Raw genomic sequence first — 1,153,433 nt, forward strand, 5'->3', positions numbered from 1 at the left:
CAAAGTAGATAGAGTTGGGGGTTTCGTTCTCAATCGCGGTACCCCGTCTTGCCCGTCCACCCCGTTGTGCCCGCCCTTCCCCTACTTATTATTTTTTAGTATGTGACTTAGATATGATGTTTTTCTAATTTTCACTGTGTTGAAAAGTTCTATTTGCTTGCCTATTCTATGCAACACTTCTTCGTTGGAGGTATGCGATGTCCATGAAATTTTGAGGATTCTCCTGAAATTTTGAGGATTCTCCGGTAGATCTACATTTCAAAGTCTTCCAATTTGTTTAAAGTTGATGTTTTACGGGTCCATGTGTCAACTGCACAGAGAAGAGTCGACTAGACGTAGCATTTTGATAAACTTAGTCGAAGTTCGAGTTTTATTCGAGAATCAAAAAGTAGTTTTTTGATTTTTTCGAAAGATTTTCTGACCTGTTCTATTCTCGACCTCATGTTTAGAACAGGATTTAGGCTGTTATCGATCCAGCCTCCCAGGTATTTAAATCTATTGACCTGTTATAAAATGTGATATTTTATTGTGTAAGGTTCAGATACGTTTTGGTTTTTTTGGGGTTAATATCACTTTGGTTTTATTAATGTTTATTTTCATACCAAATTGCTCAAAGGTTAAGTTGGCCTTGTCGATGAGTCGTTCTAGATCCAAGTCTGAATCCGCAACCAACACCGTATCATCGGCGTATTTGATGCTGTTGATATCTACGCCATTCACCTTAACTTCATCTTTGGAATCCTCCAGTGCCTTTTTAACTAGAAACTCGTAGTAAAAATTAAACTGCAGGGACGACAGAACACATCCGTGTCTAACTCACTCATCTCTTAATTTCAACTTCTGCGGAAGTAGAACCTTCGACCCTAACTCCGGAGTTTTGGTTTAAGTAAAAATATTTTAGTAAGTATTGTAATTTGATGTCTTTTCTATGTAAACCGACTTTTTGTAAACGTTCTAATAGTAGGTCATGTCTTTCTCTATCAAATGATTTTTTGAAGTCTATAAAGCAAATAAATATATCATACTTTTCAGTGGCGACGCATGACTTTTTCTGAAGTGTTACCAAAACCAGATGCAAAAAATCTTATTTAAAAAAATGAAGATATGGCTAAATGTACATATACACTCACCGGCACAAAATTCCGCAACCCAAAATTTTTGATTAAGTTTGACAATATATAACTTTATTATTTTTAATTCGATTTTAAAGATTCTTGCACGAGTTTGTAGGTACATGTATTGATGTCAATTGCTATTATTCCGGTAAAAAAAATTTTGCTTAGATGGCATTATACGGGGGGTGAATGTAAGCTTTTTTTTTCCTCCTAACTATAAATAAAATTCTGTGGAAAAATTGGAGGGCTGATTTTGTTTCATACTCCTTTTGTATTTTTCTGGAGGTATCACTAAGATCTTGTTTTTGAATTATCTGAATATCTCTTTTCTTGCAAGAGCTGTAATTAAAAACACTGCTTTGAAGGTTTATTTAATTAAAAATATCAAACGCACTAAAATTAACAAAACAAAACAAATTTAATAACAAAACAAAACAATTCAATAGCGGTTATATCCACCTCTTGCAGCAACGACTACTCGCAATCTGTTTAGCATCTAATAAAGATGTGTTTTCCTTGCCTGGGGAATAGCCCGATATTCTTCTACCAGGGCCATAACTGTACCAAATTTTCTGGAGGCCTAGGACGACGTCAAATAGCTTTTTTCATTCATCCCATAAATGCTCAATATGATCAAGAATGGCATGCGGGCCATTCTAATCTTATCAATCCAACCTCAATTGTATGAGTCAATTAGTGTTTTTATTTACAAAAAATGGTACAGCTCTTACAAAAAAAAAAGATATTCGGATAATTCAAAAAACAAAATGTTGGTGATGCCTCCGGGAAAATATGACAGGACTATGAAACAAAATCAGCTATTCCATTTTTCCACAGAATTTTTTAAAATTAGGAGAAAATACAACGCTTCCTTTCACCCCTGTACAATGACATGCAAGCAAAATTTTTTGTTACCGGAATAATACCAAACAATATGAATACATGTACCTACAAACTGGTGTAAGAATCTTGAAAATCGGAGCACAAATAATAAAGTTATAAATTGTCAAACTTAACCCTCCGTTAGTCGCTATCGGTGTCACACACCGATGACAGAATTATTCATTCTGGATTTACAAAATAACTGGTTTTTTCTATCGCCACTTTCTGTACCTCTTCCTATCAACTAACCTCGTGTTAGTATACATTCTTACCTACTTGGGTACAGTTGTGTAAGTTTTATAGTTATTTTCGGTGCAAGACTCCGTAGCGACTAACAGTGTGGTTATTACTTTATTGGCATAATTTGCAGTTCAGGTAAAGATTTAGCATCTTATTATTGCATTTTATCGGTAAGTTTTGGTCAAATCTTATTTATAGATGTCCTTTGAAGCAAAAACGTTTGTTGGGATTATGGGAAATGGTTCCTAGCGAATATTGTTATATTACAAATATCAATAATATTGTTATACTAGGGTTTTTCATTTTATATCTGTTGTTTTTCAATAAAACATTTTCAAAAATATTTTTCAGTCATTCCTATACACAATATAAAATATTTGTATGAATTTTATAGAAATAACTATTTTTTTTTTAAATTGTCGGTCTCTGACACCGTAGCGACTCTTGATGCTCCGTTTATCCTAGCGACTAACAGAGGGTTAATCAAAAATTTTGGGTGGCGGAATTTTGTGCCGGTGAGTGTAGCTTCAATAATATCATTTTGTATACTTGAAACTCTCGAAAAAACAGATGTTTCTAGATGTTGACAAAATTTTTGATCTTTTTTGGCAAATAATGTTAACAATTCCTGTAATTTCCTGGATTGTCAGAGTCATCGCACTGAAAATGACCACGAAACGCTAGTTCTTGTTTGGCCTAAAAACATACAGTATCTATTATAAGTGTGCTAAGGATATACCTATCTATTTTTTAACAAACTCATTATATTTAGCAATATTTGCTTTAAAAGCTTGGTTAAGAGAAATTTTGATTTTTGTTTTGCCAAACTGAACCAAATTAGGTATACATCTTTACATGTAGATAACGGAGAAATGTCATGTCTCTTTTTTAAAAATCTAACACTATTTAAATCGTGAACCTGGTCTACCCATTTTTCTGTAGAAACCAGAAGACATGGAGAACAATACAGTATATTTTTCTTGCAACCATAATATACCCAAGGATTTTCACTGTACCAACTAAATTTAAAATATCGAACTACTTTTTTTGATTCCTTTTTTAAATTGTTTAAAATAGGGCTTTCATTTTTAATCTCATTTTTTAATCTCATTTTTTTTTCAAAATTGTACAAGGAGAATTACTTTTCAAGTAGTTGATCGATTAAGAAGCGACACTCATCCATGGTTAACTGCACGCACACTTTTTATAGGTACTGTCACCAATTTTAAATCTGGTAACAGCGCTACTGATACACAGCGGGCTTATGCCGTCGCTTCTTCAAAATTTTCATTCACTAGCCGGTCCCGAGCGCCAGCGTGGGTATATAACCATTGTAACCAGAAATGAGTCTGGTAACAGAGTATAATAAAGTGCAACTGAGTCACATAAACTGGCCAATATTTTCGTGTCTACGAGTAGTTGGCTATTTACTGAGTTAGGTACTATTATCACATAATATAATAATATATTTCTATTGGTAAAAATATTGGTAAATAGAATTATTCATCGTCATAAAATATTTATTTGCAAGATTTTTAACTGTTACCAATGGTAACAGTGGTTACATGGACGCTTTGCCAGTGATAAATTTCTGTTGGTGGTATCATTTTTTGGCAAGCCCTTGTAAACTAAAGAAGGCTTCTCTCGTTCCCAGCCGGCTCTGAATCCAAACTGATCGTCTCCGATGATTGTTTCGTACTTTCCTTAGATTCGTTTGTAGGTATTTTCAAAAACACTTTAATTTCCTCTAAAATCGAGTATTGTGTGTCGTACTAACATCTGTTGATGATTATTTTGTCGTTGGGTATATTCGTATTTTGTTTATTTTGAGTATTTAAAATACTCTTAAAATAAAATCAAATGTCATACAGAACAAATAAAAACTTCGTTTGTACAATGGTATAAAAAGTTTATTGAAAAACTATTAAAAAGTCATCCAAAAGGATTCGCAAAACATTTTCGATCTAGAGATCAGATTATCTTCAGTGCGTTCTGCTTAGTAGATGAAACTAGCAACCTTATAAAATAGGTGATATCATAGATAAAGAATATATATACGGGAATAGATAGGAAACTGTGTAGGTTATTTCTGGACAATGCTCCACAGCGCCACCTAGCGGCCTTAGTCCAGCAACACCTTTTTAAAAAAGAAGGTTTCTTCAAATATAAAGATTAATTAAGGCAATGAGAGCCAGAGGGCCTAACTGATTTTAACATTACTTTACATATTCAAAGAAAATAATCAGAAGCTAACAATGTCCGATTGTTTTAGTAGTTTTATGTTGACCAAGAATCATTATTGGTATTGGTCAACATACAATTACTAAAACAATCGGACATTGATAGCTTCTGATCATTTTCTTTATGTAAACTAATGTTAAAATCAGTTAGGCCACTTGTCAATTTTACTACACAAATAAAACAAACGTTGGTTTTTTTCTACTTTATTTTTTTATAAACATTGATCACATGTACAAATTTTAAATGTAGTTGGTTAAACAAGTGGCTATTCTGTAGTGTCTATAAATTATTATAATATAAAAAATATCTATGTAATATGTATGTACCTTATCCTTTTGCAATAATTATTACAACCATGATACTATAAATAACGTGTTATTTAAGTTCTTTATAGTATCATGATTACAACCATTAACGCAACAGTTAACAACCATAATTATTTATGTAAAACCAACAATAAAACACACAATTATTATCACAAATAATAATTATACCACCACCACTCATCACTCGAAAAATTTCCAATGAAAATGGCGTAGGCCGTACACAGACACAGTGTTGCCAGTGCCAGGTTAGTCGAAGCTCGAAGCGATAAAGCACTGAACCTCCGAAAAAAAAAAACGACAAGACGGATCTTAATAATGGACCGTGATAGTCAAAACGTCAAAATTTTTCCAAACACGTTGTGTCTAGGTATATGCTAACGTGTACGCAAATAAAAAGGTTAGGTAGAATTAAACGTCATAACAAATATTTTTCTATCAAACAAACACTAAACATATCAAAATAGCGTGTATCAAAATATACAGTCACTGCCCACGCTAAATAGTCACTAGCTTGATAAAGTTTAACTTTTTTATTTGCGTACATTTTAGCGTGTACCTAGACACAACGTGTTTGGAAAACATTTTTTGACGTTTTGACGTCACGACTATCACGGTCCATTCTTTTTGCATTCGATTTCTGAATGCGCCAGGAAACTTTGTGACTCCGAGCCATAATATAATATTGAAAAACTGCATACAAAAAATGCATTCTTAAAGTGCATCTCAAACAGACAATAAAAAAAATTTAGAACTCATCAATTATCGGCGCCAATGAGTTCAATTTTGTTACTCGGGGGGTTTTTGGGGTCGCTGAAAACGAATATGACGTCGAAAGTGATCTCCAGAGTACCTGGTGCCCAGGGTACCTACTATTTACTTCGTATTGTGGAGATTTCAGAAAAATTTATTAAAAAATTAGTCCAAAATAATTACTCGAGCGTTTTTGGGGTCGCTAACGATGAATATGACATCGGATTTTTTTAATGAACATGACATCGAATATGACATTTTTTTGGGTAGATTTTTTGAGTTTCTATATCATTAAATTAAATATCCGTGGATTTTTGTTTCATTTCGGTATATCGGTAAACAGGAGTCAACTTCGGAAGACTTACCGAAAGTTCGGTAGCCCTGGCAACCCGGCCGAACTTGTACTTGTTGCTTGTTGGTATTGCGCAGACAAGAACCTTTGCTGCGCCATCTCTTGTCTTTAGTCAGTACAAATTTCAGATTTCAGGGGCCTGTCAGTCCCATAAGAGTTACCAGCCCATGGGTGATATCGAGAAATATGGTTTACATGTTCAGAGCCGTACGGTACATCTTTTCAATATGATGCAAGTCTTCGGAATGCCGCCACCTAAATATTATTGAAACTTAATACTAGTATTTATTTTTAGTAAATGAAATTACACAAAATGAACGAAAACTTTTATTTTAAAAGCAAAACATACTTTAAATAAAATGAAATATGTATTAACATTAAATAACATTTACGAAAATTACAATGTTATCCTTCTGAATTTAATTTTGGCAAACTCGTCAATCAGATTGATGCAGTCTAAAGTAGCAGCTAGTGAGGACTCTATTGAAATAAGTGCTATTTTTTTTAGTTTTGTTTGTCTTATGGAGCTTCGTAAATAGTTTTTAATCATTGTTAATTTTGAAAAACTTTTTTCCTCAAGCTACCGAGACAGAGAGTGTTAATAAAATTCTTAGAGCCGGAACTTTCTGCACCTCGCATGACAAAATTGCTCTAACCGGGATTTAATCGGGACAAATAATACCGTCCCTTAATGATACAACTATATTTGGGTATAAAGAAATTAGGTTATTTTGGCACAAATAGTTCAAAACCTCTAAAGGTTTCATGGAGTATGGTACCATTTGAGATAAATCATGCAATAATTCTTCTAGAAATTCATCTGCCTCTATATCTGATTCTTTTTCTATGAAAAGCATTGAATGAATATTTTCCCAGTATTTTTCTAGTATTTTACCATCTTTCCCTTTTCTTATATTTCGCTCAATTTAAAAATATCATAAAATAAATTTAAAATTTTTATTATGAGTTTGAATGATCAATTAAAGAATTACAGGCAATGTCTAAAATATAGATAAAAGAAAATTACTATAAATTCATCTTCCTCTGTTGAGAGCTGATCCACAGATCAAATTGACGAATTTTTCTCTTGCCGCAATATTAATTTTCAGCAGGAAATTCTGAACTTATTTACAAGATTTTCTGCAATTTTATTATCAGTAATTTTCATTTGGTCATAGCCAAATTGTCAGTTAATTTTCATTTTTTTATTAGTTTCTGACAACATTTTTACACAATCTGACAAATTTATAGTTACATGTTGCAACATCTTCGAGACTGAATTTATATGAAATAAAATAGCGTGCCATGAACTACACCGCATATAAATTTATAATTTTTATTATTTTTTGCTAATCCTCGTGCTTTGACTTTAGTTTCTGAATCATTGTTGACGTCTTCTATTATTTCGATAAAGGCATTATACAGGATGTAACAAAAATAAAGGTCATAAATTTAATCGCATATTCTGGGACCAAAAATAGTTCCATTGAACCTAACTTACCTTAGTACAAATGTGCACATAAAAAAAGTTACAGCCCTTTGAAGTTACAAAATGAAAATCGATTTTTTCCAATATATCGAAAACTATTAGAGATATTGAAAATGTACATGTGCCATTCTTATGGCAGTAGTATCTTAAGAAAAAATTATAGTGAAATTTAGGCACCCAATACAAATTTTATGGGGGTTTTGTTCCTTTAAACCCCCCAAACTTTTGTGTACGTTCCAATTTAATTATTATCGTAGTACCCTTAGCTAAAAACAATCTTTTAAAAACTTTTTGCTTCTTAGTACTTTTTCGAAAAGTTTTTATCGAGATATTTTGGAATATTTGTCAAATCCACCACATATTTGTATATGGTTAAGTACGATTATGGCGACTTGGTAATAATATAAAAATTTATTTATGATTTACATTTTTAGGTATATTTTGAACCATATTAAAAAAGAAGCCACAACTCGATAAAAGGTGCCTTTTCGAAAAAAATGCAGAGGCAAAAAAGTTTTAAAAACACTGTGTTTAACTAATGGTATCGCAGTAATAGTTTAATTGGAACGTACACAAATATTTGGGGGCTTTAAAAGAACAAAACCCCCATAAAATTTTTATGTAAACACATTAAAAAAGAAGCCGCAACTCGATAAAAACTGCACTATCGAAAAAGTACTAAGAGCCAAAAAAGTTTTACAAATATTTAATTTAATAGTCTAAGAGCTAGTGAACCTTTTGACTAACGGTCGTCCTGTAAGGCTAGAAATTTGTAGAGTGATAATTCATAGCACACCAAAGCTAAAAACCATGACCTGACAGGCCTCAGCGGTGCACGTGTATCTACCAGGTGAATCGAAAAGTGCAAATTTAGGGGGTAAAATAAACTTTCTCCTGTAAGGTTTAAATTTAAGTATGTGTTTGAGTAAGTCATTTAAAAGAAATGTGTAAAATGACAGGCGATTCTGAAGAGCATAAGACCTTGCCAGGCGAGGGGAAAGATTAGGGGTTTTTCCTAAATTTATTTTTTTTGCATCGAACAAATTTTTTTTAAGTTTTTTGAATCATTCCAAACAGAAAAGGTCTTTGGTGATTTTTCTCTTAAGTTAATAGTTTTTGTTATATAAGCGATTGAAAATTTTGAAAATTGCGAAATCGACCATTTTTAACCCCAAATCGGATATTTATCTAAAAATCTCAAAGTTGCCAAGGTAGGTAGATATTCTTTAAACATTGATTGATGAAATCCCAAAGAGTTTTTTGCAATAAAATATCGGAAACCCCTTTGTTTTTTAATTGCTAATCAAGCGGACGCTTCACTGTAGTATAAGTGAGGACGTTTGAGTTGGCATAAATTCATTATCTCGAGAATTGGCAAATTTCAAGAGCAATCTTCAGACAGGTCGATTTTTATTTTTAAATTAGGACTTTTTGGCATATATATAATACTAGTGACGTCATCCATCTGAGCGTGATGACGTAATCGATGATTTTTTTAAATGAGAGTAGGGGTTGTGTGATAGCTCATTTGAAAGGTTATTTAATTCTCTATTCACTAATATAAACAATAACATAATTATTTATACAGGGTGTACAAAAAATTTTTTTTTAATAAATTAACTTTGATTAAATTTGACAAATAGAAGAAAAATTTTTTTTGTACACCCTGTATAAATAATTATGTTAATGTTTATATTACTGAATAGAGAATTAAATAACCTTTCGAATGAGCTATCACACAACCCCTACTCTTATTTAAAAAAAAATCGATTACGTCATCACGCCCAGATGGATGACGTCACTAGTATTATATATATACCAAAAAGTCCTAATTCAAAAATAAAAATCGACCTGTCTGAGGATTTCTCTTCAAATTTGCCCATTCTCGAGATAATGAATTTATGCAAGCTCAAACGTCCTCAATTATACTACAGTGTAGCGCCCGCTTGATTAGCAATTAAAAAAACAAAGCGGTTTTCGATATTTTATTGAAAAAACTCTTCGGGATTTCATCAATCAATGTTTAAGGAATATCTGCGTACCTTGCCAATATTGAAATTTTTAGATAAATGTCCGATTTGGGTTAAAAATGGCCGATTTCGCAATTTTCAAAATTTTCAATCGCTTATATTAACAAAAACTATTAACTTAAGAGAAAAATAACTAAGGACCTTTTCTGTTTGGAATGATTCAAAAAGCCTAAAAAAAATTTGTTCGATGCAAAAAGAATAATTTTAGGAAAAACCCCTAATCTTTCCCCTCGCCTGGCAAGGTCTTATGCTCTTCAGAATCGCCTGTCATTGTACACATTTCTTCTAAATGACTTACTCAAACACATACTTAAATTTAAACCTTACAGGAGAAAGTTTATTTTACCCCCTAAATTTGCACTTTTCGATTCACCTGGTAGATACACGTGCACCACTGAGGCCTGCCAGGTCATGGTTTTTAGCTTTGGTGTGCTATGAATTATCACTCTACAAATTTTTAGCCTTACAGGACGACCGTTAGTCAAAAGGTTCACTAGCTCTTAGACTATAACTAATGGCATCACAATAATGATTTAATTGGAACGTACACAAACGTTTGGGGGTTTAAGGGAACAAAACCCTCATAAAATTTTAATGGGGTGCACAAATTTCACTATAATTTTTCTTTGAGATGTTTTTGTCATGAGAATGCCACATGTCCATTTTCAATAAACAATCTCTAATAGTTTTCGATATATTCGAAAAAATCGATTTCCATTTTGTAACTTCAAAGGGCTGTAACTTCTTTTATGTGCATATTTGTACTAAGGTATGTTAGGTTCATTCGAACTATTTTTAGTCCCAGAATATGCGATTTAATTTATGACCTGTATTTTTGTTACACCCTGTATATTTCACAAAATTAAAATCTTAGAGGTTTCAATGCATCTATTCGACTTAACCATCTAGTAGTATTTAACGGTTTTACTATTAGTTGTGAACCATGTTTTTTTCAGAACTTCCCAACTCTTTGTAAAACCAGAAAAAAAGTGTACAGTAATACAAAAAAAAGGTTGTTGTTTGTTGTTTCTGTAGAAGAAGACTCTGCGTCATTTATGACTAAGGTGGCATGCGCAGGGCACGTAAAACGCCCTAGGATATTTTTCAAATATTCTGTTTTGCACACCCTTTCTTATTCCTTTCATATTAACCCCGTTATCATAGCCTTGTCCTCTGAGCCGTTTTAAATCAAGTAGGTACTAATTTTTCCAAATTTGACAAAATAAGTTCTGTTAACTCTTTGTTTCCTGAAAACTTTTACAGTCAAAAATTGAGGTAAAAATTAAATAATCTTATTCAATTGGGTTCCTAAAAGACAAAAAAGTGAAAATATTAATTTTTTTACGTATTTTTTTTTATTGATTATGGTTTTGGCATGATACCACTAGGAAACTAGAGATTTTTTTCAAGCAAAAAACTGATAACTAAATAATATAAAACGTAGGTTACTTTTTATGATACAATAAAGCTATCTAAAGAAATGCTCTCTAATAATGTGAATAGACCACCTGACGACATATTGTTTAGCTCTCTGAAGGAATACACTTTTTTTCCTGAAATAAAAAAATAAGTAGGTACATATCCAGTTTCCTAGTGGTTTCAGGTTGAAACTGGCATTTTTTATGTCAATAAATATACTTATTATAAATTGAAAACTTTTAGTAATAAGAAGTATTAATCATAGATACAAATGTTTCTAACATTGTAAATAAAAAATAAAGTTATCTGCCATAGCGAAATAATCTAAAAACCACCAAAATTGCTATAACACTATCTGGCTTCAAAACACGTGTTATTACCAACTAATAACTGAATAACGAAAACGTAAATGGTGATACGCGATATGTTTTATAGTAGGAGGAGCCTTAATACGTCCTATAACGTGAGTGGTTTCAGGCAAATACCACTGAGAACATAGAAAAAAATTTATTTGTGTGGTTTCACAGTGAAACCAGTAGAAAACAAAGGGTTAAACCTTCACCAGTTAAATATTTTCGGCTGACACTTGGTCCTATATATATTTTTAATTATTTAATGCCTCAATTTGTATTTTGATTTTATCGATTATGCCGCCCCCCTTGTGATGCCGCCTGATGCGGCTGCCTCACCGCATCATAGCACCGCACGGCCCTGTACATGTTGAAAATCTGATGTTAGTAGCGACTCTAAGTCGATGTTAAAAGATAAATTTAGGCTCAAAGGAAAAAATTACGGAACAAATGACCATCTACAAAGTATAAAAACCTTGATAGAGAAAGTAGTGGAATACAATAAACCCCTAGTTCTACTTTTTATCGATTTTCATAAAGCCTTTGACACAGTTGAACTTAGCAAAATATTACAGGCGCTTAAAGAATGCAGGCTAGATTATAGGTATACAAAATTATTACACAAAATATACTTACAGGCAACAACCACTGTCAAATTACATACTAACAGAAATCGCATAAAAATAGAACGGGGGGTTAGACAAGGAGACCCAGTGTCACCTAAACTTTTTAATACGGTCTTAGAACATGCTTTCAAAAGTTTGGATTGGATGACAAAGGGAATAAAAATAGATGGAGAATACCTAAACAACTTACGTTTCGCCGATGATATAGTCATAGTAGCTGAGGATCTAGGTATGGCAAGAGAGATGGTACAAGAACTCGTTGTAGCTACAGAAAATGTAGGTTTAAATATAAACATCTCGAAAACAAAAATAATGACAAATTTGGTACCCAACCAGAACATCAGTATTGGTGGGAAGGAAATAGAACTCGTAGATAGATATAAATACCTGGGACATGAAATTACGATTGGCAGGGATAACCAGACTCATGAGCTGAAGAGAAGAATCGGTCTTGGGTGGGCAGCATTTGGAAAACTGAGAGAAACTTTTAAAAGTGAGTTACCCACATGTCTAAAGAGAAAGGTATTCGATCAGTGCGTCCTCCCAGTCTTGACGTACGGATCAGAAACACTTACCTTAACTAAAGCCTCGGCTACCAAACTAAGAGTCACGCAGAGAAGAATGGAGCGGTCAATGTTAGGAATAACTCTGCGAGACAAAATCAGAAACGAAGAAATCAGGAGAAGAACAAAGGTGACTGACGTCATCGAGAGGATAGCCAGCTTGAAGTGGAGATGGGCAGGACACGTAGCCAGAATGACAGATGGGCGATGGACGAAGAGGTTATTGGAATGGAGGCCAAGAGAAGACAAGAGAAGCGTCGGTCGACCGCCTACAAGATGGACTGACGACTTAAGAAAGGTAAATAAAAACTGGATGAGGGCGGCGCAGGATAGATGGGGTTGGAAACGAGGGGAGGAGGCCTATGTTCAGCAGTGGACTTTTGAGGCTGGATGATGATGAGTGCTCAAAGGGCAACATGATTTACTGCTCGATAAGAACGTGTGGTTCTTGCCAGTTCAATGGATTCCGTCCATTTTGGGCGGAAGAGATTCCAACGACGTCCAAAGATTTGATTTTTGAAACAGACTCACAACCGCTTGTTCAAATTTTACAGACGAAAAATGTGGATGAATTAACTCCTAGGTTGCAGCGGTTTCGGATCCGATTAATGCGTTACAATTATAAAGTAGTTTATATCCCAGGAAACAGTTGGTTGTGTCAGACGCACTAAGTCGAAGTCCCATAAAAAATTCTGTACCTAGTAATGATGAGTTGAACGGTATTGAAGTCGAGGGGTATGTTAAATCTGTAATTCGCAATTTACCCATAAAATATCGGTTTATAAAGCAAATAAATGAGGAACAAAACAATGACCCTCTTTTACAAATAATAAAACAATATACGTTGACATCATGGCCAGAAAAGTCTAAAATTCCCGTGCATGTGCTGCCATAGTTTCAATTCATATACGATATTTCATTTTGTGAAAATTTGTTGTTAAAAAGTTCTCGAATTATTATACCAGCAGCTTTACAACATCAATCAATGTGTGGATTTGCGTGACAGATTTGGCATGCTTTGTTGAAATGCTTACATTGAGTGTCCCTGTTTAGGATTTTGTCCTCTTCAGGGTTTGTAGTGAATGTGATATGTAGTCAAACATCAGACAATGGCCGCAAAAGCAAACAGTCCGAAAACACACTGGGGCAAGTGTGGTGGTCCTGGTGTTCCTGGGCTATGCCGGACGGTGGTGGTCCAGAAGACTATCAGACAACAGAGAAGAAAGAATGATGGAGTTGGTGTTGGTTCCATTGACATATGCGTGTACTGTCCGTGCTTTGCCCTCGACCAATCTCCCTAGAAACCATTGTACGCCAACTGGCAAAGCCAGCGGCCCTCGTCGGCGGTCAGGAGGTGGCTTTTGAGCGCGGCGTGCACAGGGTGAGTTCGAATGTTGAGAATAGTTGCGGCTATTTTCTTGGGACGAACAGGTATAATTGTGCAATGAAGTTGGGAAACCGCAAAAAACCAACTTCTCCCTGTTCGGAGCTTTACAACTTAAATGTCTAGAATTTATCCACACAGCGGTCATCTGGAGGTAGTCAAATGCAGGGACAGGGCCAAATCTACAGTGTGGTGGATCGGGCTGTCTTCTCAAATAGAAAATATGATTAGAAATTGTCCCAATTGTGTGGAAACTCGTGAAAATATAAAAGAAACTTTTTACAAAGAAGAATCATGCACACGACCTTGGGAAAAGATAGCGCTAGATATTTTTAAACTGGATAAATGATTCTTGATCGTCGTGGTCTACTACTCCAGATATTTTGAAATATTTGAGCTCAGCTCCATGACTGAAGTTGTTAGGTATTATAAATCACTTGAAAGGTGATTTATTCTCTAGTTATGATATACCCAATATTGTGCGTAATGACAATGGACCACAGTTTTCAACATTATTTAAAAAATTTGCTTCAAATTATAATTTTCTTCAGGTAACTAGTAGCCCATACTTTGCACAGAGCAATGGATTAGTTGAACGGGCAGTTAAGACTGCTAAAGAACTAATCAAAAAGAATAGTGAAAATATACTTTTAGCGCTCTTAGCCTATAGGGCTAAACCTTTAAGGTGTGGATTTTCACCAGCAGTGCTGTTTTTCTCTAGAAAATTGAGAACTAATCTACCACAGTTTTCATTAAATTTGGAACAATCGGTTGTTAGGGGGGGGGCAGTGTCATTAACAGAAAGGGAAAATAAGGAAAAACAAGCAGATAATTATAATAGTAGACACCGAGCCAAGGATATGCAACCTTTAGAAGTGAGCGATTCTGTATGGGTTATTGATATTAGACAATATGGAAAGGTAATTAAAATTTTTGACGAACCACGCTCTTATGTTGTTGAAACTAATAGTGGTTAATTCAGACGTAACAGATGACATTTGGTCCAGGCACCTTACTATACTCCTGATACCAGTAACCAGTTAGTCCCTAAGAAATTTGTTGACGGCAGCGACTTAGCAACTCCAGGCTTCTCGACCCACAAAGAAAAGGAGAATGAGAATATAAATATTTCCTTTGATACTTTAGAGACTATACATGGGAGCCAGTCATCAAATAAAAGTGATGTCCAAAGTGGACACTTACCTGTACAGGAACCTGATCTGTTATTGAGGCCCAAAAGGAACATTAAAAAGTCGATTTACTTGTCCGACTATAGTTGTTAAGTTATGTATGTTATGTTATGTTATGTATTCATTCTATAGTTGCTGGGGTCCTAGAATTTTCATAGGGAGCTCTGTAGCTTACATCACTTAAAAATAGGAGAATATAGAGTCAGCTCAGTATGCAACCACTTATACGTTTCCTTTAGAACCGTAGTCGGTACTTTAGACAGAACCTCTTTAGAGAGAAGGACAGAATGTCAGGATTGAGGTAGAAGATAGGTGAATGATAGAGGATATTGCTTTTAGATGGAATTTTAATAAAGATCTAAATAAAGATTATCAGTAGTAATTGCACAAGAGCTCTGAAATTATTGAATTTTTCCCGAGTGACACTTTGGCAGTTTTAATTTCACGAGCCGAAGGCGAGTGAAATTATGTCAAAATGTCACGAGAGCAAAAATTCTATATTAATTTCAGAGGTCGAGTGTATGCTTGAAAAAAAATTATATATTGAAAAAAAAATAATAATAAAAAAAATATATTATAAAAAAAAATTAAAACGAAAAATTAAAAAAAATTAATAAATAAAAAAATAAAAAAAAATAAATAAATCACTAAGAGGTTCTAAATCTCCGCGAGGATGAATCGGATTTAGTTCTTACCGTAGTGAAAAAAAAACAAAAGGAAAAAACAAAAAAATAACAAAAAAAAAACAAAAAAAAAAACAAAAAAAAAACAAAAAAAAGACAAAAATTAATATAGTTGTATTTATTAACATAGTAAGTAGGCATTGTTATTTGTAAGCTTTATTTTTTAGTATTGTTTATTTTTAAGTGTATACTGGGCAATTGTATACTTATGAACGAATAATAATTTTATATGTAGTTACGTGGCTAAAAGGTTCTGAACCAAAGCCAGAATAAAAAAAAAAGGTCGCGTGCAATTTGTTGCGATTATTTCATGAATAAAACTGTTCAAAACCAAAATTTTATTGTAATTTATTTATGTAAGTACCATTAAACACACAGTTTTTATAAATATTTGACGATTGAAAGTCATCACTTTTATAATTTTTAAAAATTGTCATTAATGTCACTGAATGTATTTTTTCGTAGCAACGAAGGGCATCTGACGTAATATACTTAAAGACGGGAGATTATCAAAAATTATCGATTTAATTCAGATTTCTGTAGCTTTCTATTGGTCAGAATCTCCTATGAATGAAATAATCAGTAGCAATTGCACAAGAGCTCTGAAATTATTGAATTTTTCCCGAGTGACACTTTGACAGTTTTAATTTCACGAGCCGAAGGCGAGTGAAATTACGTCAAAGTGTGACGAGAGCAAAAATTCTATATTAATTTTAGAGGTCGAGTGCAATTTGTTGCGATTATTTCATGAATAAAACTGTTCAATACCAAAATTTTATTGTAATTTATTTATGTAAGTACCATTAAACACACAGTTTTTATAAATATTTGACGATTGAAAGTCATCACTTTTATAATTTTTAAAACATTAATTGTCATTAATGTCACTGAATGTATTTTTTTGTAGCAACGAAGGGCATCTGACGTAATATACTTAACGACGGGAGATTATCAAAAATTATCGATTTAATTCAGATTTCTGTAGCTTTCTATTGGTCAGAATCTCCTATGAATGAAATAATCTAAATAATTCTACATATATCAAAACGGGTCGTATGATTGTTTTATACACTTGTATCTTCGTACGTCTTGTTAGTTGTTTCGATTTTATAAGGTTTTGGAGGGCAAAATAACATCTGTCGCCGGCCTGTATCCTATTGTTTATTTCTTGTCTTCAGTTATTGTTGTTCCAAGATACTTAAATTCTGGATAGATGCTCTGTCTACAGTGTAGACAGAAACGCATTATACAAAGCCATGATATAATGCGTTTCTGTGTACATTGATAGGCACATCTTAAATCCACAAAAAATGGTGAGTATCAATTCCATACTCATATGTTTTTTCCAAAGCTTGCCTTAGAAGGAATATTTGATGGAGAGTAGACTTTTATTTGCGAAACCCACACTATTTGCTTATGGTAAATAATCATCATCATCATCAGGGCCCCCGTAAGGGTTACTGGCGCCTGTGTGCACAAAAGGATTTTGGCGCCCCTTAAGGCATTTTGGATCATGTTTTTTTTAAATTTTTTTAAGGTAGGTAGGTGCTTGAAACAAACCAAAAAACTGAACTTTAGAAGTCATATTTATAGTCCATTCCTCAAGGTAAATATTGTAAAACCTTCGAATTTTAAAGAACCGGTTGGATTGACATAACGTTTGGCATACACATTACACATAGCTAACATGTCAAAGAATAAAGTGATATTGTGCCGATGTGTGCTTTTGCCTTGAATGTGAGTTTCACCCCTTCTCGGGGGTGAAAAAACGTACGTTCAAAAAAGTCCGGAATTGGATAAAATGACTAATCAGCTTTTGTTCTATAAAGTTTTTCACTAAGTCAATACTTTTCAAGTTATTTGCGAGTAAATATGTTCATTTTTCAACAAAAAAAAAACACGTTTTTAGACGGATTTTCGCAAATAAATCAAAAAGTAAATATTTTATCGAAAAAAATATAGCTTATAAAGAAGTGAAAAAATGGTGTAAGTACCTACATATGAACACTGCAGACCCAGTAGAAGCAGAGTTGTTGCTAATGAAAAGGATGTTCTTATTATTCAAATTCCAAATCGAATATTTAAACGTGAAATAACCAAAAAATCAAACACTTCTGAGGGAATACTCATTATAACTTTTTTAAAGTGTTTCACGTTCCGTGTGGATGGCATACCTGTGAGCCACATGATCCCTTTACCACTAGGCAGACGGCGCGTATGTATGCCATTGATTATACACATTTTTAATATGCGTTTTTTTTTCGTTCAGAGTGTCAGGATCAGACATCCGCAAGCAATGTGTTTAAAGAACATATATTTTTGTTTTCTTTTAGTTTTTTTAAGATCAAAAACAAATGATTAACGTTTACCCAAATACCTCTAATTCTTTATTAGATTTGATACTGGTCCAAAATAAAGATATCGCCGTTGTTGAACCTACAGACATTTTAATCCCTCCTGACCAATATCATCCCCCACTGGTGTTTGAACTACCCATAACTACCAGATATAATGAGGGACTTTTACCGGAGGGTTACTATCATGACTTTAAATCAGCAAACTTTTCTCTAATTAAAGGCTATCTCGATTGTGTCAACTGGGATACTTTAATGATTGGATGTTCAGTCGATGAAATGGTTAACATTTTATATGATATTCTGTACTCAGCTATTGACATCTATGTTCCTGTTAAAAAATTCTCTTCTAGAAAATTTCCTATCTGGTACTCTTCGGAACTAAAATCGTGTATTATTAGAAAGAAGACAGCACACAGGAGACTTAAAGAGTCCAAGCTGCCAAAAACCAGTTACCTTTACAAACAGTTCTCAGAGCTCCGATCTCAGTCCCAGATACTTGCCAAGCGTGACTATTTAAACTTTACATTGTCTACTGAAAACTCTCTTCCCGGCGGTCTGAATAAGTTTTGGTCTTTTATCAATAACAAAAGAAAATCAAATGGAATTCCTTCTGAGTTATCTCACAACGCTAAAACTAGTTCATCTGGCAAAGATATTGCGAATTTATTTGCTGATTTCTTTTCATCAGTTTATTCCTCTGTTGTTGTTGATTTCCCCGAAGACATCACTTCTTCACCCTTAAACCTATCATCATGTAAACTATCCATCTCTGACATTTACTCTAAATTGTGTAACCTCAATCCTTCTAAAGGCCCGGGACCTGATGGCATCCCATAAAGCTTGCTCAAGTACAGTGCATTTAATTTAGCTCGGCCATTATTTCTCATCTTTAACAAGTCTTTAGCTAGTGGAAGCTTTCCAAATGTTTGGAAGAGCAGTTTCCTATTGCCCTTACACAAAACAGGTGACAAAAGTCTTGTGTCCAACTATAGACCTATTAGTATCCTAAACTCTATTCCTAAACTATTCGAATCACTTGTCTGCGATTTCCTTACACCCTCCTTGAACGGTGTTCTATTGGAACAGCAGTTTGGTTTCAGGCGCCATAAGTCAACTGAACTCAATTTGCTGACATATACTAACTTCTTACTGAACGCCTTGGACGAAGGACTACAGGTGGACGCCCTGTACACCGACTTCTCTCAGGCTTTCGACAGAGTTAATCACAATATTCTATTAGAAAAATTGCAGCGATTAGGGATACATGGTTCACTTCTGCTGTGGCTTAGGGAATATCTTCTGGACAGAAAACAAATCGTCAAGCTCTACAGCTATTTTTCCTACGAAATAGTTGTCCCTTCGGGCGTACCGCAGGGATCTCATCTTGGACCTTTGTTGTTTAATGTTTTTATTAACGATATAAAAGAATGTTTCCAATATGCGAAATTTCTTTTATTTGCTGACGATGTTAAGTTTTACTGCCACATTAGGAATCCACTCGACTGTTTAAGGCTTCAGTCCGATTTGAATCGGTTGAATGAATGGTGCAGCAACAATGACATGGTTCTCAACTCCTGCAAATGTTTTCACATTTCATTCACGCGTTCGAAAAGTCCTATCTCTTTCACTTACAAAATAGGTGATATAAATATCACAACAGTCACATCCATAAAAGATCTTGGAGTTACACTTGACTCTGGACTATCTTTCAATATTCATATAAGCAATATCATCTCAAAATCGCTTCAACTGTTAGGTTTTATTAAAAGATGCTCCCAAGACTTTAAGCAGTTGAGATCGTTTAAACTGTTGTACTGTGCAATGGTGAGGCCAATCGTGGAATATGCATCTTGCGTCTGGTCACCCGCCTATGAGACATACAACTGTAAGATTGAAAGGATCCAGCACCTATTCCTTAGGTTCGTCGCATTCAAAACAAACCGTAGAGACTGGAATTATATGGATCTTGAACTAGAACTTAACATTGACACCTTATCAAGCAGACGGAAAAAGAAGGACATGTACATGTTGTATAATATTATAAATTCAATTCACGACTACCCTGAGCTCCTTGAGGAAGTAGGTTTACATATTCCCTCCAGAATCACACGTTCAAGATCTACGTTTCATACTCCCATCAGCAGAACTAACTTCACTGCAAATTCTTTCATCTCGAGGGTTTCTAGACAGGCAAATGCTTGCTCCAATTGTGTGGATTTCTTTGCGGATAGTTCGCGATTTTTAAAAACGCTAAAGGATTGCACCCTCTAGTTTTATGTTCTTGAATATTTTAAACTTGTGATTATATATCTTTACCTGTTATTTTTACTTTTTGACTTGCTTTATTGTCGTAGTGTTTATTGTATCTTATTGTATTTTACGTATATTTGTAATATTTTGTTAGTTCTTCATATCTTCTGTAATGTTTTATTGTAATGAGCTTTGCTCGTAAATATATATAAATAAAATAAATAAATAAATAAATAAGTTACGCTTAGAATAACGTTGGTACTCTTTTTGGTAAAAAAATCGTGAAAATCACCCCCTAATTAGCATCCCAAATGAAATTAGTCGTTAGAGCTCCACCACAAGATACTTTACTTGCAATAAGTATGTATTGTTTATATGATCTGAAGTTTCATCAATTCAAAGTGCTTATTTTTGAAAATACTGTAGTTAAAAGGGCTTGAACGAGTCACTAATCACGAGTGTACGCAAATTCACATATCTTCACCAATTTTTGTCTTACACGAAAACAAAAAAATCCAAAATATTGAGACAAACAAAACCTAAATTTTTTTACGGCTTGAGATTTTTGGTATTAATTTTTAAGTTATTTAGAAAAATGGAATTTTTCCAAGATTAAAAAAAATTCACTTTAAAACCAAATTTTTTCAAAAATGAGCACTTTAAACCGATGAAACTTACAGATCATATAAAAAATACATAGAAAGTAAATGAAATGGTAAAGCGGTAACGATTAATTTCATTTAGAATTGTAATAATTGGAGTGTGATTTTTATGATTTTTTTCCAAAAAAAGAATGCTTGCTGCTTGTTCTTGTTGCTTGAAACTTTTTTAAACACTTAGAAGTTGTAATGAGTTTTCCCCGAAAATTGCTTAATTCTTTGGTTATTTCACGTTGAAATAAACCATTTTGAATTTGACGAATAAGAACCTAATTTTCATTAGCTACAACTCTGCTTCCTCTGGGTTTGCAGACTTCATATATAAATTATTTTTTCACTTTTTTTTAAGCTATATTTTTGCTAAGAGTATTTTTTTCGATAAAATAATTAATTTTTGAGTTATTTGCAAAAAACCTTCTAAAACGGGTTTTTTTGTTGAAAAATTAACATTTTATTTACTAGAAAATATATCGAAAAGAATTACTAAATCTCTATAGAACAAAAGTTGCTTAGAATTAGCCAGTTTATCCAATTCCGGACTTATTTTGAACGTATGTTTTTTCACCGCCAAGAATACCCCCAGGTATTCTCGGGCGTATTCCCCTGCGAATACCCCTTTTACCACCAGGACAGAAGCATACATCGGCGCAATATCACTTATTTTCTTGTTAGCTATGTGTATGACAAATTTCATGTCAATATAAGCGGTTCTTTAAATTTAACAGCAAAAACCATAAGCAAATGGACTATTATTTGTAGACTAAAATATCAATATGAAACAAGCAGAATAAAATCATACCAAAATAAATTAAAATGCCTGATTTCTAACAAGTTCTCGCAAATGGGAATCGCCAGTAACTGGATAATTTTGTTTTTTTTTGTTTGTTTGTATTTTTTTGCAATTTTTGACCCCGGGTTTTGGCGCCCCTAAAGGATGGGGCCCGTGTGCATTGCACGCTTTGCACATATGGTAGCGGGGGCCCTGATCTTCATCCTCATCAGTGACGTCACAGCTTTATGCGCCAAACCTTCTTCAGAACAATCCTCCTTTCGCCCCTGTCTCTGGGAACTCTTCTCCATGCTCTAATTCTATGGTAAATAATGTAGGCCAATATTTTGTAGGTCACGTTTAGCAGGGTAATGCCTCTGTAGTTATCACAATCTGTTTGGTCTCCTTTCTTGTGAATAGGAAAATAGGAAACTACGGTAAAACCTGTCAGCAACGGACACTAAAAATAAAAGAACTATTGGCCGATATAGAAAGGTGGCCGGTATTGCCAGTTTTTGTAGTCTAGATATACATAATTGGTTTGGGTAATTTTCAAACTGGCCGTTAGTACAGGTGGCCGATGTTGGCAGGTGGCCGGTAACACAGGTTTTACTGTAAAAGTAAATGTGTCTACACTTTTTACAATTTTCTCCGTGCAAAACTGTTGTAACTTTGAAATTATAATACTAAATGTGTAGTGATTAACAATTTTTTCCCTGCAAAAGTGTTGTAACTTTGAAATTCCTAATTTTTTTGCATTAATATTATTTTATTTAAATTTCTATTTTTGGTTAATGTAATATAGGCTGAAAAGCATGCAAAATCATAATCAAATGTTAATTTTGCTTAAAACTTTGTCTTATTTCACCGATAATAGCACGAAAATAAACAAAATCGTCTTTATCTCGAAACTTACTTATTTTGACTTACTGCAGAGCTTGCACTGAGGGTGCGATATCTTCTGCTCTATGACAGTAATTTGACAAAAATATGAGAATCCTTTCAACAGGAGTGAAACTTTCCATGTAACGAAATATCACTGTTAATTGGTTGACAAAAATTATTCGGACAGCTCGTATATTAGTGCACCCTATGTAACCCACAGCTGAATCTTATGTTTGTGCGTCACAGTGTTGCCATATTGTTTTCTTTATTTCTTTAAAAATTTCAATCAATGTTAAATGTACCTACTAGAATAATATAATAATTTTATAAGAACGTTTACTTTTCCGAGAAATTAGACTTGTTTGTCTGTCTGTCTGTCCGTCCGACGGCTAATTTAACTCTTCATGTAACTTTGGGTCGATTGATATACGATTTTACTAATTTTGAGTTATATTTACTAAACTGTGGGTCATAATAATTATACAGAAATGACTTCAAAATCGAAATTACAGATTCAAGCGCGACTTTTCAATACGCTTCGATTGATGTGTTACATGTATTTCTGCGACTATAATATTTCACTTCCGGTTAGAACCTTTTGACCGGAAATGATATAAAAACCAAAATTCTACATTTGTTCTCATCTTGGTAAGGCACGTCGAATGATATATCGCTTATACTATTTCGGTGACTTTAAAACAGTAGGGGAACATGGGTAACAATGAGACACTTTTTTTTTGGAGCTTAGTATTTTAAAAACTAAGCTAAATAATATTTATTTTTTGAGTGTTACACGATGGTATAAGTATTTCCAAATAATTTTTAATAGAATATAATGCAAAAAATGATAAATAATGTAAATACAGAAAATATGCTATCAAAATGTCATTTGTCTCATTGTTACCCATAGGGGAGGTACAATGAGACACTATTTGAAAAGTGCAATTTTTTATGCAAAACATTAGAAAAATAATGAAACAATATATCAAATGTTTAATTATTTATTATAAAGCACCAGCATGAGCTAAAACTAATAATAATATAAGAAAAACGTAGGTAAACATTCATTTTACTGAATATTAGAACTGAAGAAAACATGATGCAATAATAATAAAATAAGAAAAACAAAAACATTAATTTTTCTGCCTTTCAGAAATAAACAAACTAAACCTTATTGTAATATAAGAAAAACATAAACATTAATTTTACTGAATATTTAAATTGAACTTAATTTTAAATGAATAAAAAGCGTTTTGTTATGCCATAGTTAACAGTGGCAAAATCATTTTTATGTCTTTTTGGCAGCGTTGTAAGCCAAACTAAATGGCTTAAAGACTCCTAAATCCAGAGGTTGCAACTTGTTCGTTGAATGCGGAGGAAAAGTTATAATAGCAACTCAATTCTCTTGCCAATAAAACTTCCAAGTTATTTTCCTTAGCTACTCTTCTGATGCTGGATCCGGCATCTACAGCTGTACGCAATTGTTTCCCTGAAAAGCTCCCTTTGTTCAATTTCCTAGGAGGATTTCGCGGCATTTTTTTCAAAAAAAAGACTAAAAAAATTAATTTAAAATTAAGATATAAAACAATCTACATTATGGAGTACAATGAGACATGTCTCATTGTTACTTAACAAGCAATGTCTCATTGTTACCCAAACGACCTTTACAACAACAAAAATTAATTTCAACCTAACCTTTAATCGATTCAATGAAAAAATATCTCTAATCATCAAATAATAAGGCCCTGCATATTATCCATTGGCCAAAAAATGAAAGGAAACAGGTTTTTCGTTAAAAATTCAAAAATACGTACCTTTGACAAAAAAAGAATTGGTCAAATATTAACACTCACTGCCGGTCGGAACGAAACTAAACACGTGGGATGCCTACAAACAGAAACCTCGTGGTCCTTACATAAAAGCTAAAGCGCGCATGTCAAAATTTTGACGAAAAAGTCGCATACGTAGCCAGAAATACAGGTGTCTCATTGTTCCCCGTGTCTCATTGTTACCCATGTTCCCCTACTTACGGTTGCAAATCTAAAACCGGAAGTCCGATGTCAAATTTCTCATCTTTTGTCATTCTACCTGGTATAGTGACGGAGGAGTTATATTTGCGGTCGGACGGAGAGACAGCCTAGGTCAAATTTCTCACCTTTAGTACCAAGCTCGGTTTATAAGCTTTCATGTGACACCTCATTTGTCATTCTACCTGGTATAAAGACGGAGGAGTTGAGTTTACAAACAGACAGACAAGACAGACGGATGGACAGATGAACGTGGATAATTCAACGTTTTCACATTTTTTCAAAATTGGTGAAAACAACAACATAATAAACTTTACTTAATTGGTGTTTCAATACTACCTATTTTTTAAACATTAGGTACACAATATTACAAGGTTTCTAGCAAGTTAAACTTCATAATGATTTAAAATAATCAAGTAAAAACCTATCTATACATAATATTATACTATATTAGAACATACCTAAAATACACAAATGATATACACTGCGGTGCAAAAAAATCGATCCACTAAGAACTTGGTGATTTTTGATGTTTAGAATTTCCTAAACCTGTTGTCCGATTTAAGTGATTTTTTACCACGTTCTTGCCTTATTCATTGACGATATCGCTGTGATAATATTGTTGCTAGACAGTCAAACTATCATTGTATACCGGGTGTACAAAGCGAACTGTGTTTTTTTCTCAAAGTTCGCATCACCCTGTGGACTATTCTGGCATTTATAAAATACTGAAATTAAAACCCAACTATAGCCTCAGATTTTCTTAATATTTTATCTTTCGATTCATTTGCCCATGTTGGATAATAAAAAAGTTCGGTACTTTAACAACTGGCCATGTTTGTCATCAGTACAGGGTGAATTAGAATAGGTATTTATATGATCTGTGAAATGACTTTATATTTTTATTCATTGAAAAAAAAATGTAATGCAATATTCTAATACACTTTAATAATACTAGGCCTGGATGCCGCGTACCAAAAAGTTTATTAATAGCAAGCTGAAAATTTGTTAATAGCTTAATGGTGTCTAGTCGGACAAACTTGGATGCACAGCAACACTGGAACAGGGGAAAATTTAATTGTGGAACAGGTTACGGGTTTCGAATGTCAGACAACGAAAACGTCCCATGTATTTTGTCGGACAGAACTTCCAAGTAATTTGTTACCCTTTCATTAAACTTTCATGCAAAAATCAGACTGCTATTTTCCACCTACATAACTCCGGTCATTTGACATGTTCTACGTGTCTGACTTGTTAAAATGTTCAACATATTTGTCGGACAAACATTTTTTCATATAATATGATACAAAGTTTGCTATTGAATAAATTTAAAAACAACTTCCTAGTTTTCACAATCATAAACTTGTCAGGATGACAAGTCAACAATTAAAATGACGTTCCACAATTAAAACTTTTCCTGTTCCAGTGTTCCCGTACATCAAAGTTTGTCCGACTAGACACGGTTAAGCTATTAACAAATTTTCAGCCTGCTATTAATCGACTTTTTTTGGTATTCTTGTTCCCATGATCATTTTTCAGTGCGTCACAGTTTTTCGATTTCTCTCTAATGCATTAAGTTAGATGAGACGGAAAAAGCGGTAGCTCCGTGATTAAACACAAAAATAATGCAGCATTACAATGGTTATATACATAAGATGTCTATTCCTAACCTACGTTTGATTCGTTGATATTTAGAATGCGCGTTTTTTCTAGCCAATCAAATACACGTATTACGAACATTTGACGAAAACTTCGTTCATTTTGGCCATTTTTTAGAAGTGTCAAAGGGTCAAGTGACGGTTATTATTCAGGTCAGTATTTTACAATGAACTGTCAATACGGATGGAATAGGCACGAAGACAATTAATGCAGCCACGATACAAGAGAGAGGTCCTAGAGAGAGACAGACAAGGTGCTGGAAACTTTGACAGGCCGTGTAATTTGAGTTGCCTATATCAACTTAAATCGGGGAAATATAAAAGTAAAATTCTAAATATAAAAAAAAGTAACATAAAAACATAATCAAGGACTTCTTCACTTTATATAAAACAGTCACTAATTAAGTATTTAAATAGTTTTAAAATTATTTAACTCCCAAATACTTTAGGAAAGTAGGTATTTGTTTTGATAAATACAAATAACAATTCTGAAAAGTATTTAAACTGATTTAAACACCAAGTATGGTACTCTGTACTCTATTTACTCTGTAAATCCAAAAAAGTATTTAAATTTTGAAATATGTACTGCCAATCAGCCCTGAAAGTTAAAATATGAGGTACATTCAACGAACTGTCAATACTGATTCAATCAGGTCCATTTATATAGGCAATTCAAATTACACGGCCTGTCAAATTCTCCAGCACCTTGTCTGTCTCTCTCTAGAACCTCTTTCTTGTATGTTGGTGGCAATCTCGCTTCACTATTTGAATGGGACAGGGCCATTCCATCCGTATTGACAGTTCATTGGTATTTTATGTACCTGTCATTTTGAAATTTCGAATTCGACTTCCCTTGTGTTTCACAACGTCTTTGTGCATTTTTTTGTGTTTTGGTTTAGAATTTAGTTCGTTAAAAGTTAGTCATTGGCGTGAGGAGACTAGAGACATTTGAGATGTACCGAAGAGTGCTAAATATCTCATGAGTAGATAGAATAGCCAACGTGGAGGTAATGAGACTTACGCATAAGGAACGAGAAGAACTAACAAATAAGAAGAAAACTGAGATATATGGGACATGTGATGAGAGATGTATATCTAATACTCCAGGTCATTATGCAAGAAAAAGATCTATAGTAAGGAGACGTAACTCATGGCTGAAGAACCTTAGGAACTGGTTTGGATGTAATAACAATGAATTATTTAGAGCCGCGGTTTCAGAAATAAAGATCGCTCTGATGACTGCCAACTTTTGAAGCGGAGACAGCACCTAGAGAAGGAGATAAAAACACAATTAATGGATAGTTTTGTGTCATTTTTTAATGATTCCATATTTATAAATTTAATTAACAATATTGTTTACTTTTTAATTTTATTCCCCTTTATAAAAAATAGCTACATGTTAACATATTGTGTAAAAATCAAATATACTAAATTACTAATTAGTTTAATTCCACCAGCTTTTCACCTATGGCTAAGTACGATTCTAGCATCTGTCAGATTCGTCAATAATTACATGAAATAAGTCTCGACACACCCAATACAGTATATGACGTCATAATTAATGACGCACTGAAAAATGATCATGAGAACAAGAATACGCGGGATCCAGGCCTGTACGTGAAGTATACCTATAACAACATAACTTATTTTTATACTATGTATTATCTAAAAAGCACTATAAATAACAAGTCCAAACTATTTCGGATTTATCAAAGTCCAACAAGAATCGCCATCTTTATCGTATATCTGTCATTTTTAATGATTTCTTCCCATTGTCCTCAAAAACATGTAGTACGAAATTATGCTTCGATACATCTAAAAATAAAAAAAATATATAAATACTTGCAATTACTATGTAGGCTTTTGGGGTTCTAAGCCAATAAAACGCTACGCTTGGCCAGTGCGTGTTGGCGAGTTGGTTCGGGTGTGAAGGGAGGAAAGGGTGGAGATGGGAATGCATTGGGTTTGGACATGGTTTCCCGGTCAAGGGATGCTGGGGAAATCCATGAGCTTGCGTGGGCAGGTGTGCTATTCCTGAAGTAGATCTATCCCCTGCCGGGATCGCAGCAGTAGAAGTATTTATCAAAAGGCAAAGGCTAGCATAAGACTATCTGCAATACAAACAAATAAATTCTATATACAGCGAGGAGTACGACAAGGAGACAGATGACATCGTTCTTATAGCCGATCGTATGGATGATACAATAAAAATTTTGAACAAATTATATCACGCTTCTTTAGACGTCGGACTAAAGATTAATATTTACAAGATATAACAATGACTAATCTGGTGCTAAATCGTAACATTGTTTTTGATGGAATGGATATTGAGCAGACTGCATCTTATCAGTACCTGGGACATGAAATTCGGTTGGGAAGAGAAAACTAGACGGGTGAGCTCCCACGTCGCATAGTATTAGCCTGGAAAGCGTTTGGTAAACTGATCTATGTATTTAAATTGGACTTAACATATGCATGAAAAGAAAAATCATTGACCGGTGTGTGTTACCTGTACTTACCTATGGAGCAGAAACATTAACACTCACAAAAAAGATAGTGAACAAAATTCAGGTAACTCAGAGGGCTATGGAGCGCCAGATGTTGGGTGTATCGCTGAGAGACCGAATCCCAAACGAAGAAATACGTCTTAGAACGAAAAGAACGCTGTTGAAAAAATCGACGCTGGAAGACGCTGTCGAAAAAATTGCGTTGTTAAAGCGGAATTGGGCAGGACACGTCGCAAGATTGTCAAAATCGTCACAGACATCGTCGCCGATGGACAAAACGTATTGTCGAGTGGAAGCCACAAGAAGAAGCACTACGTAGCAGAGGACGCCCACCAACCTGGTGGACCGATAATCTGAAGCATGTTATCGGTAACTGGATGCGAGCTGCACAAAACAGAGACAGCTGGAACGAGCTGAGGGAGACCTATGTCCAAAAGTAGACGCGTACGGGTTGACGATTATGATAGTGACTATATAGACAACTAGAGACACTAAATCCGGATGAAGAAATGAAAACTCGTATAGAAATTGCAAGAGGAGCATTTTTTAAACTTAGATCTATTCTGAGCAACTCTCAGCTGAATTTACAACTAAGAATCAAGTTCCTAAAACGTTGTATGTATCCTGTATTATTATATGGATGTGAAACCTGGATCATGAAAGTTAACATGAACAAATTAGAAGCCTTCGAGATGTGGTCATATCGTAGAATGCTCAGAACATCTTGAGTTCCACGTATTTCAAACAGAGAAGTCTTAAACAGAGTAAGTCAAGGCGAAGGTGACTTAATCAAGATGATAAAAAAGAGAAAACTTGAATATCTCGGGCATATAATGAGACGTAGCAGATATAGGATGCTGTAGTTAATACTCAACGGAAAGATCGACGAAAAAAGAGGAATTGGTAGGAAGAAATATTCATGGCTCCGAGACCTTCGTCAATGGACTGGCTTATCAGCAGATCAACTCGCCGGTCCGGAATAAGAATGGAGCAACTGTAAATTTTGCCAATTTCTGTTTATTGCGTAATTAACTTCTAACATACTGTGTAAAGATGTAGTCCTGTCGCCAGGGGGGGTACAACGGCCTCCTTAATTCAGATGGACTTACCCAAGTTTTTTTTATATATTTTGACCCGTAGAATACGAATTTTTTGGGTAACAGTTGATCCGGATGTCGATAAGATTGTTATAGACAAAGAACTTGAGGAATTACATAACAGCGATTTCTCGCAAAACAAAACATCTTTTTGTATTTTTTGGGTCATTTTAAGCAAAAAATATTCCTACAAGTTTTTTCGTAGAATGTATAGTTTTCGAGATAACCGCGGTTGAACTTTCAAAAAATCGAAAAATTGCAATTTATGAACCCGAATAACTTTTGATTAAAAAATAAAGTAGCAATTCTGCTTACCCCATTTGAAATTTTAAGTCAAATTATATCGGTTTTGATTATTTGCATTGCTAAAAATTAATTTTTTTATTGTTAAACTAATCTATAAACACATAGTGTTTCCCGTGCCTAATACATACGTTTTAACGCATGCTACGTAGAAATTGCCTCGCTTGCACTTGTAGCTACTCTACCTACTCGTTCGATTTTAAATGAGAAATCATAGAAAACATCACTCACATACTAGGTGTTTATAGCTTTGTTTAACAATAAAATAATAAATTTTTAGCAATGCAAATAATCAAAACCGATATAATTTGACTTAAACTTTCAAATGCGGTAAGCAGAATTGCTACTTTATTTTTTAATCAAAAGTTATTAGGGTTCAAAAATTACAATTTTTCGATTTTTTGAAAGTTCAACCGCGGTTATCTCGAAAACTATGCATTCTACGAAAAAACTTGTAGGAATATTTTTTGCTTAAAATGACCCAAAAAATATAAAAAGATGTTTTGTTTTGCGAGAAATCGCTGTTATGTAATTCCTCAAGTTCTTTGTCTATAACAATCTTATCGACATCCGGATCAACTGTTACCCAAAAAATTCGTATTCTGCGGGTCAAAATATATAAAAAAAACTTGGGTAAGTCCATCTGAATTAAGGAGGCCGTTGTACCCCCCCTGGCGACAGGACTAATGATATAAAAGCGAGATAAATGTAACTATGTGCTGAGCCACTACAGGGTAGTTGCGTCGTTATTGAAATATACACTATTGTTGGAGAAATAAATTCCCAACACTAATATTTAATAAAACTACACTTTATGCTAAATTTTTGTAATACTTTTATTATAAGTATAACCAATAGTTTTAAAAAAAAAATCAATTTAATGTTGGGTTTTTCCAACATTTAGGAAGACTTTTCGCTGGTTTTGAATCTCGTTGGAAGCTAGGAATCACTAAGACACTTTTCACAAATAAACTTTATTCTTCTTCTTCTTGTGCCACTCATATCGTAGATTGGAAATCATCAAGGCTACCCTGACTTTGTTTACAGCTGACCTAAAAAGTTCATTAGTGGTGCAGCCAAACCACTCTCTCAAATTCCGCATCCACGACATTCTTCTACGGCCTGGATTCCGTTTTCCTTCTATTTTTCCTTGCATTATATTTTGAAGTAATGCGTATTTATGATCTGTCATCAGGTGACCCAAATACTCGAGTTTTCTTCGTTTTATCGTTAATAAAATTTCTGGGTCTCTTCCTATCCTTCGTATTACTTCAAGATTTGTGATTCTTTCAACCCAACTTATCTTCAGCATTCGACGGTAGCACCACATCTCGAAACTTTCAATATTTTTTATGTTGTTCTGTTTGAGAGTCCAGGCCTCTACACCGTATAATAGCGTGTTAAATACGTAGCCACTTAGCATTATTAATCGTAGAGGGATGCTTATATCTCTGTTGCAGAAGAATTTTGTCATCTTTATGAAGGTGGCCCTGGCAATTTCGATACGTCTTTTTATTTCATTGTTTTGGTCTCCAGTTTCGTTTATTAAAGTTCCCAAGTATTTATAACTTGATACTTTTTCAATTTGAGTGCCGTTTATACTAATATGTGCTGGTTGTGTCATGATTTTACTGAAGACCATATACTTGGTTTTTTTGATATTAATGTTTATGCCATAATAGTTGCAAGCAATATTTATGTTTGTAAGTAATCGTTGTAATTCTTCTACTGTTCTTGCAGCTAGTACAGTGTCGTCGGCGTATCGAATATTATTTACAACCTCTCCATTGATTACGATTCCTTCATTTGCTTGCAAAAGGGCTTCCTGACAGATGCTAGAGGAACTGTTGGAACAATTGACTATAGATCCTGAAGTGCTTGGAAGCATAGCATATGCAGATGATTTGTTGTTGATCATAGATGCAAACTCAAGAAGAGAATTAGAAAATAAATCAAATGAAGTATTAATAAGAGTAAATGATTGGATGAATAAAGTAAAATTAACAATATCAGATTTAAAAACAACATATAGTTTAATAAAAGAAAATTTAGAAAGAGATCCAATTATAAAAATTAAAGGGAAAACAATAAAAAGAAAAATGGAAACAAGATATTTAGGTATTATAATAGACGAACAAAAATTATTTACAAAACACATGAATTGTGTCTGTGAAAAGGCAACAAAGATCATGCATAGCATTGCTAGTCTAGCACAGAAGGAATATAGAATTTCGTTCCGACAGATGAGAATATACCTAAGTACAATACTTGCATCAATTGTAGGGTACGGTTCAAGTGTATGGGCACATAGATTAATAAATAAAAAAAATGCAGAAAAATTAAATAGAGCTCAGAGAGGATTTCTTGTAAGAATGACGGGAGCATTTGGAACAACTGCAACACAGGCACTCACAGTTTTAACTGGAGTAATGCCAATGCATTTAGAAACACAAAAAAGAGCATGTAATTATTGACTAAAAAAAGAAAAATATGAAAAAATAATACAAATAATAGGATTAGATATAAGAAATAAAAGAGAATTAAAAGAAATAATAAATAGAAAAAGACAAAATGAATGGGAAAATTCAACAAAATCTAGACGTTTATACAATTTTATACCAATATTAGAAAACATTCCAAATTATTTTAATCCAAAACAAGGTTTAATACACTTTTTAACAGGACATGGACCGTACCCAACATATTTGGAAATATTTAACTTAAAAGATGATGCATATTGTGAATGTGGAGAACTAGGTACACCAGAACATATAGTGTTACATTGTGAAAATACTATAGAAAATGAAGAACATAGAGAAATGAGAAGAAGATTAGAAAGAATTGAAATAAGAGATATATTACAAAATGAAGAATATTTTGAAATATTAAACAATCTCACACAAATAATATCTAAAAAACAACAAGAAATCTATAATAATAGGAGAAGACAACCAATAATCCAACCCTGATGAAGTTGAGTAAGATAAAGTTAAAATAAATAAAATAAAATATAAATTCAGAAATAGATATTTACAATTATAATAATAATAATTCAATATACAATAAATAAATAAAAATAATAATTCAATACATAATTCATGAAATTAAAAAAAAAAAACTACCAACTCTCTTCTGAAAATAGAGGGACTGTCTTTATAACTTAGAAGGGAGTTGATAGTACCAAAAATATTTTAAATTGTTTATTTAAATTTGTTTGTTAAACGTAATTAATAGATTATGGCAAATTGTTAATTGTAAAAATATATTTAAGAGTTGAGTAAAAAATGTAAAAGTATAAAAAAAAAATATCTGTAATCCCATCAGGAAAAAACGACCTGGATTAGTCACTAGAGGCCAGGTCATATGTACAAATAATAAATAAATAAAAAAAAAGTCGTAGCTAATATCGAAATGAATAAGAATCGCTATAAATTGCTACCATCATGGCGGCGTCGAAATTAAATAGCGACCTCGAAATGAATTAGAATCAGGGCCCAGCTGCTGACCGTTTCTCACTAGGCTCAAGCGCGCTTTCGCAAAGCGAGTCGAAAGTAGGGAGGTAGGGAGATAGCGTTGAATATCCCTACCTTGGACTGGCTTTGCAGGAGGTTCGCGCCAGCACGCTTGAACGTAGTGAACAACGGCCAACAGCTTTTCTCATTTTCTTTTGTAAATTACTCCGGAATTCAAAAAGATATTCCGATATGCATTATTTTACTATTTGACAGACAAAAATGAAATTGAAAATAAAAGGTGACAATACTTTAAACGCTTTTTCCTCAAATCTGCTTTTTTTTCAAAGGCTGTAGACATTGTACCTCAAAAACTACTTGACCGACCCACCTGGAATTTTGTATATATTTTCTTTAGACATTCCTTGAGTTAACGCTTTGAGATATTTTTTATGCTTATTCAAGTTATACTTCTTTACCGGCGATAGAGGGTGAATTTTTATATGGTAAAACCTAGCGACCGTGCGCATGCGCATTATACCTTTGTTCTGATTGGTTGGATGTTCAAATGACATGTCAAAAATTATCCAATATGGCAGCTGTAGCATAGCTGTGGTTTGGACGGTTTTTGGTTATGTCGTTGATTGATAAATATAGAGTGGTTGTTATACTGACTTTTTAAATAGTGTTCATATTATATTTTTGGACTTATTAACATGCATGTTGCATGTCATTGTGGAAGCCCAAACTGTGTGAGTGCGATTTTTAATCGCAAAATTACTGATAAAAACCTATTCGCTCGAAGAGGTAGAGTGTGGAGAACTGTTGTGGATAACATCAATCAACCCGGAACGATTTACGATCTCACTTATTCAAAACTAAAGAATCGGAGAATCCAGTTATTACTGTCAATGATTACTGGTAAGTGTTTTAAAAATAAGTTGATAAAATTTGGTTCCTACATTTGAACATAGCCACTTTACACATTGCAAGTAATTGCGAAATTTATAGCACAAGTTCTTGCAGCAAGAACTTCTGCAATCAGTTGCAACTTGCAACTAGATTTCTGCAATAAAATGATTACGGGGTACAAGTAATTGCATAAGCTGACATGAAATAGACAGAAACTTTGACCTAACCATAAATTTTAGGTTATGTTGTTTTTATAAATTAAATGTGATTTTTTAAGTAGAGTTATCAGATATTAGATTAAAAAGGTTAGATTATTGAGAAAATTATAATATGTGTTATATATAACAATTGCAGAAAAAATTGCATGAACATGTTCTATTTAGCTGCAACTTCTTGCAGCAGAACTGCAGACTGTCTCCCTATATGCAATAAACCATTAGCTCAAGTGATGCTCCAGCTACAATTTGCTTAATCCATATTTTATAACTTTTCCTCAGCTTTTCGCTTTCATGTATCACATTGTTGTTAGCATTAATGGTTCTGATTTAAGTCGAGCTGCAATGCCACTTTTTTTGAATGGCGTAGTTAACCATATATTATCTGGTAAAGTATCCAAAAATGTTTCTTACGAACTTGGTGTCAGTGTTCTGCTAACTGCAAATTATATTCATATTTACCAGTTTTACGTGGACTCATTTAACTTTTCTCTATTGTTTGAGAATAGTCCGTCCGCTACAACTTTTCCCATGCGGTACGATTCATTTTCAATCAAATTAAGTCAAAACAGGAAGTGGAACGTATGCCGATGTGTGTAGTATATAGTATACAGTATACAAAATGTATATACACATCAACGTTCGTTTCAATTTATGTTTTGATTTAGTTTGATTGAAAATGATTCATACCGTATGGGAAAAGTTATAGCGGACGGACTATATCTGCATAAGTATGCTCTACAAACTCTACATACTGTAAATCACTCTGTTTATAATGATCAGCTATTCCCCAAAAATTATTAAATGAATTGAGTCATTCTTTTTTTATATAATTTCGATTTACATTTAATGTTACATTTATCGTTACATCGAGGTCCCAATTCTCTCATTTACGTTAATTTTACAGTTTTTCTAGTGTATTCTTGGTCAGGGTTCCTCAGTTTCTTCAAAATATTAATTTTGGAAACACCTCTTTGTCTCTCCTTTCCAAGATTTTTCTTCTTTGGAAATTTTTCCTTAGCAGACGTATCTAATAATAACACTAATGCCTTTGATGCAGGAAGGGGTTTCCGCTGTTGTAATTGAACATGTAATCCACTGTGAACATCAGATATAACAGTGGAAGTTAGTTCACTCGTAAATTATATAGATGTTACAATGTGTTTATAAAAATATTCATCAATAATAGAAATTTATAGTATTGTAACATTGGTTACAAAGTTTTTCCCACCGAGTGATTCAAAATTTGCACTTACAATGAGGTTATTTTATTAAAAAACTTTATATTTAGGTACATGATAGGATAAAAGTTTTTAGATCAAAATGAAAGTTGTCCTTTATAGAAATCATTTAAGCAATAGTTGAAAAACATTATAAGTGGAGTTACAATGTTATTCATATCAGGTGTAGTTGTGATCTAAAATTTAAATTGGATTAATTTTTTTTTGTAGGCTATACAGATAAATCAAAAAGTAAACATAGAGGACAATGATGCATTAGAGACTGGCATATCATCTCATACGGACAACACCGCAGGAGAGTTTTTTTATATTTGAACAATTCAGCTTCACTTCAAAGAAAGTTGGACTCCTTGAAAAAAAATTTAAACTCACCGTTTGGACTTACGGAAGATATTGAAAATGCTATAAAGTAGGGATATTATACGGGATTTGTATATACTTTTGTAAATAATATATTGTATGATATTTTAAAAGAAAATAATGAGTACCACCAGTGTTACTACAAATGGCTAGTGAATTTAGTAAGTAATTTTGCCAATTTTGTAAAGTTGGCAAGAAAATAATTACTAAATAGTTGGCAATTTTGCCAATTTTCGCAAAATTGACCAAAAACAAAAAAATATCTACTAAAAACACTAGCCAGTTGTGTCTGAGTTTAGCGAACCGACTATAACTCTTGTTAAATTAAGGTTGAGTTTACACTTTTGACTTGCCTACAGATTTAAAAATATTTTTGTCATAATATACAGTATGTCCCTGTAAGTTGGAACCATAATATGGAAAACTTTTTTATTATTCATTTTACGAAAAATAGTTGTTCCACATAAAAGGCTCTGCAATATTTAGAATCTCTGATTCAACCATCAGATAGTAAATTTTTATGGGTATTACACAGGGTATGTCAAAAAATATGAATTTCACTCAAGAGAAAAGTAGCTTTATTTTTACAATATTGAACATTGTTATTATGAACAGTTAATTGGAATTAGAACTATATTCTAATATGCAATTACATCCTTATAATTGAAAAAGAAATTAAAAATTTTTCTCGGCATATATCATCAACATTATTTTCTGTTATTTCAATTATGATAACTTTTGTTATTAATTTTACGAAAGAAAAGTTATAGAATGTTCTGCATGATCTAAAACCTAAAATATAACCATCTTATATCAAATATTATCGATTTTGTATGAGGTATATAAAAAAACTCTTTTTTATGACGACAAAGAGTATAACTTCTTACGTGCGTACACAAGTACACACACTCTTTTTTTTTGTTTAACAACAATAATTATGTTGATTTTCACCGTTTTTGCAAAAAAAATCGTTGTTTTGATTTCCGAGTGATATCAAAAAGTCAAAATTCGATCAAACTAAAAAAACTCAACAGCGTTACCTCGAGAAACTCATAAGATAATAAAATATTTTTGAATTTTTTGTTTACCATGAGCTAATGGTGAGTTTTGTTGTCCACCGCAAAATTTATTATATTTTGAGGTGTCTTCAAAAATTTGCCACCGTTGGTTTATTTTTCAATATTTTTCTTTTAATTTTTTCTTGAATAGTCTATGAATTGTAATAAATATGCCTATTTAATTTAAAAATAAAATAGTTCTACCACACTTAATAAATATAAATAGTTATACCATACTAATATTGATTTCAACCCCTAAAGCCTCCCCGTTAAACATAGCTATGACACGATTTTGATAGGCAACCCAAGCTAGAAATATTTGTTTATGTATGAAATTTAATAAAAAAATGTTTTATCCGGCAAGCAGATGGGTACAGATCGACCTATATTCGGATCTTAAACTAACATTAATTGTATCATTGAATCTATTAAAGGCTAACATAAATACTAGAAATCATGCAGCGATTATCAGTAAACTTCGAAATGTAATTCTTACCTTTAAAGTAAATTCGTAATTTATGGTCACAATTTTTCCAGCATTTAAGGCTACTTCTTTTTTAGCTACTGAACTGAGCATCAAAATAAAATTCTTTTTGTCTTTACCAGCAGTGTTGTACCATTTCGTGTCAAAAGCAATATCTTGTGTTATTTGTGTCTAAAATATTTATTAAGCATCATTGTGTGGTCCCAGTTATATGTTGTACTCGATGCAACGAGTGCAACATACCACTGGTTCTTGCATTTGTGGGTTACAAGAAGGCTTTTGATTCGGTAGAGTTTGAAACAGTACTGGAAGCTCTGAAGGAAAGCCGAATAGACTACAGGTACACGTCATTAATCAAAAACAGCTATGAGAACGCTACATCAAGTACTTATACGACTATACGAAGACACAGAAAAATTCAGCTTAGGTCGAGGAGTAAGACAAGGAGACAATAGTTCACCTAAATTGTTCATGGCAGCTCTAGAGTCAATATTTAGAAACACTCAACTGCAAGATATGGGCATTAGGGTGCATCGAAAAAGGCGAAAAAAAATTTTTTTTGCGATGGAAAAGTAATACCTCACAAAAGTTGCCCAATCAACTGTAAAGTATTTTGGTAAAATTTTTTTGAAATTGGAAAATATCTTCTGCCTCCCCCCTCAAGACAATTAAAAATTTTGAAAAATTTTAACAGAGGATAAAAATTTTTATTTCGAAACGAAAATGTAATAGCTCACAAAAGTTGCCCAACACACTATTTAGCATTTTAGTAAAATTTCGTTGAAATAAAAAAATATTTTCTGCTCCCCACGGCAACTAAAAATTAGAAAAAATACATTAATATGCAAATTTCTTTGGTAAGGGAAATGTAATACCTTATAGAACTTGAATAAATAAATTCGGTTTAAATTGGACAATATTTTCTTGTTTCACAAGGCAATTAAAAATTTTACTTATAGCCCAGTCGGGATAGCATTTGACCTTGCATTTGGAGCTGCCCCAAATTTTATTTTTCTAATCTTTAGGGAGGGTCAATATTAGTATAAATTTAAAATTTCGACTGAATTCCACCGTTCCGTTAGCCGCCATCTTGATTTTAAACGAGAACTGTTTTTGCTCAATATCTCCGCCATTTTAAATTTTTTGGCAAAAAGTGTTGAAACTGAAATTGTTGAAAATGCGATTTTCTATAATTTCATTAATTATGATTTTTTCGTGCGGTCGATATTTTCCGAGTTATGAGGGGAAAATAGTGACAGTTGTAGCATAATTATTGAATTATTAAATTATCTCGTTTATTATTAGTTTTACAACAAATATATGTCTATACAAAAATGAAGAGAATTTAATTTTGTGCAATTTTGATGCCGTTCATTTTTTTGATAAAATCAATATTTAAGGTAGTACGTATGTGGTAAATGTGCGAGCGTAAGACCTGATTGATTTTGTAGCAATTGTTTTTGTTCAATATCTCCGCCATTTTCAAATTTTCGACAAAAAGTGTAAGAACTGAAATTGTTGCAATTACCATTTACTACAATTTTTCGAGAGAACCAGTGGCGGGTCTACAAGGGGGGAAATGGGGAAAATTTCCCCGCCCCCAACAGGGTCCAAAATTAAAAAAAAAATGTTGAAACATCACGATATTTTAGCTGACATAAAACTTAAAATATCGACAGACAAATTCAACCAATAAAACCCGCTAGTTAATAAAATTAAGTGATCTTAATGCATATAATGTCTTTTTATGTCTTTTATATTATACTTAGTTTGGTTGATGTTTCATTGGAAGTTTCAAAAATTGTATAAAATATACTTCTCTTTATTTTTGTTTGTGTACAATTATTCGTAAAGTTAATAATAAATGAGACAATTCAATAATTATGCTTCCCTTCCGCTTCCATTATTGTCCCCCCTTAACTCGGAGAATATTGATCGTATAAAAAAATTGTGCCAAAGAAATTGTTGGAAATTGCATTTCCAACAATTTTCTTTCCCACTATTTATGTCGAAAAGTTGAAAATGGCGGAGATATTAAGCAACAACAGTTCTCAATTTAAAATCAATATGGCGGCTAATGCAACCGCGGAATTCAGTCGAGATTTTAAATTTACACTACTATTGATCTCTCCTAAAAGGGAGAATTATAAAATTTGGGGCAGCTCGCAAACAAAATTCAATTCAATAATTATGCTCCCCCACCACTTTTTACTATTTTCCCATGTAACTCGGAAAATATCAACGACTGGACTATTAAGAAAAGTATACTAAAACATTCTTTTTATAACAAAATAGCCTAATTTATCCGTCTCCCTGACGTCACCCAAGTTTTTTAATACTGAAATAAATATAAAGCAAAGTACAAAATAAGGTATATAAATATTACAAAAAAATATGGTAAAAGCATTCTATTCGAAGATGTCTTCCGATTTAGCATTAAAGTGAGGCATAGTTTTTCTGGAATCAATTCGAGTTTTTATAAATCCATCCCTCGAATACGCTCCACAAACTGTTAGAGAAGCTTGTTTCACAAGCTTGACACATCGTTCTACACGTTGTTTGTGGCAGCGATATTTCTCAATCTCAATGTTAAACGGGTCTAAGTTAGGATTCTTAATAAAATCTCGCAGATTGTCACTTGAAAATCTAGAGAATATAGGTGGTTCTGTAAGGTGACATTCTTGTTAGTTAATTAACTCAAAGTAGTCGTTTGAATCAAAATTTTTATAGGAGAAAGCTTGAAGACCCAAACGTTTTTTGATTTGGTCACTGGCAAACTTCTTTTGATGTCCAAGGAGTAAATCATTTGAATGTCGCAGATATACAAACCACTGAAGCGGTTTTTTAAGATGTTCTTCTAACAGCCGTGTTACATCACCATTAACGCCAGTGTTTACGACTGTTTCATCACGTGCAACAGCTGGATTTGATACTTTCTGATATACCAGACAGCGGATACCCATATCCGAAATATTTGCACCCTGGCTCATGCACAAGTATTATGTGTTCTTCCACGATAGATTGACCATAAAACTTGGTACTGTTTTTTGCTTGAGCTAAAATTTTGTCTTTGCGTCGGTAACTTTCTTCTTTTACCGTTGTTCTCTGATTATATTTGTTTTTGTTTTCCCTATCAATCGAGCTTATCACCATTTTTCTGGGACCTCTTTGATTTAATAGAAATTCGCGGTCATCCAGAAGCACTTTTTGAAATTTGCTACAAAGACAATTAATCAGAGTGTCACATTTGCGTGCTGCAAGCTTTACTTTTGTTCTTAAAGCATTGAATTTTATTTTTGTAAAATTTACTCTTTTGCATGTTCTTTAATGGTTTCATAAGTTTCATATATTTGTCATGGTAGGCTTTTAAAAGCTGAATAATTCTTGTATGTTAAATTATTGGAATTAAAGCCTTTTCCATATTTCCTCCAATTTAATTGCAACCTGTTCGGCAATACCAGAAAATTCTGGCTCTTTCTTGATGAGTTTTTTTCCTCAATCAACCAGAAAACTTCATCACTTGTTTGTATTTCGGTAAAACATTTTCAGGTATATTTGGTGGTACCAAATAAATTTTGTGGACCGCCCCAAAAATAAGGCGGTCCACAGCACATCTTGATTTTATACCCCAAGGTCCTGGTTTATCTATTTTAAAAATCTTTAATATACAAACAATAATAATAACAAAGTAACGCACCGCAGCAAACATAAGCGAAAATTACACGCACGGACTCACAAAGCGGGAAATTTCAAAGGGGTTGGGGAGATTGAAAAAACAAATAAAACTTTAAATATCGTTTAAATTTGCAATTGACAACATTTTATGTTTTCTTTAATTGATCTTAGATCTAGTTAGCACATATTTTATTTCAAATAAAATAAATTGAAATTACCGTAAAAATCAGATATTTATTAAAATTCAAGGTCGTTGGGGGCATAAGATTCGTTTAGAAAAAAAATTTAAAAATACTAGTATGCTAAAAAATAACACTAGCAACTTTTTCACGCTATTACATATAACATTTCCAACTTTTATTTTTTCGATGCACCCTAATGGGCATCAATATATATGAAGGGAGATTAAATCATCTGTGGTTTGCGGATGATGTAGATATTCATCGTAGATAACATACAAGATATATTTCTATGATACATTCGCTTAAAACTCTATCTGAGAGAGCAGGATTAAAAATAAACTTTGAGAAAACTAAACTTATGAAAATATAACTAAGTATTGACAATAGTACCATACAACAAACAGACAGTTACAAATATCTAGAACATGAGATCAAAATAAGCAGAGACAATCAAGCACATTAAATACTGAGACAAATAGGCCTTGCATGGGCAGCATTTGGCAAACTAAGCCATATTCTGAAAAATTCAATTCCCATGTATCTCAAGCAAAAGGTTTATAACCAATATGTTTGCCTGTATAAACTTATAGAGCAGAGACTTTAACACTGACGCAAAAATCCGCAATTAAACTCAGAGTTACACAAAGAGCCATGGAACGTGCAATGCTGAACGTGAGCCTTCGAGATTACATAACACACCAACAAATCAGGCAAGGATCAGGAGTTCCAGACGTCATCGAAAGAGCTAAGGTAGGTGCACCAAAGGTGGCCATAGTTAAGTGAAAAGTAACTATTAAAATATGTAAACAATTTTTTTTATTTTGCTGCTTTGGTAATAAGTTGGCAGTACTGTTAGCCAAAATAATATCCGTACTTAAGTTTGTTTTTAAATATTTATGATAATAAATTAATTAAAAAACTAAGTAGTTACATGTGGGCCATCTTAGGAACAGGGTATTCCAAAACTGGCCCATGAGTAGAGCCTAAGATGGCCCACGCATAAGTTTTGTCTTTTTAGAGGGCCTAGTGAGGTACTGATAGATAAATACATTAAAAGGAAAAACAGAATTAATATTTTACAAAATTCAGAAATTTAATACAGTCACCAACATTGTAAACATTGTAAACTTACATTATAAAAGGTAGAAAATAATTTTATGAAGTTGTATTTAACTTTTGGAAACCCACTAATAGTCCATGTGGTGAGACCGCTCCCGTCTGGAAAAATTTCTGATTCGGTTTCTTTGTGGATTCCTATTCAAAAATGTCCCCTTTAATGTGGAAAAATGTCTAAAGGGTGCCGGGCGAAATTTTTGGGCAGAAATTTTTTAAACAATTTTTTCAAACAAATACAAAAGATTACGTTTTTTGCTTCGGAACATATATTTTTAGGTTTTTTGGGTCATCCTAAACAAGAAAGGTATCTTGTAATTTTTCTGAAAAATTGATAGTTTTCGAGTTATAGGCGATTTAAAATCTGAAAAATGCGAAAATACGCATTTTCGAGGCTTAAAAACTTATATTTAAATTAGTATTTTTGAGGTTGCCAGATACTTAAATTGAAGATTCAACATTCAGCTTCAAGACTCTGAAGATTGATCGCGTCTAACCTTAATTTATACCGTTGTTCTTTAATTGTTAAATATGCGTGTTTATTCGATTTTTTTGCCGGTGCGGCGCGCTCTATTTAAAAAATCTCCCATTTTCCTCCGAAAAATATTTTTTCTAGATTCTGTGGGATATTCTTAATAAAATAAGTTTCTTGACATTTTTCTCAAAAGTTAACAGTTTTATAGTTATAAGCGATTTAAAATCCGAAAATGCGTCCTTTTGGCATTTTTCGGATTTTAAATCGCTTATAACTTTAAAACTATTAACTTTTGAGAAAAATGTCAAGAAACTTATTTTATTTAGAATATCCCAAGGAATCTAGAAAAAATATTTTTTGGAGGAGAAAAGGAGATTTTTTAAATAGAGCGCGCCGCACCGGCAAAAAAATCGGATAAACCCGCATATTTAACAATTAAAAAACAACGGTATAAATTAAGGTTAGACGCGATTACTCTTCAGAATCTTGAAGCTGAACGTTGAATCTTCAATTTAAGTGTCTGGCAACCTCAAAAATACTAATTTAAATATGAGTTTTTAAGCCTCGAAAATGCGTATTTTCGCATTTTTCAGATTTTAAATCGCCTATAACTCGAAAACTATCAATTTTTAAGAAAAATTACAAGATACCTTTCTTGTTTAGAATGACCCAAAAAATCTAAAAATATATGTTCCAGGGCAAAAAAACGTGATCCTCTGTATTTGTTTAAAAACATTGTTTAAACAATTTCTGCCCAAAAATTCCGCCCGGCACCCTTCAGATTTGTTTAAAGGGGACATTTTTGAATAGGACAAAGAAACCGAATCAGAAATTGTTTTCAGACGGGAGCGGTCTCACCACATGGACTATAACAACGTCTTTACAAGTCCAAACAAGACGAACACTGGAAAAAGGGAATTTTGTCCTGCTTTGTGAGCCCTTCACATTCCTCGTGTACATAACGGTAACACTGATTACAAAGCCTCATGTCCGTTACACGATCAGTATTGCAAAGGTGACAATACCAGCTTTCTACTCTGTTGCTGTTAATGAATTTGTTTGTTCCGCTAGTTCCAGGTTGAGCATCTTCTTCACTTTTAAATTTACTCTTGTCATTTTTATCTCCAGTGCATTTTGTTTTATTAAAATGTTTTGTTTTTGATGGGTATTTTTTTGCTTGATCTTCTTCTTTTGCTTCAAATAAATTAACCACAATCTTTTGAGCACGATAGTTGAGTGCTTTCTTCCTGGGCTTTAAACATTTCTTGGCTAGAGCTTCCGGGATTTTCAAAATTTCATTGAAAGATCTTTCTTTTAGTTCGTTCTCAAGCATTTCCGAGTCAGATTCAAAATTTATATCACTTGCAGATGAATTGTGCACTGAGTAGTCCCTGTCAGATAACGAAGAGTCACTTCCTTCCACTGGTCTTTTCTTTGCACCCCTACTGGTCTACTGGTTTTTAAAGGAGTTTTTTCTTCTTTGATTTAGAGTCAGAACAGGCTGGCTTTTCAGGGGAAAGTACGTCATTCTCTTTAGTTGGAATTACTCTGTTTGTAAGGTCACTAGGAGCAAAAGCTTCATCTTTGATTGCAGTAGGGTCGAAAGTAAAAATCCCAGTCGCCCTAAAACCGGAAATAACATTGGAAGGAGATGTAGCTTTGACCCAAGCCCGAGAAAAAACTTTCCCAAACTTGCTCTTTGTAATAACACGATCAGCGCTTACTTCTACGACAGAATCACCCTTTTGAGCATGCTGAGTCCAAAGTAGCATCACTTCATTATCACAATAAGCTTCATAAGTTCATAAGCACGAAACACGCTTTTGTCTATTGGCTGCAGCTCATGAGTGGTATTGCTTGGTAAACAAAACAACGTTATTTCATGAGCATCTGCAGCCTCCACAATGTTAGCATCCAAATGGGAAGAAACGCCGTCAAAGATCAGCAGAACCGGTCCTGGTGTTTTGTATTTTGCAAAGTGATCAATCCACTTGATAAATGTCTGGGTATTCATGGAACCCTTGGGTGTCATAAAAACACTGCTGCCAGGTGGTAAATCTTCGGCCCATTCTGGACGCAACCTTTCTCCTTTAAAAAGAATGACTGGAGGAATAACTTGGCCAAGAGCATTGCCACAAGAAACAATTGTAACATTCTCGCCGTGTTCAGAAGCAATGTTATACACACGTTTGGACCCTTTGCGAGCTAAAACTGTCGGAGCCTTATGCAAACACAAACGGTTACCTTTCTCATCAACGTTATAAATTGATTGAGGTTTTTGCATGACGTTCATTTCGATCATGACATCTCTTAGCTTATCAAAATAGTCACCCACAATGAATCTGTTAAGTTTTTGAGCTCTGGCTAGGTTGAGATTTTGAGATTTTCTTTTGCTGATGTCAGGGTGTCTCTGCATAAACAATTTAAACCACTTTCTCCCTGCAGAACCTAACTCATCATTGAATGGATTTTTTATTTTGTTGATTTGACAAAAAGTGTAAAAAGTCCGTTTCACCAATTTTGGTGTGATGGGCCTTCCAACATCAGCTAAACGATTAATTCTCCCGCACAATTCCAGCTCTTGTTCAAAGGTCAAAATAGACTGCCGACCTGTTATTTTCTTAAAACTACCTGAAGTTGGATGGTTACGAAGAGTTCTTCTTGGAATACCAAACGTCTCGGCAGCTTTTCTAACAGCCATGTTGTCATTGAGAGCAGAATTCATCGCGTTTGCTAGGTCTTCTTCCGTCCATGGCCGCCCAAGTTGTCGAGCCATCTTTATCTGAAACCAACAAACAAACAAAATTATAGAAAGCATTATAAATTATAATACATTTTAAAAGTAAAACAAACAATAATGGGCGTTATAACATCGTTATAAGCGAATAAAAGAGTTTAAACATATATAGTGTTCCTTAGGTGGCCCACCATGGCCGCGTTGGGAACCACTACCAAAACCGTGTTTTGTTTTGTTTTCTTCATAACTACTCTTGAACCGTAAAGTCAGATGAAAAACTATATGCATATTATGAAAGGTGATGAAATGTATGTAACATCCATATATATTACTTGTAGATTACGCCTAATTAATTGTAATAACGAAGAAAGGTTTACTTACCGGAATATAATAGCGTCCCGCTAACCGCAAACGTAACGACATACTATAAGGCACGAAATGACCGCCGTTCGTCACTGCGTCATCATTTACTAACAACAGCGCTAGATGGCATATATATCTTCAAGTATGTGCTGGTACCTGGCTGTTATTATGTCAACTACTAGGACAAAATAAAAAGTGCCCACCTTAGGAGCATGGGCCACCTTTGGCTCACCCACTTTACGACGCTTAAGTGGAACTGGACAGGGCACAGCTAGAACACAAGATGGACGGTGAACACGACGAATCATGGAATGGAGGCCCAGAAATTATAAAAGAAGCCGAGAATGACCACTGATTAAATGGACCGACGACATAAAAAGAGTAGCGGGAAACTGGCTACAAACGACCCAATGCAGAGATCACTTAAACAAAATTAAGAGAGGCCTATGTACAGCAGTGGACGCGATTGTTGATTGATGATGATGATTATGTAGTCCCACAAATTATTATCATATTATAATTTACTGTTTTATTTGGAAAATACAGCCACAATTTTAGTTTGAAATTAATTTATTGACTTTTCGACTTCCTCTTCGGAAACGTTTATCGAAATACAAAATATTAATATGTACGTAAATTAAACAAATTTTGTTTATGCTGCTTGGTAAAAAAATTCTTCTAATAATTTAATTAAATCTGACTCATTCGTATTGACAATTCAGTCATATATTTTATTTTAAAATGGACGACTTTAAAATGACATTGACAATATTTATGAGACGCGTTCCTGGGACGACTTTATTGGAAGATAGTTCATTCGATTACATGAAATCAACTTTAACTTCTAAGTAACCGTCAGAAAAATCGGCTCGCGGACGTTTTCCCAACTGTTATCAATACGACTAACTTCACGCGTAACTGTGATACGAGAATTATAAAAAAAATATGCATTGAAATCCAGATCCCGTAATTCGCTAAGCGTGATAAAGTGAGTACAAAGACATACTGATGTGATCTTGATTATTGATATGAGATAATATTCTTATATGTCACTTAATTTAATCAATGTATTAATACTAATCTAATTAATTAACCAGATCACATATCAATATGTTTTCAATCTCAGGGCGAATTATAAATTAATTACTTACTTTCGTGGATTCTAAATATTTCTTAACGGTTCCTTATCGGGATAGAAACGAAAAGAGTAAAAAAAATACACATATGGGTAACAATTATAATCAAAATATTTTTTATTTTATTTAAAAAGCAATCACTGCTTAATATTTGCTATTTCTTATTATTCTTAAACATAACATTTACAAATGGGAATCTTATTTCCTTTTGGTTTTCAATTGAAAGTTTTTTATTAACATTTAACTATTAGGAGTTATTAGCAACAACTCTATTTAAGTTTGATGAAGCTTTTCTGATATTATTGATTATGTTATTCAATTTTTATGTGGAATTTAATACGAAAAACCCATACATTCATGTCCAAACAAATGAGACTGACCTTTTCCTGGTGAACTGAAAATGTCCTCACACAAAGCCCGTTCCTGCTATCCTTGGCTGCGATCAAACCTCGTCCTGGCTTCCAGTAATGTACTCCTTTGAAAAACTAGCTCGAATAGCTCTCGTTCCTGCTTCGGTCGTGATGCTGTGTTCTACCTTTTTCGAAACTGCTATCAGCTACCGGGACACTCTTGGCTCAAGGAGGTTCTTTTACTCTCGACCTGGCCTACTTCTCGTTCCACGATAGATACTCCACACTCACGGAACTACCGGCTTTCTCACTCTCCGTACACTACCCTCTACTACTCGACTTCACTTCTCGACAGCTCAAAACATTCTGATCTCACTTTGTCATTCATTCCCCTACTTTCTAAATATCCCTTCCAGATTCACAAATCAATCTTTCACCACCAACTCTCATTCGTAATATTCCTCAAAACCAATTTTTAATCTTTCTAAATATGCTTAATGGATTTCAAAAGAAAATATTTAATTCCCATTCTAAAATACTTTCTAACTATTTACAAATTTTAATGACCTATTCTCTCTTTCAAATGAGTCTTATTTAGCATAGGCTAATGATCGAAACCTTCCGCGAAAAACGATAATGAACTATCATCTATTTCACTGAGTTTTATTTAGCATAGGCTAATGATCGACCTTCCGAGAAGAACGATAATGGTACGCGTCATTCACTTTGTTTATCTAAGCACATTGTTCCGAGTTTCGTACGCTTATTCTAATCACTTCTTAAAATTACATATAACAATTTGTTGTATACAGGTTGTTTTAAATTTATATGCCCGTGGTTGAGAAAATTGAAAATATTTTATATTAAATTGAATTTTGTTTATCATTATTAAATTTTAATTTTTATATCAAATAGAAATATAACAAATCCCCGCCTTGTATTCGATAAAATTTATCTGCATTTTTAAATAAATTTTCTCGAGGCAAAACCAACTCCCTGTATATTTCCTTACTTTAATCTACGTCTTATATCCTAACTTACTATCTACTTTAATTAGTCCCACCTGTAGAGTAATTGTTTCCTTATTTTCAGTGTCCTCATCCTGTGTTAGAGTGTCGGATATTATGTTGTCTTTCCCTTTTTCCCATATCAATTTTCTGTCTTTTTCCTCAGATTTTTCACATACTTTTATCGTGTATTCTGCATCCTCGTTTTCATTTGCCTCCTCTTCAAATGCCGCTGTTTCGATCATATCTTTTTTGCTTTCATTTTTTTGCTTTATTTCTTCTTCTCCTGAGCTCGTCTCTTCTTTTGAGGAATCCCAGGTTTCCTTTGTTTCTGATACTCTCAAATTTTCTTCTTCTGGGCTCAACTCTTCTTTTGAGGAGCCACAGGTTTCATTTTCTTTTGTCTTTTTCTGACTTTTTCTCCCTTTTCTTCTTTGTCCTTGCTTCGTTGCCAAATTCATTTCCACTGTTTGTTCTTTACCTGATTCGTCCGTATTTTGTTTCTCCTGTTCCTTGTCCTGTTCTTCTTTTTTTTCTTCTGTTAGGTTCATCGTATTATTTTTAAAATCTATCACTACATGTTTTTCTGCCAATTCGTCAACTCCTACTATCATGTCATGTGACATGTTTGGCATTATTACACATTGTAGTGCATACATCTTCTTACCCAGTCGTACCATTACTCGTATGCCTTCATTTATAGTTGCCAATGTCCGTTTGTTTGCGCCCACTAAATTTACCCTAGGTATTTTGTAAATTAAATTTGTTAAGTTAACTTCTTCTATTAGTTTTCTGTTGACCAATGTTATTTCAGATCCAGTGTCTATCATAATTTTAATTGGTTTCTCGTTGATAAATCCATCCACAAATTTTAAATTAACTCCATTTTTCTTTTCGTTGTTTTCTGCCAATTTAATAAACTCCTTGGGGTTACAAAAGATTCCTGTTTGATTTTTTGTTTTTAGTGAGCGCCGTCGTGAAAAGACGCCGGTTGCTCATCGTTGTTTATATTTTCGTCATAATGTCTCTCTCCGGCATATTCTTCTGTCTGGGTATTATTTACCTCTCTTCTATTTTCTCTTGGTCTGTCGAATCTGTTTCGGTTTTCTCGATATCCCTGTTCATTTTGTCTACCATTATTTCTGTTTTCTTGATTTGAGCGTGTGGTGTTTCTATTCTGGTATTCTCGATTTCTGTCCTCATTCCATTGCCTATTTCTTTGTTCATAATTTCCTCTTCCGTTGTCTCTATTTTCGTTTTCCCTTCTGGGATTAAAATCTCGTCTTGTATAGTCCCTCCTATTTTGATTTCTATCTCTGTAATCCTGTGTTTCTCGGGGCCTGTAATCTTCTCGCGACCTTCTTGATTTTGTTTCTCTTACACGTAATTCTCTTATTTGTAGGAATTGGCATAAACTATCTATGTCTTTGTAGTTTTGCAATGTGATATGGTCTTCCAGCGTTTCTTCGAAATGTCTTGCAATCAGTTCGACTAATTGTTCCGATGAGTAATTATATTGTAAATGTTTTGCGTTATAGTAAATTTGTAATGCATATGTCCTTTCTGATATACCCATCCTATCATTGTATTTCCCATTTTGCAATTCCTTGTTAATTTCCAATTGTTGGACTTTTCCCCAGAAATAATTCAAAAATTTTTGTTCAAATTGTTGCCAACTGTCAAATTCTTCTTCTTTGCAATCGAACCATAGGCTTGCTTCATTTTTGAGATGGTTTCTGATAGTTTCTTTTGCTGTTTCGAAATTTCCGATGTGCTGTATTTTCTTTTTCAGGCTATTTATGAACGGCACTGGGTGTAATCTTCTTACATCCCCGCCAAACCTTATCTTCACGTCATCTATGCTATGTATAACCATTTCTCTTCTTTCTCCGACATTTTGTTGAATATTGATTTCCGCAATCTTTCTTTCCACTTCTTCTCTGTCTGCTTTAATAGCGTTTTCAAACTTGTTTTTCAAATTTTCTATTTCTTTTTTCTGGCAATTCATTAACTCCTTTATTTTATTTTGAATTTTCATTTCTTGTTCTTTCATGTGATCCTTAATTTTCATTTCATACTTTTCTATGCGTTCCTCCATTTTCTTGTTGTTCTCTTCTATGGCTTGTTTTGTTTCCTTCTGATTTTCTTGCATTATTCTTTTTGTTTCATCCATTTTCTGTTGTGTTTCATCCATTTTTTTTTGTGTTTCATCCATTTTTTGATTCACTTTATCCATTTTCTTTGATGTTTCTTCCTGATTTTTATCCATTGTCTTTTTTGCTTCATCCATTGCTTGTTTTGTTTCACGTTGATTGTCATCCAGTTTTTGTGACTGGAGTTGCATCAGTTGTAATAGTTTATCTATTCCTGATAATTCTTGCTGTTCTGATGCCATGATTGTCGTGTCTAAAATATCTTCTTGGTCTGAATGTTCTTTTTGTTTTTTGTTGTCCTTGCTTCGGCTTCTTGTCACAGACACTTGTTTTCAAGAAGTATTATCCCCGCCAAATATGAAATTTTACTAGTATGTTACCAAGACGACTTTTTTTTACCCAAATATTATAAATTGTCAATAAATATATCAAATGTAAATATCGTAAAAATAAAATATTAAATCAGTTATGTAAAATTTGTACCTAAAGAGATCTAAAATTTTATGTTATCAAATGTAAGTATCTCACTTTTTACCACAGGCATATAAATTTTCAAATACCGGCTTTACTCTTTCTATCCTTCAAATTTGCCACTAGAAATACTTTACAATGCTTTCCACGTTGGACGACAGTTGATGTGATCTTGATTATTGATATGAGATAATATTCTTATATGTCACTTAATTTAATCAATGTATTAATACTAATCTAATTAATTAACCAGATCACATATCAATATGTTTTCAATCTCAGGGCGAATTATAAATTAATTACTTACTTTCGTGGATTCTAAATATTTCTTAATGGTTCCTAATCGGGATAGAAACGAAAAGAGTAAAAAAAATACACATATGGGTTACAATTATAATCAAAATATTTTTTATTTTATTTAAAAAGCAATCACTGCTTAATATTTGCTATTTCTTATTATTCTTAAACATAACATTTACAAATGGGAATCTTATTTCCTTTTGGTTTTCAATTGAAAGTTTTTTATTAACATTTAACTATTAGGAGTTATTAGCAACAACTCTATTTAAGTTTGATGAAGCTTTTCTGATATTATTGATTATGTTATTCAATTTTTATGTGGAATTTAATACGAAAAACCCATACATTCATGTCCAAACAAATGAGACTGACCTTTTCCTGGTGAACTGAAAATGTCCTCACACAAAGCCCGTTCCTGCTATCCTTGGCTGCGATCAAACCTCGTCCTGGCTTCCAGTAATGTACTCCTTTGAAAAACTAGCTCGAATAGCTCTCGTTCCTGCTTCGGTCGTGATGCTGTGTTCTACCTTTTTCGAAACTGCTATCAGCTACCGGGACACTCTGGGCTCAAGGAGGTTCTTTTACTCTCCACCTGGCCTACTTCTCGTTCCACGATAGATACTCCACACTCACGGAACTACACCGGCTTTCTCACTCCTCGAACACTACCGTCTACTACTCGACTTCACTTCTCGACAGCTCAAAACATTCTGATCTCACTTTGTCATTCATTCCCCTACTTTCTAAATATCCCTTCCAAATTCACAAATCAATCTTCCACCACCAACTCTCATTCGTAATATTCCTCAAAACCAATTTTTAATCTTTCTAAATATGCTTAATGGATTTCAAAAGAAAATATTTAATTCCCATTCTAAAATACTTTCTAACTATTTACAAATTTTAATGACCTATTCTCTCTTTCAAATGAGTCTTATTTAGCATAGGCTAATGATCGAAACCTTCCGCGAAAAACGATAATGAACTATCATCTATTTCACTGAGTTTTATTTAGCATAGGCTAATGATCGACCTTCCGAGAAGAACGATAATGGTACGCGTCATTCACTTTGTTTATCTAAGCACATTGTTCCGAGTTTCGTACGCTTATTCTAATCACTTCTTAAAATTACATATAACAATTTGTTGTATACAGGTTGTTTTAAATTTATATGCCCGTGGTTGAGAAAATTGAAAATATTTTATATTAAATTGAATTTTGTTTATCATTATTAAATTTTAATTTTTATATCAAATAGAAATATAACAATACATATTTGTTTCTTTATAATTACAGCTTCAATTTACCGTACACTTCTCGTAGACTCTGCCGATAAGGTAGAGTCGAGTTGGGGAAAAATCCGCACCCAGAAAAATCATAGCATGTGATTTGTCTTAAGACAGCCACATTCAATGATGCCAGTACAATTCTCGTATTAGTGATTCCATAGTAAATCACGAGAAAAAACCAGGAAAAAACCTTATGGTACTATCCAGAAATTGTAAGTCAATAACATATTGATAATGCATTATTTATATTTTACAATAACATACATATAAAATCAGAGTTTGGTGATAATTTTGAATGTATGTATACTGAATATGAGACCAAATACTTACATTACCATTACTTCTGAAACCAATCCAACTCTTTTCCTCCACTTTTCCTTGTATTATAAGGCGAAGTAGATAGTTTTTAAGTCCTCCAATTTTGTAGGTGAAGTATTCTGGTTTGTCCCCTTTATTATTTTTATGAGCAGACGTTCTGAATTCATCATTTGAAGAATATCTTCATTGGAAAAGGATTTGTCGAAACTTTAAGATTCGTCGATAGCACCACAATTCGAATGCTTCCAATTTGTTTAGCATTGTGATTTTTAGCGTCCATGTCTCATCTTCACCATCTATGTACCTATATAAGATTTATTTCCATACGGTAGTTTTTTTTGTACGTTTTCTGCTGAATTTCTCACACTCAATGCATTTTCCAGCAAAGAAAAATGATATTTATTATGGAACAGTTTCACAAAATTTAGTTTCGCAATCTAATTCTTTAGAAATTGAAACTGAGTCAAGTATTATCTGCTCAAATGCAGTGTCAGTGCGAATAATGGATAAATCTTCACTGACTTGATCAAGCATCTTGACACCTTGCATAATTTGCTGACAATATTACCCGTTGCTAAACTGAGTCAAGTATTATCTGCTCAAATGCAGTGTCAGTGCGAATAATGGATAAATCTTCACTGACTTGATCAAGCATCTTGACACCTTGCATAATTTGCTGACAATATTACCCGTTGCTAAAATACTGTACTTTGTCATGCCAGCGCAGATAAACATAAAGTTCTTTAATTTTGTCATCATCGAGCTTTAAAAACTGAATGTCAATACTAGTGCGCATTCAATTCTCAAATACAAAGTGAATTTGGTCAGACTGTAAAGAAGAAAATTAGGTTTTTGAAAATCAGTATTTATGATTCTACCGCCACCTTTAAAATATACCGACTACTAATGCGGTGCTTTTACATGCACAGTTCAGCAAACGGCAATAATTATAATTTTGTCAGCAGAATCGGAACTTTGCTCCTAATCTAAATCGGTTTCATATTTCATTTGTATATCGTAAGTGCAGTAAGCATTAATGCCTTTGTAAAAAATACCGAAACTGCACTTGTATGTTCTTGTTGTTTGTAGGTTTTTTAAGGACAAGAAGCGCAATTGACTACATATTCTGATTGAGAAATAAGCCACAATTTAACTTGAAAAATCAAATAAACCTAACAATGAATAAGAAAGAACAAATAATTGTATTTATAAAATACCTTGTCAATGCGAACAATTTTATTTAGGTGAAACATTAGACCATTATAGGTCTAATGTTTCACAGGTAGTCTTAGGTATATTAAAAATAGAAAATTTGATAGATCTCACATGTGTCAACACGAATGGGTCAATGAATATATAATTAAGTGGAAAGATTCAAATATAGTCCTGAAAGAAACATAGTAAAAAGAGAAAAATTAAAGAAGCGGCTCTAATTATGCTAAATGAAACCAATTGTGTCGCAATTTCCTCGGTAGAATTCAGTAGGATGTGGTTACCCATACTAAAAGAGGAAGTAAATAGAAAGAAAATACCATGCTTAGTAAATCAAACATATCGAGGGTAGTACATAATTTATATTTTGGTATTTGTGTTTATCTATGTATTATTAATATTATTTACTTATAATTTTAAATAGCATACAAATACTCAGAATTTGATATTAGTTTTGAGAGTAAACTGAATGTAAAACCAAATACTTACGATGTCGGGATAGTATCATGAGGTTTTTTACTGTTTTTCCTAGTGATTTGCTACAGAATCACTAACACGAGAATTTTACTGTCACCATTGCATGTGGTTGTCTTTTTAAAGACATATTGTAACGTATTATTTTTCTGTTTGAATGGGGTAGCTTAATAAATGACCAAAGTTTTACAGAAATAGGCTAGCTGGATATTTAAGAGACTAAACAGTAGGGCTCAGAGGAGGATCAGGCCCTATTTGCACGCCCGAAATAAGACGGTACCTAATGAAGTAGTGGGGTGTTAGAAACTAAATTAAAATAGGGAAAGAAATGATAAGGAACTGCTGATCGAGAAGATATTACTGAGAATGTATAAGGGCGCCAGGGAAGAATTAAATAAATTCTTCTCCACGTGACCTATATTGCTGTACCTAACTAATACTATTAATAGATACTATTAAACTGATAGGTTAATAAAACATATAAGTATGTACAACCACATTTAATAAAAAAAAAATACCTATAAACCCTATATACAATTTTATACACTAGCTAAATATCCGACGTACTATGGTAGTACACTCCTGTCGATAATGCAGGTTTTACAGTATGAAAAAACTAATATATGTAATGAATTTATTCTACTAAGGAAGTGATTTGATCCAAATATGTATGTACAAACTAATTATTACTGTAGAATACAAGATTGGCTGACAATCCCGTATCTGATCGGAAGTGACAACCTGACAATATCTGGTGAATGGGATAAATGTTATTAAGTAGGAAATAAACCCTTCGATAGTGTGCACAGTATCGTCCCAGATAGTTTATAATCCTGAGATTATTTTAAATACCTGATACAATCATGAAAATGAAATATAAAATTGGTTGACAAAAAATTATTGAATATTATAAAGCTAATAGGTTTTAAGAAGGTGAATTTATATTATTATTAAGGTTATGTATTTGAGTTATTGAAAAAAAATTGAAAATTGAAAACTGTTATTTAAAAGGATTAAAAATTTAAATTTTATTATAAAAACCTGGCGTTTCTACAAAAGTAGGCCTGTGGCTTCTCCAAAATCCTGGTGAGGTTGATGATGGGAGAGCCAGGTAGGTATCCTCCGATCTTCCCAATCCTCGGGAGGTAAGGAACAACAACACAGAGGATTGACGAGGAGGTACTTGCTAGTGTCGGTAAAACTCAGTGTCTATTCCAGAAAGGAAAAAAAAACATCCAAAACTCTTCCAATCCAAACCCAAAATAACCCCAAAATTATTGCTTATTCCATAAATAACTGAAGTATCCAAATGTGACTTAAATTTTGTTATAGTCTCCCTCCAGTGGCTAAAAGAACAGAAAACCTTCTATTAGCTGGTTTTCCTTAAGTATCTAAGAAACAGGGCCTCTATAAAAAGGTGTTTCACCTTATCAGAACTTGACAGAGAAAAAACTACGGAAAAAGTGAGGTTTGATGTACATGCTTTCATTGACCTTGATTATTCTTGACTGGAAAAAGCCTTTTTAAACGAATATAAGGAAGTATTTGGACAAAAAAATGTGGATCTTGTAATCAAAGATTACTATATGGAGTTATATACATGATAGAATGAAAATTATCATTGATTTTCAATTTATTTGAGAGTGAAAATGTAGTTCTAAGAATATTTTTTTCCTGTAGAGTGTATATTAGAAGTATTGAAAAAGTGATAATTAAAGAATAGCAATGCTTTTCATATGATCTAAATATGGTATTAAAAATGATTTAGATGGTTATTTTTTCTTAGCATGAAAAAGAAATGGCAAACCATAGTTAAGTGATATTTTTTTCATACATACCCATTGTTTTTTTCAAAAAATATTGGAACCAAAAACTCTTCACAACCCCAAACAAAAAAATAAAAACTTCCTCCAACGTAAATTAATCTTCTTATAACTTATTTCAACCAAAAGGTAAATTCTTACAATGGCCACCGGAGGACTTCTTGATCGGACAAGAACGAAAATTCAAGTGAAGGGCCAGCCGCTATGGCCGATATGACATACACCCCTGCCGGATATCGTCATTGCCAACTGCTAGACAATAATCTACCAGATATTACCAATTTTATCGTCTATCAACTGCAACTTCTAATACGAGTGCTTGTAAAGTTGGTTGCATACCTAGTTCCCATCGGAATAACATTTTAGTAACGATAGTAGTAACTCATCGTTACAATATCACATGCTATGACTTTTTTGTGACGGGTATTCTTGACTTAAAGTTGATTTCATCTAATATAATGAACTAACTATCTTTCGATAAAGTCGTCCCAGGAACGTAACTCATAAATATTGGGAATATCATTTTAAAGAATTTTACTTTAAAATGTATGTCTGAATTGCCGACATAAATTAGTCAGATTAAATTAAACTATTAGAAGAAATCTGCCAACATATTTTTATCAAATATTTGGTATTTCAAGTTTGGTAAGCGAGCTGTGCGTCATAGTAGCTTTCTATAATATTATATAGTATATATGTGTTAGTGTTTAAAGTGGTTATTTAGTGTCATTCTGAACTTATAGCTCTAAAGTCGAATTGGGGTGTCATCATCTGGCACTTTATGTTTTAAATTTTTTTTGTATTTTTGATATAAACAGGTCAAATTTACATTTTGTATTGAAATAACTGATTTAAATTATTAATATAGACTCTATACTCACTATATCTTAATTTTTTTAGATGTTTTACTTGACTTCATTTATTATGGTTTGGTAGGTACTTGCTAATTTGCTTATAACATCTTTTTCATTTTATTTTTCAACTTTTATAACATATTAGTGGCTAATAAGTTAATAAAACATGTTTATTTATATTCTTTTGTTACTCAACACATTATTTTGTATTTTAAACAAGTGGATCACAGAAAATTGTTAAGGGGTGCTGTGAGATCCCCACGTGGCAGTTGGCGCCTTGCAAAGCCACGTGGCAGGTGCCGGGTTAAATCAACGAATTGTAGTGTTGACAATTCGTTGATATAAATCAATTTGTGCTGAATGTGATAAAAAGTATGCTTACCTCTGTAGCTAAAAATTGGGAAGGTATGGCAAAATTGAATATAAACTCATTTGACAAATCAAATTGATACAAACAACATCTTATTAGGTCCCGTGTTTCTAGTCTAAAATTATTGTATACAAATTACTATACATTGATATAGTCTGTTCGCTAAACTCAGACGCAACTTTCTAGATATTTTAGTCGGTAATTTTGCCAATTTTAGCAAAATTGGCAAAAAATAATTTTTAAATAGTTAATAATCACTAAATATTTAGTAATTTTGCCAATTTTTGCAAAATTGGCAAAAAACAAAAAAAATATCGACTAAAATATCTAGCCAGTTGCGTCTGAGTTTAGCGAACCGACTATATTTCAATTCATGTTACTTAGTTGTTCGGCGTAAATGATAATGGTAGGGGAGGTAAGTATGCTACATTTCCAGTTACTCGAGCGTTACGGGGACTAATTGGGTTGTGAAGATTAGGTCCTAAAACCCAAAAATTAAGTTTTCCATTTTCGTGGGGATCTTCCAATTTTTAACTTATTTTTCCATTTCCTACAATCGTTCTTTCCGATTATAGCGCCATCTATCTATAGCCTCGAATAAAAGTTACTTATTCTTACGTTCAAATCTACAACAAAAAATGGGGGATCGTATTTAAGATTTTAAAGTAACTCCCCGCACCACCTCCGTTAGGGGTCATGTTTGATGTCATTCGATAGATTTAAAAAAATATTATTTAACACGCTTTTTTCAGATTTTTGATCTGAAGTTCATTTTGCGAAATATCGCCAAATTAATATTTAAAATTTTAAAGTTACCCTCACCCCTCTCCGTGGGGGTCGTCTTTGGTATTACTCGATAAATTCTTGAAAACTATTAAACACGTATTTTTCAGTTTTTCGATCTACGTTAAATTCGCGAAATATTGGCTTTTTTTGTGAAATTTTGTGACTCACCCAATTCCTTACGCGTCCCGCTCAAATTGTCAGATTTTTGAAATATGCACTTTTCTGCATGTACTTAACTTACCTTATCTTCAATAAGAATCTTAATCTTAACTTACCTCATCGATTCTAAGGATAGATTTTTTTTCGGACCCCCTTAACTAGTGTTGCCCAAGTGCAAGACCAAGACGAGACTTAGAGAGTCTTGGTCTTGGTCTTGCGACAGTACACCTGGTCTTGGTCTTGGTCTTGGTATTGCGCTCCAGGTCTTGGTCTTGGTCTTGGTCTTGCAGCAAGAGTCTTGCAAGTCTCGCAGTTGCCCATTAGCCTATTACATATCTTAGAACTAGAACAACGTAACAGAGTAGGTCAATTTTAAGCTTTAATATCACAGCCGTAGTGAAGACCAACCAAATTAATAAATATCTAAACAACTGACACCGGGTGGGGTTTGAACCTACGATCTAAGCGATCCGTGTCTATATTCCAACTAACCAAAGTTTATTAGGAACTTACGTATTTTTTCGAGTATTTGCCATTGACAATGTGTGATTTGAAAAGAATTCAATTCAGTGACAGATGTGCACAATATGAAGAGTCAGAGGGAAAAAGGATGAATGTAAATTTTTGGTCATTTTGAGATTGTTGTGCAATCTGTTAGCTTAGAAAGGGTACTATCAACCTGTGAATGGACAAGGGGACATAAATATGATAATCGTCTTAAAATCACGTCACAAGATTGGACGCAAGGGGTAAAAACAATGAATATGTAACTTTATTTCTCATTTTACCGAAAATGCTTGCAGATAGACATTCATCGTTCTTTCCCCTGGCCCTTCATATGTTAACGCCAGTTCTCATTTTGGTACCGAATACCAAACCGAGAATAATACACTTCTCCAAGAAATTAAGGCACCTCCTTAAAAATGGAATGGGTCATTTTTGATGTCTCGAATTTCCTAAACCTGTTGTCTAATTTAAGTGATTTTTTAATATTATATAGCCTTATTCGTTAACAATATCGCTGTAATAATATTGTTGCTAGAAGTTAAATTGTCGTTGTATAGGTACCCGATATAATCGGTTCGCTAAACTCAGACACAACTAGCTAGTGATTTTAGTAAGTAATTTTGCCAGTTTGGTAATATTGGCAAAAAAATAATTACTAAATAGTTCCTAATTACTCAATAGTTAGTAATTTTGCCAATTTTGGCGAAATTGGCCAAAAACAAAAAAATTGCCTACTAAAATCACTAGCCAGTTGTGTCTGAGTTTAGCGAACCGACTTTAACTTATCGGTACTAATGAGCGTACCAATCAAACTGGGTTTTTTTCTCAAAGTAAGCATCATCCTGTGGAATATTCTAGCATTTATAACATACTGAAATTAAGACCCAATTACAGTCTGATACTTTTTTAACATTCTGTTTTTTCATTCGCTTATGTTGGATACCAGTAAAGTTAGGTATTTTAACAACTAGCCATGTTTTTTATCAACACAGGGTGTTTTTAAATAAGTATGGTAAATTTTAAGGGGTAATTCTAAACAAACGCGTCATGTTACCTGTATGCGCGCCAATGGTGAATATTAAATTCTTAATTGTATGTCAAAAATGCGTAATAACTACCTCTTAAAACCCACCAAATTTCATTTGCATATCTCAACCGGTTTTAGAGCAATAAATCGTCAGTTTGTAAGAAAAATTTTAACACCCCCTATTTCGGAAACGAAGCATTTGCGAACATACACTTATAAAGCAAACTGTCAAATTATTTTTCGGGCAGAATTACCCCTTAAAGTTTGCCATACTTATTTAAAAACACCCTGTATTGATGAAAAACATCGCTAGTTAAAATAGTACCTAACTTTTTATTATCCAACATAAGCGAATGAATAAAAAAAAACAAAATGTTAAGAAAATATGAGGCTATAGTTGGGTTTTAATTTCAATATTTTATAAATGCTAGAATATTTCACAGGGTGATGCGAACTTTGAGAAAAAAAATACACTTTGATTGGTAGTGTCCAATGACAAATTTACCTGTATAGAAACAATATTATTACAGCGATATTTATACAGAACAAGGCTATATTATTATCAAACATTAAAATCAAATAAATAAAAAATCAAATTATCAACCACTTAAATCGAACAAGTTTAGAAAATTCGAGAGACCAAAAATGACCCGTTTCTTGGAATAGTGTATAGCAACCAAAGAGCATAACAAAAGAACAGTGAGTCGATTGATAAAACAAATGACTAGTTTAATTTAACTACCTACAGAAAAAACTGCTATGAATGTCCTTTTGTTTTCCATGTATTTCACTGTAAATATTTCTTTGTTGAATGCCTCGTAGACTAAATATTTGGGTATGTATTTGAGTATTTGGTTACACGGTATAGACGGCACGGCATTATCTGTTATAGTCTGTCTCCTATCGTAATCACACTCAGCAGAAAAAATATACATACATAATAGTCTTATTCAGTGGTGTCATGGCAAAATTAGCATTGCCGGAACGCACTGCTAATTTTTGTTTACAAAACCTAAATTCTCTATTTTTTTTTTCTTTTCTTAACCAGTGTGAGAACGGCGTTCCCACGCGTTCCCACACCATGACACCACTGGTCTTATTATTCTATATATCGATATGATTTTTATGTGTTTAAATTCCTACAAAACTAATTAAGGAAAAAAATTAACTACTTATTGTAGGTATATTTTTTATCAGCATATGACATATTTTTAAAAAGTTTCGATACATTATAGGTCTGGATCCCGCGTATGAAAAAAAATTGATTAATAGCAAGCTGAAAATTTGTTAATAGCTTAACGGAGTCTAGTCGGATAAACTTTGATATATGGGAACACTGGAATAGGGGCAGTTTTAATTGTGGAACAGGTTAAAAATTTGGAACGGTCAGACCACGAAAACGGCACATTTATTTTGTCCGACAGAATAGACTTAAACTCTCCGAACAGAGATTAAACTCTCGTGCAAAAATCAGACTGCTATTTATCACCTATCATAATTCCTGTCATTTGACATATTCTACATGTTCCACTCACTAAAACGCTCATTTGGTGATAAATAGCAGTCTGATTTTTGCATGAGAGTTTAATATCTGTTCGGAGAATTTAAGTCTGTTCTGTCGGACAAAATACATGTGCCGTTTTCGTGTTCTGACCGTTAAAAATCTTTAACCTGTTCCACAATTAAAACTTCCCCTGTTCCAGTGTTCCCATATATCAAAGTTTGTCCGACTAGACACCCTTAAGCTCTTAACAAATTTTCAGCTTGCTATTAATCAACTTTTTTTCATACACGAGATCCAGACCTATTAATTTATGAATGGAGGGCGGCTATTCTCAAAACCTGGACAATTAATTTCAGAGCGAAGAATGTATGTTTGTTTATGGTATTATCCGTAAGGCGCATAAGTCCAATTTTACAAATTTTTTTGCTTCTCATAGAGTGCCTACCTAAGAATATACCCGAACTAATATACTTCATAAAAGACCCTAAGTTCTAATTGCAAGACGCAAGAGTCTTGCAGGCTTAGTCTTGTTCTTGCTCAAATCTTGCACGGTAAGTCTTGGTCTTGGTCTTGCTCAAATTAGGCGGTCTTGGTCTTGGTCTTGGTCTTGCGAAAACGCAAGAACAAGACCAAGACCAAGACTGATTTTGGGCAACACTACCCTTAACCATCTCCCCTGTATTAAGAGTCGATATATATGGTAGGGTACATTTACAGGGTAAAAGGTTCTCCCCATATGATTTTCTGACGCGCTTGAGTAACTGCAAAAATCCCAGCTTGGGCTCCCCTACCACTATAATTGATCTTATTTTTTAAAAACCATGAATTTTAAACCCGTCCAATTTTTTGAACATAGAAATGACACTACATATAATAAAATCTGTCGTAGAAGGAAGACGATTCAGTTAAATTCTAGTGGATGAGAGCTTAAATAATATTTCTTAAAATAAATGAGTCATCAACTTTTTTCCAGCATATCTCGCTTAGTTTGAATGTAATCGAAATTATTTAACAGTGCTCATTTTAAAGGTCTTTTTAAGCACTACAGAAAACATTTGTAGCATATCGACCAAATCGACACAGATTTGAGCATGCACCAAAAAAATTTCTTTTCATCTACCATATTTCTTTTTGCATTATAAGCAGTGATGTAACGAATATTCGTATTCGCATTCGCTTTCGCGAATATTCGCATGTTTTTGCATATTCTCATTCGCATCTGCATTCGCGAAATTTATGCGAATGTTTTGCGAATATGAAAACCAGAAGAAAAAAATAATTTTAAGATATTAGGTTAATAAAATGAAAATCTGTTCACTTCTCATCTTTTTTTTTTATTAAGAAAAGGTAACTTAACCTCAAACATGCAGCTACTCTCAAATGGAAATATGCAGGACACAACAGCAGACAAAGAGACGGAAGATGGAATGAAGTGATAACTCACTGGAGACCCTGGGACTACAAAAAAGGAAGGGGCAGACCACAGACGAGATGGTCGAATGACCTAAAAAGATAAGCAGGAACCAGGGACCAGATCGACAGCATTAGCACTGAACCGAGAAGAGTGGAAAAATAAGGGAGGCCTACGTTCAACTTTGGACAAATGAAGGGCAATAGATAGATAGAACTTAACCTTGTTTAATCACATTATCAGCCTTCACTTTTTTTATTATTTGGTATTATGTAATAAAGCTTCAGATTCAGATTGATTTACACTAAATATCAATTAACTTTTCATTACATATTTAGGAAACATTACAAAAATAAAAACAAATTTAAAAAAAACTGAATATTCGCATTCGCATCCGCATTCGCGAATGTCGGTAGCAGATATTCGCATTCCCATTCGTATTCGCGAATGTTCAAAAAATGACATTCGTTACATCACTAATTATAAGTAGATCTATGAAGAAACGAATCTCTTTGATTTTTCAACAGCTACAAACATGTTTTATATTGTTTTATTTCGTTAGATGCATAATTTGTACTCGCAAAGAACCGTCCGAAAAGGTAGGTATGTACCTATTATTTTTCAATTAAAATAGCAAAATTTTTAACTATGAATAACTCAAACAGTATTGAGATTTCAAAAACATAACTATAGGACAGTTTTTGCTTAGAATTATTTTCTCTAGCCACATCCGTAGTTATTTTGACCAAACAATTTTCCACCCATGAGAGGGGGTGCGAACCGCCCCCAAGATAAAAGCCCCAATGTATATAGGGTAGACCTTGAATTAGGAGATAAGTAGATGCCATTCCCAAAATGTCATTAAAATCCTGTATAGTCCTGTCGCCAGGGGGGTACAACGGCCTCCTTAATTCAGATGGACTTACCCAAGTTTTTTTTTATATATTTTGACCCGCAGAATACGAATTTTTTGGGTAACAGTTTATCCGGATGTCGATAAGATTGTTATAGACAAAGAACTTGAGGAATTACATAACAGCGATTTCTCGCAAAACAAAACATCTTTTTGTATTTTTTGGGTCATTTTAAGCAAAAAATATTCTTACAAGTTTTTTCGTAGAATGCATAGTTTTCGAGATAACCGCGGTTGAACTTTCAAAAAAATCGAAAAATTGTAATTTTTTAACCCTAATAACTTTTGATTAAAAAATAAAGTAGCAATTCTGCTTACCGCATTTGAAAGTTTAAGTCAAATTATATCGGTTTTGATTATTTGCATTGCTAAAAATTTATTATTTTATTGTTAAACAAAGCTATAAACACCTAGTATGTGAGTGATGTTTTCTATGATTTCTCATTTAAAATCGAACGAGTAGGTAGAGTAGCTACAAGTGCAAGCGAGGCAATTTCTACGTAGCATGCGTTAAAACGTATGTATTAGGCACGGGAAACACTATGTGTTTATAGATTAGTTTAACAATAAAAAAATTAATTTTTAGCAATGCAAATAATCAAAACCGATATAATTTGACTTAAACTTTCAAATGCGGTAAGCAGAATTGCTACATTATTTTTTAATCAAAAGTTATTCGGGTTCATAAATTGCAATTTTTCGATTTTTTGAAAGTTTAATCGCGGTTATCTCGAAAACTATGCATTCTACGAAAAAACTTGTAGGAATATTTTTTGCTTAAAATGACCCAAAAAATACAAAAAGATGTTTTGTTTTGCGAGAAATCGCTGTTATGTAATTCCTCAAGCTCTTTGTCTATAACAATCTTATCGACATCCGGATCAACTGTTACCCAAAAAATTCGTATTCTACGGGTCAAAATATATAAAAAAAAACTTGGGTAAGTCCATCTGAAATAAGGAGGCCGTTGTACCCCCCCTGGCGACAGGATTAGTAGGTAATATCCTGTTTTTACTCTCATTGACTGGCGTATTTCACATTTAGCCTGATCTGTTTAACTGATCACTAGTCCCTAATATTAAACGCATGCACATAGATCGGGAGGTAGCGGAGCATTTTAGCATGGCTGATTTTTTTATATAGCTTCTAGCTAGATCTAAAGCTTATTAACAAATAATGTGTCAGCTGGCCCAAAATCGGGGCTTTTAGGCAAGAAAAGCTAAAATATGAAAGGAGAAGGAAAACCCTACAACTTATATGTCAAATATTTATCCTCGTGCCTTACATCTATAATGGCCTAGTGGTTAGAATACCTGGCTCCTGGCTTTCACCCAGGGTTCGATTCCCAGCGTCGGAAATCTTTTTTTTTTTTAATTGACATTTTGATTAAAAGAATAATTGTTTTTATAATACCACGTTGTTATTATTTATAGGACACAATATAAAGAAATATTATAAAAACAATTACTTTTTAAATCAAATGCCAATTTAAAAAAAAAATAAGGATTTTCGACACCGGGAAACGAACCCGACTCGCCTGGGTGAAAAATACTGAAAAAGCCAGGAGCCAAAGTATTCTAACCACTAGGCTATTACGGATGTTGTAACAAAAAGAAGAACTTCTGTTGGAGTGAAAGTAAAGAGCATGCTAAACTCCAACAGAAGTAAGGAAAAGAAAAAAAAAAACTAATGTGCAACTAAATTTGAACAAACATGAAAAGAAAATAGTATCATTGGAGAGTCTGAAGTAAGAAAAACACTACTTTGCAGTAGTATTATGTAAGGGGAAAATGATAAGATGAAAGAAGTGATAAACAAATAACACATAGATGAATAGAAAGAGGCAAACTGAGTGGAGTGGGCTAGCAAGAGACGCAAGAGAACGACGACTTGGCACTCAAGGATGGATACGGCCAATTTGCATGCCTGTCAAAGACGGTAGCTCAAAGTAGATAGTGATGATAACTAAGAAGAGAACTATTAAGATAAAAATAATGTACTGAAAGGAATAAAGGTGAACAATTGCTAAAGAAGAACAAATTAAATAAAATTAACAAATCATGGGCGCCAAGAAAATGATCTTTGATCACTCTCCCAGGTATCTTACACTGCTGTCAAATAATAAATATATTAAATCAGTAAATGTGATCAAAAAGGAATAATAAAAATAAATGGTATACAAAATAAGTAAATATTTATTAAAAATAACTACCTAGATTTGCACAATCTCTGAGTTAAACCAAATTGAATATTGTGTGACTCTAAAATGACAAAAGTTATGGTTAAACATGATATATAATATAACAACAGTCCTGTTATATGTAGGTTACAAAATTATATACTTAGCTCTTACTTATATATAGGGCACAACTCACATGAGACTTTTATCTTTACCAAATGGTTATAGAACGCTTGCTACGTACAACTAAATTAAAACCCGAAAAATATGACCAATAATATAAAACAGCAGGCACAAACCTGACTATGACCAAGTAGAAATATAATAAAATGAATTAAATTAATGAATGAAATTGAAGCGAAAAAATATAATATACAACAGATTTGAATTGACCGAATAAATGGAGATAAGTAGATGAACACCAAAATATCTGGGAAACAAGCAACTAATACAAACTAAATTTACATAATGACATGAAATCGACCTAAATTAACAATAAAATATAAAAAGTAATACCTTTTTGGCAGATACGCCGAGCTCAACGTCCAGTACCGCAAAATTTTACATGTTTGGGAAGTTACTAAACTTATATGTACCTATATTAAAAACCAAATAAATGCAAGGTAAATCTTAAACAAAGTAATTAGTAAATATAATGCATCAAATAAATGTCTGAGATATAAAACAAAATAGTTACTCAACTTCACAAGACTGATTGTTCCTAACCTAACCCAAACGACTCCTATTAGGTTGCTGCTGCATCCCCGGAAATGAGCACCAGGATGGTGCAAAACCATGCCTCCTGTAGGCCCACGTGCAAAGAGGAAAAGGAGCTGGAACGTCCCAAAAACTTGTTCCCCCAAGTGACTAATGGTTGGATCTCGGTGTTGTGAGATGTTTTAAGTTTTCACGTGAGTGACTAAAAAACAATTCCCGTTTACTTCAATTTCTTAAGTGTAATCAAAGGAAAGAACGAAGAAAAACGAGGAAAGAGTTTTTAGGATAAATCATAATGTAAAAAAGAGCCATTAACTATACAAAAAAATTACTGAATTATTGAAGTCTGAACCTGACGTTGACGTCACGTAAATAGATAATTACCAGAAAATTAGAGAATTTGAAAGAAATCAACAGAAAATAAATTATACAATAATTAAAGAGTTTAAAAGTCTACGAAATGACTGAATGTGTGAACCGTTACAATGTAACGCACGGAAATAAATCGACGCTGTCAAGCCAAAACGGCATACACGATATTAACTTGATTTTTCAGGAAACACAAAAAACTGATTATTTTTATTTTTACCAGTACTGCTTATCTGCACAGTGATTAAAAAAAATTGGTGATTTTTTTTTCAAATTTTAATATATTGTGAACATTAATGTGGCTGAAAATACTGTCTGAAATAAATTAAAAACTATAAAATGGCGCTTATGTCCAATCAAGATATAACATTGGTGAATATGCCAAACTTACCTCTGGCGTTTGTGTCGATCGCATCTTTGTAAGGTTAGTCAATATGGCGCTTATAAGGGATCTATGCCATTAATGAAAAAAGAAACGAAAATCAAAAATTGTCGTTTATGGCAACAAGAAAAATGATGAAATTACGAAGATTTGTGATAGGGTTTTTTTTTTATTAATCAAAAATACATTCCAAGTTAAAAACAAAACCTTAAATTCTTTAAACATGTTTTGGTGCTAGGATGAAATACTTAAAAGTAAATATGAAATACTTAAAAGTGGATATCTAATAATAAGTAGTGAATTCTAATTCATAATCACTCTCAATATTTGGTTCAACATCCGTATTGATTTGATTGCTTGTATTTTCCTTATTTTGATCACTACTTATACCGGCATCCAAACCATTATCTGCTGCTAAGTTGAAACATGATGTGAGATCGTGACTAAATATTTCTTCTTCTACTGCAACGTCTGGTGGTTCCTTAAAGATGATAATGTCATTGCTAAAAGCTTCTGCAATGTTGGCATTATAAATGTCATAAACGTCTAAGGGAAATATAGGGGGATTATTGTCAGTCAGTATATCATTTTGTATTGATTCGGTATACGTTTTATTTTCATTTAGTAAGGCCATTATTTTTTTACTTCTGCTATTCATGTACAACAAAAAAATGGCATAAACGCCAAAAATCGATCGCCATTTTTAGCTATATAAAATTGATTTGAACTCTATGCTGTAATACAAAATGAATTGTTCATCACACTAGTACAAATTTACAATAGAATATTTTAAAATAAACTTTTTATTTGCGCAATTTTTAAATAAGAAACCTGCATAAGAATACCATTGAGGAATGGCACTTGTGTCAACCACGATGTAAATATGTGGTTTTGGCATAAACGCCTCATAGTTTTTAAAGAAATTCAGTGTGTTTACGCTTCAAAAATCAATACAAATTGAAAATATTGCAAAGGTAGATAATACCATGTTACTTATCCATAAAAATTGTAAAAATACATACCTTTACTATTATTACTGGACCGAAATGTACACAATGATAATCTTACGGTCACTGGCGATTATGTCAATCGGTGTTCACGTCGGTGTTCACGTGCGTGACTAGACTGGCGTTTATTAAAATTTTAAACCTATATTACACCTATTTCACTTTTTCTGCTGTTATTCCGCGTTGACTGTCTGGTGCGGAAATTAAAATCCTATTTTTTAGTGCAGCTAACTAAAAAGTGGTCATTTTGGCGTTTATGCCGTTTTGGCTTGGCAGCGTCGAAATATTTGACATATAAGTTGTAAAGTTTTTTCATCTACTTTCATATTTTTTATCTTTTTTTGCCTAAAAGCCCCGAAGCCGCGTCAGCTGACAGACATTTTTGTTATCAATAAGTATTATCTACCAAAATAAATTCACAGAATCCGTGCTAAAATCACCGTAAAAATTTGACACTTCCTCCCAGTCTTAACATTTTTATAAGATGTTAGTGAATATTTACGGTCTTTAGTCATAGTAGGGGAGGAAATATGCAAACCTATTGGGTTGAGAAGATTAGGTCCTAAAACCAAAAAATGTTAAGTTAAGTTTTCCATTTTAGTGGGGACTTTCCATTTTTTAATTAATTTTCCATTTCCAACAATCGTTTTTTCCGATTATTGCGCCATTTATCCATAATTCGAAAAAATGTTTCGAATAAAAGTTAGTTATTTTTACGTAAGGAATTCAAATCTGCAATAAAAAATGGGGGTTTCTATTTAAAATTTTAAAGTAACCCCCCCTCACCTCCGTGTGGGTCGTTTTTTTAGCATCCACCCCTCAACGTGGAAGGTCGTGTTGGTATCATTCGATAAATTGTTCAAAAATATTAAGAACGTATTTTTTAGTTTTTCGATCTGTCGTGCATTTCGCAAGATATTTGCTTTTTTCTTGTTAAACTTTGTGACTCCCCCATTTCCTTACGCCCCACTCAAATCGTCAGATTTTTGAAATATATACCGTTTTGCATGTATTTAACTTACTTTATGGTAGGGGAGCCCAAGCGGGGATTTTTGCAGTTACTCTAGTGCGTCAGATTAACATATGGGGAGAAACCTGGTACCCTGCAGGTGTACAGCTGGTTCCTAAAAAACTGATACGACTCTTAAAGCGTATTTTGTAGAAAATTGAGCAGTGTATTTTGAAGGATAAATACTTATTATTTACATACTCTCACTGTCACTGCTAAATCTTAAAATGTGTCAGATAACTTATTCTGTTCAACTTCAAAAAATGGCTCCACATGCTAGCAAAGAACTAAAAGCACGAATTGTAACGAAATTAGAAGATGGTTGGCCACTATCTGCCGTAGCGAACCATTTTAACGTAAGCAAAACAATAGTTTTTAATATTAATACAATATGGAAAGAACAAGAAACTCTCTAAAGAAAGCAAGGATCTGGAAGAACAAAAATATCTACCGCTCATAAAGATCGCACGCTTTTGGAGAGATTAAAAGAGAATCCTTTTGAAGATGCGAAAACTGCAAGAATCATGTCACAGTTTCCGGGAAGAAAGGCAACAACTTGGGGCAGAATTAAAGCATCGCATCTTAGGTACCGAACTGCAGCAAAAATTACTTGTTTAGGAATAATTATTACAATTTGTTACTTTTTTTTTACTTAATAATTATTATAATTTATGAAATAACATATTATGTAATCAGTTGTTTGTTGTTTGTTTGTTTATTTTATTATTTGTCTGTCATAATAAATATAATATAATGTCAGAAAAATCAAATACACTGCTCAAAATGATCAAATCTTACTAAGAGTCGTATCAGTTTTTTTAGGAACCAGCTGTACCTCTACCATATTATATTGGCTCTAGACACAGAGAAGTTCGTTAAGGGGGGCTCAAAAAAAATTTATCCTTAAAAATACTCGAAATGGTCAGATTAAGATAATTTAAGTTAAGTACATGCAAAAGAGTGTATATTTGAAAAATCTGACGATTTGGGCGGGTCGTAAGTAGTGTTGCCCAAAACCGGTCTTGGTCTTGCAGTCTTGGTCTTGTTCTTGCGTTTTCGCAAGACCAAGACCAAGACCGCCTAATTTTAGCAAGACCAAGACCAAGACTTACCGTGCAAGACTTGAGCAAGAACAAGACTGAGCCTGCGAGACTCTTGCGTCTTGCAGTTAGAACTGAGGGTCGTTTTAGGCAGTCTGTATATTAGTTCGGCTATATTCTTACATACTTTATGAGAAACAAAAAAAATTTGTAACAAAAATTTTGAAAATTGGACTTATGTTCACTACGAAAAATACCATAAACATACATAGCGAGTCAAAATATCCATTTAAAGAACACTTGACACATTTGACACGTACTCAGGTTTACAATGTAAAAATAAAATATTTTGTACTTTCCTTCCCATCAGATGACTTCTCTGAAATTAGTTGTCCGGGTTATAGGTCTGGATCCCGCGTATGAAAAAAAAGTTGATTAATAGCAAGCTGAAAATTTGTTAAGAGCTTAAGGGTGTTTAGTCAGACAAACTTTGATATATGGGAACACTGGAACAGAGGAAGTTTTAATTGTGGAACAGTTTAAAAATTTGGAACGGTCAGACCACGAAAACGTCACATAGGTATATTTTTTTCCGACAGAACTGCCAATTGATTTGTTACCCTTTCATTAAACTCTCATGCAAAAATCAGGCTGCTATTTATCACCAAACGCGCATGATAATGAGTGGAACACGTAGAACATGTCAAATGACAGGAATTATGGCAGGTGATAAATAGCAGTCTCATTATTGCATGAGAGTTTAATGAAAGGGTAACAAATTAATTGGAAGTTCCGTCGGACAAAATACATGTGACGTTTGCGTGGTCTGACCGTTCCAAATTTTTAACCTGTTCCACAATTAAAACTTCCCCTGTTCCAGTGTTCCCATATATCAAAGTTTGTCCGACTAGACACCCTTAAGCTCTTAACAAATTTTCAGCTTGCTATTAATCAACTTTTTTTTCATACGCGGGATCCAGACCTATTATGAAAATAGTCGCCTTCTAATCATAACATAACATTCTTGCTTTGCGACGCCGATAGTAATATCAAATATCGTATCCAAACTTTTTAAAAATATGTCACCTTGCTGATAAAAAATATACCTAATAAATTTAATCTTATCGGTAAATAGAATAGTAAGACTATTATGTATTGTTTTTGCTGAATGTGCTATGACCTATGCTATGAGATCACTTGGTTACAGAAAATTTGCCGAAACAGCGCGGCTATTATTTAAAATATGATAACGAGACAAAGGAACAGTGTAAATAAAATACCGAAATTAACGATATACACTTCTCCAAAAAATTTAAACAACACACACACAAAACAGGTCATTGTTAATGTCTTGAATTTTCTAAGCCTGTTGTTCGATTTAAGTGATTTTTTAATATGTTGTCTTATTTTTATAAATACCGCTGTGTAATATTGTTGCTAGACAGGTCAATTATTATTGTCACTGTAGACCGGGTGTACCAATAAAAGTGTGTTTTTTCACAGAGCTAGAGCATCACTCTGCGGAATATTCGAGCATTTATAAAATACTGAAATTACAACGATAACCTCATATTTTCGCTTATATTGGACATTATATTCGCTTATATTGGATAATAAAATACACTACTACTACTATTACTATCGGTTTACAGCGTTCTTCGACGCCTTCCGACTCCTAACCGCCATTCTTCTCTGTTTAACCATAGACCTGGAGGGATTTCTCTTTCCTGTAGTTCTTTTTCAATTACCTCCCTCCAGCTTCTTCTCGGCCTTCCTCTTTTTCTTCTCCCTTGTGGTGTCCATGCAAAAATCTGCTTAGGGATCCTGTCATCTGTCATACTAGTTGTTTTGTTTTTATGTCATCAATTATTGTAGGTGTGACTCCCATCATTTCTCGTATTCTCTCATTTGGTATCCGATCTCTTCTTGATTTGCCTGCTGCTCTTCTCCAGAAGTCCATTTCTGTTACTAGTAGCATTTTCTCCGTTCTTTGTTTCAGTGGCCAAACTTCACTGCCATATGTGATTATACTTTTAAGTATGCTATTGTATATGAGCTGTTTGTTCGCTTTAGATATTGTCTGGTCCCACAGAATTCCGTTCATCATGGATATGGCTTTTCTACCCTGTATTAATATAATAAAATATATAAGTTTCTAATAAACTTTAGTTAGTTAGAACATAGGCACGGATTACTTAGATCATGAGTTCAAACTCCACCCGGTATCAGTAGTTGTCTAGATCAGTAATTCTCAATCTTTTTGAGTCATGAACCACAAAATACTTTTTATTATTTTGGTTACCAACTAACTGAAATAGGTATCTAGCTAGGTAATCTAATTAAGTATAATAATAATTGTGGTGCTGATTTTAGCTGTGTTTGCGTTTTGTGTACCACCAGTGGTACATGCACCCAAATTGAGAACCGCTGGTCTAGATATTTATTAATTTGGCTGATCTTTACTATGGCTATGAAATTCTAGCTTAAAATGTACATCTCTGTCACGTTGTTCAAAGATATCTAATAGGCTAATAGGCAACTGCGAGACTTGCAAGACTCTTGCTGCAAGACCAAGACCAAGACCAAGACCGGGAGCGCAATACCAAGACCAAGACCAAGACCAGGTGTACTGGCGCAAGACCAAGACCAAGACTGTCTAAGTCTCGTCTTGGTCTTGCATTTGGGCAACACTAGTCGTAAGGAAATAGGTGAGTCAAAAAGTTTCACAAAAAAAGCGAATATTTCACGAATCTTCAGATCGAAAAACTAAAAAATACCTCTTTTCAAAATATTCTATATTTTCCAAAAATCTATAGAATGGTACTAAACATGACCCCCACGGAGAGGGGTGGGGGGTAAATTTAAAATTTTAAATACAACCCTGCGATATTTCTTAAAATGAACATCACATCGAAAGCTGCAAAATACACTTCCAAAATATTTTTGAAAAAGCTATCGAATTGTACCAAACACGACCCCCCATGGAGGTGGGGTGGGGGGCTACTTTAAAATATTAAATTAAAATTTTTATTGCAGATCTGGATTCTTTACGTAAAAATAAGCAACTTTTATTCGAGACATTTTTTCGACTTACGGAGAGATGGCGCTATAATAGGAAAAATCGATTGTTGGAAATGGAAAATTAAATTAAAAAATGGAAAGTCCCCACTCAAATGGAAAATTTTACTTAACTTTTTTTGGTTTTAGGATCTAAGAATCACAACCCAATAGGTCTCCATAACGCTCGAGTGACTGCAAATTTAGCATACTTTGCTCCCATTATCTTAATTTGAAGATTTCGAGTTTTTCTAAGGATAGATTTTTTTTCGGCCTCCCTTAACGAACTACCCTGTATTAAGAGTCAATATTTGGTAGAGGTACATTTACAGAGTACATGGTTTGTCCCCGTATAATAACCTGACGCGCTCGAGTAACTGCAAAAATCCCAGCTTGGGCTCCCCTACTGTCATAACCAATTAATTTTATACATACCCTGTTGTTACATTATACAAATTGAGACAATTTGACAATACAAATACTATTATGAATGCTAGAAATCCCAGCGATAACGACTTATTATAATCTTCAACATATCTGAAAAAGAATATTAAATACATAAGTTGGTATATGTTTGTACAAGACCAAAAGAATTTATATTTATACAGGGTGTTCAGAAACTCTATTGACAATCAAAAACCGGAGATTCCTCATATAATTGTAAGACAATTTCACCCAATTCATCTAGTTCGAAAATGCTTCCTAAGGGAGCTAGGCATTTTACAGTTGGCGTCTTGCAATTACAGTAGAACCTCGATAACTCGGATTAATCGGGACCGCGGAGGATCCGGGTTATCGAAAATCCGGGTTAGCCGGAGAATATGGTAAAAATTAATAAAATACGGTATACTTTCAGATGAACTCCGTTAGAATTGAAATAACATGAAATATATATAAATATGCACCGTACCTACACATCTAAATTACTATAAACACGCAAACACAAACGTAAGCAAACGGAAGCGAACAATATACAAGACTGTACTACAAACAATACAGTCACAATCGATGTGATGTTATTTAAGAACAGTGAAAACTAAAGACCATTGTTTGAAAAAGAATTTTTTAAATAGTCTTTCTAAACAATGTTGTTTGAAATATATAAAGGAAAACTACAGACAGGTGTCTGTTGTTTCTGCTGGCGCGGCGTGTGCCATGAGTCATTTTTACTATCGTATAGTTAAAATTACACAAATACACATTATCTCCCAAATATTATATTACATACATTTTTATTGCTGAAATGTTTATCTGATAATTAACTATGTATTTTGATAGGAAATAAGCCACAATTAAATTGAAAAATAATTTTATTAATATTTCGACTCCCAATTCGGGTGGCGTTGTCAAAAAACAAAATACTGAAAATCAAAATGTTTATCTGATGAAAATCGGTCCGGGTTAGCCGGACTTCCGGGTTATCGGGGGCCGACTTATCGGGGTTCCACTGTAGTTTTTTTTAATACCTCCAGAATGCTTCTATTTAGATTAACGAAAACTAGTACGCCTATTTATCTTCCATTCTATCGATTCTTCTTCGATTCTATCAATAGGGAACTTGCACACTCTTTTTATTACAGAATAATGTTCAGTTTTGTTTACTAAATAAGGTTTGCAAAATTTCACGCCTCAAAAAATCATAACAACTTAGAAGTAAAAATTTAAAATCTTCTGAGCGCGCACGAACACTTGTAATGTCACATCATTATATTTTATAATGACATTTATCTTATTGGCCCAATAAATGGCCGTTTTGCAGTGTAATTTCCAGGCAACTCCGAATTGCATGAAAATTTGGATTTAGGTTCTACTTACCCTCCACTTCAAAGTTGAATTTGTGTCGTTGGTTGCTTTTACTTGGGGGTGATATTTACCCCTTCTCCGGGGGGTGAAAAACGCGTGTTTAAAAGAAAGTCGAAAATGGATAAAATGACTTATTTTAAGCACCTTTTGTTCCATAAAGTTTTTTACGTAAGTCAATACTTTTCGAGTTATTCGCGATTTAAAATGTTGGTTTTTCGACAAAAAAACTACGTTTTCAGACCGTTTTTCCCTAATAACTCAAAAAGTAAATATTTTATCGAAAAAAATATTTTTTAGCAAAAGTGTAGCCTATAAAAAACGAAAAAAATGGTGTACCAGTAAAGTCTACAAAATTGAGTAGAAGCAAAGTTGTAGGTCATGAAAAATACGTTCTTATTCGTCTAATTCCAAATCGAATAATTCAACGCGAAATCACCAAAGAAAGAAGCGTTTTTCAGGAAAGCCTTATTAATATTTTTAAAGTATCGGAAAAAAGCTTATTATTTGTTTTTTACAAAAGTTTACAGCATAAAAGATAAACGAGTTACACTGAAAAAAAAGTTGGCCCCTTTTTGGTAAAAAAAAATCGTGAAAACCTCCCTCTATTTAGCACCCTAAATGAAATTAATCGTTTGGCTTTACCATCTATTTTAACTGTATGTGTATTGTTCATATGATCTGTAAGTTTGATTGGTTTGCATTGCTTATTTTTGTAAACATTTGGTTTTATAGTAAAAAAAATTTTTCTAAAATTTTTTGAAAAATTTCATTTTTTCAAAATAACTTAAAAAGTATTACCGAAAAGAAAAATTTTAGAGAGTAAAAAAATATAGGTTTGCTATTATAAATATGCTAGTTTCATTTTGTTTTTCCCTAAGACAAAAATTGGTTAAGATATGGCTGTTCAAAATTTGCATACACTCGTGATTAGTGACCCATTCAAGCTTTCTCAATTATAACCCTTTCAAAAATAAACACTTTTAACCGGGGAGACTGACAGATCGTATAAAAAATAGATAGGTAAGTAAATTGTTTGTAAAGCGGTAGCGATTAATTTTATTTGGGGAGCTGAACACTGCGAGATTTTCATGATTTTTTACAAAAAAAAAGAGGGCCAACTTTATTTTGAGCGCAACTCGCTTATTTTTAATCCTAAAACTTTTGTTAATAATTAAAACAAAGCTTTTTATAAACACTTTAATAAAGGTTAAATGGGTTTTTCCCGAATAGTGCCTAATTTTTCGGTGATTTCACCTTGAAATATTCGATTTGGAATTAGACGAATAAGAACGTATTTTTCATGAGCTACAACTTTATTTTTATTTGATTGATAGACTTTATTGATACACCATTTTTTTGGGTTTTTTATAAGCTACACTTTTGCTAAGGATATTTTTTTCGATAAAATGTTTACTTTTTGAGTTGTTTGCGAAAATCCGTCTGAAAACGTAGTTTTTTTTGTCGAAAAATCAACATTTTCAATGGCAAATAACTCGAAAAGTATTGACTAACGTAAAAAACTCTATAGAACAACAGTTGCTTAAAATCAGTCAATTTATCCATTTCCGGTCTTACCTTGAACGTATGTTTTCTTACCCCCGAGAAGGGGTGACTGTCACCCCCCAAGTAAAAGCAACCAACGGCACAAATTCAACTTTGAAGTGGAGGGTAAGTAGAACCTAAATCCAAATTTTGATGCAATTCGGAGTTGCCCCTAAAAATTACACGGTATCGCCGAATCTCCCTTTCATTTACTGGGCTATATGTCATTGTAATAATATATACCAGTTTATATAAAACACTCAAATATTAGTCAGAAATAGCAACTACCAAAATAGTCGAGGAAATGAAGCTGAAAAAATGGCAAAACCTCGCAATTTTTTCGTCCAGCATCGATTTGTACAAAAATTTGGGATTAGGCTCATTTCACCCTCTAGTTCATTTCCTATATTGAGCCGTTGTACGCTTTTGGTTTTTTATTGGTAAAAACCACCCCTAATTGTAAAAAATTATAAAATAACGTTTTAAACTTTAATATTGTCAACATTTGCTTCTTATTGGTTACATAACGATTGTTTTGTGCTTTAAGATATAATATCACAATATTTCAACACTTAAAACCACCCTTGTTGGAGCTATATATGAAAAGTTTACTTAACCTAAAAGAATAATTTCGGCTTGCATCAATTTACATAAAAATTTGGGGTTAGGATCATCTTACCATGTACTTCATATTCTATATCATGCTCAAATGCGTTGATTATTTTTAGGGGTGTAAACTACACTTATTGTCAAAAATTATATTAAAAGATTGTAAACTTTAATATAGGTAAAATTTGGTTTTGACTGGTTAAATAATAATTGTTTTATGTTTTAGGATATAATGTCATAATATTTCAACCCTTAAAAACCACCCTTAATAACATTGCAATTTTTATAAGTAGATAATTTAATAGATCTATACAGAAAAAAAAGTAGAATTAATGAATTACAAAAACATTTATTTACACAAAAGTACGAATTTACAAATATACAAAAATACACATACTAATAGTTCTTTAGTCATCCAGTATACGAACCGGCTCTGTGGTATTATATAGGTACATTGAAAATGCTCTATAAGGGGATTATTCGAATTTTTTGAAAAAAAATTAGTTTTATAAACATAGCTCCTTCATTTTTGGAGATAAAAAGATTTTTCAATAACAGTTTTGTAGGATTTTTGAAGAGTAATAAGGCTGTGTAAATTAAATTCCGTAAGATCCCTTAATTTTTAATTGAGGTGGGTTTAAAGGGCTCGAATAAGGGGATGTTTGCTCGTAAATACGTGTTTTAAACAGCTATATCTCGCTAACTGTTCACTGTAATGAAAATCTATGAATCAATGTAGTGAAAAAAGCTACAATTTAGCAGTCCATCATTTTTTTCCTATCTCCACCATTTTCGGAGATATTTTGAAGAAAATGACAAAAAATGCAAAATTGCAAAAAATCAATTTTTCTTTAAACTCCGATTTTTCTAAAATTATTCCTTTTAAATAGGTCAAACTTCTTGGGTGTATTGATAATATAAATATAAAAGGAATTACAGAAAGACGAAGACCAATTTTTAGTTACAAGGGTAGTTAGGGGGTTGTTTTCACTGTTTTTTTCGTAGAAAAAAATAGGTACCGACTTTTTTTTTTGATCAAAAGTTGCTTAATTTTTTTGCTAGAAACTTTTTACTATTTTTTTTGAAAGATCTTATTGTATGTTTGAAAAAATATCATTTAAGTTTTTCTGGAAAAACGCAAAGTTTTCCCGTTATTTGGCTTTGATTATTTCAAATTATGCATTTGACGAAAAAAGCTAACCTTTAACATGCCGTATCTCGGTTTGTATTAGTCGTAAAAATATTATAGAAAAACAGTTTCATTTGTGTTACTAAAATATACAATTTTAATATTTACAGTTTTTTTGATTAAATGCACATTTTTCGAGTTATTCTCAAAAAACCCTCTAAAAAGTCGATTTTTCCGTCGAAAAGCTGTTACTTTCAACCACGAATAACTCGAAAAATATTAGTTTTACGATGAAAATCTAAAAAACATTTTTTTCCTAAAATTATTTTTTACATCGATTTACATGGTTAAAATGTAATAAAAAATTCCCACCCACGAGATGGGGTGGCAACTACCCCCAAGGTTTTAGCGTAGAGCAGCATGATATAGAAAATGATCCTTAGACTATTGCCTACCTTCTGTGAAAATTTCAAGTAAATATGGACGAAAAAATTGCGAGCCAAAATGCTTCACTTCCTCGACTAAAATATTTATAAAACTGATTATCGAATGAATGCCAAACCTAATAGTCCGGGAGGTAGTGTCAAATTTGACAGGAGCATTTTAGCATGGCTGATTTCTTTATAGTCTAAGAGCTAGTGAACCTTTTGACTAACGGTCGTCCTGTAAGGCTAAAAATTTGTAGAGTGATAATTCATAGCACACCAAAGCTAAAAACCATGACCTGGCAGGCCTCAGCGGTGCACGTGTATCTACCAGGTGAATCGAAAAGTGCAAATTTAGGGGGTAAAATAAACTTTCTCCTGTAAGGTTTAAATTTAAGTATGTGTTTGAGTAAGTCATTTAGAAGAAATGTGTACAATGACAGGCGATTCTGAAGAGCATAAGACCTTGCCAGGCGAGGGGAAAGATTAGGGGTTTTTATTAAAATTATTCTTTTTGCATCGAACAATTTTTTTTAGGCTTTTTGAATCATTCCAAACAGAAAAGGTCCTTAGTTATTTTTCTCTTAAGTTAATAGTTTTTGTTATATAAGCGATGGAAAATTTTGAAAATTGCGAAATCGGCCATTTTTAACCCAAATCGGACATTTATCTAAAAATTTCAATATTGGCAAGGTACGCAGATATTCCTTAAACATTGATTGATGAAATCCCGAAGAGTTTTTTGCAATAAAATAACGAAAACCGCTTTGTTTTTTTAATTGCTAATCAAGCGGGCGCTACACTGTAGTATAATTGAGGACGTTTGAGCTTGCATAAATTCATTATCTCGAGAATGGGCAAATTTGAAGAGAAATCCTCAGACAGGTCGATTTTTATTTTTGAATTAGGACTTTTTGGTATATATATAATACTAGTGACGTCATCCATCTGGGCGTGATGACGTAATCGATTATTTTTTTAAATAAGAGTAGGTGTTGTGTGATAGCTCATTTGAAAGGTTATTTAATTCTCTATTCAGTAATATAAACATTAACATAATTATTTATACAGGGTGTACAAAAAAAAATTTTTCTTCTATTTGTCAAATTTAATCAAAGTTAATTTAATAAAAAAAATTTTTTTGTACACCCTGTATAAATAATTATGTTATTGTTTATATTAGTGAATAGAGAATTAAATAACCTTTCAAATGAGCTATCACACAACCCCTACTCTCATTTAAAAAAATCATCGATTACGTCATCACGCTCAGATGGATGACGTCACTAGTATTATATATATGCCAAAAAGTCCTAATTTAAAAATAAAAATCGACCTGTCTGAAGATTGCTCTTGAAATTTGCCAATTCTCGAGATAATGAATTTATGCCAACTCAAACGTCCTCACTTATACTACAGTGAAGCGTCCGCTTGATTAGCAATTAAAAAACAAAGGGGTTTCCGATATTGTATTGCAAAAAACTCTTTGGGATTTCATCAATCAATGTTTAAAGAATATCTACCTACCTTGGCAACTTTGAGATTTTTAGATAAATATCCGATTTGGGGTTAAAAATGGTCGATTTCGCAATTTTCAAAATTTTCAATCGCTTATATAACAAAAACTATTAACTTAAGAGAAAAATCACCAAAGACATTTTCTGTTTGGAATGATTCAAAAAACTTAAAAAAAATTTGTTCGATGCAAAAAAAATAAATTTAGGAAAAACCCCTAATCTTTCCCCTCGCCTGGCAAGGTCTTATGCTCTTCAGAATCGCCTGTCATTTTACACATTTCTTTTAAATGACTTACTCAAACACATACTTAAATTTAAACCTTACAGGAGAAAGTTTATTTTACCCCCTAAATTTGCACTTTTCGATTCACCTGGTAGATACACGTGCACCGCTGAGGCCTGCCAGGTCATGGTTTTTAGCTTTGGTGTGCTATGAATTATCACTCTACAAATTTCTAGCCTTACAGGACGACCGTTAGTCAAAAGGTTCACTAGCTCTTAGACTATTATATTTAGTTAGGTGTTCCAAAGCTTATTAACAAATGATGTGTCAGCTGGCCCAAAACCGGGGATTTTAGCCAAGAAAAGGTAAAATGTGAAACTTGATGGAAAACCGCTAAAACTTATATGTCAAATATGTATCTCCGTGACTTACGTATATAACAGCCAAGATTAGCTAGCTACTGGCTTTAACCCAGACAACTCGGGTTCAAATCCTGGCCCTGAAAATCTTTTTTTGTTTTTAAAATTGACATTTTGATTTGAAAAATAATTATTTTTTGATAATACCACTTTTTTATTATTTATACGACACAACATAAAAAAGTCTGTATGTCTTTTATAGAATCGTAAACTAGGTATACATTTGATCATATTATTATGATTGACCTCCTTAATAAACCAAGTTGTTGTACATAATCCCCTAAAGTTTCCTTAGTTAATACGACCAATCAAAGTGAAAAAGGGGGATGCTTCCCCCCCATTTTTTATTTTTTTTGGACCGTAATTTTTCACTTTTTTATCACCAACCCCTTATTAATCTAAATATTCCATTGTTCTCTATAATATATAAAGATGAATGTTTGTCTGTATGCCCCTTATCGAATCGTAAACTATGCATGATCATAATATGATGACCTCAAGCAAAGTTGTTGTACCTACATGAACCCGGGAAGGTTTCTGAGTTAATACGACCAATCTAAGTAATCATTATTTACGCAGACACCACAAAAACAATATTGTTTATTAGAAAAAAAGTATATGCAATATTTTTGAGTATTTTTTGGCTTTATAGTAATTTTTAGGTATTTAACTTTTAAACATTATTTTTTAGTTCTAAGGCGGTACGAAGTTTGCCGGGTCGCGTATTTACGTTTCCGTGTTCATTTCAAGACCGGGTAGTTTTGAAATCGGCACGTAAACGGCGGAGCATATCTGCTTTCAAACACGTGTGCATTTCAAGACGTTTAATTTTGAAATGCGCAATGGTTTGTAAAAGAACTTCGCGCGTAAAATTATCACAAATGCGTGTTAAGTTGTAACATTATTTTATTTTATTTGAACTGGGTAACAGAAAACAACGACCAAGGTAGAGAAATCAGGACATGAATCGAAATTGCAAGAAAAGCATTTATAAAAATGAAAAAAAAAGGTTTGTTAATCGAGACCTTCCTCTGGAGCTGAGGATAAGAGCCTTAAGATGCTACGTGTTCTCGACTTTTTTGTATGGAATGGAAAGATGGATACTGAAAGTAGACAACATAAAGAAGTTGGAAGCATTTGAGATATGGTGCAATCGAAGGATTTTGAAAATACCATGGATCCAACGAGTTACGAATGCAGAAGTATTGAGAAAGCTACAAAAGGATTGCGAGGTGATAAATAACATCAAAATAAGAAAGCTGGAATATTTGGGCCACATTACTAAAGGCGCGAAATATGAGATGTTAAGGCTCATAATGCAGGGCAAAATTAAGTGGAAAAGATCCATAGGTAGAAGAAGAATTTCCTGGCTGAGAAACTTAAGAGAGTGGTATAGTTGCAGCTCAGTAGATCTTTTCAGAGCCGCTGCTGATAAGGTACGGATAGCTGTGATGATAGCCAATCTCCGATATGAGAAGGAACTACAAGAAGAAAAAGAAACATTTTAGTTTCAGCTGAAAAATTATTGTTCAGCTGAAACTAAAATATGGACACTAGAGTATGATTGTGCATTACGAAAAAATGTAGTAAGTATACATATCATAGTTTATTTTAAAACAGAATATTTTGGTACTTCTGTGAGTTTTTTGAAAATTTGTAAAGAAAAAGGAAGAAAACAGATCCAATAAATCATAATTTTTTTATGTAAATATATCATTTTGCATAAAATTGGTATATAGGAGGTAAGTTGATAAACAACACGTGCAACGAATAATAGACCTATTAGTTCTATGCACTTGTTTGTAGAATTCCAACGCCACATGTTTCGGTACAAACCCGTGCACATTTCGGGGGTTGGCGCTTTCAAATCAACACCTTTTTGGAACTAGATATGTATCACCGTTTCGGTGTCCGTTTCAAAACCGCAATGTCTTGAAATGAACACGCAAACGGAAATAAGCTGCCGGGTCAGCTAGTTGATAATAAAAGAATATTCTTGAACTATGCAGTTTGGCAAAGATTAAAAAGTATAAATCATTAATTTATGAATTTTAGATTGTACGAAAGAAGCGTCAGCTGAATATACAACGTATCGGACGAATTTGAGAAATGCCACTGTCACAGTGACAATTTTAGTTGACATACCCTTCTGATATGTCTAAAGGTGGGAAACAATCATTATAATGTCAATTTATATGTTACTATCGCTAAATTTAACAACTCTACTACTTTTATTTCTTTTTATCACACAATTTAATATGTTTTCCATCTTTTGCGCTATTTTGCCGGTTATTAGCACGCTCATCACTGTATATATAATCAAATGCAAAGTTTACGATTCTATAAAAAACATACAGATTTTTTTATACTGTGTCTTATAAATAATAAAAACGTGGTATTATCAAAAAATAATTATTTTTCAAATCAAAATGTAAATTTTAAAAACAAAAAAGATTTTCAGGGCCAGGATTTGAACCCGAGTCGTCTGGGTGAAAGCCAGTAGCTAGATATTCTTGGCTATTATACACGTAAGTCACGGACATAAATTATTGACATATAAGTTGTAGCGTTTTTCTATCAAATTTCACATTTTACTTTTTCTTGGCTAAAATCCCCGGTTTTGGGCCAGCTAACACATCATTTGTTAATAAACTTTGGAACACCTAACTAAATAAAAAGAAAACATCCATGCTAAAATGCATGGGTTAAATTTGACACTACCTCCCGGGCTATAATAAATATGGCGAGAACTTCAAATACTATAATGATATGACACCACGACCCATGAGGGCGCGTTTTGGACTGCCTGCTACAATTTGAATTTTCTCTCGATTTTAATCGTCTTTAAGGGCCAAACGAAAGAGAAAAAAACTTTTTTTCTTTGATATATGTTTTAAATTATGTTCTGTTGTGATTTATAGCATTCTCTTCGAGTTTAAAATTTTATGCAAGTTCCCTATTGCGAATTTCTAGTACCGGTCTTAAGCGTCCGTTTTGTGTAGGGCAACGGTCATTTTATCGCATAACTTTTAAGCATTATTGACACCGGATTATTAAATTATAAGGTATTATAGTAATAAAAGGTAATGCAAAATAATCAAAATTAAGTAATTAAACATATAAGACAATAATGAAAATGTAAATAATGATGTATTCTTTTTCTCATAGGCATCTTTCAGTGGGTCACAGTTTTTCGATTTCTTTCTAACGCATTAAATTGTATGTGACGAAAGAAAAGACACATCTGTGATTACAGACATTTATAACATTTATTCTAGTTGTCGATAGATGGCGCTATAATCGAGAAAAAAATATTTACGAATTATATAATATATCTCTAAATATAATCCGTACAATTTATAAGACTATACAAATAAAAGAAATTTTTTTTTCTGATTCTGGCTTTGGTTTAGAACTAGAACCTTTAGCCACGTAATTGTATAACTTATCACTAAGTCAAGGGAGTAATGTGTAGTGTGTGTGTTGAGTAAGTGTCTTGTTACTTTGCAAAGTCGACGGCATTGTCTTTGCAAAGAGACGCTAATTGTTTCCGAACGTCTGCGGTCCCTTCGGTGAGTACCGATCCCACAAGGACAGAAACTATCTTTCATTTATTAATTTATAATAAATGAAAAATTTCTGCCCCTGGTAGGATTCGAACTCCCGACCTTTATAAAAGAAAATACCATTTTATAAATGCAATAAACAAAATTGATTTGTTTTTATGTCAAACTGCAAATAAAATGTGACAACTGTCAGACTTAACTAAAATGTCATGTTATAATAAATGTCATAAATGTATATTATCATGGACTTACCTTTTTTTCTATCATTTGTGACGCACTGAAAAGGACCATACCTGCCATGTACCTACCGTAACATTGGACCCTAAATAATACTATCTCTAAATACCAACGATTTATCATCTTCTTCTTAAAGTCCGTCTCCTATCGGAGGTTGGAAATCATCATAGCTATTCTTATTTTACTGGCGGCCTCCCTAAATAGGTCGATGGAACTGCAGCCGAACCATTCCCTCAGATTTCTTAACCAAGATATTCTGCGCCTACCGATACTTCTCTTACCCCTGATTTTACCCTGGATGATCAGTCTCAGCAGCGAGTATTTGTCACCTCTCATAACATGGCCAAAGTATTCAAGCTTTCTTCTTTTAACAGTAAGTACAACTTCACATCCTTTTCCGATCCGACGTAAAATTTCGGCATTCGTCACGTGTTCCACCCAAGATACACGTAGCATTCTACGGTAACACCACATCTCAAAAGCTTCAATGTTTTTAATGCTGCCCATCTTCATGGTCCATGACTCAACTCCATATAATAAAGTGGAGAAGATATAACACCGCAGCATACGCACTCTCAGATCAAGATTTGTGTCACGACTACAGAGAAATATTTTCATCTTGTTAAATGCTGATCTAGCTATTTCTATTTTTGCTCTTATTTCTTTTGTTTGATCGCCTGTATGATCCAGGCAAGCTCCAAGGTATTTATAGAAGGATACCCTCTCTATAACGGTGTTATTGACAACCAAATCATTCCTGGCGTGTGGATCTTTTGTTATTACCATCCATTTAGTTTTTCTGAGGTTTAATGTAAGTCCGTAGCTGTTACAGTAGTGGTTAATGCGTTCCATCAGTCGCTGCAGATCTGCAAGATTGTCTGCTAATATCATTGTGTCGTCAGCGTATCTCACATTATTGATTGTATTTCCGTTGATCATTACACCACAACTAACCTCCGACAGAGCTTCTTTAAATATGAATTCGCTATAAAAATTAAACAAAAAAGGAGACAGAATACACCCCTGTCTTACTCCTCTACATATTTTGATCTCCTCAATCATTTCATCATCGACCTTGACTTGTACTGTTTGATTCCAATACAAATTAGTTATTATTCTAATATCTTTTTCATCAATGTTCTTTTCGATTAGAAGTTGTCTCAGTCGGTCGTGTCGGACTCTATCGAAGGCCTTCTCAAAGTCTATAAAGCAGGCGTATACATCCTGCTTGATATATAAACATCGCTGAAATAGTACGCCCACACCAAAGAGCGCTTCTTTCATACCAAGGCCGTTCCTGAAGCCCATTTGTGTTTCACTTATATATTCTTCAAGTTTGCGGAAAATTCGGTTATGAATGATTTTTAGAAAAACTTTAAGCATATGACTCATCAAGGCAATCGTGCTGTAATCCGAGCATTCTTTTACATTTGATTTTTTAGGTATTAAAATGAATGTGGACCTTAACCAGTCTTGTGGTATTATTCCAGTATCATATATGTTGTTAAATAACTCGAGTATCATGTTCATCACTCTTTCATCAATAAGTTTTAATACTTCAACCGGTATTTCATCAGGCCCTGGTGTCTTACCATCCTTGGTATTTTTTAAAGCATATTCCAGTTCTTGTTTAAGTATCCTTAAACCCTTCATTTCTTCTCGTTTCACTGTTATTAATTCTCTTTCGTCGTCAAAAAGTTCTTTTACGTATTCTTTACATCTTGTGAGTTTTCGTTTGAAATCTATTATAATCTTGCCTCCTGAATCATTCACCATTCGACTATGAGGCTTCTTCTTTGTTCAGTCATTTCTCTGATCTTCTTATGCATGCCGAAACTATCGTACCTTCTCTCACATTCCTCAATATCCTTGCATTGTTCTGACAGCCATTTTTCTTTTTCCTCTTTAATCATTCTCTTTATGGTTCGATTTATTGCATAATATTGTTGTTGGTTTTTGTTCTTATAGGCACGTCTCTCATCCATTAAATTAAGAATTTCTTCTGTCATCCATGCCTTTCTTTTAGTTCTCTCAGTTCGTTTAGGAGTCAACGTCTCTTTAACAGCTATTGTTAGTGCTGCCTTTATCTGTTTCCAATTATTTTCAACTTCTTCGGAGTTCACGCTATTAATTTCTTTCAAGTTTTTATTAATTTTTTCTTTTATGTCTTCTCTTGTTCTTGTATCTTTTAGTCTATTGAAATCTATCCGTGTCGTTTTTTTCTTTTTTAGTTTCTTCAATTTTATGTTTAACACAGATACAAGCGGATTGTGGTCAGAGTAGATGTCCGGACCTGGATAGGTATTTGTTGATAGTATAGAATTTCTAAATCTGTGGTCAACCAGAATGTAATCTATTTGATTTCTAATCATCCTCCCGTTACCATCAGCAGGGGATTTCCATGTGTAAAGTCTACGCTTCGGGAGTATAAACATTGTGTTTTTAATTACAAATTTTTCATTTTGACAAAATTGAACCATTCTGTCACCACATTCATTACGATTACGGTCTCCTAACCCATAGATTCCAACACAATCTTCCACTCTACCCTGACCCACCTTGGCGTTGAAATCACCCATTATTATTATGGGTTCCTTTGTCTATATAATTTTGACGACCGCTTGTAATTGTGTATAAAAGTCCTCAATTACATTCTCATCCTTATCTGCTGTAGGGGCATATACCTGAATAATATTAATGTTCTTCGGTTGTGCTTTTAGTTGTATCAGCATTACTCTATCTGAATAAGGAACAAAATTTTTTATCGAATCATTTATGCGACTGTCTAGAACAATACCGACTCCATAAAGATGAGCTGGATTGTTGTTTCCTACATAGTACATCGTGCCATTTGTTGTTGTACATTTACCTTCTCCTGGCCACCTAACATCGCTTATGCCGATAATATCTATTTTCAGTCGTTTCATTTCGGATACAACATTATCGATTTTACCTGAAGAATATAGACTTCTCGCATTCCATGTAGCAATTTTTATGCAGGGATTTCGCAGGCTGACGACCGGACGGACCCTGCAGTATGTTGTCATGCCGCTCTTGCCGGATCTTGGTTTCCGTGTTCCATGATCAGTAATCTTTAATCTTTTATTACTTGTAATCATAATGATTTTACTAGGGATTTTAATGAGGTGGTTTCCCGTTGCCTTCCTCATCGCAGTGTAGGAGCCATTAAAACTGTTTCAGTCATGCCTCCTAGTATCCAATGATGAGCCGGTCCAGGATCTATTCCTGTACGCCACAACTTGGTACTGAAAACGCTGCTTCCGTCTCCAGGAATTTGATTATATATTAACCCTAAAATCGAGGGTTGCCACTTCCGCCGTCTGCCCCGTACCGAAGCTCTGCTTCTCCGCCGTGTCTGCCGTTGTGGACTTCATCCGTAACCCTGGACAAGGGACCCTAAACAGGTGCTAGTTTCCCGGGTCAGGAAACCCCCGGAATCTGCGGTGGGCAGGGATTGATTCATTTTCCCTGATAGGACTGTCTTCAAGAATTTAAAGGGTTCCTACCCGCTACCCGATTTATCATGAATGTGATTTAATACTTGAGAAATGTCATCATATCCAGTCCAACAAAAAGGATTCCCCAAACATACGGTATGCGGCAAAATAAAGAGTACTGAAATTCGTATGCTTCAAATTTGTATGTGTTAGGCGAAGAAACGTACTGAGTGGTTTCCGAATGTCGCGTCGTTACAACGTATGTGAATGCCGTGATAATGTTAGGTGCTTCAGAATAGTTCTCGGTTTTGCAGAAAAAATTTTTGTGGCGGAGTGCTATTTTCGGTCATACGAAAAAAGTCACGAAAACGGTTCAAGCTTAAAATCAACAGTGAACGGGAAAACTTGTCACACTGCCAGGGAGTCTCTTCGAATACTGCTCGATCATTTTGGGAGTTGCCACTCACCAGAACTAACGCCACCAGATACGTAGCAGGTGTCCCAATAAGAATGGCTCTCGGCCATATCTCAGGAACCGTTTATAGTACAGCTTTGAGAAAAAAATATTTATATCAAAAGTTGTCTCGGGAAAAGCCTGGAAATGATTTTCATAATTGTAACTCCACCGCTAGAGGGCGTAATTGAATATCAAAAATAAAAAAATCAAAATTCTACAAAATTTACCTAATTAAAGGGCACTGGACATCCAGTCATCGTATTTTTCATAAAATTCTGCGCATATTTGATTTCGCAAGTTTAAGTCTACCTTTGCAAATAAGAGGTGGGGGTGAGTGGGAAACTTCTTATGAAAAAATGGCTGTAAGTCCGGTTCTGCTAAATCGAATTTGGCATACTTGGTCTTGTTGAAAACAGCTCTTGGTCGTCAATGTATGGGTCTTATTTTAGAAATAGCCTAATAAGTATTATGCCAGCAAGGAGGCGTTATTTAATTATATTCAGAAATCTAGTTTTCTTTGAGAAATATTAAATACAAGTATGCATTTTAATCTCGTATTACAAAATCAGACCAAATTAGCAACATACTACCGAAAACCTCATGTTGATACCTTTTTTCTATCTCTAGATATCTTAAGAAATTTGTAAATTTTAAACATAACTGTTACTGTCACAGGTAAATGAGGTTAAAGAAAAGTAGTGTGCTATGGAAAAAACAAATAAACATTTTCCAGATGTAAACGTATAGAATTAATTAGAACAACAATAAGACAAACACACTATAAAATATAACAAAGAAATAAAAGCAAAAGCAACTACTTACTTAGTCTTAGTGACTGCCTAAATGTTCAAAGTGTTACCCATCATTTTCGATGCAAGCATTTACTCTTTCAAGAGCAGACTGAAGAGCAGTCTCAATTTCTGCTTTCGCTATGCTTTGAATGGCATTTCGTATTCTCTAGATTCTAGACAAGGTTTTTTCAAGTAAAGTAAAAGTAAAGTAAAGTAAAAATCTAATCCTGAAAGAGTAAATGCTTGCATCGAAAATGATGGGCAAAAATTTGAACATTTAGGCAGTCACTAAGACTAAGTAAGTAGTTGCTTTTATTTCTTTGTTATATTTTATAGTGATGTTTGCCTTATTGTTGTTCTAATTAATTATATACTTTTACATCTGGAAAAGGCTTACTTGTTTTTTCCATAGCACACTACTTTTCCTTAACCTCGTTTACCTGTGACAGTAACAGTTAGGTTTAAAATTTACTCATTTCTTAAGATATCTCGAGATAGCAAAAGGTATCGACATGCGGTTTTCGGTATTATGTTGCTGATTTGGTCTAATTTTGTAATACGAGATTTAAAATGCATACTTGTATTTAATATTTTCCAAAAAAAAACTAGATTTCTGAAAATAATTAAATAACGCCTCCTTGCTTGAATAATACTTATTAGGCTATTTCGAAAATAAGACCTTTACATTAACGAAAAAGAGCTGTTTGCAACAAGACCAAGTTTGCAAAATTCGATTTAGCAGCACCGGACTTACAGCCATTTTTTCATAAGAAGGTTCCCACTCACCCCATCTCTTATTTGCACAGGTATTTGTGAAATCAAATATGCGCAGAATTTTATGAAGAATACGATGATTGGATTTCCAGTGCCCTTTCATTAGGCAAATTTTGTAAAATTTTGGTATTTTAATTTTTGATATTCAATTACGCCCTCTAGCGGTGGACCTACAAGTATGAAAATAATTTTCAGGCTTTTCCCGAGAAAACTTTTGTTATAAATATTTTTTTCTCAAAGCTGTACTATAAACGGTTGCTGAGATATGGCCGAGAGCCATTCTTATTGGGACACCCGGTACATACGGGGAATGCTGAAGAAGCCAGACAGATCCGCCGTCTGCCATTTCGAAATTGCGGACTAGAATTAGAAATTTTTTCACGACAGAGGCAGTGGCGGATCTAGAAATTTGCATTCGGAGGGAAAATTTGCCTTAAGTGGGAACTTTCAATGAAAAGCCAAGCAAAAGACATAATAAAGATAAACTCCAAGTATAAAAAAGACATAAATAATAACTCTATGCATTAATTTCCCTTAATTTTCCTAACCAGCGTGTTTATTGTGTTGAATTTGTCTTTCTGTGGTTTCGGTTTCATGTCAGCTAATATATTTTTATGTTTGAACAATTTTTTTCTTTAATTCTGGACCTTGTTAGCGGTGGAATTTCCTCATCTTTCCTCCGCTTGTATATCCGCCACTGGCCAGAGGGAAACATTAACATCTGTTTTATTGGGAACGTGCGTCGTTGTGAATAATGTTTGCAAGACTCTATCATGTATACTAGATATAAAAATAATCATAAACATTTCAACAGTTATTTCAGTACATGACATTCTACGCCACTGTAAGTGAATAACGGGTAAATGTTTTGCTCCGATATTCAACTCAAAATAACGAGAAGTATCGAGTGAAAAATTACACGGTAGTCAAAAGTTAAGTGCGAAGTCAGTGTAGTGAAACAGAAAACAAGATAACCCGAAAAATAAGGTAAAACTTTCCATATCAGTAATTGACCATTCCAGGTCACGTGACTTTCGACACCGTTGCTGAGGGGCAAAAATTGTGTTTTTGGTGTTATTTTTGCTATTTTCTCGTTTTATTATAAAAAATCTGTGGTTTTAACTACAAAAATTTCAAATATTGGATATAGGACACCCTCGTAGGGGATGCAAAAACCCAGTATAATCAGAAAATCAGTTTTCTTGGCCCATATCGTCGTTCTCTTTACAGTGTATTGTGATTATAGTGATTTAAAACATTTCGGTTTTTAAATGCGGCTGGTATTATGAAAAAACTTACTTTATCTCTTTTACCTTTACTGGAACACTTTCAAACTGAACAAAACGCTGGTATTTTAATCATATTCTTAAATTCAACAATGGTTTTCTACACTTAACCTAGTTTGTTTACAATATTTTGCCCATCAGTCGCTGTCAAATGACGTCACCCTGGAATGGTCTATACATTTTTGAAGTTAGGAAATAAACGTGTTATAGATATCCAGTTTTACCGCATTTAAATTTGTGTTGGGTGACACTTTTTATTTTATTGCATTTATTTAGCTGAATTTAAACATAGGCGGCGTATGATTTTGAAATGGATGGAAAAAAGAAAATGTTGGAATTTATGAAGCAGCTTATGGTGGAGGTGAAAGAAATAAAGATATGACAAAGAGAGTACTTAGAACAAATTAATAAAAGAAATCATGAAAAAAACCAAGGTATGAGGAATGAAATAAAAGGACTTACGAACAGAATAGAAGAGCTAGAGAGGGACAAAAGGAAGCAGAATATCACAATCTCAGGGTTGATCAAGGAAGAGGGAAAAAAAGGAAAATTTAAAAGAAAAAATATAGTCATTTTTTAGAAAAGGAGCTACAAGTAACAACTACGACAATAAATGTAAAAAAGTCTAAGGATATTTGTATAGTGGAAATGGAAAACTGTGAAGACAAAATGAAAATGCTTAAGAATAAATACAAGTTAAGGAACTTAAAATCAAGAATCGTATATATTAATCCAGACCTGACAAAAAAGAAAAGGAAATTCAGAACAAGATTGCTCAGAAAGCCAAAGAAGAGAAAAAAAAAGCAGACTAAGATGGGTATATGAAACTAATCGTAAACGGAAAAAATGGTTTTGGGACGACCAAAGAACGAATTGGTGGAGGCAGCAAATAAGAGCCATTACACAACAAACAATTTACAAATAAAGGATGCACTAATTGACAATACCGAGACAAAACCGGATATCGAAAAGGACAAAGAGTATTTACATAAGGAAAAAATAAGCGGAATAAAAGAAAACCATTTGATGTTTGGAACATGGAACGTACGAGGAATGAATGAAGAAGGTGCAATAAATACACTGGAAATAGAGGCAAAGAAATACGAACTGGACGTGTTAGCACTTCAAGAAACCCATATAAAAGAAACAATAAATACGGAGCTGACAGATTTTATTTTGTTTACAAGTATAGGAGAAACAAGGACATAATATGGAGTTGGCTTTCTCGTAAAGAAAGAATTGAAGGGAAATATCTTGAAGTTTGTTCCTGTTTCTGATAAAATGTGCTGCCTAGAAATAAAGGATAAAAGTAATATCTCACTAATAAACGTACATGCACCAACAGAGGAGAAGACGGAAGACACAAAAGACGAATTTTATGAAAGATTAGAAAGAGATTACAATAAATTGAACAAGCAAAACACTAGGATGATCATGGGCGATATTATTGCTAAAATAGGAAGAGAAATAAGGTACAGAAAAATAGTAGGAGGAGAAAGCAAACATGAAACAACAAGTAATAATGGAAGGAGAATAATTGAGTTTTCGAAAGAACGGAACATGAAAGTGATGAGCACATATTTCAAGAGCAACGATATTTATAAAGGAACCTGGATGGCACCAAATGGGGAATACACAAATCAAATCGACCATGTAGTAATAGATAAAGCACATCCTACAGCAATAAAGAATGTAAGATCATGTAGAGGGGCCGACATGGACTCTGATCACTTTCTAGTCAGAATAGAAGTCAAGATAAAAGAAAGAGAAAAGAGAAAAAATAAAAAGAAAGAAACTAGAATTAAAAGATTTGATGTAGGAAAGCTGATAGAATCAAAAGTGAAACAAAGTTATAAGAAAGAATTGCAACCAATATGCCAATAAAAAGAACATGATAAGGTGGAGCGTATAAACGACCAATGGAAACAATTAGAGGACATCATAAAGGAAGCCACCGAGCAAATATTACCATATAAAAAACCCCCAGAAAAACAAAACATATTGGGATGAAGAATGCCGGGCAGAAACAGAAAAAAGAAATAAACTAAGAATGTTAGCATTGCAAACAAAGCAACCTGATGCAAAAGTAGCATATAAGGAGCAGCGAGCAAAAGTGAAAAAGACAGATAAACAGACAAAAGAAAAGAGCAAGTAATGAACAAAGAGTAAAAAAGTAGAAGTCTACTATAAAAGAAAAGAAATTAGAAACTTTTACAGAGAAACTAAGAAAGAAAAAAATATATATAATAAAAATGTGTATATAAAGGACAAGGAAGGAAACTTATTAGGCGACGAAGAAACAATGAAAAAAAGATGGAGAGAATATTAAATTTCTATGAACTGCTAAACGAAAAATCAGGGGACGAAGAATGGCAGACAATAGGAGAAGATGATATTGAAGTACAAGAACCGACAGAAGAAGAAGTAGAAACAATCTTAACCTTGAACTACCCGCGCATCAAGTTGTAACATAACTACACGCGTGGCGTACTTTGTACGCCACAAGAAAATATAATTAAAAACAGCGGATTTGTTTATTTTTTTTTAAATATACTTAGTTGTTTGTTATAAACCTTATTCGGCATCAGTGAATACTTGGAGTTCCTTCTCAGTAAGCCAATTGGGATTTAGAACTCGAATCTGATTCCATGATAAATAAAAATACTAAAAAAAATTTTTTTGAAATATGATTTTTTTGCATGAAAAAAAGTATTGTTTATAAAGATATTTGTGCCAAAATAACTAAAAAACAATTAAAAGATGTACTTATATTACTATAATGGTGGCGTATATTGTCCACCACCGGAAACAATAAATAATAAACTGTAAATTACGATCTTCCCAGAACGCCAATTATAACGAAACTAAAACCAATTGTAAAGCACATTCCAGTGATAGGTTAGAGAGATAAACCAGGTCAAAAATTAAATTTTTAAATATATTTGCAGTAGAATTCTTACATCTGGCGTACAAAATACGCCAGCGCGTGTAGTTAAAGGTTAAGCAACATGAAAAATAATAAGAGCGCCGGACAGAATGGAATAACAATTGAAAATATTAAATATGCCGGCAGAAAGATCAAACGTAAACTGTACGAACTAAGTGTGGACATATGGAGAGAGGAGCAGATGCCGAATGATTGCGAAAAGGCAACAATAATACCGATTTTAAAGGATGGCGATGAGGCAGAGTGTAAAAACTATCGGGGAATATCACTGCTAGATGTGGCCTATAAAATAATAGCGACAATCATTACAATCAGGCTGGAGGTATCTAGTAGTTGAACCACAGATAGGGGAATATCAAGCAGGGTTTAGGAAAGGCAGAGGAACAACCGATCAGATATTCATAATAAAAGAGGTACTGACTAGCTGCTATGAATACAAAATCCCTGCAATTGTATTATTCATAGATTTTAAAAAGGCGTACGACTCTGTCAAGAGAGAAAAAATTGTGGAAGTTATGGAAAAATTTGAAATACCTACGAAGCTAAAGAAACTAGTGACGATAACATTGAAGCATACGACCTGCAACGTAAGAGGTAAATGAGGGAACCTTAGAAGATTTTGCAGTCAGAGCAGGACTTAGGCAAGGAGACCCGCTATCAACGCTAATATTTAACATGATACTAGAAAAAATCATTAGGAATAACAACAACCAATAGAAAAGGGCACATATTGTACAAGAGTCATCAATTAGTGGGATATGCAGATGATGTGGCAATTGTAGAGACAAGTGAAAAGATTTTAAAAGAGCTAACAGAACGATTAATAAATGAATCGTATAAACTGGGTCTGCAAATAAACCAAAAAGGAAAGCAAGGTTATGAAGGTATGAAGAGAAAGGGGGGATGGGACAAAGTTCAAGGTAAGCACACAATTAGGGGAGTTTGAGTTTGAGAAAATAGACGAATTTGTGTATATCTAGGATCAAGGATAACAAACAAGTGTGAAGAAATGATAGAAATTGATGCCAAATTGAGTAAAAACAATAATTGATCTGAGGGAGCCACGAATTATTTACTAAGATCAAAGCAGCTTTCATGGAATACGAAATTCAGGATTTATAAGACTATAATAAGACCAACAGCACTATATGGATGTGAGACATGGATACTCAACCAAACAACAAAAGAAACAGTAAGAAGATGGGAAAGGAAGATACACAGAAGAATATTAGGAGGGAAGAGAACAGAGAAAGGATATATAAGAAGGACAAATGAGGAAATTTATAATATTTACAAAGAACCACAAACAGATAGCGTAATAAAATCAAGAAGGTTGCCGTGGCTGGGCCATATAGAAAGAATGAATGATGGCAGAGTGGTCAAGAAAATAGCATGGAGAGTACCAGATCATAAAAGAAAGAGAGGTAGACCACGAAAGCGATGGATAGAGGCGGTAGTGAAAGACCTAAAAGAAAAGGGAATAACAGACTGGAAGAAGTTGACAAGGAACAGAAATCTATGGAAAAGAACAACAAAGCTCTGGGCCTAAAAGGCCTGTAAAAAATCTACATATATAGGTATACATAAAAGACATAAATAATAACCTTAGGCATTAACTTCCCTTAATTTTAATAACTAGCATGTTTATTGGGTTGGATTTGTCTTTCCGTGGTTTCGGTTTCATGCCAGCTAATATATATTTATATTTGAACAATTTTTGTTCTTTAATTTTGGACCTTGTTAGGGGTGGAATTTCCTCATCTTTCCTCCGCTTGTATATCCGCCACTCTCCAGAAGGCAACTTTAACGTCTTCCGTTTTATTGGGAACATGCGTCGTCGTGAATAATGTTTGCAAACAAGGCTATATCATGTATACTAGATATAAAAATAATCATATACATTTCAATAATTAGTTCAGTACTGTTTATTTTGCCGCATATTGTATATCTGCAGAAACAATCAGGCAAACTGATTTACGATAACTAATGAAAGGTCGTACGAAGCTGGTCGTACGAAGCTTTAATTGAATATAGCATGATAGCACGACGATAAATCGGAGGGACCAGAAAAAAATAGAGGAAATCAGAAACAATTGGAGGGATATACGATAAAATAGTAGTATGTAAAAAAATTGAGTTTAGTGAAGGTAGGGGGTAATTGATTTTATTCCCTGTTGCATGGCAACGGGCAACATCACTAGTTTAATACTAGAAAGTCTGCCTTAGCAAACGTACCTAGAAATCCGGAGAGGATCATTTTGCCCCCAGTTCTTAAATCAATAGAAACTCAGTTTAAAGAAATTAAATCAATTCTAGACGATAGAATCTGATTTTGTTTTTTAGTTTCATTGTTTAACGCATTCGCTGCCTATCAAAAACATTCGGAATACCATACAGTTTGCAGTTTTTGACATTTGCCACACATTGCCTTGTTACAGCCGTGACACTGATTGGAAGTAAAATTTCCTTTACAAAATATTTTCTGATATTTTTTTCGTTTTTGGATAGTAACAGTGCTTGTTGTTGGTAGAACTGGTGTTTGCTAGGCGTAGTACCAGATTTCGGGAGGCAAGATATGGATAAACTTACGAAGACCGAGACTACTTCCAGTTACTTCTTTATAAATAATCCATGCATTTATTGCTCCCAAGGCAAGTGTATTATAAAACACGTACATAGGCCATGGTATTGAAGTAACTTTTGTAGTATAAAGACGCGTCATTTGGTCCTCTACACTCTATCCCAACAATTATTGTATCTTTTTGTTCACTTGTGTTCACCAACAATAATTATTGTATCTTAATTGCGTAGGGTTCGAGTTTGGCAAGCAAAGCGAGAGGTCGTGTGGCCGGTGTATTGGCGGTAAGGTAATTTCGGATTCGAAACCTCTCACAATAAAAACACCTGTTTTTAAAAGACCTATCGTTATCGATAATCGTTGAAAAACGAGTGTTCGAAACGAGAGTGCAGGGGAAAAACAAAAGAGGGAGACCAAGAGTTATGTGGGTAGATGAAATCAGGAAAGAAGTCGAGAAGAAGGGATTGACATTGGAAAGTGCAAGAAACCTAACACAAGATCGGAAAGCATGGAGACTACAATGCCAAACTCAACTCCAACAGCCTTACACCTAAAGGTAGAAAGGCTTAGGACTAAGTAAGTAAGTAATTGCATAGATGATTAGTACCAGTATAAGGGTAACTATTTACAATAAACATACATAAATATAAATTTACTCATCTGACAGGAATTTGAAAGAAAGACTCGTCGAATTTTCCACACAAAAGTTATAACTTACACAGGGCCAATTTGGCCCCTTTAGACTTCTATGGTAGATTTGTTAGAAAAACCTTTTAGTAAATTTAGTAAACAATATTTTTTTTGTATTAAGCAAAGCTTTGTATCTAAATATTAATAGCCATAAAATATGAAATTATTATTGCCTCAAATGAAAAAAACTACAATAATTTCCAATCACAACAATGGCCAAATTGGCACCTCCGACTTTCTAGTGTTAAAAATAAAAATCGACCTGTTTCGAGATTTGTCTCCAAATTCGCCCAAAAATCTGTGGAAAAAAGTTTATCTAATGCCATCCCCTCTTTGTGAACAGACACACACATAAACATACAGGGTGGGGCATTAGTGTGACAAAGTCCAATTACTCGTTTGTCGTAAGAGATATGAAAACAAGTTATTCACATAAAAGTTGGGGAACGGATAGGACCATAATTTAAAAATATTTTCAGATATACAGGGTCACCCGTATTGACAGGGTGACACAAAGTTTTGTTTTTTTAAATGGAATGCCCTGTATATTTTTACATTTTTGGATTTTACCCGACGTCTTCTTTCTCAAAATATAGGGTTTTGTAATATTATACGAGGTAGTTTAAAAGATAATTACGTTTTATTGTTAATTTCGTAGCAAAATTCACACCCTGTAGAATTGTGCTGATTTGACATCAAAGTCTCTGTTTATGGTCAAACAATTTTTAATATGTTCTACTATTGTTAAACACTTGTAATATAGCGGAGTGATTAATATTAATATACAGGGTTGGTCAAAACCCGGAATGAGTATTTTCTGAGTTTTCTTAAATAGAATACCCTGTATTTTAGTATTCTATTGAAATGATATTTCATGGTACTTTTTTATTTCTTAAGCATTCCCTATACCTAAGTGCTTTAATTTTTGAGTTATTCGTGATTCTTTAATCCAAACATTAATTGCAACAAAAAGTACGTGGGATTTTATTTGGTGGCTGTGCAAATATCCAATCGAAAATAATTTTTTTCAAAAAAAAGTAGATATTAACCTAGACTGATCCTCAATTTTTTAATTTTGGATGAGATATCCAAATACCTACGTAGTTAAGATTGTTGGTGCGTAAAATATAAATAAAAACATACAAGATTCTACCTAGTTGGCTATGACAATAAATTTGTTAAAATATTTGACATTATACTATCTTTATAGTTCCAGTTGCTTTATTACCATTACTAATATGAATTTTTCTAATAAGTAACTGATGAGTAACTGATCAAAATAATTTTTGTGCTAGGAGAGTATAACAAAAATGTGTTACTAGCAATAAGAATTTTTCATCAGCAATTCCCTGATAGACGAAAACCAATAAGAGAAACTTTTGAAAGTACACTAAAACGATTTTAACAGTCTAGGTATAGATAGTTAATTAGATTATAAGAACGTTCTTCCTAATATGCAGATCCTCAGTTACACTATGAATTGCATTTAATTCATTTTATTCATTTACAATTGTTTTTATTCGATCAGGTTTCTGGTAATTTAAATATCCAGTCCGTTGAAACCGTTTTAGTATTATTTCAAAAGATTCTCTGCTTGGTTTTCCTTTGTCAGGGAATTGTTGATGAAAAATTCTTATTGCTGGTAGCACATTTTTGGTATACTCTCCTACCACAAAAACCATTTTAATCAATTACTCATCAGTTAATTATTAAAAAAATTAATATTAGTAATGGCAACGAAGCAACTGAAACTATAGAAATAGTATAATGTCTAATGTTTTAGCAAATTTATTGTCATAGCCAACTAGGTAGAATTTTGTATCTTTTTATTCATATTTTACGCACCAACAATTTTAACTACGTAGGTATTTGGATATCTCATCCAATGTTAATAAATTAAGGATCAGTAATAACTACTTTTTTTTTGAAAATTTATTTTTGATTGAATATTTGTACAGCCACCTAATAAAATTTTACGTATTTTTTTTGCAATTAATGTTTGGCTTAAAAAATCACGAATAACTCAAAAATTAAAGCACTTAGGTATAGGGAATGCTTAAGAAATAAGAAAGCACCATGAAATGTCATTTCATTAGAATACTAAAATACAGGGTGTTCCATTTAAGAAAACTCAGAAAATACTCATTTCGAGTTTTGACCAACCCTGTATATTAATATTAAACTTTTCGCTCTATTATTAATGTTTAACAATAGTAGACTATGTTGAAAATCGTTTGACCATAAATAGAAACTTTGATGTGAAATCACCACAACTCTACAGGGTGTGAATATTGCTACGAAATTAACAATTAAACGTAATTATCTTTTAAACCACATAGTATAATTTTACAAAACTCTATATTTTGAGAAAGAAGACATCGAGGAGAATCCAAAAATGTAAAAATATACAGAGTGTTCCATTTAAAAAAAACATAAGTTTGTGTCACCCTGTTAATATGGGTGACCCTGTATATCTGAAAATATTTTTAAATTATGGTCCTATCTGTGTCCCAACTTTTGTGTAAATAACTTTTTTTGTACCTCTTACGACAAGCGAGTAATTGGACTTTGTCCCACTAATGCCCCACCCTGTATTTGTGAGATATTAGTAAACCAAAATTTACAAACCTTTTTAAAAAATTGTGGTGGTCTACACATCTTATAACTCTTGTCTTAAATAATTGGTGATCTTCTGGTGTATCAACGTCAGTATTTAAAATATTTTTTATTTCGGTATTTAGACTTTTCCATTGGATTGAAATGAGACATATCATGTAAGTCACGTAAAGATCAAAAGGTACAGCTGTTGCAAATAGGACAAACATAGCATAGCACTCATATATTGCCATTACATAATATGAAATATTTTTTGGTACATATGTCTTGAATCCCAGTACTTTTTTTTTAAATATTAACGATGGAAGTACAAAGTAGGAAGCTGTAATACATGAGGCGCCCAAAAAATATAAAATCACGAGTTGGCCGTATCTTAATACTTTTTTACGATATTTTTTGTCCTCTTCAACATCGGAGTTTTCAATGTCCCAAAAATGAAGCCTTCTTCTCTCTAGTAGTTCAAACGTTATAGGCTGTTGTAAAAATGAACTAATAATCTTTAATGTAGCCTAAAAAAATGTATAATATTAACAGAATTCTTCTAAATATTAAAAAACAAATCATTTTAAATTATTTTCAAAACGCTTATTAATAAACGGGCGTAAGTTAACCAAAAATTGGGAGAATCTGGATATTTTAAAAAGGTTACTAGTATGTACTACTTGCTTAACAAACGAGATACTAAAGTGTAATACTATCGATTTGATCTATTCATCTATTCAGATTATCTATTTATTGGCGCACACACTTTCATCATAAAGATGTACAAAAAATAACCTGGATCTCTCCTGATAACCTGGATTTTCTGAAGAAATTCCCGAACTACCAAGAAAAGGAGCACAACGGAAAAAATATCAATTAGAGAGGCTTCAAGATAAAGAGGTAGCAAAGAGACCAGATGAAGAGATAAAGAAAATATTGGAAATAATGACGACGGGGACATAGAAGAGGAATGAAAACTAATACTAACAGCTGTGAGAGAAGCGGTAGACCTTAGCATTGGGAAAGCACGAAATCAGAAAAAGAAAAGAAAAAACAATGATTTTATGAGCACTGCAAAAGAATTCTAGAGCAGAAAAACAACGCTATTATAAAAACAATACAAGATAAGCTAAACGATTATGAAGGCAAAAGAAGAGAACATTATTGGAAAAGCAACTACAAATAATAGAAGAAAACTATGTTAAAAAAGAGGTTAAAACTTTTTGTCAAGGAGTAAAAAAACAAACACCACGAGTGTCACAAAATAAATGCACAAAGTTTTGCAGAAATAAAGACGGTATCTTGATGAAAGACAAGACAGAAAATTTGAATAGATAGGCAGAGTATTTCGAAGAATTATTAAACGATAAAAGCCAAACAGAAACAGAAATGCAACAGTGAGGACAAGAAATTAAACAACAAAAAATACAAGAAGGAGAACCCAAAAAACACAATGACCGACAGAAATGGAGATAATAACAGTAATAAAAGACCTAAAAAATCATAAAAGTGCCCGAGAAAGCGGAGTGCCAGCAGAGATATTAAAGATAGGAGGAAATATACTGCAGCGAAAATAGCTCTACTTATAAAGAAAATATGAGAAAACAAAAAAATGCAAGAGCAGTGGAACACAGTACTCATCTGCCCAATTCACAAGAAAGGTGATTAGACTATCAATTAAGAGAACAATTTTTGAAAAAATCTGAATGAAAATATATCCTACCTTATTATTCAACCCACAAATATAAACAACAAAAAATAAAGACTGGTACGATCAAGACTGTGAAACAGACAGAAAAGTAAAAAACTCAGCCAGAATGACATGGATCAACAATCCGTTACAAAAAATAGAAAAGAATACAAACAGATGGAGAAAATTCAACGCAACAAATAAAAAGAAGAAAAATGATTGGTTAAATGAAAAGCTGGAGGATATTGAAAAAGACAGAAAAAATCACTTAATAACATAATTTCACAAAAAGTCAGAGGAACAAAAAATACGCCCAGCATTAAAACAATAGGACTAAAAAACCAAAAAGTAGAAACCATATTTGAAGACAAACAAATCAGCAGAATATGGAAAGAATATTATGAAAAAATAAAATTCACTACCGAGGAAACACACTGAGATAGAGAAGTAAGACCAAATATTGACACAAAACAGGTGTGATAATTATATCATTATTTATTTAAGATGTCACTAACATGCTTGTTCTTTTTTCATAATTATTTTTGGTTCTAATATTTTTATCATTTTTAATGCTGACAAATTTTATATGTAGGCCAGGAACCGAAGCTTTGCACTTCGCAATTTTTACAGAATGGATAGATTTGCTTGAAAATTTGAAAATAAGTAGTAGATAGACCAAGGATTAAAATCTATATGATGACGACAGGCGCTTTTACCATGGGGGTGGTTGTCACCCCATCACGTGGGTGGAAATTTTTTATTATATTGTGACCGCAAAAGTTGATAAAAACATTCATTCTAAGCAAAAAATGTTCTATACATTCTTTTGATAAAACTAACAGTTTTCGATTTATTTGCCATCGAAAATATTAGTTTTATATCGAAAAAATCAATGTTTTGATAGGTATATCATTTACGATTCATTCAATCTTTGCCGTAGAAAAATTTTTTTCAAACCAGGTTCTTGAGAACTGAATGACTGAAAATACCGCTAACTTACATTATTATGCTTTCAATTGGATTTCTCCTTTTTTTTTTTCAAAAAAATATATTGATTTTTTAACCCTACCATTTTTAATTTTGATCCTAAAAGTTTGGTAAAAAAGAATTTTGTAGGTTTTAATAAGGTCTATAAGGTTATTAATATTAATTCTTGTTAAAATCCTCAGTAGCAAAAAGAGGTGACTTTGAAAGGGTTGGTAAAGGTGGTTTTTATAGGTTATTACAAGTTATAATTGTCGATAGCTCACTCAATTTTTGCCGTAGAAAAAATTTTTGCAAACCAAGTTTTTGGAAATTAAATCGGCTACAATTTCATATTTGAACATTTTTTTGTATCTCTGATGCTAATCTTGCTATTCTGAAGAAAAGGCAATTTTTTCCAAACTACAAAAATTCGTTATTTGTTTTAACTCCATTATTTTAAAAATTATTCATTCTAAGCCGGTTAAACTTCTAGAACCTATTAATAATAAATAATTAAAAAAAAGACCAAATAAGGTCAATGAATAATTTTAATTGGGGTGGTGATTAGGGTGTTGCTTCCAATCACTTTCTCGCTGAAAAAGAAAAGGGACTGACATTCTTTTCATTATAAGTTACTTAATTTTTGAGCTGGAGACTTTTTTTATTTCTGGAGATAAATATTTTTATTACTTTAAATTAGTTTGAACAAGTTGTCCTCGAAAAATGCATAGTTTTCTCGCCTTTTGACTTTGAAACTACAGTATTTAGCATTTGACGAAGAAGAGCCAACATATAATAAAGTAAAGCTCGATTACTATTGGTCTCAAAAAAAATCTAAAAACACGTTTTTGTTTATTTTTTCAAAAGGTACATTTTTGTTAAGCAAAGTTGTTTTGATAAAACCAAAACTTTTGGAGTTATTAGCAGAAAACCTATTAGAAACATTGATTTTTTCGATATAAAACCAACACTTTCGATAGCGAATAAATCGAAAACTATCAATTTTATTAAGAAAATGTATAGAACGTTTTTTGCTAAGAATGAACGTTTTTACCAACTTTTGTTATTAAAACATAATAAAAAATTTCCACCCCTGAGATGGGGTGGCAACCACCCCCATTGTAAAAGCGCCTTTCGGCATAATATAGATTTTGATCCTTGGACTATCCACTACTTATTCTCAAATTTTCAAGCAAATCGATCCATTCTGTAAAAATTGCGAGGTTTTGTCCTATGTTAAGCTTCATTACTTGGACTAATCTAACATATATTTTGTATAAGCAAAATGTGTTTAATTATTAATCTTCCCTAATTTTAACAATAAAAAAACATTAATAATAAGCCAAAAACATGTTGGGGTACATTTGGATTCCAATCGGTATCTAATGTAAGTTTTTGACCCCGGATTTTTAAAGGTTAAGAATATTACCAATAAAAACTTACGTGGCTGAAAAAAACCATAATGTCTATAGAACCTGTTATCTTCGAAAATGTTAAATCCTCCTCTAAGATAAATGTCAAAGCTCCAAGATATATGATTCCAAGAGTACATAGAACATTGAACCAACACCGCATAATTCCGAACCATGAACGTTTAGCTCTTGGTTCGATTCCTGAAAATTTCATAAGCAGGTAGGCTAATCGTATAAAAGAAATCTCCATTTTGTGTAACTGTGTCTCAACTAATACTCCAAACTCTTATTAAAACTCATATTTATAGTAAATAACTTATTTATTTTTAAAAGCGATTTATTAATTAGAATGAAAGTTTCTAAGATATAACCAATAATTTATTTTGTTTTAGTTACTGACTAGTAATAGGCGAAGAAATAAAACATTATATTACCTCTAACTTTTAGATCAGGGCATTTAGCACAAAATAAATCGACTTTTAAATATGGCACCTAGAAACTTGCAACTATTTGCATTATTTTCAGGATGATATCAGGAAAAAATCTACTAAAGAAAAATGGATGGATATTAGGGTGGGCCGAAAAAAATTTTTATTTTTTTTTTCTTAATGCTATACCGAAAAAAACTTGTCTCTATTATGGGTTATCAAAATGCAAAAAAGAAAAAAAATATATATCTAACCCCCAGCTAGCGCAACGCATCTGAACTTTCGAAATTTCACTAAAATCATGAGTTTTTGTAATTTTTTTTTTGAACATCCTAATAACTGCATATTGGGCTGCTATAGTGATATCCCTTTACATTAGAGTTTTAAAAATACAATAAATAATTGGATAAGTATAATTTTATTAATCTGAGGTAGCGCAACGGACACGAAAATGACGCATCTTACAGTCGAGTGCAGATGAGCTGTGCGTTCGGGGAATGGGTTGGCACTGAGCCGAGCTTCCCCCACTTATACTCTCTACACCCACAATGCACTGGAAGCAGCCTCAACGATCATGTTTTTTCATGTTCTCTGTTACTCGGCAGTTTACGTCAGCAGATTCGTTTAAACTTACGTGTATTAGCTGTGAGTTGATAGTGCAAACTGTTTTTATAATTTTTTGAGCGAAGTTTGAGTTTAAATTCACGTGCGTGATGGCTGCCTAGAAAATAACTCGCAGTGATTTTGATTGCCCATTGTTTGGCTACCCGAGGGAATTGCCTGTGAGTAAGCTTCCAACTTTCCAAGATGTTCTTCGGAGCTGTTTCCACGAACAGTACCTTCTAGCATTAGAAAGTAACAAGCCTGTAAGTTTCTCTCAGATATCTAATATTGTCGCTCCAAAAGTAAAAGCCGTCTTTGACAAAGCATCAATACCAACAGTGACGCCCTACAGAATTGTTCAATTAATAAATTCATATCACGTTAGCTACCGTAATCTAATGAAGTCCTTTAAGCGTGACAAGGAAAAAGACAAGTACAAAGAGAAAATTGAGGAATTCAAACAAAAGGCTTTATCACTCTTTGATGTATCTGCATGTAAATGTAAAATAGCATACTCCTGCAACTGCAAAAAGGCCCCGGAGATCTGTGAGTGCCCTATATCAATTTCATGTAAATGTGAAAAAGATAAAAAAATTCCGGTGCTTGAACGTAAGTTTATGTATTTCCAAAGAAATCTTGGACAAGGAAAAATTGGAAATTTAGACAAGAAGGAGTCGAAAAAAATTACCAAAAGACTGCAACGTAAAGAAAAAAAATCAGGTTATGTCGTCTAACATCCCACTAGTTTCACATTCGCAGCCTTCATGCTCTAAGGATGCAACAAAACCAAGAATAGCTTCAGCTGGAAGCTCAATGGAAGAGGAAGAGTCTGATAGTTCCGGTGACAACTATATTCCTATTCCGAGCAAACAACCGTGGCAAATGCGGATACAATTAAAAAATACCGCGTTGGCCAGTGACCGATTTGGTGTTTCGGACAGGGCAACAGCTGCTATTGCCTCCAGTGTAATGCATGACGTTGGTCTTGCAACGAAAGAGGATGATTCCCTCATAATTGATAAGAATAAGGTTAGGAGGGAAAAAAATTTATGCAGATCAAATCTCCAAGGTACGATAAAAAAAGAACCAACTTGATACAAGGGCTATACTTTGATGGTCGAAAGGATAAAACTTTAAAAATTGATGAAGTTAATAACAAGTGTTTCAGAAGAAGTGCAAAAGAGGAACACTTTTCAATTATTAAAGAACCTGGCTCGATTTATGTTGGCCATGTGACGCCATCTACTGGAACTTCGAAGGACATTGCTAGTGCTATATTGGACTACTTGAATGAGTCAAATTTTTCGCTCGATGAGCTTGATGTAATTGGATGCGATGATACCGTCACAAATACAGGCTGGAAAACCGGTGTAATTCGCACAATCGAGGAAAAAATAAAAAGACCGCTGCAGTGGGGAGTTTGCCTTTTGCATTTGAACGAATTGCCGTTCAGGCACTTGTTTCAAACTTTGGGCGGTGAAACGACTGGCCCAAAATCTTTTAGTGGTCCTATTGGCTCACAACTCAGAAATTGTGAAAAACTTCCAGTAGTAAAATTTCAAATCATTGATTGCGAGATTCCAGACATCGATAGCAAAATCTTAAGTAAAGACCAACAATATCTCCTGGATGTAAGTTTGGCTATCAAGTCAGGTACCTGCACAATAGACTTCGCAATTCGTGAACCAGGTCCTATCCCCCATTCCCGATGGCTGACAACAGCGAACAGAGTTCTTCGTCTTTATATGAGCGTTGAAAGTCCCTCTGAAGAACATCTTATTTTGGTACAATTTATACTTAAATCTTACATGCCTGTATGGTTTAAGATAAAAAAAACTAAGTACCTTACAGATGGACCAAAACATGTTTTTAATTTAATAAAATCTTCACGATTCCTTCCAGAAAACTTGATAAAGGTGGTTGATCCAGTAATTGAAAGGAATGCGTTTTTCGCGCATCCAGAAAACTTGCTCCTCAGTATGATTGTTGATGAAAGGGCCCATATCAGAGAGTTGGGGCTTAGAAGAATCATAAAATCAAGGACCGTAGCTTCCAATAAAAAGCTAGTCCGAACTTTTAAACCCCCAAACCTCAACTTCCAGGCAAACGAATATTATGAAATTATTGATTGGACTACTACTGCTATTTCTCCACCACCGTTGTTGCGAAGAGTATCTGACGAAGAAATGTGGGCCAAAATTTCAACTGCCAACACACCAGAAGAATGGAATTTCCATAAATTTCCGTGTCACACGCAAGCGGTGGAGCGCTGTGTGAAATTGGTAACTGAAGCCTCCTCAAAACTCGTTGGTGCCAAGAACAGAGATGGATTCATAAGAACAACGCTGCTATCAAGAGCTTCAATGCCAAGTTTTTCAAGCAAGCAAGATTTTAAAGTTCCAAACATTTAACGGACTATTCTGTGAGTCTGGGAATTGACAATTCGTAAATTTTGTAATTTTGTAATTAATAAACTCATTTGGATAAATGTAAATTGCCTATTTACCAACATTATATTTCTAAAAATAACACATGAGTAGTGGGTTTAAAAAAATTAGTTGCTGCACTACACTATAAAAGTGGTTAGCACTCGAAAAGTGATCAATTAACTATATTGAAGGCCTTGCGCTACCTAAAATTAAAAAAAAAGTAATATTTCAATAACTCATTGTGTTTTTATAACTATAATATAAATGATTTTCACTATAGCAGTTCAATATCTAGCTGTTTGGATATTTAAAAAAAAATGGTGAAATCCTTGATTTTAGTGAAATTTCGAAAGTTCAGATGCGTTGCGCTAGCTGGGGGTTAGGTATATATTTTTTTTCTTTTTTGCATTTTGATAACCCATAATAGAGACAAGTTTTTTTCGGTATAGCATTAAGAAAAAAAAATAAAATTTTTTTTCGGCCCATCCTAATGGATATGTATAGTTGCATTTTAAAGTGCATAAAATGCATCCAAAAGTGCGTATACATATCAAACGAGATGTATGAAGGGCCAGATTTTGTTACTTGTGGTTTTTTTGGGGTTGCTGAAGACGAATATACCATCAGACAGCGACCACCGTAGCACCTGATGTCCAGGTACACTTCTAAGGCACGTCATCTGGAGTTTCGAGGATGTTTGGTACTAAATGGATGCAAACAGATTATTCGGGAGTTTTTCGAGTTACCGAATAAGAATTTGCCACAGAACCGACCACCCGGTGTAGCTGGTGCCCAAAATCCCCCCAAACTCCTAAATAAAACATGTTTTAGCAGTGATCTTGGGCACTAGTGTCGGATTGCGTGTTCGCATGTTCAGCAACCCCAAACACCCCGTAATCTATTTTCATCAATTTAGTGCTAAAATTGCTCGAAACTCCAGATGATGACGTGCCTTAGAAGTTACACTGGGCACCAGGTGCTCAAGGGGTAGATTCTGATGGCGTAGTCGTGTTCAGCGGCTCCAAAAAACCTCCAAGTAACCTGTTTACATCAATGTAGTGCCGATAACCCCTTGAACCTCCAGATAACTTACCCTGGTGGTGACACTGGGCACTAGGTGCTCCGGTGGTTAATTCTGATGGCGTAGTTTTGTTTAGCGATCCCAAAAACTCCAAAATAACAAATTCTGTTCCTTAATATGCTTATTTTGACATGTTTATGCACTTTTGGAGGCATTTTATTTATTTTAAAATGCACTTATACATGTCCACTTGTTTCATTCCATTCCACTTGTGTGTTGTCAAAATTTGTTGTATGCCTTGGCTTTCGTTACAATTTTCTTCCACTCATTTCGATATGTGCATAGTTCCCTACAGTTTCTCACTTCGAGAACTTTGATATCTCTCATGACCTGGTCCTCCCATCTCTCTCTGGGTCTTCCCCTTGGTCTTTCAGTTGCTGGTTTTCATCTGGTGATCTTCTTAATCATTCGATCGTTTTTCCTTCTCCCTATGTGTCCCAGTCATCTCAGTCTCTGCGCTTTAATAAATCTAACTCTATCTTGTCCCTTCATTATATCTCTTAGTTCATGGTTCACTCTTCTTATCATTTCTCTGTTGTCCATTCTTATCGGGCTTATTATCCGTCTGAGGACTTTCCTTTCGAATATTCTCAATTTTTCTTCATCTTTTTCTGTGAGGCACATTGTCTCAGCTACGTACATAACTACTGGTCTGATTGCAACTCTGTATATTCTCAGTTTTGTATTTCTGGAGTTCTTGTCCTTCATTAGCCTATGATATCTCCAGTATGTTTTGTTGCCTTCTTGTATTCGCTCCGTTACTTCTTCACTTTTCTTATTTTGGCCATTCACTATTACTCCCAAGTATTTAAATTGTTGAACTCTTTGAAAAGTGTAGTTTTCTATTTTCATTTCTCTCGTCCTGATATCTTCTCTTCTAGAGTAGAGTAGATATTTTGTTTTTCCTTCGTTAATTTTTAGTCCTCTTTCCGTGCTTGCTTTGCCAGGAATTTTAGTGCTCCTTTTATTCTTTCCTTGTCTCTTCCCAGAACTATATCATCGGCATATGCAACTATTTGTGTTGAGGATTGGGCTATATAGTTCCTTTAATTTTGCTGGCCTTTACTGTTGCTTCTACTGCTATGTTGAATAATGTGGTTAACAGGGAATCGCCTTGACGCACTCTTCTTTCTATTGAAATTGATTTTGTGTTTCCTTCCTCTGTTACTACTTTGAGCTCGAGATCCATCCATCCATTTTTGTTAACCTTATTAACTTCGCTGGTATATCTTGATTTTTGCATTTTAATAAAAATAATTTATTTCTTCCAATACAGTCAAAGGTTTGTCTGAAGTCTACGAAGAGGATGTGGAGTTCCATGTTGTGTTCATGGCATTTTTCATTTGTTTGTGTAATTATGTAGATCGCATCTGTAGTGGATCTGTCTTCTCTGAATTCTTGCTGGTAGTCCCGAATTTTCTTCTCTGTGAATTGAGTGACTTTTTGTGTGATGAGGGATGTTAGAATTTTATATGTTGTACTCAGTAGCGAAATTCCTCCATAGCTGTAACAGTTTGTTACTTCTCCTTTCTTAAATGTTGATATAATTCTTCCTTCTTTCCAATCCTTCTTCTTCTCCCATATTCTAACTATTGGGTTACAGATGCTTGTTATTAGTTCTTTTTTGTTTCATTCTTTTATTGCTGTCTAAATATTTATCATATGCTGGTATCCCTATCTCATTGTCTCTCATGTCTTCTATTGTGCCTATTTCCGCTTCCGGGCTTCCTATGCATCTATACAGTGATGAGTGAGTTAATAACCGGCAAAATAACGCAAAAGATGGAAAACATAATATATTGCAAAACAAAAATGGATGAAACTAGTGGAGGTGGAAATGATCGTTAAAAATGTATAAAGTAACATTACATTACACAGTTTTACGCCTTTATATGTATCAGAGGAGTATGACAACTGTCACTGTAACAGTAGAATTTTATAAAATACTCCTGTCACAGACTTCTTAAGGTGGGGAACTATGTACCTAATGTAATGTTAATTTATACGTATACAGGGTGTTAAGAAACTCTACCGACAAACGAAGACAGGAGATTCCTCAGATAATTCTAAGACAATTTAACCCAATTCACCTAGGCCGAAAATGCTTCCTAAAGGAGCTAGAGCTATTTGAAGATGGCGTCTGTAATTAGTTTTTCTTGGATATCTCCAGAACGCTTTCATTTAGAAAAACGAAAATTGGTACCCTATTTATCTTCCAACGATAAATCGATTACATCTATTGCAAATTTCTATTACCGGTCATAGGCGCCCGTTTTGGGTGAGGCAAATGTTACATTATCGCTTAACTTTTTTCTTTTTAGTTTTTAAGCATTTGTGAGTCTGAATTATTAAAATCTAAAGTATAGTACTAAAAGGTACTCTTACTTTAAGTCGATAGGATACACCGTGGTCTAAAAAAATCGATATGAAAAATTTTCGTTTTTTGAATACCTATCAAAAAAAATTTCAAAAAAAAAACTATTTAAAAAAACAAAAACTGGTACGTTTTGAATGAATAGATTTCATTAATGACGAATTTCTAGTACCGGTCATTTGCGTCCGTTTTGGGTAGATCAACGGTTATATTATATCTCATAACTTTTGTCTTTAACTTTTAAGACTTTTTGACACTAGATTATTAAATTATGAGGTATTATAGTATAAAAAGTTACTCTTGCTTTAAATTGGTAAAATACACAGTCCTTTTTGAAAATTTTTTTCATTTTTTTTTAAATTCAGGAAACGACAAATTTTCAAATCCATTTTTCTAGATAACGGTGTGTCCTACCGACGTAAAGTAAAAGTACCCTTCAGTACTAGAATACCTCACAATTTGATAATCCAGTATCAAAAACGCTTAAAAGATAAAAACGTCCCACCCAAAAACGGACGCCTATGACTGGTACTAGAAATTCATAATGGATGAAATCGATTTATCTATGAAATCGTTCTTCTAGAAGCATTCTGGAGGTATTTAAGAAAAACTAATTACATGATGCCATCTTCAAAGAGCTCTAGCTCCCTTAGGAAGCACTTTCGGACTAGATGTATTTGGTTAAATTGTCTTAAAATTATCTGAGGGATCTCCAGTCTTCGTTTGTCGGTAGAGTTTGTGGTCACCCTGTATAACAAGCCTTTCCACCTCCACTAGTTTCGTCTCTTTTTGTTTCGCAATGTATCATATTTTCCATATTTTGCGCTATTTTGCCGGTTATTAGCGCGCTCATCACTCTATAGTTCTGTGAAGTGTCTTTCCCATGATCGCCCATTCTCAAGATTAATGAACTCATTCCAACCTATACCTCCTCAATAAATACTTGTTCCATTACACAGGGTATTTGGTAAAGAATAGGCCCTAGGTTAACCTTAGATTCCTGAGGTTAAAATAGGTCGATTTAAGCTAACTTACCTTAGTACAAAAGTTGATAATAACCTAAATACAGGGTGTCAAAGTTAAACTTTTATTTTGAAATGGTATGAAATAAGGGGTCTAATGCTCATAATCTTTTTGAGGGTTTTATTAACTACAGTTTGTGGACGACCGGTTTCGGCGTTTACAATTATTTGTACGCCATCATCAGGCCCTTAGAAACTGAACAAAGCTAAAAAATAAATGAAGCTGTGTCAAAATATAGTTGCCCTAGGTTTAGTTCAAAGTGTTAAGTTTAACAAAAAGTAATAAATAATAAAACACAGAAGGTGTCACAAAGGTGTTCTAACAGACCAGTACTAATCTGATGTTAACTGTTGTAGTCAGTATATGTTATATATAATATTTTAAAAATAATAATTTTTGGTACTTACATATCAGTACAAGAAGTATACAGTGTACAATCTGATGTTAGGATTGTAACAAAAAAGCCCTTGTGTCTTATTAGATTTCAAACTCATATGTTCTTCTGAATATGTTCTTTGGTTGCCTAGGTGTTCTAACTTTTATCTCACTTAATTGTGATGTATGTATGTGACATTTTATTTAGCTAATTTTGTGCAATGCTCGAAAAAAACTTACAAAAAATATTTTACAAAAACAAAGATGTTACTTAACTGCACAAGCGAAAAAGGACAAACAACACATATATCAAATTTGTAAAGGACTACATCCAAATTGCCAACTGTGAGTTTTCAAGGAGAAAATTCCTTTTTATTAAATTTTAAAAAGTATAGTAAAAATTTTCCAGTCAGAAATAATTAGCAATATCTGTCAAATGTCAACTGTCATTGCTAATTATTTCTGACTGGAAAATGTTTACTATACTTTTTAAAATTTAATAAAAAGGAATTTTCTCCTTGAAAACTCACAGTGGGCAAACTTTACAAATTTGATATATGTGTTGTTTGTCCTTTTTCCTTTGTGCAGTTAAGTAACATCTTTGTTTTTGTAAAATATTTTTTGTAAGTTTTTTTCGAGCATTGCACAAAATTAGCTACATAAAATCTCACATACATACATCACAATTAAGTGAGATAAAAGTTAGAACACCTAGGCAACCAAAGAACATATTCAGAAGAACATATGAGTTTGAAATCTAATAAGACACAAGGGCTTTTTTGTTACAATCCTAACATCAGATCGTACACTGTATACTTCTTGTACTGATATGTAAGTACCAATAATTATTATTAGTAATACTTTATATATCATATACTGACTACAACAGTTAACATCAGATTAGTACTGGTCTGTTAGAACACCTTTGTGACACCTTCTGTGTTTTATTATTTATTACTTTTTGTTAAACTTAACACCTTGAAATAAACCTAGGGCAACTGTATTTTACACAGCTTCATTTATTTTTTAGCTTTGTTCAGTTTCTAAGGGCCTGATGATGGCGTACAAATTGTAAACGCCGAAACCGGCCAGTGCTCTCAATTGCTGTCAAATAACCAATGGGCAACATTATGAGCATTTGCTTAATTGAAATAATTAAATTCAATTATTATTTGATTACTTGTTTTTCATAATTTTGTTATTTTTTATTATCATACCTATAAATGGTAGGGAATAAAAATTTGAAATTTTGCAGTTATGTATAACTTCACACACTCTGTCAAAATAGCTATCAAAATGATAGTGTTGCCATTTAAAAAAATCAAAGATGCCGTCATATATCTAAGTTGGGACACCCTGTATACATTATTGTTATACGTCAAATTGATTATACGTCAAATTGTTATACGTCAAAAATGATTAGACCCCGACGGGTCTGATCATTTTTCAAAAAATCAATTAGCATTTGAATTATTATTGAATTTATTCCAAATTACAGGCATAACTTTGTTATTTTTTAATATCTTGTAAATGGTAGACAATAAAAATTTGATGTTTTGCAGTTATGTAAACCATTACACACCCTACCAAAATAGCTATCAAAATGACAGTGTTGACATTTAAGAAAATCAACGATGACGTCATATCTCTTAATTGGGTCACCCTGTATACATTATTATTGTATGTCAAAAAGGACAATTTGAAATACCAATCGACGGGTCTGAGCAATTTAAAAAAAAACAATTAGTATTTGAGATATTGAATTTATTCCAAATTACAGACTCACTCTGTATAATTACTTTTAGTCCAGTCGAATTAGACGAATAATAGGCCTAACCTTACATTAGTAAGGTTAGGCCTGTAAATTTAAAATCTCGACTGAATTCCGCCGTTGCGTTAGCCGCCATCTTGATTATAAACGAGAACCGTTTTTCTCAATATCTCCTTCATTTTCAACTTTTCGACAAAAAGATAAGAGCTATAAGAACCCATAAGAACTAAAATTGTTGATAATGTGATTTTCTAAAATTTATTTTACTGCAATTTTTTTCATGCGGTTGATATTATCCGATCTCGGAGAAATGGCGGAAAATAGTGACAGTTTGGGCATAATTATTGATAGTCCAGGGCCCATCTGTTTTGAGATGGACGTTGAGAGGTGACTCAAATTTTTTTGCAGAAATGGCTTGAAAATAACTCAAATAATAATATTTGAGTTATCCTCCCTCTGAAAAAGGTCCGGAACATTGTTTAAATAATTAAAATGTCAAAAAAATGGAGGAATAATTCGATTTTTTTCTTCGTTTTTTGATTATAACTTTAAAAGTATTCATTTCCGAGAAAAGATGTACTGACCTAAAAGTTCTGTAATTATATTTGCTACAATATAGAATTAGCTAAAAATTTAAAAAATAGTCGCCCTTGTTGCAAAATAGCAATAATTGCGAAAAAACCATACAAAAACAAGTACTCGCATTTTACGTTTTTCAACCATTTATGCTATACGTAGTAAATTCATATTTCACCCAGAAAAACTTTATGATACAGTAAAATAATACTGTAAATTTCATTAAGATCGGTTCAACAGATTTTGCAAAATAAATTTTGCAATCCAGCTTTCGCAAAAAAAATTCATTTTTTCAAACTGTTACAGGAATGAAAATAAAGTAGACAGCAAGTTGAAATTTTTTTTACATATAGAAGTGTACTGTACCTTTCATTTGCAATTTGGAAAATTAAAATTTATTAACTACCACGGCGTCAGGAATTTTTTTAAATAAACATTAATTATTGGTGCTATGCGCAGGACAGCGGTGTTCGATTCACATAAGTTGATTTCCACCAAAATTTCTTCCAATCTTTATCTAATATATTATTTTCTTACTCTATATTTTGTTGTATTTTAATATTTTAATTCCACAAAAATCAAACTAATTTTATTATTGTTTGTGAAATATTGTTTAAACAATTGCATATGTATAAAAATAATAAACTTTTTCGTACTTCCGGGCCTAAAGTGACAACTTCACTCCCTTGTGACAGGTACTAAAGTGTCACATTTAATCCCTCCGGGATTAAATATTGACGAAACTCCCGGAACGATTAAATCACAAACAAACGAATTTAAGGGATATTTTATTGAAAAATATAATTAATTAGAATGGTAATTAACGTTGATATTCAAATTAATATTGTGACAGTTCGTCATATTGACCAGTCTTTCCTGGGTTAATGCAGCAGGTAACTGACGAGTAACAGATAGGTCCTTTTCATATTGAACTGGTGTTTGTTTCGAAGATCCTGCGGAAACAGGAAGCGAGAATGAGGACTGTGGCATAACTATAGTGGACGAATCGGCGACTTGACCAAATATTTTATCTGAAATTTTTTGTTTATTTTTAATAGACGATTCAATATATCCCTCGGCCACGTTGGAGGATTTCCATCCTCCATGTCTCTTCAGCACGTCTATTGTTGCTCCCGAATCAGCTAACAAAGACGCAGATGTGCGTCTAAAACAATGTCCCGTATAAGACGTCGCATTTTCTAATTTCAAGAAAGCTGCTATTTGCCGTGGAATTGTACCAAACATGTTTTTTCCTACTACTCGCGTAGTACATTCTTTGTTGATGTATTGAACAAAAAATTTTGAATGAGTTGTCCCTGTCTTTCGCAATGCCACATATTTCCGAAATATCGCCACAAAACTGATGGCACTGTTTTCTGAATTTTTGATCACAAAATTTCGGTCAATTTTATTTTTGGTGTTTCTAATCGCAATTAGGAAGGAATCGCCCAAATCTCTCACATCGTCGATTTCTAAATCAACCAACTCTTTTCCACGACAAGCTCCCACAACGCCCAAAATAAGTGCAACCTACAAAAAAATTGATTTCTTAAAATTTCTGAATATAAACAAATTTCCAAATTTACCTTAAGCATTAAATATTTATCATCCGGAGCCTCCCGTAAGAACTGATCTACCTGCTCAGACGTGAGAATTCTTGACTTCTTTGGCTTAAATCCCTCATTTCTTCTCTTCAAAAAAGCTAATAATTTTGGAAATTTACTTATATCAATATCTTCTCTAATGTTAATAACCGATTTCAGCATTGAGTAATGTGCCCAGAGAGTTGAGGCACAAACCGCTTTTGATTTATCATCGAAGTAGACTAACAGCGCATTTTCAGTAGGTTGTCTCACATTTTTTAAGCGGCACCACTTTTTAAAAGCATCGTACTGCTGCTCGTATAGTTTTCTAGATTTCGGTGGTAACAATTCTTCACCTACTTCGGCTGCTCTTTTATCAATATTAGATACACCTTCTTCACTCATGATACCAATAATTATCAATAACAATGTTTCTTTACAATGACACTAGTAATGACAATGTTTCTAAATTATAACTGTCACAACGCAATGTTACTATGGTAACTTATTTTAAAGACAGTTTATTAAATGAGTTGAAGAGAGAAAAAACTGATTGAAATTATTGAAATAATTAATAAAATCATACCGGAAGTACGAAAAGTATCGTATATACCTTGCGACTGAAGTACATTTAATCCTTCAGGTAAATTATGGCCCTCCCTGCGGTCGGGCCATAAACTTTACCTTCAGGATTAAATGTACTACTTCAGTCCCGCGGTATATAATGTACTATTATTCTCTAAGTTAAAATATGTGAACAAAGAAAATTTTTGCTAAAAAAAGTGTTATTTCAAAGCATAGAGTATGGGTTTTTATTTTGCAATAAACACATTTATTTATTTATATCGAAATGTAATAAAAATTAAAATGTATCAATCATTATCAAAGGTCATTGGAATGCCCAATCAGAGCAAACTATCCGCTGTCCTGCGCACAGCACCAATAATTAATGTTTATTTAAAAAAAATCCTGACGCCGTGGTAGTTAATTGATTTTAATTTTGCAAATTTCAAATGAAAGGTACAGTACAGTTCAATACGCAAAAAAAATTTCAACTTGCTATCTGCTTTATTTTTAGTCCTGTAATATTTTGAAAAAATGAATTTTTTTTGCGAAAGCTGGATTGCAAAATTTATTTTGCAAAATCTATTGAACCGATCTTAATGAAATTTGCCGTATTATGTTACTGTATTATAAAGTTTTCCTGGGTGAAATATGAGGGTCCTAAGTGTAGCATAAAGGGTTGAAAAACGTAAAATGCAAATACTTGTTTTTGTATGTTTTTTTTTGGCAATTATTGCTATTTTACAACAAGGGTGACTATTTTTTAAATATTTCACCAATTTTATATTATAGGAAATTTAATTACGCAACTTTTATGTAAATACAACTTTTCTCGGAAATGAATACTTTTAAAGTTATAATCAAAAAACGAAGAAAAAAATCGAATTTTTCCTTTATTTTTTGACATTTTGATTATTTAAACAATGTTCCGGACCTTTTTGAGAGGGAGGATAACTCAAATATTATTATTTGAGTTATTTTCAAGCAATTTCTGCAAAAAAATTTGAGTCAACTCTCAACGTCCAAATGTACTAATATTTTTACAGATGCGCCCTGGTCTATGAACTATCTCGCTTATTATTAGTTTTACGACCAAAATGTTTCTATACAAAAATGAAGAGAATTAAATTCTACATAATTTTGATGTGTTTAATTTTTTTGCTAAAATTCGCATTTAAGGTAGTATGTCTGCGGTAATGGCGTGAGCGTAAGACCTGAATGATTTTATAGAAATTGTTTTTGTTTAATAAATATCTACGCCATTTCCAACTAAAATTGTTCTAAATATGATTGAATTGAGCAACCGTTGTTGTTTAATATCTCCGCCATTTTCAACATTTCGATAAAAACGGTAAGAACTAAAATTGTTGGAAATGCAATTTTCTACAGTTTCTTTAACACAACTTTTTTATGCGATCAATATTCTCCGAGTTAAGGGGGAAAATAGTGGAAGCGGAGGTAAAGCATAATTATTGAATTGAACAGAATTTATTGAACAAAAATAAAGAGAATTATATTCTATACAATTTTTGAAACTTCCAATGAAACACCAACCAAACTAAGTGCATAAAAGACATAAATAATAACTTATATGTGATATAGTCAAAGCCCGAATATCAGGCACTCCTGGGTTTGACTAGGCAATCCTCAGGTCTGACTGACGGTCTTAGTCAAAGCTCGAAATAAATTACAGTTTGGGCCTTTGACTAGTCAAACCGAGGAGAGACTACATTGGTCAGGCAAAGGTCGAAATTTAATTTTATGAAATCGGGGTTTGACTAGTCAAACCCCGATCAGCTATTAACCGTTAAACGCCCAATGGTGGGTAAAAAATGTCCACCTAATGCGCATTCCCTTGTCGCATATTTATTACGTGTTTAAAAATTTTTCAAAAATTATTTATTGTTAAAAAGGCAGCCTTTTATCGAATGTTAATTTGGTTCTACCTATATTTTTGAAAATAAAAGAAATATATTGAGTTAAATATGGGTGGGCACACAAAGTAAACCCTTGGTAAAACTTGTTATTAAGGTTTCTATCTAATTTCTTGTTGGTAGGAACATAATACATATTATATAATTATCGACGTATAATTACATAATCGACATATTTATTTAGAGCCGTGCGGTACATCTTTTCAATATGACGCAAGTCTTCGAAATGCCGCCCTTAAATATTATTGAAACTTAACTTACTTTTATTTTTATTTAAGGGGTAGGCGCAAAATCTTGTTTGCGCCTAAGGGGGTCTAAGGGAATCCACTGCTATTTAAATGCATTCATTTTTTCGAATCTTGAGAAAACTAATTAATATTTTTGAAAAATTTAAATGCAGAATGAAAGAATACATTATTATCGAGGAACGAAAGGAACTTAGAATGAACAAAAAGTTTTTTTGAATAAAATATTTGAAATTAAAAATCACACTAAATTTTCTATTTTTCTCACCTGTAACCTTCAGCCCTCGGTAATAATGTAATCTTTCATTCTGCGTTTAAATTTTTCAAAAATACTTATTAGTTTTCTCAGAATTCGAAAAAATGAATCTATTTAAATTAGCATTAGACCAAGATATTGCGCCTACCCCCTTAATAAAAGTACACAAAATGAACGAAAACTTTTATTTTAAAAACAAAACATACTGTAAATTAAATGAAGTATGTACCCTTCTGACTTTAATTTTGGCAAACTCGTCAATCAGAGTGGGGATAGGTAGGTCTAGCAGCTAGTGAGGACTCTATTGAAATAAGTGCTAAATTTTATATTTTTGTTTGTCTTATTCATAAATAGTTTTTAATAATTTTTAATTTTGAAACACTTCAAACTTTCTCCACTAACTACCGAGATAGGGAGTGTTAATAAAATTCTTAGTGATACTACTACATTCGGGTATGAAGAAATTAGGTCATTTTGGCAGAAATAGTTCAAAACCTTAAGTATCATTTGGGATATATCACGCAATTCCTCTAGAAGATCATTTGCCTCTATATCAGATTCCTTTTCTTTTTCTATTGAAAGTATTGAATGAAGATGCATACGATGTTGTTCTAGTGTTTTATTATCCATTTCCCTCAATTTGAAAATATCATATAAAAGTTTAAAATTTTTATTATGAGTTTCTCGAAGCGAAAATCGATCAATCAAAGAATTAATAGCAATGTCTAAAGTCTAAAGTATAGATGAACAAATTTATTTTAAATTAGCTTCATCTGTTAACCCGTCCACAGATTTTTAGTAATCATAAACGCTTTTTTCTCCTGGCTGGAATTTCATTTTCACCTGGAAATTCGGAACTTATATTAAGATTTTCTCCAATTTCATTAAATTTTTATTTGGTCATTAGCCATATTGTCTGTAATTTTCATTTTTTTCTATAGTTTCTGACAATATTTTACACAATCTGACAATTTTTTTCGATTTTACTGATTATGCCGCCCCCCTTGTGATGCCGCCTGATGCGACTGCCTCACCGCATCATAGCACGGCACGGCCCTGTATTTATTCGCCAATGAGAAGGCTGCAAGGAAGATTGTGGAGAAAATCGACATATCTGAATTACTGGCTTTTACTGGTATGTTAATTTTGATGTACATTGTAATTTTGTTGTAAGGTTTGTAAATTGTTTATATTAATATTTTAGAAGATGCCGTGTTTGCTAAGGCATAATATTCTTAAGTTCAATCCATTTGCAACAACTTTCAATAAATATATTAGCTATTTTCGAGGTGGACATTTTTTACCCACCCTTGGGCATACATGGAACCTAAAAAAGGTTGGGCGTTTAAGGGTTAAATTGTCGTAATTAGGTTAGGTTTAATAGAGCGTCATTTTTTCATTGTAATATTAATTATTTTTATATTGTCGTAATTAAAATAAAAAAATTAGTGTTTATTCTCGCATGTTGAGGCATTATCATTATGGCATTTAGAGTTGCACAATAGGTTAGAACTTTTACACTTACGAAATTGGGGAGAGCATTTCTTATTGCAATGGTATTTTATAAATTCTTGTCCTCCAAATTTAGAATATTTTGTACTAATTTCTCTTAGAGACAGCTTAACGTCTGGAACATCTTCGAAATTAGGAAAATTCTCTTTGCATTCTCTTATTTAATTTCTTGAAAAAGTGTGTTTATTGTTCCGTATTTTGTATCAACTCTATATAAACCGACAATTATTGTTTTATCTTGTATGATACTGATACCCAAAATATTTCGAGCATCTCCTTGGCACTCGTTCGAGCATGCGTTTTGCACAGACAGAAAAGATTAAAATAAATAAATGAAATGCGTTTGAAGGTTTTCATGCCCAGCCTAATGCTATGAAACAATTAAGTGAAAAAAAATGTCCTCCAATTTCGATCGGAAAACTGTAACCATATCTATACCCAGCTTTGTAGAGCCAAAGGAGATGCTTGAAATATTTTGGATATCATACAAGATAAAACAATTGACGGTATAGATAAAGTTGGTACGAAATACTGAACAATAAACACACTTTTTTTCAAGAAATCAAATAAGAGAATGCAAAGAAAAAATTCCTATTTTCGAAGATGTTCCAGAAGTTAAGCTGTCTTTGTTTCTAAGAGAAATTAGCGCAAAAGATTTTAAATTTGAAGAACAAGGATTTATAAAATGCTAGTGCAATAAGAAATGCTCTTCCAAGTTACGTAAGTGTAAAAGGTCTAACGTATTGTGTAACTCTAAATCCCATAATGCCTCAACATGTGAGAATAAACACTATTTTTTATTTTAATTACGACAATATAAACATAATAAACATTAAAATTAAAAAATGACGTTTTCTTAAACCTAATCTAACAAATTACGACATTTTAATAGCTGATCGCGGTTTGACTAATCAAACCCCGATTTCATAAAATTAAATTTCGGCCTTTGCCTAACCAACTTAGTCTCTCCTAGGTTTGACTAGTCAAAGACCGAAACTGTAATTTTTTTCGGGATTTGACTAAGACCGTCAGTCAGACCTGAGGATTGCCTAGTCAAACCTAGGAGTGCCTATAGTTCGGGCTTTGACTATAACATATGCATTAAGTTCACTTAATTTTATTAACTGGCGGGTTACATTGGTTGAATTTGTCTGTCGATAATTTAAGTTTCATGTCAGCTAATACACGATGGTGAAAGTTCCCAACCTCCTATGTCAATTTTTGGCTATTTTGTTTTGTTACCCTAAATTAAAGAGATTATGTATTTTAACTGTTTACAAGCTCCTATGTCGTTATTTTATTAATTGGCTTATAGGTGTCCCTATATGAAATAACGACATAGAAGCTTGTAAACAGTAAAAATACATATTTCTCTTTAATTTAAGGGTAACAGAACAAAATATCCAAAAATTGGCATAGGGGGTTGGGAACTTTCACCATCGATATTTTAATATCTCAACAATTTTGTTTTAAATTCTAGACCCTGTTGGAGGGAAATTTTCCCATTCCCCCTCGTAGTCCTGCCACTGGCTCTCTTGAAAAATTATAGTAAATCGTAATTGCAACAATTTCAGTCCTAACACTTTTTGTCGAAAAGTTGAAAATGGCGGATATATTGAACAAAAACAATTGCTACAGAATCAATGAGGTCTTACGCTCCCACCTTTACCGCATACGTACTACCATTAATATTGATTTTATCAAAAAAAGGAAAAAATTAAAATTGTACATAATTTAATTCTTTTCATTTTTGAATAGGTACATATTTGTTGCGAAACTAATAATAAACAAGATAATTCAATAATTCAATGATTATGCTCTAACTGTCACTATTTCCCCCCCATAACTCGGAAAATATCGACCGCACGAAAAAATCATACAAAACAAAATTATAGAAAATCATATTTTCAACAATTTCAGTTTCTACACATTTTGTCGAAAAGTAAAAAATGACGGAGATATTGAGTAAAAACAGTTCTCGTTTAAAATCAAGATAGCTGCTAACGCAACGGTGAAATTCAGTCTAGATTTTAAATTTATACTTGACCCTCCCTAAAGATTAGAAAAATATAATTTGGGGCAGCTCGTAATGAAAGGTCAAATGCGTGACGTATTTTGGGTATCTGCTTTTTCAAGTAAGTGTTTATTTTCATAGAAATGTATGATTACATGTTGATAAATTTAAAAGTATGTCATAATAATGTATTATGTATAATACCAAGTAACAAGATAATAGAAAAGTAGGTAAAAGAAGTATATACAAGCATAACCAATTATTAAATATTAATAAAGTATTTAATACATAGTATGCATTATGTATAGTCAATAAATACTTACAGAAACAAAAGTTTTTATATTATTTACAAATTTTAGAAACCGTTTTTTTATAAATAAATTGTTGAAAAATAAAAACTGTATTTATTTATTAATGTTTATAACCGATACGCCATACCTACACAACAACAAAAACAAACTCAGTAAATGATTATAATGATTTGTTTTCGGTTTCTCTCAAGAGCGTTTCTTATACTTGCGAGCAAAAGATCGTTTCAAAAGAAAATTAAGTTATATTTTTCAACTACGCTGTTTGGCAAGTGTCTATCCACATAGTATATCTAACATTAGAAGTACTATATTGTGAACAGAAGTAATTTTTATTGCAATGACACCCCACATTTAAAAAGTTATTAATTAGATAACATAACAAAGATAACTTAATATTATATGTGAGAAAACATGTTATGAATTAAAGTCATTATACAGGGTGTTTCATTGGGAAACAGAAATACTTGAATGGTGAGTAGAGGTCACTGAGGCGGTACTAGATATTTACATTTATTGCCTCACCGATTTTTATAACCGAGTTACAGGGTGTTTTATCGATTTTGCCCATTTCGTTGTGAACCCATTACTTTAGAACCACCCTGTATATTTTTTTGATATTTGTTACACATATTATGTCCCATTTATAACCCAAACTATTCAACTACTAATCACAAGAATCATCCAGGTCCGGACTAAAAAAAATTATAAATTCATTGTGACCTTAAAACTACACCCTGTATATTGAAATTTTCAAAATCTGTTTGCATATTTGAAAAGAGCACAAAAAACTAAGTTTAATGATCCGCTTAAATTTTTCGGCCAGACAATTTAATGACTGTAATTTTAAAATTATATTGCAGTTTTTAAGAACTCTTAGAATAAAAAGCAGGTATTATTAACATTTAATAATAAATGCTGAGGGAATTAACATTGATGCTGAGGAAAATATTTTTGTGCGATTAATTTGTGCAAAATCTCACTAGCACCTCTCAGCCATGATATAATGAAACCGAAGATATGACACCACGCAGCTCCTAATGTCAAGTGACGTCAACACGTGACGATTCCGACATTTTATCATTTGTTGTTGTTGGTTTCCATGGTTTGTTTCTGCTATTTATATACAGGTTGTAAGCTTTCAACGATTGTTATTAGTATTTAATATGCCATCTGGTTTGCAAATACAACATAATTAACACATTTTTGTTTATTAAAGTTAATAAAAAGTGTTTTGTTAAATGTATTCTATTTTTTATTTAACCCAAAAACCCATTAAAGCTTAGAAAGGAAGTATTAAGTTTATGTTGAAATTTAGTATTAATAAGAGCTCTGGATAATAGATAAGAGACATAGAATAAATCATCTAAGGATCATAGCTACACTTTGTTACGCACAACTTCCAGTTCAAATAAGAAAGAAACTTGACAAAAAAGAAATCAAACGTTATTTGATTGGTTTAGACAAAGAAGATACAGAATTTTTGTTGAGGAAGAGAATAAGGTCACATTGGCAAGAAATGTTTAGAAAAACTGGTTGTCAGAAACGAGTTCAATTGTCTCTACAATACCTCCTTATACAAAATAATTCTAAAAATTATCATGATTATATAGTTACTTCTTAATTAGAACAAAATGAGACCGATAATGAAATAATCTCACAGAATGGTGAAGATGACCATAAAAGAATCGGTAGATATGGAAACAGGAAGATATAACCTAATAAATTGTGATCAAACTAAAAAGTCTTCACAAATTTCCACTGCAGAACAAGTTACAGATGTGATGACCAAACCTCTAACGAAAATAAGATTCCACATCCTCTCAAAGACGGGACTGATGTAGATGCGAAAAACCTTTTTAATAACGGAAAGTGTTGAAATTTATTAGGTATTAATAAGGTTTTTCTCATTGTATTCAGTGAATGTCATAATTATGTTAGTGTGATAATAATTTTTATGAAAGCATCACTATTTTAAGTGCACATTTGTCTATTTTATCTTCAATAAATCCATAATTCACAAAAGTTTATATCCATCACTTTATCACTACGTTTCGTAAAAAGAAATTTAACATAAATAATCCGTAATTTTGTTACCAGAATGCTTCCACTCTTCATGTTATCCATAGGTTATTTCAAATTGGCGCCGCTAACTAGTCACGTATTGACGTCATGCGCAGAACCGAACGAATTTGAAACACTTTGGTGTCATATCTCATGCTCTCAGCTCAATATCAGTACCGGGATTGGAGTTTTACGGCGCTTTATTTCTTTTTGGTCGGACTCGACAATCACTCTTCACTGGATAAATACACAGCCATATCTTCTTCACACATTTGTCGCCAACCGGGTTGCGGAAATACAAAGACTGACTAGTCGGTGTCATTGGCAGCACGTTTCCTCGTTGGACAACCCGGCAGATTGTTTATCGCGCGGTCAGCTTCCCTCAGAATTTTTAGAAAATAATATTTGGCAAATCCGGTCCGTCTTGGTTATTGCTAACCCAGTCCTCATGGCCGAAAGGAAACTTGGATTCGATCAAAATTCCAGAACTAAAATTGGTAAGGCCTCAATCAATAAATTGTATGCAAGTTTTGTTGAATAATAATACTATTTTAGAAAAACACAGCTCCATGCATAAATTAATTCGCGTGATTGCCTATTTTCGTCGATTTATTTTTGACGCAAAGTTGACGAGAAAAGGTAAGCGCAATTTAAGAGAGCTAAATGCTCAAAAGTTGTTTGATTGGCAATCTTTAATAATTAAGATGACGCAATTCGCGGAATTTTCAAAATTCTTTAAAAAACAAGGATTTCGTTATTAGTACCGGTAAATTGGTGCCTTTGAATCTATTCCTAGATAATAACGGAATCTTAAGAGTTGGTGTTAGGCTTGATCAATCCTCGTTATCTGAGTCTCAAAAACATCCAATTTTGATGCCAGCTCATTATTACATTACTCGATTAATTATACCTGAAGAGCACGTAAAATTAAAACATGCTGGTCACCAAGTCACCTTGTACTCCGTGAGCCAAATTTATTGGCCGTTAGACGGACGTAATGTAACTCGAAAAATTTTACATTGATGCATCCCTTGTTTTCGCGTAAAACTTCGTCCGGCTAATCATAAAATGGGTATCCTTCCCAAATACCGGGTAACTCCTTCTCGACCTTTTTCTTAAAACTGGAGTTGACTATTGCGGTCCTTTGTTTATCAAGTGGAAAAGATTCCGCAATCGTAAACGATTAAAGGTATACGTCGCCGTGTATGTTATTGTGTTTTCAATTTTATCAATCAAAGGCAAAATAAAAATTAAATTAATTTTTTTTAAATAACGCGGGCACATAAATTTGATACACCCTGTATATTTATCTGTAAATATTTATTAGAACTTAGTTTGGATGTAAGTGGATTTCTTTTTTATGAGCTTTCCGATGAACCATTAAAGACTTTTGTGAATAATTAAAGTGAAAAGAACGATGTATTTAGGTTTAAAATGGAAAAAGATTGTTTATTACGGGAACTATAGAATCCACAGGTAGAGGTAATTATCATTTTCAAGAAAAATGGTTTAAAAGAAAGTTTGGAATTTTAATATCTTTGTTTCACCCCGAGTAAATGTTGTAGAGTTCCCCGAAAGTAATTAGGATGATCGGAATAATTTTGAAAGAATGACTGTTTGTTTGTCGAATGGAAAAGAGAAATGTTTCTGATTATTGGCAATTTGGAAGGGGAAAAGTGGTTGGAATGATTGAGTGAGTTTGAAAAAGAAGGCATTATGTTATTGGCATCGCTGAGGAGCAGTTCGACGTTTTCGTGGATAGATAGTTAACAAGTACCAGTGGCTTTTTGATAGTGGAGGATAGTGCTGAAAAGTGGAACGAGAGACAGATCAAATTGAGACGAAATACCTCTTTGATTATGTATTATTGTGAGAAGGAGAGCAGAGAAATTTTGGAGTTTGTGTGAATCGAGTACTGGTCAAAAGAGGCTTTGGCTCGTTGGAGAATTGGTACTAGTATGCTGATAGTTTTGAAGCTGGAGAACGGAGAGGGCTTTGATGAGTAGCCTTTAACATAGTCAACGAGGGAGAGCTGTTTTGGGTCACGAGAAGACATCAGAGTGAGTGAAGCAAAGGGTCAGTCAACTTATGTGAAAGATATTTTTATGTTCGGAAACTAAAATTTTGAGTAAAAAGCGTAGGAATTAAAATTCCAATATTTCAGAAAGTAAATAGGGAGTATAGCTAATCTTGCGAATACATAATTTGGTTTTGTTTATTTTGTTGTACCAAAGTCATCGGGAACAAACCGATAAAATGTTTTTTTTTAACTAGAATAAATTTAAATGGTAGAAATTTCATTCGGACATCTGTGTCCACAGGTTTTGGATTTGATAGATTTTTAGAGTATCGATTTTGATAAATAAAAGACAATTCTGTATGTTTATTTTATATTTTGCTTTATTTCTTTTCCCTATTTTATCCCGATTAGGATCAACTAAGAGATACTGAAACCACGAGAGAAGATAAGTATAACGTAAGATAATTTAGACATTTTTTAATATTATAAAAAGGCACCCTGAGATTTTTTATTCATTTTTATGTATGATTTGGGACAATTAAATAATTAATCAAATAAATAATAATTAATATAAAATTAATAAGAAGCAGATCATAACAATGTATGCATGTCTACACGGGCCGTTCATTTAGAACTAGTAAGCGACTTGACTACCGAAGCCTTTTTAGCTAGCTTTCGCCGTTTTTGTTCTAGACGAGGAAAATGTGCAGAAATATATTCCGATTCTTCTTCTTCTTCACGTGCCATATCAGAATTATCCGACGTTGGCGATCACCATTGCGAAGGCTTCTCGATCTTCTGCAACATTGAATAGTTGTCCTGCATTTGATATCTGAGTCCATTCACGAATGTTTTTTAACCAAGAAACTTGTTTTCTTCCTACACTTCTACGGCCCCCTATTTTGCCTTTAAGGATCAATTTTGTAATATTTTATATCGACTTCCCCTCACTATATGTCCCAGATAAGACATTTTTCGATGTTTAACAGTCATTAGCAGTTCTCTACCTTTGTTGACCTTCCTTAGTACTTCTTCATTAGTTTTTCTTGCTGTCCAGGGTATCTTCAGCATCCGTCTATGAATCCACATTTCCAATGCTTCAATTTTGTTCATGATCGATACTTTAAGCGTCCACACTTCTGCACTATACAAAAGTACGGACCAAACATAGCACTTGACCTTGACCAGAGCACTTGACCATATATTCCGATAATGCTACCAATTTCGTGGGGGCAAGTCGCGAGCTGCACGAATTATTTAACTCGTCAGATTATCAAAATGCCATCAAAAGATATTCGGATGTTGAAAGGTTCGCTTGGCATTTTATACCGCCCAAATCTCCCCTGTTTGGAGGCATTTTATAACCAGAAGGATATAAAATGCCTCCAATAACAAGAGATGAGATGAAAAATACTAAAAAGTGTATTTTGAAGTGTTAATTTACAAATGCTTCGTACTGTAAGTACATAACTCATTCAATGGCCGTTTTTAGGCATGCATAATGGTGTTAGGAGATCATTTTGAACAACTTTTGTAATTAAATATTTAAAACATTTTATTAAAAGTATCTTTTAATTTTTTCAAAAATGTTGTATTTCGTGTTCATCTTGTGTTATTTTGTGTTATTGTGTGTTTCTGTTTAAAAAAAAATTTTTTTTCTAAAACCACTATTCAAAGTGCACTTTTCTGCACGGTTTTATGTTAGCAAACTTGATATTTTGTCACAGTATAAAGACAGTTTTACATTATGCTATTTTCATGCTAGGCAAGAGCCATGCAAGACAGATCACGCTACTGCGCATGCCCACGCGCTATTTCCATGCAATTCCTGTGCTAGACGAAAAATTAAAACATGTTCTATTTTTCGTGATATTTTGATGCAAGTCCTGTCTAAATTCATGTTGCCAATATGACAAAATTTATAGTTTAGAAAAAAACTTAACCTTATTGTGAAAGTTTAAATGGTATTTATTGGATGTAATAATTTGTGATTTATATTTGAATATATTTAATTATGGACTGAAGTTTCCAAGTGAAATATCTAAAGTTAATATTTTGATATATTTCTTCTATTGGCAACAATGAAAGTGGTATCTAAAATTGCACAGAAATAGCCGATGTAAAAAGGTCTGGCTAGGCAAGAGATATGCCATGCAAGACGGACTTGCATAGCATGAGACTTGCATAGCCTTGATGTAAAGCTGCTTTAAGGTATTTGACATTAGTGTGCAGAAAAGTGACGTTTCTGTGCCGCAAAGTGACGTTTCTGTGCCGCAAAGTTCTTTTCTGCACAGTTGACTACCTCATTCTGAGTAACGTTATATTCTGTTTACATCCGTGGACTACCGCATTCTGAGTAACGTTATATTCTGTTTACATCCGTGGTTAAACTTTAGATAAATATATAACCTATAAGACAATTATTATATTTAACTATAGCATAGAAACTAAATTTTGGATGTTACAACTGTTTTATTTTACAATTTTATTCTTATTAAACATTTTATAATTATCAAATAACCAATAAGGATTTAGCAACCTGTGCAAGAGACTTCGAATGAAGTAGGTTTTGTGTAAATCCGTGACTGCATAAATATAATGTCAATAATGTGTAATAATTGTTTAAATTTAAACAAATTAAGGCAGTGCATTAATTTCTTAACTGGTTTCTGTGCAATTTATTTAGGTATAAGGAATTTAAATTGATTAGTAGGTATTAATTAAATACAGTTTAAAATTTATCACATAGGTACCTATTATAATTAATCGTAGTTTGGAAATTGTGATTTTTATTTTTAGGAAAAACTGTGCTTGTAGAAAAAGTATAGTGTGAAACACGTGCAGAAAGGTAATTTCTCACTCGTTTGAATTGCGGCACTCGCTTGCGCTCGTACCGCAACTTTTCAAACTCGTGAGAAATTAGTACCTTTCTGCACTTGTTGCACAATATACTATTAAAGCACTAGCGCCTTAAAGTAGCATTTTTAAAGCTCGTATGGAGTGCTAAAAATTGCATTTTTAACACGGTTGTAGAAAAAAATATTGTCTGTAGAAAAAGTCATGTTACATATTAGAAAAGCTGGTATTTTACAGGAATTTTAAAAAATGTAGTTTAATTGGTGACTAGTCGTGGTAAGTGAAGCGGGAGCTGGGAGTCGACAAATGCACGAGTTCAAAAACTAAAAAAGGCAACTTAAAACTACTATCATTTTCTATATCTTGGGATCTACTGAATATATTTTGATCGTTCTTTTTTTATTTTATATGTAATTTTTCTGTACATTACAAATATGCAATTTGTCCAGACATTTAGTAATTAATAACCTGTCTAATTTGTTCAAACAATTTTTGAGAAAATAATTTTTTCCCAAAAATCTATGATTTTAATAATATTATCTCTATTAATCATAGAAAAAGTTAAGGTATACTTTAATAAATAAATTATCTTCAATAAATAATTATCTAATTAAAATCATTTATTTATTAAAGTGTACTTTAGCTTTTTCTGTGATCATTAATAATACTATGATTAAAAAAAAAGATTTAGATTTTTGTAAAAAAAATATTTTTTCAAGAATTGTTTAAACACATTAGACTGTTTATAAATTAATAAATTTATAAACAAATTGCATATTTGTACTGTACGTAAAAATTACATACCAATTAAACAAAGAAAGATCAAAATACATTGAGTTGATCCGGAGATACAGCAAATTATATTCGTTTGAAATTCCTTTTTCGGTATTTTAACTCGCGGGATATGTAGTTTCCCCCTAGTAATCGTTTGCACTACATTTTTGAAAAATCGTAGAGGGTGCTGTGAAGGTATAATGTTTGTTCAAATTTTTAAGAAAAAATACAAATCCCTTTCTTTAAAATGGCATTAATGAGATTCCTTAATTATTATAAACAAATTAGCTGTGAATTAAAAAAACATATGTCTAACTTTGTCCCAAATGAGCCCAGGCTAATTTTTTTTATTTGAAAGTTCGTGTTAAAATACTATCTTTCCGAATATATAAAAATATTGTTTCTACGGACAACATTTTTAAAGTTATTCCAAATGTTTATAAACTACAAAATTTTAAAAATTTGGCATTAGGATTTTTGACTATGTTAATTATTTTTTATCTTTTTTTAATACATTTTGATACTATCACTCCTTTACGTTCATTTGACATACTCAGAATTGCACAATCTTCATTATTTTCTGTCTTATCTTATTGCAAAATAAAGGTCTTTGGGATAAACAAATAGAATAACTCTTAAACTAATTACTGGATCGGTCTCAAATTTTGAGAACTTGTTAAGTACCCCAATATCCAACTTCGAGTGAAACACTGAAGTTCTAAGCTAGTTTTAGTAAAAGTTATTAACAAATATCGATTTTCATTTATTTTGCAGTTTGCGTAGCAACAAATTAACTTTTTAACTTTCAAAAATCGGCATTTTGAAGGTTTTTCAATGTTCTAAAAAACTGGATTTTGTAATTTTATGTCAACTATTTAGTTTTTGGATGGAGTGCAAAAAATCGAAAAAATCGCGATTTTTGCACTAAATTGTTAATAATTAAAAAACGGACGCGAACTCTAGGCAGGAAACCGGTAGGTTTTCTTCCTATAGGTCTACAATAACTAAAAAAGTAATCAGCTACCTGGATCTTTGAGTGTCCCGAGAAAATCCTTATTACCCTGGACTAATTAATATACGTATATACAAATATTTTGTGCTTTGATTTTCCAAGCTATTAATATTGTAGTGTGACATATTTATATTTGTTAGCTCTTCGTGATTTGTTGCCCCATTTTGTTGATAAATATCATTTCTAAATGAATGTAGGTATATAACTTTTCACTTTGACTATTCTCTTTGAAATTTTAATTTATTTAATTCAAAATACATTTTATTGGTGTCAGAAAACAGAAAAAAATGTTTATTTCTCAAATAAACATTACCTTTCAGTTAAATTCAATGTTCAAACTTCCAAGAGGTAGGCGCCTAAAATGTCGCCTGTCAAAATTTTCAATGTATTTTAAATTAATGTAATCATGTTTTTTGAATAATGAGAAAACTAATAAGTTATTTTGAAAAATTTAAACGCAGAATGAAAGACTAGGCTATAACCGAGGGTGAAAAGTCCCTTAGGATAAATAAAAAGTCTCTTTTGAATGAAATATTTGCAATTAAAAATCACACTAAATTTTATCTTTTATTTTCACCACTGTAGCTTATTAAAATCAACATTACAGAACTTTTCAGGGACTTTCGGCCCTCAGTAATAACGTAATGGTAGTTGAGCCCAAGCGGGGGTTTTTGCAGTTACTCGAGCGCGTCAGAATATCATATGGGGAGAAACCTGGTACCCTGCAGATGTACCTCTATCATATATTGGCTATTAATACAGGGGAGTTCGTTAAAGGGGGGCGGAAAAAAAATCTATCCTTAAAAAAACTCGAAATTGTCAGATTAAGATAAGGTAAGTTAAGTACATGCAAACGAGTGTACATTTCAAAAATCTGACGATTTGAGCCGGGCGTAAGGAAATGGGTGAGTCCCAAAATTTCACAAGAAAAAAGCGAATATTTCGCAAATGAACGACAGATTCAAAAACTAAAAAATAGGTACTCAATATTTTTTAAAAATCTATCGAATGATACCAAACACGACTTCCCACGGAGAGGGAAAGGGAATTTAATATTTTAAATACGAATCCCGCGATATTTCGCGAAATGAACACCAGCTAAAAAACTGTAAAATACAACTTATTCAATATTTTTGAAACATCTATTGAATGGTACCAAATTAAAAAAATGGTACCAAAGTCAAAAAGTGACCAAATCAATTAAAGCCCCCCCTACAAGAGGCTGAAGAAATTTTTGTCATTATTTTATTACTAACTATTAATTTTAATAATTAAAAATGAGCGCTAAGCACGTATTGAGGCGGTCGTCTGCGAGAGATGTACAATTCATTGGACGTTTTAAAAAAATATCGATAAAACAAGTATCGATCGAAGTCAAAAATACGTTTTAAAAAAATAAAAAAGGAATTTTGAGGGTATGTGTACACTTGACCTACGGGTCTAAAAAAATAGATATGTTTTTTAGAAGCCTCATATAATTTTTAAATTAATTGCAACTTAACTAAATAAAAAAAAAATTGAAGAATTGTCGTTTTTATGGGGGCAGGGGGAGAGGGTGGTGAGCTAAAAATGCGATGAGTCTTATTTTTTATTCACATATAAAGTAAAAAAATGAAAAAAATTCAAAATATTTAGGCTGTATCGATCTCAAAAAATATCATTAACCCGGCAAAAACCCTTATATAACTTTAGAAAACATGTTTTTTTGGGGGATTTGGGGTGTTTTGCCCGATTTTTGATAGTCCTAAAATACTCAGTTCTTTTAAATTCTACATGATCTATTAACAAAACCTTGAGTTGATCTATGTTGCAGTCTATAAAATGGAGAAAATCCCCAAAACCCCCTATTTCCGGAAATCTGAAAAAAATCAAAGAGACAGCTTTTGATAAAATACATAAAATGCAAAAAAAATTGGACCTGCAGCCCCCTCCAAGAAAAAGTTATAAGCTTTAAAAAAGTTAAAAAAATTTTTTGAGGTTATGTACACTCGACCTACGGGTCCATAAAAAATGGACATGTTTTGTAAAAGTCTCAGATATATATGTGTGAATTTTTTGAAATTTTTAAATCAATTGCAACCCAACTAAAAAAAAAAATAAATCTAAAGATCTACCTTTTTGGCTGTGGGGGAGGGGAAAGGGGGGTGGCGAGCTAAAAATCCGCATTATCTCATTGTTTAGTTGCATAGAACGTAAAAAAATTAAAAACATTGAATTCTGGGAGTGAGGGCATTTTGCCTATCTTAAAGGGGTGTACCCTTTGTTCTGTAAGATAATATAAAAATAGGTAAAAGGACTATAATACACGTGTAACGAATTATGAAATAGTAATAAATTAATAGTATGTATTCTATATAGTCAATAAATAGGGGTGCGGCTTGTAACTTGTACTGGATTTTTTCAAAGCTCAATTATATTAAGTTATTAAATTTCAAGGAAAAATTTTTGGACGAATTTGTTAGTTCGTTATACTTGTTAATACACCATAATTACTCCTGTCGCTAGGGGGGTACAACGGCATTCTTTATTCAGATCGACTTATCTAAATTTTTTTATGTATTTCGACCCGTAGAACACGAATTTTTTGGGTAACAGTTGATCCGGAAGTCGATAAGATTATTATCAACAAAGAACTTGAGGAATTACATAATAGTGATTTCTCGCAAAACAAAACATTTTTTTATATTTTTTGGGTCATTCTAAGCAAAATGTTTTTTACAAGTTTTTTCGTAGGATGCATAGTTTTCGAGATAAACGCGGTTGAATATTCAAAAAATCGAAAAATTGCAATTTTTTAACCCGAATAACTTTTGATTAAAAAATAATATCATAGCAATATACAGGTATATAGTAAATATACCATATTAGTCCAGGAACTGAAGCTTTTCACCTCGCAATTTTTACAGAATGGATCAATTTGCTTGAAAATTTAAGAACCAGTAGTGGATAGTCCAAGGATTAAAATCTATATGATGCCGAAAGGCGCTTTTACCCTGGGGGTGGTTGCCACCCCATCCCGAGGGTGGAAATTTTTTATTATATTTTGACCATAAAAGTTGATAAAAACATTTATTCTAAGCAAAAAATGTTCTATACATTTTTTTAATCAAATGAGTAGTTTTCGATTTATTCGCTATTGAAATTGTTAGTTTAATATCCAAAAAATAAGTGTTTTTCAATAATATACTAATTTACGATTCACTCAATTTTTGCCGTAGAAAAAATTTCCTCAAACCAATTTATTGGGAAGTAAATAACCTACAATTTCATATTTAAACATTTTTTCGTATCTCTGATGGTAATCTTTCACTGATGGTAAACTACAAAAATTCGTTATTCGCTTTTAACTCCATTTTTTTACAAACTAATCCTTCTAAGCCAGTCAAACTTCTAGAATCTATTAATAATACATAAATAAAGAAGAATGAATAAGGTCAATGACTAAAAACATAGCTAACTTACATTATTATGTTTCCAAATTGATTTCTCCTTTTTTTTTTTTCAAAAAAATATATTGATTTTTTAACCTCAACTTTTCTATTTTTTATCTTAGAAAGTTTCACAAAAAAGCATTTTGTAGGTTATTATAAGGTCTATAAGCCTATTAATATTAATTCTTTTTAAAATCCTCAGTCGCAAAAACAGGTGACTTTGAAAGGGTTGGTAAAGGTGGTTTTTGCATGTATTACAAGTTTTAATTATCAATAGCTCACTCAATTTTTGTTGTAATAAAAATTTTTGCAAACTAGTTTCTTGAGAATTAAATTAGCTACAATTTAATATTTAAACATTTTTTCGTATCTCTGATGCTAATCTTTCTATTCTGAATAAAATTCCATTTTTTCCAAACTACAAAAATTCGTTATTCGCTTCTAATGCCATTTTTTAAAAACTAATTATTCTAAGCCGGTCAAACTTCTAGAACCTATTAATAATATAAAAATGAAGAAGACCAAATAAGGTTAATGACTAATTTTAATTAGGGTGGTGATTAGGAGGTTGCTTCGGATCACTTTTTCGCTGAAAAAAGTAGGGACTAACATTATTTTCAATATACGTCACTTAATTTTTGAGCTAAAGACTTTATTTTTATTTCTGGAGATAGATATTTTAAAATGATTTAAATTAGTTTGGACAAGTTATCCTCGAAAAATGCATAGTTTTCCCGTTTTTTGACTTTGAAACTACAGTATTTAGCATTTGACAAAGAAGAGCTAACATTTAATAATGTATAGCTCGATTGCTATTGATCTTAAAAAACTAAATGAAGCGGTTTTGTTTATTGTTTCAAATGGCACATTTTTGTTAAGTAAAGTTGTTTTGATAAAGCGAAAACTTTTGGAGTTATTAGCCGAAAACTTATTAACAACATTTATTTTTTCGATATAAAACTAACACTTTCGATAGCGAATAAATCGAAAACTATTAATTTTATCAAAAAATTGTATAGAACGTTTTTTACTTAGAATGAATGTTTTTACTAACTTTTGGGGTCAAAATATAATAAAAAATTTCCACCCCCGAGATGGGGTGACAACCACCCCCATGGTAAAAGCGCCTTTCGGCATCATATAGATTTTGATCCTTGGACTATCCACTACTTATTCTCAAATTTTCAAGCAAATCGATCCGTTCTGTAAAAATTGCGAGGTTTTGTCCTATTGTAAGTTTCGTTACTTGGACTATATGTATATAATATAACTTAAAATATGATAATGTAAACATGCAAAAATCTGTGGCAAATGGACTAGTTTCCATGCCAAACATCACCATCATCATCATCATCACCAGTATTTGAAAGTTCAAGTCAAATTCTATTGGTTTTAATTATTTGCATAGCTAAAAATTAATTTTTTATTGTTAAACCATGCTATAAACACATAGTGCTTGAGTGATGTTTTCAGTGCATCTCTCATTTAAAAGTAATAGCGGTCCAAGGTACAAGACAATATAACAGAACCATTTTATTAGGTTAAATTCACATTTGTTTTCTTTTCGGCCGGCCGAGTCTTGTAGCCAGACTCGGCCGGCCGAAAAGAAAACAAATGTGAATTTAACCTAATAAAATGGTTTTGTTATATTTCTCTCTACGTTATTTTGCTACCTATAAATATAGGCATTTTATACCTTGTGATTTAATTTACAATATCTGTTAACACAAAAGTAAGTAAAAAAATATCTATCCACTGTTTTTCTCTATCCTTCCATCTTTTTGACGGTGTACCTCGGTATCTATTATCTTATCTAGGTTTTTTATCATTATTTATTTTATTATATTATCATCTTTATTTGGCTTGTGCAATTTTTTCTATGACATCTGTCACTTTAGTCCTCTCTCTCACCATCGTATTTGGTACCATATCTTTTCTTGTTATTCCCACATTCCCAGCATTGCTCTTTCCAATAATTTTTTTATTCTCAATTTATTTGCTGAATTTTTAGTCAACGTTATGGTTTCGGAACCATATGTTATTACCGGCAATATGCATTGTGACATTTAATAAACTTTTTTCTTCAAAGAAATTGGTAGCGTTCCTTTTAGAATAGGTCGCATCTTGCCAAATGCTGCCCATCCCCAAGGGGGAGAAAAATTGAAGGAAGATAAAATGGATCGAGTGTTAGAAATGTTAGCAAAACTAACCACTGACATTCAGGAAATGAAAGAGGAACAGGAGCAGTATAGACAGGAGATTAAGGAACTAAGGGAAGAAAATGATCATATAAAAAGGGAAAATAATGATATGAAGCAAAAAATGGACAAAATGGAGGAGAGGATGGATAGAATGGAAAAAGAAAAGAGAAGAAAAAATGTAATCATACAAGGAATGGATATAAATACATACGATCAGAATATATTAAAGAAAATGATAGAGGATTTCTGCGCTAAAACACTGCAGGTGGAAATAAATATTAAGGGGGCAACAAAGTTAGGAAATAAAACCTGTCTGGTGGAACTGAAGAACGCAACTGATAAAGAAAAGATAATGGTAAATAAAAACAAATTACAAAAGGTTGGCCAGGAAAAGATGTACATTAATGAGGATATGAATAAAATAGAAAGGGAAATACAAGGAAGAATAAGAAAACGAGCAAAGAAAGAGAAAGAAGAAGGAAATAATGTAAAAATTGGTTTCCAGAAACTGACAGTAAACGACGAAGTCTGGAAGTGGAACGCTAAGGTGAACCGCTTTGAGGTGCAGCAAAGTTCAAAAAACTAAAAACGGTATGTAACAGTAAAACGACCGAGGCAACGATTAAGGCAAATGAGAAAGATATACGAAAAATAAACTTTGGAACTTGGAATGTGAGAGGGACGTATGGTGCAGGCAATCTGAAAGAACTAGTAAGAGAAGTTAAGAAATATAAATTGGACTTGCTTGCAGTACAAGAAACCAAACAATTAGGAACTCAAATAGTGGATGTAGAGGGCACAACCTTTTTTAAAAATGGTGGAAAAGACAGAACCAGAGGAACAGGTTTCATACTACAGGAAAACTTGAAATCAAGGGTAATAGCTTTTAAGCCTATATCTGACAGACTGTGTTCTTTAAGAATGAAAGGGGAAAGAAGAAATATAAGTATTATAAATGTGCATGCTCCCATAGAGGATGCGGATGAAGATGAGAAAGACATGTTCTATGAACAACTAGAGGAGGAATACGAAAAAACACCGAAATACGATATGAAAATAATAATGGGTGATTTCAACTCAAAGATTGGAAAAGAAAATATATATGAGAACATAGTAGGAAAACATAGCAAACACAATATAACAAATAATAACGGGCACCGAGCAGTATGTTTTGCAATGAAGAGAAATATGGTAATAAGAAGTACACAACTCCGCCGGAAGGAAATTCACAAAGGGACATGAAGTCGCCCGACGGAAAAACAATTAACCAAATAGATCATGTAGTAATAGAAAAAATGGACATGAATTTTATATCAAAAATAAAAAGCATGAGAGGAGCAGAATGCAATTCAGACCATTACCTAGTAAGAGTGACATGCATGAGAAACTGGGGTGCGACCGGGAAGGGAAAAAGGAAAAGAACGGAAGGTAAGAGAAAATACAATTCGACTCTATTGAAAAGTGAAGAAGTAAAAGATGAATATAAAGAGAAAATAGAAATAGAACTGGCAACATGCGCACAAGAAATGGAAATCAAAGAAAGATGGGAGAAAGTAAAAGCATCAGTAATGAAGGCAAATGAGGCAGTTCTAAACAGTACAGTGAGAAAAGTAAAAGTAAATAACTGGTATGATGAAGAATGTGAAAAAGCAGCTGAAGCAGTTAGGAGAGCTAGACAAATAATGCTATTAAAAGAAAATGAGAATAACAGAAATGTGTATAGGGACGCAAGAAGGGAAATGAAAAGACAATGAAGAAGAAAGAAGAGAATATCCAAAGAAGATAAGCTAAAGGAAATTGAGAAAAATTTCAAACTAAGCAAATAAGGTCATTTTACCAAGAGGTTAAAAGAATGGACAAAGGATATCAGAGCCGAAGCATCTATATTAAGAATGAAGAAGGATTACTAAGTGAAACAGCGCAGGTGCTAGAAAGATGGAAAAATTATTTCGAAGAGCTATTAAATAATGTTGAAGAGGACGAGATGGACATAACACAAAACATGGAAGAAAACGATACGATAGTGGGGACGCCAACAAAACAAGAGGTAATAAATATTATCAGCCAACTTAAAAACAACAAAAGTCCAGGAGCGACAGAATTAACAGCTGAAATGTTAAAGGCAGGAGGAGAACAATTGTACGAACAACTATATTGGCTGGTGAAAAAGATATGGGAAGAGGAAAAAATGCCAAATGACTGGATGCTGGCTAGAATCTGCCCCATACATAAAAAAGGAGATAAACAAACATGTGAAAATTATAGGGGGAATAGCACTCCTAGAGACAGGGTATAAGATAATAGCACAATGCATACGTGGAAAACTGAACGAATACATGGAGGATACTGTGGGAGAGTACCAGGCAGGCTTTCAATCCAACCGTTCGGTAACAGACCAGATTTTCACGCTAAAAGAATTACAAGCAAATTGCTATGAGTACAAAACGACCCTGTACGCGCTGTTCGTAGATTTCAAACAGGCATATGATCGTATAAATAGAAAAGAAATGTACTGTGCTCTGAAACAACTACAAATCCACAAAAAATTTATTAGCTTGATTGAAGTAGCGAAGTAGTGTGGAAAGACATCTCAGAGGACTTCGAAATCAAACAAGGATTCAGGCAGGGTGACCCGATGTCAACCACGTTGTTCAATCTTGTTCTTGAAGTAATAATGAGGAATTGCAGCATAAAAATGTAAGAAACCATATTTAAAAACGAACATCAATACATTGCTTTTGCGGATGATCTAACAATATTAGCAAAATCAAAGAAAGAATTGAAAAGAATTGTGAAAAAGATAGAAAAAGAAGCAAATAGGTTTGGTCTAAAGATAAATGAAAAGAAAACTAAAGACATGATAATGGGTGATACACAGCAAGACAATGAAGAGTTTATAAAAATACAAGGGGAGAAAGATTACATATACAGTTTTGACAGAGTGGAAGAGTTTACTTACCTTGGTGTGAAAGTAAAGGAAAATGGACATGAAGATAAAGAAATAGAATCCAGAATTACAAAAGGCAACCAGAAATACGGAATGCTGAGATCCTTAATGAAGTCGAAGTTTGTTTCAAGAAAAACAAAAGAAAGAATTTACAAGACAGTGATTAGAGCTACGGTTGTATATGGAGCTGAATTATGGGTTTTAAGAAAGGCAGATGAAGAAAGATTAGAAAGATGGGAGCGGAAAATTCTCCGATCAATTTACGGCGGCATAAATACACAAATGGGATGGAGAAAAGGACAAATAAAGAGTTGGAAGAGCTGTATACGGAACCAAAAATCACCGCAATAATAAAGGCGCATAGAATAAGATGGCTGGGACATGTGCAAAGATTGGAAAACCATAGAATGACCAGGATGATATTGAACAGGAAACCAGTAGGTAAAAAAAGGAAAGGAAGACCCCGTAAAAGATGGTTTGACAGCGTCCAAGCAGATTTACGAGAATTAAAAATAGATAACTGGAGAAACAAGGTATTAGACCGAAAAGAATGGAGAGGAGTGGTAAGAAGAGCGCAAGAGAAATTGTAACAGAAGAATGTGCCATGAATTGTAAAATGAGAGCTATATGTATATATGTATATATTTATATGATGTATTTTTTAAATAGACAAATTAATATTGTATATTTTAGATATGTATAGTAAAAAAAAATGTATTTGTGTTTTTCACGCCCAGGGCCTACATGGTCTGTTGAGCAAAATAAATAATAAAATATAGGCATTTTATACCTTGTGATTTAATTTACGATATTTGTTAACACAAGAGTAAGTAAAAAATATCTATCCACTGTTTTTCTCTATCCTTCCATCTTTTTGACGGTGTACCTCGGTATCTATTACCTTATCTAGGTCTCTCTTCATCTTTATTTGGCTTGTGCAATTTTTTCTATGACATCTGTCACTTTAGTCCTCTCTCTCACCATCGTATTTGGTACCATATCTGTTCTTGTTATTCCCACATTCCCAGCATTGCTCTTTCCAATAATTTTTTTATTCTCAATTTATTTGCTGAATTTTTAGTTAAAGTTATGGTTTCAGAACCATATGTTATTACCGGCAATATGCATTGTGACATTTAATAAACTTTTTTCTTCAAAGAAATTGGTAGCGTTCCTTTTAGAATATGTCGCATCTTGCCAAATGCTGCCCATCCCAAGCCTATAATACGACCCTGGATTTCACAAGTTTGACTTTTTTCCTATTCTAATTTCATGGCCTAAATAGATATAGCTAATACTTGATGTACTTCGTGCGCACCTACTCTCATAACATCACTTGGAACTAAATTAGCCATGTATTTTGTTTTTTGAGTTTATGTTCAGGTCTACCTGTTCTATTGCCTGTTTTAATCCTTCCATCATTTTGTGAGTTTCATTTAAACTCTCGGCTGTAATGACAATGTCATCTGCAAAGCGCAAGTGGTTCAGATATTCACCATCAATATTTATTCCTCTTTTAGGGGTTAATGTGATTTATTATTTTTGGCTTGCTGTATTGATTTTCTGAATTCTGATTTCAGTATACCTCTGTCGAACTGGTTGTGACATGTAGTATGTGTAGCATTTTCTCGAGAAGCATCATCAAAAAGATCACCTCTCAAATTTTTTGCACTATTGTTCATGATCACAAATTTTTACATCTTCCTTTTTAAGTACGTGAGGATTTTTTAGTTTTCTAATTCCGAAGGTATATTTGAGTTTCTTGTGGAGGTTGAAACTATCGTGATTTTTATATCTTCTATTTCTTTACATCAGTTTTAGGGCCAAGATGTTTTGGCATGCTTAATTTTTTTACGAGTCGTTGATTTCACGTTCATTATCTAGCCTCAAAAGTCCACTGCTGAATATAGGCCTCCTCCCCTGTTTCAGCACGCTCTCATTCAGTTTTTGTTTAGCCTTCTTCTCTTGGTCTCCATTACAATAATACCTTTGTCCATCGCCCATCTGTCTTTCTGGCTATGTGTCCTGCCCATCTCCACTTTAGTCTCGCTATTCTTTCAGTGATGTCAGTCACCTTTGTCCTTCACCCGATCTCTTCGTTTTTAATTCTGTCTCGCAGAGTTATTCCCAACATAGGCAGCTCCATTCTTCTATGTAGGACTCTTAGTTTGGTAGCCGAGGCTTTAGTTATGTTTTGTATGTCAAGACTGAGAGGACGCACTGGTCAAATAGGTATCTTTCTCCTTAGTCCTATGGGCAACTCACTTTTAAAAGTTTCTCTTAATTTTCCAGATGTTGCCCACCCAAGACCGATTCTTCTCTTCAGTTGGTGAGTCTGGTTATCCCTACCAATCGTAATTTTATAACCCAGGTATTTATATCTATCTCAGAGTTCTATTTCTTTCTAAAAAATATTGATGTTCTGGTTGGTTAAGTACCAAATTTGTCATTATTTTTGCTTCGAGATATTTATATTTAAACATATATTTTTTGTAGCCACAACGAGTTTCTTTGCCTTCTCTTTTCTACCATCCCTGTTGGGACGTGATTTAAGAATTCCCCGCATGTAAAAGTCTTTACATGTTCGTTAAATTGGTTTAGACTATGCCGTACTAGTTTATCCGGAAGTGTGAGTCTTTATTATATCAGGATAAACTAGTTTGGCCTGAGGTTTTTCTTATTTATATCAGGATAAACTAGTTTGGCCTAGGCAAATCTAGTAACATATATATCACATCTCTATACCTAGTAGAAGCAGAGTTATAGCTAATAAAAAATAGGTTCATATTCGTCAAATTCCAAATGGAATATTTTAACGTGAAATAACCAAAAACGAAGCACGTTTCGAGGAAAACTTATTACAGCTTATTTGAAGTGTTTAAAAAAGCTTCATATTTGTTTTATAAAAAAATTTCTAGCATCAAAAGTAAACAAGTTACGCTCAAAATAAAGTTAGTCCCTTTTTTTTTGGTAAGAAAAATCAGGAAAGTCACCCCCTAATTAGTATCTCAAATGAACTTAATCTTTACGATTTCACAAGTTTTTTGACTCGTGTATGTATTGTTTATATGATCTGTAAGTTTCATGGTTTCAAAGTCCTTATTTTTAAAAGGGCTGTAGTTAAAAGGGGTTTAACGAGTCACTGATCACGAATGTACGCAAATTTAGAAACACCAAATCTTAATCAATGTTTGTCTAACAGAAAAACAAAAAAATACATGATATTCAAAAAAGCAATGCTGACTTTTTTTGTTTTTCGAGATGTTTGGTATCTCTAACAATTTTTAAATTATTTTGAAAAAAAGCATATTTTACAAAAATAAAATTTTTAAAAATTTTATTTTAAAACCAAATTTTTTCAAAAATAAGCACTTTGAATCGATGAGACCTATAGATCATATAAATACAACACAAGTAAAATAATTTGTGGAGCGGTAATGATTAATTTCATTTAAGTTGCTAACTAGGGGGTGGTCTTCCGATTTTTTTTTGCCAAAACAAAAGGGACCAACTTTATTTTGAGCGTAACTTGCTAAAATTTATTTCTAGAAACTTTTTATAAAAACAGAAATAAAGCTTTTTTAAAACACTTTAAAAAAGTTATAAGGGTTTCCCCAAAGAGTGCTTAACTTTTTGGATATTTCACTTCGAAATATTCTATTTGAAATTTGGTGAATATGAATCTATATTTCGGTGGCTATAACTCTGGTTCTAAGAGGTTCAGATGCCTAACGCGTTCACCATTTTTTTTACTTTTTTACAGGCTATATTTTTGCTAAGAACGTTCTTTTCGACAAAATACTTACTTTTAAAGTTATTTGCGAAAACCGTCTAAAAATGTAGTTATTATACCGGGTGTCCACTTATATTTCCCCCCATTTTAACTGCCTATAACTTCTAAACGGCTCAAGATAGAAATATGCGGTTTTCACTGAAATGTTTTATTTTAGTAAATGTTTTGTCTGAATGGATGAAATTTTTTATATCGCTTTCGAATACGAAATAAAAAATGACGGATTTTTGAAAAGAACTTTGTTGACTTTTTTTAATCGAACACCCAGTATATTCTTTTGTAAGTTGAAAGAAAGGTCATTCACCTATCTAGCGATATAAAGTTTTTCAAAATCGGTTGTCAAATCACTGAGTAATTAATTTTTAAAATGAGAGGTGCAACGTGGATATCACATACCTAAATAACATAACTACATAAGCAAGTTATGTGATTTCCACATTGCATCTCTCATTTTAAAAATTAATTTCTCAATCATTTGACAACCAATTTAAAAAATTTTTATATCGCTGGATAGATAAATGACCGTTTTTTCAAGTTTTCAGGTAAATGACCATTTTTTGTGTCGCTTTTAAATAAAAAATGGCGGATTTTGAAAAAAAAAAACGTTGTTGACTTTTTTTATTAAAACACCCAGTATATTTTTTGTGTCTTGAAAAAACAGTCATTTACCTATCCAGCGATATAAAATTTTTTAAAATCGGTTGCCAAATGACTGGACAATTAATTTTTAAAATGAGAGATGCAATGTGGAAATCACATAACATAATATCATTTTACTCAGCTATGTTACAACAAAGTTTTTTTCAAAAATCCGCCATTTTTTATTTCGTATTTGAAAGCGATATAAAAAATTCAATCCATTCAGACAAAACTTTTACTAAAATAAAACATTTCAGCGAAAACCGCATATTTCTATCTTGAACCGTTTAGAAGTTATAGGCAATTAAAATGGGGGAAAATATAAGTGGACACCCGGTATTGAAAAATGAACATATTCACTCGCAAATAACTCGAAAAGTGTAGACTTGGCGAAAAAGCTCTATAGAACAAAAGTTACTTAAAATTAGTCGGTTTATCCATTTCCGGACTTATTTTGAACATATAATTTTTCACCCCCAAGAAGGGGTGAAAGTCACCCCCAGGGCAAAAGCACACATCGGCATAATATCACTTTTTTTTCTTGAATATAAGCTATGCTTGTGCCAAATTTCATGTCAATCCAAGCGGTTCTTTAAAATTTAGAGCAAAAACCGTGAAAGAATGTACTATTGTAGAATTTTCGCGTTTCAATTCGTGTGCTATACATCTCTAGTTCTTTTAGTTTGTGTTCTATATGCTCCTGCTTCATTCTTTTCAGTATTAGTTTTTCGTCTCGTCTCAGCTGACTATACTCTTCTTCTACTTGTCTCGCTCTTCGTGCTTTGATTCTTGTACATATGTACTTGATTTTTTCTTTCTGTTGCTTGTGCACATTCCTCATCGTACCAGTTCTATCGTACCATCGTATATCCAATTTTTTCACGCTTTTGCCTTCCAATCACCTCAGTTGCTACCTCTTCCAATATCGTTCTACACCGCCTCCAATATCAACATGTTCAACTTATCACCTGTACATTCGTCTAGCTTACGTTCCAGACTTTCCTTGAATTTATTGGCTATCGTAGGTTTTTTAACGTTTCCACGTTTAACCTTTCCTTTTTACGAGTACTAGTAATCCGGTCAACTTAGACATCAAAATAGTTGGCAAATAACAAAAATTGCCGGAGAGATTACGGGCTTACAGTGACAGTGGTATTTGACGGCTACAATGATTCGACAAAGAATATTAAAGCTGCAGAAAAACGTCGTCGAACTACAAAAACATCATCGGGTTCCGAGATTATCTTTGATGAAAATATAACAGTTCCAGCGAATCAACAACAATTTTTCGCAACATTAATAATAAATCTCGTTTCATTTCCATGTTAACTGACAAATTAACAGCTGCGAATATTGAAGTGAAACAAGTTAAAAATGACACAGATGTCCTTATAATTGAGACAGCAATTGAAACATATAAGGCAACAAACACAACAATTTTAGTTGGTGAAGATGTTGATTTGTTAGTACTGCTTACTGCAAGGACTCCAGTAGATAAAGTTATTTATTTCCTGAAACCTGGAAAGGCTCAACAGTGAACATTCTTCGAAAAGTTTATCGGCTTATTCCAAATGCCAAAAGTACATTTTATTTTTACACGCGATAACCGGCTGCGACACTACGTCAGCAATGTACAGAAGGGGCAAAACATCAGTACTTACATTATTCAAAAGAAAAAAGGTTTGACTGACTGCTGTAAAGTTTTTACAGAACTTGATTCCACACCGAAACAATAATTTCGAAAGGAATTCGCTTTCTTCTTGCGGTTTATGGAGCTCCAAAAAAATTAGTTGTCTTGATAAATACCGATACTTAACTTTCGTAAAAAATACGCGAAACAAGAAACAAGTACAACTATCATGTCTTCCTCCAACATCAGCATCTGCTTTTCAACATTTCAACATCGAGTATATTATCAAGTTCAAACATGGCTAGGCAATGAACTGAATCCAGAAAACTGGGGTTAGAAATTAATAGATAATACTCTGGAACCGATTAAACCTTACTCCCACCTGCTCCATAAAAACTCCTTAACACTATTTTTGGCAATTGCAAAAAAGGTTGTAGTGCCAAATGTGGATATAAAAAAGTCGGGTTGCTGTGTTCTCTAGCGTGTACCAACTGCCAAAGTCAGTCTTGCTCAAATGTCCACTTTAGTACAATACAGCAAGACTCCTGTGATTTGAATGAAGAGACCAATGACTCAGTCACATTTGAACAATTTTTGAACATCCAGCAAGAGGAAGAGGAAGAAGATGAAATCGAAGTAGACTTTCAAGAATATGAATCTGATTAAAATATCTAAAGAAATCAAAACAATAGTTAACCTAATAATCAATAGCAATATCAATAATCAATATCAATAATAAGGTAATATCTAGGACTTGACCGGTATTGTTTCCTTAAATTATCCTAAAATTGTCAAAACAGTTAGTGGAGTAGGCCTACAGGGGAAACCAAGGTAAAAAATATAATATCATGTATAATGTGACTATAAGGTGCATATCATGTATAATGTGACTCTTAAAATCGCGATATCTCAGGAATGGCAACTCTTAGGAAAAAATAGTAAAGACTATTTTTGTAGAGAAGTTTAAGCTCTACAACTTTGGTTTAAGGTTCTTTTTTGATAAAACTTACCGTTTTCGAAAAAAATCCAAAAAATTTCAAATTTTGACCTTTGACCCCGAATAATTTTTGTTGCACACATGGGATCGATGGGGACTTTTAATACTTTATTTGTTATGGTATACCCTAGTTCTCCACCAAAATTTGGCTCTTCGGCAATTTTTATTATTTCAAATGTCTATACATATAGACCGGGTTATAGTACGAGTATTTAGAATACGTTAAAATAAAATCACATGTAAATATTTAATTTTATTGATACAAATCATACATTCTCCTTTAACCTTCCATTCTCTCAGTAAATACATTTAACAGATTTCTTATAAACATACTAGACATTAAATTTGGATCAATTTTAACATGAAAATTAAATTCAGAATATTATATACAACGGTTTAACATATTAATAGGTTCACAATTATATTATACTCTATACTCACTGACCGAAGAGTCTTAATATGGGTTCAAGTTAGCAGAGTTACCAAAGAATGGAAAAATTTTCTTGCACACGTCGATTTTTATTTTTAATTATGATTTGGACATTCAGGGGGTAGGCCCAAAATCTTGGTCCAATGCTATTTAAATGTATTTATTTTTTTCGAATCCTGAAAAGACTAATATGTATTTTTAAAAAATTTAAACGTAGAATGAAAGATTACATTATTACCGAGGGCCGAAATTCCTTGAATACTTATATAATAAATTTATTTGATAAGTTACAGGAGTGAAAAAAATATAAAGTCTTTGTTTATTTCAAGGGACTTTCTATTCTTTCATTCTGCTTTTAGATTTTTCAAAAATATTTATTAGTTTTCTCAGGATTCGAAAAAAAAATAAACGCATTTAACCAAGATTATGCATCTACCTTCTTAAACAGTTCACTTTAAATTCTAAGGGGTAACAAGAACCAAATTTGCCTAGCAACCATAACTACAGTATGTAGACATGGTACACAATGAATGCCATTCTTGATAAAAAGTTTTGTTTGTTCTAAAACCCAACAAAATAAAATAAAATTAACATTTTAAAAACTTGGTTCAATTTATAGTCAGCTTTATGTAGATAAATCCTTCTTCTTCTTTTTCACGTGCCGTATCCGACGTTGGCGATCACCATTGTGAAGGCTTCTCGATCTTCTGAAATATGGAATAATTGTTCTGCACTTATCTGACTCCATTCACGAATGTTTTTTAACCAAGGAACTTGCTTTCTTCTTACATTTTTAAGCCTGGTTCTCATTAGACGTTCAAGGAACCGGACCGCCAACGGCAAGGCACGGGCAAGGTTTTCGGAGCCAATTCACACTGCGAAAAGCTCGCCGCGGGTTAGTTGCTTTGTGTAGTGAACAATGTTGAAATTGAACGGTAATAAAAATTGCTCTAATATTAGACGAAGAAACAGAAAATGGAAACAAATATTGCAGAAATAGAAAAATACGTTGTTGGGTTCTTAAAATGCTAAAGAAACGCACAAAAGAAGGAGAATTTGCAACCTTACACTTCGAACTTTTAGACGATCAGACAAATTTTTCTAAATATAACCGAATGACAGTAGATAAATTTAACAACTTATGGCTGCATATTGAACCATAATATTCAACCTAGTCCAGACGGCAAAGTAAAAAATGAAATTGACTTTATACTCTCTAACTTCAAAAATATTGCTAAATATGTTACTGTACTAAATTCTGTCGACACTGGTAGTGACCATCGATTAGTTAGGGTGCGAATAGAAGTAAATACGAAATTCGATAGAAGAAAATTATTAACACAGGATAAATTACCAAACATAGAAGCACTCGAAATGAATCAAGAGGAATATCAAAGTGAACTAAAAAAGAAACTAGGACCTTTACCAGTATTCAACACGAAAGATATAAATGAAATAACAGAAAAATTAACGAATGACATAACATCAACTACAAAAAAGATCTGTGGTAAAAATAAAAATCCGAGAAAAAGGAAACTTAAACAAACAACACTGGATTTAATGGAAGAAAGAAGAAGAACATCTAAAGAATTACCAGAATATAAGGCTACCAACAATAAAGTTAAAAAGAGCTTAAGGTCAGACTTGCGGGCTTATAAAACAAAATAAATATTGCAAACCGTCGAAGACAATAGAAACATGAGAGTATTGAAATCAAATTTAACTAAAGGAAAATCGAAGATAACTAAAATCAAAAACCAACAGGGGAATACGGTGACGGAAAAAACTCAAATAATCAAGGAAATACAAACGTTCTACAAGAATCTTTATACATCCACTATACAGAACCCCGGAACAGACCATAGAACAATTCTAAACGTCGGCTCGGAAACTCTCCCTAAAATAACTTCTTCGGAAATTAGATATGCCTTACAGCAAATGAAGAATAAAAAAGCTCCTGGCGAGGATCATATAACGTCTGAAATGTTAAAAATGGGTGGCAACACCGTTGTAGAGGTTGTGGAAGTCTTGCTGAATAGGTGTCTAATAGAGAAGAGAATATCTAATCTGTGGGAAAACGCCGAAATAATACTTTTACACAAGAAAGGAGACACTACTAATATTGAAAACTACAGGCCTATAAGTTTGTTGTCACATTTATACAAATTGCTAACAAGAATAATAACCAACCGCACAACACAAAAACTTGATTTATATCAACCGGTTGAACAGGCGGGATTTCGAAAAGGGTTTGGTACTAACGATCACTTAAAAACCATCAGAACACTGATAGAAAAAACCACAGAATATAATGTACCCTTACATATGGCATTGATTGACTTTCACAAGGCTTTCGATAGTATTGAAACCTGGTCCTTTTTGTCAGCCCTCAGGGATGCTCGAATAGACTCACGGTATACTACACTCATTAAAAACATTTATGAACAGGCCACATTCCACATCAAAATCAATGAAGACCAAAAAACCAAAAAAATACGCCTTGGTAAAGGTATTAGACAAGGTGATACTATTTCACCAAAACTTTTTACCTTAGCATTGGAAAATGTATTCAAACAGCTCGACTGGGAGGAAAAAGGTATAAACATTGATGGTGTACGTTTGAGTCATTTGAGGTTTGCGGACGACATAGTATTATTCAGTACAGGTATCAAGGAACTGGAGCAAATGATGAAGGAACGAAACCAGCAGTCAAATAAAATAGGTCTTAAAATGAATCTTCAGAAAACAAAAATAATGAGTAATGTACAAACTAATCTTGTTATTGACAACGTCAGTCTTGAAAATGTAGACCACTATATATATCTTGGACATACCATCAAAATCGGCAAAGAAAACCACCAAATAGCCGAAATAAAAAGACGCATACAATTGTCTTGGGTAGCTTTCGGCAAGTTAAGCTTTATCTTGAAGAAAAGAGATATACCAATGTGTCTAAAACGTAGAGTTTATGACAAATGTATCTTGCCTGTAACTACATATGGACTGGAGACCATGGCCTTTACAAAGAAAACCTTAGAGTAGCTCAGTACAACTCAAAGAGCGATGGAGAGGGCCATGCTAGGGATTAGTTTGAGAGACAAAATTCGAAATATCGACATTCGTGAAATAACAAAGATTACTGATGTCGCAGAACGTATAGCAAGGCTCAAGTGGCAATGGGTCGGATATGTTGCCCGAGATAATCCCGTAAAATGGACACAGAGACTAACAAACTGGAGACCAAGAGAGAACAGGCGAGGAGTAGGCAGACCGCAGAAGAGGTGGGCAAATGATATCAACCAAGTCGCGGGCAAGCAGTGGATGAGAATTGCCAAGAGTAGAAATCGATGGAAGCAAATGGAAGAGGCCTATGTCCAGCAGTGGACGAACACAGGCTGAAGAAGAAGAAGAAGAAAATTCAACCTAGTTCTTGAGTCACTTATCAGAAAAACCAATGAAACACCAAGACAGTACAAATTACTGCATATGCAGACGATGTAGTTCTACACTTTAACGCGACTAACTGAAGCGTTCAAAAACATTGATCCTGAAGCACGAAAAAGGGAGCTTTAAATAAACGAAGCAAAAACTAATTACATGACCGTCAAAAGAACACCTGACAATGAAAATTATCACAATAGACAACTATAATCTTGAAGACACTCTTGAACGTGTGGATACCTTCACAATCTGGGCACAGAAATCAGAAGAATTCCGTAAGGATCGAAATTAATGCACGTATTTACAGAGGGGAATCGTACATACTATGCCAGGGCTGGCCAAATTGTGGCTCGCGAGCCACATGTGGCTCTTTGAAGGATTCTTTGTGGCTCGCAATAAATGTACCTGATTTACTTTTAATTTTTTTGTTGCAAAATGTCTTAAATTACTGACAACAAATATAAAACAATAAGTGTAAGATCAAGACTTGGACAAGGAGAACCCTTATGATTGTTGCTATTCAATTTGGCCTTAGAATATGCAATAAGTAAAATATCATCTGAGCTGATAGGAGGATTTGCGAATCCAGAATAATAACAATTGTTGGCCTTTGCTGAAGATATAGGTGCAGTCGCTCATTCTACAAGAGACGTGAGAGAGGTATTTTCACAACTCGAGGAAGAAACAGGTAGTCTGAGCCTTCGAATAAATGAAGAGAAGAAAGACGAAATACATGAAGAGACGAAATACATGCTAGTAACCAAAAATCCAAGACCAAGAGTTAGGCAGAACATACCTATTAATGACCACATTTTCGAAGTAGTAAAAGAGTTTAAATATCTAGGGGACATTATCATCTGTAATAACATATAAAAAAGTCTCATCAAGAATAGCTGCGTGGAATAGAGCATTACATTCCCTATCGTCATTATTAAGACCTAAGCTGTTAAAAGATAATCTAAATAACGACTGTAGAGCCAATTATTCGCCCTACATGGACTCTACATCAGCGGGAAATAAATAAGCTGCTGGTATTTGAAAGCTAAGTTCTCAGAATGATATTTGGCCCTCGAAGAGATGAATTGACAGAAGAGTGGACGAGGCGCCGCAAAGCTGAACTGTATGACTGACTGTGTATGATACTAAAAACATAGTCAGACATTTATAAACGCTAAGATAAGATGGGCACGTGATGTGGTAGATCAAGGAAAACAGAGTGTGAAAGACAGTGTTTTTGAGAGACGATAGAGGATCAGTAGGCCGTCCTGGAAAAAAATGGAAGGATGATGAAGAATCGAACTATCCTTACCCTGAATTAGTAAAGGCTGCATTTAGAATTATTTGCATATTTGAAACAACGATGTGAACCATTTTATTTCACTTTAAATTTCGTGAACTCCAAACGGTAAGAGAAAAATTTAATACCTTTTTTACACTTTTAGATAATTGTTTAATTGCGGCTTGCGAAAAATTTCAAATTTTAAAAATGGCTCGCACTATCAACGAGCTTGGCCACCCCTGTACTATGCTATTAAAATATTGATGACATCGAAATTATTAGACAAAAGAACCAAAATGACTATCTACAGAACACTGATTAAACCCTGAGCATGGTTGTGAAACATGAGCAGTGACGAAAAGGGATGAAGCCCAACTCAGTACATTCGAGAGAAAAATACTGAGAAAAGTATAAGGTCCGGTGCAAGAGGAAGACGGTACATGGAAAATCAGTATAAACAACGAGGTTAATGAATTGAATGAAGGTTACGATATTGTACAATTTGTGAAAAGTCAAAGACTGTCATGGCTAGGACATGTGCAGAGAAAAGACAATCAATATACAACAAAGAAAATATTACAATGGAAGCCGATAGGAAGGCGAAAAAAAAAGAAAGGGCCAGAACGAGAGGGATGGATGACGTGGAAGAGGACACGAAAACCATGAACATAAGACAATGGAGAAAAAGTACACAAGAGAAATCCGAATGGAAGGAAATATCCAGACAGGCAAAGACCCATCCAGAGTTATGATGCCAAAAGAAGAAGAAAAATTGGCGCATATTGAGGGCCCTCTTCAAAAACAAAGTACTTCTTTTCTCTATCGTCTTTCTAAAACTGATTTTAAACAACCAAGATTGCAGATTGCTTGCTGGTAAGGTATTCACACTTTCGTGACGTTTACGGCACATGCTAGGCAAAGATTGTTTCGAAAAGAACGTCGCATGCAAAGCCCGTCGCTTGCCGGTGCCTGGCACGCATAGTGTGAATTTAATCCCGTGAAGTTCATAAGTAGTCCAGAGAAACAAGATTTTTCTCGTGACACATCCCCCTCCAGGCCGAAACCAAATTTTTTGAGTAGTATAGACATCTATATTAATAACCTATATGTTTCCTGCAGCCGATTTTGATGATATACATAGTTATAAACAAATGAAGATCAAAAAACGGTAAATTTTCGCTTTTTTCGTCTATTGCTAAAAAGTGAAACATTTTAAACGAATTTGAGAGTAACAAGCTAATAAATCATATAAAAAACTTCAATATGGCGTTCACTGCATATCTATTTCTTTATTTGTTGCTTAGAAAATTGCAAAATAAGTCATAAATTTTGAGATTTTATAAATGTTGATAACTTATATAAAAATTAAGTTAGGACTTTTTTATTTCACAAAATGCTGAGACTTCTGGTGCTTAAATTATATTCTAAATTTCAAAGCAATTGGTCAAATAGGTTAAACGTTATTTAATTTGTTTATCCCAAATTAATGTTTTTGCGACACTATAAGTCAGAAAACGATGAGGTTATAGTAATACTTCTGACAGTTTATGAAAAAAGAAGATTTATGCTATTAACTTGATTTAAAAAAAATGACAAAAAATAATTTTAAATAGTGTAAAATTATTTTGCAAGAACATGTCGATTTTTTGCTTATAAACAATTAGATTAACTTTTTAACCATTACCTGCAGAAAAATTATTTTTCCATAATTAGAAAGACTGAATTTTTATACACATTTATAGAGAAAAACAATTGTCCTAGCAGAATTAGGGACGAAGTTAGCACCCTTATTTTTTTTAATTCACAGCAGATTTGTTTATAACAACTAAGAAATAAAATTAGCCGCATTTGAAAGATCATACTTCAAAGTTTTAACTTACCAAGTATACAAAAGATTTCCTTTCAAGGAAATCGTCCACAAAGTTTAAAAATATGGCCCTTAAAATCGGCCGGCGTTAAAACTTGGGATAGCGATGAGAGGGGGGAAGGAGCTGTTAACTGTATCTCTGGTTCTCGATTATTTATTTCGTTGTTTCTTTTTTTAATTTGTATGTACTTTTTACGTACATTACGAACAGGCGTTATTTAAATAAACTAATTGTTATATACACCATCAAATTTGTTTAAACAATTTTTTTTCAATTTTTTAAATAATATTTGATGTAACTTTTATTGTAAAATGTACATATTAGTTATACAGGGCGTAACAAAAATACAGGTCATAAATTAAATCACATATTCTGGGACCAAAAATAGATCGATTGGACCTAACTTACCTTAATACAAATGTGCACATAAAAAAAGTTATAGCCCTTTGAAGTTACAAAATGAAAATCGATTTTTTCCAATATATCGAAAACTATTAGAGATTTTTTATTGAAAATGGACATGTATTATTATTATGACAGGAAGATCTTAAAGAAAAACTATAGTGAAATTTGTGCATCCCATAAAAATTTTATGGGGGTTTGTTCCCTTAAACCCCCCAAACTTTATTCCTTTACACCCCCCAAATGTTTGTGTACGTTCCAATTAAACTATTATTGCGGTGCCATTAGTTAAACACAATGTTTATAAAACTTTTTTGTCTCTTAGTATTTTTTCGATACGGCACATTTTATCAAGATGTGGCTTCTTTTTTAATATGGTTCAAAATATGCCTAAAAATGTAAATTATAAATAAATTTTCATACAATTACCAAGTCTCCATAATCGTACTTAACCATATTTACAAATATGTGGTGGATTTGAATAATATTCAAAATATCTCAATAAAAACTGACTTTTCGAAAAAGAACTGAGAGGCAAGAAAGTTTTAAAAACATTGTGTTTAACTAATGGTACCACAAAAATAATTTAATTGGAACGTACACAAAAGTTTGAACGTACACAAAAAGACACCCCATAAAATTTTTATGGGGTGTCAAAATTTTACTATAATTTTTTTGTGATGCTCCTGCCATAAAAATACCACATGTCTATTTTCAATAAAAAATCTCGCGGAATTTTCGATATATTGGACAAAATCGATCTTCATTTTGTAACTTCAAAGGGCTGTAACTTTTTTTATGTGCATATTTATGCTAGGGTAAGTTAGGTTCAATCGAAATATTTTTGGTCCCAGAATATGCGATTAAATTTATGACTTGTATTTTTGTTACGCCCCGTAATTATTATATACTAATCCTATTCAATTATTCCTAAATCTAACATTGGCTCATAATATTGAATTGAAAATAAAAAATCTCAAATAAACTAAGTTTTATTTCTTGATAAACATGCTACTAGAAAACGGAAAATGAAATGTAACAAAATTAGAGAGAGGATAAAAAGAACAAAATTATTTTCAGAAATTTTCTACAACATTGTAATAATTGTATCTTACAAGATTGAAAGTTATAATTTTAAGATTGCAAAAAAGCAAAAATTAAGATATTTCATACATTTTGGTATTATAACAAGACTATTAAAATAAAATTAAAGGAGATTTATTTAGGAATACTTGTATTTTTATGAAAAACAATTATTAGTTACCTATTTATTATAAGTTATTGTAAAGTCAAGTGCATATGATCCAATCCTATGATTGCCAACAAAGTCATCCTAAAAATATCGTAAAAGAATTTCCAAAAATTGTTTACACAATTTACATAGTTATTTAAATAACCACTTTATTAACAAAAAACCTATCCGTAACGTACGCAAAGAGTACATACAGATTAAAAAAAGAAACTCCAACATAGATAATAGAGAAAGATAGAGGTTTTGGTTATCGAAGTCCATAAACTATTTATATCTCTGTACTAACAAGTACTTGGTGCAACCAGTTTTGCAAGAGCAGATAGTTTATTTTAATAAAATATCTGGTATAAAGATATGCCATGGGCAGGGGGGGGCGTAGCCCCCTAGCTTTTCGGGTGCTATTAACTATATATGGTTATCCAAAGTATACAAAATATAATGTGCAACATCTTCACGTCTGCCCCCCCTGAAAATTTTTATATGGGCGCCCGTGTATAAAGAAGATCTGTTGATCGGATTGATACTAACGGTTTTTAGCTTAATTTCCAACCCCAATCAATTACGTTTATCTCTTGTTTGGTGGTTCTGTAACTTCAGTTTTTCATTCATCTAATAGCATGTTTACCAAAAAATAGTGTACCAAAATCTCATTTGAGATTTTTTGATTTCCATAGACCAATACTATTTTTAGAAACAATTGAATGTGATAATTTGTTTTTTCATACTTTAAATTATTACTAAGTTTAATAAAAAACTATGTATTATTATATTATTCATAAATATTCATGTTTTGTGATTAAAATTACTTAAAATATTATAAAAAAAATTGAAAAAAAAATTGTTTAAACAAATTTGATGGTGTATATAACAATTAATTTATTTAAATAATGCATACTCGTACTGAACGCAAAAAGTACATACAAACTAAAAAAAGAAACGTCGAAATCCATAGGCGAGAACAAGAGATACAGCTAATAGTTCCGTCCCCCTTCTCATCGATCTCCCAAGTCTCAAAACCGGCCGATTTTAAGGCTCACATTTTGAAGCTTTGTGTAAGATTTGTTTGTAAGTATATATTTTTTATATTTGGTACACTAAAGCTCTGAAGTATGTTCTTTTAAATGTGACTGATCTGATTTCGTAATTGTTATAAAGAAAGCTGCTGTGACTTAAAAAAAGGGGAGGGGGCAACTTCATCCCTAATTGTCCTAGGACAATTTTTTCTTTTTTTAAATTTGTATAAAAATTCAGTCATTCTAAATATGATCAAACAATATTTCTACGGGTAATGGTTAAAAAGTTATTCTAATTGTTTATAAGCAAAAAATCGATATGTTTTGCAAAATAATTTTGCGATACTTATAATTATTTTTTGTCATTTTTTTTAAATTAAATTATTAGCATAAATCATCTTATTTTATAAACTATCCAAACTATTACTGTAATTTCATCATTTTCTGACTTACAGTGTTGCAAAAAAAATTAATTTGGGAAAAACAAATTAAATAACTTTTTCGTACTTCCGGGCCTAAAGTGACAACTTCACTCCCTTGTGACAGGTACTAAAGTGTCACATTTAATCCCTCCGGGATTAAATATTGACGAAACTCCCGGAACGATTAAATCACAAACAAACGAATTTAAGGGATATTTTATTGAAAAATATAATTAATTAGAATGGTAATTAACGTTAATATTCAAATTAATATTGTGACAGTTCGTCATATTGACCAGTCTTTCCTGGGTTAATGCAGCAGGTAACTGACGAGTAACAGATAGGTCCTTTTCATATTGAACTGGTGTTTGTTTCGAAGATCCTGCGGAAACAGGAAGCGAGAATGAGGACTGTGGCATAACTATAGTGGACGAATCGGCGACTTGACCAAATATTTTATCTGAAATTTTTTGTTTATTTTTAATAGACGATTCAATATATCCCTCGGCCACGTTGGAGGATTTCCATCCTCCATGTCTCTTCAGCACGTCTATTGTTGCTCCCGAATCAGCTAACAAAGACGCAGATGTGCGTCTAAAACAATGTCCCGTATAAGACGTCGCATTTTCTAATTTCAAGAAAGCTGCTATTTGCCGTGGAATTGTACCAAACATGTTTTTTCCTACTACTCGCGTAGTACATTCTTTGTTGATGTATTGAACAAAAAATTTTGAATGAGTTGTCCCTGTCTTTCGCAATGCCACATATTTCCGAAATATCGCCACAAAACTGATGGCACTGTTTTCTGAATTTTTGATCACAAAATTTCGGTCAATTTTATTTTTGGTGTTTCTAATCGCAATTAGGAAGGAATCGCCCAAATCTCTCACATCGTCGATTTCTAAATCAACCAACTCTTTTCCACGACAAGCTCCCGCAACGCCCAAAATAAGTGCAACCTACAAAAAAATTGATTTCTTAAAATTTCTGAATATAAACAAATTTCCAAATTTACCTTAAGCATTAAATATTTATCATCCGGAGCCTCCCGTAAGAACTGATCTACCTGCTCAGACGTGAGAATTCTTGACTTCTTTGGCTTAAATCCCTCATTTCTTCTCTTCAAAAAAGCTAATAATTTTGGAAATTTACTTATATCAATATCTTCTCTAATGTTAATAACCGATTTCAGCATTGAGTAATGTGCCCAGAGAGTTGAGGCACAAACCGCTTTTGATTTATCATCGAAGTAGACTAACAGCGCATTTTCAGTAGGTTGTCTCACATTTTTTAAGCGGCACCACTTTTTAAAAGCATCGTACTGCTGCTCGTATAGTTTTCTAGATTTCGGGGGTAACAATTCTTCACCTACTTCGGCTGCTCTTTTATCAATATCAGATACACCTTCTTCACTCATGATACCAATAATTATCAATAACAATGTTTCTTTACAATGACACTAGTAATGACAATGTTTCTAAATTATAACTGTCACAACGCAATGTTACTATGGTAACTTATTTTAAAGACAGTTTATTAAATGAGTTGAAGAGAGAAAAAACTGATTGAAATTATTGAAATAATTAATAAAATCATACCGGAAGTACGAAAAGTATCGTATATACCTTGCGACTGAAGTACATTTAATCCTTCAGGTAAATTATGGCCCTCCCTGCGGTCGGGCCATAAACTTTACCTTCAGGATTAAATGTACTACTTCAGTCCCGCGGTATATAATGTACTATTAAACTATTTGACCAATTGTTATGAAATATAGTGTATAATTTAAGCACCAGAAGTCCCAGCATTTCATGTAATAAGAAGGTTCTAAGTTAATTTTTACATAACTTATAAATATTTATAAAAACTCAAAATTTATGAATTATTTTGCAATTTTCTAAGCAACCAATAAGGATAGACATATTCAGCGGACGCCATATTGAAGTTTTTTATACGATTTATGAGTTTTTCACTCTCAAATTTGTTTAAAGTACTTAACTTTTTGGTTATAGACGAAAAAAGCTAAAATTTAGCGTTTTTTGATCTTCATTTGTTTATAACTATGTATATCATCAAAATCGGCTGCAGGAAACATATAGGTTATTAATATAGATGTCCATACTACTCAAAAAATTTGGTTTCGGCCTAGAGGGGGTTGTGTCACCAACATGATATTTTTTTCCTTATTTCTCTGAACTAAAGATTTTATGTAAAATGTATCTTGCCGAGCCGATGCCTTGCCCATGCCGAGCACTTGCATGATAGTGAGAATCACCTTTACGGCCATCTATTTTGCCTAAAAGAGTTATTTGTAATATTTTATATCGATTTCCCCTTACTTATTATGTCCCAGATAAGACATTTTCCGTTGTCTAACAGTTTTTAGCAGTTCTCTATATTTGTTGACCCTTTCTTAGTTTTTCTTGCTGTCTTCATTAGTTTTTCTTACTGTCCAAGGTGTCTTCAGCATCCGTCTATAAATCCACATTTTCAATGCTTCAATTCTGGACATGTTCAAAAATATTTCTCTTCTTTTGCTAACCCAGAAAAATGATACCATATTAACACTTTGCGGATACCTTGTATATAATTGCTAATGTACAGGTTATTTAGAGTTCAGTCATTTTAAATGTATTTATATTATTCAAAATTAAGTTAAATAATAAATTTTGGTTTATTGGTAATGTTTTGCTAAGTTGGTTTTGATTGCCAAATCGGGCTGACATGATGGTGATCATAGAAATTACTCGTAAAATCAGCTATGAAGCGCCAGGTATTTTTAAGGCTACAAGACAAGGCTAACGAAGCCTCTGAAATCTATAATATTACCATGAAAATTATTTTTCATCAAAAACTGTTGTGGAGGTTAAAATAATTTCTGTTTTAATTTTCAGTTGAGGGGTTTTTCGGTGAGTACCATTACAGATTAAATCTTAAGATCTTGGAATAACATGTAATATTATTGAGTTAGTCTTCTTCTTTAAGTGCTATCTCCGCGACGGAGGTCGGTAATCATCATAGCTATTCGGATTTTAGAGACGGCTGCTCAGAAAATTCATTTGATATACCTCCGTACCATTCTCTTAGGTTACGCAGCCACGATATTCTGCGTCGCCCTATGTTCTTTTTCCTTGAATCTTTTCCTGCATAATCAATTGGAGCAGGTTATATCTCTCTCCACGTGTAATATGTCCGAGATATTCCAATTTGCTTGTTTTGATGGTATTTAAGATTTCCATTTCTTTATTCATCTTTCTCAGAACCTCTTTGTGACGTGATCTGTCCACGATATTTTCAGGATTCTTCTGTACGCCCACAGCTCTAATGATTTTAGTTTTTTTCATTGATGCAGCATTCAAGGTTCAAGCTTCCATTCCATACAACAAAGTCGAGAAAACGTAGCATCTAAACAACCTAACTCTTAGCTTCAACTTCAAATTTCTTGTGCAGAGCACTTTTCTCATTTTGTTAAAATTTGCTCTAGCCTTTTCTATTCTAATGTTGATTTCTTGTAAGTAATCTAATGTGGAGTTGATCATGGTTCCAAGGTATGCATATTGGTCGACTATGGAGTTAGTAGATGCACTTAAAAAGAAAAATATTAAAAAATAATTGCTTTTATTCAAGAGACTAAAGAAAGAGAAAAAATATATAACTGCTTAATGGGTCAGCAAAGAAGTTGCGCCATGAAAGGAACTTAACACTAAGATAGTTGGTTATACTGATGATAGAGGAATAAAAGTGACATTTTTAGCAAAGAAGTTGTAAAAAAGAGTAATATGCTAAATTATTTGAAACAGAAACACTTTTCTTACATAGACGACATCAGCCAAACTAAGAATAGTTCAAAGAAGAATGGAACGGTTGTTACTTGGAGTAACTCTCAGATAGAGGCTTAGAAATGAGCAAATAAGAAGAAGGACAGTCCTTACAGATGATATAGAGCTCACAGTGTGGCTGATTTGGAATTGAGCGGATCATATGGTCAAAGTTAATGACCTGCGATGGATGAAAAAAATTACAGTTTACAGACCACTAGAAGACAGGAGAAGTAGAGGTAGATCATCTTCTCTAACACGGTGGAGAGACGAAATAATAAAATCGCTGAGAAGCCGGATAATACAATAAGCTCTAAATGTAGTTACAGAATAGTCTTCAAATATAGGTGTTAACATAAGCACCCAGAGGTCAAAAATCATGAAATATACCAGAAGGGTGAATTTAGAGGTATTAAGTTCTCTAAGCCTTATTGGTACGAATATAAATCTAGTGAGTGATTTAGCAGATAGAACGAATAACCAAGAGAGCTGTGATTGCGTTAATGGTAGCTAGAAACACTCATGCAAAAATGTGGGCTTAAACTGTTATAATATTGGATTTATAGCATGATGCAAAAACCAATTGATCTGGATAATCTCTAACTGAATCTTCAACTGATTCTCCAAGGGGAGGTAAATGGTAAAAGAGGAATGGGAAGAAGACGCATTTCCTGGCTTAAAAATTTACGAAAGTGGTATAACACGACTACCACTGAACTGTTCAGCGCTGCGGTAAGCAAAGTCAAGATAGCCATGATGATCGCCAACATCCGGAACGGATAGGCACTTTCAGAAGAAGAAAAACTAATTAACTAAGCAAGGTGCAAAGCCTTGTGGTAAAACAGCAGATAAAGAGGCCATACTAGAAATCCCTCTTTTTCACATTATTATAAGTGTTGTTACAGCTGATTATCTTCTTCTTCTTCTTCCTCTTTATAATCAATTCTGCTTGTTCATTGGCGGATTGATACCTCTATGGAAGGTTGTTACTCCATCTTTTGCGCGGTCGGTCGATACTTCTTCTACTGATTGGTGATTTATCTCGTGCTATTTTGACCACACTTGTCTCCCCCATTCTGGTTAAGTGGTTGTTCCATTCTTTTTTTCTATTTAGTGTCCATTCGTTTATACAATGTACGTTACATTGTCTTCTAATATCTTCGCTCCTCTTTCGATCTCTCAGTGTATTTCCTGTAATTCTTCTCAGTACTCTCATCTCTGCCGTTTCCAGTAGTCTTTGTGTTGTGGCTTTATCGGGTCTTGTTTCTGATGCATATGTCATTATTGGTCTTACACTGGCTTTATAAATTCTTGACTTCATCTCAGTGTTAATATGTCGGTTTCGCCATATAGTGTTATTAACTAATCCTGCCAATCGATTTGCTTTTTGTACTTGATTTCTAACTTCTTTGTCTAGGTCTCCGTAACTTGACAATGTAATTCCAAGGTATTTTACTTCCATTACTTGTTCAATACTGATACCATCAATATCTATTTTGCATCTGATTGGTTCTTTACTGATTACTATTGTTTTGGGTTTCTGAGATAAAATTGTCATATTTAATTCTTTTGCTCTTAGTTAAATCTGTGGACTAATCTTTGCAGACTATCTTCATTTTGGGCTATCAATATTGCGTCGTCTGCGTAGCAGAGTATTTTTACTTCTTTGTTTCCCATTCTATATCCTCTTCCTTTGTTGACGTTTTTGATGATTTCATCCATGATTAAATTGAAAAGCATAGGACTCAATGAGTCTCCCTGTCTTATTCCGCTGCCTATGTCTATAGGTTCTGTAAGTTGTCCATCTACTCTGACTTCCATTTTGTTGTTTTGGTAGATGTTCTCAATAGTTTTTATGATATCCAGAGGGATTTCTCTATTATGCAGAAGATGGGTTACATCTTTGAGTCTTACTCTGCCAAATGCTTTCTTTAAATCAGTCAGACATAGAAATGCTGGTCTATTATACTCTAGTGATTTCTCAGTAATTTGCTTTATGACGAATATTGCATCTGTACACGATCTTCCAGTATGAAAACCCTGTTGTTCATCTGCTAAACTTATCCTTTGATTCATTACGTCTTGTAAGATTTTAGTTGTAAGTTTTAGGGTAGTATTTAACAAGTTGATACCTCTGTAGTTTTCTGGCTGCTTTTTATCTCCTTTTTTAAATAGTAGAATTAGTTCGCTCGTTCTCCATTCTTCCGGTATTTTATTGTGTTTTATGATTTTGTTAATTAATGTTGTTAATTGTTCTGTCATTGCTGCTCAACAATATTTCAGTAAATCGTTTAGTATTCCATCCTTACCTGCAGCTTTTCTGTTCTTCAGCTTTTCGGGTGTTTTTCATACTTCCTGTGCACTTATATTAACATCTTCATTTGTGGTCATTTCTGGTGTTTACGGTTCTAGCATCATTTGTTCTTCCTCTGCATAGAGCTTTTTTAGATAGTCAATCCATGTATAATTTTCTATGTGTTTTGGTTCTATTACTTCCTTTACCTCCGTTCTTTGACCTCTTATAAAGCGCCATATTTCCTTTTGGAGACCATAAAAATCATGTTCCATTTCTTTTCGAAAAACTCCGCCTGCAGTTTTATTTGGTGTTATCGAGTAGCTCGACAGAACTGTTGCCGGTCCCAAGCCCAAATAAAGAAGGAGGGGGTCTACAGCCAGGTTAGCACCCTACTGATAGACGTTAAAACCATAGCTCATAGAAACATGATTTTGCCTCGGAACAGCCGATTATAAAGGGTAAAATCGACGGAAAATGGCGTCCTGGTAGACGACAAAACTCATGGCTGAAAAACATTCGCGACTGGACTGGTTTAAATAATACACAGATGTTTTTCAGAAAAGTAGAAGATAGACACGAATTTGCAATGGTTATAGCCAAATTTACGGTCATATGAAAATGGTTACGTACTGTGAAATAAAATGAGGACATATTAACATCGTAAATAAAATCAGGTACATACACAATGATTGCTGATTTCTGACTATATGGTTAAAAAGATGACGCAAAGGAAACCCACGATCTAGGCTGCAGGATTATACATGGTAGGTACTTTGGTGCATGAATATTTAGTAGTGGTGGAATATTCCAGGCCAATAGCAAGCGGCCGTGAGGGCTTAGATGCCCTAAGGTGGATTTTAAGATAGTAAGGTACCTTATAGCCAGAACTTCTAGTGAAAAAGAATACCAGGATGATATATGGAATATGGAGATGTGGGAGTAATTTACATAAAACAAACAAATCAAATATTCTTAATCTTTAAAAACAGAAGTCTACTTATAGTAAAAATATTCAATAAATAAATATTTTTAAAATGACAAATTATTAGATTTGGTTTGATTTACCTCAAATTAGTATCAATTATTACAATTGAAGTTTAAAAAATCAATTTAATAAAGTTAAAAAAAAATTGTTCTCTACGATTGATTATCTAAGACAAAATAATAATAATAAATATATGAGCATTACGGATCAAGTAATCCCATGGCTGGACGACGTATTCTCCTATTTGCTTTTCTTTTCCATATATTTTTGTCGATCCTGATTATGTCTTCTATAACTTGGTTGCTCCATCTTACGTTCGGTCTTCCTAAAGCACCGCTTGTTTGCTAATGTACTAGGTAGTATTATTTCTAGAAATTTTTGAACATGGCTCAGTCGTATCTATGTTGCTGCGCTCTCATCACTCCTACGATGTTAGGTTCTCGATAGAGTACAACCATCTTTTAATTCGTTGTTTTTGTCTATTTTCCATATGTTTTTTTCTCATCAACGATTACGAAGCCTCACATAACATCTACTGTTGCTTTATTATGTGGTTCATGTTTCAGACGCACATATCACGGTCGGTCTCATTACAGTCGTGTAGGTTCTTAGTTTCAACCCTATGGATATATTTTTGTTTCTTTGTATGGATTTTATATTGTTAAACGCTTTTCTTTAGTTTAATAGTTTGGGTCAAATCTTCAGACGTTAATTTGACTGCCTTTCGACTGCGGTCTGCATAACATAATATTTGGATTTCTTTGTTCCCCATTCTGTAACCATGACCTTTACGGACTGCTCCTATTATTTCGTCCATTATTATATTAAAGAGAAGTGGGCTCAACGAGTCACCTTGTCTGACTCCGCTTTGTAATGGTATAAACTGTGTTAGTTTTCCATTTATCTTTGCGTGTATTCGATTATGGAAGTAGATGTTTTCGATGGTTTGTACCGTATTGATTGGTATGTTTCTTCTATAGAGTAAGTGTAAGACATCTTCGACTTGGATGCAATCGAAAGCCTTTTTCAGGTCCATAAAACATAGATATGCTGGTTTATTGTACTTGATGGCCTTTTCTGTGATTTGTCTCAGTACACATACGGTGTCTACGCAGGATCTTCCGGATCTGAATCCTTGTTTTTCATCTGATAAAATTGTTAGTTTATTGATTTTGTTGGTTAAGACTTTTGTGGTTAGCTTAAGTGCGGTGTTCAGTAGATTTATACCTCTATAATTGTTGGGTCTTCTTTGTCTCCTTTCTTGAACATTGATATCATTATGCTGTTTCTTCCTGTGCAATATTAATTTTTTGTATAAGTTTTGTCATCTCTAGGGTTATACTTTCTCCTTTGTATTTTAGAAACTCGTTGGTTATTCCGTCTGTTCCTGGTGACTTTTTATTTTTAAGTGAATTTATGGCTATCTCTACTTCCTGAAAACTGATTTCTATTTCGTGTCTTAATAGGGAACAGTAGCAATCAACAGGTAGCAAAAACGCGTTCCAAGATTGAGGTTGTAATTTTGAATATTTTTCGAGGTATTTGGCACACGTATTCGTAATATAATAAAGAATGGCGGTACAGAACTAAATTTGAAAAATATATTATTATGTGGAAATTACTCTGCAATTAAATACAATATTAAAAAAAGGGCATGTACCGCCATTAAGAAGAACAAAAAAATACGCTTTCTTCAAATAAAATTTTTTATTCGATGCCTAGATTTTGTGTCATTTTGGAACTACTAAAATTTTTTATTTCATTAGTAGTTCCTATACCTAGGATGTTGGATAAACGAGACACTAAATCCGGATGAAGAAATTAAAACTCGTATAGAAATTGCAAGAGGAGCATTTATGAAACTTAGATCTATTCTGAGCAACTCTCAGCTGAATTTACAACTAAGAATCAAGTTCCTAAAATGTTATGTGTATCCTGTATTACTATATGGATGTGAAACCTGGATCATGAAGGTTAACATGATGAACAAATTAGAAGCCTTTCAGATGTGGTCGTATCGTAGAATGCTCAGAATATCTTGGGTTCAACGCATTTCCAACAGAGAAGTCTTAAACAGAGTAGGTCAAGGCGAAGGTGACTTAATAAAGATGATAAAGAGAAAACTTGAATATCTGGGGCATATAATGAGAGGTAGCAGATACAGGATGCTGCAGTTAATACTCAATGGAAAGATCGACGGAAAAAGAGGAATTGGTCGAAAGAAATATTCATGGCTCCAAAACCTTCGTCAATGGACTGGCTTATCAGCAGATCAATTGTTACATGCCGCATAAGATCGAGAACGATATCTGCAAATTGTTATGGAAGCTACCCACGCCTAAAAATTTGGGCACGGTACTTAAAGAAGAAGAAGTAGTTCCAAATGACACAAAATATAGGCATCGGGTAAAAAAGTTTATTTGAAGAAATTGTATTTTTTTGTTCTTCTTAATGGCGGTACAGGCTCGTTTTTTTAATATTGTATTTAATTACAGAGTATTTTCCACATACTAATATATTTTTCAAATCGGGCTCTGTACCGCCATTCTTTATTATATTACGAATATGTGCCAAATATCTCGAAAAAATATTCAAAATTACAGCCGCAATCTTGGACCGCGTTTTTGCTACCTGTTGATCGCTACTGTTTGCTCTTAATTCAGGTACGTTATTGTGTTGATTGAGATTATTATAACTCTTCCTTTGGGTTATGAGCGCGAAGACTGGGTGGATTGAGTAGCTCAGAAGCCGCGTTTACGCTCACAGCCGGTCCCAAGCCCGGATAAAAGAGGAGGGTTGATGCGCCAGGTTAGCATACTACCCATTGTAAAAGAAAACAAGGCTCAAAGAACCGATATAAAGCCTCAGAACCCGACGGAACCTAAGAGATTTTTATTGGTAACCAGCAATTAGCAAATCTTCGAACAGCCAAATGAAGCTACAAAAAAGGTGTAAAATTAGTGGAAGCTTGTTTAAATAAATGTAGGCTGAATAAATACTGTGTTTTATTGTTCTGTATTATATTTACATCAACACGTGCTAGGGTGAAATGTTGAAAGTTTGACGGTCTTTATGGAAATACTGACTTTTGAATTCACTTAATTGTCCTTTTTGTTTACGTACCATCTCCTCTTAGAAGGTTGGCAATCATCATGACACGCTTCGAATTTTAGATGCTCTTCTTCTTCTTCATGTACCATGTCTTTTCAGAACGTTGGTTACCATCATAGCTATCTTAATTTTATTCACTGCCACTTTAAATAGCATGATTGTATCAACACCATACCAATCTCGCAAGTTCTTCAACCATGAGGTTCTTCTTCGTCCTGGCCTGCGTTTGCCTGCTATTTTTCCTTGCATAATATTTTGTAGCATCCTATATTTGGGACCTCTCATTACATGTCCAAAGTACTCCAGCTTTCTCTGCTTGATGCTTTTTATGATCTCAGTAGTCTTGCTGAGACGTTCCAGTATTGTGGAGTTTCGAATCTTCTCCACACAGGAAACTTTTAAATTTCTTCTATAGCACCACATTTCGAAAGCCTCAAGGCGATTTAGATCGATTTTATTCACAGTTCAGGACTCGACACCATAAAGTAAGACCGAGAACACGTAGCAGCGAAGTAGGCGGATCCTCAATGCCAATTTTAGGTCTCTGTTACATAACACCTTGGACATCCTTCTAAAAGAGGCTCTAGCCTGCTCTATCCTAGATCTAATTTCGCCGTGACTTTCTGCGTTACAATTTAGTTGCTGTCCAAGGTAAACGATTTTATCAACTTGTTCAAGTTTGGTATTATTTACATATATAGACGGTTTTATATGCTGCTGTTTAATTATTACGAGTATTTTGGTTTTCCGTATGTTCAGATCCAGACCTGCCTCCCTACAACTCTCAACGACAATACCAAGTAGTGTTTGCAGATCTTCTTGACTAGAAGCTAGGAGTACTGTATCGTCCGCATATCGCAAATTATTGATGACTTCACCGTTAACAAGTATTCCTTCTTGTTTTTCAGAAAGAGCTTTTCTGAAAATTCTTTCGGAGTAAACGTTGGTGCAAGATGCTCTTGGTTTGAACAATTCTGCAGAACTCCTTTGTACTTGTATTTTCACCTGCATGATCACCTGCAACCATTTGTGGGTTTTAGCGGACTCAACAACATGCGTCCCTTCATTTCTGTTTTATGCAATTTCTATCTAATTCTCCACGTCAACAGTTTTTGGTCTCTTGCTATATTATCTCGCCACCGGAGTTGAGGGTGTCCATGTAGTCTTTTTCCAGTTGGGACTTCTTCCCCTATCAGTGTTACTCTTCTTTCATCAGAATGTCTTTTGAGATGTCCTGCCTATTGGAGTCTTCTGGACTTTATTTCTTTTATTAGGTTAGCGTCTGGATACACTTCTTGGTGCTGGTGCTCTATCACGCACAGGCTCAAATATATCATCATCATCAATGGTGCTATAGCCCCATGAAAGAGCCTCGACCTTCCCAAGTATATTAAGCCAGTCAGTCCTATCCATTGCCAACCGTTGCCAGTTTTCTGCGCCTATTTTTCTCCCATCCTCATCTACACCATCCTTCCATCTAAGTTTTGGCCTACCCCTATTTCTACTTCCCACAGGTTGTGACATAAGGATTCTTCTAGGAGGGTTGTTATGCTGTGATCTTGCTAGATGTCCTGCCCATCTTAGTCTTTCTATTCTTATAACAGATACTACGTCTTTACCACCAAATATATGTTTATATCTGTGGTATACCTCGTAGTTGTACCTCCTCCTCCAAATACCATTTTCACAGATGCCATCAAATATGCCTCTCCGGATCCTTCGTTCAAATATAAGCAGAAGGTTTTCATCTGCCTTGGAGATGGTCCATGTCTCCGATCCATATGTCAACACTGGTTATATAAGGGTTTTGTAAATGGTTATTTTTGTTTTTTGGCTTAAGTTTCTGCTTATCATAAGTCTACTGAGTCCAAACTAGCATTTGTTCTCTAGGATTATCCTTCGCTTGATTTCTTCCGTCGTGACGTTCTCCTTGGTGATCAGAGAGCCTAAGTATGTGAATTTGTCCACCACTTCAAAGGTAGAGTTATCAACAGAGAATTGGTGACCGATGTTTCTGGCTCTATTGTTGGGTGTTGATGCCATCATCTTAGTTTTCTCCTCGTTTACTTTCAGGCCCATATTTTTCGAGGCGTTTGAGAAGGTGGTATACATTTCTTCTAGTTTGCGTGTTGTGCGGGCAACTAGGTCCACATCATCGGCATATGCCAAAATTTGGGATGATTTATTAAAAATATTTCCTCTGTTGTCTATTCGGACATCTCTGACCGCCTTTTTCAGAGCTATGTTGAAGAGGAGACACGCCAACGCATCTGACTGTCACAACCCAACCTTCGTTTCAAACTCCTGTGATTGTTATCCCTGTATTTCGACTTTGCAAACGACTTTACGCATTGTAGCCTTAACCAATCTTATCAGTTTATCAGGGATGTGGAATTCATCCATGGCTTCACACAATTTATTTCTTAGGACACTATCATAGGCCGATTTAAAATCTACGAAAAGATGGTATGTGTTGATATTGAATTCATTGCTTTTTTCCAATATTTGCCTTAGCACAAAGATCTGGTCTGTTGTTGATCGACCAGGCCTTAAACCACTTTTATATTCTCCAAGAAGCTCCTCTGAATGTGCACTTAGGCGACCATATAAGATATTCGAAAATATTTTGTAAGCTGTGTTATGGAGGGTTATTCCCCTATAGTTTCTACATTCCAATTCATCACCCTTTTTGTGTAGCGGGCAAACGATTCCAATACACCACTCTTCCGAGATTTGTTCCTCATTCCAGGCTCTCAGTATTATTTTATATATTGGATTAGTCAGGGTAGCACCTCCATATTTATTAAGTTCCGCGGATATATCATCACTTCCTGGAGATTTATTATTTTTTAGGTGTTTTATTGCATCCCAAAGATATTCCTTGGGATTTTTCTTTCCCAAACATGTAGTCGCTCTTCGTTTGTCTTTATTACGGGTCACATAATTGTTTTATACAGTTATATCTTTGTATATCTTGTTTGTTGTTTCGATTTTATAAGATTGTAAATGGCATGAAGACATCTGTTGCCGGCTTGCATCCTATTGTATATTTCTTTTGATCATTATTATCCTGATTTATTTTTTTTTACAAGATACTTAAATTCTCTGATGCGCTCAAAGTTAAAGTAATAAATGTTGATTTTATGTCCAATTCTATCTCTGTTTTGGTTATTGTAACTTCTGTGCTTCCTTCTCAAACTTGACGAAAATCTCCTTCATCCTTAATCTGGTGTTTTCTCTTAGATCGATATCGTCTACAGATGCCAACAATAAGTTTGGTCCTTCTCGATAAATACTGCCAATTTTCGATTCTTGCACTTCTGATTATGCGTTCTAGAGATACATAGAAGAGTTTTGGTCAAAGTGCATATTTTTTTAGTCCATTGTTTATTTCAAATCTCTTCAATTATTGTTGTCAAACTCTCAACTGAAATTAAAGCTGTTCCATATATGTAGATCCGTATCAAATACATGAGTTTTTTTTTGAAAAACCATGTTCGTGCATCGGTGTCCACAGTCTCATCCCGCATACTGTATCAAATGTCTGTTTAAAATTTATGAAAATCTGACGAAGCTCATGTTCAATCTTCCAGCATTTTTCTATTACATACCTTCTTTATTGTGAATATATCTGGTAAATAGTAGAGTGGCCCGGTCTAAAGCCGCATTAATAATCCCTAATAATTTCCTCTGTGTATGTGATTTCTAGCAGTATGTTTGCAAGGATTTTGTAGGTGCTGTTTAGGAGCATTATTACCCGGTAATTAATACATTGTTTTTTGTTTCCTTCTTTTAGATTGGTACAATAACCTCTTCTTTCCATTCATCTGGCATTGTTTCTTCTCGCCAAATGCCGTGAATTATCTTGTACTTTATATTTATAGATCTACAGTGATGATCGCGGTAATGACCGGCAAAATAACGCAAAAGATAAAAAGCATAGTAAGTTGTGAGATAAATAGAAATGAGGTGGGAGATTTTGTGATAAAAACCTATAAATTTACAATCCACTTATTGTTTTGACCACCTTTAGACCTATCGGATGAGTTTGACAACTGCCACTGTGACAGTGGCAGTTTTAGTTGACATACTCCTCTGATACGTCTAAAGATGGGAAACAATAAGCAAGTAAGTTTATAAGTTTTTATCTCTAAATCTCGCATCTCCACTAGTTTCATGTCTTTTTATCTCACAACTTGTTCACAACAGTACGAGAATATGTTTTCCCTCTTTTGCATTATTTTACCGGCTATTAGCGCGCTCATCACTGTATACAACGCTTCTCTTCCATGCATTAAGCACACTGCGGGTATACCGTCGCTGCCTGGTGTTTTTTAAGTTTGCATTGGTTACTTCTTCGTATATGGGGAATTGGTCTTCTATTTCAGTTGTATGCACTTCTATGTTTGATATATTTCTGATATATTGGTTGCTAGACGTATTTCTTCCAGTCTTTTAGGATTTCCTTGTCATCAGTAATAAGCTACCCGCTGTTGTTTTGAAGGAAGTTTCCTGTTTCTACTTGGTCTCCTTGAAAACTCCTTTAAGTAATTGTCTTAACGTTTTTCAACGTTTTCACATTAATATAATATGCTACTTTAATTTTACAGTCGGAAAATTTAAAGATTACCCATGAATGATCACATCAATCACTTATTTTGTATTTGCTGTCTTTTTTATAACAAACGTTTGTTATTTATAGAAAAAGACAGCAAATACAAAATAAGTGATTGATGTGATCGTTTATGGGTAATCTTTTATTTTTCCGACTGTACCTCTAATTTTTCTTTATACAGCATTCTGATGTAACTTTTTGAAGGCTGATAAGTTGTCTTTCGCTGTTTACACGGTGTCCATAGTTTCTTATTCATTTCTTTCTGTTTGTTGAGCTAATTCATAATATTTTATGATAATAATCAGACAGAGTTAAAAAATTATATAAGTAACTCAGGTTAAGTAGAAAAGAGGTAGGTACATACAATTATTTTCCACATAAAAATTCTTTGTTAAATTGATTTTTTTTTTGTTTGATTGATTTAACATCTCCCGTTTGAACTGTTGTTGTGGTGTCATAGAGTCTAAATTTTATGAACTAGATTTTAAATTTTATTAGAAAATGTATGGTCCAAAAAAGCAGTTAATCTTTCATTATTTTCTTTAAATTTATGGTACGAGAATTTCTGATCTCATTGTTTAATTCTACCTAAGACTATTTACAGTTTTTACTATTTTTCTAGGTTGTTTTTGAAATAATAGTGTCTATATTAACATAGGTGTTAAATTAATGGTTATATTGCTAACAAAGAGAGTACTATAAGACTGATATGTATTAAATTATATATAAAATTCCTTATGTTATTATGACAAACATATAGAAATGAGGAAGTTAAATTAAATATGAGAGTATGTAATATTTTGTATTCATTAAAAAATCAAATACTTTAGTAAATTTGGTCACAAAAAGGAAATTTTGTAAAATTTATTCGTCGTAAGATCATCTTTCAGGCCATTTCGATTGTTTTCTGGTTATTTAATTTATTACGGATTCTTTTTTTATTTATAATTGGCTTTGGCATTATTATGGATTCTTGGTCTAGCAGTTTTCTTATTTGAATTTCTGACAGACTTATTTCTGGTCGTATTTTTCCTGGTGTTTTGGGTTATTTTTCTCAATAATAGATTTTGTTGTCTTCATTTTGTTTATCAGTTATCTCCAAATCGAATTGTCCATCATTTAAAAAGAAGCTTTCTAGGTATTCAAATATTGAGAGCTCCTCCAGTTTTTGTCATTTGTACGTCACTGTTTTTGTTTTTTGCTATTAAAACTCATCAATTTATGTAGGGATAAGTTGATTTTACCAACTGTTATTTGGAGGGTCCTCGTTCTTGATTCCGTATTTTTATTAATTTATTCCTGATTATTATAAATAGTAGATGGTCCAGGATCTATCCTTGTTTCACTCCCCTTTCTAGGAAAAATTTTCTTATCTTTCTTCCTTGATTTGCATTATCACTCTGGTCCAAAACAAAAACAAGTCACAAAGCACAAAAAGCAACATGTTCGTCTTTCAGAAAAGATTTCAGAACCTTTAAAAGGATCTCTAATAGGAAGATGTTTCAAAACAGTGTACCTTCAAAACACGCACGAAAAAAAATGAGTCATAAAACCATTACCTATTTTAATTTAAAAGAGTTTAAATATCTGGAAGCGGTAATCACAGATGGAAACCCCATACAAAAAGAGGTCTCAGTAAGAATAACTGCGGGGAATACAGCATTGTACTCCCTATCATCATTATTAAGATCTAAGCTGATAATCACTCTAAATTAAGACTATACAGTGTACGTGTCAATTATTCGCCCAGTTATGACATGTGGAAGTGAATTATGGACTCCATCAGCGGGAAATAAATTTAATAAGCTGCTGGTATTTGAAAGGAAGGTTCTCAAAATGATATTTGTCCCTCAAAGAGGTAAGTAAACTGTAACCTTGCAAACGTCACATCTTTTATATTTTATTTTTAAATAAATATTCTACTTTATTTTCTTTAATATTACGTCAACAATAATTTTCTTCCATTTGTTTTACCAGTTTTCTTCGTTAAAAACTCGTTGGCGCCCTCTTTTCTTATCCTCTTTTATTACCCCCTTTCATTATCTTCTCTTTAATATATCTCTTTTCATATAAAATCTAAATCATCATACTGAACGCACCCCGTATATTCTTACTCTGTAAGTATCTGTCTCAATACGGAACATGCCTGCCACCTCCTATGTCCCACTGTCATGACCGTCACACTTCATCGCTCGCTCACACTAAGTGAAAGAGGAAGAATTAATCCCTTAACAGGCATGTAATTTGAAAATTAGAATTATTTTCCATCAACAATTAATATTCTCTTGGTGTGAGTTTTTCATACAGCTTTTTTATAATAATTTCTTACAGTCATTACATTATATTCCTCATTATATTCCATGCATACCTACCTAGTTTCTTATAAAAGTCTTTCTAATATTTTTATATCGAACCTCCAATGTCAAACCATATGTGTTCTGATATTTTAGTTTTAAATATATCTTTCTAATTTTCATATATGCACGTGTAAATAAAATTTTAACTACAGTCGAACCCGCTTATTGGAATATCCTTCGTGCCAAGCAAAAATATTCCTATAACCGGGATATTTTAATAATCGATCATTGACGGCTGGTCGAAATAGGTGTACCTACTGAATAGACCTACATAATAATAGTACATACGCCAAAATTACTTCTCATTTTTTTGAAAAATCTTTAAGTTTTTAAAATTAGAAAAAAATACATTGAATTGACCCTCCAGAAAAATTCTTATAATACATATTACAAACGGTTAGGACTAGCCGACTTGGATGGAATATCCACAAAATCGAAAAAATCTTCATATTTTGCCTCATATTACGCTTTAATATTGAGTTGGGTGGTTTCATTGTTTTGCTCTAAATATTCAGTATCTTAGAAAACCGATAAATTATCGTCAAAAAAAAACTAAAAATATTCGTCCTTTATTTTGTCGAATTCTGTGTTTTGATGAATTGGCAGGCAAAAAACGGATTGTTAAAATATTCAAATTCATGTCAGGTTTATGGACAGGGCGGTTAGCAATAACTAAGAGAACGTTTCTATTCTTGTCTGCCATTGTATTGTCGAAGTCAATAAATCATTAACCAATAAAATTTATATCTGAAACGAGATGGGTCGCAATATAAATTTTTAGACAAGTAAAAAGTAGGTATTTTATGGCCTGTTGTATTTCGTAAAAGGGTCCAACTGGTGGGTAATAAAGTATTTGTTATCTGAAGAACATACGAAACCAGACATAATTTTAATTTTTTTGGAAAATATGAATAAAAAGTTGTTCGTCCACTTGAATAATATTCGATTAAGCGGTATTAATTCATTAAAACGTATTCCTATAAGCGGATAAATTTATTAAGGAGTAAATGGAAATGTTTGGGAGCTCAAATTTATATTCCTTAAACCGGGATATTCCTATAACCGGTACTGTAATAAGCGGGTTCGACTGTAGTAGTATCAATCTTAATTCCATTTAATTATTCCTTTGCCAATAACTACTTTTTACGATTATTTGGCAAAGGTACAATTTGGTTTTCTTCTTGATGTTTGATATGTGTTTTTCTTATAGTTTTTGGAAATAAACCACTTTCCTCCCTCTGAGAGCTCCAGCATAAGCCTATCGCCGGCGATGACATTAAGGCTGACAACAATGGGACCATAAAATCTAGACTGCAACGACCACCATCTCTAGCTGCAGGGGCCTAGGGCCGAACATCTGCTCAGGTCTACAAGAAGTCAACAGTAGTACCATTCGACATCAAGAAGTTACCATCAGATACCAAAAGCCATAAGTATAATCAACAAATTGTTAGTTTTTGGCAAGAATTTGAATATATTTGTTAATGCACATAATAAGTAATATTTTTATTATATCTTTATTGAACAATAAACATGATTAGTTAAAAATACTATTTTGTTTGCTTTCATTCCAAACTTTCATAATTCATTTCTAAGATTAGGACAAGACTAACACACACCTGAGTGACTGAGCTAAGTTGTTTCACTGGCACCCAACGTGGGGCGCCAGTGAAATGATTAAGGCGATGGACAACCCCAGCTAATTGAAATAATATTCGAAAATATTACTTCAATCATCCAAGATAGCCATCGCTACACCCTTAGCTTAGCTCAGTCTCTCAGGTGTGTGTTCGTCTTGTCCTAATCTTAGAAATTAACCATGAAAGTTTGGAATAAAAGCAAAAAAAACAGTATTTTTAACTTCTTCTTCTTTAGGTGCCGTGTCTGTATTCAGACGTTGGCCGTCATCATGTTTACAATTTCCTGAAATCTCTTTCTATCGGCTGCTGCGCGAAATAATTCTTCTACTTACTGTGCAGCCACACCATTGTCTAATATTACGCAGCCATGAAAGTTTCTTTCGACCAATCCATCTCTTTCCCTCCACTTTTTCTTGTATTATAAGGCTAAGCAGATGGTATTTAGGTCCTCTAATTATATGGCCGAAGTATTCTGTTTTTCTCCTCTTTATGATGCTTATGAGCAGACGTTCCGAATTCATCATTTGAAGAACATCTTCATTGGAAGTGTGCGAAACCCACGATATCTTTAGGATTCGTCGATAGCACCACAATTCGAATGCTTCTATTTTGTTTAGCATTGTGGTTTTTAACGTCCATGTCTCACAACCATACAATAGGATAGAGCACACTTAACATTTCAGCACCTTCTTTCGAATATTCATCGACAGGTTTCTATTACATAAAACTGGTTTCCAGGTCATAAAAGCCTTCCGTGCTATTTCGATCCTAGTTATTATCTCTTCATCAGAGTCACAATTTACATTTAACCAGCTGCCAAGGTACTTGAAATGATTTACCCATTCTAAATCCTCTCCATCAAGAGAAATCTGACCTTGATCTATATTAATCTTTCCAACTGCCATCCACTTTGTTTTTAAAATGTTGATTTTAAGGCCTCTCCGATAGCTTGCTTCACTGAATAGATTTAGTAGTGTCTGAAGATCTTGTAAATTTTCAGCAAGAATGGCTGTATCGTCAGCGTATCTAATATTGTTGATTACTTCTCCGCCTAGCCTTACTCCCTCTTGTCTGTCATCCAAAGCCTCCCTAAAGATTTCTTCAGAGTACAGATTAAAAAGGGTGGGTGATAAAACACATCCTTGTCGTACTCCACGTTTTATCGGAAGTTTTTCAGTACGACTGTCTGCAATTTGGATAGAGGCTACTTGATTGTAGTATAAGTATTTCAGCAGTCTTATATCGTAGTGGTCAAGTCTTGTTACCTGCAGGTAATCGAAAAGTGTATCATGTTGTACTCGGTCGAATGCCTTCTCGAAGTCCATGAAACAAACAAAAACGTTCTTTCGGAATTCACAACTTTTTTGTAATAGAACGCGCATACAAAATAGTGCTTCTCTAGTTCCTAGACCATTTCTAAATCCAAATTGCTTATTACCCATTCTAGTTTCGCACAGAAGGAATACTCGGTTTTGTATAATACGTAAAAGTATCTTAAGTGTGTGACTCATCAAACTGATTAGTCTAAAATCGCTGCATTTGGTGGGCCTGCCTTTCTTTGGTAATGTTATAAACAGTGACTCCAACCAATCATCTGGTATTTTTCCTTCGTTGTAAATTTTGTTAAAGAAAGTAGTTAAGTAGGTAATGTTTTCCTCATCCAAAAGTTTAAGTAGCTCAACTGGGATTTGATCTGGTCCAGGTGCTTTATTGTTTTTGGCTTGTTGTATTGCTTTTATGACTTCTGACTTCAGTATACTGGGACCTCTGTCCAATTGGTTGTCACAGGTAGTATTTGGAGCATTTTCTCGAGAAGCATCGTCAAAAAGGTCACTGATGTGTCTCTCCCATTCTTTGCACTGTTGTTCGTGATCACAAATTTTTCCGTCTGCGGTTTTAAGTACGTGAGCATTTTTCTGTTTTCTAATTCCGGAGGTATATTTAAGTTTCTTGTGGAGGTTGAAACTGTCATGCTTTTTTTGGAGGTCTTCTATTTCTTTACATGAATTCTCGAGAGCCAGGATTCTTTGGCCTGTTTAATTTTTCTTTTTATGAGTTTGTTAATTTCACGGTATTTGATAATATTTCTATTTCTGTATTTTCGTCGAACTTCCATCAAGTCTAGAGTTTCTTGGTTCATCCATTCATCTTTTGCCAACATTGTAGGTGTTTTTAAAGATTCCCTTACGTCCTCTAAAATCGAGTTTTGAATATCGTACCAACATTCGTTAATAGTTCTGTTTTCGTTTGGTATATTTGATATTCTGCGCATTTTACTATTTATCTGCTGTGCTATGTGTTCGCGCGTTTGGGTGTTTTTAAGGGGGTCGAGATATATCTTACTAGGCTTAGTTGGCTTTGTTAGTTTCTTTAATTTAATTTGTATTTTGGAGCAGAGTAAATTATGATTTGAGTTTATGTCGGCGCCGGGGTAAGTTCTTACATCTTTAATATTGTTCCGAAATCGATGGTTTATTAGGATGTAGTCTATTTGATTCCGTACTATTTTACCTATTTTTAACTAACCATGTTTATTGTTCATAAAAATATAATAAAAATGTGATTTATTATGTGCGTTAACAGATATATCCAAATTCTTGCCAAAAACATTTGTAGGTTATACTTATGGTTTTTGGTAGCTGGTATTTGATGGTAACTTCTTGATGTCAAATGGTACTGCTGTTGACTTCTTGTAGACCTGGGCAGATGTTCGGCTCTAGGACCCTGCAGCTAGAGATGGGGATCGTTGCAGTCTAGATTTTATGGTCCCATTGTTGTCAGCCTTAATGTCATCGCCGGCGATAGGCTTATTGTGGAGTTCCCAGAGGCAGGAAAGTGGTTTATTTCCAAAAACCCAAGATAATGATTGTTGATGGAAAATAGATAGGGCCTTATGGGCCCATCTCTTTAAATATATTTATTTTTCCCTTCCATTTTGATTTTGTGTCAGCGAGTAGGGATGAAGTATCACTTTCATGACAGTGTAACGTAGGCAGTGGCGGGCATGTTCCGTATTGAAAAACAGATACTTACAGAGCAAGAATATATAGGGTACGTTCAGTATGATGATTTAGATTTTAGATGAAAAGAGATATATTAAATAGAAGATAATAAAAGAGGATTATAAAAGAGGGCACCAAACAAGTTTTTAACGAAAAAGCAAGTTAAAACTAACATGAGAGTGGAGAAGGCGCTGCAATGCCGAATTGGTGACTCACTCACTCACTCACTTACTCACAATATGAAAACATATTAAGGCTAACCAGGTAAGATGGGCAAGTTGTGTGGTAAGATCAGAGGAAGACATAGTGTTAAAGTGTTTTTTGATAGACCAGACGGTAGATCAGTAGGCAGTCAAGACGAATACTTTGAATCTCATACTGAATTCAATAGGAAGTCTGCACTACACACAACTAAATCTTTTCAGTAACGTCGGATTTCACAGCTTCGTTCGTATATTGACGTCAACAAATGAGTGAGTCAGGTTCATGAAATTTTGTTTAACCAATTTTATTGAACATACTTTAAGTTTAAATTATTTAAATTACAAGATGGTACGAATACAAAATATTTCATCTTTCTTTCGGTCATAACAAGAAACAACTAAAGAAGACAACTATTTTGATCATTATCTACATTTTAGGTTATATAATTTAGGTACAACTGTACAAAACTATTCCCAGTGAAAAAACAAAAATAAAAATATATGTATTAATTTTTGCAATATAAAAATAAATCCAAAAATCATGTGTTGTAGCTGCTAAATTATAAAAGGTTTAGTTTGACTCAATATTGCGAATTATTATTGTGTAAAATATTGAATAAATTATGTGGTAATAAGTAATGTGGAAGGTGTTAAATAGATATTATATCATTTTCTGTATAAACGTTTCTATATAAACGTAATACATTGGTTTGCTGTTTGTTTTGTAGAGAGGGTAAGAACTTTTTTGCATTTCAATCGAGCAATTTCAATTACGAGCAATTTCAATTACTAAGTCAATTATTACATATTAGCAACAATATTGGTGGGGATAATATACAGTCTTATTAGTCCTCCAAACGGAGCCTATTAAAATAAACCGAGGAGTAAGACAAGGAGATACCATCTCGCTCAAGCTATTCAACCAAGCGCTAGAAGATGTGTTCAAACAACTACACTGGGATGGCTTGGGTATAAACATAAACAGACAATATCTAAATCACTTACGATATGCTGATGATATTGTATTAATAACAGAAAGAAGTGAAGAACTACAAAGAATGAGGGAAGAACTAGATAGAGAATCGACAAAGATAGGACTGAAGATGAATTACAGTAAAACAAAAACCATGACCAATCAACAAGAAGAACTAATAATTACAGTGGCACAAACAAGAATAGGACAAGTAAAAGAGTGTATATATTAGGTCAAATCACTAGATAAAAATTCACTCGGGTCAAAACACCTCGCCCCAATGAATTGTTACACCCGAATGTACTTTTTTCGATAGGGTGAACATCTCCCACAGGTCGGGTTGAATCAAATTGCTTGCTTGCTGCTAAATAACATAAAAAAAATCAGACCGAAGAAATAAAGAGAAGAATAAGATTGGCCTGGGCATCATTCGGAAAACTGTAGTGTATTCTAAAGAACAGAAAATACCCGCAATATCTAAAAACAAGAGTCTTCAATCAATGTATACTCCCTCTCAAATGTATACTGTTCTAATATATGGCTCTCAGACATAGACGTTTACAAAAGAAAACATGGAAAAAATAGCAAAGACAGAAAGATCCATGGAAAGACAAATGCTGAACATTAAACTATCAGACAGGAAAAGAAACGAATGGATCCGTAACAAAACAAAAGTGAAAGATGTCTTAACCCAAGTAGCAAAGCTTAAATGGAAGTTCGCCGGACACACCCTACGGCAGAAGGATGAAAGATGGACTAAGACGATTATACATTGGAGACCGTGGAACCACAAACGAAAAAGGGGAAGGCCACAAATGCGATGGTAAGATGACCAGAAGAAGCACTCTGGGTCAAAATGGATACAAATTGCCCAAGATAGAGAGGCATGGAAGAAGGAAGAGAAGGCCTATATCCAAGGATGGATGTTTAGGGCTGATTAGATAGATAGAATATACAGTCCTCTCATATCCCGGATTCTAGAAGGTCTGTTGTTGTTCCAATTCCTAAATACTTGAAATGTAGCTATTGTTAAACAAGCTTTTGTTAAGTTTACTTATATCTTTTGTAGTCTGCAGCTAGTCAAAACTCATTCATTTTTTCAACAAAGACTACTAATTATGTGATGCTACAACGGGCAATAATAACTTTCTGATTTCAAATACATCACCCTGTATATTAGTAAAGTTTTGGATTCCTCAGAGTATTCTAGATATTATACAATGTCCTGTACCTATCTTTATCTGTTTCGGCAATATTAAATGTTTTTCGATCGATTGCAAGAAGTAATATTAAAAAAATTATCTCAGTAATAAGTTTGTTATAACAAACTGAAAATCTAATAATTCATACTGGTTATTCCTTGGTAATGTAAAAAACAAAAAATATATTAATACAAATGTATGAGATGTTGAAAATGCTCACCGTAACGTTACTCCATTAGAAGTCTTGATAGTAAGACTTTTTAATTGGATATATAACACCGAAGTGATTCCCACAGATTGGCTCAAATTCATCTTTGTCGCAATACAAAAACACAAAATACTCAGAACATCGATTAATTAGCCTAATGAGCCACACTCTTAAGATTTTCCTAAGAATGCTTCACAACAGAATTAGACGCAAATGCGAAGAAGATCTCGAAGATACCCAATTTGGTTTTAGAAATGCTATGGGTACCAGGGAGGCACTTTTTGCGCTTAACATCCTATTACAAAAATGTCGTGATCAAAGAAAAGATGTATTTGTATGTTTCGTGGACTTCGAAAAGGCATTCGATATAGTACAGCATGTAAAATTAATGCAAATACTGAAAAATATCGGAAAAGATGACAAAGATATTCGTGTCATTAAAAATTTGCACTGGAATCAAACTGCTACGGTCAAAATTGGAGATAACTACACCGATGAAATCTCCATACAACGAGGAGTCAGACAAGGTTGCATTTTGTCACCAACATTGTTTAATGTTTACTCGGACCATTTATTTAAAAAGGCACTTGAGAGACAGCCAAATGGAATAAAAATCAACGGAGAACTACTTAATGTGATTAGAAATGCAGACGATACAGTAATTCTGTCAGATAATATTGAAGGTCTCCAAATTCTGCTTGATCGTATTCACGAGGTAGGAGAGGAAATGGGCATTAAAATAAACTCAAACAAAACCAAATTTTTAGTGTTTAGTCGTGACCCACATCCCGATGCAAAGCTTCAATTAAACGGAGACCAAGTTGAGAAAGTTCACAAAATGACATATTTGGGAACTGTGATAACGTACCAACTAGATCCAGACATAGAAATAAAACGTAGAATGGCAATGACTAAAACTACTTTTACGAAAATGAAGTCATTTCTTTGCAATAATCATCTCAGTTTAGAACTAAGACAAAGAATGGTCAAGTGCTATGTTTGGTCTATAATTTTGTATAGCGCAGAAGTGTGGACGCTAAAAGTATCGATTATGAACAGAATTGAAGCATTGGAAATGTGGATTCATAGACGGATGCTGAAGATACCCTGGAGAGCAAGAAAAACTAATGAAGAAGTACTAGGAAGGTCAACAAAGATAGAGAACTACTAAAGACTGTTAAACATCGAAAAATGTCTTATCTGGGACATATAGTGAGGGGAAGTCGATATAAAGTATTACAATTGATCCTTAAAGGCAAAATAGAGGGCCGTAGAGGTGTAGGAAGAAAACAAGTTTCTTGGTTAAAAAACATTCGTGAATGGACTCAGATATCAAATGCAGGACAACTATTCCATATTGCATAAGATCGGGAAGCCTTCGCAATGGTGGTCGCCAACGTCGGATAATTCTGTTATGGCACGTGAAGAAGAAGAAGAAGAGCGATCTAATCGCAATTCTTAATTCAGCTAAGTGAAGTGGTCTAGGTCTGTATAAAACATTTTTAACATATCCCTATAAGGAGAAGTCTGATGGTGTCAGATCAGGAGATCGTGCTGGCCTTTTTATAGATACTAGTCTCCCTATTCACCGATATGGAAATATTCGGTTGAGGCACTGCCGAACATTGATTTAGTAATGATGTTGTGCTCCATCTTGCTGAAAACATGATATTCGTAAGAACCCCTGAATTTGCTGGATTAAAATATAAATTTCTCAAAGTTGGTGTGGCATTATTTTAGACAAGTGCTAAATCATTATCGGCATTTGAATTACCATATACCGGGTGTCCCGAAAAGATTGGTCATAAATTATACCACACATTCTGGGGTCAAAAATAGTTCGATTGAACCTAACTTACCTTAGTACAAATGTGCTCATAAAAAAAGTTACAGCCCTTTGAAGTTACAAAATGAAAATAAATTTTTTTCAATATATCGAAAACTATTAGAGATTTTTTATTGAAAATGGACATGTGTCATTCGTATGGCAGGAACATCTTAAAACAAAATTATAGTGAAGTTTGTTCACCCCATAAAAATTTTATGGGGGTTTTGTTCCCTTAAACCCCCCCTCCCCAAACTTTTGTGTACGTTCCAATCAATTCATTATTGTGGTACCATTAGTTAAACACAACGTTTTTAAAACTTTTTGCTTCCCAGTATTTTTTCGATAAGCCAGTTTTTATCGAGATGCGGCTTCTTTTTTAATACATTTACATAAAAATTTTATGGGGGTTTTGTTCCTTTAAACCCCCTAAATGTTTGTGTACGTTCCAATTAAACTATTATTGTGGTACCATTAGTTAAACACAGTGTTTAAAAATTTTTGCCTCTTAGTCTTTTTTTGACAAGTCACCTTTTATCGAGATGCGGCTTCTTTTTCAAAATATGTATACCTAAAAATGTAAATTATAAATCAATTTTCAGATTATATTATTAACAGGTCTCTATATTCGTACTTAACCGTATACAAATATGTGGTGGATTCGACAAATATTCAAAATATGTCGATAAACACTGGCTTATCGAAAAAGTACTGGGAGGCAAAAAAGTTTTTAAAATATTGTGTTTAACTAATGGTGCCACAATAATAATTTAATTGTAACGTACACAAAAGTTTGGGGGGTTTAAAGAACAAAACCCCCATAAAATTTTTATGAGGTGCACAAATTTCACTTTAATTTTTTGTAAGATGTTGCTGCCATAAGAATGCCACATGTTCATTTTTAATAAAAAATCTATAAGAGTTTTCGATATATGAAAAAAAAATCGATTGTCATTTTGTAACTTCAAAGGGCTGTAAATTTTTTTGTGTGCACTATTGTATATAGGTAAGTGAGGTCCAATCAACCTATTTTTGACCCCATAATCTGTGGTATAATTTATGACCAATCTTTTCGGGACACCCTGTATAATAAAAAAGGAACCTACGATATGATCTCCAACAATTTATGCACATACATTAACTTTTTCAGGATATTTTGTATATTCTTATCTCAACCGATGACGATTTTTCCTAGACTAGACCAATAGCACCAATTCTGACGATTAGAATGCCCGAGAAGTGTAACGGTACACTAATCAGAAAACAAAACATGTTCTAACTGGACAACATTGTTGTCTAACATTGCCATTATTTGTTCACAAAAATTCATTCTCCTACCAAATTCGTGTTCCATGAGTTCCTTAGTTGGTATCATTTTAGACGAATGCATTTTATTTCGTTCTAATGGTTGAGTAATCGGGGAAGGGTATTATACAGTGAGCACGTAAAGGTTGGAATAAATTCATTTTCTCGAGAATGGACGATTTTGGAAAAAAATCCCAAAACAGGTCAATTTTTATTTTTAAATTACGACTTTTTGGCATATATATCATACTAGTGACGTCACCCATCTGGGCGTGATGACGTCATCGATGATTTTTTTAAACGGTAATAGGGGTCGTGTGATAGCTCATTTGAAAGGTAATTCAATTCTCTATTCAGTAATATAAAGATTAACATAATTATTTATACAGGGTGTCCAAAAACATTTTTTTTGAATTACATTTATTGACATAAAAAGAAGAATGCATGTAATTTATTTAATTCAAAATACATTTTACTGCTCTCAGAAAACAGAAAACAATGTTTATTTGAAAAATATTCATTGCTTTTCGCTTAAATTCAATGTTCAAACTGTCAAGAGGAAGCTGAGTGAGTGGCTGCTTTAATATTGAATTTAAGCAAAAAACAATATTTATTTGTCAAATAAACAATATTTCCTGTTTTCTGATAGCAGTAAAATGTATTTTTGAGTTAAATAAATTACACAGATTCTTCTTTTGATGCCAATTAATTTAATTTAAAAAAAAATTTTTTGAACGCCCTGTATAAATAATTATGTTAATGTCTATATTACTGAATAGAGAATTGAATTACCTTTCAAATGAGCAATTACACAACCCATATTCTCATTAAAAAAAATCATAGATGACGTCATCACGGTCAAATGGGTGACGTCACTAGTATAATATATATGCCAAAAAGTCGCAATTTAAAAATAAAAATTGACCTGTTTCGGGATTTTTTTTCAAAATCGTCCATTCTCGAGAAAATGAATTTATTCCAACCTTTACGTGCTCACTGTATGTACCTATTAAACAATATGCATATAATAGCATGACATCATTAATTCCATTTCTAAAAATATTCTTTCATATATTTATTTTTATTAATATGTATGCGTGTTGGCCTGTTATGAATAGGATCTTATCCAAATTGGTGTCTATGCATTTTGGATTTATCGTAGTTACGCGTGACGTTGCAACCCTGACAGAAATGGTGGTGACATCAATCTGGTGACTGCCTCAATTAGAATCAATTAGAAATTGGGCTGACTAACTATTTAGTCGGAGAGATAGAGGCGGATTTTGTGCGTGATAAGTAATATGGAAAAACTATATGGTGAAATGTTGAACCAGTTGTGTACATTACTTTCCTCAACGGTCGGAAGCCAGAGTGGGGGCCGAGGGTAGATATAAGGGGTCAAAGTCGCGGATTTTATAATTTTTTTTTGACGCTCTTAATAGACATAGTGCACCAAGATTTGGGAATAAGTAGTTCATGACGAACCTAATTCAAATCTCCAGGGGCGAAACGCTGCGTAGACGACAAAGGGGTGGGAGAAGGGGTGAATATAAAAATTATAATTGGGTTTTTTGTGACGTTCCTGATCGAGATAGTGCACCAAAATTTGGGAATAAGTAGACCATGACATAACTAAGTAAAATCCCCAGAGCCGGAAACCAGGTTGGGGGACGAGGGTAGTTATAAGGGGTTAAAAACGCGGTTTTTATTATTTTTTTGTGACGCTCATGATCGAGATAGTGCACTAAAATTTGGGAATGAGTAGGCCATGATGTATCGAATTTAAATCTCCAGGGGCGGAACGCTGCGTGGTCGACAAAGGGGTGGGGACAGGAGTAAATATAAAAATTAAAAGGGGTTTTTTTGTGACGTTCCTGAGAGAGATAGTGCACCATAATCTGGGAATAAGTAGACCATGATCTAACTAAGTAAAATCCCCAAAGCCAGAAACCAGAGTGGGGACGAGGGTAGTTATACGGGGTCAAAGTCGCGGTTTTTATTATTTTTTTTTTCTGACGCTCATGATCGAGATAATACACCAAAATTTGAGAAAAAGTAGGCCATGACGTAACTAATTAAAATCTTCAGGGGCGGAACGCTCCTGACAAAGGAGCGTGGCCGACAAAGGGGTGGAGATAGGGGTGAATATAAAAATTATAAGGGGTTTTTTGTGATGTTCCTGATCGAGATAGTGCACCAAAATTTGGGAATAAGTAGACCATGACATAACTAAGTAAAATCCCCAGAGCCGGAAACCAGGTTGGGGGACGAGAGTAGTTATAAGGGGTTAAAAACGCGGTTTTTATTATTTTTTTTCTGACGCTCGTAGTCGAGATAGTGCACCAAGATTTGGGAATAAGTAGTTCATGACGAACCTAATTCAAATCTCCAGGGGCGAAACGCTGCGTAGCCGACAAATGGGTGGGAGAAGGGGTGAATATAAAAATTATAATTGGGTTTTTTGTGACGTTCCTGATCATAGTGCACCAAAATTTGGGAATAAGTAGACCATGGCATAACTAAGTAAAATCCCCAGAGCCGGAAACCAGGTTGGGGGACGAGAGTAGTTATAAGGGGTTAAAAACGCGGTTTTTATTATTTTTTTTCTGACGCTCATAGTCGAGATAGTGCACCAAGATTTGGGAATAAGTAGTTCATGACGAACCTAATTCAAATCTCCAGGGGCGAAACGCTGCGTAGCCGACAAATGGGTGGGAGAAGGGGTGAATATAAAAATTATAATTGGGTTTTTTGTGACGTTCCTGATCATAGTGCACCAAAATTTGGGAATAAGTAGACCATGGCATAACTAAGTAAAATCCCCAGAGCCGGAAACCAGGTTGGGGGACGAGGGTAGTTATAAGGTTTTTATTATTTTTTTGTGACGCTCATGATCGAGATAGTGCACTAAAATTTGGGAATAAGTAGGCCATCATGTATCGAATTTAAATCTCCAGGGGCGGAACGCTGCGTGGCCGACAAAGGGGTGGGGACAGGAGTTAATATAAAAATTAAAAGGTGTTTTTTGTGACGTTCCTGATAGAGATAGTGCACCAGAATCTGGGAATAAGTAGACCATGTTCTAACTAAGTAAAATCCCCAAAGCCAGAAACCAGAGTGGGGACGAGGGTAGTTATACGGGGTCAAAGTCGCGGTTTTTATTATTTTTTTTTTCTGACGCTCATGATCGAGATAATGCACCAAAATTTGAGAAAAAGTAGGCCATGACGTAACTAATTAAAATCTTCAGGGGCGGAACGCTCCTGACAAAGGAGCGTGACCGACAAAGGGGTGGAGATAGGGGTGAATATAAAAATTATAAGGGGTTTTTTGTGATGTTCCTGATCGAGATAGTGCACCAAAATTTGGGAATAAGTAGACATGACATAACTAAGTAAAATCCCCAGAGCCGGAAAACAGAGTGGGGGACGAGGGTAGTTATAAGGGGTCAAATTAGCGGTTTTTATTATTTTTTTTCTGACGCTCATAGTCGAGATAGTGCACCATAATTTGGGAATAAGTAGATCATGACGTAACTAATTAAAATCTCGAGGGGCGGAACGCTGCGTGGCCGACAAAGGGGTGGGGGCAGGGGTGAATATAAAAATTATAAGGGTTTTTTGTGACGTTCCTGATCGAGATAGTGCACCCAAATTTGGGAATAAGTAGACTAAGCATAATTAAATAAAAAAAGAACAAAAAATTACAATTTTTTCGAATAAACTTTTTATCCTATGCCTAGATTTTGTGTCACATTGGAACTACTAAAATCGTTTATCTATAACAAGAAATCGAACTTAACTGACCACATTTAACAACATAGAGAAATAGTCACCGTTATCACAATGCCTATTATTACAATATTGTGCTTTCGTCTTTGATAGTGTCACCTACTTCCGACGCACTGTTGCCAAAGGGTCGCAAAATTTTCGAAAAACGGTGCGGCATAACTTTCGCTCGAATTAATATTAATGACACACTGATGTAGCCTTTTAATACTTGTAGATGTAAATAAATTATATTTTCCAATGAATAACCATGAATTTTTTTCTAATTTCATCATTGTTTCTATCAATTATTAATAAAAATTTCGAGAACAATAATTATAATTATTTACATAATTCGATGTTATAAAATTTTTTTGAAAAATAAAAGAAATTTTAATTTTTTCTCTACATTTTTTATGAAAATATTGTGACACCGTTTTTAACAAAGCTAACTGACCCCACCTAGGTCTCCGCCCTTTTGGATTTTGATTCTACAATGAATCAATTGTGCAAGTTACGGACATATTCTCGATGACGAGCATAACCCAAAAATTTTGCGTATTCACCCTTGTACGCCCCTGGAGATTTTATTTAGTTTTTTCATGATCTACTTATTCCCAAATTTTGGTACACTATCTCGTTAACGAAAGTCACAAAAATCCCTATATTTGTATATTCAACCCTACCCACCACCCCTTTATACCCAAGCAACGTTCCGCTCCTGGAGATTTTAGTTAGTTATGTCATGAACTAGTTATTCCCAAATTTTGGTGCACTATCTCGATCATGAGCGTCAGAAAAAAAATAGTAAAAACCGAGATTTTGACCCCTTATAACTACCCTCGTCCCCCATTCTGGTTTCCAGCTCTGGGGATTTAACTTAGTTATGTCATGGTCTACTTATTCCCAAATTTTTTGTGCACTATCTCGATCAGAAACGTCACAAAAAACTCAATTATAATTTTTATATTCACCCCTTCCCCCCACCCCTTTGTCGGCCACGCAGGTTTCCGGCCCTGGAGATTTTAATTAGTTACGTTAGCAACTAGTCATTCCCAAATTTTGGTGCACTATCTACATCATTCGGTCGCTGACATTCGAATAGAACACACGTGTTTAGCTCGTATCTTAACTCGATTCTCGGGCAGATATAGCAATAAAACAATTGTGTTATACAAAAGTGCAGTGTAACTATAAACCAATATATGTAGGTACATAAATAAACAACCTAATTAGTTAACTAATTATACAGTGAAAAAATCGGAAAAAAGTAATTCCAACGATAAGGAATTAAATTCTTGTGTAAAGTGATAAAAACTTGTGTGATATCGAATATAAACAAAGCAGGTTTTGCAGTAGGTGGAAACAAAACAATATTGTGAATGGTGTATTTCTACAGGAAAATAAAGCATATTAATAAACAGAATCAGCTGTAAGTAGAAAACTTTATTATAATATAATTAATTTTATTATAAACAGATAACCAGGGCCGGATTTTGATTTTGATTTTACCTAGGAATAAAAGTGCTGGAAAATTAGTAACGGCTAGCGCGGGTGCGGGTGGGAATTTGAACTGTGAGTAGAGTTCTCCACGAAACTTCACCCGTGACGCATTGACTAATAACTCTAGCACGAAAAATAACTAGGAATTAAGAACAATGAGTTCAGATAGCGAATTAGATGATGAAATGAAAAGGAGAAGGGAAGAGGAGGAACATCCCAGCAAAAAATCAAAAATAACAGCTAGAACATCACAAAAAACAGATGAAGATAACATAAGTGGAATGGAACAAATGATGAAAATGATGAGGGAATTAGCAATGGATATAAAAGACATAAAAAAAGAACAATATAGATCTGGAGACGAAATCACACAACTAAAGAATGAAATTAAAGAACTGAAAGATCAACAAAGCGGCTACAAAGATGAAATAAAAAAGCTGCGAGAAACAAACGAAAAAGCTATAAATCAAATAGGTCAATTAGAAAAAGAAATTAGTATAGCAAATGAAAAAATAGAGAAATTGGAAAGAGAAAGAAAGAGAAAAAATGTAATAATACAAGGAATAAAAATTGATACAAATGATCAGAAAGTTTTACGAGGGGCTATGGAGAATTTTATGGAAAAAGAGCTACAAGTTTCAGTAGATGTAAATGGAGCAAGGAAAATAGGAGAAAATACTGTCATAGTGGAACTCAACAGCGTGAAAAACAAAATAGAAGTAATGAAAAATAAAAGTAAATTAAAAACCAAAAAGGACGAAAGAATCTATATTAATGATGATATGTCAAAAGAAGAAAGAATTATTCAGAAAGAAATTAGAAGCAAGGCTATGGTAGAGAGGCATAATGGAAAAAATGTAAAAATAGGATACCAGAAGCTAATCATTAATGGTGAAATATGGACATGGAATAACAGCCAACAACAACTCATAAAAGAGAAAAATATACAACCAAAAAACTAGCAATACAACGAAAGCAGACTGAAATAACGGAGACGACATGGCAAAGTACAGGTACACGAAATAGACAAAATGTACAGATTATTAATGAAAAGCAGCCCATAAAAGAACATATATTAGTAGGAACATGGAATGTAAGAGGAACATACGAAGAAGGAAAACTGAAACACCTAGTAGATGAATGTAAAAAATATAAATTCGAAATAGTAGCACTACAAGAAACGAAACAACTAGGCCAAAACTCAATGGAAATAAATGACTATTTATTTTTCAATAGCGGAGGCGAAAATAGAATGTTAGGCACAGGATTTGTAGTAAACAAAAAGCTGAAAGATCTAATCGTTGACTTTAAACCAATTTCAGAGAGAATATGCATACTAAGAATAAGAGGAAAATACCAAAAAATAACATTTATAAACATACATGCACCGACTGAAGAGAAAAACATAGAGATAAAGGAAGACTTCTACAGTCAAATAGATACAGTATTCGAAAATATTCCCAAATACGATATAAAAATAGTACTAGGTGATGCTAATGCCAAAATAGGAAAAGAAGAAATATACACACCCACCATAGGAAAATATAGTCTGCATGAAACAACGAATGAAAATGGTCACCTCTTAATAGATTTTGCAAAAGAAAAAAACATGATCGTTATGAGCACGTACTTTCAACACAAAAGAATATATCAAGGAACATGGAGATCACCAGATGGAAAAACCATAAATCAAATAGATCATGTGCTCATCGAAAAAGACATGGAAAAATGTATAAAGAACATAAGAACATATAGAGGACCGGATGCAGACACAGATCACTTTATAGTCGGAATACAACTTAAACAGGTTATACCAGTTCTTAGAAATCAACAGAAAAAAAGGTACAAAGTAACTAAACCTATTAGACTACTGTCAGAAGAAGAACAAAGTAAATATGAAAGACTAGTCACTAGAGAACTGGAAAATATTGCAAAAAATGAAAACATCGAACAAAAATGGACGCAAATAAAAGTATGTATGACCAAAGCAGCGCAAGTCAGTAATAGAAATATAAAAGATGGATTCAAAGAATGGTTTGATGAAGAATGTAAAATAGAACTGGATGAAAGAAATAAGTTAAGACTCAAAATGATGCAAGTGAAAACACCAGAGATGGAGATACAATACAACGAACAAAGAAAACGAACTAAAAGAATCATAAGAGCAAAGAAAAGAAAGTACAACGAAGATAAATTGAAATGCATAGAAGAAAACTATAAAAATGGAGAAGTCAGGAACTTATATCAAGGAGTAAAAAATGAGAAAAAGGGGTTCCAAAGAAAACCTGTACACTACAAAAGCAAAAATGGAAGGAATTTAGTAAGCGACGAAGAAATACTGAGCAGATGGAGAGAATACTTCGAAGAGCTTCTAAATGAAATTCCCACAACAGAATATGCAGAAGAAGAAGAAGAAGGACCGAATGAAAATATTGATCAAGAAGAAATACAGGAAAGACCGCCTAATGAAAAAGAAATAAAAGAAATAATAGAAAAACTAAAGAAAAACAAGAGCCCAGGTAAGGATGAAATAACAGCTGAAATGTTTAAATATGGAGGACCAGTACTAATTAAGCATTTGGAAAAGCTGATAAAAGAAATTTGGGAACAAGAACACATACCAAAAGAATGGACTGAAGCCACACTGTGTCCAATTCACAAAAAAGGCGACAAAAGTTTATGCCATAATTACAGGGGAGTAGCCCTACTAAACGTTGCATATAAAATACTTGCAGTACATATAAAAGACAAGATAACACAAAAGATAGATAATGACATAGGAGAATATCAATGTGGATTCAGAAGAGGACGCAGCACGGTGGATCAAATTTTCCTGCTGCGTGAGATACAAGCGGAAAGCTACGAATACGGAAAATCTACAATGGCCCTATTCATTGACTTTAAACAAGCTTTTGACAGAGTTAAACGAAAAGAAATATACAAAGCACTATGTGAAATTGGAATTAGTAAAAAATTAATAAAGATGGTAAAAGTTACACTCAGAGAAACAGAGAACAGGGTTAAAATAAATGGAAAGGAAACAGATAAGTTTAGGGTCGGTGAAGGGGTACGACAAGGAGACCCACTGTCATCACTGTTGTTTAGTATCCTTCTTGAAATAGTCATCAGAGAAGCCGAAATTAACAGGACAGGACTTGTATACCAACGAAAACACCAATGCTTGGCATTCGCTGATGACATAGTAATGATAGCCAGAAGCAAACAAGAATTAAAAGAAATACTAAAAAGACTAGAGGCGATAGGAAGAAAGAAAGGGATATACATAAACGAAGAAAAGACTAAATATATGGAATGGACAGAACGAGAATACACACAAGGACAATACCTGACAATAAACACAGAGGCAAAAATATATAAATTCGAGGAAGTAGAGAGATTCCAATATCTAGGAGCGACATTCACTAGGAGACCAAATATAAAAGAAGAAATCCAAGCGAGAATTATGGCTGGCAATCGTTGTATCTTTGCTCTAAACAACTTATTGAGAAATAAGAACATATCTAGAGGGGCTAAGATAAGAATATACAAGACAGTGATAAGACCTATAGTCTTGTATGCCAGTGAAACATGGACGATGAACAAATCCGAGCAAGTCATGCTTAAAGTATGGGAAAGAAAAGTCCTAAGAAAAATATTTGGCGGAAAGATATGGAATGGAATGTGGATAAGAAGACCAAATGTGGAATTGGAGAGGATGTATGGTGAACCAAACATAGTAGGGATCGTAAAATCACAAAGACTGAGATGGTTGGGACATATCCAAAGGATGCCAAACACGAGACTTCCCAAAAAAATACTAACGGGAGGAATAGGAGGAAAGAAGAAGAAAGGTAGACCGAAAACCAGATGGAAGAAAGATGTTGAAAAAGACATAGAAGAACTGAAAATCACAAATTGGAAAAATAAAGCAGCAAATAGGAGAGATTGGAAAGGAATAGTAAACCAAGCCATGGGCCTTCTAGGCCTGGAGAGCTAAACTATATATATATATCTACATCATGGGCGTCACAAAAAAAAATAATAAAAACCGCGATTTTAACCCCTTATAACTACACTCGTCCCCCAATCTGGTTTCCGGCTCTGGGGATTTTACTTAGTTATGTCATGGTCTACTTATTCCCAAATTTTGGTGCACTATCTCGATCATGACCGTCACAAAAAACCCAATTATAATTTTTATATTCACCCCTTCCCCCACCCCTTTTTCGGCTACGCAGGTTACGACCCCTGGAGATTTTAATTAGCTACGTCATGACCTGCTTATTCCCAAATTTTGGTGCACTACATCTATCAAGAGCGTCACAAAAAAAAATAATAAAAACCGCGACTTTGGCCCCTTATATCTACCCTCGGCCCCCACTCTGGTTTCAGGCCGTTGGGGAAAGTAATGTACACAACTAGTTGAACATATCCGCATATAGTTTTTCCATATTACTTATCACGCACAAAATCCGCTCCCAGCTCTTAGACTAATTACTAGGTTTGTTCTAGCATCAGTTTCAAACGGTTTGAAACGATCAGCGAATAGTCAACCAGCGCGAGTAGAGAGGATAGCACTTGTGACTGTATTATGTTCTCTCACTGACCAACTGTTTGTTGACGGTTTCTGACTAGTTTGACTGTTTGCTAGAACAAACCTATTATTTTAACAATGATATGCTCGTATTTAATCCGTTACATGTCCGATACATTTAATTCGTTTATTCATTGCGTTGACCAATTATTTTTTTAATCAATGCCTATACTCATGATGACCACGTCGCAATTTTATCAGTCATAACTATTAAATCTTAACTTAAAACCTTGTATAATTTACCAACAATGATTTTAGAATATTGCATAATAAGATTGCCTATTGTATATTACAGTGTATATAAAAAAAACAAACAGTCCTTATTACAATATATCAACTTTACATTTCCGTATTCTCCTCAGCAGCCTCTTCGTTCTCGGGCTCTTCCGGTAGCGTATACACGCCCGTTTTGACGGGTCCTTCGAGCACCTCCGGCATTTTAGTTACAATTGGCAACATCTCAACCCCCGTTCCCATGCTGACGTCGACGACGGAGGTGGGCGTACCGCCACCACCAGTACTAAGCAAGGTTTCTTCTGTTACGTTTCGACGATAGATGTTGCTGGGCTTCTGTGGAAATTGTCATGACGTCATGTTGAAGGGGTCGTTGGTGATGTTGAGGTCGTCGGGGAAACTTGTTGAGTTTATTTTTGGAAGTGCTTTCTCTTGATGCTTTAGCCTACAAATTAAAACTCAGTGAAACAAACATCAATGAATTAATATATTTAATAAGAGTGAATGTAAATGCTGAATTAATATGATAAATTAAATTTTTTATTACGCATTTTTAGGGCACCTAGCAATCAAATTCGTTGAGTTTTAGCTACCCTGGATATACTACCTTAGGGGCCGGTTACTCGAACGCTACTCAATAAGTTGATTATAATCAAGTCCCCTTAACAACGATCAAATAACAAATTACGTTGTTCGTTCGCCAATCAGTTGATTGTAATCAATTTTCTTGATGGGAATCAAATCAAGATATCAAATACACGCAAAAAACTAATCATTTATTGTGATGCGTTCCATAAACGTCAATCAAATTGACGTTTATGCAACAAATAATCAATCATAATCAATAATCAATACATTGCCATGCATTTAGTTTTTCCAGCATTTATATTCAAGCCATATGTTTTTCCTACGATATTTATTTTGTTTAGCATCAACTACATATCATGTTCATTATCTGTGATTATCGCGGTGTCGTCGGCGTGACGAACGTTATTTATCGGGTTACCTTTTGACCTTGCCAGAGATCCGTGAGCTCATGCCAGAGAACACACTAAGCGAAATCCAGGACGCTATGAAAAAGATGAAAAACAACAAAGCGCCAGGAGAATATGGAGTCGTAATAGAAGCTATAAAGATGGGTGGACGTGCCCTTCTCAACCAAATAAAAATTTTGTTTAACCTTTGTCTAACAGATTGTTGCATACCGGAAACATGGAACAATGCAGTAACAATTTTACTACACAAAAAAGAAGACAAGGCGCACCTAGAAAACTATCGACCAATCAGCTTATTGAACCACATCTATAAAATGTTTACCCGAATAATTACGACAAGACTAGAAAAAAAGTTAGATTTCTACCAACCCCGAGAACAAGCTGGATTCCGCTCAAAATTCGGAAAAAACGATCACCTACAAACAGTCAAAACCTTAATAGGAAAGTCGATAGAATATAACAGACCACTGGTTCTTCTCTTCGTAGACTTTCACAAAGCCTTCGACACTGTGGGATTTGACAGCATTATAAATGCTCCGAACAATAGTAGAATAGATTACCGGTTTACAAAGTTAGTGCAAACATTATACCAAAACGCCACAATGCGTGTAAAACTACATGATACTACCAGAGAAATTCATATCAAGCGAGGTGTGACAGGGCGACACTCTCTCACCTAAATTATTTATAGTGGTCCTCGAATACGCCTTTAAAATGCTAAAGTGGGAAAATAGAGGAATAAAAATAGATGGATAAATGCTCAATCATCTGCGTTTTGCCGACGATATAGTACTTATTACCGAAGATCTGGGTGAAGTACAACAAATGCTACTAGAATTAGAAAACGTATCTTCAACAATAGGTCTAAAAATGAACATCAGTAAGACCAAATTTATGACAAATTTATTTCCCAACGAACACCTAACCATCCAAAATCAAGTGGTAGAATTGACAGAAAAGTACATATATCTCGGTCATGAAATCAGAATAGGCAAGGACAATCATACTTGCGAATTTCAACGACGAATAACACTTGCTTGGGCGGCGTATGGTTCACTAAGAGACATCTTTAAGAACAACATCCCGACAGCTATGAAACGGACGACATTTGACCAATGCGTTCTTCCTGTTATGATATACGGAGCAGAAACTCTCACGCTCACAAAAACAATAGCACTAAAAATGCGAGTGGCACAAAGGCGCAGGAAAAGATCGATTCTCGGCGTGACAAAAAAAAAACAAAATAAGGAACCAAGACTTAAGGAAAAGAACAGGTATCACTGATGTCGTTGAACGCATAGCCAAGCTGAAATGGAATTGGGAAGGTCACATAGCGCGACTGAAAGACTCAAGATGGACCAGAAAACTAATTGACTGGCGCCCAAGAGAAGACAAACGCAGCAGAAGACGACCACCAACACGCTGGATGGACGACATTAACCGAATATCCAAGAAATGGCAACAAGAAGCACATAACCGTGAAGAGTGGCGAAGAATGGGAGAGACCTATGTCCAGCAGTTGACAGAAGAGGTTGCATAATGATGACCCGTTGACCTTTATACCACAGTCAGTGCCTTCAAGTGAGTCTGCAAAAACATTCCCCACATAGAGGTTGAACAGCACAGGAGACAAAATACACCCCTGTAGCACCCCTCTTAAAATTTCAAATTCCTTCTTTGTTAGCTGATTTGTTCAGCCTCACTCGGGCTTTTTGATTCCAATAGAGATTCTGGATATATCTTTCTCATCAATATTGGCATTTTCACATACTATATACCTAGATGGTTTTATTTTACGGAAGTGTGTAGTATTATCTTAGATCAGAAACTTTTTTCTCTCGTAGACCCTATGTCATGTTTTTCAAGACCCCCGCTATTCACTTTAAAAAATAATTTTTGTTTAAGATGACTGACAGAAAAAAGAGGTGTAGTTATAATTTACCATAGTAAATAATGGTAATGCTAAGTATGATATATGTAAAAACTATACATAAAAACTGTATAGTACTTCTTGTTAGAGTTTTTTAACTATATGGTATACAGCCAACCTAGGGAACTTCCCTTCTAGTTTATATGTAAAAATGTTTTATCTTACAAAGGCGGCGATACGAGTAATTGATAAAAACAGTCTTTTAATGTACAAACCCTCGACAAGTGTGGAGGTTGTTGAGCAGCCTTAGTAATCTTTTCAATTTGAAGCCATGGCGTGTTCAGGTCCTTCAAATATTTTAAAAGTCAGTGCCGAAACTGGTGGACTAGTAGTCCAGATGGTATCTAATAGTGGATTACCTACTAAAGCTGACAAAACAACTGTTCGAAAAGGTCGGATGCAAATTAAAATATCAAATTTTTCTGCACGCCAAGAAAATGATTCGCCGATAAAAATGATAAATGAAAAAGTGTTGAGTATGATAATAAAATATTTACAACCCTTTTCAATTTGGAAAATGGATGATTCAGAATTTTAGTAGTGACTCTTGATCCTACAGCTACTGCCTTAATGCCTATTGTTCTCAATACTAATGGTTCAGATAGTGACGAAGATTCCATATGTAAGAGGTTTGTTGCTAAAATCTCTCAAAGAGTCAGTCAACTTTAGCTACTTCAATTATTGAAGCAAAACAATTCGCAGAGGAGCAAAACATTAAAAAGAAAAGAAGATCCTATGATATTGTGGAAAACGAGGGAAATAGTGTAGGTACCCTAATTTGGTGGAACTGGCCAAAACATATTTGCGCGTAACTGCTACGTCTGTACCCTGCGAGTGATAAGCATATAAAATGCTCTTAGATCAAATGAAAGCAGTTTTACACCAACCTGATTAATTAGTCTAAAATAGTGTATTTTTGTAATTTTTTTTTCATGTCAAAGTTATATCAATTATACTGTTTTTTGCAATTTTCTAAATTTCTTGCCATTGACCCCCATTTTCATTTCATAGACCCCCAATTTTTATTTTTGCCCACGTGGACCCCTTGCAGGTTCTCATCGACTCCTGAGGGTCGATGTAGACCACTTTGGGAATCACTGTCTTTGATAATTATCAGGAAATTCCATAATTCAGATTACTTTATGTTAATTATTGAAGATTTTAAGTATAAGAGATGCGCTAATTTTGCTGAAATTTTTATCCATAAGTATACCTACGATGAGTTAAAACCCGTAATGTTTTTCAACTAACTTTTTTGTCTGGAACAACAGTTGCTCCATTAGTTTACTTAGAAATTCTTAGGGTGTGTTGGTTAAAGAATTTCAATATAAATTTGTTCGAACGTCAGAAATGAATGCGCCCAGTTAATAGATCAATTTAAATTCCGTCAAGAAGCTTTCGCGTGTTTTTCTTTCTCTCCGACTTTCCAAATTATATTAGAACTCTGTTGACCAGAGTTTAATTAATTGCCCTGATCTCGGTCGACTCCATTCAGAACGAATTTGATGCTGAGACACAACAATTATGGATAAATTTTGTTTTTGTAGTTTTTAACAAGTGTTTGTATGAAAAAAGTTGTAATAATGGAGAAATTAAAAAGTCTAACATGAAGTTAATACCACTTTTATGTAATAGGTATATTTACTAAAATTTTAAAAAATCCAAATGGATTGAATAAAATATGTCCAATTCAAAACGTTTCCGGACCTATCAGTCCATCATCAGTGAATTCAAATACTTGCTAAATAGCCCCAGAACCAAAAAATGGTTGTAATTATAATTCAATCTACATTATGTTGTTGTAATATTGAAAAGACTAAACGCCGATGTTAATAGATAACCTCTGGGAGCATGGTGAAACTCTAATCGAGAAACTTAATCAACCATCTTAGGACAACGGTGACTACCAACGGTAATGCAAATTAGTAAAACAGGGACTACTTATTCTTTAATGTTTAACGGGATCTTACGTATAATTGTACTCTTCTTCTTCTTCCTTTTTATAAACAATTTTGATAATTTATTGGAAGATGTATAGCTCTAAGGAAGGTTGTCACTCCATCGTTTGAGCGGTCGATCAAACTTTGATGATTTATTCTGCAGTTTGGTGATTTATCTCTTATTATTTTGACTAAACCGTTCCACTTCTATTAGTATTAATTTTACATACTATCCGTTGCAAGATAATTCGGATGGAATTCCCAAATTAAGAGACTGGGCCGATATCAAGCACAAAATGACTGTACTCCCTTAATGCTGTAACGAATAGCCACCCTTAGTCTTTCGTTACATTAGTAATTTAATTGTATTAAATTAAATTAAATCAAAATTAAAATTAAGTTCAAATTAAGGCCATGGGTACATAATTCGCCAATTATTTTACGGATATCCCCACTTTTTCTGTCTTTACACGGCAAATTACATGTAGTAAAATTCACACTGGTATGGATATCTAAACATTATTAGAATGTCATTCTACTTGAAAATGTCATCATTAACTTAAGGAGATGGCTTTTGAATGTTCTTGGATAACTGTTATTTGTATAATTGCAAATTATTAATTCAGTTAATAAATGTGATTATTTCATTCATAGGAGATTCTGACCAATAGAAAGCTACAGAAATCTAAATTAAATTGATAATTTTTGATAATTGCCCGTCGTCAAGTATATTACGTCAGATGTCCTTCGTTGCTATGAAAAAATACATTCAGTGACATTAATGACAATTAATGTTTTAAAAATTAAAAAAGTGATGACTTTCAAGCGTCAAATATTTATAATAACTGTGTGTTTAATTGTACTAATTTGTACTTACATAAGTAAATTACAATAACATTTTGGTTTTGAACGGTTTTATTCATGAAATAATCGCAACAAATTGCACTCGATCTCTAAAATTAATATAGAATTTTTACCCTCGTGACACTTTGACATAATTTCACTCGCCTTCGGCTCGTGAAATTAAAACTGTCAAAGTGTCACTCGGGAAAAACTCAATAATTTTAGAGCTCTTGTGCAATTACTATTGAAAATTTTTTCACTAACTATGTATTCAGTGACTGTAATAATTTATATGTACAACAAAAACTAATACTCAATCGAGAAAAGAGAAAAAGTGTTAAAGTGATTTATTAATAATATATTGTTACTATGGAACGCTTACAATTTTGAACATTTTTAACAACAAAATACATGGATCACAGAATATATTTTTTTTTCTGATGTATTCTCTGCTTGGATCTTTCACAAATAATACACAATAAATAACTTTTTATTAAGTTCACGTCTTAAGTCAATTATTTATCAAATACACTATAATATATCAATAGTATTTAATCAACAACTTAAAATATTCCCGACGCCATGTCAAATATTTAAAATTGTCACTGATTGTCAGTGTCACAATATGCTGACAATATTCTATTCGACTGAGTGCTTTGTAAGACAAAGATAAATTTGGAAAATTTTACCACGGACATTGTGTTCATTTTTTTCGAATCCTGAAAAAAACCAATTAATATTTTTGAAAAATTTAAACGCAGAATGAAATACAAAATTAATATCGAGGGCCAAAAGTCCCTTAGAATAAATAAAAAGTTTATTTTGAATCAGATATTTGAAATTAAAAATCACACTAAATTTTCTCTTAGTTTTTCACCCCTGTAACTTATTAAAATAAACATTATAGAAGTTCTCAGGGACTTTCGGCCCTCGCTAATAACGTAATCTTTCATTCTGCATTTAAATTTTTCAAAAACACTTATTAGTTTTCTCAGGATTTGAAAAAAAAATGAATCCCTATTTGAATAGAATTACAGCCGAAAATACGTACCCATCCTGTTGAGATTAGATCCGAAATACAGTCAAACCCGCTTATTAGAATACCTCTTAAAGGAATATCCCGGTTTAAGGAATAAAAATTTAAGGTCCCGAAACGTTTCTAATAACAATCAGTGATCGGTTATTAGAATATCCCGGTTATAAGAATACTTTTGGTTGACAAGAAAGCTATTCCAATAAGCGGGTTTGACTATCTTGCAACGAATAGTAGGTACTAGATTCTATCTTAATTTGATTTTTTTATATGTTCACACCTTTTATCAGTATCTCAGTGTATTTGATGTAATTCCTTATTATTATTGGTGTTTCACTTGATTTCTTCGCACTTTTAAAATGTCGGTTTCGCGATTTAATATTATTAAGTCATTCTCTAAGTCATTTGCTGTTTGTAGGTACTTCATCTATTACTTCTCTCTCCAAGTCTAGCTGGATAAGATACTCATAATTTATTTTATTTCGATTATTTGTTCTGTACAATATTTGTGCCATTAACTTGTGCCATCATTTACGACTAGTTGGTCCTTTACTGATTACTATCGTTTAGGTTTTCGAAGTTGAGATCATACAATTAAATTATTTCCCTCTTATGTTAAACCTGTCGGCGTCTGTTGAATTCTCTTTCTTTTAGTCCATCAATAATGTATCGTCTGAGTAACATAAACTATGTCTTGTTTGTTCCTCAATAGGTACTTTCTTCTTTTGTTAATGCGTTGATGACTTTACCATTTCTTTGCAATAATCGTCTCAATTTAGAACTAGATATGGAATAATTAAATAATTAACTATTTTGAATGGGAAATAAGCCACAATTTTACTAAAAAAATGATTTTATTAACGTTTCGACGTCCAAATCGGATGCCGTTGTCAAACATAGATTTAAGAAGGTGTTTTCATTAATCTAAATTGTCAAAATACAAACATATTTTTTGGAAAAGTATTTTGAAAACGGCATCCGATTTGGACGTTGAAATGTTAATAAAATCCATTTTTTAGTAAAACTGTGGCTTATTTTCCATTCAAAATAGTTAATTACAAAAGTGCCACAAGAAAATAGCTTCATAACAACATTAGATATCGAATGATTTAAGTGCTATGTTTGAAGTGTGGACCCTAAAAAAACCAAGCATAGGCTGAATTAAAGCACTAGAGATGTATATTTAAAGATACTCATTTGTATAAAACTCAAAAATTTGATAATGTAAACTAAATATAGGTAAATGGTACACAGCGCTGGTTAAAATATCACCCCGAATATTTTTGATTAACTGGTTTATTCCAGAAGTTAATGAACCATCCTCGTATTTTTAATAAAAGTTTATTAATTGTTATTCCATAAAAATCCTATAGTTCCCCGATCACAGCTTTAATGTTGATTGGTCGAATAAATTATCTCATAAAAGGAATGAAACCCACGTCTGGCCAATTTCATTCTTTCGCCTTTGGAGAGAACACAACGGTTATGGTGTTATTGGTCTTTTATAACTCCATGCTCCTGCATCGGCGGTTGCCACTGCACTTTTCTTTTTGTGGAAAATGTCGTTCCCTTAATGGATAATTTTTGTCCGATGTGTGAACCTAATAAGTCCACGGGGTGGCGTTTGAAAAATTATTCGATCGATTTTCTATTTCAGATAAAGATATTATTAAGCGTTACGTTTTATTTGAACAAAGGCGAGATTAGTTTTGGAATTATAGTGCGGAAGAAAAAGAAAATTATAAAAATGTTGTACAGTGTGTACATTTCCGAAATTTTATAAGTATGATTTTCAAACTATTTATCTAAAGCAATTTAGGTGTTTAATCGTCTGCAAAAAAACTATCGTATGTAACGAGAATATACTTTTATCGTCTCTAGAGTCTAAAACACTGAACGGAATTCACTAATCCATTCTCTGTATGTTGAACGGAGGATAACTACCCAGGCAACCAAACGACGTTTTTATAACGTAGATAACACGTCATAAAAATGACCAATTGACGTGTTTCTATGACGTAGTACTGACGTTGAAAATCACGTGTATTTGTCTCATCGATTTGACGTCATAATTGTGACGATTTTAAAACGTAATCGTATCTACGTTTTATTCACGTCGAGATTGTGACGATTTTCATACGTCAAAAAGATGACGACCTTTATACGTCGGTAAAATCACGTCTTTAATATGTACTTTCAAAAAGTGACCTCTTTCAGATGTTTCAAAATAGTATAAAAAATAGGTAACATGAAATCTATAGGCCTACGCCCCATGTGTCGAAGATATACTACCACTTGTTTAAGATCGCTTGTGCGCTAGAAGCAACATCGATTCTGCATGATTGTACCAGCTCTCACATTATAGAATTTTCACTAGTTATATATACCTACTTAGGTACTGTGTCAAAACTGAAACAACATATATTATATGAAACTAATAAATAATTTATTAACAAATTATCCGGCATACTTAATATCTTAATTTAAAAATCTCTTAATTAACACGTTTCTTCAACTAAATATCTAAATGAAAAGTCTTATTTTATCACACAAGACACAAACCGCGTAAAAAATAAATGAGAAATTTCTTATGAACATTTAGCGTTATACCTAAACGAAATTGTTTGGAGTCAATACAAACCAGCAAGCTCCTCCCAATTTTGTGACGTCAGACTTAGGCTGCCTGAAATTAAAACGTTTTTTAAACGTAATTTTAACGTCATTAATCTTACGTATTTAAAATTACCTACAAAAGACGTCTATATGACGTAATGTTCAAACACCTGTTATATTCAACCAAAAACTGACATTTCCTCAACGTTACATGACGTCACTTGGTTGCCTGGGAACCATCGGAATAGGTGCGCTGAACGTGAGCGCGTCCGAAGCCTTCCGAACCCCGTCACTTTGTTGAGTTGAGCGAAATCGACAAATCCCTATACTATCCAATGGCTATGTGTGTTGAAAGTAGTTATAATTATCTTTCCATCTGATGCTTTGACCAAGATATCTCCTTCATTATACATTTATTTCGTTGAGAAATAGATGCCACTCCTAATTAAATCTCTCAATGGTCAGTTTATTATCCACATATCAAGAATATTCACACAAACCCAGTGATTCTCAACCTGTGGGGCGCGCCCCCTAGGGGGGCGCGCTTTTAGCAATGAAGGGGCGTGAAAATATAAAAAAAACACCTAAAACATTGACTAATTTACTAAAATCAAAGCAAAACAAAATTCTGACAAACAAAAAAATAAAATACCCGTGAACAAGGAGCTATACATAGTTATGAGCACTGAATACTAAATCAACTAATTTAATGTAAATTAGTGACTTCCTTGGGCCTGTTTTGCAGAGCAAAGCTTATCAAAAGAGGGTGTAATATTAGAAATAGACGCTCTCAGTTCCTTCTCTATATTTAGCTGCGATCTATATTTGGTCTTTAAAGCAGCAATCGCGGAAAATCCTGTTTCGCAAAGGTAGGATGGTGAAAACGGTAATAGTATACGAAACGCTCTGGTTTTCAGTGCAGAAAACTCATCATTTACCCCTGCCAAAAATTCAAATAGGGATCTAATATTAAACTGTTTCTTGATTTCGGCATTTGCTGTGAAGTCTATGAAGGTTTCTTCTTCTGCAGTAGAGAGCTCTTCGGGTGTAATTTGAAACGGATTCCCGACCCACTCATAACTATTGGGTAAGTATTAATTGGTCGTCGCCAAAAAAGTATCTTTTAAAATTTTTTGTCATCATTGCTAAATGATTTTCAATGGTTACAAAAACAACTTTCACGTGTTGTTCTTCAATCTGGTAAGTTTTAAAACATTCATCCACATTTTCAAATATTTCTAGGTTTTTTGCTTTAAATATCTGCTCCACAATTTCAATTTTCTACAGAAAGCGTTAATTTTATCATTGGTATCAAATATATGTGTATTGGCCCTTGAAGTTGTAAGTTCTAAATATTTAGTTTCTCGAATATATCAACCAAGTAACTCAATTTCATCAAAAATAAACCATCGTGAAACATCTTGGCTTGCGCCCTCTTTTCTTCTTCTAGAAAAATGGTGATTACATGTCTTAATTCAAAACACGTTGTAAAAATTTCCCACGTAATAACCAGCTTGCCTCACAATAAAATAATAATGCTGAATGTACCGCATCCATGTCTTTGCAAAGTACAGAAAAGATTCTAGTTTTCAAAGGTCTCATTTTTATGTAGATAATTAACTATTGTTACAACCGCAATTAGCACAATATTCAAGCCAGAGCTTCTCTGTTGATCATACAGTGTCTCTATTTTTGCTTCATTTATATAATCATTTAACATAGCAAATAATGCAAGCGACTTTGCTATCAATTCTATTGGTTTGCAGAAAAGTAGTTCTGCTACTGATCTGCCATCACAAAATCGAACGTAGGCAATAAAATGAGCATATTTATTGCTACTGTTGCCTCATCAAGCTGAATCGAAAACGGCTTTTCAAGCAACTTCCTGATTAGCTGATCCTGTACATATTCAGCTATATCACCAATTCGGCCGGCAACAGTATCACTTGATAGAGGTATAAACTCCAATTTTTTAGCAAAATTATCTCCAAACACAGTTTCTACAATTTTGATTGCAGTTGGTAATATAAGATCTTCACCAATAGTGTTAGGCTTTTTAGATCTGGCTATTTAATATCAGACTCTATAAGAGGCTAGTAAAGCTATTTCATTCACAGTCAAAGTTTTTATTAAAACTAATTTTTGCTTTTCACGCCGTTTTAATTTTAACTCGAAGAATTCTCGGGGTTTGTTAATGTACTCACTACGAAGCGTTTCCCAATGTCTTTTTAGTTTATTAGGTTTCATGCTGCTCAAGGTATATTATTATTGCATAGATATATTGTTATTGAACGAGGGGGGCGCGGTGAAAATAATTATGGAAAATTGGGGCGCAAATGGTAAAACGTTGAGAAACGCTGCACTAACCTTCTAAGGTTCATGAAAGCCCTATTAGCCCAGTAAGTGAACGGGAAATACGGCGATACCGTGTAATTTTCAGGGGCAACCCCGAATTGCATGAAAATTTGGATTTAGGTTCTACTTACACTTCACTTCAAAGTTGAATTTTTGCCGTTATTTTATGGTCACTTGCTACCAAAAAGTCATGATGTGAACAAGTCAGATTCGAGCTCAATGGTAACTAGAGCATGAAACATAGGATATTTTAAACATCCATGTTTAAATTCATATATTATTTCTATGTTCCTATGACGGATTAATTGTAAAGGGTTTTTACCCAAATATTTTTTAATTTGGTGGTTAGCATGTTAGATTCACGCAAACACTGATGATGATCGGTCAACCGATTGAAAACTAGTTCTGTTCTGTGATGTAGCCCTGTTTAGAGATTTTAACAAATATACCTTTTATAAAGGATTTTATTTATTTTCAGTCTCATTACTTCACTGGTATTCTTAAATCTGTCCAGTATATTTCATAAGTCTTCTATTCTTTCTTTTATCAAAATGTTATTGTCTGCATACGTGATATTGTTAATATATTTACCGTTTATTTTTATACCAATGTTGTCGTTGCGTAGTGATTATAGTTTGTTTTTTTTTATAGTCTATGTATATTTTTAAAATGTAGTTGTTGTTTCAAAGAGGCTACATCAAACTTAACTGAATGATTCGGCAACATAGTGAAATGGTCACAATCATCACAATGTGTATTATCACAATATTATGCCTTCGTATTTGATAGTGTCGCGTACCGCCAAAGGTTCGCAGAAATTTCGAAAAACGGTGCGGCTACTATCTCTCGAATTAATTTTGATAACGCGGTTAGTCTCTTAAATCGTTCAAGTCCTCAATTTTTAAAATACATATACAAAGCTGTTAATACACAAATAGTATGGTATAGTTAGACCCAAACCCAGACATCCAAAGTGAAAGTTACCCTTTAACACCAAATTGTTCTATATGGTCCACATAATGTTCAGAAAAAAGTCACACCATTTTGAGCGTCGGGTTTGGGGGGGAGAGGGGGGAGAAATCTGCAAATTCGTAGTTTTTTACGTTTTTCGTCAATATTTCTAAAACTAAGCGGTTTAGCATCAACAACCCTCTACACAAAATTGTTCTACTTAAATTTGAAATAAAAAAGGCCCATGCATAACCCTTCTAAAATGAACGGTTCCAAAGTTACGGAGGTAGTATAGTATAATTGGTCCAAAAAAGGCCTAACCTAGACATCCAAAGTAAAAGTTTTCCTTCAACACCAAATTGTTCTATATGGTCCACATATTGGTCAGTAAAAAGTTACACCATTTTGAGCGTCCGGTTTGGGGGGGAGATGGGGGAAGAAGTCGGTAAATTAGTAGTTTTTTTTACGTTTTTCGTCAATATTTCTAAAACTATGCCTTAGCGTAAGGAATGTTCTGTATAAAAATGGTCTAAATAAAATTTAAAACAAAAAAGGTTCTATACATAATTGTTATAAAATCAACGGTTCCAGAGTTACGGAGGGTGAAAATTGGAGGTTTTCGATACTTTTTATATTTACCGATTTCTCCCTCCTCTCCCCCCCAAACCCGACGCTCAAAATGGTGTGACTTTTTTCTGAACATTATGTGGACCATATCGAACAATTTGGTGTTGAAGGATAACTTTCACTTTGGATGTCTGGGTTTTTGGTATAGTTATATCATAAATATTGCCCAAAAAATATAAAAATTATCGGAAACCTCGACTGTTCACCCTCCGTAACTCTGGAACCGTTGATTTTATAACAATTATGTATAGAACATTTTTTGTTTTAAATTTCATGTAGAATAATTTTGAATATAACATTATTTACGCTAAAGTATAGTTTTAGAAATATTGACGAAAAACTTTAAAAAACTACTAATTTACCGGCTTCTCTCCCATATCCCTCCCAAACCGGACGCTCAAAATGGTGTAACTTTTTACTGAACAATATGTGGACCATATAGAACATTTTGGTGTTGGAGGAAAACTTTTACTTTGGATGTTTGGGTTAGGCCTTTTTTTGGACCAGTTATACTATACTACCTCCGTAACTTTGGAACCATTCATTTTAGAAAGATTATGCATAGGGCCTTTTTTATTTAGAATTTAATGTAGAACAATTTTATATAGAAGGTTGTTCATGCTAAACCGCATAGTTTTAGAAATATTGGCAAAAAACTTAAAAAACTACGAATTTACCGATTTCTCCCCCCTCTCCCCCCCAAACCCTACGCTCAAAATGGTGTGACTTTTTTCTGGACATTGTGTGGACCATATAGAACAATTTGGTGTTGAAGGATAACTTTCACTTTGGATGTCTGGGTTATGCCATCTTTTGGATCAACTATACTATACTAAAAACCAACAAACTACATATAAGTATAATAAATTTTAGGCTTGATGTTGTTCCTTACTAATAATTATTATTCTTGTTACATATATGTATATCGCGCCAGAAACTGCATGCAAATCTTTGTAAGTATCTGTATTTGAATTATAATTTTCTGGCCCTTGCAGCTGTTCATTAAGTTTTTTTAGAGATTATGTAATGTTTTGGTTGTCGTTTAGGATTGTCGTGTTGAGTGTTTAAGACTTTCCTGTTAATTTTTTTAGACGAACTTCTATTTGTATTTCCATGAAAATCGACTTTTGGGAAAATACATCACTAATTTAATAATAACCCCATTTTTAGTGTATAACTTACCTATGAATAATTTCGTCATGGACGACGTTAAAACACATGGCAGTGAGCGCCATACCGGACATAATGTAGATAGAACAAAACCAAATTGTGGTATTTGATTCGTATTCTAAGACATTGGATCCTGGCACCATGTCCCCGAAACCAATCGTCGTTAGGCTCATAAAACAAAAGTAGAACCCATCTAGGAGAGGCCAGTCTTCTAATTTGTACAGGGCGAATGTACCTACAATAGAGCATGAAATAATTTATAAACTATATACAGGTAAATAGAATATGAGATTAAAAAAAAATATTTTTTGGAACTATTTGGAAATAATTCCTTAAAAACACCTGCAGTTATATCATGATGATAATCGACGCAGAAGTATTTATTATTCAATGTAGAAGAGAAGAGTGCAAGTGAAATCCAACCATTTTCTGATCCAACATGTGGTTTAATTATGATATGATTGCTAATTATCTTGATATGATTACTGCCTGATTCCAATAAATCATCATCACACAGCCAAATTTGTCCACTATTGGACATAGGCCTCCTCAAGATATCTCAACCCTTCTCTGTCCTGGGCATCTGCAATCCAGTTTGTCGCTATTCTTTTATCATCGTCGGTCCATCTGGTAGGTGGTCTTCCACGACTTCGTTTGTCTGCCCTTGGCCGCCACTCTAGAATCTTCTTTGTCCATCTGTTGTCTCTCTGTCTTGAGACGTGTCCTGACCATTTCCACTTCAACTTCGTAATGCGTTTTATGATGTCTTCCACTCCAGATCTTCGCCGTAACTCATCATTTTGTATTCTGTCTCTCAAAGTTAGGTCAAGCATGGATCTTTCCATTTTTCGTTGTGCTACATGTAATTTTCTTATTGATGTTTTAGTCAATGTCAGCTCTATAAGTAAGCACCGGAAGTACGCACTGGTTAAATGCTTTTTTTAGCTTTATTGGGATGTTTTCTTTGAACACGTCTTTTAGTTTGCCATACGCTGCCTATCCTAAATCTATTCTTCTACATAATTCGCATGTTTGGTTGTCTCTACTTATTTGTATTTCGTGGCTCAGATAGATTTATTTGTCAACTATTTCGATATGGCAATTTTCTAGTTTCAATGGTCCGCTAGGTACTAAATTGGTCATCATTTTAGTTTTCCCAAAGATTATTTCCAACCCTACTTTTTGAGAAACTCGTTGTAGTTCTTGCAGCATTTCGTAAGCTTCCTTTAAGTCGTCGGTTATTAGAACTATATCATCTGCAAATCGTAGGAGGTTCAGCCTTTCGCCATCGACATTCAAACCTCTGTTTTCTAATTCTAACATCTGGAATGCATGATGCATTACGGGATTGAATAGTTTTGGTGACATGTTGTCTCCTTGTCTAACTCCCCTTTTTAGTTTTATTTTTTGAGTTTAGGTATGGAGGTTTATTGCTGTTGTGGCATTTGCATATATATGTTGAATAATGTTGAAATATTGGTAGTCGATTCTACAATCTCTCAAAGCTCTTAAGATGGCTACCATTTCGATAGTGCCAAAGGCTTTTTTGTAGTCAAAAAATACCAGAACTAACGGCCGGTTGTACTCCACAGTTTTTTCTATCAGGACCTTTAGACAAGTCAGATGGTCATTTGTACCATAGTATACCCAGGGCGAAAACCTACCTGCTCTCTAACTTGGCATGCCTCCAGTTTGTTCTCAATTCTGGCAGTGATTATTCGAGCAAACAATTTATACAGGTGGTTTAGAAGACTAATTTGGCTATAGTTTTGGAGGTCTGTTTGATCTCCTTTTTTATGTATGAGGAGTGTTATAGAATTATTCCATTCAGCTGGTATGGCTTGGTTTTCTAAGCATATATTGAAAAGACGTTTGATTGCCCTGATGAAAGCAGAGCCTCCGATTTTTAGCGCGTCTTCCACTACTCCGTCCTCTCCTGGTGCTTTGTTATTTTTCATTTTCTTTAAAGCATGATAGATTTCAGCCGTTGTTATCTCGGAAATATCCTCTGAATCTTGATTCATAATTTTTTGTTCTGTATGTTCTGTCGGGTTGAAGTCAAGTTTATTGGTATGTATTTTATAGAAGTCTTCCAATATCTCTAGCATTTTCTCTCTATTGGATGTTAGTTTGCCATTTTTTCCCTTGAGTCTGATAATTTATTTTCTGCTGTTCGTTAATTTCCTTCTTAATATCTTCATGCTCTTGTTATGCTCGATTGTTTGCGAGATTTTCTCATTTTTATATGCACCCATGTCCTTTCTAATTGCTTTAGAGACCTCTTTGTTTATTTTATTTAAGCTTTGTTGTTCTATAGTCATGTATTTTAGCATTTCTCTTCTTTCTTCCATTTTACTCTCCTGTTGACTGTACAATATTTCCTTTGAGCTTCTGCTATGGTATTAGTAATTATTTTATTTAACTGATTTGTATCATTTGTAGGGGGTCTGTTTTGTAGATGTACAGTTATTTGATCTGCAAACTCTGTTTCATTTTTTGGTTGTGACCAGTTTCATTTATTTCTTTCTTATTAGTTTATTTCTCTCTTTGTCGATGTTAATTTCTATTTTAGCACGAACCATTCTGTGATCACTTCCTGTTATGAAGCTGTTTAGGACAGTGACATCTTTAACTATAAATCTTTTGTTTGCAATTATATATGTAGTCAATTTCATTTTGCGTTTTCCCATCCAGGCTTCTCCATGTCCACCTTCTATAATGTTTTTTGTAAAAGAAGCTATTCATTTCATATAATTTGGTCTGAAGGAGATAGTTTAATAAAGTTTGTCCGCGTTCATTTCTTTCATCGCTGCCGAAGTTAACAAGTGCAAATTCTGATGGATGGGATTTCATGCCAATTTTTGCATTCATATCATCACATAGGATTGTAAAATGGGTGTGATTTTCTTTCATTGCTTTCGTTACTTCGTCATAGAAAATGGCTATGTCTATTTCCTCTTCGCTGTGGTCTGTGGTTGGTGCATAAGCCTGTATTATTTTGATGTTTTATCTGTCGTTTAGCTTTAGAATGGTGTATTTTACTCTAGTGGATATGCCCTGTATTGTAACGATTCTACTATAAAGCCGTTTATTTACAAAGAAACCTACATCCCCAACTGATTTGTTCTCTTCACCAACGTGATAGAATATATGGCCAGATTTTAGTGTCTGAAGGTGTTCACCATGTCTTCTTAAATAACCAATAAATATCTATAATTTGAGAATCTCTTTTGTCGACTCCAATATTGTTCAATCTAGCTATCAAGGTCATGTACTGCACTCGGTCGAACGTCAATTAAAAATCTATAAATCAGACCAAAAGATCTGCTTGTTGATCATGCACCTATGTGTCAGAGTGTGCAGACAGAATATTGCTTCTTGTCTTCATATGCCTTTCCTGACATCAAATTGTCCTTGACCAGTGATCTCGTTACACCTTCTATATATTCTGTTCTGTATGATTCGCAGGAGAAGCTTCAGAATATTATTTGGTAGACACATAAGGCGGAAGTCCTGGAATGATCTTCTTCTTCTTCGTATGAAGACGTATTGCAGCCATCTTCTAGGGGTCGCTCTGTACTGTAAATATTATTAAATAGACCAAGGAAGAGGTCTAAGTTTTCCTCGTTAATAAGCTTCATTAGCTCAGCTAATGTTTCGTCTTTTCCTACAGTTTGTTGTTTTTTAATTGACTGTGTTTTCTTTATTTAATGTGAGAAGTTTTCTGATAAATAAGAATTCCTTTATATAGTCAAAACAATAGCTTATATAAAATATAAAATTGTTCTTAGCGAGGCAAACGCTTAAAATCGCAGAAACTTTATGACGTGAGAACGTATTAAAAGTTATGTGATGAGGGTTTGGTATGAAAACCTCGTATCTTCTTTTAAACAAATTATAAGAGAGCCTTTAAAGTGAATTTTTGCATACTCTAACCTAAAACCAAAAAACTATCTTTACGTATTTTTAATTCTAAGCACATTTAGATCGTTACACATTAATTTTTCGCATATATTTTAGGTTAAAGGAAGCAGAAATTTAATTTAAAGTCTTTTCTGTAAACCTGTCTATAAAATGAGCTATGAGGTTTTCATACTCTCATCGATGAACTCCTTCTTCTGGACTTCTTTGTAATCTACTGATCATTTTTAAGGTCAACATGCTCGATCATTCATTTTGATCTTAACATCGATATTTGACAAATTGATGAAAAACATCATTCCTCAACCTCTTGAATTTACTGTTGGATAAAGGTCTTCTCCATATTCTTCCATTATTCTCTATCTTGTGTCTCCTGTATCCAATTTCCCACTGTTTTCCTAAAGTCATTCGTCCATCTTTTTGGTGGTCTACCTCGGTGTCTTTTATCTTCTCTAGTGATTTTTTTGATGAAACACAATATAGTACAATTTCAATGTTTAACTTTAACTGGTTGTTGAGCACGCTGTTTTCTATACAGTGATTTAGACAAAACCTATTTAATAAATCACTACCGAACAACGTAAAAGTGTACTTACCTAAACATATGTATACAAACATCATGCAGAGGCACAAAAGTATAGGTGCTAAAATCGACCATCCATGCATGGATGATTTCGACTCATTGTCGGTTCCGCTCAGACTGTCCAGTTCTTTGGCTGGACCATCTCGACAAGGAGAGTGGAGATTGTTACTATAGTTGGAGTTTGATCGAACATAAAACGGTTCTTGAAGACCTGAAAATGATTTAAAACATTATAATTTGAATATCTGATATCTTTATTTAAAAAAATATTAATACCTAATTTGTATAGTGTACAAAACACATATCTTCTTCCAATAGCGTCACAGCTCAAATTAGTCTTCGGATTGTTGTATTTATGCCCCCCCCCCCCAAATTGGCGGCCACGGAGCACTAACAGGTCCTCTGCCATTTTACAGTCCCTTTCTTTTTTATAGCCTTGCTTTTGGTATCGCGCTTTCCAGTTTATATGGTCTATAGTTGCAAATTGCAAAATAATTAATAAATTTTGAGTTTTTATAAATATTCATAACTTATGTAAAAATTAACTTAGAACCTTCTTATTACACGGAATGACTTTTGGTGCTTAAATCATACCCTCAATTTCAAAGCAATTGGTCAAATAGTTTAAAAGTTATTTAATTTGTTTATCCCAAATTCATTTTTTTTGCAACACTATAAGTCACAAAATTATGCGGTTACAGTAATACTTCGGACAAAGTATGAAAGAAGAACATTTTTATGCTATTAACTTAATTAAAAAAAATAACAAAATTAATTTTGAAGAGTGTAAAATTATTTTTCAAAAACTCGATTTGTTGCTTAATTCTGTACCATCTGTGAATAAGTCGATAAATCAAAAATACAAACTTTTCAGTATGTCCATTTTAAACATTTTATTAGTTTTGAAGAATAAAAAATTTAAGTTCAGTTTCGTTTTCGTAGAAATTGGTGGGTAATCATGCAACGAATGACGTACATAATTACGAGCTTTGAGCATGTCACTTACTTTAAAAAAAATCTAACTTACCCACTTATTCACGCCAAATTTCTGTGATCTTATTGAGTGACCGACTTATTGTACTTAGTGTAAATTTCCAGGACAAAAAATTCAACATTTTTTTATACTGTATTTCTTTATAAAATGTAACATCACCGTTAATTGGAACAAGAAACTAAAAAACTACTGATTATCTGCATCAAACTCTTCCAAATCAGGGTCCAAGTCTTGCATATCTGTAGTGGGCAAATTTCGGTAAAAGTTATGAAAAACTTCATCGATGAGCGTCAAAAGATCAAGTAGGTCTTTTTTTTCTCCTTACCAATTGGCAGAAGCTTATCTGTGATTTGAGGCAATGTGTTTGGTACAAACTGTAGAAGCAGTTCTTGTACAACGTTAATGAAACGGGTTTGTCTACTGTTTTTTTGTACATGTCATACATTTTAGCAATAGATAAGTCACTAGACAAGTACTTTTTAGATGTCCTATAGTGGCTCTCGTATTTAGAAAATGACAAAAAGTGATCTTTGGCATTTTGAATTTCTTCCGCAGAGCGTTTATTACCTGATGGCGCAATTCCACGTCTATCAGGAGAAATAATTCCAGAAAATGCATTTTTTTCTTTTCATCCACTATCTCAATAAATCCTTTAGTTTCGCCAAGGGTTGCAATGAGGCAAGTTTTACAAATGGGCTTTTGTATGCCAGCAATAATGACGCTATATTTATATGAACATTCTCTATATTTTTTTCTTGGTCCTAGCTTTTCTGTTTTTTTGGATTAATGTTAATTAGAGAAGCAATATAGTTAGTCCTTCTATCCCAACTTCCCAAGTTCCAATAATTTTGAAATCATTTACCCCGGTCTTCATCTGAAAATCTTTCATTACATTTCATACGACATGCTTTTAATGGTCTCATATTTCTAGGTTTTACGACCTTTCCTTTTTCAGTAGTGTAACTTTTACCAGCATTTCTGAGTTCTTTACTTTCTTGTCTTTGCTTTCGTGTCCTTCCCTGTTTCTGTACTATTTGGCTCGTTTTCCACTGAAACATGGTATTGATCTTTTTCCTTTGTCTTGTAGGAATCTTTTCTTGTCCTGACGGACTAGACTTGACTTGAATAACTAGTTACTCCCGATTCAAATGTAAAACCCGCTACTATTTTTTTACGTTGATAAACAGGTAATTGAATATACCGAGGAAAATAAAGCAGAATGCAACGTGCCCAAGTGGGTATTTCTGCATACCTAGTTATTTACGGACTGAATATTATGTACCCGGATTGTCAAGTTAACATACATTATTTGAAACAAATATTTAAAACTTCAATATTAGATAAGTCGATATACCGGTTCTGATACCTAATAAATCGTCAGATTCAAATATTCACGGGCTTCTACCAAGTAAGCTATTGCATATTTGAATTACTCATTTATTCACCTGACGGAATTGAAAGAGAACTATTTCAAGATTGAGATATCTTGTTTTTACGAAAATTTGACTTATCCACTTATTCACGGATGGTACAGAATTATAGACAATTAGAATAACTTTTTAACCGTTACCGCAGAAAAATTATTTTTTCATATTTAGAAAGACTAAATTTTTATACACATTTACAAAGAAACAAAATTGTTCTAGGACATGGACAAAGTTAGCCAGCCCCCTTTTTTTAATTCACATGTTCTTGCAAAATAATTTTACAATATTTAGAAATTTTTTTGTCATTTTTATAATTAAATTAATAGTGTACATTTTCTTCTTTCATAAACTATCCAAAGTATTACTGTAACTTCATCATCTCCTGACTTTGGTGTTGCAAAAAAATGAATTTGGGGTAATCACATTAAATAACTTTTAAACTATTTTACCAATTGCTTTGAAATTTAGGGTATGATTTAAGCATCAGAAGTCTCAACATTCCGTGTAATAAGAAGGTTCTAAGTTAATTTTTACGTAAGTTATGAATATTTATATAAACTCAAAATTTATGATTTATTTTGCAATTTTTGTAAGCAACCAATAAGGATAGACATATTCACCGAACGCCATATTGAAGTTTTTTATACGATTTATGAGTTTCTTACCCTCAAATTTGTTTAACATGCTTAACTTTATTACCGATTTTAGATATTCATTTGTTTATAACTATGTATAATCATCAAAATCGTCCGCAGGAAATATATAGGTTATTATTGTAGATGTCCATACTACTCAAAAAATTTGGTTTCGGCCTGGAAGGGGATGTGTCACGAGAAAAATCATATTTCTGTGGACTACTCGGGCGTTTTTGATAATCAATTTTCACTGTATAAACAGCCGATCGAACCCAATCCGACAAGTTAGCTGGGGCCTAGCGAATTCTAAAATATTTCAATTGAGGTTGTAACCAGCAGGTTGGTTCTCATTGTGTTAATAGATATCGCTGTAGAGTCTAAATCCAGATATACCCTCTTAAAAGCCATCCTGTAAGGAAACATATTTGGAAAGCGCGTTCCAGAAAGAAGGACATCCTGGTTAAAGAATCTCAGAACCTGGTTCAACATAACATCTGTGCAGCTTTTCCGCATTACTATAAAATAAGGTTTGTCATAATGAAGATAGGCACATCAAGAAGAAGAATATAGTGTTAAAGTGAATTATTTGTATAATTCTGCTTAGGGAGGCAGTCTGTCTTCTTTTCGACTCAAAGTAGACTATAGAGCTGGGATGGGCAAAAGCTGGCGTGCCGGATCCGGCTCTTTTTCTTGCTTTATACGGCCCGTTGAAAAATCCCGCAAGCAATTTTTTTAATATCTGATGCGATTTTGCTGAAATCAACAGCATTAGTGTGCGAAGTGTTCATATAAATAATGAATCTTTATCTTCTTCTTTTCTTAAAAGCGTCTGTTTGTCTTAAAAGGACTCCTTTTCCTTCGATTTTACCCATCATAGTCAACTGCAACAACTCGTACTTATATTTCTAAGTATTTATGTGCGTCAAATATGCCGTCTTTCTCCTTAATGGTAGTCAAACATTCTCTGTCTCTTCCCATTCTGTGCAACACCATTTCGTTCGTAATATGATCGGTCCATGGTATTTTCAAAATGCTCCTAAAAAGCCACATCTCAAAAGCTTACAGCTTTCTCATTAAACAGCATTAACAATCCAATAAAGAAGATTAGATTATTATTACTATTATCTATTATTAACAGTCAAATTTTTTTGTCAAAATACTTTAAAATGATACTTATTAGTATCTTTGTCAAAAAAATTGGTTAAGTAGGGAAAAACTCCGCTAAAAACATTCGCAAATGCACAGCGTACCTACGCGGCATTTACAGTCCTCCGGCTCGGGACACATTTTGAAAATTGCATTTTGGCCCGCGTTTAAAAGTATTTGCCCACCCCTGCTATAGAGCCTCTCTGAAATTTATTTCCATTATGAAAACGAAACGAGAATTTCTCCTTTTTCGTTAATACAATTAATTTTTAAACTTTTTCGCCATACAATTAAAACAATTTTAAATAATGAATTCGGTAGTACAATAGTAGCTATGTACATACATAAATTTTATTAATTATTCTTAACGAAGTTGATAATCTATAGGCCAACATTAGTCTTCCTATACAGACATATTATATTCTTGTTAAGATGTTTTAAAAGTGTCTACTTTTTTTATTTTGTGGCTTTAGCATATAGCTTTTTAGCCAGATATTTAAAAGTACTTATAAGTATGTGTTAAGCATATTATACTTTTAGCGAATAACCGATAAAGGTATATTCTAAGAATAAATGTTTATGAATATTCCGAGATACTACGTACACGAATGTGCTCAGTATATTCGATAGGAGAATATTTTTTTAAGTATATGCAAAGAATTTAGAATGTTTGTTATGGTGAATGCTATGCTTGTACTACGCATATATACGAAGGGTTTTCATCTCCGCTGTTTCGAGCAATCTTTTGTCCTCTCTGTGTCGGGTCGTGTTTCTGCCGCGTATGTTATTATTGGTCTGATGAGTGTTTTGTAAATTCTGCCTTTCATTTCTATTCCGATATTTTATTTCTCCATATTGTGTCATTTAGGCAACCTGCGGCTCTGTTTGCTCTATTCGCTTGATCTTCCACTTCCGTTTCGAGCCTTCCGTTGCTAGATAGTGTGATGGCTAGGTATTTAAACTCCATCACTTGTTCTATTATCTGACCTTCCAGTTCCAATTTACATCTTATTGGATCTGCTGTTATAACCATGCATTTTGTCTTTTGTGAGGAAATTAACATGTGACATTTTCTGGCGATTTTGTTGAATTGGTGCAGCATACGTTGTAAACCATCTTCACTTTGAGAGATTAGTATTGCATCGTCCGCACAGTAGATTATTTTAAGTTGTTTTTCTCCCATTTGGTATCCTTTTTTAGTTCTTACCTTTTTTATTATTTCGTCCATGATCAGGTTGAACAATAAAGGACTCAAGGAATCCCCTTGTCTTATCCCATTGCCGGCTTCAATTGGGTCAGTTAGTTCATCTTCCACTTTTACTTTTATTGTGTTTTTCTGGTAGATGTTTTCGATTGTTTTAATTATTCCTAGAGGTACCTCTCTCGAGTATAACAAATGGATAACATCCTTTAATGTGACCCTGTGAAATGATTTATTAAGGTCCACGAAACATAAATATGCCGGTTTGTTGTATTGCATGGGTTATGGTATAAAATAAGAAATTTATGACTATGAATCTGCAATCAATCACAAACAAGTCTGGCTAATTAGCTGTGCCAAAGCCATTTTTCAGGAAAAAAACATGACCCTTTATTTAAATTTAAATTATAGTTCTTCTTTGTTCTTATTTGTATTAGTGTTTTATCTTCTGGTTGTTTATTAATATCTCACTTTCATTGGCCCTTTCAGATATGTAAACAATTCAAACGTAGTCAGCATTTTTATTTGCCAGTTTAAACAATTTTCCGTTAAATTTTCTTTAGAATTACATTTCTGATTAACGAGAACTGTGTAAAGCAGCGAAATACATGACTTTTCGACATATTACAATAAGCACTAGATAACGAAGGGATAATGATATAATTAAAAAATATTTAGGGCTACAGTGGATAGAAACAAAAAAAACAAAAGTGGAATATAGCAAATGATTTGGTACGAATTCTAAAAAATCTATGAATTAAAAGAATTGACAGAAATGAAAATACATTTCCAAAAATTAAAAGAATAATTTGAAATACTTTAAAACTAAGTTCTCAAAATAGAAAATTAAAAAATAATATTGCAAAAGCAAAGGAAGTTTCTGGAAAGTCAAAAATTAAAAAACAAATATATACAACGAAAATCAAATAGTGGACACCAGAAATAAAATATTTTTCTTCTTCTTTCTCATAATTAGAGAGCGGAATATATGCAAAGTACATATAGATGCATATATTGCATATTTTCAGAGAACAAACACAATGTTGCATATTTAAGCTAAACACGATTTATTTTGCATATTTTAAAAATAAATTATGTAAAAGTTTAAAATTTTCCTCTCTTAGTTGGAATTTTATAACTTCGATATGAAAGAGCTCGTTATTTATCTATCTATCGCTCATTATTATCTATCTGGACTTTCCCATTACTACCTGAATTTAACAATTATGGGTGTTCCCAGAAAAATATTATTTTATTAGCGTAGCAAGTCGTAGGTACCTACCTGCTTTTAAGGGTCTAATAATTATTTTGTCAGTTTCCGGCCAACATTTGTTTAAAGTAAACGTTGTATCGTATTTAGTGTTTTTGAAGTGATTGGTATACAGGGTGGTTCATCTTATTCGCCTCGGTCTCTGTACGGAAAACCACTTGATATTTTAAAAAAATTTCTTCACAGAAATATACAGGGCCTTTAATACTACAACTTAAAAATAATGTGAATTATACAGGGTGTTCCAAAAAAGAGTGGTATATCAAAGTTATATTTTTTCTTATGGAATGCCCTATATCTGATGACATTATTGAATTGACCTTAAAAAATAAGCTATACTTTCATAAGGGTTCCCTATACCTAAATACAGGGTGTTTTGATTTATTTCGATTTTTATAAAAATGTAAGGTTTTAGAAAAAAATAAATATCTACGAATCTAAGAAGCAGTAACAAATTCTTTCTTGGATCTTAATAATAGACTATTTAGCATACTTAAACAGATGCTTATTGCAACAAAATTTCTTACAGGGTGGTCAAAATATGAGATTGTTCTATTAACAAATTCAAGCTGTAATAACTTACTTATTTTAAATGGAACACCCTGTATTTTACTAGTCTATCGCGTAGAAAATTTGCTTAGCTTTCAATTTGTATTAGGATTTCCTATACCTATCTTTTTACAGGGTGGTCAAAATATTAGATTTTTCTATTAACAAATTCAAGCTGTAATAACTTACTTATTTTAAATGGAACACCCTGTAGCTTACTAGTCTATCGAGTAGAAAGTTTACTTAGCTTTCAATTCTTATTAGGTTTTCCTATAGCTATCTCCCTTAATTTTTTAAATATTTAAAGATTTCCTAATTTGTAAGCTTTAAAGATTAGAATTACATAAGTACCTGCCGTGTTTATGTACAACACATCACCAACACCGGCAATATACTTAGACAAGATACTGTCAGTAATAATAAAATTTTCATTGTTATCATGTAATCACACAGAGTGTTGTATTATTTTAGTTGATTTTGGCCTACATGTGAAATTGAATAATATGTTTATTTTAAACTGCATACCCTATATTAGATGCCGTATTCTGGAAGATATTTAAATTATATTTCATTCCGTATAAGTATTTTCCATATCTTAACCCAACGGTTATTAAGTAAATTTAAGAACACCACTTTTTGTTGGAATCTTTAAATCGCAATTACAAACAATTAAATGCAATGGCTTCTTTGACGAAAACGAGCCTATTGTACAAAAATATGTAAAAATGGGTATTTACAGAATAACATGGGAATTTATATTTACAGAATAACATGTGTATTGAGAATGTTAACATGGAATTGAAGAGATTTTAAATATCTTCCATTATAAAGAATAGAATATCGAGTATGTCATTTAAAATAAGAACACTCTGTGTGATTAAATGATAAAAATGTGAATTTTATTAATGAAACTATCTTGACGAAGGTATTTAAGTATATTGCCGGTGTTCGTGATGTGTTGTACATAACCACGACATAGGTACTTAATTCTAATTTTTAAAGCTTACAAATTAGGAAATCTTTAAATATTTAAAAAATGAAGCTAGATAGGTATAGGAAACCCTAATAAGAATTGAAAGCTAAGTAAATTTTCTACTCGATAGACTAGTAAGATACAGGGAGTTCCATTAAAAATAAGTAAGTTATTACAGCTTGAATTTGTTAATAGAACAATCTAATATTTTGACCACCCTGTAAAAAGATAGGTATAGGAAACCCTAATACAAATTGAAAGCTAAGTAAATTTTCTACGCGATAGACTAGTAAGATACAGGGTGTTCCATTTAAAATAAGTAAGTTATTACAGCTTGAATTTGTTAATAGAACAATCTCATATTTTGACCACCCTGTAAGAAATTTTGTTGCAGTGAGCATCTTTTTAAGTATGCTAAATAGTCTATTATTAAGATCCAAGAAATAATTTGTTACTGCTTCTTAGATTCGTAGATATTTATTTTTTTCTAAAACCTTACATTTTTATAAAAATCGAAATAAATCAAAACCCCCTGTATTTAGTATAGGGAACCCTTATGAAAGTATAGCTTATTTTTTAAGGTCAATTCAATAATGTCATCAGATATAGGGCATTCCATAAGAAAAAATAAAACTTTGATATACCACTCTTTTTTGGAACACCCTGTATAATTCACATTATTTTTAGGTTGTAGTATTAAAGGCCCTGTATATTTCTGTGAAGAAAATTTTTTAAAATATCAAGTGGTTTTCCGTACAGAGACCGAGGCGAATAAGGTGAACCACCCTGTATATTAAATTTAAATAGGTCTACCATTCAAAAAAGTGCTTGGATAAAGTGTTTTCCCGAGTTAAAGCTAAGTGGAGACAAAGTATTTTGAAAGGCCTGTTCCAAAATCGTAAGTTAAATTCATTTTCACATTTCATTTTTTAAATGAGGAACTGACAAACAAAAGCATCATGTCCCACAAAAGAAATTTTTCTGGAAAGAGTGTTTTTATTCGACAAATTCGCTTTTGTAGACAATTCCGCTTTTGTTCTTCAGCTTAAGTAACGTACTTTGTTCTTTAAGTAACGTACAAATTGCTAAAGAACTTATGTTCATAAAAGTTAATTTTAGTTTTTTACCAGATCTAATAAAGTCATTAGAACAAAGGAATTTACAATTAAGTGATTCGGTTAATCTTGTTAACACTTTTTCTGCTCATTGTCAGAAAATTCCCGGAAATACAGGGATTACAATTAGAAATAAATTAAAAAATGTTTTAGAGAAAAATGAGGGCTTCGATTGTTTGAGGAAAGTTGTACGTATTTTTGAAGGCAACTTTTTTGAAGATCTTACGACTTAATATATTATTTTATTTTTGAGTATTTTTAATATGCATTTGCATATTTAGACAAATTTAGAAAAAATACCTGCATATTTGTAGTAAAAGTATTGCATATATTATATGCGCATATTTTGGTAATGTTGTGTTGCATATATTCCGCTCTCTACTCATAATCCTTAGTGCCCCTCAGGGCGTGGGATAAAAATAAAATCAAAGGTCACATAATATAAGAAAGAAAAGTCAAATTAGATGTACACACTATTCCTCTTATTAATACGAAATAAGCGTACTTACCTAATTGTTGCTGTAACTCCATCTGCTGTCTCTTCTTTTTCATTCTCCTTTCCTTTTCGGCCATTCGCTTCTCGTCGTAACAACAATAGCCACAATTAGAACAAAGGCAACAGCATAATGCTCTGGAAAATACCCCTCGAGCTACCCTGCTTAAAATAGAACCAACACTGGAAAGGTAGAGCAGCGTTAGAGGAATGCCCAGCATCGCGTATCCCATAGTGACTGCTTTTCCTAAGGACGTTCTTGGAGCTATGCTTCCATAACCTGGAATAAAGAAAATAAGTTAGAATATTTGTTTCATTTCACAAAGAAATCATAGAGAATGGACCTATAGATATGGAATTGAGATATACATACACATATGTCCAAAAGTTTGGAATATTGGAATATTTCGTCTTTTTATTGATTTTTATATATAAACTTTTCTGAATAGTTAAACATCATTTTGTTTCAATTCTTAACAATACTAAATAAATCTCAAAACCAGATAAACGATATGCCAAAAGAAATTTATAAGTAGAACTTACATTTAAAAATAAATTAGTAAAGAAAAAAATAATTTTTAATAAAACTAATAATTAGTATTTCCTCCATTGGCCTGTATGCATGCCTGTAGGCGATTTGGCATGCTGCCGATTAACTGGTCGAGCTGGGCTTGCGGAATTCTCTCCCATTCTTTACGAGCAGCATCTTTTAGTTCGTGAAGTGTAATAAGGGGATTCTTTCGCTTTTTGATGCGTGTTCATATCGGGGGAATTCGAGGGCCACTGTAATAGATATTCCTTCCTCTTCCAAAAAATTTTGTATTCCTGCTGTTCGATGAGGAGGTCCGTTGTCATGCATAAACACAAATTCATCACCTACTGCCCCTCGGAATAGACGTATGACATAATTTAAAACTTCCTCTATGTACACAGCACCAGTGACACTTCTCTCCAGAACCAGCAGTGACGTCCGTGTACCACTCATAATAGGGTAACGGGTACAGTGATTGGCCACTTAAGGGATTTCAAATTGAATTAAAATTGTAAATTGGTATATTTTAATGTGAAATATTTTGTAAGGGTTTTTTAATAACGATGAAATATCAAATTTTATAAAAACTCAGCGTATTTTAGTAAAAATAATAATGTACATCAAAAATTAACACAAATTTAAAAACATACAAAATTACACAGTTATTGGCCATGCAAACATAGTTATTGGCATATAGAATTACGGTTATTGGCCACTCATAAAATTCCTAATTTTCTTTTTTTATTTGTGCAGTTAGGGCACACAAAACTATTTAGATATTCAATTTCTTGTTGTTTTTTAACACAACTACCAATATGGGAGCCTCTGACACAAAATAAACATTTTATTCCAACTTTTGATTTAGGAATATTTTAGGAACAAGAATAGCACAATCCTGTATACAAAAGATTATTATTTACAGACATGTTGGTGTTGTCTGATTGTTTCACCAATATATCTGAGAGAATTTGTATTTTTTCATGTTCTGGATATCCCTCTGTTTCGAAAAACAACTTTCTTTTAGCCGACTCAACAGCACGTTTTTCTTTGCTGGTTTCCAAATTTGTACATTTGCTTTGGGAAGTAGTCCTCAAATTTGATGAATTCTTATTGTTGGAGACATCAAAATATACGTTATCAATTGAGGGCAGAATAGCGTTTTCCTCTACAGAATCAGGAAATTGGTTCCGTGGCAGTTCGTGGTTTTCTTTAGCGTTAATCACTTCTGGTATATGTACTCTAACTCCACTTCTCAAAGTAGTGCTTTTAATTGTATGATCAAGAAGTGTGTCTGATTTAAAAGTATTTGTATCTACAATATCACCTGTATTTAGTGTAACATTTTCTTTATTCTTCACAACATTTTGACATTTTTTGCTCTCGGAATTGGCTCTTGTGGCAATTTTTTTTATTACTTTCTTCTTGGTTTCTTTATTTTTTTTACCTTTATTGTTTGCTTTTGCGTCAGTGCGCTTTTGTTTTCGTTCTAATTTTATTTTTTCTTGTTCGTGTTTCTCTTCAATTTTACGCCTCTCTGCATTTTGAAGATCTGAAGAAGTGAGCACGAAAGGCAACCGTTCTGTTTGCTTTTTACCCTTTCTTTCTGGGGTTTTTGGCCAAAAAAGAATTTGTCAATTGAGGTGTCAATTTCTTTATATAATGAGTTGTCTTGATTTACTAAAGGCAGATTATCGGGTGTCGATTGAATATCTAAAGTCATTGTATCTTCTGTGACAATAGTATCTTTTTGTTTGGGTTTTCTCGTCTAAACTTTAAACTGCCCGGTTCCAATTTGCCTTTAATGGTTTAAATGCAGCAACGTCTGCAGGCTGTATAATTCTGGTCGCATTGGGATATAATGCCACTAAAATAATTTGTAACTTTGAGCATAATTCACTGGTTTGAATGGTTAAGTGAGTTTTATGTCCATCAACGAACAAAATGACTGTAAATTTAGTGTTTTTTGCAACTAGCTACTTATATAAGACGTTTCCTATGTATTCATAGAAGTTTTCATTCTTGATCCATCCCGTATCGCTACAGGCTATGCCCCATTCTCGAGGAACTGATTTTATAACATTGCTAGGAAGTCGTTTGTATGGGTAAATAATCATCGGTGCTGTTATTTCTTCAGATGCTGCAAACCTAAACATAACCGCCAAATTAACTTTGGAGTGATGTTCTATTTGATATACATTTTTGCTTCCCTTTACAGCCAACACTCGTTTATTTTTGTGACACAAGAGGAAGCAGGTTTCATCCCCATTAAAAACACGTGAAGGATCTTGAAGAATATCAATGTAACGTTTACGGTGTAAATATTCTTGAACACCGGTGAACCATTTTCTTATATCTTTTTCAGACACAACTGAACTTGCTGCTGTTACCGCTTCTGGAGTTCGCTCGCTTAAATCTGGATGTCTCTTTAAAAAGGATCTATACCAACCTCTTCCGGGCCGATTGTCAGTAAAAGGATTAGCACGTGGATTTGCATCAAGAAAACCTCTAACCGAGTCTTGTATATTTTCCACTCTACTGGAAAACCTTTGTCTTGGCATGTTACGATCCAATTCTATAAACGATTCTCTTGGGACCAAGGTTAGTTTTTTCATTAAATTTTTCGCTTTCTCTAAACTGCAGTGTTGCTCTTGGCACATTAAATTGTTCAGCGGCTTTCCGTTGGCTCATGCCAGTTTCTATGGCCTGAAAAGCAGACTGAAAGTCTTGTTCTCTATATATTTTCTGATATGTTTTATCTTTCCGGATATTTGGCATTTTTTATTCTAAAAATAAAAATCATTTAATAGTATCTAATAATGTTATCTACAATACGGACGTTTCAAATTTGATTCAGATTGCCCGCATTGGCATTAATTTTATAACAACTAAAATAATTGTAATTTCATAAAAACGAATCAGGACAAAAAAGATATTCTTATTACACATTACAGTTATTGGCCACCCTGTGGTTTAGTGATTGGCAGTCGGCCAACCACTAGTTATTGCCATAAAAAATAAGAAAAAATGCTTGAAATATGTTGTGTTGGGCCAAACTAATCTAAAAGAGCCTAAATTATAATAAATATCTTAATTTAAAGTAGGTACAGTAATTGGCCGGTAGGCCAATCATTATAATGCGGACATATTTAAGATACGGTGCTTGGCCACTAAAATTTACCGCCAAAAAATTATAACCTTACTATTAAAACCACTGATAACGTAAGATGTACCCCACTAAATCATCACAAAACATTAATATAAGCAGATACACAATATTATTAGCCAAGATAACTCACCTCATGAATGGCCTTCCTTAACAAATTCTTTAAAAAACTCTTAAAACTGGATGCACCTGTTAAGCTTCGAACAACACACGCTGTCACAACTAGACCATATTAACTGAGAGAGATAATGGCTACACCAAATATATAGCAATGTTGCCGAATTGCAATGCAAATACATTTATTTCCTTATACTTTCTAAAAATCTTAATATTTCGAATTTTTGTGAAAGTGGCCAATCACTAGTGACCGGCCAACAACTGTACCCGTTACCCTACCACCCCAAACCATAATACTGCCACCTTCAAACGGGACACGCGGTTGGGCTGTTTCTAGTCGGGCTTGTCGTCCTGGGGACCTCCGAACCAGTGTTCTTCGCGAATCAGATACCAAGCCAATTTTTGACTCATCAGAGAACATCACGTTATTCCAGTTACCACCATGTTGCACCATTTCTGTAGCCCATTGCAACCTTACTATTTTGTGTTGGTACAAAACCGCATTTAGTCGGCGTGTTATTGTTTGCCGTGAAATATTCAGTCCTTGCAGCCTAGACATTTCTATGGACATACCACTTGTGGATTCCAGATGATTTCTTCGAGCTATCAATGTTATCTGCCGATCTTGTTCTGCTGTTGTACATCGACTTCTACCACTTCTGAGACGATCCTTGACGTCATTTGTCTCTTGGATTTTTTTTTATTTTAGATACAGCACTCTGAGTAACATCAACAATATTCGCGATATCACTTTGGCTAAAGCCCTGTTGTAACAAAGCAATTACTCTAGCAGTTTCTAGTCATTTTTAAAAGGCTAAATTCAAATTTAAACAAAGGCTGAAATAATGTGTACATACGCTGAATGTGACCAAAATGGGCAAAATGATACAAAAACGATTCAGTTTTTATCATTTTCATGTAAAAATGCTCTAAAATGAATATCAACAACAGTTTTGAAACCACCATAGGTGTAGATATATATTATTTGTACGTATCCCAAACTTTTGTACATGTGTGTAGGTAGATAACTCTAACTCAGTGTTTTTTAATCTGTGGGTCGCGACCCCTCAGGGGGGTCGTGAAGCCTTACTCGGGGGGTCGTCGACTGAAAGAAAAAGTTGAGTTTCTTAAAACACAATTTTAGTGGGAAGGATGTGCTTGTTTCTTTTTCAAAAGTTTATCAAATTGTGGTACTATTTTAATGTCTACCACTAAAGAAAATGCTAGTTCACACAAGTACGAAGTGGCGAATTGCACTAATAATTTAAGAGCTTCCATTGCCAGCTCTGGGTATTGGTGTTTTATTTTTTTATTATATTTTAAGCGTGCCATCAGCAGCTATTCTCGAAGATATTCTTTCATTTTTTTGTTGACATGAGTCAGATCTATTGATGTGTCCAACAAAGGGTTTAGAATCCATCTATGCCTATTGTCAGCTTCAGAGTGGAACTCTGGAGAGTATGTCAAAAGTTGTTCTTGTAAATTATGTAAGCTCTGTATAATGCAAAGAATGTGAGCCGATACTGCAAAACTTTGGTCTGTTGCATTATCTTCATTAATCTTCTGAACACATGGAAAAGATTCAAACATTTTGTTTTGCAGAGAGGTTGACCACAAACGAAGTTTTGTGTGAAATGCCTTTAGTTTATCTTTAGCTGTTAAAATATTATTTTCTCTTCCTTGAAGGTTCTTGTTCAGATTATTAAGGTGGCTAAAAAGATCTACCAAAATGTTAATTTCAAGAGCCAATAGGGTCAGAAAAACCGTAAGCATATTTAGATTTTGCATCTTGTAAGAGCCATTAACAATTTAGCTCTCAGTTCCAGAACTCTTGTAAGCACCTTTCTTTTGAATAGCTAACTGACCTCTGTGTGATAAAGGAGATTTTTATGAAGCGAGTCCATAGCTTCACAAACGATTCTGAATAGCAAGGTTTGCAAAGCTTTACCTTTGATAGAATTTACAATTTTTAATACCTCATTGAGCACGTTATTTATATCAGAAGGTACATACTACATTAGAGCCTGTCGATGAAGAAAAATGTGTGTCCAGGATATTATGCTTGGCATTATCGATTTTATTTGGCAACGAGTCCGCTATTTTTGCCATTCATAGTTTTAACGCCATCGGGATCGCTACAAATAGCGATATATTTTTCCCAATCAATATTGTAGTTGCAAGTGCTTTCTAAAAACATATCCTACAAACAATGGCCGGTAGTGTTTGCAGGAAGTGCTTTGCCAAATAAGATTTCTTCCATGATATTGTCATCTGCTTCAAAGCGCACAAATACTGCAAAATGTGCACAGTCGGAAACACCTGTAGATTCATCAAACTGCAAAGCAAAATGTTGGCGGTTCTTTAATTTTTGGCCCGCGTGAATAAAAGATAAATGTACCAAAATAGGAAAAAAATTATTACCTAACGTATGTAGGTTTTAATTAAATTATTTCTTTGGTTTTCTATAGTCTAGTATGGTCACATTTGTTTAGCATTTCAAAAAATTTATTTAAGGGTACCATATCGTAGGCCTTTTCTAAGTCGACGAATGTGAGTTGGGTATTGAGATTTATAGCTATTCTTCTTTTAATTGCTTGACTTTTTCTTCTTGTAGTTCCATGACCGTTATCAATCGTTGGATATGATGTTGTCTACCATATTCGATATGGTATTTTTATTGACAACAGCTCTGAATAACGATGTAGCCGATTTTCCATACCATTGCCTTATATTTTTCAGCCATGATGTTTTTCTTCTACCAGGGCAACGTTTACCTTGGATCTTTCCCTGCATGATCAAATGTAATGGATCATATTTTTCAGGGTATCTTATAATGTGACTGAAATATTTTAGCTGCGTTTCTAATATTGACCAGTTGTATTGTTTGGTTTAGCCGTCTAAGCCTGTCGACTCGAGCTTATTTTTAGTAGTCGTCTGTATCCCCACATTTCACAGCCTGTCAAGCGTTTAAGCATAGCCTCAGTTAGAGTCCACGCTTCTACTCCATACAGTAGGACAGGAAAGATATAGCAATATATCATTCGGACTCGAAGGTTGTTCTATTCGGCATTTAATTTCTTTGGTTGGATCCCAACTCTCATTTATATTACTACCGAGATACACGAGTGATTAATTAAATACACGATACACGATACACGAGTTGATAATTACTTGACTAAGACTGAAAAAACATTGTCCGTAAAAGATCTGCTAATATAAAACCACTTTGTTTTGCTATTTCTACTGTCAACTACTTCTTCTTCTTCTTCTTAACTCAGGCGAGACTCGTTAGTCTCTGGCACTTGGTCATAAGACCTTTGTACCAAACCCTGTTTTTCTCCTTAAACTTTAATAAGTCCTGTGGCCTCAACGAAGGCCAAAAGTTTTCTTATTTGTAGTTTTAAGATCTTTTCTGGTTCAAACCTCATTTGACCAGTGAAGTTCTGCCTTACATCACCTAGCACACTGCAATAGCATAGTATGTGTATGGCAGTTTCTTCTTCCATTTCGCACTTTCTGCACCATGGTTCATTCACCTTACCTAGTTTGTATAGGTGATTTCTTAAACGACAATGTCCAGTCACCATTTCAGTGACCGTTTTGATCTCTCTTTTATTGAGGTTCATCAAACTGTTCGAGAGTTTTTTATTAATATTCTTGATTATTTTTTTAGTCTGGATTTGCCCTTGAGTGGTTCTCCATTTATTTTGATGATTCTTTATCAGCCATTTCTGAACCTCGTTTTTCATAGCATCTTTAGTGATGCCACAGAAAGGTTCTGGGCCTTCAAAAGTTTTTCTCGAGCCTTGTTTCGCTAACATATCTGCTCGTTCGTTCCCATGCACCCCTTCATGACCCGGCACCCATATTAAAGACACTTTGTTGTCTTTTGCCAGGTTATTGAGGAGATCTTTGCAGTTTCTCACCAGTTTTGATTTGGTGAGAGGGTTATTTACAGCCAGAATAGCCGATTGGCTATCTGTGTAAATGTTGATTCTCTTAGCTTTAGGGTCCTCATCAATTATTTCATCAATGCAGGCCACCAAAGCAAAAACTTCAGCCTGGAACACCGTTGTATGTTGACCTAGGCTGTAAGATTTATTATAGTTACATGTTTGCCCAAAGACTCCTGATCCAGTACCATGGGCAGTTTTAGATCCATCAGTGAACCATATTAAGTCTCCATTAATGTTTGGGACTTTTTGTTCTCTAGATGGTATAATTGTGTTAATCTTCTCAGTGAAGATTAGTTCTGGTGTCATCATATCTAAGTTCATCATAAAGATGTATTCCTCAAGTATAGTCCCAGTAATGTTTGTGTTGCTATTCAATACATACTTTGGCCTCCAAGTATTGTTTGCTTTGAGCCTCAGGATGGTCATAAAGGCTACCGTCGAAATATACAATTCCAGCGGAGGGAGACCTGTGATAGCCTCTAATGAAGCCGTTCCTGTACTATTCAAGGCTCCTGTTATATTTAGAAGCGCTTGTCTTTGTAGGGTGGTGAGAGTGGTCACACAAGATTGCAAAGCCGTCTTTCTCCACCAGAGTACTGACCCATAAGTAACTGTCGGTCGTATCACTGATGTGTACAACCAACATATCACCTTTGGTTTCAATCCCCAGGTTTTACCTACAACTCGTCTGCAGTTCCAGAAGAGTCGCTTAGCCCTATTGGTTATATTGGTAATATGAGTATTCCAATTGAGTTTCGAATCCAGGGTTACCCCTAGATACTTAACCTCATTGGTTCTTCCCAGTACCTCTCCAAATAATTTCAGCTCACTCAGTCCAGTAAGCTTCCTCTTATTTGTAAAGGCTTCCAGTTTAGTTTTAGAAGGGTTCACGGAGAGGTTCTCTTTCAGACACCAGTTCTGTATGTAGTGAAGGGCATATCGCATCTGATACACAACAGTGCTGGGAAATTTTCCCCTAGTTACTATCACGATATCATCTGCGAAACCCTGGACCCAGATTCCTTGGGCGCTTAGCCCATGAATCAGATCATCGACAACTATGTTCCATAATGACGGTGACAATACACCGCCTTGAGGGCATCCCTTAGTTGCCCTCAGATTTATGGTATCTTCATGCGTATCTGTGGATATTATTCTGCTCTGAAGCATCTGAATAATTCACTTGCATGTTGTGTTGTTGATTTTCTTCCTCACCAGTGCGCTTTGTTTAGACTCGATTGAGGTATTATCAAATGCACCTTCTATATCTAAAAATGCAGCAAGGGCGACTTCTTTCTGATGCAGAGTCCTTTCGAGTCAACTACTTTTCTATTAATTACTTTAATGGGAAATAAGCCACAATTTTACCAAAAAAATTATTTTATTTTACAAGACATTTACAATCCTTTCCAAATTATCAGGGACAATTTCCTTTGTCACAAGGTGATGACGGAGAGTATGGCACACAACATTGGGGCGTCACAATATGTTGTGTGCCATACTCTCCGTCATCACCTTGTGACAAAGGAAATTGTCCCTGATAATATAGAAAGGATTGTAAATGTCTTTTAAAATAAAATCATTTTGTGGTAAAATTGTGGCTTATTTGCCATTAAAAGTAATTGATTATAAAAATGCCACAAGAAAATACTTTTCTATTATTTCCTTTAGAATTTTGCCTATGACCTTCCTAAAGAATGGGGGAGACACGTGTGGTCAAAATAGCAAGAGACAAATCACCAATCGGTAGAAGAAAAATGGAAAAAGATGGGGTGACAATCTTCCATAGAGATATCAATCCGCCAATAAACAAGCAGAATTGCTTATAAAGAGGCCGAAGAAGAAGGAGAACCTCTTTAAAGAGCTGGTGATACTAATATGTCTATAGTTTTTATATTTTTCTTTTTCACAATTCTTATCCTTCTTCTTCCTGTGCAATGCTAGATTATCGTGCGCTGCCTGTCAAATTGTCTATACTCATTTTGTTGACGCCAGCTCGGAAAAGGGATACAGAGGATTTGTCAAACCATTCACTCAGGTTTCTAAGACATTGCGTTCTTTTTCGATCTGGCTTTCTTCTTTCGTCTATCTTGTCTTGTATTATTAAACGAAGTACATTATGTCTCTCTAGGTGACGCATAATATGGCTAAAATATTCAATTTGAGATTTGTAACTGCTCTGGCCAATTCTATAACTTTCCCCATCAGCTAAAAAACAATTTCATTCTAACTCTATATTTAACTTATTCGTAATTTTCTCCGATATACCTATATTTCAAAGTATTCCAGTTTTCTAAAAAGTAAATTCAATAAAGTCTAATCTTCGATACCATATCAAAGAATAGAGAACACATAATATCGTACTACTCTAATTTTCAGTCTCAAAGTAATATTGATTTAATTGATGGATTCGACCGTTACTTGATGGAAGTTCATTTTATCTCACAATAAAATACTGAAAACTTTTGTTTTCTATACTTCCACAAAATTTACTATTTACAACTATGTGACTACAGCTGTTTCGGCAGAGTGCCTTTCTCAAGTGATAAAATTTACAATGTGTTTGCCTTTTTAAGTCTCTAACTGAAGAGGTTGAGGATTGGGGAGCTGTTTGTCTCGAGTTGGTCATTCAGAATTATATCTGTATTTTTCAGTTTATTAATTTCCATAGATTCTAAAAAAGATAGCTTAAGGCCTTTATTTTGGATATGCAGAATTTGAAACTATTCATTGAAAGAATGATTATGATCTAGAAGGTGAAGTGCGTATGTAGAAGTGTCTGTTTTTCTATTGTTGAAAGCCCTTTTGTGTTCTGCTACCCGTTTGTCAAAAGTTCTGCCAGTTTGACCGATGTACGTTTTCGGACAGTCACCACAAGTTAGTTTGTACATACCACTCTGTAGTTGCTTTCTCTTTCGACTTTTATTGTTCTTAATATATTTGCTTAAGTTGTTGTTAGTTCTGAAAGCTGGTATTATTCCTTTCTTTTTTATGTATCTGGCTATTTTTGTTGTTATCTTGCCAGTATATGTGAGAGAGCAGAAGGTACTGGGTTCTTTCTGTGGTGGTGGATACACTAATTTCAGAGCTTTCTTATGGAGTTTTTGATTTAAAATTTTGTTAACTGTTTGTTCGTTGTAGCCGTTGTTTACTGCTATTTGTTTAATGATGCTTAGTTCCATCTCGAAGTTATTTTTTGTCATGGGAATTTCAGTCAGTCTATGTATCATGCTAATTTGTGTTGTGTAGGATGGGATGATGAATTGTGTATGGTTGTGTCAGTATGGGTAGGTTTATGATATACGGAGAACTCATGTTTGTTGTGTAGTCTGATAATCGTTACATCTAGAAAGTTTATGGAATTATTCTGTTCTGTTTCTATTGTGATACTATCAGATATATTTATGAACCAACTTGAAACAACAATTTCTAGACATCCCGTATTTAAACAGTTCTTATATTGGTGGAGATACGTGGATGATATACTAGTATGCTTTACAGGAACTAAGAGACAACTTGACCAATTTCTATCATACATTAATTCACTTCATAGTAATATTGAGTTTAAAATAGAAACAGAACAAAATAATTCCATAAACTTTCTAGATGTAACGATTACCAGACTACACAACAAACATGAGTTCTCCGTATATCATAAACCTACCCATACTGACACAACTATACACAATTCTACATCCCATCCTACACAACACAAATTAGCAGCCTACCATAGCATGATACATAGACTGACAGAAATTCCCACGACAAAAAATAACTTCGAGATAGAATTAAACATCATTAAACAAATAGCAGTAAACAACGGCTATAACGAACAAACAGTTAACAAAATTTTAAATAAAAAACTCCATAAGAAAGCCCTCAAATTAGTGTATCCACCACCACAGAAAGAACCTAGTACCTTCTGCTCTTTCATATATACTGGCAAGATAACAACAAAAATAGCCAGATATATAAAAAAAGGAATAATACCAGCTTTCAGAACTAACAACAACTTAAGCAAATATATTAAGAACAATAAAAGCCGAAAGAGAAAGCAACTACAGAGTGGTGTGTACAAACTAACTTGTGGTGACTGTCCGAAAACCTACATCGGTCAAACTGGCAGAACTTTTGACAAACGGATAGCAGAACACAAAAGGGCTTTCAACAATAGAAAAACAGACACTTCTACATACGCACTTCACCTTCTAGATCATAATCATTCTTTCAATGAAGAGTTTCAAATTCTGCATATCCAAAATAAAGGCCTAAGCTATCTTTTTTAGAATCTATGAAAATTAGTAAACTGAAAAATACATATATAATTCTGAATGACCAACTCGAGACAAACAGCTCCCCACTCCTCAACCTCTTCAGTTAGAGACTTAAAAAGGCAAACACATTGTAAATTATATCACTTGAAAAAGGCACTCTGCCGAAACAGCTGTAGTCGCATAGTTGTAAATAATAAATTTTGTGGAAGTATAGAAAACAAAAGTTTTCAGTGTTTATTGTGAGATAATATTGATTTTACGTAATATTTTCTCCATCTTCAATGCAGCCCCTGCCTTCTCTATACCTATTCCAAATCCATTGCTCCTGTCCTAGTTCTCATTGAGATTACAACCAAGGTAAGTGATAGTGTTGGTTCTCTTCAGTTATTTCCCATAAGCTGTAGCCACTTCTGGTTTTATTGGTGTTTAACCGACAACCATCACCTCTGTCTTTGTGGTGAAGTGGTATTTAGCTTTAGTTCATATTCATCACACGTTGTGGCAATACCTTCCCTAACCATTGATCTAATATATGCCAAATTCCAGTATTCTGTCATATTTCCTCATCACATTCGACATTTATTAAAAAGATTCCCGAACAATTCCAATTATATGTATACCTGGGGCATATTTCACCAATTCAATATGACTGTTCCAGGTACAATTATTGCTGTTCTATTTTCCATCTTTCTTAATGCAGATTTAATCACAGTCAAAGTGAGGTAATTTCTATTTTGTCTGCTATTAGTGTCTATTACTATATACTAGATGCTATCTAGCAAACGTCGCCGTACGAAAGATGACCAAAATCTAAAAGGACTCAAATTTCACGAACTCTAAAGACGACGTTGATTAACTGGTTAATATTCCCAATACATATGGATATGAATCTTTGAACCTAATACAAGAGGAAAGAAGAAAGATAGGTGCAAAAGAAATGGTTTGTTGAAATGTTACGAAATCATTCGATTTTAAATGAGCTAAATGTCAGCAAATGGCTCTGCAGTAGAGTAGTTTACTAACAAAAAAAATACTTTTGATACCTTGTTATGAGAGCAGATACCGAAAATATGGAAAGGTTTACTATCAAAGGAAAGGTAAAAGGCCGAAGATCATGAGCTAGATCCACAACAATATAGATAGACCAAATTACAGACCTATGCATGAGTAAAAAAAATGACCAAAGACATAGATCTCTGGAGACGAAAATACCCGACATCACGACGACCCTCCGGAGTGTCAGGACTGAAGAGAGAGACTAGTATCTCTCTGGCTTTTGGTTTGTATCCATTTCTGGTCTCTTTTGAAATATTTCCGTAGTAGTCTTTCCACCAGTAGTAAAACAGTAAAACAGTATACCTATCTTGGAACAATCCATTGTCAAATAACTGTCAAAGTGTGGACACGAATTTTTATTCTCCGCAGTTTAATAGTTTGATTTTAACGATACAAACGAGCAGTTCTCGGTGTATTGTGTGTTATTGTGTTAATTAGTGTTCCTTTTGTTAATTTTCTTTATTGTTTATAATAGGTAGGTTAGGTAAGTGATCAAAAAAATATATAATGGATGAGACCTCGGGTGGCACTTCGCCACCCGAAAATAAGGACGCAGAGGAGGATAGGTATGTAAATAATTTTATAGATTTAAATAATAGATATAGAACTGAGGATAAAGGTCCATATTTTGTATATATTGAGAGTACTGATAAGCATTTGGGAAGAATTTTCCCAATCCGGATTGGTCACGTTTTGTTGACTGACAATTATATAAAATCCGATGTTCTTGATATCAAATCGATTGGTCTTAATCGCGTTAAAGTTATTTTTAAGTCTTATGAAAAAGCTAATTATCTAGTTAATAATAAAATTATGTCTAATAATAACTTAGTAGCGTATATACCCAAATTTTTTACACACAAGAAGGGTGTGTTGAGGAATATTGACACATACTTTTCTGAGGAATATTTAAAAAATGCCATAATATCTAATAAAGAGGTGGTTCAAGTTCAACGCATGAAACGAAAGGTAACAGATAAAGACGGTAATATTTCATATGTAAACAGACAAATGGTTATTGTTCAATTTGTAGGAAATGAACTTCCTCAAAATATAACAATTAATTTATGCAATTTCTCTGTAGAACCATATATATTCCCCGTTGTTCAATGTTTTAATTGCCTGCGATATGGGCATTCTGCCAAGCAATGTAAAACCAAATCTTCTCACTGTCGAAACTGTTCTAGCCTAAATCATACGTCAGACTCTTCTTGCGAAAAATTCTGCATTTATTGCCAAAATAATGAACACTGCTCTACATCCAGAGATTGTCCAGTATATAAGAAACAAAAAAATATCAAACAACTCATGGCCAGGGAAAATATTACATTTAAAGAAGCTGAAAGATTGCATGATAATCCATCTTATGCCAAGATTTCTACAAATAATAGATTTTCAGTTCTTAATAATTCCACTAATTTTCCCTCTCTGCCACTCCCCAGTACGTCCCAAACTCCAAATTCTAGCTTTTTGCTACGTAAACCCATTGTTCGAAATACTTCACCCAAAAGACAAGTGCAAAAACGTAAGCCATCTGCTCCGGAGTCTCCACCTATTTCTCCGTCTCTGCCTACTTCTTCCCATTTTCAATCAAAAAAAACCAAATCTTCACATAATCCCATCATACCAAATCCTCACAGAGATGACTTTATCCAATATAAGGAAAAACTAACAAGTCAGATAATAACCGTAGTTAAACAAGTAGTTAATTCAGATTCATCCGAAACAAATTACAATTTAGAAGAAAATATTAGAAAAATGATCTCCTCTATATTAAGTCCTTCAAATCTAATTCCAGAAATCGATATAGAATCTTGTTCTGATGATTCAATCCACTAATAAGATAAGTACACCCAATAGTAAAAACATTAAAGTTATCCAATGGAATATTCGTTCTTTCTCTAAAAACCATCCAAGTTTATTAAATTTTTTACACAATAATCCTGTAGATATTATAGCTTTATCAGAAACCTTCAAAAAACCAAACCATTCTTTTAAACTAAAAGGGTATAAGATTATCCGACAGGATCGTGCAAATGGCTTTGGCGGTGTTGCCATTGCAGTTCGCCAAGACATTAAATTTATAAATTTTCCTATTACTTTTGCATATAAAAAAGATTTAGAACTTTGCGCAGTTAAATTTCCGTCCTTAAATATCATACTAGTATCGGTGTATAAACCACCTAAATTAAATGTTTCTAAATCAGATTGGTCAAATATCTTTCGGCAATTTAATTCTCCTGTTATCTTCTGTGGCGATTTTAACAGCCATCATACACTTTGGGGATCTCATATTAATAAAGCTTGTGGTAATCAATTAGTAGAAGCCTTAGATGACAATAACTATGTTGTTCTCAATAATGGTAAACCAACTAGAATTTCTCGTCCAGAAGAGCTACCTTCGGCGGTAGACATTACATTTTGCTCTGCTAGTTTGGCTAGTGATTGTTGTGTATGGGATGTCGTACCAGATGCGTTAGGTTCAGATCATTGCTTAATCAAATTTGAAATTATTAGGGATAGAGTTATAATAAATAAAAATCCAGCATCTAAATGGAATGATAAATTAGCTGATTGGTCTGCATACTCCACTATACTGGAAAATTCGTTAATTAGTACAAACCAAAATCTAAACTCCAATCTACTAAGCTTCTCTATTTTTATGGAAAAGGTCTCAGAGGCAGCATCCGCAACTATTCCCCTAAAAAGAGCAAGACAACAAGTAACTCAACGTCCAATATGGTGGGATACCGAATGCTATGATATGTTTCGTCGCAGAAAAGAAGCCCTGAACCAGTATAAACGTGTCTCAAACTATACAAACTATTGTCAATATCAAAATGTAGCTAGTCAAACTAAATTACTATTTTCTAAAAAAGCTCGAGATAGCTGGATATCTTTCATAAGCAATATTAATAAAAACACGCACCCTACTAAAATTTGGCAATTTATAAAAAAAATATCAAACAAAGACTCAACGGGATCGGGCAGTATATCAGCTGATATGGTGGACGATTTTTTTGAGTTTTTTATTCCCAAATTTGCATCAAATAAAATCGACTTCAGTAAATTTAATAGTAATGTAGCATGCAATGAATCATTTTATATGCCTATCAGTTTGGAGGAATTACGATTAGCAATCAAACAATCTAAAAGTACAGCACCGGGTTTTGATAGCATTACATATAAAATGATTGAATACTTGCCTGAAATTGCTAAAGGAATTCTTTTAAATATTTTTAATAGTTGGTGGTTGCAAGGATTATATGACCAAAGTTTAAAAAAAACTGTAATTTGCTTACTTGCTAAACCCAACAAAAATTTAAGTCTACCTAACTCTTACAGACCAATTTCATTAATATCATGCATTACAAAAACATTTGAGAGAATTATCAAATTAAGAATGGAATTGCATTTTGAAAGTAATTGTTTATTACCTATTAATCAGTTTGGATATCGCAGAGGCAAAGGCACCTCTGAAGCATTAGCTCAATTAGTTTCCGACATTCAGAATGCACTTTCCGTTAATCTTATAACGGCATGCTTGTTTTTAGATATTAAAGGGGCTTATGATACTCTGGATATTGATATTTTAACTGTTCAGCTCATAAAATACGGTCTAAATTATAAATTCGCACAAAGAATCACAGATTTGTATAGGGACAGAGAAGTTTTCATTCGAGATTCAGAAAATCACATTTACGGCCCTCGATTATTATCAGTCGGAATTCCGCAAGGTTCAGTCCTAAGTCCAGTACTTTTTAATATCTATACTGCAGAATTGCATGACATGTTAAATGAAACAAATAATACAATTAAAATTATTCAGTATGCAGACGATTTCTGTATATACAGCAGCCGTAAATCATATAATGAGTGTTTATGCGATTTGGATCTGATAATGCAATGTGTAAAAAGATGGTCTATGGCTTTTAATTTCACGTTATCCCCTGAAAAATCTAGCATCACCTTTTTCACTAGACATAGGTTAAGTTCCCCTACCAGTATAAATTTAAGTAATGTTGATATTAATGTATCCTCTCACCATAAGTATCTGGGCGTGGTTTTGGACAAAAAACTAACCTGGACACTCCATGTGAATCACATTATCAACAAATGCGAAAAAGGTTTAAACATGCTTCGTTGCATATGTAAAGCTAGATGGGGTGCCGACCCAAAGATAGCATTAATGTTCTATAAATCGTATATTCGGTCAATCATTGATTATGGATGCTTTTTATATGGTTCATCGTCAAAATCTAATTTATCAAAAATCGATCATATTCAGTATAAGGCAATACGTATATGTATTAGTGCGTTTAAGTCAACGCCATGTGCTGCAATTCTAGCAGAAGCGCAGGAACCTCCTCTAAACCTTAGAAGAGAATTCTTGTCTAATAAGTTTCTATTAAAGACCAGGACTTTAGACTCACATAAATTATTAAGTAAAATTAACAGTCTCACTGAATATAACTTAACAAATTCTTATTGGAGAATTAAAACTTCTCCCCCTCTTACAGATGCTTATCTAGAAACTAACAACTTTAGCATTAACACTAAACAAATATTACCCATATATAACCTTTCTATTGAGGAAATCGCAATCTTTCCAAAGATCATAAAACCTACATATAGAAACCTACCATGCCAAAACAATAAAATTATAAAATTAATCTTATCTGAATTTTCTAATTTTAAATACATCTATACAGATGGTTCGAAAACATGTAATAGTGTAGGTAGTGCTTATTATGTTTCTAATATAAAAAGTGGTAATTCTTTTAGACTACCTAAATGTACATCTATCTTCACTGCCGAACTTTATGCTATTGAAAGAGCCCTAACTTACGCGGTTGAACAGAACTTTGGAGACACGGTTATACTATCAGATTCTTTATCTGCTCTTGAGGCAATATCACAACCAATAACCAAAAAACACAACAATGAGTTGTTATGCCATATTAGAAAGACAATCGCTCGATTTAAAAATAAGAGTAGTGACTTGGTCTTTATCTGGGTAAAAGGACATGCTGGAATCAAAGAAAATGAGATAGTGGATGAAATGGCAAAGAATTCGGCAACTTTAAATGAAATAGTAGATTTAACAATCTCCAGCGATTACATTCCAGAATTGCATAAAAAATTAAGAAAGAAATGGGAAACTATTTGGCTTAAGTTTGTACAAACTTCGAGGAATCCATACACTTACATATACCCACAACTTCCGCAAAATATCCCACACATATTTGATTATCACGTTACTCGGTTTTATTCCACATCCCTAAGTCGCTTAAGATTAAACCATGGCAATTTTCCTGCACATTTAGCTAAAATAGGAATGCGTATCAACTCTCTCTGTTCATGTGATAACTACTCTACTGCAGATTTAAATCATATAATCTTTAATTGTGAACTTAATAAAAACCATACGAAAGCACTAATTGCTAGACTTCAGGAGCGGAATGTAAGTTTACCGCTGAATATTTCACATCTACTAAGCTTCAATACCAAAACTATTAATGATATTATCATACAATTTCTTAAAGATTCTAAAATAAAAATTTAATATGACATCTTCAATCTTCAACTTTCAAATATCTGTGGCAAAAAGTTTATCTAATGCCATCCCCTCTTTGTGAACACACACACACACATATCTTGGAACAATAGTAAATGAACAATGGGATCACTCACAAGAAATAAAATGTAGAATAGAGAAGGCTAGGAGTGCATTCAATAACATGGTCAAACTCTTTAAAAGCCACAACCTTAATCTGGAGATAACGGTAAGGCTCCTACGATGTTATATCTTCTCAATATTGTACTACGGAGTTGAATCCTGGACACTCACTGAAGCGATGGATAAAAAACTTGAAGCCTTCGAGATGTGGCTATACAGGCGAATCCTAAGGATATCATGAACGGACAAGATAACCAACGAGACCGTAATACGAAGAATGGGAAGAGAGGTGATGTATATCATTAAAAGGAGAAAGTTAGACACATAATATCGGACACATAATGAGAAACGGCACTAAATACAGATTACTGAATGTAATCCTTCAAGGCAAAGTATTCGGAGGAAATGGTTTTCCACAACAACTAATCTGTTTAGAGCATCAGTTAATAAAATAGTTATAGCCAGAATGATCGCCAATATTCGAAACTAATAGGCACAAAAGAAAAAGGAGTCTGTCCATCATCGTAAGGATGTTATGAGTATCTTTCTAGTCTCTTTTGTATTCTTACCTAGATTCTTGATTACTTTTCAGGCTTCTGAAAAACGTATTCTACCTATGGTTCTTTTGATTTTAGGACGTTTGTTATATGCTTCTTTTTCTCGTTTTTTAATGCTATTAAATAATTTAATAGTATTCTATGCAACGAGCATTTAATGATGGTCATTATGAAGCGAGTATGGGGGATACGAAACGAGCCGTATGCGGCGAGTTTCGTATAGAGTACGAGCTTCATAATGATAATTAAATGCAAGTTGTATACATAATTTTTTATATGATCATTCACATCAAAAAATATATTCAAATTTATTAATTTTGTAACACAAACAAATTAAGTAGATTGTCAATTTGACAGTTTGTTTACATATTGAGAACTCTCAAGGCGTATGTATTTGACTCGCCATTGGTCACTGCGCGTGTACCACCTGTATCGCGAAAGCCATATCGCGATTCTATTGGTAAAAATCTGTACCTATCTTAATGAAAATCTGTGTCATAATAAAGTTCATTATGATACAGGTAGTGATATCATAATTGATATATTTATTATAGTATGAGAATAGAAAGTTCAATTATTTTATTTAGGTATGTAACATAAGCAAACATACAAAATAAAGGAAATTAAAAAAGAATGGCGATATTTCAATAATAAAAAAAATTAATAAATCCTATGTCGCTACTTCATGGCCAATATTTTTTTAAAATTACTCAAAAAACTTTAAATATTTTTGTGGAAAATGCATTTTGTAAATACAAATAAAAATCCAATAAAAATATTGGCCTATGTATATCAATATTTGTTGAGCCTTTCACAAAAATAATTAAACAAACACCAAACAAAAATTTGAATTCTCACAAAAAATCTGCCGAAAGTAAACATTATAGAACTTTGAATGAAATGTTTAGTCCATTCACTCACGGTAAAATATTGCTAAACCTCCAAATTTTAAAGAACCGCTTAGATTGACATGAAAATTTGGCATACACATAGCTAACTTGTCAAAAAAAAAAAAGTGATATTGTGCCGAGGTGTGATTTTGTCATGGGGGTGACTTTCACCCCTTCTTGGGGTTGAAAAAACCTAGGTATAAAATAATTCATTTTTCAGCAAAGAAAAACACGTTTTTAGAAGGTTTTTGCAAATGGCTCGAAAAGTAGGTATTTATTTTATGGAAAAAAACATTATTAACAAAAATATAGCCTATAAAAAGTGAAAAAATTGTGTATGTACTAGGTCTCCGGACCCAGTAAAAGCAAAGTTGTAGCTAATGAAAAGTAGGTTCATGTTCGTAAAATTACAAATCGAATATTTCAACGTAAAATAACCAAAAAAAAAATGAAGCAGTGTTTGGGGAAAACTCATTACAACTAAACTAAGAGTTTAGGGAAAGCTTTATATTTGTTTTTTAAAAAAGTTTCTGGCATCAAAACTAAGCAAGTTGCGCTCAAAATAAAATTGGTGCTTTTTTTACTAAAAAAATCAAGAAAATCACCTCCTAATTAGCATCTCAAATGAAACTAATAGTTACTGCTTCACAAGTTACTTTACTTATACAGTGAGGAGATTTGAGTTGGAATAAATTCATTATCTCGAGAATGGACGAACTTTTAGGGAAATCCTAAGACAGGTCGATTTTGATTTTTAAATTATGACATTTTGGCATATATATCATACTAGTGACGTCATCCATATGGGCGTGATGACGTAATCGATGATTTTTGTAAATAAGAGTAGGGGTTGTGTCATAGCTTATTTGAAAGGTAATTTAATTCTCTATTCAGCAATATAAACAAGAACCTAATTATTTATACAGGGTGGGGGGCAAAAAAAGTTTTTTTGAATTAAAATAATTGAAACAAAAAGAAGAATGTATGTAATTTATTTAATGCAAAATACATTTTACTGCTGTCAAAAAACAGAAAAAAAATGTTAATTTGGAAAATAAACATTGCTTTTCGCTTAAATTAATTGTTCAAACTGCAGAGGCATGTATGTGGCAGTTTTTATGTTGAATTCAAGCGAAAAACAACATTTTTTCTGTTTTCGGACAACAGCAAAATATATTTCCAATTAAATAAATTACATACATTCTTCTTTTTGTCCAAATTAATTTAATTAAAAATTTTTTTTTGCCACCCTGTATAGATAATTAGGAAATTGTTTATACTACTAAATAGAGAATTGAATTACCTTTCAAACGAGCTATCACTCAACCCCTACTCTTATTTAAAAAAATCATCGATTACGTCATCACGCCCAGATGGCTGATGTCACTATTATAATAAATATGCCAAAAAGTCATAATTTAAAAATAAAAATCGACCTGTCTCAAGATTTTTCTACAAATTCGCACCTTCTCGAGATAATGAATTTATTCCAACTCAAACGTCCTCCCTGTATACATATTGTTTATGTGAATTGTAAATTTAATCGCCTCAAAGTGCTTGTTGTTGAAAAACATTGATTTTAAAGTAAAATTTTTTTAATTTTTAATTTTGAAGAATATATATTTTTTTCAAAATAACTTTTAAAAAATTATTAGGTAGTGAGGCCAAAAATCTCAAAGGGTAAAAATGTAGGTTTTGCATTTCTGGATATTTTGGAACTTTTGTTTATTTGTAAGACAAAAATTGGTTCAGATTGGTTAAAATTGTTTAAAATTTGCATACACTCGTAATTAGTGACTCATTCTAGCCCTTTTAACTACGGCCCTAAAAAATAAGCACTTTGAACCGACGAAACTTACAGATCATATAAACAATACGTACACGAGTAAAGCAACTTGTGAAGCGGTAACGATTAATTTCATTTACGCTATTAATAAGGAGTTGATTTACAGGTTCTTTTTACCAAAAAAAAGGGACCAACTTTATTTTAGGCCTAACTTGCTTACCTTTGATGCTAGAGACTTTTCTCAAAAACAAAAATAAAGCTTTTCTTAAGCACTTTAAAAAAAGTTTTAATGAGATTTCCTCAAAAAATGCTTCATTTTTTGGTCATTTCAAGTTGAAATACTCGATTTAGAATTTGACGAGTAAGAACCTACTTTTCATTAGCTACAACTCTGCTTCTGCTGGAACTACAGACTTCATTCATACACAACGTTTTCACTTTTTGATAAGCTGTATTTTTGCTAAGAATTTCTTCTCAATAATATACTTACTTTTTGATTTATTGGCGAAAAACCGTCTAAAAGCGTAGTTTTTTGTTTAAAAATGAACATATTCACTCGCAAATAACTCGAAAAAGTATTACCTTAGTGAAAAAAATGCTATAAAACAAAAGTTGCTTAGAATTTATCTTAGAGTTTGTCCATTTCCGGACTTAATTTGAACGTATATTTTTTCACCCCCGAGAATGGGTGAAACTCACCTCCAGGGCAAACACACATCGGCACAATATCACTTTTTCCTTTGACATGTTAACTGTATATGCTAAAGGGCCTAGCCGGGTAAGATGATGAAAAGTGCCCCCAACTCGATTCGAATTCCTTATAGGTCATCGTTTAGCATATATAGTGACACTAACTTTCTGAAATTTTTAGCCCCCTATGTGGTCATGTGGCCCACCTAGAGCCTAATTAGGGTTTTTAGGTTTTATTTTTTATCTCACCCGCATCGAGAACCAGTGAAAAACTTTAAATAAAAAAGTTGTAAGTGTTAAAAAGTTCTGTCCGAAAAATTTTTTTTGTTTATTTTTTGGCGGGAAATTTAAATTTTAGAACGATTTTAAAATTTTAAATGAGTATAAAAAAATAACTAAGAAATTTGTTTTCACGACAAAAATGTATAACGTGTATTTTTGGATAATGTTTCACCTTGAATTTTTTTAAATTTTTAAAATTGGTGAAACGCACCTTTAAAAATAATAAACCGCATTTGTTCGGGTTTTTTTTTCGATTTTTGATACAATTTTATACATATTTTTCATAAAAGATAACACCGTCACTATAATAGATAAAAAACTAAAAATTAATTGGGGTTGGTTTAATAAACATTTTTGTAACGCCATCCATTTTCAAGATACAGGTCGTTGAAGAAAACAAAATTTTACACATTTTTTACGATTTTGCCGAAACTACTGGCAACATTGTAATAAAATTTGCGGGTTTTAAGAGGTAGTTATTGTGCATGTTTTGACATAAAACTATGGATTTGATATTCATCATTGGCGCGCATAGGGGTAATGGTATGAAATTTTCAAAGAAAAAAAGATAGTACGCCACTAACATATTTCAAATTAACAATCATTTTTGAATTTCTCGTTCAATTTGCGATAAAAAAACTTTCTTCTCATTTTTTCATACGACGCGCCGTTTTGCTGCAAAAAATAAAATATCTTAACGCTTCCAAAGCATTCGAATTAGTTTTTATAATGTATGAACGAGTTTATGAAGTTGTACATAGAAACTACTAGAAGTTCGAATACTTTGTAAGGGTTAAGATTTTTTATTTTTTGAATAAAAATGACGCGTCGCATGAAAAAATAGCAAGATAGATTTTTTGTCACAAATTGAACGAGGAATTAAAAAACGATTGTTAATTTGAAATATGTCAGTGGCGTACTATCTTTTTTCTTTAAAAAGTTTAGACTATTACCCCTATGCGCGCCAATGATAAATATAAAATTCTTAATTGTATGTCCAAAAATGCACAACAACTACCTCTTAAAATTCGCCAAATTTTATTACAATGTTGCCAGTAGTTTCAGCAAAATTAAAATGGATGGCAATACAAAATTTTTTTATTAAGCAAACCCCAATTGTTTTTCAGTTTTTTACCTATTCTAGTGACGGTGTTACCTTTTTTGAAAAATATGTATAAAATTGTATCAAAAACGAAAAAAAACCGAAAAATTGCGGTTTTATATTTTTAAAGGAGCGTTTCACCAATTTTAAAAATTTGAAAAAATTCAGGGTGAAATATTATGCAAAAATACACGTTATATAATTTTTTCGTGAAAACGAATGTCTTAGTTATTTTTTTATACTCATTTAAAATTTTAAAATCGATCTAAAATTTAAATTTCCCGTCAAAAATTAAAAAAAAAATGTTTTTCGGACAGAACTTTTTAAAGCTTACAACTATTTTATGTAAAGTTTCTCGCTAGTTCTCGATGCGGCTGAGATAAAAAATAAAAACATAAAAACCCTAATTAGGCTCTAGGTGGTCACGTGACTACCTAGGAGGCTAAAAATTTCAGAAAGTTAGTTTCACTATATATGCTAAACGGTGACCTATATGGAATTCGAATCGAGTTGGGGGCACTTTTCATCATCTTACCCGGCTAGGCCCTTTCGTGTCTAAAGATACGAAATAGAAAACTTCCCAGTTAGAATAAATGATACCCAAGTTCCTTATGCAATATCAGCAACATATTTGGGCGTCAACCTAGACGAAAAGTCCATGTCAAAAAGAAAAGAGGGGAGCTTGATATCAGATATAAGAAATTATATTGGCTTATTGGAACAAATTCAACATTATCCCTTCCTTTCCATCCATTTATGGATAATAAATTATCCATTTACGAGCAAGTACTGAGGGGAGTATGGGTATAAGGGTGCTAACTCTGGGGCTGTATCAAAGCTAGTAATCTATATTTTATCCGGATATTTCAAAACAAAGTACTGAGAAACATTGTTGATGCTCCTTGGTATATCCGTAACAGCAACCTCCACCAGAACCTGGGTATGGAAACGGTGACCGAAACAATCAAGAGAACAGCAGCAAGTCACGAGCAAAGGCTGCATAGTCATGTGAATGTCGAGGCAATCAAGCTTCTTGACAACACTGAACTAAAGAGAGGACTAATAAGGACATAACCATTTGAGTTAGTGTAAATGTATAACAGTTTAGTGTAAAAAGCAGAGCATAGTGCTGTGATGTTATTGCATGTTAGATGTTAGTTGTAGTGTATAAGATGATAGATACAATAAGATTAAGTCATAGGGTAAGACCTTAAATTTAAGTGTTTGTTGTTTATTAAGTTAGGCCAGAAAATAACTGATAATTGGTCATTTGTAACCTTCTTCTTAACGTGCCCTATTAAGTCCCCTTGACGTTGGCGATTAACATGGCGAAACTGTCTCTGTCTCGATCTATTCTAAATAGTTGTTCTGCTTTCTTTATTCCTATCGACTCCCTGATATTCTTCAACCAAGGGGCCTGCTTTTTACCAATTCCTCTGCGTCCTTCGATTTTACCCATCATAATAAGTTAAAGAATATTATACCGGTCTCCCCTTACTACGTGTCCAAAATAGGCCATCTTTCTATATTTGATGTTCTCAGGCAGCTCGCGGGCAGCATTTGCCCTTTTAAGGACTGACACATTTGTCAGCACAGCCGTCCATGGTATTTTCAGTGTACGTCTGTGCAGCCACATTTCAAGGGCCTCCAAACGATTAATGTCGGATATTTTTAATGTCCATGCTTCGACACCATACAAGAGGACTGACCAAATGTAACATTTAATCATGCACTTTCGAAGTTGAAGTTGCAAGTTATCATTACAGAAGAATGACCTCATTTTTAAAAATGTCGTGCGGGCTATCTCGATTCTACATTTTATCTCTTTATCTGGATCTAGTTGTTCAGTAATATGGCAACCAAGATATTTAAAACTGGGTACTCTTCGAATTATATGATCATCAACATATTACCGTGAATCTTGATGGACAAACGGCTAAGTACCATGTAACTATTTTGTTTTTGAACAGTTTAGGCCAAAGTTTAGGAACAGTGTTTAGGCCAAACTCCCTTCCCACTGTGCCAATGGCATTTAAAAGGTGATGTAATCCATTCATATCATCACTTAAAATAACTGTATTGTCTGCATATCTGATTGAATTTATCAGAATTCCATAAACTTTTACACCCCATTCCAAATTATGCAGCGCTTTCTTAAATATTCTATCTGAATATAAATTGAATAACAGTGGGGACAGTATACAACCCTGTCTGACACTTCTTTGTATTTTGCATATTTCTGTTGATTTTCCATTTATCCAAGCTGTAGCTGTTTGACGCCAGTATAATTTTTGTATGATTCGTACATCTTGACTATCAACTCCTTCCTCCTTTAATATTTTAATTAATTTGTGATGTTGTACTCGATCAAAGGCCTTCTCATAGTCAACAAATACAGCAAAGACGTATTTCCTTTGATATCGGCATTTCTGCAATAATAAAGAATCTTCAGGGATATCATCAGTCGAGTATATATCATTGAAAAGTTTGACCAGAATTCCAATGTTTTCTTTGTTTATGAGCTTTAAGATTTCTGTAGGTATGTTGTCAGGACCAACGGCGTTCTTGTTTTTTGCCAATTTTATAGCATGTAGTATTTCTGATTTTAGTATTTCTGCTCCTTCACCTTCATCTAAAGTCTCCAGTTCTTCGTGTCTATCATCATTATACAGTTCATTTATATATATGCTAGTTCGAATTTCGTGTTCGTCTATTATCATTTTTCCCGACGAATCGTTTATAGTATGTGGAGTTTTCTTATGTGAAAGACCAGCAACTTCTCTAACTTTTTTAAACATATTAAACGTATCATGTTTTTCATTCAACTTTTCTAATTCCTTGCATTTATCCTCCATCCATTTTTCTTTAGCTACCTTTATTTTTTGCTTAATTATTAGTTTTTGTTTTTCTTTGTATTCTGTCTTGTTATCTTTCAGTTTTCTTTCTTCTCTGATCCATTAATTCCAGGATTTCGTCTGTCATCCAGAGGCGAGGAGTCATCCATTGTTGTTTTTTGTGCCTTTGCATCGTTGTTGTATATTTTTCCATTCAGGTAAGATCTTTAAACGTGTTCCATATTTCTGTATTGTTTTCATTTGTTGAATTCTTTAGGTGATTATTTAGGTTATTTTCTATTAGCGTTTTTTTGTATGCTGAGATATGTAATTTTGGTTTTTTGGGGCTTTCTTGGACTTTTTTGAGCTTCACTTCGATGTCAACTATTAGAGGGTTATGGTCTGAACCGATATCTGCACCAGGATATGTCGTTGGTCTCTTAACACGATTCTTAAATCTCTTGTTTACTAGAATATAATCTATTTGATTTCTAATTATATGAAGTGAGTTATCTCCTGGTCCCTTTCATGTGTATAATCTTCTTTTGTATAATTTGAACCATCATTTGTGACCAGATGCGGTTTTTTAAAATTTGGAGCAAAAACCGTGAGTAAATGGACTAATAACTTCGAATGAACCCTTGTCGATAAAATCGCTTTACGTTTAATAATCAATGTAAAATGTTTGCAAACTTGTAATCAATCACCTTTGTTGTGATTGTATTTCATTTTATGTATCACGCTTCGTCGTTTCTCTACTTCGACTTAATGATCTGGTTCTGGCAAATTTCATTCATCATTTTCATTCGCTGATTCAAAAGGAATCATGACGTATTCATCTGTAGTTAATTGCCAATTAGAAATTCCCAAGGACTTATTTCTGGGCTTGAATCGATAATTCTGAGAATATACATTGTTCTCTAAGTAGTGGGATACGGTGACGATTATACAGGGTGTAACAAAAATACAGGTCATAAATGAAATCACACATTTTGGGACCAAAAATAGTTCGATTGAACCTAACTTACCTTAGTACAAATGTGCACATAAAAAAGTTACAGCCCTTTAAATTTACAAAATGAAAATCGATTTTTTCCAATATATAGAAAACTATTAGAGATTTTTTATTGAAAATGGGCATGTGGCATTCTCATGGTAGTAGTATCTTAAGTAAAAATTATAGTGAAATTTGGACACACCATAAAAATTTTATAGGGGTTTTGTTTGTTTAAACCCCCCCAAACTTTTGTGTACGTTCCAATTTAATTATTATTGTAGTACCATTAGTTAAACACCATATTTTAAAAACTTTTTTGCCTCTTAGTACTTTTACGAAAAGTCAGTTTTTATCGAGATATTTAGAATATTTGTCAAACCCACCACATATTTGTATATAGTTAAGTACGATTATGGAGACTTGGTAATAATATGAAAATTTATTTATGATTTACACTTTTAGGTAGATTTTGAACCATATTGAAAAAGAAGCCACATCTCGATAAAAGATGCCTTATCGAAAAAATACAAAGAGGCAAAAAAGTTTTAAAAACACTGTGTTTAACCAATGGTACTGCAGTAATAGTTTAATTGGAACATACACAAACATTTGGGGGGGTTTAAAGGAACAAAACTCCCATAAATTTTTTATGTAAACATATTAAAAAAGAAGCCGCAACTCGATAAAAACTGCCTTATTGAAAAAATAACAGGAGGCAAAAAAGTTTTAGTAATATTGAATGTAACTAATGGTACCACAATAATAATTTAATTGGAACGTCTACAAAAGTTTGGGGGGGGGGGCTTAAGGGAACAAAACCCCATAAAATTTTTATGGGGTGCACAAATTTCACTATAATTTTTCTTTAAGATGCTCCTGCCATAAGAATGCCACGTGTCCATTTTCAATAAAAAATCTCTACTAGTTTCCGATATATTCGAAAAAATCGATTTTCATTTTGTAATTTCAAAGGGCTGTAACTTTTTTATGTGCATATTTGTACTAAGGTAAGTTAGGTTCAATCGAACTGTTTTTGTTCCCAGAATATGTGATTTCATTTATGACCTGTATTTTTGTTACACCCTGTATATACAGGGTGTCCAGAAACTCTACCGACAAACGAAGACAGGAGATTCCTCAGATAATTTTAAGACAATTTAACCCAATTCACCTAGTCCGAAAATGCTTCCTAAGAGAGCTAGAGCTCTTTGAAGGTGGCGCCAAGTAATTAGTTTTTCTTAAATACCTGCAGAACGCTTCTATTAAGAAAAACGAAAATTTGTATGCTTATTTACTTTTCAGAAATGAATCGATTCCATCCATTGCGAATTTCTAGTACCGGTCATAGGCGTCCCTTTTGGGTAGGGCAAAGGTTATTTTATCGCGTAACTTTTTTGTCTTCAACTTTTAAGCATTTTTGATACTGGATTATTAAATTGTGAGGTATTCTGGTACTTAAAGAGACTCTTACTTTAAGTCGGTAGGACACACCGTTTTCTAGAAAAATCGATTTGAAAGTTTTTAGTTTTGGGAATTTGAAAAAAAATGAAAAAAATTAAAAAAAACGATATATTCTACCAACTTAAAGCAAGAGTAACTTTTAGCACTCGAATATCTCATAATTGAATAATCTAGTGTCAAAAATACTTAAAAATTAAATACAATAAAGCTATGCTATAAAATAATTGTTGACCTACCCAAAAGGGACACCTATGATCAGTACTAGAAATTCGCCATTAATGAAATCGATTAATCTCTGGAATATAAATAAATATGTACCAGTTTTCATCTTTCTAAATAGTTTTTTTTAATCTTTTTTTTTTTTAATTCAAAGAACGAAAAATTTTCAAATCGATTTTTCTAGAAAACGGTGTATCCTATCGACTTAAAGTAAGAGTAACTTTTAGTACTAGAACACCTCACAATTTAATAATTCAGAGTCAAAATGCTTAAAAATTAAAGACAAAAATGTTAGGCGATAAAATATCCGTTGCCCTACCCAAAAAGGACGCCTAAGACCGGTACTAGAAAGTGACAATGGATGAAATCGATTCATTTCTGGAAAGTAAATACGCATACCAATTTTCCTTTTTCTAAATAGAAGCCTTCTGGAGGTATTTAAGAAAAACTAATTACATAACGCCATCTTCAAAGAGCCTCTAGCTTCCTTAGGAAGCATTTTCGGACTAGGTGAATTGGGTTAAATTGTCTTAAAATTATCTGAGGAATCTCCTGTCTTCGTTTGTCGGTAGAGTTTCTGGACACCCTGTATACTACTGTCGGACAAAAGAGAGATAAACAATTATTTTTAAGACAAACAAGATGTAACATTATTGAAACACCATAAATATTATCAATTAATTCAACTTTACAAAAACGTGAACATTTCTTAGAAAATTTCTTAGGTATATATTTTTTTACCGACAATTTTTATTCAATTCCAGATTTTTTTGACCTTTTGGCTTTATTCAATTTAATATACTAATGGTATAAATGACTTAATTTTTTTTGGCTTTATCTCGTTTGTATACTGTCTTATGACATATTTATGAGCAGATTTGGATACCAATTAATCCAATTTGCGCGGTCGGCCGATACTTCTTCTACCGATTGGTGATTTATCTCGTGCTATTTTGACCACACGTGCCTCCCCCATTCTGGTTATGTGGTTGTTCCATTCTTTTTGAAGTTATACTTCTTTACCGGCGATAGAGGGTGAATTTTTATATGTTAAAACCTATGATCCGGCGAATGCGCATTAAAACTTTGTTCTGATTGGATGTTCAAATGACATGTCAAAAATTATCCGATATGGCAGCTGTAGGACAGCTGTTGTTTGGAGGTAAAGGTAAAGGTAAACAAATGTATAATATATTAGTTTTATTGTTGTGAGGACAGAAACAAAAAAGTTTATAATATTGTAGTGACTTTTAAATAGTTTTTAAAAGCAACAGGTACGTAATAATTGTTAATGTATCATGGGTATAAACCTACCTATTTGATCTGCCAAAATACATAGTATGCAATACTTTTATTTATATAATTTGATTACCATCAAAATTTCTATCCATATCCACCTAATATATTGTTTTCTTACTCTAGGTTTTGTTGTATTTTTTCAATTCTAAATCATTTCAATTCAAAATTAAAATAATTTGATCAATTTTCAAAATATCAAAATATCACAAGTTTAATCCGTTTAGTTAGTCGATCTTCGTAAATAATGACACATAGTGTCCGTGGCTAAGCGTTGAAGGCGAATGAATTCCAATATAAACCGCGCTTATCAGCGCTGGTTCGAGTCCCAATAGAAACTTTATTTTTTGTTTTTTTTTTAATAAATTTTATGATTGTAAGTATATTTATTATATAATTGTATTTTCAGAAAATACGTACTTAGTTAAAAAAAATTTCGACAATTAATGTTCAGACATCATTTGTGGCTTGTTTAATGTGTTTGTGTGTGTTTTATTCTTTTATTATTTTAATTTTTGGCACTGTTCTAATAAAAATGTTTGAGAAGTAGTAAGTATAAATTAGTTTAATATTTAAACAAAATATGAATAAAAAATATATTAATTTCGTTTAAATCATATAATAGAAGTATAAATTCTTACGTGCGTACAAAGTACACACACATTCTTTTTTTTTCTATTTAGTGTCCATTTGTTTATACACTGTGCGTTACATTGTCTTCTAATATCGTCGCTCCTCTTTCGATCTCTCAGTGTATTGCCTGTAAGTCTTCTCAGTACTTTCATCTCTGCCGTTTCTAGTAGTCTTTGTGTTGTGGCTGTATCGGGTCTTGTTTCTGATGCATATGTCATTATTGGTCTTACACTGGCTTTATAAATTCTTGACTTCATATCAGGGTTAATATGCCGGTTTCGCCATATAGTGTTATTAAGGCATCCTGCCAATCTATTTGCTTTTTGTACTTGATTTCTCCCTTCTTAGTCTAGGCCTCCGTAACTTGACAATGTAATTCCAAGGTATTTTACTTCCATTACTTGTTCAATACGGATACCATCAATTTCTATTTTGCATCTTATTGGTTCTTTACTGATTACTATTGTTTTGGTTTTCTGAGATAAAATTATCATATTGAATTCTGTTGCTCTTATGTTAAATTTGTGGACTAATCTTTACAGACTATCTTCATCTTGGTCTATCAATATTGCGTCGTCTGTGTAGCAGAGTATTGTTACTTCTTTGTTTCCCATTCTATATCCTCTTCCTTTGTTGACGTTTTTGATGATTTCATCCATGATTAAATTGAAAAGCATAGGACACAATGAGTCTCCCTGTCTTGTTCCGCTGCCTATATCTATAGGTTCTGTAAGTTGTCCATCTATTCTGACTTCCATTGTGTTGTTTTGGTAGATGTTCTTAATAGTTTTTATGATATCTAGAGGGACTTCTCCATTATACAGAAGATGGATTACATCTTTGAGTCTACTCTGTCAAATGCTTTCTTTAAGTCAATCAGACATATAAATGCTGGTCTATTATACTCTAGTGATTTCTCAGTAATTTGCTATAATATGACGAATATTTCATCTGTACACGATATTCCAGCACGAAAACCCTGTTGTTTATCTGCTAAACTTATCCTCTGATTCATTACGTCTTGTAAGATTTTAGTTGTAAGTTTTAGGGTAGTATTTAACAAGTTGATACCTCTGTAGTTTTCTGGCTGCTTTGTATCTCCTTTTTTGAATATTAATGTTTCTTTCACCAAGAACTTCCTTGGCTAAGTCTAATATATTAGACGTAATTTTTGCCCAGCTTTCTTCGACTCCATCACTTTCTGTGATATAGATGTTGCTGCTTTTTTCCGTTAGTGTTTTTTGTAATAGGTATCTTGTGGAGTCGTCCTGAAAGCTTTCGACTTTAATTTTGGTGGTGTATTCTGCTGTTTTGTTATCACATATATGTGTTTTCACTCTGATTTTGCACAATACCAATTTATGATCACTTCCTATTTTTGCTGATATTAGTGCTCTTACATCCAATATTAGTGACGGGTGTAACTCTCTATTCGACAAGATGTTAAAACCTTGAATTATCCATGTCCGTCTCTCCGTCTGTAAATACAACTACTCCTTCATTATACCAGATAGAATTAAAAATAAGGTGTCGAGTGAATGCTTATAACCCAAATATTCTATTAGATATGGGAAATTTGACCTTGGACTTCGACTCCAAACGATTAATGGTGGAGACTTTTAATGTCCGTGCTTCGACACCATACAAGAGGACTGACCAAATATAACAGTTAATTATGCGCTTTCGAAGTTGAAGTTGCAAGTTATCCTTACAGAAGAACGACCTCATTTTTAAAAATGTCGTGCGGGCTATCTCGATTCTACATTTTATCTCTTTATCTGGATCTAGTTTTTCAGTAAAATGGCAATAAAGTTATTTAAAATTGGGTACTCTTTGACGGTCGTCAGGGTTGCGTGCTGTCTCCACTACTTTTCATTGTCTACAGTGAATCGATATTTTAAGAAGCGCTCTCAGATTAAATAGAAGGTATATCTATTAATGGAGAAGTTTTGAACAACTTACGTTTTGTAGACGATACAGTAATAACAGAGGATAACAACAAGGATTTACAGAACGTAATGCAACGCCTTAATGAACGCTGTCATGAGTACGAACTGACGATGAATTTGAAGAAAACTACATGCATGATCATGACTAAATCAGCACACGGAAACATCCAATTAACTATTGAGGATACTGTAATTGAGAGTGTGGATAACTACAAATACTTACGAACATCAAATGTAGACAAAACCAAAGAAATTAAGACACGTATTGAAATAGCACGTGCATCATTCATGAGACTTAAAAAGTTTCTTTGCTGTCGGGATATAAGGTTAGAACTACGCCTAAGGATGCTTCGATGTTACGTGTTCTCTACTCTTCTTTACGGCTTCGAAGCGTGGACATTGAAACAAGTTCATTTGAATAAGTTGGCCGCCTTTGAATTTTAGTGTTACAGAAGAATCTTAAATATTAAAAACTAATTTAATCACCCCATTTTCAACCCTATCTACAGTTGCGTTTTTATGCATCTGAAACAAGGTTTAACATAGCGCGTATTTCAGTAACGACGCAACTACACTATAGTTGCTCAGCACATTTTTACAGTTCGGTCTTTTTGTATCATTTTTACATAGTATTTTAGAACTTAATTGCGCAATAAACAGGAATTGACATTTGCAGTTAGGTACGTAATTTTTCTTTCATATCGGACAAAATATCTGCCTGCTATTACTTTTATTACTATAAGTTATCCTAGGTGGCACAGCAGTCGGTCCCCCTCTACTTAACTTATTCTTACAGTTGTTGTGTTACCTATTTGGCCACGTGCAGGCGCATTAAAAATCGTGAAAAGTATTTTGAGCTTTATAGATAATACAATTGAGAGTCTTTTGGGTAAAATTTAAATTTTTGTAATGAGATAAGCATTTTGTGTGTTTTGTAAGAGCGCATCATGAGTGATGGTTATTTTATTTGTAAGAAACCTCTAGGAAAAATTATTTGTCAGAGGGAAAGTCGAGCTATGTTTACTCACTGTTGTCGGGGAACGTTTTTCGTCTCATTATGTAGCGGAAATAAAGACGATTCTCTAGAAACTCTGAGATACAAACGATTCGCTAAAACAGTGACAAAAAATGCATTTAATCTCTTCTCACTTCCTCCAACACAAGATGCAGACTCCCACAGACTCCGAGTGTATCACCAGATTCAGTATTGGCTCGGTAAACATTGTGATCCAAAAAATTGAGACTGGAAAAATCATGGAAAATTTTGGATACCAATCCATCCTTCCAAGCCTACAGTACCCCCGAGCTTATAAAATTCATCTTTAGATGATGCAATGGAAACTGAAAGTGCATGTGGTTACCGAAAAGCAGACCTCAAATGTTCAGCAGTGCGCCTATATTGTGATGGTGAAAGTTGCAGCAACACCGTGGACATATATATAACAGCGCTAACAGGCCTTATAGGCCTACGGCTTCTAAATTCTGGATAATATTTCTCCATTCTTTTCGGTCCTCTGCACTGTTTCTCCAGTCCTTCACCCCGATTTCTTCCAAATCCCTCTCTGCAGCCTCTAACCATCTCTTCCTTGGGCGACCTCGTCTCCTTTTCCCCAATGCTCTGTCATTCAATATTCGTTTGACGTTTCTAGTTTCTGGCATTCGAGTAATATGTCCCAGCCATCTAACTCTTTGGGCTCGTATTTTTGTCGTTATTTTTGGTCTCCCATACATCCTCATTACTTCTTCATTTGTTCGTCTCCTCCAGGTTTTCTCCGCTATCTGTATACCTCCAAAAATTTTTCTCAGGACCTTCCTTTCCCATATCTGTATCTTCTTCTCCTCTTGTTGATTCATTACCCACGTTTCGCTCGCATACAACACTGTGGGCCGTATTATCGTTTCATACATTCTGATTTTCGCGTTTATTGATACATTTTTTGCTTTTAATATCGTGTTTAAGGCACCCACAACTCGACTTCCCTTCAATAATCTTTTATCTATTTCTTTTTCTTCCCTTCCAGTACTGGTTACAATCACTCCCAGGTATTCGAATTCTGCTACTTCCTTAAATTTATATTCATCTCCTTCTCCTTTCATTTTTATATAGTTATCCTCTTTATTTATATCTCCTTTCATTACCATGTATTGTGTTTTTCCTTGGTTGATTCTTAATCCATACATTTTTGCTTCCGCTTCGAACTTTTGGAATATTTTTTGGAGATGTTCCTTTGTTCTTGTTAGGATGACTAGATCATCAGCGTAAGCTATAAACTGCTGTCTGTTGTTAAATATGGTCCCGCTTGTACTAATTTTTATCCTTCTTACTATGTGCTCTAGTACCAAGTTAAATAAGTCTGTAGATAGAGGGTCACCCTGTTTCACTCCTTTATTCAGTGTGAATTGTTTTGAAAAATTTCCTTCCAGTGTTATCCTGTTTTTTGTATTGTTGAGCGTCACTCTCACTAATTTAACCAGCTTTCCTGAAATACCCAAGGATCTCATTGCTTCATATAGCATATCTCGGTCTACAGAGTCGTAAGCCTGTTTAAAGTCAATGAACAACATGTGTAGTCCCAAATTTTGTTCGTAGCTGTTGTTCTGTATTAGTTTTAATAAACATATTTGATCTGTTGTTGATATTCCTGGTCTAAAACCTCCTTGGTATTCTCCAATGATCTTATTTACCTACTTTTGCAATCTATTTCGGATGATTTTTGCTGCAAGTATTTTATAGTCCACTTCTAATAGCGATATTCCTCTATAATTTTCGCAACTTGTTTCATCACCTTTTTTGTATATTGGACGGATGAGTGCATTGTTCCATTGTTGCGGCATTTCCTCTTTTTGCAAGACTGTTCATATTAGTCGGAAAATTTTTTCTTGCAGCTTTTCCCCTCCTGCTTTAAAAATCTCTGCCGGAATTCCGCTTTCTCCTGCGCTTTTGTTATTTTTTTGCTTCAATATTGCTTCTTTTACTTCTTGTAGTGTAGGTTCTTCTTCACGTTGTTGTTCTGTGTTATCCTGTTCACGTTGTTTTATTTCCTGGGGTTCTGCTTGTTTATTTGCATTTAATAGTTCTTCAAAATATTCCGCCCATCTGTTCAATTTTTCTGTTGTTTCTCCTAAAAGCACACCGTCTTTACCTCTACAATAACTTGTTTTACTCTTTGCAGTTCCTCGGGATTTTTTACTTCTTGGTAGAAATTTCTTATTTCCTTGTTTATGTACGATTCTTCTATTGTTTTCAACTGTTTGTCAAGATGTTCTCTTTTCTTTTTTCTGCAGATTTGTTTTACTTCTCTTCTTGCCACTTTATATTTTTCTGTAGTATCCTGTGTATTATTTTTGTCTTTTTCTATTTTTGCTTTATTTCTACGTATCAATGCCATTTTACAATCCTCGTCAAACCAGTCTCTTCGTTTCTCTGCTTGTACTTTTCCTAGACAGAGTTCCGTTGCTTCTGTCATCGCTATCTGTATATTCCTTCATTCTTCATCAATATCTTCTGCGGTGGGGTAACGAAGTCTTTTATTTATCTCTGCCACAAATCTGTTGGCCGTTTTTCTTCTTTAAGTAATTCTATCTTGTATGTTAATCTTTCTTTTGCTGTTCTTGGGTTTCTTGGCAGCTCTTGTTTAAGTTTGGCTATCGTTAGAATATGATCGCTATTGGTATCTGCCCCTCTGTAACTTCTGGAATCGGTAATTGCTCTGATATGTTTACTTTCTATTAATACGTGGTCTATCTGGTTTTTTTGTCCTTCCACCTGGAGATATCCAAGTTATCTTATGGATATCCTTATGGTCAAATCTTGTGCTTACAATTTTCATTTTATTTTCTGTTGCAAATTCAATCAATTTTTTCCCATTTTCATTTGATTTCTTATGCAAACTTTTTCCACCCGTTATACTTCTGTAAATCTCTTCTCTTCATATTTTGGCATTCATATCTCCTACGATTATCTTTATGTCATATTTCTGAATTTTATCCATCAAATTACTTAGCTTCTCATAGAACTCTGTCTTGGTTTCTAGGTCTTTTTCTTCAGTGGGGACATGTTCATTAATGATGCTAATTTTTCTGTACTTTCCTCTTATTCTTAAATAACATATTCTATCTGATATCGCTTGGAAGTCTATAACTAATTTACTTATTTTTTATGTCACGATAAATCCAACTCCAAATATCTGTTTGTCCCGCCACTCTTAAAAAAGGTTCTTTTTCCTATTTTGACTATTTCAGTTCCCAACTGTTTTGTTTCTTGTAAGGCCAGGATGTCTACTTTGTAATTCTCCATAATATTACCTAAATTTTTTAAGGCACCCTCTTCGTACGTACTTCGTACATTCCAGGTTCCAAATTTTGTGGACATATCAACATTAATTATTGAAGAAAATGAATTGGTAGGTGAATTACCGACAATGACGCCAACTCTAACTCTCATTATACCACAAAATTTCACCTCGGATACTGATTCAGATGGTGGGATAACCAGGATAATCCTAAGGGGGGGGTTATATCTTCTTGAAGGTCTCTGGGGGGTATGGAATAATAATGGTGTTAAGCGTATAGAGCTCAAAGTACATCCAAAAGGGGGGGCGTTATAACCCCCAAAACCACCCCCTGGTTACGCCTATGGATTCAGATCTTGACCTCGTAGCCTGGTCCTTCAAAAAAAATGAAAAAATAATAACTATGATCAACATATAATGATAAATAATATTATTTTGTCTATAAATTGTCCGTGGATTAGGTCTATTGGTGATACCACACAAAAAAGAGCCTCCAGACTCTACCTCATAGGTGGCCGGGAAAATGGTCAAAAATAGCTTAAGAATAGAATAGGAATGTTAAAATCATAATAAATAAATATATAGATAGAAAAGTAAGCCCAATGTTTTGTTTTTATTAAATTCCTATGAGAATTCGAGAATCTGGTCAAGTTTGGAGCGCTGTAAAACCTAGATAAATAAATAAAATTAAACAACGTTATAGTAGAAATTGTTCGCTGAAAATTTATAACTTTTTTGTTGGTCACTTGATGATAAAAAGTGATAGATAAAAAATTGTACAAAATTTAATTTGCTACATTTTATATGTAATTAAATTTTCTGTATGGTTGCTAGTTTAGGAGATACAGCGCGAAAGCCCTTTGCACCCCTTTTTCCAAGACGGCGACCGGGAGACAAGGGCGGCGACCCCAAAAACCTGAACTGAAGCTTCAACTTAACCCCCTACACATTAAAAAAATAAAATTGACTCCTCTAAGAAATGCAACCCTAAATGTAACATTTCAATGGACTAAGAGGTCATAAGTTAAAATGATTTGGGCATGTTAAACCTAGAGACAAGTCAATGTCAAGAATCGCTAATCTACCAGTTACTGAAGGGAGTAGGAGGGGAATAACACAGAAGACCTGGGGAGACGTTTAAGCAGGACGTATCCGTAACGGCAATTGATATTAGTACTCTAATAAAAAAGAATGTGTGTGTACTTTGTACGCACGTGAGAAGTTATACTTCTATTTGTATAATTTCAAAGAAATAAATATACTTAACAGGTTATTTGCATTTTATTTAAATATTAAACTAACTTTCTTACCTACCACTTTTAAAATTTTTTTATTAAAACGATACCAAAAATTAAAAAAAAAGAATATGAATCGTCCGGGATTTGAACTCGGGACCTCTCGATCTCCGGTCGAACGTGCTACCACCGAGCTAAACCCCCTTTGCTTTGACAGGTTACAAGATTTCTCATATATACTGACAAATTTAATACACAAAAATACTTTAAATATACTTACTATTATTATAAAGTATCTTATTCCCGAGAAAGACAAATCCAAAGACACAAAAATTATAATAAATAATACATTTACTAAAAAAACTAATATATCCTTTTAATGACTTGTTTGCGCTGACAGCGCTGATACATACATATCTTGAAAGATTAGCAACGAACTACATACTGTCTGTGTGCGCATGCGCCCGGAATTAAAAAATTTCACTCTCGATCGTAAAGGAGTATAGCTTCAAGACCTCACATGAGATAAAGATTATCTACCTGGGTGTTTTGTTTTACTTAACCAGATACATTAATAAAAAGAGTAACACTTTTTGCAGGATACTGTTCTTTTGTTCTTTGAAATGACTTCGCTCAATTCTTGATTTTATATCGGCAATACGACGAACAAGGGTGCTTTAAAATTTATACAGATCTATAAAATGGAAAATAAATTTATAAACGCTTAAATATTTATCACGAAGGCTATAAAAGTTTAATAAAAGCGAATAGCTAAAGTAGTTTATTGTATATTGATTTAAGAGGAGTTGAACTTTATTATTTGAATAAGATATGTCTTTACATTATTTTACGTTATATTTATTTTTCTCTATGGTGTTGTTATTGCTTGTATGAAATGAAGAATTTTCTTACTAGAATTGATAAAGTTTTTTATTTATGAAAAACATTGTTCAAATCCAGCTTAGATAAAGTCGTCTCAAAGATAATGAAAAAAGCATGTGTCATTAAATGTTTTTTAAATTTAATCTAACTGAATAACAAGGTAAAATAATGGGATCATTGGTCATGCAATGTAGACTAATGGGAAAAATAAGTGCAACTTTTTGGCTCGGAGGCCGATCGTTCAACTTGCCTCCATTGCAATGTTTTCCTGACTGTGAAACACATCTTCACCGACTGCAATTCATTCACCATCCACCATCCTGTATACATCACTTAATGTAACCTACTATTAAAGAAATACCAACCCTACAGATATCATGAAAACTATATCGTTTTTAAAAACCGCTCAGCTGTAAAAGAAGATTTAATATCATAGACATTCGTTAAATTTATATAATTTATCTACGACTGATACATAATATATGTATTATACTTGTGGTGTTTGCAATATAATGCCATATAATAATCCCTTAGGGATTAATAATGCGGGATTAATAGCTATTAATCCCTCTGGCACAACAATCACAAAATTCACCACGGAAACAAAATAATCAACCTCAAAAAGTGTCACTGTCAAACGAATAGTATATTTGACAGTTTGTGTTGAGATGGACGAAAATGAAGAATCTTTTAATTGTACACCACCAGAAATTGTAGAACTAGCTACAGCAACAGCATCTACCTTAATACCTGAAACATCGAAATCCATTTATAATAAAACGTACGCAACCTTCAACGAATGGCGTGTTCGAAGTCAACACAGGTAGCTGAAGGATACATTGATCAGTCTATGAGAAACAAGGCAACTACAGCAGATACTATCGCTAAAGAGATAAACAGTAATGTACCATCTTGTTCTACAGCAATCGAGATCCCAAATATTTGTATTAAAAACTCTACTAAAGTTAATGATGATTCTCAACCAATTCAGTTTATTAACTGTACTATTACTAATTTTAATGTTTTTAACAAATAAAGTTGTTCATTAAAAATCTTAAATTAATTAATTTGTCGTAGATAAAGTAGAGTATACTACTCGCAATAATGGCTCTCATTCCCTCGGAATGTTACTCCCTCGCCGCTAACGCGGCTCGGTTCGTAAAGATTCCTCGGGAATAATAGCCATCATTATTGACTCGTGGTATAATCTACTATATAATATGTTTTCGTTATTTAATAATGTATCTAATGTTTGTGTTCTTGTACCAATGGCCATAGTTGTCAAGGAATTTTCATCAATTCACAACCAATTTCACACATAATATACATATTAAATAGAAAACTTCTCGCACCTCGTAAATAATTTGCGAATTTCAAATTTTATAGCTTTTCTGGACCATTCTGGACAAAAACAGTTTTCTTGTTAATTATTCTCTAAGTTGATCGTTTTCGAGTTATAAGCAATTTAAAATTTGAAAAACGCGAAAATGACCATTATTAAGACTTAATAACTCGGTTAAAAATTATTATTATGAAAGTCATAAAGTGAATAAAAATCAAAATTCCCCCTTCCCCCCCCTCCATGATCCTGAAGAAATTTGTGTCATTAATTACAATTAGAGAATTCCCGGGAGATGTTCCCGGAAATTCTTACAGATTTCCCGGGATTTTTTTATTATTAGCGGAGATAATACTTACTCACAATAATTAATAAATGATTCTGATACAATTATCTCTGTGCTTAATAATCATTTTCAACTGTTCCACTTGAAATATTTCTTTTTCACTTATACATATTTTTTTTTCTCTGATTCTGGCTTTGGTTTAGAACTAGAACCTTTAGCCACGTAATTGTATAACTTATCAGTAAGTCAGGGGAGTAATGTGTAGTGTGTGTGTTGAGTAAGTGTCTTGTTACTTTGCAAAGTCGACGTCATTGTCTTTGCAAAGAGACGCTAATTGTTTCCGAACGTCTGCGGTCCCTCCGGTGAGTACCGATCCCACAAGGACAGAAACTATTTTTCATTTATTAATTTATAGTAAATGAAAAATTTCTGCCCCTGGTAGGATTCGAACTCCCGACCTTTCGTTTCAAAGGTAGGCGCTCTTACCACTGCGCCACAGAGGGGGTTTATACATATTTTAAACCTTCCAATTTTGGCGTTAAATCAGAATGTACCATATCGGTTAGCATAAACACTCTATTGTTTATGCGACGGATCTGATTAATTTTGCATCTACAATTATAACATAAATATTTATTTTGAATTGAACCTATGTCTATGAAAAATTATAAAAGGTAATTATGCAAGAGCTAGACTGTACGACAATTTAAATAAGCTTACCAGACATTTAAAAAAATTATTCACAGCACTTAAAACCATTAGACCTACATCAAGAGAAAGCGAATGTGCGTTTTCAACTTCAGCAAATTTCTTTACAAAAAAAAAGAACTAGCCTTAAAATCAAACACTGAACAATTTATGTTCTCTTAAAACATAATATTTCAATAATAAAAACACTTACTTACTTACTAGCCAACGCCCACCCTTGGCATGTTAGCCATTTGGCGGCGCGCTGACCAGTATAGACGAGCCGTTTCTCGTAGGCGATCTTCATCCTCCTCGGGTGGGTCTGTTATCAGGGCTGGGCACTCTGGGAGGTGAGCAGCATCCATCTGGGGCTGATTACATAGTGGACAGTTGTCATTTTCACGGACGCCGATCCGATGTAGATGGGAGGCCAGGTAGTCATGCCCCGTAGTTGTTCTGAACGCGGCTACACTGATGGGTCTCGGCAAGTTGTGAGGGATTGGTGACTCTATTAGGTGGGCCCAAGATTTTCCAGCACCGGCTTGTATTTGCTGGTCTTTTATCTTCGCTTTGATTCCTCTTTTAATGGTGGACTTCGCTGATGTGTACGATTGGAAGCTAGGGGGCTGGAAGAGTAGTGCCTTCTTTTGCAAGTTCATCCGCCGCTTCATTCCCTTCAACACCGACATGACTAGGGATCCATTGTAAAGTAATCAGCCACCCTTTTTCCAGCAAGTTCGATAGTTGGACGCGGCAAGATATTGTTTGGGCACAGTCGGTATATCGATTTGTCGACAGGGCGAGGATTGCGGCTTGGCAGTCGATGAAGAAGGCAAATTTTTGGGGGTGTTGAAGATTTTCGAGACTTTTAGCGGCTTCGTGTATAGCAGCAATTTCGCCATCATAGTTGGTGAGAGGGGCACCCACAGCTATGGAGCCTTTGGAGAACGTTGAGACATGTCCTGCTCCTGTTCTTCCCGAGTCCTGCAACGAGGAGCCATCGCAGTAGATGTGGAGCCACTCATGCGCTGGGTAATTGGTGTGTATCGTCTCTAGGGTGGCTTTCCTTAGGACAATGTCTGACGATAAGTGCTTCGGGTCGTTATGGTTTTCAAGACGCAATTCTGTGTTTGGTAGACAGCGGGCGAGTGTAGTTTGCGCTGGGAAGGGGGCGGCTTTCGACAGGTCAATGTGGTATTTTTCCATGATTTGATTTACTACTGTAAGCGGAGTGGTTTTTGTTTTAAGACGCGAGGCTGTTTGTCTATATTCGTCCCATTTTTGTGGAAGTATTCGTCTTTGCCTTTCCCAGAAGGTTAACGCGTGTTGCTCTCTGCGGCATTGTATTGGTTCAATACCGGTCTGGGCTTCCATTGATGTAATCGGTGTTGATTTTGGAGTACCGGTGATGACGCGAAGGGCAGTGTTCTGGGCGACTTCAAGCTTGGAGGTGGTGTTTGTACTCGCAGTTATTGTAGCTTCACTCCCATATTCTAGTATCGGCCGGACATAGGTTTTGTATGTTGCTACCAAGACATCTTACGTGGCGCCCCATTTTGTTGCTGTGAGACGTTTGAGCAGTCGACATCTCTTTGTGGCCTTCTCTGCAATGTCGTCGATTTGAGGTTTCCACGTCATTTTCTTATCTATGTACACCCCCAGGTATTTTGTTACATCCTCTCTTTCCAGGTCGACTCCTTTGTATGTCAGCTTGACAGCAGTCTGCTTTGTTGAAAGGGTAAGTACTTGATATACGGTTTTGGTTGTACTGACAGTTAGACAACAGATTTTTGAGAGCCTGGTTCATTACTCCCTCGAGCGCTTTCAGACTGCTACTTGATGCCCATATTAGCAGGTCATCGGCATACAGGAGGGCATCAACACCAGGTGTCTTTCTAATCATTGCGAGCACATCGTTTATAAAGCGAGCACAATAAAAACGATAAACAATAAAAATAATAATTGCGAGCACAATAAAAACAACGAAAATTCAAATTAAACAAATAGTACCCCGCACAAACCTTATGGAAATTAGGTCCCAGTGGATTTAGTTCATACTTTGGTAAATTACCCTTTGAAGCATTGTGATGAAAAGTTCTCATGGGCACAACTCGATCGTATGAAGGATTTTCAAGATATAGAGGCACAAACTCGGAAAATTATAAGATTTACTGGGTATTCCAATTTCCTCAGTTACTGGTTTTCTGGAAACATGTAGAAGTTTGGATAAAAGGAAAGTACTAGTAGTCTAGGATTTTTTCCTGGCCATCCAATGGCAACCTTTACTTTGATCTTCGCAGATAGCACATGACATCCCGAGGACGTCCGTTTCAGGTCCCAATTAAGTCCGAATGTACGGGGACCTCAATCGGACGTTCCCAGGAATTACAAATCCAGACTTCCCCAGGAAGTGCGATTACGGACGTCCCCAGGACGTCTGTTTCAGGTCCCGCTAAGTCAGAATGTAATGGGACCTTAATCGGACGTCCCTAGGAAGTACGATTACGGACGTCCCTAGGAATTACGAATCCAGACCAGTTCAGGAATGGATCCAATAACCTTCAGTTATTTGGCATTTGCAGTGTTGCCATACTTTAATTGTTTGATTCTTGTATAATTCCAATCAATGGTATAATATACAAGAATAGTAAGATTAATATATAAAGATAGATTTATAATCTAAACAAAATTTATACAGCTTATATTCAGTTATCAGTTGATCTTCCTTTTTATAACAGTGTTGGTTAACTTTGAATATAATCTACTGAATAATTTAAATTTCAATTAATGTCTTAATAGTAATCAATAATAAAAAGAATTTAAATTATCTTTTGATTTAAAAACATTTATACAGTTGATCTTTATTTATCTTTTTTTTGTAACAATTTTAATGAACTTTGATTTAAAATGCCTCTTTTGAGTTTTTTCTATCCAGTATTTATACTGATATTGTACTATTTACTTTTCCAAACTTTATTTTTTTGGTGCATTGAAGCAGCTATTTTTAAATGTAATTTTATGTGACGTGGTTATGTTTGTGAAAAAATTGAGGATACGGCAACGGTGTCATATTATGTCAAGCTAGAACCCTGCCTGGCCAACCATAGGATAGGGATTAGATTAACCGTTATAGAAGGAAGTTAGGTTCTATATTCATTCTACAAAAGATTAACTTTCTAATGCAAACAGAGGAACAATTTGTACAGCTAGATACAATTACTTCAGCAAAAACCCGATTTTAATCATGGCATATGGCATAAGTGTTTTTATATAAGGTAGGAACTAGGTATATTCTTTTATCGACGATTGTAGGTAAAAGAATTATCAAAATTTGGAGGAGAAGGAACATAAAAAGACGTCTTATTGTTTGTAAAATTTTGATAAAAAATTGTTTTATATATAGGTAATAGGTATGTGTTTTTTCATTTTAAATGCAGATTTCATCTTTAAAAATTATGAGTAAATTTATATAAAATAATTTTTGACTTTTTCAACATTGTTTAATAGTAATTAAACGCCATATTTAAAATTTCTGAAAACATTTTACATAATGCCTTAAAAAGGTTTGGTCGGAGGTTCCAAGGAGGTTTTGGACGACCGTCCCAAGGAAGTTTTAGTCGGACGTCCCCAGGAGAGTTCGGTCGGACGTCCTGGGTACAGATGATTTTGTAACATCGGACGTTCTCGGTATGTACCGAGGATTTCCCAGGACCTGAAACGTACGTCCTCAGGAGGTACGAATGTCCTAGTGGTACATCCCGGGTACGTCCCAGGGATGTACTTGTGCTGTTTGGGATTGACCTTCAACGGACGTCATTTTCTAGAGTTTCGAGGGTTTTTGGCATTAAATTGATATAAACAAATTACTCGTGGGATTGCTAAACACGAATATGCCATCAGAATTGACCTCCGGATGACGTGGTGGCCAGGGCCACTGCAAGGGACGTCATCTTCTAGAGTTTCGATGGTTTTCGGCATTTAATTCATACAAATGAATGAAAGGGGCTCCTGGAGTTTCGAGGATCTTCGGTACTACATTAATACAAACGGATTACTTATAGGCTTTTGGGGTTGCTGAACACGAATACGTGATCAGCACAGACACAGGAGCACCTGGTAACTAAGACAGGTTATCTTCTGAATTTCGGTGGAATCAAATGGAGGAATAAAATGGATTACTCTTAGGTTTTTGGGGTTGCTAAACATGCATTCACTATCAGATCCGACCCACGAATCACATTGTGCCTACGGCACGCCATCCTCTAGACTTTCGAGGGATTTCGGCATTAAATTGATAAAAACGGATTATTCATGGCTTTTGGGGTCGCTGAACGCTAATACGCCATCAGATCCCACCCACGGAGCACCTGGTGTCTAAGGTTATTCATCTTCTCGAGTTTCGAGAGTTTTTGGCATTAAATTGATACGAATGGATTACTTATGGCTTTTTGGAGTTGCTGAACACGAATACGCTATCAGAACAGACACTAGAGCACCTATCGCTTAAGGCACGTCATCTTCTGAAGATTCGAGAGTTTTATGTACTAAATTGATGCAAACGGATTGATACACACCGAGTTCTTAAAGGTTTTCTGAGTTGCTGTTCAAAGAAAGCGAACAAATTAGTGAGATTTTTTTTTTGCTATTTGTAGATTTTTATTAAAATAACTATGTTTTGCTTTTCAATTGTTTCAATTATTTATAAATATAAACTTAATTTATATCTGACCATGTTTTTCCTTCATTTATTTTAAGATATAATATCAATATATATTCAGATATATCAGATATATATTCAATTTTGATAGTGTTATTTATCGTGGTCACTATATATTTCAAAGTCTTTTATCTAAGTTATATTCGTGTTCAGCAACCCCAAAAACACAAGAGTAATCCGCTTGCATAAATTTAGTACCGAGAACTCTCGAAACCCCTTAGGCACCAGGTACCCCGGTGTCTGTTCTGATGGCGTATTTATGTTCAGCAGCCCCAAAAACCCATGAGTAATACCCATCTGCATCAATTTAATGCCGAAACCTGTCGAAACTCCAGAAGAAGACATGCCTTAGGCACCAGGTGCTCCGTGGGTTGGATGTGATGGCATATTCACGTTCAGCAGCCCCAAAAACCTGTGAGTAACCAGTTTACATTAATTTAGTACGAAAAGCTCTCGAATTTCCAAAGCATGACGTGCCTTAGGCACCAGGTACTCGGATGTCTGCTCTGATGGGGTATTCGTATTCAGCAACTTCAAAAACCTATGCGTAATCCGTTTGCATCAATGTAGTACCGAAGACCCTCGAAACTCCAGGAGCCCCTTTCATTGACCGTGGAAACCAGGTGCTCCGGGAGTCGGTTCTTTTCAGCGTGTTTAGCGACCTCAAAATGCCCTCCAGTAATTCATTTGCATGCATCAATTAAATGCCGAAAACCATCGAAACTCTAGAAGATGACGTCCCTTGCAGTGGGACTGGCCAGCACGTCCTCCAGAGGTCAATTCTGATGGCATATTCGTGTTTAGCAATCCCAAAAACCCATGAAAAATCTGTTTATATTATTTTATGAAAACCCTCGAAACTCTAGAAGATGACGTCCGTTGAAGGTCAAGATCAAAGTAAAGGTCGCCATTGGATAGCCAGGAAGAAATACTAGACTACTAGTACTTTTATTTAATCCAAACTTCTACATGTTGCCAGATAACCAGTAACTCAGTGAATTGGAATACCCGGTAAATCTTATAATTTTCCGAGTTTGTGCCTCTATATCTTGAAAATCCTCCATACGATCGAGACGTCACCACACAAACTTTTTATCAGGATGCTTCAAAGAGTGTTTTCCCAAAGTATGAACTAAATCCACTGAGACCTAATTTCCATAAGGTTTGTGCGGAGCACTTTACCTATAATTTTCCTATTTTTAAAATTTCCTTTAAAATTTTGAGTTTTAAATTTTTGAATTTTTATAAAATTTTTTAATATTTCGTCAAAATACGTTGTTAAACTAAGTAATTGCACTGAAAAAAAGAAATAAAGAATTAAAAAAACATTTTTTTTAATTTCCCGATTCCCGGGAAGTCCCGGAAAATCCAAATTACATACTCCCGATTCTCGGGAAATCAAAAGGGGCCGGGAAAATGAAGCTCTAATTACAATGAGCTGTAAGATCGTATTGACGCGGCTGTAAATGTGAGTGCGAGTCAGATGCACCATTGACTGCCGGAATGGCATCTCTTTCGCACTCACCATTGACGGCGGCCTAATACGTGCATGGCGCTCATTATTATTACTTAAGAATAACAGCTAAATAATAAAATAATGACAAAAATTTCTCCAGGATCTTGTAGGGGGGCTTTAAACTTTGATTTAGTCACTTTTTGACTTTCATAATAATAAGTTTTGACCGAGTTATTAAGCCTTGAAAATCGCCATTTTTCGCTTTTTTTTTAATTTTAAATTGCTTATAACTCGAAAACGTCCAACTTTAGAAAAAAATTATAAGAGGCCTTGTTTGTACAGATTGTTCCAATAAATCTAAAAAAATTTGTGCGGGCCAAGAAAATTGACTTTTGTAATTTGATTTAAAAAAATTGTTTTAACAAATTTGGACCACTTTTCGTGTGGGCGACTTCTTGAACCTTATTCTGGGATGTCTCACAAATGTGATTATGCAAAAAAATCTCATGGGAATATGTATTTTTTCCAACGAACCCGCCGTTTTCTGCTTGTCTAATATCATCTAAGTTGATAACTGATACCGTTAATAAAAAATGTAATCTTAGATTTAGTTTACATTTTTAATGAAATGAATCTTTTGTGGATAAGCCAAAATGACAATTCAATTAAATACAAATTAAAATAAAGTGTAAGTGTTCCGTTTGCATATTTAATTAGCATAAATTTTCATCAATTCACAACCAATTTCACAGATAATTTCGAAATTAAACTGAAAATGGCATAGATAATATACATATTAAATAGAAAACTTCTCACACCTCGTAAATAATTTGGGAATTTCAAAGTTCCCAAAGGAAACTCATCTCCTAATTGTGATCAATTGGCTTTTATCATCATTCAATGCGCGTACGCCTCAATCTCGGTTTGATTGGAAATTGATAATTGATTAGGCAAATATTATGACAGATAATCATCCATGAAAATTTATTGAGCTTTCAAGTTGCGCCTCTAAATGATTGAAACGCCTTTTGACGAGGTGTAATTAATTAAACAGCGAGTTCAGAAGAAGATAACAAGTACAAATATGAAATGTCTCAAGATTTTTGATCAATGATTGGAAGAGACGCGGTATAAGTTAAGGATATTGTCAATAAAGCATAAACGACGTATAAATTTAATTATTGTTATTTTTCAAATGAATGGTTATTTAAGTATTAACAGCGAAAAGTGACACATTATTGCTTGAGAGTAAAAGTTATCGCTCGACGCGTAGCGGAGAGCGGTAATTACTCGAAAGCAATAATGTCACTTTGCGCTTGTAATACATACAACATTTTTTCTACAATCAAATGAAATTATTTTTAAATAATTAACTTTATTGTAACTATTTTATATCTGTCATTATAATGTCATAACATTAACTCTTATATCTATCAGTTTGAATGTTCAATGTGTTTGTATTGTATGGTTGTACGGTTGCTACGGACAACGCGCGTAAAATCAAACTTTACGCGCTAGAGCGATAAAATTACGGTACTCGGTAAACGTCAACTTTTCGTTGCCATTGACATATTGACAAGCGAAAAAGTCTTTATCAAGTGATTGTAGAAAAACATATTTTATAGTTATTTACAAGAATGTTATTCCCTCACGCGATTCATGCTTTTTCGGAAAGTCATACTTTTCCGCACGCGATTGCAGTTTACCGAACGACGCGAGGCGGAGTTCGGCAAGCAGTCGAGTGCGGAAAAGAGACTTTCCGCAAGAGTTAGGAAAAATATTTTTTCTACGGACGTTTAAAAAATAATCAAATCTTAATCAATTAATTGAATTAAAAAATAACGTTAATAAGTTATAATAATCCCGAATTAAAGTCAATGCGGTGCCTAAATACCTGTTATGCAGTAATGAATAGTGTTTATCAATACAGGTTTTAATATATTTTACAGTCATAGCAACGATGTTAAACAAAGCAATTATTGTCAAAAAGCACGTCACACAATTTAAAAGTTCCAGGCATCTTTACTTACGAATTTTAAAATAATTCAGTAATTTAGATGGCATCAAGTGACAAAGAACTACCCCCATCTAGTCTCGACGTTGTCAAAAATCTTGATCTGTTACCGCTGTTATCCTGTCAAAAATCAGCTGCCGCTTCAACAAGCAAACATTTACCGATGCCGACCACCGTTACTACGGATGATGAAGAAGCAGAACTACCGGCTGCTTTCAAAACCTCAAAAAATAAGTTATCATCCGCCATTAATATGCACAATGCAACCAGTTGTACGTTCAATATTAACATTGTGAATAATAAATAGATATACCTAATTAATATTACATATTTTATATTTGTTGACTACCTATATCAAACTTACCTAATATTTAGTAATTTTGAGTTATACGTTATCTTCGAACTAAGACATGCGAAGCAATTGTGCATTAAAAGCTCAATATGTACGTAAATTCAGTGCGGAAAAGTAAAACTTTCCAAACTAAAACGCGTGCGGAAAAGTAGACTTTTTGAACGCTAGTAGAAAAAATATATAAAAAGGATAATTATTCATAAAAGATAAAAATTAAATTTTGCATTATTAACCCTGCTGTCCCGTTCGAGTCAACTACACAAATGTACTTACTGTTCAGGTCAATATGACCCAACTACGTTTTACGCTCCTTAATCGAAATAAAATAAGCTAATGGTGATAAATAAAACTTTATTAATAAGAAATTGTGGTTAATTAAACCGAAATTATATTGTTGATATAAATAAACCTTATTAACAAAAATAAAAGGTATTTTTTTTCTTCAAAAAAGCCTAGTGACAAATATCTACAAAAATGTAATTTACAACTAGGAGAGTAATAAAAAGAATGGATTTTACAAATATATTTGTGATATATACAACATAATAATTAGTCTTATTATCGTTTTTAGGGCAAGTTTACAGCATACTCGTTTAGCAGGCGGAATTAGATTGTCCATAGATGGTTCACTAGCATTTCCATCTTGTCTACTTGTTTCTGCTTGTGTCTTTTTTACCAGTTCGTGAGAGCCTTTAGTTATTGGTATATTTTTTCTGGAAATGATGATTGGTTTTATTAGTTTTTTCCCAATTCCTCAAGAAAAATTCGCCGTTTTGCCAGTTTATTGGTATTCCATTGGATATTTATTGACGCCCATAACACGAAAGCGTTGTAGGCAGAAATGTCCAGCAGATTATAAAAAACAATCATTAGCCAGCGATTTATCTCTTCTCAAATGTATACGTGCCAACAAGCTAATCTAGAGTATCCACTGCTCCCTTATTGGAATTGTAATATAAAATAATTTGGGCTTTTTCATTTGATGAAAGTGATGCATGATGCATCGATTCATGATGCAAAGTACTCATAAAAACAACATTTTTATTAATTTTAGGAATATTGTTATCAACAGTGGTATCTTGCGTGAATAAAAAAAGACCAGCTATGGACTTCTTTATTCGCGATTTTTGCTGAAAGCTCCAATTTATTTTACTTATAGTTCCCGGCATTGTATCTACTTTGTTTTAGAAGAAATTGTCCTAAATTTTACGATGTAAAAAAGTTATTACACGTAATATTGTGGCCTTCCAAATCACTACTCAAGTCATACATTACACGCATTCCTGTATAGATCTGCAATTTTAGAGCATAAGAAGTTTTGCTGTTCATAATTACATAAAACCCAAACTTTTGTGCCATATTTCGCTGGCTTGTACGGAATGTACCATTTGAAGGGAGAGCGGCATCTAAAGGCAACTAGTTGCTTATCGACGGTGACATTTTCATCAGAGTTAAAAAAATTTTGGTATTATTTCTACCTACGTTTCCTAAATTTAACGTATTGCAGCAAGTTTATCAAAACGTCTCCTATCCTGTCTAGTAGTTTTGTTATCTAAACGTATTACGTGCAAACTTTTTGTAAATAATATATCAAGCGACATTGTTGATTGAAATATACTACGACTCGTTTCTTCATTCCATAAACTTTAAGTTGATTCACCATGGGTATAAACTCGAGCTAAACATAAAAGACTAATGTATGCTTGGAAACCAACTTTATTCATGTCGTTCCAGTGGGTTCCAAAGAAATGCTGTCCGTCCATGTTGGCCATATTTATAATTTGGTTTGCAACATCGTCCAGCTATACTACAGTTTGTTTTACAAGTTCTAGCTTGCAGAAACCTGTTTTTATTTACAGACGTATCCGGCTGCCAAACACACAGGTACTGCCAATAGAGAATACTGCCAACTAAACACACATACACAGGTAAAGTTTAACGGTTTAAATACTCGGGTCATATTGACCCGAACGTACCCTAGGTAACAATTTCATTTTTATTAAAAAAATCAGGAAGTTGATTGTTTATCTCATATGCAATTGAAATACCTCATATTAGGTAATAAAGTCACGAAACACTAAATGGTTACGCCGCGTAATAATTTGTAAAATAAAAAATAAATTATTTTTTGGGTCAACTAGACCCGAATACGACAGCAGGGTTAATAGACATTGTGCCCTAAGTCATATAATCACCATTGAAATAAAATGTTGCTTGATTTCTATGTGGCATAGGTACTATCTATTAAATTATCAAGAGATTCTTACAATAATTATTAATATATTTTTAAGGTTCTTAAACTCATAAGTGGAGCATAGAGCTTCAGTGAAGAGGCGCTATCGAGTTCTATTTTGCGTTAAGGCTTTCACCTCATTCCAAGACTTTCCTTAACCTCTTATCTCATTTATGATGGATCTTCTGCAAGTTTGTACTGGGCGACCTCTATTTCTTTTTCTTTGGGGATTCCACTCTAGGGAAACTCTAATGGCGATTCCCTCTAACTGGGAAAACACTGAGAGACAGAATACCGAACGACAGAATGAGACATCTCTGTAACATACAAGATATAGTACGGTGGGGAAGACAGAGACGACGAGAATGGAATCAGCATGTGACGAGAATGGACAGCGAGAGAATAGCCCGTATAGCCAGGGATTCGAAGCCAACAGGCAAGAGACCAATAGGAAGGCCCTTTAAAAGGTGGCGAGATAGCTGGCAGTCAACATCACAGCTACAAATACAAGCTCAAAATCGGTTTAGAACAGGCCAAGAGGCCTAATATAAGAAGAAGAAGAAGAAGATTTCACTGCAAGGCAGTCTTTGCAATACTGGAGTTGTTTTGTCGGAGCGTGTGTCGGATCTAACTCCACTTTCTAGAGGTTATTTCATTTTCTACCTGCTTTTGTTCGGTCAGGTGTATCAGATCTTTCTTTCTGATCATCTTAGGCCAGAAAATACGAACACTATAGTAGGCGTTTATTAACAAAGACCTGCGGTTTATCTTTAAGGGTTTTGTCACTTTATAGTTTTCATATCAAAAGAGTAAAACAGATATGATGTAATGATATGACGCCACAGCGGGCGACGGACCGGTCGACCAGAGACGACCGTAGGAGTATCCTAGTTGACGTATCCCCTCTTCATACTACCGCTGCGCTGGGGGAAACCAAAGGAGAGGGCATCGAGAGCATATTTAAGACGTGCCAGGAGAATGAGAAAATCAGTGGTTGCTAACGTGTTGAATCAGCAATAATAGCTGAATGGCAAAAATGTGGCGTTATTTGAGCCGGTACTTTGCCTAGGTGGGCGCCTCAGTAGTGACGTGGCGTCTTACCGAGACCGTTACCGCAGTGGGCGGTAGTAACCATGAACGAGTGACTGCGTGTCGCTGTTCAACCTTGCCGCATTGAATTGAAATCCGGTGTCTCCGGGTCCGAATGCATGGCTATGTTGATTTAACGTAGCGAGATTGTTATTGTATATATTGTGTTGTTTATCGTATCATTTTAATACTACTATTATGTTCGGATGACAGTAACAACTATATTATTGTTTTTCCTTTGCAGAGGATAGAATTATGATTTATTTTATTTATTTTATACTGTATATATATACAGTTATGAGCGCGCTAATAACAGGCAAAATAGCTCAAAAGATGGAAAACATAATACATTGCCAAACAAAAAGAGATGAAATTAGTGGAGGTGGAAATTATCGTTATAAACGTCTAAAATAACATTAAATTACATAGTTTCGCACCTTAAGACGTATTAGAGGAGTATGACAACTGTCACTGTGACAGTAGAATTTTATAAAATACTCCTATCACAGACGTCTAAAGGTGGAAAACTATGTAATGTAATGTTAATTAATACGTTTGTAACGATAATTTCGACCTCCACTAATTTCATATCTTTTTGTTTGGCAATGTATTATATTTTCCATCTTTTAAGCTATTTTGTGGGTTATTAGCGAGCTCATCACTATATAATTATCTTAAATACATTTACTTTATTTTTAACCTGTGTTTTACTGAGTCTGTTGTCTTGGAAGAGCTACCCGTTACAATGACATTTGACAGGAACATTCGGATATCTGTCTTTGTAATATATAGGTCAGACCCACGGTTATTAGACTTTATTACGGTTGTCTTGTCCGACGGTGGTGGGGAGACTTATATTTTTGACTTTACGTCACAAGAGTTTACATTCCCATATTTTTAAATTATTTTCGATCATTGAATGTGTGTTATTGTGTATATATGGGTATTATTTGTGTTATTATGAAATAATAAGACAATAACTTATACCGGGTGGTGAATCGTAAAAAGGGCCATAGGAAACTCAATGTAAAATTCTGAATTTTTGAATTCCTGCTTCCCTAGTTAGTCTACATCAAAAGTCATGAGAGAATACTTGTAGATAATTAAAATCTGTATTAAAATCAAAAGTTAAAATTGTTCTACGATTTAAATGCATTCCAAAACTTTGAAAAATATGATACATTTGCCACAATAGGTATGCGTGTAAAAGTAAGGCCACACGTTACTATTTAACTGACAGTGCTCACACCATTGACTGAATAAAAAATCTTTATTATTAATCCTTTCTCCGCAACTGAGGGTAAATATCTTATCAACTGTATTGTTTTTAAACAATAGATGATAAAATAAAAATATTGACAGTTCAAAAATGTGAACATTATTGCATTGTGTGTGGCCTAAGTTTGGGCTGAAAACTAAAATGTATTACATTTTTACAAAATTTTGGAATATGTTTAATTACGTAGACCAATTTTAACAGTTATTTCCAATACAGATTTCAATCCTCTTCAAATAGTTTCTAATGTCTTTTGATGTAAAATAATTATTAGGGAAGCTGGAATTCAACAGTTCAGAATTTTACATTGAGTTAATGCAAAACTTTGACGCATGTCAAAATTCTCAATGTGTTTTAATTGTATTAATTTTTTTCGAATCCTGAGAAAACTAATAAATATTTTTGAAAAATTTAAACTCAGAATGAAAGACTACATTATTACCGAGGGCTGAAAGTCCCTAAAAATTTCTATAATGTTTATTTTAATAAGTTACAGGGCTGAAAATAAAACAGAAATGTGATATTTAATTTCAAATATTTCATTCAATAGAATCTGCTTGTTTATTCTAGGGGCTTTCCGCCCTCGGTAATAATGTAATCTTGCATCCTGCGTTTAAATTTTTCTAAAATACTTGGTTTTCTCAGGATTCGAAAAAAATCATATTACGATTCAAATGACAGTAAACTCTCGTGACGTAATCTCACCCTTAATGTTCATTGGTTAGTCGATTTAGGCAACCGTAGTAATGTCTAAGAACCGTGGGTCAGACCCACGGTTATTAGACTTTATTACGGTTGTCTTGTCCGACGGTGGTGGGGAGACTTATATTTTTGACTTTACGTCACAAGAGTTTACATTCCCATATTTTTAAATGATTTTCGATCATTGAATGTAGTAGAATGAATTAGACAAATAGTACCTACACATTTTATCTTATACTGGGTGGTGAATCGTAAAAAGGGCCATAGCATAGGAAACTCAATGTAAAATTCTGAATTGTTGAATTCCTGCTTCCCTAATTATTTTACATCAAAAGTCACGAGAGAATACTTGTAGAGAATTAAAATCTGTATTAAAATTAAAAGTTAAAATTGTTCTACGATTTAAATGCATTCCAAAATTTTGAAAAATATGATATATTTGCCACAATAGGTATGCGTGTAAAAGTAAGGCCACACGTTACTATTTAACTGACAGTGCTCACACCATTGACTGAATAAAAAAATCTTTATTATTAATCCTTTCTCCGCAACTGAGGGTATCTTATCAACTGTATTGTTTTTAGACAATGATGATAAAATAAAAATATTGACAGTTCAAAAATGTGAACATTATTGCATTGTGTGTGGCCTAAGTTTGGGCTGAAAACTAAAATGTATTACATTTTTACAAAATTTTGGAATATGTTTAATTAGGTAGACCAATTTTAACAGTTATTTCCAATACAGATTTCCATCCTCTACAAATAGTTTCTAATTATAACAGAATTTTACATTGAGTTAATGCAAAATTTTGATGCATGTCAAAATTCTCAATGTGTTTTAATTGTATTAATTTTTTTCGAATCCTGAGAAAACTAATAAATATTTTTGAAAAATTTAAACTCAGAATGAAAGACTACATTATTACCGAGCATGATACTATAAATAAAGTTATTAGTATCATGTTACCGAGGGCTGAAATTCTCTGAAAACTTCTATAATGTTTATTTTAATAAGTTACAGGGCTGAAAATAAAAGAGAAGTGTGATATTTAATTTCAAATATTTCATTCAATAGAATCTGCTTGTTTATTCTAAGGGGCTTTCCGCCCTCGGTAATAATGTAATCTTGCATCCTGCGTTTAAATTTTTCTAAAATACTTGGTTTTCTCAGGATTCGAAAAAAATCATATTACGATTCAAATGACAGTAAACTCTCGTGACGTAATCTCACCCTTAATGTTCATTGGTTAGTCGATTTAGGCAACCGTAGTAATGTCTAAGAACCGTGGGTCAGACCGCCAAACAAGGCCGAGCATGCTGAATTCTTGTTGAGCTTTTCGTATCCGCATACGAATATCGTCTTCTGTATCTCTCCTTTCTGTCATGACACTTTCAAAATACGTAAAATTTTCCACATTTTTAATCTGCATGTTGTTAATAGTAAATATTAGGTATGTTGTTTATTGTATTTATTCAAGTAGTAAAGTCACCTTCATTATCTTTACAAAACGACGCTAATTTTATTCGAATGTCTGCTGTGAATACTGATCCCACAAGGATAGAAATATAAAACATATTAATTTGTGAATCAATAAAAGAGGGTATTAGGTGAGTGCAATTTGACCGAAAACATGCATTGTTTCGGAAAAATTCAAACAAGCTTATATTTTTCTAAAACTGTTTTTGTTAGTTTATATACATATGAAAGTAAAAAGTTCTACTCGCAGATTTGGCCGCTAATTGTTTATTAATTATTTTACCAATAACAATTGTTTTGTATAAATATTTAAAAATATTGCTAAATTCATCATTTTACTTTGATCAAATATGTTTCTATTTTGTTTTTGATTATGCTAAATCCGAATATGGCATTGCAATTTGAAAATTCTTATACAGAAGCTCTTATACAGTATGTCTACGTAGCTAGGAACCACATGGAAAACTTTTTTATTATAAATTTTACGAAAAAATTTATTCTTATTAAAATGCTCAGGAAAGTCAAAAATCTAAAACTCAACCATCAGATATCAAATTTTATCAATTGTATAATACGAGTTATGTCAAAAATATGAATTTCGTTTAAAAGTAAAGTACTTTTATATTCCATCAAAAAATTTATACATATTTTTTATATTCCATCATCTATATCAAAAAATGCTATTACGAAAAGTGGTTTGAAGTTAAAAACTATTTTTAAATATACAATTATGCTAATCGAAAAATTTTTTTTCAATTTTTTCTCAAAACTACGGATACATCATCATGTTATTGCAATTATGATAACTATTTTATTACCACTATTACGAAAAAAAGTTATTCTTTATAAAATGCTCTCCCTTGTCTAAAATCTAAGATATAATCATCAGATATCAAAATTTTTTAATTTTATTCCAGGTATGTAAAAACTATGAATTTTTCTTAAGAGTTAAGTGCCTTTATTATTCACAATATTTTAATTAGAAGGATGTAATTGAACACTAAAACAATTTTTTTAATTCCAAATAACTTTTTTATAAACAATTTTCAATATTGTTAAATGTAACGGTACTTTACTCTTGAGTGAAATTCATATTTTTTTACATGCCTCGTATAAAATTAATTAAATTTGATATTTGATGATTGCATCTTAGATTATATACGATGCAGAGTATTTTATAAAAAATACCTTTTTTTCGTAAAACTGATAAAAAAGTTATCAATGGGTTCAAAGTTACGCAGACATACTGTATAAGATCTAAAAATTTTTTTTTGCTAAACATTTATTATTGTTGAAGATTATTATTAAATTTATTTTAGGTAAGTTTTACAGAAAAAAGTTTTGATCACTTTTTATGAACATTTTTTTAGCTGGTAATTTTCGGATTTTTTATTACATTTTTGTTATCTTTCTTAATTTTCTCAAAAAGAAATAGTTTATTTCATTTATATAAGTAAAATAATTTAGTGTATTTTAAAGATTACATCCTAAGCTTTAAAAAAGCACTTATAAAACTGTAATAGATATATTCAAACTTGAGTAATACCGTCTTAAATTGGTGGTAATTCTATAAAACTACGAAGATTTCAAAAATTGCATTTTTTGAGACGTCATTTCATTTGAATTAAATTTTTGAGATTTTTTTTGAACAAAACATCATTTAGTAAGATCTTTGAAAGGTAAGTTGAGCAAAATTGAGGGTTTTATAAGAAAAATTGTATTAGTTAGACATTTTTAAATCATTTTTTAAACAAAATTCATGTAACGCTCAGTTTACGTCCACACCGTACTTATGCTGATACAGTTTATTTCTTTTTATTATAACCATAAGATAGCTTATTTATTCGTCTTTCATGTTCAGTTTGTAAAATTTCATCTGATCCATTAGTTAAAGAATTACATTAAAATAACTCAACCGTGCACTTCGCCGTACGCTAATTTACAGTGCGCCAATGTTTGTGAGAACGGTGACTTTAGCGTTATAAATAAAACATTATAGAAGATACAGATTTAATTTTAGAAAATTCTTTATATAAGGTTTTTTTTGTAAAATTTTCTATATTTTTCATTTGTCTTTTCTTTCGAGCAGGGAAGCATGTTGCTCTTTAGGCACATACATATTTTAATCTTGTAACATCGGCTTGTAGTCACAATATTTTATCATAAGGTATAATGTAAGCCATATATTATGAAGTTACCACCTTCATTGATGTGCTAGTTACAACTACTTTGCGGAATGCACTGAAGATGTTCTGTTCAGAACGAAAACGTTTTGCAATCCATGTGGATGACTTTTAGAAGTTTTAAATAAACTATTTTATACCAAAATACAATTTGAAGTTTTTACTTCTGTATAGGTTTTTTTTCTTTTTTTTTTTTTAATTTATATTTTCGGAGTTATTTAAACAAAATCTAATTTCGTAGTTCATTTGTTTAATAAAAAAGAAGCACCCACTTCTCGAGTAAAACTTTTTGATATGTTGTTTATTAAACATTTCTTAATGAAATTACAAAAAGTTATATTTTGTTTGATTTTTTCCGGACTGAAAGTCTATATGCACTTCCCCTATATGTTAAAATTTGTTTATTATTTACCTACCATATTTAAGCGGGTAAGATGGTTTCAGCGTGAATAATATTATCCAATTTATTATTGGAAAGGTACACAATTTTGCTAGCTTTTGCCCCTTGCGTAGAGTCTACATTTTACACGATTAACAAAACTGACAAAGCAAATTAGCGCGACATTTGGTCAAATATTTATCAAGTTGCCAAGCTATTACACCCAAAACCGAATAATCAATTAGATATTTATTATGAAGCTTTGCACAGGACATGTAAACGCGAATATGTCTAGTCAACTAGTTCTAAACGCGATTACCACTAGTTTTAGATGGAGTGTTATCCATAGCACCATTGTACTGTTACAATAATTATTAACGTTCGTTAATTTAGTGAATTTCGCCGTTACTGATCGTCTACATTAGCTTGATTAGTGGTTAGATTATGTTACACTACCAGCGATGTTTATGTCAAATTCATACGATATTGTAGTCGTTCATTGGACTATTTTGGTATTTTGATAGATTTTAATGGGATGTTTAACGAAGCTAATGTTTAAGACCTTAATTGATTAAGTTGTGGTAATGATCTTCCATAATGAACGCAGAAGGTGTATGTGGGTTGAAATTATTAATACAAATATAACAAGCTGAAAATGCGAGCATTATCATAACGAAAACTTTATTTCTATACCTATTTAAATTCATAATATAGAAAATTGCTATTACGAAAAACTGTTTAGAATTAAAAATTATGTTTTAATGTGCAAGTACATCATTCTAATTTAAATGTTGTGAACTATAAAGTTACTTTACTCGAAATTCATATTTTTTTACATACCTCGTATAAAATTAATAAAATTTGATTCATGACGGTTGCATCATAAATCTTAGACCAAGAAGAGATTTTTATGAAGAATAACTTTTCTTTGTCAAATTAGAAATACAAGAGTTATAAATGAAAATGATGTTGGTATCCATAATTTGAGAAAATTCGTCAAATATTTTTTCCATTAGAAGGATGTACATAATTTCATATATCAGAACATACTTTTTTATTCCGAACCACATTTTAAATAACAATTTTCCAATATTGTAAAATAAATAATACATACATGATAAAGATACTTTTTACTGATGAACTTTACTTGGATCTACAGACCTAGCGGGTCTCGTAAATTCCACGGCTTTGCGCCACGCTTCACGCAACCGTATTTGCGTACTTGTGTTTTGAGTTGTGTGCGCTGGTCGCTGGTCGAGTGGAGTTATAGATAATTTACCAAATTTAAATATAATAGACGGAGAGCTAAAGGCGAGAAATCATCGTCATAAGTAATATGGAGTTTGGCATGTGAAATGTGTCTATTGTATATTGATAACTATGACCCCTTTCAGGCTGACACCTCAGTGGATACATGAAGTAGCAATAAGGGATGAAAGGGGAAAGTTGGTGCAGTCATTAAATGTTTTCACCTTCTATATTGTTAAACCTCCATCGATTTGCATGAAAATTGGTGAGTAGTTAGAGCATAACGGTCTTGACGGTCCAGTTAGCTGGGGCTCAGTCGATCGACAAGTTTAGTGGATTTGCGATTTGCGATCGCTGGTTCGAGCCTCAGCTAGGTCATGAAATTTATAAAAGGCCAACGCCGTAGTATAAAACTCAATAGAGTCTACGGCTTGGTCTGGAATAAACTGGCGTCTGATCAGCCTATGGAGGAGCGGTACGGGAAGGGATAAGGGCTTCCGGCTTGGTGATACTCCTCCATAGATCCCTACCGAAGGGCGTTGACGCCTAAGAACGGTGTATACATACAGTTAGAGCATAACTCAAGAAACAAAACTGATATGGTGCCAACGTGCGCTTTTACCCTGGGGGTGGATGCCACCCCTTCTCGAGGGTGAAAACTATTTTATTAAAAATAACCCCACTAATCGATAGAGGGACAAATTTTAAGCAAAATTTGTTACTTCTAAAAATAAATCAATACTTTTTGAGTTATTAAAGATCAAAGATTTGAATTTTTCGTGAAATAAATGCATGATGTAAAGCGGTTTTTCGTGAATAATTCAAAAACTGTAAGCTTTATCAAAATAGTTATGATTACCAAAATTGAAGATAATAAAAAATAAAAGAGATTTATTATTCGAAAAACCTTTGAGAATTAATAAAAAGTGAGTTAGAGGTGATGGAATGTATATTTTTTTCGGCTAGTACCCAAATCTAAGTATTCAAGCTCAAATAACGGTAAAACGGTGCATTTTATAAAATATATTTACTGAACACTTGTCAAAGTACTCAAGAATACCTATCAAGTGAGCTCCAGATGAAGTTTATAACATCAAAGCTAAGCAAGTGATGATGAAAATAAAAGAACCCTTTCGAGTTTTTAGGAAAAAGTGAAAATTAAAACATACGCTATTTATATATTTATTTTGAAATTAGTTAACAGAATAATTTTTAAAGGAGTTTCGGGAATGAAGTTAGGATTATAATGTATTATCAAGTTCGTTTTATTAAAATTTAAATATACCAAGTTAAAAATGCGAGCACTATTATAACGAAAAATTGGTTTTTTATGGATTTAAATTCCTAATATGGAAAATTGCTATTATGAAAAGTTGTTTAGAATTAAAAATTATGTTTAATGTGCAATTATATCCTACTATTTAAATATTGTGAGCTATAAAGGCACTTTACTGAGCGAATTTCTTGATCGAAATTCATATTTTTTACACATCGACTAAAATCGATACAATTTTATATAATCTTATGTTTATGATTGCATCTCGGATTTTAGACCGTGCAGATCTTTTTATGAAGAATAGTTTTGGCTCGTAAAATTAATAATAAAAGAGTTATAAATGAAAATGATGATTGGTAGGTGTCTCTAATTTGAGAAAAAAAATTAAATATTTTCTTTTTATTAGAAGAATGTAGATAATATTTACATTATTATAATAATTATTAATTATTTAACTATAATAATAACAACTATTGCATATATTAGAACACAGTTTTTAATTCCAAACAATTTTTCGTAGTAACAATAATTTACAACAGTGTGAAAAAAAAGGTACTTTAATCTTGAGCGAAATTCATATTTTTTAAAATACCTCCTATAATATAGATAAAATTTGCTATCTGATGATTGAATCGTAGGTTTTAGACGATGCAGAACTTTTTATGAATTATAACTTTATTTCGTAAAATTAAAAATAAAAAAGTGTCCCGTAATATATGTGTCCAAATTAAGTAGACACACTGTATATTATACAATATAATATACATAATACATAAATCATTGGGTAGACAGCACCAAAAATTTGTAACCTGCCATTTAACATTACCATTGATTATAAACACACACATGGTGTTTTTAATCAATGACATTACTTACATTAAAATTAATAAGTAATATTTATTTATTTGATATTTCAATTCTTTTACAGTTTATATGAAGTAATATATTTTTGAAATACAGTAGAGTCTCGGTTATTCGCCGTTCCGTTTTATCCGCCGCACCATTTTATCCGCCGCACCATTTAAGCAAAATTTTTTTTTCAAATTTATATAACTTTGAAAATATTAAAGAATGAGTAAAAATTTTTTAAGATGAGATAAAATACGCCGAGCAACAAGAAGCCAGAGCTGTCGATATTATGATGCTACAATATGGCGAGTATTGGCAGCAACAAAACGAGATACATCGGCAAGGCAGATGAAAATCGCTAGTTTTTTTCGTTCATCCTAAATCACTCTATCCAAATCATTCTATCCAATGTCCGTCAAAATTAAACTGATTATCTTCTTCTTCTTCTTGTGCCACTCCTATCGGTGACTGGAAATCATCAAGGCCTAAACTTGTGTTTCATTTAACGCTCCCTATTATCCGTCATTCTTGCTTATCCGCCCTTCCGTCGGCCCGTTTATGGCGGATAACCGAGACTCTACTGTAATATGAAATTTTCACTAAATAATTTCAAAGCAGTATCTGTATCAATTGTACAATTTATTTTAAGCACGCAAGTGTATTCTTTTGCCATGTTAAAAACAGTTATATTTTTTTAGTATAGGTATAATATATATTCAATACAAACACCGACTCCGAAATGACAGTAGCAAGTACCTATACAATAGCGTCAATTTAAGAACACATGCGTGAAGTTACAAATGATAAAAAGAACATATTATTATTAATTGAATGTATGTTACTAAAATATTATTTTTATATTATTTCGATATTTAATTGAATTTTTTCTATTGATATAAACTTAGTGGCGGTTCTAGCCAGGGGCAGGGGGGCAGCTGCCCCCCTTCAGTTTTTACAGTACTTTTGTACTATAATTTTCGTTAAAAAGGCACGTTATCTTGTTTATTCACCGGTTGTGTTCCCTTGCCCCCCAATTTTTTTGGTCTAGAACCGCCCCTGTATAAACTGAATATGTACAGAAACTGAGGGTGTAAAAAAAAGGGCACATTTGACATAATATTCAAATACATTTTTGCTATATTTTATATAAATGTCTTAAAACAATTTTAAAAACTTATATAAATAATATAATAATTAAGCTCCAAATTTTTGGAGCCTAAACTTTGAAAAATGTTTGTAGCATAATGTTTAATGGTATCAACTTTTCCGGGAGCTCATTTGATACATATTTCTAAGTACTTTGACAAGTGTTCAGTAAATATATTTTATAAAATGCACCGTTTTCCCGTTATTTGAGCTTGAATACATAGATTTGGGTACAAGCCGAAAAAAAATATACATTCCATCACCTACAACTCACTTTTTATTAATTCTCAAAGGTTTTTCGAATAAGAAATCTCTTTTATTTTTTATTTTCTTTAATTTTGGTAATCGTAACTATTTTGATAAAACTTACAGTTTTTGAATTATTTACGAAAAACCGCTTTACATCAAGCATATATTTCACGAAAAATTCAAATCTTTGATCTTTAATAACTCAAAAAGTATTGATTTATTTTAATAATTAGAGGTAATAAATTTTGCTTAAAATTTGTCCCTCTATCGATTAGTGGGGTTATTTTTAATAAAATAGTTTTCACCTCTGAGAAGGGGTGGCATCTACCCCCAGGGTAAAAGCGCACGTTGGCACCATATCAGTTTTATTTCTTGAGGTATGCTCTAACTACTCACCAATTTTCATGTAAATCGATGGAGGTTTAACAAAATAGGAGGTGAAAACCTTTAATGACTGCGTTAACTTTCCCCTTTCATCCCTTATTGCTACTTCCTGTATCCACTGAGGTGTCAGCCTGAAAGGGGTCATAATTATCAACATACAATAGACACATTTCACATGCCAAACTCCATATTACTTATGACGATGATTTCTCGCCTCTAGCTCTTAGACTATAATCGTTTCTACTGAATCATTATTAATATAGTATAATATGTATTATTGCTTTCAAAACAGTGGTGTCATCGTGTGGGAACGCGTGGGAACGCCGTTCCCGCACTGCTTAAGAAAAGAAAAAAAAAATAATAGAGAATTTAGGTCACTGCTAATTTTGCCATGACACCACTGTTTCAAAATATACTCAAATTGTATTTTTATACATTTATTACACATATTATTTTATATAATAATTAAATTCACTATAAAATGTCATTTATATTTTATTAATAGCTAAATAATTATGATTTGCTTAACAAATTCAGATTAAAAAAGTAGCCTACTTCATAATCAAAGATTTCAGCTGACGTTTAGTCCTGGTAGGAGATAACCGGATTGTGACGTCACATTTTAGATTTTGAGGTCGATTATCTCGAAGACGGTTAGAGATATCGAAATTCCGTTTTCAGATTTGGATTCAGAAGACAAAACTACATAAGAATCCATCGATACATCTGCTCTAAGTATTGCAGAAGCGGCAACGCAATAACACAGACTTTTGCAAATTTATAAACGAAAAGTTTTCGTTGAAACTCGTCGGTCAGATTAGCCAAGCGGACTGAGGCGTCCGAGCGACAAATCTAGAGGATATGCAATCGAGGTTCGAGCCCAAGCCCGGTGAATAGAAAAATAGTCGTAGTCTAAAATTTTGAAAGAATCTACGACTTGGTCTGGAATAAGCTGGTGTCTGATCGGCCTATGTAGGAAAGGTACGGCAAGGGATAAGGGCTTGCGGCTCGGTGAAAATCCTTCATAGATGCGCCTACAACGCTCTTCCTACCGGAAGAGCGTTGACGCCTAAAAACGGTGTGTATATATAGGGTGAGGCAGATAAAGTGGGTATTGGAAATATCTCGAGAACTAAAGGCAACTGAATCATGAAAGTTAAAATAAAGGGGTTTTAGAGACTGATCTATTTAATGAAAATATTTGCGACATGGAACATCCGATCCCTATACAGACCGGGATCCCTCCAAAATCTGCTCGGTGAACTGAATAATTAGATATAACATAGATATAACAGCTCTGCAGGAAATGAGTTGGACCGGGGTTGGCACCATCGACAAAAGACACCACATTATATTCTATAGCTGCGACTCTAAAGACCACGCACTAGGTACTGGCTTTATTGTAAATAAAAAGGTTAAACACCTCGTAAGAGACTTTCGTGATATGAACCCTAGAATGTGTATCCTGAGACTAAGGGGAACTTTTTTTAACTATAGCATTTTAAATGTGCATGCCCCCTACAGAGGAAAAAGAAGACGATGTCAAAGAAAAATTCTATGAAGACCTAGAAGCTGCATACCATTCATGCCCAAAGAATGACATCAAATTTTTTTATGGTGATCTCAACGCAAAAATAGGAAAAGAGCCACAATACCTACCAACGATAGGTAAGCACAGCCTCCATGAAGTATCCAATGACAATGGCATCATACTAATAAATCTAGCAACTTCCCTTAACATGGTCATTGCCAGCACATGCTTCCAGTGAAAAAATATTCATAAGGGAACGTGGAGATCTCCAGATGGGGTTACAGTAATCATGAGCGATCATGTTATTATTGACTATAGACATCACTCAGACGTATGTAATAAACGTATGCAGCAAACGAGCGGCAAATGCAGACTCAGATCACTACCTAGTGGAAAGTAGAATGAGAGCCAGAATCTCAAACATTAAAAAAGAAAATGGGTCCAAAATTAAAAAATATGAAATAAAAAACTTGGCAGACAACAGCAAAAGGACCAAATACAAAGAATATATAAAAGGAAGGCTAGAAAACAGACAAAAGCACGAGGATATAAACAGAGAATGGGAAGCGTATAAAAACATCATACAAGACGCTACCAAAGAGACCTTGGGTCTACAAAAAAAGGTCAAACCAACTGAAGGGAAGTGGTTCGATGAAGAGTGTGGTAACATAACAGAAAAAAAATGCATGTCACCGACTACAACAACGACATAAAACAAGACAGGCAGAGGAGGAATATAGAATGCTAAGGAGGGAAGAGAAGAAAATACACTGCAGAAAGGAAAGAGAACATATAGAAAAAGAACTCCAAGAAATTGAAGAATTAAATAAACCAACAGAAACCAGAAAATTCTACCAAAAACTTAACAAAAGCAGAAAAGAATTTAAACCAAGAACAATGATGTGCAGAGACAAAGAAGGAGATATAGTAACTCAACAGAATGAAATACATACTGCAAAGATGGACTGAATTCTGCAAAGAGAAGTTTGAACAAAACGGAGATCCACCATACGATGAAATTATACTGGATCGAACGGATACCAGAGAAACAATCCCCCCTTCAGAAGCTGAAATGCAAGAAGCAGTTACCAGACTGAAAAACAACAAGTCACCTGAATGGGACAATATTAGCGCAGAATTAATAAAAGAAGGCGGAGACTCCCTATTGAATGCGATACACGAACTTATAGTGAACATATGGAATAATAAACAACTGCCACAAAACTGGAATACCGGAGTAATCATTCCAATACATAAAAAGGGAGATCAGCTTCAATGTAACAACTACCCGGCAATAACGCTACTGACTGTGGCATATAAAATACTGTCAAATATTGTGTCTGAGCGATTGAGACCATATGCGGAACAAATAAGGTAGTGTCGCCAAATAAGGCCAGTGTCTTAATTAGGCCAATGGCAAATATTTCCTTAAATATAGATATTATATATTAGAGGCCACCGTAAATGTCTTTCTCAGTCAAAATCGTCTACGCCATTCAGTCGGTAGTATCACATAGCAACGCCAAGTAGACTAGACACGTGTTTGTTACGGTGCGGAAGTTCGTTTATAAATTAGTCAATTAATAAGTAATATAAGCCAATTATTTTTTCTTTGTAAAGCGATAGTAAATTAATACTTTTTAAGGAACTGGAACTGTTTTTCCTCTACATTGCTTTTTATTATTTTTTTATGTTAAATATTAAAAAAGTAAACAGTGTCCTAATAAAGCCAATTGTCCTAGATGTGTGTAAATGTGCGATATGTGTGCTTAATGTATTGACAAATTTTTGTTTTTAATGAAAGTTTATAAATGAATGAATGAATAAAAGTTTCGTCCACTAAATTTTGTATTTGTTCTTTAATTCTTAGGTTTAAAATTTATTATCCACCTTAATTTGCGTAAAAAATGATACTGGCCTTATTAAGCTACCAGTTCCTAATAAGGCCAAATATTCCAGATTTATTCAATGTTACAATTTTATATCTCTTTATATACAAGAGTATACAAGAGTATAGAGTTATTGTATACAAGAGTTTTCCCCCATAGTGTTCCTGAATAAAATATTACAGATATTTAAACCTTAAGGTGGCCTTAATTGGCGACCTTACCTTAGTTGGGGGATATCAATGTGGTTTTTGCAGGCAGAAGTCCACAATAGATCAGATCTTCGTTTTGAGACAAATCTTGGAAAAGACTAGTGAATTTAATATAGAAACACACCATCTCTTCATTGACTTTGAGAGTGCCTATGATAGTATCCATCGAGAATTTCTGATCAACGCCCTGAAAGAGTTTAATAGTCCAACTGATCTCATTGAAATAGTAAAAGAAACACTTAAAGTACAAAGCAGGGTTCGAATTCAAACGCACTAACAGATACAATCCATGTTAGAAGGGGCCTACGATAGGGAGATGCCCTATCCTGTATTCTATTCAACATTACATTAGAGAAAACAATTAGAGAGTCAAAAATCAACACCAGAGGAACAATAATAACAAAAAGTGTACAAATATTGGCATTTGCAGATGATGTTGATATCATAGCTAGCAGCAAAAGAGAAATGATAGAAGCATTTAATGCTATAGAAAGAGCGGCACAAAACAGTGGCCTAAATATTAATGAAATAAAAACCAAATACATGAAGGCCAGCAAATCGACAGGCCAAAGAAACCTACAGAATCTGACAATAGGAGACTATAACATCGAAAGCGTAAAAAATTTTACATATCTAGGTTCACTAGTTACCGCATATAACAATGTCAGCGAAGAAGTTAAGAGAAGAATACATATTGCTAATAAAACATATAATGGACTCATTAAACATCTAAGATCTAACAACATCACGAGAAAAACCAAATGCAAAATATACAAAACCCTGATAAAACCGGTCCTTATATATGGATCAGAGACATGGACACTGACGAAAAGTGATGAGAACTTATTAGGTACGTTTGAACGAAAAATCCTTAGACACATATATAAGGGGGTGAAAGAAAATGACGTATGGCGCAGAAGATATAATTTTGAACTATACGCAGCATACAACGAACCCGACGTCATAACATCCATAAAGATCGGACGTCTGCGCTGGATGGGCCATGTTGAACGAATGTTGGAGACCGAAACACCAAAATACATAAGGAAGCAAACACCAGTAGGGAGAAGGTCAAAGGGAAGACCCAAACTTAGATACAGTGGAACCCGCTTATTAGAATACCGGTTATAGGAATATCCCGCTTTAAGGAATAGAAATTTGAGGTCCCAAAATGTTTCTACTAGCCACAAATGATCAGTTATTAGAATAACCTGGTTATAGGAATACTTTTGCTTAGCACGAAGGCTATTCCAATAAGCGGGTTTGACTGTACATGGAACAAGTGGAACAAGATCTGAAAACACTTGAGATTACCCACTGGAAGAACAAAGCAAGAAACAGAACAGAATGGCGAAAAATCCTAGAACAAGCCAGGACCCAAAAAGGGTTGTCGAGCTACTGATGATGATGATGAGGCAGATAAAGTGCCTATTGGAAATATCTCGAGAACTAAAGGCAACTGAATCATGAAAATAAATTGGAATAAAGGGGTTTTGGAGACTGATCTATTTAATGAAAATATTTTCATCTATTTGGTACTTCCGGTTATACCGGAAGTTGCTTATAACTTCGTTTTTTTTAAATGGGACACCCTGTATATTTTTACATTTTTGGATTCTCCTTGATTACTTCTTTCTTAAAATATAAGGTGTTGTAATATTATACAGGGTAGTTTAAAGGATAATTACGTTTTTTTATTAATTTCGTATTAACTTTTACACCCTGTAGAATTGCAGTAGTTTGGCATCAAAAATTCTATTTTTATTTAAATGATTTTTAATATAGTCTACTATTGTTAAGAATTATTAGTATAGCTAAAATTTTTATTTTAGTATACAGAGTTGGTCGAAACTTGGAATGAGTATTTTCTGAGTTTTCTTAAATAGAACACTCTATATTTTAGTATTGTAATGAAATGCTATTTTATGGTACTTTTTATTTTCTTAAGCATTCCCTATACCTAACTCCTTTAATTTGTTTTTAATTGTTAATCTCAGCAACAATCTTAACTACGTAGGTACTTTGTTAGCTCAACCATTATTGGCAATTTTAAGTATCAGTCTAGATTAATATGTATTTATTTCCGAAAAATTATTTGTGATAGAACATTTTCACGGCCAACTAAACAATATTTACCTATTTTTTTTTTTTTTAAATAATGTTTGGTTTGAATCACCAATAACTTACAAATTAAAACAGTTAGGTATAGGGTATGCTTAAGAAATTAAAAAGTACCGTAAAATAACATTTCATTGCAATACTAACATACAGGGTGTTCCATTTAAGAAAACTCAGAAAATACTCATTCCGAGTTTCGACCAACCCTGTATACTAAAATTAAAAATTTAGCTATACTAATAATTCGTGACAATATTGGACTATATTAAAAATCGTTTAACTATAAATGGAGTTTATTATGACCAACTACTACAATTCTACAGGGTGCTAATATTGCTGCGAAATTACTAAGAAAACGTAATTATCTTTTAAACTACCCTGTATAATATTAACAAAATCTCATATTTTAAGAAAGAAGAAATCGAGGAGAATCAATATACAAGGTGTCCCATTTCAAAAAACGAAGTTACAAGCAACTTCGAGTATAACCGGAAGTAGAAAATAGATCAAAATATTTTCATTAATTAGATCAGTCTTCAAAACCCCTTTATTCCAATTTTCATGATTCAGTTGCTTTTAGTTCCCGAGATATTTCTAATAGGCCCTTTATCTGCCTCAACCTGTAGGTATATAAAAATTATTAGCGATAATTCTGGCAAAGGTAAGGAAAGCACGTCACCATCTTATCTACCGTTTCTAAGTTGGTACACGAGAATAATGAATCATTGTGTTTCTTCAGTCTTCGTATTTGCTTGACTGAGAGCTATTCCTACTGACAGCTTAGACAGTGTCCTCAGGAATACTAGAGATACTGACTGACTCTCTGTGCCGCAAGTGGGCTTAGATAATCTAGTCAATCTAAACTATCTCTTTCTCTCGCAGGAGAAAGCGAGCGAGCGAACAAGAGAGAGAGAGAGAGAGGGCTCCTTGTCACCCAACCCACTTTGTGTTTTCCTCTAGAGCAACAAAGGCTGGACAGGATCAGCAAGGTAGAATCAAGTAAGAATTCTTCTGAATTATTGAAAGTTTTCCATTTCACAGGGTATCTGGTGCCATTATCTTCCCGCCTTTTCTTTCACATCGGCCAACCAATTTTGGACGTCGACTCACACGTTTCGTATGTAACCTAGATCTCCACTGTACGATGCGTTTAATCTACCCGATATCATCTTGTCTAGCAGCATGTCATATCCAGGGCCACTTCAGTGAAGCAGCGCATTGTATTATGTCCTCTACTTTTTTCTTTTACAGTTTTTTTATTGCAAACACAAACTTTTCAAGTTATTCCTAGCATAAGTCGATCCACTGCACGTTGTGTTACTTTTAGTTTGTTGGCGGCTTTTATGATCAATGTGATTGTCACTAGATTGTATGTCATCACTGGGACTATGCAATCATTGAAAACTTCTGAAGATCAGAAAAAAATAGACAAAGGATAGGAAACAAGTACAATATCAGAAAGATCAGAAAAAATAGATAAAGGATGGGAAACAAGTACAATATCACAACATTTATAACAACCAACACACTCAGATCGATTTCATCTGTCCAAAACCAAATACACTGCACTCACACAAGAAAGCATATCAAACTCAAATAACTACATCTACAAAATACACTGTGAATTGTACAATTTCTATGTGGAGAGACTGACATTCACTGCCAGGATACACTTACTAGCAAGAAATATATATGAAACACAGGGATTTTGACAAATCACGGATATGCACACATGACAAGGAGAATAAACACTGAGTACAATGGAAATATGCACAAATAATCACAAAGTGAAACCAGAATACCATGTAGCAAATACTAAATGAAGAAAACTATGTAGCAAATCATGAGCAGAATGCGGCAGGCTTTGGTTGACAATACTTATACGACAAGAATTAATATACCAACAATAGCGGTAAGACGCACGTCTTTAATCATACAAAATACATATAGTCTAAGAGCTGGGAGCGGATTTTGTGCTGATAAGTAATATGGAAAAACTATACGGGGATATGTTGAATTAGTTGTGTACATGACTTTCACCAACGACCGGAAACCAGAGTTGGGGCCGAGGGTATTTATAAGGGGTCAAAGTCGCGGATTTTATTATTTTTTTTATGACGCTCATGATCGAGATAGTGCACCAAAATTTGGGAATAAGTAGGTCATGACGTACCTAAGTAAAACCTCTAGGGGCTCAACGCTGCGTGGCCGACAAAGGGGTGGGGGTAGGGGTGAATATAAAAAATATAACGGGTTTTTTGCGGCGTTCGTGATTGAGGTGCACTAAAATTTGGGTATAAGTAGACCATGACATAAATAATGAAAATCCCCAGAGCCGGAAACCAGAGTGAGTAAGGAAGGTAGTTATAAGGGGTCAAAGTTCCGTTTTTTATTATTTTTTTTGTGACGCTCATGTTCGAGATAGCGCGCCAAAATTTGGGAATAAGTAGGTCATAACGTAACTAATTAAAATCTCCAGGAGTGGAACGCTGCGTGGTCGACAAAGGGGTGGGGCAGGGGTCAATATAAAAAAAATGTAAGGGGTTTTTTGCGACGTTCGTGATTGAGATAGTGCACCAAAATTTGGAAATAAGTAGACCATGACATAGCTAAGTAATATCCCCAGAGGCGGAAACCAGAGTGGTGGACGAGGGTAGTTATAAGGGATTAAAGTCGCAGATTTTAATATTTCTTTTGTGGCGCTCATGACGGCGATTGTGCACCAAAATTTGGGAATAAGTAGGTTATGACGTAACTAAGTAAAATCTTCAGGAGCGAAACGCTGCTTGGGGTACAAAGGGGTGGTACGCAGGGGTGAGTATAAAAATATATGGGGGTTTTTTTGCCGTTCGTAATCGAGATAGTGCACCAAAATTTGGGAATAAGTAGATCATGACATTACTAAGTAAAATCTCCAGGGCGGAACGCTGCGTGGGGGACAAATGTTGTGCCGGGTCACAAAAAAAAATAATACACACTGCGACTTTGACCTCTTGAAACTACCCTCATCCCCAACTCTGGTTTCCGGCTCTGGGGATTTTAATTAGCTAAGTCATGGTCTACTTATTCCCAAATTTTGGTGCACTATCTCAATCTAGCACGTCGCAAAAAACCCCTTATATTTTTTATATTCAAACCTACCCCCACCCCTTTATCGGCCAAGCAGCGTTCCACCCCTGGAGATTGTACTTAGTTACCTCATGATCTACTTATTCCCAAATTTTGGTGCACTATCTCGATCATGAGCGTCACAAAAAAAATAATAAAAACGGCGATTTTGACCCCTTATAACTACCCTCATGCCCAACTCTGGTTTCCGGCTCTGAGGATTTTACTTAGTTATGTCATGGTCTACTTATTCCCAAATTTTGGTGCACTCTGTCAATCACAAACGTCGCAAAAAACCCTTTATATTTTTTATATTCACCCCTACCCCCACCCCTTTGTCGGCCACGCAGCGTTCCGCCCCTAGAGATTTTACTTAGTTACGTCATGACCTACTTATTCCCAAATTTTGGTGCACTATCTCGATCATAAGCGTCATAAAAAAAATAATAAAAACGGCGACTTTGACCCCTTATAACTACCCTCGGCCCCAACTCTGGTTTCCGGCCGCTGGTGAAAGTCATGTACACAACTAATTCAACATATTCCCGTATAGTTTTTCCATATTACTTATCACGCACAAAATCCGCTTCTATATCTCCGACTAATATGCAACACAGAACACACAAACACATAACAAACACTTCCATAGACAGAACCGCATAAAGCACATACAAATAATGCAAAAACTCAGAGATTAATCGGAATTTTATGTACCATAAAACACAAAAGAGATCCCTCATCCTCACTCCTCATCATCACCCTCATCACCCTCAGATCTTTTCATCCAACGCATGGCTGTTGCCTAAAAGACCATGGCCAAGTATGTTAACCTCAATTTTGGTATAATTTTCTGGACATCTTGGATATTAAAGCACCCTATGTAACGCACAGCTGAATTTTTATGTTTGTGCGTTACAGTGTTGCCATGCTGTTTTCTATATATTTTTTTCATAATTTCAATCAATGTTAAATGTACCTACAAGAATAATAGAATAATAACGTTTACTTCTCCGCCATTATACTAGGTATAATGACAAATGAGGTGTCAGATTAAAGCTTATAATCCATGGATAGTACTAAAGGTGAGAAATTAGACCTAGGTTGTCTGTCCGTCTGTCTGTCTCACCGCGAATATAACTCCTGGACGTGGACAATTCAATGTTTTCACATTTTTTCAAAATTGGTGAAAACAACAACATAATGAAATTTACTTAATTGGTGTTTCAAAACTACTTACTTTTAACACATTACACAATATTACAAGGTTTCTAGCAAGTTAAACGTCACAATGATTTAAAATAATCAAGTAAAAACCTACATAACATATTAGAACATACCTAAAATACACAAAAATGATACATTTCACACACAAATATATAATACCACAAACAATTGTAACGTGATGGTATGAAAAAATAGAGGATACGGCAACGGTGTTACATGTAACGGTCGGATCCAATGCCAATATCTACACAAACATATTAGGCTGCGCTAATATCCAAGATGTCCAATTTTTTCAACAGCTTGGCGGGTGTACACTCTTTTAGCACAATTCTTATTATTTTTTTTAAACGATTTCCATAGTGGAAATCGAAATATTTTTAGGTAAATTATGTAATTGCCAATCACCTGTGGCTTATATCATATAAACAAAATATTTTACTTAAGAGGGTGGGCGCAAATTTTCGGGAAAAAGCTTTTTAAATGAATTCATTCTTTTTGAATCCGGAGAAAATTAAAGGTGTTTCTCTACCAAAGCAACATACTTTAACTTTTTTGTTTTACAATGTTGAAGTACGTTGAATTAAGTTTCACATTTTTGTAACAAAGTCTTTGTTGTACCAATGTTTGAGTTTGTTGCACTTATTTTCGACTAGATGCATAATCATGTGTCTACTGAAGCAACAGTTTTTAATTTATTATGCGCAACGAAAGAGCCACCTGCTCCGGATTTCTTTATATCCTTCTATTTCTGCCTCTCTCTCTCTATAGATCTAGCCTTACAAATGTCTTATTTTTCATTTTGCTTCTTCTATATTTTCACATTTTACACTGCAATAAATTTTGGACCAAGCATCATATCCCATTAGCGCTCATTGTACTCATTTAAGTACAGCTGCTATTTTGACATACTAGTGCCATCCACAATAAAATATTTGCAATTCTTAGTAATTCTGGAAAACTAAATACTCTTATGACGACAACCGTAACATATTTCGTTGAATGATTCAGCTGGTTTGTCAGTTTTGATATTTATTGTTTATGAAGTCAACACATGCGTTTATTATTTTTTCGACATCGACTTTGTAAATTTACAATAAGTTTCACTCATTTTCTTCTTTTTACCATCAAGGGATTTACTTTAGTTTATAATGAGTTTAGTAAAGGAGTTAAGTGATTACTTTTGAAGAATTTTAATTATAACGTGATTAATTTGTTTTTAAAATTAGGTGTACTCACATGAGTACATTGGGCGCATGGAAGTATTTTTGATATTTTACAATTTTGTTAAAAATATGGCATCTGTAGATGATTTTGAGAGTATTAGTGTTCGAAATGTCTATGGAAAGAAATAAGAAGGTTTACTTTCAGCTTTAGAAGATGTCCGTGCTTCTAATTCGCGGTCTGAGCTGGATATTGTTATCATTCCTCCAGACCCAGATATGCTAACTGATGAGGAAGACATGGACAATGATAACCTTGTAGAAGGAAATTTGACACTACCTAAAGACGTTTGTAGTAGATATTGAAGTTCATTGCTCTTTAGATGAAGACTAAGACTTAGAGGATATGCCTTTGGATCGTTATGGAACTCCATGGAACCTGTGGCACAAGTAAAACGATGGTCAACTGCTACTAAGGCCAAAGTGGATGCTTCTCAACCTGATTTATACAAAAATTATAAAAGTCCATGGGTGGTGTAGATTTACATGTTACATGATCAGCAACTACACAGTTACCGGATCGGAATAAGAGGGAAAATGGTGGTGGGTGCTGTTTACTAATCATATAAACATGACTTTTGTAAATAGTTGGAGATTGTATCAGCTGGCTGAACAAATTAGTCTTCTTGATTTTCAAAGAGTACTTGTACAACATTATTTAGATATTGCCAAATCCATGTCTACGATAGCAGAATGGAAAAATATTACAGGCATGTCAAAAAATTTATATTTTTCTTTACATCAAGAACTTCCTCCGCCACCTGAATACATATTTAAATATAACCTGCCAAAGCAAGATATTTCTACTATCGTCAGATTAAAAACTCGACACGGGAAATATGAGGCACATCTGCACAAATTAGGAATAATTAATTCATCAGTCTGTTTTTGTGATAATGTTTCGATTAGAGATTTAAACCATATTTTCTTGGAATGCAAAATTAACGAGAGATATATAAATCAATTATATTACAATTTACGACAAACACAAGTTCATTTTCCAATTAGTATAGAATATCTACTAGGTTGTCATAAAATGGAAATATTTAAATTACTCATAAACTACTTGAAAGAAACAAATATAATCAATTAAGTGAAATACGCAGTGGCGTCGGGCCGGGGGGCACGTGCCCCCCCAACATTATGCAAAAAAAGAAAAAAATAATATAAATTATCTTTAAATTACGTATATGTATACACTAAAAGTTACGAATGAATAATTAATATAGATCCCCCGTTAGTCTATTTTTCTGTATGCATCTAATTTGATTCTGTGTGTGTAAAGTATGCGCGTGTTACAACTAAATTTACAAGTGCCGGTGAGCCGACTCTGGCCGGTTGCGCCCGAGCTGGAGCAGCCGATCGAATGCACCCGAGCCCAGCCGACGCCTGGCGGAGGGATATCATACCAGCTCAGTGCGCGTGTGTTGTGTTGTGTAGGTTGTCGCCACGTTTTATTCGTTCAATAAGCTTATTGTTACTAGCTGAGCTGCTATTGTTTGTGTAATTTTTGCGGATGTTCGTTTGTTATCATGTCTAAGAAACAGTCCTCTGTACTAACATTCTTTAAAAAACTTGGAAATTCAAGTGAAAGTGTAAATGAAGATAGACATTTAGCGGGAAGTAGCACTGGAGGTAGCGTTGGTGATGAATCGCCATCTTGTTTATGCCCAGATCGTGATGCTACATTCCAGGGCGAAAGTAGAGATCCTTCATTGGGAGTACAAAGTGCAGATATTGCAAAAGGAGCATTTCAGCCTGTTGATTGTTTTAAGGTAAGCAAGATTCAATCCAAATCGAGGCAGTTCAAAGAATCCTGGTACAGTGAATTTAATTGGGTCGAATATAGCCCCATTACAGACGCTGCATTTTGTTACCCATGCCGACTATTTTGTCAACATAAGTCTGGTCGCGGGGAGAAGTCATTCACTAAACTGGGCATGAACAATTGGAAGAAAGCTTTGGAAAAATTCAGGAAACATGAGAAGAGTGAAATGCATCAAAAATCTAAACAGTTTCTCAATGAGTATAGAAAAGCAGGAAGCACGGTAGCAGATTCGTTGTCCTCGGCACATACTAAAATGGTTGAGATGAATAGGAGGTATTTAAAATTCATAATTGAAAACATCCTATTCCTTGGAAAACAGAATCTTGCCTTAAGAGGACATGATGAGAGTACTGCTTAATTTAACAGGGGGAACTTTATAGAACTGCTAGAACTGAGATCTACTGAAATGGAGGAAGGAATCCAAACATTAATGAAATCCCCAGTCCATTCATACAAAAGTGCCCAGGTACAAAATGAGATAATAGATTGCATAAAAAGTGAAATGCTTCAACAAATTGTCCAAGAGGTGAGTGAGGCTTTGGCCTACTCAATTATTTGTGATGAAACTACGGATATTTCAACCCGTGAACAGCTTAGCATTTGCATTCGATACATTACTAAAATAGATGGACACATTAAAATCAATGAAAGGTTTTTGGGCTTCGTTGATGTGTCAGACACTACTGGTGAAAATTTACATCACACTATTAAACAGTATCTGCAGCAGTTGGGTATAAGCTTAAATAAAATGCACGGCCAGGCATATGATGGAGCTAGTAACATGAGCGGCAAATTCAAAGGTGTTGCCTCAAGGTTCCAAGAAGAAGAGCCTAAAGCTTTGTACACACACTGCCATGCCCACTTGCTTGATCTGGCTGTTCAGAGATTTTGTGAAGAAATAAGACAGCTTCGGAATTGCTTATCCATAGTAAATAACCTGTATAACTTAATTAATGCATCAGCTAACAGGTTTTCAATATTTGAATCAATATGTAAGCAAAGCGGAGAAACAAAAATGAAAAGACTGGTGAGCTTGTCTCGAACTATATGGACAGTTCGACACAAAGCAATCCATGTAATTCTAGAGCAGCTCCCTGAAGTGTACGAAACTTTGGAAGTTATTGCAAACGATGTATCAAATCGTAAAATTGCAGCCGAAGCTGATGGTCTAGCCAACCAAATCAGCACATTTGAATTTGTATTCAGTTTAAAACTATTGCACAGCGTTTTGAGTCAGACTGATATACTCTCCAAAGAACTGCAGAGTGAATCTCTTGACATTTCTAAGGTTTTTGCAAAAGTTGAATCAGTCATTGACTGTTTAAAACTGGACAGAAATGATGATGGCTTTATTCAGATGTGGAATGAGTCAGAAGAACAGTGTAACAAATATGGTATGAAAGGTTTGTCAGTTGAAAGGCCTTCACTACCACGCAAACGGAAGATTCCGAAAAAACTTGAAGCTAGTAGTAGCTCTTCAGATGCTGCATTTCATCAATCACCTGAACAGATGTTCAAGACTGACATTTACTTTGCTGCTTTAGACACAGTAATGGTAAACTTGCAATCTCGTTTTTCCAAGAAGGATTATGATAAAATCAACTGCATTGCCCAGTTACTATTTAATTGGACCGAAATTGACAACAACGCTGTTATGGCAATCCAAAATTTTTATAACTTGTCTTTAAGTTTCTCTGCACATCTTAAGTTTTTTCACTGTTATGCAAAGAACAATTTTGTCAAAACAGACAAAGCAACCACAAGAATAACGTTCCAAGAGTTGGCTGATTTTTTTATTGAGAATGATCTTCAAGCCAGTGCACCAGATGTTTGGCAGCTACTAGAAATATCACTTTCGTGGCCTATCACAACAGCAAGCGCAGAAAGATCGTTTTCTACACTACGAAGGCTAAAGACATTTCTTCGAAGCACCATGACAGAAGACCGCTTAAGTGGGCTTGCCCTGATGTCTATTGAGCAAGAATTGACGTCTGAATACATGAAAGATAAAAAACTAGATCTGTTAGTTGACAGATTTTCAAATCTAGCCGATAGGAGGCTAATGCTTCATTAGAACTAACGAAAATTGGTTCGCTGAAAACCATTACTGTAGTTCTGTTCACCTTAAAACTTTGTCTTGTACACAAATTTGTTTTTGTGTTATAAATGTCCATGCAGTTATGTCTAGAATAGAATAAACTTGTATATTTTGAAATTGAGTCTTTTTACAATCCATCAATATAGTAAAAATTGATTAAAACCAATGTTTAACAAAAATACACATATACTTTACTTTAGTTCTTAAGTGGTAGTTTTCAAAAAAGTTTCCACGGGACCACCACTCCCCCCCCCCCCCCCCGTAGACCCCGTGCCCCCCCAAATTATTAGGTCACGCTACGCCTATGGAAATACGTATAAATATAACAAAACTAATAAATTGAGGTAAAAATAAAATAAAAATCTGTGGCTAACGGACTCGCATCCAAGCCATTTTTTCACACACACACACACACATGTCTACGAAATATATACCTTTCGGAAATATTCCGTTATAGGACCGATAATATACCGAAATACCGTTAGGAAACATGAAAGAGGACACTTTCAATAACAATTATTAAACAATTATTAAGGTGTGCTCAGTGTCATCAAAGACCCAGATGGAGTTGTAAAAAGTGTAATATAACTGTTTGTATTAAAAGAGACTGTTTTAAACCTTTTCATTTCAATTTTTTTTGTTAAACTATTTATTAAAATATTAAGACGCTGTTGTGCCCAGTGTACTCATTTGGGTACATATCTATATCTAAGTAATTCTACGTTTTTCAAATATAGTTCCATTTAAAGTTTTGTTACAAATAATATTACTAATAAATACCTAATGCAAAATATAATAATTCTTAAAATCAGATATCGTGGGCGCTAATGGGATATTTAGTTTCTCTGCATTTATAATTTTTGTTAGCTTCATCCAAAGACATGCATGTTGTTTATAATTGTCTATTAAATTAATGTAGGCTTCTACAGTCCATTTAAACACCATTTTAATAACCAAATTGAAATAACCAATAATTTAGTAACCAAAGAATAAACTTGAAATAATAGAAAACTATGTCCAAAAATATTTTTTTAAAAATATTTATTACTTTTTTCAGTATTAAAAAATAATGAATGCGTTTAAAAAACATTAACCCGCAATTTTGCGCATACGCTCTTAAATGAACTTATTTGTACTAATAAGCTTATACCTTGCATTCATATTTACGGTTTTACCGTTTATCTAAAATATAAATAGTTCATAAACCAAATGAAATTGATATACAATGAGGACAAAGTACGATAGAAATTAACCGATATGAGTTACCAACCAGTATTCAGTTATCAAACATTGAAATTACGAAACCGAAACGGCTTAATTAAACATGCAATAATATGGGCTATAGCTATAGCACTAGGTCAGGTTTTGTTTAATTCCCGATTGCATCTAATTAAGTTCATTGCTGTTGGGCCGGCCCCAGGGAAGATGTAATTGTGCTACCTATTAGGACTCATTATTGGTACAGTTCCAATAAATTTTTAATTAGTAACTTTAGTAACTTAATTGCATATTAAAGAGAAAACAGCTGAATCGATAAAATAAACAAAAATGAAAAGCAACTAGTGATTATGTAATTGCTTTCTCTAGAGAATGTTTGAAATATTGCCTCTTTCAGTTCCGTAAGATTTTTTTCTATATACACGAAACCCATTCCATTTCCAAATGAATAATATTTAATAATTACACTTTTATAAAAAAGAACTTTTTTATAATAAAACGTTTTTATTATTTATAGGAGAGAATATAAAATAATTTGACCAAATAAAATGCTTAAAGTTCCAAAAATTACACTATAATAAAAAAGTACTTTTTATAATAACACGGTTTTGTTATATATAGGACACAACATGTTTCGAAAGAATAAAATATGAATTTTTAGTAGGTGTATTAACTGTTAAAATTATAATTCCAAAAATTACACTAGTATAAAATAGTTATTTATGAAACAGTTCGTGAAGTATGTTTTTTGCGAACGCACGCGATTTTTAGAGCACAAGCGACAACGGAGCGAGTGCTATACATCGCCTAAGTTCGCAAAAAGTACTTCACGCACAGTTTCATACAATATTTTATCTATGATGAACAAATAAAAAACCTGTAACTCTTCGTCACTGGAATTTATTTCTATTCTACAATTTTTAGAACTTTGACATTTAAAAATTCTAACTTCTTTTAAACCACAAAACTGTCAAAACTTTTGTCGTAATTTATTGCACATTATGTCATCACCATGACAACGCGAAAGTTAAGGATATTTGATTATATGAAAGTGTGTCAAAAACAGTGCCAAAAAGTAAGTCCCATTTAAAATACATTGTTACTTCACGCACACTTTAAACACTTCACGCACTGCTATCTATAATGACAGTTTTCACAAACTAAAAACTTATACATAATATGACATAGAGTAGATAAAAGTACTTTTTATAATACCACAGTTGTTTAAAATGGTATATATATTATTTATATGTAATAATTTACTTATAAAATATGAATTTTAAGTATGTCAACTTTTAATTATTTATTAAACAAATTAAAGAAAGATACGCAACAGCCATGTTCGAATTAGGGAACTCTCGGTCTGCAGTCTAATGCCACTGACCCACCATCAATTTGTAGATATCGATTTATTAACGTACTTTAAAATATCATTGCATTAGCCACATTTTAAAATAGTTTGAAATAAAAAAATCGATTTATCCATTCAGGGTGATTGATTAGTGGGGAAAAGCTCCGTAGATCCTTTATAGCAATAGATAGCAATAAAAGTTAATAACAAAAATTGTAGCCAACTTTGATTACAGATTGATAATTAGTAATCGTAAATTGTCAGTTTTAGACAATTCAGTCATGGCTTACCTAAAATTTGGAAAGATTTAGACCCGTAATTAATAATTTACTAGAGAAAATAATGTACTTTCGTTTTGACTCACCCTGTATTCAATACAAATAAGATCAGGAATATCAATCATTTATGAAAATTTTGACAATAAGTAAAAAAATATGGCATCAATAAATCATTGCCGTTGTGCTTATTTTTATTTATACAGGGAGTTGAACTTGTTACGATTTTCATATAAAATTTGTTATAACTTTGTAAATACCCTGTATAATATACCAAACCTTTATATTTTTGTAATGGAGAAGTTAAGAAGATTTCGAATATAAAATAAAATATAGGTTGTTCCATTTAAAAAAACATAAGTTTGATATGCCACTATGTTATCGAACACCCTGTAAAATTCTAACTAATTTTGTAATGTGAAGCTCAAAACTGGCTACAATTTTTGTTATTAACTTTTATCGCTATCCATTACTATAACGGATCTACGGAGCTTTACCCTACTAATCAATGACCCTGTATAATAGCAGTTAAATATTGCATTGTTAGCTAGTTCAAAGCTATTCTGAAAATTTGAGGTACCTACGTAGCCTAGAACTATTTTTAAAATGGATAACAAAATTTGCGGAGTCCGTGACACCGACCAAGCCAAGTATATAAAAACTTTTTAAAAATAAAAATCTAAAAGATTTCTTAGGTCGGAAACAAATTCTTACTTATATATATACCCTATCTTTCCATAATTTGCAAGTTAAATGCATAGACGTGGGGAATCTATAATATGCATTCCACAACACGTCAATTTATCTACGTAAAGATCAACTTTGATTCCTAGTACCTCATACTCCAAAGGCAGTTAAGATTTAATTAGGATTTAGAGACCACTATCATATGTTTATGTCCATTTCAACTTCTTGGTTTCTTCAGAATAGGCTGTAGTGTGCTCTCAATCGGAATAGAATATTTCTGTCATGTTTGCCAATTATATTAAAATAATGTACAAATAGACGCTGTAGAAATACCGCATATTAAATTAGTAGCCCAATAAATGAACGTTTTGGAGTGTGATTTTCAGGGGCAACTCAGAATTGCATGAAAATTTGGATTTAGGTTCTACTTACCCTCTACTTCAAAGCTGAATTTTTAAACTGAAGTTTTAACTTCAGGGTTGACAGTCCCCCTCCTCGGGGGTGAAAAAAGATACGTTCAAGATAAGCCCGGAAATGGATAAATTGACTGATTATAAACAACTTTCGTTATATAGAGTTTTTAATGTAATTCAACATTTTTCGAGATATTTGCGATTGAAATGTTTATTTTTAGACAAGAAAACTACGTTCTCAGACAGTTTTCCGAAAATAACTCCCGTAAACGTTGCACTTAGAACCTTCATAATTGACTTAGAAAAATCTTACAGCATACTTAAACCGTCCACCAATTTTCATTAAAATCGACCTAATAGATTTTGCATAAAAATTTGCGATCTAAATTTTTTAAAAAAAGTTCAAATTTTTAAAAACTTTCTGAACAAAAAGTAGACCATCTAGAAGTTTGCTAATTTTTTTTTATATATGAAAAGGTTCTTTTTTTTTTCTCTGATTCTGGCTTTGGTTTAGAACTAGAACCTTTAGCCACGTAATTGTATAACTTATCACTAATTCAGGGGAGTAATGTGTAGTGTGTGTGTTGAGTAAGTGTCTTGTTACTTTGCAAAGGAAAAGGTTCTCTACCTATCTAATATACTTTACATAATTAAAATCGGATTATTTAAGCCGCCTCAGCACTGTTTTAAAGTTATAAACAATATTTTGGCTTATAAACAAATACAGTGAGGACGTTTGACTTGGAATAAATTCATTTTCTTGAGAATGGGAGACTCTGGAGATAAATCCCGAAACAGATCGATTTTTATTTTTATTCTATATTTTTTTGGCATAAATATCATACTAGTGACGTCATCCATCTGGGTGTGATGACGTAATCTAAATATTGGAACTAATTTAATTTAATTTTTTTTAATTCAAACCCTGTATAAATAGTTATGTCAATGTTTATATTAGTGAATACAAAATTGAATAGCCTTTCGATTTAGCTATCACACGGCACCTATCCTCTTTAAAAATAAATCATCGATTACGTCATCACGTCCAGATGGATGACGTCACTAGTATGATATATATACCAAAAAATTAGAATTTAAAAATGAAAATCGACCTATTTCGGGATTTATCTCCAGAGACGCCTATTTTCGAGAAAATGAATTTATGCCAACTCAAACGTTCTCACTGTATTTGTTTATAAGCCAAAATATTGTTTATAACTTTAAAACATTGCTGAGGCCGCTTAAATAATCCGATTTAATTCTGTAAAGTGTATTAGATAGGTAGGGAACTTCTTTATATGTAAAAAAATTAGCAAACTTCTAATTGATCTACTTTTTCTTCAGAAAGTATTTAAAAAATTTGAACTTTAAAAAAAAATTAGATTGCAAAATTATTCTGCAAAATCTATCGGGTCGATTTTAATGAAATTTGGTGAACGATTTAATTATGTGGTAAGAATTGTCGAAGCGAATTACGAAAGTTCTAAGTGCAGCCAAAGTGGTTGAAAAACATTGAATAAAAACAGGCTTATTTTGCCCCCTTATTTTGTATTTATTGCTATTTTGTAGAAGGGTAACAATTTAAGACATTTTTAACCAGCCGTTTATCATACAAACTTTAATTATCTTTATTTTATTTCAGTACTACTTTGCTTCAAAATGAATCGTTTGAAAGTTATAAGCTAATAAATTAGGAAAAAATCGATGTTTTCTGAAATTTTTAATACTTTAATTTTTTATTAATGTTCCGGGCATGTTTAAGAAGGATCATAAGTCAATTATTATTACAGAAGTAAAAACTTCGAGATGTATTCTGGTATAAAATCGTTTATTTAAAAACTATAAAATGTCATCGATTGCAGAACGTTTTCGTTCTAAACAGAACATCTTCAGTGCATCCTGCCGAGTATTTTGAAACTAGCACACCGTAAATAGTGTTAACATCATCATATATGGTTTACATAATGTAATATGTTAAAATGTTATGACTACAAGTCGATGTTAATGGATAAAGTGGAACACATGCTAAAAGGGTGCCATGGTTCCCTGCTCGAAGATACTAGGTACTTGCCAATTCAATGGGCACAGACCCTGTGCCCATGTTTATGTAAACCATATATGATGATGTTAACACTATTTACGGTGTGCTAGTTTCAAAATACTCGGCAGGATGCACTGAAGATGTTCTGTTTAGAACGAAAACGTTCTGCAATCGATGACATTTTATAGTTTTTAAATAAACGATTTTATACCAGAATACATCTCGAAGTTTTTACTTCTGTATTGGTTTTTGAAACTATGGTATACAGCCAACTATTGGGATTTTCCCATTGATTTTTTTTTTTTTTTTTCAATTATTATTGTTAAAGTGGTTACCCAACTTTTTCACAGATCCGCCCTGGTCTATTCGTAGTTTCTAATATTATTCAATTTTAAATATTAATTAAAACGGTAGAGAAAATAAACAGATGGGATATATAAAAGAGATGGGAGGAATATATTATTTCTATTACATGAAATCAACTTAAACTTAAGAATATGCGCTAGAAAAAAGCGTAGCATATGACGTGTCTTTAAAAAACAATCACATGGTATGATGACAGTAAAATTCTCCTATTAGTGATCCTGTTAACGGCCCAACAAACGCTGCTCAAAACTATTGGCAATGTAATTTTAAAGATGATTCCCAGAGGATAAAATACAGATGTTTGGATTTAAATAACATTTTTAACCAAAAAAGTAAAACTATATCTGAATTAACCCAATAACTAAACGGTAACCTTTAAAATTTGCTTAATTTCTTATAAATTTTTCAATCTTCCATTTTTGGTTTAATATATTCTAAGAAAAATATTGTTCATACTTAATATTTTTCTGGCTTATTTCTCTTTTTGCGACGACAGCTTTATTTATCATTTGCGCGTTTTGGGAAAAGCACTAGCAGATTTCCAAAGTGCTGTACCGGGATTGTGAACATGCACAGCTGTGCAAATCGTTGGATTTGTATCATTTATAAGCAAATACATTTAAAGACAGCGTGATCTATTTTTCAAACTAAGATTTGTATAACATATTGTTGTGTAAATCGTATTTTCTTTACATTTGTAGTGCTTTATTTACAAAATTTGTTCGATGTGCCAACAATATTTGCTTTTTATGTAGATTAATACATAAGAACAGTTTATTTCAGAAAGGACCTGAGTTAGATTTTTGTTATTTTTTGTTAAGGGTGGATTTATTCACTCATCATTCTCATTGCCTTATCCCTATACGTTTTATTGCGTAATTATGCTTAGGCTTCCCTAATTGCATTTCTCCACACAATTCTATCTAGGATCATATCAATGCTAATCCGCTTTACAAACATGCCCTGCCTTATCGTCTCCCACAGGTCTTCTTTGGTCTTCCTCTCCTACTCCTTCCAGGAATCTGCACTTCAGCTATTCTTCGTATTGGGTGATTAACGTCTCAACGTTGAACATGACCAAACCATCTTAACCTATGCTATCTCATTTTGGCATCAATTGGTGCCAGACCTAGACTTCCCCTAATATACTTATTTCTAATTTTATCCTTCTTTGTCACTCCACTCATCCATCTAAGCATTCTCATTTTCGCCACATGCATTCGTTGTTCCTCTTTCTTTTTCACTGCCCAACATTCGGTTCCGTGCATCATAGCCGGTCTTATGGCTGTTTTATAGAATTTTCCCTTCAGCTTCATTGGAATTTTTGCCTTGACATAACACACCACTCGCTTTTTTCCACTTCATCCATCCAGCCCTAATTCTACTGCATTCATCTCCATCTATTTCTCCATTACTCTGTAATACCGATCATAGGTACTTAAAACTATTGATTTTCACAATCACTTCACTATCCAAAGATACCATTTTATTTGTAGTAACTCCATCTTTAAATGAACATTCCAAATACTCTGTTTTTGTCCTACTAAGTTTTAAACCTTTTTCCTCCAGAGCTTGTTTCCACTGTTCCAGTTTTTGTTCTAAGTCTCTTTCACTATTTCCTATTAACACTACATCATCAGCATACATTAGGCACCATGGAATACTACCCTGTAGTTTCGCTGTTATCTGGTCCAAAACTAATGAGAATAAATAAGGACTAAGCACCGAGCCTTGGTGCAATCCTACTTTCACCAGTGGATTTATTCACTATGATGTAGAAACGTCGTTTGTGGTAGGAAGGGACATAATTCATTCTATTACACTAGAGAAATCATATTGCGTACGTTTCGTTTACTATAGAACTTCATATCCAGACAGTTTTTTTGCATATTTCTCGAAAGTTAGTTAACATGACTCAAGTCGCTTTCTGAAATAAGCGGTTCACAGTTTCAAAACTTATGCATCACCTAAAATTCTGCTAATTTTTTTTATTATGTTAGATTTTTCTTTGGTATTTACACAGCTGGGTACATGTTTACTCAAACTTTTTTTTAACTTATACCGGGTGGAAGAAAATATATGTTCTTTTGGTGTTAAGTTTGAGACACTCTTTAGGGAGGACAAGGTATAATAGGGTGTACATCAAAATCATATCGTAGTCTTATATTTTGTGAACATTTTGTTTTATGAATGTCCCTGATATTTTTAGAAACAAAGAAAATAGACGGTTTTATTCTTTAACATAACGTGTTTTAACTGAAACAAAACTAAATTAACAATAAAAAATAACAGTAAACAAGCTTTTTAAAACAGAAAGACACAGCTAATTAATAATTCTGGTCGATACCTTAATAGTTATTTGTCGAGCAAGTGAGCGGTAAGCACATCGCAATATAAGAGAGACGAAATTGTTTAATGGAGGATTTGTGAGGTTTTGGGGTGGAATTTCCTTGAGACTAAGTAAGGATTTGGTGTCTACATAGAGGCTCATTCAACATCAAGAGGTACCTACATTGCACATATTTTCTTTCTCTGAACAGTTTGTTCCTTTCTCAGTATATATAGGAAATAATTTCATCTTAATGTTTGATAAAGCATACCTCCTCACATATCGCATATCGTCAGTTAAAACACGTACTAAATAGTAAAACTCTCTAGTTTCTTTGTTATTAAAGACAGAGAAACTATAAAAATAAAATGTACCTTTTTTCCCTAGAGACTCAAACTGTTGTTTCAGTTACGACACACGTTAGAGGATAAAACCGTCAATTTTATTTGTTCCTTAAAGGTATTAGAGACATTCAAAAAACAAAATATTCACAAAACATAAGAATACAGTACTTTTTCGATGTATACTCACATATGTGTCTTTTTCTGTCTACAAGGTGCCTCAAACTTAATATAAGAAAAACATTGCGTTTCCTCCACTCGGTATAAGTACAAAAAATAAGTTTGAGTAAGCCTTTGACCAACTGTGTAAATTCCAAAGAAAATATAAAATAATAAAAAAAACAGCGAAATTGGTTAATCTGTTTATGCAAAAATCAACTATGAAAATGAGCATAACTTTTGAAACTATGTACATTTTACATTTATCTCCAATATCCAAAGATATAAAACTACTAAAAAAAACTATAATCCTTTAAATGAAATACGTATAAATATAAAAAGCTAATAGATTAATGTAAAAACAAATAAAAATGTGTGGCTAACGGACCTGCGTCCAAGCCACACTTTTCACACACACACACACACACACACACACACACACACACACACACACACACACACACACACACACACACACACACACACACACACACACACACACACACACACACACACACACACACACACACACACACACACACACACACACACACACACACACACACACACACACACACACACACACACACACACACACACACACACACACACACACACACACACACACACACACACACACACACACACACACACACACACACACACACACACACACACACACACACACACACACACACACACACACACACACACACACACACACACACACACACACACACACACACACACACACACACACACAAACACAAAGATTTCAAAACGGTTCTTTTAAACTTTTCCACAGAGCTACCATAAAGCGTCTTCGTAGAATATCCCGATAAACTTATATGCTTACCCAGTTATTAACCTTTTAATTAGGTCCTACCCAAGTGTCTCCTAGCAGGTCATTTTGGTCTTATCTTCCTATTTCTTCCAGGTTATTCTCCAGGTATTTTGTTTAAGTATCTCAATGCAATTTATGGGTGAACATTTTGTATTTATTGATGAGCACGTCCGTCCACATAAGATTTAAGCGGTTAATGACTATCTTGAGACAGAAAGTATTCGCCGTTTGGAGTTGCCTGCAAGGTCCCCAGACATGAACCCCATTGAACTTGAGTGGACCGTGCCATCGAGAGCTAATCGTGCATGAAGGAATCCTTCTAGAACCCATCATAAACTTATAATTTCCTGTAGAGCAGTGTTGTTCTGAAGCTATTTCCTTGTGGCAATTTTATAATCAACTATTTTCAATGGGAAATAAGCCACAATTTTACCAAAGAAAGATTTTATTAACGTTTCAAAGCCCAACTTGGGTGTCGTTGTCAAAATACAAAATAATACTAAATTAAACAAAAATGTTGTTGCTTAGTAAAAAATTCTTCTAATAATTTATTTAATCTGACTCATTTATATCGGAAATTCAGACATGTATTATACATTTTAAAGTAGAAGACTTTAAAATGATATTGCCAATATATAGGGAATTTTTACAAAATTCACTTTTTTGCAGAAATCTATTGTAAAAAACATTATCTATCGTTTCCTCTAAGAAACTCTTGAATACGGTAGTAGATGGCGTCAAAATAAACAGGGAAACATAGTTCCAAGTACACATTACATTTTAAGATTAGAACCATAATGTTTCAAGTACAACGGAAATGTGATTAAAGTTAATAAAATATCAAAATATTTTTCTGAGAGCGAATCGTGGGAACGTTTATTCAGCTGAGGTTCCGAATATATAGATATTCGAAAATGATAGTAGAAGAAAAAAGTAAGTAAAAGTCGTAATAACCTTCATTTCATTTTAAAAACATAATAATATAACTCTTATAGGCCGGTATGTTTAGACGTATTTAATTCAATATCAGCTGATTCTGATTCTGGCGCTAATCTTCAAAAATATTCTGTATCAGACGGTCGTATAGAAAAATTATTAAGAATTACAGACATAATAATATGGTCCCTTTTTTCTTTTATCACTGTTGCTTAAAGTTGATAGGAAAAGACCATTTTCTGTCATCAATATGCAGGAATCACAATTTAATACCTACGAAAAGAGTGCTGCAAATTTTCAATAGGTATGTACGGCAAAATACCACATACAAAAGTCTGTCAATTACGTTTTTTACCTAGAGAAACAGTTTGAAGTACAAAATAAAGTAGACGATCACAGTAATAGTCCATTGAAATGTTATTAGTGTGCATTTCTTAGAGGAGTCAATTTTATTTTTTTAATGTCTAGGGGGGCTTAAGAGAAGCTTAAGTTCAAGTTTTTGGGGTTGAGGCCCTTGTCCCCCGGCCGCCATCTTGGAAAAAGAGGTGCAAAAGGCTTTCGCGCCGTATCTCGTAAACTAGCTACCCTACAGAAAATTTAATTTCACATAAAATGAAGCAAATTAAATTTTATACCATTTTATATCTATTACTTTTTATCGTAAAGTGACCAACAAAAAAGTTATAAACAAAAATAAGAGAAAATTTTTTAAGAAATTTCCTTTTGGAAGTTATAACTTTTTTTACGTTCATTTCACAATAAAATAACATCATAGCGATTTTGTAGAGGATTTTTCAATAAACAACGTTCACTATAAAGTTGTTTAATTTTGTTTATTATCTAGGTTTTACAGCGCTCCAAACTTGACCAGATTCTCGAATTCTCGTAGAAAAATAATGCTTTTCTATCTATATATTAGACGAGCGGCATTAACCGTTATGCCAACCACGAAAATCAAATTTAAGGTGAATTATCAATTTTGGTCTATTTTTATGTTTTTGAGGTCGCTGAATCCGAATGTGATGTTTATTTTTATCTAGAGTTGGTGGAACATGTTAAAAAAATAAATTTTATACAAAAATGCCAAAAATCAATTTTGATGATTTTTCAAATTTACCTCGCTGTATCTTTGGTCGCTGTAAATATTTCTTTTTAAAAATTTTACTGTGTCATCTTTGAAGTATGTAGATAACAATAAAATTTGTCCAAAATGTTTAAACATATTAAAAAAGGAGTTGTTAATTTATTAACATTTTGTCATCATATTTCGTTAGTTTCATGTTTACTTAAAAAAGTTGAGTGACAAACTTTTTAGTTTATAATTTTAACCAACACAACAATAAAATATAGTTCATGAAGAAGTTTTTTGGAAAATTTTAAGTCAAAATATATAATAGGAAAAAAGTTATGTTACTTCATATACAAGCGGCACACTCCAAAAAACGCTTATATCTCGAGATCCTGACGACGGTGTGGTGAATGGTTAATTTTTATTATACTTTATGATTTTGATATCAAAAATCGTTTTTTTGCTCTGCTTAAGAATTTTGCATTTTGCGGTTGCGTCATTCTTCTTCTGAAGCGGCGAATTTGTCCTCAAACAACTTCTTGGGCCTTTTCTGTATATGTATAGAGTTATAAGTTTAATAGTGGGAATAAAGGTCAAAAACAGATTAATAATAGCATAGGAATGTTAAAATCATAATAAATTGTATAAATAAAAATATATATATAGATAGAAAAGTAAGCCTAACTTTTGTTTTTATTGTATCCCTATGAGCATTCGAGAATCTGGTCAAGTTTGGAGCGCTGTAAAACCTATATAAATAAATAGAATTAAACAACTTTATAGTGGAAATTGTTCACTGAAAAATCCTCTACAAAATTGCTATAATATTATTTTATTTTAAAATGAACTGAAAAAAATTATAACCTCCAAAAGGAAACATATTTTTGGTTATATCTTTTTTGTTGGTCACTTGACGATAAAAAGTAATAGAAACAAAATTGTAGAAAATTTAATTTTATACATTTTATGTTTAATTAGATTTTCCGTAGGGTTGGTAGTTTAAGAGATATAGCGCGAAACCCCTTTGCACCCCATTTCCAAGATGGCGACCGGGGGACAAGGATGGCGACCCCAAAAAGTTGAACTTAAGCTTCTACTGATCCCCCCTACACATTAAAGAAATAAAATTGACTCCTCTAAGAAATGCAAGGTACGGCCTAAAAAATGTAACATTTTAATGGACTATAAGCAATTTGTCAGAGTTAACATCCAAACTACTGGGGAAAAATAAGTCTAAAGGATGGTGTGGATTTTTTTTTTTTTTTTTTTTTATTTAAATTTACGTGTCTCGACAACTATGGTCATTGACACGGGAACAAAACAGTTACAATAATTGGTTACAATAGTTGGTTACAATAATTGGTTACAATATTTGCTTAAGCTACAAGTTTTAGGTACTTTTACAAAATTTATAAACATTTTATATTAAATTGTACAATTTAGAGTCTCTCAGAAAAGCAATCAGAGAGTTCATTGAACCAGGTGAACTAAGTATGTCACTAAGGGTACCAATAATGTTATGCCGTCGTCGGGTGGAGCTGAAAGTACTGCATTCAAGTAGGATATGTTGTATGGAAAGCCGCGTGTTGTTGCAGCTTTCACAGACTGGTGGATTTCCAGAACTCATGAGGTAACCGTGCGTGAGACGAGTGTGACCTATTCTTATTCGTCTGATTATGGCTTTGTCTCTTCTTTTTTGTATGGGAATTTGCGATGGTCGAATTATTGGTTGTATTTGACGTAATTTTGATGTGCTTCTATTCCATTGATGTTGCCAATTTTCCAAAACTGATTGCTTGAAGAGATATTTGAGGTCCTGATGGAGCTGTATCTTTTCGACAGGATTATTAGGGCAATTAGCTTTTTTCGCTGCTTGGTCCGCTTTCTCGTTACCAGTAACACCTACGTGCGAAGGAACCCAGATTATGGAGACTGAGGTACCCGAAGTTAACAGCTGATGGCAGTGAGTGTGTACCTTATTGACTATTGGGTGTTGTGATCTTAAGGTTTTTAGTGAATGAATCGATGACAGTGAGTCGGTGCATATGGCTATACGTTTGCTGCTTTTTGGTGTGACTTCTAGAGCTTTATTTATTCCATATAATTCCGCTGTATGTATACTGCAGATTGTAGGGAGGCGGAATGACGCTATTGTTTCATTTGTAGTAGTAACTGCGCAACTTGTACCATGTTCATCTTTACTGGCGTCTGTGTATAAGATTGTATCAAACTTTTCCATGTCGATCATTTTATTGAACTCTTGTTTAATCATAAGGCTGGGTGTTTCCTTTTTGTCGTATCTACATAGACTAATGTTAAAACTAGGCTGCTTTCTGGTCCAAGGCGGGGTATGAGGGATACAGATCGGGGTCATATTTGAAAAATCTATGTTGTTAATTAACTGGTGTAATTTGCGGTCAATTGGGTATACAGACCTAGGTTTTTCTGTTGGATCTATTACTGTGTGTCTGGCAACAAGATTGGCAGCTGGATTTGAGGGGTTGGCAGAGACCTTTGCAAAATAATTCAGAAGGAGTCTTTGTCTCCTATCAGTCAGTGGAGGTTCGTAGGCTTCGACATGGATGCCCTCAGATGGGCTAGATCTGAAAGCACCAAGACAAATACGAAGAGATGTGTTCTGAACGACGTTAAGAGAATTTAAGAGAGACTTGCATGCAGACATATAGAGTATGCTACCGTAATCAAGTTTGGACCTAATTAGAGCTTGGTAAATTCTGAGTAATACTTCCTCTTCAGATCCCCAGTGATAGTGAGCAAGGGATTTAATTATGTTTATTCTTTTTAAACAATTAGCTTTAGTGGTTTGTATATGATTTCTCCAAGACAGCCGTTTATCAAATTGCATACCTAAGATTTTATGGTTATCTAGTACACGAAGCGAAGTTCCATGTAGTTGTAAATTAGGTTGGGGAGACCTGTATTTTTTACTAAATTGGATTACTACAGATTTAGGTGGTGAGAATTTGAATCCTGTACTTTCTGACCAATTGGTAATAGACTCTAGGGTGTTTTGGAGTAACGCACATGTACTGGATGTGGTCCTACCTTGACAAAATAGAATGATATCATCAGCGTAAATAGCGTGTTGAACTGGTGCTTTTATCATAGTGCTTATGTCATTAATACAGATTAAGAATAGTGTGGTGCTAAGTATACAACCTTGAGGTAGTCCATTCTCTACAGCTTGTGTTGCAGACATTTTACCATTTATGGACACTTGAAACGTTCTATCCGTTAAAAAGTGATTAATAAATGTTGTTATATTACCTTCTAATTTGAGGTCACTAAGTTTTGCAAGAATTATTGATTTTGAGGTGGTATCGAAAGCACTCTCTATGTCTAGAGCAACGGCAATCACCTCATTCTTGTTTTGCATGGCGTACGCAATTTCAGACTGAAGTGAAACCAAATTGTCCATAGTGCATCTATTTGATCTAAATCCTGACTGAAATGGATTTAGTAACTTATGTCGTTCTAAGTACCAGTTAAGACGATTATTTATCATTTTTTCTAAGACTTTACATAATGAGCAAGTTAAAGAAATGGGTCGAAATGAACTGGGTAATGCTGACATGCAGTCATTCTTTTTAATTGGAATCAAAATGGATTTTCTCCATAGCCTGGGAAACAGTTGATCTGTCCATAAAATATTGTACAGATCTAATAATTTTCTTAATGTATCTGAATGTAGTTTTTTAATAAATATTGAGGGAATGTCATCTGGTCCGGCAGCAGATTTTTTTAGAGAGCTAACAACATCATAGAGTTCGTCCAGAGTAAACGGTAGGTTAAGTGGATCAGGGTTAGATGAGGAGGACTGAGGAGGGTGCTGTTCGTCTCGTGTCAATAAATGGTTAATTCTGTTTTTGGATTTTTCTAAAAAATATTGTGCAAAAGTATCAGAGATTTTCTGGTCGTCTGTGATAATATTATTTTCGTGGATAAGAGCGGGTATTTTATACGTTGTGTTGCGTCCATTAATTTGTTTAATTTTGTTCCATACTTGAGTTGGAGATGTGTCAGCGGTTATAGTACTGGAGAATTTAATCCAAGATTCTCGTTTACTTTCTTTTATTACTCGTTTTGATTTGGCCTTTAGTCTCTTAAAATTAATTAAGTCCACTTCTGCTCGTGTTCTGCGAAATTTGTTTAAGGCCTTTTTGCTAGCTTTAACTGCTAGCTTGCAAGATAGGTTCCACCATGGTACAGATTTATGGGATGGATTAATAGTGTACCTTCCAACGTGTTCCTCTGCTGCTTGCAGTATGCATCTATTAAATTCATCAACATCCGTATCAGCATTGTTTTGATAAACAATTTCGTTAACTCGATCCTTAACAGATGCGCTGAAAAGCTCCCAATTAGCTTTTGAGATATTCCATTTGCTCTTAACATAAGACGGTTTAGCTTCATTATTAGTGATGAAGATAGGGAAGTGATTGCTGTCATAGAGACTATCAAGCGTGTATCAGGTAAGAAGAGGAGCTGTTTTAGGATCACTAATGCTCAGGTCAATTGAAGAGAAGGAGCCAGACTGTATATGAAAATACGTGCTACTTCCTGTGTTTAAAAGACTAACATCATGATTAATGATAATATCTTCAATGATCTTACCCCTACCAAACGTATTTTTAGATCCCCATATAATACCATGAGCGTTAAAATCTCCAACAAGAATAAATGGAGCTGGAAGTTGGTTAATGAGATTTAAAAGTTCAGCACTGGCAAGATTATAGTTAGGGGGAATGTAAACATTGCATATGACAATTTTGTTAGGGCACCATGCAGTTACTGCTACAGCTTCTAGCGTTGTGTTTAACAAAAATTCTTGGTGAAAAACATCATTCGAGATAAAAATGGAGGATCCACCGCTGGCTCTTAAATGCGTTGTCCTAATAAAATGATAGCTAGAATAGTTTTTAAGATACGGATTGTGTGTTGTGTTAAAGTTAGTCTCTTGTAAGCAGAGAAAGTCTGGGACGTGATCTGAGATTAATTGTTGTAAGCGTTCAAGACGGGGAAAAAACCCGTCACAGTTCCACTGAATTAATGTGAATATAATTACAGATTATTTTAAGGAATTTTGAGACTGTTGAGATAATTGAGATACGTCTGAGTTGCTGTCTTCATCGCTTACGTCATGGGACATGCTAGATACACTTTCGGCATCATCAGGTTCCAGTTGGAGTTTCATTTTTTATTTATACGTGTTATACGATATCTAATTGCCCATTCTTGGAGAGATGGGTACAGAAATTGTAAATTTAAGATCAAAGATTTAATATCGCTCGTAAATTTCAATGCTTCAGTGTAAGGATCGTTATTTCCAAAGGTATTTTCAAGGAAAGCTATCAGATTATCTTGTGGAAGTATGAATGCTTCTGGTGTTTTATTGTAGGCCTCTTTTATATCCTCTTTAGTTTGTTCAGTCAATCCGGTTTCTATTGGTGGGTTTGTCTTTTGTTTCTTTCTTTTTCGCTTAATGGTTTTATCCTGCTGTATGTGGCTGGCAGGTGAAACGGGTGGAGGCATGCTAACAGTGTCATCTAGGGAACTGTTTTCATTCGTGGCCGTTGATACTTCTGAGCGACCTCGTTTAAGGCCTGGTTTTACTGCAGTAGTTGTGTCCTGTTGTGCAGTATCTGTAATAGGGGTCACGCTGGAGGTGTCTGTCGGCTGTGTGTTATCTAGTAAAAGGGTTGTGTTCGTGGATAATTCGGGATTTGAATTAGAAGTTTGGGTTACATTAACAGTTGGAGGATTAGAGCATTTAGAAGCAATGTGTCCTGGTTGTTTACAGATAAAACACTCCATTTTATCTGTAGATAAAAAGATTCTGTTGTCAATACCTTCAAAAGGTATTACAATTGACGTTTGTAACTCAAAATTATCTGTATTGGAAAAAACATATACTTGGCGTCTAAAGCTAAGGATGTGAGAGTACTCATCACCTGGGATACCAGCTCTTAAAAAGGAAATCGGGGAGGCTAACTCAAGCCCAAGATTTTTAATGGCACTTTCTACTAAATCGTGCGGAACGGTTGGGGAAATATTTGATATGACAATTCTTTTCGTGGGGGAAACCAGTCTGCGAATATTTAGGGTAATGTTCCCTATCTGAATATTAGGATGCGATGTTAATAACTGTTCGACTAGATTGGAATTGGTAAGATAAATACATATCCTATTATGGGATATCCTAGAAGCAAAAGAAATTTGTTTGGGACCGATAATGTCGCCTATAGCTCTAACATAGTCATGTAATTTAAGGTTTTGATCAGCATGTAATACTACCGCTTGGGTGTGCTTTGGAAACGAAGGTTTTACTATGGATGTAACTATGGATGCATACGAAGTTGTTTGTCTAGAAGTTGCATTATCTGTAGTTTTAGACATATTTGAAGCTGAACTGTTTTGCACGTTACTGCCCATGTAGTCAGAAGCAGAAACAATATTATGAAATATAATAATTATTTGTTTAGTTTAGAATTTTGTTGATATTTACGCATTTTGCCGGCACCACTGGTAGCCGGCTAGATCACTTTTCGATGTTTATGCTAGTCCATTAATATTATTGATGTTTCTAATTAATGTAAAAAGCAAAAAACTGGATCTAATTGTAGTTCCGAATAAACTAAACAAATCTAATTTAAAATGTTCAAATACGTACGTTATAATTATTGTTATCACTCTCACTGGTAAACTCGTATTTCACTGCTATTAATAAACACAGCTGCGATCGTCGATGTTTACTCGTTGAGGTACTACAATCGAATCGGTGTGGATTTAATACTATAGATTTTGTAATAATATATCCTACCAATAATTTCAAAGCAAAGTTCGTAACTAAGAAAAAATTGAGCAAATAGGATTTGCATATAAGTGGATGCCGTTGGCATCCGTTTTGTTTGTTAAAGTTTTGGTTATCATTTTTTTTATAATAAAATCTTGATTTTTAAAATAATACTTATTTTTTAAACCAGAAATATTCATTTTACTAATTAATTTTAGTTTTTGTATGTCTTACACAGCAAGAAAACATTAATTTAAAGCGTAACAGAACCATAAGGTTTCAAGTAGGTACACCGCTTACAGTGCCACAAAGTTCCAAGTACAACTGCAGCTTTTTCCAAAACAGCCAGATTAGCGTGTTAAAATTATCTAAAACAGAGGTATCTGAGAATAATTTTATTATTAAATACCTATACAACGTACTCAAATCCATTTTAATCCGATTTCCTCCATCCAGCGCATATTAAAACTACAAACTTTAAAAATCGATTTTCTAAAAATATTGGAATTGTCGCTTGGAACCCTATGGTTCTCAGCCCTCGATATAATAAAAAAACTGTATCTACTTTAAAACAAGGAATATTTTTCAACATTCTGATATTTTTTTTAGAAATGATCTATGACAGTTACTGTTATAGAACAGTTACTGTACATAGTTTCTGAAAATATTATAATGAAATATGGCATAACTTTTGAAACTATGTGTATTTACAAATATAGTAAGAAATAAAAAGTCATAATTTATTATAGTCCCCAATAGCTACGAAACTGCCAACTCAGCTACTGCGAAGCTAGTAGCTTCAGTTTTATAAAGTCGCAGTAGTTATCCTTTTATAATTTTAACTCGGGGAAGCTCTCATAATTGAAAATAGGATTAATTAATTTTTAGTTTATTTCCTCCGGCATTTTAATTATATGCCGGTAAAATTTATCTCACGGACAGATTAACTTTTGTTGGAACAGCTCCTTGATGAAAATTTTGATTGAAGGAAAATTGACAAGGTTTTAGTCTGAGACTGGCTTTAAAGCTAAAAGGAAGTTGTTGTCTTTCTTGAAAATTAAAATATGATATACCTTACTTTTTGTTTTATGGTATTAAGGAGGTAGATAGAAAAGTATATTCTAACGTACTTGGCGTATATTGGTAGGATTACACAAATTCTAGATTATTACTATTTATGCATATAGATATGCCGGTAAAATTTATCTCACGGACTGATTGACTTTCGTTGGAACAGCTCCTTGATGAAAATTCTGATTGAAGGAAAATTCACAAGGTTTTAGTCTGAGACTGGCTTTAAAGCCAACAGGGAGTTGTTGTCTTTCTTGAAATTTAAAATATAAACTCCTGGAAAAAATTAACACACCACTCATATTTTTCTCAATAATCTTTATTTATTGATAATTTACTGTACGACAAGTTGCATATGGACCTTGTTTGACAGTGACAGTTGTTATGTAACTAATAATATTCTTGTTTTAACAATAATTTGTATTGAGTTTCGTTTTAGACTAAAAGTGAGTTAAACTTTTCATAAAAAATGCCGATTAAAACAAAATGCTTGTGAAAAACAAGCTTTTTATTGTGATATTTTTCATCACATGCATGTTTGGAAGTTCATTTGCATAAAAATCAAATAAAAAAATGAACCGCCAAAGAAATTTGTCAATGGAGAAGGCAGTGCGAGCATCACCTCTCCTAGATGAAGGATATTCAATGCGATTCGTTGCAGGTTTGTTAGGAAGACATCATTCCAGCATCAGTCGCAAGGTGAGGCGATATAATGAAACAGGGTCGTACCATCCAAGGCCACGGCAAGGGCGAAAACGTTGCACTAATCAAATTGATGATTGTTTTTTGAGACAACGTGCTCTCAGAGATATGAGAGTCGCCAGCAATTTGCTAAAACATGAACTAGCACATGTTCGAAATGTCGCGATATCGTCTCGAACAGTTAGAAGACGTTTACATGAAGCAGAATTGAGCAACAAGAAACCGGCCAAAAAACCCTTGCTTACCAGAGAACACAGGGTTCAGAGATTGAATTTTGCAAGATTGCATCAAAATTGGACCATCGATGATTGGAAACGAGTTCTTTTCTCCGATGAGACTAGAGTAAGCCTAAAATCTCCAGATGGTCGTGAGCGTGTCTGGCGAAGGCGAGGAGAAAGGTTTTCCAGCTGCAATATCTCTCCTAAAGTACCTTTTGGTGATGGCTCTCAAATGTTTTGGGGGGAATTTGTTTTGAAGCTCGTACGGAGTTGGTCCAAATACGTACGAGGTCTATGAATGCCCATTATTACTTAGACAACATTATTGTCGAACATGTAATGCATTTTGCTCCGTTTCTTGGACCTAATTTTTTATTCATGCCATACAACGCTCGTCATCATGTGGCTCGACAGGTTATTGGCTACCTAAATGATGTTGATATTCCATTATTAGAGTGGCCACCTAACAGTCCCGACATGAATCCTATAGAGCAGGGGTTCCCAACCTTCTGGCGACTGCGTACCACCTGAAATGTGCTGAAGATTTTGGCGTACCACCAATACCGGGGGGGGGGGGTATGAATTGGATGGAAGCCCCCCCTCCCCGATTCTAATAGAAATATATTTACTATTTATTCTCGGTGTATGACACAATGTATACTTCAGCATTCAGGAACAATTTTCTTTAAACAATTTACCTGATGTATGTGTTCCGCTGTAGTGTTTGATTCAAGTGGTTGCAGAACAAAAACTCTTCTTTATAAAAATCAAATCGTACAAATACGAGTAGTTGTGCCATATTTGTATTATCTGTGCTTTCGTCTACTTGAAGTGCAAAATATGTGCATTCTTGAAGTTTTAAACAAAGTTGTTCTTCAATATTGGAAGACATATCAGTAATTCGCCTTTTCACTGTGTTGTTTGACAATGGTATTTTTTAATTTCTTTGGTTGCCTTTTCTTTTAACACGGTTTGGGCCGTTTACATAGAGGCCGGTGGTAAAAGAGTCTCACCTATTGTGTGGGGCTTTTTATCCTTTGCAATTCTATATTTAGCCAGGATGCCTTTACTAAGTTACTATTATACTTACAAAGCTAGTCATGCATTTACTATCATTCTTAAATAAAGTAGATTCTCTTTTAAAAAATTCGATAAGCTTATCCACCACATCAGAGTGCCTTGTGTATTGGTGACGTATCAGCATAGAAATCATCATGCTCTGGTTCGAAAGCGTTTCGAAACACGCAACACATTGAGGAATAGGATTGTCAATATTTTCTGTGCCAGACTTCACTATAAATACTGGCCTGCGGTTTAAATTTTTTAACACTATCCTTTGAAGTCCCAGGGTTCACTAAAAACTGCTTTATAGCTTAATATGGAAGCACAACAACTGCACTAGAATTCTCGCAGACAGAAGCCCAGCGTAATCGCTTGTTTTACCACATGACGTGTACCACCTTAAGTCTTCCCGCGTACCACTGGTGGTACGCGTATCACCGGTTGGGAACCCCTGCTATAGAGCATCTATGGGACTATCTCAAAAAAAAAGATTCGAAGTCGTAGACCCCCTATTGCCAATCACAACCAACTCATTGAGGCCGTTATTGAAGAATGGGAGAATATTCCGCAAGTTCTTGGTGAACATTTAATATCAAGCATGCCTCGACGCATAAATGCAGTCATAAGAAGTAGAGGAGGGCCTACACGATATTAGTGTTGACCCAGATGCGTTTTATTGTGTTACTTTACTGATTTTTTTCTTTTTGCAATTTGGAGTTATGCTAGCTTATTTACGCATTTCCGGCAAAAACAAATTTTTAAAGAAACAATAAGGTAAATTAAGGTGATGATAAATCATATTGGACTTATTTGTAGGTGTTTATAAATAAATATTTAGATTAATTAAAGTGGTTCGTTAATTTTGTCCTGGAGTTTATTATACTTTACTTTTTTGTTTCATGGCATTAAACAGGTAGTTATAATAGTATATTCTAACGTTCTTGGCGTGTGTCGATCGCAATATACTAACTTTAGATTATTACCTTTTATGCATATAGATATACAGGTAAAATTTATCTCACGGACAGAATGACTATTGTCGGAACAGCACCTTGAGGAAAATTTTGATTGAAGGAAAATTGACAAGGTTTTAGTCTGAGACTGGCTTTAAAGCTAAAAGGGAGTTGCTGTATTTCTTGAAAATTAAAATCTGATATATCTTACTTTTTTGTTTCATGGCATTAAACAGGTAGTTATAATAGTATATTCTAACGTTCTTGGCGTGTGTCGATCGCAATATACTAACTTTAGATTATTACCTTTTATGCATATAGATATGCAGGTAAAATTTATCTCACGGACAGAATGACTATTGTCGGAACAGCACCTTGAGGAAAATTGTGATTGAAGGAAAATTGACAAGGTTTTAGTCTGAGACTGGCTTTAAAGCTAAAAGGGGGTTGTTGTATTTCTTAAAAATTAAAATATGATATACCTTAGATTTATCTCTTATAGCATTAAAGAGGTAGATAGAAAAGTATAATCTAACGTTCTTGGCGTATATTTGTAGCAATAAACTAATTCTAGATTATTACTATTTATGCATATAGATATGCCGGTAAACGGTATTTATGCATATGTATATGCCGGTTGGAACAGCTCCTTGATGAAAATTTTGATTGAAGGAAAATTCTGAGCTTTAAAGCTACAAGGGGGGTTGTTGTCTTTCTTGAAAATTAAAATATGATGTACCTCAATGTTTTTATTTTATCATAATATGCTGAGACGTTACAAATGTTACACCTAGAAGGAATAAGGTCTTGAACTTAATTTTTTGACAAAATAATCGCTATATTTAAAGCAGGCTATGATAACAATCAATATCAATGTTTTATCTTTTATACTTTTTAATCAAATATTTTAAATGAGAAAAAAGCCACAATTTTACTAAAAACATTATTTTATTAAGGTTTCGACATTCATTTTCTTAGAAAAATTGTGGCTGATTTCCCCTTTAAAACAGTTGATTAGAAAAATGCCACAAGGAAATTAGACCAGGGCGCATCTGTAAAAATATAAATACATTTGGACGTTGAGAGGTGACTCAAATTTTTTTGTAGAAATTGCTTTAAAATAATTCAAATAATAATATTTGAGTTATCCTCCCTCTCAAAAAGGTCCGGAACATTGTTTAAATAATCAAAATGTCAAGAAATGAAGGAAAAATTCGATTTTTTTCTTCGTTTTTTGATTATAACTTTAAAAGTATTCATTTCCGAGAAAAATTGTACTAACATAAAAGGTGCTTAATTATATTTCCTACAATATAAAATTGGTTGTAAATTTAAAAAATAGTCACCCTTGTTGCAAAATAGCAATATTTGCGAAAAACCATACAAAAACATGTATTGGCATTTTACGTTTTTCAACCATTTAAGCTAAACTTAGGACCTTCACATTTTACCCAGAAAAAAATTATGATACAGTAAAACAATACTGTAAATTTCATTAAGATCGATTTGATAGATTTTGCAAAATAAATTTTAAAATCCAGCTTTCGCAAAAAAAATTCATTTTTTCAAAATGTTACAGGACTAAAAATAAAGAAGATATCAAGTTGAAATTTGTTTTGCATATAGAAATGTACTGTACCTTTCATTTGAAATTTGCAAAATTAAAATCGATTAACTACCACGGCGTCAGTAATTTTTTTAAATAAACATTAATTATTAGTGCTTCGCGCAGGACAGCGGATAGTTTGCTCTGATTGGGCATTCCAATGGCCTTTGATAATGAATAATACATTTTAACTTTTATTACATTTCGATATAAATAAATAAATTTGTTTATTGCAAAATAAAAACACATGCTCTATCTTGTAAAATAACACATTTTTAGCAAAAACTTTCTTTGTTAATACATTTTAACTTAGAGAATAAAAGTTTACTATTTTTAAACATATGCAATTGTTTAAACAATATTTCACAAACGATAATAAAATTAGTTTGATTTTTGTGGAATTAAAAGATTAAAATACAACAAAATATAGAGTAAGAAAATACTATATTAGATAAAGATTGGAAGAAATTTTGGTGGAAATCAACTTGTGTGAATCGAACACCGCTGTCCTGCGCGTAGCACCAAAAATTAATGTTTATTTAAAACATTTCCTGACGCCGTGGTAATTAATCGATTTTAATTTTGCAAATTGCAAATGAAAGGTACAGTACACTTCTATAAGCAAAAAAAATTCAACTTGCTATCTGCTTTATTTTCAGTACTGTAACATTTAAAAAAAATGAATTATTTTTGCGAAAGCTGGATTGCAAAATTTATTTTGCAAAATCTATTAAACCGATCTTAATAAAATATGCAGTAATATTTTATTATATCATAAAGTTTTTCAGGGTAAAATATGAAGGTCCTATATGTAGCATAAATGGTTGAAAAGCGTAAAATGCGAAAACTTGTTTTTTTTACGGTTTTTTTCGCAATTATTGCTACTTTGCAACAAGGGTGACCATTTTTTAAATTTTTAACCAATTTTATATTACAGGAAATTTAGTTACGCAACTTTTATGTCAGTACAACTTTTCTCGGAAGTGAATACTTTGAAAGTTATAATCAAAAAACGAAGAAAAAAGTCAAATGTTTCCTTAATTTTTTGACATTTTAATTATTTAAACAATGTTCCGGACCTTTTTCAGTGGGAGGAAACTCAAATATTATTATTTGAGTTATTTTCAGGCAATTTCTGTAAAAAAAATTGAGTCACCTCTCAACGTCCATCTCAAAACAGATGCGCCCTGGACTAAATAGCTTCAAAACAACATTATACTTTTTGTAAAAACACAGTTTTATCTTTAATTTCTTTTGTTATTGATACCAATTTATGAAGACTGGCTGCTACAGATATTTTTAGTTACTATATTCCTCAGTCTATTTGTAACAAAATTCACCTCAAATTCGGTGGCATCAGCATACACCAAAATTACAATCATGTTAGCGATTTTGAAAAGGTAGAATTGTCTTTAGAATATATGCGTTTATCTTATCACAATATTGGCCGTCAGGTAATTTGTACGGCAATAACCGTTATGCGTGTGTGTCGTGTCTGGACAAACGGAGATAGAGGAACACGAAGAAGACCAACTGGTCAACCAAGGCGTACCATAGAGATCAAGATAGGTGCTTTAGACTACTGGATATGCGAGATTACTGACTCTGCTGACCAATGGTTAGGAGTAGAAGATATACCATTTACTACGCGTATACTAGGGTGCATCGAAAAAATAAAAGTTGGAAATGTTATATCTAATAGCGTGAAAAAGTTGCTAGAGTTATTTTTTTTCAGCATATTAGTATTTTTAATTTTTTTTTCTAAGCGAATTTTCTGCCCCCCCCCCCAACAAAGAACTTGAATTTTATTAAATATTTGATTTTTATGGAAATTTCAATTTATATTATTTGGAATAAAATATGTGCTAACTCGATCTAAGATCAATTAAAGAAAACTTAAAATGTTGCTAATTACAAATTTAAACGATATTTAATAGGTCTGGATCCCGCGTATGAAAAAAAAGTTGATTAATAGCAAGCTGAAAATTTGTTAATAGCTTAAGGGTGTCTAGTCGGATAAACTTTGATATATGGGAACACTGGAACAGGGGCAGTTTTAATTGTGGAACAGGTTAAAAATTTGGAACGGTCAGACCACGAAAACGGCACATTTATTTTGTCCGACAGAACAGACTTAAACTCTCTGAACAGAGATTAAACTCACATGCAAAAATCAGACTGCTATTTATCACCTGTCATAATTCCTGTCATTTGACATATTCTACATGTTCCACTCATTAAAACGCCCATTTGGTGATAAATAGCAATCTGATTTTTGCATGAGAGTTTAATATTTGTTCGGAGAGTTTAAGTCTGTTCTGTCGGACAAAATACATGTGCTGTTTTCGTGGTCTGACCGTTCCAAATTTTTAATCTGTTCCACAATTAAAACTTCCCCTGTTCCAGTGTTCCCATATATCAAAGTTTGTCCGACTAGACACCCTTAAGCTATTAACAAATTTTCAGCTTGCTATTAATCAACTTTTTTTTATACGCGGGATCCAGACCTATAAAGTTTTATTTGTTTTTTCAGTCTCCCCAATTCCTTTGAAATGTCCCGCTTCGTGAGTCCGTGCGTGTAATTTTCACTTATTATATGTTTGATGCGATGCCTTACTTTGTTATTATTGTTATTTGTAAATTAAAGATTTTTGAAATAGATAAACCAGGACCATGGGGAATAAAATCAAGATGTGCTGTGGACCGCCCCATTTTTGGGCAACCACCAAATATACCTGAAAATGTTTTACCGAAATACAAACAAGCCATGAAGTGTTGTTCTTGCAAGAGGATAAAAAACTCAGCAAGACAGAGCCAGTATTTTCTGGTATTGCCGCACAGGTTGTAATTAAATTGGAGGAAATACGGAAGGCAAAACAGTGAATTTTACAAAAATAACATTCAATGCTTTAAGAACAAAAGTAAAACTACATGTTTCGATCTGGCAGCATGCAAATGTGACACTATGATTAATTGTCTTTGTAGCAAATCTTAAACAGTGCCTCTGGATGAGCGCAAATTTCTATTAAATCAAAGAGGTCCCAGAAAAACAGTGATAAGCTCGATTGATAGGAAAACAAAAACAAGTATAATCAGAGAGAACAAAAGAAGAAAGTTACCGACGCAAAGACAAAACTTCAGCTCAAGTAAAAAACAGTACCAAGTTTTATGGTCAATCGATCGTGAAGAAATCACTTGTGCATGAGCCAGGGTGCAAATATTTCGGATATGGGTATCCGCTGTCTGGTATATCAGAAAGTATCAAATCCAGCTATTGCATGTGACAAAACAGTCGTAAATACTGGCGTTAAGGGTGATGTAATACGGTAGTTAGAATAAAATCTTAAAAAACCGTTTCAGTGGTTTGTATGTCTGCGACATTCACATGATCTACCCCTTGGACATCAAAAGAAGTTTGCCAGTGACTAATTCAAAAAACGTGGGGTCTTCAAACTCTCTTCAAATATCACCTTACAGAACCACCGATATTCTCTAGATTTTCGAGTGACAATCTGCAAAATTTTATTATGAATCCTAACTTAGACTCTTTTTTTAACATTGATATTACGAAATATCACTGCCACAAACAATGCGTAGAACGATGTGTCAAGCTTGTGACACAAGCTTCTCTAGCAGTTTGTGGATCGTATTCGAGGGATGGATTTATAAAAACTCGAATTGATTCCAGAAAAACTATGCCTCACTTTAATGCTAAATCGGAAGACATCTTCGAATATAATGCTTTTACCATATTTTTTTTGTAATATTTGTATACCTAATTTTGTACTTTACTTTATATTTATTTTAGTACTAAAAAACTTGGGTGACGTCAGGGAGATGGATAAGTTAGGCTATTTTGTTATAAAAAGAATGTTTTAGTATACTTACTTAAGGCTATGGGTACATAATTCGCAAATATTTTACGTGTATCCCTACTTTTTCTGTCTTTACACGGCAAATTACGCGTAGTAAAATTCACACTGGTATGGATATGTAAACATTACTAGAATGTCATTTTACTTGAAAATGTCATCATTAATTTAAAGAGATGGGTTTTGAATGTTCTTGGATAACTGTTATTTTTATAATTGGAAATAATTAATTCAGTTAATAAATGTGATAATTTTTCACTAACTATGTATTCAGTGATTGTAATAATTTATTTGTACATTAAAGACTAATACTCAATCGAGAAAAGAGAAAAAGTGTTAAAGTGATTTTTTAATAATATATTGTTATGGAACGCTTCCAATTTTGAACATCTTTAACAACAAAATACTTGGATCACAGAATATATTATCCTGATGTATTCTCTGCTTGGATCTTCCACAAATAATACACAATAAATAACTTTTTATTAAGTTCACGTCTTAAATCAATTATTTATCAAATACACTATATTTCAATAATATTTAATCAATAACTCAACATATTCCCGATGCAATGTCAAATATTTAAAATTGTCACTGATTGTCAGTGTCTGACTGACAATATATACTGACAATATTATATTCGGCTGAGTGCGTTGTAAGACAAAGATAGATTTGGAAAATATTACCACGGCAGTGTGTTTATTTTTTTCAAATCCTGAAAAAACTAATAAATATTTTTGAAAAACTTAAACGCAGAATGAAAGACTAAATTATTACCGAGGGCCGAAAGTCCCTTAGAATAAATAAAAAGTTTATTTTGAATGATATATTTGAAATTAAAAATCACACTAAATTTTCTCTTAGTATTTCACCCCTGTAACTTATTAAAATAAACATTATAGAAGTTCTCAGGGACTTTCGGTCCTCGCTAATAACGTGATCTTTCATTCTGCGTTTAAATTTTTCAAAAATACTTATTAGTTTTCTCAGGATTCGAAAAAAATGAATCCCATTTGAATAGCATTGCAGCCGAAAATACGTACCGATCCTCTTAAGTAAAATTTTTAATTGCCTTGTGAAACCAGAAATGATTTTCCAATTTAAACCGAATTTATTTATTCAAGTTCCATAAGGTATTGCATTTCCCTTACAAAAGAAATTCGCCTATTAATGTATTTTTTCTAATTTTTAGTTGCCGTTGGGGGCAGAAAATATTTTTTTATTTCAACGCAATTTTACTAAAATACTAAATAGTGTGTTAGGCAACTTTTGTGAGATATTATATTTTCGTTTCGAAATAAAAAATTTTTTCGTCTGTTAACATTTTTTCAAAATTTTTAATTGTCTTGGTGGGGCAGAAGATATTTTCCAATTTCGAAAAAATTTTATCAAAATACTTGACAGTTGATTGGGCAACTTTTCTGAAGTATTACTTTTCCATCGCAAAAAAAAATTTTTTTTTCCTTTTTCGATCCACCCTAAACTATACCGCCATATTTGAGATTTTACACTTGTTTTATCCTGACCACAACTAGTGCTTCCTTTGACTGCAGACTACTATCATCAACGTTTAAATTGGTACTAAGAACGGCATCATTAGGTGGCAGAATAACATGATGTAGCATTCAGCGATGAATCGCGATTTTTTTTTGGGTGTGCATGGTGGTCGTAGGCAGGGCCGCGCCAGCACATGGTAGCGCCTGTGTGCAAAATATTTAAGGGCGCCCAAAATTAACAATTATTTATTGTAACCAACGGCGCCCAGGGGGGGGTTTGAGGTTTGAGAGGATGTTTAAAATATATAAAGAATAGTAAGAAAATGTAACTTGCCTTTCAAAAATAATACAGAAAAATTTCGATGCCCCAAGGCAACACTACCCAGAAGAACATTCTACTGTTCGCTACTGATTGTAAGTTTAAATAATTAAATAAAAATAAATCTTTGGCATAACAAGATAAAAAGCTAAAGATATAGGTAAACATGAAATAGGTATTTTATAAAAAAATAACTTTTTGCGCCTTCAGTTCGGAAAATCTTTTGCTCTTTGCAAAATTTTGCAATCATAATTTTTTTGATAAGTTTCCATTTAGAAAAATATCGTTCAGCAGTGGCATCAGATATGGGCAGAGTGAGCAGAATGCGAAGAGCTATGGTTAAATTTGAGTAAACTGCAGTAGATTCGTTTAAAAATATAAATTTTAAAATTTTACAAACATCATTAGTTAATTCTTTTAAGAAAGACCGAAGTTGTAAAATTTCTTCAAACAAATCGTCTCCCGCTATAGCTAGATGATCATTAAATCTCATTTTTTTTTTACAAATTTTTACAAAATAGTTTTCTGTAATGTGAGTTTTCTGTAATGTTTAATCTGTAATAATTGTGAGTTTTCTGTACCTAATGTTGTTCAAATTATACAAAAATTGCCAATATGGAAAATCTTTCATTTACTGAAATTAATGCTTGGTCGAGAACACAATAAAAGAAATGAACTTTATATGACATTCTAGGATCCAAAATGAGTTCGTCTTTATGTTCGTAATCGAACTGTCTGCTTTTATTCCGACGCCGTAGCTGTGGCTGGTTAAAAACGGAACTCCACTGCGTACTGCGTGCTCTACATCCAGTTTCAGAGTCTCTACCAGGGCCGGCGATAACGGGCCTGCAAGGGATGCACTGCAGGCGGGCGCCCCTGTTTGGGGGGCGCCAAAATGAGCTTTTTTTCTGCCGGTGCTATACAAAATACTAATCTAAAAGATACCGAAGGGCGCCTATGCCTCTTTTGCAGGCGGGCGCCTTATACCCTAGCGCCGGTACTGGTCTCTACAGTTTCATTTGCTGTGGTAATAACAGAATTAAATTTGCTATCTCTCCGAAATCCGAACAAGAATTATTTAAACTATTGTAAATCATTTAACGCAGGCTGCATATCTATTGTTTTTGATTGCAAAATTTTGTAAATGAAGTTAACTTTCATCAGAACTTAATACCATTACGTGGACTGAGCATATGAATATAAATGTTGATATTTTATCTCCTAAACATCTAGCTTGATATTTTGACTCAAGATCAAATTTATGCGAATGTGTTATCCCAATTAAAGCATCATAAATTCCTGCCAAATTTTTATTTATGCAGATTGTATAAATCAAGACGTAATGTGCCTACATTTGAAGTTAAGTTAACCAGGGTGGCAAGGTCGATAAATGGGTAAGTGTTGTTTTGACCGCCGTAACATTTTTGTAAAAACTATAGTGGCGCCCTTTAATTGCTGGCGCCTGTGAGCGCCGCACACATTGCACACGTGCACACATTGCGCGGCCCTGGTCGTAGGATGGTACGACGCCGCCGAGCCGTAGAGTTCGATGAAATATCGGGTTGCGTATTTACGTTTCCGTGTTCATTTCAAGACTGGGTAGTTTTGAAATGGGCATGTAAACGGCGGAGTATATCTGCTTTCAAATGCGTGTTTATTTCAAGACGTTTAATTTTGAAATGCGCACTGGTTTGTAAAAGAACTTAGCGAGTAAAATTATCACAAATACGTGTTAAGTTGTAACATTATTTTATTTTATTTGAACTGTTTATCACAAATAGCGCCTATCTGCAGAATAACAAATTATCATTCATTGGATCTGTGGAAATAAAACAAACTTTGGTAACAAAAAACAATTTTGTTTTTTGTTACCAAAGTTACCTTCTTTTTTTCTTAAGAGGAAACAGTAGCGATCAACAGGTAGCAAAAACGCGTTCCAAGATTGCGGCTGTAATTTTGAATATTTGTTCGAGATATTTGGCATAAGTATTCGTAATATAATAAAGAATGGCGGTACAGAGCCCAATTTGAAAAATATATTAATATGTGGAAATTACTCTGTAATTAAATACAATATTAAAAAACGAGCCTGTACCGCCATTAAGAAGAACAAAAAAATACACTTTTTTAAATAAACTTTTTTATCCGATGCCTAGATTTTGTGTCATTTTGGAACAACTAAAATTTTTTATTTCATTAGTAGTTCCAAAATGACACAAAATCTAGGCATCGGATAAAAAAATTTATTTGAAGAAAGTGTATTTTTTTGTTCTTCTTAATGGCGGTACAGGCTCGCTTTTTTAATATTGTATTTAATTACAGAGTAATTTCCACATATTAATATATTTTTCAAATTGGTCTCTGTACCGCCATTCTTTATTATATTACGGATACTTATGCCAAATATCTCGAACAAATATTCAAAATTACAGCCGCAATCTTGGAACGCGTTTTCGCTACCTGTTGATCGCTACTGTTTCCTCTTAATAATTGTTCAAAAAACTCAAAGTAGTGCCAAAATATCCTGTCAACATAAACTATTACGATACGTATACATTTTGTAGTAATGCACAACAATACAGGGTGTCCCGGAAAATAGTGCGTTCCTTAAAGGTGTGGGTAGAATGCACCATTTAAAAGAAAACTTTCTTATAATTTTTTTTTCTAAAGTCATCTGTTGCCCCAAAAAATTACAATAATGTATTTTACTAAAATTTACATTTGGCAACACGGCAGTTTTATTTATTTTGACACAGCTTAGATAAAAATATACAAATTGTAAACACAAACAGTCATATCATAATCACCTGTAACCCCAGAATAGGTACATCCTATTGTTGTGACATTGTCATGATTTCGATAGCGAGTATCATGATATTATGTTAATTACGTTTAGTGCAAGATTTACAGCAAGGCTATTTACCTCCAAGTAAAATAAGATCTTCAGAGAACCCGAATTTCTGTGTAAAGTGTTATGTGCAGATAAAGTTTATTTTTACGAATGGTGTGTTTAACTTTCGTGGTTGACAAAAGTATGAATTTGTGGGCTGGGAATATTTTTTATAATCATCTAATTGAACCATTCGAACTTCCCAGAAGATTGAATGGAGAAATGCAGGTACTCAAATGTTTGCAACATGTTCTATCGATGCTTCTTGAAGACGTAGCTTTATTGTAATAAAAAATTTTTATGTAAGTTAAAACACTATACAAACCTTATTTATTAGATATTTAATAAACACAAATATTATGCTGTTTTTCTATTACTGTTATCAGTATTTTATCAATGTATATTATGCCTATGATCGATGATTCATGATAGTTGAGTTACAGTAAAATTATTTTAGCACAGAAGGAACGCAGCGCTGCCGGCTGTATTTGCTTTTCTGTGGACATTAATCAAATGCATTAAAATTAATAAATTATTTTTTTGAAAACGGTTGACTTAACAAAAAAAATTTATTAGACTTTTTTGCTCTAAATGGTGCACTTAGCCCATACCTTGAAGGAACGCACTATTTTCCGGGACACCCTGTATATGTAGGTACTAAAAGTGTTATATTAAAAACATATTTTAGTTTCAGCTAAACAATTATTGTTCAGCAAACATATATTTAGCTATTTTTAAAGCTATTTTTAACGAAGCAATATCAGAGAAAGAACAGGGTATATCAATAAACGGAAAAATCTTGAAAAACATAAGATTCGCAGACGATACCGTTATTTTTGCAGAGAGTCTAGAAGGACTAAAACGATTAGTAAATAGATTACATCAAGTCAGTATAAAATATTAACTACGAATGAACGTTAAGAACACCAAGTTCATGATTAATTCTAAGCAACATACAATAGGAAGGCTAGATATCGAGGGAAAAATCATAATTTTTTATGTAAATATATCATTTTGCATAAAATTGGTATATAGGAGGTATTGGTAGTAAGGAGTCGGTTTGTTATACCTAATGGTGTAAAAATGTTTGAAGTATGTAGTATGAAACACAAATAGGTACATTTATTTGAAAGTAATTTTTTTTACAAACGTACATTATAACAATAGTATTAATGTTTCTTGCAACAGATTCATTGTTTTTAATGTTTAATGAAATATTATGTTTCCTTTTTCGGGATTCTGCTTTTGTAGGTCTGCCTGATTGAATTTTTCCACTACAAGGTAAGCCTCTATCTTTGCGTCGAGCGATCGATGTAGGCTGTACATACACGGATTTTTTGAGATCTTCTTATAATATTATTTTCACAAATAAATGATATAATATTCGATGGAGTTTTTAGTTGCGACAAATTAGACGGCAAATGATAATAGACCCATTAGTTATATGCACCTATTTGTAGAATTCCCACGCCACATGTTTCGGTACAAACCCGTGCACATTTCGGGGGTTGGCGTTTTCAAATCAACCCCTTTTTGGAACTAGATATGTATCACCGTTTAGGTGTCCGTTTCAAAACCGCAATGTCTTGAAATGGACACGTAAACGGAAATACGCTATCGGGTTTGCTGTTGAGAGGCATATACACAGGACAGTTGGAAACATGGTTTGGAGAGCTATTGCCTATGTTAGCCGATCACCACTTGTGTCTATTCTGCGCGTTATATTGATGATATACAAACCACTGTACTGCCTTATCTAGATAGCCGTCGGAACGTCTATTCCTCGTCGAACTATGGACTTTCTCCAAGTTGCTGGTATTAATGTTTTGCCGTGTTCACCGGATTTAAAAAATCCTATCAAACATGTGTGGGATATGCGACCTAGCTGTCGTGCAATCGGAGTTTTTAAAAGACCTTGAAGCAAAAAGTTCAGATTTGACAAAAAAGTATTTGACCACCACAGAAAAAAATGCTCGAGCTGGAAAAGTCTTTGCGCCATCAACGATACAGATAATACGCAAGAAGCTGCAACGTCTGACATGAATACCAATGAAATTTTTGAGCAATCAATAACTACTGACGAATGTTCTGATGAGGAACCAAATATTGTTCGCTTAAGAGCTAATAGGATACGAAAGAGGATACGAAAAGCTCAACAAGCTTTCAGCATGCTTAACCCTGTTTGGAGGTCTGGAGAATAACTACAAGGACAAAGATCCGAATATTCCAGTCAAATGTTATGTCTGTTCTACTCTATGGATGTGAAACCTGGAAAGTGACAAAATACCTTACAGACAAATTGCAGGTCTTTGTTAACAAATGTCTACGAAGAATTGTTCGTATTTTCTGGCCAAACACCATCAGAAACGAAGATCTGCTACACCTGACCCAACAAAAGAGGGTAGAAAATGAAATAAAATACAGAAAGTGGGGGTGGATAGGTCACACACTCCGAAAAGATAGTTCCAGTATTGCAAAAAATGCCCTAGAGTGGAATCCTCAAGGAAAGAGAAAAAGAGCTCGCCCAGCACAAACTTGGAGAAGATCCATCATGGACGAGATAAGAAGTCAAGGAAAGTCTTGGAATGAGGTGAAGGCCCTAGCGCAAAATAGAACCCGATGGCGCGTTTTCACTGAAGCTCTATGCTCCACTTAGGAGTTCAAGAACATTATATATATATATATATATATATATATGAAAAAACAAAAGATGTAGATATATATATATATATATATATATATATATATATATATATATATATATATATATATATATATATATATATATATAACAGGTATATACTCTTTGCTGAACAGTTAGGAAACAAGTTTGAAATATTGGGGTAGCAGCAATCTCAAAGAAAACTCTTTATAATAATTCCAAGCTTTCGATAATGTTTATTATCATCTTCAGGAAACTACAAATATAAATATACAGTATTTAACAATTAGTCTAACTAAAATCAATAAAAATTGTTATCTTTGTGCCATCAAAAATCCAAAAAAATGCCCTAGAGTGGAATCTTATATATATATATATATATATATATATATATATATATATATATATATATATATATATATATATATATATATATATATATAAGAGCTAATAAAGGGATGGTATAATTTGATGATATTTCCTCGAACGATGGATGTAGGCTTTGGTGAGCTTGTCACGGAGAAAGAAGTGAAAAATGAATTTGTAGGTTTTTAGAAGACAATGGAAAAATAAATTTGTTACAGTGTAGCTTGAGAAGTGAAACGTTTCGTAGTGTTTTCATACGAAAGTCATCTATGCCCCGTACAAATTATGGCTTTTGATGATAAAACGGTAACTATTAAAGAGATGAAGAAATCTCTCAAACTGTGAAAGTGGCCTTTAAAGAGGGATGAACTGACTTAAAAAGGGAATTATATACTAGGCCATATTAATATTCTAAAACAAGTTTATAAAAGGGGAACTTTCGCGATTCCTGAATTAGCATCGCTATTTTAATTAAAACTAACTATTTTGGATGGAAGTTCATTTTATCTAACAATAAAACACTGAAAACCTTTGTTTTCTATACTTCCACAAAATGTATTACAACTATGCGACTACAGCTGTTTCGGCAGAGTGCCTTTCTCATGTGATTGAGATTACTATGGGTTTGCTTTTTTAAAGTCTTTAATTGAAGAGGTTGAGGAGTGGAGAGCTGTTTGTCTCGAGTTGGTTATTCAGAATTATATCTGTATTTGTCAATTTATTAATTTCCATATATACTCTAATAAAGATAGCTTAAGGCCTTTATTTTGAATATGCAGAATTTGAAACTGTTCATTAAAAGAATGACTATGATCTAGACGGTGAGGTACGTATGTAGAAGTATCTGTTTTTCTATTGTTGAAAGCCCTTTTGTGTTCTGCTATCCGTTAGTCAAAGGTTCTGCCAGTTTGACCGATGGAAGTTTTCGGACAGTCACCACAAGTTAGTTTGTAAACACCACTCTGTAGTTGTTTTCTCTTTTGGCTCTTATTGTTTTTAATATATTTGCTTAAGTTGTTATTAGTTCTGAAAGCTGGTGTAATTCCTTTCATGTTTATGTATCTGGCTATTTCTGTTGTTATCTTGCCAGTATATGTGATAGAGCAGAAGGTACTGGTTTCTTTCTGTGGTGGTGGATAGACTAATTTTGGGGCTTTCTTATGGAGTTTTTGGTTTAAAATTTTGTTAATTGTTTGTGCGTTATATCCATTGTTTACTGCTATTTATTTAATGGCGTTCAGTTCTATCTCGAAGTTATATTTTGACTTGGGAATTTCTGTCGGTCTATGTATCATGCTATGGTAGGCTGCTAATTTGTGTTGTGTAGGATGGGATGATGAATTGTGTATAGTTGTGTCAGTATGGGTAGGTTTATGATATACGAAGAACTCATGTTTGTTGTGTAGTCTGATAATTGTTACATCTAGAAAGTTTATTAACTTATTCGGTTCGGTTTCTATTGTAAACTCAATAATACTATGAAGTGAATTACTGTATGATAGAAATTGGTCAAGTTACCTGTTAGTTCCTGTAAAACATACTAGTATATTATCAACGTATCTCCACCAATATAAGAACTGTCTAAATACGGGATGTTTAGTAATTGTTGTTTCAAGCTTGAAACCGAACAGAATAAGTTCATAAACTTTCTAGATGTAACAATTAAGAGACTACACAACAAACATGAGTTCTCCGTATATCATAAACCTACCCATACTGACATAACTATACACAATTCATCATCCCATCTTACACAACACAAATTAGCAGCCTACCATAGCATGATACATAGACTGACAGAAATTCTCATATGAAAAAATAACTTCGAGATCATTAAATAATTAGCAGTAAACAATGGCTATAACGAACTAACAACAAAATTCTAAACCAAAAACTCCATAAGAAAGCCCTGAAGTTAGTCTATCCACCACCACTGAAAGAAACCAGTATCTTCTGCTCTCTCACTTATACTGGCAAGATAATAACAAAAATAGCCAGATACATAAAAACAAAGCAATAACACCAGGTTTCAGAACTAATAACAACTTAAGCAAATATATTAAGAACAATAAGAGTCGAAAGAGAAAACAACTACAGAGTGGTGTTTACAAACGAACTTGTGGTGACTGTCCGAAAACTTACATCGGTCAAACTGGCAGGACCTTTGACAAACTGGTAGCAAAACACAAAAGGGCTTTCAACAATAGAAAAACAGACACTTCTACATACGCACTTCACCTTCTAGATCATAATCATTCTTTCAATGAACAGTTTCAAATTCTGCATATTCAAAATAAAGGCCTTAAGCTGTCTTTATCAGAATCTATGGAAATTAATAAATTGAAAAATACAGATATAATTCTGAATGGCCAACTCGAGACAAACAGCTCCCCACTCCTCAACCTCTTTAGTTAAAGACTTTAAAAAGGCAAACCCATAGTAATCTAAATCACTTGAGAAAGGCATTCTGCCGAAACAGCTGTAGTCACATAGTTGTAATAAATTTTGTGGAAGTATAGAAAACAAACGTTTTCAATGTTTTATTGTTACCTATATAATTATTTTTTTATCATTTTTTACCTGTTACTCCTCTTTTTAATTATAAAAGTATGTCACTAATTATTTCTGGGAAAGAAAAATATCATACAATAATTACATTAGATACTTTCTTCATCACATGAAAAAATCATAATCATAGTAGTAATTTTATACAGTTTCCCTCGCAATTCCTTTAATAACTCTTAAAAGTGGAGCAAAGTTTCCCCATTTTACGACCCTTTTTAATATTAAGTAGCTAAGGGGGAAGTTCTCCCACTCTTGTTACTATCAATATTTTATCTTTTTCTTAGTGTTGTTATATTATACACATATTTTCAAAAGTTGTGCATTATGCATCACCTAAAATTATGCTCATTTTCATATTTGATTTTTTCGTGAACAGATTAACGAATTCCGCTCATTTTTTTATTTTAGATTTTTCTTTGGTACTTACACAAAGGTTTACTAAAACTTCTTTCTTAAACTTATACCGGGTGGAAGAAAATAAATGTTTTTCTTCTGTTAAGTTTAAGGCACCCTGCAGGGAAGAAAAGTTACAAGTATCAGTATTGTTATGCTCTACTTTATCTCTTTTATTAAATTGATTAGCAAATTCTTAATTTAATTAATTACTCAATTAATTTAATTACTGCCTATGTAAAACAAAACCAAATTCAAATTAAAGGGCCTAGCCGGGTAAGATGGTTAAAAGTGCCCCCAACTCAATTTAAATTACATATAGGCCACGTTTTAGCACATAGAGAGGAACTCACTTTCTAAAATTTTTAGCACCCTAGGTGGTCACGTGACCCCCCTAGAGCCTAATTAGGCTTTTTAAGTTTTTATTTTTTATCTGAGCCGAATCAAGAGCTAGTCAAAAACTTTATTTAAAAAAGTTGTAAGTTTCAAAAAGATCTATATGGAAAATTTTTGTTTTATTTTTTGGCGTGAAATTCGAATTTTTAGAACAATTTTAAACTTTTAAATAACTCTGAAAAAAAAACTAAGATACTCGTTTTCACGAAAATCAATTATAATGTGTATTTTTGCACAATCTTTCACCCTAAATTTTTTCAGATTTTTAAAATTGGTGAAACGTACCTTTAAAAATAAAAAACCGCATTCTTTCGGTTTTTTTTTTCGTTTTTTGATACAATTTTATACATATTTTTCAAAAAAGGTAACACCGGCACTAGAATAGGTGAAAAACTGAAAAAAAATTGGGGTTTGCTTAATAAAAATTTCTTGTAACGCCATCCATTTTCAAGATACAAGTTGAAGAAAACAAAATTTTACACATTTTTTACGATTTTGCCGAAACTACTGGCAACATTGTAATAAAGCTTGGCGGATTTTAAGAGCTAGTTATTGTGTATGTTTTGACATACAATTAAGGATTTGATATTCATCATTGACGCGCATAGGGGTAATTGTCTGAATTTTCAAAGAAAAAAAGATAGTACGCCACTGACATATTTCAAATTAACAATCATTTTTGAATTACTCGTTCAATTTTCAATAAAAAATCTTTCTTCTCATTTTTTCATACGACGTGCCGTTTTGCTGCAAAAATAAAATATCTTAACGCTTCCAAAGTATTCGAATTAATTTTTATAATGGATGTACGAGTTTCTGTAGATGTAGAAACTACTAGAAGTTCGAATATTTTGTAAGGGTTAAGATCTTTTATTTTTTGAATAAAATGGCGCGTCGTGTGAAAAAATAAGAAGATAGATTTTTGGTCACAAATTGAACGAGGAATTCACGATTGTTAATTTGAAATATGTCAGTGGTGTACTATCTTTATTCATTAAAAAGTTCAGACCATTACCCCTATGCGCGCCAATGATGAATATCAAATCCTTAATTGTATGTCAAAACATGCACAATAAGTACCTCTTAAAACCCGCCAAGTTGTATTACAATGTTGCCAGTAGTTTCAGCAAAATCGTAAAAAATGTGTAAAATTTTGTTTTCTTCAACGCCCTGTATCTTGAAAATGGGTGGCGTCACAAAAAATTTTTATTAAGCAAACCCCAATTATTTTTCAGTTTTTTACCTATTCAGTGACGGTGTTACCTTTTTTGAAAAATATTTATAAAATAGTATTAAAAAACGAAAAAAAAAAACCGAAAAAATACGGTTTTTTATTTTTAAAGGTACGTTTCACCAATTTTAAAAATCTGAAAAAATTCAGGGTGAAAGACTGTGCAAAAATACACATTATAATTGATTTTTGTAAAAACGAGTATCTTAGTTTTTTTTCAGAGTTATTTAAAAATTTAAAATTGTTCTAAAAACTCGAATTTCCCGCCAAAAAATAAAAAAATTTTTTTCATATTTATCTTTTTGAAACTTACAACTTTTTTAAATAAAGTTTTTGGCTAGCCCTTGATGCGGCTGAGATAAAAAATAAAAACATAAAAAGCCTAATTAGGCTCTAGGGGGTCACGTGACAACCTAGGGGCTAAAAATTTCAAAAAGTGAGTTCCTCTATATGTGCTAAAAAGTGGCCTATATGGAATTTAAATCGAGTTGGGGGCACTTTTCACAATCTTACCCGGCTAGGCCCTTTCTAATAAACTTTATTCTCAGGGCTAATTTTGTATTCGATGCAATACCTTTGATTTGTGGCTTCTAGTATCTCTAGTTGCTTATTCTTTCCAGGATAAAACAAGGAAATTAAACACATTCAATATCATATAAATGTAACCTATTATTTATTTATCCACTATGCCGTATAAGTGAGATAAAAAAAATTCTAAAATCTAAATTTGTTGCAACAATTTCTTACTTATTAAATCAAGCTTTAATTCTGATGTCTCCTTGTTTTAACAAAGAAAATATATTTAAATAAATTATTATTTATTCATACTAAATTTAATAATTTTTACTTTTCTTCTTTTGAATTGATTACCTATATGTTGGAATGACTAACTTAGTTATAGAACTGTTCAATACAAAAAAATTAAGCATATATGATATGGATATAAACAAGCTCTCTCCATTTCGACAATTGATTTGACTAACCTTTTTGTTTCTTCACTGCTTCTTTTCCCAGATTGCCCCGTCCTTGATTCTCCCACACGTACTCTTTGGATGTTGCGAAAAGGTCCCTCTCGTCCAAACTGCTTCAAAAACAAACAAAACCATGGCTCGCTCGAATTCTCCTCAGTTTCTCCTTGCTCGATATCTTGTGCAAATAGATACCAATCAGCTACTCGTTCTATACAGAACAAATGAATCTTCCTCGGACACAGGAAAATTTTACTTCATAACCGGTCAACAATTTCGTTTCAACTTGATTCTGCTCGCAAAGGCCGATTTCACCACTTTACACTTACTTCTCACTTTTCAAAAACTGGACTGCTCTTTCCCGATATTCATCACACAGTGGCCATCTTTTCTCTCTCAAATTCCGACTTCCACATTCTCATCCCTTCCATTGATCTTACTCTACCAACCAAAAACAACCTCTCTACCCAAAACATCCATACTTTCCTTTCCTAAGAAAACCAACTTAATTTGTATCCAACTTTCCATTTTGTTAAAATTCTAAGAGACATCAAATTATATCGTTTTTTCAAAGAACTAAACAAAAACCTTACATTCTAAACTCAATAAAATTTGTTTATCGTTTAAACCTTCTACAAATTATTTATAAAAATCCTATTGATGCTCACAAAACGAAATCACCTGCACTTTCTAATATTTCCGTCTGTAAATCCCTTCAAAAAACCCATTAAGGAAAACCACATTAACGATTTCACCTTCCCTGAACCACGGTTTACTAACTAAATTAGACTCTATACAATTTTTGTATATAAATTTATTTTCTGAATTTTTCCAAAAAAAAAACAATTCTAAGACAGTATATACATAGACGGCGTATTATATTGTTATGTTTTGTGAACATTTTGTTTTTTGAATGTACCTGATATCTTGAAAAACAAAGGAAATAGACCTTCTTATTCTGCAACAAGTTTTTTTAAGTGAAAGAAAACGAAATTAACAATAAAATATAACACTTAACAAAACTTTAAAAACAGAAAGGCACATAACGTTAACAGTTCTGATCAACAACTGTAAGAATTATTTGTCGACCAGGTGAGCGGTATGCACAACGCAACATAAGAGAGACGATAATTGTTTAATGGAGGCTCTTTGATGTTGTTGGTCAAAATTTACTTGACGGTAAGAACGGATTTGCTGTCTTTACGTGGAGGCTCAATAAATATCAAGAGGTACATTACACATATTTTCTTTCTTTGAACACTTTGTTCCTTGCGTTCTTTATATAGGAAATAATTTCATCTTAGTGTATGATAAGACATGGACACCTCACGTATCGCATGTCGTTACTACATATATTTAAGTGAAGTAAATATTCAGATAATGAATTGCCCTCTCACAGTCTCGACATGACTTCTATTGATCATGTATGGGATATTGTCGGTATAAAATTAAGACTTCGTCAGCCCCTTCCTGTTTCTCGGCAAGATATAGAAACTATGGTTACTGCTATCTGAAACTTCATAGACCATATCCAGCATGCGTAGGCGATGTGAAGCTGTTATAAGAACTGTTCTAAGAGGAACGGCACCCGATATTAGTGGTAGGGGAGCAAAGTATGCTAAATGTGCAGTCACTCGAGCGCTTTGGGGACCTATTGGGTTGTGAAGAGTAGGTCCTAAAAACAAAAAAAGTTAAGTAAAGTTTTCCATTTTAGTGGGCGCTTGCTATTTTTTAATTTAATTTTCCATTTCCAACAATCGTTTTTTCCGATTATAACGCCACCTATCCATAATTCGAAAAAATGTTTTGAATAAACGTTACTTATTTTTACGTAAGGAATCCAAATCTGCAATAAAAAATGAGGGTTCCCATTTAAGATTTTAAAGTAACCCCCCACTCCACCTCCGTGGGGGGTCGTGTTTGGTGCCATTCGATAGATTTTTCAAAAATATTGAATAAGTGTATTTTACAGTTTTTCGATCTGATGTTCATTTCGCGAAATATCGTGGGATTCGTATTTAAAATATTAAATTTACCCCCCACCCCTCTCCGTGGGAAGTCGTGTTTGGTATCATTCGATAGATTTTTAAAAAATATTGAGCACATATTTTTTAGTTTTTCGATCTGTCAATCATTTCGCGAAATATTCGCTTTTTTCTTGTGAAACTTTGGGACTCGCCCATTTCCTTACGCCCGGCTCAAATCGTCAGATTTTTGAAATATACACTCTTTTGCATGTACTTAACTTACCTTATCTTAATCTGACAATTTCGAGTTTTTTTAAGGATAGATTTTTTTTTCGGGCCCCCCTTAACGAACTCCCCTGTGTTAAGAGCCAATATATGGTAGAGGTACATGTACAGGGTACCAGGTTTCTCCCCATATGATAATCTGACGCGCTCGAGTAACTGCAAAAATCCCCGCTTGGGCTCCCCTACCATAGGTATAAGTTTACGTTATGTTTCTTTCTGTTTTTCAAGTTTTGTTAACTGTTGTCATTTATTATTGTTAGTTTATTATTGTGTCAGTTAAAAACCATGCTAAAGAGTAAAATTGTCTATCTGCTTTGGTTTTAGACATATCAGAGAAATTAAAAAATAAAATATTCACAAACTGTGAGACTACAACATAATTTCGATGTATACCCACATTTGTACCTTTACTTCCCTACAGGGTGTCCCAAATTTAACATTAGAGAAACATTTATTTTCTTCCACCCGTTATAAGGACAAAAACGAAATTTGAGTAATAGACCAGGACGGATCTGTTTTGAGGTGGATGTGAGAGGCAGAGCCGTGCGGTACATCTTTTCAATATGATGCAAGTCTTCGAAATGCCGCCCCTTAAATATTATTGAAACTTGAATTTTATTTTTATTAAATGCAACTGCACAAAATGAACTAAAACTTTTATTTTAAAAACAACACATAATTTAAATTAAATGAAATATGTGTTAACATTAAATAATATTTACAAAAATTTCAATTTAATCCTTCTGACTATAATTTTGGTAAATTAGTCAGATTGGTATAGTCTAAAGTAGCAGCTACTAAGAACTCTATTGAAATGAGTGCTAAATTTTTTAGTTTTGTTTGTGTTATGGAGCTTCGTAAATAATTTTTAATAATTTTTAATTTAGAAAGACTTCTTTCACCACTACCTATCGAGACAGGGAGTGTTAATAAAATTCTTAGTGATACATATAACTTATTAGTTCCTATGTTTGTATTTTATTATGTTGTATGTTTAATTTGCAATTTATATTAATTTTGTAATACATACATATATTGGTTTTGTTTTTTATTTTAGTTTTGTTTTAATTTATTAACTTGTTTTTTAATATTGACGATTTATCTAATTTGAGAAAATTGTATGTGTTTTAACTATTTATAATGGGAAATAAGCCACAATATTATTAAAAAATGATTTTTATTAACGTTTCGACGCCCAAATCGGGTGCCGTTGTCAAAATACAAAATACTACTAACAGAAACAAAAATGTTGTTGCTTAGTAAAAAAATTCTTCTAATAATTTATTTAATTTGACTCATTTATATCGGCAATTCAGATACATATATATATATTTTTAATAATATTGTGGCTTATTTCCCATTATAAATAGTTAAAATTGTAAAAATTCCACAAGAAAATAGCTTCAGAACAACATTGTATGTGTTATTGTTATTTTTTTTGACTCTATGTAAGATTTGTCTATAAAATTGTAAAATATTTTGTAATTTATGGAATACTATGTACTGGGCCTGATGATGAGGCAACGAAAATATAAGCCTCGAAACCGGTTTCTCCACATTTTTTAACATCAATTAAATACAAACTCAAAGATTGCGAGTATTGACTTAATTTATATCCAATAGTATAATGGATTCGCATTGGCGACCCTTTCATGATTTATCTTCCTCTGTCCACGCTCATCCACAGATTCTTCGTAATCAAATTGACGCTTTTTTCTCCTGGTTCGAATTTTATTTTCAGCTGAAAATTCGAAGTTATATAAAGATTTTCTTCAATTTCATTAGCAGTAATTTTCGTTAAGTCATAGCCAGATTGTCTGCGATTTTTCATTTTTTTTTCTATAGTTTCTGACAACATTTTTACAAAATCTGACTTTATAGTTACTTGTTGCAACATCTTCGAGACTGAATTTATATGATATAAAATATCATGCCAAAGAACTACACCGCATATAAATTTATAATTTTTAATATTTTTTGCTAATCCTAGTGCTTTAACTTTAGTTTCTGATTTCTGAATCTTTGTTGACTTCTTCTATTATTTCGAATGAGGTATCATATATTTCACAAACTTGAAATCTTAAAACCTTAAATGTTTCAATGCATCTATTTGACTTGGCCATCTAGTATCACTCAACGGTTTTAGAGTTGTGAAACATGTTTTTTTCTACGGCCGTGTTAAAAGACGGAAAAGTTTCACGCACGCATTTCGTTTCCGAAAGTTGCACTTCCCGCACGGCGTGCGTGAAAGCAAAATACCTTGTAATATGGCATTATAATATATTATAATACATACATAATATTTAGATATTATTTCAAATTTATCTTATTGTGTTCATGTTTTAATAATATTAGCGCGATAATTCGATGAAATAAAATTATTTTGACATAATATTTAAAAGTCAGGGTCCGGATTACGTACACTCGATACGCATCGTATCCGCCATGTTTTACCGTAGCGCCTTATGGGAAAACATGGCGGATACGATTCGTATCGAGTGTTCGTAATCCGGGCCCTGATCAGAAGACAATTACAATGGTTTTGAATCGTCGTCATGGAAACCAATATCGTCGTCGTGGTAACCCATTATATTGAAAGTTTGGTTTTGACAACCTTGTCAAAGAATTAATTTGTGTATTTTTACTTCTAAATAAAAATTGATATAACTCTATTTATTGTAGCTTTTTTCCAAACGTACGGCTCTAGAAAAAATATTGTTCCTAACTCATGCGGAAAGTGTCTTCCCCGCACTCGACTGCTTGCCCGAACTCCGCTATCGCGTCGTTCGGGTCAACGGCAGTCTCGTGCGTGAAAGTATCACTTTCCGCACTAGTTAGGAAAATAACTATTTCGGAACTTCCCAACGCTTTGTAGAATTAGAAAAAAGTGTACAGTTCTTGTGTAATACAAAAAGGGTTGTTGTTTCTGTAAAAGAAGACGCTTTCTTCACTTTTAAAACTATGTTTAAAGAGTGGCATGCGCAGGGCACGTAAAACGCCCTCTGATATTTTTCAAGTGTTCTATTTTGCACACCCTATCTTATTCCTATGATTATTTTTATGTATTTTGATTTTATTGATTATGCCGCCCCCTTATGATGCCGCCTGATGCGACTGCTTCACCGCATCATAGCACCGCACGGCCCTGGTAAGAGGTTGCATTCATATTTTTGCAGATAAAGTTAGGTGACAACTTCAATAATTATAATTGATTTATGCTTCTTCTCAAATATACCCGGAACATTAATAAAAAAATTTAAATATTTAAAAAATTCGACAAATATCGATTTTTTTCTTTCATTGCATATAACTTTAAAACGGTTCATTTTGGAATAAGAATTTTGAACAAAAAGGCTGTTTTTATTCAATGTTTTTCAACCACTTTGGTTGCACTTAGAATTTTTATAATTGACTTAAAAAAATCTTACATCATACTTAAACCGTCCACCAAATTTCATTAAAATCGACATACAATAATAGATTTTGCATAATAATTTTGCAATCTAATTTTTTTTTTAAAAAAAGTTCAAATTTTTTAAAAAGTTTCCGAACAAAAAGTAGACAATTTAGAAGTTTGCTAATTTTTTTACATATAAACAGGTTCTCTACCTATCTAATACACTTTACAGAATTAAAATCGGATTATTTAGTCGGCCTCAGCACGGTTTTAAAGTTATAAATAATATTTTGGCTTATAAACAAATACAGTGAGGACGTTTGAGTTGGAATAAATTCATTTTCTTGAGAATGGGAGACTTTGGAGATAAATCCCGAAAGAGAAATTCTCGAGAAAATAAATTTATGCCAACTCAAACGTTCTCACTGTATTTGTTTATAGGCAAAAAAAATGTTTATAACTTTAAAACAGTCCTGAGGCCGCTTAAATAATCCGATTTTAATTCTGTAAATTGTATTAGATAGGTAGAGAACATTTTTATATGTAAAAAAAATAGCAAACTTCTAAATAATCTACTTTTTCTTCAGAAAGTTTTTAAAAAATTTTAACTTAAAAAAATAGATTGCAAAATTATTTTGCAAAACATATCCGATCGATTTTAATGAAATTTGGTGAACGATTTAAGTATGTTTTAAGAATTTTCTAAACAAATTACGAAAGTTGTAAGTCAACCAAAGTGGTTGAAAAACATTGAATAAGAACAGGCTTATTTTGCCCCCTTATTTTGTATTTATTGCTATTTTGCAGAAAGGGTAATAATTTAAAACATTTTTAACCAATCGTTTATCATACAAAATTCAATCATCTTTATTTTATTTTGCTACGACTTTGTTCCAAAATGAATCGTTTTAAAGTTATAAGCAAAGAAACTAGAAAAAAAAAATAGATGTTTTTCGAAATTTTTAAATATTTTAATTTTTTTTTGATAATGTTCCGGGCATATTTGAGAAGGAGCATAAGTCAATTGTTATTGTTGAAGTTGTTACCTAACTTTATCTGCAAAAATCCGAATGCCACCGCGCACATCCAAAAATAGACCTTTTTTCACAGATCCGCCCTGGTCTATAAACCTTTGCCAAACTATGTACATACCGAAGAAAAATTTAAAGAAATAACAAAAAAATTATCGGAATCCGTTAATATGTTTACGAAAACATTAACTATGAAAATGAGCATAATTTTAGGTAATGCATAACTTTTGAAACTATGTGTATTATATTTTGCTTTAGTGTACTATCCGTACTTTTTTCATCAATATGTTTACTATGTTTTAAGGATTTCAATATAATCTGCTATAACAATGGTGTTATTTATATAATGTATGCTGCTAATAATTGTCATTCGGTGTAGTTTGAACTAAAATCAAGTTTCTTGAACCAATTAAATTTAAATTTTAGATTTTCCAGTCCATTGTGCAAAATATCCACCAATTTTACTAGAAATTAGGTTATTCAAGGGGAACAAAGGTCCTGCAGGAAGCGAGCGAAAATTAATTATGCCCTATATGACCTCACGCTGATATTATAAAGTTGAGAATCAAAGTGAAACCTCTTGTGTATGTAACTCACGGTGTTAGAGATGAGCGATGCTGTGGTTTTTCCGGCACTGCGATATTCGTTCTTGCGATTCTTTTAGTTATTTAAAAACATGAATTATGTTATTTTTGGTAAATTATCAAAAAATTCAAATTGAATTCAGCAGGGAAAAGACTGCATCATTGCCACTACATTATTCGAAAACAAAGTTTCGGGAGATATCGCATCTTTACAAAACAATGCTTTTTGTGAAATTTCAAAAGTTCCTTCCAATGTCGCCAAAGTTTTTGGTGATATCACATCTCTGATAATCAAAGTCTCTAATAAAATTTCTTTTCTGGAAATCAAAGTTTCTGCTAACATCAACAAAAATCCTGGGTAAAAGAGGAGAGGGTTTTAAGCAAGGTTAACTCCCTAATGATGGACTATAAATGTTTTGCTCATAGAGACAGGGTTATGCTTCTGAAGAGGTCGTATTCAACGATGACGAGCAATACGAGAAAAAGGAAAACGAAAAATATTCTTAGAATCAGTACATGGAACGTAAAATCACTAAGTACAAGAGAACAAGAAATAGCCAAACAACTGAAGAGAGGAATATAAATATATGTGCACTTCAAGATATGAAAGATAAAATACTAAATTATGTTGTATAACTGCTTAATATTTTAAAGTGATTTTGTAAAAGAAACCAGAGCCAAAGAATGAGTAGATTTATTAGTACATCAGAAATTTGCAAACCAAATATAAGACTGTAAATATGTTTTAGAAATAATAGTTTGCATAAACAGACAAAAAAACTAGATGTCAAACCCAAGATAATTAGTCAAATAGGTCTAGGAAAAAAGTCTGCAGTGCATTTACAGTGCATAAAATGCATCTACGAAAAAATAGAAGTGCATGAACATGTCAAAATCAGTATATTGAGGACCAAATTTTGTTACACAGTGTTTTTGGGGTCGCTGAACATGAATACCCTATCAGAACCGACTCACCGATTGGTGCTCAGGGTTACTACTAGGGCACATCATCTGTAGCTACTAGGGTTTACGGTACTAAATTGACACAAACAGATTACTTGGGAGTTTTTAGGGTCGCTGAACATAAATACGCCATCAGAACGGTAGCACCTGTGCCCTCATTGCTAAGTCGCGTCATATTCTGGAGTTTCAAGGGTTTTGGCACTAAATTGATGCCAACGGATTACTTGGTGGGTTTTTGGGGTTTATGAACACAAGTACGCTATCAGAGCCGACTGCCTAGCATCTGGTGCCCAGAGTAACTGCTAACGCACGTTATCTTCTAAAGTTTCGAGGGTTTTCAGCACTAAATACAGACTACCCCAGACGCCATCACCTACGTGATAATCGTAATTAGCAGCCCCGATAGACCCCTAGCACTTTGTTTGCATCAATTTATTGTCGCAAAACCTCCAAATTCGAGAAGATGATGTGCCTAGGCAGTCATCCTTGGCGCTAGGTGCTCTGAGAATTGGTTCTCACGTCATATTCGTGTTCAGCAACCACAAAAGCTCCTCAGTAATCTAATTTACATCAATTTAGTCCCTAAAAACCTCGAAACTCAAGAAGATGACGTGTCTCGGCAGTGACCCTAGGCACCAGGTGCTCTGTAGGTCGGCCTTGACGACGTATTTGTATTAAGCTGCACCAAAGACCACGTGTAACAAAATTTGGCCCTTAATATACTGATTGTGACACGTTTATACACTTTTAGATGTAAATGTATTTATGCATTTCTACCTATTCTTCTATTGTAAACTTTTTATTGACGTCATCTCAAATTCAATGAAAACATTTAGTAAAAAAGTCGATAGATTTATTTTTTTGATAGTATGCAAGGACGAAAGTAGTTTGATATGATTTTACTAGTTTGTAAATTCAAAAGTGTAGGGATCTTGGATTTTACCGCAAGTATTTAGAAATCAAACGCCCACTAATTCTTGTAATCGACACTACTTTCATTTACAGTGGCGGCTCGTGACCTTGGAGACAGGGTCGGCAAGGTTTTTTTGTCTCCTCATATAGGTATACAATCAAACTAAAAGGCTTTAATCATCGTAGGAGATTTTGTTGTTTTTTGTTATTTTTTTATTTGATGTACTTGACATTCTCTCTTGTTTCATGGTGTTTCGACAATACATGTTAATTCTTTTGAGACAAGATAAATCCCGTTAATTTGAGGCAGAAATTGGTGGTAATAAGAAAATTGATGAACAGTTTGATGTAATGAATTGCGTTACTTACTACATAGAATTATACATACATATTTTGTAACTTATCCCACTTTCTGAAAATATTTAGATCGGCATCATTTTTAAGTAACTAACTTGTAATAATAAATATCTTGGAAATTCTTTGGCGAAGGTAACTTTTAAATTTTGAATCGTCAAAGTGGTCAAAAATTTGCAAACCTTCAAAATTCGAAAAACGAGTATCTATTTGTATATAATAGTAGGTATCCAAAATTTCAAGATATACCTACTCGTCTTTCGAGATATGTATCATGTCGTCTTTTTTGGGATGGTTCGGAAATATCAAGCGAATCCAAAACGTCACTGCGTATATATTGGAAACTACTATCATTACGAAAATTTATTTTTGGAATTAATAATGTCAGTTGACTGATTTTGAACAACAATGAATATCTTAGGCAAATTCTGTCTTAAAAATATTTAAAAGAATATTAAAATAGTAATTATTTAATAAAGTTTTCAAGGATTGCTTCACGGATCGAGGTATAGCTACTTTCAAAATCGTCGCCTTCGATAATAAAATCAAAAATTTCCAAAAGCTGTTCACGAAAAGCTGCTACAGATACTAAAACTACCAGAGATATGAGATAATCTGCTTAGATAAAACTAACCGAGATTTAAAATTTCATCGCGTCTGACAAACTGTTCGCTTTTTTTCGAAACAAATTTGTTCTAAAGCAGTAATCCGTTTAGGCTAAACTGACAAGAAAAGACGATGGTATCATGCAAAACTAAATTCATTATATGCGCATAATAGTGAGCAAATAAAGCTTGTGATGCAATAGTTTTAACTTTTGCCTGGAAACCATTCAATTCACCACACATCACAGCAACGCCGTCATAAGATTGCCCCAGTTTGCCCTACCAATTTATTTTTGATATCAAAAAATTTTAAACTGTTTTTTAAAACACCAAAAATCTATTCTGCCTTATTGCTTTTACTCACGTCTCTAAAACCTAAAAACCTCTCATAAATATTACCACGTAACGCGTACCGAACAACAATAATTGATAATTGTGAATGACATGATAATCAGAAGTTGCATCTAATTCCAGCAAAAAGCAAATGGTTTTATAAATCTCAGATTTAATAACGTTATTCAAAATGTAACTATTTGATTATGTATATTAGTTCATTCTGTATTACGAATACATTTAGAATCAGAAAGTAAATATTTCTAAAACAATTTTATTAATTCTCTATAATTACTTTGATTTTAAACAAATGCTTCGATCCATCATGTCCACTAAATGATAATTCCTGACAACTTAAAAAAATTACAATATCAATTAAACGACGTAAAACGGCGTGATTATTTTTGACAATTTCTGCCGATGATTCCAAATGAAACACCGACCGGCAGACTTAAAATGTGCCGTACCTGCCGCTTATGCCTACGGAGTGAATGTATTACGTGTTTTACGTGTAAATCGTCAAGCTACGGATGAGTTGGGTACGGCTAGCCGAAAAGTCAGATGAATGGCTCGGATCATTCATTTTTTGAGAAGTCTGTTATGCGCAGGGATCACTTAACGCTCGGATTGATTAAATCCTTTTAAGAAACATGAATAAAATGTAGTCTCTATTATCTGACAGATTTTATTTCACAGATACAAATATTAAAAAAATCTATATCTATAAATGTGTGGGTCGGCAATGTCAACCCTGCCGACCCTGACCGGCCCCCACTGTTCATTTATATATTCTGTGATTTTGCGATATCAACTAAAAAATCGCGGATTGTGAAATATCGCCCATCTCTAGCTAGTATTTCTATGTCGCCACTGAGACTAACATAACATTACTTTTATTTTATACATCTGCAACGCCTGTACGTGCTCCAGTGACACATTTATTGAATTCCCTTCCAGTGTTCCCGGCACGTAGCTATCTGCATGGACAAGTCGATACTACATGAAAAATTCGTTTGTTGTACTATGTAAATGGAGTTTATTTTCATTTAGTGATGCGGATTGAAAAAATACTTGGATAATTCTTTAAAGAGCTACCAGATTATTATTCCAGCTCATAAATATTTTGTCTAACCCAAGTAATTGTAATATAATATGGGAAATAAAAGTAAACATCAACTTTTATACAATTATGAATCTTGCTGTTCAGTCAGATAATATACTTTCTTATGAATCAAAGCAAGCTGTTGAAGGAAACACAATAAAAGTCAAGCAAAATAATAACTTATACGGTATTTATTTGCTAAAACTAGTAAGCTAGAATTTAGTATTTTTGGTGGGTATAAGCCAAAATTTTACTTTACTGGTTCATGCTATCACATGACACCTCACACGTTAAAATCGGACCACTAACAGCTAAGCCATGATGCAGTACCCCTTTGGTAATGTTTGATTCGCTTATTTGGTTGTTTGGTTTGATTTTTCTGTTAAAAAATTCATATGTGTCCAATCCCCTTTCATTTGCCGCCTCACACGTCAAAATAGTTCCAATTACAACTGATTTAAAGCAGAATGGTCCTCTGTACATGCCGGCATCGTTATTTTTTTCATAATATAATAATCGTGATCCCTTCCTCTTTTCACAGATATCTTAAGCGTCATGGTCCGTCTAGCCGTTCTTGATATTTTAATAGTAGCATAATTATATGTTTAAAAAGTTGTTTTTTACTTTTCTTTGATAGTCTAGGCTATAATTTATGGGAGTGCTAGAGTTTTGAAAGTTTTGATTGGTATCCAAATGTTTCCAGCCCCAAATTTCAGGATCGCAGTGTTTACTTAACCAAGACTAAACCTTGTGATAAACTTGGAGACTGTGCAAATGGCTTGCATCTTGTGTTGGAGCAAGCGATGAAAAGGTAAATGTATTTATGGTCAGTGCCTTGGCGAATCGTCTGTATCTTATGCTGTCCAGAGAATCATCTTTATTTCCACCATATAAATAGAAGAAAAAATAACGTTCGCCAACGACAATGAGCAAAGATGGTTCGACTTTCTCACTGAGAAATTCTTGTTTCTCTAGCGAACTCAGGATGTTGCTTTAAATATTTGATGAATTTTGCCGATGTTGTAAGCTGCTGTTGTTGTGTGCATCCTGAGAAACCATGGAAAAATAGAAAATTCTCTGCAATGACGTCAACATGTATGAAACTTGAATAACAGTATAATTGATCACACTTACACCCTTTTAAAAGTTTAAGAAACTACATTTTACTGCTGCCTTCCTAATGTCGTGAGCAAGACAAGAATGTCAATGTTCTCTGCTACGACAGTTATCTAATCATAGGACTGGAATGCAACAAGGATACACCGGATGATGTATCTGCATCTGATTCAATTTGGTCAACACTAAAACCGACTTTTCATAGAGTAGTTTTGAGAAGGTCTATTAAGTTTGTTTTATATTTTTCATTGCCCAGAAATTTATCTTGGAATAATGTTCCAACGATGCTCTTTTTAAAGTTTATCTCTGTCGATTGGCGATTTTTCGCCAATATGCAACGTAAACGCTCGAGGTTGAATAAGTTTTGTGCTGGGGAAAAGGGTCGATAATAAATTAATAATAATATAGGAATGTTAAGATAATGATAACTGATTGAAGAAGTTATGAATAACAAATATTGTTCAAAAATTTTCATTTCTTTTTGTAGACAACTTTTATATTTTCCATTTTACGATAAAAAGTAATAAAAATAAAGTTGTAGATAATTTAATTTGATATAAATAATATCTGACAATATTCTTTGTAGGGTTGCTAGTTTACGAGGCACAGCGCGAAAAGCACCCATTTTCCAAGATGGCGGCCGAGCGACAAGGTTAACGACTCCATAAACTTGAACTTAAGCTTATACTAATTCACCCTAGACACCAAAAAAATAAAATTAAGCTCTCTAAAAAAGGCAACCTAAATGTAACTGTTCAATGTACTAGCCGTATAATCTTCACATCGAAATCAAAAATGCTTGAGCAATCATGTTTAATTCTATTCTATTCCGCAAAAATAAAAATCTAGTTCCGCAATCGTAACAAATAAATGGTGATATCTGGAAAGCCTCTCCGGTGTAATAACAAGATCGTTGAGCTCTGTTCCAATCATAGAAGTCTGGATTTCTGAATTTCTATGGTAATTGTCGTTTATCTGTTGTTTCCGCGAACGAGGCGGAGCTCTCAGTGTCTACATGGGAATCGACTTGATGGGGATGGGAGTTAACTATCGCGCTTCGACAATATGCCAGGTGAGGGTAGATCAGAAGTTCTCCAGATTTATTCAGTTTGATGCGTGCTCATAAGTTGAGTGCGTTATCCCGGTGCTCTAGTTTTAATGTGTATAGTATAGTCATTATTTGTACGCTTAATGAATCAATGAAAACAACTTCCTAATTATACCTAATTAAAATTATACCTAAGTCTCAGAAATAATACAGTTTAGTGAATCGGTATGTTATCAAATAAATTCAAAATTGAACAAATATTCAATACAATTACAAATAGTGACCATTCTGGGCAGTTCAATGGGAAATATTTTAATCTATCTTAATCTTACAGATGTGCATTGCATTTGTGCACGTTTTTACTTTATCGTACTACATACGTAGTATAGTATAATAGATAAAGTTATAGGATGGTGCAAAAAAAAATTCAGTTTTCACTTTTTTTCGACGTTTTGAGTCACCCTGAGTCTAAAAAGCAAAATAAAAAAACATGTCGGAAGTATGTACGTACGTATGTACGTACGTATGTCGCGCCACCGCCCAGCAAAAACTACCAGACCGATATCGATGAAATTCGGCATGAGTAAGTTTAAGAGAATTTTGTCGAGAAACTAAGCTTTTAAAAAAAAATCTCTCAAAGGGGGGCTCAAATAGGGAGGTTATTTAGGGCCCATTTTTGCAAATTTTGACCGAAACGAATGAAATTGAAACTAAAATTAGCTCATCAACAGGTAAATAGAAATACGGAATTTGACATTTCCAAATTCAAAATGGCGGCCAACATGGCCGAACGTCACCCGACACATTTCCCTACCTATCTAAAAACTTGTTTAAGATAAGTTTAATTTGAAAAAGTCGTTATATAGTCTAAAGATGGGGCTATAAGAAGAATATTATTGTTTTTCAGAAAAAGTTACGGGTTGCCTATATTTAAGGGGTCAAAATTTGACATAATTTTGAACTAGATTTTCTCAAAAACGGCTTCAAAGAATTTGTTTCTTGTTTGACATATTTTTGATATGCTATCGGTAAATTGAAAGACATTAGCCAGATTTCCTAACTCCCCATAGGAGGGAAGTTATGAATTTTTTATAAAAAAATATTCGAGTGCCCGTAACTTCCTTTGTAATATAAACTAAAATTTTAAATTTTGCAAAAATATATCGTTCTTTATTATCTATTATCACAAAAAATTTTACCCAAAATATTTTACCCTCTATATTTTTATGGATTTTGTAAGAACGCAAAATTACCTTTTCAATGACATAAAACTCGTTGCTGTAGCTCAAAAACTCGAAAAGTTACAGTAAATAGAAATAGTAAATAGAAATTTTGCTATAATCTTGTGTGTCCTCTCTCAGGCGATCAGGCGATCATAGCAGAGCATTATTATAGGGCAGTCAGTGAGGGTATTTGGCTCTGAATTCTATCTTACTACATCGATGTACTTGATATTTTCACAGTAAGTAGGGAATAGCTCAAGAAACAAAATCTACCCTATATACTATGGCGCTTTTATCTTGGGGCGGTTCCCACCCCTTTAAGTGGGGTAGAAAATTTGTTTGTCAAAATAAGGAGGGAAGTGGCTAGAGAACCTATTTCTAAGCAAACACTAATCTATACTTTTTTTTGAGAACTCAATTTTTGAGTTATGCGTAGTTGAAAATTGGGCATTTTCTTTGAAAAATGACACCTTTTCGAGCGGTTTTTTGTGAATATCTTAAAAACTATGTATCGAATTAAAAACACTATATAAAACATTTTTTTAGATTATAAATAACAAAGAGATTCGTTCCTTCGTAAATGTTCTATTTATAATACAAAAAGAGATATGGTAGGTGAAAAGAGTTTGTTTTTTTTTGGTGTATGCTCAAATTGGTGTATTCAACTTGAAGTAACAGAGGAACAGTAGGTTTTAGGTGTATAATGCTACCAACGCCTTTTGTAGTGTTTGCAAAGCCCTTTAAAACGAGCACCGTTAAATGTCAGTTACATTCAAACTAAGCGAGATATGGTGCAAAAAAAATATATGACTAATGTACTTTAAGGAAAAATGAGAAGTACATACATTTAACCCCTCATCCACCAGAATTTAATTGCATTGTTTTTCTTCTGCAATATCTTTTAATATAGTCTTATTTCCACTTTCAAAAAGTTGAACGGGTTTAAAATGAATGGTTTTTGTAAAAAAATATGATCAAATTATAGAATGCATTTTTAAATTTTCTTAAAAATCTTCCTTTTTCTCCATGTAATTCGAAAATACAAATGTTCCACCCCGAGAAGTGGTGGGAACCGCTTAAGATAAAAGCGCCATAGTATATAGGATAGACATTGAATTAGGAGATTGAAAATCCATGCAGTAGGATAAAATTCGGAGGTACCTAATATCTTGTTCTTAATCTCGCGCATTGACTGGCGTAATAGAAAAAGAATGAAATGCAAATATTGTAAACTACTAATTTCTCATAAAAATTAACTAATTAGTAGAAAGTATGACTATAATATTCTATTGATTTATGCAATAATCTATACATCTATAGTGTGTCCCCGTAATATGGCATCGAACATTTTCTCAAATACAGGAATTAATGGTGCGTAGAACCATAAAATATTTTCAAGTATACAAGGTGTTTCTAAAATATCAAAATAACGAGTAACTTTGTTATTTTTATAGAATGCCAGTATCTAGTACGATAACGATAATAGATCGGTACGATAAAGTTCTCGGGCGGCCCTTCCTTTCAGCGTTTTTGAAATTGTAGAATAAGATTATATTTCTGCCCACATCTCGTATTCCATATTCCTTTTTTAATTCCACATTTATAATTCCACAGTGTTAGTGTGAATGAAACTATGCATCTTAAGCAGGTCCAGGTCTCGGCCAAGAAATCCTAAAAAATTTAGGACTTATGTTGAAGCACTGTAAAGGTCAATCCTACTACAATTGGGCAAGTGTGGTTTGGAAGTATAAAACAGTTCAGTCCAAATTACTTCAGAAGAATGACCTAGCATATTTTATTTAACGTGCTGCGGACTCCCTTATTTTAGTTATTGCTAATGCAAACAGTGTAGAAAATTCTCCAAAAATATATGCCACTGACATTGATACCTCAAAACAAAACAAGATTTTTTGAATGATTAGATGCCGTAGAAGCTGTATAAACTTGCGTCGGCTCTAGGTGATCTTAAAAACCTTGAACTCTCAACACCTCAACTACGATTAGCTCCCTTTTACACAATATTAGAAAACTTAAATTGATCGTTTTGGTGTGTTTTTAGCATGCTATGTTGCCAGAATAAGATCAGACATGTCAATATTTCAAAGAAATGATTTGGTTGATAGTAAATTTAGCCGCCCAGAACCTTTAAGGATTTAAAGACAGTTTTTCCTGAGACCATTAGTAAGGGGAAATTCTCGGCAAGCAAGAACGATATACTACGTGAGTTCTCAGAAACAGACAAAAAAAATGCTCGATGAGCTGTGTTGCAGTGAAGCTCTGTCAAGTGCTGAGAATGTGTACCAATTAGCAATCTTAGAGGTTATTGACAGGATGGTTATAGACTTCAGTGAAACTTTTAAAGATTTTTATAATATAAACAGGAAGTCTGGATTTTTGAACTGAGTTCGAATTGAAAAAATGCAAATAACAGATTTCATCGAAACTGCTGATCTCCACATTAAAAATTTAAATTTAAAATAAAAAGTTTCAAGCACCACGTTTTATCAGTTGATGAAAATTTGAAGACAGCTACATTAAGAAAAATGTTAAGTCTTATTTATAAAAATAATCCCGAGCAAGGTTACAATGTAAAAGTAGTTCTGTTAGACACAAGCCTCAGTAAAACACGAGTTTACTTTAAATAAAAATTTATTGGAAACAATTATATAACAAATTAAAATTTACATTTATGTAATTGGTATGCACAATTTATGTTGCGAGTGGCAACGTAGCTCATTAAGGGCCGGTTGTTCGAACGCTAATAAAAAATAATCATTATCAAATATTTATTTACTGTCATTAACTGTCAATGTCAACTTTGATTGGGTTGCTGAAAACATAATTATTGATTACAATTATGAAATTAGTTAATCAATTATGTTAATAATTTTTATGTTAATTGATTAACTAATCTCATAATTATAATCAATTATGTTTTCAGCAACCCAATCAAAGTTGACATTGACAGTTGGTGACAGTAATTAAATATTTGATAGTGATCATTGTTGATTAGTGTTCGAACAACCGGCCCTTAGTGTGTAAACGTTAATTATTTTGGCTCCTGTATTAACCCGAGATCGGTCGCGCCGTTAGAATAAATCTAACATAATATTATCCTCTTCCGTGATAAATACTTGATGAAAAATTTTGCAATGTGAGAAACAATTTGCTTTAATAATTGTTGGAAATAGATATTTTTAACATGACAAGTAAATAAAAATACTACTAAAAAATAAAAATTTGTTGTAAATTCGTATCTCAATTCATATTGTAAGATTTAGTTTAACGCGCAACCGATTACGTGACAGAAAAAAATAGCACGACTGTTCCCGGGTTAAACCTGAGTTTTTGGCGAAGTGCAGAGTAAATCAGTTATATCCAACGCATAATGTAAGAAGTTAAGTGGGTAATCTTGAAAGTGAAATGTAATGGATCACCTATAAAAGTAACGATCTTAAAATTGTTGAAGACCAATGACATTATTGATCGTGTCTTAATTTTTGATTTAAATGTAAAAATTATACGACAATAATATTTCTAAGAGTGTGTGTTAACAAAATAGAAACAATAGAATAATAGTATGTATAAACCCTTCTATATAAGTCAAAATACTACGATACCAGTAAATTGTGTCGCTTTGATCTTATTAGATAAATCTAAATGATCTTATTAGATAACATTTTAGGTCCCTCGTATACATGTCGTTACATTAAAAATCTACCTTAACTATAAAAAATTTACAAGTGTTAATCATGACAAATTTAAAAACTTGAATATAAAGTGAGTCAAAAGATAGAAATAATTAAAAACTCTGTATAATGAAAACTTTTACAAGAAAATTAGGTGATCAAGATGAGGAAACAATAAATTAAATACACCTTTGTAATTTACAACCAATTTTAAGTTATTCTCTGATAAAAGAAACACGTTCACTACAGAGGTGTAACCAGGTTGATCCTAAGGGGGGGTTACATCTACTTGAAGGTATCTGTGGGTATGGAATAATAATGGTGTTAAGCGTATAGAGCTCAAAGTACATCCAAAAGGGGGGGTTATAACCCCCAAAACCACCCCCTGGTTATTCTGACACAAATCCAGTGAATTAGGAAAATCCATAATATTGATTTAATTTAGATGACCTATCTTAGTCCGTAAATCTTTTCTTATGGTAGGGGAGCAAAGTATGCTGAATGTGCAGTCACTCGAGCGCTTTGGGGACCTAGTGGGTTGTGAAGAGTAGGTCCTAAAACCAAAAAAAGTTAAGTAAAGTTTTCCATTTTAGTGGGGAATTTCCATTTTTGATTAAATTTTTCCATTTCTAACAGTTTTTTGTAGATTATAGCGCCATCTATCCATAATTCGAAAAAAATGTCTCGAATAAAATTTGCTTATTTTTACGTAAGGAATCCAAATCTGCAATAAAAAATGGAGGCTCCCATTTAAGATTTTAAAGTAACCCCCCACCCCACCTCCGTGGGGGGTCGTGTTTGATGCCATTCGATAGGTTTTACAAAAATACTGAATACGTGTATTGTTCAGTTTTTCGATCTGATGTTCATTTCGCGATATATCGCGGGATTCGTATTTAAAATATTAAATATACACCCCACCCCTCTCCATGGGAAGTGTTTGGTATCATTCGATAGACTTTTGGAAAATATTGAATACATATTTTTTAGTTTTTCGATCTGTCATTCATTTCGCGAAATATTCGCTTTTTCCTTGTGAAACTTTGGGACTCGCCCATTTCCCTACGCCCCGCTCAAATCGTCAGATTTTTGGAATATAGGTACACTGTTTTGCATGTAGGTACTTTACTTACCTTATCTTAATCTGACGATTTCGAGTTTTTCTAAGGATATATTTTTTTTTTCGGCCCCCCCTTAACGAACTCCCATGCTTTAAGAGCCAATATATGGTAGAGGTACATTTTCAGGGTACAAGGTTTCTCCCGTGTAATAATCTGACGCGCTCGAGTAACTGCAAAAATCCCCGCTTGGGCTCCCCTACCATAAACGTAAATAACATAATTTACCAAATTCATTTGTAATCACCTATACGTTTTTTATTTTTCAGTGCATTCCATCCTGTTGCTATTTTTTTCACTTTCAGTGCGAAGCATTTTAAAATGCTTCGACCCTGGTCTTACATATCAATTTGAGGTTTCTTAATAATAACCCTAAAAAGTCCAATTGATAGAATTAAAGTAAAATTACTTTTTTTCCAGCAAAGTGTTAAAAATCAAGCAATCTAATAAGAATATTTATTGTTTTAGTTATCCATTTCCACGGATACTCTCAGTCTCCCTTTTAATATAACCAAATTAGATGATATAGAAAATTCAAACCGACAAAATATTGTATAGGCATTCTTTACAAAATATTTAAGTGCATTTTCCAGCGCACTTTTCTCGCATCTTGGTCCTCTTCCGAGTAAAAGGCAGAAAATGCAACTCATTCATGCAGTCGTTGGGAAAATGGGAAATTGCAAAACGGTCTCTCGCTCTCTACAGGAAGTAGTTGGAGAAAAAGGGGAAATGTTTAGTTGCACCACAATTTTGACACTTTTCGAGCATGTCTGTGCATTAGAATTGCACAAAGTCACGTAAATTTGGCATTTCAGGGAAGAAAATATCCTATACATGAGGGTATATAAACGACACAACGTTTGTGGAAGGTTGTGATGAATATTGTATAAGTAGGAGCTCTTTAATTTTTAACGCGCTAAAATAATCAAATATTTGAAATGAAAAATGACCACTCGTACCTATAAATACTCGTTATTAGCAATAATATATTGTTATACAGTGGAACCCCGATAACTCGGCCCCCGATAAGAAATATTTCCCCAAATATTTCAACAATAAAAATGTATGTAATATAATATTTGAGAGATTATTTCATTCATTGGACATTCTGACCAATAGAAAGCTACAGACATAAAAATTAAACTGATAATTTTTGATAATATCCCGTAGTCAAGTATATTACGTCAGATGCCCTTCGTTGCTACGAAAAAATACATTCAGTGACATTAACGACAATTAATGTTTTAAAAATTATAAAAGTGATGACTTTCAACCGTCAAATATTTATAACAACTGTGTGTTTAATTGTACTAATTTGTACTTTCATGAATCCTTACAATAAAATTTTGGTTTTGAACAGTTTTGTTAATGAAATAATCGCAACAAATTGCACTCCCCTTCAGGTCGTGAAACTAAAACTGTCAAAGTGTCACTCGGGAAAAATTCGATAATTTTAGAGCTCTTGTGCAATTACTACTGATAATGTGTATTTGTGTAATTTGAACTATAAGATAGTAAAAATGACCCGTGGCACACGGCGGCAGAGCGACGCTCATTGTCTCGGTTTATGGGAAACAACAGACCCCTGTATTTCTTTATTTATTTTAAACTGTCTTAGCATTATTTAAGAAAGACTAAAAACCTATTAAAAAAATATTTTTGAAACAATGGTCTTAGTCTCCACTGTTCTTAAATAATATAACATTGTTCCGATTGTGACCGTATTGTGTGTTGTACTGAGTTTTTTACCAAGAAATGAACAATACTCTATACTATATACAACTATACGTAATTTAGATGTGTACTTGTGCACACACAGTGATGAGCGTGCTAATAACCGGCAAAAGAGCACAAAAGATGGAAAAGATATTAAGTTGTGAGATAAAAAGAAATGAATCTAGTCGAGCTGGGAAATTTAGCGATATTAACCTAAAAATTTAGATTATATTGAGTATTTCCCTCCTTTAGACGTATCGGACGAGTTTGGCAACTGCCTCTTTGACAGTGAGAGTTTTAGATGACATAATCCTCCGATACGTGCAAAGGTGGGAAACAATCAATATAATGTAAATTAATATGTTAATATCGCTAAATTTCCCAGCTCGACTAGTTTAAATTCTATTTATCTCACAACTTAATACGTTTTCCACCTTTTGCGCTATTTTGCCGGTTATTAGCACGCTCATCACCGTGTATTTAATGTTATTTCAATTATATGGTTCTTTTCATGAGCATTTTTCAGTGCGTCACAAATGATAGAAAAAAAGGTTAGTCCGTGATAAACACACATTTATGACATTTATTCTAATATGACATTTTAGTTAAATCTGACAGTTGTCACATTTTATTTGCAATTTGGTATAAAAACAAATCAATTTTGTTTATTGCATTTATAAAATGGTATTTTCTTTGATTTGTATAGTCTTATAAAATTGTACAGATTATTTTTTTTATATAGAATAATATAATATTATTTAATATTATACTATTAGCGCCATCTATTGACAACTAGATTAAATGTTATAAATGTCACCGACGAAATGTAATCAGCGACGTGCGTTTTTTTCTGTCACATACAATTTAATGCGTTAGAGAGGAATCTAAAAACTGTGACGCACTGAATAATGCTCATGAAAAGAACCATAACGGAGTTATCTGTAAGTATACAGTATTTTATTAATTTTTACCATATTCTCCGGCTAACCCGGATTTTCGATAACCCGGATCGGCCGCGGTCCCGATGAAACCGAGTTATCGAAGTTCCACTGTACTTATTTATAATCAAATCCACAAGAAAAAAGTTTTCCTGTAGCTGGCTGTATACCATCTTCTTCTTCTTCTTTTGCCCTTTAATTCGTCCAATTTTGAACATAGGCTTCCCCCAGTTTCCTCCATTCGCTTCTGTTTAGTGCTTTCTGTTTCCAGTGCGTTCCTCCTATCTTTTTAATGTCGTCTCCCCATCTCATCTGGGGTCGTCCTCTTGCTCTCTTTCCTGTCCATGGTCTCCATTGTTGTATCGTGCTATTCCACCTATTGTCCGTTTGTCTAGCGTTATGACCTGCGAAGCTCCATTTTAGCCTGACTATATGTTGGCCTGCGTCTTTGACTTTTGTTCTATTTAGGACCCATTTTAATTTTCCAAATCCTGCCCAGGCTAATCTGACCCTTCTTTTTACCTCCGCTGTTTGGTTTTCCTTATTTATTTTTATAATCTGTCCCAAATATATATAATCATTAACCGCTTCTATTGTGGTGTCGTTTAGTATTACGTTTCTATTATCTTGTGTGTTTGTCATGGTTTTTGTTTTGGCAATATTCATTTTTAGAGCTATTTGTTTGGATTCATTTGCTAGTTCGGTTATCATGGTTTGTAGTTCTTCAAAACTTGATGCTATGACTACTACATCGTCTGCATATCTTAGGTGGTTTAGTGTCTTTCCATTTATGATTATTCCCATGTTTGTCCATTCCATTGTTTTGAAAACATCTTCCAGTGCTAATGTAAATAATTTAGGAGAAATAACATCTCCATGTTGCACTCCTTTGTTAATTGGTATGGGTTTTGTGGTTTCTTCCAATTGTACTCTCATTGTTGCTTTCTTATATATATATATATATATATATTATGTATTAGCATTCTGTATCTGGAATCTATTCTACAGTTGTTTATAGTTTTCTCTATTGCCCACATTTCCACGCTGTCAAATGCTTTTTCGTAGTCAACGAACGCTAAGTGCAGATCTATATGGTATTCGTGAGCTTTTTCTATTAGTGTCCTAATTGTTAGAAGATGGTCAGTGGTGCTATATCCCTTTCGGAATCCTGCCTGATCTACTGGTTGATACGAGTCCAATTTGTGTGTTAGCCTGTTGTTGTTGACCATAATACATACATATTAGGAGGAAACCAAAGTAAAAGAGGCGGGAGAACATGCTGCCATATTAAAATGGAGCTTCGCAGGGCACAATACCCGACTGAAGGATAAAATATGGAATCATGAAAAACAACAATGCAGACCGTGGTTAGGAAGGCGAAGCTGAGCAAAGTCACAAATGACAAAAAAAAGTGGCACAAAATAAAAAACACTGGATTATATTGGGGAGGCCTATGTCCAAAGTTGGATTAGTTAAGGCTGAAGAAGAAGTAGGCTGTATACCATATATCAAAAACAATAATTAAAATTCTTTATAAAAATTAAATAATTAATTACAATTCCCTAAAAAGGGCTATATCACATTGCCGGTCGGAATAAGAATGACGTAACTGCAAAAAACCAAATTTCTCAGGAGAACAAAAAAAAACGATTTTTAAATATTTAAAATAGGGATTAAATGTTGTTCTGAAGCTATTTTCTTGTGGCATTTTTACAATTTTAACTATTTAGAATGGGAAATAAGCCACAATATTATTAAAAAATGATTTTTATTAACGTTTCGACGCCCAAATCGGGTGCCGTTGTCAAAATACAAAATACTATTAATATAAACAAAAATGTTGTTGCTTAGTAAAAAAATTCTTCTAATAATTTATTTAATTTGACTCATTTATATCGGCAATTCAGATACATATGATACATTTTAAGTAGAAGACTTTAAAATGATATTGCCAATATTTATGAGTTGCGTTCCTGGGACGACTTTACTGAAAGATAGTTCATTCGATTACATGAAATCAACCCCAACTCAAGAATATCCGTCACAAAAAAAAATCATAGCATGTGATCTGTCTTTAAAAAGACAACCACATGCAACGGTGACATTAAAATTCTCGCGTTAGAGATCTCATAGTAAATCACGAGGGAAAACCAGGAAAAACCTCGTGATACTATCCCGACATCGTAAGTATTTGGTCTTACATTTAATTTACTCTCAAAATTAATACCAAATTCTGACTTTACTATAATTTTGTTTAAATTATAAATAATATCAATAATACATGGGTATATAAGTAATACTAAAATATAAAATATGTACTAACTCGACTATTGACTTACTAATTGTGGTATTTTCTTTCTATTGACTTCCTCTTTCAATATGGGTATCCACATCCTACTGCATTCCACCGAGGAATTTGCGACACAATTGGTTTCGTTTAGCATAATTAGAGCCGCTTCTTTGATTTTTCTCTTTTTACTATCTGTTTCTTTCAGGACTATACTTGAATCTGAGAATGTAGATGAGACTCAAGTGTATAGAAAACCAACACATACCAACAGATATCTCAATTACAAATCAAATCACAACATCAACGTTAAAAAGGGAATCATAAAATCCTTATATGATAGAGCCAAAATTACTTGTTCTAACGAAAATTCCTTTTTAGAAGAAAAACAATTCTTAACATCTGTTTTATTAAAAAATGATTATCCTTTATCGTTTATAAATAAGGAATTGTCAAGATTGGATCGAATGGAACAGAACAACATAGAACGGGATCCTACAACATTCACAAGAAATAATACGAGGAAAATATCTATACCATACATAAAAGGACTATCCGAGAAACTTAAAACAATAGGAAATAAATTCAACATTTCAACAACATTCAAAACAACCAACACATTGAGATCTATTCTATCTAAAACTAAACCTAACAATGAACAAGAAAGGACAAAGAATTGTATTTATAAAATACCTTGTGAATGCGAACAGTTTTATATAGGTGAAACATCAAGACCATTAAACGTTAGAATAAGTGAACATCAATCTTATATTAAAAATAGAGATTTTGATAGATCTCAAATATGTCAACACGCATGGGATAATGAACATAGAGTTCAGTGGAGAGATTCAAGTATAGTCCTGAAAGAAAAAGATAGTAAAAAGAGAAAAATCAAAGAAGCGGCTCTAATTATGCTAAACGAAACCAATTGTGTCGCAAATTCCTCGGTGGAATGCAGTAGGATGTGGATACCCATACTGAAAGAGGAAGTCAATAGAAAGAAAATACCACAATTAGTAAGTCAATAGTCGAGTTAGTACATATTTTATATTTTAGTATTACTTATATACCCATGTATTATTGATATTATTTATAATTTAAACAAAATTATAGTAAAGTCAGAATTTGGTATTAATTTTGAGAGTAAATTAAATGTAAGACCAAATACTTACGATGTCGGGATAGTATCACGAGGTTTTTCCTGGTTTTCCCTCGTGATTTACTATGAGATCTCTAACGCGAGAATTTTAATGTCACCGTTGCATGTGGTTGTCTTTTTAAAGACAGATCACATGCTATGATTTTTTTTTGTGACGGATATTCTTGAGTTGGGGTTGATTTCATGTAATCGAATGAACTATCTTTCAGTAAAGTCGTCCCAGGAACGCAACTCGTAAATATTGGCAATATCATTTTAAAGTCTTCTACTTTAAAATGTATCATATGTATCTGAATTGCCGATATAAATGAGTCAAATTAAATAAATTATTAGAAGAATTTTTTTACTAAGCAACAACATTTTTGTTTATATTAATAGTATTTTGTATTTTGACAACGGCACCCGATTTGGGCGTCGAAACGTTAATAAAAATCATTTTTTAATAATATTGTGGCTTATTTCCCATTCTAAATAGTTAAAATAGGGATTAAATGGAGAGTAATCGTCCAGGAGCATCGGTATGGCGTTTATTCCTACAATGATGACTTTTATTTTTATTCCCGTTGGTTCGAATTTTATTACCTTAATTTAATCCCCCCATTTTTAACCCTTTTTACAGTTGGGTCATTCTTCATCTAAAATTTTTTAAATATTAAAATAGTGATTAAATAAAGAGTAACCATGAAAGCTTTCAGTTTCATCCCTATTTATTCGACTTTCAGTATCTTAATTTATTCCTCCCTTCTTTAAACCTATCTACAGTTGCGTCATTCCTGATACAAAAATTTTTCTATAAAAAAAAAACTATTTTTAAATATTTAGTATCCCTTTTATTCTTACAGCGATGGCTTTTATTTTCATCCCTATTGGTCCGAATTTCATTATCTTAATTTAGTCCCCGCATTTTCAACCCTATTAAAGTTGAGTCATTTTTCATCTGAAACAAGGTCTAAAATGATGCGTATTTCAATATCGACGCAACTACCCTGTAGTGGCTCAGCACATAGTTACAGTTCTATGGCTTTTTTATCCTCTGTACACAGTATTTTTTTTATTTCTTTCTTGTTTACGCAATAAACAGGAATTGAAAAAGTTTGCATTCTTATTCCAGACCGGCGACATATGCAGAACGTTTTCGATCTTAATACAGATCATCATCAGTGCTGAACAGGATGTTTATTATGCTAAGCTACTAACATTAAAAATATATGGGTAAATACCCTTTAAAAATACACCATTGCAAATATTGACAACAATTGCTTTAAAAAACATGGACTTTATAAATATACAAGATTAAGCACCGGGTACCATTTGATCTTCACATAGTTGGACACTTCCTAAGGTTCAACTATCTCAAATCCTGAATGGTCGATGACAACTGAATGTTTCCATGACCGTATCATTTTAAAGGGTCTTTACCCATATACTTGTTTTCAATTTTGGTGGCTTAGCATGTGAACATCCTGTTCAGTAATGATGACGACCTGTATTAAGATCGAAAATGTTCTGCATATTTGATGTAGCCCTTTAAGGCAACTTTAATAGAATAATTTCTAACTGTATCATAATGAACTTCATTATGATACAGAATTTCATAACGATACAGATTTTTAACCAATAGAATCGCGATATGGCATTTGCAATAAAGATGGAACACGTGCAGTGACCAATGGCGAGGCAAATACATACGCTTTGACAGTTTTCAATATGCAAACAAACTGTCAAACTGACAAACTACTTGATGTGTTTGCGTTACAAAATTAATCAAAGTGAATATATTTTTTGTTGTGAATGATCATAGAAAAAATCATGTATACAACTTGCATTTAATTATCATTATGAAGCTCGCACTCTATACAAAACTTGCCGCTAAACAGCTCGTTTCGTATCACTCACGTTTCGTAAACTGTCAAACTGACAAACTACTTGATGTGTTTGCGTTACAAAATTAATCAAAGTGAATATATTTTTTGTTGTGAATGATCATAGAAAAAATCATGTATACAACTTGCATTTAATTATCATTATGAAGCTCGCACTCTATACAAAACTCGCCGCTAAACAGCTCGTTTCGTATCACTCATACTCACTTCATAATGACCATCATTAAATGCTCGTTGCATAAAATATACTAATATACCTTTTATAAAGGATTTTTTCTACAACCGTGTTAAAAATGCAATTTTTAGCACGAGCGTTAAAAATGCAACTGCAGTTAAAAGTGAATTGTCAAATTGTGAAACGTCAAAATATTTATATTTCATTTATTAACATTAATATTAATAGTACAACTTGCGCAATTTAAAAAAGGTGGTTTAAAAGGGTTTTTAAAATTTAATTTAAACTGTATTATTGCATTTTTAACACGTTTGTAGAAAAAACAAGTTTATGTAACGGTATAATATTTTCGCTAAGAATTTTTAGACATTCCCCTCGAGTGTAGACAACCAGTTCTACCTTTTACGGGTTATAGTTTTCATGGTTTCAGAAGTTACCAAAAATATTGTATATAATAAATTTATAACGTTTGTAGAAAACATATTGTATGATATACGTGTTAAAAAGTAGATTTTTAAGGCACTCTTATTTACTGAATAATATTACTATTACTTCTGAACTGTCATATTACTGTCTATATAAATTTTATGACTTTTCAGACCTTACGACATATTTTGGGATATTTTGATGGGATCTAGATCTTTTCTTTTTTCTCAAGGGACTTTTTCTATATGGAATAAATATTAAGGAAACTACCTTGAATTTACTTCTAGCCGAAAACTGAATGCGATATATTAGATCGTAAGATTGTCAGATCGGTAGATTAGTTTCTGTAGGATAATGTACAGTTTTATTAAAGTTTTGGATAAGTTCTTTCTCACATTTGAGAACATATAACCATACTGAGTCACCTGTTTCGAAAGTTTTACCGGAACCATGCATATGGAGCCTAGTCTTGACTTTATCACTCCATCTGTAAACTTTTACGAGAAAATTCGTAGACTTTTTCAATTTTTCTTTCAAGTTCTCGATGGACATTAGGGATGATCCTGTTTTTCACAGGAAGGTTCGAAGGATCGAAGAATCGAAGCTTTAGATCCAAAGAACTAAAGGCTTCTTCTGAAACCAAATTATGGTTACCAATCTGAATTCGTGCCTTCTAATCTTGCAGAGCAAATTAACAATGAATTAATAGAAGAGAAGGGAAATCTAAGATTGCATTTTAATAGGGGCCCCATCATTTAGGAAGGCACTAATTTCTATATTATTGTACTTTTATAGAAATCAAAATTTAAAGTTTTTCAATAAACGAGGAAGACGAAAAAACTCAGATACAAAGTTTACTGTAATAAAACAATCAAAAATAATTGTAATAAAATAATGAACAATATTTTAAATAATCTAAGGCTTTTCGTCAAAAGAAATTGCTTTCTGGTTACATCCTGAATCTTCGGCTTTAACAATTTATAAGCATGGAGACGACGAATATAGAAGAAAGCAGAAAGGACAACGGTCACGTGTCTATTTTTTTCGTCTAGGAAAAATACCGAAAGACAGTTTCGAGTACTCAAAAATCTGAGTAAAGAAGAACAAGGGGAAAGCAATTTTTGTTTCTATTTGATTCAGAGTTGGACCACCATCTCCAGATAGCTATTTCTGCATCTCATGCTTCATCGGTGGAGCTATGCAGTAACAACTCTAAATCAAAAATCAACAATCCTGCCTTCTAACCTTCGGATGACCAAGGGGGGTAAATTTTGACCCCAATGTATATTTTTATTTAATAAAGTCAAAAATATTTTCAATTTTAGACTCATTATTTTTTTATTTACCTTAATATCATTCTATGTAGATACCCTCATATTTTGTAATAAAAAAATGCCTTATATTTTACGAAAAAAATTTTTTTCCTGAATTTGGGGTCAAAGACGAGGTTCTCCTTCCACGTTTCAATTTTGTATTAAGTAAATACCGTCTATTATGTGGAATTGTTTGTAAGAAACATTCCAACATTGAAAAAAAGTTGTTTGTTAAACCTGTGGCGACGTAAATTAGTGTATATTTCAAAATTTCTTTAGTTCTATGTTCAGAATGATGATTCCTGTTTTGGTTCAGTTGTGATTAAAATATGTTTTACTAATATTTATTTGCCATTAATTGATACAATACTAATATTAACAGCACGAATACATTATTTTATTTCTTAAAACAACTTATTTATTTTGTCAATTGTCATTTTTGACTTAAAGTCATTTTTTACCCCAGTTGGTCATACGTGTAACAAAAAAAGGTTGCTAATGGGAAGGTTAAGGGAAATCACCACGATGCAGTAATTCCACCTTTGAGACGTAAAATAGCGACATCTCTAGTAAAACGAGGAAGGCGAAAAGACCCAGATACAGTGTTTTTTCCTTTAAACACACAATAAACTAAATAACTTTAAACTTTAAACAAGCCACACTTTAGCATTAAATAATTTTAATACGCAGTAGCAAAATTCAATGTCAGTATCCAATCACCAACTTTAAAGACGGTTCTAGGACCATTTTTAGATACGTCATAATATGCAAATAAGGGCCTTCCCAAATGACGGGTCCAACTCTCTATTCATCTTGGTAAAAATTCCAACGAATCTTGGTTCCCTGTAATCAGATGAGAGTTAGACTAATTGAAAATGAAAAATGAAAGACACCTTATATTTTTATTCATCTATATGTCACCACTATCCTCCTACGTACGTTTCACCCTCTTTAGGGATCATGGGAGAAGCTCTTACGAAATGCAGTCTTAGATTTTCCATCGTCTTCGTCTAATTCATCGTTCATTGGCTTTGCAAACGTAGAAAGCACGAATTTAGGTTGTTAACCCGAATTTGTTTTCAGTAGCTTCTTCGGATCTAAAGCTTGAACTGGTTTAAGTAGATCATTAGAACAGTACAGTGTATGTAATTGAATTATTTGTATCACTCAATATTGGGAGACAGATTATTTTCTTTTCGTTCAGAGTAGACCATAGATCCTCTGCAATGACTCCTAAAGAGGGTGAAACGAAAGTAAGAGGATGGTGGTCACCTCTGAACGAATTGAAATATAAGCTGTCTTTTATTTTTCACGTTCATTTGTTTATGTTATTTATGTTTTTTCCTACTGCTTATTTTAGTCCAATCAACAGCCATTTTCTCCTGGAATTTTGAGACCAAGGTCGATTTCTTTGAAAATTAGGATTTAGTTAGTAATTATACACTTTGTCAAAATCTATCCTATGCTGAACTGCGCTTTTGGCCTGGGGGTGAAAACAACCCTATCTAGGGGATGAAAATTTTTTAATCAAAATAACTATGGAAATCATTATAGTGACCAATTCTGAATAAAATTTGTTCTATAAATTTTTTTTGCAAAATTGACACTTTCCAAGTTATTTGCGATTGAAACTATGCCTTTTTCATTAAAAAAACTCACATTTTATAACCGTTTTTCATGAATAACTTAAAAAAATTTAATTTTATGGGAAAAATTATCAAAAACAAAATTGTATCTAACGATAAAACAAAGAGATTCGCATCTGAAAGACTTATGTAAACCCAATAACGACTGAGTTATTACTTTTTAAAGGATGGTTATTTTCGAAGAAAATCGAAATAGGTAAATTTTAATCTCAAATAACTCGAATATGGTGCAATTTTTTTGGGAAAACTTAAGAGACATCTTTTAAAGATCATTAAAAAACCTTTCAAACAAGATTTGACAAAAGTTTTTTGCATAAGAACTGACTGACTTATGACGAAAATAAAGTCACTCCCCGCTTTTTTCTTTTTGAAATGTAAAAATTAAACCCTCGTCGTTACAATCCTGATAGAATTGAATAGCGTCTCACTTGAAATTAACTTTATTTAGGTATAATTGATACGATCCACGTAATTTAACCGGTTTGGAATGCTTGGTTTAGAAAAAATAGTTGATTAAATCTAAAACGGCATTTTTAAAATTAAAAAAAGTGCACTTTTAAATAATTTAAGAGTATTCATAACGTCGATATACAGCGAAAACCAGGTAAATGACAAATTTTAAAATATTGAGTTAAGTATACCAAAATTCTCAGCTTTTTACGCTCTACATACAGGTAAAACCCAGTAAATGATACGACTTACCATTCAGCAGATAATTTGTGTGATAAACAAATAAGTTACACATAACCAACTTTTAATTTTCAAGTAAAACAATATATCGCTACTTACTTCCACAAAATCAAAGTTCTGTTGCATGTAAAACCAAGTAAGCGCACATCTATTATTTTGCCAGACAACAATATATTTTTACTGCTGTACACCATATTCAGTAAAAAGGTGATAAATGCCTTTAATACATTTTACATGTATATTTTATTAAAACTTCTCATTCATATCGACTGGTAAAATCCATAGTATCGACTATGTTTCTTTGAATGGTCAAGCGGTACAGGTATGTGAGAAGTTTTTTTGTAAGACACTTTGTATATCAGCGTCGTTAATGCAAGATGTAAGAAAAATTGATATTCTATGTTGTTATACAGATACGGGCAAAAGAAGCAAGCATATACTGCCAAATAAAACAAGCAATGAAAACCGAAAAATTGTGAAGGCTTATATTGTGTCTTTTCCAACCATGGTCCCACATTATATTCGTCAAAGTTCGAAGCGTAGATATTTGGACAAAAATTTGAGTATAAGGAAAATATATCAACTTTATATAAATGATTTTCAGCTGATGAAACCGGAAGGTATTAGCGAAATTACATACCGAAGAATATTTTCTAACGACTATAATTTAAGCTTTTTTGTCCTAAATAAGATCAATGTTTAGTTTGTAATAAATAATATTTATTAGCGCTATCATATTATGATATGGCTAATCTAACTAAGAAACCGGATTTAGAAAACAGTTAGAGACAACATCAGAAAAAAATAGAGGTATGAAATCTCGAAAAACGAAATGATAAGAAAAGCTCTAATCAACAACGGAATTTTATTTCAATCACTGTCGATCTACAGGCTATACTACAGATTCCACATTAACTGGAAAATTCATATATTCTTTCCGAAAGTTATGGGTCTACAATTTGTGTGTAAATAAAGCCGCATTACCAAATTAATTTAAATTACCGTTTTGCCTAGTTACAAATTAATGGTAGACGAGGAAGTTCTGAAATAGAAAGCATCATACTCAACTACTTATGAAAATGTGTCCCAGAATATGTAAGCAAGTGAAATAAGAAGTATATTTTCTTATACCTGCGGAGGACAGTATCGTAACATTAAATTTTTAGAGTCGGGACATTCTTGTATGGAAGTTGACTCTATACATAGCAGCATCTAAACCGCTAGAAATCAGGTCTCTCTATGGTATGCCAAATTACTTGTCTGTTTTTTTAAAATGCGAGGGAAACTAAAAATGTCAAGATCAGTGATAAAAAAGTATGTATAGAACCATACAAGTGTAAAGATTTTAAGTAAGTTCTACGACTTTTATGATTTAAAAAAATTGTCACACCCTCTAATTAAAAACCGAACAAAAGACCAAAACGGCGAAAAAATAATGTGGTTAAAGATAAAAAGATGAGATTCGTGAAAAAAGAGACAAACAGAATCCATTTCAATTATGACGCATCACCAAGCTTCATTTCCTTATTGATACTGCACGGCAGTCAACAAGAAAAAAGCAAACTGAGTTATCAACTAACATAAACATGCTTATGTTAATCGATAAAAACTTAAGCAACTTTATGATAGAACTTCGTTAACTAGCATAGCAAAAAACAGAGATTTGTTACTGCTATGTGATAAGGAAGTGATATCGTAGGAATATAACAGGTGGTATCGTATTTTACGATGCCAATGGCATCGTGTCAGATCCTGCTTTCAGTGACTAATCTGACGAGTAATACGCATAGTGATACTATTTTCTTGTATCTATAACACGTTCCAAATAAATTTGTTTTTTCTATAAAACTGCCTATCATTTATGTAAATAATATCCATATAACTACAAACAGCTCTGAATAAACTCTTCAGGGAAAAAGAGTTAAATGTTATAATTATCGACTAATCCCTTAAAAACATTGCTATTAACTAGTTAAAGCTTCATATTATTCCGATCACAAAACTAAAGAATATTATATTTTTGGTTTATTATATTTGTTATAAATGTGTTGTTGTAAGAGTAACTGATTAATTTAGATTTACAGGTAAAACCAGGTAAGTGACCGCATCTCCATCTTAAATTTAGATTTAATCATCTAGGTTTCTTAACTTTTTCAAACTAATGGTAGAATATCATTTCTGATATATGCGTCTTTCACTAGAAAACCGAATATCAAACACAAGTTGTCCTCTTTATTCAAAATAAAACACTAAACTTTAAAAACGTTTTATCTCGGTTTCGGTATTTCGGCATTTACCTGGTTTTCGCAGTATACCGACGATAATATGAAAATTTTTTCAAATATTAATTGTATCATTTATTTTACCGAAAATTTTGATTTTTTTGTTTTTGAATCATGAATACTTTTAGGTTAATTTAAGAAAAATGCACTTTTTTTTAAATTATAATAATGTCATTTTCGATTTAATCAACTATTTTTTCGAAACTAAACATTCCAAACCAGTCGAATCACATGGATCGTATCAATTGTACCTACATAAAGTTAATTTCAAGTGAGAAGTTATTCATTTATATTAGGATTGCAATGACGAGGGTTAAATTTTTTACATTTCAAAAAGAAAAATCTCTGCTTTTTTCTTTTGTCTTTATTTTCGTCATAAGTCAGTCAGTTCTTCAAAGTCAGACAAAACAGTTAGTCATTTTCAGTCAAACAAAATTTACTCAGAATTGGTCTCTCTGTATCTGGTACCGATTTCCATAGTTATTTTCATTAAAAAAATTTCATCCCCTAGATAGGGTTGTTTCCAGCCCCAGGGCAGAAGCGCAGTTCGGCATAGGATAGATTTTGAAGAAGAGTGTCAACAAAGCTTAGACCCAAAGTTTCATTAAAATCGGTGTTGATTCTCAAAATTCCACGGTTTTACAGTTTTTTACCGCTGGTGAGTGGTCTATTAAACATAGAACAGCTTTTTCTTGTTTTGTATACTTGTTAAAAAACAATCACTAATAAATCGAGATTTTGAATTCTCTAATTAGAATAGACCTTAAACCGGCAGGCAGCTAATCAAACAAAGTAAACATTTGCAATCGATTTCTCAATTACAGCCGGCTGCATACTAAAAGGGCTCCGGCCAAATACCAACACCGTAAGCCAACATTCAAATAAACTAATATTGGTTTTCTTTCTCGATGTCAGACTATTCTAAACATGTGGGTATTGAAATTTGGTTTCTCTAAGAATCGCTGCGTACACCTTGGAATATATTTCCACAACGCCTGGGAAATATTTGTGTTTCTAAAATATTTTCTTAGCATACAAAAGTGAGGTTTTATGAAAGCAATTTAATCTTTTGCTAGAAATTCTAGGTAAAATCTTGTTTGTTGTTCGGTGAAGGTGCCTAGAGTACCGCAACCTTGTATTTAGAAGTAATGTCTGGGAAATAGTACGAGATCCCACTGCAAAATCACTACTTCATAGCAGGTTGCCAGGCAAAATTAAAATAGTTTTAATTAAACTATAGTAATTTATTTTTAAAACAAAATTTCGAACATGAGGTAGATCGTAGATGCATGGTTTTTATATCAAATTAATGATTCAATAAAATTGTGTTTTTACTAGGAAAGTTTTGGGGTAGTTCTGATTTCTTTCATTTTATATGGATTTTGGGCTGCTGAATCCGAATATGAGGTTTGCGGACAAAATTTCTTGCCGAACATTGAAAAAATCGCGAAAAAGCGAAAAATTTCAGCTTTTTTGCGCTTTGTTGCTCAAATCTTGAAAACTATTAACTTTTAGTAAATGGTTTGTTAACAGAAATTAAAGTACTTAAAATTATGTACAAACATCACTATTTAATTTTTTTTTTCAGACAAACCGTTTGGTCTAAAGTACAAGTTGAAAATTGCCAATTTTTAACGGTCTTGACAAAACCCACTTTTTACATTCCAAAACTTTATTTTTTATTAGAATGCTGTCATTTGATAAATTTCTCCTAGTTTTCTGTACAAATAATAAATGTTAGTTCATAGGTATGGTATGTCTCTTGTGACGACTTCCATGAGTCCATTCCGTCCTAAGAGGCCGCGAATGTCTCTGCTTTTCCCTTAGAGCAACAGAAGATCAGGCACAGATGGAGTCACAGTTTTAGTTGGTGTAAACATTTCCTTCATCCATAACATACCTGTTATCTTGATTTCTGATAAACCTTGAGGTTTTGTCCTTTTAAAATGAATTAGTTGAATAGCTCTCTGACTTTCATAAACCTCAGGCGCGGGTTTCTTTTTTATCCGAGGAGTGGATAGCTTAGGAGCTACTGCATGTTTTGGTGCAATACAAGAAATGCCACATATGACGTGAAAAGTGTGGTATTCGTCGATTGTATGTACGTTAAAATCAGCGTTATCGTACACCTGCTGTGTAAAGCACGGCAGGTCAATTTTCTGCGGATCACCTGCGAATGCTGACACTTCCAGGCGAACAGCTCCCATATAGTATGAACAAAACCCCAAAGAGGAAACTACATCAACCTAATTTCTTGAGCCGTACTTTTTGTACAGAAAACGGCCAACCCTTCAAAGAATGGTGAGACCAACTATCTGGGCCTTACTGCCGCTACAAGACTTTGAGCAAGCGCGTTGCTTATCTGGAAGTGTCAGCAATCGCAGGCGATCCGCAGAAAATTGACCAGCCGTGCTTTACACAACAGGTGTACGAAAACGCTGATTAACCCTTTCTATGCCAGGCCTTAATTTGCATGTTGGTCCCTCAATCCCAAATGTTTTTTCAGGCTTAGCCAAGCCGCACACCAAAGAAACATGAAACGAAAAACATGAAACATGAAACGAAAAACATGTTTCATGAAAAGAAAACACTGCTAAAAAAATCTCAAAGTCCGCCTACTAATGAAACGAGTGTGATTCATGCTAATGACACATTTTTATTTTCGGAGAGTCTCATAAATAGCCGGACGTATATTTGTTTAGCAGTGGTTTATTTCCATGAAACGTAATTTACGTTTCATGTTTCTTTGATGTGCGGCCGGGCTTAGAGTTCCATTGCCTTATACATACTTCGCATATAAATAAACAAATATATGACCTAATCTGAACAAATAGTAATCTAACATTTTCGGACATATTTCTGCGGCACTGAGACACCAATGAGTCCAAAAATTTTATAAGCAACTCATATTTTCGGCTTTGGTAAATTGAGACCATAACACTTTGAACGTATATATAAGGCGGCTGGGAATACAGACCCACTTTTTTAAAAACATATATAATATGCAGCGTTGGGACAGAAAGGGTTAACGTACATACAATCGACGGATACCACACTTTTTACGTCATGGATGGCATTTATTGTATTGCACCAAAACATGCAATAGCTCCTAACCAATCCATTCCTCGGCTAAAAACTAAACCCGCACCTGAGGTTTATGGAAGTCAGAGAGCTGTTCAACTAATACATTTTCAAAGGACAAAACCTCAAGGTTTATCAGAAATCAAGATCCGAAGGGAATGTTCACACCAACTGAAACTGTGACTCCATATCTGTGCCTGATCTTCTGTGGCTCTAAGGGAAAAGCAGAGATATTCTTGGTATTTTAGGATGGAATGGATTCATGGAAGCTGTGAGAAGAGACATACCATATTCATATTATGAACTAACATTTATTATTTGTACAGAAAACTAGGAGAAATTTATCAAATGGCAGCATTCTAATAAAAACTAAAGTTTTGGAATGTAAAAAGTGGGTTTTGCCGAGACCGTTAAAAATTGGCAATTTTCAACTTGCACTTTAGACCGAACAGTTCGTCTGTAAAAAAAAGTAAACAGTGATATTTGTAGATAATTTTAAGTACTTTAATTTCTGTTAACAGACCATTTACTAAAAGTTAATAGATTTCGAGATTTGAGCAAAATAACGGGAAAACGCTAAAATTTTTCGATTTTCTCGCGATTTTTTCAATGTTCCGGCAAGAAATTTTGTCCGCAAACCCCATAATCGGATTCAGCAGCCGAAAATCCATATAAAATGAAAGAAATCAGAACTACCCCAAAACTTTTCCACCAGGGAGCTCGTAGAGTACAAATTCACTGAATCATAAAGCTAATATTTTTTCTAATACGATGGTATAAGGTTGCCTGTGAAAAAATAGCCGCAAATTGGTGTTGCCAGCTGTTAAAAACTCGAGGTGTCAGAAAAAAATGAAAGAGAAGTAGCGCGCAACACCACTGGTTTGACAAGATGACTGCTTTTACCCGCGAGCAGTCGCGCCGTTAGAAAAAATCTAATATTTTATCCTTTTTCGTGATAACTTCATGAAAAATTTTGCAACATAACTTTCCACTCGAAGTGCCTCGTAAGTGCCTCGAGGAAGTGTGTAGTAATGCGTAGGTTTATTTTTTTTTCTTTTTTTTTTCTTTTTTTTTTCTTCTTCTTCTTTTTTTTGGAATATATGGCTTTGGTCAGAAAAAAATAGCTTTAATAATTGTTAGAAATAATATTTCTAACATCCCAAGTAGCAATTTGTCGACGCGACAACGTTGTCTACCGCGTGGCAACGTTTTCTTACAACGTTGTTATTGCCTAAAAGACGACCCTATTCTGCACTGATTTGGTGGACGATTTTTGAGTTGTCTTGACGTTGCCTAGGCAACCTCCTGTTTAAGCAACATCGTTTCGTAACCGTTGCATAAGACAACTGAAGCGACTATAAAAAGCACCTGCGCGTGCAATGGTTGCTCAAGGAGTCAGACTAGTTATGTTTTTTTACCTATATTTTTAACACCTGTATGGTGAATGCGAAAACCAAAAAGTAAACTGTTTTGACATCGTATTGGGTATTTAAATTTATATGATATAAATACATAAAGGACTTATTACGTGATGTGAAATTTATAAACGCATCTCAGATTACCGTCAAATATGGATATTTCACCTTTAAAAAACACACGCGCTGCTTTTTTGCTTTTTTATGACATTTTTGACAAAAAATATGCAAATTTAAAAAATCAAATTTTAATATAAAAGTCAAAATTTATGTTAAAGATGTTCTGTATAAAGGGCCTAGCCGGGTAAGATGGTGAAAAGTGCCCCCAGCTCGATTTAAATTCCATATAGGCCAATTTTTAGCACATATAGAGGAACTCACTTTCTGAAATTTTTAGCCCCCTAGGTGGTCACGTGACCCCCCTAGAGCCTAATTAGGCTTTTTATGTTTTTATTTTTTATCTCAGGTGCATCAAGAGCTAGCCAAAAACTTGATTAAAAAAAGTTGTAAGCTCCAAAAAGATCTAAAAGAAAAATTTTTTTTTTTATTTTTTGGCGGGAAATTCGAATTTTTAGAACAATTTTAAACTTTTAAATGACTCTGAAAAAAATACTAAGACACTCGTTTTTACGAAAATTAATTATAATGTGTATTTTTGCACAATCTTTCATCCTGATTTTTTCAGACTTTTTAAATCGGTGAAACGTACCTTTAAAAATAAAAAACCGCATTTTTTCAGTTTTTTTTTTCGTATTTTGAAACAATTTTATACATATTTTTCAAAAAAGGTAAAACTGTTACTAAAATAGGTAAAAAACTGAAAAATAATTGGGGTTTGCTTAATAAAAATTTTTTGTAAAGCCATCCATTTTCAAAATACAGGGCGTTGAAGAAATCAAAATTTTACACATTTTTTACGATTTTGCTGAAACTACTGGCAACATTGTAATAAAACTTGGCGGGATTTAAGAGCTGGTTATTGTGCATATTTTGACATACAATTAATGATTTGATATTCATCATTGGCTCGCATAGGGGTAATGGTCTGAACTTTTTAAAGAATAAAGATAGTACGCCACTGACATATTTCAAATTAACAATCGTTTTTTAATTTCTCGTTCAATTTGTGACAAAACATGTATCTTCTTATTTTTTCATACGACGCGCCATTTTTATTCAAAAAATAAAAGATCTTAACCCTTACAAAGTATTCGAACTTCTAGTAGTTTCTACATCAGTGGTTCCCAACCTTTTTCGGCCTACCGCCCATTTTTCCAAAAACAAAATACTTAACGCCCCCCTTAAAAAACTCTTCCATTCTTAAAATTAGTAACGCACTTTCATTCACAATTGTTTTACCTTTTTTGGGTCAAAGGCTACCTTAAATATGATTCGACGGCCCCTTAACTAATCCAAGCAACAACAAATTAAAAAAAAATGTTTTATTCAAAAATACAGTATTCATGTATTGATCAAACTTTAACTTAAATACATATCATAAAAAACAATATAATAATAATATAACATTTTTAATGAGAAGGCTGAGCTTGATGTAATGATAGTAATCTCTCAATATTTGGTTCCATACTTGTCATCAGCAATCTTAAATCACCGCGCTCCACTATGGACAGTCTATTTCTCTTCTTTGTTAATAAATTACTGACTATGCTAAATCCTCTTTCGGCTAAATACGATGAAGGAAAGGCAATGAAAAACTTCTTTGATGCAGCCCATAAAGCTGGATATAATACTGAAATTTGACATTGCAGCCAAAATTCTTGATATCCATTTTTAAATTTCACTTTTAACTCTTCATTTGTTGACAATTCTATCAATTCCTCCTGTAGTGATAATTCTGCTGTTTCTAAACTTGAGAACGGTTCTAGCACCCAATCTGGAATAATCAGACCAAGGATATCCTTAAATCTATTCCTAAAATCTTCTTGGAAGTGCTTCCAAGTGCTGGCAATATACCAGAATGTCTTCATCATTTGTCTCCACAGAGGAAAGATTTTGAAACTGATGAAATTGTCTCCGACCCAAATTTTGCCTATACAAATTAAGTTTTGACACGAACGAGGAAATAGTTCCTTTTGCTTTGATCAAATTCAAATTATCACCTTGTAGCTGTAGGTTTGTTTCATTAAATTTATCGTATAAATCAGTTAAATAAGCAATATCGCTCTTAAATTTTAATAAATTGTCTCTCAAAGAATCATCTTTGCTTTCAAAAAACTCTAAAACTGAGTCAACGAGATCATAAAATCTTTTTAGACAGGTACCCTTCGAAAGCCATCGAACTTCTGTGTGCAACAATAAACGATTAAAATTCTCGTCGTTTTCATCACACAGTTTTCTAAACAATCTATCGTTGAGAGCACTGCTTCTGATCTTGTTAACTGCAGTAATTACATATTGTAGTGAACAATGAAGGCGATCACTAAGATTTTTTGCAACTAAATGCTGTCTGTGAATTACACAATGCACGGCGAGTATATTTGGTACCGCTTTTTTTCAAATATGCTATCAGTCCGCGGTGTCGTCCAACCATTGCCGGAGCACCATCTGTAGCAACAGTTATGACATTTTCCAGAGGTATACCTTTATCTGTAAAATAGTGTTCCAGAACATCAAATATATTTTCGGATTCACCTTCTCTATTTCTGTGTGAGAAGCGAAAAGCAAAGTTGTTAGAAACAAAGAAGCAATGAGTTACTTTAGGGGGGCGGCAGCTGTTCCTCAACGCCCCCCAAATTTTCCTTGGACCCAAAAAGCCCCCTTATCTCTCTTCAACGCCCACCGGTGGGCGGTACCGCCCCCGTTGGGAACCACTGTTCTACATCTACATACATAATAAACTGATACATCCATTATCAAAATTAATTCGAATACTTTGGAAGCGTTAAGATATTTTATTTTTTGCAGCAAAACAGCGCGTCGTATGAAAAAATGAGAAGATAGATTTTTTATTGCAAATTGAACGAGGAATTCAAAAATGATTGTTAATTTGAAATATGTCAGTGGCGCACTATCTTTTTTTCTTTGAAAAGTTCAGACCATTACCCCTATGCGCGCCAATGATAAATATTAAATCCTTAGTTGTATGTCAAAACATGCACAATAACTACCTCTTAAAACCCGCCAAGTTTTATTACAATGTTGCCAGTAGTTTCGGCAAAATCGTAAAAAATATGTAAAATTTTGTTTTCTTCAACACCCTGTATCTTGAAAATGGATGGCGTTACAAAAAATTTTTATGAAGCAAATCCCAATTATTTTTCAGTTTTTTACCTATTCTAGTGACGGTGTTAAATTTTTTGAAAAATATGTATAAAATTGTATCAAAAAAACGAAAAAAAAACCGAAAAAATGCGGTTTTTTATTTTTAAAGGTACGTTTCACCAACTTTAAAAATCTGAAAAAATTCAGGGTGAAAGACTGTGCAAAAATACACATTATAATTAATTTTCGTAAAAACGAGTGTCTTAGTTTTTTTTTCAGATTTATTTAAAAGTTTAAAATTGTTCTAAAAATTCGAATTTCCCGCCAAAAAAATAAAAAAAAAATTTTCATATAGATCTTTTTAAAACTTACAACTTTTTTAAATAAAGTTTTTGGCTATCTCTTAATGCGGCTGAGATAAAAAATAAAAACATAAAAAGCCTAATTAGGCTCTAGGGGGGTCACGTGACCACCTAGGGGGCTAAAAATTTCAGAAAGTGAGTTCCTCTATATGTGCCAAAAAGTGGCCTATATGGAATTTAGATTGGGTTGGGGGCACTTTTCACCATCTTACCCGGCTAGGCCCTTTAATGTATTGATGGTGTTTTTAAAGTTATCAGAAAATGCCTGCATTTTTTATATTCTGTGTTTTCATTTTCTTTACATCCCAAAAATCTCAGGTAAAACCAAAATGGCGCATTAAACAATATTACCAATATTACTAAAAAAATACCTAATTACCAACCTTAGACGGATAAGAAAACTTAGAAGTCCAATCGCCAACCAAACCCGGCAGCCTATCGAAACCATTTTAGAACGCACCCTCTTATTGGGTGACAGAGGTCATGTGACCAGTGTCAAAAGTGTATCATTATCATTAACAGCGTTGCCACACTTAGTAGATTTCTACTTTTTTGGTAGATTTTTGATATTTTTTAAAAAATTCTAGTAGGCAATATTTTTTAGTAAATTTTTGGTATATTTCAACAGAATTTGATCCATTTTTTTCGAATCATGAGGAAACTATAATAAGTCTTTTTGAAAAATTTAAACGCAGAATGAAAGATTGCATTATTTAGAAAAACCAAAACGTTTCTTTTGAACGAGATATTTTGGAATTCACTAAATTTTTTCTTTTTTTCACCCCTGTAACGTATTAAAATAAACAATATAGAAGTTTTCAGGGACTTTCGGTCCTCGGTAATAACGTAATCTTTCTTTGTGCGTTTAAATTTTTCAAAAATACTTATTAGTTTTCTAAGGATTCGCAAAAAACGAAAACATTTAAAATACATTGAACATTTTAACAGACGACATTTTGCGCCTATCCCCTTAAGTTAGCTGTTGTTTTTATTATAAAAAATCCCAAATATATCCCAAAAATACTTAAGTATATTTTAGTTTTTGATTTAGTAGATTTTAGCTAAAAAATGATAATTACCAGTTGGTGGTTTGGAATAATTAGGTTTCCAATTTTGTGGAATTGCTCTTGGGACATTTCGGACGGATGTGCATATTATTGATGTGCGTATTACTGTATATTTACATGGCCTAAAAAGAATCTACTGATTTTGTGAAAACAAAATTACTGAAAGAGTTAAAACTGACCTGGCAACCCTGTCTACCAAAGCAGATACAAAGATGGTTATCAAATCTCAAATCTACTGATAAAACAATGGAATGAAAACCAGCTATTAAAAAAACAAATATACAGGTTTTTAAATAAATCGAAAATTTCTATCAAAATAAAATATATAATAATTAGTTTAGCATTATAACATTTTTAAGTCGTTGTGATTGTTGAAAAAACTGAAGTGTGATATGTAGTTGTCAAAATGGTAATAAATTAGTTGCCCGTATAACTACATTTTGTAACATCGTAATGTCAGTCGGGATAGGAGACGTTGGCCGAAACAACTGAAAATGCTCTCGGGCAACGTTGTAGACAGTGCATTTTTTTGTACTGACAACCAATGCGTCGACAAATTGCTACTTGGGATTACAAGTAAATAAAAATACTATAACATAAAGATTTGTTGTAAATTCGCATTTAAATTCGCATTGTTAGACAGAATTTAACGCGCGACCGATTAAGAGACAGAAAAGAGCGCAATTGTTCCCGGGTTAAAATCTCGAATTCGCCATCAAAGCTTGTCAACTCTGTCAAACCAGTGGCGTGGCGTTGTGCGATAGCTCTCTTTCACTTTATTTCTGATACGTCGCGATTTTAACAGCTGGAACCCTAATTTGCTTCTTTGTGATTGGTAACCTGTTATCAATGTATTACTCATATTCTTAAATTTATATAAAAATGTGATTTTCCAGTGGAATCATAGACTAAAAGAGCGAGGTACCTTGTCGAACGAGTCTGATATTACGAGAAGAGCGAGCGTAGACGAGTTCGATAAGGAGTCTTTACTAACGTGGTGCATACAAAATTTTATCGCCAACATATATTTTTTAAATTTAATGTCGTCCGAACCACTGGGGTTATAAACGACAACAATGGAAAATACATATTAAAAATAAAAAGAGATTGTAAAATTAAGTAAATACATATGTATGTACTAACAAAAAGTATACCTGAAAAATTTGTGATACAATTAAATGTCTTTTATTCCTATTTCCGTTAAAAACTGTATGACATTTTTGATATATGTATTGTCTCTAATAGCCCAATAAATGACCGTTTTGGAGTGTAATTTCCAGGGGCAACTCCGAATTGCATGAAAATTTGGATTTAGGTTCTACTTACCCTCCACTTCAAAGTTGAATTTGTGCAGTTGGTTGCTTTAACTTGGAGGGTGACATTTACCCCTTCTCGGAGGGTGAAAAACCCGTGTATAAGGCCGGAAATGGTAAATTGACTTATTTTAAGCACCTTTTGTTCTATAAAGCTTTTTTACGTAAGTCAATACTTTTCGAGTTATTCGCGATTTAAAATGTTGATTTTTCGACAAGAAAACTACGTTTTCAAACCGTTTTTCGCAAATAACTGAAAAAGTAAATATTTTATCGAAAAAAATATTTTTAGCAAAAGTGTAGCCTATAAAAAACGAAAAAGCGGTGTACCAGTTAAGTCTACAAATTGAGTAGAAGCAAAGTTGTAGCTCATGAAAAATACGTTCTTATTCGTCTAATTCCAAATCGAATAATTCAACGCGAAATCATCGAAGAAAGAAACGTTTTTCGGGAAAACCTTATTAACATTTTTAAAGTACCGAAAAAAAGCTTAATATTTGTTTTTACAAAAGTTTACGGTATCAAAAATAAACGAGTTACACTGAAAAAAAAGTTTGCCCCTTTTTTTTGGTAAAAAAAATCGTGAAAACCTCTCTCTATTTAGCACCCTAAATGAAATTAATCGTTTGGCTTTACCATCTATTTTAATTTTATGTGTATTGTTTATATGATCTGTAAGTTTGATTGGTTTAAAGTGCTTATTTTTGAAAACATTTGATTTTATAGTAAAAAAACATTTTCTAAAAATTTTTGAAAAATTTAATTTTTTTCAAAATAATTTAAAAAGTATTAGTGATATGAAAAATCTTACAGAGTAAAAAAATGTAGGTTTTGCTATTATAAATATGCTAGTTTCATTTTGTTTCTCCGTAAGACAAAAATTGGTTAAGATATGGCTGTTCAAAATTTGCATACACTCGTGATTAGTGACCCATTCAAGCTTTCTCAATTATAATCCTTTTAAAAATAAACACTTTAAACCGGTGAGACTGACAGACCATATAAAAAATAGATAGTTAAGTAAATTGTTTGTAAAGCGGTAGCGATTAATTTCATTTGGGGAGCTAAAACGGCGAGATTTTCATGATTTTTTACAAAAAAAAGAGGACCAACTTTATTTTGAGCGAAACTCGCTTATTTTTAATGCTAAAACTTTTGTTAACAATTAAAACGAAGCTTTTTATAAACACTTTAAAAAAGTTTAAATGGGTTTTTCCCGAAAAGTGCTTAATTTTTCGGTAATTTCACCTTGAAATATTCGATTTGGAATTAGACCAATCAGAACGTATTTTTCATGAGCTACAACTTTGTTTTTATTTGATTGATATACTTTACTGATACACCATTTTTTTGGGTTTATTATAGGCTACACTTTTACTAAGGATATTTTTTTCGATAAAATATTTATTTTTTGAGTTATTTGCGAAAAACCGTCTGAAAACGTAGTTTTTTTGTCGAAAAATCAACATTTTCAATGGCACATAACTCGAAAAGTATTGATTTACGTAAAAAACTCTATAAAACAAAAGTTGCTTAAAATCAGTTAATTTATCCATTTACAGTCTTATCTTGAACGTATGTTTTTTCACCCGCGAGAAGGGGTGACTGTCACCCCCCAAGTAAAAGCAACCAACGGCACAATTTCAACTTTTAATTGGAGGGTAAGTAGAACCTAAATCCAAATTTTCATGCAATTCGGAGTTGCCCCTGAAAATTACACGGTATCGCCGAATTTCCCGTTCATTTACTGGGCTATAAGAAGCTCAGATATGTCCCTACGAAGGTTGAGTTTACTTGTCGTTTGCTGGTATATTTGACAATCGGTTAAGATATGTTTTATTGATATAAAATAATATTTGCCAATATAATTTGATATTGGTTTTAACACTTAATTGCAATTTACAATTTAAGAACTTTTTAAATTTTAGACGTCATAATAATTTCATGACAGTGATAACAGATAACTTGCAAGATGGCCGCTTTCGATTTTTAATCGATAGTTATCAATATTGAATAATTAATAAATCGGTAAAGTTTTAATTTATTTTATATGAATATAATTACAAAATACTACAGAATTTCACTTTTTGACATAAGTTTAATTGATAATATCGCAAATTACTTACAATATTTTTAATAATTAAAGTAAATAAATTGTAAGTCCACTCAAATACTCGCCATTCGATTACTGCCATCGACCACTTACATTCAATCTCGGTTAATTTGATTAGTCGCGGCAGGTAAAGTAAAATTCTTCTTTCAGTACAATAAAGTGTTACTTTACTGCCGCAAATGAGGGCAAATGAGTACAATAATGAATGACTTTAGTGACGGTTGGCGATAAAATATATTATTATAAACGTCGATTCAACGATGTTGTTCTATAATATTTCAATAAAAGTGAAAATTAATTGAAGATAAAGTGGCAAAAGCGCAAAGATCGATTGAAATACAGATGCTGCATGTAAAATTTAAAGATCGCAAAAGAAACGTTTGGATCAGAGGAATAACCAAAGCGAAAGACGTTAAGGAACAGTTGGCAAAACTCAAATGGAAATTTGCAGGTCACACCATTCGACAAGCAGATGAAGATGAAACAGGCAAATAATAATCGACTGGCGACCATGGGAACACAAGAGGAATAGGAATGCCTCAGATGAGGTGGATCGACGACAGAACACCTGTGGAGGTTTGGAAGGCTCTAGAAAAGTAAATGGTGTTTACGTTTTATAGCAAAAAACGAGTAGGATATAAGAAGAAGAAAGGACGCCCAATACATTGAGAGAGAGAGAGAAAGAGAGAGAGAGAAGGAGGGAGAGAGAGAGAGAAAGAGATGGTACCATTGTATAAAGATAAGGAGGACATTCAGGACTATAAGAACTTTAGCGGAATGAAGTTAATATCGCATATAATAAAAATTTGGGAAAGAACTGTAGAGTATTGATTATGGAGAGAGACATGGACAGGAGAAGAACAGTTTGGGCTTATGTCTGGAAGGAGAACAACACATGCCTTGTTTGCTTTAAGACACTTGATAGAGAAATACGGAGAGAACAAAAGGGAGCTACATTTGTTATTTATATACATATGTTGAGAAGGCATACGATACAGTTTCTGGACAAGAGCTAGGGAGATGTATGAGAGAGAAATGGGTTGTTGAGAAGTATGTAAGCCTCGTGAATAAGATGAGGGATTGTACACCAAAGCAAGAACTTGTGTCGAATTTACCGAAATTTTTTTAATGACGGTTGGTTTACATTCAACGAGTCCCAACCTGTTTATTCTCGTTATAGATGTACTGACAGAAAAGGTTAATGAATGGTTTCCTTGGCTAATGCTCTTTAAGATCTTTATAAAAACACTCCAACTGTAAACTACTAGGGATCACACTGCCATCAAACTCAACGAATGACCAGGTCAGGATATACCCTACATACGCATAAACATATTAACTTCAATATGGAGGCGGCTCCGATATGTACCAAATGCAACACTTAATTATAAGTGAAAAGTATAATTAGCGAGTGTCCAGTATACCAAAATGAAAGGAGCGTTTATGCTCATGGTGACAATTAAGAAAAATGTAAGTTAACTTGCAGCAATTAGAGTTTCACAATATTTGATAAAAATATCGATATTGTATTAATATCGTATCGAAAACCAATACTATACCGATACAATACATAACTTAGCAATATTAATGTCGATACGATACTGATTATCTGAAATCGATACAATATTCTTGTATCGTCGATACGCTTGCCTCGATATTATTGAAAATATCGATATCGATATCGAGAAAAAAAAATGTAAACAATAACAATTTACATAAAAGTATAAGTGATCTGCAACCCAAGCATCAGCTGTAAATTTTACACTTAAGTGCCCTGAACTTGCAACTCTTGAGAGTGAGCAAATGACGGTTATGCTTACACTGTTTATATCATGTTTATATCATGTGGTATTTGTGGCAATATTATCGAAGTGAGTGATGATGACCCAAAAATAATTTTCAACAAATACCTACTGAATTGCGATTTATTCCGAATCTCCGGGAATTGCCCTATCTTTTCAAAAGTAGTTTTTAAACAATACAGAATTGGTAAGTATTAGTCGACTTTCAAACATTTCAAAGAAGCATTCAACCATATTCAATTTGTATAAGAATCTATAAGTTATAAGAATAATATTTTTAGAATATCGTCCATTTGCCAAGCATGCAAAAGTGAGCATAAAGAGCCTACGCAGCTCAGATGTATAATCCTCTGTATGTCGATATTTTATCGAGTATTGTATCGATATCGTATCGAAATCAATATCAATACGATATTTTTATAAGAAAGTATTGCCGATATCGATACTCGATACGATACTTCATTGGCATAACCAATACAATACTCAATAATTAAAAAGTGTCGATATTGTATCGTATTGTGAAGCTCTAGCAGCAATACATAAATTATTCTTAAATTAGCATTTATCAAATACATAGAGACATTTTGCACTATATTGACAGCCAATTTTGTATGTTCTACTTCAACTCTCACGATAAATCTTCCGTAAAATCTGTCAGTCGCAAGTGACATTAAGTGATTGAAAGTTACGTGCCTGACTTATTTTCTGTAAATACGAATTAACCTCAAAACCATAAGATTCTTATTTATTAGAGAGCAGGCTTTGAAGGGATAATGTATCGTGTAATAAATTTCAATTTGGATATTTATTTTGTCATAAATTGAGACAGTAATTTTATATATTAGGGTCAAATTAGACTAACATCGACAACATACGAATAAATGCTGAATAAGCTATTGTTTTTTAATTCAGATGGTGTTTAATAAGAAACATATAAAAGGAAGATGTTTCTGATATATAGGGGAGGCAATGAAGTAGAAAAAATCCAAAACCTACAAATTTTTTGCAGTTAAATGAATCTCAATGAGACATTTGCATTCGGTTCGTAGGAGCCTTGGAAAACTTTGTGAATAAAAATAATGATGACGAAATGAAAATTGCATTATTGAATACGAACAATGCATTTTTCAAATGCATTTCGAAGTGACAAAAATGTGTGTATGATAAGCAAGAATAAAAAACCGCTAAACGCCGTAAAAATGAGTGGCGCATACAATATTCCAGATGCAAAAGATGTGATACAGTATTTCTCATGATCATCTTTCAGTGCGTCACAGTTTTTCGATTTCTTTCTAACGCATTAAATTGTATGTGACAGAAAAAAGGCACGTCGGTGATTACATTTCGTCGGTGACATTTTTACAACATTTATTCTAGTTATTCTAGTTGTCAATAGATGGCGCCATAATAAATTTTTTTTTTAATTAGATAATAATATTACAAATATAATCTGTATAATTTATAAGACTATACAAATCAAAGAAAATACAATTTTATAAATGCAACACTTTTGATTTGTTTTTATTCCAAATTGAAAATAAAATGTGACAACTGTCAGATTTAACTAAAATGTCATGTTAGAATAAATGTCATAAATGTGTATTATCACGGACTTACCCTTTTTCCTATCATTTGTTACGCACTGAAAAATGATCATGAGAAATACTGTATGAATATTACGTGGCGCGAAAATGTATTTTCATTTCAATGCAAAATAAAATTATAGTTTTGTTTTAAAAGATTTTTTGATATTTGCTAAATCTGAAGTAAGGCGCGCCACAAAAGGGTAACTTTGATACAGTTTGAATTTTGAAGCTCTTTTGTGGCGCGTTTACTTCAAATTTAGCAAATATTATGAAATTTTTTTTTAAAATAAAACTAGAATTTGCGTCTGGAATATTGTATGCGCCACTCATTTTTACGGCGTTTAGCGGTTTTTTATTCTTGTATCAGAAGTTTTTCAAAGTTATTTATAAATTAAATGTATTAACTTGAATGTAATGTTTCTCGATTATACGTTAAGCTTTATAAATGGTCGCCTTTGTCGCAATATCTCCGAAAAATGATCTAGTGTACATCGAATGTATACTAAATTTTTTTTCTATTCAAAATAGATTGAAAAAAATATTGGGATGGCCAGTAAATGAACTAGGATTGCCCGTTGCCTGATCAAATTTAGCGTCGTAACCACATAAACCATTTCGGGGATAATGGTTAATTGGATTATATTTTTGTAGCTTAATAACTTCTAAACGGCTTAACCGATTTTGATCACTAAACATGAGTTTGAAACGTATTGACAAGTAGTATCTGATGCATCTAAGGTGGAGTATAATAGCTGAAGGTATTACAGGAATTATTGAGCTTGAAAAACTCTTTGTTCCATAGGAAATAGATATGATCATACTTATGGAGCCTATAACTTAAAAATTCGAATTTTTTCGGATATGAGGTTTACACCGTTAGATGCACCTAGAGCCCTTTTACAAACGCTCAGTTATTGGCGCAATTCATAGGTTGAAATTTTGAGTAATTGTCGAAAATCCCAAAATTTTTAAAGTTTTTAGTTTTTGGTTTTTTGGCTATACTGAGCGGTGTGTATGTCTGATCCTCACGGCTTAGACGCCATTTGAAAGCTTAACTCAATACTATTAATTTGTTGTATTTGCGATTCTCTTGTGTCTTCTTGAACCAAAGATATATACCCCCAAAAAATATGCCGTTTTGTACTTACCAAGTCCTATAGCTGGCTTATGTGTGGGCAAAAATCACAAATTACACCGGTTCTGAATCGGTTCTGACCCCCTCTTCAAACACAGAAAAAAATTCAGATCGGTCTAACTTTTCCACATACATACATACAGATCCACAAACATTTTCCCTTTTTTAAATAGAAATTGAGTCATATTTCTGAACTCGGTAACTTTTGAATGGTATAACCGATTTTCAAAATTACACATCCGTTGGAAAGGTAATGATCAGTACTATCACAATGCGCAAAGGTCGGATTTAAATTGTCGAAATTTTTGGGAGTTTTGGGGTCGAGAACGAAAAACAGACCATAATAGGAAGGGCCGTAAAATCCACACCCTTGGACCAAATTGGATGGTTGACATATGGATGGGCGAGTCTTTTCCTGAACTTTAAGTTTGGGTTTGGCCCAGTTTTCAATTCAGTCAGATTTAGAAAATCGAAAATTTCGTGTATATAATATAGTGTCGCGTGTAGGGGGGTAGTGCGCCACTGGCGAGAACTGTCGTTCTCTTGGGATTTGTAATTCGGAAATAATTGACGGAACTGAGGTCAATTTTGCTACCCCTAGGTTTTGGACTCGCTGAATACGAATATCATGACGGCCATGGTCTTTCAGGCCCTGGTGCTCAGAACAGGCCTAGTCTCCTAGAGTATTGTGGAGATTAGTACAAAATCAGTGAAAACTCTTTACTTGGGGGGTTTTAGAGTCATTGGTTATGATTAACATGACGGGCTTCGTCTCCTGAAGTTTTGTAGAAAATTAATAAAAAATTAGTGTTCGTTATTCACAGATTAATGAGTAATGAATTTGCACTGATTTTGTATTAAATATCCACAAAACTCCAGAAGATTAGGCCCATCCCAAGCAGCTGCTGCCTTGAAGATCATCGTCGTAAAGGTATTCGTGGTCAGCGTTCCCAAACGCTGTTTTACATTAGTTTAAAAATTAATTAGTAATTAGTTTACAGATGGGACCATTATGGGCACCAGGTGTCTCGGAAACCATCCGGTCTTGTTGATCTTAAATAGCCTTTGAGGTTGAGTCTTTGAGTCACAAAATCACAACGACTAGGTATTACAACTTTACGTCGAAATCTTAAGCAAAATATTAAAGATGTCCTCAAAATTTCAAAAGTCCTTTACCTGAAGAAAAGAAACGCTAGGTATATTTTTAATGTCCGAATAAAAAGAGGTGCATGACTACTACATATTGCAACCAATGCCATTACGCTAAATGTGCAAACATTATAGTAACGAGTTAGTAGGTACATATGTACTTCTACAATATGTGCAAACAAATACCGTACATCGGCTATATTTATATTTATACCACACTAAGGCATACATTTTTTCTAATTTTTTGTAATAAGTCTTTATAATTACAATCAATTTTGTAAGAGGTCATAAAAATGATGGAAGTCCAGATTAACCACCAGTATAAAATATATTAAGCCTGTTATCATAACTTTGAAATGAGCTGCTTCAAATCTTTTTACGTTGAGAGTTATAAGCAAACATTTCTGATGTAGTCGATTATTTTGTTGTTTTAATAATAAATTTGCAATATCTCCACTTCTAATGTACGGATTTTAATTTTTAAAAGTTTGGTGTGTTTCTGTAAAAGAAACAAAGCGTGATTTGAAAAAGAGTATAAATATTTTTATTAGTATATTAGCTATAAGCGCTAAAACAATTAAATTATTAATAACAAATTCCTGCCCAAAAATTTGGATTATCGTATCGAAGATTCCGATATAGGGGCCAAAATAAAAAAAATCAATTGTAAAATCTCATGGACACCAATCGGTCACGAAATACCCCTTTGCCCATAGACTATAAGGGGTTAAAAAAGAATGGCGAAAGCAGCTATATTGAATTATTTCCACCACATTTGCACCTCTAACATAGTTGAAAAGGTTCGTGTTTCCACCATAATGTTTTCACCACCCTGTTGTAAATGCAGTCGCTACAAAATAAAATACCGCCGTCGAAAAGAAAAAAGAAGAAGTGTTCTAAGTGCACTCCAGTGTTGTTCGGGTAGCGAAGCTAGGAGAAAACTGCTAGGAATTCGCGATCAAAACTGCGGAGAATTTTCGTTGTTTGAGGAAAGGGCTGAGACTGACTATGTAAAGTTCGTGACATTAAGGACCGCAAAAGGAATACCGAAGCAAACTACAGATATGGCTCAGGGTGTGAAATATAGCGACTTATAAGTTCAAAACTCTTGGGTAGTTAGACGCACGTACAGCGTCATACTCGAAAAAGCAACCGCCATCCCGACAATAAAAAAATCACGTTTGTTCCTGGTCTGCTGCAAAACGGACATCTCTTTGCTGAGTGGTAGCAACCGTTATCTTGTATATCCCATAACGGGATTCAATGAGAATTTGTATAAACCTACATTGTTGCTGAAGTTTATTAACTACCGGTACTTGTAGAACATTGTTATATACCTTTTGTTGCGAATTTATATTGTTTTGCCAAACTATTGCACATTATGTTGCGATTTAAATAGTTTTACCGACAACAACATTTTACGTTTTATTAGATATTTTGTACTGTATTTTATAATTGTGTTTGTTAACACGGATTTTCATTTATTGGGTTTATTAATAACAATAATTGTTTTAATATATTATCTATTATTGCGTACCATTCAGTGCTGATTTAAATAAAATGTATTAATTTCTCCATTAGTTTAATGTGTAGAGTATTTTATATATAATTATTTTACGTTTGAATTGCATTTATTATTATAGGGGAGTGCATTTAGATTTTCACTTCGGAAAACATCAAACAAGATAAAACTTTTTGTAATTTCATTAAGAAATGTTCAATAAACAACATATCAAAAAGTTCTACTCGAGAAGTGGGTGCTTCATTTTTTATTAAACAAATGCACAGCGAAGTTAGATGTTTTTTTAAATAACTCCGAAAATATAATTTTTAGAAAAAAACTGACTTGACCATTGAAAAATTCATAAAATTTTACAAAAAAAACCTTTTATAAAGATTTTTATAAAATTAAATCTCTAGCTTCTGTAATTTTTTATTTATAACGCTAAAGTCACCCTTCTCACACACATTGGCGCACTGTAAACTAGCGTTGGAAGAAGTGCACAGTTGAGTTTTTTTAATGTAATTCTTTAACTAATGGATCAAAAGAAATTTTACAAATTGGACATGAAAGAAGATGAAATAGGCTATCTTATGGTTGTAATAAAAAGAAATAAAATGTATGGACATAAGTACGGTGTGGGCGGAAAGTGAGCCTTACATGAATTTTGTTTAAAAATGATTTAAAAATGTGTAACTAATACAATTTTACTTATAAAACTCTCAAATTTGCACAACTTAACTCTCAATCATCTTACTAAACGATGTTTTATTTAAAAAAAATCTCAAAAATTTAATTCAAATAATACGATGTCTCAAAAAATGTAATTTTTGAAAACGTCGTAGTTTTACAGAATTCCCACCAGTTTAAGACGGTATTACTCAAGCTTGAATAAATCTAATACAATTTTTTTGCTATTTTTTTAAAGCTTGGGATGTAATCTTTAAAAAACACTGAATTATTTTAGTTTAAAATTGAAATAAATAATTTATTTTTGAGAAAACTAAGAAAGATAACAAAAATGTAATACAAAAACCGAAAATTACCAGCTGAAAAAATGTATATACAGAGTGATCAAAACTTTTTTCTGTAAAACTTACCTAAAATACATTTAATAATAAGCTTCAGCAATAATAAATGTTCAAGAAAAAAAATTTTTTTTAGCTCTTATACAGTACGTCTGCGTAACTTGGAACCCATTGAAAACTTTTTTAATATCAGTTTTACGAAAAAAATTTATTTTTTATAAAATACTCCGCATCGTATATAACATAAGATGCAACCATCAAATATCAAATTTTGTTAATGTTGTACGAGGTATGTCAAAAATATGAATTTCACTCAAGAATAAAGTACCTTTATATTTCACAATATCGAAAATTTTTATCAAGAAAAGTTGTTTGGAATTAAAAACTATGTTTCAATATGTAATTATATCCTTCTAATCGAAAATTTGTTTTTTTTTAATATTCTTTCTAATACATTTTAATTTTTAATATTATTGTGAAAATTACTTGTTTATCTTTTTTTTTAAGAATGAAATTCCATATTTGTTTGATTGGATTCTACTTGTTTTTCATTTAAATATCCGCCATTTTGGATCAGCTATTTTGAAATTTAAATTTTTAATCTTTAATTCAGATTCAACAGCCTGTTAAAAATAAAAACAATAAATGTTTTACAAAAATGTTCTTTTTTATGTTCTTTTTAGAAAATCCGCATTTTGGATCCGCTATTTTATAGTTTATAATGTTAACATTTAAGTTAGATTTATCAAAGCACTCAAAAATAAATATATTATGTAGAAATAAATACATTTTGTAAAGTAATTATGATTTTACAACTATTTTTTAAGTTATCCGCCATTTTGGATCTGCCATTTTATAATTTAAATTATCAAAATTGGATTCAGGTTCAGCAACCTCTCAAAAATATCCACATATATGCAAACAAACACGTTTTATTAAAAAAAATTCGGATTTTACAACTACTTTTTAAGGATTTTTTGGGAAAAAATCCGCCATTTTGAATCCGCCATTTTGAATTTGCAAATTGTAATGTCAGATTCGGGTTCAGCATAATCAAAACTAAAATAAAAACATTTTTTATCAAAATAAAATGTTGAATTCACCCATATTCTTAACATTATTTATACAAAATAATTGTTATTGTTTAAACAATTAATAAACAATTAGCGGCGAAATTTGTGAGTAGAACTTTTTACTTTAACATATTTATAACCTAACAAAAAAAGTTTTAGAAAAATATAACCTTGTTTGATTTTTTCCGAAACATTGTATCTTTTCGTTCTAATTGCACTCCCCTATTATGTATACATTAAATTCATTCTTTTATATTAGATTACATGTTGCGTACCATTATTTTTATCATACGTAACTTTTGACAAATTCTAAACTTCCTTGAATATTTATGCGTTTTTTTACACCTACAATCATTTGCGCATGTACATAATCGCTTGTATCTTCTTATATACCTGAGGGGTTTCCTTATATAGCTGAGGGGTTTCCTTATATACCTGATGGGGTATATTTCACAATGGGTCATTTAGTAGATTTTAATCATTTAGTTAGATTTTAATCCTACAAATATTTAGGGGTTTGGTTCACTGATTCTAATGACCAGACACAAAAAATTAGGAGGCGAATAGAAAAAGCGAGACAATCATTTATCAATATGAAACAGTTCCTATGCTACCGAGATATAAATCTGAAATTAAGAACGAGAATGTTAAGGTGCTATGTTTTCTCAGTTCTGATGTACGACAGGGAATTTTGGACACTAAAAAAGATAATCATCAAAAACATTGAGGCATTCGAGATGTGGTGCTACAGGAGAATGTGGAAAACACAATGGACAGCGAGAGTAACAAATCAAGATATTTTGCTGAAGTTGGGGAAAGAATGCGAAGTCATAAAAATCATACAAACGAGAAAACTGGAATATTTAGTCCACAAAATAAGAAAAAAAAATACTTCCTGTTAAGGCTCAATCCCAGAAAATATCTCCGGAAAGACGAATTTGGAACGTGGGAGGAGACGGTACTGCAAGAAGAATAATTTTTTAGTAATACTGTCGTTTTTATAGTCACCAGTTGTAAACTCATTCTTGGTTATAACTAACTGTTGAGTTCTATATCTTTGTCACGTCGCAATGTATTTATAGATATTAATGATTTAGCATATTAAATGTAGGTATAAATACGCTACACATAGTTTCAAAAGTTATGCATCACCCCTTGTATTCACGATGTTTACACTTTTATAAATCTGTATCTTTATCACATATTTAATGGGCCTTTTTTATAAAAAATATACCATTTTTGGTTTTTTATTTTATTTAATTACCCGTTTAATTGACCTGGTTTTGCCAAGGTGTAAACATTTGAAAAATTTATTCTGGTGAAATTTTTTAAAACGTGATTAAAAATGAATCGTTCTTTAATTTATGAGTTGGACTGTATAAAGCCGGACTCAAACGACTCGTATACTTGGCAAATAATCGTCACTTGTGTATACTGTCAATGCTGTGTGAGTGGGTTACTAGTACAATTATTGTACTATTTGTCAAACACTAATAATAATAATGTTAATACTACTATTAATTGACAAAAAATTGTACTAGTAACCCTCCCAAAAGACATAGTAAGTACCGCAAGTCACGATTATTCGCCAAGTACACGAGTCGTTTGAGCCCGGCTTAAGAATTATCGATTTAGTTGAAGAAGGCCATTCACAGCGGTTTGTGGCGGAAAGAGTGGGTGTTTCGCAGAGTGATGTCTCACGGATATGGAATAGGTTCCTGGAGACAAACTCGATATGCAATAGAACTCGGTTTGGTAGACCCCGAGTTACCAATGATCGAGAGAATAGATATATCAGAATTTCCATCTGTAGAAATTCTTCTATGTCTGTACCAGCCCTCCAAAGTGAATTCAGGCATGCTACAATAGTCAGAGTATCGTTGGCTACAATAAGAAGAAGAATTTTAGACTCAGGTTTGGGAAGTCGTCGACCAATAAAAGTTTCTCAGCTACAACCTAGACGTGTTTTGGACTGCCTCCAGTGGGCTCAAGAACACTTACAGCTCCCCCAACAATTTTGGAATTTTGCGCTTTTTTTCATACGAGACCAGAATCTGTTTAAATAGTGATAACCGGCGAATTCGTGTGTGTCTAGTTGTGCAGCTCTTGTTGGCTCTCGCCACAGACAAATTCGCTGGTTATCGCTATTTAAAGAGATTCTGGTCTCGTCTAATAAAAGCACGAAATTCCAAAACAGTTGGGGGAGCTCTATGTGTTTTTGGGCCCAATGGAGGCGGTCCAAAACATGTGTAGGTTGTAGCTGAGGAACTCTTATTGGTCGACGAGTCCCTAAACCTGAGTCTAAAATTCTTCTTCGTATTGTAGGTAACGATAAACACCCACTCTTTCCGCCACGAACCGCTGTGAATGGCCTTCTTCAACTAAATCGATAACTCTTATACGGTCAAACTCAGAAATTAAAGTACGATTCATTTTTAATCACGTTTTCAAAAATTTCACCAGAATCAATTTTTCAAATGTTTACGATTTGGCAAAACCAGATCAATTAAATGGGTAATCAAATAAAATAAAAAACCAAACATGGCATATTTTTTATAAAAAAGGCCCATTAAATATGTGATAAAGATACGGATTTATAAAAGCGTAAATATCGTGAATACGAGGGGTGATGCATAACTTTTGAAACTATGTGTATTTCCTGTGTTATTTTCTTGCTTACTTTTTTATATACACACTCAAGCGAAGAGAAAACACCAGAGGGTTTTAGATTGAAGATACATATCAGTTTCCCCTTTTTAATGGCCTCAATATATTATATAGAGTTTATCCTATGTGCAGAAACCAACACTTGTTACAATATTAAATAATTTGTTCACTGTTATTAATAATTGTGATTACAAATTCTAAAGGTTTAAATGTTGCATAAACCTAAGGGGTTACAAAAAAGGCTGTCGAAAATAGATATAGTGAATTATTTCCATCCCATTTGTACCTCTAACATAGTTGAAAACGTTCATGTTTCCACCATCATGATTACACCACTCTGTTTTAAATGCAGTCGCCGGCTATTAAGTAAAATCAGCGACTCACTACAAAATAAAATACCGCCGTCGAAAAGAAAAAAGAAGAAGTGTTCTAAGTGCACTACAGTGTTGTTCGGGTAGCGAAGCTCAGCGAAAACTGCTAGGAATTCGCGATCAAAACTGCGGAGAATTTTCGTTGTTTGAGGAAAGGGCTGATACTGACTACGTAAATTTCGTGACGTTAAGGACCGCCAAAGGAATACCGATAGATATGGCTCAGGGTGTGAAATATAGCGACTTAAAAGTGCAAACCGCTTGGGTAGTACCGCGTCATACTCGAAAAACCAACCGCCATTCCGACAATAAAAAAATCACTTTTGTTCCTGGTCTGCTGCAAAACGGACGTCTGTTTGCTGCGTGGTAGCAACCGTTATCCTGCATATCCCATGAGATGATTCAATGAGAATTTGTATAAACCTACATTGTTGCTGAAGTTTTTTAAATACCGGTACTTGTATAACATTGTTATACACATTTTGTTGCGAATTTATATTGTTTTGTCGAACTATTGCACATTATGTTGCGATTTAAAGAGTTTTACCGGCAACAACATTTTAAGTTTTATTAGATATTTTGTACTGTATTTTATAATTGTGTTTTTTACCACAGATTTTTATTTATTGGGTTTATTAATAACAATAATTGTTTTAATATATTATCTATTTAGTCCAAGAACCGAAGCTTTTCACCCCTCAATTTTTACAGAATGGATCGATTTGCTTGAAAATTTGAGAATAAGTAGTGGATGTTCGAAGGATCAAAATCTATATGATGCCGAAAGGCGCTTTTATTATGCGGGTGTTTGCCACCCCATCTCGGAGGTGGAAATTTTTTATTATATTTTGACAGCAAAAGTTGATAAAAACATTAATTCTAAGCAAAAAATGTTGTATACATTTTTTTGATAAAACTAATAGTTTTCGATTTATTCGCTATCGAAAATGTTAGTTTTATATGGAAAAAATCAATGTTCTTCTATAGTATACTCATTTAATATTCACTCAATTTTTCTCGCAGAAAATAATTTTTCAGACCAAGTTCTTAAGAATTCAATAGCCTATAATTTCATATTTAAACATTTTTCTTATCTTTGATGCTAATTTTCTATTCTGAAGAAAATGGCATTTTTTACAAAACTACAAAAATTCTTTATTCGCTTTTAACTTCCGTTTTTTAAAAACTAATCATTTTAAGCCAGTCAAGCTTCTAGAATCTATTAATAATACACAAATAAAGAAGAATGAATAAGGCCAATGACTAAAAACACCGCTAACTTACATTATTATGCTTACAATTGGATCTCTCCTTTTTTTTTCTCAAAAAAATATGTTGATTTTTTAACCGTAACTCTTTTATTTTGTATCTTAGAAAGTTTGTTATAAAAGAATTTTATAGGTTTTTATAAGATCTACAAGCCTATTAATATTAAATCGTACTAAAATTTTTAGTCACAAAAAGAGGTGACTTTGAGAGGTTTGGTAAAGGTGGTTTTTGCATGCTATTACAAGTTTTAATTGTCAATAGCTCAATTAATTTTTGTCATAGAAAAATTTTTTCATACCAAATTCTTGGGAATTAAATTAGCTACAATTTAATATTTAAACACTTTTTCACATCTCTGATGCTAATCTTTCTATTCAGAAGAAAATGCCATTTTTTCCAAACTACAAAAATTCGTTAATCGCTGTTAACTTCATTTTTTTAAAAACGAATCATTCTAAGTCGGTCAAACTTCTCGAACCTATTAATAATACATAAATAAATAAGACCAAATAAGGTCAATGGCTAGTTTTAATTAGAGTGGTAATTACGGGGTTGCTTCCGACCACTTTTGCGTTGAAAAAAATAGGGACTGACATTCTTTTCATTATAAGTCACTTAATTTTTGAGCTAGAGATTTCTTTTTATTTCTAGAGATAGATATTTTTAAATTCTTTAAATTAGTTTTAACAAGTTATTCTCGAAAAATGCATATTTTTCCCGTCTTTTGACTTCGAAACTACAATATTTAACATTTGACAAAGAAGAGCTAACATATAATAAAGTATATCTTGATTACTGTTGGTCTTAAAGAAAATTAAAAAACATGGTTTTGTTTATTTTTTTAAATGGTACATTTCTGCTAAGGAAGGTTGTTTTGATAAAACGAAAACTTTGGAAGTTATTAGCAGAAAAATGATTAAAAACATTGATTTTTCGATATAATACTAACACTTTCGATAGCGAATAAATCGAAAACTATTAATTATATCAAAAAAATGTATAGAACATTTTTTGCTTAGAATGAACGTTTTTACCAACTTTTGCGGTCAAAATATAATAAAAAATTTCCACCCCCAACAGGGGGTGCCAACCACCCCCATGGTAAAAGCGCCTTTCGGCATCATATAGATTTTGATCCTTGGACTATCCACTACTTATTTTCAAATTTTCAAGCAAATCGATCCATTCTGTAAAAATTGCGAGGTTTTGTCCTATTTCAAGCTTCATTACTTGGACTAATTATTGCGTACCATTTAGTGCTGATTTAACTAAAATGTATTAATTTCTCCATTAGTTTAATGTGTAGAGTATTTTATTTATAATTATTTTACGTTTGAAGTGCACTTATTATTATGTATGTAATAAATTCATTCTTTTATATTAGATTACATGTTGCGCACCATTATTTTTATCATACGTATCTTTTGACAAATTCTAAACTTCCTTGAATATTTATGCGTTTATTTACAGCTACAGTCCTTTGCGCATGTACATAATCGCTTGTATGTTCTTATATATCTGAGGGGTTTCCTTATATAGCTGAGGGATTTCCTTATATACCTGATGGGGTATATTTCACAATGGGTTATTTAGTAGATTTTAATAATTTAGTTAGATTTTAATCCTACAAATATTTAGGGGTTTCGTTCACTGATACTAATGACCCGACAAAAGAAAGTAGGAGGCGAATAGAAATCGCGAGACAATCATTTATCAAAATCAAACAGTTCCTATGCTACCGAGACATAAATCTGAAATTAAGAAAGGGGATGTTAAGGTGCTATGTTTTCTCCGTTCTGATGTACGACTGGGAATTTTGGACACTAAAAAAGATAATCATCAAAAACGTTGAGGCATTAGAGATGTGGTGGTACAGGAGAATGTGGAAAACACAATGGACAGCGAGAGTAACAAATCAAGATATTTTGCTGAAGTTGGGGAAAGAATGCGAAGTCATAAAGATCATACAAACGAGAAAACTGGAATATTTAGTCCACAAAATGAGAAGAAAAAAGTACTTCCTGCTAAGGCTCAATCCAAGAAAAAATCTCGGGAAAGAGCAATTTGAGACATAGGAGGATTTGCTGGTTGCGAAATTTAAGGGAGTGGTACGGGTGCAGTTCAATACAATTGTTCAGAGCTGCAGCAAGCAAAGTTAGGATTGCTGTGATGGTAACCAACCTCTGATAGGAGACGGTATTGCAAGAAGAAGAATATTTTAGTAATGCTGTCGTTTGTATAGTCACCAGTTGTAAACTGGTTCTTGGTGATAACTAACTGTTGAGTTTTATATCTTTGTCACGTCGCAATATATTTATAGATATTAATGATTTCGCATATTAAATGTATACTTATGCTATTTCTTGTGTTATTTTCTTGCTTAATAGTTTTATATACACACTCAAGCGAAGAGAAAAAACCAGAGGGTTTTAGATTGAACATACATATCAGTTTCCCCTTTTTGATGGCCTCAATATATTATATAGAGTTTATCCTATGTGCAGAAACCAACACTTGTTACAATATTAAATAATTTGTTCATTGTTATTAATAATTGTGATTACAAATTTTGAATGTTTAAATGTTGTATAAACCTAAGGGTTTAAAAAAAGGCTGTCGAAAATAGCTATAGTGAATTATTTCCATCCCATTTGCACCTCTAACATAGTTGAAAACGTTCGTGTTTCCACCATCATCTTTCCACCACCCTGTTTTAAATGCAGTCGCCGGCTATTAAGTAAAATCAGCGACTCACTACAAAATAAAATACCGCCGTCGAAAAGAAAAAAGAAGAAGTGTTCTAAGTGCACTACAGTGTTGTTCGGGTAGCGAAGCTCAGCGAAAACTGCTAGGAATTCGCGATCAAAACTGCGGAGAATTTTCGTTGTTTGAGGAAAGGGCTGAGACTGACTATGTAAATTTCGTGACGTTAAGGACCGCCAAAGGAATACCGATGCAAGCTCCAGAAAAGGCACAGGGGGTGGAATATATTTCGACGGAGACGGTCGGAGATGCGATTTATCGGCCTAATGTCGGTTGATCTGATTACGTATAGGGCGGGAAATAAGTAAATAAGTCTAATTCGGGGCGGATGCCGCCGTGGATTTATTCAGATGCAGCTTCTGATATAAATGTAGAAACTGTAATTTAGATGTTTTTGATATTTATAAGCGCCAAAAACAATGTTTCGGTTCTCTTTTAAATTTCATATAAAAAGTAGTAAAATCCATTTTTCTGATCGTTAAGTAAGGATCCTGAGAAAGCAATAGAAATAGCTATCTCTTTATTTTTAAAAGATAGGTATTTCGACTTCTGTCACGCTTAAATCACATTTTTTTCCCTTCAATGTTATGGTGTATGCTGCAAATGAAAGGAACAAATTAGTAATTTTGCAAGCCGGCGACTTTAAGGAAAAATCCCGAAATAGGTCGATTTTTATTTTTGAATTGTAATTTTCTGGCATATAATATATTATATCATACTAGTGACCTCATCCACCTGGGAGTGATGACGTAATTGATGATTTTTTAAAATGAGACTATAGATCGTGTGCTAGCTCATTTGAAAGGTTATTCAATTCTCTGTTCAGTAATATAAACATTAAGAGAATCATTTATACAGGGTGGCAAAAAGTTTTTTTTTAGTTGACAAAAAAGAAGAATGTATGTAAGAAGAATAAACATTGCTTTGTGCTTAAATTAAATGTTCAAACTTTCAAAAAGCAGACGTTTGGCGGTCGCTGGATTGAACTTTAAATTTAAGCGGAAAGTAATGTTTATTTGTGAAATTTTTGAAACATTTTGTCTGTTTTCTGGCAACAGTAAAATCTAGTTTAACTTAATTAAATTGTTAGGGAAGTGCAATTAGAACGAAAACATTCATTGTTTCGGAAAAATTAAAACAAGCTTATATTTTTCTAAAACTTTTTTGTTAGTTTATGTACATGTTAAAGTAAAAAGTTCTAATCGCGGATTTGGCCGCTAATTGTTTATTAATTGTTTAAACAATAACAATTGTTTTGTATAAATAATTTTAAAAATATCGTTAAATTCATCATTTTACTTTGATCAAATATGTTTCTATTTTGTTTTGATTATACTGAATCCGAATATGGCATTACAAAATTCTTATACAGAAGCTCTTATACAGTATGTCTGCGTAGCTAGGAACCACATGGAAAACTTTTTTATTATCAATTTTACGAAAAAAAGTTATTCTTCATAAAATCCTCTAGATAGTCAAAAATCTAAAACTCAACCATCAGATATCAAATTTTATCAATTTTATACGAGTTATGTCAAAAATATGAATTTCGTTAAAGAGTAAAGTACCTTTACTCAGAATATATAAATTATATTTCAGAATATAAAAAAATGCTAATATGAAAAGTTGTTTGAAATTAAAAACTATGTTAAAATATAGTTACATTATTCTAATCGAAAATTTTTTTTTCAATTTTTTCTCAAATTACGGATACTCATCATCATTTTATTAAAATTATGATAGGTAACTATTTTATTATCAGTTTTACGAAAAAAAGTTATTCTTCATAACATGCTCACATGCTCTCCCTGGTCTAAAATCTAATATAAAATCATCAGATATTAAACTTTTTTAAATTTATACGAGGTATGTAAAAAATATGAATTTTTCTTAAGAGCCTTTATTATTCACAATATTTTAATTAGAAGGATGTAATTGAACATTAAAACAAATTTTTGAATTCCAAAAAACTTTTTTAATAACAATTTTTGATATTGTGAAATTTAACGATACTTTACTCTTGAGTGAAATTCATATTTTTTGACATACCTCGTCTAAAATTCATTAAATTTGATATTTGATGATTGCATCTTAGATTAAATATACGATGCAGAGTAATTTATAAAGAATAACTTTTTTCGTAAAACTGATAATAAAAAAGTTATCAATAGGTTCCAACTTTCACAGACATACTGTATAAGAGCTAAAATAAATTTTTTTTGCTGAAAAATTTATAATTTTTGTAGTTTATTATTAAATGTATTTTAGGTAAGTTTTCCAGAAAAAGTTTTGATCACTATTTATAAACATTTTTTTAACTGGTAATTTTCGGTTTTTGTATTACATTTTTGTTATCTTTCTTAATTTTCTCAAAAAGAAATAGTCTATTTCAGTTCTAAAGTAAAATAATTTAGTGCATTTTAAATATTACATCCTAAGCTTTATAAAAGCACTTATAAAACTGTAATAGATCTGTTCAAACTTGAATAATACCGTCTTAAAGCGGTGGTAATTCTATAAAACTACAAAGATTTCAAAAATTACATTTTTTGAGACGTCATATCATTTGAAGTAAATTTTTGAGATTTTTTTTGAACGAAACATAATTTATTAAGATGAGTTAAAGGTAAGTTGTGCAAAATTGGGAGTTTTATAAGAAAAATGTATTAGTTACACATATTTAAATCATTTTTAAATAAAATTCATGTAAGGCCTCTTTCCGCCCACACCATACTTATGCCCATACATTTTATTTCTTTCTGTTATAACCATAAGATAGCTTAATTATTCTTCTTTTATGTTCAATTTGTAAAATTTCATTTGATCCATTAGTTAAAGACTTACATTAAAATAACTCAACCGTGCACTTCGCCGTACGTTAGTTTAGAGTGCGCCAATGTTTGTGAGAAGGGTGACTTTAGCGTTATAAATAAAAAATTATAGAAGATGCAAATTTAATTTTAAAAAAATTCTTTATATAAGGTTTTTTTTGTAAAATTATTTGAATTTTTCAATCGTCAAGTCAGTTTTTTTCTAAAATTTACATTTTCGGAGTTATTTAAAAAAACATCCAATTTCGTAGTTCATTTGTTTAATAAGAAATGAAGCACCAACTTCTCGAGTAGAACTTTTTGGTATGTTGTTTATTAAACATTTTTTAATGAAATTACAAAAAGTTCTATCTTGTTTGATTTTTTCCGAAGTGAAAATCTATATGCGCTCCCCTATGTATACATTCTTCTTTTTGTTAATCAATTTAATTTAAAAAAATTTGCCACCCTTTATAAGTAATTATATTATTCAAATGATGACTCAATTTCTATATCCAATTGTAATTATATTATTGTTTTTATTACTGAATAATTTCTTTCTTTCTCCCCTTCCTTATACCCTTTCAGGTGTCGGATTTGGGTTTAGTTTAGCTACATATTCACCCATCTCTTCCATTCGTTTCTGTCTTGTGCTATTAGTTTCATTTCTTCTGGCGTTTTCTGTTTAATTTTTCCTGCTTCTCCTATTTGATGTATCTATTTTTTCCTCGGTCTGCCTTTTTTCTTTTTTGTAATATTCCTTGTTTCGTTAATTTTCCTTGTTAGTCTACTAGGTTTCATTCTTATCAGATGTCCATACCAGTTTAATTGTCTCGTTATTATTTTATTCATTATTGGTTCCTGTTAGTTATCTCTCTTATTACCTCTTTTCTTATTCTATCCCATTTGGTCTTTCCGGCTATAGCTCGTAGATGTGTCATCTCAATTGCAATTAACCTACTATTATGCTTTTTCTGTAAAGTCCAATTTTCGCTCGTATACCGTATCGTCGGTACCACAATTGTATTATATATTTTAATTTTTGTTTCGTGGGGCAATTCTTTTTTTCTCGGGACTGGCGCTAGTGCGTATTATAGTTTGTTTGATTTTTTAGTTCTGTTTGTTATTTCGAGGTCTATTTTACCATCATTGGTAATTATACATCCAAGATAATCATATGCGGTAATTATTTCCCGTTGAGTATTTTTTGCATTTTATATTTACTTCATTTTCTTCCTTTTCGCCGATGACCATTATTTTACTTTTCTCGATGTTTATTTCTATTTTTAATTTTTCTATTTCTTTTGTCCATATATTTATAAGTTTTTGCATTTTTGTCACGGAATCTGCTACAAGGATTATGTCATCTGCATACAATAAGGCCTCTATTTTTATTTTCTGTAATCTTTGGTATCCTATTGTTGTCTGTATTTGGTATATTACTGAATACATAATTGAATAACCTTTAAAATGAGCTATCACACGACCCCTAGTCTCATTAAAAAAATCATCGATTACGTCATCATGCCCAGATGTATGACGTCACTAGTATGATGTATATGTCAAAAAATTACAATTTAAAAATAAAAATCGACCAGTTTCGGGATTTTTCCTTAAATTCGCTAGCTTGCGAGATTAATAATTTATTCCTTTCATTTGCACCATACTGTATAGTGTAAGGGAAGGTATATTGGTAATTGTTCAGATGACAGGAATTATGACAGTTGATAAATACCAGTCTGATTTTTGGGAGAGTTTAATGAAAGGGTAACAAATCAATTTGAAGTTCTGTCCGACAAAATACATGGGACGTTTTCGTAGTTTGACGTTCCAAATTTTTAACCTGTTCCACAATTAAAACTTTCCCTGTTCCAGTGTTCCCATACGTCACACTTTGTCCGACGAGACACCGTTAATCTGTTAACAAATTTTCAGCTTACTATTAATAAACTTTTTTTTGGTACACGGGATCCAGACCTACTAGTTCTATTGCTCTACTTTTAATTCTTGCTTCTTCTTGTTCCTTAATAATGAAATCATTAAGGGGTTTAATTTGTGATTGAACAACAAGCCAGTGCATGCCAATTTCACCAATAATTATAATGAGACGTGTCCAAAATGTAACATAAACAAGGTTTCATTATAAAAACAGAAATTAAAACAGTGAACATTCTTTTTTATTAATACTATTTGATGTTCTATCACAGGGGTGTCCAACTTGCAATGCCTCAAGGGCCAAAACTAAAACCTTTGATGTTTTCGCGGGCCATATAATAATTTTGTTACAAGTAATAACAAAAAAATTGAGGTATAAAAATAATTAAAACAAAAAAGAGTATTATTTCTTTTATTGCTCAACAAATACATTTTTTTATAAACGGAAAATTTATTGATAACACTTTTCAATAATCAAGACAAACATTCCAAAAGCAACGAAAAAGATGTATCCAATTAGTGTGAGGACTGTGGTCGATCTGCTTCATCCACTAATGAAGAAATGTCCACCTCCAGTTCAGTTGTAGACAGTCTCATAAGATGACGTAAGGAAGAATCGGTAAGGTTGCTTCTGTTTTTGTTTTTTATGTATTTCATGGAGGAAAAGGCGCTTTCACATGTATATGTGCTTCCGAACATTGACGTCATTTTCAGTCCAAAATCTCGCAGGTTTGGGAATCTCTCCTTTGACAGTAATTTGAAAAATTCAGGTCCCTTTTCTTGTCTGGTGATTAGGAACATGTCTGCTTGAAGATCACATAACTCAAGCTGTAAGTTGGGTGGTTGATCATCAATGGTTGCTCCAAGAGGATTATTATAAAGTAGTACACTGCTTTTGTGACTTTCAATTTCTTCAAATCTTGTATTTAATTCATCAATAACTTGTTCAATTTGTGAAATGCAGGATGAAATCTCAATATTTTCCTCACCGTTGAATTATTCTGCTATTTGCAGACAGCTAGGGAAGTGTGTCAGGTTGTTCTTTCCCAAAGCACGTTTAAACACGTTCAGCTTATTCCGGAATCCGTTTATCATTCCGATCAAATCTGAGACTGTCTGGTTTCTTCCTTGAAGACTCAAGTTTAACATGTTAAGATGATTAGTCAGATCTGTTATAAAAGCTAACTGTCTTAAGAATTCTGGATCCTTAAATTTCTCTTCCAGTTCAGTTGTGTCAGATGAAACGTATTTGTTGAGGAATGCATGGATTTCCTTTCTTATGGCAAAAAATCGTTCCATGCACTTTCCGGCACTCAGCCACCTTACATGGTTGTACATTAGCAAGTCTCCATACTCAGCCTCTGTTTCCACTAAAAACTGCTTAAGTTTCCTGTGTAAAAGAGATCGATTTCCACCTCTAATCATATTTATAATCTTAATTACGGTTTGGAAAACTTGATTTTCCTTGACTGATTTTCCACATAAAGCTCCCTGATGTATAATACAATGAATTATTGGGCAAGTGACACCATTCTCTCGAAGCAGACCCACTAATCCAATTTTTTTACCTGTCATTGATGGGGCCCCGTCTGTTGCTATGGCTGAACATTTATCAAAGCCTCCAATTCTGTCAACTGTTTTCTTCACAGCCTCATTGATGTCTTTTCCTTTTGTTGTTCCATAAAGAGGACAAATATCAAATAACTCCTCTTTACTGGTAAAATCATCAAAAGTAGTGCGCACAAATATTAACAGCTGACTAACATCGGCTCGATCAGTGCTTTCATCCAAACAAAGTGAGAAATATGAGCTTTTCTTAACTAGGCTAAGCATAGATTTTTCTACTTGCTCACCCATAGCAACAATCCTTCTTTGTATGGTTTGATGTGAAAGTGGTACTGATTCAAATTTCTCCGCCATTTTAGAATCACCGAAAGCTTTGGCCATTTCAACAGCACATTTTTTTATCAAATTGCCGTCAGTGAAAGGTTTTTTTGCCTTTGCCAGCTCAAGCGACACGGCATAAGATGCATGCAAAGAATGCGTTTGAGAGTGTAATATTTTACTGAACATACCAGTGTGCTGTTTAAGCTTTTTCTTCAAATCTGCAACTAGGGCACGCCGACTTTCATTTGTGTACGTAGCAAACTTATTTTCATGCACTGTTGTGTAATGTCTTCTCATATTATATTCTTTAGGCACTGAAACGACATTCATGCACACTAAGCACTGCAACTTTCCATTATTGTTAGCAATCAAGTAATCACTCTCCCAACTTTCTTTGTAAATTCTGTTCTCACTATCAATTTTCCGTTTTACTGGTTTTACACTCATTATTGTATAAAAGGAATCAAGACAAAAAATTAGTCAAGTTCACTGTTCACTAGCAACGTAACAGATTAGCCGACTAGCCTACGTGTCAGTAGCACACTGGCACAATGGCGGCTGGCGACGGATGGTAAGCAGTGGGAGGTGTGGCCTGCGTGAACTGTGATGCGCAGTAATCAGTGCAGTTCTCATAGTGGTGGAGAACGATTGTGTTCGTCACACGTCCGCGAAGCGGCACGCGGTACAGTACTTGTGATGTAAAAACACTGCTAAACCATAAAATATAAATTAAAAAACCTTTTTTCATAGTGGCAGCATTTAAAGAAAATATATGCTTTTCGAAAATCTTACGTGGGCCACAACAAATAGCCTCCGGGCCGGATGCAGCCCGCGGGCCGCCAGTTGGACAACCCTGTTCTATCACGATCTTATTTATGATTTATACAAAACGCTTGAATTCTCGACAATATACGACAGGGACGACTTTTTAACAAAGTCCGGTAATACCATTACAAATTCCTGTCTCCCAAATACATACATAATTCAAGCTATACACCTGGATTTAGCCCGTTTAATATTACTTCGGGGACCCATTTCAAATAATATAAAATATATATGTTAAACAGCTTTCGTAAAACAACCAGCATCTCCCTTGTTGGCGCATAAAATATTTATTGTAAACCGTTTATGTTCTCATGGTTTATATCCAGAGATAGACATAAAATTTTGTCGTCGGCAAATAAAATTGCCGATTTATTGCGTAAAAGAATGACAAATCTGCGAATCGTCAAGTCTATAAACTGATATGCATTCCAAGCTGGAAGTTATGAATTTGCCGAGGATTATTATAAAAATATCCGGTCTCCATAGAGCTGTAAATATTTGGGATAAATATAAACGTCCGAAAGTGAACATAAAATTCTGCATTATTTTTAATATCTTCTAGAGAAATCTGCAATCTGCCTAGTACACAATAAGCGTTTTTTTCTGAAAATGAAGCTGACAACATATTATTCCAATGAATAATCTCCTTAAAATTATCTAAACCTGTGTTAAAATTGTTTTTGGTATATAAATCTTTTGTTTTCTTTCCGAACTTTGGTATCATAAGGATCTGTGCAACTTTCCAGATGCTAGGGAAATAATTAAGTCGTAGTAAAGCGTAATAAGTCTGTAGCACTTGTCAGTTAGCACTGTCAGTAATACTTGCAGAATTTTTTTAGATACCAAATCGAAACCAGGAGCTTTTTTATGTTAACCTTTAACTATCCTCGCATTAAGTTATAACATAAGTACACACGTGGCCTACTTTACACTTCACAAGAGATTACACTTAAAAACAGCGGTTTTGATTATTTTTTTTTTAAATATACTTGGTTGTTTGTTATAAACCTTATTCGGCATCAGCGAATGCTTGGAGTTTCTTTTCAGTAAGTCAATTGGGATTTCTAACTGGAATCTGACCCCTTAAAAAATAAAGTAATAAAATTAATAAATATAGTATATATAATAAATATAGACATAAAATTTTGTCGCCGGCAAATAAAATTGCCGATTTATTGCGTAAAAGAATGACAAATCTGCGAATCGTCAAGTCTATAAACTGATATGCATTCCAAGCTCGAAGTTATGAATTTGCCGAGGATTATTATAAAAATGTACGGTTTTCATAGAGGGATACAAACAAACGTCCGAAATGTGAACATTAAAATCTACAAATAATATTTATACAGTATATATCCCCTGTAAGTTTTATCCATATGGAAAACTTTTTTATTATTTATTTTTCGAAAAAAATTTATTCTTCATAAAAAGCTCTGCGTGGTCAAAAACCTAAGAATTAACCATCAAATATCAAATTTTTGGAATATTCTACGGCGTATGTCAAAAAGTTTGAATTTCACTCAAGAGTAAAGTAGCTTTATTTTTCACAATATTGAAAATTGCTATTATGAAAAGTTGTTTGGAATTAAAAACTATATTCTATTACTCAATTTTATCCTTCTATTTTTTTTTAATTATGGATAACTCACATTATTTTCAGTTATTTCAATTCAGATAACTGTTTTATTACTAATTTTACGAAAAAAAGTGATTCTTATTAAAAAGTTCTGCATGGTCTCAAACCTAAAACACAACCATTTTATGTCAAATTTTATCAATTTTATACGAGGTATGTCAAAAAATATGAATTTAGCTCAAAAGTAAAATACATTATTTTTCACAATATTGAAAATTTTTATTATGAAAAGTTATTTAGAATTAAAAACTTTGTTTCAGTATGTAGTAGCATCCTTCTAATTTAAATATTCCGAACTATAAAGGTACATACTTTACTTTTGTACCAAATTTATCTCTTTGGACATACCTCGTATAAAATTGATAAAATTTGATATAAGATGGTTGTATTTTAGGTTTTAGACCATCCAGAACTTTTTATTAAGAATCACCTTTTTTCGTGAAATTAATAATAAAAGAGTTATCAGAATTGAAATAGCTGAAAATAATGTTAATTATCCATAATTAAAAAAAAATTCAATTAGAAAGATGTAATAGTGTATAAGAATATAGTTTTTAATTCCAAATAACTTTTTATAATAGCAATTTTCAATATTGTGAAAAATAAAGCTACCTCTTGAGTGAAATTCAAACTTTTTGACATATCTCGTATAACATTCACAAAATTTGATATCTGATTGTCGAATCTTGGGTTTTGGACCATACAGAACTTTTTAATAAATTTTTTTCGTTAAATTAATGATAAAAAATTTTTCCATATGGATACAACTTACAGGGACATACTCTGTAAAAATTATACAAAGAATAAAGGCGAAAGATAAACAACCCTAAAGATTGTTTTGTATAACAATATTTTGTTGTTTAAGGATAGTTTTGATCTGCGACTGTGGTTAAATGTTAAACTTCACGTGTATTGATTTAATTGAAGCGTTTGTTTGAAAAACAACACATGTCCATTTTTCGCAAATTCGACTTTATGTATTCTTCTCATAGAATAGTCGTTTCTTTATCCATGTGACACATTCAGTTCAGTAAAAATCTCAGATATCCGGAGTAAAGTACATAGAGCATTTGGACAGTTTGAGAAAAACAACAGATGTCTGGGAAGTTTTTCTTTATTTGCCAAAATTGAAATTTTTGGACAAATATTCTTTTTCAAATACACGCTTCAATTCCATTTTGCTTTAATACGCCATTTTTGTAACCAGTTTTGGACCTTGCTTAGACTAGATTGCAGGTTCCTAGAGGCTGATGTTGGGTCAGTTTGGACTGCCACAATGGCTGTATCATTAGCAAATGTCGTAAAAGTAGTAAGTCATGTTGATGACAAATTTACAGCGTACAATAAATATAGCATTGGTCCAAGCATGCTACCCTGTGGAACTCCTGAATGTATTTGGATGCAACTCTGTATATTCAGTTCCATATTTTATTTGGAACTGCCTTTTTATCAGATATGATTTTAGAAGTAAAAAGTGAGAATGGGGCAGCAGCTAATTTAGTTTATATAGGAGAGTGCATATAGATTTTCACTTCGGAAAACATCAAACAAGATAGAACTTTTGTAATTTCATTATGAAATGTTTAATAAACAACGTATCAAAAAGTTCTACTCGAGAAGTGAGTGCTTATTTTTTTATTAAATGAACTACGGAGTTTGATGTTTTTTTAAATAACTCCGAAAATATAAATTTTAGAACAAAACTGACTTGACAATTGAAAAATTCAGAAAATTTTACAAAAGAAACCTTATATAAAGAATTTTCTAAAACTAAATCTGTATCTTCTATAATTTTTAATTTATAACGCTGTCACCCTTCTCACAAACATTGGCGCACTCTAAACTAGCGTACGGCGAAGTGCACGGTTGAGTTATTTTAATGTAATTCTGTAACTGATTGATCAAATGAAATTTTACAAATTTAACCTAAAAGAAGAACAATTAAGCTATCTTATGGTTATAATAAAAAGAAATAAAATATATGGGCATAAGTACGGTGGGGGCGGAAAAATGATTTAAAAATGTGTAACTAATACAATTTTTCTTATAAAACCCTCAATTTTGCACAAATTACATTTCAAGCATCGTACTAAATTATGTTTTATTAAGAAAAATCTCAAAAATTTAACTTAAATGATATGACGTCTTAAAAAAATGTAATTTTTGAAATCTTCGTAGTTTTATAGAATTACCACCACTTTAAGACGGTATTACTCAAGTTTGAACCGATCTGTTACAGTTTTATAAGTACTTTTTTAAAGCTTAGGATGTAGTCTTTAAAATGCACTGAATTATTATACTTTAGAAATGGAATAGACTATTTCTTTTTGAGAAAATTAAGATAAAAAAATGTAATACAAAAACCGAAAATTACCAGCTAAACAAATGTTTATATAAAGTGATCAAAACTTTTGTCTGTAAAACTTAACTAAAATATATTGAATACAAAATTTCAACAATAATAAATGTTCAGGAAAAAAATTTTTTTAGCTCTTATACAGTATGTCTGCGTAACTTGGAACCTATAGATAACTTTTTTATTATCAGTTTTACGAAAAAAGGTATTCTTTATAAAATACTCTGCATCGTATAAAATCTAAGATGCAATCATCAAATATCAAATTTAATAAATTTTATATGAGGTATGTCAAAAAATATGAATTTCCCTCAAGAGTGAAATATCGTTAAATTTCACAATATCGAAAATTGTTATTAAGGAAAGTTGTTTGGAATTAAAAAAATTGTTTTAGTGTTCAATTACATCCTTCTAATTACAATATTGTGAATATAGGCACTCTCCATATATAGAGGCATAAACTCTTAAGAAAAATTTATATTTTTTACATACCTCGTATAAAATTAAAAAAGTTTAATATCTGATGGTTGTGTCTTAGATTTTAGACCAGGGAGAGCATTTTATGAAGAATAACTTTTTGTCGTAAAAGTGATAATAAAATAGCTATCATAATTGTAATAAAATGATGAGTATCCGTAGTTTGAGAAACAATTGAAAAAAGTTTTTCGATTAGAATAATGTAATTGTATATTTAAACATAATTTTTAATTTCAAACAACTTTTCGTAATAGCATTTTTTGATATTCGAAATATAAAGTTACTTTACTCTTTAACAAAATTCATATTTTTGACATAACGTATAAAACTGATAAAATTTGATATCGGATGGTTGAGTTTTAGATTTTTGACTATCCAGAGCATTTTATGAAGAAACTTTTTTCGTAAAATTGATAATAAAAAAAGTTTTCCATGTGGTTCTGTATAAGAATTTTCAAATTTCAATGCAATATTCGGATTCAGTATAATCAAAAAAATAAAAAATAGAAACATATTTGATCAAAGTAAAATGATGAATTTAGGATATTTTTAAAATTATTAATACAAAAAAATTGTTATTGTTTAAACAATTAATAAACAATTAGCGGCCAAATCCGCGAGTAGAACTTTTTACTTTAACATGTATATAAACTAACAAAAAAAGTTTTAGAAAAATATAAGCTTGTTTGAATTTTTCCGAAACAATGCATGTTTTCGTTCTAATTGCACTCCCCTAATATTGCAATACTTGATTTCGCAGCTTGCCGAAAGCCTGAGATATATCGAGGAAAGCTGCTGAATAATATCTTTTACTATGCAGATCATTATTGATTTGATTTACCACTCTAATATGGAGGTTACCAATTCGGGTTCAGCCGAACCCGAATCCTGAGAACTAATGAGTGTTTTAAAAAAATTACTGAGGGCGGCAGTTTCTGAAAGCTTCTATTATGGTTATTTTAATAAGTTACATGAGTGAAAAAAGGAGTGAAAGAAAAAATTTAAGGTGATTTTTAATTATCTCATCCAAAAGAAATTTTTGTTTATTCTAAGGGACTTTCGGCACTCGATAACAATGTAATCTTCCATTCTGCGTTTAAATTTTTCAAAAATATTTATTAGTTTGTTCAGAATTTAAAAAAAATTAATGCATTTAAAAACCATTGGTCAAATTAGCTTACCTAAGTACCATCTTTTTATTTTTCGGTACTTATATTACGTCTCAACAGCTACTGAACTAATTTTTCTTGGTTATTGATAATTTATGGACTTTACGGTCTATAAATGTTTATTCTTCTTGATATATACAGGGTGTCTAGAAACTCTTCCAATAAACGAAGAGCGGTAATTTTTCAGATAATTTTAAGACAATTTAACCCAATTTACCTAATCCGAAAATGCTTCCTGAAGGAGCTAAAGCTCTTTGAATATGGCGTCTTGGAATTAGTTTTACTTAAATATCTCCAGAACAATGTTATTAAGAAAAACATAAACTGGTACGCTTATTTATCTTCCAGAGATAAATCTATTTCATCAATTACGCATTTCTAGTACAGGTCATAGGCGCCGGTTTTGGGTAGGACAACTGGTATTTTATCGCAAACTTATTTGTCTTTAACTTCTAAGCATTTTTGACTCTGGATTATTAAATTGTGAGGTATTCTTGTACTAAAACATACTTTGGCTTTAAGGCGGCAGGACGCACCGTTTTCTAGAAAAATCAATTTGAAAATTTTTCGTTTATTGAATTTGAAAAAAATTTGAAAACTTTTTTTCAAAAAAGACTGTGTATTTTACCGACTTGAAGGAAGAGTAACTTTTAATACTAGAATACCTCATAATTTAATCATCAAATGTCAAAAATGCTTAAAAATTTAAGATAAAAAAGTTATGCGATAAAATAACCGTTGACTTATCCAAAACGGACACATATGGCTGGTATTAGTATTTCGCAACTAAGAAATTCGATTTATTTCGCCAGTTTTCGTTTTTCTAAATAGTTTTTTTCTGAAATTTTTTTTTCAAATTCAACAAACGAAAAATTTTCAAATCGGTTTTTCTAGAAAACGGTGCATCCTACCGACTGAAAGCAAGACTAACTTTTAGAGTACCATTAGTACGAGAGTACCTTACAATTTAATAATACAGTATAAAAAATGCTTAGAAGTTAAAGATAAAAAAGTTATACGATAAAATAACGGGCGCCTATGACCAGTACTAGAAATTCATAATTGATGTATGTAGTTGATTTATCTCTGAAAGATAAATAAGTGTACCAGTTTTTTTCTCTAAATAGGAGTGTTCTGTGGATATTTAAGAGAAACTAATTCCAAGACGCCATCTTCAAAGAGCTCTAGCTCATTTAGGAATAATTTTCGGACTAGGTGAATTGGGTTAAATTGTCTTAAAATTATCTAAAGAATTTCCAGTCTTCGTTGGTCGGGAGAGTTTCTGAGCACCCTGTATAACAGTCATGTTTTGACTGGCTGATTGACATAGAGTCCATGCCATTAAAAAAAAAGAACATTGGTCAACATTGGTAAACTTCAAAATTTTATCCTACATAAACAATCTTAGTTACAACATAATCTATCATAGATCTTAATACCCGTGGACAAAGATCTACGATATACTATGTTGTAACTAACAGAGATATACATCCATCAAAAATAATTGACGTAAAATGCCTCAACTCAGCAGATGTAGGTAGTGACCACAGCCTAGTATTTTGAAAAATTAGAATCACCATGAAATATTTCAAACCTAAGAGAGTGGCACCAACACAAACAAAAATCAAAGCCGAAGGACTAAGTACGGAATCCACGGAGTACTTATATAGAAAAAGAATATCAGAGAAGATTGCTGATAATGAAATACTAGAAAACGATAACATCGAGGAAAGCTGGGAAAAACTCAAAAGTAACATAATTAACGCAGCAACAGAATCACTTGGAAAGAGGAAAGTAACGAATACCAATATATCAAAAAAGAAAACCCCATGGTTTCGAGAGGAAGTGAATATAAAATGTGAAAAAAAGAAGAAACCCTTTTTACAATACAGAACACAACAAACACAACAGGTATACAACCACTATAAAAGAATTAGAAACGAAACAAACACTCTAGTCAGACAAATAAAAAGAGAACACTGGGAGAGTTTCTCAAAACAGATGGAACACGACTTCTACGGAACACAAAAGGAAATATGGAGAATGATCAGAGGACAAAGAAAAGAGATGAACGAACTAATAAAAACGAAACACTTTCAGAAGGAAACTGCGGCAGACTATTTTCCATCTTTGTTTGCTAAAGATAACGATAACGAACCACCAACACCTAAAGTGAAAACAAACGAAGAAACAAATATTAAAGAAGCAGAGGTAACGGAAGCATTAAGGAAAATAAAAAATAGAAAATCACCAGGAGAGGACAGAATATCGAATGAACTCCTAAAGTATGGAGGACAAGACCTGACCAAACAATTATTAAAACTAATCCAAAAAATAATAGAACAAAACAGAATACCACAAGAATGGAGATCAAGCATCCTAATACCTCTCTTCAAAAAGGGAGAAAAATCGGACCCGGAGAATTATAGAGGAATTAATTTATTAAACACAACACTAAAATTAACGACCAAAGTGATAAACAAACTGAATAAAATTATAACGTTAGCAGAAGAACAATAAGGTTTTAGGTCGGGAAGATCATGCACCGACGCTATATTTATAATGAGGCAGATTCAAGAAAAATCGTTAGAATACAACAAACCGGCATACTTATGTTTCGTGGACCTTAAGAAGGCATTTGACAGGGTCAAATTAAAGGACATTATCCATTTATATTAACCTTCTGCTTATATTTGAACGAAGGATCCTGAGAGACATATTCGGTGGCATCTGTGAAAATGGTATTTGGAGGAGGAGGTACAACTACGAGGTATACCACAGATATAAACATATATTTGGTGGAAGTGACGTGGTATCTCTTATAAGAATAGGACGACTAAGATATGCAGGACATCTAGCAAGATCACAGCATAACAACCCTCCTAGAAGAATCCTTATGTCACAACCTGTGGGAAGTAGAAATAGGGGTAGGCCAAAACTTAGATGGAAAGATGGTGTAGATGAGGATGGGAGAAAAATAGGCGCAGCAAACTGGCAACGGTTGGCAATGGATAGGACTGACTGGCGTAATAGACTTGGGAAGGTCGAGGCTCTTTCATAGGGCTGTAGCACCATTGATGATGATGATCCATTTATTGTACGCAAGGAATATTTAGGAATATTTAAAACGATCGAAAATATCTACCAGAACAACACAATAAAAGTAAAAGTAGATGAAAAACTAACTGACCCAATTGAAGCTGGCAATGGGATAAGACAGGGAGATTCCCTGTGTCCTCTGTTGTTCAACCTTATCATGGACAAAATAATAAAAAAATAAGAACAAAAAAAGGATACCAAATGGGAGAAAAACAACCTTAAATAATAAGCTATGCAGACGACGCAATACTAATCTCTCAAAGTGAAGATCATTTACAAGGTATGCTGCACGAATTTAATATAACTGCTAGAAAATTTGACATGTTAATTTCCCCAAAAAAGACTAAATACATGGTTATAACAGCAGATCTAATAAGGTGTAAATTAGAGCTGGAGGGTCAAATAATAGGACAAGTCATGGAGTTTAAATATCTAGGCATCACACTATGCAGCTACGGAAAGCTCGAAACAGAAGTGGAAGATCAGGTGAATAAAGCAAACAGAGCCGCAGGTTGCGTGAAAGAAACAATATGGAGAAATAAAAACATCGGAAAAGAAGTGAAAGGCAAAATTTACAAAACAGTCATCAGACCAATAATGACATACGTGGTAGAAACACGACCTGATACAGAAAGGACAAAAAGAATGCTAGAAACAGCAGAGATAAAAACATTGCGAAAAATCGATGGTAAGACGATGTGGGATAGAGCTAGAAGTGCAGATATACGAAGGAGATGCAAGGTGGACAACATTAATAACTGGGTCAACAGCAGAAGAGTAGAATGAAACGACCACATAAGCCGAATGACAACAAATAGAGTAGTAAGGACAGCGAGAGACGGTTCCCCAATAGGAAGACGATCAGTGGGAAGACCACGAAAAAGATGGAATGACAACTTACTGGAAGCACATTGAAAAACAGACAGAGTAATGTCTATATAAAAAGAAGAAGAAGAAGAAGATAAACAATCTTATCTCGATACCAGCTTCATCGCCAGAATGTTTGTGTATTAATAAAATAGTAGTTTAATCAGAACACTTTTTAATAAATATAAAGTGAAACTTTAGAACTTTACGACTAACTTTTAAATCCCAACTGACAGCCATGTCATATGTTCCTACTTGGACATGTTTTCAACCCAAGGAATATCCTAAATAGCGTGGGTACCAAAATACATATCGGCTTTTCATAAACTATACAGTGCTAGTCAAAAGTCCCCCCCCCTCATATCCGTGAAATTTGGAGGAAGGAAAGAAACGGACGTAAGCTTCTTAACTAATCATAACAGGTGACGTAATAGTGACAGATGACGTTACAGAGCCACTGTGACCGATAATTTTAAATGGGACCGTATGACAAGTGATACCTCGTTCAAAAGTTGTTCTGAGGCTATTTTCTTGTGGCATTTTTGCAACTAACTAGTTTTGATGGAAAATAAGCCACAATTTTACTAAAAAAATGATTTAAATGATTTTATTACCGTAAACTACTAATTATTTTTTACTATTTTAAACTTAAAATACATGGACAACTTACCTAAAAAACCTTTATCAAACAGCTAATCACAAAGAACTGGAAACACCACGATTAGAATCGGATGAGAAAACAGAAATTAAAGAGGAAGATATAAAGAACGCCTTAAAAAAGATGAAAAATCGAAAAGCTTCTGGGAAAGATGGAATAGCTAATGAACTTTTAAAGTACGGAGGAGATAGACTTCACAAAGAACTGAATATCCTTATAAGTAAAATAATAAATACAGGAAGAATTCCAGAAGAATGGAGAACCACTCAAATTATAGCGTTATTTAAGAAAGGTGATAGGGCAGACCCCAGTAACTATAGAGGGATAAATTTACTGAGCACTATACTGAAACTCACAACAAAAATACTTATGGAGAAAATAATGGCGTGCATAAATATATCGGATGAACAACAAGGATTTAGAAGTGGAAGATCATGTAACGATGCAGTTTTTGTGATAAGGCAAATAGCGGAGAAATCATTTGAATATAACAAACCAGCCTTTTTCTCTTTCATAGACCTAGAGAAAGCGTTTGATAGAATCCAATTAAAAGATGTGATACACCTTCTATATGAGAAAAATTTACCACTGGATATCATAAAACTGATAGAAAACATATATGTAAGAAATAAAATAGAGATAAAAGTCAATGGAATAATAACAGAACCCATAGAAACAAACACAGGAATCCGGCAAGGAGATTCACTAAGCCCTCTACTGTTTAACATAATAATGGATGCAATAATAAAACAAGTGAAGAAAAAAAGAGGGTACAAAATGGGCAATAGAGAGATAAAATTACTCTGTTACGCTGATGACACCGTGTTAGTAGCAGAGTGCGAAGACGACCTACAAAGATTATTGCACGAGTTCAACATTAACGCAAAAGAAATGAATATGAAAATATCAGTCCAAAAAACAAAAAGCTTAGTAATTGCCAAAGAACCAATAAGATGCAAATTGGAGTTAGACAATCAAATTATACAACAAGTAATGACTTTCAAATATCTGGGAATTAATCTATCAGCCGACAACAATATCGAAGAAGAGGTAAAAGACCAAATAATTAAAGCCAGTAGAACGGCCGGATGCCTAAACGACACAATTTGGAAAAACAAACACCTAAGATTGGAAACAAAGGCCCGAATATATAAGCCAGTTATTAGGCCAGTTATGACTTACACGGCCGAAACAAGACCAGATACAAGCAAAACACGAAGACATCTGGAAACCAACGAAATGAAGATCTTAAGAAGGATTGCTGGAAAAGGACTACAGGATAGGGTAAGAAGTGAGGAAATCAGACGCATATGTGGAGTAGACAATATAAATACCTGGGTAAAGAACAGAAAAGAAGAGTGGAATGAGCACATAAGCAGGATGTCTGAATCAAGGATAGTAAGAATAGCCAGGGACAAGTCACCGTTAGGCAGGAGAAGTATAGGACGCCCAAGGAAAAGATGGAATGACAACTTAGGGGCAGAATGAAAGGCACCGTTGAAGAAAAACAGGCAGTACTGCCTATATAAAAGAAGAAGAAGAAACTACTAATTAATATTCTCATTAATATTTTTTGTATTTTCACAACGACACCCGATTTGGGCGTCTAAACGTTAATAAAATCATTTTTTTAGTAAAATTGCCGCTTATTTCCCATCAAAACTCTTTTAAATGGTATTAAAAATACGTATTCAGCCATTATAATTTTTTGGGTTTGAGTTGATTTGGGAAAAAAAAAATTCAAATATCCGCCTATTGTTTTTTGTCAAAAAAGTTTTCACGTTTTTCAGTTCTCTAGTAGTTTTTACGTCAATGTCAACCTTTTTTTCAAGTAACCATAGGCGGAAGTTTAAATTTTTATTAAAATGCGAAACTACAATTTTATAGTTATTTCTTTATTCATCAAAATTAGCTTAAACTCAAATAAAATTAGTATGAGTGAATAGGTATTTTCAATACTTTTCAAACGAGGTATCACTTACCATAAGGTTTTATTTACAATTATCTATCACAGTGGCGCTGTAAAGACATCTGTCATTATTACGCCACCTGTCATGACTAGTTGAGAATCCTACTTCCGTTTATTTCCTCCCTCGAAATTTCACCCGTGTTGAGCTGGCCCCCCCACTTGCAAAAATTAAAAAACAAATAGCCCTGATTTATGAGCTATTTATGAGCTTTCATATTCGGCAAACTAAAAATTTTGAGCTCGTTCCACTGAGCAGGAATTTAATACTTTAGTGGGGGCGGGGTGCTGAGTCAGCCCCACCCACTACTTAAAAGTAGGAATATTGAATCGGTTTTTGCGGCAGAATTACAAGCTATTTATGAGCTCTTGAAATTATATAGTTTCGATTTTTGAGCTCATCCCCTTCACCCCCAAACAATCCTTTAATTGATTTAACTTAAGAGAAAAATGCTGAGAAAACTTAAAATATATGGTATTGCGGATATAATTCCTATACCTTATATACTCTAAGAATAAAATATTAAATCACGTGCATTTCGATTATTGAGCTACAACTCCTTCGCAAGAAAACCACCCTATCTTCCCGGCTTAAGAGAAAGTTGTATTTAAATGCATTAAATTACTTATGTGGCAACTACATATCATTTAATAATTTATAAGCTGCCAAATTACGTGCATTTAGATCAGTAAATTGCAATTTATTTTGTATAGTGCAGTCACTGAAGGTAAAAATAAACGATTACCTTCAATTTGGGTGAACCTTCATCGATTTTCACGAAAATTGGTCAGTGGTTAGAGGATACCTCAAGAAACAAAGATGACATGGTACCATCTTGCGCCTTTACCCTGAGGGTGGATACCTCCCCTTCTCGTGGGTGAAAATAATTTTATAAAAAATAACTGCACAAAACTATAAAAGAACAAATTAAAAGCAAAATTTATTATATAAAATTATTAAAATAAGTCAAAATTTTTAAGCTATTAAAGATCAAAGATTTTAATTATTCGTTAAAAAAAAATGCATGTTTTGAAGCGGTTTTTCGTAAATCACTGAAAAACAGTAAGTTTTTACAAAAAAGTTAATAGTAGTTTAATTCGTATAGCTTATATTCTAAGAATAAACTCTTAAATCACGCGCCTTTCGACTATTGAGCTACAACCCATTTGCAAGAAAACCATCTCATATTCCCGGCTTAAGAGAAAGTTGTACTTAAAATAATTTAAATTAATTATTTGGCGACTAGATATCGTTTAATAATTTATGAGCTCGCAAAGTATACGCATCTCAATTATTAAATTGCCATTTTCTTTCTATATTACAGTCACTGAAGGTAAAAATCAACTATGACCTTCAATTTCGGTAAATCTCCATTCATGTTCACGAAAATTGGTGAGCGAATTTTGATGCTATCAACTTTTTCTGGAGCTCATTTTTGATACGTATTTCTAAGTACTTTGACAAGTATTTAGTACCTAAGTGTTATAAAATGCATCTCTTTCCCGTTATTTAAGCTTGAATCGTTAGATTTGAACAGTCGCAAAAATATATATATTTAATTACCAATAACTTACTTTAAATTAACATTAAAGGGTTTTTCAAGTAAGCAATTTATTATATTTTTTATTAGCTTCAATTTTAGTGATGAAAAATTTTTTGTAAAAACTTACATTTTTTGAGTTATTTATGAAAAATCGCTTTAAAGCATGCATTTTCTTTCACAAAAATTAAAATATTTGATCTTTAATAACTCAAAAATTATTGATTTATTAATAACATTATATAACAAATTTTGCTTATAATTTGTCCCTCTCTCGATTTGTGGGGTTATTTTTAATAAAGTAATTTTCACCCCGAGAAGGGGTGACATATACCCCAGGCTAAAACCGCAAGTTTTTATTGTCAATTCGTGAAAATGAATGGAGATTTACCGAAATCAAAGGTCATAGTTGATTTTTACCTTCAGTGACTGCACTATAGAAAGAAAATGGCAATTCAATAATTCAGATGCGTATATTTTGCGAGCTCATAAATTATTAAACGATATGTAGTCGCCAAATAATTAATTTAAATTATTTTAAGTACACATTTCTCTTAAGCGGGGAATATGGGACGGTTTTCTTGCGAAGGGGTTGTAGCTCTATAATCGAAAGGCGCGTGATTTAAGAGTTTATTCTTAGAACATAAACTATACGAATTAAACTACTATTAACTTTTTTGTAAAAACTTACTGTTTTTCAGTGATTTACGAAAAACCGCTTCAAAACATGCATTTTTTTTAACGAATAATTAAAATCTTTGATCTTTAACAACTTAAAAATTTTGACTAATTTTAATAACTTTATATAATAAATTTTGCTTTTAATTTGTTCTTTTATTGATTTGTGCAGTTATCTTTTATAAAATAATTTTCACTCCCGAGAAGGGGCGGTATCCACCCTCAGGGTAAAGGCGCAAGGTGGTACCATGTCACCTTGTTTCTTGACGTATCATCTAACCACTGACCAATTTTCGTGAAAATCGATGAAGGTTCACCGAAATTGAACGTAATCGTTGATTTTTACCTTCAGTGACTGCACTATACAAAATAAATTGCAATTTACTCATCTAAATGCGCGTAATTTGGAAGCTTATAAATTATTAAATGATATGTAGTCGCCAAATAATTAATTTAATGCATTTTAAGTACAACTTTCTCTTAAGCCGGGAAGATAGGGTGGTTTTCTTGCGAAGGGGTTGTAGCTCAATAATCGAAATGCACGTGATTTAATAGTTTATTCTTAGAGTATATAAGTTATAGGAATTATATCCGCAATACAATATATTTTAAGTTTTTTCAGCATTTTTCTCTTAAGTTAAATCAATTAAAGGGTTGTTTGGGGGTGAAGGGGATGAGCTAAAAAATCGAAACTGTATAATTTCAAGAGCTCATAAATAGCTCGTAATTCTGCCGCAAAAACCGATTCAATATTCCTATTTTTAAGTAGAGGGGGGCTGACTCAGCCCCCCCCCCCCCCACTAAAGTATTAAATTCCTGCTCAGTGGAATGAGCTCAAAATTTTTAGTTTTCGGAATATGAAAGGTCATAAATCAGGGCTGTTTGTTTTTTGATTTTTTCAAGTGGGGGGGGGGCAGCTCAACACGGGTCCAAATTTCACTATTATACTATAAGTATAACCATTCAAAAGATACGAGGGGAGACGGACTTTTGACTAGCGCTGTATAATATACAAGTTTTCTCCTCCACTGTGCTACGATTCTGTAAAACCGTTAAAACCCATTTTCTTTTCTACTGTGTAAAATAAAAAAATAACGGTTCATATTACTTAAAACTTTAATAACATCGCGAAAATACGGAGCACACGTTTTTTTTTTCTAAACAAGTTTTATATTACCTAATGGTCCGTTATAATGGATCCGGTTAGTGTCGTCCTACTTGTAAAACTGAGCAATATTGCTGCACTTACCGTCCAAAATGTGATGAGAAAAGGATCGTAATTATGTCGTTACAGTAAAAAATAATATTCCTTGTTCTCTCGTTACATGTAATATTTAAGAGTGAGCTTTTCATAGATGCTTATAAAATAGGTAGTGTTGGTTTAATTTTAAACAGAGTGAAGCAGAATTTATAATTATATATTATCAAGGGATATGACACCAATAATGAAAGGATTAACAAAGCTGCATTGACGGCATCAATAGGGGAGAGTTGGATAAAACGGGATAGTCGGATAAAACGGGATACCTAGCCTAGAGACCCAACTAGTGCTGCTATCAATCGCACAACGACGAAAACTTGTTCTCAGTCGTCATTTTAACATTCTCAATTCGTTTTACCTCGATGCCATTATTCGATGAAGAGTTGTTGTGTTTAGAATTGTTTGACTCTATTTTTTTGGTACTTTGTACTTTTAAGTGCGTTGTTGTCTACATTATATTGCCTACATATCTAAACATATAATTTCGGTGACTATTACATTTAATTCAGCACTCATTAACGAATATTCTCATGTGTAGTCTATCTAATTTGACTTTCACGTTTAGGCAGGAGCCATTTTTGTTTTGAAAAATGTCTGAGTTGGACAAAACGGGACACTTATAAGTCGGATAAAATAGGATACAGTTTTTTATGTCCCGTTTTATCCACCTATCTATTTGTTGGCCTATGAATTTTTTAAATAGCGATAAAGCGTGTTCTCATACTGCAGAAAAGAACAACATATTTTTATGTGGCTTGTGTTCTGATATACGTACCTAGTCCTAAATAAAATGTCTTATTTCCCATTTAACAATATTACATAAAAAAGGCCTATTTTTAAGTTTCTGACTATTTAAGATATTGTTTTTCAAAGGTAAATTATGCTTTGCAGTCTTATATCTACTTAAATATACTTTTTAGATAATTTTATGCAAAAAATTAAATGTTGTGAACCTATCCCGTTTTATCCAACCGTGGTATGCTAAAACGGGATGTGCAGGACTTTATTAAATAATATTTTTTACTATTTTCCAGTCATTAAAAATAGCTAAAAATATGTTTTTTGTGTGCTTCAATAAAAGTTGTACCTATAAAAAAATAATAATATGATAAAAACACTCTAACAAGAAGTAAAACCACTTCTATGTAAATTGGTATATTTATTAACACTTAAAAATCCCAATGGATTGAATAAAATATGTCCAATTCAGAACGTTTTCAGACCTATCGGTCCATCATCAGTGAATCTACAATAAAATAAGTAATCCCACTATTAGAATTGAAAGATGGTTGAAATTTTTAAAAAACTAAAAAAGTGTGGTTAGATTACTTACGTGCATACTTGCTAAATAGCCCCAGAACCAAACAATGGTTGAATTTAAAATTCAATTTACATTATTTAAAAATAATATTAAACAGGCTAAACGCCGATGTTAAAGGATATAGCCTATGGGAACATGGTGAAACCCTACCAAAACCTCAATCAACCATCTTAGGCCAACTTTGACTATAAAGTGTCACAAGTGTGTAAGGAACTGTTTGAAGTGACATTGACAGTAGAGAAAAAGGTAGTCGACTTTCAAAGTTAATTAACCAAAAGGTCATGACCCACAACAAATGATAAAGATTTTAATATCTGAAAATGTCTAACATTTTAAATCTATTGGTTTTTGAAAAGAAATTGTGATATAGAAAATTAATTTAGAATATAAGATTATTTATATTGACTGTATACTATAACATTAGATTGATCAAATTGATAATTAATCAAATTGTACGGGCATTCACCAAAATGTAGACTTTTTTAAAATTTAATAAAAGTAGTAATATACATACATACTAACTTTACATACACCAATTTTTACTGTAATAAAATAATTATTGTAAGCATTTAATTTTAACGTATTTGCTTAACCTGTATATCAGATTGAATTTTCCCTTAATTCGCTTTTAAATAAAATTTTACCCACGGTAGATTCGATCTAAATCTTTTATTTGGACTGTAGAAACCAACCTCCAAGTATATCATTCTCATTCTAAGTACACTTAAATTATTCATATACACAGACGCGAAGTGCTAATAAGAAAATCTAGACGTGAAAATGAGACCTTTGTTATCCAAATGTGTATATTACAGTCTTATTGCTGATTTTGTAGAGTAATTCTCGCGCTGTTATAACTTTATTACATCAAGAAATATTGCGAGAAGCTCGAGCGAGCATCTTGTTAGCGGGTTGCGCGGAAAGACGTACTTCAGGTTTGAGTTTTATAATAAGCTAAACTTACTGTTTGTGAAATAGGAAGAATAATCAGGTGGACGTAGTAGACGATTTATGAATACAGATGTAAACTCCCGAGCAACTCAGTTGCACAATAGAATGTTAACATAAATTATTCAACATGTATGTTGGAAAAAGAATATACGGATTTAAATCTAACGTTTTAATAATTGTGTAATTTAAGGTAAATTTTAAAGGGTTGACTTTTAAAATAAAATGTTACAAATAGTAAAAAATAGTGTTACTATACTCTAACTCTATATCGTTCATTTAGAAGAAGAGGGTTACATCTAAAAATGTTAAAGTCTTTTTTATTGCATCAATTGCTTCGAAATAATAATTTCTACTATGGAAAACATAGCTACATGTGTAAGTGCACTAGTCTCCGAGAGATGTCAGATGTAACTCTTTGGTTTTCCCCTAACTTTCTCTACAGAACGTTATTCGCTTTAGAGAATACAATTATATCTTGAAATATAACAGACAAAAATAAGTTAATTTAATTAAAACTTTAGTAATTATTAACTATTTAGTAATAATTTTTTTGCCAATTTTACCAAATTGGCAAAACTGCTTACTATAATCACAAGCCAATTGTGTCTGAGTTTAGTGAACCGACTATATTTGCGAAAAACCGTCTAAAAACGTGTTTTGTGTTGAAAAATGGACATACATTCACAAATAACTCGAAAAGTATTGACTTTATAGAACAAAATACTATAAAATAAAAGCTGATTAGAATTAGTCCGTTTATCCAATTTCAAGGAAGAAGGGGTGAAACTTACCCCCAAGGCAGCAGAGCACATCGACACAATATCACATTTTTCTTTGACATGTTAGCTATGTGTATGTCAAATTTTATGTCAATACAATCGGTTGTTTAAAATTCGGAGGTTTTGAAATATTTTAACGTGAGTTAATGGACTAGAATAAAAGAAACCTTACTATATGTTTAAAACATCCAGCGCTTAATAAAATCCTGAATTTCTACTTGACCGTTAAGAACAAGGGCAAAAAGAGTTTTATTTTTGGGTTATAATAGTAACAAGTGCTATAAAATTTCCTAACATTCGGAGCTCTATAAAACATCATAAAAGTAGCTGCGCTAATAAAATTGATTAAGATAACCCAAGCAAATGATTACATCTAACTAGTGAGCATGTAAAGAAGAATTTGTAACTTTTTTATTTAAGTTTTGGCCTTCTTGATTCATATTTTGTGCTCATTACTTGCTAAATCTTCTGTCAGGAAAATTATGGTGAATATGGTGGAATAATATACTGAAGTTGTTGTAGACTAATAAATGATTTTTTTTCTCCAGTGGTCCCGAAAATTTTGTAATTGCAAATGATGCTCACACTGTATATTGTATAGCTTCAACATGCTAAATACATTAAGTTATTTAAAAATGACACTATACTAGAAAACATTTAACATGACATGTACATTTTTGTTACCTTGGGAACGTAATCTAGAGTCCTTTAAATATTACCATTTTTCTCAATAAAAGTGTAAATATTTCGATAATTATTATCTTTAGACTTATAAAATCTGATACAGACTCTTCATATTTTAAAAAATATATCTAAAAATGATTTGATATACATATAGGGTATATTATTAAAAAACATAATATGACTTGTTAAAATCAAACACAATTATTTTTCTTTTGACTGTATGTAAGCTTTGTCCATAAAATTGTAAAAATTTTCAGTGACAATAAAGCATATTTCTATTTTATCCTATTTAGTTCACTCCGTCGTTCCGACTGATCCTGTAAAATCAAAAATAATTTTAAATTACAGACGTCCTTGATACACACTAATTTTCATACAAATACGTGCTTAATATTTTTTTAAAAAATCTATCGAATGATACCAAACACGACTTCACACGGAGATGGGTGGAGGGTAAATTTAAAATTTTAAATACGAATCCAGCGATATTTCGCGAAACGAACATCAGATCGAAAAACTGGAAAATACACTTACTCAATATTTTTGGAACCGCAGATGTTCGGATACAATTAGCGTCTCTTTGCAAAGACAATTGCGTCGACTTTGCAAAGTAACAAGACCCTTACTTAACACACACACTACACATGACACTAGGTACCAAACACGACCCCCTATAGAGGTGGGGTGGGGGGTTAATTTAAAATCTTAAATGGGGGCCTCAATTTTTTATTGCAGATTTGGATTCCTTACGTAAAAATAAATAATTTTTATTCGTGACACTTTTTCGACTTATGGATAGATGAAGCTATAATCTAAAAAAACGCTTGTTGGAAAATTAAATTAAAAATGGAAATAAAATGGATAAAAGTCCCCACTAAAATGAAAAACTTTACTTAACTTTTTTTGGTTTTAGGACCTACTCTTCACAACCAAATACGTCCCCATAACGCTCGAGTGACTGCACATTTAGTATACTTTGCTCCCCTACCATTAAGAGCTTAGGCGCAAAATTTCGGTCCAATGCTTTTTAATTGCATTCATTTCTTATGAATCATGAGAAAACTAATTACGTATTTTTGAAAAATTCAAATGCAGAATGAAAGATTACATTATTTTCGAGCGCTGAAAGTCCCTAAAAGCTTCGATAATGTTTATTTTAATAAGTTACAGGGATGCAAAAAAAGAGAAAATTTAGTGTAATATTTAGTTTTAAATATTTCATTCAAAAGAAACACTTTGTTTATGCTAAGGGACTTTCGGCCCTCGGTAATAATGACATATTGTAATCTTTCAGTCCGCGTTTAAATTTTTCAAAAATATTGATTAGTCTTTTCAGGAAAGTTTTTTCGAAAAAAATGTATGTACCTAAAAAGCATTGATCCGAAGTTTTGCGCCTATGCTCTCAATTACTTTTTGTCAAATAATTCTATTGGAATGATGACTAGGTACTTAGTTGATGAATACTTCCATTTTAATGAAAATTGTACGGGCATTCACCAAAATGTAGACTTTTTTAAAATTTAATAAAAGTAGTAATATACATACATACTAAACTTTACATACACCAATTTTTACTGTAATAAAATAATTATTGTAAGCATTTAATTTTAACGTATTTGCTTAACCTGTATATCAGATTCAATTTTCCCTTAATTCGCTTTTAAATAAAATTTTACCCACGGTAGATTCGATCTAAATCTTTTATTTGGACTGTAGAAACCAACCTCCAAGTATATCATTCTCATTCTAAGTACCCTTAAATTATTCATATACACAGACGCGAAGTGCTAATAAGAAAATCTAGACGTGAAAATGAGACCTTTGTTATCCAAATGTGTATATTACAGTCTTATTGCTGATTTTGTAGAGTAATTCTCGCGCTGTTATAACTTTATTAAATCAAGAAATATTGCGAGAAGCTCGAGCGAGCATCTTGTTAGCGGGTTGCGCGCAAAGACGTACTTCAGGTTTGAGTTTTATAATAAGCTAAACTTACTGTTTGTGAAATAGGAAGAATAATCAGGTGGACGTAGTAGACGATTTATGAATACAGATGTAAACCCCCGAGCAACTCAGTTGCACAATAGAATGTTAAAATAAATTATTCAACAAAACAAGAATAGTATACGGATTAAAATCTAGCGTTCTAATAATTGTGTAATTTAAGATAAATTTTAAATGGTTGACCTTAAAATAAAAAGTTACAAATAGTAAAAAATGGTGTCTATTAACAAAAAATTATTTGAAATATAGTCTAAATTTTGGTGAATGCACATATAATTTTTTATTAACATTATTTACGATAAAATAAGGTATCATTCCAGTGCATTTTGCAAAAAATTATCTTCCAGACCCAAATTTGTGTATTCGTTTTAATATGGCGGTATACTATGTACCAGAGGGCATAAATGCTTATATTTTCGATTTAAAAGTCTGTTCTTTGTTTACAATTTAAAACGATTAACTAAATTTGGTTCTGAAAGATATATTTTATGTTTTAAAGAATTTAATTAAACGGTTGCTACCCAGTTCAGAAATACACAGTAATAATGTCTACTTTTAGTTGTTAAAAGTAGATGGAGCTAGCATATACTTCTTCTCCTTGTTATTGGCAACTGTAATGAAACTGCAAAACCTTTATAAACTAGGTTTTAATATACAAGGAATCAGCATGAGGTGATTAATGAAATTACAATAACATGATAAGCATATGAGAGTAACTAAGATTAGAAATAACAAACATAGTTCACAGAATACTACATTCACCCCAGCTTTATTTTTCAACGAAAAATTTAAGGAAAGCAGGAGCGTTACTTTCTCTTGTACCTCTTCTAATAAAAATGTGTTTATTTTCTTCTCCCAAATCAGTTTCAATGCCACCCTCTTCCAGAACGTTAACTGCAGAAATATTTGTATTTTCCTCACATATATCATCCAATCTAGGGCTTGGTGGATCCTTGATAAACTGTTCATTACAAAGCTCAGACTCCGATCCAGATTTTCACAGTCAAGTAGAGATACATCTCCTCGTGGTGCAAGTTGTCTTAAAGCTACTGTTGTTTCTTTGCCATCTTCACGTCTAACAACAGCATAGTTCGGTTTTGCTTCAACCAGTTGCACTTATTCAACAAGAGGGTCATATTTGGAGTGCCTCACATTCTTTTTCATAAACACTTTTCCGGGGATTATCAACCATGAAGGAAGTGCAGTTCCATTTAAAGCTTTTCTAGAATGATGAAACATTCGCTCATGAGGGATACTGTTTGTAGCTGTACACAAAAGAGAACGAATTAAATGAAGAGCTATATCAACTACTTCCTCCCACTGTTCAGTTTTTAAATTTTTAGATTTTAAAGCAAGAGAAATAGTTTTCCACATAATTCCTTTATACCTTTCTGTCTGGCCACTGCCTTCAGGATTATACGATGTTGTTCGGCTTGTCGGTATTCCTTATGAATGGAGAAACACTTTTACTTCTTGAGACATAAATGCCCCCCCTTGATCTGAATGGATATAACTAGGCATTTCAAATAAAGAGAATAAGTTTGTAAGACACTTCACAATAGTTTTCGCTGAAACATCTGGACAAAAATATACAAAGGGGAATCGAGAATATTCGTCTACAATAATTGTTAGGATATATTTGTTATGAGATCTAGATGGAAGCGGTCCTTTAAAATACAGAGACAATCTTTCAAAAGGCGAAGTTGCTTTAATTATTCTCCCTTGAGTTTTCAGAGACTTTGGTTTTATTTCTGCGCAGATAGGACAGCGATTGGTCATTTCACGGACTTCATCAATAGTATATGGTAAGTTACGTGTCTTTATCCAATGGACACTTTCTGGTGATCCCTGGATGATACAAGGATTGATGTAGTTCAAATAGACTTGGTCGAGGATTTATTGAACAGCACACTCGTGAGAAAGTATCTGACACTACAGTCTCAACTCCTGGTCTGTACTGAATATCGAAACTGTAACATGATAGTTCAAGGCGCCATCTGATACTCTTCTCATTTTTTATCTTACTAGTGTGGCGCATATTGAACATAAGAGACACAGATTTTGTTCAGTTATAAGTCGAAAATGTTTACCTATGAAGAAATGTCTCCATTTTCTAAGAGCTTCCACTATTGAATAAGCCTCTTTTTCCACTGATGAATGATTTCTTTCACTTTTTGATAAAGTTCTTGAAAATAAATCTTCCTCCTTGGCTAAGAGAAGCAGCAATACAAAAATCTGAAGCATCAGATTCAACAACAAAAGGAATCTTGTCATCAATTGTAGTAACGGCTGACGAAATAATTTCAGATTTTAGAATTTGAAAAGCTTCAGCTGCTTGTTCTGTTAAAGGAAAATTACTGCATGTGACTAGTTTATGTAACTTGTCTGAAAATTGTGGGATAAATTTGGAATAATTTGCAAACATTCCAATAGCTCTCTTTAGTAATTGCGAAACGTTTGGTAAGGGTAACTTCTTTAAAGGTTCAAGTCTTTCGGGCTCAGATTTTGAGGTCTGATTCTCTATTTGATAACCCAAAAGTTTGATTGAATTTACTGTATAATACCTTTTATTTTCATTTATTGTTAAATTGTATTTCTTCGCTACTCCAATTTTCAAGATTCTTGCATCAGTTTGTAGGAACGTATTGGTATCGTTTGTTATTATTCCGGTAAAAAAAACATTGTTTACATGTCAAACCTTTAAAGCAGTTTTTTTATTTACAGCTTTTACAAGAAAAGAGATTCAGGATTACAGGAAAATTCAAAAAGCAAAATCTTAGAGGTGCCTCCGAAATAATACGAAAGGAGTAGGTATGAACTAAAAAACAGCCCTTAAATTTTTCCACAGAATTTTCTAAAGTTAGGAGAAAATACAATGCTTTCATTCACCCCCGTATAACGCCATCTAAACAAATTTTTTTGTTACCAGAATAATAACAAACGATATCACTACTACCCTGGGCTAATTAGCAAAATTCATGGAAAAGTTATTTACCAGCAATTTTATTGCTGGAATCGAATTATAAGATCCTATATATTAATATTATAGGTATGCAAAGTCCGCAGATAGTGTGCTACTTTTTTTATAAACAAAATGGCGCCGACAAATCGTATTTTTTTCAATGATTGCTCTATAACTCCGAAGATTTTAACTTTACAACAAAAACACCCAAATAAAAATTCACCGCAATTAAATTCTGCATAGAGATATGTTTTTCACGATTTGCTCCGACGAAAATTTTCCTCGGAAAATGCGGGTTTTCCTAACAAAAACTATAATTTTCAAATAAAGTTTTAGGTAATTATTAATCAATAATTAAATAACTTAGTGACATCAAAGATTTCTTGGTATAGATTGTAATTCCAGAAGCCGGTGAAAATTAAACGAATATTTTACCAATAATTCAATTGTTAATTAACAATTTACGATCGCAATAATAACCAAAATAATCATGTTACATTGATCAAACTTTTAAAGATTATAAACATGAGATGCTTGTTTAATATTTTATCGACAAAATATAAATTTTTCTTTTTTTTGCATAATCTTTAAATTTTGAAAAAGAAATAGTTATAATACGTTGGTCTAATTAGTAAAGTACAAAGAAAGGTTATTTACCAGCAATTTATTGCTTTAATCGAATTATAAGATCTTACATATTATTAATATAGGTATGCAAAGTCCACAGATAGTGCGCTACTTTTTTTATAAACAAAATGGCGCCGACAAATCGTATTTTTTTCAATTATTGCTCTATAACTCCGAAGATTTTAACTGTACACCAAAAATACTCAAATAAAAATTCACCCCAATTTAATTCTACATTGAGGCATGTTTTTCCCGATTTGCTCCGACGAAAATTTTCCTCGGAAAATATGGGTTTTCCCAACAAAATCTTGAATATTCAAATAAATTTTTTGGGCCAGTAATTATTTATCAATAATTATATAGCTCGGTGAAATAAAAACTTTCTTGGTATAGATTATAAATTCAGAAGCCGGTTAAAATGAAACGAATATTTAGCAACAATTCAATTGTTAATTTTAACAATTTACAGTCGCAATAACAACCAAAATAATCATGAGACATTGATCAATCTTAGAAAGATTATAAAGGTGTGATGCCTATTTAATATTTTGTCGACAAAATATAAATTTTTCATTTTTTTGCATAATCTTTAAATGTTTAAAAAAAATTGTTATAAACAAATTAACATTTCTTAGAAATTGTTTATTATATTCTAATTTTAAAAAATACTTAAAATGCGTATTTCATAGGTCTTGAAAATGAATGCTTTAAAAAAATTTTCCAACCATTTGCAAAAAAGTTATGAAACAGCAAAATAAATATACGAATTCTCCGTTGTTTATAATTTGTTTTAATTGTTTTAAAGCTTAAAAGTGAGTCTATGGTACAATCTAATTACTCACAAAGAATGTCAAAAATTAGTGCAATGGTTATATTTTAATCAAAGATTAAAAATACTTTTTTTTGTCATTTTTAGCGCGAAAGTAGGCTTGATACAGAGCCGGGGATAAAATGTTCACTCGAAGCGACTGACACGCTTAAACTCGCGCGATTTGTGTATGTGGGCGGGTAGCTACGGTACTATATTATTCTACTTTCGCGCGTGTAAATTACAAAAAAATATATTTATAATCTTTAATTAAAATATAACCATTAAGCTGATAATCGATATTGTTTTATAAATAATTAGCTTGTACTTTAATCTCACTTCTACGCTTTGAAAGAATTAAAAAAAATAGTAACACCGTAGTAATAGTATGTTTATTTTGCTGTTTCATAACTTTTTTGCAAATGGCTGCAAAAACGTTTTAAAGCATTCATTTTCAAGATATTTGAAATGCGCATTTTAGCTATTTTTTAAAATTATGGTATAATAAAAACTTTCTGAGAAACGTTAATTTGTTTATAACTATTTTTTTAAACATTTATAAGATTATGCAAAAAAATAAAAAAATTATATTTTGTCGACAAAATGTTAAATAGGCATCTCATCTTTTTAAGATTTCAAAGTTTGATCAGTGCATCATAATTATTTTGGTTATTATTGCGACCGTAAATTATTAATTAACAATTGAATTGTTGCTAAAATATTCGTTTAATTTTCACCAGCTTCTGGAACTATAATCTAAACCAAGCTGGCTTTTAAGTCACCAAATTATTTAGTTATTGGTAAATAATTACTTATCTAAAACTTTATTTGAAAATTAAAGATTTTGTTGGGAAAACCCGCATTTTCCGAGGAAAATTTTCGTCGGAGCAGATCGGGAAAAAGACGTCTCTATGCAGAATTTAATCACGGTGAATTTTTATTTGAGTGTTTTTGTTGTAAAGTTAAAATCTTCGGAGTTCTAGAGCAATAATTGAAAAAAACACGATTTTCGGGCGCCATTTTGTTTATAAAAAAAGTAGCACACTATCTGAAGACTTTACATACCTATATTATTAATATATGGGATCTTATAATTCGATTCCAGCAATAAAATTGCTGGTAAATAACTTTTCCCAAAAATGGCCTATTCTCCGATAATCAGCCCAGACTATACTTGTTTCTACAAACTGATGCAACAATCTTGAAAATCGGAGTACAAATAATAAAGTTATAAATTGTCAAACTTAATCAAATATTTTTAGTGGCGGAATTTTGTGTCGGTGAATGTAACATGAGCTGAATTCTATCGTAAAAATTTTAGTAATTGAAATACTCTTTACAATAATTTCATCACATAACAATTTAAAAACAATTTAATCGGACTTGACGTCCCAACAACCACATAATTACGTGATTGCGATCAGCAAAAAGAAAAAAGCAATTCCATCTATCCATTTAAATACCGTCCGCGATTTTCCATCAGCATTCCAGGGTATATCCTATTAAAAACATACAAGTCACTTTCCAATTTAAAATCTCATTCAAATATTGATCTCTGCAACCCAGAAATCGCCTTTTTGTTGCACAAGGGCGGAAAAATGGGCCGGCTGCAGGTATCAAAGAAGATAAATTTAGAAAAAAATGAGATGAAAAAAAAAAGAGTTTAGTCCAGTAAATTTTTAAAGTCTTTGCTTCTCTTAGGTAAATTGGATGATATTTAAGTTTGACGTTATTGGGAACGTGCATGATCGGAAGAGCTACCTACACCTAGTGTTATAAATCAGCAACATTTGTACCACTTTTAATTATATTGGCCAAGTATGTTAGTCCTGGTTACTGGATAATTGCCAAGCCCATAGCCCAAAAAATAATTACGAGAAAAGTAAGATTGAGGTTATGTTATTAAAGAGTAAACATTGTACCTAGTAAATAAAATTAAATATTAAAATGCGGTATTAAAAGTAAAATACAACTAATTAAATTCACTTTAATAAATGAATATCATATCAATATTGTGGAGCAACATTAATGCACGATTTCATAATGACAACCTAAAGTACACTTTAACTAGGGTTCATTTTAGACTAAAGTCTACATCATCATTGATTGGTTTGAATAATTATCTTAGGCTCTAAACTTTTGCGCGGTCTGATCTTCAGAATAAACTGAACTTGAAGAAATATTCAGCATTTTTTTATTTTTCAAAAAATAAAATTTAGACAATGAAATTGATTTTGAGGTTAAAATTTTGTTAAAGTGAATGCATTTTTATTCAATGTTTACTTCGAATTGATTATGCAAGAATGCATAATTTAGGTTATGTTACTTACTTCTGCTTTATTATGATGGACATCCACTTTTCTCTTTGTATTAATTTGTGGTTAGAAGTTGGAAACTAATAGAACTTAAATATACAATTTTTTTGTTGTATTTTTACAATTTATAACATTTTCAAAAATCCCAAAAAAAAAGTTGATACAGTAGCGATCAACAGGTAGCAAAAACGCGTTCCAAGATTGCGGCTGTAATTTTGAATATTTTTTCGAGATATTTGGCACACGTATTCGTAATATAATAAAGAATGGCGGTACAGAGCCCAATTTAAAAAATATATTAATGTGTAGAGATTACTCTGTAATTAAATACAATATTAAAAAAACGAGCCTGTACCACCATTAAGAAGAACAAAAAAATACACTTTCTTTAAATAAACTTTTTTATCCGATGCCTAGATTTTATGTCATTTTGGAACTACTAAAATTTTTTATTTCATTAGTAGTTCCAAAATGACGCAAAATCTAGGTATCGCATAAAAAAGTTTATTTGAAGAAAGTGTATTTTTTTATTCTTCTTAATGGCGGTACAGGCTCGCTTTTTTAATATTGTATTTAATTACAGAGTAATTTCCACCTATTAAGATATTTTTTAAATTGGGCTCTGTACCGCCATTCTTTATTATATTACAAATATGTGTGCCAAATATCTCGAAAAAATATTCAAAATTACAGCCGTAATCTTGGAACGCGTTTTCGCTACTGTTTCCTCTTAAAGCATTTGCGAAATCCATTTTCTTTAATGACAGTAGCTATGAAATATGTCAATATGAGAATCTCAATGACAATATGAATTATTTAAAGAATATGCTAAGAAAGTTGCAAGACTTCTCCGCTACTTGCGCACGTATCATTTCTCTTATCCCCTCTAAATACTTGCACACAGCAAATCACAAACCATACATACTCTAGACCTTCTACGACCATGTTAACCTTTCGGATCGAATTAACGCCATCTCTTGATTGGAAAGGGAACTAAATTAACAAATTTTAGTTACGCGGGAGGTTCAAACAATAATTTGTGGGTGATTTTTGAATTAAAAGGTACAGATAACCAACAGAAAGACAATTCAATGTTTTATTCAATAATACAATAATTTAAAATTACGTTAAAAGTCCCATCTACATAAAAAATACTAAAAGTCTTAGGTTCTGTCTACAGTTACGGTAGTAAGTAGTGTTGTAATCGGGCCTGAAATACCAATATAAACAAAAATCATAGTTTTATTGAGAACCTCAAATATTCCAAATTCTAATTTGTTTTCAAAATGCTAAACACTACTGCCATATGTCATGTGAAAGCACTGTTTTTGTAATAAATTAATATTTAATATTCAGCGGAATGGAAATTTTTAAAAGAATATTTTGTATATAGGAAGATTTAGATAAATACCTTATAATCTTTTACAAACTTCCAAAAAAAATGGCCCGAAATGTTGATGACACACTCGTCGGAATAAACTGTTTCGGGATCCATTATATTGTTTTCTTTTTACATGTGGAGAAGCACAGCATGGGATGATCCAACGCTTAGTGTAAACTGAAAATTCTGCTCATAAAAACGGAGAGAAAGTTAATAAAATTGATTAAAATTGTTATTAAATCTGATTAAAAACTTAACACCACTATAATAATTAAGCCACAAATTGTAAAGTAAATATAAAAATAACCCAGTAATTTAATTGTCAATGTCAATAGGGAACTTGCACAATTTTTTTTATTACATAATAATGTTCAGTCTTGTTTAAAAATGAGACTTCCAAAATTTCACGCTTCAAAAACTCGTAATAACTTAGAAATACGTATTTAAAGTCTTCAGCGGTATAAAATAGTTCAAACGACCCGTGACGTCACATAGTTCTACATTAGTTATTATTATGGTTATATTTCGCTGTGTCTGGGTACACGCTAACGTGTACGCAAATAAAAAAGTTAGGTATGTACACGCGAATTAAACTTCATCAAGCCAGTGACGTTATTATTGAACGTGCGCAGTGACTGTATATTTTGGTACATGCTATTTTGATATGTTTAGCGTGTGTTTGATAGAAAAATATTTGTTAAAGGAAGGGAAGCTGAACTATTCAGATGTTTCAAACTTAATTGTAATAAATCAATGTATATATTAAAGTATATATTTAGGTTAACAAAATAAATATATGTATTTAGTTGACATAACACGTAAAAAATATTGTTAAAATAATTTTTATACGTAAGTTAATTATTATAATCAACTATTCTAAATGGGAAATAAGCCGCAATTTAACTAAAAAAATGATTTTATTAACGTTTCGACGTCCAAATCGGATGTCATTGTCAAAATACAAAAATTAGTCAGATTAAATAAATTATTAGAAAAATTTTTTACTAAGCAACACCATTTTGGTTTAATTTAATAATATTTTGTATTTTGACAACGACGTCCGATTTAGAGGTCGAAACGTTAATAAAATCATTTTTTGGTTAAATTGTGGCTTAGTTCCCATTTAGAATAGTTGATTACAAAAATGCCACAAGGATAATAGCTTCAGAACAAGTTAATTATTATTGTGAAAGCTTTAGGTCTTCTTTTTATTTTAATCTTTTACGGTAATACATACTATTTCATTTATAACTAAAAAAAAATATATTAATTTATAGTCTCTTATCTTTTTCGTACTGTTTTAAAATGTTCTTAAACCCATTAAAAGAACTAAATAATTGTCCACACTCCATAGTTAATTTAAAAACAAACACTAAACAAATAAAAAATAAGAAATCACTAACACTTTAACTTTTTTATTTGCGTACACGGTAACGTATACCTAGACACAACCTTATATTTAGGTATATTCTTCTTCTCCTTCTTTAGTTTATTGGTCTCCACCTACTTGGGTATTTGGCAAGCTCATCGTCGTGGAATAAGTAAAAAATATTTATATTCTAATGACATTTATCGTATGTCATTATAATAATATATACCAGTTTGTTAAAATTGTAGTTTTATACTGTTTTTGAAGGAAAGGAACGAAAGTTTACTATTGAAAATAAAACCATTTTGTAAAAGTACGAATTTTTCTATGAATAGTTCAAAAGATCAAAAACACTTGTAACGTCACATAAATGTATTTTCTACTGACGTTTATAACGTCTAATTTAAAATTCTGTTTACTTTATTGGAAAAATGTAAATGTAAAACCAAGTGACGTCACGACGCGTTTTGGACCACCTGTTGTAATTTGAATTTTTAATCGTCTTTAGGGGCCAAACGAAAGACAAACAAAACTTTTTTATCTTTGATACATGTTTTAAATTATGTTGTGTTGTGATTTATAACATTTTTTTCGAATTTAAAAATTTATGCAAGTTCCCTATTGTTGAATGTGACTAGAACAGTGACTGCAGGCGACATCTCTTGATTGGAAAGGCTAACTAATTTGCTGTCTTGACCTTGACCGTTTACGTGAAAGGGCTAAAGTATGTATGATTTGTGCAGCGAATAGGGCTTTTCATCGATTTACATTTGTTTCGAGCTTTTGTCATATTTTGTATAATCTGTGCATAATATTAATATACACGGATTATACGACATATTACAGAAGCTTGAAACAAATGACTGTTAATCAAAAGCCCTATAGGGCTTTTCATCGATTGTCATTTGTTTCGAGTTTCTGTCATGTGTTAACATAATATTAATATATCTACGTCATACATCTTTGGTTTGTATCATTGTAATATACCAATAACGTATGACGCAGATATATTAATATTTTGTGACACATGACAGAAGCTCGAAACAAATGACTGTGAATGAAAAGCCCTATAGTTAACGGCATGATTGAAACAAAGCTATCACTAACCTTTGACGTTAAGTGATTACTCCCACTTTTCAAAATGACTAGTCAGTCAACTGTCAAATGTCATATTGACTGTCCTATAGTATATCCCAATGATGTGTAATATATTATAGACCCATCCAATGTTGTTTAAAGTGTCACAGACATGTTTCCCTTTGTTGCTGTTTATTGTTTTGATACAAAATTGCACGAAGTTCAAAAATTTTTAAGAGGTTAACACAAATCGTATAACAGAAGCCAGCAACCGATACGGACTAGCTCTTAACATAAAGGAGACCAAATTTATGAAAATTAGTAAAAAACCAATACTAAATGCTCAACTTACAATCAACCAACAAAATATCGAAAGAGTTGTGTGTGTCAGAGTGGTAGTTGGCTTCGGACATAATCCATTAGCCACAGATTTTATCGAAAGAGTTGAGCAATATACATAGTAATATCTGCGCACGAATTAAAATAGCCAATGGGACCACTCTACAGAAATTAAACAGCGAATAATAAAAGCGAAAGCAGCGTACATTAGAATGAGACCCATTTTCAACAGTCGGGACATATCATTAAAAACAAAATACCGTCTGTTGAAATGCTACATATTCACAGATCTGCTCTACGGAATGGAAGCGTGGACACTAACTGCTGCATCTATAAATCGGCTCGAAGCTTTCGAAATGTGCTGTTATAGGCGTATCTTACGTATATCCTGGGTTGACCGAATTACTGATGTGGAAGTCCTGCGTAAAATGGGAAAAGAGTGTGAAATTCTCTTAACCATCAAAACAAAAAAATTAGAATATCTAGGACACGTAATGAGAAATCAAGAACGTTACGGCCTTCTCCAACTGATTCTCCAAGGGAAGGTAAATGGTAAAAGTGGACCAGGAAGAAGACGCATTTCCTGGCTTTAAAATTTACGAAAATGGTATAACACGACTACCACTGAACTGTTCCGCGCTGTGATAAACAAAGTCAAGATAGCCATGATAATCGCCAGAATCCGGAACGGATAGGCATTTTAAGAAGAAGAAGAACACATCAAGTGATTGTTGTGTGTATAATATATACACGTGTTTGGCATCATAATTAGAGACTGGAAAATATGCACTAAAAAATGTCTAAAATATGCATGCAATATGCATTTTAAAACAAGCTGAATATGCACAATTAACATGCAAATATGCATTTATATATGCACTTATTTTTATATGAATAATTTTATGGTTTACGTTAAATACATAAATAAATAAAAAATAATAAAAATAAATAAATAGGTTTGAATTTAAACCAAATTGTATTATTATTTCTTAATATATTTTTTTAACTTCAGGTTTTGTGACAAATAAAACGGCAAAATATTTTATTTTGACCACAAGATAAATAAGAGTACAATAAAATAAATGTACATATTTTTATTGTTACAATATTGATTCATATTTTCTAAACTAATATTATAAAAAGAGTACAATAAAACAAATTTACATATTTTTATTGTTACAATAAATAATCATATATTGATTCATATTTTCTAAACTAATATTATGTCTTCTATCTGTTAATATTTGTTTATAGGCAGAAAAAGATCTCTCAACGTCACAAGATGTAATTGGGGCATATTTAAACTTTGCTATTAGAGACGGATCCATATTAATATTTTCATCGAAGTTTCCAAAATTGATTATATTATTTATTGAACGCAATAAAGTGAAACCCTCATTTTTGTTTAAAACGTCATCAAGTTTATCTTTAATTTTTACTCCAATTTCCCCATTCAGATTTGTTATTTTCTGTTTAACCGAATCAACAATAGACATACTATTGTGAAGACATAAATTTTGAGCCTCTAATTTTGTAATTGAACTTTCAATGATATCGAAATTCGATTTTATATACAACAATTGATTTTTAATAGACTTTTCTTTAAAAATATTTTGACAGTTATCAATAGCGGTACAAGTCGGATCAAAACTTGAAATAACGCTTTTGATGTCGTCGTAGTGTTCAGATAAAAATATAGCACTTTTAAGCCAAGTTCCCCATCTGGTTAATACTGGTTCTGGTGGTAAAGGAATATCGGGAAGCATCTCCCTATATACCTGTACACGTAGTGGTGCTTTCAGAAATACTTTTTTTACATTATTTATTAAGGTGTTTACATTGGGAAATTCAATTCTAACTTTCTCTGCAACTCTGTTTAGGCCGTGCGCCAAACATGTACAGTGAATTAAATTAGGGAAAAAGATTTTAAGATTGGATGCAGCTTTCATCATATATGAGGCGGCATCACTAAGCATTAATAATATTTTTTCAAATGGTACTTGATCAGGTAAAAAAAAATTTGTTAGGGATTCGTTAACAAATCTAGCTATTGTAGCATAGTTTGTTTTTTCCAAACATTTTACACTAATTAAGTATGAGTTTTTAAAATCGCCAGAGTCGTTAAGAACTCCAACAATTAGATTCGCAATTTGTCGACCCTTTGTATCCGTTGTTTCGTCGACGGAAATCCAAAGATATTCGGCTTTTAACTGATTTTTAATACTCGTCATCACATCTTTGTAACATGCACTGACATATTTTTTCCGAAGAGTTGAAGAACTTGGTATTTGAGCTGGTTTATCTTTAATCTTGCAATAAGTTTTTAAAAAGTTTTGACACGATTTATGTTCTAACTTGTGCAGAGGGATATTGCAGTTCAAAAAAAAAATGGCATAAATCCTTTGCAAAGGTTTCTTGCCCAACTGACGTATTCTGAATCTGCAAACTGTTCTGTAGAATCTGCTGGCGAGGTTTATTATCATTTTTTGATAGCTTAGTTTGGTGAAGTGAAGTTTTTATGTGTTGAACTACTTGGAATTTCTTTTGACATGGAATCTGGAATATAATGATAATGATGTTTTAGATGTTTTCGTAAATAGATACCTACATTAAAATGATCAAACTTTTTAAACCTCCCCCAATTTTTTTTTATTTCTCAAAGTGAAATTGAAATCGTCAAACAATAAAGTACAGTCAGTGTACCGTAGTATACAGGGTGGGCCACTCTCAACACCTCGCTCTGTATAAGCCAAACCGTTGCGAACTTTAAAAAACAGTTTTTGAAGAAATGGGACGGTTTGTCATTTTAGAATAGACAGACACATAGATGTGCAAAGAAGTTTGATAAGTTTAAAAATCTATTGAAGTGGAGAACTTACCTTTTTATCACAAATGGTGCAAAACATACTTTCACTGTCGATAACTTTTAGATGATTGTTACTTCCAATCCAACTTCTGAGAAGACTTGATTTTTCCCTTGCTACTTTAGGCATTTTCACAATAATAATAAAATGATTTTTTTACACAGTATAGTCAATAACTTGCAATCACAAAAGTTGAATAATCGGCGATTGATTTAAGACTAACCATTCATAAAATAAAATAATCTATCCTACCCTTAAAATGCTTAAAATTTCGTTTTGGTTGGTTTTCCCAGAATAATTCATAGTTGGCCGACACCAGCAGAAAGTACAGGTAATATTTGTAATGTTATTCAAAATATAATCGGTATTTACTTAGGTAATTTGTAAATTCTGAGAAGTCTATAAATCTTAAATATCCGGATAATGATACCTGCAGCTATAAATAACGCCCATTATGTTTATGGGTACAACAACAAAGGAGCTTAACAGCAAAATATTTACTTTCACATTTTATTTTAATGGATGTTGATGTTACTAATATATACCTTATTTTTAAATGGGGTAGAGTAAATTCCCATCAAAATATGCATTTATATGCTCTTAAATCTCCAAATATGCAAGGCATATGCATTTATGAAAAACATGAGAAATATGCAGCATATATATGCATATGCATTTTGCATATAATCCAGTCTTTAATCATAATTTATGTATTAATGCTATTTTTTTATTCAGATATATGTTTAGGGTACATTCCATGTCAAATCACTCAGGCAAAAAATTTTGGATCTCCGATTTGTCTGAAAATTGGTATATAGCTTCTGCGGGACGTAAAAATAAGATAGTTAAGGTCAAAAATCTTCTTCTTCTTTTTTTCTCAAAATGTTATTTTATGATATTTTACAGTGATTTGGTGTTTATTTAAACAAATTTGCATTTTCTGTTGTAAAGTATCAATGAAAAACATAATATTTTAATAGAAAGGACTCAAAAATGTCATTATATGGCATTAAAATAAGTTATTTTGAATCAAAACAAGTTTTTGATCAAATTTTGTAGTGTAAAAAACGTTAAAATACGTTTTTTACATTTTCCTCCATTCCCAAAATACATCTTCATCGATTTGGCTGAAAATTTGCCCACAGATAGCCAAAAGATAGGACTTTAAGTGGTCAGAAGGATTTGAATTATATTACAATAACAAAAAAGTTACATGCAGTAATATCAGAATCGAAACTATATATTAGTCCAGTCGGGATAGCATTTGACCTTAAATGCCGAGCTGCCCAAAATTTTATTTTTCCGATCTTTAGGGGAGTCAACAGTAGCCTAAATTTAAAACCACGAATGAATTCCTCCGTTACGTTAGCCGCCATCTTGATTTTAAAGGAGAACCTCTTTTGCTCAATATCTCCGCCATTTTTAACTTTTCGACAAAAATGGTAGGAACTGAAATTATTCCAAATAAATAGTATTTGCAATTATTACAATTTATTTTTAACAATTTTTGTCGTGAGGTCGATATTTTCGAGTTAATTGTACTTAAAATAGACGCCTATATTTTTGACTATAATATTCCATGTAACTTTTTTGGTATTGTAACATAATTCAAATCCTTCTCACGACTTAAAGTCCTATGTTTTGTCTATCTGTGGGCAAATTTTCAGTCAAATCGATTATGATGTATTTTGGGAATGGAGAAATATGTAAAAAACGGTATTTTAACGTTTTCTATACTATAAAATCTGATGAAAAGCTTGTTTTGAATCAAAGTAACTTGTTATAATGCCATATAATGACATTTTTGAGTCCTTTCTATTAAAATATTATGTTTTCCATTGATACTTTACGATAGAAAATGCAAATTTGTATAAATAAACACCAAATCATTGCAAAATCGCATAAAATAACATTTTGAGAAAAAAAGAAGATTTTTGACCTTAAATATCTTATTTTTACGTCCCGCAGAAGCTATATACCAATTTTCAGAGAAATCGGAGGTCCAAAATTTTTTTTGCTCCAAAATTGAGTGATTTGAAATGGAATGACCCTTAGAATAATATCACCATTAATTTAATAATCTGAATATTAAAGTACTAGAATAGACGAATGGGATGCAGGAATTACTATAGGAGGCAGACAAATCAGTAACCTGAGAGACCCAGATGAAACATTATATTAGCAGAGAATGAAGTCGAAATTGTTACCACTACCGAACGGTCAAATAATCGAATAATTCGGACTTCAGCTTAACACAGATTAAGTAGTGGACAGATTTGCATACGTGGGCTCCCTGACTACTAACAATGGTGACTGCTTTTCAGAAAATTAAAATATGAAACGAACGAACAGTAACAAGGAAATCTAAGATCAGATTGTTCAATGCCCTTATTTTCCCAATTACTTCATATGCTGAAACATGGACTCTTAAAAAATGTTTAGAAGTAAGATCTACGCGCGTCCTGAGCAGAACACAAAACCAACCTGTCAATTCTGGAAAAGAAATTATGGAATTCAAATCATATTTGGCCGGCGTTATGCGTAATAATTACGAACAGTAGGGTGTACGAAAAAAATGTTTTAATCATTTCAATGTGTAATAGTAATAGAAAGTTGCCTATAACCATTGTTAAGCCACAAATAAAATATTTTTCCAAATAAAATATTTTTAGAGGTGCCGCAGAAGGGTTGAAAATTAGAATTTTTAGTTCAATTTTTAAAATTTTGATGATTTTCGCTTGAAAAAAAAAATGGCTATTGTAATGCCTTAATTCCTATTTTAAACGATAAATACACACTCTAAAACAACTCTTTTAAGATAATTTTAGTTTTAACTTTCAACAATCCAATATTTCTTTTTACTAAAACTGGCTTTGAACTTGAATTCCCAATTTAAAGAAATATTTAATAGTAAATATTTACTTCATTCCTTAATATAATTTAACATTATATCTATAGTAAAAGAGCAAATTTCAATAGTAAGGAACCTGAATCAACTTTCCTAATGCATACAACTCCTGCTTCCGGAACGGGTGATGCTATAAAAGATAGCATAATGGAGAATTTTAAAGGTGACAATCCTTTGAGCGTTTTCAATATAACAGCTGTCGGCTGTGATGGAACTTTCACTAACACCGATGTGTGGCTAAATCCTGAAGTGGCTGATTTGTTTGTTCTATACCAATGAATTGCCTTTGCGTAATTTGTTTTGCGTACTGGATGGAAAAACTAAAGGCCCTAATGAATTTGGAGGACTTTTAGGCAAAGAACTTGAAACCTGTAACCAGCTTCTTGTGGTTAATTTCGCTCCTATACAAAACAATCTCCCTATTTTAGAGATTAAGGGTGATCTAAGCACATATCAAAAATATTTACTTGAAATGTGGAAATAAATCTCCAGTGGTGTATGTCCTTTCTGATCTTTCTTTAAAAACCCCTGGGAAATTAGCTCATTTACGATGGCTTACGTTGGCCACTCGCCTTCTTCGGTTATATGTTGCAACAGAGAATCGTTTAAACAGTCTGGTTTTAGATAAAACTGAAACCATTTTGCATAAATGGATCAAAACATCTATGCAGCCTTATCAAATTTTCACGTTATCTTTGTGAGGAATATCTCTAAATAATTGATCCAGTAATTCAAAGGAATGATTACTTCTCTCACCCACAAAATTTTCTTCTCTCCATGCTATGTGACAAAAGAAAACACATAAGGGAGCTATGTCTGCGGCGACTTTTGAAGTCAAGATCGGAATTCATAAAGGGTGTAAGGAAGTTTGTTGTTCCGAAGCTTAACTTTAATGCCAATGACCACATTGATATAATTAACTGAACGAAAGAAGAAATTACTGAGCCTCCTGTGACAAAAGTGATAACTGACGAGAGCTGAAAAAAGTATATAAGTGAAGCAAGAAACCCTAGTTGTCAGGTGCAGTGTGTGGATTTTCCGCATTTTCCCAGTCATACACAGACAGTGAAGAGTCATATAGCTCGTGACTGAGTCATCTCTTAGTGTGTGTGGTCTTGAAGCAAAAATCGCTTTGTTAGAGCAAATATTGCTTTCCAAAAGATTATGCCCAAATTTGAGATAAAAAAACAATTTATTTAAGTATCAATATGAATATTGTAACTAAAGAAATCTTATAGCAATGTATACATATAGCAATGATAGCAATGTTAACTGATATTAGAAACAATACTTGACTAAGAAATGTTAGCTACGGCACCAGGTTAAATATATGAAGTTTTTGAAATTTCCTGTTAAAATCCTATCCTTTCAGAGCTCTTGCGGCACCTCAAGATGTAAACCTAGAACAAAAATATTTTGTAGTTTTATTATATACATGATAAGGCAACTTTCGAGAGCTATTAGAAAGTTTTTTGAAAAAAAAATTATTTTTCCTAACTTTTCGTTCCACCCTAACGAACAGTAACATTACTTTATATGCTGAAACATGGACTCTTAAAAAAATGTTTATAAGTAAGATCTACGCGTATCCTGAACAGAACTCAGAACCAATCTCTCAATTCTGGAAGTATGAAATCAAAGAGAAATTATGGATTTCAAATATAATAGACAGATTATTAAAAAAAAATAAGCCGAGCATGTTCGTAGTCGAAGGAAAAGTAGTAGACCGAATATCAAGATAAAGATCTTCAATACGATGGTCAGACCAAAAATAGACTCAGGTGGGAAAATCCCTATATGAAGCCGTCCATCTGGCAAAAGGATCACTGCCAATGGAGACAGCAAGTTAACAATATTTAGAATTAAGAAGGCTGATATGTTTTTTACACACTTATGGTATACCGGGTGATGAATCATCAAACGTGCCATAGAAAACACAATGGGAAATTCTAAGGTCTTGAATTCCTGCTTCCTTTTACCAGAGAACGGCTGTTCTCGCCAGTGGCGCACACCTACACCCCCTACACGCGACACTATATATATATACACGAAATTTTCGATTTTCTAAATCTGACTGAATTGAAAATTGGGCCAACTTCCATCTTAAAGTTCAGTAAAAGACTCACCCATTTATATGTCAACCATCCATTTTGGTGCAAGGGTGTGGATTTTACGACCCTTCCTATTTAGGGTCTGTTTTTCGTTCTCGTCCCCAGAACTCCCAAAAATTTCGAAAATTTAACTCCGACCTTTGCGGCTTCTAATATAAGCTATCATTACGTTTCCAACGCATGTCTAATTTTGAAAATCGGTTATACCATTCAAAAGTTACCGAGCTCAGAAATATGAGTCAATTTTTATGTAAAAAGGATACCAGCTTTGTCTTATATGCTTAGTCAAGTTTACTCCCATTTAAAGGAAAGATCCATAAAACGTAAATTATAATCGTAATCATACGTCCATAAGGAAAAAATCCATAATTATCTTGGCAATGGGGCATCGGACGCGGAAAGTGGCACATCTCAATTAAGCCAACATTAAAATTCAAGTCTCTACTTCAGTGGAATACCCATCAGAAACAGAGTGTCGAGGTATTGCAGGCGATCTAAAAGTTTATTTCAAAAATAAGGTGTTAAGTGCGTGAAATCAGGAGTAGAATGATTCTAGTTCTAAACTAAAAACCATCAAAAGTGACATTTTTTCATGGAAGTCGACTGCCAGAAGTAGAACATGCCAAGCTATTATTACACGTCTACGACTTGGACACTGCAGGTATACTCACGCCTATCTCTTCTCAAATAGTGAATCTCCAAAATGCGAAACATGCAATACAGTAGACAGTATAGAGCACTTATTGATAGACCGTCCCAAATATGTAAATCAAAGACAATTTTACAATTTACCAAATAACCTGAAAGCACTCCTCAACAAAAATTTAGTTCCGGACAATTTATTGGTTTACTTAAAATGTATAAATATATTAAACAAAATTTAACTTAATTAATTGTTACAATAACTGATTGCTACAAATGTTAAATTTAATATTGTTACACATGTTACAGGAATGTCGCTAATAACCTTTGGGTGGATGCGACTTTGTCTTTTTAAATCAATAAATAAAAAAAAAGATTAATTGTGCTGAGAATATCAAGTTAAGGACCCCAAAAAGATGCAAAAATTTTGCAACTCCTACCCCCGGGCTTCCACCTATAGCCCTCGAAAGGCGGGCGAAAAACATCGATTTAGCAATAATCTGCATGCCGTAGAAAAAAATGAAAAAATGTTTCAAAAAAGAAATGCAGCTCAGCTAATTTTGACCAAAAATGTTTATTAGCACTTTTCTGTAGAATTTTCTCTCCGAAATAACGCTGGAAGCAATAGACTAAGAGCCGCTATAGGTGAAATTTCTTTATCATTTTAGGCACGACGGGACCCTATAACTTAAATAGTAGAACCTAAAAGAAAACGTTTGAGCACTGTGACGTCACTTTTCAGTGGCACATTCGTCTACAGTGGCGCATCAAACTTTCCACTTATGGACGGGACACATAAATTAAAAAATACCCTCCCTCATTACCAGAATTTAATTTTTTTCATTTTTTTAAGTTCTATGTGATTAATACATAAGATTTATCGTAATTTTAACCCACCACTCCTTCTCCCTGCTCCACCATCCAAAAACTTTATTTTTCGATTTTATTTTTTTTTTTGGTGGGATGCAATCAATTTTATAATTTCAAAAAATGCACACGCATAGTTAAGGCTTTTATAAAACACGTCTATTTTTTATAGACATGTAGGTTGAGTGTACATGACCTCAAAAATTTTTTAACTTTTATATACGTTTTTTGGAAAAAAGTATATAACTTTTTTTTGGGGATAGCTGCAGATCTAATTTTTCTCAGTCTTGTGTATTTTATCAAACACTATATTTCTAATTTTTTTCAGATTTTTCTGTAACGCTGGTCACCTTCAAAAATCCAAAAAACTGTTTTTTAAGGGGGTTTTGGGGGGTTTGAACATGTTTTTCTGATTTTTAAATATTCTAAAGGACTCAGTTACTCTAAGTTACATATAACCTATAAAAACGAAATTGATTTGATATATTATCAAGTCTCTAAAATAGGTAAAATCCCCAAAACCCCCCAAAAAATAGTTTCTCGGATTTTTGAAGGTGGAGAGTCTTACGGAAAAATCTCAAAAAAATTAAAAATATAGTGTTTGATAGAATACACAAGATTAAGAAAAAATTAGACCTACAGCTATTCCTCAAAGAAAGTTATACGCTTTTTTGAAAAAAACAATTTCTTTAAATTTTTTGAGGTTATGTACACTCTATCTATGAGTCTATAAAAAATAGTCATTTTTTATAAAAGCCTCAGCTATGCGTGTGAATTCTTGAAATCTTAAAATTGATTGCATCTCACCAAAAAAAAAATAAAAACGAAAAATGAGTTTTTGATGGTGGGGGCAGGGGGAAGGTGGTGGTGGGTTAAAATTACGCTGAATCCTATGTGTTTATCACATAGAACTTAAAAAAATAATAATTCTGTTAGTAAGGGAGGGTAACTTTTAATTTATTTTTCCCGTCCATAAGTGGAAAGACTGATGCGCCACTGTCAACGCATGTGCCACTGAAAAGTGACGGCACAGTGTTCAAACGTTTTCTTTTAGGTTCTGCTATTTAAGTTATAGGGTCCCATCGTGTATAAAATGATTAAGAAATTTCACCTATAGCGGCTCCTAGTCTACAAGTGGTGATTTGGAACGTCATTTACGCACTCGAGATCAATTTTTTAAATAAAATGCATATCAACTCGATGGTAAATATTCAATTTTTTATTAATATCGGTAGTATCTTTTGATTAGAGTGACCTATCAACAAAAATTAAAATGCATTTTAAAGGTAAAAGGCAGCTTTCGTATCTATTTTTTGCATTTTGTCGCAAACGAAGTTAGTTTCTATACAGCTGTTAAATAAACTCCGCGATATTTGCCATTTTTTACGATCCTTATGGGGGGTTTTAGAAGAAAGCTCTGGGGTAGTAGTGGCAAACTATTTTTGCATCTTTTTGGGGTCACAAAATTGACATTCTCAGCAAAATTCAGCTTGTCTGTATGATTTTTAGAGGTCAAATCTCTTACGATTGGACAATAATACTCTGGCAAATGTATTATATTTTCGTAAAATTTTGGAATGCGTTTAATTCGTTGAACAAATCTAACATTTTTGTTTTAAGTAGAGATTTCAGTTCTCTACAAAATAGTTTATCATGACTTTTGATGTAAACTAATTAGGAAAGTAGGAATTTAACAATTTAAAATTTACCATTGAGTTTCCTATGGCCGTCTGACGACTCACCACCCGGTATAATAAATGAAAGGGAAAAGTAAAATATTTCTTAAGTATGTAAAATAGAAACACGCCCTGAAAAAGGCTTTAGCAATGAAAAGGTGGGTATTTAAGGCTTGTAACACATTATTGTCTTCTTTTTTCCTATAATACTGAATATTATTGCTTATACAATGATGAGCGCACCAATAATCGGCAAAATATCGCTAACAATGGAAAACATATTAAATTGTGAGATAAAAAGAAATCAAACTAGCAGAGGTGTTAAATTTAGCGATAGTAACTTAAAAATTGACATTATATTGATTGTTTTCCACCTTTAGACGTATCAGACGAGTTTGAGAAATGCCACTGTCACAGTGACAGTTTTAGTTGACATACTCCTCTGATACGTGTAAAGGTGGGAAACAGTCAATATAATGTCAATATATATGTTACTATCGCTAATTTTAACACCTCTACTAAATTTATTCCTTTTTATCTCACAATTTAATATGTTTTCCATCGTTTGCGTTATTTTGCCGGTTATTAGTGCGCTCATCACTGTATAAACAATTTATATAGTTCCGTACCTAATTTTTAAAAATATATACCATATTATATGTAATAACAAATGATGTTGGTACTATGCTGGTGTGCCTTTTGGGCTTAGTTCGTAAATGATTACATTTTAATTCGCTAGATTAGTTTATTGATTATATTAGATTAGTTTATTGTTTATTTATTTAGGTATCTTTATAAATTATACATGATAAAATGATAAACAATAACCATGATTGATTCATTGATTTGTGAACGCACTGATAACTACAAAATAATAATACAATTATTCTCCCTCTATTTAGGTAATGCCATTATTTATATGTTTTAATATTCAAATACTCATGACTTCCCAATGTCAGTTTATGTTTATATTTATGTACAGCGGCCATTGTATGTGGTCAAAAATCAGTTCAACTCATGTCTTCAACATTTTTTAAGAATTACCATTTATATTAGATACAAATTATTTATCGGATATGTGATTTTTCTGTTTAATAATTAAAGTCATGTTTAAAGATATTTCTACGAATTTTACTAGGATGTACCAAAACATAGAAGAATAACTTGGTGATACACCAGTGAAGCACTGTTTACTATTCAGGTTATGGTAAGTACAGAGATGTCGGACGTTCTGTTTACATGTGTTTTATTGATTTTAAGAAGGCCTTGATCATGTTAAACAAACTACAATGACTGTCATTCTTTAGACGGTGGGTATTGATTATAGAAAGCTAGGCATTATTAAAAATCTTTACTGGCATCAACGTGCAAAAAACAGGATTGGCAGTTATATTTCTGAAATGCTTCAAATACGAAGAGGAGTAAGACAGGGTTGCATTTTTCCACCAGTAATATTTAACATATACTCTCAGTTCGTTTTTAAAAAAGCAGTAGATAATGTTGAACGTGTATCAAAATTACAGGCATCAATATTAATAATTTAAGATACGCGGATGACACGGTGCCAATTGCAAGCAATTACAAAGAACTTCAACATCTGATTAATTGGATTACCACAACATGTGATGAATATGAACGATATGAATATAATAACGCCAATAAAACCGGTGCAAACAGTTTACGGTGAACAATTGGAGAACTAGCAGTATCACCTACCTGGGTTGTACTCTAAATCAGAACTGGGACACGAAAAAAGAAATCAGAATACGTATAGAGAACGCTAGAGCTACATTCTTCAAGATGATTGAAACTGTTATGTGGAAACAATATTACTTTGAGTTTGAAAATCAGATTAGTGAGAGGTTATGTGTTCTCTATTCTTTTGTATGACGTCTAAGGTTGGACTTTAGCGGACACACTTCTCAAGAAACTGGAAGCCTTTGAAATCTGGCTGCATCGGAGAATCCTACTAATAAGTTGAGTTCGTAACGAAGTTGTTTTCCATCGGATGGGAAAAGTTACGCATGTCGTCAGAACAGTTAAAAATAGCAAACTTAAATATTTTGGCCATGTTATGCGACATCTAGAGAGATATAATATACTCCATTAAATAATACAAGGCAAGGTAGACGGAAGGAGAGGGCATGGTCGAAGAAAAACCTCATGGTTTAAAAACCTGAGAGAATGGTTTACCAGATCCTCTGCATCCCTATTCCGAGCTGCCGTTAACAAAATTACTATAGCCAATTTGAGCAAACGCTCGATAATCGAGCACATCACATGAAGAAGAAGAATAATTAAAGGTGAACTACCTTACTACGAGATTGTATTAAAGCTTTTCTCTTTTTTCTCCGTAAAAAATACAATATAGATTTCACATAACCGGCAAGTGACATACGTATTTTATATTAATTCAAAAATCCAATTTGGATTATTGCTTATTTTTTAACGTTTGCCAGCATTTATAGTTAGGCGCCAGAGGGGTCACCGTGTCATATTCATTTCTGATGGACAAACTCAACGGTTTGTTATGGATTTTTGGCTGGTGATTACGAATTTCGAGGGGGGATTTCGATCCGAGTGGTCAAAAAATTGTTATAAACAGTTTAATTGTTTATAAATTGTTTATAAGGCTTTGGCTCATAAACTAAAAGACATACAAAAAAATGTTTCAAATAAAATTTGTTCCTTAATAAAAGACGAAGAAACAACGTTCACTAAACTTAAATCCGACAATCAGAACTCGAGATATTGTAAAATTGATGCAAAATTCAAATTACAAATTGCAAAATAAGTATTTTTCGAAGCTTTATCGATCGTAACTCGGCTTCTACGCATGAAAATTAGCCTTAGAAGGTGCCATTTTAAAGCTTAATTAACAGGCTTCCAAACAAAGTTAAATTACTTGATCTTCATTTGTTTTAAAGTTATACCCGTTTGAAGTTACAATTTTCTTAAAAATATTGCACATTCATTTGTTTATAAGGGTTTCAAGCAAATTTGAGCTATAAACATTTATACTTTAATGAACAATAATAATAGAAAAACTCAAAAGGAACAATTTGAGGTTACGAAAGTGTTCATAAGTTTATTTTTGGCCAAGATGTCGATATTTTAATGGCGCGCTATGAGGCGGAAGATCGGCTTACAGTCAATTAAGTATTTTTCGACGCTTTATCGATCGTAACTCGGCTTCTACGCAGTAAAATGAGCTTTTTATGGTCTCATTTTAAAGCTTAATTAATAGACTTCCAAACAGTGTTGTCAAATTACTTTATCTTCATTTGGTCTAAAGTTATACTCGTTTGAAGTTATAATTTTCTTAAATAATTTATACATTAATTTTTGTATAAGGGTTTTTAGTAAATTTGAGCAATAAACATTTATACTTTAATTAAAACTAATAATAGAAAAACCAAGAAGGTTTATTTTGAGTTTAGGAAAGTGTTCGTAGGTTTATTTTGGCCAAGATATTGATAATATAATAGGCTCTAAGGCTCAAGGTCAACTCACAGTCAAGTAATAAATATCATGGTAAATATACCGATCGACTGCTCTCGTGTTACACTATTTTGCTCAGGAAGCCTTGACTATTCTTAATATGTCTATCAATGTCTAAAATAATATAATATACTACTGTCAATTCTGTCTATTTGTTACAACAAAGTCATTGTCTCTTAATATTGATTCGTTGCAATAATGAATAATTTAGTTAATAATAAACTATATAGTATATGTCAAAAAAATATCAACATCAAAGTGTCTTCTACTGAGAACGGTTGTGCACGTATAATTGAAACAGCAAATATTCGTAAAGATTTTTCTCTTGTTTTCTCTTGTTGAAGGAGGCATTTCTCTTGTTAAAGATATGCCACCAACATCAAACTCAATCCACTTACATATAAAACGAGCATTTTATGTGGTGTACACACAATTAACGTGCCTCGAAGATTCTGCAAAAGAACTTGATCCACTTGTATATGGATATCTTATAGATAATGAAACTCTAAAGACCAAAAAAGTTTTAATTTTAATGCCTTCAAAATCAGATTTATTACCACCATGTGTCTGTAAAAATTGCTCGAAAAACTTATGCAGATGTAAAAAAAGCTGAGATTCCCTGTATATCTCGATGCAGATGTATGAAAGAAAATGTTTGTAAAAATAGTAATAATAAATAATATCAACTCACTTTTTAGTTATATTTCTGAAATATTAGTTTTTAATGTGTTTTTTTTCCTCATTTAGTACAAAAAATAGAAGACAAATTAAATAGAATGAAAGGTGATACGAGATACAGTATGATGATTTAATTATAAGAAGTATATGATAAAATTTTATTAGGATCTTCAAAAATGAAAAATGAAGATAACGTATATATACATAGAAATTATAATTTGCATCGAGATCTTAGCTCGTGAACCTTTACGCTGTGAGCCAATCTTGCGCCTCATAGCGCGCCATTAAAATATCGACATCTTAGCCAAAAATAAACTTACAAACAGTTTCTTAAGCTCAAATTGTTCCTTTTGAGTTTTTCTATCATTATTGTTAATTAAAGTATCAATGTTTATAGCTCAAATTTGCTTGAAACCCTTATAAACAAATGAATGTACAATATTTTTAAGAAAATTATAACTTCAAACTGGTATAACTTTAAAACAAATGAAGATCAAATAATTTAACAAACTTTTTTTAGAAGCCTCTTAATTAAGCTTTAAAAGGACACCCTATAAGGCTCATTTACATGTGTAGAAGCCGAGTTACGATCGATAAAGCTTCGAAAAATACTTATTTTGCAATTTGCAATTTGCATTGCGCACTAATTTTACAATGTCTTGAGTTCTGATTGTCGGATTTAAGTTTAGTAAACGGTTACTTCTTCGTCTTTTATTAAGGAACAAATTTTATTTGAAACATTTTTTTGTATCTTTTTTTTTTTTAGTTTATGAGCCAGAGCCTTTTAAAAAATTTATAAACAATTAAATTGTTTATAACAATTTTTTGACCACTCGGATCGAAATCCCCCTCGAAATTCGTAATCAGCAGCCAAAAATCCATAAGAAACCGTTGAGTTTATCCATCAGAATTGAAAAGGACACGGTGACCTGTACTTGGCGCCTAGACTATTATCCACAAGGATAATTTAGCCAGAATTTAACTTATTTTAAAATGAAAAACGCGTAGCGGCACACATGAGAATAACAAACAAGCAGGACGCTTTTTCAGAGTAAAGTATGTAAATTCGTGGTATAATGTATGATGAAAAACTTTATTTGCTACTGTATAAAATAGATAGATGCAATTCCTCTAGCACGCCACTGGATTTGCATGAAACGTGGTGTGAAAATTTAAGTGGGCTGGCGAGATTGTTTTCTACAGGCAAAGTGAGTTATATCTTTTTTCTCTGCCAAACTTCAGGATCTATACATGAATATCTATGACAAAAGATGATTATATGTAGAAGTTTCTAGAGATTTTCTTAACGTTAGTAAGTTTTGTGTTCATTTATTTGTTTGATTGAGTTTAAAACAATTGTTATTATATTATGTAGTGTATTGTGTCTTAGCCATAGATTTTTCATGCAAGGAAACCATTAGGAAATTTTTTTATAAATTAGCAAGGAATATATTCTGTGACAAAAAAAGAATGTGTGTGTACTTTGTACGCACGTAAGAAGTTATACTTCTATTATATGATTTAAACGAAATTAATATACTTTTTATTTATATTTTGTTTAAATATTAAACTAATTTATACTTACTACTTATCAAACATTTTTATTAGAACAGTGCCAAAAATTAAAATAATAAAAGAATAAAACACACACAAACACATTAAACAAGCCACAAATGATGTCTGAACATTAATTGTCGAAAATTTTTTTAACTAAATACGTAGTTTCTGAAAATACAATTATATAATAAATATACTTACAATCATAAAATGTATTAAAAAAAAACAAAAAAGAAAGTTTCTATTGGGACTCGAACCAGCGCTGATAAGAGCGGTTGGTATTGGAATTCATTCGCCTTCTCCGCTTAGCCACGGACACTATGTGTCATTATTTACGAAGATCGACTAACTAAACGGATTAAACTTGTGATATTTTGATATTTTGAAAATTGATCAAATTATTTTAATTTTGAATTGAAATGATTTAGAATTGAAAAAATACAACAAAACATAGAGTAAAAAAACAATATATTAGGTGATTATTGATAGAAATTTTGATGGTAAGCAAATTATATAAATAAAAGCATTACATACTATGTATTTTGGCAGATCAAATAGGTAGGTTTATACCCACGATACATTAACAATTATTACGTACCTGTTGCTTTTAAAAACTATTTAAAAGTCACTACAATATTATAAACTTTTTTGTTTCTGTCCTCACAACAATAAAACTAATATATTATACATTTGTTTACCTTTACCTTTACCTCCAAACCACAGCTGCCATATCGGATAATTTTTGACATGTCATTTGAACATCCAATCAGAACAAAGTTATAATGCGCATGCGCCGGGCTGATAGGTTTTAACATATAAAAAAATCACCCTCTATCGCCGGTAAAGAAGTATAACTTCAAAAATGGATCTAGGATTCATTAACTAAGTATTTATTAATGATCATGTTTATCTTCTTCTTCAGTTGCCATCTCCGCTAAGGAGGTTGGCACTAATCATAGCTAGTTAAATTTTTGGGGCAATAGCTCTAAATAGTTGTTTTGATTTGCATCCAAACCATTCTCTCAGGTTCTTAAGCCATGAAATTCGTCTTCTTTCGATGCTTCTTCTGCCATCTATCTTTCCTTGCATTATGAGTCGCAGAATGCCATACTTCTCGCCCCGCATCACATGTCCGAAATATTGTAGCTTTCTTTCTTTAATTGTAAGTTCCTTCCTTCTCTTTACCTATTCTTCTCAGTACTTAATTGTTTGTAACTCTATCTACCAAGGAAACCCTGATAATTCTTCTATAGGCCCACATTTTAAATGCATTAATTCGTCTCATTGTCTCTACATTTAACGTCCATGATTCCACTTCATAATGTAGTACTTTTTATACGTAACATTTTGTTAGGCGTACTTTAAGAGCTAATGTTAAATCTTTGCTACATAGGACCTTTTTAATTTTCATAAAATTAGAACGTGCTTTTTCGATTCTGACTTTGATTTCTGCAGGGTAGTCATTATTTTCTGTTATAAATGTTTAAGTACGTGTACTTTTTTACTTTTTCAATCTGCTGGCCCTCTACTATCAAGATTTCGTTAGTAGTATGGTTGTTATTAATGATCATAGAATAATTTTATATGAAAAATAAATAAAGATCATGCCATAAATTTCGAGAGAGTACATATTATACTAAATTAAAATAAAATAAAGACATAGACGTTTAGAAGGCCGGTTACAGTACCCCTTCTCCAGAAAAACATCTCCAAAGTAGTATAAGAGCAGATCCAGCAATCCCCTCAAAATTATCTTGAAAGAAAAATGAAAGAGACTAAGTGGGATGACGCAAAAGTAAATTTAGCGGCGTCTGAAATTAGGAACACCCTACGAGAAAGCTCTAGAAGTGATGCTACAAACAAGAAAACCTTCTAAAGAGAAAGAGAAGGAAAGGGATAAATGAATTACCTTTTAACAAAACTTCTGGGAAAATAATTAGGTCAGATGCAAGCACCCCTGAGGCTACGCACATACCATGATGTTGAACCGAGGAGATGAATTACAAAGCTGCAATTAGCAGAATCAAGATACGGGAAATCGACCATGATTACCCAGAATTCTACTGAACTTCTGAAGACTCAGATATGTATTAAATTCATACCTAATGAAGAAAAAACACCTCATCCTCTGCTGAAAGATCTTGACAGACAAAGCAAGATGAATCTAGGCCTGAGGACGTAGGACTGAACAGTACTCCACTGAGAGAAATCTAATCCAGGAAGTACCTGGACTTTCTACAGTCGATTGATCTATAAATGCCTGGGAAAAATTAACCTTCAGGTCCTTCGTTAGCTTTGGTCAGGTCATCGTCAGACTTGATGGGATTGCAGCTCAAATCATGAAGCTTAAGCAAGAAGAGAGTAGACAAGATATAGTTGCATGCTCTGTATAATTACCAGTTGATATAGCAGCAACCCATTTTTATGACGATTTGAAAAGTAATCGAACTCAGCAGAAGGATTGGACTAAAGGTCATCATCGGCTGTGGTGCCAACACATATCATATGGTATCGGGAAGCAAAAACACTGATGAACCAGATTTAAATATATTCTAGGAAAATGGGTCATATTGAATAATAAAGATAATCCTTGCTTTATCAGCCAAAAAAGGCAGAAGGTTATCGTTATAACCATATAACATATAATAACTAAATACTTAACAAAAATGAGTAATTTTACTGTTAACTGGCATGCTTCGAAAGAGCCATCGAGTCGGATCACCAACACATCGATTTTAGCTTACATTTAGGTAAACTACCCTGAATCATCTACAGTGATCCAAAACATATACATTGAGAAGGATATCTGACCGATTTGGAAACAAAGACAGCAAATGCAATTAGTAATATCAAAAAATGTTTAGATATTGAAGATCGGAACGATCAAATTAGGGAAGTAATTCTCACATTCTACTAAAACAACTGCTAAACTAAAACCAAGAAGAATAAGTCAAACACCTTGAAGGAGCCGAAAATTGGAAAAATTAATAAAATAATTAAGCAGGCAATCGAACACAGCCAAATAATTGGAGAGCTAGGGAACATACAGGAAAACTCTCACTGTATATAACAAATTATCTCTCTCCTATTTATTCTCCTGAGATGTCCTCATCATATAACTTTTTATTATTCCTGTACATTCTTTTAATGAGTTTAATTTATTCCTTTTGTTTTTTTGTCTCCGTTTTTTTATCCGTTGAATGACAATTCAAATTTCGTTTTTGGTTTAGATTTTCTTTCTTATGATTATAGGATTGTTTTGAAATTTATTTTCGGTATGGTGTACTTTGATTTTAATATTTTTCTATAATCATAACTGCATGAAAGTTTCACGGTACAATATTTTAACTATAGTGTGTCAATTTGAAAAGGTGCCACCCTCTATAATATGGCATCTATAGAGAATCTAAAAATATGGAAAAACACGTCAAATTTATTTGTGAGGGAGATATTTTGTAGACCAGTTTTTAACAAAATTACATCAAACCTCTAGCGGGGGCGGTCACAAAACCAAAAATATATAATAGAAGGTTGAGCGATACGTCATTTGAAAAGGCGTTCCATTCATCATCATCATCATCATCATCAACCCGTACGCGTCCACTGCTGGACATAGGTCTCCCTCAGCTCTTTCCATTCATCTCTATTTTGTGCGGCTTGCATCCAGTTACCGATAACATGTTTCAAATCATCGGCCCATCTGGTTAGTGGGCGTCCTCTGCTCCGTAGTGCTTCTTCTCGCGGCCTCCACTCGACAATACGTTTTGTCCATCGGTTGTCTGGCAATCTGGCGACGTGTCCTGCCCAATTCCACTTAAGCGACGCGATTTTTTGGACAGCGTCTATTGTTTTTGTTTTACGGCGTATTTCTTCGTTTGGGATTCGGTCTCTCAGGGAGACACCCAACATCTGGCGCTCCATAGCCCTCTGAGTTACGCGAATCTTGTTCACTACCTTTTTTGTTAGTGTTAATGTTTCGGCTCCATAAGTGAGTACAGGCAACACACATTCGTCAAAGATTTTCCTTTTGAGGCATATGGGCAAGTCCGATTTAAATACATAGTTAAGTTTACCAAACGCTGCCCAGGCTAATCCTATGCGACGTGGGAGTTCGCACGTCTGGTTATCTCGTCCCAACCCAATTTCATGTCCCAAGTACTTATAAGATGCAGTCTGCTCAATATCCATTCCATCAACAACAATATTACGATTTAGCACCAGATTAGTCATTATTTGCGTCTTGTTGATGTTAATCTTTAATCCGACCTCTAAGGAAGCGTAATATAATTTGTTCAACATTATTATTGCATCATCCATACGATCGGCTATAAGGACGATGTCATCTGCGAATCTCAAATGACTGAGCTTCTCTCCATTTATATTGATACCATATTCGTTTAGATCTGCCTTCTTAAATGTGTGTTCTAAAAGGGTTGTGAACAGCTTTGGTGAGATGGTGTCTCCCTGCGGTACTCCTCGCTGTATACAGAATGTATTTGTTTGTTGTTCAGACAGTCTTACGCTAGCCGTTGCCGTTTGGTAGATATATTTGATCATGTTAATGTAGCGATGGTCTATTCGGCATTCTGTCAATGCTTTTAACATTTTCTGCTGGCTTATGGTATCGAATGCTTTCTCGTAGTCCACGAATATCAGTGCCAATGGTTTGTTGTATTCCGCAGACTTCTCTATTAGGTTTTTTATTACCAGTAAGTGGTCGTTAGTGCTATATCCAGATATAAATCCAGCTTGTTCTCTAGGTTGATAGAAGTCTAACTTAGCCTCCAGTCTTTTTTTTGATAATTTTTGTGAAAAGTTTATATATGTGTGATAGCAAACTGATAGGACGGTAGTTTTTCAGATCTGTTATGTCACCCTTTTTGTGTAATAAAACAATGACTGCATTGTTCCATTGAGAAGGAGTTTTTCCTTGGTAAATGCATTGGGTGAAAAGTTTGGCCAAAGCCTGGATAATTTTATTTCCACCTTGTTTGATTGCCTCGATTACTATTCCGTCATCGCCAGGGGATTTATTATTTTCATTTCTGAAAGTGCCTTTTTAACTTCATGTGGTGTTACTTCTGGCATTAATTCTGATCCCTGGTTAGTGATTTTGGGCAGGGGCTGATCTTGCCTTTCGTTGGCGCTCTCATACATTTCGCGATAAAACGATTCGACAACCTTGAGGATTTCGGCTTTATCCGTGGCAATGTTGCCATCTTTGTTTCTGATTTTGTACATATTTTTGTTACCGATGTTATTCGTATTACGCCTCAAAACTTTTAAACCTTTGTTTTCTTGAATTATGTGAGTTATTTCTCTTGTGTTGTTTTCTCTTATGTCTTTTCGGATTGATCGATGGATATTTTTATTTAATTTCTTCAGTGTTGTGTAGTTGGAGTCGTATTTTTCCGTCAACTGTCTTCTTTTACTTATTAACTCTTTGGTATTTTGACTTAATTTTTCTTTATGGGTCACGACAATCGGGCAGCACTCCCTTTCTGTTTCTTTTAGTACTTTCGTTATGACATTATTTGCTTGTTCAATATCTTCTATGTCGTTTTCAAGGTCTTGTATACGTCTGGTTAGTACATCTTCATAGAGGTTGTTGTTTCCTGGGGGAATCCATTTCGTCTTTCGTGTTTTGAAGATCATCTTGGTTCTTTCGAAATTGACATTTAATCGTATCTTTGCTCAGAATTACCTTTTTGAAACCTTTTGATTACCTTTTTGTTCAATTACCTTTTTGAAAATACCACATACATTATATTTCTTTTCAGTCCTTTTGGAAAAATCTTGGACTCAATACTCCAAATAATTTTGGAGTTCTGAGAACTCGATATTTAATATTTTTACGGTTTTACTTGATTTTTCCAAGAAATACTTCAGAATACTCAAAATACTTCAATACTCAAAAAAATTCAATTTGGAGTTCAATACTCCAAAAAAACTTTGGAGTTCTGTACTCAATTACGGTTTTACTTGATTTTTCCAAAATGTACTGAAAAGAAATACAATGTATGCGGTATTTCTAAAAATGTCCTATTTTATTTCTATTCAGTATTTTTCAGTAAAGATATTAAGTATCAAGTTTAGACTCCAAAATTGTTTTGACGTATCTAGATTGGACTGTAGTTCTTGCATTATTTTGAATTCCCTACACTCTTCTTGCAATATTGTCACCTGTTCTCTTAATCTTTCTATTTCATTTTTATTAATCGCTAGTTGTTCCTTCAAATGACTAACTTCAAATTCCAGTGTATTTTCTTCCTTTCTATGGTCAGCTGTAGGAAATCTGTTTCTTAGTTACCATCTACCATCATTTCCAGTGGGATTTTTTCTGGATGTCGAACTAGGCGACCTTCTGATCTCGGTATTTGGTTTTTTGCTTGACTGGGATCGGCTTCTGTAATTGTTTTGTAAATGTCCCATTCTTCCGCAGTTAAAAGATCTTCTGTTTTCTTTTCGAGGTCTTTGTTGAATATTTTGTAGTATGCTTAGAATTTGAGTTTGCTGATTATCTGAAATTGTGACTTCTTCCTTTTATCTAAATCTTATTTCTTTTAGTTTTGAGCTGAGATTAGTGTTCCACTTAGTGTGTTGTGGTGTTGTAATCTGAGAGCCTGCCGCATTTCGATATCATGTAGTCCATCTATGAAAGCCTGTATCCAGATTTGTTCCAGAAAATCTTTAGGTGCCTGAGGGTACGCTAAATATAATAATATTTTTATATCGGCTTCTAACTCTTGCAGGCTTTCGTTATGTTTTTGATATCTAACTTTCAGTTGACTCTGGAAAACCTGCTTTAGATGCTGCTTGCCATATCTTGTCTCTAAAGCTTGTACGAGCGACATATAACTAATGTCATCCTTGGACAAAATTGTAAAACGGTTGCTGCTTGTCCTCTAAGTGACACTACCAAAGAAGCAGCCATTTCTTTCTCGGTCAATCCATTCGCTCTGGCTGCAGCTTCAAATTGGAAACGATACTTTCCCATGCTGTTTGGCCATCGAACGTAGGTGGTTTTAAAATTTTGGTTGTTCTATTTGCTGGTTCACCTATCGAATTTGATGAAGCTGTCTGTTCTGATTCGATATTAGTTACTGAAATAATATTAGGCAAGGAAACTTGGGTATAAATTTTTCGTTCTAACATAACTATTTGTCTTTCTAGATTAAATTAAAAATCGTTTTGGTGTTGTGTTATTTTTTCTAAATCGTCTTGTTGCTGTACTAGTCTATGGTCTAAATAATTTTGTTGTTCGTCTATTTTGTTTGTTAAATCAGTCTTTAATTCATTTTGTTGCTCTACTAGTTTATTCTCAAAATGATTTTGTTGTTCCTCTAATCTATCTATTCTACTAGTAATTTGACTTACCTCTAAAGTAAAGTTTTCGTTAAGTTAAGATAAACTACTTATGATTTCTACCTCTACTTTTCTACGCCTCTCCTCCTCTTCTTGTGTAAGCTTTTTATCTTCTTGTCTAAGCTTTTTATCTTCCTCTTTCTCTTCTTGCCTACCTTTCGCTTTGAAATATTCCATTTTTAAAAAACATGCTGGAGGTCCAGATGTATCCATCTTTTCTCAACTTTAGATGATCTGGTATTTACCATAAACAATTCTCAATACCTTCTTCAATATCTCTTAAATCCAACCGCTGTCACCAATGTTACAGTACAATAATTGCTCTCTGAGTTTGATCCAATAATGGAAGAACATATCTGGATAGTTCAAAGAGAGTCTGATATATGGTTTGTGACTTATTCAAGCAACAGTAGGTAAGATGAATTGCTAAGTTTAACACTAGAAAGTCTGGCTTAGCATACCTACCTAGAAAGTCCGAAGGGATCATTTTGGCCCCCAGTTATTAAATCAATAAGAACTCAGTTTACAGAAATTTTATTAATTCTAGACGATAGAATCTGATTTTATTTTTTAGTTTCGTTATGTACCACATTCGCTGCCTATCAAAAACACTTGGAACACCATAGAGTTTGCAAATTTTGACATTTACCACACATTGCCTCGTTACAGCCCTGGTACTAATTGGAAGTATAATTTCCTTTACAAAATATTTTCAACCTGCCTTTTTTTTTCGTTTTTGGATAGTAACGTTGGTTGATAGTTGTTGGTAGAACATGTGCAGCTGGGTGTAGTAGCAGATTTCAGGAGTCAGCGTATGGGCGTGGAGCCCATAATTCTTCACAGACTGACGAATAAAATTATGAAGGCTGAGTCGACTTCCAGGTACTTCTTTATAAATAATCCATGCATTTATTGCTCCTAAGTCAAGAGTATTATAGAACAGGTGCATATGCCATCGTCTTGAAGCAACTTTTGTAGTACAAAAACGCGCCATTTGGTCCTCTATACATCCCTGTATTTGGTTTGTTTATAAAAATGTACTGTCTCAGTAAGTTTTTTTTCCATACACAGCAACATCCACTGATTGATTTAACATGCTCAACATAATCACGTTTTTGCCACTCTTTCCTGGGTATTCAGTAAGTGTTATTTTTTCGTCGCTCTGGAATATAAGAGTAACAGACACTTTTCTATTTTGACAATTTACGCTTAGAAAATCTTCCTTTCTGTTGTGATTCAAAGTACCCACAAGACTTGCTCATTTATTTTATAATGCCTTGGCCAATTTCAACGAAGTGAAGTAGTTATCTGTCGTAACATTTTTGCCCTTTCCCCAGTTGATTTTCCATTATCCGCAAAACAACGTGCTCACCAACAATTATTGTACATTCTTTATTGCGTAGATTATCAATACCAGTATAAGGGTAACCATTTACAATAAACACACAACAAACACGCATAAATATATTGATAACTATCCGACAGGAATTTAAAAGAAAGTCTCGTCGAATTTCCGAGAAAACGCTAATAACTTACATAGGGCCAATTTCGCCCCTTATATTTTTTGTGTTAAACAATGCTTTTTATCAAAATAATAAAAGTCATAAAATATGAAATTATTATTGCGTCAAATAGGAAAACTACAAAAACTTCAATTCTCAACAGGGCCCAAATTGGCCCCTCCGGCTTTCTAGTGTTAATGGGTAATATTAGTTTGAACCAAATTGTCGAAATAGCAAATATCGCCAAATATTTTTCGATAATCGCCGATTGTACCCCAGACAGTCCCGCTAGAGGGTTGATGTAATTTCGTAGAAAATTTTTTGCTCAATTAGAAATCCAATGAAATCAATTAATTTGTGGTCATCTGATTGAATACAACCAATAAAACCAAACCAAACCAAAATTATACTGAAAACAGATCCCATGGGCTGTTTTCACTCAATCATGTAGCTATGGATACCTACATTTCGTTTCATTTCGATTTTGACATTTCAAATATTCAATATTTCAAAATGTCACGATTTGGTTGTAATACTGATGAGAATATTAATGAAATTATCGAATCAAATATACCAAAGAATACTGTTTACAGTAAAAAAATTTCTATCCGAATAACCCTCGAACATTGATAAATGCTCAAAAATTTTTTAACAACTTTCTCAAGCTTGTTGCTTAAAGGCAACAGACCTCCGCCTACGGCGTCGGTCTGTTTCCAAGCAACAAGTTTTCGAAATCTGTTATAAAATTTTTTCGAACAATTATCAATGTCCTTGGGTTATTACTACTGAAAACTGGTCTACAAAATGTCCACCGCACAAATAAATTTGACGTGTTTTTGCATATTTTTTGATTGTCTATAGTAAGCAAATTATAGAGGGCGGCACGTTTTCAAATTTGCATACATAAGTAACACCAAATACCTACCATGTCGGAAAGTATCATGAAGTTTTTTCTTGGGTTTTCCTTGTGATTTACTATGGAATCACTTAGACGAAAATTTGACTGTCACCACTGTATGTCTTTTTAAAGACAAATCACACGCTATGATTTTTATGACGGATATTCTTAAGATAAAGTTGATTTCATGTAATCAAATAACTAATCTTCAAATAAAGTCGTCTCAGGAACGCAAATCATAAATATTGGCAATATCATTTTAGAGCCATTCTCTTTAAAATGTATAATATTATTTATGAATTGCCAATATGAATTAGTCAGATTAAAGTAAATTATCAGTAGTAATTGCACAAGAGCTCTAAACTTATTGAATTTTTCCCGAGTGACACTTTGACAATTTTAATGTCAAAGTGTCACGAGGGCAAAAATTCAATATTAATAATTTTAGAGATCGAGTGCAATCTGTTGCGATTATTTCATGAATAAAACTGTTAAAAACCAAAATTTTATTGTAATTTATTTATGTAAGTACAAATTAGTACAATTAAACACACAGTTAGTTGTTATAAATATTTTACGGTTGAAAGTAATCACTTTTATAATTTTTAAAACATTAATTGTGATTAATGTCACTGAATGTATTTTTTCATAGCAGCGAAGGGCATCTGACGTAATATACTTGACGACGGGAAATTATCAAAAATTATCAATTTAATTAAGATTTCTGTAGCTTTCTATTTTTAAGATTTTTTTACTAAGAAACATAAACAAAATTTTTTTAATTTTTTAATATTTTCCATTTCGATAACGATTTCCGAAGTGAAAGTCGAAACGTCAATTTTAATTTCCAACTTAAATTGTGGCTTATTTTCCAATAAAATAGTGAATTTCATTAAGTGCCACACAGAGATAGTTTCATAATGATTTTAATTATAATTTGAAAAAAAAAACGAAATGAAGTAAAATCTTTCATTAAAACTTACTTTATTTTCTGAAAATTTTAAAAATCCTGCATTTATAAAAAACTGTGTATTTTTGAAAATTGCGTACATTAATATTTTCAAAAAAAAAACTATACAGAAGTAAAAACTTCAAATTGTATTTTGGTATAAAATCGTTTATTTAAAAACTATCTAAAAGTCATCCACATGGATTGCAAAACGTTTTCGTTCTGAACAGAACATCTTCAATGCCTGGAATGAAGTATTTCCACGTTATATTAAGGCAAAAAGGTTAAAATTATGACTGTTGAGAATTGTGAATGAGAAAAATATGTGGAGAATACTTACATTCCGCAAAGTAGTTGTAACTAGCACACCAATTAAGGTGGTAACCTCATAATATACGGCTTACATTATAAATTTTGATAAAATATTGTGACTACAAGTCGGTGTTACAAGATTAAATTATGTATGTGCCTAAAGAGCAACATGCTTCCCTGCTCGAAAAAAGTAGGTACTTGCCATTTCAATTAGCACAGACCAACTGGTGTGAAAGGAAAAGGAATGACAAAGAGTGACATGACATTCCTTTTCCTTTCACATCAGTTGGTCTGTGCTAATTGAAATGGCAAGTACCTAGTTTTTTCGAGCAGGGAAGCATGTTGCTCGTTAGGCACATACATAATTTAATCTTGTAACATCGACTTGTAGTCGCAATATTTTATCAAAATTTATAATGTAAGCCATATATTATGAGGTTACCACCTTCATTGGTGTGCTAGTTACAACTACTTTGCGGAATGTAAGTATTCTCCACATATTTTTCTCATTAACAGTCACAATTTTAACCTTTTTGCCTTAATCTAACGTGGAAATACTTCATTCCAGGCACTGAAGATCTTCTGTTCAGAACGAAAACGTTTTGCAATCCATGTGGATGACTTTTAGATAGTTATTAAATAAACGATTTTATACCAAAATACAATTTGAAGTTTTTACTTCTGTATAGGTTTTTTTTAAACTATGGTATACAGCCAACTATTGGGATTTTCCCATTGATTTTATTAATATTTTCGTTATCAAATATTTTTTTATGTATTTATCGCGATAAAGTAATACCGCTCTGGTTTCTTACGTGTAGGTATTCAACTCAGATGTTGTCCATTTTATTTATGTTTACGCGAAGTGTTTGGGATTATCATTTGATGTCATCTCCATATAAGATTTGATTTATTCCTGGCACTCCATTGTATCGCTTACACAGCATAAGCTTGACTTCCAGTTCGCCGTGTATGTCGTGTGTCTGCAACGACATATGGTCACATAAAATACATTGTGGCTGCCTTTATATCCATCCCTCTATTACTAAAGGAGTCAGTCTTTGTTTTAATGTGTATAACAATGCCGTGCAAAGTTTGTAGTGAAAGGTAATATCGTAAAATGGCATCAACGTTGTCTAAAGTATTAGTTAAGTTTGATGCGAATGTTTTAAGTGGGCACAATTTTTTACTGATAAATATGAACATAATATCTATTAAAATTTTAGATATTGGACAAAATTAGTGCATCAATAATAACCACGATTATTTCATTCATAGGAGATTCTCACCAATAGAAAGCTACAGAAATAAAAATTGAACTGATTATTTTTTGATGATTTTAACTTCCAATCGTATAGTAAGATATTTGATCACGTGTTTAATTCTGTCCAATCAGATTAAAATTATACTGAGAACTATTAGACAAAAAATTTTCGAAAAACTGTCGCATTATTTTCAATTTATTCTCACTCTGTTGTGATATTATACCCGATAATTTTTGATAAAGTCCCGTCGTCAAGTATATTACGTCAAATGCCCTTGGTTGTTACGAAAAAATACAATCAGTGACATTAATGACAATTAATATTTTAAAAATTATAAAAGTGATGACTTTCAACCGTCAAATATTTATAAAAACTGTGTGTTTAATTCTACTAATTTGTACTTACATAAATAAATTACAATTAAATTTTGGTTTTGAACAGTTTTATTCATGAAATAATCGCAACAAATTGCACTCGATCTCTAAAATAATATCGAATTTTTGCCCTCGTGACACGTTCACATAATTTCACATAAATTAAAACTGTCAAAGTGTCACTCGGGAAAAATTCAATAATTTTAGAACTCTTGTGCAATTGCTACTGATAATAAAGTGAAGATAGGTTCTCATAACCCAAATTAATAATTATTAACAATAAAGTCAGAACAACAAAGAGAAATCTAACGAAAAAAAAACGACACAGGACAAATCCACTTTTCACTTACAGCGTAATAACATTTTACATCAAAACAATAATACAGTGCATTCATATAGTGTGGAAACGGTCTATTATCTCATGACTTATTCATTTTCAGAGTTCCAGCTCTGACAGGTCAATTTTTATTTTTAAATTGTGATTTTTTGACGTATATCCCATAATAGTGACGTAATAGATTTGGGCGTGATGACGCTATCGACGATTTTTTTATTGGGAATAGGGGTCATGTGGTAGCTCATTTCAAAGGTTATTTAATTCTCTATTCAGTAATATAAACATTAACATCATTATTTATACAGGGTGGCCAAAAAATGTTTTTGAATTAAATTAATTTCAGCAAAAAGAAGAATATTATATAATTTATTTAACTTTAAATACATTTTACTGCTATCAGAAAAGAGAAAAAAATGTTTATTTCACAAATATAAACATTGCTTTTCGCTTAAATTAAATGTTCAAACTAAGTACTAAGAGGCAGGGCAGGAGGGTGGCTGTTTGACATTTAATTTAAGCGAAAAGCAATGTTTATTTATGAATTAAACATTTTTATTATATTTTCTGGTACCAGTAAAATGTATTTTGAATTAAATAAATTACATACGTTCTCTTTTTGCGTTAATTAATTTAATTAAAAAAGGATTTTTTGGCCACCCTGTATAAGTAATGATGTTGGTGTTTATATTACTGAATACAGAGGATTAAATCACCTTTCAAATGAGCTTCCACACGACCCCTATTCCCATTTAAAAAAAATCATCGATGACGTCATCACGCCGAAATCGACGACGTCACTATTATGGGATATACGTCAAAAAATCAAAATTTTAAAATAAAAATCCACCTGTCAGAGCTTTAACTCTGAAAATAATTAAGTCATGAGATAATAGACCGTTTTCACACTTTATGAATGCACTGTATAAAAGAAAAGTAGTTAGATAAAAAACATGTTGCCAATGTAGATGAAAAAACAGAAAAATATGAATGAAGATATTAAAGATAAGTACTGATGTAAATAATTGGAAGAAATATGGAAGAATAATATTATACCTCCTTCCAGAGCTCTTCCTATGGTCCGTGACAGTCTGTGTACTGTGTAGGTCCATCTGTGCAGTGTTTGATTAATTCATTTAACTTGCTTCTTTTTTAAACTTTTTAATCTAAACAGTACTATCTTTTAATTGATATTTATACGGTCCCATGTATCGTATATATCGTTCATGTTCTTATGCTCTGCCGCTGTAGAATTTCATTTGGCTCTGTAGATTTGGTTCATTTTGATAGAGATTTAAAAAATGAAAAAAAGGTTCGTTGGTCCATTCCATATTTTTAGCAAAAAATTCCCAAAAGCAAATGCAACAAACTTTAGCAACACCACAGATAGCTACTCGTGTCATCGAATGAACAATGATTGATTTTTTGGTAAAACTTTAAAGACAAACTATTTTATCAACGCACTGCATCCTAAAAAGATAGTCCATGTTCGTTTATCATGTAGTTTATAAATTATGGTAATACAATAATCTATCATTAAAGTTCGATTGTAAAGAAAAATGTTTATGAGAGAAAGCTTAAGATTTCTTAACTTCTAAACTTCAGTTTACATTAAGGTAATAAAGCTTATTTTGAAATTCATGTATTCCTCAACTTCAAAGGGTCATTGGTGTTCAATCTCAAATTAATCCCTTAATTTGTAATCTCACATTATCCTTAACTTCCTGAAACTTTTATAGTTTCACCGTGTATAATCGAAACATTGGGAAAACATATCGAGTAATGTTTTAATTATTAGAGTCCAGTGTTTAATTATTAGAATCCAACCTAGATAAATTGCCAAATCGTGGTATTTCCATATGAACTTAATAACTTTTGCAAGAAGTAGCTTCCTTTAAACTGTAGTTGCAAGCTTTCAACATAGTCAAAGTCCGTAGTTTTGTTACCACGCGACTTACTGATGAATTGTATATTTGACGAGATTATAAATTAGCGAAAGGGACTATTTTGAGTCGCAGTCTATTTAGAATAGTTACCTCATTAACAAGTGCAATAGTCGTTGTTCGAAGTTACGCCGAGTGCAATTATTATTAGTAGCTGTCATTAAAGACATTCTATTATGGAAAGTTACCTGAACAACATCTATAGTGCAATACTCAGTACTTGTCAATAAAACCATATTTTTACTCCACACTTCCAACATTTATTTACCATCGTCGATCGAGAAGAATCGGACAAATGGGCATTAGAAAACAATTCGATCCAGATTTGCACCGAATTTTCCAATTGGCGTTGTACAATTTAAAGTTTTACAATTTATTTAGTACACTTATGGATTATAAATATAATGACCAATTTTTCGTATCAGCTCCGTCACTTGCTAATACTATAAAGTTGCTTCTGTTTAAAAGCGTGTTTATAAAAAATAATACTCAAAGTGAATAATTAATACTATACTCTCTATTAGTCACTTGAAAGCTTTAAAATAGCGGTATGAGTGCAAAATACATAAAAGGGGGCTATGTACCAAATAGGGATGGCGGTTTTTGACAAGAAACCGGTTTTCGGTTATACCGGTTTTTTTGCTTACGGTTTAACCTGGCGGTTTTAACCGGCCAAAAAAAACCGGTTTTTGGAAAAACCGGTTTTCGGTTTTTTTAAACCAATAGGTTACAAAGTTACATTTACAATTACAATTTTCCTCTCCTCCCAAAATCAAAAAATTCCCCAACCATTTCAACTTATAAAAAATTTCCCAGACTCTTTGAAATGGGATTTAAAAAAAAATAATATCAACATAAATATTTTACTTAAAAATAAATTGGATAATGCAATATATCTTTTATTTTTACTACCATCAAAAAAAATTTATCATGTATTACTTTTAACACGTTTGTATATATATTTCTAAAATACAGTAGAACCCCGCAAATCCGAACCCCGCTAATCCGAACGTTCGGCAAATCCGAACCAATGGAAAATGAAAAAATTTAAAAATTCAAGACAGAAACTTGAAAACATGATTATTATACAGAATAAAACCAGAAAATTGAACAAAGTAGGTTTAATAGGACTTTGACATTTAAAATGTTTTAAAAATAAATACGTACTTTATATATTATGTAGGGCTTATAAAGGTTAAACATAAACTTACTTCGGATCTCTCGTAGTCAACTTGAGAACAAAAATATTGTCCACACTCTTGCGAGAACGTTTTGCGACTCAAAATCAACAACAATGAAAGCTTTGAGTTACTAGTTAGGCTAACTTTCGGATAATCCGAACTTTTCGGAATCCGAACAGGCTGTCCCCCCTATTAGTTCAGATTTTCGGGGTTCTACTGTAGGTACATTTTAACTCATTTAATACTTCCTGTATGGGTGTATCGTTTTGAAAACGTAGGGAAATTTTTGGAGATTCGTATCCGTAATCAGTAATACGATATGCATAGGCAGAGCATTATTTTTGGTAATCAGATAAAATCATTCACCGACTTTCAATGTCAAGAGTTAAGAGTTTAGTGTGAAAAATAGATGATGTTTGGCTTGCGTCTAATTCAAACAGACACTTCTTATGTAAATATTATGATTACAAATACCTTTTCAAGGAAATATTAAATAAAACTTAATAACTGATTCTGCTGGCTGATGTGAGATTGCACTTTCAGTTTGCTTTTGTATTTATAAAATAAAATAAAATTTGAATTATGGTTTTGTTTGGAATAGTTACTTGAGAATAATAATTATGATTGGGATCCCAAATAATACCTAACCTAATCCTAATCACCGTAAATACCTAATAACCGGTTTTTACTTTAAAAAGAAAAAACCGGTTATAACCGGGACAAAAAAATAACCGGTAAAACCGGTTATTGCGAAGTAAAAAAACCGGTTTTAGGTTTAAACCGGTAGGTTTTTCCCATCCCTAGTACCAAATACACATTTCACGTCACATAAGACATAGGGACTAATATTTTCTGACCTTTGGCCGTTTTTTCCGATATTTTAAAAATATTTTGACATTTTAGGGACATTTAAGTTTGTAGCAGTCGATATCATAATAAAATTCTTAAATTAACTACTGGATATAAAACTGAGTCAATACTCGCAATTTTAGAGTTTGTATATATTTGGTGTCACAAATTATGGGGTAAGAGGTTTCGAGGCTTACATTATTTGCTACATCATCAGGCCCAGTACATCATACAGTCTTCTATAAATTACAAACTACGAGATATCAGTAATGAGACTGTTCTGCCCAGTAAACCATTTTATGAAATTTGATTACTTATGCTATTATCTGTATAACATTTAATTTCATGTCTCAATTCATTTTACCTACAACTAATGCAATCAACAGCCATTTTCTCGTGGAATTTTGAGAATCAAGGTCGATTTCCTTGAAAATTTGAATTTAGGTATTAATTATAACCTTTGTCCAAATCTACTCTATGCCGAACTGCGCTTTTACCCTGGAGGTGAGAACAACCCCATCTAGTGGATGAAATTTTTTTAATCAAAAATAACTATGGAAATCGATAGAATGACCAATTCTGGATAGATTTTGTTTTATAAAATTTTTTTGCAAAATTTACATTTTTCAAGTTATTTGCGATTGAAATTATGCATTTTTCATTGAAAAAAGTTTTAAAACCGATTTTCGTGAATAACTTAAAAAAAATTTATTTTTGTAGAAAAAATCATTAAAAACAAAATTGTAGCAAGTAAAAAAACAAAGAGATTTGCGTCTGAAAGACCTATGTAAACCCAATAATGACTGAGTTGCTCTTTAAAGGATGGTTATTTTCGAAAACCATACAAATGGAGAACTTTTAATATCAAATAACTCGAAAGTGGTGCAATTTTTTGGGAAAACTTAGGAACAATCTTTTAAAGCTCGTTAAAAACCTTTCAAATAAGCTCTGATAAAAGTTTTTGCATAAGAACTGACTGACTTATGACGAAAATAAAGTCGATTTTTGCTTTTTTTTAATGTTAAAATTAAAACCTAGTAGTTACAATCCTAATAGAAATAAATAGCTGTCCACTTGAAATTAGCTTTATTTAGGTATAATTGTTACGATCCATGTGATTTGTTGGTTTGGATGGCTTAATTTAGAAAAAATAGTTGAATAAATAGAAAATGGCATTTTTAAAATTAAAAAAAAGTGCATTTTTCTTAAATAAATCTAAAAGTATTCATAATATGAAAAAATATTTAAAATGTAGATTGTATAATTTCTTTTACTCAAAATTTTGTTTTGTGTTCGTTTTTGTATCATGAACAATTTTAGGTTTATTTAAGAAAAATGCACCTCGGCCTCCTTAATTCAGATGGACTTACCCAAGTTTTTTTTTATATATTTTGACCCGCAGAATACGAATTTTTTGGGTAACAGTTGATCCGGATGTCGATAAGATTGTTATAGACAAAGAACTTGAGGAATTACATAACAGCGATTTCTCGCAAAACAAGACATCTTTTTGTATTTTTTGGGTCATTTTAAGCAAAAAATATTCCTACAAGTTTTTTCGTAGAATGCATAGTTTTCGAGATAACCGCGGTTGAACTTTCAAAAAATCGAAAAATTGTAATTTTTGAACCCTAATAACTTTTGATTAAAAAATAAAGTAGCAATTCTGCTTACCGAATTTGAAAGTTTAAGTCAAATTATATCGGTTTTGATTATTTGCATTGCTAAAAATTTATTATTTTATTGTTAAACAAAGCTATAAACACCTAGTATGTGAGTGATGTTTTCTATGATTTCTCATTTAAAATCGAACGAGTAGGTAGAGTAGCTACAAGTGCAAGCGAGGCAATTTCTACGTAGCATGCGTTAAAACGTATGTATTAGGCACGGGAAACACTATGTGTTTATAGATTAGTTTAACAATAAAAAAATTAATTTTTAGCAATGCAAATAATCAAAACCGATATAATTTGACTTAAACTTTCAAATGCGGTAAGCAGAATTGCTACTTTATTTTTTAATCAATAGTTATTCGGGTTCATAAATTGCCATTTTTCGATTTTTTGAAAGTTCAACCGCGGTTATCTCGAAAACTATGCATTCTACGAAAAAACTTGTAGGAATATTTTTTGCTTAAAATGACCCAAAAAATACAAAAAGATGTTTTGTTTTGCGAGAAATCGCTGTTATGTAATTCCTCAAGTTCTTTGTCTATAACAATCTTATCGACATCCGGATCAACTGTTATCCAAAAAATTCGTATTCTACGGGTCAAAATATATAAAAAAACTTGGGTAAGTCCATCTGAATTAAGGAGGCCGTTGTACCCCCCCTGGTGACAGGACTAATGTCATTTTCGATTTAATCAACTATTTTTTCTAAACTAAGCATTCCAAACCGGTAAAATCACATGGATAGTATTTATTATACCTAAATAAAGTTAATTTCAAGTGGGAAGCTATTCATTTCTTTTACGATTGTAACGACGAGAGTTTAATTTTTACAGTTTTTTTACCGCTGATGAGTGGACTACAAATCTATAATACAGTCTACCAACTCTCAAATTATTTTAATAATTTCACATATCGAGGGGTCCGGGCGAAAACCCGATAAATACCAAAATTATGAAATCCGGTATTTTTATTTCTGCTGTAGTAAAAACACGTCTCCTACCACTGGTAAATGTTATTATTTGATACCTACATTCTTAAGCACAATAAATAATAGAAACTAAGCATGGTAAAAACCGTTAACTCCTATTTTTAAATAATACCAAACCGATATATAACTTTACTGATAAAAATACTTTGTTGTAAACATATTTATAATATGAGAATCCGGTAGAAACATTTATTTTCTGTTTTCTGTGTTAAGTTACTAATTTTATTAGAAATATTTCTAAGTTAAAAACTGACAATTCATTTTATCTGAGTTGAAGATTACAAACTTGTTCATTTTGACAAAATATATTCATGCGAAAATCCAATAAAGAATTTTAGACTATGATAGTTTATTAAATTTCAGCACACTTTGTCCTGCGAAAACCCAATAAAAGATGGCGTAAATTGACAATTGAATATAAAAAAACAAAAAAATGCCGTTAAAGTGGGGCCCATATTTATAATGTCCAATGTCCAAGTGATTCAGTGAATTTGTACTCTACGAGCACCCTAGTGGGAAAGTTTTGGGGTAGTTCTGATTTCTTTCATTATATATGGATTTTGGGCTGCTGAATCCGAATCTGAGGTTTTCGGACAAAATTTCTTGCCGGAACATTGAAAAAATCGCGAAAAAAGCGAAGAATTTCAGCTTTTCCGCTTTTTTGCTCAAATCTCGAAAACTATTAACTTTTAGTAGATGGTCTGTTAACAGAAATTAAAGTACTTAACATTATCTACAAATATCACTATTTACTTTTTTGTTCAGATGAACCGTTCGGTCTAAATTGCAAGTTGAAAATTGCCAATTTTTAACGGTCTCGGCAAAACCCACTTTTTCCATTCCAAAACTTTAGTTTGTATTAGAATGCTGTCATTTGATAAATTTCTCCTAGTTTTCTGTACAAATAATAAATATGTTCATAATATGAATATGGTATGTCTCTTCTCACAGCTTCCATGAATCCATTCCATCCTAAAATACTGAGAATGTCTCTGCTTTTCCCTTAGAGCCACAGAAGATCAGGCACAGATGGAGTCACAGTTTCAGTTGGAGTGAACATTCCCTTCGGATCTTGATTTCTGATGAACCTTTAGGTTTTGTACTTTCAAAATGTATTAGTTAAACAGCTCTCTGAATGGATTGGTTAGGAGCTATTGCATGTTTTGGTGCAATACAAGAAATGCCACCCATGACGTACAAAGTGTGGTATCCGTCGATTGTATGTACGTTAATCCTTTCTGTCCCGACGCTGCATACATATGTTTTTGAAAAAGTGGGTCTGTATTTCCAGCCGCCGTATATATACGTTCAAGGTGTTATGGTCTCAATTTACCAAAGCCGAAAATATGGGTTGCTTATAAAATTTTAGACTCATTGGTTTCCCAATGCCGTAAAAATATGTCCGAAAATGTTAGATTATTCTTCCCAAAGCCTCAAAATGTTGGCACCTAAGACAGGTCATGCGGACCCATTGCCATATATATTTGTTCACATATTTTAGATATATGCTACATTGTAGCACTGGTGGCAACGCTTATAGGTAGCTGCTAGAAGATGAAGCGTTTGTAGCCACAGAAAAGACCAGAAAAAAAGAAGCGATTTGAGATACATGTGTGCAAGATGCGGAGTCGGCCTTTGCGTAGTGTCATGTTTTGAGGAGTACGACACAAAAAAAAAACTTTTATTGTTCATTTACATTACATTCTTTTTTATAAGTTAGTTATATTTTTTCAAGTTTGTTTTGCTCTCTGATGAGTACTTTTGAAAAGAAAACGTTTAAGTTGGTTAAAAAAAACTCATTAAAAACATGTTTTGGTCATATATTTGTTTATTCACATGCAACGTATATATATATAAGGCAATTGGACTCTAAGCATGAAAAAACCTTTGAGATTGAGGGACCAACATGCAAATTAAGCCCTGCCATATAAAGGGTTAAAATTAGCGTTTTCGTACACCTGTTGTGTAAAGCACGCCTGGTCAATTTTCTGCGGATCGCTTGCGATTGCTGATACTTACAGATAAGCAACGCGCTTACTCTTGTAGCGGCAGTAAGGCCCAGATAGTTGGTCTCACCATTCCTTGCAGGGTTGGCCATTTTTTCTACAAAAAATACGGCTCAAGAAAATAGGTTGATGAGTTGATGTAGTTTCCTCTTTGAGGTTTTGTTCATCCTATACAGAAGCTGTTCGCCTGGAATTGTCAGCATTCGCAGGCGATCCGCAGAAAATTGACCTGCCGTGCTTTACACAGCAGGTGTACGATAACGCTGATTTTAACGTACATACAATCGACGAATACCACACTTGTCACGTCATATGTGGCATTTCTTGTATTGCACCAAAACATGCAGTGGCTCCTAAGCAATCCATTCCTCGGATAAAAAAGAAACCCGCGCCTGAGGTTTATGGAAGTCAGGGAGCTGTTCAACTAATTCATTTTAAAAGGACAAAACCTCAACGTTTATCAGAAATCAAGATAACAAATCTGAAGGAAACGTTCACACCAACTGAAACTGTGAATCCATCTGTGCCTGATCTTCTGTGGCTCTAAGGGAAAAGCAGAGACATTCCCGGCCTCTTAGGACGGAATGGGCTCATGAAAGCTGCGACAAGAGATATACCATACCTCTATGAACTAACATTTATTATTTGTACAGAAAACTAGGAGAAATTTATCAAATGACAGCATTCTAATAAAAAATAAAGTTTTGCAATGTAAAAAGTTGGTTTTGCCGAGACCGTTAAAAATTGGCAATTTTCAACTTGTAGTTAAGACCGAACGGTTCATCTGAAAAAAAAAGTAAATAGTGATATTTGTAGATAATTTTAAGTACTTTAATTTCTGTTAACAAACCATTCACTAAAAGTTAATAGTTTTCAAGGTTTGAGCAAAAAAGCGGAAAAAAGCTGAAGTTTTTCGCTTTTTTCGCGATTTTTTCAATATTCCGGCAAGAAATTTTGTCCGCAAACCTCATATTCGGATTCAGCAGCCCAAAATCCATTTATAATGAAAGAAATCAGAACTACCCCAAAACTTTCCTAGTCAAAACACAATTTTATTGAATCAAAGTGTTCTGAAGACTATTGAAACAAGCTCTGTAGAAATTACTGGAATCTAGTAGTAGTAGTCTAGTCTAGGAAATTTTTTATTTTGTACAATATAACTGTTAAACTAATTAGGACTAGACTTGTCCCTAAAACTTCCCAAAGACAGGAACGAACATTTCGTAAGAAATGTTTCTTTCCGTTAGCTTACCATTGTACCCGATAGATACCAAAATTATAGTAAGGGAAAAAACCCTTACTGTGTAATATAATATATATCCAAAAAATGTGTATAATTTAGGCATAATTAGGTCGTTACAGAAGGTGTTGGTTCTATAATCACAAACAAAGCGAAGGTTGATTGATAGAGTTTGTTTGGGTAACCTCGCAAGTAAGTAACGATACTCACGTACCGTTTACTTTCAAAGTCCAGAATAAAGAAAGATATAAAAAGCCGGAAGAGGGGCATAGTAGCGAGATGGGTGTATAGTAAGTATAGTTTGGAGTCAGTGTTTTCCTAAGTTCCGATAGTTGGCTCCCTTTCCGACAGTAACGATGGGAGAAGAATCGGAAGAAAACATTTTACCTTTAAATTTTCTAAAAAGAATGTAAATGAATTTTTTGTTTGTTGGAATAATATACAGCTAACTTTTATTTTATAATTAAAAAAATAAAAAATAAAAACCAATAAAATCAAATGTTACTCATTCAACGAGGTAAGACCCAATAAATATCACGTTTTATTTTTTTTGTAAAGAAGTTTTTATAAATTAGACTAAAAATAAATTATTTTAACTAAATATTAAATTCTCTACCATTTGGCTATAACAAATATTTGATAAAACTTCCTATGACGACTTTAAATCTTCTTCAAACTTCCTAAAATATTTAATCGCGAAGATCCCTAAACAGTGGTTTTGTTAGTTATCGGGATTTCGCTCGAACCCCTCGATATTTACAAAATCTATAATACAGTCTACCAACTCTCAAATTATTTTAATAATTTCACATATTTACAGATCGTAATTGTCCAAAATGTTTTTGAAATGTATCATATGATGCCAGTGTTGTTGCGGATATTATACCAAAAGCGGCCTTTAACTTAATGTTATGGATTAAAAAGTCGAAAAATTGAGCTAAATTCAATTTAAAACACGTTACTACATTTTCAGGTTTCCACAAGCATTTCCCGATAATAAATCCATCGCGTTGATTTTCTCCTTTAAAAAACCAGTCGATAAATTGTGCTAGCAGTCAATTTGGGGCATTTTATTTCGATATTTTTCATTGGCACCCTAATATTTTTTCCTGTCGACAAGCAGCTATACAAAATGAAAGAAAATAAGAACTCTAATGATGCAAACTTCGCAATATATACTTTCAATATACTTCACTGGTATCGGTTTCCTTTCAAATTACCAGACATCGTTCCTGATCGAAGGAACAATAAAACAAGCGGAACAGGTCCGTATAGAAGGAAGTTTCTGGGTAAGCGGGTTCCGCACAAATTGTCTTCTAAACTATTTCTTTATTCAAAAATCTACAGGGAAAATTGTCATGTAGTTGTCTGTATACCATTAATTACAAAAAGTTATGTCGTAATAATTCCATTCTAAAAGGCATATATTCATTGAAGGTCCCTTAGAGGGCTACAGCACAATCACAGAATGTTTTCGATATGAAGAGATCATCATCAGTGGTGAAACATAATTATAACATGCTGAGTCACCAAAATATGTGGGTAAATCATCATCAAAAATTTACATTGTTATGTTTAATTATAAATGATGGTTAAAATAATTGTCCTAGATATAACACCAGACATCACAGGACTCCCCATGTGGGTTGCTCACGCCCGGAGAATATGTCGTCACATTACGGACGGTGGTTAGCAACTATGTAAATTTTCCATAATTGTACTACTTTTAAAAGGTTTCTACATAGATATTTTAGTGGATCAGCATGTTATAATCCTGTTTCAGCACGGATGATGATCTTTTCAGATCGAAAACACGATATGATTGTGATGAAGCCATTTAAGGGACTTTTATAAAGGATTTTACTAAACATTTTTTTATTTTTTTATTTCAAACCTAAGAAATTTTCTAATCAACTATTTTCAATGGGAAATAAGCTATAATTTTAACAAAAAAATGATTTTATTAACGTTTCGACACCCGACTTGTGCGTCGAAATGTTAATAAAATAATTTTTTGGCAAAATTGTGGCTTATTTCCCATTGAAAATAATTGATTATAAAAATACCACAAGGAAATAGCTTCAGAACAACATTAAGAAATTTTCAGGTTTCTATTGTTTTTAATATATGTTGCTGTATCATTATTTGCATATTATTTTTAAAAATAGTTGGTAATATATGACAGAAATATTGTGTTTTTATTTGGGCAGTATTCCTCAAGTTCGCTCTGAGGATTTCATAAGGATGAAATACGTATAAACGAATAGTGCTGCTCTGTATTAAAAACAAATCTTAACTGTCTTTTCTGTTTTTCGTTTATTCACGCAATATAAGTAGGTAGTACAAACCGATGTAGGTTTTTGAATAAGTAAGGAGATGTGTTTGGAATACAATTTTTTGATTCCTTATATCAGTTCCTGTATCATCCGTTTTCTTTGCAAATTAAGTGTGTAAATGTATTTAATTTCCTTAGCTAAGCGCTTTCGACATATATGTCATCTTCAGAGCTATTGCTACAATAAAAAGTTAAACTAATGAGTAATAAGATGTCTAAGTACAAAGATTTTTAACTTACGTCAAAGTATAAAAAGTATGGTCGAAGCGAAGATCGGTGGGATATGTGCATTTTATCAATAAAACTCGATATTTTTAAGATATTCCCGAAGCCGCTACAGATAAAATGTTTTAACAACCTATTAATCATTCAGAACTACTCGACGGATATTAGTACAGTTATATAATATACACAGTTCTTAGGCGTCAACGCCCTTCGGTAGGGATCTATGGAGAAGTATCACCAAGCCGCAAGCCCTTATCCCTTGCCGTACCGCTCCTCCATAGGCCCATCAGACGCCAGTTTATTCCAGACCAAGCAGTAGAATCTATTGAGTTTTATACTACGGCGTTGGCCTTTTTTTTTTTAATAATTTCTTGACCTGGCTGAGGCTCGAACCATCGATCGCAAACCACTAAACTTGTCGATCGACTGCGCCTTTGCCAACTGGACGGTCTAGACCGACTTAGTACAGTTAAAATAATTAAAACGGTAACCGGACAATAATGATTTAATGAGTGAAATTTGAAGTTGTTTTAATTTAATGACAAAAAGAGCAAGCCCATTAGCAGAATCCAATTAAAAATTATTTTGCACATCATATGTGAAACATGATTTGGTTGAAAAATCTAATTTTTGTTGGCAAAAAAATATATTAATTTGTTTGGACTAAATTACAGTTGTTTATCTTAAAAAGGATATGTTACTATCAACATTCACACAGTGTTGCCAAACTGAATTTTGTTATTTTGGGTGTAAATTTTTTCCACGGATCTCCGAGGGTACAATACCACTACTTCGAGTTGTAGGTGTTTGCATATTTAAGAAAGTTGGTCTGTTGTGCAACTCCGGATGATGAAATATTAGGTACAGTGGAACCTCGATAAGTCGGCCCCCGATAACCCGGAAGTCCGGCTAACCAGGACCGATTTTCATTAGACAAACATTTAAACAATAAAAATGTATGTATTATGTTAAAACATTTTATCTGTAGCCTCTTCTAGAATGTCTTAAAAATATCGAGTTTCATTGATAAAACTTCGCTTTGACCATAATATAATATTTGAGAGATAATGGGTATTTGTGTAACTTGAACTATACGATAGTAAAAATGACTCATGGCACACGGCGGCGGCAGAGCGATGTTCATTAACTCGGGCTATCACAAACAACAGGCACCTGTTATTCCTTTATATATTTCCAACTGTCTTTTATTAAAAAATCATTTTTTAAACAATGGTCTTTTAGCCAATGAAAGAGCCACTGTTCTAAAATAACATAACATTGTTCCTATAGCAGACGAAATTGACACAACCGAAACTGACTGAATTTCTTTACCTAGAAATGAACAACACTCTATACTCTCTATACTATACTCTATACGACTATAGGTAAGTTAGATGTGTAGTGTTTTTTTTATTATAGTTTATTCACTACATGCAATCAATAAACAAAAAAAATTATAAGCATGTTAGTTGTTTGTTCAAAGTGGTGTAAGTATAAATTTGGATTTGTTATCCAATGATAACAAAAACTCCACTAGCCTCTTAAATTATTGAACTGTGCCCTGAACTGGTAAGTAGTTCACTGCACTGCACTGCACGACACTTCACTTCACTGCTGCTTAGAACCTATGTGGTAGCTCCAGTGGTTTGTGCCTCCTCAGTCTCCGAGTCTGCTCACTATTATCCACTAGGTTTTGAGCTGTGTTTGAGATGTGTACTGTGCATATATATTTCATGTTATTTTAATTATAACGGACTTTATATATAAGTATTGCCCTACACCGAAAGGTACTAATGGGTCTACTGATTAAGTAAAGTAAAGTATATATAAGTATACCGTATTTTATTAATTTTTACCATGCTCTCCGGCTAACCTGGATTTTCGATAATCCGGATCGGCCTTGGTCCCGATTAATCCGAGTTATCGAGGTTCCACTGTATTCCAATTTTAATTAAAAATTGTAAAACAGTAAGAACAACCACTTAGACGTTACAAATATATAAAATTTGGTCATGGTAAGGTATCACCCAACCATTTTCAAGTGATGCGAGCAGTTGACTGTCAGTGATTGATTGGACGTTGGATTTTAAATGTTTCATCTGTCCGATGTTGACATCTGACAGCTGATATTACAAATGGAAATTATTGAAAACTTATTTTACAAGCATAATTGAAAACTTGATGTAAAAAAATTTACCTTAGATGTTTTGTACAAATACAATAATAATTTACGAGGAAAACGAAAAGCCCTAGATACAAAGTTTACTACTTTTTAAACAATTAGAATAATTGAAATAAAAATATAATAAACAATATTTTAAATCCAAGACTTTTCGTTAATAAACTGCTTTCTGGCTGCATCCCATATCTCCGGATTTTACAATATATAATCACATAGAGACGACGAAATAGGAGAAAGCAAATAGAGGACACTTAGGCCACGCATTTACCTTCTCTTCGTCTAGGAAAAGGACCGAAAGACAGTTTCTAAATACTCACAAATTGAGTAAAAATGAAAAAGATAAAAAAGGGTTCAAGGCAGGTTTTGTTTATATTCGATTCAGAGTTGGACTACCATCTCCATATAGTAACTATTTCAGCATCCTTATGCATCATCAGTGAAGATTATGCAGTCACAACTCTGAAGGGAATATAAACATTCTGCCTCTTTTAAAGCAAACCATCGCGATGCGATGAACCCGCCTTTTGAGACGCAAAACAGCGACATCTCTCGTATTACGAGGAAAACGAAAAGCCCTAGATACAAAGTTTACTACTTTTTAAACAATTAGAATAATTGAAATAAAAATATAATAAACAATATTTTAAATCCAAGACTTTTCGTTAATAAACTGCTTTCTGGCTGCATCCCATATCTCCGGATTTTACAATATATAATCACATAGAGACGACGAAATAGGAGAAAGCAAATAGAGGACACTTAGGCCACGCATTTACCTTCTCTTCGTCTAAGAAAAGGACCGAAAGATAGTTTCTAAATACTCACAAATTGAGTAAAAATGAAAAAGATAAAAAAGGGTTCAAGGCAGGTTTTGTTTATATTCGATTCAGAGTTGGACTACCATCTCCATATAGTAACTATTTCAGCATCCTTATGCATCATCAGTGAAGATTATGCAGTCACAACTCTGAAGGGAATACAAACATTCTGCCTCTTTTAAAGCAAACCATCGCGATGCGATGAACCCGCCTTTTGAGACGCAAAACAGCGACATCTCTCGTATTACGAGGAAAACGAAAATCCCTAGATACAAAGTTTACTACTTTTTAAACAATTAGAATAATTGAAATAAAAATATAATAAACAATATTTTAAATCCAAGACTTTTCGTTAATAAACTGCTTTCTGGATTGCATCCCATATCTCCGGATTTTACAATATATAATCACATAGAGACGACGAAATAGGAGAAAGCAAATAGAGGACACTTAGGCCACGCATTTACCTTCTCTTCGTCTAGGAAAAGGACCGAAAGACAGTTTCTAAATACTCACAAATTGAGTAAAAATGAAAAAGATAAAAAAGGGTTCAAGGCAGGTTTTGTTTATATTCGATTCAGAGTTGGACTACCATCTCCATATAGTAACTATTTCAGCATCCTTATGCATCATCAGTGAAGATTATGCAGTCACAACTCTGAAGGGAATACAAACATTCTGCCTCTTTTAAAGCAAACCATCGCGATGCGATGAACCCGCCTTTTGAGACGCAAAACAGCGACATCTCTCGTATTACGAGGAAAACAATTAGAATAATTGAAATAAAAATATAATAAACAATATTTTAAATCCAAGACTTTTCGTTAATAAACTGCTTTCTGGCATGTTTATTAACGCTTTATTAACGAATGCTTTATTAACGAAAAGTCTTGGATTTAAAATATTGTTTATTATATTTTTATTTCAATTATTCTAATTGTTTAAAAAGTAGTAAACTTTGTATCTAGGGCTTTTCGTTTTCCTCGTAATACGAGAGATGTCGCTGTTTTGCGTCTCAAAAGGCGGGTTCATCGCATCGCGATGGTTTGCTTTAAAAGAGGCAGAATGTTTGTATTCCCTTCAGAGTTGTGACTGCATAATCTTCACTGATGATGCATAAGGATGCTGAAATAGTTACTATATGGAGATGGTAGTCCAACTCTGAATCGAATATAAACAAAACCTGCCTTGAACCCTTTTTTATCTTTTTCATTTTTACTCAATTTGTGAGTATTTAGAAACTGTCTTTCGGTCCTTTTCCTAGACGAAGAGAAGGTAAATGCGTGGCCTAAGTGTCCTCTATTTGCTTTCTTCTATTTCGTCGTCTCTATGTGATTATATATTGTAAAATCCGGAGATATGGGATGCAGCCAGAAAGCAGTTTATTAACGAAAAGTCTTGGATTTAAAATATTGTTTATTATATTTTTATTTCAATTATCTAATTGTTTAAAAAGTAGTAAACTTTGTATCTAGGGCTTTTCGTTTTCCTCGTAATACGAGAGATGTCGCTGTTTTGCGTCTCAAAAGGCGGGTTCATCGCATCGCGATGGTTTGCTTTAAAAGAGGCAGAATGTTTGTATTCCCTTCAGAGTTGTGACTGCATAATCTTCACTGATGATGCATAAGGATGCTGAAATAGTTACTATATGGAGATGGTAGTCCAACTCTGAATCGAATATAAATAAAACCTGCCTTGAACCCCCCTTTTTTAAATAATAATTTAATTGTATACAAGTATCTATTAAACATATGACTTAGTGGCTTAAGACATTATATACAATGTGTCATGACAAAAGAAAGAAGATAGTTTTAAAATACATATGAATAAAAATTCAATTTGTTAAATTCTGAATGGTTTTTTTTATTCACAATCTTCTTATATCCCTAATATGAAGGATTTAGATCTTAATTCTTTTTTATTAACAACTTTTCTGAGTGAGCACAAAAGTTTTCAAGTTGACCTTGACATGGTGTATGAATATTATATGCAGGATCATATAGGTTTATAGTAAAAATAAGTGACAAAGATTATTTAAATGATGAAATGGGTATATTTGGTCTATATTACCCTTAGGGTTGTCTTAGATTGACAACCTAAGTTGAACCATTGTATATAGAGGTTCCAGTATGTAGAGTATATAGAGGTATATACTCTATACCACAGTATATAGATGTTGAAACTTCTATATACTGTGGTTGAACCCTAAACGATGATAGAATGTGCCTATCACATTTCATTATGATTCTCTAGACATTAATATGGATTATTCGATAATTATTTGCCTTAGCTCTGTAACACTTGCTGGTTTAATTTTATAAATTCTACTTTTTAAGTATTTCCAATAAAATTTTTAGGATGCAAATTGGGTGAACAAGGAGGCTACTCAATACTACCAAATCTACCAATACATCGTCCGGTAATTAACTTAGCAAAGTGATTAATTATTAATAGGTACCAAGTACCTAAAATTTGGAACCTATCATAGAATTTGGAGTTTAATTTTTTGTACAACGTCGAAAGCCATATACATATATCTGTTTGATCTCAGAATTTTTGTTATTAATTGGTATCCGCTCCGAGCTTCGCTGGTATCGCCACCTACCTACATGATTACTAGTACAACTTTTACCGGAAATTTTCTGGAAAGAAAAAAGTGTTGCCTATACTCAGTCAGTTTCGCTGGTATGGCTGTTATCGCCATCTAACGGTTGACTAGTGTTCCTATTTCGGCCGGAATTTTAAAGAGGAGAGTAGAAAAGCAAATAATAGTTGTTTCAAACTTATTATTTAATTCCTATCGTGTAATATTTACAAAGTAAAGAAGTAATTGGATTGTAATCGATAATTAATAGCAGTAAGTACAGAATTTATTATTTATTATGAATATTTTTAAGATTTTTCTTATCGTTTTGACGTTTATCTTGACAACTAATATTAGAAAAAATTTATTCTGCAAAAAAGTATAATAATTTAATATAATTATTAGAGAGCGGAATATATGCAAAGTGCATATAGATGCATATATTGCATATTTTCAGACAACAAACACAACATTGCATATTTAAGCTAAACACGATTTATTTTGCATATTTTAAAAATAAATTATATAAAAGTTTAAAATTTTCCTCTCTTAGTTGGAATTTTATAACTTCGATATGAACGAGCTCGTTATTTATCTATCTATCGCTCATTACTATCTATCTGGACTTTCCCATTACTACCTGAATTTAACAATTATGGGTGTTCCCAGAAAAATATTATTTTATTAGCGTAGCAAGTCGTAGGTATCTACCTGCTTTTAAGGGTCTAATATTTATTTTGTCAGTTTCCGGCCAACATTTGTTTAAAGTAGGTAAACGTTGTATCATATTTAGTGTTTTTGAAGTGATTGGTATATATTAAATTTAAATATGCATACCATTCAAAAAAGTGCAAAAAAAAATTTTTCTGGAAAGAGAATTAGATTTTTAATTTAATTATAATATCAGTTTTTGTGTGTGATTTCATTTGTTTTTATGTGAAAAATAAATATGTATTAAACATAAATTTAGGTTGAATTTTTTAAACATAAATGTTTATATTTAATATATTGTTTTATTTTTGAGTATTTTTATTACGCATTTGCATATTTAGACAAATTTAGAAAAAACACCTGCATATTTGTAGTACAAGTAATGCATATATATATATGCGCATATTTTGGTAATATTGTGTTGCATATATTCCGCTTTCTAATAATTATAGTATAATACTTTTTAAATATTAACATATAAATGACAGTTAACGGCATCCTACGTTTGCTGTGATTGGTCGTTATCTTCACGCATTCAAATTTTGTTTCAAGATTGGATTGTAAAATTGAAACCGTCAAAATTCGAGAGTGTGCTAACTGATCCTTTAGCTCAAATTTTTCTACCGTTTTAAAATTAAAATTGTGTTTACTTACTTTTTTCTAATTGCATCAATCCATTTTTGTCGTTAAATCACCTTATGCTTAGCGACAGGAAAGTTTTAGAATACACAGTTACTATTGTAACCAGTATTTCGACACTCTTTAATACAACCACTTTCGTGAGACATTTAAAAGCTAATTTGCAACTCTTAAGAGGAAACAGTAGCTATCAACAGGTAGCGAAAACGCGTTCCAAGATTGCGGCTGTAATTTTGAATATTTTTTCGAGATATTTGGGACACGTATTCGTAATATAATAAAGAATGGCGGTACAGAGCCCAATTTGAAAAATATATTAATATGTGGAAATTACTTTGTAATTAAATACAACATGAAAAAACGAGCCTGTACCGCCATTAAGAAGAACAAAAAATACACTTTCTTCAAATAAACTTTTTTATCCGATGCCTAGATTTTGTGTCATTTTGGAACTACTAAAATTTTTTATTTCATTAGTAGTTCCAAAATGACACAAAATCTAGGCATCGGATAAAATTTTTTATTTGAAGTAAGTGTATTTTTTTGTTCTTCTTAATGGCGGTACAGGCTCGTTTTTTTAATATTGTACTTAATTACAGAGTAATTTCCACATATTAATATATTTTTCAAATTGGGCTCTGTACCGCCATTCTTTATTACATTACGAATACGTGTGCCAAATATCTCGAAAAAATATTCAAAATTACAGCCACAATATTGGAACGCGTTTTGGCTACCTGTTGATCGCTACTGTATCACCTTAATGCAGAACGTCAAAAATCAAATTTCCAGTAAAGGTTTACAAACTACTGTAGTTGTCACTACTGGCGCTCGCGAATTTTTAATTATTCCCTCTACCTACGAGCTCACAGCGTATTGGTTAGTATTCAGATCATTATAGGGTCTGAAGATTTTTCTAAAGACAAAGAAAATCGTTTTCTTTGTCTATCCATTACTTTTACTGTGTCAGCATCAGTATCCACGTCTTACATTTAGACATTTACCTCAAAAATATCTGAGAAACTAAGTAATTGCCATTTTAACCTTTTCCTCCACCTATCTTCAGTTTTTACAGTCTTTAAACTAAAAAAAGTGCAAAGTTTATACTTATTTAATCTTGTGTAATTTTAATCAAGGTCAAAATTATTTACATATACATATGTATATCAAACAACAATTCAAGAAAACTTGTAATCTTTAAAATAACTTCAAGTCACAAATAACAAAATCCGTATGAGTTGTTCAAATAAAAATTCAACCAAAAATCCAATTTTTAAAACGAATAGTTTCGTTTATCCTTTGAAACCGGAAAGCGAAAAGTTTTAATCTATTTCTATCTAATTTAAAATCCTGCCTTTTGAATTTCTATTTATATACCGTAGATTTGATACGGATCTGTGTATTACGTTTTTCCTTCCTTTTCCACGTGCGTGGATTAAATTACGTCTGCCAGGTCCTGCGCTTTGTGTGTTGCTTTTTGCGCTTATCATAGTGTCATCCACTTTGTCTGACGACAGGCAGGATTTTCTTTCGTTCTATATCACCCCGACAATTGTCTTGTTTACGTATTGTAAAAGCCTCGTCGCAAATAAGTACACCACGAATTTACAATGGGGGCTGTTTTGGTAAAAAACGCTGGTATAATTCTAAAAGGAATTTCCTTTATGGTTTTCTTTTGTGGCTGGGCTTAAATTGAAGCAGAAGGAGTGGCGGAGAGCATGCTACCTAACGGATGAGTTTTATTTTGGTCCGGTATTATATTTGTCTCAGTTGAAACTCTATTTTTATATCTTGCGGAAACCAAATAAAACTTAGTTACGGCTTGAAAGAACTTTTATGTAAAAGCATATTTTAGTAGTTTTAGCGTGTATCTGTAGAGCTTATTAAGTTTTATAAGTTATTATATTGCTCAGGCCTGTCAGTTTAAAAAAAATGTCAGAAACGGCTTTGCCTGTGCTGCTAATAAAAGGGTAGGTTCAAAATCTTGGTCCAAAGGTGTTTAAAGCATTAATTTTTTTTGAATCCTGAGAGAGCAAATAAATATTTTTAAAAAATTTAAACGCAGATTGAAAGATTACATTATTACCGAGGGCTGAAAGTTCCTTAGAATAAACAAAAAGTTTCTTTTGAATGAAATATTTAAATTTAAAAATTACAGAAAATCCTCTCTTTATATTTTTGCCATTATATCTTATTAAAATAAGCATTATAGAATTTTTCAGGGACTTTCAGCCTTCGATAATAATGTAATCTTTCGTTCTACGTTTAAGTTTTTTAATAATCCTTATTAGTTTTCTCAGGATTCGAAAAGACTGAATGCATTTAAATAGCATTGAACCAATATGTTGCGCCTACCCTCTTAAGTGAATAGAGAGCTTAACAGCACAAGATCCGTTCCCAAATACAGATAAAAGGTCAACTGCTTCGCAAAAAGGAAATACGTTCATATAATCTATAACAAAAGCTTTATTGGACAGAAATATTGGAAAAATGAAGGCAAACTTATCAAATAAAAGAACTACGACCAAAAATACGGAACTACGATTAGAATGGTGGAAATAATACGCCGCGAAGACACAAATAACACCAAAGAACTCTTCGATAACACTACTCACACATAAGTTCAAGCATAACTCTTGGTCTATAAAATATGATGCAGATAATGTACAGAAGAATTTGGACAAGTTTGCACCTGAATATGACATCCACAGTGTTATTTAGGTATGTGATATCCACGTTGAACCGCTCATTTTAAAAATTAATTACTCAGTGATTTGACAACCGGTTTTGAAAAACTTTATATCGCTGGATAGGTGAATGACCTTTCTTTTAATTTACAAAGAAATATACTGGGTGTTCCGTTAAAAAAAAGTCAACAACGTTTTTTTTTTTCAAAAATCCGCCATTTTTCTTTTCGTATTTGAAAGCGATATAAAAAATTCAATCCATTCAGACAAAACTTTTGCTAAAATAAAACATTTCATCGAAAACCGCATATTTCTATCTTAAGCCGTTTAGAAGTTATAGGCAGTTAAAATGGGGGAAAATATAAGTGGACACCTGGTATATTATATATATACATATAAGTTCTTCCTCTGTAAATATTTTCTTAACAAGAGCACTCAAACGTTCAAGCAACTTTGATACTGAAATTCCTGGTAGAAATATTTTGCATCCAGTGAAGCCAAAAATCCGTTTGAAGTTTTTTTTGTTTACTTAGCAAAGTACGGAATGTTTTCAGAATCATTTAGTGTAATAGACTGTAGTTAAATTACTATTTTTGAATGCATTAAGTTTGATTGGTCGTATTTGAAGATGCACGGAAATATCCGTGTGATGTTTTTTTAACTGTATAATTTTGCTAGTAACTTCCGACTTTTATAAATTTATTTAACATTTAACATTATATTACTATGGGGATAAATATGTTTTGTTATATTATTTAATTTATGCATAAGTATATCAGCTGCTAAGGTAAAATGAGAAAATAGTACTAAAAAAGAGTTGCAACATTAAGATGGATATTCTCATCTTAATGTTGAATAAACTTAAAAGTTAAATAAAAATTTGCTTTAACAAACGAAAAATTTGGACAGTATCTAAACTGCGCGTCGTAGAAAACGGGCACCCTAAAAAATGGGTCATATTTTATGTCGCGTATCTCCTAAACCTGTTGTCCGATTTAAGTGATTTTTTGAATATGTTATAGCCCTATTCTTGGTCAATATCCGTGTATTAATATTTTTGCAAAACAGGTAAATTTTCATTATATACCGGGTGTACGAATCAAACTGTGTTTTTTTCTCAAAGTTCGCAACACCCTGTGGCATATTCTAGCATTTATAAAATACTGAAATTAAAACCCAACTATAGCCTCAGGTTTTCTTAACATTCTGTTTTTTGATTCATTCATTTATGATGGATAATACAAAAGTTATGTACTTTAACAACTAGGCATGCTCTTTATCAGTACAGGGTGTTTCTAAAGCAGTACGACAAACTTTAAGGGGTAATTCTGCATGAAAACATAATGACCGGTTGCTTCATAAACATATGTCCGCAAATGCTTCGTTTCCTACATACAGGATGTTGAATTTTTTCTTAAAAACTGACGATTTATTTATTGCCCTAAAACCGGTTGAGATATGCAAATGAAATTTGGTGGGTTTTAAGACGTCATTTTTGAACAATTTTTTGATATACAATTATGAATTTTTTATTCACCATTGGCGTACATACGAATAATATGATCGGTCATATTACCCGTATGCGCTCCAATAGTGAATATAAAATTCTTAGTTGAATGTCAAAAAATGCGCAATAACTATCTCTTAAAACCTACCAAATTTCATTTGCATATCTCAACCGGTTTTAAAGCAATAAATAAATCATCAGTTTGTACGAAAAAATTTAACATCCCGTATCTCGGAAACGAAGCTTTTGCGGATATATGATTATAAAGCAAACTGTCATTATTTTTAATGCAGAATTACCCGTTAAAGTTTGTCGAACTTATTTAGTCCCTAAAACACTTATAACACCCTGTACTGATGAAGAACATGGCTAGTTGTTAAAGTACATAACTTTTGTATTATCCAACATAAGCGAATGAATAAAAAAAACAGAATATTAAGAAAACCTGAGGCTATAGTTGAATTTTAATTTCAGTATTTTATAAATGCTAGAATAATCCACAGGGTGTTGCGAACTTTGAGAAAAAAACACAGTTTGATTCGTACACCCGGTATACAATGAAAATTTACCTGTTTTGCAAAAATATTACTACAAAGATATTGACAAAGAATAGGGCTATAATATATTCAAAAAATCATTTAAATCGCACAACAGGTTTAGGAGATACGCGACATTAAAAATGATCCATTTTTTAGGGTGCCCGTTTTCTATGACGCGCTGTTTATATGGTTTTATTTTTGTCAAATATTTTTCATAAATCACCAACTAATATTAAAAGAAAAACCCAACCTGGGGAAATTGGTGGATTGATTGATTAGATAATTAGCTGTCAATGCTGGTTTTAAGCCTGGATAAGGGAGTAGGGTATTAGAGTCAAGTTAGCAGTTTGGTATAAATTAAAAAAACAAATATTTCACAAATGCTTAGAGAAAAGCCGTGATAATAGAGATCAGAAAATAGAAACGTAGTTAGGAGAACATCAAATAGACATCTGCGCCCTGCAGGAAAAAAAAAGAGGCAAAGTAAAGAAAAGTTATAATGAGAGATTATTTACTAACTTGTGGGGTTTCTAAACAAGAAATAGAAAAGGATTGCTATTAGTACATTGTAAATATTTGATAAAATTAAAAAAAAATACAAAAACTGTATAAATCATTAACAAGCTTAATTTATTATTAAATGTATTAACAACAGGCATATTCGTAATGTAGTACAAACGAATTATAAAAATAAACGTCAAGTTGCATGAACAAAGACCAGAGATATTTTTCAGCTTGAGTTTGAAGTTCATATTTCATTTTCCATATCGCCGATTTGAAAAAGGGACTAACTTTGTTCAAAATAATTGTAGGACAACTTTGTTCTGAAGTTGCCAGCTATTCGAATATAAAAATATTTTTTCCTGGGAAATAGCAAAAAAATTACGAATTACAATCCACGCAAAAAAGTACGGTGTTGTCGTAATCAAGGTTTGCAATGTTCGAAATAGTTTTTTATAACTTTTTTAAATTCTTTTGACAGAACTTTCTCTGTTGCTTAAGCTGCCCGTGGAATCACTGTAGCTTTACTTTTTTCTGACTTATGTTATTGCAAAGAAAGTTGTTTGGGTTAAACAAATTGAATAAATTTTAAACTAACTAATAGATCACTGAAATTTTAATTGCATTTTTAAAACTTTAATTTTAGTCCAAGTAATGAAGCTTAAATAGGATAAAACCTCGCAATTTTTAAAGAATGGATCGATTTGCTTGACAATTTGAGAATAAGTAGTGGATAGTCCAAGGTGTCGTGGTGAGGTCCGAAAATGTTTCTAAGTATTTTTTATTCAAAACGTCTGAGCTTTACTTCGTCTCCTTTGGCCATGGTCCACCTTTTGGTGGGTACAGGTCTGACGATGGATTATATTTTTATTACTTGTAAATAAATATTTTTTTCTGACAGAGTTTTAGTGCACTTCAAAGTTTTCCGCAAACCCTTAAGGAATTTTCAGATTGCGATCGGTAGACCGCATACTATAATACAGATACAGTACGTAAATCTTTCAGCTGTACATAAATAATATACATTAAGGTAAGTATGGCAACAGCGCTCTCTCGATGACACTGATGTCGTCAAGGCCCCAGACGTCTTAACTACTATTTTAGTATTTATTTTACTTTAATTTATAAAATATTTTTTATTTGAAAACTAATTTCAAAATTAAACAGACACAGTTTTCCGATTCCTTCAGATCAAAAATATTTCGGAATGGGACGTTTCATCGCCCCCGGTTCATCATCGCCAGTCCATTTCATCGCCGTCCGTTTCATCGCCAGTTAGTCAGTTGATTTTATATTATGGGAGATGGCATGATATGGCGTTAAATTCAGTTCAAAACTTACGACAATTAAAAAGATACAAAATATTATATTAATTTGCTGTTCTATTTCCTATTTCTAGTTCCTCTAAATTTGATACAAAATAGTACTAAATATGTAGTGTTAAATGACCTTTGTAGAAATATATAATATGTTCAAATTTATGTAGTGTTAGTAGGAATTGCAATTAATCAGCATTTTCAGTCCAGCTGGATTTTTGCAATATTGGCCTGAATCTAGCTAGATCTAGCTGGATGCAGCGCTGATCCAACAAAATGTAAAATCAAAAGAAAAACACGATTTTAATAACTTTTATTAACTCAAAATAAAGATTATCTTAGGTGTATAAAATCAAATAAGGACGTATGTATATGTATAATCAGTTGCAATTCGCAATCAATCTTACCTCTTTAACTTAAAATGGCTAAAACAAATGTTACAATAATTATCATGAGGTTAAAAAAAACTCAGTAAACCATGGAAATGAAACATAGGGCTTTGCTTTTGTCGGCTGAGAATTTTCACGAATAAAATTTTATCCAAATGAAGTTATCTGTTGTAAGAGTAGTTCATTTGAAGCAATTTCATAGATGGTAATTTTGAGCTGACACAAGTTAAGTAATATGTTTTTATTCCATGGCTTACTGAGGCCGAGTTTTTTGGATCTTATGATAACAATCAGTCTGTACCTATTCTAAATTTCTAAACAACAAAACTATGAATAATTATGTATTTAGTTTTTTGGAAGTGAGACCTTAAAAAACATATATATTGTCTTGTCACCTAACCTACTTCGCCTAGGAATGCATATAGCCGGTTGCGGAAAAAACCCTCTCGGCCTCTACGCTAATCGGTTTGAAGGCATCAGATAGTCATAAACCATGGACAAATAATGATCGCCTCTCACTTCTTCAGTCTCATAAACGGTAATTTCCTTTTTCGTTTTTTGGTTATAAAAGTTTTCTCTCTCACGTTTCAGTTCAATATCAAGTTCTTGTTCCAAAGTAAAATTCACAGGCTCCCGATTAGCTGGCTCGTCTTCTACTTCCATTATGTCCTCTTGCACTGGTTCCATAATCACTTGTTTATTTATACGACTCAACAAATTTTTCAACTTTTGTCGCATTGCATTCTTTCTCAGCATGGAGAAATAACCAGGATTGTTTAGTCCTTCGTCACACATTTTTGGATTTTGTAAGTATATTAATGTACCTTTAATTTCAGAGAGGCATCGTTCCGCGTTTTTGCTGCGTAGTACTTCTGATAGCTCGTCACTAAGGTTAGAGTCCTGGCTATTTAGATTCTAAGACGATTTTCATGGTTATGTCGGTCGTTAACAAAGTGGAGTCTCTTCTGTAAAGAGCTTCTACAGCCAGTTTCACCGGTTGAAGAGTGGCGATCAACTCACTGATTATTGACCACTTGCCAGCAGAGAATTTTACCGCAGAATCAATGTCTATCAACGTTTTGAATAAAGAGGCTAATGAAGACTTGAAGTAACTTATTTCGAGTTCTACACGTTTGCGGATCCGCGCTGCTGGATGCAGCATGTAAAAAAAGACGCTGGATCCAGCTCGACTGCTGGATGGTGGATCCAGCAATTGCAATCTCCAAGTGTTAGGTTAAATTAGGTTAAGCTAAATTATTTCCTATATTTTCTAATTAATATTAAAAATAAATAATAAATGTAACTGTCGAAAATTGGTCGGACATTCGGAAATAAATCAGTTACCGATTAACTGACTGGCGATCAATCGGTCGGCGATAAATCGGCCAGGGATGAGTCGACCGCCGATGAATTGGCGGCATCGAAAGGGCGGCGATGAACTGGCGGAAATGAAACGTCCTTGATACAAAATATTCACCTAATACAATTGTCGCATTCATGAGACGCAAAAATGACGGAGCGTTTTCGCAACTGTTGGGAATTCGTTCTCTAAATATAGCGCTACATACGGCACATGTTACAGAACGGTCGCCATGATAGGGAGCTCATTTTAGTTCCGTTACCTCGTCCAACGAATGCTACTTTTGTGAATTTATTAATAGATTTGTTGAAAGATTGCGTCAAGTGTTAACTATCAATTGGAAAATAGCGAAGAATGAACAAAATAAATAGCGAAGAATAAACGAAGAATCTCACTAGAACAAGACATCCTCAGCTACATCGAAGAAAAACGTGTAATTTGGTATGGACATGTGATAAGAGCAGATCGTACCAGTTGGATATCCAAGATTTTGGATTGAAGCCCAATAGGAAACAGAAGAAGAGGTAGACCCCGAAGATCACGGAGGGACGAAGCGGACCAGGCCATAGAAAGAGGAGACCTTAGAGACGGAGAATAGAAAAGAAACGACTGACGTTGGTTGAAAGAAGGAAGGCGGCGACAACTGTAAAAACCCTTATATTATAGATAGAGAGATGGAAAACAGCGCAAGATGGTAAACAGTCCATGGTCTTTGACCATGATTATGAAGTAAAAAACAATTTATTGTGCAGAACATATAACAGAAAGTGAGAGGCTGTCACGAATTTAGGGAGCTGTGCACTCATAAGACGAAACACAACTGCTACCGCTCCATCGGAAACTGCTTCCTCACTTTTTCGTCTTTTGAATGCGACCAATGTCATTTTTTGACGTGTATTGTGTCAACAGAAATGAGTACTCATTTCATAGGACCTTGACGATAGCAGGACAGCAGGACCTTGACAACAGTAGAGCGCAGTTGCCATACTTAGCTTAATGTACCTATATTATTTATCTAGGTCCAGCTGGCTGAACGATTTACGTATACTCTGGGCTAATGAGCAAAATATAAGGAAAAGTTATTTACCAGCAATTTTATTGTGCTACTTTTTTTATAAACAAAATAGCGCCCGAAAATCCTGCTTTTTTTTTAATTTTTGCTCTATAACTCCAAAGATTTACACCAAAAACACCCTAATAAACTTCTTCACAATTAAATTCTGCATAGAGACGTGTTTTTCCCGATTTACATCGACGAAAATTTTCCCCGGAAAATTCGGGTTGTTCCAACAAAATCTTTAATTTTCAACTAAAGTTTTAGATTAGTAATTTTCTATCAATATTTAAATAACTTAGTAATATAAAAGCTCTTTTTGTATAGATTATAATTCCAGAAGCCGATGGAAATTGAATAAATAGTTTAGCAACAATTGAATTGGTAATTAAAAATTTACGGTTGCTATAATAACCACAATAATTAAGATATATAAGAATATGTATGATTTTTATATAAAAAGACACTGTACCTATCTAATGTACTGTAGAGAAATATAATTTTACCATTTAGGCGGCCTCAGGAATATTTTAAATTTATAAAAAAAATTTTTGCTTATAAACAAATAGAATATCTCGGGAAATATTAAATTAAATTAAATCATGAAAACGGTATTGGAAAAAAGTGACAGGACACTTCTTTTAAAAGAAAAAACGTTTAATTGTGATGAGTGGTTCCCAAGATACAATCGTTCAAAGTTGACCGGCATTTACGGCAAAGATATAAAAAATAGGATCATAATTTTCGAACCATCAACTTTTTTTTCGGTCCTCTTTCTTCCCACCAATTTTCATATCTTTAAAATACTCATAACAAATATTATTATAATAGAAACTATCGATATTACGAGTGAAAATTACCAAAAATAACAAAATTCCAATCAAAAATTACGTTGGAGAAAATGCAATCTCAAAGTTCAAAATCGGAATACGTTAAAATAATGCATTTTCTCGGCTTCCCATGGAGCAATTGGCCTCATTATTTTTTTGTTCCCATGTAAATCGAGTAGAACCATCTAACTAATGCATTATTAAATGTCAAAGTTGCTTTTGTTTTGTTATAATAGATTAATTTATTTATAAGCAAAGAAAACTACATATTTTTTTTGTAGACTTTTTTTAGAAAAACTTACTACAAGTATACCTTACAACGTTAAAAACACAAATCTGCTCATTTGAAACCTGTATAATTATTTAAACAATCTTTATTTAAACAAATTAAAAAATTTTGTTATAATAAATAAATTAATTTATTATTACAAACAAAAGGAACTTTGACATTTAATAATGCGTTAAGTTGACTTGTTAGTTGACTAGTACTGTATTGTATATACATAGGTATACCTGTATCCTCGGAGTAGATCGCATACTATAGTGGCATTTACTTTCTTACCTTATTTCTCTGGACTATTTATTAAGTAGAACTTTTTTAGTAAGTTACAAAGTAACGATTGCATTGTCTGATAATAGGACCTATTAACTGCACTCAATGCCAGTTAGTACAAGTTTTGTTGACGTGTTTTCGCCTCATTTTAAATTTCGTTGTGCATCAAATATAACTCATAAAATCTAAGTTTTATATTCTCGTTTACGACACGAACGTGCCTCTACCTTCTCCGACATTTCTAAGTAGTGGCTGTAAATGCTTCGCAATTTTATTTTTGTTGTGCCAGTTGTGGCAAATAAGATTTTTGTCTCTGTATTTTATCTGGGGTCATTCAAGGCTTCGGGTTAAGAGGATTTTACTTTTAATAAACCTGTTTAGTAATGTTTTAGCAAATGAAATGATTAAAGAGAAGACATAATGTAGTAAAGTCGGTTCACTAAACTCAGACACAACTGGCTATAGTCGGAGAGATAGAAGCGGATTTTGTGCGTGATAAGTAATATGGAAAAACTATATGTGGATATGTTGAACTAGTTGTGTACATTACTTTCCCCAACGGTCGGAAACCAGAGTGGGGGCCGAGGGGAGATATAAGGGGTCAAAGTCGCGGTTTTTATTATTTTTTTTGTGAAGCTCTTGATAGAGATAGTGCACCAAAATTTGGGAATAAGTAGGTCATGACGTAACTAATTAAAATCTCCAGGGGCGGAATGCTGCGGGGCCGACAAAGGGGTGGGGAAAGGGGTGAATATAAAAATTATAATTGGGTTTTTTGTGACGTTCCTGATCGACATAGTGCACCAAAATTTATGAATAATTAGACCATGACATAACTAAGTAAAATACCCAGAGCCGAAAACCAGATTGGGGGACAAGGGTAGTTATAAGGGGTTAAAATCGCGGTTTTTGTTTTTATTTTGTGACGCGCATTGGTCGAGATAGTGCACCAAAATTTGGGAATAAATAAGCCATGACGTAACGAATTAAAATCTCCAGATAGTGAACCAAAATTTGGGAATATGTAGACCATGACCTAACTAAGTAAAATCCCCAAAGCTGGAAACCAGAGCGGGGGACGAGGGTAGTTATAAGGGGTCAAACTCGCGGTTTTTATAATTTTTTTTTCTGACGCTTATGATAGAGAGAGTGCCCCAAAATTTGGGAATAAGTAAATCATGACGTAACTTAGCAAAATCTCTAGGGACGTAATGCTGCGTGGGGGAACAAAGGGGTAACAGGCAGGGGTCAATATGCAAAAGTTTTGGGTGATGATCGTCGTCGAGAATATGTCCGCTATTTACACAATTGATTAATTTAAATGTCTATGATCAAAATCCAGAAGGGCGCAGAGCTAGGTGGGGGTTATTTTTCCTAAAAATTTACCAATTTTAAAAAATTTCCAACTGTACAACATTATATTTAAATAGTTTAAGCTATATTTAAAATTTCCTACAGAAATTAAATTTTAAAATTCCTGCGTCATCATCCGCTTGGGTTAGTTCCGACACGAATCTCTTGGAGCGTTGAATTTGATATCCAAATAACGCCTTGCATGTAGCGCCTATGTAACGCCTATGTGATTTGTGAGTGAACGGTTGTATCGTTGTATTCAAAAATGGATGAAAACTTTTATGCTTCGTGTGTTCTAAAAATTGCTTGTAACGAAAATGATAGAATTATTTTGTTCAATGAAGATCCTTTAAAATATTGCAAAGATAAATTGAATATTAGAAAAGCGTGTAAACTGAAATACCAAGAAATTATTTTGCCGGATTCGGTGAATAATGTAAGTGGTCATAATAGTAATTGTAAAAAGTTTTTTACATCGATTGACTAGACAATTGTAGAAGCTTACAAAAATAAAATTGGATCTTCAGAGGAAAATTTAAATACCGGTAAGTATTTATTGGATAATATATATGCAATATGTACTGCAATATACACAGTATCGAAATGAATTATACTTTCAATATAGTTGATTGATTATTTAAGATCCAAGTTAATTAAAAAACAAGGTTTTTCTTGAGAATTGTATAACTGCTGCCATTGAAGAGTTTACACCTTTTCATAAGATTAATAGCTGGTTTTTTGAATTTTTAAAATGCATGATCTACTTATTCCCAAATTTTGTTACACTATCTCGTTAACGAAGGTCACAAAAAACCCCTATATTTGTATATTCAACCCTACTCACCACCCCTTTATACCCAAGCAGCGTTCCGCCCCTGGAGATTTTAGTTAGTTATGTAATGATCTGCTTATTGCCAAATTTTCGTGTACTATCTCGATCACGAACGTCACAAAAAACCCTTATAATTTTTATATTCACCTGTGCCCGCACCCATTTGTCCCCCACACAGCGTTCCGCCCCTGGAGATTTTACTTAGTTATGCCATAATCTACTTATTCCCAAATTTTGGGGCACTATCTCGATCACGGTCGTCACAAAAAACCACTTATAATTTATATATTCACCCCTGCCCCGACCTCTTTGTCGGACACGCAGCGTTCGCCCTTAGAGATGTTACTTAATTACGTCATGAACTAGCTATTCCCAAATTTTGGTGCACTATCTTGATCATGAGGACCGCGACTCTGACCCCTTATAACTACCCTCGTCCCCCACTCTGGTTTCCGGCTCTGGGGATTTAACTTAGTTATGTCATGGTCTACTTAATCCCAAATTTTGGTGCACTATCTCGATCATGAGCGTCACAAAAAAAAATAATAAAAACCGCGACTTTAACCCCTTATAACTACCTTCGTCCCCCAATCTGATTCCGGCTCTGCGGATTTTACTTAGTTATGTCATGGTCTACTTATTCCCAAATTTTGGTGAACTATCTCATTCAGGAACGTCACAAAAAACCCAATTATAATTTTTATATTCACCCCTTTCCCCACCCCTTTGTCGGCCACGCAGCATTCCGCCCCTGGAGATTTTAATTAGTTACGTCATGACCTACCTATTCCCAAATTTTGGTGCACTATCTCTATCAAGAGCGTCACAAAAAAAATAATAAAAACCGCGACTTTGACCCCTTATATCTCCCCTCGGCCCCCACTCTGGTTTCCGGCCGTTGGGGAAAGTAATGTACACAACTAGTTCAACATATCCCCATATAGTTTTTTCATATTACTTATTACGCACAAAATCCGCTCCCAGCTCTTACGACTACTAGTGATTTTAGTAAGTAATTTTGCCATATGGAAAAATTGGCAAAAAAATAATTACTAAATTGTTATTAATTAATAAGTAGTTAGTAATTTTGCAAATTTTGGCAAAATTGGCAAAAACAAAAAAATTACCCACTAAAAACACTAGCCAGGTGTGTCTGAGTTTGGCGAACCGACATATTATATGCGTTAGAACAAATTTTTCAGTAGAGCAATTTTAAACTTAGGGCATCTAGTAGTTGTGACCTGTTATAGTTATAACTTTTATATTTCTATATTGGCATATACTAATTCCTTCACTAATTTTATAATATTAACAACTTAAGACAAGTACCGTGCATTTTCAATGTTTAACGTAGAATTAATTACCTCTAAGTATGCACAGACAATTGCTGTGCACTCTAAGAATCTTCTGAGGATTTTTCTCTCAAAACATCTAAGTTTTCTTTTAATTGCTTTGGTCAGAGTCCACGTCTCACACCCATACATGAGCACCTGTCTAATCACTGCTTTATATATTCTGATCTTTGATGCTCGTGTTAGGATCTTAGATTTAATATTATTGTGGATGCTATACATACATCTGTTCGATGCCTCAATTCTCAGTAGTAATTGCACAAGAGCTCTAAAATTATTGAATTTTTCCCGAATGACACTTTGACAGTTTTAATTTCACGAGCCGAAGGTGAGTGAAATTATGTCAAAGTGTCACGAGGACAAAAATTCTATATTAATTTTAGAGATCGAGTGCAATTTGTTGCGATTATTTCATGAATAAAACTGTTCAAAACCAAAATTTTATTGTAATTACACACACACAGTTGCTATAAATATTTGGCGGTTGAAAGTCATCACTTTTATAATTTTTAAATCATTAATTGTCATTAATATCACTGAATGTATTCTTTCATAGCAACGATGGGCATCTGACGTAATATACTTGACGACGGGAAATTATCAAAAATTATCGGGTATAATATCACAAGAGAGTGAGAATAAATTGAAAATAATGCGACAGTTTTTCGAAAATTTGTTGTCTGGCAATAGACACGAGAGCCCGCAGGTCTCGAGTGGCTATTGCCCAATGACAACAAATTTGAGTAAAAATAAAGCATTATTTTCTTATTTATTCTTACTGTCGTGTTAGTCTAAGAGCTAGTGAACCCTCCGACTAACGGTCGTCCTGTAAGGCTAGAAATTTGTCTAGTGATAATCCATAGCACAGTAAGGCTAAAAACAATGACCTGCCAGGCATCAGCCGTGTACGTGTATCTACCAGGTAAATCGCATAACAGTAATCGTAAAACTGCATAGTTTAGGGGTAAAATAAACTTTCCCCTGTAAGGTTTAAATTTAAGTATGTGTTTGAGTAAGTCATTTAGAAGAAATGTGTACAATGGCAGGCGATTCTGAAGACATAAGACCTTGCCAGGCGAGGGGAAGGATTAGGGGATTTTCCTAAAATTATTTTTTTTTGCATCCACCAAATTTTTTTTAGTTTTTTTGAATCATTCCAAACAGAAAAGGTCTTTAGTGATTTTTCTCTTAAGTTAATAGTTTTTGTTAAATAAGCGATTGAAAATTTTGAAAACTGCGAAATCGGAAATTTTTAACCCTAAATCGGACATTTATCTAAAAATTTTAATGTTGCCAAGGTACGTAGATATTCTCTAAACATTGATTGATGAGATCCCGAAGAGTTTTTTGCAATAAAATATCGAAAACCCCCTTTGTTTGAAAAGCCCCTGTAGCATAAGTGAGGACGTTTGAGTTTGCAGAAGTTTATTATCTCGAGAATGGGCAAATTTCAAGAGAATGGGCAAATTTCAAGAGAAATCCTCAGACAGGTCGATTTTTAATTTTGAATAATTAGGACTTTTTGGCATGAATATAATACTAGTGACGTCATCCATCTGGGCGTGATGACGTAATCGATGATTTTTTTAAATAAGAGTACGGTTTGTGTGATAGCTGATTTGAAAGTTTATTTAATTCTCTATTCAGTAATATAAACATTAATACAATTATTTATACAGGGTGTACAAAAAAATGTTTCTTCTATTTGTCAAATATAATTAAAGTTAATTTAATAAAAAAACGTTGTTGTACACCCTGTATAAATAATTATGTTAATGTTTATATTATTGAATAGAGAATTAATAAACTTTCAAATGAGCTATCACACAACCCCTACTCTTATTTAAAAAAATCATCGATTACGTCATCACGCTCAGATAGATGACGTCACTAGTATTATGTATATGCCAAAAAGTCCTAATTTAAAAATAAAAATCGACCTGTCTGAGGATTTCTCCTGAAATTTGCCCATTCTCGAGATAATGAATTTATGCCAACTCAAATGTCCTCACTTATACTACAGTGTCGCGCCCGCTTGATTAACAATTAAAAAACAAAGGGGTTTCCGATATTGTATTGCAAAAAACCCTTTGGGATTTCATCAATCAATGTTTAAGAATATCTTCCCACCTTGGAAACTTTGAAATTTTTAGATAAATGTCCGATTTAGGGTTAAAAATGGCCGATTTTGCAATTTTCAAAATTTTCAATCGCTTATATGTATAACAAAAACTATTAACTTAAGAGAAAAATCACTAAAGACATTTTTTGCTTGGAATGATTCAAGAAACCTAAAAAAAAATTTGTTCGATGCAAAAAAATAATTTTAGGAAAAACCCCTAATCTCTCCCCTCGGCTGGCAAGGTCTTATGCTCTTCAGAATCGCCTGTCATTGTGTATATTTCTTCTAAATGACTTACTCAAACACATACTTAAATTTAAACCTTACAGGAGAAACTTTATTTTACCCCTGAGCTATGCACTTTTCGATTCACCTGGTAGATACACGTGCAGGGCTGATGCCTGCCAGGTCATGGTTTTTAGCCTTGGTGTGCTATGAATTATCACTAGACAAATTTCTAGCCTTACAGGAAGACCGTTAGTCGGAGGGTTCACTAGCTCTTAGACTATGTGATATTCGTAAGATTATTTTTTAATAGGTACGTATATTATGGATATTTTCTTAAATGTGACAGTTGTCAAAACTAGGAAACTGGTTGCCATTAAACAGAAACAATCTACTTAAAAAAATTCTATCGGTAGTTTTCTACAGTAGATAATTCTCAGTATAATTTTAATCTGATTGGACAGAATTAAACACGTGATCAAATATCTTACTATACGATTGGAAGTTAAAATCATCAAAAAATAATCAGTTTAATTTTGATTTCTGTAGCTTTCTATTGGTCAGAATCTTGTATAAATTAAATAATCCCTTTAATCTCTTCGGTGATATCGTTAGCTGCGATGATTTTTTTACTCCGAGGTAACGTTAACGACTCACAAAAAATACCAGCTTATTTCGACCTAATGGTTAATTTTATGGTCATTCCTAAAGATAAAAAATTATATTTAATGGTCAAATTTCACCAGAAATATTTAAAACTGATATTATATCACAAATTATTATAACAAATTTAAAATGCCAATCATAATAAAAGTTTGTTGACTCGCAGTAAAATTTCATTTTACGCCTTTGTTGGAGAATATGTATAACAGGACAGACAAAAATTAATGGCCATGTCAATGAACCAATAATATTGTAGATAACGCCACGTATTCTCAATAGTAAACCAGATAATATTTATTTATAGCGCATGCTGAATAATTATGCGATACGAAATTTCAATTAAATCATAATAATATTTATTAATCGATACATCACAAAATAATTGAAAAATATTGAATTAAATAAAGCACCCTGGCCCTATAGAATTAAATTAAGAAATATTTTGATAAAATATTTTGTACTGCATTGCTGTATTATAGGCCTGGATCCCGCGTACCAAAAAAGGTGATTACTAGCAAGCTGAAAATTTGTTATTGTTCGTCCTCTATAACTTTTCCCATGCGTCACAATTCATTTTCAAACAAATTTTCAAGTCAAAGCGAAAAGGTCGATGCGATTAAATTTGTTTGAAAATGAATCGTGACGCATGGGAAAAGTTATAGCGGACGAACAATAATAGCTTAACGGTGTCTAGTCGGACAAATTTAAAAATAGGTTAAAAGAATAGTTTAAAAATTTACAACGTCAGATTACGAAAACGCCCGATGTATTTTGTCGGACAGAACTTCCAATTGACTTGTTACCGTTTCATTAAACTCTCATGCAAAAATCAGACTGCTATTTATCAACAATCTAATTCCTGTCATTTAACATGTTCTTCGTATTTCACTCATTAAAATACCCAGTTGGTGATAAACACCAGTCTGATTTTTGCATGAGAGTTTAATGAAATGGTAACAAATCAATTGGAAGTTCTGTCCGACAAAATACATTGGACGTTTTCGTAGTCTGACGTTCCAAATTTTTAACAACCTGTTCCTCAATTAAAACTTCCCCTGTTCCAGTGTTCCCATACATCAAAGTTTGTCCGACTAGACACCGTTAAGTTATTGACAAATTTTCAGTTTGCTATTAATCAACAGTTTTTGGTAAAGTTTGTTCAGCAGAAAATGGTTGACTAAATATTATTAAATTTATCTGATTTGGCCCATTGTTAAGACCGGTCCGAAGCGATAAGAAAACGAGGTAGACAGAGTTGGTTTTTTGACAATTAACACTGATTAGACGGTACTGTATTAATGAAATTATGATGAGTTTGAATTGTACGCAATTAAATCAACATTAAGAAATGAAAATTGACAAATTTTACCACGAAATATATTTAAATTTTACCTGAAACCGGGCCTTTTATACTATTATCGGTTAACCCAGGATGTTTATAGTCGGTACTAATTGAAGTCAACCATTTACTGCTAAGCAAACTTTACGCGGGATCCAGGTCTATTAGTTATTATCCCTTAGCTAATATTAAATTAATTTCAAGATACCCTAAATATTTTTATATTTTTTAATTGAGATCTGAAATTAAATAAAAACTACATATTGACAATTTAAAAACTTACCTATTGTAGTAAGTACGGTGAGCGAATAGAGAAACGCCTTGGCAAAACTCCATTCATAGTTTTCACTAATCAACTTTCCTCCAAATTTCGCTACTTGCAATGGCTGTTGATGAGCCATTTCTTCTGTCAAAGACTTAAGTAATTCATCTTGAAACCTGGAGATTTCTTGAGCAGCTAACCTGGTCCAGTTGTCCCTAAGATAAAATAGTAAATGTCATATAAACATCTACAGTGCTAACCAAAAGTAACACCCCTTATATCTTTTGGACTTATCTACTTATAGTTGTGAAATTTATATGACGAAAATAAACGGACTTAGGCTTCTCAACTAGTAATTGCATAATGACGTAATAGTATATTACAGAGCAACTTCTTCTTCTTCTTCTTCTTCTTCTTCTTCTTCTTCTTCTTCTTCTTCTTCTTCTTCTCCTTCCTACTAAATAAATAGGCTCAATGCCTGTTTTACTTCGGTTTTTATTCTCAATTGACATTGTCTGACCCTCTTTTCCTCGGTCGTCCCAATGATCTTCTTCCATTTGGCGATTTGTCTCTTTCTATTCGTGCTATTCTATTTTCTGCTATTATTTCTATGTGTTGATTCCATTCAATCTTTCTTCTTTTGGTCCACATGTTTATTTCTTCTATTCCATATCTCGCTTATATTTCCTCACTTCTTACTCTGTCTCTAAGAGTTTGGTTTGTTATTTTTCGTAAGACTTTCATTTCTGCTGTTTCCAGCAGTCTTTGTGTTTTCGCCGTATCTGCTCTTGTCCCCGCTGTGTACGTCATTATCGGTCTTATTGTTGATTTATATATCCTGGTTTTGAGTGTGTTGTTGAGACATACTGCTGCTCTGTTTCCATGTTCACTTGTTTTTGTACTTCGTCTTCCACTTTTCCGTAGCTTGAAAGTTTTGCTCCCAAGTATTCCGTTTCCATCATTTATTGTTCTATTATTTTTTTATTTACGACCAATTTACAGCTGGTTTCAAAAAAAAAAACTGATAAGACTCTTAAAGCGTATTTTGTAGAAAATTGAGCAGTGTATTTTGAAGGATAAATACTTATTATTTACATACTGTCAGTGTCACTGCCAAATCTTAAAATTTGTCAGATAACTTATTCTGTTCAACCTCAAAAAATGGCCCCACATGCTGGCAAAGAAGTAAAATCAAGAATTGTAACGAAATTAGAAGATGGTTGGTAACCATCTGCCGTAGCGAACCATTGTAATGTAAGCAGAACAACCGTTTTTAATATTATTAAAAGATGGAGAGAACAAGAAACTCTCGAAATAAAGCAAGGTTTGAGAAGAGCTCTCTGAAGAAGACAATTTCATAGTTCCTTTCACGCAGATGGACCGAAGACTACAAGCTGTTATCACTGCTGATGGAGATATTACAAAATATTCATTTTATTTTTACATACCTAAATTTAGTATAGTTTTGGTCTTCCAGACCCTCGCTTTCTTTTAAGAGTTTCTTGTTATTTCCATTTTTTATTAATAGAAAAATCTGTGGTTCTGCTTATGTTAAAATGTTTTGCTGCCTCTGATAGTGCCCAGTTATCTTTTAATTTGGTTAAAATTCTTGCTTTAATATACATATTGTTGAGTTAAGTAGTTTGTTTTATTCCTTAATAATAATAAAAATGATAACAACAACCCTATTTTATGTAAAAAGTATCTTTTATATACTCTTTATAAAATGCAGAAATTCAAAATAATATAAAAATTTAGACCTTAATAATTATTACAATTTATGAGTTAATATAATATGTAATCATTTGTTTGTTTGTTTGTTTTAACTGACTTTGACAGTCTGTCATAATAAATATAATATAATGTCAGAACAATCAAATACACTGCTCAAAATAATCAAATCTTACTAAGAGTCGTATGACTTTTTTTAGGAACCAGCTGTACATCGTCTTAGTTACGCTGATATTATTATCGATTTAGTTTTCTCTGCTGAGATCACCATGTTGTATACAGGGTGTCTGCATAACTTTGCACCATATGGGAAACTTTTTTAATATCAATTTTACGAAAAAACCTAAGGTGCAATCATCAGATATCAAATTTTGTCAACAGTATGCGAGGTATGTCAAAAAATATTAATTTCGCTCAAGAGCAAACTACCTTTATATTTCAAAATATCAAAAAAATTTATTATGAAAAGTTCTTTGTAATTAAAAACCATATTCAAATATGCAATAACAGCCATCTACGAGAAAAAAATATCTGAGATTTTCCTAAATTACTGATTCCGAACATCATTTTTATTTATTAGACCTGTAATAACTCTTTTATTAATAATTTTAGGAAAAAAAGGTATTCTTCATAAAAATCTGTGCATAGCCTAAACCTCAAGATGCAACCATCAGTTATCCAAGTTTGTTAATTTTATACGAGGTGTATCAATAAAAAAATCTTCGAAGACGTAACTGCACTTAATAAATTCTCAACTGGCAGCGACCACCGCATACTACGAGCCAAAATAGAAATAAGCAAACTAGCGACGCAGAAATCTAGAAGAAAACCAACGGCTATTGACCATAGCAGAATAAGACAAAACGCAGAAGAATATAGACAGACTTTAAGGGAAAACTATAATCAACAAGTAGCAAAGGAAGAGTCAGAAATTAATAAGATCAATGAAGAAATGAAAGAAAAACTCTTGGAAGCGGGAATGAAAACTGCCAAAAAACTAACAACAAAAGAAAATAGATTTAGTAGCGGGACAGTTAAATTAATGGAAAGTAGACGAAAACTAATAAGCGAAAACAAAAGAAACACAGTAGAATACGTAGAACTAAACAAACTTATTAGAAGAAAAACCAGAGAGGATCTAAGAAAACACACTGAAAATGAAATCGAAAAAGTAATTGAGAGAAATAAGGGCCTAAAATGCTTACGACCAAATTTAGAGAAACCACTACTCATTTCAATAAAGGATGAAACAGGACGGGAAGAGAGGAGAAAAGATAAGATATCAGAAGAAGTAGAAAGGTTTTATAAAGAACTATACACCTCAAAGAAAGACGCAAACTTCAACACTCAGGAATATATCAAGAAAACAATCACGAATGTAAACTCAGAAACACTACCAAAAATAGAAAATTATGAAATAGAAGCAGCACTATCACAATTAAAGAACAACAAAGCACCAGGACCAGATGGAATCCTTGCTGAAATGTTGAAAGAGGGGAAAGAAGAAATCTTACAAACATTAAGAAATCTGTTTAATCAGTGTCTACATAAAGGAGAAATACCCGACGAATGGAACGAAAGTCTTACAATCCTGCTATTTAAGAAAGGCGACAGAAAGGACATAAAAAATTACAGACCCACCTCACTGCTGTCGCAAACGTATAAACTATTCATGAGGATTATCAACAACAGACTAACACACAAATTGGACTCGTATCAACCCGTAGAGCAGGCAGGATTCCGAAAGGGATATAGCACCACTGACCATCTTCTAACAATTAGGACAATAAGAGAAAAAGCTAACGAATACCATATAGATCTGCACTTAGCGTTCGTTGACTACGAAAAAGCATTTGACAGCGTGGAAATGTGGGCAATAGAAAAAGCTATAAACAACTGTCGAATAGATTCCAGGTACAGAATGCTAATACATAATATATATAAGAAAGCAACAATGACAGTACAATTGGAAGAAACCACAAAACCCATACCAATTAACAGAGGAGTGCGACAGGGAGATGTTATTTCTCCTAAACTATTTACATTAGCACTGGAAGATGTTTTCAAAACAATGGAATGGACAAACATGGGAATAAACATAAATGGAAAGAAACTAAACCACCTAAGATATGCAGACGATGTAGTAGTCACAGCATCGAGTTTTGAAGAACTACAAACCATGCTAACCGAACTAGCAAATGAATCCGAACAAATAGGTCTAAAAATGAATTTTGCCAAAACAAAAACAATGACAAACACACAAGACAATATAAACGTAATACTAAACGACACCACAATAGAAGCGGTTAATGATTATATATATTTGGGACAGATTATAAAAATAAATAAGGAAAACCAAACAGCGGAGGTAAAAAGAAGGGTCAGATTAGCCTGGGCAGGATTTGGAAAATTAAAATGGGTCCTAAAAAATAAAAAAATACAACAATACTTAAAAACAAGAGTGTTTGACCAGTGCATACTCCCAATTCTCACATACGCATGCCAAACATGGACCTTGACCAAGGCAAACATGGATAAAATAATAAAGACACAAAGAGCCATGGAGAGAGCAATGTTAGGAGTAAAATTGACAGACAAAAAGCAAAACAACTGGGTCAGAAATAGAACAAAAGTCAAAGACGCTGGTCAACATATAACCAGGCTAAAATGGAGCTTCGCAGGTCATAACGCTAGACAAACGGACAATAGGTGGAATAGCACGATACAACAATGGAGACCATGGACAGGAAAGAGAGCAAGAGGACGACCCCAGATGAGATGGGGAGACGACATTAAAAAGATAGGAGGAACGCACTGGAAACAGAAAGCACTAAACAGAAGCGAATGGAGGAAACTGGGGGAAGCCTATGTTCAGAATTGGACGAATTAAAGGGCAAAAGAAGAAGAAGAAGTATCAAATAATATGAATTTAGAAATAATTCTTTCTATATTCTTTCTAAATTAATATTATTTGACACACCTCGTATAAAATTAACAAACTTGGAAAACTGATGGTTTTATCTTGAGGTTTAGACCATGCACAGATTTTTATGAAGAAAAAGTTTTTTCCTAAAATTGTTAATAAAAGTGTTATTACATGTCTAATAAATAAAAATGATGTTCGGAATCGGTAATTTAGGAAAATCTCAGAATTTTTTTTTCACGTAGAAGGCTGTTATTGCGTATATGAATATGGTTTTTAATTACAAATAAACTTTTCATAATAAAATTTTTTGATATTTTGAAGTATAAAGGTAGTTTGCTCTTGAGCGAAATTAATATTTTTTGACATACCTCGTATACTGTTGACAAAATTTGATATCTGATGATTGCATCTTAGGTTTTAGACTATGCAGAGCACTGTATAAAGAATGATTTTTTTTCGTAAAATTGATATTAAGAAAGTTTCCCATATGGTGCAAAGTTACGCAGACACCCTGTATAAGAGCCGTATCTTCGAATTCTTTAATTAATCTTTGTATAGGTCATCTTCATTTTCGGCTGTTATTATGGCATTGTCGGCGTAGCAGATTATCTTTATTTCCTTTTCTCCCATTCTGTATCCTCTTCTTTTTTTATCTTTCGTTATGATTTCATTCCTTATCAGATTAAATATTAATGGGCTCAGCGAATCTCCTTGTCTAATGCCAGTTTCATACTTGATAGGTTGCGATAGCTTTCCCTTACATCTTACCATCTATGTTATCGTGCAAGTTCGGAAAAGCGACACCTGGTTTCTTCGCTCTGCACTTTTATTCGCACTTTTAATTATATTGGCCAATCATATGGTCCTGGTTACTGGATAATTGTCAAGGCCATAGTCCAAAAAAATAATAAGAAGAAAAAATAAGATTTAGGTTATGTTATTAAAACGTAAACAATTGTATGTAGTAAATATAATTAGTTATTAAAATGCAGTACTGCAAGCAAAATACAATTAATTAAATTTACCTTTATATAATAATTGCATAATTGTGAAGCAATATATAATTTTTCTTCTTAAATGACAATAGGTATGAAATGTACGTCAATTTGACAATTTCAATTGACAATATGAATTATTTAAGAAAGTTGCAATATTTCTCCGCTATTCGCGCACGGTCGTTTCGCGTATCCCTTCCGAGTACTTGCACACCGCGAATATACACTGTGTCCGTAAAGTATGGAACAAATTCTTTTTTAGCTAAAGAAACCATTTTTAGAAATAATCCTAAAACACGTCGATTTTTGATTATAATTTACCGTATTTTAAAATAATATTCTAATATACAGGGTGGATGACTTTCGAGTAATGACGTCAAAGTCATTTTTTTTTAAATGGAACACCCCCATTTTGTCTCAATTTTCGGATTACTCTAGCTGAGCTGATTCCAAAAATGTATCACATGTTGATTCAAATTGGTACAGGGTGGACAAAAATACAGTAGTTTTGTGTGTGCTCATAAAGTAACTCGTTAGTTAAATTAACAATATCAAGAATACTTATTGTCTAGCGGACAGAATATGAAAGAAATGATTTCTTATCAATTTAAAAGAAACATAGTAGGCTATGTTTTTGTTAAATGTCATTATTTGTTTAGTAAATTATTGACGTTCAGTGACAGTTTGTTTTTGGATTTTGTGAATGTTTTAATTATTGCTTAGATTTAATTTGAAGTAGAAATGGAGTTAAGTGTAAAGCAAAGAATTGAAATATTTATGATGACTGGGTATGGAGACAGATCGCGAACTCAGATGGAAGTGTGCAATTTGTTTAATGATAAATATCCAGAAAGACCTATAACGCGTTCAACAGTCAGTAAGATTGAAAAGAAATTTCGAGATACTGGTACGGTTGAAAATGCACGGAAATCAGGTCGTCCCTCTGCAAATTCTGTTACAGCATTAGATATTTTACTTAGTTTTGAAGAAGATGCGCACACCTCTGTGCGTAAAGTTAGTCGCGATATCGGTGTTAGAAAACAACGGTACAAAAACTATTAAAGCTTGAAAAATGGCATCCTTATAAAATCAAACTTGTGTAGGAATTAAACGAAGATGATCCCGAGAGAAGACTTCAATTTTGCGAAGCAATGATGGATAACTGCCACCGAGACCCTCTCTTGGTACAAAATATTATTTTGTCTGATGAGGCCACTTTCACATTAAATGGCGAGGTTAACCGTCAGAATTGTAGATACTGGGCAAAAAAACCCCACTGGATGCGTGAGCATCATACACAATACTCGCAAAAGGTAAATGTATGGGCTGGAATTGTAAGAAATCGAATCATCGGACCCTACTTTATCGAAGATAATTTAAACTGGGCAACGTACCTTTAGATTTTAAGGGGGTATCTCGTACCTACTTTACGTAATTTGTTTCCCAGCAGACGTAATCCTGGAGGTTTTGATGAAAGTTTATTGTTTCAACAGGATGGTGCACCTCCATATTATGCTGAAGATGTTAGAAGGTACCTAGATGAAATTTTTTCGAACTGGTGGATTGATAGACGTGGATGTATTGAATGGCCAGCGAGGTCACCAGATTTCAATCCTTTGGATTATTTTATGTGGGGCCATCTGAATAATGTTGTGTATCAAACGAAACAGCAAATATTCAAGAATTAAAACAGAGAATTCGGACAGCAATAAACAATATTTCTCAAGACACAATAAACAAGGTTCAACAGGAATTTATACAACGTTTGGGTTACTGTCAAATACAGCAAGGGCTGCAGTTCGAACATTTATAAAGTCATGTATTTCATCATATTCTGTCCGCTAGACAATAAGTATTTTTGATAATATTGTTAATTTAACTAACGCGTTACTTTATGAACACACACAAAACTATTGTATTTTTGTCCACCCTGTACCAATTTGAATCAACATGTGATACATTTTTGCAATCAGCTCGGCTAGAGTAATCCGAAAATTGAGACAAAATGGGGGTGTTCCATTAAAAAAAAAAAATGACGGTGGCGTCATTACTCGAAAGTAATTCACCCTGTATATTAGAATATTATTTTAAAATACGGTAAATTAAAATCAAAAATCGACGTGTTTTAGGATTATTTCTTAAAATGCTCTGTTTAGCTAAAAAAGAATTTGTTCCATATTTTACGGACACAGTGTATATTCTCAATGGTTTTTATTAAATCTAGTGATATTCCCTTTTCATATAATAAATGTATCGCGTCCAGAATTCCCACTCCATCAAACTCTTTCTTCAAATCTATCAGGCATATACAGGGTATAACAAAAATACAGGTCATAAATTAAAACACATATTCCGTGACCAAAAATAGTTCGAAAGAACCTAACTTACCTTAGTTCAAATATGCACATAAAAAAGTTACAGCCCTTTGAAGTTACAAAATGAAAATCGATTTTTTCGAATATATCGAAAACTATTAAAGTTTTTTTATTGAAAATGGACATGTGGCATTATTATGGCAGGATAATCTTAAAGATAAATTATAGTGAAATTTGTGTACCCCATAAAAATTTTATAGGGGTTTGTTCCCTTAAACCCACCCAAACTTTGTGTACGTTCCAATTAAATTATTATTGCAGTCCCATTAGTTCAATTCAATGTTTTTAAAACTTTTTTGGCTCTTTTCGATAAGGCAGTTTTTATCGAGTTGCGGCTTCTTTTTAATATGTTTACATAAAAAATTTATAGGTGTTTTGTTCTTTAAACCCCCAAAATGTTTGGGTACGTTCCAATTAAACTATTAGTGCGATACTATTTGTTAAACAGTGTTTTGAAAACTTTTTTGCCTCTTTGTAAGTTAGGTTCAATGGAACTATCTTTGGTCCCAGAATATGTAATTCAATTTATGACCTGTATTTTTGTTACACCCTGTATATGCTGGTTTGTTGTATTTCAGGGACTTTTCTTTCATTTGTCTTATTACAAAAACTGCATCCGTGCATGATCTTCCTGTCCGAAATCTTTGCTGTTCCTCTTGCAGAGTTATGCGTTCGTTTATTTTTGTCGCTATAATTCTTGTTGTCAATTTGAGTGCTGTATTTAAAAGGTTTATTGCTCGATAATTATTTGGGTCTTTCTTATATCCTTTCTCGAAGAACGATCATCAGCATGATCGCTCTCCTCTATTCATTTGGTATTCTGTTCGTGGTAATTATTTTATGAATTAGAATTTGCAGTTGTTCTAAAAGGTGATCACCTCCGTATTTCAAAAGTTTATTTGGTATTTGATCTTCCCCTGGTGACTTTCTATTTTTTAATTTATTTGTTCCTTGTTTCACATTTATTTGGGAGATTTTGGTCTTTTCATCAGTTACTCAGAGCAACTGTGACAGATAATTTTATATGACAAGCGATATCTCGTTTGAAAAGTGTTGACAATAACTATTCAATCATACTAATTTTGTTTGGGTTTAAGCTAATTTTGATAAATAAATTGAATACTAAAATTTTAGTTTCCGATTTAATTAATAGAAATGTGGTTAAAAATATGCTCCATCGATGTTCTGAGAGTAATGTATCCTATTGTTAAACTCTTGTTGTAATTGTTTAAATGTGGGGGGAGAAATTACCCCACATTCTTCAACAATTCGTGTAGCGTAAACCTTAGATTTCAAGTACCGCCACAGAAAAAAATCTTATGGTGTAAAGTCCGGTGACCGAGCTGGCTATTCTATCGAACCTCGTCCAATCCATCTATCACGATATTCCTCACCTAGTGCAAGTAGTGCACGTAGTGCACTACAAAAAAAAGTAGTAAATTTGTTTTTTATTAAAATTTTATTAAAATTTGTTAAGTATGTCGTTTTTAGAAAAGTATGTCGTTTAAAATTTGTTAAGTAAATCGGTTTTAGAAAGCTACACATTTATTTAAGTATTCTGTATTATTGTGAATAAAAGTATTCAATAAAAATATACTACTAATAATGAAGACAAACTAGTTGAGGTCCTTATCCTTTCTATCAAAATTTTAAAATGCAACTATATATCACTTAAAGTAATCGAGAAGAAAATGTAGTGCCTGCGAAAAATTTGCCGATTTAACATCCCAATGTAGTCAAAAAAGTAATATGAAAATTATTAAAACTGAAATAACTTTATATTTTTTCCCTCTTGCCAAATCGATTAATTTATATACACATACACATTGCGATAAAACGGATGATTACTTTGTGGTTATTCTTCCTGTGAATTAAAATGACGCTATATAAAACTACATCTATTCTAGCATATTCATTTGATTTTATATGACAAGTGAATTTAATTAAACAGTACATACACAGAGTGGGCCACAGAAAAGAGGCCACCTCGATATTTAGCAGTATTTACTATTTGCTAGACCAGGAAGTAGGGGTTGTGTGCTAGCTTATTTGAAAGGATTGTCAATTCTCTATTAAGTAATATAGACATTAACATAATTATTTATACAGGGTGTCGAAGGAACCATTTTTTTAATTAAACTAATTGACACAAAAAGAAGAATGTATGTAATTTATTTAATTCAAAATACATTCTACTGCTGTCACAAAAGAGAAAATAATGTTTTTTTGATAAATAAACATTGCTTTTTGCTTAATTTAAATGTTTAAGCTGCCACCCATCCACCCATCTGCCTCTTGGTAGGTTGAATATTGAATTTAAGCAACAAACAATGTTTATTATCAAATAAACTTTTTTTGTTTTTGTCAGCAGTAGAATGTATTTTGAGTTAAATGAATTACATACATTATTCTTTTTGTGTCAATTAATTTAATTCAAAATAATATTTTGGACATCCTGTATAAATAATTATATCAATGTTAATATTACTGAATAGAGAATTCAATAATCTTTCAAATGAGCTAGCACCCGACCCCTATTCCCTATTTAAAAATAAAGGTCGGGAGATGTGGAAGGGAGGGGGTTGACAAATGACAGATGTATGTACCATTAAAATGTGTCCCCTCTAGATCAAAAATCCACCTGTTTTGTCATTTCCTTAAAAACTAATCAATACTGCCAAATATCGAAGTGGACTCTTTTCTTTGGCCCACACTGTATATATTATTTTAGTCGAATATATTATAGTTATTACTACCAGAAGAGAATTAGAGATGGAAGGTCAACAATAGACTCAATTTATATAATCACACAGTCAATTGAAAAGTGTTACGACCACCAACATGATATCAACTTACACACCTTTCCATAGATTTAAAGCCTAATAATACCCGATTTAACAGAAGACATGAGAAACCTAGATATCGCAATAAAACTCATAAAGCTTACGAAAACTACAGTGGGAGGTTCTACAGTACCAATTGTAACAGATGTCGGTGTCACTAAAAATATAGAAATAGCACCTGGAGTACGACAAAGCGACTCTCTATCAACGTAAGTATTTATTTTTGCCGTAGAAGGAATAATAAGAGCCACCGAAATAAAAAGTACAATTATAACATCGCAACTTGTGGCGTATACTGACGACAGAGCACTGATTAGCAGAAACCTAGATAATTGATGAATTCGACCGTTACATGATGGAAATTCATTTTATCTAACAATAAAACACTGAAAACGTTTGTTTTCTATACTCCCACAAAATTTATTACAACTATGTGACTACAGCCGTTTCGGCAGAGTGCCTTTCTCAAGTTTATTACTGGCGAGGACAGCCCGGAGAAGATAACCAACAAAGTATGCGGACCACGTTAAAAAAGAGATCGGAGCTCTACCATTGGTCTGGGCAGATTATCGGAGAACAGGTCATTTTTGGGAAAAGTTATTTATCAGCAATTTTTTTGCTGGAATCGAATCTTATGATTGTATATATTAATAATATAGATATGCAAAGTCCGCAGATAGTGTGCTACTTTTTTTATAAACAAAATGGCGCCGGAAAATCGTGTTTTTTTCAATTTTTGCTCTATAACTCCAAAGATTTTAACTTTACACCAAAAATACTCCAATAAAAATTCACCGTAATTAAATTCTGCATGGAGACGTCTTTTTTTCGAATTACTTTAACGAAAATTTTCCTCGGAAAATGCGGGTTTTTCCAACAAATTCTGCAATTTTCAACCAATATTTTAGATAAGTAATTGTTTAGCAATAATTAAATAACTTGGTAATGTAAAAGCTTATTTTGTGTAGATTATAAATCAAGAAGCCGATGGAAATTGAATGAACAGTTTAGCAACACTTGAATTGTTAATTAACAATTTACGGTCGCTATAATAACCACAATAATTATGACGCATATAGAATAACTCGGGAAATATTAAATTAAATTAAATCATGAAAACAGTATTTAAAAAAAAGCCGCAGGACAATTTTTTAAAAAGAAAAAAAGTTTCATTTTAGTGAGTGGTTCCTGTGATACAACCAGTCAAAGTTGACCGGCATTTACGGTAAAGATATTAACAATATGTAGTATCATAATTTTTGAATCATCACCTTTTCATTTCGGTTCTCTTTCTTCACACTAATGTTCATATCTTAAAAATACTCATAACATATGTTAATATAATAAAAACTATTACGAGTGAAAATTGACAAAAATATCAAAATTCCAATAAAAAATTAGGTTGCAGAAAATGTAATCTAAAAGTTTAAAATCAGTATAAGTTAAAAAAATTCATTTTCTCGGCTTCCCACAGAGCAATTTTCTTCATTCTTTTTTTGTTCCCAAGTAACTCGAGTAGAGCTATATAACTAACGCATTATTAAATAATGTCAAAGTTTGTTTTGTTTTGTTATAATAAATTTATTTATTTATTATAACAAAATTTTTTAATTTGTTTAAATAAAGATTGTTTAAATAATTATACAGCTTTCAAATGAGAATATTTGTGTTTTTAACGTTAAAAAGTACACTTGTAGTAAGTTTATCTAAAAAAGTCTACAACTGGAAAAAATATGTAAATTGCTTTTCTTATAAATAAATTAATCTATTATAACAAAACAAAAGCAAGTTTAGTTAGATGGTTCTACTCGAGTTACTTGAGAACAAAAATATAATGAAAGAAATTGCTCCATGGGAAGCCAAGAAAATGCATTTTGTTAACGTATACCGATTTTGAACTTTGAGATTACACTTTCTCCAACCTAATTTTTTATTGGAATTTTGCTATTTTTGGCAATTTTCACTTGTAATATCGATAGTTTTTATTATAATAATATATGTTGTGAGTATTTTAAAGATATGAAAATGGTGTAGAGCAAGATGACAAAAATAAAAAAAATTATGATCCTATTGTTTATATCTTTGCCGTAAATGACGGTCAAATTTGACCGGTTGTATCTCAGGAACCACTCATCATAATTAAACGTTTTTTTCTTTTAAAAGAAGCATCCTGCCGCGTTTTTCTAACACGATTTAATTTAATTTGATATTTCCCGAGATATTCTATTTGTTTTTATGCCAAAAAATTGTTTATAAATTTAAAATATTCCTGAGGCCGCTTAGATAGCCCAATTTCAATTCTGTAAAGTACATTAGATAGGTGGAATGTCTTTTTATACAAAAATCACAGCTTTTCTTACTTATCATAACTACTGTGGTTATTATGGTGACCGTAAATTTTTAATCAACAATTCAATTGTTGCTAAACTGTTAGTTCAATTTCCGTCGGCTTCTGCAATTATCATTCATACAAAAAGAGGTTTTACATTACCAGTTTATCCAGTTTATTTAATTATTGATAAACAATTACTTATCTAAAATTTCAGTTGAAACTTAAAGATTTTGCTGGAAAAACCCGCACTTTCCGTGGAAAATTTTCGTCGAAGTAAACTGGAAAAACACTACTCGATGCAGAATTTAAATACGGTGAATTTTTATTTGAATGTTTTTGGTGTAAAATTAAAACCTTTGGAGTTATAGAGCAAAAATGAAAAAAAACACGATTTTCGGGCGCCATTTTGTTAATAAAAAAATTACCACACTATCTGCGGACTTTGCATACCTACATTATTAATATATACAATCATAAGATTCGATTCCAGCAATAAAATTACTGGTAAATAACTTTTCCTTGTATTTTGTTAATTAGCCCAGAGTACCTAGGTACATACCTTTGATTCAGAGTTGCAGAGGACTGAAAAGATTGAAGACATTCCAAGAAAAGTAATTGACAATATAAGATGGCACGATGTCCTAATCGGACAACAGACCTGGAAGAACATCAAGCAGACCAAGAGGAAGACCCAAAACGAGATGGAAGAACCAGATAATTGAGGACCTTAAGAAGATGGGTGTTAGGGAATGGGTAACCATAATTGTTATGTGGGAATGGGTAGCCAATATCTTAAAAAATACCAAGTCGCACAACCAACTGTTGAACCAAAATATTAATTCACACTTTTTCCCAGTGACAAATGAATTGAAAGAGCCAAAAAGGTTGGCAATGACTCCGCTAAGAGTGTAGATGATGATGATGATGAAAATAATGATGATAGATTATTAAGTTAGTCGATTTCTGCATTTGACGAATTCATATTGTATCTTACCTGTACAAAATATTCAAACTGACGGTAATATCCCAAATATTTTCAACGGTTTTAGCTCTGGCTTCATCGTTCTTTGCTTTTAACTCGGCACTGTGATTCGAATACTTTTTATTGTTAGTAGTAACACTATTTGATAATGACGTTGTGGCTAGTGTTTGGTGTTGATGTTGGTAGCTGGAACCACCTTCTATAGAAAGGAATATCACGGAGCCGATCAAAGTGTAGCCGAAGAGGAGTAAACATATGCCTGGAACAAAAAAAAATCATTATTTTCTATTTAGTCGATTAAAATTACCAGAAGACTAAGAAGAACAGACACTCTTGACCTCAACACGAACTAATCATTCAATTCAATTAATTTATTAATAACTGTACTAATTCAATCATTATTGTACTCTTTTAGGTATTCACCACTTGGTGAATACTGACTGTGTCACACTCTTAACACTCATAATATGTAATACTGTTTTTTATTTTTTATAAAATAGTTTGCAATAAAATGGATGTCACAAAAAAAAATTAAAATGATACATTTTTTAAGCCATACCTTGCATTTGTTAGAGGAGTCAATTTTATTTCTTAAATGTGTAGGGGAGATCAGTAGAAGCTTAAGTTCAAGTTTTTGGGGTCGTCACCCTTGTTTCCCGGCCGCCATCTTGGAAATGGGGTGCAAAGGGGTTTCGCGCTATATCTCGTAAACTACCAACCCAACAGAAAATCTAATTAAACATAAAATGTAGCAAATTAAATTTTCTACAATTTTGTTTCTATTACTTTTTATCTTCAAGTGACCAACAAAAAAACAAAAATATGTAAAAATTTTTAACAATTTTCCTTTGGAGGTTATAACTTTTTTTCAGTTCATTTTAAAATAAAATAACATTCTAGCAATTTTGTAGAGGGTTTTTCAGCGAACAATTTTCACTAAAAAGTTGTTTAATTATATTTATTTATATAGGTTTTACAGCGATTCAAACTTGACCAGATTCTCGAATGCTCATAGGGATACAATAAAAACAAAAGTGTGGCTTACTTTTCTATCTATAATATATATTCCTTATTCATACAATTTATTATGATTTTAACATTCCTATGCTATTATTAATCTGTTTCTGACCTTTCTCCCCACTATAAAACTTATAACCCTAAGCATATATAGAAAAGGCCCAAGAAGTTTTTTGAGGAAAATTCGCCGGTTCAGAAGAAAAATGACGTTACCGCAAAATTCTTAAGAAGAGCAAAAAAAAACGATTTTTGATATCAAAATCATAAAGTATGATCAAAATTAGGCATTCGATACACCGAGGTCAGGATCTCGAGATTTAAACGTTTTTTGGGGTGTGCCGCTTGTCTATGAAGTAACATACCTTTTTTCCTATTGTATATTTTGACTTAAAATTTTCCAAAAAACTCTTTTTATGAAATATATTTTATTGTTGTGTTGGTTAAAATTATAAACTAAAAAGTTTGCCACTCAACTTTTTAAGTAAACATGAAACTAACGAAATATGATGACAAAATGTTTAAAAATTAACAACTCCTATTTTTAATGTGTTTAAACATTTTGGAGAAATTTTATTGTTATCTACATACTGCAGAGATGACACAGTAAAATTTTCAAAAGGAAATATTTACAGCGACCAAAGAAACAGAGAGGTAAATTTGAAAAATCATCAAAATTGATTTTTGGCATTTTTGTATAAAATTTGATTTTTGAACATGTTCCACCAACTCTAGAAAGAAGTAAACTTCATATTCGGATTCAACGACCTCGAAAACATAAAAATAGACCAAAATTAGTTATTGACCTTAAATTTGATTTTCGTGGTCGGCATAACGGTTGATGCTGCTCGCCTAATATATGGATAGAAAAATATTGTTTTTATTGTATTCCTATGAGAATTCGAGAATCTGGTCAAGTTTGGAGCGCTGCAAAACCTATATAATAAATAAAATTAAACAACTTTATAGTTCATTGAAAAATCCTCTACAAAATCGCTATGATGTTATTTTATTGTGAAATGAACGGAAAAAAAGTTATAACTTCCAAAAGGAAATTTCTTACAAAATTTTCTCTTATTTTTGTTTATAACTTTTTTGTTGGTCACTTGACGATAAAAAGTAATAGATATAAAATTGTAAAAAATTTAATTTTCTACATTTTCTGTGTAATTAAATTTTCTGTAAGAGTACTAGTTTAGGAGATACAGCGCGAAAGCCCTTTGCACCCCTTTTTCTAATATGGCGACCGGGAGACAAGGGTGGCGACACCAAAAACTTGAACTTTAGCTTCTACTGAACCTTCCTACACTTTTAAAAAAATAAAATTGACTCATTTAAGAAATGGAACCCTAAGGGCCGGTTGTTCGAACGCTAATCAAAAATGATCATTATCAAATATTGAATTACTGTCACAACTGTCAATGTCAACTTTGATTGGGTTGCTGAAACATAATTTTTGATTACAATTATGAAATTAGTTAATCAATTATGTTATTAATTATTATGTTATTAATTGCTATGTTAATTGATTAACTAATCTCATAATTATAATCAATTATGTTTTCAGCAACCCAACAAAGTTGACATTGACAGTTGGTGACAGTAATTAAATATTTGATAGTGATCTTTGTTGATTAGCGTTCGAACAACCGGCCCTAAATATAACATTTCAATGGACTAATTATTATTACGAGATATTGAGAAACACCAATTTTATTAGGGTTATTCGAGTCGTCTTTTAAAACACGTAGGTTGATATATACAACATGCACTATTTCTGCGACTATAATGTCGCACTTCCGGGTGCGACTTTTTAACCGGAATAGATATAAATTCCGGAAGTGTATATTTGTTCTCGTCCAGCTATGGTACGTCAAATAACATATCGCTTGTACTATTTCGGCGACTTTAAAACAGTACTTCCGGTTAAAACTCCAAAACCGTAAGTCAAATGTCAACTATTTCCCTTTCGTTCTATCCTTGGGTTATAAGCTTTCATTACTGACATTACAGACAGAATGACAAGATTCATTTGTCATTATATCTGGTCTAATGAAGGAAGAGTTGTGTTTACAGACTGACAGGACACATAATATGGATAATTCAACTTTTCGCATTTTTTTCAAATGGGTGAAAACCAAACAAAAAAGAGACATACATTCTGATATCTGATATTCTTTCCTACATCCAACACCTTCGACAAAGGATCCATCACCAATATCACCAACATTACCAAAATTATTGTTTATTATATACAGGGTGATTCTTTAAGAATGTTCAATCTCTGAGTTGTAGACTATCAACCTCAAAATATTAAGATTTAACCCAATTCACTTAAATAAAATATGGCTCGTTACTGAGTTACAGGTTACAGAGTTAACCATATTTAAAAATTTAATAACATCTATGTTTACCCAATACTTTCAAATTATTTGACATATCCTTGTCATACTTGACACAAAGTGTAGGTATAGTACACCCTACTAAATTATGTTGAATAAACATTTCTGACTACTACCAGAGGCGTACGACAGGGAAAAGTAAATGGTAGACCCTTCCCATATTCTATGCCACTGGCGAAATTTTAATTTTTTTAAACGCTTTTCTTTACTTCAATAGTTTGCATCAAATCTTTAGACGTTAATTTGACTGACTTTTCTTCAATGCAAATGAATGAAAATTTGCAGACATATGCATTCGGGGGAACAATACCCGAATAGTCAATGAAAAAAATATGTTTATTAATAATTGTTTACATAAAAAAACGATTTTAATGGAAAATGCTTAAATTCTCTTGTTTTTTAAAATGTATAAACTTGAAAGTATTACGGATTGTAGCTAATAATATGAACTTTACATAATTTCACTTTGAATAATAATTCACTTTGAATAGTCAGTAAATTTTTTTTTTGCTTATTAATTGTTTAAATAATAAAACGATTTTAACGTAAAATGCTTAAATTCTCTTGTTTTTTACAATGAAGAAACTTGAAACTTTTACAGATTGTAGCTAATTATATAAACTATACATAATTTCACTTTTTACGTTAATTGATTACGTTATGCTTCCTAAATTAAACAATAAAGTTTCAAATTTTTTGCCGATTCCGACTACTTTTCATGTTTGTATATCATATATGTTACACATATTTTAATAAACATGACGATATACTTTAATGTTTGAAAAGTGTAAGACTAAATAATAAAAAATAAAAAAATATGAAAAAAATATTTTTAAGAAACGCTTTTCTTAAAACGAGTGACTAAAATTAAACAGATTATAAAAAAATCAACTAAAAAGCAAATAATACAAAATATTTAAAAAATCTAAAACATTCGTTAAAGAAAAGCGTGGGACGAAAACCGTTTATTCGATGAAGCCGCGCCACGCTTTTCTTTGACGAATGTGTTAGATTTTTTCAATTTGTTTTATTTTTTGCTTTTTAGTTGATTTTTTTATATATTTAATTTTGGTCACTCGTAATTAAAGAAAAGCGTTTCCTAGAAATATTTTTTTATATTTTTTTATTAGTACAATTTTTCGATATCTTTTCATTCGTAACGAGAAAATCATTAGTTTTCGAGATAATTGTAGACAAACATGAAGGAATACAATACATTAATTAAAGTAGCAGTGTCGTTTCATTTTCAACTTCAAATAACTCGAGAACCAATGACTTTATTGTTACAAATGAATAGTATATTATTTATATAGAAAGTATTGGAGAATCTAAATATTGTGCTAAAATAGCAACACCGCCACTAGCGTAGAATTTGGGAAGAGTCAACCATTCACGGTCCCCAGCCAGATACGTTTATGTATGTACCATACTTAAGTATGGTCTATTTACCTACAGTTTGTGCAAAGTATGATAACAATATGTCAAAAAGTTTGATACTAGTGGGTAAAAATAGTTATTAAATTTAAAAAAAAACACCCTGTAACTCAGTAAAGAGCCACATTTTATTTAAGTAATTTGGGCTAAACATTAATATTTTGAGGTCTAGAATCTACAACTCAGAGATTGGACATTCTTAATAAATCATCCTGTATAATTATTATTTCACTTTCCGTGATCGATTTTTTTCCATCCATAAACTGTTGTTATTATTGTCACCCATTAAAATTGGATCCATATATTATACAAACTGAAAACTATAACAATGGAAGGATATTATTTTTTATTTATAAATGTAAAGGGGCCATAATTTATTAATTTTGTGTTTTACCGAGGGTGTTATTTAATTTGTTATTATTAATTCAATTTCATCAAAATTTCGTATGTTGAAAAGCATTATAGATGCAATTATTAAAACGGTTAATTAGTATTGACTGAACAATGAATATATTATATGCAATTATTAAATTTTTACATAATTTAAAGCTTAATGAACTAGAAAACTGTATTACAATGTTGTGCATAATAAATACATATAGTTAATCTTAATAGATTTGCAGGGTGGTTTATTCTTTGCGTCCGGGTTTTGTAGGAAAACGATTTAATATTGAACGTTTTATTCTCCTTAAAAATAAAATAGGGCTATTAGTCCAGAAAGCCACTGCGCATCCGCTAAGAAAAATATTCTAATTCGAATTTTTTGCACAATCTTACTCAAAAAGGACTCCTTTTAACAAATTTGCATGTTGCCAGGACCAAAAGGTGGTCAAAAATTTTTTAAACGTTTTTTTTTGTTTTTTTCCTAAAATTATTATTTTTGCATGGAAACAAGTTTTTTTAGGTTTTTTGGATCATTCCAAACAGAAAAGGTCTTTAGTAACTTTTCTCTAAAAATGATAGTTTTTGACAAATAAGCGATTAAAAATTGAAAAATTGCGAAATCGGCCATATTTAACCCTCAAAAACTGTGTGAAAAACTGAAAATTTGAATGTTGCCAAGGTAGGTAGATATTCTCTAAACATCGATTGATGAAATCCTGAAGAGGTTTTTGCAATACAATATTCAAAACTCCTTTGTTTTTTAATTGCTAATCAAGCGTGCGCGACACTATTTTCCACCGACAGTATGGTGCAAATGAAAGGAATAAATTCGTTATTTCGTAAACTGGCGACTTTAGGGAAAAATCCCGAAACAGGTCGATTTTTTATTTTTAAGTTATGATATTGTGGCATATATGGTATACTAGTGACGTCATCCGTCTGGGCGTGATGACGTAATCGATGATTTTTTTAAATGAGAATAGGGGTTGTGTGCTAGCTCATTTGAAAGGTTCTTCAATTCTCTATTCAGTAATGTAAACATTTACATAATTATTTATACAGGGTGTCCTTCTACTTCTTTTTTTGTCAAATAATTTAATTTAATAAAAATTTTTTGGACACCCTGTATAAATAATTATGTAAATGTTTATATTACTGAATAGAGAATTGAAGAACCTTTCAAATGAACTGGCACATGGCCCCTATTCTCATTTAAAAAAATCATTCATTACGTCATCACGTCCAGATGGATGACGTCACTAGTATGCCATATATGCCACAATATCATAACTTAAAAATAAAAATCGACCTGTTTCGGGATTTTTCCTTAAAGTCGCCAGTTTACGAAATAACGAATTTATTCCTTTCATCTGCACCATACTGTCGGTGGAAAATAGTGTCGCGCACGCTTGATTAGTAATTAAAAAACAAAGGAGTTTTGAATATTGTATTGCAAAAAACTCTTCGGGATTTCATCAATCGATGTTTAAAGAATATCTACCTACCTTGGCAACATTCAAATTTTCAGTTTTTTACATAGTTTTTGAGGGTTAAAAATGGCCGATTTCGCAATTTTTCAATTTTTAATCGCTTAATGTCAAAAACTATCATTTTTAGAGAAAAGTCACTAAAGACCTTTTCTGTTTGGAATGATCCAAAAAACCTAAAATAACTTTTTTCCATGTAAAAAAAATAATTTTAGGATAAAAACAAAAAAAAACGTTTAAAAAATTTTTGGCCACCTTTTGGTCCTGGCAACATGAAAATTTGTTAAAAGGAGTCCTTTTTGAGTAAGATTGTGCAAAAAATCCGAATTAGAATATTTTTCCTAGCGGATGCGCAGTGGCTTTCTGGACTATATCTATTAAAATACGCATCTAAGTAAATTTACAATTTAAAACTGATACATTAAGCAAACAGCAGTAAACAAAGAACACAATTAACAAATAATAAATAAAATTTTAAATGAAATCTGCATAAGACAGTCATAAAATCAGTCTTCGACTAATTCACCACCAGAGGAAAAACTTTGTACCTTTTGCTCTATTACATATACAGGCAAGATGTCATCGAAAATATCCAAACACATAGAAAAACGGAATAACACCAGCTTTCAGATCAAACATCAAGTAAAGCAAATACATTAAGAACACTAAGGGCCGGTTTTTCAGTGCTGGGTTAACCTATTTATTTTTCGGTCACCGAAATATTCATGGTTAATCAGTTTTTCACTACTAGGTTAGAGCTAGAGCTTAAACCCGTTTAAGTTAACCAAGATTTTAACCGATCCTCGTTAGATGGTTTAACTCCGAATTCTGCGGTTACGCTTGCGCATTGATGCAGTGAATGCATCAGATGTTTATTTTGAGTACCTGTCGGACAGAAGAGATTAGATGGGTTATGTTCTTTTGTTTTTATCGCGGGAAGTATTCTACATCCTTATTATTATAAGGAAATTATAATATATTTTTATCTAAATTTTAAATTATTATCGTTATTTTTAGGAAGGAATTATAAGGAAATAAATTATAACTGTAACAGGTACGCTTCGCGTCAAAAAAAAACTGGTACAACTCTTATAACCGAAAATCGTGTTTTTCAAGTTGTGTAAGTTGATCTTGTCACAAGTGTCGTTCTAATTTCTAGGGTAACGTTGCCAGTTCAACGAAAATATTATATCAAACTAGGTAAAAACGGGGCTGTGCGACAGACCGCATTTTTTAATATACTAAAAACTAAAACAATTGTAATTTTCCGTCATCTCAATTAATTATCCATACATTGATTCGTGTTTTATTATAATTTATGAAAATATTTCAATTCAAAAATAATGATAGATAATAAATCTTGATATGACTTTAAATTATTATGTTTAATGTCAAATCGAGAGGTGTGATTGGTTTCTCGTAAATTGTAGGACAAAACTGCATTAAGTTGTGTAGAATAAATAAAACACACTGCAAAAATTAAAAACTTTATTTGAAATTAATACAAAATGAATAACTTTTACAGTGAACAAGTGTGTAATTTAAATATATGTATTACAATTCGAAATATACATTTTAAACGTTATTTTTTGTATTAAGATTTAGTGCAATTCCGTTATCTGTGATGGCAACAACGAAGTGATTCACGAACAATAATTGTCAGTCTGAACACAGGTATACATTGGGAAAAAAAAGTGTACCAGTTTTATATGATGCGAAGTGTACCTACGTTTACACATCTGTAACAGGATTTAATGCATGATTTTTACGGCGGGTGTAATTTCCTCACCAAATAATCTTTTGTCTGCGTTAATAAGGGTATGTCATAATCCCACAGGTATTTTCCTCACCAAGACCAAAATAGTTATTTCAGTTATTTCAGGTATATTTTACTAAAAGGCATTCAATTGAATTATTTATCTACTATTAAATTACAGTAGGTACCTATAATTATTATAATAATTAATTAATTAATTAATTATAGTATTTTATTTTTAGTCACAATTGGAATTTTGACAAAAATGGCATGTTAATAGAAAGTGATCGCGGTAAACCTTACGCGGTATTGGTATTTGAAAATTTTATTTTTTATAAAGTGAAAAAAGTGAAGACGTGTTCTGGAGGATAAAAAAACTTGTATTGCGAAATTTTTTACTATTGGTGCAACTTTTACAATATCTAGAAGTAGCCGACAACATAATCATGAACCAGATTGTCAGAAGTTAGATCGAAAAATTGTTTCTAACTATTGTAAACGTAAAGCCGAAGAGAATTGAAAAACCAGCAAAAATTATACGCCAAGCACTTGCAGCTAATTTGTCTGAAACAATTACTACGATTGTTGTCAGTTACATAAGAAAAAATATATAGTTATCGACGAAAAATGATGCCTGGTCGACTTCCTTCCAATATTGATGAGGTTCAAGAATTTGTGACGGGATGTGCTCAAAAAACAACCAAGAGGGAAATTTTCTCTTTATAAACTGTGTCAAAAGTAGGATAATTGAATTTAGTTGTGAAACAAATATAAGACTTTTAGCCACATTGAATTTTATTATATGGATGGCACATTGCAATTATTCATTATTCATGGGCTAATTAATGGGCATTATATTTCTTTATTATACCGTTTACTGCCAAACAAAAAAACAGAAATTTACAACAATATTTTTTATTTGTCAAAATTAGAAATTTTTAAAGCTCTCAAAATTGAGTTTAATGCTAGTAAAATTTCTGAAGATTTCGAAAAGGAATGCAATCATTGAAATGTGTCCGAACACTGAAATACATGGTTGTAAATTTCACCTACACTAAGCTTGGTACCTATAGAAATGTCTTGGTCTCTTGATTTAATATCAGAATATAAAAATGATTCTGAAAGAGGCAAGTGGCTCAAACATACTTTTGGCCTTACATATAAAACCAGAAGACGTATCAGATTGTTTTGTGTTTGATTTAATGTCATGCAAACCAGGAAATGAAATTTAAGATAGATATGTTGATTATTTAGTTGAAACTTATATAGACGAAAATGCCATATTCTCCCCATATTTGTGGACAGAGACAAATTCTTCTGTTATTCGTATTACGAATGCTTACGAATATTTTCATTCGCATTTTAATTTATCGTTTTGTAATACGCATCCATCCATATATACTTTCTTTGAAAAAATTAAAGAATTTCAGGTAAATACGTATGTTAAAATTTAAAGTTTGAATATTGCAAAACCTATCAAAGAATAAACAAGTTAAACTTAAATTGAAAAATGTAGTAAATTTATTAATAATATATCAGTCTAATCAAATGACTAGAATGGATTTTGTAAAGTGTCTGTCTTATTATAATAAATATTAAATAAAAATTTATACTTCTTGCATATTATCTATATTACTATTGTAGTATGTATAAACTATTATTATAATGTAAGGAAATTAATGTCTTGTATTCGGATTTCGGGTGCTTTCATAATTGACATTCTTAAATTAAATCTATATTTTTATTTTATTACCTGAGTGAGTTGGTGAGGAAAATACCTACCGGATTAATAGGAACCTTTAAATTTGGTGAGGAAAATACCTGTCGGATTATATGTTTTTACTGGTTGGTGAGGAATTTACCTCCGCCCGATTTTTAGTAGTATTTTAAAAAGATAATTTTATATTTGTCTATACAGCAAAATAGTTATTTACCAAACAGTTTGACTCCTTATTTCCTGATCAATCTTTTTAAATAGTGTTAACACCGTAGTCTTTGACAAACGAAATCGGTAAAAAAAGTCTAAATCGTCCCAGTAATTGTAATTCTCTTCTGTTATGAAACCGAGGTAGACGTTATGAACTAAATAAATATCCCGAACTTGATATTGCATTTATACTTTTTTTTTAATTTGGTTATGAAATTGTTTTTTTAATTATTTTTCTGTCAAATTGATATTATTTCTCGAATTGCACATGCGCAAGTAGTCACTGATGCCAACAGAAGAAAAAAAAGTGGTTAACTAACCGAGATTTTCTTAACTTGGTTTAAAGCACTGAAAAACGCTGTGAGAGTTAAAATATTGGTTAAAATTTTAACTAGGTTAGCTAACCAAAATTTTAACTGGTCACTGAAAAACTGGGCCTAAGAGCCAAAAGAAAAAGCAATCAGTCGTGTGATGGATGACCGAAGCTTTCTTTAACGTAAAGTTATCCTGTAGTTAAGTTATAATCTTCGAATTGGTGTGATGTATCATATTTAACTTAACTACTTTCGTTATTTCTTGACAGTTCTTGAGTTATCTGGTATATCAACTGTCACTTTATAACGCGACGTTAAACCTCAAGTTATGAGATATCTCTCTAGTTATGTAAGGATATGTAAGGTTAGTTCATCTTTTGACTTTTTTTTTGACAGAAATCAAGTGAATATTCAACGAAAAACGCTGCTTCATGTTGTCCTAGGATTTTGTGCAGCATGTTTTTAATTTATTATCAAATACATAGCAGTGCAAAATAAAAAATATAAAAAAATATACTTCAAAGAACAAATAAAAGCCCGTAGGAAATGATGCGATTAAAATAATAATTAACAATAAATAGTAAAGCTAATAATTTAAGAATAGAAAGGTAATACAATTTTAAAAATTATACAAAAATCCACTCGAGATATAATTGTTAAATATAAGTTGAAATTTATAAATATGTGATGGGCATCGTCCCATCCTGTCAAGCCTGGGGCATGTTTCGATCAATCTCTTGCGCTCATTCCAACTTGTACTATTTCTACATAAGGTTCTCTTTGTTACTTCAAACTTTGTTAGTTAAATGTTATTTATCTTTTTTAGCGTTGAAGAAATAACTATGTATAGCGGTGATAGATACATCACACCGAATTTACGTAAATAGTTATGGGCACGTTATTCCTGAGAGTTATCTTAACTTTGACTCAGACGTTAAAGATAACTTCGGTCATCCATCATACGGCTGAATATCAGAGTATTGTATACAGAATAACATGTGGTGGCTGTCCAAAAACTACGTCGGTCAAACTGACAGCACCTTAAACAAACATAATAATATTATGTTATATTATAGCAGAACGCAAAAGGGCTGTCAATAATAGAAAAAACAGATTCTACGTACACATTTCACCTTCTATATCACAATCATTCTTTTAATTAACAATTTTAAATTCTTCATATTCAAAATAAATGCGTTAAGCTATCTTAATTGGAATTGATAAAAATTAATAAATTAACAATAAATACAAAAATATAAATCTGAATGACCAACTTGAGACAAACAGCTCTTTCCACTCCTCAAATACATTAACATATAATAACAAGTACCATTAACTTATAATAAATAGCTTGTTCAATTGGAACCATTCGTTGGTCCAGAAAAATCTTACTAGTCGGGTGGACGAAGTGTTGTCCAAACATCTATGAAAATTTAAGTATAGAAGAGCATTGGACTAAATCTAAAAAAGTCATGCAAACAGCGGCTGAAACTATATTAAAACCTATCAAGACCAGAAGAAACGAAGAATGGTTCGACGAAGAGTGTAGATATATTAACCAACAAAAAAATTAAGCATATAAGAGACTCCAGCAGCGCAGAACGAGATCAACTCTCGAAGATTATGAAAATCTTAGCAGAGAAGGAAAGAGAATATTTAGAAGAAAACATAAAGAACAATACGAATATTCACGAAAATTCTACCAACAGATAAACAGATGCAAAAAAGAATTCGAACCCAGAATAATAGCCTCTAAAGATAGGGACGGTTCTATAATTAGTAACAACGAGCAGATACTAAACAGATGGGCGACACTTTTCGAATAACTTCTTAGTGGCAATCATGAAAATGGCGAGATAGAGGATACCATGCTTCAAATGAATGAAGATGATCGGTAGCCATCTTAACACTGAAAAATAATATAGCCCCCGGTTCGGATATTCTCCCTGTTGAACTTTTCAAAACCGGCGGCGACACCAACTGCAATTTGGCAACAGAAAGAAACACCCACAGACTGGAAGTTGGGTGTACCATGTCCTCTACATAAAAAGGAAGACATGATGGTGTTTGATAATTATAGAGGCATCACTCTACCCAATATGGCATAAAAAGGGTTTTCCAACGTATTGTACAGAATACATAGACCTGGATCCCGCGTAAGAAAAAAAAGTTGATTAATAGCAAGCTGAAAATTTGTTAATAGCTTAACGGTGTCTAGTCGGACAAACATTGATGCACGGGAACACTGGAACAGGGGAAGTTTTAACGGTGGAACATGATAAACGTGTCGTCCTGACAAGTTTATGATGGTGAAAAATAGCAAGTTGTTTTTAAGTTTATTCAATAGCCAACGTTATATAATATATGAAAAAATGTTTGTCCGACAAAAAGGTTGGGCATTTTAACGAGTCCGACACGTAGAACATGTCACATCACAGGAACTATGTTGGTGATGAATAGCAGTCTGATTTCTGCATGAGAGTTTAATGAAAGGTTAAAAAAGCAATTGGAAGTTCTGTCGGACAAAATTAATGGGAAATTTTCCTAGTCGGACATTCTAAACATGTAAGATATAGACAAAAATGTTGGTGATAAATAGCAAGCTAATTTTGATTTGTTTATGTACAAATTATATTTTGTAACGCAAAAAGTTATATGTCGGACAAAAAGTTTGGGCAAATCGAAGGAAATAAATAAAAAACATTTTTTCAGAATGACTTAGTCACATATTGATAACGCTATTTTAGTTGTATATTATTATTTATATTCACATATTTGCATGTGCATATATATGCATATATTCACATATTTGCATGCACACTCCAAAAACAATGATGTAAGTATCAGTACATGTATATATTGCAAAACAATTATTTTTTGGGTGGAGTTTGTTCTAGATATTCTCAAAATGACAATAAAAAATGTCAAAGAACATGTGAAAGCAATCTCTTAGGGTTTTCTAATTAGGCGCATCAGAAAGTACGGAAAATTTCCTACAAAAAACGTTGTATACATTCTTTTCCATACTCAAATCTTAACCTTGTAAACGACATTAAAAAATGTGAAGAGTCTTAAACTTGGGTGCTTATAAGAATAGACGTAAATATGACACATTATGCTTATTAATAGAAGTATGTATTAGAAGGCTGCATTTGTCAGTGTGACACTTTGTGCTATACAAAGTAGTATTTGAAAGTACATGGTCTCTGAGTTTCTGTTTGCGACGTGTGTTGGAAATTAAATTTTATATTAACTATGGAGTGTTTTTGTGTCTATTTTTGAGTGTAAACAGTTTAAATTTTAAGTCGCCAAATCAAAAGTGAAACCATTCAACGGAACATTTTTGAGTAATTTTCGAACATTTATACAAAGTTAGTAAAATACTTGGTAATCAATTCAATGATATTCAGTTGCCAGATAATTGTGAAAATTCTATTGAATATCATTCTTCGTGCTATAATGCTTTGCTTGATTGAAAAAGGGTACCTAAATAAATTATTACTAAAATTGTATCACGTAATTTTTCTCAACTTTCTACAAATGAAATAATAATGTAATTAATATGTCACATGGCTAGAAATAATTTGTTGCCAAAATAAATCGATTAGTTTAAATTTGAAGTTACGATTCACGGTTATTAGACTTTATTACGGTTGTCTTGTCCGACGGTGGTGGGGAGACTTATATTTTTGACCTTACGTCACAAGAGTTTACATTCCCATATTTTTAAATTATTTTCGATCATTGAATGTGTGTTATTGTGTATATATGTGTATTATTTGTGTTATTATAAAATAATAAGACAAATAGTACACATTTTATCTTATACCGGGTGGTGAATCGTAAAAAGGGCCATATGAAACTCAATGTAAAATTCTGAATTGTTGAATTCCTGCTTCCCTAATTATTCTACATCAAAAGTCATGAGATAATACTTGTAGGCCCGGTTGCTCGAACGCTAATCAACAATGATCATTATCAAATAATTAATTACTGTCAATGTCAACTTTGTTTGGGTTGTTAAAAAGTCTGTGGAGTCTATAATCAATTAATATAACAATAATTATTAATATAATTAATAATAAATCTCATAATTGTAATTAATTATGTTTTCAGCAACCCAAACAAAGTTGACATTGACAGTTTTGGTGACAGTAATTAAATATTTGATAATGATCATTATTGATTAGCGTTCGAACAACCGGCCCGTAGAGAATTAAAATCTGTATTCAAATCAAAAGTTAAAATTGTTCTACGATTTAAATGCATTCCAGAATTTTGAAAAATATGATACATTTGCCACAATAGGTATGCGTGTAAAAGTAAGGCCACACGTTACTATTTAACTGACAGTGCTCACACCATTGACTGAATAAAAAAATCTTTATTATTAATCCTTTCTCCGCAACTGAGGGTATCTTATCAACTGTATTGTTTTTAAACAATAGATGATAAAATAAAAATATTGACAGTTCAAAAATGTGAAGATTATTGCATTGTGTGTGGCCTAAGTTTGGGCTGAAAACTAAAATGTATTACATTTTTACAAAATTTTGGAATATGTTTAATTACGTAGACCAATTTTAACAGTTATTTCCAATACAGATTTCAATCCTCTTCAAATAGTTTCTAATGTCTTTTGATGTAAAATAATTATTAGGGAAGCTGGAATTCAACAGTTCAGAATTTTACATTGAGTTAATGCAAAACCTTGACGCATGTCAAAATTCCCAATGTGTTTTAATTGTATTCATTTTTTTCGAATCCTGAGAAAACTAATAAATATTTTTGAAAAATTTAAACTCAGAATGAAAGACTACATTATTACCGAGGGCTGAAAGTCCCCGAAAACTTCTATAATGTTTATTTTAATAAGTTACAGGGCTGAAAATAAAAGAGAAGTGTGATATTTAATTTCAAATATTTCATTCAATAGAATCTGCTTGTTTATTCTAAGGGGCTTTCCGCCCTCAGTAATAATGTAATCTTGCACCCTGCGTTTAAATTTTTCTAAAATACTTGGTTTCCTCAGGATTCGAAAAAAATCATATTACGATTCAAATGACAGTAAACTCTCGTGACGTAATCTCACCCTTAATGTTCATTGGTTAGTCGATTTAGGCTACTGTAGTAATGTCTAAGAACCGTGGTTACGATTGCAATTTATTATGAATTATTGTCAAAAGTGACAGTTTTTCTTAAATGGAAATGTATTCATAGACATAAGGGTAGACAGGGAATACAGTGCAAAAAGTCGATAGGTGGTCTATCTATCTCTTTTAACCAAGCGATCCCGCGCATGTGGCAGACAAAGATAGCTAGACCACTCAATCCATAATATAATTTGCCTGATCTACTATAAATGTATTACAGTGAGGTATCTAAATGATGTTGAGATAAATCGATAGATATCGATTGTAATTGATTGGCAGGTACTTTTGACATAGAATAATCACCCCTTATTGAAATTTCAAAAATTATTTTTTTAAATTGTCCGACTACAAAATCTACCCCTTATTTTTTTCCGACAATAGTCATTCTTGGTAAGGAATAATTTACTTAATTAAATTTCGTCTTTGTCGGAAAGCTATTTATCACCAGCATTTTTGACTATATCTTACCTGTTTAGAATGTCCGACTACGTAAACTTCCCATTAATTTTGTCGGACAGAACTTCCAATTGCTTTTTTAACCTTTCATTAAACTCTCATGCAAAAATCAGACTGCTATTCATCACCAACATAATTCCTGTGATGTGACCTGTTCTACGTGTCGGACTCGTTAAAATGCCCCACATTTATGTCGGACAAACATTTTCTCATATATTACATAACGTTGGCTATCGAATAAACTTAAAAACAACTTGCTATTTTTCACAATCATAAACTTGTTAGGACGACACGTTTATCATGCTCCACAGTTAAAACTTCCCCTGTTCCAGTGTTCCCGTGCATCAAAGTTTGTCCGACTAGACACCGTTAAGCTATTAACAAATTTTCAGCTTGCTATTAATCAACTTTTCTTTCTTACGCGGGATCCAGGTCTAACAGTACATATGTTTCCGTCCTAATAAATCAACAACGGACCAGAAAATTGTCGCGAGACGAACTGCCACGGCGATATAACGAGAACCAACACATTTGTGTGGTGCGATGATATCTCGCAGCGTAATTTAATACTGCATTATATTTTGTTAACGCAGCCGGCTTTCTGTTGTTGTAATATGGCCTTTCAACCAATAATTAGATATATCAGATTTTTATTAACATCCTAAGTTCTCTCAACTTTGTTGCAAACACACGCTAAATACAGTTACTCGAAATAACATAGTGTAGTTTATATCCGAGGTCCAGATTATAATTCCAAAATTACACTAGTATAAAAAAGTACTTTTTATAATACTACAGTTGTTTCATATATAATAATTAACTTATAAAATATGAATTTTAAGTATACAGTAAAACCTGTCTATAACGGTCACTAAAAATGACAGAACTATTGGCCGATATAAAAAGGTGGCCGCTAATACCAGGTTTTGTAGTCCACAAATTTTGGTTGGGGGAACTTTGAAACTGGCCGGCTAGTTCAGGTGGCCGGTTTTGACAGGTGGCCTTTAACACAGGTTTTGCTGTATTAACTTTTAATTATGACATAATAATTGTAATACATTGTATTAAAAAGATTTAAAAAAAGGTAAGCAACAGCCAGGTTTTGAAATCAGGACCTCTCGATCTCCGGTCTACCGCTCTACCACTGAGCTAACATCTATCGATGTCTTAACTTACGTTAAAATGGAATTCAAATTTCATAGCATTAGTCACATTTTTAAAACATTTTTAAACTTAAAAAAATGACATATTATATAATAATTAACTTTAAAATATTAATTTTAAGTATATTAACTTTTAATTATGTATTAAAAAAGTAAAAAATGGTAAGCAACACAGGTTTCGAACTCAGGACCTATTGATCTCCGGTCTAACGCTCTACCACTCAACCACTGAGCTACCACCTATCGATGTCTTAACTTACGTTAAAATGGAATTCAAATGCCATATCATTAGTAACATTTTTAAAATAGTTTGAAATTAAAAAAAATCGATTTATCCATATAGCAGTTAAATATTGCATTGTTAGCCATCTCTGAGCTATTCTGAAAATGTCAGGTACCTAGGTAGCCTAGAACTAGTTTTAAAATGTATTACAAAATTTGCCACCTTTATTTATCTCGGGTCTAGTATAACTAACGATGGTAACTGTGAAGCAGAAGTTAGGAGACATATTGGTATGGCAAAAAATGCGATGAGTCGCCTAACTAAAGTTTGGAAAGACAGATCTATCTCTCAAAATATCAAGATGAGACTAGTGAATGCCCTTGTATTCTCCATATTTCTATACGGAGCAGAGACTTGGACTCTTAGCGCATGCGATCGCCAAAAAATTGATGCCTTTGAGATATGGTGCTGGAGAAGAATGCTGCGCATACCTCATAGGACAAACGTTTCCATTCTAAACCAACTCAATATTAAAAAAAAGGCTGTCCACAATATGTCTGCAACGAATTTTGCAATTCTTTGGTCACGTGGTTCGCAGAGGTGATGACAGTTTGGAGAGATTAATTGTTTCTGGAAACGTTCCGGGGAGAAGGTCAAGAGGACGATCACCAACTAGATAGTCTGACCAAATAAAGCATTCAGCTGGAAATTCATTCTGCGAAGCTCTTAGAGCAGCTGAAGACAGAGACCAATGGAAAAACATTGTTAGGAATATTGGAAGAAATCATGATCCTCAGTAATGGGGAAACGACAAGAGAGGGAGAGAAAATTTGCGGAGACCGTGACACCAACCAAGCCAAATAAAAACGTTTTAAAAAAATTCACTCTTAATCGCGCCTAAAGAAATATAACTTCAAAAAGACTGAACTGTTCTAAAGCAATCTGTAGAAATTAGAAAATCACCTAATTAATAAATTAAAAAAAAGACGTAAATAACTTCTTAATTTATAAAAATTATTTATGAATTCATTTTCATTAATTTCTAATCCAGATAGATAGATAGATAGATAGAATTTTATTGTTTATAAAAACTTTACAGTTTCATAACAAGAAATTTAGTTCGCTACATGTACATAAATAACTTAGATATAAATAGCATTAAAAAAGTATAAAAATGCAAGTAAGTTCTAGAATACAACCTTATAAATATATAGACATACCTATATTACATATTATATAAACATACACACCTATACCCACCTACCCGCATACACATACATATTTATACATAATTACATATCTAGGAAGAACAAGATAAATATATAATGAGATTAAGGGAACACGTAACTGCAATATTACTTACATTATAAATTTTAAAATAAATAAATAAATAAAAAAGAAACAAACTTGTGAGTTATTCGGATACTTTTTTTGTAAGTGCTACTAATAGTCTTTTAAGGTACGCTAATAATACATTGAGAAATTAGAGCTTGCGTTATTAATTTTTTTTTATTCGTTAATCACGAAAGCTCGTAGCTTCATAATATTCCATATATGATTTGAAATTGTTTTCGCGGTAGAGGGTGTAATATTATTCAGGGTGTTTGCTAAATGTTCTGGATTTAACAGATTGGTAATATTCTGTGGTCTCATTGCTGTGTAAATAGGACATTCGAACAGAAGGTGACGCAGAGTTTCCAGCTCACGTTTGTTGCATATTGTACATAACTGCCTTGGATCAATCTTATATGTTATTCCTTGAAAAGTGAACCGAATACAAAACTAATTCGACAGTCTAAGTTGTGCTATTGTTCTGGTGAATTGTAGAGGCATTCGAATATGAAGATACTGTTGTGGTTGATCGCTCAGGTCTAAAGCCCTAGAAAAAGTGAGAAATGATGAGTCATTCAGTTGACGCAAATCATTTTGGTTTACCTTTTGTTTAAATGTGTCTATTAAGTCATTTTTGTTTGCTTTTAGGAACGCTACATTGATATCTCTCCATGATCTTTGACAGTTTGCAAATTCTAACAGATTTTTAACTTGCGATGCCCAATTATATTTATTCTCTATCCTTGTGATTTCCAGTTGACCAACTAGATAGTCTGACCAAATAAAGCATTCAGCTGGAAATTCATTCTGCGAAGCTCTTAGAGCAGCTGAAGACAGAGACCAATGGAAAAACATTGTTAGGAATATTGGAAGAAATCATGATCCTCAGTAATGGGGAAACGACAAGAGAGGGAGAGAAAATTTGCGGAGATCGTGACACCAACCAAGCCAAATAAAAACGTTTTAAAAAAATTCACTCTTAATCGCGCCTAAAGAAATATAACTTCAAAAAGACTGAATCGTTCTAAAGCAGTCTGTAAAAATTAGAAAATCATCTTAGTAATAAATTAAAAAAACGACGTAAATAACTTCTTAATTTATAAAAATTATTTATGAATTCATTTTCATTAATTTCTAATCCACACTTCGGCTACATCAAGATATCAACGCAGAATCTCTCCCTCCAAAATATGAATTCCCTTTCGTTGAATTTTGACTAAAATATCAGATTTAATTTTCTTATAATCTCGAAAGAGTTTTTATCTCTTCAATCTGCTGTAAAAAGTGACAGCTCTAAATTGAACTGGAATGTGCAGGAAATTCAATTAAAGGGGATACTTAAAGTTGTTTAACGGCGGCGTTCGTTAGAAGGGATCAAGTAGGCTAACTTAATGATGTTTTACCGACATTACTGGCGTCGGAACTAATTTACTTTACAATTAAACGAATCAAAATAAATTCCATAGTATGATTTTTGATTAGAAACAAAATATTGATAAAAATTCCACATGTCTTTTTTTTTATTTGCCGTCATTTTAAACAGATGGAAGGATTATTTCGAACATTTTCCGAATGGACAAGAAAATCTGGAAATAAACTTAGATAACGAGGAACAATATCCAAGTACACAGTCAAATATCCCACTAGGGAAGAATTTAAAAATAATATAAAGAGCCTAAAAAACGAAAGTAGGCAAAAAGGAAGCGAAAGCAGCAGTAGCAAAAGCCAAAGCAGAAGCGTATTCAAACCTATATGATCAACTTGATACCAGGGAAGGCGAAACAAAGATATATGTATTATAAAATAGCCAAACAGAGAGCAAAGAAAGCAAAAGATTTTAATCAGATTAGATGTATTCGAGATAAAAATAATAAAATACTAGTTCACGAAAGGGATGTCAAAAAGAGATGGAGAAAGTACTTTGACAGCTTATTAAATGAAGAATTTGACAGACAGCCTGTAGAGTCAACGGAGACAGTAGCAGCAATGGTCACCAAAATAAACATCGAGGGAGTGGATCAAGCGCTTCAAAAAATAAAGAAAGGAAAAGCGGTAGGACCAGATGATATTCCTGGGGAAGTATAGAGAGCATTGAGAGAGACAGGAACAAGGTAGCTAGCAGGTCTATTTAATAGAATTATGGAAGTCGGACAAATGCCAGACGAATGGAGAAGCAGTATACTGTTACCTGTTTACAAAAACAAGGGAGATATACAACAATGTACAAACTACAGTGCTACAAAACTGCTTAGACACACCATGAAAATATGGGAAAGAGTAATTGATAGACGGAGACGTGAAGAGACCGAAATATCCGATAATCAATTTGGCTTTATGCAGGTAGATCAACAACAGATGCAATTTTCATTATAAGTCAGTTGATGAAAAAAATGCAGGAGTAAAGAAACAAACGCTCATATGGTATTCATTGATCTTGAGAAAGCATATGATAGAGTTCCTCGAGAGATTCTGTGGTGGGCACTCAATAAGAAAGGAGTCCCTGGTGAATATGTAAAGAGTGTGAGGGATATGTATGAGGGAGTAACGACTAGTGTTAGGACAGGTGTGAGAGAGACTGATAAATTTCATGTGAAAGTAGGATTGCACCAAGGCTCTGTGCTTAGTCCGTATTTATTCTCATTAGTTTTGGACCAGATAACAGCGAAACTACAGGGTAACATTCCATGGTGCTAAATGTATGCTGATGATGTCGTGTTAGTAGGAAATAGTGAAAGAGACTTAGAACAAAAACTGGAATAGTGGAGACAAGCTCTGGAGGAAAAAGGTTTAAAACTTAGCAGGACAAAAACAGAGTATTTGGAATGTTGATTTAAAGATGGAGCTACTACAAATAAAATGGTATCTTTGGATGGTGAAATGATTGTGAAAACCAATAGTTTTAAGTAACTAGGATCGGTATTACAGAATAATGGAGAAATAGATGGAGATGCATGCAGTAGAATTAGAGCTGGATGGATGAAGTGGAAAGAAGCGAGTGGTGTGTTGTGTGACAGAAAAATTCCAATGAAGCCAAAGGGAAAATTCTATAAAACAGCCTTAAGGCCGGCTATAATGTACGGAACTGAATGTTGGACAGTGAGAAAAGAGGAACAACGAATGCATGTGGCGGAAATGAGAATGCTTAGATGGATGAATGGAGTGACAAAGAAGGATAAAATTAGAAATGAGTATATTAGGGGAAGTCTAGGTATGGCACCAATTGATGCCAATATGAGAGAGCATAGGTTAAGATGGTTTGGTCATGTTCAACGACGAGATGTTAATCACCCAATACTAAGAATAGCTGAAGTGCAGATTCCTGGAAGGAGTAGGAGAGGAAGACCAAAGAAGGCCTGGGGGGAGACGATAAGAAAGGACATGTTGGTAAAAGGGATTAACATTGATATGACCCAAGATAGAATGGTGTGGAGAAATGCAATTAGGGAAGCCGACCCCGCATAGGGATAAGGAAAAGAGAATGATGATAAAGAGCCTAAAAAACATCAACAGAAATGTGGATCTACCGGAGGATTCTCAAAATTTCATGAAAATTGCATACCTCAAACGAAGAAGTGATGTATAGAATATAAAAGGAAAGACAACTTTTCAACGCAGTAAAAGTCACAAAAACATCATACCCAGGCCATATACTGAGAAATAGTAAGTGATCTTTCCTTTGACCAATATGGTCAAAGGAAAGATCTAGGGAAATAGAGGACTAGGAAGGAAAGGACTCTATCGTGGCTCAGAAATATCGGACAATGGAGAGGGCTAAATTTTAAACAGCTAATAAGATCTGCTGAAGACAGAGCATAGTTTATGATTGTAGTAGCTAACCTCCATTGAGGAGAGGGCACTTTAAACAGAAGAAATCATGAAATGTACCTAATAAGAATCCAACGATTAAGATGGCCAGAACTATGTTCGAAGATAGATTACCGAAAACTGTCAAGTAGAATTGGAGGACATCAGAGAAGAAGTCGACCCTGAACCAAGTGGAAAATGAATGTAGAAGATGATCTGAAAAGACTGATTGCCACAAAATGGAGGATGAAAGTAATGGACAAGAATCTATAATTATAGACTGCGAGAAAACCTGAGCAACGTACCAGTTAAATCAGAACATAGTAGAATAACGAATGAAACTAATGATGCCGAATGGATGATACAAGCCTGAAGTATTCTTTTCTAGTGGACATTTGCTCACGAGACGAATGGGACAGAGGAAACTCTCGACCTAGATGCACTGGTATACGGACGGGTCTAAAACTGCAGACGGTGCAGAGTTAGTCACTCGTAACTACAGAAAAGCGTTTCTTAAAAATTTTTTTTTCATATTTTTTTTATTTTTTACTGTTTACTTACAAATAATTGACACAGAATGAAGTACCATTTTTTGATTTTAATAAACACTTACATTGTCTAAGCTGTTTTAAATTTTGTAGAAAACAACATATTATAATGCATCATCCACTACAAATCTTTTCAGGGCAGCAGTGTGCAAAGTACAGATTGTCATGATGGTCACCAACATCCGAAATGGATAGGAACTACAAGAAGAAGTTTTAACACCAGTAAAGAAAAAAGATTGTGAGTATTGATCATTTTCTTTACCATGCCATTGCATTTATGAACTCACACTTGCAAATAAACGAGGCTCGTAAAGACTCACAAAGAGTTTTAACGCCATTAATGATAATAATAGGCGTGGAATGGAAATGGGCCTATATGTGTAGCATATACTATTGAGTTACTATTCAAAGTGCCCATAGCAGTTTAGAGTTCAAATCAAATGATGCATTCTTTACCTGCTTTTGATTTGATGGTTGCTTTATCGAAAGTGGATCTTATTCACCAAGGATGCCCTTATCCATCTGAATATTACGACAGGTAATTTTATTAAATACCCTTTCAATATCCAAAAAAGCGGCCATTACTGTTACTTTTACCATTGACTTCGAGAGAATATATTTAGATCATCCAAGGCATCCAACGAGTCTGTGATTTACCAAATTGACTATTGCCTAGAAGATTATGTATTAGCACGTAGTCTCTTATCCAGAAGTATTTCCAGCGTTTTTAATTATTGAAAAGACGATGGGCTTATTAGTTTATTATGACGTTGGTGATATGTCTGAAACTTTAACTACCTTAGGCAAGTATATGACTTTAAACTTGTGGCACGATTACAGACACTAAACTGGCTTTAAGGAGCTTGCATATATGTGGTATCTATACCTCTAATGCCTCAAACAAAAGTATCCGGTATATGCCATCTGACCCTGGAGGCTTGCATGGCTAAAATTTATTTATAACTGGCCTCATTCCGCTTGGTCTTGTAATTGTTGTGATTATTTCTCAATCTATAGAACTTGCCCTAGTCGCCTTTTGGTCCATGTTGGTTCTCCTTGGTTTAGAATTTGTTGAAACCGGAAAGTGCGTGTTTACGAATTGTTTTAGGCCGTCCGCACATGGGGCGATGCTCGAACTACTCGACTCGATTCCAGTCGCGCAGGTCTCTCCCTGCCAGTCAAGTTCCTTCGTTGTGACATTGAGCTCCATACACGGAGCGTATAGGATTGCAAATCTCCTCGTCTTGTACGACTCTTGTCTCTTGCGATCCGTAGTGCACGAGAAAGTTCGAGTGAGACGCAAGTTTCCAGTCATATAGGTAGTTAATTTTATTTGTTTCCTTCGTTTTTTGCGTTTAATTAAATTTTAGTTTTATTAAAGATCGGTGCATGTTATATTCGTTGATTGTATTACTACCCACTTCTTCTTCTTCTTGTGCCACTCCTATCGGAGATTGGAAATCATCAAGGCTACCCTGACTTTGTTTACAGCTGACCTAAAAACTTCATTAGTGGTGCAGCCAAACCACTCTCTCAAATTCCGCATCCACGACATTCTTCTACGGCCTGGATTCCGTTTTCCTTCTATTTTTCCTTGCATTATATTTTGAAGTAATGCGTATTTATGACCTCTCATTAGGTGACCCAAATACTCGAGTTTTCTTCGTTTTATCGTTAATAAAATTTCTGGGTCTCTTCCTATCCTTCGTATTACTTCAAGATTTGTGATTCTTTCAACCCAACTTATCTTCAGTATTCGACGGTAGCACCACATCTCGAAACTTTCAATATTTTTTATGTTGTTCTGTTTGAGAGTCCAGGCCTCTACACCGTATAAAAGCGTGTTAAATACGTAGCCACTTAGCATTCTTAATCGTAGAGGGATGCTTATATCTCTGTTGCAGAAGAATTTTCTCATCTTTATGAAGGTGGCCCTGGCAATTTCGATACGTCTTTTTATTTCATTGTTTTGGTCTCCAGTTTCGTTTATTAAAGTTCCCAAGTATTTATAACTTGATACTTTTTCAATTTGAATGCCGTTTATAATAATATGTGCTGGTTGTGTCATGATTTTACTGAAGACCATATACTTGGTTTTTTTGATATTAATGTTTATGCCATAATTGTTGCAAGCAATATTTATGTTTGTAAGTAATCGTTGTAATTCTTCTACTGTTCTTGCAACTAGTACAGTGTCGTCTGCGTATCGAATATTATTTACAACCTCTCCATTGATTACGATTCCTTCATTTGCTTGCAAAAGGGCTTCCTGACAGATGCTTTCACTATATACATTAAATAGCAGTAGTGATAAAATGCATCCCTGTCTTACTCCTCTACGTATTTCTATTGCTTTTGATATCTCGTTTTCTATTTTGATGTTAGCTTTCTGATTCCAATATAAGTTGAGAATTATTCGCAGATCTTTATTATCTATGTCTTTTCTTTCAAGAATGTCTCTTAGCCTATCGTGGCGTACTCTGTCAAACGCTTTTTCAAAATCGATAAAACATGCATGTACTTCTTGATTAACGTCTAGGCATCTTTGTGTAAGAACATTCAAACCGAAGAGAGCTTCTCGAGTACCTAGTCCTTTTCTGAACCCCATCTGTGTATTACTAATATCTGACTCCAACTTTTGATAAACTCGGTTGTGGATAATTTTTAGAAATATATTTAGTAGATGGCTCATTAAAGATATTGTTCGATGTTCTGAACATTCTTTTGCATTGGATTTCTTTGGCAGTGTAACGAATGTAGACAGCAGCCACTCTTGAGGTATAATACCAGTATTATATACTGTGTTAAATAAGTGCAATATTATACCTATTGATTCATCATTCAAGAGCTTTAGTAATTCAGTAGGAACCTCATCGGGTCCATTTGCCTTTCCAGTTTTGGAATTTCTAAGTGCCATTTCTACTTCACATTTTAGGATTTCAGGTCCCGTTTCACCATTTACCTTCTCAATGTTATTTCTGTTGTCCTCAAACAATTCTCTTATGTATTCACTCCATCTGTTAATTTTTTCTGTTAAGTCTACAATAATATTTCCGTCTTTGTCCTTAAGCAAACTTATTTGATGTCTTCTTTGGGTTCCTGTAAGTTCTTTTACCTTTTTATGTATATTGAATGTGTCATAATTTCTTTCATAGTCTTCCATTTCTACACATTGTTCTTTAATCCATGATTCTTTGGCCTTCTTTATTATTTGCTTTATGTTCTTATCAACCTCTCTGTATTTTTCTGAATTATTCTTCAATTTGCGTCTTTCATCCATTAGTTCTAGTATGTCTGGTGTCATCCACACCTTATGTTTCTTTGGAGATTTGGTTAGGTGTTTCTTTCCCGTAGTTCTTATTATAGTGTTTATATACTTCAGTTTTTCATCTATGTTGTCTGTTCTGCGGATTTGGTTTTCTGCTACACTGAGGTCGGTGTTGATTTCTTCGCGCACTGTTTGTCGTCGGTGTTCACTTTTAAGCTGACTTAAGTCTAACGTTGGGATGATGGTTTTTCTCATTTTCTTTGGTCTATCTTCTAACACAGATACTACTGGATTATGATCCGAACCGATATCAGTTCCAGGGTAAGTTTTAGTAGATTTCACGGTATTACGGTATCTTTTTGTCACCATTATGTAATCTATTTGGTTTCTGATTACTTTTTCTTGTGTGTGTTGAGGTGACGTATTACTACCCACTAGCTTTGTGGAAATATATTGTTTGTAATATAAAATTCTGTAAACATTTAACTTTTGTTTCTAGGTGTTTATTATAAAATTCGTTGGGGAAGAAGAAAAATACCCTCAATTGTATAATGTTCATTGTAAACATATTATACTAAAAATGTAACAATACCGTAGTTTTTACAGATCGAAATAGCCGTTTTGGTTAATATATAAAAAATGCGTTCTTCCTGGTTGGAAGATGTGAGCAAACTGAATCGACTAGTGTGCGGAGAGCAATCGCTTGTGCCGCAGGGTTCGTACAAGACGAGCAAGACGCGCGAACTTAGAGACGTGTTTTCGATCGACCCATGTGCGGACGGCCTAAGACTTTTCTCTCTGGTCTCCGTAAATTTACCATTAGCCTTATTTAGTAAACCTACTTCTGTAATGGATTTTATGAATTAGAGAGCAGGCCGGGTTATCTATAATCTCCTGTTCTAGTTTATGAATTCTCGAACAAATAAAGTGTGAAATATGAAAAAATGGTGTGCTAAATTTTTTTTGTACTATTTAAGTTAATCCTATTAATAATCACACTTATCTTAAATTATTATCTTTAGCAAAGTTTCACATATTAAACAATTACTTTTAACACTCCGGTTACTAAATATTTTTTGCTTACATCTTCCGAATTTACGCTCTACCGTTAAAAGTTTAAAACTCAAGACAGCACATAGTTATTCTTCTACATTTTTTCATTTTATTTTTAAACATCGAATGAATTTAATGAAGATTATTGCGTTTCTAGAAGTTTTATTATTTTACTTAGTATGCTTAGCTTATGGTAAGTCTTCCATTCCTTTAGGAAACCCATTCCAGAATTCTGAAACCCTGTACCAGCTTATACAGGTCTAGTGGATGGGTGCCATATACATTTTAAGTCTCTTTGATGTCTCCAAAAAATGATTGCCGTCCTCGATCCAATGCCTCACAATCATGCAAAACATGGTTGACTGTTTCAGGTTCTTTATTACAGAGTCTCCATGAAAGCTCCATTGTATGCAGGTGACCCTTAAAGGGCGCATGCCCACTGAGGAAACCTGTTAGGACTCTGAGCTGACTCCTGCTTGTTTTTAGCAATAATTCAGCCCTACTAAGTGTGAGTTGTGTTGGCTTCGATTCAGGCTTTTTTACGTTCGCGGCCGGTGCTTTTTGGCACTCTAACGGTATATAATATACTGGTTAATACCAGTATAACACTGGTTATTAATTTCAGAAGTACAACTGGAACCCATACCAGTATAAACACTGTTAGGCTGCATTAGTCAGTTAAGTTTCTTTCGACATTATCACACTAGCCTAAAGTTCCCTTAGGGCTTATAAGAAGCCCTGGCTTCTTATAAGCTTCTTATAGGCTTCTTATAAGATAGCCAATCAGCCAATGGCTGCTTGGCTCTCTGTGCATATGTTAAACCCTCTGCAGTTTGAATGCCCTCAAGTTGTTTTCTCTTGCACACTGCAAGATTGCAAAAATCTCTGCCTGAAATACAGAGGAATATTCTCCCAGTGAAATAGAAATGTTGAAATGTACACCACCACAGAATATTCCTGCGCCCGAACCTTATGCAGTTTTAGACCCATCCGTATACCATGTGTAACCCTGCAGTCTGGGTTGAGAATTTCCTCTGTCCCGTTCCTCTCGTGGGCAAATGTCCACTTGAAAAGGTACTTCGGGCTTGTATCTGGATGTCATATGGTCAGAAATCATCATCCATTTGGCATGATTAGTTTCATTTATTATTCTACTATGTTCTGATTTACCTGGTACATTGTTTAGGTTTTCTCGCTATCTATATTATCCCATTCTCGCCTCACCTCTTATTATAATATGATGTAAAGGAGGGAGATCCAGTAGTGCCTTCATAGCTTCCGTAGATGTGGCCCTCATAGCCCCCCAAAATGAGGGGAGACTTATTAATGACACTTATCTAAATAATTTTCATTAAGGGGATGGCTACGAACTTTCGGCTTCAATGCTTTTTAAATGGGATTCATTTTTTTTCGAATCCTGAGAAAACTAATAAATATTTTTGAAAAATTTAAACGCAGAATGAAAGATTACGTTATTACCGAGGGCCGAAAGTCCCTGAAATGAATGTTGAATGGGTTGCATATGTGAGTCCATATTAAATGAAGTAAATAAACACAGACAATCACAATCATTGAATAATACTTCGACGACCGGTTTCGATCTCTACACTGTTCAGATCATCTTCAGGTCGGAGTTACAAGTAGTTAAATGCTACAATTAAAGAATGCCAGAGTAAGAACATTGTCTCGTTGTACCAAAATGCAAACAGAAAGCCCAAAATTGTTTGAAAAGTATGCAACTATTGACATTTCAGAACAACAAACTGATACACACGTATGCACGCATACGCACATAGATGTATGCGGTTTATGACTATTTGTTGAATTAAGTTAAATTTTAAAATTATTAAAATTTTTTTATAAAAAACCTAAAAACTATATAATTTTGATCCACTTACATGCCGTTAAAAGGGATGCTTTGTAAGTTCATCGATAACATGTTTAAACGTCCAACTTATGCTAATAGGATAGCTAGGTGAGGGACTGGGCAAGCGGACATGCTTCCTAGGTCAAAACACAGTAAATTGTAATGGATCCTGAAAGCAAAAAAAATCAATTTACTGTGTTTTGACCTACGAAGCATGTCCGCTTGCCCAGTCCCTCACCTAGCTATCCTAATAGCATAAGTTTGACGTTTAAACATGTTATCGATGAACTTACAAAGCATCCCTTGTAACGGCATGTATGGGGATCAAAATTATATAGTTTTTAGGATTTTTATAAAAAAGTTTTAAATAATTTTAAAATTTAACTTAATTCAACAAATAGTCATAAACAGCATGCATCTATGTGCGTATGCGTGCTTATGAGTACCTGTTTCTCATATGTGTGCAAACGTATGTATCAGTTTGTTGTTCTGAAATGTCAAGAGTTGCATAATTTTCAAAAATTTTTGGGCTTTCTATTTGCATTTTGATACAACCAGACAATGTTCTAACTCTGGCATTCTTTAATTCTAGCATTTAATTACTTGTAACGCCGACCTGAAGATGATCTGAATAATGTAGAGATCGAAACCGGTCGTCGAAGTATTAGTAAATGATTGTGAGTAAGTCTGTGTTTCTTTACTTCATTTACTTCATTCCCTGAAATGATTTAAAAAGAAACTTTTTATTTATTCTAAGGGACTTTCGGCCCTCGGTAATAAAGCAATCTACATTTAAAATACATTGCAAATTTTGACAGGCGTCCAAATGTTCCTTTCCTCTTAACCAAGTTGGCAAAATATTTAATTTCACAGTTTGCTTAGTATATTAAACAATTTCTTTTAACAATCCGGTTACTATTTTTCGCATACATCTTCCGAATTTACGTTCTACCGTTAAAAGTTTAAAACTTAAGACAGCACATAGTTATTCTTGTACATTCTTTTTCATTTTAACTTCAAAGACCGAATGAGTTTAATGAAGATTAATGCGTCTTTAGAAGTTTTATTATTTTACTTAATGCAAATGATTTTCTGCTACGTTGAAGACAAATGTGACTTTAATATCGTTACTGTCGGGTCGGTCGTCTAGTTTTTGCCGTAATATAAAAGTTTAATAGAAAAGTTAAGTGTTGTGTTTAAAGTAGTGCTATCTAAAAAGTTGCTGAAAGATATTTATGTTGTTTAAGAGCGAGTAACTGTTGTGTATACAAAACTGATTAAACAAAAATAAGTTCGTGCACAGTTTTGAAACTGTTTTCGGGTTACATGTCTAAGTTAAATATTTATGTTTATCATGGGGTTCAGCCACTATGTATTGCAATTAAAAGTACAATTTTAACTACTGTTTGACGTTTTGATTTAGATTCCGGAACTCATTAAAAAAATGATTTTAAAAATTGTGCAAAAAATATAACAAAAAGTTTGTTAATAGTGTAAGAGTGTGTGTAATATCCATCCTATAAGTTAAAAGAATTTGAGAGTGGTGTTTGGATAGGCGAGGACATCAAATAATATAATGATATGACGTCACGACCAATGAGGGCGCGTTTTGGGCTGCCTGTTATAATTTGAATTTTCTCTCGATTTGAATCGTCTTTAGGGGCCAAACGAAAGACAAAAAAACTTTTTTTTTTCTGTGATATTATGTTTTACATTATGTTCTGTTGTGATTTATAGCATTTTTTTCGAATTTAAAAGTTTATGAAAGTTCCCTATTGTAGATGATATCTCTCAGATATTCTGTTAACCTGCTAATATTGGTATACTCTTGTTGCTTACTTCTTCATTTAGTATTGGCAATCAGAGCCTGCTACATTCTGCTGATGGGTGTGTAACACATGTTTGTTCATTATATGTTTATTCATTATAGTCCATGTGGTGAGACCGCTCCGTGATTCGGTTGCTTTGTGGATTCCTATTCAAAAATGTCCCCTTTAAACAAATCTGAAGGGTGCCGGGCGGAAATTTTGGGCAGAAATTGCATAAACAATTTTTTTAAACAAATACAAAAGATCAGATTTAATTGCTCTGGGATATATATTTTTAGGTTTTTTAGGTTATTCTAAACAAGAAAGGTATCTTTAAATTTTTCCTAAATCTTGATAGTTTTCGAGTTACATATAGGCGATTTAATATCTGAAAAATGCGAAAATACGCATTTTAGATGCTCAAAAACTCATATTTAAATTAGTATTTTTAAGGCTGCCAGATACTTAAATTTAAGAATGAACATTCAGCTTCAAGATTCTGAAGAGTGATTGCATCTAGCGTTAATTTAAACAATTGTTTCTTAGTTGTTAAATATGTATGTCCATCCGATTTTTTTGCCTGTGCGGCGCGCCCTATTCAAAAATCTCCAATTTTTTCCCGAAAAATATTTTTTCTAGATTCCTTGGAATATTCTAAATAAAATAAGTTTCTTGACATTTTTCTCAAAAGTTAATAGTTTTAAAGTTATAAGCGATTTAAAATCCGAAAAATGACAAAAAATGCATTTTTGGATTTTAAATCGCTTATAACTTTAAAACTGTTAACTTTTGAGAAAAATGTCAAGAAACTTGTTTTATTTAAAATATCCCAGAGACTCTAAAAAAAATATTTTTGGTAAGAAAATTGGAGATTTTTGAAAGAGGGCGCGCCGCACCAGCAAAAAATTGGATGGACATGCATATTTAACAATTAAAAAACAACGGTTTAAATTAAGGCCAGACGCAATCACTCTTCAGAATCTTGAAGATGAATGTCTAAACTTCAATATAAGTATCTGGAAACCTCAGAAATACTAATCTAAATATGAGTTTTTAGGCCTTGAAAATGCGTATTTTTGTCATTTTTCAGATTTTAAATCGCGTATAACTCGAAAACTATCAATATTTCTGGGAAAATTTACAAGATACCTTTCTTGTTTCGAATAACCCACAAAACTTAAAAATATATGTTTCGGAGCAAAAAACGTGATCTTTTGTATTTGTTTAAAAAAATTGTTTAAACAATTTCTGCCCAAAAAATCCGCCCAGCACCCTTCAGATTTGTTTAAAGGGGACATTTTTGAATAGTAATCCACAAAGAAACCGAATCAGAAATTTTCCAAACGGGAGCGTTCTCACCACATGGACTAATAAGTACCTTCTTTGATTTTCCTTTTTCATGCATGTTTTTCCATGATTATTGATGCATATTTCCATTGTACCCTGTGCTCATTATATCAGGTTGTAGCACGCCTATGGATAACAAAGGCAAAAAAAAATATGTAACACGAGAAATTAAACAAAATAAAAATATATTAAACAGAGTAATTAGGTTATAGTCATGATGTTCTTTTTGCTACGTAACTTTACGGAGTTCCTCGGTAGCTCTAGGTCTTCAGAGACCTAAGGGCTAGATTTTTAAAAGATTTTAAATATAATAGAAACTCAATTGCTCGGGGGGGTGCCTTTGGAAAAAGGGAAATAAAACACGAAATATTCTTAAAACTTCAAAAAAAAACTCAAGTAAAAAGTTAATAAAAATATATAGTTATCATAAGATACAAACACATTTACATAAATATAACTATAGCATGGCCGTACCTTAGTATTATTAGCTGAATATCGTTTAGGGCTAAGAGAAAGGGATCAGATAATAACTAATAGTCAAAAAACATTGCAAAATGAATCAAATTTTTATTAAAATAAAAATAAAAGGAAAATGATGGATCTCTTGTGGATGTACAATATAAGAGATCATTTTTCATAAAATAAAAAAGTTTACATGAAATAGCTTGTTGTAGATAGTTCTGTACTTATTTTTTTTTCGTTTTTAATGTCGTCCAAAACACTCAAATTTCACTGAATTTACATGAAAAGTACAAAAATAGTTGTTTCCATGAAAAGTTTCAGCAAAAATAAATGAAATTCCAACTGATTGTAAAAATAAATAAACCTCCAAATGATTCTGCTCATATTGACTTTTAGAATATTTAAATAACTTCTAAATAACTTATTGAAATATTTATTATTATTACTGACACCTAATTCATGACTACTTCCAAAAAAAAACAGCTTAGATAGTGTATTACACACCAAAACTAACCAGTTTCTTGCCTAAACGCGGCAACGCCATTATTTCTTCATAAATACTTCAAAATTCGCTACATTCTCAAATGGGTTATTAACCAAAACTTCCACTTACAAACTCAAACTCAAATTGCAACGCAACTCCTCAGAAACCGCACCGTGGCGGCTCCCTCCAAGGCTGGAACAAACTTTACTTGAACTCTCAACCTCTGACTTCAACTTCTCAAACTTGAATTTCCATCTCCGGTTGGACCAATCAAACATTGACCAAACATTGGTCCGGTTGGACCAATCAAAAATTATCTAATTTCCACTCCTCATCTCAATAACGAATAAAAATTCAAAGCAAATATTAATCACGCCTTCAGAAGGCAGTGACTTTTTTCCTGGCAAATAGAAATCAATATACAAAATTCTGATGACTATTCTAGTTCAAACCCTTTTCACGATTAGCGCAAAATCATCAATATTGCAGCTGTTGACTTGTTGATCAAACTCAGAACCACTTTATCTCTTTTATCGAAAATTATTTGCTCAATTATAAATCCAATGAAATCAATTAATTTGTGGTCATCTGATTGAATACAACCAATAAAACCAACATTATACTGAAAACAGATCCCATGGGCTGTTTTCACTCAATCATGTAGCTATGGATACCTACATTTCGTTTCATTTCGATTTTGACATTTCAAATATTCAATATTTCAAAATGTCACGATTTGGTTGTAATACTGATGAGAATATTAATGAAATTATCGAATCAAATATACCAAAGAATACTGTTTACAGTAAAAAATTTTCTATCCGAATAACCCTCGAACATTGATAAATGCTCAAAAATTTTTTAACAACTTTCTCAAGCTTGTTGCTTACAGGCAACAGGCCTCCGCCTACGGCGTCGGTCTGTTTCCAAGCAACAAGCTTTCGAAATCTGTTATAAAATTTTTTCGAACAATTATCAATGTCCTTGGGTTATTACTACTGATTATAAAATAAACATTCTACAGTTTTACTGTCTCCAAAATCACTTACGGATTCCTAATCGAACAATTTATGGCTAAGATCCCTTTTTCGGTCCAAATTAATATAAACAGTTTTGCCGATGATCGATCTAATATTATGAGAAACGAAAAACTGAATAACCTTTCAAAAAATAAACATCGCACAACCAAAGAATTACGTAATACACATTACAATCTCTGAAGCGGATTTAGAGTACAGGGTTGATAGGAAATACAAATAATTTTCGTACCGTCACAAGGTATGTTTGCATATCTGCGATTTTGTGTCATTTATAGATTCACTTCTTTGATCTCTCCTGTGTATTGTTAGGCAGTGCCGGCGCTAGAGTATAAGGTGCCCGCCTGCAAAAAATAGCACAGGCGCCCCCCCTCTCCACACACACACATACATACAGATACTCGTACAACCCCCGCCTCGGGGACAGTATGTGTGTTCTAATGGAACAGTGAGAGTGAAACCCACATGTCCGAAGATCAAACCGGTCACACTGCGTAACCTGGAGTGGTACCTATCTGACCGCCCATAACCTGGAGTGGTATCTATCTGACCCCCAAGATATAACACCATCCCTCCCCATCGCAGCATGTAACGAATGAGGATGCTTTGTTCTGAACGTTACCTTAGGTGCCCTGGGTGTTACTTCATGTTGTCTTGGATGCCCTACCTGATTTTAGGGGTAGCTGGAAGAGCATTTCTCCCTATTAATGACTTGATTATGGACTTTTGTCCTAAAAATGTGTGTTCCACGCAGCGAGAGTGTCCCGCTATCCGCAAATATCCCCGGTAAATATAGTTCGGTTACAGTTTTATTGGGCCCATCATCTGACAAAAGAACTTCACTTTAACTTTTTTAAGAAATTGGCTAAGAGAACTAAGATTGTTTTTTTTTGTCATTTCTTCTTTTTCGGCTTTTCTTGTTCGACTTGTGCCCCAGGCCCCAGATAATTGTTTTCTGAATCCATTTTTACTGAACTAAATAAAAATAATAACTTTAAGCCAAGCCGCACACCAAAGAAACATGAAACGAAAAACATGAAACATGAAACGAAAAACATGTTTCATGAAAAGAAAACACTGCTAAAAACATCTCAAAGTCCGCCTACTAATGAAACGAGTGTGATTCATGCTCATGACACATTTTTATTTTCGAAGAGTCTCATAAATGGCCGGATATATATTTGTTTAGCAGTGGTTTATTTCCATGAAACGTAATTTACGTTTCATGTTTCTTTGATGTGCGGCCGGGCTAAAACCTCAAGATTATGCTTCCGAAGTAATGTAAAACAGTAATTTAATAATAGTACTGAGTACTTAACAAATTTAATTTTATATTAAGTGAATGCAACACTAAATAGGTACTTTAATTGCAGAGTACAAATAATACTATAAAGAGCTCTAAACTAAATTTTATGTAAAATGTTTATTTTAAGTATTATGTTTTTATGGGATTAATACTTGACTTGATACCTATTAATAAATTAGACAGGCGGCAAGAAAACAGTATCAAAATCTTGTTTATTTTACTAGAAATGTAGAAATAATTCATCCTCTCACAACTGCTGATATAAAAGTAACAACTTGCAAGAAATTGGAAGAAAATAAACAAAGCATTCTCATTAAGAGCAAAGTGTTTTGTTGAAATATGATATCTTTGACCAATAAATTATATTACTACATTACATGGCATACATGGAAATAAGAATTCTATGCGGCATTGCATATTTTTGTATATTTTACATGTGTGATATGCAAAACTAACATTATGACGAATTTAAATCACATTTAAAAAATGAATTTTTCTATTTTAGTATTTTGTATAACACCAGCAGAAAAAAGCTCATTCTGGCGCTCCCCAAACAGGGGCGCCAGCCTGCAGTGCATCCCTTGCAGGCCCGTTATCGCCGGCCCTGTTGTTAGGTCTGCTTTGGGATAGAATAGATTTTAGTGTATTGGTTGTTTAAACACGTGTAATGTTTTACTGATTTCCTGTCTTTTTAAGTTTTTCTGATAAGCCGTTTTTCATAGGGTATTGTTGTCATCCTTAATATTGTTAAGGTCTTTATTAGCAGGTTTTTTCCCTGAACTGAACTGTGCATAAAAAACGAGATGTAATATAGAAATTGGAAACTGTAGACCTATTAGATTTTAGATTGCATCTTATTTGTTTAAGTTCTTTATGAGAAAAATAACTAACAGGCTGGAAGCCAAGCTACATTTTCACTAGCCACTAGAGCTAGCATGATTTAGAATTAGCTTTGAAACGGATTAATATAATATCAGTAATCCTTTATAGATACGGTTATAGAATACAACGACCCATTGATGTTAATATTTGTAGACATTGAGACAACAGTCCAGTAGTTACTATTAAGAGCGCTTACAGAGTAAAGTATTGATCATACATGCACAACTTTTCTTGCAAACATTATGTACCGGGTGTCCCAATAAAAATGGCGCTCGGCCATATCTCAGGAACCGTTTATAGTACAGCTTTGGGAAAAAACTTTTATAACAAAAGTTACCTGGAGAAAAGCCTGGAAATTATTTTCATAATTGTAAGTCCACCGCTAGAGGGCGTAATTAAATATCAACAATTAAAAAATCGAAATTTTACCAAATTTGCCTAATGAAAGGCACTGGAAATCCGATTATCGTATTCTTCATAAAATTCTGCGCATATTTTATTTCACAAGTTTAAGTCTACCTGTGCAAATAAGAGGTGGGGGTGAGTGGGAACCTTGTTATGAAAAAATCGCTGTAAGTCCTAATCTGCTTAATCGATTTTTGCAAATTTCATCTTGTTGAAAACAGCTCTTTTTCGTCAATGTAATAGTTGTAATTTGGAAACAGCCTATTACGTAATATACCGCCTAGAAAGCGCTATTTATTTTCTTTTTAGGAATCTAGTTTTCTTTGGAAAATATTAAATACAAGTATGTATTTTTTTCCTGTATTACAAAATTAGACCAAATTAGCAACAGAATACCGAAAACCGTATGTCTATACCTTTTTTCTATCACGAGATATCTTATGAAACGTGTAAATTTTAAACATAAGTGTTGCTGTCATATAAGTTGAAATATATAGAAGCAAGTAGTGTGCTATGGAAAAAAAAACAAAGAAGTATTTTCGAGATGTCACCGTATATAATAAATCAAAACAAAATATGAAAAACTCTACTACTGGGCTGACGTCTTTGGGTATATTTCATTGCATATATTCTAGCCGCAACAATTGCATTTGTTAAGCATTCAAAGAATGTGGCTATCATGTCAAATGCTTCTTAGTCTGTAAGAATCATCTTGAGTTTCACTCTGTATAAATTTTATATAAAATTTAATGGAAACAAACCGCAACAAACCATCAATGAACATATTTTTATGTTTTACTGATTTGACACATAATTTGACACATGATGACTTGTTGAATTTAATACTTCTAATAGTTCTATTTTTTCCATAGCACACTACTTGTTTCCACTTTGACTTCCTTAACTTAGTTTACCGGTGACAATAACAGTTATGTATTTATCTTAGTTGGGAATAGGATAATTGATATTAAAATATAATGAAATAAAAATTAAAAATTTGTGGAGAAAATCTGACGTTTTTACATTTTCTACGATTCATCGAGAGAAAAGCAAATGCGCTGAGGCAACAATTCATAAAAATTTATATGTTAACGCTATTTTTTTTGGTATTATTTTAAGTATTAAAATTAGTGTAATAAAAATAAAATTAAACTGTTTAAAATATATTTATTTCGTTAAAATCATAATAATAGAAGTATAACTTCTTACTCGCGTACAAAGTACCTACACACACACTCTTTTTTTGTTATATTTTATAGTGTTATTTGTCTTTTTGTTGTTTTGATTCATTATATACGGTGACATCTGGGCAATGTTTCTTTGTTTTTTTCCATAGTACACTACGTGCTTCTATATATTTCCACTTATATGACAGCAACAGTTATGTTTAAAATTTACACGTTTCTTAAGGTATCTCGATATAGAAAAAAGGTATCGACATGCGGTTTTCGGTATTCTGTTGCTAATTTGGTCTAATTTTGTAATACAGGAAAAAATATATACTTTTATTTAATATTTTCCAAAGAAAACTAGATTCCTAAAAAAAATAAATAGCGCCTTCTAGCCGGCATATTACGTAATGGGCTGTTTCCAAATTATAACTATTACATTGACGAAAAATAGCTGTTTTCAACAAGACCAAGTTTGTAAAAATCGATTAAGCACAACCGGACTTAAAGCGATTTTTTCATAACAAGGTTTCCACTCACCCCTACCTCTTATTTGCACAGGTAGACTTAAACTTGTGAAAAAAATATGCACAGAATTGTATGAAATTGTATGAAGAATGCGATGATTGGATTTCCAGTGCCCTTTCATTAGGCAAATTTTGTAAAATTTCGATTTTTTAATTTTTGATATTCAATTACGCCCTCTAGCGGTGGACTTACAATTATGAAAATAATTTCTAGGCTTTTCTCGGGGCAACTTTTGTCATAAATTTTTTTTTCCCAAAAGCTGTAGTCTAAACGGTTCCTGAGATATGGCCGAGAGCCATTCTTATTGGGACACCCGGTACATAGATACGACTGGACTCTAATACGAAATGACATTGTAATTGCAATTATTGACAATGCACACTTTTTGCATGGACTCTTCCAAATAACGCCAACATTGATAACAATTAAATTTTATTCATATCCAGATAATAATGTACAAAAAGCACAACTTCTGAAATTAATAACCTGAACAAAATATGTAATATATTCCCGTCAATTCGTATGATATTCCACGATTAATTATCATAATGAATTGCAGCCCTTCATATATTTAATATAACTGTTCTGCTAATATGATAGTTAAACAATATACCCCTTTGCAAAACCAATCAATACTAAGCTGTATTTATTAAAAATATCGGCAATCTAATCAATTATTGCTAGCATTGTGTGTTTAGGGGGTTTAAAACATTATCGTAAATAATGAAATAGTGTTATTGCGGTCGTTTCCCAGTATGTAAATGTAGAGAGTTATTTGTTATAATTAGAGTTGAAACGCTCATAAACTTTTGGATCATTTATGATTTAGTAGATGTTATCTTTATTATTTATATGTACAACAAAGTGAAAAACATGAAGTTGAGTTAAAAAGCAGTGACTGAAGGCTGTAATTGCATGTTATAACAGGCAATTAATGGGCAGTACACATAATATGTGACATAACTTGTCGCGGTCGAGCTCTTTGTTGTAGTTCCTCGTTATTTATATACAGTGTGCGCCAATTTCCGGTTTAATTTTATTTCGGCTAAACTATGGGGTATACAAAAAACAAATTTACAACAAAAGTGATGTGTATCAAGGACGTCTATAATTTAAAATAATTTTTGATTGTGTAGTGTCAGTCGGAAAAATGAAATGAACGAAAGTAGTACATACATACATAATCAATGATCCTCTTATACCGCAAGGTGTCGAGGTGTCTTCTTTACTCGTTATTCTCTACGAACTTACGCCACTTTTTTCGGTCTCTAGCTAATTCTTTGGTTTCCTGCCACGATTTTCGTCTATTCTGCAATATTTCCATCACACTTGTATTCCACGTTTTCCTTGGTCGGCCTCTCCTGTTCTTCCCTATCGGCCTCGCTTCCCATGTCATTTTAACCTGTCTGCCGTCGTTCATTATAAATAAGTGCCCAGTCCATTTTAATTTCTTTTCATGAATTTTTTCCTTTAATGATTTTACTTTTAACTCTCTTCTAATATCTTCGCTACGTCTTTTATCGATTCCCCTAGCTCCCACAACTTTTCTTAAATACCTCATTTCAGCTGCTTGCAATCTCTTTTCTTGTTTGTCGTTCAATACCCAATTCTCTGCTCCATATGTAGTGATAGGTACGTAAATTGTTTTAAATAATTTCATTTTGGTTTTCCTAGTCATTTCTTTTTTATTTAAGAAGTTTTTATACAGCGAATGATATGTTCTTTTGGCTGCTTTTATCGTATTTCCAATTTCGTCTTCTTGTGTCCCCTTCTTATTTAAAATTATTCCAAGGTATTTAAATGTATCTATCTGTTCTATTTTTTTGCCTCGGATTTAAATATTTAAGTTAACATCTTTCTTGGATATTGCCATTACTTTTGTTTTTTCCATACTTAATTATTAGATTGTAATTTTTTAATTCTGCCTCCCAGATTTTTATGTTCTCCTCCAGAGTTCTTTCAGTTCTTGCCACAATAACAATATTATCTGCAAATACACAGGTTTCGATTTTTATTTGTTGTAGATTTCTGTATCCTATGGTATATTTTTTTGTTTTTGGCCAGCATTTTTTAATTACTTCGTCTATTACACAGATAAACAGTAGGGGGCTCAATACCCCTCCTTGTCTGACTCAGTCGTTATTTGTAAATTTTCTTGAAATAAGATTGCCTGTTCTTACCTGATTTATGGTATTGCAATAGAAACTCTGGATTGTGGTTATCAGTTCCATATCCACTTCCTTATTTGTCAAGCTTTGCCATATTCCCTCCCTGCTTACCATGTCAAAAGCTTTTTTCATATCTAGGAATCCCAAATATAGCGTTTCATCTTTTAGTATGGCTTTTTCGAAGATCTGCTCTAGAGTGAAGATATGGTCCTCGACGCTATATGCTGGCCTAAACCCACTTTAAACATCTGCTCATCTAGGCTCGACTAAATTGCGGAGCTTCCGTTCTAGGATAATTTCGTAGACTTTTAATGTCGAACAGAGCAACGATATGCCTCTGTAATTTCCACATTCTCTCGAAACTCCTTTTTTGTGTATAGGCAATATTATAACCGTGTTCCAGTCACTCGGTATTTTTTTAGTTTTCCATGTTAAGTTTAACAGTTCATAAAGTTCTTTTTTGCCCAATTCTCCCAGATATTTCAACAACTCGGCATCTAATACAACTATACCTGCAGCTTTGCATATTTTTAGTTGGGTTAAGGCATCTTCTACTTGATTCATTTGTATTTTATTGTCCTTAATTACATCTTGTTCTTCTGTGGTTGTATTGTTTAACGTTACTGCTTTGCTGTCTGACATTGTCTTGTCTTTGCTTAAAAGTTCCATAAAATATTTCTTTCATCTTTCTATAATGTGGTCTTCTTCAATTATTATATTCCCATTCCGATCTTTAACCTGCTGAAGCTTCATGTGTGGTTCTTTCTCATATTTTTTAGGACTCGGTAAAATAATTTATTATTATGGGTTCTATTTTCTTCCATACTTTTCCCAAAATCTTCCCATGCATTTTCTTTTTCTTGTTTAACCATTGTTTTAACTTTGTTTCTTTGGTCTTTATATTTTTTGTTTTCTAACGTTTCTTCTCTTTCACTCCTTTTTTAATATCTGCATTCCACCAACTCGTCTGTTTTTTTTGTGGTTTCTTCTTGTAAATCCACAAACGTTTTCTGCCGTTGTCAAGATTATTTCTTTAAATCCAGTCCATTTAACTTCCACATTGTTTATATGTTCACTTTTATCAATCTGTTCCAACTCTTTTTCTGTTTCTTTTACATACTTATTCCTGGTTTCGATATTCCTTAGTTTGTATGTCCTAATTCTTCCGCTGTAGTTTCTTGTAGGTTCCTTAGTCTTATCAACTTCGTTTCTGCTTATTTTAATTTTTCCTTCTAGTACATATTGATCACTACTTATTTCGAAGCTTTTCTTTACTCTAACTTTTTGATTCAAGTTCTTGTTTCCCGAGAAACTATGATAGAGTCTATTATTGATTTTTCATTGCGTTGAAGAACCTCTCTGGTTACTTTATGTATTTTTTTATGTTCGAAGAATGTATTGTGGTGATTAGGTCCTTATCAGTGCAGAATTCTAATAATCTTCTCCCATTTGTATTTATTGTTGTTTCTCCATTTTTCATTTCCCACTCTGGAATTAAAATCGCCCAATATTATAAGTGATCCCTCATAATCCTCAATTGCTTGTTTCAGAGTTGGTCCCAAAATTTATTTTTATTTTCGAAATTATCATTTTCGCCTGGTGCGTATACTATAATTAATGTTACCACTTCATTTTTATTGCAGCTCATTGATACCTTCAGCAATCTTTCTTTCAGCAATTTCTTATCATTTTTATTTTGTTTTTGGGTATCAAACAAGCTACTACTTCACAAGCCCATTCCGTTTCCTTTACTCCTCCAAAAATTAGCATATTACCATCTCCTATTATTTGAGTACCGGTGCCTTTCTTCTTTGTGTCTGTGATGGCTACTGCGCTGTAATCAGTGTTACAAAGATTTTCTGTTAATTCCAATTCTTTACCACTTATTCCTCTGACATTCCATGCTGCTATTTTCTATATATATCTGATGTGTTTTCATTACTTTTCTTATTTTCGTTTTCTACATTTTTTAAATCCATTTTTATTTCCTTTTTCATTGCCAAATTTGTCTCCTTATCAGCTACCTTTTTTATCATTAGTTTTTTGAATTTGTATCATTGCTTTCCTTTTTAATCGAGCAGGTTACCTTATCCCATTTCCATATTTATTATTTACAATGTTCTTTTGATATCTGACTTTGACGAATTTTCCTTGTGCTCTTTGTTGTTTTGCAACTTCTCTTAATTGTCTTTGTACGTCCCTTTCTTGGGTTGTGTAGTCATCATCTATAAAAATCTTTGTTTCGTTAATATGTCTTAGCAATTTCTTGTTTTTCATTATTTCTGCCTTATCTTTGGATGAACATAATTCCACTTTACACATTCTTTTGTTTAGCTTGGTTATTTCGTTTATCACACATTTTGCGTTTAGCAATGTTGTGATTTTATCCTCTACTTCTTTTTTCAGGAGCTTTATATCATAAGTGGTTTCCAAGCCAGTTATAATTATATTGTTTTTGCGTTCCCTCTTTTCCATGCTTTCCATTTTATCTTCCAGAATTTTAATTTAGATCGCATTTTTTCATTTTCCCTCCTTATTTCTTTTATTTCTACCAGGCTTTGCTTCCACTCATTTGTCATTTCTTTAACCAGAGCTACTAATTATTTTCGCTCATTACGCATTTCTTTCATTTCTTTTGAAAGTTCTTTTATTGTTTCCAGCAATTCGTCCATAATTCTCTCTTACAGTCAGCCAATGTCTAATGTAAAATATGTTGCCTATTACTTGGTGCTAAATATACTCGCAAATTAGGTCTTTGGAATGTGTATGCAAATTACTATAAAGGTCTAGTGTAAAATGTGTTGCCTATCGACCGGCGCCAAAAATTACCCACAATTGACCATTCCAAATCACGTGATATAATATGGCCGGCAGTGGGCAAAAATTTAATAATATAGGGTTTACATCAGTTTTTGTAAAGAATATCCTGTTTGGTTTTGTTTTTTATTGTTAATTGTGCACCGAAATTTTGATAGCAAATAAATATAAACTAGTTTTCCGCCTACAGAACTGAATTATCCCATAGTAGTTATTGACACAAACTGGTAACTAATATGGGATAATTCAGTTCTGTAGGCGATAAACCACTTCATATTTAATTTGTTATCACAATTTCGCAGATTTCCCTACACAATTAACATAAAAAAAGAACAACCAAACAGGATTTTCTTTACAAATTAATGTCGATGTAAGGTTAGATTTTGCCCACACCCGGCCATGTTTGACGTTTCATTGGAATGCCTAATTCTACCTTTCGGATGCGTAATTTTCACCAATCGACGTCACAACACCTTATATTCACACAATTTGTTAACTTTTCGTCCTTATTCGATAGTTTATTTGTTCACTAACACTCTCACTGATAAGTTTTACTATTAACTTTTTCCCTAAAACACTTTTGTAAATTAAAAAACTCGTTATTATCCGAAATTCGGAGAAAATAACGGAGCAACTAATTTACAATGTTTATCGATAGAGTGGCGTACCAATCGATACCCTGAACGAAAGTAGTATTTTTTAAATGGAACCTTTATGTATTAAATAATTTTTGAGAATATTTTTTTAATACGAAGAGGTTGAATAAGGTTTTATAGTTCAAAAAATAAAAATTTGCGAAATTATTGAGAACGAGCTAAAAATGCGAGCATTATCATAACGAATATTTTGTTTATTTACGTATTTTAATCCATAATAAATGGAAAATTGCTATTATGAAAAGTTGTTTAGAATTAAAACTTATGCTTTAATGTGCAATTATATTATCATTCTATACGAGAGAGGTCGCTGATTTGCGTCTCAAAAGGTGGGTTCATTGCATCGCGATGTTTTGCCTTAAAAGAGGCAGAATGTTTATATTCCCTTCAGAGTTGTGACTGCATAAACTTCACTGATGATGCATAAGGATGCTGAAATAGTTGCTATATGGAGATGGTAGTCCAACTCTGAATCGAATATAAACAAAACCTGCCTTGAACCCTTTTTAATCTTTTTCATTTTACTCAGTTTTTGAGTATTTAGAAACTGTCTTTCGGTCCTTTTCCTAGACGAAGAGAAGGTAAATGCGTGGCCTAAGTGTCCTCTATTTGCTTTCTCCTATTTTCGTCGTCTCTACGTGATTATATATTGTAAAATCCGGAGATATGGGATGCAGCCAGAAAGCAGTTTATTAACGAAAAGTCTTAGATTTAAAATATTGTTTATTATATTTTTATTTCAATTATTCTAATTGTTTAAAAAGTAGTAAACTTTGTATCTGGGGCTTTTCGTTGTTTTCCTCGTAATACGAGAGATGTCGCTGATTTGCGTCTCAAAAGGTGGGTTCATTGCATCGCGATGTTTTGCCTTAAAAGAGGCAGAATGTTTATATTCCCTTCAGAGTTGTGACTGCATAAACTTCACTGATGATGCATAAGGATGCTGAAATAGTTGCTATATGGAGATGGTAGTCCAACTCTGAATCGAATATAAACAAAACCTGCCTTGAACCCTTTTTAATCATTATCATTCTAATTTAAATGTTGTGAACTATAAAGGTACTTTACTCTTGATCGAAATTCATATTTTTTATATAGCTCGTGTAAATATGATGGTTGCATCATAAATCTTAGACCATGAAGAGCTATTTATGAAGAATAACTTTTTTTCGAATAACTTAAAAATAAAAGAGTTATAAATGAAAATGACGTTGGTATCCATAATTTGAGAAAAATCTTCAAATATTTTTTCCATTAGAAGGATGTATTTCCATTTCATAATACCAATTTTCAATATTGTGAAATAAATAAAAATAATTTTTACTGATAAAGTGTAGTAAAGTGTTTTGAATCGTCAACAATAGATGGAAATGGAACAGTCCATCTATTATTAGGTACTCCCATTAAAGGGGAGGCCATAAACTCATCCAAACTTTTAAGTTGTTAATAAATTATTACTTTCAAAATATACTCAAATTGTATTTTTAAACACCTTATTTATTGTATATAATAATTAAATTCACTATCAAATTAATGTCATTTATATTTTATTAATACCTAATTTAAAATTTATTTTCGTGTGAACGAAGTGTCAAACTCAAATGTAAATAACCTATGCTTTGCTTAACAAATTCAGGTTAAAACGAACTTACTTACTGGCAACGATTTCAGTTGACGTTTAGTGTGTCGGCAGAAAATAAGTACTTGAAGAAGACTTGTGACGTTACATTTTAGATTTTGAGGTCGGTTATCTCGAAGCTGGTTAGAGATATCAAAATGTCGTTTTAAGATTTAGATTGAGAAGACAAAACTACATGAGAATCCATCGGTAAATCGACTCTAAGTATTGTAGGAGCTGCTACGCACGAACGAAAGGACAAACTTTGCGAATTTATAAACAAAAAGTCTTCGTTGAAAATATGCACACGCAGTTTTAAACACAATAAAACTACGTCAATTAAATCAAAAGTCTACTTTTAAAATATTATAGACGGAGAGGCAGCGCTGAAAAATATACTTGAATTTACTTAAGCTAGATTTTTCACAGTTGATTACTGTGAGTGTGTAGAGAAACATACTGCGGTCGGTCAAGCGAAACGTAGAACAGGGGTTACTGAGAGGGTATCAAAGTTGCTTTCCTACGAAGGTAATTATTTCCATTTACTAAGGCTGAAAATTAGTACACTCATTCTAAATTAAATATAAATAAAAGTTATTATAGTCGGTCAGCTGTATGACAAGACAGAGCCGGTCGGTCGGCCCCAATAGTCGATTGAGGAGATTAAGCATTTTGGCTCGCAATTTTTTCGTCCAGCATGGATCTACTCGAAATTTTTAAAGAAGGTTGGGGATAGTCCAAGGATCATTTTCTATATCATGCCGCTATCATACGCTAAAACTTTGGGGTGGTTGCCACCTCATCTCGGAGGTGGTAATTTTTTATTACATTTTAACCATGTAATTCGATGGAAAAGGTGATTCTTAGAAAAAAATATTTTTTACATTTTCTTCGTAAAACTAATATTTTTCGAGTTATTCGCGCTTGAAAATAACAGTTTTTCGACGAAAAAATCAACTTTTTTAGAGAGTTTTTGAGAATACCTCGAAAAATATGCATTTAATCAAAAAAACTGTAAATATCAAAATTGTATCTTCTAGTAACACAAATCAAATTATTTTTCAATAATATCTTTAAGACCAATACAAACCGAGATAAGGCATGTTAAAGGTTAGCTTTTTTCGTCAAATGCATAATTTGAAATATTCAAAGCCAAATACCTAATGGGAAAAATTTGCATTTTTCAAGGAAAACTTAAATAATCTTTTTTCAAGTATATAATTTGACCTTTAAAAAAATTATAATAAAAGTTTCTAGCATGAAAATTAAGCGATTTATAATCATAAAAATGTCGGTACCTGCTTTTCTCTACGAAAAAATCAGTGAAAACAACCCCCTAACTACCTTCCTAATTCAAAATTGGTCTTCACCTTTCTGTAGTTCCTTTTATATTTATATTATCAATAGACTCAAGGAGTTTGACCTATTTAAAATGCCTAATTTTGGAAAAATATATCTCACGGTGTACTGATTTTCAGCCTTAGTAAATGGATTTAATTACCTTGGTAGGAAAGCAACTTTGATACCCTCTCTGTAATGAGACCACTCAAAAATGATCTTGTAGCATTTTTAAAGAGCTATAAGATTGTGCAAATTAAATTCCGTAAGACGCCTAAATTTTTAATTGGGGCGGGTTTAAATGGCTCGAATAACTGGTAAATAGAGGTTTTAAACAGCTATACCTGACTAACTATTCACTGTTATGAAAATGTATGCACAGCGTAATTTTAGTCATTAAAAAAGCTATAATTTAGTAGTTTATAATTTTTTTCATATCTTCAGTATTTTCGGAGATATTTTGAAGTAAAAGGTGAAAAATACCAAATTGCAAAAAATCTATTTTTTTTAAACTCCAATTTTTCCGAAATTGGGAATTTTAAATAGGTCAAACTCCTTGAGTGTATTGATAATATAAATATAAAAGAAACTACAGAAAGGTGAAGACCAATAATTTTAAATGAGGAAGGTAGTTAGGGGGTTGTTTTCACTGATTTTTTCGTAGAGAAAAGCAGGTACCGACATTTTTTTGTAAGTCGCTTAATTTTCATGCTAGAAACTTTTTATTATTTTTTTTAAAAGGTCTAATTGTATGCTTGAAAAAGTTATTTCCTCGAAAAATGCAAATTTTTCCCATTATTTGGCTTTGAATATTTCAAATTGTGCATTTGACGAAAAAAGCTAACCTTTAACATGCTGTATCTCGGTTTGTATTGGGTTTAAAGATATTTTAGGAAAAGAATTTGATTTGTGTTAGTAAAAGAAACAATTTCGATATCTACAGTTTTTTTGATTAAATGCATATTTTTCCAGGTATTCTCAAAAAACCCACTAAAAAAGTCGATTTTTTCGTCGAAAAACTGTTATTTTCAAGCGCGAGTAACTCGAAAAATATTAGTTCTACGAAGAAAATGTAAAAAAACATTTTTTTCTTAGAATCACTTTTTCCATCGAATTAATTGGTTAAAATGTAGTAAAAAATTCCCACCCCTGAGATGGGGTGGCACCCACCCCCAAGGTTTATGAGCGGCATATGATAGCGGCATGATATAGAAAATGATCCTTGGACTATTCCCTACCTTCTGTGAAAATTTCAAGTAAATCCATGCTGGACGAAAAGAGTGCGAGCCAAAATGCTTAATTTCCTCAATCAACATTGGGGCCAACCGACCGGCTCTGTCCCTTCATACAGCTTACCGACTGTAATAACTTTTATTTATATTTAATTTAGAATGTGTGTACTGATTTTCAGCCTTAGTAAATGGAAATAATTATCTTTGTAGGAAAGCAACTTTGATACCCTCTCAGTAACCCCTGGTCTACGTTTCGCTTGACCGACCGCAGTATGTTTCTCTACATACACACTCACAGTAATCAACTGTGAAAAATCTAGCTTTAGTAAATTCAAATAGATTTTTCAGCGCTGCCTCTTGGTCTATTATAGTCGTTTGTAGATTAGTATTTACAAATTTAAAAATATTTTAATGAAAATTACTGAAAATGCACTCCTATTATTATTAAGTATGATTCTTATTTCGAAGAAAGAAATCTGTAACATAAAGTTTCTTTTCGGTGTTAATAGTGGTAGCTAAGAATTTTTATGTTGTAAAGTTCGCTGAGCTGAGCGAAAGGCCTATACCTACTTGGTCTACGTATATTGGAATACAAAGCGTGAATGTAAAATCGCAATATTAGATCCAAATTACTATTTGATCAGTCATCATTTTAAGATTAGTATACACTAATAACTAGAATGGCAATATCTCTCTAATGGTATACGGCCAGATGGTCCCTTGTAATTGAGATGAGCAGTCTAGGTACACCTTAGAGTTCAATATTAATAACTTAAATTAATGGATTGTGGTTTTTTGTATTGATACTCTGAGGTTAGTTTAATATAATAATAATAATGTTTATTTAGGAATAACAATAAAGATTTACAAAAAAATATATTGTTATATTTCTATTTGATATAAAAATTAAAATTTGATAATTATAAACAAAATTCACTTTAATATAAAATATTTTTAATTTTCTCAACCTCGGGCATATAAATTTAGAACAACCTGTATACAACAAATTGTTATATTTAATTTTAAGAAGTGATTAGAATAAGCGTACGAAACTCGGAACAATGTGCTTAGATAAACAAAGTGAATGACGCGTACCATTATCGTTCTTCTCGGAAGGTCGATCATTAGCCTATGCTAAATAAAACTCAGTGAAATAGATGATAGTTCATTATCGTTTTTCGCGGAAGGTTTCGATCATTAGCCTATGCTAAATAAGACTCATTTGAAAGAGAGAATAGGTCATTAAAATTTGTAAATAGTTAGAAAGTATTTTAGAATGGGAATTAAATATTTTCTTTTGAAATCCATTAAGCATATTTAGAAAGATTAAAAATTGGTTTTGAGGAATATTACGAATGAGAGTTGGTGGTGGAAGATTGATTTGTGAATTTGGAAGGGATATTTAGAAAGTAGGGGAATGAATGACAAAGTGAGATCAGAATGTTTTGAGCTGTCGAGAAGTGAAGTCGAGTAGTAGACGGTAGTGTTCGAGGAGTGAGAAAGCCGGTGTAGTTCCGTGAGTGTGGAGTATCTATCGTGGAACGAGAAGTAGGCCAGGTGGAGAGTAAAAGAACCTCCTTGAGCCCAGAGTGTCCCGGTAGCTGATAGCAGTTTCGAAAAAGGTAGAACACAGCATCACGACAAAAGCAGGAACGAGAGCTATTCGAGCTAGTTTTTCAAAGGAGAACATCACTGGAAGCCAGGACGAGGTTTGATCGCAGCCAAGGATAGCAGGAAAGAGTCTTGTGTGAGGACATTTTCAGTTCACCAGGAAAAGGTCAGTCTCATTTGTTTGGACATGAATGTATGGGTTTTTCGTATTAAATTCCATATAAAAAATTGAATAACATAATCAATAATATCAGAAAAGCTTCATCAAACTTAAATAGAGTTGTTCCTAATAACTCCTAATAGTTAAATGTTAATAAAAACTTTCAATTGAAAACCAAAAGGAAATAAGATTCCCATTTGTAAATGTTATGTTTAAGAATAATAAGAAATAGCAAATATTAAGCATTGATTGCCTTTTAAATAAAATAAAAAATATTTTGATTATAATTGTAACCCATATGTGTATTTTTTTTACTCTTTTCTTTTCTATCCCGATTAGGAACCATTAAGAAATATTTAGAAGCCACGGAAGTAAGTAATTAATTTATAATTCGCCCTGAGATTGAAAACATATTGATATGTGATCTGGTTAATTAATTAGATTAGTATTAATACATTGATTAAATTAAGTAACATATAAGAATATTATCTCATATCAATAATCAAGATCACATCAATATATATATAAAAAGCATAACGAGTAGGTACTACCTAAATAAACATAAATAACTCACTGAAGTTGAGCTACCCTGTATATATATATTACTAATATACGTACAAAAGTAGCACCCCTTGTGCGTGAGACTTAAAAATATAATATACTAATTTACAAATATAAACAAACACAAAAAATATTTAACAAATGTATAAATGTACACAGTTATATAAAAATTTATAAAAATACTAAAAACTCTTAACATTAATCAAGATAAAATAAAAATATAATAATTTTAATATAATTTGTGATATAAATGTGGCCATCAATAATTCAAGAAATGTCGCAGTTGATAATAAAAATCTATTTAGATAAAATTTTTATTTTCGATACAATTTTATATTTCTTATTTAAGTTTATTTCTTACAATTATTGTCCATTAATAAGTTCTTCGCAGAATTTTGTTGATTTGTTACCAATCCATTGTTTAATTTCATATTTATACCTATGTTTTTTATAATTTTTAAATTGTTTTAAATTATCCGGTAGCAAATTGTACAATTTGGGCCCTATGTAACCAACATATCGTTGAAGGATGGATTTATTACATTTTGGTAGAATTGTATTATGTTTTATATATCTAGTTTGGTGGGCATGACTGTTAAAATTTAATATTATCTTTTTTTCATGTATATGGATAAGGGCTTTATAACAGAATAATTTACGTACATTTAAAAATTTACTTTCGTTATATAACAGCTCACTAGAATATCTTAAATTTTTCCCGTATATAATTCTAATTAGCCATTTCTGAATAATATTTATAGAATGTAAGTAATTATTGCGTATTCCACCCCATCCTAAAAGGCCACATGTAAGTTGAGATTGTATAAGTGTATAATAAAGAATTCGCAAATGAGTTATTCCTTAAAATTGTTTTAAAAATTTAAATCTTGATAAGAGTCCTCTTAATTTATTTACTATATTATTTGCTTGGGTGTTCCATCGTAAATGTTTATCAATAATTATTATACCTAGATATTTAATTTTGAGAAGGCGTTTGATAGAGTTCAACATGATAGGTTGTTTGAATATCTAGAAATGATTGGAATAGATGATAAAGATCTGAGGCTTTTACAACATCTATATTGGAATCAAGAAGCTTCTTTCTGGTAGACTATTTATATTCTAATGTTTTAATACTTTAGTGCAAGTAGTTATATTAAAAAAAAAAAGAAATATTAATTGATCAACTAATGCATTTATTGTATTGCAAGACTCACTGAACCGTGTTTTGTCTTTCGAAGGCACAGTTGTTCAGTCGTTGGAGTCAATAATTGGAGTTGGGCCGTTTGGGGAACTAGGGAACCCGTGAACTATATAGAACAAGAAAGAGAAGAGGAAGAACGAAAATAGATCACAAAAAAAGGGGCCATTGTTTTGAAATATCTAAATCCTAAAAAATAGAAATGGGATGAGCATAACATAAAAATAAAGACTAAAACAACACAAATAACAATCAAATACAAAAAATATAGAACCTGTTATATCGGGTGTCCACTTATATTATCCCCCATTTTAACTGCCTATAACTTCTAAATGGATCAAATAAAAATATGCGGTTTTCGCTGAAATATTTTATTTTAGTAAAAGGTTTGTCTGAATGGATTGAATTTTTTATATGGCTTTCAAATACGAAAAAAAAAATGGCGGATTATTGAAAAAAATTTTGTTGACTTTTTTTAACGGAACACCCAGTATATTTTTTTGTAAATTCAAAGTAAGGTCATTTACCTATCCAGCGATATAAAGTTTTTCGAAATCGGTTATCAAATCACTGACTAATTAATTTTTAAAATGAGAGGTGCAACGTGGATATCACATACCTAAATAACATAACTAATAGTATGATATAATTGATCCAAAAAATGGCATAACCCAGACATCCGAAGTGAAAGTTATCCTTTAACACCAAATTGTTCTATATGGTCCACATAATGTTAAGAAAAAAGTCACACCATTTTGAGCGTCGGTTTTGGGGGGAAGAGGGGGAAGAAATCGGTAAATTCGTAGTTTTTTACGTTTTTCGTCAATATTTCTAAAACTATGCGGTTTAGCATGAACAACCTTCTATTCAAAAATGTTCTACATATAATTTGAAATAAAAAATGCATAATCCGTCTAACATGAACGGTTCCAAAGTTACGGAGGTAGTACCTATAATATAATTGGTCAAAAAAGGCTTAACCCAGACATCCAAAGTAAAAGTTTTCCTTTTACACCAAATTGTTCTATATGGACCACGTATTGTTCATTAAAAGGTTACACCATTTTGAGCGTCCGGTTTGGGGGTGGGGATGAGGGAGAAGTAGTAGTAAATTAGTTTTAACGTAAATAATGTTCTATACAAAAATGTTCTACATAACATTTAAAACAAAAAAGATCCGATATATAATTGTTATAAAATCAACGGTTCCAGAGTTACGGAGGGTGAAATGTGGAGGTTTTCGATACTTTTTATATTTTTTGGGAAATTGATGATGATTTTGGGTGGTGAGGTTGACGTTTCTTCAAGGACTTATAACTAACATACAATTGGCCACTGAAATAGCAAATCCTGATAAAGAAAATTTCTTTCATTAGTAATAATATTATAAATTGCTCAAAAAATATACAAAGTATCGAAAACCTCCACTTTTCAGCCTCTGTAACTCTGGAACCGTTGATTTTATAACAATTATGTATAGGACCTTTTTTGTTTTAAATTTTGTGTAGAAAATTTTTGGATAGAATATTGTTTACGCTAATGCATAGTTTTAGAAATATTGACGAAAGACGTTAAAAATCTACTAATTTACCGACTTCTCACTTATCTACCCCTCAAACCGGACGCTCAAAATGGTGTAACTTTTTGCTGAACAATAATGTCGACGTTATACAACAATTTGGTGTTGGAGGAAAACTTGTCCTTTGGATGTTTGAGTTAGGCCTTTTTTCGGACCAATTATAATATACTACCTCCGTAACTTTGGAACCGTTCGTTTTAGAAGGATTATACATGGAGCCTTTTTTATTTCAAATTTAATTTAGAAAATTTTTCTATAGAAGGTTGTTTATGATAAACCGCATAGTTGTAGAATTATTAACGAAAATCATAAAAAACTACGAATTTACCGATTTCTCTCCCCTCTCCCTCCAAACCCGACGCTCAAAATGGTGTGACTTTTTTCTGAACATTATGTGGACCATATAGAAAAATTTGGTGTTGGAAGATAACTTTCACTTTGGATGTCTGGGTTTGGGTCTAGTTATATCATACTATAAGCAAATTGATATTATGTTAAGTATGTGATTTCCACATTACATCTCTCATTTTAAAAATTAATGGCTCACTTATTTGACAACCTACTTTAAAAAATTTTATATCGCTGAATAGGTAAATGACCGTTTTTCCAAGACACAAAAAAAATATACTGGGTGTTTTAATAAAAAAAGTCAACAACATTTTTTTCAAAATTCCGCCATTTTACCTATCCAGCGATATAATTTTTTTTAAAATCGGTTGTCAAATGAGTGAGTAATTAATTTTTAAAATAAGAGATGCAATGTGAAAATCACATAACATAATATCAATTTGCTTAGTTATAGATAAAAAAGATCAAGGCAGGTTTTGTTTATATTTGATTCAGAGTTGGATCACCATCTCCATATAGCTATTTCAACATCCTTATGCCTCATCGGTGAAGCTCAGAAGTCTCAACTCTTGCTTAGTTATGTTATTTAGATATGTGATATCCCCGTTGAACCTTTCATTTTAAACATTAATTACTCAGTGATTTGACAACCGATTTTGAAAAACTTCATATTGCTGGATAGGTGAATGACCTTTCTTTCAGTTTACGAAAAAATATACTGGGTGTTCCATTAAAAAAAAGTCAACAATGTTTTTTTCAAAAATCCGCCATTTTTTTTTTCGTATTTGATAGCGATATAAAAAGTTCAATACATTCAGACAAAACTTTTACTAAAATAAAACATTTCAGCGAAAACCGCATATTTCTATCTTGAGCCGTTTAGAAGTTATAGGCAGTTAAAATGGGGGAAAATATAAGTGGACACCCGGTATAAAAAAGGTATATTTAAAATAGTTAAACACTCTACTATATAAATTTAAGTATCGTATAAGGAAAAGAAGTCTGAACTTATTTTGGAATGGATTTACCGTATTTCGAGTAAATAAGCGCGCAATAAAAAATATACAAGTTTTATATTTATGCACAGAGAATGAGAAATTATTAATGTTTAGTGAATACTATTCATCTTTAGCCATGACTAAACGTTAGATATTGTAAAAGAAAACGTCGATTTTTATCAAATAGTCTACGTTCTACCAGGGGCTGTACTGGATCAAAAAAGGCGCCAAATTTAACTCTAAACTGAAAAGTTAAAGCTAAATAACCCTCTTCTTGACAATGTAACAAATTTGTAACATTTTCATTTTATGTCCTAGGTGAGTTCTAAGTAACTTAAGGAATATTTTGTTAGGCACATTTTGTACTAATAAGATAAAACTATCCCTAAATAGCAATAGTTGGCTTATATTTTTATTATTACCGATTTCCGATCACTTCTAATTGATGCCATCTGTCATCTGTTGGATATATTTGATAAATTTTTGAGAATGTTCTCGACTGCTTTTAGTAACTGTTAATTTTTTGTAAGAAACAGTGTGTGTTTTATATTGTGCAATAATTATCCTATAAATAGAAAGTGTACATTTTAGTTGTTTTTGTTTATTGAATATAAAAAGCCGTCGAATATTTAGAAATGTAACAAACAGTAATAAAAAATAAAAGAAAAGTAATAAATTCAAATTTAGTACTTAGCAATAAATTGAAGGTAACATTTCTATTTCATGAATTTTTAAATGAATCTAGAAGAGCATGAATAGAAAGATAACACACTTTTTACAGTTTTATTTTGATTCACCAAGAAAAGGGTTAAAGTTGAAACATTCTATAATATCATCTGTAACAATGTAATTATAATATCAACTTTTTAATAATAACATTTAATAACATTTAAAGGGTTCTCATCCATAGATTTTTAGTAGTTTTAACCTATCCATGTAACCATAACTGCTTCATCTTTAGTTTAACCTTTACGTTTGCTTTAATTAAAGTGTTTTACTTTATTCTAGGTAAGCAGCAATGAAGATGAAATTGTAATTCCGAAAACGGTTTGTAGTGTAGAAAGGGTTATTTTTAACAGATAAATATACATTTTATAAAGGAATTTTTTAATAAAAAAATTTTAATATGTTAAAATATTCTACCTTAACAGATAATTACTTACCTAAATTGGTCGCCAATCCCGCAAGAAACGCCTTGCTTCTTCTTTTCGCCTTCTTCTGAAAGCAACAGCATGACTTTTCCTCCTTTTTCTTTTTAGAGACATCCCTCTTCAGCGAATTGGTGTTTTGTTTGGACACTGTTGGATATGGGTCGTAGCAAAAATGGCCCGTATCTTTTTCCATTTCTCTTCTAGGAATTTTCGTCCATTTGGTTTGTTTTTATTGGGATGATTTTTTCTTATGGCGTTTTTTGTCCATTCGATAATTTAATTATTTAGAAAGTAAAGATGTGAAGAGGATTTCCTAAGATTAGTTGACGACACTGTGGCATCTGTAACAGAAAATATTGAATAATGAAATTAGCCAAACTCCTATATGGAAAATTTTATAAAGTTTATTTGAAGTTTTATGAAAGAATATGAAACAAATAATTACTTACGAAATAAAATAACTTTACTAATTTCTTAATATTATAAGTAAACTTAACATCTTGTATCAAACTTTAAATTAATCTAAAAACCTGCAAAGGTAAACGGTATTCAAACTTAATTGAGCGATGTTATGGATCGTTTCTCAAAATTCATTTGGTTCACTTTTTTATAACTTCCTTAATTCCTCCATGATTGTTAATCTCCAAAGAGGTTAACAATCAAATTAATGGATTTGTTTAAGGAAAAGAAGATAAAGTGTAAACATGCTAGAAACACGTTGTAGGAACAACTACCAACCCAATGAAGATATAAAATTATGAATGGCGAAGAAGACACTGAGAATTAAATAAAATTCTAACGAGATATAAACTACCCTTACTACTAGGTTTGTTTTAGTATGTAGTTTTATCGTAGACGTAATAAAGGGTAGACCAGGCAAGGTACGGGCCAATTTGTGCATCGATGTTTAACGCCAATATTAATGGACAATATTCACTTTGAGTGGTCTAGCCATCTTTTTTTCTGTCACATGCGCGGGATCGCTTTGTAAAAAGAGATAGACAGACCACCGATTGACTGCCCGCGCGTTACGGTATTTTGGTCAGTATGCCTTGCCTAAGAACACCAGAAAAGACATGATAGTTTTAACAATGATACAAAAATTAAGGAATTAACTCAGAACAACAGAAAAAAACCAGGAATAATAAAAGATACAAATGGGAAACTTGTGTTGCGTACTAACGAAAATTAAAGAGATGGACAGAATACACAAATAAATAATAAAGACCATAGAATAGAGCAGATGGAAGTCGAAGTAGAAGATGATTTGGTTTTTAATATATTTAAAAAATTAAATCGGCATTTAAAAACAGCCAAAAAGGTAATAGTCGGAGAGATAGAAGCGGATTTTGTGCGTGATAAGTAATATGGAAAAACTATACGGGGATATGTTGAATTAGATCAGTACATGACTTTCACCAACTACCGGAAACCAGAGTTGGGGCCGAGGGTAATTATAAGGGGTCAATGTGGCGGATCTTATAATTTTTTTTATGACGCTCATGATCGAGATAGTTCACCAAAATTTGGGAATAAGTAGGTCATGACGTAACTAAGTAAAATCTCTAGGAGCGAAACGCTGCGTGGCCGACAAAGGGGTGGGGCAGGGGTGAATAAAAAAAATATAAGGCTTTTTTTGCGACGTTCGTGATTGAGAGAGTGTACAAAAATTTGGGAATAAGTAGACCATGACATAACTAAGTAAAATCCTCAGAGCCGGAAATGAGAGTTGGGCATGAGGGTAGTTATAAGAGGTCAAAATCGCCGTTTTTTTTATTTTTTTTTGTGACGCTCATGACCGAGATAGTGCACCAAAATTTGGGAATAAGTAGGTCATGAGGTAACTAAATACAATATCCAGGGGTGGAACGCTGCGTGGTCGATAAAGGGGTGGGGGTAGGTGTGAATATAAAAAATATAAGGGGTTTTTTGCGACGTGCTAGATTGTGATAGTGCACCAAAATTTGGGAATAAGTAAACCATGACTTAGCTAAGTAAAATCCCCAGAGCCGGAAACCAGAGTTGGGGATGAGGGTAGTTTTAAGGGGTCAAAGTCGCAGTGTGTATTATTTTTTTTGTGACCCGGCACAACATTTGTCCCCCATGGAGCGTTCCGCCCCTGGAGATTTTACTTAGTAATGTCATGATCTACTTATTCCCAAATTTTGGTGCACTATCTCAATCATGAGCGCCACAAAAAAAATAATAAAAACCGAGACTTTTACCCCTTATAACTACCCTCTTCCGCCACTCTGGTTTTCGCCTCTAGGAATATTACTTACTTATATCATGGTCTACTTATTCCCAAATTTTGGTGCACTACCTCAATCACGAACGTCGCAAAAAACCCCTTACATTTTTTTATATTCACCCCTGCCCCACCCCTTTGTCGGCCACGCAGCGTTCTACTCCTGGAGATCTTATTTAGTTACGTCATGACCTACTTATTCCCAAATTTTGGCGCGCTATCTCGATCATGAGCGTCACAAAAAAGATAATAAAAAACGGAATTTTGACCCCTTATAACTACCTTCCTTCCCTACTCTGGTTTCCGGCTCTGGGGATTTTAATTATTTATATCATGGTCTACTTATATCCAAATATTGGTGCACTATCTCAATCACGAACGTCGCAAAAAACCCCTTATATTTTTTGTATTCACCCCTACCCCCACCCCTTTGTCAGCCACGCAGCGTTGAGCCCCTAGAGGTTTTACTTAGGTACGTCATGACCTACTTGTTACCAAATTTTGGTGCACTATCTCGATCATGAGCGTCATAAAAAAATTATAAAATCCGCGACATTGACCCCTTATAATTACCCTCGGCCCCAACTCTGGTTTCCGGTAGTTGGTGAAAGTCATGTACTGATCTAATTCAACATATCCCCGTATAGTTTTTCCATATTACTTATCACGCACAAAATCCGCTCCCAGCTCTTAGACTATAAAGCAATAGGTCCAGACCAAATCCCAGTAGAAAACTTAAAATATATAAACGATGAGAGCTTAGATATTATCGTAGACTTGTTTAACACAGTGTACAAAATAGGAAACATACCAAAACCATGGTTACTCTCCATATTTTGTGCTATCCCTAAAAATACAAACGCTAAAGATTGCAGTGAATACAGAACAATAATATCATTAACAAGTCACATTCTCAAATTATTCTTGAAAATAATACAGGTTCGTATAAATAAAAAACTAGAAGAAGGAACAGATGATAGTCAGTTTGGGTTCAGAAACGGACTAGGAACAAAGAGGCGTTATTTGGTTTTAATGTGTTAGCTCAAAGATGCATGGACATGACTGTGGATGTGCATGTTTGTTACGTTGATTTTCAGAAAGCATTTGACAAATAAAGACATGAAAAATTAGTCCAAATTCTAAAGACAAAAATCATAGTCAAAAGGAACTTACAAATAATAACAAACCTTTACTGGAATCAAGGAGCACAAATTGTAATAGATAACGAACCCAGTCCAGAAATTGAAATCAGGAGAGGAGTTAGGTAGGGATGTATTATGTCTCCATTACTCTTTAATGCATATAGTGAAGCCATTTTGAAGAAGCATTACTATCTGCAAGTGAAGGAATAATAATTAACGGAATATCTATTAAAAACATAAGATATGCAGATGACACAGTAATTATGGCAAGCTCTGCTGAACAACTCCAATTACTACTAAACAAAACAAACAGTTTAAATCAAGAATATGAATTAAAAATGAATACAAAAAAGACCAAATACATGATAATAACTAAGAAAACAAACATACAAACAAGTCTATATTTAGGAAATGTACCGATAGAAAGGGTAGATAAATAAAAATACCTAAAAACCTGGATCTCGGAGAAAAATGATCAAACAACAGAAATAAGGACCAGGATAGAAATAGCAAGAAATGCGTTTGTAAAAATGAAAACCATTATCTGCAACAAAGACCTTAGCTTAGAACTGAGAGTAAGAGCTTTGAGATGTTTCGTGTTCTCGGTACTGCAATATGGACTTGAAAGCTGGACATTCAAGCAAGAATACATCAATAAGCTACAGTCATTTGAAATGTGGTGTTACAGAAGGATGCTTAGAATAGCATGGACACAGAAGAAAACGAACACGGAAGTATTGCGAGAAATGGATTAAGAATGCGAAATAATAAACACAATAAAAATAAGAAAGTTACAATATCTGGGACACGTAATGAGGGGACAGCGATATGAAATGCCAAGACTGATAATACAGGGAAAGATAAGAGGCGGAAGGAGTATATGAAGAAGGAGAGTGACATGGTTGAAGAATTTAAGGGACTGGTTTAAATGCAGTTCCATAGGACTCTTCAGAGCAGAGGTAGATAGAGTAAAGATAATGATGATGATATCCAACCTTCGATTAGGAGACGACACTTAAAGGAGAAGCCTTGTCTATCCTTAATATGTCTATCAGTTTTGTATGGTTTGACAGCATATTATATACTGCTTTGCTGCGTATATTCAATCCACAAACTGGTAACAAACTGTTTTTTGCTAGAAGGCTTTTTGTCGGAGTAAATACCAACGTCAAATGTGAAATAAAATTTGTCTTCTGTGACTGGTGCATGTATGTTTTTGTTTATAATTTTGAGGTTACATTAGAAATACGTTTTTCTTATAAGTATCCAAATTTTCAAGAATTATGTTATGAACGTAAATAATGGTAAGTAATAATATAGTCAAAGCATATTATTTTCGTTTAAAATTTATAAACCTCAAAAAAATAATTCAACTGAGCAAGTCACAAACTGAAAATTCGCAGAATCTTTTGACCATTTTAAGACAGTTTTTAATTTTTGAGCCTGGTGAGATAAATTAATATAATTCCTAGATGTAGATAAATAATCAAAATATAAATGGTTCTACTTCTCCTTCTTAAGGTGCCGTGCATTTTTGCGTAGGCGTCTACCGTACTTTGTGTTGCCAGGTGAGATGTTAGATAGTCAGGATGAAACTATTCTGTTTTTAACAGCATAGCGAAGACCTACTAGAGACCTACTTTAGACCTAGAAGGTTAGTAGTACTAAGACCTACTTTACCGCCTAGACCCCTATTACCCTTTACCTTTCCTTCGAGTACCAGTTGATGAAAAGTGTTTCATTCAATTCAATGTGGTGTTGACACTCTTCTTCTAACAAACAATGAAGCGAAACTTAAAAAAAACTGTTTTATTTGAATGCACTTCAACAGTCTTTTACACAAAGCTTTTACACTAGAAGAACTAACATTAACAATGAGGAGCCTGCAACGGCTCAAGTAGCCAAAACAACGAGACTACCATGCTTTTTTTGATACCTTGACAAAATCCGTACATAATTAAAAAAATTAATTAATTTATTTTTTGGTATCGAATTCCTTTATACGTCTAATTTACACACATTTAACACAATCCTTTAGCAGATCAAAGAGATATGTACTTTCTTGACGTTACAAACGTAGATCACGATGTAAACGCCTCTACACGTAATATATACTTGCACCCTAATTAGACATTTTGCCTCTCCCCAGCTCATCCTAACAGTATGTACCTTTAGCACGTACTAGAGATCTATCAACGATGGGTTTAGTGATACGATTTAACAGGTCGGTATTCAATACAAATTTTATTTGTTGTACTTTAGATTAGTTGTTTGGTAGATTTATTTACCTTTGTTTTTAACCTTGTCCTATATGATTCGACCAATTTTCGACTATAGTTGTCGTTTATATGGATCTGCGTCAATAAAGTTGAAATCCAAAGGAATAAAATGTTTAAGACTCTGTCTTCGTCACTTAAAATCTACCCCTATTACTATTATTGAAATTGAAGCTAAGGAACCACCACTTACTCTACGCAGACAGTTTTGTACAGATAAGTTTGTAGCTAGAGCTATCTCAAAAAACGTCAGCTACTTAAGAACTATTCGTAACTTGAATAATATATTAGATTTAAGCCACAAATATTGGTGTACAAAAAAAACCCATATACGTTGAAAGCTACAGAAAATTGACAATGTATGAAGACCAAAGGTACAAAAATAAATTACCTCCAATTTAAACTAAACCTCCTGAAACTCTCTTTTCCAAGGTAATACAAACATATTACATGGATTCAAACCTTCCAGGCAGTATTATCACTAGTAATACCACTAGAGGTCAAATTATTTCCGGAAATTTTTTTGAGATCATGAATATTTTGAAAATTTCCCGAGTCGCAGACGAGGGAAATTTTCTAAAAATATTCATGATTAAAAAAAAATTTCCGGATATTAATTTGACTTCGCGTGGTATTCGGTAAGAAAATTCCACACCAAATTTGCATTTGAAAATCCAAAGCTGCATGAACAGATTAATAGCGCGCCATAGCTTTGTCAGCAATTATTTAGGCTTTCAAATTCGTAATTTCTACTCATTGTAGTTGCATGGGAATACCATTTCAAGATAGAAAATAGTATATTCTTCAATTTTACGTAAGTTTTGAGTAACTACAAGTGATAGAAAATGAATCAAAACTAAATTATGTAAACAAATAAAAACCAGTCTGTCAAAAATGTTCTGTTATTGTAAACGTCAAAAAATTTCCACTATAATTCGCTGTTGGGTACCCCACGAGCAAAAAATTTCCGATAAAATACCTCCGTTGCCATGGTGATCTGTCAAAATAACGTATTTTGATTGGTTCAAAATTACAGGTGTGGAATTTTCAACAAAATAATTAAAGACAGGTGGCCTACACGGTTATTAGACTTTATTACGGTTGTCTTGTCCGACGGTGGTGGGGAGACTTATATTTTTGACTTTACGTCACAAGAGTTTACATTCCCATATTTTTAAATGATTTTCGATCATTGAATGTGTGTTATTGTGTATATATGTGTATTATTTGTGATATTATGAAATAATAAGACAAATAGTACACATTTTTATCTTATACCGGGTGGTGAATCGTAAAAAGGGCCATAGGAAACTCAATGTAAAATTCTGAATTGTTGCATTCCTGCTTCCCTAAATATTTTACATCAAAAGTCATGAGAGAATACTGTAGAGAATTAAAATCTGTATTAAAATTGTTCTACGATTTAAATGCATTCCAAAATTTTGAAAAATATGATACATTTGCCACAATAGGTATGCGTGTAAAAGTAAGGCCACACGTTACTATTTAACTGACAGTGCTCACACCATTGACTGAATAAAAAATCTTTATTATTAATCCTTTCTCCGCAACTGAGGGTATCTTATCAACTGTATTGTTTTTAAACAATAGATGATAAAATAAAAATATTGACAGTTCAAAAATGTGAACATTATTGCATTGTGTGTGGCCTAAGTTTGGGCTGAAAACTAAAATGTATTACATTTTTACAAAATTTTGGAATATGTTTAATTACGTAGACCAATTTTAACAGTTATTTCCAATAGAGATTTCAATCCTCTACAAATAGTTTCTAATGTCTTTTGATGTAAAATAATTATTAGGGAAGCTGGAATTCAACAGTTCAGAATTTTACATTGAGTTAATGCAAAATTTTGACGCATGTCAAAATTCTCAATGTGTTTTAATTGTATCATTTTTTTTCAAATCCTGAGAAAACTAATAAATATTTTTGAAAAATTTAAACTCAGAATGAAAGACTACATTATTACCGAGGGCTGAAAGACCCTGAAAACTTCTATAATGTTTATTTTAATAAGTTACAGGGCTGAAAATAAAAGAGAAGTGTGATATTTAATTTCAAATTTTTCATTCAATAGAATCTGCTTGTTTATTCTAAGAGGCTTTCCACCCTCGGTAATAATGTAATCTTGCATCCTCCGTTTAAATTTTTCTAAAATACTTGGTTTTCTCAGGATTCGAAAAAAATCATATTACGATTCAAATGACAGTAAACTCTCGTGACGTAATCTCACCCTTAATGTTCATTGGTTAGTCGATTTAGGCAACCGTAGTAATGTCTAAGAACCGTGGGTGGCCTATGTTTCAATATATTTTTACTGGCGTCTCCAAAATTCAAAATAAAACCGGATGTGCAATATACATATCACTGGTATTCTGAATAAGGAATCATGGTGATTGCCCAATGAAGCTTCAGTATATACTGCCGAATTATCAGCATTAATAATTGCGTTAAAATATATAGCCTCTGTTGGTAAGGACAGTTATATTATTTTCACCGATTGTAGAAGCATTGTGGACAATCTCACTTCTATCCAATTGACAATTCACATTGAGATAGAAATCAAGAATCTATATTATGATATTATTTCCTCGGGAAGTTCAATTATTATTTGTTGGGTTAGAGGACATTCTGGAATATTAGGAAATGAAGAAGTCGACAAATTAGTTAAATATGCAGCTTAAAGCAATCAAGACATAAAAAAAATACTTCTACCAGTAACCGGTATAGATAATATCAGTAAAAACTATTGCAAACAAAATTGGCAACCAAATATAGTATATAACCAAGATACAACGGGAATAAATTTTAAAAATTGCCAACCACTAATTCCCAATGAGAGATGTTTTAAATATGAATGGAATAGGTTATTTATAAAAACAATAAACAGAATGAGATCAAGTCACGCACTAACCCCAGCATACAAACACAGCATAGGTATCAGTGATAACCCATATTGCGCCTGTGGTAGAATTGGAGATCTACAGCACCTCATATTGAAGTGTCGACAGTACAGACAAAATATTAAAGTAATGTATGAAAAATTAATTGATCTAAATTGTCCTTTACCTGCCAATTTAAACAAAATTATTTTTCCAAAAAAATAAGCAGACGTTAAAATGTCTTTACGAATATGTAACGTCCTATAAATTTAAATTTTAAATATAGTCTAGGCGCCAAATAGAGGTCACCGTGTCCTTTTAAATTCTGATGGACAAACTCAACGGTTTCTTATGGATTTTTGGCTGCTGATTACGAATTTCGAGGGTGGATTTCAATCCGAGTGGCCAAAAAATTGTTATAAACAATTTAATTGATTATAAATTGTTTATAAAGCTCTGGCTCATAAACTAAAAGAGATCAAAAGAATGTTTCAAACAAAATTTGTTCTCTAATAAAAAACGAAGAAAAACGCGTTTACCAAACTTAAATCCAGCAATTATAACTCAAGATATTGTAAAATTAGTGCACAATGCAAATTGCAAATTGCAAAATAAGTATTTTTCGAAGCTTTATCGATCGCAACTCGACTTCTACGCATGCAAATGAACCTTAGAAGGTCTTATTTGAAAGCATCAGTAATAGGCTTCCAAACAGAGTTTGTTAAATTACATGATCTTCATTTGTTTTAAAGTTATACCCATTTGAAATAATAATTTTTTTAAAAAAATTGTACATTTATTTGTTTATAAGGGATTCAAGCAAATGTAAGCCATAAATATTTATACTTTAATTAACAATAATGATAGAAGAACACAAAAGGAACATTTTGAGCTTACGAAAATGTTTGTAAATTTATTTTTGGTCAAGATATCGATATTTTGATAGTGCGCTCTGAGGCGCAAAATCGGCTCACCGCGTAAAGTTCACGCGCTAACTTCTCGATGCAAATTATAATTTGTATGTATATATACGTTATCTTCATTTTTCATACTTGAAGATCCTAATAAAATTGTATCCTATATTTCTTATAATTAAATCGTCATACTGTAACCTCCTATCACGTTTCATTCTATTTACTTTGTCTTCTATTTTTTGTACTAAATGAGAAAAAAACATTAAAAACTAATATTTCAGAAATAGAACTAAAAAGTTAGTTGATATTATTTATTAATACTATTTTTACAAACTTTTTGTTTCATGCATCTGAATCGAGATATACAGGGAATCTCAGCTTTTTTACATCTGCATAAGTTCTTAGAGCAATTTTTACAGTTACAGGGTGGTACTAAGTCTGTTCTTGTACGCAGTAAAACTAAAACTTTCTGGGGCTTCAGAGTCTAATTATCTATTTGATATAAATATAATCTATATCATATAGATATCCAGTGGATAGTATCCATATAAAGTGGATCTAGTTCTTTTGAGGCATCATCAAGGCACGTCAATTGTGTGTATGCCGCCACAACTTAAATGCTCGTTTTATATGCAATGATGATGCTGCTTAATATCTCGATCAATTTATATATGGATATCACATATTGGCTCATTTGCATGCCTAGAAGCCGAGTTACGATCGATAAAGCGTCGAAAAATAGTTGACTGTGTGATGTCGCGCCTCATAGCGCGCCATTAGAATATCGATATCTTGACCAAAAATAAACTTACGAACATTTTCTTAAGCTCAAATTATATCTTTTGAGTTCTTCTATCATTATTGGTAATTAAAGGATAAATATAAAAGACAAAAAAAGGGTTCAAGGCAGGTTTTGTTTATATTCGATTCAGAGTTGGACTACCATCTCCATATAGCAACTATTTCAGCATCCTTATGCATCATCAGTGAAGTTTATGCAGTCACAACTCTGAAGGGAATATAAACATTCTGCCTTTTTAAGGCAAACCATCGCGATGCAATGAACCCACCTTTTGAGACGTAATCTAGCGATATCTCTCGTATTACGAGGAAAACAACGAAAAGCCCCAGATACAAAGTTTACTACTTTTTAAACAATTAGAATAATTGAAATAAAAATATAATAAACAATATTTTAAATCTAAGACTTTTCGTTAATAAACTGCTTTCTGGCTGCATCCCATATCTCCGGATTTTACAATATATAATCACGTAGAGACGACGAAAATAGGAGAAAGCAAATAGAGGACACTTAGGCCACGCATTTACCTTCTCTTCGTCTAGGAAAAGGACCGAAAGACAGTTTCTAAATACTCAAAAACTGAGTAAAATGAAAAATAATGATATGGGATGCAGCCAGAAAGCAGTTTATTAACGAAAAGTCTTAGATTTAAAATATTGTTTATTATATTTTTATTTCAATTATTCTAATTGTTTAAAAAGTAGTAAATTTTGTATCTGGGGCTTTTCGTTGTTTTCCTCGTAATACGAGAGATGTCGCTAGATTGCGTCTCAAAAGGTGGGTTCATTGCATCGCGATGGTTTGCCTTAAAAAGGCAGAATGTTTATATTCCCTTCAGAGTTGTGACTGCATAAACTTCACTGATGATGCATAAGGATGCTGAAATAGTTGCTATATGGAGATGGTAGTCCAACTCTGAATCGAATATAAACAAAACCTGCTTTGAACCCTTTTTTATCTTTTTCATTTTACTCAGTTTTTGAGTATTTAGAAACTGTCTTTCGGTCCTTTTCCTAGACGAAGAGAAGGTAAATGCGTGGCCTAAGTGTCCTCTATTTGCTTTCTCCTATTTTCGTCGTCTCTACGTGATTATATATTGTAAAATCCGGAGATATGGGATGCAGCCAGAAAGCAGTTTATTAACGAAAAGTCTTAGATTTAAAATATTGTTTATTATATTTTTATTTCAATTATTCTAATTGTTTAAAAAGTAGTAAACTTTGTATCTGGGGCTTTTCGTTGTTTTCCTCGTAATACGAGAGATGTCGCTAGATTGCGTCTCAAAAGATGGGTTCATTGCATCGCGATGTTTTGCCTTAAAAAGGCAGAATGTTTATATTCCCTTCAAAGTTGTGACTGCATAAACTTCACTGATGATGCATAAGGATGCTGAAATAGTTGCTATATGGAGATGGTAGTCCAACTCTGAATCGAATATAAACAAAACCTGCCTTGAACCCTTTTTTATCTTTTTCATTTTACTCAGTTTTTGAGTATTTAGAAACTGTCTTTAGGTCCTTTTCCTAGACGAAGAGAAGGTAAATGCGTGGCCTAAGTGTCCTCTATTTGCTTTCTCCTATTTTCATCGTCTCTACGTGATTATATATTGTAAAATCCGGAGATATGGGATGCAGCCAGAAAGCAGTTTATTAACGAAAAGTCTTAGATTTAAAATATTGTTTATTATATCTTTATTTCAATTATTCTAATTGTTTAAAAAGTAGTAAACTTTGTATCTGGGGCTTTTCGTTGTTTTCCTCGTAATACGAGAGATGTCGCTAGATTGCGTCTCAAAAGGTGGGTTCATTGCATCTCGATGGTTTGCCTTAAAAAGGCAGAATGTTTATATTCCCTTCAGCGTTGTGACTGCATAAACTTCACTGATGATGCATAAGGATGCTGAAATAGTTGCTATATGGAGATGGTCGTCCAACTCTGAATCGAATATAAACAAAACCTGCCTTGAACCCTTTTTTATCTTTTTCATTTTACTCAGTTTTTGAGTATTTAGAAACTGTCTTTCGGTCCTTTTCCTAGACGAAGAGAAGGTAAATGCGTGGCCTAAGTGTCTTCTATTTGCTTTCTCCTATTTTCGTCGTCTCTACGTGATTATATATTGTAAAATCCGGAGATATGGGATGCAGCCAGAAAGCAGTTTATAACGAAAAGTCTTAGATTTAAAATATTGTTTATTATATTTTTATTTCAATTATTCTAATTGTTTAAAAAGTAGTAAACTTTGTATCTGGGGCTTTTCGTTGTTTTCCTCGTAATAAAGGATAAATGTTTATAGCTCAAATTTACTTGAAACCCTTATAAACAAATTAATGTACAATTTTTTAAAGAAAATTGTAACTTCAAACGGGTATAATTCTAAAACAAATAAAGATCAAACAATTTAGCAAACTTTGTTTTGAAGCCTATTAATGAAGCTTTAAAATGATATCTTCTAAGGCTCATTTGCTTGTGTAGAAGTCGAGTTACGATCGATTAAGTTTCGAAAAATACTTATTTTGCAATTTGCATTCTGCACTAATTTTACAATATCTTGAGTTGTAATTGATGGATTTAAGATTAATAAACGTTTTTTTCTTCGTTTTATATTAATTAACAAATTTTTTTTGAAACATTCTTTTTTATCTCTATTAGTTTATGAGCCAGAGCCTTATAAACAATTTATAAACAATTAAATTGTTTATAACAATTTTTTGACCACTGGAATCGAAATCCACCCTCAAAATTCGTAATCAGCAGCCAAAAATTCATAAGAAACCGTTGAGTTTGTCCATCAGAATTGAAAAGGACACGGTGACCCCTCTGGCGCCTAGACTATAACCCAGATATAACATACCAAAAGGCACCGCCACGAAAACATTCCACTTTGCGGTTCAGAGAGCCCATATGAAACGAGTCTTTGTACTCTATGCAGAGTATGGCATTAACAAAATAAGAAAATCTACGGTTTCGTTTTGATTAAAATCTGTCTTCCTCCATCCTCCGATAGTACTATTTCTAGGTCTACCTGTTGTCAAGGAGGCTCTAAGGAAGACAGACCGTAGATTGTCGATATAAATTAAAATAATTTATATCGCAGTATGGATAGAACGCCCTCTAACGGGGAATAAGCGAAATAAATTTCGACTCAATTCAAGCTTTCTGCTTAACCCAGGTATAACATACCAAAAGGCACCGCCAGGAAAACATTCCACTTTGCTGTTCAGAGAGCCCATATGAAACGAGTCTTTGTTTATCATATTGTTCATATTATATATAATACAAAATGTTAAAACACAAACTAACCAGGATTTTCGTCATAGCAAGGCATGTTACTGATTGTAGCCATGTTACCTTGTAGCAGTAAAAACGAGAGGTGACAGGGGAGAGTGAGAGAGAGGCATAAATATATTTACCGAACCATTCATGTTCTTTTTCTCCCTCTGTCAACGCTAACCGGTAGAGAATTTCATTTTATGCCCATATCATTCAAAATCACAGTTAACACAAATTTTGAGTTGAGCCCTTATATTACTGTGGGTGCGATATGTCATTTTATAAATAATGGGACTTCATTAAGTTGGAGGGTCCGAGAAGTTAGCCACATTAGATTTTCATAGAACGTTGAATTGAAGTTTGACAGTGTTGCCATGTGATTATAATGTATATAATGTATAATATACTTCAGGCTTCAAATATACAGAGAAAGCTTCAAAAACTACCTTTTTACATTATTCTATGAATTTTTATTTTTTAATTCATGTAAAACACGAACGAATAAATATTTGTTGTTTGTTTTGATAGTCATTGCAGTTAATTACTAGAAATTTTTTTGTCGCCTGATAGATTCCTGGAGAGATTTGGCAATAGAGTCAGACCGTTTAAATTTGCGTTTGCCAGATTGCACAGATGTTCCGCAGATATACATTTTATGACTTTCTTTTTATTATATTATAAATATTTCTTTTTATTATTTGGAATTAATGTACCTGAATACTGAAATGCCCTTAGTTACTGAAAAGTGTTCACTTCGTCAGTACGCTATTTTTGTGTTTATTTTGTATTTTTTTAAATATTAAAATGCCTACAACTATTGTAGCACGTGAAAGACTTTTAGTCCTTTTACCCATATAAATAGCTATAACTTCCATTTTAGATAAATTATTTTTCCTAATAGTACTGTCGACTTGTATATCTGTATTTTCAGTTGCATATATTCTGGAGCCTGTTATTATCACAGCTTTTTTCTGTGGACTTGTTTGTATATCTGTGTTTTCAGTTGCATATATTCTGGAGTCTGTTATTATTTACATTATACTTAATATTTCTGTCTTTAATCAATGTTAAGTAAAATCTAAAAGCAGCAGAATTTTACTTACATATTTTGCACTTTTTAAATTTATTATTGATACTAAAATCTTGTTATGTCGACATAATTAGAGAAATTTAAAATTTTTTCTCGTTATTTTATCTACATAGTTAATGTTTTCCATGTTAATAAATAAATTAATAATAATATATCACATGCTCTTTTCCGATTTATTTTAAGAACACATGGCAACACTGTCACGCCTTCATTTCCTTATATCTGTAGCTAACTTCTCGGACCCTCCAATTTAATGTTGCCCAAATAATGTGCTCAAAAAGTGCTAAAAATTTAAAATAAAGTAGATAGAAGAATATATTTATTGTAATGAATTAGCAGTTTACTAGTCCGTCACTGTCGGTATGAAAATAACACATTGTTTTCCGAATAAACATTACAGAAGCTGTAAATCAAGTGACTATACACCTCTTGACTGCTCACAGCCTCTTAAAGTCGAAGATATTGACATTCGGAGGCAGCTAGACCTGGGGAGCGAGTCGCGCCCCTCTGATCTTCCGGCTCGTCACACATACACCACATACCCCTAATTGGATTTCTCTTGAGAGAGAGACAAGATGAGATAAGTATACATCGGATATGTTGCGACGTCAACGAGGACTGCTATATCTGATTTTTTTCGCTTTTTGTCGGTGCGGGCTGTTACATTATAGCCTAAAAGATGAGGATGCAAGGATTTTTTTCGAGAATTAGCTGGTTTTGTGTGCCGATATATTATTCCGATTCTTAATTAAAGGACATGATTTGATGTTAATAATACCCAATAAGCTTACATAAAAATAATAATAATAATAAAAAAATAAAATAAATCGCTGTATGATAAAAAGTTAGACACCAATAAAGGGGTTGTAAAAAGTAATAGTCTTCGCTATTTAAATGGAATATTTTGAAAAAAATTAAATTAACAGGCTTTTTTGCTTTAGGATTATACCGTAGAGCGAGAAATATAGTAATTCTATTTTATCGCCAACCGTCACTAAAGTCATTCATTCTTGTATTCATTTGCGGCAGTAAAGTAACACTTTATTGTACTGAAAGAAGGATTTTACTTTACCAGCCGCGATTAATCGAGATTGAATGTAAGTGGTCGATGGCAGTAATCGATTATTTATTTGAGTAACTTAAAATTTATTTACTTTAGTTATTAGTGCAGTCACTGAAGGTTTTCACCCCCGATTTTGTTGAACCTCCATCGATTTTCATGAAAATTGGTGATCAATTAGAGGATACCTCAAGGAACAAAGGTGACATGATGCCAACTTGCGCTTTTACTCTGGGGGTGGATGCCACCCCTTCTCGGGGGTGAAAATTATTTTATTAAAAATAATACCATAAGTCCATACAGGGACAAATTATAAGCAAAATTTGTTATATAAAGTTATTAAAATAAATCAACACTTTTTGAGTTATTAAAGACCAAAGATTTTATTTTTTCGTAAAAAAATGCATGTTTGAAATCGGTTTTTCACGTATAAATCAAAAACTATAAGCTTTCACAAAAAAGTTATAATTACTGAAATTGAAGACAATAAAAAATTGAATACACTCCCCACATAAAGAACTAAACTTATGTTAGTTCAAAGTGAGTTATTGGCAATTGAATGTGTATTTTTTTCGACGGGTGCTCAAATTTAAGTATACAAGCTTAAATAACGGGAACACGATGCAATGTATAAAATATTCCTGCTAAACATTTGTCAAAGTACTTCGGAATACCTATCAAATGAGCTTCAGAACAAGGTAATAGCGTCAAAATTAAGCAAGTTATAACGAAAATAAAATAACCGTTTCGAATTTTTTAGGAGAAAGTGAAAAATAAAACATACGCCATTTCCACAAAAATTAAAATTTATAGTAATCCTTACAAGAACTTCTTTATATTAGCATAAGTAATGTTTTTGATAATTTTGACCGGTTTAGAATGCACATTTTTGAAAAAAAGATATAATTTAAAAAAATCATAATTTTTAAAATTAATTTAATTCTCATATTCTTTTGATAATAACTCCAAAAATACTATATTCGTAAAAAATTATATATAACCAAATTTTAGTCTTTTCTGTGCCAAATATTTTGTCTGTTTTACCATTTCTATAGGGTAAAATAATAACCGAGATGGAAACGTTTAAATCTTAACTTTTGCTGTGGGAACCATGCAACCGGGGTCATTTAACTTTTTATTTTTTTAAAGAAGTAAGAGGTTTAGAAGATTAAGTTTAACGTTTTTAAATAGCACTTGGAATTAACTTTTAAAAAGCTTTTAGATAAACCTGATATCATAAACACGAACGGAGTTATTAAAAAAACATTTCTTGGAACAATTTTTAATAGATAAATTTTGAAAAAATTATGGAGCATAAATTTTAACGCTATCAACATGTTCGGGGGCTCATTTGATAGACATTTTTAAGTACTTTGACAAATGTTTAATAAGTTTATGTTATAAAATGCATCAGTTTCCCGTTATTTCAGCTTGAATACTTATAGTTTTTTAGTCGCCGAAAAAAATATATATTCAATTAGGTACCTATAACTCACATTTAGTTAACATTAAAAGGTTTTTCTGGTAAGGGATTTATTTCAGTTTTATTAGCTTCAATTTTAATAATAATATTTTTTTGTGAAAACTTACACTTTTTGAGTTATTGATGAAAAATTCGTTAAAAACATGCATTTTTCCTCAAGAAAAATTAAAATTTTTGATCTTTAATAGCTCAAAAAGTTTTGATTTATTTTAATAACTTTATGGAACAAATTTTGCTTGAAATTTGTCCCCCTATTGAATTATGGGGTTAGTTTTAATAAAGTAATTTTCACCTCCGACAAGGGGTGGCATCCACCCCCAGGGTAAAAGCGCAAGTTGGTACCATGTCACCTTTGTTCCTTGAGATATCCTCTAACCACTCACCAATTTTCATGCAAATCGATGGAGGTTCAACGAAATCGGAGGTAATAACTTATATCCACCTTCAGTGACTCCACTATATTTAAAAATATTGTACACAATTTGCGATATTATCAATTAAGTGTATGTCAAAAAGTGAAATTATGTAGTATTTTGCAATTATATTCATATAAAATAAATTAAAACTTTACCGATTTAGTAATTATTCAATATTGATAACTATCGATTAAAAATCGAAAGCAACCATCTTGCAAAAGTTATCTGTCATCACTGTCATGAAATTATTATGACGTTTAAAATTTAAAAAGTTCTTAAATTGTAAATTGTAAGTACCTAAGTGTTAAAACCAATATAAAATGCGACAAAATTTTGTATGCACCAGGTCAGTAAAGATTCTTTATCGAACTCGTCTGTTATTCGCCTTGCTCGCTACGCTCGATCTGCTCATAATATAAGACCCGTTCGATAAAGAGTAACTTTACTGACTTGGTACATAAATAACTATTATCTATGGTTAAACTATCCTCTCTAAAGTTAAGGTTATCTACTCTAAATTCACAATCAAGATGCAGTAGAAATAAACAAACCAAGACACGTTAAATGTTACCATGATCACTCCCAAATCATAATTTGTAATGTATGTGCATTGTTGATCCCAAATTATGATTTACAAAGTTACATTGTAAATTATGATTCGGGAGTGCACCTTGTAACATTTAACGTGTCTAGACAAGGCGAAAACGGCGGGTTCGTTGGGAAAAATATTCCCATGAGATTTATTTGCATAATTACATTCGCGAGACATCCCAGAATAAGGTTCAAGAAGTCGCCCACGTGAAAAGTGGGCCAAATTTTTTTTAACTATTTTTTTTAATCAAATTACAAAAATCAATATTTTTGGCCCGGACAGTAGAATAGGCCCGGTAAGACGTAAAATGCAAATAAACAATTAAAATACTAAAATAAAATTTTAGCGTTTTGATGCCATTTTTTGAAAGGTTGGACATCGAATTAAAAAAACAGAAAATATAAGATAGAAGCTTAAATCAAAGAGATTGCTTTTTCTTTCTTTCCTCCCTTCACTTTTCCCTATCAGGTTGTTGGAATTGAGCTAGTTATTTTAATTTCCATTCACCAATCTCTTCGATTTTTTTTTATTAAAGCCATTATTTTTAATGCCTCGAGTGATTTTTGTTTAAATTTTTCGGCCTCTACTTCTTGCTGTATCCATTTTTTTCTTGGTCTGCCTCTTTTTCTTTTTACTATGTTCTTTGCTTCGTGAAGTTTTACCACATACCCCTAATTGGATTGCTCTTGAGAGAGAGACAAGATGAGATAAGTATACGTTGGATATGTTGCGACGTCAACGAGGACTGCTATACTTATCTGATTATTTTTCGCTTTTTGTCGGTGCGGGCTGTTACCGTATGGCCTAAATGATGTAAAGTTTTTTTGGGAATTAATTGGTTTTTTGTGCCGGTATATCGGGATTCTTAATTAATAGCTTTAACAGAAAGTTAATACTACACAAAACAACATAAATAATAACCTGATCAAATAAAATAAAATCTAAATTGTATAATTCCGTACACATTTTATACCAAAGTTTAGGTAAAAAAATATATTTTCAAGATTTTCAAAATACATATGATTTATTAGATATGAGCGCGCTAATAACCGGCAAACTAACACAAATTATACAGAGTGTTTCATTAATAATTGTCCATATAGTAACTTTAGAAACTTTAGCACAAAATACGAAGATTTAACCCGCCAGTGGTCGCTATATGAGATTTTCTCTCACGGTTTTAAAAAATTGCGCACAAATTTTTTTCTGGGAAATTATACGCGCTGTAGTTCCTTCTAGTCTCTTAACTATCCTCCCTCGACAATCTAATAGACTCGTCTGCTCAGATAGTTACTCAGTTTACTTAGTATCACCATATTGTTGAGTCAGTGCGCTTCATGTGAGAGATTCTCTCATCAAGCGACCACCGGCGTCACCAACTGTGTATAAAAATTAATTTTATTTTCCCCGCTAAAACCTAAAATAATATCCTTTTATGATGTAATAAAAGGCGCCGTGGATGTGGTCGATGATATGAAAATCCTATATTTTGTTTCACGGGTTAGTTGTAGATGGTCACTTACCATATATTTTTCAATGTTAAATATTGGCGGCATCAATAGTCATATTTTATATAAAGATAATAATAATAAAACAGAAAAACGTCCTGTCTTTTTAAAGCAAATGGCTTTATCGTTGATGAAACCTCATCTTTTTTGTAAAATTTTGTAAAGAAAGGCAAAAGTTGGATATGTGAGAGAAAATCTCACGCGCGACCACTCGCGTAACAACCTACCTAGCGACCAATGCCGGGTTAACCTAAAACACTTAAATAAAATGTGGTCCCTTACTGAGTTACAGGGTATTTTATCTAAAAATTTAAAAACCATTTTTGCTCAGCATTTTAAAACTATTCGACGTATCCTTTTCATACTTGGCAGGCAGTATAGGTACTGTAAAAACTACTAAATTATGTAAAAAAAGTTTCTGGCTATTACCAGAGGCGTACGACGGGGAAAAGTGAATGGTTGACCCTTTCCAAATTCTACGCCACTGGCGGAATTGCTATTTTAGTTCAATTTTTAGATTCTCCAATACTTTCTATGAAAATAATATACTCTTCATTCGTAACGATAAAGTTATTAGTTTTCGAGATCTTTGGAGTTAAAAATGAAACGACACAAGCATATTATTTACATAAAAAGTATTGGAAAATCAAAAAATTACACTAAAATAGCGATTTCGTCAGTAGCGTAGAATTTGGGAAGGGTCAACCAGCCACTATCCCCTGTCGTACGCCTCTGGTAGTAGCTCGAACCGTTTATTTATCTTAATTTAGTAGAGTGTACAGTACCTACACTTTCTGCCAAGAATGATAAGGATACGCCAAATAGTTTTAAAGTACTGGGTACAAATAATTTTTAAATTTTAATCATATGAATCATATTATAAATTAATCAAAATAAATACACAAAATACATTCTATACACCTAAAATTTAATCGAAGATTTAATAAAATGTAATGTTTTTCCAGCTTTCAATATATCCCATCTATTGTCTCTGAATACCAAAAATATATATGATTGTTTAATGGAGTTTATCTGTGAAACTTAAATTAACCTCTAAACTTTTAATCCTGATAATTTGATATATTATGTACATATGAAAAAAAAAGAAGAAGAAGATGTATAATGAAAAAATGTGGTGAGCAACTTGGACAGTCCATAGCGGCCAGCTGCAGCTTTTGAACTGAGTAGAGAGCTGTGGGAGAGTTTGCTATGGAACTCTAAGGACCTCATTGCCTTCTTTATGTATGAATAGAAAACAAAAAGTTGTGACTGGCTTCTTCACACCCAAGTCTATGCCATGAAACAAAAAAAAACTGTGCCGTTTCATATTTAACTTCAAATATCTTGAAAACTAATGACTTTATTGTTACCAAAAAAGAGTATACTATTTACGTAGAAAGTATTGGAGAATCTAAGAATTGCACTAAAATAGTAATTCCTCCAGTGGCGTAGAATTTGAGAAGGGTCAACCATTCACTATCCCTTATCGCACGCCTCTGGTAGTAGCTAGAAACCTTTGTTTATCATAATTTAGTAGGGTGTATAGTAGTCGCACTTTCTGCCAAGTATGAAAGGGATACGTCGAATAGTTTTAAAATGCTGAGCAAAAATATTTTTTAAATTTTTAGATAAAACACCCTGTAACTCAGTAAGGAACCGCATTTTATTTAAGTGTTTTAGGTTAAATCTTCGTATTTTGTGCTAAGGTTTCTTCAGTTACTATATGGAAAATTATTAATGAAACACCCTGTATAAAATATAAGATGTGAAATAAAACGAGATAAAACTAGTAGAAGTGTTGTAAATTAAGGGGTTAAATATGTCACACATTTCTCATTGGAAAGGGTCACTATTTTTACTATAATTAGAATAATACAGGGTAGCGAGAAAGTATGGAAACACGGTGATTTCTCGGAAACCGCTCGAACGATTTCTATAAATTTTGGTAGGTAGGTGTGTCTTAATGCGACCAATATTATAGTGGTAATTGCATTATTGTGAAATCTTCCGTTTTTCTGGAAATCTAATGGACTTTCTTATTTTAAATGGAATACCCTTTATATTTTTTGCGTTTTGAAGTCCTTAAGAAATACTGATTATTTTTCATGTTATGTTCCTTATACCTAAATGCCATAATTTCGGAGTTATTGCTACATTAAAAAAAAAAATTTAACAATCTATAAAAATCAATTTTTTGGACCCATGTAGACATTATTTTAAATTATTTGGATCATTGGGGACAAAAAAGGTCTTTTGTAATTTTCCTCAAAAGTTAATCGTTTCCGAGTTATAAACAATTTAAAAATGAAAAAAATCAAAAAATGACGATTTTTAAGGTTCAAAAACACAAGTAAAAAAATCATTTTTAAAATTACGAAGTACCTAAATTCAAGTTCAAACCTTTTTCTATCAGATCTCTATTAGAATTTTTGGCATATTTTATTCTAAAACATTGTTTTTTTTTAATTGTTAATAAAGCTCATATGTGAGGACAGATTGGGCTGCATTATAGTCCGTTCTTTAACGGTAAAATATTGCAAAACCTCTAAATTTTAAAGAACCGCTTGGATTGACATGAAATTTGGCAAACACATAGCTAATAAGTCAAAGAAAAAAATTGATATTAAGCCGATATCTGCTTTTACCCTGGGGGTGGTTTTCACCCCCTCTTGGGGATGAAAAAATATTCACCCAAAGAAAGTCAGAAAATGGATAAACTGGCTAATTTTAAGTAACTTTTGTTCTATGGAGTTTTTTCACCAAGTCAATAATTTTCGAGTTATTTGGCAGTGAATATGTTTATTTTTTCAACAAAATAACCACGCTTTTAGACGGTTTTTCGCAATTAAAGCAAATAGTAAGTATTTTGTCGAAAAAACATTATTAGCAAAAATATAGCCTGTAAAAAATTTAAAAAAATGGTGTACACATCACGTCTCTACACCTAGTAGAAGCAGAGTTATAGCTAATGTAAAATAGGTTCATATTCGTCAAATTCCAAATGGAATATTTTAACGTGAAATAACCAAAAATGAAGCACATTTTGGGGAAAACTCATTACAACTTATTTAAAGTGTTTAAAAAAATCTTCATTTTTGTTTTACAAAAAAAAAATCTAGCATCAAAATTAAACCAGTTACGCTCAAAATAAAGTTAGTCACTTTTGGGTTTGGTAAAAAAATCGAGAAAATCACCCCCTAATTAGTATCTTAAATGAACTAATCGTTACGACTTCACAAGTTTTTCTAGACTCGTGTATATATTGTTTATTTGATCTGTAAGTTTCATCGGTTCAAAGTCCTTATTATTGAAAGGGCTGTAGTTATAAGGGGTTGAACGAGTCACTGATCACGAATGTATGCAAATTTAGAAACACCGAATCTCAATCAATTTTTGTCTAACAGAAAAACAAGAAAATACATGATATTTAGAAAAGCAAATGTGACATTTTTTGTTTTTCGAGATTTTTGGTATCTATAACAATTTTTAAGTTATTTTGAAATAAAGCATATTTCTCAAAATTTAAATTTTTAAAAATTTTGCTTTGAAACCAAATTTTTTCAAAAATATGCACTTTAAATCGATGAAACTTACAGATCATATAAACACAACATAAGTAAAATAATTTGTGGAGCGGTAACGATTAATTTCATTTAAGTTGCTAATTAGGGGGTGGTCTTCCCCATTTTTTTTGCAAAAACAAAAGGGACCAACTTTATTTTGAGCGTAACTTGCTTAAATTTAATGCTAGGAACTTTTTGTAAAAACAGAAATAAAGCTTTTTTAAACACTTTAAAAAAGTTTTAATGGGTTTTTCCCAAAAAGTGCCTAACTTTTTGGATCTTTCACGTTGAATTATTCTATTTGAAATTTGATGAATATGAATCTATTTTTCATTGGCTATAACTCTGGTTCTACGAGATCCAGAGACCTAACGTGTACACCATTTTTTTAAATTTTTTATAGGCTATAATTTTGCTATGAACGTTTTTTTCGACAAAATACTTACTTTTTGAGTTATTTGCGAAAAACCGTCTAAAAATGTGGTTATTTTGTTGAAAAATGAACATATTCACTCGCAAATAACTCTAAAAGTGTTGACTTGGCGAAAAAGCTTTATAGAACAAAACTTACTTAAAATTAGTCAGTTTAGCTATTTCCGGACTTATTTTGGATATATATTTTTTCACCCCCAAGAGGGGTGAAAGTCACCCCCAGGGCAAAAGCACACATCGGCACAATATCACTTTTTTTCTTTGACATGTAAGCTATAAATATGCTAAATTTCATATCAATCCAAGCGGTTCTTTAAAATTTAGAGCAAAAACCGTGAAAGAATGGACTATTAACCAAAAAATAATGTTTTAGAATGAAATAAGACCAAATCACTTATCGGCATCTGATAAAATAAGGTTTGAACGTGAATTTAGGCACTTCATAGTTTTAAAAATGATATTTTTTACTTATGTTTTTGAACCCAGAAAATCGTAATTTTTCGATTTTTTTCAGTTTTAAATTGTTTATAACTCGGAAACGATTAACTTTCGAGGAAAATTACAAACGATCTTTTTTGTTCCCAATGACCCAAAGAACCTAAAATAATATCTACCCGGTGCAAAAAAATAAATTTGTATAATTTGTTAATTTTTTTTTTATAAATGTAGCAATAACTCCGAAATTATGGCATTTAGGTATAGGAAACATAACATAAAAAATAATCAGTATTTCTTAAGGACTTCAAAACGTAAAAAATATACAGGGTGTTCCATTTAAAATAGAAAGTTCATTAGATTTCCAGAAAAACGGAAGATTTGACAACAATGTAATTACCACTACAATATCGGCCGTATTAGAGTACCCTTACCCACCGAAATCTGTAACAATCGTTCAAACCGTTTCCGAGAAATTACCGTGTTTCCATACATTCTCGCTACCCTGTATAGATATGTAGTTTTAAACACATAAATATTTAATACTTATCATAATAAAAGGGAATTTTTATTTCCTTATCTGAACTGTATCTGATATGCATTCGTATCGCCTTAGCGTCCTATCAAACATTAATAATTATAAAAGAGAATTATACCATAGATATTATTTTTGTTAAGATAATAATATCAGAAAATCCTTTTATTATCATGTTGTTTAAAATCAGCCTGTTAATGGTAGCCTATTATTTGTAAGGGCACTCACCTATATTATTGCTCTACAGAACACAACCAATTATATTGACTGTAAATTTAGTATTAAAAATTAAATCGTCGTAATAATGATATCATCAGAGAAAAATTATGAAGAGGTCGTATAAACAAAGTTTATTTACCAAAAAATATATCAATAATTACTAATCAATATAATTGAAGAAAAGACAGCGAACATTATGATCATTTTATGGCTGTATTAAAACTTATTTTATTGCTTTAATAATGGATATTTTATTTTTTTTTTTCAACATGTATATAGCAGTGGCGGCTCGTGGCCTTAGAGATAGGGTCGGCAAGGTCTTTTTGTCTCCTCATATAGGCATACCATCTAATTAAAAGGCTTAAATCATCATAGGAGATTTTTTTGTTTGGTTTACTTGACATTCTCTTTTTCATGGTGTTTCGACAATATGTTTTGATTCTTTTGAGACAAGAGAAATCCCGTTCATTTAAAGCAGAAGTTGGTGGTAATAAGAGAATTGATGATCAGTTTGTTGTAATGCATTGCAGTACTTATTATATAAAATTACACATATTTTGTAACTTATCTAACTTTCTGAAAATATTTGGATCAGCGTAATTTTTAAGTAATTTGTGATAATAAATATCTTGAAAGTTCTTTGGCGAAGGTAACTTTTAAATTTTGAATCGTCGAAGAGGTCAAAAATTTTCAAATCTTCTAAATTCGAAAAACGAGTATCTATTTGCATAATACATAGTAGGTATCCAAAATTTCAAAATATACTAATTTTTCGAGATATATATCATGCATGTGTCTTTTTTGGGGTGGTTCGGAAATATCTAGCGAACCCAAAACGTCATTGGGCATATATATTGAAAATTACTATCATTACGAAAATCTTTGAGATTTTGCACCAGTTTTCTTATTCTGTCTTTGAAATAAATAATGTTAGTTGACTGATTTTGAAAAACAATGAATATCAAGTCGGTTTGGGCAAACACTTTCTTAAAAATATTTAAAAGATTATTAAACGAGTAATCATTTAAGAAAGTTTTCAAACCGATTGCTTCACGGATCAAGATATCACATCACAACTTTCAAAATCGTCGCCTTCGATAATAAATTAAAAAAACTTCCAAAGACTGTTCACGAAAATCTGCTACACTGGAAATTAACCTAGGTTTAAAATTTCATCGCGTCTGACAAATTGTTTGCATTTTTTTTTCGAAACAAATTGTTCTAAAACAGTAGTCCGTTTGGGCGAGCTAGACTGGCAAGGAAAGACGATATTCTTAATTTTTTTTATACGTAACCTGCAAAACTAAATTCATTTTATTCCCATGACAGTGACCAAATAAAGCTTGTGGTGCAATAGTTTTAACTTTTGCCTGGAGACCGTTCAATTCACCAGACATCACGGCAGCGCCGTCATTAGTTTGCCCCGGTTTGCCCTACCAATTTATTTTTGATATCAAAAAATTTTAATCTGTTGTTTAAAATACCAAAAACATATTCGGCCTTATAGCTTTTACTCACGTCTGTAAAACCTTAAAACCTCTCATAAATATTACCACGTAACGCGTATCGGAAAACAATTGATAATAATTATTGTAAATGACATAATAATCAGGAGTTTCATCTACTTCTAGCGAAAATAAAATGGTTTTCTGAATCTCAGATCCAATAAAGTTATTCAAAATTTAACTAATTAATTATATTAGTTCATTCTGTACTATTTTAGACATGCCGCTAAATATCTTAAAATCAGAAAGTACATTAGAAAATCCAAATCGTATTTCTTAAACAATTTTATTAGTTATCTATAATTATATGATATAACGATTATACGATATTACGATATACGATAAAACGGCGTGATTATTTTTTACAATTTCTGCCGATGCTTCCAAATCAAACCGGCAGATTTAAATATGCCGTACCTGCCGCTTAATGCCTACGGAGAAATATATGTTTGGTTGCTCATCGAATTGTATTTTTCGTTGAGTTTTACGTGTAAATCGTCAAGCTACGGAGGAGGTGGGCCGGCTAGCTGAACAGTCAGATGAATGGCTCGGATCATTCAGTGTTTGAAAAGTCTCTTTATGCGCAGGGATCACTTAACGCTCGGATTGGTCGAATCCTTTTAAAAACCATGAATAAAATTTAGTTTGTATTATCTGACAGTTTTTTTATTTCAGGGATACAAAAAATGACATAAACTCTAATTAAATTGAATATTAAAAAAATCTATAATATCTATAGATGTGTGGGTCGGCACTGCCGACCCTGCCGACCCTGACCGGCCGCCACTGGTATATAGAATAAAATAAACTACTTTAAAAAATTATGTTTGCAAGAAAATATCTCTGTATGTTATTCTAACTAGTTAGAATCAATATAAATCTAACTATCGAAAAAACCAATCCCAAAACTCTCAAAATGCGAAACAATTTGATCAGTTTACACAAAAAATAGATATATTTATATGCTTTACAGACTTCGAAAAAGCCTTTGACAGACTGACACGATTTACTAATAGAACGTTTTCATGAAGTCGGTTTAGATGTGAAGGACATCAAACTGCTAACAAACTTCTACTGTAACCAAAACGCTACAGTTAAGATTGCTGGGTCCACGTCCGCAGAAATAGAAATTATGACAGAAGTTAGACACGGATCCACAAGAAAAAATTTCCTGTAGAGATGGATGTGTTTTATCACCCCTGCTATTTAATATTTTTTCCGAGTTTCTATTAAAAGAGGCAATGGAGGATTCCAAGGACGGAGTGAAGGTGAATGCTGCAAATATAAACAGCATCAGATACTACGTTGATACGGTGTTGATTGCAGATTCCGACTTGGGTCTATAACGACTCACTGACATGAAAACCTCGGTCTGTGAGCAATTTGTTATAAAAATAAACATGAAGAAAACCTAAGTGATCAATCCGAGAAAACTAAAAAGTACTTCAACCCAGTAACAGATCAACAAGTTCAACTACCTGGGATGTTGGATCGAAATCAGTCTAAATTCTGATCTAAAAATAAGATATGGAATAGAACAGATCAAAAAAATATTTCGAAAAGATCAAAATCCTGCTATGTGATTCTCGAATAAAACTCTAAACTCGACTACGTTTATCAAAATACTACTGTGGCCTCCTCTTTTCTATACAGTTGAAACATGGACCCTTAAGATATTAACCAGAAATAAATTGGAGGTCTTTGAAACATGGACCTACTGTGGACCTAACGTTAACGAAATACATCGTACATAGGCCACATATTGAGAAATAATACGTTGCAATATGCCCAATTAAGAGCTAAAGGAATGATTGAGGGAAAGAGAGAACTAGGAAGGAAAAGACTATCGTGGCTAATAAACATCTGGCAATGGACAAGGCTATATTTTGAACGGCTATGAGAACAGCTAAAGGAAGAGAATAGTTTTCAATTATAGTAACCATACTCTATTTTTGAGAAGGGCCCCATAAGAAGAGGAACCAAATGAAGAAAAAAAAAACAATAGCCAATTTACCGTCATACAATATCAGCAGCACTATCTGATTAACAAAGAAATCATACTTCGAACAATGCAAATGTCAACTGACGGATCATTCAATGATCTTGGAAAAAACTTTGTATCCAGTAATTGTTGAGAAAATGTTTATTTTAATAATTATTTTCGTCCAAGGGTACAATATCAAATATTTAAGGACTATGTTAGGTACTGTTTCTCGCAACGGAAGACATTCTCATCAAAACTATTAGTAGACTTCAAGGGTGTGGTCCAGAATGTGTTTGGTTTTATCAGGTAGTACTTAAGAGGCAGTATCAGCGCGTCATCAATATTAATTTGAGAGATAATAACCTTTGGACATAGACCTCCCCATTCCCCAATCCTTTTCCATTCTTCTCGGTCTGTCGATACAGTTATCCACCTAGAGCCCACGTGCGTCTTGATCAAGATTTCATACAGCAGATAGTTATTCTACATGATCCATCTAATGTAGTGGTGACTTGTTGGGCGTGTCTAGATCTACCCCACACGGGACAGGCATATTCCTCTGCTAAGAAATACAAGGCATCAGCTGTTGCCTTTAGGACCTATGGATTTGCACACTGTTTGCTCCCTTCAAGTTTCCGGAGAAGGTTGTTTCTCGTAATAACCTTTTTTTATTGTACTCTGACTGTGGAATTTATATGCTAGTGACCGGTCTAGTATGACTTCAAGGTATCTGGGCCTGTCAGTATGTACCAAGTGTTTTCCGTCCAAAGATACATTCAGTTTATTTATTTATTTTTTTATTTAGCGTATGGCTTAAGTACATCACAGAATACATTTAGATTTATGCATTATACAATGCATCACAAACAGATGTCCAATTTTTTTATATATTCGTTTGACCCTTCGGTTGCCATTACAAAGTCTATAGGGTCGCCTGTGTATGCTCTGCCTGGGCAGTCCTGAACAATGTGACTGATCGTCTGTCTTGCAGCGCCGCAGTCACAAGAAGGTGAGGGGAGTTTATCCCATCTGTAGAGGGAGTCGACGCATCTTCCACAGTTTGTTCGAATTCGATTAAGGGCTGCCCAAATCTTATGGGGACGTTCAAATTCGCCAGGTTTCCCTATGCTGTCCGGTAGACTATGGTAATGCGGATCTGTCCTACTTTCCCAATCTTCTCTCCATCGGGTATTTAAGTCAAAGTTGGATTGCTGCAGCGCTTGAGCAGATTGTAGAGGTGGTAACCTGGATCGGAGACGGTTTCCAAGAATATCGGGAATGTCGTTGTGGACTAGAAGCTGGCGATTATCCATTATTTTGTTATATTCTTTAACCAATGCATGTTCGCGGCGTAGGTTGGGTGGTGCTATATTACTAAGGGTAGGTAGCCACATTGTAGGGGTGGGCTTAATTGTGCCTGTTATCATACGCATAGCACGGTTTAGTTGGGTGTCGACCAGGTGGGTATGCCTGCTATTTAGCCACACTGGAGCACAGCATTCTGCCACCGGATATATCCAGCCAAGAGCAGAGGATCTTAATGTTGATGCTGTGGACCCCCATGTAGTGTCGCAGAGATTCTGTATTACATTGTTGCGTGTTTTCAATTTTGCTGCTGTTTTCGTCAGGTGTTCTCTGAATGTGAGCGTTCTGTCTAGAGTAACCCCAAGGTATTTCGGGTATTTATTGTGTTTTAACAGCTTGCTATTAAAATACACTCGCCATTCTCTGTTTACCAGCTTGTTGTTGAGATCAAAAAGCTGATACTTCAGTTTTTGTAGTACTTGGCTGTAATCTCCATTTCTTAAGGTATTCGCTGAGGATGGATAAGTCATTCGTGAGAGTGATTTCTGTAGTTTCTAAATATTGGTGGCTTGTTGCAAGGGTCCAGTCGTCAGCATATCCAAACTTCCGAGATTCGGTTTCAGGCATGTCAGCAATATAGAGGCTGAAAAGTAAAGGGGCAAGAACAGAACCCTGTGGAAGACCATTGTTAAGTTTCATCTGTCTACTCGTCTCCTTTCCCATTATAACCTGGAAGGCTCTGTTTGTCAGCATGTTGTCAATGAGGTTAATTATCTTTCTGCAGGGGATAATACGGGCCAGTTTATATATTAATCCCTGTCTCCAAACAGTATCATATGCTGCTGTTAGATCTATAAATACTGTTGCTGTCTTTTGTTTCTTTTGAAAACTAGCTTCTATAAAAGTTGTTAATGACAGCACTTGGTCCGTACAGCTTCGATGAGGACGGACATATATTACGAGGACGGCGATACATTCAGTTTTACATGCGCCAAATAATTGTTGAGATGGAATGCACATACTTGAGTTACATGCATGTACTTGAGTTTTAGTAGAGTTTGATTTTAATTAGTTTTGTTTATAGTAAATTGATATTATGTTTATAGCTTCTTCCATTATCGACTCTACTTGGGTCAGAGTGTTTCCTTTGACGGCGATCCTTATGTGGACAGCGTAAATAGCTTTTTGTTTATAGCTTCTTCCATTCTCGACTCTACTTGGGTGAGAGTGTTTCCTTTGACGGCGATCCCTATGTGGACAGCGTAAACAAAACTCTCAGTTTGGTGGTGCATTGGCTGGTCGTTGCTGTACATGTTAAATAGGGATTGCGTAGGAAGGCTTTCTTGAGGTAGGTCATTTTTTAGTTTACCATTTGCCCTTCTTTTCATTTAGCACAACGTAGAAACGTGTCTTACACAACAATGATCTAATGATCTGTACCAGGCCAAAATCAAGGACAATGTTATAGAACTTAGTAAGCAAGGTATGAACTACACAGAAATGATATCGAGAAATAAAAAGAAAGAAGAATGGACGAAGACAATATACATCAAACAACAAAATATCCGATACTCTAGGTGGTAAAAGGAGTTAAATTAAAAAGAAGAAGAGAAGCTTTATAAAAGTTTAATTATAATTTTTTTTATTCTTTTGCCCTAAGAATTGCAGAACTCTTAAATTATGTAGTACAGAATTTTAAATTAATTTTGATACAACCTCCTCTGTGGCTCAGTGGTAAGAGCGCCTACCTTTGGATCGAAAGGTCCGAATGGTCGCGAGTTCAAATCTCACCAGGGTCAGAAATTTTTCGTTTATTATAAATTAATAAATGAAAATTGTTTCTGTCTTTGTGGGATCGGTACTCACCGGAGGGACCGCAGATGTTCCGATACAATTAGTGTCTCTTTGCAAAGACAATGACGTCGACTTTGCAAAGTAACAAGACACTTACTCAACACACACACTATTATGTACACACACCGTACCTACCATGCCAATGGCCATTAGTTGTCGAGGTATTAACTAAATAAAAAAAATTTGATACAAACTTTACTGGAATAGTTTTCTTCAAAATAAAGAAATGTTGTATAATTGGCTAATTATAAAGCGGAAAACATTTAAATTACAAAAAGTCTATACATTTCTTCATGTACAATTGATATTCATACTTCATTTACTGCGACTTGTAGACCAAAAATCAGTGTTATTTTTGCTCTCTCTCTCTCTCTCTCTCTCTCTCTCTCTCTCTCTCTCTCTCTCTCTCTCTCTCTCTCTCTCTCTCTCTCTCTTTGTTCTACGTATTTAATTTTCTTTTTTAAGAAAGAATTTTTGTATTAATGTAGTTATTTTATTTCTTTAAACTCAATATTCAGCAAGATTTCAGTTTCCCTTTATGGTAGAATAAGCTTACTAATTTTAAGTGTTATCTGCTTATGTAGAAAGAAATTTCTCAATATCTATCTTACAATTATCTAAGTCTTTTTGCGCTTTCTTCTGTCTCTTCTAACAATTTGTCAATTTAAATTTAAGACAAATGAGTTGATTACATTTAAATTAAAATTATAGTCGATGATTAGAGTAAGGTTATTAGTGAGTTCCACAAACGATAAAGTAGATCACTTCAGCTTATTCCGTTTCCCAAAGCTCTCTCATAAATCAATTGGATAATTTATCAAGTCACCGGAGCCAAATAATAGACTCGGTCCATAGCAAACAATTCTCCAATTCAGAGCAACCCACAAGCCGAAACAGTCGTTATTAAATAACACAAAGACAAGAGAACCCTTTCTCTTTCCATAATTCGCCACAGTCGCCCCTTGCGCCATTGTCAACTTCTTCCTCTGATTCTCTCGAAAAGGCTTTGAGCATCGGCACTGGTCTCTTGGCAACAATTTCGAAGTGAAGTTTTAGTTACATAGGCCTATACGGTCTACAAAGTAAATACAAATATATTCGTAGGTCTATTATGAAAACAACGAAGCAGAATTAAGAAAAAGTAACACAAAACAAACTTTTAAGATATATGTTGTTTGCTCTAATTAGGTACGTGGGAAACACATGTTGTATTCCATTTATTATTTCCACTATTTCTAGTGTATTTTAATGAGTTGAATTCAAATATGCACTTAAAAAAATAGTCTATCACATAAGATTTTCTTTAAAAATTTTACTTATTTTTTTCTTTTATGTATTTTAAAAAATTTAAGTATATATTTATAAATAAAACTTTATGAAAATGTTACTTATCAAATTATGAAAAGTATAAATAATTGTTCAATATGAAGGTAAACAAATAATGTATAATATATTACTTTTATTGTTGTGAGGAGAGAAACAAAAAAGTTTATAATTGTAGTGACTTTTAAATAGTTTTTAAAAGCAACCGGTACGTAATAATTGTAAATATATCAGTATCCTAATAAAAATTTTCTTAGGTACCTACCTATTTAAACCTACCAAAATACATAATATGTAATACTTTTATGTATATAATTTGATTACCATCAAAATTTCTATCAATATTCACCTAATATATTGTTTTCTTACTCTATGTTTTGTTGTATTTTTTCAATTCTAAATCATTTCAATTCAAAATCAAAATAATTTGTTTTGTAATTTGATAGTATTTGATAGAAAGTAATTTGATTAAATCAAAATAAATTTCATTTAAAAATGTCAAAAGTTTAATCCGTTTAGTTAGTCGATCTTCGCACATAATGACACATTGTCTCCGTGGCGAAGCGTTTAAGGCGAATGAACCCCAATACCAACCGCGCTGATAAGCTGGTTCAAACCCCAATAGAAACTTTTATTTTTTTTATTTTTTTTACACATTTTATGATTGTAAGTATATTTATTATATAATTTTATTTTCAGAAAATACGTATTTAGTTAAAAAAATTTCCGATAATTAATGTTCAGAAATCATTTGTGGCATTTTTAATGAGTTTGTGTGTGTTTTATTCTTTTATTATTTTAATTTTTGGCACTGTTTTAATAAAAATGTTTGAGAAGTAGTAAGTATAAATTAGTTTAATATTTAAATAAAATATAAATAAAAAGTATATTAATTTCGTTTAAATCATATAATAGAAGTATAACTTCTTACGTGCGTACAAAGTACAAACACATTATGTTTTATAAAAAATGAGTGAAAAACTTACGTCCTCTTATAAAACCTGCATAGATGAGCAATTATTAAACGACACAATAAAATACATGGATACTGGGCAAAAGCCTCAGATATCGGGTATAACAACCCCTTAAAATGAATAAAATCACATCTAAATATTTTATATATAAAAAATTAATTATATATATTATATATAAAAAATTAAAAAGATTTATATGTGATGTTATTCATTTTAAGGGGTTGTTATACCCGATGTTCTTCACTCATTTTTTATAAAAAAATCTTACCTTAGATGTCCTTTTAGGAAGCTCTGATGATGGCATTTTATGTGTTGAAAGGACTTAGCTGATAATAAAACATTTTTTACACACTATCAAAAGTTTTTTGAGAACATACACCTGTTTGCCGTTTTGACCTACTTAGAAGTGTGTACAAGTCTTGCAGTATTTTCCAATTCATTCAAAATAAGATCGGAATTGTATAAAATGGCTAATAGGGTGGAACGAAAAAGGTCAAAAAAAATAAAAGAAAAGAAAAATTCTTGTGGCTATCGTTTAAAAGTTGTGTCAGGTGATGAAAACAATTGGTGCGAGAGCATTTTGAAATAAAAAAATACCTTGAGGTTCCATATTGGATTTGAAAAATGAAAAAACAAAAAAATTATTTTTGTCGAAAAAATCAATATGGCTCGATCAAATTTCAATGATCGTGTTTTACCAACTAAGTGTGACATTATAACGTGCTTTCTCATGAGCGAAAATGAGCGAATTTTTCTTCAAGATCAACGATCCTGTAGAAAAATGGCAATTGGACCAGTGGATATTGCAGTATCTGCAACAATAAGGAAGAAAATATAAAGAACCATGAAAGCAAAGGCAAGTTCTCAAAAATATAATACTGACGAAATTGTTCTTAAAGCATGTACCGTTGATTCCTCTAATCCTTCCATAAATAGCAGCTTGTCTGACTCAAATTCTTCTAATGCAGATGATCACGAAGAAGAATTCATTGCTCCTTTGTCAACAGTTACAGTCCAACCATCTACGTCACAAATACTGCGGCACTTCACTTCAATGGCTAGTATGCTTATTTCATTGCAATGAGCTACCTCTACGTTATTTAATTCAACAGTTAGATGGACGTACCAGTGGACCATTTGATTTTTCAGGGCCAATAGGGATACTTCTGGAACGCTATGAAGAGAAGGTTGTTGTCAATTTTGTCGCAATAGAGAACAACCTAGCAATATTATTAGAAACGACACACCTTAGTACCGATCAGAAGTACTTCTACCAAATCAGTCAAGCAGTTGCTGCGAGAAAATGTTCTTATGATTTGAGCCTTAAAAAACCTGGGAAAATATCACACGCAAGGTGGCTGACAGTTTGTAATCGGTTGCTTAGATTGTATGTTGGAACTGAATGTCCCAGCCCCCAATTAATTATGTTAGTAAGTTTCATCCAAAAAGTGTATGCGCCAGTTTGGTTTTATATAAAACTGTATCCTAGCTGTTCAAAACATTTATGGCGAATGATCCATTATTCACGATTTCTACCAGTTGACCAAAGAAAAATTGTCGATGCCATTATCCAACGGAATGCTTATTTTGCAGAGTGCCGAATGCTAGAGAAAGTCAGAAAGAAAAAAAGATCCGGAGATCCAAAATACCAATATTAAATTTTAATGCTGAAGATTGTAATGACTTAATTCCTATTTCTGGATTCAAAGTTACGGCTCCTCCTTTGCTAAAATATATTTCCAATAAAGATGTAAGGGATATGATTGATTCTGGGAATTACAAAAACATAGAGGTCTTAAACTGCCCTTGTCATACAAAATCCGTGGAAAAAACTGTTAAGTTAGTACCTGAAGCATCAGCTGCTCTTAGTGGACCAGAATCAAGGGATGACTTTATTCGTTCAAGGTTGCAGTCTAGAAATATTATGCCGTTTTTTAACAAAAAATCAGACTACAAATCTTAAAATGTATATTGTATCATAAAACAATTATTTAGATTCAAAGAACTAATAAAAAATATAATTTTTAAAATTTTTTTTTTTTTATTATTCCCAAAAATTTTAATTTAATATGGAACCTGAAGATAGGGTCCAATACAAAAAAGATTTCTTACAGTTTTATTATACATCGAAACACAACTTTTTAGCACTAGCCCCATAAAAAATAATGACTTCGAATTGTTCGTTCCACCCTAATGGCTAATTCTAAACAACTTTTGTTCTATAGAGTTTTTCGCTAAGTCAATACTTTTCAAATTATTTGCGAGTGAATTTCGCTAAGTCAATGTTCCTTTTTAACAAAAAAAATACGTGTTTCTGGACGGTTTTTCGGATATAACACAAAAACTAAGTATTTTATCGAAAAAATAATCCTAGCAAAAATATCGCCTATAAAAATTGAAAAAAATGGTGTATACGTGAGGTCTGTAGACCTAGCAGAAGCAGAGCTATAGCTAATGAAAAGTAGGTTTTTCTTCGTCAAATTCCAAATCGAATACTTCAGTGTGAAATATCTCAAAAACGGAGCACTTTTCGGGGATAATTCTTTTAACTTTTTTAAAGTGTTTAAAAAAGCTTTATTTTTGTTTTATAAAAAACTTGTAATATTAAAAATGAGTTACGCTCAAAATAATGTTGTTCCCTTTTATTGCTTGGTAAAAAATATTGCCAAAATCACCCCTAATTAGCATCACAAATAAATTTTATCTTTATCACTTGACAAGTTGGTTTGCTTATGTATTATTTATATTATGATCTGTAAGTTTCATCGGTTCAAAGTGCTTATTTTTGAAAAAGCTGTAGTTAAAATGGCTTAAACGAGTAACTAATCACGAGTTTAGGCAAATTTTGAACAGCCATAGCATAACCAATTTTTGTCTAACAAGAAAAGAAATCAAAAATATTCGGAAAAGCAAAACGAACATTCTATTACTCTTTGAGATTTTTGGTAGTACTAATAATTTTTAAGTTAATTCCATAAAAATTCCATTTTTTTTTAATTAAAAAAATATTTTATTTTAAACCCAATTTTTTTCAAAAATGAGCACTTTGAACCAATGAAATTTATAGATAATATAAACAATACATAGTAAAGTAACTTCTGAAGCGATAACGATTAATTTTATTTAAGAAGCGAATTAGGGGGTGATTTTCCCGATTTTTTTAGCAAAAAATAAAAAAGACCAGCAATATTTTGAGCGAAACTCACTTACTTTTAATGTTAGAAGCTTTTTAAAAAACAAAAATAAACCTTTTTTAAACATTTTAAAAAAGTTGTAATGAATTTTCCCCAAAAAGAGCTTGGGTTTTGGGTTATTTCAAATTGAAATATTCGATTTGGAATTTGACGAAGAAGAACCTACTTTTCATTAGCTACAACTCTGCTTCCACTGATGCATACACCATTTTTTTAGTTTTTTATAAGCTATATTTTTGATAAGAATATTTATTTCGCTAAAATACTAACTTTTTGAGTAATCTGCGAAAAACCGTCCTAAAACATGTTTTGTTTTTTGTTAAAAATGAACATATTCACTCGAAATAACTCGAAAAGTATTAACTTAGTGAAAAAACTCTATAGAACAAAAGTTACTTAGAATTAGTCATTTTATACAATTTCGGACTTATTTTGAACGTATATTTTTTCACCCCCTAGAAAATATTTTTCACCCCGTATTTCCCAATTTTTGTAAAATGGAGGGGATGTACAATTATAAACTTGTCTTATATGTAGGGTCGGAAAACTAAAGCACATAAGTCAAAAACTATAGATTTTCAGAAATCGAATAAAACTGTATAAAAAAATAATTTAATATTTCTTAAAAACATTTATTGCATTTTATGAGAGTGTGTATAACATCCTTACTTGTAGCTAAGTATGACTATAAAAAAGTATGGAAAATTGTTTTTCCTGACTTATGTTAAAAAGAACACAAGTATATATGAGTTATGTCTAACAGCACAACTAGGAATTTTAGTTTGTTACAACACAATATTTTCTTCCATCAATCCATATTAGCTACATTTTCCTTACTGGGCAAATCCTATATAAAATTTATGGAAAACATTAATTTGGTATTATTGTTAGTAGAGAAACTAAGTCATCTTTTTGTCTTTTGATATAGTTAAAGTCAATGGTGATATAATTGGAATGTTATTAGGTATAAAGGATGGGTTCGGCCCAAAAGATTAACTGTCATCAACACGCTTAACTTCACGCGCAACTTTGATATATCCAAAAAGCACATGCCCCAAGTTGGATACGACCTATTATATTCACAGCAACTCGGATACATAATATTAAGAAAAATAAATATTTAGAATATTATAGAAATTGAATCAATGATGTATCAAAGTTGCGCGTGAAGTTAGGCGTGTTGATGATAGTTGAGATTTTGGGGACGACACAAAAAGGATGCCCTTCGTCTTAAATGTATCTTGTGAAAATTTGATTCCATTTGTAAGGTGTCTTTGTAAGATACCATTCTAAATTCCGTATCCAAAAAGTCAGTATTTCCACAACTTGAAATTTGTTACTGCTGGCCTAATAAGTTGACTCCAGTCACGAGGAAGATATATTTGGATTTCTGTTTTCTTTTTTGTTTCTATTATTCCATGAACTGTTTAACTTCTAAATGGCTATGTTCGGGAACCATAAATTGATGGTTGATTCTCTCTACTGTAAGTTATGTACAGCCCACGTAAACATAGAACCCACGTGAGAATTTCTATTCTGACCTCCACAGGTATCAGAGTAAAATATTACACTTCTTGTGTTATTAGGTAGGTTTGTTTGAAGATGTTTAAAGAGACAAGATGCAATCTGATTCACTCCTCGAGCAGTAGTAGTTTCATACCACACATATCATAAAGCTCTTCTAGTCTTATTGTCATGTACGGTCAAATTGAACGTCCACAATTGACGTTTATAAAAAGCTACATAAGAAGTCAATGAGTGAGTCGGAAAACACTGTTGTAAATCACATGTATTATATGCACTTGTACGGTATTATCATTTTGATACATCTGTGTGTCGTTTTTTTTAGATTCGTAAGCTTGATCTGGTTTGATCTGGTCTGAAGGAGGTTTGATAGACAAATAGTTGATATATTTTGGTGATTGTTAGGAGGGAAGGCAAATACTTCTGTGATGTACTCTTTTGGTGTAGTGACTTTCTTACGACGGAAAAGACAAATGGTTTTTTATTTCCTTCCTTTTGTCCTCGGGTATTATTTTTAGGTACAGTTGTTCCACGCATATCATTAATTTTTGTACCACCTACTGAAGACCGTTTCTTCATTGCCACCTCAGAAATAGCTTAACGCAGTACATCTATTACAACAAAATATTTATACGTCTTCATACGAAATTTCTGTTTTCAGGGTCTATTTCGCGTTGTCTTTGAGAAGCTTTTTCTACAATCTCTATTAATGATGACATGTAACCAGACCTTTTTTTGTACAGTCGGAAAAATGAAAGAATACCCATGAACGATCACATCAATCACTTATTTGTATTTGCTGTATTTTTTCTATGACAAACGTTTGTTACTTATAGAAAAAGACAGCAAATACAAAATAAGTGATTTATGTGATCGTTCATGGGTATTCTTTCATTTTTCCGACTGTATATACCCATTACCCAATGTTCATTGAATATCGCTTCCCTCTTAGCCATGTTTTAAGTAGGTACCTAAAATTAAATATCTGTATATACTTAAACAAGGAAGACAATAACGTCAAGTACTTGATGTACCTAACAACTTAAGTCATGCTTATAAATCAGCAAAACTGAATATATCAGTTGTACTTTTTCACATAAGTCAACTTATGTTCTTTATAACGTCTAAAGATTTATAGTAATTGAAAGGTTGAAAAAGTACGCTACTTAAAATCAATGTGAAATAAACGTGTATGACGTTTGTGCTTGAGACAGTCGGTGGAGAAAAAATATATGGACATGTGCATGTACAAAGAGAAAAATCGTTTTTTTTGACTTATGTGCTTTAGCCTGCCGGCCCTAAGGAATGGACCAGAATGGAAAATGGGGGGAGCACGTGCAGGTGGTGACCCGGAAGGCTGCAAACAGTGCGGGTGCGTTGGGGAGGGTGATGCCCAACATTGGAGGACCCAAATCCGAAAGGAGGAGGGCCTTGCACGGTGTTGTGCAGTCGATCGTCCTCTATGCAGCCCCAGTCTGGAGTGAAGCGGTAGGGATACGGGCCTACAGGGGGCTCATTACACGGGTGGACAGAACAAGTCTGCTGCGAATGGCATGCGCCTACAGGACTGTGTCTGCCGCAGCCTTGTGGGCCATCACTGGATGTGTTCCGCTGCATGTGTTGGTAGTAGAAAGAAAAGAACTGTATGCGAGAAGAGACCTTGAGCTTACTATGGCCGAGAGAAGACAGGAAAGAGAAAGGTCAATTGAAAGATAGCAGCAAGAATGGAACAACATGGAGCATGTGGCACAGTGGACAAATATGTTGCTTCCTAACTTAAAAGATTGTATGGACTGTGGTCACAGGCGACTGGACTATTTCTTGACGCAGGTGCTCACAGGACACGGGTGTTTTAGAGCCTACCTCTCTAGGTTTGGAAAGGCTGACACTGACGAATGTCTATACTGCAGACACCCGGACACTGTTACACATACCATGCTAGAGTGCAACAGATGGATAGTAGAAAGAAATAGAATGGAAAGAGAGACAGGTGTGAATTTTTTGACAGTGCGAGAAATGATTGAGAGAATGATTGAAAATAAAACTGGTTGGACTAGCATACACAACTATATCCGTGTAGTGATCAAGAAGAAAGAAGAGGAGGAAAAACTGCTGTACCAACGATAGGGGTGAGAGGGAAATATATGGCGAGTAGAAGGCAGAGGGAATAAGTTTTGACGAGAGGCGAATAAATAAGATATATTGTATGAGACAGACTGTGAAAAAGAATCTCTAGTAAGAAAAAAAAAACCCAATCTTGGGACCAAAAAAAGGGGGAACGGGGAAAATGTAGGGCCTCCTTGCTTACAGTCTGTGGATAAATGAAGGTAAAGTGCTTCGGAAGCGATGTCGACCTTGCAGCGGCCATTCCGTTTTCGGAGCGCTGGATGACAGAGGAGGGTCTGGTTTAGCAGGTAGGCATTCGGCGTAGCCTCGGCGACGAGAGAGCGTTTTAAAGCACCTCGGGAACTATCGCTGGTACTACGAAGAATGAATCCTGCACTAAGGTCAGTCAGGCGGCGTTCTGGACTGAGGTGTCTTTTGAAGATTCCAGACCCCCCCTCTTTAAAGACGAAAAAAAAAAAAAGCCTGCCGGCCCTAGATATAATAGCAGACATTTTCAACTCTTTAGTCCCAAATTTTCATCCTTCCTTTATTTTTTGAAGGTTTTCGTAAAATTTTGTGTTCCCCGATCGGGCTAATAATGAACTTCATTATGATACATATTTTCATTACGATTCAGATTTTTAACCAATAGAATCGCGATGTGGCATTCGCGATGTGGCATTCGCGATGAAGATGACACACGCGGAGTGACCAATGGCGAGTCAAATACATACGTTTTGACAGTTCTCAATTTGTAAACCAACTGACAAACTACTTTGTTTGCGTTACAAAATTAATAAATTTAAATATATTTTTTCTTGTGAATGATCATAGAACAAATCCGGTATACAACTTGCAGTTGGTTATCAGTATGAAGCTCGTATTTTATACGAAATTCGCCGCTAGGCGGCTCGTTTCGTATCCGTCATACTCGCTTCATAATGAACATCATTAAATGCCCGTTGCATAATATACTATTACTTATTCAGAGAAGGCGGTTTGTTGCAGTAGACGGCACTTTTATTACTCTTTTTGCTTGCCTTTGTCCTGGTGTACTAGACCAATGAAGTTGTAGTTGATTGAGTTCCCAGTTTCGGAGTTCGTCTGCGATGTGGCAGTTTGGTATTGTATAGAAGGGTCGTGGACCTTGAAATTAGGTATTAGCCCTTTCTTTTTCTCATTATGTGTGCCAGCTTCGTAATTCCCTGCAATTCCTTTTTGACCTGGCACCCATATCAAATTTACCTTGTTGCATTTAGCAAGCCTCTTAAGGGATTGTTTACAGTCTCAAACCAATATTTGCTCATTAGTAAATGACTTTAAAGTCTTTAATCCGGGAGCAGTCGCGCTCACTTCTGTAACGTAAGTAGTCGCGCGTAGAGAAAAAATTTCACAATACGAATTTAAATACGAATTTAAAACAAATTTCTATTTTATAATATTTTTATTTACTTGTTATGTAAAATATCTATTTCTAACAATTTTAAAGCTAATTGTTTCTCACCAAAACCATAAATAAAGAAAAAGAAAATAATCGTTTTCGTTTTGATTCAATTCGAGTCTCTTGCCATCCTCTGACACAGTGTTTCTGAGTCTCTACCCTTTATCGAAGAGGCTATTGCAAGTAGACTGAATTGAATCAACACGAGACGAAGAAGAACTGCATCTATTAAAATATCTGCAGTATATTGTGGTTAGACTGTCCTCTAACGGGGAATGACAAAATAAATAAAATTATTCTGTCATTCCCCGTTAGAGGACAGTCTAACCACAATATACTGCAGATATTTTAATAGATGCAGTTCTTCTTCGTCTCGAGTTGATTCAATTCAGTCTACTTGCAATAGCCTCTTCGATAAAGTGTAGAGATCCAGAAACACTGTGTCAGAGGATGGCAAGAGACTCGAATTGAATCAAAACGAAAACGATTATTTTCTTTTTCTTTTTCATGCTTTACTCGGTTTAGAGTACAAAATGACCAAGTGTTCTTAAGGTATTCTGAGACGCATTGTTGGAGAAGCTCCTCCTAGCGGCGCAGCTTGATACTATCGTATCTCGGTTAACAGAATCCTGACTCTGGGTCGAAATTTATTTAAAACCATAAATTCCATAAAAAAATAAAAAAATAAAAAAAAATTAAGAAAATTAAAAAAAATCCCACGCATTAATACAATCTTCCTCGAGGCACTTACGAGTGGAAAGTTATGTTGCAAAATTTTTCATCAAGTTATCACGGAAAAAAGGATAAATGTGAGATTTTTTCTCATGGCGCGACTGCTCCCGGGTTAAGGCGGATTGGCTGTCTGATAGCATAAAGGCTTTTGCAGAAAAGTTGAGTTGAAGGTTGCATCCCGAGAAAATTACAACTGATATAGACACTGTAAAAGCTGACACACAAAATATATATTATTGTTTATAATGTTCGTTTTTGTAGTGAGATTACGACAAGAGGAAGGCTTGCGTATTTGCCTTAAGCCAAGAAGGCAATATACATGTATTATACAGGGTGTCCCGAAAAGATTGGTCATAAATTATACCACAGATTCTGGGGTCAAAAATATGTTGATTGAACCTAACTTACCTTAGTACAAATGTGCACAAAAAAAGTTATAGCCCTTTGAAGTTACAAAATGAAAATAATTTTTTTTCAGTATTTCGAAAACCATTAGAGATTTTTTATTGAAAATAGACGTGTGGCATTCTTATGGCAGGAACATCTTAACAAAAAATTATAGTGAAATTTGTGCACCCCACAAATATTTTATGTGGGTTTTGTTCCCTTAAACCACCCTAAACTCTTGTGTATGTTCATATTAAATTATTGTTAAAGTATTATTAGTTAAAAACAGTGTTTCTAAAACTTTTTTGCCAATTAGTACTTTCTCGAAAAGCCAGTTTTTATCGAGATATTTTGAATAATTTTCAAATCCACCACCTATTTGTATATGGTTAAATACGATTATTTATAGAGACCTGGTAATAATATTAAAAATCTATAATTTACATTTTTATAATATGAAAATATACTAAGAGGCAAAAAAGTTTTAAAAACACTGTGTTTAACTAATGGTACCGTAATAAAAGTTTAATTGGAACGTACACAAACATTTGGGGGGTTTAAAAGAACGAAACCCCCATACAAGTTTTATGTAAACATATTAAAAAGAAGCTGCATCTCGATAAAAACTGGTTTATCGAAAAAAGACTAAGAGGCAAAAAAGTTTTATAAATACTGTGTCTAATTATTGGTACTACAATAATAATTTAATTGGAACGTACACAAAAGTTTGGGAGGGGTTTAAGGAAACAAAACCCCATAAAATTTTTGTGGGGTGCACAAATTTCACTATAATTTTTTGTTAATATGCTCCTGTGACGAGAATGCCACATGACAATTTTTAATAAAAAATCTCTAATAATATTCGAAATATTGGAATAAATTTATTTTCATTTTGTAACTTTAAAGGGCTATAACTTTTTTTATGTATGTGCACATTTGTACTAAAGTAAGTTATGTAGGTTCAATCAACATATTTTTGACCCCAGAATCTATGGTATAATTTATGACCAATCTTTTCGGGACACCCTGTATGTAGGGAGTGGGATGAGGTTAGTAGTAGGATATTAGTAAGTATTGGATTAAGCAATTGTATAAAATTGAGGAGGAACATTATTGAAATCATATAGCCAAAAATATGAGAATAATTTTTGCATGTGTAAAATTGAACACTAAGTGCAAACGATTTTTTTATTTTTTCAAAAATCGAGGACATAGTTTAAAAATCAGATCTGGTTCAAATGCAAAATATAAAAGACACAAAAGACAAATAAAAAAAAACATAAATAAATTTCTAAAAGTGGAATTTCCATATACAATTTCAATCCAAATTGTTGACTGCCTGTTCTAAGCTGTCTTTAAGAACTGTGATACCCTTGGTAATATACCCCAGCTCTAAGCTAGCCTTTCAGCTGGCTTCCAAAAACTTGCTTATTTCCCTTTATTTCTACGGTCACTTGCTTTTTCTCACCAATCTCTCTCGCGTATTTCTATCAGGTCAAGCTTGACTCCTTACCATAATTTGTACAAAATCTTAACAATATTTCAGATAATTCTAAAATCCTTTTAAAATACGAAATAATTAACTACGATATTGTAGAAATGTTAAATAACAAACAGACTATCAGTGGTTTAACGCGAATGTAGGGCACACATATTTTGATGACACGGTGACTTCTGCCAAATAAGCCAAATATACAAATATATCGATCTAATAAATAAAGGAGATGCTTATAGATTGGGATATTTAGTTAGATTTGGGGTTGCCTGATATGTGCCGCCTAGCGTAATATATGTTGAGCGCCGTCATCAGCTGAGTAAGATCCAATATATTAATAACTATATTTGACGTCGCATAAAGTACTAATGGTTCAATAAGTGTATTTCTGCTAACCAACCCCATATAAGGGTAAATATAATCACTGATCGACCATACATTTCTTCGTTGACCTTTTTTGTCCGCATAATTTCCTCCTTCAGTATTGTTTTAACGTTTCAATTCTCTGGTATTCGTATAATGTAACCAAGTCATCTAGCTCTTTGGGCTCGTATTTTTTCCGTAATTATTGGTTTTTCACACAACCTCTTTATTCCTTTATTCGTTCGTTTTCTCCAAATATTCTCTGCCAACTAGATTTCTCAGGACATTCTTCTAAGCACGTTTGTTTCCCATATCTCTATGTTTTTTTCTTCTTGGTGGTTTATAATGCACGTTTCGCTGGCATACGTAAAGAATATTTCCAAAAATAATCAAGTTTTTATAGTTCATTTGTTTTACTTCACTCAAATTGTATATCCAATTAATCCAATATTGACCTTTCAACAATATTGACATTCTACTTTTTCATAAATATTGAACGTAAGCCCTCTTGTTCATTTTCTCTTTAAAATATATTGGAAAACCTTCAAGTATCGTATAAAATTCGATATAATCTTCAACATATTGTGCTGTGACTGTAAGTAGTTTTCTTACTAAAACGCTTAGATGACACTCGAGTTTCGTAATGTGTTTTTATTTTCCTCACGGAGCGAATAAGTACGTTTGGTTTTAAGTGAGTTGGGCAAACATTAAAGGAGAAGAGGAGGAATGACAATGAAATAAGAGTTTAATAGAATGAGGCGCTTTGAATCGCAGTGTAAGTTGTTGCTTTCGGTGGGTAAACGTAATTTAGAATTTGAAAGGGAAATTGCAGCAATGCAACTACATACAACTAAATAACTGAGTGTAACTTCCTCAAAGCGCAAAGTATACCTGGTTAAACAATTTTGTTTTAATACTTTATGAGTTTTATCTATTGAAATAAGTAGTTTAATGTGGAACATGAAACGGGAATAACCAGGTAATGCAGAAAATCAAACAGACATGCCAATCTATTACCTTGAACTATCAAGGTATAATCATAATTTATAATAATATTAATAACTAGGGAGCAGATTTTATGCTAAATGCATATTGCATGCATATTTCGCATATTTGAGAACTTTACTAAATTTTGCATATTTTTGAAAAAACATGCATATTGCGTGCTTATTTAAAAACATTTAAGTCCAAATAAAATTTAAAATTTTTTAATTCGACACAAAACATTTCCCCGTACGTACAGGCTCTTGTATCTATGTATTAATTCGAGAACTACCTGAACAGAGACGGCTCATTCACTGCCTTTTCATTTTTTCCTAGAAAATACCCGATCTTTACACAAAGTACTTATAGTACGCCGCGCCGTTATAAAATGATTTGTAGAAATCCGAATTTTATTTACTTTTATTATATTTTGTAGGTACCTATAACTCTGGTGATTTTTTTAAATACCCTATTGTTAAGAGAATTTACACCTTTAACCATAGTTTTACGATTTTCTAATGGAAATTGAAATTTTCATGCTTTAGATCATATGCCGTAAATCAGTAAAATTAGTTACCTTTAGTCGGTACAATGGGGAATGTTTAGTTTTTGTTTAATACTTCTGTTTGAAAATATTTCAATATGCCGAAAGAATCTTGCCTGGTTTATTCCTGGATCAGAACCTATCCCGAGCTTCATTACAGCAATGGAAACTTATTCTGCAAAGCATGTAGTAAAATGGTCAGTTCTAAAATTGCTTTCTTCCTGTTTTTTCTTTAATAAATGGCTAATATTTGGCTGCTTCCTCATTAAAGTTTACTTACTTACTTACTTACTTAGTCCTAAGCCTTTGTACCTTTAGGTGTAAGGCTGGTGGATTTGAATTTGGCATTACAGTCTCCATGTTTTCCGATCTTGTGTTAGGTTTCTTGCAGTTTCAATGTCAATCCTTTCTTCTTGACTTCTTTCCTGATTTCATCTACCCACATAACTCTTGGTCTTCCAGGAAAATTTTGTTTTTCCCCTTCACTCTCGTTTCGAACACTCGTTTTGTTAGTCTCACGTTCGACATTCTACACACGTTCCCCAACCATCTAAGTTGTCCATCTACTATTTTTTCATTGATTGGTTCTAGTTTTAGGTTTTTGTCTGATTGTTTCGTTTTGTAATTTGTCTGTACTCTTCAGAACAGGAATCCCAGTATCACTGAGAATAGCAGTGGACTCAACACGCATCCCTATAATTTGACGCATTGACTTGTAGTAAATTTTCTGGATTCGTCGTTATTGGTTGTTACTGTATTTGTATTATTTTTGTAGATATCCTTTATTACTTCCATGTTGTGCCTGTCGACTCCCCCGCCTTTTAGTTTCTTCCATACGTCTTTTCTTCGGATTCTGTCAAACGCCTTCTCCATATCGATGAAGCATGTATGTATCTCTCAATTCTTATTGATTACCCTCACACTCACATGTCTTATTATGAATATTATAGGTCTTGCGTGTTTCTGCACTTCCTGAATCCACACTGTGTGTCTTCTCACTGTGAATAAATTGCATATGTAAAAAATAATGTTTTTATTTCAAAGATAACATACGATTGCCCCCCTATAAAAGAACCCGTTAGAATAGAATAGAACAGAAAATTTGTGGTTTCTCGAAATGCGCATTTTTTGAATTTTTGTGCATACCTTGCGCATATTTTGTAATTTTTTACTGCATATATATGCACATATTTCATCAAAATTGATCGCATATAAATCCGCTCCCTATTAACAACTATTATAGATGTTTTTGTAGCGGAATGCAATATATAAATGGCGATAATATTGGGACCGTGCAAGTTCGGAAAAGCGACACCTGGTTTAATAGCTCGGCAATATTTTTCGCACTTTTAATTATATTGGCCAATCATATTGGTCCTGGTTACTGGACAATTATCAAGGCCATAGCCCAAAAATTATAAGAAAAAAAAGTAATATTAAGGTTATGTTTATTAAAAGTTAAACAATCGTATGTAGTACTTAAATAAAATTAATTCTTAAAATGCACTACTACAAGCAAAATTTCCTTTTATATAATAATTGCATATCATATCAATATTGTGGAGCAACATATATATTTTTTCTTATTCATTGACAATAGATATGAAATATACGTCAATTTGACAATTTCAATTGACAATGAATTATTTAAGAAAGTTGCAATATTTCTCCGCTATTCGCGCAAGATCATTTCTCGTATCCCCTCCAAGTACTTAGGTACACACGGCGAATACAGTGTGTCAATTCAAAACGGTACCACCCTCTATACTTTGGTAATTGTGGAAAATCTAAAAATATGCAAAAACACGTGAAATTTATTTGTGAGGGGGACATTTTGTACATCAGTTTTCAACTAAATGACATCAACCCTCGAGCGGGGGCATACACAAACCCCAAAATATTTAATGGAAAGGGGGTTTAAGTGATACCTCATTTTATAGATCGTTCAACTACCTTTTCAAAAATATCACACGCATTATATGTATATAATGTCTTTTCAATACTTTTGGAAAAATCTTGGACACGATACTCCAAAAGAATTTTGGAGCTCTGAACTCGATATTTCATATATCTACGGTTTTACTTGAGTTTTCCAAAAGGAAAAATCAACAAAAAGCAGCCATATCTTAACCAATTTTTGTTTAAAAAGAAAACAAAGATCCCAAAATATTCATAAAAGGAAAACCTAGGTCTTCACCAGAAGAACTGAAAGAAGTTATGAATAGGCTAGGAACGGTGAGTACGGAAATATGGTTTGAAAATAAATATCCAGAAAACCAAAGTAATGATCATCGATAGAATCAGAAACAACCAACCAGAGATAAGATACTTAGCAGGTTATGAAGCGGTCAGACAATTTAATTACTTAGGCTCCGTTATTACTAGTGCGGAGGATGCGAAGACGAGATCCATAGGCACATCATAATGGCCAGATCGGCAACAGCCAAACTCACAAAAATATGCGAGAATACTGACATTACAAGAAACACAAAATTACGCCTTGTTCGAGCGTTAATATTTCCTATCGCCACCTACACTTCAGAGGGTTGGATCATCAAAAAAGCAGATTCAAAACGTATAATGCCATTTGAAACGTGGGTCTACGAGAGAATGTTGCACATACCATGGACCGCACATCGCACAAATAATTCAATATTAGCCGAACTTAACATTAAAACTAGTAGTCCAGAGAAATAAGGTTTTTTTGGGACACTTGAACAGCCAGGTTGCAAATGGGTTTTTTGGGTACTCTAATATACCTAATACATTATAAATACAAAAATGCCCATCACAGTTCGGACGAGAATTTTAGTTATTAACAAATAAGGGTCAAAAATGGCAGTTTTTTCGTTTAAATCGCTTCAGGTATAAATATGGTTATTAAATATCTTATTTAGAGTATTCTTCTTTTAGTAGATGAGCAAAGGTGTAAAATGGCAGTTTTTAAATTTTGGTCCGATCATTTGTTGCTTCGCTAATTGAAAAAAAGAATAAAATTTCAAAAATAACAAATCTGCTATAACTTTTGCGAAAATGAATTTAAGACATTAATATTGCACGAAAAGTTGACTCAACCAGTACATATAATGCCCTAAAAATTTCAAGATTATTCTTGTGTTTAAATGTCAAGTGATTAGTTTAAATTTTATTCAATTTGTTTTTACCAAAGAGCTTTTTTTGGAATATTACTGTTCAGAATATAATAATGATACAGCAATTCAGTGGAAACCTCTTGAAAGAAGAATACTTATATTTTCAAAATGTTTAAAAAAATCAATAAGAAGTCATTTTTATCATTCCGAAAACATTTTACGGTAGTAGGGTCATTTTTGGCTTCTAAACAATTTGAATAGCTTTGTTAATATTGACTGTAGAGTAAATCTACTTTGGGATTTCAAAAGCTAGTATTTTTACACGAATTTTCAAAAAAAAGTTTTTGCGTAGGTTAGTTACGGTCAAAGGTAGCCATTTTTATTTTTGAATCCACAGTTACTTCTGTGTGCATAAAATTCTCCTGTAACAGTGCTAGTTATCATACTCCTCTTAAACGGCTTGACCGGTTTTTATGAAATTTTACACATATATCCTGTAAGACTGAGAGTAGGTTTTAACCTATTTTTCATACCCATAAGTTGTAAGGGGGGTTGCCCCCTCAGATTTATTTTTTATTTTTTTGGACAAAATTGTCTTAAATCAAAAGACAAAATTAAATCTTAATTTTGTATTATATAGCATTAAAAATACATGCAATCCTTAATTTTTACTCTTCTATCCCCAACCACTATTTTTTAATAGCCATCTATATATATCTTTAAAATTCTCCTGTCGCAGTGTTAGTTGCCATACTCCTCCGAGACTGCTTGACCGATTTTTATGAAATTATATATGTATATACGGTAGGTCTTAGAATCGGTCGTAATCGATTTTTCATACCCCCGAGTGATAAGGGGGGTTCCCCCTGACATTTTGTGATGTTTGGTGGGGGTATGTATACATAACGTATTCTAAAGGAGTACGAGTACATGCAAATTAAAAAAATTATGATAAAAATCCATCAACAACCTCCGGAGCTATTAATCGCAGCATATGTTTGAAGAATCAATTTCATTTTTTGAGTGCACGGACTTTAATATTTCCCCTCCACCGACCACGAATCGATTTCGTTAGGACGTCATTTTTAAAGCTTTATTGACCACTCTGTTGAAGATCAAAGTTTACTCAAACTTGTACACATAAAATATATCTTTAACTTCAAAATGGTGCTAGTTAGGTTGATTAACTGTTATAAACAAATTAGCTGTGAATTAAATAAAAAAGTGGATAACTTTGACCGTAATTAACCTAGGAAAAAAGTTTTTTTTTTGAAAATTCATGTAAAAATATCCAAACAAGATTTTCAAATCTCAAAACAGTTTTAGTCTAAAGTCAATATTAACAAAGTTATTCAAATTGATTATAAGCCAAAAATAAATCTTCTTTAGTAAAATGTTTTCGGTATGATTAAAATGACTTTATAAACAGGTTGAAAATATAACTATTTTTCTTTCATGTGGTTTTTACAGAATTGCTATATCATTATAATTTTCTGAACAATAACATTGCAAAAAACCTCTTTGGGATAAACAAATTGAATAAAATTTAAACTAACTGACGAATCATCTTTAAATTTCTTGTGCATTATATGGACTGTTGTATTCAACTTTTCGTGCAATTTGAAAGTCTTAAGGTCATTTTCGCAAGAGTTATAGCAAATTTTTTATTTTAAAAATTTTAGTTTTATTTTGAAATTTCCGAAGCAACAAATGGTGGGACCAAAATTCAAAACCTGCCATTTTAAACCTTTGCTCATCTACTAAAAGAAAGATACTATAAATAAGATATTTAATTACCCTATTTTTACCTGTGGCGATTTAAATGAAAAAACTGCAATTTTTGACACTTATTTGTTAATAACTAAATTTTTCGTCCAAACTGTGACAGGCATTTTTGTATTCATAATGTATTATGTCTATAGTACCCAAAAAACCCATTTGCAACCTGGCTGCTCAAGTGTCCCGAACATGGTACATTTTTGCCTTATTTCCCTGGTGCATAGACTCAGCACAAATATCAACCAACATATACTGAGATATTCTGGACATACTAGAAGAAGAGAAGGCATGGAACGAATGATAGTTAAAGGCAACGTAGAGGGCAGAAGAATCAGAGGAAGATCTTCATTACGATGGTCGGACCAAATAAAGGACATGACTGGTTACTCATTCTCCGAAGCAAAACAACACGCACAGGACAGAGAGAATTGGACAGAAATAGTCAAACGACTTACATGACGCCACTACGTCCTTACGAAGAAGAAAAGATAGAGTAGGATACGAAAAAGTAAAAGACAAAAAAATTCTTATTATTTTGTAGGTGGCCCGTTTTCTCTAATAGTCCAGGGTAATAAGGTTTTTTCCATGAACTCGAGCAGCCAGGGTACTGAAGCGTTTTGTTGACAGGTAATACCTATAAGAGCAAATTGTAACTATTTCCTGCGTAGGATCTGGTGGCCATTTTTATTTATAAACAATTAAGTGTGAAAAAATGGCATTTTTCCCTTTTTTTCAAATCAATGGAGAACAGTGAAACTTAATAGTTTTTTTAGTACAAATATCTTTGAGATTATGGAAAAAGCTTTAAAATGACGTATTACAAAGTTTGATATACTCATTTATTGTTAATATAATTGCGAAAAAGTTCGGAATTACAAAAAAATAATTTCGCAATATCTGTTGCAAAAATTAGTGTACAGCTTTGAAATTTTTGTCATATAAGGGTTCTTTGGTGCTTAATATATGATAAAAATTTCAAAGCGATTCATTCAATGGTTTAAGTTTTATTCAAATTGTTTATCCCAGGAGCATTTTTTTGCAATAACATAAGTCAGAAAAAAAATGACGTTAGATTCATTCCACAGGTGTCAAATGAAAGAGTATGAGCTATATTTTCAACTTTGTTTAAAAAAGCGAATAAAAAATGCATTTATTAGTAATAAATAATTATGCAAAAGTATATAAGAAATTATATATATTTATTACAATTTTTTATCAAATATGATATAAATAATATTACTTGGTAGTTGTGCTCTTAAAACAGGGTAAAAAAGGTAATTTTTTTGGAAAGAGTTATTCAAAAAGTTTATAAGGAAAGATTTACGACACTTTTGCATAATTATTTATTACTAATAAATGCATTTTTTATTCGCTTTCTTTGAACCAAGTTGAAAATATAGCTCATGCTCTTCCATTTGACACCTGTGGAATGGTTCTAACGTCATTTTTTTCTGATTTATATTATTGTAAAAAAAAAGATTTCTGAGAAAAACAATTCGAATAAAATTTAAACAATTAAATGAATCGCTTTGAAATTTTTATCACATATTAAGCACCAAAGAACCCTCATTTGACAAAAATTTCAAACTTATACACTAATTTTTACAACAGTTATTGCGAAAATAATTTTTTTTGCAATTCCGACCTTTTTTCGCAATTATATTAACAATAAATGAGTCTATTTATCAAACTTTGTAATCTGTCATTTTAAAGCTTTTTCCATAATCTCAAAGATATTTGTACTAAAAAAATCATAAGTTTCACTGTTTTCCATTGATTTGAAAAAAAAATGGAAAAATGCCATTTTTTGACAGTTAATTGTTTATAAATAAAAATAGCCGCCAGATCTTACGCAGGAAATAGTTACAATTTGTTTCTATAGGTCAGGGGTGGCCAAGCCCCTTGATAGCCAGAGCCACTTTTCACAAGTTAAAATTTTTCGCGAGCCGCAATTATAAATGTATTCAAAAAGTATGTAAATAAGGTATGTACAATGTTTTTTAACAGAACTTTTATTTATTGAAAACAGAAATATAATTACGAAATATTAAAACTTAATTACATTTGTTTTCCTTATTCTTCTTCTCGTTGTCCTTATGCCCAATAAGAGAGTCGAACTTTGCTATCACCTATCCATATTTTACCCATTTCTTCCACGCCTTCCGGTCTTCTTCCCATTTCCTTCACCTGTTGCGCTGTTTCCGTCTCTTGGTTCCGATTTCCTGGATTTGTTCCATCCACCCCTTTCTAGGTCTGCTCCTTCTTCTTTTCCCCTGTCTCTTGGCATCTGTCACCTTCTTTACTAGTGTGTTCTCGTTCATTCTAGTTATATGTCCAAACCAATTCAGGTTTCTTTTTTCAATTTTTTTCTCTATTGGTCCCTCTCTTAGCATGTTTCTAATGTTTTCGTTCCTTTCCCTGTCCAACATTTGTTTTCCTTCTTTTGGTAACTGTTTAAAATTTGGTGAATAATTTGTGGTAGCACTTCTCAGTAATTCTTTCAGATGCTGGTTAGTTAATACTGATAATGTGATAGGATTTCACGATTTTTAAAATGGAATTAAATGGTCCACACAAGTACGTTGTTTCTAATATGGAAATAATTCGACAAGCATCCTTTTTTAATTTAGACTATTTACTTCGATTTTGGTACAAATTTACAAAATTCGGTAATCGGCGTCGACTTATAGTTTTATTTTCGAGCTTGATCTTCTTGCGTCTCTATTAATTTTAATTCTTCAGATGTCGTTTGGGTCATATTATGGTAATAAAAAACTCACCTTATGGACCATGTTTATTTCAAATTAATTCAGAAAGAAATAAAGAGACGATTTAAAATATTTTAAGGCTATGGGTACATAATTCGCAAATATTTAACGGCTGTACCTACCTTTTCTGTCTTTACATGGCAAATTACGTGTAGTAAAATTCACACTGGTATGGATATGTACATATTACTAGAATGTCATTCTACTTGACAATGTCATAACTAGCTTAAAGGGATGGCTTTTGAATGTTCTTGAATAACTGTTATTTTTTGTATAATTTCAAATTATTAATTCAGTTAATAAATGTGATAATTTTTTCACTAGCTATGTATTCAGTGATTGTAATAATTTATATGTACCTACAACAAAAACTAATACTCAATCGAGAAAAGAGGAAAGGTGTTAAAGTGATTTTTTAATAATATATTTCTACTATGGAACGCTTACAATTATTTTGAACATCTTTAACAACAAAATACTTGGATCACAGAATATATCTTAATGTATTCTCTGCTTCTATCTTCCATAAATAATACAAAATAAATAACTTTTTATAAAGTTCACCTCTTAAATCAATTATTTATCAAATACACTATATAGGGCTTTTCATTCACAGTCATTTATTTCGAGCTTCTGTCATATGTCGTATAATCCGTGCATATTAATATTATACATAGATTATACAACATATGACAGAAGCTCGAAACAAATGACAATAGATGAAAAGCCCTATATCAATATTATTTAATCAACAACTAAAAATATTCCCCATTTATTTCAAGAAATTATTTAAAATTGTCACTGATTGTCAGTGTCTGACTGACAATATTCTATTCGACTAAGCGCGTTGTATGACAAAGATAGATTTGGAAAATATTACCACGTACATTGTGCTCATTTTTTTCGAATCCTGAAAAAACCAATAAATATTTTTGAAAAATCTAAACGCAGAATGAAAGACTAAATTATTACCGAGGGCCGAAAGTCCCCTAGAATAAATAAAAAGTTTAGTTTCAAAGAGATATTTAAAATTAAAAATAACACTAAATCTTCCCTTAGCTTTTCACCCCTGTAACTTATTAAAATAAACATTATAGAAGTCCTCAGGGACTTTCTGCCCTCGCTAATAACGTAATATTTCATTCTGCGTTTAAATTTTTTTAAAATAATTATTAGTTTTCTCAGGATTCGAAAAAAATGAATCCCCATTTGAATAGCATTTCAGCCGAAAAAAACGTACCGATCCTCTTAAGTCTTGAAATAACTGAGATAATTTTTTATTTACTCGTTAAGTTTTTCTAGTTTAATATTTAACAATTTTTTTTAAGTCGAGTAAAATTACTAAATATACAAATCGGTTTGGAGTGGGCTCATTACTGACTTTTTTGTCGCGCCACTCTTAATATTCTTTCGCGCAGTTTTCGATTTGTCATATCACTCTTAGCTTGGATGGAAATGAAATTTGTTATAAAGTTGCATTTGGTCTTTCATATTTGTTGTCAGTAATTTAAAAAACATTCTGAAACACACATGGAACGATAATAATTTTTTTAAATAATAGCACAAAATGGAAAAGGATCTCGGGTACATTTATCGAGAGCCACAAATAATTCTTCAAAGAGCTGCTTGTGGTTCGCGGGCCACAGTTTGGCCACCCCTGCTATAGGTATTATTTGTCGAAAAAACGCTTCAGTACCCTGGCTGCTGAAGTGTCACGAACAGGGTATATTTTTGTCTTATTACCCTGGCCTATTATAACGTGCAGTGTATATTTACCATGCCAGTATTAGGACGTGTTCTCTAAACATGGCTGTATTTCGTAACATTTTGTATTTTTAAATGCTACTTCCTTACTTTATTTCTTTTCGCCATTTAGGAAACACGAATGTGTACTTTAATTTTTTTATTGGATAATACATACCTCTAACCCTACTCTAAATATACATAGTATAAGCTTTTAACTCACAATTTCAAGAAAATTAGTTGCTCATTGAAATTCAGTCGGGTTGCGGCTGTCGCTGAAATCTCTTCGGTATAAAAAATCTTTCTAGGGCTGAAGTTTCAACGATGTCAAACCTAAGAGCATATCTTGATTTTGCATCAGAGGCGTACATTAAATATATTATAGAACTTCACGCTTTTGTGCTACGTCGGGATGGGTTATGCAAAGGGTAATCTTGGAAGGAAATGCTGACAGAAGAATACGTGTGATGTCAGGATTATAAAAATATATTCACCAATCCATATTGTCAGAAATGAAATAGTTCAGTGTTTCATGTTTAGCAGAGAATGAATAAAGTTCCATACAATTTTTTCAGTGGGAACTACATTAGGAGATTCATAGGAAAAAATTCATAAAATATTCATTAACAAATCTTAAAATACTTAAATGGTTAATTTTGTCTCGCTGTCCACATGCAATTAAAGAAGATTCACTAGGTTATTTGCTGCAGTTTCATCTACAATAAAACAAATGTATCGATTTTTCACTATCTTCTTGATTTTATTATGGTATCGTTGTAGAGTAGAGGTACGCAATTTTTTCTTAATTACATACTTTCATCGGGAACACCTTTCTTGGAATATGTTTCCAAAAAACTTTTAAAAATAGGATTTTCCAGTTTTTTCTAGGGTATATTTGCATAAATCATCCCCTCGGACAAATCAGAATTAAATTTATCTTGTTCATTGGATGAACTCATCAACGAATATCTGCTGACAATGGGTAACTAAACAACTTTCGATTCGCTCATCTTCTTACATTTTGACTTCTGTAGTTCTCTCACATGTTGTGTGACCGAAAATTTTCGCTGAGATGGTATCTACGACAATAACACATATGCATACTGTATTTTTGTCAACTGCTTTTTTTTTCAAACTATTTAAACTTTAAATTTTGAGGAAGCAAGCAAATATTATTTATTAAAGAAAAAGAGGAAGAAAGAACCAACTCACCATTTTATATCTAAGTAAATATTTTGTGTCGAATTAAAAATTTTACAATCTTTTGTTTGGACAAAAATGTTTTTAAATTGACAAGAAATATGCATGTTTCTTTATATTAAAAATATGCAAAATGTGGTAAAGTGTTCAAATATGCGAAATATGCAAGCAATATACGAGGTGTCCAGTCGTAAAACATGTTAAGTAACATTACCTAAGATTTAAATGTTTTTGCTTGAAAAAGTTGTACCCGTTGTAAGTAACCGTATTACAGATTTCAATTAGCAAAATTGGATATTTGACCCATAGATGTTATTACCTCACATCGTCAAAATCTGTTAACTGTCAAATATTATTTTTTTGCATGTAAAACCTGTGAACTGCAGTGAGCACACTATAAGTGTACTTAACAAGTTGCCTGTTTTATTTTGTTTTATGCTTAAAAATGTCGAAAGATAGTGATGTTTCTTCAGCAGAAGTGCCCTTTGAAGGCTCAGATTCGGATCCAAACTATAGTGACGAAGAAGGTTCAATCGAAAGTTCCGACTTTGATCAAGAAAATGTTTAGGTTAAGATTCGATCACTGCATGTAAAATCTGTTAAGTGATGGCGGATACCAAGTTTTACTTGCTATTAGTGTTATTTATTTATTATATTAGCAAAATCTGTTAAGTGATATGATACATATAACATGTTTTACTTGTAGAAATAGTTAGTCATATTACTTAGTAGTTGACATTATTTAACATACTAAATTTACATTTTTTTTAGAATATTAATGTAAAGAAGGGAAGAAAAAAAAAGACAGATAAACAGACAAAAGAAAACAAAAACTTAAAAGATTCATTTTTTCGTAGCACCGAAGGGCATCTGACGTAATACTTGATGACCGGAAATTATCAAAAATTATCGGGTATAATATCACAAGCTGTTGTTATTAGTATGTGGTTGTCAAATTCAACAATTAAAAACGTGACAATTCAATTTTCGATTTCAACTATGCAATTATCGCTGTAATCAAGCGATAATAAAATTGTCGAGTAGACAAATGGGTGAATGTAAATTTCGGGTATAATATCACAAGAGAGTGAGAATAAATTGACAATAATGCGACAGTTTTTCGAAAATTTGTTGTATGGCTATTGCCCAATGACAACAAATTTGAGTAAAAATGAAGCATTATTTTCTTATTTATTCTTACTATCGTGTGATATTCGTAAGATTATTTTTTAATACGTATATTATGGATATTTTCTTAAATGTGACAGTTGTCAAAACTAGGAAACTGGTTCCATTAAACAGAAACAACCTACTTAAACAATTCTATCGGTAATTTTCTACAGTAGATAATTCTCAGTATAACTTTAATTTGATTGGACAGAATTAAACACGTGATCAAATATCTTACCACACGATTGGAAGTTAAAATCATCAAAAAATATTCGCTGAAATTTTTATTCTATTATCTTAAATAATCTTAATTTTTTATAGGTACTTGGCATTATCAAAGACAACATGTTTTAAATCAGCCAAAAATATGGTATCTCAAGGATAGTTAAGGGTATCTATAATTTTAATTTTGTAGAACCGGACAGGAAAATGTTCATCAGATAATTTATAACGGGTAATTATATACATGCAAAATTTGCTAACTGGAAATGACAGGAATGCTTTTGAAAGGTGTTTGTGTATGCAATATTGGTAATTATTGCCTCTAGGGGCAATTTTGCTATACATAAATATATGCTTTTCCATAGATTTGTAAATCTCTTTGGTAAACATAGTAAATATACTGAGAGCTGGTGCGGTATACATGCACAGTCATTAGCTAGAGCCATTTAGCTAACTTATTAAACATTCTCTATTGTCATACAAAAAAAAAATCATCATGATCTAATTTATGCCAAAAAAATTGTAATTTATAAATAAAAATCGACCTGTTTCGAGACCTGTCTCTAAAATCACTAATTCTCGAAAACATTAAATATTATGTAAGCAGTACTGCAAAAATTATGTTACACAAAAAAAATTGATATAATAATAATAATAACCCCCATACATCCCACTGATTAGCGTCTTATTATAATAGAGAAAGAATCCATGTCAACTTAGAGGGGGCTCAGTGTATGTAATATGATATATTAATTCCAGATAATATATTAGGATGGGCAAGAATTTAACTAACTAGCAATAAACCACCTTTTACTTGTTAGTCTAGGCGCCAAATAGAGGTCACCGTGTCATTTTCAATTCTGATGGACAAACTCAACAGTTTCTTATGGATTTTGGGCTGCTGATTACGAATTTCGAGGGGGAATTTCGATCCGAGTGGTCAAAAAATTGTTATAAACAATTTAATTGTTTATAAATTGTTTATAAGGCTCGGGCTCATAAGCTAAAAGAGATAAAAAAAAATGTTTCAAATAAAATTTGTTCCCTAATAAAAAACGAGGAGACAACCGTTTACTAAACTTAAATCCGACAATTAGAACTCAAGATATTGTAAAATTAGTGCACAATGCAAATAGTAAATTGCAAAATAAGTATTTTTCGAAGCTTTACCGATCGTAACTCGGCTTCTACGCATGCAAATGAGCCTTATAAGATGTCCTTTTAAAGCTTAATTTAGAGGCTTCCAAACAAAGTTTGTTAAATTATTTTATCTTCATTTGTTTTAAAGTTATACCCGTTTTAAGTTATAATTTTCTTAAAAAAATTGTACATTAATTTGTTTATAAAGGTTTCAAGCAAACTTGAGCTACAAACATTTATACTTTAATTCATAATAATCATAAAACAACTCAAAAGGAACAAATTGAGCTTAAGAAAATGTTTGTAAGTTTATTTTTGGCTAAGATGTCGATATTTTAATGGCGCGCTATGAGGCGCAAGATTGGCTCACAGTCAAGTAAGTATGTATTCTTCGACGTTTTATCGATCGTAACTCGGCTTCTACGCACGGAAATGAGCCAATATGTGATATCCATATAAAAATGGATCGAGTTCTTTTGCAGCATCATCATTGCATATAAAACGAGCATTTATGATGTGGCGGCATACACACAATTGACGGGCCTTGATGATGCTGCAAAAGAACTAGATCCACTTTATATGGATATCATATAGATAATTAGACTCTGAAGCCTCAAAAAGTTTTAGTTTTACTGCCTACAAGAACAGCCTTGTGCCACCATGTAACTGTTAAAATTTCGCTAAGAACTTATGCAGATGTAAAAAAGCTGATATTCCCTTTATATCTCTATGCAGATTTGCAGATGCATGAAAAAAATGTTTGTAAAAATAGTATTAATAAATAATATCAACTTACTTTTTAGTTATACTTCTGAAATATTAGTTTTTAATGTTTTTTTCTCATTTAGTGCAAAAAATAGAAGACAATGTAAATAGAATGAAAGGTGATACGAGGTAGAGTATGATGATTTAATTATAAGAATTATATGATAAAATTTTATTAGGATCTTCAAAAATGAAAAATGAAGATAACGTATGTGTACATAGAAATTATAATTTGGATCGAGAAGTTAGCACGCGAACCTTTACGCGGTGAGCCGATCTTGCGCCTCATAGCGCGCGCCATTAAAATATCGACATCTTGCCCAAAAATAAACTTATGAACATTTTCCTAACCTCAAATTGTTCTTTTTGAGTTTTTCTATCATTATTGTTCATTAAAGTATAAATGTTTATAGCTCAAATTTGCATGAAACCCTTATAAACAAATGAATGTACAATATTTTTAAGAAAATTGTAAATTCAAACGGGTATAACTTTAAAACAAATGAAGATCGAGTAATTTAAGAACTTTGTTTGGAAGCCTGTTAATTAAGATTTAAAACGATACCTTCTAAGACTTATTTGTATGCGTAGAAGCCGAGTTACGATCGATAAAGCTTCGAAAAATACTTATTTTGCAATTTGCAATTTGCATTGTGCACTAATTTCACAATATCTTGAGTTCTAATTGCTAGATTTAAGTTTAGTAAACGGTTTTTTCTTCGTTTTTTTATTAAGGAACAAATTTTATTTGAAACATTTTTTGTATCTCTTTTAGTTTATGAGCCAGAGCCTTATAAACAATTTATAAACAACTAAATTGTTTATAACAATTTTTTGACCACTCGGATCGAAATCCCCCCTCGAAATTCGTAATCAGCAGCCAAAAATCCATAAGAAACCGTTGAGTTTGTCCATCAGGATTGAATATGACACGGTGACCAATCTGGCGCCTAGACTATGTTAGAATCTTGGTATTTTTCAAATCCACAAGGAAAAAGGTTTTCCTGTAGCTGGCTGTATAACATATATCACAAAAAATTTAATTAAATTCCTTTATAAAAATTATATTATAATTTATTAAAATTCCCCAAAAGTCCCTACACCACATATATGCAGAACGTTTTGCATCTCATTAGAGATCATCATCAGTACTGAACCTAAAATAAGTATAACATAATAAGTTAAAGCAATTTTTTTTTTAATTTTGACTAAGGTTGAAAAAAAAGTTTAGGTTATACTCACAGGATACTCACATTTACCCACGCTTTAAAGTTATACAGTCATGGAAACATTGACTAAAATTATTATAAGTAATATGGATGTTGAAAAAATATTACATGATTAGGCCCCGGGCACCAATTTGACCCTTACTTGAGTTGAACAGGTTTAGAGGTTCAGCTACCACATAATTTGAACGGTGGATGGCAACTGATGATAGTAACAGAAATCATGAAAGATGTCAGAACTAAACTGTCAGTGCAACCGGAAGTACCAATGTGTACCTATTGGTTATATAGCCAACAATATAAGACTTGTTAAAGTTAAAACAACAGTAACATACATCACTTCGTTGTGATTAAAAAATAAATTAAAGAAACATACCCTCGAATGTGATAGGTAAAACCTAAACAAGGTAGTAAAATTGAGTTGATCAAAAATGATTTTTATCTACGATATGGGTAGGCAAACAACAATACTCTTTTTGAATAAATTATGATGGACTATAGAATAGAATCAATAAACTAGTGTTTGGCCACTAGTGGCCACAAAAGGATATTTTATCAACTTTTTTAGTTTATTGATTCTATAAGACATCATAATTCAATCACAACGAGTATTGTTGTTTGTCTACCCTTAACGTAGATAACCATCATCTTTGATCAACTCAATTTTACTACCTTTTTTTAGGTTTCACCTATAATATTCCAGGGTATTTTACTTTAATTTATTTTTTAATCACAACAAAGTGATGTTTGTTACTGTTGTTTTAACTTCAACAAATCTTATATTGTTGGCTACATAACCAACAGGTACACATTGGTACTTACGGTTGCACTGGCATCTTTCATGATTTCCGTTACTATCATCAGTTGCCATCCACCGTTCAAGATATAAGGTAGCTGAAACTTTGAACGTGTTAAACTCAAGTAAGAGGTCAAATGGTGTCCGGGACCTAAGCATGTAATATTTACAACATCCATTTTACTTATAAAAATTTTAGTCAATGTTTCCATGGCTGTATAATTTTAAATATCAAGATGAGACTGGTTAATGCCCTTGTATTCTCAATATTTCTATACGGAGCAGAGACTTGGACTCTTCGAGCATGCGAGCGCCAAAATTTGATGCCTTTGAGATGTGGTGCTGGAGAAGAATGATGCGCATACCTTGGACAGCTCATAGGACACACGTTTCCATTCTAAACCAACTCAATATTAAAAAAGGCTGCCCACAATATGTCTGCAACGAATTCTGCAATTCTTTGGTCACGTGGTTCGCAGAGGTGACGAAAGTTTAGAGAGAATAATTGTTTCTGGAAACGTTTCGGGGAGAAGATCAAGAGGACGATCACCAACTAGATGGTCTGACCAAATAAAACATTCAGGTGGAAACTCATTCTGCGAAGCTCTTAGAGCAGCTATAGATAGAGACCAACGGAGAAACATTGTTAGGAATATTGGAAGAAATCACGATCCTCAGTAATGGTGAAACGACAAGAGAGAGATCATTTTAAAGGGTTTTTAACCAAATATTTTAAATTTTGGTGCCTTAGCATGTGAACATTCTGTGAGTGTAACCCAAACTTTTTTTTATTTAAAAAATTTTGCTTTAACTTATTAGGTTATACTTATTTTAGATTCAGCACCGACGATGATCCGTAATCAGATCGAAAACGTTCTGTATATGTGACGTAGCCCTTTTTAGTCAATTTTAGTAAATTTTATACCTTTCATAAAGGATTATTCTTAAATTTTTTTTAGTATTTTTCATATATTCTTGTTGTACCCGCCATTGGTTCTGGAATTCGACAAAATCCAAAAATGCGATTCACAATCCGTTTTAATTCTTCGAGTTAATCCTATTATACAATGGATTTTCTGCAACGCTAGTCACATTTCACGATTTGTGGCGATTGAGGGAGAAACCCTGACTGCTAAGAATATCATTTGCGTTCTTTTGTTCAATATGTGAAAAGATTCGACCTTTATATCTTTGGCAAGGATTATTCAACAACTGAATCGTACCTTTATTATTTTAAAGTAGAAATTTATTTTATTTATTAAGCTGAAAAGGCCTTGTAGGCCTAGGGCTAAAATGTTTACATTTCTGATACAGAGCTCGGGAAATACGCACAATTATGCACACAAAAAACCATAAAATATGCATGCAAATATGCACAAAAAAACAGTTGAAATATGCACTAAAATATGCTTTTATGCATTCAATGCATATGAATAAAAACGCAGTAATCCTTGTTTTGATGGTATTTAATTATTCATTTTATGCCAATGGCCTTAGTTGTCGAGGCATGCTACATAAACAAAATATCTATTTTAAGCTAAAGTCACAAAAAATATTTATTGAAATTTCTTTTACCTACATCATTACATTCATTTATTCGTTATATTTATCGTCATCATTCTTTATTATATTATTATTATGGTAGGTGTGCCCAAGCGGGGATTTTTGCAGTTACTTGAGCACGTCAGATTAGCATATGGGGAGAAACCTGGTAGCCTGCACATGTACCTCTACCACATATTAGCTCTTAACACAGGGGAGTTCGTTAAGGGGGGCTCGAAAAAAAATCTGTCCTTAAAAAAACTCGAAATTGTCAGATTAAGATAAGGTACGTTAAGTACATGCAAAAGAGTGTATATTTCAAAAATCTGACGATTTAAGCCGGGCGGAAGGAATTGGTTGAGTCAAAAAGTTTCACAAGAAAAACGCGAATATTTCGCGAAATGAATGACAGATCGAAAAACTGAAAAATACGTGCTCAATATTTTTTAAAAGTCTATCGAATGATATCAAATACGACTTCCCACGGAGAGGGGTGGGGATAAATTTAATATTTTAAATACAAATCCCGCGATATTTCGCAAAATAAACATTAGATCGAAAAACTGCAAAATACACTTAATCAATATTTTTGAAAAATCTATCGAATGGTACCAAACACGACCCCCACGGAGGTGCAGTGGTGGGTTACTTTAAAATCTTAAATATAAGCCCCCAAATTTTTATTCCAGATTTGGATTCTTTACGTAAAAATAAGCAACTTTTATTCGAAAATTTTTTTCAAATTATGGATAGGTGGCGCTATAATCGGAAAAAAGCGATTGTTGGAAATGGAAAATTAAATTAAAAATGGAAAGTCCCCACTAAAATGGAAAACTTTACTTAACTTTTTTTGGTTTTAGGACCTACTGTTCACAACCTAATAGGTTCCCAAAGCCCTCGAGTGACTGCACATTTAGCATACTTCTCTCCCCTACTATTACAATTAAAACTATAAATTATTAAATGTTTTTCTAAATTTTCTACTGAAAAACTGAGCCATCTGTCTAATAATAATTGTTTATACACGGAAAAATTTCTTTCTAACATAAAGTTAAAGGAGCAAACTTGAAATATTTTATAATTGAGGATTATACCTATAAAATTAAATTATCTTCACATTTCCTTATCTTAATAATATTATTTATTTGAATTATTTTTCGATCTCCCTCACTTCTCTTTAACACCGTGCAGAATTTTTGATACATTTTGTTGGTTTCCCCAATGTGTTTAATACACTAAGCATCAATATTAACGCACCACTTAAAAAAATGGGATATTTTTGATGTCTCGTATTTCCTAAACCTGTTCGATTAGAGTGATTTTTTTAGTATATTTATAGCTTTATTCTTCAATAATATCGATGTAATAATATTATTGCTAAACAGGTAAGTGTCATTGTATACCGAGTGTAACAATGATAGTGTGTTTTTCCTCAAAATTTGAAACACCCTGTGGAATATTCTAGCGTATATAAAATATTAAAATTAAAACTCAGCTGTAGCCTTAGGCTTTTTTAACATTTTTTTGTTTGATTCATTTGCTTATGATAGATAATAAAAAGTTAGGTACTTTAAAAACTAGCAATGTTATTCATCAATACAGGGTGTTTCTAAATTAGTGCGACAAACTTTAAGGGGTAATTCTGCATGAAAAAATAATAACCGTTTGTTTTATGAACATATGTCCGCAAATGCTTTGTTTCCGAAATACGGGATGTTGAATTTTTCTTACAAACTGACGATTTATTTATTGCTCTAAAACTGGTTGAGATATGCAAATGAAATTTGGTAGGTTTTAAGAGGTAGTTAGTGCGCGTTTTTTGACATACAATTAAGAAGTTTATATTCACTATTGGCGTGCATACGGTATAAAAATCTTATATACATCCCGTATGCACGCCAGTGGTGAATATAAAATTCTTAATTGTATGTCAAAAAATGCGCAATAACTTCCCCTTAAAACCTACCAAATTTCATTTGCATGTCTCAACCGGTTTTAAAGCAATAAATATATCAACAGTTTGTAAGAAAAAGTTCAACATCCCATATCTCGGAAATGAAGCATTTGTGGACAAAATTTTTTATTTCGTTAGTAGTTTCCAAAATGACACAAAATCTAGGCATCGGATAAAAAGGTTTATTTGAAGAAAATTTATTTTTTTGTTCTTCTTAATGGCGAAACAGGCTCGTTTTTTTAATATTGTATTTAATTACAGAGTAATTTCCACATATTAATATATTTTTCAAATTGGGCTCAGTACCGCCATTCTTTATTATATTACGAATACGTGTGCCAAATATCTCAAAAAATATTCAAAATTACAGCCGCAATCTTGGAACGCGTTTTGGCTACCTGTTGATCGCTACTGTATCACCTTAAGTAATTGGTTCAGCAATATTTACAAAATTGGATATGTGTTAAATTACTTTTTAATAAGGGTTTTTTTTAAAACATCCACTTCTTTTTTTTTTTTTTTTTTTTTGTAGTAATAATAATAATAATAATAATAATAATAATAACCTGTGGGAGTTTTTTGTCCTGTGGGAGTTTTTTTGTCAGTTCTTCTATCAGGCGCGGCCCCCTGCGAATGGGGGATGCTTTCTGGGTATTCGTAGCGCCAATACCCAGAGAGTAGCAGGGATACTTGCCGTGGAACAAAAACTGACACCTGGCAGTAGGTATAAAATGCACACCCATGAGAATGGAGAATGATAATTTATGTTTAGGATCGCTGCCTGGGGATCGCCAGGGCACGTCTGGAGCCGGCGCTGGACGTGACAGCATGCGGGACGTCGGTGGCAGGGTGTTGAGGAGGCGGGCCCCTGTCATACAATCAGCTACAGCCCAACCACAACCACAACCACAAGCGAGCCAAGCAACAACAAGAGCTCCACCCGCCGAAGGTGCTGCGCTGGATCATCAGCCGGCGCTCACTCAAGCGGGACGACCGAGGCAGCGCATGAAATGGACTGTGTCCATTAATGAAAACATTTTGCGCTTCTACTACAAGGTGACAAACCTCGGTCAAGAAACAATCGGCTACCGACAACAGCTGTATGCCGAATTTTGCAGGACGTACCCAGATATTCAAGTATCGGAGCAACGAGTATCTGACCAATACCGGGTAATTATAAGAAACAACCTTATCCCGGAGACTAGACGCAATATCATCAGAAGCGAAGTCGAACGGGAGATTCATAACAATGTAGTGATTGAAGATCAAGTCCCTGTTGAAGTTAATGAGCAGATTCCTGAGCTTGCCATACAAGAAACTCAACCTGACAATACAGAGCAGGAAAACAACGAGTTACGTGAGAACCTAGTAAGCGAAATGGCGCGTGCGGTACAGGAGTTTAATGGAACAAACCCACTTAGCAGACCACCGCTACCACGAATAAACTCTTGTAAGAAACTAGGGGCGCTGTTACAAATTGTGAACACTGAAGTCCTACCCAATTATGTCGTAGAAGCCCACACATTAGAATATTTGCACATGCTTATCTACTCTGCAGCAACAGCAATTGCTAATGTAATGGGCATTAAGATCAGAACGCGACGGGGTACTAACAACGTAAGGACTGGTAACAGAATTGCACCCTGGGAAAAAAGACTGCTCGGAAAAATTGAATTACTGCGTAGGGATATTGGTCAAGTCACCGAATATATACGAGGTGTAAGAAGTAGAAAAGTCATCAGGAGAGCTGAAGAAATAATACTGAGTACTGCAAGACACTCAAGATATGATCCAGAAAACAACACAGCCCAACAGTGTCTGGATACATTAAAACAAAAACTCTCCGTTTATTCAGGACGACTAAGAAGGTACAAAGTGAGTAACAACCGAAAATCCGACAATGCTCTTTTTGAAAGTTCTGAGAAGGCGTTCTATCGAAAACTCAATTCCACTGTGGAACGTGTCGATAAGACTTACCCAAGCCAAGAAGAAATTCATGAGTTTTGGGGAAATCAACTTTCCACACCAGCTGCTCTTAACAACAATGCTGGATGGATAGAAGATACGACACAGAACTGCCAACACTATACTACTACTCTCTACGAACCCTTCACCACTGAAGAAGTCTCAAATATCATCAAAGAGCTTCATAACTGGAAATCTCCTGGACCAGACGGAGTTCAAAACTTCTGGCTTAAGAAGTTTTGGAGTGTTCATGATTGCTTATCAACACTAATTAATAATGTTATTTCTAATCCGCAGGAAACACCATTATTTCTAACTCAGGGAACCACTTATTTAATACCGAAGGATCAAAATAACACCCAAGATCCAGCCAAATACCGCCCAATTACTTGTCTTCCAACTTTGTATAAATTAGTCACATCCTGTGTAGCCCGGCGTATCTACCAACACTGTGCTCTGAACAATATCATAGAGCCTCAACAGAAAGGATGCGCTAAGGGTTCCATGGGTTGCAAAGAACAACTTATCATCGACTCAGTCATTTCTAATCAAGCATATTCCAAAAAAAGGAACCTATTTACTGCCTTCATTGATTACAAGAAGGCCTTTGATTCAGTGCCGCATGAATGGCTTATAGATATATTGAGAATATATAAAGTCGATGATAATATAGTGACCTTTTTAGAGCATATAATGACGGAGTGGAAGACTAGAATTCACCTTCAAATACCTGGTGAAAATAACATCGAAACTGAAAATATCGCAATCAGCCGGGGCCTGTTTCAAGGAGATTCGTTGAGTCCTCTGTGGTTCTGTTTAGCTATGAACCCACTATCTCAGCTATTAAACGCCACAGACGCAGGTTTTAGCATCAAAAATAACAACAATGTGGTGGCGAAGCTCAATCATTTATTGTACATGGATGATTTGAAATTAATGGCTTCCACTCGAAACCAACTCGATGAAATGCTAAAAACTGTAGAATCCTTTTCAAATGACATTAGTATGCACTTCGGACTAGACAAGTGCCGTGTTTTAAATATAGTCAGAGGAAAAGTACAGCCCGGAGGATTCGATATGCAAAATGGCCAGAACATCGAGGCCATGGGTGAAAACGATATTTATAAATATCTTGGAGTAAAGCAAGCGCGGAAAATTGACCATAAGCAAATGAAAACTGAGATAACAGCGGAGTTTATACGAAGGGTAAAACAGCTGCTTCGTTCACACCTTAACAGTAGAAATTTGTTTAAGGCACTAAACACCTACGCTTGTTCCGCGCTTAGCTATTCATTTGGTATTGTTAAGTGGACAAAAACGGATATAGAAAATCTTCAGCGAAAAGTACGAACACACCTCACAAAGGCACAAAAACACAACCCTAAAAGTGCAGTAGAACGAACGACATTACCCCGGTATTTAGGAGGAAGAGGACTTATGGATATAGGTGAGCAATTAGATAAACAAATTGCTAATTTAAGAACTTATTTTCAGATGCAGGCTGAGACATCTACTCTACATCGCGCTATCTGCGCAGTAGATGACACAACACCGATCAAACTGAGGGAAGCAGAACTGCGCATAAACCACCTTACTAAGGACGAAAAAGTGCGCGCCTGGATGGGTAAACCTTTGCACGGGCGACATCCCAATGAGGTCAGCCAAGATTATGTCGACAATATAGCGTCGAACTACTGGTTGACATCGGGAAAGATGTTCCCTGAAACGGAGGGTTCATTACTGGCCATTCAGGATCAGGTTATACCAACCAGAAATTACCTGAAATATATCGTCAAAGACCCTCAGGTTCAAAACGACAGATGCCGATATGGATGTCAAGCCCAAGAAACCATCCAACATCTTACAGGGGGCTGCCAGGCATTTGCTGCAACTGAATATAAGGAAAGGCATGACGCAGTGGGAAAGATCCTTCATCAAGAGATAGCTATCAAGCTGGGACTTCTCCAAACCGACCATCTCCCATATTATCAATACGTCCCTGAGAGTATGCTTGAGGATGGAAACTACAAGCTATACTGGGACCGCACTGTGCTCACAGACCAAACAGTGGCGCATAATAGACCAGATCTCGTATTAGTCAATAAATTAACGAGACAAACAACCCTCATTGATGTGGCGATTCCTAACAACAATAATCTACGTACTAAATTTACTGAAAAGATCGCCAAGTACAGAGATCTGGAAATTCAAATACGGAGACAATGGAGAATGCAAAGTACCCAGACGATACCGATTATTATGTCTACTACTGGAGTCATTCCGAAGACCCTCCTCGAAAGCATAAAAAAGCTGGGTCTTAATGAACATCTTTATAAGACCATGCAGAAAGCAGTACTACTCGCAACGGCCAGATGTGTACGAAAATTTTTGGGAGATACACCTGCATACCAAGTCACCTAGGGCTCGATAACACGGAAAGAGTCCCACCAGAGCTCAATCCTTTTGATACCGTAGGTATCTGGGATGAGTCAATTTTCCCCTTAGAGGGAGTGTGAGCCGTATGGCTAAATCTGGATAATAATAACAAATGTCTTTATTAGTATTCCAAAAATTATACAACAAAACAAAAATATTAATTCGTCTGTAGGGCGAGGTTCAGCTTGTACATCATTGAAGGACAGCAATGTACAGCTGCTCTTCCACCTAACCCCCATTTCCTAATAGAAGGGCGAAAAACTATATTTTGTATATAAATATACTTACATACACTGATACTACTAGATAGTATGCAAATTAGGTACTCTAAAAATCGTAGGCTTGGCATTACTGCTCAGATAACAAATATTTAAACATTTTTTCCTTAAAACTACGTCCGGATAATGTACGAATATCATAATCAAAATTATTCAAATGACTCGCAATTGAAAAAGAAAATGAGCGTTTGAAAAAATGCGTTACGTGACGTGGTAAAGAGATAGTGTTCCTATGTCTTAGATTAAGGTTATGGACATCAGTTCTATAAGTTATTCTATTGTATAGGTAAGGAGGTACCCCTTCCCGAAGAATCTTATGGTAGAAACATAAAGCATGAAGTTTTCTGCGGTCTTTCATGTTTAACCACTTATTTAAAGTAAAAGTATGGCTAATACTTTGATACTTTCTAATTCCAAAAATTAATCTCAAACAGGAGTTTTGTAATTTCTGTATTCTCCTAGAATCAGTCTCAGTAAGGCATGAGTTATAAAGCACATCGCAATAATTTAATTTTGATAAAATTAAAGATTTACACAACAAGGATTTGGTAGCACTGTTTAATATATTACGACTTTGGTATAGAAGCTTAAGTACCCCGTATGCTCTTTGTAAACAAAGACTAACATGGTGTGTAAATCTTAAGTCTTCATCCAACCAAACCCCCAGGTTTTTTACCTTTTTGCTAAAAATTAAGTTACCATTTTCTAAAAGCAGTTTATTTGAGTAAGTTTCTAAAAATATTTTTCGATGAGAGGATCTACCAAAAACAATAGCCTGAGTTTTGGACGCATTCAGTTTTAGGCAATGATTTTGAGAAAAAATCTTCATATTTAGTAAATCATAATTTATTTCATGAACTGCTTGTTCACACTCGTCTAAATTAAATGACATATAAAGTTGTGTATCATCAGCATAGTAGTGTTGAGTGTAAGACAAAAAAGCAGAAGGAAAATTTGATGTATACACAGAGAATAAAATGGGACCTAGTATCGATCCTTGAGGAACACCATTGTTAAGTTCTAAAAAAGAAGAAATTTCTTGATGAAGTTTTACAGCTTGATATCTATTTGATAGATAAGATTTCATTAACTCGACTGCTCCTTCATCTAACCCAGAGAACTGTAGAATATAGGATAATAAATCATGGTTAATTGTATCAAAGGCTTTCGAGTAATCCAAAAGAATTAGAATTGATATTTTATTTTGATCATAAGCTTTGAAGATGTCATCAGTAATGTTTACTAAAGCAGACAGACAACTATGCCCAGACCTGAAACCGGACTGTATAGAAGGAATAATTTTATTCTTATTTAAGTGAGTACTTAACTGATTTTCAATTACCTTTTCTAGAATTTTGGATAATGTTGGCAAAACACTTACAGGTCTAAGATCATTTAAACTATTAGGAATTTTAGTTTTAGGTAATGGAATAACATGCGCACGTTTCCAGTTATTAGGAAAAACAGAATGTTTTAAACAAAAGTTGATAATATGCGTGATATACGGAAGAAGATAGGGAATACACAGCTGTAATGTTAATATGTTAATACCATCATGTCCAACAGCTTTACTCTTTATCTTATTTATTATATATAAAATATCAGTTTCAGAGACTGGTTTAAAATTAAGCAATTTGTTAAAATAAGTTTTAACATTGTTTTGATAAAACATTTTTGTATCTAAGTCCTCTTTCATTTTTGGTATAACTTCAATAAAGTGTTTATTAATGTCATTATCATGCTTATCGTCATTTATCAAATATTTTAAATTGCTCCACATATCTTTGGCAGATCTAACATGAATATTTTTAAAAAATGATTTTTTTTCTTTTATAGTGACTGCTGATACTAAATTACGTAATTTTTTGTAGTTATTCCTATGTGCAATATTTTTAGAAATTTTGTAACTTAAAAATGCTTTGTCCCTATCCAGCATTAAAGCTCTAATCGTATCAGTCAGCCATGGAGCATATTTCTTTGTAATCCTGTAAGTCCTAATTGGGACATGAATGTCAAGCAATGTAACAATATTTTCAGACAAAAAAGTTACTTTACTATCTACATCTGTGAGGTCATAAATATTTCTCCATGGTATGGACTCCAGATCAGATTTAAATTTATTATAATTTAAGTTTTTAAAGTTACGACCAGTAATAAATTTTGTTTTATTGGTTTTAACCTCACAACTTACCTTTAACATTATCATCTCATGATCACTTATTTCAGGAATACGTTTTATTTCAACTGAAATTATTTTATCCTCACTTGATGTGATCACATAATCCAGTAGGGTGGATGTAGATTTTGTGATTCTTGTTGCTTGATTTACCAGCTGTTTTAACCCAAGACCATTTAATAAATCAATAACGAATTGTGTAGAATAATTGCTAAAGTTTAATAGATCAACATTAAAGTCACCCAAGCACAGTATATGACCTACTAAGGGCAATATTGAAGATACAACTGTTTCAAAAGAGTCGAAAAAAGTTTTATAAAATATTTCATTGGGATTATAGCACACACCGATTGCTAATGTTTCATTTTTAAACGAAAGTTTTAACCATATCTGTTCTATTTCATTTGTTGATTGTATAATGTTATAATTTATATTACTCTTTAAATAAACTCCTACACCTCCACCCGTAGTATTTCTATTTCTATCAACTCTTACAAACTGATAACCAGGAATATCAATAATATGATTAGAAACACCTCTACTTAACCAGGTCTCACTTACACCTAATACGTCCAAATCATTATCCAGAACAAGCCTTTTTACATCATTGAAATGAGCAACTAAAGATCTAGAATTAATGTGAGCACATTTTAGATTATTCATGATTTGCTTAAATCGGATGCATATATTATATATTTAAATAACATTTCTTAAAAATAGTATCAGTGGCTGCTTATAAATTATAATTAACAAAAAATCTCCCCAAATTACCTGTACTAATTGTAGTAAATAATAAATCTCTGAAATGTAAACAAGTATACGAACCTAAATAAAACAAAAAGCAAACTTTAACTGCCAGTAACAATACCTACTTAAAAATTAGCAACTTATGCCCAATGTATCAATTAAATTAGAAAAATACTATTTTAAATACAGCATAGATACAAAAATACATAAAAAAATAGATAAATAGATAAACAAATCAGATTGAGATTTGTCAAGCTCCGAGCAATTGTCCCATGTAAATTTAATGTTTAATTAATTGCATTTATAAATTACTATGTCGAAAGGTCATTTTCAGATGATATGAGTTTCCTAGAACCATTTTGAAAAGCATAGATTTTACCTTGAAATGTCCAGCAATTCTTTACCCCAAAAGTTGATCGAACTTTTTTAAGTAATTCCTGACCACTGGGTGATAACATCTCACTAAACACCACACCACAGCCTTTAAGATTCTTCTTTTGATTGAACACATGTTCTTTTAACCACTTGTTTATAAATACCACAGCAATTGGTCTTGGTCTCCTATCATTGCTCCGCTTTTTTCCTAGTCGATAACAACAATCAAAACTGGTTGGTGAAATATTTATTTTTAATTTATTGCCAATTAAGTTCGCCACAACGTCAGGAAGGTCTTCTTTCTCTTTTTCACTAACGCCCATTATAACAAGAGATTTATTTCGTTTGTATTGTTTTAAGTACTCTATATCGGATTGGTTCTGTAGCACCATTTTTTGAACTTTATTTAGCTCCTCTTTAATAGAATCTATCAATTCCAAAGCATTTTTCTCGAATTCATTGATCTGGGTAAAATGCGTACCTGGATTACTGCTGGTTATCTGCGATTTTAAATCCATTATGCCCTTTTGAAGGAATTCCTCAAGCTTCGCGACACGTGTAGCGATTGATTTGCTGTCCATTTCAGGATTGTTCCTTGTGGTCGGCATATTATTACTCACACACACGTTTGTACAGGGATTAACACTTAAAACCACTAACAGAATGCAATTAATTACAAATAAATCAAAAATTCTCGGATCTCGACATAAACACGACTTACTCGTTTAGCGCCATCTATCAGTACAGTATAGTACCTGAGTTATCTACATCGAAACTACAAATGACGTCTCTAATTCACTCAAAATTATCGGTTATGAAATTTACTGAATTTAACCATGTTCCCCATCTAGTTATCTCAGGTTCAGGTGGTAAAGGCACATTAGGAATATGTTTATACACCTATACTCGCAGAAGAGCTTTTCTGTCCTTACAGTTTTTGCTACTCTGTTTAAAGCGTGTGCTAAACAAGTAATAAATTAAAAAAAAATATTTTTAAATGTTGTCCACCTTTGACCATATGGCACAGCATCACTTAATAACAAAATGTTTTCACTAACAAAACGTGACTGCATATTATAGAGTCACATTCGTCTCTTTATTCATCGTCTCCTTGCCGTATAAATTGTAAAAGGCAGTGATTAAGGATGTTACCAGAAAGTGGTTCTACGGGAATTTCCAGATTTATTGTTTAAATTTTAACTACACGCGCTGGCGTATTTTGTACGCCAGATATAAGAATTCTACTGCAAATATATTTAGAAATTTAATTTTTGACCTTGTTTATCTCCCTAACCTATCACTGGAATGTGCTTTACAATTTGGTTTTAGTTTCGTTCTAATCGGCGTTCTGGGAAGATCGTAATTTACGCTTTATTATTTGTTGTTTCCGGTGGTGGACAATATATGCCAGGATTATGTTAATATAAGTAGTAATATAAGTACATATTTCAATTGTTCTTTAGTTATTATGGCACAAAATATATTATTATTTATAAACAATACTTTTCTCCTGTAAAAAATCACATTTCAAAAATATTATTGTTAGTAATTTTATTTATCATGGAATCCAGTTATTCCATGATTCCAGTTATAAATCCCAATTGGCTTACTGGGAAGGAACTCCAAATATTCACTGATGCCCAATAAGGTTCATAACAAACAACTAACAACTAAGTGTATTTAAAAAAAAATATATAAACAAATCCGCTGTTTTTAAGTGTATTTTCTTGTGGTCTATAAAGTACGCCATGCGTGTAGTTATGTTATAACTTGATGCGCGGGTAGTTAAAGGTTAAATCTGAGATTACTCGTTTCTCTTTAAATTTTTTTCTGTTAATAGAGGCAGAAAAAGTCAGAAAATATGCAATTTTAATAAATGCATTTGCACTTATAAAATTTATCTGATATATGCAAATATGCACTTAATATGCATTTTGCATATGTCCCTAGCTCTATTGATTACATTTTATTTGAGTCTTATAAATTTTATTTAATTACACTTCAGTCTTTTTATACACTCCTTCACCACCTTCGCCCATCTCCTTCTGCCCAATGTTGGTTCGTTCCATCTCTCAATGTTACTTTTCTTCAGGTCTTGGGGGTGCCTGCCGCTCGCGTACTAACATAAACTCCAGGCTAGTGTGGGCTGATGTGTAGGCTAATGGGTAGACGTACCCTAATAGAGCTGTTATTGCTGAAAAGGTTAAACGTCACACAAGTTTAAAATGTCAAAACAGAAGAGTTACGTATAGTATACTTATGTCTTTCGTATATACTGTCCTTATACCTTTTTCTTGGCCTAGCTTTACTTCTTTTTTGTATTGGTCTTCGCGAGAGTACCATTTTTGTCATTTTTTTACTTTACATTCTCTCGATGTGCCCCAAATATCGTATTCCCTATGCTTTGATCGTCGTCGAGATCGCTGGCTCTCTATACACTTCTTCCAATTCTTTATTGGCTCTTCTTCTCCACTGACCTTCTATTTTCACCCCTCCATATATTGCTCTTTGCATTTTTCTCTCCCTTCTTTCTAAAAGGTCTGTTTCTGACTTTTTCAGTAAGTACCGATGTTTCCCATGCGTATGTTACTGTAGGTCTGAAAGCAGTATTATAAATTCTGATTCTAGTTTTTCTTGATACGTATTTGGATTTCAGTAATATGCGTAATGTTCCATACTTTTTATTTCCTTTAGCTCTTCTTGCCTTTATCTCCCCTTCCTTATGACCATTTTCATCTATTTTGGCTCACAATTAATTTGTTTGGCTCTTTGGAACGAGTATGTTTTTGTAGTGTTTTTTCTCCATATACAGGGTGAGTCATGAGGAACTGTACATACTCCTACCTCGTATAGAGGCTCCTATGGGGAATAACAAATGACCATTAAAAAGTGTCTGCTCCCATTGTTTAATAATATACAGGGCGAGTTTCGCATTTTGACAGAAAATTGTATTCGTCATAATTTTTGAACGGTCAGATCGATGTGTCTTTTATTTTGGCCAATCGTTACACTATTACCACCTAATCAACTAATTTATTCAAACTAGAAAAAAATCAGGTCCGGCTTTAAAAAAATTAGTTCGTTTTGGTCTTAGAAAAAATTTCACCCTGTATATGCTTTTTGAAAACTCTAATATGAATTTTACAAATTAGACAAATAGGTAATTAAAATGGCGTATTTATTTTTTCCGCACACGATTACTTAATTTTTTATAAAAAAATCAAATTTCACTATGAATTAAAAGTTTGGTAAAGTGAACCATAGATTTAAAAAAATAACTTTTATTACAAAAATTAATTTTTTTTGCACAAATAAGTAATTTATATTACCATCCAATCAAATGATTTATTCAAACTAGAGAAAAATCAGGTCCGGATTTAAAAAATTAGTTCGTTTTGGTCTTAGAAAAAATTTCACCCTGTATACGCTTTTTGAAAACTCTAATATGAATTTTACAAATAAGACAAATAGGCAATTAAAACGGCATATTTATTTTTTTCCCCACACGATTACTTAATTTTTTATTAAAAAATCAAATTTGTCAAAATCGGAATTTTCTAAAAATGAAAAAAAAAAAAGTTTAACTCGCTACAACTCTGTTCCATTTTAATATTTTTTTCTCAAATTTTTACAGCACATGCCTCTTACCATTATGAAGACTATGAAAATTGTTGTACACTTTCAGTCTTCTTCTTGTAAAATTTGCAAACTTGTAAATCGCAAAAATTAGGTGGAAAAATTTAAAATTTATCAATTTGATCACGTCTATGTTAAACTATAGAGTCCAAAAGAAGTGTTATAGGAAGTTTTAGATCTAGACGTGTTATAGAAAAAAAAAAAAAAAAAAAAATTTAAAACTTTTAATTTAAAGAAAAATGTTGTTTTTGTAAATTAATTTTTGTAAAAAAAGTTAATTTTTTTAAATCTATGCAAAAACTTTGCCAAACTTTTTATGCATAGTCAAATTTGATTTTTTAATAAAAAAATAAGTAATCGTGTGGGGAAAAAATAAATATGCCATTTTAATTGCCTATTTGTCTTATTTGTAAAATTCATATTAGAGTTTTCAAAAAACGTATACAAGGTGAAATTTTTTCTAAGACCCAAACAAACTAATTTTTTAAATCCGGGCCTGATTTTTTTCTAGTTTGAATAAATCAGTTGATTGGGTGATAACATAAATTAAATATTATTTGTTAACAAAAATTCATTTTTGTAATAAAAGTTATTTTTTTTAAATCTGTGGTTCACTTTACCAAACTTTTAATTATTGATAGTCAAATATGATTTTTTTATAAAAAATTAAGTAATCGTGTGGGGAAAAAATAAATCTGCTATTTTAATTGTCTATTTGCCTAATTTGTAAAAATCATATTAGAGTTTTCAAAAAGCGTATACAGGGTGAAATTTTTTCTAAGACCAAAACGAACTTATTTTTTAAATCCTATCGGTTGATTGGTGGTAACATAAATTAAATATTTGTTCAAAAAAAATTAATTTTGGTAATAAAAGTTAATTTTTTTAAATCTATGGTTCACTTTACCAAACTTTTAATTCATAATCTTTAATTTTTTTATAAAAAATTAAACAATCGCGTGCGGAAAATAATAAATATGTTATTTTAATTGCCTATTTGTCTAATTTGTAAAATTCATATTAGAGTTTTCAAAAAGCTTATACAGGGTGAAATTTTTTCTAAGACCCAAACGAACTAATTTTTTTTAAAGCCGGACCTGATTTTTTTCTAGTTTGAATAAATCAGTTGATTAGGTGGCAATAGTGTAACGATTGACCAAAATAAGAGACACATAGATCTGACCGTTCAAAAATTATGACGAATACAAATTTCTGTCAAAATGCGAAACTCGCCCTGTATATTATTAAACAATGGGAGCAGGCACTTTTTAATGGTCATTTGTTATTCCCCATAGGGGCCTCTATACGAGGTAGGAGTATGTACAGTTCCTCATGACTCACTCTGTATTTGTACTATGATGTTATTTTATTTTTCTTTTTGGATGTCTCCCAATATCATATATTTCTTCAGTTATTTTAAGTCCCATTTTTTTTTCATTTATTGTAAGTCCCAATTTTTTGGCTTCTCTTATTATGTTTTCCATTATTTTTTGTAGTTCTTTCTTGCTTGTTGCTAATAGTGTCAGATCATCTGCAAATGCACTGGTGGTCGTTGTTAAATATTGTTTCTTGCATGGTTATTTTGCTTTTCCTGATTATTTCTTCCAATGTTAGATTGAATGCAGTTGTTGATAGTAGGTCTCCTTGTCGTAATCTTCCCTGGTTTCAAACATTTTGGTTTATATACTTTCCATGCTATTTCGTTTGTTTTATTTTCCATCGTCATCTTTACCATCCTGAAAATTTTACTTGGTATCCCCAATTCTTTCGCCAGTTCGTACATCTGCTGTCTGTTTTTACTGTGCCGTAATCCTGCTTAAAGTCGATGAACAAAGAATATAGTACTGTTTTATGTCCTGAACAGGTAGTCTGTATTTCTTTTAAGGAAAATATTTGGTCCGTCGTTGATCTGTTGTTTCTAAAACCTGCCTAGTATTCTCCCAATATTTTTCCGAATATTGATTTAGCCTTTTTCTTATACTTTGTGAACAAGATTTTGTAAACTACTTCTAGTAGTGCAATGCCTCTATAGTGTTTTCGCATGGCATTCTATCAAGTGGATCATGGTGGCTATTAAAGTGGACAATAATATATTAAAAATGTATAAACATTTTCAATTTCTTTGAAATCCGAAAATGCAGAAGTATTATACTCTAGTTAAATCGAAGAGTGCAGGAAGAGTCTACACCGGTTTCGGTGATTTTTTCTTCTCATCAGTAGTCCCATATCCTCTTCTCTCCAATTCAACCAGGTACCTTGCTTTGGACGTTTCCGGATTGCAAAGAAAAGAATGCCACGGATATCGTAGAGACATCTACCAAGAAACTAAATAAGTTCTCAATTCAGTAGCACAGAAAACGACAAAAAATATCGTTCTTATACCACTAGATTGACAACAGGTGGAAGTTCTCTGGTCACTACCCCCGTGACTTTAAAAAATTATAAGCCATACGGGTGCCGAGACAAACATTAAGATGAGGGTATTTTTAATCATTCACGTCCCATCTGCTTAGCGTGGTAAAGGGCCAACGAGAAAGCTTCCTAAGTACTCCACAAAAAAATACGTAAATGAATTAAAAATATATAAACATTTTCAATTTTTTTGCATTCCGAAAATTCAGCAGCATTATACTTTAGTTAAATCGGAGAGTACAGGAAGAGTCTATATAGGTTTCGGAGATTTTTCCCTTCATGTGGAACTACTGATGAGGGGAAAGAGTTTCCCCTCATATGGGACTACTGATGAGGGGAAAAATTTCCGAAACCGGTATAGACTCTTCCTGCACTCTCCGATTTAACTTGAGGATAATGCTGCTGCATTTTCGGATTAAAAAGAAATTGAAAATGTTTATACATTTTTAATTCATTTACTATTTTATGGAGTACTTAGGAAGCTTTCTCATTGGCACTTTACCACGCTGAGCAGATGGGACGTGAATTATTTAAAACTCCCGTATCTTAATGTTCGTGTCGGCACCCGTATGGCTTATAATTTTTGAAAGTCACAGGGGTAGTAACCAGAGAACTTCCACCTGTTGTCAATCCAGTGGTATGAGAACGATATTTATCGTCGTTTTCCGTGCTACTGGATTGAGAACTTATTTTGTTAATATATTAAATTAGCATGTCTTATGATTAAAGATATATGGATATTATGTTTCATGTACAATTTGGCACCAGAAACAACCATCTTTTTTGTGATCAATCACCAGGAAATTAAGAGAATGGTGGAGTTTGTATTATACATGCGCAGCATAATAATTGACTGTAACGGTGGTAAGTATAGAGCGTGATATACAGAAAATAATTAATAAAGCTCGTAATAAGGTTCTTAAAATATTTTCTTGTGGTCTAATTATGTTTATATATCATAAAAAGCCACATTTATACGTTGTAACACAAACTAAATTTTAAGAAATATTTGTCATTTCGATTTTTGCAGTTCTAAAATACTATTTTTGAGTTTGATTTCCGGAGCGGAAATCGAAACGTCAAACAACAGAAATGTAATTTTCATTACAACTAAAAACAAGCAAGGGCCAATCAATAAGGTACGAAAAAGAATATTTAATCTTCCTTATTATTAGACGGAGCTTTTAATCCTATTGTTATTCTAACAAGAATAGATTATATTTTTTATAAGTTTGTCTGTTTTTAACAAAAATATATTTTTGTATTCTAATAGAGAAAATCCTCAAGCATTAGTTAGCTATTTTTAATTAATTAATTAAAATGTTCAGTGAAATCTCTGTAGAATAACAGATTTGTAATTAAAACTGCATGCATATTAGTAAACTAATCTGCAACGTATTAGATAAATAATACCTAAAGGCAAACTGTGTTTATTAAAACACAAGTCAAAGTGCAAACTATTTAACAGCCGACTCCAATATTGCTTACGAAAATCAAAATTTCCCCTGGGAAACAATCCTGACCATGACAATACTCCGTCGTCCAGCTCCAACCTTTTCCCGATAAAATCACTTTTATTACCTTGTGGTTCGAATACACAGACTAATGCTCGTATCGTAAAAGCTTTGTTGCCATTTTAACAATAATTGCGATATTTTCCACACTACAGCTTTCAATTAGTGGTCCATTTCCTGCTCTTGGATCGCGCCGAAATGGGGGCAATGAAAAGAAATCATTAACTGGAATATTGCAACGAAAACGTGCAGTAAAACTTGATGGTGGGAAAAACTAAAAAGTCTGTAGGCCAAACTAAGCTATAAAAACTTTCTAGAATATAGTGTCAGAATATTAAATATAAGTCATTACATTCATTATGGGAATAAATCAAATAATTTATGATACTGATTGAGTATTAAAGGGGACAAGGAATGGAGTAGATTAAAGTAAAAATTGAGCTACTTGAAAAACCATGCAAAAAATTTAACATTTTTAAATTTACATATAAAAATTTTAACATTTTTCATATATTATACAGGCTGTTTCATTGGGAAACGGAAATACTTTAATGGTGAATAGAGGTCACCGAGCCGGTTCTAGATATACTACTGGATTTTTTTCCCTACCGACTTTTATAACCGAGTTACGAGTTTTATCGATTTTGCCCATTTCTTTCCTAAGCAATAACTTTACAACCACCCTGTATATTTGTTTGATATTTGGTACACATATGTCTCATTCAAAACCCAAACGACCGACATACTAACCATAACAAAAATCCTGGTCCGGATTAACAAAAAATTATAAAGTAATTGTGACCTTAAAACAACACCTTGTATATTCAAATTTTTGAAAATCTGTTTGCATATTTAAAAAGAGCATAAAAACCAGTTTAATGGTTCGCTTATATTTTTCCGCCAGACAATTTTATGACTTTAATTTTGAAATTATATTGAATTTTTTAACAACTCTGACATTAAAAAGCAGGTATTATTAACTTTTAGTTATAAATTATTAAAGTTAATGAATAAATAATCATTTTAAAAATAATCAATACTTGTTTTAACACATGGGAACGACCCAATCACTAATCACAAGAAAAATCCAGGTCCGGATTAACAAAAAAAAATATAAAGTAATTGTGACCTCGGAACAACACCCTGTATATTGAAATTTTGAAAATTTGTTTGCGTATTTTAAAAGAGCATAAACAAGTGCTTTAAAAGGTACATGTCAAATTTTTGCGCAGATAATTTAGTTAGGGCAATTTTGAAATCATATTGATTAATTCTGTCAAGGTGAAAAGAAGCTGCCAGAAAAATAATTAAGGACAATCCCAATGTAATTAGAAAATCGATTCGAAATCTTTCAAAACGAGCAAGGAAATGGATCGAACAAAATGGTGGACATTTTGAGCAACTGTTATAGTTCAAATATTTTTAATTTATGTTAAATTTTTGAATTGTTTAAACAAATTTTTTATTAGATATAGCTGTTTTTTTAAATTATTTACTAAATCATTAAAATATCCCAATTCTCGCAATTCTAATTTTCGCTGGCAAAGCCAGCTTAGTAAATAAGTATTAAGTATTTTTAAAATAAGTACTGATTTATTAACGTTAAATTATTAAAAGTTAATAATACCTGGTTTTTAATCTCAGACTTCTTTAAAATTTCAATATAATTTCAAAATTGATGTAATTAAATCAACAGCGCAAAAAATTAAAATGAACCTTCAATCACAGTTTTTATGCTCTTTTTTATGCTACAGGGTGTTGGTTCAAGGTCACAATTACTTTATATTTTTTTGTCAATCCGGACCTGGATTTTTCTTGTTATTAGTAATTGGGTCGTTCCAATGTGGTAAATAAATATTGATTATTTTTAAAATGAGTATTTATTCATAAGCTTTAATAATTTATAAATAAAAGTTAATAATACCTGCTTTTTAATTCAATATAATTTCAAAATTAAAGTCATAAAAAAGGCTGGACGAAAAATTGAAGCGAACCACTAAACTTGTTTTTTGTGCTCTTTTCAAATATGTCAACAGATTTTCAAAATTCGAATAAAGAGTGTGTTGTTTTAAGGTCACAATTACTTTATAATTTTTTGTTAAGCCGGACCTGGATTTTTCTTATGGTTAGTATGTCAGTCGTTTGGGTTTTGAATGAGACACATGTGTACCAAATATGAAAAAAATATACAGGGTGGTTCTAAGGTTATGGCTTAGGAAAGAAATCGGCAAAATCGATAAAACACCCTGTAACTCAAAACATGTAACTCAACTGTAAAACAAAACATGTAGTATATGTAGAACCGGCTCGGTGACCTCTACTCAGTTATCCGATAAAGTATTTCCGTTTCCCAATGAAACACCCTGTATAAAGCTTACTATCGTATAAACTTAAAAACAACGTGCTAGTTTTCACAATCATAGATTTGTCAGGATGACACGTTCCACAATTAAAACGTCCCCTGTTCCAATGTTCCCATACATCAAAGTTTGTCCGACTAGACACCGTTAAACTATTAACAAATTTTCAGCTTGATATTAATCAAATTTTTTTGGTACGCGAGTATGCGGGATCCATGCCTAATTACTTTTGACCTTAAAATGGAACAGTTCCAAGGCATTGGCTGTATATGGCTGTATATGATTCTTTTTATAGGCATTTTTCAGTGCATCACCAATGATAGAAAAAGATAGGTAAGTCCGTGATAATACACACTTATAACATTTATTCTAACATGACATTTTAGTTAAATCTGACAGTTGTCAAATTTTATTCGCAATTTGGCATAAAAACAAATCAATTATGTTTATTTTATTTACAAAATGGTATTTTCTTTGATTTGTATAGTCTTATAAATTGTATAGATTATATTCGTAGATATATTATATATTTCGTAAATAATTTTTTCAATTATAGCGCCATCTATCGAGAACTAAAATAAATGTTATAAATGTCTGTAATTAAGGACGTGCCTATTTTTCTGTCACATTTAACTTAATGCGTTAGAAAGAAATCGAAAAACTGTGACGCACTGAAAGATGCCTATGAGAAAAAAATACCATAGTAGTTATAAAATTTTACAATGAAGTCAAAACTTCTAATTAAACATATACCTACCAATTACGTTGGAAGTTTTTATTCAGAAAGATTTTATTTTCTTTTCAGTCAAACCATCTTAACATATGCTATCTAATTTTGGCATCAATTGGTGCCCACCTAGACTTCCCCTAATATACTCATTTCTAATTTTATCCTTCTTTGTCACTCCACTCATCCATCTAAGCATTCTCATTTCCGCCACATTCATTCGTTGTTCCTCTTTCTTTTTCACTGCCCAACATTTAGTTTCGTACATCATAGGTACTATTGCTGTTTTATAGAATTTTCCCTTCAGCTTCATTGGGATTTTTCTGTCACACAACACACCACTCGCTTGTTTTCACTTCATCCATCCAGCCCTAATTCTACTGCATGCATCTTCATCTATTTCTCCAAAGATACCATTTTATTTGTATTAACTCCATCTTTAAACGAATATTCCAAATACTCTGTTTTTGTCCTACCAAGTTTTAAACCTTTTTCCCAGAGAGCTTATCTCCACTGCTCCAGTTTTTGTTCTAAGTCTTTTTCACTATTTCCTATTAACACTACAACATCATCAGCATACATTAGGCACCATGGAATGCTACCCTGTAGTTTCGCTGTTATCTGGTCCAAAACTAATGAGAATAAAAAATAAGGACTAATCACCGAGACTTGGTGCAATCCTACTTTCACCTGAAATTTATCAGTCTCTCCCACACCTGTCGTAACACTAGTCGTTACTCCCTCATACATATCTCTCACAATCTTTACATATTCGCCAGGGACTACTTTCTTATTGAGTGCCCACCACAGAATCTCTCGAGGAACTCTATCGAGGATGATGATGATTTTTTAATTGTTATTTGTATTATATTAGTTTTAGTGTTAAGTTTGTAATTTATAGAGTAAACAGTAATCTCGAAAATTAACCAATAAATTTCCATTCGACAGACCTATAGCCACACTCATAAATATTACTTGTCACTTTTCCTTAAAGAATAAATTGGTAGTACCGAAAGTAAGCAAATTAAGAGAGGATAGGAGTTATTTGTTTTAATAGTTATGTTTGAAAATTGAAAATAAATACCACAATTGTACTAAATTAAAAGATAAATAACTTGATAAACCAAAAATAAACAATAAATTCAAATAATAACCAACAAATGCGTTATCACTGCCACTTAAATTCATAAACGACAAAATTATTAGTAAACATGATATCAGCGACATACCAATTGGTTTTATCCTTGTTTAACTTATTGTGATTTCTATGGACAAGCGGCTTAATTTTGTGATACTAGTTTCTGTGAGTAAGAAAGAGACCTACTATAAAAAGTAATTCGTGAATAATTTCATGCATAGGAAAAGTTAGAATGGAAGTACTATATCACAATATTGTGCTTTCGTTTTTGATAATGTTACGTAATACCGACGCCCTGTTGCCGTACTTTTGAAAGTTCGCAGAACTTTAAAAAATATTGATGACGCGCTGATGGAGACTCTTTGCTTACTAGTCCATTCTTTCACGGTTTTTGCTCTAGATTTTAAAGAACTGCTTGGATTGACATGAAATTTGGCATACGTATAGCTTACATGTCAAAGACAAAAAGTGATATTGTGCCGATGTGTGCTTTTGCCCTGGGGGTGACTTTCACCCCCTCTTGGGGGTGAAAAAATATATGTCCAAAATAAGTCCGGAAATGGGTAAACTGACTAATTTTAAGTAACTTTTGTTCTATAGAGCTTTTTCGCCATGTCAACACTTTTCGAGATATTTGCGAGTGAATATGTTCATTTTTGAACAAAATAACCACATTTTTAGACGGTTTTTCGCAAATAACTCAAAAAGTAAGTATTTTGTGAAAAAAAATGTTCTTAGCAAAAATATAGCCTATAAAAAAGTAAAAAAAATGGAGTACGCGTTGGGTCTCTGGACCTCGTAAAACCAGAGTTATAGCCAATGAAAAATAGATTCATATTCACCAAATTTCAAATAGAATATTTCGACGTGAAATATTCAAAAAATTAAGCACTTTTTGGGAAAAACCCATTATAACTTTTTTAAAGTGTTTAGAAAAATCTTTATTTTTGTTTTTACAAAAAGTTTCTAGCTTTAAATTTAAGCAAGTTACGCTCAAAATAAAGTTGGTCCCTTTTGTTTTTGCAAAAAAAAATCGGGAAGACCACCCCCTAATTAGCAACTTAAATGAAATTAATCGTTACCGCTCCACAAATTATTTTACTAATGTTGTGTTTATATGATGTGTAAGTTTTATCGATTTAAAGTGCTTATTTTTGAAAAAATTTGGTTTCAAAATAAAATTTTTAAAAATTTAAATTTTGAAAAAGATGCTTTTTTCAAAATAACTTAAAACTTGTTAGAGATACCAAAAATCTCGAAAAACAGAAAAGTCAGATTTGCTTTTCTGAATATCATGTATTTTTTTGTTTTTCTGTTAGACAAAAATTTATTGAGGTTTGGTGTTTCTAAATTGGCATACATTCGTGATCAGTGGCTCGTTCAACCCCTTTTAAATACAGCACTTTCAATAATAAGGACTTTGAACCGATGAAACTTACAGATCATATAAACAATATATACACGAGTCAAGAAATTTGTGAAGTCGTAACGATTAAGTTCATTTAAGATACTAATTAGGGGGTGATTTTCTCGATTTTTTTACCAAAACCAAAAGGGACTAACTTTATTTTGAGCGTAACTTGTTTAATTTTGATACTAATATTTTTTTCTATAAAACAAAAATGAAACTTTTATTAAACACTTTAAATAAGTTGTAATGAGTTTTCCCCGAAATGTGCTTCATTTTTGGTTATTTCACGTTAAAATATTCTATTTGGAATTTGTCGAATATGAACCTATATTTCATTAGCTATAACTCTGCTTGTACTAGGTGTAGAGCCGTGATATATACACCATTCTTTTAAATTTTTTACAGGCTATATTTTTGCTAAGACTGTTTTTTCGACAAAATGCTTACTATTTGAGTTATTTGCGAAAAACCGTCTAAAAGCGTGGTTATTTTGTTGAAAAAATGAACATATTCACTGCCAAATAACTCGAAAAGTATTGATTTAGTGAAAAAACTCTATAGAACAAAAGTTACTTAAAATTAGCCAGTTTATCGATTTCCTGACTTTCTTTGGACGAATATTTTTTCACCCCCAAGAGGGGGTGAACACCACCCCCAGGGCAAAAGCACATATCGGCACAATATCACTTTTTTTCTTTGACTTGTTAGCTAGGTGTATGCCAAATTTCATGTCAATCCAAGCGGTTTTTTTAAATTTAGAGGTTTTGCAATATTTTACCGTTAATGAATGGACTATTCTGGGCTCTGATAGGATTGCGTTTTTTTTTCGTGTAGCTATTTTATTCTCTGTATTCAAAACAAACAGATTAAAACTTCAGCAACAAAATATATTTCCCCGCTGTACATGTCAACATCTACTCGAAAATGTAGTTTTTAAAATATTTTAATCTCATTAAAACTATTTAACCCAGCTTTAAGCTGAAATGTCCATTTAAACTTAGCAATCTGAATTTCATACTTTTAATTAGGTGAACGCAAGTTATGTGCCCGCGAGGGCAAGTTTTTAGTTCCATGTTGAGTCTCGTAAAATGGTAAATGAATTTGTCATGGGTTTTAAAAAAGTTTCGCAGACATAAAAGTTGGTATATTACGGATTAATTTTTTAATATCAACTAGGTAATTAGCAGACGTCTCATCTGTTTCAACATAAATACCAGCTTATTGTTTGCTTTGTTTTGCTTATTTGCGTTGTTTATTAAAACAGCTATGAAAGCCAGTCTAGACGAAAAAGTTGTAAAAAAAATATTACACAGGTAGCTGATCTGATGTCATTGCCTTAGAAAATTTCTGTTGCAAATATGGATGAAAATCTAGATAGAAATATTTCCAAATGACTGCCTATAAATTATAAGAAAAAATTATCGGGGGTAATTACAGAAGTGCATCAAAATTATCGATAATTTTGCTTCAAAGCATATTGCCTAAAAACTACTATATTTCATTTTCATAAAGAGGAAAGAGCCCTTCTCCTTCGGAGTAGGGCTCTTTTGTCAAAATATGAAAAAGAACGAGAGTCATTTTTAAAAAGCTAAATTATCTGATTATTTTGATGCACGAGTGTAATTTAGGGAGAAAATTACTCGAAGCAAGTAAAACTATCAAATGAAGTAATAATAATTTTCTAAATAATTTATTTAATAATACCACAAAACCCGATCTTAAAAAAACTAATGATTATTGAAGACATAGTTATAATAATTGTTTACATTATTTCTCGATTCCTCTGGATGTGGATTTAAATTTTTGGAACAACTAAGTTGGGGCTCCCTTGTATTTGCTCTCATTTGTTGAATGCTCATCTCATGGTGTTCCTGGTCCATCAGCAGGTAAGAAGATAGATTTTGTGTTGAAAAATAAAAAATTGACATATTAAATAAAAAAAAAGTTGTTATTAGTTTCAATATATGTGGTTGTCAAATTCAACAATTAAAAACACTAAAATACTACTTTCGATTTCTACTATGCAATTATCAGTAAAGCTCGGATTTACAGGCAACAAAAATTGAAGAAAAAGGCGCCTATATAGGCAAAGATTTTTATTAAAAAAGGCAGGAATATTAACATTTAGGCAAAATATGGCAATAAAGGAATATAACTTATTATTTATAACCACTTAAAATTTTACCATTAGTAGAAACAACTAAATGTTTTTCAATATTTTCGGTCTTAAAAGTATGTCTTCGATCACTTAAAATTAATTTGTACATTTAAAACGAACGTTCGACATCGACAGATGTAATTAGAGCATATTTCAGAGCGGGTAATAAATCTGGCATAATTTGTAATTCTTCGGAAAATGTCCAACTCAAAACTTTAGCAACATTAGATAAAAACGAAAAACCTTCATTCTTGTCGAAAACATATTTCATTTTTTTAAAAATTAATTGACCGTTACTTCCAGGTGCCGATTTAATTTTCGTCTTTAAATTATCTATTAATTTTACTGACACACATAAACTTATCTCTTGTTTTTCTAATAAGGTAATTGTGGTCACTATTAATTTATAATTGTCATTGATATAAGTGAGTTTCTGTTTCAATTTGGGATTTTTTAATATGTTTTTTGCTTCTCGAATGGCTTCGGAAATATCATCATCAAATTCTGACATAACTAATTCTATCTCATTGCAGTGTTAAAATTAAAAAAAAAAAACTGCTTCGAGCCAGGTTCCCCACCTTGTAATTACTGGTTTAGGTGGCAAAGGGACACCGAGAAGTCTTTCTTTATATATTTGCACCCTCAACGGAGCCTTTACAAAAACTTTTTTCATAAAATTTATAAAATTATTTGCCAACGGAAACAGATTTCTTATTTCTTCAGAAACTCTATTTACCCCGTGGGCTACACAAGTGCAATGAATTAAATTAGGATAAAAATCTTTAAATTAACAGCAGCTTTTAACATATATTCCGCAGCATCTGAAAGCATTAAAACTATTTTATTCACTGGTATAGGGTTGGGTAAAAAGAGGTTTGTTAAACTATCTTGTATAAATCGACTTATTGTTAAATTGTTTGTTTTTTCCAATTCTTTAACGGCAACTAAATAAGGTTTTCTCGCAAAGTTTTCGTTCAAAATTCCAATCATTAAATTAGCTATATACCTGCCGCACACATCTGTCGTTTCATCCACGATAATATACAAAAAATTGCCCTCTAACTCCCGCTTAATTTTTGAAATACATTCCACATAACATTCTTCCACAGTATGTTTTCTCAATGTACTCTCGTCCGGTAAGGATTTATTAAGATAGTTTTCGAAAAAGCATTTAAAACTAGGGTTATTAACTTTATATAGAGGAATGTTGGATGCAATCATCATCTGGCATAAATCAAATTTAAATGCGTCTTCCTCCTTTTTTTTGAACTGCTTAAACTATCCCGCAGAGATATTTGGGCTAACTTAGAGAAATTTAATTTTTCCAAACTACGTTTATGAAGTGGGGTTCCACAATGCTGGTCAATAAAGTACTTTTTTCTACTTGAAATCTGAGAATTTAAAAAAAAATAATTAGAATTCTAAAACCGCTTTAGAATTTAGTTATGTTGTGGGACGAGAAAAAAAGAGAAAAAATAAAACTTACCGATTTGCCGCATGGTTTACAAAATGCTCCATCTCCTTCTAGAGAAAATTCCGAATAAGGTGCGATCCATAGCCTTAATTTAATGTTATCTTTTCACACAAATGTCTAAAACGTTTTAAAACGTGTTCTTTGCTTTTCGGTATACGCAACAAAACTAAACTAGGATATAGCAATTTGTGACTAAACTCTGATACAGTAACCGACTGTACAACTGATAATAATCTAATAAAGCTTAGGGATTTCCAAATAGTTAACCCTCAATTCTTGATCAGGTACATTTTCCTAGAAATCGGTTATATAAACAAACCATTGTTATTTAATTATTGACCCAAAATTTTATTATAGAATGGTTTAGTAATAGAATAATATCATGGGTAGTACCATGAAATTTTAAAAAAGGCACAAATAGGCGGATTTTACGAAAAAAGGCAAAAAGTGCAAAAAACAATTATAATAGGCAAAATAGGCAAAAAAAGGCATTTTGCCTATAATCCGAGCTTTAATTATCAGTAGTAATTGCACAAGAGCTCTAAAATTCTATATTAATTTTAGAGATCGAGTGCAATTTTTTGCGATTATTTCATGAATAAATCTGTTCAAAACCAAAATTTTATTGTAATTTATTTATGTAAGTACAAATTAGTAGGTACAATTAAACACACAGTTGTTATAAATATTTGACGATAGAAAGTCATCACTTTTATAATTTTTAAAACATTAATTGTCATTAATATCACTGAATGTATTTTTTCATAACAACGAAGGGCATCTGACGTAATATACTTGACGACGGAAAATTATCAAAAATTATCAGTTTAATTTTGATTTCTGTAGCTCTCTATTGGTCAGAACCTCCTATGAATAAAATAATCGCTGTAATCAAGCCATAATTGTCGAGTAGACAAATGGGTGAGTGTAATTTTCTTTAGAATATACTAGCTATGAAAGATTAATATATCTTCATACCTAAAAATGTTTTGCAATTTTCATGAAAAACAGGTAATAGGTCTGGATCCCGCATAAAAAAAGTTGATTAATAGCAAGCTGAAAATATCTTAATTGCTTAACGGTGTCTAGTCGGACAAACTTTGACGTACGGGAACACTGAAACAGGGGAAGTTTTAATGGTGGAACATGTTAAGAATTTAAAACGTCAGACTACGAAAACGTCAGCTGTATTTTGTCGGACAGAACTTCCAATTGATGCCTTTCAATAAACTCTCATGCAAAAATCAGACCGGTGTGTATCACCAACTCGGCATTTTAATGAGTGAAACACGAAGAACATGTCAAATGACAGAAATCATGTTGGTTAATAATAGCAGTCTGATTTTTGCATGAGAGTTTAATGAAACGGTAACAAATCAATTGGAAATTCTGTTGGATAAAATACATCTGACGTTTTCGTACCTGTTTAACCTATTCCACAATAAATGTATAATATTTTATTTACAAAGCATTTTCTGATAATATCCCTAAATTTTTACGAGCAGTTTATTAGATGTAAATATTAGAAACAAAACTCTTGTTCTTTATAAGAATCCGGTTATTGACATTGCAAACTTCAGCTGCCTTTAATCCGGACTTGTTAACAGCAATAAACACGAAATAAAATATTAGATCTACCCGCATGCGATGTGGTTCTAATTATTATACTAGTAGTTCACTAATTAAACTCAGACTGAATCTGGTTTCAAAGTGCTGATCACGTTAAAATCATACGTTAAAACTAAGCACAACTTTGTTTCCGTTAAGTTGGATGATAGTTTAAGAGGGATTTCTATAAAGTTTTGTTAATGGATTGTAATTAATTAGGATTTGTATTTATGGTTATGATGTAAAAATATCCATAACTACGGATGGCGGTTTTTGACAAAACGCCGGTTTTCAGTTATACGTTATACCGGTTTGTTCCAAAAAACCGGTGCGCGGTGGTTCTAAAAATCGGATTCAGGATTTTTTAATTAATAGCTAATACCCTTTATATTATATTAATAGCCAATACCCATTATTAGCTTACCATGTTATATTGTTTTCACCCAATTTTTAAAAAATGTGAAAACTTTGAATTATCCACGTCCGTCTGTTCGTCTGTCTCTGCTCACAACTCCTCCGTCAATATACCAGCTAGAATAACAAATGTGGTGTCAAATGAAAGTTTATAATCCAAGGATGGTACTAAAGGTGAGATATTTGACCGAATCTGTCTGTCGGTCGGTCCGTCCGACCGCAAATTTAACTCCTCCGTCATTATACCAGGTAGAATAACAAATGAGTTGTCAAATGAAAGCTTGTAATCCAAAGATGGTACTAAAGTTGAGATATTTGATCTAGGCTGTCTGTCCGTCTGTCCGTCCGACCGAGAATATAACTCCTCCTTCATTTTACCAAGTAGAATGACAAATGAGGTGTCAAATGAAAGCTTATAATCCAAAGATGGTACTAAAGGTGATACATTTGAAGTAGACTGTGTGTCCATCTATCCGTCCCACAGCAAATGTAACTCCTCTGTCATTATACCAGGCAGAATGACAACTGGGGTGTCGCATGAAAGCTTAAAATCCAAGGATGGTATTAAATGTGCGAAATTTGACCTAGGACTTCCGGTTTTAGAAATGCGACCAGAAATACTGTTTTAAAGTCACCGGAATAGTATACGTGATATATTATTCGACGCTATACGACTTCGCAAGAAGAGAACAAATATATACTTGGTTTCAGGACTGTCTGTTCATCTTTTTTTCCGTCCGCGAATACAATTCCTCCATTATTAATAAAGATAGAATGACAAATGCGATGTCGAATGAAAGCTTATAATCCAAGGATGGTACTAAATGTGCGAAATTTTACCTAGGACTTCCGGTTTTAGAAATGGGACCAGAAGTACTGTTTTAAAGTCACCGGAATATTACACGTGATATATTATTCGATGCTACTTCGCAAGAAGAGAATAAATATATACTTGGTTTCATGACTGTCTGTTCATCTGTCTTTCTGTCCGAGAATACAACTCCTCCATTATTAATACAAATGGAATGACAAATGAGGTGTTGAATGAAACCTTATTACCCAAGGATGGTAATAAAGATGAGAAATTTAACATAGGACTTCCGGTTTTAGAGTTGCAACCGTATGAACTGTTCTAAAGTCACCGAAATCGTATAAGAGTATATCATTCGACGTCTCTTAGCAAGACGAGAACAAATTTTGGTTTTGATTTTAAACATTTTTAACATTTTTAACATCATTTCCGCTTAAAAAGTAGAAGTGCCGTTATAGTCACTGAATTAGTACATGTAACACATCAATCGAAGCGTATTGAAAAGTTGAGTTTTAATCTCTAGTCCCTGTTTTGAAGTCATTTCTGTTTAAACAATGATGACCCAAAGTTTAGTCATATTTACTCAAAAGTAGTTAAATCGTATATCGATCGACGCAAAGTTACAGAAGCGTTCAAATATCGACCTCCAGTTCTACTTTCGATTACTTTCGGTGAAAAGCTAGGACTTACGAAGTCCAATTACTTGTTTACATTGCACTTTACCTTGCGATACTCCATTCAAAAAATCGATATAAATATTAATCATATCGACACTATCGAAAGAATATATCGATACCAAGATAATTAATCGATACATAAACGGCGTTGGGATCGTACCTAATTGGGATCAAAAATAGAAATCAATCACCAGTGTTGTCAAATCAGTTTAGGTTAAACAGAAAAAATAAAAAAGTAAAAAGAAAAAACCGGTTATAACCGGAAAAAAACAACCAAAAACCGATTATTCCAGAATAGAAAAACCGGGTTTCAGTTATAAGCCGTAGGTTTTCCCATACCTATCTATAACAAAAATAATACACTGCGAGGCATAAGTTAAGGATATAGAAAGTGTATGCTTTTTTCATAGTTGATTTTTTCGGGAACAAGTTAACGGATTCCGCTATTTTTTTAATATTCTAGATATTTTTTTAGTATTTACACAGCTTTGCAAAGACATACTTAATTTTTTTTGGATTTATACCGGGTGGAAGAAAATACATGTTTTTCTTATGTTAAGTTTGAAACACCCTGTGGGGAGGATAAGGTACAAATCTGAATACACATAGGGATCGTGTTGTAGTCTTATGTTCTATGAACATTTTGCTTTTTGAATCTCCCTGATATCTTTAGACACAAAGAAAATAACAAAGATAATAGGTGGTTTTGCTCTTTAACATGACATGTGTTTTAACTGAAACAAAACTAAATTAACAATAAAAAATAACATTTAACAGAACGTTACAACAGAAAGGCAAAGAATGTAAACAGTTCTTATCGACACCTATAAGAGGTATTTGTCGATCAGGTAAGCGGTATGCACAGCGCAGCATAAGAAAGACGAGATTTTTCAATGGAGGCTCTGTGATGTTTTGGGGTGGAATTTCCCTGAAAGTAATACGGATTTGGTACATTACACATTTTTTCTTTTAACACTCTTTTCCTTTCGCACTATATATATAGCCCGATCAAAGAACAGTCTGACCCCAAAAAAAATAAAGGAAGGATGATTTGGGAATAAGTAGTTGAAATTGTCTACTATTATAAAGAAAAAGTTTACAATCCTGCATTTTACAAAAATGGAGGGGAATACCTCCCACTCGAAGATGAAAAAAATACATTCAAAATAAGACCAGAATTAGATGACATGACTAATTCTAAACAACTTTTCTTTTTTTTTTACTAAGTCAATATTTTCGAGTTATTTGCGAGTGAATATGTTTATGTTTAACAAAATAAAACATGTTTTTGGACGGTATTTCGGAGATAACTCAAAAAGTAAGTATTTTAACGAAAAAAATATTCTTAGCAAAAATATAGCCCATCAAAAATTGAAATAGTGGTGTATACATGAGGTCTGTAGACCCAGTAGAAGCTGAGTTGCAGTTAATGAAAAGTAGGTTCTTCTTCGTCAAATTCCAAATCGAATATTTCAATGTGAAATAACCCAAAAACGGAGCACTTTTAGGGCAAAATTCATTTTCATTTTTTAAAGTGTTTAAAAAAAGGTTTATTTTTGTTTAAAAAAAACTTGTAATATTAATAGTAAGTGAATTATGCCTCAAATATTGTTGGTCCCTTTTATTTTCTGGTAAAAAAATCGCGAAAATCACCCCCTAATTAGCATCACATATACGTTTTAACATGACCGCTTCACAACTTACTTTGTCTACGTATTATTTATATGATCTGTAAGTTTCATCGGTTTAAAGTGCTTCGTTTTGAAAAAGCTGTAGTTAAAATTGCTTGAACGAGTAACTAATCACGAGTTTAAGCAAATTTTGAACAGCCATAGCATAATCAATTTTTGTCTAACAAGAAAACAAAAAATCAGAAATATTCAGAAAAGCAAAACGTACATTTTATTACTCTTTGAGATTTTTGGTATTCCTAATTGTTTTTAAGTTAATTCCATAAACAATTACGATTTTTTTCAAAATTAAAAAAAATGTTTCATTTTAAACTTAATTTTTTTGAAAACTGAGCACTCTGAACCAAAGAAACTTATAAATAATATAAACAATACATAAGAAAAGTAACTTGTAAAGCGGTAACGATTAATTTTATTTGAGAAGCTAATTAAGGGGTGATTTTCGCCATTTTTTTACCAAAAAATAAAAGGGACCAACAATATTTTGAGCGTAACTCACTTAGTTTTAATGTTAAAATTAAAAAAAAAAAAACAAAAATATACCTTTTTTTAAACACTTTAAAAAACTTGAAATGAATTTTCCCCGAAAAGTGCTCCTCTTTTTGGTTATTTCACATTGAAATATTCGATTTGGAATTTGACTTGATGAATTTGAAAAAGTTACTTAGAATTAGTCATTTTATCTAATTCCGGACTTATCTTCAACGTATATTTTTTCACCCCCGAGAAAAAATTTTTCACCCCGTATTTTCCAATTTTTGTAAAATGGAGGGGATGTAGAATTGTAAACTTTTTCTTATACAGTATGTCCCTGTAAGTTGAATCCATATGGAAAACTTTTTTATTATTAAATTTACGAAAAAAAGTTATTCTTCATAAAAAGCTCTGCATGGTCCAAAACCTAAGATTCAACCATCAGATACCAAGTTTTATGAATATTATACAAGGTACAGTGAAACCCCGATAAGTCGGCCCCCGATAACCCGGAAGCCCGGCTAACCCGGACCGATTTTTATCAGACAAACATGTCAACAATAAAAATGTATGTAATATAATGTTTTAGAGATATTTGAGAGATTTTGAGAGAGAATGGGTTTTTGTGTAATTTGAACTACATATACGATAGTAAAAATGACTCATGGCACACGACCTTCATTGTCGTGTTATCGGAAACAACAGGCACCTGTAGTATCCTTTATTTATTTCAAACTGTCTTGGCATTGTTTAAAAAAAGACTAAAAGACTATTAAAAAAGTTATTTTTTAAACAATGGTCTTAATCTTCACTGTTATTAAATAACATAACATCGTTGCGATTCCTTGAGACCGTATTGTGGGTAGTACAGTCGTATTGTTCGCTTCCGTTCTGTAATTGTTCGTAAATCTATTCAGACTTTGTGTTTGCGTGTTGTTTTGTCTACGTAATGGCAACAAAACGTAAAAATGTTGTAGTGACAATGGAAAAGAAACTAGAAGCATTAGGTAGAATCGATAAAGGCGTAATTGATACGTAATTTAGATGTGTACTGTGTATATATATTTCATGTTATTTCAATTATAACGGAGTTTATCTGTAGAGGAACTGGTCCGAATATGGGCTATGTATTTTATATGGGCCACCACACTATCTATGAAACAAGTAGTGCTATCTGTTAGAAAATGCCCAAATATAGTAGAAGGCCCCTTTCTTGTCATATATTTACAGATTCCTCGACCAGTACATATGTTGTTGTTACACAGTGTAGACCCTTTGATTTTGACTTTTGAAAAAATTTTATTGGGTAAGTTTATATTACGTAATATTTGTGTTTATTGACATTCTTTCGGAATTGATATATTATGCTTGTGTGGCAGAAAAAGGAAGGAAAATGGTTTTAATGTAGGGTACGAACAAAAAATAATTAAAAAATCATAAACTAATATTTTTCTTGAACATACATATTTTGAAATATGGGCCCCTTGTGTGACGTAAATATAGGCTAGGAGCCCATATTCAGACCGCTCGCATAAATCTAGCAGAACTATTGGAAAAGGCATTATTGATGAAATGCCAGGCGGCAGAGATAGCAGATAGCTAAGAATGGTTTTAAAGTAACTGAAATAGGACCAATAAATACAACCATTTTTTCTGATGCTGATTTCAGTACTGAGAAACTGAAATCTGAGAAAACTTGTAATTTGACTGAAATTTATTTGGAAGAATTGACAAGCGACCTTGCAAAAACGATTTCTTCAGAAAATATAACAGTTCGTTCAGAAGATCAAGGACCAAGTTATTCTAAAGACCGAGATCAACCATTAAAGAACACAACGAACGCAACAACTGTGCCAGAACACCGTTGAAAACATTCATGAGTCCATTTGTTCTTTCAACTGTCCCATCAGTTACGAAGCGAGCGTCTTCAAGAGGAAGAAAAAATTCTTGTTCTCAAGTTATAATTTCATCTCCGTATAAATCAGACCTTGAATTATCAATTGAGAATATAAGAAAATCAAAAGAAGGAACGGGGAAGAGAACTGTGTTTTCAGTTGAATAAAAAGAAAATGCAAAGACCAAGGAAGGAAAGGGGACGATAATAGTTTCTGCGCTAAAGCCAAAAGAAAATGTAAAGAAACCCAACAGAAAAATCAAAACCAAATTCAGTTTGGATGAAGAAGAGGAAGAGGAATTTTTGCCCGCTGACGAAGACCTTGACGTAGAACAGATAGTACAGTATTCTCCTGAAAGCAATGATGCCACATCTCTATTTTGTGAACAACAGTTTTCTGATGACACTAGAGGAGAAACGTGGGTTCAATGTTTAATATGCAATCTCTGGGCACATGAACAGTGTTCCGGAGCTGAAAAAGACTCTTACGTTTGCGATTTTTGCAGATAATTTTATTTTATTTTTTCACAGATATGTTTATTATTCTTTAAGCATAAATTGTTAGCTAGGTTATTTAGTATTTTTGTCGTCAAAAGAAAATTTTGTTAGTTTTTGAGTGGGGCCCATATTTCAGACAGCCTGGCCTGGTTAGAAAAATATGCCTCACGTCATATTATTATCCGTAAAATAAATAAACTTTATTATAAAAAATACATAGTTAGTAGTTGTTTTTCTAAGGTCTTATAGCATGTATAAACGATATGTAGCATTGTTATAGACACATAATAAGCAAGTTTCAATAGAAAAACAAATGGGGGGCCCATATTCAGACCAGTTCCAGTATACCGTATTTTATTAATTTTTACCATTTTCTCCGGCTAATCCGGATTTTCGGTAACCCGGATCGACCGCGGTCCCGATTAATCCGAGTTAACAAGGTTCCGCTGTATGTCAAAAAGTTTGAATTTCACTCAGGAGTAAAGTAGCTTTATTTTTCACAATATTGAAAATCGCTATTATGAAAAGTTGTTTGGAATTAAAAACTATATTCAAATATGCAATTACACCCTTCTAATTTTAATTTTTTTTTTTTTGAAAAATTATGGATAACTAACATTATTTTCAGTTATTTCAATTCTGATAACTCTTTTATTAGTAATTTTAGGAAAAAAGCTGATTCTTAATAAAAAGTTCTGCATAGTCTAAAACCTAAAATACATCCATCTTATATCAAATTTTATCAATTTTATACGAGGCATGTCAAAAAAGATAAATTTAGATAAAAGTAAGGTACCTTTATAGTTCAGAATATTTCAATTAGAAGGATGTAATTACCTACTGAAACATAGTTTTTAATTCTAAATAACTTGTCATAATAACAATTTTCGATATTGTGAAAAATAAAGCTATTTTCCTCTTGAGCGAAATTCATATTTTTTGACATACCTCGTATAAAATTGATAAAATTTGACATAAGAAGGTTATATTTTAGGTTTTAGATCATGCAGAACTTTTTATTCAGAATCACTTTTTTTCGTAAAATTAATAATAAAAAAGTTATCAGAATTGAAATAACTGAAAATAATGTTAGTTATCCATAATTTTTCAAAAACATTTTTTTTTCAATTAAATGGATGTAATTGCATATTAGAATATAGTTTTTAATTCCAAACAACTTTTCATAGTGGCAATTTTCAATATTGTGAAAAATGAAGCTACTTTACTCTTGGATGAATTTCGAACTTTTTGACATACCTCGTATAATATTCATAAAATTTGATATTTGATGGTTAAATCTTAGGTTTTGGACCATGCAGAGCTTTTTATGAAGAATAATTTTTTTCGTAAAATTAATAATAAAAAAGTTTTCCATATGGATACAATTTACAGGGACATACTGTATAATAATAGACAATTTCAACTACCTATTGCCAAATGTTCATCGTTCCTTTATTTTTTTTGAGGTTTTCGTAAAATTTTGCGTTTCCTGATCGGGCTAATAGGAAATAATTTCATCTTAGTAGTATGATAAGACATGGCCTCCTCACGTATCGCAGTCGTCAGTTAAAACACATATTATTTAAGAGTAAAACCGTCTAATTTCTTTATTATTAAAGACATGAGAGCAATTTATTAAAAAAACAAGAGGTTCACAAAATATGAGACTACAACATAGTATCGATGCATAACCACATTTCTACCTTTTCCTCCCTACAGGGTGTCTCAAACCTTTGTTTCGGTTAAAACACATCATGTTAAATTACAAAACCGTCTATTTTCTTTATTTCTAAACATATCAGGCACATTCAAAAAACAAAATGTTCACAAAACATAACACTATAATACGATTTCAATGTATACTCGGATTTGTGCCCCGTCTTCCCTACAGGGTGTTTCAAACTTAACATAAGAAACATATTTCTTTTCTTCCACCCGGTATAAGTACAAAAAATAAGTTTGAGTAAATCTTTCCACAACTGTATAAATACTGAAGAAATATCTAAAGTAATAAAAAAAAATCAGCAGAATCCGTTAATCCGTTTACGAAAAAATCAACTATGAAAATGAACATACATTTTCTATATCCCTAACTTATGCCTCGCAGATATACTTATAGACCAAGAGGCAGCGCTGAAAAATCTCTTTGAATTTACTCTTTATTGGAGCCGGTCGATTGGCCCCAATAGTCTATTGAGGAAATGAATCATTTTGGCTCGCAATTTTTTCGTCCAGCATGGATTTACTTAAAATTTTCACAGAAGGTAGGGAATAGCCCAAGGATCATTTTCTATATCATGCCGCTATCATACGCTAAAACCTTGGGGGTGGTTGCCACCCATCTCGGGGTGGGAATTTTGTATTACATTTTAACCATGTAATTCGATGGAAAAAGTGATTCTAAGAAAAAATGTTTTTTACATTTTCTTCGTAAAACTAATATTTTTAGAGTTATTCGCGCTTGAAAATAACAGTTTTTCGAAAATCGAAAAAATCGACTTTTTTAGAGGGATTTTTGAGAATACCTCGAAAAATGTTCTATAATATTTTTGGCGATAAAAAGTTTCTTGAAAAATGATTTTGTAGGATTTTTAAAGAGCTATAAGATGGTGTAAATTAAATTTCGTAAGATCCCTTAGTTTTTAGTTGGGACGGATTTAAAGGGCTCCAATAAGGGGGTCATAATCATCCAGCCTCAAAAGTCCACTGCTGAACATAGGCCTCCTCCCCTCGTTTCCAACCCCATCTATCCTGCGCCGCCCTCATCCAGTTTTTATTTACCTTTCTTAAGTCGTCAGTCCATCTTGTAGGTGGTCGACCGACGCTTCTCTTGTCTTCTCTTGGCCTCCATTCCAATAACCTCTTCGTCCATTGCCCATCTGTCATTATGGCTACGTGTCCTGCCCATCTCCACTTCAACCTGGCTATCCTCTCGATGACATCAGTCACCTTTGTTCTTCTCCTGATTTCTTCGTTTCTGATTTTGTCTCGCAGAGTTATTCCTAATATTGACCGCTCCATTCTTCTCTGCGTGACTCTTAGTTTGGTAGCCGAGGCTTTAGTTAAGGTAAGTGTTTCTGATCCGTACGTCAAGACTGGGAGGACGCACTGATCGAATACCTTTTTTTTTAGACATGTGGGTAACTCACTTTTAAAAGTTTCTCTCAGTTTTCCAAATGCTGCCCACCCAAGACCGATTCTTCTCTTCAGCTCATGAGTCTGGTTATCCCTGCCAATCGTAATTTCATGTCCCAGGTATTTATATCTATCTACGAGTTCTATTTCCTTCCCACCAATACTGATGTTCTGGTTGGGTACCAAATTTGTCATTATTTTTGTTTTTGAGATGTTTATATTTAAACCTACATTTTCTGTAGCTACAACGAGTTCTTGTACCATCTCTCTTGCCATACCTAGATCCTCAGCTACTATGACTATATCATCGGCGAAACGTAAGTTGTTTAGGTATTCTCCATCTATTTTTATTCCCTTTGTCATCCAATCCAAACTCTTGAAAGCATGTTCTAAGACCGTATTAAAAAGTTTAGGTGACATTGGGTCTCCTTGTCTAACCCCCCGTTCTATTTTTATGCGATTACTGTTAGTATGTAATTTGACAGTGGTTGTTGCCTGTAAGTATATTTTGTGTAATAATTTTGTATACCTATAATCTAGCCTGCATTCTTTAAGCGCCTGTAATATTTTGCTAAGTTCAACTGTGTCAAAGGCTTTATGAAAATCGATAAAAACTAGAACTAGGGGTTTATTGTATTCCACTACTTTCTCTATCAGGGTTTTTATACTTTGTAGATGGTCATTTGTTCCGTAATTTTTTCGGAATCCTGCCTGTTCTCTTGGTTGATAAGTCTCTAACTTTCTTTCCATTCTCTTAACTATTATTCGCGTAAATAACTTATATAAATGGCTGAGGAGGCTAATCGGTCTGTAATTATCTAAATTGGCTTTGTCTCCTGCTTTGTGTAATAGAATCATAGTAGCGTTGTTCCAGTCTGTTGGAATATTGGCGTTGTGAAGGCAGATATTGAAAAGTTGTTTAATTTTTTCAAGTAGTATATTTCCTCCAATTTTTAGTGCTTCTGATACTATTCCATCTTCACCTGGGGTTCGATTATTTTTCATTTTCTTCAGAGCCTCTTTGATTTCTGATTTTGTTATATCGGGCATTAAATCCGATCCTTGATTTAATACCCCAGTTTTTACTGTAATTGGAGGTTGCGCATTGTCATCTTTTTTTCTTGATTTGTATAACTCTGTGTAGAACTCTTCGACTATTGTTAATATTTCATCTCTGTTTGTAGTTTCTTTTCCAGTTCTGTTTCTTAGTTTGTTGATTTCTATTTTTCCTTTTTGTACGCTTAAGTTCTTCAAAACTTTCATGTTCTTATTTTGCTCTATTGCTTGTTTTGTTTTTTCTACATTGTAGTTTCTTATGTCTTTTCTTATTGACTTTGTGATAGTTTTATTTATTTGATTTAGCGCTTCTTTGCTGGAACTTGTATCTCCTTTCATCTGTCGTCTTAGTTCTATAAGGGTTTTAGTAGGTTGACTTAGTTTTTCATCTTTTTGGTTTGTTGGACAGTATTTAGTTTGAGCCTGTTGTATTGTGGTGATTATTTGCTTGTTCAGTATATTAATGTCTGTTGTTGTTGTATCTTTCAATGTATCATTAATATATTTTTCGAACTCCTGAATATTAGTTGGTTTTACCCATTTCTTTTGGTGTTTCTTATTTATCATTTTGAGTCTTTCCTTTTCGATCGATATCGTTATTTTAGCTGTTACTAACCTGTGATCACTGCTTGTGCTGAACTGGTTTAACACATTTACGTCTTTAAATAATTCTTTTTTATTTGTTAAGAAATAGTCGATTTCGTTCCTTGTTTTTCCATCTGGACTTTCCCAGGTCCATCTTCTGTGTTTTTTCTTTTTAAAGAAGCTGTTCATTTGATAGAGATTGTTTTCCAAAAGAAAAGTTAACAGTTGTTTGCCTCTATCATTTCTGCCTTCGCTTCCAAAATTTCCCAATATTATTTCAGAGGGGTCTTCCTTGGTACCTATTTTGGCGTTGAAATCACCGCCTATTATTAAGAAGTGGCCAGGATTTTCCTTGATTGCACAGGATATTTGGTCGTAGAATATTTGGACTTCTTCATCTGAATGGCCTGTAGTAGGTGCGTATACTTGAATGAACTTTAGGATATATCTGGTGCTCATTTTGATGTTTAAGTAGACCACCCTTGTTGATATTTGGTTTATTGACACAATTCTGTTCGCAATTCTTTTGTGAACAAAGAAGCCGACTCCTCCGATTGTCGATTCCTCTTCTCCTTTGTGGTACCACAGATGGGCTGATGGGAGTGAGATAAGATTCTCTCCTTTTTTTCTAACTTCGCTGATACCCACAATATCCCAATTCACTTTTGAAAGTTCTTCCTCCATTTCTTCGAACCTTTCTTCGGTAGAGAGCGACCGAGCATTATATGTGGCGATGTTGAGGTTTATATTTTTGACGTACTTTGAATAGGGTTGGTTTACACTGGTCGGGTTTGTGGCATTTAAACACCGTGCTTGCCTTGCATGTTGGTGAGTATTCATATTTATTCCCACGAGTAGCTGGGGATCGTTGTCGATTCCTGTAGAGCCCCGCGTACAGGAACAAGGCTAATTTTCAATGGGATTTCGCCCGGTGTCCCAAGAGCATCGTTAGCGGCCGCGTGACGTGCGACCATTCAGTTTTTAGCACGATAGCTTCCACCTTAACTTACGGATTTTTTGCATCTGGTTTTCTCCATATTTTGTTGGGTAAGATGGGGAGGGAAAAAGGTGTATATGGGAAGAATCTGTAGTAGAAAGAAATATAGTGACCCGTCTGCCTTCGGAAACCTAATCGCCATTCGGGGTCGGAAAAAAAACAAGAGTTAGCCAAGAGAGGCTGATAGAAAAGATTAAAGACATTTCACTCAAGACAAGTTGAAGAAGAGTAAAATGTGAAGGCCCTTATGATCCGCCAGGTGCGTTTCATAAGCGTATGAGTATTGGTACGCTTTGTGTTCCCGCTCATACTTCGGGGTGTTGACTACAGACTGTATGGCTCGTCCAGCATGCCATAGCATGGAGGATAAGGTTCACGTAATTTTTACAATGTAGACACCCTAAACTCCATGGTCTGACATTTAACAATTGTAACAATTGTGTCATAATAAGGGGGTGTTTGCTGGTAAATAGAGGATTTAAACAGCTATATCTGGCTAACAGCTGACCGCTGTCCTTACCCAACATTCCATCTCGTCCCATACCCATTTATTTACCAAGAACCTATCTCAGCCACACCCCGAGTGTCGGATGAGTCCTCTTGACCGTGTTTGAGTGGAAGAGGTCCTTTTTGCGCGGGGGGTGTGTGGCATATACATGTCGCGCACCCTACACACAAACTGCGTAACTTGCGCCTCTCCCCATTCACACACTCCTAATTTCCTCAGGGTAGCGGGTAGAGACTCGTCTATAAACCCAATAGGTGATAGTCCTACTTCAGGTATGCGACCCTGCAAACGCGAGCCTTGGTATATCTACTAAGTCCAAACAGTAGATACCATTGTCCTTTCCTACTAACCCTGTTTAAACAAATTTCCTTATTAGCACTCCCAACCAAAGGGGAAGGCAACGGGAAACCACCCCTTTATTTCACCCACGAAAGTTCATGATATGAGCAATAGCTGCGAGGCCTCGGATGATGAGCTTCGCGATCCGGATGGCACCCGGCGCATCTTCTCGTCCGGGGAGGAATGTGTGAAATCAGTTACCGGGCATGTAGACGTGACTCATCAGGCTTTACATGCGAAATGTGCTACTGGTGAAAAACAAAAACTTAATAACCGCAAACCATACAACATAGCTACATGGAATGTCCGTGGTCTTTTACAACCGGGCAAACAAGCTATTCTGGAGAAGGAACTGGAACGAACCAATATCTCTGTGGCCGGGCTCTCTGAACTTCACTTCCGTAACGAGGGGCACTACATAACTAATTTGGGACATTTCACGTGCTTTTCAGGCAACACTAACAAAAGTATCAATGGTGTTGGCTTTTGGGTTTCAAAATCTCTTTCTCCTTATATACTGGGATATCAAGCTATCAGTGATCGTATAATTTCCTTAAAACTAAATGGATCTCCCTCTATCGTCCATTTGATTCAGGTATATGCGCCTACCTCAACTGCTGATGATGATACAACTGAATCTTTTTTCAACGAACTGGAATCATATCTGCAAAATATCCCAAATAAAGAAATCGCTATCATCATGGGTGATTTAAACTCAAAAATCGGTGTTACTATGGATGACGAACATATACGAAATATTGTGGGTAGATATGGAATAGGTGAACGTAATTCAAGGGGAGACCGCCTTATCCAGTTCTGCGTTGACAATGACTTGACAATAATGAACTCTATGTATAAGCACCACCCCAGAAGATTGTACACTTGGATCTCACCTGGCGGACGACACCGAAATCAAATCGATTACATAATGATTAAACATCGCTGGAAAACATCTATTAGCCAATGTAAAACACGACCTAACGCTGACTGCGGCTCTGACCACCAACTTCTTTTTGCAACGCTAAAGCAAAAATTCAAGGTATGTGCTAGGATCCGAAACAAGAGGATATCAAAAATAAAAGATACACAACAATTTAAAAGCCAATGTAATGAAAGATTCGAAAATATTTTACCAACTATCGCCACTCATGATTCCGAAAAGATTTGGTCATCTTTTAAAAATACCTTGATACAGACCTTGGCTGACTGCGAGGCACAGTCTAATGCCGTCTCAACCGGACCAAAAAAAGTGTGGATGTCTGCAGATACTTTTGACCTCGTTGAAGAACGTAGAAAACTTAAAATTGCTGGAATCGAGAACCCTCTCAGGAATTCCCAGTACCGACAGCTATCTAGAGCTATTCAGGCTGCTTGTAGACGAGACAAAAACAAGCATATAGAGAAAATCTGCAGAGAAATTCAACTACATGCCGACACAAATAACACCAAGGAACTCTTTGATAAAGTCAGACTACTCACACGTAAATTCAAACAGAAATCTTGGTCTATCAAAGATGATGAAGGTAATGTACAGACGGATTTGGACAAGGTTATTGATGTTTGGAGGGCGTATTGTAAGTCTTTATACGCCAATGCGGACCAGATGCCAGCGGACACCCCGTTTGTACCTGACTGCCAGACCTCCACTTTCCATTCTCCTTCAACAGAGACACACCACACTAGTTTTGAATCTGAACCTGACATACTTTTTTCCGAGGTGGAATTCGCTTTAAAAAGACTTAAGTTAAACAAAGCAGCAGGATATGATCTCATTACTGCAGACGTCTTGAAGCATCTTCCGGAATGTGGAGTGAAAATATTACATCGATTGTGTAATGAAATATGGCACACAGGCGTTTGGCCTGAGGATTGGAGAAAGACCATAATCATACCTCTTCATAAGAAAGGTTCAACAAATAATTGTAACAACTACAGGCTATTAGCTCTAATATCACACGCCAGTAAGGTGATCCTCTACATACTGCAACGGCGTCTAGAAAACTTCATAAATTGGCAAATAGTACCTGAGCAGGCTGGATTTGTAAAGGGCAGAGGTACTAGAGAACAAATCCTTAATGTAAGAAACATCATAGAAAAAGCCAGAGAATACCAGATCCCGATATTTATATGTTTCGTCGATTATACAAAGGCCTTTGATAATGTTAGATGGGACAAACTATGGAACATATTGACGACAATGGGTGTACCTAAACACTTGACTCACCTTATTAGCAAACTGTACCAAGATAACCTGGCATATATTCGAATGGACGGATACCTGTCTGACAAATGCACTTTGGAGAAGGGAGTACGCCAAGGATGCGTTTTATCTCCCTTATTATTTAACATCTATTCGGAGTTCATAATGCGCAGAGTCTTGGATGGTTGGGAGGGAGGAGTAAACCTAGGTGGTGTTAAGATATCTAACTTGCGTTTCGCAGACGACACTACACTTCTAGCCTCTACTCCAGAAGAAATTATTGAATTATTAAAAAAACTCGAGGAAGAAAGTGCTAAATTTGGACTCATGGTTAACTACAACAAAACCAAAATCATGGTTATTGATCGCCAACAACAGTTTCCTGAAACCCAAACTATTGCGGGATGCGAGGTAGTCTCATCTATGATATATCTTGGAGCTCTAGTTAACAACACAGGCAGTTGTGAACCCGAAATTAGAAGACGCATTCAACTAGCAAGAGCAGCAATGAGTGAACTAAACGGGGTCTGGCGTGATCGTCACATTACTATGACAAACAAAAAGAGACTCGTTTCAACTCTGGTCTTTTCCATATTTTACTATGCATGCGAGACATGGACAGTCAAAGAATCAGATAGACGACGTATAGACGCCTTTGAAATGTGGACATGGAGACGCCTGTTTCGAATTCCATGGACGGCTCGCCGTACAAATGTCTCGGTTCTGGATGAAATTAAACCGGATCAGCGTCTCTCCAGTACCGTTTACTCTAGAATTTTAAAGTTCTTTGGTCATATCCATCGGAGTGATCACAAAATGGAGCGGTTGGTGGTCCAAGGAAGGCCTCAGACTCAACGCCAACGCGGAAGATCTCCACAGCGATGGGCGGACATTACTAAAAAGCTTCTCAACAAACAGTATACTGAGGTAATACATGTAACTGATCACCGCGACCAGTGGAGAAATATTATAAATCAAACTGTCCGAGCTGCTGAAGCACAATTATGAACCACAACACATCTACTAAGATGTTAATGACTATGATGATGATCTGGCTAACTGTTCACTGTAGTGAAAATCTATGTACAGAGTAATTTTAGTCATTAAAGAAGCTATAATTTAGTAATTTGTAATTTTTTTCGTATCTTCAGTATTTTCGGAGATATTTTGAAGTAAATGTTGAAAAATACCAAATTGCAAAAAACTTATTTTTCTTTAAAATAAAATTTCTCCAAAATTAGGCATTTTAAATAGGTGAAACTCCTTGAGCGTATTGATAATATACATATAAAAGGAACTACAGAAAGATGAAAACCAATTTAAAATTAGAAAGTAGTTGAGGGTAGTGGCGGCTGGTCCTAAGGGGCCACCGAGCCATGGCACTGGCTCTGAAAAATATACTTACAGGAAAACAGATTGAACAATAAAAATAATATTATTTTTACTATCCTTTTTTTAATATCAATGCATTAGCTACATACATTATTTATCATTATGTAATTTAATATCCACGAAAAAACAAATAATTCCTGTGAGTTACTCTGCCCGAGCACCATTCCGTATGGCTCGAGATTTGACTTCAAAAGCATAGGAAAAGGTAGTAGTCCTGTCGCCAGGGGGGGTACAACGGCCTCCTGTATTCAGATGGACTTACCCAAGTTTTTATTATGTATTTTGGCCCGTAGAACACGAATTTTTTGGGTAACAGTTGATCCGGATGTCGATAAGATTGTTATAAACAAAGAAATTGAGGAATTACATAACAGCGATTTCTCGCCAAACAAAACATGTTTTTGTATTTTTTGAACCATTCTAACCAAAAAATGTTCCTACAAGTTTTTTCGTAGGATGCATAGTTTTCGAGATAAACGCGGTTGAACTTTCAAAAAATCGAAAAATTGCAATTTTTGAACCCGAATAACTTTTGATTAAAAAATAAAATAGCAATTCTGCTTACCGCATTTGAAAGTTCAAGTCAAATTCTATCGGCTTCGAATATATACATTGCTAAAAATGTATGTGTTTATTGCTAAAAAAAGCTATAAACACATAGTGTTTCCCGTGCCTAATACATGCGTTTACATGCATGCTACGTAGAAATAGCCTCGCTTGCACTTGTACCTACTCTACCTACTCGTTCGATTTTAAATGAGAAATCATTGAAAACATCACTCCAGCACTAGGTGTTTATACTTTTGTTTAACAATAAAATAATAAATTTTTAGCAATGCAAATAACTAAAACCGATATACTTTGACTTGAACTTTCAAATGCGGTAAGCAGAATTGCTATTTTATTTTTTAATCAAAAGTTATTCGGGTACAAAAATTGCAATTTTTCGATGAAAGTTCCACCGCGTTTATCTCGAAAACTATGCATCCTACGAAAAAATTTGTAGCAACACTTTTTGGTTAGAATGGCCCAAAAAATACAAAAACATGTTTTGTTTTGCGAGAAATCGCTGTTATGTAATTCCTCAACTTCTTTGTTTATAACAACCTTATCGACATCCGGATCAACTGTTACCCAAAAAATTCGTGTTCTACGAGTCAAAATACATAAAAAAAACTTGGGTAAGTCCATCTGAATACAGGAGGCCGTTGTACCCCCCCTGGCGACAGGACTATAGACGCGGTCAGCTTACAACTTATGAGATTCCGAGCCAGACAAACTTTGGCTCGAGTGTGTTTTAGAATGTGACTTTTCTAGTGTTAGAATGTGTGTTAGAATGGTTTTTGCTTATCTATTATAACTTTTTAGCGTTGATTTGAAATTTCTTCCAGCTCTTCAAATTTTGAAGGCTGTGCAAAGATTTTAAATAAATATATATTCAAAAAATTGCCGGATTTGCGGATGTGATAAAAAAAATGCATTTTTCTGTTTCGTGTGTGTTTTGTTTGGGTGCGATTCTACATGGGCAAGACATGGTATCATTTATTTAGTGCATATTTACGATAAAATAAATATTATGCCTTGCCTTATTTTCATAATTCTTTATCTATGCGATCATCTAATTATACATAAATATCAATTTTCAAGATACTGTGTCAAAAAACGAAAAAAAAAATCCTTTTTCATCCAGTACCCGGTAAATTTACGTATTAAGTTGTGTTGAGGGTAAATTTACCTATGGTAAATTTATCTATTTGTGCACCGCCTCTTTTAGTAATCACGAGCCGCCACTGGTTGAGGGGTTGTTTTCACTGATTTTTTCGTAGAGAAATGCACCAACACAAGGCACCGACATTTTTTTGATTATAAGTCATTTAATTTTCATGCTAGAAACTTTTTATTATTTTTTTGAAAGGTCTAATTATATATTTGAAAAAAAAGTTTTTCTCGAAAAATGCAAATTTTTTCCATTATTTTGCTTTGAATATTTCAAATTATGCATTTGACGAAAAAAGCTAACCTTTAACATGCTGTATCTCGGTTTGTATTGGTCTCAAAGATATTTTTGAAAAAGAATTTGATTTGTGTTACTAAAACATACAATTTTGATGTCTACAGTTTTTTTTTTATTAAATGCATATTTTTCGAGGTATTCTTAAAAAACCCTCTAAAAAGTCGAGTTTTTCGTCGAAAAACTGTTATTTTCTAGCGCGAATAACTCGAAAAATATTAGTTTTACGAAGAAGATGTAAAAAATATTTTTTTTTCTTAGATTAACCTATCCATCGCATTGCATGGTTAAAATGTAATAAAACATTCCCACCCCCGAGATGGGGTGGCAACCACCACCAAGGTTTTAGCGTATGATAGCGGCATGATATAGAAAATGATCTTTGGACTATTCCCTACCTTCTGTTAAAATTTCAAGTAAATCCATGCTGGACGAAAAAATTGCGAGCCAAAATGCTCCGTTTCCTCAATAGACTATTTCCTCAATAGACTATTTCCTTAATAGACCGGCTCTGTCCCGCCATAGCTGACCGACTATAATAACTTTTATTTAGAATGTGTGTACTGATTTTCAGCCTCAGTAAATGGATTTAATTACCTTCGTAGAAAAGCAACTTTGATACCCTCTCAGTAACCCCTGTTCTACGTTTCGCTTGACCGACCGCAGTATGTTTCTCTACACAATCACAGTAATCAACTGTGAAAAATCTAGCTTTAGTAAATTCAAAGAGATTTTTCAGCGCTGCCTCTCCGTCTATTACTACTAAATGCGGTAAAAATATGTGGCGCACACAATATTCCAGCTACAAAAGAGCTGATATGAATACTACGTGGCTCAAAAATGTATTGTCATTTTGATGGGAATTAAAACTATAGTTTTATTTTGAAACATTTTTCCATAATATTTGCTAAATTGGGAGTTAAATTAGCCACAAAATAGTACTTTTTATCAAGTTTAAGGCTCTTTTGTGTCGCGTTTTTCTGCCAATTTAGCAAATATTATGGAAAAATCTTCCGCAATAAAACTATAATTTCATTTCCCACAAAATGAAAATACATTTTTGTGCCATGTAATATAGTGCAGTCACTGAAGGTGAATATGAGCTATTACCTCCGATTTCGTTGAACCTCCATCGATTTGCACGAAAATTGGTAAGTGGTTAGAGGATATCTCAAGGAACAAAGGTGACATGGTGCCAACTTGCGCTTTTACCCTGGGGGTGGATGCCACCCCTCCTCGGGGGTGAAAATTATTTTATAAAAAATATCCCCACAATTCGATAGAGCGACAAATTATAAGCAAAATTTGTTATATAAAGTTATTAAAATAAATCAAATCTTTTTGAGTTATTAAAGATCAAAAATTTTAATTTTTCGTGAGAAAAATGCATGTTTTTAACCGATTTTTCATAAATAACTCAAAAACTATAAGTTTTTACAAAAAAGTTATTATTGTCAAAATTGAGGCTAATAAAAAATCAAATAAATTCCTTACTAGAAAAACCTTTCAATGTTAACTGAAAGTGAGTTATAGGTAATTGAATGTATATTTCTTTCGTCGAGTACTCAAATCTAAGTATTCAAGCTTAAATACCGGGAAAATGATGCATTTTATAACATAAACTTATTAAACATTTTGTCAAAGCTCATTGAAATATATAACAAATAAGTGCTCGAACAAGTTGATAGCATTAAAGTTTATGCACCAAAATGTTTCAAAATGTATCTTTTAAAAAATTTTCTAAAAAATGTTATTGTTTTTTTGTAAATAACTCCGTTAAATTTTAAGGTAGCAACTTCATCTAATAACTGGTTAAAATTTTATTCCAAGAGCTATTAAAAAACGTCAAAATAGTCATTTATACCTCTTACTTTTTTAAAAATAAGAGGTTAAATGGCCCCGGTTACATGGTTCTCGCAGCAAAATTGAAATTTTAAACGTCTCTATCTCGGTTATTTTTTACTCTACGAAAATAGTAAAATGGGTAAAGTATTTGTTACAGCAAAAACTAAAATGTAGTTATTTATCATTTTTTACGTATATTGAGTATTTTTGGAGTTATTATCAAAAGAAAATGAAAAGTACGATAATTCTAGAAATTCAGATTTTTTTAAATTATACCTTTTTTTCAAAAATATGCATTCTAAACCGGTCAAATTTGTTGAAATAATTAACTATGATAACATAAAGAAATTCTTGTGAGGATTACTACAAATTTTAATTTTTGCGGAAATGGCGTATGTTTAGTTTTTAACTTTTTCCTAAAAAAATCGAAAGGGTTCTCTTATTTTCATCATACCTTGCTTAATTTTGATGCTATTAACTTCTACTGAAGCTCATTTGATAGGTATTCCGAAGTACTTTGAAAAGTGCTTAACAAGTATATTCTATAAAATGCATCGTTTTCCCGTTATGTAAGCTTGAATACTTAGATTTGAGTACTCATCGAAAAAAATATACATTCAATTACCCATAACTCACTTTAAAATAACATTAGTTTAGTTCTTTAAGTAGAGAGTGTATTAAATTTTTTATTATCTTTAATTTTGGTAATAATAGCTTTTTTACAAAAGCTTATAGTTTTTGAGTAATACGTGAAAAACAGCTTTAAAACATGCATTTAAAAAAAATAAAATCTTTGATATTTAATAACTCAAAAAGTATTGATTTATGTTAATAACTTTATATAACAAATTTTGCTTAGAAGTTGCCCCTCTATCGATTTCTGGTATTATTTAAAAAAAAAAATTCACCCCCGAGAAGGGGTGGCAACCCAGGGTAAAAGCGCAAGTTAACATCATGTCACCTTTGTTCCTGGAAGTATCTTCTAACTACTTACCAATTTTCATGAAAATCGATGAAGGTTCAACGAAATCGGAGGTGAAAACCTTCAGTGACTCCACTAATATTCATACCAGCTTTTTTGTAGCTGGACTGGAATATTGTGTGCGTCTTTCATTTTTACCGCGTTCGGCGGTTTTTTATTCTTTTGGTTTTTCTATTCTACCGCGCGCATGCGCACACCGACAGTATGGTATTAATCATTATACGGGCTCTGATTGGGTGTTGAAATTTTGAAATGATCTGTCAATAATTGTTCAATATGGAGGTTATCGGTAAACAAAAATATTGTATAATATTAGTTTTTATTGATGTGTGGACAGAAATAAAATCAAATTTATAATTATAGTGACTTTTTAAATAGTTTTGAAAAGCCGCAGTTACGTAATTCTAAATGTTTCAGTTGGAAATACCTACCTAATAGTTCCAATGCCTATCTATTTGGAAAATGTAAACAAAATAATGTAGTTACCTATTAGTAGGCAATGCTTTAATTTACATAATCTGATTACGAACAAACTTCTATACTCTTACTCTATATTTTGTTGTATTTTATTTCGACAAAAATCAAACTAATAATTTTATTAAATTCATATAAGTTTATGGTATAAACGTTTAGTTTGTGTATATTCCCACATGACGTATACGCGAATGTGGTGCACTTTGAAATGGCGTCAACTTTGGCGCCACGTGATGTGGGTTCAAGCCCCAAGCAAGTTATTATTTTTTTATTTTTTTTTATAGATTTTATGATTGTAAGTATATTATTATATAATTTTTGAAGATATTCTTCTTTTTTGGAAGTGGTAGATAAGAAAGTTAGTTTGATTTTTAAATAAAATAAGTACAAATAACCTTTTAAATATATTTACTTCGTTTAAATTACCTATTATATAATAGAAGAATATCTTCTTACGTGCGTACAAAGTACACACACATTCTTTTTTTCTAAATTAACTGTACGAACTTGAATTAAACGTTTTTAGATTATACGTTATGAATTATAAACCAATAAACCATGATCGCCGAAATGATCTAGTGGATAGCTGGCAAATGAGCTCAAATTTCCGATCAAGTTTAGCGTCGTAATTACCCGACCATTTTGGCGATAATTATTAATAGTCTAGTAAAATAAAATTACACTACATGTAAATCAAAATGTAAATTCGTACAGGTTGAAACAAATTTTATATCAAAGTTTAGGTGGGTACAAAAGATATTTTCAAGAAAGTATCCAAATCATATAAGGGGATCATTATTTAAATAATTAAAAAGGGGTCATTTTTGCAAAAAATTACTTTTTTAACTGCTGAGGTTATTCAGTTACAAATGAAGGTCTATAGGATTGTTTTCTACAAAGCTGAAGGGTAAATATTTCACACAAGATTTACTAAATTAAATTTGACCCCCTATTTATTTAAATAATTATATATAAAACTTTAAAAACAAATTTGCAAAAAATTATTTTTAGCGTTTTAAATAAGCACTATAAAATATATTATTTTACAAGAAAATTTGCTCTATATTATCAGTATTAAATAAAAAAAAGGCGAAAAGTATTTAATATTTTTTGAGATATTGAATTTGTTTATTAAATGTTACTCTATTTTCAAATGCAAAAACGCGGTTGTTGCCAAAGAAATATTCACCCGTATTAAATCTTATTACTTTTATTTTTATGTATATTTTCTATAAATGTATTGATAAATTCAAATTTTAATTAAACTTCCCCCTAAAATGGCATTTGAAAATTATTCAAATTTGTTTATAATTTTTTTTTTAATAACGTCGCAAGGCATAAATATTTTGACATACCGTTTCGATAACTCGATTGCTGGGAATTTTTCAATAATTATCAAAATTTTTTCTTCTTTTTTCCTCTTCTTTTTTTTCTTGGAGTTATATTACTACGGGCCCTTTTAGGGTTAAGTTTCATTAAGAATGTCGAATCTCTAAGTTTTAGATTCTAGACCTAAAAATATTAAGATTGGTCTAAAATCACTTAAATAAAATGTGGCTACTTACTGAGTTACAGGGTGTTTTATTTAAAAATTTAACAATTATTTTTACCAAGTACTTTCAAACTATTTGACGTATCTTTATCATACTTGGCAGAAAGTGTGGGTACTATACAGTCTACTAAATTGTGATAAATAAAAGTTTCTAGCTACTGACAGAGGCGTACGATAGGGAATTGTTAATGATTGACCCTTCCCAAATTCTACGCCACTGAGGGGATTACCATTTTAGCAAAATTTTTCGATTCTATAATACTTTCTATGTAAATAATATACTCTTTACTGGTAACGATTAGGTCATTAGTTTTCGAGATATTGGACGTTAAAAATAAAACAGCATAGTTATTTTGATTCATTCATTCATTCATTTTAAACTTCCAATATCTCTCAAACTGATGACTTTATCGATACAAATAAAGCTATTTACATACAAAGTATCGGAGAATCGAAAAATTACGCTAAAATAGTAATTCACTCAGTGGCGTAGAATTTGGGAAGGGTCAATAATTCACTATCCCCTGTCGTACGCCTCTGGCACTAGCTAGAAACGTTTATTAATCACAATTTAGTAGGGTGTATAATAGCCACACTTTCTGCCAAGTATGATAAGGATAAGTCAAATAGTTTTGTAAAAGTAGTTGGTAAAAATAATTTTTAAATTTTTAAATAAAACTCCCTGTAACTCAGTAAGTAGCCACATTTTATTGAAGAGATGTTAGTTAAATCTTAATATTTTTAGGTCTAGAATCTACAACTCAGAGATTCGACATTCTTCCGTAGTAATATAACTCCAAGAAAAAAAAAAAGAAGAAGAAAAAACGACAAAAAAATTTTGTTAATTAGTAAAAAATTCTCAGGAACCCAATTATCCAAACGGCATTTCAAAATACTCAATCCCCGCGACGTTATTAAAAAAACAAATTATAAACAAATTTGAATAGTTTTCAAATGCCATTTTAGGGGGCAGTTTAATTGAAATTTGAATTTATCAATACGTTTATCGAAGATATACGTAAAAATAAACATAATGGGATCTTAAGCAGGTGAATATTTATTTGGCAACAACCACGTTTTTGCAATTGAAAATATAGTAACATTTAATAAACAAATTCAATATCTCAAAAAATATTAAATATTTTTCTGCCAATTTATTTTTAATTAATACTGGTAACATAGCGCAACTTATACCGTAAAATAAGATATTTTATAGTGCTTATTTAAAACGCTAAAAATAGTTTTTTGCAAATTTGTTTTTAAAGTTTTATATACAATTATTTAAATAAATAGGGGGTCGAATTTAATTTAGTAAGTCTTATGTGAAAGATTTACCCTTCAACTTTGCAGAGAAAAATCTCATAGACCTTCATTAATAAGTAAATTACCTCAGCAGTTAAAAAAGTATATTTTTTGCAAAAATGACCCCTTTTTAATTATTTTAAAAATGATCCCCTTGTATGATTTGGATACTTTCTTGAAAATATCTTTTGTACTCACCTAAAATTTGATATAAAATTTGTTTTAATCTGTACGAATTTACATTTTGACTTTTTTTTATTTTATTAGGCTATAAGTAGAATATAATTTTAGAGCTCGATAACTTCTAAACGCTTCAACCGATCACTATACACGTAGTACTGAAGTTTAGTTAGTTCTAACAAACAGAGACAAATCGCCAAATGGAAGATCATTGGGACGACCGAGGAAAAGATGGTCAGACAATGTCAATTGTAAAAGGCTAAAAAGCGAAGTAAAACAGTCATTGAGCCTATTTATAAAGTAGGAAGAAGAAGAAGAATTTTTTCATACAACTTAGTTTCATATGTTCTCTATGAACGAAAATAATAGACTCAGAAATAAAAAAATGTATTCACCAGATTGCTGTTGAACAGGGTATTACAATATCTATAATATATATAAAAGAAAGTCGAGTTATTTTAGTTACACCGTTAATAACTCGAGAACAGCTTAACAGATTTTTATGAAATTTTACACGCGTATTCTACCGGACCGGGAATAGGCATAACTATGATTTCATGCCCGTACGTCATAAGGGGGCTTGCCCCCCTGATATATTTTTTAATTTTTTGACAAACTGTTTTTTCTTAATTTTTTATGATGTAGAAGCAAAAGACACATACAATCCTAAATTTTCACTTTTTTATCTTCAACCGTTATTTTTTAGTAGCCATTTAAATATTTTACATCTATATATATATATAAAAGAAAGTCGAGTTATGTTAGTTACACCGTTAATAACTCGAGAACGGCTCAACAGATTTTTATGAAATTTTACACGTGTATTCTACCGGACTGGGAATAGGCATACCTCTGATTTCATGCCCGTACGTCATAAGGGGGCTTGCCCCCTGATATATTTTTTAAATTTTTTGACAAACCGTTTTTTATTAATTTTGTATGATGTAGAAGCAAAAGATACATACAATCCTAAATTTTCCCTTTTTTTATCTTCAACCGTTATTTTTTAATAGCCATTTAAATATTTTACATTTTTGTTGCCGTACTCCTCCAAAACGAATTGACCGATTTTTATGAAATTTGGCAGGTAGACTCCCTGCTGAATTCCGAACAAAACGCTGCTATTTTTCTTTTCTAGCACAGTACGTTTCCGAAATAGCGAACCGTAAGCCGTAGAAAAATTCTGAGCACAGAAGAAGGACGAACGGGAAATTTCATAAAAGAAAAGTGCAACAGATTAACTTTTTGACTCAAATTGAATAAAATATGAATTTTTTAATTTTATGCAATTTTCAAAAAAATCTTGCTTTCGCCTGGGCAAACCATCCAGTTTATTTATGTTTATTAGATGAACTAACGAAAAATATCATGTACGCTATTGCATGTATTAAATGATTCATATTATTTTTTGTTATTGTCATAATTAATTAATATTTAGAATTTTAAGCTTTAACTGCCCGCGCATCAAAATATAACATAGCTACACGCGTGGCGTACTTTATACACTACAAGAAAATACACTTAAAAACAGCGGATTTGTTTATTTTGTTTTGAAAAATTACACTTATTTGTTTGTTATAAACCTTACTCGGCGTCAGCGAATACTTGGAGTTCCTTCTCAGTAAGCAAATTGGGATATATAACTGGAATCTGATTCCATGATAAATAAAATTGCTAATAAAAATTTTTTTGAAATATTTTTTACTTGAGAAAAAGTATTGTTTATAAAGAAAAATATATTTTGTGCCATAATGACTAAAAAACATTCGAAATATGTACTTATATTACTAATTGTATTACTATAATTGTGGCGTATGTTATCCACCACAATAAACAACAAATAATAAACTATAAATTGCGATCTTCCTAGAACGTCGATTATAACGAAACTAAATTCAGTGTAAAGCACATTCCAGTGATAGGTTAGATAAATAAACAAAGACAAAAATTAAATTTTTAAATACATTTGTAATAGAATTCTTATATGTGGCATACAAAAATACGCCAGCGCGTCTAGTTAAAGGTTAAGGTATGAATTAAAATAATAAAATTTATTTTACTTTAAAAACTAAACAGTTTTTCCATTTTCTTAGCCAAAAATATTTAGCTACCTACTACATTCTCATATTTTGACGTTTATTTCTGTCAGTCAAAATGATTTGTCAATTTTGAGGTTAATGCCCCTTAATGCTAACAACCATATTGTCATCGAGAAAGCTCAGTTGCCTCAACTATCTCAATATAATACAATGTATGTATTTATGTATCTATCTAAATCTATATATTGTATGTTCCCTATGTCCAGCTGAACGATTTACGTACTGTATACGTGGAATATCATATAATTTGTCATATTATGTATCGTTTTTATGTATTGTACCCTCGGAGATTGATGGGAAAATTTACACTCAAAATAACAAAATCCAGTTTGGCAACACTGTATGAATGTTGATAGTAACATATCCCTTTTAAGATAAACACAACTGTAATTTAGTCCAGACAAATTAATATATTTTTTGCCAGCAAAAATGAGATTTTTCAACCTAATACTTTTTCAAATATGATGTGCAAAATAATTTTTAATTTGGTTCTGCTAATGAGTTTGCTTTTTTGTCATTAAAGTAGAAAAAAATTTAAATTTCACTCATTAAACCGTTATCGTCCAGTTATCGTCTTAATCATTTTAAATTTTAATAACCGTCGACTAATTCTGAATGATTAATGAGCTGTTAAAACATTTTATCTGTAGCGGCTTCTGGAATGCCTTAAAACTATCGAAGTTCATTCGACCATACCAACAAATTTTGCAATATTGTGAAAAAATATTTGAACATATAATTTTTTTTTAACCGAGCAAATTGCATTTCGATCAATTTTCATGTCTAGCAATTCATTTTCGAGCAGTTGATTTTGAGTAATTGATTTCTAGCAATTGCGTTCAAGAACTGATCTAGAATCACAATTATGACAGATTATTTAATTATGACACACTAAGGTGCAACGAAGTTCGCCGGGTCAGTTAGTTATTATAATAGATCTGCTTATTGCTTCTATATATTTTATTATGTATACAACATATTCAATTTAAATATAGTTCAAAATCTGAACTTCAATAATTATATTTTATCTCATTTTATACAAATTATACAAAGTGGATAGCGGTACCTATTGAATTTTGTTTACAAAATTATGTCAACAAAAATTGAATAATATATCGGTCAAATATTAAATTACACTACCAACAATAAATGAAGTGCATGTTGTACAAGTAAAACTTCATTATTATACAAACTATGATTTGCATAAAGTTTGCTCTGGGATTTACATACAAATCCTTTGCTGAGATAATAACTTTTTTTACCAGAATAACTATTAGATCTGACAACTCATCTATTATGCTAGAAGAGAGTAAACATAAATATCGTCTTGCGAATATATTTCCCTTCATATTATTTATTTTTAGTTATTCGCGGTGTGCAAGTACTTGGAGGGGATGCGAGAAACGATCGTTCGCGAATAGCTGAGAAATCATACAACTTTCTTAAATAATTCATATTGTCAATTGAAATTGTCAAATTGACGTATATTTCATACATACTGTCATTGAAGAAGAATAATTATATTTTGCTCACAATATTGATATGATATGCAATTATTATATAAAAGTATCTTTAATTAATTGTATTTTGCTGGCAGTACTGCATTTTAATAATTAATTTTATTTACTACATACAATTGTTTACGTTTTAACAACATAACTTAAATCTTACTTTTTCTTTTTATAATTTTTTTGGGCTACGGCCTTGACAATTACCCAGTAACCAGGACCAATACGATTGGCCAATATTATTAAAACTGCGAAAAAAACTGCGGAGGTATGAAACCAGGTGTCGCGTTTCCGAACTTGCACGGTCCCAATATACAGGGTGAGGCAGATAAAGGGCCTATTAGAAATATCTCGAGAACTGCAGGTAAGAAAATCATGAAAATTGGAATATAGGAGTTTTGAGATGTGAACTATTTAATGAAAATATTTTGGTCTCTTTGCTACTTCCGGTTATACCGGAAGTTGATTGTACCTTCGTTTTTTTTAAAATGGGACACCCTGCATATTTTTACATTTTTGGATTCTCCTCGATTTCTTCTTTCCTAAAATATAAGGTTTTGTAATATTATACAAGGTAGATTAAAAGATAATTACGTTTTCTTATTAATTTCGTAGCAATATTCGCACCCTGTAATATTGTAGTAGTTTGACATAATAAACTCTATTTATGTTCAAATGATTTTTAATATAGTCTAGTATTGTTAGGAATTATTGGTATAGTTAAATTTTTCATTTTAGTATACAGGGTTGGTTGAAACTCGGAATGAGTATTTTCTGAGTTTTCTTAATTGGAACACCCTGTATATTAGTATTGTAATTAAATGTTATTTTATGGCACTTTTTAATTTCTTAAGCATTCCCTATACCTAACTGCTTTATTTTGTGAGTTATTGCTGATTCAAATCAAACATTAATTGCAACACAAAATATGTGAAATTATGTTAGGTTGGCCGTGAAAATATTCAATCACAAATAATTTTTTGGAAATAAATATATATTAACCCAGATATTACTACCGTCCTTTTAAAAGGCAGTGTAAATTATGCGTAATTTAGGTTAGTACAGCTACCAACTGATAGATGGCTCTAGATGGAGTGTTTTCAAGAGCCAGCATTCGACAAGTTTTAACGATTTTAGTGCGCGCACATGCTGTAATTGTGAGGTTATCTGTGTAAATTGCCAGGTTTTAGACTACAAAATGGATGCTTATAATTGGAGGTAAGTCTAGAATTAAAAAACTGTTATATCACGGCATTGGCATGTGGATTATTGTATAATAGGGACTTATGTACGTATATTCTTGGCTCGAATAGTTGTCACGTTGTTTCAAAGGCTCGCCGCTTGGGATTTCATTTTGTTCTTTTAAAAGGACGGTAGTAATTAGTACTACCAACGTGCGTATTGTTTCAGGAGGCCTCTCAAATTGCATGAGCTATTAGAAGAGCTTGATTCTGATGAAATCCCAGTCCCTCCAGATGGTTTGATCATATTTCCCCCAGAAAATGCCAATGATGATGTCACCGATTGCGACTCCGGCGATGAAGAACTAACTACAATAAATAATTTACCGGGTAGTCAGTTGAGAAACGATGTAGAACTTGTTTTTGACAACGCGACTGAATTACCACAAGATTCTGTGAATTCCAGCCTACCAGAAGAAGATTCGGATGATGACAATATACCATTGGCTTTGTTTCTTTCCAAGGAAAAGCTGCCCCATCAATTAGAGAAGAGAATATCTGCACACTGGATTCAAGGAGACTTGTATCAACACCCTGATTGTACTTACTGGAAAACTCAATTTGGACCGAAAATGACTCAGTCGCCGATGGAAATTTTGTGGTCTTTGGATATACAATAATATTGCATTAAAACCTCACTTTGACCCAATATGTCGCTTACAACATTGTTGTAGCCCACCATTCAAGTAGAATATATTAAAAATCACTTGAACATAAATAGATTTTATTATGTCACACTACTACAATCCTACAGGGTGTGAATATTGCTACGAAATTAATAAAAAAACGTAATCATTTTTTAACCTACCCTGTATAATGTTACAAAACCTTATATTTTAAGAAAGAAGAAATCAAGGAGAATCCAGAAATGTAAAAATATACAGGGTGTCCCATTTAAAAAAACGAAGTTATAAGGAACTTCCGGTATAACCGGATGTACCAAATAGATGAAAATATTTTCATTAAATAGATCACTCTTTAAAACCCCCTTATTCCAATTTTGATAATTCAGTTGCCTTTAGTTTTCGAGATATTTCTAATAAGCCCTTTATCTGCCTCACCCTATATATCTCCAGAAAAATTTTACATTATTTCATTCTGGAGATAGTAGAGGCCACCTTCTGGCTCCTCTTCTTCCGAGAAATCTCCAGGAAATTTCAAAGTAAAGATGATTTACAACGTATGCTCCACCAATTTAATATAATCGCCAGAAAACTTAACATATTAATTTCCCAAAAAAAAACAAATAGCATGGTTATAACAGCAAATCCAAAAAGATCTAAATTACAGCTGGAGGATCAGATAATAGAACATGTAGTGGAGTTTAAATATCTGGGCATCACACTATCTAGCTATGGAAAGCTCGAAACAGAAGTCGACGATCAAGTGAATGGAACAAACAGATCCCCAGGTTTTTAAAATGAAACAATATGGAGAAATAAAGATATCCGAAAAGAAATGAAAGGCCGTATATACAACACAGGCATCAGACCAATAATGACATACGCGGCAGCAACACGACCTGACAGAGACAGGACAAAAAGATTAATAGAAATAGCAGAGATAAAAACTTTTCCAAAAACCGATGGTAAGAAACTATGGGACAGAGCTAGAAGTAGAAGTGTAGGTATACGACGGAGATGCAAGGTAAACAACATTAATAGCTGGGTAAGAAACAAAACAGTAGAATGGAATAACCACATAAGCCGAATGACAACAAATTTGGTGTTCCTGGTCCATCTGCAGGTAGGAAGATATAGATTGTGTTGAAATGATTGAATTTTTTTTTGGCTCAGTTTTATTAATAGCTTTTTTAATTTACTGTACATATTCAGTACCAAAACGAGACATTTTTATAGAAAAATATGTGCAAATACATGAAATATTGCCAAACTGACATATTAAATAAACAAAACTGTTGTTAGTATGTGGTTGTCAAATTCAACAATTAAAAACATGACAATGCAATTTTCGATTTCTACCATGCAATTATCAGTAGTAATTGCACAAGAGCTCTGAAATTATTGAATTTTTCCCGAGTGACACTTTGACAGTTTTAATTTCACGAGCCGAAGGCGAGTGAAATTATGTCAAAGTGTCACGAGAGCAAAAATTCTATATTAATTTCAGAGGTCGAGTGCAATTTGTTGCGATTATTTCATGAATAAAATTGTTCAAAACCAAAATTTTATTGTAATTTATTTATGTAAGTACCATTAAACACACAGTTTTTATAAATATTTGACGATTGAAAGTCATCACTTTTATAATTTTTAAAACATTAATTGTCATTAATGTCATTGAATGTATTTTTTCGTAGTAACGAAGGGCATCTGACGTAATATACTTAACGACGGAAGATTATCAAAAATTATCGATTTAATTCAGATTTCTGTAGCTTTCTATTGGTCAGAATCTCCTATGAATGAAATAATCAATATAATTTTAATCTGATTGGACAGAATTAAACACGTGATCAAATATCTTACTATACGATTGGAAGTTAAAATCATCAAAAAATAATCAGTTTAATTTTTATTTCTGTAGCCTTTCTACTGGTCAGAATCTCCTATGAATGAAATAATCACTAGTAATACCACTAGAGGTCAAATTATTTCCGGAAATTTTTTTGAGATCATGAATATTTTGAAAATTTCCCGAGTCGCAGACGAGGGAAATTTTCTAAAAATATTCATGATCAAAAAAAAATTTTCCGGATATTAATTTGACTTCGCGTGGTATTCGGTAAGAAAATTCCACACCAAATTTGCATTTGAAAATCCAAAGCTGCATGAACAGATTAATAGCGCGCCATAGCTTTGTCAGCAATTATTTAGGCTTTCAAACTCGTAATTTCTACTCATTGTAGTTGCATGGGAATACCATTTCAAGATAGAAAATAGTATATTCTTCAATTTTACATAAGTTTTGAGTAACTACAAGTGATAGAAAATGAATCAAAACTAAATTATGTAAACAAATAAAAACCAGTCTGTCAAAAATGTTCTGTTATTGTAAACGTCAAAAAATTTCCACTATAATTCGCTGTTGGGTACCCCACGAGCAAAAAATTTCCGATAAAATACCTCCGTTGCCATGGTGATGTCAAAATAACGTATTTTGATTGGTTCAAAATTACAGGTGTGGAATTTTCAATAGTAATACCACTAGAGGTCAAATTATTTCCGGAAATTTTTTTGAGATCATGAATATTTTGAAAATTTCCCGAGTCGCAGACGAGGGAAATTTTCTAAAAATATTCATGATCAAAAAAAAAATTTCCGGATATTAATTTGACTTCGCGTGGTATTCGGTAAGAAAATTCCACACCAAATTTGCATTTGAAAATCCAAAGCTGCATGAACAGATTAATAGCGCGCCATAGCTTTGTCAGCAATTATTTAGGCTTTCAAATTCGTAATTTCTACTCATTGTAGTTGCATGGGAATACCATTTCAAGATAGAAAATAGTATATTCTTCAATTTTACATAAGTTTTGAGTAACTACAGGTGATAGAAAATGAAACAAAACTAAATTATGTAAACAAATAAAAACCAGTCTGTCAAAAATGTTCTGTTATTGTAAACGTCAAAAAATTTCCACTATAATTCGCTGTTGGGTACCCCACGAGCAAAAAATTTCCGATAAAATACCTCCGTTGCCATGGTGATCTGTCAAAATAACGTATTTTGATTGGTTCAAAATTACAGGTGTGGAATTTTCACTGTAATTTTTATTGTTGTAGCTTTCTATTGGTCAGAACCTGTATGAATAAAATAATATGTGGAATATTACAAATAATTATTTGCTACATAATTTCAACGGAATTAGGATTCGTTACCCAATTTTTTATTCATTTGCAGTATACATTAACGAACTTAGTCAAAACCGACACGTAATTTACACAATTCACACAATTTTCAAATCCAACCACTTTGGTCCATATTAGTTAGTCAAATTCGTTAGTAATGAATTGCAAAGGTCCAATTTTAATTCTGGCTGTTTTTCAGCGATCGTCGAATTTCCGCAAAAAGGCTCGTTTCCCAAATATTCACCCGAAAGTAAAAAGTGGAAAGTTAATGAAACTGGAAAATCAGCAGAAAAATAACGCGGTCATTTTCACAAACAATAGCAGTGTACCAGAGGGTGAGATAGAAAAAATGCCGTAATGAAAAATTGAAATGTTTATGACAATTTTCATATTGGAGATTTAACACGACTGGATGGGTATCTATCTGTTATGTTTGTTCTGTAGAATGCGTATAAATTCTTCATTAGGAGCCAATATTGCTCCAAAATAAAAAAAAAATCAAAACTGATTTAAAAAAAGGTTTTTAAAAAATTGACTCAGGTACAATAATTTCAAAGATAACATCAAGTCAATTTTCTCTCATACTAAAGACAAAGTTAAAAAAACTTCAAAAAGTGGCATTTATAAATTGTCATGTGGTGAATGCCCTGTGACTTACGTGGGTAGAACGATGCGACCTTTGAATACTCGTATCAAAGAGCATCTGTCAAAGATCGATAAATCTAGCTTTGGTCATCATTTACATGCATCGAAACATAGCTTTAGTCCACAAAGGGATAGTAGGATCTTACACAGCATACCTAATAATAACTATACCAAAATGAATCTACTAGAAGATCTAGAAATAAGTAGAGAAATGGAAAGAAAGCCTCAAAACTGTGTTAACACCCAGATTCAATTAAATTGTAATTTTGATCCTATTTTTAAGAAATTTCTTTAAGAATTTTGGTTTAGTATACAGTATACCCAACAATTTATGAAAGTGTTTTGAACATTACTTTTAGGTATTCTTGAGTTTTCGTTCATTTTTACATTTTTTAAACAAATAAATATTTGTTATTTGTCTGAATTAATTAATACGGTTTTTTAAAATTTTTTTAAATAACAGCTTTCGAACTCTGAGCTTGTCAAATGATATTTCTCCTAGGTTTGATTTCATCTAACTTCTTCTACACTTGGTCGAACTATAACAGTTATGTTTTTGGGAGAATTTTGATAACTTATAATATACACGTTAACATTTCACTTCAATAGTAATAATAGTAATCTTTTGAAAATTTAACTTTAAAATTTAGTATCTTAACTTTAAATTCATTCAACCTATACATGGCTTTTTAGCCATTTTCAATTTTTTAATTAATATTTATGAATATAGAGGTCGCATAAGGTTGTAGTTCCTTCTTTACCATTTTAATAAATGACAGTCTTCCTCAGCTGATCTGCTGTTCACGTGGGCTCAAAATGGTCTGACTCAGCCATGTTGTCTTTATAAATTAATAAAAGAATTTAGATGTGATTCTATTCACTGTAAAGGGTTATTACCCTATATCTGTGGCTTTTGCCCAGTATTCATGTTTTTTGTTGTGTTGTTAAGCAATTGCTCTTCTATGAAGGTATTTTAAGAGGACGTAAGTTTTTCACTCATTTTTTATATGAAGAAAATCTTATCTTAAATATGTCCTTTTAGGAAGCTCTGATGATGGCACGTTATGTGTTGAAAGTACTTAGCTGATATAAAATATATTTTTTACACACTATCAAAAGTTTTTTGAAAACATACACCTGTTTGCCGTTTTGACCTATTTAGAAGTGTGTACAAGTCTTGCAGTCTTTTCCAATACAATAATTTCAGTAAACACTATTAAACGAAGTGCGCTCTGGATTAGTGATTTTTTTAATTGTATGGGCCAGAAGTTAATATGAAAGAGATGCAGCTTGTAATTTCTGATTGAGTTACAACACAATACTGAAAACAAAAATATCAAAAAGTGTGAAATAAAAACAAAACCAAATTCAGAATCTCCAAATTAGTTAGACCTTCCAACAGAAAAATGTAAGTTAACGGAAGTAAATAAAATAGTACAAAAACCTAATTACCAGAAAACGGCAGTTCTCGCCAGTGGCGCACACCTACACCCCCTACACGCGACACTATATATACACGAAATTTTCGATTTTTTAATCTGACTCAATTGAAAATTGGACCAACTCCCATCTTAATGTTCAGGAAAAGACTCACCCATCCATATGTCAACCATCCATTTTGGTCCAAGGGTGTGGATTTTACGGCCCTTCCTATTTAGTGTCTGTTTTTCGTTCTCGTCCCCAAAACTCCCAAAAACTTCGAAAATTTAACTCCGACCTTTACGACTTCTAATAGAAGCGATCATTTCCTTTCCAACGCATGTCTAATTGTGAAAATCGGTTATACCGTTCAAAAGTTACAGAGCTCAGAAATATGAGTCAATTTTTATTTAAAAAAGGGAAAATGTTTGTGGATATGTATTGATGTGATCTTGATTATTGATATGAGATAATATTCTTATATGTCATTTAATTTAATCAATGCATTAATCATAATCTAATTAATTTACCAGATCACATATCAATATGTTTTCAATCTCAGGGCGAATTATAAAATTAATTACTTACTCTCGTGGCTTCTAAGTATTTCTCAATGGTTCCTAATCGGGATAGGAAAGAAAAGAGTAAAATAATACACACATATGGGTTACAATTATAATCAAAATATTGTTTATTTTATTTAAATGGCAATCACTGCTTAATATTTGCTAGATCTTATTTTTCTTAAACATAACATTTACAAATGGGAATCTTATTTCCTTTTGGTTTCCAATTCAAAGTTTTTATTAACATTTAACTATTAGGATTTTTTAGCAACAATTCTATTTAAGTTTGATGAAGCTTTTCTGATATTATTTATTATGTTCTTCAATTTATAATGTGGTATTTAATACGAAAAACCCATACATTCATGTCCAAACAAATGAGACTGACCTTTTTCTGGTGAACTGAGAATGTCTTCACACAAGACCCGTTTCCTGCTATCCTTGGCTGCGATCAAAACCTCGTCCTGGCTTTCAGTAATGTTCTCCTTTGAAAACTACCTCGTATAGCTCTCGTTCCTGCTTCTGTCGTGATGCTGTATTCTACCTTTTTCGAAACTGCAATCAGCTACCGGGACACTCTTGGCTCAAGGAGGTTCTTTTACTCTCAACCTGGCCTACCTCTCGTTCCACGATAGATACTCCACACTCACGGAACTACACCGGCTTTCTCACTCTCCGTACACTACCGTCTACTACTGGACTTCACTTCTCGACAGCTCAAAACATTCTGCTCTCTATTTTTCATTCATTCCCCTACTTTCTAAATATCCCTTCCAGATTCACAAATCAACCTTCCACCACCAACTCTCATTCGCAGTATTCCTCAAAACCAATTTTTAATCTTTCTAAATATGCTTAATGGATTTCAAAAAAAAAATAGTTAATTCCCATTCTAAAATTACTTTCTACTATTTACAAAATTTAATGACCTATTATCTACTTCATCTGAGTCTTATTTAGCATAGGCTAATGATCGAACCTTCCGCGAACAACGATAATGACCTATTATCTATTTCAACTGAGTCTTATTTAGCATAGGCTAATGATCGAACCTTCCGCGAACAACGATAATGGTACGCGCCATTCACTTTGTTTATTCTCGGCGCATTGTCCCGAGTTTCGTAAGCTTCTTCTAATCACTTCTTAAAATTACATATAACAATTTGTTGTATACAGGTTGTTCTAAATTTATATGCCCGTGGTTGAGAAAATTGAAAATATTTTATATTAAATTGAATTTTGTCTATAATTATCAAAATTTAATTTTCATATCAAATAGAAATATAACAGTATGTATGTATGTATATATGTATGTGTGAGTGTGGAAAAGTTAAACCGATCTAAATTTCTTTTTCTGTGTTTGAAGAGGGGGTGAGGGCCGATTCAGAACCGGTGTAGTTTGTGAATTTTGACTACCCATAAGCCAGCTATAGAACTTGGTGGTTACAAAACGGCATATTTTTTGGCGGTATATATCTTCAGTTCAAGAAGAGGCAGGAGAAAAGTAAATACACCGAATCAATAGCGTTGAGTTAAGCTTTCAAATGATGTCTAAGCTGTCAGAATCAGACATACACACGGCTCAGTATAGCCCAAAAACTGAAAAACTAAACTTTGAAAATTGTGGATCCATATCCATTGTATACCATCTTAGATGCATAAGATACTACTTGTCAATACGTTTCAAAGTCATGTTTAGTGAACAAAATCGGTTAAGCCGTTTAGAAGTTATCAAGCTACAAAAGTATAATCCAATTAACGACTATTCCCTAAATGGTTTATGTAGTTGTAGTGGTTACGACGCTAATTTGATCTGGAAACGTAATCAGTATTTAAAACGTAAGTATATTTGAGGTAAAAATAATAATATATGTCATAGATTTGGCTAACAAATATTTGATATTTGTTAATTTTTTCCTAAGAATATTTTTAATTTCAATGTTTTAAATTATTCACATTTATGTCAAATTTTTAACCGAAGTTCACCGACTTGTCACTACTGGCGCTCACGAACTTTTAAGTGTCCCCTCTACCTACGAGCTCACAACGGATAATAGAAACACTCCTATCAAATCGTAAACTAATACCTGCTCACAGGTTTGAGTTCAGACCCAGGGTGAATGAATCATGACGCCGAAAGTTCAAAATGGAAGAGATTATTTCAGAGAAAAAAAGACTATTTCATTCCAATGTGCTAAGTGATATCATGATTCCTACTATAAATAATAGGATAATACAGGGTGTCCTGAAAAGATTTGTCATAAATTATACCACAGATTCTTTGGTCAGAAAGAGGTTGCTTGGACCTCAATTACCTATATACAATAGTGCACACAAAAAAAGTTACAGCCCTTTGAAGTTACAAAATGAAAATCGATTTTTTTTCATATATCGAAAACTCTTAGAGATTTTCTATTATCGTAGCAACATCTTAAAAAAAAATTAAAATGAAATTTGTGCACCCCATAAAAATTTTATGGGGGTTTTGTTACCTTAAACCCCCCAAACTTTTGTGTACGTTCCAATTAAATTATTATTGTGGCACCATTAGTTAAACTTTTTTGACTCTCAGTACTTTATCGATAAGCCATTGTTTATCGAGATATTTTGAATATTTGTCGAATCCACCACATATTTGTATATGGTTAAGTATGATTATAGACACCTGTTAATAATCGGAAAAATTTATAACTTACATTTTTAGGTAGATTTTGAAAAAGAAGCCACATCTCGATAAAAGGTGATCTATCAAAAAAAAAGACTAAGAGGCAATTTTTTTTTAAAAACACCGTTTTTAACGAATGGTACCACAATAATAGTTTAATTGGAACGTACACATAAATTTGGGGGGTTTAAAGGAACAAAACCCTCATAAAATTTGTACGTAAATATATTAAGAAGTCGCATCTCGATAAAAACTGGCTTATTGAAAAAATACTAAGAGGCAAGAAAGTTTTAAAAACGTTGTGTTTAACTAATGGTACCACAATAATGAATTAATTGTTACGTACACAAAAGTTTGGGAGGTTTAAACGAACAAAACCCCCACAAAATTTTTATGGCTGGACAAACTTCACTATAATTTTGTTTTAAGATATTTCTGGTATAAGATTGATGCATGTCCATTTTCAATAAAAAATCTCAAATAGTTTTCGATATATTGAAAAAAGTCGATTTTCATTTTGTAACTTCCAAGGGCTGTAACTTTTTTTATGATCACATTTATACTAAGATAAGTTAGGTTCAATCGAACTATTTTTGACCCCAAAATGTGTCGTATAATTTATGATCAATCTTTTCGGGACACCATGTATATTGCGCATCTCGAAGAGAAGGGAGTCGTGACGTAACTGGAGACCCAAGTTCGTAATCATTCGTAATGTCCGAATGATTTCCGATTAGTTTAAAATGCTCGCGGTTGTATACTCCAGGCTGTATGGTCGTCCTGGTTAGGTAAATTATGCCGATTCGATTTTTTTGCACAAGCTTACTAAAAAAGAGTTCCTTATAATAAATCCACAGTATGCCGAGAGGTGCCGCGGTAAGAAAATTGTTTAAACAATTTTTTTAAACAAATCAAAAAATTAATTTTTCCCGTTCGTTCAATTTTCTTAGATTTGTTGGGTCATTATAAGGAAAAGAGGTCTCTTATGGTAGGGGATCAAAGTATGCTAAATATGCAGTCACTCGAGCGTTATGGGGACCTATTCGATTGTGAAGAGTAGGTCCTAAAACCAAAAAAAGTTAAAGTTTTCCATTTTAGTGGGGACTTTCCATTTTTGATTTAATTTTCCATTTCCAACAATCGTTTTTTTAGATTTAGCGCCATCTATCCATAATTCGAAAAAATATCTCGAATAAAAGTTACTTATTTTTACGTAAGGAATCCACATCTGCAATAAAAAATGGAGGCTCCCGTTTAAGATTTTAAAATAACCTCCCACCCCATCTCCTTAGGGGGCGTGTTTGATGACATTCGATAGATTTTTCAAAAATATTGAATAAATGTATTTTTCAGTTTCTCGATCTGATGTTCATTTCACGAAATGTCGCGGGAATCGTATTTAAAATTTTAAAGTCACCCCTTCGTGGGAAGTCATGTTTGTTATTCAATAGATTTTTGAAAAATATTGAGCACGTATTTTTTAGTTTTTCGATCTGTCATTTATTTCGCGAAATATTCGCTTTTTCCTTGTGAAACTTTGGGACTCACCCATTTCCTTACGCCTCGCTCAAATCGTCAGATTTTTGAAATATACACTGTTTTGCATGTATTTAACTTACCTAATCTTAATCTGACGATTTCGAGTTTTTCTAAGGATATATTTTTTTTCGGCCCCCCCTTAACGAACTGCCCTGCACTAAGAGCCTATATATGGTAGAGGTACATTTTCGGGGTGCAAGGTAATAATCTGACGCGCTCGAGTAACTGCAAAGTTCCCCGCTTGGGCTCCCCTACCATTGGATTTTTCTCTATTATTTTTGTCGAGTTATATGAGTACGCAATTTAATATTTGAAAAACGCGAAAATCGACATATTCAAGGCTTAATATCTCGGTTAAAAATTATTACTATGAAAGTTAGAAAGTGACCAAATCAAGGTTTAAAGTCCACCCTACAAAAACCTGAAGAAATTTTTGTCATTATTTTATTACTAAGCTGTTATTTTTAATTATTAACAATGAGCACTAACTGCTATAGGCGGCCGTCAATAGTGAGTGCGAAAGAGATACACCATTCCGTCCGTCTAAAGGTGCATCTCACTTGCACTCACATTGACGGCCGCCTCAGTGCTCATGGTTAACAAGGTTAACAATTAAACATAACAGCTCAGTAATAAAATAATGACAAAATTTCTTCAGGATCCTGTAGTGGGGACTTTCATCTTTGATTCAGTCACTTTTTGACTTTCATAATAATATTTTTTAACCAATATTTTTATGACCAATTAGGAGACGTCCTGAGTGATATTCCGTCAGAGGAGAAATTTATAATAGGAGGTGATTTCAATGCACATGTGGGCCAAGCCAAGGCAGGATACGAAGAAATACATGGGGATTAGGCTTTGGAACTAGAAATGAAGCTGGAGATGACATGCTTGAATTAGCAACAGCATTGGATAGGGCGACTGTTAACTCATTCTTTAAAAAAAGGGAGAAACTCAACTTATACCTACAAAAGTGGACAACATCAATCCCAAATAGACTACTTCATGATAAGAAAAGAAGACATACGTGAATGCAATGACTGCAAGGTAATAGTTAGTGAGACATTAAGCCAACAACATAAGCTGCTTGTTCTGGACATCGAAGTAAAAAGCAAAACTAAACAAAAATATCGGAGAGGACCACAAAAAATCAAGTGGTGGCTGCTAAAAGATGAGAAAGAGGGTCTATTCAGGAGAAGAATAGTAGAAAAAATATGTTGGAACATGAAAGGAAGCCCTAATTAAATTTGGAGAAAAATGGCCAGTAGTATTAGATTTTTTTGCAACGTTTGAGTAAAAGTTGCGAAGTAGTGAACACGGTTAAAAGGCGCAAATTGGAATACTTTGGTCATATAATGCGTCACCCAGAAAAATTTGACCTACTTTACCTTGTCATGCAAGGTAAAACAATGGTAAAAAGAAGTGTGGGCCGCCGTACAACTTCTTGGCTTAAAACCTACGCCAATGGTTTGGGAAAACTAGCACTGAACTATTTCTTGCGGCTGTAAATAAGACAGTGATTGTTAATATGCTGGGCAACATGAGAGCCAACGATCGACAAGCGGTTTCGGCACCTTAAGAAGAAGAAGTATTAGAGAAACTGCTATTGAAATACTTGGGAAAACGTCAGGAAAAAAGTTTGATGATAAAGAAACTTGGTGGTGGTGAAACGAAGTACAAGGAAAAATAAAAGAGAAGAGAAAATTATATAAAAAGTGGCAAGAAACCAGATCCGACAAAGATCTTCAAAACTACATGGTGGCGAAAAAGGAAGCGAAAGTAGCAGTAGCAAAAGCCAAAGCAGAAGCGCATTCAAACCTATACGATCAACTTAATACCAGGGAAGGCGAAACGAAGATACATAAAATAGCCAAACAGAGAGCAAAGAAAGGAAAAGATTTTAATCAGTTTAGATGTATCAGAGATGAAAATAATAAAATACTAGTTCACGAAAGGGATGTCAAAAAGAGATGGAGAAAGTACTTTGACAGCTTATTAAATGAAGATTTTGACAGACAGCCTGTAGAGTCAACGGAGACAGTAGCAGCAATGGTCATTAAAATAACAAACGAGGAAGTGGCTCAAGCGCTTCAAAAAATAAAGAAAGGACCATATGATATGCCTGGGGAAGTATGGAGAGCATTGGGAGAGACAGGAACAAGGTGGCTAGCAGGTCTATTTAATAGAATTATGGAAGTTGGACAAATGCCAGACGAATGGAGAAGCAGTATACTGGTACCTGTTTACAAAAACAAGGGAGATATACAACAATGTACAAACTACAAGGCTATAAAACTGTTTAGCCACACCATGAAAATATGGGAAAGAGTAATTTATAGACGGATACGTGAAGAGACCGAAATATCCGAGAATCAATTTGGCTTTATACAAGGCAGATCAACAACAGATGCAATTTTCATTATAAGGCAGTTGATGGAAAAATACAGGAGTAAAGAAACAAACGCTCATATGGTATTCATTGATCTTGAAAAAGCATATATGATAGAGTTCCTCGAGAGATTCTGTGGTGGGCACTCAATAAAAAAGGAGCCCCTGGTGGATATGTAAAGATTGTGAGGGATATGTATGAGGGAGTAACAACTAGTGTTAGGACAGGTGTGGGAGAGACTGATAAATTTCATGTGAAAGTAGGATTGCATCAAGGCTCTGTGCTTAGTCCGTATTTATTCTCATTATTGTTAGACACAGCGAAACTACAGGGTAACATTCCATGGTGCTTAATGTATGCAGATGATGTGTTAGTAGGGAATAGTGAAAGAGACTTAGAAGAAAAACTGGAATAGTGGAGGCAAGCTCTGGAGGGAAAAGGTTTAAAACTTAGTAGGACAATAACAGAGTATTTGGAATGTGCATTTAAAGATGGAGTTACTACAAATAAAATGGTATCTTTGGATGGTGAACTGATTGTAAAAAGCAATAATTTTAAGTACCTGGGATTGGTATTACAGAGCAATGGAGAAATAGATGGAGATGCATGCAGTAGAATTAGAGCTGGATGGATGAAGTGGAAAGAAGCGAGTGTTGTGTTGTGTGACAGAAAAGTTCCAATGAAGCTGAAAGGAAAATTCTATAAAACAGCCATAAGACCGGCTATGATGTACGGAACTGAATGTTGGGCAGTGAAGAAGAAAGAGGAACAACTAATGCATGTGGCGGAAATGAGGATGCTTAGATGGATAAGTGGGGTGACAAAGAAGTATATAATTAGAAATGAGTATATTAGGGGAAGTCTAGGTGTGGCACCAATTGATGCCAAAATGAGAGAACATAGGTTAAGATGGTTTGGTCATGTTCAACGTCGAGACGTTAGTCATCCATTACGAAGAATAGCTGAAATGCAGATTCCTGGAAGGAGTAGGAGAGGAAGACCAAAGAAGACCTGGGAGACGATAAGGCAGGATATGTTGGTAAAGGGGATTGACATTGATATGACCCAAGATAGAATTGAGTGGAGAAATGCAATTAGGGAAGCCGACCCCGCATAGGCATAAGGCGAAGAGAATGATGATGAATAATATTTTTAACCGAGTTATTAAGACTTGAAAATGGCCATTTTCGCGTTTTTCAAATAAATCGAGTATAACTCAACAACAGTCAATTTTAGAGAAACTCTACAAGAGACCTTTTTGGCTTATAATGACCCAAAGAATCTAAAAAATGATACGAAGTGAAAAAATTGATTTTTGAATTTGTTTAAAACAATAATTGTTTAAACAGTTTTTTGACCGCGGCACCTCCCGGCACTCTGTGTATTTGTTATAAGGAACTCTTTTTAAGTGAGTTTGTGCAACAAAAACGAATTGGAATATGTTACCTAACGGGGGCGACGATACAGCTTGAACTATAAGCTAACAATAATTCAAATTCCGGTCTCCAGTTACGTCATGCGATTTGCGAACTCGGACGTATTTGTGCTTCGGGAAGATCCTATCTTGTTATTTATTTAAGTGAGTTTGTGCAACAAAAACGAATTGGAATATGTTACCTAACGGGGGCGACGATACAGCTTGAACTATAAGCTAACAATAATTCAAATTCCGGTCTCCAGTTACGTCATGCGATTTGCGAACTCGGACGTATTTGTGCTTCGGGAAGATCCTATCTTGTTATTTATAGTATCATGAGTGATATGACGTAGGATTTTACTGATCAAGTGCGGTTTGAGCCAGGAGAGATGAGAGATCCTAAGACTACCAATAAGAAAACTTTTGGCCTTCGTTGAGGCCACAGAACTCATTACAGTTTAAGGAAAAAACAAGGTATGATACAAAGGCCTTATGGTCAAGACTAAGAAGGCATTTCTCTATTTCTACAATTAAAAAAAATATTGTCCTATTTATTCTGATTTATTATCTATTTCATTTCCAAGAAAACGTTTGGTAGAGAAAGAGTAATTTCCTTATACAGAAATAGAAGGGTGTCTCATTTCTTAATAATGCTTTTACACCCTTCTGCATCACTACGAATTAAATTCAAAATGATTATCGAAATTTTGCCCTGCCAGTTTATGATTCCTCGAATTCCGTGAATGAGAGACTGGAACGCTTCCGCTATTTAATTGTTGCAAGCAAAATTCTTGTTTGGTACAATGATTCCATCTTGTTTTACGTCGTGTTCTCTATTGGGACGTTAAGAATGTTCGCGCTAGATGGCTCTCTCCATGGAATTTTAGCAGTAGCGAAAGATACTCGCAAATTCTCATATTATTGCTCTTTGACAATTATCACGAGAACGGGTAAAAGCAACAATATGTATGCTATAATAAACAGAGGTGTTTAATTAACACGTATTCGGATTATTCAATTTAACAAGGAGCCTCAATGCCTGCATGTATTATGAATTAAAGCTGACAGGTAAATAATACGGTATAGCTTATAATACGAAATATCTCGAGGTATAAACTATTCAACTGCAGTTGACTGGGGGCTGTATGTGTGTGATTGCCGTTTCTATTTTGCATATTCGACGATAAAATCTATTTTATTGAACAATAATTCATCATATCCTTTCGTGTGTATAGTAGTTTATAGATATATAGCCTATAATCTAAAACGGACTAGGAATCGAGAAAACAAAAATAAGAAGAGATAAAAGTGGAATAAGGCAAGATTCTTAGGCAAAGATAAGACAAAGTTTAGAATTGAAATATAATTAAATATCGTTAAGCAAAAAGCAGTGAACAATGTGACAACTAACAAACAATAAACAAAATTTTAATCAAAATCTGCATAAAAACCCTGAAATTAGCCTTCCCGCCACCAGAGAAAAAACCCAGTTTCTTTTGCTGTATTACATATATACACAAGATATCAACAAAAATAGCCAAATATGTACCGGGTGTCCCAATAAGAAAGGCGCTCGGCCATATCTCAGGAACCGTTTATAGTACAGCTTTGGCAAAAAAAATTTTATAACAAAAGTTGCCTCGAGAAAAGCCTGGAAATTATTTTCATAATTAGAAGTCCACCGCTAGAGGGCGTAATTGAATATCAAAAATTAAAAAATCGAAATTTTACAAAATTTGCCTAATGAAAGGGCACTGGAGATCCGATTATCGTATTCTTCATAAAATTCTGCGCATATTTTGTTTCACAAGTTTAAGTGTACCTGTGCAAATAAGAGGTGGGGGTGAGTGGGAACCTTGTTATGAAAAAATCGCTGTAAGTCCGGTTCTGCTTAATCGATTTTTGCAAACTTGGTCTTGTTGAAAACAGCTCTTTTTCGTCAATGTAATAGTTATAATTTGGAAACAGCCTATTACGTAATATGCCGGCTAGGAGGCGCTATTTATTTTCTTTTTAGATATCTAGTTTTCTTTGAAAAATATTAAATGCAAGTATGTATTTTTTTTATTACAAAATTAGACCAAATTAGCAACAGAATAACGAAAACTGCATGTCTATATCTTTTTTCTATCTCGAGATATCTTAAGAAACGTGTAAATTTTAAACATAACTGTTGCTGTCATATAAGTGGAAATACATATATAGAAGCAAGTAGTGTGCTATGGAACAAAACAAAGAATAATACATCAAAACAAAATATGAAAAACTCTACTACTGGGGTGACGTCTTTGGGGATATTTCATTGCATATTTTCTAGCCGCAACAGTTGCATTTCTTATGCATTCAAAGAATGTGGCTATCATGTCAAATGCTTCTTAGTTTGTAAGAATCATCTTGAATTTCACTCTGTATAAATTTTATATAAAATTTAATAGAAACAAACCGCAATAAACCATCAATGAACAAATTTTTATGTTTTACTGATTTGACACATAATTTGACACATGATGACTTCTTGAAGTTAATACTTCTAATAGTTCTATTTTTTCCATAGCACACTACTTGTTTCGACTTTGACTTCCTTAACTAAGGGCCGGTATTTCCAACCTCACTTAAGCCAAAGCTTACTTTAAGCCTTTGCTTAAGCTTAGATGCCTGTATTTCCACTTCAATTTGAGGCTTAAGCCTAGGCTTAAACCAAATAATTTTAAGCTCGCGCGGAAGTTGGTTTAAGCCTTTGCTTAAAATTTGTTTTCTGTTTTTTGAGGTTATTTCTATAAATTATTAATTAGAGAGTTCTTTTGAAAGCCAACTTTTGAGTAATAACGTTATTATTAGATTATTAAATAATAATCTATAAATCTATTAATTTATTAATCATAATAACGATCATTAAAATTCTTACTACTTTTGGAAGGTGTAGGCACATGGAAATTATTTATTTATACAATGCTTGGTAGGTATATTTATTTTACAAAAATAAACTTACATTCCAATTTGACATTTTAAGGAATATATTCAATAAACCAAATTACAAAGACGGATCTATTGCTTATGCAAAATAACAATAAAAATATAACCAGAGAAAATATAGACAATAAACTAACAACACATGTCCCATGTACACCAAATTAAGTAGTTGACATTGATACAGATGACAATATAAAATTAAACGTCAACAGTAGTGGTTTTTACCTCAGAACAGTTAGTTCTGGCATTTTGACGTATTCAGAGGTACCAAACCAATTAACTTTAGAGCTGAGTATCAGTTTAGTTAAGGAAATGATGGAAATACGACACCCGGCTTAAGCTTCTCCTTAACTTAGGACACACTTAGACACAGGCTTAGCTAAGCAAAAGCTTAAGTACGCTATTGAAATACCGGCCCTTAGTTTACCGGTGACAATAACAGTTATGTATTTATCTTAGTTGGGAATAGGATAATTGATATTAAAATATAATGAAATAAAAATTAAAAATTTGTGTAGAAAATCTGACGTTTTTACATTTTCTACGATTCATCGAGAGAAAAGCAAATGCGCGGAAGCAACAATTCATTAACATTTACATATTAACGCTATTTTTTGGTATTATTTTAAGTATTAAAATTAGTGTAATATTTAAATAAAAATAAAATTAAACTGTTTAAAATATATTTATTTCGTTAAAATCATAATAATAGAAGTATAACTTCTTACTCGCGTACAAAGTACACACACTCTTTTTTGTTATTTGTTGTCTTATTGTTGTTTTGATTCATTATATACGGTGACATCTGGACAATGTTCCTTTGTTTTTTTCCATAGCACACTACGTGCTTCTATATATTTCCACTTATATGACAGCAACAATTATGTTTAAAATTTACACGTTTCTTAAGATATCTCGAGATAGAAAAAAGGTATCGACATGCGGTTTTCGGTATTCTGTTGCTAGTTTGGTCTAATTTTGTAATATAGGAAAAAAATACATACTTGTATTTAATATTTTCCAAAGAAAACTAGATTTCTAAAAAAAAAAATAAACAGCGCCTTCTAGCCGGCATATTACATAATAGGCTGTTTCCAAATTATAACTATTACATTTACGAAAAAGGACTGTTTTTAACAAGACCAAGTTTGTAAAAATCGATTAAGCAGAACCGGACTTACAGCGATTTTTTCATAACAAGGTTCCCACTCACCCCCACCTCTTATTTGCGCAGGTAGACTTAAACTTGTGACATAAAATATGCACAGAATTGTATGAAGAGTACGATGATTGGATTTTCAGTGCCCTTTCATTAAGCAAATTTTGTAAAATTTCGATTTTTTAATTTTTAATATTCAATTACGCCCTCTAGCGGTGGACTTACAATTATGAAAATAATTTCCAGGCTTTTCTCGGGGCAACTTTTGTTGTAAAAATTTTTTTCCCAAAGCTGTAGTATAAACGGTTCCTGAGATATGGCCGAGAGCCATTCTTATTGGGACACCCGGTACATAAAAAAAAGGAGTAATACCTGCTTTTAGAACAAACAAAAACTGAAGCAAATACATTAAGAACAATAAGAGCCAAAAGAAAAAAGAAGCAAAAGACAAGATTGAAAATGGTTATTCATTTTTGAAAAACCAAGCAATTACAGAATGGTGTATGCAAACTGGAAATGATAAAATAACTGGACATAGAATCCGGAAAGACAGATGGGCCTTAATATAAATACAGCAAGACCAAAATCATAACAATTAATAAATATTAGGACATCACAATGAACATCGGATAAGATGAAATAGAACTAGTTCGCGATTATACAGGGTGTCGCCGAAAATAGTGCGTTCCTTAAAGGTATAGGTAGAAGGCACAATGTAGAGCAAAAAAGTCTTATAACATTTTTTCTAAATTGATCCCTTTGACCAAAAAACGAAAATACATTTTGATATGCAAATTGAAGTCTGGCAACAACGCACTCAAAAATCTAAAGATTAAAAAAGTAGGATTGTAGGTCAGTTGCATCTGGTAGGTAAAAAATAATGTAAATATCAACCAAACCCATATCCAATATTTTGCAGGTAGGTACCTACCATGTCAAAAACCCCAAAAATCACACTTCAAAGTAAATAAACAAGGGGTTATTAAATTAAATTTCCACAGTCACAACAAGGTCTTCTAGGCTACGTTGCCATGTCATTCAAATTTATGAAAATAAAAATTCACGTATATGAAGAACAATGTAATTTTTTTCTTGGAAACGGTTTTTAGAAAAAAATATTATAGGATGTTTTTGTTCTAAATTGTGTATTACATATATCCATACCTTAAAAGAACGCACTATTTTCGGGGCACCCTGTATATTTATATCTGGATCAAATTATAAAACGAAACAGCAGAGATCAAAAGACGACTTAGACTGGCATGGGCGGCATATGGCAAACTAATCTAGATTCTTAAAAGCAAAAGATATCCACAACATCTCAAGAGCCAGGTATACAATCAATGCGTACTCCCTGTTCTCACTTATGGCTCCCAAACGTGGACGTTTACAAAAGCAAACTAATGGATAAAAGAGAAGCGAATGGATAAGAGAGAAAACCAAAATTGGGGATGTTAAACAAGAAGTTGCAAAATTTAAATGGAGATCTTCCGGACACACTATAAGACAACAAGAAGACCGATGAAACAAAATTCTTATAAATTGGAGACCTCGCCGTGAGAATAAAAACGAAGCAGAGAAAGGCACGTGGGCTCTAGGTGGATAATTGTAGCGACAGACAGAGAAGAATGTAAAAGGATTGGGGAGCCCTATGTCCCAAGATCGACCGAAGAAAGCTAATTAGATAGAAAGATAGATAGATAGATATACAGGGTATCCAGAAACTCTACCGACAAACCAAGACAGGAGATTCCTCAGATAATTTTAAGACAATTTAAACAAATTCACCCAGTCCGAAAATGCTTCCTAAGGGAGCTAGAGCTCTTTGAAGATGGCGTCTTGTAATTAGTTTTACTTAAATACCTCCAGAACGCTTCTAGTTAGAAAAACTAAAATTGGTACACGTATTTATCTTCCAGAGATAAGTCGATTCCATCCATTGTGGATTTCTAGTATCAGTCAGAGACGTCCGTTTTGGGTGGGGCAACGGTTATTTTATCGCCTAAATTTTTGTCTTAAGCATATTTGATACTAAAATATTAAGATAATAGATTACTAGATTATTAAATTGTGAGGTATTCTAGTAGTAAAAGATAATCTTGCTTTAAGCCGGTAGGACACACCGTTTTCTAGAAAAATCGATTTGAAAATTTTTCGTTTCCTAAATCTGAAAAAAAATTGAAAAAAATTTTCAAAAAAAAACGGTGTATTTTACCAACTTAAAGCCAGAGTAACTTTTAGTATTAGAATACCTCATAATTTAATAATTTAATGTTAAAAATTCTTAAAAATTAAAGACAAAAAAGTTATGCGATAAAATAGACGTTGACCTACCCAAAGCGGACGCATATGAGCGGTTTTAGAAATTCCCAACTATTAATGAAATCGATTCATCTCCAGAATATAAATAAAGGTAGCAGTTTTCGTTTTTCTAAATAGTTTTTTTTTTAAATTTTTTTTTGATATTCAAAAAACGAAAAATTTTCAAATCTATTTTTTTAGAAAAAGATGTATCCTATCGACTTAAAGTAAGACTTCCTTTTAGTACTATAATACCTTACATTTTAATAATCCAGACTCAGAGATTCCTGAAAATTAAAAACAAAAAAGTTATGCGATAATATAACTGTTGCCCTACCCAAAAAGGACGCCTATCGCCGGTACTAGAAATTTGCAATGGATGGAATCGATTTATCTCTGGAAGATAAATATGTGTACCCATTTTTGTTTTTCTAAATAATGCAGTAGGATGTGGTTGCCCATACTGAAAGAGGAAGTCAACAGAAAGAAAATACCAAGATTAGTAAGTCAATAACATCGAGCTGGTACATATTTTATATTTTAGTATTACTTATATATCTAGTATTATTAATATTATTTATAATTTAAACATGTTACAAGTCAGAATTTGGTATTATTTTTTGAGAGTAAATTAAATGTAAGACCAAATACTTACGATGTCGGGATAGTATCACAGGGTTTTTTTCCTGGTTTTCCCTTGTGATTTACTATGAAGTCTCTAACGCGAGAATTTTACTGTCGTTGCATTTGGTTGTCTTTTTAAAGACAGATCACATGCTATAATTTTTTTGTGACGGATATTCTTGAGTTGGGGTTGATTTCATGTAATCGAATGAACTATCTTTCAGTAAGTCGTCCCAGGAACGCAACTCATAAATATTGGCAATATCATTTTAAAGTCTTCTACTTTAAAATGTATAATATATGTCTAAATTGCCAATATAAATGAGTCAGATTAAATAAATTATTAGAAGAACTTTTTTTGCTTAGCAACAACATTTTTGTTTATTTAGTAATATTTTGTATTTTGACAACGGCACCCGATTTGGGCGTCGAAACGTTAATAAAATTATTTTTTTCATTTTAATTTTGGCTTATTTCCCATATAAATAATTATTCATAAAAATGCCACAAGGAAATAGCTTCAGAACAACACTAAATAAAAGCATTGTGGAAATATTTAGGAAAAACTAATTACCAGACGCCATTTTCAAATAGCTCTAGCTCCTTTAGGAAGCATTTTCGGACTAGATGAATTGGGTTAAATTAACGTAAAATTATCTGAGGAATCTCTGAGGACAAAATATTTGTCTGATAACGTCTGAGAAGCATTTTAGTAGTAATTTGTAGTATTAGTCCTGTCGCCAGGGGGGTACAAGGCCTCCTTAATTCAGATGGACTAACCCAAGTTTTTTTTTATGTATTTTGACTCGTAGAACACGAATTTTTTGGGTAACAGTTGATCGGGATGGCGATAAGTTTGTTATAAACAAAGAACTTGAGGAATTACATAACAGCGATTTTTCGCAAAACAAAACATTTTTTTGTATTTTTTGGGTGATTCTCAGCAAAAAATGGTCCTAAAAGTTTTTTCGTAGAATGCATAGTTTTCGACATAAACGCGGTTGAACTTTCAAAAAATCTAAAAAGTGCAATTTTTGAACCCGAAAAACTTTTAATTAAAAAATAAAATAGCAGTTCTGCTTACTGCATTTAAAAGTTCAAGTCAAATTCTATCGGATTTGATTATTTTTATTGCTAAATATTAAGTTTTTATTTGTTAAACAAAGCTGTAAACACATAGTGTTTCTTGTGCCTAATGCATGCGTTCTAATGTACGTAATCTACGTAGAAATTGACTGTATGAGCGCCTACTCGTTGGATTTCAAATGAGGAATGCATTAAAAATGCATCATCACACATGAAAAACAGAGTCATATCTACGCAAAAAGACGAAGTAGAAAAACAAAACATGAAGCACTTTACTTACATCCTGGATTACTGACCCTAAGCTAATGGCTGAAGATAAAAATTTTTAACAGTGATTTATCTTCTGAAATAAGTAATATGTACGCCAAAAAGTTTAACACCACCTGTTAGCTGTCGTAATGATAATTTCCATAATACTAATCTAAAATCATAATTAAGTGCGCACTATAATTGTACCTAGTTATACAGGTATATGTTAACTTGTGTATACAACATATAAGAAGTTTTACTTTTATTTTTTTAATTATGCAAACAAACTAGAGCCTCAACACTTACGATCTCCAGGGTGTATACAAATACGAACATTTAAATATCCACCTTTACAAACTGTTAACGTTCCACTCGGCTCTGCGACTTTTATGACTCCAATTTCAGCGGCAAACATTTCAGGACTCGGCTCTACACAAACAATACACCCTCATCATTCCTACTCACAATAGAAAAACATTCCCCTATAATGCTGAAATAAACGAGTCAAGTAGTGAAAAAGCACCACCATCATTTCCGCTGCCGTTCCGTCTACCCATATACACGTCCGAATTATCACTTATATTAGTAGAGGGTTGTTAGGGCTTTTTTTGAAGGACCGCTCAGGAGTTAATACAGAAAATGACACACGTCTCTAGGGTCGTTCAATCGGCCCATGTTGTGACTGGCCTTTTTGCTAACAGGAACATTTGGGACACGGGGGATGTTTTTTTTTATAACGGCTTTGGCTTAGTCAATTAGCCAGACTATTTGTGTTTTGTATACATATTTACAGTTTTTATTTAATTATGTCTATATAATGAGAAAAGCACTCAGCATGTTTATATAATAAGAAAAGCACTCGACAAATGGAATGGCGGTATTTCTATCGCAGGAAAGAAGATCTCAAAGCTCGGATATGCAGATGACACAACATTAATAACTGCATCAGAAGAAGAAATGTCCAGCCTGCTGCAGCTAGTGGAAGCCGAAAGCAATAGATGTGGTCTCAAGATCAATAAACAAAAAATAAAAATTATGATATTAGGTTATTCAAATTCACTTTAGACAACAGGAGCCTTAGACCAGTTTGAAGTGGTTAACGAGTTCAATTATCTAGGATCCTACATCAGCAATACAGGATCTTGTGAAACAGAAATACGTAGGAGAATAGGCATGGCCAAAAACGCTATGAGTTGATTATCGAAAATCTGGAAAGATCGCTCCTTGTCGAAGAACACCAAAATAAGATTAGTACGTGACTTAATTTTTCCCATATTTAATTACGGATCCGAAACATGGACAATGAAATCGGACGACAGAAAAAGGATTGACGCCTTTGAAATGTGGTGCTGGAGAAAAATGCTTCGGATCTCATGGACGGAACACAGAACAAATCACTCAATCCTCCAAGAGCTTAATATTCAGACTTGACTTTCCTCTATTTGCCTCTCCACCGTCTTAAAATTTTTCGGCCATATTGCAAGAAGAAGTGATGATAATCTTGAGAGACTTATAATTTTGGGAAACTTTGAAGGGCGCAGAAGTAGAGGGCGCTCACCTACTCGATGGACGGATCAAGTACAGAAGGTCAGTGGAAAAACATTATCTGAATCCACGAGGGAAGCTCAGGACAGAAGTCGATGGAAAGAAATAGTTGCTCGTATTATAGGGAATCACGACACTCAGCAATGAGGAAACGACTGAGGAGGAGGATTTAATTATGTAAGCCTACTTTTAATATAATTTAACTGGTGTCATATTCGTAGATACATTTTTCAATTTTGTATGACAATTTGAAAAAACACTGACAAAAAGACACTGACAATGCTTAAGGCTCAAATTGAAGTGGAAATACAGGCATCTATGTTTAAGCTCAGGCTTAAAGTAAGCTTTGGCTTAAGTGCGGTTGGAAATACCGGCCCTAAGAGTTTGTTACTTATCCGTACTCTTGATCTACATACATTTACACAATCATTTCTTCACGAGCTGGATAAGCTTTTTTGGAACTGAAAATCTGCCATTGCACTCTGATCTCTTTTAATGCTGTCGTACGCTTATTGTTAATCTTTGAAGATTATTCTGATAGTTGTAGTATTGAAGATAGTTCTATTGAATTCCCATCCTTCTTTAAGCAGCTGTCTTAGAGTTAAAATTTGATGTATGTCATTCGTAGGGGTGTTAAAATGTCCTTACGAATATAATAAGATTGTGTAAATTTAGATTATATATGGGCTTGCGTAATAAAATTAAAAAATGCAAATATCATCCTTCTCTATATTTTCCCCTTGGTAAAGATGCAGTGCCTTCATATAATTTTCTTGACTATTTCTGTCCAACTATCTCTCTCCTGTGTATGTTGTTTCGCTTTGGAGAATGAGTAACCTTCTTCTTCGTTCCGAAGGTTGGCGTTCATCAGGGCTATACATATTTTCGAGACTGCTGACCGAAACAATTGTTTGTTGCTACAGCTATACCATTCCCGTAGATTCTGCTATCTTCCCCTGCATAATTATTCGAAGCAGTTCATATTTTTCGCCTCTTCTAATGTGTCCTAAGTATTGCAGTTTTTGTTTTTTGATCGTAAATATGACTTCTTTTTCTTTATTCATTCTTCTCAAGACCTCGACGTTTGTGACCCTCTCCGTCCATGATATTCTCAAGATTCAGCGATACATCCACAGTTCAAATGCCTCTAATTTTTTGGTATCAATCTTTTTCAGCGTCCATGACTCCATTCCGTAGAACAGCACAGAAAGTACGTAACATCTCATCAGGCGCAGTTTCATGTCAAGGCTCAAATCTCTTCCACAGAACACTCTCTTCATTTTAGTGAATATGGATCTGGCTTTTTCTATTCTTATTTTGATTTCTGCTGACCTATCGTTGTCTTCATTTATTAAAGTGCCTAAATATTTGTATTTGCTAACTTGATCGATAATTTTATTGTGTAAATATAAATTTTGGACATTTCGTGTGGATTTCGATATTACCATAAATTTAGTTTTTTTATGTTTAAAGATAGTCCATATTCTTCGCTGTAGTCTGCTATCTTATTCACCAATGTATGTAGCTCTTCAAGTGTTTCTGCGATCAGAACGGTGTCGTCGGCAAATCTCAGATTGTTTAAGCTAACACCATTTATTTTAATATCTATGGATTGCTCAGAGAGTGTTCTATTCATTACGTATTCGGTATAGAGATTAAACAGCCTCACACCTCGCTTTATTTCAATTTCTTCAGTGGTATTATTCTCTACGCTCACTACTGCTTGCTGATTGTAGCACATATTTGCTATTAGTAGGATGTCTCGTTTATCTAAATTCTTTTCTGTCAGGAGTCTGATTAGATGATCATGCCGCATTTTATCAAAGGCCTTGTTATAATCTATGAAACACATGAATACATCTTGATTTATGTCAAGACATCTTTGAGACATAACGTTCAGTGCAAACAACGTCTCTCTTGTTCCGAGTCCATTTCGGAATCCAAACTGGGTATCATTGATGTCCATTTCCAGTTTTCTGTGTACTCTAGTGTGTATAATTTTTAGGAATATTTTCAGTACATGGCTCATCAAACTGATTGTACGGTAATCACTACATTGTTTGGCATTTATCTTTTTTGGTATAATAACAAAGGTGGATAAAAGCCATTCTTGTGGTATTTTTCCTGATGTATAAATGCTATTGAAAAGTTCAACTAAAATGTTGATCGAGTCTTCTTCTATCAGTTTAAGGATTTCCGTTGGTATTTTATCTGGACCTGGGGCTTTACCGTTTTTCATTCTTTTTAGTGCGTACATTACTTCCTCTTCCGTTATTTCTGGACCTTCGTCTCATTGTATGTTACTTAGTTCAGATTGTTGTCTATCATCTGCAAAGAGTTCTTCAACATTGTTTTTCGATGTCTTCAACTGTTCTTCTAGTTCTGATATTATGTTTATGTTGACATTATACAGGATATTTGGCTGCTTCCGTTTTTGTGTGCCTGCAAGTTCTTTCACTTTTTTATGTACATTAAAAATATCATGTTTTGCCTGCAATTGCTCTATTTCTTCACATTTTCTTTTATAAAAATCTTTTTTACTATTCAATTTTTTTTTATTTCTTTCTGTATTTGTTTATACGTTTGTTCGTTTTTTCCTTTCATTATCCTCCGATTGTCCATGAGAAGAAAGATTTTATCAGTCATCCATCTTTGCTTTATTTTTGGTTTTTCTTTAGTCAGAATTTTCTTCGCAATACTTGTTATCGCCATTTTTACGTTTTGCCATTTTTTATCTATGTTGTTAGTTGCCTGAGATATTTCTTTTTCATGAAGTATTTTCAAATTATTATTAATACATCTTTGCAGTTCCTCCTTTACCTCCAGGTTACATAAATAACTGACGTCTATCTGGTTTGCTCTTCGTTTCTGCTCCAATCTTTTTAGTTTAATACTCATTTGCGCTATTAGAGGGTTATGGTCTGAATAGACATGTGCGCCTGGCTAAGCCTTAATTGATTTTAAGGAGTTTCTGTATCGTTCGTTTATCAGTAAAAAATCAATCTGGTTTCGAATTATTCTTTGGCCATTGCCCTAGGGTGATTTCCACGTATAAAGCCTTCTCTTCGGTAGGTTGAAGAATGTATTAGACACAATCATGTTATTCTCCTGACAGAATTGAAGCAGTCTGTCACCTCGTTTATTTCTTTTACCGAGTCCGTATTCTCCTACATGTTTGCTACTTTTTCCTTTACCAATTTTTTAATTAAAATCACCTAGAATTACGGTGATGTCTCGTGGTTTCGTCGATTTTAATACTTGATTAATTTCTTCGTAGAATTGTTCAATTTCGTCCTCGGATTTATCTGCAGTAGGTGCATAGATTTGTATGATGTTTAGTTTACTTGTGTTTGTTTGTAGTTGGAGAAATAAGAGCCGATCTGATACTGGAGTAAAATTAATGACCGTACGCATCATAAACTTAGATACGAAAACTGCTACGCCGTGTCTGTGTTGAGTAATACTGTTTCCGGAGTAATATTCTATGCCATTTGTTGTCGAAAAACTGCCAGAATTTGGCCACCTTGCCTCACTAATGCCTAGAATGTCGACATTTACTCTTTGCATTTCTTGTATTATGTTATGCATTTTGCCTGGATCATACATACTCCTAACATTCCATGTACCAAGATTTAATACTCTCTTGGGTGTTTTTCTATTTTCTTTAAGAGTGGTATTTATTACTTTACTGGGATTTTGCTGGTTAACGACCCAGGAGGCCCTTTGGTCTTCTTGTGATATACCCCCCATGCCGGATCCTGGTCTCCGATTCCCATGATAACAATGAGTAACCAGTCATGTCCTTTATTTGCTCCTATCAGACTGGAGATCGTAATGACCGTCCTCTAGATCTTTTGCCTTTAACATTGCCTTCAATTATCATTCGTTACATGCCTTCTCTTCTTCTAGTTACATATCCAAAACATCTCAGTCTATTTTGGTTGATAGCTGTGTTAAGTCTAGGTTTTATGGTGTTTTGCTAGTATTGAATTATTTGTGCGATGTGTGGTCCATAGTCTGTGCAACATTCTACATAATATACCCACATTTCAAGTGCCATTATACCCTTTGAATCGTAAGTTTTTGAAGCGTAGTTGGCGATAGGAAATTTTATTGCTCAAACAAGTTGCAAGTTGTGTTTTTTGTGTTTTTTTGTGTTTTCCCTTATAGGGCCAGTATTTCAATAGCTACTTAAGCTTTTGCTTAGCTAAGACTGTGTCAAAAGTTAAGGAGAAGCTTAAGCTGAGTGCCCTATTTCCATCATTTTCTTAACTAAACTCGTCCTCAACTGTCAAGTTAATTGGTTTGGTACCTCTGGATACGTCAAAATGCCAGATCTAACTGTTCTGAGGTAAAAACCAGTACTGTTGACATGTAATTTTATCTTGTCATCTGTGTTAGTATATTGTGTACATATATTTTCTCTGGTTATATTTTTCATTGGTATTCTGCATAAGCAATAGATCCGTCTTTGTAATTTTGTGACAAACGCAATAGAAAGAAAACTACGTTGTTTTGAGAGAAAAATTCTGAGATCCTCAGAAGAATCTTTGGACTTTATCAAGACACGAATACTATCCAATACCGAATGAGAACAAATACCGACGTCAAGCAGATGTATAGGGCTAGCGACAGAGTTCAAGAGATTATATCTTAATCATGATACTATAAATAACGAGATAGTATCTTCCCGTAACTCAAATACGTCCAAGTTCGCGCATGATGACCTAACTGGAGACCGGAAATTGAATTTGAATTTTTGTTAAAGTTAAATGGGATTTGTATGCATTCTGTGATGAAATTTCGAAATTCGAAAAAAATTTAGTGTCGAGATTCCTTTTAAAATAACTGTCAAAGATAAAATATAAAATACACTTAGCTTACAACCGCGAACAATTCAAGTTAATCGGACATTACGAATGATTACGAACCATTACGAACGTAAGGTCTACAGTTACGTCACCACTTCAGGATGTGCAAAATATTATCTTGTTATTTATAGTATCATGATCTTAATGTATAAGATCATGGCCATGTTCATAGACTCCGTAATAACCGCCTTGCGAAGCTAATCTGGGAGGAAGCCCCGACAGGAAGTAGGTCCTTAGGGCGTCCACGAATCCGATGGAGAGATAAAAAATGGTCAGATTTAAGAACAATGGGGCTACCCACTGACCCAACTATCATGGCTGACCGTTCTAGATGGAAGCGAGTTGTGCCATCAGCCAAGACCCATTCCGGGTTGTAGTGCTACGAGAAGAAGAAGAAGAAGAAGAAGAAGAAGAAGAAGAAAAAGAAAGAGATATAGACCTTCAAGGTCGTTGTCAAATGGCACGTGACCCTATATTTATTTGGATCGGTAATAATATGCTCGGTAGTAATATTTTGCATTGTTTTGGTATTTTTTCTATTATCCATGCTTTCTGCGGTAGTTCAAAAACCTCACTAAATACATTCTTTCACGGTTTTTGCTGTAAATTTTGAAAAACCGCTTGGATTGTCATGAAATTTTGCATGCGTATAGCTAACATGTTAAAGAAAAAAAGTGTTGTGCGCTTTTGCCCTGGGGGTGAGTTTAGCCCCTTCTTGGGGTTGAAAAAATATATGTCCAAAATAAGTGCGGGAATGGATAAACTGACTAATTTTAAACAACTTTTGCTCTATAGAGTTTTTTCACTAACCCGCGAGTAGTCGAGCCGTTAGATAGAATCTCACATTTTATCCTTTTTCGCGATAACTTGATGTAGACAAGGCGGAAACGGCGGGTTCGTTGGGAAAAATATTCCCATGAGATATTTTTGCATAATCACATTCGTGAGACATCCCAGAATAAGGTTCAAGAAGTCGCCCACGTGAAAAGTGGGCCAATTTTTTTTAACAATTTTTTTTAATCAAATTTTAAAAACCTATATTTTTGGCCAGGACTAATTTTTTTTAGGTTTTTTGGATCATTATGGACAAAAAAGGTCTCTTATAATTTTTCTCTAAAGTTGATATTTTTCGAGTTATAAGCAATTTAAAATTTGAAAAACGCGAAAATGGCCATTTTTAAGACTTAATAACTCGGTTAAAAATTATTATTATGAAAGTCAGAAAGTGACTAAATCAAAGTTTAAAGTCTCCGCTACATGATCCTGAAGAAATCTGTGTCATTAATTTACTACTAAGCTGTTATTTTTAATAAATAACAATGAGCGGTTAGATCGTATTGACGCGGTTGTAAATGTGAGTGCGAGTAAGATGCACAATTGGACTGCTAGTTCAGAGAAATAAGGAAAAAAAATATCGTGTTGGTGACACATCCCCCTCCAGGCTGAAACTAAATTTTTCGAGTAATATGGTCATCTATAATAATAACCTATATGTTTCCTGCAGCCGATTTTGATGATATACATAGTTATAAACAAATGAAGATCAAAAAACGGTAAATTTTCGCTTTTTTCGTCTCTTACTAAAAAATTGGGCATTTTAAACAAATTTGAGAGTAATAAACTCATAAACCATATAAAAAACTTCAATATGGCGTTCGATGAATATGTCTATCCTTATTGATTACTTAGAAAATTGCCAAAAAAATCATAAATTTTGAGTTTTTATAAATATTCATAACTTATGTAAAAATTAACTTAGAACCTTCTTATTACATGGAATGCTGAGACTTCTGGTGCTTAAATTATATTTTAAATTTCAAAGCAATTGGTCAAATAGTTTAAAAGTTATTTAATTTGTTTTTCCAAAATTAATTTTTTTTGCAACACTGTAAGTCAGAAAATGATGAAGTTACAGTAATATTTTGGATAGTTTATGAAATAAGAAAATTTACAGTATTAATTTAATTTAAAAAAAATGACAAAAAATAATTATAGATATTGCAAAATAATTTTGCAAAAACATGTGAATTAAAAAAATGGGGGGGCTAACTTTGTTCCTAAATGTCCTAGAACAGTTGTTTTTCTTTCTAAATGTGTATAAAAATTCAGTCTTTCTAAATATGAAAAAATAATTTTTCTACGGGTAACGGTTAAAAAGTTATTCTAATTGTTTATAATTAAGCAAAAAATGGACATGTTTTTGCAAAATAATTTTACGCTGTTTAAAATTATTTTTTGTCATTTATTTTTAATTAAGGTAATAGTATAAATGTTCTTCTTTCATAAACTGTCCGAAGTATTATTGTAACCTCATAATTTTCTGACTTATAATGTTGCAAAAAAAATGAATTTGGGAAAAATAAATTAAATAACTTTTAAACTATTTGACCAATTGCTTTGAAATTTAAAATATAATTTAAGTACAAGACGTCTCGGCATTCCGCGTAATAAGAAGATTCTAAGTTAATTTTTACCTAAGTTACGAATATTTATAAAAACTCAATATTTATGATTTATTTTGCAATTTTCTATGCAACCAACAAGGTTGGACATATTCAGCGAATGCCATGTTGAAGTTTTTTATACGATTTATGAGTTTCTTACTCTCAAATTTGAGAGACGTCTCAAATGAGACGAAAAAAGCGATAATTTACAGTTTTTCGATCTTCATTTGTTTATAACTATGTATATCATCAAAATCGGCTGCAGGAAACATATAGGTTAATAATATAGATGTCCATACTACTCAAAAAATTTGGTTTCGGCCTGGAGGGGGATGTGTCACGAGAAAAACCTTATTTCTCTGGACTATGCTGGAATGGCTTCTCTCTCGCACTCAGCATTTACAGATGCTGCACACGTGCAAAGCACTTATTATTATTACTTAAAAATAGCAGCTTAGTAATAAAATAATGACAAAAATTTCTTCAGGATCTTGTAGGGGGGCTTTAAACTTTGATTTAGTCATATATTGACTTTCATAATAATAACTTTTAACCTAGTTATTAATTTCGTTTTTTTCAATTTTAAATTGCTTAGGTATAAGTCGAAAACGATCAACTTTAGAGAAAAATTATAAGAGATCTTTTTTGTCCAGAATGGTCCAAAAAATTAAAGAAAAAATTGTTCAGGCCAAAAATATTGATTCTTGCAACTTGATTAAAAAAAAAATTGCTAAAAAAAAATTGGCCCACTTTTCGCGTGGGCGACTTTTTCAACCTTATTTTGGGATGTCTCACGAATGTGATTATGCAAAAAAATCTCATGGGAATATTTTTCCCTTCGAACCCGACATTTTCGCATTGTCTAATGAAAAATTTTGCAACTTTGAAAAAATTTCGTAAGTGCCTCAAGGAAGAGTGTAGTAATGCGTAGGATTTTTTTCTGCTTCTTTTTGTAGATTTAATGGCTTTGGGGAGGGCCAATTAGCTTTAATAATTGTTAGAAATAATATTTCCAACATAACAAGTAAATAAAAATACTATAAAATAAAAATTTGTTGTAAATTCGTATTTAAATTCGTATTTTGAGATAGAATCTAACACGCGACACCTCCCGGGCTAAGTCAATAGTTTTTGAGTTATTTTCGAGTGATTAATACTTATTCATTTTTCAAAAAAAAATCCACGTTTTTAGTCAGTTTTTCGCAAATTATTGAAAAAGTAAGTATTCATATATTTTATTGAAAAATAAAACATTCTTAACAAAAATATGTCCCGTAAAATAGTAAAACAAAAGTTTACGCATGAGGTCTCTACACCTAGTAGAACCAGAGTTATAGTAGCTAATGAAAATAGATTCATGTTCGCCAAATTGCAAATTAATGGAATATTTCAACTTGAAATATCCAAAAAACTGAGCACTTTTTAGGGAAAACTCATTAGAAATTTTTAAAGTGTTTTAAAAAAGCTTTGTTTGGTTTTATAAAAAAAAGTTTTAAGTATCAAATGTAAGCAATTTACGCTCAAAATAAAGTTGGTCAATTTTGTTTTGGCAAAAAAAATCGGAAAGATCAACCCCTAATTAGCCACTTAAATGAAATTAATCATTCCCGCTTCACAAGTTACTTTAGTTATATTGTGTTTATATGATCTGTAAGTTTCATCGATTCAAAGTGCTTATTTTTGAAGAAAATTGGTTTAAAAAGTTTTTAATTTTGAAAAAAATACTTTTTTCAAAATAACTTAAAAATTGTTAGAGATACCACAAATCTCAAACAATAAAAAAAGTGTGCGTTGCTCTTCTGAATATTTTGTATTTTTTGTTTTTCTGTAAGACAAAAATTGGTTAAGATTTGGTGTTTCTAAATTTGCATCCACTCTTGATTAGAGAATCGTTCAAGCCCTTTTAACTTTAGCTCTAACAAAAATAAGGACTTTGAACCAATGAAACTTACAGATCATATAAACAATATATACGCGAATAACTAAACTTGTGAAGTGGTAACGATTAAGTTAATTTAAAGTGCTAATTAGGAGGTGATTTTCACGATTTTTTACCAGCAAAAAGGGACCAACTTGATTTGGAGCGTAACTTGTTTACTTTTGATGCTAGAAATCTTTTTTATAAAACACAATAAATCTTTTTTAAACACTTTAAGAAAGTTGTAATGAGTTTTCCCCAAAAAGTGCTTCATTCTCTGGTTATGTTACGTTAAAATATTCGATTTGGAATTTGACGAATATTATCCTATATTTCATTAGCTATAACTCTTGTTCTACTAGGTGTACAGAGCCAATATATATACCGTTTTTTTTACTATACTATATTTTTCTTACGAATGTTTTTCTCGACAAAACACTTAATTTTTGAGTTATTTCCGAAAAACTATCTAAAAATGTGGTTATTATGTTGAAAAATAAACATGTTTACGTGCAAATAACTCGACAAGTATTCACTTGGTGAAAGAAATCTATAGAACAAAAGTTGCTTAGAATTAGTCAGTATCGATTTCCGGACTTATTTTGAAAATATATTTTTTCACCCCCCAGAGGGGGTGAAACTCATTCCCAGGGCAAAAGCACACATCGGCACAATATCACTTTTTTTCTTCAACATGTTAGCTATGTGTATGCCAAATTTCATGTCAATCCAAGCGGTTCTTTAAAATTTAGAAGTTTTGCAATATTTTACCCTTAAAGAACGTACTACACGTATTTAATAAAAATTTAATAGTTTTTCCTTTTTTCTTCTAAACCAAACGTCATTACATCACATCATACTGTGTAACCCACTTCCCTAAACTTATTTAAGTGATTAATGTAGAGTGTAAGAGACTACTTGTATATCCAGATAATGCACGTACCAATTTTTCCAATGCCAAGTCACTTAGAAAATTACTCCAATTTCTCCACATATACGATGGATACGGGAGTAGTCGTATGTCTTTTAAAACAAATGTTAAAAGCTCCTATGAAAAAGCGATAATCCTAGCCCGAGAACTAGGTCATCTTCATCATCAGACTAAGCTTTTCTGGAAAGCAAACTCTCCGGAAATATACTCCGCCTATCCAGATTCACAACGAGGCGAGATTTGCTTTCAATGATCAACTTTTCGTTATAGTGAGGTGACTTGGTAAATTAATAGCTACAGCCTGTAAGAGAAGAGGAGTAAGGGAAGCCGGTAAATGTGCAAACGAACTTTATATGGGTGTGTATAATACTGGAAAGTTGAAAAATAATTCTAGTATGGTTCTGAAACTATTGTTGTGGAGTATTTTTACAATAGCTACTATATTTATTAGGACTAAACCACACTTTTAATTAAATAGATTTAATTTTTTTATTAATACGTCTAAATATCAAGTAGAATTCACATAGAAAATCGTTCTACAAATACAGAAATGCATGTTAAAGAAATATTTTTGTGGACGACACCCAAAGTTTCTGATTTTAGTAATAGTCTGGGCTAATTATCGGAGAATAGGCCATTTTTGGGAAAAGTTATTTACCAGCAATTTTATTGCTGGAATCGAATCTTATGATTGTATATATTAATAATATAGCTATGCAAAGTCCGCAGATAGTGTGCTACTTTTTTTATAAACAAAATGGCGCCCGAAAATCGTGTTTTTTTAATTTTTGCTCTATAACTCCAAAGATTTTAAATTTACACAAAAAACACTCAAATAAAAATTCACCGCAATTAAGTTCTGCATAAAGACGTGTTTTTCCGATTTACTTCAACGAAAACTTTCCCCGGAAAAAGCGGGTTTTTCCAACAAAATCTTTAATTTTCAACTAAACTTTTAGATAGGTAATTGTTAATCAATAATTAAATAACTTGTTAATGTAAAAGCTCTTTTCGTATGGATTATAATTCCAGAAGCCGATGGAAATTTAATGAACAATTTAGCAACAATTGAATTGCTAATTAAAAATTTTCGGTCGCTATAACGACAATAATTATGATGCATAAGAATAACTATGATTTTTTCATAAAAAGACAATATACCTATCTAATGTACTATACAGAATTGAAATTGAACTATTTAAGCGCCCTCAGGAATATTTTAAAATTATAAACAACTTTTTTGGCTTATAAACCAATAGAATATCTCGAAAAATATTAAACTAAATTAAATAGTGAAAACGGTATTCGAAAACCAGCGGCAGGACGCTTCTTTTAAAAGAAAAAACGTTTAATTACGAAGAGTGGTTCCTGAGATACAACCGGTGAAAGTTGGCCGGAATTTACGGCAAAGATATAAACAATAGGATCATAATTTTTAACCATCACCTTTTTATTTTTGTCCTGTTTCTCCACACCAATTTTTATATCTTTAAAGTGCTCATAACATATCTTATTATAATAAAAACTCTCGATAATACGTGTGAGAATTGCCAAACATAGCAAAATTCCAATCAACAATTAGGTTGGAGAAAATGTAACCCTCAAAGTTCAAAATCGGTACACGTTAAAAAAATGCATTTTCTCGGCTTCCCATGGAGCAATTTCCTTCATTATTATTTTGTTCCCAAGTAACTCGAGTAGAGCCATCGAGCTAATGCATTATTAAATGTCAGGCTTGCGTTTGTTTTGTAATAATAAATTAATTGATTTATTATAACACAAAATTATAATTTCTTTAAATAAAAATTGTTTAAATAATTATACAGCTTTCAAATGAGAATATTTATGTTTTTAACCTTAAAAGGTACACTTGTAGTAAGTTTATCTAAAAAAAGCCTACAACTGGAAAAAATATGTAGTTTTCTGTTCTTATAAATAAATGAATGTATTATAACAAAACAAAAGCAAGTGTGACATTTCATAATACGTTAGTTCGATGGCTCTACTCGAGTTACTTAAGAACAAAAAAAGAATGAAGGAAATTGCTCCATGGGAAGCCGAGAAAATGCATTTTTTTAACGTATACCGATTTTGAACTTTGAGGGTTACATTTTCTCGAACCTAATTTTTGATTGGAATTTTGCTATTTTTGGCAATTTTCACACGTATTATCGAGAGTTTTTATTATAATAATATATGTTATGAGTATTTTAAAGATATAAAAATTGGTGTGGAGAAAGAGGACAAAAATAAAAAGGTGATGTTTAAAAATTATGATCCTATTGTTTATATCTTTGCCGTAAATTCCGGCCAACTTTCACCGGTTGTATCTCAGGAACCACTCGTCGTAATTAAACGTTTTTTCTTTTAAAAGAAGCGTCCTGCCGCTGTTTTTCGAATACCGTTTTCACAATTTAATTTAGTTTAACATTTTTCGACATATTCTATTTGTTTTTAAGCCAAAAAAGTTCTTTATAAATTTAAAATATTCCTGAGGCCGCTTAAATAGTCAAATTTCAATTCTGTAAAGTACATTAGATAAGTATATTATCTTTTTATGAAAAAATATCATAGTTATTCTTATGCATCGTAATTATTGTCGTTATTATAGCGACCGTAAATTTTTAATTAACAATTCAATTGTTGCTAAACTGTTCATTAAATTTCCATCGGCTTCTGGAATTATAATCTATACGAAACGGGCTTTTACATTACCAAGTTATTTAATTATTGATTTACAATTACTTATCTAAAATTTTAGTTGAAAATTAAAGATTTTGTTGGAAAAACCAGCTTTTTCCGGGGAAAGTTCTCATCGAAGTGAATCAAGAAAAACACGTCTCTATGCAGAATTTAATTGCGGTGAATTTTTATTTGAGTGTTTTTGGTGTAAAGTTAAAATCTTTGTAGTTATAGAGCAAAAATTGAAAAAAACACGATTTTCGGGCGCCATTTTGTTGATAAAAAAAGTAGCACACTATCTGCGGACTTTGCATACCTATATTATTAATACATACAATAATAAGATTCGATTCCAGCAATAAAATTGCTGGTAAATAACTACTTTTCCTTGTATTTTGCTAATTAGCCCAGAGTATAAGAGAAATTATTTTTGTCAAATATATGCTTACTGATGTTTTGTGTTCTGTTAATGCTTTGTTGTCGTCACTTATTTGTATATTGTTGGTTCTCGTGTTTCTTATTTTTGCTATTTCTTTAATTTTTTTCATCATGCCTTTTTTGCAAAAACTCTAGTTCTTCACACACTTCTGTCATCCAATTACCTTTTGCTTATTGCAATTATAGTTATTTTCATTTTCATCAATTGATGCGTCTCTTTGTATTTCCTGTTTTTTTTTCTTTTCTCTTTTCTCTTTTGTTCTTTCATCCATTACCTCACGTATCTTTTTGGTTATCCAAGGTTTTTTTAAAGTTTTTTTTTAGTTCTTGACTACTAACATGTTGTGATCAAAAGGAATGTCGGCGCTAGGGTAAGATTTGATACTCTTTGTATTGTTTTAAAATCTGTTGTTTATCATGGCGTAGTGAATTTTGTTTCTAATGCAGTCTTAAGGTACGATTCCTACATCGACGGTAGGCGGCAGACGGCAACTGCAGACGGCAGTTGCAGTTGTCGCCGTGACAGACGTCACTACTTTAAACTATTAAGGTACGATTCCGACAGCGAATGCAGACGGAAAACGGCAACTGCAGACGGCAGTTGCAGTTGTCGCCGTGACACACGTCACTACTTTGCACTATTAAGGTACGATTCCGACAGCGAATGCAGACGGCAAACGGCAACTGCAGGCGGCAGTTAGGGTTGTCACCATAACGACGTCATTACTTTACACTATTAATTTGTATATTAATTAGCAAACTGACGTTCTGTCGGACAGCAGTTGGTAATAATTATACAAAATAATAATGCAAAGTAATGACGTCGTCATGGTGACAACTGTAACTGCCGCCTGCAGTTGCCGTTTGCCGTCTGCAGTCATTGTCGAAATCGTACCTTTAAGGTACGATTCCGACATCGACGGTAGGCGGCAGATGGCAGACGGCAACTCCAAATGGCAGTTACAGTTGTTACCATGACATACGTATTCACTTTGCACTATTAATTTGTATAATTGTTGGCAACTGACGTTCTGCCGGACAGCAATTGCCATTCGAATAGTGCAAAGTAAATACGTATGTCATGGTAACAACTGTAACTGTCGTCTGCAGTTGCCGTCTGCCGCCTGCCGTCATGTCTAAATCGTACACTAATTTGTATGTGACTGATTCCGACATCTAACTGCAATTGCTGTCCGGCAGAACGTCAGCTAATAATTATACAAATTAATAGTGCAAAATGAATACGTATGTCATGGTAACAACTGTAACTGCCGTTTGCAGTTGCTGTCTGTCGCCTGCCGTCGATGGTGGAATCGTACCTTAATAGAAAAAAAACTTGATATAAATAAGCACGAAAGTATGTGTTTAAAAATATGCAAGAAATAAACCGGATTAAAAACTTATTATTTTGCTACTCTATGATATTACACTCTTCATCTTTAGATGTAGGTAATAAAAGTTCAAAGGGTCTGGTATTTTAAATCTTCCATCATGTGAAATGCTAAGCAGATTCATTACAAGCAAAATTGAATGGAAAGAGACTAGTCTTATTTGTAAGGCTCATAGTTGTAATAACTTAGGTATTATTGTGAGGTATAGGATCGTTGTGTAAACTCTAGTTCTTAACAAATCAAGCGGCACTGCAGATATGGAGAACTATTGGCGATTGGAAGCGTTAATATTTTTCTGTTTGTACTACTTGTTGTACATCATATTGATGCTGCATAATGCCATATATGATCCGACCTAGTGAACTACAGGGAAGTTATATGTGGCTTATAATATTATAAAGTCTCATCTACTACGACCAAGGCTGTGTGTAAATGCGGAAGAGATATTAGAAAAATATCACGGTAGATCTCGTTTTGGTTGAGATATGTGTAGATCAGGTATGTATTACGCGTCAAGAAATGGATTAAGCTTGGATTAATTAATGGATTTGCTTCTCTGGAAAGTAAACTCTCCCGAAATAAACTCCGCCTATCCAGATTCACAACGAGGCGAGATTTGCTTTCAATGATCAACTTTTCGTTATAGTGAGGTGACTTGGTAAATTAATAGCTACAGCCTGGTGAGAGAAGAGGAGTGAGGGAAGGCGGTAAATGTGCAAGCGAACTTTATGTATACGGGTGTGTATAATGCTGGAAAGTTATCACGTATGATTAACTTATATAAAAACAATGTTCAAAATGTTCAAAATACTGTTCTTAATATGGAAATGAATGTTCAAAACAATATTTTTCTCAGTTATATCATGCATGTTGATGTTTTGTGTTGTGTTATCTCCAAATAGGTTCGTACGTACCTCACCCGTTCTTTGCTTATTTGTACATAGTATATCCTTTTTGTCAATGCTTTGTCAGGGCCGCGTTTAGGTCAAGTGACGCCCTAGGCAGTTCTGTTATAGCCGCCCTTCAAGCATGTACCATTTTTGCGAAAAAAAAAATTGCAAGTAGATTTTTTTATTTAAATAAGAATACATAAAAATTGTCATTCCAGTTCGATCACATCAGATTTCTTTCTTATTTTTCTTTGGAAAAATCATCTATAATGTCGTCATGATAATTTATCGCCCTTGATACGTCACTTTCTATGGACAAAATCGACAAATTGTTAAGAATTTCTTGCGTCATACTTGATCGGAAATTATTTTCATGACTATTTTCAATTCTTGACATTTTCGAAAATGACTTTTCAGCGGACACGTTGGTTGGCAACTGGGAGGCACAAATAAATGCGCAAAGCAATTACAAAATTAGGGAAAATATCTTTCAATCCACTCTTCTTTAAATATTTAGATATGTCAATTATTGTTGGTTGGTGATTTTATTATGGTATCCAAATGACCCTTTAAGTGAATGCATTCATGTATGAATGTATGAATGATGTAGGTATCTATTAGTGCAGTCAGTGAGGGTATTTGGCTCCGAATTCCATCCTACTGCATCAATTTACTTGATATTTTCACTGTAAGTAGGGAATAGCTCAAGAAACAAAGTCTACTCTATATCCTATGGCGCTTTTAACTTAGGGGTCGTTCCCACCCGACCTCGTGGGCGGAATTTTTTTTCAAACTAACACCGGAAGTGGCCAGAGAACCTAATTCTAAGCAAAAACTGCTTTACAATTTTTTTGAAAACTCAATACTTTTTGAGTTATTCGTGGTTAAAAATTTGCCATTTTCATTGAAAAATTACACTTTTCGGAGACTGTTTTTTGGGAATACCATAAAAATTGTGCATCTAACGAAAAAACACTATATAAAACATTTTTGTAGTTTATGAAAAATCAGAGAGGTTAATTTTTTCATAAATCTTCTAGTTTTAATAAAAAAAGGGATGGTAGGTGAAAAAAAGGTTTTTTTTTGGTGCCTGCTCAAATCGGTGTATTCAATTTAAAATAACAGAGAAATGGTCGATTTTAGACCTTTAAAACGAGACCTTTAAAAAAACGAGAAAAAAAAAGACATTTAAAACGAGAACTGTTAAATGTCGGTTACATTCAAACTAAGCGAGATATGGTGCAAAAAAAATTATGACTAATGTATTTTAAGGAAAAATTAGTATAAAATAAGAAATGTATATGTATATAAGCTGTACATGGAAGCGTGGAAGTTATAGCTGTTTTTCACTTTGATGATCCGTTAAAACATGGGGGATCAGCCCACTTTTAAATAAGAAATAAAAATAAGAAATAGTATATATAAATATAGAAAAAAAAAGTATATTTAACCCCCCTCATCCACCAGAATTTAAATGCATCGTTTTCCTTCTAGAATACCTTCTACTATAGTATTATTCCTATATTCAAAAAGTTGGCGGGTTTAAAATGAATGGATTTTGAAAAGAATAAGATCAAATTATAGAGCACATTTTTAAATTTCCTTAAACATCTTCCTTTTTCTCCATGTAATTCGAAAGTGATAAGAGATACGTAAAAAAATACCTTACAAAAATGTAGGTTTTCTTTTAGATAACAATTTTATTTTTCTTTCATTACTGTATCTCATTATCATTCTCGAGTTACATGGAGAAAAAGGAAGATTTTTAAAAAAATTTAAAAATGCTCTCTAAAAATTGGATCTTATTTTTTTCAAAAACCATACATTTTAAACCCGTCCAACTTGTTGAACATAGAAATAACACTATAGTAAAAGGTATTGTAGAAGCAAAACGATGCATTTAAAGTTGGTGGATGAGGGGTTAAAACATACATACTTCGCATTTTATCTTAAAATAAATTAGTCATCCTTTTTTGTTACACGATATCTGGCTTAGTTTGAATGTAATCGAAATTTAACATTGCGGTCGTTTTAAAGGTCTTTTCAGGCAGTATTTACAAAAGATATTGATCGCATTATACCCTTACAATCGACCATTTCTCCGTTATTAAGTTGAACACACCGATTTGAGCATGCACAAAAAGATGTCTTTTCACCTACTATATCTCCTTTTATGTTATCACTAGAAGACTTATGAAGGAACGAATCTCTTTGATTTTTCATAAGCTACAAAAATGTTTTATATAGTTTTTTTCGTTAGATGCATAATTTTTAAGGTATTCGCAAAAAACCGTCCGAAAAGGCTACATTTTTCAATGAAAATGTTCCAATGAAAAAAAAGTACGATGTACTTAAATGTTATTCGATTTTAATTTTTATATACAAATATTTTTGTACAGTATTTTTGCCGCCCTCTCATAATTTGCCGCCCTAGGCGACTGCCTATATTGCCTAATGGATAAAGCAGCCCTGGTTGTCGTCACTCATTAGTATATTGCTAGTTATCGTGTTTCAAATTCGTGCTAATTCTTTCTTTAATTTTCTTTAATTTTATTTCGTCATGACTTTTCTGCAAAATTTTTTAACATATGACTGTCACCCAATTTTTTTGTTTTAGTTATTTTCGTTTTTATCAGTTGATATGTCTTGTTATATTTTTTGTTGTCTTTGTTCTTGTGTTGTCTTTTTCATCCATTACCTCAAGCATATTTTAGATTATCCAAGGTTTCTTTGCCATTTTACTGTTCTTTTGAGGAAAAATAAAAGCCTTATCTTGTAAAAGGTATATTTAAAATCCCTAACAAGGGCTGTATTACAACAAAACGTTTTCGGAATCAATATTCCATCATCAGTGTTATCACCAAAAATAAGTATAAGTCTATAAGTAAATCAAAGGTGAGGTTAAATTTTGACAAAGTTAAAAAAGTGAATAGATAGTTATACTTACCGGTTTACATGCTTTAAGCCACCAAAATGTACGGGTAAAAAACCTTAAATTGATTTTAAATAGTTGGGGTTATATTACATTATCCGATTTTAAAGGATGTTAAAAATATTTCCAGATTAACCCCTGGCATCACATGACATCAACCATATTGGTTGGGAAATTGAAGGTAGAACCTTACATGGCAGTATTTAGGTGACAACTGACCGAATGGCTCCCTGATAGACGTCAGCACTAGATTGACACCGTACCTTGACAGAATGTAACAATATGTGTAGTTACTTCAGCCAAAAGAATTTAAATTTTTGTTGGGATTGAAATTAATCTACTCTGAGCAAGTATGATGGATAAAAGTTAAAAATTATAGAATCAAACAGAAGTGAATTAATACTTTCTTTAGGGTAGGCAATTATTATTAAGATAATATATAGGATTGCAAATTGTAATATGTAAATACAGAGTTGCACTTTTCTAGGATATTAGTTAAGCTGATGTTATGAGCTTAATATTTGGTGTAATATATTGATAGAAGGATCCAACAAAATAGATAAAAGATGATATATATTTAGTTTGGCTGAATAAATATGTATTACTAGATGTGAATGTAAATAAGTAAAGTAGTAATGAGGAGACTGAGCAATCCAGAGACCCGACATCAAAGTATCTGGAGATGAAAAAATAAGCAATAATGGGACAGGGAGGATATAAGGTTATTAGTGTGTAAGAAAGGAAAAAGAGAAGTAGTGATGAAAGAAGGGATGTAAGTTGATATTAATGATTTGATCTGTTACAGAAAATTAGACTGTGAATGAGGTTTAAAGGAGTATAATAAGTCATAGGTATAACTTATCGAAAATGTGGTTTAAAGTCAAAGTGTAAATGAAGATGGATATGTAAAGAGGAATTGATGAATGGTGGATATCTTGACTTTGAGAAAAGTTGGCGATGTATGGAATGAAGTCTCCATTAAACGATACATGACGGATAACGCAATTAGGGCTATTTTGCTAACGTTGACTATTTCTAGGTCCTCATACAAGTACATCGCCAACTTTTCTCATATTCAAGATATCCACCATTCATCCATTCCTCTTTACATATCCATCTTCATTTACATTTTGACTCTAAACCACATTTTTGTTAAGTTATACCTATGACTTATTACACTCTTGTAAACCTCATTCACAGTCTAATTATCTGTAACAGACCAACTCACCAATATCAACTTACATCCCTGCTTTCATCACTACTTCTCTTTTTCCTTTCTTACACACTAATAACCTTATATCCTCCCTGTTCCATTATTGCTTATTTTTTTCATCTTCAGATACTTTGATGTCGGGTCTCTGGATTGTTCAGTCTCCTCATTACTACTTTACCTATTTACATTCACATCTAGTAATACATATTTCTTCAGCCAAACTAAATATATATCATCTTTTATCTATTTTGTTGGATCCTTCTAGCAATATATTACACCAAATATTAAGCTCATAACATCAGCTTAACTAATATCCTAGAAAAGTATAACTCTGTATTTACATATTACAATTTGCAATCCTATGTATTATTATCTTAATGATAATTGCCTACCTTAAAGAAAGTATTAATTCACTTCTGTTTGATTCTATAATTTTTAACTTTTATCCATCATACTTGCTCAGGGTAGATTAATTTTAATCCCAACAAATTTTTTCACTACTGTTATTATTTTAAATATTAACATAAAATTTATATTCTTTTGGCTGAAGTAACTACACATATTACTGAAGTGAAAACTCCTTTAGGGACGTTGTGTGATTTTTGGATAGGGGAAAAAGCATTGAATTGGCGACCGTCATTGCGACCGTCATCGCTTATGCTATGTATTATGTGTATGTATATATATATAAATTTCGTAGAGGCATTTAAATTTAAAATAAATGTAAAACCTAATTTAGGATGGAAAAATAGGATTGATTTCGCTACCATCATCGAGACCATCATCGCGTCGCCGAAATATATTTTGTACATATATAGGTATATTATGTGTATGTATATATATATATAAATTGTATAGAAGTATTTAAATTTAAAATAAATGTAAAACCTATTTTTGGATGGGGAAAAATGATTCATTTCGCGACCGTCATCGCGACCGTCATCGCTTCGACGAAATAAATTTTGTACATGTATTATTATAATGCACGTATAAGAATACTAATATTATTGAAGTGAAAACTTCTTTAGGGACGTTGGGCACTTTTTAGATGGGGAAAAAGTATTGAATTAGCGACCGTTATCGCCTTGGTGAAGTAAATTTTTGAAGTGAAAACTTTTTTAGGGACGTTGTGCACTTTTTAGATGGGAAAAAAGTGTTAAATTAGCGACTGCCATTGCTTCTGCGAAATAAATTTTTGAAGTGAAAATTTCTTTAGCGACGTTGTGCACTTTTTAGATAGGCAAAAATATTGAATTAGCGACCGTCATTGCTTCGACGAAATAATGTTGTGAAGTGAAAACTTCTTTAGGGACGTTTTGGTCTTTTTAAATGGGGAAAAAGTATTGAATTAGCGACCGTCATCACTTCAGCGAAATAAATTTTTGAAGTGAAAAGTTCTTTAGGGACATTGTGCAGTTTTTATATGGGGAAAAAGTATTAAATTAGCGACCGGTATTTGTTCGGCGAAATAAATGTTTGAAGTGACAATTTTTTAGGGACGTTGTGCACTTTATGTTGGGAAAAAGTGTTGAATTAGCGATCGTCATCGATTCGGCGAAATAAATTTTTGAAATGAAAACTTCTTTAGGGACGTTTTGCACTTTTTCGATGGGAAAAAATTATTAAATTAGCGACCGTCATTGCTTCGACGAAATAAATTTTTGAAGTGAAATCTTCTTTATGGACGTTGTGCCTTTTTTATATGGAGAAAAATATTGAATTTTGGACCGCCATCGTGACCGTCATTGCTTCGACGAAATAAATTTTTGAAGCGAAACATTTTTTAGGGATGTTATACACCTTTTAGATGGAGAAAAGTGTTGAATTAGTGACCGTCATCGCTTCGGCGAAATAAATTTTTCAAATGAAAACTTCCTTAGAGACGTTGTGCATTTTTTGATGGGAAAGAGGTATTGAATTAGCGACGGTATTGCTTCGACGAAATAAGTTTTTGAAGTGAAAACTTCTGTAGGTAGGTGGAGCCCTTTTTAGATGGACAAAAATATTGAATTATCGACCGTCATCGCGACCGTCATTGCTTCGACGAAATAAATTTTTGAAGCGAAAACTTTTTAGGGACGTTATACACTTTTTAGATGGGGAATAAGTGTTGTATTAGCGACCGTTATCGCTTCAACGAAATAAATTTTTCAAATGAAAACTTCTTAGGGAATTTGTGCACTTTTGAGATGAGGAAAAATATTAAATTAGCGGCCGTCATTGTTTGACGGAATAAATTTTTAAAGTGAAAACTTCTGTAGGGACTTTGTGCACTTTTTAGATAGGAAAAATTATTGAGATTGCGACCGTCATCACTTTGCCGAAATAAGTTTCGTATGTACATAATATATATTATGTGTATGTATACATAAATAGCATAGAACGTACGCAACGCTTATAATATATGTAGGTATAGCCCTTCTTTTTGGATGTGGAAATGCATTGAGCTTATAATTTACATACTAAAAGAAGTTTTCACTTCTGTCGGCACTCCCACGAGTGCTTTAAATTTTTACGTTCTGTCAAGGTACGGTGTCAATCTAGTGCTGACGTCCTTCAGGGAGCCATTCGGTCAGTTTTCACCTAAACTATGCAATGTAAGTTTTTACTTACAATTTCCCAACCAATATGGTTGATGTCATGTGATGCCAGGGGTTAATCTGAAAATATTTTTAACATCCTTTAAAATCAGATAATGTAATATAAACCCAACTATTTAAAATCAATTTAAGGGTTTTTACCCGTACATTTTGGTGGCTTAAAGCATGTAAACTTGTAAGTATAACTATTTATTTACTTTTTTACCTCTGTCAAAATTTAACCTCACGTTTGTTTTACTTATAGAGTTATACTTATTTTAGGTGATAACACTGATGATCGAATATTGAGTCCGAAAACGTTTTGTTGTGATACAGCCCTTTTTAGGGATTTTAAATATACCTTTCACAAGATAAGTTTTTTATTTTTTGTGATTTATGGTATACAGCCAGTACAGGAATTTTTCCTTGTGATATGTTCTTTTGAGACTTTCAGAGTTCTCCAATAATATTTTTAAGCCGTTCCATACTTTGAACAAAAATTCTCTTCCTTTACCTTTAGCCGGTTTTTTTTTTTCACACTTTTATAATTTTTTATTCAAGTATTATTATAAGATCTTTATATATATCGTATTATTTTACTAATTTTGTGTCTATTAGTCGGAGAGATATAAGCGGATTTTGTGCGTGGTAAGTAATATGGAAAACTATACGGGGATATGTTGAATTAGTTGTGTACATGACTTTCACCAACGGTCGGAAACCAGAGTGGGGGCCAAGCGTAGTTATGTGGGGTCAAAATCGCGGTTATTATTTTTTTTGTGATGCTCATGATCGAGATAGTGCACCAAAATTTGGGAATAAGTAGGCCATGACGTAACTAAGTAAAATCTCTAGGGGCGGAACGCTGCGTGGCCGACAAAGGGGTGGGGGTAGGGGTGAATATAAAAAATATAAAGGGTTTTTTGCGACGCTCGTCATTGAGATAGTGGACCAAAATTTGGGAATCAGTAGACCATGACATTACTAAGTAAAATCCCCAGAGCCGGAAACCAAAGTGGGGGACGAGGGTAGTTATAAGGGTCAAAGTCGCCGTTTTTATTATTTTTTTTTGACGCTCATGATCGAGATAGTTCACCAAAATTTGGGAATTAGTAGTTCATGAGGTAACTAAGTATAATCTCCAGGAGTGGAACGCTGCGTGACCGATAAAGGGGTTGGGTAGGTGTGAATATAAAAAATATAAGGGGTTTTTTGCGACGTGCTAGATTGAGATAGTGCACCAAAATTTGGGAATAAGTAGACCATGACTTAGCTAAGTAAAATCCTCAGAGCCGGAAACCAGAGTTGGGGATGAGGGTAGTTTTAAGGGGTCAAAGTCGCAGTGTGTATTATTGGTTTTGTAACCCGGCACAACATTTGTCCCCCCCGCAGCCTTCCGCCCCTGGAGATTTTACTTAGTTACCTCATGACCTACTTACTCCCAAATTTTGGTGCACTATCTCCATCATGAGCGCCACAAAAAAATAATAAAAACCGCGATTTTACCCCTTATAACTACCCTCGTCCTCCACCCTGGTTTCCGCCTCTGAAGATATTACTTAGTTATGTGATGGTCTACTCATTCCCAAATTTTGGTGCACTATTTCCATCACGAACGTCGCAACAAACCCCTTCCATTTTTTTATATTCACCCCTGCCCCATCCCTTTGTCAGCCACGCAGCGTTCCACTCCTGGAGATTTTACTTAGTTACATCATGACCTACTTATTCCCAAATTTTGGTGCACTATCTCGATCATGAACGTCACAAAAAAAATAATAGAAAACGGGATTTTTACCCCTTATAACTACCTTCCTTCCCTACTCTGGTTTCCGGCTCTGGGGATTTTATTTATTTATGTCATGGTCTACTTACACCCAAATTTTGGTGCACTATGTCAATCACGAACGTCGCAACAAAACCCTTATATTTTTAATATTTACCCCTACCCCCACCCCTTTGTCGGCCACGCAGCGTTGCGCCCCTAGAAATTTTACTTAGGTACGTCATGACCTACTTATTCCCAAATTTTGGTGCACTATCTCGATCATGAGCGTCATAAAAAAATAATAAAAACCGCGATTTTGACCCCTTATAACTACCCTCGGCCCCCACTCTGGTTGCCGGCCGTTGGTGAAAGTCATGTACACAACTAATTCAACATATCCCTGTATAGTTTTTCTATATTACTTATCACGCACAAAATTAGCTCCCAGCTCTTAGACTGTATGTCTTGACATAGTTTTTCCTTTTAACTTTTTTCAGAGCGAACTTAAACTTAGCTATAAGTTTTAATCATCTTTGTTTAAAAAAATGCAAGAAATACACCATATTAATAACTTATTATTTTACCATTCTATGATATTACAGTCTATTTCTGTAGTGCATTACAGTCTGTTTGTGTGCTGGTATATAAGTAAGTGCCACGAGAAAGAGTGTAGTGTACATTAGGGTGGAACGAAAAAAATTATTTTATAATTTCAATGTGTAATAGTGATAGAAAGTTATCTATAGCCATTGTGAAGCTACAAATAAAATATTTTTTCAAACAGAATATTTTTAGATTTGCCGCAAAAAGGTTGAAAATTAAAATTTTTAGTTAAATTTTGCGAATTTTGATGATTTTGGTTTGGTATAGCTATTGTAATGTCTTAATTCCTATTTTAAATAATAAATACACACTCTAAAACTACTCTTTCAAGATCATTTTAGTTTTAACTTACAACAATTCAATGTTTATTTTTACTAAAACTGGCAAAGTTTGAACTTGAATTCCACATTTAAATAAATATTTAAAAGCAAATTTTTATTTAATTCCTTAATACAATTTAACATTCTGACTATAGCAGAAGAGTACATTTCAATAGTAGAGGAGCCTGGATCAACCTTGCTAGGGCATATAACTTCTGCTTCCAGAACAGGTGAAGCTATAAAATATAATGAAGCATTTTTAAGAGGATAATCTTTTGAACATTTCCAATATAACAGCTGTCGGATTTGACAGAACTGCCACTAATACCGGTATTAATAATGGTGTAATTGATTTCACAGAAAAAAACCTAAATAAGCCGCTGAAGTGGCCGATTTGTTTGTTCTATACCAATGAATAATTGCCTTTGGATCATTTGTTTTGCACATTGGATGAAAAAACTAAAGACCTTAATGAATTTGGGAGCTTTTAGTCAAAGAACTTGAAATCTGTAACCAGCTTCATGTGGTTTATTTCGTTCCCATACAAAACAACTTCCCTACTCTAGAGATTAAGGATGATTTAAGCACAGATCAAACATATTTACTTAAAATGTGCAAAGCAATTTCCAGCGGTGTATGTCCTTCTAATCTTTCTTTAAAAGTCCATGGGAAATTAGCTCATTCACGACGGACTGGGACGTTTCGCCGTCGCCGTTTCGCCGTCGCCATTTCGCCGTCGCCGTTTCGCCGTCGAGACATTTCGCCGTCGGCCGTTTCGCCGTCGAGCCAGTTCGCCGTCGGCCATTTCGCCGTTGCCATCCCGGCATTGGTTAAGTTTACAAGAACTATTATCAGAAGACTATTATCAGATTCCCGGAAATAAACAATATTAAGAAAAGGGATTTCAATTTCAATTGTTTTTACTGTATCAAATATAAAAAATTTCATTATGCAAAACAACGGCGGATCCAGCAACCTTGCAAGGAGGGGGCAATGAAATAAAAATTTTCTCGTCACACGCGTACGCCGGATGCTTTTTCGGTATGGGCTGTTACTTTATTTTCCTTCATGTACCATGTCCTTTCAGAACGTTGGTTACTATCATAGCTATCTTAATTTTATTCACTGCCACCCTAAATCAACCACGAAGTGCTTTTTCGTCCTGGACTGCGTTTGCCGTCTATTTTCACTTGCATAATATTTTGTAGCAACCTATATTTGAAACTTCTCGTTACATGTCCAAACACTCCATTCTTCTGTTCTTGATGCCTTCTATAATCTCAGTAGTCTTGCTGAGACGCTCTAGTATTGTGGAGTTTCGAATATTCTTCACCCAAGATACTTTTAAAATTCTTCTATAGAACCACATTTCGAAAGCCTCAAGGCGATTTAGATAAGTAAATCGATTTTATTCACAGTCCAAGACTCGACATCATACAGTAAGACCGAGAACACGTACTTTGGAGAAGGAATTCTGTTTTATGTTTCATTCCGTTATTCAGTTGTCAACAGGACACAAAAGTCACTATTTCTTTTCAATCGTAATTATCTCTTTCTTAAAAAAAGGCGACACCAGGCGAAGTCTCAAGGAGGGGGCAATTGACCCCATTGACCCCCCCCCTTGGATCCGCGCCTGATGCAAAAGTGATAGTATATAATTGTTCGAAAACCATTCAAAACTGATATACAAGTAATGATCATCCCGAAATTATAAGTACGAATGCCAACAACGAAATGGCGACGGCGAATTGGCTCGACGGCGAAACGGCGACGGCAAATTCACGATAACTTACGTTGGCCAATCGCCTTCTTCGGTTATATGTTGCAACAAAGAATCCTTCAAAGCATCTGAAAACTGTAACTATGTATGTGATGAAGGTGTATGTTCCAGTCTGGTTTCATATCAAACTGAAACCATTTTGTGTAAATGGATCAAAACATCTATGGATACTCATCAAATTTTCACGTTATCTTTTTGAGAAACATCTCCAAATAATTGATCCAGTAATTCAAAGGAATGTGACAAGAGAAAACATATAAGGGATCTGGTCTGCGGCGACTTTTGAAGGCAAATCGGAACTCATAAATGGTGTAAGGAAGTTTATTGTCCCGAAGCTTAACTTTCATGCCAATGATTTACATTGATATAGATATAATTAACTGGACGAAAGAATAAAATTACTAAGCCTCCTATGACAAAACAGAGAACTGACGAGGACTTAGAAAAAATATAAGTAAAGCAAGAAACCCTAGTTGTCACGTACAGTGTGTGGATTTTCCGTGTTTTCCCTGTCATACACAGGCAGTGAAAAAAACCATAAAGCCCGGGACTGAGTCATCTCTTAGTGTTTGTGGTCTTAAAGCAAAACTGGCTTTGTTAGAGACAAAAAACAATTTCATTTAAGTATGAAGATGAACATTATAACTAAAAAAATCTTATAGCAATGTGTACATATAGCAATGACAGCAATGTTAACTGTTATTAGAAACAATATTTGACTAAGAAATATTAATGAAACAGCAATGTTAACTGTTATTAGAAACAATATTTGACTAAGAAATGTTAGCTACGTCACCAGGTTAAATATATAAAATATTTTAAATTTTCTGTATTTTTTGTTAAAAACCTATCTTTTCAAAGCTCTTGCGGCACCTCAAGATGTAAATCTAGAACAAAAATATTTTGTAATTTTATTGTAGACATGCTAAGGCAACTTTCGAGTGCTATTAGAAAGTTCCATGAAAGAAATTTTTTTTCCTATCCTTTCGTTCTACCCTAGTGCACATGCCCAAGAGTAGCAGACAGCGTAAATAAAAATATGAGCAGAATTGATTTTTATTAGAGATAAAATCTAACGAAGAGACTAAAAACGTAGGTCAAAAATTTTCAAGGACAATTTTCTAGTTAAGAGTCTTTTTGTACTCACATATCTATACAAATCTCATATCTCTAGCACATATCTCTATATTAACCATAAATTAACAGTTGTAGGCACTTTTCACAAAAATTAGCCCACCATACCAGCGGAATGACATATAGGTCTGGATCCCGCGTACCAAAAAAAAATTTGATTAACAGTAAGTTGAAAATTTGTCAGTAGCTTAACGATGTCTAGTCGAACAAACTTTGATGTACGGAAACACTGGAAGAGGGGAAGTTTTAACTGTGGAACCGGTTAAAAATCTGGAACGTCAGACTACGAAAACGTCCCATGTATTTTGTCGAACAGAAATTCCAACTGATTTGTTGCCCTTTCATTATACTTTTATGGCAAAAATCAGACTGGTATTTATCACCAACTATGCATTTTAATAAGTCCTATACGTAGAACATGCTATTTATTGCACCAACATAATTCCTGTCATTTAACATGTTCTACGAGTCGGACTTATTAAAATGCATAGTTGCTGATAAATAACAATGTGATTTTTGCATGAGAGTTTGCATAATTAAAACTTCCCCTGTTCCAATGTTCCCATACACCAAAGTTTGTCCGACTAGACACCGTTAACTTTACTTTACTTAATCAGTAGACCCATTTGTACCTTTCGGTGTAGGGCCATTTATAATACAATTCATTAAATTACAATTCAATAAATTACAATATTTTACAATCTTCTGGATTGTCCTAGCTCTTTACGAACTTTCTCCATTCCTTCCTATTGGATGCCATCTGTGTTGCTTCCTGCCAAGTCTTACCCTTACTCTGCAGTATCTGCGAAATGTCACTGTTCCATTCTTTGATGGGCCTTCCTCTTCTATTCTTACCTATTGGTTTGGCTTCCCACACTCTTTTCACTTGTCTATCATTGTCCATCCGGGTTAGATGTCCGAACCATGCCAATTTTTTCTTCTTGATTGAGTCGAGTATCGGCTTGATTTTGAGTCTTTCTCTTATTTCTTCATTTCTGATTCTATCTGTTCTTTTCACTCCTATCGTTCTTCTGAGGTATTTCATCTCTGCTGCCTGTATTCTGCTCTGGTGTCTTTTGTTTAATATCCAATTTTCTGCTCCATATGTCACCGTAGGTCTATATATTGTTTTGTATATTGTCATCTTGGTCTTTGTTGATATTTCTTTGTTATTAAGGAATCCTCTATTTAGTGCTTGGAATAGTTTTCCTGTGTTTTCCATTCTGTTGTTAAGATCGTCCTCTATGTCTCCTTAGTTGTTGATTACTGTTCCTAAGTATTTGTATGAATTTGTCTGTATTAATTGATGTTGGTCTATCATTATTTCTATTTGATCATCCGTCCCTTGTTTCCTTGATATTTTCATTATCTGAGTCTTCTCTTTGTTTACGTTTAGGTTGTATTTGCTTGCTTCTAGGTTCCATTTCTCTAAGTTGTATTTCAGTTTTTCTGCTGTTTCCGCAATTAATACTATGTCGTCTGCAAATATACACATCTCAGCGTTTATCATTTGCATTCTGTTCCAACCGATGCAGTATTTCTTGAAAGTTTTCTTACATTCTTTCACTATCTCATCTATTACATTTATGAATAGCACTGGGCTGAGACTTCCCCCTTGTCTAACTCCTTGAGTTGTTTCAAATGGTTCTGACTGTATATTTAACATTCTTACTGTATTTGTTGTTTTCATGTATATACTCTTTGTTGCTTCTATCAGTTCTTCGCTTACTTCCTTCTTCTTTAGGCTTTCCCATATATCTTTTCTTTTGACTGAGTCGAAGGCTTTTTCCATGTCTATAAAGCTCAGGTATATTTCTCTATTTTTCTTTAATGCTTTTTCTATTACTTGTTGCATGGTAAATATATGGTCTTGTGTGTTGTGTCCTTTCCTGAATCCACTTTGTACGTCCTCTAATTTATGTTCTATTTCTTTTCTGATTTTCCTTTCTATTATGGTTTCGTATACTTTTGCTGCTACACATAGTAGTGATATACCTCTATAGTTCTTACAGTCTCTTGTGTTTCCTTTTTTGTATATAGGTATAATTACTGCATTTGTCCATTCTCTGGGTATTACTTTTCTCTTCCATATTAGGTTATATATGTATAACAATTTTTCTTTTGCTTTTATTCCTATATATTTCATCATTTCTGGTGCTACTTCATCGCTTCCTGGTGCTTTTCCAATCTTTATCTTTCTTATTGCTTCTTCTAGTTCTTCTTTTTCTATAGTTTCTGGATTTTCCGTGTTTCATATGGATACTCTCTTTATGTGGCTTTCCTTCTCCATTGTGTTCACTTGATTTCCATTCAGTAACAGCTGGAAATGTTCCCTCCATCTTTCCATTATTGTTTTATCGTCATTTATTATTATTCCTTCCTTGTTCATTATTTGTTTCAGTTTCGTTTCTTTGTTGCTTCTTAGGTTTTTCAGTGTTCTATAAAATAATTTTACGTTTTCTGTGCTGTTTTCTTCCATTTTTTCTCCGAATTTTTCCCAACTTTTCTTTTTCTCTTTCCTAACTATCTCTTTAACTTTTGTTCTTTTTCTCTTATAATTTTCATATTTTTGTTGTGTTTTGTTTTGTATGTATTCTTTCCATAATTTCTTCTTTTCTTTTATTTCTCTTTTTACTTCATCGTTCCACCAAGACGTTCGTTTCCCTCTGTTGTTATTTCTTGTGGTTCCACATATTGATTTAGCTGTTTTTATCATCGCATTTTTAAATTTTCCCCATTCTTCTTCTATTGTTTCTGTTATTATATGTTCATTGTCTATTTCTTTCTCTAGCCCTTCTGTGTATCTTATTTTCGTTGTTTCTTCCCTTAGTTTATAAATTTTTATTATTTCTTTGTGTTCTCTGTTTATGTTCTCATTTCTTTTTATTTCTTTTCTTTTGCTTTTGAATGTGGTTTCTAGTAGATAGTGGTCACTACCAATTTCATAACTCCTTTTCACCCTTACGTCTCTTATCCAGTTCTTCTCTGTTTTTTGCACTATAGTATAGTCTATAATTGATTGTTCGTCTCTTGATTTGACTTCTCTTGTGATCTTGTGTATCCTTTTATGTTGGAAGTGTGTGTTCATAATCACCAGGTTATTGTCTAGACAGAATTCAAGTAGTAATTTTCCATTTTTGTTTATTTTTTCCTCCCCATACGGTCCGATGACATTGTTCCATTTTTCTGCTTCTTTCCCCACTCTACTGTTCATGTCTCCTGTGATCACCATTTTCTCTGTACAATCATTTATCACTTCTTGTAATTTGTCCCAGAACTCATTCTTTTCGTTTTTTGTTGCGTCTTCATCTGGTCCATAGCATATGATTAGGTTTGTATTGGTTTCCTCTGTATCCATATATATGTCTACTCTTAGTATACGTTCGTTGTAATATATCCAATTTTTTACTTTGCTGATACTATCCTTCTTAATCAGGCACGCTACTCCTGCCTGAGCTCTCTTCGTTTCTTCCACTCCACTGTATATTAGTAACATTCCGTTTTCTAATGTTATTGATCCTCTTCCTTTTTTCTTTGTCTCTGTTATAGCTACTATTTCAATGTTCTTATCTCTAATTTCTTCCCCCAGTTCTATTTCTTTGCCATTTATACCTCTTACATTCCATGATGCCATTTTCAAAATTGTTCTGTTCTTTTCTATGTTTAAGTTGTACTTCAATTTGTTTTTCCTTACGTTTGTGTTATTATCTTTAAATCTGGTCATGTCCCTGTTCTTTGCCTGTTTTGTTTCTCGGTCCATCATTGTGTTTTCTACAGCTAGTTTTTTGAACAAGTTGGTTCTGTATTGTATGTTACTTTTTCTATCCGGCTTGTTTTTTGGTTCCATTTCCACTTAATGCCTTCAATAATTATGAATCCATATCCAATTTTTGTCCTTTTCCCATTAGTCTTTTCCTCTGCTGCTATCTTCCTAAGGTTTCTTTGTATTTCTATCTCTTTTAATGTTAGGTCACATTCTATATATACTCTATGTTGTTTATAGCTCATTAGTTTACCCTTGGCTTTCAGTATTTTCATTTTATCTTCGAATTTTTTACATTCTATAACACACATTGTTTCATTTATCTTTTGTACCCTATTTATTTCTGATTTTACTCCCATTTTTGCTTCTATGAAGTTCTCTATTTGCTCTGTTCCTATTGTGTCTAGTGGTAAGCCTCTCATTATTAGGTTATTTTTCTTCTTTTCTTTCTGACATGCTTCAAAGGTTATTTCTATTTTATCTATTTTTTGTTTCATCGTAGCCATTTCTTTCTTTAGATTTTCATTTTCTCTTATTATTTCTTTCATTTGCAATTTGTATTCATTATTTTCCTTCCTAATTTCTTTTAGTTCCTCAATCATATTACCCATTGTATTTTTTATATCTTCCAGGTCCTTGTTTTTCTTTTTGTTATCGCTTGCTAATTGTCTCATTAGTTCCATCATTTCGTTCTGGCTGCTGGTTTCATTCGTTGATGGTTTCGACCTGTCTGGTGTTCGGTTCACTTTTCTACTCCTGCTAAATATATCTGGCTCCTCTTTGCTTTTTCTTTTACCGTCCTCATTAATGCTATCATTGCCATCCGCCATCTTTCTTCCTATTCAAATTATTAAAGTAGGTATGTGTTTATAAATACAAATATTAAATCAAATTAAAACCTACTTGATTAAATCAAATTAATTAAATTTTTTACTTTAATTACAAAATATTTATATATTATTCAATTTTTTACTTTAATTATAAAACTATTTAAATACCATTTAATATCTTATTTATTTATTTATATCAACAATTAATGTTCACTTGAATAAATTAGATTTATCAACAATGTCTTCCTTTTATCTTCAATATCTTCTTATTCTTCGATATCTTCTTATTCTTCAATATCTTCTTATTCTTCAATATCTTCTTGTTTTCGTTCAGAAAGCCGACTCTGTATTTTTCGATAGATAGATACCGAAGTACCTTAATTATAATTAAATCAATTTATTAGTAATTACCACTGCTGAAAGCAGCTTCGGCTAGTCCACCCATAGGACCTTGACTTCTTATCAGTGCCAAAAAACTTGACTATGACTGTAATTATTTTACTGTTAGTAGTTAAAATATAATTTTATTAAAACTAGGTTAGATTAATAATGTATGGATCTTACTTTCAATATTCTTTTTAAATTTACACTGTAAATTTCTTAACTCACTTATTTACACTTTGCAAATAATTTGTTGATTTTTCTGCTCGCAAATCTTCCGTATTTGAAGTTTTTTTGCGGAGCGGATTTAAATCGACCTCACTGTCTCTTTACCAGGACGGGACTTTACACCGTTAAACTATTAACAAATTTTCAGCTTGCTGTTTCAATTTTTTTTGGTACGCGGGATCCAGGCCTAATACTGTGGTTATATTTTAGTGTTGGTTCAGTTTATTTGTATCTGTTATCTTTTATTTTAGCGTAATTTTCATTTTATCAATAATTGTGGCTTAATTCCATGTAAATAATACCTGACTTAATAGACATACAACAACAAAGCAGTATCAGAGTTTCATGATGGCTTTTAAAAATATTATATAGTTTGAACTTCATGGTTTTTTTTAATATTTCAGCTATGTCTTCCTTGTTTAATTTGTATATTTTATGTGTTTCTAATTCGACAACTCTATACAAAGAATCAGTTATTTTTTTCATTTTTACCTTTTATTTTTGTGATTAACATGTAAATATCTTACTGACTTTGGTTCTCTTCTAACTCTAGTATCTAGCAGTGCTTTCGTGTAAGCTTTTATAGTTAAACTAATCTATAGCAATAAAAAAGTTGTGTTTAAGTGTTAATTAAAACCCAAGGCTAGATTTTTTCTCTAATTCCTTTTAGTGCCCTTTCTTTCACGCTACGTTACTATAAATAAGTGTCAATACATAATCTCATCTTAGGTTCCTCGATCCACTTTTCATTAGTTTTTGCGATTAATTACCTCAACTTAATTAAGTGATTAATTTCTTAGTGATTCCATTAAGGGAAAAACGCTGTTTTTCTCGTAATCCGAGTAGGTTGACTTTAAGCCATTAAAGGAGCACTCGACGATTTTTATTGATGAATGATGCTGGGAAAGGTAATCGCAGCTTGGAAGATTATTAGAGAACACATAAGCAGGTTAGTAGAGATTGTCTTCTTTTACACAAAAAAAAATTAATTAGTCCCTGTCATTGGCGATAAGAGCATTTTCGTTTTTCAAATAATATGGACTATATGCTGAGATCCAACTCCAATGCAAATTAACAAGCATCCAACTCCAATGCAAAATAAAGCAAAATTTTAATTGGATTCCAAAAAAGAAAGGGCCTAGCCGGGTAAGATGGTGAAAAGTGCCCCCGGCTCGATTTAAATTCCATATAGGCCAATTTTTAGCACATATAGAGGAACTCACTTTCTGAAATTTTTAGCTCCCTAAGTGGTCACGTGACCCCCCTAGAGCCTAATTAGGCTTTTTATGTTTTTATTTTTTATCTCAGGCGCATCAAGAGCTAGCCAAAAACTTTATTAAAAAAAGTTGTAAGTTCCAAAAAGATCTATAAGAAAAATTTTTTTTTTAATTTTTTGGCGGGAAATTCGAATTTTTAGAACAATTTTAAACTTTTAAATGACTCTGAAAAAAAAACTAAGACACTCGTTTTTACGAAAATTAATTATAATGTGTATTTTTGCACAATCTTTCACCCTGAATTTTTTCAGACTTTTAAAATTGGTGAAACGTACCTTTAAAAATAAAAAACCGCATTTTTTCAGTTTTTTTTTCGTATTTTGAAACAATTTTATACATATTTTTCAAAAAAGGTAACACTGTTACTAGAATAGGTAAAAAACTGAAAAATAATTGGGGTTTGCTTAATAAAAATTTTTTGTAAAGCCATCCATTTTCAAAATACAGGGCGTTGAAGAAAACAAAATTTTACACATTTTTTACGATTTTGCTGAAACTACTGGCAACATTGTAATAAAACTTGGCGGGATTTAAGAGCTGGTTATTGTGCATATTTTGACATACAATTAATGATTTGATATTCATCATTGGCTCGCATAGGGGTAATGGTCTGAACTTTTTAAAGAATAAAGATAGTACGCCACTGACATATTTCAAATTAACAATCGTTTTTTAATTTCTCGTTCAATTTGTGACAAAAAATGTATCTTCTTATTTTTTCATACGACGCGGCATTTTTATTAAAAAAATAAAAGATCTTAACCCTTACAAAGTATTCGAACTTCTAGTAGTTTCTACATCTACATACATAATAAACTCATATATCCATTATCAAAATTAATTCGAATACTTTGGAAGCATTAAGATATTTTATTTTTTGCAGCAAAACAGCGCGTCATATGAAAAAATGAGAAGATAGATTTTTTATTGCAAATTGAACGAGGAATTCAAAAATGATTGTTAATTTGAAATATGTCAGTGGCGTACTATCTTTTTTTCTTTGAAAAGTTCAGACCATTACCCCTATGCGCGCCAATGATGAATATTATCCTTAGTTGTATGTCAAAACATGCACAATAACTACCTCTTAAAACCCGCCAAGTTTTATTACAATGTTGCCAGTAGTTTCGGCAAAATCGTAAAAAATATGTAAAATTTTGTTTTCTTCAACGCCCTGTATCTTGAAAATGGATGGCGTTACAAAAAATTTTTATGAAGCAAATCCCAATTATTTTTCAGTTTTTTACCTATTCTAGTGACGGTGTTAAATTTTTTGAAAAATATGTATAAAATTGTATCAAAAAAACGAAAAAAAAACCGAAAAAATGCGGTTTTTTATTTTTAAAGGTACGTTTCACCAATTTTAAAAATCTGAAAAAATTCAGGGTGAAAGATTGTGCAAAAATACACATTATAATTAATTTTCGTAAAAACGAGTGTCTTTGTTTTTTTTTCAGATTTATTTAAAAGTTTAAAATTGTTCTAAAAATTCGAATTTCCCGCCAAAAAAATAAAAAAAAAAAATTTTCATATAGATCTTTTTAAAACTTACAACTTTTTTAAATAAAGTTTTTGGCTAGCTCTTAATGCGGCTGAGATAAAAAATAAAAACATAAAAAGCCTAATTAGGCTCTAGGGGGGTCACGTGACCACCTAGGGGGCTAAAAATTTCAGAAAGTGAGTTCCTCTATATGTGCTAAAAAGTGGCCTATATGGAATTTAGATTGGGTTGGGGGCACTTTTCACCATCTTACCCGGCTAGGCCCTTTGCAGTGAAAGTTAATGGAAAATACTTGTCTGTCGTTTACTTTTAATCCTACAGAACTATTCAACACGTCATAATTAGATTAAGCCTTGTAACGATATGCTTTCCGCCCTGAATTTAACAGCTCGTCAGCAGAAGACCGAACGCCCATCGATACTAACGCACTCCCGATAAGATCCACCTCCCCGGTGGGTCCAAGGAGTGATGGACCGCCGATAGTGTGTTTAAGAACAGAAAGCCGGGGATCAAAAAAGAGTGTTCCACTCAGTGTAATGAGCTCAACAGAAGCAAGCGGCAGTTATGCAACGGATTGAGTAGGAACCTGACGGTGCGAAGGAACTCTGTATTGAAGAAGTGCTTCGCCGGAACTGTGTAACCGCACTGAGCGTTTGCTGCCATCTCCGATTCGGAGTTGTTGTAATAGTACCTGTATAGTTATTGATATTTTAATTGTGAGAGTATGTGTGGTTACACTTGATTGAGATGTAATAAGGCTGTGAGTCTGTGTGTTATTATGTATAGCGTGATTGCTTCCTGTATTTTGCTAATATTGTTATTACTTTTTTAATAATAGTAAATACTTCTTCTTCTTCCTTCTTGTATGTAGGCTTTAAACTCTGTTTCTTCTTCAATATTAGCCTCTTAAATTATTTGAAGTTATCGCACCATCTGTTTCTTGGTCTGCAAATACTTCTTCGTCCATTTGGTGACTTATCTCGTGCTATTCGTACTATCCTATCCTCTGCCATTCTACTAATGTGTTCGTTCCACTTCTGTTTCAGTTTTGTTACCCATCCATTTATGTCTTCTACATTGCATGATCTTCTTATGTTTTCGCTTCTCTCCCTATCCAATAGATTTTTCCCTGATATTCGTCGGAGTATTTTCATCTCTGTTGTTTCTAGTAGTCGTCTCGTTTTAGATGTGTCAGGTCTTGTCTCCGCCGTGTATGTCAATATAGGTCTAATTGCTGCTTTATAGATTCTTGCTTTTGTATCTTGTGTTAGGTGTTTGTTCTTCCAGATTGTGTCATTAAGAGATTCCGCCGCTTTATTTGCTATTTAGCTTTGTTGCCGTAGTTCCTCTTCAACATCTCCGTAACTGGTTATATTTATTCCCAGATATCTAAACTTTGCTTCCTGCTTTATTATTTTTCCATCAATGTCGATTTTACATCGTAGTGTGTATTTAGATGTTGTCATACATTTGGTTTTTTCTGCAGATGTTATCATATTGTATTACTTGGCTGTTGTATTGAAGATGTGTGATAATCTTTGGAGACCGTTTTCTGTCTCGGCGATTAATGCGGCGCACAGTGGTCCTTTCTGACGATCTATGGTTGCAAAAGTATTACACCACAATTAGTCGGAGAGATAGAAACGGATTTTGTGCGAGATAAGTAATATGGAAAAACTATACGGCAATATGTTGAATTAGTTGTGTACATGACTTCCCCAACGGCCGGAAACCAGAGTGGGGGACGAGGGTAGTTATAAGGGGTCAAAGTCGCGGTTTTTATTTTTTTTTGTGATGCTCATGATAGAGATAGTGCACCAAAATTTGGCAATAAGTAGGTCATGACGTAACTAAGTAAAATCTCCAGGGGTGGAACGCTGCGTGGCCGATAAAGGGATGGGGGTAGGGGTGAATATAAAAAATATAAAGGGTTTTTTTGCGACGTTCGTGACAGATAGTGCACAAAAATTTGGTAATAAGTAGACCATGACATATCTAAGTAAAATCCCCAAAGCCAGAAACTGGAGTGGGGGACGAGGGTAGTTATAAGGGGTCAAAGTCACGGTTTTTATTATTTTTTTTTGTGACGCTCATGATCGAGAAAGTGCACCAAAATATGGTAATAAGTAGGTCATGACGTAAGTAAGTACAATCTCCAGGGGCGGAACGTTGCGTGCCGACAAAGGGGTGGGGGCAGGGTTAAATATAAAAATTATAAGGGATTTTTGTGACGTTCGTGATTGAGATAGTAAACCAAAATTTGGGAGTAAGTAGATCATGACGTAACTAAGCAAAATCTCCAGGGGCGGAAACCAGAGTTGGGGATGAAGGTAGTTTTAAGGGGTCAAAGTCACAGTTTGTATTATTTTTTTTGTGACGCATCACAACATTTACCCGCCACGCAGCGTTCCGCCCCTGGGGATTTTACTTAGTAATGTCATGATCTACTTATTCCCAAATTTTGGTGCACTCATCATGAGCAGCACAAAAAAAATAATAAAAACCGCGACGTTGACCCCTTATAACTACCCTCGTCCCCCACTCTGGTTTCCGGTCGTTGGGGAAAGTCATGTACACAACTAATTCAATATACCCCCGTATAGTTTTTCCATATTACTTATCACGCACAAAATCCGCTCCCAGCTCTTAGACTAAATATAAGGGACTGAAAAATCGTATACAGGTAAAACATTGTTGTATATGTAAAATACAAGAACCTACAAAAATTAAAAAAATATATATACGAGTAGAAAGAGCACGTTCGAGCACACAAGAGTAACTTTTTCTGAGAGAAAAATAAATAAAGTAACAATAAAAAACTAGTTTAGCAACAATCCCGAACAATCCCAAAAGTTCTACTCTATTAAATTCTTTACAAATTCTTATTTTAGTGCTAATCTATCATCATCTTTACAATCAAATATTTTTTTTATCAACAAAGGTACAACTATTGTTTTATAATATTGTAAATATACCTGTTCGCTCGAATTCCATTTCAAAAAAATATTAAAATAACAGTTTTAGGTACACTTAAATTCACTTTGAAAGGGCGCGAGCGCTGGTAAATTGCCTGAAACTACTGAGCGTAAGTTCGGTAAAGAAGTACAACTTTCGGTTTCAATTGTTCACTTCGAGGTGGGAGTTGAGTTCTAAGAATGATTTATTTTGTTTACCTGATTATCTAGGTATTCAATGAGTGTCATTACAACCGATTATTTGAAGACGAATTTTATACCTTTTGCAACCATAGATTATGAAAAAGGACCACCGTGCGGCGTCGTCTGCATAACATAATAATATGTGGATTTATTTGTTTCCCATTCTGTAACCATGACCTTAACGTACTGATTCTATTATTTCTTGCATTATTATATTAAGGAGTAGTGGGCTTAACAAGTCACCTTGTCTGACTCGGCTTTGTACTGGTATAAACTGCGTTAGTTTTCCATTTATCTTTGCCTCTATTCCATTATGAAAGTAAATGTTTTTGATGGTTTGTATAATATTGATTGGTATGTTTCTTTTATACAGTAAGGGCCGGTTGTTCGAACGCTAATCAACAATGATCATTATCAAATAATTAATTACTCTCAATGTCAATTGTTAAAACATAATTAATTACAATTCTGAGACTATAATCAATTAATATAACAATAATTATTAACATAATTAATAATAAATCTCATAATTGTAATTAATTATGTTTTCAGCAACCCAAACAAAGTTGACATTGACAGTTTTGGTCACAGTAATTAAATATTTAATAATGATCATTGTTGATTAGCGTTCGAACAACCGGCCCTTAATGTAAGACGTCTTCGACTCGGATTCGATCGAAAAACTTTGTTAGGTCTATAAAACATATATATTATGCTGGTTTATTTTACTTAATGGCCTTTTCTGTGATATTTCTCAGTACAGATACGGTACTAATAGTAAATACTTCTTATTTTTCTTTTACAGACGTCCACCAAGGGGCCTTTCTTCCGGCGCAGAGCGAAGACAGAATATTATTTTAGGTAGACAGAATATCCATAATGTATTTATTTATTTTGAACCTGTATTTTACTGAGTCTGTTAACAAAAACAACTACCAGTCACAACCTTGGAATCAGACTTCCTTATTTTGGATTGTGTCACTCACTGGATACATGAGACCTTACGATCAGAGCAAGAACTAAATTGTTGAACAGAACCGATCAGAAACACATTTTTAAAAATTAAAAAATTTTTTACCAACCGAGATCTTAATCTGACTGTACAATATCGCATGATAAAACTTTATATCCCCAGTATCCTACTACATGAGATGGAAACCTGGACACTAACAATAATTACCTTGATAAGAAACCTGCAAAACTTTGGGATGTAGATAATCTAACTCTATAAACAAGGTCCCTTTGTGGTCAAAAGTGTATTAACATTATCTTTGTCGCTAATAATATAAAAAAGACAAACATTCAATATTTATTCCTTACCAATCGTTTAAAGCTACGACTAAAAACAACGGGATACGTTTCTTTGGTATTTCCACAGGATAATTTCCGATAGAAATGTAGAAATCAGCATAACACTTAAAAGATAATCGTAATGCAGATATATGTAAGTATAAAGTTAAAGAAATAAATTGTCCAAGAACATTTTTTAAACAAGGTGATTTACCTCAAATTACAAAAACCTTTCATAGCATCTTGTATAAACTAAACGGAACTTACTGTTTGTTTAGCTAGTGGTTTTCTTATTTCATTTACTCCAAGAAAGTTCTGAAACAAATGAAAATTTAAATTAATTTAATGCATAAAAGTTTAAATTCATCGGAAAATTTCTTATTGAGTATTATACTTCACAAAGTACTCAGAAAACTCTTATATTGTATTGTTATAAGAAGGTAATCTTTAAATATTTAAACATAAAATTATCGTATAACTCAGACCTTTTAGTGCAGTCACTGAAGGTTTTTGACCTCCGATTTAGTTGAACCTCCATCGATTTTTATGAAAATTGGTGAGTAATTAGAGGATACCTCAAGAAACAAAGGTGACATAATGCCAACTTGCGCCACTTGGGGGTGGATGCCACCCCTTCTCAAGGGTGAAAATTATTTTATTAAAAATAATACCATAAGTCGATAGAGGGACAAATTAAAAGCAAAATTTGTTATACAAAGTTATTAAAATAAATCAACACTTTTTGAGTTATTAAAGACCAAAGATTTTATTTTTTCGTAAAAAAATGCATGTTTCAAATCGGTTTTTCACGTATAAATCAAAAACTTTAATAAGCGTTCACAAAAAAGTTATTATTACTAAAATTGAAGATAATAAAAAATTTAATACATTCCTCACATAAAGGACTAAACTAATGTTAGTTACAAGTGAGTTATTGGCAATTAAATGTGTATTCTTTTCGACGAGTACTCAAATCTAAGTATTCAAGCTTAAATATCAGGAAAACGATGCAATGTATAAAATATTTCTGCTAAAAATTTGCCAAAGTACTTCAGAATACCTATCAATTGAGCTTCAGAGCAAGGTAATAGCGTCAAAATTAGGCAAGTTATAATGGAAATAAAAGAACAGTTTCGAATTTTTTAGGAAAAGTGAAAAATAAAGCATACGCCATTTCCACAAAAATTAAAATTTATAGTAATCTTTACAAAAAATTCTTTATATTAGCATAAGTAATGTTTTCGATAATTTTGACCGGTTCAGAATGCATATTTTTGAAAGAAAGATATAATTTAAAATAATCAATTTTTTAAATTATTGTAATTCTCATATTCTTCTGATAATAACTCCAAAAATACTCAATATACGTAAAAAATTGTATATAACCCAATTTTAGTTTTTTCTGTGCCAATATCTCACCTGTTTTACTATTTCTATAAGTTAAAAAATAACCGAGATAGAAACGTTAAAATCTTGCTGTGGGAACCAGGCAACCGGGGTCATTTAACCTTTTATTTTTAAAAAAGTAAGGGGTCTAAAAGATTAGATTCAACGTGCCTAAATAGCACTTGGAATTAACTTTCAAACAGTTTTTAGATGAATCTGATATCGTCAAAATGAACGGAGATATTAAAAAAAAACAAGAACATTTTTTGGAAAAATGTTTAAAAGATGAATTTTGAAAAAATTTTGGAGCATAAATTTTAACGAAATTTTAATTTTAACATGTTCGGGGGCTCATTTATAGATATCTTTAAGTACTTTGACAAATGTTTAATAAGTTTATGTTATAAAATGCATGAGTTTCCCCTTATTTCAGCTTGAATACTCAGAGTTTTTTACTTGCCGAAAAAAATATACATTCAATTACCTATAACTCACTTTTAGTTCCAACTAAAAGGTTTTAGTAGTAAGGGGTTCATTTCATTTTTTATTAGCTTCAATTTTGACAATAATAACTTTTTTGATAAAACTTACACTTTTTGAGTTATTGCTGAAAGATTGGTTAAAACATGCATTTTTTCAAGAAAAATTAAAATCTTTGATCTTTAATAACTCAAAAAGTTTTGATTTATTTTAATAGCTTTATAGAACAAATTTTGCTTGAAATTTGTCCCTCTATCGAATTATGGCATCCACCCCCAGGGTAAAAGCGCAAGTTGGCATCATGTCATGTTTGTTCCTTGACATATCCTCTAACCACCCACCAATTTTCATGCAAATCGATGGAGGTTCAACGAAATCAGAAATAGCTCATATCCACCTTCAGTGACTTCACTCTTTGTCTCTGCTATGGAAGAGCCAGATTAAACAATAAATATTTCTCTTCATAAATGGGCTTGGTCACTTAATGCACGTCATGTACCCATATCAAACATTTCACCATTATTTATTATTGGGGCATCTTAAATTTGGGTTTTACTTTAGTATTTGTTAATTTAGCAGATTTTGATATATTCTGTTAATATCGGTTTGGTTTCATGTTGTTCCCTATTTTTTTATTTTCCTATTGATTTAGTCCAAATTATGATTATCAAAAGAAAACTATTATCAATGATGGACATGTGAACATATTCAAACTGTTATACAGGGTGTAACAAAAATACAGGTCATAAATTTAATCACATATTCTGGGACCAAAAATAGTTGGATTGAACCTAACTTACCTTAGTACAAATATGCACACAAAAAAAGTTACAGCCCTTTGAATTTACAAAATGAAAATCGATTTTTTCGAATGTATCGAAAACTATTGGAGATTTTTTATTTAAAATAGACATGTGACATTCTTATGGCAGTAGCATCTTAAGAAAAAATTATAGTGGAATTTATACACCCCATAAAAATTTTATGGGAGTTTTGTTCTTTAAACCAATTAAATTATTATTGTAGTACCATTAGTTAAACACAATGTTTTTAAAATTTTTTTGCCTCCTAGTACTTTTTCGAAAAGTCAGTTTTTATCGAGATATTTCGAATATTTGTCAAATTCACCACATATTTGTATATGGTTAAAAACGATTATGGAGACTTTGTAATAATATGAACATTTATTTATGATTTATATTTTTAGGGATATTTTGAACCATTTTAAAAAAGAAGTAACATCTCGATAAAAGGTGCCTTTCCGAAAAAATAAAAAGAGGCAAAAAAGTTTTAAAAACACTGTGTTTAACTAATGGTACCGCAGTAATATTTTAATTGGAACGTACACAAACATTTGGGGGTTTAAAAGAACAAAACCCCTATAAAATTTTTATGTAAACATATTGAAAAATAAGCCTCAACTCGATAAAAACTGCCTTATCGAAAAAATACAATATGGCAAAAAAGTTTTAGTAATATGGAATTTAACTAATGGTACCACAATAATAATTTAATTGAGACGTACACAAAAGTTTGGGGGGGTTTAAGGGAACAAAATCCCCATAAAATTTTTATGGGGTGCACAAATTTCACTATAGTTTTTCTTTAAGAGGTTCCTGCCATAAGAATGCCACATGTCCTTTTTTAATAAAAAATCTCGAATAGTTTTTGATATATTTGAAAAAATCGATTTTCATCTTGTAACTTCAAAGGGCTGTAACTTTTTTTATGTGCATATTTGTACTAAGGTAAGTTAGGTTCATTCGAACTATTTTTGGTCCCAGAATATGTGATTTATTTTATGACCTGTATTTTTGTTACACCCTGTAAATATTATGGTCATGACTACTATAAGACAAAAAGCTACAATAAAACCAAAAAAAAACAAACAGAAAAAATAGATTTTAAATCAATAGCACAATTACGTAACAAACATAACAAAGAAATCTAAGACAGGAAATATGATATCAGAGTGGGAGAAGGTCAAACAGCAAAAGAAGAAGCTGCTAACAAGAAATAACACCAGCAAACAATAAAACTGAATGGTATAACCAGGAATATAAACAACAAACGCAAAACAGCAAAACTTAACAGTAAGACAGGCGCAAGAAAGAAGCAAATGGCCGAGAACGGATAAAAAGTAAGACAGGCTATAAATAATGAAGATAGAACGCTAAGAAAAGCATAAGACAAAATAAAAGAAGATGGATAGATGAAAAATGCAAGAAATAGAATTGAAAAGAATAAATAGGAACACGAATATTTGATACGAATTCAAAAAAACAAACCAAAAAATACAAACTTGAAATAAATTGGATATGAACAAAGAGAAAATAGATATAACAGAGGATAATCCAAAAAACTAAGAGTAGTGCAGAGAAGAATGGAGCGATCAATGATAGGGGCCACTCTGCGAGACAGGGTTAGAAATGAAGATCTACGAGCTAAGACCAAAGACATAGACGTCATTGAAAGAAGCTGTAACTTAAAATAGAAATGAGCTGGATACGTTGCCACAATGAAGGACGGAAGATGGACTCGCAAACTAGTTGAAAGGAGACCAAGAGTCGATAAACGTAGCAAAGGAAGACCACCAACATGATGGCAAGACGACTTACGAAAGACAACAAAAAACTGGATGCAGAAAGCACAAGATAGAACATTTTGGAGACAAACAGGGGATGCCTATGTCCAGCAGTGGATTGAGAGAGGCTGATGATGAATGCATTTAAGTAAGTATCGGCAAGTCACTAGAGAATATCCCTAACGGGGGAATGTACTGGAGAACAAAATAATAATGGTGGGTCAATAAAATAATACTACAGAACAAGTTAGTGTTAGTAATACATATCACGAAGGATTTGAGTGTGGGAAAATTTGAGATTGATAGAGCATTATAAAAACTTTCACCGCTCAAGATGGCCACCGGTCATCAATCACACAGACGGCGATGACATAATAATATTATTGTTAATTATTCTTCCTTTGTCATATTATGTACGATCTATTAACTCTTTTTCTTTATTACATCTGTCATTTAATTAATGATAAGTCTTATTTTCCGGACATAAGATCAGGAGTATCAGAAAATTTCTAGCTATCTCTTAAAGTCCTTTTTGTGAAATTTGAATATCTGTTTTCGGCTAAATTGGTAATTTAAAACACCATTTTAAACGTTATTATAGGGGAGTGCAATTAGAACGAAAACATGCATTGTTTCGGAAACATTCAAACAAGCTTATATTTTTCTAAAACTTTTATTTTTAGGTTATATACATGTTAAAGTAAAAAGTTCTACTAGCGGATTCGGCCGCTAATTGTTTATTAATTGTTTAAACAATAACAATTGTTTTGTATAAATAATTTTAAAAATATCTTTAAATTCATCATTTTACTTTGATCAAATATGTTTCTATTTTGTTTTTGATTTTACTGAATCCGAATATGGCATTGCAATTTGAAAATTCTTATACAGAAGCTCTTATACAGTATGTCCGCGTAGCTAGGAACCACATGGAAAACTTTTTTATTATTAATTTTACGAAAAAAAGTTATTCTTCATAAAATGCTCTGGATAGTCAAAAATCTAAAACTCAACCATCAGATATCAAATTTTATCAATTTTATACGAGTATTGTCAAAAATATTAATTTCGTTAAAGAGTAAAGTACCTTTATATTTCAGAATATCAAAAAATGCTATTATGAAAAGTTATTATGAAATGTTATTATGAAATTAAAAACTATGTTTAAATATACAATTACATTATTCTAATCGAAAAATTTTTTTCAATTTTTTCTCAAATTACGGATACTCATCATTTCATTACAATTATGATAACTATTTTATTATCACTTTTACGAAAAAAAAGTTATTCTAAATAAAATGCTCTCCCCGGTCTAAAATCTAAGACACAACCATCAGATATTAAACTTTTTTAATTTTATACGAGGTACGTAAAAAATATGAATATGAATATGAGTTAAGTGCCTTTATTATTCACAATATTTTAATCAGAAGGATATAATTGAACACTAAAACAAATTTTTTAATTCCAAACAACTTTTCGTAATAACAATTTTCGATATTGTGAAATTTAACGATACTTTACTCTTGAGTGAAATTCATATTTTTTGACATACCTAGTATAAAATTCATCAAATTTGATATTTGATGATTGCATCTTAGATTATATACGATGCAGAATATTTTATAAGGAATAACTTTTTTTCGTAAAACTGATAATAAAAAAGATATCAATAGGTTCTCACTTACGCAGACATACTGTATAAGGGCTAAAAAAAAATTTTTTGCTGAACATTTATTATGTTGAAGTTTATTATTAAATGTATTTTAGGTAAGTTTTACAGAAAAAAGTTTTGATCACTTTATAATATAAACATTTTTTTAGCTGGTAATTTTCGGTTTTTGTATTACATTTTTGTTATCTTTCTTAATTTTCTCAAAAGGAATAGTCTATTTCATTTCTAAAGTAAAATAATTTAGTGCATTTTAAAAATTATATCCTAAGCTTTAAAAAAGCACTTATAAAACTGTAACAGATCTGTTCAAACTCGAGTAATACCGTCTTAAATTGGTGGTAATTCTATAAAACTACGAAGATTTCAAAAATTACATATTTTAAGACGTCATATCATCTGAATTAAATTTTTGAGATTTTTTTAAATGAAACATCATTTAGTACGATGCTTGGAAGGTAAGTTGTGCAAAATTGAGGGCTTCATAAGAAAAATTGCATTAGTTACACATTTTTAAATCATTTTTAAACAAAATTCATGTAAGGCTCATTTTCCATCCCCACCGTACTTATGCCCATATATTTTACTTCTTTTTATTATAACCATAAGATAGCTTAATTATTATTCTTTTAGGTTCAATTTGTAAAATTTCATTTAATTCATTCATTTAAATCCATTAGTTAAAGAATTACATTAAAATAACTCAACCGTGCACTGCGCCGTACGCTAGTTTACAGTGCGCCAGTGTTTGTGAGAAGGGTGACTTTAGCGTTATAAATAAAAAATTATAGAAGATACAGATTTAGTTTTAGAAAATTCTTTATATAAGGATTTTTTTGTAAAATTTTCTGAATTTTTCAATGGTAAAGTCAGTTTTATTCTAAAATTGATTTTTTCGGAGTTATTTAAAAAACATCAAACTTCGTAGTTCATTTGTTTAATAAAAAATGAAGCTCCCACTTCTCGAGTAGAACTTTTTGATATGTTGTTTATTAAACATTTCTTAATGAAATTACAAAAAGTTCTATCTTGTTTGATTTTTTCCGAAGTTCCACTCCCCTATTTAGTCCAGAGAAATAAGGTTTTTCTCGTGACACATCCCCCTCCAGTCCGAAACCAAATTTTTTGAGTAGTATGGACATCTATATTATTAACCTATATGTTTCCTGCAGCCGATTTTGATGATATACATAGTTATAAACAAATGAAGATCGAAAAACGGTAAATTATCGCTTTTTTCGTCTATTACCAAAAAGTTAAGCACTTTAAACAAATTTGAGAGTAAGAAACTCAAAAATCGTATAAAAAACTTCAATATGGCATTCGCTGAATATGTCCAACCTTATTGGTTGCTTAGAAAATTGCAAAATAAATCATAAATATTGAGTTTTTATAAATATTCGTAACTTAGGTAAAAATTAACTTAGAATCTTCTTATTACGCGGAATGCCGAGACTTCTTGTACTTAAATTATATTTTAAATTTCAAAGCAATTGGTCAAATAGTTTAAAAGTTATTTAATTTATTTTTCCCAAATTCATTTTTTTGCAACACTATAAGTCAGAAAATTATGAGGTTACAATAATACTTCGGACAGTTTATGAAAGAAGAACATATATACTATTACCTTAATTAAAAATAAATGACAAAAAATAATTTTAAACAGTGTAAAATTATTTTGCAAAACATGTCCATTTTTTGCTTACTTAAAAACAATTGGAATAACTTTTTAACCGTTACCCGTAGAAAAATTATTTTTTCATATTTAGAAAGACTGAATTTTTATACATATTTAGAAAGAAAAACAACTGTTCTAGGACATTTAGGGACAAAGTTAGCCCCCCCATTTTTTTAATTCACATGTTTTTGCAAAATTATTTTGCAATATCTATAATTATTTTTTGTCATTTTTTTTAATTAAATTAATACTGTAAATTTTCTTCTTTCATAAACTATCCAAAATATTACTGTAACTTCATCATTTTCTGACTTACAGTGTTGCAAAAAAAATTAATTTTGGATAAACAAATTAAATAACTTTTAAACTATTTGACCAATTGCTTTGGAATTTGGGGTGTAATTTAAGCACCATAAGTCTCAGCATTCCATGTAATAAGAAGGTTCTAAGTTAATTTTTACATAAGTTATGAATATTTATAAAAACTCAAAATTTATGATTTATTTGGCAATTTTCTAAGTAACCAATAAAGATAGACATATTCAGCGAACGCCATATTGAAGTTTTTTATACGGTTTATGAGTTTATTACTCTCAAATTTGTTTAAAATGCCCAATTTTTTAGTAAGAGACGAAAAAAGCGAAAATTTACCGTTTTTTGATCTTCATTTGTTTATAAGTATGTATATCATCAAAATCGGTTGCAGGAAACATATAGGTTATTATTATAGATGACCATATTACTCGAAAAATTTGGTTTCAGCCTGGAGGGGGATGTGTCACCAACACGATATTTTTTTTCCTTATTTCTCTGAACTAATTAGTAATTAATATTTATGATCATGTTAAAAACCCCCAAGTTAAACCCCATAACTATGATAAAGTGAAAAGCATAATATTATAAAACAGTGTAGATAAAAAAACACAATTTCAAGATAAGTAAATACAGTATAGACATGTATAGAGATTTAATGATGAACGATGGTAAAAATAGGCATTAAATTATGTTCCAAGGTTTAAAAAGGAGAGGAAATTTCACAAGCAGAGCGGAGAGAAAATATCAAAGTGGAATATAAAGGGATAAAAGAGGACGAATGTAGAAACCGATCAAGGGGGAGTTCGAAACACAAGATGCAGCGGAAGCTCCAGCGCTTAAAAAATCGGGTAATACTGATTTAAAAGAAATCTAAATTATGATTTTAAAAATGCTCTTTTAACAGTTTTTATGTAGTTGTAGTAGATATTTTCTCTTAACTAAAAATATGTTTTTCCTCTAAATGTCTCATTTTAGGAATATCTAGTAGGATAAATATTAAGTAATTTATCCCAGCCTGTCCTGGGGAAAAAAGATTTTTCTATTACGTCTCAATATGTCTTAATAAAATGAAGCTTCCTTATGAAAGAAAACGTTTTTTCTACCCTAATAAATCTTGCCGTGATCATTACAGTAAAATTCAATGAAGCCGATACATTTCCGAGTTTAGTAATAGCCTAATTCCGCTTAGCTATTTATTTCGCCACCAGCCAAAACTAAGGCCTTCACAGGCTTCTCTTTCTCTCACGATATTCATTTGGAAGTGCCAAATTAATTTCAGGCCATTTGTTAAGCACTTTATTATCTGGTGCAAATAACGCGTTGGCCGTCTCTGCTTCTTTTTCCGGAAATTTGGCAGAGTCAATTCGCTAAGCAGTTTTAACAAAAGAAAAAAATACAGATGCTAGTAGATGAAGTCTTATAGGGCTTTATTTTTCATTATGGCATTACATTAAGGCTAAAAATACTGATTTAATAAGAAAATATGAAAATTTTTTTTTAAGAAACGCTTTTCTTTAGTTATGAGTAGACTTAGGCAAATATGCAAATAAAAAGATATGAAATATGCGCATAAATATGCAGTATTTTACCCAAAAATATGCATTTTTATCTAAAAAATATGCATAGGTATAATAAAAAAAATATTTATAATATTTATTTTTACCAAAAAATATTTACAATATCTTCACACGTTGGCCTATGCATTTTACAAACTAAGCTTATGTAATTAAACATTTTAGTATTTTAACAAATGAATGATATTATTTCAAATTGTCAATTGTGTATTATCAAGTGCTGTTAAAAAATTTTGTAACAAAAACTTATGGCTTCTGAGTACATAGAAAAACCTCTTTCGACGTCAACAAACTGATGTAAGAGGGGCATTTTTCAAAGGACCCCGCAGAAATCTTATGGAAAATGGCTCTCTGTCAAATGCTCTGAAACTTAGGGTTCTGGTAGTCCTTAATGTGTAGAACAAAAGACTCAATGGGCGCGTAGCTCCAAAAAATCATGGTCTTAAGATATAAGCCTATGAAGTTATGGGTACAGTGAGGACGTTTGAGTTGGAATAAATTCATTTTCCCGAGAATGGGCGAATCTGGAGATAAATTACAAATCAGGTCGATTTTTATTTTTAAATTATAATATTTTGGCATATATATCATACTAGTGACGTTATCCATCTGGGCGTGATGACGCAATCGATGATTTTTTTTAAATAAGATTAGGGGTCGTGTGATAGCTCATTTGAAAGGTTATTAAATTCTCTATTCAATAATATAAACATTAACAATATATCTCAGCATCCGTATGGCTTGCAAATTGTAGAAGCCTCGGAGGTGTAACCAGAGAAGGTTCCCATTGTTTTCATTCTGGTGGGGTGTAGAATAGCATTATGTTGTTTTATATGTCATTAGAGTGAAAACTTAGTCTTTTTATTAACAATATTATTTATACAGGGTGCCCAAAAATTTTTATATAATTTATTTAATTCGAAATACATTTCACTGTTGTCCGAAAACAGGAAAAAATATTTATTTGATAAATAAATAATGTTTTTCGCTTAAATTCACTATTAACGCTGCCACCCACCTGCCTCTTAGCAGTTTGAATATTTAATTTAAGAGAAAGGGGTCGTACGATAGCTCATTTGAAAGGTTATTCAATTCTTTATTTTCTAATATAAACATTAACATTATTAAATATACAGGGTGCCCAAATTTTTTTTAATTAAATTAATTGAGGCAAAAAGAAGAATGTACATAATTTATTTAATTCGAAAGACATCTTACTGCTGTCAGAAAACAGAAAAAATGTTAACTTGAAGAATAAACTTAAAAAAAAAATAAATTGCTTTCCGCTTAAATTAAATGTTCAAACTGCTAAGAGGCAGGTGGGTGGCAGCTTTAATATTGCATTTAAGCAAAAAACAATATTTATTTATCAAATAAACATTTTTTCCTCTTTTCGGACAACAGTAAAATGTATTTCGAGTTAAATAAATTATATACATTCTTCTTGTTGTCTCAATTAATTTAATTCAAAAAAATTTTTTTGCCACCCTGTATAAATAATATTGTTAATGTTTATATTATTGAATAGAGAATTTAATAACCTTTCAAATGAACTATCACACGGCCCCTATTCTTATTTAAAAAAATCATCGATTGCGTCATTACGCCCAGATGGATGACGTCACTAGTATGATATATAGGCCACAAAATTACAATTTAAAAATAAAAATCGACCTGATTTGTAATTTATCTCCAGAGTTGCCAATTCTCGAGAAAATGAATTTATTCCAACTCAAACGTCCTCAGAGTACCTATAACTTCAGAGGTTTATATCTTAGAACCATGATTTTTTGGAGCTACGCGCCCATTGAGTCTTTTGTTGTACACATCAAGAACTACCAGAACCCAAAGTTTCAGAGCATTTGACAGAGAGTCATTTCCCATAAGGTTTCTGCGGGGTCCTTTACGATGATAGTTGGTTCTAAATTAAGTGGTTCGGAAAATGTCGCAGCTAATACTTAAACCACTTCAGAAAAAACCTGGTATCCACTGTTTTTTCCATGGTTGTTTTAAATTTTTCGAAAATTTCTTTTCCAATATGTATTACTTTTAACGTTTTCACACAATGAGTCAAATCATTTTATTAAAAATTTACTGCCTAACAATGATAATTTTTGGAGCATTGTAATTGGGTAATAGTTTACTAAATAAAACTTTAGTTTTATTTTATGACTGACACTAAACTGTTTATTTTCGGCATTTGCAAAGCACCATTATTGTGCTTAATTATTCACAATTACAAAGACAAGTGTTCAGATCTTATTTTACAATAAAAGTGAAATGGGCCGTAAAAATAAAAATTTTTATTACCTAGAGAAATAAACTGGCAGATTTTGGAACCCTTACAGAATATAAAAACAGACTTACATAAAAATATGCAAAATTGGACATTTTTGCATTTTTTATGCATAATATGCAAAATATGCAATTTGCATATTTGCCTAAGTCTAGTTATGAGTGAAAAAAATTTAAAAAAAAATAATAAAAAAATTAACCACAAAGCAAAAAAAAACTCGAAGGATTATTCGAAAAAAGTTGGTTAAATAAATGAAAAAATCAAACACATTCGTTAAAGAAAAGCGTGGGGCCCTATTAGCTATTATCAGTATCCTCAAACCGTTTATTCGATGAAGACGCGCCCAAAGCTTTTCTTTAATAAATATGTTAGATTTTTTCATTTTTTAACGAACGTTTTTTTCGAATAATCTTTCTAGTTTTATTTTTTGCGTTTTAATTAATTTTTTTATAATATTTTAAATTTTAGTCACTCATAACTAAAGAAACGCATTTCTTAAAAAAATTTTCAAATTTTTTTATTTTTTACTTTTTATTCTTACACTTTTCAAGCATTAAAATACATCGTCATGTTTAGAAAAGGATGTACGTATATAACAGATACATTTTTTATTTATTTCAACATTTGTTATATACATTGTACATTTTCTGTAATTTCTTCATACATTTCTTAAATCAAAATCATTATTTACACCTATTACAGTTTTCGCAGTCTTTCCATCTCTTGTAATATTTTACTATTGCACGGTGTAGACCCTGCTAATTTCTCACAGTGCAGTTCTTCGATGCGCAAGCCGTCTAAAGGTACGTATCCATACAAGGGTAAACCTCGCTCGGTGTAGTAGCTCCACATAGTGGATACGTCGGTGATCGCCGCTCGGCGCTTACCCTCTTTGATTCAACCGGTTCGCGGTTAATATGTAGGGGAGCGCATGCCGTATCCATTTGAACAGCTACACCGAGCGGGGTTCACCTTTGTATGGATACGTACCTTAATGATCGCACTCGGCTCAATGCAACGTAAGCTTTGTAGGGTCAATGCAGTCTTTTAAGCCTGTCCTTACGCAAACACTTTCGGGCATAAGATCACGAGAGCGTAGTCAACAGTCGAACCTTGCGTTTTATGGACAGTCGAAGCTCACGACAATAGTAAGGGCAGAATTCCTCTCTCTGAGGTGCCATAACTTTTTTCGCTGAAAACTGGATACAAATCGGACAGAAACTGGATAAATTTGAAATTTTAATTTTTATGTATGAAGCATAATGTAAACAATTAACGTAAAAAGTGAAATTATGTATAGTTCATATAATTAGCTACAATCTGTAAAAGTTTCAAGTTTCTGCATTGTAAAAAACAAGAGAATTTAAGCTTTTTCCATTAAAATCGTTTTTTTTTATTTAAACAATTGATAAACACAAAAAAAAAATTGATCAACTATTCATGTATTGTTCCCGCGAATGCATATGTCTGCAAAATTTCATTCATTTGCATTGAAGAAAAGGCAGTCAAATTAACGTCTAAAAATTTGACGCAAACGATTGAACTAAATAAAAGCGTTTAATAAAAAAGCGTTTAATAAAAAGCGCTTAATAAAAACCATAACAATTAACAGATGTTTAAAATATATATTTAATCGGGCTATTTGAGTATTTGGGTAGAAAACTGGTTGAGTGTGTTATATTTATGCAGGCTCGATATCAACTTTTAGATAGTATTTTCAGGTGCCTTCCTGTGGTCATACGTGGGTCTTATCTTCTCCTCATGTGCCATTTGCTCTCAGAACATTGGTTATCACCATAACTATCTTAGTTTTATTCACTGCCACCCTAAAGAGCATGCTTGTATCAATACGATACCAATCTTTTAAGTTCCTCTACCATGAAGTCCATCTTCATCTTGGACTGCGTTTGCCTACTATTTTTATTTTCATAATATTTTGTAGCAACTTATATTTGGGAGCTCTCATTACAGGTCCGGAATACTCCAGCTTTCTCTTGTCGATGCTTTTCATAATCTCAGTAGTTTTGCTGAGACATTGTATTATTGTGGAGTTTCGAATCTTCTCCATCCAAGAAACTTTTAACTTCTTTCTATAGCACCATATTTCGAGAGCCTTAATGCAATTTAGGTCAATATTATCTATATTTTCAAGACTGGACACCATGAAGTAAAAACAAAATAAGTTATCAATCTAAGTAGCACAGAAAACGAGAATACATATCGTTCTCATACCACCAGATTGACAACAGTTGGAATATCTTCTTTGGTTACAACCTCCCGAGATTTTAAAAAATTTTAAATTATACAGGATGCCAAAAAATTAAGATGAGAGAATTTTAAATAATTCACAATCCGTCTGCTCAGCGTGGTAAAAGTTCCAACAAGAAAGATTCCTTAGTACTCAACAAAAGAGTAAATGAATTAAAATGTATAAACATTTTCAATTTCTTTGCAACACGAAAATGCAGCAGCTGCATAATACTCTTGATAAATCGGAGAGGGCAGGTGTACCGGTTTTGGAGGTTTTTTCCTCCTCATCAGTGGACCCATATCCTCTTTTCTCCGATTTCCCCAGGTACCATAATTTAGGCCTTTCCGAATTGCAAAGAACGAAATGCCGCGGATGAACTAGAAAACAAAATAAGTTATCAATCGAAGTAGCACAATAAGGTAGCACCATAAAGTAAGTCTGAGTACACGTATCAGCGAAGTAGGTGGATCCTTAATGTTAATTTTTAGCTGGGTACCCACTTGAGCACGAATACGGATGATTCAAGCTGAGGCCGCACTGAATGCCTGAGTCAAGAAAAAGTATCCCACATGAGGAGATGAGGACGCATGAGGTTTGTCGCAGTAGTAATCCATTTATTCGTCCTGAGGCAGCGAACGTATCGAAGTAACATTTATGTGTGGCTTATAATTATATATAAATTTTTAAAAAGTAATAACCTAAACAGCAGAGACGTATATGATCCTCCCAATTATATTTAGAAAGAAGATGCATGAATTATATTAATAATTGGTTTTTGTTAAACGACCTGTTGAGCTGATCGAGAAACTAATACGTTCAATAATTTAAGAAAGTCCCAAGAAGATTTTAGTTTTATTTTGGATGGTATAAGAAAAATAATAAGTAAAAAAGAAACACAAGTTTTAGAAAAGATATTCCACCGAGGAAAGACTAGCTATATCTCTGCGATTCGTTGCATCATTTTTTTTTTAATTTTTAAATGTATCAATTAAAAAGAAATTAATATTTCTAGACATGAATTAGAATTCAACAAAAACCTAAATTTTAACGCTTTTTTGGATTATTATTATACGATTCATTAATTGCTTGCATTGTCTGTTTAAAAATGTATATACATACTATGAATAAAAACGCAACCGCATGTTTAAAAATACTTAAAAAACATATTTTTCCGCGCCACAAATGCCGTCGTCACTGACTACCTCGTACTGCCTCGGCTTGCCTCATGCGCGTTCGTCCTCAAGTGAGTACCCAGCGTAACAAAGACTTTATGGCCGATTTTTCAAGTCTTTCAAAGCCAGCTTCGATAAATGTAGTTGGACAGCACTTGTCAGAAGAGTTTCGTCCTCTTCTAAATCCAGCTTTCTCAATTGGTGCAGCGTCCTCGATGGTGTTACATATTCGCTTATATAAGAGACGTTCTAGTAATTTATACCAGCAACTGAGTAAGGCGATAGACCGGTAACTTTCATGCAGCTTGTTGTCTTCAATTCATCAACCCCTCTCATATGTGGTCTTCCTCTACTTCTGTTGTATTCGTATGCTCTCCAGTATAGTATTTCGTTGTTCCACCTATCGTCTCTGTCTCTGATATTGTGCTCCGCAAATTTCCATTTAGAGGCGGCAACTTTTTCTCTTACATCCTTCAACTTTGTAATATTTCAAATCCACCCGTTTCGGTTTTTGTTCTTCAAATATATTTGCAACATCTGTCCTTCCATTGCTCTCTTTGTTTTTATAAGTTTAAATATCATACAATATAATAGAATAGATTGGAATAGAATAGAAAAATGGCAAGAAATAAATCTCCAACCGGTAGAATTAATGGCCGATCGTGCAAAAGGTGGAGTCGCACCTCCCACAGAGGTATCAATCCGCCAATGAACAAAGAAAACCGCTTATAAATAAGAAGAAAAAGAAGAATTATAAGTATTTAGAAGTTATTGTAAATACAACGTAAATTTCTTTTACTTTATTTTAAACTTTTACACTTTTGATGCCATATCTATACCTACTAAATTTACAATCTAGATACAGTAGAAATAAACAAACCGAGACACGTTAAATGCTACTATACTAGGAGCACTTCCGAATCATAATTTACAATTTATAAACTTTGGAAATCATTAGTTGGGATTTACAATGTATATACATTGTAAATTATAATTCGGGAGTGCTCCTAGTTTAGGAGAATTCACTGACGACAAGGAAATCCTAAAAACCTGGAAGGAATACTTCTATCAACTATTAAACGACCAAGCTAACAGAAATACATAAAACACAGAAGTACATCCAGCTGAAATAGAAGACCAATACCCGACCTACGAAGAATTAATACAGGCAATTAAAAAAATTAAAAATAATAAGACACCAGGTAGCGATGGTATACCGCAGAGTGCTTAAAACATGGAGGAGAAGCGTAGTACAGTTAGTACATACACAAGCTAATTCAAGATATTTGGCAAGAAGAAACAATGCCAGATGAATGGAAAGAAGAAGTTATTGTACCAATACACAAAAAAGGAAACAAAAAGCAATGTATTAACCACCGGGGAATAACACTCCTAAACACCACCTATATAATCCTTGCAAATATCCTGCTAGAAAGAACCAAAAAATACACAGAAGAAATCGTTGGAGATTATCAATGCGGATTTAGACCGGGCCGCTTTACTATTCACCAGATATTCACAATAAAACAGATAATGGAAAAATGCTGGGAATTTGATCGTGAGCTTCATCAGGTGTTCATATACTTTAAACAAGCATTTGATAGAGTATGCAGGGGTAGACTGTGGACAGCGATGCAGGAACTTGGCTTTCCAAAAAAACTGGTCAGGTTGATACGGATGTGTATGGAATAGTTACGATGTAAGGTTTGAATTGGACAACAATACTCGGAGACATTTAAAATAAACAATGGACTAAAACAGGGAGATGCACTTTCACCAAAACTCTTCAATTTAGCTCTGGAGCACATAATCAGAAGTGTCAGAATAGAAAAACCCAATACAGTATTTCATCGAAAAGGACCAAACTTACTACTGGCATTTGCAGACGATATCGATCTAATAGGTAACACACGATTAAGGATGAAGGACACTTTCTTGAGGTTCGAGAAGGAAGCAGAGAAGATGGGGCTCCAAATCAACGAAAACAAGACGAAATATATGTATATGAGCCGCAATAACCAAAGCAGAGACATAATTGGTCAGAATATCACCATCGATGACTTTAACTTTGAGCACGTTAGAGAATTCAAGTATCTTGGAACAACAATAACTGAAGACAATAACGGATCACTAGAAATAAACAACAGGATACAGGCCGGCAACAGATGTCTTTTTGCCCTCCAAAAACCTTATAAAATCAAAACAATTAACAAGACGTACGAAGATACAAGTCTATATTATTATTATTATTATTATTATTATTACAAGTCTATATTATTACTTAAATAATATCAATAAATCCGATATTCATATTTTTGTAGGTGATATAAACATTAATCTTTTAGACTGTAATGAAGAATTCGTGGAAGAGTATAAAAGTATCATGAGTGAGTATGGATTTATATCATATATAAACGAATATACACGTCCCGCAAGTAAAACTTGTCTGGATCATTTATTTGTCAAATGTTCTTTAAATTTTGAGAACAATATTACATCTTATATTTTTAGATACCATGATATAACTGATCATTCACCTATAGCACTCAGTATTAATAATTTTAACAACACAAATATAAATGGCATGCAATCAAAAATGTTTAAATATTTTATCAATTACGAAAAACTCAAATTAGATTTAGAAAAAGAAAATTGGTTTTTAGTTTACTCTGAAACAGATGTTAATAAGAGCATGGAATGTTTCATTAAAAAACTACAAAATTATATAAATATTAATACTAAGAAAATAAAAATTAAACACAAAGAAAGATACAAAAAACCATGGATAACACCATCGTTACTTAGATTAATAAATGAAAAAAATAATTTATACAAATCATTAAAAACTCATCCCGATGATAAAAATTTACAAAACAGGTACAAAGTAAGTAAAAATAATTTATCAAAACGTATTCAACAAGCAAAAAAAACTTATGCAGAAGGGTTAATAAATACTAACAAAAATATGTCTAAAAATTTATGGAGATGCATAAATAAACTATGTGGAAAAACAGTTTCAAAAACAAACATAAAACTGATAAAAACACAAAATAATGAAATACTAACTAACAAAACAGACATATCAAATGAATTTGTTGACTACTATACCGATTTAGGAAAACGATATGCAGAAATGATACCTGAACCAACTGAATTTCAAGAAAACATACTAGAAATAAAAAATAGTATGTACCTGTCTCAAACAACTGAAAATGAAATTGAAGAAATTATAAAATCTTTAAAAAATAAAAAGTCACCAGGGCACGACAATATTAGATCTGAAACTTTAAAAGAAATAACAAAACAGATTTCAAATCCCTTAACATACATAATAAATTCATGTCTTAATTTAGGCATTTTTCCAGATATATTAAAAATTGGAACTATTAAACCACTATTCAAATCTGGCGAAGAAATATATTGTCAAAATTATAGGCCTATAACACTGATCTCAAATATAGGCAAAATATTTGAAAAAATAATTAAAATAAGACTTACAAATTTTTTTAAAAAATTTAATATACTATCTGAATGTCAATATGGGTTTCAAGAGGGAAAATCAACGGAAGATGCAATCTGTACTCTAACAGCTAACATCTACAAAGCTCTTGATAATGCAAAACCATCTCTTTGTATATTTGTCGATTTAGCAAAGGCATTTGATATGGTTTCACATAAAATACTGCTGAATAAACTTCAAAAATATGGTATAAGAGGACTTGCATATAACATCCTAGAAAGTTATCTGCTAAATAGACAACAACATGTTTCTATAGATGGAGAAATCGGTAAAGGCAGAATTATATCTTACGGAGTACCACAGGGAACAGTCTTGGGGCCAATTCTCTTCAATATTTATATTAATGATCTATTTAGACTGAATATCACAGGTAAGATAATAAGTTTTGCAGATGACACAGCTATTTTCTATGATGCAAATACATGGAATAACTTAAAACAAAAAGCTGAAAGAGATTTTGCTACAATTCAAAAGTGGTTTCAGTTTAATAAACTTACCTTAAATGTAGAAAAAACAAAATATATGCCATTTACATCATATGTTAATAACCTTCCAAATCTTGGCCCGTTAAAAATTGATGCAAAAAATGAAATTCCACATACATACGAAATTAAATATCTAGGTATAATAATTGATAAGCATTTACGATGGAACACCCAAGCAAATAATATAGTAAAAAAATTAAGAGGACTCTTATCAAGATTTAAATTTTTAAAACAATTTTTAGGAATAACTCATTTACGAATTATTTATTATGCACTTATACAATCTCAACTCACATATGGTCTTTTAGGATGGGGTGGAATACGCAATAATTACTTACATTCTATAAATATTATTCAGAAATGGATAATTAGAATTATATACGGGAAAAATTTAAGATATTCTAGTGAGCTGTTATATAACGAAAGTAAATTTTTAACTGTACGTAAATTATTCTGCTATAAAGCCCTTATACATATACATGAAAAAAAGATAATATTAAATTTTAACAGTAATGCCCATCAAACTAGATATATAAAACATAATGCAATTCTACCAAAATGTAATAAATCCATCCTCCAAAGATATGTTGGTTACATAGGGCCCAAATTGTACAATTTACTACCGGATAATTTAAAACAATCTAAAAATTATAAAAAACATAGGTATAAATATGAAATTAAACAATGGATTGGGAGCAAATCAACAAAATTTTGCGAAGAACTTATTAATGGACAATTCTAATAAATAAACTTAAGTATGAAATAAATATCGAAAATAAAGTTTACATCTATAGAGATTTTTATTATCAACTGCAACATTCCTTGAATTGATGGCCACATTTATATCACAAATTACATATACTAAAATTAGTATATTTTTATTTTTTTCTTATTTAATGTTAGAGTTTTTAGTATTTTTATAAATTCCCATATAACTGTATACATTTATACAATTGTTAAATATTTTTTGTTTGTGTTTATATTGTAAGTTAATATATTATATTTTTAAGTCTCACGCACAAGGGGTGCTACTTTTGTATGTATATTAATAATATATATACAAGGTAGCTCAACTTCAGTGAGTTATTTATGTTTATTTAGGTGGTACTCATTATGCTTTTTATTTTTTGTAAATCTTTATTGTTATTCCTAAATAAATATTATTATTATTATATTATTATTATAAAATCATCATACGACCCGTTGTGATGTATGGAAGCGAAACATTGACGATAACAAAGGCAAACGAAGAGAGACTACTTGTTTGGGAAAGAAGAATCCTAACGAAGATCTGTGGTCCTATGCTGGATGAAGCATCAGGACAATATAGGATAAGTACTAACAAAGAGCTCGAAGAGCTTTACCCAGACGCCAACATCATAAAAGAAATAAAATCCAGAAGAATCCAATGGGCGGGACACCTCAGAAGACATTCTGACCAAAGAACAGTAAGACTGGTGTGGGAGGAAGTCCCAACTGGAAGGAGACCACGCGGATGCCCTCTACTCCGGTAGCGAGATAATATAGCAGGAGACCTAAGCTCGATGGGCGTGGAGAATTGGATGGAGGTTGCTCAAGACAGAAAAGAGTGGAGGCATGTTGTCGAGTCGGCTAAAGCCCACGAAGGGTTGTAACGCCACGGAGTAAGTAAGTAAGTAAGTAAGTAAGTGCTCCTAGTAGCATTTAACCTGTCTTAGTTTGTTTATTTCTACTACATCTTGATTGTAAATTTAGTATAAATAATTAGTGTAAAGGGGATTTTTTTGCAAAGTAACAAAATAAGATGATTCTGTAAATATAAACAGTTTGTTGGACAAGTCAAATAAACATAAAGTTGATAATTTGTGGTCATGATCATCATTCTCTTTGCCTTATCCCTATGCGGGGTCGGCTTCCATAATTGCATTTCTCCACATAATTCTATCTTGGGTCATATCAATGTTAATCCCCTTTACACCAACATGTCCTGCCTTATCGTCTCCCCCAGGTCTTCTTTGGGACACGTGCCAACTCGTAACTCTTAATGACAAACTTTTTTAAATCAAAATGTACACCGGCCAATTCGTAACTTTTCTACCTGACCAACTCGCAACTTTATACAGGTGAATTCGAAACCATTGTTTAATAGTTGTTAGGTTAAAAGGTAAGAAATAAATTTGAACAGTAACGGATTAAACCAACACGGGGCATATAGCATATATTTTTATGTAAGCGAATGGTTCTTGGTTTGCTTAAAAACATGTTGTGTATTATATGTACCTATAAAAAAAACAAAAATTGAAATCTCTTTTGATTGAAACAATATTATATGTATAGGCCAGAGCGGATCTGTAAAAAAACGTCTATTTGTGGATGTGCGATGTGGCATTCGGATTTTTGCAGATAAAGGTAGGTGACAACTTCAATAATAATAATTGACTTATACTCCTTCTCAAATATGCCCGGAACATTAATAAAAAAATTAAAATATTTAAAAATTTCAAAAAACATTAATTTTCTTCTACATTTTTTTCTTATAACTTTAAAACGATTAATTTTGGAGCAAAGTCGTAGGGAATTAAAATAAAGATAATTGAATTTTTTATGATACACCATTAGTTAAAAATGTCTTAAATTATTACCCTTTCTGCAAAATAGCAATAAATACAAAATAAGGGGGCAAAATAAGCCTCTTTTTATTCAGTGTTTTTCAACAACTTTGGTTGCACTTAGAACCTTCGTAATTTGCACAGAAAATCCTTATAAAATGCTTAAATCGTCCACCAAATTTCATTAAAATCGACCTGATAGATTTTGCATAATAATTTTGCAATCTAAATTTTTTTAAAAAAGTTCAAATTTTTTAAAAACTTTCTGAACAGAAAGTAGACCATTTAGAAGTTTGCTAATTTTTTCACATATAAAGAGGCTCTCTACCTATCTAATACACTTTACAGAATTAAAATCGGATTATCTAAGAGGCCTCAGCACTGTTTTAAAGTTATAAACAATTTTTTGGCTTATTAACAAATACAGTGAGGCCGTTTGAGTTGGAATAAATTCATGTTCTCGAGAATGGGCGTCTCTGGAGATAAATCCCGAAATAAGTCGATTTTTATTTTTAAATTATAATTTTTTGATATACATATCATACTAGTCACGTCATCCATCTGGGCGTGATGACGCAATCGGTGATTTTTTTTAATGAAAATAGAGGCCGTATGATAGCAGGCCGTATGATTCCGTCGGTATAACAGGTTGCCTTGTAACCAGATGCAGAACAGTAAGTACCATAAATGTTTTCCACTTTTTAGCACTTTCTTTAATCGAAATTTAAAATTATTTACCACCAATAACTTACACCCACGTGCACTCATTACGAAATCTGTTATCTGTTACAAGAATTTCAGTCATTTTCACAAAATTTATTTGGATTTTCTCTAGTAACTCTTCCAAGAGACAATACATAAATGATGAATACCTTTTACACCACCTTCAAAGAGAGTAATTTTTACAGGTACATACCTGGAATACCGGTATTAAATTATCAACATTACTTAAAAATGAAAGTTACTAATTCACCGGTAGTTAGTGGGTTATCGAAGAATTACCTGCGCGCCAGAGTTACGAGTTGGTCTGTAATTAGGATGGGGGATTAAAATAGTTACGAATTCACCGAGACCCCTTCTTTGGTCTTCCTCTTCTACTCCTTTCACGAATCTGCACTTCAGCTATTCTTCGTATTGGGTGATTAACGTCTCGACGTTGAACATGACCAAACCATCTTAACCTATGCTCTCTCATTTTGGCATCAATTAGTGCCACACCTAGACTTCCCCTAATATACTCATTTCTAATTTTATCCTTCTTTGTCACTCCACTCATCCGTCTAAGCATTCTCATTTCCGCCACATGCATTCGTTGTTCCTCTTTTTTTCACTGCCCAACATTCAGTTCCGTGCATCATAGCCGGTCTTATGGCTGTTTTGTAGAATTTTCCCTTCAGCTTCATTCGAATTTTTTTGTCACACAACACACCACTCGCTTCTTTCCACTTCATCCATCCAGCATAAAGTTGATAATTTGTGGTATATTTCGTAAAACATTTAATAAAAATAGAAGGCACTAAATGCAATTCTCTGCTAATATAAAACTCGACATTTTTTCATTTTCTTTTGTGATTTTATACATCTTAAATAATGTCATTCTACACTCGGATGCTGCAGGGTTGATGACCCTTAATCTTCAGACCGAGCATCCTCACAACACAACACAACGCAAGGCAATAAGGTGCTTTCGCAAAAGAAAAGCGAAGCAACTCATTAGTTTGTTCTTTCACGTAGACAAACTATTTTCCAGATTGTGAATTGAAATTTTGAAAGCCATATGCTCTTTTAGCAAACTTCATAATTAAGAAAACTTCTTACCCTAAGAGTTTTGAGCGTGAGTTTTGTTTGAGAAAGAGAAAAACTTCCTTTGGCCGATTGTCAGTTGATGGTTTATCTGGCAAGCAAAGTTAAAGTTGGCTATGTTTCAAGAACTCGAAATAAAGTTTTGTAGGTAAATACGTGATTAATACTTTTTTATTACGTTTTTGTGGTGTTTTATGTTATAATTTTTGCAAATAGTGACTGCGGATAAATCACAATAATAACTAAAGTCTTTTATGTTGACGCATGCACATATTATTATGCATTACTAATATTAGTGTATTAGAGATTATTAATATTATTGTCGTTATGTGAACTGTATATTTTTAGATTGCTGATTCAAGTATAATAATAATAATATCGTATCTCCCCCGCATTTTTGCCGGGGAGATCCTTTCGAACAGTTCCGGCGCCATTTACATCTTTAACCCTGTTTCAAGTAACTAGTGTCGATGTTAACACTAGCCCAGGGGGACCGACGGCTTTACGTGCTCTCCGAGGCACGGTGAGACAGCTCGTGTCATTATTGGAAATGAAAATGTTTTGTCTTTGACAGGGCTCGAACCCACGTGCACTAGCGTATGAGTCCAGCGAATATGCCGTTACTCCACGGCCGCTCACAGTGCTGATTCAAGTAGGTAGAACTTATAGAGGGATTATGATATACGGACAATATTATGAGTTTATAAAAAATCTTTAGTGCAGGAACCAAAGCTTTTCACCTCGCAATTTTTACAGAATAGATCGATTTGCTTGAAAGTTTGAGAATAGATAGTGGATAGTCCAAGGATCAAAATCTACATGATGCCGAAAGGCGCTGTTACCATGGGGGTGGTTGCCACCTCATCTATCGGGTGGAAATTTTTTATTATATTTTGACAGCAAAAGTTGATAAAAATATTCATTCTATGCAAAAAATGTTCTCTACATTCTTTTGATAAATTTAACAGTGTTCGATTTATTCGCTATCGAAATTGTTAGTTTTATATCGAAAAAATCCATGTTTTTTGTTATACTCATTTACGATTCACTTAATTTTTGCCGCAGAAAAAAATTTTTCAAACCAAGTTCTTGGGAACTGAATAAACTACAATTTCATATTTACACACTTTTTCGTATCTCTGATGCTAAGCTTTCTGGTCTGAAGAAAATGGCATTTTTAACAAAACTAGAACAATTCGTTATTCGCTTTTAACTCCAGTTTTTTAAAAACTAATCATTCTAAGCCAGTTAATGTAAACTTCTAGAATCTATTATTAATACATAAATAAAGAAGAATAAATAAGACCAATGACTAAAAACACCGATAACTTACATTATTATGCTTCCAGTGGGATTTCTCCTTTTTTTTCAAAAAAAAAATATATTGATTTTTAACCGTTTTTCATTTTTTATCTTAAAAAGTTTGGTAAAAAGATATTTCTAGATTGTTACAAGATCTATAAGGCTGTTAATAATAAATCATTTTAAAATCTTCAGTCGCAAAAAAGGTGACTTTGAAAGGGTTGGTAAAGGTGGTTTTTGCATGTTATTACAAATTTTAATTGTCAATAGCTCACTCAATTTTTGCCATAGAAAAAATTTTTGTGAACCAACTTTTTGGGAATTAAATAAGCTACAATTTCATATTTAAACATTTTTTCGTATTTTTTGATTATAAATTAAAAGGCCTTTTTTACCAAACTACAAAAATTCGTTATTCGCTTTTAACTCCATTTTTTTACAAAATTAATCATTCTAAGCCGGTAAAATTTCTAGAACCTATTAATAATACATAAAGGAAAACAAATAAGGTCAATAATTAATTTAAATTAGGGTGGAGAATAGGGCGTTGTTTCCGATCACTTTTTCGCTAAAAAAATAGAGACTGACAATATTTTCATTATAAGTCACTTAATTTTTAAGCTAGCGACATTTTTTCTATTTCTGGAGATAGATATTTTTAAATACTCTTAATTACTTTAAACAAGTTATCCTCGAAAAATGAATAGTTTTCCCGTCTTTTAACTTTGAATCTACAATATTTAGCATTTGACGAAGACACCTAATATATAATAAAGTATAGCTCGATTACTATTAGTCTTAAGTTAAATTAGAAATAATGTGTTTATTTTTTCAAAAGGTACATGTTTGTTAAGCAAAGTTGTTTCGATAAAACGAAAACTTTTTGAGTTATTAGCAGAAGACTGATTAAATACATTAATTTTTTCGATATAAAACTAACATTTTCGATAGAGAATAAATCGAAAACTATTAATTTTATCAAAAAAATATACTAAAAATTTTTTGCTTAGAATGTTTTTACCAACTTTTGTGGTCAAAATATAATAAAAAATTTCCACTCCCGAGGTGGCGTGGCAACCACCCCTATGGTAAATGCGCCTTTCACATTTAGCGTTCACATTAGCGTTTACAAAATGTCTGCGCAAATTGTCTGTATTGTGTCGGGATGAAACTAGGTAGGGATAAAACCTATTACTTAAAGATTTTATTAGCAATAGGGGCTCGAAACACCTGTGATATTGCCATTCATAGGTTTCAAACCTTTGGTCATGTTTTCGTTGGAGAGAATTCACATAAATACTTGGTATGTATTAAGTATATAGTAACCCGTCAATAGCTAAAACGGTTATACTTTTATCACACAAGTTTCTCAAGTAATAATCTTCTTTGAAAACGATTTCCAGAGTGGCTATCGAAACGTCAATTTTATTTAAAATGTAATTTCTATTATAATAGGTTGTTGCCCAATATCAAATGCATAAATACAATAGTTCATTTATATATATTTAAAAAAAACTTTTTACCACATAGTGGTGTAAGGCGGCAATACATTACATTATGTTACATTATAATACAATACAAAAACAACTTAATCTTAAATTTAACTAATAACTGCTACACATTTATAGTATGTACAAATTTGACCCATTATTTCTTATTTCTAGCCAGCGTCCTTGCTTCTATCCACGTTGTTCCCCTTTTCTCGATTATATTGCCTAGTTTTCTATCCCAGGTTTGTCGTGCTCTACCTTTCTCCTTTCTTCTTTACGTTTTTGCCTGCCACATTTCTTTCACCGGTTTTGTCTGATCCATTCTCTGAAGATGACCCCACCAACTGAGTTGCCTTCTCTCTATAAATTCTAACGTTGACTCGATTTCCAAATCTTCTCTTATTTGAGAGTTCCGTAGGTAGTCTATCTCTTTTGGTAACTCCTCGAACTCGTCTAAGGTATTCCATTTCTACTGCCTGTATTTTACTCTTTTGTCGTTCTGTTAGTACCCATGACTCGCAACCAAAGGTTAATACAGGTCTATATATTGACTTGAACACATTAATTTTTGTTTTTCGTGTTATTTATTTTTTATTTATGAATTTATTGCTCATTGCATGGTATAGGTTCATTGTTTTTTGAATTCTATTATTAATTTTTGTTTCCTGTCTTCCGTTGTCTTCTAATTCTACTCCTAAGTATTGGAATGTTCGTGCTTGTTCTATATTTACTTCTTCTATTTTTATGTTTATCTTTTCTTCTTCTTCCTTTTCCCCCATGACCATAACTTTTGTTTTATTTTTATTAATTGTCATTCCATATTTTTTTAGTGTTTCATTCCATATTTCTCTATTTCTTTGTAGTTGTTTCTCATTTTCGGCCAATATGACGACGTCATCGGCGAATGCTCCTTCTGAAATGTCTACTCTTCTTAAATTTCTATAACCCACATGCATTTTTTTTTACTTTTACTTTACATTCTTTAATTATATCAACAAATGTAAATTACAAACAGTGTTGGACTTATTCCTCCTCCTTGTCTCAGTCCCTCGTTCGTAGTAAATGGTTTTGATGTTCTGTTTTGGCTGATGATATAGTTCACATTGTTGTTGTAAATGTTCTTAATTACCCTTATCATTTTGTTACTTACACCTCTCTTCTCTAATAGTTCCCATAATTTTTGCCTTGGTACCCTGTCAAAAGCCTTTTCAATATCTATGTAAGCCATATACAGTTTTTTCTCCTGTTGCTGATATTTTTCTATTATTTGCTTGATTGTAAATATATGATCCTGGGTGATTCTGCCTTTTCTGAAGCCGCTTTTTGATTCCGATTTTTTTCCGATTATTCTTTTGTTCAATATTTTTTCGTATAATTTCATGGCAGTGCTTAACAGTGTTATTCCTCTGTAATTGTTGCAATCTGTTATATCGCCCTTTTTATAAATCGGCACTATCTGCGCCTTCTGCTAGTCCATCGGTATCTGTTCTTCTTTCCAAACTGCATTAAATATTTTTAATAATAGCTCTGTTGCATTTTGTCCCATTTTTTTATCATTTCACTGGTTATTCTGTCATAGCCTGGTGCTTTTCCGTTTTTCATTTCTGCAATAGCTTCTTGCAGTTCATTTATGGTTATAGGGTCTACATTGTCTACTTCTATTCTTTGGAATATTTCATTTTATACATACCATAAATAACATTTTCAGAACAATATTCTAGGCGAAGTATCTGCACTTCCCTTAATCTACTGTTAAATAAAAAAGTTGAGGAGCAGAAAACTCCTCATTTAAAATTAAATCTCGATTACCAAAACGTCAGAAGTTTTCTCGTTCCCTTGGGAATATATTATGATAATCACTATATATCTATAAAAAAAATATGAAGATTCCTCTAAGAATTAATAAGATTACTGTTTGCAAGAAAACCTTCGCAATATGAGGAAAACTTCTCTTACAAGTAATTATAAGTTTTTTAATAGAGAATTTATAAAGGTGAAGTGCGGAAAACTCGAGTGTTTACTTTTTATAAATATTCACGTAAGTTTGTGTTTCTTGAATAAAACCGCACAGAAAAGATTTTCATTAAATTTTTTGTCTGAGGCTCGTTGGTGCTTTCTAAAATGTTTGCCAAGAACTGAGTCAAATATTACTTCGCAATTTATTTTTGCTTATTCTCGTTGCTTTTTCTCCTTCTTTTATTTGGGTGCCTCGCCTGGTAAAATTTGTATTTAATAATTTTTGGTAAGCGGAAGTTATTACTTAATACCGGGTATACGCCTTCTGGTTTCCATAAAGTTGTAGTGTAATATTTTGATACTCATTTTTCATTTTGTGTTAAAACAAAACTATATTTAGCATTTTTAATTTTGTGTTACAGATATCGCATAGTACTATACAGTATAAGGGGTTACTATAATTGGCGTAGTAGAGTTGAAATTTTGATAATTGATTTAATAATTCATGGAAGATAAATAAATATGATGACAAGGTTGCTGATGTGAGCCCATATTCATGTATGTTAGTAAAATAAGACCTATACTTACAATTCTCTACTAGGTTTTATCAAATTGGAAAAGATTGGCCGACCGGTTTAACTGCTTACAGGTTATGTAACACTTCAGACCCACAAGAAACTAAGGCTCAAATGACATAGTGTATGTTAATGTCAGTGGAAACGTGTATAACGTGTATAATATACCGATATAAACAAAGTTATTAAAGTAATGCAGAGGACATAAACAATGATCTTCTGATATAACGCTAATTATTAAGGTAACTCATTTGGGATGAGTTAGCCATAACTTGCCACAGTGGCAAGACGGGTTGGCGAGTGTGAGGGGGATACAGAAAAGGAATTTGGGATTTAGGTAGGATATTAATGGATTTTGGGCCTAGTTTCCTCTAAGTAGGGAGTGGAGGAAGGACCAGGAGCACGCGTGGGCAGGGACGCTACCTCCCTGAAGTAAGTCTACTTTTCATCGGGATCAGAGAGGGGTACCTACCCGCTACTGTCTTCCGCAAATGAAATGGAACTGAGCAGGACATATGGCATGACAAAACATCGAAAGGTGACCGAGAAACATTGTACATTGTACACCACGCGAGCATAGTCGAAGTAAAGGAAGGCCACAAAAATAATGACGACATCAAAGCAGACATGAAGAAAAAGGATATCTCAATGAACAAAGGTGACATGGTGCCAACTTGAGCATTTCCCCTGGGGATGGATGCCCCCATTCTTTGTGGTGAAAATTATTTAATTAAAAATAATCCCATACTGCGATAGAGGGACAAATTCTAAGCAAAATATTTTATACAAAGTTACTAGAATTAATCGAAACTTTTTGAGTTATTAGATGATCAAACATTTTAACTTTTTGTGAGAAAAATGCATGGTTTTAACCGATATTTCATAAATAACTCAAAAATTATAAGTTTTTACAAAAAAGTTATATTGACCAAAATTGAAGCTAATAAAAAATGAAATAAACTCATTACTAGAAAAACCTTTTAGCGTTAGGCAAAAGTTAGTTATAGGTACTTAAATATATATTTTTTTTCGGTGAGTACCCAAATCTAAGTACTAAAGCTTAAACAACTGGAAAACTATGCATTTTATACCATATACTTATTAAACATTTGTCAAAGCACTTAGAAATGTCCATCAAATGAGCCCACGAGCAAGTTGATAGCATTAAGATTTATGCTCCAAAATGTTTCAAAATTTACCTTTTAAAAATTTTTCCAAAAATATGTTATTATTTTTTTTAATAACACCGTTAGTTTTTAACGATATTAGGTTTAACTAAAAACCATTTGAAAGCTCATTCCAAGGGTTATTATACCGTGTTGAACTTAGTCTTTTAAACCCACTATTGTAAAAATAAAAGTGGAAATGGCCCTGGTTACATGGTTCTCGAAGCAAAATTTAAGATTTAAACGTTTCTATCTCGGTTATTTTTTGCCCCATAGAAATTGTAAAACAGGTAAATTATTTGATATAAACTGCGCGTCATAGAAAACGGGCACCCTAAAAAATGGGTCATTTTTGATGTCGCGTATCTCCTAAACCTGTTGTCCGATATAAGTGATTTTTTGAATATGTTATAGCCCTATTCTTTGTCAATATCACTGTATTAATATTTTTGCAAAACAGGTAAATTTTCATTATATACCGGGTGTACGAATCAAACTGTGTTTTTTTCTCAAAGTTCGCAACACCCTGTGGCATATTCTAGCATTTATAAAATACTGAAATTAAAACCCAACTATAGCTTCAGGTTTTTTTAACATTCTGTTTTTTTATTCATTCATTTATGATGGATAATACAAAAGTTATGTACTTTAACAACTAGGCATGCTCTTTATCAGTACAGGGTGTTTCTAAAGAAGTACGACAAACTTTAAGGGGTAATTCTGCATGAAAACATAATGACCGGTTGCTTTATAAACATATGTCCGCAAATGCTTCGTTTCCGACATACAGGATGTTGAATTTTTTCTTAAAAACTGACGATTTATTTATTGCCCTAAAACCGGTTGAGATATGCAAATGAAATTTGGTGGGTTTTAAGACGTAATTTTTGAACATTTTTTGATATACAATTAAGAATTTTTTATTCACCATTGGCGTACATACGAATAATATGATCGGTCATATTAGCCGTATGCGCTCGAATAGTGAATATAAAATTCTTAGTTGAATGTCAAGAAATGCACAATAACCATCTCTTAAAACCTACCAAATTTCATTTGCATATCTGAACCGGTTTTAAAGCAATAAATAAATCATCAGTTTGTAAGAAAAAATTTAACATCCCGTATCTCGGAAACGAAGCTTTTGCGGATATATGATTATAAAGCAAACTGTCATTATTTTTAATGCAGAATTACCCCTTAAAGTTTGTCGAACTTATTTAGTCCCTAAAACACTTTAGACTTATAACACCCTGTACTGATGAAGAACATGGCTAGTTGTTAAAGTACATAACTTTTGTATTATCCAACATAAGCAAATGAATCAAAAAATAGAATGTTAAGAAAACCTGAGGCTATAGTTGAATTTTAATTTCAGTATTTTATAAATGCTAGAATAATCCACAGGGTGTTGTGAACTTTGAGAAAAAAACACAGTTTGATTCGTACACCCGGTATACAATGAAAATTTACCTGTTTTGCAAAAATATTATTACAAAGATATTGACAAAGAATAGGGCTATACCATATTCAAAAAATCATTTAAATCGGACAACAGGTTTAGGAGATACGCGACATCAAAAATGACCCATTTTTTAGGGTGCCCGTTTTCTATGACGCGCAGTTTAGATAAAAATAAAATTTGGTTATATATCATTTTTTACGTAGATAGGGTATTTTTGGAGTTATTATCAAAAGAAAATGAAAAGTACGATAATTTTAAAAATTCTGATTTTTTTAAATCATTTTTTTTTTCAAAAATATACATTCTTAACCGGTCAAAATTGTTGAAATCATTGCTTGTGCTAATATAAAGATATTCGTGTAAGCATTACTATAATTTTTAATTTTTGTGGAAATGTCATGTATTTTTTTTTCACTTTTTCCTAAAAAATTCGAAAGGGTTCTGTTATTTTCACAGTAGGTAACTTGCTTAATTTTGATGCTATTAACTTCTTCTGGAGCTGCTTTGATAGGTATTCCGTAGTACTTTGACAAGTTCTGAGTAGGTATGGTTCCTAAAAAACTGATACGACTCTTAGTAAGAGTTGATTATTTTGAGCAGTGTATTTGATTGGTCTGACATTACGTTATGACAGACAAATAATAAAATAAACGAACAAAAAAACAACAAACAACTGATTCCATATGATAATTCATAAATTGTAATATTTATTAGGGTCTAAATTTTGATATCTATTATTTTGAATTCCTGTATTTTATAAAGAGTATATAAATGATAGTTTTTACATAAAATAGGGTTGTTGTTATTATTTTTATTATTATTAAGGAATTAAACAAACGACTTAACTCAACAATATATTGCAAGAATTTAATTTATATAAAGCAAGAGTTGGCAGTGACAGTATGTAAATAATAAGTATTTATCCTTCGAAATACACTGCTCAATTTTCTACAAAATACGCTTTAAAAGTCGTATCAGTTTTTTTAGGAACCAGCTGTATATTTTATAAAATGCATCGTTTTCCCGTTATTTAAGCTTGAATACTTAGATTTGAGTACTCGTCGAAAAAAATATACATTCAATTACCCATAACTCACTTTGAATTAAAATTAATTTATTTTGTTTAGTAAGGAGTGTATTCAATTTTTTATTATCTTTAATTCTGGCGATAATAACTTTTCTGCAAAAGCTTATAATTCTTGAGTTATATGTGAAAAACAGCTTAAATATATGCATTTTTTACGAAAAAATAAAATGTTAATGTTTGGTCTTTAATAACTCAAAAAATATTGATTTATGTTAATAAATTTATATATAAAATTTAGCTTAGAATTTGTCCCTATATCGACTTTTGGAATTATTTTTAATAAAATAATTTTTGCCCCCATAAAGGGGTGGTACCCACTCCCAGGGTAAAAGCGCAAGTTGGCATCATATCAACTTTGTTCCTTGGGTTATCCTCTGACTACTCACCAATTTTCACGAAAATCGATGGAGGTTCAACGAAATTGGAGGTGAACACCTTAAGTGACTCCACTAATATTAGGACAAGTTTTTATAATGCTTCAGTGAATGTTGGCGGTCAAATTTTTCTTATTGGTAAAATAAATAATAAGTGGTACCTGCATTAGCCCCTGCCTTCCCGTGACTTCTCTTAACACGTTGACGGACAGTGCGTCAAATGTATAAGCAAGTGTTGTTACACTATAATGCATTTTGCAGAGTAGATGTAATGTATTTTGCAAAGTAGAATAGGGAAAAATGAAACCTCTATATACGTTGTATCACATTACGTCAATGGAAATTAGACGTCTATCACCGCAAAGAGATCACTAAAAAACACCATAAAAAGTATACAAATACAAGTATGAGTTTAACAGTGTATTTACTACATGTCATTCCTCTTTTTTCCTTAAATGTATTCCTTATCACACATGAGGAAACATCATACAGGATTTACCTATCATTAGATAACCAAGCTTGCCAAACATATAAGCAAACCAACCACTTAACAAAAAACTGCCTAATGTTTACTTCGATTACAGCAGATAATTCAACATCAAATAACCTTTTTCTAAACCATTTACCAATTCTAAAAGCCCAAAAAACGTCTACCAACAACAATCAAAAGAAGAAAGTACTATACAACAAAAAATCCAACCACTAACTACACAACAAGAACCACACATACACCCAACCAAAGAAGAGACACAAGCAACAAACGACCTAAAAATTGATCTAGAAAATAAGGCATAGAAACAGAGGCAAAAACAAACCAGACGCACAATATCCCAAACCTTTCCATCGGCTACTACATCTACAGAGGAACATACTTTCATAACACCAAAAAATAAAGAGAAGAAAGTCAAGTCAAATCAAAATATCAAAACAAAAAAAAACATTAGAAGAAATGCAGCTAAGTTACAATAAAATATTATATGATAACCCAAATTCTAACTACCCTCTAACTTACGAACAGGTTATAGATTTTATTAAAAACTGTGATGGCTCACCAGATCCATTGAGTATCGCCAAAACGTATGCAGAAGAAACAGCAGAGATCGCAGATCTATTAAATAAAATAAACCCTTACCCGAAGGACCGAAAAATTAAAGTCAAATGCGCTCGAATAAAAAATAAAATATTAAAACAGAGCAACCTAGAAACAGACTTAGATAGCGACGCATCTACCGAAACTTATTAATATATCAACAAACACGGCAATACCTACAACATATACACCGATACGTCAAAAATGAAGACAGAGAAATCAAAGACAGAAGAAAGCAACGCAAAAACAGACTAGTGTGTGAAGTGTGCAACAGTGTTCTAACGGTAAAACAGTGATCAGTAAACAGTGAACAGTGGACAGTGAACAGTGAACAGTGAACAACGAAAATATAATATACCCAACTCCCTAAAAAATGATGCCCTAGAAGAAAACATAGATACCTACTCAAAATATTTTCTTAACTTAAAAACTACCAACTACTTCAATTGATCAAACACACATTGTAATACACATATTGTAAACTTACATAGAGTCCGTCTAATTTACTTACCATTGCACGTCATTATTTACGTTAGAGATCTAAGTTGGCATTGTTGCCCAATTACAAAAAATTCTTGACCTCATTTTAAATCAAATACATCACACAATTTTTGCGGAAGTGGATTATATAGCAAAACAAATTAATATTCAATGTAAATAAATAAATACTTTAGAAATAGAAAACAAAAATTAAGTTATAATCTTACGTTAAAGTACATAATAAAAACAGTAAATATAATGAAACAAATACTTATAGTAAAGAATATAAACAAATATGAAATGTCATCACCGCAACTGTCAAATAAATGTTACCAATTTATGCCAAAATATCACCTTCGTTCGATTATAGTTACAGTGTATTCCGAACAAATGTGCTTCATAAAAACGCTTTATAATCCATTTATACAAATTAAATGAAACATATTATTGTGTATTTCTTTAAGTTAACATTAATAGAAATTTTTAATATTATTTCTACGCGTATATAATAAAATATGCCTAGTGGCTGTAACGCCAGTGTACTCCGAAAAGTGATTCTAAACAATAACACAACTACCGCCTAAATATTTCGTGTTGGTATCATGTGACGTCTCGGGCTATGACGCGGATGACGTGCAACGGTAAGTAAATTAGATGGAGTATATGTACATTATTTATATCAACTGTAACAGTAATCTAAATACGATAATGACCCTGTGTGGTAGATGCGTTAATAAAATGAAAAAAAAAAAATACGTGGGGGACAATTAGTTTTGCCGGTGAGTGTAGGATACAAAGATAAAGATATAAAGATAACGTAAGTAATATTGCTATAACTTTTTGTGGAATTTTTATATCATGTACGTTATTCGCGAAATGCTTAAAGGGCTTCAACAAAGGGGCAGAATATTGATATTATCACATTTTAGGTTAAACTGTAGAGAATTGAACTCACTGTTTTCGCGCTGCTTTAAAGGGGTTATAAAGCTAAAAACAAAAAGAGAAACGGTAAATCGGGAAATCACATCTTATGAAACAAATATCATAGATCTTCGATCTTACCGTCAATATCTCAAGATTGAATCAGTAGCTATGGCGAAGTTTTTCCATTATTTTCGGCAAGTTTGTTATGAAGTAGAATAGAACGACAGTTGGAACGGATTTCTTTATGGCCATTTCTGTGGAGCAGACCTGATACCAGACAATTCCAATTCTACACCTGAGGGAAAAATCTTATTTATTACGTGTGTGAATGGAACTAAAAACATTCCGAGTTATTTATTTGATGGGTTTTCTCGACCATCGTATGAACTGCGGAGATATTAAAGATTGCGGGAATTGCCACATCAAAATCGATTTTATTTATCCGTTTATCGCTCCTTCCTCTTTCGCTAACATATACTGTAATTAGCTCGTTTATTTTCCTGTCCGCTACATGGAATACAATTTAGACCCTAATAAACTGACTAAATAACATAATTTTAACTCGAAAAAATAAGCAATGAGACACACACGTATTTTATCGTTTTCTCTATACCAAACGTTCTGCGATTTAATACAGGAAAAGTCAATAAAATGTTTGTTGTGCGACAAACTGTAAAAATGCACAATATGTAATAACTTTTAAGCATGTTGCACACTGAGAAAAAAAATAGTAAGAGAAAAAGCATATATATCTAGGTACTAGGTACTAGTACACTTTAGAAGACCAAAAATAAGCATTTTTTCAAGATTCTTTTTCTCAAAACCTTTATTAAAAATGAACATGAAACGTTTTACATAGTAATATCTAACTTTTAGAATACAGAAAATATGTCTTTTTCATTTATGCACGTACACTAATATTGTAGATGGCGCCAAAATCGAGGCCTCGAAAAAAAGTAGTTCCGATGGCAGACAGTTAATCTCAGGATTGGGATCTCTGAAACAAAAAAATCATACGGCATTTGAAAATGAAAGGTTTCTTACGTAACAAATTACCACCGTTAGTGAAAAATTCCGCAAAAAAAAGATTTTACGGGAATTTAAAAAAATTTTGTGAAAAAGTCACCCGTTTTTCTTCAGTTTTTCATGGTTAAAAAATATTTATTTTAAATTTTTTTGTCAAATTATGGTAAATTATCACGTAAGAAACCAGCTTCTTTCAAATACAGTACGATTTTTTTTGTTTTAGATATCTCAATCCTGAGATTAACTGTCCGCCATCATTTTTCGGGGCCTCGATACATTTTTCGGGGCCTTTTGCGCCCTGTACAATATTATTAGTGTACGTGTATAAATGAAAAAAAAAATAATGTGTGTGTACTTTGTATGCACGTAAGAAGTTATACTTCTATTATAATATAATCTAACTTCATATTATGATTTCAACGAAATCAATATACCTATCTACTTTAAACAGTTTTTTTGTATTGTATTTAAATATTAAACTAATTTTAGAAAGAACAAAAAGAATACCAAAAATTAAAAAAAAAGGATATCACTTTGTCAGAATTCGAACAGGGGACCTCTCGATCCCTACACCGAGAGAACAATTTCTTTTCTCCTAAAACACCGATTTCTTTGAGCAATATTTCTTAAAAGTTAACATATCCTATTAACTTAAACATACCGGTTCACATATAAAGAAACGAGTTTTTTAAACACAACTCAATAATTTCTTACAGATAATTTCTTCAATACTAAGAAATACATTAATGGTTACATTTAATTTTCTTATCCTAAAGTTTTTATTTCTTAAATTGAAAACTACAAATATTTTGCAGTATAAGAAATATAATGTTAAGTTAATCCATATTTATATTTGTGAACAAGAAATTTTCTTGCAATCAAATAAATATTTTAAAACACAAGAAATAATTCTTCAGAGATACCCTCTGTAGTAGCTGTGGTTAAAAAATAAAAACTTTGTCATTAATGCCGAAATGTTACTTGCAAAGAGATTTTCTTCCACAAAAGAATTGCGCAGATTAACTATTTATGATTTAGTCGTCAGTGTTTGTCAAGATGGCGTGATATGTTCATGTTCATATAGATGGATGTTGGATTTATTGGTGTACTTTAAAAATTAACAGATATTTTGAAGGTACGTACATATATAGGCATTAAATAAAAGTAAATTGAGTAATTTAAGATGTAATAATAATATTGTTGCGTATCCGAATAGTTAAAAAAGATATGCTTTTATAAAAAATAAAAAAGATAAAAAAAGATATGCTTTATATGCTTTTTAGGTATAATGATGGACGACTCTGAAATAAAGAAGCTTATTATTCTAACTGGGAAATATGCCACAATTTAAAGCTGGGACAGAATGATATAATATATAGCTTCAGAACAATATTAAGAAAGGAGTTATTAACCAACTGCGGGGCCTTCCAGAAATGGTAGAACTTCATACATGTAAGTACCTTTTTAAAAATGTGTATACTTATGTATCAACTGTAATAGGTTTCTTGAATGTATCGTCTTCTATAAAAATATACAATACAACGCTATATCAAACATGGCTGGTGCAACGCTGAGGATTTTTTCTGTTAATTTATTTGAGATAAAGAAATCAGTTAGTCTAAAAGAAATATATGTTTATGGTTAAGAAATGTTATTGCCAAAAACCGTGAATTAGTTAATATGTATTAAATGACTTAGATGTAAACTAATAATACTTTCTCGTAATAAAATTTCTTAATGATTAGATATGCTGTCTCTTTTAGATTATAAAAATTAAGAAAATTACATATTATTATGTCTGCTTCAATGTTTTACATTGGTTGTATTTTTCCTCTCGTTTTAGCTAAACAATGTTTATTGTGTGACTTAATATTATACAGATAAATAATTAATATTTCATTAACAAAAAGAAAAAATAAACAAAGATGTGTAGGTTAAATAATGCCATGTTTGAACTAAATATGATTGATTATTATTAGTATTAATAGTTCTTATGTGGGGCCGTGTATTTGTTTTTTTTTGTATTTCCTAAATTTGTCAAAATAAATATCTATATCTTTATAAAAAAAATTTTATTAAAGTAAGTTTACTCTTTCTACATAACGATTGTGTTTTAGTGAATTGCTGATATACAAAGTGCTATTGACAAAGGAAAATTTGAGGAAGTTGGATTTGCCTCTTCATCCTTTTATTGTTGTGTAGAAGCCAGTGGTTTAAGAGTGGAGAAAATATTTGTATGTAATAATAACGTTTTATATCTTGTTTTATTAATAAATAATGATTTTACCTTAACACAATGATTTATTTCGCCGTATGTAATATCATTTTATTTTCAAGAAATATTAACTTAACTCTAAATATACGTTTATCTCTGCGAAATATATTCCTTAACATTAAATAAATTAATTATTAATAGTACAATAATAATATTCCTTACTAAGAAATATTATTGCTCAGAAAGAATAGTTTTCTAATGTGTAGAAAATATATTTTTATGACTAATAAAATTAACTAATATCAAGTGTAATTTCTTTCTGATAAATGGGTTTGAAGTTTGCCAGAAAGTGATAGTTCAATCATGTTTAAGATATATTTATTTGGCTATAGTAGAATTTATTTGAAATATTTTAGAAAATTATATCTTACATACAAAGATATATTTCTTAGACAAGTCGATCTTTCTTAAATATTAATAAAGTTTCTTTATGTCAAGAATTTTTTTCTCTCGGTGTAGGCGAATGCTCTACCGATCAGCTATCACCTCTTTTGTATTCAGTTGATCATTTCTCGGACACAATTACAATCACGGTGACAGATACCTACATTAATTGAAAATAAACATTTTCAATAATACTTGTAAGGAGGGAGGCAAATCCACAGACATAAAAATTAAAATAAATATATTTACTTAAAACACTAATAATCTATTCTTTTCACGCACACCTTATTTGCGATACATAACTTAAAAGATGTAGCGACTAATACCATACTGTCGGTGTGCGCATGAGCCAGGGAATGTAAAAATTCACCCTCGTGACTAAAGAAGTATATCTTCAAAAATATATTTTTTTGTACTCTCCAAGAGTTGGATATTTATACGTAAAAAGTTTTATGTTCATTTTTAATAAAGGTTCTAGGTCTGGATCCCGCGTATGAAAAAAAAGTTGATTAATAGCAAGCTGAAAATTTGTTAATAGCTTAAGGGTGTCTAGTCGAATAAACTTTGATACATGGGAACACTGAAACAGGGGCAGTTTTAACTGTGGAACAGGTTAAAAATTTGGAACGGTCACAGCACGAAAACGGCACATTTATTTTGTCCGACAGAACAGACTTAAACTCTCCGAACAGAGATTAAACTCTCATGAAAAAATCAGACTGCTATTTATTACCTGTCATAATTCCTGTCATTTGACATATTCTACATGTTCCACTCATTAAAACGCCCATTTGGTGATAAATAGCAGTCTGATTTTTACATGAGAGTTTAATCTCTGTTCGAAGAGTTTAAGTCTGTTCTGTCGGACAAAATAAATGTGCCGTTTTCGTGCTGTGACCGTTCCAAATTTTTAACCTGTTCCACACTTAAAACTGCCCCTGTTCCAGTGTTCACACATATCAAAGTTTATTCGACTAGACACCCTTAAGCTATTAACAAATTTTCAGCTTGCTATTAATCAACTTTTTTTTCATACGCGGGATCCAGACCTATTCTGAGAAAAAATTCTTGAAAAAAAATATTATTTTTGGTCTTCTAAAGTGTACTAATACTTTAAGAAGGGAGAGTATATAGAGAAAACGTTAAATCAGATTCATCATCAGAGTGAACCAGAGTGATCTACGTACCAGTAGAATGTCATAATCAGCAGCACGACAACCCTTTGTCTGTTCTAAGATCTTCCGCCATTCCGATCTATTTTGGGCTTTATATCTCCAGTCCAGTTGGTGATTTTTGAGATTTTTAAGTCTTTTTCTACCTACTCCGTATATCTAATCCGTTAGTGCCAACAACAAGAATACCAAAAATTAAAAAAAAAAAGGATATGACTTTGTCAGGATTCGAACAGGGGACCTCTCGATCCCTAGGCGAATGCTCTACCGATCAGCTATCACCGCTTTTGTATTCAGTTGATCATTTCTCGGACATAATTACAATCACGGTGACAGATACATTAATTTTATTATTTTGCCTTTTGATTTTATTGAGGGCTAATCTTCCTGCATCCATTTAATGTGACCTACCCAGCGCAGTCTTCCAATTTTTATAAACGTGCTGATCTCTGATCCTTTATAGACACTGTACAAGTTAAAATTGTATCGTATTCCTCACACGTTGGTTTACTGTACTCTTCTTCTTCTTACGGTGCCTATCCGCTCCGGATGTTGGCGATCAGCATGAATAACCTAATTTTGCCTGCTGCTATTCTGAATAATCCGGTTGTCTATGTATTAAACCACGTTTTCGGGTTTTGAAGCCAAGATATTCTTCTACTCCCTGGTCCTCTCTTTCCAAATACCTTGCCCTGCAGAATAAGTTGCAACAAGCCATATGTCTTTCATTCCTCATAACATGGCCAAGATATTCCAGTTTGCACTCTTTGATGGTGTTAATTATATCTAATTCCTTGCCTATTCTACGTAGGACCTCATCATGAATCACACGATCCACCCACGAAATTCTTAACATGCGTCTGTAACACCACATCTCGAATGCGTCGAGTTTTTTTAACCTTCCGATGACCAACCTTCTTTTGTTACACGGATGATCAACGAGGATAGAAAATGACCTTAGGTCAAAAATGACCTGGAATGAATGTTTTCAGCATTTAAATCTTCAACTAACAATACATCCTCGTTTTCTGATACTATTTCATCTTCTATATCATCATAAAAATCGCTAGCAGTAACAATTTCCTGTAACTCAGCCTCAGTAAGATATTTACAGGCCATATCTAATACGTTCACAAAATACTAAGAAACTATAATAATATACGCCAGGAAATAATAATAATGACTAACTGTAGCAGACAGGAATGTCATAATTCGTACATAAGAGGCACCACAGTCTAAAAATAGATTTTGATAACGCGCAGTGTAAAACTACTTGGAATTCCACATAATAGACGGTATATTACTAAACATCAACTTCAGAATATATTTTTTATTCGTAAAATATAGTAATTTTTTTTTATTTCAAAATATGAGCGTATCTGGAATGATATTAAAATCAAATAAAAAAAAATGAGTTAAAAATTGAAAATACTTTTGAATTTATTAAAGAAAAACATACGCTGGGGTCCAAATTTACCCCCCTTGTCATCCAAAGGTTAAAGAAGCTTCGGAAATTTCCATACCTGTACTCAGATAGAAGTAAAACTAATAAAAAATGAAACTTTTTTATTTTATATTAGTTTTGATTTCTTTTCTTTATTTTCTTTTCAAAACTTTTTATTTTCTATTAATTTGACTCCTATCTGATTATGTACTAGGGTGGATCTGAATCCATCTTCAAACCATTTATACCTGAGAATATGATTTGACCGTATATCCGCAGAAATTTTTCGTGCAGCAGTTTCCAAAGCTAAAATTGCCACATGGAGGAAGATTACAAGGAACCAATAGGCATTTGTTGGAATTTTTACCTAGATGAACAAACAGATATTGGAATGTAATTTTAGATTCCCCTTACTATTTTTTCATTCATCGTTCTTTTGCTTTGCAAGCTTTAGAAAGCACGAATTTGGGTTGTCTACTAGAACTTGGTTCCATTAGAAATCTTTAGTTCTACGGGTTTAAAACTTCTAATTAAGTGGATGGGTACGTAGTTTCTGCACCAGTGCTATTCAAATGGGATTCATTTTTTTAGAATCCTGAGAAAACTAATAAGTATTTTTGAAAAATTTAAACGCAGAATGAAAGATTACGTTATTAGCGAGGGCCGAAAGTCACTGAAAACTTCTGTAATGTTTATTTTAATAAGTTACAGGGGTGAAAAACTAAGAGAAAATTTAGTGTGATTTTTAATTTGAAATATCTCATTCAAAATAAACTTTTTATTAATTCTAGCACCTACCGTGCCTCGGAGAGCACGTAAAACCGTCGGTCCCCCTGGACTAGTGTACATCGGCACTAGTTACTTAAAACAGGGTTAAAGATGTAAATGGCGCCGGAACTGTCCGAAAGGAAGGTCCATGTCACCAGCCCCCCCTTTTTCAATTTGAGGGTCAAAAAAAAGCTCATTCGTTTGTATTGCGTTAGTACTGGATTGTATCACCCTTCATTCGTTTGTACTGCCCCCACCCTTTTAAATCTGCCTGGAGGGGCTGGTGACATGCCATCCCCCCCTTTTTCGATTTGAGGGTCAAAAAAAGGTTCATTCGTTTGTATTGCGTTAGTACTGGATTGTATCACCCTTCATTCGTTTGTACTGCTTCCACCCTTTTAAATCTGCCTGGAGGGGCTGGTGACATGCCATCCCCCCCTTTTACGATCTGAAGGTCCGGGATGGGTATGTTCGTTTGTACTGCGTTAGTATCGGATTGTATCGTCCTTATTTTGTTTGTACTGCCCCCACCCGTCTAGATTGGCCTGGGGGGGCCAGTGACATGCTACCCTCTACTCTGCACTTTTTGCCTTCTGAAAGTCGAAAATAGGCTATTTCGTTTGTACTGCGTTAGTACTGGATTGTATCACCCTTCATTCGTTTGTACTGCCCCCACCCTTTTAAATCTGCCTGGAGGGGCTGGTGACATGCGATCCCCCCTTTTTCGATTTGAGGGTCAAAAAAAGGTTCATTCGTTTGTATTGCGTTAGTACTGGATTGTATCACCCTTCATTCGTTTGTACTGCCCCCACCCTTTTAAATCTGCCTGGAGGGGCTGGTGACATGCCATCCCCCCTTTTTCGATCTGAAGGTCCGGGATGGGTATGTTCGTTTGTACTGCGTTAGTATCGGATTGTATCGTCCTTATTTTGTTTGTACTGCCCCCACCCGTCTAGATTGGCCTGGGGGGGCCAGTGACATGCTACCCTCTACTCTGCACTTTTTGCCTTCTGAAAGTCGAAAATAGGCTATTTCGTTTGTACTGCGTTAGTACTGGATTGTATCATCCTTCATTCTTTTGTACTGCCTCCACCCTTTTAAATCTGCCTGGAGGGGCTGGTGACATGCCATCCCCACCTTTTTTGATATGGGGGTCCGGAATGGGTATGTTGGTTTGTACTACGTTAGTATCGGATTGTATCGCCCTTATTTTGTTTGTACTGCCCCCACCCGTCTAGATTGGCCTGGGGGGGCAGTGACATGCTACCCCTCTAATCTGCACTTTTTGCCATCTGACGTCGAAAGTAGGCTATTTCGTTTGTACTGCGTTAGTACTGGATTGTATCACCCTTCATCCATTTGTACTGCCCCACCCTTTTAAATCTGACTGGAGGGGGATCCCTTTTTTCGATCACGGGGTCCGGGATGGGTATGTTCGTTTGTGCTGCGTTAGTATCGGATTGTATTGCCCTTATTTTGTTTGTACCGCCCCGACCCGTCTAGATTGGCCTGGGGGGGGGGCAGCGACATGCTACCCTCTACTCTGCACTCTTTGCCTTCTGAACGTCGAAAATAGGCTATTTCGTTTGTACTGCGTTAGTACTGGATTGTATCACTCTTCATTCGTTTGTACTGCCTCCACCCTTTTAAATCTGTCTGGAGGGGTTGGTGACATGCCATCCCCCCTTTTTCGATATGGTGGTCCGGGATTCGTATGTTCGTTTGTACTGCGTTAGTATCGGATTGTATCGCCCTTATTTTGTTTGTACCGCCCCCACCCGTCTAGATTGGCCTGGGGGGCCAGTGACATGCTACCCTTCTACATTTAAAACAGGGGAGGATTAATGCTAGGAGTAAGGACACAAAATTAGCCAAAACTATTATAGTAACACTGCGGGTGTAAAATTTGGTAAATTCGTCAAAAATGTAACGAATTACATTTTGAAACTGAAAAACAGGCTTGCAAGCCACTCTCCATGAAGAATGGAAAATTAAATCCTCAGATGGATCTCGGAGTAGTTCTACGCTACCGATTTGAAAAATGGTACATGTATTTGTTGGAGATATTTTGAACACCATTTTCGATCAGAAATCAGTGGAGCGACCATGCCTTTTCCTCCTAGGAAGAAATTTATCCATCCTTTCAATAAATTTTACAGTTTTACACGCTATCGATATGAAAATGAAAGATCTCATGCGGCGCATTCCGAAATGCACTCTTCGTTGTACAATTTCAACCTCTATGTTGAAAACTTTTCAATCGTTTTTAAAACCATTCATTTTGGAACAAAGTCGTAGGGAAATAAAATAAAGATAATTGAATTTTTTATGATATACGACTATAAAATACACTTAATAGGTTTTGCATAATAATTTTGCAATCTAATTTTTTTTAAAAAAGTTAAAATTTTTTATAAACTTTCTGAACAAAAAGTAGACCATTATTTAGAAGTTTGCTCATTTTTTTGCATATAAAGATACGCCCTACCTATCTAATACACTTTACAGAACTTAAGTTGGTTTATTTAATCGGCCTCAGTAATGTTTTAAAGTTATACACAATTTTTTGGCTTATAAACAAATACAGTGAGGACGTTTGAGTTAATAAATACGAATAAATTCATTTTTCTGTTATTTATCAAATAAACATTTTTTTCTGTTTTAGGACAACAGTAAAATGTATCTCGAATTAACTAAATTAAATACTTTCTTCTGTTTGTCTCAATTAATTAAAAAAAAATTTGGGCACCCTGTATAAGTAATTATGTAATAAATAGAGAATTGAATAATGTTTCAAATAAGCTAGCACACGACCCACATTTTCGTTTAAAAAAATCATAGATTACGTCATCACACCCAGATTGACGTTAGTAGTATGATAGATATCCCAAAAATTATAATTTAAATATAAAAATCGACCTGTTTAGGGATTTATCTCCAGAGTTGCCCATTCTCGAGAAAATGAATTTATTCCAACTCAAACGTGCTCACTATATTTGTTTATAAGCAAAAAAATTGTTTATATCCTTAAAACAGTGCTGAGGCCGCTTAAATAATCCGATTTTAATTTTGTAAAGTGTACTGGATTGGTAAGGTACCTCTCGATATGTAAAAAAATTAGCAAACTTCTTACAGGTCTACTTTTTGTTCAGAAAGTTTTTAAAAAATTTGAACTTTTCTAAAAAAATTTAGACTGCAAAATTATTATGCAAAATCTATTATGTCGATTTTAATAAAATTTGGTGGACGGATTGAGTATGTTGTAAGAACTTGCTAAGTAAAATACGAAGGTTCTAAGTGCAACCAAAGTGGTTGAAAAACATTGAATAAAAAGAGGCTTATTTTGCCCTCTTATTTTGTATTTATTGCTATTTTGCAGAAAGGATAATCATTTAAGATATTTTATAGCAGTCGTGTCGTATATCATACAAAATTCAATTATCTTTATTTTATTTCCCTATGACTTTGTTCCAAAATGAATCGTTTTTAAGTTACAAGCAATGAAAGTTGAAAAAAATCGATGTTTTTCGAAATTTTTAAATATGTAAATTTTTTTAATATTGTTCCTAACATATTTGAGAAGGAGCGTAAGTCAATTTTAATTACTGAAGTTGTTACCTAATTTTATCTGCAAAAATCGGAATGCCACCTCTCACATCCACCTCAAAACAGATCCGCCCTGGGGTGAGAGCACGCCAAATAGAATTCTATTTTAGTGACGTCACGTTGCCTAGCAACCGTCGATTCTCCCATTGTGAAATTCGATTTTGTGACGTCAGCAAAATAGAATTCTATTTGGCGTGCTCTCACCCCTGGTCTATACAGCGATAATTCCATAGTAGAAATCGAAAATTGCAATGTCATTGTTTATTTAATAGGTCAGTTTGGCATTTAATATACTTGCAAATATTTTTCTATAAAAATGTCTCGTTTTGGCACTGAATCTGTAGAGTCAATTAACACGTTGACGGACAGTGCGTCAAATGTATAAGCAAGTTTTTGACACTATATTTATTTTACAAATAATGAAATACCTACGGAAATTCTGAATCTTATTGCAGTCATAAATGAACAATACAAACCTTTCTAGAAAACAAATTGCCAGAACATAGCAGCTGCAATTATTGTTATCTGGTCTCTGACATTAGATGGTAAGAAAGTTATTGATTGTGGGAACTTTTCATTTAATGTTCCAAATACATACTTTTAATAATTTTCGATTCCAATGAATTCTGCCGTATGTATGTTTCAGTTAATCAGTTATCCAGAGAGGTTGAAATTGTACAACGAAGAGTGCATTTCGGAATACGCCGCATAATATCTTTGATAATCATATCGATAGCGTCTGAAACTGTAAAATTTATTGAGGGGATGGATAAATTTCTTCCTAGTAGGAAAAGACAAGGTCGCTGCTCTGATTTCTGATTGAAAATGGTGTTCAAAATATCTCCAACAAATACATGTACCATTTTTCAAATCGCTACTACTCCGAGATCCATCTGAGGGGGTAAATTTCCATTACCCATGGAGAGTGGAGAGTGGCTTGTAAGCCTGTTTTTCAGTTTCAAAATTTAATTCGTTTCATTTTTGACGAATTTACCAAATTTTACACCCACGGTGTTACTATGTGCAATGTTTGGCTGATTTTGTGTCCTTACTCCTAGCACTAATCCTTCTCTGTTTTAAATGTAGAAGGGTAGGGGTAGTACAAACAAAATAAGGGCGGTACAATCCAGTACTAACGCAGTACAAACGAAATAGCCTATTTTTGACATTCATATGGCAAAGAATGCATAGTAGAGGGGTAGCATGTCACTGGCCCCCCAGGCCAATCTAGACGGGTGGGGGCGGTACAAACAAAATAAGGGCGATACAATCCGATACTAACGTAGTACAAACGAACATACCCATCCCGGACCCCCACATCGAAAAAGGGGGGGATGGCATGTCACCAGCCCCTCCAGGCAGATTTAAAAGGGTGGAGGCAGTACAAACGAATGAAGGGTGATACAATCCAGTACTAACGCAGTACAAACGAAATAGCCTATTTTCGACATTTAGAAGGCAAAAAGTGCAGAGTACAGGGTAGCATGTCACTGGCCCCCCCAGGCCAATCTAGACGGGTGGGGGCAGTACAAACAAAATAAGGGCGATACAATCCGATACTAACGCAGTACAAACGAACATACCCATCCCGGACCCCCAGATCGAAAAAGGGGGGGATAGCATGTCACCAGCCCCTCCAGGCAGATTTAAAAGGGTGGGGGCAGTACAAACGAATGAAGGGTGATACAATCCAGTACTAACGCAATACAAACGAATGAACCTTTTTTTGACCCTCAAATCGAAAAAGGGGGGGTGGCATGTCACCAGCCCCTCCAGGCAGATTTAAAAGGGTGGGGGCAGTACAAACGAATGAAGGGTGATACAATCCAGTACTAACGCAATACAAACGAATGAGCTTTTTTTTGACCCTCAAATCGAAAAAGGGGGGGCTGGTGACATGGACCTCCGAAAGGATCTCCCCGGCAAAAATGCCATACGATATTATTATATATTATTAATTATAAGGGACTTTCGGCCCTCGGTAATAATTTAGTCTTTCATTCTGCGTTTAAATTTTTCAAAAATATTTATTGGTTTTTTAGTATTCGAAAAAAATTAACACAATGTCCGTAGTAATATTTTCCAAATCTATCTTTGTCATACAGCGCACTCAGTCGAATTGGATACTGCCAGCTATTATCAGTCAGCCAGTAACAATCAGTGACAATTTTAAATATTTGGTATGGCATCGAGAATATTTTGAGTTGTTGATTTATACAGTAATGAGCGCACTAATAACCGGCAAAATAACGCAAAAGATGGAAAACCTGTTAAATTGTGAGATAAAAAGAGATGAACCTAGTGGAAGTGGAGGTGTTAAATTTGACACTATATTGATTGTTTCTCACCTTTAGACACACCGGACTAATTTCAGAAATGGCACTGTCACAGTGACAGTTTTAGTTGACATACTCCTCTGATACGTCTAACGGTGGGAAACAATCAATATAATCTCAATTTATATGTTACTATCGCTTAATTTAACAACTCTACTAGTTGTATTTCTTTTTATCTCGCAATTTAATATGTTTCCATCTTTTGTGCTATTTTGCCGGTTATTAGCGCGCTCATCACTGTATATTGAGTATTTGATAAATAATTTATTTAAGACGCGAGCTTAATAAAAAGTTATTCATTACAATATAAATAATAAATTTAATTGTTTATTATTTATGGAAGATCCGAAGCAGAGAATACACGAGGATATATTCAGTGATCGAAGTATTTTATTGTTAAAGATGTTCAGCGTTGTAAAAATTGTAAGCGTTTCATAGTGACAATATATTATTAACAAATCACTTTATCACTTTCCTCTTTTCTCGATTGATTATTATTAGTTTTTTTGTACACTAGATAAATTATTACAATCACTGAATACAAAGTTAGTGAAAAAATTATCAGTAGTTTGCACAAGAGATCTAAAATTATCGAATTTTTCCCGAGTGACACTTTGACAGTTTTAATTTCACGACCCGAAGGGGAGTGAAATTATGTCAGAGTGGCACGAGGGAAACAATTCGATAATAATTTTAGAGATCGAGTGCAATTTGCTGCGATTATTTCATGAATGAAACTATTCAAAACCAAAATTTTATTGTAATTTATTTATGTAAGTACAAATTACTACAGTTAAACACACAGTTGTTTAAATATTTGACGGTTGAAAGTCATTACTTTTATAACTTTTAAAACAGTAATTGTCATTAATGTCACTGAATGTATTTTTTCGTAGCAACGAAAGGCATCTGACGTAATATACTTGACGACGGAATATTATCAAAAATTATCACTTTAATTTTTATTTCTGTAGCTTTCTGTTGGTCAGAATCTCCTATGAATGAAATAATCATATTAATTAACTGAATTAATAATTAAGGCAATTAATTATACAAGTAACAGTTATCCAAGAACATTCAAAAGACATCTTTAAAGTTAATGATGACATTGTCAAGTAAAGTTTACATTTCCATACCAGTGAGAATTTTACTACACGTAATTTGCCGTGTAAAGACAGAAAAAGTAGGGAAACCGTAAAATATTTGCGAATTATGTACCAATGGCCTTAAGTAGATATCGCTACAGTCTCTGTACGCGAAATATTTGTATGACTCTACATTAAGTGACAGATTATTTTCTTTTCTGTTCCGAGTAAACCATAGAACCTCTAAACCCCTAAAGGGGTGAAAGGTATGTAAGAGGCCGCTGCGGTCACCTCAGAATGGAAAGCCGTCTTTAATTTTCATTTTTATAAAAAATCTTATTTTAAAGGTTTTTCAGTAGTAAATACGCGAGTGCTCTAAAATTATCGATTTGTATCCCGAGTGACATTTTGTTAGTTTTACTTTCGCAACCCGAAGGGGAGTGAAATTATGTCAAAATGTCACGAGAGAAAAACAAATCGGTCATTTTTAATTCGAGTATAATTCGGTAAGATCATTTCATGAATAAAACTGTCTTTTAAAATCATTTTAACTAATATTTTATTGGTATTTTTACCTGAACATTTGCTAAAACTTTTCACAGTGTTTTCTTTGACAAGTTGTAAAACCTAATTGTCATTAATGTCACTGAATGTCCATTTTTGCGTTAGTCTAGACGCAACATAGGGGGTCCCGTGTATACTTTTAGGTCGCCGCGATTTGATTGTGGTATTAGAGGTTTTTTGGGTCGCTGAATCCAATACAAGTGGTCTGGAAGCCCATCTGTGCGTTGAATTGTTATTAACAAATTATGGTAAAATTAGGTATTTTTCAGGAATTATTACAAGCCCTGTAAATAAATTGATAGTGTTAAGGTCTTCTCTGGTGTATTTTTGGCCGGTGAATCGAATGCGACTAGTCGCGATTACTCAAAATATGTTCTTGTTTTGTTAATAACAAAATAATTGTTTATTCGCCGAAAAGCTCAAAATGCGCTATCTACAGCAAGTTTGTAGTCTGTTTCATAGTATTTTTATAAGATAAATCGATTGTCACTAGTCGTGATAGCTTAAACCACGTTCCGACTTTATTATTAATAAATTATTGCAAAAATACCGGTTTATAGTACGTTTACTCACGGTATTTGCTCTAATTTTTAAAAAACCACTTGGCATGACATGAAATTTGACATGCACGTAGCTAACATGTCAAACAAAATAAGTGATATTTTGTTGATGTGTGCTTTTATGCTGGGGGTAAGTTTCACCCCGTTTCGGGGGTGAAAAAAGAAACCTTTAAAACAAGTCCGGAATTGGATAAACTGATTAATTCTAAGCAACTTTTGTTATATAGAGTTTTTTCACTAAGTCAATACTTTTTGAGTCATTTGCGAGTGAATATGTTCCTTTTTCAACAAAAAAAAAACACAAATAACTCAAAAAGTATTGACTTAGTGAAAAACTGTGTGGAACAAGAGTTGCTTAGATTTAATCAGTTTATCCACTTTGGGACTTATTTTAAAGGTTTCTTTTTTCAATACTGAAAAGGGGTGAAACTCAAACCCTCGGGGTAAAAGCAGACATCGGCACAATATCACTTGTTTTGTCTGACATGTTAGCTACGTGTATGCCAAATTTCATGTCAATCCAATAATAGACTAAGAGCCGCTATAGGTGAAATTTCTTAATCATTTTAGGCACGACGGGACCCTATAACTTAAATAGTACAACCTAAAATAAAACGTTTGAGCACTGTGCCGTCACTTTTCAGTGGCACATGCGTTTACAGTGGCGCATCAAACTTTCCACTTATGGACGGGATACATAAATTAAAACATACTCTCCCTCATTAAAAGAATTTAATTTTTTTAATTTTTTTAAGTTCTATGTGATTAAGACATAAGACTCATCGTAATTTTAACCCACCACCCCCTTCTCCCTGCCCCCACCATCAAAAACTTTATTTTTCGATTTTATTTTTTTTTGGGGGGATGCAGTCAATTTTAAAATTTCAAAAAATTCACACGCATAGTTAAGGCTTTTATAAAACATGTCTATTTTTTATAGACCTGTAGGTTGAGTGTACTTAACCTCAAAAAATTTTTCAAATTTTTTTTTTGGAAAAAAGTATATAACTTTTTTTTTGGGGATAGCTGCAGATCTAATTTTTTCTCAGTCTTGTGTATTTTATCAAGCCCTATATTTCTAATTTTTTTCAGATTTTTCTGTAATGCTGATCACCTTCAAAAATCCAAAAACCTGTTTTTTAAGGGGGTTTTGGGGGGTTTGAACGTGTTTTTCTGATTTTTAAATATTCTAAAGGACTCAGTTACTTCAAGTTACATATAGCCTATAAAAAAAATTGATTTGCTATATTATTAAGTCAACAAAATAGGGAAAATCCCCCAAAACCCCACAAAAAACAGTTTTTCGGATCTTTAAAGGTGGGGAGCCTTACGGAAAAATCTGAAGAAAAAATTTAAATATAGTGTTTGATAAAACACACAAGATTAAGAAAAAATTAGACCTGCAGCTATCCCCCAAAAAAAGTTATACGCTTTTTTGAAAAAAAAAATCCTTTTAATTTTTTGAGGTTATGTACACTCTACCTATGGGTCTATAAAAATAGGCATGTTTTACAAAAGCCTCAGCTATGCGTGTGAATTTTTTGAAATTTTAAAATTAATTGCATCCCACCAAAAAAAAAAAATAAAAACGAAAAATGAAGTTTTTGATGGTGGGGGCAGGGGGAAGGAGGTGATGGGTTAAAATCACGCTGAATCCTATGTGTTAATCACATAGAACTTAAAAAAATAAAAAATAAAGTATTCTGTTAGTAAGGGAGGGTAACTTTTAATTTATTTATCCCGTCCATAAGTGGAAAGTTTGATGCCCCACTGTCGACGCATGTGCCACTGAAAAGTGACGGCACAGTGTTCAAACGTTTTCTTTTAGGTTCTACTATTTAAGTTATGGGGTCCCATCGTGCCTAAAATGATTAGGAAATTTCACCTATAGCGGCGCTTAGTCTACAAGTGGTTTTTTAAAATTCAGAGCAAAAACCGTGAGTGAACGTACTATAAACCGTTATTTTTGCAATAATTTATTAATAACAAAGTCGGAACGTGGTTTAAGCCATCGCGACTAGTGGCAACCGATTTAGCGTATAAAATACTATAAAACTGTCTACAAACTTGCTGTAGATAGCGCATTTTGAGCTTTTCGGCGAATAAACAATTATTTTGTTATTAACAAAATAAGAACATATTTTGAGTGATCACGACTAGTCGCATTCGATTCAGCGACCAAAAATACATCAGAGAAGGTCTTACCACTATCAATTTATTTACAGGGCTTCTAATAATTTCTGAAAAATACGTAATTTTACCATCGTTTGTTAATAACAATTAAACGCACCACATTTGGGCTTCCAGACCACTTCCATTGGATTCAGCGGCGACCTAAACGTGTACACGGGACCCCTATGTTGCGACTAGACTACGTAGCAACAAAGGTCATCTGACGTAATACTTGACGACGGTAAATTATCAGTAGTAATTGCACAAGAGCTCTAAAATTATCGAATTTTTCCCGAGTGACACTTTGACAGTTTTAATTTCACGACCCGAAGGCGAGTGAAATTATGTCAAAGTGTCACGAGGGCAAAAATTCCATATTAATTTTAGAGATCGAGTGCAATTTGTTGCGATTATTTCACGAATAAAACTGTTCAAAACCAAAATTTTATTGTAATTTATTTATGTAAGTACAAATTAGTACAATTAAACACACAGTTGTTATAAATATTTGACGATTTAAAGTCATCACTTTTATAATTTTTAAAACATTAATTGTCATTAATGTCACTGAATGTATTTTTTCGTAGCAACGAAGGGCATCTGACGTAATATACTTAACGACGGGCAATTATCAAAAATTATCGATTTAATTCAGATTTCTGTAGCTTTCTATTGGTCAGAATCTCCTATGAATGAAATAATCAGTAGTAATTGCACAAGAGCTCTAAAATTATTGAATTTTACCCGAGTGACACTTTGACAGTTTTAATTTCACGAGCCGGAGGCGAGTGAAATTATGTCAAAGTGTCACAAGGACAAAAATTCTATATTAATTTTAGAGATCGAGTGCAATTTGTTGCGATTATTTCATGAATAAAACTGTTCAAAACCAAAATTTTATTGTAATTTATTTATGTAAATACAAATTAGTACAATTAAATACACAGTTGTTATAAATATGTATTTGACGGTTGAAAATCTTCACTTTTATAATTTTTAAAACATTAATTGTCATTAATATCACTGAATTTATTTTTTTGTAGAAACGAAGGGCATCTGACGTAATATACTTGAGACGGACAATTATCAAAAATTATCAATTTAATTTAGATTTCTGTCTATTGGTCAGAATCTCCTATGAATGAAATAATCAGTAGTAATTGCACGGGAGCTCTAAAATTATCGATTTGTTTCCCGAGTGACACTTTGACAGTTTTAATCATAGAGTTATATATTAGCATAGAGAGAGTGTCATTCAGAGCGAAGTGACGACACCATCTTTTTTATTTGGATTAGTGCTGTTTCACTCTTACGCATAGTAAAGCTGCTACAGTTGTCCTCCCCTTCCGTGCCTATACTCACACTGAATATTTGCTGAATGTCATCACAGATTCTCGATACAATGTGTTAGAAAGAGATGCCGCAAACCAGTCCATGAGATCTTGTCGTCAGGAAGCGCGGAAAGTAGGCTCACTCTATGTTAATATATACCTCTATGGTTTTAATTTATTATTTGGAAGAAATTATGTCAAAGTGTCACGAGGGCAACAGGTTGATAATAATTTTAGAGATCGAGTGTAATTCGCTGAGATTATTTGATGAATAAAACTATCTTTTAAAATATTTTAACTAATATTTTATTGATATCTTCACCTGAATATTTGCTAAACATGTTTCTTGGTGTTTTCTCTGTGAAGTCGTAAAACATTAATTGTCATTAATGTGACTGAATGTTCATTTTTGCGTAATAACGAAGGGCATCTGACCTAATGCTTGACGACGGTATATTATCAAAACTTATCGCTGTGATTTTTATTTCTGTATCTTCTTATTGGTCAGAGTCTCCTATGAATGAAATAATCAGCATTAACATCACAAGAGAAAGAGAATAAATTGACAATACAGTAGAACGTCAATATTCCGGATTAATTGGGACCGGACCCCATCCGGATTATCAAATTATCCGGATTATCGAAATTATCTCAAAAAAGGCCAGTATACACATTAAGGCCTTGTTCAGATAGGGCGGTTTGCCAACGTTTGACGCCGCGGTTTACCTGAAAAACCCAACCGCCGCGGTTCAAGTTACATAGAAACAAATGCAACCGCTCAACATCGTACATATTGAACCGATCCGTCGTCAAACCGCGGCGGTTTTAAGTTTACTAGGGGAGGAATGAGACCGCCAGTCAATCGCTCTCATGTGTACGATACAACCGTCGCCGGCTAACCGCGGCGTCAAACGCTGACAAACCTGCCCCATGTAAACAAGCTGTAAAGTACAACAAACGTTTTAAAATTTTATGTTTTCTCTTGTACAGTAAAGTGTCTAGAGGTGAAATTAATCAAAACATTTTTTTATGATTAAACACTGCATTGTAATTATTTTATAATAGTACCATGTGTACAGTAAAAACATCAGACACTATTTGGGCTTTTAAAAAAATGTGTAAAATATTTTTGAACTGCGGTAGAGGTTCGTTTTTCGCAGCGAAGTTCTTAAATTGTTTTAAAAGAATCAGATATTTTTGCTAGATTCAAATCCGGATTATTGACGGTCCGGATTTTTGACGTCCGGATTATCGACGTTCTACTGTAATCCGACAATTTTACGAAAACTTGTTGCCTGGCAATAGACACGAGAGCCCGGGGGGGACTCAAGTGACTATTGCGGATTGTAAGCAAGTTAAATAAAGAAATTGGAGCATTATTTTATTATTATTTATATTCTCACTACCGCGTAATATTCGACAGATTATTTTTAATACTTACATATAAAACTCAAGTCTTTGTACAAAAACATTAAGTGACATTTTTTGTCCCAATTAATATGACACATAGTTTTCAACTTATCAAAGTGAACAGTACATATTAGCAAATACTCAGATGAAGATATTAATAAAATATTAGTTACAATATTTACAAAATACCGTTTATTCATGAAATATAAACTTGCTGAAGTACAATCGGGCGATTAAAATTGTCGATTGTGTTGTCTTCGTGATAATTTGATATTTAATTAGATGCAGAACTAAAAATTTATTATGCTTCATTTTTATAAATATTTGACAGTTGTCAAAACTAGGAAATTCGTTGTAAATAAACAGAAAAAAATCCACCTTAAAATATTCCCACCGTAATAATCTTGGTAGAAAATTCCCACTAGAATTACAATCTGATTGGACGGAATTAAACACGTTCTGAAAAATTACTACACGATTGTTAATTAAAATCAATAAAAAATAATCGAAAAATTTCCCGCTGTAATTTTTATTCTTGTATTTTTCTATTGCTCAGAATCTTTATGAATGAAATAATCATTACAATCAACTGCGGTCTAGTCCCATACAAAATAACATTCAATTTAAAAAATTGTTAATTTTAGGCCAGTAATGCTAGAACTTTATTCTTTTGAAATGTAAAGACTGAAATAGTTTCGTACACACTTATGACAACAGGTAAAAGGGGGAGAAATGTACTTTTGCAGTGTGTAAAATTAATAATTCTTAGCTGAGCGCTTTCGGCTTATAAAGCCATCTTCGGAGCTATGGTCAAAAAGGTCAAAATACCACTATGAAGAGAGATGGGTGCCATTTATGATATGAAATACTTCTGTTTCTAATGTAGTTTTTTATTGGTTGGAAAAAACCTTGTCTGTCTGTTTAAAAAATTGTTCAATTTGCTGTTGGTTATTTTTGTATCCAGAAAAGCTAAACATCAAGAACGAGCACAAAGGACTTCCACACGAAAATTACATTATACAGGGTGGTTCATCTTATTCGCCTCGGTCTCTGTACGGAAAACCACTTGATATTTTAAAAAAAATTCTTCACAGGAATATACAGGGCCTTTAATACTACAACCTAAAAATAATGTGAATTATACAGGGTGTTCCAAAAAAGAGTGGTATATCAAAGTTATATTTTTTCTTATGGAATGCCCTATATCTGATGACATTATTGAATTGGCCTTAAAAAATAAGCTGTACTTTCATAAGGGTTCCCTATACCTAAATACAGGGTGTTTGTTTTGATTTATTTCGATGTTTATAAAAATGTAAGGGTTTAGAAAAAAATAAATATCTACGAATCTAATAAGCAGTAACAAATTCTTTCTTGGACCTTAATAATAGACTATTTAGCATACTTAAACAGATGCTTATTGCAACAAAATTTCTTACAGGGTGGTCAAAATATGAGATTGTTCTATTAACAAGTTCAAACTGTAATAACTTACTTATTTTAAATGGAACACCCTGTATCTTACAAGTCTATCGCGTAGAAAATTTACTTTGCTTTCAATTTGTATTAGGGTTTCCTATACCTATCTTTTTACAGGGTGGTCAAAATATTAGATTGTTCTATTAACAAATTCAAGCTGTAATAACTGACTTATTTTAAATGAAACACCCTGTATCTTACTAGTCTATCGCGTAGAAAATTTACTTAGCTTTCAATTCTAATTAGGGTTTCCTATACCTATCTTTTTACAGGGTGGTCAAAATATTAGATTGTTCTATTAACAAATTCAAGCTGTAATAACTTAGTTATTTTAAATGGAACACTCTGTATCTTACTAGTCTATCGCGTAGAAAATTTACTTATATTTCAATTCTTATTAGGGTTTCCTATACCTATCTCCCTTCATCTTTTAAATATTTAAAGATTTCCTAATTTGTAAGCTTTAAAAATTAGAATTAAGTACCTATGTCCTGTTTATGTACAACACATCACCAACAGCGGCAATATACTTAGACAAGATACTGTCATTATAAAATTTTCATTGTTATCATGTAATCACACAGAGTATTGTATTATTTTAGTTGATTTTGGCCTACATGTGACATTGAATAATATGTTTATATTAAACTGCATACCCTATATTAGATGCCGTATTCTGGAAGAGATTTAAATTATATTTCATTCCGTATAAGTATTTTCTATATCTTAACCCAACGGTTATTAAGTAAATTTAAGAACATAACTTTTTGTTTGAATCTTTGAATCGCAATTACAAACAATTAAATGCAATGGCTACTTTGACGAAAAACGAGCCTATTGTACAAAAATATGTAAAAATGGGTATTTACAGAATAACATGGGAATTTATTTTTACAGAATAACATGTGTATTGAGAATGTTTACATGGAATTGAAGATATTTTAAATATCTTCCATTATAAAGAATAGAATATCGAGTATGTCATTTAGAATAAGAACACTGTGTGATTAAATGATAAAAATGTGAATTTTATTAATGAAACTATCTTGACTAAGATACTTAAGTATACTGCCGGTGTTGGTGATGTGTTGTACATAACCACGACATAGGTACTTAATTCTAATTTTTAAAGCTTACAAATTAGGAAATCTTTAAATATTTAAAAAATGAAGGGAGATAGGTATAGGAAACCCTAATAAGAATTGAAAGCTAAGTAAATTTTATACGTGATAGACTAGTAAGATACAGGGTGTTTCATTTAAAATAAGTAAGTTATTACAGCTTGAATTTGTTAATAGAACAATCTAATATTTTGACCACCCTGTAAAAAGATAGGTATAGGAAACCCTAATACAAATTGAAAGCTAAGTAAATTTTCTACGCGATAGACTAGTAATATAGAGGGTGTTCTATTTAAAATAATTAAGTTATTACAGCTTGAATTTGTTAATAGAACAATCCGATATTTTGACCACCCTGTAAGAAATTTTGTTGCAATAAGCATCTGTTTAAGTATGCTAAGTAGTCTGTTATTAAGATCCAAGAAAGAATTTGTTACTGCTTCTTAGATTCGTAGATATTTATTTTTTTCTTAAACCTTACATTTTTATAAAAATCGAAATAAATCAAAACACCCTGTATTTAGGTATAGGGAACTCTTATGAAAGTACAGCTTATTTTTTAAGGCCAATTCAATAATGTCATCAGATATAGGGCATTCCATAAGAAAAAATATAACTTTGATATACCACCCTTTTTTGGAGCACCCTGTATACTTCACATTATTTTTAGATTATAGTATTATAGGCCGTGTATATTTCTGTGAAGAAATTTTTTGAAAATATCAAGTGGTTTTCCGTACAGAGACCGAGGCGAATAAGATGAACCACCCTGTATATAAAACGAATATTTGATCATGGTAAGGTCAAAAAGACCTTACCATTTGAATACTGCGGTGTCAGATAGCAGTATTCAAATGGTAAGGTCTTTTTGACCTTACCATGATCAAATATTCGTTTTATATTGTAATTTTCGTGTGGAAGTCCTTTGTGCCCGTTCTTGATGTTTAACTTTTCTGGATACAGAAAGAACCAACAGCAAATTGAACAATTTTTTAAACAGACAGACAAGGTTTTTTCCAACCAATAAAAAACTACATAAGAAACAGAAGTATTTCATATCATAAATGGAACCCATCTCTCTTCATAGTGGTATTTTGACCTTTTTGACCATAGCTCCGAAGAGGGCTTTATAAGCCGAAAGCGCTCAGCTAAGAATTATTAATTTTACACACTTCCAAAGTACACTTCTCCCCCTTTTACCTGTTTATTCTTTTGTTTTTCATTTATTTTCTTTACCACTCCTGTCTTTATACAGTATCATACACGCCATTGCTCTAAGTTCGTAAAGGTGAGGTCGCGATAAATCTGCACCATTCAAAATTTCGTATGAGCTCGAAACGCTTTGAGCTTTGTAATAATAAATTAAGAACGTTGCGGAATTGCATAAATTGCACATAATTCGTCGCTGGCGAACTTGCGGATCTCTATATAAACTAATTGCTCTTCAGACAATACCGTCGTCGTATCGTTTCAATTCAAGCTATTGTGGCAGTAATATGAGAAGCAGCTACATAAGATTATATGGTTTAAAATATCTATGGGGCATTAAAATGGCATTAAGGGCACGGGAAGCGTTAACTTCATTAAGAAAATTTTGCTGTTATGCGGTGGATATTTTATGGATAATAAGAAATGAGTTTTATCCTTCTTTATAAGAGGTATGTAAGTAATGCTTTGAGATAATGTAGTAAATAACTATTGTGTTTAAAAATACAAAATTTTATCTAAAAATCGAATTTATATGCTAAACCGAATATTTTTACAGTTGTTTCGACAACTAGTAGATTTAGTCTAGTAAAATAAAATTACACTACATGTAAATCAAAATGTAAATTCGTACAGATTGAAACAAATTTTATATCAAAGTTTAGGTGGGTACAAAAGATATTTTCAAGAAAGTATCCAAATCATACAAGGGGATCATTGTTTAAATAATTAAAAAGGGGTCATTTTTGCATAAAAATTACTTTTTTAACTGCTGAGGTCATCCAATTCCTAATGAAGGTCTATAGGATTATTTTATTTAAAGTTGAAGGGTAAATCTTTCACATAAGACTTACTAAATTAAATTTGGCACCCTATTTATTTAAATAATTATACATAAAACTTTAAAAACAAATTTACAAAAAATTATTTTTAGCGTTTTAAATAAGCACTATAAAATATCTTGTTTTACAAGATAAGTAGTTGCGCTATGTTATCAGTATTAATCAAAAAAAATTGGTGCAAAAATATTTAATATTTTTTGAGATATTGAATTTGTTTATTAAATATTACTCTATTTTCAATTGCAAAAACGCGGTTGTTGCCAAAGAAATATTAACCTGTATTAAATCTCATCATTTTTATTTTTATGTATATTTTCGATAAATGTATTGATAAATTCAAATTTCAAATAAACTTCCCCCTAAAAGGGCATTTGAAAATTATTCAAATTTGTTTATAATTTGTTTTTTTTAATAGCGTCGCGGGGATTAAATATTTTGAAATGCCGTTTCGATAATTGGGTTTCTGGGAATTTTTCACTAATTAACAAATTTTTTTGTCTTTTTTTCCTCTTCTTTTTTTTTCTTGGAATTATATTACTACGGGCCCTTTTTGGGTTAAGTTTCATTAAGAATTTCGAATCTCTAAGTTATAGATTCTAGACCTAAAAATATTAAGATTGGTCTAAAATCACTTAAATAAAATGTGAATACTTACTGAGTTACAGGGTGTTTTATTTAAAAATTTAAAAATTATTTTTACCAAGTACTTTTAAACTATTTGACGTATCCTTATCATACTTGACAGAAAGTGTGAGTACTATACAGTCTACTAAATTGTGATAAATAAAAGTTTCTAGCTACCGCCAGAGGCGTACGACAGGGGACAGTTAATGGTTGACCCTTCCCAAATTCTACGCCACTGAGGGAATTACTATTTTAGCAAAATTTTTAGATTCTCCAATACTTTCTATGTAAATAATATACTCTTTACTGGTAACGATTAAGTCATTAGTTTTCGAGATATTGGACGTTAAATATGAAACGGTATAGTTATTTTGATTCATTCATTCATTCATTTTAAACTTACAATATCTCTCAAACTGATGACTTTATCGATACCAATAAAGTTATTTACATACAAAGTATTGGAGAATCGAAAAATTTCGCTACAATAGTAATTCACTCAGTGGCATAGAACTTGGAAAGGGTCAAGCATTCACTATCCCCTGTCGCACGCCTCTGGCACTAGCTAGAAACGTTTATTAATCACAATTTGGTAGGGTGTATAATAGCCACACTTTCTGCCAAGTATGATAAGGATACGTCAAATAGTTTTAAAGTACTTGGTAACAATAATTTTTAAATTTTTACATAAAACACCCTGTAACTCAGTAAGTAGCCACATTTTATTTAAGAGATTTTAGTTAAATCTTAATATTTTTAGGTCTAGAATCTACAACTGAGAGATTCGACATTCTTAATAAAATTTAACCCTAAAAGGGCCCGTAGTAATATAACTCCCAGAAAAAAAAAAGAAGAAGAAAAAACGACAAAAAATTTTTGTTAATTAGTAAAAAATTCCCAGGAACCCAATTATCGAAACGGAATTTCAAAATACTTAATCCTTGCGACGTTATTAAAAAAACAAATTATAAACAAATTTGAATAATATTCAAATGCCATTTTAGGGGGGAGTTTAATTGAAATTTGAATTTATCAATACATTTATCAAAAATGTACATAAAAATAAAAATAATGAGATCTTAATCAGGTGAATATTTCTTTGGAAACAACCGCGTTTTTCAATTGAAAATATAGTAACATTTAATAAACAAATTCAATATCTCAAAAAATATTAAATATTTTTTGACCAATTTTTTTTTGTTTAATACTGGTAACATATCGGAACTTAGTCTGTAAAATAAGATATTTTATAGTGCTTATTTAAAACGCTAAAAATAATTTTTTGCAAATTTGTTTTTAAAGTTTTATATACAATTATTTAAATAAATAGGGGGTCAAATTTAATTTAGTAAGTTTTATGTGAAAGATTTACTCGTCAACTTTGCATAAAAAAATCCAATAGACCTTCATTAGTAAGTGAATTACCTCAGCAGTTAAAAAGGTGTTTTTTTTTTGCAAAAATGACCAATTTTTAATTATTTAAACAATGATCCCCTTGTATGATTTGGATACTTTCTCGAAAATATCTTTTGTACCCACCTAAACTTTGATATAAAATTTGTTCTAACCTGTACGAATTTACATTTTGACTTTTTTTATTTTATTAGGCTAATTATAAGAAAATGATGTAAACAATAAATCTGAAAGTTCTCGTGGAACCACTTTCGGGTAACATCTCTACTTTTTACAATAATTATTTATAATTATGTATTTTTTATGGGAAATAAGCCACAATTTTACTAAAAAATGAATTTATTAACGTTTCGAAGCCCAAATCGGGTTTCGTTGTCAAAATACAAAATACTATTAAAATAAACAAACATGTTGTTGCTAACTAAAAAAATTCTTCTAATAATTTATTTAATCTGACTCATTTATATTGGAAATTCAGACGTATATTATACATTTTAAAGTAGAAGACTTTAAAATGTATAATATACGTCTGAGTTTCCAATATAAATGAGTCAGATTAAATAAATTATTAGAAGAATTTTTTTACTTAGCAACAACATGTTTGTTTATTTTAATAGTATTTTGTATTTTGACAACGAAATCCGATTTGGGCTTCGAAACGTTAATAAATTCATTTTTTAGTAAAATTGTGGCTTATTTCCCATAAAAAATACGTAATTATAAAAATGCCACAAGGAAATAGCTTCAGAACAAAATTATTTATAAGTCTCTTTCGTCTCCTTTATTCGTCATCTCCTTGCTTTATAAATTGTAAAGCACTGAGATTAAGGATGTTACCACAAAGTGGTTCCATGAAAATTTTCAGATTTTTTTATTCTGTACATATGGGACTTCTCTTTTATTTAATAGATGTCAATACAGCGTCCCATACGCGAATTATTTTTTTATAATTCTGCTTAAGTAGAGAGCTTCTCCATAAGTATCGTAATTTCCGTAGCCGTGATTTAATTGAAGTTTTTAGGTACTTCAAAATTGTCAAAACCTAAAGATGTGAGAATACTCATCTCCTGTAATGTCCCCTATCTGAATAGTTGGATATCCTTTGGATATCCAAGAAGCAAAAACAATTGTTTAGGACAAATAGTGTCGCCTATAGCTTCCTCACAGTTTTTTAATTGAATCGTTTTATCATCATGTGATATTACAGCTTGGTATTTCTTTGGAAACAAAGGCTTAAAAGTAGATTCTATAGATAGGTATATACGAAGTTGTTTGTCTAGAGTTGCACTATCTGTAGTATTGTAGTATGACACATATCGTTTTTTGCATGTTACTACCTATGGAGTCAGAAGCAGAAACACAATATTTTGATATACTTATTTGTTTAATATTAACGTAATTAACGTAATTGGTAATTAGATATTTTGTCTGCACCTCAAGTATCCGATGGAGCAGGCTATACCACTTTTCGGAAGGACTGTTAGTCCATTGACGTTTTATTATTTCTAATTAATCGAAAAAGCAAAAAACTGGATCTATCTTAGTTCTGAAACTAAACAAATCTAACTAAAAGTGTTCAAATACGTTGGATATAATTGCATACTAGATAACTTGAATTTTACGGCAATTAAATGCAGCAGCGAATGTTCACTCGTCGACGTACTCGAGTCGAATGCGGAAAAGAATAATTAGTCGATTAAGAATATAAAGCGGCGTCCTCATTGAGTTGACATTGTCGATTGACTCTGTCTATCGACACTGTCGACCGACAAATCGAAAAAGCTTCGATGTCCACACCAGGTAGGCAGAATATTTGTCGACAGTCGAAACGAAAATGTGTGACGAAGATGGCGCCATTATTGTTTGTGCCGCATTTGTTATTATCACAACTAAAAAACGTAAATCATCGCGTAAAAGAAGATTGTGGGTTCGACCAAGTCTTCAAAGTAGAAACCGGTATATCGGTAGTAATCTGATGGAAGATTTGAAAAAGCATGATATCGATATATTCAACCTTGAATACAGATGTAACGGAGGTTTCAGAAATTTTTTTCGAATGTCGGAAAGTGAATTTGAATATTTGTTGCAAAAAATCGGGCCAAAAATTTGTAAGCAAGACACCAAATGTAGACCTGGTCTTATTTTTGTCACGTAAAAATCTTAGCCCCGTAAGTCGGTACTCAAGTCTGAGTCGATGCTTAAGGTCGACCTTGAAAAAATTTGTATACAAATTTGTATAAGAATTTGTTCAAAATCGGACTTAAGCATCGACTCAGACTTGAGTACCGACTATGAATACGGGCCTTAAACTTTCATAAGCAAACCATTTACTTTTGTACACATCCTCCGTGCCACTGCCAAATTTATTGCCATCCTTTGTTTTTTTTATTTCTCTTGCTAACTGGCTTTGAAGATTTTTTATTTTTTGTTCTACTACCTGCTTTTCTATATTAAATTCACTGGAAATTTCAATCAAAGCATCGTGTCTCATGTTTTGGTCTTTATAATATTTGCTTCTAGTGTTCCATTAGTCCAGAAAGCCACTGCGCATCCGCTAGGAAAAATATTCTAATTCGTATTTTTTGCACAATCTTACTCAAAAAGGACTCCTTTTAACAAATTTGCATGTTGCCAGGACCAAAAGGTGGTCAAAAATTTTTTAAACGTTTTTTTTTTGTTTTTTTCCTAAAATTATTTTTTTTTGCATGGAAAAAAGTTTTTTTTGGTTTTTTGGATCATTCCAAATAGAAAAGATCTTTAGTGACTTTTCTCTAAAACTGATAGTTTTTGACATATAAGCGATTAAAAATTGAAAAATTGCGAAATCGGCCATTTTTAACCCTCAAAAACTATGTGAAAAACTGAAAATTTAAATGTTGCCAAAGTAGGTTGATACTCTTTAAACATCGATTGATGAAATCCCGAAAAGTTTTTTGCAATAAAATATTCAGAACTCCTTTCTTTTTTAATTGCTAATCAAGCGTGCGCGACACTATTTTCCATCGACAGTATGGTGTAAATGAAAGGAATAAATTCGTTATTTCGTAAACCGGCGACTTTAAGGAAAAATCCCGAAACAGGTCGATTTTTATTTTTAAGTTATGATATTGTGGCATATATGGTATACTAATGACGTCATCCATCTGGGCGTGATGACGTAATCGATGATTTTTTTAAATAGGAATAGGGGTCGTGTGCTAGCTCATTTGAAAGGGTCTCCAATTTTCTATTCAGTAATATAAACATTTATATAATTATTTATACAGAGTGTCCTTCTATTTCTTTTTTTGTCAAATAATTTAATTTAATAAAAATTTTTTGGATACCCTGTATAAATAATTATATAAATGTATACACTACTGAATAGAGAATTGAAGAACCTTTTAAATGAGCTGCCACACGACCGCTATAATAGCGGTCTCATTAGCGGTAATTCTCATTTAAAAAAATCATCGATTACGTCATCACGCCCAGACGGATGACGACACTAGTATACCATATATGCCAAAATATCAAAACTTAAAAATAAAAATCGACCTCTTTCGGGTTTTTTTCCTTAAAGTCGCCGGTTTACGAAATAACGAATTTATTCCTTTCATTTGCACCATACTGTATACACATGCAACGGTGTCGCGCACGCGTGATTAGAAATTAAAAAACAAGGAGTTTTGAATAGTGTATTGCAAAAAACTCTTCGGGATTTTATCAATCGATGTTTAAAGAGTATCTACCCACTTTGGGAACATTTAAATTTTCAGTTTTTCACATAGTTTTTGAGGGTTAAAAATGGCCGATTTCGAAATTTTTCAATTTTTAATCGCTTATATGTCAAAAACTATCATTTTTAGAGAAAAGTCACTAAAGACCTTTTCTGCTTGGAATGATCCAAAAAACCTAAAAAAAACTTTCTTCCAAGCAAAAAAATAATTTTAGGAAAAAAACAAAAAAAACGTTTAAAAATTTTTTGACCACCTTCTGGTCCTGGCAACATGCAAATTTGTTAAAAGGAGTCCTTTTTGAGTAAGATTGTGCAAAAAATTCGAATTAGAATATTTTTCCTAGCGGATGCGCAGTGGCTTTCTGGACTACATAGATTTGTTTTTAATTTGTAAGCTTCAATAAATGCAATCACTTTTTCTTTTTCCCATTCCATTTTGCCGACAAGTGCAAAATACGAGACTTTAGATGAGGCGGACTACGCCGCACGCTGAATTATTTTTACTGTATTTTTAAATGTCGAAGGTCGAATGCACGTCCACACGTCGGATTCGACTCGACCACCCTTTGATTTTACCGACAGAGCATGGAAAACCAGTCGACACGTCGATCGACATCTTTTGTCGATCGACAAAATCGATTGCCGCGTACACACTCAGTCGAGAGTGTCGATAAACACAGTCGATCGGCAACGTCGACTCAATGAGGACGCCGCTTAATAGATTATGAAATACGCACATCGGAAAAGTCTAGGGATATTTATAGGAACACACGTAATTTCTTCTTTAATTGGTATAGATGAATAATAATTGATTTATCGCGATAAATAATTAGAAGAAAAACAATTGGTAACATCTGTTTTATTAAAAAATGATTATCCTTTGTCGTTTATACATAAGAAATTGTCAAGAGTGAATCGAATTCAACAGAACAACTTAGAACGGGATCCTATAACATTCACAAGAATGACATAACTGCAAAAATCCAACTTAAAAACGATTTTTAAATAAAAGACTAAGTTTTCAATCTAGTGGCATGTAAAACAACATAATGCTACTCTACATTCCACCAGACTGAAAACAATGGGAAACTTTCTCTGGTTACACCTCCGAGGCTTCTACAGTGCTGAGAATAAGGAAGATGAGGGAATTTTACAATTTATAATTCACATCCCATCTACTCAGCGCGGTAAAGTTCCAACGAGAATGGTTCCCTTCGTACTCCAATCAGGGTAAACATGAATATCAAGAATGAATAACCATTTTTAATTTCGTTGCAAAAAAAATACCCCCGCATCGTATTCTAGTCCAATCAGAGAGTGCAGCAAGCACCACTACCGGTTTCGAAACTTATTAGTCTCTCATCAGGAGGCACATATGCTGCTCTCTCTCTGATCCAACCAAAACAAACCCAGGCGTGCAGTCACGGATTGCAACGAACGAAATGGCATAGATGCCCTAGCGGCAGCTGCTAGCAAAAGACTAAGTTTTCAATCTAATGGCATGTAAAACAACATAATGCTACTCTAGATCCCACCAGACTTAAAACAATGGGAAGCTTTCTCTGGTTACACCTCCGAGGCTTCTACAATTTGAAAGTCATAACGGATGCTGAGACTAAGGAAGATAAGGGAATTTTACAATTTTAATTCACATCCCATCTGCTCAGCACGGTAAAGTTAAAACGAGAATGGTTCCCTTCGTACTCCAATCAGGGTAAACATGAATATCAAAAATGAATAACCATTTTCAATTTCGTTGCAAAACGAAAATACCACCGCATCGTATTCTGGTCCAACCAGAGAGTGCAGCAAGCACCACTACCGGTTTCGAAACTTATTAGTCTCTCATCAGGAGGCACATATGCTGCTCTCTCTGATCAAACCAAAACAAACCCAGGCGTGCAGTCACGGATTGCAACGAACGCAATGGCAAAGATGCCCTAGCGGCAGCAAAAGACTAAGTTTTCAATCTAATCGCATGTAAAACAACATAATGCTCCTCTACATCCCACCAGACTCAAAACAATGGGAAACTTTCTCTGGTTACACCTCCGAGGCTTCTACAATTTGCAAGCCATAACGGATGCTGAGACTAAGGAATGGTTATTCATCTTTGATTTACATGTTTACTCTGATTGGAGTAAGAAGAGAACCATTCTCGTTGGAATTTTACCGCGCTGAGCAGATGGGATGTGAATTATAAATTGTATAATTCCCTCATCTTCCTTAGTCTCAGCATCCGTTATGGCTTGCAAATTGTAGAAACCTCGGAGGTGTAACCAGAGAAAGTTTCCCATTGTTTTCAGTCTGGTGGAATGTAGAGTAGCATTATGTTGTTTTACATGCCATTAGGTTAAAAACTTAGTCTTTTGCTAGGAGTTGCGGCTCGGGCATCTATGCCATATCGTTCGTTGCAATCCGTGACTGCACGCCGGGGTTTGTTTTGGTTGGATCAGAGAGAGAGCAGCATATGTGCCTCCTGATGAGAGACTAATAATTTTCGAAACCGGTAGAGGTGCTTGCAACACTCTCTGATTGAACTAGAATACGATGCGGGTGTGTTTTCGTTTTCGAAATTCAAAATGGTTATTTATTTTTGATTTTTAAATATTTAAAATCGGGATTAAGTGAGGAGTAATCATCCAGGAGCATCGGTACGGCGTTTATTGAAGTTATAATTCTTTAGGCGCGATTGAAAGTAAAATTTCATAATTCTGCACGCATGCGCACACAGACAGTATGGCGTTACGTTGCTAAATCTTTCAACTTATGTACAGTCCGTCTAATTTACTTACCGTTGCACGTCATTACCTACGCCAGAGATCTAAGTTGACATAGTTGCCAAAGTATAAAAAACTCTTGAATCCATTTTAAATCAAATAGATCACATTTTATTGTAAACGTGGATTATGCAACAAAACAAATTAATATTCAATGTAAATAAATAAAGACTTAAGAAAGAATTAAGTTATAATCATTTAAGATTTGCAGTGCAAGCGTTTTTGCACTGCATTGTTTAATTATTAAAAAACGGCTCCGAACTCTTGGGAGAAGCCGATGGGTTTCTTTGTATATGTCATCAATAACAACTAAAAAAGTTGTCAGATACGTCGATTATTCCAAGTCGTGATAAAATTAGGTGAAATTTATTTTTTATAGTAAAGTAAATAATAAAAAAAGTAAATATAATAGGACAGATACTTATAAACAGTAAAGAATATAAACAAATATGATGTGTCATCACCGCAACTGTCAAATAAATGTTACCAATGTATTCTAAAATGTCACCTTCATTCGATTACAGTTACAGTGTGTTCCGAACAAATCTGCTTCAAAAAACGCTTTATAATCCATTTATACAAATGAAATGAAACATATTATTGTGCATTTCTTTAGGTTAACATTAATAGAAATCTTCAAATATTATTTCTACGCGTATATAATAAAATATGTCTAGTGGCTGTAATTTCAGTGTACTCGGCAAAATGATTCTAAAAAAGAACACACCTACCGCCAAATATTTCGTGTTGGTATCATGCGACGTCACAGGCTATGACGCGGTTGACGTGCAACGGTTAGTAAATTAGACGAAGTATATAAATATATCAGTGCAAGAAAATGCGTGAAAAGAATATACTTATTAGTGTTTTTAGTAAATATATCTATTATAATTTTTGTGTCTTTGGATTTGTCTTCCTCGGGAGTAAGATGAGTATTATTAAAACATTTTATTGTATATTTATTATACTTCACCTTATCTGTTTGTTACCGTGAAATGTCATTAGGTACGTCCGAACCGATACAGACACAGTCCTCGTAGCGTATTTGGTATAGCATTCGGCCAGAGATCGAGAGGTCTTTCATGCGAATCAGGTCAATCCTATACTTTTTTTTAATTTTTTTGAAAGCGGTAAGCATAAAATTAGTTTGGTGTTAAAAAAAATCAAAACAAACTGGTTAAAGTATATTTATTTTTAAGAAATCATATAATAGAAGTATAACTTCTTACGTGCGTACAAAGTACACACACATTCTTTTTTCTTATAATCATGGCTTTTATTTTTATACCTATTGGTTCGAATTTCATTATCTTAATTTAATCCCCCCATGTTCAACCCGTTTTACAGTTGTGTCACTCTTCATCTAAAAAATTTTACATATTTAAAATAGATTAAATAAAGAGTAACCGTCCGTTGCATCAGTATGGCGTTTATTCTTACATTGATGGATTTTAGTTTCATCCCTAATGGTATGAATTTCATTATCTTAATTTAATCCCCCCATTTCCAATCCTACCTACAGTTGCATCATTCTTGATCTTAAAATTTTTCTCTATAAAAAAACATTTTTAAATATTTAGTATGCCGTTTATTCCTACAGCGATGGCTTTTATTTTCATCCCTATTGGTCCGAATTGCATTATCTTACTTTAGTCCCCCATTTCCAGTCCTATTTACAGTTTCCCCATTATTCATCTGAAACAAGGCCTAAAATGGTGAGTATTTCAATAACCACGCATCTAAAGTTAAAGCTGTGTCGTTTGTATATCATCTGTACACAGAATTTTAGAAGTTAAATACGAAACTAACAGGAATTGACAAAATTTGCAGTTACGTAATTGTTGTTGCGGACCGGCGATATATAAAAAAACTATCCGAGAGACTTAAAACAATGGGAAATAAATTTTACATTTCAACAACATTCAAAACAACAAACACATTGAGACCTATTTTATCTAATACTAAACCTAACAGTGAACAAGAAAGAACAAAGAATTGTATTTTTATAAAATACCTTGTGAATGTGAACAAGTTTATTTAGGTGAAACATCAAGACCATTAAACGTTAGAATAAGAGAACATAATAAGTCTTATATTAAAAATAGAGAATTTGATATTTCTCAAATATGTCAACAAGCATGGAACAATGAACATAAACTCCACTGGAAAGATTCAAGGTATAGTCCTGAAAGAAACAAATATGTACCTAGTAAAAAAAGAAAAATGAAAGAAGCAGCAGGATGTGGATACCCATACCAAAAGAGGAAGTCAATAGAAAGAAACTAACATGATTAGTAAGTCAGTGACATATCTAGAATATTAAATACATCATTTATATTTTAGTATAATTTATATATCTGTGTATTATTAATATTACTTAAAATTTAAAATAACATACATATAAAATCTGAATTTGGTGTTAGTTTTGAGAGTAAACTGAATGCAAGACCAAATACTTACAATGTCGGGATAGCATCATGAGGCTTTTTCCTGGTTTTTACTCGTGATTTACTATGGAATCACTAACGTGAGAATTTTACTGTCACCATTGCATCTGGTTCTTTTTAAAGACAAATCACATGCTATGATTTTTTGTGATGGGTATTCTTGAGTTTTAAAGTTAATTTCATATTATCGAATGAACTGTCTTTCAATAAAGTCGTCCCAGGATGCAACTCATAAATATGGGCAATATGATTTTAAAGTCTTCTACTTTTAAATGTATAATATATGTTTGAATTGCCGATATGAATGAGTCAGATTAAATTAAATTTGAGAAGAACTTTTTACTAAGTACCAACATTTTGGTTTAATTTTGTAATATTTTGTATTTTAATAACAACGTCCGAAGTGGTAGTCGAAACACCAATAAAATAATTTTTCAAGAAAATTACATAAATGCCACAAAGAAATAACTTCAAAACAATAAATTGTAATAGTGATTAGTAGTATGTATTAATATACAACAAAATTTATTGAAATGTCAAAAATAACGAGAATGCCTTTAAGTACAATTAAATGTATATTATTTATTATAAATAAAACTGCAGCCCAATCATTTGCATACCAGTTTTGATATTCTTGACACCACTCTGATCTTGCAGCGCTATTGCCTCTAGAGATATTTAAACATCTCATAGTCTAAGAGCTAGTGAACCCTCCGACTAACGGTCGTCCTGTAAGGCTAGAAATTTTTTTAGTGATAATTCATAGCACACCAAGGCTAAAAACCATGACCTGGTAGGCCTCAGCGGTGCACGTGTATTTACCAGGTGAATGGAAAAGTGCAAATTTAGGGGGTAAAATAAACTTTCTCCTGTAAGATTTAAATTTAAGTATGTGTTTGAGTAAGTCATTTAGAAGAAAGTGTACAACGACAGGCGATTCTGAAGAGCATAAGACCTTGCCAGGCGAGGGGAAAGATTAGGGGTTTTTCCTAAAATTATTCTTTTTGCACCGAACAAAGTTTTTTTAGGTTTTTTGAATCATTCCAAACAAAAAAGGTCTTTAGTGATTTTTCTCTTAAGTTAATAGTTTTTGTTATATAAGCGATTTAAAATTTTGAAAATTGAGAAATCGGCTATTTTTAACCCTAAATCGGACATTTATCTAAAAATTTCAATGTGGCCAAGGTACGTAGATATTCTTTAAACATTTGTTGATAAAATCCCGAAGAGTTTTTTGCAATACAAAATCGAAAACCTCTTTGTTTTTTAATTGTTAATCAAGCAGGCGCGACACTGTAGTATAAATGAGGACGTTTGAGTTTGCATAAATTCATTATCTCGAGAATGGGCAAATTTAAAGAGAAATCCTCAGACAGGATTTTTATTTTTGAATTAGGACTTTTTGGCATATATATAATACTAGTGACGTTATCCATCTGGGCGTGATGACGTAATCGGTGATTTTTTTAAATAAGAGTAGGGCTTGTGTGATAGCTCATTTGAAAGGTTATTTAATTCTCTATTCAGTAATATAAACATTAACATAATTATTTATACAGGGTGTACAAAAAAAATTTTTCTTCTATTTGTAAAATTTAATCAAAGCTAATTTAATTAAAAAAAATTTTTTGTACACCCTGTATAAATAATTATGTTAATGTTTATATTACTGAATAGAGAATTAAATAAACTTTCAAATGAGCTATTACGCAACCCCTACTCTTATTTAAAAAATCATCGATTGCGTCATCACGCCCAGATGGATGACGTCACTAGTATTATATATATGCCAAATAGTCCTAATTCAAAAATAAAAATCGACCTCTCTGAGGATTTCTCTTGAAATTTGCACATTTTCGAGATAATGAATTTATGCAAACTCAAACGTCCTCACTTATACTACAGTCACGCGCCCTCTTGATTAGCAATTAAGAAAACAAAGGGGTTTTCAATATTTTATTGCAAAAAACTCTTTGGGATTTAATCAATCAATGTTTAAAGAATATCTGCGTATCTTGGTCACATTGAAATTTTTAGATAAATGTCCGATTTAGGGTTAAAAATGGCCGATTTCGCAATTTTCAAAATTTTCAATCGCTGATATAACAAAAACTATTAACTTAAGAGAAAAATCACTAAAGACGTTTTCTGTTTGGGATGATTCAAAAAACGTAAAAAAATTTGTTAGGTGCAAAAATAATAATTTTAGGAAAACCCCTAATCTTTCCCCTCGCCTGGCAAGGTCTTATGCTCTTCAGAATCGCCTGTCATTGTACACATTATTTCTTCTAAATGACTTACTCAAACACATACTTAAATTTAAACCTTACAGGAGAAAGTTTATTTTACCCCCTAAATTTGCACTTTTCGATTCACCTGGTAAATACGCGTGCACCGCTGAGGCCTGCTAGGTCATGGTTTTTAGCCTTAGTGTGCTATGAATTATCACTAGAAAAATTTCTAGCCTTACAGGACGACCGTTAGTCGGAGGGTTCACTAGCTCTTAGACTATCAATAGCCTTTGACTGTGAAGATTGGTTTCATGGAGACGATTTCGTACAGTATCATGGCCTATAGGGTTTTTCATCGATTTTCATTGGTTTCGAGCTCTTGTCATAAATATATTTTTGATAAATATATTAATATACACGTCATTATAAATAATATTAATATACACGAATTATACGACATATGACAGAAACTCGAAACAAATGACTGTGAATGAAAAGCTCTATTGTTACTTGATGTCTCCGATGAAAGTAGTTAATCAATTCGGGTAAAAAACAATGTTTTCAATGCAATTGCAAAATGTTGTTAAGTTTTATCGAAAATATCGGATTTATTTTTATAGTTTAATGAAATGTCCGTACTTGGTGAAGAAATTCCACGATTAAGTACCAGGAAAGGAGCGTCCCTTCTGAATAAAAAAGAAGAATAAAGATTTGTTATAAAAACAAAGGATATCTTTTTTATTTTTAAACGTTTACACAGTAAGTCTGCATAAAAAATTAGTTAAAGGAAAAAATCAAAAACTGTGAAACAAAATTGGGATTTCATTAAAAATAAAAGCAAACAATGGCCGATACCAAACACCGATAAAAAACCGACAAAAGATTAAACAATTTCGTAATGAAAAACGAAGATTTTTTTCACAGATTCTTGATTCCTCATTACGATTTTGAATGCCAACATTGTTGCGGTCTGTGAAAGCTAGTATTAAAAGGGCAAAGGTTAATTATTGTTGCTGCTGAAAATGAGAACGGATTCATAAAGCGTTTGTATCTGGGGTGGAATCCCACTTTAAAACCGCGAGAACAGAACAATTTGAGAATTACCAAAAGTAGATTACAAGATAGCTAATAAATTTACCATTACACAGCGATATAGTAATGAATAATATAATATAATGCATTATACATATGTAATAGAGAGTAGTCGAAAAATATCGTAATTAAATAGGTTATGGATTTTACATTTGAATGACGATGATGGAATTTCAGCCTTTTTTGCAAGTATTGTGGTCAATATAACCATTGACTATAAACAGATTGTAGTACTAAAAAATGGTAGAACCCCAGGGCCAGAAAATATTGCTGCCGAATTAATAAAATGTGGGACAGATAAACTCTTTCAAGCACTTACTTGGTGTATGAACAAATATATAAACGGTGTCACACCACCCAGTTTATGGAAAATAGCTCATATTTCTTCCACTCATTAAAAAAGAAATAAGTTGGATTGCTCAAATTACAGAGGAATATCGGTAACTAGTAAACTAAGCCGAGTGTACGGGAGCATTCTTAGAAATCTCATTGAGATGGAGTATTAGTCCTGTCGCCAGTGGGGGTACAACGGCCTCCTTAATTCAGATGGGCTTACCCAAGTTTTTTTTAAGTATCTTGACCCGTAGAACACGAATTTTTTGGGTAACAGTCAATCCGGATGTCGGTAAGATTGTTATAAACAAAGAACTTGAGGAATCACATAACAGCGATTTTTCGCAAAACACAACATTGTTTTGTATTTTTTTGGTCATTCTAAGCAAAAAATGTTTTTACAAGTTTTTCCGTAGGATGCATAGTTTTCGACATAAACGCCGTTGAACTTTCAAAAAATCGAAAAATTGCAATTTTTGAACCCGAATAACTTTTGATTGAAAAATATAATATCAATTCTGCTTACCGTACATTTGAAAGTTCAAGTCAAATTCTATCGGTTTTGATTACTTTTATCGCTAAAAATTAATTTGTTTATTGTTAAACAAAGCTATAAACACATAGTGATTGAGTGACGTTTTCAATGCATTTCCCATTTGAAATCGAATGAGTAGGCGCGCATATAGACAATTTCTACGTAGATTACGTACATTAAAACGCATGCATTGGGCACGGGAAACACTATGTGTTTATGGCTTTGTTTAACAAATAAAAACCTAATTTTTAGCAATGCAGATAACAAAAACCGATAGAATTTGACTTGAACTTTCAAATGCAGTAAGCAGAATTGCTATTTTATTTTTTAATCAAAAGTTATTCGGGTTCGAAAATTGCACTTTTTCGATTTTTTGCAAGTTCAACCGCGTTTATCTCTAATACTATGCGTCCTACAAAAAAAATTGTAAGGACATTTTTTGCTGAGAATCACCCAAAATATACAAAAACATGTTTTGTTTTGCGAAAAATCGCTGTGATGTAATTCTTCAAGTTCTTTGTTTATAACAAACTTATCGACATCCGGATCAACTGTTACCCAAAATATTCGTGTTCTACGGGTCAAAATACATAAAAAAAACTTGGGTAAGTCCATCTGAATTAAGGAGGCCGTTGTACCCCCCCTGGCGACAGGACTATATAGAGAACAAGAAGAAGTAAAACAGGCTGGTTTCTGCGCTGGAAGGACCTGCAGAGATAATGTCTTCTGCCTAAAACTATTAATTGAAAAAAAATCAGCAACCAATCAAGAGACTCGTCTCATGTTTGTTGACCTCCGTAAAGCATACGACAGCGTTCCTGTGACTAAATTGTGGAAATCACTACAAGAAACTAAAATCAGGTACACTCTAATCAAAGCCTTAAAAAATTTATATGAAAATTCTACATCACAAGTATAAATTGGCAACACACTATCTAAAAAGTTCATCGTTAACAAGTGTCTACGCCAGGGCTGCTGTATTTCACCAGTTTTGTTTAAGATATATGTTGCAAAAGCACTAAACCAGTGGAAACGTAAATGCCACGGTATGGGTATAGACCTCGGAGAGGTTTGTCTACCTTAGAATTTGCTGATGACCAAGTCATCATAGCTAATGATAAAGACGATCTACAGTATATGGCAAGAAAACTAAAGGAGGAATATGAACAGTGGGGCTTGGAAATTAGTGTGGAAAAAACTAAATACCTGCCAATAGGAGCTGAGTTATTCAATATCGAACTAGAGGATAATGAAGAAATCATATCTTCGATAAAACGGGAAAAGATGATGAGGAAATAAAGAAAAGGGTAACACAAGCTAGAAGAACAATTGGCTGCCTAAATGGAATACTTTGAAGCTCCGAAATAGGAATACAGCGAAAATACAATATCTATAAAACACTTATTAAATGCAGCCTACTTTGCGGAGCAGAAACTTGGAGAATAACCGAGAACAACAGGAAAAAATTAGAAGCTGTAGAAATGGATGTGTTTAGAAGATCGTTAGGTATATGCCGTAGGGAAAGAGTTCGAAATTAGGAAGTAAGACGACGAATTGGAATAGATGGTTACATAACAACAGACATTGAGAGGCAACAGTTGATTTGGTATGGTCATGTTCAAAGAATGGAAGACACAAGATTGCCCAAACAGATTATGCAGTGGGTACCACCAAACCGCAAAAAACGAGGAAGACCCAAAAAGACATGGAAAGAAGGGGTAACAAGGGATCTTAGAGATGGCCAATGGGATGATAGAAGGACGTGGAAGTTAGGCATCGGACAACGTCGAAAGATGTTCTAAAACCGATACATTATAATTATAAACAGATTGTATTCAAAGTTTCATAAAAATTCTTCTTCTACTCGTAGCACTCCAGGCTAGGGTGGCTCTTGGCTGACTGTACAATTAGCTTCCATTTTGAACGGTCGTCCATGATAGTTGGGTCAGTGGGTAGCCCCATTGATCTTAAATCTGACCATATAATATGTTATCTCTCCACGACTGCTGATTACATAAAAACAATTTGTTTTAATGAGGAAATTACATTTTCCCTCAATAAAAATGTTAACCCACACAATTTGAGGTATTGAAGCGACACAAATTCTCATGTCTTTCGTGAAAAACATACTCAATTTCCAGAAAAAGAGCGATTTTTAGGCAGGTATTTTGGGAAACCAGACAGTTGGTCCTGTTTTTCTCAATGCTTACTTTAGACCACTCATTAGCAGTAAAAATCTGTAAAACCGTGGAATCTTGAGAATCAACGCTGATTTTAATGAAAATTTGGGTTTAAGCTATGTTGACACTTTTCTTCAAAACCTACACTATGCCGAACTGTGCTTTTGCCCTGGGGTGAAATCAACCCCATCTAGGGGATTAAAATTTTTTAATCAAAATAACTGTAGAAATCGATAGAGTGACTAATTCTGAGTAAATTTTGTTCTATAAATTTTTTTTTAAAAATGGACACTTTTTATAACCGTTTTTCATGAATAATTTAAAAAAATTTAATTTAAAAAAAATTAATAAGAAGAAAATTGTGCGTAATAAAAAAGTAAAGATATTCGCCTCAGAAATACCTAGGTAAACCCAATAACGACTGAGTTACTGTTCTTTAAAGGATGGTTATTTTCGAAAAACTTCGGAATGGAGAACTTTCAATCTCAGATACCTCGAATCTGGTGCAATTTTTTGGGAAGACTTAACAGATATATTGCAAAGTTCATTAGAAAATCTTTCAAGTAAGCTTTGACAAATTTTTTTTTCATAAGAATTGACTGACTTCTGACGAAAATAATGTCGGTCTCTGCTTTTTTCTTTTTGAAATGTAAAAATTAAACCCTCGTCGTTACAATTCTAATTAAAATAAATAGTTTCCCACTTAAAATTAACTTTATTTAGATATAGTTGATAAGATCCATGTGATTCGACTGGTTTGAAATGCTTAGTTTAGAAAATATTGTTGATTAAATCGAAAATGACATTATTATAATATAAAAAAGGGTAATTTTCTTAAATAAACCTAAAAGTATTCATGTTACAAAAACAAAAAAAAATATAGAATTAATCTCTGAAATATTTTTTAATATTATGAATACTTTTAGATTTATTTAACCCTACGTTAGTCACGCGGTTATTGCTGACGAGCTTAGTCGCGTGGTCTGCGATTGTAGGCCAATATTTTTTTGTCGTATAACACCGGATTTCGACAAAATTAAAAAATTAATGGTTAACAACATGTTTATATATGTCTGTACTTCGACATTAGATATATATTTTGCTTCTTGGCTTTCGTCATTTTGACAGTGCTAAAGTTAAAGACGAGGTCATGTTTTTTTGGGTCCTTATTCGCAAGTAAATGAAAATGGTCACAAAAATAAGCTTAATTTAGTAAAAAACACAAATCTTTTTTATCTTTAAACTTATAAAATGACCAATAGTCATGAATGATAAAGAACAAAACAAAAAAGTAAACAAAGAACAAAACTATTAAATGGTAAAACTGGCACAATTTTAGTCCGTCAAATATTCAGTGCAAATATCCCTGAGATGATCCTTGCAGCCAAATTTGTCACGTTTTTGGCATGACCTTCTTGTTGACTTATTGCAAATTCGTGGAGAAATACAAAATCATCCCACGTAATTTGTTGGAATATTAGGGGGAGGGGTACGACTTCTTGAATTCCGTGCAGTACGCGAGCTCGTCGTCTAAGTTCTCTTAGCGGGGAAGGTATAGCTAATCCATATTCAATTTGGAATTTGATTAGTTCCCATGCTAAGTCTTTAATAAAGTCGCTTATTGAAACATTTTAATTTATGTTATTAGCATTATAGGTATACACAGCAGGCTACATATTAGCTTTATATATACAACTAAAAACTGGAACGCGTTTAGTCGCGCGGTCTACAGTTGTAGACCAGTGCTTTTTAATAATGGTAAAAAAATAATGCAAAACAGATCGGCGGCGTTTAGCAAACTAAAGAGTAAGTTGGAAGTATTAGTGACAGCTACTAAGCGGGATGGGGGCGTATGTGCAATTTTCTGGAATTGGCGACCACTTAAAGGAGAGTGGTCTACGATCGTAGACCGCGCGACTAACGCAGGGTTAAGATAAATAAAGTTAATTTCAAGTGAGACGCTATTCATTTCTATACGGATTGTAGCGACGAGGATTTAATTTTTACATTTCAAAAAGAAAAAAGCAAAAAGCGCCTTTATTTTCGCCACAAGTCAGGCAGTTCTTATGCAAAAACTTTTTTTAGAGCTTGTTTAAAGGTTTTTAATGATCTTTCCAAGTTTTTCCAAAAACTTGCACCATATTCGAGTTATTCGAGGCGATGTTCTTCGAAAATAACCAACCTTTAAAGAGCAATACCTCAGTCGCTATTGGGTTTTCATAAGTCTTTTGAACGCGAATCTCTTTGTTTCTTTTATTAGCTACAATTTTGTACTTGATGATTTTTTTTATAAAATTAAATTTTTTTAAGTTGTTCATGAAAAACGGTTATAAAACGTGAGTTTTTTCAATGAAAATTGCATAGTTTTAATCGCAAATAACTAGGAAAGTGTCAATTTTCCGAAAAAAATTTACTCGGAATTGGTCACTTTATCGATTTATATAGTTATTTTGAGTACAAAATTCTCATCCCCTAGATGGGGTTGTTTCCTTCACCCTAGGGCAAAAGCGCATTTCTTCATAGGGTAGATTTTGACAAAGGTTATAACTACTACCTAAATCCAAATTTTCAAGGAAATCGACCTTGGTTCTCAAAATTCCACGAGAAAATGGCTGTTGATTGGACTACTTATCGGTAAAGTGAATCTGGAGATGTTACAAAACGTAATTGAGCCGTTATGTCTTGAAATTCAGGAAGATAATCCAGATGAATTTGGTCTTGGAAATACTTAACGCTTCAACAAGATGGTGCTCTTACACACCATTGTGGTTCAGTAAGATATTACCTAGATAAGAAATATCGTGGTAGATCGATTGGACGATAAGATTGAATAGAATGACCAGTTTCTTTATATTATATACCAGCCCACTTTTACCGTTTAGAAATACCAGCCTACACAATTTTTTATGGGGGACTTACTTTAATTACATTTTTTTATGGGGGTACTTAAAATCTACATAAGGTTTACGCTACATTACACTATATTATTATAACTTATTGTTGAACGATGCAGGTCAATTTCTTCCGACACATTTGGACGAGTGTATCAAGAGCTTAGTCTGCATTACTAAGTATTTCCTGTCAGGAAATAAATGGAGCATATTTTGTACACTTAATATAAAAACTGGTTTTTAAACCTTTAGTAATTAAATGCGAAACCAAAATTTTAGTATTTATTTAATTAACTTATAAAAAGCAGCTTAAACCCAAACAAAATTAGTATGATTGAACACATCATATTTTCAATTACCTACTCTATTTAAAATAAATTGAATTAGTTTATGTAGCTAGTATAAGTAGTTATTTAGTTGTTTAATAAAATCATATTTAATGCAATTTTTTTCGATTTGCTTGTATCCAATAAAAAGTTTACTTTTTCATTTGTAATTCACCTTTCAAATTCAAAATTAGTACCTGCCAACGGCATTAAAAAGTAAAAAGTTTTTAACCTAATGCAACCATAAAATCGCCGAAATCTACTTAAATTTTAAAAGCCCATCTGAAAAGATATTGGTAAACATTTACTCAGAGTTTAAAATCCGAGAAAGCCATTCAAATATCCCGTATTTACTACCTTCCCGTACACACCACTGATTTTACTTTAGCTTCAATATTTCGGCAGAAGTTTGTACCATTAAGGTATAAGACGTTACTTCTTCTTCTTAAGGTGCCCAGACCGCTTGTCGATCGTTGGCTCTCATGTTGTCCAGCCCAGCATATTAACAATCACTGTCTTATTTACAGCCGCACGAAATAGTTCAGTGCTAGTTTTCCCAAACCATTGGCGTAGGTTTTAAACCAAGAAGTTTTACGGCGGCCCACATTATTCTTTTTCCCATTATTTTACCTTGCATGACATATTTCTCTAGGTGACGCAATATACGACCGAAGTATTCCAATTTGCGCCTTTTAACCGTGTTCACTACGTCGCAACTTTTATTCAAACGTTGCAAAACCCTTTCGTTTGTGACTCTTTCTACCCAACTGATCTTCAGACTATGGCGGTAGACCCACATATCAAATGCTTCTAGGTTCTTTAAAAGCGATTCCGTCAGGGTCCATGCTTCAACCCCGTAAAGAAGTACTGGGAATATACAGTGCGGTGGAATAAGTGTTACCCTCTCCCTGTTAACTTGTTTATTTCAAGAATATAAGAAAAACGCTCGGACAGGTCGGTTTTTAAACTAACCATAGTATATTATAGCATCAACGTTTCGAACTTTACGCGATCTCTCTTCAGGTGACAGCCATAACTTTGATTTTTTTTAGATGGGAAAGTACATCATGTGACACCTCATTTAAAAGCTCTTTAAATACTGATTTCAAAAATGTATATTACTTTAATCCTGTTTGAGAGCGTAGGCGGAAAATTTCGGTCGAATTATTTCTAAATGCAATCATTTTTTTCGAATCCTGAAAAAACTAATAAATATTTTTGAAAAATTTAAAAGCAGAATGAAATATTACAGTATTCTCGATGGTCCAAAATCCCTGAGAACTCCTATAATATTTATTTGAATAAGTCACAGTGGTGAAAAAAAGAGAAAATTTACTGTGATTTTTAATTTCAAATATATCTTTCAAAAGAAACGTTTTTTTTATTCTAAGGGACTGTCTGCCCTCGGCAATAATCTAATCTTTCATTCTGCGTTTAAATTTTTCAAAAATACGTATTAGTTTTCTCAGGATTCGAAAAAAATAAATGCGTTTAAAAAGAGTTCGACCGAAATTTCGCTCCTACGCTCTCAAAAAGGATTAAAGTATTATACATTTTTGTAATCAGTATTTCAAAAGCTGTTAAATGAGGTCTCACATGATGTACTTTACCATTTAAAAAAATCAAAGTTATGCCTGTCACCTGAAGAGGGATCGCGTAAAGTTCGAAAAGTTGATGCTATAATATAGTATTAGTTTAACAATCAACCTGCCCGAGCGTTTTGCTTATATTCTTAAAATAAACAAGTTAACGGGGGGGGGGTAACACTTATTCCACCGCACTGTATAACACCGAACCATTCTTATACGAAGTTCCAAATTTAGATCATGACTGCACAGGATTTTTTAAATTTCATAAAACTTGTTAAGACGTTACATAGATGAGGAATATCGTGGTAGATGGATTGAACGAAGGGGTTTGATAGAATGGCCAGCTCGATCACCGGACCTCACACCATTAATTTGTTTCTGTGGGCGTACTTGAACTCTAAGGTTTACGCTACAATACCTGACTGTATTGAGGTTTTAGAACAACGAATTTTTGAAGAATGTAGGGCATTTCCCCCGACACATTTGAACGGTTATGACAAGGGTTTAGGAAGAGGATGCATTAGTTTTAGGAAGCAGATGCAACATATTCTGAGCATTTAATAAAAGAACTTGTTCTTAAATCTTTATTAATTAAATGCGAAACTACAATTTTAGTATTTATTTAATTTATTCATCGAAATCAGATTAAACCCAAACAAAATTAGTACGATTGCATAGATATGGTCAATATACTACACTATTTAAAATAAATTGAATTAGTAGTTTTGTAATTAGTAGTCAGTGGTTCAGTGATATTATATTTTAATAAATTTTTATTTCGATTTGACTGTATCAAATAAAAAGTTTGTTCATTTTTAATTCACATTTCAGATTCAAAATTCAAACGTTCCGATGGCACAAAAATGTATAAAGTTTTAAACCTAATCCAATCATAAAATCAAACAATTCTACTTGAACTTTAAAAGCCCATCTGAAAATATCTCGGTAAACATTTACCTAGAGTTTACAATCCGAGAAAGCCATTCAAATATCCCTAATTACTGTCTTCCCCTACACATCACTGATTTACTTTTAGCTTCAGCACTTCGGCAACGGTTTGTACCATTATGCGTTCAGAGGTTACCTAGACGAGGAATATCATGGTAGATGGATTGAACGACGAGGTTCGGTAGAATGGCCAGCTCGATCACCGGACCTCACACCATTAATTTTTTTTCTGGGACGTACTTAAAATCTAAGGTTAACGATACAGCACCTGACAATATTGAGATTTTAAAACAACGAATTGTTGAAGAATGTAGGGCAATCTCCCCGAGACATTTGAACGAATACGACAAGAGTTTAGCAATAGGATGCATTACTGTCATAAATAAACACTTAATATAAGACATGGTTCTTAAAACTTTATTAAATGCGAAACTAGAAATGTATATGTATAAAATCAGCTTAAACTCAAAACAAAATTAATATATGATTAAATGTCGCACCTCCGCTCCGCTCAAATAGTGTCATAAGTCAAAAAAGCAAAGTACCGAGAAAACGACGCCGACGTTTAAAATTTGTGATAGAACTTTTCCGGGTTTAATTTAAAAACTGTTAAAATTAGTATAATAACTATTTTAGTCAGTTAGAAAGGTTTTTGAAGCTCTACGAAATAGTGTATTAATATGCCAAAAATATAAAAAGAAAACATTTTTTTTTGAGTTTTGACACTATTTGAGCAGAGGTGCGATATGTATTTTCAGTGGCGGCTGGTCAGGGTAGGCAGGGTCGGCAGTGCCGACCAACACATTTATGAACACATTACAGATTTTTTTAAATATTAAATTAAATCAGAGTTGATGATATTCGTTTCTGTGAAATAAACAAAAATCTGTGAGATAATATAGATTAAATTGTATTCATTGTTTTTAAAAGAATTCGATCGATCCATTTAAGTGATCCCTGCGCGCTGTGCGTAAGAGACTTATCAAATTAATGATCCTATAACCATACACCCGATTGCGATAGGCCCGCTTCGGCAAGCCGTCCCCAGATTGACGATTTGCTTGTAATAAGAAGTTATAGAATATAAGCCGATAGGCAACCAATTATACACTCCCCGTATTCATTTGAATGGTAAGTCCGGCAGATACCAATCTGCCGATCGGTGATCTGCAAATCGGCGGCAAGGCACGTACCTAGCCACGTACCTTGCTAGCGCGCCCGGAATGAAACTATGAAATAAGTAGTTTTACGTCGTTTAGTTATTGATATTGTAGTTTTTTTAAGTTGCCAGGAATTACCATTTAGGAGACAGGATGAATCGGAGCATTCGTTAAATCAAGTTAATTATAGAGAACACATAAAATTGTTTAACAAATACGATCTGGAATTTTCTAATTTACTTTCTGTCTCGAAGAGATTTAGCGGCGTACCTTAAACAGCGCAGAATGAAAGAATCAATTAGTAGTTACATTTTGATTTTTTTCGGTAGAAGTAGACGAAACTACTGATAGAGGTAACATGTCATTCACAACTGTCAATTGTTCTCCGGTACGCGTTACGTCTAATATTTATGAGAGGTTTTTAGGTTTTAAGACGTAAGTAGAAGCCATAAGACATAATATATTTTTGGTGTTTTAAAGGACAGATTAAAATTTTTGGATATCAAAAATAAAATGGTAAGGAAAACATATGACGGCGCTGCCTTGATGTCCGGTGAATTGTATGGTCTCTAGGCAAAAGTTAAAACTATTACACCCCCGCTTTATTTACTCACTGTCATAAGTCATTTACCTCTTTGACGATTCAAAATTTAAAAGTTACGCCAAAGAATTTTCAAAATATCTATTAGACAAGTTCATTAAAAATTATCCATAATTTTTTAATCAAATAAAATAAGAAAATGAAATTTTATATGCTGATTCAAATATTTTCGGAAGGTGGGATGTTACAAAATATGTATAATTTTATATACTGCACTTCATTAGGTACAACAAACTTTTCCCGAAATTATTCAATTATTGTTCTCAAATGTGGGCAAATTCTGCTTCAAATGAACGGGATTTCTCTTGTCTCAAAAGAGTCAAAACGTGTTGTCGAAACACAATGAAATAAGAGAGAATATCAAGCTTGTATCAAATGTCAATAGAAAAATACTTTTAAAATCTCTCCCAAAACAATAATAAATTTTACAATGACGTTATAACCCATTTTGCTACTTCGAAACAACATAGACTAGAGTTAATTTATAAACAGGTTTAGGTTCTAAATTTATAGGAAAAAAACAAAAAAAAACAATAAAAAATTTAAAAAAAAATACACAAAAACCAAAAATCTCCTATGAAATTGAAGCCTTTTAATTAGATGACATATTTATCTGAGGAGACAAAACCTTGCCGACCCTGTCCCTAAAGCCACGAGCCGCCACTGTGTACTTTCAATTTCCTACCCTACCTAAAATACATTGAATTAGTTTTTGTAGTTAATGATAAGTGGTTTAATGAAATCATATTTTATTGCAATTTTTTTGTCGATTTGATTGCATGAAATTAAAAGTTACTTGTAAATTTTTAATTCACCTTTCAGATTCAAAATTAATACTTCCCGATGTCATTAAAAAGTAAAAAGTTTTAAACCTAATCCAACCATAAAATCATCGAAATCTACTTAAATTTTAAAAGCCCATCTGAAAAGATCTCGGTAAACATTTGCTTAGAGTTTACAATCCGAGAAAGCCATTCAAATATCCCCTATTTACTATCTTCCCGTACACACCACTGATTTTACTTTAGCTTCAGCACTTCGGCAAAGGTTTGTGCCATTAAGGGTCCTTTTATTGCTGCCATCCAAATCTTGAAATGTTTGTCATTCCATTGTTCCGTCCCTTCCGGTTTTTGGACCTATTCAGGTTCACAATCATAACTTCAATTTGCCATAAATGTAGTGATTAAATTATCTCGATGAGAGATATTTTGGTTCTGCGAGAGTTTGGATTAGATCATAACAGAAGGGAAAACATTATATTAATATTAATTGATTGTATACAAATAGTATTAGTTAACTGAAAAGTATTTCTATATGATTAATTAATATGGAGATAATGCGAGCGATAGGATAAAGTAATAAGAAAATCTAAGAGAAAATTTATGATATTTTGTCAACCAAGAGATGCTCAACAGGCTTGGTGCTTTTCACTAGCAGTGGATAAAACTATTCAGTCATACCTTTATTACAAAGAAAGAGATTACAAAAGAAATAAATTTTTTTTCATCAAAATCATTTCGCAAATGGTGAAAACATTCAAAACAGCGGCTGAGACATATAGTCCAGAAAGCCACTGCGCATCCGCTAGGAAAAATATTCTAATTCGGATTTTTTGCACAATCTTACTCAAAAAGGACTCCTTTTAACAAATTTGCATGTTGCCAGGACCAAAAGGTGGTCAAACATTTTTTAAACGTTTTTTTTTTTGTTTTTTTCCTAAAATTATTTTTTTGCATGAAAAAAAGTTTTTTTAGGTTTTTTGGATCATTCCAAACAGAAAAGGTCTTTAGTGACTTTTCTCTAAAAATGATATTTTTTGACATATCAGCAATTAAAAATTGAAAAATTGCGAAATCGGCCATTTTTAACCCTCAAACACTATGTGAAAAACTTAAAATTTTAATGTTGCCAAGGTAGGTAGATATTCTTTAAACATCGATTGATGAAATCCCGAAGAGTTTTTTGCAATACAATATTCAAAACTTCTTTGTTTTTTAATTGCTAATCAAGCGTGCGCGACACTATTTTCCACCGACAGTATGGTGCAAATTGCAAATGAAAGGATTAAATTCGTTATTTCGTAAACGGGCGACTTTAAAGAAAAATCCCGAAACAGGTCGATTTTTATTTTTATATTACGATATTGCGGCATATGTGGTATACTAGTGACGTCATCCGTCTGGGCGTGATGACGTAATCGATGATTTTTTTAAATGAGAATAGGGGTCGTGTGGTAGCTCATTTGAAAGGTTCTTCAATTCTTTATTCAGTAATGTAAACATTTACATAATTATTTTTACAGGGTGTCCTTCTACTTCTTTTTTTGTCAAATAATTTAATTTAATAAAAATTTTTTGGATACCCTGTATAAATAATTATGTAAATGTTTATATTACTGAATAGAGAATTGAAGAACCTTTCAAATGAGCTAGCACACGACCCCTATTCTTATTTAAAAAAATCATCGATTACGTCATCACGCCCAGATGGACGACGTCACTAGTATACCATATATGCCACAATATTATAACTTAAAAATAAAAATCTAACTGTTTCTGGATTTTTCCTTAAAGTCGCCGGTTTATGAAATAACGAATTTATTCCTTTCATTTGCACCATACTGTCGGTAGAAAATAGTGTCGCGCACGCTTGATTAGCAATTAAACAAGAATGTGTGTGTACTTTGTACGCACGTAAGAAGTTATACTTCTACCACATATTATGTGATTTTTAAGACAATATCAAAAATTTAAAAAAATAAAAGAATGAAACGCACACAAACACATTGAAAAATGCCACAAAGAAAAAATGATTTCTGAACGATAATAATTGTTGGCAAAAATTTTAAATACGCATTTTCTGAAAAAAAAAAAATTATATAACAAATATACTTACAATCATAACATGCATAAAAAAATAAAAACATAAAACTTGCATCGCGAATTGAACCCTTGAATTTCGTGCCGCTTTGACTCGTAACCGAAGCGTAGACTCACTCGTCCAATCCCACATTATTTATCATGTGGAAAAATACTGTAACTGAACGTTTTACTGTTTGACAGTTGTTTTGAAAATTAAATTATGTAGTTTTTTGTGGAAGAAATTATAAAAATATAACAAAACAGTAAGAAAACAATATATTAGATGAAGATTGGTAGAACTTTTGTTGGTAATCAAATTAAGTATGTAAATCAAAGCATTACATACCTACTAGATAAATAAATCTACGCCAAAAAATCATAATTTAAAAATAAAAATCGAACCTAATTTGGGATTTCTCTCTAAAATCCGCATTCTTGAGAAAATAAATTATGTATTTCAACCTAATCCAAATGTATAATTACAATTATACGATATATAATTATAATAAAAATTACTTACCAAATTAGAATGAGTTTTTCTTGTCCAAAATAGTCCAAAAGTCCAAAAATATAGGTATATGAAAACTATTTAAAAAGGCAGTATAACTATTAACTAACTTTTGTTTGTTGTTCCTTTTCATACAAATTTTAAAACGCAACAACCATAAATAATCTAACTACAGCTGTGTCACAGCCGCCATATTGAATAATTTTTGACATGTCATTTGAACATCCAATCACAACAAAGTTATAATGCGCATGCGCCCGGTCGCTAGGTTTTCCCATATAAAAATTTACCCTCTATCGCCGGTAAAGAAGTATAACTTCAAAAACAAAGGAGTTTTGAATATTATATTATATTTTTTTTGAATATTATATCGCCGGTAAAGAAGTATAACTTCAAAAACAAAGGAGTTTTGAATATTATATTGCAAAAAAACTCTTCAGGATTTCATCAATCGATGTTTAAAGAATATCCACCTACCTTGGCAATATTGAAATTGTCAGTTTTTCACATAGTTTTTGGGGTTAAAAATGGCCGATTTCGCAATTTTTCAATTTTTTAATCGCTTATATGTCAAAAACTATCATTTTTAGAGAAAAGTCACTAAAGACCTTTTCTGTTTGGAATGATCCAAGAAACCTAAAAAAACTTTTTTCCATGCAAAAAAAATAATTTTAAGAAAAAAACAAAAAAAAAACGTTTAAAAAATTTTTGACCACCTTTTGGTCCTGGCAACATGCGAATTTGATAAAAGGAGTCCTTTTTGAGTAAGATTATGGAAAAATCCGAATTAGAATATTTTTCCTAGCGGATGCGCAGTGACTTTCTGGACTAATACAGTATGAAAATATGTACAAACATAATTATTATAATAGTCGAGGAAATGAAACTGAAAAAATGACAAAACCTCTAAATTTTTTTCGTCCATCATCGATTTGTACAAAAGTTTGGGATTAGGCTCATGTCACCCTCTAGTTCATTTTCTATATTAAGCCGTTGTATGCTTTTGGTTTTTAAGGGTGAAAACTACCCCTAATTGTAAAAAATTATAAAATAACATTTTAAACTTAATATTGTCAACATTTGGTTCTTATTACTTACATAATGATTGTTTTATGCTTTATACTATCATAATATTTACACGCTTAAAACCACCCTTGTTGGAGCTATATATAAAAAATTTACTTATCCTAAAAGAATAATTTCGGCTTGCATCGATTTACATAAAAATTTGGTATTAGGATCATCTCACCCTGTACTTCATATTCTGTATCATGCTCAAGGGCGTTGATTATTTTTAGGGGTGTAAACTACCCCGTATTGTCAAAATTTATATAAAATCGTTGTAAACTTTAATATGGGTAAAATTTGGTTTTGATTAGTTAAAAATAATGATTGTTTTATGTTTTAGGATATAAAATCATATTATTTAAACCCTTAGAAACGACCCTTAATAACATTAAAATTTTTATAAGTAGATACTTTAATAGATCTATACAGAAAAAAAAGTAGATTTAAAGAATTAAAAAAAACGTTTATTTACACAAAAATACGAATTTATAAATATGTACAAATAGAAATACAAATACAAATAGTTTTTTAGTCATCTATCAGTATACGAAGCGGTTCTGTGGTATTATACATACATTGAAAATGCTCCATAAACGGTCTACTTGAATTTTTCGAAAAAAAAAGATGGTTTTACAAACATATAGGTCTGGATCCCGCGTATGAAAAAAAAGTTGATTAATAGCAAGCTGAAAATTTGTTAATAGATTAAGGGTGTCTAGTCGGATAAACTTTGAAATATGGGAACACTGTAACAGGGGCAGTTTTAATTGTGGAAGAGGTTAAAAATTTGGAACGGTCAGAACACGAAAATGGCACATTTATTTTGTCCGACAGAACAGACATAAACTCTCCGAACAGAGATTAAACTCTCATGCAAAAATCAGACTGCTATTTATCACCTGTCATAATTCCTGTCATTTGACATATTCTACATGTTTCACTCATTAAAACGCCAATTTGGTGATAAATAGCAGTCTGATTTTTGCATGAGAGTTTAATCTCTGTTCGGAGAGTTTAAGTCTGTTCTGTCGGACAAAATACATGTGCCGTTTTCGTGGTCTGACCGTTCCAAATTTTTAACCTGTTCCACAGTTAAAACTTCCCCTGTTCCAGTGTTTCCACATATCAATGTTTGTCCGACTAGACACCCTTAAGCTAATAACAAATTTTCAGCTTGCTATTAATCAACTTTTTTTTCATACGCGGGATCCAGACCTAATAGCTCCTTCATTTTTAGCGATAAAAATTTTTTCAAAAAGGATTTTGTATAATTTTTGCAGATATATAAGACTGTGTACATTAAATTCCGTAATACCCCTTAGTTCTTAATTGGGGTGGGTTTAAAGAGCTCGAATAAGGGGGTGTTTGCTCGTAAATATAGGATTTAAACAGCTATATCTAGCTAACTATTCACAATAGTGAAAATCAATGTACAAGGGAATTTTAGTTATTAAAAAAGCTACAATTTAGTGATCTATCATTTTTTTCATATCACTAGTATTTTCGAAACTATATTGAAGTAAAAGGTGAAAAATACAAAACTGCAAAAAAAACAATTTTTTAAACTCAAATTTTTCTAAAATTAGGCCTTTTAAATAGGTCAAACTTCTTGAGTAATTACGTATTTTTTATGGGAAATAAGCCACAATTTTACTAAAAAATGAATTTATTAACGTTTCGAAGCCCAAATCGGGTTTCGTTGTCAAAATACAAAATACTATTAAAATAAACAAACATGTTGTTGCTAAGTAAAAAAATTCTTCTAATAATTTATTTAATCTGACTCATTTATATTGGAAATTCAGACGTATATTATACATTTTAAAGTAGAAGACTTTAAAATGTATAATATACGTCTGAGTTTCCAATATAAATGAGTCAGATTAAATAAATTATTAGAAGAATTTTTTTACTTAGCAACAACATGTTTGTTTATTTTAATAGTATTTTGTATTTTGACAACGAAATCCGATTTGGGCTTCGAAACGTTAATAAATTCATTTTTTAGTAAAATTGTGGCTTATTTCCCATAAAAAATACGTAATTATAAAAATGCCACAAGGAAATAGCTTCAGAACAAAACTTCTTGAGTGTATTGATAATACAAATATAAAAGGAACTACAGAAAGGTAAAGACCAATTTTTAATAAGGAGGCTGGTTAGTGGGTTGTTTTCACTAATTTTTTCGTAGAGAAAAGCAGGTAGAGTCCTTTTCATGAGCATCTTTCAGTGCGTCACAAATGATAGAAAAAAAATTCCGTGATAATACACATTCAATGACATTTATTCCAACATGACATTTTAGTTAAGTCTGACAGTTGTCACATTTTATTTGCAATTTGGCATAAAAACAAATCAATTGTGTTTATTGCATTTATAAAATGGTATTTTCTTTGATTTGTATAGTTTTATAAATTGTACAGATTATATTCGTAAATATATTATATAATTCGTAAATAATTATTTCTTCGATTATAACGCCATCTATCGACAACTAGAATAACTAGAATAAATGCTATAAATGTCTGTAATCACAGACGTGCCTTGTTTTCTGTCACATACAATTTAATGCGTTAGAAATAAATCGAAAAACTGTGACGCACTAAAAAATGCTCATGAAAAGGACTCTATCGACATTTTTTTGATTATAAGTCGCTAAATTTTCATACTACAAACTTTCTATAATTATTTTTTGAAAAATATAACTGTATACAAGAAAACTTTGTATTTAGTTTTACGAAGAAAATGTATAAAACATTTTTTTCTTAGAATTACTTTTTACATCGATCTACTTGGTTAAAATGTAATAAAAAATTCCCACCCCCAAGATGGGGTGGCAACCACCCTCCAAATTTTAGCGTACAGTGGCATGATATAGAAAATGATCATTGGACTATTCCCTACCTTCTATGAAAATGTCAAGTAAATCCATGCTGGACGAAAAAATTGCGAGCAAAAATGCTTCATTTGCTGGCCTATAAGAGGAAAAAAGTGATTAGAGAAGAAAATTCAAGCGATGCAAAATACAAATAATTTATATTTTGCGTTAATTACTATAATATATCGAAAAAGCCTCTATATTCCAGTATCTTGGAATAGAAATATCTAGCTACCGAAATATTGGCTTAACAACGGAAAAGGAGTAAAAAAACAAGTACATGAAGCAGCTTATACATTAGGATGTCTAAGGGATGCCATCTGGGAGAACATACATACGAGATTAGATGTGAAATAACGTATAGCATGAAAAAAAAATAAAACTTGCATCGTGAGAAATGAGAGCATTGAGATGAATTGTTGGGAAAAAATTAAAAGCCACAATACCAAATAAGAAACCTCTATGAAACATAGTATATTGTCCAATGCGGAAGAGAGAGGAGGCAGGAATGGACCAAGCATTTTACACGAATGAGTAGCAAGAGACTAGTTCGAATAGCAAGATTATTTAAAACCAACAGGCACTAGACCACCAGTAGTACCTGTTGTAGTCAGTAGGTAATTTAAAAATCTCTTTGCATATGAACTAAGCAAACTAGTTAGTACTGCGAAATGTAAAAATCATAAATGACATGACATAACTTTTTTAGAGTTATAAAAACAGATCTAAAGGTATCGGATGAAAAACTTTTGATATAATATAAACTAGAGATTATTTTACCAACTATTTTAGGTAGATCATCCTAATGAATGATTGACCAAGAACTAAGGACATTAGTTTACTAAACCGATTTAATTAGATTTTTGTCCAAAAAAAGGCGACAAATGAATTAAAATAAAAATAAAATAAATAGAATAATTTATTGAAAGTATCTCGCACAAACCTTATGGAAATTAAGTCCTTGTGGATTTAGTTCATCATCATCATCCAGCCTCAAAAGTCCACTGCTGAACATAGGCATCCTCCCCTCGTTTCCAACCCCATCTATCCTGCGCCGCCCTCATCCAGTTTTTATTTACCTTTCTTAAGTCGTCAGTCCATCTTGTAGGCGGTCGACCGACGCTTCTCTTGTCTTCTCTTGGCCTTCATTCCAATAATCTCTTCGTTCATCGCCCATCTGTCATTCTGGCTACATGTCCTCCCCATTTCCACTTCAACCTGGCTATCCTCTCGATGACGTCAGTCACCTTTGTTCTTCTCCTGATTTCTTCGTTTCTGATTTTGTCTCGCAGAGTTATTCCTAACATTGACCGCTCCATTCTTCTCTGCGTGACTCTTAGTTTGGTAGCCGAGGCTTTAGTTAAGGTAAGTGTTTCTGATCCGTACGTCAAGACTGGGAGGACGCACTGATCAAATACCTTTCTCTTTAGACATGTGGGTAACTCACTTTTAAAAGTTTCTCTCAGTTTTCCAAATGCTGCCCACCCAAGACCGATTCTTCTCTTCAGCTCATGAGTCTGGTTATCCCTGCCAATCGTAATTTCATGTCCCAGGTATTTATATCTATCTACGAGTTCTATTTCCTTCCCACCAATACTGATGTTCTGGTTGGGTACCAAATTTGTCATTATTTTTGTTTTTGAGATGTTTATATTTAAACCTACATTTTCTGTAGCTACAACGAGTTCTTGTACCATCTTTCTTGCCATACCTAGATCCTCAGCTACTATGACTATATCATCGGCGAAACGTAAGTTGTTTAGGTATTCTCCATCTATTTTTATTCCCTTTGTCATCCAATCCAAACTCTTGAAAGCATATTCTAAGACCGTATTAAAAAGTTTAGGTGACATTGGGTCTCCTTGTCTAACCCCCCGTTCTATTTTTATGCGATTACTGTTAGTATGTAATTTGACAGTGGTTGTTGCCTGTAAGTATATTTTGTGTAATAATTTTATATACCTATAATCTAGCCTGCATTCTTTAAGCGCCTGTAATATTTTGCTAAGTTCAACTGTGTCAAAGGCTTTATGAAAATCGATAAAAACTAGAACTAGGGGTTTATTGTATTCCACTACTTTCTCTATCAGGGTTTTTATACTTTGTAGATGGTCATTTGTTCCGTAATTTTTTCGGAATCCTGCCTGTTCTCTTGGTTGATCAGTCTCTAACTTTCTTTCCATTCTCTTAACTATTATTCGCGTAAATAACTTATATAAATGGCTGAGGAGGCTAATCGGTCTGTAATTCTCTAAATTGGCTTTGTCTCCTGCTTTGTGTAATAGAATCATAGTAGCGTTGTTCCAGTCTGTTGGAATATTGGCGTTGTGAAGGCAGATATTGAAAAGTTGTTTAATTTTTTCCAGTAGTATATTTCCTCCAATTTTTAGTGCTTCTGATACTATTCCATCTTCACCTGGGGTTCGATTATTTTTCATTTTCTTCAGAGCCTCTTTAATTTCTGATTTTGTTATATCGGGCATTAAATCCGATCCTTGATTTAATACCCCAGTTTTTACTGTAATTGGAGGTTGCGCATTGTCATCTTTTTTTCTTGATTTGTATAACTCTGTGTAGAACTCTTCTACTATTGTTAATATTTCATCTCTGTTTGTAGTTTCTTTTCCAGTCCTGTTTTTTAGTTTGTTGATTTCTATTTTTCCTTTTTGTACGCTTACGTTCTTCAAAACTTTCATGTTCTTATTTTGCTCCATTGCTTGTTTTGTTTTTTCTACATTGTAGTTTCTTATGTCTTTTCTTATTGACTTTGTGATAGTCTTATTTATTTGATTTAGCGCTTCTTTGCTGGAACTTGTATCTCCTTTCATCTGTCGTCTTAGTTCTATAAGGGTTTTAGTAGGTTGACTTAGTTTTTCATCTTTTTGGTTTGTTGGACAGTATTTAGTTTGAGCCTGTTGTATTGTGGTGATTATTTGCTTTTTCAGTATATTAATGTCTGTTGTTATTGTATCTTTCAATGTATCATTAATATATTTTTGGAACTCCTGAATATTAGTTGGTTTTACCCATTTCTTTGAATGTTTCTTATTTATTATTTTGAGTCTTTCCTTTTCGATCGATATCGTTATTTTAGCTCTTACTAACCTGTGATCACTGCTTGTGCTGAACTGGTTTAACACATTTACGTCTTTAAATAATTCTTTTTTATTTGTTAAGAAATAGTCGATTTCGGTCCTTCTTTTTCCATCTGGACTTTCCCAGGTCCATCTTCTGTGTTTTTTTTTTAAAGAAGCTGTTCATTTGATAGAGATTATTTTCCAAAAGAAAAGTTAACAGTTGTTTGCCTCTATCATTTCTGCCTTCGCTTCCAAAATTTCCCAATATTATTTCAGAGGGGTCTTCCTTGGTACCTATTTTGGCGTTGAAATCACCGCCTATTATTAAGAAGTGGCCAGGATTTTCCTTGATTGCACAGGATATTTGGTCGTAGAATATTTGGACTTCTTCATCTGAATGGCCTGTGATTTAGTTCATACTCTGGAAAAATACTTTTTCAAACATTGTGATGAAAAGTTCTCATGGACACAACTCGATCGTATGGACGATTTTCAGCATATAGAGGCACAAACTCGGAAAATTATAAGATTTACTGGGTATTCTAATTCCCTAAGTTACTGGTTACCTGGCTACATGTAGAAGTTTGGATCAAAGAAAAGTACTAGTAGTCTAGGACTTTTTCCTGGCTATCCAATGGCGACCTTTACTTTGACCTTGACCTTCAACGGACGTCATATTCTAGAATTTCGAGGGGTTTCGGCATTAAATTGATATAAACAGATTACTCATAGGGGAGTGCAATTAGAACGAAAAGATACAATGTTTCGGAAAAAATCAAACAAGGTTATATTTTTCTAAAACTTTTTTTGTTAGTTTATAAATATGTTAAAGTAAAAAGTTCTACTCACAAATTTCGCCGCTAATTATTTATTAATTGTTTAAACAATAACAATTGTTTTGTATAAATAATGTTAAGAATATGGGTGAATTCAACATTTTATTTTGATAAAAAATGTTTTTATTTTAGTTTTGATTATGCTGAACCCGAATCTGACATTACAATTTGCAAATTCAAAATGGCTGATTCAAAATGGCTGATTTTTTCCTAAAAATCCTTAAAAAGTAGTTGTAAAATCCGAATTTTTTTTATAAAACGTGTTTGTTTGCATATATGTGGATATTTTTGAGAGGTTGCTGAACCTGAATCAAATTTTGATAATTTAAATTATAAAATGACAGATACAAAATGGCGAATAACTTAAAAAATAGTTGTAAAATCATAATTTCTTTACAAAATGTATTTATTTCTACATATATTTATTTTTGAGTGCTTTGATAAACCGAACTTAAATGTTAACATTATAAACTATAATATGGTGGATCAAAAATGCGGATTTTCATAAAAGAACATAAAAAGAACATTTTTCTAAAACATTGATTGTCTTAATTTTTAACAGGTTGTTGAATCTGAATTAAAGATTAAAAATTTTAATTTCAAAATGGCGGATCCAAAATGGCGGATAATTAAATGAAAAACAAGTAGAATCCAATCAAACAAATATGGAATTTCAGTCTTAAAAAAAAGATAAACAAATAATTTTCACAATAATATTAAAAATTAAAATGTATTAGAAAGAATATTTAAAGAAAAACAAATTTTCGACTAGAAGGATATAATTACATATTGGAACATAGTTTTTAATTCCAAACAACTTTTCTTTATAAAAATTTTCGATATTGTGAAATATAAAGCTACTTTACTCTTGAGTAAAATTCATATTTTTGACATACCTCGTACAAAATTAACAAAATTTGATATTTGATGGTTGCATCTTATATTATATACGATGCAAGGTATTTTATAAAGAATAACTTTTTTTCGTAAAACTGATATTAAAAAGTTATCACTAGGTTCCAATTTACGCAGACATACTGTATAAGAGCTTAAAAAAATTTTTTTGTTGAACATTTATTATTGTTGAAGCTTATTATTAAATGTATTTTGGGTAAGTTTTACAAAAAAAAGTTTTGATCACTCTGTATATACATTTTTTCAGCTGGTAATTTTCGGTTTTTTTATTACATTTTTGTTATCTTTCTTAGTTTTCTCAAAAATAAATTGTTTATTTCATTTTTAAACTAAAATAATTCAGTGTTTTTTAAAGATTACATCCCAAGCTTTAAAAAAAATAGCAAAAAAATTGTATTAGATTTATTCAAACTTGAGTAATACCGTCTTAAAGTGGTGGGAATTCTGTAAAACTACGAAGTTTTCAAAAATTACATTTTTTGAGACATCGTATTATTTGAATTAAATTTTTGAGATTTTTTTTTAATAAAACCTCATTTAGTAAGATGATTGAGAGTTAAGTTGTGCAAATTTGAGAGTTTTATAAGTAAAATTTTATTAGTTACACATTTTTAAATCATTTTTAAACAAAATTCATGTAAGGCTCATTTTCCGCCCACACCGTACCTATGTCCATACATTTTATTTATTTTTATTACAACCATAAGATAGCTTATTTCATCTTCTTTTATATCCAATTTGCAAAATTTCTTTTGATTGATTAGTTAAAGAATTACATCCAGCGTTTCTTCCAACGCTAGTTTACAGTGCGCCAGTGTGTGTGAGAAGGGTGACTTTAGCGTTATAAATAAAAAATTACAGGAGCTAGAGATTTAATTTTAGAAAAATCTTTATATAAGTTTTTTTTGTAAAATTTTCTGAATTTTTCAATGGGCAAGTCAGTTTTCTTCTAAAAATTATATTTTCGGAGTTATTTAAAAAAACATCTAACTTCGCTGTTCATTTGTTTAATAAAAAATGAAGCACCCACTTCTCGAGTAGAACTTTTTGATATGTTGTTTATTAAACATTTCTTAATGAAATTACAGAAAGTTCTATCTTGTTTGATTTTTTCCGAAGTGAAAATCTAAATGCACTCCCCTATCATGGGCTTTTGGGATCTCTAAATAGGAATATGCCACCAGAACCGACTCCCGGAGCACCTGGTTTCGAAGGTCAATGAAAGGAGCTCCTGGATTTTCGAGGGTCTTCGTTACTACAATAATGCAAACGAATTAGTTATATGTTTTTGGGGTTGCTGAACACGAATACGTGATCAGCACAGACATAGAAACACCTGTTGCCTAGGACAGGTTATCTTCTGGAGTTTTGGGGGAATCAAATGGATTACTCTTAGGTTTTTGGGGTTACTGAACATGCATACAATTTCTGATACGACCGATGAATCACATTGTGCCTACGGCCTGTCATCTTCTGGAGTTTTGAGGGTTTTCGGCATTAAATTGATAAAAACGGATTACTCATGGCTTTTTGGGCTCGCTGAACGTTAATACGCCATCAGATTCGACTCACAAAGCTTTCGGTGGCTAAGGTTATTCATTTTATCGAGTTTCTAGAGTTTTTGGCAATAAATTGATACGAATGCATTACTCATGGCTTTTTGGAGTTGCTGAACACGAATACGCCATCAGAACAGATACAGGAGCACCTATCGCATGTCATCTTCTGGAGATTCGACAGTTTTTGGTACTAAATTGAAACTGTCGAAACTCCAGAAGAAGACCTGCCTTAGGCGCCAGGTACTCCGATGTCTGTTCTGATGGGGTATTCGTGTTCAGCAACTTCAAAAACCTATGAGTAATCCGTTTGCATTAATGTAATACCGAAGACCCTTGAAACTCCAGGAGCCCCTTTTATTGATCTTGGAAACCAGGCGCTCCGGGAGCCGGTTCTGGTGGCATATTCGTGTTTAGAGACCTCAAAAAACCCCCCAGTAATTAATTTGAATCAACTAAATGCCAAAAACCATCGAAACTCTAGAAGATGACGTCCCTTGCAGTGGCCCTGGCCACCACGTCCTCCGGATTTCAATTCTGATGGCATATTCGTGTTTAGCGATCCCAAAAACCTATTAGTGATCTGTTTATATCAATCTAATGCTGAAAAACCTCGAAACTCTAGAAGATGACGTCTGTTGAAGGTCAAGGTCAAAGTAAAGGTCGCCATTAGATAACCAGGAAAAAATCCTAGACTACTAGGACTTTTATTTAATCCAAACTTCTACATGTTGCCAGATAACCAGTAACTCGGGGAATTGGAATACCCGGTAAATCTTATAATTTTCCGAGTTTGTGCCTCTATATCTTGAAAATCCTCCATACGATCGAGACGTGCCCATTGCCCATGAGAAGTGGGTGAATTAGTCCCTGGGCACAGGTTACATTAGGGTGAGTTCTATACACTTTTGGTACAAACACGTTTACATAAAAATTGTTCCTGGTTAAATTTCCTATCTAAACATAACTTTTTAAAGTCAAAGATACTTTTTTTTACAAAAATATATTCAAAATAAAAAGCCCAAAGAAACCTAAAAGAAAGAAATTTTGTTTTTTGTCCCATAACTTTTGTCCACGGGGATTTAGGTATAGACATTGCTTCACAGAAAAAAAACTTGCATATTTTCACTTTAAAATGATGTATGACAGAGGTCATTAGGATTTAAAGTTTTCGAAATATGATTTTTCAAATTTCGCCACTCACAGCAATTTTGGGCAACTTTCCTTGTTATTTCGCAAATATTGTTCTGTAACTTTTTTCTACGTAACTTTAGGCATATGCAATGGTACATGTAAGAGAAATAGAAATCAATTGCCTTTAAAATGTTCTACTATATAATGTTGTACGACTTCTTTTAAAGAGGTTATCTTTTTCAAGATTTTATACTTTTAACGAGTTTTTATATTTTTTACGATTATTTTTTAAATTTCTTATTATAATTTTTTTTTCTACATTTAGGTATATATTATATAATAAAAAAGAAAACTTATTCTGTTTACTTTAAAATGGTGTATTACAAAAAATTCTAGGATTATTTTTGAATAAGATATGCTTTTTCAAAATGTAATAAGTACTTGCAACGATTTTTGACTTTAGGACTATTTTTTAAATTTCTCATTATAACTTTTTTATGTGATTGTGTGTTATGACTGAATCTTATTTTATATAGGTAATACTTTGGATCCACTTGACAAACTTTAAAATATGGATTAATTCCAATATTTACTGTCAAAGCTCCTGCACCACAAGCTTTGCTTGAAAAAATAGCATGTAAATGTACCAAAGGATGTACAAAAAAATGCGGTTGTAGGAAGATAGGAATTAGTTGTTCAATATTCTGCAAATGGTGCATGTGCATTGGTACTAATTGTGGGAACTCTAAGATAACTGAGGTGTCAGAGGAAGATATTGAAGCTAATGCTAACGAAGAGGTGGACTTTGATTTTGAAAAATTTTTAAATGTAAACGTTTAAATAATTTTTTCTACAACCGTATTAAAAATGCAATTTTTAGCACTCCATACGAGCGTTAAAAATGCTACTTTAAGGCACTAGTGCTTTAAAATATTTTTAAGGCACTGCAGTTCGTATTGACCGCATAAGCAATTTTTATGTAATGTCAAAAAAATATGAAAATGGAATGTCAATCAAGTTCAAGTAAAAGTTTTTGTAGATATTGTCCTGTAATTTCGTTTGTAGAAAAAATATTGTATGATATGCGTGTTAAAAACTACATTTTTAAGGCACTCATGTGAATAAATGCAGAACTCGCTATCGCTCATTTTGCAAACTTTCACATGCGTGCTTTAAACGTGTACTTTTAACACGTATATCATAAATAACTATTAACTAAAGTAATGTTTTCTAAGACTAATGTTTATGTAATTTTTGTAAAAGAAATAATTTTAAATAATACAGGTAAAAAAATATCAAAGAATCAATCGGTTTCCATTATTTAAATATAGATGATACACCATTTTAAAGAACAGAAAGTAAGCCCTCTTTATTGAGAAATATATAGTATATTCATGTACAAGAAAAAAAGTTATAATGAGAAATTTAAAAAATAATCCTAAAATCAAAAATCGTTACAAGTACTTATTACATTTTGAAAAATAATATCTTATTCAAAAATTATCCTAGAATTTTTTTGTAATACACCATTTTAAAGTAAATAAAATAAGCTTTTTTTATTATATAATATAATATACACCTAAATGCAGCAGAAAAAAGTTATAATGAGAAATTTCAAAAATAATCGTAAAAAATATAAAAACTCGTTAAAAGTATAAAATCTTGAAAAAGATAACCTCTTTAAAAGAAGTCGTACAACATTATACAGTCGAACATTTTAAAGGTAATTGATTTCTATTCCTCTTACATGTATCATTGCATATGCCTAAAGTTACGTAGAAAAAAGTTACAGAACAATATTTGCGAAATAACAAGGAAAATTGCCCAAATTTGCTGTGAGTGGCGAACTTTGAAAAATCATATTTCGAAAACTGTAAATCCTAATGACTTCTACCAAACATCATTTTAAAGAGAAAATATGCAAGTTTTTTTTTCTGTGAAGCAATGTCTATACCTATATACCCGTGGACAAAAGTTATGGGACAAGAAACAAAATTTCTTTCTTTTGGGTTTCTTTGGGCTTTGTCTTTTGAATATATTTTTGTAAAAAAAGTATCTTTGGCTTTGAAAAGTTATATTTAGATAAGAAATTTAACCAGGAACAATTTGTATGTAGACGTGTTTGTACCAAAAGTGCATAGAACTCACCCTAATGTAACCTGTGCCCAGGGACTAATTCACCCATTTCTCAAAAACGCACCCCTTTAAATGGTAGCACTCCGCGGTGTTCTCATATATAGAGATTCATTGACCATATGAAATAATAAAACCCCGTTAACGTTGTAGTTCCTTTTAGCTATCTTATTTTGAATATAATCAATAGCCTATCATTCTTATAGCACTAGAAGGAAACATCACGACTATGTTAAAATTTTTAATGCACAAAAATCTATTGGGAAACATAATTATACATACTTCGTACCCAAAATATTTAATTGTTTACCAGACATGTATAAAACCTATATCAGAAAAATAAACTCATTTAGTTTTGTCAAAACAATTTTTAGCAGATTTCTTAAGTAAGAGGAAACTGAAACTCTGGATGCAATATTTTTGTAATTGTTATGATTATTCAAACCAAGCAAAATTTTTCTGGTTTTTTATTTTTACTTTGTTGATTGGTCTATGTCATAAAGTATTGTGAACACTTAATTAGAGCTAAATAAATGTGAATAATCCCTGTGCACCACCTTTGGTCTTCAGGGAATTTCTTTTGTGTTTATTTATTTGTTATGAATTTGTATGTATATTTCTATGCCTATTGTTTGCTCCCACATACATTACGTGAAAACTAGTATAATTGGCTAGATAATTTTTATATTTTATATTCCTATTTCTTTATGAATCTTCCTGTATAGACTGCGTAGTATAAGCCTCAACTTCGAACTTTTTTTTTAAGTTTAACTTTGCAAAGAAATTGCTTTTGGCTGGCCGTTCGCTACACACGAAAGCTTTTTACCATATTTCAAACATACTACCGAGCTTTGAAATTTGTCCAACGTTTATTTTTACTGAGAAGAATTTTATCGACATTTTCCATTAGGGTCATTCGTCTCAATCAAAAAACAGTCATTGATCTCTCTCTATCGATACAGAAACAAAGCAATTTAATATAATATTATATTATACACGATATTTTCTTGTGTATCGATACAGAGCAAAATCAGACCCAGTTACAGTTACTTATCGTGTGTATGCTTTATTACTAGGCTTTATAGACTCTGTCCTGATTTTGATTTGATGCGTTATTTCGAACAACTGTTGAACGGAAAGCCAGTAAAAGTAAAAGAAAATGAAAACAACACAATTGACGGATCAGAGGAACACAAGGAGAAAACAGAAGCTATACAGGAAGAAGAACTAGAGGAAGCAATAGGAGAGATAAAGACTTGAAAAGCTCCTGGGTGCGATGAAGTTAGTCCAGAAATGTTGAAATATATAGGAAAAAAGGCAAAGAAAAGATTATTACGCATTCTTTCTCTAATATTGAAGAAAAAAATTTGCCCAGATGATGGTGCAATGCAATAATTAATTGTACCACTATAAATACAAGAAAGGCTACTATTAGCCTAAGTAGCAGAGAAACTATACGAAATAATAGAAAGCAAATTTCTGATATAAATAGAATATAAACTAGAGGACTCACAAAGCGGATTCAGAACAGCACATAACGAATAATACCATATGTAGACATCACACACAATAAAGAAGTAAGTTAGTAAGTATCCGTAAGTTTTAGAGACATGGAAAAGGCATTTGATTCAGTCGAAAGAAAAACATATGTAGCCTAAAAAATCAAGTAAACGAAGACCAGCGGAAGACACTGGAACAAAGAAATAGAAGATACATTACAATATAAGGACAAATATCGGAATGGAGCAATAAAAATTGAGAGTAACAGGAAAGCATGGAGAAAATTCATCAAAGGCTAGAAGCACCTCCCTCAATACCTAACGGTAGAAGCGGAACGGTTATGAATGTGTATGTATATTTCTATGCCTATTGTTTGCTCCCACAAATTTCCGTTACGGTGCCAGCCACCGTAGGAACAAGACGTGCAAGCAGCGGAGCGGAAAGCAGCGAACGCGGCCAACGAAGTGGGAGTGACTTGATTGTGAACTTTTTGGTTCAGCTGTGAATGTAAGCACAGCAACAGTCAAGCGCTTCTCACTCTCTGAGGCGGGAAGTCAACGAGGAGTCGACGGAGAAGGGAGTCAGTTCGATTAGCTGGAATTTTTATTCCGACCACGTATGTAAGCGTGGTAGCGAGTCGGACACTTCTAACTCCTTAGGCTAGAAGGAGATAAAGGCAAAATCCACTCTTCTTGGATGTAGTGAACTTAGGGAGTTTGATTTTATTGGACTCTCTGAGACGCTGCAGCTAGAGTTTGGTTAGCAGAAGAAGAAAAACGGGCTCGACGTGAGCCCGTTACGGGATTTCTACTGTGCCTCCGTAAGGGTATCGACACTGCAAGGTGTAGTTCTTTGGAATCTGCATCGGGCAGCCCCGGCCCCTAGGTCAGTAGAACGAGAACGTCAAGAGGATCCCGTACCTAGTTCTGTCTAGGTACGAGAACAACCGCGATAGGTCAAAGGGAACCACCCCTGAAGTCGAGCTGGCGTCGGACCAGTCGGCGGAAAAAAATGTTCGTCAGTATTAAGGATTCTAACCCCCAGACGATTGACCGAGCTAAGTCTCGATCACCACCCTCTATGGCCCCTCCGCCAAAATATGAGGATCCACGCAAAGTGGATCTTAACCTTTTACAGGAACAACAAACAGATGAAAGCAAAGAGGAAACCGAAGAAGATACCGAGATGAAATCCGAGGAAGACTCCGAAGAGGAAACCGACACCGAGAGCACGGAAGATGAAGCCCCCGGCGAGGCAGAGAGAGGAAGAGCAAAAAGGGCTAGGAGGACAGAAGATACGAGCGACGAAGACCTAGCAGCCATGCGAGAACTGCTAAAAGAGATGAGTGCCAAGAAAGAAGAAGAAATCGAGCGAAAAAGAGATGAAATGGCGCAACAAAGAGAAGAGATGAAGAAGATGTCAAACCGGCTGGACGACCTGTTGACAGAGTTGAAAGAAACTCGGAAACTGTTAGAGAAGAACCGCCAACAGGAAAGAAGCCACCAAAGCTACCGAGGCCACAAATCGAGAAGCCACAACAGGACGACAACATCAAAAGCCAACCGGCAAAGCGGACGATACCCGATACCCGAACCGAAAAAGAACTCTGCGACCGAAAAGTCACCGCCGGCTAACGAACCAAAGCCAAAAAAGAAGAAAGAAAATTTCCCAACACTGGCAAAGAGCACCAGCCAACCAAGAGCAGAACCAATCCACAAACCAAAAAGCCAGCCCCCCCAGAGCAAACCACAGATGGTGAGACGCTTGCCTTGCGGCGACCTGGTGATTCGGAGACAGAGGACATGAAAACAAACGAAGAAAACACCGTGTTGCCCGAACAACAGGCAAAACCACACAGAAAGCCGCCTGTAATTAAATTACAGAGCGTGAGCGAGACAGGGGCTATCCTCACCATACCCCGAAACTAAAAGTCTACACGACAAACAAAATCTCCAGGAGTGGTAGAGAGACACTCATCCAGGCGAAAAGCCTGGAAGATTTTTAAAAAATGGTGAGGATAATAGAAGAATACGGAGAGGCACACAAAGAAAAGAGGCTACAATGGCTTCCAGTAGAAGAGGATATAAAACCCAAAGTGGTTTTAAGAGGATTGCCCTCAAACACCACCAAAGAGGAAATCCAAGATGAGATGGAAAGACAACACCAAATAGTCTGCCACGCAGCTAAGAATATGTCCACAAGAGCCGGCCCCAAAAGGAAACTCCCGATGTTAGTACTGACTCTGAATCGCGAGGACGTAGACAGGTCTAAGCTGATCACCAATCTGTGTCACATGAAGGTAGTGGTAGAAGACCTTCCACCACGCACAGAACGCGTGCCACAAAGAACCCAGATGTGTGAAATGCGGAGAAGATCACCCCTCGAAGCAATGTAAAAGGCCCAGAGAAACAAAGGCAACCTGCGCTAATTGCAAAGGAAGTCACCCCGCAAACTACAGAGGATGCCCAAGATGTCCAACCTGGAGCAGACCACTACAACAGAGGCCACAACAACAGACCAACAGACGACAACAGGCAACCTGAGTCTCCTATGCCAAAGCCACACAAGCCAAAAACCAACAAGCCACCACAGCGATCCTCCCAGACGAAGACTACCTGGTCAGACTAGTCACCAACATAGTGACCAAGGTAGTCCAAGAAGTCATCCAAGATACCAGACAGACGATCAGGTAAAATCAGCATACAAAAAAAAACATAAAAAGCGTAAGCCACCAAAAAAATCATAAAAACAAAGAAATCATAAAATTCTTGAGTTCCAAGCCATTGGACTGAGCTCAGTGGGGCTTGGTACAATAACTTGGGGCCCAAGCAAGCAATTTTAGTTCCGCGGATGATAAGTAAGTAAGAAGATAAAGGCATAGAGCGCATCACGCTGGCCTAGTTTTTGCATTCGATTAGGGCACCACATTGGAATCTTATTACCCAGGATTCCATTGTGAAGAGCATTTGGCTACGATAGTTGTGCCCCCATCGCGCATCAGCGTGCTATGGGGGGGGGGGGGGAGGGATGGCCTGGGGCATTGGAGTGAGGTGGGGTGATCCCTGTTTTAAAACTCGGGTCTAAACACCTCGCCCCAATGAATTTGTCACACCCGAATGTACTTTTTCGAAAGGGTGGACATCTCCCACAGGTCGGGTTGAATCAAATTGCTTGCTTCCTTGCTTTGCTCCCACATACATTACGTGAAAATTAATATAATTGGCTAGAAAATTTTTATGTTTTATATTCTTATTTCTTTATGAATCTTCCTGTATAGACTGCGTAGTATAAGCCTCAACTTCGAATTTTTTTAAGTTTAACTTTGCAAAGAAATTGCTTTTGACTGGCCGTTCACTACACACTAAAGCTTTTCACCATATTTCAATAATACCACCGAGCTTTTAAATTTTTGTCCAACGTTTGTTTTTACTGAGAAGGATTTTATCGACATTTTCCATTAGGGTCATTCGTCTCAATCAAAAAAACAGTCATTGATCTCTCTCTATCGATACAGAAACAAAGCAATTTACTATATATTATACACTATATTTTCTTGTGTATTGACACAGAGCAAAACCAGACCCAGTTACAGTTATTTATCGTGTGTATGCTTTATTACTACACTTTATCGATTATGTGCTGAAAGGATAAAATTTATCGTCTGTGAATAATACCAGTAAGGTTTCTATGATTTTCGCTACAGGATGGACCATGCAGTTTATAACGTCTGTTTTCAAAAATACACGTATAAATAAATATTTATTTATACTAATAAATATTTATATTAATAAATACCTATAGGGCTTTTCTTCGATTGTCATTGGTTTCGAGCTTCTATCATATGTTGTATAATCTGTGTATAATATTAATATACCTAGGGTGGAGGGCTGTTATATGTAGAAAAATGAAATAATAATTTTTACAAACGCGGGATGCGGAATCGACGTTACTGTGGGAAAAGCTTGGAAAAGTTAATTGTCATTTTTTTTATTATGACTCTAACATCTGCCCAACGTGACTCAAATTTTGAAATTTGAAAAGAATTTTTTTTTGCATCTTTACCTACGCGGGGTGCGGTATCAATTCGCTTCTAGGATATGAGTCGAAAACTTCAATAACACTTATTTCTATTTTTATCAGAATAACTGCCCCAACGCTACTTAAATTGATCTATTTTCAATTTCGCGCCACCCCCCGAGCTAACGCTGCAACAAAAGAGTTATAACCTATCACAGGAGTCGACCTTCACTCTCCCACTCAATTTCAATTATAAGTAAGTAGAACATAAAAAAATATTAGCTAGAATTATTAAAGTTTTCCACGATAAGTATATAACATTATTGAAACCTTATGAAGGCAGGAAGGACGAAGACGGTTACAAAGAGAAGCTATTAAAGTTTGGTGAGGATAGCAAGAAATTGTTTGATATTGCAACTTGCAAATGTTTAGAGTTCAGAGATTGCAACTGTCCTAGAAACCGAAAGATTCCAATACCGAAACGAAATTTCTTAATCGACCAACGAACTGACCATAAACTACTGATTAATAGTTTAGATCGTAAAGCGACCAAAAAAATTGAGATGGATTTACATAGATTACACCAACAAGAGCAACGTGAAGAACAAACAGTCTTGCAAATAGGGGTGGAATCCATTACTATTACTTCTAGATTACCTACAACTTCAAAAATACGACCGAATGTTCAACAGCCAGATCATTAAACAAATGCGGTGAAATTGAGGACTTCCAATCGCAATCGATTATTTCCACTTCTTCACTCACAATGACTGACGTCACATTTCTGGTTGTTGCCAGAACATTAGATCGGTTTGGGATTTCAGATCGTGCTGGAGTAGCAATCATTTCTGCAGCTTTCCACGACATTGGTCTCATTACTGAAAACGATTTGCTCGAAAAGCTCGTTCTAAAGCTAGGACTACTTTGTAACTCTATTCTGACATTTCTTTCCTCGAACATTATCAATGTAAATCAAATAATGGCTGTTGATTGTGATTGGACTGTGGTTAACCAAGGAAACAAAGGTGGCGTTTTTCGTTTATTGGAAATCAAGTTTTTACCTCCACTCTAATGGTTCATACGCCAACTACACGTCAATGAACTGACTGCGTCATCTTTTTCAACATCTAGATGGCACTAGAAGTGGACCAAAAGGTTTCACAGGTCCTATCGGCAAGGCAGTTACTAACTGTGAAGTATTACCCATTGTTCCGTTTCATGCAATTATATGTACGTTGCCCGATATTATCAAATCGACACAGGAATTAAGCACCGATTAACTGTATCTACTACAAATATGTCAGTTTTTCAATAGTGGATATTGTGATGAAAATTTTATGAAAAAAAATCCTGGTAAACTAGTTCACCCTAGATGGTTGACAATGGTTAATCGGATATTGAGATTATATGTCTCAAGCCAAACTCCGTCAGGAAACCTAATTATACTAAGCACGTTTATTTTAACGGTCTATACTCCTATGTGGTTCAGGATCAAGACTAGGCCAATTTGTATTTTTGGTGCCAAAACATTTATATGATACGATAAAACTGTCGCGCTATTTGCCAAACCAATTGAAGAATGTTCCCAGTCATACAGAGAAATGCATTCTTTGGACATTCAGAGAACTTACTACTAGGAATGTTAGCCGAAAACAGACAGTACGTCAGAGAAGGTGCACTCCGCAGAATATTGAAGATCAGAGAGACATCATACATAGGAGCCTTACATATTTTCTAAGTACCTACTTTAACTATGGATGCCGATGATTACATCGATATGATAGATTGGAAAACCAAGACAAAACCTCCACTTACGAAGAATTTAAGTACCGAAAGGATATCTCAGGCCATCACGGAAAATTCTGTGTCACATACAATCCCCTGAAAGGTGTGTCAAATTATTTATAGCAGCAAGTGCTGCCCTCTGTGGGTCACGGAGGAGAGGCGGATTCATTAAGAATAAGCTCAAATCATGCCATTTAATGCCTAAATTTGATACCAAGAAAGATTATCGTTCACAATGAGTTTTTATGTTATTCTTCAATTTATAATCATTTTTTTTTACTTTATATTGATTATTTTTCTTTTTTTTTTCTTCATATTATAGTCCTAATAACTAAAATAAATGAATAAAACATTATCGTTGATTCTAGTTGACTCTATCGAATTTTTTTTAGAAATTTTTTTTTACAAAATTCCAAAATTTCAATCACCGTGGGGCACTTTTTAGACTAAAAATACGAAAAAATGTCATCTAAGTTTTTCATTCGAAAATGAAAGACGCATCAATTCCGCACCCCGCGAAAATGAAATTCGAAAAAATAAATTTGCGTCCACCCTAAATATACACGGATTATACGACATATGATAGAAGCTCGAAACAAATGACTGTGAATTAACAGCCTTATTCTAACTAACTTTTGGTTAATGTAATGGTTCTAACGGTAATAATGTAATCTTTCATTCTGCGTGTAAATTTTTCAAAAATACTTATTAGTTTTCTCAGTATTCGAAAAAATAAATGCAGTTGAATAGTATTGGGCACGTATCTTTTCGATTAGTGATCGTTATATGTACTGACTTGCTTTCGTTTACTTTAATTCGCCATGTTTGTAACCAGATATTTATACTGTCGAGATTTGTCTGGAGCAGTTGCGAGGCGATGTACGGGTTTGAGTGAGCTGCAATGATTGCTGTGTCATCTGCATATGTGGCTGTGATGATGTTTTGGCTTGTAGGAAGATCTGCTGTGTAGAGTAGGTAGAGAACTGGTCCAAGGACACTACCCTGGGGTACTCCAGCGTTGATTGGATATAAGTTAGTGCATTGATCTTTAACTTTTACAAGGAAATGGCGGTCGGAGAGATAGGACTTGAGGATTAGAAAGTAGTTGAGAGGAAGGACTTTTCGTATTTTGTATAGCAAGCCAGTGTGCCAGACATTATCAAAAGCCTGCGAGACATCCAAAAAGGCTGCAGAGCAGTATTGCTTCTCTTCTAAGGCTTTGTTTATGGAATTGCAGACTCGATGAATTTGCTCGGTGGTAGCATGTTGTTGTCTAAATCCAAACTGGTGGTTGGGTATTAGCTGCTTTTTCACGAGGATTGGCTGTAATCTGTCTAGTAAGAGTTTTTCAAAAACCTTTGACATCACTGAAAGTAGACTGATAGGTCTATAGGACTTAACTTCTTCTACAGGCTTGCCTGGTTTGGGTATTAAGATGATTTTTGCCACTTTCCACAAAAGGGGATAGTAACCATTTCTTAAGATTGCGTTAAAAATCTGTGTCAAATATTGCACGCCTTTCTTGGGAAGTTCTTTTAAAATTCTTGCAGTGATTAAGTCGAACCCTGGGGACTTTTTCGGATTCATATCTGTTTGGATTTTTTTGAAAACTTGTTTGGCTGTGAATTTCTCCAACGGTGCTTCTAGTTGGTATGGATATTCTAAATACAATTGAATATTATCTTCTGCATCAGAGTTGTTGTTTTGGACATGTGGTTGGAACACTTCCTCCAGGTATTTGGCAAAGACTGTAGCTTTTTCGTTGTTACTTTTAGCCCATCGTCCGTTACTGGCCCGGATAGGCGGATTAGAGAGTTGTGGTCTGTTAATCTTTCGTGTTGCCTTCCATAGCGAGTATACGGAGGTTTCCGTAGCAGATAGATTTTGTAGATATCGTTTTATGTCGTTGTTTTTATTATTGTTTAACAAAGTTTTTAGTCGCGCTGTAGCTTGGTTTAATCTATTTTTATTCTGGGGTGCACGGGTTCTTTGCCATACTTTCCTTAGTCTTCTTTTTTCTGCCTCCCACGGTGCTGTATTGAGTGTGCACGGTATTGAGACGGTGCCCAACCGTCTCAATAAATAATCAAGTACTACAACAAAAGGATGACGTAAAATACCTAGGTATGCACTTGGACCGCAGATTAACGTGGAAGAAACACATATTCACGAAAAGAAAACAGTTGGGTCTGAAACTCAATAAAATGTACTGGCTGATAGGAAAAAGGTCACAACTGAGTTCGTATAATAAAATTTTAGTATACAAGGCAGTGATTAAGCCAATATGGAGCTATGGTATCCAACTGTGGGGATCTGCGTCGAGATCCAATATCGACATCCTGGAGAGATTCCAATCGAAAACCTTGCGCATTATCACAAATGCACCGTGGTACATGCCCAATGAACACATCAATCGTGATCTCCAAATGAAGACTGTCAAAGAAGAAATTGCCAGTTACGCCCAAAAATACGACATCCGACTACAAAACCACCCCAACAGGCTAGCCAAGAACCTAATGAGACCCCAGGCAAACAGAAGGTTAAAGCGCCACACTCCAAGCGATCTACGAACAAGATTTTAAATTTTAAATTTTAAATTTTCAAAAATATTTTATTTATTATAGAGTTTTACTTATAGGGTTTTATTTATTAGTCACAAATAATTTTGTTAAGTATGTACTAAAATTATGATTTTATAGGTTATTGTCACTGGACAGTCTCCTGCAAGTCTCTTTTAATTGTTAAACAATTTACTTATTGTAATCATTATTACAGATTGCAAATAAATGGGATGTTAAAAAAAAAATAGTATTGGACCAATATTTTCCGCCTACTCCCTTCAAAAGATATTTCTAACGGTATTTAACATCTCAGGCGTTACCGATCTAATCGCAAGCGTTTTTTTTAAGTCAGCTAAGTCAAGGGAGTAGTTTGTGTATGCAATATTCTAGGTATATTCCTATAAACAGATTAATTAATATCAGAACAGGAGATAGTGGGCTATTTCATGTATCCTCACCTCTGCATCCACCGATTTGAAAATATTCGGCTGAGGCACTGACATTACATCACATTGGATAAGTGCTAAATAATTATCGACATTTAACTTACTCTTAATGAAACAGGGACTTATGATTATGACCAACAATTCCCACCCATACACTAACCTTTTCAATATATTGTGTAGGTTCTTTTCTCATCTAGTACAGCTTTTCCCTAGACCAGTAGCGTAAATCCATGAAGTGTAAAGGAACACTCATCAGAAAATAAAACATGTTCGAATTGAATCATGTTGTTATCTAACATTTTTCATCATTTTGTCATCATTTTTTTACAAAAATATATTCCCTTATTAATATGTGTTATTACTTATTCTTTAATTAGAAATAATACATTTAATTAAAACAGGTGCTGGTGTCATATGATAATTTGAAGCGTTTTTGAGGTGTTTCAGCAAGAAATTTATTACATTTAAATATAGGATGGTCGGAATCACAGAAGAGACATTTATTATTGACAGAACTGGTCAGAAATGTAAAAGTTTGACAAGAAGAATATTTTACCTTATTAGAATTATCTGAACTGGAAGATTTATTTTTGCTCACTTGTCTTTTATATGACTCCAATGAAGTACAACGCTGCAATGCGAACTTATAAACTTCCTCATACGTAGGTATATTTTTTGAAGCACGGTATATTTCGAAAGCCCTAACTGTCTCTTCGTCCAATTTATCCATGAGTAAATTCATTAGAATGAAGTCCCATTGAGCGAAAGAAAAAAGAACTTTTTCTAAAGAAGCTAAGTTTTCATTGAAAATATCTAGCAATTTCCTAAGTGAAACAGGATCATCAGTTTTAACCGCACTGGCATTCTGAATATTTTTCCATAATGCTCTAGATAAGTCTCTTTTACCTTCATAGCGATCAATTAGGGTATTGTATGCAATCATATAGTTTGAATCTTGCAACTTGATATTTTTAATTAAATTGTAAGGTGCTCCCCTAAGTGATTGCAGAAGATAACTAAACTTTTCTATATAAGAAAGATCTTTGAACAACTGAATCCAGCTCGAAGGACCATTAATGTTTACTTATAGATTCTATTTAGGTAATTAGAAACAAGACACTTAATTAGAACAGGTGCTGGTTATATGATAGTTTGAAAAAGGGGTTAAATCAAAATTAATCAATTAAAATGTGTGTGATGTATATAATGTACGGTACCTTTATGATGTCTTCTTCTTCTTCTTAGTCGACTAAGGCTGGGTGGCGGTTTGGCACTGGTTTTGTTTTAAAACTAGATAAAACTGTGATTTCGCACTGAACTCTATGTCATGTCATAAAGAATGTCTATACGATTCTGAGGGATGCGTGTATATTCATCGCAAACCAAGCTATTTCTTAAGTGGCTATTAGCTTGGGGGTGGTGCAGGACCGTATTAGTACGTAGCATACACACACATGATTAAACAATAAAAAAAAATGAATAATAATAAAACTTAGAATATTAATTACTAATTATATATATAAAAGAAAAATATGTGGAGGGACGGAACAATATGTTCCCTTAATCGTCTTTTATGAGTACCTGAGTTGGTATAATTTTATAAGGATCTGTTTTGTTTTCATCATCTATCAGCCAATCGCGTCCAATGCTGGACATATACCTCTCTCGCTTGTTTCCAGTGTTCTCTACACTGGGCCGCTTGTAGCCAGTTTCTCGCTATTCTTTTGATGTCGTCAGTCCATCTAGAGGGTGCTCGTCTTCGGCTTCTTCTATAGTTTCTGTGTCTCTATTCCATGATTCGTCATGTCCACCTTCCATCCTGTGTTCTAGCTAAGTGCTCTATCCAGTTCCACCTAAGCATCGTGATTCTTTCGATGACGTATTTAGCTTTTGATCTTTGCCTGATTTGTTGGTTTGTTATGTGTATATATGTTACAGTTCAAGTTGATTATCCAGTTGGAGTTGACTCCAACTAGTTGGAGTCAACTCTAACGGCTGGTTTCAGTAAAAGTTGATTATAAATATAAAATGAAGATTTATATTCAACATTTACTAGTAAAAGTATACTCCAACTAGGAAAAGTATACTCTTCCCAATGCCATTTAGTAAAAGTTGATTCTGATTCACATAAACAGCCGATTCTAGAAATTAAATGTTACTGAATATGTTCAAATTAGTCTAGGCTGTATCGTCGCCCCCGTCAGGTAAATTACTTCGATTCGAATTTTTTGCACAAACTTACTTAAAAAGAGGTCCTTATAACAAATCTACTGGGTGCCAGGCAGCACCTTGATCGATAAATTGTTTAAAAAATTTTTTTTAGACAAATTCACAAAAATAATTTTTTCACTTCGAACAATTTTTTTTAGATCATTTGGGTTATTCTGAGCAAAAATAGTTATTTTCCTAACAAGTTTAGAAAGTCATACTTATCCGCACGCGACGGCAGTTTGCCGAACGACGCGAAGCGGTAGTTCGGCAAGCAGTCGAGTACGGAAAAGAGACTTTCTGCAAGCGTTAGGAACAATATTTTTTCTACGAGTCTTTAAAAAATTAACACGCGTGCGGAAAAGTAAAACGCTTGCGGAAAAGTAACACGCGTGCGGAAAAGTAAAACTTTCTAAACTAAAACGCGTTCGCGAAAGTAGACATTTTTGCACGCTCGTAGAAAAAAGGTATTTTGTGATTTTTCTCTAAAATTGATTGTTGTCGAGTTATACGCGATTTAAAATTTGAAAAATGCGAAAATAGCGATTTTCAAGGCTTAATAACTCGGTTAAAATCCATTCTTATGAAAGTCGGAAAGTGACCAAATCAAAGTTTATAGCCCCCTCTACAAGATCCAGCAGAAATTTTTGTCACTATTTTATTACTAAGTTTTATCTTTAATTATTAACAATGAGCGCTAAGTGCGTATTAGGCGGCCGTCAATGGTGAGTGCTAAAGAGATGCACCATTCCAGCCGTCCAATGGTGAATCTCACTCGCACTCACATTGACGGCCGCCTCAATACACGGTTAGCGCTCATTGTTGGTAATTAAAAATAATATCTTATTAATGAAATAATGACAAAAATTTCTTCAGGATCTTATAATAGAGGTAGCTTTAATCTTTGATTTTTTTTTAGTTTCTGACTTTCATAATATATAATATCGTATGGCATTTTTGCCTTTCGGACAGTTCCGGCGCCAATTACATCTTTAGCCCTGCTTCAAGTAACTAGTGTCGATGTACACTAGCCCAGGGAGACCGACGGCTTAACGTGCTCTCCGAGGCACGGTGAGACGGCTCGTATCATTATTGGAAATGAAAATGGTTTGTCTTTAGCAGAGCTCGAACCCATGTGTACTGGCGTATGAGGCCAGCGATTATGCCGTTACTCCACGGCCGCTCGCTCGACTTTCACAATAATTATCTTTAACCGAGTTATTAAACCTTGAAAATGGTTATTTTGGCGTTTTTCAAATTTTAAGTCGCTAATAACTCAACAACAGTCAATTTTAGAGAAAAAAAAAAGGCCCAAAGGATCTAAAAAAATTTGTACGAAGTGAAAAAATTTATTTTTGCGAATTTCTTTAAAATCATTGTTTATCGCCAAACGTCACTAAAATCATTCATTATTGTATTCATTTGCCCTCATTTTCGGCAGTATTGTACTCATTTGCCCTCACTTTGTTGTATTGAAAGACGAATGTTACTTTACCTGCCGCGATAATTAATCAAATTAACCGAGATTGAATGTAAGTGGTCAATGGCAGCAATCGATTATTTATTTGAGTGAAATTAAAATTTATTTACTTTAATTATTAAAAATATTGTACATAATTTATCTTATTATTAATAAAATTTATGTCAAAAAGTAAAATTCTGTAGTGTTTCGCAATTATATTCATACAAAATAAATCAAAACTTTACGGATTTAGTAATTCGGTAGGTATACAATATTGATAACTATCGATTAAACATCAAAACCGGCCATCATGCAAAAGTCATCTGTCATTACCGTCATTCGAATTTTTTATTTCGTCTAAAATTAAAAAAAATTCTTCAAAGTTGTAAGTAAGTGTTAATGTTTTTTTATGATTGACGATACAATTTTGTACGCACCACCTCAATACTCTTTATCGAACGCGTCTGTTCCTCTGCTCGTAATATCAGACTCGTTCGATAAAGAGTCACTTTACTGACTGACTTTACTGAAATTGGTTAAACAATTTTTCGACCGTGGTACCGCGTGACACCCTATGTATTTGTTATAAGGATTGTTATACGGATGTATTTCTTTGAGTAAGTTTGTGCAAAAAATCGAATCAGAATAATTTACCTAACGGGGGCGACGTTACAGACTATACTAATAAGTAGTTGAAACGGTCAAAACAAAGAAACGCACACTCATCAAAAATGCACTTGAGATTCTCGTATAATCAACATTTACTGAATCAATCCAGGAAGAGTCAACTCCAACTAGTAAAAGTTGATTTAAATTTTTAAAATCAACTTTTACTGCTCGTTTCAGTTGGAGTTGACTCCAACTAGTTGGAGTCAACTCTAACTGAGAATCAACTTGAACTGTAACATATGTATGCCCAAGCTAGGAAAACTAGAAACAGGAAATGTTTCATGAAATAAGCGAGCAACTGGGTTCATGTATTGTATCTATAACCAATCATCTGTGTCAGTCATGACAGCTCAGTTGGCAGAGGCGCAGTCGATCGACAAGTTTAGTGGATTTGTGATCGACAGTTCGAGCCTCAGCCAGGTCATTAAATTATTAAAAGGCCAACGTCGGTAGTATAAAATTCAATGGAATCTACGATTTAATCTGGAATAAACTGGTGTCTGATCGGCCTTAGGAGCAGCGGTACGGCAAGGGATAAGGGCTTGCGCCTTGGTGATACTCCTCCAAAGATCCCTACCGAAGGGCGTTGACGCCTAATAACGGTGTATATATATACACCAATCATCTGTAGAATTGATATTTTGTGCACTCCTCTTAACTAAAATTTGTGATATTATGCAGTTAGTCTAATTCAAACGATAAACGAATATAATACTAACAACCACTGACATGCAGATAAACGACAAGTTGTGAAAATCAGGTGTTTTAAAAAAAGTTTTTTTAACATAAACTGCTAGATTTTGAAAAGGCGACCACAATTATACAGAAAAACCATCTTTACTAATATCTTAGCGAGACATTCATTAGTGTGGACCACTCCGTATTTCGTGTCCTTTTCTCAGTGAAATTTCTGAAGCGTAGTTGTAACAATAAACAATATTGGAAATAATCTGGTTGAAGTAATTTGGGGCTGGGGTTTATCTACGTTCTTATCCCCGCCCAAGGCAAGTGGAGGAACGTATAGTGTGCTGATAAGGAATAACGTAAATTGGATATTTCAAGGACCATTGTTTTCGTAGCAAATAAGACACAGTGTAGGATTAAGCTACTTTATTAGGAAATGGTTATGGTAAGATATAAAATTATCCAAATTATGTTTATCAATTATCAAAATTAGGCCTTATTTGCCTTAAAACCTTGGAACGATGACTATCAATACCTACACATGCATTAAATCCGGTCATATTAAATATTTTGCCATAACATTAACACTTCAAATCTGGACAGTATACTTATGGGATCGGTACTTACCGGAGGGACCGCAGACGTTCGGATACAATTAGCGTCTTTTTGTATTGGGACCATGCAAGTTCGGCAACGCGATACCTGGTTTCTACGCTCATCAACATTTTTCGCACTTTTAATTATATTGACCAATTATATTAGTCCTGGTTACTGGATAATTGTCAAAGCCATAGTACAAAAAAAATAATAACAGGAAAAAATAAGATTCAGGTTATGTTATTAAAACGTAAACAATTGTATATAGTAAATAAAATTAGTTACTAAAATGCAGTACTGCAAGCAAAATACAATTAACTAAATTTACCTTTATATAATAATTGCATATCATATCAATATTGTGGAGCAATATATAATTTTTCTTGTTCAATGAAAGTAGATATGAAATATACGTCAATTTGACAATTTCAAATAACAATATCAATTATTTAAGAAAGTTGCAATATTTCTCCGCTATTTGCGCACGATCGTTTTTCGTATCCCCTCCAAGTACTTGCACACCGCGAATAGACAATGAAGTCGACTACCTATACTAAGCAACAAGACATTTACTCAACACACACACTACACATTACACTGATTGCGAAATCAACAGTACCATGCCAATGGCCATTAATTTTCGACACATTAGGCTAAATAAAAATAATTTAGGCAACATTTAGTTGGACGATCAACGTAAATGAGTTTTTGCGTTTGCTGTATTTTGTGGGCTTCTGTTCTAAAACAAAACATCGTTTTCTACATGAACATTCATTATACTATTGTTCTTAAATATAAAAAATAAATAAAAACGGGATAACACCCGAAGCTTGGCTGTATACCATCTAGTTAAATAAAATTAACATGAAGTAAAACTCCCTAGTGTAGTTGGCATATTTAATAAAAATTATAAAAATATTTAAAAATCCAAACAGATTACGTTCATAACGTTGTCGGACTTATCAGTTCATCATCAGTGAACCTAAAAGTAAGTAATCTCACTTAATAAAATTGAAAGGGTGAAATTTTGAATGGTAAAATATTGAAAAGTGTGGTTAAGATTACTTACTCTCTGTCCTTGCTAAACAGCCACAATACCAAAAACTGGTTAAGATGTATGTTCTAACTACATAATAAAATTTGTAAAATAATTTGGCTTACGTTGGATGCCAACGGATTAATACTAGCAACATGATGCTCTACTCCATTAATTAAGAGGATTTTTTATATATGATTAGGTCTACATTGAACTACGTTTAGTCTGTCAATGATTTAGAAGGAAGTAGAAATACTTCAAATGTCAGTGACATTGACATCCAGGAAAGGGCAATTTTTAAGGTATTAACCAAGGTCAGGATCCAATGTGGTTACTACGGAAATTTAAGTTTAAGAGGAAACAGTAGCGATCAACAGGTAGCAAAAACGCGTTCCAAGATTGCGGCTGGAATTTTGAATATTTTTTCGAGATATTTGGCACACGTATTTGTAATATAATAAAGAATGGCGGTATAGAGCCCAATTTGAAAAATATATTAATATGTGGAAATTACTCTGTAATTAAATACAATATTAAAAAAACGAGCCTGTACCGCCATTAAGAAGAACAAAAAAATACACTTTCTTCAAATAAATTTTTTATCCGATGCCTAGATTTTGTGTCATTTTGGAACTACTAAAATTTTTTATTTCATTAGTAGTTCCAAAATGACACAAAATCTAGGCATCGGATAAAAAAGTTTATTTGAAGAAAGTGTATTTTTTGTTCTTCTTAATGGCGGTACAGGCTCGTTTTTTTAATATTGTATTTAATTACAGAGTAATTTCCACATATTAATATATTTTTCAAATTGGGCTCTGTACCGCCATTCTTTATTATATTACGAATAGGTGTGCCAAATATCTCGAAAAAATATTCAAAATTACAGCCGCAATCTTGGAACGCGTTTTCGCTACCTGTTGATCGCTACTGTCTCCTCTTAAATTCCCTTAAAAAAGAAAGAAAAAAAAAAGAAAGAAAAAAATATATATAAAAATAAAAAATAAAAAATAAAAAAAAAAAAAAAAAAAAAGAAAGTAATAATAAAAAAAAACATAATAAAGAATAATATTGAATAATACTAGAATATATTTATGATATAGATATATGTATATAAATGTGTAATATTGTATGATTGTAGCTAAAGATTAAATTATCCATTTATTGTTATAGAATCTAGGTATATCTTTAAAATACAAAATCTTATTTTAATAGTAATATGTGAGATAAATATCTGTAGAGCAAAAATAAGTTCGGCTAATGGATTAAGTCCACAGTCAGGAAATTCGATGACACACACACACACAACCAGTGTTTGGCATTGTGGCTATTTAGCAAGGACAGAGAGGAAGTAATCTTAACCACACTTTTCAATTTTTTAACATTAAAAATTTCACCCTTTCATGTTTATTAAGTGAGATTACTTACTTTTAGGTTCACTGATGATGGACTGATAAGCCCGAAAACGTTGTGAACGTAATCCGTTTGGATTTTTAAAATTTTTCATAATTTTTATTAAATATACGAACTAGACTAGGGAGTTTTACTTCATGTTAATTTTATTAAACTATTGTTCTTCTTCAACGGCTATAGTAAAACTTAGATTTTACGATACATTTCATGATTTTCTGAAGTTAAGCTGGTAACATTGATATCTTTAATCTTATAGTCATTGGCAAGCTTATAATATTCATGTTAAGGTTCCTTAGGGATAATTTTCCGTTATTCAATACTAATTACTAATTACAATTAAGTACAGATTCAATATCGCACCATAAAGTCATTTTGTTTTACGTTCAGTTGTATATGTGTGATTATTCAGCTGATCAAACTTATTATTGGTGCTGTTTCTTTTATCATATAACTGCAATATTTACGAAAGTGATGTGCCAGTCAGGCTAACCAAAAACCTAATTCATAGAAGACTGAACTAAAACATTTAGGTGTTTCAATTAGAAAGGGGGTTTATCAATCTAAAAAACAACCAAGTTTTAGGTACGCCAGGTTATAGTACAAACAATTACTTAATAGTTATAAAACTCTTATAGAAAAAGTAAAATACAAAAAGCCACTGGTCAATTACATTTATGGGCTGCAAGAAGGCGTTTGACACGAAATACCAAAATAAAATATCTGATACACTAGCTGACTGTAGAGTAAACCACATGGTATGAGGCAAAGGTATGAGGCAAATTTTAACACTCATTAAAAATCTGTGAAAAAATCAGAGTAACTCAGTGATCCGAGAAGAGATCGCTTTGAGATTAACATTAAGCGACGGGGTCCCAAATTTGATTATAAGAACCAGAAGAGTATTCAAAGATGCTGTAAAAAGAGCAGCATACATAAAGTAGAATTGAGCTGCACACGTAGGAGAATGAACAACTGTAGGTGGATGCATGTTGGAGCAGCGTCGAAGGTTTGATGCAAATAGAAATAGAAGTAGACCTCCAACACGATAGAATGATGATAATAGAGTCACGCCTACCTGGATTTATACGGCACAATATCGGCAGCACTGCAAACGACGTTTTAGCATGGCTCATGTACAACAAGCTGCGTGATCATGATGATGAAGGAGGTAGTGTGGCAGCAGAGTGAATGCGTTACATTAGTTATATACTTCAAATGGTAAAATTGTTTTCTATGTAAAGGATCGTATCGTTTTTTATTAAACGCTTTTATTTAGTTCAATAGTTTGCGTCAAATCTTTAGACGTTAATTTAACTGCCTTTTCTTCAATGCAAATGAATGAAAATTTGCAGACATATGCATTCGCGGGAACAATACACGAATAGTCAATAAAAAAAATTTTCATGTTTATTAATTGTTTAAATAAAAAAAAAACGATTTTAGTGAAAAACGCTTAAGGTGATACAGTAGCGATCAACAGGTAGCAAAAACGCGTTCCAAGATTGCGGCTGTAATTTTGAATATTTTTTCGAGATATTTGGCACACGTATTCGTAATATAATAAAGAATGGCGGTACAGAGCTCAATTTAAAAAATATATTAATATGTGGAAATTGCTCTGTAGTTAAATACAATATTTAAAAAACGAGCCTGTACCGCCATTAAGAAGAACAAAAAAATACACTTTCTTCAAATAAAACTTTTTATCCAATGCCTAGATTTTGTGTCATTTTGGAACTATAGTCGGTTCGCTAAACTCAGACACAACTGGCTAGTGATTTTAGTAAATAATTTTGCCAACTTGGTAAAATTGGCAAAAAAGTAATTACTAAATCGTTAATAATTACTAAATAGTTAGTAATTTTACCAATTTCGGCAAAATTGTCCAAAAACAAAAAAAAATATCGACTAAAATCACTAGCCAGTTGTGTCTGAGTTTAGCGAACCGACTATACTAAAATTTTTTATTTCATTAGTAGTTCCAAAATGACACAAAATCTAGACATTGGATAAAAAAGTTTATTTGAAGAAAGTGTATTTTTTTGTTCTTCTTAATGGCGGTACAGGCTCGTTTTTTAATATCGTATTTAATTACAGAGTAATTTCCACATATTAAAATATTTTTTAAATTGGGCTCTGTACCGCCATTCTTTATTACATTACGAATATGTGTGCCAAATATCTCGAAAAAATATTCAAAATTACAGCCGCAATCTTGGAACGCGTTTTCGCTACCTGTTGATCGCTACTGTCTCCTCTTAAATTCCCTTGTTTTTTACAATGTAAAAATTTAACTTTTACGGATTGTATAGCTAATGATATGAACAATACATAATTTCACTTTTTACGTTAATTGTTTACGTTATGCTTCATTAATAAATAATAAAGTTTCAAATTTTTTGCCGATTCCGACTACTTTTCATGTAAGTACATCATATGTTTTATACATATTTTAATAAACATGACGATATATTTTAATGTTTAAAAAGTGTAAGACTAAAAAGTAAAAAATAAAAAAGTATGAAAAAAAAATTTTAACAAACGCTTTTCTTTAGTTACGAGTGACTAAAACTAAAAATAGTCTCAAAAAATAAACTAAAAAGCAAAAAATAAAAAAAAAATTGAAAAAAACACATTCGTTAAAGAAAAGCGTGGGGCGAAAACCGTTTATTCGATGAACACGCGCCACGCTTTTCTTTGACGGATGTGTTAGATTTTTTCATTTTTTTTTTATTTTTGCTTTTTAGTTGATTTTTTTATAATATTTTTAATTTTAGTCACTCGTAACTAAAGAAAAGCGTTTCTTAAAATTTTTTTTTCATACTTTTTTATTTAATCTTCTAGATCGTTTTTACAATAAATCTATTACATTACTAAAAAAGTTTTTGCGTTGCAGATTGGAAGTAAAGCAATTGTCTGCTGTTAAGTTGCGACTTACTTGCACTTAGTTGTACATATCGTTTACACATATAATCAGGTGTTTTGATTTTGTTTACTATAAGACCTTTTTATCAAGCGTCCCTCAGAGCACTTACGATTTGGTTATTTTTTCCTTGAAATCCATGTTTTCTAGGTTATGAAAACTGTTCCTTATATTTTCGACGTATTTATGAGTTTTTTTAAGCTCTTCACTTCGTTAAGTTTTTTCCCTTTTACCAGTTTAATTCGTTCTTTCTTAACATTTATTGTTACTATTCCCATCACAGCTCTATGATCACTAATCACTGAAAACTTTCACAAGTTCAACGTACCCATTCACGTATCAAAAATATTAAGTTGAAACAGTATAGAAAACAATGCATATATTAAAAAAAGGTATAAGATTAATCAATAAGTATATGTAGGTCAAATAATAAAGATAATGTACTTACATCAAACTCTTCGTAGCTATCTGAAACAAAAAAAAAATAGTTAAAAAATTACAATGTAAATATTTAAAATTTTTTTGTCTTTTTGTAACCTAAACTTTTCCAGATGTTTATAGGCAATTAATTGCGTATGTGAAGTTGGTCGATGTGGTCATTATTTATGAACAAGCAAACAACAAAAGAGATGATAGGTAAACTTAACACGGGAGCAGTCGCGCCGTTAGAAAAAATCTATCATTTTACCCTTTTTCGTGATAACTTGATGAAAAAATTCGCAACATAACTTTCCACTCGTAAGTGCCTCGAGGAAGATTTTAGTAACATGTGGGAATTTTTTAAATTTTTTTTAATTAAAAAATTTTTTTTTTACAGTCGGTTCGCTAAACTCAGACACAATTGGCTAGTGATTTTATTACGTAATTTTACCAATTTAGTAAAATAGGCAAAAAAATAATTAATAACTAGTTAATAATTACTAAATAGTTAGTAATTTTGACAACTTTGGCAAAATTGGCCAAAAACAAAAAAATTACCGACTGAAATCACTAGCCAGTTGTGTCTGAGTTTAGCGAACCGACTATAGTATTTATGGCTTTGCTGAGAACCAATTAGCTTTAAAATCATTAGAAGTAGATAATTTTAACATAACAAGTAAATAGAAATATTATAAAATAGAAATTTGTTTTAAATTCGTATTTAAATTCGTATTGTTACATTTTTTCTCTATGCGCGACTGCTTACGTGATATAAGTGAGCGCGACTGCCCCCGGGTTAAACTCAGAAGAAAAGGGAATTGAAATAATAATTTTCACTTGGGTTATATTAGGTTGAAAGACTGAATAATATAGTCCTGTAACGACTATAATCAAGTAAAAAAAAAGAAAAACAAATTGAAAGGGTATCAGGTACCCCCTCGATAGCTCAATTTTGCAACTTCGTAACTTTTAAAATTTGTAGGTGGTGTAAAATAATGACTCCATTAATAGCATATTAAGTATGGAGAACGGTAAGGGTTTTATACCGATCGAAGACAATTGTCTGGAGGAGGAGCGGAGAGACGACTCCAATTATTGTCTGAGATTGGTTACCCTTAACGTTCGACATGCTTATAACGTTTTTTGCACGATTGATACCATTATAAATTATAAAATTAAACATTTTCGTCATATTGACTAGTTTCATTCATTTTATCAAGATAGATACTTTGGTTGTTAGGTAGTAACTAGGGTGCATAACAACAATGGAGATTTGAGTGTTTATTTAGTTGTCAATAATTTTAAGTACAATTTTGATTATTATAAATTAAAATATGAGCGAAAGTGAATTTGAAAAAATTGAATGGCCTTGGAATGAAGGGTGTTCCGCAATTATTCTCGAAAAATCCAAAATCCGTTATCAAAATACCTACCAAAGTTTTAAAAAATGGTGCGAAGGCAAGAATTTAAGAATCGAAGAAAAGACTCTATTGGCATATTTCGTTCAAAGACATATCGCTACTTCAGTACAAAAGGGCCACAAATCAAAAAATACGAAAATCGCGTTTATTGAAAAAATCTAACCGCAGTCATATTTTTATATACCACTGAAACCCCCATGTATTTTACGTTTTTTAATATCGAAATAACACTTGCGCCCTTTTTGCATTTTTATGTTTGAAAGAAAAAATATGGACAAAACCGCCACTTTGTTAGTTGTGTCCTGGCAGTCGAAGTGAACGCACGTTTCCTTTGTGCTAAAGAGCCACATTTCAAAAAACCCTAGTCGTTGTTACCGTTTTTATAAACGAAAGTGCCACATTCCGAAATACGTCCGTTTGGCACAGAAGATTCACGTAAGTACATTATTATTTCTTAAGCAAAAGAGATGTGTAACGAAATACGGCCATTTTATACAAAATATTCGCATAATATATATTTTTTTTCTCAATCAAAAACGATGTATTACAGAATACGTTCATTTTGCTTATGATATTCTCGTAGTTAGTATATAATTTAAAATAAAAAAAGGGCCATATATTGGGACACGACTGTTTTGCATTTTTTATGACAGTCAAATGTTATTATTAGAAAGTAAAATGCCGTTGTTTTATTTACTTGCACAGTAGACTCTCTCCATAACGAGAACTGAAATGGCGGACCAAGACTCTCGTTATAAGCAGATCTCGTTATATCAGACAACAATAATATTGAAATGTTTTGATGCCTCTTATGTAGTTTATTAAGCCCTTAATGTACACGCTCTGATACGAGAGCGTGCCTTATTGGCAATTTTGTACACGCTCTGACACGAGCGACCATTAACCCATTAGACCTATTTATGGGATATTAAAAGTTTAATTTTTTTCAACCATTAACATTTTTGCTTAAATTGTAAGAAAAAATTTACCCTGTATATTTTATGATCTAGTAAACTAGTTAATACACTTTTTTTGATTATATTACAAACACCCATTCAGTAAAAAAAATTATAAACATTGGTCAAATTTTTTTACCTCGTCTAGATTTACACATTTAATAATGAAAATTTCATTTCGGCACTATTTTTGTCTCTCTATGGGTTATTATTGTTGAGTAAGGTTTATTACATCCGATAGTCATAAATAAATCTGGTAAAAATATATTGCTGAACAGTAAATGAAGTTTACCTCCGAGGTCCAGATTTATTTATTATATCTAATAACTTGCCCTAGGAACCGTTGACAATTGATACATTGAATTTTGTTGAATTGTTAAAAACTGTTTTTATTGGAGACACTAAACAGCTGTAAAACATTGATACCTTTTTTTATTATCCAGCTAGTGTTGACATTAAGTTATAAATTGTACCTTTTAGTAGTAGTTTTGGAATTAACTTTTGTTATTTTTGTAGACTGACATTGTAATATTTTTTTTGATAAGATAAGACTTTTTGTAATAATTTTACTCAAAATCTACATTAATTAGTGACAAAAACATTGATTAAAATGTTTGTTTTTTTGGTATGTGTCCGTTTATTTCAAATTCCTATCATGACATAAGAAATATTTTTTATACAAAAGGGCCATATCTGCTAATATCTCTTTCAGGAAAATACTTACGCTGTATCTAAATACAATATCAGATACAGTTTAAATTTACCTATCTATCAATATATTACTTGCATATCAATGATAAAAAATAAAAGAAAAATGAACCAAAAATAAATGTCAAAACTTTTGAGTAGCTCCTCTGTAAAAACTGTGATTTTGATTTGTGGCCCTTTTGTATTGAAGTAGCGATATGCAGCTGAAAGCTCCTGGAAGCCTCTGGGCAGAATATTCAATGATTAAATCCACCGTTTTTCTTTATGATGGCATTGATATTTCCAAGTTTTCAACTTTGATCGCCTATTTGAAGAGAAAAAATGTTGGCTATAGACCTAAGAAGTTTTAATATTAATAAATAATTCGTTAGTTTTCTTTATTCTTTCAAAAAATAAATTAAAATTAAGAGATTTTTTAACTCGACGGTAAGTGAATTACTTACCGTCGAGTTGGAGTACTTACCGTCGAGTTGGATTACTTACCGTCGAGTTGCTAGTAAATGTCACCTACTGACGTAAAATCTGTCACGGTAAAGTCAAAAATTATCAATCGTGCAAAAAGGTTTATACCTTTATTATCCCCTTTTTTACTATTAATAAATCATTGTCTTTTCTTATTAGTATCAGTCGCATCTACTAATGGTTACTAGAGACATGTTACATTATAGGGAGAGGCGCAAAATGTCACCTGTCAAAATTTTCAATGTGTTTTATATTATAAATTTTTTTTCCAATGCTGAGAAAACTAATAAGAATTTTTGAAAAATTTAAACGAGAATGAGAGGTTATGTTATTACCGAGGGCCGAAAGTCCCTTAAAATAAATAATAAGTTTCTGCGGATTAAATATTTACAATTAAAAATCACATTAAATTTTCTCTTTTATTTTCACCCTTCTAAATTATTAAAATAAACATTGTAGAAGTTTTCGGGGACTTTCGGCCCTCGGTAATAATGTAATCTTTCATTCTGCGTCTAAATTTATCAAAAATATTTATTTGTTCTTTCAGGCTTCGAAAAAAATGAATACATTTATAGCCTTGTATGATTACTTGGGAGGTATTAAGGTATTACCCTTGACAGGAAGTTGACATGGAACTCTCACTTAGATAGTAGAGCTAAAAGAGCATATATTGCCTATGAACAGTGTCGGCGAACGGTCGGACGCACTTGGGGCCTTTCGCCCAGGGTGGTCGCCTGGATCTACACTATTGTCATTAGGCCAATGCTAACTTACGGAGCCATTGCTTGGGTACCAAAAGTGCTACAGGCAACAGCGATCAACAAACTAAACCATATTCAACGGATGGCTTGCCTAAATATAACAGGTGCCATGAAAACAACACCAACTGCTGCAATGTAGTTGCTCATTGGCATTACCCCTTTAGACATATATGTCAGAGAGGTGGCGCTGATGACGATGATGAGGTTACGCTCAGCGGGTGCAAACCTTGATGTAGGAATGGGACAATTGAGATGTCGTTTCTGGCGGGGTGAGCTGGAGGCACTGCCCCAGCTGCATGCGGGCCATGGATGCGACTCAATTAAACCTACGTTTGTCTTCGACAAACCCTACAAAATCGAAACAAGTCAACGTAGGGAGTCAAACGTGGCAAATGCATATTGCATCTACACCGATGGCTCCAAAACGAAAGAAGGCTCAGGATGTGGAATATACTCCAGATCATTGAACCTTAGTATAAAATGGGGCATGGGCAAAAATGCCAGCGTAGTTCAGACTGAACTGGCTGGTATCTCCATAGCTGCAAAAGAGATAATCGGGAAAGGTATAGCCGGCAAAACTGTAATAATCTGCACAGACAGCAGACAAGCGCTACTAACCCTGAACAGACCACGCGTCATATCAGGGCTAGTAATGGAGTGTCATGAATCACTAGCCCAAGCTTCGGATGGTAACAACATCATCCTGAGGTGGGTTAAAGGACACAACAGAAATAAAGGCAACCGCATTGCTGACCAGCTGGCTAGAAGGGCAGCAGGCCTAAGACTCTTAGGACCTTGTGATCTTTTTGGCTTGTCGACTACAACAATCGCGGAAACTGTCAAATGTCACTCCCACTCGCAAACCGTAAGAAGATGGGAAGAAGGGCCAGGATGTAGACTTGCCAGGGTAACACTAAGGAACCTTGGGAAGTCAGCATCAGAAAAGTACTTGAGAATGACCAGGAAAAACCTACGCTTGACCGTTGGTTTTTTAACTGGCCATTGTCAACTAAGAAAACACCTCCACACACTGGGGCTAGTAGACACATCTCTATGCAGGAGGTGTGAACGAGATGACGAAACTGTCGAGCATGTCCTATGTGAATGTCCGGAGTTATCGTCAATACGAGAGTATGCGTTCGGCGAGCCTTGGCCTACACCTGCCGATATATAGGTCTGGATCCCGCGTATGAAAAAAAAGTTGATTAATAGCAAGCTGAAAATTTGTTAATAGCTTAAGGGTGTCTAGTCGGACAAACTTTGATATATGGGAACACTGGAACAGGGGAAGTTTTAATTGTGGAACAGGTTAAAAATTTGGAACGGTCAGACCACGAAAACGGCACATGTGTTTTGTCCGACAGAACAGACTTAAACTCTTCGAACAGAGATTAAACTCACATGCAAAAATCAGACTGCTATTTATCACCAAACGGGCGTTTTAATGAGTGGAACATGTGGAATATGTCAAGTGACAGGATTTATGACAGGTGATAAATAGCAGTCTGATTTTTGCATGAGAGTTTAATCTCTGTTCGAAAAGTTTAAGTCTGTTCTGTCGGACAAAATAAATGTGCCGTTTTCGTGGTGTGACCGTTCCAAATTGTTAACCTGTTCCACAATTAAAACTGCCCCTGTTCCAGTGTTCCCATATATCAAAGTTTATCCGACTAGACACCCTTAAGCTATTAACAAATTTTCAGCTTGCTATTAATCAACTTTTTTTTCATACGCGGGATCCAGACCTAATAGGGGAGATGTCACCAGGTGATTTGTCCACCTTCCTGGAAATGGCAGGATGGATAATGAACTAAGGACGACAACCCCCTGGGAGGATGTACAATGGGTCAATTGTGGCCCAAGTGCTGTGGGACTTGACTCACACTCCCTACTCTACAGACAGACAGAGAGCCTTGTATGATCCAAAGTTAAAAATTTTATATAAAATAAACTTTTATACAACATTTCAGAAATTACTAATAAATTGTTGTAACAGGGTATAAACGTGAAAACTTTATAATATAATATAAAGCCTTTACAGGAAACTTGGCGGTAGCACTCCCTATTGCTGTCTTCTTTATTTTTCCATACGAATATCCCAGTCATTGATTTTTATGGATATTTTATATTGATAGTACGTGATCCGTATTTGTGACGTGCTATATGCAACGGCTCACTTGCTTTATAAATTGACCGCTTAATGGGGTTTAAAACTTTTCCCCATAGCGATGACAGAATGTTAAATTTTAGTCTGTTCCGAGAAAATGGCTTTTCGATAGTGGCATGGTATGTTACGACGTGAAAATAATACTTTATTGTGCTAATAAATCATCATCTCTTTAGTAACCTTCAAGACTTTTGTCGACCTTCCGAATTTTTCAAAATTATTTTCTTTTTTAAAATATACAATACAGTTACATATTGCTTATACCATATTTAAAAAATCTTTTACAAATATTCTACAGTATTTCAGAAGATTACAAGGATTATAAGATGTCTCAAATTTCTAAATTTCACAAAAACACAGGAATTGAGGACCTTGCTGCAAGAAGGGGGCAGCTCCATTTATATTAACTTTTGGGAAAATAGAAAAAATGTTTTATAAAAATTTACTCATGTATTAATTACAATAAAGCAGTTAAGTTAAAAGATAATCATATTGGTACACCTGCCAACTTTTTCCTTTATTTATATAAGCTTCTTTTTTGCTGAAAAAATGCAAAAAAATTTGGAGCTGTCCCTCTCTTGCACCAAAATTACAAAAACATAGTATCCATTGTAGTTATTATTGGAAAATAAAAAATAACTTACTGCAAAATCTGTTTATTATTATTAAAAACTAACAAAAAAACGTTTTTTCTTTTATATTCAAACAGAAAATCAGTCTATTCGTCTACTTGGTCGTCGTCATCCGTGCCTGAAATCTGGAAAGCATGGTTGTCATTACCAACGTCATCACATTTAAGGGATTGGTAAAACTCCACTTCGTTGGCTGGAACGTAGTTGGTAGCTAACTGCATTACGTCTTTGTACTTAACCTTTTTTACAGGTATTGATGACTCGTACACCATCAAGTTAGTTTCAACTAAAAGATTATCTTTATTTTCCCTCAAAATGTAGTACGATTCAAAGATAGGAATACCAGTTGTAATAGACACATTAACTGTATCCATGTGGTCCTTGCTGTATTCAAAAATCCGGTATTGAGAAATCTTAAACCTCTGTTTCTGAGAATTCATTATAACTCTTTTAAAATGGTTCTCAAAATGACTGCTAAAGTTGAAGATCATATCTTGATGAACCATAATGGTTATGAAATATTTGGATGTTTGTTGAATAAACTGACAGTATTGTGTAGGAGAAAAAATATAATCTTTTTTTCGTAAAACTTTTCTATAACACCAAAACAACGGTCACACGGTAGGAAACTGTACCCTGGTTCAGGAAAATGATGTTGAATATTCTCCAAAGACGTGGTTCTTATAAGAAGATGCAGAAACTGTAGTATCGTTGAATTTTTATTTTGAGCTGCAGCATTATCGGAAAAGAGGTAGAGTTGTCTGACATTTTTTGGAAGGATATTTTTTATGTAGTGATAAAGAAAAGAAACAACTCCATTCGGTGATTTTCTAGCGGTTGTTTCATCGTAAATGTAAAAATGAGCTTTGCCGGTTTTTACCGAATGTATGCAAAAATTGTAGACCCATAGTTGACGTTTGTAGAAAGCTTCGCCGGCCGGAATCTTTGGCAGAGGAAGATTCTGCTGAAAATCAAACGGTAAAATTTCTATGTCGTTATTTTGTTGGCTCAGTTTTGTTTTTTCTTTTAAATCTGTAAAAAAAAACGACTTGACCTCATGTACTTTCTTTTTAAGTCGTAGATTTTCCTTTTCAGTATCATCAAGAGCTGCATCTTAAAGGCTATTGTGTAATATGTCACATCTTTTACAGGTGACTGAACGAGGCGCCCCAAAACTATAATTAAAATTTGCTTTAAAATACCTAAAATAAAAATCGTAGGTTACTTTAGGTTTATAGTTTTTATCAACAACATTTCCTGGTCCATTCACTTGCAAATAAAGTTCATGCATCTTTTTAACATTGAGATCAGGAGACAAATAAAAACGGGACGTTTTCACTCGGCTGTAGTGTGACTCACGTCGTGGAATACTTTTTATGTGATTATCTACCTTCTGCAGTAAATCTTTTGAAATGCGGTTTTTTCTATTTTTATGTTTACCTTGTTTGCTGTTCGGTGGTGTAATGTTGTTACTGCGAAAATTTTAGCAATATTATCCACTCGTTTTTTGTATATCCCGTGTATTGCTCCGAATGCACTCCTACAAACTCGTATTTTTTCCATACCCAGCTTAATATAGTACTTGTGATCACAACTACGCCTCTCTCTCTCACCAGTTTTAGCTCGAGTTTTGGCAACATTGCTTGTTGTTATTAAACCACCCAAGTAGATAGTTTGAATCTGTTTGTCTCCTATTTCATTAAAGTTTACTAAAACTGCTTGCCTCTGTTCTTCGTTCACCTTTTCAAAACTTTTAAACTTACATTCACAGTTACGTCCAGTTTGCCTAGGTCCCACACTACTACCTTTCCAGTTAATATAACGTTTTCCTTCTGCCATACAATTTTTCTTAATGTTCCGTTTCCACTTAGCTGGATCAACACTTTTTCTATTCTTCGCAAACGAAACACTCTGAACCTGGTTTTGAACTGTATTGACTGGAAGCTTGTGTTTTTTTACACGCCTTCTTTTCACTGAAGGCCCTGCTTCATCAGGATCAGAGCTTTTTTTCGATTCGGATGGATTATACAGATCAGACGAACCTGTACTAAACAAACTAACATTATCAAAATCAGATTCTGCACCACTCATGATACAAATAAATAATAAAAAACACTTAAAAAATAAATAAACAGTTGTATAGAAACACACGTGGTCAACTTTCGTAAAATGCACTGCGAGAATACGTTATAGCGTTAGAGCAATGGACTTCAATCGACTGAATCATAGACTGAATACTAAACTTAAACTTCCGTTAATTTCGTTCGAGGCCAAGCTAATGGTTACAGCCGAAGCGTCTCGATATTTGGCGAAAGAAGGGGGCAGCTCCGGAGCTGCATCTTTCTTGCAGCAAACAATTTCGGAGGCAGGTACATAAACAGTTATAGGTTTGCTATTCATAAATGGATCTGCTTCTTTCTTGTACCAATCGATTCAGCTAATTTTTTTACATAATATGCATTTTTAACCCAAATTTGACCAAAAATGGAGCTGCCCCCTTCTTGCAGCAAGGTCCTCAATTGTCATTAGAATAAATCTAACCATTTATTCGTTTATCCAAAACATTTAGGAAAATATCTTTGTGTTGTCAAGTATTTTGGAAGAGATCGTGCTATAACGTATGTTATAAGATATTAGCTAGTAAGATCCATGACTCAACGACTAAAATACCGACAAGCCCTTTCTCACATTATTATCATGAAATAATTTTAAAATAAATATGTTGCTTTTTCCACATATTTATCTATTATAACATAATGAGGATATCAGAAAGAGAGTCTGTAATATACAAGTTTAGTCTAAAACACGCTGGTTTCCCCTTTTCGACATGAGTATGTACCGGGTGTCCCAATAAGAATGGCGCTCGGCCATATCTCAGGAACCGTCTATAGTACAGCTTTGGGAAAAAAAAATTTATAACAAAAGTTGCCTCGAGAAAAGCCTGGAAATTATTTTCATAATTGTAAGTCCACCGCTAGAGGGCGTAATTGAATATCAAAAATTAAAAAATCGAAATTTTACAAAATTTGCCTAATGAAAGGGCACTGGAAATTCGATTATCTTATTCTTCATAAAATTCTGCGCATATTTTATTTACAAGTTTAAGTCTACCTGTGCAAATAAGAGGTGGGGGTGAATGGGAACCTTGTTATGAAAAAATCGCTGTAAGTCCGGTTCTACTTAATCGATTTTTACAAACTTGGTCTTGTTGAAAACAGCTCTTTTTCGTCAATGTAATAGTTATAATTTGGAAACAGCCTATTACGTAATATGCCGGCCAGGAGGCGCTATTTTTTTTCTTTTTAGAAATCTAGTTTTTTTTGGAAAATATTAAATACAAGTATGTATTTTTTTTCCTGTATTACAAAATTAGACCAAATTAGCAACAGAATACCGAAAACCGCATGTCTATACCTTTTTTCTATCTGGAGATATCTTAAGAAACGTGTAAATTTTAAACATAACTGTTGCTGTCATATAAGTGGAAATATATAGAAGCAAGTAGTGTGCTATGGAAAAAAACAGAAATATTTTCCAGATGTCACCGTATATAATAAATCAAAACAAAATATGAAAAACTCTACTACTGGGGTGACGTCTTTGGGGATATTTCATTGCACATATTCTAGCCGCAACAGTTGCATTTCTTATGCATTCAAGGAATGTGGCTATCATGTCAAATGCTTCTTAGTTTGTAAGAATCATCTTGAATCATCTTGAATCTGTGTAAATTGTATATAAAATTTAATAGAAACAAACCGCAACAAACAATCAATGAACCAATTTTTATGTTTTACTGATTTGACACATAATTTGACACATGATGACTTTTTGAAGTGAATACTTCTAATAGTTCTATTTCCGCTATAGCACACTACGTGTTTCCACTTTGACTTCCTTAACTTAGTTTACCGGTGACAATACCAGTTATGTATTTATCTTAGTTGGGAATAGGATAATTGTTATTAAAATATAATGAAATAAAAATTTAAAATTTGTGTAGAAAATCTAACGTTTTTACATTTTCTACGATTCATCGAGAGAAATGCAAATGCGCGGAGGCAAAAATTCATAAATATTTACATATTATCGCTATTTTTTGGTATTATTTTAAGTATTAAAATTAGTGTAATATTCAAATAAAAATAAAATTAAACTGTTTAAAAGATATTTATTTCGTTAAAATCATAATAATAGTAGTATAACTTCTTACTCGTACACACTCTTACAAAGTACACACACTCTTTTTTTGTTATATTTTATAGTGTTATTTGTCTTATTGTTGTTTTGATTCATTATATACGATGACATCTGGACAATGTTTGTTTGTTTTTTTTCCATAGCACACTAGGTGCTTCTATATATTTCCACTTATATGACAGCAACAGTTATGTTTAAAATTTACACGTTTCTTAAGATATCTCGAGATAGAAAAAAAGTATCGACATGCGGTTTTCCGTATTCTGTTGCTAATTTGGTCTAATTTTGTAATACAGGAAGAAAAATACATACTTGTATTTAATATTTTCCAAAGAAAACTAGATTTCTAAAAAAAAAAATAAATAGCGCCTTCTAGCCGGCATATTACATAATAGGCTGTTTCCAGATTATAACTATTACATTGACGAAAAAGAGCTGTTTTCAACGAGACCAAGTTTGTAAAAATCGATTAAGCAGAACCGGACTTACAGCGATTTTTTCATAACAAGGTTCCCACTCACCCCCACCTCTTAATTGCACAGGTAGACTTAAACTTGTGAAATAAAATATGCACAGAATTGTATGAGGAATACGGTGATTGGATTTACAGTGCCCTTTCATTAGGCAAATTTTGTAAAATTTCGATTTTTTAAATTTTGATATTCAATTACGCCCTCTAGCGGTGGACTTACAATTATGAAAATAATTTCCAAGCTTTTCTCGGGGAAACTTTTGTTATAAAAATTTTTTTCCCAAATCTGTAGTATAAACGGTTCCTGAGATATGGCCGAGAGCCATTCTTATTGGGACACCCGGTACTTACCATATTATAGAAAGAAAATAAGCAATTAATAGTTTATAAGTAAACTGTATTTAAAGTAAATGAAATAAAACAGAGAGTATCAGAATGTATACAGGGTGATTGATTAGTAGGGTAAAGATCAATAGCTCCGCTATAGTAATAGACAGCAATAAAAGGTATAACAAAAATTTTAGCCACCTTTAAGCTTCACATTACAAAATTAGTTAGAATGTTACAGGGTGTTCGATAACACAGTGGCAGACCTAACTTATGTTTTTTTTTAAATGGAACACCCTATATTTTATTTTATATTCGAAATCCTGTTAACTTTTCCATCACAAAAAATAAAGGTTTGTAATGTTATACTCAAAGGGTATTTACAAAGTTATAGCCAATTTTGTATGAAAATCGTAACAAGTTCAACTCCCTGTATAAATAAAAATAAGCACAACAGCAATGGTTTAGTAATGCCGTATTTTTTAATTATTGTCAAAATTTTTAAGAATGATTGATATTGCTAATTTTCTTTATATCAAATTAGGGTGAGTCAAAACGCAAGTACATTATTTTCTCAGTAATGTTAAATGGAACACCCTATATTTTATATCACTATTGAAAAGTAACATTTTTTTTTTTTAATTAATTTGATGGCTTTGGTAGGGACCAATTAGCCAGACAATTTTTTCTTTAACTATAACAATTCTTTTTGTTTTTTATTTTTTTTTTTAATTTAAAACTCATCCTTCCTCACGATTACAATGCTCAAAATATTAGTAAGGTAAGATTAATGTGTGCAAATTTTTCTTTTGTTTTCTTTATAATTTAATTTTTTACTTATCTTTTTATATGTATAATTTATTTTGCTTTTTTTTTTCTTTATATTCTTTTTTACTATTGTTTTTTTTTTGTTTTTTTTTTATTATTATTTTTTTTTTAATTTTTTTTAAATTTTTTTTTTTTTAATTTTTTTTTTATATTTTTTTTTATATTTTTTCGGTGCACACGTACAAAATATAATTAGTTGCAGAATTGCTAACAAAGATGTGGTTAGTAATTTACAATTTCATTTTGCACCTCTTGGTGTGATTATATAAGAAATACAATATATTATTATTCGTATTGAAAATTATACAATTTAAATTTATGGGTAAAAAAATGTTGTTATTAACTATTTCATTATAGAATTTATCAGTGCTTGCACTATTTAATGAACACCCGAGTATAATATGAGTTAAGTCTCCCAGTTCACCACATAAACATGAAGAATCATCAATTAAACCAATTTTAAATTTATAAGTTGGTGACATTGCATGATTTGCTCTTATTCGGTTAATGGTAATAATAAAGTTTCTGTTGTTTTGGTTGTGGAACCATCTTAGCCTCGGGATCTGGACTTGACATGATTTGTAATTTAGTCCTGTTTGTTTGCTGTTATACAATTCTTGCCATTTGGTTTTGAGCTGAATTTTAAGTATGGAATTCAAATCGGTATAAGGAATACGCTGATTAATACACTCTCTGTCTAAGTCTGACGCAGCCTTTGCAAACTTATCGGCAATTTCATTTCCTTGAATACCCGAATGTCCTTTTATCCAAACTATTATCACCTTTCGTTGTGAGCTACGTATTTCGTAATTGGTCTGTAATATTTCTACTTCTAGATGATTTAAGTTCTTCGACGCACCTATATTCTTTAGTCTCTCCACGACACTTTTGCTATCTGTAAATATAATACTTTTCGATCTATCAGTCCTAAGTATATACTTTAGAGCTTCACTTATTGCAAACATTTCTGCTGTATATATCGTTGCCTCATCTGGTAATCTGATCTCTTCGTGATATTTTGTGGTGTGATCGTAAAAAGTGGCCCCTGTACGAATTTGTTTTGATCCATCGGTGTAAATCTGGTTGTAGTCGGGCCATCGTTGATTAACCGTTTCGAGAAAGTGGTGTTTGTCGATCTGAAATGTCTTGATTTGTTTAGAAAACAGAATATGTGGACGTTCTGAAAATATTGGTTGGATTTTTGATGTGTATAGTGACAACCTGTATTGAGAAAGAGTGGTGTAACTTTCACAGATAAGTGGAGTTTTCTTTTTTAGCCAATACGACTGAGTGAGTACTGAAACTGAAAGTTCATGGATAAGTGTTATATAACTTGCGGATTTGGAAAATGCTTTCGTGATGAACTTGTTACTAATTAGTTGCCTTCTCAGTTGTAATGGTGGTTCTACGGCTTCTGCTTCCATAATATTTATTGGAGTTGACTTGAGATATCCACGACATATTCTCAAGCTTTTGTTTTTTTGGTTTTCTATTTTATCTAAATGCGTTTGTGCCGCTGATCCATACAAATGGCTACCATAATCCAGGATTGATCTTATCATAGTTCTATAAAACAACAAGGCAATATTTGGGTCAGCTCCCCATTTGGTATAACAGAAAGCTCTCAGTATGTTAATAGCATTCTCAGACTTTTTAGTTATTTGATGTATACAGTCTTTCCATAGCAGTTTCCGATCTAGATATAATCCTAAGTATTTCACTACATTTTTTATTTGGAAATTATAAGGTCCCAGTTTTACATGATCCTGCTCAATGTTTCGTTTTCGGCTAAATACACACACCTCTGTTTTTTGTTCAGAGAGTGTAAAATTATTTTCATTCAGCCACTCATTAAAGATGTCATAGGTTTTGTTCAGTTCATATTCACATGTTTCAAAGTTTTTCCTGGTACAATAAAAAACAATATCATCTACAAATTGTATTGTTCGTATATTTTTGAGTTTAACACTGGCATCCATTGTATATAATATAAACAAAAGTGGACTTAAAATGCTGCCTTGGGGGAGTCCAAGGTTCGTGATTCTAGGTTTGGTGATTTCTTGATTTATTTTTAAATGAATTTTTCTGTTGGTGTACAGGGAAGTTATAAAGTTCGCTAATTGTTTATGAAATCCAATTGAAATCAGTTTGTTCGTTAGAACATTTAGGTTAACGTTATCAAATGCTCCTGTAATATCGTTGAAACCTGCCATAGTCATAAAGTTACTAGAAAATCCAGCTAAAGTGTCTGTTACTATTACTGTTAATGCCTCCAATGCTGACCTAGATTTTCTGAAACCATATTGTGTGTCAGGCAGAATATGTTCTTTCTCTAACCATTGCTCAAGACGATTTTTGATAAGCCTCTCAAAGGTTTTCATTACACATGAAGCTAATGATATGGGTCTATAAGAAGTTGGAATGGAATCCGGTTTATCATATTTTTTTATTGGGATGATAATATACTCCTTCCAGCTTTCAGGGATTGTTGTTTGTCCTGTCCATATTGCATTATATATACTTAAAAGATATTTTTTCTGATTCATTGGCAAATTATAAAGCATGGAATATGAAATATTGTCTATACCAGGAGAGCTATTGTTGGTATGTTTCATACATCGTTCCAGTTCCCACATAAAAAAACTATCGCTTAGATTGGTCATGTTCCTTGGTACTGACGAAATTTGGGGATCATATGCAACTTGGTTGGTTGGTACCCATGGCGGTGAAATTTTGATGTGAAATTCTTCTATCCAATTCGCATTTGGGTCTATTGGTAGTCTATTTTGGACTTTCCGATTTTTATATGAGTTTACCTTTTTCCAAATTTGTGAAATTGGTGTATGATGGTTTAAACTTTCACAGTACTCAATCCATTTTTGCCTTTTTGTGAGTTTGAAAGTGCGTTTGGCAAAAGCGTCCATTTTTTTGAATTCTATTAAATTTTCACGATTTGGAGTTCTCTTATATTTGATGAAAGCTATTTTTCTTTGATGAGCAGCGTTGTTACAAGTTTCGTTCCACCAAGGCTTCGGACAGTGATTACGGTGCTTAGTCTGACTAGAGACTTTTCTTGGGATGGAGATTTCTGCAGCTTCATTAATCATAGAAAGGAATTCATCATAATTTTGAGCTATATCTCTGGATTCAAGAATAGCTACATATAGATTCCAGTTTGCATTTTTTAACTGCCATCTGTTGTGCTCCGAGGATACAGCTACTTGATGATCATCTTCCACATCGAGTGTAATTAATATGGGTAGGTGATTTGATCTATGTGGGTCCTCAATTGTGGTCCATGTAAAAAATTGTACAATATCGTGAGAGCATAGAGTTAAGTCGATTGCGCTTTTACAACTTAAAGGAACTAATGTTGGAGATCCGCTGTTTAGATAAACAAGGTTACATTGATTTATTGCATCAGATAAAATATTCCCATATGTGTCATTAAAATCGCAACCCCAAGAAACATGGTGGGCATTAAAATCACCTGCTATTACAAAAGGTTTTGGTACATTATCAAAAAATTCAGTCCACTCTTGCAGCGCTATCTTCTTTCTTGGCTCAATATATAATGAAACTATATGAATTGTTTTTTTATTAGGTAAAAGCTTAAGAGCAATGCATTTATGAGAAAAATTGACTTTAGTATTTATTATTATTTCTTTATATAAAATGTTTGCTTTAATTAATATTGCTACCCCTCCAAATCCGTCTGGGCGATCCTGACGACTAACATTGTAATTTTTAAAGTTATAATACTTTCCTTGTTTGAACCAAGTTTCAGATAACACTGCAAGAGCAGCATCATACTCGTGAAGAAGGAATTCCAAGTTCTCTTTATTTGAAACTGCTGATCGGCAGTTCCATTGAATTATATTTATTTTTTGTATTGTATCTGCGAATTTAATGTGTTTTCTGATGAGTCTATATTCAATTGTTTACTAATTATATATTCTAGTTCCGTTTTTGAAATATCATAATTATTGGTTCTCCTAATTGTTGAGATAATGTTTGCCACTAATTCTAAAATAATTTTGACATTTTCTGAGCCTAACCCTGAATGATGAGTTGAAAAATCTGAGGTGTTTAAATTCTTAACGTAACTGTTATTGGTTAAAATATTAGAATCTGGCCCTAGAGTCCTAGGTTGGGAAACAATATCTCGATGTGCTATTTCTATGGGGTCTGGGCTATTTGGCCTCAGCCTTTTAACTGGTTTGTGAAACGTACCAGTTGATTGTTTATGATGAACTTTACTGTATGTTTGTGTGTGGTGTGAAAGGCTTTCTCCGAAGATGTTATAGTTTGGAGGAGGTCGAGTTGAACATGAGGGTAGAAGCTCAAAACGGGTTGGAGGTGGGATGGACATATTTTGAAAGGTCATGTTTTTATTTGGGATGTTGCTAGTGTTATTTGAACGATTTGCAGTAATAGAAGCGTAGGTGTTTCTAGGGATTTGTTTATTAGCATCATGATAATTTAAATTTGTTGATGACATAGTTTCTTTGATTAATTTTTGTCGGTGAAACTCCGGGCAATCTTTCAAATTAATAGTGAAATGATCTCCCATGCAACTGAAACATTTTGGTGATATTTCTTCTTCCGTACACTCTTTTGAATTATGATCCTTATTGCATTTGAAACAGCGGGGATGAGACTTACAGTGCCCCCCCAGGTGCCCGTAACGCAAACAATTGAAGCAAAGCAATACTTTTTGTTTGTATGTCTCTACCTCTTTAATAACTTTATTGATAATTACATATTTGGGTAATATTTGTGTTTTGAAACTGACAACACACGATTTGGTTGGCACAAATTCTGTCATTTCATCTTTTGTAACCTTACGATTTATTCTCTTAACATTTAAAACCTCGAAAGGCAGATGATTATCATAAGATTTAATTTTATTTTTGAGATACTCTTCAGAAAATTCCGTCGCAATATCTCTTATTACTCCTTGCCTGACAATAATAAATTTAGGAACATAAATATCTAAATTGTTGTCGATAAATACTTTAGCGTTTTTGTTACTGACAAGATAATTAGCATTTTTTGGGTCCTTCATTTTTATTCGAATTCTATTGCGACCTATTGTATCTATACTTAAAATTTTATTGTCAAGTTCAGGAAAATTTGATAAAATTAAATCCCCGACTTTTAATGAATTTAGCCTACCCGAAAAGTTCGTTTGATTATTTTCAACATATAAATGGTAAGGTCCTTGATCGTTTGATTCATACTTAAATACCTGTTTCTCCCTTTGGGGTTGTAATTGGGAGGTGTTTCCGTCTTTCAAAGGATTAGTTTGCTCGATATTTGAAGAAATTGGTGTACTTACGTTTTGATTTCCCTGTGTATTGAATATACCTGAATCCGTAACTTGCATATTAATATCTTGCGGTTCTGTAGAATCGATTGGAGGATGAGTGGGGGGGGGTCTTTCCCCCCCAAATTGACACTCATTGTGTGTCCCTACACTACCACTATTTCAGTTTGTTTTTTATAGAAATAATTTAACAAGTTTTAATACAAATCTGTTGACTATTAAGCACTCGATATCACCGGCCGATGTAAATAGATACGTGTGGTTCTCTCGAAGATCCGTACGAAACTGAAAAGTAACATTAACGTACTTTAATTTTTATGTAACATTCCCTATGCCTAAATTTATTATTTTTCGAGATATTTTCATTTTTCAGAGCAAATTATTTTAGGTGTTTAAATTTATCTAAATTTTAAGTAAGCCATGATTGAATTGACAATTGAAGATTACCGATTATCAATTCGGTAATCAATGTAACACTGTAGTAAATAAAGAAATAAAAATAATTTATTAGTTGTAATACATTTTACAAACAAAAACACAACCACTACATGCAACATTTTTGAAACAATTAAAAACTATCTTTTTATGGAAATGCAACAAATAAAAAAAAGTTAGTAATAAATTTTACAAAAAAACACACAAACACAAAATACAATATTTTGTGAAGACAATTAAACACTACTTTTGTATGTAAATGTAACAATGTAAAAAATAAAGAACGAAACATAATTTACAATTATACATTTTGCAAAAAAACATGTTTGAAAAAATTATAAGCTAATTTTATTAAAATATTTTTAATATTTAATTACATAAGGTGTTCAAAATTCTCTCCTAACACATATTTATGTACGCCTAAAAACGATCATTGAATGAGCTACTTACTCTACGGAGCATTTGTAAATTAACACATCGAAATAAACTTTGTATTCTATTTTCCATCTCATCCATTGTTGTTGGAGGTATTTTATAAACTTCATTATTAACGTAACCCCAAAAAAATCAGTAATCAGTTTATTGAATTCTGGTGATTTGTGTGGCCACGCTACTAGTCCATTGAAATATGAAAATACCTCGAAAACTAAGAAATTTAGACATAGGGAAGGTTATCTAAAAATTAAAGTACAGTAATGGTACTTTTCAATAGTGATATAAAATACAGGGTGTTCCATTTAAAATTACTGAGAAAATAATGTACTTGCGTTTTGACTCACCCTGTATTTGATATAAAGAAAATTAGCAATATCGACCATTCTTAAAAAATTTGACAATACGTTAAAAAATATGGCATTAATAAACCATTGTTGTTTTGCTTATTTTTATTCATACAGGGAGTTGAACTTGTTACGATTTTCATATAAAATTGGTTATAACTTTGTAAATACCCTGTATAACATAAAAAAACCTTTATATTTTTGTGATGGAGAAGTTGATAGGATTTCGAATTTAAAATAAAATATAGGCTGTTCCTTTTAAAAAAACATAAATTTGGTCTGCCACTGTGTTATCGAACACCCTGTAACATTCTAACTAATTTTGTAATGTGAATCTCAAAGGTGGCTAAAATTTTTGTTATTAACTTTTATCGCTATCTATTACTATAGCGGAGCTATTGAGCTTTACCCTACTAATCAATCACCCCGTACATACATTTAATTCTAAATCATTGAAAAGTAAAAAATTACAAACATACAAAAACAAATATTTGTGTATAGTCAAGAATAAGTTTACAAAGGGTAACTATAAATATGATCGATAATAATACAAAACATGCAAAATCTTAAACAGGGAAACAATAGCCTATAAAGGAAACTATACAGTGATGAGCGCGCTAATAACCGGCAAAATAACGCAAAAGATGGAAAACATATTAAGTTGTGAGATAAAAAGAAATGAAACTAGTGAAGGTGGGAGATTTAGCGATAAAAACTCATAAACTTTAATTCTATTATTTATTGTTTCCTACCATTAGACGTATCCGAGGAATATGTCAACTAAAACTGTCACTGTCACAGTGGCAGTTGTCAAACTCGTCCGATACGTCTAAAGGTGGGAAACAATAAGTAGAATGTAAATTTATAAGTTTTTATCACTAAATCTCCAACCTCCACTAGTTTCATTTCTTTTGTACTCACGCGCTCATCATTTGTTATTAGCGCGCTCATCACTGTATATTGACCATCGCAGGTCGTGAATAAATTACCCATCAGTAAGATTTTTATTATTTTTAATTAGTATTTCTTATGTACTGACGCATCTAAAATCTCACTTAGGACAGCATAGGCGTAGCCGTCAAAGTTTCTAATCAACATCACAAATTCAAATTATCAACATTCAATACTCGGTGCACTGATAATTGTAAAGAAGAAAAACTATATTGAGACAAGTAGTTATCAGTGACTCTCTACGCTGCATTGTGATAATTCAACAGCTGTGTCCAAAATATCCAATTAGTCTTTTTGTAAAAATTAAAGGGTGAAGTCGAGTTCGCTCCGCTTCGTTCAGGTATATTTTAGAAGGGTACGAATTGGCTCCCGCATGAATGCGGGTAGGCTCTCATATAATCGCGGAAACATTAGACATTGTTGCCAAATCGTGTAATATTTATACTGCTTAGGAAATTTACATAGTGATATAGACTTTTATAGGAAAATTATACTTTTAGACAAATACTTTTAGAGTTTGTTTTAGTTCAACATTGGCATATGTGGCAATTTTAACACAAATTATCGGTGTCGGCCGGTATGCGCTCGACCGTTTTGCGCTCTTACCTGAAATCGGCCGGTTTGCGCGCTACACTCTAATACCCGAAAGTTAAGTTTGGACCGAAGGGTTAGGTCTTCCTCCTTTCCCATAGATATTTCTAGGAAGGTACCTGTTTCTAACAAAAAGAGAAAATTTGAAAGAAGTGACAATGCTGGGTGATATTTTAGACATGTTTAGATAAAATAAATTTTGTCTATGGGGGCCAATTCGGACTCTACCTTTCTTAGTTCAGGTAAAATTCTTACCATTGGGAGCGAACTCGACCCCGTCCAAATTAAATTGTAAAAATTTTGTAAAAATTTAAAAATTGAATTTACATTCAAGATGCAGTAGAAATAAACAAACCAATATACGTTAAATGCTTCTGGGAGCACTCCCTAATCATAATTTACAATGTATAAACTTTGGAAATCACGATTTGGGATTTACAATGTATATAAATTGTAAATTATGATTCGGGAGTGCTCCTTTTATCGTGTTTTGGTTTGTTTATTTCTACTGCACCTTGATTGTAAATTTAGTATAGATATTTTACACAAAAAATATAGGCATCGTAATACTTTACATCTACAATATCCAGTGTAAGTGCCAAAGTAAATGGGATAACTTCCAATCGAAATGCAGTTAAACCATCTATAAAAACGTGGAGGAAGCAAAACACAAATCGGGCCATCAAGGTTAAAATTGATCGATTTCGTTCAGGAGCCACACGAGTAACACACGGATATTTATTTGACGAAAGGAATCAAGCGGTATGTGATAAATGTAAGACAACACTAAATGTAAAGACACTTATTAAACAGTGCAAAATTTATCCAGAAAAAATACAACAATAATATAATTTTTCCGACGATCTAAAAATATTAACAGACGAAAATTGCAACATAATCAATATTGAAAATTTCCTTAAAACAACTCATTTTTCATCAATTGTAAATAAAGTAAAAGTACCATAATGTAATATTATGTCGCTAATATTCATTAGTAGTTGATACAATTCGGTACCGACTTCAGAAATATCTAGCAGTACCAAAGTGACGTGCTGTAAAGAAGCCCTTGCTTACAAAAGCAATGAAGAAAGAATAGATTATAGTAAAAAGTATTAGCACTGTATACTTGAACAGTGAAAAAACGTCATGCGAGAAATTATATTCAGGTTAGTAAGAGGAAGCTCCGAATTTGTTCATCGTCCACTTACTGCATCAAAGTACTATTCAAAGTTTACAAAAAATAAAAAAAAACTAAGTTTTCAATCTAGTAGCATATAAAATAACATCCAGAAATGTTACTCTACATCCTACTAGATTGAAAACACTGGGAACCTTCTCTGGTATATAACACCTCCGAGACTTCTACAATTTGCAAGCCAAAACGGATGCTGAGACTAAGGAAGATGAGGGAATTTTACAATTTATAATTCACGTCCCATCTGCTAAGCGTGGTAAAGTTCCAACGAGAATGGTTCCCTTCATACTCGAATCAGAGTAAACATGTTAATCAAAATTTGATCATGTAAATCATCGAAAATGTGTATTCATTTTTTATCAACGTTTACAGTTAAAACCGTCGAAGATCCTGAAAATATAGTGGTAGATACATGGCGTGTTTAGTGGAAGTAAAGGAAGGGCTGGGTTCCCTTCTTACCTAAAAATGTTATAATGAGAGCAAGCAACTATGTGACTGTTCTATAACAACATTTATTGAACTTTTGGGAAATTCTTTATGCACGATGGTGAACCTGCTCACAAGGCGAATACAGAGACAAAGTTCTTAAAAATGATTACAATGTCAACGTATTGAAATGGCCGTGTAACTAACCCGACCTTAATATCATCAAAAACACCTGGAATATTATTAAAAATATGGGTCAAGAGAGTAGGCCAAGCAACGTAAATCAGCTGAAAGAGAAGTTGAAGAGGTTGTGGGTTACCATGGAGAGAGAATATTTCTAGGACCTAGCTTAATCATTGTCCAAGACAATGCGACTTGTCCTCGACTACAAGAGTGATGTTACAAGGTATTATTTTGTAAAATTAAAATAATAATTATCCTGATTTGTGCGCAATATTCACTTCGTATAGATTGTTTTTATCAGCACTGTATGCAATCTGCGAATTGTATACACAACCAAACTTATATGGACTCATCTGATATTTCTTACTCTATCTATCTAATTAGCCTTCTTCGGTCCATCTTTGGACATAGGCCTCCCCAATCCTTTTCCATTCTTCTCTGTCTGTCGCTACAGTTATCCACCTAGAGCCCACGTGCTTCTTGACATCATCTGCCCATCTCATTTGTGGTCTTCCTCTGCTTCGTTTATATTGCCACGGTCTCCAATTTATGAGAATTTTGTTCCATCGGTCTTCCTTTTGTCTTATAGTGTGTCCGGCAAATCTCCATTTCAACTTTGCAACTTCTTGTCTAACATCCCTAACTTTGGTTTTCTCTCTTATCCACTCGTTTCTCTTTTTATCCAATAGTTTTATGTGCAACATTTGCCTTTCCATTGCTCTTTGCGTCTTTATGATCTTGTCCATGTTTGCTTTTGTAAACGTCCACCTTTGGGAACCGTAAGTGAGAACAGGGAGTACGCATTGATTGTATACCTTGGTCTTAAGATGTTGTGGATATCTTTTGTTTTTAAGGATGTAGCTTAGTTTTCCAAATGCCGCCCATGCCAGTCTAACTCGTCTTTTGATCTCTGCTGTTTGGTTTTCCTTGTTAAGTTTTATAATTTGACCCAGATATATATAATCATGAACTTGTTCTATTTCATCTTGTCCGATCCTCATTGTGATGTCCTCATCTGTATTTGTTATGATTTTGGTCTTGCTGTAATTCATATTAAGGCCTATCTTTCCGGCTTCTATGTCCAGTTCTTTCATCATTTCAAACAATTCTTCTTTTTTATCGGTTATCAATACGATGTCATCGGCGTACCTTAGATGGTTCAAGCGTTGTCCACAAATTTTTATACCTTTTTCTTCCCATTCTAATCTTTTAAAGATATCTTCCAGAACCTGATTGAAAAGTTTCGGTGATATTGTGTCACCCTGTCTTACGCCTCTATTTATTTGAATTGATTGTGTTCCTTCGTATACTTTAATTGTTGTTGTGGCATCTTTATATATATTGGCTATTAGGTCTGTATATCTGTGGTCAATTCTGCTGTTAATCAAAGAACTTTTCACTGCCTAATGTTCGACACTGTCAAAAGCCTTTTCGAAATCTATGAACGCTACATATAGAGGGATGTTGTATTCATTTGCTCGTTCTATAAGGATTTTCATACTTAATAAATGATCACTTGTGCTAAATCCCTTTCTAAAACCAGCTTGTTCTTTTGATTGGTATCCGTCGAATTTTGTCGTCAATCTGTTGGTTAAAATTTTTGTTAGGAGTTTATACATTACATTGAGGAGTGTTATAGAACGGTAGTTTTTTATATCTGCTTTGTCCCCTTTCTTGTGTAAGATAATGGTTACGGATTCCTTCCAGTTGTTTGGGATTCTTTTTTCTTTTAATATTTTGTTAAAAAGGGAATAGAGAGTATTAATTACCACTTTTCCACCATATTTCAGCATGTCTGTAGTTATTCCATCTTTTCCAGGCGATTTGTTGTTTTTCATTTCTTTCAATGCCTTCTTTATTTCTGATTTGCTTATTTCTGGCTGTAATTCTGAATTGACATTTTTTATTTTCGAGTTAAGTTGGGTTTTTATTTCTTCTGATGGTTCCTTTTTTGTTTTATATAACTCTGAGTAGAAATGTTGGATTATATTTATGATGTCGTCTTTAATGTTTGTTTCTACTCCGTTTACGTCTTTTATTTTGTTTATTTCAAATCTGCCGAGTTTCGGTCTTAAGCATTTCATATTCTTGTTGTTCTGTTTTACTTCTTCTATTTTTATTTCTTGTTCTTTTCTCTTAGTTTCTTTTATCATTTTGCTTATTGTCTTATTGATTTCTACATATTCTATAGATTTCCTTTTGCCTTCTTCGACAAGCTTTCTTCTTTTATCCATAAGCTTCTTTGTTTCTTCTGATACATAGTTGTCCTTTTTAACATCCTTTTTTTGCTATTTCTTTTCCTGATGTAACCATCGTTGCTGTAAGTATGTTGTTTATTTCGTCTATATCTTTATCATCACTGTCTAATTTTTCAGTGAATTGTTCTTTTAACAGGTCTTTGTATTTCTCTTTATATTGCCCTAGTTTGTTTCTATCTACTATATCCGAGTTTCTTATTATTTTTCTTTTCATCTCATAGTTACCGTCGATATTTCTTACTATTTCGTGCAAATTAAAAAAAACACAGGAAGTCAAATAATATTTATTTTAAAGCAATTTAATAATAAATACATAACAATTAAATAAAAGAATAAGGTATTTAACAAACAAATTGAAAGTAGTTTTTTTAAAGTCAATAGCATACACAATTTCAATGTAAAACGAATAATGTTTAAATTGTTTTTATTTTTTTTGTATTTTGTGGTAGTCAGTGTGATGACCTTTAGTCCATATGCAAGCTTCAGTTTGCATGGGCACGATCCTAATCAAATTATGAACATTTTGTTGTAGTAGGTTGCTCCATCCTTTAGTAGCAGTGCAGTGTTTTGTCGATTATCCTGGCGAGCTCTAATTTTTCTTTTAAGCATATCCTACAAAACCTCTATAGGATTAGGCTAGGGTGCGCAAGCAGGCCACTTCAAACAAAGGATACCTTCTGCTTCAATGATGCCTCTAGTCACTCTAATGGTATGTAGAGGTCTATTATCATGCAATAAAATTAAATTTTCTCCCGTTGCACCTCTCCAGAGCCTGACTACAGGTTATGAACATACCTTTGAGCAGCTAAAATTTATTGGATGAAAATTAAAGGAGTTTTTTACGGATCACAATTCCTCTCCAGCACATTACACTTCCCCTTGTATATTTGTGAACAGATCTGACAGTTTTCGTTCTTGCTTGTCTTCCTCGACCTCTAAGTACACGATTTCATGGGTCATATGATATTACACAACTCCTGATTTTTTTTTTGAAAATAGCACATTTTGTCAATTCCCATTGTTCCAGCTTTGGCGGTGAAGACACCAATTTAGGCGAACAATTTTGTGCTACCTGGATAACTCGGGAACCCATAATTATCTCCTGCTGTATAATTATTTGTACGAAATCTTCTTCTTATCGTTTCAACTGAAAAAGTTACACCTGTAGCTTCCAAAAGCTGCCTTTAGAGCTGCAGTTGAGAAATGGTTAGGTGTCTTCCAGCTGATTGGGCAATTAAACGATCTTGGAGAGCCGTTATTACTTTTGGCGACTTTCCCTAGCTTTATTTTTGAGCTTTCCTACTTCCTGTTACCTAGCATAGGTTTTGGACAGAACGCCCTGTATTACGCCTAGCTCTACAGCTATGTCCCTCTGAAAACATTACTTTCTCCACAAGACCAATAATATTTCCTCGTTGTAAGTTCTATAACCCGACATCAGGCATATTTTCGTTTTTGGGCGCAAAATTTAGTGTATTTATTTTCGTTCAATTTGCAACTCAAGCAAATTAATAACCTATACCTTATAGGTCTGGATCCCGCGTATGAAAAAAAAGTTGATTAATAGCAAGCTGAAAATTTGTTAATAGCTTAAGGGTGTCTAGTCGAATAAACTTTGATATGTGTGAACACTGGAACAGGGGTAGTTTTAATTGTGGAACAGGTTAAAAATTTGGAACGGCCACAGCACGAAAACGGTACATTTATTTTGTCCGACAGAACAGACTTAAACTCTTCGAACAGAGATTAAACTCTCATGCAAAAATCAGACTGCTATTTATCACCAAATGGGCGTTTTAATGAGTGGAACATGTAGAATATGTCAAATGACAGGAATTATGACAGGTAATAAATAGCAGTCTGATTTTTTCATGAGAGTTTAATCTCTGTTCGGAGAGTTTAAGTCTGTTCTGTCGGACAAAATAAATGTGCCGTTTTCGTGCTGTGACCGTTCCAAATTTTTAACCTGTTCCACAATTAAAACTACCCCTGTTCCAGTGTTCACACATATCAAAGTTTATTCGACTAGACACCCTTAAGCTTTTAACAAATTTTCAGCTTGCTATTAATCAACTTTTTTTTCATACGCCGGATCCAGACCTATTACCGAGCTGTGTTATCCGATTGTCTTATATACACAGGGTGTCCAGAAACTCTACCGACAAACAAAGACAGGAGATTCCTCAGATAATTTTAAGGCAATTTAACCCAATTCACCTAGTCCGAAAATGCTTCTTAAGGGAGCTAGAGCTCTTTGAAGATGGCGTCATGAAATTAGTTTTTCTTAAATACCTCCAGAACGCTTCTATTTAGAAAAACGAAAATTAGTATGCACATTTACTTTTCAGAGATGAATCGATTTCATCCATTGCAAATTTCTAGTACCGGTCATAGGCGTGCGTTTTGAGTAGAGCAACGGGTATTTTATGGCATAACTTTTTTTCCTTAACTTTTATGCATTTTGACACCGGATTATTAAATTGTGAGGTATTCTAGTACCTACTAAAAGGTACTCTTGATTTAAGTAGGTAGGACACACCGTTTTCTAGAAAAATCGATTTGAAAGTTTCTCGTTTTTGGAATTTGAAAAAAATTTAAAGAACTTTTCAACAAAAAATGAAGTATTTTAGCGACATAAAGTAAGAGTAACTGTTAGTACTCGAATATCTCATAATTTAATAATCTATTGTCAAAAATGCTCAAAAATTCAAGCCAAAAAATTATGCTATAAAATAACTGTTGACCTACCCAAAACGGACGCCTATGACCAGTATTAGGAATTCGCAATTAATGAAATCGATCTATCTCTGAAATATAAATAAATGTACCAGTTTTCGTCTTTCTAAACAGTTTTTTTTTATTTTTTTTTTAATTCAAAAAGCGAAAAGTTTTCTAATCGATTTTTCTAGAAAACGGTGTGTCCTACCGATTTAAAACAAGAGTACCTTTTAGTAACACATATCTCAACACATATCTCAACTTGCAATTTCTTTTCAACTTCATTACTGCCTCCCCCACTATCCCATCCCTAACACAGTTTTGATTCTTCTATTTTCCTATCCTTCATATTTTTTTTTCTCCACTCCTAGTCATTTCTGGTTTGACCTTGTGTCTCTGTCTCTTTTTCAGGTCCTCTATATCTCATCTCACCATTTCTTTCATAATTTATTTAAATAGCTCTTATTATTATTAATCCTTAAATGTGTCTGGTTTATTGTCTCTTTGGAATGTTCTTCACACTCACTTATCCTGTTGCCTGTTATGTTACTTACTCATTTTCTCTCATCTCCGCTTACAATAATAAAAAACACCATACATCCAATCACTCTGGTCTGTCATATATATCACTTTCCTTACTTAGTAACATTCTGTCACTTCTTTCTTTTTAGATTCTTAGACTTTACTTAACAATAGGATACTGCACACCTATATCCATTACGACCCATTCAGTCAAACTTCTTTCAGACTATAACATTTAAGTTATTGCATTTTCTATTCCTCTTTTTTCATCTATCTTTTCATTTCCATTCATATCAGGCAACTTCCAATATCCATTTATCCCAATTTAAAATAAAAATTTTTCACATTTTTCATTTGTTTGATTTCAGTTACAATCACATAGGTTCATAAAGTTCTACACTTAAATATATTTCATTTAGTTCAGTCTGTTCACTCCACTATCACCAATAGAAATCAATCTCATACTTTTCTATTTCATATATTCATTCAATTTAGATTCTTCTTTACATACTGACACCAACCCACAATTTGACCTATATTGGTAGCTCTCATTCTAATTATTTTATTCACTATTCTACGTTGGTAGACTATCAAGATACATTACTTCCAATTCATTCAGTCCTTTCAAAACTACATAAAGATGAATTAGACTTTATGTCACATAGTTTAATTTTATTATATTATTACATACTTTCATTCATTTCACAATACTATATACAATCATATCCTTCACACATATATCTACCTCACTAACAGTAATCTTTAGTTATTTAATTTTGTTAACAACTATTTTCCAACTTTTAACAGACAAAATTATTCATTACAATAGTATAATAATAAATTTAACACAACAAATAGCCCCCTTTTTGTATATATACTGTTGTCTCGCAATATTCTACCGTTTACCTTCAACCTGTTGCCTGCTTGTCTTGTTAGGCAACCAACATTTCATCACATAAAAATACTCTTAAAATCTGGTTTTCTCGGCTTGTTTAGCTTTGTTTTTCCACGCAAGTCTAATTATCTTTTATTATGTAGTGTATTTCCTTGTTTCAACAAAACTCAACTTTCATCTCGTCATTTCACATCCGATGACGTCACAACTTAAACCACATAATATATCTGCATTAAAATTAATGAATCTATAAGTTATTCTGGAATAGAGAGTTGCTAATTTAAACTTTACAGTAGATTTTATTATTCAAATAATTTAAATTATTTTTGCAGACAAACCTTCGCATTTTATTAAAAAATCCAAAATCAAATGAAACTTTAACCAAAAATTGGCTTTATCTTGTCATGTCATGTCACCCTTGTCAAATTGTATATCCACTTCATAATTTCTCAGTTGGTCTGTGCCCATTGAATTGGCAAGTACCTAGCATCTTCGAGCATGGAACCATGGCACCCTTTTAGCATGTGTTCCACTTTATCCATTAACATCGACTTGTAGTCATAACATTTTAACATATTACATTATGTAAACCATATACGATGATGTTAACACTATTTACAGTGTGCTAGTTTCAAAATACTCGGCAGGATGTAAGTATTCCCACATTTTTCATTTTAACAGTCACATTTTTAACCTTTTGCTTAAACTAACGTGGAAATACTTCATTCTAGGCACTGAAGATGTTCTGTTTAGAACGAAAACGTTCTGCATTCGATGACATTTTATAGTTTTAAATAAACGATTTTATACCAGAATACATCTCGAAGTTTTTACTTCTGTATTGGTTTTTTAGTACTAAAATACTTCCCAATTTAATAATCCAGTATGAAAAATGCATAAAAGTTAAAAATAAAAAAGTTATGCGATAAAATAACCGTTTACCTACACAAAACGGACGCCTATGATCGGTGCAAGAAATTTGAAATGGATGCATTAGATTTATATCTTGAAGATAAATACGCGTACCAATTTTTGTTTTTCTAATTAGAAGCGTTCGGGAGGTATTTAAGAAAAACTAATTACAAGACGCCATATTCAAAGAGCTCTAGCTCCCTCAGGAAGCATTTTCGGACTAAGTGAATTGGGTTAAATTATCTTAAAATTATCTGAAGAATCTCCTGTCTTTGTTTTTCGGTAGAGTTTCTGGACACCCTGTATATATCTGTTTAATTTCAATAAAAACCTTTATTCTTCGCAACAATAAAAATACATGATGATTACATACAGTGCTAGTCAAAAGTCCGTACCCCCCCTCGTATCTTTTGAACGGTTATACCTATAATAGTGAAATTTGGAGGAAGGAAATAAACGGACGTAAGCTTCTTAACTAGTCATGACAGGTGACGTAATAGTGACGGATGACTTTACAGCGCCACTGTGACAGATAATTTTAAATGGGATCTTATGGCAAGTGATACCTCGTTTGAAAGGTATTGAAAATACCTATTCAGTCATACTAATTTTGTTTGAGTTTAAGCTAATTTTAATGAATAAATGAAATAAATATAAAATTGTAGTTTCGCATTTAATTAATAAAAATTCAAAATTCCGCCTATGATTATTTGTCAAAAAGGTTGACGTTAACGCAAAAACTACTAGAGAATTAAAAAACGTCAAATTTTTTGACAAAAAAAACCATAGGCGGACATTTGAATTTTTAATAATTAAATGCGAAACTACAATATTATATTTATTTAATTTATTCACCAAAATCAAAATCAACTTAAACCCAAAAAAATTAGTATGACTGAATCGGTATTTTGAATACCTTTCAAACGAGGTATCACTTGCCATAAGGTCCCATTTAAAATTATCGGTCACAGTGGCTCTGTAACGTCATCTGTCACTATTATGTCACCTGTCATGACTAGTTAAGAAGTTTACGTCCGTTTATTTCCCCCCTCCAACTTTCACGTTTATAGGTATAACCATTCAAAAGATAAGAGGGGGGGGTACGGACTTTTGACTAGCACTGTATAAGTTTGGGTGTGTGTATATTCCTTTTTACGCTACTGGTCAATTCTTTCAAAACGTACTGAATAGAATATTTCTATGAGGAATATAACTGTACTATAATATTAATCCCGCAGGAATCCATAACCTATAGTTTAAATACCGATGGCGGTATAAATCTCTGATCGGAGATTTTCTTTTTCTATTTTGTAGGCGAAATATCGTCGTTTGCATTTTTTGATATTCGGGTTATCGCTTAAAAGTAACGTTATGCGGTCTGCGGCCCATAAGCCAGATTGGATTGGTGTTTAATGGAAATATTATGCATGGGCAAAATAGAAAAAGAAGGCTCTTAATGGCCGTTTGGATTTGCTTTCATTAGACTGTTTATGGCAAAGCAAACGGCAGATAATTATGACCATTTTAAATAATAGCTTCCACAGTGACTTTATTTACCATTTTTTGTGTGGTAAAAATAATTTTTTTCATTTCTTTTTTTCCTCAAATTTTACCAATTGTGTACAATTAAGGCATATACCTACATGAAATACGGATTTTGCACATAAAAATATTTTTGCATAAAATTGTTAACTAATGTTTAAAAATGTTATTTTCAAAATATTACGTCTTAACAATGAATAGTGTAAGTACAACAACTTATAATAGGTCCGCGCCCAAAATTTCCGTTCCAAACAACTTCAAAAACGCGAGCTGGGGTCTGACGTCACCAACCACTGTGTTCTCGTTCGCCCGTTCAGTGAGCTATTGCATTGAATGCCTTTTGTCACTAGTACTTATTAGAGACGTAACTTTAAATTGGTTCCTGTATTCATTTAGGTTGAAATAAACTACAAAATAAAATTTCATTAGAATATACAGGTTGTTTCATTGGGACAATCGATAAAATAGCCTGTAACTCGGTTATAAAAATGGGTGAGGCAATAAGTGTAGTATATATAGAGCCGCCTCCGTGACTTCTATTCACCGTTCAAGTATATCCGTTTCCCAATGAAACACCCTGTATATAAAGACCCTCATCATACAACAAATATAACGACCAAAAACAATATACTAAACGAAAAAAGGATACATTTTCGAAATATTTGTGTTCTATTCGAGAATTATAAGAAAAATCCCAATAAAAAGACCATTCTTATATCCTCCAGAGTCGTAAAAAATCCCTTAGATCCGAATATTACCGTTATGCCACATAATTAGCAGAGTTCCGTTGCCGTTTTAGCAACAGTTTTAACGGGCTGCTGTGGATACAGAACATATCTTATTATCTCATCTCGTGACATTTTCCGTTATTTCAGACACGGCGTCCACGGGCTACGCAATTTACGACGGCACATGGCGCGGTCGAAAACAGCTGCAGGCTTAGTATTACTTTCATGTGTTTTTCTAATAAAATATTGCGTGATTATTATAGAAATGATATTATTTAACAATTCTAAAGCAAAAATATTAAGTTTTTTGGTTATTAACTCAATATGGCAATGTCAATAATTTGTTGATAAATCATTTATATCAGTTATATACAATTTGGGAAAGTATTTTATTTTTGAGTCACCCGATTTTTTATCAATCCATTGTTTATTTTCAAATTTGGTTTCTGCAGAAAATTAGATATATACAGGGTGTCCCAGACTAATTTAGCCAGGCTATATTTCTTAAACGAATAGAGATTTTCGAATGGGACAAAAACTGCTCTATTCCATTTGTTATATACTTTAATATGGCGTAGAAAAAATCATCCCCTAAATATTCATCCCTTAGTTACAACCTTTAACTTTATTTTTATTAATAGCACCCTGTATATTTTTTTATAGTTTTGGATGTGGTCTTCTATGGTCTATTGAACAGATTTTTTAAAAATAACATCGGTTTGTAGTTAATCAAGAAAATATCAGTTTATTTTTTATTTTTGTTATGTCTCCCAGACTCATTTATCGAGGCTATATCTCTTAAAAGAATAGAGATTTTCGAATGGGACAAAAACTCATGTATTCCATTTATAATACAATTTAATATGGCGTAGAAAAAATCATACCCTAAATATTCGTCCCTTAGTTACAACCCCTATTTTAAAATTTTTAAAGACTATAGCATAATTAACCAAAATAAAAACAAAACTGATATTTTCTTGATTATTTACAATCCGATTTTATCTTAAAAAATCTTTTGAATAGACGATAGAAGACCACATCCAAAACTATAAAAAATATACAGAGTGCTTTTAAAAAAATTAAATTTAGGGGTTGTAACTAAGGGGTGAATATTTAGGGGATGATTTTTTCTACGCCATATTAAAGTTTATTGCAAAGAGAATATATTAGTTTTTGTCCCATTCGAAAACCTCTATTCGTTTAAGAGATATAGCCTGGATAAATTAGTATGGGACACATAAAAAAATAAAAAATAAACTGATATTTTCTTGATTATTTACCAACCGATTTTATTTTTAAAAAATCTGTTAAATAGACCATAGTAGAAAACATCCAAAATTATAAAAAAATATACAGGGTGCTATTAAAAAAATTAAAGTTAACGGTTGTAACTAAGGGAAAAATATTTAGGGGATGATTTTTTCTAGACCATATTAAAGTATATTACAAATGGAATAGATCAGTTTTTGTCCCATTCAAAAATTTCTATTCGTTTAAGGGATATAGCCAGGCTAAATTGGTCTGGGACACCCTGTATATTTTAATGTTGTTCTGAAGCTATTTTCTTGTGGCATTTTTACAATTTTAACTATTTAGAATGGGAAATAAGCCACAATATTACTAAAAAATGATTTTTATTTTATAACGTCGAAACGTTAATAAAAAATAATTTTTTAGTAATATTGTGGCTTATTTCCCATTCTAAATAGTTAAAACTGTATATTTTAATATTGTATATGATATGATTCAATATTTCTTTTATTCACGATTAATAAACCATTGCTATTTTTTATTAATATGTATCAGTCGCACCAACCATGATACTATAAATAAAGAGATAGTATTTTCCCGTAGCGCAAATACGTCCGAGTTCGCGCATTGATGGTGTAACTGGAGACTGGAAGTTAAATTTGAATTCTTGTTAAAGTTAAATGGGATTTGTATGCATTATGTGATGAAATTATTCAATTAGCAAAATAAAATTAAACTTCAATGTATTCGAAAAAAATTTAGTGTCGAGATTTCAGTCAAAATAACTGTCAAAGATAAAATATAAAATACAACCGCGAACAATTCAAAGTAGTGGGATATTACGAATGATTACGAACCATTACGAACTTGCCGGTCTCCAGTTACGTCACGACTTCAGGATGTGTAATAATATTATCTTGTTATTTATAGTATCATGGCAACAACTACTAATGGTTAGTTTGAAAATTTTGAAATTTTCGATATTTTTATTATACATGCTTATAAATGTTTGTCCTACAAATATGTTGGGCATTTTAATGGGTCTAGGAAAGTTGGTCGAGAACACTTCGTCGACGGAAAATTAGTCGACAACATTTGGTCGACAAACAGTTGGTCGACAAACAGTTGGTCGAATGCACAATTCATCGAATGTACAAGTCGTTGACGAACATTTGTTCGAATGGATTTTTTGTCAACAAACTGTTATTTATCTTTAGGATAAAGGGATCAATGGTGACAAACGACGGATTATTGGTTTTTATTTTGTTAACTGAAATATTGTATGAGACATAATAGTGAATATTGTAATAATCGTAGTGAATTATTACCAGATATTATCTGAATTTATTTTTTTTTTTGGGTTTTGTTAATTTGTTTTTCTAAATCTTAATTATTTTTAGATTTAATGAAAAAATTTACTGCGGTGGGAGAGTAGGCAGCATATGTAAACCGATATTTTAATTAGAAATGTTGTACTGTTCTTTTTTTTTTGTGTCGGCCCACTTGCGAACGGAGCATTTTCGGACAAGTCAAAATACCCTGCACAAACCTTATGGAAATTAGGTCCCTGTGGATTTCGTTCAAGCTTTGGGAAAATACCCTTTGAAGCATCCTGATAAAAAGTTCTGATGGGCACAACTCAATCGCATGAAGGATTTTCAAGATATAGAGGCACAAACTCGGAAAATTATAAGATTTACTGCGTATTCCAATTCCCTGAGAGACTGGTTATCTGGCAACATGTAGAAGTTTGGATCAAGAAAAAGTACTAGTAGTCTAGGATTTTTTCCTGGCTATCCAATGGCGACCTTTACGTTGACCTTGACCTTCAACGGACGTCATCTTCTAGAATTTCGAGGGTTTTCGGCATTAAATTGATATAAACAGATTACTCATGGGTTTTGGGATCGCTGAACACGAATATGCCATCAGAATTGACCTCCGTAGGACATGGTGACCAGGGCCACTGCAAGGGACGTCATCTTCTAGAGTTTCGATAGTTTTCGGCATTTAATTGATGCAAATGAATTACTGGAGGGTTTTTTGAGGTCGCTAAACACGAATATGCCACCAGAACCGACTCCCGGAGCACCTGGTTTCCAAGGTCAATGAAAGGGGCTCCTGGAGTTTCGAGGGTCTTTGGTACTACATTAATGCAAACGGATTAGTTATAGGTCTTTGGGGTTGCTAAACACAATACGTGATCAGCTCAGACACAGGAGCACCTGGTGCCTAAGACAGGTTATCTTCTGGTCTGGAGTTTCGAAGGAATCAAATGGAGGAATCAAGTGGATTACTCTTAGGTTTTTAACTCCAGAAGATAACCTGTCTTAGGTATCAGGTGCTCCTGTGTCTGTGCTGATCACGTATTTGTGTTCAGCAACCCCAAAACCTACAACTAATCCGTTTGCATTAATGTATTACCAAAGACCCTCGAAACTCCAGGAGCGCCTTTCATTGGCCTGGGAAACTAGGTGCTCCGAGAGTCGGTTCTGGTGGCATTTTCGTGTTTAGAGACCTAAAAAACCCTCCACTAATTTATTTGCATGAATTAAATGCCGAAAACCATCGAACCTCTTGAAAATGACGTTCGTTGAAGGTCTAGGTCAAAGTAAAGGTCACCATTGGATGTCCAGGAAAAAATCCTAGACTACTAGTCCTTTTTCTTGATCCAAACTTCTACATGTTGCCGGATAACCAGTAATTTAGGGAATTGGAATACCTTGTAAATCTTATACTTTTCCGAGTTTGCGCCTCTATATCTTGAAAATCCTTCATACGATTGAGTTGTGCCCATGAGAACTTTTTATCAGGATGCTTCAAAAAGTATGTTCCCAAAGTATGAACGAAATCCACTGGTACCTAATTTCCATAAGGTTTGTGTGCGGGGTATTTTGGGGGAACTTGCGGACAAGACGAAATATGCGAGATGTTGACGTAAATAAATTGTTAAGGAATCGAGGCATTTCCGTACAATGTTTTCGACTGCAATAATCAACTAATATCAATATAAAAGTAAAGAAATCGTGAGAATAAACTTCCCTTCACACTTTATCCAAGGCTTAGGACTGGCAATCTATAAAATAATTTTTTTGATATGGTACCGAGAAAATAACTTTATATTGGCGTCTTTCCGCCATGTACCTTTGGGTCTTTGTTGGGTCTCATTCGATCAAATGTTCGTCGACGAATTGTACATTCGATGAATTGTGCATTCGACCACCTGTTTGGTGACCAAATGTTGTCGACTAATTTTCCGTCGACGAAGTGTTCTCGATCAACTTTCCGACACCGCATTTTAATAAGTCCGGTGCGTAGAATATCTCAAATGACAGGAATTATATTGGTGGTAAATAGCAGTCTGATTTTTGCTTGAGAGTGAAAGGGTAACAAATTAATTGGAAGTTGTGTCGGACAATATACATGGGAAGTTTTCATAGTCTGACGTTCGAAACTTGTAACATGTTTCACAATCAAAACTACCCCTGTTCCATTGTTCCCGTACATCAAAGTTTTTTCGACTAGACACCGTTAAGCTTGTAACAAATGTTCAGCTTGTTATTAATAAACTTTTTTACGCGGCATCCAGGCCTATATTCAACCCGACTGGCTTTAATTAACAAGCTCCCCAATAAAATAACGTTAATGAAAATATCAAAATTTTAAAAACAATTATATTACACAAAAAAAATTGAAACATTTGGTAATACAAGAAATTCGATTAACTTAAAATACTCAGATATATCAGTAATAGTCATGCAAATAGTATTGATACACAGGTGGTCTCACTTTATAATTAAAATTAATAACATCGCTCATTTACCAGAACAACGTGATATTTCAAAATATCTGATTTTTGTATTATCCGTTAAATAAATCCGCCGTCTTTCATTCTATATACTGCAAAATCTTTAACATAAAATAAAGTGTGCTTTGGAGGGACAGAGGCAGAAATGATGTGATAACTCATCTTGTAGCGTTGTTTCTTTTGGACACCTCGTTATTTTCAATAGTGTGACATATTAGTTGTGATCTGTTTGACGTAGGGTAAAGTGCTCTCTGTTTTCACAAACAACGTGACATCACAAATATACCACCCTGTTATTACAAAGGTAAGCTACAATCTAATGTTTAATTTTATTTCTAAAATGTAACAAAGGTATTTGACCCGTTAATCCAGAACAAAATCAGTAACATGTGAAGCAGTCTATCATTGATATCACGTTCTTGATTTAAAAATATTATTTTTCATAGGTAATATCACAAGAAGAACCAGTGTTGATGATAAACTGGATATTTTTGCTTTGATTATGTGTTGTTGTGCACTTTTTCCAGAAAAATTATATTATCTCACAGTCTACTATGTCATTATATCACGTTATACATACTAATAAAAATTCACAATGAGAGTAATTTTTGCAGGTGAGATCGCGGATTAACAAAAAATATTCAAGTTAGCATTAGAAAATACATAATTGTGCTGTTGCTGGGATCGTCAGGTAATGAGGTTGTTAATACTAAACAATAATTCTGATTTTGATAATGTTTTTGGTAAATGAGAATTTTATAAATTTTATTATTTGCTATTGATATAAATTTAATATTTTGCAAATAATTAATGTCGTTAATCCCAAAAAACATTATCGCTGCGAATCGGCAAGTAGCAGCAATTCATTAAGTAGATCATTAAGTAGATCCTTAAGTAGTTCTACAAAGAATATCTCGTTATTCCACGAAGGTAAGTACTTTATTAGCAAAGTTATACAACAATCGCCATCAAGAGTACTACAAATAAACAAACCAAGACACGTTAACTGTTACAAGGAGCACTCCCGAAGTCCCGAATCATGATTTACAATGTATAAACTTTGTAAATCATCATTTGGGATTTACAATGTATGTACATTGTAAATCATGATTCAGGAGTGCTTCTTGTAACAGTTAACGTGACTTGGTTTCTTTATTTCTAGTGCATCTTGATTGTGAATATAGTATAGTTTGTTATTAGTTTTTTTATATTGCAGAACAATATGAATTAGGTAGATTTTTGTTACTATTTTCACTGGTGTACATATTTTTTTATTTTATAGATAGCGATGATTCTGTCAATAACCCCAATTCTGAACTAGAAGAGCCAGAACGTAAGACTGAAAGTAAGATGATATTGAAAACTGCTGTGACAACATTCTATATTCGACAAAGTACACAGAAATTCCTCCTTCTACATCGATTACTATTGACACTTCATACAAAGATACTTACAAAGATAAAACGTTACAGGACAACTTAAAAAATGTACATTCAACTAATGTAGAGAAAAGTGTAACTACTACGCAGCATGAGTCGAGAGTAATCGATGAAACAGGAACGAAAAAGGAAAAGAAGATAATAAAACAGAAAAGTGAATGGAAGAAAAATGTTGTGAAAATATTAAGAAACAGTGGAAAAGCATACCAATTCTCAAAATCCAGTAAAATTTTTCTGGAACGCTCTTGAAAGTCACCATGCAAAGATACCTGCACATTCAAATGTCAAGTAAATCACAGTGAGTCAGCTGCAACAACTTTTAGCACAATACTGGACTCTGGGGGACATTGAAAAACAATAATTATTGTTCATTCTTAGCGTCGAAACAACGTCGTAACAAAGTCGTAACAACGTCGAAACAGTTGTCCCAAAATATCGTTGTGTCAAAGTTGACTCTCATGGATGTGTTGTTCCAAAGCGTAAAATTAATAATGCCTATTTTTAACTGTATCTGGTGTGAAAACCAGAGTATGCAAAACCTTTTTTAAAAACACATTCAGTATTAACAACGGTCCAATCGAAACAGCTTTAGAAAAAGAATAAAAATACTAATATTTCTTCCATGAAGGTTTGTGCCATGGAAATCATAGAAGTTAGATGAAAACATAAAGAATGGATTCCATTCTCGTTGGAACCTTACTGCGCTGAGCAGATGGGAAGTGAATTATAAATTGTAAAATTCCCTCATCTTCCTTAGACTCAGCATCCGTTATGGCTTGCAAATTGTAGAAGCCTCGGAGGTGTTACCAGAGAAGGTTCCCATTGTTTTCAGTCTGGTGGGATGTAGAGTAGTATTATTATGCTGTTTTATATGCCATTAGATTGAAAACTTAGTCTTTTTATAAAGAATGGAGTTAGAGAGTTCTAAAAGCAATACCGGAAGTTGACTTAATTACTTAATACTCATAATACTTAATTGTTCATTTGCAGCAATTTTTTACTTCTGGTGTTCAAAGAATATTCATGAATGATCATTATCACAATTTATTTTAAAATATTTTCTAACTTTCAATAAACATAATATGAATAAGAACTATTAGCCCAGTAAATAAATGGGAAATTCGGCGATACCGTGTAATTTTCAGGGGCAACTCCGAATTGCATGAAAATTTGGATTTAGGTTCTACTTACCCTCCACTTCAAAGTTTAATTTGTGCCGTTGGTTGCTTTTACCTGGGGGGTGACAGTCACCCCTTCTCGGGGGTGAAAAAACATACGTTAAAGATAAGACCGGAAATGGATAAATTGACTGATTTCAAGCAACTTTTGTTCTATAGAGTTTTTTACCTAAGTCAATACTTTTCGAGGAATTTGCCATTGAAAATGTTGATTTTTCGACAAAAAACTACGTTTTCAGACGGGTTTTCGCAAATAACTCAAAAAGTAAATATTTTATCGAAAAAAATACCCTTAGAAAAAGTGTAGCTTATAAAAAACCCAAAAAATGGTGTATCAGCAAAGTCTATCAATGAAATAAAAACAAAGTTGTAGCTCATGAAATATACGTTCTTACTCGTCTAATTCCAAATCGAATATTTCAAGGTGAAATCACCGAAAAATTAAGCACTTTTCGGGAAAAACCCATTTAACCTTTTTTAAAGTGTTTATAAAAAGCTTTGTTTTAATTGTTAACAAAAGTTTTAGCATTAAAAATAAGCGAGTTACGCTCAAAATAAAGTTGGCCCTCTTTTTTTTTTGTAAAAAATCATGAAAATCTCGCCGTGTTTAGCTCCCAAAATAAAATTAATCGCTACCGCTTTACAAACAATTTACTTACCTATCTATTTTTTATATGATCTCTCAGTCTCACCGGTTTAAAGTGTTTATTTTTGAAAGGGTTATAATTGAAAAAGCTTGAATGGGTCACTAATCACGAGTGTATGCAAATTTTGAACAGTCATATTTTAACCAATTTTTATCTTACGGAGGAACAAAATGAAACTAGCATATTTATAATAGCAAAACCTACATTTTTTTACTATTTAAGATTTTTCTTATCACTAATACTTTTTAAGTTATTTTGAAAAAATAAAACTTTTCAAAATTTTTTAGAAAAACTTTTTTTACTATAAAACCAAATGTTTTCAAAAATAAGCAATTCAAACCAATCAAACTTACAGAGCATATAAACAATACACATACAGTTAAAACATATGGTAAAGCCAAACAACTAATTTCATTTAGGGTGCTAAATAGAGGGAGGTTTTCACGATCTTTTTTACCAAAAAAAGGGGACAACTTTTTTTTTCAGTGTAACTCGTTTATTTTTGATGCTGTAAACTTTTGTAAAAAACAAATAATAAGCTTTTTTTCGATACTTTAAAAATGTTAATAAGGTTTTCCCGAAAAACTCTTCTTTCTTCGGTAATTTCGCGTTGAATTATTCGATTTGGAATTAGACTAATAAGAACGTATTTTTCATGAGCTATAACTTTGCTTCTACTCAATTTGTAGACTTTACTGGTACACCATTTTTTTCATTTTTTTATAGGCTACACTTTTGCTCAAAATATATTTTTCGATTAAATATTTACTTTTTGAGTTATTTTGGAAAAACGGTCTGAAAACGTAGTTTTTTTGTGGAAAAATCAATATTTTAAATCGCGAATAACTCGAAAAGTATTGACTTACTTAAAAAACTTTACAGAGCAAAAGGTGCTTAAAATAAGTCAATTTATCCATTTCCGACCTAATTTTAAACACGCGTCTTTCGCGTGTGTTATGTTAATTTAATAAATGTTAATTTTTTTTGCATGTTTTAATTCTATAAGTATATTGATAAAATCTAGGTAAAATGATTAATTTTATTCAAAGGTAATATTTAATCTATACTCCAATTACAATTTCAAGCAAATTAATTTAGTCATTACCAGTTTATGATTTTTTGAAACATGAAAAGTGCTCTCCTGTAAAATTGTACTTTTTGTGATATCACGTTGTTTTGGTAAATGAGCGACATACGTTTCACTCTCTAAAAACTAGGATATGTGATACTTCCTGAAACTGGCGCCAGATTAAAATAAGCTTTTATCTCTTATAACACCACAAAATAAATGGTGTCACATTTCCCATTTCTTCATCACAAATATTCTCTACTCGCGGCTCATATCTAACCTAATTCTTCATATATTTTCAGTTTTTGAAATATCTCTGGCATTTGTATATTCTCTTACGAGTCACTCTAAATTCCATTATGTAAATGTTATGTAAACTAATTTCTGTGTAAGGTTTCTGTCACAAATGTATTCATTTTTCGGGAAATTAAATTTTGCGAGAATCAAAATCAGACGCGAATTCAAGTGTGGGCAAATCGAATAAATTTCAGAAAGCGCAGATGATTGTTCAATACAAATACGGGTTCAAATAAATGAAAACTCATTTTTCACGTAGGATGTATTTTTAGATATTGCAATATTAGTGCCAGATGGAGAATATAATATGCTATATTTTATCAATTGAATGCAAAAGGAAAAAGAGCATGTAATTAAAATAAAATGACGATTATTACATAATTTTATAACATAAAAGGTATTGTTTTAATTAGGTAATGAAGCTTTTTAGAAATAAATACTGCATTAATGGCCGGTTTCACCAACGACAAATAGTAGTTTATTCTATGATTAAAGTTATTCAATGAATAAACTGACATTTCTCCATTTTACTAACGCCAAATAAGACTTATTTTATTTATTTGTCAAAAAATACTTACTCTTCGAGTAAATTGGCAAGTTAATCTGGCTGTAAATATTTAGAAGAAAGTAAATTCGCCAGTTTAACTTTAAATTATCAAAATTATATTGGAACAAAATATAAATTTAAACGTCTAATAAATTTTATTCGACGGGTAACTATTCATTGATATATTTGTTGTTGATGAAACCGGACCTTAGGCGTGTTTTACCAATAACGCTTATAATTTGTTGTGTATAAGTAATACAAAATAGAAATGAAAAACACCAGAATATCCAAAAATATTTATATTTTTTATTTTCACATAGAACCACGTTGTTAGTTTATGGAGCCATAAAATACGTCGAAATACTCCCTTATCAAACACTTTAATAACCTTCTGAAGAGGTGTGGTGGTCATAGACATAATAATGAGTAGATCAGACAAGGTGTTGGGCACTCTGTGCATCGAGGTGTAACGCCAATATTAATGGACAATATTCACTTTAAGTGGTTTAGCCATCTTTGTCTGTCATATGCGCAGCATCGCTTTGAAAAAAGAAATAGACAGATCATCGATCGACTGTCCAAGCGTTTCAATATTTTGCTCAGTATGCCTTGTCTATCCTTATTATGTCTATGGTGTTGGTCCGTTATAGAAGTACTACCTTTTTTAAAATGATGACACAACTAGTTTTAAAGTGGAGGTGATTTCAAACAACTGGTCTTCACAAGGTAGTCACGTCTCACATTTCACATGCTACACTAAGTTTGAGAAATCAAATATGACAAAAATTTCACTGAGTAATTGTCGAATAATTTCACCGAGTGATGGAAGTTCAATGGCATTATTTTTTCCTTACAAATGGGTCTCGAAGGCGGATGAGGATAAACACAAAAAACACTGTCAATGGCGTAAGGATGCATAAAACCGTTGGCACTAACTGGCCAACGTAAAGCATTTTTCTACAATTTTACGGTTATGTTAAAAACGTGTATAATAAAAATGATATGTCATTATTAGACTTAGGCAAATATGCAAAATGAATATGTTGCATATAATGCATAAAAAATGCAAAAATTTCCAATTTTGCATATTTTTATATAAGTGTGCATAAAGTGCATACAATTTTAAATTTTGGTTGTAACTATACATATTTATTATATTTTTATATTACTGTAACAAATAGCTTAGAAATCTCAATATTTATTTTTTTTTATAATCTCTTGGTACATATTCAAATTTTGGGTACCTGAATATAGTAAGTAGCAACTAATAAAAGAGCGGCTTATTATACATATGTACACAGTTTTGTCACGTTTTGGTTACAAAGGTTCCAAAATCAGCCAGTTTATATTAGGGCAGTCAATGAGATTATTTGGCTCCGAATTTCATCCTACTACATCGATTTACTTGATATTTTCTCAATAAGTAGAGAATAGCTCAAGAAACAAAGTCTACCCTATGTCGATGTGCGCTTTTATCTTGGGGGTGGTTCCCACCCCTTCACGTGGGAGTAAAATTTTTTGGTTAAAATAAGCACGGAAGTGGCTAGAGAACCTAATTCTGGGCAAAAACTGTTCAATATTTTTTTTTAACTCAATAATTTTTGAACTATTCGTGGCTGAAAATTGGCCGTTTTTATTGAAAAATTGCACCTTTTCGGGTGGTTTTTTGCGAATCCCTTAAAATCTATGCATCTAACGAAAAAAACTATACAAAACATTTTTGTAGTTTACAAAAAAAAAACAAAGAGATTCGTTCCTTCATATATTATCTTCTAGTTATAATACAAAAAGAGATGTGGTAGGTGAGAAAAGTTTGTTTTTTTGGTGCATGCTGAAATCGGTGTATTCAACTTGAAATAAAAGAGAAACAGTCGATTTTAGTTGTATAATGCTACCAATACCTTTTGTAGTAATTGAAAAGACCTTTAGAATGAGCAACATAAAATGTCGACTACATTCAAAATAAGCGAGATATGCTGCAAAAAAAATTGATGACTAATGGAATTTAAAAAAAATATGCAAAAAGTTTAGCAATAAATTTTCAATTTTGCATGCAAAATTTAATCAGTTTTAATAGATGTGCGTTATTAATATTGTAAAAAATATAAAGTCAACCAGATGAAACTGAATATTTAAAAAAAAGTAAAAAAATTTTTTACTCCCAAATAAATTTTTTTGATAATTTGGGTTATTTAAAATGAAAGGCATTTTTGTGACTTAATATAAAGTACTAAAAGACATATGAAAATGGCGAAAAACGCCAATTTTAGCGTTTTTCGAGGCCATTTTTCAACAGGTTGGGAAACGAATGGAAAAAAGCAAACTACTTGACTTAAGCTTTCATCATACATGTACAGAATACGTTGGTGACAGAATACACCGCGCCCGTAGTTATGCCTATGGAAGGGTGGCCGTAGTTAAAGGTTAAAATACCCCAAATAAAAATAAAACAATACTAAACCTAATCGAAGACTCGAAGCAAGAAAAGCATCTTTTTTTAAGATGTGTTTTTCACAAAACGTTTCAGACGATGTATTGTATGATAGTAACTACACTCACCTGCACAAAATTCCGCCTCCCCAAATTTTTGATTGATTCCGGTAACAAAAAAAATTTGCATGGCATTATACAGGGGTGAACGAAAGGGTTGCATTTTCCCCTAACTTTAAAAAGCACTGTAGAAAAATGAAAGAGCTGATTCTGTTTCATTGTCCTGTCATATGCCTGGAGGCATCACTAAAATTATGTTTTTTGAATTATGCGAATATCTCTTTTCTTGTAAGAGCTAAAGCTCATTTTTTTTGTAAATAAAAACACTGATTAACTCATAAAATCACTTCTGACGTTTGTAGACGTCAAATACAGTCATCTAAAAAACAGCTCCTGAAAATTACTATTTAAATAGCAAAATATCATATTTTGGGCTTGTAAAACTCGATCTATTACATCCTTAATAGTTTTTAATTGCCAGTGACCAAGAAAAACCTAGAAGTTAATTGTATTTGAATCTATTTTACCCCATTCGGGGTTTCCGTTTGGAGACGTCAATCGGAAGCGACAAAGTGTTCAATTTTTAAAAAACTTTTAAATTTAATATGGACTATGCAGGGAGACCTCCAGATAAACCTCCAGATATTAACAGGATGGATCAAGATGATAATATAGAGAAAAGTGACATCAATATAAATAACACATGGGACGGTAAATCAAAAAATAAAGGAGAAACTGTAAGTAGTAAATCTGATAATTCTACAGACAATATAAGAGAACATTTCCTATATCAAAGCAGTGACGTAGGACCTTTCCATGCATATATAGAAAATAATACTCCAAACTTTAAAGGTCAGCTTAATGCTATCAAAATTGGCGACATTATACTCTCTAATTTTTCGAATTTAGATAACAAAATTACTAGTATTGATTCAATAGGCAAGAATAGAATTAGAATTAAATTTAAAGATTATCAATCAGCCAATTTTTTAATCAATCAAAAAGCTTGCTCATTGTTTACAAACAACAATTTAGATGTTTACGTTCCGAAGTTTATACTCCATAGACAGGGTATAATTAGGGACATAGATATAGAATTTTCAGAAGAATATATCAAAAATAAAATTAAACAATATGATATGCACTGTAAGTTCGAAGTAGTTTCGGTTAGAAGAATAAATAGAAAGGTAGAGAAACATATCGAAGATAAAACAATAATAGACAAAGTTCCAACAAATCATGTATTGTTAATTTTAAAGCACAAACTCTTCCTAAATATATCACAATTAATAAAGTGATCAAAGACGTTGAACCCTATGTTCAAAAAGTTCTATTATGTTTCTCTTGTCTCCGTTTTGGACACCTTGGATATAATTGTAAAGCACGTCCCAGGTGCAATAAATGTCATGATTTCCATAATACAAAAGATTGTACAGTAAATGAATATACTCCAACCTGTTTCAGCTGTCAAGGTAATCATTTGACTACACATCTAAGTTCATGTCCTGAATTTTCTAGACAGAAACAAATTAAGAATACGATGTCATCATTAAATCTAAATTTCTTTGATGCATGTAAACAAATTCCGAAAGTTTCATATGCCAATATTGCTGCCAGAAATAGCAGTTCTTCCTTACCAACCAATTCTAATCAGAATGAGCAATCTTATCAAGTAATTCCAAATCAATCAGCTTCATCATCAAAGAAATTCTCCTCACAAATGTTCTTCAGCAGTAATAACCCAGAAAAAATAAATTTTAAGCGACACCGGCCAAATTCTCCCAATCCTTTGGAATCAGCTAGAAAAGAAATACTTTCTCAAGAAAATATTCCTAGACAAAAAGGTGGTATTTATAATACGTCTAAATATACAGAGCATACAAATACAACAAACTTGAAAACACAAGGAGTACCATCACAACTAAATAATGTAATTTTAGAATTGGTTCTTAATATAATTAGTTCATTAAAACTCACTGAAAATTTAGACAAATCAAAAACAGAGATTACACAACATATTAATAAATACTTAAGTACGGCAGCGATCTCACAAGAAGACTTACTATTTCAAACATCATGTCAGACACAACTAACCCTATAAACTTTTTACAATGGAACTGTCGCTCAGCAGTTTCTAATAAACCAAATTTAGAAGCCTTACTTATTCAAAAAAATGTATATGTGGCCATGTTATCAGAAACATGGTTTAAACCAGAAAAATTTTATAACTTCTCAGGATATAATTGTTTTAGATCTGATCGCCCTGATGGGTCCGGAGGCACAGCAATTTTAATTAAAAATAAAATAATTACAGAAGAGATAAATTTATTGGATAATTATAATTTTACTTATAATTGCATAGCTGTTAAACTTTCGTGTATCAAGAAAACTATACATATAATATCCGTATATAAAGAACCAGGTATTAGAGTAACGGTTGAAGAATGGGTCAATTTTTTTCAAAACATTCCTTCTCCATTCATCATTGGTGGAGACTTCAACGCTCACAACATGGCATGGGGTTGCGAAAATAATGATACTCACGGTAAAGTTCTATTAGAGGCGATAGAACAATGTAATCTATTATACTTAAATGATGGTTCTCCAACTCTTGCACTAACTTCCAGCCCATCAGCAATCGATATAACAATATGTACCCAGGACATTGTATCTAAATTAACTTGGTCTGTTATTCAAGATCCACATGGTTCTGATCATCTACCCTTGATCATCGCCTTGGAAAACTCGGAACAAGCAATACAACCTGGTGACAATACACACAAAAGATGGAATTTGCATAAAGCAGATTGGAATTTGTATTCATCGAACTTTTATTCGGGAAAACAACCACAAACTTATGAAGAATTAGTTGCCGAAATAAACCGATGCGCAACCATTTCAATTCCAAAATCATACAACAATAACAAATATCCTACAAACAAGCTACCAAAACCATGGTGGGATAATAACTGCGAATCAGCTGCAAATAACCGCAAAACAGCATATAGACGTTATAAAACAAATCCTAATCTTCACAATCTAATTGAATACAAAAAATTAGATGCCTTAGCAAAGAAAACTTTTAAAATTAGAAAAAAACAAACTTGGATAAATTACTGCGAAAGCTTAAACTCCAACACTCCAATCAGCGACGTCTGGAAGAAAGTAAATCGCTACAAAAACCGAAAGCAGTCCAATCAACTTCCGATAAACACCGAAGCTGCATGGATAGAAGATTTCCATTTCAAGATTTCACCTCCTTGGGTTCCAAGTCAAATAAATGAAGCTACAGTTACCGTACCCAGAGAAAACTTCAATCTAGAGAAACCATTTGAATTATGGGAATTAAATCATGGACTCAAGCAAAATAATAGTTCATCTCCAGGGATGGACTGTATATCTTATTCTATGCTATATTTTCTACCTACAGAATACAAACTATCATTACTACAAATTTTTAACACTATATGGCAAAACAAAAATTTAATTCCCAAAGCATGGAAGGACTATATTGTATTACCTATAAAAAAACCAGGAAAGCCAGATAACAAAGTTGAATCTTACAGACCTATATCTTTAAGTTCCTGTATACTAAAAACTCTAGAGAGATTAATCAAAATTCGGCTTGAATACTGGCTTGAGTCCGAAGATATCCTTCCCAAATCTCAGTACGGCTTTCGAAAATCTAGATCTACACAAGATGCTCTCACTTCCCTAGTCTCTTCTCTACAGGTCAATTTTACAAATCAGGCGTCGACAGCTGCAGCATTTATAGATGTAACTTCAGCGTTTGATAACATCAATTTAGACATTCTTTTTAAAAAATTAGTAGATCTTGGAATGCCAATTAAAATTTCAAATTTCATTGTATCCTTGTACAAGAATAGATGGACTTACTTAAAAATAAACGAGAACCTTTTACCACCAAGGTTAACGAGTATAGGTATACCACAGGGTAGTATTTTAAGTCCACTTCTTTTTTCATTGTACAATATAGATTTAGAACACATAGTACCTCCACACTCTAATATTTTACAATTTGCAGATGATGTTGTGTTGTACACCTCCCATTCTTCTCTAGACATTTGTAGACGTCAACTTGAATTTACATTAGATTGTGTAAAAAATGATTACCATTCTCTAGGTTTATCCATATCAACGACAAAGACTGAAATTTGTTTTTTCTCCAAAAAACGCCAAATTCCTCAAGGCACCTTCAAATTAGGTAGAATAGAATTTCCGATAAAAAATTGTGTTAAATATCTTGGGACGTATTTGGATCGTAAATTGTTATGGAAGGATCAAATTCATTATATTATAAAGAAATCAGAAAATTCTATGAATATCCTTAGAGCTTTTTGTAGAACCGGTTGGGGAGCTGACCCGAATATTGCATTGCTATTCTATCGCTCAATGATTCGACCAATTTTCGACTATAGTTGTCATTTATATGGGTCTGCGTCAACAGGATATCTTAATAAAGTTGAAATCCAAAGGAATAAATGTTTGAGACTCTGTCTCGGTTACTTAAAATCTACTCCTATTACTATTATTGAGATTGAAGCTAAGGAACCGCCACTTACTCTACGTAGACAGTTTTGTACAGATAAGTTTGTAGCTAGAGCTATTTCAAAAAACGTCAGCTACTTAAGGACTATTCGTAACTTGAATATATTAGATTTAAGCCACAAATATTGGTGTACTAAAAAAACCCCCATATACGATGAAAGCTATAGAAAATTGACAATGTATGAACACCAAATATACAAAAATAAAATACCTCCAATTTACACTAAACCTCCTGAAACTCTCTTTTCCAAGATAATACAAACAAATTACATGGATTCAAACCTTCCAGGCAGTATTATCAACAAAATAATTAAAGACAAGTGGCCTATGTTTCAATATATTTTTACTGACGGCTCCAAAATTCAAAATAGAACCGGAAGTGCAATATATCACTGGAATTCTGAATACAAAGAATCATGCCGATTGCCTAATGAAGCTTCAATATATACTGCCGAATTATCAGCTTTATTACTTGCGCTAAAATATATAGCCTCTGTTGGTATGGACAATTATATCATTTTCACCGATTGTAGAAGTATTGTGGACAAACTCACTTCTATCCAATCGACAAAAAGTCTAAACCACATTGAGATAGAAATTAAGAGTCTATATTATGATATTACTTCCTCGGGTAGTTCAATTATTATTTGTTGGGTTAATAGGCCTTGGGCCCGCATATACAATTATTATTTATGACCACACCGTTGAAACTTTTTGTACTTGTTATTTGGGTGGAGTCGGACAAATTTTGAGCTTGGCGCATTATGGTAGTGGGGCGTTTGTCTGTCAAGCGGTGACGAAGTTGTCAATTTTATGCAAGAAAAAAATTTATTACCACATTGGTCATTCTATTTTAATCAATGGATTTTGTCATATAAACAACGAAAACAATTTTGTCGGACAAAAATATTGGGGCATATGACGCGTCGGACACGCTAAATATGTCAAATTTATGAAAATAATAAATTTATTACCACATCGATAATTTTAACGGTATCTATCATAAAACCTTTTTACAATAATGTGGTAACCTTGTCGGACAATTTTCACGGGGCATATGCGCAGTCGGACGCGCCGAAGATGTCAATTTCCTGAAAATTTTTTATTTATTACCACAGGTGTCATTTTTATTTTGTACTGTTCTTTTACATGTGTAATGCATATTGGATCACTTGTCGGACAAAAATAATGGGGCGTTTTGGTACAATTAAAATAAAAAGTAATTTTTATGCATACAGGGTGTTTGGTAAAGAATGGGCCATAGCTTAACCTCAGGTCCCTGAGGTTAAAATAGGCCGATTTAAGCTAACTTACCTTAGTACAAAGTTTATAATAGCCGAGATACAGGGTGTCAAAGTTAAACTTTTTTTTTATTTATTATTGAATATTTCCTGATAGGTATGAGATAACAACATTAAATTTTATATCTGGGGGTTTCTTGGGTCGAGAAATCTATATTCCTTACCAAAAATTATGCATTGCCCAGAGGGCGCCACATGTGCCTTTCAGCACTCATTTATTACGTTCAATTTTTTTTATCCCTCACTCTGTATAATTTTGACATTAAAATTTTTATTTTCCTATTAGTTTTACTTAAAAAAGGTATACTTCTTTCATCTTCCTAAACTCAACCGTTTTCGAGATAAACGCATTTTAAATATGCGATACACCATCATTTTTAGCATAATATCATTGTAGTTACACCCGAAAAATAACTTAAAATTTATGAAAATAATAAATTTATTACCACATAGCTAATTTTAACGAAATCTACCATAAAACCTTTTTACAATAATGTGGTAACCTTGTCGGACAATTTTCACGGGGCATATGCGCAGTCGGACGCGCTGAAAATGTCAATTTCCTGAAAATTTTTTATTTATTACCACAGATGTTATTTTTATTTTGTACTGTTTTTTTACATGTGTAATGCATATTGGATCACTTGTCGGACAAAAATAATGGGGCGTTTTGGTACAATTTAAAAAAAAATTAATTTTTATACATTTTTGACTTCATATTAAATTACGTATTTTTCGGCTCGTATTACCCGTATGCGCGCCAATGGTGAATATTAAATTCTTAACTGTAGTTAAAAAATGTAGTTAATAATGTAACTGTAGTTAATACCCAAAATTAATTTTGGGTACAACTCTAAGTCATCATCATCATCATCATCATTTGGCTCTACAACTCTATGTGAGTCTTGGCCCCGTTTACTATTTCCCTCCATTGTTGTCGGTCCTGAGCAGCTATTTCCTATTGCTGTACTCCCATTTTGCGTAGATCGCTGGCTACTGCGTCCTTCCATCTCTTTCTTGGGCGACCAACTGACCTTTTTCCATCGGGCCTTTCCCAGAATGTGGCGTTTAGAAGTCTTTCGTCACTTGATCTTAGTACGTGACCCGCCCATCGTATTCTGTTTGATTTAATGTAGCGTACTATGTTTTCATCTCCGTATATTGTCTGGGGTTCATCATTGTGTCTTCTTCTCCATTCTCCAAGTCATACCCTTTTAAATTTTTTACTTAATGTGTGTAACAATTTTCAGCTAAATCGATCTAAAAATAACCGAGAAAAACTGTTTTAAATTTTTTTTTGATAATACCTCCTCGTCGATAGCCTAAAATAATGAAGTTTTCTGTTCGTTTGCCCCAACATTTTTGTCAGACAGTTACATGTTTTGGTTAAGAATATAATTAGTTGTAACTTACTACTTTGTCGGAAAAATGGTTGTAAATATAAGGGATGCACGAACCCAGCATAATTTAAAAGTATAGTTTATTAATAAACATTAAATTTTTTGTCCGACTTTGGACTTGCCCCAATATTTTTGTCCGACACTTAGATTTTTTGATTTGGAATAAAACTACTTATAACCCGATTTGTGTCGGAAATTTTTTTTATTTCGAGAAAAAAAACTACAGAACTATGTTTGTCGTTGTTCAAGGAGTACGCAAATATCAGATCACAATTTTTCTAAAATTTTCCCTCTTGTCGGAAATTTTTTTGGAAAAATTTTGAGTACAGCTCTGCGTCTACCATTTTAAATGTTTTACTTAGTGTGTGTACCAATTTTGAGCTAAAGCGATTCAAAAATAACCAAGAAAACTGTTTTAAAAATTTTTTTGATAATACCTTCTCGTCGACAGCCTAAAAGAATTAAGTTTTCTGTTCGTTTGCCCCAAGATTTTTGTCAGACAATTACATTTTTTGTTTAAGAGTATAATTACTTGTAACTTACTACTTTTGTCGGAAAAATGGTGGTAAAGATAAGGGATACACGAACCCAGCATAGTTTAAAAGTATAGTTTATCAATAAAAATTAAATTTTTTGTACGAATTTGGATTTGCCCCAATATTTTTGTCGGACACTTAGATTTTTTTATTTGTAATATAACTACTTATAACCTGATACTTGTGTCGGAAATTTTTTTTATTTCGAGAAAAAAAACTACAGAACCATGTTTGTCGTTGTTCAAAGAGTATGTACGCAAATATCATATCACAATTTTTCTAAAATGTTCCCTCTTGTCGGAAATTTTTTTGGGAAAATTTTGGGTACAGCTCTACGTCATACCCTTTTAAATGTTTTACTTAGTGTTTGTACCAATTTTCAGCTAAATCGATTCAAAAATTACCGAGAAAACTGTTTTAAAATATTTTTGGATAATACCTCCTCGTCCATAGCCTAAAAGAATTAAGTTTCCTGTTCGTTTGCCCAAACATTTTTGTCAGACAATTACATTTTTTGTTCAAGAGTATAATTACTTGTAACTTACTACTTTTGTCGGAAAAATGGTTGTAAAGATAAGGGATGCACGAACCCAGAATAGTTTAAAAGTATAGTTTATTAATAAAAATTAAATTTTTTGTCCGATTTTGGATTTGCCCCACTATTTATGTCGGACACTTAGATTTTTTGATTTTTTAATATAACTACTTAAAACTTGATACAGGTGCTGAAATTTTTTTTTAATTCCAGAAAAAAATAGAGAACGATGTTTGTCGTTGTTCAAGGAGTATGTACACAAATTATCAGATCACAATTTTTCTAAAATTTTCCCACTTGTCGGAAATTTTTTTTTGGGAAAATTTTGGGTACAGCTCTACGTCATACCCTTTTAAATGTTTTACTTAGTGTGTGTACCAATTTTGAGCTAAATCGATTCAAAAATAACTGAGAAAACTGTTTTAAAATTTTTTTTGATAATACCTTCTCGTCGATAGCCCAAAAGAATTAAGTTTTCTGTTCGTTTGCCCCAAGATTTTTGTCAGACAATTACATTTTTTGTTTAAGAATATAATTACTTGTAACTTACTACCTTTGTCGGAAAAATGGTTGTAAAGATAAGGGATACACGAACCCAGTATAATTTAAAAGTATAGTTTATCAATAAAAATTAAATTTTTTGTCCGACTTTGGATTTGCCCCAATATTTTTGTCGGACACTTAGATTTTTTGATTTGGAATATAACTACTTATAACCTGATACTTGTGTCGGAAATTTTTTTAATTCGAGAAAAAAAAACTACAGAACAATGTTTGTCGTTGTTCAAGGAGTATATACACACATTATCAGACCACAATTTTTCTAAAATTTTTCCTCTTGCCGGAAAATTTTTTAACAAAATTTTGGGTTCCGACCTACGTCATACCCTTTTAAATGCTTTACTTAGTGTGTGTACCAATTTTCAGCTAAATCGATTCAAAAGTAACCGAGAAACTCTGTTTTAAATTTTTTTTTTGATAATACCTCCTCGTCGATAGCCTAAAAGAATTAAGTTTTCTGTTCGTTTGCCCCAACATTTTTGTCAGACAATTACATTTTTTGTTTAAGAATATAATTACTTGTAACCTACTACTTTTGTCGGAAAAATGGTTGTAAAAGAAGGGATGCACGAACCCAGCATAATTGGAAAGTATAGTTTACTAATAAAAATTAAATTTTTTGTCCGACTGTCGAGTTGCCCCAATATTTTTGTCCGACACTTTGATTTTTTGATTAAGAATATAATTACTTATAACCTACTAGTGTTGTCGGAAAAATGGTTGTAAATAAAAAAATTTCAGGAAATTGACATCTTTGGCGCGTCCGACTGCGCATATGCCCCGTGAAAATTGTCCGACAAGGTTACCACATTATTGTAAAAATGCTTTATGGTAGATACCGTTAAAATTATCCATGTGGTAATAAATTTATTATTTTCATAAATTTGACATATTTAGCGTGTCCGACGCGTCGTATGCCCCAATATTTTTGTCCGACAAAATTGTTTTCGTTGTTTATATGATAAAATCCATTGATTAAAATAGAATGACCAATGTGGTAATAAATTTTTTTCTTGCATAAAGTTGACAACTTCGTCACCGCTTGACAGACAAACGCCCCACTACCATAATGCGCCAAGCTCAAAATTTGTCCGACTCCACCCAAATAACAAGTACAAAAAGTTTCAACGGTGTGGTCATAAATAATAATTGTATATGCGGGCCCAAGGCCTATAAAGGACATTCTGGAATATTTGGAAATGAAGAAGTCGACAAAATAGCTAAATCTGCAGCTTTAACCAAACGAAACATAAACAACATACTTCTACCAGTAACCGATATAGATAATATCAGTAAAAACCATTGCAAACAAAATTGGCAACGTGTATATCACCAAAGTACAACGGGAATAAATTTTAGAAATTGCCAACCACTAATTCCCAATGAGAGATGGTTTAAACAAGAATCAAATAGGCTATTTATAAAAACAATAAACAGAATGAGGTCAAATCACGCACTCACCCCAGCATACAAACACAGCATAGGTATCAGTGATAACCCATATTGCGCCTGTGGTGGAATGGGAGATCTACAACACCTAATATTGGAGTGTGGACAGTACAGACAAAATATTAAAGTGATGTATGAAAAGTTAATTGATCTAAATTGTCCTTTACCTGTCAATTTAAACGAAATTCTTTTTCCAAAAAATAAGCAGACGTTAAAATGTCTTTACGAATATGTAACGTCCTGTAAATTTAAATTTTAAATAGGCTTAGATAATAAAATTAAAAATTGTAAAAATATCACACAAAATTGAAAAATGTATTCATTAATATATTATAATATCCTGTAAATTTAGATAATAAGTAGGCTTAGATGTTAACTTAAAATTGTTATTGTAATACCATACAAAAAAAAAAACAAATAGTCTGGCTAATTGGCTATGTCAAAGCCATTAATAAAAAAAAAAAAAAACTCATAAAATAGAGGTTAGATTGATAAGATTATAATGGCCCGCATGCAGCCCAAATCTCAATCCTATGAAGCATTAATGGGATGAATTAAGAAAACTATTTACCGTCATCCTAGGCCTCCAGAAAATTTGGTACAGTTATGGGTTATGGCCCTTGTAGGGGAATACCGAGCTATTCCCCAGGCAAGATAACACATCTTTATTCGATGCTAAACAGTCTTTGCTGTAAGAGGTAGATGTACCCGCTATTGAATTATTGTTTTGCTTAGTTGTTAATTTTGTTTTGTTTTGTTAATTTTAGTGTTTTGATATGTTTAATTAAATAAACCTTCAAATCAGTGTTTATCTTTGCAGCTCCTGCAAGGAAAGAGATAGGGTAAAACCCCTAATTATTGGCACTGAGTCATTAGTTGGCATCTTAGTTGAATTTTTTTTTTAGTTTTTGTAAAAATATAGCGTTATTTAGAAAAATTATTATGTTTAGCAATTTGGCAACATTTTGGTAATAAAAAACGGCACGTATTAATAGTATGAGTTCAGTTTGATCTGCGAAATTGGTCTGTGATTGTCTGTCTCCATCAACAAGGTAAGAAATTTGTCTCGATCCTTAACAGAGTAGGAATTTTAAAATCGATTTAGTTTCATTTTTAGATTGAAATCGTTGTTTTCGATGATACTAGTTATTACAAAAAAAGTGTATAATTCATGTTCTAAAATAAAAAAACGTTATAACATAAAAAATATTGAGAAAAAAAGGGGTGCCAATATTTGGAATGCATTATGATAATTTTTTCAAATATTGGCTCATGCATGTAAATTTTACGTTAATTGTACATTATTTTAGCTAATTTTTGGCACCGATAGGAATTAACAAAATTTCTTTAATTTAAGAGAAAATACGATAAAAATGGATCTAAACACTAATAATAAAAAGAAGAAAAGAAGATCAGGAGTTCATAAACGAAAGGTGAGATGAAAAATAAAGTATATTAAGCTTACGACTTTTGTTAGGTAAACATGTATGGTCCCAGTAAATAACCAATAAATTTCAGATATTTAACAATAGAAAAAATATTTATTAAACATACGCTAAAAAAGTATATCTGTTAGTCTTAAGTTGAAGTTAGAATTTGTCGAAAAGACACTTTCCGTAAAAATTATGAGAGTGCCAACATTTAGAAGAACTTCGAATGTTTTCCTAAATGTTAACAGTATGGTACAAAAATGTAATTATTTTATTGAAATGAAACTTTTTAACCCGCCGTACCCAAAATTGAGAACACAATATTCAGTAGGTATATGCCATTTTAATCACGTATACCTATTTTTTTCAAAAAGAGGGAAATCAAAATAAACTTGCAACTATCATTTGCTTAAACGAAGTAGGCTTACTAAAACTAAATTTTTATTAGAATATTAAAATTGTCATAGTCATTCTGATAAAAGTGTCTATTGTTTTAGATACAAAAAATACATATAATGAAGGACTGCTGCAGAAAGCTCTTGAGGGAGTTAGACAAGGTGTATCTAAGGAAAGAGTTGCTGTGAAAAATTTAATACCTAGAGCTACAATTTAATATAGATTAGGGAATAAGTTCACGAAAGTTAAAAAAGGCAGGAATACGTTTCTGTCAGAAAATGAGGAACTAACACTGGTCAATTGGATTATTGAAAATGATCGAAAAGGGTTTCCGATAGGCAAAATTGATTTATAAATGGCTGTCAAATCATTTTTTGACGTAGAACATAGACCAAATCTGTTTAAAACAACGTGCCTGATGAACGTCGGTACAAATGATTTGTTTAACGTCATCATAAGTTGTCAGAAAGAACACCAGAAGGAGTAACAAATGTGTCATCCGCTGTTTCCAAAAACGATATGAGAAGTTGGTACAAACATATTGAAATCTATCCAAAAAAGAAAAAACTTTTTTCTACATATAGTTGAGTATCCTAAACGTATGTATGTGGCTCCGAAAGGCAAAAAATGTGTATAAAATCAGGTAAATCAAACATAATTAATTTGTTTGATGCCGACTTAATACACGAAATTAATTCTGATACAAGTGGATGTTTATCTCACAACTGTAAATATTTTCACATCTTAAAAAAGTTTATAAGGAAATTAAGGTGCCATCGTCCTTAATTTATTTCAGTAATACTGAAGCAACAGTGATTTCAAATTTAATGATGACGTTGAAAATATATGTCTGTTATTATCGACAAAAATCAAAATATAGATTTACGTAGCTTAAACTTTAACAGTGATATAATAATTTTTGAGGACGAAAGATTACATGAAATTAACCAACCAGAAACCACCAAAGAAATATGTACCAATGCAGTTAACTTAACTAGTACTGTAGAACATATTTGTACTAACTTCTTCTGACTACAAAACCAACGCCGAAAGAAAACAAAAAGAAAAAGAAGAAAAAGAAACGAAACAGAAAATAGACAGAAAAGACTATTGAAAGCTGCAGAAAGGAAGGAAAAACAACGATAAATCACAAATAAAAAGTAAAACCCTAGTAAAAAACGATATAATGAAAACAAAAAAATAATCAAAATGTTAAAACATCAACAATGAAAGAAAAAAATGTTGGAAATTTAAATCAGGCATTAGGCGATGACGACTTTTTTACAGACATCCCAAGAAAGAATATTTGTCAGTATGATGGACTATGTTTTATATGTACTCAAATAATTTACGAATGTTTACTTGGTATCAAGTGCAAAGGATGCTCCAGAACATACCACATAAAATGTTTAGAGAAACAGAGTTTGTTTAAACAAGAAATAATTGTACCTATTTAGTTTGAGTATTTTTGTATTTTTTCTGATTTCGCTATTTTGGCTTTGAACCTTTTTTTGTTAATTTTTATTATTCTTAACTGTACACACAAGAAAAATTAATTCCATAAATGGGTGTCAAAAACTAGACAAGTGCCAACAAATGAGGTGCCAACATTTCGACCCATGCTAACAAATGGGGTGCCAACATTTAGACCCATGCTAACAAATGAGATGCCAGCATTTAGAACCATGCCAACAAATGGGGTGCTCATTATTGAGTTTACGGTGCCAACAATTAGAAAATCAGTTTTTTTGACTTTACTTCAATATTAACAAAGCTTATAGTTGATATGTAAGTAAATTAATTAATTTTTTCAAGACCTGATAATTATATTGTGCGTATCTCACTCCCAGACAGAATTGGATAAAACTATTTTCAGAGTTTTTGCAAAGCAATTTGTAATGGAAGATTCTTAAAGGTGCCAACTAATGGGTAGTTTACCCTATTCGGATAATTCAAAAAACAAAATCTCAGTGATACCATGGTGATGTTGCATCACCAGTGATGTATGATGCTTAGGTTCCCGAAGAGGGAAAGGTTGATTTCTTTCCAAACTATAAGATAAGGACACATATCAATCATCAATAAGAAAAACCAAAAACGAGCCTTTGCCAAATAATCGTAAAAAGTAGTAATTGGCAAAGGAATAAAATAAAATTAATAGTGACCCAATAGTTAAATAATTTGATTACTAAAATCGTATCAATAGATGAAATGAAATATTCTAAATTAATATACTAATACACTTGGAGAGTAACGTCGAGGATAGATAAAAAAAATCATTATAAAGAATTAAAAATAGACTATACAAAGCTTAGAATACAAAACTCACCTCAAGAAAATAATAATTAGTAATGGAAAATAAATCTAATATTCGAATTACATGCCTATTTAAGGAATACTTCTTCCCTTCCATTTTCAGATTGTCAGCGGGTAGGGATGAAGTGTTATTGTCATTGAAAACGACATTTAAAATAACGACCAAGTACGTATGAAGTAGCAGGCATGTTCCGTATTGAAAGACAGATATTTAGAGAGTAAGGATATACGGGGTACATTCGGTATGATGACTTGATGATTTAAATAAAAAGATATATAGTAAATAGAAGATAAAAGAAGAGGATAATAAAAGAGGGCGCCAAACAAGTTTTTAACGAAAAAGCAAGTTAAAACGAATAGAAGATAATTATTAATGAAATATTAAAGAAAAAAAGTAAAATAATTATTTAAAAATAAAATATCAAAGATATGATGTTTGTAACGTTACATGTTAATAAAAAATCATAGAGCAGTAAAAATTACTGGGTACTCACGAGATAATATGACTTTTCTATTGCCTTCCTCTAGATATTCCACTTAAAAACAGCGGCGAGTAATTTTTTGATATTTAAATGCTTCGTTTCCTTGGGTAAAAGCTTAATCCTTTATCGACGTCTATGTGTGCGCCCATAATCACTGCGTCTCATAAATATTAAAACGCCTCTCATCTCAACTGCGGGACCTTATTTTAAGTGTGTAGTTGATACTTTATGGAGTATTTCCCCATCAGATAGGCCATTAAATTTTCTATATGCCACAGTTAATGAATTCATCGCTAGTCTTCTTGAAGCATAGAAATTAAAATGAATGCGGCGGTGTACATAAGCTTTTATTCAAGATATTTTGGTTTACAACTTCACTTTGCACTTCGACGAATCTGAGTTTCGTTTTAGCGTCGGCGTCGCCGCCTTCGAGGAAATATCTACATGGAAGTGACTAAGAGGTTTAAAATTTAAAATTCAATGGCTCAGTTAAAGGGGCTACTTATACGATGATATGCTGTTTAATTTCTTTAAAAGGTTCTGGAATTATTTAACTTATATTAGAATATATTATACAAAGGTTGTAAAGCTTTTACAATATCTTTTGTGCTTTTAAATCTTTTAGTTGTAAAATTTCGTGTCTTATCATGCTGCAATCTACTTTTCATGAGAACGATATAGATTTTAAATGAAGGACGATGGAATGACTTTGACTTATTTTTATCGGAGTCTTAACACTTAAGCTCCTAGCGTTACATATATGTAACGCAGAAACCGCTAAAATCTTCAGCCATAAATTCGGGAAATGATTCTAATTTTAACTAGATGATGATGCAAGATTTTCAAGGGACACTTGTTTACTAGTTTTCAGCAGTTGGTTCGAGGATTTGATCTAACCTGTTTATTTAGTTGAGTGTTTTATGTGACGGTGTTTATTATTTATGGTAAAAATGGATCTCAAGTTTGAGTAAGTATACTTTTACTATTCTTGTGTTATTATATTTTGTGTAAAGTATTTTCAATTGAGAATAAATTAATGTCTTTTCTTATTGATAATATAAATTTTTAGAAATTTTATCCTGGTTTTGTAAAAAATGCCTTTAGTTTTTGCTGTTACATATATGTAACGCTAGGAACATATGGGAGCAAAATCAAAACTTTTGGAAATGTAACGTATTGTTTGTCCAGAAAAGGGTTTTTTCTTCAAAAAGAGCCGGAGATGATTGATGCCGTTGAAACTTTAGACGTTGATGCTATTTATAGGTACTAAAACCCCAGAATTGAATGTGCTTTCAGACGAGGAGTTTGGCGATGAGGAATATAATGATTTTAACAGGCTCTCCGAGAGAATTCTAAGAGCACCTGTTGAACTTGTTTTACGAAATAGTGAAAGAGATTTCGAAATATATGATGATATTGACGAGGCTCAGTCTTCCAGATCATCAGCAAAAGCTAAAAAACTAGTGAAAGGAAAGTTGAAATGGAACTTATGGACCAGAATGTAGCTAGATACCAAGTAGGAATTTGCTCTAAAAAATGATGGTGGTGTCTATTTACATTGATGTTGGACATAACTATGGACATAATGGTCTATTTACATTGATGCTGGAAATAAATGGACATCATAGATCCTATGATCCTATGCCGCAATAGAATTTCGAAGCTATCTAGTAACATCGTATCTTACGAAATATGGTACCATACCAAAAGATGCAGGCAGGCCATCTTTGTCCAAAGTAGTCGTAGATATAAGATATGACAAGATTGATCATCTCCTGACCTACATTACTGATAAGAAAAGGAGACGTTTTGCAGAAGAATGCTGTAGTTCATATGTGCGTACCATGGGTTGCAAGTGCAATGTGGGAGTGTGCATCAAGTGCAACATAGATTTTCATCTACAATAACTTGATTATGATTTTTCATTTATCTAGTTTTGTATTTGTTTGTTATTTTGAAATTTATAATCGGAAATATTTTAAATATGTTTGCTCCTATATCTTCCTAGCTTTACATATATATAACGACAACTTTCTAAAAAATCAAAAATAATTAAGAAAAAAAATGTATGTATTTTGTTTTAACCCTTTCGCTGCGGAGCTACTGAGAGTATTTGCATCTCGTCACTGCGGCGCTAATAGACGTCTCCCGCAGTGAAGCAAATATTTTTGGCTTTTAGGTTACAGTTGACTTAATTGTTGGAATTCTGTCATTTGTTTTACTTTATTATTTTATTTCAACTATTTATTGCCAATTCTAGAACTATTATAATATATATAATAAATAATGTAGTAAAACAAATGATAGGGTTCATTTGTTCTTATGGTTCTTCCAATTCCGCCATCGAATAATGTTTACCCCTTTTTGGTGGCAGCGGCATGATGTAATAGTTATTACCAGTATTTTTTATCTCAAACAAAACGTAATAATTAGCGACAATTTCACTTTACGGTACTAACGCATTCGCAATACTAAACACCTTCTCAGTTACCCCTTACCCCTCCTACTCATTCCGCTCGAGGCACTTTAGGTGGGCGGTTCACGCCCATTCATAAGAAAACATCTGATGACATTATATTTTATATTTTGTTTACGTTATTTTTCGTCTATCCGCAAATAATCGCTAACCGCAGCGAAGCGGTTAGCCCTGTCGCATAAATGCGTTTCCCGCACATCTCGGGCACTACTGAAATTACGCAAATATGCGGTTCCCGCAGTCAAAGGGTTAAAACCTTCTCCTAAATACATCAAAATCAAAAAAAAATTAATATTTTCTAAATAAATTAATTCAGGATATTAAGGGTTAACAAGGATCTTAATGTATATTCTTGAGGTACATGAGCCGGTATTCTATAATAATTTTCTCTGGTCGATACCACATTAGTCCAAGTAATGAAGCTCAAAATAGGACAAAATCTCGAAAATTTTTAAGGATGGACCAATTTGTTTGAAAATTTGAAAATAAGTAGTGGATAGTCCAAGGATCAAAATATATATGATGCCGAAAGGCGCTTTTACCATGGGGGTGGTTGCCACCCCATCTCAGAGGTGGAAATTTTTTATAATATTTTGATCACAAAAGTTGTTAAAAAGATTCATTCTAAGCAAAAACATTCCATACATTTTTTTGATAAAATTAATAGTTTTCGACATATTCGCCATCGCAAGTGTTAGTTTTACATCGAAAAAATCAATGTTTTTATTAAGTTTTCTGCTAATAACTCCAAAAGTTTTCGTTTTATCAAAACAACTTTATTTATCAAAAATGTACCTGTTCAAAAAATAAACAAAACCATTTTTTTATTTTCTTTAAGACCAATAGTAGTCGAGCTATCCGATATTATATGTTTTATATGAAGAAGAGCTACTTCTTCGTCGAATGCTAAATATTGTAGTTTCAAAGTCAAAAGACGGGAAAACCATGCATTTTTCGAGGACAACTTGTTCAAATCAATTTAAAGTACTTAAAAATATCTATCTCCAGAAACAAAAAAAGTCTCTAGCTCAAAAACTAAGTGACATAATGGAACGCATGTCAGTCCCCATTTTTTTCAGCAAAAAAGTGATCGCAAGCAACGCCCTAATCACCACCCTAATTAAAATTAGTCATTGACCTGATTTGGTCTTCTTTATTTACGTATAATAATAGGTTCTAAAAGTTTGATCGGCTTAGAACGATTAGTTTAAAAAAAAATGGAGTTAAAAACGAATAACGAGTTTTTGTAGTTTGGTAAAAAATGCCTTTTCTTAAGAATAGAAATATTACCATCAGAGATACGAAAAAATGTTTTTGCACGATTGATCATTTTTGACTGCTTACCGTGACAGATTTTACGTCAGTAGGTGACATTTACTAGCAACTCGACGGTAAGTAATCCAACTCGACGGTAAGTACTCCAACTCGACGGTAAGTACTCCACCTCGACGGTAAGTAATTCACTTACCGTCGAATTAAAAAATCTCTTAATTTTAATTTATTTTTTGAAAGAACAAAAAAAACTAACGAATTATTTATTAATATTGAAACTTATGGTACAATTTGTTAAATTATTTAATGAAATCCCACTTGTTTGGGCTGTGGTTTCACTTCTAACAGAAACTCCTGCAGAATCGCATACATTAGTAGTATCCAACATTTTTTCTCTTCAAATACGCGATCAAAGTTGAAAACTTGGAAATATCAATGCCATCATAAAGGAAAACGGTGGATATAATCATTGAATATTCTGCCCAGAGGCTTCCAGGAGCTTTCAACTGCATATGTATTTGAACGAAATATGCCAATAGAGTCTTTTCTTCGATTCTTAAAATCTTGCCTTCGCACCATTTTTTAAAACGTTGGTAGGTATTTTGATAACGGATTTTGGATTTTTCGGGAATAATTGCGGAACACCCTTCCTTCCAAGCCCGTTCAATTTCTTCAAATTCACTTTCGCTCATATTTTAATTTATAATAATCAAAATTGTACTTAAAATTATTGACAGCTAAATAAAAACTCAATTCTCCATTGTTGTTATGCACCCTAGTTACTACCTAACAACCAAAGTATCTATCTTGATAAAATGAATGAAACTGGTCAATATGACGAAAATGTTTAATTTTATAATTTATAATGGTATCAATCGTGCAGAAAACGTTATAAGCATGTCGAACGTTAAGGGTAACCGATCTTAGACAATAATTGGAGGAGGAGCGGAGCGACGACTCCGAGACAAACAATTGTCTTCGATCGGTATAAAACCCTTACCCTTCTCCATACTTAATATACTATTTAATACGAAATTGTAGCTTATTTAATTCTCAAGAAACTGATTTGCAAAAATGTGTTTTCTACGACAAAAATTCAGTGAGCTATTGACAATTAAAACTTGTAATAACATGCAAAAACCACCTTTACCAACCCTTTCAAAGTCACATCTTTTTGCTACTGAGGATTTTAAAAAGACTTAATATTAGTAGGCCTATAGGTCTCATAAAAACCTACAAAATCTTTTTTACCAAACTTTCTAAGATAAAAAATAAAAAGTTACGGTTAAAAAATCAATATATTTTTTTGAAAAAAAAAAGGAGAAATAGAATTGGAAGCATAATAATATAAGCTAATGGTATTTTTAGTCTTTGGCCTTATTCATTCTTCTTTATTTATGTATTATTAATAGATTCTAGAAGTTTGACTGGCTTAGAATGATTAGTTTTTAGAAAACTTTTGTTAAGGGGGAGTATAGTATTTTTGATTATTTTTTCGATTTTTTTTATTGGCTTTTTCGATTGTAAATATTTTCAAGAGTTACCATTAAAATTTCAAGTTAATCAGAGCAAAATTGACGGAGATATGGATATATACAAAAAATATCTCAGTATTATTGACAAAACTACATTTTTTTAAACGCGTTTTCTGAAAAACATGTTTTTTGATGCGGTGTACATCAAAAATCAAAAAGTAATGCACCGATCTTTCTGAAATTTTGCACACTTCTTTTTTAGATATTTTACTAGGTAGTGACGTCGAGTTTTTGCTTCTTTTGAATTTATTAAAAAAAAAATACGCTGGGGTCACAATTTCCCCCGATTGGTCATCCGAAGGTTAAACGCATTTTCTGAAAAACATGTTTTTTTGATGCGGTGTACATTATAACTCAAAAAGTAATGCACCGATCTTTCTGAAATTTTGCACACTTCTTTTTTAGATATTTTACTAGGTAGTGACGTCGACTTTTAGCTTATTTAACAATTTTTATATTTATATTACCATTTTTCCCTTTACCAAACACACTTTTTTTTTCGATTTTTTCAGTTTAAAGTTATACCATGAATTTAAAAATCAATGTAATCATAAAACCTCGGCGTCACTACCTCAAGAAACTCTTAAACTAAAATAATCTTTTTGGTTTATATGTTTCAAATGATTCAGTACAAAGATATAGTGTACACCACAAATCATCTTCTTTTTTGGATCGTCTACTTAAAAATGACGCCACTGCTTTATTTTTTAATATTTTTCAATAAAAATTTTGAATAATCTTCAAGTGTTGTTGTTTAAGATATCCTTTTACTTATTTAATTTAATCCCACCACTTTCAAGGGAAAACGTTTTAAAATTATGCAAAAAAACGCAGATTTAACTATACTCCCCTTAAAAGCAAATAACGAGTTTTTGTAGTTTGGTAAAAAATGCCATTTTCTTCAGAATAGAAAGATTAGAATCAGGGATACGAAAAAATGTTTAAATATGAAACTGTAGGTTATTCCATTCACAAGAACTTGGTTTGACAAATGTTTTTCTACGGCAAAAATTGAGTGAATCGTAAATAAGTATTATCGAAAAACATTGATTTTTTCGATATAAAACTAACACATTCGATAGCGAATAAATCGAAAACTTTTAGTTTTACCAAAAAAATGTATAGAACATTTTTACCTTAGAATAAATATATTTATTAACTTTTGCGGTCAAAATATAATAAAAATTTTCCACCCCCGAGATGGAGTGGCAACCACCCCCATGGTAAAAGCGCCTTTCGGCATCATATAGATTTTGATCGTTGGACCATTATACACTACTTATCGATCCATTCTGTAAAAATTGCGAGGTGAAAAGCTTCGTTTCCTGGACTACATTGCTTTTTTCAAGTTCTTGCTATTATTTCTAATAAAACAACGTTAAAGTTAACGTAACAGTTCACGTTCGGTTTCACCTCTTCTTAATACATCTTCATTTGACAAATCATCAACCCACGAGATACAGAGTAATCGACGCAATATCCATATTTTGAATAATTCTATGTAGTTAGTTCATTTTAATTTAAGAGACCAGGATTCGTCCCTGTTTATTATCATCATCAGTATACTTTATGGGGATTTTTGCGTCAGTGTTAAAGTCTCTGCTCCATATAAGTTTTTACAGGAAAAACACATTAATAATTAATTAATGTGTTTATATAAAACACTATAATTATTATAAACACTCGTATATTATATGTAACTAGAATTAGGCAAATATGCAAATTGCCTATTTTGCATATTATGCATAAAATATGCAAAAATGTCAAATTTTGCATATTTCTATAAAAGTGTGCATAAAGTGCATGTAACTTGAAATTTTAGGTGTATAGATCTTCATCAAATACACCAAGAGCTTGGAAATCCGAATATTTAATTTTGTTTCAATATCTCTAGATATTTATTGTAGTTTTGTCCTTGAATAAGGGTTTCAAAATATCCTAGTTTATACCTCTAGGTAAAAACTTTTATTGGGATGGTCAGTTTTAGAAATCAACTGTGTTGTAAAATTGGAACCGGTAACACCTGTCTTTGTAATAATATTGTGATTTGCAATTTGAAACTACCGCAAACAAACACTGCTTCAAACTTGGGTAAAACCTACATCTACGGATAAATAAAGTTTACTGCTCAATTTGTGGTAAAACTGGAAGTAATAGATAATTGTGTGTTATATCATTGATTATAGACACGGATTGATTATATCCGTGTCTATATTGATTATATCCGTGTCTATAATCAATGGTTATATTGTTTTATACGAGAATATTTTCTAATATGTGCTGACACAAAGCAAGTTCGCAATAAATCGATATATATTTTATTTTATCAGGCATTTTTTTTTATTTCTTGTGATGAAAAAATAGAATCTAAAAAATTCAAATCATTCAATAATGTACTGAAAAGTCGCTTAACATTGTTTACTCGAACAATAATAGGCCTTGGGCCGGCATATACAATTATTATTTATGACCACACCGTTGAAACTTTTTGTACTTGTTATTTGGGTGGAGTCGGACAAATTTTGAGCTTGGCGCATTATGGTAGTGGGGCGTTTGTCTGTCAAGCGGTGACGAAGTTGTCAATTTTATGCAAGAAAAAAATTTATTACCACATTGGTCATTCTATTTTAATCAATGGATTTTGTCATATAAACAACGAAAACAATTTTGTCGGACAAAAATATTGGGGCATATGACGCGTCGGACACGCTAAATATGTCAAATTTATGAAAATAATAAATTTATTACCACATCGATAATTTTAACGGTATCTATCATAAAACCTTTTTACAATAATGTGGTAACCTTGTCGGACAATTTTCACGGGGCATATGCGCAGTCGGACGCGCCGAAGATGTCAATTTCCTGAAAATTTTTTATTTATTACCACAGATGTCATTTTTATTTTGTACTGTTCTTTTACATGTGTAATGCATATTGGATCACTTGTCGGACAAAAATAATGGGGCGTTTTGGTACAATTAAAATAAAAATTAATTTTTATGCATACAGGGTGTTTGGTAAAGAATGGGCCATAGCTTAACCTCAGGTCCCTGAGGTTAAAATAGGCCGATTTAAGCTAACTTACCTTAGTACAAAGTTTATAATAGCCGAGATACAGGGTGTCAAAGTTAAACTTTTTTTTTATTTATTATTGAATATTTCCTGATAGGTATGAGATAACAACATGAAATTTTATATCTGGGGGTTTCTTGGGTCGAGAAATCTATATTCCTTACCAAAAATTATGCATTGCCCAGAGGGCGCCACATATGCCTTTCAGCACTCATTTATTACGTTCAATTTCTTTTATCCCTCACTCTGTATAATTTTGACATTAAAATTTTTATTTTCCTATTAGTTTTACTTAAAAAAGGTATACTTCTTTCATCTTCCTAAACTCAACCGTTTTCGAGATAAACGCATTTTAAATATGCGATACACCATCATTTTTAGCATAATATCATTGTAGTTACACCCGAAAAATAACTTAAAATTTATGAAAATAATAAATTTATTACCACATAGCTAATTTTAACAAAATCTACCATAAAACCTTTTTACAATAATGTGGTAACCTTGTCGGACAATTTTCACGGGGCATATGCGCAGTCGGACGCGCTGAAAATGTCAATTTCCTGAAAAATTTTTATTTATTACCACAGATGTTATTTTTATTTTGTACTGTTTTTTTACATGTGTAATGCATATTGGATCACTTGTCGGACAAAAATAATGGGGCGTTTTGGTACAATTTAAAAAAAAATTAATTTTTATACATTTTTGACTTCATATTAAATTACGTATTTTTCGGCTCATATTACCCGTATGCGCGCCAATGGTGAATATTAAATTCTTAACTGTAGTTAAAAATGTAGTTAATAATGTAACTGTAGTTAATACCCAAAATTAATTTTGGGTACAACTCTAAGTCTTCATCATCATCATCATCATCATCATTTGGCTCTACAACTCTATGTGAGTCTTGGCCGCGTTTACTATTTCGCTCCATTGTTGTCGGTCCTGAGCAGCTATTTCCTATTGCTGTACTCCCATTTTGCGTAGATCGCTGGCTACTGCGTCCTTCGATCTCTTTCTTGGGCGACCAACTGACCTTTTTCCATCGGGCCTTTCCCAGAATGTGGCGTTTAGAAGTCTTTCGTCACTTGATCTTAGTACGTGACCCGCCCATCGTATTCTGTTTGATTTAATGTAGCGTACTATGTTTTCATCTCCGTATATTGTCTGGAGTTCATCATTGTGTCTTCTTCTCCATTCTCCAAGTCATACCCTTTTAAATTTTTTACTTAATGTGTGTAACAATTTTCAGCTAAATCGATCTAAAAATAACCGAGAAAAACTGTTTTAAAATTTTTTTTGATAATACCTCCTCGTCGATAGCCTAAAATAATGAAGTTTTCTGTTCGTTTGCCCCAACATTTTTGTCAGACAGTTACATGTTTTGGTTAAGAATATAATTAGTTGTAACTTACTACTTTGTCGGAAAAATGGTTGTAAATATAAGGGATGCACGAACCCAGCATAATTTAAAAGTATAGTTTATTAATAAACATTAAATTTTTTGTCCGACTTTGGATTTGCCCCAATATTTTTGTCCGACACTTAGATTTTTTGATTTGGAATATAACTACTTATAACCCGATTTGTGTCGGAAATTCTTTTTATTTCGAGAAAAAAAACTACAGAACTATGTTTGTCGTTGTTCAAGGAGTATGTACGCAAATATCAGATCACAATTTTTCTAAAATTTTCCCTCTTGTCGGAAATTTTTTTGGAAAAATTTTGAGTACAGCTCTGCGTCTACCATTTTAAATGTTTTACTTAGTGTGTGTACCAATTTTGAGCTAAATCGATTCAAAAATAACCAAGAAAACTGTTTTAAAATTTTTTTTGATAATACCTTCTCGTCGATAGCCTAAAAGAATTAAGTTTTCTGTTCGTTTGCCCTAAGATTTTTGTCAGACAATTACATTTTTTGTTTAAGAGTATAATTACTTGTAACTTACTACTTTTGTCGGAAAAATGGTGGTAAAGATAAGGGATACACGAACCCAGCATAGTTTAAAAGTATAGTTTATCAATAATAATTAAATTTTTTGTACGAATTTGGATTTGCCCCAATATTTTTGTCGGACACTTAGATTTTTTTATTTGTAATATAACTACTTATAACCTGATACTTGTGTCAGAAATTTTTTTTATTTCGAGAAAAAAAACTACAGAACCATGTTTGTCGTTGTTCAAAGAGTATGTACGCAAATATTATATCACAATTTTTCTAAAATTTTCCCTCTTGTCGGAAATTTTTTTGGGAAAATTTTGGGTACAGCTCTACGTCATACCCTTTTAAATGTTTTACTTAGTGTTTGTACCAATTTTCAGCTAAATCGATTCAAAAATTACCGAGAAAACTGTTTTAAAATATTTTTGGATAATACCTCCTCGTCCATAGCCTAAAAGAATTAAGTTTCCTGTTCGTTTGCCCCAACATTTTTGTCAGACAATTACATTTTTTGTTCAAGAGTATAATTACTTGTAACTTACTACTTTTGTCGGAAAAATGGTTGTAAAGATAAGCGATGCACGAACCCAGAATAGTTTAAAAGTATAGTTTATTAATAAAAATTAAATTTTTTGTCCGATTTTGGATTTGTCCCACTATTTATGTCGGACACTTAGATTTTTTGATTTTTTAATATAACTACTTAAAACCTGATACATGTGCTGAAATTTTTTTTTTAATTCCAGAAAAAAATAGAGAACGATGTTTGTCGTTGTTCAAGGAGTATGTACACAAATTATCAGATCACAATTTTTCTAAATTTTTCCCTCTTGTCGGAAATTTTTTTGGGAAAATTTTGGGTACAGCTCTACGTCATACCCTTTTAAATGTTTTACTTAGTGTGTGTACCAATTTTGAGCTAAATCGATTTAAAAATAACCGAGAAAACTGTTTTAAAATTTTTTTTGATAATACCTTCTCGTCGATAGCCCAAAAGAATTAAGTTTTCTGTTCGTTTGCCCCAAGATTTTTGTCAGACAATTACATTTTTTGTTTAAGAATATAATTATTTATAACTTACTACCTTTGTCGGAAAAATGGTTGTAAATATAAGGGATACACGAACCCAGCATAATTTAAAAGTATAGTTTATCAATAAAAATTAAATTTTTTGTCCGACTTTGGATTTGAGCCAATATTTTTGTCGGACACTTAGATTTTTTGATTTGGAATATAACTACTTATAACCTGATAATTATATCGGAAATTTTTTTTAATTCGAGAAAAAAACTACAGAACGATGTTTGTCGTTGTTCAAGGAGTATGTACGCAAATATCAGATCACAATTTTTCTAAAATTTTAACTCTTGTCCGAAATTTTTTTGGGAAAATTTTGGGTACAGCTCTACGCCATACCCTTTTAAATGTTTTACTTAGTGTGTGTACCAATTTTCAGCTAAGTCGATTCAAAAATAACCGAGAAAAACTGTTTAAATATTTTTGGATAATACCTCCTCGTCCATAGCCTAAAAGAATTAAGTTTCCTGTTCGTTTGCCCCAACATTTTTGTCAGACAATTACATTTTTTGTTTTAGAATATAATTACTTGTAACCTACTACTTTTGTCGGAAAAATGGTTGTAAAGATAAGGGATGCACGAACCCAGCATAATTTGAAAGTATAGTTTACTAATAAAAATTAAATTTTTTGTCCGACTGTCGAGTTGCCCCAATATTTTTGTCCGACACTTTGATTTTTTGATTAAGAATATAACTACTTATAACCTACTAATGTTGTCGGAAAAATGGTTTTAAAGGTAAGGGTTGCACGAACCCAGTATTTTTTAAAAGACAGTTTATTAATAAAAATTTAATTTTTTGTCCGACTTTGGATTTGACCCAATATTTTTGTCGGACACTTAGATTTTTTGATTTACAATATAACTACTTATAACCTTATACTTGTGTCGGAAATTTTTTTAATTGGAAAAAAAAATACAGAACGATGTTTGTCGTTGTTCAAGGAGTATGTAAGCAAATATCAGATCACAATTTCTCTAAAATTTTCCCTCTTGTCGGAAAGTTTTTTAAGAAAATTTTGGGTACATCTCTACGTCATACCCTTTTAAATGTTTTACTTAGTGTGTGTACCAATTTTGAGCTAAATCGATTCAAAAATAACCGAGAAAACTCTTTTAAAATTTTTTGATATTACTTTCTCGTCTATAGCCTAAAAGAATTAAGTTTTCTGTTCGTTTGCCCCAAGATTTTTGTCAAACAATTACATTTTTTGTTAAAGAATATAATTACTTGTAACTTACTATCTTTGTCCCAATATTTTTGTCGGACACTTAGATTTTTTGATTTGGAATATAACTACTTATAACCTGATACTTGTGTCGGAAATTTTTTTTTTATTTCGAGAAAAAAAACTACAGAACGATGTTTGTCGTTGTTCAAGGAGTATGTACGCAAATATCAGATCACAATTTTTCTAAAATTTTCCTTCTTGTCCGAAATTTTTTTGGGAAAATTTTGGGTACAGCTCTACGTCATACCCTTTTAAATGTTTTACTTAGTGTGTGTACCAATTTTCAGCTAAATCGATTCAAAAATAACCGAGAAAAACTGTTTTAAAATATTTTTGGATAATACCTCCTCGTCCATAGCCTAAAAGAGTTAAGTTTCCTGTTCGTTTAACATTTTTGTCAGACAATTACATTTTTTGTTTAAGAGTATAATTACTTGTATCCTACTACTTTTGTCGGAAAAATGGTTGTAAAGATAAGGGATGCACGAACCCAGAATAATTTAAAAGTATAGTTTATTAATAAAAATTAAATTTTTTGTCCGAATTTGGATGTGCCCCACTATTTATGTCGGGCACTTAGATTTTTTGATTTGGAATATAACTACTTATAACCTGATACATGTGCTGAAAAAATTTTTTTTAATTCGAGAAAAAAATACAGAACGATGTTTGTCGTTGTTCAAGGAGTATGTACACAAATTATCAGATCACAATTTTTCTAAAATTTTCCCTCTTGTCGGAAAAATTTTTAAGAAAATTTTGGGTTTCGACCTACGTCATACCCTTTTAAATGCTTTACTTAGTGTGTGTACCAATTTTCAGCTAAATCGATTCAAAAGTAACCGAGAAACCTTGTTTTAAATCTTTTTTTGATAATACCTCCTCGTCGATAGCCTAAAAGAATTAAGTTTTCTGTTCGTTTGCCCCAACATTTTTGTCAGACAATTACATTTTTTGTTTTAGAATATAATTACTTGTAACCTACAACTTTTGTCGGAAAAATGGTTGTAAAGATAAGGGATGCACGAACCCAGCATAATTTGAAAGTATAGTTTACTAATAAAAATAAAAATTTTTGTCCGACTGTCGAGTTGCCCCAATATTTTTGTCGGGCACTTTGATTTTTTGATTAAGAATATAATTACTTATAACCTACTAATGTTGTCGGAAAAATGGTTTTAAAGGTAAGGGTTGCACGAAACCAGTATTTTTTAAAAGACAGTTTATTAATAAAAATTAAATTTTTTGTCCGACTTTGGATTTGCCCCAATATTTTTGTCGGACACTTAGATTTTTTGATTTGGAATATAACTACTTATAACCTGATACTTATATCGGAAATTTTTTTTTATTTCGAGAAAAAAAACTACAGAACGATGTTTGTCGTTGTTCAAGGAGTATGTACGCAAATATCAGATCACAATTTTTCTAAAATTTTCCCTCTTGTCCGAAATTGTTTTGGGAAAATTTTGGGTACAGCTCTACGTCATACCCTTTTAAATGTTCTACTTAGTGTGTGTACCAATTTTCAGCTAAATGGATTCAAAAATAACCGAGAAAAACTGTTTTAAAATATTTTTGGATAATACCTACTCGTCCATAGCCCAAAAGAATTAAGTTTCCTGTTCGTTTGCCCCAACATTTTTGTCAGACAAATACATTTTTTGTTTAAGAGTATAATTACTTGTATCCTACTACTTTTGTCGGAAAAATGGTTGTAAAGATAAGGGATGCACGAACCCAGAATAGTTTAAAAGTATAGTTTATTAATAAAAATTAAATTTTTTGTCCGACTTTGGATGTGCCCCACTATTTATGTCGGGCACTTAGATTTTTTGATTTGGAATATAACTACTTATAACCTGATACATGTGCTGAAATTTTTTTTTAATAGGAGAAAAAAATACAGAACGATGTTTGTCGTTGTTCAAGGAGTATGTACACACATTATCAGATCACAATTTTTCTAAAATTTTCCCTCTTGTCGGAAAATTTTTTAAGAAAATTTTGGGTTCCGACCTACGTCATACCCTTTTAAATGCTTTACTTAGTGTGTGTACCAATTTTCAGCTAAATCGATTCAAAAGTAACCGAGAAACTCTGTTTTAAAATTTTTTTTTGATAATACCTCCTCGTCGATAGCCTAAAAGAATTAAGTGTTCTGTTCGTTTGCCCCAACATTTTTGTCAGACAATTACATTTTTTGTTTAAGAATATAATTACTTGTAACCTACTACTTTTGTCGGAAAAATGGTTGTAAAATAAGGGATGCACGAACCCAGCATAATTGGAAAGTATAATTTACTAATAAAAATTAAATTTTTTGTCCGACTCTCGAGTTGCCCCAATATTTTTGTCCGACACTTTGATTTTTTGATTAAGAATATAATTACTTATAACCTACTAATGTTGTCGGAAAAATGGTTGTAAATAAAAAAATTTCAGGAAATTGACATATTCGGCGCGTCCGACTGCGCATATGCCCCGTGAAAATTGTCCGACAAGGTTATCACATTATTGTAAAAATGCTTTATGGTAGATACCGTTAAAATTATCCATGTGGTAATAAATTTATTATTTTCATAAATTTGGCATATTTAGCGTGTCCGATGCGTCGTATGCCCCAATATTTTTGTCCGACAAAATTGTTTTCGTTGTTTATATGATAAAATCCATTGATTAAAATAGAATGACCAATGTGGTAATAAATTTTTTTCTTGCATAAAGTTGACAACTTCATCACCGCTTGACAGACAAACGCCCCACTACCATAATGCGCCAAGCTCAAAATTTGTCCGACTCCACCCAAATAACAAGTACAAAAAGTTTCAACGGTGTGGTCATAAATAATAATTGTATATGCGGGCCCAAGGCCTATAACCTTTAGTTGTGTGCTTAGATTTAGGCTCGTAGTATATTTTCTTTAGATAAACAAACAAATAGGTATCTTAATTTTATTTATTGCCACCCTAAATCAACCATGAAGTTCTTCTTCGTCCTGGACTGCGTTTGCCTGCTATTTTCACTTGAATAATATTTTGTAGCAACCTATATTTGGGACCTCTCATTAAATGTCAGAAATAATCCAGCTATCTCTTCTTGATGCTTTTTATAATCGCAGTAGCCTTGCGGATACATTCTAGTATTGTGATGTTTCGAATCTTCTCCATCCAATAAACTCTTAAAATTCTTCTATTGCACCACATTTCGAGAGCCTTAAAACGATTTAAATCGATTTTATTCACAGTCCAAGACTCGACACCATACAGTAAGACCGAGAAGACGTAGCAGCGAAGTAGTCGGATCCTTAATGCCAATGTTAGGTCTCTGTTACATATTACTTTGGACATTCTTCTAAAAGCGGCTCTTATTCGGGAGGTTTTATTAAATGATCAAATTACCATAACATAGCACCAGCAATTAATATTTTTCTATGGTCTCTGGCATTGAATTGAATAGATGGCAATAAACAGATTTATTGTGGGACTTTTTCATTTATTATGTTTAAAAGATTTAATCATTTTCGATTCCAAGGAATTCTGCCATATTTATGTTTCAGTTATTCAGTTATCAACAGGACACAAAATTCACTGTATATGTTCAATCGTAATTTCTTTCTTAAAAACAGTGTCAGTAGACACCAGGCGAGGTCTCAAGGAGGGGGCAATTGACTCCATTGACCCCCCCTTGGATCCGCGCCTGTTGTGTTTTATATTATTTTATATGAGAATATTCTCTAATATGTGCTGACACAAGGCAAGTTCGCAATAAATCGACATATATCGACATAAAAGTCGCTTAACATTGTTTTCTCGTACAATAACCTTTATTTGTGTGCTTATATTTAGGCTCGTAGTAGTTTTTCTTAGATAAACAAACAAAAACCAAGAATTTATTGTACATATTTGGGGGAACTTCCTGCTTTCACAGTCACATTATCTTGATATTTTCAAGATTCCTGATTTTAATTGTTATAAAAATAGATACGAGGTCCTTTCTGAAGTACTAAGTTCAAGTAGGTACTAGGTGGGACACTCTTAGGAACCCTTTAATGTGCAAGCAGAGATTACCGTAAATTTGAATAACGCCCCAGTAACATCGGTTGATGTAGAAAAAAGTTTTTTCATTTAAAAAAATATATTGTAATATGTACCTATTCAGAAGCCATAAGTTTTTGTTAAAATAATTTTCTCTACGAGCGTGAAAAAATGTCTACTTTCGCGCACGCATTTTAGTTTAGAAAGTTTTACTTTTCCGCACGTGTGTTACTTTTCCGCACGCATTTTACTTTTCTGCACGCGTGTTAATTTAGATATGTTACTATGGCCTTAAAGTAATTATAATACATAAAATAAACTAATATTTAGATATTATTTACTAATTTATTTCAAATATATTTATTGTGTTCATGTTTTAATGAAATTAACGCGAGAATTCGATGAAATAAAATAATTTTGCCTGACAGTAATAATATACATCACGTTGTAAACCGCTGCGAAATTTATCAGTTTTTAAATGATAAAAACACAATTTAAAATTATTTTGTTAATTCCTCCACATTGTTATGGTGGAAACACCATGTAAACCTCGCAAACCTGACGTGAGTACCAAAAACCACATCATATTATATTTATATTAATAATAATATAACCTATAAAATATCCAAAAAATATAAATAGGACCAGTTTTGGGCCAAGATCCACACCGGTTTTTGAACCGGCGACAGGGCCGGCCTTGCAACGTCTCCAAAATTAATCAAACATGACTTCGAATAACACCATGAACACAACCCAAACTTCATCTCACATCTCATATTCCAGTGTTGTTAACACGTTTAAACAACCAACAAAAGACGAAGCCATAGTTCTTTCTAGTATTGAAGAAACCAAAGTTCAAGAGTACATCATAGCCGTCTGTTCAATAGTTGGTCCAAGTAACGTATCTTTCGCTTCCAGAATAGCCAACAATAGAATATGTATATATCTTTCCTCTAAAAACATGGTTGATTCATTGCTGCATTCCCACAAATACGTCAATATAAAAGAAACTCAAGTAGAAATAAGAAGACTTATCACTCCAGCTCAAAGACTGATAATATCAAACGCTGGTCCTTCTGTTCCAACCACGTTAATTGAACAAGAACTACGTAAAATGGGTATAAACACCGTCTCTAAAATGACTTTTTTTAGGGTAGGAATGCCTGAAAGCGAATACAGCCATGTCTTGAGTTTTAGAAGGCAAACATTTATCACACCTCTAGAAAATATGTCCATTCCCAATTCTTTCATGATCTCTCATGATAATACCACTTACAGACTATACCTTTCTCTAGAAGGCTTCAACTTTTCAAAATGCAAGACTATTGGTCACCAGGAAACAGAATGTCCTGACAACGCCAATACAATCATTTCTAATGCTACCACTTCTAATACAACAAATCCTGACCCAACCAATTCTAATCCAACCTCTTCTAAAGCTCTTCCAGAAACCTCCCAAAACACACAATATATAACAAATCTACCTTATAACCAAACAAAACAAAAACTTTCTGACAAAGCCTTAATATCCACCTCTAACGATCACCCAGCATCTTCCCAAAACATATTAGATCAGATCCCAGACGTACAGGTCTCTAATAACCAATTAGAATCTACCATAGAAACTGACGACATGTCAAGACTTACAAACAATACAAATGAAACAAACACTTTAAAAATCCCAACATCATCAACTTCCAACAAGATCAGCAATCTTACTGCATTAGAAATAACACAACCTAAAATTATTTCAAACGTCACAAAACATCTAAAAAGGCTCATCTCATCGTCTCCAGAAATCAACGAAAATACCACACAGTCCGATTCTCATATCTTCACTTCTCCAGTAACAAGGAAATCAAAGAAAAAAACAAAAACGTCTAAAAGAAATTCTCGAGATGAACTTTCACTTTCCCTAGAGACAATTAAAGACAAAATCGCAAACAGATCACCACCATTTGTCCTTAACTTCGACGAAATATGTGACTTTCTCGAAAACACATTAAACGCAAAACATCCCGAAATAACCTCAAAAAACTATTCGAACGAAACAGCCGAATTAATTCAGATCCTTAATTTTGTTCACGCCTATACCCACAATTCAAAATTAAAAAATAATATAACTCGATTAAGAAAGAAACTGAGCCCCAATAATTTCTCTTCCACAGAAGAGACTAATGAAACACATTCTCAGTCAGAACTCGAAAATGTCTAACCCCTATATATTACAGTGGAATATCAATGGGTTCTATACCCATTTAGAACAATTAAAACTTCTAATAAATGAAACATGCCCTAAGATCTTATGTCTTCAAGAAACTCATGTTAAGCAATCCAATATTAATCTTCAAAACTACCAATGTTTTCCAAAAAACAGAATAGCACAACAGGCAATTGGCGGAGTAGCCATCTTTGTAAGAACAGACCCAGAAGCTAAGCCAAAGAAGATCCCATAGAATCACAGACGATGACTTCAAGACAATCCTCACCAAAAAAGTTTCATCAGTGTTAACATATTTAAAAGACATCAATTTGTATAACTATATTTAATGTAATACTTTGTATTGTTATATGCACTAATAACCCTGCGCGGTTGATGTGGTTTTGTGTTTAAATAAAAAATAATAATTTTGACATAATATTCGAAAGTCAAATCAGTAGACAATAACAGTGGTTTTGAATCGTGGTTATGGAAACCAAGATCGTCGTCATGCTAACCAATTATGCTGAAACTTTGATTTTGACAACCTTGTCAAAGAATTAATTTGTGTATGTATTTTCATATTAATTAAATTAATTGAATAAGATTTGGTCATTTTTTAAAGACTCGTAGAAAAAATATTGTTCCTAACGCTTGCTGAAAGTCTCTTTTCCGCACTCAACTGCTTGCCGAACTCCCGCTTCGCGTCGTTCGGCAAACTGCAGTCGCGTGCGGAGAATTATGACTTTCTGCACTTGTTAGGAAAATAACTATAAACAGCATTTAATCATTTAGTGTTGGCACAATTCGAAGTAATATCATTTATTTTTTTTTAAAACACTTAAATAGTTAAATACCTAAGCTTAGTTTGCAAAATAAATAAAAAATATTAATTACTTTTTTATTTACATATTTGCCTAAGTCTAATTCTAACTAATCATTATAATATAACCTTTTACCCTTCCTCTATTAGTGAAGTATTTAGTCCATCAGTAGGGTACTAACCTTGACGTAGACTCCCTCCTCCTTTATACGAGCTTGGGACCAGCAGTGATAGCAATGCACCCTCCTCAGCCACTCAATCCATCCAGTCAGCTACACGACTACCATGGTCGGAATTGGGAATGATGAGAACGCGGACAACTCTGAATACAGCAGAAATGAGAATACTCAGAAGAATTACAGGAATCACGCTAAAAGACCAAATAAGGAGTGACGAGACCAGAACAAAATGTAATTTATAGGATATAAAAGGGTGGACACTCAATACAAAAAAGAACAAAATCATCACATCATTAGTATGGCGGACACAAGAGTCGTTAGAATAGCAATAGTCCAGGGTAATAAGGTTTTTTCCATGACACTTGAACAGCCAGGGTACTGAAGCGTTTTTTCGACAGTTATACCTATAAGAGCAAATTGTAACTATTTTCTGCGTAGGATCTGACGGTCATTTTTATTTATAAACAATTAAGTGTCAAAAAATGGCATTTTTCATTTTTTTTTCAAATCAATGGAAAACGGAAAATTATAGTTTTTTAGTACAAATATCTTCGAGATTATGGAAAAAGCTTTAAAATGACGTATTAAAAAGTTTGATATACTCATTTATTGTTAATAAAATTGCGAAAAACCGTCGGAATTGCAAAAAAAAATTATTTTCGCAATAACTGTTGTAAAATTTAGTGTACAGCTTTGAAATTTTTGTCAAATAAGGGTTCTTTAGTGCTTAATATGTGATAAATTGTTTCAATTTTGTCAATGTGTCAATTGTTTAAATTTTATTTAAATTAAGATGAAGTAGTTTTCAATCCTAATAGCAATATTAATATTATTTAAAAATATTAAAATATTACTAAAAGATCTTTAAATTGAAAACTTATTGGTCCATTTTCTTGGTAACATCTCCATGGCTTCTAAAATTTGCAAGCCAGATGGATGCTGAGGCGAAGAAAACAAGAGGGAATTCAAAAACTTACAATTTACGACCCAGTCTGTTCAGCTGGTAAATTCAAACAGAAAATGGACATAGTTACTTAAAGAAGTAACGACCAATATAAAAATAAAATAAAAATTCCATTTTTATTCAGTTGCAATGCCAAGGCAAAACAATCTTATTTTTCAATTAAAATACGGAACGCAGTCCAGCCCTCTGAATCGACGATTTTCGACTCTTGTTGGAGTCTCATCGGAGAGAACGTAGGCCTTCTACTCCATACCCCAATTGACCAACACCAAGAGTTTATCCCCCACATCGCAACTGACGTGAATGTACTAGGTGACTAGCGTCATCTGGCAATTGAAAGATGAAGTAGTTTTCAATCCTAATAGCAATATTAATAATATTTAAAAAATATTAATATTTAAAAAAGAATGTGTGTGTACTTTGTACGCACGTAAGAAGTTATACTTCTATTATATGATTATATGATTATAAACGAAATTAATATACTTTTTATTTATATTTTATTTAAATATTAAACTAATTTATACTTACTACTTCTCAAAAATTTTTATTACAACAGTGCCAAAAATTAAAATAATAAAAGAATAATAAAACACACACAAACACATTAAAAATGCCACAAATGATTTCTGAGCATTAATTGTCGGAAATTTTTTTAACTAAATACGTATTTTCTGAAAATAAAATTATATAATAAATATACTTACAATCATAAAATGTAAAAAAAATAAAGAACTAAAAGTTTCTATTGGGATTCGAAACAACTTATCAGCGCGGTTGGTATTGGCGTTGTATTGGGGTTCATTCGCATTAAACGCTTCGCCACGGAGACAATGTGTCATTATGTGCGAAGATCGACTAACTAAACGGATTAAACTTTTGACATTTTTGAATTAAATCAAATTATTTTGATTTGAAATGATTTAGAATTGAAAAAAATACAACAAAACATAGAGTAAGGAAACAATATATTAGGTGAATATTGATAGAAATTTTGATGGTAATCAAATTATGTAAATAAAAGTATCACATACTATGTATTTTGGTAGGTTCAAATAGGTAGGTACCTATGATACATTTACAATTATTACGTACCTGTTGCTTTAAAAACTATTTAAAAGTCACCACAATTATAAACTTATTTGTTTCTGTCCTCACAACAATAAAACTAATATATTATACATTTGTTTACCTTCATATTGAACAATTATTTATTATTGACAGACCATTTCAACACCCAATCAGAGCCCCATATAACGAATAATACCATACTGTCGGTGTGCGCATGCGCGCAGATTAATATAAATTCACCCTCAATCTCAATCGCGCCTAAAGAAGTATAACTTCAAAAATATTAATAATATTTAAAAATATTAAAATATAACTAAAATATTTTTAAATTGAAAACTTATTGTTCCATTTTCTTGGTAACACCTCTATGGCTTCTAAAATTTGCAACCCAGATGGATGCTGAAGCGAAGAAGACAAGAGGGAATTCAAAAACTTACAATTCACGACCCCGTCTGTTCAGCTGGTAAATTACAACAGAAATTTATACTACTTTAAGGCACTAGTGCCTTAAAGTAGCATTTTTAACGCTCGTATGGAGTGCTAAAAATTGCATTTTTAACACGGTTGTAGAAAAAACATTTTATTTTTGTACCGTATAGTTTAACATAAACTTGATTAAAAAGCTAAATTTTAAATTTTGTCACTCAACTGTTACGATTATTCTTTGTAATTCAGGAATATTTACCTTTTACTTTGAACAATTTATAACTTTTATTACAATAAGACAGAAAGTTTGAAACAGCTACCATTGTTTTCAGAAAGGTAAGAAATATATTATACTGTAGAAATTTCAGCAGAAAATATTAAAATAGACTAGAGTTGTAGCGAGTTAAACGCAGAAAAATGTGATTTAATTTTTTTTTTCTTTTTGGGTGAAATTGCGATTTTTCCAATGTTCCCCCACGTAAAATTCAAAATAAACCTAATTTTCGTATTCAGCACCATCAAAAACCTACAGTATGACAAAAATTAGCTAGTCTCCACACTATTTTCATCACACCACACACTATCACGAGAAATAAACATTTTTTGGGGTGTACCGCTCGTCTATAAAGTCACATAACTTTTTTTCTATTGCATATTTTGACTTAAAATTTTCCAGGAAACTCTTCATGAATTATATTTTATTGCTATGTTGGTTAAAATTTTAAATTAAACAGTTTGTCACTTAAGTTTTTTTAAGTAAACATGAAACTAACGAAATCTGGCGACAACATGTTTAAAAATTAACAACTTCTCTTCTAATTCGTTTAAATATTTTATACAAATTTAAGTGTTATCTAAATGTTTCAAGGATGGCACAATAAAATTTTTAAAAGGAAATATTCACAGCGACCAATGATACAGTGAGGTAAATTTGAAAAATTATCAAAATTGATTTTTCGCATTTTAACCAACATATTCCACCAACTCTAGATAAAATGAAATTCATATTCAGATTCAGCGACCTCGAAAACATAAATAATCACTAAAATTCGTCATTCACCTTAAATTTGATTTTCGTGGTCATTATATCGTAATTTTAGGGGTTGCCTATAAAGTCAAATTTGAAAAATATGGAGTTACGAGTTTTACTAATAACACTGATGATGTTATGAGGATTAATATAGGGTGAGTCATGAGGAACTGTACATACTCCTACCTCGTATAGAGGCTCCTATGGGGAATAACAAATGACCATTAAAAAGTGTCTGATCCCATTGTTTAATAATATACAGGGCGAGTTTCGCATTTTGACAGACATTTGTATTCGTCATAATTTTTGAACGGTCAGATCGATGTGTCTATTATTTTGGCCAATCGTTACACTATTACCACCTAATCAACTAATTTATTCAAACTAGAAAAAATCAGGACCGGCTTTAAAAAAATTAGTTCGTTTGGGTCTTAGAAAAAATTTCACCCTGTATACGCTTTTTGAAAACTCTAATATGAATTTTACAAATTAGACAAATGGGCAATTAAAATGGCATATCTATTTTTTTCCGCACACGATTACTTAATTTTTTATAAAAAAATTAAATTTCACTATGAATTAAAAGTTTGGTAAAGTGAACCATAGATTTAAAAAAAATAACTTTTATTACAAAAATTAATTTTTTTTTTGCACAAATAAGTAATTTATTTTGACAACGAAACCCGATTTGGGCTTCTAAACGTTAATAAATTCATTTTTTAATAAAATTGTGGCTTATTTCCCATAAAAAATACGTAATTATAAAAAATGCCACAAGGAAATAGCTTCAGAACAACATTAAGTAATTTATGTTACCATCCAATCAACTAATTTATTCAAACTAGAAAAAAATCAGGTCCGGCTTTAAAAAAATTAGTTCGTTTGGGTCTTAGAAAAAATTTCACCCTGTATACGCTTTTTGAAAACTCTAATATGAATTTTACAAATAAGAAAATAGGCAATTAAAATGGCATATTTATTTTTTTCTCCACACGATTACTTAATTTTTTATTAAAAAATCAAATTTGTCAAAATCAGAATTTTAACCTAAAAATAAAAAAAATGAACTCACGATATAACTCGCTACAACTCTGTTCCATTTTAATATTTTTTTTTCTGAAATCTTTACAGCACATACCTCTTACCATTGTGAAGACTATGAAAATTGTTGTAGACTTTCAGTCTTCTTCTTGTAAAAGTTGCAAACTTATAAATCGCAAAAATTAGGTGGAAAAATTTAAAATTTATCAATTTGATCACGTCTATGTTAAACTATAGAGTCCAAAAGAAGTGTTATTGGAAGTTTTAGATCTAGACGTGTTATAGAAAAAAAAAATGGTAAAACTTTTAATTTTAAGAAAAACGTTGTTTTTGTAAATTAATTTTTGTAAAAAAAGTTAATTTTTTTAAATCTATGCAAAAACTTTGCCAAACTTTTTATGCATAGTCAAATTTGATTTTTTAATAAAAAAATAAGTAATCGTGTGGGGAAAAAATAAATATGCCATTTTAATTGCCTATTTGTCTTATTTGAAAAATTCATATTAGAGTTTTCAAAAAACGTATACAAGGTGAAATTTTTTCTAAGACCCAAAAAAACTAATTTTTTAAGCCCGGGCCTGATTTTTTTGCAGTTTGAATAAATCAGTTGATTGGGTGATAACATAAATTAAATATTTGTTAAAAAAATTCATTTTTGTAATAAAAGTTATTTTTTTTAAGTCTATGGTTCACTTATCAAACTTTTAATTATTCATAGACAAATGTGATTTTTTGTTATAAAAAATTAAGTAATCGTGTGGGGAAAAAACAAATATGCCATTTTAATCGCCTATTTGTCTTATTTGTAAAAATCATATTAGAGTTTTCAAAAAGCGTATACAGGGTGAAATTTTTTCTAAGACCAAAACGAATTTATTTTTTAAATCCGGGCCTGATTTTTTTCTTGTTTGAATAAATCAGTGGATTGGTGGTAACATAAATTAAATGTTTGTTCAAAAAAAATTAATTTTGGTAATAAAAGTTAATTTTGTTAAATCTATGGTTCACTTTACCAAACTTTTAATTCATAATCAAATTTAATTTTTTTTATAAAAAATTAAGCAATCGTGTGCGGAAAAAAATAAATATGTTATTTTAATTACCTATTTGTCTTATTTGTAAAATTAGTTTTCAAAAAGCTTATACAGGGTGAAATTTTTTCTAAGACCCAAACGAACTAATTTTTTTAAAGCCGGACCTGATTTTGTTCTAGTTTGAATAAATCAGTTGATTAGGTGGCAATAGTGTTACGATTGACCAAAATAAGAGACACATCGATCTCACCGTTCAAAAATTATGATGAATACAAATTTCTGTCAAAATGCGAAACTCGCCCTGTATATTATTAAACAATGGGAGCAGACACTTTTTAATGGTCATTTGTTATTCCCCATAGGGGCCTCTATACGAGGTAGGAGTATGTACAGTTCCTCATGACTCACCCTGTATAGGTACCTGCCCAATAAGAAAACACTGCCTAAAAAACATAATATATTTGCTAAACCATAAATGTGATTTTTTAGTGTTAATTATAAATTTGCACTATATCATTATCATTAATCAGCTTTGATATGTCCATTGTTGAACATAGGCCCCCTCTATAATATTTCCATCTTCTTCTGCTCTGTACCTCTACTAACCAGTTGATAACAAAATTTTTTTGAGGTCGTCGGTCTCTACTCAGCAATTTTATTTGTTCATCTGTCGTCTTTCATTCTTGCAACAGGTCCTGCCCATCTCCATATTTGTTTTGTAATACATTCGATAATATCTTCCACTACGGTTTGTCTACGGACTTCCTCGTTTCCTTCACTATTTCTTAGGCTATTTTTTTTGCTTACCCTATTGTTTATAATAGTTTTCAAACAATGATATTTAAACGCGCTTCTGTAAAGTTTGTCGTTCCAAAGTTACCAGGAATGCTAATTACAATGACGATATGCCGAACTCCAATTCCTGTTTATGTTTACTTGTTTCCAAAATGTCCACGTTCGTCAATAATCATGAGCAAATACCAGTGATACTTTTAAAGATTTTCCGTCATATTTGTAAACACTGTTGGTTAAATTTCATTTCCCCATATTTCGAGGTAATTCCTCATTTTTTTGACCGAATTAATACTGACACTTTCTAATGATATATCTCCTCGTCGCTCTCGCCCAGGCTTGTACATCCATTTTGCTTTTCAAATAGAGATGGTAATATTAAAGGTGAAGTAATAACGCTCCCGCTTGCCAGCAAGTTCTGTTAATAATAATATTAACTATAATAATTAATTGGTCACATCCTGTGTCGCCCGGCGTATCTACCAACACTGTGCTCTGAACAATATCATAGAGCCTCAACAGAAAGGATGCGCTAAGGGTTACATGGGTTGCAAAGAACAACTTATCATCGACTCAGTCATTTCTAATAAAGGAAATTCCAAAAAGAGGAACCTATTTACTGCTTTTATTGATTACAAGAAGGCCTTTGATTCAGTGCCGCATGAATGGCTTATAGATATATTTTTTTTTTTTTGAAAAATGGCTTTGGCAGAGCCAATTAGCCAGACTTGTTTGTGATTGATTGCAGATTCATAGTCATAAATTTTTTATAAACATAAGTACATTCTACAATATTATTTTTATAGATACATTGGTACATTGTGTAGCTTTTTTTTTATTTTGTTTTTTTTTTAATTATTTTACTGTTTTTTAATATAGATATATTGAGAATATATAAAGTTGATGATAATATATTGACCTTTATACAACATATAATGACAGAGTGAAAAACTAGAATTCACCTTCAAATACCTGGTGAAAGTAACATCGAAACTGAAAATATCGCAATCAGCCGGGGCCTGTTTCAAGGAGATTCGTTGAGTCCTCTGTGGTTCTGTCTAGCTATGAACTCACTATCTCAGCTATTGAACTCCACGATGCAGGTTTTAGCATCAAAAATAACAAAAATGTGGTGGCGAAGCTTAATCATTTATTGTACATGGATGATTTGAAATTAATGGCTTCCACTCGAAACCAACTCGACGAGATGCTAAAAACTGTAGAAACTTTTTCTAATGATATTAGTATGCACTTCGGACTAGACAAGTGCCGTATTTTAAATATAGTCAGAGGAAAAGTACAGCCCGGAAGATTCGATATGCAAAATGGCCAGAACATCGAGGCCCTGGGTGAAAATGATATGTATTAATATCTTGGGGTAAAGCAAGCGCGGAAAATTGACCATAAACAAATGAAAACAGAGATAACTACTGAGTTTATACGAAGGGTAAAACAGCTGCTTCGCTCACACCTTAATAGTAAAAATTTGTTTAAGTCACTAAACACCTACGCATGTCCGCGCTTAGCTACTCATTTGGTATTGTTAAGTGGACAAAAACAGATATAGAACCTCTTCAGCGAAAAGTACGAACACACCTCACAAAGGCACAAAAACACCATCCTAAAAGTGCAGTAGAAAGAACAACATTACCACGGAATCTAGGAGGAAGAGGACTTATGGATGTAGGTGAGCAATTAGACAAACAAATTGCTAATTTAAAAACTTATTTTCAGATGCAGGCTGAGACATCTCTTCGACATCGCGTTATCTGCGCAGTAGATGACACAACACCGATCAAACTGAGGAAACCAGAAATTCGCATAAACCACCTTACTAAGGACGAAAAAGTGCGCGCCTGGATGGGTAAACCTCTGCACGGGCGACATCCCAATGAGGTCAGCCAAGATTATGTCGACAATATAGCGGCGAACTACTGGTTAACATCAGGAAAGATGTTCCCTGAAACGGAGGGTTCATTACTAGCCATTCAGGATCAGATTATACCAACCAGAAATTACCTGAAACATATCATCAAAGACCCTCATGTTCAAAACGACAGATGCCGATATGGATGTCAAGCCCAAGAAACCATCCAACATCTTACAGGGGGCTGCCAGGCATTTGCTGCAACTGAATACAAGGAACGGCATGATGCAGTGGGAAAAATCCTTAATCAAGAGATAGCTATCAAGCTGGGACTTCTCCAAACAGACCATTTCCCGTATTATCAATACGTCCCTGAGGGTATGCTTGAGGATGGCAACTACAAGCTATACTGGGACCGCACTGTGCTCACAGACCAAACAGTGGCACATAATAGACCAGATCTCGTACTAGTTAATAAATTAACAAGACAAACAACCCTAATTGATGTGGAGATACCTAACAACAATAATCTACGTAGTAAATTTACTGAAAAGATCGCCAAATACAGAGATCTAGAAATTCAAATACGAAGACAATGGAGAATGCAAAGTACCCAGATGATACCGATTATCATTTCTACTACTGGAGTCATTCCGAAGACCCTCCTCGAAAGCATAAAAAGCTGGGTCTGAATGAACATCTTTATAAGACCATGCAGAAAGCTGTACTACTCGCGACGGCCAGATGCGTACGAAAATTTCTGGGAGATACACCTGCATTCCAAGTCACCTAGGGCTCGATAAACGGAAAATAGAATAGAATAGAATAGAAATATGCTTTATTGCCACTGAAAATTTTTACAATTTTATGGACAAAGCTTACATACAGTCAAAAGAAAAACATAATATAAATAACAAATAACAACTACGATTTACTAAAATTAGATAAATCGTCAACAATGTACAGTATAAGATATAAAAGCCAAGACAAAAACAATTTATTGCAAAACATATATAAATTGCAAATTTAACATACAACAAATAAAATAAAATAGGTACAACATAAGGAACTGACAAGTTTATGCTACTGCGCATGGAACCCAATTTTCTTAGTTATTCATTAAGAAATTCTTCTATTGAATAATATGGTCTTTTGGATAGATAGGCTTTTGTCATTTTTCGTAACTTAGGGAAAGATGTTGCAGATTTATGTTGTAACGGAAGATGATTGTACAGTTTCTTTGCGGAATATAATATAGATTTCTTTACTAACTCAGTGGATGGAATCGGTAAATAAATATCAAAGATTGAATTTCTGGTGGAGTAAAGATGATTGGGCCTTGATGGAAAGACATGAAGGTGTTTACGAATTAAACAAACCGTTTCTAGAATATATAAAGATGGAAGTGTTAAAATTTCGTGATCTCTGAAGTAACTTCTGCAATGTGTAGATCTTCTGAGGCCAAACAAATATCTTATTGCTATTTTTTGCAATCTAAAAATGACATCAAATTGAGCAGCTGTACTAGAACCCCAAAAAGGAAGACCATATCGAAGATGAGACTCGAACAATGAAAAATATGTTATTTTAGAAGATGCTAAATTGAGTTCCCTTGAGACAGATCGTATTGCATAGCAAGCTGAGGCGAGTTTCTTACTTAACGAATCGATATGAAGGGACCATTTGAGGTTGCTGTCTAAAAAAATACCAAGAAATTTTACAGAATCAACGGTACTGATCTGGCTGTTATGAAGTGGCAAAGGTTGAAGAGCTCCTTTATAGGATAATGCTACTGTTTTATTTACGTTAAAAGAGAGTAAATTAGAGTCAGACCAGGTCTTTATCGTCAGTAGATCCGAAGTTATAGTTTCATGAAGAGATGCAATAGTTGAGTTGCTCCAAGTGATACTGGTATCATCAGCAAAAAGAAAAATTTTCCCATTGATTTTTAAATTAGTAATGTCATTTATAAAGATAAGGAACAATATAGGACCCAATACTGAACCTTGTGGTACTCCACAGACGATGTTTTTGAGACTAGAGTCAGTATCATTTGCTCTAACTAGTTGTTTCCGATTATTCAAGTAGGATTGGAACCAATTCAAAGAAATACCTCGAATTCCATAGAAATTTAGTTTTGTAATCAAGATGTCGTGATTTACACAATCAAAAGCTTTGGCATAGTCGCAGAAAACAGTGGCAGTATAAAGATTATTGTTTAGTGCTTGGTAAACCTCATGTAGTACAGAAAACATGGCACCAGTGGTACATTTATTTGTTAAAAAGCCGAACTGATTTTGTGATAAAATGTTGTTATCAACGATAAAGGACATAAGTCGAGTTTTAATGAGTCTCTCAATAATTTTGGAGAGTACCGGTAGTAAGGCAATAGGTCTATAGTTGCAGGCAGCAGATTTTTCGCCACCCTTATGAAGAGGAATAATAATGGCTGTCTTTAGGCACTCTGGAAATTTACCTTTTTCGAAGGAATCATTAATTAGTGAGAGGAGGATTTCCAACACATTTTCTGTGAGATTGGAGAAAATTTTTATAGATAGTCCATCAGTACTACAGGATGATTTGCTTTTGATACAATTGATTGTTTGGATAAGTTCAGAGTTATCGACTGGTCGTAAAAAGAATGAATTCGAGACCTGTCTTGAATTAGGAAGATAGGAAATAGGATCTTGTTGCGGCAAAATTGTTGATGTTATATTTTTACTCACATTAACGAAGTAGTCGTTTAGACTTTCAGGATTTGGAAGGGAAAATGATTGAGCTGTGTGAGTTTTATTTCGAAGATCGTTTATTATAGACCAAGTCTCTTTTGCAACACTTTTAGAGCTTCCCAGACGGTTTTGATAATAGGCTTTTTTAGCTGACCTGACAAGTTTTAGATATGTTGACCTGTACTTCATGATATATTCTGTGACAGCAACATTGGTAGTAAATTTCTTGATGTATAGTAGTGAACGCATATTCTTAGCTGATATGCGAATACCTTTCGTAACCCAAGGTTTCCGATGTTTTGGCTTAATAGGAATTAAAGGAAATGCCTTATTGAAGATGTGGAGAAGCTTATCTAGAAAAACACTGAAATTATAGTCCACGTCTATAGAAGGAAATTGCCACTCAGAAGTTAAGCATAAATTTTGGAATTTACGAAAATTCCGGGCGGAAAAAATCCTACCTAAACGTCGGGTTTTTGAGGAGGGTTTGCTGAAGATGTTAAACTTCGTATACACTGCTTCATGATCAGATAGTCCCGCATTAATAACTGTAGAGCAGACATCAAGGGGTGAGAAATCTGAGACAATATAATCGATTATGGTAGATGTAGTTTTTGTAATCCTTGTAGGAGAATCAACGTGCATTGAGAGACCATACGATTCAAATATGTTTGCCAGGGACACTTGGGTAGCACTAGCAGCAGCATAATTAATGTTAAAATCACCGCATAGAATTTTTCTGCTTTTATGAGGCAGGTCATCTAACAAATTTAGCAGGTTCTGAAAAAATAGTTCCACGGTAGAACCAGGTGATCTATAAATGCAAATAATGTAAAGATTAAGATTTTTATTATAAACTAAGGAAAACTCAAAGAAGGATTCACTTAACAAAAAGTCATATTTTGTTACCAGAGAAAAATCATTATTTCTAGAGAGAATCAGGGTGCCTCCATGAGCCGAACTTGGACGATCATACCTGGCAATTGTGGTATATTTTTCTACAAAAAAAGGCTCGTTAACTTCAAGCCAGTGCTCTGTAACCGCAACTATCGGAGGAAATCCTAATTCCTCCAGAAACAAAAATAATTCATCAGTTTAATTTCTTATAGAACGAATATTAATCAGAACCATGCCAAAGTTGTCATCACTAAAATAATTTGAGGTTTCTAGTCCCTCAGAACACGTCGTGTTGTTTAAAAATTTCGCTTTGGAGAGCCAGTGGAATAATAACTTCGGTGACATTCCCTTGACTTTTGTAGGTGTATAATTCGTTCCGAAGTTAGATAGGACCTATAAGCGGCAAGATCAGCTTCCACTTCAGCTGGACCAATTCCATAGGCATGGTTAAATTCTAGAAGAACTTTTCGTAGTTCTTCAGTCTTAGTAGGTAATCCTTCGGAAGCCAAAAAGAGTTTCACGCTGGTGTTGGTATATCCGTCATAAAATACAGAAGCAGGCTGATCGTGAAGAAAAGCAAGATGTAGTTTAATTGCCTTTAAGATGTCTGGTTCCCTTAATCTTGCAAGAAGATATCGACTGTTCGAGTTATTAGTTAGTCTAACTCTTGGTGGTGTTAAAGGATCCAAATTTATGGATGGTTTCAAAGTATCTTTCTTAACAAAATTGATATGGGAACGGAAAGGCTCTTGAGATTTGCAAATTGTGATGGCCTGCTTGTCTGTAAATATATTGGTGTCTTCAACTTCATTTTTGTTGTTGCTTGGAATGGTAATTGGGTTTTCCAAGCTAACCTGGCTTCTGATGTACTTCGGATTCATATTTTCTTCAGATGAAGTCTTTGGTTCAGAGTGTGGTGATTCTATAGACCATTTAATGTTGACACCAGGTGGCCAAATTTCCTTATTAAATAATAAGTCGATAGATGGTTTGGATTTTATGCCTATTTTGAATGAGGAACCAGTTGCTGTGTTGGCGTCTTTAGGGAGAGCGTAACATCTAATATAATCCTTGATACCTAGCCTCTCTTTAATGTAGTGTACTATTTGTATAGGGGTGTATGCTGCGGTTAAGTTACTGATAACAACAAAATGACACTTATCTTCTGAAACTTTTGACTTTCTTTCTGGACAGGTTTGGAAATGTTGAGGGCCTTCAGTTTGGGTGCTTGAAGTGACATACACTATCTTTTTTTTAGGTACCTCTTTTTCAGTTTGTATAGCAGGTCGTTTGCTGGAAAAATTACTTATCTGATTAGATATTTCGCTGATGTTTTCAGATAGCCTTTGTAATCCCAATTTTATCTCGGATGAATTTGAGTCTTCAACTTGAACCTTAATAGTATCATCGGAACAGCCGAAAAAAACTGACGATATATTGAAGATATCTTGTTGCATTTGACGTACCGATTTTAAAAGCTGTTCAGGATTCATTAGGCTATTTAATTTATGGATCTCGTCAATTTTTTTTGTAAGGTAATCCAATTTGCCATCTTTTTTTGTTAATAAATCGTATGTCTCTATAAAAACGGGCAAATTATCAGTCAATTTTTTAGTTAGTTGAATTAAGGCATTAAAGTTCTCATGAGGTATCTGATTTTTTGATAGATTTGTTATTTTTTCATTTAAATATCTGAGGCTAGGCGAATCACATAGTTTACAGAAAAATCTTAGATTTGAATTTTTTGGGTCCAGGAGAGTTTTGGTGATGGTCTTGTTGTATCCAGAACAGTGCATACAGAAATTTCGCTGACATTCCCCAAAACAACGAAGCTTATTATATTTGTCATTTTCGGGGAATTCATGTAAACAATTCTCACATTGGTAGTTTGCCATAGTTATGGTCAAGGTCAATTTGCAATATTTAACTGGGTCGTTGATAAACAAAACATAAAATAAATTAAACAAAGCTGGTGCAAAACTTACAGTTTCGTTCACTCCAATAACAATAACAAAATAACAATAACACACTCGTGTATGTCGACCGCTAAACAGAACAAAAACAAAACGTGTTAACACACCGACGATTCAAATACGAATGACGATTCAAATACGAATGAAATAGTCCCACCAGAGCTCAATCCTTTTGATACCGTAGGTATCTGGGATGAGTCAATTTTCCCCTTAGAGGGAGTGTGAGCCGTATGGCTAAATCTGGATAATTAAAATTAAAATAAATAACTAATATTAATTAAAATAAAAAGTAATAAAGTGAATGTTAAAATTCATTATAAATTAGAAGAATTAAAATCATAACAACAATATATTATATTGTTGTTATAATATACAAGAATAAAAAACCCGCTAAACGCCTTAAAAATGAGTGGCGCATACAATATTCCAGCTACAAAAATCTGATATGAATATTACGTGGCGCGAAAATGTATTTTCATTTTGATGTAAAACAAAATTATATTTTTGTTTTAAAAGATTTTTCCATAATATTTTACTAAATTCGAAGTAAACGCGTCACAAAAGAGTAACTTTGATACAGTTTAAATTTTGGAAATCTCTCGTTTACTTCAAATTTAGCAAATATTATGGAAAAATCTTTTAAAATAAAACTAGAATTTTGTTTTACGGCGTTTAGCGGTTTTTTATTCTTGCATAAGGAGTTTTTCAAAGTTATTTATAAATTAAATGTATGAAGTTGAATGCAGTGTTCCTCTATTGCTCGTTAAGCTTTATAAATGGTCACCTTTGTTGCATTATCTCCCAAATGATCTAGTGTCCATCGAATGTCCACTAGATTTTTTCCTATTCGAAATAGATTAAAAAAACTATTGAGATGACCGGTAAATGAAGTCGGATTGCCCGTTGTATTTTAAATAGTAAATTTAGCGTCGTAATCACTACAACTACATAAACCATTTCGGGAATAATCGTTAAAGGCGGGTTGACATTACTAGTGAATAACGAACATGGCTCACGCTTACGTATTTTGCCCGTGCTATTGTTAGATATTTTATTATCTATTTTCAAACTCGAGCAGTACATTTGTATTTATGCAATACCTAGATACAAATGTACTGCTCGAGTTTGAAAACAGATAATAAAATATCTAACAATAACACGGGCAAAATACGTAAGCGTAAGCCACGTTCGTTATTCACTAGTAATGTCAACCCGCCTTAATTGGATTATACTTTTGTAGCTTAACCCTGGAAGATCACACCTATTTTTTTTAAATAAACCGCACACATGGGTATCAGATACCCAATTATTTTTTGTAAAGAAATAATAAAAGTAAATATTTTATGATTTCCAGAGACTCTCTAATCACTATTGAATACACAAGAATAATTAAATTAATAATTTTATTTTCTCTCTCTTAACTGTAATAACACAAAAGAAAACAATATTAAAAATACCTAAAAATAATTAAAAAACATTTTCTAAAAAACCGGAAACACAATCCAAAATATTTTAATTTAATTTAACAAAAAAATGGTCTTTCTAACTAAAGTATAACACCTTTTGATTATAGAACCCATATTCATTCTTAGCCAGATATTTCAGTTTCACTCATTTTAGTAACTATGTACATTCATAAGAGAGTGTGGCTATTTGCTCCATGCATTATGCTTTATAGCAAGCCGAGCATGCACGCTTTGCTTTTCTATCTTTGCCTTTGCAGAAATAAAACCTACTTTGCTTTACTAAATTTGTGGGATGTTGTGTTGTTAGGTCCTTATCTTGAACGCACACTTGATCGCAAACCTCACACATAGGTGCTACATACCCTAGCCTGTATTCAATAAATTCTCGTGATTGGAAATACTTCTCAAATGAGACCGCAACTACACACCCGTCCTTGGCAGACTATAGACTGAATTTACATAAAGCAGCATTACCATTGAAATACAGCTGCGCAAGCTACATGCAGTTAAGTGTCGCGATGGGTATCTCACACCCAAGTGTGAGCTTCCAGGGTTAATAAGTTCTAAAAGGCTTAACCGATTTTGATCAGTAAATATGAGTTTGAAACGTATTTACCAGTAGTATCTGATGGATCTAAGGTCAAGTATGTTAACTGAAGCTATTACAGGAATTATTGAGCTTGAGAAACCGTTTTTCCCGTATAGTCTGAGCTGATTATCGGAGAATAGGCCATTTTTGGGAAAAGTTATTTACCAGCAATTTTATTGATGGAATCAAAGCTTATGATTATATATATTAATAATATAGTTATGCAAAGTCCGCAGATAGTGTGCTACTTTTTTTATAAACAAAATGGCGCCCGAAAATCGTGTTTTTTCAATTATCGCTCTATAACTCCGAAGATTTTAATTTTACAACAAAAACACTCAAATAAAAATTCACCGCAATTAAATTCTGCATAGAGATATGCTTTTTCCGATCTGCTCCGACGAAAATTTTCCTCGGAAAATCCGGGTTATCCCAAGAAAATCTTAAATTTTCAAATGAAGTTTTAGATAAGCATTTATCTACCAATAATTAAATAATTTGGTGAATTAAAAGCCTTCTTGGTTTGGATTATAGTTCCAGAAGCTGGTGAAAATTGAACGAATATTTTTGCAACAATTCAATTGTTAATTAATAATTTCCATCCATCCATCCAATGGCACTACAGCCCAAATCGAGCCTTGGCCTCCTTCAATAAGTTTCTCCAATCATTTCGATTTACCGCTGTTCTTTTCCATGAACGCGTTCCCAGGAAGTTCCTGGCATCCTCATCGACTTCGTCTTCCCATCTCTTTTTAGGTCTTCCAACAGGTCTTCTTTCCTGCATTCTTGCATTCAGCAATTAATTCAGTAATTAATAATTTACGGTCCAGTCCTGTTCCAGTGTTTCCGTACATCAAAGTTTGTCCGACTAGACACCGTTAAGCTATTAACAAATTTTTAGCTTGCTATTAATCAACTTTTTTTGGTACGCGGGATCGAGACCTAGTAGCAGGCGCGGATCCAAGGGGGGGTCAATGGGGTCAATTGCCCCCTCCTTGAGACCTCGCCTGGTGTCGCCTTTTTGTAAGAAAGAGATAATTACGATTGAAAATAAATAGTGAGTTTTGTGTCCTGTTGACAACTGAATAACGAAATGAAACATAAAACAGAATTCCTTCTCCAAAGTACGTGTTCTCGGTCTTACTGTATGGTGTCGAGTCTTGGACTGTGAATAAAATCGATCTACTTACCTAAATCGCCTTGAGGCTTTCGAAATGTGGTTCTATAGAAGAATTTTAAAAGTATCATGGGTGAAGAAGATTCGAAACTCCACAATACTAGAACGTCTCAGCAAGAGACTATACAAGATGAGATTATAGAAGGCATCAAAAAGAGAAAAGTGGAGTATTTTGGACATGTAATGAGTAATTTCAAATATAGGCTGCTACAAATTATTATGCAAGTGAAAATAGAAGGAAAACGCAGTCCAGGACGAAAAAGCACTTCGTGGTTGATTTAGGGTGGCAGTGAATAATATTAAGATAGCTATGACAGTAACCAACGTTCTGAAAGGAGATGGTACATCAAGAAAAATAAAGTAACAGCCCATACCGAAAAAGAATCCTGCGTACCTACGCAAGTGACGAGAACATTTTTATTTCATTGCCCCCTCCTTGTAAGGTTTCTGGATCCGCCGTTGCCTAGTAGATAAACCGACAAACTGGCACCTAAGTATTCTAATCGGTTATGAAATATTCGTGATTGATTTCGATTAGGAAGGGTAATAATGACAGTAGGACGACACAATGAAATTGGTAAAATCCACAAAGTTCAACAGTTACATAGTTAAATTTTTCCTCAGTTCCCATATTGAGAAATGCCCATCTCTACATACATGTCGCTCTCATCTCATCCTCATTCTGATTTTAAATTATCTCCAGATAACGATAACTCCGTGGCACGTTCGGTTCGGATTTGTTGTTGATAAACGAAGTTACGCATAATGGGAAATCGATAAAAAGTCCGATGCCATGGAAATGTCGCACAAAATTGTCAAAGGCATGTGTGCAATGTTTATTTTAATATGTCGTTTTGATTGTAAAATACTAATAGTCCAGTCGGGTTAGACGAATAACAGGCCTAACCTTGCATTAAGAGCTGCCCCAAATTTTATTTTTCTAATCTTTAGGGAGGGTCAATATTAGTATAAATTTAAAATCTCGACTGAATTCCACCGTTGCGTTAGCCGCCATCTTGATTTTAAACGAGAATAGTTTTTGCTCAATATCTCCGCCATTTTCAATTTTTTGACAAAAAGTGTACAAACTGAAATTGTTGAAAATACGATTTTCTATAATTTCATTTATTATAAGTTTTTTCGTGCGGTCGATATTTTCCGAGTTATGAGGGGAAAATAGTGGCAGTTGGAGCATAATTATTGAATTATTGAATTATCTCGTTTACTATTAGTTTTACAACAAATATGTACCTGTACAAAAATACAATTTTGATCTCTTTAATTTTTTTGCTAAAATTAATATTTAAGTTAGAACGTATGCGGTATTGGCGCGAGCGTAAGACTGGATTGATTTTATAGCAATTGTTTTTGTTCAATATCTACGCCATTTTCAACTAGAACTGTTCAAACTGTAATTTCCTACAATTTCTTTTTAACAATTTTTTTCATGCGGTTGATATTTTCCCAGTTACATGGGAAAATAATAAAAAGTGGTGGGGGGAGCATAATTATTGACTTGAATTTTGTATCCGAGCTGCCCCAAATTTTATAATTATATCCTTTAGGAGAGATCAATAGTAGTGTAAATTTAAAATCTCGACTGAATTCCTTGGTTGCATTAGCCGCCATATTAATTTTAAATGAGAACTGTTGTTGCTTAATATCTCCGCCATTTTCAACTTTTCGACATAAATGGTGGGAAGAAAATTGTTGGAAATGCAATTTCCTACAATTTCTTTGGCACAATTTTTTTATACGGTCAATATTCTCCGAGTTAAGGGGGAAAATAATGGAAGCGGAGGGAAGCATAATTTTTGAATTGTCTCATTTATTATTAATTTTACGACATAATTGTACATAAACAAAAATAAAGAGAATTATATTTTATATAATTTTTGAAACTTCCAATGAAACATCAACCAAACTAAGTATATAAAAGACATAAAAAGACATTATATACATTAAGCTTGATTAAACAAAGATACAAGAACGCAATTATATCTTCAAAAACCTATCCAGGTGCCGACATAGGATCAGATCACAATCCAGTAGTGACCAAAATTAGGCTCAAAATGAAAATAATAAAACGCAGAACAACAGATGTAAAAATCGATACAAGTAAACTAAGAAACCCACTCATAAAACAACGCCTGACAGATGAAATTAATAACCGTTTAATGAATGTTAAAGAACAAATCCAGCAAAATACTGAAACAGAGACAAAATGGTTATTAATAAAGACAGAAATAGATAAATGTCAAAAAGAAATTCTTACACCAACCAGATACAAAAAGAAACAATGGATGACGGAGGAAATCTTAGATTTAATGGAAGAAAGACGTCAGCATAAAAACAAAGATAATCAGATGTACAAAAATGTGGATAAACAAATAAAATCCAAAATTAAACAGGCTAAAGAACAATGGTTAAAAGAACAATGCGCAGAAATAGAAGAACACCAGAAAAGACACGATAATTTTAACACACATAAAAAAATTAAGGAATTAACGCAGATCAGCAGAAAAAGAAAACCGGGAATACTAAAAGATACAGATGGGAAACTTGTGTTGAGTACTAACGAAAAATTAAAGAGATGGACAGAATACATAAATGAATTGTTCAAAGACAATAGAACAGAGCAGATGGAAGTCGAAGTAGAAGATGATACGGTTTTGAAGATATTAAAAGAAGAAATTAAATCGGCATTAAAAAACAGCAAAAATGGTAAAGCAGTAGGTCCAGACCAAATCCCAGTAGAAAGCTTAAAATGTATAAATGATGAAACCTTAGACATTATCGTAGACTTGTTTAACACAGTGTACAAAACAGGAAACATACCAAAACAATGGTTACTCTCAACCTTTTGTGCTATCCCTAAAAATACAAACGCTAAAGATTGCAGTGAATACAGAACAATATCATTAATAAGTCACATTCTCAAATTATTCTTGAAAATAATACATGGTCGTATAAACAAAAAACTAGAAGAAGGAATAGATGATAGTCAGTTTGGGTTCAGAAACGGACTAGGAACCAGAGAGGCGTTATTTGCTTTTAATGTGTTAGCTCAAAGATGCATGGACCTGAATGTGGATGTGCATGTTCGTTACGTTGATTTTGAGAAGGCTTTTGACAAAGTAAGACATGAAAAATTAGTCCAAATTCTAAAGACAAAAAACATAGACAAAAGGGACTTACGAATAATAGCAAACCTTTACTGGAATCAAAGAGCACAAATTGTAATAGATAACGAACCCAGTCCAGAAATTGAAATCAGGAGAGGAGTTCGGCAGGGATGTATTATGTCTCCATTACTCTTTAATGCATATAGTGAAGCCATTTTTGAAGAAGCATTGCTGTCTCAAAGTGAAGGAATAATAATTAACGGAAGATCTATTAACAACATAAGATATGCAGATGACACCGTGATTATAGCAAGCTCTGCTGAACAACTCCAACTACTACTGAACAAAACAAACAATTTCTGTAAAGAATATGGACTAAAAATGAATATAAAAAGACCAAATACATGATAATAACTAAGAAAACAAACATACAAACAAGCATACATTTGGGAAATGTACCGATAGAAAGGGTTGATAAATACAAATACCTAGGAACCTGGATTTCAGAGAAAAATGATCAAACAACAGAAATAAGGACCAGGATAGAAATAGCAAGAAATGCGTTTGTAAAAATGAAAACAGTTCTCTGCAACAAAGACCTTAGCTTAGAACTGAGAGCAAGAGCTTTGAGATGCTACGTGTTCTCGATACTACAATATGGACTTGAAAGCTGGACATTAAAGCAAGAACACATAAATAAGCTACAGTCATTTGAAATGTGGTGTTACAGAAGAATGCTTATAATAACATGGACACAGAGGAAAACGAACACGGAAGTACTGCGAGAAATGGGTAAAGAATGCGAAATAATAAACACAATAAAAATAAGAAAGTTACAATATCTGGGACACGTAATGAGGGGACCGCGATATGAAATGCTAAGACTGATAATACAGGGAAAGATAAGAGGCGGAAGGAGTATAGGAAGAAGGAGAGTGTCATGGTTAAAGAATTTAAGGGACTGGTTTAGATGCAGTTCTATAGAACTCTTTAGAGCAGCGGTGGATAGAGTAAAGATAGTGATGATGATATCCAACCTCCGATTAGGAGACGGCGCTTGAAGAAGAAGAAGACATTAAGTTCCCTTAATTTTATTAACTAGCGGGTTTTATTGGTTGAATTTGTCTGTCGATATTTTAAGTTTTATGTCAGCTAATATATCGTGATGTTCCAACAATTTTTTTTAAATTTTGGACCCTGTTGGGGGGAATTTTCCCATTTCCCCCCCTTGTAGACCCGTCACTGGTTCTCTCGAAAAATTGTAGTAAATCGTAATTGCAACAATTTCAGTTCTTACACTTTTTGTCGAAAAGTTGAAAATGGCGGAGATCTTGAACAAAAACAATTGCTACATAATCAATCAGGTCTTACGCTCGCACCTTTACCACATACGTACTACCTTAAATATCTATTTATTTTATCAAAATGAACGGCATCAAAATTGTATAAAATTTAATTTTCTTCATTTTTGTGTAGGTAAATATTTATTGTAAAACTAATTATAAACGAGATAATTCAATAATTCAATAATTATGCTACAACTGTCACTATTTTCCCCTCATAACTCGGAAAATATTGACCGCACGAAAAAGAATATAATAAATGAAATTATAGAAAATCGCATTTTCAACAATTTCAGTTTCTACACTTTTTGTCAAAAAATTGAAAATGGCGGAGATATTGAGCAAAAATGGTTCTCGTTTAAAATCAATATGGCGGCTAACGCAACGGTGGAATTCAGTCGAGATTTTAAATTTATACTAATATTGACCCTCCCTAAAGAGTAGAAAAATAAAATTTGGGGCAGCTCCTAATGCAAGGTCAAATGCTATCCCGACTGGGCTAAAACATGAATAGGTAATATAATTATTTGGTACGCCAATTTACTTTGATATTTGCCATTTCGTTTTTTATCAGTTTTTAACACGACTGGTCATACAAATGGGAAATATTTATGACATGTTAAAAACAAATAAAAATCGCAATGTGCTGGGTTTTAAAATACAACAGATGTACATACATACATCATAAAAACTGCTATTTAGAATATTTGTTTATGATTTTGCGGAAAACTAAACATGAAAGATATTAACTATGTTAACTTATTTTTTGAATTTAATACAAATGTAGTGTATATTCTATGGAACTGTTAAACATTATTAAAACGTTAAAAATTAACAAAAATACAGTAGGGAAAATGAAAGAATACCCATGAACGAACATATAAAACACGCTGTATTTTCCTGTCACCGTGTCACACAAAAAATTGGTCAGCGCAAGTACATGTAATAATTATTATTACATGTACTTGCGCTGGGCAATTTTCTTTGTGACACGTTGACAGGAAAATACAGAGTGTTCTAATATGTTCGCACATGGGTATCCTTTTATTTTTCCGATTGTAGAGGTTTTTACATATATTTTTGAAAGAGACTAATAAAAATCAAATTTGATTTATCACATATTGATAAATATGATAAAAATAATATCGTTGATATATATTGATAAATATTAATCGTTTGTCATGGAAACGTGTAGATGACTTTAATTGTTTTTTTATTTATTTTTTGTCCGCTACAAACACAGGAGCTATTTAGCGACAGAAAATATCTACATTATAATACCAGTAATATTACAATAACCAGTGTCTTGGCTTTCAAATAACCTTGTGTATTTTCAACATTCGTGTTTTGTCCTAAGGCTTCCTTTATAGTTATTGATATGTTATGCTTCTTTCTTGTACAATATGTGTTCAAATTGTTGTGATCAGTCACAAAAATTTTAGGTGTTCCAAATTAGTTCAAAAGTGTTATATACTGAATTCGCTCTATCGAGATTCGCTTTGACACTGACGTTAGTAATTTCTTTTTTGGCAAGTTCAGTTGTCAGAAGTGACTGGAAATTACTACACAACCAACGCACCTGCTCATAGCCAATATTATTAATAGTAAACAGACATAAAAATAACATAAACCTTACGCCAATCAGTAATTATTTATTTACACCATTATAATGTATTGATAACAAATGAGAAAATGATTAATTGTACAATATAAAAATATTTTGTAGAAATAAACTCCACAAAATTTTATGAGATTAGTATACACTCCCACTATTTCTAATAATTCTTCTTTTTTTAATGAAAGATTAAATTGATTTTAGCAGTTAATGGTGTGAGGTAGGAATTTTTGTGTTGTATGTTTCCTATTCCGAAATGTGTCAAAGTGAATCTCGGTAGAGCGAATTCAGTATAGTAAAATTATAGGCTGCTACACAATAATAAGGGTATGCCAATATGTTTTGTCATTAATAACTTTACTTTTTTGACGTTGACAGCTCTAGGTACTATGGTTTGTTTTTTAATCAAGAGGAGTGATTCTAGTTTACCGCGCTGCAAGTTTACTCAACTGTTATTAAATTTTGAAACTAATGACATTTTTATCGAATTTTGACACTAGTGACATTTCATAGGTTAATTAAGTTATCTCACAATAAAACACTGAAAAACGTTTGTTTTCTATACTTCCACAAAATTGGAATTTTGGACAATATTGTGGAAGTTTAGAAATCAAATGTTTTTCAGTGTTTTATTGTGAGATAAAGTGAACTTCCATCAAGTAACGGTCGAATCCATCAATTAATTAAGTTATATCAGTGATTTTTGTGTTTTTTGTGTTATTCCTTTAATTTTTACATTTTTAGTCTGTTTTTTTTTTATAAAAAGCAGTTGTTTTTGGAACTCTTTAGCGACGCGTATTAATTTAATATAATATTTATGGATTACCGTTGAGGGCCGACTAGATTAACCAAAAAAGAAGATGTATTTGGTTATTATTCCAGTGAGTTTCCTGGGTGTGAATCTGTCTTTTTAGTTTACTCCTCCTGGTTAAAAAATAAACTATAGAATTGTCTTTTGTGTCAAATCATGTCACAGCATACATATAGGGCTTTTAATCGACTTTCATTTGTTTCGAGTTTCTGTCATATGTTGTATAATATGTGTATAATAATATTAACATACACGGATTATACGACATATGACAGATGCTCGAAACAAATGACTGTGAATGAAAAGCCCTATTGTGGTGAATTTTGGCTTGGAGGTAACGATTTTTTTTTTATTTTGTTGTTGAAAGATTCATATAGTTTTATATATGTAGTTAATTTGAACAACGTAATAGTGGCGATTTTGAGTAAAAAATTATCGGTTTTAATTTTAAAGACAATATTCAAAAAATATCGATTTTTAGAATAAAATCATAATTGGTAATACTATAGACGCCCTTGGAACTAAAATCGTCGCCACCTGGCGTTGGTACTGTTGGCCAATAATATGATAATGAGGAAGCATAACGATAGATAAAAAATGAATAACCATTTTCAATTTCGTTGCAACACGAAACTACAGCCGCATCATTATTCCAGTTCAATCAGAGAGTGCAACAAGTACCTCTACCGGTTTCGAAACTTAATAGTCTCTCATCAGGAGGTACAAAAATACGCTGCTCTCTCTGACCCAACTAGGACAAACCCCGGCGTGCAGTCACGGATTGCAATGAACGAAATGGCAGGGATGCCCTAGCGGCAACTGCTACCAAAACAATTAAGGTTTCAAACTAATAGCACACAAAACAACATCCAAAAATGTTGCTCTACATCCTACCAGATTGAAAACAATGGGAACCTTCTCTGGTAACACCTCCGAGGCTTCTACAATTTGCAAGCCTTAACGTTGAAACTTTACCGCGCTGAGCAGATGGGACGTGAATTTTAAATTGTAAAATTCCCTCATCTTCCTTAGTCTCAGCATCCGTTATGGCTTGCAAATTGTAGAAGCCTCAGAGGTGTAACCATAGGAGATTCCCATTGTTTTCAGTTTGGTGGGATGTAAAACAACATTATGTTGTTTTATCTGCCATTAGATTGAAAACTTAGTCTTTTGCTAGCAGTTGCCGCTAAGGCATCTATGCCATTTTGTTCGTTGCAATCCGTGACTGCACGCCGGGGTTTGTTTTACTTGGATCAGAGAGAGCAGCATATGTGCCTCCTGATGAGAGACTAATAAATTTCGAAACCGGTAGAGTTGCTTGCTGCGCTCTGTGATTGGACTAGAATTAGAAGCGGCTGTATTTTCGTTTTGCAACGAAATTGAAAATGGTTATTCATTTTTGATTTACCTGTTTACTCTGATTGGAGTATGAAGGGAACCATTCTCTAACAATAAAATACTGAAAACGTTTGTTTTCTATACTTCCACAAAATTTATTATATCTAAGTGACTACAGCTGTTTCGGCGGAGTGCCTTTCTCAAGTAATATAGTTTACAATGTGTTTGCCTTTTTAATCTTCAACTGAAGAGGTTGAGGAGTGGGGAGCTGTTTGTCTCGAGTTGGTCATTCAGAATTATATCTGTATTTTTCAGTTTATTAATTTCCATAGATTCTAAAAAAGATAGCTTAAGGCCTTTATTTTGAATATGTAGAATTTGAAACTCTTCATTGAAAGAATGATTATGATCTAGAAGGTGAAGTGCGTATGTAGAAGTGTCTGTTTTTCTATTGTTGAATGCCCTTTTGTGTTCTGCTATCCGTTTGTCAAAAGTTCTGCCAGTTTGACCGATGTACGTTTTCGGACAGTCACCACAAGTTAGTTTGTACACACCACTCTGTAGTTGCTTTCTCTTTCGGCTTTTATTGTTCTTAATATATTTGCTTAAGTTGTTGTTAGTTCTGAAAGCTGGTGTTATTCCTTTCTTTTTTATGTATCTGGCTATTGTTGTTGTTATCTTGCCAGTATATGTGAGAGAGCAGAAGGTACTGGGTTCTTTCTGTGGTGGTGGATACACTAATTTCAGGGCTTTCTTATGGAGTTTTTGGTTTAAAATTTTGTTAACTGTTTGTTCGTTATAGCCGTTGTTTACTGCTATTTGTTTAATGATGTTTAGTTCTATTTCGAAGTTATTTTTTGTCATGGGAATTTCTGTCAGTCTATGTATCATGCTATGGTAGGCTGCTAATTTGTGTTGTGTAGGATGGGATGATGAATTGTGTATAGTTGTGTCAGTATGGGTAGGTTTATGATATATGGAGAACTCATGTTTGTTGTGTAGTCTGGAAATCGTTACATCTAGAAAGTTTATAGAGTTATTCTGTTCTGTTTCTACTGTAAACTCAATATTATTATGAAGTGAATTAATATATGATAGAAATTGGTCAAGTTGTCTGTTAGTTCCTGTAAAGCATACTAGTATATCATCCACGTATCTCCACCAATATAAGAACTGTTTAAATACGGGATGTTTAGAAATTGTTGTTTCAAGTTGGTTCATAAATATATCTGATAGCAATGGGCTTAGAGGATTACCCATAATAAGTCCTGCACTGTTGTTTGTGTATATTTGATTATTGAATTCAAAATAGTCTTGATTTATGCAAATTTCAAGAAGGTGTAAAATTTCAGATGCAATGATCGGATTTGTACTATTATGGTCTAAAAGATTCTTAACTAAAACAAAAGTTTCTGTAGGAGGAACACTAGGAAAAAGATTTTTTACGTCAAATGAAATTAGTCTGGAGTTTTTGGGCAATTGAAAATGTTGTATTTTATTAACTAGTTCTAGTGTATTTTTTACGGTGAATTTAGGTGAAAATTAAGTGTATTCTGTAATAATATCTGACAGTTTTTTTGAAATTTTATATGACGGAGCTGTATAAAAAGAAACTACAGGTCTTATTGGGTGGTCAGGTTTGTGTAGTTTAATAAAAGAGTATAATTTAGGCGGTTGTGGGTTCATAATATTAAGGTATTTCTGTTCTGTTGGATTTAGTATTTCATTTAGTATTTTAGTATATACATCGGTCAAACTGGCAGAACCTTTGACAAACGGATAGCAGAACACAAAAGGGCATTCAACAATAGAAAAACAGACACTTCTACATACGCACTTCACCTTCTAGATCATAATCATTCTTTCAATGAAGAGTTTAAAATTCTACATATTCAAAATAAAGGCCTTAAGCTATCTTTTTTAGAATCTATGGAAATTAATAAACTGAAAAATACAGATATAATTCTGAATGACCAACTCGAGACAAACAGCTCCCCACTCCTCAACCTCTTCAGTTGAAGATTAAAAAGGCAAACACATTGTAAACTATATTACTTGAGAAAGACACTCCGCCGAAACAGCTGTAGTCACTTAGATATAATAAATTTTGTGGAAGTATAGAAAACAAACGTTTTCAGTGTTTTATTGTTAGATAAAATGAACTTCCATCAAGTAACGGTCGAATCCATCAATTATGGAACCATTCTCGTTGGAACTTTACCGCGCTGAGCAGATGGGACGTGAATTATAAATTGTAAAATTGAACTTCCTTATTCTCAGCATCCGTTATGGTTTGCAAATTGTAGAAGCCTCGGGTGTGTAACCAGAGAAAGTTCCCATTGTTCTCAGTCTGGTGGGATGTAGAGCAACATTATTTTGTTTTATATGCCATTAGATTGAAAACTTAGTCTTTTTTTTGTTTTTTTCCCAGAATTATTTTTTTTGCATCGAACAATTTTTAACCCTCAAAAACTATGCGAAAAACTGAAAATTTCGATGTTGCCAAGGTAAAAAGGTATTCTTTGAACATCCATTGATGAAATCCTGTAGAGTTTTTTGCAATGCAATAATGAAAACCCCTTTGTTTTTTAATTGCTAATCAAGCGGGCGCTTGATTGGCAACCGTTAAATGTATATGTATTTTTTTTGTAACATGCGTAAATATATTGGCGGAAAAATATTTATATTCAATTTTTTTTTCACCATCTTTCTTGAAAATATCCTTTCTTAACCAATTTGCATGTTGACAGGATCAAAAAATCATAATTTTTTTAAACGTTTAGAAATAGAAAATACCTTAAATTATTATTCTGCAAAGATGACAGTTTTCGAGAAATAAGCGATTGAAATTTAAAAAAAAAATGCAAAATAGGCCATTTTTAACCCTCAATAACTATGTAAAAAACCGAAAGTTTCAATGATACCAAGGTACGTAGATATTCTAAGAATATCGATTGATGAGATCCCGAACAGATTTTTGCAATATAATATATTATCGAAAACCCCTTTGTATTTTTATTGGTAAGCATATTTTTAACTGTTTGCGTATTATGCATGTAATCGGAGAACATTTTAAGTTTAAAAAAATTCATCAAATATTAATTTATTCATCAAATATATCATTACATGCTTTCCTGGAGAGAACAAAAGTTCGAAATGGTCCATAGAAAGATGTTAATGATCTCTGAATCGAAATTAAATATCAAATGCCTTTATCTAAATATCAAATACCTTTATCTTTAAACACATTTTTTAAATTTTTTTTTACACATTTTTGCCGCTGGCAACATGCAAATTTGTTAAAAGGGAACCTTTCTAAGCAAGATGGTGAAAGAAAATTGTATCCGAATATTTTTGCGCACATAAATTTACGCATATTACATACAGTGTTATATACATGCAAGCAACGGTTAAAAATAGTGTAGCGACCGCTTGATTAGCAAATGAAAAAAGGAATTTTCGATATTCCATTGCAGAAAGCTCTTCGGGACTTCATTAATCGATATTCTTAGAATATCTACGTACCTTGGTATCATTGAAATTTTCGGTGTTTTACATAGTTTTTGAGGGTTAAAAATAACCGATTTTAAAATTTTTTATTTTTCAGTCACTTATATCTTGAAAACTATCACATTGACATAAAAGTCACTTAAGATGTTTTCTATTTGGAATGATCCAAAACCCTAAAAAATTTGTCCGATGCAAAAAAAAAATAGTTTTAGAAAAATACAAAAAACAAACGTTTAAAAAATTTTTTTATTTGTCTTTTTGATCCTGGCAACATACAAATTTGTTAAGATGGGATATTGTCAAACAAGGTGGTGAAAAAAAAATTAAATCGAAATATTTTTCTGCACGTATATTTACGCATGTTACATATACGGTACATGCAATGGTTACCAATCAAGCGCCCGCTTGATGGCAATTAAAAATCAAAGGGGTTTTCGATATTCCATTGCAAAAAACTCTTCGGGATTTCATCAATCGATATTCAAAGAATATCTTCTTACTTTGGCAACATCGAAATTTTCACTTTTTCACATAGTTTTTGAGGATTAAAAATGGCCGATCTCGCAATTTTTAAATATTTAATCGCTTATATAGGTATGTCAAAAACTATAAAGTTTAGAGAAAAGTCACTAAAGACCTTTTCTGTTTAAAATGATCCAAAAAACCTAAAAAAGCTTTGCTTGATGAAAAAAAAACATAATTTTGGGGAAAAAAAAAAAGAATGTGTGTGTACTTTGTACGCACGTAAGAAGTTATACTTCTATTACATATTATGTGATTTTAACGAAATTGATATAATGTACTTTAAACAGTTTATTTATATTTTATTTAAATATTAAACTAATTTTAATACTTACTACTTTCTAAAAATTTTTATTAAGACAATACCAAAAATTTAAAAAAATAAAAGAATAAAACGCACACAACGACATTGAAAAATGCCACAAAGAAATAGTGATTTCTGAACAATAATATGTTGGCAAAAATTTTAAATACGCATTTTCTGAAAACAAAATTATATAACAAATATACTTACAATCATAAAATGCATAAAAAAATAAAAACTTGCATCGGGATTCGAACCCGCGAATTTGGGGACGCTTTGATTCGTAATCGAAGCCTAAACTCACTCATCCAATTACACATTATTTGTCATGTGGAAAAATAGGACAACTGAACGTTTTACTGTTTGACAGTTATTCTGAATTTAATCGAATTATGTAGTTTGATTTTTGTGGAAGAAAATGTTAAAATATAACAAAAGAGTAAGAAAACAATATATTAGATGAAGATTGGTAGAACTTTTGTTGGTAATCAAATTAAGCATGTAAATCAAAGCATTACATACCTACTAGTTATATAAATCTATGCCACAAAATCATAATTTAAAAATAAAAATCGGACCTAATTTTGGATTTCTCTCTAAAATCCCCATTCTTGAGAAAATAAATTTATTCCAACCTAATCCAAATGTATAATTACAATATGATTATAATAAAAACTACTTACCAAATTAGAATGAGTTTTCCAAAAATATAAGTCCAAAAATATATATGAAAACTATTTAAAAAGGCAGTATAACAAACTATTAACTAACTTTTGTTTGTTGTTTCTTTTCCCACAAATTTCAAAACGCAACAACCATAAATAATCAAACCACAGCTATGCCACAGCCGACATATTGAATAATTTTTGACATGTCATTTGAACATCCAATCAGAAGAAAGTTATAATGCGACTGCGCCCAGATTGAAGATTTTAATCATATTAAAATTCACCCTCATATCACGCCTAAAGCAGTATAATTTCAAAAAAAATTTCAAACATTATTATCCATTTTTGGACCTGGCAACATGCAAATTTGTTAAAAGGGGTCCTTTTTGAGTAAGATTCTGCAAAAAATCCGAATTGGACTATTTTTCCTAGCGGATGCGCAGTGTCTTTCTGGACTACTATTTTTAAACTAAGTTTTAGTTACTAAGTAATACTCGTTTTTTTTTGTAATTCAGTTTATTATAAGAATATTATAAGAACCTCCGCCATTTTTTTAATATTATGCATGGTTTCATAATTTTCTTGAAAAGATAACGTTTATTTGATTTGGAGCAGTACTAAATTCTACAGCACATTCCACAACGAGTCTCCGAGCGAGTAGGTTGTTGTGTAGATTATCGTGCTTTTAAAAACGCAGTACAAAAAACAGTGTCATTAGTGAACCTTTTCTACAAATTGATGTATGTATAATCCATTCATTATTAGTTGAGGTTTATTTCTTGTTTTTACTGTTTTTTCTGTATTAAAGAAAAATTTAAATAGGATTGCCTTACAGGCGGCAATCTATTTTTATTTTAAAATGGATGAAAAACGGAACTTTAACCGTAACACATAGAAGCTAAATTATAATTTTAAGCTAACAACGTAATTGCTTTTGACTACATGAGCAGTGGCGTAGCAAACACACTAACAGAGAATATGTCTCAGTTTCAAACATCAAACCAATCTTATTCAGCAGTTGCGAAAGCTATTCCGCGGCCAACATTCCCCAGCAAATATGACGCCATTGTGATGCATGCCGAAGACAACCTGAAATTGCATGATTACGTTAAAGTTATAGGTGATATTGTAGGCCCTAACCACGTCTTCTTTGCATCTAGGATATCAAACAATAGTATTTGTATCTATCTTTCTAGCTCTAACCTTGTCGACCAGCTTATAGGTTCACATCCCTTAGTACAGATAGGAAATGTTTCTTTAAATATCCGAAGACTAATTTCCCCTGCTAAAAGAATAATTATATCTAACGTTCCACCGTTCATACCACATGACTTAGTTGAAAATAGCATTAAAAATCTTGGACTTCGCATCGCATCTCCTTTATCCTATTTAAGAGCAGGCATTCCTGGGGACGAATATTCACATGTATTAAGTTTCAGATGCCAAGTCTATGTTTACCCTACCTCCGAAAATTTTAAATAACAAACATCAGTACTTATTTCCTTCGAAGATTATGAACACAAAATCTTCTTTCCTAAAGATAAAGTACATTATTTTATCTGTAAACAAAACGGACATATAGCCTCCAACTGCCCAAATCCTTCAACTGACAATACAATTCCAACCGAATATATTCCAGCAAGCCCTAATTCATCTTTACAAATTTCAAGTCCCTCTACACATAATGCCAAAGATCCACAAACCGAGAGAATCGACTCCAACACTGACACTACACAATCAGACCAAATGTCTATAACACAAGTTACTCAAAAACGAGGCCACTCTGAAATAGAAACTCATAGTGAACAAGCAAGCCCTGAAATGTCTGAGAAAGAAGCTCAACCATCGTTAGAGATGCCTCCCCCTGTATCAGCTTCCTCCGAAAAAGTACACAAAGCAAAGAAAAAAAAAAAGCACAAAGCAGATATTCAAACAGAATCAGTATTAACGGAAACCACCAAGAGAACAATCCAAGAAGCGTGCAAACAAAATCCACAAACTTTTAAGGTACCGATAGATAATTTCGTTTTCTTCCTTGAAAATACTTTCGGACATCCTGATCCTTATTCGGAAGCGAAAAAGCTTACAGATGATGCAAAAAGTCTACTTTTAAACCTACACGCTATATACCCAACCCTTTCAGATAGAACCGTAAAAAACCGATTTACCCGTTTAAGTAAAAATATCAAAACCCAACTAGAACTAGAAAGCTCTGAATCCGCAAGTTTAGCAGACTTAAGTTCATCATGCGAACAATCTGACGATGAGTACCTTTCCCATCGATCTCAAAGGTCGCAGCACTCACAAATCTCCCATTTTAATACATCCCATTCAGTTTAATTCAATGGAATTGTGATGGGTTTTACCCTGATCTAGAAAATCTTCAACTGCTTGTTTCTGATATTTCTCCAGATATCATTTGTTTGCAAGAAACCAATTTTACTAGTAACCATAACCCATACCTTAAAAATTATGCTTCCTATCACTTTATACGAACATCACATGCACGAGCTAGTGGCGGTAGCTCTATATTTATTTCTACAGATATATTCCACCAAGAATTCCACTTAACAACAACTCTAGAAGCCGTCGCCGTAACTGCCTGGTGTCCAAATAAAATCATAATTTGTAACGTATATATTCCTCCACATCACACCCTAACTGCTCTGGAAATTACAAGCCTAATTAACCAACTTCCTGAACCTTTTATCCTAGTTGGAGATTTTAATGCACATAGCACTATGTGGGGCTCTAGTAATACTTTCGGTAGAGGTAAAATTAATCAAAAATATCATAATAAATTCCAACCTTAATTTTCTAAACACTGGAAGCAGCACATATTTTCATATCCAAACGGGTACACTCTCTTCCATTGATTTGAGCATCTGTAATCCAGAATTATCTACACATCTGACATGGAAAACACTGGAAAGTCTCTATGGCAGCAACGATTTTCCCATTTTAATTTCTAACAATGATAACTCACAAAGACAAAGCAAAATTAAGTGGAAAATTGCTCACGCTAATTGGGATTTATTTAGTTTAACTGTCAAGGAACAGAGAGATCAAATGTCTTTTATGAACTCTGCTGATAAAGATCTTAATATGCTGATTGATTGCATTATAACTTCTGCTGAAAAATGTATCGGTAAATACCACATCGATCCCTCTAAAAAATGTGTTCCGTGGTGGAATGAATCGTGTAAACTAGCTGTAAAAAATTGTAAAATAGCATTAAATCGATTCCGTAAAACTAGAAACCAAGCGGATCTAATAAATTTTAGAAAACTAAGAGCTAAATCTAAGTGAATTGTCAAAGAAAGCAAAAAGGACTCATGGAACAAATACACCAGTAGCATAACTTCTGACACACCTCCTAGTCATATATGGACTAAAATAAAACAGATGAAAGGTAGATATACAACACATAAAATTCAAGCCGTTATAGAAGATAATAATGTCATAACTGGTGATCAGCAGATTGTAAATATACTTGCCAAATACTTCTCAAGTACAACAAAACATAATAACAACGCGTCTGGAACAATAAATATATCAAACAAATGTTTTGCACATAAGAATCCAAATTATTCCAATGATCATCCTGTCAATCTCCCACTAACAATCGACGAATTACTCGAAGCTGTTAATTCTCTACAACATAGTGCCGCAGGGCCGGATGACATTCAATCGATATTTCTAAAGCATCTTCATGAAGATTCCCTAATAAAGTTACTAGAATTCTACAACAACATATGGCTAGGTAACAAATTTCCATCATTTTGGCGACAAGCTATAACTATTCCACTCAAGAAAAATGATACTTCTACCAATACAACTATGTCATTTAGACCCATCTCATTAACGTGCACACTTTGCAAGCTCCTGGAAAAACTGTCAACAAACGCTTACTTTGGTATCTTGAAACACGTAACATTATCAGTTCTGCCCAATGAGGATTTCGTCCGAATCGTTGCACAATGGATAATATAATCTTATCACTCTTCAATTCGATATCATAGAGGCATTCTCTAATAGAAATAACCTTGTAACTGTCTCTCTTGATATAGAAAGTGCTTTCGACACGGCATCAAGGCCGGCAATTCTAGATAAACTGCAAGAGTCTAATTTATCTGGAAACATATATCTGTTTGTTGAGAATTTTTTAACTAACAGAAGTTTCAAAGTCTCTGCTAATGGTAAAATGTCTCCCTCATATATCCTGGAGACAGGAGTACCTCAGGGATCAGTCCTTAGCGCAACCTTATTTTTACTGCTTCTTAACGACGTTACTTCCTTAATTCAAGCCCATGTCAAACATAATATCTATGCGAATGATCTAGTCATTTACTCTTCGGGTAAAGTAACAAGCTCCATTAGTACACTTTTGCAAAATACCATTGATAACATATGTCACTGGCCTAACAAAATTGGTTTTAGCTTCTCACCAACAAAGACTAAAGTAATTAACTTTAGCAAAAAATATAAGCAAACTCTTCCACACATAACATTAAAAGTGCATCCACTACAAGTAGTTGAAAACCACAAATTTCTAGGGGTAATTTTTGACAAAAGAAAAAACCAAAGCCAATGCTGCAAAAAGTATAAATCTTTTAAAATCATTAGCCAATCGCCAATGGGGAGCCGAAGAAGAAATACTGTTAAGAGTATACAGAGCCCTAATAAGATCTAAGTTAGACTATGGATCTATATTATACAGGGTGTAACAAAAATACAGGTCATAAATTAAACCACATATTCTGGGACCACAAATAGTTCGAATGAACCTAACTTACCTTAGTACAAATATGCACACAAAAGAAGTTACAGCCCTTTGAAGTTACGAAATGAAAATCGATTTTTTTGAATATATCGAAAACCATTACAGATTTTTTGTTGAAAATGGACATGTGGCATTCTTATGGAAAGAGAATGTTAAAGAAAAATTATAGTGAAATTTGTGCACCCCATAAATATTTTATGGGGGTTTTGTTCCGTTAAACCTCCCCAAACTTTTGTGTCCGTTCCAAATAAATTATTATTGTGGTGCCATTAGTTAAATTCAATATTTTTAAAACTTTTTTGCCTCTTAGTATTTTTTAGATAAGGCAGTTGTTATCGAGTTGCGGCTTCTTTTTTAATATGTTTACATAAAAATTTTATAAGGGTTTTGTTCCTTTAAACCCCCCAAATGTTTGTGTACGTTCTAATTAAACTATTACTGCGGTACGATTGGTTAAACACAGTGTTTTTAAAACTTTTTTGCCTCTTTGTATTTTTTTGATAAAGCATCTTTTATCGAGATGTGGCTTCTTTTTTAATATGGTTCAAAATATACTTAAAAATGTACATCATAAATAAATTTTCAAATTATTACCAAGTCTCCATAATGGTACTTTACCATATACAAATATGTGGTGGATTTGACAAATATTCAATTATCTCGATAAAAACTGACTTTTGGAAAAAGTACTAAGAGACAAAAAAGTTTTTAAAAACTTGTGTTTAACTAATGGCGCTACAATAATTGTTAAATTGGAACGTACACAAAAGTTTGGGGGGGGGGGGTTTAAAGAACCAAACCCCTATAAAATTTTTATGGGGTGTTCAAATTTTATTATCATTTTTTCTTAAAATACTACTGCCATAAGAATATCGCATGTCCATTTTCAATAAAAAATCTCTAATAGTTTTCGATATATTGGAAAAAATCGATTTTCATTTTGCAACTTCAAAGGGCTGTAACTTTTTTTCCGTGCACATTTGTACTAAGGTAAGTTAGGTTCAATCGAACTATTTTTGGTCCCAGAATATGCAATTAAATTTATGACCTGTATTTTTGTTACACCCTGTATATGACTGCCCCTAAAACTTATTTAAAATCACTAGATACAATTCAAAACACTTCATTAAGAATATGCCTCGGAGCCTTTAGATCTACTCCTACAGAAAGTGTATATGTCGAATCGTGTGATCCCCCTTTAAATATTAGAAGACAACGTCTATTAAACTCCCATTTTGCCAAGGTCTCTGCAAATCCTAATAATATATCTTGCCAACTCATTAAAAATATTCAGTTAACGGGAACACACAGTTCAGCTATTTCCAATTCATCTCTACAGTTTCTTTTGCCACTCTTAGAAAATATTGACCTTAATCTCACCACCCCCATTATTCAGCCCAATACTCCACCTTGGCTAAAAATATTACCTGCCTTTAACGTAAATTTGTGCAGATATAAGAAAATGGAAACCTCCACGATACTCATGAGACAAACTTTTAAAGATATAATTAATAGAGGCAAGTTTGATAACATAATGTTCACAGATGCATCTAAAGATGAAGAAAGTGTAGGATGTGCTGTTACTTCCACAAATAATACACTAGCCATGTGTAGACTACCCAAGATAACTAGTATTTTCACAGCTGAACTCTACGCCATACTTAAAGCTCTAGAGGTTCCAATGCAGGGTACCAAAAATTTAGCAATCTGCACAGACTCATTATCATCCATACATTCAATTAGAAAATTTTATACAACAAGTCCAATAGTTATTAAAATCCATGAAAAATGTACAACACTTGCTAAATCAAATACTTCAGGTTGGATTATATGTAATCCGTCACATGTTGGTATCAAAGGAAACGAGAATGCTGACCACGCAGCAAAGAAAAATTTTCAGTTGTTTCAAGACATAACAATTGAAATCAAAAAGTTATCTACCTCAATATGGCAAAATCAGTGGAGCAAGTGCACTACCCAATTAGAGTCCATCCAACCAAGCGTTTTAGGACCTAGACTGGTAAAAATGGAAAGAAAACCGAATACCATCATCAGAAGGCTCAGAATTGAGCACACCCGCCTAACCCATGGATATTTGATGGTTCCCGAAGAACCTCCAAACTGCCAACACTGCAACACTCGACTAAGTGTACTGCACTTACTTGTGGAGTGCAACCACTACGCAGCAGGACGGACCAAATATGGCATCCACGGAAATTTGTGTACTATTTTAAACTCTAAAAATAAATTGTGTAATGTGATAAAGTTCCTTAAATATTGTAAAGTATACCACCTACTGTAAATTTAACTTAATTATTTATTGTTATTGTAATGTTCCTTGTGTCAATGGCCGCAGCAGCCGAGACACGTTAATTGAAATAAAAAAAATAAATAAATTCTACAGCAATGTGAAGAACCATTCCGTAGTTGATGTAAAGACAAACACAGTGATATAAGACAAATTTTTATTGAAAACAAAGAAGAACGGCCTGACATACCGCAGGTCAGTCTCTACGTCCTGGAACATCCACATCAGCAGTTAAGGGTTAAAATTACAGGGTACAATTAAAAATTAGTATTAGGTGTATTTACTGATTAACTAATATTCGGTGTATAAGCTGTATTTAGTGACAACGACTTGATTGGTAATATACACTTTTTAAAATACGGGCGATAAAAAAAAGATTTTACTAATTATTTTAGTATTATTGCAGGGACATTATGTCGATACGTACGTCATAATCATAAAATATAGCTGTAAATATGGCACATAGTTTGGAAATGGGCCAACAAAAGCAATTGAGATAATACTCAGCGATTTTGAACTGTAAAAAGCAGTAATATTGTCTCATAAAAGTACATAAATCTGCCATAGCTTGTTTCATGCAAAATATGTTTCCTGCAGGATATTATCCATTCGGGGATTTATAGTTTAAAACATTTGTCTAAAGTAAGTTTAAAATAAATGTTTACAAATATGTAGTGAATAAAAACTACAATTATTTTGTAAATAAACTGGATATAATATGTATGTGTCATATATTTGTCCATCGACATGATATTTTTATACCTAAATTCGAATTTTATGTACAGTCGGGGTCACTGAATAGTTTACACCATCATTTATATCGTGATACTGTAAAATCGCAGTGTTGTACGGATTTATTAAATGTCAAATTGTTTGTCAAACATTTCGCTCGTATTGAAAAATTAAATAAAAACTAATATACGCATTCAAATGGCTACAAACGCGTCCACAATGGCTATAGACATTTTAATGACCCGCACTTTCCAATAAAAATTGACAAACTCAATAATTTTAACTCAATTTTATTGAAAAAAAACTTGTTTTTATAATTTTTATTTTGTTACATTTTGATTTATTTTATTTTGATTTTTCAATTTTAATCAACCTATTTTGGATCCGCCACTGGTAACGTCACTTTAATGTAAAAGGTGAGTTTAAACGAGGTAAGAATTTAAAAAATTGTATACTAAATGCCGGGTGTCCACTTATACTTTCCCCCGTTTTAACTGCTTATAACTTCTAAACGGCTCAAGATAGAAATATGCGGTTTCGCTTAAATGTTATTTTAGTAAAAGTTTTGTCTGAATGGATTGAATTTTTTATATCGCTTTCAAATACAAAAATAAAAATGGCGGATTTTTGACAAAAAACGTTGTTGACTGTTTTTTAATGGAACACCCAGTATATTTTTTTGTAAATTGAAAGAAATATCATTCACCAATCCAGCGATATAATGGTTTTCAAAATCAGTTGTCAAATCACTGAGTTATTAATTTTTAAAATGAGAGGTGCAACGTGGATATCACATACCTAAATAACATAACGAAGCAAATTGATATTATGTTATGTGATTTCCACATTGCATCTCTTATTTTAAAAATTATTTGCTCAGTCATGTAACAACCGATTTTAAAAATTTTTATATCGCTGGATAGGTAAATGACCGTTTTTTTAAATTACAAAAAAATATACTGGGTGTTTTAATAAAAAAAGTCAACAACCTTATTTTTTTTATTCCGCCATTTTTTATTTAAAAGCGATATAAAAAACGATCATTTACCTAAAGACTTAAAAAAACTGTCATTTACCTATCCAGCTATATAAAATTTTTTAAAATCGGTTGTCAAATGACTGAGCAATTAATTTTTAAAATGAGAGATGCAATGTGGAAATCACATAACACAGCTGTGCTCAGTGCGTAAAGTGAGTTAAGTCCTTAAACACTGTTTTGAGATAAACGCGTTTAAAGTGTGAAATAATATGTTCAAGTTATACTTCTGGAATTTTATAAGAATGTATCCCTCACAATCCTTTTAAACACTTTTGATCAAATAAATATTTATTTCTCTCAATAACATAATCAATAAATAATATAAACAAACCACATAAGTATTATAAAAAAATCATAAAGTTTTTCTTACATGGACTTAACACAATTTGCACAAATATCATGAACTTAACACGCTTAACGCATAACACAAACTATTACAAAAAGCATAAAAAATAATATTTATGGGAAGTTTTAAGACCAAAGTAGCAGGTTTTATTGAATAATAATAGAAGAACACTTAGCAAGACAAAACTTGTGTTTATTCATCATAAACCAAGTGAATAATAATAGAAATTAAGTAAAATAATACAAAAATATACAAAAACTGATATGAAAAACAAATCAATTTTTTTTTTAATTTTAGATACTATTTAATATTTACATTTTTCCCTTCTTCCTGACAGTTTGTTTCGTTGATTTATTTTCGTCGTTTTAAATATATATTTTCATATTTATTTGTCATTTTTTTCGTGGTTTTTACATTTATTTTCTTTCTTTATCAGGTATGTAGTTGCGCTATCTCTTCATTTGCTTCATCAGGAATGTCATCAATGTAGGTATTCTCTGGTTCATTTGAGGTTATTCTTTATAGAATTAATGAAATACTGGTAAGATGTGTGGAAGCAGGTTGAGAGTCATTTGTTTTTTCTACTTGGGTATAGAATTTTGTCCTGGGTAACGTAAACCAGGGTCCATTTTGCTAATGGTTTCTTTGCCTTTTCTTTTGAAACTAATGCATTGAAACGGTTGATTAAGATCTAAGGTATTCTTGTAGTAAATTATTCCAGGCTCGTTTTTATTAAAATTCAGCCACTGTACATCTCATACTGTTTTTAACAAAATTCAAAGGGCGTTTCTTGCCAGTGCTTTGTATAAGTTCGGGCCAATCATGAGGATGGTGGAACGTCCAGCAAAAGCTGTTTTATATATTTTCAATAAGGACGTGTGATGTATCACACTCAATGTGCGTGTGGCCAGGTACTAAAAAATTTATGATTAATCGCTTCCAAGTTAGGAGAATTTTGCAGGGCTACCATACACTTAGCTGGTACATGAGTATTCTTGTTTTGACCACCACGTGTATCTGAGTACCTATATGATCAAACTTTTCACAACAGGCTTTAAAGTTTTAGAAATAAATTTGTATACACATGAGCCAACTTCATTAGCACCTCTCCCAGCTACACCTTCATGCCAAAGGTAACAGTAAATTGTGCCATCACTGCAGTCGTAGACTGTCAGATTTAAAGTCCAAAGTTGGCGTTTGTAGAAGGCTACAGAACTATGCATGAGTGGAGTGGGAAGGCATTGCTGCATGTCAAATGTCACAATTTTGGTTGAATCGTTAACTTTTGAATTTTCTTTGTCTAATTGTTTAGACTCTACGCATACACCGCGTTATCAAGGTGGTCATTTTTTGTTTGAAAAACTCCTGATTTTCACTCCCCATAACATATTTTAAGTTGCATGTCTAGCCTATCACAGTTTGAACAGGTACCTAATCTAGGCTTTCTAATTTTTAAATTTAAGTTGTGGAACTCCTCACAAAACTTACTATAGCTTACAGGTTTTAAACTGTTTTCAGATAGGGTACGCTTGTATTCTTCATATTATAGTGTCACTATCGTCAAATGTGGAAAAACAAATTTTCCCACAATCTTGTCTGGAGTAGTGGCTTTCATAAGCTGGGATTCCAATTAAAAATTGATTTAATGTATTTCTTTCTTCTTCAGTTATAATTTTTTTTCTAAAATTTCCTCTTTCCTCCGGTTGGATTGTGCCCGAAGAAGATGATTTTTTCTTTTGAATAATAGTTTATAGGTATCTCCGACTTTCTCCAAATACTTTTAGTAAAAATGACAAATCAGCTTTAAAGGCGTACAGAAACTCAACATAATAACTTATTAGTGTACAGTGTGTTAAGTCGAAAAAATTGTGGGACTTAACACACTGAGTCTTCCTGTTTCTTAAATAATATTTAGTATAAAGAGTGATATGTCTAAGTTCGCGACTTAACACGCTTTACACAGTTAGTATTGATTGTTTTTCATTTCTGTAAAATGAATATCTTAGTTTAGGAATGGAATTAGACTTGACAAATTAAACACACATGTAGATATCAATTTCTAACATACAGATAGTGCATTTGCCAATTTCGACCATTTTTGGACTTAACTCACTTTACGCACAGAGCACAGATAGTATCAATTTGCTTTGTTATGTTATTTAGGTATGTAATATCCATGTTGCACCTCTCATTTTAAAAATTAATTACTCAGTGATTTGACAACCTATTTTGAAAAACTTTATATCGCTGGATATAGTCCTGTCGCCAGTGGGGGTACAACGGCCTCCTTAATTCAGATGGACTTACCCAAGTTTTTTTATGTATTTTGACCCGTAGAACACGAATTTTTTGGGTAACGGTCGATAAGATTGTTATAAACAAAGAACTTGAGGAATCACATAACAGCGATTTTTCGTAAAACAAAACATGGTTTTGTACTTTTTGGGTCATTCTAAGCAAAAAATATTTTTACAAGTTTTTTCGTAGGATGCATAGATTTCGACATAAACGCGGTTAATCTTTCAAAAAATCGAAAAATTCTGCTTACCGCATTTTAAAGTTCAAGTCAACTTCTATCGGTTTTGATTACTTTCATTGCTAAGAATTAATTTTTTTATTGTTAAACAAAGCTATAAACACATAGTGATTGAATGATGTTTTTAATGCATTTCCCATTTGAAATCGAACGAGTAGACGCATACAGACAATTTCTACGTAGATTACGTACATTAAAACGCATGCATTGGCACGGGAAACACTATGTGTTTATCACTTTGTTTAACAAACAAAAACTTAATTTTTAGCAATGCAAATAATCAAAACCGATAGAATTTGACTTAAACTTTCAAATGCAGTAAGCAGAATTGCTATTTTATTTTTTAATCAAAAGTTATTCTGGTTCAAAAATTGCTCTTTTTCGTTTTTTTTAAAGTTCAACCGCGTTTATCTCTAAAACTATGCATCCTACGAAAAAACTTGTAAAACCATTTCTTGCTGAGAATCAACCAAAAAATACAAAAAAATGTTTTGTTTTGCGAAAAATCGCTGTTATGTAATTCCTCAAGTTCTTTGTTTATAACAAACTTATCGACATCCGGATCAACTGTTACCCAAAAAAATCGTATTCTACGGGTCAAAATACATAAAAAAACTTGGGTAAGTCCATCTGAATTAAGGAGGCCGTTGTACCCCCCCTGGCGACAGGACTAATAGGTGAATGACCTTTCTTTCAATTTACAAAAAAATATTACTGGGTGTTCCATTAAAAAAAAGTCAAAAAAGTTTTTTCAAAAATCCGCCATTTTTATTTTCGAATTTGAAAGCGATATAAAAAATTCAATTCATTGGGGCAAAACTTTTACTAAAATAAAATAATTCAGCAAAAACCGCATATTTCTATCTTGAGCCGTTTAGAAGTTATAGGCAGTTAAAATGGGGGAAAATATAAGTGGACACCCGGTATTATAGGGTGTAAACTTTTCCATGGCTAGATCTGTACAAACATTCAATTATGCATATCAAATTCACTAACAAATAAAGATTTGTTGACTGTTGTAATTTTTCTATATAGTTGGTCATTTTCAAATTATAAACCATTTTAAATTAAAAAGAAACTAGCTTAAAAAATTATTTTTTGCAAGTGCAGCTGTGATCTCTGAATAGTTTACAAACTTTAATATCCAGTGGTCAAGTTTTTGAATTTTTACCTCGTTTAAATACACCTTTTATGCCAAAGTTACGTTACCAGTGGCGGAACCAGAATAGGTTGATTAAAATTGAAATATCAAAATAAACTAATTATTAATCTATTTTACAAAACGTGACAAATTATAAAAAGAAGTTTTTTTGAATAAAATTCAGTTAGAATTATTAATTTTGGCAATTGCTCTTGGTTTTGCGCGTCATTAAAATGCCTGTAGGAATTTTGGAAGCGTTTAATAGCTTTTTATTTTTCAATAGGTAAATAGTGTAGGAAACAAAGGTTGAACCTTGCAAAATGGACACAAGTCCGGTTTTATTTTTTTTCTGGTGTATCAAGGGGTGCTTATTATAAGACTAAATTTTTCTGAAAAAATTTCGCCCCGGAACCCCCCTTTTCACCCCTTTAAAGGGGTAATTTTTGGTTTTTGCGGAACGTAGCCCTTCCTGTACCTTCTACAAAAATTTTTTTTATAGAAATATGAAGAGGACTATATTTTCTACGATTTATTTCCCGACAGCATATGTCTATCATCCACCGTTTAGTGGGGGTGGCGCCCCAAACTTGACAAGTTTTTAAAAAAGTTGTTTTTAAAAAAATATATATTTTTCCCTAACTGTAACGGAAATTAAGAAGAAATCCTGCGGCAATGATTCACAAATAATTGATTGAGTTTTTGTTATAGGTTTCACTTAAGGTTAATTGTCCTTTTTTTAATTACAGGGTGTTACATTTAGAAAAACCCCTTTTTATACCATCTGAACCGTTTATGCTAGAGTAAAAAGACTTTCAGCGATTACCCATGTACTGGTGCTATTTACAAATTTGTATAATGCACCCCCATTTTTTCCTCGGAACCACCCAAAAAAAAAGAAGAATTAATAAATAAAGTGATTTTCTTGGAATCCTTCACACACAATACCCTTTATTAATATCCTTCATATATCATTTTGTGCACGTTATTATTACCCATGCATGGACACCAAAAGCGATTTCCTAGTGCAACCCCTGTAGCCAAAAAAAAAAAAAATAAATAAAATGGGGGTTGAAAATTTTTTTTTGCTTTTTGCTTTTTGATCCATATGGGCATATGCTACATCAATAGTGCTTTTCAAAAATATATATGGTTATTCCAACATCCCTGCGGAAACCACCCCTATCCTTGAAAATATACTGCAGAAACTACCTCTATCCCTTGGCGAGAATGTTTTTACGATTTTCTCATTACCTATGCAATCTTTTTAAACAAAACTTATACAAGGTTAAACCACTATTTACTCTAAAAATTAGGTCCTATTTATTTTTTTTTGTATAAGCAACCGTTACGGCACAGTGGCTCAGTAAACCTCATATTATATGCTTTGGCGGGCTCCAGTTTTTGTGTTTTTTTCGTCATATGTTCGTTTTATTGATAAAGTACTTATGTAAAATAAAACAACATAGTGTAACCTAAAAATTATGACTTATGCACATTTTACAATCTTTGCACCCCAAAGCCACAGTGGTGGCCCAAAATCAATTTTTGCATATTTTCGCCACCTACACGCATTTTATTGCATTAATGCTACCTTAATAGCACAATATTTACCCTTGTGGTCGCTAAGCAGTGGCGGATCCAGGGAGGGGTGATGGGGGTGATCACCTCCCCCCTCTCAAACCAAGTGATATTAAATTCAAAGATTATAAAAATATTCTTTTATCTTTATAGGAATTTAGCCAATTGGCACCCCCTCTTAACGATGCTGGATCTTCCACTGTCGCTAAAGCATAAAAAGTACGCCATTCTTATAAAAATAATAATATAATAAAAGTATTCCTATCGTGTCTATGTATTCTGTGTCCTCTGGTTTCGAAGAAGTGTCCGATATCACGTCTTCTTTGACATGTGTTCTATTCGGTTTGTTAATTTGACATTCATGGCATTGTTTAACGTATTTTCTTACGCCTTTTTCTAAATTTTTCCATCTGAATCTTGCTTTTAGCTTCTTTATTAGTCTGTTTTTCTTTAAGTGTCCTCCAAACATCGGGTGATTATGATATTCTTCTATTAACCTGTGTTTTTCTTTGTCATCTTCTATTGTTTCTGGTACTTCACATATGTATATTTCTACATTCTTCAATATTTCGTTTTCTTGTTTAACAAATTCCTCAATTGTGCACACTTTAAAAATAATATCGTTTATGTATATTTTTACTTTACGTACTGCATTCTCTACCGCCAGCTTAACAAGCTGTGCCAACATTTGGTTTAAATCAAAATGATTGAATCCTGTGGCTATGTTCTTGCTGCACTTTATTTTGATTTGACCCTAATGCTCAGTCTTGGTGAGATTAGTTCTGCTCCAAAAGACAAAATTGGTAGTCTATGCGCCTCTAAATTATTTAGTACCTTTCTTACTGTTTGTTTAAGGGCTTCTGGCTGTAGTGCGAGTTCACTTTCTGCCTTCGTTTGCCTTGCTTCCTTCTTCTTTTCTCTTGCTTGAGCTCGTGTTATAGCTAATATATGGGTATTGTCTATGTATAGGTTCTTTAGTTGATGTAATGTTATTCTTGAAAGACTATCTGCATAGTTATTTTTCCCTGTTATGTATTCTATTTCGAAATCGTATTCCTCTAAATCTAATCTGATTCTTGTAAGTTTCGAAGTTGGTTCTTTCATTGCAAATAAATGTGTTAGTGGTTTATGATCCGTTTTTAGTAAAAATGTTGGTGCTCCATATAAATAACATTTGAAATGATTAATTCCCCAATGAATCGCTAGTAATTCCTTAACGAATATAGGTTTGTTACATTCTCCTTTATTGAAACTTCTTGATGCGTATGCTATTGGTAGGTCTATTCCGTTATAATCTTGACTTAAAATTGCTGAACAACTCTCGTTGGATGCGTCTGTTGTTAGGATGAATTGTTTATTGAAATCGGGATATTTTAGGATTGGTGGCTCCATCAGAGATGATTTAAGGTTATTGAATGCTTTTTCACATTCTTCTGACCAAAAAAATGCTACTCCTTTTCTTGATAATCTGTTGAGTGGTCTGCATATTTCAGCAAAATTTTGAATAAAACGTCTATAATAGTTACAAAATGCTACGAATCTTTTTGTTTCTTCCGCTGTCTTAGGTGTCGGTTATTGTTCAATCGTTGCATATTTCGCTTTGTCTGGTGATACTCCTTCCTGAGAAAGATCATGTCCTAAATATGTTACTTCTCTTCTAAAAAATTGACATTTTCCTGGGTTAAGTTTCAAATTGAATTTTCGACATGTCTCGAATGTCTTTTTCAGGTTGTCTAGGTGATGTTTTTCGGATATTCCTATCACTACTATATCGTCCATGTAAAGAAATGCTTTATCTGGTGTTAATCCCGAAAATGCTATTGACATCATCCTTGAAAAACTATTTGGGCTTACATTTAATCCAAAAGGTAATCTGGTAAATTGAAATGCTCCATTTTCTGTGCTAAACGATGTGTATTTTCTCGATGATTTTTCTAATGGTGTCTGGTGAAAACCTGACGTTAAGTCTATAACTGAAAACCATTTTGCTCTTCCTAGTTGATCTAGTATCGAGTCTATCCTTGGTAAAGGAAATTTGTCTGTGACTATTTTCTTGGTCATTTGTCTAAAATCTATGCATAATCTCCATGCTTTATTTCCATCTATCGCCTTTTTCGGTACCAGCAATACTGGGCTGTTGTATTCTGACGTAGACGGTTCTATTATTCCTTGGTCTCTCAGTTTTTGTACTTGTCGGTTTAATTCCTCTGTTTGTGCATGAGGTGTCCTATAGTTTTTAATGTATACCGGAGTTTGGTCTTTAACTCTCAGTTTCTGCTCGTAGAAGTTGTTACATATTAGCATGTCATACCTTAGGGCGAATATATCTGAATAATCTTCACATAAAGATACTAACTTATCGCTTATGTATTCTGGAATGTCTAACTCCAATGATTCCCGTAATTCCTTTTTACTATCCTTGCTGTCGTTGATCAGTCTATATATGTTGAATAATTTAATGTCTAATGTTTTGATTGCGTTTGTCTCTACTTTTACTGTTTCGTACGTTGTGTTCAAAATTTTGATGTACGGATTATTACTTGAAATAATTGCTCTCGCTATGAATATTCCTGGTTGTATTTCTTGTTGTTCCACTATCCTGTCATTCTTCAGCGTTTGAAAAATTTTTACGACTCTGGTAATTTCACATCTAGGCGGTATTATTATCGTGTCATTATCTATATTATCCAAAATGTTTGTACTAATGTAATAATCGTTGTCCTCTTTAATGTGCATTTTAAGGTTAGCGTAGTCTAGTATGCATTGAAAGTTTGAAATAAAGTCTCTCCCAAGGATTCCGTCGGTTGGAATAGGAAAGCTAGGTTCCACTAATTGAAAGATATGCTCAAATCGAGATCCTTTTACTTCTAGCGTTGTTTCAACTTCTCCCATTATTTGTAATTCTCCTTTAGTTACTCCTTTTATTTTTGCTTTTGTGTTTGGTTTCACATGTTCCTTCATAAAATCTTGTGAACATTTCAGTATTGAAATATCAGCTCCTGTGTCTATGATAAAGGTATTTGTGTTTTCTAGGATTCCTGTTTTCATTCGTACAAAATTCGTTAGATTTAAGTCGAAGTTGTAAATATTATATTCCACTTCTGACTGTGTACTTTCCTTGTTTCGTTCATTCAAAACCCCAACTGCTGGTTTTCTGGTTCCTCTTGGCTGTCTTCTAACTCAAGTAGCCTTACGTTTCTGTTACGTCCTCCTCTCTGGTTTCCTCTGTACGTTTGGTTGTTGAATTGTCTATATCCTCTGTTGGAATAATTCCGTTGGTTTCCTGTTTCTTCTCCTTCGTTCCGTTGTCTGAAGTTATTTCTTCTTCCTCTGTCGTATTTGTTATGGTATCCTCTTCGGTATTGCTGTTGTCCTCTCCTATTTTCATAATTCGTCCTATAATTGAACACTCTTCCCTGTGTGTTCTCCTCTGTCGTATCAATCGATAAAAATTTAGATACTACTTCCTGCGGTGTTGTGAAATTACTTGCCTCCAGTATTGACTTAGCTCTATCCGTATTAACATTTCGTTTCATTGTTGCTACGACTGTTTCCGTTGTTTATTTTTTCGCTAGCTCCAATGGCATTCCTTCCGCTATGTATGCTACCTTCAACTGTTCCGCTAATTCCTCTACTTCGGATGCGTACACTGCTGCATCTTTGTTTCCTTGCCTTTTCTTTGCTAACTTGTCTATTATCGTTTTCGGATTGTCGCATCTTAATTCTTTCTTCAATGCCGCTGCTATAAGTGGGATCGTATCCTCTGTGGTTATCAGGTTTCTAGCCTTATTAGTCAATCTTGTTTTTATTAATGTTATCGCTGTTTCTTCATGTCCTTCTGCTATTTTTCCAAGTAACTCTAATGCGTCTAAAAATGGTTGTAATTTCCCTGCGCTTTCATCAAACTCGTTGGGCAATACCTTGCTTGCAATATTCAAAAATTCGTTGATTGTCAGAGCCATGTTTAATATTTTTATATCTTGTTTTATGTCGCTTTTTCCCTCTTTTATTTCCTCGTCATTTTTTTCCTCTATCTCCTCGTCATTTTTTCCTCTTCCACTTCTTCGTCGCTTTGTTCTTCCCAAGTAATTTTGTTGCTACTCATTTATTCATAATTCATTTATTCCTGTAATATTCATTTTCCTTATTCCTGTACCCGTAACGAACGCATAAATTTGACAGTCTTACGATGTATAGTAAATATATATGTATGTAAAATAATATGTCAAAAATAGTAAAGATATAGTAAATTGCCATAAAAAAATCATTATATCAGTCAATATAAATCACTATAAAAATCAGTATACCAATAAAAATGTAGTAAAAATCAGTAGGTAAAATAATAAATGGATAAAAAGTCAGTAAAGATAAAAATATACTAGTAAATATATAAAAATCCAATAAAAATCAATATCAAATAAAAATGTATCATTACGTCCTATAAATAACTAATATCAGGGTTAAAAAAAATTCCTTATATATTGGTAAATATTGGTATTATAAGGAAATTAAAAATAGAATAATTAAGTAAAAATAGGTAAAACTTAAAACGTTATGTGCATCTTAAATTATAATTACGTTAATATTACTTTATACTTTATACTTTATATTATACGAATCAGGAAATACCATAAAAATAGCTAATATGGACTTACCACTTTAAACGTCTGTGTTCGTATCACCAAAAAGTCCTCGCTGCACGTTCCATGGCATTGTCCATTGTCTCACGATGTTCCATCTCCATACCAAGTTCCATTTTCCATATCATTCCATTTTCCGTACCTCAGCTCCGTCTCGGGCCTGACGTCTCCATCGTTTTCCTATATACCACACTGTTCTAGGGTGGTCGAGGTGCCAGAACATTGACGTTTTTCTCCATACTCTTCTCGTTTACCAGTCCTGTGACGTCTTTCCAGTCTTTCTTCCCTGGTCTTGGTTCTATCTTGGTTCCTATCTTCTGATCCACCTTAGATAATTAGGGGTTGGTTACCCCCGACCATAAGGGTTGATGTAGTAAATAACTCTCACTGTTTATACATTTTTTTATACGTGGAGTATTTAACGGTAAGTAGCTGGTGGTATATTATTTGCTTAAGGTGATGTTACTCGCTGGAATCTCAACTACTAATTGATTTATCTGTTCCCCGTGAAGGTATAATTAAAGGTCGATTGTTTTGTTTTATGTTTTGGTAAGCAAAAGTGAGAGTGATTAAAAATGCTGACTGCTAACAAACATACCTTGAATATTATTGCAACTTGACTTTGTATCAAATACTAGCATGTATCGATGTGGTAATCTAGGTTAATCGTATTTATTAAAAACAAACATATTTGTTTTTACCACGGGCATTTAATTGTTAAAGAGTTTGTCTGAAGAAGATGTTTACCGAGATGCTGTGTATCCCAACACAGTTACACTGTATTGTTTTATTTTACATAACTACTTTATCAATAAAACGAACAGATGTCGAACACAAAAACAAAAACTGGAGCCCGCCAAAGCATATATAAAGTTTACGGCGCCACTGTGCCGTAACGGTTGCTTATACGAAAAAAATGAATAGGACCTAATTTTTAGAGTAAATAGTGGTCTCTTTAACCTTGTATAAGTTTTGTTTAAAAATAATGCATAGGTAATGAGAAAATCGTAAAAACATCCTCGTCAAGGGATAAGGGTAGTTTCTGCAGTATATTTTCAAGGATAGGGGTGGTTTCCGCAGGGATGTTGCAATAACCGTATATATTTTTGAAAAGCACTATTGATGGAGTATATGCCCCTATGGATAAAAAAGCAAAAAACAAAAAAAAATTTCAACCCACCATTTTATTTATTTTTTTTTGCTACAGAGATTGCACTAGGAAATCGCTCTTGGTGTCCATGCATGGGTAATAATAACGTGTACATAATGATACATGAAGCATATTAATAAATGGCATTGTGTGTGAAGGATTATTTATTAATTCTTCTTTTTTTTTTTTGGTGGTTCCGGGGAAAAAATGAGAGTGTATTATACAAATTTGTAAATAGCCCAGAATATGGGTAATCGCTGAAAGTCTTTTTACTCTAGCATGAACGGTTCAGATGGTATAAAAAGGGGTTTTTTAAAATGTAACACCCTGTAATTAAAAATAGGGCGTATACCCTTAACTGAAACCTATACCAAAAAATCAGTCACTTAGTTATGAATAATTGCCGCAGGATTTCTTCTTAATTTCCGTTACAGTTAGGGAAAAATATATTTTTTTAAACATCTTTTTTAAAAACTTGTCAACTTTGGGTCGCCACCCCCGTTAAACGGTGGATGATAGACATATTCTGTCAGGAAATAAATCGTAGAAAATATAGTCCTCTTCATATTTATATAAAAAAAATTTGTAAAAGGTACAGGAAGGGCTACGTTCCGCAAAAACCACAAATTACCCCCTTTAAAGGGGTGAAAAGGGGGGTTCCGGGGCGAAATTTTTTCAGAAAAATTAGTCTTATAATAAGCACCCCTTGATATATCAGAAAAAAGAAAACCGGACTTGTGTCCATTTTGCAAGTTTCAACCTCTGTTTCCTACACTAAAATTGGCGCGAAATTTTTGAAAAGCAATTTGACATTATTTAGTAAATCAGTACGACACTGCTATTTTACAGTATTACAATATAAAAACGAAGACGTATACTATTCAGTGACTGCGACTGTACCATAGATATTTTTACACCATCTCATTCGTAAGATACCCCAAAACAAGAGTCCAGAATAGGGATGGGAAAACCTACAAGTTATATCCCAACATCGGTTTTTTATTGCGCATTATGGGGTTTCCGGATAATTTTTTGTCCCGGTTATTAACGGTATATACTATCGATTAACTCAGTATTCAGATGAGTCAGATACTTTTAAAAATTCTTTTAAAAAAGATTAATTACTTAATACGATATTTTTTATGTTATATAATAATAATAAATACCATCGATGTATACAACGTACATATTATGTGGGACACACGCATTCATTTTAATACCCAGAGAATCCCGCTTATTAAGCATAAGAATATTATGATATTATCTTCGCAAGGTTGATATCGAAACGAAAGTGAAAATATAAATAAACATGCATGTACAGTCGAACCCGCTTATAAGAGTACCGGTTATAGGAATATCCCTGTTAATTGTATCGCTTAATAGAATAATTTTTTCAGGTCAACGAATAAAATTTTACGTACAATTTCCTAAAAAATGAAATTTTGCCTGGTATAATGGTTTGTCGGTAAGAGTTTCGAAAGCCTGCTGTTTTGTATATTATTACCGTTTGTCAATTACCTTAAACACTTTATTACTGTGTTATGAGTAAACGCTCCTTTCCCACAGAAAATTTAATCGTTCGCCGACAAGGTAATAAAATAATTTCATTTGTCTACGAATTTCAATACGGGTATTCTGTAAGGTACGGTACATATTGCCACCCACTTGGCTGCTTTTAGAAACAGCATTTTCTATAAGATTATAGATTATTTATTACCAATAGTTGATCGTTTGTTCGGAAGTCTTTTTTTAAAACCCAATTCCAATTTATTTTCTAATTGTTTCGCAATAATCATTTTTTTAAATAGATTATAAATTTTTATTGACATAAAAAGACCTAAAACCATATGCATATACATATTGACAGTATGTACTATTATAATGTATATTCGATACACTTATTTCAGATAGCCACCAATGATCGGTTATTAGAATATCCCGCTTATAAGAATATTTTTGCTTGGCACGAAGGCTATTCCAATAAGCGGGTTCGACTATATAGCAAATAGGTACACAAAATAACACGAGATCAGTATTTCGAATTGGTTAGTCAGATTATGGGAGAGTTTCAACGAAGTTCGAGTTTGCTTGCGGTTTAGAGTAGAAGGTAGTTTTTGTCGTCATCAGCTGAGTACAGTTCATTGTATTTAGCAACTAATAAACTATTGGTGGGTCAACAAGTGTATATTTGCTGTTCAAGCCCTTGCCAAGGGTAAACACCACTACAACAATTACCATATATCCTGGCAGGATCGTGATTTTACAAAAAATAAAAGAGATCAAACTGCGACGACTCGTCGACGAAAGTATGTTAAATTACTCGCTTGTGTCGTATATTTCAAATAGCAATTGTTACGTAGAATAAAAACAATGCTCAATCCCCTATTTTGTCTTTCGCGAAGTCCTCGGAAGTATTTCACCAGTTGCGTCCCATCCCCCTGTTTCCTGTCCCGACTTTGGGGAGATTTCGATTAAATACGGAATCAATCTTACTCCGCTTCAGCCAAGTTGTCAACGTTGAATCTTGCCAATTTAATAGAGTTTCTCGGGAAAATTCCTGCCTTCGTAAAATGTTGGTTTTATTTTTAGGGCCAACCCTCATTTTTATTTTTTGTGATTTTTTATGAAGTTTGATAGAACTGTCTATGGGACAATAAATAATGTGATGGCTGAATATCGATCGTTTGTCATTATATTCGGTTTGTGTGTTTCGCAATATCGTTTCTCAAGCAAGAAGGCGGGTCTGGTAACCTGCTTCACATAATTTTAGGACATAGGAACGAATATTAATTTACCGTAATAGTAGGGGAGGAAAGTATGCTAAATGTGCAGTCACTCGAGCGCTTTGGGGACCTATTGGGTTGTGAAGAGTAGGTCCTAAAACCAAATTAGGTTAAGTAAAGTTTTCTATTTTAGTGGCGACTTTCCATGTTTAATTTAATTTTCCATTTCCAACAATCGTTTTTTCTGATTATAGCGCCATTTATCCATAATCCGAAAAAATGTTTAAAAAAAAGTTACTTATTTTTACGTAAGAAATCAATAGATTTTTCAAACATATTGAATAAGTGTATTTTTGAGCTTTTGGATCTGATGTTCATTTCGCGAAATATCGCGGGATTCGTATTTAAAATTTAAAATTTACCACCCACCCCCCTCCGTGGGGAGTTGTGTTTGGTATTATTCGATATATTTTTGACAAATATTGAACACGTATTTTCAGCTTTTAAATCTATCATTCATTTCGCGAAATATTCGCTTTTTTCTTGTGAAACTTTGTGACTCACCCATTTTCTTACGTCCCGCCTAAATCGTCAGGTGTTTTAAATATACACTGTATTGCATGTACTTAACTTAACTTATCTTAATCCGACGATTTCGAGTTATTTCTAAGGATAGATTTTTTTTCGCCCCCCCCCCCTTAACAAACTCCCCTGTGTTTAGAGGTACAACGATAGAGTACTAGGTTTCTCCCCATATGATAATGTGACGCGCTCGAGTTACTGCAAAAATCCCAGCTTGGGCTCCCCTACCATAACGTTCAGGTGAAAAGCACACATCCTTTAACTAAATAAGTAGCTTATACGGTGTGTCCATAAAGTAACGGATACATTTTTATTATTTCATAAGCCGGCGACTTTGAGGAAAAATCCCGAAACAGGTCGATTTTTAGTTTTAAATTGCGATTTTTTGGCATATATATATCATACTAGCGACGTCATCAATCTGGGCGTGATGTAAAGGATGATTGTTTAAATAAGAATAGGGGTCATTTGATAGCTCATTTGAAAGGGTATTTAATGCTCTATTAAAAATATAAACATTAACATAATTATTTATACAGTGTGTTCAAAAAAAATTACTTAAATTATTTGAGACAAAAAGAAGACTATTATGTAATTTATTTAATTCAAAATACGTTTTCCAATTGTCACAAAACTGTAAAAAAATGTTTATTTTTGAAAAATAAACATTGATTTTATTTTTATATCAGAATCCTTCAAAATTTGACACCCCTCAAAGTTCGGCGCCCCGGGCTGTCGCCTGGCAGCCCGCCCCTTTATCCGGCGCTGACTCCAGTGTCTATTAATTTCAGTTGGAAGCCCTGGCTACTAGAAGAGTTTTCATTGTAATGTCAACACGTCATTGTGCGCTTTTACTGCTGTCAGTTATTTACTAAGTTAAAACAGCTCACGGGATCTACGTCATATAAGTTTAATAAAGTATCAGATTATAATTTTATAGTAATTTTAGCTGTTAATAAATTTATTAAACAAAATTTATTAACAGGAGTAATAGGAATATTTTCATTGTTTGAAACGTGGAGTTTCTTTGTGCATTATGTTACGTTAATAGCGTACTTATTAGACTATTTCTAGGTAGGTCTAGGCTGGTTATGAAATGGAAAGAAATAAACAAGTGTAGATTCTTACAATCTTAAAATACTTAACTACTGTGAAAATACCTATACAGGATAGACCAATGAAAACAGTCCACCTAAATATTTGACAGTATTTATTTGATTTTAAGGAAATGATGAAATAGGTCGACTTTTGTTCTAAGGGTGACACATTTTTACGATACATATACAGGGTGTTTAGTAAAGATTGTGCCATAGCTTAACCTTAGATTCCTGTGATTAAAATATATCGATTTAAGCTAACTTACCTTTGTACAAAAGTTAATAATAATCGAAATACAGGGTGTCAAAGTTAACGTTTTATTTTATTTATTTTTGAATATTTCCTGACAGGCATGGGACAACAACACGAAATTTGGTAAGTGATGCTGGTACTGTACACCATACTAAATTTTGTTAAACAAACATTTCTGGCTACTTCCAGATGCGTGCGACGGGGGAACGTGAATGGTTGACCCTTCTTAAATTCTACGCCACTGGCGGAATTGCCATTACAGCGCAATTTTTTAATTCTCCAATACTTTCTATGTAAATAACATACTCTTCATTCGTAACGATAAAGACATTAGTTTTCGAGATATTTGAAGCTAAAAACAGAGGAGCATAATACATTAATCATTCAAAATAAGTGTGCCTTTTCATTTTTAACTTCAAATATCTCGAAAACTAATGAGTTTATCTTTACGAATTAAGAGTATATTATTTGCATAAAAAGTATTGGAGAACCTAAAAATTATGCTAAAACAGCAGTTTCATCAGTGGCGTAGAATTTGGGAAAGGTCAACCATTAACTTTCCCCTGTCGTACGCCTCTGGTAATAGCACGAAACGATTGTTTAACATAATTTAGTAGGGTGTAAAGTGTCTACACTTTCTGCCAAGTATGACACGAATATGTCAAATTATTTTAGAGTATTCTTTTTTTTTAATAATTTATTCTTTATTTAAAATTTTAAGAAATATGTGTGCCCGGTGCTATAAAACTATTTGACATATCCTTATGATACTTGGCAAAAAGTGTAGGTACTATACACCCTACTAAATTATGTTAAATATTCGTTTCTGGTTAATACCAGAGGCGTACGACAGGGGAAAGTGAAGGGTTGACCTTTCCCAAATTCTACGCCACTGACGAAACTTATATTTTAGCATAATTTTCATATTTTCCAATACTTTTTATGCAAACAATACACTCTACATTCGTATCAATAAAGTCATTAGTTTTCGAGATATTTGAAGTTAGAAATGAAAAGGCACACTTATTTTGATTAATATATTATGCCCCTTCATTTTTAGCTTGAAATATCTCGAAATGTAATGGCTTTATCGTTACGAATGAAGAGTATGTTAGTTACATAGAAAGTATTAGTTAATTAAAAAATTGCACTAAAATAGAAATTCCGCCGGTGGCCTAGAATTTGGGAAGGGTCAATCATTCACGTTCCCCCGTCATACGCCTCTGGTAGTAGCCAGCAACGTTTGTTTAACATAATTTAGTAGGGTGTACAGTACCAGCACCACTTACCAAATTTCGTGTTCTTGTCCCATGCCTGTCAGGAAATATTCAAAAATAAATAAAATAAAAGTTTAACTTTGACACCCTGTATTTCGGTTATTATCAACTTTTGGACTAAAGTAAGTTAGCTTAAATCGACCTATTTTAACCTCAGGAATCTAAGGTTAAGCTATGGCCCATTCTTTACCAAACACCCTGTATACGTCATTAGCCCACTCTCTCCTTTCCACTTTCCCAACCCCTTATATTTAAATAGGTAATATACCATGTGCGGCACACCATTAGAAAGGCATTTATATGGAGTATTTAGACATAAACATAATGATTGTCCACGATTTATTTTGCGATAGGTGCAGAGTGTTTCCAAAAAAATCTTACATCATTTAAAGTACAACACCTCTTAAAAATGAAATGAAAATATCATCAAAAGTAAATTTAAACAAAATTATTAATTTGATACTGACAATTATGGTTTAACATTGTTATTAGTTAATACATTTAGATATTTTTCAATACTTCTTCCACAATGGTATACCTATTATATTGCAGAACGATTATTTCCATAATTTTTGAAAACGGAAAGTGTGAAAGAAGAGCAGCAAATTTATTTAATCAGCTTCATTCTTTTTTTAGTTTCTTGGCCTCCACTTCAGCTTCATGAAGACAGAAAAAATGGCATATTAGCAAACCATTTTTAAGAGGTGTTGTACTTTAAATGAATTAATACTTTTTTGCAAAGGCTGTGCAAATATCAAAAAAAAAATTGATGGACAATCATTATGTCTAAAGGCATTTATAATGATGTGTTGCACATGGTATATTCCCTATTTAAATCGAGAGGTTGGGGAAGTCCAGAGGCGGCTTTACCTATTGTGCAGGGTGTGCGGTGCACACGGGCGCCGTGATGTTGGGGGCGCCGAGCGCCAAAGAGCGGGGTCCTTTACTTTGTTTCCATAAATCACACCAAACAGTTATTTTTTCTGAATGTAATGGCAACTCTTGAACCTCTTTGTATTGCTCATCAACCCAAATACGGGAATTTTGTTTATTCACTTTGCTTCACTTCACAATGCCAAAGAGCGGGGTCCTTTACTTTGTTTCCATAAACCACACCAAACAGTTATTTTTCTGAATGTTATAACAACTCTTGACCCTTTTTGGGTTGCTCATCAACCCAAATACGGGCAATGTGTTTATTCACTTCCCCATTAAACCAAAATTAGGCCTCATCGAAACGGGAAAAACGGCGACGAATCGACTCTTCGTTATTTTCGCGTAAACCATCCTACCGCCGCTATATTTTCTTCAGTAGGTGATGAATTTGGTCTATTTGGTCGTGTGTTATTCAATTATGAAAACTGGGTTTCAAACTTACTGATGATATAGCGAATTATGCGTTCGGGTGCCAATTATATGGACCATAAGTTGTTCTAAGCGCACGAAACACATTCCTCATTGAACGCCTATTTTTGTAATATAGCTGAATAATAGTCTAGACGCTGTGCCGAACTAAATTTTTGCAGCAAGAAATGTCGATTCAAATACGACTCATGCACGATCTCCCATCAAATCTCACCAAAAAAGTACCTCTAAATGAATCACCCTTTATTTAAGTTAACATGTAAATAAAAAGTAAAGCGGCTTTTCTTTTGATTAAAATTATTTAAAAGGAAGATTTTCTTTTATTACTACCACAATTATTGCGACTTTCAGCGGAGTCAGAGCTCCTCGAAAATTATTCATATTAACAATTTGTTGTTGTTTTTTTTTAGTAATACTGAAAATACGTAGTTCATCATTTTATCAACCTCAACCAATTTTCAACTTTACCTCATAGATAAAAAATTTCTTTTTTAATTAAATATTTTTAACAGATTTGGGTAGGTTGTTCTGACGCCGTGAGTACCTATTGGCTCCCGACATCATTTAATATTGCACTATTTGCATCTGGATTTTTGTTTACATTATAAGCGTACCTAATACCCTCTAAAACCCTACGTACTAGTACTAGGTTGGTACCTATTCGACTATTCCATTTTGACTGCGCGTCTACCAAACGGCGCCAGGGCAACGACTGCACACGGGCGCTACATGGGCTAGAGCCGCCTCTGGGGAAGTCGAAGGAAGAGTTGACAAAATCTATATTTTTCTTTATTTTCTTAAAATCTAATAAACACTGCCAAATATTGAGGAGTACCCTGTATATTCGTAAGTAAGTAATGCTGTTTAATATTTTATAAATATCGTTTTAAAGGTTTGTTACCTACGTACAAATTTGATATTGAAGATATTTTAAGATATTTTAACGTCTTCAAGAGGAAAATGAACACTACAAAATGCTATCCAAGAATGTGCCATCATTTCAAACAGAAATAATTCCACATCAAGGAGTATAGTTAGATACAACCGGGTATTGCCACAAATATGTTAGAAACTACCAACTTCTACAAGAAGTCAACATTATACCAGGGTTTCCTACTGGTAATCATGATGCTATCTTACCAGTAACAGTTATGGAAACTGCACATTCATGAACATGTATGGTACAAATCCGCTAAAGGAAATTGCATTTGGTCAAACCTAGGAATAAGTTTAAAAGATTTTCAAACTTTTTCCTAGGATTGATAAGTTTTACCAACATTTTGCCAGGGACTTATACTTTTATTAATCATAATGGTATCTTATCACCAGCAGATGCAGATTTTTTGTCTACAGAACTAAATGTACAGGAGTAAAATGATAATTTATTATACAGGGTGTCCAGAAACTCTACCGACAAACGAAGACAGGAGATTCCTCAGATAATTTTAAGACAATTTAACCCAATTCACCTAGTCCGAAAATGCTTCCTAAGGGAGGTAGAGCTCTTTGAAGATGGCGCCATGTAACCAGTTTTTCTTAAATACCTCCAGAACGCTTCTATTTAGAAAAACGAAAATTTGTATACATGTTTACTTTTCAGTAATGAATCGATTCCATCCATTGCGAATTTCTATTACCGGTCATAGGCGTCCGTTTTGGGTAGGGCAACGGTTATTTTATCGCATAACTTTTTGTCTTCAACTTCTAAGCATTTTTGATACTGGATTATTCAATTGCGAGGTATTCTAGTACTAAAAGGTAGTCTTACTTAAGTCGGTAGGACACACCGTTTTCTAGAAAAATCTATTTGAAAGTTTTTAGTTTTGGAAATTTGAAAAAAAAAATTAAAAAAATTAAAAAAAAACAACGATGTATTTTACCAAATTAAAGCAAGAGTAACTTTTAGTACTCGAATATCTCATAATTGAATAATCTAGTGTCAAAAATACTTAAAAATTAAAGACAATAAATTTATGCTATAAAATAACTGTTGACCTACCAAAAACGGACGCCTATGACCGGTAGTAGAAATTCGCCACTAATGAAATCGATTAATCTCGGGAAAATAAATAAATGTACCAGTTTTCATCTTTCTAAATAGTTTTTTTTAATCTTTTTTTTGACATTCAAAGAACGAAAAATTTTCAAATCGATTTTTCTAGAAAACGGTGTGTCCTATCGACTTAAAGTAAGAGTACCTTTTAGTACTAGAATACCTAACAATTTAATAATTCAGAGTCAAAAATGCTTAAAAATTAAAGACAAAAAAGTTAGGCGATAAAATAACCGTTGCCCTACCGAAAACAAACGCCTATGACCGGTACTAGAAATTCGCAATAGATGAAATCGATTCATTTCTGGAAAGTAAATACGCATACCAATCTTCGTTCTTCCAAATAGAAGCGTTCTGGAGGTATTTAAGAAAAAATAATTACATGACGCCATCTTCAAAGAGCTCTAGCTCCCTTAGGAAGCATTTTCGGACTAGGTGAATTGGGTTAAATTTTCTTAAAATTATCTGAGGAATCTCCTGTCTTCGTTTGTCGGTAGAGTTTCTGGACACCCTGTATAATGGGGATAATACCCAGGAAATTAAAAAAATTTTTATTATATTGTCCAATTGAATAAGATAAAATTAATGATAAATAAATCCTTTTTATAAGTAGATAAAAATGAAAAACTTACATTTGCTCTTAAAACTTCTTAAGCAAATCTGCAACAAGAAAAAAAAATTATTAGAAAATTCACAGGTTATTCTTCTTAGCTTTCTGTTGTCCGTTTTGTGACATAGATCTCCCTCCATTTCTTCCATCAATCTCTATCCTGAACAACATACTTCCAATTTCCAAAACAACAGACAACATCAAACCCGACTCTCCATTTACCCCTTTTGAGTAGGGTGGAGGGCAACTTTAAAAATCTTAAATCGGAATCTCAATTTTTTATTGCAATTGGATTCCATATGCAAAAATAAGTAACTTTTATTAGAGTCGTTTTTTTGATTTGTTAATATATAATAATATAATCTTAAAAATCATTTATCCCCATGCCCTAAAAATTTAGGAAAATGTCCAATATCTGGAGAAATGATACACTTCTAACTAAAAAACTGAAAAATACGCATTCAATAATTTTCAACTATTAAATTACATAAAATATGACAAAAAGTATCTTAGAAAAGGGTGTTTAATACTTTGAGATCTCGAAAAAAAATTGTAGGGCTATTAGACCATTTCTATAATTTACCTAAGGTATCTTGATAAATAAATTTTACCAATTATAGTGCCACATGTCAATAATTCGAAAAGATCAGTTACTTTTTCAATCCAAATATTTATTCCCTGAAATATTTGACCATCTAAATTCTTTTCATACTCCCTCTATAGCTTGCTGTATACAAGTTTTTAAATAAATAAATTTAAAATGTCGAAGTTAAAACATCAATCGAAATGAAAATCTCAATAAAATATACAATTTTAAAATTATTAGTTTAGTCCAAAGAATACAGCAGCAGTTAACTTAAAAAATGTTACAAGAAAACTACCATCATAAGAGTTTTATTACACTTTGAAATTATTAGAAATAGGGCTCTTAAATTTATATCACATTTTAGTCGTATATGTATTGTTTTCCAATCTTTACTAAATCTCCCTTTTATTGGTATTATATTTCTCGTAGAAACCACACCCATAGTAATCGACTGTTGAGCAGATAAGTGATACTAAAATTTCAATAAACTTTATCATCTTTTCCCCATAAACAGTCAATTATGGTTATAAAAATCCATGAAAAAATCCTGTTATCATTATGACGCATAAAAACGATACTTTAACACGTAATAGCAGTTTTAATACGTTTTCTTAAGAAAAGTGAATGGGGTAAAAGTATGATATAATTATTTTAATGATAAAATGCTCTTTGTAAGACAAAAAAGAGATTTAAGCGTAAAAATTTTATACTAGAGATAGAGTGTGTTAAATAAAGGCAACAAAACTCAAAATGGAGGTAACAAAGAGACCAAAGTAATCACGAATATGAAAATTAGGAAATTATTATACAGGGTGAGTGGGGAGGAATGTGCCAAACTTTAAGACTGTATAATATACGTAAAAATAATCAAAAATAACTTATATGTTGTTATTCGATTTTCATTTGTTTCCGAGATACCGGATGTTAAAATTTTTCTTACAAACTGACGATTCATTTATTGCTCTAAAATGGTTTGAGGTTTGCAAATGAAATTTGGTGGGTTTTAAGACATGGTTATTGCGCATGTTTTGACACACAATTAAGAATTTTATGTTCAAAATTGGCGCGCGTACGGGTAAGGGTCTGAAAATTTTAAAGAAATAAAAATAGTACGCCAATGAGATATTTCAAACTAAAAATTATTTTTGAGTTCCCTGTTCAAGTTGTGATAAAAAATCTATTTTCCAATTTTTTCATACAACGCTTCGTTTTCATGCAAAAAAATAAAATATCTTAACGCTTCCAAAATATTCGAAATAAGTTTCTACACATTCATATAGAAACTTCGTCGAAAACTTTGGAAGCGTTAAGATATCTTTTTTTTGCATGACAACCAAGCGTCGCATGAAAAAATGGGAGGATAGATTTTTTATCTCAAATTAAACGAGGAATTCAAGAAATATTTTTAATTTGAAATATTTCAGTGGCGTACCATCTTTATCTTTAAAAAATTCAGACTATTACCCGTATGCGCGCCAACGGTGAATATAAAATTCTTAATTGTACGTCAAAACATGCGCAATAACTGTGTCTTAAAACCCACCAAATTTCATTTGCACAACTCAACCGGTTTTAGAGCAATAAATAAATCGTCAGTTTGTAAGAGAAATTTTAACATCCCGTATCTCGGAAACAAATGACAATCTAATAACAACATATGAGTTATTTTTAATTATTTTTACGTATATTATACAGTCTTAAAGTTTGGCACATTCCTCCCCACTCACTCTGTATATGTATCTACTATCTACTATCCTGTGGGTCGTGTGTGTGTATCTACTATCAAGTGTGTGATTATTGAAAGGTCTTGTTGACTACTACGAGGTTAGTGAAATAATTTGTTCGACCAAAGGTTTGGTATGGCGGATTACTATTAGAAAATTTGTTTGACTCGTAACTTGATTTGTAATATGGGGTATGATGTAATTCTTAGTTATTCTTTATTACGAGATGGCCAGAATATGTGGCTTAATTTATCAATGTCAGTTCATTTATTTAGGATAGATAGATGTTTGAGAATATGGCACATTTTAAGGAGGGATCTCTTATGCTAATTTTGTTGTTTGGCTACTATTTGGAAGTTTGTGAAGTCAATTTGGTGTTTAATAGAAATGGTGTGTTGTGAAAGAGCACAACAGGGCTAGGAAATCCTAATTTCACCTTTGGGAGAAGTTAGACGAACTTGAAAAGAGCGAATGCTGTGGCTAATGTTGGATTCTGCACAGGGTATATCACAAACATTAGTTTGTTCAAAGTAGATCAAGGGAGATTTTTACTTTTCTAGTGTTCAGGTGTTTTTTAGTGCTATTTTAATGGGCAAGTTTTTGAAGAGTCTACTAGGAGGAAGGACGAAGATTACGAGAAAGATCCCCAACAAGATAGATCGATCTCGTGTGGAGGAATGCCGAAGATTACAAGAAACAGTGGCGGCCGGTCAGGGTCGGCAGGGTCGGCAGTGCCGACCCACACATTTATATAGATAGATTTTTTAAATATTTGTATCTGTGAAGTAAAAAAAAATCTGTCAGATAATACAGACTAAATTTTATTCATGGCTTTTAAAAGGATTTGATCAATCCGTACTTTAAGTGATTCCTGCGCATAACAGACTTCTCAAAAAATGAATGATCCGAGCCATTCATCTGACTTTTCGGCTAGCCGTACCCAACTCATCCGTAGCTTGACGATTTACACGTAAAACTCAACGAAATAACAAGTCGATGAGCAAGCGAACATACATTATCTCCGTAGGCATTAAGCGGCAGGTACAGCATATTTAAATCTGCCGGTCGGTGTTTCATTTGGCATCGCCAGATCGCATCGGCAGAAATTGTCAAAAATAATCACGCCGTTTTACGTCGTTTAATTGATATTGTAATTTTTTTAAGTTGTCAGGAATTATCATTTAGTGGACATGGTGGATCGAAGCATTTGTTAAAAATCAAATTAATTATAGAAAAAATAATGAAATTGTTTTAGAAATATTTACTTTCTCATTCGAAGTGTATTCGTAATACAGAATGAACTAATACATATCAAAGAGTTACATTTTGAATAACGTTATTGAATCTGAGATTTAGAAAACAATAGAAAAGCAATAAGGCAGACTATATTTTTGGTGTTTTAAAGAACAGATTAAAATTTTTTGATATCAAAAATAAATTAGTAGGGCAAACTGGGGCAATCTTATGACGGCGTTGCTGTGATGTGTGGTGAATTGAATGGTCTCCAGTCAAAAGTTAAAACTACATATTGCATCACAAGCTTTATTTACTTATTATGATGCTCATATAATGAATTTAGTTTTGCATGATACGTATAAAAAAATAAAGAATATCGTCTTTTCTTGCCTGTTTAGCTCACCTAAACGGATTATTGCATTAGAACAAATTTGTTTGACAGACACGATGAAATTTTAAATCTCGGTTAGTTTTATCTAAGCAGATTATCTCTGGTAGTTTTAGTATCTGTAGCAGATTTTCATGGACAGATTTTGGAAGGTTTTGATTTTATTATCGAAGGCGATGATTTTGAAATTGGCGATACCTCGATCCGTGAAGCAATCGGTTTGAGAACTTTATTAAATAATTACTCTTTTAATATTCTTTAGGAGTTCGTGTATGAAGAAGAGCAGCCACAGACAAGCAAGGGTGGAGGCAACAAATAAAGGAGGCCAACGCTCAATTTGGGCTGTAGTGCCGTGGAAAAAGAGAAGAAGACCAAGGGCGCATTCTCACGGTTCGATTTTAGGTGATCAACTTTAGTGGATTAAAATAGGTCAAGTTTTTGTTCATACATTTCAAACAAAATTGAAGCAATTAGTTTTAATAAAATGGCGCCAAGTGTAGTTATGCGTAAAAGTGTAGATATTATTAGTAGTTTACTGATTCAACAACTCACAAAAATTATGTTAAGACAGAATAAAGAACATAGAAAAGTCTTTTCTGGATACGAAATTGGATAAAAGAACATATGAATGTGGTGTTTCAGAAATTCATGATTCATTTTCAGATCCACTAAAGTTGATCAACTAAAATCCAACCGTGATAATGCCCCTTTAAAAAGTTGTTTAATACTTCCACAATCGGACTATTCTGAATAGCTGCAAGAAAAGTTAGGATAGCCATGCTGATTGCCAATATCCGGAACGGATAGGCACCGTAAGAAGAAGAAGAATTGTTATAATGAAATTCTGTTATGCTGTATTTGTACAAAATTGATATTAATAAAAACTGATCATATACTACCTTTAAAACCCTACTAGACCTGTATCTCGCGTACCAAAAAAAAGTTGATTAATAGCAAGTTGAGAATTTGTTTAAAGCTTAACGGTGTCTAGTTGGACAAACTTTAATGTATGGAAAGTTGAAACAGGGAAGATTTAATTGTGAAACAGGTTAATAATTTGGAACGTCAGACTACGAAAACCTTTGATGTATTTTGTTGGTCAGAACTTCCAGTTGATTTCTTACCATTGAATTAAACTCTCATGCAAAAATCAGACTTGTATTATTACCAACTGGGCATTCTAATGAGTCAAACACGAAGAACATGTCAAATGACAGTAATTTTATCGGTGCAAAAAATTCTAGGACTATTTTTAAACAAGATATTCATAGGATATCCCAGGGTATCCGTAATTTGAGAAAAAATTTATTTTTTTATTTTCTTCAAGTAGAAGAACATAAATGCTATTATAACATAATTTTCAACCCCAAATAAATTTTTTAATAAGACTTTTCGATATTGTGAAATATAAAGTTTCTTTACTCTTGAGCGAAATTCGTATTTTTAAAATACCTCCTTACCTCAAAATACCTCAAATACCTCAAATACCCATTATTGACAAAATTTTATGTCTGATGATTGCATGTTAGATTTTAGATTATGCAGAGCATTTCATAAAGAATATTTTTTTTATAAAGTAAATAAAAAAGTCTTTCATATGGTTCCAACTTAGTGGGACCTATTGCATGTATATATGTTACATTTTGAAAAAGCATATCTTGCTTAAAAATAGACTTAGAATTATTTACAATACATCATTTTAGAGTCAAGGAAATAAGCTTTCTTTTTTAGTATACAATTTATATACCTAAATATACAACAAAAAAAGTTATAATGAGAAATTTAAAAATAATCGTAAAATATACCTATACAAAAATCCTATAAAACTTTGAACACATATCTTGCTTAAAAGTAGTCATACAGCCTTCTGCAATGGAGCATTTTAAAGGTAGTTGATGTTTCTTCCTACTAAATGAAACATTGAATATACCGAAAGCTACGTAGAAAAAAGTTACAGAACAATGTATGAGAAGTAACAAGGAAAATGGGCCAAAATCGCTGTGAGTGGCGAACTTGAAAAATTATATTTTCGCAACTGTAAACCAGAGCGACTTCTACCAAATGCAATTTTAGAGAGGAAGGATGGAAGGTTTTTTCTGTGAACAATGCCTATAGCTATATTCCCGTCGAAAAAAGTTATGGGTCAAAAAACAAAATTGATATCTTCCGTGTTTTTTTCTTGCTTTTCTTTTTAATATATCTTTGTAAATAAAAAATATTTTTGGCTTTAAAATATTATGATGCTTCGATATAGTCCAGAAAGCCACTGCGCATCCGCTAGGAAAAATATTCCAATTCGGATTTTTCGCACAATCTTACTCAAAAAGGACTCCTTTTAACAAATTTGCATGTTGCCAGGACCAAAAGGTGGTCAAAAATTTTTTAAACGTTTTTTTTTTGTTTTATTCCTAAAATTATTTTTTTGCACAGAAGAAAGTTTTTTTTAGGTTTTTTGGATCATTCCAAACAGAAAAGATCTTTAGTGACTTTTCTCTAAAAATGATAGGTTTTGACATATAAGCGATTAAAAATTAAAAAATTGCGAAATCGGCCATTTTTAACCCTCAAAAACTATGTGAAAAACTGAAAATTTAAATGTTGCCAAAGTAGGTAGATACTCTTTAAACATCTATTGATAAAATCCCGAAGAGTTTTTTGCAATACAATATTCAAAACTCCTTTGTTTTTTAATTTCTAATCACGCGTGCGCGACACCGTTACATGTGTATACAGTATGGTGCAAATGAAAGGAATAAATTCGTTATTTCGTAAACCGGCGACTTTAAGGAAAAAACCCGAAACAGGTCGATTTTTATTTTTAAGTTATGATATTGTGGCATATATGGTATACTAGTGACATCATCCGTCTGGGCGTGATGACGTAATCGATGATTTTTTTAAATGAGAATAGGGGTCGTGTGGTAGCTCATCTGAAAGGTTCTTCAATTCTCTATTCAGTAGTGTATACATTTATATAATTATTTATACAGGGTATCCAAAAAATTTTTATTAAATTAAATTATTTGACAAAAAAAGAAGTAGAAGGACACCCTGTATAAATAATTATATAAACGTTTATATTACTGAATAGAAAATTGAAGACCCTTTCAAATGAGCTAGAACACAACCCCTATTCTTATTTAAAAAAATCATCGATTACGTCATCACGTCCAGATGGATGACGTCATTAGTATACCATATATGCCACAATATCATAACTTAAAAATAAAAATCGACCTGTTTCGGGATTTTTCCTTAAAGTCGCCGGTTTACGAAATAACGAATTTATTCCTTTCATTTGCACCATACTGTCGATGAAAAATAGTGTCGCGCACGCTTGATTAGAAATTAAAAAACAAAGGAGTTTTGAATATTGTATTGCAAAAAACTCTTTGGGACTTCATCAATCGGTGTTTAAAGAGTATCTACCTACTTTGGCAACATTTAAATTTTCAGTTTTTCACATAGTTTTTGAGGGTTAAAAATGGCCGATTTCGCAATTTTTCAATTTTTAATCGCTTATATGTCAAAAACTATCATTTTTAGAGAAAAGTCACTAAAAACTTTTTCTGTTTGGAATGATCCAAAACACCAAAAAAACTTTTTTCCATGCAAAAAAAATAATTTTAGGAAAAAAACAAAAACGTTTAAAAATTTTTTGACCACCTTTTGGTCCTGGCAACATGCAAATTTCTTAAAAGGAGTCCTTTTTGAGTAAGATTGTACAAAAAATCCGAATTAGAATATTTTTCCTAGCGGATGCGCAGTGGCTTTCTGGACTAATAGTAAATTTAACATGGAACAATTTTCCTGTAAACGTGTTTGTACCAAAAATGCTTAGAACTCACCCTAATTTGCCCTGTGCCTAGGGACTAATTCACCCTTTCGCAAAAATGCACCCCTTAAAATGGTATCACTCCGCGGGTTTTTCATATTTATATGTCCATTGTTTATATGAAATATTAAAACTTCGTTAACGTTGTAGTTCCTTTCTAAAATACATAATCAATATCCTAAAATATTCGATTTTGAATTTGACGAATAGAACCTACATTTTACTAGCTACAACTCTGCTCTTTCTGCATCTATGGACTTCATAAATACATCATTTTTTTATTTTGTTTTGTATGGTACATTTCTGATAAGAACATTTTTTCTATAAAGTCCTTTATTTTTGAGCTATTAACGAAAAAATGTCTGAAAATTTGATTTTTTTGTTTGTGAAAAAACTCTAATACGACAAAAGTTGGTTATAATAATTAATTAAGGCCGGTTGTTCAAACGCTAATAAAAAGTGGAATCAGCTGATCATTATCAAATATTTAATTACTGTCACCAACTGTCAATGTCAACTTTGATTGTGTTGCTGAAAACATAATTGATTACAATCAATTATGTTAATTATCATTATGATAATTAACATAATTGATTGACTATTTAATTATAAATTAATTATTAACATAACAATTATTAACATAACAATTATTAACATAATTAATTAACTAATTAATTAATCTCATAATTATTATGAGATTAATTAATTAGTTAATTAATTATGTTAATAATTGTTATGTTAGTTAATAATTTATAATTAAATAATCAATCAATTATGTTAATTATCATAATGATAATTAACATAATTGATTACAATCAACTGATTGGCGTACGAACAACGGATTTTGTTATTTGATGGTAGTTAAGATGACTTGATTATAATCAACTTCTTGATTAGCGTTCGAACAACCGGCCCTTAGTCAGTTTATCCATTTTTGGACTTATTTTGAAGGTGTATTGTTTCACCACTTGTTTGCACAGGTGATGATAGCTACTATGGCTTTCACCCCCCAAGTAAAAGTAATCCTGGCCTCAAGTCCAAAATAGAAGTAGGGTGTAAGAGGAATCTAAATCCAAATTTTCAAGAAAATCCGTCGTGACGACGAAAATTACTTCAAAACGGTAATTTACTGGTCTAAAATGGGTAATGAACACAAATGACACTAACAATTATTTAGAAATCAAAAATATATTTAAATAAAAAATAGTTACATTTACTTTACAAAGGAAAGTCATTATCGATACCTCTAGGGATTAGCTGAAGGAATAACTGCATCCACACATTCGGCATCCCCGTTATTGATTTTACACTGACGAATGAATAGCTCGTTACACGCTCCAGGACTAACTGCAGGGAATTCAATGTCAACAGATTGGCTTGCACCTAAGTAGTATTCTAGATTATAGTAATTCACTCCAGGATGGTTACAATAGGACATCCAGAATTCCACTCGGAAAGAAACACTGGTTCCAGCTCTGTTAGTGACGGTAACAAAGTCTTTACGATAACCGTCTTTCACACACCGAAACTCTTTTGTACCGTTATAATCTTCACAGTAGGTTACTGTTCCATCTGTTAGTGCAAATATTGCTACTACTGAAAATAGAACTAGAATATTGGTGTACATAGTGATATAGATATTTGTATATAACTAGTGAATAGTTTTATTTTAGAATTCACGTTTATATACATGTTTAATAAAAAAAATTCTATTGTCGATTAATTCGACTTACATACACGATAACACAAATAAAATACTTTAACAAAACACTAAAAAAATATAATGTACTATTATCTATGTACTAAGGTAAACAAACAAATCATCATTGTCAAGTACTAATATCTATAATCGATCACGTTCAAATCTTGAAAAGATTTTTTGTCTTGTACATTTCTGATAAGAACATTTTTTTTCTATAAAGTCCTTACTTTTTGAGTTATTTGCAAAAAATGTCTGAAAACTTAGTTTTTTTGTTTGTGGAAAAACTGTATTCAACAAAAAAATCGTACGGCATTTGAATAGGGAAGGTTTCTTACGTGACAATTTACCACCGTTAGTGAAAAATTCCGCAAAAATCAAATTTTAGAGAAATTTGAAAAACATTTGTGAAAAAATCGCTTGTTTTTCTTCAGTTTTTCATGGATAAAAAATATTTATTTTTTATTTTTGGTCAAGTTGTGGTAATTAAGAAACCTTCCTTTTTCAAATGCAGTACAATATTTTTGTTTCAGATATCCCAATAATTTTTCGAGGCCATCATTTTTCGAGGCCTCGACTTTTGCATGTTTTCTTAAACACCTGAGTAAATTGTTTAATACATCTTCTTCTTCTTCTTCATGTGGCATCTGCTCTAAGAAGGTCGGCAGTCATCATGGCAATTCGCACTTTCGATACCGCTGCTCTAAAGAGATCAGCCGCAGTGCAGTTAAACCAAGCTCTTAAGTTGTTTAACCAGAAGATGCGTCTTCTTCCACGACTCCTGTTCTGTATTCTTCCTTGTATTATTAACTGCAACAAGTGACAACGTCCGTCTCTCATAATATGTCCCAGCTGTTGCAGTTTTTTTTATTGCAGTACCTGTAGCAGGTAGGAACTCCTTTTGGATAGTCCTATCAGGGAAATTGAATCAAGCCCTGCCTTCTGCAGATTCCAGGTGTTTCCTGACCCGGGAAACTAGTACCTGCTAAGGGTCCCCTGTCCAGGGTCACGGATGAAGCCCACAGGGCGGAGAAGAAGGTCTTCACAACGGTCTGGAAGACGGAGGTGGCAGCCCCCTGGTTTTAGGGCTTGTATAAAATCGAACCTGGAAATCGGCAGCTGGTTTTTCAGTATCTGTATTGAGCGGAAGTCATTTAGGCCAGAACGGTCAATACAGAATAGTACTCGGTGCGGTGGCAACCACTTAAACAGCGTGTACACAGCGGTGTAGAAAGCCAAGGGAATGACTACTACACTATTTTTCCCAGGTTAATCAATATGGCTCAGGAAATAAACGATGGCCCCAAGTACGGGCGCTTCTTAAATGGGGCAGGGGTGCGAAGAATCTCCCGCTTGGCCAAATTTGATATACAGAGAAGTTGTAGAATAGGCACATGGAATGTGCGGAGTTTATATGAACCAGGAAAAACACACAATGCCATAAATGAGATGAAAAGGCTGCAAATATCAATTCTGGATATCAGTGAAATGCGATGGCCCGGATCTGGCCAATGCCATGTGGATGATCATGAAGTATATTATGCAGGAGAAGAGAGTAATTACCATCGTCATGGTGTAGGATTGATAGTCTCAAACGAGGTTAGCAAATGTGTTAGGGCGGTATGCCAGGTATCTGAACGAGTCATAATGATTCAGTTGAACGCGAAACCCAGAAACATAAATTTAATACAAGTGTATGCACCGACAGCGGAAAGTGAACTGGAAGAACTTGACAAGTTCTACGCCGATGTAAAAACTGTTACCGACCAACTCAAGACTAGAGATCTCACCATTCTGATGGGTGACCTTAATGCTAAGATAGGAAAAGACAGACAAAGTAATATTATTGGCTGTTATGGACTGGGCGATAGAAATGAAAGGGGAGACTATTTCGCAGATTTTTGCAAAGAACATAATCTATGTATAATGAATACCTTTTTCAAATTACCTAAAAGGAGATTATATACGTGGAAATCTCCAGCAGATACCCCCAATAATATCGTAAGAAACCAAATTGACTACATAACCATCAGTGAGCGTTACAGAAATGCAGTAAAGTCTGTAAAAACCTATCCTGGCTCCGATGTGCCATCTGATCACAATCTATTGTTAGCCGAAATAAAATTAAAACTTAAACGGATAAAACAACAACGATCCTCTAACAAACTGGATACCGATTTTATTAGAAACAACAGTCAGGGGATTTCGAACAATTTAGAGAGCAATTTTGAGAATAACGAACAACAAGAATCCATCGAGGATCATTGGAACCAAATCAAAACGATTATAAGCAACTCAACTCCAAACTTCAAAGAGAAAAATCAAAAGAAGCAACAGTGGATTAACGATGAGATTTTGAATTTGATGGAAAAAAGACACAAATTTAAGAATCAAAACATCGAAATGTATAAACGCATTAATAAAGAGATCAGGACTAAAATACGAGCGGCAAAAGAAACATACTTTGAAAAAAAAATGTTTAGAAATTGAAGAGTTGCAGAGAAAACATGATTCATTTAATATGTATAAAAAAATAAAAGAACTCACCGGTCAGAACAAAAAACATGCAAATAACATCGTTGATAGAGACGGAAAACTGATTATCACTGATTTGGATAAAATAGACAGATGGAAAGAATACATTGAGGAACTGTTTAATGATGAAAGGCCCGAGCTTGAAATTAACGAAGTAGTTACAGGACCTGACATAACTATGGACGAAATTGAACAAGCAATAAGATTAGCAAAGACCCGAAAAGCGACGGGACCAGACGAAATACCGAATGAAATAATAAAGCTCTTCAAAAATTCAGGTAAAAGATTTCTCCTTCATCTTTTTAATAAAGTTTATCAAACTGGCTATATACCAACGGATTGGCTGCTGTCGACTTTTGTGACGATACCTAAAAAAGCAAACGCGAAAAGATGTAGTGACTACCGAACCATTAGCTTGATGAGTCATGTTTTAAAGATATTTCTACGAATTTTGCACCCTAGGATGTACCAAAAAATAGAAGAACAGCTTGGTGATACACAGTTTGGATTCCGCAATAACCTTGGGACCAGAGAAGCACTGTTTAGTATTCAGGTTATGGTACAGAGATGCAGAGATGTCGGACATCCGGTTTGTATGTGTTTCATTGACTTTGAGAAGGCCTTTGATCGGGTAAAACATACGGAAATGATTGCTATTCTTCAGAAAGTGGGTATTGATGATAAAGACCTACGCATTATCAAAAATCTTTACTGGCATCAACGTGCAAACATCAGGATTGGCTGGGACACATCTGAAGAACTTCAAATACGAAGAGGAGTAAGGCAGGGCTGCATTTTGTCCCCACTAATATTTAACATCTATTCTGAGTTTGTTTTCAATAAAGCAGTGGATAATGCTCAATGTGGTATCAAAATGAATGGCGTCAATATTAATAATTTGAGATATGCGGATGACACGGTGTTAATTGCGAGCAATTATGAAGAACTTCAACATCTGATTAATAGGATTACCACAACGTGTGACGAATATGGACTCAAGCTAAACACCGCAAAGACCAAGGTGATGGTTGTCAGTAAGACGCCAATACAACCGGAAGTAGTAACAGCTTATGGTGAACAATTAGAGAGAACTAACAGTATCACCTACCTTGGTTGTAATCTAAATGAGAACTGGGACATGAGCAAAGAAACTAGAATACGTATAGAGAAGGCCAGAGCTGCATTCTTTAAGATAAAGAAACTTTTATGTGGAAAAAACATTACTTTGAATCTTAAAATTAGATTAGTGAGATGTTATGTGTTCTCTACTCTTTTGTACGGTGTCGAAGGTTGGACTTTAACAGATACTCTTCTCAAGAAATTGGAAGCCTTTGGAATTTGGGTATACCGAAGAATCCTACGAATAAGTTGGGTGGGAGTAAGTTGGGTGGATAGAGTTCGTAACGAAGTTGTTTTGCACCGGATGGGAAAAGTCACAGAAGTCGTCAGAACAGTTAAAAATCGAAAACTTGAATATTTTGGCCATGTTATGCGACACCCAGAGAGATATAATATACTACATTTAATAATACAAGGCAAGGTAGACGGAAGAAGAGGGCCAGGTCGAAGAAGAACGTCATGGCTTAAAAACCTGAGAGAATGGTATAACAGATCCTCTGCATCCCTTTTCCGAGCTGCCGTTAAAAAAATTGCTATAGCCAATTTGATAGCCAACGTTCGATAATCGAGCACGTCACATGAAGAAGAAGATTACAGTTTTATATCTTTAAATGTATTGAAAACCTCTCTTTCTTTTCCCATTCATCTCAACACCTTGATATTCGTGACTCTATGCACCAAATTTATTCTTAATAACCTTCTGTAGGCCCACAATTCGAAGGCTTCGAATCTGTCCGAAACATCTTATTTTAATGTCGAAGCTTTCAATCCATAAAATAATATGTAGAACACGTAACATCTCAGAGGTCGTATCTTTAAAGAAATTTTAATACATCTACCACCGGACTTTCTGCAAGCAAAGTTAGGATAGCCATGCTGATCGCCAACATCCAGAACGGATAGACACCGTAAGAAGAAGAATTACTAGAATATAAAAGAATTATCTTTTACTGGAATTACACGAAATTGCTATCAAAAACGACCAATCATACTCTCATTTCTCATCAGATAAAGATTCTTTTGAAAGATTTTTTGAAAAAGTTGACTTTGAAAGACTTATATGTTGTATGTTCAGTTTTGCAATTTATAGTTATTTTGCAATATATTGGTTTTGTTTTTGCTTCACTTTTTTAATTTGTTTATATTTTTTTTATTGACGATTTATCTAATTTCAGAAAATTGTATTTGTTATTGTTATAGGTATATTAATTTTTTTTGTGAATCTATGTGTTTTGTCCATAAAATTGTATAATTTTCAGTGACAATAAATCTATTGTATTCTATTCTATTCTATTCTATAAAATCATAATATTGAAAGCCAAAGAGAGTAAAGGAAATTCGTATACCTATTAAAGTGTGTAAATGTATTTTATTATCTTTAGCTTAGTGTTTTCGACAAGAATGTCATCTTCGGAGCTAATGGTCAATGAACAAAAAAGAAGTACCACTACTTAGAGTTCTGCTCATCGTGTTGAACATTGGATATTAGATGTTAAAATTGCATTGTTACTTATATCTGTTTTAATTGTCTGCTGTGCAACTGCGGGTGATGAAAAATTAATTAACACATGAAAAACAGTCACTTATGGTATGGGTATTAAACCCAAGCATTATATTTGGAGAGTAGTAGTTGACTTGTTAATATACGAATTTTCTCCACTTCCTTTATTCATTCAAGTGTGTACAAAATTTGGTTCCATGACATCTCGTAACGCGACAGTTCGTAACCGGACAAATGGTAAGGGACGGTTCGTAAGAGCGACAGTTCGTAACGGCGACACTTCGTAACGGCGACACTTCGTAACGACGACAGTTGGTAACTATACAAATTCGTAACGGACAATTCTTAACGTTCACATTGAATTATTCTGTTTATTCTTGCTAACGTGGAAACTAACTGGTGTTAATATTATGAATGAAATTATGTATATCAATTTAACGAATCAGTATCAGGCTAAATTTTTTAAGGCATTTCTTATTTCGTGTTTCAGAATATAATAAAAGTATTTAAACCAATTATTAAAGTACTAAAAGTCATCCCTCTTATCAACTATAACCGTTAATTGAAGACCCTAACCATCCCAAAGCTATAACCAATCACAAGGTTTATTTTATTTTATAATAACAGGTATTTATAATCTTTCCTTTACAAAATGTTACTTAGAAAGTTGGGAATATGTAAAGACGGTTGTCGGCTTAAAGGTTTCATGCATTACTTCATTATTCATTAGTCTAGGTATATGCAAATTTAAGGAACAATAAAAGCGATAAACTTTTAAAAGTATTGTTAAAAGTTTGTTTGTATTTAAATATTTGTTTGTGTTTAAAGGCTTTTAATATATTCTGAAACAAGAAACATAAAATGTGTTAAACATGTTTATCCCGGTACTGATTCGTTAAATTGATAAACATAATTTCAATATTATAACGCACGGTAATAACAGTTAGTTTCCACGTTAACGAAAATAAACAGAATAATTTAATTTTGACGTAAAGAGTTGTCCGTTACGAATTTGTTTAGTTACGAATTGTCGCCGTTACGAAGTGTCGCTGTTACGAACTGTTGCCGTTACGAGTTGTTCGTTACCAGTTGTCCGGTTACGAATTGTCGCATTACGAGATGTCTGGGCACGACAAAATTTATCAGTCTTTCAACTATGTATATAGAAAACTGATCAAGAAGTGTACAATCAGTTCTCAAAGTGGTGTAGGCGGTATCTAAAAGTGTAGGTACTCAAAATATACTTAAGAATATCCTCGAAAGAGTAGTGCAATTAGTAGTTTCTTCTTAGGCTGCAGACTCTCATTGCGGTGGCAATAAAAAGCGAAAAGCTTTATTCAATTAAGTCAAATTCTCCTACCGTTATGTGTAAAAAGGTTCCCAGTTTATAGCTACAGATAATTGGGTCTATCGGGAATAGCGCTTTTAGCGGAAAGTGGTAGTCTGTTTCGTTAGCTATAAAGTTAAATTTTAGTATTAACTGCTCTATAATTAGATCAGGGATTCTTTTTGTTTTAGTGGAAATTGAATTAAGTACAAAACAATACGCTGCGCTATCATAAAACGGTTTATTGGGCTATAAAATTCATTTTAATGCACTCTGCGCTATTATATTTTGTGATTTAATGCGGCCTGAAAATTGTATTTTCCGACAAAAATGCATGTATGTTATTCTTAACTACGTCGCAGCGGTAGGTATCACTGACATCAAAATATTTATTATTCACGGAAATACTGCGTCGATCAATAACTTTGTATTTTGTAAAAAACAGTTCTTTTAGTATCTGCATCAAGATAAAACTTATTAGTGCAAGTCAAGAGGTGGCTCCCATAAGAAAAATGTTTGGGATTCGGTTTCTTTTTTAAAAATATCCCCTTTAACCCGGAAGAATAGGGATGGACTCGAGCCGAGCCGAGCCGAGCTTTTGAAAAGCTTGTGCTCGGCTCGAAATTTCGAGCCGAGCTCGAGATAGAAGCTCGGCTTGAACTTCGAGCTTGCAGGTTGAGCTCGTGGCTCGTGCCGGTTCGGCTCGAATAGTTCGAGCCGAGCCGAGCCGAGCTCAAAAACATAATAATGAATGTAAAATATAACATTCGTAGTAATTTTTTTTACTTATAATAGTCAAATATAAGAAATAATAAGAAATTCACTAAATGCTTTTCACATAATAGCTACATACTCTGTCATAGTAACGTTAGGAGACAAGAAGAGTGAGATATTTTTTTTTCTTAGATTAATGAACAAATAGGAGAAATTAAAAATGTTTATTTCACAGTTTGTCTTAATTTCTGTTTAAAAAACTATGATAATGTATGATTTTAGTGTTCGTCCTGAAACAATGTCAGTCTTTTTAAAATAACCCGATTTAAAGGAAGCCAAGAAAATAGTTTTATCGCTGAGAAACTATATAGGTAGATACATTACGATAGTTTAATATAAATTTCAAATAAGATGGCATATTTGTATTAAGTATTATGACAAGATAGTGGATGAATTGTTTGATAACACCCGGATTTCGTATAGTGTAGTGATAATAAATAATACAAATAACAATAAAAAGTAAAGTCTAATACGACCAGACTAATCCATAAATAATCGGAGTAGGAAAAAGCAGCATATTTTATGAAAACATTTTTTTAAATATCAATATTCATATGTACATACAGTGTGGCCAAGCCAAATGGAATAAATTTATTATTTCGTGAATAAGCGCTTTTGGAAAAAAATTCCGAAACAGGTCGGTTTTTATTTTTAAATTACAATTTTTTGGCATATACTCGTATATGATAGTAGCTCATTTGAACGGTTATGAAATTCTCTATTCAGTAATATAAATATTAACATAATATACAGGGTGTCCAATTTTTTTTAATTAAATTAATTGACACAAAAATGAGAATGTATATGTAATTTATTTAATTCAAAATACATTTTGCTACTGTCAGTAAACAGAAAGAATGTTCATTTGACAAATAAACATAGCTTTTCACTTAAATTCAATGTTCAAGATGCCACTCACCTGCCTCTTGGTAGTTTGAACATTTAATTTAAGCGAAAAGCTGTGTTTATTTGTCAAATAAACATTTTTTATGTTTTCTGACAGCAGTAAAATGTATTGTGAATTAAATAAATTACATACATTCTTCTTTTTGTGTTAATTAATTTAATTCGAATTTTTTTATGGACACACTGTATACATAATTATGTTAATATTGATATTACTGAATAGAGAATTTAATAACCTTTCAAATGAGCTAGCACATGACCCCTATTCCCATTTAAAAAAATAATCGATTACGTCATCACGCCCAGATGGATGACGTCATTAGTATGATATATGTAGGTATTATATATGCCAAAAAATCGTAATTTAAAAATAAAAATCGACCTGTTTTGAGATCTTTTTCCAAAATCGCTCATTCACGAAATAATGAATTTATTCCATTTGGCTTTGCCACACTGTATAATACTATTGGTAATATTGTAATGTAGTACCTACCACCTAAAAGGCCTGCATAAATAAATAAAAAATATAAATAAAAAGTATCAAGTATTTTATTGTCTTATATTACTAGATTCGCATAAAATAAATCTTTCACTAAACTTAATACAGATGAGTTGTAACTCTTTTTTTTTTAATTTAAGTAACTAAAAAACCTGTGTCACCTGAAAAATATTTTTGTACACTTACAGTCAATTGTAAATAGGTACATAGTATCTCCATTAACATTTTATATCGGAGATACTATTTAAAAAAAAGTTACATTGTTAATAAAAATCATTTACAAGAGGAAAGGAGGAAAGTGTAGGTATATATTTAAAAATAACATTATAACTCTATTCTTACCAAATTATACATATACGACTCTACTTCAACAATAAATAAAATTAAACCTAGAACTAATTTAAACGATTAAAATTTAAAAAAAAATTGTTTTACACATTTTTCAAAATTGGGTTTTCTACCCAAGAGTTTAGACATAAGAGGCACTTAGCCGATTCATTAGTCAATCTATTGCGTTGTTTTCGAATAATTAAGCCAGCTTTTGAAAACAATCGCTCAGATGGTACGGACGTAGCAGGAATACTTAGTAAGTCTCTGGCCATTTCAGCAAGAACAGGAAATCTTCCTTTATTTACCTGCCACCACTTTAAAATATCTTCGTTGCCAGTACTTTGCGGGAGTGCTATGTAGTCATAGAATTCAGTACTTAAGTCTTTTGGTTTTGTTATGACCTTTGATTGATAATAGCTTTCGAAATTGATTTCAAGCTCATCTTGTACTTCCATGACCACCGACGATTCAGATGTACTTTGCGTTATATTTTCTACAGCTTGCTGATTTCCTTCATACTTTTTTAACAGTTTTTTAAACACTGAATACGATTCGTTCTTTAAGTCCCTTCCCCAAAGTGAGTTATCAAATGCTTCAAGTTTATGTCTTGGGTCTAAAATAAGTACTGCACAGTAAATCCAATTTGTTTGTCTGTAATGTTTTAAAATTTTATCTCTGGCCTTTTGAAATGCAGTTAAAAGTTGTTCATCTACACAGGAACGATTCGGTTTATCGTCAAGCAACTTTGATTGTAATTCGATTTTGTCTAACAGTATATTTAAACTGACTATCACTGATGGAAGCGTTGCGTATTTGTCTCCTCCAAGGTTTTCGCTTACTATTTTAAACATCTTTAAAAATTTACAGACGGAAGCTAACATCTGCCATTCGTTTTGGTGTAGTCGAAAATTGTTTAAGTTATTGACACTGTCGCTTGCACATAGACAGTCGATCCCCTTTTTTAACTTTAATGCGACATCCAACATATCATGAGTGGAGTTCCATCTTGTTGGAACATCCAGAATAGGTGAAATCTGTGTAGATGCCCCAGCAGTTTGGCACGCACTTTTAAAACGGATCCGTAATTTTTCAGATTTTTTTATTTTCTTAAATATATACCGAATTTTATCCAAACAGTTGGTTGGTGTTTGAATATCTTCATCTAGAACATCGTTGTGTTCGAACTCAACCTCTTCATCTACGTTACTGCTTTCTTCATCTTCAGCCTCCCCTCCTACGTCTTCTTCTATTTTCAGAGATTTTAAGCAATCTTGAACAGCCAAGTTCAGAATATGTGCTACACATTTAAAATGTTGATTAACGTCATCAAAAGAAGGAATAAGCTTTTTTAACTCCTGCATGAACGTTGTATTTGCTGCAGTGTTGTCAACAGTTATGCCTTGAATTTTCGATGTGATGCCATAGCTCTGCAAAGATTCATAAAACAACTTGGCAATATCTCTCCCAGTATGAAGCCCATGTGAAGGTGAGAAATCGATAACTACAGACTGGAGTTGCCAATGGTCATCAATAAAGTGGGCGGTGATCCCATAATAAGATTTTCCATTAATTGCCGTCCAGCCATCAATGGTAAAAGATATTCTTGATGTGTTTTGTTGTAGTATATGCATAACTTTTTTTTGATCCTGTTCAAAACGGGACACAACCATTCTCTTTAAAGCTTTTCGTCCATGCAGGTTTATTCCAGGTTTGATTTGATCGAAGAAGTTCCTTGTTGCTTCGTCGTAAAAAAACGAAAAAGGTAGGTATTTAGTGGCCACCCAATCAACGATAAAGTTTTCATCTTTAGGTTCATTCACGGATTTCTGCAATAAACATAAACGAGTGTAAATTACTTGATATTTGAATGTAAATTTGAATTATTTTTAAAATAAAGCTATTATTTTATTGTATTTATTTTGCTATTTATTATTTCCCAGCCAACATGAATTCACACTAAATTACCAGAGCCCGCTAATAGTTAAAATATGATTGGAGGTCGTTGGGTAGGTACAATGAACTGCACCCTAAAGGGATTACCGAATTGGGCGCTGAATTTTTTGAACTTTTTTTTTGGTTTTTCCATAAATAAACCAATTAAATTGACCTAGTCTTTTAGAAAATTATGAAATATAAAATACCTTAATTATAACTTTTATTTGTTCTTTAAGTCAATATCATTTACATTGTTAAAAAACTAAATCATTGAGAAAAGTAGTAATAGATAATGAGAAATTATCTAATTGTTTAGAATTATTATAGCAGCCCAGCGGGTAAACAAAATTATTTTTACCAACTTTACGGCAATTGAACCAACAAGAATATTAGCAAGAATAAGGAGACAATGGTTGTTAAGTGTTAAATGTTCTTTACGTGTTTTATATTTTAATTTTTGGTTCCTTTCAGACTTTTGTAAGCTTTGGTTTCAAACAACACAAAAATAGAAGTAATTAAAAACTAAATTATGGACGAAAACGGCAAGAATTATTTGTCGCAGACGGAAAAGTTTTATAAAAGTAAAATGAAAGTGATAAAACATGGTAAAAAACATAAAAGGGAGTTTGGGTGTGGTACCAATTATTAAAGATAAAATGAGATAAGTTTAAGGTGGTTATGGCGCGTACAATGCGCAAAGGTACCATTTCATCCAAAAAGCGAAAATGTGTGTCGCACCTGGAGCTAGTAAGAGAGGAAGAAGAAGCCGTTATGGTAAAGTTAGGAATGACTTGGCGGTAAAGAATATTTATTCTTACCTATATACCTATATACAACAGAAGTGTTTACTTCATTCTACGTTGTCTTAAAAAAGGTATACAGAAAACTACAGGGTTTACCCTTTTAAAGTTTTAAAGTAATATTTATTCTGATGTGGCTCAAGACAAAAAAGGCAAATATGTATAATGATGATGATGTAATAGAAGAGAATATATTAGGCTATTGATTATGTTCAAAATAAGATGGCTAAAAGGAACTACAACATTCACGGGGTTTTATTGTTTCTTGTTTCATATGGTCAATGGACCTCTAAATATGAAAAAACCGCGGAGTGCTTCCATTTACAGGGGTGCGTTTTTGAGAAAGGGGTGAATTAACCCCTATGAACTAAGGTGCATAGTATGAGTTCTATGCCCTTTTAGTACATACATTTCTACAGCAAAATTGTTCGAAATTAAATTTACTATTGAATTATCACCTTTTAAAGTTTAAAAGTGTTTTTTACAAAAATGTATTAAAAAAATGCAAATTCATCCTTCCTCTTTAAAATGACGTTTGGCAGAGGTCATCGCTTATAACTCGACAACAACTAATTTTAGACAAATATCACAAGAGACCTTTTTTGCTCAGAATTATCCAAAGAATCTAAAAAGACCTTAACACTATCAATTTCTTTACAGGGCTTCTCATAAAGCCCTTATTTTACCATAATTTGTTAATAACAATTAAACGGACAATATTTGGGCTTCCAGACCACTTCCATTGGATTCAGCGGCCCAAAAAACTTATAATACCACCATTAAATCACGGGGAGCTCGAACTTTCCCACGGGACCCCTTCTGTTGCGACTAGACAATGGATCTCGGATTTGCATTTTAGATTAAGTAGATATCAATTTTCATTATAATTAATGCAATTGTTAGTACTGAAAACTAACAGCTTAAAATTTTATAATTTTACTCAGTTTGCCAACATTGCTTAACGTTAAGCAATTATTTAATGCCAAATATTTATCAGATTATTACATCGACCAAAATTTTATTAAGAAAATTCCCAAAAAAACTGGTTATGAACAAAAAATTTTATTACACTTTTTTTCCAACAATAATAAATAAAAACTGAAACATCATGCAAAAAAATAATAAAATATTATTTTTGAATATTTGCATTGTTTTGGCATATCGAAAACTTTGGCGTTAATACTTTGAATATTGACATTACAATAGTAAAATGTGTTCTTACCTTAATTGTTAAGAAATTATGAAGTGGTCCAGCTTTGCTAGTTCCAGGTTGAGACAGCTTTGGAAAAATAGTACCATATTCCTTTGGATGTTTACTTAATAAGTGCCTTTTTAAAGTAGTTGTAACGGAAAGTTTTACTTTAAACTCACTTTTAATTTTTCGTTTGTTACATAATTTGCATGTCGCTAATTTGTTTATTTTGTCAATAATTTTAAACTCAAAAAAGCATGTAAACTTGCTCCGAAATGTCGAAGTTTCGTCAAGAGTATAATCGCCGCTAACGCTTTCAGTCGACTTAGTTGACACTTCACTATTTTCACTTGGACTTGGAGAAGGAAGATTTGTGTCCATAAAACTATCATCACTATCGTAATTAAACATTTTAAAAACGCGAAAAATTTGGAATTAGGTTCCTAAACAGAAATGGACGAACAGCAACTTCAACTTCTTTCTCAAGACTGAAAAGATTGTAATAACTATTAGATTTCTTTCCTACTACCCGTAAAATACAAACGTGCTAGTTTTCTTAAAATCGGAATTATTTTCTTAATACCTACAGATTTAGCAAAGTTTATACTGAGAAATAAGTTACAATAAAACATTCAACTGTACAGATTAACAGTAAATTTCTATTGTTAAATTCATATCATTATGTCCAAAACCATTCAAGTATGGAGGTACGAGGTACCTTTCCTTTAATAAAATTATTATAGAGATTCAAATTTTTGGTTAGATTATATTACCCCATGAACCTATTTTTTTGTTATGGTAAAATGTAAATATTCGCATTCCTAGAAGTTAGTCTTTTTGATAAACAAATTCTTAAGAAGGTTACAAGAGGCAGTTTAAGTTTATGGAGGATTATAAAATTGGGATTCTACCTACATTAAAATTTTTACCTCTTCCGAGTAACTATAGTAAAAATGAGAAGTACATAACTGCATTTTATAAATCCTATTCAAATATTTAGTGACGATATTAGGGATAATCGAAATGCAAGAATATTATTTAAAAAGGAATTTATACAGAGTGTCCGTAAAATATGTAATAAATTAGATACTTCCTTAATCCTTTTTAAAAATATCTGGAATTCGTGGAGTTTTAATTTTAATGTTCTACCTTCTACCATAAAATTTGATTATACAGGGTGATATACATTAAGCTGATATGTATGAGGTAAATGTACACTCTGTACCTACGTTGTGACATTTTTAGATCGATAAAAATGAGCTGATGTTAAAAAGGATTGATACTTGGGGTCTAACGGACAGAATTTCAAAGATATGCGCTATGAAAATAAATTTTATTAATTTCAAATTATTAATCTAAGAATTTGAAAGTAATCCAGTAATTGATACATGACTTTATCTTAAATTTTCACACTCCCACGTCTTCCAATCCACCTGTTCGGAAAAATTTCGTCTACGTACCTTGGAACATCTACAGCATAATGCGGAGGCGCAATATCCTGTTGAAACCATACACTTTCATCAAAACCTCCAGGATTAATTCTACTGGGAAATAAATAAATTAAAGTAGGTGCGAGATACCCCGTTAAAGACTGATGTTATGCGACTCGTTTCAATTACCTTTGAAAAGTAGGGTCCAATAATTGTTAGCCCACATATTTACCTTTTGCAGGTATTGTGTATGAAGCTGTTATATTTACAAAAAATCCGATGGCGTCATCACCTTTATGTGTATCACTCTGTGTAATTAAATTTGGTTGTAAAATGTAGATCATTAAAATTAAAAATCGACGTGTTTTAGATTTTTTTCAAAAGACTTTTAGTTTAGGAAATATCCCATTTATTTAATACATTACGGACACACTGTATATCAGTGTGTATCAGTGGTATCAAAAATAAATAGAAAAAATATTAGAGTATTAGCTAAAATATTGACAAGCTCGTTAAGGAAAGCTCGGCTCGTTTCCAATTCAGCTCGGCTCGGCTCGAAAAAAATTTGGCTTGGCTCGAAGCTCGGCTCGCAAGAAACAAACAGGCTTGAGCTCGAAGCTCGGCTCGTCAAACGAGCCGAGCCTCGAGCCGAGCCGAGCTAAGCTCGAGCTTGTGTCCATCCCTACGGAAGAAGTCTCGCCGTTAGAAAAAATCTAACATTTTATCCTTTTCCGTGATAACTTGATGCAAAATTTTGCAACATAACTTTCCACTAATAAGTGCCTCTAGACAAGGCGAAAACGACGGGTTCGTTGGAAAAAATATTGGCATGAGATTTTTTTGCATAATCATATTCGTGAGACATCCCAGCATAAGGTTCAAGAAGTCGCCTACGTAAAAAGTGGTCCAATTTTTTTTTAATTTTGCTTTAATCAAATTGCAAAAATCAATATTTTCGGCACGAACACATTTTTTTTAAGTTTTTTGGACCTTTCTGGACAAAAAAGATCTCTTCTAATTTTTCTCTAAAATTTCTCGTTTTCGAGTTATAAGCAATTTAAAATTGAAAAAAAAAGAAAAATGGCGATTTTTAAGGCTTAATAACTCGATTAAATATTATTATTATGAAATTCAGAAAGTTACCAAATCAAAGATTAAAGCCTCCACTACATGATCCTGAAGAAATTTGTGTCATTAATTTATTAATAAGCTGTTATTTTTAATTATTAATAATGAGCAGTAAGATCGTATTGACGCGGCTGTAAATGTGAGTGCGAGTAAGATGCACCATTGAGTACCGGAATGGCATCTCTCTCGCACTCATCATTGCCGGCCGCCTAATAGGTGCATGGCGCTTATTATTTTACTTAGAAATAACAGCTTAGTGATAAAATAATGACAAAAATTTCTTCAGGATCTGGTAGGGCGGGCTTTAAACTTTTATTTGATCACTTTCTGACTTTCATAATAATAACTTTTAACCGAGTTATTACGCATTAAAAAATAGCGATTTTTCGTTTTTTTCAATTTTAAATTGCTTATAACTCGAAAACCAGCAATTATAGGGAAAAATTATGAGACCTTTTTTGTCCAGAATGGCCCAAAAAATCTAAAAAAATGTGTCCGTGCCGAAAATACTGATTTTGTGCAATTTGATGCAAAAAATTGAAAAAAAAAATTGGCCCACTTTTTACGTAGGCGACTTCTTTAGCCTTATTCTGGGATTTCTCACGAATATGATTATGCATAAAAATCTCATGGGAATATTTTCTCCAACGAGTCCGCCGGTTTCGCCTTGTTTACTCCAGGAGGTAGTAATGCTTAGGAATTTTTGTTATTTTTTTTATTTTTTTTTTTGTGAAAATTATGGCTTGGGTGAGAACCAATTAGCTATAAAATTTTTAGAAATAGATGTTTTTAACATAACAAGTAAATACAAATATTATAAAATAAAAATTTATTTTTAATTGGTATTAAATTCCCATTATTAGATTTAATCTAACGCGCGACTGATTACGTGACAGAAGCGAGCGCAACAGTTCCCGGTGTAAACAAATCTGAAGGAACCGCGCGAAATTTTTGAGCAGAAATTGTTTAAAGGGTTTTTTAAACAAATTCCAACACTCCCCTTTTCCTGCTCCCAAAATATATTTAAGTGTTTTTGGGCCACTACAAACAAAAAAGGTATGTTGTAATTTTTTCTAAAGATGGTAGTTTTCGAGTAATGAGCGATAAAAAATCTTAACAATGAGAAAATACATTTTCGAAAGTAAATTTTTATTTTTGAGATTTCCTAAATTGAAGTTTAATCATTCTGACTAAGTTTTCACTCTAATGGCATATAACGTATCCCGCCAGAATGAAAACAATGGGAACCTTCTCTGGTTACACCTCCGAGGCTTCTACAATTTGCAAGCCATACGGATGCTGAGACTAAGGAAGATGAGGGAATTCTACAATTTACAATTCACGTCACATCTGCTTAGCGCGGTAAAGTTCCAACGAGACTGGTTCCCTTCATATTCCACACAGAGTAAATGTAAATCAAAAATGAATAACCATTTTCAATTTCGTTGCAAAACGAAAATACAGCCGAACCATATTCCAGTCCAATCAGAGAGTGCTGCAAGCACCTCTACCGGTTTCGAAACTTATTAGTCTCTCATCAGGAGGCACATATGCTGCTCTCCCCGATCCAACCAAAACAAACCCTAGCGTGCAGTCCCGAATTGCAACGAACGAAATGGCATAGATGCCCTAGCGGCAACTGCTAGCAAAAGACTAAGTTTTCACTCTAATGGCATATAACATATCCCACCAGAATGAAAACAATGGGAACCTTCTCTGGTTACACCTCCGAGGCTTCTACAATTTGCAAGCCATACGGATGCTGAGACTAAGGAAGATGAGGGAATTCTACAATTTACAATTCACGTCACATCTGCTCAGCGCGGTAAAGTTCCAACGAGACTGGTTCCCTTCATACTCCACACAGAGTAAATGTAAATCAAAAATGAATAACCATTTTCAATTTCGTTGCAAAACGAAAATACAGCCGAACCATATTCCAGTCCAATCAGAGAGTGCTGCAAGCACCTCTACCGGTTTCGAAACTTATTAGTCTCTCATCAGGAGGCACATATGCTGCTCTCCCCGATCCAACCAAAACAAACCCCAGCGTGCAGTCCCGAATTGCAACGAACGAAATGGCATAGATGCCCTAGCGGCAACTGCTAGCAAAAGACTATAGAAAATGGTTATTCATTTTTAATCATTCTCTTTGAAGATAGTAATCGGGAATTATTTTAATTATTGAGATGTTTTTTTTTAATTAATTGATTGGTTGACTTACCTGTTAAGGAAGGACAATCATAATTGTCCTATCTTACATTTCGAACATTTGTACTAATTGTAGTGGCATTTTCTGGCCGCTGATCACAGTTTAAAGAAGAAGAATAAGAAAAAAGAAGATATTAGGCTTCTTGACACGTGACGTGGGCACATCACTGTTTTTTTTTTTTTTATTTTGATCGCACAAAAACGGGTGGGTTCGAAAGAATCAAAGGGAGGGAGCGTACAAATGTTCGAAATGTAAGATAGGACAATTATGATTGTCCTTCCTTAACAGGTAAGTCAACCAATCAATTAATTGTCCTTCACATTACATTTCGAACATTTGTACTAATTGTAGGCTGTTGAAAGATTAAGCAATATTGTGCGATAATTAAACAAAACTACATTGCAATCCAAAAATCGATACTTTACATTTTTTTTTTTTTTATTAGGAACTTTACAAAAAAAGAGAGAATATATTAGAACAATTAAGAGTAATGTTTTTAAATAATAAGAAAATTACTGTTCTTATGTAATAATAATAATATAAACATATAATTACAAATGTATAACAAACAATAAACAAACGCAGAAGCATATATGGACTAAACAGACAATATAGTTTTTGCAAAGAGTCCGTAATCTTTTGCTAGAGGTTTATTATAAAAAATATTAAATACTTGAGAATTTTCTGTCCATCCCGCCGTCTCTCTAATAGTTTCTATACTTATTTAATCTAGCCCTAGCTCCTGCTGACGTAGATGCTTGTCTAACACTATACCCTTTAAAAATATTGGTGTCTATGTTACATAATTTTAAAACATCTTTTAGCCATCTACTCAAAATCTGCGTAGATGCTGCTTTATATGGTTTTTTATTGTTATAAACAACTTGTCCTCTGATTGAAGATGAATATTTTTAGAAATCTCTAAATAGTGACATAAAGTCGATGCTACACACAACTGTGGTTTTTCTTTAAAATAGGGAAATCTTAAAATAGGTTGATTTTTATTTTTCGAAGAAGTCTTTATCCTATCTGGTATCAAAATCGCAATTTTATCTTGATCCATGAAAATATTTTGAATTTTTATTAGAGATAGGGATTGCAACCTGTGAGCTGTAGTCAGAGCAATCAACATTAAAAGTTTGCAAGTAAGTTCTTTCAAAGAAAGACCTGTGGGAGGAAATAATGTTTCTAAATAAAATAATACTGGTTGAGGGTCCCAAGTAAATTGATATTTGGGCAATGAAGGTTTGAGATTATATATACCTTTGTAAAATTTTTTAAACATGTTTTTATGATTTTCTGGTATATCTATTATCAATGCCAATGCAGCTCTATGAATGTTTATAGAGCTATATGTATAATCCTGATCTACGATATATTTAATAAAATTAATAATATTTGATAATTCATAAGCAAAAGGGTCCATATTTTTTCTATACCATACCTCCACCATCTCTTGAAAACTGTATCATGTAAATTTAGTGTTTTTGTTGTAATAGATGCAATCACAATTGCGATGGAATGCTCGGGAATACCTTTTCTTAAAAAATCTTGCCTGACAAACATGCGATAGTCAGAGTAAGATGTTGGTGTCTCGGATATGAAAGCCTAAAAGGGTTCAAAATTAAATTTTTATCAGGTCCTAAAATTATCTTTTTGCCTGATATCAGTTTATTAAAGGTTGGTTACCAAATCTGATTTGCCCATTCTGCTACTACCACAATTCCTACTGCTTTGTCACATATGATTTTTTCTAAAACTCTTGGAATAATAGCAAAGGGTGGAGTGGAAAAGCATAAAATTTTAATCCATGCCAATCTATAGTGAAGGCATCAACTTTCTCCGATTCGGGGTCAGGTTTTCCAGATACATACCTTGCACATTTTTTGTTAAGATATGTGGCAAACAAATCGATTTCTGGAATATGAAGCTGCTTAAAAATTATATTAACACAATTATCACTTAAAGAATACTCTGTTCCTATATTCAAAGATCTTGACTCTGAATCAGCAATAATATTTTCTTTTGTACTGATATAAGATGCAAGTATTTTAAATTTCTATTTTCACAGTATTGCCAAATTTCTCTGCAAATGTTGTTAAGATTAGAGTATTACACACTCCCCATCTTGTTAATAAAAGATACAGCTGTTGTGTTATCTATTCTTAGCAAAATATTACAATTCCTATATTCCTTGGAAAAGGGTTTCAAGTCATTATATGCTGTCAATAACTCAAGAACATTTATATGTAGTTCTCGCTGTTCATAACTCCAAAGACCATGAGTTTTATTATTATTACCGCATGCTCCCCATGCTAAAATAGATGCATCACAAAATATTTCAAGTACATCATTAGATTCTTTTATATTTTTTTTTACTAATTGGTATGTTATGTACCTAACCACCAATTGAAATCGTTTTACAAGTATTTAGGTATGGTCATTTTTGTGTTAAAACTATTAGTTTTAGAAAGAGCAAGCCACTTTTCTTTTTCTAAATTTTTTAAGTATAATGTTCCATATTTAACTGAAGGACAAACTGCTACCAACTGACCTATTAAAGCTGCAAATGATCTTATCATACATGTACTTTTATTTTTGATGGTCTGAATACTATTAATTATTTTTTCTTTTTTGTCAGCAGGAGAAAAATATATCATTTTATTAGAATCAAACGTAAAACCAAGAAAAGTTATAATTTGTGTGGGTGAAAGTATACTTTTTCTTTATTTATAGTAAATCCCAGGCGGAAAAAAATAGAACAAGTTTCAACAATATTTTCTTTAAATTTCAAATATGATTTTGAAATCAGTAAAGTGTCATCTAAAAAAATGACAGAAGTAAAGCCTCTTGTTTTTAGATTGTTTAAGGCTGGTTTTAAGGTTTTCGTAAATATAAAAGGCGAGATATTCAAACCAAATGGTAAGCAGTTGAAATGATATAGAATATTTTTGTACTCAAATTTTAAATATATTTTTTTAAATTTTCATGAAGAGGAATAGAAAAATAGGCATCTTGTAAATCTACTTTTGCCATAAAACAACCCTTGAAAATGAGCTTGAGAACTGACCTATAGTCTTCCAACTTAAAATGTGGGGCTTTTATAAAGCAATTTAACTGTTTTAAATTTAAAACAAATTTATGACTTTCGTCCTTTTTGGGCACTAGAAAATATGAAGAAAAGAATTGCTCTCTTGTATGTGAAGAAGGAGAAATAGCTCCCTTATCAAGTAATTGCTTTATAGCTAAATCATACGACTCATTTTGGTCTATGAAAAACTTTTGGTGCTCTCTCTTGAGACGGTGTTGTTTTAAATAAAATATTAAAACCTTGGACCCAACTTAAAACTTTGATGTCTGAAGTAATCTTTTTCCGGTTTTTAAAATAATTAGCCACATTTCCTGCTGATTTTTTATTTAACTTTAGTATGACCTCCTGGTTGTTCTGGTTGGGTTTTGGTGCTGTTGTCTGCTCGACTGTTTGTATCTCGATGTTGGTTGAGGATGATTTGGGTACTGGCTTTGTCGAAATCTTGGTCTGTTTGAGGCTGGATTGAAGTTTAAACTCTGCTGATTGAAGTTGTTAGATTCTGGAAGAACTCTTGTTGTATGCTGAGTGGTAAAAACAGCTTGGCGTTGTGGCGTGGTCTTTGGATAAAAAGTGGCTTTTTGTGGCTTCATTATAGAGCTGACTTGAAAAGCTGCCGATCTTGTATCTTTGCTTTCTTTCAATATTTCAATCAAATTCTCCCCAAATAAATATTTATCTATAGGTTGCTCGTCTAATAATTTTTTAAATTTTAAATTTAATGAAGAACTGAGCAAAAATCTTCTGTGCAAGGACATCTTATAAAACACTTCTATATTGAAGTTTATGGAATTGGCAATTGTTTCGACATTCCTTTTTTTTTTTTTTTTTTTTTTTTTTTTTCGTTTAATCCTAATTCGACCTCTTTATAAAGGGACATAATACTTGCAGCTAAAATTGTTTGCATAGTTTGCAAGTTTTATCTTCCCTAATTTTATTTTTATCTTTTATGGCAGATAAAACCTCAGAATTCAACTGAGGTGGGCAAAGTCTTTCGCAGTTTGTAGCAGGTAAGAATTTTTCTGTAAGTTTACCCACAATACTTTTGTCTAAGCCTGTGGAAAGAGAATAGTTTAGCCTTTTTGCTACATCTGGCAACATTTCAGAAGCATTAAGGTTAGTTTTTAATGGGTCTTCCCCATTTAAGTTAATCATATTTAGATAAATAGATTCTTTCTGTGTAGGTACCTCTCCAATGAAAAAATCTTCTGTTTGTTGTTGCGACTCCTCAATAAGTACTGCTGGTTGTAGATCTTCACTTGCCCCAAAATCTTCAATTATGCTCAAATTGCATTGGATCTCATTGTCTGTATTATTTAGTGAAACTGACGGGCTATGCACCTCCACAATGGTTTCTGTAATATTATTTTTAATATTTTGACAAAACCAAACAAAAATTTAGTGTAAGTAAACTTGTTACGCTTGAAAAGTGAAATCAAGGTAAAATGTACAAAAAAAATATTTAAATAAATATTATGTATTGTATTTTAAATTTCTGGGCTACTATAAAATAGAGCCTAAGAAATAGGAGCATCTCAAATAAATCATAAAGATTTTCTGGGCTATTAAAACATACCCGCTCCCCTAGTATTATTGTTTGAAGACAAGCCAAACACAAATTTTGTGTAAGTAACTTGCTATTCTTGTGATGTAAATTCGAAGTAAAATATGTAAAATTAGTTAAATAAAAATATATTCCATTCTATACTTCTGGGCTAATATAAAGTGCCTCTGAGAAATAGAAGCAGGTCACATAATCATAAAGATTTTCTGGGCAACTTAAAAGTACCCTCTGATTTATTGTTATATCCTTAATTATTTAGTCTGTATTACTTTGGACTACCTCAAGGCACCCTTATTGAGACAAACAATATAATTTTTCTTTGCAAAATGTGACGTTTTTGCATGTCATTTATGTTAACCCATTTTCTACGAAATAAAAATTAATAGGAAAACCAATGCAGTCCGGCAACATAGTGCCTGTTTTTTATTCGAACAGGAAGATGGCGAAAAAACAGGTACTACGGCAACAGAAAAATATATTGATAACAACAAAATAAAAGTCTCCATGTTTGAAGTTGATTAAAATTGTCACTTTGTAAATAATTAATAAATATAGCTCTATTTATTCACGCTAAATTTAATTTAACTACCATAAGAAAATCAAAAAAAATATCATATAAATACCTTTTCATCCATTTTCTCTCTCAACTTTACCAATTTCTGTTGCAACTCTTCATATTTCCGCCGCTTTCGGGATAAACAATCACTCTTTGATGACCTTTTTGGCATTTTAAACGCTTTTTAACAATTTTTATAAAATTATTTCGAACACGCGTGTGATCAGCCGCGCACAGAAAAAAAAACAGTGATGTGCCCACGTCACGTGTCAAGAAGCCTAATATCTTCTTTTTTCTTATTCTTCTTCTTTAAACTGTGATCAGCGGCCAGAAAATGCCACTACAATTAGTACAAATGTTCGAAATGTAATGTGAAGGACAATTATTAATTATATGCGCGTCCACTCGATATATTTAGCCGTCGCGGCAAGCCGAATTATATGGTGCGTATTTGTCGCACTATATGGTGCGTCTTTGCTATTCAAAGTCTGTTTAAATGAAGTATTAAAACACTGGAGAAAATCTTCTTTAGGGATGGGGATCCAACTTGACCACGATACAACATTGTATCTTTACATTTTGCGGACGACCAAGTCGTAGTGGTAGCAGATAAGCAAGATTTACAAATCCTGACAAGACGGTTATTTCAAAAGTATGAAGAGTAAAGCCTTTTTGTAAATAGACACAAAACATAATACTAATGCATCTGGAATGAAGCAGAAACCTTGATATAATGGTCAGAGAACTGTGAGAAATATATCTATTTGGGAACAACATTCAACAAAAGTGGGCACATCAAGAAAGAGATAGAGCAAAGGATTGTGAAAGGAAGAAGGGTGATTGGATGCCTATACCCAATGCTATGGTCAACTGAACTATCACATCAAAGAACACATCTTACCTTTAACGCCATCTTTAAAATTTAGTTTTCTATGGATGAGAAATATGGATGGGCAACTTACTAAATCACTGGAATGATGCCTATTTGCATTGGAAATGTATTTCTACAGAAGATCAGCTAGAAAATCATGGCTTGAAGGAGTACAAAGTGATCAAATCAGAAATATATTGGGAGTCAAGTCAACTATCTTAGATGAAATTCAAACGAGAAAACTATTCTGGTATAGTCATTTAGAAAGAATGCACGACGCCAGGCTGCCAAAACAAAATTTGATGCCAAGGGAAAAACAAGAGAGGAAGGGAGAAATAAACCTGGCTAGTCGGCAGTCCGAAGGAAGTGTCGGAAAGGATCCTTCACCCTGGAGAATGGAACAACCGACGAAGGTGGAAACTGGGATAATCATCCAACCAATTTACGTCCACTGCTGGACATAGGTCTCCCCCAAATGTTTCCACACTTCACGGTTTTGTGCTGATTTTTGCCAGTTTTTACTAATCCGCCTGATATCATCTGTCCATCGTGTAGGCGGCCTTCCTCTACTTCGTTTATCTTCTCTTGGTCTCCACTCCATCAGCCTTCGTGCCCATCTTGAATCTTTCAGCCTGGCGACGTGTCCTGCCCAGTTCCATTTGAGCCTGGTGATACGTTCTACAACATCTGCGATACCGGTTGTTTGTCTGAGATCTTCATTTCTTATTTTATCCCGTAGAGTTACGCCCAGCATGGATCTTTCCATGCGCCTTTGAGCAACCCGAATTTTCGACGCTGTTGCCTTGGTTAGAGTCAGTGTCTCTGCTCCATATGTCATTACCGGTAGCGCACATTGGTCAAACACTTGTCTTTTTAAACCGATCGGTATACTGCTCCTAAATATGTCTCTCAGAGCTCCGTAGGCTGCCCAAGCAAGAGTTAATCTTCTTTTTATTTCGCATGTTTGGTTATCTCTGCCAATTCTAATTTCATGACCCAAGTAAATGTACTTTTCCACTAGTTCTACTTCTTGTTCGCGTATAATCAGCTGAACTGGGATAATAATAAAAGATAATAAAAGTCAAACATTATATTATACTCACGGACAAAAATATTGCATATGCATGTGGAATGAAATTGTTTGTGCTGTTATCCTTAGTCCCCTGTATCATAGGAATAGGATTTATTTTCCGAATGCGATGTTATACTGCATCTTCTTCTTATTCATGTGCCATCTCCTCTAAGAAGGTTGGCAACCATAACGGCAATTCGCACTTTCGATACCGCTGCTCTAAAGAGATCAGCAGAAGTGCAATTAAACCAAGCTCTCAAATTGTTTAACCAGGAGATGCGTCTTCTTCCGCGACTCCTTCTACCCTGTATTCTTCCTTGTATTATTAATTGTAACAAGTTATAACGCTCACCCCTCATAACATGTCCCAGATATTGCAGTTTTCTGACTTTAATTGTATTTAAAACCTCTTTATCTTTTCTCATTGTTATCAACACCTCGATATTCGTGATTCTATCCACCCAACTTATTCTTAATATTCTTCTGTAGGTCCATAACTCGAAAGATTCTAATCTGTCTGAACCATCCTTTTTTAATGTTCAAGCCTCCAACCCATAGAATAATACGGAGAACACGTAGCATCTCAGAAGTCTTATCTTTAAAGAAATTATAATGTCCCTGCTACAGAGCACTTTTTTCAGTTTGTTGAAAGCATTTCTTGCCTGTCCTATTCTTGCTTTAATCTCTTCTGTGTACTCATTAGTTTCATTAATTATAGTACCTAAATATTTGTATTTTTCAACGTTTTTAATTTGTTCTCCATGTATTGTTATGCTTTCTTGGCGCTGTTGAGGTTTTTGTGATTACCATAAATTGTGTCTTTTTTGTGTTTAGGGACAGTCCGTTTTCTTGGCTGACTTCTACCACTCTGTCCACCATTTTTTGTAAATCCTCAAGACATTCGGCTAATAAAATAATGTCGTCGGCAAACCGTATATTATTTATTGGTCGGCCACTTACTTTTATTCCCGTGGTTAGGTCTTCTAGTGCTTCCTGGATTATTTCCTCTGAATACCAATTGAACAAAGTAGGAGACAGGACACAGCCTTGTCTGACGCCCCTCTTAATCTGTATTTCATTTGAAAAGGCGTTGTTCTCTTTTACCACAGCGATCTGGTTATAATAGATAGCACTAATGATCATGATGTCCCTCATATCTAAGTTTTTCTTTTCAAGTAATTCGATAAGGCGGTTATGTCTGACCTTATCGAAGGCTTTGTTATAATCCAAGAAACACATACATATATACTGGCTGATTAACATCCATGCACCTTTGCACAAGTACATTTACAGCGAACAGGGCTTTCCTCGTTCCCATTGCATTTCTAAATCCAAATTGCGTGTCGCTTATGTCCTGCTCAAGTTTGTTGTGTATGTAATGTATGACTCATTAAACTTATTATCCGGTATTCTTGGCATGCTTTTGCATTTGGTTTTTTTGGCAGTGATATGAACGCTGACAGCAGCCAATCTCTGGGAACGATTCCTGTACTGTATATTGTATTAAATAAGTCGACCAATATTCCAATTTGCTGTTCTTCTATTAACCGTATTATGTCTACAGGTATTTGGTCAGGACCTGTTGCCTTGTTGTTCTTTGTTCGCTTTATCGCCTCTAATACCTCATCTTCTGTTAAGTCTGGGCCGTTGTCGAGCTTTTCCTGCTCTAGTACTATCTCAGTGCGTTCGTCTTTAAATAGCTCTTGAATATATTCCTGCCATCTTTTAAGCCTTTCACCGACGTCTATAATTATTTTGCCGTTTTTTAAAGCAGTATGTTTGATTTTTTTTTTAATATTAGTGCCTGTTATTTCTTTAATTTTCTTATGAAGGATTAAGTTATCATGTTTCTCTACCAACTGTTCAATCTCTTCGCATCTGTCACTATACCATCTTTCCTTTGCCTCTCTGAGCTTTCTCCTTATTTATATGTGTAGAATATTATACATGTTTTTGTCTTTGGTTTTATAAGATCGCCTTGCTTCCATGAGATCTAGAATCTCCTCGGCCATCCACTCATTTTTATTCTTAATTAGTTTAGGTGTTAGTGTGTTTCACATGTGCGGATAAGAGCATCTTTTAACATGTGCCATTTCCTGTTCGCATCTTCAGTAGGAATAATTTCTATTTTGGTGAGCTCTTCTTTAATTTTTAGTGAAACTTGCTCTTTTGTTGATGGATCTCTTAAACGAGATACTTGTATCGTCTCTACTTTAGTTTTAACCACAGGCTTCTTTAGATTAATTCTAAACCTTCCTACAACTGGGTTGTGATCTGATCTCACATCAGCTCCAGGGTATGAATTTACTGATGTTATGGAATTTCGGTATCGTTTGCAGATGGGAAGGTAGTCAATTTGGTTTCTGATGACGTTATGTTGGTTGTCTGCTGGTGATTCCCATGTGTAGAGTCTCCTGGTCGGCAGATCATAATAAGTATTCGTGACAATAAAATAGGTCTCTAGGCAGAATTGAGCCAGTTGTTCTCCTCTCTCGTTACGAGTGCCCAGTCCAAAGTTTCCAATAAAATCACCTTGGCTTCCTCTACCGATTTTTGCATTTAGATCTCCCATTACTATTTTAACGTCTCTAGACTTGGTTACTTCTAAAGCTTGTTGTAATTCGCTAAAAAACTGTTCGTGTTCTTCATCCGATTTATCTGCTGTGGGAGCATATACTTGAATTATATTGACTCTAGACTGGGCTGTTTTGAGTGTTACCATCATAACTCTATCCGAGATGGGTAAGAAGCCAGTTACAAATTTCTGGGTGGTTTTATCAACTAATATCGCTACTCCGTTCCAGTGATTTGGGTCATTGTCATTATCAGAGTAGTATATCTTTGTTTGGCCTACTAATATGTCACCTGAATTGGGCCATCTGGTCTCACTTAGTCTTAATATTTTTATGTTAAGTCTTTACATATCCTGAATGACTTTACCTGCTTGGTATATTGACTTAACATTTCACGTGCCTATCATCATGCAATTTTTGTCGATTTTAGTCTTCTTTTTGGACGATATGTTACTGATGGGTATTTCACAGGTATTTCGTTTGATATCGACTTGAGAGGCCCTGTGGTCTATCTGTGATTTGCCTCCCCTGCCGGATTTTGGTCTCCGATATCCATGATCAGTAACAGAGTTACTTTTTTGTACAGCCATGACAATTGTACTAGGGATATCCGTATATGATCTTTAATGTAGTGGTTTCCCCTTCCCTTCTACATCCTTATGCCGTTGACCGTTTTTTTTTGTTCATTCGCCTTCGAAGCCGATTTCTCAACCCCAGGACAAAAGAGCGCCCTACCACTTATTAACTCATCCGCCCGAAGTCGTTGGTCGGTAAGTGGGAGATTGCTTATACCGGCAACCACTCGGTGAAATTATCGCCATATCTGGCTACCCTCACTTGGTTTAGCCTGCAGACCAATACAGTTGCCCGGGGTGTGGCACGTAGAGCCGTAAGTGAGAGTTAGTTTTCTTATGAGCACCAATTATCAAGAACCATCTCCCGTCTATGACGCTTGATGTGGTTGTTCCGATAAAAGGTGCTACCTTTATAACACAACCCCTACACACCTACATTTATAAAGTATCTTATAAATGCTATAATCGGATTTGAATGTGATCTGGGCTTTATGCTGGCCAGTATAATTTTTAAATTGAATCTCATCAAAGTATCCCCTCATTATGCTAGCGATATGAAGACGTTCATTAACACCAATAATATATGTCATCTCCAATATGGCTTTCAAATGGCAAAACATGATCTTCTTAAAGGTTTTCAATGTACATATCAGTTGACATTCGCCTAACCACCTCCAAGTGTTCGGTATGTCCATTCAAAGCAATATCGCTCCGTAGCACTATACCGCCACCATCAAAACTAACGCTCTGCATGAGTTTACAGCTGATATACTGTTCGCCAACTCTTCTGCAGAAGAAGTTTTGTAAATCTTGCTTTTGTAAATCTGAACGCCATGCCGAATGTAACCATTCTCCTTATTAAAGTGCCCTCTCCTATCGGAGGTTGGATATCATAATGGCTATGGTCACTATGTTGGCTGCTGCTCTGAACAGTTGTAATGAACTATCGAAAGAACATCAATATCAATATAAATAAAACACAATTTTTAATAAAACCATTTTATTCTATTAATTATTATATTATACATATTTATTATTTTATTATTATTATAAATTTATTGAATATTATTAAATATAATATAGGTAGCCTAATACTAATATATACATATTGCAATAATATACAATTTAACCCAACCATTTCAACTTATAAAAAATTTCCCAGACTATTTCCAATGGGATTTAAAAAAATAATATCAACATAAATATTTTACTTAAAAAAATAAATTGGATAATGCAATTTATTTTTTATTTTTACTACCATCAAAAAAAAATATCATGTATTTCTTTTAACGCGTTTGTATATTTGTATAATAGGTACATTTTAACTCATTTAATACTTCCTGTATGGGTGTACCATTTTGAAAACGTAGGGAAATCCTTGGAGATTCTTATTCGTAATCGGTAATTCGATATTTATAGTCAGATCATTATTTTTGGTAATCAGAAAAAGTCAGTCACCCACTTTCAATGTCAAGAGCCAAGTGTGAAAAATAGATGATGTTTGCGTCTACTTCAACCAGATTACTTCTTATGTAAATATTATGATTGCAAATACCTTTTCAACGAAATATTATAATAAAACCTAATAGTTCAGAGAAATAAGGAAAAAAATAGCCTGTTGGTGACACAACCCCCTCCAGGCCGAAACCAAATTTTTTGAGTAGTGTGGACATCTATAATAATCACCTATATGTTTCCTGCAGCCGATTTTGATGATATACATAGTTATAAACAATTGAAGATCAAAAAACGCTAAATTTTCGCTTTTTTCGTTTATTGCCGAATGGTTAAGCATTTTAAACAAATTTGGAAGTAAGGAACTCATAAACCATATAAAAAACTTCAATATGGCTCCCGCGGAATATGTCTATCCTTATTGGTTGCTTAGAAAATTGCAAAATAATTCATAAATTTTGAGTTTCTATAAATATTCATAACTTATGTAAAAATGAACTTAGAATCTTCTTATTATACGGAATGCTGGGACTTCTGGTGCTTAAATTACACACTAAATTTCATAACAATTGGTCAAATAGTTTAAAAGTTATTTAATTTGTTTATCTCAAAAGTAATTTTAATCACAAAACATACATATTTATGAATAATATAATAATACATAGTTTTTTATTAAACTTGGTAATAATTTAAAGTATGAAAAAACAAATTATCCCATTCGATTGTTTCTAAAAATAGTATTGGTCTATGGAAATCAGAAAATCTCAAATAAACTAGGTTTAATTTTTTTAGTAAACATGCTTTTAGATGAATGAAAAACTGAAGTTACAGAACCACCAAAAAAGAGATAAACGTAATTGATTGGGGTTGGAAATTAAGCTAAGAACCGTTAGTGCCGATCCGATCAACAGATCTTCTTTATATCAGATATTTTATTAAAATAAACTATCTGCTCTTGCAAAACTGGTTGCACCGAGTACTTGTTAGTACAGAGATATAAATAGTTTAGTGTACAGTAGTTTATGGACTTCGGTTATCAAAACCTCAATCTTTCTCTATTATCTATTTTGGAATTTCTTTTTTTAATCTGCATGTACTCTTTGCGTACGTTACGGATATGTTTTTTGTTAATAAAGTGGTTATTTAATTAACTATGTAAATTGTGTAAACAATTTTTGGAAATTCTTTTACGATATTTTTAGGATGACTTTGTTGGCAATTATAGGAGTGGATCATATGCACTTGACTTTACAAAAACTTATAATAAATGGGTAACTGATAATTGTTACGTTTTTCATAAAAATACAAGTATTCCTAGATAAACCTCCTTTAATTTTATTTTAATAGTCTTGCTATCATACCAAAATGTATGAAATATATTTTGTTTTTTTGCAATCTTAAAATTATAACTTTCAATGTTGTAAGATACAATTATTACAATATTGTAGAAAATTTCTGAAAATAATTTTGTTCTTTTTATCCACTCTCTAATTTTGTTACATTTCATTTTTCGTTTATCTAGTAGCATGTTTATCAAGAAATAAATCCTAGTTTATTTGAGATTTTTTATTTTCAGTTTAATATTATAAGCCAATTTTAGATTTAGGAATAATTTAATAGGATTAGTAATATAATAATTACAGGGTGTAACAAAAATACAGATCATAAATTTAATCGCATATTCTGGGACCAAAAATAGTTCGATTAAACCTAACTTACCTTAGTATAATTATGCACATAAAAAAAGCTACAGCCCTTTGAATTTACAAAATGAAAATCGATTTTGTCCAATATATAGAAGATATTTTTTATTGAAAATAGACATGTGGTATTTTTATGGCAGGAGCATCTTACAAAAAAATTATAGTAAAATTTTGATATATATAAAAATTTTATGGGGGTTTTGTTCCTTTAAACCCCCCCCCCCAAACTTTTGTGTTCGTTCCAATTAAATTATTAATGTGGTACTATTAGTTAAACACAATGTTTTTAAAACTTTTTTGCCTCTTAGTACTTTTTCGAAAAGGCAGTTTTTAGTGAGATATTTTAAATATTGTATATGATAAATATGGTTAAGTACGATTATGAAGACTTGGTAATCGTATGAAAATTTATTATTTATAATTTACATTTTTAGGCATATTTTGAACCATATTAAAAAAGAAGCCACATCTTGATAAAAGGTGCCTTATCGAAAAAATACTAACAGACATAAAAGTTTTAGAAACATTGTGTTTAACTAATGGTGCCGCAGTAATAGTTCAATTGGAACGTACACAAACATTTGGGGGGTGTAAAGGAACAAACCCCCATAAAATTTTTATGTAAACATATTTAAAAAGAAGCCGCAACTCGATAAAAACTGCCTTATCGAAAAAATACTAAGAGGCAAAAAAAATTTAAAACAGTGAGTTTAACTAATGGTACCACAATAATAATTTAATTGGATTGTACACAAAAGTTTGGGGGGTTTAAGGGAACAAAACCCCCATAAAATTTTTATGGGATGCAAAAATTTCACTATAATTTTAAGATGTTCCTGTCATGAGAATGATACATGTCCATTTTCAATAAAAAATCTCTAATAGTTTTCGATATATTTGAAAAAATCGATTTTCATTTTGTAACTTCAAAGGGCTATAATTTTTTTTATGTGCACATTTGTATTAAGGTAAGTTAGGACCAATCGATCTATTTTTGGTCCCAGAATATGTGATTTAATTTATGACCTGTATTTTTGTTACGGCCTGTATATCTAATATGTACGTTTTACAATAAAAGTTACATCAAATATTATTAAAAAAATTGAAAAAAATTGTTTAAACAAATTTGATGGTGTATATAAAAATTAGTTTATTTAAATAACGCATATTCGTAATGTACATAAAAAGTACATACAAATTAAAAAAAGGAAACAACGAAATAAATAATCGAGAACCAGAGATACAGTTAACAGCTCCCCCTCTCATCGCTATCCCAAGTTTCAACGCCGGCCGATTTTAAGGGCCACATTTTTAAGCTTTGTTGTGGACGATTTCCTTGAAAGAAAATCTTTTGTATACTTGGTACTTAAAACTTTGAAGTATGTTTTTTCAAATGCTGCTAATTTTATTTCTTAATTGTTATAAACAAAGCTGCCGTGAATTAAAAAAAGAAGGGGGCTAACTTTGTCCCTAATTGTCGTAGGACAATTGTTTTTCTTTCTGAATGTGTATAAAAATTTAGTCTTTCTAAATATGGAAAAATAATTTTTCTACGGGTAACGGTTAAAGAGTTATTCTAATTGTTTATAAGCAAAAAATCGACATGTTTTTGCAAAATAATTTTACACTATTTATAATTATTTTTGTCATTTTTTTTAAATTAAGTTGATAGAATAAATCTTCTTCTTTCATAAACTGTCCAAAGTATTACTGTAACCTCATCGTTTTCTGACTTATAGTGTTGCAAAAAAAAATTAATTTGGGTTAAACAAATTAAATAACTTTTAAACTATTTGACCAATTGCTTTGAAATTTAGAATATAATTTAAGCACAAGAAGTTTCAGCACTCCGTATAATAAGAAAGTTCTAACTTAATTTTTACATAAGTTATGAACATTTATAAAATCTCAAAATTTATGACTTATTTTGCAATTTTCTAAGCAACAAATAAGGATAGACATATGCAGTGAACGCCATATTGAAGATCTTTATATGGTTTATCAGTTTCTTACTCTAAAATATGCTTAAAATGCTTCATTTTTTATTAATAGACGAAAAAAGCGAAAATTTAGCGTTTTTTGATCTTCATTTGTTTATAGCTATGTATATCATCAAAATCGGCTGCAGGAAACATATAGGTTATTAATATAGATGTCCATACTACTCAAAAAATTTGGTTTCGGCCTGGAGGGGGATGTGTCACGAGAAAAATCTTATTTCTCTGGACTATAACTGTTTCTGCCTGATGTGACTTTGCACTTTCAGTTTGCTTCTATATTTATAAAATAAAATTTGAATTATGGTTTTGTTTGGAGTAATTACTTGAGAATAATAATTATGATTGGGATCCAAAATAATACCTAACCTAATCCTCATCACCGTAAAAACCTAATAACCGGTTTTTACTTTAAAAAGGAAAAACCAGTCATACCGGGACAAAAATTAACCAATAAATCCGGTTATTGAGAAGTAAAAAACCGGTTTTAGGTTAAAACCGGTAGGTTTTTCCCATCCCTAGTGAGCGCGACTGCTCCCGGGTTAAAGAAGACATTTGTGAAAAGGAATCCGCAAAAAATCTAATCAGACACATTTTGCCTACAGGAGCGGCCTCATAACCTGAACTATATTGATATAATTTGACGTGACTAGTAATATTTTTTTCCTTCTAGAAATCCTAATTATACTCATCAATCATTATTGCCTTTAACCTTCAACTACGGGCACACTTCATCAATCACTACCACACACCAACAATTAAAAACATGAAAAATGACAAAACTGGCCGTTTTTATTATTATAATCATAGTATGATCGCACAAATGAAATATAAGCCTCTATTTTAGAAATAATGACCTAAATATATTACACAATAGTATATTTTCGTAATTTTTCAATAATAAATTTGTGACAATCATTGGTTTACCGATTTGGATTTACTAAATTACCTTTTATAGCATCAACTGATGACTATCTAAAAATCATTTTTCTTATTCATTTATCTATTTAACATCAGAAGTTAAACACGAAGTTAAACATGGCACTAGACCTTGACGAAATTCCAGCAGAGCTAATAAAAATTTTAAGCAATGAATGTACAAGTGCCTAACAGACCTGGATCCCGCGTACCAAAAAAAAGTTGTTAATAGCTTAACGGTGTCTAGTCGGACAAACTTTGATGTATGGGAACACTGTAACAGGGGAAACGTTTGGAAAAATTTGGAACATCAGACTACGAAAACGTTCCATGTATTTTGTCGGAGAGAACTTCCAACTGATTTGTTACCATTTCATTAAACTCTCACTCAAAAATCAGACTGGTGTTTATCAACAACTGGGCATTTTAATGAGTGGAACACGAAGAACATGTCAAATGACAGGAATCATGTTGGTTAGAAATACACTGGGGTGCAAAATTAACCGGACACATTAAAAATTGGTCATTTTTGATATCTCGAATTTCCTTAACCTATTGTTCGATTTAAGTGATTTTTTAATATATTACAGTCGAACCCGCTTATTAGAATACCTGTTAAAGGAATATCCCGGTTTAAAGAATAGAAATTTGATGGCCCGAAACGTTTTTACGAGTCATCAATGAACGGTTATTAGAATATCCCGGTTATAGGAATACTTTTGCTTGGCACCAAGGCTATTTCAATAATCGGGTTCAACTGTATAGCCTTATTCTTTATCAATATCGCTGTAATAATATTGGTGTTAAACAAGTAAATTTTCGTTGCATACCGGGTGTACGAATGAAACTGTGTTTTTTTCTAACTTCGCATCACCCTGTGGAATATTCTAACATTTAAAAAATATTCAAATTAAAACTCAACTAGAGCCTGATATTTTCTCAACATTCTGTTTTTTGATTCTTTTGCTTAAGTAGGACCATTAAAACAACTAGCCATGTTCTTTGTCAATACAGGGTGTGTTTAAATAAGTGCGACAAACTTTAACTTTTAACTACACGCGCTGGCGTATTTTGTACGCCAGATATAAGAATTCTACTGCAAATATATTTAAAAATTTAATTTTTGACCTTGTTTATCTCTCTAACCTATCACTGGAATGTGCTTTACAATTTAGTTTTAGTTTCGTTATAATCGGCGTTCTGGGAAGATCGTAATTTACAGTTTATTATTTGTTGTTTCCGGTGGTGGACAATATACACCACGGTTATATTAATCTAAGTAGTAACATAAGTACATATTTCAATCGTTTTTTCGTCATTATGGCACAAAATATATTTTTGTTTATAAACAATATTTTTTATCCTGTAAAAAAACACATTTCAAAAAATTTTTTATTAGTAATTTTATTTATCATGGAATCCAGTTATTCCATGATTCCAGTTATAAATCCCAATTGGCTTACTGAGAGAACTCCAAGTATTCACTGATGCCAAATAAGGTTTATAATTTATAACCAACAACTAAGTATTTTTTCAAAAAAAAAATAAATAAACAAATCCGCTGTTTTCAAGTGTATTTCCTTGTGGCGTATAAAGTTCGCCACGCTTGTAGTTATGTTATAACTTGATGCGCGGGTAGTTAAAGGTTAAGGGGTAATTCTACATGACAAAATAATGACAGTTTGCTTTGTAACCCTATGTCCGCAAATGCTTCATTTCTGATATAGGGAGAGTTGAAATTTTTCCTACAAACTGACGATTTATTTAATGCTTAAAAACCAGTTGAGATATGCAAATGAAATTTGGTGGGTGTTAAGACGTACTGATTGTACATTTTTTGACATACAAGTAAGAATTTAATATTCACCATTGGCGCACATACGGGTAATATACGCCCTCATATTATCAGGGCGTAAAATCATATATGATGATCATAGAAAAAATGGTGTATACAACTTGCTTTTAATTATCATTGTGAAGCTCGTACCCTACACGAAACTCGCCGCATAAGGCTCGTTTCGTAACCCTCATAGTGGGTTCATAATGACCATCATTAAATGCTCGTTGCATAATATACTATTAAAACAGAGTAATAATAATATTAACTAATGTATTTTTTGTATCCAAAAACAATTATTTTGAATAGTTTATTGACAGTAACATACAGGGCCCCCGCTACCATATGTGCAAAGTGTGCAATGCACACGGGCGTCATCTTTTAGGGGCGCCAAAAACCGGGACCAAAATTGCAAAATAATTTGAAAAAAAAACAAAAGTTCAGTAATTTTAAAATAAAAGTTGAGAAATTAATTAGGATTAGGTATAAAGAGGAGAAAAAGAGGTGAAAAACAGAATAGATTGGTCGAAAGAAATTTTCATCGTTGCGTAATATTAGACGATGGTGTGGAGCCACAGTAGAAAAATTTTGCGCAGCGGCCGATAGAGAGAGGTTTCGGGAACTTGTAAACATGATGACGGCCAACGTCTGAATACGGACACGGCATCTAAAGAAGGAAAAGGTATAAATACACACAAAATTTTATTAGTATATCATCCAGCTACTGCTGATTCCTATGTGAGAGAACATGTCAGAAGTCAGGCATTTTAATTTATTTTGTTATAATTTTATTCTGTTTGTTTTATTTTGATAGTTTAGTGTACAAAATAATAGTCCATTTAGGTACTCACAGTTTTTTTGTGAATTTTAAAAACCCGTTGTATTGACGTGAAATTTGGCATACACACATAGCTAATGTTCCAAAGAAAAAAGTGATATTGAGCCCAGAGCCCAGAGCCCCAGAGGACAAAATCCTGGGGGTGAGTTATGCCCCTTCTCGGGTGTGAATAAACCTACGTTCAAAATAAGTCCGGAATAGGATAAATTGACTAATTGTAAGCAACTTTGGTTCTATAGGTTTTTCACTAAGTCATTACTTTTTGAGTTATTTGCGAGTGAATATGTTCATTTCTCAACAAAAAATCCGGTTTTTGGCAAATAACTTAAAAGTATGTATTTTATCGAAAAAAAAAAATGATCTCGGCAAAAATATAGCTTACAAAAAGTGAAAAAAAAATGGTGTACTTATATTTATGAAGTCTGTAAACCCAGTAGAAGCAGATCTGCAGCTAACGAAAAGTAGGTTCTTATTCGTCAAATTCCCAATCGAATATTTATTCGTGAAATAACCAAAAAAAATGGAGCACTTTTCGGGTAAAACTCATTACAACTTTTTTAACGTGTTTAAAAAAGTTTTATTTTTGTTTTTTTTTAAGTTTCTGGCATAAAAAAGTAAGTAAGCTACGGTCAAAATAAAGTTGTTCCCTTATTTTTTTGATAAAAACAATCGTAAAAATGACCCCCTAATTAGCATCCCAAATGAAATTAATCGTTACTGCTTTACCATTTACTTTAGATAGGCATGTATTGTTTATAATGGGTCTACCCCAAAATCCCGACAGCCAAACTCCCGACAGCCACAATCCCGACGGCCAAAATCCCGACACGCCAGAATCCCGACAGGCCAAAATCCCGACAGGCCAAAATCCCGACAGGTTTGATAAGTTTCTTTTTAACATATAATTACATTTATTTCTTGTTTTTTGTTTATGGCCATCTGTTTTTTATTTTTTGTTACCAAACAAAAGTATTTTGTATTAAAAGTATTAAACAAAAGTCGGAATTTTTACTTATGCGAGGAGTGGTGCATGTCGGGATTTTGGCCTGTCGGGATTCTGGCGTGTCGGGATTCTGGCGTGTCGGTGTTTTGGCCTTCGGGATTTTGGCTGTCGGGATTTTGGCTGTCGGGATTTTGGGCGGCACCGGTTTATAATATATAATCTGTAAGTTTCATCGGTTCAAATTGCTCATTTTTGAAAAGATTTGGAATCTTTAATCTTGAAAATAATTCCTTGTGTACAAAATAACTTAAAAATTATTATCTAGTGATACCCAAAATCTCAAGTAAAAAAATGTAGGTTTTGCTTTTTTGAGTAATTTGAATTTTTTGTTTTCCTCTAAGTCAAACATTTGTTAAGATATGACTTCAAAATTTGAATATGTACACTCGTGATTAGTGACTCGTTTAAGCCCTTTTAACTACAACCTTTTCAAAAATAAGCACTTTGAACCGATGAAACTTCAGATCAATATAAACGATACATAAGTAAAGTAGCTTGTGGTGAAGAGATAACGATTAATTTCATTTGAGATTCTAATTATGGGCTAATTTTCACGATTTTTTTTACCAAATAAAAGTGTTAACATTATTTTGAGCGTATCTTATTACTTTCTATGTTAGAAACTTAGAAAAAAGAAACAAAAAGAAAGATCCTTTTAAACACTTTAAAAACGTTATAATGAGTTCTTCCCAATAAGCGCTTGATTTTTTGGTTATTTCACGTTGAAATCTTCGATTTGGAATTTGACGAATACGAAACCTACTTTTCATTAGCTTCAACTACCTGCTTTTCATTAGCTTTTCTTCTACTGGGTGTACAGATTTCAAATATACACCATTTTTTTCACTTTTTTATAAGCTATATTTTTGCTAAGAATATTTTATTCGATAAAATACTTACTTTTTGCGTTATTTGTGAAAAACCGTCTAAAAACCTATTTTTTTTATTGAAAAATGAACATATTTACTCGCAAATAACTCGAAAAGTATTGAACTGGATAGAACGAAAGTTGTTTAAAATTAGATATTTTATCCAATTCCGGATTTTTTTGAACGTATGTTTTTTCATCTCCGACAAAGGTTGAAACTTACATCCAGGGCAAATCACATATCAGCACAATACCACTTCTTTGACATGTTAGATATGGTAAAACAAGTTTTATGACAATCCAAGCGGTTCTTTAAAATTCGGTTTTACAATATTTCGCCGAGGATGAATGAACTATGAATATGACTTCTAAAGTTCACTTTTTTGCTTTATTTCAAGCACGTACCTACCTACCTACCGTCAAAAAAAAATACATAAAAAACTTGATCCAAAATGCCTTTAAGGCGCGCTAAAATATTTTTTGCACACAGGCGCCAGCAACCCTTACGGGGGCCCTGGTAACATAGCCTATTTTAGGCATAGCAATTAGGTACCCATATGGCTAGTACGGTGACTCTTACTGTATACATAGTAGCTACCTACGTATTTCTTAGTTCACCAAATGGTAAATCTGATTATCTAATGATCTTCGGCGCGCGGCGTCCATACAATGATACAGGTTTGTTCGAAATTTTCTTCTATATTATGAAGCATTTGCGCAGTGACTCGTAGGCCATCGTTGAAAATTCTTGGACGTAGATCTTCCAAAGATACGGGTGATAGTCAAAAATTAACTAGTTATGAAAAAATGTTCGCCCTTGAAATTGAAAAATGATAAACGTTAAGAATACACGAATTCAGTTCATGGGCACATTTTTTAACAGCAAGGATCAATCAAACTGGACAAGCTGCAGCATCCAAAGCATGACTTTTTTATATAAAGTATGACTTTGACATAATACAGAAGCAGCTATTTAACCAATACTAAGAGAATTATTAATAATAATCCTCGCACTAAGCGGGAGGTAATACTATCGGTACAAAGTGCATTAGCTTTGATTAGGTATCAGTTCCTCTTGATTGAACGTTGCCTCGATTTGCTGTTGTCACTCAATGCTAGCAGTGTATGATAATCCAGACGTCTCGCGTTTGGATTTACCGATCACTTTTAATAATAAATTTTAGGTCAAGTAATTTCTGGAAGTAAACCACATTATAGGTAATTGATTATCTATTATAGAAATAAACTACAACGTTAACGGGGTTTTATTGTTTAATATAGTCAATGGATCTCTAGATATGAAAAAACCGCGGAGTGCTACCACCTAAAGGGGTGCGTTTTTGAGAAAAGGGTGAATTAGTCCCTAGGCACAAGGCGAATTAGGGTGAGTTATATGCACTTTTGGTGCAAACACGTCTACAGGAAAATTGTTCCAGGTTAAATTTACTATTGAAATATTACATTTCAAAGTGAAAAATATTTTGTTTTGCAAAAATATATTCAAAAGAAAAGCAAGAAAACAACACGAAAGATAGCAATTTTGTTTTTTGCCCCATAACTTTTTCCCATGGGGATATAGGTATAGGCATTGCTTTACAGAAAAAAAAACTTCCATCCTTCCTCTTTAAAATGATATTTAGCAGAAGTCCCTACAGTTTATAGTTTCCAAAATATGGTTTTTCAAACTTCGATACTCACAGCGATTTTGACCCATTTTCCTTGTTGCTTCGCAAACATTGTTCTGTAACTTTTTTCTAGGCAGCTTTAAGTATATGCAATGGACATTTAGTAGGAAGAAAAGTCAATTGGCTTTAAAATGGTCTCTTGTAGAAGGCTGTATGACTATTTTTAAGCAAGGTATGGTTTTTGAAAATTGTATATTTTAAAGGATTTTTGATATATTTTTCGATTATTTTTAAATTTCTCATTATAACTTTTTTTATTGTATATTTAGGTGCAATTTATATATACTGTGCAATGAAAAAGAAAACCTATTTTCTTTACTTTAATATGGTGTATTGTAAGAAATTCTAGGACTATTTTTGAACAAGATATGCGTTCTCAAAATGTGACATATACACATGCCACAGGTCCCAGTAAGCTGGAAGCATATGCGAACTTTTTTATTATTAACTTTATGAAAAAAAATTATTCCTTATAAAATGCTCTGCATAATCTAAAACCTGAGATGCAATCATCAGATATAAAATTTTATCAATAGTGTACGAGGTATGTTAAAAAATATGAATTTCGCTCAAGAGTGAAGTACCTTTATATTTCACAATATCGAAAAGTGTTATTAAGAAAAGTTATTTGGAATTAAAAATTATGTTATAACATTCAGCTATATTCTTGTAAATGAAAAAAATAAAAACATTTAAAATTTTTCTCAAATTACGGATACTTTTGGATATCCTACGGATATCTTGTCTAAACATAGTCCTAGTATTTTTTGTAATACACCATTTTAAAGTAAAGAAAATAAGCTTTGTTTATTGCACAATGTATACATTTAAATGTACAAGAAAAAAATTTCATAAGAAGAAATTTAAACAATAATATCAAAAATCATCAAAAGTATAAAACCTTGAAAAAGCATAACTTGCTTAAAAATAGTAGCACAACCTTATACAATAGACCATTTTATAGGTAATTGACTTCTATTTCTACTAAATGTAGAAATTACATATACCTAGAAATGCGTAGAAAAAAGTTACATAACAATGTTTGCGAAATAATGGGGAAAATGGCCCTAAAAATGCTGTGAGCGGCGAATTTTAAAAATCCTATTTCGGAAAATATAAATCCTAGTGATTTCTACTGAACGTTATTTTAAAGAGAAAGGACTAAAGTTATTTTTCGCTACAGCAATACCTATATCTATATCCATGAGGAAAAAAGTTATGGGGCAAAAAACAAAATGGCTTTCTTTGGTGTTTTTTTCTTGCTTTTCTTTTGAATATATTTTTGTAAAAAAAATATTTTTGACTCTAAAATATGATATTTCAATAGAAAATTTATCTGGAATAATTTTCCTGTAGACATGTTTGTACCAAAAGTCCATAGAACTCACCCTAATTCACCCTGGGACTAGGGACTAATTCGCCCCTTTCTCAAAAACGCACCTATTTAAATGGTAGCACTCCGCGGTTTTTTCAAATATGTGGTTCCTTTTAACTCTCTTATTTTGAACATAATCAATAGCCTATACTTCAAGGCTGGATATCAATAGTGTCAATATATCAAACTGCTGACTTTTATTTGCGTGTTTTTTTTGCTAAATAAATTTATATGAGCCGTGTTGAGCTGCCCCCCCCCCACTTGCAAAAATTAAAAAACAAATAGCCCTGATTTATGAGCTATTTATGAGCTTTCATATTCCGAAAACTAAAAATTTTGAGCTCGTTCCACTGAGCAGGAATTTAATACTTTAGTGGGGGGGGGGATGAATCTCTTTCCCGTTATTTAAGCTTGAATCCATAGATTTGAACAGTCGCAGAAAAAATATACATTTAATTACCAATAACTTACTTTAAATTAACACTAAAGGGTTTTTCAAGTAAGCAATTTATTATATTTTTTATTAGCTTCACTTTTAGTGATGATCACTTTTTTGTAAAAACTTACAGTTTTTGAGTTATTTATGAAAAATCGCTTTAAAGCATGCATTTTCTTTCAGAAAAATTAAAATATTTGATCTTTAATAACTCAAAAAGTATTGATTTATTTTAATCACATTATATATAACAAATTTTGCTTACAATTTGTCCCTCTCTCGATTTGTGGGGTTATTTTTAATAAAGTAATTTTCACCCCCGAGAAGGGGTGACATATACCCTAGGTTAAAACCCCAAGTTGTTATTGTTATTTCGTGAAAATGAATGGAGATTTAACGAAATCCAAGGTCATAGTTGATTTTTACCTTCATTCACTGCACTATAGAAAGAAAATGGCAATTCAATAATTGAGATGCGTATATTTTGCCAGCTCATAAATTATTAGACGATATGTAGTCGCCAAATAATTAATTTAAATTATTTTAAGTACAACTCTCTCTTAAGCCGGGAATATGGGATGGTTTTCTTGCGAAGGGGTTGTAGCTCTATAATCGAAAGTCGCGTGATTTAAGAGTTTATTCTTAGAATATAAGCTATACGAATTAAACTACTATTAACTTTGTTGTAAAAACTTACAGTTTGTCAGTGATTTACGAAAAACCGCTTCATAACAAGCATTTTTTTCACGAATAATTAAAATCTTTGATCTTTAATAACTTAAAAAGTATTGACTGATTTTATTAACTTTATATAATAAATTTTGCTTTTAATTTGTTCTTTTATTGATTTGTGTAGTTATTTTTAATAAAATAATTTTCACCCACGAGAAGGGGCGGTATCCACCCTCAGGGTAAAAGCGCAAGGTGGTACCATGTCACCTTTGTTTCTTGACGTATACTCTAACCACTGACCAATTTTGGTGAAAATCGATGAAGGTTCACCGAAATTGAAGGTAATCGTTGATTTTTACTTTCATTGACTGCACTATACAAAATAAACTGCAATTTTACTGATCTAAATGCGCGTAATTTGGAAGCTTATAAATTATTAAATGATATGTAGTCGCCAAATAATTAATTTAAATTATTTTAAGTACAACTCTCTCTTAAGCCGGGAATATGGGATGGTTTTCTTGCGAAGGGGTTGTAGCTCTATAATCGAAAGGCGCGTGATTTAAGAGTTTATTCTTAGAATATAAGCTATACGAATTAAACTACTATTAACTTTTTTGTAAAAACTTACAGTTTTTCAGTGATTTACGAAAAACCGCTTCATAACAAGCATTTTTTTCACGAATAATTAAAATCTTTGATCTTTAATAACTTAAAAAGTATTGACTTATTTTATTAACTTTATATAATAAATTTTGCTTTTAATTTGTTCTTTTATTGATTTGTGTAGTTATTTTTAATAAAATAATTTTCACCCACGAGAAGGGGCGGTATCCACCCTCAGGGTAAAAGCGCAAGGTGGTACCATGTCACCTTTGTTTCTTGACGTATCCTCTAACCACTGACCAATTTTCGTGAAAATCGATGAAGGTTCACCGAAATTGAAGGTAATCGTTGATTTTTACTTTCAGTGACTGCACTATACAAAATAAACTGCAATTTACTGATCTAAATGCGCGTAATTTGGAAGCTTATAAATTATTAAATGATATGTAGTCGCCAAGTAATTAGTTTAATGCATTTTAAGTACAACTTTCTCTTAAGCCGGGAAGATCGATAGCCTCAATAATCAAAATGCACGTGATTTAATAGTTTATTCTTAGAGTATATAAGCTATAGGAATTATATCCGCAATACGATATATTTTAAGTTTTCTCAGCATTTTTCTCTTAACTTAAATCAACTAAGGGTTGTTTGGGGGTGAAGGGGATGAGCTCAAAAATCGAAACTATATAATTTCAAGAGCTCATAAATAGTTCGTAATTCTGCCGCAAAAATCGATTTCATATTCCTATTTTTAAGTAGTGGGGGGGGGCTGACTCAGCCCCCCCCCCACTTTGATACTTTAAAGTATCAAATTGGGGGGGGGGGCTGACTCAGCCCCCCCCCCACTTTGATACTTTAAAGTATCAAATTCCTGCTCAGTGGAACGAGCTCAAAATTTTTAGTTTGCGGAATATGAGAGTTCATAAATAGCTCATAAATCAGGGCTATTTGTTTTTTGGTTTTTGCAAGTGGGGGGGGGGGGGCAGCTCAACACGGGTATTTTTATGTCAGTCTGATTAAACTAATTTTATTGGAAAAATTTATATTAACATGTTCCTCTATGACATTCAGAATCCCTCGCTTGATGTTCTCAGCCGTCCTGAGTCCAGGCTCGTTCCCAATGAAGTACTCTACGTACGGATCTGTTAATCTTCCTAGAAACTCTTATTATCGATATAGGCGAGCGGCAGCAACCCCTAAAATTACGTTATACCGACCACGAAAATCAACTTTAAGGTGTATGATCAATTTTGGTGGTTCTTTATGTTTTCGAGGTCGCTAAATCTGAATATGAAGTTTATTTTTTATCTAGAATTGATGGAACATGTTTAAAAATCAAATTTTATGCAAAAATGCGAAAAATCAATTTTGATCATTTTTCAACTTTACCTCGCTGTATCTTTGCTCGCTGTAAATATTTCCTCTTGAAAATTTTACTATCATCTTTGAAGTATTTAGATAACAGCGAGCTTGGTACAAAATGTTTATATTAATTAAAAGAGGAGTTATTAATTTTAAAACATTTTCTCGTCAGATTTCGTTGGTTTCATGTTTACTTAAAAAAGTTTACCTTTATTTATAATTTTAAGTTTACTTATAATTTTAACCAAGACAGCAATAAAATATTATTCTTGGACAAATTTTCTGGAAAATTTTAGATCAAAATATTCAACAGAAAAAAGTTATGTGTCTTTATAGACGAGCGGCACACCACAAAAACGCTTATTTCTCGAAATACTGTGTGGTGTAATGCACACGGTGTGGTGAATGGCTAATTTTGGTCATACTTTATATTTTTGATGGTGGTGAAAGCGAAAATTTTACGTGAGGAAACAGTGACAAAATCGCACTTTTACGCTAAAAATAAAATAAAATGAAATCACATTTTTTGCGTTTAATAACTCTGTTTTATTTTAATATGTAAAATTTTTATAGTATATATTTCCTACATTTCTGAAGACAATGGTACCTGTTTCAATCTTTCTCTCTCATTATAATAAAAGTTATGAATTGTTTAAAGTGAAAGGTGCAGCTTCCTGAATTTCAAAGTTTAATTGCAAAAGTTGAGTGACAAAATTTGAAATTTATCTTTTTATTCAAGTTTATGTTAAAATATAGGGTACAAAGAATAAAATGTTTTATAGAAAAAAAAATAATAATGCAACTTTTAATTTTAAGGAAAACGTGATTAAATTTTTTTTATTTTTATTGTAAAATTGCGATTTAGACAAGGTTCCTCCATCTAAAATTCAAAATAAACCTTATAGACGGAGAGCTAGAGGCGAGAAATCATCGTCATAAGTAATATGGAGTTTGGCATGTGAAATGTGTCTATTGTATATTGATAACTATGACTCCTTTCAGGCTGACACCTCAGTGGATACAGAAAGTAGCAATAAGGGATGAAAGGGGAAAGTTGATGCAGTCATTAAATGTTTTCACCTTCTATTTTGTTAAACCTCCATAGATTTGCATGAAAATTGGTGAGTAGTTAGAGCATAACTCAAGAAACAAAACTGATATGGTGCCAACGTGCGCTTTTACCCTGGGGGTGGATGTCACCCCTTCTCGGGGGTGAAAACTATTTTATAAAAAATAACCCCATTAATCGATAGAGGGACAAATTTTAAGCAAAATTTGTTACTTCTAATTATTAAAATAAATCAATACTTTTTGAGTTATTAAAGATCAAAGATTTGAATTTTTCGTGACGTAAATGCATGATGTAAAGCGGTTTTTCGTGAATAATTCAAAAACTGTAAGCTTTATCAAAATAGTTATGATTACCAAAATTGAAGATAATAAAAAATAAACGAGATTTATTATTCGAAAAACCTTTGAGAATTAATAAAAAGTGAGTTATAGGTGATGGAATGTATATTTTTTTCGGCTAGTACCCAAATCTAAGTATTCAAGCTCAAATAACGGGAAAACGGTGCATTTTATAAAATATATTTACTGAACACTTGTCAAAGTACTCAAGAATACCTATCAAGTGAGCTCCAGATGAAGTTTATAACATCAAAACTAAGCAAGTGATGATGAAAATAAGAGAACCCTTTCGAGTTTTTAGGAAAAAGTGAAAATTAAAACATACGCTATTTATATATTTATTTTGAAATTTGTTAACAGAATAGTTTTTAATGAAATTTCGGGAATGAAGTTAGGATTATAATTTATTATCAAGTTCGTTTTATTACAATTTAAATAATTTAAACAAGTTAAAAATGCGAGCATTATTATAACAAAAACTTCGTTTTTTATGTATTTAAATTCCTAATATGGAAAATTGCTATTATGAAAAGTTGTTTAGAATTAAAAATTATGTTTAATGTGCAATTATATCCTACTATTTAAATATTGTGAGCTATAAAGGCACTTTTCTGAGCGAATTTCTTGAGCGAAATTCATATTTTTTACACATCGACTAAAATCGATACAATTTTATATAATCTTATGTTTATGATTGCATCTTGGATTTTAGACCGTGCAGATCTTTTTATGAAGAATAATTTTTGTTCGTAAAATTAATAATAAAAGAGTTATAAATGAAAATGATGATTGGTAGGTATCTCTAATTTGAGAAAAAAATTAAATATTTTCTTTTTATTAGAAGAATGTAGATAATAGTTACATTATTATAATAATTATTAATTATTTAATTATAATAATAACAACTATTGCATATATTAGAACACAGTTTTTAATTCCAAACCATTTTCGTAGTAACAATAATTTACAACAGTGTGAAAAAAAGGTACTTTAATCTTGAGCGAAATTCATATTTTTTAAAATACCTCCCTATAATATAAGTAAAAATTGCTATCTGATGATTGAATCGTAGGTTTTAGACGATGCAGAACTTTTTATGAATTTTAACTTTATTTCGTAAAATTAAAAATAAAAAAGTGTCCCGTAATATATGTGTCCAACTTAAGTAGACACACTGTATATTATACAATATAATATACATAATACATAAATCATTGGGTAGACAGCACCAAAAATTTGTAACCTGCCATTTAACATTACTTACATTAAAATTAATAAGTAATATTTATTTATTTGATATTTCAATTCTTTTACAGTTTATATGAAGTAATATATTTTTGAAATAATATGAAATTTTCATTAACATTTTTACGTACAGTGTCTCCATTGTAGAATTATCTCGCTATCTAAAATTGCTAAAAAATCATAAATTGCTGTCCCGAGATGCAACTTGTCTTTGAGGTCGGTTATCTCGAAGATGGTTTGAGATATCTAAATGCCGTTTTCAGATTTGGATTCAGGAGACAAAACTACATTGACATCGGTACATAAGCTCCAGATATTGCAGGGGTGGCAACGCAGGAACGAACGACCGGACTTTGCGAATTTATAAACGAAATCAAAATTTTCGTTGAAAATACTATTTATTTTTCACTTTCGCTGTCACATTCACTAAAATCGCTATCATAATTATTTTCATCACTTTCGCTATTATGAATGTCATCATCAGCTTGCTCATCATCCATCTCATCGTCTGTTTCATTCTCAAAAGTAATATCTCTAACAATCTCTGGCATTTGAGGCCCTTCAAACCATTTGAATTTATATGTGTTATCTTCAGCAAGTTCCCAACCATTTTGTTCAATAACCAGATCTGTTGGATTTTTTTTACAGGCGTTCAACCAAATACTTGTAATGTATCGTGCTCGTAAAAGATGTTGATATAGCTCAGATTGAGATGGTGGTAAAGTTGATGCATCAAAATTTTTCAGATATTTTTAAAAAATGGTTCATTTACGTCTTTTAGCTTATATCGACGATTAAATATTGTAAGCCGTATGTCACTGACTTTTCTTTGGAGAATTCTTTTTGTAATCCCTGTACCGTATATGTGACAAATATATGTTTCTAGAATTTCAAAAATCGTCTCTTCGTCAAAATCGATATCTCCAAGAGCATAAAATGCTTCCTTATATTGCTCAAATGATTTCATAATATTGAATGGTTTTTTTCCCTTTCTATGAAAACATGGATTATAGTCACAGCCAGTTAGAGCGTGGAAACCGGCTAAAGCTTTGCATATTGAATCTCCAAAATGTTCGTAAATTTTACAGATATCAATATAATGTTTTTTCCTGCGGTTCCAGACTGTATCCAAATGTGTAAATTACTGCTCAAGTGATGCATATTACTTAACATAATAACCAGAATATCTGTATCTGAGCACTTTATGATTACATTGGCATCTTTCTGTAGTTGACATACGTGGTATATTATTTTAGTGTCTGCCTCCTCATGAGCTGGACAACTAAAATATGGAGCTTCGTCTTTCTGCACTTCTCCATTTTTACTAACGAAAAGCTTGTAACACTTAACAAAATTAACATATTATATTATTTTAGCTTGCAGAAAAGGTGCTATTTCGTTATCAGCCCAATAAGTCAAAAAAAATCGAACCAAAGCCTCTTTGAATTTGTTATTTCTTAACTCTTTAATAAAATCGACTCGTCTCTTTTGATTGGTTCCTGATATACAGAAAACGTGATCGGCTTCTTTGTTACCTCTTGTAGATCTTTCATAGTCTTTAATTGACGGTAGGAAATATTGATCAAATATCATCAATCCGTCAATTTAAGAGCACATGCGTGAAGTTACCAATGATAAAAAGAACATACATTTAATTAATAATATTATTATTAATTAAATGTATGTTACTAAAATATTATTGTATATTATTTCGATATTTAATTGAATTTTTTCTATCGATATAAACTTAGTGGCGGTTCTAGCCAGGGGCAGGGGGCAGCTGCCCCCCCTTCAGTTTTTACAGTACTTTTGTACTATAATTTTCGTTAAAAAGGCACGTTATCTTGTTTATTCACCGGTTGTGTTCCCTTGCCCCCCACTTTTTTCGGTCTAGAACCGCCCCTGTATAAACTGAATATGTACAGAAACTGAGGGTGTCCAATAATGGGCACATTTGACATAATATTCAAATACATTTTTGCTATATTTTATATAAATGTCTTAAAACAATTTTAAAAACTTATATAAATAATATAATAATTAAGCTCCAAATTTTTGGAGCCTAAACTTTGAAAAATGTTTGTAGCATAATGTTTAATGGTATCAACTTTTCCGGGAGCTCATTTGATACATATTTCCAAGTACTTTGACAAGTGTCAGTAAATATATTTTATGAAATGCAACGTTTTACCGTTATTTGAGCTTGAATACATAGATTTGGGTACTAGCCGAAAAAAATATACATTACATCACCTATAACTCACTTTTTATTAATTCTCTAAGGTTTTTCGAATAACAAATCTCTTTTATTTTTTCTTATCTTCAATTTTGGTAATCATAACTATTTTGATAAAACTTACAGTTTTTGAATTATTTACGAAAAACCGCTTTACATCATGCATTCATTTCACGAAAAATTCAAATCTTTGATCTTTAATAACTCAAAAAGTATTGATTTATTTTAATAATTAGAGGTAATAAATTTTACTTAAAATTTGTCCCTCTATCGATTAGTGGGGTTATTTTTAATAAAATAGTTCTCACCTCTGAGAAGGGGTGGCATCCACCCCCAGGGTAAAAGCGCACGTTGGCACCATATCAGTTTTATTTCTTGAGGTATGCTCTAACCACTCATCAATTTTCATGTAAATCGATGGAGGTTTAACAAAATAGGAGGTGAAAACCTTTAATGACTGCGTTAACTTTCTCCTTTCATCCCTTATTGCTACTCCCTGTATCCACTGAGGTGTCAGCCTGAAAGGGGTCATAATTATCAACATACAATAGACACATTTCACATGCCAAACTCCATATTACTTATGACGATGATTTCTCGCCTCTAGCTCTTAGACTATTATTTTCGTTTTCAGTACCAACAAAAACATACCGTAAGACCAAAATTAGCCATTCCCCACACTGTGGTCAATATCTCGAGAAATAAGCGTTTCTTTGGAAAAGTGCCACTCATTTATAAAGTCACATAAATTTTTTCTTATTATATATTTTGACTTGAAATTTTACAGCAAACTTCATGACTTATATTTCATTGCTGTGTTAGTTAAAATTAAAAACTAAAAAGTTTACCACTCAACTTTTTTAAGTAAACATGAAACTAACGAAATCTGACGACAAAACGTTTAAAAATTAACAAACCCTCTTTTAATTTGTCTAAACATTCTGCACAAATTTCGTTGTTATCTAAGTACTGGAAGGATGATACAGAAAAATTTTCAAAAGTAAATATTTACAGAGGCCAAAGATTCAGCGAGGTAAATATGACAAATCATCAAAATTTATTTTTCGCAAGTTCATATTTTATTTTTCAAATCAATAGGCAAAAATAACTTATTTTTAAATTTTCTGCTAAAAATCTTGTCTAGAATAAGTGCTAGGTGAGAAATAATGAAGACCGTCTATAGACGGTCTTGTCGGTTTATGTTTAAAAAATAAATTTGGTAGATGTTTATTATAAAACAAGAGTTATTAAGAAAAATAAGTATATAACATGTTATTTTTGATGGTGGTAATCCCAAACACAATTTTTACCGACTGTGCCGCATAAATGGAGGTCACATTTGAAACAAACACGCTGCATATCAGATTTTTTCCACAGCTTACACCTTTTCTTGCATTTTCGATCAACCCAAACTGGAAAATGGTTTTCACCATCAAACGTACACCAGCAACTTGATGAACCGCTCTTTTTTCAACACCAGATGAACTAGTTTTACTAGAAGAACCAGGTTCACCATTTCGAGCTGATGATGGTCGACCTACATTTTGTTTTTCCTTGAACGAAACAAGGCCAGATGCTATCTCTTCACGGAATTGTGAAAAAGATAGAAGCCTCTCCTCTTCGCAACAGTCACTGGAATTATTTGCCTTTTCGGCACGTATACGCTTATATAATATGAATGCGTTTGTGGAGGCCATGTCGACAAAATGATAGAATATCCGAATCATAATATTTCTGCTTTTAGCTCGAATGTCATATCGACCCATAAGGCCATCCATCAAATCGACTTCACCCATCAATTGCGTGATGTTTCGGTCGCTGCATCATCCAAAACTAATGTTGAAGAAGCTGCTGGTTGATCAACATTACTAATATTCATTGACAAATTTATATCATTTACAAATGCATCAGTTGTTTCAGCTTCAAGCATTTCCTGAATGTAGTCGTCAATAACTTGTGATTTAGCCTCTGGAACCTCGGATAGGCTATAAGGCTTTTCAGGCTCAATACTATTATCAACATAGTCGGGATCCACAATACTATCTTCACTACTATAAATCCTATCGTCGATTTCAGCGGAATCAATAAAGTCGAATAATTGTTCATCAGACAATTCTTCCAAATTGATTTTGTTCTTATGGTTACGATTTAGACGATACATCTATCACAGAAAAGAAAAATAATAGAACAAAAGGAAAATAGCATGTTCCTACGCACAAAAGATAACAAAATTTCATACTGAAGGGGATATTTTTTATAATATGTAAACCGGCAAGACGGTCTTGAGACTGTCTTGGTATTTTTGTTTATAGAGCCTATTTACACAATAGTTTTTACTAAAATCTTATTATATTACTAAGACATGAAAGATAATCTACTTACCATAAAATTATCAAGTTGATCACTTTGATCTAAACGTGTTTTTTGACGATTTAAAAATAATGTTTATGAAGAAATAATTTTCACTGCCATTTTATGGGATGTTAGCACTTGACTAACGATAATAACGTAATCGCGATGCCAGAATGTGTTTAGTTGTATCGAATAACGTCAAGTAAGGTTTTTTAAGATGCATGTCGTTACTGTGGTAGCAAAAACCATTCGGTATAAGTTTTATAAGCTAAAATGCCAAGACCATCTTAAGACGGTCTTGCCTGTTAAGGTTAAGAGGGTTAAAGATCTGATCTATCCATTTCTTTCTGTGCCTTTCTCTTTTCTTATTTCTTTGACTTCCCAATTCTATTTGCCTTGCAATTATTTGTAGTATCATTCTATTAATATGCCCAAACCAGTTGCTTCTGTTTAGTATACTCAGCGATAGATTTTTGTCAATTGTCTAATATATTTATCTATTATGTTGTCCCATTTTGTTTTCCCGCACATTTTTCTGAAATGTTTGATTTCGATTGCACTGATTTTTGATTCAGGTTTTTCTGAATTGTCCAGTTTTCACTTGCAGATATTATTATTGGCACTGAAATCCTATTGTAAATTTTTCTCTTGCCTCCTACTTTTACGTCTTTGTGTCCTAGTATCCTCATAATAATAATTGTATATTAATAATCCTCGCATCTGTACTGTTTCTGTTAATGTCTTTTATTATACTTTCTATGATTCTAATAAATGTTTTAGGTACTTATAGTTGTTTCAGACATTTCCATGTTGTGATTTGTCTGCCTATTTTGCATAAATACTAGAAATAAAAATATATTATTATAAAATATAGTAAACAGCCCACAACCGCACCCTAGATCCACCCCTGCCTTTTGGGTTACTAGCATTTTCATTATTTTTCGAAACCAACAAACGGGCGCTTATAGTGTTTATTAAATTTACGAGCCTTGGTCCCCATATTTTGTATCATTATTTATATGAATTATGTTTGTGAATGTCCGTCGACAATTTTAATTTTATTCAAAAATTCAAAACAACGCCACACTGAACACAGGAAACTGCAAAATATTTCATAAATATTTCGTGGATGTTCAGTTGAATAACTTTGAGATAAAAACGTTCAAATAAATTTTATTGAGAGCTTTGTAGTGGCTTTCTGATCTGACTCCTGTAAATTGTTTTAACATTGTTTTGCTGATGACGCATACTTAAATAACTTATAGTCCAGGGCGCATCTGTTTTAAGATGGACGTTAAGAGGTGACTCAAATTTTTTTGCAGAAATTTCTTGAAAATAACTCAAATAATAATATTTGAGTTATCCTCCCACTCAAAATGGTCCGGAACATTGTTTAAATAATGAAAATATCAAAATATGAGGGAAAAATTCGATTTTTTTATTGGTTTTTTGATTATAACTTTAAAACTGTTCATTTCTGAAAAAAGTTGTACTGACATAAAAGTTGCGTAATTAAATTTTCTACAACACAAATTGCTTAAAAATTTAAAAAATAGTCACCCTTGTTGCAAAATAGCAATAATTGCGAAAAAACAAACATACAAAAAGAAGTATTCGCATTTTACGTTTTCCAAACATTTATGCTACACTTAGGACCTTCATATTTTACCCAGAAAAACTTTATGATATAGTAAAACATCACTGTAAATTTTATTAAGATCGATTTAATCGATTTTGCAAAATAAATTTTGAAATCCAGCTTTCGCAAAAAATTCATTTTTTTTAAATGTAGCAGGACTGAAAATAAAGCCGATAGAAAGTTGATTTTTTTTGCTTATAGAAATGTACGGTACCTTTCATTTGAAATTTGCAAAATTAAAATCGATTAATTATCACGGCGTCAGAAATTTTTTTAAATAAACATTAATTTTTGGTGCTACGTGCAGGAAAGCGGTGTTCGATTCACACAAGTTGATTTCCACCAAAATTTCTTCCAATCTTTATCTAATATATTATTTTCTTACACTATATTTTGTTATATTTTAATATTTTATTTCTACAAAAAGCAAATTTATTTTATTATTGTTTGTGAAATATTGTTTAAACAATTGCATATGTTTAAAAATAATAAACTTTTATTCTCTCTAAAGTTAAAATATATGAACAAAGAAAATTTTTGCTAAACAAAGTGTTATTTCAAAAGATAGAATATGTGTTTTTATTTTGCAATAAACAAATTTATTTATTTATATCGACATGTAATAAAAATTAAAATGTATCAGTCATTATCAAAGGTCATTGGAATGCTCAATCAGAGCAAACTGTCCGCTGGCCTGCGCGTAGCACCAATAATTAATGTTTATTTAAAAAAATTCCTGACGCCGTGGTAGTTAATCGAATTTAATTTTGCTAATTGAAAATAAAAGGTACAGTACACTACTATACGCAAAAAACATTTCAACTTGCTATCTGCTTTATTTTCAGTCCTGTAACATTTTGAAAAAATGAATTTTTTTTGCGAAAGCTGGATTGCAAAATTTATTTTGCAAAATCTATTGAATCGATCTTAATGAAATTTATAGGACTGTTTTACTGTATCATAAAGTTTTTCTGGGTGAAACATGAAGGTCCTAAGTGTAGCATAAATGGCTGAAAAACGTAAAATGCGAATACTTGCTTTGTATGGTTTTTTCGCAATTACTGCTATTTTGCAACAAGGGTGACTATTTTTTAAATTTTTAACCCACTTTTTACTGTAGGAAATTTAATTACGCAACTTTTGTTTCAGTACAACTTTTCTCGGAAATGTTTTCAAATTTTGTCAGAAAAAAATCAAATTTTTCCTTCATTTTTTGACATTTTGATTATTTAAACATAGACCAGTAAGGATCTGTTTTTAGGTGGATGTGAGAGGTGGCATTCAGATTTTTGCGGATAAAGTTAGGCGATAACTTCTTTAATAATAATTGATTTATGCTCCTTCTCAAATATGCCCGGAATATTAATAAAAAAATTCAAATATTTAAAAATTTCGAATAACATCGATTTTTTTCTATTTTATTTTGTTTATAACTTTAAAACGATTCATTGTGGAACAAAGTCATTTAGGAATAAAACAAAGATAATTAAATTTTCTATCAGATTCGATTGGTCAAAAATGTCTTAATTTATCACCCTTGCTGCAAAATAGCAATAAATATAAAATAAGGGGTGCAAAACAAGCCTGTCATTTTTCAATGATTTTCCATCACTTAGGTTACACTTGGAATCTTCCTAATTCGCTTAGAAAATTTTTGTAATGTGCTAAAACCGTACACCAAATTTCATTAAAACTGACTTACTAGATTTTGAATAATAATTTTGCAATCAAACTTTTTTTAAAAAATTAAAATTTTTTAAAATCTTGCACAACAAAAACTAGAACATACAAATATTTGTCAATTTTTTTACATATAAAGAAGCACTCCACCTGTCTAATGCACTTCACAGAATTCAAATCGGATTATTTAAGCAGCCTCAGCAATGTTTTAAAGTTTAAACAATTTTTTGGCTTATAAAAAAATTAGTGCTGTGGCCAGGAGGGGGTGCTACGCGCTCCTTTATTTAGATGGACTTACCCAAGATTTTTATGTATTTTTTGACCCGTAGAACACGATTTTTTTGGGTAACAGTTGATCCGGATGTCGATAAGATTGTTATAAACAAAGAACTTGAGGAATTACATAACATCGATTTTTCGCAAAATAAAACATTTTTTGGTATTTCTTGGGTAATTCTAAGCAAAAAATGTTCTCACAAGTTTTTTCGTAGGATGCATAGTTTTCGAGATAAAAGCAGTGGAACTTTCAAAAAATCGAAAAATTTAAATTTTTGAACGCGAATAACTTGATTAAAAAATAAATTAGCAATTCTGCTGACAGCATTTGAAAGTTTAAGTCAAATTATACCGGTTTTAATTATTTGCATTGCTAAAAATGATTTTTTTTATTATTAAACAAAGCTATTTGTTTATAAGCCAAAAAACTGTTTATAAGTTTAAAACATTACCGAGGCCCCTTAAATAATCCGATCTTAATTATTATGGTCTACTTTTTGTTCAGAAAGATTTTAAAACATTTGAACTTTTTTAAAAACATTTAGATTTCAAATTTATTATGCAAAATCTATTAGGTCGATTTTAATGAAATTTCGTACACGGTTTAAGTATGTTACAAAGAATTTCATAAGTGAATTACTAAGGTTTTAAGTACCACCAAAGTGGTTAAAAACATTGAATAACAACAGGCGTATTTTGCCCCCTTATTTTGTATTTATTGCTATATTGCAGAAAAGGTAATACGTTAAGACATTTTTGACCAGTTTTATATCATACAAAATTTAATTATCTTTATTTTATTTCTCTACGACTTTGTTCCAAAACGAATCGTTTTAAAGTTATAAGCAAAGAAAGCAGAAAAAAATCGACGTTTTTCGAAATTTTTAAATATTTTAATTTTTCTATTAATGTTCCGGGCATAAGTCAATTATTATTACTGAAGGTGTCACCTAAGTTTATCTGCAAAAATCCGAATGCCACCTCTCACATCCAAAAATAGACGTTTTTTCACAGATCCTTGCTGGTCTAACAATGTTCCGGGCCTTTTTGAGAAGGAAGATAACTCAAATATTATTATTTGAGTTATTTTCAAGCAATTTCTGCAAAAAAATTGAGTCACCTCTGAACGTCCAAGTGTACTAATATTTTTACAGATACGCCCTGGTCTATTAAACGTCGCAGTAATATTAGAAAAAAATATTGATACGAGAGAATATTTGAGTGCACAGAAAAAATGGTCGGAAGAACAAGTAATATTGGGAATATTTTGGCAAACAAGGAACCATAATAAAGCAACTTCGAAATAAACTATGAGATTGGCAAAATGCATTTTGCAAGATGCATATAATATACAATGACGAGCGCGCTAATAACCGACAAAATGATGCAAAAGATGGAAAACATATTAAATTGTGAGATAAAAAGAAATGAAACTAGTAGAGGTGGAAATTATCGATATAAACGTAAAAATAACATTACATTACGTATTTTCCCACCTTTAGACGTATCGGAGGAGTATGATATCCTGTCACCGTGACAGGATAATTTTATAAAATACTTCTGTCACAGACGTCTGAATAAGATGAGAAACTATGTAATGTAATGTTAATTTATACGTTCATATCGATAATTTCCAACTCTATTAGTTTTATCTCTTTTTACAATCAACTATTTTCAATGGGGAATACGCCACAATTTTACCAAAAAAACGATTTTATTAACGTTTCGACGCCCAAGTCGGATTTCTCAAGTTAGGCGAAAATATGGGTACAGAAAGTAAAAATTTTCGATTTTTTTTTAAAGTGATTCCAGCAAAAAATGGACTCCTGTGGAAATTGCCCCATTCAAACGGATCCATCCTGGACTATAAATTTAATGCCAACTGGTCTTAGGTATCTCAAATAACGAGAGTTACAAAGAATAAAAATAACCAACTTTTTAGTAAGCATTTTAACCGCATTACACCAAAATCAGTTTAGTTTTATTGATACTTATCCGACCTAATTTAAAAAGTTCCGTATGACCCGCAATGACGATAATATTAACTGCAACTTAATTCGCGGTCATACATAAAATGAATAGAAATCACTACAAATATTATCAAAAGATCGCTACAAAAAAACAAAGTCTGTTCAACTGTCTTCTTCCATGCTGCACAGACTTTCCAAAGTCTGCAATAAAGTTTTTGCTCAAAGAGTACTCACAACTTTTACCGTCGTACTGTCGTACATAAATGAACGGCATTTTAGAATTAAGCAGGAAGTCTATTTTTCAGACTTGACAGAAATTAGTGCAAGTGTTCCACAAGGCAGTGTGTTGGGTCTGGTCCTAAACCTACTTTACACGTATAATATACCTGTACTGGAAGATAACACAGTTACCACCTTTGCCGATGATACGGCTATCTAAGCAGTAGGGACGATTAACGATGAGGCAAATAACAAGGTCCAAATAATAATCAACCAAAGGACCCCGCAGAAACCTTATGGGAAATGGCTCTCTGTCAAATGCTCTGAAACTTTGAGATCTGATGGGCCTTAATGTGTAGAAAAAATGACTCAATGGGCGCGTAGCTCCAAAAATTATGGTTTTAAGATATTATAAGACTCTGAAGTTATAGGTACAGTGATGACGTTTGAGTTGAAATAAATTCATTTTCTCGAGAATGGGCGTCTCTGGAGATAAACTACGAATCAGACCGATTTCTATTTTTAAATTATAATTTTTTGGCATATATATCATACTATTGACGTCATCCATCTGGGCGTGATGACGCAATTGATGATTTTTTAAAATAAGAATAGGGTCGTGTGATAGCTCATTGGAAATATTATACAATTCTCTATTCACTAATATTAACATTCATCTGGACCCGTCCATCTGGGCGTGATGACGCAATCGATGATTTTTTTTAAATAAGAATAGGGTCGTGTGATAGCTCATTTGAAATGTTATACAATTTCCTATTCTCTAATATAAACATTAACATAATTATTATTTATACAGGGTGCTCAAAAATTTTTCTGAATTAAATTAATTGAGACAAAAAGAAGAATGTATATAATTTATTGAATTCGAAATACATTTTACTGCTGTCAGAAAATAGAAAAAAATGTTAATTTGAAAAATAAACATTGCTTTTCGCTTTAATTAAATGTTCAAACTGCTAAGAGGCAGGTGGGTGGCAGCTTTAATATTGAATTTAAGCGAAAAACAATATTTATTTACCAAATAAACATTTTTTTCATGTTTTCGGACAATAGTAAAATGTATTTCGAATTAAATAAATTATATACATTCTTCTTTTAGTCTCAATTATTAATTAAAAAAAAAATTTGGGTACCCTGTATAAATAATTCTGTTGATTTTTTATTAAGTGAAATTTAATAAAAAAATTTCCTCTTGGTAAAAGGTATATTCAAAGGTGCATTCATGAAATTCAGAAACGTCTTTACGAACTCTGACTTTGACCTAAACCTAAGACTAAGATTCACAAAATGCTATAAATATATGGTCGGTGCTCCTATATGGCATGGAAGGATGGACTTTAAAAATAAACACAATGAATAAGCTAGAGGCATTTGAGATGTGGATCAATCGACGAGTCCTTAAAGTTCCCTGGACCGCAAGAATAACAAATGAAGAAATCCTGAGAAGAATTGGTACAGAACGACAACTGATGTGAACAATTAAACAGAGAAAAACGGCATACCTGGGACACATAATTAGAAATGAAAGATATCAGTTTCTGCAAACCTTAATTGAAGGAAAGATCGAAGGAAGAAGGGGAGTGGGCAGGAAGAAAATGTCATGGCTCCGTAATGTCAAACAATGGACAGGACTAAAAACCTAATACATACTGCAAGGGATAGAGAAAAATGGTCAAACGTGATCGCGAACTTCCATTAGTGGATTGCATAAGAAGAAGAAGAAGAAAAGGTATATTAGTTTAGAAAGCCCTAAAGGGCTACAAACATATGAACAAAACGTTTTCGCTCTGTAACAAGAGCATCATCAGTGTTACAAGAACATGGGGAGTCAACCAAAAAATACAAGATCGAAGCCTTTCAAAAAACAGACAAAAGTCTAATATAAATAAATACATCGAAAAATCCAAAGGATGGATAAAATTAATAAGGATACGGCCCTAGGGCAACATATGACTCCCACACGTGGTAAGTGGGTCAATAGGTAACTAGGTCATTATGTTATAAGAGGTGGCAGGCAACTCAGGAGCCATATGTTGCCCTAGGGCCGTATCCTTAGGAATTTTATCCATCCTTTGGATTTTTAGATGTATTTATTTATATTAGACTTTTGTCTGTTTTTTGAAAGGCTTTGACCTTGTATTTTTTGTTTGGCTCACCATGTTCTTGTAACACTGATGATGCTCTTGTTACAGAGAGAAAACGTTTTGTTCATATGTTTGTAGCCCTTTAGGGCTTTTTAAACTAATATACCTTTTGCCGAGAGGAAAATTTTTTATTAAATTTCACTTTTAATTAATGGTATACAGCCAACTACAGGAATTTCTTCCTTGTGGATTTTTATATTAGTGAATAGAGAATTTAATTTCCTTTCAAATGAGCTGTCACACGACCCCTATTCTTATTTAAAAAAAGCATCGATTGGGTCATCACGCCCAGATGGATGACGTCACAAGTATGATAATATATACCTATGCCAAGAAATTATAATGTAAAAATAAAAATCGACCTGATTCATAATTTATCTCTAGAATTTCCCATTCTCGAGAAAATGATTTTAATCCAACTCAAACGTCCTCACTGTACAGTTCACCAAATATAGCTGAAAGTGTGAAAACGCGTGACGATCATGATGCGCATTCGTCTAACGACGGACCTCGCACTCCCACTGACGCATGACGGTCCAGACCGTTTGTATGTGCGTTCTCACTTCATTGTTAGCGCAGGCAATGGAAATTTCACACTTTCAGCTATATTTGGTGAACTGTACCTATAACTTCAAAGGCTTATATCTTAAAGGTCAAAACGGCAAACACGTGTATGTTGTCAAAAAACTTTTGATAGTGTGTAAAAAATATTTTATTATCAGCTAAGTACTTTTGACACATAACGTGCCATCATCAGAGCTTCCTAAAAGGACATATTTACGATAAGATTTTTTTATATAAAAAATGAGTGAAAAACTTATGTCCTCTTATAAAACCTTCATAGAAGAGCAATTGCTAAACGACACAATAAAAAACATGGATACTGGGCAAAAGCCACAGATATAGGGTATAATAATCCTTTAAAGTGAATAAAATCAGATCTAAATTCTTTTAATAATTAATAAGACAACATGGCTGAGTCAAACCATTTTGAGCCCACGTGAACAGCAGATTAGCTGAGGAAGACTGTCATTTATTAAAATGATAAAGAAGGAACTACAATCTTATGCGACCTCTATGTTCATAAATATTAATTAAAAATTGAAAATGACTAAAAAGCCATGTATAGGTTAAATGAATTTAAAGTTAAGATACTAAATTTTAAAGTTAAATTTTCAAAAAATTTCTATTATTACTATTGGAGTGAAATGTTAACGTGTATATTAAAAGTTATCAAAATTCTTCCAAAAAACAAAACTGTTATAGTTTGACCAAGTGTAGAAGAAGTTAGATGAAATCATACCTAGGAGAAATATCATTTGACAAGCTCAGAGTTCGAAAGCTGTTATTAAAAATTAAAAATCTTATTGCTTAATTCAGACAAATAACAAATATTTACTTGTTTACAAATATGTAAACAAAGAACGAAAACTCAAGAATACCTAAAGTAATGTTCAAAAAACTTTCATAAATTGTTGGGTATACTGTATACTAAACCAAAATTACTAAAGTATAAACAAATATTACTAAAAAAATTCTTCTTCTTCTTCTTTCTTTAGTAATTTTGGTTTAGTATACAGTATACCCAACAATTTATGAAAGTTTTGTGAACATTACTTTAGGTATTCTTGAGTTTTCGTTCATTGTTTACATATTTGTAAACAAGTAAATATTTGTTATTTGTCTGAATTAAGCAATAAGATTTTTAATTTTTAATAACAGCTTTCGAACTCTGAGCTTGTCAAATGATATTTCTCCTAGGTACGATTTCATCTAACTTCTTCTACACTTGGTCAAACTATAACAGTTTTGTTTTTTGGAAGAATTTTGATAACTTTTAATATACACGTTAACATTTCACTTCAATAGTAATAATAGAAATTTTTTGAAAATTTAACTTTAAAATTTAGTATCTTAACTTTAAATTGATTTAACCTATACATGGATTTTTAGTAATTTTCAATTTTTAATTAATATTTATGAACATAGAGGTCGCATAAGATTGTAGTTCCTTCTTTATCATTTTAATAAATGACAGTCTTCCTCAGCTGATCTGCTGTTCACGTGGGCTCAAAATGGTTTGACTCAGCCATGTTGTCTTATTAATTATTAAAAGAATTTAGATGTGATTTTATTCACCTTAAAGGGTCATTATACTCTATATCTGTGGCTTTTGTCCAGTATCCATGTTTTTTACTGTGTCGTTTAGCAATTGCTTTTCTATGAAGGTTTTATGAGAGGACGTAAGTTTTTCACTCATTTTTTATATAAAAAAAACATATTCTAAATATGTCCTTTTAAGAAGCTCTGATGATGGCACGTTATGTGTCGAAAGTACTTAGCTGATAATAAAATATTTTTTACCCACTATCAAAAGTTTTTTGACAACATACACCTGTTTGCCGTTTTGACCTATTTAGAAGTGTGTACAAGTCTTGCAGTCTCTTCCAAGTTATATCTTAAAACCATGATTTTTTGGAGCTACGCGCCCATTGAGTCTTTTATTCTACAGATCAAGGACTACCAGAACCCAAAGTTTCAGAGCATTTGACAGAGAGTCATTTCCCATAAGGTTTCTGCGGGGTCCTTTATGTTATGAATGAATGATGCTAAATCAATTCATGTTAATTTGACCACCAAAAAAATACAATATCTAATAGTTATAATCAACGATATTCAAGTACCCTAATGAAGTATCAGGGTATAACATTCAATGCCAAACTACGCTCGAAGACCCACGTCAAAAAAGGAAAAAAGAAAAAGAACTAAATATAAGGTATAAAAAAATTAATTGGCTTGTTGAAAGACACTCCTCTCTAGTAGATCCATAATAAGTTATTACTTTACAAACAAATATTGAGACCTGTATGGATGCCCACTCTTCAGCATATTCAGACCAAAATATTGAGAAACATTATAGATGCTCCTTGGTACGTGGCAAACAGTGACTTCTATAAGGACCTAGAAATGGAAACTGTAGATATTATCGTCAAGAAGATGGCGGGAAAACACTAACAATGACTTCCTAAGCATGGGACTATTGATGCAATCCAGCTCCTCGATACTTCTGTGCAAACTAAAAGATTGAATTGGGCGCGTGAATGTTAGAATAGTGCACTATGTTGTTAATTTAGATTAGAGATGCTATAGGATAAGCTCTTAAATTTGAGGAACAGTAGTAATTTAGGCTAAATCAACATAACTTGTTCGTTTGTCATTTATGTCTAATTTAAATTGTAATAATCACCATCGTACTGATAATTAATTGAGAAATGAGATAAATGAGAGAACACAAAAACGAACTTTTTAAAATGTTCCTCGTATTAGAATTGTTCAAATAAGCCTAAAAGTACCAAGATTTGACCAACTATTAATAATAATTATTTGATCATAGATTCCTTCCCATGGAAATTTTAAGGGTAAAAATTAAGAAAACTGTTGGGAAGGGCATTAATCTTAACTTTTTCCGTTTCATAATTTTTTTGTAGGAGCAACACCTCTTGAGTTACAGGCGAAAATATGGGCGTAAAAATTTTAGATCTTTTTTTCAGACTTTGTTAAACAAAGAATTAGGCGCAAGTTTTGTCACCAACGCATATTGGGATTATTAATATAAGGTACATCGTGAAGTGATTTCAGCAAAAAATTGAGTCCTATTGAAATTGTCCAATTCAAAACAGATCCAACTGGGACTATGGATCCATTAATGCTAACTGGTATTATCTCAAATAACGAGAGTTAAAAAGAATAAAAATAACCATCTTTTTAGTAAGCATTTGAACCGTATTACACCGAAATCAGTTTAGTTTTATTGTTACTGAACATACTTATCCGACCTAATTTAAAAAGTTCCGTATGACCCGCAATGACGATAACAGTAACTGCAACTGAATTCGCCGTCATAATGAATAGAGAAATTTCAATCCAACTTGTTAAACTCAGCAGCAGTAGCGTCCCCATTGCGGAAATGTATTAATTTCTCGCTGATTAGCCCTTTAGTTCCGACGTTAGACCCTAATGGTTATGTGATATTTGTCAGAATGTGTTGCGGCCTTTGGTCGGTCTGTCTGTTGCAAACAGAAGCATAAACCGACCAAATTATAGTTATATTAGTAGATTTGTTATATTGTAGAGGGTAACATTTCTGCACTGTTAATTTATTTTAAATATTTTATGCAGCAAAACAATTTATGGAGAAATAGGGAATAAATATAGGAAGTGACCTGATTTTCTTGCAGTGCCCATTCGTTCTCGATCAACATGGCTGATCTTATCAGCCATAAGCATATGGTTTCACAGTTGTGGAAGCAAGTGACGAGTTTTTAAGTAAATTAAATTTAATTCTTCAAAAAAGAAATATTTTTATTAAAAAACGGCCGCGCCCCAGGGCTCGAAGGAGTACCTATAGAACTACTTAAAAATAGTACTGACAAATTGGCTAAAATAATAACAACATTAATGAACATATTTTTAAATGGAGAACCGGTATCACAGACTTGAAAAGAAGGATGTCTAAGTGAAACGAAGATAGTAAACAAGATCCAAATAACTACAAAGGTATTACCGTAGCTAGTACACTAAGTCGACTGTACGGAAGAATTCTAAAAGATCTAATATGTGAAGAGTACCATCCATAAAAATAGGAAGAACAAACCGGCTTTAGGGCAGGTAGATCCACAATAGACAACATTTTCTCTATAACTCCAGTAATAGAAAAAAGGCTGTCAAGTGCCCAAGAGTTGCATTTACTCATGGTAGATCTAACGAAGGCATATGACACGGTCCCCATTAATAGACTGACACTCAAAGAACTATATTGGAACTCGACGTCTACAATTAAAACCGAAAATAAAATATTGAAAGGTTTCCTGGCCACTAAAGGTCTAAAGCAAGGATGCTGTATATCGCCAGTATTATTCAATATTATATATTGATGAAGCCCTTAGACAATGGAAGAAGAAGTGCAATGGAATGGGACTACCGATAGGAGATGCGATACCCTACACGCTGGACTATGCAAATGACCAAATTGGAATTGCACAGGGCAAGGAAGATCTTGAATATAAGCCAAGAAAACTAATAAAGGAATATAGAAAATGGGACCTGGAGGTGAATACCAAAAAAACACAATATATTTGCGTAGGACGGGAAGAAACGGAGAACTAGAACCTGGAACAGGAGAAAATTACAAGCTGCCATGAATATATATATTTGAGAATACAACTAACTAGTACACGACGAAACGAAAAAATATTAAAAAAATGATAGTAAAGGGAAAACAGATGATAGGAGCCCTGAACTCTGTACTGTGGCAAAAAATATGAGAACAGAAAATAAAAAACGAATTTAAAACACAATATTAAAACCAGCGTTAACCTATGGAGCTAAAGTATGGCAATTAACCAACAAGTACAAAGATAAATTACTAGCTATTGAGATAGATTTTTGGAGAAGGTCAGCAAAAAGATCTAGACTAGAACACATAAGAAACGACATAAGACAACAAATGGAAATAGAAAGAACAATCACAGATGACATCGAAAGAAAACAGCTAGTTTGGTACGGACACGTAAGACGAATGGACCAAAGGAGAATCCCCAAAAAAGTGTTAGAATGGACCCCCACAGAAAAACGAAAACGAGGAAGACCAGCAACTATATGGATAATGGTCATCTCCAAGGCGATGTCGGAAAGAAATCTAAGAGAGTAAGACTGCCACAATAGAAAGAAGTGGGGATTAGGAACGGAAAGGCGTAGAATTAAGGCTATAAAACCGATAATATAATATATAATAAATTCAGTTCTTCAAAGATATGAGCACAATTCTGCAAGAATTAAAATAGGAACAGAAATTACCACCCCTTTAAGCAACTAAAGGTTTAAGACGGGGATGTAGCTTATCTCCCACCCTATTTAAGATTTCTCTGTAGGTACAGATCTCTACAGAAATGGATGATAAAATTATGAAGCATTTAAATGACGAAAAGCTTTTGATAATCTCCTTTGCTGATGAGCAAATATTGACCGCCGAAGATGATGACCATCTTAGCTATATCATAAGAAATTTAAAAAAGAATGTATGTGTACTTTGTACGCACGTAAGAAGTTATACTTCTATTATATGATTTAAACGAAATTAATATATTTTTATTTATATTTTATTTAAATATCAAACTAATTTGTACTTATAGTATTTTTACTACAAAAGCGATATTAAGTAGGTCAAAATTTTTGACGTAAGAGATTTGTCAAAACATTAGAATGTGGTTTTTCATTATTGTCATGTTTATAATCAACATGTCAATAAGAAAAGTCACATTCTAATGTTTTGACAGTTCTCTTACGTCAAAAATTTTGACCTACGTAATATGGCCTATTTAGTAAAAATACTATACTACTTCTCAAACATTTTTATTAAAACAGTGCCAAAAATTAAAATAATAAAAGAATAAAACCCACACAAACACATTAAAAATGCCACAAATGATTTCTGAACATTAATTGTCGGAAATTTTTTTAAGTAAATACGTATTTTCTGAAAATAAAATTATATACTAAAAAATAATAAAAAAAAATAAAAAAATAAAAGTTTTTATTGGGATTCGAACCAGCTATCAGCGCGGTTGGTATATTGGGGTTCATTCGCCTTAAACGCTTGCTTCGCCACGGAAGCAATGTGTCATTATGTGCGAAGATCGACTAACTAAACGGATTAAGCTTTTGACATTTTTGAATTAAATTAAATTATTTTGATTTTGAATTGAAATGATTTAGAAATGAAAAAATACAACAAAACATAGAGTAAGAAAACAATATATTAGGTGAACATTGATATAAATTTTGATGGTAATCAAATTATGTAAATAAAAGTATTACATACTATGTATTTTGGTAGGTTCAAATAGGTATATACCTATGATATTTACAATTATTACGTACCTGTTGCTTTTAAAAACTATTTAAATGTCACTACAATTATAAACTTTTTTGTTTCTGTCCTCACAACAATAAAACTAATATATTATACATTTGTTTACCTTCATATTGAACAACTATTTATTATTGACAGATCATTTCAACACCCAATCAGAGCCCGTATAACGACTAATACCATACTGTAGGTGTGCGCATGCGCGCAGATCAATATAAATTCACCCTCAATCTCAATCGCGCCTAAGAAGTATAACTTCAAAAATAATATGAAGGATCGGGCCCAAAATTTAATATGCCAAAATGTAAATATCTAATAGTGGACATTGACGAAAGTCCCGATTTCTTTTCTTTCTTCTTCTTTTTGTCCTTTTTCTTCTTTCTGTATTGACATGACTCTATGTTTTCAGTAAGTTGTCATTCCATAGTAGAGAAGAAAGGAGTATGGCAAAAAGAAGAGTGTCATTGTTGAAAAATTTGAAAGACCGTTTAAATGCAGTTCTTTAAATGCAGTTTATAGAACCTTTCAGAGCAGCGGTAGATAGAGTAAAGATAGTGATGATGATATCCAACCTCTGATTGGGAGATAGCACTTACATTAGTGCTCACTACTTAAGGTAATTATAAATTGCTATATATTATAAGTATAAAATAAATAATATAAAATCAATGGGAAAATCCCAATAGTTGGCTGTATACCATAGTTTAAAAAAACCTATACAGAAGTAAAAACTTCAAATTGTATTTTGGTATAAAATAGTTTATTTAAAACTTCTAAAAGTCATCCACATGGATTGCAAAACGTTTTCGTTCTGAACAGAACATCTTCAGTGCATTCCGCAAAGTAGTTGTAACTAGCACACCAATGAAGGTGGTAACTTCATAATATATGGCTTACATTATACCTTTTGATAAAATATTGTGACTACAAGTCGATGTTACAAGATTAAAATATGTATGTGCCTAAAGAGCAACATGCTTCCCTGCTCGAAAAAACTAGGTACTTGCCATTTGAATTAGCACAGACCAACCAGAATTTGAATTAGCAAGCCAGAATTGGTTGGTCTGTGCTAATTCAAATGGCAAGTACCTAGTTTTTTCGAGCAGGGAAGCATGTTGCCCTTTAGGCACATACATATTTTAATCTTATAACATCGACTTGTAGTCACAATATTTTATCAAAAGGTATAATGTAAGCCATATATTATGAAGTTACCACCTTCATTGGTGTGCTAGTTACAACTACTTTGCGGAATGCACTGAAGATGTTCTATTCAGAACGAAAACGTTTTGCAGTCCATGTGGATGACTTTTAGAAGTTTTAAATAAACTATTTTATATCAAAATACAACTTGAAGTTTTTACTTCTGTATAGGTTTTTTTTAATAATATAAAATTAGCAATACATAATACGATTATGTAAAAGACATCTACAGCCCAATAAAATTTAAATTTTTCAGATCTCTATTATTATCCACTAAGTGATATAAGTGCCCGACAAAGCATAAGCATGTCGCCAAACTTCAAAAGAAAACTCTGATAGTCATATAACTTCATTTTGCCTTATCGACTACGGCGCAGACAACAATCAACAAGATACGTATACAGCGTGTGTCAGCCAAATGGAATAAATTCTATAGTTCAAATACTAATTGTTTTTTTTTAAATGCTTAAGCCTGTCGATTAGTATTTCAAATGGACATTTTTTTCATACAATAATCATGTATACAGGGTGTCCCAATTTAGAGATATGACGCCATCGTTGATTTTCTTAAATGGAAACACTATCATTTTGATAGCTATTTTGATAGGGTGTGTAAAGTTATACATAACTGAAAATACCACATTTTTATTCCTTACCGATTACAAGATAATAAAAAATAACAAAATTATGTCTGTAATTTGGAATAAACTCAATAGTTCAAATAATAATTGTTTTTTTGAAAAATGATTAGACCTGTCGATTAGTATTTCAAATGAAAATTTTTTTCATACAATAATCATGTATACAGGGTGTTCCAATTTAAAGAAATAACGTCATCGTTAATTTTCTTAAATAGCAACACTGTCATTTTGATAGCTATTTTGATAGGGTGTGTAAAGTTATACATAACTACAAAATATTAAATTTTTATTCCTTAACATTTACAAAATAATAAAAAGTAACATTAAATCTCTAAATTGGGACACCCTGTATACATTATTTTGTATGTGAAAAATTTCGATTTGAAATACTCATCGACAGGTCTGAACATCTTAAAAAAACAATTATTATTTGAACTATTGAGTTTATTCCACATTACAGATAATACATAATTTTATTTTTTATTACCTTGTAAATGTTAAAAAAATAAAAATTTGATATTTTGCCGTCATGTATAACTTTCTAAGCTCTATCTAAATAGCCATTAAAATAACAGTGTTGCCATTTAAGAAAATTAACGATGACGTCATATCACTAAATAGGGACATCCTGTATACATTATTATTGTATGTAAAAAATTTAGATTTGAAATACTAATCGACAGGTCTCAGCATTTTTCAAAAAATCAATTAGTATTTGAACTATTGAAATTATTCCATTTGGCTGACACACGCTGTATAACTGTTCGAAAGCTTCGGATATCATGAATATGAAATTGGAAGTTAGATATACATTTTTTCTAGGTCTTTCAATGTTCAGCTAATTATATCTACAATATCTGCGTAATCTAGGACAAACTTGGCCCATCTTTGTAAATATTATACTTTCTTTTTCCTTAGGAGTTTTCCTGACAACTTATTCCAACGCAAGGTTAAAAAGTGTTGTGGATAGTCTATCTCCCTATGTTAGACTATTGTTAATATTAAATTTATCGGACAGTTGATTTTGGATTCTTACTTTGCCTTGATATTGGTATGACATAGTTTTACTAATCTGATATATTTTTTTTTGGTAGATTTACCTCTTGCATTGCGCTATATAATTCCTTTCTAATTATTTAGTCACACGCTTGTTTGAAATCTACAAATAGATAATGTAGTTTGGTATTCCGTTCGTAGAATTTCCCAGTCCTACTGTAAATATCTGGTCTATAGTTGACTTACCTATTATGAATCCTTCTTGATAATCCCCTGTTGTTTGTTCCAATATCTTGTTATTCTTCCTTCTAATATTCTGTGTCCAACGTTTAGTAGTGATATTCCCCGGTAAGCACTGTAGGCCAACGAATCTCCCTTTTTATATAATATACGAAATATCACTGCAATTTTTCATTATTATCACTGCAATTTTTCATTATTTCTGTATTCAATTATTATCTAGTAAAAACTTTTATATTAAAGGGCCTAGCCGGGTAAGATGATGAAAAGTGCCCCCAACTCGATTCGAATTCCATATAGGTCACCGTTTAGCATATATAGTGAAACTAACTTTTTTGTAATTTTTAGCCCCTAGGTGGTCACGTGACCCACCTAGAGCCTAATTAGGGTTTTTATGTTTTTATTTTTTATCTCAGCCGCATCGAAAACTAGCTAAAAACTTTAAATAAAAAAGTTGTAAGATTTAAAAAGTTCTGTCCTAAAAAAATTTTGTTTTTAATTTTTAGCGGAAAATTTCAATTTTAAAACGATTTTAAAATTTTAAATGAGTATAAAAAACTAACTAAGATATCTGTTTTCACGAAAAACATATATAACGTGTATTTTTACATAATATCTCACTCTAAATTTTTTCAAATTTTTAAAATAGGTGAAACATACCTTTAAAAATAAAAAACCGCATTTTTTTGTTTTTTTTTTCGTTTTTTGATACAATTTTATACATATTTTTCAAAAAAGGTAACACCGTAACTGGAGTAGGTAAAAAACTGAAAAATAATGGGGGTTTTCTTAATAAAAATTTTTTGTAACACTATCCATTATCAAGATACAGGGCGTTGAAGAAAACAAAATTTTACACATTTTTTACGATTTTGCCGAAACTACTGGCAACATTGTAATAAAATTTGGCAAGTTTTAAGAGGTAGTTGTTGTGCATTTTTTGACATACAATTAGGAATTTTATATTTATCATTGGCGCGTATAGCGGTAATGGTCTGCACTTTTTAAAGAAAAAAGATAGTACGCCCCTGGCATATTTCAAATTAGCAATCGTATTTGAATTTTTCGTTCAATTTGTGACAAAAATCTATGTTCCTATTTTTTCATACGACACGCCATTTTTATTCAAAAAATAAAACATCTTAACCCTTACAAAGTATTCGAACTTCTATGAAATAAAATATTTAGCATTAGCATTATTAGTAATTTCTACATCTAATAATAATAGTTAATATTAAACTAATTCGAATACTTTGGAAGCGTTAAGATATTTTATTTTTTGCATCAAAACGGCGCCTCGTATGAAAAAATAAGAAGATAGTTTTTTTATCGCAAATTGAACGAAGAATTCAAAAATGATTGTTAATTTGAAATATATTAGTGGCGTACCATCCTTTTTTATTTGAAAAGTTCAGACCATTACCCCTAAGCGCGTCATTGATGAATATCAAATCCTTAATTGTATGTTAAAACATGCACAATAACTACCTCTTAAAACCCGCCAAGTTTTATTACAATGTTGCCAGTAGTTTCGACAAAATCGTAAAAAATGTGTAAAATTTTGTTTTCTTCAACGCCCTGTATATTGAAAACGGATGGCGTTACAAAAAATTTTTATTATGCAAACCCCAATTATTTTTCAGTTTTTTACCTACTACAGTGACGGTGTTACCTTTTTTGAAAAACATGTATAATATTGTATCAAAAAACGGAAAAAAAAACCGAAAAAAATGCGGTTTTTTATTTTTAAAGGTGCGTTTCACCAATTTTAAAAATTTGAAAAAATTTAGGGTGAAACATTATGCAAAAATACACGTTATATATTTTTTTCGTAAAAGCGAATGTTTTGCTTATTTTTTTATACTCATTTAAAATTTTAAAATCGTTCTAAAATTTAAATTTCCCGCCAAAAATTAAAAACAAAATTTTTTTCAGACAGAATTTTTTAAAGCTTACAACTTTTTTATTTAAAGTTTTTCGCTAGTTCTCAATGCGGCTGAGATAAAAAATAAAAACATAACAACCCTAATTAGGCTCTAGGTGGGTTACATGACCACCTAGGGGGCTAAAAATTTCAGAAAGTTAGTTTCACTATATATGCTAAACGGTGACCTATATGGAATTCGAATCGAGTTGGGGGCACTTTTCTTCATCTTACCCGGCTAGGCCCTTTCACTCTGTATTGCATGTCCTCCATATTTTATCATTTCTACGGTTATTGCATCGCATCCTGGGGTCTTGTTATTTTTCATTTTTTTTTATTACATATTTTACTTCTTCTTCTATTGGTGCACGTTCTCTGCATAGATCTTCTATTTGGTACCTTTAATTTTATTTATTCAACAGTTCTTTAGCCATTGTCACCATTTTAGCAACGTTTTTCATCTGATATTAGCTCACAATTTTTGTTTTTTGCATAATTTTGTTCTTGATGGTAAACTTTTTTTCAAGATTGATTTTCTGATAGAATTGTTTTAGCCATTTTTTCGTTTATATTCTTCCACCCTTTCAATCTCTTCTTTATTTTGTTTTCTCTTTTTAAATCTTATATATGTATTAGATGCTTTTTAAATTTTGTCGCCTACTTGCAATATATTCCTCTTTGGTGTCTTCCGTACTGTTAATGAGCATTTTAAATCTAGCTTGATTTTTTTTTATTCCAATAGCATCCAGCAGGCTTTGTTATAAAATTTTTTTTGCTACGTTCTTGACTTTAGGTTTTAATTACCTTAGGCTAGGTTCTAATTACTTTGTTATATTGGTCAATTACGTTTTGTATTTCCGTTTCATACCTTGCTCTTTTTTCTTTATTAGAGGCCGATACATATGAAGCATATTTAATATTTTTCACTTTTCTCTGTTTTCTTGGCGTTAATTTTTTGTTTATATTGATCGGAATTACTATTTTCCCTCTCATCCATTACTATTTATTCTCTCATCTGAAATGTCTGAAGCATGTCTTAATTTTCTTAAGACGTGGTCGATCTCATCCCTTGTTTTCGTATCTATAGAAACACACGTTTCCTTGTAGATATTTTTATGTGGAAATGTGTTACTTATTATCACCATTTTTTTTGTCTGCTGAGAAAACTATAATTCTTTGCCCGATGCCGTTGATTATTTTATGAAAGGCAGGTATTGTTGCCTGATATAATTCCTCTCTTCCTATACTTGCGTTTAAATCTCCTAAAATTGTTTAGCACCATAGTTGTTTATCTTTGACACTTCTTGGTATAATCTGGCGTAAAAATGCTCCTTTTCTTCTGCTTCTTTGTCTTTTGTATGTGCTTACACGCTAATGAGGTTTATGTCAAAGAACGTTCCTTTTATTTTCAAAATAACTATCATTTCATTAGTCGTTTACGATTATAAATCAGCTGAGAAGACAACCACAAATGAATAATATTTAAAATTTTCAGGTCTCTATTATTATCCACTAAGTGATATCAGTGCCCGACGAAGCACAAAAATGTCGCCAAACTTCAAAAGAGAACTCCGATATTCATATAACTTCATTTCGCCTTATCGACGACGGCGCAGACAACAATCAACAAGATACGTATATAACTGTTCGAAAGCTTCGGATATCATGAATATGAAATTGGAAGTTAGTAAGCTATAAAATAGTGATAGATTTCAACGCCTTCGTTGTCTTTATAGGTGTTCTAATATTGTATTCATGAGATGAACATTTCGGGTCTACGGGAAGAAAATAGCGAGGGTAGAGGCATATGGTGGCGAGGTGATGTCGGGACGGCTTTGGAATATTAACAAATATGACTGGAAGTTGACGATTTAACGTTATATTATGTCACACGACAGGTGTTATTATAGGAATTGTTTATTAAAACCTTCATATTTGTCTTACATCATGAATTTACTATAATTTTAAACACTCTTCTTAAATTTTAATGTACGATTTTTACGAAATGTTAACAGAAGAAACAGAACGCATAGAACTAAAAGGAGGAATCCGCCAAGGAGACTCGCTCAGCCCATTGTTATTCAATATGGTGATCAATCAAATAATTCACGAAGTAAGAAAACGACATGGATGCCACATGGGAGCGCATAAAATCACAATACTATGTTATGCTAATGATGCAGTACTAATTGCTGATAACGAGGATGACCTACAAAGGTAGCTCCACACTTTTAATATCAGAGCAGTTAAACTTAGTATGAGAATATCAGTAGAAAAATCTAAATGTATAAGTGTAATCTAAGTGATAAGTGAAAAGTAAAGAGCCGCGTAGATGCAAGTTAGAAAGAGACAGCAAAATTGTAAAACAAGTAATGATATTCAATTACCTAGGACTAGATATCACTAGTTACAGGAATATTAGAACAGAGACCAAAACACAAGCAACAAAAGTGGCAAGAGCAAGTGGTTGCCTCCGAGAAACCATATATGGAGAAATAAATATCTGACCAGGGAAAGCAAAAGGAAAGTATACAAGACAACAGTAAGACCTATCCTAACATATGCAGCGGAGACAAGGACCGATACAAGAAAGTCGAAAAAACAAATCAACAATATCGAAATGAAAGTATTAAGATCAATAGCGGGTATATTATTAAGAGACATACAAAGCAACAGAAGTATAATACGAGAACGATGCAAAATTCAAAATATTAACAGGTGGATAAAAACAAGTAACAGAAACTGGAACAAACATGTAAACCGAATGGAACCAGATATATTAGCGAACATCTGTAATAACAACAAGCCCTATAGCAGAAGACCCGTTGGAAGGCCGCCGAAAAGGTGAAAGGACATATACACCCAAGTAGCACCGAACGGGTTTATTAAGTCTTTTAAGGATGATTTAAAACTACAGAATAAAACTAAAATTAAAACCAATTGGTTTTTAAGTAAACCTTAAGGTTGCAATAAAACTGCTTTCAGCATAAAAGGGCCCACACTGAAAGAGGTCAATAAAACCAAAAATAAAAACCTTTTTAAAACTTTGTTTTCTTAAGGAACTAGTTTTAAAGCTGCTGTGAAGGTGCTTTTAAAACCAAGTTAAAAGACACTTTAAGTGCAAGCAGTTTTATAACAAACTTAAAAGGTTTCTTAAATGGAGACTTTTAAAGACAATTTACCATATTAAATGATTCTTTAAACCCATATGCTCCTATAATATGCCAACAAATTTTAACATGTGTTTTGATAGGTAGATACGTATTTGTAACCATAAAATAATAAAAAGTACTTGGTTATTTCGCAATGTCAAGGTAGAAACACACTCGCGCATCCAATTTTATTGATATTGTTAACAAAAATAGTTCTAAATAACTCACGCGCCTTAAAATTTCTGACTTTTGGCGATTAAAAAATAATAATAATAAAACAATTTAAATCTGAAATATATTAACTTTAAAGAAAAATAATTTTATTTGCAGTTTTATTGTTTTAACGTTAAAATAAATCGAATGTATGTCTTTAAGTCGCTTATTTATAATTTTAATGTAAGTCTTATATTGTAATCTATCGTGGCTTTTAGCATCTCCAGAAAGCAGTATGGCCGAAAACCAAATAAAATTATTTAGTCTATCGACATAGAATTGTTAAGATCAAATGGTTTTATTTTGTACCTTTCCAAGAGCATATATCCTACATAGAAGCAAGGTTGCCTTGGAATTAAAACCGTTTAGTTTTAATGTTGTTGTCAATAACGCCACTCGATTTTAATGTGAATCTAAGGCTACGGCTCCACGGGCTGGAAATTGAGGCTAGCAGTAGCCGCAAAACGAACTTAAGGTTCCACGGAGCGGAATAGGAATAGCCGAACTGAACCGACTACGCACAAGTCCTGTAGTCGGTACAGTTCGGCTATTCCTATTCCGTTCTGCGGAACCTTAAGTTCGTTTTGCGGCTACTGCTAGCGTCAATTTCCAGCCCGTGGAGCCGTAGCCTAACCTTAAAATCGAGGCGTCGTAGTGCTCTGTGTGTTGTATTCTTTTAAAAATAAGCCGTAATGACCAGTTCGTTTATATTTTAAGTACATGCGACTTATTTCTTCCATACTAACTGTACTTCCACTTTTTACAACACAGAACAGCACTACACCACTGTTTCGCTCTAAAACAAATGGCCGATCATTTTGAACACGAAAGAAGAGGGGATGAGCTTAGTTTTACTGTTTCTAACAAGAAGCATAGTTTAGTCTTTACGCTTACCACATTGATTCAATTAAAAGCGTTTGGTTTTAATATAGCCTAATAATTGCTTTTAAGAAAGCAACTTTAAAGAAAACTAAAAAAATAGTTTTGAGGCATATGATTTACTGACATAATAGTCTTGAGATCAAGTAGTTTTAATAATAGGTTTTATGAGTCATATTAGGAGAATCTTTAAACCTACAATAAAACTAAAAGGGTCACAAACTAGAATCTAATAAAACCAAATAGTCCGGAAGTTCTTCATAAAACTGATTAGTTTTAAAGTGAACTGAGAATAAACCATTTTAAAACTACAATAAGATAAATTCCCTATTAAGATTAATTAGTCTTATTTGATACTCTTATTAGATACTTTAAAACTAGTGACAAATGCTTAACAGTTTTAAAGTTCTGGCAGTATATCTAGAAGGTAACTTTAAAACCATTATCTTCTTATTTACCACAATAAAACCTTTATAAATCTTAAATAAAACTAAAATGTTTTTATTGTGCTACTTGGGCAGTCAAGAACAACTGAAACAGAATAAGAAACAGACAAACAGGAGTCATCCTAGTCGCACGAAGAAGAAGAAGAAGAAGAAGAAGAAGAAGAAGAAGAAGAAGAAGATTTTTACGATTCTGATTAGATCAATAAAATTTATCACTTTCATTGACCGGTTGTTATGGAATTTCCATTTTTAGAGCATAATCTTTAAATTTTGCTTTTGAGTTTTGGCAACAAATATGAGGTACTTGAAATATGCCTCGAAAGGCTGAATTAAAAACTTTTACATAGAAACGATCTCACATCACAAGAAATGCTCCCACGAAGACGGCATTGAGTGGAATTTGTAGCTGAAGTTGTGTAATTTCGAAAACATACTTGTGCAATGAAGAAGAAACACTTTCAAACGTTTTAGATCCTCTAAAATCACCAGTCAATTGTTTGTTTTCTGCTGGTGAACAAATGCCTTCGTATGAAGAAGGATCAGTATATAAAAGCTGAGATATAAAAACATGAGAAAACCATCAAAAACTTACCCTGATGCCGATTGTCCTATGGACCACAGCCTGTCTGTCAGTATGCAGAGTGGTCATTAGAGTAATATGACTAGAGTAATAATCTGATTTAAACACAATATTGAGACGGATAAATTTTTTAAAGAGTCACTTGGAAAGTTTCGGTAACTCAAATTTGTATTCCTAAAAGATGAAGATTTCTCTAATATTCTAATAAATGGGTTCGACTTTAGTAGATAAAAAATTCTTATTCTAGAATAGAATAATTGGAAAACGGTCAATATTACTGAAAAAATATGTGATATATATTTTTTGAACTAATTAAACAAACATAAGAATGAGACTTTGTAGAACTCTCTAGAATGTGAAGTAAAGGTATTATGAAAAAAATAAGGTTGATTCCTATTTTTTGGGCGAAAAGAAACCAAAGTAATACCCTTGATGTTTCTACCCTAATTGCAATTTAACTTTATCCGTTTCAATATGCCTTTTTCATTGAATAAAGAATTAAATAACGTTTCAAATGAGCTAGCACACGACCCCTATTCTCATTAAAAAAAATCATCGATTACGCCATCACATCCACATGGATGACGTCATTACCATGATATACATGCGCCAAAAAATCGTAATTTAAAAATAAAAATTGACCTGTTTCTGGATTTTTTCCAAATTTTGCTGATTCAAGAATTAATAAATTTATTCCAATATTAAAATATTGTTTATTATTTTTATTTCAATTATTCTAATTGTATAAAAGTAGTAAACTTTGTCTCTAGGGCTTTTTGTCTTCCTCGTATTACGAGAGATGTCGCTGTTTTACGTCTCAAAAGGTGGAGTCATTGCATCGCGATATTTTCCCTTAAATAGTCAGGATTGTTGATATTCGTTTCAGAGTTGTGACTGCATAGCCTCACTGAGGATGCATAGATGCTGAAAGAACTATAGGGAGATGGTGGTCCAACTCTGAATCAAATAAAAACAAAAACGGCCCTTATCTAAATTTATTCCATTTGGCTTTGCCACACTGTATAATATTATAGTTACACCCCAGTTAATATAAAGCTAAAGGTTTTTGACACATGTATCCTTCCTGTCATGATTTGGAATGGAGACCATAAAACTTAATAACCACTCTCTTAATAGACTTAATAAAATTCAAGGAGCTGTTGAGAGACTTACGAGAAATGAAAGCTTAAGAGGTCATATTATGAGAAACCAAAATTTAACAAAAAGAACCAAAGTAAAACTATCGCAAAATCTAAATGGAGATGGCAAGAGAAAGCTAAGAGAAGTGGACAAAGAGAATGAAACAGTGGCCGTGGCCACCAAGGTCATATAAACGAGCCAGGGACGAGCACATAGACCAGGCAAATATGGAAGACAGAGTGGAGGTGCATGTCCATGTCCAAGACTGGACCAGGAGAGGCTGCTAAAGAAGAAGTAACATTCTACAATGCATGACGAACATTTAATTGAATGTCTGAGGAAGTACCCAGCAATTTATAATATCTATGTTGGGTGGACTTCTCGTTGCCTTCTTCGTCTTTCATCTTCAACCAAAGCTACAGCTATTACTCTCAATTCCATATTTGTAAAAGTAATTTTTTAAACCCACTCAAGATACTCGCAAATAAAACTAAGATAAAAATAAGATAATAAATAAAAAAACCCGCGCAGCAGCCGGATGCTACTCTATTCTTCGTCTTACTCTCATTGTAATAGGACTATGTACTGTTTCTGCTGTTACAGTCTCTGCTGAGATCCGGAGTTCCAGATCTCGTACCATCGTTTTTTGGGTTTTTCTATGGGTCGTTTGGTGTTGGGCTTCTGTGTCTTCGCCCATTTAGTCATAATTTTATGGTCCTTCCGATCTACGTGGTCTCTCCACATGCGTCGTCGTGCTCTTGTCCATCTCACCACGTCTTGAATGCCTAGGTCCCTCAATGTGTCTTCGTTTCGTATTCTCTCTCTGAGTGTGATACCTCTTATGGATCTTAGGGTTTTCACCTCTGTTGTTCTCATTATTTGTATGGTCTTTGGTGTCTCGGCCCTTGTCTCAGCTGCGTATGTCAGTACGGGTCTAACATATGTCTTATAAATGCGGACTTTTTTTATTCCGCCACATTATATTCCCCAGGGAACCAGATATACTCGCTGCTTTCGTTGCCTGCTGTTTTATTTCTTGCCACAAATGCCTGCGCTAGATGCTAGATATTTCCACACCTAAGTATCTACAATCCATTACCTGTTCGATTATAATATGGTCGTTCACTACTAATTTACATTTATTTGGGTTCTTGGATATTACCATCGATTGGGCTTTTTCTGTGGATATGTCGGGTTATAGGTAATTTTCGGCGGTTATTTTAAATTTTTGTAATAGGCGTTGTAAGTCATCTTCGTTTTCGGAATCTACCCGTCGTAGCATAAATCGAAACTCGGTGCTGGGACCGGTGGTTCCACGGCCCGTGTCGTACACGTCCCATCCTAATATAATCTATCTAATCAGCCCTAAACATCCATCCTTGGATACAGGCCTCCTATTTTTTCTTCCATGCCTCTCTATATTGGGTAATTTGCATCCATTTTGACCCAGTGTGTTTCTTCAGGTCATCCGACCATCGCATCTGTGGCCTTCCCCTTTTTCGTTTGTGGTTCCACGGTCTCCAATGTATAATAATCTTCTTAGTCCATCTTTCATCCTTCTACCGTAGGGTGTGTCCGGCGAACTTCCATTTAAGCTTTGCTACTTGGGTAGAGACATCTTTCACTTTTGTTTTGTTACGGATCCATTCGTTTCTTTTCCTGTCTGATAGTTTGATGTTTCAGCATTTGTCTTTCCATGGATCTTTCTGTCTTTGCTATTTTTCCATACTTTCTTTTGTAAAGGTCCATGTCTGAGAGCCGTATATTAGAACAGGGAGTATACATTGATTGAATACTCTTGTTTTTAGATATTGTGGGTATTTTCTGTTCTTTAGAATATAAGACAGTTTTCCGAATGATGCCCAGGCCATTCCTAATACAAATTAGCTTTAATTCCAATATCTCATTAATGTCTTGATGGAAACCGAAGGTTATAGCATATTTTTTACCGTGGTAAACTGGACTAAAAAGAAATGCCGTTAGGCAAAAAGGAAACGGTATTGAAGTATTTCAGGAAAATCAGGTAGATCAGGAAAGAGAGATGCGTAAAGACACTGTATTTGTAAATATTTTGCTATGAGTTTTATACCGCTTCAGCGTTGCTTCATAAAAATTCTTTTATAAAGCTTTAATTTAACGCTAGTTTAAAAACTACCACTCATATTTACTTTCAAGTACTTTTCCATTGAAACTTATCTACTTTTTCTAGTTTTTAATTAAAAACGGTCAAAGCACACCAAAATATTTGTCATGGGGTTACAATTATTACGCTTAGTATCAACGCATATTAATTCTGAACCAGAAACAATGAGACTTTGTGTTTCCTTTGACTTTGACTTTAATTAAAACTTTTTATCCACTCGTCGTGTTATGAGATATAAAAGTTTGCAATTCAGCATCAAATAGTCGTCCAATTAAAAGTTTTATGTTCGTCAAAATGGCGAAAAATGTGTTTCGGATCATATGACACATGCATCAAAAAAGCATTATAATACATTATTTTCAAATCCATATAATACAGGATACTGCTATATTTGACTGATAGCTCTCTATCGTAAAGTTCCCCTTAATTAATGAATAATTGTGGCATCAAAATATTATATTCTTTTATAGTATATTACGTATGGAGAACGGTAAGGGTTTTATACCGATCGAAGACAATTGTTTGGAGGAGGAGCGGAAGGACGACTCCAATTATTGTCTGAGATCGGTTACCCTTAAAGTTCGGCATGCTTATAACGTTTTTTGCACGATTGATACCATTATAAATTATAAAATTAAACATTTTCGTCATATTGACTAGTTTCATTCATTTTATCAAGATAGATACTTTGGTTGTTACGTCGTAACTAGGGTGCATAACAACAATGGAGAATTGAGGTTTTATTTAGTTGTCAATAATTTTAAGTACAATTTTGATTATTATAAATTAAAATATGAGCGAAAGTGAATTTGAAGAAATTGAACGGGCTTGGAAAGAAGGGTGTTCCGCAATTATTCCCGAAAAATCCAAAATCCGTTATCAAAATACCTACCAAAGTTTTAAAAAATAGTGCGAAGGCAAGAATTTAAGAATCGAAGAAAAGACTCTATTGGCATATTTCGTTCAAAGACATATGCAGTTGAAAGCTCCTGGAAGCCTCTGGGCAGAATATTCAATGATTAAATCCACCGTTTTTCTTTATGATGGCATTGATATTTCCAAGTTTTCAACTTTGATCGCGTATTTGAAGAGAAAAAATATTGGCTGTAGGCCTAAGAAAGCGAGCATTTTTACACGGGAGCAATTTAAAAAATTTCTGATGGAAGCACCGGATGAAGAATTTCTAGTTCACAAGGTAATATAAGCTGGTTTAGGTAAAAGAAATACTCTAATGAAGATTTTTTCATATTTGTAGGTCGCAATAATATTGGGAATATCTGGTGCCTGTAGAAGAGAAGAATTATATTTTTATAATTTAACAAATTGTACCATAAGTTTTAATATTAATAAATAATTCGTTAGTTTTCTTTATTCTTTCAAAAAATAAATTAAAATTAAGAGATTTTTTAACTCGACGGTAAGTGAATTACTTACCGTCGAGTTGGAGTACTTACCGTTGAGTTGGATTACTTACCGTCGAGTTGCTAGTAAATGTCACCTACTGACGTAAAATCTGTCACGGTAAACAGTCAAAAATGATCAATCTTGCAAAAAAGATCTTTTTGCAGATGGTAAGATGCGACGGTAAGTGAATTACTTACCGTCGAGTTGGAGTACTTACCGTTGAGTTGGATTACTTACCGTCGAGTTGCTAGTAAATGTCACCTACTGACGTAAAATCTGTCACGGTAAACAGTCAAAAATTATCAATCGTGCAAAAAAGATCTTTTTTATAAGTATACCTATTATACAGCAGGTCCCGAAAAGATTGGTCACAAATAATTATACCACACATTCTGTAGTCAAAAATAGTTCGGTGGAACCTAACTTACCTTAGTACAAATGTGCTCATAAAAAAGTTACAGCCATGTGAAAAACCACAGGGAAGTGTCCTCGCGCCGATTCTATACAACATATACACCAACGACCAACCCATACACCAACAAGCAAGGCAATTTATTTACGCTGATGATACAGCGGTGGCAGCTCAGGGAAGAACCTTCAATGAAGTCGAAGTGAAACTGACAGATGCCCTGGGAGACTTAGCTCTATACTATGATAAAAACCATCTGAAACCCAATCCCACAAAAACCCAGGTATGTGATTTCCACCTGAGAAACAAGCATGCCCGAAGGTCGCTGGAGGTGGAATGGCGTGGTCAGATGCTGGAACACAACAAGACGCCAAAATACCTTGGCGTCCGTCTGGATAGAACTCTGTCTTACCGATACCACTGTCAAGATGTCAAGAAGAAAGTAAGTGCCAGAAATAATATCATCCGCAAGCTAACTAATACAAAATGGGGAGCACAACCACACACTCTCCGCACTTCTGCCTTGGCATTATGTTTTTCGGCCGCGGAGTTTGGAGCACCAGTATGGGCAAACTCTGCTCACGCAAAGAACGTCGACGTGGCTCTAAATGAAACGGTCCGTATAATATCGGGTTGCCTGAAACCGACACCTATCGAAGAGGTATACCCCATTGCTGGAATTGCTCCACCACCTATCAGGAGGAAGGTCACGTCAGAGATAGAACGGAAAAAGCAGGAGACGGACCGAAGACACCCCTTATATGACCACCAAACTCAGCCAAGCAGACTAAGATCTCGGAAAAGCTTCCTGAAAACATCAAGATCCATCCCCGAAGCGCCAGAGACGCGCCGAATACACCTATGGCAAGCGTCAGCTACCGCGACACATTTTCCTTCCTCGGAGGAAATGGCTGCTGGACACAATTTACCGTATCCGACTTGGAAAGCGCTAAACAGACTAAGAACCGGCGTTTCACGTTGTGCCAGTAACCTGAAAAAATGGGGATACCAGGAGGACGATACCTGCGACTGTGGCGCGGTTCAGACCAGCCGGCATCTACTATCATGCACAGAGATGAGAGAGACCTGCACAAAACAAGACTTAATTATAGCAAGTGACAGGGCCATCTATGTGGCCAACCATTGGAAATACAGAATTTAAAGTTGTTGGTGTTCCGGACACGGAAAGTAAGTAAGTAAGTAGTTACAAAATGAAAATCGAATTTTTTCAATATATCGAAAACTATTAAATATTTTTTATTGAAAATAGACATGTATCACTCTTATGGCAGGATCATCTTAAAACAAAATTATAGTGAGATTTGTCCACCTTATAAAAATTTTATGGGGGTTTTGATCCATTAAACCACCCCAAACTTTTGTATACGTTTCAATTAATTCATTATTGTAGTTAATTAATTCGTTAAAAACAACGTTTTTAAAACTTTTTTGTCTCTTAGTATTTTTTCGATAAGCGAGTTTTTATCGAGATGCGGCTTCTTTTTAATTTATTTACATAAAAATTTTATGGGAATTTTGTTCCTTTAAACCCCCCAAGTGTTTGTGTACGTTCCAATTAAACTATAATTGTGGTACCATTAGTTAAACACAGTGTTTTTAAAACTTTTTTGCCTTTTAGTCTTTTTTTGATAAATCGTCTTTTATCGAGATGTGGCTCCTTTTTCAAAATATTATACCTAAATGTAAATTATAAATACATTTCTACAACCGTGTTAAAAATGCAATTTTTAGCACTACATACGAGCGTTAAAAATGCTACTTTAAAGCACTAGTGCTTTAAAAAAATTTTAAGGCACAGCAATTCGTATTGACCGTATAGGCAATTTTGATGTAATGTCAAAAAAAATATAAAAATGGAATGTCAGTCAAGTTCAAGTAAAGGTTTTTGTAGATATTGTCCTGTAATTACGTTTGTAGAAAAAATATTGTATGATATGAGTGTTAAAAAGTACATTTTTAAGGCACTCATGTGAAATGCACGTGAAATAAACGTGTACTTTTAACACTTATATCATAATTAACTATTTCAGATTATTAACAGGTCTCTATAATCGTAAGTAACCATATACAATACGGTGGGCCGAAAATTTTTTTTCTGTAAAATAACAACACCTGAGGTCAAAAAAGTTGCGTTGTACTAAAACACAAATTTTAAGCCCAAAATGGGTAGCTAAAAATATTTTTCTCCACTAGCACAAAGGCTCTATAGTATTTTAATATAAAATGTCATTGCGGCAGTGGAAAAAATAAAAAAAAATTAACTTTTTCAAACACAGATCTTTATATTTTTTTAACTATTTATAATGGGAAATAACCCACAATATTATTTAAAAATGATTTTTTTTAACGTTTCGACGCCCAAATCGGGTGCCGTTGTCAAAATACAAAATACTATTAACATAAACAAAAATGTTGTTGCTTCGTAAAAAAATTCTTCTAATAATTTATTTAATTTGACTCATTTATATCGGCAATTCAGATACATATGATACATTTTAAAGTAGAAGACTTTAAAATGATATTGCCAATATTTATGAGATGCGTTCCTGGGACGACTTTACTGAAAGATAGTTCATTCGATTACATGAAATCAACCCCAATTCAAGAATATCCGTCACAAAAAAATCATAGCATGTGATCTGTCTTTAAAAAGACAACCACATGCAACGGTGACATTAAAATTCTCGCGTTAGAGATCTCATAGTAAATCACGAGGGAAAACCAGGAAAAACCTCGTGATACTATCCCGACATCGTAAGTATTTGGTCTTACATTTAATTTACTCTCAAAAGTAATACCAAATTCTGACTTTACTATAATTTTGTTTAAATTATAAATAATATCAATAATACATGGATATATAAGTAATACTAAAATATAACATATGTACTAACTCGACTATTGACTTACTAATTGTGGTATTTTCTTTCTATTGACTTCCTCTTTCAGTATGGTTATCCACATCCTACTGCATTCCACCGAGGAATTTGCGACACAATTGGTTTCGTTTAGCATAATTAGAGCCGCTTCTTTGATTTTTCTCTTTTTACTATCTGTTTCTTTCAGGACTATACTTGAATCTCTCCACTGAACTCTATGTTCATTATCCCATGCGTGTTGGGATATATATATATATACAATTCTCTAACGCGAGAATTTTAATGTCACCGTTGCATGTGGTTGTCTTTTTAAAGACAGATCACATGCTATGATTTTTTTGTGACGGATATTCTTGAGTTGGGGTTGATTTCATGTAATCGAATGAACTATCTGAATCTAACTATCAAAGGAAAAAGATTACGATTATTGGAGTATATGCAGTAAACGATGATGCACTGGTGAATATTAAGGACGACTTTTTTGAAAAGCTACATTCAGAAATTGCAAATATCGGCAGATCACGAGAAATTATAATCTTGGGGGACCTAAACAGTAGAACAGGCAAGAAACAGCACAATAAAGTCATAGGCCAATATGGTGAAGAAGCTATAAATGACAATGGTACTAGGCTAATAGCCTTATGCGAACAAAATGATATGAAAATCACAAACGGATTCTTCCAACACCGAGATATCCATAAATATACATGGACACAAAATACCCGAGGGCTGAAATCAATCATAGACTATACAATCATAAGACAAAAGACTAAATTGATTGTACAGGATGTGCGGGTATATAGAGGAGCCACTTGCGGCAGTGACCACCATCTATTAAAAACAAAGCTCACAATAGGAATAGATAGAGCAAGAGATTTAAAAGAAGCTGCAGCGGAAATAGAAAAATTAACAGAAAAGAAATACAACCTAAACAGCTTAGAACAAGAAAGCGTGAGGGATTTATACAGGAGTAGATTAGATAAAAAGTTAGAAACCATGCAATTTACCAGCAATGAAGAGCATTATCATTATATAAAAACATGTCTTCAGGAAGCAGCAACAGAGGCCCTCGGACTCCAAATAAAAAACCACAGAAAAACTCCGTATTGGTGGGACGAAGAAATAGAACAAGAGATTAAAAATAAAAGAGAGAAGTATAAAAAATTTCTGAACACAAGGACCGACGCCGATAAGGTAGAATACAAGAGGGTCCAAGCTAAAGTGCGAAAAATGATATGCCAAAAGAAGAATGAGGCTTGGGAGCAAAAGTGTAACATGATTAACACACATTTAGGAGGACGGAGAAGTACAGAAAGTTGGAAAGTATTAAAATCGCTACGACAGGAAAAGAAAAGAGATATAATATCAGCAATCACACCGGATCAATGGGACGAATATTTTGAAAAACTCCTAAATGAGGACAGAGCGGAATTTTTAAATAACAGTGATACCAGCAATGTAAATATCTTAGCCTCACCATTACGGGTAACAACAAAAGAAGTAGAAGAAGTATGTAAGTTTTTAAAAAATAACAAAGCACCAGGACCAGGGAACATACCAGCTGAACTAATAAAATATGGCACAACAAAATTATATGAAAACCTGGCTAAACTCTTTCAAAGATGCATCAACGGAGCGGAAATCCCAGAAGAATGGAAGACATCATGGATATCCACCATACATAAAAAAGGCAGACGGGATCAATGTGACAACTACAGAGGCATCGCTGTAACGAACTCGATCAGCCGAATATACGGAAAACTGATTAAAAATAAAATCGAAAACGAATATAAAGATATAGAAGCTGAAGAACAGGCAGGATTCAGGGCAGGGAGATCAACGGTTGACCATCTGTTTTGTATTACACAGATTATTGAGAAGAAACTGGCCGTCAACCAGGAGGTGCATCTGTTATATGTGGACTTAAGAAAAGCGTATGATAGCATCCCACAAAACAAACTATGGGAAGCATTAGAGAAAACCAATATAAGCGCAAATTTAATAACAGCGACGAAACAATTGTATACCAAAACTGCATCAAGGGTGAAAGTTGGAAGCAGGCTATCGAGAGGATTCCAAATTAGCAAAGGCCTAAAACAAGGGTGCTGCCTTTCACCGACATTATTTAAGATCTACCTCGAACAAACTCTAAAACTTTGGAAACGCAAATGCAAAAACATGGGATTACCGATCAGCAACAATACAATATACACTTTGTCATTTACAGACGACCAACTTGTACTAGCGCAAGACTACGATGATATAGAATATATGACAAGGAAATTAATAGAGGAGTACAAAAAAGGTGGTTTGGAAATAAACATAAAGAAGACCGAATATATGTATCGGTGGGACACAGCAGGACCTTACACTGGGGAATGGCGAAATTATTAAACATTGCGACGCATATAAATACCTGGGTATGACCATCACACAAGAAGGAAGCGTAGACCGGACGATAGAAGAAAGAAACAACCAGGGAAGAAAAGCAATTACCCTTCTCAATAGCATCCTGTGTGACCAGTCAATATCAAACAACAACAAACATAGAATATACAATACAATTGTTAAGAGTATAATCACTTACAGCAGTGAAGTATGGCAAATAAAAGAAAGATACAAGAGAAAACTTGAAGCAACAGAAATGGATTTCTGGAGGCGCTCAGCAGGAAAATCAAGATTAGAAAGGGTAACCAACAACAGAATTAGGGAAATAATGAATGTGAAACACACAATAGTAGATGACATTAGTACCAAACAGCTTAGATGGTATGGACACGTACAAAGAATGTCCGAAGAACGACTCCCGAAACAAATCCTAACGTGGACCCCTCATGGTAGACGAAAAAGAGGAAGACCCCGCCTTAGTTGGAGAGAAGGCATAAATCGAGAAATGAGAGAAAGAGAATTGGATGAAGACCTTTGGATGGACCGAAGTGAATGGCGACTAGGCATCGGAAGACGCAGGAGAACGTTTTAAAACCGATATATATATATATATATATATATATATATATATATATATATATATATATATATATATATATATATATATATATATATATATATATATATATATATATAGAATGAACTATCTTTCAGTAAAGTCGTCCCAGGAACGCAACTCATAAATATTGGCAATATCATTTTAAAGTCTTCTACTTTAAAATGTATCATATGTATCTGAATTGCCGATATAAATGAGTCAAACTAAATAAATTATTAGAAGAATTTTTTTACTAAGCAACAACATTTTTGTTTATGTTAATAGTATTTTGTATTTTGAAAACGGCACCCGATTTGGGCGTCGAAACGTTAATAAAAATCATTTTTTTAATAATATTGTGGCTTATTTCCCATTATAAATAGTTAAAATTATATTTTTTTATTATCTAATTTTTGAAACATCAGGGTTATTTATTTTGTACCCCAAAAAAAGTTTAAATAAAATCTGTATTATTGTGGCTGGTTCATGGGTATACATTATAATACTAACGTATACTTTATTTGGCTATGTCGCTACTAAATAATAAATAGACAAAAATTAATTTAGAAACCTACTTCAAAAAATGTGATGATATACTCAAACAAAATATACGATAGTGTAAAAAAAAGTTAACATTACCAATCGTTATTTCACTTCTAAAATAAGGTAACTTTGGACGTTAACGCTTCTGTACTGAACGGTACTGTCATAAATACAGGCGTAAAGGAGGCATTATATTGTTACCTACTGGAGAATAAAATCGAAAGGTCCCTGCAGTGGTTTGTCTGCCAACAAGTTGCCTATAATACATCTATTTGAACAACTGGATAGCAGTACCAGTGGACCACGTGCATTTTCGCGCCTCTTGGAGAACGACTGTATGTTTGCGAAACTCTATCTTAGCTTCATTTTCAAAAGTAGAATCATCAGCTGACGATTTCCGCAGTGATGATCTTAGTACAGATCAAGAATTTCTGTACGATATTTGATAAAACAGAAAGTGGTGTTTGTTCAGAACAACTTTCTAAGAGACAGCCTGGGAAAATGGTTTATTCTTGCTGGCTTACCACTGCTTCCCGCATCTTTCGGTTATATGTAGCAATCGGAAACCCCTCGGAAAATATTCAAATACTAAGCCATTTTAGAATAAAAGTGTATGCGCCCATGTGGTTTTGCATTAAGACTCAACCATCATGACTTTATGGTGCAAGGCATCTATTGAAGAAAATATGACTCTGCGAGCAGACCTCTTCTTAATACCAGAATTAAAAGATATAGTCTACAAAAATATTTAAGGAAAGGGATACTTTGGCAGTCTAGAGAATATTATTTTGATTATGCTATTATCTGGTGAAGGTAAAAACATAAGACAACTGGGATTTTAAACAATTTTTAAGAGGAAATAATTAAATTACAAAGATAAGCGATATTTCATAGTAGCAGAATTATTTTTTATGAGCTAAGGAATACTTTGAGATTATCGACTGTCAGAAAGTTTTATGAACAGAGCCTCGTGTAGCTATGAAGCTATCCAAAGACCAACTAATGGAAGTTGTTGAAAATCCCGGCACCAGTCTTTTGGCATATGTAACAACATACCATTGTCACACTCAATCGGTTGAAAGGGCGTATTTTCGTTTACTTTTTGTCTTCAAACCAAAGTCAGCTTTAGCTGAATTTATTTTTTTTTGTATGCAAAAAAATCTACCATACAAAAAAATATAGTTTTTTTTTTAAAATCCTTAGTTTTACTCTGTGATAGTGGAAATAATTATTTATCGGATAAGAAACATACTATGATGGTAGTTATCTTATCAAACACGTTTTTTTGGCTCAGGCGACCATAATAAATTAAAGAAAAACGAATTTGACATTTATCAGATGATTAGATTTTTTCGAAAAAATCTCATTCTTATACAGCTCTGTGGCAGTGGAAAAAAATAAAATTAATTACTTATAAAACAAAACACTGTGAAGTAAGTTATCTTATCATACATCTTTTCTGGGATCAGGAAACTTAATTAAAAAGAAAACAAAATAAAAACGATAAAAATATCTCGATAAACACTGGCTTATCGAAAAAGCCCTAAGAGGCAAAACTGTTTTAAAAACAGTGTGTTTAACTAATGGTGCCACAATAATAATTAAATTGGAACGTACACAAAAGTTTGAGGGGTTTAAGGGAACAAAACCCCCATAAAATTTTTATGGGGTACACAAATTTCACTTTAATTTTTATTTAAGATGTTTCTACCATAAAAATGCCACATGTTCATTTTCAATATAAAATCTCTAAGAGTTTTCGACAATATGAAAAAAAATCGATTTTTATTTTGTAATTTCAAAGGGCTGTAACTTTTTTTGTGTGCACTATTGTATATAGGTAAGTGAGGTTCAATCAACCCATTTTTGACCCCAGAATCTGTGGTATAATTTATGACTATGACCAATCTTTTCGGGACACCCTGTATATCTAATTTGTATTGTAAATTAGAGACAAAAGAAATGTTCACTGTTATCATTAGCCTGTCAAAAACATAATTCAACTTAAAATTAATTAATTAATATGTTATCTATCTGATTATTTGTTGATTTATTCAATAATTAGACATAACTAATACCAAAAATTAATCATATTTTAGCCAACAATGTAATATTGAAAACTAAAAGTTAGTTTTCAATCCAGTTTATACTCTAATTCATAAAAACCAGAACTGTTTTATGGCCGGAGTAATAAAAACCCTAATCGAAGTCTAAGTGTATCGTTTTTGCACAGGAAACACAGGTAGTTTGGTTGCAATTCGACCATAATTTCCCGGGAAGCTGCTCCTAAATGGGGCGAACCGAACAGAAAACAGTTTATAAACTGTCAGTAGTATCGGACGTAATCATCCTTTTTGTGAGACCCTCGATCGCCCGATTTGCATAATATTTGCATATTAAAGCGGCGGTCAGGGGGAAACTTTCATAAGTTAACCTGGACACAGATAACACTATCTAAACTGCTATTTGAGAGCAATTTGATCGCAAAACATATTAACGGCTTTATCGGATTATCATCCGAGGCAGGTTTTCAAAAGTAACAACGGAATATTGAAATACCAAATCAAAACAGCAAGTGAAGATGTGAAGTATGTATTGTTAAATAATTTTTATGGGGAGAATTTGAAAATAATTTTATGTCAAAGACCACGAGACCTTACATTTTCATGACCGTGTATATGGTCAAATTTTGTAAATAAAATAATTTAGCCGTAAGAATTGTTTCGCGGAAGAGTAACATTTTAGTGGTAAAGTTTCTATGAACGTTTTATAAATTTCAACAGAACGAACTACAACGGTTCTTTAGAAAGTTAATGTATACCGCGGTTAATTGAACAATAGACAGTACTTTGTCAGGTTTTTTGGATCGTAAATAAAAATAATTTTAACATTTCCTAGAAATTGACAACAAAGAAATTTTGTATACAATACTATTTTTTCTTAAGAAAAGAAAGTAGGGATATGATGTGTGGAGAATGCTTGTGGTTGGCTATGAGAGCAATGGAAGAAGAATAGAGTGGTGAGTTTCAAATTGATCAGAGAAAAAGGAATTCATTGTGTAATGACCATCTAAAGCAATCAGTCCAGTTCGAAAGTAGTGTATTTGTGCAAAGTGTGTTCATTTGGTGGTGTGTTCATACGGTGGTGACCGTGGAAGCAGATTCGGGGTCTAGGACGTTTCATCGCCGCCAGTTCATCGCCGCCAGTTCATCGCCGCCAGTTCATCGCCGCCAGTTCATCTCCGCCAGTTCATCGCCGCCAATTCATCCTGACTTTTCCTGAAAATAGCACATTTTGTCAATTCCCAATGTTCCAGTTTTGGTGGTGAAGACACCAATTTAGGCCATCAGCCTAGTGCTACCTGGATAAATCGAGAACCCATATCAACTATCTTCTACTGTATACTTCTTGGCACGACCTCTTTTTCTTATCGTTTCAACTGAAACAGTTACACCTGTAGCTTAAAAAAGCTGCCTTTGAAGCTGCAGGTGAGAAATGGTTTGGTGTCTTCCAGCTGAATGGACAATTAAACGATAGTGGCGAGCCTTTACTATTTTTGGCGACTTTCCCTTGCTTTATTTTTGAGCTTTCCTAGTCCTGTTACCTAGCGTAGCTTTTGGACAGAATGCCCTGTGTTACGTCTAGCTCTATAGCTATGCCCCTTTGAGAACATTACTTTCTTCACAAGACCAATAATATTTTCCCGTTGTAAGTTTTATAACCCCATATGACGCATATTTTCGTTTTTGGACGCAGAAGTTTGTTTATTTATTTTTGTTCAATTTGCTTTACCATCTGATTGTGTTATAGCTTTGTTTATTTTCAATAAAAACCTTTATCCTTCGCAAAAATAACAAGTTTTTTCAAAAGAAATAAATATTACTTTGAAATATATGGTGATTCCATATAAGTTTGGTTCTGTGTAGTTGTTGTCAGTCATTGCAGAATACAAGCCTATGAGGCTTGATATTACAAGGCAATTGTTATGAGTCTTGATCACCAGTGAGTGTGTTTCGAAATTTAGACTTTAGTGTTGCATTCACTTTAGCTGCGGATGATTATATCCGAGCCACCATGAGCTGTACAATGAAGATTAAGTTTGTTCTGTGTGATATAGAGCAAAAGGTATAGTAAATGAATAAAAATAATATTTTTCAGTAAAATATTAAACCTTAAGCACTCAGACCATGTAATATGGGACCAGGTAATACCATTTGAGACCATGTAATACAAATATGTAATTAAAACTCATAATACCCACTAAAATTCGAACTCCAGTTGAGGTTCGAGATCAATACCATTCCTGACTAAAAACTTTGTAGAGATAGATGGAACTTTATGAAAGAATAATAATTTTCCGGATGTTAAAATTTCACTAAATAGTGTTAAATAGCATACTGATACCATTGTATTAAAATAAATTACTCACATCTAAAATATAACGGATACAACTTTAGTATAATTAACCACATAATATAATCCTATACACAGGAAAATATAACATCTCATTTACTTATCACTAAAGCTCTTCATCATCAGTGTTTATAAGCTGATTATTCCCTCGAATATGCAGGAGCATCTATTAAATAAGCGTAAAGTCACATACATTTAACGGATGATGGTGGACAAATGCTAAAAAGCAGCTTTATTTTGGAAAATTAATTAGAAGCTACAGCCCCAGTAGACACGAGGAACGAGCAACCTTTCAGACTAACCTATTTTAACTGTAGAAATCCCAAAAAAGCTTTTGCTCGAACAAAAAGAGGGCTTAGGTAAAATTAATTGTACTCATTTATTTGCAATTCAGAAAGAGTTTGTAGAGAGGCTTTTACGAGTGTGTAGGCTTCATCAGAGCAGTACTAGTCCATTTATTATATTCTTTTTTACTAAACAAATATGTGTTACATGTATAAATTATGTATGTATGTGGAGATTAATTTTTGGCATTTACTAAACGTATTAATTATTATCACTAAAATTTTTGTTAGTGTTAATTTTTTTTCTAAAGCCATCGATTTTTCTTTTTATGATAAGCTGAAGGATTCTGAACCTTTAAGAACATGCCCTAGGTATAAAATATTTCTTGTCAATAGTTCCAAATAGTTTACGATTTTTAAATAGCATTTGCTCTATTTTTAACGCAGATTCATTTTTAATTTTTTTCTATTTTTTGTACTTATTGTATAACTTATCGAAGACGCCAAGTTCAGCTGAGTCTAATATTTTTCTCCAGAGAATTATTGACCTATATACTCCTAAATAAAACAGAACAACGTGAACGGCTATTCCAAAGTTAGTACTACATATTTACGATTTTTTCGATGGTACTGTGTTATGTTACGTCTGCGATGAAGATAGTGTGAACAAATCAATTACAAGGAAGCTGCAAAAATACGCATATTATGGTAACATATAATATTATCATAAATATAATGAACAAATGGCAAAATTATTACTATAGTCAATAAAAAAATGAAATAAAATCATGTCGTAATAGTTATTTTTCTAACAAGTGCATAAAGTCATACATTTCCACACGCGACTGCAGTTTGCCGAACGACGCGAAGCGGGAGTTCGGCAAGCAGTCGAGTGCGGAAAAGAGACTTTCTGCAAGAGTTAGGAACAATATTTTTTCTACGAGACTTTAAAAAATGACCAAATCTTAATCAATTAATTTAACTAATATGAAAATATATACACAAATTAATTCTTTGACAAGGTTGTCAAAACCAAACTTTCAGCATAATTGGTTAGCATGACCACGATCTTGGTTTCCATGACATCTATTCACAACCACTGTTATTGTCTATGTACACAATATATACATATATTGTGTATATATAACACAATAAGATACATTTGAAATAAATTAGTAAACAATATCTAAATACTAATTTATTGCATGTATTATAATTATTTTAAGGCCTTATTAAAATATCTAAATTCAGTGCGGAAAAGTAATGCGGTAAAGTAAAACTTTATAAACTAAAACGCGTGCGCGAAAGTAGACATTTTTACACGCTCGTAGAAATAGTTATTTATGTACCAAGTCAGTAAAGTGACTCTTTATCGAACGAGTCTAATATTATGAGCCGAGCGAGCCTAGCGAGCAAGGCGAATAACAGACGAGTTCGATAAAGAATTTTTACTGACGTGGTACATACAAAATTTTATCGCAAATCATAAAAAACATTAACACTTACTTAATTACACCCTAATGAAAAAAGAGTGTGTGTACTTGGTACGAACGTAAGACGTTAAACTTATATTATTATGATTTCAACGAAATAAATATATTTTAAACAGTTAATCGTATTTTTATTTAAATATTAAACCAATTTTAACACTTAAAATATAATTTAAAATACCGTTAATAGTTACGTTATGTTTATGAAGTGTAGCCTCCCGCAGCGTAGTTGCTTTTCCCTTGATGAATAATAGAAAATCTAAATAAATATATTTGCTAACAAATTATCATTAATGTCTGTCGCCGTCCTATATACATATAATCGAATTAACAAAAACACCATTTCCTAATATACAATTTGTGTTTGCATTAATACAAAATTTAAAAGATTTAATAATTTTATTAATTTTAGACGACATAAAAATTTCGTATGAGAGTAGTGACTATGACAGAAAGCTTTTGCATGATGGCCGATTTCGATGTTTAATCGATAGTTGTTATCAATATTGAATAAGTACCTAATTACTAAATCTGTTAAGTTTTGATTTATGTTTTATAAATATATTTGCAAACTAATACAGAAGTTCACTTTCTGACATAAATTTAAAGTTCACTCAAATAAATAATCGATTATTGCCATCGACCACTTACATTCAATCTCAGTTTATTTTGATTAATCGCAGCATGTAAAGTAAAATTTATTCTTTCAGTACAATAAAGTGTTACTTTACTGCCGCAAATGGCGTCAAATGAGAACAATAATGAATTACTTTAGTGACAATTGGCGATAAAATATATTATTGTCATTAGCCAAACACACAGCTATTGACGTAAAAGTAAACACAAATTGATTTAGATTACTTAGTCCGATTCTGGTCGTAGAGCTTTCGATTAAACTGCACTTGCTACTGGTTTTGTCAGCCTTACCGCTTGCTAATCCTTTTTTCGTTCTATGAACATTTTAATCTTACTAAACCTTCCCACTAATTCGCTTTGCAACGTTCGTTTCCAACATTTTTTTTATTTTTCTTGTCTTCCTGTATGAGATTTTTAATTCTAAATGGTACAAAAAGACGTACTTACTTATACAAGTGCAAAAATGTAGACAATGCCTCTACTTAATAATACTGTTAGATTTTTTAATTAACTCTTAAATTTAAATGTTACTGTATATAGTCCGTCTAGAAAGGATCCGGAAAAAAGAAAGCAGAATTATAATTTTACGGCATTTATTTCTACCACTTGAAATAAAAAATTTCAACAAATAACTCATCTCATTTACTTATACAACCTCCATTTAAATCCAAACATCTAACTAAACGTTCAGGTACACCCGAAACTAGGTCAAGGCCATAATTTTCCTTAATGGTGTTCCAGGCCTGTAAAACTGACCGAATCAAACCTTCTTGATCTCGTGGCGCTGCTCGTTCCACTTCAATCTTCATCAGTCCCCATATGTTTTCAATGGGGCTAATATCTGGAGATGCTGCTGGCCACGGAATTTTTGCCAATTTGTGTTCTTGCATCCGAGCTTGAGTGTAAGCAGAAGTATGGAATCTTGTATTATCTTGCTGAAAACGCCACCAATCTGGATATAAAACATGGGCCGTTTCAAGAAGAAAACCATTTAGGATGTCATAATATTTCGCACTATCAACAGTACCATTAACCATACAGAGATGTGTAACACAACGCTGAGATATTGCTCCCCCAAACCATTATTTTAGTGGGAAATTTGGAAATTTGAACGGTAAGGTTTTCTCTTGATAAGACTTTTAGATGATTTGCCCTCTCTCTTGTCGTTTCCCCATTACTGAGGATCGTGATGTCTTCCAATGTTCCTAACAATGTTTCTCCATTGGTCTCTATCTTCAGCTGCTCTAAGAGCTTCACAGAATGAGTTTCCAGCTGAATGCTTTATTTGGTCAGACGATCTAGTGGGTGATCGTCCTCTTGATCTTCTCCCCGGAACATTTCCAGAAACAATTAATCTCTCCAAACTGTCGTCACCTCTGAGAACTACGTTACCAAAGAATTGCAGGATTTGTTGCAGACATATTGTGGACAGCCGTTTTTTAATAATGTGTTGATTTAGAATGGAAACGTTTGTCCTATGAGCTGTCCAAGGTATGCGCAGCATTCTTCTCCAGCACCACATCTAAAAGCATCAATTTTTTGGCGCTCTGATGCGCGAAGAGTCCAAGATGATTTGCACCAAGCTGCAGGGGTGTTGGGGTGTTTTATAGAGGTAGTACCTTTTATGAGAACGGCCACACGGAGCGTAATATACGGGAGATGGTTCGAAGTAACTGGTCTTCATAAGATATCCAACTGTCACTTATGGCTCCACGTGCCACACCCTGGGCAACTGCATTGGTCTGTAGGCTAAACTAAGTGAGGATAACCACCGAGCGATTGCCGGTATAAGCAATCTCCACTTACTAGCCAACAGCTTCGGGTGGATGAGCTAGTAAATGTTAGGGCATTCTTTTGTCCTGAGACTGAGAAATCGGTCTCGAAGGCGGATGAACCGTACAGAATGGTCAATGGCATAAGGATGCAGAAGGCAACGGGGAACCACTGCATTAAGGACTCATAGAGTACCCCTAGTAGTAATCACCATGGTGGACATGCAAAGGAGAAGTACTGATCATGGACATCGGATACCAAGATCCGGCAGAGGAAGACAAATAGATAAGTACAAGGCTTCCTCGGTCGTAAACCTGCGAAACCCTTGTAATAAGAAAAAGACAACCATAAAAATTGCTACGTGGAATGTGAGGAGCTTATTCTCTTCGGGAAAATTAGATAACCCCGTGTTGGAAATGGATTGTTTGGGTATAAACATATTAGGCATAAGCGATACACAATGGCCAAGAAATGGCAAATGCCCCACAACTAATCATGGTATGTTTTATTATGCCGGAAGTGACACCACAACCCATCGATACGGAGTTGGATTCATCATCTCAAAAAAATGGAAAGATGCTGTAGCAAATTTTACTCCATTCTCAGAGCGTGTGATGTTAATACAACTGAAAGATAAGAAGAACATAATAAACATCATACAAGTGTACGCTCCTACAGCAGACAAAGACGAAGAGGAAATAGAACAATTCTATAATAACTTAGAAGAGGTGATGAGAACAACAAAGAGACAACACATTAACATAGTAATGGGCGATCTGAACGCCAAGGTAGGTCAGGGTAAAGTTGGAGAAAATGTCGGTAAATACGGCTTAGGTAATAGAAATGAAAGGGGTGATCGTTTAGTTCAGTTTTGTCAAAGCGAAGATTTAATAATAACTAATATATTCTTTAAATTACCCCCAAGGAGACTGTATACGTGGACGTCACCTCAACACACACAAGAAAAAGTAATCAGAAACCAAATAGATTACATAATGGTGACAAAAAGATACCGTAATGCCGTGAAATCTACTAAAACTTTTCCTGGAACTGATATTGGTTCGGATCATAATCCAGTAGTATCTGTGTTAGAAGCTAGACCAAAGAAAATTAGAAAAACCATCATCCCAACGTTAGACTTAAGTCAGCTTAAAAGTGAACACCGACGACAAACAGTGCGCGAATAAATCAACACCGACCTCAGTGTAGCAGAAAACCAAATCCGCAGAACAGACAACATAGATGAAAAACTGAAGTATATAAACACTATAATAAGAACTACGGGAAAGAAACACCTAACCAAATCTCCAAAGAAACATAAGGTGTGGATGACACCAGACATACTAGAACTAATGGATGAAAGACGCAAATTGAAGAATACAGAGAGGTTGATAAGAACATAAAGCAAATAATAAAGAAGGCCAAAGAATCATGAATTAAAGAACAATGTGTAGAAATGGAAGACTATGAAAGAAAGTATGACACATTCAATATACATAAAAAAAAGTAAAAGAACTTACAGGAACCCAAAGAAGACATCAAATAAGTTTGCTTAAGGACAAAGACGGAAATATTATTGTAGACTTAACAGAAAAAATTAATAGATGGAGTGAATACATAAGAGAATTGTTTGAGGACAACAGAAATAACATTGACAAGGTAAATGGTGAAACGGGACCTGAAATCCTAAAATGTGAAGTAGAAATGGCACTTAGAAATTCCAAAACTGGAAAGGCAAATGGACCCGATGAGGTTCCTACTGAATTACTGAAGCTCTTGAATGATGAATCAATAGGTATAATATTGCACTTATTTAACACAGTATACAATACTGGTATTATACCTCAAGAGTGGCTGCTGTCTACATTCGTTACACTGCCAAAGAAATCCAATGCAAAAGAATGTTCAGAACATCGAACAATATCTTTAATGAGCCATCTACTAAAGATATTTCTAAAAATCATCCACAACCGAGTTTATCAAAAGTTGGAGTCAGATATTAGTAATACACAGATGGGGTTCAGAAAAGGACTAGGTACTCGAGAAGCTCTCTTCGGTTTGAATGTTCTTACACAAAGATGCCTAGACGTTAATCAAGAAGTACATGCAAAAAGCGTTTGACAGAATACGCCACGATAGGCTACGAGACATTCTTGAAAGAAAAGACATAGATAATAAAGATCTGCGAATAATTCTCAACTTATATTGGAATCAGAAAGCTAACATCAAAATAGAAAAAGAGATATCAAAAGCAATAGAAATACGTAGAGGAGTAAGACAGGGATGCATTTTGTCACCACTGCTATTTAATGTATATAGTGAAAGCATCTGTCAGGAAGCCCTTTTGCAAGCAAATGAAGGAATCGTAATCAATGGAGAGGTTGTAAATAATATTCGATAAGCAGACGACACTGTACTAGTTGCAAGAACAGTAGAAGAATTACAACGATTACTTACAAACATAAATATTGCTTGCAACAATTACGGCATAAACATTAATATCAAAAAAACCAAGTATATGGTCTTCAGTAAAATCATGACACAACCAGCACATATTAGTATAAACGGCATTCAAATTGAAAAAGTATCAAGTTATAAATACTTGGGAACTTTAATAAACGAAACTGGAGACCAAAACAATGAAATAAAAAGACGTATCGAAATTACCATGGCCACCTTCATAAAGATGAGAAAATTCTTCTGCAACAGAGATATAAGCATCCCTCTACGATTGAGAATGCTAAGTGGCTACGTATTTAACACGCTATTATACGGTGTAGAGGCCTGGACTCTCAAACAGAACAACATAAAAAATATTGAAAGTTTCGAGATGTGGTGCTACCGTCGAATGCTGAAGATAAGTTGGGTTGAAAGAATCACAAATCTTGAAGTAATACGAAGGATAGGAAGAGACCCAGAAATTTTGTTAACGATAAAACGAAGAAAACTCGAGTATTTGGGTCACCTGATGAGAGGTCATAAATACGCATTACTTCAAAATATAATGCAAGGAAAAATAGAAGGAAAACGGAATCCAGGCCGTAGAAGAATGTCGTGGATGCGGAATTTGAGAGAGTGGTTTGGTTGCACCACTAATGAACTTTATAGGTCAGCTGTAAGCAAAGTCAGGGTAGCCTTGATGATTTCCAATTTCCGATAGGAGTGGCACAAGAAGAAGAAGAAGGAAACAACTTTCATCAAAATCCAAGAGGAAAAATAAACTTCCTGTAGCTGGCTGTATACCATAAATCACAAAAATACCAAGTTTTTGTAAAAGGTATATATTAAAATACCCTAAATAAGGGTCACAATACAAAACTTTTCGGATTAAGGAATCCATCATCAGTGTTTAAAAGCCAAAATTTGCATGCATGAGCCACCAAAATATATAGGGTAAAAACCCATTAAATGTAAATCATAAAGTTATTTTACATATTTATATAAAATTCATCGGATGTTATAGATAAACCTGGATGTTACCCAGGGCAACACAGGACTCTCCCCACGTGGTTGAAACTTTTTTTGGAGGAAACCTCACATATTGGATTTCAATGGCCAACTCAATGGCAACTGAGTTGGCCATTGAAATCCAATATGTGAGGTTTCCTCCAAAAAAAGTTCCAACCACGTGGGGAGAGTCCTGTGTTGTGTTGTCCTGTGTTTCAATAATTAACATTAATATTAACAGTACAACTTGCGCAATTTGAAAAAGGTGGTTTAAAAGGTTTTTTAAAATTTAATTTAAACTGTATTATTGCATTTTTAGCACGTTTGTAGAAAAAAAAAACTATTAAAATTTGTTAGAATATACAACAATAAAAGTAGATGTTATTCTATATTGACAGTATTGGCAGTTTTGATGTAATTTCAAGAAAAATATAAAAATGGAATGTCAGTCAAGTTCAAGTAAAAGTTTTTGTAGGTATTGCCGTGTAATTGAGAATGAATAAATTATAATTGTTGATATATACCTAAGACGTTTGTAGAAAAAATACTGTATGACATAGGTGTTAAAAAGTATTAAGGCACTCATGTGAATTGCAGAATTCGCTTCCCTCATTCTGCAAACTTTCACATACGTGCCTTAAAATTGTGCTTTTAACGCTTATATCATAAATAACTATTAAACTTTTTTTCTGTTTCAAAAATTATGCGATACTTTTTGTGATTAATGTTGTTCTGAAGATATTTATTTGTGGGATTTTTGTTACCTATTCTAAATGGGAAATAAGCCACAATTTAACTAAAAATTAATTTCTTAACGTTTCGATGTCCAGATTGGACGTCGTTGTCAAAATTCTAATGTTTTTGTGATTAGTGTAGTATATTTTCACTAAATTTCATCAAAACTGAAAATACTTTTAGAGAAACAAAAAATTATAAAATGAAGACAACGAAAAAAAAAACACAATTTTGTTCATCTTTACGGTAACATCGAGGTTAAGTTAAAAATATTATTTAATAAAAGATGTAGATTTTTATATTACCTACAACTTTTGGATTTGAAATTTTGTGGTAGGATATCAAATTTCGCTGGAAATAAAAACATCCCCTTTTGACCTCCATCCCAATATCCTTCACTGTACTTCTCAGCTGTTTAGGTAATTTTATGTGTATTATACCCCCACCTACCAATTTTTATCAGAAGCTTTAAATAATACTTTTTTAACTAAATTGAGGTAATTAACTTTGTAAAAATATTTTACAAATTTACCAAGTTAACCTTCACTTTCACCGCGTTTCTCATCTTATTTATAACGTTTGTTTGGTGAGTCCTTCTCAGAGAAGGACGTTCTTTCAGTATGTCATTAATTTTGACGGCATATATGATTTTAAGAATGTCGAGAATCATTGCATGACATTTTCGTTAAATCTGACAGTTGCCAGAACCGTATTCAGCCAAATATGAAAACATTATTGTATTTTATCACCATTTTATTTTCAATTTGGTATAAAAACAATCAATAGTATTTATTGAATTAAATTTATAAAAAGCTCTGCGCTTTGATTTGTATATTGTATAGTCTCATAGATTTAATACATTGTAGTCGTATGGACAGGGTGATTGATTAGTAGGGTAAAACTCAATAGCTCCGCTATAGTAATAAATACCAATAAAAGTTAATAACAAAAATTTTAGCTACCTTTGAGCTTCACATTACAAAATTAGTTAGAATGTTACAGGGTGTTCGATAGCACAGTGGCAGACCAAATCTTTGTTTTTTCAAATGGAACACCCTATATTTTATTTTAAATTCGAAATCCTGATAACTTCTTTATCAGAAAAATATAAAGGTTTGTTATACAGGGTATTTACAAAGTTATAACCAATTTTATATGAAAATCGTAACAAGTTCAACTCCCTGTATAAATAAAAATAAGCAAAACAACAATGGTTTGTTAATGCCATATTTTTTAACGTATTGTCAAAATTTTCAAGAATGGTTTATGTTGCTAATTTTCTTTATATCAAATACAGGGTGAGTCAAAACGCAAGTACATTATTTTCTCAGTAATTTTAAATGGAACAGCCTGTATTTTATACCACTACTGAAAAGTACCGTTACCGTACTTTAATTTTTAGATAACATTCCCTATGTCTAAATTTATTAGTTTTCGAGATATTTTCATTTCTCAATGGACCACTGGCGTGGCCACCCAAATCACCAGAATTTAAACTGGACTGATTTTTTTGGGGTTACGTTAATAATGAAGTTTATAAAATACCTCCAACAACAAGGGATGAGATGAAAAATAGAATACAAAGTGTATTTCGATGTGTTAATTTACAAATGCTCTGTAGAGTAAATAGCTCATTCAATGATCGTTTTTAGGCGTACATAAATGTGGTAGGAGATAATTTTGCACAACTTATGTAATTAAATATTAAAAATGTTTTATTAAAAGTAGCTTCTAATTTTTTCAAACATGTTTTTTTGCCAAATGTATTATTGATAAATTATGTTTCGTTTTTATTTGTAACATTGTTACATTTACATACAAAAGTAGTGTTTAATTGTCTTCACAAAATATTGTATTTTGTGTTTGTGTGTTTTTTTGTAAAATTTATTACTAATTTTCTTTGATTATTTGTTGCATTTACATAAAAAGATAGTTTTTAATTGTTTCAAAAATGTTGCATGTAGTGGTTGTGTTTTTGTTCGTAAAATGTATTACTAATAAATTATTT

General features: G+C 32.7%; 1 protein-coding gene and 2 long non-coding RNA genes across 4 annotated transcripts; all 3 read right to left on the reverse strand.

The window, feature by feature from the left end:
- Positions 1–25,476: 25,476 nt before the first annotated feature.
- Positions 25,477–38,239, reverse strand: LOC126881599 (uncharacterized). The gene is made up of 2 exons (XR_007696927.1): positions 37,887–38,239; positions 25,477–28,060 (listed from the first exon to the last, which is right to left on the reverse strand). It is a non-coding gene; the product is annotated as an uncharacterized LOC126881599 (long non-coding RNA).
- Positions 38,240–55,615: 17,376 nt separating this feature from the next.
- On the reverse strand, positions 55,616–57,182 carry LOC126881600 (uncharacterized). The gene is made up of 2 exons (XR_007696928.1): positions 56,969–57,182; positions 55,616–56,476 (listed from the first exon to the last, which is right to left on the reverse strand). It is a non-coding gene; the product is annotated as an uncharacterized LOC126881600 (long non-coding RNA).
- A 139,218-nt stretch (positions 57,183–196,400) lies between these two features.
- LOC126881598 (potassium channel subfamily K member 18-like) lies at positions 196,401–776,319 on the reverse strand. Of its 2 annotated transcripts, none has more exons than XM_050645961.1 (8): positions 776,272–776,319; positions 589,025–589,353; positions 532,574–532,820; positions 518,399–518,592; positions 225,327–225,590; positions 215,521–215,718; positions 211,016–211,238; positions 196,401–196,991 (listed from the first exon to the last, which is right to left on the reverse strand). In XM_050645961.1, the coding sequence occupies exons 2-8, from the start codon at positions 589,203–589,205 to the stop codon at positions 196,895–196,897; spliced, it is 1,404 nt and encodes a 467-aa protein (XP_050501918.1). In that variant the 5' UTR covers positions 589,206–589,353; positions 776,272–776,319; the 3' UTR covers positions 196,401–196,894. The 2 variants fall into 2 exon arrangements, with proteins under 2 accessions (XP_050501918.1, XP_050501917.1); XM_050645960.1 differs by lacking the exon at positions 776,272–776,319 and adding an exon at positions 613,911–613,997.
- Positions 776,320–1,153,433: the final 377,114 nt, after the last annotated feature.

The sequence above is a fragment of the Diabrotica virgifera genome, chromosome 3 (genome assembly GCF_917563875.1).
Source record: "Diabrotica virgifera virgifera chromosome 3, PGI_DIABVI_V3a".
Lineage (NCBI taxonomy): Eukaryota > Metazoa > Arthropoda > Insecta > Coleoptera > Chrysomelidae > Diabrotica > Diabrotica virgifera.

Bases quoted from the DNA above. Each gene is read 5' to 3' on its own strand.
- LOC126881598 (XM_050645961.1), bottom strand. From the start codon at position 589,205: ATGGAAAAAGATACGGGCCATTTTTGCTACGACCCATATCCAACAGTG. The intron at 518,593-532,573 runs GTAAGATACAAT...ATTTTATCTTAG, and splicing joins AGTTTGAATATTTTGTACAG to GGACAACTGGACCAGGTTAG. The intron at 211,239-215,520 runs GTAAGTACACTT...GCTCTATTGTAG, and splicing joins GTTTGTATACATATGTTTAG to GTACATTCGCCCTGTACAAA.